This window comes from Mirounga angustirostris, unplaced genomic scaffold (genome assembly GCF_029215605.1).
Source record: "Mirounga angustirostris isolate CCGP_5_RB_7025 unplaced genomic scaffold, mMirAng1.0.hap1 SCAF_3, whole genome shotgun sequence".
NCBI classification, from domain to species: domain Eukaryota; kingdom Metazoa; phylum Chordata; class Mammalia; order Carnivora; family Phocidae; genus Mirounga; species Mirounga angustirostris.
Window position 1 is genome coordinate 109597192 of NW_026991711.1, and position 995362 is coordinate 110592553.

General features: G+C 36.5%; 2 protein-coding genes, 1 long non-coding RNA gene and 2 pseudogenes across 6 annotated transcripts; 2 read left to right on the forward strand and 3 right to left on the reverse strand.

The window, feature by feature from the left end:
- Positions 1 to 108150: 108150 nt before the first annotated feature.
- Positions 108151 to 110124, reverse strand: LOC123839137 (large ribosomal subunit protein P1-like; annotated as a pseudogene).
- Positions 110125 to 189840: 79716 nt separating this feature from the next.
- Positions 189841 to 194989, reverse strand: LOC135363873 (uncharacterized). Its single transcript, XR_010410129.1, has 2 exons — positions 194617 to 194989; positions 189841 to 189933 (listed from the first exon to the last, which is right to left on the reverse strand). It is a non-coding gene; the product is annotated as an uncharacterized LOC135363873 (long non-coding RNA).
- KYNU (kynureninase) lies at positions 194922 to 322765 on the forward strand. 2 transcript variants are annotated; one of them, XM_054506239.2, is made up of 16 exons: positions 194922 to 195092; positions 197100 to 197272; positions 208177 to 208217; positions 214812 to 214994; positions 234835 to 234955; positions 244403 to 244485; positions 254888 to 254949; positions 256518 to 256589; positions 257758 to 257832; positions 260299 to 260445; positions 278091 to 278189; positions 279174 to 279247; positions 310183 to 310235; positions 312058 to 312143; positions 317432 to 317662; positions 319257 to 322765. In XM_054506239.2, exons 4-16 carry the CDS (start codon positions 214826 to 214828, stop codon positions 319392 to 319394), a joined length of 1410 nt encoding a protein of 469 aa, XP_054362214.1. In that variant the 5' UTR covers positions 194922 to 195092; positions 197100 to 197272; positions 208177 to 208217; positions 214812 to 214825; the 3' UTR covers positions 319395 to 322765. The 2 variants fall into 2 exon arrangements, with proteins under 2 accessions (XP_054362214.1, XP_064442533.1); XM_064586463.1 differs by lacking the exons at positions 194922 to 195092; positions 197100 to 197272 and having other exon boundaries at positions 208110 to 208217.
- A 51898-nt stretch (positions 322766 to 374663) lies between these two features.
- On the forward strand, positions 374664 to 974836 carry ARHGAP15 (Rho GTPase activating protein 15). 3 transcript variants are annotated; one of them, XM_045868934.1, is made up of 14 exons: positions 374664 to 374806; positions 400503 to 400681; positions 448859 to 448927; positions 464568 to 464629; positions 475923 to 476010; positions 496944 to 497033; positions 671029 to 671127; positions 672375 to 672504; positions 722614 to 722736; positions 752652 to 752750; positions 782665 to 782742; positions 846118 to 846252; positions 913893 to 913998; positions 973665 to 974836. In XM_045868934.1, exons 2-14 carry the CDS (start codon positions 400517 to 400519, stop codon positions 973846 to 973848), a joined length of 1428 nt encoding a protein of 475 aa, XP_045724890.1. In that variant the 5' UTR covers positions 374664 to 374806; positions 400503 to 400516; the 3' UTR covers positions 973849 to 974836. The 3 variants fall into 3 exon arrangements, with proteins under 3 accessions (XP_045724890.1, XP_064442534.1, XP_054362213.1); XM_064586464.1 differs by lacking the exon at positions 973665 to 974836 and adding an exon at positions 932201 to 932247 and having other exon boundaries at positions 374713 to 374806; XM_054506238.2 differs by lacking the exons at positions 374664 to 374806; positions 400503 to 400681; positions 448859 to 448927 and adding an exon at positions 463222 to 463466 and having other exon boundaries at positions 973665 to 974026.
- On the reverse strand, positions 705632 to 705741 carry LOC123839941 (U4 spliceosomal RNA; annotated as a pseudogene).
- Positions 974837 to 995362: the final 20526 nt, after the last annotated feature.

Here is a 995362-nt window from a genome sequence, read left to right on the forward strand (position 1 = left end):
TCACCAAACCACCCCATCCCTCCCACCCCCCACCACTCCAGCAACCTTCAGTTTGTTTCCTGAGATTAAGAATTCCTCATATCAATGAGATCCTATGATACATGTCTTTCTCTGATTGACTTATTTCGCTTAGCATAATACCCTCCAGTTCCATTCACGTCTGTGCAAAAGGCAAGATTACATTCCTTTTGATGGCTGCATAATATTCCTGTGTGTGTGTGTGTGTGTGTGTGTGTATCTTCTTTATCCATTCACCTGACGATGGACATCTTGGCTCTTTCCATAGTTTGGCTATTCTGGACATTGCTGCTATAAACATCAGGGTGCACATACCCCTTCGGATCCCTACATTTGTATCTTTGGGGTAAATACCCAGTAGTGCAATTGCTGGGTCGTATGGTAGCTCTATTTTCAACTTTTGGAGGAACCTCCATACTGTTTTCCAGAGTGGCTGCACCAACTTGCATTCCCACCAAGAGTGGAAGAGGGTTCCCCTTTCTCTGCATCCCCACCAAAATCTGTCATTTCCTGACTTGTTAATTTTAGCCATCCTGACTGGTGTGAGGTGGTATCTCATTGAGGATTTGATTTAGATTTCCCTGATGCTGAGCAACGGTGAGCACTTTTTCATGTGTCTGTTGGCCATTTGGATGTCTTCTTTGGAAAAATGTCTGTTCATGTCTTCTGCCCATTTCTTGACTGGATTATTTGTTCTTTGGGTGTTGAGTTTGATAAGTTCTTTATAGATTTTGGATACTAGTCCTTTATCTGATATGTCATTTGCAAATATCTTCTCCCATTCTGTTGGTTGTCTTTTGGTTTTGTTGACTGTTTCTTTTGCTATGCAAAACTTCTTATCTTGATGAAGTCCCAATAGTTCATTTTTGCCCTTGCTTCCCTTGCCTTTGGTGATATTTCTAGGAAGAAGTTGCTGTGGCTGAGGTGGAAGATGTTGCTGCCTGTGTTCTCCTTTAGGATTTCAAAGGATTCCTGTCTCACATTTAGGTCTTTCAACCATTTGGAGTCTATTTTTGTGTGTGGTGTAAGGAAATGGTCCAGTTTCAGTCTTCTGCATGTGGCTGTCCAATTTTCCCAACACCATTTGTTGAAGAGACTGTTTTTTTGCCATCAGACATTCTTTTCTGCTTTGTCGAAGAGTAGTTGACCATAGAGTTGAGGGTCCATTTCTGGGCTCTCTATTCTGTTCCATTGATCTATGTGTCTGTTTTTGTGCAAGTACCATACTGTCTTGATGATGACAGCTTTGTAATAGAGCTTGAAGTCCAGAATTGTGATGCCACCAGCTTTGCTTTTCTTTTTCAACATTCTTCTTGCTATCCGGGGTCTTTTCTGGTTCCATACAAATTTTAGGATGATTTGCTCCATTTCTTTGGAAAAAGTGGATGGTATTTTGATAAGGATTGCCTTAAATGTGTAGATTGCTCTAGGTAGCATTGACATCTTCACAATATTTGATCTTCCAATCCATCAGAATGGAACGTTTTTCCATTTCTTTGTGTCTTCCTCAATTTCTTTCATGAGTATTTTATATTTTCTGAGTACAGATTCTTTGCCTCTTTGGTTAGATTTATTCCTAGGTATCTTATGGTTTTGGGTGCAATTGTAAATGGGATCAACTCCTTAATTTCTCTTTCTTCAATTTTGTTGTTGGTGTATAGGAATGCCACTGATTTCTGTGCATTGATTTTATATCCTGCCACTTTACTGAATTCCTGTATGAGTTCTAGCAGTTTTGGGGTGGAGTCTTTTGGGTTTTCCATATAAAATATCGTATCATCTGCAAAGAGTGAGAGTTTGACTTCTTTGCTGATTCGGATGCCTTTTATTTCTTTTTGTTGTCTGATTGCTGTGGCTAGGACTTCTAATACTCTGTTGAATACCACTGGTGATAGTGGACATCCCTGCTGTGTTCCTGACCTTAGGGGGAAAGCTCTGCTTTTTCCCCATTGAGAATGATATTCACTGTGGGTTTTTCATAGATGGCTTTTATGATATTGAGGTATGTGCCCTCTATCCCTATACTCTGAAGGGAATTTTGATCAAGAAAGGATGCTGTACTTTGTCAAATGCTTTTTCTGCATCTATTGAGAGGATCATATGGTTTTTGTTCTTTCTTTTAATTAATATGTTGTATCACATTGATTGATTTGCGGATGTTGAATCAACCTTGCAGCCCAGGAATAAATCCCACTTGGTCGTGGTGAATAATCCTTTTAATGTACTCTTGGGTCCTATTGGCTAGTATTTTGGTGAGAATTTTTGCATCCATGTTCATCAGGGATATTGGTCTGTAATTCTCCTTTTGATGGGGTCTTTGTCTGGTTTTGGAATCAAGGTAATGGTGGCTTCATAAAACGAGTTTCGAAGTTTTCCTTCCATTTCAATTTTGGAACAGTTTCCTAAGAATAGGTGTTAATTCTTCTTTAAATGTTTGGTAGAATTCCCCTGGGAAGCCATCTGGCCCTGGGCTTTTGTTTGTTGGGAGATTATGGTGACTGCTTCAATTTCCTTAGTGGTTATAGGTCTGGTCAGGTTTTCTATTTCTTCCTGGTTCAGTTTTGGTAGTTTATACATCTGTAGGAATGCATCCATTTCTTCCATATTATCTAATTTCCTGGCATATCATTGCTCAAAATATGTTCTTATAATTGTTTGTATTTCTTTGGTGTTGGTTGTGATCCCTCCTCTTTCATTCATGATTTTATTTATTTGGGTCCTTTCTCTTTTCTTTTTGATAAGTCTGGCCAGGGGTTTATCAATCTTGTTAATTCTTTCAAAGAACCAGCTCCCAGTTTCGTTGATCTGTTCTACTGTTGTTTTGGTTTCTAGTTCATTGATTTCTGCTCTGATCTTTATTATTTCTCTTCTCCTGCTGGGTTTAGGCTTTATTTGCTGTTCTTTCTCCAGCTCCTTTAGGTGTAGGGTTAGGTTGCGTATTTGAGATCTTTCTTGTTTCTTGAGAAAGGCCTGTATTGCTATATACTTTCTCTTAGGACTGCCTTTGCTGCATCCCAAAGATTTTGAACAGGTGTGTTTTCATTTTCATTGGTCTCCATAAATTTTTAAAATTCTTCTTTAATTTCCTGGTTGACCCATTCATTCTTTAGTAGGATGCTCTTTAGCCTCTATGTATTTGAGTTCTTTCTGACTTTCCTCTTGTGATTGAGTTCTAGTTTCAAAGCATTGTGTTCTGAAAATATGCAGGGAATGATCCCAATCTTTTGGTACCAGTTGAGACCTGATTTGTGACCTAGGATGTAATCTATTCTGGAGAATGTTCCATAGGCACTAGAGAAGAATGTTTATTCTGTTGCTTTGGGATGGAATGTTCTGAATATATCTGTGAAGTCCGTTTGGTCCAGTGTGTCATTTAAAGTCTTTATTTCCTTGTTGATCTTTTGCTTAGATGATCTGTCCATTTCAGTGAGGGGGGTGTTAAAGTCCCCCACTATTATTGTATTGTTGTCGATGTGTTTCTTTGCTTTTGTTATTAACTGGGTTATATAATTGGCTTATATATACAACCATCTTAGGGGCATAGATATTTACAATTGTTAGATCTTCTTGTTGAATAGACCCTTTAAGTATGATATGATGTCCTTCCTCATCTCTTATTATAGTCTTTGGTGAAAAATCTAAATTTTCTGATATAAGGATTGCCACCCCAGCTTTCTTTTTGTGTCCATTAGCATGGTAAATGGTTTTCCACCCACTCACTTTCAATCTGGGCATGTCTTTGGGTCTAAAATGAGTCTCTTGCAGACAGCATATCAATGGATCTTGTTTTTTTATCCAATCTGATACCCACTGTCTTTTGATTGGGGCATTTAGCCCATTTACATTCAGGGTAACTATTGAAAGATATGAATTTAGTGTCACTGTATTGTACGGTGACTGTTACTGTATATTGTCTCTGTTCCTTTCTGGTCTATGTTACTTTTAGGCTCTCTCTTTGCTTAGAGGGCTTGTAGGGCTGGTTTCCTGTTTGCAAATTCCTTTAGTTTTTGTTTGTCCTGGAAGCTTTTTATCTCTCCTTCTATTTTCAGTGACAGCCTAGCTGAACATAATATTCTTGGCTGCATATTTTTCTCATTTAGTGCTCTGAATATATCATGCCAATCCTTTCGGGCCTGCCAGGTCTCTGTGGATAGGTCTGTTGCCAATCTAATGCTTCTGCCATTGTAGGTTACATATCTCTTCTCCTGAGCTGCTTTCAGGATTTTCTGTCTCTGAAACTCATAAGTTTTACTATTAGATGTTGGCGTGTTGACCTATTTTTATTGATTTTGAGGGGGGTTCTCTGTGCCTCCTGGGTTTTGATGCCTGTTTCCTTCCCCAAATTAGGGAAGTTCTCTGCTATAATTTGCTCCAATGTACCTTCTGCCCCTCTCTCTCTTTCTTCTTCTTCTGGGATCCCAATTATTCTAATATTCTTTCATCTTATGGTATCACTTATCTCTCGAATTCTTCCCTCATGATCCAGTAGTTGTTTATCTCTCTTTTTCTCAACTTCTTTATTTTCCATCTTTTGGTCTTCTATATCACTAATTCTCTCTTCTGCCTCATTTATCTTAGCCGTTAGAGCCTCCATTTTTGATTGCGCCTCATTAATAGCCTTTTTGATTTTGACTAGGTTAGATTTTAGTTCTTTTATTTCTCCAGAAAGGGTTTCTCTAATATCTACCATGCTTTTTTCAAGCCCAGCTAGTATCTTTAAAATCATCATTCTGAACTCTAGTTCCGACATCTTACTAATGTCCGTATTGATTAGGTCCCTAGCAGTCAGTATTGCCTCTTGTTCTTTTTTTTGAGGTAATTTTTTCCATCTTGTCATTTTGTCCACAGGAGAATAGATGAATGAGAGAACAAAATGCTAAGAGGGTAACAATGACCCCAGAAAAATATACGTAAACAAATCAGAAGAGACCTGAAACTGGGGGAAAAGAAAGGGAAAGAAAGAAAAAAGAAAAAGATAAAAGAAAAACAGAATATGATCAAATATGATCAGGCTGGTGCATAGATCAGATTTGGGGCATATTTTGGTCTGTTAGAAGAAAGTGCTTCCCAAATTTAAGGAAATAAATAACTTATATATGTACAAAAATAAGGGTAAATACAATGAAGGGATGGAATATGACTGTAAAGATGAAAATTATAGAAGATTTTATAAAAGGAATTGATAAGAAGTTGGTTGAAAAAGAAAGAAGAGGATTTAAAAAAAAGAGCAGGGGGAAGAATGTGATCAGGCAGGAGACTAGAACAAAGCCATACACTAGAGATTTAGGGTATATTTTGGTCTGTTAGAAGATACTGTATCCCAAAATTTTGACAAGACATCAACTTATATATATATACCAAAAATAAGGTTAACTACTATGAAGGGATAGAATATGACTCTAAAAATGAAAAATAAAAAAGATTTTTTAAAAAAAGGATTGATAAGATGTTGGTTGAAAAAGGGAAAAAGAAAAATTCAAAAAAAAAAAAGAAAAAGAAAAAAAGAAAATTAAAAAAATTAACTTTGAAAGACTAAAGAATCATAGGAAAAAAGCCCTGAATTCTATGTGCAGTATTCCCCTAGCGCTAGAGTTATGCCGTTCTCATTGATCAGTAAACTTGATCTTGGCAGGCTGTTCTTTCTGATCTTCTGGGGAGGGATCTGTTGCCGTGGTTCCCAAATGTCTTTGCTGGAGGTGGAATTGCCCTGCCCTTTCCGGGTCCGGGCTAAATAATCTGCTCGGATTTGCTCTCAAGAGCTTTTTTTCCCTGAAAGCTTCCCGCACAGCTTTGGAGGATGAGAGTGAAAATGGTGGCCTCCCAATCTCCACCCTGGAGGAGCCGAGAACTCGAGGCCCCACTCCTCAGTGAGCCCCCAGAGAAAAGCAGTCAATCACTCCCTTTTCCCCGGTCTCTGGCCGCACTCCATGCTCACCCAGCCTGTGAGGGAGCGTTTCTATCTCTGGCATACAACCCTGAATGGAGTCTCCAAACCCAGCAGATCCCTGTGGTGCACTCACGCCACTCCTCCTGGGGGAGGAAGGGGAGTCTCCCCAGATCTGGTGCTTGTTGGGTCCCTGCTGGAAGAGCAGTGGCCCAACTGTGCCATGGATCACGGTTTATGGCAACCCCGAGCTGAGAGCCCGCTCTTCAGCTCCGTCTCTGCAGCCGGCTTCCCTGCTCCGATCCTTGGGAGCTCTGTCACTCTCAGGCACCCCCGGTCTTTCTGTGACCCCAAGGGTCCTGAGACCACACTGTCCTGCGGGGGTTCCACCCCCCGCTTAGCCACTGGAGCGACGTCCCTCAGTAGAGAAAACTTCTAAAAGTTCCAATTTTGTACTCTGCTGCTCTATCACTTGCCGGTAACGGTTGACAGAGGCCCCCTCCCCCGCCGTCTATCCTCCTGAATATCACCTCAGATTCACTTCTCCGCACATCCTACCTTCCAGAAAGTGGTCGCTTTTGTGTTCAGAGAGTTGCTGCTATTCTTTTCTTCAATCTCCTGTTGAGTTTGTAGGTGTTCAGATGGTTTGATCCCCATCTAGCTGAATTCCTGGGACCAGACAAAATTTAGGTCTCCTATTCCTCTGCCATCTTGCTCCTCCCCTCATGAAAATGCACATAGTTTAAATGATTGCCAATACTCTTGAATTTAACCACACAGTGGCTCTATGTGCACTGAATCCAAGCCCTGTGTTCATATCTTGCTCCCTTTGTGCTATACTTTGAAAATATCTCCATGTTATGTTCATCTCATCCACAAGATAGAGAACTCCTAAGGTCAAGCAACACGGATTTTTGGTGTATGTTTGATCTATATTACGTAGATTATGTATTTGATATGGGTGCTCTGACCAGGAGTTTAGTGTCTTCTATATTCCAGAGGTCGAAAGAGGCACTAATTTGGGTTCACACTCATGTATATGCTAATGTCATCAGGTCCAAGTTCAGTAGTTGTTTTTATTTTTTACTCAAGTAAAATTAACATATACTAGTATAATAGTTTCAGGTGTACAATATAATGACTCAACAATTCTATACATCTCTCAGTACTCATCAAGTGGTCTTTTTTTTTTTTTAAAGATTTTATTTTTTATTTGACAGAGAGAGACACAGCGAGAGAGGGAACACAAGCGGGGGGAGTGGGAGAGGGAGAGGCAGACATCCCACAGAGCAGGGAACTCTATGTGGGGCTTGATCCCAGGACACTGGGATCATGACCTGAGCCGAAGGCAGATGCTTAACAACTGAGCCACCCAGGCACCCCTCATCAGGTACTCTTAATCCCCTTTATGTATTTCACACATCCTCCTTCTGGCAACCACCATTTTGTTCTCTGTGTTTAAGAGTCTGATACCTTTTTTTTTTTTTTTTTGGCCTTTTTTTCTTAGTTTGTTCATTTATTGTGTTTCTTAAATTCCACACGAGTGAAATCTTATGGTATTTGTCTTTCCCTAATTGACTTACTTCACTTAGCATTATACACTCTAAATCATCAGGGTTGTTGCATGTTGTTGCAAATGGCAAGATTTCATTCTTTTTTTGTGGGTGAATAATATTCCATTCTTTATCCATTTATCTATCGATGAACACTCAGGTTGCTTCCATATCTTGGCTATCATAATTAATGCTGCAATAAACATAAGGGTGCATATGTCTTCTTGAACTAGTATTTCCATTTTCTTTGGATAAAAAACCATTAGTGGAATTGCTACATCATATGGCAATTCTATTTTTAATTTTTTGAGAGCCTCCATGCTCTTTTCCAGTGGCTGCTCTAATTTGCATTCCCGCCAACAATGCGAAAGTGTTCTTTTTTCTCCACATCCTTGCCAACACTTATTGTTTCTTGTATCTTTTATTTTAGCCATGCTGACAGGTGTGAGGTAATATCTAATTGTCATTTTGATTTGCATTTCCCTGATGATTAGTGATGTTGAACATCTTTTCATGTATCTGTTGGACATCTGTATATCTTCTCAGGTTCAGTAGTTTCTGACAGATATCTGGCATTCATTACTGATTAACATACACACCACAGTTATAAATCCCTAGATATGGTAATTATCCAGGATTAACTACTGATGACAAAAAGAAGAGAATGGGAGAGACACTGTTGTACCTATGCTGCTTACGTTATATGATGTAATACTCAAAACAACCATATTGACAAATGAGTTTACTGGCTCAGAGAAGTTCAGTAGCTTTCCAAAGTCAGTGTTAAAGCAGAGATTTGATCACTTCTACCTGATTCTAAATGTGTTTTTCCTCAGTCCCGTAATGATTCTCCCATAAGAATATTTAGTACTCTAGCAAATAAAAACATCATCAATAAAAACTGCATGCCTTCCTTTCCTCGTTCCTTGACATACTATTCACCTTCATATTGAATAGGGATTTTTTTAAGATAAAGGTTTTATTTTGAGATAATTATAAATTTGTATATAACTATAAAATATAGTACTTAGAGATCCTGTGTATCTTTTCACCAGTTTCCTCTAATAATTACATTTTTCAAAACAGCATTTGCTGCACTTTTGTAGCCACACCTAGTTCATTCTAGCCCTGACTTCCTCCACAACCCCTGGCAACTACTAATCTAGTCTCCATTGCTAGAATCTTATCATTTCAAGAACTTGAATAGGGATTTTATCTACCCTTGCCAGCAGTAAGCCCACCAGTTGACATGCTTTTTAAATAAGTTTGCAGTGCATAAGAATTACTGTTTAAATATTTCCCTAGACTTGGCCTCTGCATTTTTTCTTCTTTACTTGGGAAAAGTCAGAGAGCATAGCTGTCTTCAGGCTAGGTACACATGTTTTTGGAGAATGATGGAGTTTGTGAGAATGGATATCTCTCTTACATGTATACCAAAAAATTATAAAATGAACTATATCCTGGGATTAAAAGGGGGAAAGGGTATCTTGCTAAATCTAGTTAAATCATAATCCTCTCTCTATTCCAGAAAAGACTCTCTTGTGAAAATTTCTTTTTTTGTTTCTAAACTGGAGGTCAATTACATTTTTGGCAAAGAAAGAGTTTTCAAATACTTACTAATTTGTTTATTCAGTAAATACATATTTATTGAATGAATTTTTATTGAATTTTTAAATACTAGATATGGTAGTAATTGTGTATGGTTGAAAACATATTTACTGTTACTTTTCAATTTTCAATCAAAAAAGAGGGCAAAAGGAGATAGCATGAGTGCAGAGGAAAGAGTAGTCATCTCCTCTCCATCACCTCAGACATAACAAGATGAACAGATTCCAATGTTGTAATAGAATTTTCAGTTTAAGGATATTGGGACAAAGAGCACACCCAAAGTCTTTTAATGTAACAAGAGTCGTGGCTTTTATTCAACTCCCCAAGTCTTGAATCATCCTCTGGGCCAGAGTAATAAACCAAGTACTTTTCTATTTACTACCCACATTGTTGGTGTCAAGTTTGTATGTCAGTCTTTTACATTTATTGTTTCATTTAAGTGGGATGTTTTTCCAGCCAGCAAAAGTTGTTACTGATTTGGGGGTTTAGGAGTGAAGCAGAGTCAAGAATTTTTAAGTGGATCTTTGTGCTGAATGGGAAGTAGCTTTGGTATATGCCTGATCTACACTGTAGAGATGACTTATTTGATACAGGTGACCTGACCAGGAATTCACAATCTTAAATAATGCAAAGTTCTAAGGAACCACCAGGATGTGTTCACACTTACATGTGCACTGATGTCATCAGGTACAGGTTCACTAGTTTAAATCTAAGATAGAGAAACAGGCAGGAGGTGGCTTACATTAAGGAAGAAGGAGTGACATCACAAAGATGGTGACATAGGTTGTTCCTGACTTCTATCTCACTCACAAGTATAACTGACAACTACTCACAAATAAGTTACCACTGAGATCCTAGAACACAAAGGTGAGGCTGAAGTAATCCTCCCCCTGCACCTGCCTGCACAAAAGAGGCCAAGAAAGACTGCATTGGAAGGGTAAGAGAAGAGGCTACACATTGAACACATTGTCCCCTCCCTTAGGCCAGCACACCACCATGTGGAGAGGTCTCCCCTGAGCCTCCAGTTTCTCCAGTGGGAAAAGAAAACTCAGGGGGTACCACCTGTCCCTGAATTGGGATTGCTCTGTGGGCACCCTTACTCTGATCTTGCACCGTGGGTACTGCAGAGGAATCTGGGGGCTCAGCCACTGAGACTATGACTGTGACAAAGAAGAAGGAAGGTGCTGGCAACAACCAGCACATGGATATTGGCATACCGAGTTCATACCTGCAGTGCCCCCGTAATAATCCCAACTGGGAGATTTGTTCATCAGCAGAACTAAGATGGGGACATACCCTGCCCAGGGAGCTTGTCAGGGTGTAGATATTCCTGATTTGGATCCTCAAGTGATGAGCTTTGCTGGCTCTAGAGCCCTGTTTGCCCACCTTCAGCCAAGGAGCTGAGTTACAGCCCAACTCACTATACAAAGTGTTTTCTAACCCTGTCTGATCAGAACGGCAGGTGACAACTCCTGGAAGCATTGCATCCCAGCAGCACTTCAGCTGAGAGGAGGACACACAGAATTGATTGCCCACAGAGCAAATATAGTACAAGCATGGAGCATTCTCATGTTCCACACAGGCAGGGGGATAATTCATAACCAAGGCTCAGGGTAGCTCTTGACCCCACCCAAATAGAAAACTTGTTTGAGAAAATTAAGATATTTTATGTAAGTTTCATGATAACCACAATGGCAAATCCTGGAGTAATTACACACAAAAAAAAACATAATAAATGAGTCAGAGCATACTGATACCATAATACATCAAAACACATACACAAAAAAAACCCCAGCAGAAACAGGGAAGAATGGATCTACAAAACAACTAGAAAACAACAATATTAAGTCCTTACCTATCAATAATTATTTTAAATGTAAATGAATTAAATTTTCCAATTAAAAGACATAGAATGGCTGAATGGATTAAAACACACACACACACACACACACACACAAGATCCAAAAACGTGCCTACAAGAGACTCACTTTAGCCTTAAAGACACACACATAGACTAAGAGTAAAGCAATGGAAAAAGACATTTAAAGCAAATGGTGACAAAATAAAAGGTGGTGTGGGTAACTACACTTATATCAGACAAAATAGATTTTAAACTAAAAATTATAAAAAGAGACAAAGAAGGTCATTATATAATGATAAAGTTGTCAATACATAAAGAAGATGCAATTGTAAATACTCACACACCCAATATTGTAGCACTTAAATATATAAAGCAAAAACTAACAGAGCTAAAGGGAAAAATAACATTGATACAATAATAGTTGGGAACTTTAATACCTCATACTCAATAATGAATAGATTATATAGAGAGAGAATCAGTAAAGGAACAGTGGATTTGAATAACACTATAGACCAGATGGACTTAATAGACATATACAGAACATTGTATCCAACAATAGTAGAATACATATTCTTCTCAAGCACACATAGAACATTTTCTAGGATAGACCATACTTTAGACCATAAAATGAGTCTTAGCAAGTTGAAGAAGATTGAAATCATACCAAGTAGCTTCTCTAGCCACAATGGAATGAAACTAGAAATCAATAATGAGGAAATCAGGAAAATTTCCAAACACATAAAAAATTAAATAAGACTCTCCTGAACAACCAATGGATCAAAGAAGAAATTAAGGGGGCAATAAAAGTTCATTGAGACAAGATAATGGAAACACAATATATCAGAACTTGTGGGGGGACGCCTGGGTAGCTCAGTTGCTTAAGTGTCTGCCTTCGGCCTGGGTCATGATCTCATGAGTCCTGGGATCGAGTCCTGCATCGGGCTCCTTGCTCAGCAGGGAGTCTGCTTCTCCCTCTGCCTGCCACTCCCCTTGCTTGTGCACTCTCACTCTCTCTCTTTGACAAATAAATAAATAAATAAAATCTTAAAAAAAAAAAAAAAAGAACTTGTGGGATACAACAAAAGCAGTTCTAAAAAGAAGTTTTATACCAGTAAATAGCTATAGTAAGAAACAAGAAAGATCTCAAAGTAACAACCTAAATCTACACCTAAAAGAATAAGAAAAGGGAAAATAAATGTAGCAAAGTAAAGAAATTATAAAGATTAGAGTATAAGTAAATAAAATAGAGAACAGAAAAACAATAGAAAAAGATTAACCAAGCTAAGGATCAGTTCTTTGAAAATATCAAAATCAAACTGAAAACCCTTAGCTAGACTAACCAAGGAAAAAAAAGAAAGGCCCAAATCAACAAAATTATAAATGAGAAAGACATTATAATTGGTACCACAGGGGCGCCTGGGTGGCTCAGTCGTTAAGCGTCTGCCTTTGGCTCAGGTCATGATCTCAGGGTCCTGGGATCGAGCTCCGTGGGAAGCCTGCTTCTCCCTCTCCCCCTCCCCCTGCTTGTGTTCCCCTCTCGCTGTGTCTCTCTCTGTCAAATAAATAAATAAAATCTTTAAAAAAAAATTGGTACCACAGAAATTCAAAAGACTATAAGAGGCTATTATGAACAACTAAACACCAACAAACTGTACAACCTAGAAGAATGGAAAAACTGTTAGAAACATACAACTTGCCAACACTGGGTCAGGAAGAAATAGAAAATCTGAATAGTCCAATTACAAGTAATGATATTGAACCAATAATCTAAACTCTCCCAATGAAGAGAAGCCCAGGACCTGATGGCTTCACTGGTGAATTTTACTAAACATTTAAAGAATTAACACCAATCCTTCTCAAACTCTTCCAAAATATCAAAGAGGAGGGAACCCTTCCAAATGCATTTTACAAAGCCAATATTATCTTGATACCAAAATCAGAAAAGGATACAAGTAGAAGAGAATACTATGAGGCAATATCCCTGATGAACAGAGATGCAAAAATTCTGAAGAAAATATTAGCAAACTGAATTCAATAATACACCAAAAAGATCATATACCATATCAAATGGGATTTATCCCTGGGATGCAAAGATGGTTCAACATACAAAAACAACCAATGTGATACTTGATGAATGAAAGAAATGAATCATATAATCATCTCAATAGATGCAGAAAAAGAATTTGACAACATTCCACATCATGCATGGTGAAGACTCTTAGCACATTTCACATAGAAGAAACATGTTAGCATAATAAAGACAATGTATGACAAGCCCACAGCTAGCATCATACTCAATGATGAAAGACTGAAAAGTTTTCCTCTGAGATCAGGAACAGAACAAGAATGCCCACTCTTACCACTCTTATTCAACATAGTAGTAAAAGTCCTATGTAGAACAATCAAGCAAGAAAACGAAATAAAAGATATCAAATTTGGAAAGCAAAAGTAAAATTATCTCTATTTGCAGTTGACATGATATTTTTATATATAAAAAACCCTAAAAACTCAACCAAAAAACTCTTGGATCCAATGATGAGTTCAGTAAAGCTACATGATACAAAATTAACATATAAAAATCAATAGAATTTCAATGCACTAACAATGAATTTTCTGGAAAGGAAATAAAGAAATCCATTACATTTCCAATAGCACCAAAAATAAAATACTTAGGAATAAATTTAATTAAGGATGTGAAAAATCTTTACTCTGAAAACTAAAAGACATTGGGGAATAAAATCAAAGAAGATGCAAATAAGTATAAAGGTATCCCATGTTCATGGATTAGAAGAACTAATTTTATTAAAATGTCAGTTGTACAAAAAAGTCATCCTTAGATTCAAGCAGTCCCTGTCAAGGGATTCCAGTGACTGTTTTTTGTTTCACAGAATTCAAAAAAATAAAAGTAAAACTCCTAAAATTCATATGGAACCACATAATTCCCCAAGTAACCAAGGAAATCCTGAGACAAAAAGAACAAAGCAGGAGGTATCACCCTTCCTGATTTCAAGGTATACTATAAATCTATAATCATCAAAACAGTATGGAACTGGCATAAAAATAGACAGTGGAACAGATCACAAGCCCAGAAATAAACCCATGTATTTATAGTCAAGTAATATTGACAAGGGAGCCAAGAATATTCAATGGAGAAAAGACAGTCTTTTCAATAAATGGTGCTGAAACAACTGGATATTCATATGTAAAAGAATGAAACTGACCTTATGTTTTAAACCACTCAAAAAAATAACTTAAAGTGGATTAAACACTTATATTTAAGACCTGAAACCATGGAACTCCTAGAAGTAAACAGAGAAATAAAGCTCCTTGACATTGGCGTTGGTAATGCATTTTTGGATATGACACCTAAAACACAAGCAACAAAACCAGAAATCAACAGGTGGGACCACATCAAACTAAAAAGCTCCTGCACAGCAAAAGAAAGCATCAACAATGTGGAAAAACAAAAAAACAAAAAAACCCCTACAGAATGGAAAAAAAATATTTTCATGTCATATATCTAATAAGGGATTAATATCCAAAATATTAGAGAAATTACACAACTCAACAGAAACAAACAAAATCCAATTTAAAAAATGGGCAAAGGACCTGAATAGACATTTTTTTCAAAGAAGATACATGAAAAGCCAACAGGTACATGAAAAGATGTTGACTATCACCAGTCATTTGGGAAATGCAAATTAAAACCACAATGAGATATCACTTCACACTTGGTAGAATGGCCATCATCAAAAAGACAATTGATAACAAATGTTGGCATGAACACGGAGAAAAGGGAACCTTCGTGCCTTGTTCGTGGGATTGTAAACTGATGCAGCCACTATTGGAAAACAGAGGGAAGATTCTCAAATAATTACAAACAAAACTACCATATCATCCAGCAATTCTGTTTCTGGGAATATATCTAAAGGAAATGAAGACACTAAATTGAAAAGGTATGCACCCCCATATTCATAGCAGCATTGTTTACAACAGCCAAGACATGGAAACAACCTACATGCTTATCAGTGGATAAATGGACAAAGATATATATATATCTTTGAGCCATATATATATGTGGCTCAATAATATTCCACATATACATATATATGTATACATATATATATATGATAGAATATTATTGAGCCATAAAAGAAACAAGGAAATTGTACCATTTGGGACAACATGGGTGGATATGAAAGTCATTATGCCATATGAAATAATTCAGAGAAAGACAAATACTCCATGATGTCACTTTTAAGTGGAATCTTCAAGTCATAAAAAAAGAGATCAGACTTGTGATTATGAGATGGACGTTGGGAGGGGAGGGGAAATTGAAGGTAGTCAAATGGTACACACTTTGGGTTATTAGATAAATAAGTACTGGGGATATAACATACAACATGATGACTAGCTAACTCTGCTATATGATATATAGAAGAGTTAAGAGAGTAAATCCTATGATTTAGCATTACAGGAGAAAACTTTTTTTTTTTCTGCTTTTCTTTCTTTCTTTTCTTTTTATTGTATCTGTACGAGAAGATGGATATTAGCTGAACTTACTGTGGTAGTCATTTCACACTATGTAAGTCCAGTCATCATGCTGTACTCTTTAAAAATAAACCACTATTCATTTGAATGAACATATATACTTGGTTGGATTCGAAATCTCAAAGCATACAAAATGCTAAGTTGAATGTATTTATTTATTTATTTAAGATTTTATTTATTTATTTGCTAGAGAGCGAGAGAGACAGCAGGAGTGGGACGGGGGGTAGGGGCAGAGGGACAAGCTGACTTCCCGCTGAACAATAAACCTGACTGGAGGCTCTGTCCCAGTACCCAGAGATCATGACCTGAGTCGAAGTCATATGCTTACCTGACTGAGCCACCACACAATAATTATATGTATTTATAATTAAAATATTTTGTGCTGATACTTGCAATTTAGGTAAAGTTAGAGTCTATTTTTGATTAGAAAATTTAGTAAAAGAGCTGCATTAAAAATGATTTTTTTTTTTAATTCCTCAAACAAGAGGTAAAATCCATGTCTTCTCCCCTTCAAACTGAATGGGCTTTTGCAAGTGCCTTGACAAATAGAATGTGATGAAGGTGATGCTTCATAGACTTCCAAGGGTAGTTTAGAAAAGGCCATGCATGTTTCTCTTGGGACACTGGTCTGGGAGCATTAAGCCATCATGTACTAAGTTCCAAATACCCTCAGCTGCCATATGGAGATAGATACCATGTAGGAAGAGGGGGGACCAGCACCAGATGCTTGAGTAAAAAATTCTTCTCTATGTCCCGGTTCCAGCCAATGTCTGACTACTACCCCATGAGATGAGAAAGAACTGGCCTAGCTGAGTCCCAATCCCCAAATTTGTGAACAAATAGATGACTGCTATTGATTTAAGCCACTGTTGTGGAGTGGTTTGTTACACAAAAATAAACAACCAGAACACACAGACATCTCACTATCATGCTTTCTTTATACAGTGCTTACCCATTGACTTGCAAAGAGGAAAATTTGGTCAATTGACCAGTGGTTTTGGTTTTCTTAGCTCTAAATATAATTTCCCATTAAGTTCCTAGAGAGAGTACATTTTTGGTGACTATATGGAACTATAGCTCATGTGTGAATTTAATTGAATAAGCTTTGCCCTTAATTATTAGTTTTTACTCTTTGATATATTAACTTCAACTAATAAAACCCCAACTAATAAAAAGAAGATTTAGATAGATGATAGATATAGAGATATTTGGACAGAGACAGAGATAAAGATAGGGTAGAGATTTCTGTCCAAATATTACCCAAATTTCTAGATTAGTTAAAGAAATGTTTCAAGAATAGGGCAAAACAAGATTTGTAGTGCTGACAAACATGAATGCCTCAGCTGTTAAGACCCTGGGGATGAATAACCATCTTAAGAAGGAATGAATGCCAAAAAAGTGAATAGTGAGCCAGTGCCCAAAACTGTGGGTGGGGATTTAATCAACAAGTCAGGTTAGTGAAGCACCTCCTTCCCATTGAAGCTATCCAAATAACACATCCTTTTCAATATGTCGTTGAACAAGAGTGTAAAGAAATAAAATCTTAATATTTTCAAATATAACTTGTTAACATATACATAAGTTCTGTTACTGTTTACTCATTTCATGCATAGTCAAATATACTATTTTAATCAGTACTATTACCAATTAATTAAAATGTTGATAAAAATAAACATTTTCATTTTGTAGCTTGAATGTTACAATAACATCACTTATAATAAAAATATTACAATATCTTATCCAAAAGTAATAGGAAAAATAATTACTTCTAATGCATTATTTTATAGATTCCATTTTCAGATTAAAGTATAAATGACGTAAAATATATATACTTACTCATGTAACAATCAGCATCTTCTAAATATATTTGAAACAAAGGAAAGTATGAACAATCCATATTCTTCACATATATAGAAATAATGTTCATATAATTTTAAAATAAATTAACATTATAAAAATGAATGAAAGTAAGAACATGTCAAATAATATGATTCCATTCCTTTAAAAATTTCTTATGAACTTTAGTTTTCCTGTGCAAATCAATTTTAATGTATATTCCTGTACATGTTGTTGTATTTCATTAGATATTTTAATATAATCCTGTTAACTGTCTATATTTCCCATAATTTTTTTTTTAAATGATTAAAGAAATTGGTTCTCATCAAGAGTGTCTCTGGATTCTCACTGGTTGTTCTGCTTTGGATAATAACAAATTTAAATGAATATTAATTTAAAGAAGGTAGTAATAATTTCTAATTTGAAAAATAGACATTAGTTTGTAAACCAAAATTTATCCTCAAGTTATTTCTTTGGTGTTGTCTTAAAACCTCCCATTCCTTACAGGAATGAATGAAATCTGTTTTATTAGATGAACAGGAGATTATTTACAACAGTAAAAATTACAAGGTGATAAATATGAATCTTGTGAAAGTTTAAATACCACAACTAGTGTTAATTACCCATCCCCAAGTGATTATTAGAATTAAAAAAGGAAATAAAAACTGAAAGTTTCAATATATGATATCCTGATAATATAAATTGTACAGTACTATAGTATAAGAGTGCCTCCAAGTGGCATTCATCAAAACTCCATATGAAAAACTAACAAAAGCTAAAATTTAAGCTTTAGTGACAGTAGACCCTAAAGGAACACTATCACTCTTTTTCTGCTTACTTAGGATCTACTCTTCGTATTTATAATCTAGTTTAGAGGAAATTCCTAAGTATCTTTAAATATCCACACGTAAGCCCCATTAATCTTCAGAATTCTAGATTGTTTTTAAAACCTTATTTATACTGTCTTGATACAGTGTTTAGGTAGCTGATGAGTAATTTCCATTAAATTTGTACAGTAGAATCTGTTATGATTAGTAATACCAGGCCCCTCTTTTCAGTGTTCTTCTTGAAAATATTTCCTAGATCTTAGAGGATAAGAGGGACAAAGGACTTATTTCCTATCTACAGAATCCTAGAGTCATTGGATCATCTAATTCCACCTCTCCGATTTCACAATTAAATAGAAGAGTTTAAGGAATTTACCCAAGGTCAACCTGGTTGATAACTTAACTAATGGAATCTGCGTGACAAGACTTGTAATTCAGTACGCTTTCAAATATATTTGCTATGACACCAAAAATAAAGCTCTTCCCCATGACCTAAACATACGCATTTTTAGTACATGGTTTTCTTAAAACTGAACCAAACCCTAGAACATCAAATAAATTTAGAAGTTGCCTAAGGCAAAAAGTGCTCAGTAACTGACAAATGTACCAATAGGCTCTAAATAGGCTTTAAAAAAATTAATGTGTAGCATTTGGGAATTATTCTAGGTTTATGTCACAGAAATATTTGAATTAGTAGAGCAGAAAGGATTCTAAGATAGTAATAAACAGGGCAGTTGAGCTTAGAACATAACTTAGAGACAGATTTGTTTGCTCTGAAAAGGTAATCTTTGTAGTGAAAGTTATTTTCAAACTCACTTCATTTGTAAATACTACTCTCCATTATTTTACCACTCTTTTCATGATATTTCTTCTAAATTTTATGTTCTACTGTTTATTTCCTTTCTTCTGTTTCATATAAATGATTCCAGGAAGGCATTCTTCTCTCTTTTCCCAAAGGTGTCATTCCAATGCTATTCTTTCCTAATTCTTATTCCTTTTCCCCCTCTTAATTGCTTTTTATGGGTCTTTTTCTTTCTCTCCTGCCACTTCCTCTACAACTTTCTTGGAATGAGTTAGCCAACATCAGTAACAAGATTTAAAGTTTAGTCTCTGAGGAGCTATAATGTACATATATCCAGAGTATTAAGTACAGAAAAGCACATGTAGATTTTCAAATAGTTAATGTGGCTATCTGTATATGTAATATAAACTATTAACTTCTTAAACTTTTGAATGTCATGCTGTACTATCTATGGAACTAATTTGTTGTGAAATTAGAAAACATGTTCTAATTTAATATTTACTGCTGTTTAACTGCAAACTGCCTTTTAAAGGTTGAGCTCACACTGTAGTTTCCGTTAATTTCTTCAGCTGTATCCCACTTTAAAAATTAAATGTGTTTTAACTTTCTTGCCAAGATTCTACTTGTTTGAGGTTGTCTCAAACGATGACCATTTTTTAAATCATATTTTCACTACCTACCAATCTGAGCTCATCTCAGAATTTCATTAGTACACTATTTGCTCCAACTCTCACATCATTAATGAGGTTCCAAATAAGACCAGGCTGACATTCATCCCTATGGCACCCAGAAAACATGACATTGTTTACCATCATTCTGAATCAAGCCCATTGTCCAGATTTTAAACATTTCAACAATGCTCAATGCAAAACCAATTTAAATTAGCTCCTCTGAAAAAAATTTGTGACTGAAATTTAATGAGACACATCAAAACTTGGCTATAATTAATACAAAGGTCTTCTACATGTCTGTAGTTGTTAATCCTGCTTATTTCTCCCATAACTAACTATTCATTGGTTTATTTTTCCCATAGTGAGTTCCTCAGATATTTTCTTTGATACTTGCATTCGTTTTGTTAGTGATGAAAGAAGCATGTCAACCTTCATAAATATTTCAATAACTTTTAGTTTGGTAAAGATTACTTAACTTTTCATATCGCATGCCAAATAAACCCAGATGGTATGCATATATCAGAACTAAATACATATAATTATAAAATCCAAGTTAATATTTTACCACATTTTTGATGACTTATTCCCAGAATTAGAACAAGGAATAAACTGAAAATGAATAAACCACATATTTTCTGGGCTTTATGCTAATTAAGTATAGCAATTTAATTCTTTAGAATTCAAAATTCTAAGGATAGAATCATTTTTAAAAGACCAAAAAAAAATCTATAAATTAAACAAAATTATAAGATATTTAATTGATCCTAATAATAATTTATTTCTATTCATAGACTATTTACTTTTCAACCAGCTGTCAATATTCTATGATACATGTAGAAAAAGATGCAAAATAACCTTTCTGTATGCACCTTAAATGAAAATGGTCAGGGAAAATAATGTTGAAATAAAGGTAATGAAGAATATATGTTTTGGAAATTATGGTTGTTAGAAACTACTCAACAAATACTACGTGATTATTATCTCACAGATATCCTAAAACCTGTGAATATTTTATCTCCCTAAATACATTTAAAAATACTCAAGGACAGGAATATATGCTATTGAAACTAATACAGTGTTTTTCACTAAATAAATATTATTTGCTAAATGAATGATATTAATTGGCTGTATTCCCTATAACAGTGTGGTCCTTGTGTTAATCTGCCTCAGAATGACTAGATTTGTCAATTATTGAATTAGAATCTCTGAGATGGGACCAATTATAAACTTTCCAGATGAGTTGTGAGTCAACAGTGTTTGAGAATTATTGTCCTACAAGCAACATGAGCAATGAGTGAATGAATGAAAAATATTTAGATGCTGTCACATGGTGAAAAAACAGCAACAATACTTTTATCGAGCTTAGACAGAATAACCTCAGAATATTTTTGAGTTATTATCAGCATCAATACAATGTGATGAAGAGAATTACTCAGTTTATCTGATTATAGTGTCTATGTTGACTGAATGTGACATATATTGTAGCTGTTTAAGGACATAAATCAAAATGTCAGATTATAAATGATATGTCCCAAATAAAAATGACAGTGAAAGCTGAAAACTGATCAATAATGTATTTATGTTCATTTCCAAAGATTTAAAGGTATCTATATTGGTAAAATTGATGTCAACAATTGACCTAGAAAACTAAGTCAAAACATATTCACAAGATATATCTGCATCCTTTGGCTGTCTCTAGATTCCAAAATTAATACTCCAAAATGGGAATTACCTAATTTTTCCAATTGTCACAGTAGTAGAAATGTAACGAATAAAAGTCATAAATTAAAAAAAAAAAACTGCCATTAGTTCACACTTTATATTTGAGAGGATTTGTGGAGGCATCATGGTTTAGTCAAGAATGTGAGTTTAAAGAAAGATAAATTTATATTTGAATTCTCATTATAAAACTTGTTATTGCAGTGATCTAAGCCAAGTCATTTCAATTTGTCTTCTCTAAAACAGAATAATAAAACCTACTGTGGGTGTGGATGGGGGGTTATTACCACATAGGATGATTAAATGTGATGATAACACAATGTCTGAAACCTACCAGAGGCTTTGTGAATGTTTAGTTATTAATTTAAAACTGTGTGACTTAAAGCAATCACAATGATAAGAACCTAAAGACACTACAATTAATGGGGCACCTGGGTGGCTCAGTTGGTTAAATGTCCAACTCTGGATTTCAGCTCAGGTGGGCTCTGTGCTTAGCAAGCCATCTGCTTGGGACTCTCTCTTCCTCTCCCTCTGCCCCTCCCCCTGCTTACACACATGCTCTCTCTCTCTCTCTCAAATAAATAAATAAATAAATAAATAAATAAATAAATAAATAAATAAAATCTTTAAAAAAATAAAAAATAATAAAGATACTATAGATGAGGGCCTAGTTGAAGAGAGCAACTAAGGTTCTTCTCTGGTATAATTAAACAGACAACTCTTTTCTTATGTGGGTAAGATTTAGTGAGTTCACAACTCCTTTATTTTCTTCAGTAAAATTTGTAATTCATGATTTTCTTCCAGCAGAAATGCTATACTGAGGAAGAAGCAGATGTCAGGGCAATCTTCATACATTCTGTGACTTGTAGTCTCTGTAGGGAATATTTCAACAGATGGAAAGTGGCTTTGATTAGACAGCCAAGGGGGAAAAGGTCCCTATTGCACTGATGAAGATAGCCTATCTTATGTTTTAATTATTAGATAACTGAAAATTGGCTGTTGGGGCATTAAGATATAGCTGAGAGGATACTAAAACTAAATAGTACACAGAGCTTTGTTGTCCGTCTTAAACATTATCACATTATTACTAATATTTACATTGAATTGGGGCACCTGAGTGGCTCAGTCGGTTAAGCGTCTGCCTTCAGCTCAGGTCCTATTCCCAGGGTCCTGGGATTGAGTCCCACATCGTGGTCCCTGCTCAGCAGAGTCTGTTTCCCCCTTTCTCTCTCCCTCTGCTTCTCCCCTTGCTTATGCTCTCTCTCTCTCAAATAAATAAATAAAAAGCTTTAAAAAAAATAATGGCTTCTTCATTGGAAAATTTAATGTGTATTTTAAAATTTTTCAAAATGTAAAGTTAAAGTTATTCTGATGAGAAGATAACAAGATAGTGAGATCAGAGAAGAAATCTTATATAGCACATAGAATAAAAAGTAAACAATGATATTTAAAATTATCTGGCTTGATGAGGGAATTAAAATAGAAAGATTTTAGACTGTGTTTATTTAGTCATTGGGAATTTGTGTGTGTGTGTATGTAGTAATAAATTTCATGTCTGTGTAATGCAAGTTAAAAACCACCTCAAAATTCTGGTTAAGAAAGATTTATAATCTTCCAGATCTGAAGATGTAACTTCAATAGGTTTCAGGAATTATGAAAATAGAGTTGTCACAATTCAATTACTTATGTCATTTCCAGAACTGGAAAACACAATAATATCACAAATTATTCTATAGCAGAAAATATCAAACATCTACATACATGCACTAGAGATGAGTTAGCAGCAGACCTGCTAATTGCCTACCTTCTATAAATTAGCAATTAGGAAATTACTTTCACTCCTCATGACATTTATTTCTGCACATTTTTCTGCATCATTTCCCGGGTGATCTTATTCTACCTCTTTATAAATTGATTATTTTCTAAGCATAATAACTTTATATTAAAACATATGAATAGCCATATACATTTTAGTGTGAATTCAACAGAACAAACATTTATTGAAAACATAGTATTGCTAAGAATAGGTTGGATAGTGTAGGAACTTCAAATATTAACCAGGTAATTTCTTTGCTTTCAAGGATATTGAAAGGGGATAGATATAGATACAGATACAGATATAGATATAAATATATACATATCACAAAATCTAATTTGCTGTTGACCAACAAAATGTTTTAATTTTGTATAATAAAGAAGCAGCTGTGATGAGGTGCCCGGGTGGCTCAGTTGGTTAAGCATCTGACTTTGGCTCAGGTCATGATCCCAGGATCCTGGGATCAAGTCCTGCATGTGGCTCCCTGCTCAACGGGGAGCCTGCTTCTCCCTCTCTCTCTGCCCTTCCCCACCTCCTGCTCATGCTAGCTCTCACTCTCACTCTCTTGCTTTCTCTCAAATAAATAAAATCTTAAAAAGAAGAAGAGGAAGAAGGAGAAGTAGGAGGAGAAGAAGAAGAAGAAGAAGAAAGAAGAAGAAGAAGAAGAAGAAGAAGAAGAAGAAGAAGAAGAAGGAGGAGGAGGAGGAGGAGGAGGAGGAGGAGGAGGAGGAGGAGGAGGAGGAGGAGGAGGAGGAGGAGGAGGAGGAAGAAGAAGAAGAAGAAGAAGAAGAAGGAGAAGAGGAAGAAGAAGAAGAAAAGCAGCAGCTGTGGAACCACAGAGGGAATTGTTTTGAATCCACTCGGGGGAGAAATGCTTCAATCATGGCATATGTAGCTTTTGAGAGGACTCTTAACAAATGTGTAAGCTTTTAGTTGGTGACACACAAAATTCAGACAAGAGTTATGAATGGGAGGGGAAGAACACCAGAACGTATTTTTTGAAGATGCAGGAACAGAATATGGGATTTATCCTTTGGGGTAGTAAGGAGGAGTCTGAATATATTTTAGAGCCAGAAGCTCTTTCTGTGGCTGCTGTGTATTGTTCTCCAGTCAGAATTACAGGACTGTTAACTTACTCCTCACTTTGAAATACTGCTAGTATCTTTATTGTGCTGCTTTCTAATTTGGCGAATCTTCCATATAGACAACTCTCATTCAGAAAACTGATTATCAAAATGAGCAAATTCCCCTAGGTTTTCTTTGATTATAAGTAATTTTATTTTAGCTAAGGTTCGGAATTTTATTTGGTTAGATTTGACTAAAGAGAATATTGCAAACCCGGAGTCGACTTCATTTTAGTTGAGCTTCACAATACAGTCAATTGTTTTTTCTTTCCAGTGTAATCTTTTTGTCTTTTAGCAAACAGCTTTCAGACTTACATAGGCTATCTAGATTAAATGCTTTGCATTTAGCCAGGAAAAGCTGACGAAACTCTTCAAAAATTGGAGAGGTTTTACTTTCTAGAATTTAATACGTATTGAACCTCAAAATGGTCATCTATGGAATTCTGATGAAATTGCCTAAGAAGCCGAAGGTGTTTGTTAATTGCTCATGATATAATTAAAAATTTTCCATTCCTCCTATGTAAAATTCATAATCAATTATTTTTATTTTATTATTTTTAATTGAAATATAGTTGACATACAATATTATATTAGTTTCAGATGTATAACATAGTGATTAGACAATTATATACATTATGAAATGCTGACCACAATAAGGGCAGTTACCATCTGTCACCATACAAAGTTTTCATACATAATCAATTATTTTTAAATTCATAGGTTTCAGCTGGATAGTATTTATGACCCAATAAAAATATATTGGGTAAAATTCTATCATGAAATGAATGTGAGGTTGCATTGGTAATATAGCCCCACACTCTAAAAAGCAGTCTTCTCATGGTTTTTCTACCTGCTTTGCAGAGATTACATGGAATATTCCAAGAGAGACCATATTGTTAGCACAGAAGGGCATTTAGTGTCTACTCAAGTCTTTTTAACTTTTCAACAGAAAACTTGATAATAACTTTGCATTTTATTTCTCTGACTCTTCTTTTCTTTTTTTTTTTTAAGATTCTATTTATTTATTTGACAGAGAGAGAGAGAGAGCACAAGCAGGGGGAGCATCAGGGAGAGGGAGAAGCAGCCTCCTGCTGAGCAGGGAGCCCAATGAGGGGCTCAATCCCAGGACTCTGGGATCATGACCTGAGCTAAAGGCAGACGCTTAACCGACTGAGCCACCCAGGCAGGCATCCCTCTGATTCTCATTTTCTAATCTGCAAAGTGGAAACCAGTGAAAGGAGGCATAACCAGCACTCCCTATGCTTAAAAAATCAACCCTCTCTTCAACCCATTCTACATTCTGCAATACCCATTAGAACATCAATCAAGCATGAGGACTAAATGAATATTTTCAAAAATACTATCCACAGATAGATGAATGGATAAAGACGTGGTACACACACAGTAGAATATTATTCAGTCATAAAAACAAAATCTTATCATTTGCAAGAACATGGATGAATACAGAGAATATAATGCTAAGTGAAATATGTCCGTCAGACAGAAATACTATCCATATAACAAGACATGGAGGACCCAGAAATGGGTCCAAGGAGATATAATAATGAAAGGGTATCTATCGGGGCGCCTGGGTGGCTCAGTTGGTTAAGCGACTGCCTTCAGCTCAGGTCATGATCCTGGAGTCCCAGGATCGAGTCCCGCATCAGACTCCCTGCTCAGCGGGGAGTCTGCTTCTCCCTCTGATCCTCTTCCCTCTCATGCTCTCTGTCTCTCATTCTCTCTCTCTCAAATAAATAAATAAAATTTAAAAAAAAAAAGAAAGGGTATCTATCTTTGAGATGATGAACAACAATGAACAGTGGTTCTCAAACTTTAATGGGAATGGGAACTATGGAGATACTGCTCTGATTCATTAAGTATAGAGGGTCTTAAGATTCTGCATTTTCAGCAAGCCTTTGACAAAGAAATGCCTATGTTGCTGGCCAGTAGACTGCACTCTGAGTAGCAAATGATAAGAGACACTCAGAAAGCTTGGGAGTAACCAGTGAGGCATGAAGACAGGGAAAAGATTTTCATATATGTGCCCAAGCAGATATGTGACCCAGAATCTCAGTGGGATCAGAAAGAATATTAAGGGTGCCTGGGTGGCTCAGTCGTTAAGCGTCTGCCTTCGGCTCAGGTCATGATCCCAGGGTCCTGGGATCGAGTCCCACATCGGGCTCCCTGCTCGGCAAGAAGCCCGCTTCTCCCTCTCCCATTCCCCCTGCTTGTGTTCCTGCTCTCGCTCTCTCTCTCTGTCAAATAAATAAATAAAATGTTAAAAAAAAAGAAACAATATTAAATCCATGCTCTGTTATGGCAATACTTTGCACCAAAAGTCATTTGCCAACCGTACAAATTGAGCCTTGATTCTGGAAATTACCTGGCAATTGATATTTTAGCTAAAAAATATCTACCTTTTTGTAGGCCATTTCCTGAATATCTAGAAAAACAGCAGGTCCTAAGAAGAGATAAGAAATTGAAAACATTGAGAAGGAAGGCAGAATTAAGAAATGTGAATCAGAAAAAGGTGATTAATCCATTTTCTGGAGAAAATATGGTGGAAAAATAAGACTAGGAAGATAATTGCTTTGGTCATCTGCATATAATAAAAGAATGTGGTTTTGTTTCGTTTTCTTTTCTTTTCTTTTTGAGCTCCAATATATCACTTTTTTTTTTACTGCCTAGATATATTTCTTTAAAGTTTTTCCTGATATAACTCATTTGCTTCAAAGAATCATTTTATTTTCTTTAATTTGTAGTTAGTATTCCCTCTTTATATCACCAGGTAAGGACATTCTATGAAACCCCAAACAGTGGACTTGGACAAAGTAGGTACTTTAGGCTTTTCAGTTTTCTCTGTGCAGATCCAAAAGTTCTTGTGCTCATTCAGCACCGAGTTAATGACACGGTCAGGACCAAAACCCAGATTTTAAATTCTCATTTCACGTCTCTCTTTACATTATCAAATGTTTCTTATTTATTGTATTGTGGTATGATATAAAATCAAAAGACTTAGAACTAGAAGAGCTGGGTTCAAATTCCAGCTTGGATAACCTTGGGAAATGCAATCTTTCTGAACCTATTACCTCATCTATAAAATAAGGATAATTGTAATATCTTATTTCAAAGGGATGGTTCGAAGATGATATGATAACATTTGGCTATCCATCAATTACTATGTAACCATTAAATTTATAAAAATAAGAATTACCTTTAGGCAATTTTGTTGCTCTTATGTAAATAATCCACTGGGGATCATAAATTAATGTTTCTAATGCTATCCTAACATGTTTTTATTGCCCTTTTTTTTTCAAAACAAACCTATCATTAATGAATTTCTAATCCAAATAAAGTTTGTTTATAATTATTGTCTAAAAAAAATGGTGTGTATTCCATATTAGCCGTTATAACAAACTCTTTTATGTCAAAAATTAAATTTTTGAGAAGGTTTAACTTTTATTTTAAAACATGTTGCTTCTTATTAGGAAGAGTTCTGCAGGCGCATTCATCTTAGTGTTCTTCCTAATTCTCTGGTGCCTCAATCCAAATATTTGTCTCAACAACCCACAGGTCTAGGGGCGCCTGGGTGGCTCAGTTGGTTAAGCGACTGCCTTCGGCTCAGGTCATGATCCTGGAGTCCTGGGATCGAGTCCCACATCGGGCTCCCTGCTCGGCAGGGAATCTGCTTCTCCCTCTGACCCTCCCCCCTCTCATGTGCTCTCTCATTCTCTCTCTCTCAAATAAATAAATAAAATCTTTAAAAAAAAAAACAAAAAACAACCCACAGGTCTAGATTGAGGTTAACCATTATTGTCTGATATTTTATAAGTATTGCTTCTGAGATTTCTCCTCTAGAATTAGGCTACAGCAGGAATGAAGGTGATTTGATTCATAAAATATTTTAATTTTCAAATAGTCCTAAGATTTAAAGTTTCATTTTGAATAGATGACCTCAACAATTACATTGTATTTCTTGAACAGCAATCCAAGTCAGCAATCAAATGATTGAATTTTGACATTTTTGAACTATTTCACCAATATGCAGGTGAAATCATATACAGGACTAAGTTTTTTCTCTGTGGGAAAAAAATATTATAAGAGGATTTCAGGATCCTATGCTTGCAAGATCAAATAGAGAAGAGGCAAAGGGGGCTATATAGAGGACAAGTGAATCAGCACTCACTTTCATTTCTGTTCATGGAAATACAATGGAAAAAAATGGAAACTTACAATAAGTCCTCCACTCAAAGAAATACACAGGCTGAGATATTTCTAGCTGCGGTTTATTTCTAATTCAGTGAGATTGAAAGGCAAACTTCCTCAAATCCTTTCTGCTCCTCTCTCCGCTCAACCACTGACAACAATGAAATGTTTCAGAGTATTTTAACTCTTTGACTAAAAAGAATAATTTTAACAAAATCTGCTACTAATAAAAGTAATATTTCCAAGAGACCAGAATTAAGGAATAACTTTCAAGATCTGATGGTGGGTTTCTCTGAAACAACAAAAATAAAAGAAGGAAATTTAATTACTGTGTATCTGCCTTTTTGTCCCCACACAAACCTATGAAGTAGTCAGTAACAATAAAGAGTATATGAAGAAATTGAGACCCAATAGATTATAACTTGCCAAATATCACACAGCCAGTAACTGCAAGAACCTTGGATTCTCCAAAAACAATGTATTAAAGGTCAGGTCACATATCTCTTTATCCCCAGATATGTCATTACTTTTATGATGTCACAAAATCTTTAATCTTTCTGGACTACAACTTATGCCTCCCTAAAATGAAACTGTTTGAGTAGAAGCTCTCATTCTGCTTTGTAACTCTGTGATATCATGAGTCTGGCTGGGGCATACATTGATAGAATAATTGGCCAGTAATACAGGGTCGTGGCATCATCTCTGAAGCTTGCCATAAATGACCTGAATAGAGAAAACCCAAATATAATAACAGCTCCATTATAATTCACTCAGTAGTGTTCCTTTGGCCTGAGAGAGTTAACATACCACCCTGAATGCCTTGTCTAATATCAGACAGTAAATGAGGCATTTGGGAGCTGGAGATCAATGACATCCCCGCATGCACATCAGTTGTAGAATAATTAACTAAAACCAAAAACCAGGAAGTTCAAAAATTGAAATGCTCTCCACTGCACTTTTCTATCACCAATCATTGTTGTACATTATTGTACAGGATGTACTTGTGATTGAGGAGAGAAGCCTTGACAATTTAATGAAGAAAAGATAAAACACAGTAATCCTATAGAGAGAAAAGCTGGTCTCCTATTTATCAACAAATGCATTAGGAATCTTCCATCATTAAATTATACATCACTAATGGTATGAAATGAAAAGAAATAAGTGCCAAATAGGTTTCCTGGTATAACAAAGGTTTTAGAAATTTAAGCTCTTATACTCAAGTAAAAAAAAAAAACTAAAAATCCTCCTGATCTATGACCTAATTGTACAGTGATATTAATAGGAATGGTTCTATAGTTCTTAATCATGCAAAAATTGAAGTCGATAAAGGATTTGCCTGAGTAAAAACTACAACATAAGTCCCAATAGACTGCGCAAATAATATGCAGCATTTTTTTAACTTATAAGGACACATAAATTAAAATAATACTGCTGTTGAAAGTACATAGTTCAGCAACAGAGGAAGCAAAATATCTTAACAAATAATAAAATAAAAAATGTATGTATTTTAAATATAGCTTCTTTAATTAAAGTTCTGGAAAGAAACAGAATGGAAAATTTTGGATTAAACTTCAAAGATTTTAAGGTAATTTTGTAACAGCCTTCCAAAACATCAGTAGATGAACAGAGAAGCTGCAGATTTCTTTAACCTCAAATTATCTGTATTGCCATCCTTAAGTAAAAATAAATGCGTTGTAAAATATTTTGCTTTGCTCTGCCAGTATTCAGTTTCATCTATGAAATCATAGCCATGATGATGTCCCATATGCAGAACAATGTAATAAAAAAATAATAAAAATATGAAATATGACTGTAAGTAATTGTGGAAAATTAAGATTTTAATTTTTTAAGAAAAACTTACTAGATTTTAGTATTAATATTACTACTATTATTTTAAAAGTAGTTGTTTCAGTAAATTTTGCACCAATTCTAGAAATAAAACAAATGTTCAAAAAGTTTTGGAACTTCTCTTCACCATTGTAACACAGAACCAAAGGAGAAAAAAAATCTGTTTTTCTTCATTTTGTTTTCAATAATTGTAATCACCATCCTGAGACATTTCATTCCCAAGTTTGGACCCAACTGGTTGTAGAATTTTTGAGAAATTATGTTTAATTTCACTGAAGATGCAACAAACAGAACAGCAAAATTTGGTAAAAGTGTCTTTTACTTTCTGGCTAGGTCATATTGGGCAAGTGGTTTAAATTCTCAGAGACTCTATTTCTTATCTTCTAGAAGAAAATGAAATAACTACTGAAATCAAAGAGTTGTGAGCATTATATAATAGCACAGTTAAGAGAAATGTTATGAGATCTGTAAAGATATATAAATGATAGTTATTAATTTTAAGGAAAAAGTTATTTTTTTCCCATTTTATGGGTTGATAGTGGGAATACACTTCACTCCAAGAATTTTCTTCTTACTAAGACTGCTGAATGAGCACAACTCCCAGACTCTTTGTGCGTATGTGTCCACTCTTCTCTGGAGATAAAGTGACTTAACTGGTAGTTAAATTTAGGAAGACTAAGTAGATATGGCTGTCCACGCCCTACCTGCTTTCTTCCTCTTGCTGCCAGAGAGTGAGTTCTCTCTGCCCCTCTGTGCTTTGGGCTTTGAGGGGGGTTGTTTAGGAGAGCTACTGTGCAGGGCAAGTCCTGCCTGGATCCAGAACAGCTGTGTCTGGCTGGGAGATTCTGCATATTTCTTGGATTTATTGAGAAGACTGATTCGGCACACATGCTATGTCTTTCCCACAAATCAGGCATTATCAGATATAAAGTGACAATTCGGCATCCATATTTATATTTTAAAATATCAATTATACCTCAATAAAAAAAATAAAGTAAAAAATAATTCTCTTCTTCAGTACCAGGTGGAAGCTTTCAACATGGATATTGAATAGAATATACCATAAACTCCAAAGGTAAGTTGAAATAAAAATAACAAAATGTATAAAAGCAAATCGTTGAAATTTGTTTTAAGTATCTCTTAGTGACTACTGATAAGCATAGCACTTAGATGCTGTACATGTCTTGGCAGAAATGTTACAAAATTAATTCAGAAATAAAATAATCTTTTAATTTTGCATAAAGACATAAATATTTTTAGAATTCTATGTTCAAAAAAAGAAGAAAATTCTATAGCATTTTATGTGTACCCTTGTGATTGTTTGTGTTCCAGATCAATAGAAATATAGTGCTAACCATAAATGCGTATTTAAAATTTAAATCCCTACAATTTAAATTTTCTAGTAGTCACATTTAAAAAGGTAGAAAGAAAATATCTAATTAAATTTAATAATATATTTAACTGAATATATCCAAAATATTATCATTTAACATGTAATCCATATAAAACATTGAGGAAAAATACTATATTAATTTTTTCTTACTACTTTTCCTAAAGTCTGACAGGTATTTTACATTTATCTCAATTTGGACTAGCCACATTTCACATGTGCAGTAGCCATATGTATCTAGAGGATACTGCACTTGATAACAGCAGAGGTATAGATCCTTAACAGAATACCATATCAAAACATCAGACACACACCCACATACCCACACATGCACATGGGTATATGAAAGTAAAACCTTCACTAACCAAAATGAGTGAAAAATTCAAATTGAATGCTTTTGACTGATTTATGTTTGGGGTGATTTTTTTTTCTCTCTCTCTCTCTCTCTCTCTCTCTCTCTCTATATATATATATATATACACATATACATCTATGTATCAATCCTCTTCTTTTTCTTGGTTAGGTGTTATTTAGCAAAAATAATTATGTATTTAATATGTAGTTAAATAAATATTTAAATAAGTGAAATGATGAACAGTTTGTCTGTCTGTTTGTTTTGGAAGAGAAAGAACAGATGCTGTGGACTGATTTACCTGCCATGCAATCTGAGCTCATAAAAATTAACTATATTTTTTTCCCCAAATTTCCTGCAACACAACTAGTTGTTCAACGTCAGAGCAGCTTAAAATGTCTCAGAGAGATTTAGCACAGTTGGTAATTCAGCATTAAGTTGTTTTTATCAATATATTGAAGCTTATTGCATTGATTGATTCACAAAGCTTTGTTCCCCAACATTTGTAAGGCTTCTTACAAAACAATTGTACGCGGAAACTAAAACTACAACTAGATCAAACTTAGAGGCAATGTAGATCAATCAAGACTAGGGATCCTTGGGATATAGATGTGCTTGTCGTAGCGTTCTACAATTACTCACACAGAGTACAGAATTGCACTGTCTTTGTGGCAGCCTGTACAATCACTTGGTCACTTATATAGTATTTGGTAAGGAAAAATGTTCTGGTTTCTGATAGATACAAAAGTTTTCTCCAACTCAAATCTGAAGTCAGACTTAACATTTAATTTGTCTGATTTTTTTCATCCACTCTTATTCCTAAGCAACCCTTCCAGGAAGACCAAAAGGGCAGAAGCACACACCTACTTTGCCTAGTCCACCCTGCACTCCATCCTAAAGTCAGAGAAAGACTCCAGTAGCAGTACTTCCTTAGCGTGAAAAAAAAAAATAAGTTCTTTCTGAATATTTAAGTGCCTATAAATAATTATGTAGTTTTCCGATTCAAACTTTTCTGTACTTTTTGCCCCTTAATGCAGGTCTTAAAAAAATATATTTTAAAACTATATTTAATAGCTAGAATCTATCTTCTGGAAATAAATCTCAAAATAAACTTCAGAAGCTGTGAAAAATGGTTTATATATGTTATGATTGTAATTAAGTTAAAAATAAAGGTATGCATATAAAAGTACTAAAAGAAGTCTGATGTTAGTAACTGTCTTTGTGTTATGGAATATGGTTGTGTTGTTTCTTTATTTTGGAATTTGATTTTGTTATTCAATAAGCATATATTACTTTTTAAATCATAAACTTCATAAAATAAAATTAAACACCCATGGATATGTGCATCAAATAAGGTATAGTGACTCAGAAATGATAAAAACACACACAGCCCCAATACAATTTGATGTTAAGACATAAAATTACAGTTTTAACAACTCCCGGAAAGTTCACTCCTCAGTGCATAGCTTTCAGTATTAACACTGTCATTGTTTTGGGTCAAAATACTTAATACGTATTTCAAATAACCTTCCCAGCCAGAACTTGTCTTGCTTATCCTCATTCTTTTACTTCCAGGAAAATATTATCTTTCAACTATTGTATATTCGTCTATTTTTTACAGTATTAAGATTAAATCATAAACTTGAGCACAAAAACATAGCTCATGCTAAAAACAAATCATGCTAACATCTAGTCAGTATAACTATTGAGGAAAATTCTTAATTCTTTTGCATGCATTAATTTATTCAGACAGGCAGGCTGGGAAAGTGTTTGTATTTTTGTATTTTTTTAAGTTTTCATATTGAAATGTTTTAAACATACAGACAGAAACAAAGAATATTGTGACATATCCATGTTCCCACCATCCACATTTAACAGTGCCATCATTTTTCCATAGCTGCCTCCAGTCTTCATTTTAGAGAAATATATATTTCATAAACAGTTAAAGCTTCCCACTCTTCTATTTTCCCTTTATCCTGTTTATCCAAAGGTAATAACTATCCTCAATTTGTGGGAGTGTTTTCTAGGTATGGTGTCAAATTTCTAGCATTTTATGTTTATAAATAATAGATTATATTGTTCTGCATTTTTAATTTGCATAAATGGCATATATCCTTTTGTGACTTATTTTATAGCACATTAGGGCTTTTAGGATTATCCCAGTTAACCCGCTGGATCTAGCTAATTTATTTTAATAAAAATTTAATAATTTATTTTTCACTCCCGTATTGATAAGCATTTTTTTTATTTTTTTCAATTTTTTTCCAAAACAAACAATACCATAAGGAACACCATGAACATCCTTAAAATGTACAGGTGGCAGCGTTTCACCAAGGTAGGGACATTACAAACAGAAATTCTGAATTATGCAAGATGACCATCATCAAGTATGCTAGGCAATGTCAAATAAAAATCCATAATAATCGTGTTAATATACACTCCCTCCAACCATGTATATTTTTCCCTATCCTCAAATGAACTTGTTGGGATTTTGAATGGAATTGAAATAAACTCATAAGTTAATCTAGGGATAATTAACATATTTATATGATGTATATGTTCCATAGTTATGAACATGATACATGTTGGGAGGACAGTCCTCCTTGGGCCTCTTGCATTCCTGCTACATATCTTGTGGTTGTGACAAGAATGCAGGGCCCTGACTGCTTTCCAGTGGACTGGAAACAGGTCACTTCTATTTATTTATGTAGCTGGTAACCTTGAGAAAAGAGATAATGCCTCCTTTCAACCCTAAAGACGAAAACAAACAAAAAAGTTTTGCTTACTGCTTCCAGTGAAAGCAGTGGATCCCTAAACTGAGTTTTCTTCTCCTATAATTCAGCCCACTGTGTGTGCAGGCATCTACTTGTCATATCAACTCTGTGGTCTTGGGTCATGAGGGCAAAGGGACCAAAACAAATACGGCAATGTTCATGCTGCTTCCTTGGCTGTAATCGTTTGATCTCCAACTCAGGAGCCTTGTGTCTTCTGCCAGAATCTATGAAATAGTATCAAAGTAATTTGGCAGGTTTTAAGTGGGGTAAAGTAAAATCTCAGAACCAACAGCATATATTTTATTTATTGAAGATTTCTAACCCTCAACACAAATTTATAATTTTCTGTATAAAGGGTTTACACATCTTCTGTCAGAAGGAAGGAAGGGAAGGAGAGAGAGAAGAAGAAGGGGGGAAGGAGTGAGAAAGAAATGGGGGGAGGGATGGAGGGAAGAAGAGAGGGAAGGACGAAGGGAAGGAGGGAGGGAAATGGGACAGTGTACTGGCCAAATAAAACATGTTTTTCAATCAGATTTGGGATTATGGTCTGCTAAATTGCCACCACTGTGCCAAACCGTCTGATCTGTGTTACACATGTTTTGTGCAAACCTGTATTAATCCCCTTAGCCCATTTTATTGCAATTATTTGGTTGCATTTGTTTTTCTTACTGTTACTCAATAGTAGATACTCTGTCTTGATCTTGACATAGTTTATATGCTTGGTATTTCATATATAATGTGCATATGTTATCTTTCACATATTCACTTAAGATTATCATGTGCTCTCTTTAAATTGTGAAGTCTTCAAAAATCACTTATCATGGAATCGTCTTTGTTTCTATCTCACCAGTTGGCATAATAGAGAATTCTGTGTGTGTACTCACAAAATAGATGCAATTGACTGACAGACTGACTGATTATCCTAGTTGGAAGCATATTTTCAGATGTTCACAGCGGTTACTCTCACGATTTATGATGATTATAATAATCATGTCCATTTGTATAATGCTTTATATTTTCCGAAACCGTTTTTATATACATTATTTAATCTGATCTCCTAGGAAGCCTGGATCTACAATAATCAACATAAATATTATCCATTTGGCAAGATAAATTGATTATATATACTTTTACACATAAGATTAAAATAAGCTAATATTATGCAAAAATAAAAAGGCAAAGGACACATTTGCTTGTTATTTTACCTATGGGGAACATTAATCCAAATCATTTATGTTGACTTTGATCAAGCTACATCTGTTTATAAAAGTGCTTTGATCTGTTTTACAAAGCAAGTTACCCCTAGGGTATTCTTAGACCGAGAGAAGAGGGTAAAATTATCCTTTCTTCTCAGATTTTGAATTAGATAGCCTTGCTTAGCCACAATGTCTCAGGGCAGGGAATATTACCATTCTCAGCTTAATTTATAAATGTGTTCATAAGTGGGGTTTTTTTCCCCTTCTTCTTCTCAACCCATTTGTAATATTGCTTAGTGCGCTCCAAGTCTAAAATGTTTCTATGCTCAATCATCTTAAAGTGTAAAATTGTCTCTCAATTTGAAGATCCCCAAGATGGACTGCATCTCTGAGAATAATTAATATCTGGAGACCCAATTTAGTTCTTTTTGTTCTAATGCTCAACAAAGATCCTCATTTATCAATGTATGTTTCCCATGTGTCACATTGCTATCTTAAAAGTAGGTCATAGGAAGAACACTATTAACTTTTAAGGTCTAGTATTCAAAAATGCTCTTCCAGTGAAATTGCATGTTCCCAAAACAAGGACATCTAAAAGGTCATTGTACAGTCAATCACAACCACCTAATGGTGATGACAGAAATCCAAGAAATGGGGCGCTTGGGTGGCTCAGTCATTAAGCATCTGCCTTTGGCTCAACTCTGCAGGTCACGCTGCCGACTGGTGATGCAGGGAATAGTTGATATTGCATCTTTAGTCCAAAGGCTGTCAGTTCAGAGGCAGAATTTCTCCTCCTCGGGGGACTTCAGTTTTTTCTCTCAAGACCTTCAACTGATTGGATGAGGCTTACCTACATTATGGAGGATGATATGCCTTATTGAAACTCGACCGATTTAAATATTAATTGCATCTAAAAAAAAAATACCTTTACAGCCACTTCCAGGCTGATGTTTGACCCAAAACTGGGAATCATGGCCTAGCCAGGGTGACACATAAAATTAACCATCACACTAGCTGAAATGCAATCTCTGTATTTACAGTGTTTGTGCTAATAATTTTATGTGGAGGGATTTCTGCTAGAGTAGTGCATCTATCTTCTTTCCCTAATATTTAGTTTCCAGAAAAGAAGTAAGAATCTGATTGCCAAAGGCATGAGTATCTCTATGCTTCTCACTGATGGAATTAATATATTAAAAATCTGAAAATACTGAAGACTCATTCTCTCTCTTTTCTCCATCTCAGATACGAGACAATTCTTGTCTAGTGTTTAGACTACAGAGAGATGCATGGTGTTAGCAAGTTCTTCTCACTGCAGATATAAAGACCTGCTCTTTAGTCAGCTTTATTAACATTGCAGCTGACATTTTGAATTCCATTTGCCTTCTATAAATTGTCACTTAAATTCAGAAAAGAAAAAAGTGTATTTATTAGTGTTCTAAAACCAAAGCAACTTGGTCGTTGTCTAGGACCTTGAGAAATAGACAAAGACTGGCTCTTGGTAACCACAATAACAAGTGGACATCAGTTCATGGAGAAGTCATGTGGGTTGCTTTAGGCTTTCACCAAAATTAGTACAGCTGACATGGGATTGTCTCAGTGGGTCATTGCAGTTTACAGACATTTTGTCTACTGGTGAGTGACTATCATCATGTACCCAGGGCCATTTATTAATAAATAGAAACTGGCCTTAGTAAGGCTACATCCAAATAAGGGGAGAAGAGATGGATGTCTTCAACTGACCTTCACTTGATTCTTATGCATACCAAAATAGATACTCCTGAGGACAATATTAAGTTACACAGAATGGAGTCTTAAAGTCTTAGTTAAAAGCTCTTATGTAAAAGCCTTTTAGGCATTAATGAATGGAATAATTTTCAGCTACTTTTATTGTACTCCTCAGTTAGACCTACAGGTCTGGACCTTAACTTGCCGAAGTAGCTAAATTACAAAGCAATATGGTACTCCATGCCAGGCTTAGTTAATCAGCACTATATCAGCTGTCCGAATCCTTTTTTTTTTTTTTAAAGATTTTATTTATTCATTTGAGACACAGAGATACAGAGAGAGAGCATGAACAGGGGGAGAGGCAGACTCCCTGCCTAGCCAGGAGCCCGATGTGGGTCTCGATCCCAGGACCCTGAGATCATGACCTGAGCTCGAAGGTAGACGCTTAACCATCTGAGCCACCCAGACGCCCCCAGCTGTCCGAATTCTGTTCCTCTAATGTTTAGAACTGCTATCAGGATCAGTAAAAAGAACTGTGGAGAAATTAACCTCTTAGAATTATGTATCTCATCCACAGGTTTAAGAGTTATGCTCCATATGTGATCTCAAGTTGGTTCCATATTTATAAAATACATAAGCATTGGCAATAACTTTAGATTTCAGGGACTCAGTCTATGGCTTCATCCAGAAACCAGAGAAAAAATTTACTAGTGAACATATGAGAAGAACGGGGATATTATTACATAAAGCAGTGGTCTTCGTTTTTTTTGTTTTTTTTTTTTTACTTTTGTCCTTGTATGTCCAAAAGAATTTTGAGAACTATGTACCCTCAAATAAAATTTTAGATTGATATTTAGAATCTGTTTATTGGTTAAAATAATTGTGAAGACCACAGTTTCAGTTATATTGTAGGCACTGGCATTTTAAAATAAAATGACCTTGTTTAAACAGAACCAATAAGATCTAAGCACCATAGTACTGTAGTGACTTAATATCTATCATCTTTTAAAAAAATATAAAATAAATAAGCTTGATTTTAATAATGAAAAATTTTACACCATTTCTTTTTTCTTTGAACTTGATTCCCATTCAATTTCTGCCATATAATTTTATTCAATATACATATTTTCATGCTTGAAAGACTCTTGTAGGTTATCCACTGCATTCCCAGCAACAACAAAAACATACATATAATTAAATTTTTTTAACTGAAAAATTTCTACTTGCCATAGGCTCTAAGTTTAAAATTTTTAATTAAATTATTCTTATAATTATTCTTTTTTGAATTGATCAAAACAATAGAAATATATTATAAAAATTGGCAGCTACTCTTTAAACCGTGTTAAAAAGTACTAAATCTTTTATTGGGATAATTGTAATTTGTAATTTTAAGTAGTTCTTGCATACACAGATGACTCATTTGTGTCTAGAATAAAGCAGGATTTAAAGATTTAACATAAGTTCCATTTCTATAGTTTATTATTAATGTACACACTGAAAAAAGTGGTTGTATTAACAAATGCAAGGGAAGAGGAGGAGTATTGTTTTGTGGAAGTTTTTTGTTTTTGTATTTGTTTTTTTTTGGTTAGTGGCAACACTCAATTCTCTTCTGAGATGCATGCCAAAATTCGCATAGTCATCTATGATTGCCATTATTAATGATATATATCTTCTGACAAATGGATTACTTTCACCTTTAATTTTACTGAAACAAGAGAATCAGAAATACCATCACTTGTAAAAATGACTAGGTAAACTGTCTTGAAAGATATATCCTAACTCACTGGAAAATAAACCAATGAGGCATTAAAATAAGTTTATCAAATAATAATTATCCTGTTTAGTTGATTCTATTCATTTATTTTCTCTTTTTTGTTTTTTTCTTTCTCTTTTGCTTTGAGATCCTTGCCAATCGATTACATTTCAAAGTTGTCAAAACTGTCTAAATTTCATTTCAACACATTTTGCCAAGAAATATACATAATAAATAGTTTCATTGTTTCTCAAAGTATATTTTTATCAAAATACCAATGCCACAGATTTGGGTCATCTCATTTATTGAACATGAGCCCCCCCTACCTAATTATCAAAATTAACCATTACCATTATCAAGCTAACCAGCCAATCAGAATTAATTTTGATTTTAAAAAGAATCTAATATTATTTTCTAATGTAAATAAATGTGTTAATATGATTTAGGGAAGTATAAAAAATGATATATAAATTATGGAATCCAATTTGTGACATACATTGCTAAAATTAGCTAAATCAAGATTAAAATAAACAGTGTCTAAAATAATTAATTTAGAATTTTCCATAATAAGTTGAAAAACAGGGGTGCCTGGGTGGCTCAGTCGTTAAGCATCTGCCTTCAGCTCAGGTCATGATCCCAGGGTCCTGGGATCGAGCCCCGCTTCGGGCTCCCTGCTCAGCGGGAAGCCTGCTTCTCCCTCTCCCACTCCCCCTGCTTGTGTTCCCTCTCTCACTGTGTCTCTCTCTGTCAAATAAATAAATAAAATCTTTAAAAAAAAATAGATAGGTTGAAAAACATAAACAATCCAACATTCTGTTTCCTATAATTTAATTTTTAGTACTAAAAATAATGTATAGATAAAATTATATATATATATTTTTTTTTTTTTTCTGAAATGAAGAGCATAATAGGTACTGTGTTTGTTGAGTAAATGTCAGTGCATAACTGTGTTGACTTCTGGGGTTCAACTTTTATAAGTTATAAGTATAATAAATAAGAACTGTGTTAAAAAAATAAGAACCAACGCAGAAATAACCCCATTAAGACATCACAACCAAACCGTTTGTATGTATTTAATGAAAAAAGACAAATGTATGCTATTTTTTAAAAAGATGTACACAGTTTAAGACTAACATGTGTTTTTAGTTTTGTTAAGCATTTTATATGATAAAATAAAATGATAACATGATTGTAAATAGAATGAGCATTTCATGATAAGGTTTGATAAAATAGATTTAAAATATCTGATCATAACACATTCACTGAATCTGGTGGAATCATACAAAATGTCTGTGAGTTTTCTCAAACATAACTTGGAATATTTGATGGTCCTCGGAAAATGTTCTGATTTTATTTAAAATAATCAATATCATAAGCTGTACTGTTTCCTCTGTTAGAAGTTTCTGGCAAATAGCCAGTCCTATGACCAAGCATTAAAATAACTGAAAATAATTTTTATAATTAAAGACAATAAAATCATTTTTACATTCATAATTTTTAAACCAATGTTGTCAGATTTTTGTCAAATTTTTGCATATATATGGACCATGGAATTCATGAAGTCCCTAAGTGAAAACTGCCATCAATTTTACCATTCACAATATGTGAAACATCCAATTTAGAATATCTCCCCCTTTCTAATTTTGAATTCCATTTGCCTCCTATAAATTGTCACTTAAATTCAGAAAAGTAATGCATTATGTAAAAGGTACTGAATTCTTAAAACACTAGTATAGATTTATGGAACTTTGAATGGTCATTAAAAGTTTTCTGCAAAAAATATTGTTTTAATTGTCTCATGGTTAGGATCTCTCATTTTTGCTTCCAGAACAGAGCATAACTGCAAAATTCGGGTTGAGAAATTCTATCCCTTTTGTAAAGTGGGAGGACTACTATGAACTCACTAGGGAAAAGAATACATGAAAGTTGAGGAGGCAGAAACTGTGCCCCTGGGAAGATTTCTGTGTAGCTCCAGGGGTTCACACATCCCATTTTAAAGACCATTGACTTTTTAAAATACTCAGAGTACTGAGAATACAAATACAGGGAAGATAAAGAATACCAAGTATTCTCAGAAATACTGAGATTCTCTGAAAATACTCAGTTTTCTTTGATGGAGGAAGGAAATAGCTTAATGGAATTATTGCACGCTCAAAGATAAAAAGTAATTACAGAAGCCTGTGTTTGAAAAGCTCTGTCTCTATCAAACAAGTTTGCTGGAATATAAATGGCAACTGGATTGGTTTTGTTTTTGTTTTTGTTTTTAAAGACTTTATTTATTTATTTGACAGAGAGAGACACAGCAAGAGAGGGAACACAAGCAGGGGGTGTGGGAGAGGGAGAAACAGGCTTCCTGCCAAGCAGGGAACCAGAGGGGGGGGCTCGATCCCAGAACCCTGGGATCATGACCTGAGCCGAAGGCAGATGCTTAACGACTGAGCCGCCCAGGCGCCCCTGGATTGGTTTTAAAAACATATTTCAGTACAACTCTCAGAACAGAAGCAATGTGGGAATGATAGAAATATCAGAAAGAGAAGGTTATTTTTTTTCTTAAAAGAAAGGTTATAATGTTATAGGACAAGCCTGAGGTGAGGTAAGAAGTATCAAAGATGTGCCTGAGTCCACTGCTAGTGAAGATGTGATAAGAAAAGGGGGGGAATTATTTTAGTTATTATTATGTATAAAAAAATGCATGGGGATCAATGTTCTAAAACGGAAAAAGAAAGGCAAGACTTCAGTGAGGAGACAAGTGACTGAGCACAGGCCCGGGTACCAGATACACAGAACCAATAGGAAAATGGATCGTAAGAGATTTTGGAATATGTTAAATACGAAGAAGAACATGTCAAGTAAGTCCTTCTAACTATGGTTGCCAAATTACAACCATCTCAATTTTACAGAAAGTCGGAAATGTCCCAGTAGCTACACCTACAGAGCAGGTTACGTTATACAAAGATAAGCTTTCCCCCAAGGAAACTTGAAATAAGGTAAGTGTTGTGTCACGGTCTGATGAGATATTTCTTCCTCACTGAGTTTAGTTCACAATTCACTATCTATGGACAACTGTGATAAGCTGACCTATGAGGCTGTGCCAGAGAAGAGTTTGCTTCTTCCCACAGATATTGCTGAGGCTCTCCTGTGGGTTCTTAGCAGGAGCATCAATTACATGGTTTACGTGAAGTACTGATTTCTGGGTACTGAGTATCTTTGCCTCAGACAAGACCTTAGCAACTGGAAAGCTATTTGCATTTCTAAAATGTATGATGGGAGCTTGTACTGTTCATTTGTGTATCCAATTCCAAAAGTTAATACTGTTAGTACTCTTCAAAAATTAAAGAACGTGAATTTGCATTGGATTAGTTCAAATTTTGAAAATGTGAGAGAAACCATATCCAGAGCTTTTAAAGATAGCCTAGGTTGTTGCTGCTGAAAGGACTCCAGATATACCCAGGTTTAAAAAAAAAAAGAAAAAAAAAAATCCTGTCCTGGCTAAGTGTGAGCAGAATAAGAAATTAGGGATTTTTCTCAGAATTTAATTTTTTTTAAATCTGTAATTAATTACTCTGGACATTGATCATATTTTACTTTCACTTATGAGGGAATGGCGATTACATTTTGGGTTTTTAATTCCTTTCTCAGAATTTAATTCAAATCATAGGAATTTCTCTGTGGTTGGCATCCGTGTTGCATAACCTCTGTTGAGTTCTGTTGCACAAGGTACCTGGACACAATTTGGGAGGAGAATTAGAATAAAGGATACCGTTTGGTTCTTAGAGTTAATTATATTAATGTTATTTTATGACCTAATTTAAAATTTCCTCATGTTAGAGGTAAACTGAACACTAGTGTCTCCCCCACCAAGATACAAAACAAAACAAACAGAAAGAGTAGTCCTAGGTATGGTGCGGAAGCCTGGCCAGTTGCTGATCTCTTCCCCTGGTGGGGCCAGCCATGTTCCATTGACTACAAATCTAATTGTCAAAGTCTAGTGAGAGACAGGAAAGTACGAAGTATTGAGTGAGTGTATGGGGGGAAGGGCACTCATCCATTACTCCTCCTGAATGCGTAGAGGAGAGCAAAATTTTACTCAACTGCCCAAGTGGAAAAATAATAGAGGAAACATTTCCAGCTGCATTGTGCCCTCACTCATTCTGCCCCAGGAAGGAATGCTTTATTTGATTAATGCTTTTGGCAGAAGAAATTTAATTTCCTTGTATTCTGTCTTTTTCTATATTTGCCTTCCTGTGAAGAGGTTGTGTTTTGCTTGTTCTTTCAGGGCAGGATGTGGTCATCCAGGTGGGTCAATAACTGAGTAGATCAATCTGCTAACTCTGGGGGAGTTAGCTCACTTTTCCCACGCTGATCCAAAACCATGTTCTTCCATCAACCTAACTAGCAATAAATGTAAATATAAGTCTAGTCTCTAAATGTTTGAACCATGTCTACATTTCAACCAGTTATGAACTCAGGAGGACAAAGTGGGGACGTTATTGCTATTCTGGATAAAATACAGACGTTTTGGTACTATGTGTCAACTAATTGGGCTTACTAGTTCCCTATACCCTAGAAGTCTCATTGTTTCCAGCTCAGTGCTATATCTATTCTTTAATTTTCTCAAGATCACATTTTTTTTTTAAAGATTTTATTTATTTATTTGACACACAGAGAGAGAGCACAAGTAGGCAGAGCAGCAGGCAGAGGGAGAGGGAGAAGCAGGCTCTCCGCTGAGCAGGGAGCCTGATGTGGGGCTCGATCCCAGGACCCTGGGATCATGACCTGAGCTGAAGGCAGCCGCTTAACCGACTGAGCCACCCAGGCGCTCCCTCAAGATCACATTTTTAATGACAGACAGTAATCAGTGCAAAACCTAATGTCTCCTGCCTAGAAATATCAAAACCGTACATGAATGGTAACAGGTAAAAAGGAGAGTTTGGTTTCTAGTAGAAGGTGGTCTGAGAGCAATATTTAAAAAGTTGCAATAGATATAACTGAATTTGTATTCAAATTATGAAAAGTCAATACTTTGTTCAAAAGGAAATGTTTATTTTCCTAAATTCATCTTACTCCAAAGTAATCAGCAGTAAAGAACTTTTCTGACAAACAAAAATCTCTGATTTAAATAATAACTGCTATTTTACAAACTCTACCTGGTTTCCATCAAAAAGACAATGGTAACATTTGTTAGACTTTGTTAATTTTTTTTAAATCTAAAAAAATTAAAATAAATCACACAGCATTGCAATGATTAACTTGGAATGTTTTTCCTGTTGAACACATGTATGATTATTTTAAACTGATGACTTTTAAACTAATTAAAAATTACCTTCCTGTTTTCTTCTGTCACATCTTGCCCTCCAATTAAGAGATATAGTACTTTTTAACTTACTATGCCATATGGATTATCCACTGTAGCAGGATGCTTTGGCTGCAAGGAAAGAAATCTATGAAAAGCAGCTTACAGGGCCCCTGGGTGGCTCCCTGCTCAGCGGGAAGCCCACATCTGGCTCCCTGCTCCGGGGGAAGCCTGCTTCTCCCTCTCCCACTCCCCCTGCTTGTGTTCCCTCTCTTGCTGTGTCTCTCTCTGTCATATAAATAAATAAAATCTTAAAAAAAAAAAAAAGGCAGCTTAAAAACCAACACATGTAATCTCATATAACAAAAAATATTAAGATTGTGTAGTCCCCCAAAATGGACCTCTCAGCAATATCATTAAGGTCCTAGGTTTCTTTCATGTCTCTGCTCAGCCTTTTGCAATGATTGGCTTATCCTCTAAAACATACTCCTTTTTTTATCCAAAGATAGCTACCTTATTTTCTGGTGTCACATGTAGATAGAAGACTATATCCAGATCCAGAAAATCTCTTTCTTCAGATGCATTTTTTTTTTTTTCCAAAAACAAGAAAATATTTTTCAGAAGTTTTCAGTAGAGCTCTTACTACCTTTGGCCAGAATCAGCTCTCATACACCTTTCTAAACCAAGAAAGGAAAAACAAAATGAATTATTTGGAGTGATATTTAAATATTCAACAGCCAGTGTAGCATAATCACCTATCAAAACAGAATATTACGGGGCGCCTGGGTGGCTCAGTCGTTAAACGTCTGCCTTCGGCTCAGGTCATGATCCCGGGGTCCTGGGATCGAGCCCCTCATCGGGCTCCCTGCTCGGCGAGAAGCCTGCTTCTCCCTCTCCCACTCCCCCTGCTTATGTTCCCCCTCCTGCTGTGTCTCTCTCTGTCAAATAAATAAATAAAATCTTTAAAAAGAAAAACCAGAATATTACTAATTAGAATGAGCAATGGTCATCAACCAGTATGTATGAATATTTAGGTGTTTACTATCTATGTGTATGGCACTAGGAAGTACTTATTTTTGGCTTAGACTAATGGTTCTTAAATTGTATTCCCTGAACCAACAACATCAGCATTATTTAGGAACTAGTTAAAAATGGAAATTCTCGGCTGCCATCTCAGACCGACTGAATTAGAAAAATCTGAGGGTGGGACCCAGCAATTTATGTCTTAGCAAGTCTCCCAGGTGAATACAGTGCATGTTAAAGTTTGAAAATTGTGGATTTAGTCCAATCATGATCCCTAACCTACAATGCATAGTCATCAAATAAATACCCGAGTTAGGTACTTATTACAGCCAGATACTATAAAGCTAAAACTAATATTCTAATATGAAAAAGAAATGGAGGGAGCAGGTATTGGACAGGAAACCAACAGTGTTTCTGTCATATTCACCCTCTCCTTTGTATCTTTAAAAAATACCCCCCCCCTTTTAAATATTACCTACATTACAGCATGCATTGCAAAATACAGAAAAGTTATAAAGAGTGGTCATATAACACACAAATTAAAGTAGAAAATTGATATGACATTGTCATTAAATTATATTATGTTTGCCTTAAAAAACTTGTAGTGAAAATAATCATAAAGAAACATGGCTCTCTTTTTTTTGTCTTGATTATGTTAAGATAAAATAAGCTAGAGATATTTCAAACAGAAGTGAGTAAATAAATTATCTGATCCTACCAGCAATTATTGAGCATCTATTATATGCCTGACTCTATGGTATACACTAATTATGTTGCATTTTTTCTTAAAACAGTTCAAAAATACCCCCCTTCAATGTAAATGAGTAGGAGTGGAATCTTATGGTGAAGGAATCTAATCTTAGGTCCAAAATTCTTAGGGCCACAGGCTTCTTCTTTGAAGAGAGTCATTGCCTCATCATTGATTTATTATGAAATCAAACAACAGTGATAGTCTTAGTATGGAATGGTTTAATGTTGGAGCACATGTACAGATAAAAATAATAGTCTACTAATCTATAATCCCTTCAGTGGTTTCTGTCAACTTTTATGAACTCCCGGAGGGAGTCACTGGTGATAATGCTTCTAGGGTGAGAAGCATTTTCAGAAGTTCAGATTTGCACTTCATTGACAATTTCCCTACAGAGATAGGAGGATCACAGTTATTTTCTTTAAAAGAGTTGTAAGTTAAAGAAAAAAGGCAAACTTTAAAGCTTTCAGGACATCAAACAGAATAATCAAATATTTTATAAAATATGTATCTTGATATGTCAACCAATATGTGTTTTCAACAGAAGAAAAAAGTTGTAAAAATCCTCAAACAACAATGATTTTCATGCATGCAAATTTAAATGTTAACTTTGGGCTTATTTTAATTCTACTGAAATATTTAAACTAATTTTATCATATTGCTTCTTATTTCCCAACCCCTTTGACAAATACTCTTTACACAAAAAGTGAGACATTTGCTAGCTGATGAATCATTATCAATTCATGAGGTATGAATATGCAGTGAAATTTGCAACTGAAGGATATTAATAACTTGCAAGTTTGCAATTATTTGTTATATTTCTTGTACCCAGCAGGTAATAGTGCTTTGAACACTTTGAATTTGTTATATGTTAATATTAGAATTTGTGAGATTAAATTCAAAATTTCTGGATTAAAAATTAGGTTAAAAATATCATATTTGCTTATACATTTCTCCCTAATGTAGTATTATTCCCATGCTCAATTTTAAGAATTCCATGTTTTGATTCAATTTTGTTTTTCTGTTAAATTATCAAATATTTAAAAAGTAAGAGTCTTTCTAAAGTTTTAGCTAGCACATTTGAAGAATATACAATTATTCTGTTTGCAAAAATGTAAGGAATCAGACTTGCAGAGGTATTAACAATGGACTCTACTCTCTCCAGCCAAAACTCAGAAATTACACTGGAGCCAAAAATTTCACTCATGATTGTGGAGGCTAAGTACATCAAGGTTACTCACTGGAAATAGCAACTCCACTAAATTGGAGATAATGTGTTATTTTAGATCTTGCTGAAAAAAAATAAAATCTGGAATTAAAGTTGCAAGTTGACATTGATTATAAGGCATCTTGATTTTAGAGATATTAAGATGTGTAAATACATTGGCTCTAGAGTGATAAAATAAACTCTATTATATATGTTTCCCTTCCTCTTGGCATTTTACTCAGAAATAAGAAAGGCTCATGCAAATTAAGAGTGCACTACTACTAGAAAGGGTATTATGTTTTCGGAAAACTTTTTATTAGAACAGTATCTAACTGCTCAATTCAGATTTTTAACTTAGTTTAATTCATTACTTTATATTGGTTAAAACCAATTCTACTAAAATGTTTTGTCAAAAAGAGTTATTTTAAGTTTCAGACCTGAAAACACCACAGTAGCTCATCAGCAATTTAGAATCTGGGGCTAACTCAGAGTTCTAAATAGGGAGGGTCTTGGGGCGCCTGGGTGGCTCAGTTGTTAAGCATATGCCTTCTGCTCAGGTCATGATCCCAGGCTCCTGGGATTGAGTCCCATGTTGGGGTCCCTGCTCCTCGGGAAGCCTGCTTATCCCTCTCCCACTCCCCCTGCTTGTGTTCCTGCTCTTGCGCTCTCTTTCTGTCAAATAAATAAATAAAATCTTTAAAAAAAATAGGGAGGGTCTTAATCATTGCTTATCAATGCCTCTCTATTGCCTACAGGAGCGAAGCGCAAAACCTCAGCACCGTCTACATGCAAGCTGGAGCCACACCTTGCACCTCCCCTATGACAGCTCATCTAAGCTTCTCTCTTGCGCTCTCTATCGCCACCATACACGGTAACAGCCAGTCCCTCAACCTGTATCTTACTTCTCTGGCTTCACAGATGCTCTTCCATTGTAGACTCCATGGAGTATTCCTCTCCATACTTCTCCTTTCCAAGTGGATCTTCCTCTCTGAAGACTTTCCTAACCTACTTATAAAAAAGCTTGCCCTTAGCCACCACTGTTTCTGGCACTTATTTTATAAGATTAGTGTGTGTGTGCATACGTGTGTGTGTGTGTGTGTGTGTGTGTGTGACTATCAGCCTGTCTGTATATTCCTGAAGGGGCAGGATTATGTCCTTCATCTCTGTTTCTTCTGTAACAATCACAATGAGATGTATATAACCAGCATTCAATGAAACTGTTGAATCAATAATTATTTAACTAAATCAAATCTATACACACAGTTATACTTCCATCAAACAGATTACATTCAAGCTCCTTTTTAGAAATTTTTTTTTAAATTTTCCTTGTTTCATTGTGAAAACGATGAGGCATGAGCATTCTCTCTTTTCTACTCGAGAAAGGACATTAGTGATCCTTTTCTATCTGAAGAGTGAGATCCTTGCTTAGGATTTCATTTTTGAAAGGAAAGTTAGATGCTTCTTTATTAAATTTTCTGTCTTTATTTAGATAGTGTATATAGGATGGTAAAGAAATAATTTATTTTTAGTGAGATTTTTAAGAGAAGTAAGGGACAGAAAACTCTAAGAAATGTCTTAACAAATATTGTTTCTTAGGACGTAAACAAAAATAACTCCACAAGATTTCTCTTAGTGAGGTTGAATCAGAGTTCAGATTTTATTTTCTCTTCCCTTTTAAAAATAGAAATGCAGATAATGCAGGAGGCCAGGTAGGACTCTCCATTCAATACAGATGGTGCCTATTCACATTTGCTGTAACAATGAATCATGCTTGGCTTGACTGCTTTCCATTGGTGATTGCATTTCTTTCAACTAACACTCCTGACCAAACACATATCCTCAGTCGCTGTATAAAAACCACCAACTATTTATTCACATCAGCTCTCTTTCTTCCTACACTCTTTCCCTACCACAAAGAGAGTAAGACTTTGAAAATACTTTCACTTCCTTACATCCCCACCAAGCGACAAAACTCTGGGAAGTACCTTATTTCTCTACTCCATCTCCACTCAGTAGTTTGCTGTGATGGTTTAGCACTTTAAGTTTCTTATAAAAGTTTGTTTCTTCTACTTTAGGAAACCATAACTTGGACTGCTCATATATTTTTAGTTATTTTATCTTTGCCTGCCACTCATCATTGCATTGTTTTCTTCTCTTCTTCCCATTGAGATCACTGATCTGGTTCATTTAATGTTTACTGCGTTTTGCTTGAAAACTAAATATGAGGATAATATATGTTATGAAAGCTTATGTATTCTCCAACATTTCACAGCCATGTGAAAGTTTTCTTAGCTGGGTAGAAGATTCTTGGGTTGAAGTCCATTTGTCTCAAGAATCTATATTATCTTGTAATATCTCAGGTCACTGAGGAAAAATTATGTTCCTTTGCTTATAACTTTAGTCTTCTATGTGGCAGACTATAAGATTTTTTTTTAACCTTAGGGTTCAGGAATTTTTCCTGGATATACATAGGTCTGCGTTCAACAACGCTGTCTGGAAATCAGTGAATAACTGTAATTTGCAGACTCAAGTATTTCTTCACACCAGGGAAATTTCCTTATTTATTTGTTGAATTACTGTCTCTCTTCCATCTGTTTCTTTTTCTCCTTTGGAGACCTTTATTATTCATATCTTATGTCTTTCGTATCTGTTTTCTTTTTTTTTTTTTTAAAGATTTTATTTATTTATTTGAGAGAGAGAATGAGAGAGAGAGAGCACATGAGAGGGGGGAGGGTCAGAGGGAGAAGCAGACTCCCCGCTGAGCAGGGAGCCCGATGCAGGACTTGATCCCGGGACTCCAGGATCATGACCTGAGCCGAAGGCAGTCACCCAACCAACTGAGCCACCCAGGCGCCCCTCGTATCTGTTTTCTTTGCCTCTTTTCTCTACTTAATGATTTTCATCTCTTTATATTTTTGCATTTGTGTTTTGAGGTATTCTTCTACTTGATTTCCCAGACCACTAATTCAAATATCAACAGTGATAATCTTTCCTTTTTATTCATTCTTTGAAATGATGGTTTAGAAGCATGTTCTTTTACTTCTAGTAAGTTATTTTTTGTGTTGTGTTGACTCTCGATTGATAGGTAAAAAGATAGATAGATGATAGATACATAGATAATATATAGAGATTGATAGAAATATAAATGTATGAAACCAGAAGTATAATAGGCATTTATTGTCTGGATTTCTTTATAGCTAAATATGCTTATGAAATATCTTTTTTACGGTTGTTTCTGTTTTACTAACTACTTCTTTAGTACACAACACTAAATGTTTTAGCTATTAGAAGTGTTCTGCTGTTTTAGATATTGCTGGGGTAATCCTCCTAGTTGTGCATATTCTAGAAGGCAATATACATGTGTGTTAATATCTATGGATTGAACAAGGGATGGGTGATTTTCCCCCTTGTTACACTGTCCATTTTATGAAAAATTTATTTAATAAATGCATATTACTTTTGTAATAGAAAAATTTAAAGGTTAATTTAAAAGCTTGAAAAATAAGTCTCTTTATAGTACAAATTTAACTACTTCAATATTTACATATTTCTCAACTCACTTCTGATCAGCCACCCCTTCTTCTCTGATTACTGCCCTCTATCATTTTTATACAATTATATAATCTCTTTAGAATGGAAATTTCTTCCAGGTTAAGGACTGTTTTATTCATTTACATAGGTCTCACAATGTTAAAACATTGCCTTGAAAAATTGCAGATAAGCAAACAAAAAAGATGAATTAACAGCTAAAAAGTATTGTTATACGTTTCATTGTTAATACTGTGTTCAGTTTCCATGCAAACGTTTGTCATTCAACATAGGTGAAATTCAATGCTTAGATACTTCTTTTAGCTGAACGTACCAGAGAAGTACACTCATACATTCATCTTTTCACATTTATCATTTATTCATTTATTCATCAAACATTGATTATGTTTCAGATACTTAGCTTAAGGCTTAGAATCCTTCCCTGTCCTTTTAAAATGAGAAACATTCCAAAGGCATTTTTCCATCTCCCTTTTTCACCTTACTGGCCTGGTCTCCACAAATGGTTTCCATATTCCATTCTTCTCATTTAATCTTCTCTCAATTAGCAATCCTCCCACCTCTCTGCTTGAAATACCATTCCATCATGTATCATGTATCACATGTTCAGGTACAACAATTTTGTTTATCGGAAAGAAGTTGGGGGAACAAAAAGGTCTTACTCTTTAGTCGTTCCTGCCTTCACCAGCCCTCTAAAAAAGATGGATGCTTTGGGGTAATATTAACTGTAATGAAGTCTGCAGAAAGTTAAAAAAAATCGTTTGGCATCAGACTTAGAGTCCCTAATCAATTTGGATGGACTGGGGATGGGTGTAAAAAATGGAAAATAGCCTGATTCCTGCCATCAGTTGTGAACTGCAGTAATATTCCTGTGTGCTAGCAGACTGAACAATGCCATAGGGCTGTGAATAGCCTCAAGCATTGTAACAGTGAGGCCAACTAATGAGAAGTAACTGTTGCCTTCAGATTACAAGAGAGCAGGAGAGCAAAACCACACAGGTAACTATATTTTAATACTCCAAAGTGTTACACCATTTGCAAGTGTATTATGGCTCTGTATCCCAGTTTTTGGTATTTTCCTGATTAAGAAACAATGAATCAAGCGTATGGACAAAATTCTTCTCTAGGGCTATCAAAGCATTCGCTTGACCTTTTGACTTTAGTACTGCCCTTGGTTCCTTAAAAGTGAAGGCAGAAGAGGTTTACATATGTAGTATAAAGCAAGCAATAAGAATAATGTCTAACGAAGACTACTCTGAAGAGTACTTATTGTTATGTCTGCCTTCCTAGGATCAACAGTCTAAAGGCAAATCATGTGTTGAATTCACCTAGACAACTCTCATTTTTCTTGGATGCATTTGAAAAAAGAAAAGAAAAACCTCATATATAAAAACACAAAATAATTTTGAGAAAGACTATCTTCTTTCTATAGAGTATCAACCATGTAGTTAACAACTCAAATTCTGAAATACTACTAATGCTGTGCAGTGTAATATTGGAAGTGACTTGTAATTATGTCTCGTTAAGAAATAAGCAAAATTCTTAACAAGGCTAAAGAAATGTTCTCTAATGGCTCAAGCTGGATTATCTCTTTGATTAGCTCGACATCTTGTGCTTTTCTAGAGCCAGTGGGTTCTCTCTTGGAATGACGGGGTGAATTGTATCAGTGCAATCTATTATATCTATTCTATATATAATTGAAAGAAATTTCTAGACTTTGGGTTGCTCAGAATTTACATTGTAAATGCTGTTTTAATTCCAATTAAATACAACAAAGTCCCTTGCTTTCTTTTCACGTTGCAGAATGTTAACTGACTTTTAAATTTAAGAAGTGTCCTTGTGCACCACTGTGATCCTCAAGCGTGTCTCTCTGAACTGTGTGTCTGTGGGCAATCACTTCCATGTTCCACTACCACCTGCTGAAGAGGAAAAGTTCTATAGCCCCTTGCTTTATGATTCAGATTGAAAAATTTTCCAAATCAAACAAGTTATGACCCTATTAATATCAGTGTAACTCTATTAAATTATCTCCCTTTAACTCTGAATTTTTTTCCCCTTTTCATATCCACAGCTGTGTGTCTAGGCTAAGTTTCTTCAGTTTTCAAGTAATAGGAACCTACTCAGGTTAACTTTACAAAAAATAGGAAATGTAGGATAAAGCTAAAGCTGTAGTTCACGAACATCAGGAAAAGGTACAGATGCCAGCCTTCAGGAGAGAGGACTAAAAAAGCATCAGGAATTAAGGCAGTTCCTCTAGAGTCCCTCCAGTTATTCTCATTCATTTTGTCCCCCTCCTTCTCTCTCTCCTCCCTCACTCTGGATCACAGTGTCCTTCAAGTCTGAATCATTCTGAGTATCTTAAATTCCACTCTCAGTGAAGTCTTTCTCTGCTCTTCTTTTATATGGGAAAAATGCTGGCCCAACTGTTTTGCAGTTTGGAAGTTTCAGTTCAGAAAAGAGCCAAAATTGACTAGTATCTCTGAATTCCCAATCAAAATTTCTGCTTGATCCAGGTGTCTAAACCGATTGCACATAGCTATGTCCAGGAAAATGAAGTCACTCAGAGCATCACCCACAGTGCCAGGACCCCCACTGTTAGGTTGGCAGACAATCTGAAAGGTCTTCATTACACCATCTGAAAACAAACCAAAAAGTCTTTTCTCACGATGTATCAAAAATATAAGCAGTCTTAGGTCATAAAGAAAAAAAGAAGAAAAAGAAATCATTTCTAGAACTACTATAGTCAAAAAGAATATTGATGCAAGTCAGTTTTCAGACTCTGAATTTATATGACTAGGATAAGTTTGTAGCTTCTTCAGGAAAAAGTCCCAACCAAGCAGCCTAAGGAAATAGAGGGCTAATATGTAAGATCAGGGATTTTGTAGTTCCCATAGAGAAATAGATGCAGAAGTAATACAAGGAAATCAGGCAACAGTTTCTTCTTTTCAAAGGTGCTTGCACTTGGGCTCGAGTGTGAGACATTTGATATAACACAAGAACTATATTCCCCAGTTTGAAGTCCAGTGCGAGGTAGTATGATATGAATTAGGATTACTAGAAATCAGGGAAATCAATTATTAATGTAGGTGATAAGAGTTGTCTTGAAGATCAGACTTTACCCAGGCCTTTTGTTTAGGTGTAGGATTGACAGTACAAGAAGGGAAGGGAGATAAGGATAAATAAGACCAGTGTTATCAGGGTGGGAATGAAAATTGTGTGGACAGTGAATAAAAGAGATAATGAGTCATTGCGGAGAAAATGTTGAGAGGGCAATTCTACTGATATACTGATTGCACAACGGTTCATTGTTTTCTTCTCTAAAACAATCAGAAAAAAAAGTAAATTTTTAGTATCAATAAAAATGGTTTTGGGGGGACGCCCGGGTGGCTCAGTCAGTTAAGCGTCTGCCTTCAGCTCAGGTCATGATCCCAGGGTCCTGGGATCGAGTCCCGCATCGGGCTCCCCGCGGAGCTCTCCCTCTGCCTCTGCCTCTCTCTCTCTATCTCTCATGAATAAATAAATAAAATAAATAAATAAAAATCTTTAAAAAAAAATGGTTTTTGGCATGAAAATGTCATAATCCCATACATAAAATGTCACCGATATTATTTCAGTTATTACCAACAGAAGGCTGGGAGTGGCTAAATGTTTTCATAATTTTCAGAATGGGTCAGTGATATATTAAAGATACTAAGATATTATAATTATAATGTTATTATAATCCCCAGAAAAATTATAGATGAATTGATTTATTAAACAGAGAGGTGGCAAGTACTTGAAAAAGAGTGGAGTTCTTATGCAACAAACTAAATTTAACCTCATGTTTCATAAGATTACTGAATAGAAAGATAAGAAAAGTGCCACAACATAACACATCTTAATCACAGCTCGAGATTCCATAGTGGCATAACATCCTTCAGATGAGTGTGTCAGCCTTAAGTGTAAACAACAGAATCTAATTCTGGCTGATTAAACAACAAAAACAAAACCAGTATAAAGGTTACCCTAAAAATAGCTGATTAGAAGGAAACCACTTTTTCCAAAAGGCTAAAGCATAAATCACAATTCTTGAGAGAGAGGACGAATCAGACTTGAATACCAGGTACAAGGAGTCTCGCCCAAAGCCAAGGCACAGGTCTAGTTTTCAGAGGAAATCACTGTCACCAGCAGTACCCATCTGAGCCCACTGATCATGTGGTAAGAGTCGCCAGCATTTTACTTTAGCAATGCAGTTTTGTCTGGTGGCTAAGTATATGAGCTTTGACATGAGATAGTTCAGGCTTCCTGTCTCCTTGGTAGCTATGTAAGCTTGGGCACGACATGGGTTTTCTTGTCTGAATCACATGAATAAAAATACCCAACTAAGATGGTTGTTATATAAATAAAGCAAACTGCTTAACATAGTACCTGACACTTAATAACTGACCAGGAGGAGGAGGAGTGTAGTTGTTAATTTACCCAGTTTGACCAGCAGAGTAGCACTGCTGGGAGACAATGACCTGATACATATTCATAGTCCGTAGGAAATAGTATTTCCATTATGCATTGCTCTTGTTAGGAAATGCACAGTAAGGTGTTCAGTTCCGGCTGTGATACTTTAGGAAGAATTTTGAAATCTATATATTTACTATTTGATGTCTGGAGGAATGTCATGTAGAAACAGAATAAAACTTAATCTGTATAGTTCCATACATGAGATAGGAACGAGGAACGAATAAATTGGAATTACAGGGAGATAAATTTCAGATCAATATAAGAAACAACTCCCTAAAGAGTATAGAAATAGGGTGCTTTTTCATATCCAACAAAGGAGAGTGGCTTTCTTTGAAGTAATGAGAACCACAGATATCTTCAAGCCAAAGTTAAATGAGTGTTTTTAATGATATTACAGAAGTTCCTACATTTTATAGGATTTTAAATGCCCTTAAGGTCATTTCCCATGATGAGTGAATTGGTTTAAGAATACCTACCTACCCAGGGGAAGGGGGTGGGAGGATGGGTTAGCCTGGTGATGGGTATTAAAGAGGGCATGTTCTGCATGGAGCACTGGGTGTTATGCACAAACAATGAATCATGGAACACTGCATCTAAAACTAATGATGTAATGTATGGTGATTAACATAACAATAAAAAACTTAAAAAAAAAAAAAGAATACCTACCTACCCAGGGCGCCTGGGTGGCTCAGTCATTAAGCGTCAGCCTTTAGATCAGGTCACGATCCCAGGGTCCTGGGATGGAGCCCTGCATCGGGCTCCCTGCTCAGTGGGAAGCCTGCTCCTCCCTCTCCCACTCCCTCTGCTTGTGTTCCCTCTCTCACTGTGTCTCTCTCTGTCAAATAAATAAAATCTTAAAAAAAAAAAAAAGAATACCTACCTACCCTTTTGAAACATATTCTACAAGTTCATTTTAAAAAGAAGGAGGATCAGCAAACTGCTAACAACCCACACAATATACTTATGCAGTATTCAAAAATCTACTTTGTGACATATCAAATACCCTTTCTCTTACTTAGAAAGCTATATTAGTGCTGCAGGAAAAATAACGACAAAATAAAGTTACCCTAAAAATCTTTTTACTTTGGTGTCCAGCTTTGGAGCTTTGGTGTTAACAGGAGTGAAAGACAAATTTTTGTAATATTTTACACATAGAAAAAAATTAGTGAATTTTTAGTTGCCTCATCAAAACAGAAAGGAATATAAGAAATTGAATGAAAATAAATGAAGTTTTCAAAAGCTAGGAGCAATTTATATAGGTTGATATTGATACCAAATTTTACTGTTCTCAAATAGCAGCATGCCTTAAGGAATTTTTAAATGTGACTAATAAAGGAGCTCTTTTTGAAGATTTTATAGACTTATTTGAGAGAGAAAGAGAGACAGAGAGCATGGGGGTGGGGTGCACAGAGGGAGAAGCAGACTCCACACTGAGCAGGGAGCCGATCCTGGGGCTGGATCCCAGAACCCTGAGCCGAAGGCCGACGTTTAACCAACTGAGCCACCCAAGTGCCCCAGAACTTTATTTGTTTTAATGATCTTTTAAAATAAGGCAAATTGTTCCTCTCATGTGAAGAATAATTCTGGTTTCAAGAAAGTGCTGTAAAGACTATTTCCTAATCAAAATGCAAGGCAAGCTATGACTAGTATGAAATTAGCATTCTATTGATTTTCAAACAATTTCCCTTTCATGTGGATAAAGCATACGCGAAGTTGTTTTAGTGTAGATAGAGCCTCATTTTCTTCTAACTTATTTGTAAGGGAATGTGTTGAAATCTAAGGATATTTGGTTAAATTCTAGAAATAAATATGTAAGTTTCATTCTACCAAACTACTAATCCAGAAGTTATTTATCTACAGACAGAATTACAGAAGTCCAAACAATAAGAAAGTCATGCAGTGTAGAAAACAGCTAATGAGGTATTGAGTTTGTGTCTTGCATTCTCCACTCAAAAACCCTGTGACCTTGATTAATTTGCCCTTTCCTCCAACTTTTTCCCCTCAAAAACTGTAGATAAAATATCTTCTGATCAATTATATTTCTACAAAGATGTTGGCATATTATGAATCACTATGCAAGAATAAGGGTACTATTATTACTTTAGTGTAACTACAGAAATAAAGTCTCAGAGGTACATGCCGGTTTAGTGGAATAATTTTCTGAAACTGCTTTCCATCTTGGGATTCAAATGCTCAGAATTTTAGGCACACAAGAAGTTTAAAGTAAAAAAAATAAATAAAAAATAAATTACCAAACTTGCCATAGTTAAAGGGGATGGATGAAATAGGTGATGGGGATTAAGGAGGGTAGTTGACATGATGAGCACAGGGTGATGTATGGAACTGTTGAATCACTATATTGTACACCTGAAACTAATATTATACCCTATGTTAACTAACTGGAATTTGAATAAAACTTTTAAAGAAAGGGGGTGCCTGGGTGTCTCAGTCAGTTAAGCGTCTGCTTTCAGCTCAGGTCATGGTCCCAGGGTCCCTGGGATCGAGTCCCACATCAGGCTCTCTGCTCAGCAGGGAGTCTGCTTCTCCCTCTTCCTCTGCCTTTCCCCCAGCTCATGTTCTCTCTCTCTCTCTTTTAAATAAAAAGAAAAAGAAAGAAAAATTTAAAGAAAGATAAAAAGAAACCTAGCAATAACTTTTCTGATGTTATTATGTTAGTATATCAAGCATATATTGACAACATGAAAGAATAAACGTAACCATAAAAATAAGCATCTGGCCTTCATCAGAGGGGTCATACTACTGTCATTTATCTCACTGTTCTGATCAATAACGATGTATGGGGAATTATAAAAATAAATACAATAATCATTTCAATCCTGTGATGGATTCTTTATATGTATTATTTCTAGCTCCTCAACCATCTTAAAGACTTGTACCATTTTGTTCATTTTGGGGAGGAGGAAGCAGGTTTACCATAGCTGTGACTGGCCTAAGATAGTCAGTAAGGAAAAGGAATGAGTTTTATTTCAGGCCTGTGTTACTAGGTTTTTTGTTTGTTTTTTTTTTTCTTACTCCAAATTTTTTTCAAGATCCTGTGGTATGTTCATACCTAGCATATGGATCCTCTTCTCACGACTATATAAAAACCGGTGTGGAAAAGATGATTTGCTTCTCCTGTCTTTGATGTTCCATGTCTCTCTTTCCCTGAAGACAATCATATTCGGCCCTGGAGAAAGCTACCTGTTTTCCAGTCTTTCCTAAATGCCCATCAGAAAATATCATAGAATGACTAATTTTATTCTAAGATGACATCTACAGTACCAAATGTTGAGAGTTGCCAAATGTGTTAGTTCCAAAGACAAGGGTATTAATCACTAAAAATGTCTGTGGATGTGTCTGTCAAGACATTAAGGAAAATAAATTTAAAGAGTAAGGAAAGGGACTATAATCACACAACACAATTATGAGAAGAAAGACTGGGATATAAAGAAGATATAGACGGGCTGCCCAAGAGAAAAGTAACCTTGGAATGTAGGCCAATAAAAGGGAGAGGAAAAGAAACTAAAGAGGGGCATATAGAAGTTAAGTGGCATTAAAGCTTGTTCTTGTGCCATAAATAGCACCATAGATTGCCCACTTTTTACTGGAATGCAATAAGGATTATATGCAAGGATAACTGCTTTGTTGTATTTTGTATTAGATTCCCCAGTTGGATTAGGAAGGCCTTTTCAGAACTTAAAATTGGTTATTAATTCTATCATGTAACAATCAAATTGTTTTTGTACATGAGCTCTATAATCTATCTCCCTTTTTCTATCTATGTGTAAAATTGATATGTTTAATTTGATCATAGATTAATTTTTAACAATTGCTTTGGTTTAAAAGTGAAAAATTATTATTTACTTGTAGAAGTCAGATTACAGAGTCGGATTACATTAGAAATGTGACCTTTGTCCTAAATAAGCAAGTATCACTGGGTCCAAGTTAAGCCAGTTTTCTTTCAATCATCACATAAGTTACAAAGACAACCAGAAGCATCTTTCTTTTCTATATTTGGTATCATCAAGATGCTCCAATTGACTGAATATATTATGTTAGCACCAAATCTTGTTGGCAAGAGCTTTATCCGACAAACTCCACATTCCTCACCCAACCATCTGTTTTTCTTGGTCCTTAGTCATAAGGAAAAAATTCTAATTTTTTGCAACACCCATATCAAGCTAACCTAATAACAGATTTCCATTGACTTCAGAGAATACTCAGCACTTGCATTCTTACCCATGGTGTATGAAGAAAGATGCGAAAATGATTCAGAGAACTATGTAAATGAAGTAGTGTTGCCATTGGGAGCAGATACAGATGCCTTCACTCGGGATACCATGAACTAAGGCCAAACATTCTCATGTCTTGAAACACTTTGCAAGATAAGTTATTTTTAGGAAAGAATTGGAAGTGCAGGCTGACGCTCAACAATGTACTCCAGTAAATATGTTTTCATATATCATAGACACATACTGCAAAAAAAGTTTGCCCTTGTGAATCCATCAATCATTAAAATGATTACTGGCTAGATATTCATGATTTAATTACACAACACATTGGCCCTCATTCATACCTAATAGCTTCTCTTTGCTAACGCTTTCTAACATTTTCCTTCTCTAAACATATCATTGATTTTTATATATTCAATGTTTATGAACCCAGGCCATACCACATGAGTAATAAGTTCTCGTATAGGTTTTATAATTATTTTAGGTTCATTCAGTCACCAGCAAATTAATGAAGACCTTCTATGTCCTCTGGCTATGCTTAGGCTAAGACATAGGCTTGTCCCTTAAGCAACTTCACCCCCTTTAGGGATTATATATTGTGCATCTGTATATTTTTCTCTTCAAATAAGCTGGGAAATCCTCTTCAACAATAGCAGTTGTTGTATATTTAATATTTCAATAAATAGTTTGTTTAGAAACTCAGGCACAATCCCTATGTTAATGGTGAAAAGTGTAAATTAGCCATGTAAATAGCTATATGAAAACACCTTCTTTTCAGTCATAACCATGTTATTGTATTCTTGCTTATCCATCATAAACTCTCTCCATATTTGCAGTAATTTGGAAATAGAGACCAAATCTAGTCATCCTTATTTTCCTCTAGGATCTAGTACAGTGCATGGTACATAGAACAACATATTCAAGAAATGTATTTTCTTGGCTATGAAGAAGAGAAATTAACTCAATTAAGCCTCTAAATGGCTGCTCCTTAATCATCCGTAGTCTACACTAAATCAGTTTTGTGATTTTTCATATTTCTATGTCATTACATTGTTCTGCATAGCAGCAACATTCCTTTTGTTGTTTTTCCTCTTGAGTAGAAGCATTTGACCAAAAGATCTACAATTATAAACAAATATTTATCATCTTGACAAAAGAACATTATTATTCCGTTCAGACAGCAACCCTTGTAACTGAGAGTTACAATAGAGATCTGCAGAAATAGTCCATGTAAATTCCAGTCAAGGCATTTGTGGATTTATTGGAAATACTTTCAAAATGGCTCCAGTAGTATATGAGATAGTGATAATTGTTGGACAAAGCATTTATGGTTTTCTGCAGTCTCGACTACTTTAGAGAACTTAGTAATCATCCAAAGTTACTCCCTATGAATGATTGCAGCCTTCTTTCAGGCATTCAGTGCAAGCCTCATTGATCCCCTTCATGATTTATTAAGCCAGGGCACTTTTGTGGTTAAGCGACAGAATTCAGATTTCACTGTAATATCTTTTGTAATTGTTTTTTAAAAAAATTTATGGAAGAATATGAAGATGTATATTGTCTAAATTAAGTGTATACTTATTCAAACAAATGTGACTTGTTTTCAGACAATTTCAAAACTGTTCATAGTTAATGCTTACATCAGATATAGAATTATTTGACTTTAAAGTATGATTAAAACATTTATGAAAATGGATTGCCTATATTATGTATACTATTTTAACTAGGACTTGGTCGGAAAGAGAATAGTCCCATCAATAACGACCAAGAGCTGGGAGACAGGTGGGTTAGAATATTTGGGAAAGTCCATGGAAAATAGGCACTTATCCTCCAAGAGGATTCTGTTTAAGGAGTTTGCTAGGCAAGTGGCCTCAGAGGGATCTGAAAGCCAGTAGTGAAGACTCTACCATAAAGAGGAGGAACAAGAAAGAAGCTATTTCCCTGGAAAAATAAAGGACAGGAGAATGAAGGATTTGGGTTCAGTAGAGCTTGAATATTACCCAAAGGACTGAGGAACAGCCCAACTGTATGCTGATACAAAAGGGTTGCAACAATTAGAAATGTAACATAAAGCAAAATCCTGGTCATAGTCAGTGAAAAGTCCTGTTCTTAGTCCTGCTGTGTTAACGTCTAAGTGAGATCAAAAGCCTGGCTGACATGATCCTAAAAAGATAAATAGTAGCCCAGAGATTTTTTTTAACCCACCCTAGGCCCCAAGACAGGCCACCTTGTCATGAAGATAATTTTGAGTTAAAAAGCAATCAAATCCCAGCAGATTCAGGAAAAACTCTTTACCTCCACAACTGCCAAAAAGAATTTAGATCGAGGACCTGCTCCGAGATGAGAGCTATCACCATAGGTAAATACACTAGGACATGATCTAGGTACAGTAGATAAGGAGGAACCTAGCAAGGCCTGTTTGATCAAAGTTCTCTATGTCCCAGTTTTTCTGAGTGGCCCAGCAAACATCTGTTTACCAAACATTAATTCTTTTTCTTCTTCCTCTGAATTGCATTTCTTCCCTTTGAAGCCCTGGAGCTCTACCCCCTTGTCCTTAGTTCAGAATGACATATATACTTTCAAGTGGCCTGTCTTTGGAATTTCCACTTTTGTGTGGCTTCCTCATAATGTAGGAAATTAAATTTGATTTTCTTCTATTAATCTGCCTCATGCCAACTTGATTCTTATTCCAGCTAAAAGGACCTTGCAAAGTCAGGAAATCCTTGCTCCTCAACACCTACCCAAGGGTTTTAGATCCTGTGGAAGAGCTAAATTTACATGAGGAATTGAAATGACACCAGCAGAAAGGGTCAGTGGGCTGTTAAGAGCTGATAACTTGACAGACTCAGCATTCATTGCATTTACAGCCTCCATGAAAATTATAAAAAGCTAAGGCCATTTAAAACAGAGGAGAAAGAGATTATAAGGCTTCAGAGGCTATCTTGAGTTCCTTGTGTGAAAGTGTACAGAAAGAACATACCTTTAGTTTGCAATGTGTTTTGTTTTATTTTTGTTTGTTTGTTGTTTGTTTTACAAAAAATCCAAAGGAATCATGAATTTTCTGGCCTTTTCAACAAGATAGAGTGTTGGATAGAGAAGAGATTTGTACCTGAAGTAGAATAATAATGGAAGTGTCATTTTCATTGTCTTTAAATTATCAAGGGAGGGACACCTGAGTGGCTCAGTCGGTTAAGCGTCTGCCTTCACCTCAGGTCATGATCTGGGAGTCCCAACATCGAGCCCCACATCAGGCTCCCTGCTCATCAGGGAGTGTGCTTCTCCCTCTGACCCTGCCCCTTCTCATGCTCTCTCTTTCTCTCTCTCTCAAATAAATAAAATTATCAAGGGAATGAACTCACTACCTGGAAAAAGGAACTGAAGGAAAGAGAGAGGGAAAGACAGAAAGTGACAGAGACCCTTGTGGTCATTTTCCTTCCCCTCTAAATACACATCACTATATACCTTCATCACTCTATCACTCTGTGTCACTCTTTCATTTACTGTGATTTTTTTTTTCTTTTAAAATGTCATTTTTTGGAATGAAGGGAACAATAAAAAAGAAAGTAGAAAATAATGCCTTGAAAAGAAGTATTAGTAGCTTTAGTAGTGAAATGACTACCTTTTTCCTTCATCTTTCCCTACCTCCCTTAGCAATGTAAACCTGTGAAACCAATTCACAGCTGCACATTTGTCTTTCCCCTGCCCCCCAGGTATGAAGGAATCAGGGTCTGGTATGATCACATAATTCAGAAATAAGATTTCTGAATGAGATCACTGCTTCTATGAGAAGGTTAATGAAACTAGGGCCTGCTGTGAAGAGCACATTACTTTATGCACAATAGATGTAGGGAGGCTTCATAATAAATTATAATTAGCCTTTTCATAATGCATTTCACAAATACCATTGATTTTGATAACCAGCTTTGAGATACTCAATATGTTTCACACCTCAAATATCTAAAACATAAACAGAATAAATCTGAACTGACCATTAGATCTAAGCTGTGCAAGAAACTCCATATGTAGAATTAGTAGGAGCAGAATCAGACTGGGGACTCCTGAAATTTTTGTGAGTTTATAAACATTTTATAAACTGATTAATTTGCTTGCCCTTCTTGCCAGCCGCCATGAGTTTTCTCTCTCCTCAGCAGTCACAAAGATGCAAATATAGTAGCCTCATTTTGGATGCAAAAAGATGAATCTAGGTCATTAAATAATTTATGCTCTAATTTACACCCTTCTGAACTCTGTGGGAAGAAGCTCAAATCCTTGCTTAGGTTTTTGACTTCAGAGTGCGACCCTTGAGCCTGTGTCTTAAACTGCCTGAGTCTATTTTATCATCTGTAAAAGCAGAAGCAACAAAATCTATTTTGCTATTCTTATGGATATTGTTGCACATAACAAGGATGTATACAATACAGCTGGAATAGGTTAAAATTTTATAAAAACACAAGATAATGGGATTAATCTTGGCATTCCAAATCACTTATTTCTCTACATTGAGGCCACTTGAGTCTATTCCTGAAATATTATGAGAGCATTCTAAGGATATGAATTACTCCTGCCAGGCTAGAAAAAGACCTTAATTATAGGAGTAAGAATGAAATCTTTATTCATTCAATAAATATTTATTGAACACCTACTATTAGGTACCATGCATTGTATTAGTTGCTGAGTATGATGGTGAATGAAATAGACATAATCATTACCTTGATGGAGGTTACATCTCATGGTGAAGCAAACACTTTTATAAGAATTTCACTTAAATGAGCCCCCCATGAGAAATAAGTTTTCCTATGAAGAGCAATTATATTTTTAATTTAGGCCTATGAACAATTCATAGAACCATAAGAAATTTAGAGTCATTCAATTTTCTTATTTGGATTAGATCTTTGATGACAGTATGTAGAAGAATAAAAGAATAGAAATCACAATACTATACACACACACACACTATTTATATTTTTTGTATTATTTGGATCTATATTTGGACAAAAATTTTCAGCTAACTTATTTCTACAGTCTACCAAGACAAATATAAGGGGACAAAAAGACATCGAGGCTGATTTATAGCTCATCAAAATCATCCCACTAGTAGAGATTCATCAAGATCAACTGAGTAATGGTCCGACCAAGTTAGTGAAAGGCAACATAGTGCTGACACAGCACATAGCACATCTTAAACTCAAGAATGATCATTTTGAATTGGTGGAATTGATGCTACATTTGCCTCAGTAAAACCTCAATTCCCTAGACATTAAAGGAAAGAAGGCTATGTCCATATCAGTTCTTCTGGTTAGCAAAAGGATAAGCAGAAAACTTTTTCTAGCAGAGATTTTTCCACTTTCCTTCCACAGTAAGTGTATAAATGATTTAATCTTTCATGACTCAGGTTCTTGTTTTGCTTCAAGTTTCTCAATTTATCTCCAAAGAGCCATTAAAGAAGCCACTTTACATTAAAGACAAAAATAACATTTAGAGGTATTTTATACTTTGTGAAAAATGTGGTTGCTAATTTGGAAATAAAAGTTAGATGTGAGAGGTAATGTAATGTGGTGGTTAATCGGGTACTATGAGGGCTTTGAGTTCAGTCTAACTCCCTAAATTCTTTTTTTTTTTTTTTAAGATTTTATTTATTTATCTGAGAGAGAATGGGAGACAGAAAGCATGAGAGGGGGAGGATCAGAGGGAGAAGCAGACTCCCCGCCAAGCAGGGAGCCCGATGCGGGACTCGATCCCGGGACTCCAGAATCATGACCTGAGCCGAAGGCAGTTGCTTAACCAACTGAGCCACCCAGGCGCCCCTAACTCCCTAAATTCTTAAGTGTGTAATATTGGGTGATACTTCAGTTTCCTTATTGATAAAATTAGGATGATCATATTATCTGCTTCATGAGGTTGGCATAAGGATCAAGTAAAGGAACGTTTAGAAAGGACATCGTCTTAGGACAATAGCTGCATCAATTTAGCCAATATAAGTGTTTATTAAATGAGGAATACACAGAGACAAATAATTTTCTTAGGTGACTCATAAATGGGTTCTGAAGCTGAATGAAAACAAAACAAAACAGGCTTTAAAACATATTTTGAATAATAACAGTGTCATTAGAATAAGTAAATGACCCCTCCAAAGGTGGCCACTTAGAGGAAAACATTAATTTGAATGTGTAAGTAGAAGCATCCTTCTTAAAAGCTATTTTATTTCTCTTGAATTCTACCCTATATGATGGCCTAGATCTGTCTGCTAATCATATCAAAGATTTCTTGTTGTTGTTCAACAACTTCTGGTAGAGGAAGGGAGCTTTGAAATCTGATGATGATAATGAGATCCAGTACATTAGACACAATAAAGGGTTCTTCTTTTTTCAAATTAACAAAATGTCATTAGCTTTGCACCTAAAATCAAAAATGAAGAAGATAAAGTACAGTTATTAGGAATCAGAGCTAGAATTCATGAAAATATATGGAAATATAGGAAGACCAGAATTACTTAGCCGTTGCGGGGGGGTGGGGGGTGGTTAATATTCTGCAGAGGGCTTTCTTGTTAAAAACAACACTGTATGTCACAATTCATATGACTTAGAAAATATTGAAACTTTCAGTGTCAACTTGAAGAATCAGAGTTTTGGAAGCTTCATTCTAAGATTCAATTGTGAGGAATTGGCAAATTTAGAAACATTTTGTATTTTAATTTCTTAGGGGATGTTTTCCTACTGCCAGGAAGCCACAGGGAAAATGACAATTTATTGAAATAATTGTCAGGGGAGAACAGGGGAGGGGTGTTAGAGACTTTGTTTTGTTTGTTAGAAAACAGTAAATAATCAACTTTCTTTTTATTTTACTTTTATTTTTATTTGACGTATTAGTCTGTGGTTTTATCATTGTCAGATCCAGACTTAATTGGAGACTTTTAAAATATAGAAATGATATGTGCACTTTATCTGTAAAGATATCAACACATGAAGACTATTCTAAAGGAAGTAACAATACTGAGCTCAGGGAGATGGAAACTGTTAGTGGATTTAATGATTGTCAATTTGCCCCAGCCTGCCCTGCAAATAAAGTCTGACTGTGAGGCAAAGCTAATAATGCTGACATCATATCCTATCATTCTCTCTCCCCTCATTCCCTCTGCCCAAACCACTCTGATCTCATTGCTTTCTTGAATTCACCAAAAATCCAAAAATATGTATACACACATATATAGGAATTAGGTCACACAGCTGTGGAGATGCAAATCAAAAATCTTCGGTAGATTAGCAGGCTGGAGACCCAGGGAACAGTTGCAGTTTAAGTTCAAAGGAGATCTGTTGGCAGAATTCCTTCTTTCTGGGGAGGTCAGTCTTTGTTCTATTAAGGCTTTCAACTGATTGGCTGAGGTCCACCCACAACATGGGGAATAATAGGTTTTACTCGAAGTCCACTGATTTAAATGTAACTCTCATCCAAGAGCATCTTCACAGATCTATCTAGAATCACATTTGATCTGTGATCCCAGATCACAACTATCTGGGCACTGTTACCTAACCAATTTGACACAACAATTAATCATCACATCTGTTATATCCCACTCATGACCATTGCACCATTCCCTATAACCATGATATTTCTTCTCCATCCATCTGTGCAACACACTCCCTCCCTCCTCTTCTGGTCTTCTCTATCCTCTATTTGCTCCATGGTACTTATCCCTACTTCACCGATAATATACCCACTTGTTTGTTTTTTCGTATGTTAGTTTTTGTGTAGGGCCCATCTTTTCCTATTAAAATGAAATCAGAGATGTTGTCTGTTTTGTTCACTGCTGCTAACTTCTCACATACAGGCACTCAAGCATTCATTAAAAAATAATAATGAATGAACATATGTACCACATTGTCTTCAATTAACTCATTTATTAAAGGAAAATACCTAACTGCTTTATTAAATAGAACGGTTGTATTTCATACAAATGTTGAGGAATAAATCAGACAACTCTCTTCAATAGACTATATTGTCAATCTGTGCGACTAGGTCCATAGTTTAAGCTATGCAAAGAGTGTCTCCCAAGGAGAGAACCCTGTTAGAAACTCTGTACTCCCCTGACAATTCTCTGCTTTATCTCAAATACATTCTATCAGTTAGAATTAGAATAATTGATTGCCAGGGTCACAACTTGAGCTGGCTTCAGCAAAAGTAGGATCATGCTGGCTATTATTAGTGGAGAAGAACAAAAGTTATAGTTGATTTAAAAATTAATCAACTAGATCCAGGAGCTCAAAAAATGTGAATAAGAATAAGCATAACACTCTGCAAATCTCAGCTCATTTTTTCATTCTGTCCTAAGTCAGGTACTGTCTTGTGGTGGCCTTCATGCACACAGCTCATCTGGTGGAAAGAAGAAACATAAAACACCTCTTTTTTTTTTTAGTTCCTCCAGAAAACACTTCAGGATTTGCTCTGATTGAGTTAATATCTATGTCCATCTCTGAAACAATTTCTGTTTATGTAAGAGGCAATGCTCAACTGAACCAGGCCTGCTTCACATTCTCTACTGGTGTTGGGCATCAAGCAAGCTCTGCTGAAGTGGCATCATCTCAGAATGGAACAAGTGAATTTTTAAAAATAAGCTTTCTATTTTAAAACAGTCTTAGATTAAAAAAAAATTGCAAAGATAGTAAAGAGAGTTCCCATACACCCTATATCCAGTTTCCCCTGTTATTAACATCTTATATTAATCTGGTATGCTTGTTACAATTAATGTGCCAATACTGATACATTATTATTATTATTATCATTATTATTATTATTTCTGAGAGTGAGAGAGAGAGAGCAGGGGGATGGGCAGAGGGGAAGGGAGCGAGAATCCCAAGTGGACTCCAACCTGTGCATGGAGCTGGACGTGGGGCTCAATCTCACAACCCAGAGATTATGACCTGAGCTGAAATCAAGAGTCAGACACTTAAGCCACTGAGCCACCTAGGCGCCCCTTGATACATTATAAAGTCCACATTTATTCAGATTTCTTCAGTTTTATCTAATGTTCTTAGTCCATTCCAGGATCCCATCCAAGATAGTGCATTACATTTAGTCATCACGTCTCCTTAGGCTACTCTTGACTGAGACATTTCCTCAGGTCTTCTTTTGATCACCTTGATAGAGCACTGATAAACTATTTTCTAAAATATTTCTCACCTGGGATTTATCTGATATTCTCTCGTGATCAGAATGGGGATATAGGTTACTGGAAGGAAGACCACAGAGGTAAATTGCCATTTCAATACATCATATCAAGGGATATAATATCAACCTAACATACCACTATTGCTGTTACCCTGATCACCTGGCTGAGGTGGTGTTTGAGATACTGTGCTCTAAGGAAGTCACTATGCTCAGCCCAGACTTAAGTTGTAGGGACTTATGATGCTCCACCTTTTTGAAGACAGTGTATCTCTATAAATTATTTCATATTCTTCTGCATAGGATATTTGTCTATCCTCCCCCATTCATTTATTTATTCAATCATTTATTCGTATCAGTATAAACCCATGGATATTTATTTTATACTTAGGTTATAGTCTAATAATACATTATTTATTTTGCTGTTCAAATAGTTCCAGCTGTCGCCACTGAGAGCTCTTTCCATTGGCTCCTGTGTCCTTTTGACATAATTCCAACATTGTGGGATTTTCTTCAGTATTTTCTTGTTTTATGATGCTACACAATGCTGTAGAAGTGGATTTTTAAGGAGAGTCTGGAACTATGATCAGAAAAATGGTGAATGCATATATGCCCAAAAAAGTCCACCTGAGTTTGTTGTGTATCAAATCCTTTATATAATATTAGACCAAGAGAATTTCTATGAAATGAGCTCAGATTCTGTTCTATGATGTATGATGTTTTGTTTTGATTTTTTCTACCAGAAAATTCTGAGGCTATAAGTTTATATATGCCAATGACTCTTACACAAAAATTGTTTATTTAAGAAATGTCTTTGTGTAATTAAGCTTCAAGGGTGACATTCCAACTCACATGCTAAGGTCCATATTGATTGGATTTCTTTCAACCTACATACCCAGATTTCAGTATTTCCCATAGATGTTTTTAAAAAGCTTGACTTTTTTTTAACAGTAGACAAAAAATTCTTCCTTATCCATTTTTAAGTATTCATATAATTCAAAGTCTTCAGTTTTTAGAAAATATTTTATTTCCTAACAGATCCACAAATTCTGTATTATCATAATTAGATAGTAAACCACCCATTTTGTTGCATCAATGCTGATAAAATTGCTTCAGGTCTAGATCCTAGGGTGTAAATTCTTACTGTAACATAGCAAAGATAAGGCAGAAAAAGAGAAACTTACTGTGCCAAGACCATTTCTGTAAAGAATATGAACTTGGTTCTTTATTGTTCTCTGGAACCCAGTCTAGTGTTGGGTTTCTCCACCCAGTCATGCTCTGATTCCTACCAATGATTCAGGCTCTAATATGACTGTTTATCTTACCTGCAGTCCTTCAATCTGAAGTCGCTTTCTTTCAGGAGCATATATTTACAGTTTTTTAGTCAAAGACTATTGTCTTTTAGAAAACTTCTATCATCTACAAACAAAATATTTTCCAGTTTAGTGCTATTTGAATGCATTTTTATGTATTAAAATAGTAATTATTGCTTGTTATAATTTCCTACTGGTTTCAGAAAGGTCTTAACATTATTTATTACTTTGGAGCCAGTTGAAAGAGAGGTGCATCTCTGGATTCCTTGTTGATGGGACTGCTTTCATAGAAATCTGTATTTCTGAAACAGTTGTAAAGTTCTGTGTATATAGTATTCCCACAACTGCATGACTCTCCAAGGCCGTGTTTTCCCAGTATCAACAACCTGTGGGCTTCCAGCCACATTGCAAAATTCATCTCTGTGCCTTTCCTCTTTGTGTGTGTCTCTCTCTGAGTATCTTCACCCTAATTCTTGGTTGATGGCTTATAGGTCTTCATTCCCTTTTTGGGATCTGTTGACAATATCCCATGGATGACTGACCTGAAATGCTCTAGTCATCTATAGCCAACAGGAAAGATCCTACTGTTCCTTAAGGCCAGCTTCTTCAAAGAGGTTTACCAGAGTGAGGCAATTAAAAAACAGTGATCAAAGAATAGTGTGTGTGTGTGTGTGTGTGTAATTGATACTCTGAACAAGACAGTATCATATTATGGGATCAAAAAAAAAAAATCTTCTGTTTTCACTTTAGAATTGACCCAACAGGGGCACCTGGGTGGTACAGTTGGTTAAGTGTTACACTCTTGGTTTTGGCTCAGGTCATGATCTCGAGGCTGTAAGAACGAGCCCCAGGTAGGGCTCCGAGCTCAGTGCGCAGAGTCGCCTTGGGTTTCTCTCTCCCTCTGCCCCTCCCCCCTGCTTTCTCTCTCTCTCTCAAATAAATAAATAAATCTTTAAAATAAAATAAAATTGGCCCAAGAGCACTAATTTTGGGGGTAGGGAGCAGGACGGTTACACTTCCCACAGCCTTGAATAAAGATTCAGGAAAATTCTGTGATTTCTGCTATCACTGAAGGGTATCCATGAGTCACTGAATATCACAAACACAATTTCAATTAAGTAATTCCAATCAGAAAGCCCCATGTAACAATCAAATCTTCACAATTTACTGTGGTGGATAGTCAGCTACCGGAGTGAGAGTCGTGATTAACAAACTCATCAACCCTTTTAGAAATATTCTCCCCGAAGTAAAAAGCAACATGAGCAAATCTAAAAGTTAGTTGACAATAATAATTTAATTCATAGAAATATGAAGAAAGTGAAAAAAATTTGAAATCCCAGTTAAATCCTTTTATCTTCCTCAACCAGTTTAAAACCCTTCAATGACTCCTTAATATCAAAAGAATTGTGGTCAGCTTGTCTCGGAGGCTATAGAAGATTGACATGATTTGGCTCTTGAATTCCTATCTTCACTTCTCACTAAAACTTTCTTTGTACTCTTTTGTCATATAGAACTGCTTGCAGTTCTCAAAACTCACCATGCTATTTCAAAGCTGTCATTTTCTATCATGCTGTTTCCTCTAATTGGAGTGTATCACTTCTAATACAATATAGCCATTAAAAATCTCAACTTATGATTGCTGCATATTTAGAACCTTGGCTATCCCATTATGTTCTGTTTTTTCATTTATTATGTTTTATTCATTATTATATCCTAAGTGTCTAGTAAAGTGTATAGCACCTTCCAGACACAAAATAAATGCTTGTTGAATGGGTAATCAAATGCAATCCTTAAAATTGAAAAAAGAGATAAACCAAGACCAGGCATATGAATATAGGAGAGAATTAGAACAAAATAACAAAGGCAGTATGGCAAATGTAACAAAATGCATACTTAACTACTGATATTAATGTAACACTTGTACCTGCAGTAGGTTGAGTGGTGCCCCTCAAAACTCTATACTCAACTAAAACCTCAGAATGTGACCATATTTGGAAATGGGGTCTTTGCAAATGTGACTGAACTAAAAGGAGGTCATACTGGATTAAGTTGGACCCAAATCCAATGGGCAGTGTCCTTGTAATAGGATAGGAGACAGAGAAACAGAGGGAAGAAGTCCGGCAGAGATTGGAATGATGCAGCTCTAAGGCATAGACTGCCACCAGAAAGTAGAAAGAGGAAATGAAGGATTCTTCCCTAGAACTTTCAGAGGGAGCATGGTCTTGCTGATACCTTGATTTTGGACTGACAGCCTCCAGAAATGTGGGGAATAAATTTCTATTTTTTTAAGGCACCCAGTTTGTGGTAATTTGTATTGCATCCCTTCTAAAACTAATATAATACTTGAGAAGTAATTTAAAGAAGTGATTATACCACAATACAGATTTTCATTATTAAAGTGAATTTTGGGGATGCCTAGGTGTCTCAGTCAGTTAAGCGTCTGCCTTCAGCTCAGGTCGTGATCCCAGGGTCCTGGGATTGAGTCCCATATCAGGCTCTTTGATCAGTGGAAAGCCTGCTTTTCCCTCTGTCTGTGTCTGCCACCCCCCCCCCGCCCCCGCTTGTGCTCACTCTTTCTTTCTCTCTGACAAATAAATAAATAAAGTCTTTAAAAAAATAAAGCGAATTTTCTCACAGTTTTGTTCATGCATGCCTGTATAAATAGCACTGCATAATAACGTCCTTTGGTGATATGTACAGTTTAGCCCTCAACCCTCATTTGAACCCTGACATGTAAATTCCTTACAAGCCAGACATTCCAGATCCTCTTCCTAAAAGCCATAATTCCTGACTCCGATGCCTAATCCCACCCATTCCTAATGCCTAGATAGTCTTATATTTCTTATATTTTCCCCCCATAGATCCTCAATCCATTCCCTCCCAGGTGTCCCTGTCTGGAAAGTCTTTAAAAATTCCATATGTGCTGTAATTTTTCTCTGAGGTAGCATACTTTACAAACTCATTTTTCTTTCCAAAGTCTCTTATTCCCTTTCCTTCCTCCTGCCTCTGATGTTGCAGTTAAAACATTTTCTTACCTTTCAGCCAGTAATACCATGCTGTTCTACACTTGAAAGCTGAAATACCACCAAGGGAAGAAGCAGAGACTAATGAAAGAAAAAGAAAAAAAAAGGGGGGGGAGGAATGATTGGAAACTGGAAGTTTTGGTAAAAACTTTGCTAAGAATCACAATTCTGAAGAGGACTGCTCTTTTGTTGTCAACACTGCTATGAAAAATACAAATGGCAAGAGAGGAGGTATTGGGGGTCTCGTTGCTCTTCACGTATCAAGCTCAAAGAGGGCATGTGAGGGTGAGGAGGCTCTCAGAGAAGGGCTTGCTAACTGCAGGAGCCCACTTTAACTCTGCAAATGGCTGATTAGGTATCCAGACCAAGGCTCCTGCTTAGGAGCTCTAAGAAGGTAGGGCAGCATATAAAGTTCATCAGACAAACATTAAAGAGTTAATAAGAGAGTGAAGAATTAGAAATCTTCTGAAAGTCAAGAGAAGCAAAAACCACAGAGACAAGCCCAACATTTGGGGCTGCTTAGAGCTACATTTGGTACTTTGTAAGAAATTGCAGAGGTAGGTCTTTTTGTTATTAGTCCAAAGCTTGCAGCTGCTACCTTTTCTTAACCATGTACTTCCAATATATGCCTAGGCTATGGAAAACAAAAGGTGGAGTTCTCTTTTATGATCTCACAGAATGAGGACACACATACACACATATAGGAAAGTAGGAAAAGACATCTGAAAAACAAAATAAAAATTAATAGACTATATTAAAATTCACTGGCTCATTATTAACTTAAGTAATAGAAAGATTAAATTCTGTCTAATGTCCCCAATTTGAGGTAGGTACAGAAAAGTGAAATTTACTTTTGTAAAACCACTCCAGCTTCAATGTACTGAATAAATACAGCAATACTGTGGATGTACCTGTTTTTTTAGAGCCAACAGAGCCAAGCACAGCACCAGCCTTAACTCATACCAAATAAATATTTATTGAACAGAAAGTAACATTGCATGGTAATGTTTGTAATTATTTCATAAACCACTAAAAGATGGCCTCAAGATCTTCACATGCATAGACCCAGTAGCCTGGGCTCTTTCTCAGAGCCACGTTTGGGGCTCCGGCTGGGGCACTGTGATGACTTACTGACATTATTTCAAAAAAGAACATGGATTCATCAGGAATCCAATTTGTTGGAGGTTAATAACATTTAGCATTTGCCTGCAGAGGTTAGCATAAGATTTAGAAAATGTGGATAACTTAGACACTGATGAAAGGGAAGCTGAAGAATGCCAAATTCAGGTGTTGCTCCTTCAATGAGCAATTTCTATTAAGAAATGACTGAGTAAAGTTATTAGGAAAAGCATGAGACCCTAGAACCACCATACTTTCCTAAACTGAGAAACTAGACATGGCATGTTATTAACATTTTCACATTTTGAAATGGGGTTTTTATTTATTTCCTGACATTCTGTTGAGACAAGGTTAGGTCTTCAATTTTCTCTCCTGTATTATAAACAAAAGGGTACTCCGCAAATGCAAAAGAGGAGTCAAAACTGATAAGATTCAGCATTTGTATCTTTAATAACATGTTAAGAATTAGCTAGACATATTGATAGTGCTGGGGAAACCTATAGAGAGAATTTATATCACTCTAAATGGTTCTAAATAAAATATAAGGGGTTATATTCAAAAATGGAAAAATAATTGATTTCCATATCAAACTTGAAATTCACAAAGCAAAGAAATATATTCTATAACTACTTGAAATACTTAATTGCAATTATACAATGATATTGGAAAAAAACATACTAATGTTGTCCTGTATTATTGAAGAATATTAATGTTTACAAGTTAACACAGAAATACAGAGTTTGACATAGTAACTGACTTCAATTATTATTCAACACACTGATCAAGCACTACCAAAATTTTGCTAAGCAAACCTTATTGAATATCTGTCTTAAAAATGCTTAAATCAATAAGAAAGACAAAGTTTATTTGACTTGTAGTCAGATTCTAATTCTACTTTCACTTTTTCTACAGGCTAAATAATTACAATTAACCATTGATTAATGTTGTAGTTAATGAGAAATTAAAGCATTCTTCAATTTTCTCCCTAAATCAAAAACAATATTTAACTAAAATATATTTCATTGTTGACAGGGAAAGCAGGATAGTGAGCAAATATTTGTTTAAAGTTAAATGTTAATTTCAATCCTTTTTGTTTTAATACAAAAGTGTATTTTAAGCCCTTAATATTTTTTCCAGGAGTATCAATATTTTAAAAGTACATTTTAATTTGTTTTATTCTAAAAAGAAAGTGATTAGATTTCTCTGAATCATTCAAGACATTATTTTTTTGCAAATAAAAATCTGTTATAATCAAAACAAAATCTTTGGAGAAGCTGACACAATCTTCAAAATAATATATTTACCTTCTATTTTATTTTCTTTCTTCAACAGCTGATTTAATTGCATTGTTTAAAACCATTTTAACTGGTATAAAGTTGAGGAAGAAAATGTGAGAAAAAATTTGAGAGATTTTGAAGATCAAGTTTATCTATAAGAGCAACAATTGTAATAATCACAAGAAACTGTTGAGTGCTAGCTCAATTAGTTGGAGAAAGATCATTATATTAAGAAAGTCTCTTCGTTGTAACTTCTATAAACTTCGACGGAATTAACTGTTTTCCAAGCAAATTGGTTAACTAATTTCAATGACGGGTTAGATGAATGGAAAACTTACATGAACACCATTCTTTAGCACGAAATTCTCTTGTCACTATCAATTCCACCATATCACCTATCTTAACAGAGGTCCTATTCATTATGTGGGTCAGGAGAAGAGTTAAAAACATGAAGGACTAAACTGATCATGTTTTCTTTCCAGTGTCTTTGTTTCCTTTTGCATCTTCACTACAAAGTGAGCAAGGTTGAGGAATGGTAGTATACTTTTAATCTTCTATATTTATATTTATTTACCAATTTCAGTGGATTATCCAGTCCAATGCTGGTAAATTTTGATGTGGGAAAGATTCACATTTGATGTCCTTGCACATTCTTAGATCACCTTCCTTTTCTTAGCTTATTATTTTATCAAGTGCCTGAGACCTTCATTCTGCTCATTGGTATCCAGAATTCCCCATTGTAATACCCAAGTAGTATCTCCTCTTAAGGTAGAGCTATGCTTTTCAAAAACTGCATACTTCACAATTATTCTTACAGAAGATAAGATTTGAGTCCCAAAGATGTTCAACATCTTGCCAGAGAGATCACTCTACAGGAATACTCTTCATGATTATCAGATCCCAAACTCTGTACCTTCTACTTAATCTGTTATAGTCTGTTCTTCGATTAGAGGAAAAGAACAGGTCAGTGAAATGCTTTAGGGAGATGATTCTATACACCTCTAGAGGGTGCCATTCCCAACATAGAATATACGAATAGAAGCCCTGGAGTTGTGCAGTGCACAACATGAGTGACCATACATGCTGGCTCTAATGCATAACAAGAAAGAAAGAAAGAAGAAGAAAGAAAGAAAAAAGAAGGAGAAAGAAAAAGAAAGAAAGAAAGAAGGAAAGAAAGAAAGAAAGAAAGAAAGAAAGAAGAAAGAAAGAAAAGAAAGAAAGACAAAAGGAGAAAGAAAGAAAGAAGAAAGAAAGAAAGAAAGAAAGAAAGAAAGAAAGAAAGAAAGAAAGAAAGAAAGAAAAGAAAGAAGAAAGAAAGAAAGAAAGAAAGAAAGAAAGAAAGAAAGAAAGAAAGAAAGAAAGAAAGGAAAAGAAAGAAAGAAAAGAAAGAAAGGAAAAGATTGCATGGATTTCAAACAACAGTAATTAATGATTTAATGCAAAGGACTAGAAAGGAGACATCGAGAATGATTCTAAAACCTTAATTCTGAAAGATAGCTTTAATTTTAATAGAATAAAGGGACATAGGAAAGGTGGCAACTGTGGAAAGGACAATAATATGTTCATCCTTAGATACTTTGGATTTGAAGTACACAGAGTACCTGTAGATAGAAGTCTCCAAGAGATAGAATTATGGTGCTGGATCTTGAGAGAGAGAATCACTGAAGATTTGGATAATACCCACTGACAGAGAAGTAAAAATTGAAGTCATGGTATTGCCTGGAAATAGATTAGAGAAAATAGGAGACGCTCATGTATGGAACATTGGGAGAAAGATGGTTTTCTGTTCAGAGAAGTGAAAAGGCCAGACTGCAGTGTTAATAAATAAAGTGGAATCAAAAACTTGACAATGATACAGACCTCAAGGAATGGAAAATCTTTAAAGCCTAAGATACAAAACCTCTATGAAATGATACCAGGAAGAAATAGAGGATAAAATCCAAAAAAGATAAATTCTAAAAAAGGAGCTCATCGGTAAAAATAATAAAATAAAATAAAATAAAATAAAATAAAATAAAATAAAATAATCTACACTGAGATGTGCATATGATCTGCTAGGCTCACTCGCTTAGCTAAGGGAATTTTCCATCCAGTAGTCTCAAAATATACCACCTATTTTAGCCTGTGCCTCAAACACTTTGCAGATTAAATATGTCCATTTAATAAGGGTGTTCAAGGTAGTTTGAGCTTTCAGAATCTAGAAATCAAAAGATCTATTATCTCTAAGACTGTATAACTCCAGAGTTGAAAAGGACCTGGATTTGACAGAAGGAGATTGGCAGAGAAAAGGAAGGAAAGAAACATAGTTTCCTTTATTTACTCTCTTGCCCTTTCCTTAGTTATAGGGAAAGCTGAAAAGCAGTTATCATGTTTATTGCCTGTCCCACACAATAAAATGTAAGCTTCCTGAGGTTAAAAGTTTTTGCTATTTTGTATTTCCAGCATCTTGAATTGTACCTGACACCAAGCATGTCTTCGTTGAAAAATTAGTATTTTTTTTTTTACTTTGACCTTCCAAAAGTCGAAGTCCTAGAGACTTAAGGGTGGTTTATTTGATCAAATGTGATTCTTTATCTTATTGCCTGTCTATATAGAATCTAATCCCTACACAAGCCAGGGCACTACCATTTTGGACAACTGTTTATGTCCAAAAGTTGTGCATGTACTCACATAATACATCTCCAGCACAACACACAGTTGGCATGCATGGAGACAAAATTGTTTGCCATCACATGTGTGGAGTATAAAGGAAAACTTTCAACAAAGAAGAGCTGAAGAAGAGCTTTTCTGCACATTTATCCTCCTCTTGAACTATGTGTGTACTTTAGCACTTGTAAATCCATTTATTGGCTTCTTAACTAATATTTTATATATTAGTATTCTAATAAATTAGAATATCAAAAAAGAAAAAAAAACTAGCATGAGATTTAAATTTTTAAAATACATTAACATCTGGCCCTGATACTTTTGAATTTTAAGTATTTTTGTGGCTTCACTAAGAATTTTGGTATTCCATGTATTCCATGAAGCCCAGAGTTATCTCATTATGGGCTATCCTCTTAAAATTCCATCTAAAATGTACAGATTTTCAGATATAAATTGCATATTTTCTTTTTTCTGGGGAACAAATCCATAAATTTCCTCAAATTTCAAAAAATAAAGTTAGACTATTGACAAATGAGGATTTTTTAAAAATCATGCTTTATTTTTACTTACACTCAGTCATTTTCATTTATTCAACAAGTACAAATATGCTAGGAATATATACTAGGTGCATGCTATGTGCCCCGGGGAGGCCCTTGAGATAAACATAAACAGCAAATAGATGCAAACTATTCATGCCCCTTTACGTAGAATCTATTAACTAACATCTAGAAGTGTTAAAGTTTCTAGTTTAGGACCAAATAGTCCTATAAGTGTTTTCATCATCCTTTTTTCCCTAAAATTCAACTCAAATCATATTCCAATGAATTCAAAACTTATTAGCGCAGAGATAAAAGCCATTCAATTACATGTTTGTGGAAATGTATTTAAAGAACATGAAAACATTCATTTCTTATTATGTGGTGTAATACCATAAATTATTGATAGTCAGCTCTCCTTTTACTAGATAAAATATGCAGCATTTGGTTTTGATATTGTAAGTGTTTTGCACATTTATAAAAATAAAATAGTCAGCACTTAAGAGTTGTTATGATCTCCAACCTAATCTTGATGCAAATGTATAAGTTTTCTTCTTGCAAATTAATAAGAAAAATACATAAAAACAAACTAATTTGAAATCGCTCTTACCCCCTTTCACTCTTCATAGTACTTCTTTATACTTCTACATAAGTGTGTTAGGAATGTTAGCTCTCTTCATATACTCTATGTGTTAGGCTTCTTATTCCTCTGTTTACAGAATATTAGTCTTGTGACATAAGACATTATTACTCTTGTGGACAGTTTTTAAATTTCATCATTGTTTCCCTGATGTATGAATAATCAGGTCAAAGATCTGTCTAAAGTCCTTATGAGATAATGGCTGTTGGTTTCAGATTTATTTTTTCTCCTTTCCACATTTCTTAATTCCACACAACATGGTAGAGATAGAAGTAAATTGTGATTCCATTACCTTTTTTCCTTTTTTTTTTTTAATAATTCCTCTACGAAGTTGGCTCTATGCAGCCTGTGATAGTAGTAAAAAGTGAAGCTCTGTTTTAATGGAGAGAAAGATCTTCATGTGACTTTTTCCATGGAATCATGACTCATGCAAATTTTTTTTTCTATGATAAACTAATATTGAAGTAAGTGCTGATTTAAGGTCACTTTTATGTAGTTAAAACCAACATTGTCTGCAAAAGCTTGCATTGCATTTACCATCAAATTTATATTGTTTTGTTCTCAGACCAAATCATTTAACTGGTGGACCTCCAGCTAAATGGTTTCGTTAAATATATGTACATCGTTGTTTTAGTTACTGCTCTTAATCTGCCTTTTAAACAGTGAGACTGTACTTTTCTGCACATTTATCCTCCTCTTGCACTATGTGTGTACTTTAGCACATTGTAAATCCATTTACTGGCTTCTTTTTTTTTTTTTTTTAAAGATTTTATTTATTTATTTGAGAGAGAGAGAATGAGAGAGAACACATGAGAGGGGATAGGGTCAGAGGGCAAAGCAGACTCCCTGCTGTGCAGGGAGCCCAATGCGGGACTCGATCCAGGTACTCCAGGATCATGACCTGAGCCGAAGGCAGTCGCTTAACCAACTGAGGCACCCAGGCGCCCCCATTTATTGGCTTCTTAACTAATATTTTATATATCTTAATGTTATATACCTTAAATCCCAGAATATTTTTATAATCGCTCTATATCATCAGGATTCATTTAGATTTATTCCCAGATTCAATTATTTGCCTTTTTTTTCTCTTGCTTCATCTCCTAGACTCCATCGGAATCATTTTTTTCCTGCCCGAAGAACAGTTCTTATAGTTTCCTTTTGGGTTTGTGTGCAGGTAGTGAATTCTTTACTCTGTATGCAGATGCTTTTACGCTACCTTCATTCTTAAAAATGTTATCCGCAGTGGAGAAATTAAGCTTGGCAAGTGTATCCTTTAGCATCCTTGAAGATGCTCTACCATCCTGTGGCCACTAATGTTATTTAGTAGCCACTCAGTCTCTCGTTTGAGGTTAATCTCTGGCTACTTTTAATATTTTATGTTTTATTTTCCTCATCAGTTATGGGAAATTCTCAGCCATTACCTCATGAAAAATCTCTTGGTGGCCCATTTTTGCTTTTCTTTTTTTCTAGAATTTCAGATAAAAAGGTATTAGACTTTCTCATTGTATCCTCTCTTACCCCTTCTTCTTTATTTCTATATTTTGCCTCTCTTTGCTTCCTTCTAGCTCAGCTGTGTCTAACTTGCTATGAAAATCATTCATTGTCTTCTTGGTTTTAGTTATTATATTTTTCGGTTCCATAATTTCTAGTTGATTCTTATTCTTATATGCAGTATCACTATTTATAGTTTCCAGTTCCTTTCTCTAAATTTTAAATTCATTTTTATTTCCCTGAACACAGTGGGCATAATTGAATTACAATTTATATCTAACAATTCCCACAACCAGACTTTGTCTCAACCAATTTCTGTTCAATGTCGTTCTACTAATTCTGATTTGTGCATTTTCATTCTGCTATTGGCTTTATTATCTTTGTTTCTTTGAACAATTATCTTCAGAAATAATCTGAGTCCTAGAATATTTCTATATTCTTTCAAAGACGAGTTTGTTTTCTTTTGCCAGGCAGAAGTATGTGCTAACCTACCAAATTCAGAACAAGGGATGTTGCCCTAGAGTTGCCATCTTTGGCAATCACTTAATATTAACTTGCATCTTTCCAACTCAATGACTTTCCTAAATGATAGATTTTTCTCTCATGTGTCCTGAGGATTGGCAGAATTTCTCAGTACAAAGGTGGTAAGCGGTGTTCTAGTTCTCAGAGATGGTCCCTGCTCCTGCGGCTCCAGGATTCTGACCCCTGTTATCTGCTGCCCTTCAGCTGCCTGATATGATTGAAAAAAATGCCCCTAAGAAGTGACTAATCCTCTCCCTTATTATTAGATGAGGACCTCAGCAATTTATTAGGATGATTTTAGGTCCAACTTTTTAGGTGCCTTTGTCAGGAGGTGCCCAGAGTCACCTAGTTCACCATTTACTGGAAAAAGATTTCCTTCAAATGTTAATTTTTCATAGACTTTATTCATAGACATATTATATTTGGAATTTAACAATTTATAGATCTATATTGAGATCTTAAAAATATTGATAGCCTCTGTCCTAACAATTCCACCTTGGCAGTTTATTTTAAGGAGCTACAACCCTCTCCCCACCCACCAGTGATTCCCCCCCACACACACAATAAACTATGGGAACATTTTATACAAAAGGATATTGATTATCACATTTTTTTAAATCCTAAGAAAAAATGGAAACAAATGACATATCAAAGAACAGGGAATAGATGTTCTAATTATGATTTATCCATACAATGGATTAGTATTTAACAATTAAAACTAATATTTGCTATAATCATGCTATCTAATATCAGAATACGAGATTTCATAGACTATGTGATTAACATTTTATAAATAGAAGAACCAAGACTATAAATCAAAAACACTAAAAGACATGGGGCACCTGAGTGGCACAGTTGGTTAAGCGTCTGACTCTTGGTTTCAGCTCAGGTCATGATCTCAGGGTCATGAGATTTAGCTCTGCGTTGGGCTCTGCACAGCGTAGAGTGTGCTCAAAATTCTCTCTCCCTCTCCCTTCACCCCTCTTGCTCATGCTCTCTCTCTGTCTAAAATAAATAAATAAAATCTTAAAAAAAAAAAAACTGAACAAATCACCAGAAATCTGTATAGTTTTTCTGAATGCCGATTTATATTTTCATTTGTTTTTACGTATTTTTCTAATTATACAATAAAACCATAACAACTTTTAAAATAAGAAAAATATTATTGTAAGTCTCTCTGAAAGAAAATAGAGCAAAATATAATTAGTAATTTTATTTGGGTAGTGGGAATTTCAGGACCCCCCTTTGTCAAATTTCTTTGCATTTCATAAATTCTCTAAGATTGGCATGCCCAGCTTTTATGATCAAAATAAGATATAGTCTATTTTAAAACTAAATGCTAAAAAATCGAAGTCTTTATTCCTTCCTGAAAATAATGTTGCATATGCTCTTTTTTACGTTACATAAAGCTGTCCCTAAAATAAGTTTAAAAATTATTCAGAAGGACGTGTGGTAAAGTTCTGCAAAGCATGTTCTAGGCAAATGGCTATATGTTAGCGTTTAGAGTGATAGGTACTTTCAGGGATCATTTCTATAGTTTGTTGCTAGAGTGATAGGTACTTTCAGGGATCATTTCTATAGTTTGTTGCTAGAGTGATAGGTAGTTCACAAAGGTAACCAGTAGGAGCTGGCAGAAATTTATTTTTAAGTTCTTTTTTTTTTTTTTCCAAACACAATTTGCTATTAAAAAAAATGCACTTACACTGTTTAAGTAAGTAGTTTAAATAAGGTCTGAATTAAAGAAGAATTTCATATGGAATTAATTTTTCAGTCATATCTTCAATATAAAATATAGCTAAAGAAAGGACAACAGTCTCTAAAGGCTTTATACCAGAAATAAAATACTACCTGCTATTTAAAAAAGCAAATTTTCTAGAGCATATCTTTTGTGCAGTAAGTACCATAATAGGAAAGGGTAATATAGACTAATTGCATAAAGATATGGCCTTCTGGCCCACGTAATGTGCTCCTTTTTTTTTTTTTTTGTGCATTCTTAAGTACTTTCTCTCATTATAAACGGTGAAAGAAAAAGCATTTCTAATTCTTCCGTTACTGTCTTGGTGTCCCAATCTGATGTTGCCCTAATCGATCAACTCCTGTTAATTCTATCTTTGTGTCCTTAGTCACTCTTGGCAACACCCACAAGTCTGTTTCTGATGTTGCAAATGCAGTTATGTAATACTCATCTTGCATAGTATTTATAAAAACTACAGGTTTTAAGTTGCTTGCAATAGTCTTTAGTTACCAAAATAAAACAAAACTGTATTACGCCCTTGAATTGTCTTGCACGCCCTGTGAGTTAGTTGTGACTTCAGTATAAGGAAATAAAGGCTAACTAATAACTGGGCTACTAAGGTGGTTTGACTTGTTTGGAAAACAGAATGTGGTTCTTTGCAAATTAATCTGGTAAAATTGTAATTTTTACTTTCTTCACAAATCAGTGACTTTCAAACACATATTTGCTCACTCCTGATACTTACATAAACAAATCAATAAATATTCTTGTATCCTAAATTTATCAAGATTTTTTTAATCCCGTATTCGTCACAGAATTTGTTGACCAGATGGACATATGACAAACTTGAATATGAAAGTTTTAAGCACAAATCCCTTTTTTTGTGACTTAAGATACTTTATGAAATCAGTCTTTATATCCATTTGTTTATATGTATCCCATCTTGTCTGAAAGATTTTGAGATATATGTGTCAGTGTATATGCATGTAACAGGATACAAATATGAATAAAATAAATGATTAAGAAAAGTAGGACAAAGGAAAATGACACAAGGAAAGCTGGGGTCAAATTAATGTGGCATTAATGCATGAAAAGCTCACCAAGGAGTTCTATGTATTTGCTGGCTGAAGAATACAAATTTGACCCTAAATTAATTAATTCATATGAAATTAAGTCCAATAATTAAGATGAATTAAGAAACACGTTGAATAAATAAGAAGGAAGAAAGGAAGCAGGAAGAAAGCAGGAAGAAAGGAAGAGTTGTTTAGAAGTATCATCCTCCCTGATACTAAGATCAGAGAGAAATTACTTTTGTGAATTCTCAGGAAAAGGATACCGTGTTATCCAAACAATGATTTTTATAGCAATAAAGCAACTGGTTCAATGTCACTCTTTCTTATGTAACAGGCTCCTTCTGGATAAATGGGAAAAGACCACTATTCATTTCAGGAGAAACAGCTAGATAAGGGGATTTGAGATGAGTGAGACTAAGTGTTTAAGCTCTACTCTGGTCTAGTTTACTTCAAGGCTCCTTCAAGATTCTTTTCTTTAAATAAAAGTTCTCTCTGCCAAGCCTTTAGTTCATTTTAAACAGCAGTGATTCCAAGATTTTAATTCTTGACCAGTAGCTATTTTAGGTTTCAAGTTAAGCAAAAACCACAGGCAGTTATCAGTCAGTTGAGCTGACATACACGTGACATGCACTTTTGAGGATGGAGCACCCTAGCAAGGATCGACCTAAAGATAAGGCCACTGTTCCCTGGCTTCTGTGCAGAAATGAAGGAATACTAATGGGATGGATACAGTGTCTCTTAGGAAGTAGTTATGAATGAAGTAACAACTGGTGCTGTAACTTACAGCTGTGTAGGTGTGCTCTGAATGATGCTCTCCTCGTTAGTGTGTTGCCTGGCAGGATTGCATCTATGGGAGTTTGTTGGCCCCTTTTTCTAATTCACATAAATTCTCTCTAGAACTCAGCATTCGCCAAGGTAAGATGTCTTAACAGATTAATATAGGCAGTCCTTACATGGTTCTGAATGCATAAAATTCAGTAACAATGATTTAGTTAAATAACCCCAGTCCCCCAACAACACAATTTACATTTCAGTTATGGTGTCGTGAGTAATTACATACTGGTACAAACTTCACTACTAGCTCTTCAGTCCACAAATCACTAAGTAAATAATCTCTGTGCGTCATGATCAGTGACCAACTGTGTTACTTGCTTCAAAGTCTGTTGGTGATTGATTTCTGAGCATCAGTTAACAAGTCCACACGCAAACAGCAAGGTGTGTAATTACACTGACTTCTTGTCTCACTGTGGTAAATCCAGATGGTATTTTACAAAATGGGTAATTGAAAGAGAGACATTGAAAGCCTTTTTTAAATAAACAAAACATTTTAATTTTCAAGATCAAAATGCAGCAGGAAGAAAGAAAGAGAAAGAAATAAAGAAAGAGAAAGAAAGGAAGGAAGGAAGGAAGGAAGGAAGGAAGGAAGGAAGGAAGGAAGGAAGGAAGGAAGGAAGGAAAGAAGAAGGAAGGAAGGAAGGAAGGAGGAAGGAAGGAAGGAAGGAAGGAAGGAAGGAAGGAAGGAAGGAAGGAAGGAAGGAGGAAGGAAGGAAGGAAGGAAGGAGGAAGGAAGGAAGGAAGGAAGGAAAGAAGGAAGGAAGGAAGGAAGGAAGGAAGGGAATAACACTGGAAGTGAAATTTGAATCAAATGTAAATGGAGTTATAGAAGAAATAGCTGAGTATGGGAATCTTGACACTGGCACATTCAGAGGGTGAACTTGTTAACATAAACGAGTAAAGGAATTGTGATGGAAAGGATGAAGATGTCTCAGGGGAAGTGATGCCTTCAAAAACCTTCGCATCAAAGGAACTCCCAAAGATATTTCACAGCACTGAAGTACAAAGGGTAAACTTCGAAAGGAGTAAGATAATTCTCCAGAGCACAGACAAGATACTCGCTTCATATGGTAAGTGACATGAAGAAAAGAAAGTGTTGCTCAAGCAACTCAGAAGCTTTTTTTAAAGATTTTATTTATTTATTTATTTGAGAGAGAGCGAGAGAGCATGAGTGGGGGGAGGGGCAGAAGGAGAAGAAGACTCCTCACTGAGCAGGGGGCCTGACCAGGGCTCGATCCCAGGACCCTGAGATCACGACCTGAGCCAAAGGCAGACACTTAACCGATGGAGTCACCCAGGCGTCCCAAGATAAGCTTTTTTTAATAAACAAATAAAACATTTTAATTTTCAGTGTCTCTAATGTTTTAAATTACAGTGTACTACATTAGTGTAGTTTCACTAATTTTTCAAATATCCATACATTTTAAACAATAGTAAGAAAACTTAATGTTTGACAACAAATTTTAAAGCCCACAGAACAATGATAATTTTCCCATAGATTATTACAATTGTTTTACACAGTCACAGCCTGTGTGGTCTTTTTTATAGTCCCTCAAAACGACCTTCAAGTAAAATTTCATCACCTTTTGGTTCAAGGGGCAACTAAGGTTGACACTACTTTCTGATATAATATGTCTAGGTTCTCAGTAAAAATCCTGGTGAACCACCAATTATTTGACTGGTTTCAGGACAAGTTTAATATCTGGAGATAATTATGCAATTTGTTGGCTATTTACAGGGACTCTGAGCAGGACAGTTACCTTTACTTAACAAAAGAGGAAATTACGAAGACTAATGAACATTTGAAGATACTTAAAATTGCATTCAAGGAATCAATCCATAAAACAGTGAGACATTTATCATATTTTAAATGTTTTATCTAGTTATTTATTTACAGTAAAATATGCAACATCAGGAAAAAGCAGACAAATAAGAGGGAAAATTGACAACACCTATGAGCACTGCTTGAGAGATTACAAACTAGAATAGTTGTTTCAGGGAGAAATATCTGGATTTCCAAAGACCTAATTTCACTTTTATAAAAATTTACCTTTAGGAAATCATTACAGGTTTGTGAAAAAAGATTATATACAGGTATGCTCATTTATATAGCATTTATAATAGAGAATGAAATGAACAATTTCAATATTAGATAAGAAAGAATTACTAAGTGGTAATGTTTTCATATGATGAAATATCATTCACTCATTACAATTCATAAAAGTCCTGAAATTCACTTTTGTAGACATCAGTGCTCCATGCAATTACATGGAGAAAAGTGTAAGTTCTGTACACACTGAGAGGAAGTTGCAAGTATGTGGAAGAATTTGATAAAAATTACTTCATACAAAAGAATAACTACAGATCAGTGCTTCTCAAACTATATGTGGTAAAAGACCAGTGTTACTATTTTCTTTTTAATCCCAAATCACTATAGACCAATACTTAAAAAAAAAAAAAAAACTATAATAAAGTAAATCAATAGAAAAATGAAATAAAATGATGTGTTAAAATGTACTATTTTTATTAAATTATGTCACATTGTTATACAAGTTTCAAAGCACTTACCCTTGCACTTATCACAGACTGATAACAACCAATTTGCAGAACAACACAGCTTGAATAGCAATGCAATTGACCTTCCTTTTGCTGTCTCCTAAAAAGGGTTGGTCTTAATAATTGCAAAGCTTTTGATTTGCTAAATGAGATGCAAGTTTATTATTAAAATTAGTAGTTATCATAACTAACATATACTGAAGACTTTCTACATCACACACTATTTTCTCTACCAAAAATGACTCAAACCTCAAAAGAACAATGTAAGATAAGTAAAACGACTCCATCTGTTTGTATTTTTTTATAAAGATTTTATTTATTTATTTGACAGGGAGAGACACAGCGAGAGAGGGAACACAAGCAGGGGGAGTAGGAGAGGGAGAAGCAGGCTCCCTGCTGAGCAGGGAGCCCAACTCAGGGCTGGATCCCAGGACCCTGGGATCATTACTTGAGCCAGAGGCAGACACAACGGACTGAGCCACCCAGACGCCCCTCATCCATCTGTTTTACAGACACGCTGAAGTTAAATAATTTTCTCAGGGACACACAGCTAGTCAGTAGTAAACCTGGGATTTGAATGGAGGCAATGTGACTCTAAAGCACACTTTCTAAGGCACTCTCCTGATGCCCCCCCCACCATCACCACCCCTTGGCCATACCACATTGCCTCGTGGCCAGAAGCTGAACTTGGAACCATGGAGTATAGAGGTGGAGCACTAAATCTGGACTATGAAAGGATGGATGGAGGTCTTCTCTTGACAGGAAAAGAACTCACAGACAGACACATCTTAAGAGGAGAATTAACAGAGTTTAATGTGAGATGTGTTCTGGAAACTCCTTTATCTATTTTAGTAGGTTGCTGATAAATTTGTGTCTCCCAAAAACATAAAATATTGAGTATAATTGCATTTCTGAGGAAAAAAGAAGAGGCTGAGGTGTGTTTCAATGTCCTAGTTGTCACTATTTGCATTGATTGTGCAGTAGATAACACACCAAAATTAACTCTGTTAAAATTTATATTTCTGGGACACCTGGGTGGCTCAGTCGGTTAGGCATCTGCCTTCAGCTCAGGTCATGATCCCAGAGTCCTGGGATCGAGTCCTGCATCGGGCTCCTTGCTCAGCAGGGGGCCTGCTTCTTCATCTATCTCCTGCTCCCCCTGGTTGTGCTTTCTCTCTCTCTGACAAATTAATAAAATCTTAAAGAAAAATTGATTTAAAAAATTTATATGTCTTAAGAATTAGGGACTTACTGTCTTATTTTTTTTTTCTTTTTTATGTATTTGTTTTTCTGGACCTCAGAAACAGAGAGTTGTATTAACCATATGCCTCCCTTTTGGACTCACATTGATCTGGGCGATTTCTCTTTTGTTTTATCTTAATTTTAATTGTCTTTTGTGCCAATTCCCTACTCCCATTTCTCTACCCACCGAAGAAGGCAACCATTTTAACATGTTAAGTAGGTAGTGAGGTAGGGAGGTAAATAGATAGATGATAAATAGATAAATAGATAGAGCTATAATATCACCTATTTATTTTTAAAATATATCTTTTTAGGGATGCCTGGTTAGCTCAGTCTGCCTTCGGCTCAGGTCATGATCTCGGTGTCCTGGGATCAAGTTCTGCGTCAGGCTCCCTGTTCAGTGGGGAGTCTGCTTTTCCCTCTGCCTGCTGCCCCCCCACTTGTGTTCCCTCTCCCTCTCTCTTTCTCTATGACAAATAAATAAATAAAATCTTTTTTTTTTTAAAGATTTTATTTATTTATTTGAGACAGAGAGAATGAGAGACAGAGAGCATGAGAGGGAGGAGGGTCAGAGGGAGAAGCAGACTCCCTGCTGAGCAGGGAGCCCGATGCGGGACTCAATCCCGGGACTCCAGGATCATGACCTGAGCCGAAGGCAGTCGCTTAACCAACTGAGCCACCCAGGCGCCCAATAAATAAAATCTTTAAAAATAAAAAATAAATCTTTTAATTTATATACATTCTTATAAAATACGTGTTTTTGTGTGTTTTTAATTTTTTTTCTCTCAGTACCTTTTTTTTTTTTTTTTTTGAGCCTGACATGGGGCCATGACCCTGGGATCATGACCTGAGCCAAAGGCAGATGCTTAACCGACTGAGCCACCCAGCCGCCCCTCTCAGTACCATGTTTTTAAGATCTGCCTACATCACTGTCTATACATATCGCTCACTGTTTCTGAGCATGCATTTAGGATGCAATATAACTTTAAAGACTATTTTCCCCTTGATGCATTGGCCCAAAATAACCATAATCCATTCCCATAAAATAAGTCAACAAAACAAAAAGAAAATCCTTTTTTTGTAAAATTAAACAAAGCTCTTTTGTAGTCTTTAGCTTAATTATATAACATGCTAAAATAAGAAATAAAAGTTAAGATTAGTCAGTTCTGGTGAATTACAATAATCTTCAAGTGGTTTTGCACTTTAGACCGCAGGTTTTTAAGCCATTCTTTTTCTTTTTTTTTTTTTTAAAGATTTTATTTATTTATTTGACAGAGAGAGACACAGCGAGAGAGGGAATACAAGCAGGGGGAATGGGAGAGGGAGAAGCAGGCTTCCCGCAGAGCAGGGAGCCCGATGCGGGGCTCGATCCCAGGACCTTGGGATCATGACCTGAGCCGAAGGCAGACACTTAACGACTGAGCCACCCAGGCGCCCCACCCATTTTTTTCTATATGCAAAGTTCTGAGAACAAAAAGTCCTTATATGTGTAATTTTAAGGATGTTTGTTATATTTCTAAAGAGTTATTTAGATAATTAAGCATCCTAATGCTGACCCGTCTAAACCCCCAACATGCTTAGGACTCTGGACAAACAATATAAAAAAAAAATAGATGCCGTAGAGTCTCCACATTTTGATAATTAGGTCTTGGTGAAAAAAATTTGGATGATTAAATGCATGTGTGATATGACCCATTAAATTAGTCAAAATTCAAAGCAACTTAAAAGAGTTTAATTTTGGGCACCTAGGTGGTTCAGTCATTAAGCGTCTGCCTTGGGCTCAGGTCATGATCCTGGGGTCCTGGGATCGAGTCCCACATCGGGCTCCCTGCTCGGCAGGAAGCCTGCTTCTCCCTCTCTTACTCCCCCTGCTTGTGTTCCTGCTCTCGCTGTCTCTCTCTCTATCAAATACATAAAAATAAAATATTAAAAAAAAGAGTTTAATTTCATTTGAGCTTAATGTTCAACATCATTTTGTAATGACTTTTAATAATAATATGCCAAATAATGCGTGACTAAGAATACATTTTATATTTTTTGGTTTTGTTTTCTATTATAAAAAGAAACAAGTCTTTAATGATATTAAGAAATTGACTGTGGATTAATTAAAAATTGGCAGCAATGCCAAGACTAGCTATTGAACCCACTACAGATGGTCCCTGGTTTATGATGCTTTGACTTGGGATTTTTTGACTTTATGATGGTGTGAAAGTGATATGCATTCCATAGAAATCATACTTCGAATTCTGAGTTTTGCTCTCTCCCCAGATTAGTGATACTCGCTATGACGCTTTCTTGTGTTGCTGGGCAGTTACAAGGAGCCATAGCTTCCAGTCAACTACCTGATCACGAGGGTAAGCAACCATTCTGTACCCAGACAATCATTCTGTTTTTCACTTTCATTATAGTATTCAATAAATCATTTGAGATCTTTAACACTTTATTATAAAACAGGCTTTGTGTTAGATGATTTTTTTTTTTCAACTGTAAGCTAATGCAAGTGTTCTGGGCACATTTCAGGTAGGTTGGGCTAAGCTATGGTTGTTTGGTAGGTTAGGCATAGTAAATGCATTTTCGACTTACAATATTTTAAACTTATGATGGGTTTATCAGGATGTAATCCCCCTCTAGGTCAAGGAAGATCTGAAGACTATGAGTTCTTAAGAGGATAAAGATATTTAGCTTTGTCTACCTAGCATCTAGCACCAGGCCAGGCACACTGGGCATCCCCAATGAGGTTTGATAAGCACAGGATAATTTAGCCTAGTTAATAATGTTTGTCCGTTGGATTTTTAGGATTTTAGAAAGGAGGAAAAATGTACAGAACTTGGGGAAAATAAAACTATGTGATCATTAATGATCTAATATTTAATGGTAGAGATAACATAAGTCAACATACAGAAATGGTTCACAGGTGTGCAGACCAGGAAATCTGAGGTATGTGGGTGGCAAGGTAACTTATGCTAATCAATCATCTTAATTGCAGTTTCTCAACTCGGTTCCACATTTGAACCACAGAACATAGGAAATGTTTGGAGTGACTGTTTTCTTAATTGTTTCAGTGAGTACCATTTAAATGCATAAGTGAAAAGATAAATTCATAACCTTCAATGGATTCCTTAGGGCAACAGGACCTAAATTTCTCATGATATTCCAGTTGAGAAAGACCTAGAGATCATGATCCTGGAGTCCCTGGATCGAGTCCCGCATCAGGCTCCCTGCTCGGCAGGGAGTCTGCTTCTCCCTCTGGCCCTCCCCCCTCTCATGTGCTCTCTCTCATTCTCTCTCTCTCAAATAAATAAATAAAATCTTAAAAAAATATATAAATAAATAAATAAATAAACATTAAAAAAAAAAGAAAGACCTAGAGACTGATATATATGTTATTTATGGATATATCTATGTTTATGTATTTTATCCATATCTATGTAGTTATCTATATACTTATCTGTATCTATCTATATCCTATATATTTGTGTCTATCTATCCATGTGTCCTTTTTTCCTCTTGAGAGAGAGAAAGAGAAGTTGTTTATTTATAATGAGAAATATGACCATTGAGTTTGTCAGATACTGATTAGCATTTTCAATCGCTGCAGGCAGACCTTACATAAAAGGGCTGATTATTATCAGAAAGATGGTTCTTGGAGTCTAAAGTAATAGTACCATTGGGCCATAAGGACCTGATTTATATCCCAAATAAGACAGACTTGTTGCAAAGCCTGCATGATTACTTGAAGCCCAGAGCACACTCTCTCTTCCCTGAAGCTTAGGCACGCTGCCATTGTTTGTTTTTCTAACTGCTGTCTTTTTACTGCTTTCCTGGAAAACTCTCTTCCAATGGAAGCACCCTCTTTTTAGATATCTCTCGTATATATTATTATGCTGAAAATATGTTTGACTTAACTTTCTAAGTCATATGGCTTGCAGGTTTAAAGAAGGAGAGCCCTTCCCAGAAGCTTAAAATATAAAATCTCTAATTGCATATCACATTTTAGATGTGATCTTTGCTGTTATATTTCAAGCATTTCATACATTTCTTACTTTGTTCTTTCCCTTCACAAGTGAACACACAGCTGACAGGCTTAAGTCTAATGAGCATCTGTTTGGGTCAAAATATTCTCCACTTTCAACTCTCCTAATGAATTTAAACTTTCACCTCAAATGTATTTAGGTTATGAGACCTGTAGTCCTCGTCATTAAAATCAGTACTTTCATTGGCTGTTTTTTACTCATTTAATAAGATAAATTTAAAAAATGCAGTAAAACAGTGGTTTTAAGTTTTTCTTGAGCAGAATCATCCATTATTCAAATGACGTGTGAAAGGAGAATTACTGTGTTTGAAATGCAGTGAGCTCCTGGAGGCCCAATTGCTTGCTGCCTCCTTTCCTCCAGTCCTTGCTGCAAAGAAATTTCCAAGGCCCATATGTGGGGCCAGACTGTGAGGTTTCAAAACCACTGCAAGACCCATGATAGATGATACATACAGATATTCAGATAGAGAGATGAGATGGGTAGATGTCTGGTCTGTACAGCAGTGTAAGAGTTTCCTTTCACAAACTGCAACAAACTCAAACTGCAACAAATTCAATGACTTACACAATACAAATATATCATTTTACAGTTCTGCCTGCTGGAAGTCCAACATGAAACTCACTGGAACTAAAATCAAGGTGGCAGCAGGACTCCATTTCTTTCTGGAGTCTCTAAGTTTTGAATCCCTTTCCTAGATTATTTGAGTCTTGGCACAATTCAAGTTCTTGCAGTTGTAGTACTGAAATCCCAATTTGCTTGCTGGCTGTTGGCTGGTAGCCGTTCCCAGCTTCTAGATTCCACCTGGATTCCTTGGCTGGTGGCCCCCTTCCTCCATCTTCAAATCCATTAGCAGTGGCCCAGTACTACTTATGCTACAAATCTGTCCTTCTTTCCTCATCATCTTCTAACCCAGCCAGAAGAGGTCTCCACTTTTAAGGATTCATAAGATTGGGCCAACTGAATAATGCAAAATAATCTCCCTATCTCAGGATAATCTCAAGGTCTGCATTCATCATCCAATCTTAAAGCCATGTTTTCCATGGAAAATAACATATTCACAGGTTCCAGGGATTAGAGTGTGGACATCTTTAGGGAAGGAGGGTCACTATGGTACTTACCGCATACAGGGTTTGTGTGGTTATTTGCATTTGTTTCTGAAGTGGAGGTCTCGACCAATAGGCAAGGCTATTATGAAATGTGCTGATTAGTTACTTTTTAATCTAAACAGCTTCTTTAATCGACTTTTATGTCTTAGATATCATTCTGATTTTAAAGCTTTGCACACCACAATTTGGTTAATTATACATTGCTTTTCTGTTAATTCCTAGAGGAGAATCTTGGGTCTCTATTTCCAGTATTTTAACTGAATGGAAGTGGGGCAAACTCACAATTACATGATGTACTGTTGAAGTGGGAGAGCGAGGTTCTTGTCTCATGGAGTCCAAGAATGAATCTCGTGGACAAAGGAGGGTGAGTAAAGCATAGACTTTTATTAAGCAATGATACAGAAAAAAGCTCTCAGGAGTGAGAGTGGTCTTGATAGGGTTGCCAATGTGGGCAGTCCTTTATTTAGAACTGACCAGGGACCTTGTGGCCTTATCATTCTTGTGATGTCTTGCCTGGAGTAGGGACTGGTGATTACATCTTTAATGGTTTACTTCTTTTTTAAGGTCTGATTATTCTTTGTTGGTCACAGGTGACTGTGATAAAAAACGGCACACACCCCCCACCCCCATAACACACACCTAGGGCAGGGTGGTCTGGTTTGTTCCCTTATCTCTGGTTTCCTTACACCTCAGCATTTTGGGGATTTCTGTGAGCCTGATCCTCTAGGCTTCTACCTATCTCTCCCTACCTAGCCCTGTCTGTCCCTTACTCATTCCTCCCCCTGGAATACTAACCCTAACTGCCCTTAGGGAATGGGACGATAACTGCTCTGACTGCTTCCTGCTGAAATGGGGTGGTGGGAGGTGTGGCAGTTAGAATCTATCCAGGGGTCAGTCCAGGGGCCTTAGGTATGGCTCCAGGGGGTCATGATGGACAGCAACCAGTACATGCATCAGCATATGCAAAAGGATAAACATAAAACAGGTATTAGGCCCCAAATTATGATCACATGCCTTAGACAAGACCCCCAATTACCAATTCTGTCAAATAGATCTGTGGTTATCTTGATCTTATATAACTGATCACAAATGTCCCCCATTAATTGGGACACCTTGCGGGAGTTAACTGTAATGTTAAAACAACACATGTGAGGAAATTCCTCACTCCCCAAATGGTGTAGCAATAGCAGACAGTCAATAGTGGTGCGGTTCTCGAGAAGTCCTTCTCTGACTTCACTTAACTCTTGGCCGGGTAGATCTAGTGCAGGGGAAGTACCATTTAGAGTCCTGCTGAGCAAGCATACTGTTTTGCTTATTTTATGTTGCTGTCCTAACGCAAGTCCTGGAAGTCCCATAGTGAGCTTTGAGGCTCTTTTTACCAGGAGGGCTGTTGTATGCTTGGCTAAAGCCTTTGTTTGCAATTGTACCTCGACAGAGGTGGCTTCTAGGATAGATATGACTAAGGAATAAAACCATCAAGAAAGAAGCCCTCTGTTTGAGGTCCAGCCTTAACAATACCCTAATTATAAGGAATCACTAGCAAGTGGGGGAAGACTTGTCTCAGATGATAAGAGCATCCCCAAGTACATCATCCAATCCAATCAAAAAGAAAGTGGGGTCATCCATTATCTCCCTAAGTCTACAATTAACCCCATGCAGTGGTGGTACACTCTGGCTTTGAAGAAATGATTTTGTCATCCCAGCCACACAGAATTGGTCAAGGTGCTAGCTGAGTTATACAACTGTTGGGAATCATTCCCATTTTCCCCCAGCTGTTTAAATAATCATATGCCCATGGGGTCCTATTATTATCCCCACAGAATAACAAGCAAGAAGACTGCTTATACATGAGCTGTTGTGGCAATTTCTCTAAAGTTTACCTCAAGTTGTCTAGCGTAGGCAAACAACATTCAAAGACAATCAGAACTAAAATTTAACGTCCACAAATGTATGTTATTGAAACATAATTACAAAGGATTCCTCTTCAGGAGGTCCCCAATAAATCCTGAGGCTCCTGCACCTGCCAGGAAGTGACATTCTTTACTCACCTGGTAAGGCTGCTGGGAACTCTGTAAGCAAGTTATCAGGCCAACATTTCCAACGACTTTATGGTTCCATGTTTTATAAAGTCAACCTTGGTTCCTCAAAGCTGTCTGGTCATATCTGAGTCTTGCATGTCTCTCAGATATGACATTCCAGTCAAAGCTTTGGTAAAATAACCAATGTTTCCAACGGTGTCCTGTTATAAGGAGAACAGATTCTTCTTCTTTTTTTTTTTAGGAGAACATATTCTTCTTGAACTTACGCAAATGACTATGATTGCCACGGAAGAAAGAATACTTACTGAGACCTTTTGAATTCAGGTAGAGGATTCAGGTAGAGAGAAAAGTTAAATGCTTCAATTTGTTTACAAATAAATACTTTATCACACTTTTGTAAGTCATAGATATCTTAAGAGAATGTTTCCTAAATCTGAGAGAGCAAACATTAGAGAATCAGTATTGCAAACAAGAGTCACAAAACTATAATCATCTTTTTAGTTAATTTAGTCCCATGTTACTATTCTTGTTTAATTTGACTGCAACTTTAGTTAGTTTTGGAAATTTTTATCCATTTCAGTTTGATATTAAAGATCTCAAAAACCTGTATTTTCCCTAAAATCCTCTTTATGAACCTCCTTGAAGATGAAAATCATTTTGCAAGAGAATAAGAACAATTATAAATGACAAAAACTCAGAATGGGCATGGTTAAATATCTGATGAGATTGAGAGTTTACAATATAGCTGGCAAGGAAATCAGGTTATTTCTGTGACACATAACACTTCAATGATCAAAATATCAAGTGATAACCTTGTATTAAAACATAGTAAAACTTTAGGAATTGCATATCATCTCTAGAATAGTCATAGCATTTACCTAAATGTAACATAAGGCTTATCATTTGTTTAACAGTGCTTCTGGAGTTATTTAAAATACCAAATAAAAAGGCCTAATGAGTCAAAGAGACTTCATTTACAATTTAAATCTTGGGGAGTTTGTTAAAACCTTAGAAAGGTTTAAAGCACATGCCTAAATAGGATTACAGATTATTACAAAACTTAATTTAACCAAGGTGACAATAAGTGATTCCAAAGGCAAATATGTAGGCGTATATAGCTGTTAGCAAAACTTAGCTTCTTTAACATGAGAAGTTTTAATTAAGTGATCAAAGATCTGATAAAGGCAAAACATAGAAACTGGTTTTTCCGGGAAGACAATGAAAAGAGCAAACAACTTTACATTTTCTTATCAAGAGCAGACCAATAATTCAAAAAAACTTTGTCTTTTGAACAGAAAGAAAAGCAGAATTTCAATCTTATACCCTTGTACTTTTATTTATTTGTTTATTTATTTATTTAAAGATTTTATTTATTTGACAGAGAGCGCGAGAGCAGGAACACAAGCAGGGGGAGTGGGAAAGGGAGAAGCAGGCCTCCCGCCGAGCAGAGAGCTCGATGTGGGACTCGATCCCGGGACCCCAGGATCATGACCTGAGCCGAAGGCAGACGCTTAACGACTGAGCCACCCAGGCGCCCAACCCTTGTACTTTTAAAATCCCTTTATTTTAATCTTAGTCCATCCTGACCACATGTAAAATTCCTTTGCAAAGAATTCCCTACAACAAACCTACAACTTTCCTTTACATTGAGATTTTGTCCTAAGCCATTTCTCTCCAAACAACCATTCCCATGTCTTGAATCTTTTTTTTTTTTTTTTTTTTTTTTACATATAGCTTTGCTTCCCTTATTTCCATCAGTCTGATGTAGGAAAGACCTTAGGGTTCAAAGCCAGTGGCCAAGAAAGAATTCTTCAGGTGTCTTTGGTGCAAAAAGTTGGTTTCATTAAAGTATGGGGGAGGAGCCCTGGGCAGAAAGAGAGGCAATGGGGTCATGAGGAGTGGCCCATTATATACTTTCAAGTTGGGAAGGGGTTAGGGATAGCTTAAGTCTCTAAGGAATTTTGGAAGCAAGGTTTCCAGGACCTCGAGGGGGCTAGCTATGGTTGGGAAAAGGTCATTTATTACCGTTTAATAACACCTTAGTCATGAGACCCTTCAGATATATATCAGTGGGCCATATGCTTGGGGAATGGTTGCCAACACGTATCTTGGGTGGTTTAGAGATAAAGGAAGTTTCCAAAAGAATTTTTGTATGTTAAAGTAGGCTTACAGGATGCTGGGGTGGGGGTGAGGGGGTTGGACAAAGATTGCCTTTTGCCCTTAACGAAGTGTCAACAATGAGGCAGTTGAGTCCTTAGAGGAATGCCACTCTGCCTGTTTCAAGGACTTGTCAATGGGTTGTAGGTAGTAAGGAAATTTGAGTTTTTCTTCTGCTTTTGTTTCCCACATCAAGTCTTTTTTTTTTTTTTTTTAAGATTTTATTTATTTATTTGACAGAGAGAGTCACAACGAGAGAGGGAACACAAGCAGGGGGAGTGGCAGAGGGAGAAGCAGGCTCCCCGCCGAGCAGGGAGCCCGATGCGGGGCTCGATCCCAGGACCCTGGGATCATGACCTGAGCCGAAGGCAGACGCTTAACGATTGAGCCACCCAGGCGCCCCAGTTTCCCACATCAAGTCTTAATTATTTTTAACAGGATTTTAACTCTTACAAACATTAGTCTCCAGTGAAAACTAAGTAGTAACCAGTTGTGAACCGTCACACCAGAATTCTTTAGATGGCAAATTTATGAATCAATTAAGCACAAAACATGTTTCCAACAGACTTAAATATCCTTAGTTTCTCTGCAGTAAGAAGTCAAAAGCACAAACCTACATCCAGTAATCAATGCTTTAGCACTTTATCCCACTTGTAAAAGACCTAGATGTCCAATGAATTGAATCCTACTTATCATCCACGCAAAACTCTTAAGTTTCAGGTTACCAAAGACTTTGAAGGCTATCTTAACGATTACCCATGAAAACTTTGAGACAGACAATTAACCATCATTTTAAGTCATCTTTTTGCTAAGAAATTGCGACAGAGATAACACAAGCTTACCTGACCTTTAGCAAACCTTGATAGAATAAAAGTTTTATATTTAATGCTGATAATTTTAAAGACATGTCTATCTTAATTAAACCAACAAACTTAAATTAATTTAAATAGTGAATATGTCTCACCTAGGTCCACTTTAAAAAGTCTATCAGTTTGTTCCCCATTGTCAATTTTTACCTGAGACACTGGTGGGGAAAACTGAAGTGCGTGGTGTATGCAGACAGCATCCAAGGTGGTGTAAAAACAGGAGGGGGGCGGGGGGGGGAGGACAAAAGAGGCAAAGTGCAGCCAGAGGCAGAGGAAAAGGGTTTCTGGTTCTAAAGCTCATCCACTTGGACAGATGAGCAAACACCATGTTTTTCCACCAATAAGTGGAATTAGTCAGTCCATGTCAGGCCAGAGAAGACAGGTAACTTTCCCAAAAGAAAGAGAGTTTCAGCAGCTGCTTGGGAATACTCCTTAAAGTCCCCTTCCTGAGGTAGACTAACCACCGTTGTCTCCAATTATAGCCATTAACCCGGGAAATGAGTAAGGGAGAGAAGCCCCCACATCTATTAGGAGGAACAGTAAGAGAGAGTGAGAGTGAAAGTCAGTGTCCCTTTTGCTAGGGAGGGCCTGTGTTTCCTCCAGCAACCTAGGTTTATTTGGAGGAGTCCTGTTGAGACAATTATCCAGTATGTCAGGAGGGAGTTTACTGGTCTGGTTACCACCAAACACGTTCTCAAGAGGCCCTTAGGTCTGGGTCCTGATTGAGAGCCCTGAAAGCCTGGATGGATCTAAGGTACCTCCGTCTATTCACCCTGTTTCCTGATAGGTCCCACTGAGGTCATACAATGAGTGTTACAGGAGCTCAGTCCTTTCCTAAATTTGCAATCCAAATTGTTTTCAGTGGGTTAAAAGGCACCCCAAGGGAGAGTCCTTGGGAACCGAAGAAGAGACCATGCCTTGCCAGGAAGGTCACACCTTATTTTACCTTGCCTTGAAGAACCCGCCATGTTTAATCCATGCAAAACACTAGGAAAGTTTTACAAGGGGAAATTACCCAATTTTACAGTACCCAATTCAGAGGAGTCCCCACAGAGAATGGTTTGTTTCCCATCTTGTGATCCTGGTAAGAGTTACCCCATACCTGTTATAGAGAGGTGACTGTGAAGGTGTCCCTACATATCAGCTCTCCCCTGTGAACCCAGGCATCCCATGGTTTCCTACCCAAGGTGAAAGAGTGGCCTAACATATTGGGTCCAGGAGGGCTCAGGTCAGTGGGAGTAGCCACTCTTACCCATCTGTCACCCAATCCTCCTTGTCTCCTCTGGATTTCCCTAAAAAGTCTGGCCTAATCATAAGGGGTTTAACAAGGTTAATAGTTTAAAATTTAATATTCTTTTTAGAAGGTTAAGAATTCGAATGGAACAGTTAGGGTCTCTCAGTGGGAGGCGTGTGCTGCTTATGGATGAGGCTTCCCGAGGTGTAACCCCCAGGGCTGGTCTCTATCCTTTTACGTGTCAAGGAGACCCCGAGGTCACCAATGGTAACCAAAAGGCAGGTTCAGAGTGCTGGATTGCCAGTCCTTTTGTGCGCTCCCTACATGAACCTTAAACAAAGCAGAGGATCCTTTTAACGACCTAATTCTTCAGAACTCTCTTGATTGAGCCCTCATTATTTGGTCAAATAAATTCGCTTGTATTCCTAGCTCCATGATGCCTGATCAGTCAGGCCAATTATAAACCAATTTCAATTATGCTTCCTCACCTTACCCCTTGAGTACTTTTCCTGTCTATATACTTGAGCTGCCAGTTGTAAGCATGGCCCTGTTGAAGGGTGCAGACCCCTGAGATTTAGCATCATCATAATTTCATATTTTTGTTGTTGGAACAAGAAAGCTTCAACTATAGGACCCATTGAATTCCCAGCCACTAATACAATCAGTTGAGGAATTGGCTGGGGGTTTGTAATTCCCTCCTTAATCCCCAAAGTATTCCGAGGGGAGTAAATGCCTAGGAAACATGGGGCTGCCTCCAACTTGTCATATAAAGAGATAGCTCTGAGCCTGCTTAACCGATAATTTGGTGTTGTCTCACAGAGTCAAAGAATGAATCTCACGGACAAAGGAGAGTGAGTGAAGTGATAGAGTTTTATTAAGCAAAGATACAGTAAAAAGCTCTCAGGAGTGGGGCTCCTGGATGGCTCATTCATTAAGTGTCTGCCTTTGGCTCAGGTCCTGATCCCAGGGTCTTGGGATTGAGCCCCGCCTTGGGTTCCCGGCTTGGTGGGAAGCCTGCTTCTCCCTCTCCCACTCCACCTGCTTGTGTTCCCTGTCTTGCTGTGTCTCTCTCTGTCAAATAAATAAATAAAATCTTAAAAAAAAAAGCTCTCAGGAGTGAGAGGAGTCTTGACAGGGTTGCCAACATGGGCCTCCACCGACAGTCTTTCATTTAGAACTGACCAGGGAGCTTGTGGCCTTCTCATTCTTGTGATGTCTTGGCTGGAGTAAGGACTGGTGATTACATCTTTAATGGCTTACTTCTTTTTGAAAGTCTGATTATCCTTCGTTGGTCACAGATGACTGTCATAAAAAAGACACCCTCCCCCCCACCCCACATGCCTAGTCTGGTTTGTTCCCTTAACTCTGGTTTCCTTTCACCTCAGAATTTTGGGGATTTCTGTGAGCCTGATCCCTTGGCCCCTTCCTATCTCTCCCAACCTAGCCCTGCCTGTCCCTTACTCACCATCAGCATAACAAAGAAGATTGTATTTTAGATTATGGGCTGTCAGGTTGATCCATAACAGACTATTATCCTTTCTGCCAGCAATTTAGCCATAAAACACACACACACACACACACACACACCATGGACAGTTACTAAAGTGATAGAATTGACCCAGAGTCAGGCTGACCACAGTTTTGAATACACTGATGGACCAAATTTGGACATGCTTATCTAAATCTAATTGGAAATTCAGATCTCTATACAGTCATTTACCCTTAAGTTTTAAGCCATTGCATTTCATCTGTTATTTATGATCTTGTTTGGATTTCAGAAAAAAACCAGTACTTCGTGACACATCTTAATTTATACTTTACCTTTAAGACCTGGTTACTCCTTGAACCGAGAGCACAACATTTATTCATGTGCACAGAAGTTATGAACCACAACCAAAGGTGAAACAATGCACTTCTCCAATAAATACAGAGTCATTGGTTCAACCTTGGTTTGAAGAGCGATGAAAACACCACTACCTTTTCTGATAGTTTTAAGGGAGAATCTTCCCACAGGATTGTGGTTTTGGCCAGCCCCTTCCCAGCGTGAGTAACAGAGGAAGATGGGGGTCCTGACAGCCATCCTGGGGTTCCCCTTGTTAGTTCTAGTCACTGGAGGCTGATGTGTGGCTGCCTAAGACAGCTACAAAACCCAGCAGCACAACACTGAATATACCTAATGTGCTAATAAGAGAGAGAAAAACTTTCTTTTTTCTCTCACTTAGGATACTAAAGGGCAATAGGGCATCTACCAGCAAAAAGTCCAAAGGCAGAGATCTAGCAACACAGAGAGAATTTGAAAGGTGCATTTTCACAAATGGTAAGCGCATGATAAGCTTTCTTTGCATTCTCTAGGGGTAAGCTATTTCTCAAAAGCCAATTCCCACTATGACTGGCACCTTTGGCATTTATGAAATACTCAGTGTTTTGCACTCAGCTAAAGGAATCTGTGTATTCAGAAAAGAAGTGACTGAAAAAATTCAAGATGTCCTGGTCATCTACTGCCAATCACCATTTCTCACTCCACAGGGATTTACTCCATGGAGAATACAGCTTCGGGTCTCCCTTTAGGGAAGTTTCCTTCTCATTGCTAGAATAAGTCCAAGTAGATTCTTGACTATCCTCTAAAATCCTGACAAGCAATGTGGAAAGAAAAGAAGAGCACATTTCTGAAAATGGAAGATGTGCATAAATAATAACATTATATAAGGTAAAGATCACAGAATTTATCGAATGTAAAGCATTAACACTACATGTGTTAGGGAATATCACAGTTCAAAGGGCAGGATTTTAATGCATCTCACAAATACAAGTACATTGTACACTGTATGCATTGTTGCTTTCAAAGACATTGATCCATTGCTGAGCAACGGGAATGACAAAACAACCTTCCAGCCCCAAAGGGTCAAATTCAGGAACATTTTACAAAATCTTCAGTTTCACCTCAGACAATTGCATTTTATGAATGATTAAATCAAAGTGTCATGATGCAAAGAGAAATAATAACAAGCTTACTGGTAAACCTGTCATAGCTGAGGAAAGAATGAGGTGATCTTCTTTGAAACTAAAAATCTTTTCACACATTATGGAGGCTACTATCAGTACAAGTTGAGAGTGAGGGAGTAACTATCAAGATTCAACCAGCTATTAATTTCCATTCACTGGGCAAAAAAATATTTCTCGCATTCTGATTTGAGAAAGCACAATGACTTATTTTTTAAAGATTAAGTTATTCTAGAGGAATTATAAACAGGGGGCAGCATCAACACTTAGGTTAGTAGGGTTTTTTTTTTTTTTTTTTCCTTTAAGAAATGGGACTGAGTCCTGACTATAACACCATTAAGACAGGCACCTGGAGGTGAGCATACAAATACCAATCAATTTTATGAGCAGCCGGTAGGTCTGAAATTTCTGCCCCCTTTTTATTTTCCTACAGACATAATTGTCTACTTTAGTGCACAACTGTATGAAAGAAATTAGACTCTTTTTACCTGTGAAAACTTATCCTGGCTCATTTGTGAAACCCCAAACTATCCCATACTGAAGTAGTTTTAGAAGAGCCTCATATCTATGGACAATCTTCTTGGCTTGTAAAATTCACATGAGCCTTGCATACAAATTCTGTGTATTTTCATTGCTTCCACAACCTTTTCTCTTTTCTTATTATGTTATAGGTTAAGAGGACATAAGTATGTGTTAGAAGTAAACACTTGCAGCATAATATGTGTTAGCATTCCCTCACAAATAAATATTCCCCCAAAGAGCCAAACAGAGTAGAAAGGGCAGGCAGAATGCATTATACTTATTTAGTTTCATTGCATCATTTTATTTAGGGCCTAAAATGATCCCCTTAGCGTGGCTATAATTTCTTTTGGTCTTAGAAAGTGTACATTGGGTTGCTGAGGTCAACTTGATCTCTATATGGTATCCTAAACCAGTGTCATCTCTTAATTAAATGTAACTTTCTGGAGACAAGAGGTAAATAGAGAGCAAATTTATATAAATCTTACCGAAATCTGGGAGCATTCTAGATTTTTTTCCTTTTCCTCATGCCCCATATTTAACTTGATAATAAAAAATTCTCTCAGGTTGGCTCTCTCTGCGGTGTCTTCTAATGCCCTGGCTTTAATTCAAACTATCATTATTTCTCACCAGATTATGACAATAAATCCACCTGATCCCTCTGCCTCCAGTCTTCCTCTGTATTTATTCTGTCATCTATGCCGATACTATAGTGATGTGTCTAAAGCACAGATTTATTATTTTTTCCATCTTGTTTAAATCTTTTGATTGCCTGGCTAATTCCTTGACAGCAACACTGTTAATAGTATTAAATAGCCCTTGGGAATGTAACACCTGAGCACACAAGCAGGAGTCAAGCAACATACCCTGAGCTGCTGGGACATAGAGACTTCATGGGAAAAGAACTTGAACATGGACCTCAGCAAAAATCCAGATCTATGCAGACATGTCTGATGGAGAAGAAGAACACATAGTAACCTGATTTTAGAAAGTACCAACTGGGGGCCAGAGAGAAAATCTCTAAGAAAAGAATGAATTTACCAGTGCAGACTACATCCAACAGCAGGGACAAGAGTTTGCTAATATATATATAAGATACAGAATAAAATCCAAACTCCTTAATATGTCTGCCATAAACTGTCCTCAATGACACTCAATCTTGCCATTTAATTCTCATTGTTCATTATAACCTGAGCATAGTCTGTTTTCCCATATGGCCATGTAACATGGTAAGAGCTATAAGAATTTTGTCTCTTATGACTTCTTGTTCTCACATTTGCTATTTCCTCTGCTTATGATATAATTTCTTACCCCTTCTCCTTATTTCCTTTCTTCACCTGGATAAATAAATTAGTTTTGGCAGCCTTCTATAAATCTCAACTCTTCAGACCCTACAATGTGTTGTTAGTGTCTTCTTTGAATCCAGTGACTCTATAATTGTAAATCATACTGCAATATAATGATTTCTTTACTTTCTACCTCCTCCATTAAATAATGGATTCTTCAACAACAAGGGTATTCTAAAAATTGCATGATTAAAATAAATAAATAAATAAATAAATAAATATTGCATGATTAACACAAAGTCTGATAAAGAATAAATATTCAGTGATTAATTGATTTATTTAATTTAATTGATTAACTTCCCCTAATATTTTGTATCTTTCATACAGTTCTATCTATATTTAATTGATTAATTAACTCCCCCTATTATTCTGTATCTTTCATACAGGTCTATCTATCTATATAGAATGTGGCCCCCACCATCCAGATAACATAACAACTGGAGTCCCATCCCCTCCCATTATATACAATTATCTGAGATTATTTGCTTTGCTTTTGCTTTCACTCTACCTGTTTTTCTTTCCCAATTTTCTTAGTTTTCACCTTTACTTTTCCTCCTTTTAAATTTTGTTCTAGTAGTATTAAGAATATGCTAAGCATTCTATAAATATTTTATATATTTTTATTTGTATTGTGTAAAAGTTTTTGTACAAATTAATAAATAAATCTTGACCTTAAAGGGGCTTAGAATCTACTAAGAGATCCAAGACATGTGCAGCATACAAATCTAATGCATGATTGAAAATGAGAAGTTCCATAAAGGAGAAACGCATAATGTGGTATGAGAGTTCAGAAGATATTCTAGGTAGGTTATCGATAAAGTTGTAGTGGGCACTATGACTTGTTCACTCACTTGGTGTCAGCAGGACTTTTTTCCAGGCTGCTGGACTGAGGGTCTCAGTTCTTCAATGACTGAATGTCTCTCTCACTCCCTTGCTATCTGATCCTCTGCTTGGAGCAACTCAAAACTTGGCAGCTGACTTTCACTGGAGTGAGCAATGAAAAGTCAAAGGAAAATGTGACAAGATGGAAGCCACATACTATTGGTAAATCTAATTTTGGAAGTGATATCCCATCATCTTAACTCTATTATATGGTAGAAGAGAGACACATTAGGTACAGTCCATATTCAAGGGGAGGAGATTACATAAGTGAGTAAATACAAGGAGGCAGAGATCATCTAGAGACTGCCTGCCACATATATACCTCATGGGACTTTCATTACAAATGAGACAAAACAACAGCAAACAAAAATAGAAAGGTAACACAGGCCCACCTTCAAGCAATTCACATGGCTGTTTTTCAAAAGACACTTTGGAAGGAATGACAAAAGGAATGGTAAACAAGAAAATTGCAAATATGAGCAAATCTAAATAAGGGTTGACAGTATAAAACAATAATAATAGTTTGATGAATAATATGGAGTGTAATTTAAAAAAAAACAGACAAAATTATAAACAAAGGAAGAGAGCAAGACATCAATAACATAAGAGAAGCAACTGAACGTAAATTGTCCAAGGCCCTTGTATTGTTTTAGAGTTTCCTAAATCCATGTACGCATATTACATTTTAGAGGTAACCACTGAAGTATAGACATAAAATCTGTTGTTTCCAGGCTGGTAGAATGAATCTGTGGATATGTGTTTGGTGGAAAGGAATTATGACTATAAATAAAACCCAATTGGCCCAAAAAAACACAGACAATATGAACACTGGAAGACATGCAAAAAGTGGGGTAAACAGAAATCACAGAATGGTAGAAAATAAAAGGTTTGGAAATAAAGAAAGTACAAAGTAAAAGAGCTACCAATTAAGCAGAATCCACAGAAGATAGCACTGATTAGATAGGGGTCCCAAGGAAAAAGAAAAACTAACGACCTGCCATGTTTCACTAGTGTGATTAGAAAGTTGACTGTGATATAATCAGAATTAGGGAATACGGGATGGGTTGCTATTTAGTGAAAATGCAAACTTCAGTTTTGAAAATGTTATTTAGGATTCAGCGGCATTTCCTGAACAACACTATTGGTTGAATCTGAGTTGCCAGTGAAACATCCAAATGAACTGTTCATTCAGACAGTGTACAGAAGCATGGATGTATTCACTAATGGCAGAGTTTCTTGTCAGACAGACTGTGGATTAAATCCCAGTTTTTCCATTTACTAGCTGTGTGATTTGGACCAAGTCACTTTAGTGTTTCTAGCCTCAGATTTTTCAACTTCATGATGGCCAAGAGTATCACTGTTGAAAGAATTCATTCAATTAAACAAGATAATGAATATAAAATGTTTAGAACAGTGCCTGATACACAGTGTGTGATTTTTTTTTTTTTTTAAGATTTTATTTATTTATCTGAGAGAGAGAATGGGAGACAGAGAGCATGAGAGGGGGAGGATCAGAGGGAGAAGCAGACTCCCCACTGAGCAGGGAGCCCAATGTGGGACTCGATCCCGGCACTCCGGGATCATGACCTGAGCCGAAGGCAGTCGCTTAACCAACTGAGCCACCCAGGCGCCCCACAGTGTGTGATTATTAAAAGAACTTATTTACAGTTGATTTCTATTCCCTTTAATGGCCATGATTTTTATTTATTTTTTATTTTTTAATTTTATTTTATTTTTGTTTTAAGAGTTCAACTTTTTATTGAGCAGCTTATAGAAGAGGTTTAGTCAAAAAGACCAAAGCCCATGTCATCAACAGACTCCTCAGATTGTTCCTTCTTTGCTTCCACTTTCTTCTCCTCAGCTGGGGCAGCCACGTGGAAGGAGCAGGACCTCCAGCTGGGGCAGCGCCAGCTGCTGGGGCCAGTCCACCAGCTCCTACATTGCAGATGAGGCCCGCAATGTTGACGTTGGCTAGGTCCTTTGCAAACAAGTCAGGCCAGAAAGGTTCAACATTCACACCAGCTGCTTTAATGAGGGCACTGATCTTATCCTCCGTGACCGTCACCTCATCGTCGTGCAGGATGAGGGCCGAGTAGATGCAAGCGAGCTCCGAGACCGAGGCCAGAGGGCGGGCGAGCGCTGAGCGAACGCTGCCGGGCGCCGTGCTAGTCGCCGGATGAAGTGAGGGGCTCACCGCAACGCGGCCTTAGCTTCCTTGGAAGGACCCAGCACCTCAGCGGCAGCTGAGGGAAAGACTGGCCATGATTTTTTAAAAACCTCATAAATAACATTTTTTATTCAAAATGCAGCATCAAATGAAACTGCATCTTGAATTTAATTGTCCTAAAAGCAAATCTACTGAAAGACTAACATGCTATAAGGTTCCTGTTGAAGTACCCCATCATGTGGGTCGTATTTGTCAACATTTTTAGGAGAGTGTTGTCATGGGGTCATACAGTTCCTTGCCACCAATACCAGATTTCTACTCAGAGTTCAGAAACAGTTTTTCAGATTTTACAGTATCAGACAAGCTTGCCAGGAGATCGGCAATACAATAATTTACTAAAAATTCTTAGATCGTTCATTTGAATAAATCGTAGAGAATAAATGAAGCCAGCGTATTTCTACTATTCTTATCTTGTATAAGAGGGAGCTGACAACTCGAAAAACTTCAATTTGTATATGGATTCATGACTTCTCAGTGAAAATATAAACTGAAATAAAGTAAGTCATCTAATGTAAGAGAAGGAACCTAATTAAATTTTAAAAAGAAAAAAGAAAGGGAGTCACTTCAAGACAGTGTATTGTTCTGGCAAGAATGCTGGGTAGCCTTTGACATTAATACTTATAAGACCATGGAAATCATGTACTAATTCTAAGCCCATTTTCTTTCGCTTTTAAAAATGTTTTGTTTGTTTCTTTTTTTATTTCAAGATTTTTCTTTATTTATTTGAGAGACAGCACAGAGGGAGAGGGAGAAGCAGACTCCCTACCGAGCAGGGAGCCTCCCCCTCAATGGGGCTGGATCCCAGGACCCTGGGATTATGACCTGAGCTGAAGGCAGACGCTTAACCCGCTGAGCCATCCAGGCGCCCCATCTCTTTTAAAAATATTTTAAAATAATTTGAAACTAGTAATTTCATAAAATAAAGATACTCTCTTACATAATCATAGTACAATTATAAAATGAAGTGTATTTTTTATCTCATTTTCATTTCTCTAGAAGTTTGATTTGGGTCAATTTTATATCTACCTGTTCTCTACTTAACTTTCTTTTTATTTATTTATTTTAAAAGATTTTATTTATTTTTTGAGAGAGAGAGAGAGTGAGAACACGAGTGGGGGGAGGAGAGGGAGGAGCAGACTCCTGGCTGAGCAGAGAGCCTGACATGGGGCTCAATCCCAGGACCCTGAGACCATGACCTGGTCAGGACCCTCATATCATGACCTGAACTGAAGGCAGATGCTTAACCGACAGAGCCACCCAGGCGCTCCTCTCTACTTAACTTTTTAACACATAAAATATGGTTATAATACTTTTTATATGACCATTCTGCTAATTCAAATATCTCTGTCAGTCCCAGGTCAATTTTATAAATTAATTTTTTATTTTGAAAGAGTTTGACTCACAAGGAGTTGCAAAAATAGTGCAAAGATTTCCCATGTATTCTTCCTCTAACTTTGTTCAATGATAATACCTTATACAAGCATAGTGCATTGTCAAAAAGAAAATTGACACTGGGACAATACTATTAATTCAATTACAAACCTTTATTGGAATTTCTCAGGTTTTGCACGTACTCGTGTGTGTGTGGACACTGAGTAGGGAGAATGGTTCTATGAAAGTTTGTCACATATATAGATTTGACTAACAAAACTACATTCAGGATACAGACTGTTCCATTACCATACACACACATAAAACTTCCTTCATATTACCATATTACTCCTTAATTGCCATTCCCTTTTTCCACCTCTAACCTCTGGCACTCACTGTTATGTTTTCCATCACTATGACTTTGTCACTTCAGGTTGTTATGTAAAGGAAATCACTCAATGAAACCCTCTGAAGTTAGATACATACAAATACACATAAAATACATGTGTTTCTAAATCTATCTATCTTTATAGATATATTTCTATATTCAACATCTATATCTATATAGAACTGATTTTTAGAAAAAAATCTCTCCAAATGACTTAGCTTAAGAATGGCATTGCTCTTACTTAAGATTTAGAGACTATCACGATATTACTGCTTATTTATTTAACGATTATTCTAGATGGTTGTTTATGCAGTGGATAATTTTGTCTTTGTTTTTTCTAGTTGTCTGATTGGTTGCTTCATTAGTTTCAGGAGAAGGGGATTGGAGTTTGAATTAAGTTCAGCTTAGTGCATCAATTTAAAGAAGCTCTCTTAGTTATTGTCAAAAAATCAATCATTGAATTGTGTTTGAATAAGATATATCAAATATGAAAGAGGAGACTATTATTTCATACACTATAGCAAAAAATAGCCCAAATATTCTCTATTCAACAGGAAATCCCCTGCTATATGAATATCGTTGAATAATTGGCACAAAGCTGGTAAATTCTTTCATAGATATGATTTAGATGAACTAATATATTTCATAATTTACATAGTTTAAATATTTAACAGTTAAACTATATTTGAAATAGTTTATATTTGTAGTAGTCAAACCATTACAAACACATTTTGGGGACTTAAGTAGTTAAAATATTACATTTGAAAGACTAGCAATCAACCTGTTAAATTTTTTGACTCTGTTTACTTACAATTAACTAATAATTTTAGAAAGATGATCTGTAGTCAAGGTAACAAGGATCAGAAAATGGATAGTGAAATTATAAGAAACCTTGCCCTATATGGCCCTGTTTACCACAGTACCGTGTGTTCGCTGTGTTCCTGTGGGCACCAGAATGTAAACATGCTTTGACCTTCTCTTCTTTACCTTGCTGAGAAAAGTAATTTCAATAGAACATTTAAATTCTCTGAGAGCATAAAAAAAAAATTCTCTGAGAACAGTTTTCACAAATACAGTTGTAACTTATGTTTCTATGACTGCGGTCCAAAATCTATAATTCCTAACTTATTTCTCTGTACAATCACTTTAAAGCAAAGTAAAATGTAAAGTTGGTTTCAAGAGAGATGAAACTATAAAAACATTTTTTGTAGTATTCCAAAGTCTCTAATGAACGTATTGTGTTGATGAGATTTATGTAGTACGGGAAAATTTTCAAAATGTTTATTCAGAAGATGTATGCAGATACTATTATTAATTCATTTTTAAATGTACAATACTGGTGTACAAGTAAAGTGGTGGGGTACTTAAATTGCTTCCATTATTACAGAATTATTTCTTAGAAAAATAGACACTAAGGGGCGCCTGGGTGGCTCAGTCGTTAAGCGCCTGCCTTCGGCTCAGGTCATGATCCCAGGGTCCTGGGACCGAGCCCCGCATGGGGCTCCCAGCTCCGCGGGAAGCCTGCTTCTCCCTCTCCCACTCCCGCTGCTTGTGTTCCCTCTCTCGCTGTGTCTCTCTCTGTCAAAAAAAAAAAAAAAAAAAAAAAAAATCTTAAAAAAAAAATAGACACTAACTTTAAGCACTTTTGGCACTATAGATTTTAATCTGTATACCATTCTGAATTTCTAAGGGTAAAACTTGCCAAAGTAAGCCTATTTGCTCAACTATATGTGACACAACAATACCAGGGAATGATAACAGACTTGATTTTTTTTCCATAGGTTTTTTCTTGCCTCCTGGATCTACCTATTAACTTAATGGCATGCATTCCTTGTGTAGATGGGGCTTGGGAGGTGGGGGACACAGTGAAAGCAAAATAACCAGCCAACTTTCTTTTCTTTTTTCTTTTTTTTAATTTTATTTTGTGCCAGCCAACTTTCTTAAGAGACTGTTTTAAAAACTCCTATCTCATCCTATAGTTTTAAACCAAGGCACTTTTAAATTTGAATAGCTGACCTGTTTGAAAAAAGTGTGTGTGTGTGTGTGTGTCTGTGTGTGTTTAAGATTTATTTATTTATTTGAGAGAGAGAGAAGGAGAGAGAATCTCAAGCAGACTCTGTGCTGAGTGTGGAGCCTGACCTGATAGAAGGCACAGGACCCAAAACTTGAACAATGGAAATAAGAGCCCATGATTAAAAAATCAGTGGGAATTATACACCACAGTAGAAGTCAAGAAGATGCTGTTGATGTGAGGATGAGACATTTTTCCTTTATATGAGAATAATATGTGAGCCCTTGACTGAAATTTCTCATTTATCTCTCCAGATCTGTTCTTTTCTGTGTTGCCTTGGACCTAGAGGTTTACTTGTATAGACTGTCTCATTTAGGCTTTGTTGCCATTTGGCTCATGCTTGGATTTGGACAATAAGTACTGGCAAGACATAAGAGAGAGAGAGAGAGAGTGGGAAGGAGAAATAGGTCAAGGTTTTTACTTATATTCTCCACCTACTCCCTCCATACCTCAACTCACTCTATCTGTTCCTCATAAGACAAATTTTGGCAGTGACTGCCTTCTTCTCCATGATCTATGACTATTCATTTTCACTAGGTTCCAGGTATTGCCTTTCCTGATGTTTCTAAAGAAACAGGTATAGGAAACCTCCCCCTCTCCGAATCCCTGGTGATTCATCATCCCCTATTGATACCCCTTAACTTTACCCATACCTCTGTAAATAATCCCATCTTCATATTCTCTTCCTTTACTCTTTTAAGTGTGCCATTTAACACCTGATCTTGAGTTTAGACTACCATCTGGCAAAAATAGGAGGAAAGGTGAAGGTCAAAATTACTGAACTGATTAAATACTTATCACGAAAACACTAGAAGCCATGAGTTTCTTTTGAATCAGTAGATTATTTTTCTACCAATAGAGGAAATGCTGTACAAAAACTAAGTAAAATTCTATTAGACACATAAAGAAATTTCTCATTTTGTACATTTGAATTTATGGTCTTGAAAATTCAACCAACTACATATAAAAGTATTGCTTTTCAATTTTGTCTTGACAGCAATTTCCAAAAATAAATTTTGACTCATTCCAAAAGATATCCTTTCTCAAGAAATTCTCCAGATTATTTTTTAAAGTTACAAAACTGAATATTAGTCTCAAATCAAATACTCATTTACAGATAAATTTTCCCAACTTCTCTATAACTTATTTATAAAATCGGTATTAGAGCTTAATTGTATGCTTAGAGTCATTTGTGTTTCAGAAGTAGTACAGATGCAATCATTATTTTCAGCTTGGACTAGTTTTAAATTTACAGGCCATTGGGCGCCTGGGTGGCTCAGTTGGTTAAGCAACTGCCTTTGGCTCAGGTCATGATCCTGGAGTCCCGGGATCGAGTCCCGCATCGGGCTCCCTGCTCGGCAGGGAGTCTGCTTCGCCCTCTGACCCTCCCCCCTCTCATGTGCTCTCTCTCATTCTCTCTCTCTCAAATAAATAAATAAAGTCTTTAAAAAAAATTTACAGGCCATTAATTTATTAAAGTTTATCCAATTGTATGACTTACAAAGATTGAAAATTAAACCCACAATGTCTTTAGACTCAATACCCTTGAGCTGTGGTTTTCCTTTTCAAGGAGATCTGTGACTACACATACATGTATATATGTGTGTGTTTCTCTGTGTGCAGTTGTGTTGAGCAAACCCCAAATAAGATAAACCCAAAGAAATCCAGGACAAGACACATCATAATCTAACCTCTGAAACCAAAGACAAGAAAAATCTTGAAAGCAGCAGAGAGAAATGATGCACTGCTTATCTGAGAACACTAATTCAAGTGACAGAGGATTTCTCATCCGAAACCATAAAGGCCAGAAAAAAGTGGCACGACATTTTTCAAGTGCTGAATAAAAATAACTGCAAATTCTACATCTGATGAAAATATCCTTTAGGATAAAGACATTCTCAGATGAAGGAAACCAAAGAGAATTTGTCACTAGCAAATCTATCATTAAAAAGTGACTGAAGAAATGTCTATAAACAGTAAGGAAATTATCACAGAAGAAGGTTTACTCTTTCAGAAAAGAAAAGAAAAAAACTCTGGAATGGGTGAAAATAAGACTGGATACAACAGACTATCCTTCTTCTCATGAGTCTTAATACATATTTGATGATTAAAGGAAAAATTATACCATGTGATGTATTGTTTAAGATATGTAGAAGAAACAACTAAGTCTACGATTTTGTAAAAGAAGGGAAGGTAAAGGAATCTAAATGAAAGTAACTTTCTACACTTCACTTAAAGTGATAAAACATCAATACCAGTAGACTCTAAGTCACATAATGTATAGTATATTATCCCGAGGGACCACTAAGAAAACAATACACAATTATGTACTGAAAACTCTAGAAATAAATCAAGATAAGCCTTTTTTTCTTTTTCAAGTGTTAAAATACACCAACAAGGTGGCATAAAAGGATAGGTATTTCAATGTTTCCCTGACAAGGCAATGGATACAGGGTCTGAGATGCCCTAACGAGGGAGCTGCCCATGGATTGAAGGTTAGATTTGGGATCCACAGGGACAAATTAAAAATGAAAGAACAGGAAATTCCCACCAGGATCCCATGGGGTGATATACAGTCACTGTAAATTTAATTATGAAAAGTCAGCAAATAAAAAATGGTGACCAAGAAAGTCAAAATGCTAAGGTCACCAGAAGTACAAAGTCAAGCCAAATGAGGCCAGAGTGAGAGGAGGTCTGCAGAAAGTGGAGAAGTTGGAGGAGGGAAGGCTGGTTCATGGCTTGTGGCTTGGGCTGACAATTGTGTAGTGCATTATGGGGAGGGCATCTGACTCATTTGAGGTACAGGGAGCAGGAAGTCAGTGTAGGGGACACATAAAAGCAATTAACAGGTTTCTATACCTCTAAGGAGATTTTCCTATATTGTCTCCCTCAATCCTCTGTGCAACAAGAAATTTTAGCCTCATTTTACAAATGACACACCCAAGACTAAGCAAATTTAATAACTTAGATAAAATTATTTAGCCAAATAGGAGTAAACTAAAATACACATGTATCGTATGGGCACATTCTACAGCTGGACTGAACAAATGATCTGGGTTGGTAAGAATGAAATAATCTCTTCACTATGTTTTCCCCTCCAATATCATGCAGCATGAATTTGTTTAGGTCAAGGCAAACAAACCATTTTTTAAAGCTTTTTCTTTTATTATAGAAACAGAAAAATTCTTAAAATAAAACAAAGCAGGGCTTTGGTTGACTGAGATCACAAGATTTTAAAGAATAAAGTAAAAGCCAAAAGCAGGGAAAAAAAACAAAAATGAAAGTTATACAATGGAATCTTTTTTTTTTTTTTCAGTTAAAATATTAGTGTGTGTTATTTGCCTTTATCACTTTTTAAGTGATGAATCTTGTAGAAAAGTGATGCATCACCACTCATATTTACTATTCTGAGGAATCAGTGTTGCCCAGTGTTTAAGAATACAGGCTCAAAGGCAATTGACATGGATGAATCTAGAATCTGCTACTTCTTAACTGTGCAAACTTGGGGTGATATTAACCTCTTTCAGGTTTAGTACACTCATCTGTAAATCAGGAATAATCACTGAGGTGCTTATAGATTAAATCAATGATATGTATAAAATAATACATATCTTCTTGGCAAAGTATTTTTGAAAAGCCGTCAACTTTTTAATAAATATCTACACTGTTTACTTAGAAATATTGATAGAGTGCGCCTGGGTGGCTCAGTTGGTTAAGCGACTGCCTTCGGCTCAGTTCATGATCCTGGAGTCCCTGGATCGAGTCCCGCATTGGGCTCCCTGCTCAGCAGGGAGTCGGCTTCTCCCTCTGACCGTCCCCCCTCTCATGTGCTCTCTCTCACTCTCTCTCTCTCAAATAAATAAATAAAATCTTTAAAAAAAAAAAGAAATATTGATAGAAGTTGGCCAAAGTCTTGACCTCCCTTTAAGAATTAATCTCCACTTCTATGTACACTTTGAATCCTGAACAAAAGAACTAGAAAATGACTCATTGTCACTTGGAACCTGCGTGAAACAGGATAGCAGAATCAAAGAAAATGCAGGCCTGCTCTGGAAAGAGTATCTCAAAGTATATCCCCTACCTAAACTGAGTCCAACCTGCCATGTGGAACAAAGAATAGTACATGGTTAATGAGTATATTATATGGCCTTGAGAGAAAATCAATGTAGCAAAAAATAAAATAGTTTGAAAAAATACAGTAGAAATATAATGCTTAGTCAGTATTAGGAAGATAAGGAAAAGGGATTACTTGGAAGGAAATGATTGCAAAGAAAAACAAGCAGCAGTTTTTCTCACAGCTGAAGACCATAGAATAAAAGTCGAAAGCTAAGCTCCTAGGTAGAATAGTATGAATTCCAACTGTGTACAGTGGAGGAGCTGATGAAGACTAATTTCTCAAGAAGAAAATGTTTTAAAAATTAAGCACCTGAATCAATATGTCATTCTGGTTTAAAAGGAAAAAAAAGTGGCATCTGGGGAGTGGATTTTTATTTTTTAATCAAATGTAAATATAAAGACAAAGATCCTTTACAACTTTAAGTGATCAGTGTTACCATGAGTGATTGCTGTAATTTTATTTTTGTTAGGCACACACCAATGAAAGAATTAACTCTTTGTTTCTGGTAGTTTTATCAACAATGTGATCTTATTTTAGAATATTCTAAAATGATACAAACATTTGTCATTGTAGAAAAAGTCCTATTCATTTTAAACAACTTACAAAGTATGACTCTGTAATCAGAGCCTAGATTTTTTTTACAATTCATTTTAAAAATTAAAACATCAGAATTAGAACTTCCATTTTTTTAAAGATTTTATTTATTTATATGACAGACACAGAGAGAGAGAGAGCACAAGTAAGCAGAGTGGCATATATGTATTTTAGTACAATATATAGGTATTTTTCTTTTACCTAATATGAAATGATGTCAAACTTGTGAGATGCATAAGAGATAATTTATAAAATCACTTGGATAAGTATCTCCTTAATATTTTTCATTTTTTTCCTATCAGAAATCTTAGTATATATTCTTTTTCCTTTTATTAAATTTCATATATAAGTTAAAAAAAGATTTTCTATAACAAGTTCTGAAGCCAAATATAAAAGAAAATAAATTTTATTCTGAAGAACTATCATTTATTATTGCATTTGCTTAGGAATAAGATGGTCATGTTTTAATGTTCGTAAACAAAAGGAGAAGTAAAATCTAGAAAATACCACTCTGTCTGTATCTCTTCTCAAAGGACAGAGATTAAATGTCATGCTTTGGACTTGATTTGGGATATTATACTTCAATTTTAAGAAACCTCCAATTGCACCTATAACCAAAGAAGCCCCAAGTACTCTAGGCACTAAAATTACTCTTTTCTTTAAGGTCTAAATAAAATAATTCAAACTGGATCTTCTGTTGTTGCAGGAATTAGAATCCTGCCTTGAAAATTCATAAAGATGAGCTAGAAAGGGGAATGCAGATGACTACGTTCTTAACCCCCGTCACTGAAAATTTCTCTCCCCAAAAACTAGGTGACCATCTCCCACTATGCTATGTTCTATAACCAGAACGCATGAACAAAAGTTCTCCAAGGCAGGGCAATCACAAGGCTAAAACTAAATGTATAAGTTAACAAAACTTATTTAAGATTTGGGGGGTGAGGTGGGAAGTTGGTAAGAGCAACCACAGCATTAAACAGAAAACAACCAAATAGTTGATGCTACACGAAGAGTAATGAACTATGAACACATAGAGCCACATAGATGAACTCAAATGCGTGATGTTAAGTAAAAGAAGCCAGACTCAAAAGGTATGGTCCAATTTATATCATAGGCAAAACTCAATAGAAATATAAAAGACAAAACTATAGGGACAGAAACAGATCAGTGGTTGCCGGGGTAGGGGAAGAGAACAGACCATAAAGGGACATGAAAGTTTATGGAATGAAGTGTCAGACACTTTGTGGTGATGTTTACTTGACCACAGACATTTATCAAAATTCAAAGAACTATAGAACTAAAAACAAGGATTTTGCTAAATGTAAATTATACTTCAATGAGCCTCACTTAAAAAAAAAAAAAAAGAATGCTGTGCCATATTATTTTTCCTATCCCTTACCTATATTTTCAGAGGACTTCTTAGAAGTCCTCTCTCCACATAGCCCCAACTTCCTAATTGATTCTCAAATCAGAAATTCCAGCTCCCTTTACTCTTGGTTCCCATTTCCAGGATCCCTAAATTTGTGTCTTCCTAATCCCTCCAAAACCCAAATGAATCAGTTTGCTTAAAAAAAAAAAAAAAAATCATTAGCAGGCATAGACATTTTTGCCACTCATTGATTTGAACCAATTCATAACTTGCTCCTGTTCATAACAACAGACATTTTGAAGTGATTCTTTTCCTTTTTCTTTTTTTTTTTTTTTAACAAATAAAAGAGCCATCTCTCTCTGAGGGGGATTTACCACTATTGTTGGCATTCTCAAAGGCCTGTGGAAGCTTCACAGTCTTCCTTACCAGTCTCTGCAGTACCAGATGTACTTTTTAACAAGGACTCTGTTGCCAATACCAATGCTTTCCTTCCCTGACCAGCACTTTCCAGAAAAAGCAAAGGATTAAGTGCTAGAAAATTCATCTCCTACTGAAATTTCTTTACAAACTGTCACGTTTGATTGCCCAGTCTCTTCAGTGACTAGGCATATTAATTGTTCAAAGGGCAAAAAGAACATACTGCATTAATTTGTCCATTTATTTGCTCACTTTCCTCCATAGATTACTATTTAGATTTATTTTATATTTTATATTCAGAACTGATTCTATGTTAAGAGAAGAAAAATTAGTGTTAATCCAAGGAAATGAAAGATTTAAAAACTGCTTTGCACAGCTGCCTTTATTAGTATTACATGGTAGTCTGAAGCTTACGGATACAAGTGAGAACATACTAATATCCCCAGTCCCTTCTGCCCCTCACTCAGCTGGTCTTGAGGTGTTATGTCTTTTGGGAGATAATTCTCCATGGTATGTGTCACCTGAGCAAAAGGCCTTGACATCTACACTAAAGGATGTCTTAACAAGGATGTTAGTATAGCAAAGGGAATTGGAAAATAAAGATAGTGTCTCCTTCTAGAGCAGTGACAGATTTGTTTCCCGATCAGAATTATCAAAATAATGTCTTCCTTCAGTTACAAAGGTTAGGCAGGTTGGACACGTTGACCAGGAGCTCCCTTGAAAAGATCGGGGTAGCTAAGCCAGGAGTACTCAGCTGTGATGCAAACCCACTGACTGTACTTCCACATCCGGGCCACCCCCTGTGGCATTTAAGGGAAAGGGGAAAGGATGTGACCACAAAACTCATGAGGACTGCAGTGCCAGGAGTAATGAAGTCCTTTGTTTCGGACCCATGGTACAAGGTCTTCTGCCAGCCTTCACAAAACTGTGGTGACCTCAAATCAGGTCTCAACTGGTACCAAAAGATTGGGATCATTCCCTGCCTATTTTCAGACCACAATGCTTTGAAACTAGAACTCAGTCACAAGAGGAAAGTCGGAAAGAACTCAAATACATAGAGGCTAAAGAGCATCCTACTAAAGAATGAATGGGTCAACCAGGAAATTAAATAAGAATTTAAAAAGTTCATGGAAACCAATGAAAATGAAAACACAACTGTTCAAAATCTTTGGGATGCAGCAAAGGCAGTCCTAAGAGAAAGTATATAGCAATACAAGCCTTTCTCAAGAAACAAGAAAGGTCTGAAATACACAACCTAACCTTACACCTAAAGGAGCTGGAGAAAGAACGGCAAATAAAGCCTAAACCCAGCAGGAGAAGAGAAATAATAAAGATCAGAGCAGAAATCAATGAAATAGAAACCAAAACAACAGTAGAACAGATCAACGAAACTAGGAGCTGGTTCTTTGAAAGAATTAACAAGATTGATAAACCCCTGGCCAGACTTATCAAAAAAAAAAGAGAAATGACCCAAATCAACAAAATCATGAATGAAAGAGGAGAGATCACAACCAACACCAAAGAAATACAAACAATTATAAGAACATATTATGAGCAACTCTATGCCAACAAATTAGATAGTCTGGAAGAAATGGATGCATTCCTACAGATGTATCAACTACCAAAACTGAACCAGGAAGAAATAGAAAACCTGAACAGACTTATAACCACTAAGGAAATTGAAGCAGTAATCAAAAATCTCCCAACAAACAAAAGCCCAGGGCCAGGTGGCTTCCCAGGGGAATTCTACCAAACATTTAAAGAAGAATTAATACCCATTCTTCTGAAACTATTCCAAAAAATTGAAATGGAAGGAAAACTTCGAGACTCGTTTTATGAGGCCACCATTACCTTGATCCCCAAACCAGACAAAGACCCCATCAAAAAGGAGAATTACAGACCAATATCCCTGATGAACATGGATGCAAAAATTCTCACCAAAATACTAGCCAATAGGACCCAAGAGTACATTAAAAGGATTATTCACCACGACCAAGTGGGATTTATCCCTGGGCTGCAAGTTTGGTTCAACATCCACAAATCAATCAATGTGATACAATATATTAATGAAAGAAAGAACAAGAACCATATGATCCTCTCAATAGATACAGAAAAAGCATTTGACAAAGTACAGCATCCTTTCTTGATCAAAACTCTTCAGAGTATAGGCATAGAGGGTACATACCTCAATATCATAAAAGCCATCTATGAAAAACCCACAGCGAATATCATTCTCAGTGGGGTAAAACTGAGAGCTTTCCCCCTAAGGTTGGGAATGTGGCAGGGATGTCCACTATCACCACTGCTATTCAACATAGTACTAGAAGTCCTAGCCACAGCAATCAGACAACAAAAAGAAATAAAAGGCATCCTAATTGGCAAAGAAGAAGTCAAGCTCTCACTGTTTGCCAATGATATGATACTTTATGTGGAAAACCCAAAGACTCCACCCCAAAACTGCTAGAACTCATACAGGAATTCAGTAAAGTGGCAGGATATAAAATCAGTGCACAGAAACCAGTGGCATTCCTATACACCAATAACAAGACAGAAGAAAGAGAAATTAAGGAGTCGATCCCATTTACAATTGCACCCAAAACCATAAGATCCTTGGAATAAATCTAACCAAAGAGGCAAAGAATCTGTACTCAGAAAATATAAAATACTCATGAAAGAAATTGAGGAAGACACAAAGACATGGAAAAACGTTCCACACTCATGGATTGGAAGAACAGATATTGTGAAAATGTCAATGCTACCTAGAGCAATCTACACATTCAATGCAATCCCCATCAAAATACCATCCACTTTTTTCAAAGAAATGGAGCAAATAATCCTAAAATTTGTATGGAACCAGAAAAGACCCTGAATAGCCAGAGGAATGTTGAAAAAGAAAAGCAAAGCTGGTGGCATCACAATTCTGGACTTCAAGCTCTATTACAAAGGTGTCATCATCAAGACAGTATGGTACTGGCACAAAAACAGACACATAGATCAATGGAACAGAATAGAGAGCCCAGAAATGGACCCTCAACTCTATGGTCAACTAATCTTTGACAAAGCAGGAAAGAATGTCCAATGGAAAAAAGTCTCTTCAACAAATGGTGTTGGGAAAATTGGACAGCCACATGCAGAAGAATGAAACTGGACCATTTCCTTACACCACACACAAAAATAGACTCCAAATGGTTGAAAGACCTCAATGTGAGACAGGAGTCCATCAAAATCCTAAAGGAGAACACAGGCAGCAACATCTTCGACCTCAGCCGCAGCAACTTCTTCCTAGAAACATCTCCAAAGGCAAGGGAAGCAAGGGCAAAAATGAACTATTGGGACTTCATCAAGATAAAAAGCTCTTGCATAGCAAAAGAAACAGTCAACAAAGCCAAAAGACAACCGACAGAATGGGAGAAGATATTTGCAAATGACATATCAGACAAAGGGCTAGTATCCAAAATCTATAAAGAACTTACCAAACTCAACACCCAAAGAACAAATGATCCAATCAAGAAATGGGCAGAAGACATGAACAGACATTTTTCCAAAGAAGACATCCAAATGGCCAACAGACACATGAAAAAGTGCTCAACATCGCTCAGCAACAGGGAAATCCAAATCAAAACGTCAATGAGATACCACCTCACACCAGTCAGGATGGCTAAAATTAACAAGTCAGGAAACGACAGATGTTGGCGGGGATGCGGAGAAAGGGGAACCCTCCGCCACTGTTGGTGGGAATGCAAGCTGGTACAGCCACTCTGGAAAACAGTATGGAGGTTCTTCAAAAAGTCGAAAATAGAGCTACCATGTGACCCAGCAAGTGCACTACTGGGTATTTACGCCAAAGATACAAATGTAGGGATCCAAAGAGGTACGTGTACCCCGATGTTTATAGCAGCAATGTCCACAATAGCCAAACTATGGAAAGAGCCAAGATGTCCATTAACAGACGAATGGATAAAGAAGACGTGGTATATAATTTGAATGCTATTGCGGACTGAATTGTGTCCCCCCAATATTCTTATGTTGATGTCCTAACTGCTAGTATGACAGTATTTAGAGATGGGACCTCTAATGAGGTAATTAAGGTTAAATGAGTTTGTAAGAGTGGGGCCCTAATCCGATAGGACTGATGTTTTTATAGAAGAAACCCCAAAGACTCTCTCTCTCTCCCTCCATGCATTATTTATTTTCCTCAGTGAAGGCAGTCTATAGATACTAGATACTAGGTTAAATATGGAGGGAACTCCTTATGGAAAATATCTAATGTCAGGGACCTTTTTTTCATTCTTATTGGTTTCTATGTAAGAGATCAATGCAAAAAGAATAATTCCTAGAAATACCGAAGGGGTTATTTATCAGATGGTTGAGACAATCCTGGTTTGTTTGCCCTCACATTTATTCCTTGCCCTTCCTGACTTCTGCTCTGTTCACAGGCTGCATTTCCTAGGATTCACTGGGTTCTATTAATGGGAGATCAGGAGAAGCCAGGGTATGTCTCCCCTCCCCCTGCCTCAGCTACTCCTCCAACAGCTCCCATCTGCTCCATGGCTCCATCTTCCACCAGAAAAGCCCAGTGGATCCAGCCTCTGTCGGACAGTACTGGCCTCTACACTTTAACATTGTCCTCCTACCTTTGTCTCGACAACCTACAGGTGTAACGACTTCCTACTTTTGCTAGCATCTGTTACCTCACCATTCTATCTGCATCCCCACCACACATACAACCAATTCCTTAGAGTAAATCCTCTCTGTTGTAAATTCTTTTCTTATTGAAGTATAGTTGACACACAATGTTACTTTAGTTTCAGGTGTACAAATAGTGATTCAACAGCTCTGTACCTCATGATATACTCACCACAAATGCAGCTAGCATTTTTTGACTTATTTATTCCACAACTGGTATCAGTAAATTCTAAGTAGCTGTAAATTTTCTTATTTAGATCCTAACTGGATTATTTATTTTCTTGTTTAACTATGCTCTGCCTTATTCCAGATAAGGCTTAAGATGATTTAGGGAAAACGGTGAAATAGGAGAAGATACCAAAACTTTGAAGTGGAGTTTTTTTAAAGCTGGAAGATGATCTAAAATAATTAGATAAAATAATGTAAATACAAGTTAAAATAATGCACAAAATTGACCTATACATTGGCAGTAGATGACCTATCAATTTAGTTCTAAACATTCTGTCAGTCATTGTAAAAAACAAAACATGGTCAGTTAAAAAATTCAAAGGTAGGTGGAGAGGGAAAGGAGTCTATTGCTTATTTAAACACTAGGATCTGCTGTTCTTTGCAACATCTGCTTATGGTATATATAAGAAGGTTTACTTTTTTTTTTTTTTTAATTTTATTTTCAAAAAAGAAAGCACTCAAGCATTGGCTCACTCGAACCCAACCATTATCCAGTGTTCCTGGAGTTGATTCAATCCAAAGATCCTCCAGGATGTATCTTGGCCACTGCAGAAATTACAACCTTGTTAGTCAAGGTGGGTTTTCATTCCTTCAGTGTAAAATTCTGCCAGGATTGCTTCATGTTTGTATTCGCAGTGGAGCTTCAGTTTTTTATTGCACGGAAATGTTTGTCCGTTTTCCTCAAAGCAAAGAGAGGATTCAATCAAAATTAGCCCTTATCCAGTGATAAAAATATCCAGTGATAAGAATAGCTCCATATCCAGTGAGTCTATCAAATTTATGTACAGCTCTATCAGGCTACTGGACCAGCTTCACCCTCTTTACTCATGGAGAGGCTTCTTTGGCATTCATAGATCTTTCCCTTAACAGGGACATCAGTCAAGGAAACTCTGGCTGTCAAAAGGTCCTAAAAGCATTGGATACTGTATGCACGACTTTTGTTGTTTTTCACTAATACACAATATTTCATAGTGCCCACAATAGCAAATCATTTATTTATTTCCCTTACCTTATTTTCAACATGGGCACTTGTGTGTACTGCCCAAGAATTTCTTTAGGATGTATACGTAAAGCTCATCTTTCAGGGCCATGAGAAAACACATATCTAGGTTCATTAAATATAGACAGATTACTTTCCAAAATGGTTGTTCCAGCTTATGTTCCCATCATAAGAAAAGGTTTTAAAAATTTCTCGTTTACATCCTTGTCAATGTTGTTTTCATCTAATTTTCTAGTTTTTACCTACTAAGAGCATAAAGAGGTATTTCACTGATGTTTGGCTTTCTCTGACTAATTGTGAGTTTGAGAGCATTTTCGTATTCTTTTAAGTCAGTGGCACTTCTTTGTGAATCATCTGCTTATCTTTACCAAATCTCTAATCAGGTTTGCCTTTTTCCCTTGTTTACGTAACATAAATTTTCATTATGTTAAATTCTAAGTATAAGATAATGGCAGTTCCAATTTCTCCTTCAGCCCAAGGGTATTCAGTAATTTTTTTTAATACAGGGGAATGGATTTTTAAACCATCTTTTAATTCATTATAAACATACACACACATATAAACAAACTAATTTAGTGTGTTTGTGCTTTAAAATTAACTTATCGGACCTCAGAATAGTCCTACAAGATATAAGTACATTCGGGCGCCTGGGTGGCTCAGTTGTTAAGCAACTGCCTTCGGCTCAGGTCATGATCCTGGAGTCCTAGGATCGAGTCCCACGTCGGGCTCCCTGCTCAGCGGGGGGTCTGCTTCTCCCTCTGACCCTCTTCCCTCTCGTGCTCTCTGTCTCTCATTCTCTCTCTCTCAAATAAATAAATAAAATCTTAAAAAAAAAAAAAGATATAAGTACATTCAATATCCCTGTTTTAGAGATGAAGAACTGAGGCATAGAGAAGTTGAAACTCGCCCAGGGTATAAAACGAGGAGGTGGCAAAATCAGATTTGAGCCCAGTGTTTGAATCTAGAGCTCAAGCTTTTCACTATGGTATCCTAACACAAAGTCAATATTGAACAAAAATGCATAGAGTTTCTTAAAATGAAACTTTGGTAAACAATAAAGTTACAAAAGAGATTAAATGTGATTTCTGAGGGAAATAAAAATATCTTACTTAGATACCTCAAATATAAAACATAACCATCCACTTCCAGATACTTTTTGCAGATATGAAATTAGAAGCTGTGTGACCTATTTAATGAAAATAAGCATCCAGGTGTAATAGACACATTTAATAACCTATAATCAGAAGTCATGTTGACTATTTTTGTTAAGATAAATTTCCAGTAAAATATCCAACAAAGTTGCCATTTAAATGGTAACGCTAATAATTACATTCTGGGTTCACACTTCACTGAATGGCATAATTTATTGCACATTTCCCCTGTGGTTAAAAGAGAATGCTTTTGTTCCTATGAGGGCTCTTGATTATCACTTTTGAAATCTTGTTTAAGGGCACTTGGGTGGCTCAGTTGGTTAAGCGACTGCCTTCGGCTCAGGTCATGATCCTGGAGTCCCGGGATCAAGTCCTGCATCGGGCTCTCTGCTCGGCAGGGAGTCTGCTTCTCCCTCTGACCCTCCCCCCTCTCATGTGCTCTCTTTCTCATTCTCTCTCTCTCAAATAAATAAATAAAATCTTAAAAAAAAAAAAAAGAAATCTTGTTTAAAAACCAGTTTGAATGGAACAACTAACATCATTTTTTAGATGAGATTTCTGAAGCAAAATATATATTTTCTATTATGCAGATATCCATCCATCCTGGGAAACAAAGCGTCTTCTAAGTAATACTGCCAGTTAAAACCATACAATTCCCAGGAAAGAAAAAATAGACTGCCATGAGTAATGTGAAGTCTATTTTTTCATTAGTGGCTAGACTTCAGTACCTATGATCCTTACTTAATCTGTCATCTCTGGGGTAAATAAATACATTTAATGTAAAAATTTATTTGTTTTAGTTTAACATCCTAAGTGTAGAGATCAGCTTACTTGTCTTTGGCAGATGTCAAGAGATTCCAGTTTATATAGGTTCATCACTATGCAAATAAATGAACAAAAACTGCAAAAATATCGTATGTAATGGATACAAAATTTATTATGAGATAAGAAGTTTTAAATTTTCTGATGTGAACTCCAAAATAGAAACTATGTGAAAATTGGAAGTCAGAAGTTCGGTCACAAGTTGCAAGCATTAAACATAATCAAGAATTGTGTCAACGTTCAGAACTAGAGAGACAGCCTTGAAAAGGTAGGTGTCAACTCTCCTAAACAAACAAACAAACAAAAAAGTATTTACTAATTTCCCTAAAAAATGTCTAGCAGGCCTCCACTTTAGCACTAGTGATTGTATGCTTGTTGAGGGAAAAAACTTGGAGTCCTTCATCTCACAATGCTGAAAGACTTTTCACATAGCCAGCACTCAATCAATAAGCCAGACTGAAAGAAAGTATTCACAATACATACATCTAACCAATAATTTTTATGCAGAATATGTGAGAAACTTTTACAAATCTATACCAATAAGAGAACAATCCAATAAAAATGGTGAAAATCATAAAGATATATAGTATAAAAGATTTACAAATGCCAGTGGGTTCCATAGACATCAGGAAAATGCACATTAAGCCACAAAAGGATGACATTTGTTACCCACTAAAATTACTAGCATATAAAATACTGATACTACTAAGAATTTGCAACTGTCTGGAGTAACTGAACATTCCACATACATGGCTCATGAGAGTGTAGAATAAAACTACTGCTTTAGAGACCTGTTTGAAGGTTTATTATAAATGTAAACATGTATCTACCCTATGTCTGAACAATTCAACTACCAGATTTTTATCAAAGAAAAAAATATTTATGTTTACAAAAGAATTATGCAAGAATGTTATAGAGGCCATCTGTTACAGTCAAAAACTAGAAACAACCCAAGTGTCCATCAACAAGAGGAATGGATAAATGTACTGCAGTATATTCACACAATGCAGGGTCAGGACTACAGGAAGGCAATGAAGGAAGATGTGTATGTGTGTGTGTTTGTGTGTGTGCACGCATGTATGTTTATATATTAGATATGTACTTATAGTATTAATATATATTATATTAATATATTGAATTTTATTTATTATAAATTTAATTAAAATCATTATTTATATATTACAGTATATAATATATACAAAGACACATACATTTATCATTGCCAACTAAATAATTTGTAAGGTCTAGTACAAAATGGAAACGTGGGGATTCATTAAAAAGCAAGGAAAACAGCACCATTACTGTTCATCTTTGTGTTGTACAAAGTCAGTTTTAAGTGCAAGAACAACATTTAATAAATAGGTGGAATTACTGAAATTACACAGTTCTTATTTCATAACTGGGACATGCATATGTATTTTATTCTTACCAGAATGGTGGAAAGGTCACACACTAACTCAGCTGGCTTCATTTTACTTTTTGATACAGGTATATTCAACCAATACTCTCTAAATTCAGTTTAGTAAGGCACTGTTAAAAGGCAAAAGAACTATGGGTTGCCCCAACCTTTTCAATTTTTTCCCATTTAGTGTCATCATTTTCATAAGTGGTTGGCTAATAGAGGGAGGTGACAAGACTAAGAAAGGATATGTTAGGAGACTTTAGCTATTCCTGTTTCTTTGAATACTGTTATCTTCTTTCTGTATTCTAATTTTGTATTGAAAACAAATTAAATCAAAGTGTGGCCTCTCAAGGCTGTCAGCAGTCCCACTTAAACAGTCATAGATACTTTAGATACTTCCTTTGTACTTACTTTAAGTCTTACTGAACTTCTATGCATTGTGATTCCAACAGAATTCTGTGCTCGTGGGACATCACAAAAACTGTATGTGAATGGGGTGACAAGGATTAGCAATAAACATACATATAGCACTTATCTCCTCTGCTGATATGCATGTTTCATTCTCCCATTAGACTTCACTTACAAAACACAAGTTCAAAGATAAAATTTTGACGAATTTCAAGATGGTGACAGCAGAACATTAAACCAAACATAGGTCCTTCTGAAATTGGGACCCTTTGAGACTGTAAAGGTCACATATGTAGGAAGCCAGCCCTGATTACAAAGATGATAGTTAGATAGATAGATATAGATAGATAGATGATAGATAGATAGATAGATAGATAGATAGATAGATAGATAGATGATAGATAGATAGATGATAGATAGATCGATCTAGGGAAGCATCTTCAAAGGTAAAAGAAATCTCAGAGAAAAAAGGTGATGAGAAGTGTTCAAAATCTGGATACATATTGAGGAAACAAAGGAGTTTGGATATGGGCTTTACAAGAAAAAAAGAAATAAAAACCACTCAAACTTTTGCCACTGAAAAATGAGAAAGATGGAGTTAATATTTAATCAAATAGGGACTGAAGGAGATGGTTTGAGATATGAGAGATATCAGAAGTTCAATTTTGAATATATGAAGTTTAAGTGCCTGTTATACACCCAAGTGTAAATGTCATTTAGGCAGTTGGACACTTGAATATGGAGAGCAGAGAAGACAGTAGTCAACACAGTTGTGCCATGATATTTTAAGCCATGAAAAGTGAGAAAGGCTGACGTAAGGAGTAAGTATATAGGGAGAAGAGAAACACTCCAGTATTTAGAGATCAAAGAAATGGCATGTGACCTACAATGGGAACTTGAAAATTGCCTTTGGCAAATGACTTAATCTCTCCATACGTGTTCACTCATCTGTAAAGTAAGGGTGTTGATACCTACTTCTTAAGATGGCTGGGGAATGAAAGATAAAAATAGTACTATCTAAACTATCTAGAGTACCCAACAAAACTGCCTCTTTATTCCAGCTGGTGTCTCTCCTTCCTCTGATTCATTCCCCATAGAACTAAAAAGAACAAAACAAAACAAACAAAAACAAAAACCTTAATCCTTTCATTTATTCATTTGTATTACCACTGTTGGCCTTCTTAATGCTTTCAATTACTGGTCAATTGCCCAGGACAGGAAACGTGTCTTATTCATTTTTGTGACTTTACCACTGAACTCACTATAGAAATAAAAGACACTACTATTTTTCTTCAAAGAATGAATATACTCTTAGCAAATGAGGTCATTCGATTGCCCTAAAGTAGTCATTACTATAGTTCCTAATCCTTCTCAGGACAAGCAGAAATCTAACCTGTAAAAAATAATGTTTTACATTTCTCAGAGTATGTTTGATTTAACTTGATGAACTAGAAGTGATTTGAGAATAAATTTGTCATATTTTTCCACCCCGAGTTAAAAGAAATAACAGTAAAATCTTTAAACATGATAGCACTTATGGGAAATAAGTAATTCTTCCAACCTACTCTGAGATCTAACTTGAAAACTAAATGTTCTTTGACATTCTGTAGGATTTATAAAATGTCAAGATAGCCTCCACTTTGATTAGTTATTCATAACTTTGAAATGTTTCCATTTATCATTCATGTTCATGAAGTACCTCTTTCTGTTTTCATTGGAAAAACAGAGCCTTTTGCATTAGTGATAACTTATATAATTGTGTTAAAGAGCTAGACACTGAACCGAGGAGAAGAATATTACATTTACCCCTGTTCAAACCTGTAAATCTCTGATTTGTGTTGTATACAACCAAGTCAAAAAGCCACATGGATTTTGGCTTTATTATTTGCCTTCTTGCATAGCTTTTTTCAATGGCTAGCCATTGAAAATATGCAGAACTTCCTAGAAACTAAAAGTTAAAAATTGTCCCCAGTGTTTCTTTCAAATGGCCTTTTACCCAAGCAGGTATCTTTTTGATTAAAGAGAGATCAGATGCCTGTGACATCTGGGAATACTGGCCATCCTAGAGGTGGTGTCAGGACACAAACAGGAAAAAATGAAGCCACTCTGAATATATAAACCAGAAGGATTGAAATGCAAAGAATTGGCTAGACAAATGATGAAATACTCCAAAACAACAGCAACCAGGAAACAGGAGACAGAGAATCCAGACATTCACAGTAGGAAGTCCCACATTACCCACCACCAGATAAAAGGACTAGGACTCAGGGATCAACATTATTTGGTAGAAGCTAGGGCATGTTCATACTGACTGGTCAGCAAATTATTTCTATATAAGGCAGTAGTTCTCAAATTTCATGTTAAAAGTTATATTGCTTAAAATGCAGACTTCTAGGACTCACTTCCAGAGATTAGGATTCAGTAGAATCTGATTCGATGGTATTAAGCATAAGAATATGTATTTTTCTTTTCTTTTTTTTTTTTAAGATTTTATTTATTTATTTGACAGAGAGAGAGAGTGCGCGCGCGTACAAGCAGGGGGAGTGGCAGGCAGAGGCAGAGGGAGAAGCAGCCTCCCCGCAAAGCAGGGGAGCCTGATGTGGGACTCGATTCCAGGACCCTGGGATCACAACTTGAGCCAAAAGCAGTTGCTTAACCAACTGAGCCACTCAGGCGCCCAGGAATATGTATTTTCAACAAATACCCTTGGTGATTCCAATATAAGTAGTCCATGGGCCACGTTTGTAAATATATTGTTAAGGAGTAATTTTTCACAGAAGATATAACTATAACAAAACTACTTATTGAGAAAAAAATGTTGAGTGAGGAGTGATGGAGTTAGAGGATGTTCAGGAAAAGAAAAAAAAAAAAGGAATGCATTAATTTCATGCATCCATTAAAGCCTGGGTCTTCCGTCTCCTTTTCTTCGACACCTTGTGTATCCCATTCCACATATCTCAATTTAAACATTTGTACATAAAAGTATATCCCAAAGGATTTCTTAGATCGCACATAATAGAGACAACCTCAAATCACTTCAGGAAAGTATTAAGCAACTCAAGAGGTAAAAGCAAAGAAATAAATTTCAACTGCTGCACAGCTGCTACTGAAAATTGAAATTGCAAATCATTATTTAGGACATCATGTCTAACATCAGTGTGGTGATCTAACAGAAGATCCTGTGACCCAGCTTTTTAATTCTCTTATATATAGAGGTCTGCACCTCAGTTCCTTTGCCATTCTTAGGACTCACCTTTTCTTGTTACCTCTTTCCATGAGTGTTTATCTCTTTCTTTCCATGTCTGTATCTTCCTCAAATGATTTATTCATCACTAACTCTGAATCTAAAGTTATTTATCTATCTTTATCCTCAAAGCCCCTCAAAATGCTGTCATCAAGTAAATTAGGTAGCATCCTATATGAAGCCTATATTGAACAGACGTCTCAGATTTGTTTAGATTCTTCCCATTACAATCCTGCTTTGATTAAGACTGCATGTCCCCATATTTCTTCATATAATATTAATGGACAGCTGCTCATGTAATTTTAGCAGATGACTAACTTTATCATTTGCATTTTAACTTTTTTTCTAAATTTCCTTTTCAAATTATGGATACTGTCAAACCCATGGGCTAACCAGTCATCCAATACAGACAATGAATTAGCTGTTCCTCAAAGGTTTCAAATAACAGCGATCTCACTGTGTAATCTGTCTGCCTAGTCTATCATGGTAGATTATTCATCGTTCCAAGGATCTTCCTTTCTAAGAAGTTGCAAGTGCTTCACTAAAACTTTAATAAACACATATCAAGGAGGTCTGAAAGTTATATAAAACACATATAGGGGCGCCTGGGTGGCTCAGTTGGTTAAGCGACTGCCTTCGGCTCAGGTCATGATCCTGGGGTCCCTGGATCGAGTCCCGCATCGGGCTCCCTGCTCAGCAGGGAGTCTGCTTCGTCCTCTGACCCTATCCCCTCTCATGTGTTCTCTCTCTCTCATTCTCTCTCTCTCAAATAAATAAAATCTTTAAAAAAAAACACATATAATTTATTCTTTCTTCAATAGAATAGCTACTCAAATATTTAAAAGCATCTATTGTGGCTCTCCTGCCTTTTTTATCTCTAGCCTAAAATCCCCCAGTTCCTTTCATCTCTCTTAATGTGTCAGAGTTTTCCGACACCTCACTGTTCTGAACACATACTAATTCGCCAATACCTGTTTTACATTGTGATGTACAGTATTAGAGAAATTTTTCCAAGTGTGAACTGCATAGTAGATGAGATGAATAACTTTCTTTATCTGGATATGAGACTTTGATTAACACAATTTAATGCTATGTTATGATAATATTTTCAGTGGCATGATCAGAGTATTGAATCCTGCTGAGCTTGTCACAATCAACAAAGAACACAAGAATTATCTATCCAAAGATGCTATATATCACTTTTTCCTGATCTTTATCCTAACTAGTAAAGACAGATATTGACATTCTTTTCTTTTAAATTTCATAATATTGATTTGATCCTCTTACTGGTTTTTGTAGCAGTAATTTGCAATATTGAGGTCATTTAATCTTACAGTTGAAAATGGTTTGGTTTTACCTTTAGTATCAAAAGAAAGCCCAATGGACAAGATAATCTTATAGTCCAGAATTAACTGATCTTCACTATACAACAATTCTTTAATTCCCTAATTCTAAACTTCATCCATGTATGTGCCGTCTGAATATTTGACAGTTAAAGTAGTGATGGTTCCCAGTTACCAAAAGATTAAAATAAAAATAATATTGCCTCAGGGCTCCTGGGTGACTTACTCAGTTAAGCGTCGGACTCTTGATTTCAACTCATGTTATGATCTCAGGGTCCTGGGATGGAGCCCCGTGACAGGCTCTGCGCTCAGCACAGAGTCTGCTTGTCCTTCTCCCTTGCTCATGTGTGCTCTCTCTCTCTCTCAAATAAATAAATAAATCCTAAAAATTATAAAAAAAAACAGAAATAATACTGCCTCAACTGAGGTTTACAGAATCCCTGATGCAGAGAGCTGAAATTATTATTCTTGTTCTGAGACTCACAGATGTCAAAGGTTTGCTTAAGACATTAGAGCTAGTCTAATACACAGCAGAAGACAGAGCAGAACTAATATAGATGGACAAAAAGCAGACTTGGAGAGTGATGAAAGGATTACAAAGTGGTGTGAGGAGTCTTTTATGGTGATGAATATGTGTATTATCTTTTTTTTGTTTGTTTCTTTTTTTTTTAATTTAAGTTCAATTAATTAACATATAGTGTATTATTAGTTTCAGAGGTAGAGTTCAGTGATTCATCAGTTGCATAAAACACCCAGTGCTCATTCCATCACGTGTCCTCCTTCATGCCCACCACCCAGTTACCTCAATCCCCCCCACCTCCCCTCCAGCAACTCTCAGTTCCTTTCCTATGCTTAAGAGTCTCTTATGGTTTGTCTCTTTCAAAGGGAGACTTTCATGCTGTTTTATTCTTCCCAGGTTTGTTTGTTTGTTTTACTAACCAGAATAATGCTGTATGTTTTGTTCTTTGATGTGCTTGTTGGAGATGTTCTAGCACATTCCTTTTATCCATTCTATATTCCACAGAAATAGTTAGATGTTTGGGTTGCTTCGTTCTGCTGTTGTAATTATGCCCACTTTTGTGTATTATCTTAATTGTGGTGATGGATTCATAGGTGTATTCTTATGCCAAATTCCTCAAATTGTACTTATTTATATGTGGAGATCATTATATACCAGTAATCTCTATAAAGCTGTCAAAATAAATTGAGGGACTCAAGGCCTTTGTTCATGCTGATTATATCTATCAATATTACTCAATAGGTAGCTAAAACTGAGAAAGTTTAAAAATATTTGTTTATTCACTTAAAAACAGTGATAATTTTCACTACATGCTAACCTAACATTTTTTATGAGAAAACTATTTTCCAAGATACAAAAAAGTTAGTGAAAATAGGAATAGTATTTTACATTTTTTGTATATCTCTTTTTACATCTGATAACAGAAGGCAACTAGATTTTCATACATTTTGACTTTCAATCTATTATTAAATGTTGTATTGATAGACGTATCTCAAAAAATACAGTCTCACACAGATGCATAATTGGAAATGAGAGTATTTATTTATTTATTTATTTATTTATTTATTTATTTGACAGAGAGAGACACAGCAAGAGAGGGAACACAAGCAGGGGGAGCAGGAGAGGGAGAAGCAGGCTTCCTGCTGAGCAAAGAGCCCGATGTGGGACTTAATCCCAGGACTCCAGGATCATGACCTGAGAAGACGGCAGAGGCTTAACAACTGAGCCACCCAGGCGCCCATGGATATGAGAGTATTTAAATAGTCTTTTCAGATAATTGTGGATATTCTTTGATGCTACACCAAAATTCAACAAGTGGTGATTTCTTAAAGGTACATTGCACTGTAAAATTTCAAATTTTATCAATAAACTTTATATGCTCTGTTTCTTTAAAATTTATTGGACTACATTGCATATTAAATAGATTTTTACCCATGCATGAATGTGTGTCATGCATTATAAATTTGAAAAATTATTGAGTACTTGAGCTCTGCAGTTCTTTCCAAATTATGATCCATTTTATTTTATAATATCAAAATGACAAAATCCAGTTTCATCTTGAAAACAGAGACTTTCTTCTCTGTATCACTATTGTTTTCTTGGTCCATTAGGTGATATTCTGATTCAGTAAGTTAAAATATGTAAGATCATTCCTCTTATGAGTAAATGCCTAACTTATGGTATGGTAATCTATCCTTTCATGGATAGAGACTATTTCAGTATAAAATATACACTCAAAACGTTCTAGTTATGGAACATGAGGCCTTCAAGATCTGATTTCTGCATATATTTGCAGCCTTTCACCATCCTGTGTCTACACTCAGTTTCCTGAATTCAACTTGCTTGTACACATTTTATTGAGTTGCCACATATATATGTATCTTATTCTGGACAACTCTATCTTTTTGACCAAAGAACTCTTACTGTCTGCAAAGATGAGATGCTTAACCATGACTTGAGGTAAGCCTCCTTGACCAGCCAGAACAATGTGCTGATATACCAATGATCCTACCACTTTCTTGTTCTTTATGAATTAAGGAAAGGCACTCTTCCAGTAGGAAGGAGTGGCTATCCCTAAGTGGTAGATGGGAAATTTAATTTTTAGTTTTCCAACACTGATAGTAAAGGAAGACAAATCAAAAGTGGATTAGGTAAGTCTCTTAACTGAGAGCAATTATGATGTATGCTATAGCAACTAACCCAACCACATTTACATGTTTTCATGTAAATGTTTGAGATTAAATTTAAATGAATTTACCAATATTCTACATTATACTTCCTTGCTCAAGTTGCTTTTGTACTTTGACAATGAAAAATGTCTATTGTGAAAAATACTCCCATTATGTCAACAAATAAGCTATTAGAATATCAAGGATTCAATAAATATTTGTCATAAGACTCTCATATATAGTTTGTTGAAATGGATACTAGCTTTATTTTGTTAGACCTAATAATTCAGGTAGATTTTAGTTTATTTGAGTTATTTGTTACCAGTTCAAAAAATTACAAAAATCTTAGATTTAAACATATTAAATATTTTTTAAAAATCATATAAATTTTTGCTAACCTATTGTTAGCTTATGAGTAGTATGTAGATAATTTTTCTTGGTGTATCCATCAACATTTTATAACAATATGACAGCCTATCAAATAGTTGCAGATGAGACTAGGCAATGCATATATTGTCATAAGAAATTAGGTTACTATAGAATTTCATGTTACTAGGAATGGAGTAGATCTCTAAATTTCTGAAAGAGTTGACAGTACATCAGAGAACTTTAAAAGTGAGTGTGTCTTTTGTATTGACATCAAATCTTTTGATAATCATTTACAATATTTATAATTTATCTTGCATGTGCTTGTGAAAGTGATTTTTGATCATTGTCTTATTTGTCAAAACTAATATATTCTGCATATTGCAATTAAAGGAAACAATCAGATTTGAAATATGGCATAACCTTACAAACTTTCAACAGTGTCATATCATTTAATCAATCAGAATTTTTTCTTCCTCTCCAATATCCTTAGTATTTGCCTCTACATCACCCACTAATTTAATCCTTATTTAAGTAGAAATCATTATGAAAGTATCATAATTACTTTCCCTTCCTTGATTTTAGCAGAAAACTAAACATTTCAAATAGTTCAATTTATCCCATAATGATTTCTTAAAAACATGCTACATGATTTCCCTTGTTCCTTTTTCTTCTTTTTTATTCTATGCTACATTCTGAGACTGTTTATCTTCTTTTAGCTGTTTTAATTAATTTATAAATTATTTATCCTGTTTCTGAGAATTTGTAGTCTGAGCAGGAAAAGAGACATAAAATTGTGGTTTTGTGACAGATGTTGGTGAAGATGCAAAGAGAGGGGAACCCTCTTACTGGTGGTGGGAATCAAGCTAGTACAGCCACTCTGGAAAACAGTATGGAGGTTCCTGAAAACGTTAAAAATAGAGCTACCCTACGACCCAACATTTACCCCAAAGATACAAATGTAGGGATCCAAAGGGTCACCTGCACCCCAATGTTTATAGCAGCAATGTCCACAATAGCCAAACTATGGAAAGAGCTCAGATGTCCATTGACAGTTGAATGGATAAAGAAGATGTGGTATATATATACAATGGAATATTACTCAGCCATCAAAAAAATGAAATCTTGTCATTTGCAATGATGTGGATGGAACTAGGGGGTATTATGCTAAGCGAAATAAGTCAATCAGAGAAAGACAATTATCATATGATTTCACTCATATGTGGAATTTAAAAAATGAAACAATGGAGCATAGGGGAAGGGAGGGAAAAATAAAACAAGACAAAGTAAGAGAGGGAGACAAACTATAAGAAACTATTAATCATAGGAGACAAACTGAGGGTTGTTGGAGGGGAGTCAGTTATGGTATGGGGTAACTAGGTGATGGGCATTAAGGAGGACACATGATGTAATGAGCATTGGGTGTTATATACAACTCATGAATCACTGAACTCTACCTCTGAAACTAATAATATGCTATATGTAAATTAATTTAATTTAAATGAAAAAATCAATGTTATTTTTAAAAACTGTGGTTTTGTGTACATGTCAAGTGGTGGCATTGGTGGGGGTTATGGAATTCAAGGAGATAGTAAATAGAAGTAGAAGGGCAAAAGAAATATACATGGGTTTATTGAAAAAGTATTATAATAGACAAGTAATATCTAGAGATAAGATTAAGGAATTAGCACATAATTTTTTAGCTTTATTAAAGTATAATTGACATAAAATTGTAAGATATGTAAAGTATATATCATGATAATTTGATATATATACACATTGTGAAAGTATTCCTCCCATTTAGTTAATTAACATATCCATCACCTCACATATTTTATTTATTTTTTATTTTTTTAAAGATTTTATGTATTTATTTGACAGAGAGAGACACAGCAAGAGAGGGAACACAAGCAGGGGGAGTGGGAGAGGGAGAAGCAGGCTTCCCGCAGAGCAAGGAGCCCGATGCAGGGCTCGATCCCAGGACCCTGGGACCATGACCTGAGCCGAAGGCAGACGCTTAACGACTGAGCCACCCAGGTGCCCCTCACATATTTTATTTATTATTTATTTATTTACTTATTTAGGAACATTTAAGTTCTACTTTCTTAGAAAATTTCAATGATGCAAAACACAAATGGAAAATTATTTGTGAGAAAGAAGTAAATCCTGCTGTTTGTAACAACTTTAACAACATAGATGAAACTTAAGGTCATTATGCTAAGTGAAATAAACCAGACAGAGAAAGACAAATACTTCATAGTATTACTTGTACGTGGAATCAAAAAAAAAAAGAAAAAGAAAGGAGGGAAGAAAGAAAGAAAACAAAAAGAAAAACCAACCTCATGATATATAATTTTTGAGAGAAAAACAAAAAAACATGGTCATCCCAAATATGTCACAGATTATTTGGAACTACCATTTACATGGAAGGTAAATTTATGAGATAGACAAAATTAAGATTAAAATCTAATTATTTTTAAGTCTTCATGGAATCATCAGCACATTTCACCTTATAAATATGTAAGTTCTTTACTAATTATCGTAGAAAGAATATTTCTATAGCTTCCAGTAAATATGATGTGTTCAAGTTATATGACCTTTTTGTATTACTCCTCATAAACTAATCATTAAGAGACTAAATAAAAAATAATACATAATTTTTCAAAGGTTTCTTGAAGTTATCACAAATCACACCATATTTTTTCTTCAAACTGCAATTTGAATGAGCTTGTTAGTCTTTAAGAAATAATGGTGAGAAGTTTCTTTGGTTTATTTATAGCAAAATGTTTTTCTTAGTCATCTGTTTTATTGAATTAATAGGCTATTAATTATATCAAATGGAGACGGGTTTCAAACTCACAGACTGATAAAAATATTAGCAAAAGAGGTCAGACGAGCAATAGTGGAAATATTTTAAGAAAACAAGTGCTTTTAAACTTCTTTAACAAAATTCATATTATTAATAAATGTAATTTTGTCACTATTACCATTATTTTGTTTTTCTTTGTCTTTAATAACTTTACTGAGATAATTCATATACCAAAAATTTGACTCATTGAAAGTGTACAATAAAGTCGTTTTTAGTATATTCAAAGTTGTTTAACCCTTAGCACAATCTAATTTTAAAACATTTTTATTACCCAAAAAGAAAATCTGTATGCACTAGTCGTAACTCCCTATTCAACAACTCTCCCCATCGACTCCACCCCACACACAAGAACATAGACCTACCGTCTCTTTCTATAGACTTGTCTATTCTGGAGTTTTCAAATAGATGGAATCATACAATTCCATTGTATAAACAAAAGCTAAAGTTTTCAAGATTCAGCAATATTGCAGCATGCACTAGTGCTTCATTTCTTTTAACAGCTGAAGCATATTCCTTTGTATGAATATACCATGTTTGCTTTTTAATCAAATTCATCAGTGGATGGGCATTCAAGTCACTTCTCCTTTTTGTTATTATGAATAATCTAGATATGGACATTTGTGTACAGTTTCTTGTTTGAACACCTGTTTTTAATTCTCTTGGGTATATTACCTAGGAGTGAAATTGCTGAGTCACATACTAACTTTATGCGTAACATTTCAGTGAATTGCTAAACCGTTTTCCAAAGAGGCTATAACATTTTAAAATCCAGTCAGGAATGTATGAGGATTCCTATTTCTCCACATTACTTATCTAACTTATTTTAGCCATCCTAATGTTGTGAATAGGTATTTCATTGTGGTTTTGATCTTATTCCCCTAGAATTAATGACATTAGACATTTTTCGCTTACTTGTCATTTGTGTATGTTCTTTGGAGAAATATCTGTTCAAATCTTTTGCTTATGTTTAAAATTGAGACCTAGCACATTATTGCAAATAGTAAATGCTCAATAAATACACATAAAATAGGGCGCCTGGGTGGCTCAGTTGGTTAAGCGACTGCCTTCGGCTCGGGTCATGATCCTGGAGTCCCGGGATCGAGTCCCATATCGGGCTCCTTGCTCGGCAGGGAGTCTGCTTCTCCCTCTGACCCTCCCCCTCTCATGTGCTCTCTCTCTCTGTCTCATTCTCTCTCTCAAATGAATAAATAAAATCTTTGAAAAAAAAATACACATAAAATAAATGGGAATGGCTTTCCTTTTTAGGGTTATTTTTTGCTAATTAATGGATATTAAATTACAAGTGTTATTCTTTTAAAAGTTCAATTAAATATTAGAATAAATACTATGGAATGATAGGATGGTTATTCATTTTGCAGATCATGTAGTATATAAAAGCAAATGAATGAATAATGCCTGATATCTCAAATATGATTTAAAAAAAACTCTTCAGAATCTTAACAAACTATAAACAGGAATAAAAAGAAAAAAAATCACATGTAGGCATATTATAACTGAACTACTGACCAAAGATTAAAATAAAGCCTTAAGTCAGCAAGAATTACTAATCTAAATAAAGGAGGTTGGGGGAAGAAAACAGTTAGGCAAACAGAAAACAGAGTAAGTTTGTACAGTAAAACCTGAATTTATCAGAATTGCATTGAATGTAAATGGTCCAAATACTCCAATGATCAACTGAGTATCAATCTGAATGAAAAAAGGACACAAACCTAATTCTGTGCTGCTTACAGGAGATAAGTTAAAGACACAGGAAGTTTGACTATAAAATGACATAAGCATATATAAAAACATTAGCCAAAAGTAAACTGATGGTTACATTAATATCATACAAAGTCGATTTTAAGTCAAGAGCATTATGTTAAAAAACAAAATCCATCCAACTAAATTTTAAAGATCAAATTGGCTTTATTCAATGATTCATGAATTGATCAGCATCTCATCCAGCAAACAGAAAGCTCCGTTGAGTTGCAGGGAAGAAAAAGTTTTTTAAAGGCAGGGAGAGAATGGAGAAAAGGAAATTATTAGCAAAGAATGCATTGTTTTAGGCAAAGCTGCCCTCCTAAGGGGAATGGAAGGGACCAATCAGTAAATTGCCTTCTGGTGCTGACCAGGAAACTCCAGGTTGTCTGGTTAAAGGTCACATTCCTAGAGGGAGTAAAACGGCAGTGAGGTTAGGTATTAAGTCTTGATTTGCTGATGTGGGGCCTTAACTTAATGTGATTACCTGTGGGATCTTCTTTTTAACAATCATAGAGAAAAAAGTACATGCCTTAATGAAAACAAATCTCAAGAAAATATAACAGTTCTAAATCATTGTGTGTGTAATCACAGAGTCACAAAATAAGAGAAGAAATAACAAATCCATTGAAGAGATCCATTTGTCCCGTTGATGAGGACAAAAAGTAATGGTAACTCTCATAGTCTATTAGTAAGGAGGTAAATTCATACTACCACTACAAAAAACTGAAGTAGCTACTACGTTTGTTCTATGACCCAGTAGTTTATATATATTCAAAAGAATGCTCATTTATTCAGTAGAAATGCTTACGTATCTGAACCAAAGAATATATACTGAAATGACAGCACTATTCATAATAGCTCCAAACCTGACACTGCTCAGACGTCTGTTAATAGTAAAATAAATAAAGTGTACTCTATTCATACAATGGATGTTAAGCATTAATGAGAATTAATGAACCATTGCGACACGTAAGTAAATGGATGAATCTTACCAACATGTGTTGAATGAAATATGACAAACAAAAAAGGTACTATATAATTCTAGTTATACAAATTTTTAAAACAGGAAAAACTAATTTATGGTGTTAGAAGTAAAGAAGTTAGTTCCCTTCCTAATGACTAGGAAGTGGCACAAGGTAGCCTTCTTTGTTCCAATTATGTTCTGTTCTCAATTGTGTGTGTGTGTGTGGTCAAATGAAATTGATAAGCATGGTGATATTTATTTAGCTCTGTGTTTATGGTTTTATCAATTTTCTGTATGTATATTATATTATGACTATTTGTTTTTAAAGATACATTATGTATTTGGCCCCTACTTCCAAGTAGAAAATGTTTTCCTAAAGAAGTTCCATTTGAAGTGAATCTTCAGAATCACACAGAACTAATTTATAACAAAGACCACCAAACTTCCCAACTACGTGACCTGAAGGACATTAAGAAAGCCCTATTGGTGGAAATTTGGATGTATTTTTTTCAGTGATAACTGGCAATATAAATGTTCCTACACACCACTGTGACTAGATAGACTATATAAACAGATAAAAAATATATAATATCATATTGATATCTATATGATGAGATCTCTATAGGAGATACCAATATGGTATTATGACATATACAGGACATTATAGATACATGTGGCATTATAGATATATATGACATCATATATATAAAATAATATTAATTTTATTGTATTAGGTATAGTATATATACATATATAATACTAATGATTTTGAAGATTATCCAAGAGATTATTGAAAACATTGTATACTTTAAAAAAATCAATTGTTTTGGGCACCTAGGTGCCTCAGTTGGTTAAGCGACTGCCTTCGGCTCAGGTCATGATCCTGGAGTCCTGGGATCGAGTCCCGCATCGGGCTCCCTTCTCGGCAGGGAGTCTGCTTCTCCCTCTGCCCCTCCCCCCTCTCATGTGCTCTCTCTCATTCTCTCTCTCTCAAATAAATAAATAAAATCTTAAAAAAAAAAATCAATTGTTTTAATGACCATTATAGTACAAAGTTCAATTTCTGAAAAAGCAAAATGTTTATAAAGACAAGTAAGTCTTTCTCTTACTTTTTCCTCCTAGATCCCCTCCTGGGAAGTAATTGCTATGAACACTTTGTTGTTTATTCTTCCATTTTTTGTTTATATTTTTCCCAGTACAGTATTCTACACCTTATTTATTTTTCCCCCACATAAGTAAATCTTGCAGACAGTACATTTTTGTACATATGGATCTGTTCCTTTCATTTTAATGGTTACATAAATTCCTTTGTATTAATGTGACACAATTGATTTAACTAGTCTTTTACAGATAGATATTTAGCTTTTCCCAAATTTTTTCTATCTGTACTGCATACAATGCACATTTTTACACATTCATCATTTTACATGGACGTAGGATGAATTCTTAAAAGTGAAATTGCTTAGTTAAGTGATATGCGGATTTTTAATTTTGATTGATAATGCTTCATAGTTTTCCATTAAGTGGAAGCAATTTACCTTCTCATCAGCCATGTATGACTTTAAGCATTTGTGTTTTAGAAAAATAATTCCTTGTTAAGTTGGACCATGGCAAAGAAAAGCGATATGTGGGATGCTAATTCAGAAGCTAATACAATAATAGTCTATGCAAGTAGTCAGGGCAAAGGAAGTAAGAAGTGAGAGGAAGTAACAATTTCAAGAAGTATTGAAATAGTTGAGTTGAGAGGATTGAGATAATGATACCTTTGAGTGCTCTATTCATAATGGCCGTAAGTATATCTTTTACTAAATCATCCAAACTGAGGTCCCAATAATTCAAGAGACATCCAGTCCATTACCACCTCAACCTTTGACTTGTCAGCCTTTCAGTTCCTTTTGCCAAATCCTCACTTCATTAAAGTGCTACTAAAATGAATTCCTTTTGTCAGATGTCTCCACTATTCTCCATTAAGCCATTAATACAGGCTCTTCTCTCTCAAGACCTTTGGCCTTAAAGGTTAGCAAACTTGAAGTTCAAGTATTTGGCCTTTATCATTAAAAGCCTGAAATAAAGCTATTCTTAAATCTGTCTCCATGTTTAACCTCCAAATTATATCAGGTCCAGCATTAACAACTCTATATTCCCTAGAGGAGAGCTGTCCTCATAATTTACATGTGGAGAAACATTTGAATTTCCTCTAGAGAAACTCAGGTTTATCAGGGAATACAAGCAGCAGCTCTTGATTATTTGCATAAATTCTTCACCAGAGACCAACCAGTATCCAAAATCATTTTGAGATGCATGAGATACTCTTTCTTCCTGACATGAGAACCCCATAATCCCTGTCACTCTTTCAAATTCAATTAGCTTATAAATTTGGAAGAAGGTAATGAAAGCTAAAACTGTGATGCATTTTCTCTTGTTGAAGGAAAGTAAGACAGATTCTGTGATTTTGTAAAACTTTTATTAACCAGTTTTGCTTGGACCTGTAAGACAATTGACAATCTCACATTGGCATAATAATCTCATAGTGGTCTTCCCACTTTCCCTCCCCAGGTGGCATAACTAGCTGATGACAACATAAGAACAGGTTAGGGGACAGAAAAGTAGTGTGATCCCTGGAAAGGCTTAATAAGGCCTTGAAGTTGATCTTCTACCGGTAGAGATGTCTGTGGAGGATGGGCATGCCAGATATTTCATTCTGGCTTAGATGTAAACTTCATGCCGTTATTTTTTGAAATCTGAAGCTGGTAGATACAAAGTTGAGAGGCCCGGGGAGCAAACAAATAAAAACTAAGCTAAACAAACCTGTGCTTTTGAAGCAGTCAGGATATTTTCTGCTTTCCAATTGTTAGAGACTTATATTCTACTTTCAGAGAGGCTGTTTTATTGTTCCAGGAAAACCATGCACTGAAAATGTGCTTTTTAATTTTGAAGATGTAAAGCAGAGATGTGACTCCAAGGGATGCAATTGCTCTGTAAGAAAATGTAGAGGTTGGCTACGTTGCAAGTAGACTTGCATATTTGCAGATTGTGCTTCCCTCAGAGGAATTTTTTTTCCAAGTATGGATTTAGAATGTGCTGTCTCTGACAATTATGGCAAGCCCTGGGGGGAATCCTTATGAAAACAATGGCCACAAGACATGAGCAATTGAGACGTCATTGGACTTAAAGACGGGAAAGCCCTATTAACTTGGGCTTGAAGAGAAACTGTACATTGGAAATGAATCGGGCTTGGCTAAACAATAGACTATTGCATTGAACTGCTGATGTCCCACACTATTATTATTCAAGACAAATAATTTGCTTGAGAGGAAAGGGGTTGAGGCACGAATATTGTTTCCAAGAAACTGTTCTTTTGAAGGCATCAGGCCAGACTGCACCTCTGTGGTTGGAGGTAGAATCTTCCTTAAAAGAAGTAGAAATGCTCATGACAACCACCCTGGGAACAGGTGAAACTGGGGAGAGAAATTCAACTTGGTAGGTCTTAGATTAGAAGAAAAAAATAAATAAAAGACATCATTTGTTCTACTCTGGGTAGTAGGATTGCCATGCTCAAGAACACCTCTTTAAGTATGGGAGGCAGAGGAGTAAGGAGGGAGGGAAATTGGCCATCACCACAAACATTCAGGCTAGAAGCTAAACAGAAGCCATTTTGTTAGGAAGGTCCTAATAGTAAGGCTAGTTTAAGTGGTACTTTGAGCTGACATATCTAATATTAATTATAAATTACATGCAAGGTTTGTTTCTATTATATTTTAATTTTCAGCATCCTCAGTGGAAGATTAAGATCATGCCCATGCTTGAGATAAAGGACAAGAGAGAAAAAAACCCATTCAGAGACAACATACTTACTTGTTCTTTCTGCAAATGTTTGTCATATCTGCTGGATACCAGGCACTATTCTGGATGCAGGAAATAGATTGGTGCACAAAATACTCTTGATGGATGAGGCAATGTCTCTCATAACACTCACATTCCAATGTGAAAATATCAGTAAATTAGAGAATCACCAATTTAAAAGTAAACAACCAGACAATATAAAAAATTAAATATTAATGTTATTAAAATAATAGAATAAGAATATATATGTATGTGTGAACTCAACCCTCACAACAGACCCCCATTTCCATTTGGCAATCTATGTTGTCCATGATCCATGATCTATGACACCATGGTGCCAGGGAACATGTGACGTACTTTAAGGCAATCAGTACATTCTCTTCACTAAAATGATAGGTTTGGGGATAGGCAATTGCCCCAAGATGATTCAATCATCTTTCAGTTTTCTAAGAATTTCTGAGGCTAATATATGAAGAAGGAAGCATACTCCTTTGAGCTGCTAGAAGCTGTATTTATATCATGAAGGGGAAAAAATCCTAGGGTGACTGCAATAGCATTAAAGGCCAAGTAGAAAGCCAGAAAGAAGCTTTGTCCTAGGGAACATTATTAAGTCAAACTTAAGCATTACCTGAGAAAAATGCCACCTCAAGTTTTCTAGTTATGCAAGTCAGAAAGTTCCTTCTACTATTTAAGCCAATTTTTGCCATGTTTATTCATTGTTACTTCCAACACAACAAAAAGTTATAGCATAAAGTTGCCTATAGTATGGAGACTAGCTTAGAGTTCATTATAATGCAGTGACTGGCAATGCTTGTTAAGTGACCTGGAATTCTTACAGGGAAAAAGGGATAGACAAAATCCTCAAATCAGATCAAAAGAACATAGAGTTTAAGATTAAAATACTCTAACAACATCACATCTTCTATGCCACAATTGATGCTCAATGATTTTTATATTACCCAAAACATATATATGTGAAGTTTTTGTTCCAAGAAGCTTGGAACCCCTGGAAAGGGACTCATCAATTTTCCTCATAATATCTCTCTAAAGTAGTCATATTATAAGTAGTATTATTCATATTTTACATAAAGCAGGAGCAATTTCAAATTCTTATAATCCTATTTATCTAAAAATATGAAACTATTTACTCCAGACTGTATATACCTTGGCAGTGAGACATGTTGGTCCTGAGCTGCTTTAAAGTTCAATTCATAGAGTGGCTAAATGCTTAAGATTTTAGGCATTTTTAATTTATTTCATTTCTTATTTATTTTTATTTTCTTAAAGATTTAATTATTTATTTGAGAGAGAGAGCATGGGTGGGGAGAAACTTAAGCAGACTCTGCACTCAGCACGGGGCCCTATGTGGGGCTCCATCTCACAACCCTGAGATCACGACCTGAGCCAAAAACAAGCCGAAACCCACTGTGCCACCCAGATGCCCTGAGTCATTAGGCATTTAAAAAAAATTTTTTTTTTGCAGTGGCAAACCTGGGAAGAAAAAAATTTTTATATGATAACACGTATTTATACTTATATATTCTAGCTGAACAGTTTTCAAACCATATTGTCATCCTGTTAAGAATTAATATTTCATTTTACCATCAGAAAAAAAAATGACAACTAACATGATGTCATCAAATGGGACAAAGTTTTGAGATACTATTTTAATAATAACATTAAAATAGTGAATGATAAATTTAATATTGATTCATTAAGCTTATCTACCTATTCCAGCTTAGAATTTCTTTGGACTAATAATGCATATTTTGAGACACCATTTTTCTGAGATAGAAACAGTCTATGGCAAGAAATTATCTACATTAACCAACTGAGACAATTGATTAATTAACAGACTGACAATCACTGCTTTGCTAAAAATGAGCAGATAATTAGCATGACTTCTCATAATAATTTGTGAGTTTTTATCTCGTTTTGTAATATTAAACATTGCACATACATTGAGATTACAGTTAGTTAACTTACACTAGGCACATTATCATCATTAAAGGAGTATATCTTGCCTATATAGATTGCCACTAAGTCGGGTGCTATGGCTTAATGAGCTTAATTTTAAACTGTTCTATGATTGCTGTCAAAATAGTCGAGTGTTCCTTAAATATCTTTTAAACAAAAAAAAAAAAAAAGAAGAAGAAGAAGAAGAAGAGAAAGAGGGAGAGAAATGGCCTATCTACTATAGACTATGCTAGAAACTAAATACATTTTAAAATTTACTTCTTATAAAATACCATTAAAATGAAGTAATAATGAATTTTTGTAAAGGTAGGGTCTTACACAATGTTACTGGGAAATGAATCAACTTTAACTCTTAAATACATTACTAAGAAATTCATTTTGGTATGCACATCTATCACTTGAAGCTATTAATTGAAATGTCCTAGCCACAAAGAGTCACCTTAGATATTGCAGGGTCGTGACACAGAAAAGTTATTTCCAGTAAATTTTTCTCCTGAAATTAATGAAGTCTCAACAATTAGAGGTTTCTGTGGATTCAGGTAAAAGTCATATTCAATTTAGAATGGTTTTAATAAAAAGTAAAAGTTAGTATTCCTGCTTTTAAAAAATTATGAGCTGGTTTTAAAATTCAAATTTTCAAATATACACCAGTTCCTTTCTAAAGTTGCTAAAAATATTAAAGCAATGATTTTTATAGCAGTTTCTTTGGCACAGGTGATATGTTAATTGGCATAAAAAAATCTAATTTCTGGATTAGACAACGTAGAAAATTGACCAAATATTGAAAAGAACAATATTACCTTAATCTGGGTGACAATTTGTGAATTATCTAAAAAATAAAATGCCAAAAAATAAAATAAATAAATAAAATGCCTCTACCTTTCAATTAATAGCATTAAAAGCATTCATCCTCAAAACTTACTCAGGATTTTTAATTTGAATTTGTATGTTAACAGCACAGAGTAGTTGACCACACAAAGTGAATTGGTTAACAAATGTTTCAATGGAAACATTCCTAAAGTTCACTTCATACAGGAATTTCACCATTATCTGTCTAATTTATGCCCCATACGTGATATGCATAAGCACACACACATATAAAGCAAAGTAATTTTCATTATAGAGCTCCTCATTGCATCTTTGACCATGATTTATTGTGCTGAAAAGAGACTCAGATTTGGGTAGGGATTTGAGGGTAGAGTTGAGTAGCAGATGTAAGGTGAATAATATTCAGGTATAGAATATGAATTCAAGGATGAAGTGGGGAATGAGGCAGTTTCAATGAAATCGTTACAGTAAATTATACAATTTAAGGAAAGTAAATTTATACAAGAATTTCGTAAAGCAATTCATCAACTTAAAGCAATGTGAAGCCGCAAATGAAGTTACATATTTTTAACGCACTCATCTTGTTCTTGAGAATTGATGCTTAAGGGAAATATATAAAAATTGTGAGGGATGGAGATCAACTGTACAGAATGAGGATGGTCTTTTCAGTGACAACATTTATATTCACATATGCTAGAAACAATCTAAAATTCCAATATTGTGCAATTAGCTTGTTTATTTCAGATGCACCTACTTGATGAAATTTTTGCATTAATTTATTCATTTCGCAAGCATTTATTGAGTGCCCACCCTATTCAAGAAAATGTCCTTGGGGGGCGCCTGGGTGGCTCAGTTGGTTAAGCGACTGCCTTCGGCTCAGGTCATGATCCTGGAGTCCCTGGATCGAGTCCCGCATCGGGCTGTCTGCTCAGCGGGGGGTCTGCTTCTCCCTCTGAACCTCTTCCCTCTCTTGCTATCTGTCTCTCATTCTCTCTCTCACAAATAAATAAAATCTTTAAAAAAAAAAGAAAGAAAAGAAAATGTCCTTGGGATGCCTGGGTGGCTCAGTCTGTTAAGCGTCTGCCTTCGGCTCAGGTCATGATCCCAGGGTCCTGGGATCGAGCCCCTCATCGGGCTCCCTGCTCCACGGGAAGCCTGCTTCTCCCTCTCCCACTCCCCCCGCTTGTGTTCCCTCTGTAGTTGTGTCTCTCTCTGTCAAAATAAATAAATAAAATCTTAAAAAAAAAAAAAGAAAATGTCCTAAGTGTTAGAGATAGAGTGGTAAAAAACAAAATTGTTCATGATTCCTGTCTTGTTGGAATTAACTACTACCAGTCATCATCAATTATAATACTCTTCAATGTTACACAAGTACATGGAACAATGATTATGAATTATTGAGTCACTGACTTTTTAAATAAACTATTTACATAAAAGTTTCAAATATAGTGTATAGTATTTTCTTTCATCCTTCATCCAGCTGTCCTCAAATATAACATTTTACATAACCAAAGTACAATTGTTAAAGCCAGAAAGTTGAATTAAATACCTGGAATAAATTTGACCAAAGAGGTGAAAGATCTCTACACTAAAAATTATAAGACATAGATGAAAGAAATTGAAAGAGACACAAATAAATGGAAAGATATTTAGTGCTCATGGATTGGAAGAATTAATATTGCTAAAATATCCATACTATCCAAAGAAATCTATAGATGCAATGAAATCCTTATCAAAATTTCAATGTCATTTTTTCATAGAAATAGAACAGACTCTTCTGGGGCACCTGGCTGTCCCAATCAGAAGAACATGTGACTCTTTTTTTAAAGTATTTATTTATTTATTTATTTGAGAGAGAAAGTGGGGGAGGAGCAGAGGGAGAGGGACAAGGAAACTCCACACTGAGTGCAAAGCCCGATGTGGGGCTTGATCTCACGACCCTAAAATCATGACCTGAGCCAAAATTAAGAGTTGGATGCTAAACTAACAGAGCCACTGAGGCGCCTGAGCATGTGATTCTTGATCTCAGCGTTGTGGGTTCAAGCCCCATGTTGGGTGTAGAGATTACCTGAATACAAACTTAAGGAAAAATAATGAACAATCCCAAAATTTGTATGGAATCACAAAATCCCCAAATAGCCACAGCAATCTTGTGAAGAGAAACAAACCTGGACGCATCATGCTCCCTGATTTCAAACTGCCTTACAAAGTTGTAGTAATCAAACACACTATGGTATTGGCATAAAAACAGACTTATAGATCAATGAAACAAAATAGCCCAGAAATAAGTCCACTCATATATTGTCAATTAATTTATGAAAGAGCAGCCAAGAATATACAAAGGGGAAAGGACAGTCTCTTCAATACATTGTTTTGACAAAAATGAATAGTCACATACAAAAGACTGAAACTGGACCACTATCTTACACTGTATACAAAAATTAATTCAAAATGGATTAAAGACTTGAATGTAATACCTGAAATCATAAAACTCATAGAAAAAAGCTCTTTGACATCAATCTTGGCACTGATATATTTTTTAAATGCCTTTTTTTTTTGAGAGATAGAGAGAGAGAGTGGGGCAGGAGGGACAGAAGGAGGGGGAGAGAGAGAGAATCTTAAGCAGGATCCTAGCCCAGCATGGAGCCTGATGTGGGGCTCAATCTCACAACCCTGAGATCATGACCTGAGCTGAAATCAAGAGTTGGACGCTTAATCAGCTGAGCCACCCAGGCACCCTTGGCACTGATTTTTTGATCTGACAACCAAAAGCAAGTCAACAAATGCAAAAATCAACAAGTGGGACTATATCAAACTAAAAAACTTCTGCACAGCAAAGGAATCCATCAACAGAATGAAAAAGCAATCTACAGAATGGGAGAGAATATTTGTAAATCATATATCTGATAATGGATTAACAAAATATATAAATATATAAAATATATAAAAAACTCATACAACTCTATAAAACACAAGCAATCTCATTAAAAATGAATAGTTTCTGAATCAATGTTTTTCCAAAGAAGACATACCAATGGGCAAAAAGGACATAAGGAAGTGTGCAACATCACTAATTACCAGGGAAATGCAAATCAAAACCACAATATCGCCTAACACCTAACAGTTGGAATGGCTATTATTATCAGAAAGAAGGGATAAGAAGTGTTGGCAAGGATGTGGAGAAAAGGGAAATCATGTGCATGTTTGTGGGAATGTAAATTGGTATGGCCACTATGGAAGGCAATATGGAGGATCCACAGAAAATTAAAAATAAAAATATCATACAATCCAACAATTCTTCTTCTTGGTATTTTTCTGAAGAAAACAAAAACACTAATTTGAAAGATATATGTGCCCCCCTGCTTATTGAAGCATCATTTACAATAGCCAAGATAGGCAAACATTTATCTATTGTCCATAGTTGGATAAATGGATAAAGAAAATTTGATAGATGACATATATATGATATATATACATATACTTGTATACATATATGTATCACATATGAGATATATATATAATACTTGATTGTGTGTGAATACACATACACACACACACAGTGGAATATTATTCAGGCATAAAAAAGAATGAAATCTTGCCATTTGCAACAACATGGATGGATCTTGAGGTCATTATGCTAAATGAAATAGGCTAAGACAACTACTGCATGATCTCATTTACATGTGGATCTAAAAACAAAAACCAGACAAACAGCAACAACAAAAAAGCTCATAGATGCAGAGAACAGAATGGTGGTTGTCAGAAGTGGGGATTAGGGGTGGGGGGCAAAATGAGTGAAGGGGTCAAAAGGTAAAAACTTCCAGGTATAAAATAAATAAATCGTGGAGATGTAATGTATAGTGCAGCAACTATAGTTAATGATATTGTATTGTATATTTGAAGGTCCCTAAAAGAATAGTTCTCACCACAAAAAAAAATACTGTAACTTTGTATGGTGATGTGTTAACTGGATTACTGTGGTGATCATTTCCCAATTTATACAAATATTGAGTGATTATATTATACATCTGAAACTAACACAATATTACGTATCAATCATATCTCAATTAAAAAAAAAGGAAATTGACATTGGCATGATACTATTAACTAAACTACAGACCTTATTTAGATTTCTTTAGGTTTTATAGTCATTCTTTATGTGTGTGTATAGCTCTATACAATTTTATCACATGTATAGATCCATAACCAACATAATCAGAATACGGTAACCTTTTCTCACTTGAAACAAAATTTCTCTTGCTGCACCCCTATTGTCCCATCTCCCCCATAACCCTAACTCTTGACCACCACTGACCTGTTCTTCATAACTATAATTTTATGATTTCCAGAATACTATAGCATGTATCCTTTTGAAATTGGCTTTTCTCACTCAGGAACAAGTTGTGGGAAGCCCCAATAGTTTATGCTTTTTTATTGCCAAGTAGTATTCTCTTGTATAGAGGTATCACAACTTGTTTATACTTTCAGCCATAGAAGAATATTTAATAATTGATGTTTGATAATACTAAAGTGACATATAAGTTATGTGTATATATTTTAAAATTATAAGAGTACATGTGCTCCCCTAAAACATCATTTCATAGCAAGATGACTAGACCCATTAGGTGATTAATAAATATTTACTGGTTGAATAAATGCCCAGAAAAGAAAAATGGAAAAATTGTATTAGTTCATTTAGTGAAGTGATGTATAGGGATTGTTGTCATAATTTTGTTTTTATGGAGCTTTATTTTGAAAAGAACATGGACTGGGCAACCTAATAATTAAGCTTTCAAATATATATATTTTTAACTACAATGCCTTTAACATTCTACTAATAATTTTATCTACACTGTAGCTTATATTATCAATAAAAAATTCCATGAAGTGTTATTTTCCCATTTCCCATATAAGAAAGCTGAGGCTTAGCAAATAATCAACTCATGCAAATTGATAAAAAAGAGATTACTTCCAATAGAAAAATGGAGAAAAAACATTAATAAAATGCCTAATAATTATTTTAAAATACTTATCTAGTAAGCACATATACATTTATTGAAAGATCAATATTATTTTCTATCAAAGTATCAAAGATTTTTTTTAAGTGGTAAATATCCAGCACTTGTGATACTATTTATGGGATCAGAAGTTGGCACAAAGTTAAAGAGGGCAATTGACTGCAAATATTTTCACTAAATTGATAGTAAATCCACTTCAAGTATTTTCTTTTTTTTTTAAGATTTATTTATTTATTTGAGGAGGAGGGGCATAGGGAGAGGGAGAGAGAGAATCTCAAGCAGACTCCCCGCTGACCATGGAGCCAGATGCAGGACTCGATCTCACGAGCTGAGCCAAAATCAAGAGTCGGATGCTTAACTGGCTGAGCTACCCAGGCGCTGCACTTCAAGTATTTTCTTAAAGAAATAATTACGTGTGTCTGTGTGTAAACACACACATATATATTTGCATACACATACACATATATATATTTACAAAGTTGTTCATGCTAATAACAAAAAAGTTGTTATTTAAATATCTAGGAAAAGAAGAATGATTATATAAAAATGAAATAGCAGTATTTACAGAATTTATGGATGTTTTCCATAGTTAGTAACCTCATTATTTTAATAGACTTTATATTATATTGTAAAATTTACATATACAATGGTTATATATTTTACAATAAGAATATACATGTAAAAATACATATACTTTACATTGTTAAGCCACTTTCTATGCTTAAAAATCACTTCTCACTTATTTCTCATTTGATTGCACAGTAACCACTTAAGAATGTGATTATTGTTCCCATTTTCATGACAGAATACTGAGACCTAAATTGATGAAGTGCTTTGCCTATATCTCACATATAGTGAATGTCAAATTTAGTTCTAACAATCGTGTTTTCTTTCTCATGGTGTATAGTATTCTTTGTACTATATTATGTTGACAGTATATGAAGAATTACAGTTCATGGGTAATAAATATATCTCAGCACATTTATGCACTTTAAAACTTACATTTGCATAAGTAGTAGTTTTAAGTACATAAGCTTGAAATGATTATAGCAGTTTTTTAAATTATTCAGTACTTGGCAAATGTGAACTGTGACAAATACATTTCTTATCAAAAGAAAAATTGTCAAATAGCTAAGCATTGAATGGAACACCACCATCGATATTTTCAATATTTGGCTGCTATGAAGGACATTGAATTTTCCTGTAATACAAGAATAGCCCAGGGGTGCTATATTTAAAACTATATAGGCATTTCTATTAAAATCCCAGCTTTTCAAGGATTTATGCCAAAGCCATAAAAATTTTATTTGATAGAAAGGCAGAATTGAAAGTCTCTGTGGAGATTGTTTTCTTCCCTTTTCATATAAGATAAGCCTACGTGTTTGTTTTCTTCATGGAATCCAAACACTTTAACAGAATACGAATATCAGATAACTATTAAGCTCTTAGTGTATACCAGCACTCGACCAGTCTGAGAAAATATGAGCTGGTTATACTGTCTCAAGGCTTGCCTATTCCAAATTCTGTTCTTTTAAATCTAAAAAGGATTTTTGTTAATGTTAACGGACTTCAAACTCAGACTATTTTGAGTCACTGTGCCAACACTTTATATTGAACAGAGAAATGAAATGTTAAGTTTTCCATGTTATTGCGAAAACTCTGTGATTATATTTTATTTTTGGAAGGGTGCCACAACTCTCACCTGTCAGCTATCTCTCAGAAGCATATGAATTTAAAACTAGCTTTTGTAATTCTTTTTCTATTATTCAATTATGTATGCCTTTATTGAATCCTAGAATTCTTTGCTTAGAATCATGTTACTGCTGTAGGAGATAAAGAGAAATATTGGAGATGGTTCTTTCCTCAAAGAGCTAACAGTTTCATTGGGGAGATAAGATAAACCCACGAAGCAGTGTAGTTCAAATACATAAATTGTAATCATTGTGAAACATTTGCTAAGAGCGTAGATGAAAAATCCTGTGTGGTTGAATACAACTTAACTAGCTATTGCCTCACATCAAAGCAGTATGATGCAACTGTGTACATAAGAAACATTAGGAAATTGGTAGTGTTATTGATCAAACTGAATCTGTGTTTTCTTTTTTTTTTTTTAAGATTTTTTTATTTAAGGGAGAGAGAGAATGCACGTGCTGAGAAGAGAGAGGGGCAGAGGGAGAGTGAGAATCTCAAGCACATTCCCTGCTGAGTGGGGAGCCTGACACGGCTGATCTCACGACCCAGAGATCATGACCTGAGCCAAAATCAAGAGTCAGAAACTCAACCTACTGAGCCACCAAGGTGCCCTAAGAATCTGAGTTTTCTTAACTAAAGGGTGATAACTAAGTATGATAAGTGTTTTTCAGACTTTAAAAGGACTGTTAAACCCCCATTAGTAGTCATGAAATCAATTAAATTCTTTCACAAATTGAAATAGTATAAAATAAATAAATAGAAAATACCAAAGTGAACCACATAGTTAGGGTTAAGTGTTGTTTCATGAAACTTTTTATTTATGTTGTGTGTGTGTATTTGTGTATATATAACCCACCATAAAATATATTTCCATTTGTGGGTCATAATAAATAAAGTTTAGATTAGATGGACTAGTTTCATTCCATCTCTTAAGGTCTACAGTTTTGTAAACTCTGTCAAATTTCATCAGGGCATTGCAACACTATACCACATTAAAGATCAGCGCCATTGGCTTTAAACTTTCATCAATTTAAGCAAGAAATTCATCCTTCTAAAATCTCCTTTTACTCAATCTGTTATTGTAAAGAATATGAAGGTTGGTGGTATCTTGCATGTGACATGACTTTTTTAGTATAACTTTTTCTACTCTAGCACTCTTTTCTAGGCGTTGAGTCATATCTATCCTGAGACTTGTTGCCAGGGCTTGAAATCTCTGTAAGCACTATATTTCATGCACAGTATCATGTGGACCCTGAAACCCCAAGGCTCATTCCTGGGACCTCATATTGCAGTGCATAAACTGAATTCTTTCAACTTCTAGCTTAAGGCAGCATTTTTTGTTTGTTTTGTTTTTTTAAACAGAGATCAAATCTTGTCCAACTAGCTGTTAGGGCAACAAATTATATCCCATCATTTTCATATATATATATATATATATTTTTTAAGGTTTTATTTATTTATTTGTCACAGAGAGAGGAAGAGAGAGACAGAGAGTAAGCATAAGCAGGGGTAGCAACAGGCAGAGGGAAAAGCAGGCTCCCCGTGTAGCAAGGAGCCCGATGCGGGACTCAATCCCAGGACCCTGGGATCATGACCTGAGCCAAAGGCAGCTGCTGAGTCACCCAGGTATCCCCATTTTCATATTGTGACACTTCCCTCTCCTCTCAAGTTCCTAAAAAAGTCCCCCATCTTCCTCCAGCCAAAAAAAAACCAGTCTTCAGTGTCAATCATTTGCTTATTTGCTGTTGGCCTCCAAAGTCCACCATTCTTGGCTCTGCTATATATTTTAAGAGTCTTGGGGTCAGCACATTATATTTCTCAGGTCCCTTTGACATCTGGCTTTTCTTATCATTGGGAACTCAAATAGGAAATCAGAAAGTGGGAGGAAGCTTCTTGCTTCTGGCACCTTTGATTTGGTAGTTACTGAAAATTGCTGAAGATACCAGGGCTGGGGCGTGATATTGGACTTAAGCAATCTGGCAAAGGCAGTTATCTTTTCAATGTCAGTCTTGGTTGAACTGAAACCTTGGTGGATAAAACAACAAGTACAACAAGTTCCAATAGAACAACAGCAGGCATAGTACAAGGACTTTTGAGTATCATATCTTTTTTTTTTTTCAATTTCTCAATACAAAACCACCTTTTTTCTCTTTTGCTCTTCATATCCATCTAACACTTATATAATAAATTCTCCAGATTAAATCTTTACTGAATTACAACAGTTGATCTGTATCCCTAACTGAACCCTGACTAATACAGTACCATATGGGTAAATCCTTCAATATAACTGGGGATGGGAGACATGACTGAACAACATCTTCCCAGAAGAATCTGGTGTAGTCAGGCAGCTCTTGTTTAGTCTATGAAATAACAGAAGAAAATGTTTGCCTTGGGTTTATTAGGCATTTGTTTGCCAGAGATTCTTGAAGTAAATTGTGATATTTTTCAACAAAATTTATTCTCCCCAGCCTTGCTGCATGGGGAATATATTTCTCAGCTCCATAGAAGTTGGTTATGGCCATGTGATTTCTTTTGACCTATGACATGTGACATAACTAACAGCATTAAAGTAGTGAGCCCTGGGGTTCCTCAGTGGCTCAGTCAGTTGACCATCTAAATCTTGGTTTTGATCTCATGGGTTGTGGATCAGCCCCACACAGAGCTCCATGCTCAGCAGGGAGTCTGCTTGAATATTCTCCCCGTCTGCCCCTCCCCCCACTCGTGCATGCACGCTCCCTCTCTTTCTCTCACTCTCTCTAAAATCAATCGATCAATCAATCTTAAAAAAAAAAAAAAAGCCTTGGCTTTATGGGACATCCTGCCTCAGTTGGCTTCTGCCCTTCTGGTCTCAGAGGGAACATGCATGGAGCAGAACCATCCTAACATACATATGGACCTGCAACATGAGATTGAGTTGCCCTTGTCAACCCACAGGCCTGTAAACATGAGAATAAAAGCTATCATTAGCCACTGAGATTTTGCAATTGGTTGATATGCACACACTACTAATGTCATAGATTCCTATCATATTTTAGCCTTTCCTACCTTGTTGACTTCTCTACATGTAATTGCTGACATAGATAATACCTGCAATCAATATCTGTGTAACCCTGACCTGAGAATTCTGACCTGTTGTGACCTGCTATATAACATCTGGTGGTTTTGCATAGAGCCCTGAGAAAATGAAAATGTGATTAATTTTTCAGGACATGCACAACACTGAAAACAACTAATAGACTTAGCCAACATTTTTAATATATAACATTTCTTTAAAAAAATACACTGTACTGTGTTTAAACTAAAAATTTGTTATCTTTTATTCATTCATTCATTTATAACTGTTTCAGTATAGGTGATATGGCAGCAAACCAAATCAAGATCCGTCTTCTCATTCTAGAGGTGTGGAGAGACTCCAAAATATAAATAAATAAATCTATAATATACTGCCATGGGCTGTTTTAGGTAGGGTGATGAGTGAAGACCTTTGGTCTTCTGACAATTACAGTAAACACTAGTAGAGCTTATGTCTGTGTTATTGTTTTGTGTATATATATATATAATTGTGTATATATAGTATTATAATATATATAATATTATTAAACTGATCCATATGAGAAAAAAATTAAAAGCATGTTCTTTGTGTGTTCTAATTTATGACTTTTCTGGATAAATTGGGTTATATGTACAATTATATACATGTAGTATATTACATTATATTATATGTAATATATTACATATCACATTATATTATATGTAATATATTATAATATATGTACATATGTGTGTATATAATATAATACTATATCATGTATATTTAATATATATAATATACTATATATACTATAGAAACACAATAATATGTATATAATTGTACATATAACCCAATATATCCAGAAAAGTCATAAATTAGAACACACGAAGAAGATACTTTTAATTTTTTTCTCGTATGGATGAGTTTCAAGGACATAGAAAAACATTTTATTTATATGGCTCCTCAAAAAAAGTGGAGTATTTGAATTTCTCCTATATTGTGTTTTGGATTTTAAAATAGTATAAATATTGTCTTTAGGGCCGTTTGATGGCTGAATAATTCCATGGGAATTCCAACACAATATAGTTCATAAATATTGGATAAAGCTATTTGACATTCATAAAATCTTTCCTCTGACATCTTTACACACTCTGTTAGTATTAAATCCATAAAGGCAGCAATGAGATTTAAAAGCATGACTTGTGCAGACTATTTTCCAGTAAAAATATGAATAAAGGCCTTTGGGTTTTTGGTTGTTGTTGTTGTTGTTTTAGTATACCAACAATAACTTTTATTTTTGAATCAATTTCCAGTTCCTAAGACATTTTTCACATATATTTACTCATATCCTTGTTCTAATTGTATAGATAAGTATCTGGATACCTCACAACAAAAGGAGAGGAGAAACTTCTGGTGACTTAATAACCACTATTTACTCTGAAGTAGGAGGAACCACAGAAAATTCCGGTTCCAGGCACTGAACAAAGAAAACTACAAGATACACCCTTTGTCCTTCAAGAGATTACAGAGTGAGAACATTTATTTTGCCTTAAAGAAACTGATTTAAGTGACCTAGGGCAGAGCAGAAGTCACACATAGAATTCCCAGGCAGTTAGTATGGGGATGAAACAGAAATGGGAGACACAAGACTCATTTCATGTCCATGGAAATGCAAACCTTCTAAGGGTAGGAAGAACTGATCTCTTCACCTGTGTTAAAGACTCTGTAAGGCACAAAAATCTTTTCACTGCAGTTCACTTACCTTTACTTCTCTGTTTTTTTGTTTTCATTTTTGTTTTTGTTTTTTCTCAACTATCAGCTGTTAAAAGAAATCACAGAAAGCAAGACAAAAATACATTTTTTTTCTGGGAATAATAGAGGTAAATAAAACACATTACCACCAGTATTGCAGAAGGCAACACAGAGATAAGAATGTTCTCAGAGTGGAGACAGCGAGAAAAATATAAAGACTGGATATTATTTTACGATGGCATTAAGACATATTAAGAAAACTTGAGAATTAGAAGGTACTTCAAAAACTGAGAACTGCAATGAAATCCAAGAGTGTAAAGACAATGAGGTTTTTAAAAAATACTATGTAATATTTAACACACACACACACCAAACACACATTAAAAAAAAAAACAACTCCTGAACCGATCAACAGCATAACAACTAGAATGTTTTATAACCATGGGCTCCTACTTGATTTTATCCCTATCCTGACTTTTTGTCATCATATCTTTCATTACAAAATAAGTTTTACCACATATGCATGTGTCAAAAGACTGATAAACAAAGGGGAAAAATAATCTTAAAGGATACACTGTAGAGGATGAAATGTATTATATGTAATTGATAAAACACAAAAATAAAAGTGAAATGCAAAATCAGCAAACAATATAAATAACCAGTGTGTAGAAGAGGAAACTCAGATGATTTACACATATATACAAATTTAGTAATTCTCAGTTGTAATCACAGCAATTTAAGCTTATAGAATAAATATTTTATCACTCATCAGATTAGAAAAAAATGAAAAAAAAATATGAACATGCCAATAATGCATTGAAAAATTCTGAGGAAATACTGTTTTCTTTTTTTCCTGATGGGAGAGTGTAAGGCAATAGAGCAACTTCGGAGAAGAATTTGGCAGTATCTGTTAACACTGAAAATGTACTTACATTGTGACTCAGTGATTCTAAGTAACTAAGACAGAAAAAGCAAATTCACATATGTGTATGAAGATGAACTAAAGTGCTTTATGAAAAAATGTTTCCAAATATTAAAACCTAAAATAACCACAGCTCCCCAAACAGGAAAATAGTTAAATCTAGTTTGTTCATCTGATAGAATAATATATAGCAGCTATAAGGACTCAACTAGACCTCTATGAGTTAGCATAGAGAAGTTGAAAACATATTTGAGTGAAAAAAGCAATCTGCAAAATATGTGCACTATGGTATTGTTTATGTAAAAATAAAAACCTGCACCAAAAATCTTATATTTTTTTGTTCATGTAGTTGGATGTATAAACAGTCTTTTGGGTTTCTGTTAGAAGGATACACATGAAATTCCAGCAAGGAGGGAAAGACAGAAGGATGGTGATCAAAAGAGATGTAAGCTTCAAATGGAATATTCCTATGAACAGACTAATGCAATAATATATTACTTGAATAATTAAAAATTGTTAAACAAAAATAACATTGAATAAGAGGCATTTTCAGGGAAGTGGAAGGTTGAATCACACACTCAACTTGGACTCTAAATATAATACATATTATATCTTCATGGAAATCATAACATGAAACATTCAAATAATTGTTCTTCCTTTGAGTCTATATTCACCAAGTACCTTATAATTTTGATTTTTATCTCCAAGGAAAGAATATGTTTAGCTCAACAGAATAAATTCCTTTGTTCCCTGAGTATTGGATGTCTACCATGCACCAGTCACTATTCTACACAATGGGCCATAACAGTCAACAAGACCATAATTCTTGCCCTCTGGAGCTTATCTAGTAGTGTTATATATGAAGATGTTAGATGGTAGTAAATTATATGAAGAAAAATAAAGCAAAAAGAGGGCCACAAAATTTGAGAAAGGAGTAATTGGGAATGAGAGGTGGACAACAGAATCATTATTAGGTTGTTTTAGGTTATCCTCGAGATTTTGAATCTGACTCTGTTAGTTGGGAAGAAGTTGGTGAGTTTTAAGCAAAGGAGATCTTATTAGGATCTGTCTGGGTACTGTGTTGAGAATACACTAATACAGAACAAAGGTAGAAATAATGAGTATTTTAGTGAGTTACTACAATAGTCCAGGCAAGAGAAGATGGAGATGTAGACTGGTGTGATAACAGGGAAATGGAAAGAAATGGTCAAATTCTAGATGTGTTTTGAATGTAGAGTCCACAGAATTTGCTGTAAGATGTTTGTAAAGGTTTATAGAACAAGGAAGACAGAGATGAGTCCAAGGTTTTTGGTTTAAGTTATAAACATCCTGTGACAATTAGCTGAAGTGGATAAGACTGTAGAAGGATCAAATTTGTATGGATAATAAAAGGCTGTGTTAAACATGATAAAATTGAGTTATATATTTCTTTTTTTTTTTAGATTTTTTTTTTAAATTTATTTATTTGACAGAGACACAGCGAGAGAGGGAACACAAGCAGGGGGAGTGGGAGAGGGAGAAGCAGGCTTCCCGCAGAGCAGAGAGCCCGATATGGGACTCGATCCCAGGACCCTGGGACCATGACCCGAGCCGAAGGCAGTTGCTTAACAACTGAGCCACCCAGGTGCCCGAGTTACATATTTCTTAATACATGACTGCTCTAATTCTCAGTGTAAATTAATAGTAAAAATCCTCATTAATATATCTTTGCTTCTGAGTGTGGTTAGTTTCTCTTTCTCTGTAAGTTTGCACAACTATCAATGCACAGGTATGACTATGGATGTAAATTATAACGAAGAGAAAAGGACTGGATTTTGCAGGGGAGTCTCTTAGCAGCCAGCAAGCCAGTTTACTGTGTAACATTTTTCTAGGGACATCTAAGCTTCAGCGTCTACCTGCCTTCAAATGTCAAGACAGTGATGGAAAAATACATGTTACTGTGACTTGATGCACCTAATCTACTATTTAGCTTGCGAGAGAAAGGGGGTCAAAGGCACAGACTGCACCTTCCAAGGGTGTTTATTTAGATGTACTGAGCATGAAGAAGCAAGTAGCAAAAGAGGAACTCTGTGTACAAACTTGGAGTTGGCCATGGTTGACTGCTTTTCACATACATCTTCTTGCGGGTTAGACAAGGAAGCAGTTTTATCACATTCTGTTGCCTTCTGTTTAATTTCCATTCACCCCAGACCACTTATTTATCTTTTCCTGCTTCAAAGACTTTAGCAAAGTACAAGTTAGACAAAGCTTCTTTTGCCAAGGAAGCTCATCCCAGATTGAAATGTAGTTAGCTACAGCAGTTGTTACTGAGAATTTTGTTTTCTTGAGCTTTCACAGAACTTGAAAGAAAAAAAAAAGGAAGTAGATTTTACAAGTAGATTTTATTCAGAGAACACAAGTGTATTAGGACAAAGTAACAACTTGATATTTTAGAGCTAAGCATTAGGTTAATTTAACTTATGGAACAAGAAGAAAAACAAGTGTACTGAAATTTTTACTTTATTCCTGTTGAACCCTTGAAACTTGAATATGCTCACTATATTACTCTGTTTCATCAATCTCGACATGCTGATTTTTTTTTCACATTTTGACATCTTTGCAATGGATATGTATTGAAATAAATAATGTCTCAAAGCAATAATCAGCCTAGTTGCAGCTGGGGCATATTTGGCATTACCTGTGCATGGGCAACCATCAAAATGCCTGATGAAAACTTGCAGAAAGATGGCAGTGGCTTGTAGGAAAGTCTGGAGATAATACTGGAGTGTTTTTTTAAACTCTTAGACACCGTCAGAAAAGACAATGTTTAGCACAAATTCTTGACATGGGGGTGCCTGGGTTGTTCAAATAATTGTTCTTCCTTTGATTCAGCTCTTCCTTGATTTCAGCTCAGGTCATGATTTCAGGGTCATGATCTCAGGGTAATGAAATTGAGCCCCATGTGGGGCTCCATGATCAGCATGGAATCTACTTGAGTTTCTCTCCCTCTACCCCTCCCCCACTCACATGCATGAAATAAATAAATAAATACTAAAAAAATTTCCTGACCTGGTTTTTAAATTAAGCTAGACTTTCATAATTGCAAAGTTGTCTTAGGAGCCCGTTACTGAAAGATTTTGATTATTCTGTGTAAGATGTTAAGAAATGCTGTCTCCTCAGTACTCTTGACTGAATTGAAAAATTTCTCAGAAAACTTGTAGTCTGTGTAAAAATTTCAGAAACAACTCAACCAATTTACTAAGAATGTTCTTTCCTTGTATGAATGCATTAGATTGATAAAAGATAAAATTCTATGTCTATTTAAATCTAAAAGAGCTCTTTAGTATAAAAGTATAAAATGAGTCTAACTCATATGCTCAATGCTCAATAAGCATTGAGTTACAGTTTAATTGACATCATCTTTTTAATTTTTATTTTATTTATTTATTTTTTAAGATTTTACCTATTCATTTGACAGAGAGAGACACAGCGAGAGGGAACACAAGCAGGAGGGAGTAGAGAGGGAGAAGCAGGTTTCCCACAGAGCAGGGAGCCTGATGCGGGGCTCGATCCCAGGACCCTGGGATCATGACCTGAGCCGAAGGCAGACGTCCAACAACTGAGTCACCTAGGACCCCCTAGCAACATCTTTTTTAGAAGTAACAATGCATCTTAGAGTTAACGAAATACAGTCTACACTTTACAGTGATGGCTTCTTATCAGAAGCAAGATCAATCACAGACCTGTACCCCTGAAACAAATAATACATTATATGTTAATAATAATAATAATAATAATGGCAAAAAAAAAAAAAGAAGTAAGATCAAGTTAGCTTAAGAAACTATGATGCAGGGGCGCCTGGGTGGCTCAGTTGGTTAAGCGACTGCCTTCGGCTCAGGTCATGATCCTGGAGTCCCGGGATCGAGTCCTGCATCGGGCTCCCTCCTCGGCAGGGAGTCTGCTTCTCCCTCTGACCCTCCTCCCTCTCATGCTCTCTGTCTCTCATTCTCTCTGTCTCAAATAAATAAATAAAATCTTAAAAAAAAAAATAAAAAAAAAAGAAGAAACTATGATGCAGTAGGCAATCAAGAGGTCTAGTTATAACACTATCTTGCTGGGACACATAAGGTGGTAAATATAAAATTTTCCTTTATTTTTCCCAGTCAATAATGCAAAAATGAAAACAATTGGTTAGGAAATAAATTATCTGTCAAAAGTAATTGTACAAATTCACTTAGCACCCCAAATATTTTTATGATTTTTTTTTTTTGCCCTGGCTCCTTAAATACAGAACAATAATCCACATGGCCTGTATTTATAGTAATCCTTTTACCAAATATATGTCAATGTAGTTCAAAATAGCAACTTACAAATTAAGTATCTAAAAAAGCTCAAATTTGGCATCAGCTCTTAAGTGAGTGAAGTTATTTCTTCAGGGACCAGAGCTCAGATGATCCTTTTGGAAGATCAAAACAAAACAAAAGGGATTCCTGGATGGCTCAGGCGGTTAAGGGTCTGCCTTCGGCTCAGGTCGTGATCTCAGGATCCTGAGATCAAGTCCCACATTGGGCTCCCTGCTCAGCGAGGAACCTGTTTCTCCCTCTGCCTGTCGCTTCCCCTGCTTGTGCGCTCTCTCTCTCTCTCTGACAAATAAATAAAATCTTAAAAACAGAACAAAAGAAGTGTCCATTTTTTGGATGTTTCTTTGCTGTTTCTTTGATGATAGAAAAATAAAAATTATTACAATGAAATAGACACTGCTAGTCAAGTTGTTTCTCTGACTACCACGTATAAGTATAAAATAGCATCCTAGTCATGCTCTATCATCTGCTTCTGCATTATTAGATTAGCATTTTATATTATTAACGTGTTTTTTATGGTTCTTTTCCTTCCCCAAACTATAATCTCTGAGAGCTAAAGACTGGTCAAGCTTCTTTGTCTCCAAGGAAGTGTGTGAACTAGAGGAAGTTTTCAATAAAAATTTGTGGAATGAGTGAAAAAATTAGGTGTTTGGAAAGATCTCTGAGCAAAATAACAAGTACTGTATAAACACAATGTATCATTGAGAATGAGACTAAAGAGAGCATGATTTTTACCCTCTATTTTCACAGACACATGTTTAATAGCTGTGCTTATTTGGGGGCAAGTCTATGATATCCAGGGAAGGGGGTTTTCAGTTTAAAGGATGAGGAAAGGGTTAAGAAAATCAAACTTGATCTTTCTTTTATTCTCCAGTTTCTCTTGTTTTCATCACATCCTGACATAATTTAAGAAAAATGTTAATGTCATATGTTCTATGACATGGAACAATCTGGTGATGGCTTTAAGAAGAATTTTGAGAGTAATTTTTATATCATACTTACTGAAATTTAAATTACTCTGTTTTCTTTCAAATTGCTATGGTTATGTGTTTCTATTACAAACTTTCAGAGGTTTTTTACTGCTTTATAGTTCCGCCTTTTGCTGAAATTTGGAATATGTGTTTTGGTTATTAAGTGAAAACTGTTAATCTATTTTCTAAACAATGTAATTTGAACAAGTTGCTGTTTAACTTTTTAATTTAGATTTAGATCTCTGTACCATCCATTTTTGGAATAATTGTTAAAAATTTTATATGTTATTGTGTCTGTAGTACACATTTGACCTTAAGCTAAATGATTTTGCAAAAATCAGTGAATAAGTAATTTGCACATATGGACATTAGAGAAACTTAGTCTTTGAAGTTTGTTTTTCTTGTTTTTGGGGTTTTTTTAAAATAATAAATACTGGGTAAGTACATTTCAGTTCTGGATATGTACCTAATCACAGTTTCAGAATTGATCAAATTTTTAAATTACCAAACAACTATTTTTCATGATTTTGTCCCTAATTAAGCAATCTGATGCAGAGGGAACATTAAAGTAGGCCTGTGAGTTAATCTTTAGAATTTTCAAAATTTAGCATCATCCTAAGGTCTAAGATTACTTCTACTGAGATGGATATTAACAGTTTAAGCATCATCTAAATGATTTAACGGAAGTTGACTGCTCTCTTTCTTGTCTCTCTCTAAAAGTCTAAACTATTCGGGCCATAATAATAATAATAACAACAATTAACATTTTTATGTCTTAACTATTCATTACTAAGCAGTATGGCAACTATGCATAACTCAGTATTCTACACACATTACCTCATTTAATCTCAAAAAAGCCCAATGAAGTAGGTAATATTTTAGAGTCTAGGAAAGCCAATATGGAGAGGTGAATTGTAAAAACCTACAGTTCTCTTTCTGTGTGTTTCTACTTTACTTTTACACAGAACACCACTGACACTTTTTGTTGCCAAATGTGTGTAAGTCTTTCCACACACCAAACAATTCTCCATGACACCCACTGGGTATCCTACAATTTAACGTAGGTCTGAGAGTATCTACCTGGAGATAGCGTCCAACCCACAAAACTGATCCCACCCCACTGCAGATGCCAAATACGAGTAGTAATCCCCAGGTTACCCACAGCTTTTGTGAGATTTGGCCACAGCCTGGATGTGCCTGTGACCCCCTGCTTGGGTTCCATTAATTTGTTAACGCTGCTTGCAAGGGATGCTCCTAGTGCTCTCATTATCACTTATTATGTACCTTCTATTATCCCACAAGAGATAAAGAAACTTGTCTCAGATTAAAGACCTTTAAACACAGGTCTTTCCAACTCTAGATCCCAGATCTTGACCATGGTGCTATAAAGAACTACCATGCAATAATTAATTCTCTTACACGATATGACTTTGTCAGTTATAGAAAACTTTGTTATGATGGAATGTGGCTGGTGAAAACCATTGCCCTAGCTATTCTTACTAGTCCTAAATCTCAAACATCTGACTTGAGAGGACTTACACTGATCTATATGTGAGAAAATACCAAGATATACTAACTACTACCATAAGCAGATCTTTAAATTGAATAAGGAGACCTCCAATATATCTTCCTTTGTTATTCTAAGTAAAATAACACATTGTATCTTTAACACAAAGCAGTTTAGCTCAAAACTTTCAGTGTAGATGATTCCTTTGACCCAGATGGATTGTTTTTTCAATTATTATTCATTTGCCTTACAATTTTTCACACTAGCCAAACATATTTGAGTGTAAGTTTATTAAAAAATAAACTGCAGAACATATTCATATCTTTACCTTTAGATTATAACATTGCCCTGTAATAAATACTAAGTACATATTTTTAATAAATATGTAGAGCAGTATTAACGTAAGTATCAGAACAATATTAATCAGAAAAAATAGAGAGAAGGCATATGTGTCTATAAAAGAACCACTTGTCAGTTCTGCAATTGTCTTAAAATGAATTTGATATGTGTGGGAGACTGAATAATGGCCCCTCAAAGATGCCCTTGTCTTTAATTCCCATGCCCTATAAATGTGTTTTCTTACAGTGAGATTGACTTAGATGTTATAGAAGAGGGCTGCTAGAAAGTAATGGAGTGGAGCAAAGGGAAGCTAAAGAACAGATATTGAAGGTCTTCATATTAATCTGCATGAAGATGCAGTCACCTACATCGAAGGAGATTGCATGATATCCAAGATTCTCAGAAAAAGACACAAACATATTCAGAAGAGAAAGGCAGGGTTAAATATCTGCAAATCTCAGAAAATGAGATGCCATTTGATAAGAGTATCAAGTAGTAAGAACATCCCTGCTTCCCTTTTCTCCACTCTGTCCACACACATCTTCCTCTCCTTGGATCCTACCTCCAGTACCAGAAACCACTTTTAGCCAGCTCCCTGAGGAGGGATGTGAAAGGGCCAGATGGGGAAGCTTGCCACGCCCTCTTTTAATGTGTCTTTTGCTGAAATAGATTTCAGCTGGGATGGTGAGCAAAGATCTTATGTTAAATTAAAGTCAGTTTTCATTATTAAATAGAACTGGACTATTTTCATAGTTAAGATGGTGGTTTTTAGTTTTTTGTTTTTAATTCAAAGAGGCTAACAAACTATTTATATTGTACAGGAATATATTGGAACTGGACAAAATCTGGGATTGAAGATCTAGCTCCTATGGAATGTATATGGAGACACTGGAAGGCAAAATTTCTTTATGATTATACATCATTAATTATAACTTATAAAATATTATGATTCATTTAATAAACAAGAGATTGCTGATAAATCATGCAAGACACTTAAATTACGTACTTTTTGACAACAAATTTTAGAAATAGCAACATGAGTAAGGTGAAGTAGTACACAATTAATCAATCCCATTTTTTTTTTACCATTCTTGTAAAAGAGGTTTCAAAATATTCTCTTGAACACGAAACCACTGATGTTAGAGCTCCTGGTGATAATGGGCCTGTGAATGCATTTCTGTGTTTAACCAAGAACCTTGTGTCAGAACGACCTTTAAATATTATGGATATTTATAATAGGAAATGTTATACCTCTTTATAAGTATAATTGAAAGTATAATTCAGTCCTTTCCATCTGCAAATAAGTACCACGTCTCTGTTGGCAGTTTTATTAGTATTACTTAAAATGATATTTTCGTAACTGCCTCCCATGAGAACCCTGGGCAGGGTGTCAACAACTCTGGATTCTTTTTGACACTGTTGCTAGAGTAACATGTTACTCTAGAAATACCATCTAACTTCTCCATTCTATCATTTCACATTAAAAACAACAGCAGCAGCAACAATAACAGCATATTATAGCTACTCCAAATAGGCCAGAAAATGGTTTTCAAGTGCCAGGCATGTGTATAAGATATGGTTTCCCAATACCCTCAACTATGCTTTACCATGTACTTAAAGGAGGCTTATTTGAAGATTTAAAGTTGCCTGGAAATAAGCAATCAAAAATGAAGCTTAAAAAATACCATTTAGAATACTGTCAGAGAACAAAAATAAAGAATACATTTAATGAGAGATGTGCATATTGCTTGCATAGAAAAATGCAAAAACCTACGGAGAAAAATTAGAGGAGACCTAGATAAGAGATTTACCCTTGTTTACAGATCACAAGTCTCAATGCTTTTCAATTATCCTCAGATTAGTCTACAAAGTCAATGCCATCTCAGCCAAAATCCCAACAGACACTTTTTAGTAAAAATTGGCAAGGTGGAAGGAGCGCAAATAACTGAGTATTCATACAAGACAAAAAAATGAGCCCTCCCTTCTATCTCACATGATACATAAAAAATAATTCAATAGGTAAATTCATAGAGACAGAAAGTAGGAGAGTGGTTACCAGGGAGAAAAGAATGATGAGTTATTGTTTAATGGATGTGGAGTTTCAGTTTGGGTTGATGAAAAATTCTGGAGATAGGTAGTTGTGATTGCACAACAATGTGAATGTACTTAATGCCAATAAACTATACACTTAAAAATGGTCACAATGATCAATTTTATGTTTTAGATAGATGATAGATTAGATAGATGATGGATAGATGATAGATAGATGATAGATGATAGATAGATAGATAGATAGATAGATAGATAGATGATAGATAGATAGATGATCAATATAGATATATTTTAAAAGCACAATTATAAAGAAAAAGTAATACAATCTTTGAAAAGCAACATGGGCCTCATAGCAACCTCTGGCCGTAACTTATTTGCAGCTTAACAAGTAGAATGGGATGAAACCACTTTGCCTTACTCAAAGGCTCAGGATAAAAGATCAAATAAAATAGTGCTTAAAGACTTGAAAGTATACATCAGACTAGTGGAATTAAAAAATGCATGGCAGGTATATGTTGAAAATATGTACTTAGAACTCTGAGAAAATGAAATAACAATTTCCATTAGACTGAGATGTGAGACTCCCTGGAGATGCCATACCTGGCTTCTTACACAATATGTGCAGCTTAATATATGCCAATTATGCTTCAGTAAAGCTGTGAAAAAATAGTGCAAGGTGAGTGATAGAAAGAAATGTAAAACGTAAAGATATAAAACTTGTAGAATAAAAGAGAAGAATATCTTTGTGATAGAGGGTAAACAAATATTTCTACAGAACACAGAACACAAAGAGTACTAACAATAACAGAAAAGGTAAATAAGACCAACGGTGACAAAATAGTATGTGCTCATCAAAAGGAATCATTAAAAAAATGAAAAAGTAAAACACAGACTTGGATATTTATATTTGCAATGCATATATATGATAAAGAATTTGTTTCTAGAACATATATTTTAAAAATCTCCAAAGCTTTGCAATATAAAGACAAGCACACAAAAAATGGGCAAAAGACTATCAGACACTTCCCCAAAGAACATGCAACTGATCAACACACACATAAAAGGCATTCAATGTTATTACTCATCATGGAAATGCAAGTAAAACTACATCAAGAAATCATGTCACTAGAATGACTCAAATTAAAAAGAATGACAATACCTGTGCAACCACTGGAACTTTCATATATTTCTGGAGAAAGGGAACTGGTACCATCACTTGGAAAACTATTTCGCAGTTTACTATGAAGCTAAAATACACCTACCCCTGTAATCCAGCAAATTCACTCCTGAATATCTTCCCAGGAGAAATAAAAACCTATGGTCCCCAAAATACTTGCACAAGAATGCTTAATACAGTTTTATTTATAATACAAAAATTGGAAACAAACTACAATATGAATGAACACTGTGGATATTTATATAGGGAACACTGGTCAGAAATATAAATAAAAGCACAATTGGGGTACACAAGAGCATGAAGGAGTTTCATGGAAATCATGTTGGGCAAAAAAAGCCAGTTATTTAAAATTTTATTTATATAGAGCCATAGGCCAGAAACAACTGATAATAGAAATCAAATCGACGATTGCCTGGTATGGTGAGAGATTGAATGAAGGGTGCATGAGAAAACATTCTGTGGGATGGAAATATTTTCAGTTGTGGCGTGATCACCTAAGAGCATATACTTGCCAAAACTCTTTGCATTAAACACTTAACATCTTTGCATTTTATTCACTTTATACCTTGTGATTATTAGCTTTACGTCAACATGGAGGATATATTTGGATGAGATTAACCTTACATCAGTGAACTTTGAGTAAAGCACATTCTCTCCTTAATGTGGTTAGGCCTCATTCAGTCAAGCGAAGTCCTAAATAGAACAAAATGACTGGCCTCCCCAGCGAGGGGGAATTCTCCCCTGAATGCCCTTGGACTTTATCTGTGCCGTAACCTCTCCTGGAACTCCGGCCTACTGGACTATACCACAGTTTTGGACTTGTCAGCTTCCATAATCATGTGAGCCAGTTCTTTATAATAAACCTACGCTGTATACACACATTCTATTGATTCTGTTTCTCTGGCAAATATTGACTAATACATACATCAAATCCAGAAAATAGCATTGATTAAATTCACTAGGAACAATATACTAGTTCTCCAAGGAAATCCTTCCAAGATTTCATTCCAGGCTAAGATTCAGAGAACACACTTGAGATAGCCAAAAACACTTTATTTTTCTTTATGAAACTTGAATGTTCCTACTATGAGGGAAATCAAATTTAAGGTTTTATTCAGTCAATCCCATACATTTGTCTAATCCAACTTCCTCCTTTCTAAAGGTTCTGAGTCTCTATTCTCCATGAAATCTATTTCTAAGAGGATATTTGGATTTGTCCCTACTCCTAGATACAGTCCTCTGGCTATCCTCCTGCCCAGAGTTCTCTGGCTATTCTCCTGTTAGGCATAGCCCTTCTGGGGTCTCAGCTAGAAGTGCTTGGAGTTTAACAAGTCCCCTCCATCTTGGGAGAATCTAAATGTCAATGCACCTGTAAATCTCTGCTAACCCGTTTGGCTTGTAGCCAGTCTTCTGCCAGGTTTCTGAAAATCTTGCTCTACCAAGGTATAGCTTGGGAATCAGCCAAATGTTTGAGAATTTTGCATGCAGCTTTTTGTACTCACTTTTATGAAGTTGCCTTTCTCCAGGATTTTTCCATCTCAAGTCTCATCCATTTTCTTAGTACCAAACTCATCTCTATAAAATTGGCCATTTTCTGTTGCTCATTCCCATGAGCTGAAAATGGGAAAACACCTTTGAGAAAACAGCCCAAATCCTCTCATCACTTTTGCTTCCCTTCTCCTAAGGACAGGAGCCTTACAACCCAACCTCTTTTAGTTGCTCTCCAGTGCTTTCTAACAGTTGTTTTGCATAGTTTGTCATAGTTAGTGTTTTCAAGGACTTCACAGCTAGAACTAACGTTACCAGAGCTATCTTTAAAAACATAAATCAAACCAAGTCACCCCCCCCAACCATAAAATCCTATAATGGCTTCCCACTATGCTTTGAACAAATTCAGATGCCTTGTCTTGATCTAAAGGGCTGCATGATCTGACCCTTGCCTACCTCCCCTAGTTCACCTAGAGCCACTGTTGTGTTATTTCCAGGTTTATATGGCCACATGTCCCTCCTTACAGTATAAACAGGACAGGGCCTTTGGTGCCTGGGCCCTTTATGGTTTGCTACCACCTCTGCCTGAAACACTGTTCTCTGACTCACTGGTTGATTTCTTCTCATCCCTGTGGTTGACCTGTAACCTTCTCAAGGAGCTCCTCCCTGATTGCATTGTATAATTCCATACTCTCTGGTTATACCTTATTTCTACACACTGTTTTTTACTTTTCCCTCTCAGTCGGTATCATGATAAATCATGGAGCGAAATCATATAAAAAAATTGGGGAAAGTGAAGGAAAAATAAGTAGGATTTAGCTATGCAGAGAAGGGGAGAATACAATTACAACATCTGCAAAGTCACCTACATCAGGAACTAATGAGAATATTCCAGTCCATGGGAAGAAGATTAACAAAGAAAGGGGTGGATTTGGGCTATGTTTTACTGTGTTCCGTGAGATCTACTAAAGAGATTTGCTTTCATCCTGGAATCAGTGCTCCAAATGAGCATTTATTAGAACCTGAGACCATTCTTTACCAAATTTTGTTTTGTTTTTCACTTAATAGTATATTGCAAACCAGTTTCCAAATCAGCACATATGCACTAATACTGTTATGGTTAGTGGCTGCATTTAAACACCCCATATGGAGGGCATTAAATGTTGTTTCTAAAATATGACTACCATGACTAAGGTGTTCTTGAGCACCTGAGAGAGGCATTTTGTTCATTTCTCTGATTATATTTTGAAGACTTGATTCTCAGAAAGTGAGATTTCTGATTTAAAAAAATATGTACATTTTTAAGGTTTAATGTTCTTGTTGTCAAAATACTCTTAAGACTGAGTTAATTTACAAATAAACAGTATCATGCAAGAGTGTCAGTGTTTCACCACATTCTTTCCAAATAGGATATTGTTGTTTTTCAATATTTTTGTCAATATGGTGGAAAAAAGATACCTCATTTTGATTACAAGATAAATTGAACATCTTTTACTATATTTATTAATTGCAGTTCAACATTTATGAACTATCTTTGTGTGTATCCTCAACCACTGTTCTATTTATGCAGATGTTATTTTTTTACTAAATTCAAATTGCTTTTTATGTATTTAGCAAGTTTTGATAGTCTAAAATAAATGATTAACAAACATGAAGTTATTTTATTTTTATCAATATTTAGACTAAATTTGCTTTGTGTGTTCTCATCTCCTTCTATGCAAGTAAAGAAAATTAATATTTGGTGGTGCATTTGTTCTCAACTATAATGGATCTCCAAAATATTTTACATATTAATTTTGCAGTAAGATTACTAGATCTTCCCTACATACGTGGCACAAGTTTTAAAAGTTCTTGACTGTTATTTTAACTTTTCCATATTAACAGTTTTAATTTCATGTGGTAAATCTTTTTCTTTATGCCCCGCCCCTTGATGTACTTGGAAAGTACTTCCCTACCCTAAGATGCATTCTATTTTTAAAATCACTTTAAAATTTCATTGTAGGGGCACCTGGGTGGCTCAGTCGTTGAGTGTCTGCCTTCGGCTCAGGTCATGATCCCAGGGTCCTGGGATCGAGCCCCGCATCGGGCTCCCTGCTCCACGGGAAGCCTGCTTCTCCCTCTCCCCCTGCTTGTGTTCCCTCTCTCGCCGTGTCTCTCTCTGTCAAATAAATAAATAAAATCTTTAAAAAAAAAATTAAAAAAATAAAATAAAAAAATAAAATAAAATTTCATTGTAACATATATTAAATATATCTAGAATTCATTTTGATTTATGTGGTGAAAAGGGAATTTAAGTTATTATTTCCTAAATAAAAGCAAGTCATTGCTGCATATGACAAAGTAATCTTTCTCTATATGTTTAAGATGTCAATTTTATGAAATATCCAAGTTATACATGTAAGAATATATGAATATATGTGAATTCAGCCCACATGCACATACCCACATGCATGCACACACCTGGATTTGGTATTTTGCCCTGCTTAATTGATACATGGATTAACATTTACAATAGTGCTTCTTAGGGCGCCTGGATGGCTCAGATGGTTAAGCGTCTGCCTTCGGCTCAGGTCATGATCTGAGGGTCCTGGGATCAAGTCCGGCATCGGGCTCCCTGCTTCTTGGGAGCCTGCTTCTCCCTCTGCCTCTCTCTCTCTCTCTCTCTCTCTGTCTCTCATGAATAAATAAATAAAAATTTTTAAAAAAATAGTGCTTCTTAAATTACATATTGTATTAGTCACTAAATTTTCCCTTGATATTTGCTTAGTAACCAAATTAAATGATTAAATGTAGTACATAACATCTCAACTTTACATACATATTTTAACATATTGTAAAACAAAGCACCGTTCTTTATTCTTGTTTTCAGAAGTTATTGAATATTTTACTTTATTTTTTAAAAAGTGTACAATATTAAATGATTATCTCAAACCACATTACAAAAATGTCACATTTGTTGCAAAAATGAGAGTCATCTCGAGATTGGAACGAATATAGGGAGAGGAATGTTTTCTACAGAACTGGGATAAAACTAGATTCCAAGGATTTGCTCAACCCTATTATCATTCATCCAGTGCTTTACCGAGTACACAGAAACCTTTCAGTAAATATTTATTGATTGATTGAAAAACAAATTTGAAGGCATTTAAAGTGTGAACTATTTGTTCAAGCTGTACAAATAAAATTACACAAATAGAAAATCTCCTTTACAGTTTTATGAGACATGAGTTTGAATCAACAATTAATACATGTTTATTGGATAGTTGTAAAAAATGTCAATTGTTTTATAGGATATACAACAAAGTAGAAGATACAATGAGTCTCAGAGCTTGTAGGGAAATCAGAAGAGGTAATGTGCATTTAACCATTGGGGGAAATTAAGAATTCTGAGGATAAGGAAGTTTGCAAGGTCTGGAATCTCACGGGTTCTGTAAAGAAGGCTAAAGAACGATGGCCTTTCTCCTTGGGTCCATAACAATAGGCAGGGCAAATGTCAGCACAGCAGAGATTTTCCGCTCTAGTACTCAGGACTCCTAATGAGAGAGCTTTGATGAACTATTTCCCTGGAAGCCAGTAGACTTCTTATGTCTATGCCAATTACCGTGGATGGAATTCTTTTTGAAAATATTGACTGGAAAAAATAAAACATAATATTTTTAACTCCTTTATGCAGAGTGTGCATTCCCCTCACAGTCTCTCCCTGCCTTTAAAAAAAGTTTTGGTTTCTTCTCTTTTTTAAATTCCATTTAAGAAACTTAGGTTCATGACAGAGGGTATCAACTAAGTATTTAGTTCTGTATTCTACAGTTCTTAGTGCTGCCCAGCAGTTTAGGTTATCTATTTCCCATATAGTAACATTGTAAGCACAGCATATGCTAACAAAAGAAATAAGGAAAAGCAGATGAAATACATTTAAACCCACCATGTGTCATCCATGTAGACATGATGCCAGGATCTCCAGGGGAATAAAGAGTAGGACCTTGAATAGGTTTGACTTTTGGGACACTGGACCAAGATACCTGAGAGAAAAAAACAGAGCACTTAACAGCTTAATGAAAAAAATCTATCGAGATTAAAACCTAAATAATTAGATGATACTTCACGTTTTTATTGTGTATATATCATCTGTCTTTTAAAATCTCTATAATATTTTATGTTTGTTTGGAGAATTAAGTTCAAAACAAAATGCTTCACAACAGATATGTCAACTTGAACTTTGCATTTCATATTCTATCCTGGAATGTTTATGAATTTTCTGTTCCATTAAGTCTTTACCCCAATAACCTTAGAATGTCCCTTATGATTCCCATTTTAGTGCCTGCTGGTTGATATTTATATCTTTCAGAAACAAATGCTTTTATTTGTTTATTATTAATACTTGAAATTACTTATGAAGGGCTAAAGTAGTTCATTACATGCAGAAAATAAGCACATTTATTTCCCTGATAAAATACCAAGAAAATGAAAATAAATAGATGGATTTATGGATGTATACTGAAAAATAACTAAAGCTTAGTCCTAAGCCACCTTAAGAATCAATAGAGATCACTGCCAAATCCATTCGACAACAACAATCGAACTCAATAAGTCAGTCAGAATCATCCCTCCAACTACATTGTATCCTAGCTCAGTTATCTATCCTCGGCAGTCATGTTTCCAGATAGTGAACCCTCTTTGTCACTATCATTCTCTTTCATTCTTCCTCCTTTATCTACAAATACTCCATAGAAAATAGATCTATGTAGCCCAGTTTTAACACTAGAGTTTCAATATAAAAGTGAAGTAGTCTCTCTCCCTTTCTCTCTTAAACCAATTCAAGAAAGGAGAGGAGATAGAGAGGAACTCCTGAGGCTCAAGTGTCCTCCGTAATTTCTTTTTGGTTTTTGATATGTGGTAATGGCTGAAAATGGAGTAATCAGAGCATCTAGCGCTTATTTCTTCTTGGACACAGGGTGAATTGATCAACAAGGTACATACATCTCAGGAAGGCCCTGGGAGCTAAAAGATAAATTATGCTGGGGCAAATCATTTCACAATAATTTAATAATTATTAGTTATGTGTTAATAATTATTCTGCTGAGCAGTTCACAAAGAAGCTCCTGGGAGTATATGACGTACAGAGTATTTAACAACTAAGACACAGTCCTTTGGACCTCTTAACTTTTTGGAAAACTGATGTTCTAATCCAAGTAGATAATTCACAAGTCTTAGTGATTAATAGAAGCTCTTTCCATGATTTTCTGTTCTAGTCTACCCTTGCCTCCAAGCTCTCCCAAAGAACCCTCACCAATAGAGAGTATGATGGTCATGATCAACTAATGAGAATCCACATAAATGTGTCTTACCTATTAATATCAACATTGTGATGACTCAGCCACAGTCCCTCTCCATTCATGACTGGCATATTAATAATAGCACTACCTCATAGTATTGGGATAATTAAATGAATTGGTACATTATATTAGAACAGAGTAAGCACTCAATAGACATTAATGGTTTTACTCTTCTGCTTCTTGCCGTAGCTGCCATTGCTGTAAATAACAGTAATGGACACCAGCCTGCATGACTGCCTTACCTTCCTGGTCCCTCTCCAAGACCCCATATCCTTCGGCCCATTGCAGCAATGAACTTGAAAGCATATGGGTGTGAGGAAGGCACAGACCTCCATGTTACCATTTTGGTACAAGAGTTAAATAAGTCCTACCCTAAATTTCCATCTACAGAATTGTGACTGAATCACAACTTTAAAAAGATTTAACTGAAAGTTCATAGTTAACAAAGGGGGATACAATCAGCAGCTATTTACAACTGCTAATCCATGGTTTATTTCAGAGCTCACTGGCCCAGGATTACCCTCAAGGATTCCCTAACAGTGTAGCACTCTAGCTGACAACTTGCTTACAAGTAGCAAGGTCAGTTTATCTCTCACCATCAGAAAAGCAGTGGAACACTCTCTTCTAGGTTCAATTATTATGAGGCCCAGAGAGAAAAATTCTCCCAACCAAAAGCTCGTCTCTTCAATTCTCATTTTTTTTTTGTCCCAGAATCTGCATTTTCCTCTGAGTCATTTTCTTCTTTTTTTTTTAATAAAGATTTTATTTATTTATTTGACAGAGAGAGGCAGTGAGAGAGGGAACACAAGCAGGGGGAGTGGGAGAGGGAGAAGCAGGCTTCCCGCGGAGCATGGAGCCCGATGCGGGGCTCAATCCCAGGACCCTGAGATCATGACCTGAGCCGAAGGCAGACGCTTAACGACTGAGCCACCCAGGCGCCCCTCCCCTGAGTCATTTTCAATAAAAACTCTGATCTCTGCAATCTAACAATACAGTTTAATGTAGTTTAATACATTCTAAGTATTCTAAAGAAAAGAAATATTTCTATCATCTGTCTCTTTCTGCCTTCTGATCCAGTCAAAAAACAGCAACAAAGTCAGCACACGTAGAAAGTTCTGCCTCAATCAAATGTACACAAGTATTTGTACACTGAATATTTAGTTTTTTTATCTAAATCATCTGCATTTAGGTTAATGGACACTTTAGTTCTTCCAAAGAACAATGTTTGGGTACATTATAGCACATCACAAACTTTTGCAGATGCGCTCATTAATTTTTTTTCCAAAAATGGCTTTAATTGCCCATGATATGCTAGGCACTGCTAGATAAAAACAAATAAGCAAAGATTATTTTAAAAACAACTCTGTCTTCTGAAACTAAAAATATGCTTTTAGAGGAAAAAAATAGTTAAAATCCGAATATTATTATGGCTTGCTATAACTTTTATGAAAGTAACAGGGAACAGCACAGAATAATGACAGATGACATTATTGATGGTAATAAAAAGATAGTGTATTGAATTACCATTATAATCTACATATATGTCTTGCTTTTCATGCTTTAAAAGTCAAAATTTTATTCATGAGCATTGCAAGTACAATTTTTTAAAATTTTATCATTAATTTTTGTCTAAAATGTGTTTATTTCTTCACAACTAACCTAAATTCTCCAGGGTGTAGAGGGAAAAAAAATAATGACAGATACTCCAGTCCAAGGATACCACTTTCTATAGAAATAATCCTAAATCTTGGTTTACTTCAGTCCTTTTCCGTGTAATTGCGCATTAACCCTGGCTGATTGCAATGGGTAAAAATCATCAATATTTCACTTCCTACCTCTCCTTAAAAAAACTAAAACCTGATGGGCTAAAGTTAAAATTTAAACCACAATGTGGTATTAAATTCAGTTTTGGCAGCTAGTAGATATTTTTTATCCTACAACAACAGATGTGACTAAAAGAATTGATCTTGTTGACATGGTTACCCTTGTATGGATAAAAATCAATATTAACAATATCATCTACCATTGCACATTCTGGCAAGGAAATTTTTACCATTCATAAAGTCAGGTTGAGCTTGTTTTCCATTGTAGTGTCACAGCCTACTTCTGATGGAAAACATTTTTATCTGCAATTGGCTAAGTCATTTATCTTAGTGAGATAGCACGTGCAGCAGATGGCATCAGCAAGTAGATATAAGAAAACTGCCATCATTAATTATCCTGAGGGCTGGAATTGGGGTCCCTGAGCTTCCAGTGGCCAACTCACAAAGAGAGTATTAAAACTTGTGATTCAAATATAATTAAGTGCAATATTGTTATTGTCTTTTTAGTCACCCTTTTAAATGCAGGATCAACTCTAAGTCTCTGTGAAGCTGATTGGTATCCAACCAAATTTTGTAGTGTTTAATGTAGATTTACTATTGGCATTGCATTTGAGCTTCCTGACAAGTTTCATGACAATCATTTGTGTGTTATGGATAACTTTAGCCTGGATCTTCACACACCAATAAAGTGGAAGACTGAAACAATATTCTAGGTAGTTTTCTCCCACATTTTGATTGATTAAAATTTCAAGAGAAAATTTCAGAGAAACATCAAGTTTCTATTTAAAAATATTTTGCCTGTAAAGGTCATCTAAAATATAATTATCCATTGCACCATCATTTTGACAAATAAGACATAATTTCAGAACATCTAATTGAATAAATACAATATTATGAAAAATTTGCTCCACCTTGTTCCTGATATAAGATACACAAATCTTGCTGACCTTCGTGACTTTTAAATATTAATTTAACATTTATACATTTAGCTACTGACCCTTATATTTTCTGTTGTAGACTTTATAGTTTTTCAATGCATTTTTACATATGCTCGTGTACATTTAATGCAGAAGTTTCTGACTGGACTCTGATTTTTCTATTTGATGAGTTCTATAGCATTTTGCTATGCTATTCTTTATATTTAAACTCAATTATCTCTTTTATATTTTCAGTCTGTTTAGCATTGAGTTTTAATTTTGCAGATAATCTATTTTTTTTCTTTAAAATTACACCAGCATTTCTATTAAAGTTTACCAGAACTTTTATAAATTGGCTCATCCATTTTTATCTTTCTTAAATTAGAAAAAAATGTCCTTATGCAGTGGAAGTCTACCCCACTCCCACTCAGAGAATTTCCTAACTACATAAATCAATAGTCAAAATGCACATACCTGTTACAAATGCTTCCCCCACCCACCCCCACCCCACTAGATTAAATTTAAAATATTTTCTAATATGTAAGTTTGGTTCAGGTAGAATTCCTAACTTTGCTCTAAAAAAGTAAAATTTAATAAATCATTCAGAGATGTATATGATTTATAAAAACACTATTTTCCTGTCATGGATCAGTATTCGTGTGTGTGTGTGTGTTTTAAGTGATCAGTGGATCTGGGGGAATGTGTTGGCCTGGCATGATCATGGAAAAGCCATATTTCACCAAACATGGAGGAAAATAATGAAAAACTTTCTATGTATCTTTTGTTCCTATTTCTTTCCCTCATTTTGCCATTGACTTAAAAATGTAGACTAGGGTATAAGGGACAAGATGGCGGAGGAGTGGGGGACTCTGTTTCAACCTGTCCCCTGAATTTAGCTAGATATCTACCAAGCCACTCTGAATACCCATGAAATCAGTGTGACATGTAAGATTATAGTCTGGCTCTCTAAGAGGGCAGAGGATCAGACCATCAGTGGAGAGCTAGGAAGGATGGAGTTGTGATTGCGTGGACAGATATCAGAGGATAAACAGAAGGGGGAGGGAGCCACCAGAAGCTAGCCACTGGAAAGTAATACCCCAGTGCAAAAGCATTGTGTGCCTGGGGACCAGCAATAGCTTGTAGAGCGGTGGTGGCAGGTGGGGAAGGGCCTGATAACAGTGCTCAAACAGAATCCAGGAGCTTAAGGGGCAAATGCCGGACCCAGGGGCCCATGGCTGCTGCAGCCTGAACCCACCCAGTCTGGGATCAATCACGGTTTTGGTGGCACAGGGGCCAAAGACAAGTGGGGGCCAGGGTCCACCGCTGAGGTGCTCGCTGGGGTCTCGCACTTCCTATGGGAGGCTTCGGTTTTCAGTGGGGCTTACAGAGGGGGAGACCATGTGTTCTGGAGGATTCAGAGAGGAGCAGACTGTGACTTCTCTTCCCTGGGGCGGAGGACTGGGTGCAGACATTTTCCTTTGCTCTGACCCTCCGAAAAGTAGAACAAAACCTGCCAGAGAACAAAAGCTCAAAAAACTGGTTTCCACGGAGCCCAGCCCCTTAATAGGGGGCAGGGCAACTCTGCCCAAGCAGGATAGACTGAAAAACAACGTGGCAGACCCCTCCCCCAGAAGACAAGCTGGAAGAACAAGAGGACCACAACCCACGGGTCCCCATAAAACTGTAAAACCCCAAAACCAGGGGAAAATAGTATACTGTGCTCCTGGTGTTGCCTCACGGCCTGTGTATTTCTTAGATATAACCTTTTTTTTTTTTTAAATTCTTTCTCATGTTTCTTCTGTTTTTTTCTTTTTACCTACTTATCATTTCAACTAGATGTTTGATACAACATATTCCATAGTAACTTTTTAACTTGTACTTTTTAACACCTATACTTTTTTCTTTTTCTTTATATATATATACACATACATATATATACATATATATACATATATATATACATATATACATATATATACATATATATATACATATATATATATACACACATATATATGTATAAGCTTCAATGTAGTCCTTTTTTCCCTATTCAATACTACCTTTATATATATATACCAGTTTTAATTTTCCTGTAACTCTGGGAAGTAGTGTTCTCTAACAAAGAAAACAAATACACCCAGTAAGAACTGAAACACCCTACCTTACCCACACTGAGAGATTATAGCCCCCCTCTTTTCCTCAGCCCCTCCTTTTTTTTTTAACTTCATAAATCTTATTCTTGGGTTTCATTTTGGCTGGGGTTTTTTGGTGGTGGCTTCTGATCACTCCAAACTTTCCCAGGGTGCACTTTACCTGGGTTGTGGTTGATATTTTCCACCATACATCCCCTCAACCACCCCTCAACAGAATGACTAGGAGGAGGAACTCCCAACAAAGAAAAGAACCAGAGACAATGGTCTCTCCCACAGACCTAATAGATATGGATATAAGCAAGATGTCTGAAATAGACTTCAGGGTAACAATTATGAAGACAATAGCTAGGCTTGAGTAAACCACTAATGGCAACATAGAATCTCTAAGGGCAGAAATGAGAACTTATCAGGCCAAACTTAAAAATGCTATAAATTAGATGCAGTATAAACTAGACATTCTAACTGCTATGGTAAATGAGGCAGAAGAATGAATTTGTGATCTAGAAGATAAACTGATAGGAAGGAACGGGAGGAGGCCTGGAACAAACAACTTAAAATCCATGAGAACCGACTTAGAGAAATCAACAAAGCCATGAAACATTCCAGTGTCAGAATTATTGGGATCCCTGAGAGGGTGGAGAGAGAGAAAGAGAGGACTAGAAGACACATTTGAGCAAACTGTAGCTGAGAACTTCCCTAATCTGGGGAATGAAACAAGCATTTGTGTCCTGGAGGCAGAGAGGACCCCTCCCAAGATCAAGGAGAACAGACCAACCTCCCAGCATGTAATAGTGAAACTCGCAAATCTTAGAACCAAGAAAGCCATCTAAGGGCAGTCAGGGGGAAGAGATTCCTTACATACAGAGAGAGGAACATCAGAATAACATCAGACCTGTCCACAGAGACCTGGCAAGCCAGAAAGGGCTGGCAAGACATATTCAGTGTACTAAATGAGAAGAACAAGAATACTCTAACTGGCAAGACTGTCATTCAGAATGGATGGAGAGATAAAGAGTTTCCAGGACCAGCAGAAACTGAAAGAATATGTGACCACCAAGCCAGCCCTGCAAGAAATACTAAGGGGGATTTTATAAAAGAAGAAAGACCTCAAGAGTAATATGGACCAGAAGTTTACAGAGACAATCCATAGAAACAGGGACTGTACAGACAATAGGATGGCAATTAGCACATATCTTTCAGTAGTAACCCTCAATGTGAATGGCCTAAATGCTCCCATGAAATGGCACAGGGTTGCAGATTGGAAACAAAGACAGGATCCATCCATATGCTGTCTACAAGAGACATTTTGAACCTAAAGATACCTCCAGACTGAAAGTGAGGGGATGGAGAACTATTTTCCATGTCAACAGACCTCAAAAGAAAGCTGGGGTAGCAATTCTTATATCAGACAAATTAGAATTTAAACCAAAGACTATAATAACAGATCCAGAGGGACACTATATTATTCTTAAATGGTCTATCCAACAAGGAAATCTAACAATTGTAAATATCTATGCCCCCAACATGGGAGCAGCCAACTACATAAGCTAGCTGTTAACCAAAATAAAAAATCAGATTGACAATAGTACATTAATAGTAGGAGATTCTAATACTCCACTCTCAGCACTGGACAGATCATCTAAACATAAGATCAACAAAGAAACAAAAGCTTTAAATGACACATTGTATCAGGTGGACTTAGTATATACCAAACATTCCACCCTAAAACAATAGAATACTCATTCTTCTCAAATGCACATGGAACTTTCTCCAAAATAGACCACATACTGGTCACAAATCAGGTCTCAGCTAATACCAAAAGACTGGGATTATTCCCTGCATGATATCAGACCACAATGCCTTGAAACTGGAACTCAATCACAAGAAAAAAATTGGAAGGAATTAAAACACTTGGAAGTTAAAGATCATCCTGCTAAAGAATGAATGGGTCAACCAGAAAATTAAAGAAGAACTTAAACAATTAATGGAAACCAATGAGAATGAAAACACATCAGTCCAAAACTTTTGGGATACTGCAAAGTCAGTCCTAAGGGGGAAATACATAGCCGTCCAAGCCTCTCTCAAAAAATTAGAAAACTCCCTAATGTACAAGCTAACCCTACACCTAAAGGAGCTGGAGAAAGAACAGCAAATAAAACCTAAACCAAGCAGAGAAGAGAAATATTAAAAATTGGAGCAGAGATCAATGAAATAGAAACCAGAAAAACAGTTGAACAGATCAATGAAACTAGAAGCTAATTCTTTGAAAGAATTAATAAGATTGATAAACCACTGGCCAAACTTATCCAAAAGAAATGAGAAAGGACCCAAATTAATAAAATTATGAATGAGAGGGGAGAGATCACGACTAACACCAAGGAAATAGAAATAATTATTAGAAATTATTACCAGCAACTGTATGCCAACAAATTAAGCAACCTGGAAGAAATGGATGCCTTCCTGGAAACTTACAAACTACCAAGACTGAAACAGGAAGAAATAGACAATCTGAATAGACCAATAACCAGTAACAAAATTGAAGCAGTAATCAAAAACCTCCCAAAAAACAAAAGTCCAGGGCCAGATGGCTTCCCAGGGTAATTCTACCAAACATTTAAAGAAGAAATAATACCTCTTCTCCTGAAGCTGTTCCAAAAAATAAAAACAGAAAGGAAACTTACAAACTTCTTCTATGAGGCCCGCATTACTCTGATCCCAAAACCAGGCAAAGACCCCATCGAAAAGGAGAATTAAAAACCAATATCCCTGATGAACATGGATGCCAAAATACTCAACAAGATTCTAGCTAATAGGCTCCAACAGTACATTAAAAGGATTATTCACCACGACCAAGTGGGTTTTATGCCTGGATGCAAGGGTGGTCCAACATTTGCAAATTAATCAACTTGGTAAAGCACATCAATAAAAGACAAGAACCATATGATCCTCTCAATTGATACAGAAAAAGCATTTGATAAAATGCAACATCCATTCCTGATTAAAACTCTCCAGAGTATAGGGATAGAGGGAACATTCCTCAATATCATAAAAACCATCTTTGAAAAGCCCACAGCGAATATCATTATCAATGGAGAAAAGCTAAAAGCTTTTCCCTTAAGATCAGGAACACGACAGGGATGCCCACTCTCACCACTACTGTTCAACATAGTACCAGAAGTCCTAGCCTCAGCAATCAGACAAAAAAAAAAAGAAAAAGAAATAAAAGGCATCCAAACTGGCAAAGAAGAAGTCAAACTCTCCCTCCTCACAGATGACATGATACTTTATGTGGAAAACCCCAAAGATTCCACCCCCAAATTACTAGAACTCATACAGCAATTCAGCAGTGTGGCAGGATACAAAATCAATGCACAGAAATCAGTTGCCTTTCTATACACTAACAATGTAACTGTAGAAAGAGAAATTAAGGAATCAATTCCATCCACAATAGCAACAAAACCCATAAAATACCTAGGAATAAAACTAACTAAAGAGATAAAGGATCTATACTCCAGAAACCACAGAACACCTATGAAAGAAATTGAGGAAGACACAAAAAGATGGAAAAATATTCCATGCTCATGGATTGGAAGAATAAACATTGTTAAAATATCTATCTTCCCCAGAGCAATTTACACTTTCAGTGCCATCCCTATTAAAATACCACTGGCATTTTTCAAAGAGCTGGAACAAAAAATCCTAAAATCTGTATGGAACCAGAAAAAGACCCCTAATTGCCAACAGAATGATGAAAAAGAAAAACAAAGCCAGGGGCATCAAGTTGCCTGACTTTAAGCTATATTACAAAGCTGTGATCACCAAGGCAGCATGGTTGGCACAAAAACAGACACATAGACCAATGGAACAGAATAGAGACTCCAGAAATGGACCCTAAACCCTATGGTCAACTAATCTTTGACAAATCAGGAAAAAATATCCAATGGAAAAAAGATGGTCTCTTCAATAAGTGGTGCTGGGAAAATTGGACAGCTACATATAGAAGAATGAAACTGGACCATTCCCTTACACCATACACAAAGACAAACTCAAAATGGATGAAAGACCTCAATGTGAGACAGGAATCCATCAAAATCCTGGAGGAGAACATAGGCAGTTACCTCTTCGACATCTGCCACAGTAACTTCTTTCAAGACACGTCTCCAAAGGCAAGTGAAACAAAAGCAAAAATGAACTTTTGGGACTTCATCAAGATAAAAAGCTTCTGCACAGCAAAGGAAACAGTCAACAAACCTAAGAGGCAACCCACAGAATGGGGGGAAGATATTTGCAAATGACAATACAGATAAAGGGCTGATATCCAAGATCTATAAAGAACTTATCAAACTCAACACTCAAAAAACAAATAATCCAGTCAAAAAATAGGCAGAAGACATGAACAGACACTTCCCAAAGAAGACATACAAATGGCTAACAGACACATGAAAAAATGCTCAACATCACTAGCCATCAGGGAAATACAAATCAAAACCACAGTGAGACACCACCTTACACCAGTTAGAATGACAAAAATTAACAAAACAGGAAACAAGTGTTGACGAGGATGTGGAGAAAGGGGAACCCTCTTACACTGTTGGTGGGAATGCAAGCTTGTACAGTCACTCTGGAAAACCGTATGGAGGTTCCTCAAGATGTTAAAAATAGAGCTACCCTATGACCCAGCAATTGCACTACTAGGTATTTTCCCCAAAGATACAGACGTAGTGAAAAGAAAGGGCACGTGCACCCCAATGTTCAAAGCAGCAGTGTCCACAATAGCCAAACTGTGGAAGGAGCCGAGATGCCTTTCAACAGATGAATGGATAAAGAAGATGTGGTACACATACAAAATGGAATATTGTTCAACCATCAGAAACGATGAATACCCACCATTTGCATCCACAGGGATGGAACTGGAGGGGATTATGTTAAGTGAAGTAAGTCAAACAGAGAAAGACAATTATCATATGGTCTCACTCATATGTGGAACATAAGCAAAAGCACGGAGGACCATAGGGCAAGGGAGGGAAATCCAAAGGGGGAGAAATCAGAGAGGGAGATGAATCATGAGAGACTATGGATCCTGAGAAACAATCTGGGGGTTTCAGAGAGGGGGTAACAGGGTGATGGGTATTGAGGTGGGCACGTGCTGTGATGAGCACTGGGTGTTATACTTAACTAATGAATCACTGAACACTACATCAAAAACTACATACCATACAGTGGCTAACTGAACATAATAAAAAAAAATTAAAAAAAAATGTAGACTAGGTTTGGTAACATTGTTTGCCAATTTCAGCAAAGATGTTGCTGTTTGCCTTCTCCTGTAAAGTGTACATACCTGTAGAAACACAAAGTAACTTGAGCACATTGAAATTTTCTTCCTGGCTGTGAGTAGTGTGTGTGTGTGTGTGTGTGTGTAAGCGTGTGTGTAAACTAGGTTTCATACATAATTGGAAAGGCAATAGTATGGGAACACTAGATAAATTGAAGCAGGAGACAGAGAATGAAGGAGGCTACCTATAGCCTTCTCCATTTCAAAATTTCCCCTATGTTCACCCTTCTCATAAGTCAAGCCATTATACAAGTTAGAAACAAAGAGCATCATAAATATCTTAAAAATGCACTAACAACAACTCCATATGGGTTTTCAAGGGAAACAGTGGTGGTTTGGGAGCTTTTTTTTTTTCTTTTGACATTTGAGGTCAGCATCAAGTACAACCACGAGTCCCCATAACAATTCTTCAGTGTCCTACTAAGTGACAGGATTCTGATAAGGGCAGCACCCAACTGACTCAGTGTAGCAAGTATCATACTTTTGACTCATATGCATGGCCTCTTGCTTTTACGATGCCATCTGCAGAGAAATCAATCATCATAAAGTTGACTGAGTGTGTCCTATATTCATCTGCTTGACTGTGTTTGATGTAAATGACTGACAACAATAAAAGAGAACTAGAGGAAAGAGGCATCAGTACTGTCAAGTGGGTGTCATGTGACCCACGGCTTCCAAAGGATGGTCAGGATATAGATGGCCTGAGAGGAAAGAAGCCATCCAAGGAGAACAGAAACAGAAAGCACAGAAAGAGCATGACAGCAGGGCCTCTGTGTCTGTGTGGGGAGGGTGTGGCATGTGTAAGAAGAGAAGAGAGGAGGGGTATTTTGCACAGGTAAAAGGTTAGTTTGATTGAAATAGATAGTTCAGTTGTTAACTAATAGGAGATGATTTTAAAACTGTAGACTTCACTGAAGTTATTGGATACTGTAATTTGGGTTTATTTTCATATCACATTTGACATCTCAGCACAGTAGCACTTGTAGCCCACTGAGAAAAAACTAATTATCTTGAAGTGAGAATTCTGTATAGTCTGTGGCTTTCATGTTTTTTCCTCCTCTCTTTACCAGAATATGAACCTAATAGAAGATCAGTGTCCAGTCAGACCAAGACACTCTATAGAGAGCAAAATCCTGAGGTGTTTTTAAACTATTGTATAAAGAAAATGTAGAAAATACCTGAAACCGTATCTGCTAAGACAGCCAAGTACATGTTCCTCTAAATATTTATAAACCATGAACTACAACATCCACACATTTTTTTTTTATTAGTAAAGAACAAATGGAAATCATTGGCCAGAGTTTTTCTGATGGTCTGATTGGATGTGTTGCCTTTCATCTCCTTCTTGACTCAAGATTCTTATTACCCCTCAAATAGTTCTTAACATTTTCTTGTTAATTCCTCCAATTGCTTTTGAAGTTTTAGCTCAGCTTTTCCAACTTGAGTGCTCCTGTGTATATGATCTTGCTGTTGGGTAGCAGTCTTCTGAAATGCGAGAAAGTGTTTCTTTAAACTTCTCTTGGATGATTTTGTGAATAGATTCAATCTAAACAGAAAAAAAAATAAAAGCCTATATGCCACTTATCCATGTTGATTTATATATTTATTTTTAATTTTATTTATTTTTTAAAAGATTTTATTATTTATTTATCTGAAACAGTGAGCAAGAGAGAGAGAGAGCACAAGCTGGGAGGAGAAGCAGAGGGAGAGGGAAAAACAGAGTCCCTGCTGAGCATGGAGCCCAACATGGGACTGGATTCCAGGACCCTTGGATCATGACCTGAGCTGAAGGCAGATGCTTAACCTACTGAGCCACCCGGGTGCCCCTATGTTGATTTCTTTTTTTTTAATTTCTTACCTTTGAATTATCCCAATGTTAGAAACTTGGATACTTTAAACTTTGCCTTGCAGTAGATGCTCCCGGCATAGTACTTAATTAGTGTAGGATGGCAGAATATGCCAGAGCAATATATGCCACTTTGGCATAAGGATTATTTTGAGCTGAAGGCAACTGAGAAGAAGCAGATGCAAGAAAAGTCTACCCCTCCACCAAACAGGTATTTGTCTAAAATCAGGACATAAATTTACAAAGGTGTCCCTCCTCCCCCCTCTCTACCAGGAAGGACAAAAGTTAATCAGTGGAGACAACTTTAAAGATTTATTTATTTATTTTAGAGAGAGAGAGAAAGCGTGAGCAGGAGAGGCAGGGGGAGGCAGGGAGAGAGTCATAAGCAGACTCCATGCTGAGCACAGAGCTTGATGCAGGGTTTTATCTCCTGACCCTGAGGTCACAACTCTGATCAAGACCCTGAGCCGAAACCAAGAGTTGGACCCTGAACCAACTGTGCCACCCAGATACCCCTAGTGGAGACGAGTTTCGACTCTATCAGCCTGGAGACAGCAACCAAGGAATCTACAGAACAAGCTTTACTAACTAGCCTGATCTATCATTAGTTTCCCATATGTTTCCCTTTCCACAATTGGCTGCCCCTCGAGACTTAAGGTTCTTTTCTTTGGTCTTGTCACTTTTCTAAAAACGTATTATTCCTCACTGGGTGTTATATGCAAACAATGAATCAAAAACTAATGATGTACTGTATGGTGACTAACATAATAAAATTAAATTAAATTAAAAAGAAATGTATTATTCCTTTGTTAAGATACTACATAAACCCAATTCTAAATCTTTGAGTTACCCATCTCTGGTACTCCCAATTGCCACATGGACTTCTGAACCTTTTTAATAGACTTCGGTTTCTTTTTCTCTTATTAATCTGTCTTTGGCAAGTCTAATTTATGAGCCTTCAGCAGGAAAACCTAAGGTTGGTAGAGGAAGAGATTTTTCCTCCCCTACATCATTTAGTTCCCAAATCCTGTGGATCACTCAGCAAATCTTTACGGCTATGTAATTTCATTCCATGCCTAGACATAATATTCAGTATAAGAACCTTGAGTGCCAGCTATATAATGCTGAGAAAATCCTTTGTGCATCCAGCCTCCCCATATGGTATAGCTCTAAAGATGGATAGCAGCAACAAACCCAGTGAGCCCCTGTGCAGGGACTGAAATGGGAATGACAGATAGCATGACAAATAGAAGAAACAGTCAATTAATCAGTCAACTTTGATGCATGGTGCTCCTACTAGGGTCCATGCCAGGCATTAAGGAGGGGATGACATAGGCCTTGCCTTAAAAGGTCTGACTTGGAGATCAAATATTTATTCCTGTATTTTAAAATATTTATCTCAATATTCAAAAATTCCCACATTTATTAAATTCTTAATTTTTAAGAGCAAATGGTGACATTAAAAAGAGTTAAATACAAATGTTTTGTGGATTCATTAGGACTGACATGTTTAAGGAAAAAGGTTTTTTTGGTAGGACTTCTGTAGCAAGATTCCAAAACAAACATGAAAGGTATTGTATGAAGCAGGAACCAAGGTAGCAGAGAAGCTGAAGACCGACTAAAGGTGGCATATTCTGGAAACAGTGAGGAGATTTCACTTTAGAGAAGCTATCACCAAGACAGAGCCTGAAGTAACAGAAGACCATCTGTTCAGCCATTGGAAATGCCGTGATTTACTCAGCATTCGGGCCACAATTCAAGGGACAAAGAACAAAACGTGTTGAAAAAAAGTTCAGGAATTAAAACATCTTTAAAATCATGTTTCTTATGGATGGTCTGTTGACATTCTGTACATAATAGGTGTCCAAAGAATGCCAGAGAATTATTGTCTGGTCAGAATAAAATATGGCTCTTTAAAAGCTAAATTAAGGCTTTAACTCCTGAATATGTTCTGACTTTGGAGATTTAGAATGATCAATTTCTATCACTGGTAGAGAGCCATACTCTGAATATTGAGTTTAAGATCTATCATTTGCTTGAGCTATATTATAGTAGTTTAATTTTTAAAACAACACTGCTGAAATCGTTTTCATACAGGAGCTAGATAATAGATTGTAATACAGACTAGAAGAAAATGCAGTACATTTCTTCAGGGTACAAAGCAGGTGCAGTTATGTCTCTGCATGTACATCTGATGCTTATGTATTTTAAATGTAAATTGTTTTCTTTTAAGAGAAAATACTACATTGAATATTGATGCAAAGGTATTATATATTTGTGTTTTATTTTCCTGAGTTGTAATACTAATTTTCTACCTCTAATGAGAGTCCATGAAATATTCCACGTTTGCAACAAATCTGGCTTTTAAGGAACAGATTTATATAACTACAGCTGGGATTTTTCTGTGTCTATATGCAATTTATTTCTTTGTACTATTTTATGCAGGGTTATTATAATTTTATCTATAGATGTATTTAAGTATGTTTTGAGTAGTACAGGAAAAATAAAAATGTGAAATTGAACAAAGAATTCAAGATGAGTTATCTAGACAAATTATTTTCAAGTAATGAATTTTAGAGGATAAAATACTCCTGCAAAGGCTTCACTATATAGAGCATATATCTGAACAATTTCAAGTTGTGACCTAGTAATCAAGACTTTTCTATAAGACTGCCTACAATTATCATCATTAAGAAAGTGTGGATATTATATACAATAAACACTAAAGAGGCCTTCTTTGAAACTAATGGCCAATATAACTATAACTCAGAAGCATTTACATGAGCAGTTACATGAACAACTTTGTAATAAACAGGAAGCCCAATTGTATAAGAACAAGTTGACTTCAATCTCAGTTTGAAGTTAAAGCATAAACTGGGACCACAGTGAGCGTCTGTAATTACAGAGATGCGCTGCAGAATGGTATGTGTTCTTTTTCTGAAGCTATTTCTGAAGAAGATAAATGAGGCATGACGATGCACTTTTTCACTGGTCCTATTTTCAATACCTCCTTTGTAATGAACCTAAGGTGGCTTGGGAGAAGAAAGACCGACACATCTGGAAATGGAGATACCAGAATGGTCTCCCTATGCAATGATGAGCAAAAAAATAGTTGAATTCATCAGGGTAGTGTAACTATGAAAAACAGAAAGACCACGTATTAGTATTGCTGTAAAAGAGCTCGAAGTCCACAAAAATCAAGTAAAAATGTGATAACTCAAAAGAGAGTCTGAAAATAATGATGACAGAATGCATGTTTCTACCACCCTACCCTCTTAATTCCAATCCGTATCCTCAACTACTGCTCCTGAACGAAGCACTACTGAGTAGACTGCTAAGGTCTCAGACTGCTGGGTAGGGAGGCAGTGAAGGTATAATTAAGCATAGTACTCTCTAAATTCTAGCTTCTGAATAGCTGCTCCAATACTATTCAAAGCTGGTTTGAAGTGTGCTGGCAATGGGCTTCTTTCTCTCTGTAATGCATCACATTTATTCTCCTAATAAAAGCACAGGCCTAGAGACCTTTTTTTTTTTTTTTTTTAAGATTTTATTTATTTGCGAGAGAGAGAATGAGAGACAGAGAGCATGAGAGGGAGGAGGGTCAGAGGGAGAAGCAGACTCCCCGCCGAGCAGGGAGCCCGATGCGGGACTCGATCCAGGGACTCCAGGATCATGACCTGAGCCGAAGGCAGTCGCTTAACCAACTGAGCCACCCAGGCGCCCCTCTTTTTTTTTTTTTTTTAAAGATTTATTTATTTATTTGAGAGAGAGAGAATGAGAGAGAGCACATGAGAGGGAGGAGGGTCAGAGGGAGAAGCAGACTCCCTGACGAGCAGGGAGCCCGAAGCGGGACTCGATTCCGGGACTCCAGGATCATGACCTGAGCCAAAGGCAGTCGCTTAACCGACTGAGCCACCCAGGCGCCCCTCTTTTTTTTTTTTTTTAAAGATTTATTTATTTATTTGAGAGAGAGAATGAGATAGAGAGCATGAGAGGGGGAGGATCAGAGGGAGAAGCAGACTCCCCGCCGAGCAGGGAGTCCGATGCGGGACTCGATCCCAGGACTCCGGGATCATGATCTGAGCCAAAGGCAGTTGCTTAACCAACTGAGCCACCCAGGCGCCCCCCTAGAGACCTTTTGAGGCAGGCTCTGTCCTGATAAGCTTACCGCATGGGTGAGCCAAACGGAATGGATCTTTTCCACAGATAAGCAGTTCTGAAACACAGAAAACTAGGAAGTGGTTGAAGCAAAACAGTAACTCATGCTGAAGTTTCTCCACATGAAAGCTTGAGGACAGAAAAGCCGAACCCCCGCTCCCCAAACCCAAGCCCAAACTGGAATCCGAGGAAAAAAAGAAAAGAAAAGGTACACAGGAAGTTTACCTTCTCTTAGCCATATAGATGCCTCGGGACCAAGCGTGGAGAGTTCTGGGATGAGAAATCCATACTGACGACCCTGGAGAAGACTCCATCTGCACCAACCCAAGGGCTGCTGAGAAGGCTGGCACCCGAACCAGCGTCTGGTCCTCGGAGTTCCCTGGCCTTGGGAGAAATGTTGGAACGTTATACCAGTAGCCCACACTTTAATCGACATTTTTGGAGAAGAGCAAATTTTTCAACGAAAGAGACTATGAAGTGGAAAGCGTTTTTGATGGAACTTTAACAGAGGGCAGACACCGCCAGCTCGTACGTCACCACAGCCCGGCTGTGGGCATCGCGGCGCTTCCTGCCACTCGCGTCCCTCAAGTTATCGCGATAGCGTGATCTGAACCAGAAAGGCAAATAAAGCCCGGAGTGGATGTAGCTCAACGGAAGTCAGCGCCGGGAGACCGGAAGGGCGGTGAGGAAGCTCCGAACAGGTAGGTTCTTTTAGTGAATTTGAATTTGGATTTGAATTTGAATCTAGCTTTGAAACTGAATCTGGAGGAAACCGATGGCAACTGTTACAGAAACAAAAAGGGAGCTTGAGATTAATTATTTAACACAAAGGATTTCAGGTACTAAAATACATAATTCTCAAATTTACGAATTAGAAGAATTGAAGTAAGTGGTGATTGTTAAAATTAGGCTAGTGTCCCATAATCTTAAAATGGTCAAAATGCAAAGAAATTGACAAGGGACTTGTAATGCATATCCGGGAAGTCTGCCATGTGAAATATAGAAGTTAAAGAAAAAGAAAATGAAAGAGGTTGGGGAGAGGCTATAACTACTGAAATGACAGAGAATTACCCACACTTACGTACATATGTACACACACACACACCCTGGAATGCTTTGGCAGAACTTCTGTATTCTAAAACTTTTAAAAAAAAAATTAACAAGGGGGCGCCTGGGTGGCTCAGTCGTTAAGCGTCTGCCTTAGGCTCAGGTCATGATCCCAGGCTCCTGGGATCGAGCCCCGCATCGGGCTCCCTGCTCAGCGGGAAGCCTGCTTCTCCCTCTGCCCCTCACCCTGCTTGTGTTCCCTCTCTCGCTGTGTCTGTCAAATAAATAAATAAAATCTTAAAAAAAAAAAAAATTAACAAGCTTCCCGGTGCCTGGGTGGCTCAGTCTTGAAGCGTCTGCCTTCGGCTCAGGTCATGATCCCGGAATCCCGGATCGAGCCCCGCATTGGGTTCCCTGCTCTGCGGGAAGCCTGCTTCTCCCTCTTCCACTCCCCCTGCTTGTGTTCATTCTCTCACTGTGTCTCTCTCTCTCTCAAATAAATAAATAAAATCTTAAAAAAAAAAAAATTAACAAGCTTCCAGACAAAAAGAACAAATTATTTGCAACCACCCATTTGCCCCTTGGTTTCTCAAAGCAACAATCATAGTTCTGGTAGTCCAACTTGTAACGGGCACTTCTGTCTCCTACAGGAGCCAAACTTGTTAGACTTTTTTTCACCCAGGTCCAGAGCCTTGTAGGTCTATAACTTCAGCACTGCTCACTGTTTCTTTCTTTCTCTCTGATTTTTTTAAATTAATTAATTAATTAATTTATTTATTTATGAGAGAGAAGGAGAGAGAGCATAAGCTGGGGGGGAGAGGCAGAGGTTGAGAGAGAGAGAATCTCAAGCAGAAGCCATACTCAGGGCAGAGCCTGACTCAGTTCTTGATCTCAGGACTCTGAGATCATGACTAAGCTGAAATCAAGAGTGGGATGCGTAATCGACTGAGCCACCCAGGTGCCCCTCTTTTTTTGTTTTATCTATTTCTTTTTTTTTTTTTTTAAGATTTTTTTATTCATGAGAGAGAGAGAGAGGCAGAAGGAGAAGCAGGCTCCCCAGCTGAGCAGGGAGCCCGATGCGGGACTCGATCCCAGGACGCTGGGATCATGACCTGAGCCGAAGGCAGATGCTTAACCATCTGAGCCACCCAGGCACCCATTGTTTTATCTATTTCCTATCCACAGAAATATTTGTCATTTCTTTTGATACCAGCCATGATTATTTCATTTTTCTCTTTTATTATATTATTATTAATTTGGGGGCCTCTATTACATGAAAATTTCTCTATCTCTCTTTTACACATACACACACTTTATTTCCTTTGAAAGATTCCTAATCCCAATTCCATCCCACTATAAGCATCTGTTCTTTTGTTCATAATTTGCATTCTTCCCAAACCACTATCCATGACTGATTTACACAGTTGTGGGTTGTTGAATAATATATAGCCTATTTTGGTGTGTTTTATGCTCATAAACTGCATTATGCAATACATCTCATTATGTAATACATCTCAGGAAAATGTCATGATTCTGGTTTTTACTGAGCATTTTACTTTTGATATCTATGTTGATGTAGACAAATCTTGTTCTTTCTACTGTTAGATAATATTCCATCATAGGTGTATCACACATTTTCCTTAATTTCTTTTCCTTGACAGCATTCTTAAATCCTTGCCCTGCAAAGCATCCTGGAGATGGACATCCTCACACCTTTCTTTCTGTCAATGTAGGAGCATTTCTACAAGAAATAGACCTACTTTTCAGCTGGATGGGGAGAAATGTATCTTTACCCCTAGTGATGCTTGGATGTCTGGTTTTTGACTCAGCCAAGGTAAGGACAATGGAATAGTGATTGAAACTCCCCTGACAACATGCAAGGTTAGCTTCTTTACTGATAATTTGCCACTGGCCTAACCATTTGGATGAGACTGACTCGACTACTTACCAAGCTACTGAGAACTTTTGGAGGGAGCTCTCCCAAAGATAAAATTCCTCAGGCAGATCTTGGCAGCTCAAGTCAGAGAATCAGCCCACTCCCAGGGCACAGAGATTAGGCCCACAGGAGTTCATACTGTGGATATCTCTGAGATCTCTGATGCTTGCCTTCATTCGCTAAATAAAAGCCTCAAGTGGGTATATTTTTTGGGTCTGGTGAGTTAGTTCAAATATCTGAACTGCGAAAAACAATACAGATCTATCCCCAGGAATGGAATTGCTGATTCATAGAGTATATCTCTGTTTAATTTCAATAAATTGCAGAAAGTTCTCTTTATTAGCTTTACTAAACCAAAATATCCAGGAATTTCTACTTTTCCTCATTCCCTCCAACTGTGGACACCATCTGAAAATTTTAATTTCTATCAACATGATTGCTGTGTAAAGGTATGTTAGCATGACTTCAATGTGCACTTCTCTGATTCCTAAAGTGTTTATATATCTCTTTGAAAATGTATGGATTGGGGGCACCTGGGTGACTCAGTCGTTAAGCGTCTGCCTTCAGCTCAGGTCATGATCCCAGAGTCCTGGGATCAAGTCCCACATCGGGCTCCCTGCTCAGCGGGAAGCCTGCTTCTCCCTCTCCCACTCTGCGTGCTTGTGTTCCCTCTCTTGCTGTCTCTCTCTCTGTTGAAAAATAAATAAAATATTAAAAAAAAAATGTATGGACTGTTCAGGTTTTCCTTTTGTGAATTACATATTTTAATCCCTTGCCCATTTTTTATTGTGCTTTCTATTTTATTGAGGAATTCCTTAAATATCCTTGATATTAATCTTTATAGTTTGTTTACTTTCCTTTTAGCTGAATCTATTATACCTCTACTTCAATTCCCTCTTTTATAAAGTAGAAACAGTAATAGTACCTATAGCTCCTTTTTTTCTTCTCTAAAGATTAAATGAGAAATACATGTAAAACACTAGTACAGCATTTGACATTTGGCAAGAATTCAGTGCATACTAGTTATCTATTAAGCTTTTTCTTTTTTTTAAAGATTTTATTTATTTATTTGAGAGAGAGAATGAGATAGAGAGAGCATGAGAGGGGGGAGGGTCACAGGGAGAAGCAGACTCCCCGCAGAGCAGGGAGCCCAATGCAGGACTTGATCCTGGGACTCCGGGATCATGACCTGAGCCAAAGGCAGTCGCTTAACCAACTGAGCCACCCAGGAGCCCCTCTATCAAGCTTTTTCAAATTAAGCTAATACTTTTGTTGTTCTAGATACACATATAAACTTAGATTTGAATTTAATTTTAATCTATACTTAAATTGAATGATTTCTTCTGTAGTATATTTAATCCAAGACCAAAGTCTCAAGCTAGGCACAGGAAGTTTAGAATGTACACTATAGGGGTGCCTGGGTGGCTCAGTCGGTTAAGCGTCTGCCTTCGGTTCAGGTCATGATCCCAGGGTCCTGGGATCGAGCCCCACATCAGGCTCCCCGCTCGGCGGGGAGTCTGCTTCTCCCTCTGCCTGCTGCTCTGCTTACTTGTGCTCTCTCTCTATCTCTCTGTCAAATAAATAAATAAAATGTTTAGAATGTACACTATAGTGACAGATGTAGTAGATGCAGCTGGGAAATCAGAAGCCATTACTCTGCACTTGAACTCACATTAGTCTGGCACTCCAGCCTGTGTGAGAAGCAGACTCTGCCCTTAAAGCTGACCTGCCTTTCTGCAGCAAGCACCTCACCTGCTGATGATGGAGGGGCCCACACTCTCTTCATTTGGGCACAGTTTTACCCACTGAATCTATATATTTGTATTTTCAAAACTGCAACACTTTCATCACCATGACTCTTGCCCCTAGTGTGTGATTTATCATCCAACATGTCAAAATATTTTGAAGAAGGTATCATGAAATGCAAAGTCTAAGTTGTATTTGATTTCTTTATGAAGAAGAATAAACCTAGAAGGGAAAGAATACAATACACGAGAATGTCTTGATAGGAAATAGAATCATTCATAAAGTCATGGGCAAAATATGTTTTCTAAAATTTGTATTATAGATATCGGCAAACAGAGATAGATATGGAAAACAATAGGTCAATTGGAATGCTCTTATATGAGTGTAAAGTTTTCTCTTAGTAGAAATTTTTCCTTTTAGTTACTAAACAAATCCTCTAAACATTGAAAATATTTCAGAAGTTCTCAGGAAATGATCATTAAAGTAAACTGCTAGTGTTTGATAAATTCCCACCCTCGTGTCCTTTCTTGGCTTTTTCAATCAATACCTCTGTTCTTGGCCAGATTCCTTACCAGCAAGGAGTTCTGGGGAGCATTTTCTACTCACTTCTCTAAATCAGATCAGTATAAGAAGCATGCTGTCCTAAATTGCGTATGTTCAGCCTAGATTGATAAAAATACTTCATCCTGGGGCGCCTGGGTGCCTCAGTCGTTAAGCGTCTGCCTTCGGCTCAGGTCATGATCCCAGGGTCCTGGGATCCAGCCCCGCATCGGGCTCCCTGCTCTGCGGGAAGCCTGCTTCTCCCTCTCCCACTCCCTCTGCTTGTGTTCCCTCTCTCTGTGTGTCTCTCTCTGTCAAATAAATAAATAAAATCTTTAAAAAAAAAATACTTCATCCTTTCAAATTTTTCCTAGAGTACTCTGTTAAGTGGATGAAAGATCACATATAGGCACAGAGGAAAACAGTACAATGTGAATTCCATTAGCAGAGACAGCCACAGGCGAGGGAGAAAGGGTGTGGCTTCATGTGTGTATAGACTCTCCTCTGGAACCTTCTTTGACTTTCCTAAGCAAAATCATCATTACCTCTTCCTAATTCCACAGGATGTGCTTTCAGAATACTTTGAATCATTTAATTATAATCATGTTCTCTGGAAATCTAATAGATCACTTGTAAATATGAAATAACTACTTTTCTTGAAAGCTTTCAGACCAGCTATTTACTTTAATGACATTAATCAGTAAATTTCAATTAATCAAGTAAATTACAAAGTATTATAGACTTAGGGATTGTGCATATGTTCAAGCTTTCCAAACTGAGCTGACCCTCTTAATGGAATTCAGTGAGCAATATAGGTGTACTTTTATGGCATTTGGATTATTAAGAAGCTCTTACTAGATAACACACTGTTCTGTAAACCATATGCTGGTATGTTCAAGTCTCACAAATGTAATAGGGAGTATGCCTTTTATTGTATTATGCTGTAATTATATCATAATCAAGATGTAGAATGCAAGAAGCAGTAGTAATAGATGCACTATTTATATCTCATAAGTCATGAGTGAAGAAATATATTTTTATAAGTAACAAAAGGAAAGGCTGTGAGACAGGAAGAGAAGAGGTAAAGGACAATGAGGATAGAGATTAAACTGAGATTAGCACTGTAAAAGAAATGCTAGGAACAAGAGCAGTCAATGTAGAGGCTGTCAGCAGAGAAGGCAGTTTGGATTTTTCTAATTGGCAAATCATTAGAGCTTTGCCCAAGACGAGGCTCAGTAATTGAGTAGAAGTGGAAATGAGACTTAAGGATAGCTTGCAATTAATGAGACACATTAATGGCATTACTAGGGGACCTGGGTGGCTCAGTCGGTTAAGTGCTGGACTCTTGATTTGGGCTCAGGTCATGATCCCAGGGTCCTGGGATCGAGTCCCACATCGGGCTCCCGGCTCAGCGGGGAGCCTGCTTCTCCCCCTGACCCTCTCCTCTCTCATGCTGTTTCTCTCTCGCTCGCTCTCTAAAAAATAAATAAATAAAATCTTTATAAAAAAAAATTAAAAAAAAATAGTCAAATTCATAAGAGAAAGTAGAACGGTGATGGTCAGGTGTTTGGGGAAGTCGGAAAGGGGTGTTGTTAAATTAGTATATAGTTTAAAGATTATAAGATGAAAAAGTTTTAAGAGAATGGTTCAACAACAATGTGAATATACTTAACATTACTGAACTGTACACTTAAAATAGGTTAAGATAGTAAATTTTATGTTATGTGTTTTTATCCCACACAAACACAAAAAATGAAAAAAAGATATAAGGACAGGCAAAAACTGAGAGACGAGGCAGTTAAATTCACTGCATAATCTTGGATTTGATGCTACACTTCAAGAGGCAGTTATAAGAGACATTATTATGCCCAACTGGCAAAAAAAATTGAATAAGGTTTGTTTATTAGATAATAGTATTAATGTTGAATTTCCAGATATTGATAACTATAGTGAGGTTATGTAGATGAATATCCTTGTTCTTTTAAGTCACATTTAGGAAGTTTTAGGGATAAAGGGATATGATATTTCAATTTAGTCTTAAATGGTTCAAGAAAAGACACACACATATGAGTATTGGGAGTGTGTGGGTATGTTTATGAGAGAGAAAAAAAACAAATGTGTCACAATGTGAAATTGGTGAAACTTGGTAAAGGATATACAAAATTCTTTGTAGTATTTTGCAACTTATCTATAGGAATGAAATTATTTCAAAATAAAAATGAAAAATATTAAATCAATAAAATATGGTAAATTGATAAATCTTCAATCTAGCTACATACAGTATCAAATAACCCACTAGCAAGCCTGTATATATGGGTGTGAAAACTCTTTGTACCTAGCTCTGATTCTTATAATCTGCTTCTTATTTAAATACAGAAAAAAAATGAATTTGTTAATTGCAGTTCTTCATGTAAACAATCAGACATTTGGGCAAACTGACATGCAAACACATATTAAGAGAGAACTATTAAAATTCCCTCGCTGGGACACATGTAGATTGCCTTAAATACCTCTGTGAATTTAACAATGAAGGAGAAATTCTGATGTAGGAAAAAGTGATCGGGTTACAAGAATTTTAGTTTCTAAATTAATTTTAATCACCAACTGGCAAAATGGCATTTGTTTATATAATAAGCTCTTATATTTTTCTCAGAAAAACTGAAAATACTATGTATAGGGGTTGAAAAAGTCCCTGCCCCTTACTGGGAAATTTTTCTAATAGAATATATACCTCACAGAAAGGAAAAAATAGAGTATTTGAATATAGCCTAGTGATTAATTGGCACATTAATTTGTTTTGCTTTCCTTGCTACAGAAGTTAGGCAGGGGATGAGGGAAGAGAGAAATGAGAAGGAGAGGGAGGGGGAGATAGAGGGAAGGCAAGGGGAGAGGGAAAGGGGAGAGAGGAGTGATGAAGGATAGTTGGAAGAGGGGCGCCTGGATGGCTCAGTTGTTAAGCGTCTGCCTTTGGCTCAGGTCATGATCCCAGGGTTCTGGGATGGAGCCTGGCATTGGGTTCCCTGTTTGGGGTGGGGAGGGAGAGGGGGCAGGCAGGAAGCCTCTTCTCCCTCTCCCCCTGCTTGTGTTCCCTCTCTCTGTCAAATAAACAAAATCTTAAAAAAAAAAAAAAAAGGATAGTTGGAAGAAAAGCAGTCAGGGACACCCCCCCTACCCCCCCACCCCCACCCAAGAGGAAACCACCCTTAAAAGGATTTTACACCACCCTGGAAGGACCCTCCATCCTTTCCCAGGTGACAAAAACCTGATCAGATGACCTGGCCTTGGATGGAGGGCTAATCAGATTAAAACAGCCTGCCAACAAGCCCATAAAAACCCTAGTACCAAATCGTCAATGCTCTCGGGTCCTCTCCCTGTTTGGGAGCTTTGTACAGTCACTCAATAAACTTTGCTTTACTATCACTCAATAAACCTGCTTTGCTGCCCACCACCCTGTCTGGTCTACCTGTTCATTCATTGGTGGACCAAGAACCACCAAAGGAAAAGAAATCCTGTAACAGGAGAGAAGGGGGGAGGGAATGAGAAGGGGGAGGGAAGGCAAATGAAGGCAAAAGGAAGGGGGAGAGGAGAGGTAAAGGTAGGGAAGGGAGGAATAGGGGAGAAAGGAAGGGGAAAGAGCAGAGGAAAATTTTAAGTGTGTGTGTGTTCTGTTCTTTATATTTTTCTCTACCCATATAAATAAGATTCTGCCTTCTTTGGCTTCAGAATAAAAATTGCTTGGTGAGAACATCCTGACGTGGCTTTTAAAAAAGATTGTTACGTTATATTGGTCACCCCCAAGAGGAAGGGGAAAGAGTGTTTGGGTGGGCAGGGCGGTGGGGTAGGGAAAAGGAGAGAGGCAGAAGAGATAAGAGAGAAGGAAGCTAATAGATTCATTTTAGGGTATTTTGTTGTGCTTAAAACATCCAGGAAAGGAGAGTCCCAATAAGGACTCAAATTAAATCTCCCTCTACAGAAGTGATGATTGAAGTCCTAAAACATTGTTATTTAATTTACAAAATAGAGTAATTAGAAAGTTTCTGCATACTGTAGGGAAGGAAAAAAAAATTCCTCTATCCTTCTGAGTTCATAGGTGGGACCCCTATAATAAAGGACAGCTTAACAAGAGAAAAACAAGTTTATGAATGTGAATACCTCATGTATACATGGGAGGTACCCAGGGAAAAATGAGTAACTCCCATAGGTGGCTTAGATTCAGACTTAAATACCATCTTAAACGGAAAAAGGGAAGAGAGATGTGGGCCTCTTAAAGGGGAGTAAATGACTATTAGGAAGGATGAATGGGCCCTTAGAAGTATAGGTAAGAGATATGATAGTAACAAAGTTGGTCTGGGTGTGGTATTGACTTCTAGTCCCCTCCCTGTGACAAGAGTCAATCTCCTGTCGTTGAGGAAACTCCCAGGGAGGGGATTGATAACTGAATTCCTTTTGAAGGATCTGTCTTCAGGCAGATAGGGGAGTTCAGAGAGATCCTCTCCCTGACCTTGCTGTTTAAATTCCTACAGCTCAAGATAATTGATATACCACAGCGACATATGTTGTGGTGGCAAGTTCTGAATTCCTGCAGTCATATTTTGGAGGGGCGCATTCTGCTATCCTTCAACGCCCAAATTTGTGAATGCAGCTTTTTATCAGATCTTCCCCAACTTGCTCCCTGAGGTTGAGGTTTTCTTTCACTTCTCAGAACACTTTAATATAAGACCTGGATTGGCCACCGAGCAGCTCTGTGTTCAGTCTCATCACCCATTTCTACTCATGAATCATTTAGCATTAGAGTGTTATAGTTGGATGTGTAGCCTAAGATTCTTACAGAAACAATTTGCTGCACTGAATTTAATTTGGTAAATAATAACAGCAAACACCCATTGAAGTCTACTATTTGCCTGGCACTGATTTGGCCATGGTAAATAAGTCCTGAAAAATAAGGAAAATTTAAGGATTACCTCTGAAGCGGGAGAGCAAGCTTCTTGTCTCACAGAGTCCAAGAATGAATCTCGAGGACAAAGAAGAGTGAGTAAAGCGATAGAAGTTTATTAAGCAAGGATACAGACAGAAAGCTCTCAGGAGTGAGAGGGGTCCCTACAAAGTTGCCGATGTGGGCCTCCACTGACAGTCTTTCATTTAGAACTGACCAGGGAGCTTGTGGCCTTATCATTCTTGTGATGTCTTGGCTGGAGTAAGGACTGGTGATTACATCTTTAATGGCTTACTTCTTTTTTAGGGTCTGATTATTCTCTGTTGGGTGCTGGTGATTATCATAAAAGACACTCCCCCCACATGCCTAGGGTAGGGTGGTCTGGTTTGTTCCCTTATCTCTGGTTTCCTTACATTTCCATATTTTTGGGATTTTTGTGACCCTGATCATGGAGCCCCCTATCTACTTCTTCCTACCTAGCCCCACCTGTTCTTTACTCACCCCTAGGAAGAAAAGAACTTCCCCTTGTATCCCTAATCATCAATTTTGATGGAAGAAATGGAATCATTTTTTAAAAGTAACTAATTTAACAGATATTTTATGGACAAGGTGCTAAGGAGGGTAAAATCAAAGTCTCTACCTTTTAGATATTTATCATGTTGTAGGCAAGATGATATATATGGAAATTTATAGACAACCAAATTAATACAACAGTTTATCCTAACAACAACATTATTTCTTCTTCTTCTTTCCAAAAAAAGAAGAAATGGCAGTTCAATCTATTCTCTTTTCCCTCCACAGCTGGCCCTTCAGTGGACCTTGTTTTTATCACTCCCTCCACGGCTTGATATTTCACAATTCCTTTTTATTTTTTGGGTAGGATATCCCTGGCATTTAGCTTTGTGCCTGATGCAAAGAATATGCTTAATAATATTTTTCTTTTTTACTGAATGAAGTGTTAAAAACAAGATAATAGACCCATAATGTAGTCCCTTATGCTAAGCCAAATGGAGACTTGATTCTATTAATTATAGTTTTGCCCCCCCCCATGGAATCTTAAACCACTCCATCCAGAATTATCTGATCAGCAGTAATAAGGTAATCCACCTGAAAACCCATGCCATGCCCTAAGGGAAAGTGACCCTGTCATCTGTCATAACTAATCTGCTTTTTAAATCTAGTATAACATCTTTGTTCCAACATCCTTCTTCCTCTGACTCTTTCATTTTGTACAGCTCCTAGGAGCTCCTTTCTCTCTGCTAGGTTGGGTGCTGCCCGATTCATGAACTGTTGAGTAAAGCCAGTAAGATCTTTAAAATTTACTTAGTTGAATTTTGCTTTTTAGCAGAAGGAAACAAATTAAAAGAGATTTACAAAACATAAGTAATAGGAATATAGCTTAGAGCTCTAAGTTCTTTAACAGTGGTGTTAAAAAGGCAAAATTCAACAGAGTAAATTTGAAGATCTGATTAGATTTATTAACAGATTCATGAATTGGGCAGCATGTCATCTAGCAAGTAGAGGGGAATTTTAGGGGTTATACAAAATGGAGTTTTTATTGGAAGGAGGATGGGGCCAGAAAGTTACTAGCAAAAGAAAAGATTGTTTCAGGCAAGACCACTTTCCCCTGTGGGGAAGGGCAGGGGATCTTATCATAGGGCAGATTAGTATTTTGTTGGAATGGTTTCTAACACTACTATCAGAAGATTTTAGAAATACCAATGTGCAAATAAGACCTTGATAGGTCAATCTGTAGCTCTGTTTCTATCTCTGTATCCACAGTCAGTAGTTAAAGGAGTGTGATTCTTCACCAAAAATGATACATACTCCAGGCCAGGCTCACTTCCTGGATATTGGAATCAGTCAGATCTTCCAAAGTTCTTACAGCCCAAGAAATAAATAAAACAGAAAAAAAAAAAAAAGAGCAAATTTTGAGACACCCAGACCGGATTCAGTTTTACTCTCAACTTAATAAGAATACACTACTCACTTTGTAGGATTATTGTAAAAGTAGGATTGATGAAATGAAATATATTTTCTTTTCTTTGTTCAGTTACTTGTATTAAATTAATTTCATGTGTCTTATACCCCTCTTTTGGAGACTGGAGGGTAATAATTTTTGTCTGATTAATTTTGGGGGAAAAGAATGTGTCACTTACTGACATAGGTGTCTTGGTATTCTAGCTTTCTGCATGCATTGCTTTATATTTTAGTAATTTTGTGAGAAAGGCAATTTTAGGTCCATTTGATAGATGGGATACTGAGCTTCAAAGGGGGTTAGGTGAATTGTCCTGAGTTATATAGTGAACACATGATAGAGATGATTAAATAATGCTTTACCTGGTATGTTTTGGATGCTCAAAAAGGCATAGGCATGCATACAAAATAGATTCAATTATTCAGGCCCAGACTCTATCTTTATTGTTTTTTCATTTTTAAAAATTTTAATCTCAGTATAGTTAACATACAGTGTTATCTCAGTTTCAGGTGTACAATATAGTGATTCAACAATTCTATGCATTACTCAGTGCTCATCATGGTAACTGTACTCTTAATCCCCTTCACTTATTCCACCCATGCCCTTCCCCACCCCCCTTCTGCTAACCATCAGTTTGTTCTCTACAGTTAAGAGTGTTTTGGGGGTTGGGGATTAACATAAGAATAAAAAAAAAAGAGTGTTTTGGGGGCACCTGCGTGGCTCAGTCATTAAGCATCCAACTCTTGAACTCCACTCAGGTCTTGATCTCAGGGTTGAGAGTTCAAGCCCTGTGCTGAGCTCCATACTGGGTGTGGAAAAAAAAAAAATACTGTTTTTGGTTTGTCTCCTTTTTTTCTTCCTTTTTCCTTTTTTTCATTTTTTTTTTTTTTTTTTTTTTTTAAGATTTTATTTATTTATTTGAGAGAGAGAGAGAGAATGAGAGAGAGCACATGAGAGAGGGGAGGGTCAGAGGGAGAAGCAGACTCCCTGCCGAGCAGGGAGCCCGATGCGGGACTCGATCCAGGGACTCCAGGATCATGACCTGAGCCGAAGGCAGTTGCTTAACCAACTGAGCCACCCAGGCGCCCTCCTTTTTTTCATTTTTAGAGATAGTGTGCATTCGATGGGGTGGGGGGCAGGCTGGGGGGTCAGAAGCAGAGGGAGAGAGAATCTTAAGATGGCTCTCTGCCCAGTGCAGAGCCCAACACAAGAGCCGAAATCAAGAGTCAGACACTTAACTGACAGAAGCACCCAGGGGCCCTTATTTGTTTTGTTTCTTAGATTGCACATATGAGTGAGATCATATGGTATCTGTCTTTTCTCTGACTGGTTATTTTACTTCGCTGCTTAGGGGACAGCGCACTGAAGGAGCCCAACCTGTTTGAAATAGAGAATAAGAGCAGCATTTTGCTTAGATGTTTGTCAGTGACTGGAGATTCACTATCAGTTTAGAAAGAGGGGAGGAACTAAAGTTAGCTCACAAATTCCCCACCGGGTGGAGTCTGAGCAGAAGTGCTCTGCATTTCTCACCCTGAGTTCTGACCTGTAAGTTTTCAAGGAAATCTTGAGAGATTTTTCCTTTCAATTCTTTTTTTGTTTTAATAGGAGACTGGGAGCTGTGGACCCCATCGTCGGAATCCTAGCTGGTAAGCACAGAGACGCTGATAATACACTCTGTACACAAATACACAGTTAGTGATTTTTCCAAAGGAAAATTCTCTCTGTTAGAATCCTTGTTAAAATGCTTTAGAGGTTTCTTTTGCCAATTTCTTCTCTTTCTATTTCTCCAAATTATCTTCATAGAAATGGCATAATCCTCTAATGTGCAAGTGCTCACACTTTAAAACGTTGGGTTAAATAGAGATCTTTACCAATGTATTGCTGTCAAGAGTACTATGCAATTCATTTAGTGAGAGATGATTACATTTGACTAATTGAAGTTAATTTTGTAGTTACTTGAGTTTAAATGGCTCGATTAGATAAAAATTCAGATCTTTAAATAAGTATTAGGTCCTGTGTTTTCTGGTAATTCTAGTTGTCTTATGGTGCCATTAGTCATGTTCAATATTTATTTGGAGAAGTGAAAATGTCTATTTCATGAGCCGGGTTGCTTCCCCTTTCATTTTATGAAATATTTGCCTAAGAATGGAGAGTTAATACACTTTTATTTCATAGCTAAAAAAAGTTTTTTCTTTTCTGCTTTTATTTTGAGGAGGGTGGGGTGTTTTTTAGGTAGAAACATTAGAGCAAATGTGTTGATCTTATTAATGTGATGCTCAGCATGTAATTCATATACTCCTTGACATGAAATATACAGTTGTGACAGTGAACAATGACACATTTAAAGAATACTGCTCTGTGCATGTGTATTAAATAACATTTTCTTTCTCACTGAAAAGCTCTGTACTTTATAATTTGCTTTGCCAGGTTCTAAACTTTGAACTCGTGTGTAATTTGCTTATTTCAGGCATGAAACCTGAAACTGTGTAAAGATTAGCCACTGAGTAGTCATAGTCATTTATTTAACTATTTGACCTTAGACACATAGGTGACTAGAAGATCCTGGATTCCATGATTCCATGAAAACAATCAATTTTTTATAAAAGTTTTAGCTTTAAAGTTATAGCTGCCTAATAAAATAGACAGAACACAATTTAAAAAATTTCAGAAGCTAAATTGAGGGTAAAATGGCACTTTCCATCACAAGGTATTACTATTAAAAGATATTATGAGCATATCTTTTATCTCTTTATAAAGGAATTTACCTAATAAATTTCATTTGATCCTAACCATGAACCTCTGAAGAAAGTAAAACTTAAATTATTAGTTTTATATAACATTGCAGCACAGAAAAGTTAGGTGGCTTTCCTAAGAACAAGTGTGTGTGTATACATGCCTTCTTCTTTTTTTTTTTTTTTAAGATTTTATTTATGTATTTGACAGAGAGAACCACAGCAAGAGAGGGAACACAAGCAGGGGGAGTGTGAGAGGGAGAAGCAGGCTTCCTGCTGAGCAGGGAGCCCGATGCGGGGCTCAATCCCAGGACCCTGGGATCATGACCTGAGCCGAAGGTAGACGCTTAACGACTGAGCCACCCAGGCGCCCTGTATACATGCCTTCTTAAGACAATCAAAATTAAATGTGTGAAATGTAAAATTTGGATTTTTTTAACTTGGGTTGATTTTTTTTTTTAATTTCAAAGTAAGAGCATGTCAATCTACTTGAAAATGGTAAACCTACAGGAGGCATAAATTGAGGCTTGTGAAGCACTAATTGCCTTGCTGACAGGATGAATGCAGAATGAAACAGCAATTATTCTGAGTTAATAAATTGTTTCCTTGGAGTGAGGGCACTCTGGTATTGGGCACTGCGGATTGTATTCACTTCTGGTGTTAGTGGTACATTTTGGCAGGTGAGACCAGGTGTGTTCTCCCTGAAAGCCTATTTCACTAGCAGGTGTTTTAATCTCTGTGCAGGTGAGGTTGTGACATCTGGGCTGTGACAGGCCCAGAAGTGGGACTAGCCTCTTCAACCTCTGCCTGGCTGGGACTGGATTAGAAGGATTGATTAAAAAGAGTAGTAGATTCATTGCCTCCTGTATTTGCAGATGGAGTACAAGGCTGAAAAAAAGAATGAAGTTAGGGAAAAAAGAGAATGAGCCAAAGAAACATATTTTCTTTTTTTAAGATTTTATTTATTTGACAGAGAGAGAGACAGCGACAGAGGGAACACAAGCAGGGGGAGTAGGAGAGGGAGAAGCAGGCTTCCCTCTGAGCAGGGAGCCCAATGTGGGGCTCCATCCCAGGATCCTGGGATCATGATCTGAGCTGAAGGCAGACACTTAACGACTGAGCCACCCAGGTGCCCCAAAGAAGCATTTTTTAAAAATCATAAAGTAAGATACAAGGAAAAATAAAATAAGAGGGCCAGGAATTCTGCTCTGTGCATTCTATCCACATGCCATGCCGAAGACAAGCATGGCTGACTCTGTTCCTCAAGTGAAGTGCAGTCCCAAACAGTGGACTCTTATTATCCCAAAGTTTGATCTGGAAGTAGAAGAAAATTATTCTGATCCCTCAAGATTGTTAGAAGGATTAAATAAGAAACAAATACAAAAAGGCTAATGAATTAATATGAATATCTTTTTTATTTTATTTTTTTAAGATTTTATTTATTTATTTGAGAGAAAGAGAGAGAGCATGAAAGTGGGGAGGGTCAGAGGAAGAAACAGACTCCCTGCTGAGCAGGGAGCCGGCCATGGGACTCAATCCTGGGATTCCAAGATGAATACCTGAGCCGAAGACAGTCGTTTAACCAACTGAGCCACCCAGGCACCCCCAAATATCTTTTTTAAAATAAAGAAAATTGGATTTTACTGGGAATATGATGGTAGCAAACTAATATGTATATTTAGGTAACCTATTCAGAGTTTACAGTCAAGCCCAGTGAACCCTCAGAGTTCTGACTCTCCAAAGAAATTACTAGATAAAAGGCAAGATTTTTGAAAATGTTTTTCTAATTAATTTCCATGTGGTTGGAGTAAGAAGGGCATTGCTCTTTGGATAGTCTTTAATCATGTGAAATAATTCAAGCTATTTTGTGCATTCTTATTAAATTGCTGTTTTAGGGGAATGCTCTACGTAAAAGCCACTGCTCAGGAATGGAATTGCTACAAAGATAAACAAGATTCAGGCCTCCAGGTAGAATATATATAGTTGAGTAGGATGGGTAGCCCAGCAACTCAGTCAAGCCACCATAAGTAATGTGTTCATAGTAAAAACACACTTGATAGGCAGAAAACAGCTCATTAGATTCTCAGGACAGCCAATTCTCTAGGTGACCTTCCAGGATATACACATAGTTGTTGCATGGAAGGATTCAATGACTCTCCAGACTGGTTTGTCTTGTCACTTTTCAAGAGACATAGCTGTTCCATCCCCTACCATTGCATAACTAAGTTGATTCTTATTTGCTTCTGAAATCACTTCATATTTTAACAAGCAGTGGTTCTGTTTGACTTTGAAAAAAATGAGTCACTCATGACAATACTCCTTCTAGACCCAACCATCTTATCATTGCTTTCTATGATTTTTAAAAATTTTTGCTTCTGTTTCCAACTGAATAAATAACTGTATCTCATAGCTCAGATTCCTGAAAGAATCTGATGAGATGTTCAGATAAACACCATCATGACTGTTTGGCTAAAGCAGTCACAGCAAGTCACTGTCTAACAAAACAGTGCATTGTCTCCAGTGAGTCAAGTGTCTAACAGAGGTGTAGTCAATTGTGACTAGGATAATGTCAAATGGTAGAGACACTGTCATCTCTATTCAAAAAGCAGGTTAATTCATCACAAGGCAATAGGTGGGAACCCATGCAGAATCAAGTTGTAGGTGTGGCAACATATTTCAGCTTTCCCAACCACAGAGGCATCTAAATAGAGTATCTGGCAGGATGCCTTACTTACGAATAAAGGTGTGCTCTTTAAGTGTTACAGGTATCCAGAGGAGGAAAAAGTACTTTTAGTTGAGACAACATGACAGGCCTTGTGGGAGAAAAAAAAAAAAGTAGCCTTTGAACTAGGGCTTGAAGGTGACTAGGATGTGAATATATAGAAAGGGAAGTAGAACATTTTAGGCAAAGGGAATGACATGAGAAAGATCACAGAGGAAATTTCATGAAAAAGACAAATAATTTAGTACGGTTAGATATTGAAGGAACTATCAACACCATTGTTGAAATCGTTGACTTTTGTACAAAAGCATGGATTGGAGCAATTGGCAGCCGTTATTGGCATCAAAGCTAAAAACATGTTCAAATCAAGCTCAGTACCCTTATTTGAGAATATACAGAATAACTTATCAGGGGAGACCCCTGGCAATTGAGAAAGGAAGAGGTCAAATAAATAAGAAGAATTCCAGTTTAGAGAATAGGAAGTGTGCTTGTTTTACTGGCATTGTATAACATTCAGACATGCAACTCTTCATCACCTAACACTGGGTGTGTTGGTTGGGGTGGGAGAAAAAGGGGAGGGTGGTGAGAAGAAGACAGATGATTGAGATTTGAGAGCCTCATCTCTGTTAGTTTTAGTTGGTTCTTAGGATTTCTAGGCTTTAAGTATAGTCTATGAGTTGAAAAATATCAAGCTTATATCTTGTGATCTAATTTTCTTCTGAGCTACAGACCCAAACATCCAATAGCCAGTTTGTTATTTCTACCTCAAACTTCATGTGTCCTAAACAGAACTTTGATTTCCCTCCTCCAAGTTTTTCTTCCCTAGGTATTTCTTATTTCACCACTTTTTTTTTTAATTTCTTTTTTTTTTTTAAAGATTTTATTTATTTATTTGAGAGAGAGAGAATGAGAGACAGAGAGCATGAGAAGGAGGAGGGTCAGAGGGAGAAGCAGACTCCCTGCCAAGCAGGGAGCCTGATGCGGGACTCGATCCCGGGACTCCAGGATCATGACCTGAGCCGAAGGCAGTCGCTTAACCAACTGAGCCACTCAGGCGCCCCTATTTCACCACTTTTAACATATTTGCTCAGATCCCTCACCAGAGAAAATCTAGCTGCCTTTCCTCCAAAATATGGAATGAATCCACACACTTCTCTGCTTTTCTCCTCATCACATTTAATCCACCATCATTTTCCCCTGAACTACTAAAATAGCCTGAATCTGCCTCTCTTTTTCAACTCCTTCTAACTCATCAGAGAGCAGAAAAAGTGATTTTTATTTCATGCAAAATTATGTCCTATCACTTTCCTACTCAGGACTCTCCAGCAATTTCCCGTTAAGTTTAGAAAAATTATCCAGACTCCTTTCTGGCTTCAGAGTTCTTCATAATTAACTTCTGCCCCTGCCTTCTTTCCTTCATAGTGTCTCCTTCTCCCTTACTTACTTAGTGTATTAGCTGAACAGGCCAAGCCTGTCCCCACCACAGGATTTTTGTACTTTTCTGTCATCTTCTCTAGTTCCTGGTCTTCACGTGTTTGATTCCATAACAATGCACGTAGATCCCTGCCTCAAAGAGATACACTTGACCCTTCCCCTGAGGAAGTTATTCCATACCCTAGTGACTCTCTATCCCATTACTCTGCTTTTTTTATACATAGCTCTTGAAACTCTCTGAAATTACATTATTTAATTATATTTTTCATTCTCCACTAAAAAGTAAACTAAAAATGTATTGCTTACGCACCATCTTTTACAGTGCTCTTTCATCAGTGCTTTGAGCTACATGGTTGGTGCTCCACAAGTGCTCCTGGAAAGATAAATGAATGGAGGAATGCATAAGTGGAGGCACAAAAGTAGAAGTCTATAAATCAAGCTACCTGAGAATTTTTTTTCTCTATTACTATTCTTACTCAATTTCAAAAAAAGCTAAAACTTGGGGAAATATAAATAAATCAATATAAAGAAAGTTTGGGTAAAGTTTAAGAATATGTAGTTAAATTTCTGTTGTTCCCCCCCACCCAGAAAATGAAGCTTTCTTTCCAAAATTGTGAGAAATTTTAAATGACGATTAAACAGAGCAAAATGTAGTTTCAGAAAATATCATGGGGTTCTGCTTTGTTCTAAGATGGCATATATAGTTTTGAAAGAGAAGTTTCTCTTTATCAGTAGCAGGAAGAGCTCTTTGGTCTTCATATGGCAAAAATTATTAACATTAGGTAGAAGGTAAAGGTAAAGTTACCTTTTTCATCAATACTGTTTTCATTCACAATAAAGAATTTGTTATGGTTCTATTGTATATATATGTCCCTAATTTTAAAACTCTGATCCAAGAATCATTGGGAGTAAAACAGAGGAAGGGGGATAGGGAGAAGGACAAGCTAGGTGGGGCACTGTTTCTCTACACTTTTCACAAAAGCATCTTTACTGTTACCCCCAGTAAGACATCTAGAGGAAAAGGTGATGAACTTACGTATGTTTGAAAGTCACTAATTTGGTCCATTTTCCAGAAAACAAAAATGGAAAGAGCTAACATTTATTAAGACCTTACTCCTCACCACCATTACCTAAATTTATTCCTTTCAACACCCCTTAAGTTATTATCATTTTCTTTATTTCACACATGAGAAAAACTCAAGCATGAGGTTTAATGCTGTTTGGTCAATTATATTATTTCTGAGGTTGGGAAGATGAGAATCTTACTTAAGCCAAAAGGGTTGACTAATTTTCTACAGAAAAAAAATGATGGTGGCTAAATTATTTTATATTATATTCACTTTCATTTTTAGAGAAGCAACTTGTAATGGAGCCCTCCCCTCTTGAGTTACCAGCTGACACAGTACAACGCATTGCATCAGAACTTCGATGTCACCCGACAGATGAGAGGGTCGCCCTCCGCCTTGATGAGGAAGATGAGCTGAGGCACTTCAAGGAGCATTTTCATATCCCCAAAATGCAGGATCTACCTGTAGGTAAGAACACTGAAAAGGATTTTATTTTTCTTAATTAATTTATTAATTTATTTTTGCTACTACATGTGTTTATCATAAATCTTTGAAATCATTGTTCTATTATATAATAGAGCTATTGTAATTATGTCTGAAAAACAGCAAGTTCCTGGGGCTACTAAATCAACCCGTCAGCCTACCTAAGCCTCAGATTCTTTATGTTCCTTTTCTTCTTCTGAATAAAATACTTAACAGGGTTTTTATACTGTCATCTACTTCTCTGAACAATGGAGTGACTGATTGAAAATTATAGGCAGACGCATTTACTTGTTCTCTAAGCACTTAGAGCACAAAACAATTTCTTTTCAATACAGTATTAGAATATCTCTTATTTTGTGGCACCTAGTTTATGACAACATGATATTTGTCTTAGAGGAAATATTATTTTGGGATTTGAGTATATTAAGAAGATATTATGTGAATAACCATCTTTGTGTGCTGTAAACATGGCATGTGTAAGACTTACCAAAATTAAAAAAAAAAAGAAAAAAAAGAAAGAAAAGAAACATTATCAATGACTAAGAAATGCAATACTGCATTTTTTTCTTTTAAATAATATGGTAAGCTGATTCTGCTCTTAGTTTGGGGGATATCATATTTAAAAAAAAATAGGTAGCACAAATGTAAAAATATGACTTTTTAAAATATTTGACTTTGCTCCATTTTACATCAGTGAAAAAGACTACCAGGTTGAATAGAATTGATCAAAATGATTTTTGGATACTTCATAATACAGTTTGATTTTCAGTTTTCTTTAGATTAAATGAGGCAGATAGAATTTTGGATACTCATAATCCAAAAGCATCAGCTAATATGATTTTAGAATGAGATTGGGTCACATAGCTATCTTATTTGGCATATATGTTATTATATAACCCAGGAAGGCACCCTGTGAAATTACAGAAGGATAAAATAAGAGAAAGCCCTTTATCTAATTTAAGGTTGCTTAATATCAATTGAGGTAGACATTGATATAAACGACAGCTCGGGAATAAAATGGGGTAAGTGAAGGGAACTGATATCACAGAAAAAAAATCTAGGTCTTTCTAGAATCTAGAATGAAAGGGCACTTTGATTTAAATCTTAAGGGATACAAAGAATTTTGTGTGTGAAAAATGAGGAAGGTAAGTCTAGGGATACTCTTTCAGTGAGGTGGAGAAGGTTGCCTGGTGACGGTTGGCACACAGGGTGGAAGTCCCCTCAAATCCCCATGACCCACCTGAGACAAGTTTCCTCTGGTGACCCAGCCCCAAGGTGCTCTCCAGCCCATGGGCTGCCTGGGAGATCTGATGGGTTTCTAGGCTGGAGATGACAGCAGAAGCCTAGAGGACCACAGAACTTTAGGTGGCCTTCTGAATGGGCAGCAAGAACTAGAAATCAAGAATTAGGATTCTAGAATTTTATGACATTTATTGGAAGTTGTAATTTCCTCAAGATTTAAAAAGAATTATTTTATTCCTTTTCATGAGTGATAGGAATAGCAGACATAGCAAAGTAAGCAAACAAAAATACTAACAAAACCTATCCCATGAGGACAGATGATGGTATTACAGAGAGAAGGAAAAACATGGCAGCAGCACTGGTGGGGGAGAAAGTGGCCAGTGGTCCAGTGTGGCTGCTGCATGGGCTGTCTTGGGAAATGAGACTAAATAATGGCCACATCTAGATGCATATGTGAGCAATGACTACTTCCTGCACCTGAGAAGTAATGCATTAGGGAGTTTTGGTTGCATTGTCTGTCTTACCTATTCTTAAGGTGCCTTTCTTCTATATAACACCATCAGAGATTTGAGGTAGGGCTCAGCCCTGAATTTCAAGACTGTTGAAATGAAGGGGTGCTGGGAAAGTTAAAACCCTATTTGTATCACTTATTCTGTTACTGAACCTAAGACTCACTGACTAACATGACTTCATCCTCATGCTGAGTCAGTTTTGTTGCAACAAAATATTTACTAGTTACCTTTTCACATTCCTCTCTGTGCCTTGGAACTTGCTTTCTACCCATCTCTTCCAGCACAGTGAGTTTGAAACACAATGAACAAAACTCCCTGTTTGTCCTGGAAGGCACTGTGGTCTGAGATTGCTGTGAGGGCCTGCTTTAACTCTATCTAGCTGGGTGAGTTTGAGAAGCAAGTAGCCTCTCAGAGCCCATCTATATTCCTCCAAGTGGAGAAGACAAACACTGCTCCAAAATGTAGAGGGACTTTCTTAGCATGAAAATGAGATCATGTTAAGTGAGCCTAAGACAGGGCCAGAATGTTAGTTTCCTTGCCCCCTTTAATACAGACTTTTAACTTCAGTAGAGATTTTTAATATTGGCTCAATATAGGACTCTTCTACTAAGCTTTGAGATCATTTAATCAGAACCCAGGTAAAGATAAGCATTATATATATAATCACTTCATTAGAGTGAAGAGTTGTTTCTACTACCCTGATTATGGTTATAGTATTTAATTAGATATTCAATAGGAAATAATATAAAAATGACAATCTAGGATACATTCCTGATTCCTAAAGAAATGTAAAGAGAAGGAAAATGAATTGATTCAATAAGGAATCTAACAAGTTATTTGTTCAAAAAATACAGTTTTGAATGATACAAAAATTGACTTCATTTACCCCAATCATTAACCCCAAGAGTTCTTCTAAATTCATTACTGTCAAAGTCTGTGGGTTCCTGACCAACCCAAAGAGGATCACCAGGGAATTTACTAGAATGTGCAAGCTCTTGGGTCCCAAACCAGAATTATTAAATCAGAAACTCTGAGGGGACTCCACTTATCTGTTCTAGATCACTTAGGATGGTGCCACAGAGAGATGAATCTGTTAATTCTTATTCCCACTATACTCCCTCTAGATGCTTCTTACTTGCCAAGGGTTCATTCTTCCAACAAATATTTATTAAGCACTTACTCTGTTCAAGACACTATTCTCAGAACAGTTTACCAGTGAACTAAAGAGCAAAGTTGTCACATCCCTGAGTTTTTATTCTAGTATAAGGAGACAGAAAATAAACAAACTTAGAAACAGTGTGATAAATACTCCATTCTCAGGTGGTACTCTTAAGTGTTGTGGCCTGCCAGGGTGTGAGTAGCGTTCTTTTACCAAGGGCCATCTGGGAAGGAAATCCTGATGAGATGACACCTGAGCAGAGAAAAGAATGAAGTGAAGAAGTGAGCCTCATGATTACAGAGGTGTAGGTGAGCCTGGGCTTCACTAGGCTCAGACGCAGATAGTGTGCAAGTTTCCTCCCCCCCCCTTTTTTTTTTTGACAAATAAGAATCCTTCAAAAAACTAGTACTTCCCCTCTTAAAACCTTCCAAGAACATCTAAAAATGATATTGCCTCTCAAATTAATTTAAGAGACTATCATAACACTGAGAACAAATGTTCTTTAGTAACCCTGAATAATGAAAAACAAAGCATAAATAAACAAGTTTTGAACAAATGAAAGGATCATGACTCCCAGTATAGGCTTAAAAAATTTCAAGGAAAGGCTGTAGGCACAGCTTGTGGGATTCTGGTATTCTGCCATTAAATATAATGTTTGCTCAGGATTTCTAAGAGAAAGTTCTATCAAAATAAGTTTTTTCTACTCTTCGATGGTTTTTGAGATGTTGCTAGAGAAAAGGGTCAAAATTATTTTTACTCAGCTGGTATTGCACTTATGTTCAACATTATTCTAAAGACCATACCCCCAAAATAACACACACACACATCATGCATACTTGGCATGCACAAAGAAAAAGGAAGGAAGAAAGGAAGGAACATGCAAGACATAAATATTGGAAAAGACCTGTCTACATTTCTTGAAATTATTCCTGTTTGGAATATCCTTGTTCCTAAATGTCTGAGAGGATAGTGGATAGTTCCATAAGATATATTGGTTTGGCAGACATACAAGACAAAGTGTTTTTTGTTGTTGTTGTTTTTGTTTTTGTTTATTTTATTCTTTTCTTACTAACATATAATGTATTATTTGTTTCAGGGGTATAGGTCTGTGATTCATCAGTCTTATCCCCAGTGCTCATTACAACACATACCCTCCCCAAAGTCCATCACCCAGTTACCCTATCCCCCCACGCCCCTCCACTCCAGCAACCCTTAGTTTGTTTAAGATTAAGAGTCTCTTATGGTTTGTCTCCTTGTTTGCCTTGTTTCATTTTTTCCTCTCTTCCCCTATGATCCTCTGCCTTCTTTATGACCTACCTATCAAAGTACCAAATTGCCTTCCATTTATATTTATATTTCCTCCAGAAATAAACAAGTGTCTCACTGACATCTTTGCTCATTTGACAATCAAAAAATTTTTCTTTCCTTGTTTGAAATTTGTTCTTATAAGCTCCTTGGCCATTAGCTTTTCTTAAAAAGTTCTAATTTTCTCTTAATATGTAAAATGTATTGTTTCTATGTATTTTATTTTTTAATTGATTTTAATTTTTTAAGTCTTAGGTATATCACCAACTTGTTCCCTCTAAGGAATTTTAAATGAGTCTGCTCAGTCCATGTAGCTGGATGATATAACCAGAAATGGATTCCAAATTTTGTGACTCCTGCAATGTTATTACTTTTTTAAAAAGTTATCCTAGCAGTGCCTGGCTGTCTCAGTCGGTAGAACATGTGACTCTTGATCTTGGGGTCTTGAGCTCAAGCCTCACGTTGGGCATAGAGCTTACTTTAAAAAAAAAAAAAAAAATTACTCTATTGCATTGTGATTTACCATACCATAGAATCCACTTTGCTTTATGCTCTACAAGATGACTCCAGGACTATTTATCTTGTAACTGAGAGTTTGTACCTTTTGTCTGCTTTCACCTCTTTTGCCTACTTCCTACCTGGCACCTTAGGCAACCACCACCAATCTGTTCTCTGTGTCTATGAGTTCAGTTTATTCATTCATTCATTCATCCATTTATTTGATTCCACATATAAGTGGTATCATACAGTATATGTCTTTCTCTGTCTGACTTATATCATTTAGCATTTTAAGTGCACAATTCAGTAAGTGTATATAGTTTGACGACCATCATCACAAACCCGAGTCTTTACTCCCCTTTTCCACCCCCACCCCCAAGTGGCCAGTCATCTACCAAACCTGCTTCTGTTTTGCTCTATAAAGAAGATCATTAAATCAGAAAATGTCCTTACCAGTAAATTGTATTTGAGAGTATTTCTACACAAAGAGTTGTTTAAAAAGGATTAAAGAAGACAATTTAGTTGATAACAAACTTTATTAATTACTTCATAAAGCTGGCAATTTCCATTCCCTCTGGTCCAGGGAACTGCAAAATGGGGTGGGAGGCTTCTATAGGACAAAGAATAAAGAATGAAGAAGAGAAAAGTAGAAAATAACGGATTTGCTAGGGCCACATAATCAAACTTGTTTGAGGCAAGAAGGAATAAGGAAATAAGTAGAGAATTCAGCATTGCCTTGGCATTCAGGGATTGGCAGACTGTATAGTCTGCTTTTCTGGGCATGCAGAACATTAACAGGAGCAGGAAAGTGGTTTACCTAAGTCTCAGTTTGCTGATGCGCCATCCTAGGCAGAAGCCACTCCACCTTGGGCCTAGAAAGTTATTTCAACAGTATTCTTATCACTGTTCCTTGCATACTCAAATATTCCCCTCTTTCAGTTCTATCACATATCCAGGAAAGATGAGTAAGTCGCCAGCCAACTTTAATAAGTTAAATTGAATGCTATCCAAATAAGATCTACTATTACTATGACTCTGATATTATGACTCTGTGATACTATCCTGTTAGATAAAATTGACATAGAAAACTGCCATGCTTGAGTTTGTCTCCAGGGGTTCCATGTAATATAATAGAGCCTCTTCAGTTCAACTATTGTTAGGCTCAGGAGTTAATGACAAGTATGAGGTATCAGTGAATAAGATGTGGGAAAGTACGCTTTTCAGCATAAACTAGAATCCTTTATTTAACAGAAACTAGCATGTTAAATAAAGGCTTTATCCAGCTTTAAGAAGATGTATATTTGGGATGCCTGGGTGGCTCAGTCGGTTAAGTGTCTGCCTTCGGCTCAGGTCATGATCCCAGCGTCCTGGGATAGCGAGTCTTGCATCAGGCTCCCTGCTCCGCAGGGACTCTGCTTCTCCCTCTGCCTCTGCCTCTCTCTCTCTGTCTCTCATGAATAAATAAATAAAATCTTAAAAAAAAAAAAAAGATGTATATTTATGACTATGTGATTTTAATAATGACATATATTTAATTTCTATAAGAAGAATAAATAAGAGAATTTCTTAGTTAAAAGTTTAATTTTGTAGATACATTGAACATCTCATTGCACTTGTATTGTGCAATTTCATGGACTTGTCATCTTGTCTTTCCTTTTGTAGTAGACTGTTTGCTCCTTGCGAGCAGGACTGTCGTATTTCTCTGTGTATGAGTGGGAGTCATCTAGGTAGACCCTAGGGTAGAGGTGGCCAGTGAGGTCTTACCCCTCAGAGAGAATAGCATTTGCAAAGACACAGCAAAAGAAAGCATAGTTGCTAAAGAATTAGAAAATCTGTGTGTGTGTGTGTGTGTGTGCATATGTTTTTTTTTTTTCACTGCTATAATTTTGAGATTTCTGCGTTTATACAGTAGCTGTGAAAAATATTTCACCTTGGAACAACAAAATTGTATATTAATGTTACTAGTATCATTTCATCAACAATGTAGAATCATACTGAAGAGGACAAAAATAGAATTAAGGAAATGATTAAAATATTTTTGCAGAAATCCAAAAGGAACTGTAGAAATCCAAGTAAATGCATTGGAGGTGAAAAAAAGAAGAGAGATTCAAAAAATATTTTAAGTACTCACTGAATAAACCTGAAATCATTATTCACTGAATAAACCATTAACAGGGAGAAATAACTCCCTTGTTGGATGCATTCACATTTGAGACTGTTACATCTTCTTGAGTTGATACATTTTCATTATTCTACTTTATCCCTGGTAATTTGTTTTCTCTGCAGCCTACTTTGTCTGATAGTAATATACTGATCTAGGTTCATTTTTATCAGTGTTTGCTTGCATTTCTTTTTACACCCTTTTATTTTTTAACCTTCCTATATCATTGCAATTGAAAAATAGACTGTCTGCCTATAGACAGAATATAGTTGTGTCTCTTTTTTTTAATTCATTCTGTCAATGAATTTTAATTGGCATGTTTCAGACTCTTTATGTTTAATATAATTATTGATAAGTTTACATTTAGATCTACCATTTTATTATTTGTTTTCTGTTTGTCAGTTTTTCATTTTTTTCTTTTTCCCCTTTCTTGCCTTTGCTTTGATCATATGATATTTTTTTGGTATCACATTAAGTTATATATTGAACTTTGGATTATAACGCTTTTGTGTAATTTTTGTTTGTTTGCCTTAATAGTTGCTCTAGAGATTAAAAATACATAAAAAGTTTACATAATATGTATGATATGTTAATTAATAATTAATATATATTAAATATATAGTAAAAGCTTTTTAGTTGATTTAGAAGTATTTTATCATGTCAAATAGGATGTAAAAAACTTAACAGTGTATAATTATATTCTTTTTTTATGTCATAGTTGTAATATATATTATATTTACAAACACTAAAAACCTAACCAGATAATGTTATCATTTTTTTCTTTTCAATATTTAAAACTGCATTTTACATATATTTTAAGATATTAAAGAAGAAAAAATAGTCTTTTACATTTACCTAGATATTTATTATTTCTGTTGTTCTTCCTTCATTCCTAAAGTCCAGATTTCTCTCAAGTATTATTTCTTTTCACTCTAAAGAACTTCATGTTTCTTTCTTTCTTTCTTTCTTTTTTAGATAAAGAGAGAAAGCAAGAGAGCCAGTGTGAGTGGGGGTGGGAGGAGGTACAGAGGGAAAGGGAATCTTAAGCAGGCTGCACGCTCAGCCCAGAGACCAACACAGGGCTCCATCTCACAACCCTGAGATCATGACCTGAGCCAAAATCAAGAGTCCACTGCTTAACTGACTGAGCCACCCAGGTGCCCCTCTTTCAGTCACTTTTTAAAAATTTTGTTCCATTGGTTTTTGTCCTCCCTGGTATTTGATGAGAAACTGTAGTCATTAGAATTACTGGTCCCCAATAGGCAAAGGGCTGTTTTTCTCTGGCTTCTTTAAAGACTTTTGTCTTTAATTCTCAGCAGTTTGATTATAATGTGTTTGGGCATGCATTTATTTGAGTTTATCCTCATTGGAGTTCACTGAGATAATTTTAAGTGTGTAAGTTTAAATTTTTGACCGGTTAAAGGAGTTTTCAACCATTATTTCCTAAAACATTTTTTGCATCTCATTCTTTCTTCCTTTCCTTCCAATGTCCTAATAATACCTTTTGGTGTTGGCTTACATATCTTTGAGACAGTGTTCATTTTCTTAAATTTCTTTCTTTTTTTTTCTGATGTACAAATTAGGTAATTTCTATTGACCCGAATATAAGTTCATTGACTCTTTCCTTTGTCATCTCCATCTACTCAGGTGTCTTTCCTAAGTCCATTTTGGAATTTCTCAAAATTTCATTTATTGTATTTTGTAGTTCTAAAGTTTCAGTTGCTTTTTAAAATACTTTACTTCTCTGCTGAAACCTTCTATCTTTTTACTCATTTCAAAAGTGTCTTTCCTTACATCTTGGATTATAATTATAATAGCTACCTATGGTCTTTGTCTGATCATTCTAATATCTGCATTGTCTTGGGGTTGATGTTCATTGATTTTCTTTTCAATTAAGATAGGTTGCGATTGTTCTGGTTCTTCTTATATTGAATAAATTTAGATTGTATTCTAGACATTTTGATATTACCTTAGAAGTCTTTCGTCTTTTTAAATCCTATCAAGAATGTTGATATTTTTTGTTTCCTTTGGTTTGCTTTAGCAAGCAACCTACCCAGATAAGGTGTTTGCAAGTTCCTACCACCCTTCTGTGGATGGTGTTTCTAGTGTTAATTCAATTTTCAAAGTCTTTGCAGTGTTACTTGGATCTGTCCTGTGTATATGACATTCAATCACCAGTTTGGGATCTAGGTTCAGTTCTGACAATTTTGTTAGTAATAATACTGTTTACAGTTAGATCCATTCAGGCAGGTGTGAGCTCAAAAGTTCATGTACAACTTCATATGATCATTTTTTTAAGCTCTCAATAGACCTAAAAATATCCTGCTCCCAGGGGCCCATTTTCATTTTTCTCTGGCTAGAAAACTGAGACTTTCATAATTTATCCTTTTTTTTTTTTTTAATGCACTTCCTATGACTATGCTTGCTTTGGTGCCCAGAAGCAAGAGGACAGAGAGAGAACAAAATAGCTAGAGTTATCCAACATTCTTAGAGCCTCCTCTGATTAGAGAGAAGGGTTTCCTGTCTCCATGATTTGGGGTGCCTGTGCAGCCACTGTCCCTATAACTGCCACCACTGTCACAGGATTGACTAGGGATGACCATGAAAGAGAACATAAAATGAAAGAAAAAAGGAAACACCAACAAGATTTCTCTCTCTCTCTCGGGTCCTTAGAGATTCTCTCTGCAAACTCTGATCAGAAATAGGGATAGTGGGCTTCTCTTGGAGTTCTTAGAGCTTACACTGCATAGCTTGGAGTTTTCTGGCTCTTTGAAAGCAAGTCCTGAGCAATTCCTCAGAAGTAGAAGGAAAATAAGAAACTCAATGCCAGTTTGGTGGTATTTCAAATTCTGGTTTTCTTCTCCAGTGTACTTATTATCATTTATTTTCAAGCTCCTCAGATTCTAAAATGCTACTCTGCATTTTAGTTATATTCAGTGTGTCAGAATGTACTTCTCTATGTCAAATTGTGTCTTAGATTTCTCTAAAGTATAGAAGGCAAGAACTGTTTTTTGTGATTCAAGAAAAAACATTAAATCTAAACTATACTTAAAAGAAAGAACATTTATTTTAAAGCTTTTTTTTTTTTTTTAAAGATTATGTTAGCAAGCTAGTTTTTCATTCTGATGACCAGAACCAGAACTGGTCCTTGGGAATTTTGAAATGCAGTACTCTGTGTGTCATATAATAAAACTGGTAAGTCTTGCCCCCATTGGTTTGCATCTGGAGATTATTTGTGTATTATTTTTTAAAAGATTTATTTCTTTATTTGAGAGAAAGAAAGAGAGGGAGCTTGTACGCAAATAGAGGGAGGGGCGGGGGGGGAGAGAATGTCAAGCAAACTCCACACTGAGCACAGAGCCCAATGTGGGGCTCGATCCCAAGACCCTGATAGCATGACCTGAGCCAAAATCAAGACCCACTGAAGCCACCCAAGAGATTGTTTGTTTATAAAATTTTGACCTAGTCCCTCAGAGGACTATGGTCTCAGAGATTTTTAGACTTAAGCATCAATCCCAGTTAAGCAGTATTCCAAATTGCAAAGATTCAATTCAGTATTGCCAACAAGAATAACAACAACCAAAACCCAACATAATGGTACCACAAGTATTTAGATTGAGACAATTTTACAATTAGACAGTTCTTATCTAATAAATTCATATTATCTGCTTATAATCTTATTGGTATTACCAGGGTTCCAAATAATCAAAACACAAATGAAACAAACACAGCTTGAATCTCTGTACTTTCCATTACTGATTATAATACAATCAGCAATAATTTCATATTCACCAGTCGTCTTCTAAAATTTTTTCCTTTCTTTTTTCTTTTCTTTAAATTTGAGAACAAAATTTCTTGTTTAAAATAAGTAAGCAAAAAACTTAGGTCAGATTTATCAAATGGACAGTAGTATGTTAAAATTTCAACCACTTCTGAAGTGAAACAGGCAGGATGTGGAATTTTCTTGTTCAAGAGAAAAACATCAATTAAAACTAACTATATTTAAAAAGAAGGAAATTTATTTTTTTTAAAAAAATAGAGGAGAATATGTTAGCAAACTAGTTTTATTCTAATGAATAAAAATATAATAATCTGACAACAAACATTAAAATTATATAGAACAAACTAAAAAGGAATTTGCAATGCTGAAAGAAAATATGTATGTATGTATTTTTAAAGATTTAATTAATTTATTTATTTGAGAGAGAGGGAGAGGGAGCATGAGCAGGGGGAGAAGCAGAGGGAGAAGCAGACTCCCCACTGAGCAGGGAGCTGGATGAGGGGCTGGATTCCAGGACCCTGAGATCATGACCTGAGCCTAAGGCAGACGCTTATTAACCACTTAACCAACTGGGCCATCCAGGCACCGCCTGAAAGGAAATCTTTAGACTTATTTCACATATTGAACCCCCATTTAATATTGGTTTTTGTGCATGTAGTACCCCCATGGCATACGTAACAAAGATATACACTGCCACCTTATAAACAAAACCATTATATACTGCCACCTCATAAACAAAATATAACCCTTTTTTATAAAAAGTTTATTTTAGAGGGGTGCCTGGGTGGTTTAGTCAGTCAGGCATCTTCAGCTCAAGTCATGATTTCACGGTCTTGGGATCCAGCCTCTGGTTGGGCTCCTGGCGAGGTGAGGAGTCTGCTTGTCTCTCTCCCTCTGTCCCTCTCCCCTGCTTGTGTGTGCATGTGCTCTCTCTCTCAGATAAATAAATAAAATATTTAAAAAGAGGGGCACCTGGGTGGCTCAGTCAGTTAAGCATCTGCCTTCAGCTCAGGTTGTGATCTCGTGGGTCCTGGGATTGAGTCCTTCATTGGGCTCCCTGCTCAGCAGGGAGTCTGCCTCTCCCTCTCCCTCTGCCTCCTCCCCCTTGCTCCTGCTGTCTCTGTCTCTCTCTCAAAATTAAGAAATAAAAATCTAAAAAAAAAAAAAAGCTTAAAGAAAAATTTAAAAAATTTAAAAATAAAAAGCTTACGGGGCGCCTGGGTGGCTCAGTTGGTTAAGCGACTGCCTTCGGCTCAGGTCATGATCCTGGAGTCCCTGGATCGAGTCCCGCATCGGGCTCTCTGCTCGGCAGGGAGTCTGCTTCTCCCTCTGACCCTCCCCCCTCTCATGTGCTCTCTCTCTCTCATTCTCTCTGTCAAATAAATAAATAAAATCTTTAAAAAAAAAAAAAAAAAAAAAAAATAAAAAGCTTACTTTAGAAAACATTCTTTACATAAACAAGTCATTTTTAAAATCTTTGGAATTTACCTTTGTTTTTCTGTCAAACCAGAGGGTTACTTCTCAGTGTTCTCTTTATAATAAGGAAAAAAATAGAATTACTTTATAATTACTCTACTAACCTTACTTTTGAATGATTTCACATGTATTTTATTCCTGAATCTTAAAATACTTCAAATGGTCTAATTAATTATAAATATAATAACCAGCTGCTATATTAAGTTAAAAGTAAGGTATCTTTTGTGACCTTCAGTAATTCAGTTAAACTTGAGAAATCTCAGTTTTGGTTTTGTTTGTTTTTAATAAGGGGGCTAGTGTCAGGCCTTCTGAAATGTGGCCATATAAGGAATTATTTGGAAAGATTTTAAAACTATGTCTAAGTCCAGGCCCTACACCAGACCAATTAAATTGGAGTCTCTGAATCAAGCCTAGGCACTGTATTTTTGTAAAGCTCCTAACATGATAAACTAGTACATAAATCCAAATAAAGCACATAAAGATCATGAATATTTTTATATATCTGTGTTTTAAATTATCATTTCCTGAGTAGATTATCATAACTAGTTTAACAAGTATTATACCTACATATGTATGATTTTAAAATAAATAATAGTTTATCTCATTCAAAGAAAACAGCTGGTACTGGTATCCAACAATGTATTTGCAATTGGATTAATATTTGGCCAACTTTGATAACATTAATTGGATGCTCCAGACATACTGGGTATATTTATTTGTGGAAGGCAGCTTTACTCCAGACTTTAAAATAGTTACAACTCAGAATTTAAAATAGCTTCATTAGCATGCCATCAATTACTATATTAAGGGGACATGTTTCTTTTCAGTTAAGTGAGCTCCACTGAAAAGTAGCAGAATTTAAATCACTCCAAAAGGACCCTACCTGAGAAAACTGCTTGCTGATTTATGGTAACATCAGCAGAAAGAATCTTGACATACCTTGTCAGGAGATGGGAGGTAGTGGTAGTGGGTAGGATCAAAGTTATCAGCTGGAGTGTGCATGAACTACTTAAGGCCACTGGAGGTTGGAGGACTCCAGTGAGGAAGAATTTCTAAAGGACCCACAAAAACTATGTTCTAAGGGAAAGAGCTACTAATAATATAAAGGCACCGAAGCCAGATTAGTATTTTCCTGCCTCTGTTATTTATTTCCTCACTCCATTGGAGGGACTGAAAGGCAGCAGCAGTGAGGAACAAGAAAAAAGAGAAAAAAAAAGGCCTACAATAGGCATATTCCTTTGTTCCAAACTGCATTTTTTTTTTTTAATTAGATCAGCCCTGAGCTGAGAATGAACTTTAAATCTGAAGTGGTGTTGAAATTTTGATTTATATTTAAGAAGCAAAAATGAAACTATTCCTGGGTTAGTCTTGGAACATTATAAACTAAGAGTAAGAAAATAAGGTCGAGTGATGGACATTTTTGATGCAGTAAAATGTTACTCAGAAGAAATCAAGTGAATTTTCAGAATCATGAGCTCTACAACAGCAACCTTTGTGAAGAAATGAAACTTCCAGACAAATGGCCCTTAAACTGTTGACCTAATGCCCGTTTGAGGTGAGGCCTGTTTTAACCAAGTGTACCTATAAGGAGGATGTTGTGGGTTGAATTGTGTGTCTCCTAAAAGATAATATGTTGAAGTTCTAACCCCTAGTGCCACAGAATGTGACCTTATCTGGAGATAAAGTCTTTATAGATTTAGTCAGGTTGAAGCAGGAGAGCTAGGTTCTTGTCTCGTGGAGTCCAAGAAGGAATCTCGCGGACAAAGGAGAGTGAATAAAGCTATAAAAGTTTATTGAGTGAAGATACAGAAAAAGCTCTCAAGAGTGAGAGTGTTCCTGACAGGGTTGCCTTGAGGGCCCTTAGGGTTGGTCTTTTATAGACCGCTAACTTAAATCCTTCTAACATCTCTTTTGATAGCACCATTGAGCAAGGACTAGTGATAACACCTTCAATGGCTTACTTCCTTTGTAGGGTCTGGTTATTCTTTGTTGGTCACAGGTGATTATCATAAAAAAAGACACCCACCTCACATGCCTAGGGCAGGATGGTCCAGTTTGTTCCCTTATCTCCTGTTTCCCCACACATCCACATTTTTGGGATTTCTGTGAGCCTAATCACATAGCCCCCTATCTATTTCTCCCTATCTAGCCCCACCTATCCCTTACTCAAGGTTAACTAAGGTCATTAGGGTGAGCCCTAATACGATATGAATTATAACAGGGGGAACTTCAGAGACAGGCGGAAAGATAAACAGGCGTTATTCGTGGGGAACACCGGTGAACCTGAAGAGAGGCATTGACTCATCAAGTAGAGAAACCTAGGACACACCCTTCCCTCATAGCCCTCAGATGGAACAAACTGCCAACACTTAGGATTTGGATTTCTAGCCTCCAGCACTGTGGAGGTAATATATTTCTATTGTTTAACTCAATTTCTGGAATTTTGTTACAGAAGCTTTAGCAAGCTAGTACAAAGGATTTATAACAGTGATACATGCAGGTTGGTTGGGGGACCTTGAGAAGGGGTCCCACAGGACTAGCCAGGAGGGTCTTGACTTAAGGCAGGATGGAAATCAAACATGAGCCAGCAGTAAGTAAAAGGAGAGTTTATTGAAGATACATAGAGAGAGAGATGGAGGACACATCCCGGAGACTCAGAAAGGAAAAGAGCCTGACCCTTGTTTTTGCTGGAGTTTTTATTGGGGATTGTGGTCTGGTGCATGTGTCCTTTTATACATCCAAGAAATGGTCAGAACAAGGACAGGGTCCAGGTGTCCCTCATAAGTCACTCATTCCCTGAAGCCAGGGGTCTTGGTGTCAAGGTGTTTGGAGTTAGTGGTCTGGGAGAACATTTATGTCGACCCCGCCCAGTCACTCCTTAGATGTTAACTATTGTGCTGGAAAACTCCGAAGATAGCATTATCTCTTTGAACTTTACAAGGAGGACTTGTGCTATTTGCATTACAAGGCATGTGTAGAGTGGGGTGGGCGTGCATGCCCTAGCAATAACAGAAGCTGGAGCAAAGGGAAAAAAATGGCTTTTTTTAATGGGGTCCCTTCAGTTTCCCTGTCTCAACAGGAAGCAGATATTCCCAGCTCAAAGGGTATTTACAGAAGATGGAGACTTGACTGTAAAGGAAATTCATGCACTCTTTCAACATGCCCAATGCTAGAATTTGGAGAATGGCCATAAGATCAGGATCAGAAAACAGTTTTTTTTTTTTTTTAAAGATTTTTTCATTTATTTATTTGAGAGAGAGAGAACGAGAGAGAGCACATGAGAGGGGGGAGGGTCAGAGGGAGAAGCAGGCTCCCTGCCGAGCAGGGAGCCCGATGCGGGACTCGATCCCGGGACTCCAGGATCATGACCTGAGCCGAAGGCAGTCGCTTAACCAACTGAGCCACCCAGGCGCCCCAGAAAACAGTTTTTGTAATAACATTCTGTGAGAATACAGTCACATTTTATTTGTTTAAATATTGTTTATGGCTCTTTTTATGCTTTAGTGACAGAAATGGGTCATTGCAACAGATTGTATGGCCCACAAATATTTACTTTCTGGCTCTTAAGGAAAAAGCTTGCCTTACCCTGACTAGAAAAAGATCACTGCTTAGGGGTACTGCCTATAAGGGGACAAAATGAGCAGATGTAGCAAATAGTCTGGTCTGGACACAATCAAGGGTGCCTCAATCATGACACCTCTCAGTATTTTCTCAGAGTAGTAGACTAGGACACTATGGATCAAGAGGAGACACTGAGACACTTTACTTACATTTTCATCCCTAAAATGGGATGGAGCCAAATCTAATGGAGGAAGATCTTCCTGAAAAAAAGAAACAAAGACACTAAAAGAAGAAAAATTGGAAAAAAAAAAAAAGTTAGTTACAGTCCTGAGGCATTATGACTTAACCAAAATTTGGGACCCACCAATATGACATGTATTGATAAAACAGAAGTTTATTTTGAAAAGGGAGAGATTACAGTAAGTTCCTAATGTCCCTTGTGAAAAGGCCATTGAACTAAGAGAGAAAACCAAGAAGAATATTGAGAAATCACAAAAGCTTATGTGCAAATTGGCAACTCCTACTGGCAGAACATCAAATCCTCAATGTGCTTTAAAAAAGTTGTCAAAAGGCAGAGAATGTTCTGGGGCACCTGGGTGGCTCAGTTGGTTAAGCGTCTGCCTTCGGCTCAGGTCATGATCCTGGGGTCCTGGGATTGAGCCCTGCTTAGTGGGGAGTCTGCTTCTCCCTCTCCCTTTGCCCCTCCCCCTGCTTGTGCGCTCGCTCTCATGTGCGTTCTCTGTCTCTCTCAAATAAATAAATTAAAATTTTTTTGAGACAGAGAATGCCCGGAAGAAAAAGAATGACTGGTTTATGTCAATCTTGTCTAGATTTTGGAAGACAATGAATGTTTTCAGAAAGGTCATGAACATGAAATATTAACACCAGAATCCACAAGATGTATAATAGTCAAGCCACAGGCACTGAAAGACTAGGAAGTATGTTCTCGTCTAGCGCCCACCCATTGTCATGGATATATTCCAGAAGACTCTAGACTTGGACTTTAGCTATAAAGAAGCAGCAGATGATCAGTAATAATTGATGTAACAATAAAATTTGACATGACAATTTTCAGGATGAGTCATGGCTGGCCCCAAGGTCCAGCAAATAATGGGTATCCTAACCAATGGGGTCCTCTTGGCACAAATGCAGAATAACTCCTAGTATTCAGGGAGTAAAGAAAGATCCTGTAACTGAAGATCCAAAAGCTGATCACAATTTGGGAATGCCATGTTCAACTTATTTTCCATTCCTGTCATACATATATGAAATACGGAAAAAGATGCTGGGCTACAATGAACAGCAAGGAGTAAACAGGAAAGAAGGGGAGAAGGGAAAACAAATTTGAACTGTATAATTATAAATATCTATGTGTGCGATGTAGTCTTTGTATATCAGCTATCTGAGGGCCCTCTCAATACCCTCAAGGGCTCTTTAAGGTTGTCATTTGAGTCCCATATCTCCTCCCCACAGCATCCCTCCTTCCTGAGCTATCATAGCTACTCTTTGTCATAGTTGGTTACTGGCAAGGGAATGGGGGAGGGCCATAGTTGGTAAGTATGTATGTATAAAGGTGTGAAGTGGTTCTCTCCAACCTTAGGTCCTAATAGTCCTTCTCATATTGCTTGCTTCATTCTCCTTTTCTCCAAGAAAACAAACCATTATGGCAATTCTGAGAGAGAGAGAGAGAGGGGTACCTACAAGTGTGGGACCTACAGGAGATACTACACAGGTAGATGAATGTGTCTTAAGTAAAACTTGTTGGAAGGGCAGTGGTGTGAGAAAAATAAGGCGAATTCATAATTTATTCTACAGAATCCAACAGTAAAATAAACTAGTTCCCAGTGTTTCTTAGAGTTAAGAAGAATGAGAGATCACTAGGAGAAGGAGAATCTTTTATTTGGTGCAGTTAAAAAGACATTAATAACCTCCTAATGGCGTGGGTTACTGTACTTATTTAAATACTTAGTTCAAATTTGAGCCATGCGACATCAATTAAAATATACGGTAATGAGTATAATTTGCAGTCCCACACTGAAGGTATAAAAATGGTATAGTTTTTCATTTTTAAAAAATGGAATCAAATTGGACACCTACCAGATTTGATGGAAAATCTTGGTTCCCTTATTTGCAGATTTGTCTTCACTCTTCCTAGGGGTCTGCAAATTTTTGGAGGCTTCTTGGTATCCACGAAAGAGGTCTGTGAGGTGAAGATGAACTCTCTTGCTCCCTCTTGCCCCAGCGTCTATGGCCATTCGAGGGCAGGTGGCTTCCCTGGCAGCAGCCTCTCCTTCCCATTGTCTAGTCCCCAAACACACCCGCAAAGCCACTTTTGGTTTGCCTGGGATCTTCAGTGGAGCCAGTTGCCGAGGATACATTCTTTCATTCTCTCAGTCTTACGGAAAGCAGTTTCAGAATGGTTCACACGGCTTTTCCTTCAACCCTTGGAGGCCTCTTCCTTATTTTCCGTTAGCATTCTGTGCTGCTCTAGGGAAGGCAGACTGTCTTTTTCCTCTCCCTTTCTAAGTTCTAGGGCAAAGGCCTGTAACAAAAGACAGATTAACAAGATAAAAGCATAATTTTTTTTTCTTTTAAACACAAGTTTTACATGAGAGAGGAAACTTCAAAAGGAAATGAAGACCCAAAGAAGCAGTCATACCTGAGTTTTTAATGCTAGGCTTGATGAAGAGTGGGCGTTTGTGGGAAAATGTGACAAGGTAACAAAGGGTCTGAGCTAAGTGTAGTGAACTAGGGGAAACAGTAAGGCCTATTTCCTTGCATTCCTCTCAGTGTCTTGGAGATGAATATGTATAGGGAGGGCACCTCTCACATGAGGGTTTCATGACCTGCTTAGGGGAAGGTCAGAAAGTTCTTCTTGCACATGCCGTTTCTCAAATTCCCTCAGCTTAAAATATTCACTATGCCAAGGTGCCATATTTTAGTGTAGTGTGTGTAGTCCTGCACCCCATCACTGCCAAGAACATCAGTTTTTAATAGCTTAGTTATCATTTTTCTGGCATAAGAGAAGCCAAGGCTTAAAGTTCTGCTTATCTTTCATGTTATACAGATCCAATGGGACTAAGGTGGAGAGTGGTAAACTATCTCTTTATTCTTGTGGGGTTTTATAAAATACATTTTCTGGATACTCTAATCTGCCACATTACATACTGCCAATTGAATTCTCAGATAATGCCATTGATGTGCTTTGAGACTTTGTAAACAAACAACAAAGTAAGAGGAATGTAGTGAAAGGAGATGGGGAACCATACTTTTGTCTGGTATGGGACAAGATAATTGAGTTTACAGTTCTGCTTTTCTCTCATATTGAACACACTTTCAAAATGACTTTCTAAATATAAGCAGCCCGCTATGTATTTGTCTGTAAAAGCATCAGCAATGAAAAAACAAGACAATGGAAGCAGAGATCTGGGTGATTGGCTCTTCATGCTGGGTCATTGATGGGGCTGACATGCACCGAACATGTTTAGTCTTCGAACATGGATTGGTTTGCTAATAAAACTGCATTTGTTACTGTCAAGGGAGAGTTGTAAGATAGATAAATCTACTAAAATTCTGATTTATTTGACTAAGACATAAATACAGAGAACAATCTGCCTGCATATATATTAATATGTGTATAGAGATATAGAGTGAAAAAATGTATAAATCCAATATATCTACTTCAGATACGTAAATACTCATTTAGATATTTTTTATTTGCCTTATTTATAACACCAGTTACTGCAGAGGGTTAGTATGTACCTAGACTCTGGTAACCTTCTGGTATGACTAGATGGGCTGATGATACACTTCCTATAAAAATTCTGTTTTTAACTTTTTTCTATTGCCTTCATCTATTTATGACTGGGAATAGCTGCTAATTTAGATTTCCTCATGGAACACAATAAATAATGAGAGATCTCAACAAAAGTCTCTATAAATGTAAATTATATTTTAAAATATAAAAGATTATTTTTCTGAAAACTTGCTATTATCCTTGGAAAGAATTATGTTATTTAGTATCCTTATTGGAGTTAATTATATTAATTATTTGTACTGGATTAACAATGCCAAATGGAAGAAGGTTAATTAATTGAATAAGCATTTTGTTTCATTTCTTTCTGTTTCAGTTGATTTATCTTTAGTGAATAAGGATGAAAATGCCATCTATTTCTTGGGAAATTCTCTTGGCCTTCAACCAAAAATGGTTAAAACATATCTGGAAGAAGAACTAGATAAGTGGGCCAAAATGTAAGTATTATTTCAAAAGCTATCATTTAACATCTCATACAAGAACTTTTTTTTTTCCTCCAAATTTTTATTTAAAGTCAAGTTAGTTAACATGCAGTGCAGTATTGGTTTCTGGTGTGAAATTTAGTGATTCATCACTTAACATTCAGCACCCAGTACTCTTCACAACAAGTGCCCGCCTTAATCCCCATCACCTATTTAACCCATTTCCCCACCCACCTCCTCTCCAACAACTCTCAGTTTGCTCTCTATAGTTAAGAGTCTGTTTCTTGGTTTGCTTTTCTTTTTTTCCTCTGATGTTCATTTGTTTTGTTTCTTAAATTCCACATATGAGTGAAATCATATGATAATTGTTTTTCTCTGATTGACTTATTTTGCTTAGCATACTACTCCCTAGTTCCATTCACATCATTGCAGATGGCAAGATTTCATTCTTTTTGATGGCTGGGTAATATTCCTATATATAGGAATCTTCTTTATCCATTCATCAGTCGATGGACATTTGGGCTCTTGCCATAATTGGCTACTGTTGGTAATGCTGCTATAAACATTGGGTTGCATGTATCCCTTCAAATCATTAGGAACTTTAAAAATCACACTAGGTTGTCTAATACTTGGAGAGGTGTACAATAGGCTCCTAGAAGTTTAGGACATAGAGGAACCTTAAGAATCATGTCATTCAATACTCTCATTTTATTGATAACATAACTGAGGATCAGTAAATAAAGTCATATGGCAAGTTAGTGACAAAGTCAAGAGTAAACTTTCACAATATTAGAAAAAATAAGTCCCTCTTCCAATCTAAATCATATGTAATCATTTTATTTTATTTATTTAATGGCTAATAAGAGAGTTAACATTTAGAATTTAATTCAGTGTTTTCATGAGTTGTTCTTGCTAAACTCTATTACACTAATTTTTATAAATAAGGAAACAAATTTGTTGAGGGGGAGTAAAAGATGAGTGGAGCAGAAGGTACTGCCCTCTCCAGACTGAGTGTGCTTATTGAGAAGATACTCCATTTGGGCTTAGCCAAACAGGTTTGCTCCAACCATGCAAGAATCTGAAATCTTAAATACATTTTTTTCTCCATCTCTTCTGTTCTACTTTTACTCTTCTGCCTAAGAAACCCCCCACACTCCCTGCTTCTCTGGATGCTTACCTTCCTTAATCCCAACCTTCTCAACCATGCTGATGATCTCTCCCTAACTGCCCATTGTATTAATCACCGCTGGGGGATGGGCAGTTTAGAGGTATCTGTTTTCATTAGCTTCATATTCTCAACCATATTATAAATCCCTTTAGGAAAATAACTTAATTTTATGTGCTTTTATCCTTCCTTGGTAGTTACTACTAAAGCTGAAACTAGAAATATTTAAAAAAATACTTTTAACTATTATATATTAATATCACTTTAAATTTTTTTAATATTTAAAATATTAAAAATAAGACACATGAAAAGGTGCTCAACATCACTAATCATCAGGGAAAGGCAAATCAAGACCGCAGTGAGCTATCACCTCATACCTGTCAGAATGGCTAAAATAAAAAACACAAGAAATAACAAGGGTTGCCAAGGATGTGGAGAAAAAGGACCCCTCGTGCACTGATGGTGGGAATGCAAACTGGTGCAGCCACTGTGGAAAACACTATGTATGTTCCTTAAAAAATTAAAAATAGAATTACCATATGATCCAGTAATTCCACTCTTGGTTATTTGCCCAAACAAACAAAAGCACTAATTGGAAAAGATGTATGCACGCCTATGTTTATTGCAGCATTTTGTACAATAGCCAAGATATGGAAGCAACCCATGTGTCCATCCATAGATGGATGGATAGAGAAGATGTGTGTGTGTGTGTGTGTGTGTATTACTCAGCCATAAAAAATGAAATCTTGCCATCTTGCCATCTTGCCATTTGCAACAATGTAGATGGATCTAATAGCACAATGCTAAGTGAAATAAGAGTCAGAGAGAAACAACATATGATTTCACTCATTTGTGGAATTTAAGAAACAAAACAAATGAACAAAGAGGAAAAAAAAAAAGAGACCAAAAAACAAACTCTTAAGAGAATAAACTGATGGTTACCAGAGGGTAAGTGGTGGGGGGATGGGTGAAATAGGTAAAGGGGATTAAGAGTACATTTATCATGATGAACACTGAGTAATGTGTATATTTGTTGCATCACTATATTTTACACCTGAAACAGATGAACTCTGTATGTTAATTATGATTGAATTTTAAAAAAAGAAAAAAATACTAAAAATGAGTAGAAATATTTTTTAAATATATCCTGAATATTAAGATCTGAAAATAGATATGAGGAGGAAGCCAAACCTGAAGGTCAGGAAAAAAATGCAGGAAAATGAAACTAAATCAGATAAGAACTCTGACCAAGACATTTGGCTCTCATTCAAACTCCAAATATCTTCTTCTTTCTTCAGTTTTCATGCCACTGGTCTTCCGTATTGGGAGCAGTACCTCTTTTTAAAGTTTATTTTACACTGACTGTGCTAATGATTACTACCACAGGCATTAGATTACCCTGCAAAGTTCTTAATTTCAGTGGTTAAGAATATAAATTTGCACCTCAATGCAAAAATCATAGAGGTTTATATAATTTATTAAGCCTGTTATAACTGTATCTGCATAAGTTGTATGCATAAATTGAAAAATAAGTATCACCACATTTGGAAGCATTTTGCTTAGCAGGTTTTAGTATTTAAAAAATGAGGGTCATACTTAATAAAAATGGTTAATATTCATTTTTGGCCTTAATATAAAAGAGAGCAGAGAATTAGATTGAATTTGAACTTTAGAGAGTGTCCTTGCCTCTTGGATATTCATTCAGCAAGGCTGTGCATTTTTATCCTTTAGGCATTTAAAAAAGATGCTGCCCTGCTATCCTATTCATCTCTTTGTGATTACCCTAGTTTATTAGACTGGTTGATTATTTTCAAGACTTTAAAGTTATATTCCAGGAAAGTGCCTTTCTGTCATAACACCCTTCTATTGTTGTTAACTTTCAATTTTATATTTTACCTTGTGACAATAGAAAATTACATAATCTTAATGCCTTCTACCGATTTTTCATTAGATGATTCAGAAAAGAGGTGCATATTAATGCTTCAAGCGTGTAAACTACCTTTAAAAGACTTCTGAGAAAAAGATTAGATAGCTAGTTAGCTTTATTTTGTCTTTGCTTAATTTTATTTAGTCTTCTTGCTTTCAATCGTGGTGGCCCAGTCAGCGTCACACCCCCTGTCTCTCTGTTGATGTCAGTGATGTTTGAGAGGCAAGGTCAAAATCGTGTTGTGTTCTGTCCCGCTGCCCATCTTTGATCTCAAAAGTGTTTGTTCACTATTTCTTTGGTCCTAAATAGTTAGCTTAAAATTTTACTCTGGCCTTTTCCAGCTAAGGTTCTGTTGGGAGGAAAACTTTTCCTCTACCAGTTTACAGCCTATTGGTTGAGGGCCTGTGGATTCATCCATAAGAGATAGATTAACAGAAGTTTCTTTCATGGGCATGCAGAAGTACTCTACAAAAAAGTGACTCACTGAATAGCTAGGGGTAAGGGTTTATATACCAGTTTAACCAAAGGGGGCAGTTTTAGGGCTTCAGTAGGAGGTATAGAAAGTTTTATTGGACCTTTTCATTCTGATGATAATGGGCATATCCTTCCTGCCTGGAAGCTCCCCTAGAGGGAGACTGATGGCATCTGAATTTGCACCTCCTGGTGTTGAGTCACCTTCCATCTGTGAGTGGGCTAATGGCAGCTGTATTTTCAGGAGAGTCTCCTTAAGTCAAGGAGCGTTTCTTTCTTTTCTTTTCTTTTTTTTTTTTTAAAGATTTTATTTATTTATTTGAGAGAGAGAGAATGAGAGACAGAGAGCATGAGAGGGAGGAAGGTCAGAGGGAGAAGCAAACTCCCTGCCGAGCAGGGAGCCCGATGCGGGACTCCATCCCGGGACTCCAGGATCATGACCTGAGCCGAAGGCAGTCGCTTAACCAACTGAGCCACCCAGGCGCCCCAAGGAGCGTTTCTTTCTTAGGCTGCTGTTTGTTCACATGCTTTTAGTTTAAAGTAATCTTCTTGCCACTGTGGTGGGCTGTTGGTCCCTTGACTTCCCTTTCTGACTCTTGCTTTTGTTTTTGTACTAAATATCCATGCACATGTTTAGTTCACTTCTAGATCCAGGGCCTCCCATTATTGTGGCGAGTTTTCCTGATTCCCTGTTCGTCTTCACCTTCTCCAGCCCCACTTCTACCCTGCTTCTTAGCTGATACCCAAATCAGGCCAGTGCCTTCCTCTCTTCTTGACCAGTGTAAGATTTCGAGAAGGACTGAGTCAAAGAGAGCTACATAGTTACTAAATACTCTAATGCAAACTGAAATTAGTTGCTTAACAGGAAAAAAATAATATTAGAAATGTATAATCTTAACAGTAACATAAAAATCAGAGTCCTTTGACTAAGTGAGATATTGTTCTGGGATATTGATAACAAGTCTGACTGGCCATCCAAGCCATATAAGGTAGGAAATACCACTTGGCTCATGGCTGTTAATGTCCGTGTCTCTATCTTTTATGTCCTATCACAGACATACTACCTACCTATCTACAAAATAAACCATCACTGGCCATAGGGCAGCCAGATTTTATAATTCATACAGCTACTGACTTTGATTACTTATGCTAGAGGAAAGTCAAGAATAGAGGCATACTTAGAAATATTTTTGGGCCTAAATGATTTCATCTAAAACTTTTAAGTTATTCAAGACAAAGCAATGACAATAAAGCACTTACTTCTGTGGGTTTTAAGTGCTTATTATTGTTATTTTCAACTGTATGTGATTTCCAAAGTAGATTACTTTACTTGGGAGAAGTATATTTGTTTTGGGAAATAACAATATTCAGATATTTATAACATTCTGAAATAGAAAAAATTTGTGGTGATTTGACTCACTTGATATATAATTAATTACCAGCAAAATGGGGCTATAACAATTAGAAACAGCATTGATAGGGGTCTGTGGGTCTGCCAGAATTTTTTTTAGAACATTTAATATTACATATTTATGTATTATAGATTTATTAACGGCCCAGATTATTTAAAGGAAAATAACATGGGCTAATAATCACAGTGGGAACGTTTGGCTAGAAGAGAAAGATATATCCGATATATCCATCCCGAAGAGCATACTGTAAATTGAGAAATGTATATTATGTCCCTAAGATACAACCACAATAGTTTAGGTCTTCTGTGTTGTCATATCTACTCGATAAATGATTTTCTTTCTTTTTCATGGGAGCAAAAATTTGACCCAGTTGTATCTTTATAGGGATTCTTCTAAGACCCATGTGACACTTTAGGTAGGCTTATTTAAGAAGAAAATAGCCCACTGGATTACATATTAGGAACAAACCGTGTGCTTAGCTGGCAGTGACTAACTTGGATGGCAATGTGTGCAAAAAGGGTGCTGGTGAAGCACAAGGGGGAGGCGTGCTCCTGCAGACACTGCAGTCTCATTCAGTTCATGTGTTCCTTTAAAAAAAAAAAAGTTGGGGCGCCTGGGTGGCTCAGGTCATGACCCCAGGGTCCTGGGATTGACTCCCGCCTTAAGCTCCCTGCTCAGAGAGGAGCCTGCTTCTCCCTCTCCCTCTGCCTCTCTCCCTGCTTGTGTGCTCTCCCTCTGTGTCAAATAAATAAATAAAAATATATTTTTTAAAAAAAGTGTATTCTGGGGAGAAAGAAATGCTCCCTCTACCCCTCTTCATTCAACAACTGGACCTATAAAATAAACTGACAACACACAGATTAACAGGAAATAATAATTACTACTTACTAATTATTAATATTATGGGCATGAGGGCATCCCGGGGGGGAAAAAGTGAATACCAAAAAAAAAAAAAAAAAAAAAATCCGTGAAATTTGAGAGCTTATATGTCATCTTAGTAGGGAAAGGGGAGGAGGATGTAGGCCACTTAGGGGAGAATAAATGATTTTTAGGAAGGATGAAAGGCACTTAGAAGAATAGATAGGAGATGTGATAGTTTGTGACAAAGTCTTCTGGTGTGGTGTTGACTTCTAGTCTCCTCTTGTGGGACCAGAGTCAATCTTCTCTGGTTGATGAAATTCCTGGGGAGGGATTGATGATAGTTGAGTTCCTTTGGAGGACCTGTCTTTAGGCAGATGGGGAAGCTCAGAGGAAGCTTGTCCCTACACTTGCTGTTTTTCAGGTGCCTTCAGCTCAAGGTAATCTTTATGCCAAAGAGGTGAATTTTGGTGTGGCATAGTCCGCCGCCCTTCAGTAAGAATAAGAAAGTATGTACATGGTATGACATGTTACAAAGATTTTCCTAACATCTGTGGTGGCTAATCATCAATTGGATCATAGATTAAAAAAAAAAAAAAATGGTGATCTTAAGGATTCTGTGATGTCTTATTTCCTTGGCTGGGGCGGGGGGGGGGAGGGGGCAGGGAGGAGCTTTTTAAAAGCCTGGCTACTTTTTATTTTGTAGGGTGGTTAAAGCAGAGTCCTCTTTCAAAGAGGATCCTCTATTCACTTCCTAATTCGATTTTACATCCTGAAATCTAATTTCATGAGCAGATAGCACTCCGTAGACATATCCGAGCACACCCCACTCGGGGGAATGATGAATGCTGCGGTCCTGAGGGAACTGTCTGCCACGCTCTTTTCCTTTGCAGCACTTGTAAGACAAGATTGCAACTATGCTGCAAGTATTAGTTCTGAATGAGAGCAATGTAATCTTTTTCTTAACTCTGATACATAAGTTTAAAAAGTGCACTGTAATCTACATCAAAGCTTTATAAAGACAGGCCACTTTAGTTTGAATTTATTGGGGTAACAACTTCCTAAATACATTTCACTACCCCAGGCTAATCAACTGACAAAAAGGAAAGAAGCAGACTGTGTGTGTGATATTTTGAAGGTATGGGGAGATGCCAAGAGCATGGCAGGAAGAAACATACTCTTAAAGATTATTACCACGGTGTCTTACCAGAGTGAGAAGTAGGTGGCCTACTATTCTGAGACATAAATTCTCTGAGGCAGAACCTAGAATTTTACTACCTAAATGTAATAAGATGTATTGTGCTATCAGCAAGGCCACGGAGCCCTATGTGATTAAAATAAAAAAGGATCCAAGTATCTGCCTTTAACTACCATTTAATGATAATGATTTTTGTCTTTAGCATTTATATTGGAAGTCAAGAAAGAGGCAAGCTGCCGGCTATCTAATAATAATATGAATAATAATAACTAGCAATTGCCCTTCTCTTCCTCCTTAGTTCTTATCTCTATTTATTCTCAAAGTCCTCTTACCTCATCTCAGTTTATACTGACAAAATATTAGTTTCAAAATTAGTAATCAAAATATTAGTTTAAAAATTGCATTGTACCCCCACATGCCCACGCAGATTTACATTAGGGAACAGTCAGATAAGGGATGCTATGTGCCAGTCTCTTTTACATGTTATCTTATTTATTTTTCACAGCCATCCTTTCAGGTGCATATTGCCACCCATTTACTTTTACTTTTACAGGCTTTATCAGCTTATGATACATGTAGTCTCATAATCAGTGGTGACCTGGAATTGGCTCAGACCAGGCAATGAAAGCCAGTCATTAAATATTAAGGATTTTGGTTGATGCCAGGAAATGGACCACAGGGGATATTCACATCATGAAAATCCACAAAGGCTAAAAACAAGGCTCCTTTCGTCCTGTTAACCCACTGGAGAGAGAAAATAATTTTCCCCAGACCCTTCTGAGTTCTTAGCTGAGACCCCTGTAATAAAAGACAGCTTAGCAAGAGGAAAAAAACCCGCACAAGTTTATTAGCACGTATCGCTCTTGTACGCACAAGAGACACGTGGGTCAAAGGACCTCCCCCTCCCCGCAATGACTTAGAATTCAGGCTTAGGGGCGCCTGGGTGGCTCAGATGGTTGAGCATCTGCCTTCGGCTCAGGTCATGATCTCAGGGTCCTGGGATCGAGTCCCGCATCGGGCTCCCTGCTCCACGGGAAGCCTGCTTCTTCCTCTGCCTCTCTCTCTCTCTCTGTCTCCTTTGAATAAAAAAAAAAAAATCTTAAAAAAAAAAGAATTCAGGCTTAAATCTTATCTTAATAAGAAAAGAGGAGGAGGATGTAGGCCACTTACAGCAGAATAAGTGATTTTTAGGAAAGATGAAGAGCCCTTAGAAGAAGAGATAAAAGTTACCATAGGTTGTGAAAAAGCCCATCTGAGTGTAGTGTTGACTTCTAGTCTCCTCTCCTGTGGCAAGACTCAATCTTCCCGGGTTGATGAAACTGCTGGGGAGGGGATTTATGGCAATTGAGTTCCTTTTGAAAGATCTGTCTTCAGGCAGATAGGGGAGTACAGAGACAGCCTCTCGCTGCGCTTGCTGTTTTTCAAGTGCCTGTAGTTTAAGATAATCAATCTACCACAGTGACATATTTTGGGGTGACATACTCTGCTACCCTTCACCTCTGAGAACAGGTTGACCACTCACTACTGCCAGTTCACTGAATTTCAGAGTATAGGTTCAAGCACAGTTTGCACTATAAAAAAAATACCGGGCTCATTCCTTTCTCCAACTTTAGGGAGTTTGGGGGTTTCTGAGGAATTAAGAACAATTAATTCCTAGCTTCCTGCCACAAGTTTGCAACAGCACATTCAGTCACTCCCGCCTTGATTCTTTGTTTCAGTTTCTTCTTCCATATTTCAAATGTATTTCCTTCCTCATTTAATGGAAACTTCTTGAGAGTGGAAGTTCTCTCACCTCTTTTGTGTTTTGCCATTATGCCTACTGGGATACTTGCTAGAATAATAAAATTGAGCTAGAATATGGGAGATGAAATTGCTAGAAAATAGGTCAAGATGTAATGTTGGCTTTGATTATTGCCAAGTTTATTTATCTACTTAAAATGTCATCATGAATATAGTCACATTTTACACACTTCTGTTTAGTTTACAGATTGTAGCTGTATTTAAAAACTGAATTTGCAATCATTTTAATTTCTAGCCTCAAAAAATAGTAGCTATGTTTTAGTGTAGATATTACTATGTGCTACGGGTATACAAGTAGAATGTTCAAATAGTCTTGAAATTTTCAAAATAGAGAAGAAAAAAACTATCTTAGACTCTAAAATAGAGTAAAATAATGAAGTAGTACATAGGCAATCTCAACTACCCTCCCATAAAATGGAAATTAAAGAAATTAAGAAATGACAAGTTAAAAAATAGAGTTCTCAAGTATTACTTTTGGTTTTAAAGAAGCATGATTTTGTATAATTACTAAAACATTACAAAGATTCATTTAGAAATGTCCAGTTGCTAATGCTGATATATGAAAAATTACGCATGCGCACACATACACACATACAAATCTAATAGTGTCTATGTCCCTTTTCAATTTCAGGGGAGCCTATGGTCATGACTTAGGAAAACGTCCTTGGATTACAGGAGATGAGACTATTGTAGGCCTTATGAATGACATTGTAGGTAAGTACAAAATGGATTTTTCCCAAAAGAATCATAAAGGCATTATCATTTAGATATAAACCTAGATTATAAAGTCAAAATCTTATTGAAGAACACCCTGGTTTTCTATTTTAACCCATTACAGTAAAGAGTGAACATACCGTTAATTGAGACTTGACGGCTATAGCAAACATCACTGGGTTATTTGGCACAAAAATAAAATATTTAATTGTGTTTTCTTGTATATTTTAAGACTAATATGTACTCCCCAATAAAGAACACAGGCATTGTATTTATTTATAATTAAACTAATTTCATAAAAATCAACTCAAATGAATTTTATAACCCTTCATTATATGACAAAATAAACACTAACCTTTACATGCTAAAACCCTAAAACACCAATCAGGTTTTGGCTCATTTCAGTTTAATCCATGGTGACTAATTTTAAATTAAGCTGAGAATTGTTAGAAATAATATGGTTGATGTTGTTCTTTATATTTATATATACGTATTTATAAATATATTTATATATTTATAATGTGTTTCCTAAAGTGAGTTATATACTCCAGGTAGTATTCAAGATAGTTTTAGATGGCAAACGTGTTAACCTTTTGGGAAAAAAAAAAAAAAAAGCTATTTAATTGGGTTGAATATTGAGCATTGCTTAAAATCTTATATGATATTTAGGGTATTGAACAAAAAAATTAATGATGTTTAAGTATTTGGAGTGCTGTTATTTGGAAATATTTAGAGGACTTAGGGAAATCATAACTTTCATAATGCTTTTTCAAACCTCAGTCCTCTACAGGCAAGTATAAACATATCTTTATTGCTTCATCCCAATTGCATCTTGGTCAGTGATCAGAAGACAATATCAACGTGAGCTGGGAGAAAGTGGAATTAGAGTGAGGACAGTAGGATTTACATCCAGAAAGAATTACAGTAATTGACAAACCATGAAAACCTGAGGAATACCTTGTTGATTCAGAAATGATTATTGAACCTCTGCTGTGTGTCTGTCAGCACGTATGGAGTAGGTACTGAGGATACAATAGTAAGTAAAATAGTGAGTCAGAATCGTCACCATCTTTATCCCATGGGATATCCTCATGGGACTCTCATTACAGGAAGATACCCCCCAAAATGTAAAATTAATATATACATATAATCATATAATAAAGAGAAATAAAAAAAAATTGGGATTAGTGCTTCAAAAGAGGTAATTTCCAATTAATGATGAAGGGGACTGAACATAATCATTTAAGTACTCTTTCTTTCTGAATTCTCACTAAACAACTCTTAGTGGAATTTAAAAAGTAAAAGTATAAAAGAACAAACAGAAATGGAGATGATAGCAACATTTTGGGAATTGGATAGCAAGTGGATAAGTGGTAATTGCCTTTGTAACAACAACAAAAAAAAAGGAAACCAAATCTTCACCTCCCAATGGAAAAAAAAAATGGAAAGCCACCTGCTTTACACTGCAGATCCTTTAAAACTTTGGAAATTACGGGGCGCCTGGGCAGCTCAGTCCGTTAGTGGCTGCTTTCAGCTCAGGTCATGATCCTGGGGTCTTGGGATCGAGCCCCACATCTGGCTCCCTGCTCAGCGGAGAGCCTGTTTCTCCCTCTCCATCTGCCTGTCACTCTGCCTACTTGTGCTCTCTCTCTGTCAAATAAATAAATAAAATCTTTAAAAAAAAAAAAACAACTTTGGAAATTACAATAAGCATCTCTAGAAGTGGGAGTAAAATAGGAATAAAAAGAGAGAGAGAGATGTGTGTTGAAAGTCTGTTTAAAATTCAGTTAGAATGCCAGCTCCCTTTCCCCATTCTATGCCACCAGGGGAAATCGTTCTCCCTAGATGATTGGGTGAGTCTCTGAAGAAGGAAGAAGGCTCCCAAGGGAGGATATGTACACTATATTAGTCTGCTCAGGCTGTCATAACAAAATACCACAGACTAGGGGGGCTTGAACAACAGATGTTTGCTCACAGTTCTGGATGGAGGCCAGAAGTCCAACACCCGAGAGTTGTTTTCTGGTTGGACTAGGGCTCTTCCTGGGCTGTACATGGCTTCCTTCTGTGTCTTCACCTGGCCTTTCCTCTGTGCACACTCAGAGACAAAGGGCATTCTGGTGTCTTTCTTCTTTCTTCTTTCTTCTTTTCTTCTTATAAAAGAAAAGTCCTAGTGGATTAAGACCTCACCCTTATGACTTCATTTAACCTTTATTACCTCCTATAGGCCCTATCTCCAAATACAGTCATACTGGGGGTAGGACTTTAACATACAAATTTCAGCTAGACACAGTTTAGTCTATAACATATTCCTTGGTGAAAACAAAAGAATTAAATAAATGTTTATCCACTTCTGTTCTAATTTAGTATCCAGTATCTATGCAGGAAACTTGAACATTCTTCTCTGTGATACTTGGACAACCTAAAGATTCTGACATGGGTTGTCCCAGTATAATGGCTCAGTAGGGTCCCCTTACAGCAAACTCCACCACATGCACAGTGGAAAAACACACTCGGGTGATGTAGCCCAAATTTACCAGACTTTCAAGGAAAATCTGTTTTAGTTCCTATGAACAATAGGAATGTGTTAGCTGTTCAAAAAGTTGAAAAAAAAAAAAATAGAAGGGTTGCAAGCAAAAGCAAGTTCTATTTCCTACTAGCTATTAACTGAGTAATCATTACTCTATATACATTTCTGTTTTATGTGGCTGTATTATACAATCAGAATATTGACTTCTAGTTTAAAATAATAGATGTAGTCTCTCATGGTTCATCTCTCCCTCCGATTTCCCCCCCTTCATTTTTCCCTTCCTTCTCCTAATGTCCTCCATGCTATTCCTTATGTTCCACAAATAAGTGAAACCATATGATAATTGACTTTCTCTGCTTGATTTATTTCACTTAGCATAATCTCCTCCAGTTCCATTCATGTTGATGTAAAAGTTGGGTATTCATCCTTTCTGACGGCTGAGTAATATTCCATTGTATATATGGACCACATCTTTATCCATTTCTGTTGAAGGGCATCTCGGCTCTTTCCACAGTTTGGCTATTGCGGACATTGCTGCTATGAACATTGGGGTGCATATGGCCCTTCTTTTCACTGCATCTGTGTCTTTGGGGTAAATATCCAGTAGTGCAATTGCTGGGTCATAGGGTAGCTCTATTTTTAACTTTTTGAGGAACCTCCACACTGTTTTCCAAAGTGGCTGTACCAACTTGCATTCCCACCAACAGTGTAAGAGGGTTCCCCTTTCTCCACAACCTCTCCAACATTTGTTGTTCCTTTCCCTGTCCATTTTTTCCATTCTAACTGGTGTAAGGTGGTATCTCAAGGTGGTTTTGATTTGAATTTCCCTGATGGCTAATGATAATGAACATTTTTTCATGTGTCTGTTCGCCATTTGTATAACTTCTTCAGAGAAGTGTCTTTTCATGTCTTCTGCCCATTTTTGGACTTGATTATTTGTTTTTTGGGTGTTGAGTTTGAGAACCATGAACCATGAGAGACTATGGACTCTGAGAAACAAACAGGGTTTTAGAGGGGAGGGGGTGGGGGGATGGGTGAGCCGGGTGATGGGTATTAAGGAGGGCACGTACTGCATGGAGCACTGGATGTTATATGAAAACAATGGATCGTGGATCACTACATCAAAAACTAATGATGTATTGTATGGTGACTAACATAACATAATAAAAATAAAATAATAATAATAATAATAAAAATAACAGATTTAAGTACAAGCCAAAAGTGATCCCTTCTATTCCAAACACATAGAGATGATAGGAAAAACATTAGATTAACAAACATACAGCAACACTTAAAAAAAAAAAAATGAATAGAAATCTCTACAGACCAGAAATACTGCCGCTGCTAAAGAAAGGAGCAGTTGGAAGCCTGGAGGCACAGTTTTTTTGGGGGGCAGCACGTGAAGCCAGGCTGAGTGTGCAGAGCCAGAATCCAGACCCTCAAAAGGAGCCCCAGGGTGAATCTGCACAGCTCTGAATGCCTGAGGCTGGGACCCAAGGCCAAAGTATTGGTCGGGCAGGGCAGGTAAAGGTGAAAACCTAACATCTCCTACCAGACTAGTCAGGTTCTTAGGAACACAGAGCCCTTGATCAGGTGTCAGCATTATCTAGAGGACTGTGTATATTTTGATGGAGGAAACTACCACCTGAGTAATCCTGGATTGTATGTAAGGGTGTGTTAAATAGTTGGTGAACAGTGCTTCCATTTATGTTCATTTTTTAGAAGCTAATTATATTCATTCAAATGTCTAACATATAAATAAAAGACCTGGAAAAAAAAAAGACCGGATTAATTTGATCTGAGCATATGTTTTCTTTAGCTGTGGATTGTTTTTTTCCTTACTAGGTTTGCTTTCAGAACATAAACAGCATTCTAATCCTGTTATTTTGTGCTTAATATTTATCATCCTCTAAAAGAGGAGTTAGAATGTTTATATACAGGCCAGGGAAGTGGGAAGGTGATACTATTTTGTGAGATTTATTTATGAAGCCAGTAACCCTGGAAAAAAGAATTCTTTTGACCATTTAAAAGTTTATAGCTCGGGCGCCTGGGTGGCTCAGATGGTTAAGCGTCTGCCTTCAGCTCAGGTCATGATCCCAGGGTCCTGGGATCGAGTCCCGCATCGGGCTCTCTGCTCCTTGGGAGCCTGCTTCTCCCTCTGCCTCTCTCTCTCTCTCTGTCTCTCATGAGTAAATAAATAAAATCTTTAAAAATAATAATAAAAAAATAAAAGTTTATAACTCTATTGCAACTTATTAAATATGCAAGTATTTTATTTGCCCAGCAAATACATCACAACCATCACTGAAATTTCAAACGAGGCATCTCTCATTGTAATTACTATTGAAAATGGGGGAAAAAAAAAACCCACTAGTCAAATTTATTTAGAAAAATAAAAGGATTGAACTTATTAAAAAATTAAAAAGTATATATTTATCAACTCTAGCTTTGGAGATTTTTCCGTGTCTTTGAAATACCATAAAAAATTATCACACATATGGGACAAACTTCATTATTTTTGTGTGTTTTTTTTGAAGACTTTATTTATTTGACAGAGAGACAGACACAGCGAGAGAGGGAACACAAGCAGGGGGAGTGGGAGAGGGAGAAGCAGGCCTCCCGCGGAGCAGGGAGCCCGATGCGGGGCTCGATTCCAGGAGCCTGGGATCATGACCTGAGCCGAAGGCAGACACTTAATGACTGACCCACCCAGGCACCCCTATTTTTGTGGTTTTGTCCTGAATGTTGTATTAATTAAATTACAGACATTTAATCCTAATGATATGGGATATAAAAGATAACAATTCCTTATTGAAATGAGTACAGTCACTTTCATAGAAATGAAGCTCAAGAAACAATATGTATTTTGTTTATTACATATATCATAATTACTATGTATTGTAAGTAACAATAAGCATATATAATAAATAATTTAAGGTAGGTAGTCTTTCCAAAGTCTCGTCATTTCTGACAAATATAATATTTCATTTGAAATGTTTTCAGTGAACAAAGGTAATTTTTAGTTGTTTTTTTTTTTTTTTAGATTATTTATTTATTTATTTGGCAGAGAGAGAGAGACACAGCGAGAGAGGGAACACAAACAAGGGGAGTGGGAAAGGGAGAAGCAGGCTTCCCCCTGAGCAGGGAGCCTGATGCGGGGCTCCATCCCAGGACCCTAAGATCATGACCTGAGCTGAAGGCAGACGCTTAACAGCTGAGCCACCCAGGCGCCCCTGATTTTTAGTTTTAATTCTGAGTTTATTAAATGTTTGTTTTGTTCTTTACAATTCATGTTTTGTCAGAAGAAATACTTCTACTATTTTTTTGTTGACCAAAGGAATGTGAATTGACAGTGTCTACAAAGCGTATTAGAAAAAATATTTTAAAAACTTGTACTTTTTAAAAAAAATGTCAGTAACTGTTATCTCCCAAATTTCTTTACTTTTTAAATTGTGTATATTAGTCAGAGAAATGGTTCTTAAGTCAAGGTGAAAAATGAGTAAGTTCACTCTGTTTTATTAGGAATAGATTAAAAATAAAGTGTTTTTACGCATATTTGTGTTTATCTTATTTGTTGCAAATCCCACCAGGTTCCCTTTCTGCCTGGTTCACTAGGAAATTCTGAGAAAATACTGAATTGGAAGTAGCAAAAACATGTAACAGTTTCTATTTGTTTCTCATTTGCATCTTTCTTCCTCACTTTGTAACCCAAGAAACCTCAAATCCTGCTTGGAAATCCAGGCTCCATAAATCATGAAATAATTAAAATAATTATCTGGTAAGTACAGTAAAAAGCAGCAGAAGTCAAATTTATTTTTGCTACCTGCAAGCTACGTAAATGTGTCATGAGCAAACAGACACATTGTATATTTGGGGCAATGATTGAATCTTTCAGGTTCTTAAAACCACAGTCTTTATTTCACCATAAAATTTCCCAAACAGAAGTAACAGGAGGATAACAAAAATTATTATGTGTACCAATTGGTAGAGTGGATAGAGGGGAGGAGGAGACAGTGAGCAACTATATTTTTTCATAGATGTAGAAAAGAATTTCAATTTTAGAAGAGAAGAAAAACTGTTAATAAAACATTTTATATAGAGCCAACAATTCTGCAAAACATGGAATAACTTTCCCTTATAATTAATGTCATATTATCAAGATGCTAGAAATAGAATTGCTGAAGAATATTATTAGTATTGTTATTAAGCCTACTTCTCCCTGGGTACATAAAAATCACAAAGGGCTAGATACATGCATATCAGCTTATAAAAATGTTGTAATGTGGACATAAATTTGCTTTATGAAACTTGTGGTTGACCCTCTGAGAAGCAATAATCCCTATAAGCTGTCTCCAGTTACGAATCCTCACCCATGCACTAGCCACCTCTGGAGGCCACAGGAATTTACTACTTGAAAGACAGAGTGGAAAGTTCTGAGACTTAGCCTGATTACAAACCTTACAAGCAAATCCACAATAACATTTGCGTCTGCTTAATCAATTATATAGAACATGGATGGCAGTTAGGAGATCCGTCACGTATCCTCTTATTAAACACTAAGCAGCTTGGGGCCCTGTCATCTTCTCTTGGCAAAATATTTGAAATTAAATTAAAATTAAAAAGATGCAGAGGAATGTTGGTAATGAACATGGGCTTCCTGTATTTGATTTACAGGGAGTGGATAATGTAGACAACGCTTCCCAATGTAATCTGGAACAAAGATTTTAATCTTTTTTTTTTTTTCTAAGACAAGGTTGATTTTGTCTTACTTCTTATCTATGAGACTTGAGGTGAGTTAGTTCATCTCTTCGGACGCGTTTCCTCATTGATAAATATAGACAATTAAAGTAGATATGTTACTGTGTGACTGAAGAATATGTAAAAAAATACAAGTCACATAGTTAGAAGTATTGGCACATAGTAAGGACTCAATAAACACTCGTGTGCCAGGCATTGAGATCAGAAGGCCGTGCTTGCTTTTAACTAAGGTACACCTCTGGTAAAGCAAAAAATTATGATCAATAAATAAACAAGCAGGAAAGCACTCCACAAACGAGAATCCTGGCTTGTACCCATCTTCGATGAGGTGATTCAAATCTTGATATTTACTGCAATGAATTGTAGATGATCTTCTAAAGTAAAAACTCTTTTTTTAAATCCTGATAAGAGTTCAGGAAGTTTTTAAAAATTTTTGCCCTGCAATACTTGTAGTTCTTGATGTTTCAACAGTAATTCAAAAAAAGATCTTGGGAAAAAGAAAAAAGAACAAAGAAAAGCAACTCGAAAGAATTTCAGTTTGCTTAATTTTTTTTTTTTATTTTCCTATGGAATGCTGATGATATTGATATATCTTAGAAGAACAAGTGTTGGTTTCAGAAACGCAATTGGAACCAAAAAAATAGGTCAAGTAGGTAAATTTTCCTTTAAAAAGATGCTAAAAATTAGTCTGATGTGTGGTGCTTTGGTGTTAGGAACCCTTGATTCTTTAGTGCCTTTAGGTTATATTTGAAGTAAACGTCTGCGTTAATGTCCTGAAACTTTAATATTTGCACCGTCCTCAGATACCCCTGTGTACACATGCGCACATGTTAAATAGACTCACCGTCGCCTTCACCAAGTTCAGTAGCAGGTGAGGAGAGCATTTCGTGAAGTGCTTGCTTGAATTTGGAGTGTTCTAAGAGGAGATAATTTTTGTGCATGGTGGCAGATGAATTACTCAAGTCAGTGAGGGATTATTTACAAAGAATTGATCCGAGTGTTCGTATGCCACTGAGAGTGAGGGAGTAAGTAGCACAGGGTCAAGTGTATGTCTACATTAATTGAGCCTACCACATCTGGTTCATTACATTCTTCACAAGAAAAATTTTAAGTGATCCAAAATGAACACTGTATTGTTTGGAGGACTAAAATTTTCAAGGAATCTACAATTATTTTAATCAGATTGCAATTGTTAAGCAAAACTAGGATATCTAACCTCCATTAGAAAGTCTCCTTCCCGGGCGTGTGGATGGCTCAGTTGGTTAAGCGACTGCCTTTGGCTCAGGTCATGATCCTGGAGTCCCGGGATTGAGTCCCACATCGGGCTCCCTGCTCGGCAGGGAGTCTGCTTGTCCCTCTGACCCTCCCCCCTCTCATGTGCTCTCTCTCTCTCATTCTCTCTCACAAATAAATAAATAAAACTTAAAAAAAAAAAAAGAAAGTCTCCTTCCCTTCTTGCCTCTTTTAGTTCTTTGCTTTCATTTTGTGGTAACTAACCTCTGAATTCTTTTTTCTTCTCATTACATTTTTTTTCAAATGCTTCTCTTTCTATGAATTCTGCTCTCCTTATAAAATTACTTTTCCTTCCTTTTCTCCTTTCTCCTTGCACTTTCTCTGCCAAAATATTTTTGGAAATAAATGGTTCTCAGAAAAGATGCATGTAAAGAGCTAACAGGGATTTAAGGATAATATTAGATTAGATATCTTAGATAATGTTTTGTTTTAGAAATAACAGTAAAAATTCATACCATAATGCAAAGAAATAAATATAGTAAAACTGGCAGCGTTTCTTTCACATATTTCCAAAAGATTTTCATATTGTAGGAGAAGACATATGCTACCGTATGCAACATAAGGTTATCATATTCATATCTATCTCGTATGTCTAGGACAAATTTTATTTAGTACTAGGAATGTAGAATGAGATTGGTCTCAGTGTGCCTTGACTTCAGACACTGTTCACCTTACAAGGACCAGAGATAAAGCTTTTAACCAATTGTTTACCAACATTGCACATCAAATGGAGAAAGCCATCTGTTAAATGCAATCGGAAGTTTTTCTCGACTAAATGGCTGTGTTGAAATAGAAATTCCTGTTATACACTTATCTCTAGTGGCCTGCCCTCAAGTGAACTTATCCTGAAATCCAGCTGTAAATTAGATTAATTATTTTACTTACTGCCTCCTCTTCTAAAATGGAACTCTAACAGAAGTATCTCTTTGGATGTGAAATACAGGACTTATATTACACATTTTCTCTAATGCCTCATACAGCTTTACAAACAATGGCACAAAACCTATTTTTCTCAGTGATAGTTCAAGAGATTTTCCTACTATACAGGTCTAATTGCTTTTAAGAGACTGTAAGAACTAAAAATATGAAAGTATTGTTGTTGTTATACTCTGCGTTCTTAAGTATCCAATGTATGCTTTGTCTTTAGGTCTATTTCTAGTGCTCAAGCACTCATTACTAAGAATTAGATCAGATTATGATTGTGTAGTGGTTATCTTAATTTTGCATATGTTCTCCATCAAATAATACCTATCTATTAATTATCTTTCATCTCAGTGTCTATGAATAAATCCCAGAGCTATTTAGGTCTTTGTGCTTTGCTTTCTAGCTCTTTTGTCTAATAAACTATTATATATCTCACTGTAATAACAATGAAGTATGTTTGGCAAACTAGCTCTCTTTTATTAAACGTGCGTTTTAATTGGATATTAGAAACAACCAGTTCTAAAAATGTGATTGGCCCCGCTTTCTTTTGAGATACACTTACCACAAAAATGTACTCTGTGGGAATTTGGCAAACTACCTGAAAATAGGATAAATCATTTTTAGTTTACAGGAATAAGGAAATGCTTCATTATTTTGTTGCCATTATTTACTATATCAAAAAGCAAGTATAATTTTAGCTAGCTATGTGCATGTGAGTCCAGATACCGTTTGATAAAATGAGGCAAGTGGGAAAACTTCCATTTCTTTGTGATGACACATCAGGTATGTCCTTATCTCTAAAAACATAAAGGAGGAAGGAGTGAAGCCTCCCTACTTTGTTGTTCCAAGTAACTTCAGCACTAATAGAAAAATCTAAATCATGATGTGTTTACTTTGCAGGAGCCAATGAGAAAGAAATAGCCCTAATGAATGGTTTGACTGTTAATTTACATCTTCTACTGGTAAGTATCCTTTCCCACCAATGTTTAGTATACACTCATTTGTAGAATCTGACATTTTTCTATCTTTAATTCATGAGCATCTGGTGGTTTACTTATTTAAAAATAAGTTGTGAGGTTATTTTCATTTTTACCAGGAAATTCTGGACTGTGATAGAAAGGCTTCTTCATAGTCATGGGAGAGTTGACTCTTGCAAAGAGCTTTAGAATAATGAATGGTTCTTACCTCAGAACATAAGGAATAAAAGTCACAGTGGATTAAAAGCAAAACTGCTTGCAAGCACACAAAACAATGATGTACAAATGCCAACAAACACTGAGCTTTTCAGAAAGATAGTTTTCCAGCATGGTGGACTTTAGCAGGGTGACATTCTGGATCAGTTATGTTTTTATAGACTAATTTTGGGGGAGAAAGTTAAAAAAAGAATTAGAAAATAGAACTAAATTGGAGAAAAGGGATCTAATACCTTAAATGAGTTACTGTATTTAAAGTGCTTCCTACTTCCTAAGTACTTAATAATATGTATACCTTAAAATGTCAAATATATTCTTGATTTGGAATATGGTGTCTGTAGTAACTACTTGATGTTTGAAAAATTTTTATTTCATTTTTAAGTGAGTTTTTGGAAACATGTCCATGTGACCAAAGCACACAATGAATATATTAGTATTTTATTTTGATAAAAATGAAGAAATGATTGTTAAATATCCCTAAAGGAACACGTTCACGGAGTATGTTAAACATGATGGTAAATAGCATAGTTTTAAATTCAGACACCTCGGGGTTTGATTCCTAGCTAAGTTACTTAATGTCTGACTTTGGATGAGGTTTCGGTGATTTCTACATCTTCATTTTCTCTCTGTGAAGATGAGGACAAGAATACCTACCTGGTATGTATATACAAGGGTGAAATGTGATAATATGTGAAAATTGCTTTCGCACCCTGACCAGTGATCAACACTAAGTCAACAGTAGTGATCATTTCATTGTTACCGTCATCAGTCAATGTTTATTCTCTAGGAACTGTGGAGGAAAACGAAGGGCTCTCCCCTGAACAAATGAGCTACTCCTCCCTGGTGCCTCTAGAAATGTTGAATGTTTCATGTTAGGGTTGAGGCCTTTCAGTTGGACCTAAAATGAAATCCCATAAAATTATAAGGCAATGGAAATATTATGTACCAGAAGCCAAATCAGCAGCATAAGATAAATCAATATACATAAAATTTATATAGAACATGATATTTCAGTCTTACAACAGAAATTACCATTAAAGGCACTGGGAAGACCATTTTTCAATTAAAATTTAAGTAAAGCTTTGTTTTTATCTCATTCACGTTATCTCCCAAATTTGCTTTTCTGTTGATAAATGTAATGAGCCAATACTTTCTTTTATTTTATAATTCATTAGAAATAAGGCTAATTGGAAAAGGAACCCTTAACAGACATCTAGATATGTCATTGAGCCATGCCTTTAAAATGCTGGAGGTTATAAAATGAAAGTATGGTATAAAATGAACAAATGTATAAACTGTGCATGAATGCTTTTCTTAATAAATCCATTTCATTGCAGTTATCCTTTTTTAAGCCTACACCAAAACGGTATAAAATTCTTCTTGAAGCCAAAGCCTTCCCTTCAGATCATGTAAGGATTCTTCAAATTATATTTATATTCTTTCTACTCTTCCTAGAGGAGCACACCATTTGCCTGTGTTGAATAGTTTATTCTCCAGTCTTTTCCAAGTAACCTTACAATAAAAAGATCTGTCAAATGCTTTTGATTAGGCATTTTTAAAATATAGATTGTAGCTTTATTTCTTTTGTTCAAGTAAAACGTGTTAGGGGAGGAAAGGATTGAATAGGAACACTGATTTATTAGTCTTTTTCAAAACATTGAGCGAACCGCTGGTTTAAATCAAGTGCAGTTATAAATGTTTTATTAATTCTTGTTGCTGTTTTATTTTATGAAATCAAATCAATACATACCCCGGTGCTTAACGCTTTAGCTACATAGAATAGGGATAAAACTTTTATTTTTCTATAGCATGCTAGCATGTGCTTTATTACTGAAAAAACATTTATTAAGGATGAAAAATATTTCTTATGGTTTATTAAATCTTCCTTCTTTAAGAAATTTGATCATTCCAGACATAGACGTGGATAAAAGTATACTGCATTTTTCAGTTTTAGTGTTAGAGAGAAATTTGATTTCTGTCTTTCTATTATCACCGTTAACTGTTCTAATCCACATCTTGTAATTTAAGTCATTTAATTATGTCCAAATTAATAGCCATTACTTTACTAAAAAGGATCAAAATCCTAATACTGAGAAAAAATTCAGGGTCTTTATAACTTCCTGTTCCTGTTCATATCTTGTACTCTCAGTGAAGGGAACTTTCTGATGTTCTTTCCTTTTACTAGCTTACTCTTTTTAGGGTAAGCCCTTCCTATAAGCTAGTTCAAGTATAGCAAGTCCACACTACTCACTCTGGTTATTTTGTAAACTCTGGTTTTGACGTAGGTTAGGCGATTTAATATCTTCTACAAATCTCTTAGAACTCTCTAAAGTCTAGATGACCCCTATGCTTCCATACATTTCTAAGATACAGTGTTTCAAGGAATGTTCAGATTCCTGCATATAAATTATATTAAGCACTTCTTTTCTGGTGTATTCTGTTCAGTCACTTTTAAACTTGACCTTAGATTTAATACAATAATATGATTTTATTGTTATTTTATTATCTCTTTTCGGAGTTATTTCAATGTACGTCTGTGCGTTGGACTTGATTCAATAAATCATTCTTCTTTTCCAGTATGCTATTGAGTCACAGCTTCAATTTCATGGACTTAACATTGAGAAAAGTATGCGGATTGTAAAGCCAAGAGAGGTATATGAGAAAGAGAAATAAATATTCATTATGTTTCTATTTAGTATTGATTTTTTTCTTCATTTTCCTCAAAAGTTAATTATTTCCATTACTTTAATGGAACTTTCAAGAAAGTATAAAAGACCTATACTTCCATTACTGCTAGCTCATTTTGCTTAAAATGGAGAATTAACTCAGAAGTTTCAAGGGATAGTCATATTACAAGCAAACTATTTTCCTATGAATACCCCTGGAGTTTGCCATATTCTTCAGTGGGATGGAAAGGGATGGCAAATTGCATATTTATTTATTTATTTATTTATTTATTTATTTATTTATTTATTTATTTGACAGAGAGGGACACAGTGAGAGAGGGAACACAAGCAGGGGGAGTGGGAGAGGGAGAAGCAGGCTTCCTGCGGAGCAGGGAGCCCGATGCGGGGCTCGATCCCAGGACCCTGGATCATGACCTGAGCCGAAGGCAGACGCTTAATGACTGAGCCACCCAGGCACCCCGTATATATCATTTTCAATTCCAAATACCATTGCCTTTGGATGCCTTTAAAATGATATTTGTTGAAACTGAATGATGCCTATCTTTTATATCTTTTTAATCTAAGTATCAAATGTTTTCCTTTGTGCTTGAATGGGGTGAGGGTGTAGAAAGGGATGTGGTGTAGCGGGAAGAGCTTGGGCCTTCCGGCCTGGCTAATACACTCCACAGAAATCCCAGGCCCACCAATTTACTGGGTAAGGGGCTTTGAGAAAGTTACTTTATCTCTCTGAGATTCCTTCATATTTAAACAGGTAACAAAGGAAACACCTAATCAGGCTTGACATATGTTCAAGATCTAAAATACTGTGCACTTTACATTAATAGAGATGTAAGGCTCTGCAGTTTGTGTAATTTGGCACCCAGAGATCCACACAGAATAAATTGTAGATTTCACAAATGATGCTCCCAGGCTGTTAAGCCAGTGTTTGAACAATGATTTCTTTCAACCCAGAATACTTTGAGAAATTAAAATCTACTCCATTTAGTTCTATTTGCCAACATGCAGTCAATTAATGGAATAGAAAGTTCTCATACCAATGACAGGATATCTGTTTCATATGTCATATATAAAATGCTAATTTCCAGCAAAAATGAAGACAGCCACTAACTTATCAGAAGTTTTAATGTTGAAAGAGATGTGTTGTGGAACCTCATGAGTCAATCATAAATTTTGAGAGCATTCTTTAGCATTACTAGATTAGAGCAGGTCAACATCAGAGAGAACCATATTCTTTATACTGCTTTATACTGATTTAAATAAATAATTAGTATATATAATACTTTTCTTTATCTTCTATTTGAAATTATGGTAGACAAACCATTTTAGTTTCTTTTAAGAAAAAAAAAAGTTTTGGATTACCATGTTATTGATTTTATTTAGAATTTGTCTTAGAATTACTGAAATCCTTCTCTTTACATATAAAATACCCATCAGTTAACAATTTAGAGATTTCAGTATCAGTACTTTTTTTTATAGATTTCAATTTCGTAAACAAGTTCCAGACTTCTAGTAGAAACTAAAGTAGATGCTATATTTGTGATACATATATATGTGCCTAACATGGGACACAGTAATTGATAAATAGCAAGAATTATCAAAAACTAAAAATAACTTAATGAACTTCCCCCAAATATTAATGCAGTTAATGATGCTTTGACCTTAAAGATGATGTCAGATTTAGCACTGGAGAAAATTTATAAAAACTTTGTAAATGGATAAGAATGATTAGGATACAAATAGATATTTTGTATTTAGCTGATTTCTCTTTGCTCAAGTTGTTTGCAAGACCAAATCTAAATTCACTCAGAATTTCCACTAAGTAACTAGTCGTTAGTTTTAGCTGGGGAGAAGTAGAAAAAACTAACCTTGATACTGAGTTTTATTGATATTTCTCTTCATTTTTGGAGCTTGATCTTTAGGTCAGTATGGAGGAGAGTCTACTCTTAAGATAACAGAAAATATTGGTTAGGTTATACTCAGATGAAAGATGTGTGTTTTTTATCCTGGAAAACATAAGGTGATGGATTGATAAATGAAGTAATTTCCAAGAAAATTTTGCCATTTAATATTTCAGGGACTTCTCATACTTTCTGGTATTTTATTGGATGGGAATAAGGAGAAAACAATTTGTGGGCATGTAAAGAGTAAAGATTAATTGAAAAACTGAAGAATAAATCAAGCAAGTAGGGTTTTGCAAAGACTTAACTTTATAAGCCTTTTTCTTACCCTTTTGTTATCATTTCTTATAATAACAAAAAGTGTGCTGAAATGCTGCTCTCTTGCCAGACTTTCAAAGACCATTAATCTGAAAAAAATGTCTTTGATTGTTCTTATGTGGGCAAGAGCTCAAGGTGAATTTTAGATTGGGAAATATGAAGTGACAAACGTGTTTTTGTGGATTGGATGTAACTTGTGCCTGACTCAACTTTAGGGGGAAGAAACATTGAGAATAGAGGATATCCTTGAAGTAATTGAGAAGGAAGGAGACTCGATTGCAGTGATCCTGTTCAGTGGGCTGCATTTTTACACTGGACAGGTCTTTAATATACCTGCCATCACAAGAGCTGGACAAGCAAAGGTATGCACATCATTTTCTCCTTCGCACCTTGCCCCAAACATCACTCTACTGAGGAGTATTCTAACTGCACTTCTAGTGAAATACCTTTGTGTCTGTGTAAAATTATTTAAAGAGTTAAAAAACAAAAAAACCCAAAAAAACAGTAAGCCTTAACATTAAAAGAAAAAAATCTGCACTCTTTTGCTTTAGGCGTCTCTATTTCAACCTTTTTTTTGGTCACTTCTGTTGTCTCACTTCCTCACTACCATCTGCTGTCCCAAAGTTGGCCTCTAATCAGCAAGACAGGTGAGCTTCCTGCAAGGTGATGTCATTGGTACTGAGTTAGTCCGTCAGCAGGCATGAGTCAGAATACTTCAGATAATACCTACATATGCTAGGACCGTTGAAACACAACTCCGGTACTTGGTCGTATTATAACTCATTCTAAATGTGATTCAGTTCTCACTTAAACTTAGGTGCTTGAAGAAAGGGAGATGCAGAATAAAAGTTAACAGTAGATCGAGTTATACACAGTGTACTTTTAAAAAGCCACTTTTTTCTTATCTTGAGAAGTTATGATCCTGCCAATAATGAGAGTTTTTCCCTACATATTTCCAAGTCACACTTACATTGTTTACTATTTTGAAATCGTGTCTCTTTATGTTTTTCTTTTTTTAAAAAGTGTTTTTAGTATTCGTTTGCCTGCAAAAAAGAAATCAGGGGGCTCCTGGGTGGCTCAGTTGGTTAAGTGACTGCCTTCGGCTCAGGTCATGATCCTGGAGTCCCGGGATCGAGTCCCACATCGGGCTCCCTGCTCGGCGGGGAGTCTGCTTCTCCCTCTGACCCTCCCCCCTCTCATGCTCTCTCTCTCTCTCCCATTCTCTCTCTCAAATAAATAAATAAAATCTTTAAAAAAAAAGAAATCAGGAACAGTATTCAGCAGCTACAATTTGTATTTAAAATCCTTAAATAACAGTTCTATTTGATTCAGCAATGAAATTATGCATTTAAAAAGGTGACAATCGAATTTTATTCTGAACATTAATAAGTTATGGGATTAATATATGTGTGAGGTCTAGTTAATATATTCAGTTATTGAAGCTAATGAATAGAACTAATGAAAAGAAATTTAGCACCGTTATCAGCAGTCTCTAGGAATTTCCAACCACAACTTCCAACTGGTTTGATGGATAACTGTGAAAGTGGTGCATTACAAAAGATATAAAGAGAATGTCTTCTTAATTTAGGCATTAAATGTTAAACACCAAAATAAAGGGAGGTCAATAAAAAATTATATTTTAAAAGTTATGCAAGTAATCACAGTCCCTGATCCCCTTAGTATACATGCATGTCTCATTAACCTTCATTGAAATGAGAAGATAGAAAAGAAAGACCATGCGTTTTGGAATCACAGTCTGAGGTTTAAATCTTGGCTAGGTCATTTAATTGTTACATGATCTCGGGCCAGTTACTTGACTTTTCTGAACCTCTTTTCACAAGTATTAATTTGGGATAGCTGGGCCCATTTCATAATTTCAGTGTTGAGAAGGAAGAATATGAAATATCTGCTGTATTGCACACATTCTGCTGTTATAGTGAAGGATCCCTCACACCTTTTACTGTCCTCAACAAATACAAAACTATGGAAAGTGGCTCAGATACACATTTTATTTCCAATTGAAAAACAAAATAAATTTGTTAACTTAGGTGCTGTATGTAATTCTCATTCTTTTTTTTTTTTTTTTTTTTATTTGCCAGAGAGAGAATGAGAGACAGAGAGCATGAGAGGGAGGAGGGTCAGAGGGAGAAGCAGACTCCCTGTTGAGCAGGGAGCCCGATGCGGAACTCGATCCCGGGACTCCAGGATCATGACCTGAGCCGAAGGCAGTCGCTTAACCAACTGAGCCACCCAGGCGCCCTGTAATTCTCATTCTTAACTACTTTGCTAAAACATTCTCTCAGTATTTTGCAGGCTTTCTTTTACTTAAAAAGTGTAATAAATGCCTACCATGTGAAACTCTCATTGAGCTTTCAGTCAAATGAAGGTAGGAATGAGCAGTTCCATCTCAATGTAACTGCACAGAAGTGACAGATACTATGGGAGTGAAATGGTGATTGAGTAGACGTCAATTTATCCATTATCAAAATTATTTTAACACTCATTTATACTCTTGCTAGACAATTTCTCCCATTCCCAATGGAAGGTTGAGAGAATTTAAAATTTAGACTCACATAGCTCTCCTGGGTGGTCTATGAAGATAAAGCTGAAGAGAAAGGCAGAGAAAATTAAAGGTGTCAATCAAAAAAGAGTTAGGAAATTCTAGGGAAAAAAAGGCATAAAAAAATCACTGTTAGAAATGGCTAAATAAGATAGAAAAAGAAAAAGGAAAGTTTCTGGAAATGAGGTATGGCATGAACCAAAATGATACTGAGATGGAGCAAGGAAAGTCAATAAGAATAGTTTTTATTTCATAATCATGTGAAAGGGAAGTGGGGACAAGAATTTTGAAAAAAATATTAAGTAAAGAAATGCATGTATACCAAAAAGAGCACAACTCATAAATAAGTGGCTTGGTGAATTATTTTGAACCCTATAGCCATCACCCACATCAAGAAACTTCTAGAACATTTATGCTGCTCAGAATCCTCAACTGTGCCTTCTCTCAGATACTGTTACCTTCCTTCCAAAGGTACCACTCCTGACCTCTAACCATATATATTAACTTTGTCCATCTATAAAAGTGTTAATATGTACTCTTTTGTATCTGTCTTACTGGCTCACTATTATGTTTCTGAGATCTTTCATGCAGTATGTAGCAGTAGTTTTGTGGGGGGTTTTGGTAGCAGTTGTTTTGTTTTTCTTTTCATTTCAGTGTATTGTTTCAGTGTATGAAATAGATCACAATTTATTTTTGTTTTCCATTCTAATCAGGATAGATTTTGGGGTTTATTTCCATTTGAGGGCTATTGCAGTAAATGCTACTCTCAACACCCTCAGACATTTTTTTAGGTAAGCATTCACACTGATTTCTGTTACATATATACTTAGGATTGGAAATCTTGGAAATAAGGTATACATATGTTTAATCCTAATCAGTAATACCAACTTTCCAAAGGGTTGTACCAATTTGGTATATACTCCCATCAGCATGTATGAGAGTATCTGTTGCTCCATGTCCTCACCGATAGCCAATCTGATTAGTTTGTAATGGTAATGCATTGTAGTTTTAATTTGCACTTCCCTGACTATTGAGGAGGTTGGGATCTTTCAAATGTGTTCTTGCCTTCTGAGTGTTTTAAGAAATGCTTGTGCAAGTGTCTTGCCCAATTTGCATTTGGTTTTGTGTCTGTCGTTATTTGGCTATAGGTGGTATAGAAATGGATTTTGAAACATAGAAAAAATACAAGATTTCCAGTGATCATCTAAAAAGAAAAATTAATTAGTTAATCAAAAGAACAGTTTTGATTCATGTAATGAGTTTCAGATGCTGAGGCTTTTCTTAAATGAGAAGGTCCGAGACCGTGACAAGTGGGGCAGGCTGATGAAAATTAAACGTAGCATCAGGTTATAAGGGAAGGCCAGCATATGTCAGTTTGAAGATACATTTTCATTTTTTGTCTTTGAAGACATTTACTTTATTTTATATTATTGGCCAACCCACTATTGCAGAACTCTGCCTCACTTACATATTTCTAAATTTTTCATATTCTATTACTTGTTTCTACTAACCATTTCTTCTTTTCTACACCCACTGAATATAGTTGCTCCTCATTGTCTTTTGAATTACTATCCCTAGAGATTTTAACCACTGCCATGATTCCACTCTCATTGCCAAGTGAAAGCTACAGGGTACTCCCACACTCGAAAATGGTAATTTATGCTCATCTCCCTATTACACCTGGAAATCCTACGTCCACTCTGAAATCAGTATGCTCTAGTTTTGTCTCCCACTAAAATGACCCTAATGTTTCATGCCACCACCCTTCTGGACCTTTAGACTCAATTCTGACACTCTCCTCTTCTTTGCCTTTTCAACCAGTCACTTCTTAATTCCACTTTCTCAGGTTTGGTCTTTAATAGTCCTGAATCAGTTATGAAGTTTTTAAGCTTTAAAACAAAATTCCAGTGAGAAATTAGCCAAAAATTAGGGATTTCTTTTTCTCACCATGGAAGATTTGAGTTAGGAGACTGCTGGGATGCACTAAGCAGTTGAGTAATGTCTGAGTGGCATCTCCAGGGTTCTCTTGTTTTTTTCTTAGGCTTCTCACATCGTGGTCACAAGACAGTTGTCCCAAGTCCAGATATCACAATTCTATTTAAGGCAGAGAGAAGGAAGGAGGGAGAAGTAGCCGTGCAGCTTCATCTGTCCCTTTCATCCAAAGTGCAAAATTATTCCCAGAAAAAGCTAGCAGATTCCTGCTTATGATTCATTGCCTTCTGAAGTGCTAGCTTCAAAAGAGCATGAGTAAAGAAATTTTTAACCTTCATGGTATTATCGTAGAAACAGGCTAAGAAGAAGGGTTTGGTTAACAACCCACAGTATTTTTTACACTTCCCATTTTCACCCCCATGGGACATCATTGTTTCTAACTTATTTCCTCTTTCCTCTTCCATCCTTTCCTAACTTTTCATTTTTCCCCCCTTTTTTCTTCCCTTCTTCCTTGCTTTATATTTTATTGTCTACCTCATTTCACAAAGCATTTGAAAATGATTCACAGGAAATTGATTAGACAGCATAATGAAATGTAAAGTGAGAGAATAAAGGGAAAAATCTCTCTGGATCATCTGGAGAAATGAATAGATTCCCCATAAATTGTAATTTCTCAACTTGGATTAAGATAAGAAATAGGTAACAAATAGAAATTATTTTCAGTGGAAACTTTTGGTGTATTAGGTAGCCTAGGTCTTGGTAACTCCTAAATAAAGCCATAAATGCTTTCACTGTGATAGATGTTTATTTATTGTTCATGCAGCCGCCGGGAATCAGTTTTCTCCCATGAAATGATCGGGTTTCCAGTGACTCAGGATTGTGTCCTATGGCTTTCATACCCTGGATCCTTTGTCTGATTCAGCCAAAGGAATGGGATAAAAGGATGTGAAGGGGCATACTAACTTCTTAAAAGCATTAACTTAACCATGGCCAAATAGTTCCACTCATATTCCATTGACTAACACATGGACATTTCTGGGAAATGAAGTGTATTTGTGCACTCAAGAATAATAGCTATTAGTTTTGCCACACCTGGAACTCAGATGTTTTGTCTTGCTGATGGAGTAGGATACTTATTCTGAGATGCAGTGTAGCATTTGCATTAATAAAAAGTTCAGATAGTAGAGACAGAGTCAGACCTGGTCTAGAGTCCATGTCCCTCCCTCCCTTTCTAGCATACTTTGACGGGCTTAATTCACTTACCGATGTGACTTCATTTCTCCACCAATATTACTGGGGAAGGTAAGAGTGCCTGTTTCCTAGGAGAATTAAACAAGATACTATTCCTAAAACACTTTAGTATTTAGTGCATTGTAAGTAATCAGTAAATGTTAGCAATTATCAGTATATGAGAAAAAGACATATTGGAATATCCAATCTACCAGAAAAAGAAATACTGGATCCTTAGGCAGAAAGTGAAACATTCAGAATTGTAAACTAAAGACACTCACTGGATACTTCTGTATTAGAAAATTTAAAAAAAAAAAACAAAAAACAACCAATAATCTGAACAGCATGGCCAAGACTTGAGATATTAGATTGAACTTTTAAAAAGTTGGGTAATGGACTAATAAAAATTTTAATAACCTTATCCCTAAAAGAACTAAGTGCCGACTGGTTATACTCCACCTTCCTTCTTCAATGCCATATTAAAAGGCCTACAACATACTGGAACTTGTGAGGCCCAGCAGACAGTGAGTGATGAATATTGGTTGAATCAATGAATGAGTGATCCCCTTATTTATCACATTTTTTACACTATTTTACTGTACCTATATGCATGCTGGCATGTTAGTTTTCTTTTAGCCTACTGAACATTGAAATGCAAATGATGTCTAAAAAAAGACTAAATTTTGCAAACTCTCCACTGAGTATGAGTACAAGCATCTCTTAGACCCAACCATAAACTGCCTAAATTATTAACAAGTAATAATCACAATTATAGCCCCAACAATTTGAATAAAAAGAAATTAATTCTGGATCCAGAATAATGTAAGACAAAAGAAGGAATATAAGTAAAGACATCATTATAAAAGGAGAAAGACATTGCAGTTTAACATCATTTAGTAAAATCTGAAGTATCTAAACAACACATATAATGGTCACCTCACCAAGCCATCCATTTATCTTTAGGGAAGGCCTAAATTCTTGTTAAAAGTAATTTTGAGGTTCTTGTAGGAGACAAATAAATGATTGATCAAGCCTCAAAATTCTACAGAAAGTTTGGCTGAGGTGTTTCTAGTATTGGCGATTGGGAGTCAATTCTGTAAAGGACGATTACAATAGAATAATATCAACAATACAAGGGGCATCTGGGTGGCTCAGTGGATAAGCGTCTGCCTTCAGCTCAGGTCATGATCCCAGGGTCCTGGTTCTCCCTCCTCGGTGGGGGGACGAGAGGGGCTGCTTCTCCCTCCCTCTCTGCCCCTCCCCACTGCTCCTGCTCTCTCTCTCTCTCTCAAATAAATAAAATATTAAAAAAGCCCACAATACTTGTGGGATTTGTGCAATGGATCAGCTGGGGAAAATTAGTACCAAATATGTTTGTATATAACTATAATATAAATTGGCATGTTGTATGATTTTTTTACATAAAAAATAACCTTTTCCAAAAAGGAATGTTCAATATTAAGTAATCTTCACTAGAAATTGTAATGACTACAGTTATTCTATTCAAGTCACTGCCAGTTCACCCAAAAGGATCTTCTCATTAGTGCTTAAGAAGAATCGTATGTCTATCCTCTATAGTATAATGACATGCATTTGGGTCTTTCATTCATTCTTTTTATCAGTAAATATTTTAGTAAATTATAATAATGGAGGTCCAAATAAGAACACTTAATTTAGCCTGGAATGTCAAAGTGACCTTAAAAAAAAAAAAAGATTTATTTATTTATTTAAGAGGGTGAGTGAGTGAGCACACAGAGGGAGAGGGGGAGGGAGAAACAGATTACCTGCTGAGCAGGGAACCTGATGTGGGGCTCAATCCCAAGACCCTGGGATCATGTTCTGAGCCAAAGACAGATGCTTAACTGACTGAGCCATCCAGCTGCCCCTCAAAGTGACCTTTTTAGAGAAGATGAGACCTGAGCCAATTCTAGGTAGGAGTTAACCAGGTAAAATCCCCTCCAGGTGCCTAGCTGTGTGATAGGGCCATTCTAGACAGCTTTAAAAAATTGACTGGATTACAAGAAAGCAAATGTTTTAGTATAATTTGACAGGAAATGCATGACAAGAAATGAATCTATAAGGCAGACATAGGTAAAGAAGGGCTTACTAAGCTATATTATACATCTTGAGCTTCTCCCTAAAGGCATACAGAAAGCCATTGAAAGCTTTTAGACAGTAAAGATACTGCATTTTTTTTAATTTTAAATAATTTTCTGCCTACAGTAGGAATGGGATACAAGTGGGCAGAAGTTAAAAGAGGCAATTGCAGTCACTATGCAATAATTTGGAAAATCTCTATCATGATACAGTTCAACATGGGTGTACCAGATAACAGATTTATCTCATACTACATGAAATATTTTTTTCTGACCTCTCATAGAAATAAATTTGATATAACTTTGTTATCTCAGTCATGTTAAAGACAGTTTTCATATAAACATAAGAAATTAAGCATCTATACTGAGCTCCTGTGGTTTCACCCAGATTTAGCTGTTCATAGAATCCAAGGATAAAAGAAGGACCATAGGTGTAGATATAGACACAGAGATAGAAAAAAGGGAAAAAAATGACCTAGAATTTACATGAAATGTCCCATCAACTAAATGTCCTTTACTTTGAGAATAATGAAGGATTATTCTTTTAAAAAATATACAGTAAACTTCATCTGTAGTCTTAAATTCATCCAGGTTGCATCCTGGGATCACTAAGTCAAAATACTTTGGTAAGGATCAGTACCCAAGAATCTAAAACTTTTGAGCTGTTCCTAAGAAGTTTTCATCAGATGTTTTAATTTAAGCTTTTCATTAGATGGACCACGTAAGAAAGACTGATTAATTCTTAATAAAAGAGGAATTTTGGACTCAAGATGCTGTTTTAGAATTACAGATCTGGCAAAAGCAAACCTCCCGTTGCCAGTCATGATTGTTGCTTCTCTAACCAATCTCATCAGAGCCACGGTACATAACTATTTCTCCAGATATAGCTTCGTCCAAACCTACGCCCCTCCCCCAAACTAAATATTATACTTAGGTTGTTTTTGTTTTGTTTTGTTTTGTTTTGGTAGATGATATGCATTTTGAAATATTTTGGTTGTCTAAGACCCAGGCTACTTTCTCCAATATCCTATTTTTCATACTAGTTGATTAGCCAAAGGAAGGGTAATGTAAGTCTTTGTTAAACTGAAAAAATGAAAGTGTTCCAACATGACATATATAGACTAATTCTAATTTATTCACTAACCACTGTAAGAATGGAAAGGCAGTTTTGTGCCTCATGGCAGTGAAAGTGGAATTTCAAAATATCCTTAAGCAGAAAAAGAAAAAAAAAAAATCCCAAATAAAATGTGAGATTTCTCTTAATGTCCTCTTTCATGATTCTCTTCTGTAATCAGTAAAATTAGTTATGCAAACAAGATTAGGAATATCAAACTTCAGTTGAGGTCAAGAGAAAATGTCGATTTTCTTAGCAAATAATCTATCTTAAGTAAGGTGGTGAACAAATAAGATTACTGTCATATTGTCTATAAAAATAAACTTGAAGAGAAGAAATTTAAAAATGATGTCTTCAAGAATTATCCTATAGACTCCTTTGCAATGTGATCAAGTTAAGTATGTATGTAAATTTAAATATATAAGTAAATCTGGTTGAGAAATTTGCCATGTAAATTGACATAGTAATCACTAGAACATATGAAGAATTATACTTTGATTTCACATCTAAATGGGGCGCTCTCTCAATATAGGTATTATTACCTTGTGATGGATAAATTAAAGAGTTGCTATAAATTCACTTTGTAACAGGACAACAGGTTACAACCTGTTCTAGAGATTTGCTTTGTCTAGCCCTCTTTCTATTTGCAAACATGGTATATTTAAAAATACAATTATCACATGCCAACAATGAAAAGTAAAGAGTTTTTTTTTAAAGATTTTATTTATTTATTTGAGAGAGAGAGAGAGCACAAGAGGGGGGAGTGGGAGAGGGAGAAGCAGACTCCCCGCTGAGCAGGGAGCCCGATGCGGGACTCGATCCTGGGACTCCAGGATCATGACCCGAGCCGAAGGCAGTTGCCCAACCAACTGAGCCACCCAGGCGCCCAGTAAAGAGGTTTTATATAAAAATTCCTAGTTTCAAATATCTCCTGAAAAATGAGAAGGTTGACAATACTGGATCATCATTCCTGTAGAATGAGTGGCATGAGAGGCATGTAGAATGAGAGGCTGGCTAACAACACTGCCCATTTAATGGGATTTGAGCTCTTCAGCACGACTCCCATCTGTACCTGGCACTGAAGCAGTGATGGCTGGCACATAGACTCATGCTTTATTACAAGACAGGGTAAAGTGAAGTAATTCTTATAGGCCCAATTCATATACTTCTTGACTAACTCCTGTAGAAAAATGAGTGTGCAGTCCTTGACCTTCATATCAAGATTTTCTTGCTCCTCCGTATCAGGCTAAATCTGTCTTTCTGTTGTATTTTCATAGCATGATGGAAAATGTATTATTGGCCACCTTTTGCACTGTCTTATAATTATTTCTATGCCTTTCTTAAGTCTCAAATTTAGGAAGCTTATGTCAGCAGAGTGCTCAATGACTTATTGAGGGTGGACCCTATAAACTTCACAGACACATGCTAGTGCTTTGCACATAATCACTTATCTTTAAATACATACCTGTTTGGCCAGTGAATGAATAAGTGTGTGCACATCAGCAAGAATGGATTAGGCTAACTTTATGGATTATATACTGCATAAAAAGCACAACTGTATCCCCACTGAAATAGAATTAGAAAATTATGGAGGAGTTATTTATAATGGATAGGTATTCTAAAAATCAAAACATGTAAATTTTGAGTTCTTTATCAAATTCCATTTCTATTCTTTGACACACTTAGGACATGCAGACTGCTCCACTAAATCATTAAATATTAAATGAACTAAATTAAGCTTGAAAAATTACCTTGAGCTGTTTTTCCCATCTTGGGTATCTGAAATAAATCAAACTATTTTGTGTGAGGTCCTTGCCATATGGAGAAAGACTCCAGAAGAGAACAGTACTACTCAGTTTGTCGTATTTTTTCCCTTCAGTTTTATACTTGCTTCTGACAATAAATAGAGATGACAGTCACTGTTTTTTTTTTTTTTCCTGGTAAAAGAAATAGCTGAAATTTACTCTTGAAAGCATACTCTATTATAGTAAGACATTTTCACCTGCAAATAACACAACACTCTGGAGTCACAAGATCTTTCTGCCTTTTCTCTCTCCTAAATCCTTTACTCTTTTCTCCACAAAGCTGTTGGCTCTGTCTCATACCTTCTTAACTCACACATCATTCTTAAATTTCATTAACAAAGTGCTCCCATGTTCCCCACCTCCTATTTCTCATCTCCAGATTTGTCAGTTGCATCAATATCTACTTTAAGAAAGTCCAGCTAGAAGGATGAATCTAAGTTTCTACAATAGCACTTTACACAAATGTGACTAATAATAGGTACTGTTGGAGAGGAAAAATTTCCTTTACCCTCAAAGATTCTTCTGGCTGGTCTAACAATTAAGTTAACACGAGACAGGTTAACAGGAGAAAATCAAATTTGATTTTGTACTTACGGGAACCCAGCATGCATGAGAGGTTCAAAGAGAAAAGTAAAGTAAGGTATATATGCCATCCACAGCTAAGGAACAGGATAGAGGCCTGGTGCTTCAAAGGGGAGGAGGCAATTCACAGCACAATATGAAGAACCGATGTTTGATGATATTTAAATGTTTGCCCTGGCATAGAGATAGGTCATTCAGATAAAATTTATCTCTGGTAATAACTCCTATTCTGAGAAAGACTCCCAATTTAGATTCTCCTAGGTAGTTAAGAGTGGAGTAAAAATTTCTCTTAAGTTTGCAGAGTCTTGATTGCCTTTGGCTCAAAATGGCAAACATGCCAAAGTGGCACAATGCGGGGACACATGTTCCAAACTCTTTCATATGAAAAGAAATGTGAAGGATACTTGAAGAGCCTAGTAAATTTAGGCTGAATGAAAGACTTTCAGAATAAAAATTTACTCTGAAATATTTACAGAGATAGTGAGGCACCTCTTGCAGAGATCTTTACTGAGTATTAGTATTATGATTATGATTATTTTAATTTAGCATCTGTGTATGCTTTTGAATCACAGCACTTGAATGAATTTTGGAAAATTAAGTGCTTTAAAACTATGTCAGGAAAACCTACCAGCTTTCATCTTCCTCTTCATTCCCACCTTCCTCCCTAGTTAATCCACCGTTTGTTCTTATTGTCTATATAGGGTTGACCAACACACACACAAACACACATAACATTCTCACTCACATATGCTCCTGTAACTTTTTTGTCTGTTCACTTGCCTCAAAGTTTCCCATCAGTTTTTCTTTTCAAGGTAATATTGTCCAAATTTATAGCACTGCAGTTCTTTGTTTCCTATGAGTCTTATACCAAACCAGGAATGATATTGAACAATGTTTAAAGACTTGATTTGTATGGTGTGAGAGCTGTAGTTCCCACAAACAGCCATGGCGAGGTCACATTCTCCTTACCTAGTATACATTACTAGCCTCGAGGTACTTAGAGGCATCTGTAATTTACCCACCATGATGCTAGTGCCACTGCCAAGGGCATCCACTGGTGTTTGGACATGCACTATACAGGGAACACACAGAGACTGGTATGTGTGAATGGCCACAGGCTAGCTGGCAAGCACCTCCTGCAGGTAGCTCCCAGGAATCATGGGACCTACAACCATAGGTGATTACTCAAGTGGCTCAGGACAAGTGTTCTTTATTACCTTAAGTATTTTATTACTTTAGCAATTTTATGAGCTTACCAATGCATACCTGCTGACTATCAACTCTGTGTATACCTACAAATATCTTATTTTGATAATTACCCTTTTCACAAATCTGCTACTTATTGGTGGTCTTCATAATTTATAGGATTTTTTGGTGAAGAAGAAACAAACTAATAATATCAGTCTGAAGTCAGTCTGTCTGAATGAATCAATAAAGTTATCAGGAAAAATTAATCTGTATTATTCTGTGTTTCATTTTAATAAATAAACAATGAATCAAACTTGAGAGAGAGTAAGCTACCCCTTCACCTGGAAATCCTAAGATTTAATAAAAATCTATTGAAATAGAAGAATATGCACAGCCCCTGTGCATATTATTCCACTGGTTAGAAAAATGGTAGTATTGTGCTAATTAAGATGGCAAGGAAAAAAGCACATGATATTCCTTGTTTTTATTGAGAGGGATTTTGAATATATTTTTGACTATTAATTGCCCAAGAAATTTCATTTTAAAAGATGCCAAGTCTGAATAAATTGCTTGTACCATAAAATTGCAACAGGAACAAAGGGACTCAATTAATACTTTAAAACTTAGTATCAGTTTAGAGAATATTTATTGACAATTGTATGACTCTTTTACTCATTTACTTATTTATTCAACAATTATTTAAGTTGATATTATGCAAAAGTAGAAGACAATAAGATTGGAAAATTGCTACAAGAGATCTATGCAAATAAGGCGATGAGATAGAAGAGAGAGTTTGACAAAAGAATCTTTCATAGAAGTTATCTTACTATCAAAACCTGAGCTACCTATGCAAAGTGAGGAGGGAAGGAGTACCCCGAGACAGAGAAAGGTTTTTGCAAATAGAGGGAGGTAGGTAAGGGGCACCTGACACATGAAAACTAGAAAGGACCAGGTCATAAAGGTCTTTAAAAGCCATACTAAGGAAAGTGAGTTACATTCTGAAGCTAATGGGGGTTCTCTGAAGGGACACAAGCCTTACACTCAAGTGTGATTTAGCAAGCTCATTGGAGGAAGTCAAGGCTGGAAGTATTCAGAATGGTTAGAAGATTACCGTAGTGGTCTGGGGATTGACTACAAAGTGAGGCGACCTGGTGGCGGACCACTGCTGTGCTTGTATGTGGTTGTGTCAATATGATTGTGAGTTCTTGTGGATAATTTCAATACAAATCTATTGAAAAATATTTGATTTTTACTTTAAAAATTGCATAAAGTAGACACTCAGATGTGGAGTTTCTGTTTTCACCTATTCATATTGTTTTTCTACCTACTCTTAAGAGGTAAAATAATGAAAATATTAACTGGATGACTGTAGAGAGGTTTTGGAGAAGTGTTAGCTTTTCCTTTATTTTTAAGATGCTGCCATCTAGTGAAACTTTTGTAAAATCACTTTGTGGTGATCACATTCAAGTTTGTATCTTCTGGCCCTTTCCTCAAACAGTTACATTTTAATAATTTATGTTTCTGCCATCCATGGGGAAAGAATTGTACATACATTAAAATATACTGTAAGAGCCTCAAGTTATTTTTTTATGCAGTACCACAGATGTAACTACAGGACTTTTAATAATAGGATATGGTATGTTGAAGTTTCATGGTTTCTTCATTGCTCCATTCTTTATAAATAATTGATAATAAAAATGCTGCCTTTTCTATTCCATAAGTTTTCTAAGTTGAGTTTTAAAAACAGATAAAAAATTGAGTTGTAAATATTGTTTCATAAAACAAACATCATTGCCTTCATTAGAAATGTTGGCAAGAAAAAAAAGGATTTTAAACTCAGAACCTTTATTTTTTTTTCCAAGTTGAATTTCAGTGTTAAGATGTATCTTAAAATACAAACAAACAAATCTGTGTATGTGTGTGTGTTTACTGAACCTAAACAGTAGTCTGCAAACTCAGATTTTGATCATCTCTAAATCTTGATAGAGATTAATTGTATTTCTTTTCTGTCATTCTCAAAACTTACGTTAGCATGGAGGATTTGTCATATTTTTATGACATGTATTGCTCATTTTTTTCTGTGAGAAGCAAAGTATTAATTCATCTTCCCTTGCAAAAAACAAAACAGAACAAAAAAAATCAGATATATAGTACTGGTAAGAACTTTTTCTTCTATGAAATACTAGTTATGGACACATTATAATGAGTAAAGTTTCTGTTGACTCTTCAATATATTGAGCTTTATGAGACTAATGCTATAGTTTAGGGGTTAGCAAATCTTTTCTGTAATGGGCAAGATAGTAAGTATTTCTGATTTTGTGACCCATATGGTCTCTGTTGAAACTACTCAATTCTGCTTGCAAAAGTTGTCATAGACAATATTTAAACAAATGAGATTAGTTTTGTTCAAATACAACTTTATTTATTAAAAACAGGTCATAGTTTGCATCCCTCTGTTCAGGGAAAGTACCTGTAATAGCAGTTTGAGGTTAATTATTTTTAAGAAGTATTAGAACAATCTAAAATTGGTCCCTCTGCAATTATTTACTTCAAAAATTTCAATCAATAGATGTGTTTCTTCAAAGATGCAGGAGATTTAAAGTTTTGAAAATGTAATTATTAAATATGCACTTATATTTTGGTATTAAAATTATCCACTTAGTAAGCTAAAAATAGAAAAGCTCACAGGTAAAACGTTTTTGCAAAATGAACTATCACCCCTATTTAATGACCAGGGATTTTTTTTTAAAAATTCATGTTTATGTACAAAATTGTCTTAATATGGGATGGATCACTATATTCTCGAAGTAAAACTTTTAACATTTTGATTTACAGAAAGTTAAAGGTTTTAATGATAAGACATTAAAGTGAAAAGTTTATACTTGGGTATAATTTGGGTAATAGAATTTATTGCTTCAGGTTGTCCTTCTGGGAACTTAATGAAAACAGAGGCTTAGTTTCTGAAACAGTGAATTCTACTAGGCAGACATACAAAACACTTGGATCATGTAATCGGGTAAATAAGACAGACTAGAGTCAGACAGTAAGAGGCTATCAGGGTCTCAAGTCAGTGTATAGGGAGAACATAGTGCAGAGTCATAAACAGCATCATTTTTATTTGGTCATATTTGTGTCAGTTGATCTAGGCAATACTTAGTCGTAGAGATCCTGCTAGTCTCGACTGAACTCACTCATGCATCTCTGGCCAACTAAGGAAAGGTGGGGGAGAATAGCTGATCCAAGCTGAGCTCATGTGAGGGTAACTTTGATCCCCATTTCTTTTGTCTTCCATCTGAGCCAGCAGGTTGGCTATGCAGGTGCTTGTTACAGAGATGGCAGAGGGCAAGAGAGAGAGAGCAAGCCTAATCTAATCACTCAAAGTCCTTTGGAGTCTCTGCTTGTATTACATGTGCTAATATTCCATTGGTCAAAGTAAGTCACCTGGCTAATCCCAGGGGCAGAGAACTGTATCCTGTCCACAGTGGGAAGAACTACAAAATTACATAGCAAAGGAAATGGATGCAAGGAAAAACAAAGAATAGGAACCATTAGGGCAATTTACCATAGCTTGTGTATACTTGAATTAATTAAATATGGGCATGATTGGGGTTTAGTGATAACTGAAAACTGCTATTAACTTCATTAGGTTGGTAGGATACACTAAAGCAGAGGTTCTTAAACTTTTTAGTAACGAAAACCTTTTACACTCTTAAAAATCACTGAGGACCTTAAAAAAGGTTTTGATACTGTGTTTATATCTGTATTTACTCTATTTGTAATTAAATACATTTATTCATTCATTCACTTATTTTAGAGCAACAATAACAAACATATTACATATTAACGTAAATAATATGCTGTTAGGGAAACAAAGCCATATTTTCTAAAACAAAAAGAATGTTGTATATTTGGCAAATCTCTTTATTGTTTGGCTTAATAGAAGACAGCTGGTTTTCTTTATCTGCTTCTGTATTCAATCTCTTCTTTTTTTTTCTTCATGAAGCATATGAAGAAAATCAGTCCTCATGCAGATAGAGTCAGAAAAAACAGAAGTAATTTATTGGCTTTTCAGTTTATTGTGAATATTGTTTGATACTGTACCAGAATTTAACAAGTTGTGGTATGCAATGTGAAACCAAATTACTGACCTTTCTGTACTTTGTTACATTAAAATCCATTGTGCTATGGTGAGGGCTGTGAATTGTGTGAATTGTGTAAGAATGATGAATCACAGACCTGTACCTCTGAAACAAATAATATATGTTAAAAAAAAAAAAAAAGAAGAAGATAGTAGGAAGGGAAAATTGAAGAGGGGGAAATCAGAGGAGGAGATGAACCCTGAGAGACAATGGACTCTGAGAAACAAACTGAGGGTTCTAGAGGTGAGGGGAGTGGGGGGATGGGTTAGCCTGGTGATGGGTATTAAAGAGGGCACTATTGAATGGAGAACTGAGTGTTATATGCAAACCATGAATCATGGAACACTATATCAAAAACTAATGATGTAATGTATGGTGATTAACATAATAAAATAAAATTTAAAAAAATCCATTGTTTGGTTTTACACTTTGAATATATCTTTTATCCATGCTTGATCTGTAACATCAAACATTGGTTGTTTGAAAAATATTGGTAATCTACCTATTTCATTATATAATATTTTAAAATTATATATCACTACTAAACTCATCAGAAATATCTTTAAATATTGGGAAATGGACATACTCATAAAAGCGGATACAAATTTTCAAAATCCTAATTTCTCTTGGAAACTACTTTTTTCATTGGCAACAAATATCATGAGTGGTTTTCCTTGAATTGACAGACTCACTTCATTCATTTTCAGAAGAATGTCTGTCAAACACCCAAGTCTGAGTTACTGTTGTTTGTCTTTCAATTGTTCTTTGATGCAAAAAATGGTTCTCTGGGAAATAAAAGTGGCTAGTTCAGCTTGCAACTCAAATAATTACATGAGTACATTATTTTGAGGCAACCATCTTCAGAATGTGCTCAGATGTTTTATGCATACTTCCCACATTAAACCTTAAACATATGAGAATTAAGACATTGAGATTTAAAGAAATTAATCATTTTTACAGCTTTCTCAAGGAGATTTTTAAGTGGAACTACTTATTGTCCCTCCCAACCCCCCAAAACTAAATGGTTTTGACCTGCCATGACTGCTAGTATGATTTGGTGCCACTGCCTTGGTTTGTACTAACATGCCGGCAGTTTTCCCAGAACTGCTTTTGTTCTATCAGTGCAAATGTCAGCACAGTGAGGAAGGCAAAGAACGTCTTCATATTATGAAAACTATTTTGACCTGAGAGGATCTTGGAAATGCCCAGTGTTTTACGGTTCAGACATTGTGAACCACTGCACCAAAGGATAAACTATGTTTATAGTACAGCAGTTTGTCAAAGATTTTCTCAGAGATATTTATACTTACTATTTCTAATCATTAAGCAAATTTAAAACTTGTTCTTTTGTTCTTCCCCAGGGTTGTTTTGTTGGCTTTGATCTAGCGCATGCAGTTGGAAATGTTGAACTCCACTTACATGACTGGGGAGTTGATTTTGCCTGCTGGTGCTCCTATAAGGTACAAATTACTTAATATAGTTACATCCTTTTATCACACATTGACAATGATCTAAATGAAAAACTGGATCAGCGGCCAGTTTTAACCATTTGAGTTACTTTGCTCCATTTCTTTCATTACTGCTTTTTCTGATTTTAGTTAATTATAAAGTCATATGATACAATAGTATAAAAATTAATTAAAATCAGGTATTTTCATCCACTGTAGAGTAGTTACTCCTTTATTTACCTGGCTGCTATAGAAAAGTCAGGAGGTTTGGGGAGGCGGGGAAGCTCCACACTTAGAACTTAATTGAAATTGATTAGGTTCTTAGTTTTTTGTTGGTATGTTGTGAAATTTCTACTATGTAAAGATAATTCTTACGGAATCAACTTGATACTGACATCTGAAGACAATTTAATAGACAGGGGTCATGGAAATGAAACCAATTTTATTTTAACTTAGGTGTTTTTAAAATATGCTACTTTCTTACTACTTAAATATTTTTGTGACAAATAATTGAAATGAATAAGCTTTAAAATTAGATAGACTTCATTAGAACTGTTATCTGTTAGTTGGGGCAAAATTTGACCAAAAAAGTAATAGGTATTTATTCTCAATTAATAATGCTGGGGTGCCTGGGTGGCTCAGGCATTAAGTGTCTGCCTTCGGCTTAGGTCAGGATCCCAGGATCCTGGGATCGATCCCCGCATCGGGCTCCCTACCCCGTGGGAAGCCTGTTTCTCCCTCTCCCACTCCCCCTGCTTGTATTCCCTCTCTTGCTGTGTCTCTCTGTCAAATAAATAAATAAAATCTTTGAAAAAAAATGCTATGTTTATTTTTTCTTCGAATAATAAGGTGACGCAAAGTTCTGTTTTATTATAAAAGCTCAAATTATCACATGTTTTGAACTGGTCAAAAGTTGGTTTCATAACATAAAAGTCAAATGATTTCATTGTTTAGTTTTGTCATATACTCAAACAATTTAATTTCTTTTCAATCCAGTATTTAAACTCAGGAGCAGGAGGTCTTGCTGGTGCCTTTGTCCATGAAAAGCATGCCCATACAATTAAACCTGCGTGAGTACCATCTTCACATTCTTTGGTGATGAATAAATTAATTTGCATTAATAATATGCTAAATTTACATAAGTTCATTAAGGTACTATCCAATAAGAATCTGGATTGATTATAATTGTATCACTACTCTATTAACAATGATGCACTTTATCAGAAATAAATGCCTTTCAAAGAGTTCAGTTGGTTGAACAAGAAATTTAATCACAAAAAGGGAAGCTTCAATGCTAAAAATGAGTCACTGTAATCATGTAGAGCAGATGGTTTAATGCAAAGAGACGACTTATTTTTGTTCAAAAATTAGACTTCAGAAAATTTCAGATTCCTCACATTGATGAATAAATCAAAGGCAACCAGAGCTGTGCCTAATCGAGATTTAAATGTGGTATGTTATTATTAAAATTACATCTACCTTTAAAGCTAGAAACATTATACCGTGGTCTTGTAAGGATTATCTTCTGTCCTAAAAGATTTTATAATCCATGAAAACTGAAGAAGCTGAACACTGAACAACACAGGCTGATTGCATAAAAAGCGATACTTTTCTACTTTATATAACTTTCATTTTTTAGAGCAAGTATAAATGCAAATGTGATCTATTAACACATTTATACATTTTTATTTGGGGAACTTGTAAGTCTGTTTTTATCTGGTATGGAGAAACAGAAATAATATTCTGCAAAAGTTCCTTTAATAGCTGTTGTATCAGAGTATGTGTGATGAGGAGACTGTCTAGACTCATAATAGGTAATATAATAATGTTTGATTAGTTTTCTGAATCTTCTCAGCCACTGGCTGAGTGGTGTAATCTTTATAAGAATTGAAGCTGAATTTAATAAAACTTGGAGCACCTCACATTTCTGAGATTTTACGCATATAAATCCAAGAAATTTAAGATGATTTGCTGCAGTTCATTTAATCATGTCTAAAATTTCTTCAAGATTTTAAAGTTTTAAAATTAAATAGAGCATTTTCTTTAGACAGGTATTTTGTCAGGCAGACGTCTTCCACAAATATACTGTCAGTACATTAGATTTCTCCCCATGTCCCAAATTCTCTGAAAAGAATATAAAGCATTATTATGTTATAGGAATGCCATGCATATTTTAAAAGATCTCTCTTTCCTTTTTAGCAAATCCTGCTGATAGTGTTTTACCTAGCATAATTGTTTTCCATGTAGACAGTATAATAGGATATTGCTTCCTTTGGGTGAAGACTCACTACTCTGACCATTTCCCATTCTCCACTTGTTTAACTTGTAATAGAGGATCTGATGAATTGTATCAACCCCAAAACAAGCTGGTGAACTGGTTGGAGGCTATGTAAATAATCTACACAAATTCTCGAGAATGTAAGGGTTAGCAGTTTAGTTCTGATCTTACAGCATATGTCTGTTGCACTTGAGATTTCTTTCATCACGATTTACCCTTTATGGATGAGGAAGAAAAGAAGATGAAGGGTTGTAGTGGGCTCATGTGTGCTTCATCTTGTAGAATCCAAACATCCTCTAGGACACTGTATGTGTTAAATCTTTGGTCCCAGGAGAAAGACTATATAGACAGACCAGATTTGCATTACTGCTTGATCACTGGCTGGTCTATACCCTGAAGAATGCTCCTTGATCTCTTGGTGTTCTAGCCTCTAAATACAGGTAATAGGGACGCCTGGGTGGCTCAGTCGGTGAAGTGTCTGCCTTCGGCTCAGGTCATGATCCCAGGGTCGTGGGATGGAGCCCCGCATCGGGCTCCCTGCTCAGTGGGGAGCCTGCTTCTCCCTCTACCTGCTGCTCCCCCTGCTTGTGCTCTCTCTCTCTTTCTCTGACAAATAAATAAAATCTTTATAAATAAATAAATAAATAAATAAATAAATAAATAAATAAATGTAATAACAGCATCTACCTCATAGGCAATAATTCTGAGAATAAAATGAGATGGGGCACATGTAAAATGCTAAGCACTGTGGCGTAAGCATTATATGTGGTCCTTAAATGGAGGCTAAATGCTTTGTTGCTTCACTGTGAAGTTGTATGTTAACTGGTAGACTTTGGACTAGTAGAGATCATTTCTCTTAAGTAGAAAACACAACCTCAGAGGTTATGGTTCGTTACTGTGAGGACGTTAAACAGTTTTGTTCATTTCAGCGGGCCTTTGAGAAACTGCTGACCGCGTAAGTCTCCATTCCTCGAATTCTCTCTTGTCCCGGCCTTACCATCTTACTGGTTCCTCATTAATTAATGAGTTAATGAGATCTTTATGCATCTTCATTTCATATTTGTATGAGAGCCATGCTTTTAAATTTTTTTGAAAATTGTATGTTATTATCTGTTGTTGCATTTTAACTGTCTGGCTTTGGAGACTGACAAGACTCAAATCAGGCTTGACTTATGAAGCCCTCTTTACAGAAAACCCCAGTTGGTGTAGTTTGTTGGTTTGTTTGTAAAGCTTTTTTTTAATGTCATGTCGGAGTGACTAATTCCAATGGTGACAACTTCTACCCAATAGTGTAACTGCTATTGATATTAACAAACTTTGTGAAGTAAACTCTGTTGCTTTTTTAAAGGGTGACATCTAGTGGCTAAGCATGTTATTTCAAATAAATAGTATACAAATGACATTTCTTTTCACTATTCAGTCGTTTATTGTTTCCCAAGAATTTTTAAATTATATATATTTAAACTGTAAATATTATTTGACTATTGTTTATAGTGCAATAATTGTGTAGTCAAAGCCTTCAGTAAAGAAAAATAACAGGATGAAGATCAAAGTTAAGATTAGGGGCATTATAGGTATGTGATTAAACAGAATGAATAAATGTTCATCAAGGGTGGTGGAGAAGGGCATTATGGAAGTGATTGACCCACCAGGTATAGGTATAGAGAGTAGATCCCAGGACATGTAACCCTGCATATTCAGTGTATAACTTTGAAGTATCTCTTATATGTTTCCATTAGCAACTGGTAAATTACATTTGTACCAAGAATGTCACTACTTTTTCTTCTTCCCTTTTTTTTTTTTTTTAGTTTAAATAGGTATTTTGGCCATTGTTCAAACAGATGACCTAAGACTTTTTCCAAGAACCTTTTGACAGTGAAGAGAAAGAGTACAGGCCATACTTGCTCCACAGCATTAAGCATCATAACTCAAGCTGTTATTCTTAACTAGAATTTGACCTTGTCCTAGTTTATCACCACCTTTTCTCATTCCAGTGTCATATTCTAAACTTTGTCTGTAGCTGAGAATTATTCTAAATTAGAACTGGTTGTGAGTAAATGCCATCTTTTTTTTTTTCCGTCAGGGCTGACTTCAACTCAGTCTATAAAATTAATAATTATCATTCTGAGATATAAAGGGAAATACTTTTAATTGTAGGTATTTGAGAATCAGAAATGTATCAATAAAAGTACTTAAATACTTTGTTGTTTTTTTTTTTTTTTTTTAAGATTTTATTTATTTGACAGAGAGAGATACAGTGAGAGAGGGAACACAAGCAGGGGGAGTGGGAGAGGGAGAAGCAGGCTTCCCGCGGAGCAGGGAGCCCGATGTGGGGCTCGATCCCAGGACCCTGGGATCATGACCTGAGCCGAAGGCAGACGCTTAACGACTGAGCCACCCAGGCGCCCCACTACTTTGTTTTTTTTTTTAAACTTTATAAATGTTGACTTTTCTGGTATACTTTAAATCAATACTTTTTGATTTTATAGGATTCAAAAATATCTGAAGCTCTAAATAAAATAAAATATTAAAAAACAAAAGCGGGGGGGCACCTGGGTGGCTCAGTGGGTTAAGCGTCTGCCTTCAGCTCAGGTCATGATCCCAGAGTCCTGGGTTTGAGCCCCACATCGGGCTCTCTCCTCAGCATGGAGCCTGCTTCTCCCTCTCCTTCTGCCAGTGCTCCCCCTTCTTGGGCGCACTCTCTCTCTCTCTGTCAAATAAATAAAATAAAAAATTTAAAAAAATACCTGAAGCTCTTAAAATGTAATTCAACAGCCCCTGCCATAAACACACATTTTTTTTTCTTTTGAGAGACTTTAAGAACATAAGAACAGAAATGGATCATATGAACTATTAAGATTCTTTCTGTCACTTACTTTTTTACCTCCTCCAGTGAAACCATACATACGAGAAAATGGCTGTTCTTCATTTTCCATGCTGACATAATAAACCTCCAAATACTCCAATGTATTAGATCCCTTGAAATGTTCATTTCTCCTGGGATTTTTTTTTTTCTTTTAAGTTTTTTGAGTGACCAAAAATGGGGCCTACTGATAATTTTGATGAAAATGCTAGAATTTTAAATCATGCCAGTACATTCCCATAGTCAGCTAGAGGTGTTTGATTGAAGCCTATAAATAGAGATGTCAGTTTTAAGACTTTATTAAGGGTTTGAGTCATCTCTTTTAATTCTAATAAGCCATTTCCAGGTTAAAAAGAACTAGCCAAAGGGGCTGGACAACTTCGCATAGTTAAGGCAAATTTTAGAACTCAGAAATGTAAGTTATTATTTTCATTTGGCAACTTAAAAAAAAAAAGACATACCAAACAATATTCAGGAAAGTCGAAGAAAGGATAAGAAGAGGCATGAAGAAAACAACTTAAAAATTATAAGCTTATGCCATGCTTGGCCCAACTGTACGATTAATGTTATGAGTGGAGATCATCTAATGCACATTTGTTCTGGGGAATGCTGACTTTATACATTGATTCCACATACTCTTCAGGCAGTGTTGAAGAATGCCATCATCCAAAATTTACCTATAGTTTGTTTTGGTTTCTTAGCGATCCTTTTGGACTTATTACTTATCACATCCTTGTCTAGTACCTATGTAAGGTCTCCTTGTTAAAGGTTAGAGAATAAGGAAGTGTAAGTGATACCAGCAAGGTGTGTAAATTCATGACTCCAGATCCTTTAAAATGTGATGGGCCAATATCAATAAATTTCTCAGAGTTTTCACAGAATCTCTAGTTTAAATGTGACCTCTACCTCCCAGGGCATCTGTTCTACCCACTTAGCCTGGTTCTTTACGTTCGGTGTTTAGTATTAACATGAATGACTTCTCAGCCCCAACTTTTTGACCTCTCAGCCATATTAGATATCCTTGGCCATCTCCTTTGTCATTGATGTTTCCCTCCCACAGCCCTAAGCTTCCAGTGCACCATTTTCTCCTGCTTCTGCTCCAGTTTATGTGATGACTCTTGTATATTTTGCAAAGTTTACTCTTTTGCTTTTTCACTGATTCTCTCAATGCCTCAACCCTTTAGTCCCTGAGCCCAGAAATATCTCATCCACACACATGATTTCAACAATAGACATTTGTAGAGGACACAGCTTTACCACTTGCTTACTTTTTAGCCGTTATTTTAATCTGATTGCAAGTTACAAGATTTTCTGATTATCAAAGCATTAAACTAGTTCCCAAAGATACATGATAATGTAGGAAAGCAAAGATTGTCAAATAGGAAATATTCCCTAATGGACTACACACTTAAAAAATTAGTCCTTACTGAACACCCTTCCCAATTAGTATTAGCATCTATCTCTGTGAATTATTATAAGAGGTCTTGGTCTCTTGCTGATTATAGAATGTTATAAATATCAGATAACACAATGAAAACATAATGAAAATGGATTGTAAAGTAAAATTTTTCAAGAGATTCAAGATTTCCTGATGTAAGTATACTGAAGAATTGCTGAATCAAAAAATTATGGACAGTGAGAATCAGTCAGAGTTAGAACCAATAACAGATGAAGTAGAGGAAATTAGACATGGTACTTCAAAAGCAAATGACTTGAATATCAGGGATTAAAAGGAAATGATGAATGCTTCAAAAATTTTTATAGAAATGATCATTTCTATGGTCATGCTGAAAAAGTTAAATGTAATATGAAAGAGATTGTATTTTTCTATCTTAACATTTTTTAAAATACACCAAAAAATCAACACTTGATTTATTATTTATTCTTTTTAATAATTAGCACATTATACTTTTAACTTGTCAAGTTACAAGTTAATTTTTATATAATTTTAAACTTACTTTTTAAGAGCATCTCAAATTTAATTTTTTCCAATTAATTACTATAAAAATAGGATTATTGGTTTAAAGCGGATTTTATTTTAAATGGCCTTTTTCCAGTATTCCATTGGTCATCAAATAATGAAGACTTCCAGTATATCCATATATCTTTCTAATCTCAGGAATTAAACATGGTGAAACTTCCATTTTATCTTACTCCGACACAAGTATCCTTTCTAAGGTACTCATTTCTTTGTCATGTAAAGAGAATGACCCTGAGTCAGTTAAGAAGACATGAACAAATATAACCAACACATATTTTTGTGCAAGTAACTTTCCCAGATTGAAGTAAATACAAGATATTGCCTATGATTTTAAATTATAATCCATTTGGAGAGATTATTTTATTAGTAACTGAATAAATGATTTAAATGATAGGTAATGCAAGGTTAGAATATGTGCCACAAGGCAACCTAATAATTGCTAGGTGACTTCTCGGACATTGCCTTTGGAGCAATGGAGGGATAGATGTCTTAACTCAGGTGCTTTGGAAAAGCTTGAGTAAGGTGGTGGGGAAATTTACAGTTACAAATCCTCTGCTAAATGGAATGCTATGTTAACTAAGTGAATAAATTTACTGTCTGTTTCTTTGAAAGCTGAAATTGTTGCCTATGAGAAAGACTTCACTTGGTTAGTTTCATAAATTTATGCATAAAGAAGAAGGAAGAATTACTTAAATGATATTTCTTAAAGGAATATATCAAGTGATCATTTTCTTCTTACACTTTTTACTAGAGTTTTTATGGAATCTGAGTTATTGACTTAACAAATCTGCCTATTATAAAATTGCTGTATATTCGTATTCTTCTGTATTTTAGAAATTATAAACAGTGGTGAAATCAGGTTTGTTTCATGCTCATACTTAATTTCAGAGACATGCTCGTGGAGTAGGTTATACCTGTCGTTAAGTCCTAGTCCCCAAATCCTCACTATGAGGGGTCCAAAAGGTGACACACTGATTGAAGAAAACTCATCTATGGAATGATGACATATAATCTACACCTGTCTTCATTCAGAAACCATTGTGGAAAGGATCCCTCATCTTCTTGGCTTGACAATCTTCACTATGCAAAATCATCTAGATGGTTTTTCTGTGTTGTGAATTTAAGGTGTGATCATAAAAATAACATTTATACTCTGAGGTGTGATCATGATTAAATATAAGTTCAGTAAATAATCTCATGTTTTTCAACTCAGGAGATAAAGTAATCCTGGCTCTTAAAGGAAAGCCAAAATAGTAATTTTCAGTATAAAAAGATACATTAAAGCCATTGTTCCTTGCAAATCACTCCTCTCAGATAATGATGACATAATCATTAATTTGGGAAAATTGGAGTCCTTTGAAATCTCAAAACTTATTTTCTCTTCTAAAATTGCAGTCTAGTGTCTCTGAAGATATATGAGATCAATGAACCTTTCAGACACCAACACTAAAACTTGTCAAGGAGCTTCAGCTCTTGTTTTAATCACGGCAAGTTTTGCCCCTAAAGTGACCTTTGGAATCTGCAGGGTTTGTTGTTGTTTAATATTAATTAAACAGTTCAATATTAATTAAACAGAGTTAATATTAACTCTGAAGAACTATTGCTAAACTTTTATCTGTTCTTATTGAGAAACATACATGTAGCTACCTGGCTCTTGAAGATTTGCCAAAAGAGCCACCCTACAGTGATAACCTGCTATGCAGGGCAGCACGGAGAACTTGGTCCTTACACACAGACCCACTGGGTCCTGATGCTTCCAAGACGGGGCCGGGCTAATTTCACAGATGACAAGAACTCTTATCATACATTGTTCAGAACAAAGGTCTGAACTCATGCGATGTGTTTTCTTTGTTTACTTGTTTACTTGTTTTTACTCGATGCCAAAGGAGAAGATTTGATTGGGAGGAAATGATCCTTTTCTCTAGAGTTGGGGTCTGTGTTTGTCATGACAGTTCACGCATGAAGAGTTTGCCTTGCTCTCATCTCTGCTCCAATCAGTTTTGGTCAAGATCTCAGAAGTTTGGCACAAGTTTGTTATAAACCATGGAAACTTGGGCAGAAAATGGCTTTTTTAAATTTTTAAATTTTTTTTTTTAAGGAGCCTGTGATCCTTGTGAGAATTCATCTTTACATGTTCAATGTGATTGCTTGAAAATTGATTATAAATTCTAAAATTTTTGAGTACAGCAACATTGTCTTTATGATCTTTCTCTGCTTTCCTAATCTGCAGTGTTCCAAAAAATACTTTTTAAAATTTTGTTTTTGAATATATGTCTTTCTTTATTCTTAGCATAATAGACAAACCATCTTCTAGCATATGGACGCATTTCTACTTTGCAAGTTATTCTGAAGGGGGCATGATTTGCAAAATACTGTCAAATTAAAATGCATTTCCATATGCTTCTACAAAGACCAAATATATCCAGGGAAACTAGCTACAGACAATTTAAAAAATCCTTCATGAGTATTTTAATGAACATTGAAACTAGTCCTTTCAAAAGTCCTAAATTCAGACATCTTCTTTCTGTTTTTGTGCTTTTAACATCAATATTACCTCAAAGGATTACAAGCCAATTTTTCAAAATATTAATATATTTTAAGAAAGCATATACAGAAAAATTTAAAGGATTTGTTTGTTAATAAAGCTTTCGCACCAAGAAAATATTGACTTAGTTCTTTTAAGAACACCATATTATTCTGAAACTTCAGGAAATAATTTTCATTAACCAAAACTCATGATATCAGGAAGTGCTTTTTTATTTCATAACTACACTTGTCATGCTATTAGATCTCTGGACATACTTGAACAAGCCTCCTGTTGAATAAGATTTGAAGATGTAATGAATATGTAACAGAACCAAGTGAAGCTCTCTAAATAATATTTACAGATGAGTGAACAAATGAGAGGAGAAAAAGGAATTGAGTTTCGTGATACCTTCCCATAGTATTTTCCAGAGCAGCATTAAATCAGTAGACTTAAAAAGTGCAGAGCAATTGTGAACAGATGAATATTTTTTAGAAAATAAGATTTGATAGAGATCTTTTCTACTAACGTAGAGTGAGTTGGTAATATTTTGCCTATCTAATGTCGTGGACATGACAAGCCTTATAATAGTCATCCTTGGCAACTAATTGCTGGCATCAAGGGATGAATGTACAATTTTCGAGCTAAAGCAACCTATTTTGTCAGTTTTTGAGATTTTTGTTTGTCACTAACACCTTTGAATCTTCTTCTGTCACTTAGCTATGCTTTTACTTTTCCTCCAAATGTGCTGGTCACCAACTGCCTGGAATTAGACACTTCTTGTTTTATTTCCTCGGGTTTTTTTGTTTTGTTTTGTTTTATTTTTAATGTCTTAACTCTACTGCTTTCCCTGATCCTTATTCCTATTCACTAGCTCCATCTTCCTTATATGTACCTGAATTACTGTTACTTCTGGATTCCAGTATTTCCTTAACGATAGCAGCTGTGCTTCTGCCTCCAAGCCTTTCTTCTCACTCTGCAAGGTGGTTTAGCAGCGTTAGTATGCTGCTGTGAGGAATGGCCTAAGAATGTGATTGGGAGATTGGGTACCTTGCAACCATGCCTAAATCCTACCGAACGGATCTGCCATGAGGGCAGAGTTTTAGTATGTTCAAACCCTTCCTTGTTTGCCTTTGGTCATCCAAGTTGGATTGATTGGCCAGAAGATAGTGTCAGTGGAGCCAAAGAAAAAACTTTGGCTGATGATAGACAGAGCTTGGAACAACCAAAACTGAAGAGCCAAAAAAGTCTATAATTGTTCATGAAAAGAAGTTAGTATCTTCACTGAACATTGTGAAAGAGTTTTGACTTACAATTGTATAATGCCCCTGTAGTACCTTCATAGTCATTAAATAAATATTTATTGAGCATTGTATATGTATATATATTCCGGGCAATTTTTAAAGTGTTTGGGACGGATGGACAAACAAAGCAAAGATCCCTGTCCTCATACACATTCCATCAAGAGAAGACAAACCATACCTATAATAAGAGGCAAATTATATAATGTGTTTGAAGTTGATAAGTCCTATGGACAATTGGGAAAAGGAGGTATGAGAATACTCTGTGTGGGATCCTTAGCAACATGCAGTATTTAAAAGGCATTCAGGAAAGCCCACACTGGGAAAATAAGATGTGGATGAAGAGGTGAAGGAGGTGGAGGTTGGGTCAAGCAGTTACCTGGTGAAGAGAGTTCCAGAAGAGGGAGTATCTAAGTGTAAAGGCTCTAAGACAGGAATGTGTCTTAAATATTTGAGGAACAGCAAGGAGGCTAGCATGGCTGGAATGGATTGAGCAAACTGGAGATGAGTAGATGAAATTAGAGAGATAGAGGGGTCCATGAAATGTCGGCCCTTAATAAAGTTACAGAAAGACATGGGCTCCATTCCTATTTTGCCAGAAATGTGACAGGACACAGCAACTTGCAAAATGATCCTTCTGGTGGCTTTGTTGGAAGAGGCTGTAGGACAAACAGTAAGGGTAGACTTTGTAAGACCAGCTGGGGAACCATTACAGATAGCAGGCAGGAGGTGACCACAATTCAAAGCAGGAGAGTAGCAGAGGTGGTGAGGAGACATTGTATGATTAGGGATCTATTATAAAAGATAGGTGGCAGCACTCTGAAAGAGGTCAAGAACAGAAATAGATACGTCAGTTAAAGGATGTCTGCAATCACCCAGAAGTGAGCTGCTCACTACCTAAAAGATGGCCATGGCTAATGGGATGAAAAAAGCAGGACAGAGTTAAAAGTTACTAGAAAGTTGAATCAACAGGACATAGAGAAACGTTTGGATAGAGGGGAAAGATTAAGTTGATGTTTGGGCAAAAAGATGCTAAATCATTAATTAAATGTCATGTAGTTATTTCATTTATCAGCTAGAAAAGTATTTCTTGAGATCTACTGTAGGCAAAGCAGTATGCAGTACATAGGGGATAGAGACATGAATGAGCTCCTGCTGTTCTTTCCATGGGAGCAGCAAAAGAAAAGAGAGGCTGGAGAAACCTTTGTTGAGGAGGTGATATTTGAGCTGACTGGAGAAATTCTCCCAAATCTTACTGAGACGGAGGGGAACAGGCAGTGGTGGGGTGTTTGAGGCATGGTGGTTTTACATGCATCCCAGTCAGGGACCAGAAGATGGAGGTCCTTGCATTCCAAATAAGGAATTTTAATTTTTATCTTAGAGACAGGAGGAAGCCATTGACTGTCCACATGGAACAAGTTTACAAATTCAGGTCTCTTCAGCTCTCCAGGTACTGGTTTCCTCGTGGGGGAAAAATAAATAATTAGGCCTGGCGGTCTGCGAAAATTTCTTCTGGCTTTTAAACTGTGATTGTCAAGCATCAGAATAAGGTGGACTGCCTCCAGGGATAATGTAGAAACTGAAACCTGCTTGATGGAAATCTGTGTGTCATCAAATATATTGATGAATTTGGTGACCTTTTTCCCCTCCACCTTGTTGTAGTAGTTGGATACAATAAAGCAGAGTTAAGTCCAGACAAATTTGTAACAAACTTTACTATAACCTTCTCATCTTTTTCCTTTTCTCAAGTATAGAAGACTACTATATGCATATTTCTTAAAGTTCAGCTGCCAAAATTTTGTTATGAAAATTAAGAATATATAAAAGCTATTTGAATGAATAAATTTCTCATTACTTTCTGAATAAAACAATCTTTGTGGAACTTCTTGATTCTGTGAAACATAATTATCTGATGAGGATTTTAGGTGATACACTTTTACTTGAGGTTAGGTTATAGAGGGCATTAGAATATGAGACGACAGGCATTCAAATTTATCCCCAATTGCTATTACAGATTTCTAAGAATAAATAGTTAGGCTATACCCCAAATGTTCCATGTTTTTTGGCAATGCTGTAACAATTTGTCTGATTCAACACATTTTTTTGAGGCCATGAAAGCAGTAAGAAAATTGTATTTAATTTTCAGTTGTGACTTTGAGTGAGAGAAAGAAAGAGGAAGGGTAGGGATGGAAGGGACTGAATAGGGGGTGAGGAGGAGGGGAAGAGGATGAGGAAAAGGAAAAGAAAAAAAAAACAACTTATTTCAGTCAGGTTCATATTCCTAAACACAGACTAAAATTATTAAATGTATGGTAATAAATTGTCAAATTAAAGGACATGATGTAAGCAGTCTTTTATGCAAATGTACTTTCTTAGACCAGATTGTGATCTAATTTTCTTATTTGCTGAATTGCTCCAGTGATGAACTGCATTTTTTAACATAGATTAAGGAGACTGGGAAAAGTTGTTTTGTTTTTTGGTGAGATACGGGAGAAGGAGAGGTAAGGGGTTTGCGGAATAAGTTAATTTAATTCGGTGCATGAAATATTCAGGGATTCATACTGGAGATTCTGCCATTAAAGTCTTGCTAAGGAGATCAAGGAGAGTTGGGTATTTCATTTCATAATTCTTAGCATCCAAAATCATATTCAGTGGATCCCTGGTGACCTTCTCTTACTGAATTTGAATACCATGCCTCAAAGATGTCTTTATAATAAGCGATGCTTTCCATTTGATAATACCTATTTGAAACTCCTTTTAGGAAATTTATGATGTTCAAAGAACACAAAGCATATTAAAATCTTTACTTTTTATTATTTATCAGATCTCTTCCAAAACCTTCTCCTAAAATTCTTTTAATGCCTTCATTCTAAGTAAATGAACTCCCTGCTTGATTTTTAATTTTTGGTGGCAAAAGATTCAAATTTCTAGTCCCAAATGCAATGAGATTGCATCTTAATTGTTATTGTTCATATTCAGTTTGTAGAAATGATTTATGAGCTTGTGATAATAGCTATTTATAAACTAATTTAATGGTTTTTAATTTTACTTGATTAGCTTTAGAATATTTGCTTTTTAGAATTCATGCCAAGATTTCATTTAGATTACATTTCTTTTGTATTTTATTTTGCCTTTCCTACGCTCCAAATGGTGGGGTCTTAAAATGAATTTAACTTTCCCTTAGATTTTTTGTGATGTATTTTGTGTTTGAATGAGTATTTTTTAAATCACCATTTCTTTATTTGACTTTTTTTCCTTAACACATTTTTTAAAATTATGTTATGTTAATCACCATACATTACATCATTAGTTTCTTTATTTGACTTTAAACAATCCCCATTCCATCTATAAAGACTTCAAGGTGTGATATATGAGCAATATGAGCAATATGCTTGTCCAAGTTTACTAAATTAGATGCCTCAGCCTCAGTCAGTGCCCTTTGAAAAGAAGAGGAATTGACTACAGAGATTATAAAAGAACAGAGAAAGTAAAAAAAAAAAGAATAAAGAAATTTTTCAAGAAAAAAAGAACATATTTCTGCTAACTCAGAACCCTGAGTGCATTTTTTTTTTTTTTAAAGATTTTATTTATTTATTTGAGACAGAGAGACTGAGAGAGAGAGAGAGCACATGCGAGGGGGGAGGGTCAGAGGCAGAAGCAGGCTCCCTGCCGAGCAGGGAGCCCGATGCGGGACCCGATCCCGGGACTCCAGGATCATGACCTGAGCCGAAGGCAGTCGCTTAACCAACTGAGCCACCCAGGCGCCCCCTGAGTGCATTTTTTAAGTAATCTGGGGAATATGGCTTTTATAGAATCTCTTGATTCATTAAAAAAAAAAAAAAAATCTGCCCTAGGTGATTTTGCATTTGTTTGTGAATATTCTTGATCATAATGGTCTATATCTACATTTAGGCTTCAACAACTAACACTTGTGTTATTTTAGACTATTTATCGAGAGTCTTGAAACCTCAGTATCCTCATCTGTATAATGAGGATAATAATAGTATCCAGGTCATAGGATTATTTTTAAAAATTAAGCAATTGCTTAGAACAGTGGCTCATAATGAAAGCTCAATTAACATTTGTCTGTTGCTTTCAAAAGTATTAAAAAATTAACAAAAAATATTAAACAGTTACAAGGACTTAAATCGGGAAGAACACATGCATCCCTAAGTTAAACTTGTTGGACTGTTTGTGGTTTTTTAAATTTTTTTTATATATTTTTTATTTATTTATTTGACAGAGAGAGAGAGAGAGAGAGAGCAAGCAGGGAGAACAGCAGAGGAGAGGGAGAAGCAGGCTCCCCACTGAGCAAGGAGCCCGAGCTCGATGTAGGGCTGGATCCAGGACCCAGGGATCATGACTGGAGGTGAAGGCAGATGCTTAACCTTCTGAGCCACCTAGGTGCCCCTTGTTGGACCGTTTTTACAAGACTAGTTGAGGAGTCAATCACCGGGATTCACATTGTTCGCATTGTTTAATTGGAAGGTAATATGGGGAGAAGCTTTATCTCTCATACATATTATTTTGGTAAATAGAATTATTTTCTTTTATCATTCTATTTAAATTAACAATGTTTTTTTTCAAAAGTTTAATCTAGTTAGTAGGGTAAGAGTTATAGTTGCTTAGGCTCTTACTAAAAACATATCGTTAATGTTGTTTTTCATGAAAATACTCAGAATAACCTGAAAAATGTCAGACATTAAAGAGGAAATCTCAATACTTTTTTACTTCACAAGGTGTTATGGGTAAAAATAAGTTTTAATAAGATAAAAATGTCATTCTCTTGTTACAATATTCCATTTAAATGATTAAATTTCTTTTTATCAAGTACAAGTGTAGAGCAGTTAATTTTAGATAGTTGCAATCATTTCCCCAAGAAATAACATTTAGAATTTAACTAAGATTGAAAATAGATACCCCCCATGATTAAAAGAACATGGTAATTATTAATACTTTATATCAGAATAAAGATGCAAAGGAAGAAAAGCATCATACGAAAAATCAGTGACAGTTTGAAACAATCACAACTACTGGCCCCAGGACTTAGAAGCACGTTCAACATGGAATGTCTCCTGCCATTTTTTTTTTTATGGCTACATGGCGTAAAACTAAGAGTTTGTATTTACAATTTGTTGAGTTGTTTTGATGAATATTTTCATCAAGTAATTGCTTTGATCACTGAATTTAATGACATTACTGTCACATCCAGATATCAGATTATAGTGTTGTGTTATGTAGAAAGTTATATTATATCTCTCTACTCTGGTGTACTCTGATCCCATTTACTACTAATTGTTGGGGAAATTCTGAATAGCCTCTATGAAGAGCTATTGTTTGTTTTCTTCTGTTTCTCTTACTCTCCTTCTTTTAATAACTTAAAAATGCATGTTGATGAAACTGAATTTACCTTCCTGAGCCTGTAGTTTCATTTCTTCCAGGGTTTCAATCCACTCAATATCTCACTCTTAATGGAATATGTCAGCAACTCTGTCTTCCTTAGCTGTTGGTTAATATCAAACATCTAGGTTCCAGTCCATTTTCCTTCTGTCAATTCCTCCTACCTCACTATGTCCCCTGGATGCTTGCTTCTTGATGAAGATTCACAGGTCCACCCATAGTTACAAGGCAACGGGCAACACAAAGGCATGAACACCTGGAGGCAGGGCTGGGGGGAAGCCAACCACCCTTTTGTTGAATTAATACCTATTTAATTAGTTCCTACCTCCAGCCACACCCAATAGACTTCAAATTCTGGACAAGGACCATTTTTTTCTAGCTTACTGTACTGTCTCTATCTGTACCTTCTAGCAAAGTATCTCATTAACTACATGTGAAGAATTAATGAATGAAATACAGAAAAACTTGCTGTCTCTCCTACCCAGAGGGAGGCTCTCATGTGTGCGGGGCTGGGCGGGTGGGGCCGGCAGGAGAAAAGTAATTTAATTAGGAGCAAAAGTGATAGAAATAAACTCACTAATAACAAGTGTCAACTTTACTCTAACTTCCATTATACCATTGACTTTACCAATGTCAGTTTTAGCTCCTGCTCTTACACTCAGCTTCCAGAGACTGTGTCTCTCAGCTTCTACTTGCTTATTGGCCTGTTAAGATGCTCTCTCTGAACCCTGTTCTTCAACTTTTTTCTGATGACACCATCTCAACCGCAGCTTCTTGCTTTGGGTCAGTGTTCCTGCTTATATACTGAGCAGGAATAGGCTTACTTAGTTATGTTCCTTTAGATAATCACTCAACCTCCATAAGCCTTACTTTTCTCAAATCTAAAAGTGTGGAAATAATACCTACCTCAGAGTGTTATTGCAAAGATTAAGTGAAATGACATGAAGCTATCTTGCCCTTTTCCCAGCCAACATGTCTTGGTTTGGTCCTTTTTTCTTTAGCAGTTTGCTGTGCAAAACTTTGCTAAACCATGCCTTTTGAATAAGATTTCCTCTTGGCATAAGAACCAATAATTTGATTAACTACACCACTCTTAAAGGTAGTATGGGATTATATAACTTCCACTCAGGAGTGATGTGGATGCAGTGGCAGAGGGTGATGAATGGCGAACAGAATCTCCAAGGGGGTCTAGGGGCTGGTTCCCTTCCTACTAAGCCCTTGGATAGCAAAATGTAACTTCTTCAGTAAATAAATGCAAAAGAGGCATATCATCATCAAATAATGAGGTAAACAACTTAGAAACAATCGTAATACCCTGTTTGTACTTTCTCGGGTATGAAGTTAAAGTGCTTTTTATAGATTCAGTAAATAAAGTGTAAAAAATGATGCCTGGACCTCAGTTATGGAATCAGTTCTGAATTTTTTTTTTTCCCTAAGAACACATTTTTCCCTTCATGTAGTCCCTTGTTTCTTTCACATTTAGGTCATGAACATGTCATCAGCACTTTTGAGCACAAGCTATTACTCCTCCTGTGATACCATGTTCGCACACTAGGTCTTTGATGTTTCTGTCAAATAGTCCCAGCAACCATCATAACTCACGGTCTTGAATTTTTAATATCACTCCACAAACAGAAATGACAAATACCTAGTCCTTTAGCAAACACACAAGAATGAAAGAGAAGTTCCTAAATAGGAAAAACATATTGAAATGTTCTCCCAGTTTTTATTTTGATCCCATTGAAAAGGACTGGAAAAAACAAACAAACAAACATGTTGCCCTTATTTTCATGACCTGTCTCACAGACACTATATTTGCCTCAGATTTTTTAAAAAGAAAATGCAAAGAGGTAAATTTTGAATGTTTCCATAGAAAGCATTATGTGCAATATTTTTTATATGTAACTACAGAAGAAATAATTATTTTTTTAAAGATTTTATTTATTTGAGAGAGAGAGAGAATGAGAGAGAGAGAGCACGAGAGAGAGAGCACGAGAGAGAGCACAAGAGTGGGGAGGGTGAGAGGGAGAAGCAGACCTCCTGCTAAGCACGGAGCCTGATGTGGGACTCGATTCTGGGACTCCAGGATCATGACCTGAGCCGAAGGCAGTCGCTTAACCAACTGAGCCACCCAGGTGCCCGAAATAATTCTCTTTAACAAACTAGTATTTTTCTTCTATTTCAAAAGATAAAAAATAAAACAATAGTCAATGCCTCTGTTCTAAAGGATGGTAACTGTATCTATCTCATTCAGGCTAGAATTCCTTCCCTAATTCCTCCTTGTTATGCAGATATAATCTGAGCCTCAATGAGAGTGAGTCCACTCAGGACCTACCACAGTTCTATGCTGCTGAAAGAATGGGCTTTCAATAAATATACATCACAGTAAACATAAAGACCTCAAATAAACAACTACTTTGTAGAGTAGTTTTGCTTTCCCACTCAATTTAACTCATTGATATGCTCAATTATGTGTTCAAATTGACTTAAGATAGGTTCTGATTCTGATATTTAATGTAAAAACATGTCAGAACTTTGATAAATATACTTTTAATTTTATTATTGATTATAGTTACCAGAAATTTGATAATTTTTAAAAGTTATATATGTAAATATCATCAGGTCATAAACTTTGGTGGGTAAATAACTTTGTTTAAATTTTTATCAACTTAATTGATGCAGGAAATTCAGTCTTGTCGGTTCTAGGTAAACTTGGTGACTTTCGTGATTTTTCTCAGTAAATCCAGAGGTTGAGCTGTGTGAGCTCAAGAGTTTTTTTCTTGTTCATTTTTCCTTATCAATGGCATCTGAGATTGTGGGGTTGGGTGATGTATAGATCATTCAGACATGGTTAAGGGAGAAGCATCTGGCTCCACAGCCATGTCTTGGAAATCCGCTAAAATGTACCCGACACACCCTTGGTCATCTGCTTCTATTACTGCTGCATCCTCCAAGCTGTCTATGGAACCAGCCCCACGCTCTTTATCCCAACCCTCTAGATCCACGAGGATACTGAATCTCTCTGTCATTTCTGTTCTCTTCTCTGGAGGCACAGGAATTTCAGGATTCTCTCTTGGGCCTCTTGGATTAGTATGATCTTAGTTGTATGTGTTATCATGGTTCCATTCTGCTCACATTTTTACACGAAGACTGTGGCACTAAGCTGGCATGGAGGGATTCTATACACACCCTCTGGATTGCCTTCTAAAGCTGAGGGGACATAGTTCAGGCAATTTCTGTCATCACCTCTACCCAAACATATCTGGAGTTCCCACTGACCTCACACCCACCCCAACACCCATCCCCTTGAACTTAACAAGGGCTAGAGAGTCCATCAGGGCTCAGTATTAGGGATCTGAATCCAATCTTTTCTTCCCTTTCTGAAGCTTCTCCTTCCTTAGCATGATCAAACTTTATTTTATTCATGAATTAGGTTCATTGTTTTCTTAGTTTTCTTTTCTCTTTGCTGTTTACGGCATAGACTTTATGCTAGGCTATATTAGACACATCATGATTCGAATTCCCTAATATCTGTCTATTGCAAACCAGAAGTCTTGGCCTTTAAAGATTACTGTCTCTAAGTTTCAAAAGTTCATGTTGGAACTCAAAACTAAAAGATGTTTTAGTACTATATACATCCCTTGGTGCTCTCCACTTAAGTGATCCTGAAACAATAAAATTTACTGAATGACCATGGAGAAGAAGGTTATAGGTAGCTATTTGAAAATGATGGGACAAATAATTAATTAATTTCTTCAAAGTTTTACCACTCCGAACATTTTTTCCAAACAATAATGTATTAGTAGTTGTTTCTCAATCCATAGATTTTTCATGTCGGGGAAATTGGCAATTAACGTGTGACTAAAAATATCATTGATAGAGAGAGGAGAACCCAAACTGGACCATCAGTTTTTAAATCAGATTTAGTATTTTATTCTGGAAAACTCATTTGACAACAATACTGAAATTGAATATTAAGTGCACACCTAGAAATTTAGTGAACTTAATTTAAAAAATCAATTCAGGGGCACCTGGGTGGCTCAGTTAGTTAAGCATCTGCCTTCGGCTCAGGTCATGATCTTGGGATCCTGGGATCAAGCCCTACATCGGGCTCCCTGCTCAGCGGGGAGTCTGCTTCTCCCTCTCCCTCTGCCCCTTCCCCCTCTGCTTGTGATCTCTGTCTCTCTCAAATAAATAAATAATCTAAAAAATAAAATAAGATAAAAAAATTCATTTAAGATTAGACAGCATAGAACAAAAAAAAATAAGAGTGGATAAGGGAGGTGGGGGGAAATGAGCCCACCTAGTCTGTGTGTGCTAGAGGTGGAGGGCATACCACCTATCAGGGACATCATGCAAAATGCTCACTGAGCCAAACACAATAAATTGGTATGTGATGATTATTCACAGTGTCAGTGTATGCAACTGAAAATCTGACTAGTTTTCCATTGCTAGAGATTTCATGACCAGTGACTAAAGAACAAACAGTAACCTCCTAACACTCTTAAACTTTCTCATGTTCCCAGAGGCACAATGACATACTAAATGTAAGCTTAGATATTTGTTCATTTACTTATGTGTAGAATATTCTTTCTTACTTCCTAAGTAGGTTTTTTTTTTTAATTTATTTTGTTTTTGGAGATGAAAATTGGCAAAATGTAGGATCACTGAAATATAATCATAGATCTTTGAACACATAAGTGAGACCATTTAAAACATTTCCCCTCAAAACAAGACATATTTTAGGATGGACAGGAATATGTCATGTAAAATTGGAAATCCAGATTTTACTAGTAGTGACTAGTGTTTAGATAGAATGTCAGCTTCAGACAATGAGAAATTCATCAGTGGACTCTGAATTAAACTCAGTGGCTTGAGTTGAATTTAGGGCAATGCCAAATTTTGTGAAAACTGAGGAATTGTCTTTCCTATTTTCTGCATTGTGAAATATATCCTGTCCCCTTTACTTTTTCCCTTCAGACCATTCAAACAAAATCTATCATTCAGCTATCAGTCTAAACACCAGCCTATTCTGGAATATACTTTGCTCTCAAAATTTACTCTGTTGAAACATTTTGGCAAGTTAACTTTTTTTTTTTTTTTAAGGATTTATTTGGGGCATGTGGGTGGCTCAGACGGTTAAGTGTCTGCCTTCGGCTCAGGTCATGGTCCCAGGGTCCTGGGATCAAGCCCTGTGTCGGGCTCCCTTCTGAGCAGGGAGCCTGCTTCTCTCTCTCCCTCTGCCTGCCACTTCCCCTGCTTGTGCTCTCTCTCTCTCTGTCAAAAATTTAAAAAAATAAAAAAATAAAAAATAAATAAAAAGATTAAAAAGATTTATTTATTTATTTATTTGAGAGAGAGAACATGGGGGTGGGGAGGGGCAGAAGGTGAGGAAGAAGGCAAATCTCAAGCAGACTCCCTGCTAAGCTTGGAACCTGCCATGGGGCTTGATCTTATGACCCTTGAGATCATGACCTGAGCCAAAAATCAAGAGTCAGCCACTTAACCGACTGAGCCACCCAAGTGCCCCTGGCAAGTGAACTTTTAAAATATAAAGCTTGCCCTGAGGCTTTTAAAAGTAGAAGTGGGCATCTATGTGGATAAAGTACTAAGTTCATTGCCATCATGTAAAATTTCAGTAAATGATTATTTCAGTTGAAATGAGATATGTTCTTCAGAACTGAGGCAAGACCTCAGCTACAGCCATAATTAAAATTCTGTTGTTTCATAGATACATCTTTCAGTATATGAATATGTCATTTAGAAAAATATCTGCTTATATTTAATAGGATTATTAAATCGTTCCTTCTATACAACATAAGTTGAGAATTTTCTCAGTGTACATGGATTTCATAATCATTTCCAGAAAAGCCTCAGGTATTTTTTTTATAACTATCTTTTAAATCAATGCTTAATGCTTCTCAAAGTAAATATCCATTATGATAAACTTCAGAATCTCATATAAACAGTTGTATAATAAAATTTCTCTCCGTATATCCCATGGATGGAGTTCAAACTGTTATATGAGCTAATATTTACATTAGATTTGAGAAAGTTCTGCTGTGTATTCTAACCATAAAAAAATAATAAGTTCTGATAATTATCCTTTTACTGTTTGGTTCCTGTTTAAATGAGGGGTTTTAAAAGTGGAAAGAAAAGCAAGTTTTTATAATGTTGAATAAATTTCACATAATACCTCTTAATACATACTGGTTACATCTCAAATAGTGGGGATAATTGTCAGTTGTACAACATGGAGTAGTCTGCCTTTGGAAAGTCACTTAACTCCCAAAGAACCTTGTCCTTTCTTAATTCTGGTCTTTGCACATGCTACTTTGACCATCTGGAAGAGTCTTTCCTTCCTCCTTTGCCAAAATATACTCATTCTTCTACTCAGCTTCCTCTGCAGTCTCCCTTGACCATCACCACACTGGTTCAGCTGCCTTAACCAATGCTTCACTTATTGGCTGCTTATCACACATCACATCACCCACATTACAAACACTCATCTACAAGCAGTACAAGCTGATCTGATCAGCTTACGTTCTAGTTGGGGGCGAGGGGAAACAAAAATAAGCAAGTATTTAGTATTCACAAAAGATACTCTACATTCTATTCTACATCTTCCGTTTGTTTCATGTCTCTTATAAATCATTCCCTTTTCAGGACATAGAAGTCTTCCTCGTTCACTTTTAATTTAACAGTTATATGGCATTTTATTATATAGCTTTACCATGATTTATGAAACCAACCTAATATTGAAGGAATTTTAGGTTCTTTTCAATCTTAAACTATTGCTAAAAAGGATGCAATGACTCTTACATAATTCATTTTATTCCAGTACAAGTTCTGGTGAATAAATTCCCAGAAGTGAATTTGTTAGGTTGAAGGGTATATGTATTTGTAACTTTTATAGCTATTATTCATTTGTTCTCCAGAGGGGTGCATCAGTTTATACCCCCACAATAATACATGAATACCTCATCACCCATGTTAATAGCAAGAGAATGTGTAATCTAAGTTTTAAATTTTTGCCAGTCTAAGAAGTGAACAGTGGTATCTCAATATAGTTTTAATTTGTATTTTTCTTACCTTAAGTAAGTGGAGAGGTATTCTTTTTAACATTTAAGGGGCATTTTCCTTTTCTATATGATCAATTCAGATCTTCTGGTCATTTTTCTTGGGTTATTTTTACATTATTGATCTCTAGATATTTTTATACTAAGAGGATTAACTAACCTCTTGTGACATGGGTTGAAAATAATTTTTTTAAACAGATTGTTGTTTGATAGAACTTTCTCTTATGATTCATTAGTCTATGGAGATAATCCTATGACTTTCTCTTTAGCTTTTTAAATATAGCGAATTGTATATTAATTGATTTGTTAACACAGTACCACGTTTTCATTCTGAAGTTTTGTAACATAGGAATATTTTATAGAAATACTGCTCTTCTTACTATGATTTGTTTTTCCATATGGTATTAGAATCGGCTTGTCTAGTATCCAATTAAAAAATAAAATAAAATCCTTTGTATTTTTTGCTGGGATCATCTAAATTTGCACATTAACTTGAGAAGAATTGATTTTTTTTCTTGTTGGATATTATTCAAATCTTTTTGTTTTTCAGATTCAGGACTGTTTTAAAAATTTACCTTGTGTAGGTCTGGAAAATTTCTTGGTACTGTACTCATTTGTTGTCATTTTAAATTTTGGGTATTTGTTTCTCATATTAACTTTGTGCCAGACTACTATAATAAATAATGTTTTTGTTCATACCGGTATAAGATCATATAATTTGAAAGTAGTCATACTTTACTTTCTAGTTTCCAATTTTTATAACTGCAAAGTCTTAGTATTTTTTATTGTAAAGATTTTATTTATTTGAGAGAGAGAGGAGGGAGGAGGGAGGGAAGAGCATAGGGAGTGGGAGAAGCAGACTCCCCGCTGAGCGGGGAGCCCAATGCAGGGTTTGATCCTAGGACCTTGAGATCATGACCTGTGCTGAAGGCAGACACCACCCAGGCACCCCAGCAAAATCTTAGTATTAATTGAAAGCATGTTTAGTGTTCTCCATTAAGTGCAAATTTGACTTTTAGGCTGACACAGATATATTTCACTGCAATAAGTGTCTTCTTATTACTATTTTGTTTCATTTTAATTTTCTTGTAATTAACAACTGTGGCAGAATGTTGAAAATGTCTTTAGGGTGCCTGGGTGGCTCAGTTGGTTAAGCGACTGCCTTCGGCTCAGGTCATGATCCTGGAGTCCCGGGATCGAGTCCCACATCGGGCTCCCTGCTCAGCGGGGAGTCTCCTTCTCCCTCTGACCCTCCCCGCTCTCATGCTCTCTCTATCTCATTCTCTCTCTCAAATAAATAAATAAAATAAAATAAAATAAAATAAAATGTCTTTATAGGGTCTATAGAGATGATCCTATGATTGTCTTTTTAGTTTTATTAATATAATAAATTGTATATTAATAAATTTGCTAATATAAAACCATTTTTTCATTTCTTAAATAAACCCTTACTCTTCATAACATAACACATTATTATTTTAATGTGGTGTTTGAATCTGTTTGTGATTTTTGTATTAATATTCTTAAGTCAGATTGGCTTGTGTTTTTCTTTATGTGTGCAATTCTAACCTGGTTTGATATTAATGTTATATCTATTCCCAAAAAAGTGTGAATCTTTCCTATACTTTTTTTTTTGTATTTTGTTTTTTTATGCTCTGGAATAGTTTAAATAACTTTGGAATTATTTACTCTGAAAAGTGTGGCAGAATTTCCCTATGTGATCACCTTCTTCTAGGAATGTTAGATATTTGAGATGTTTATTTCTTCTGTTAAAATCTGCAGGTTTCGATGTTTTTTTTTTCTTTTCTGGAATTAGTTGGGATAAATAAATTCTCCGAGAAAATTAAAAAATTAAAAAGCTTTAAAACTGATTGAAAAAAATGAAAAAAAAAATAAAACTGATTTTAGGGGCTCCTGGGTGGCTTAGTCAGTTAAGCATCTACCTTCTGCTCAGGTCATGATCCCAGAGTCCTGGGATCGAGCCCCTATTTGGGCTCTCTGCTCAGCGGGGAGCCTGCTTCTCCCTCTGCCCTTCGCCGTGCTCATGCTTGTTCTCTCTGTTGCCCTCTCTGTCTCTCAAATAAATAAATAAATAAATAAATAAATAAATAAATAAATCTTTTAAAAAAATAAAAGATAAACCAAACCTGATTTTAGCAGTCTCTTATGATGTTTTTTCTTTTCCCTATTTTGTGATTATTCCTCCCCACAATGTTTTAGTTTTTATAGTTACACTTGTGTTTTCTCAATTCATCAATATCTTTCACCCTCACCAAAATAGATTTTTTATTTATATATCATTGTAACTTATTTTATGCTTTCTAAACATTAATTCCAGCTTTTATCTTTATTAATTGTATATTACAGCTTTATTTCAGTTTATTTTCTTGTTCTCTATGACTTTTTAGTCTTATTATTGATTTATTTACTTACATTTAAAAAATGTTTCTATTGATCTGACATCTAAAGCTATGAATTTTTCTCCATGCACTACCAGTATCCCAAAGATGTTGATCTATAGTGTTTTCATTATTTTTAAAAGAAATTCTACCATTTCAGTTTGATCATAAAAGTAATTTGAGATAAATTTTAACTTCCCAAGTAACTGAGTCTTCTTGCTTTTTGAGTTTCTTATTAATTGCTAATTTTATTGGATTGTAATCAGAAGACATAGCCAGCAACATATCCACTTAGGAAATATTACATTATTTTGTAGTTAATTTTAGTCAGTATTTTATGAGCACTTTTAAAAAAAGCTATAATCTTTATTTCAGGGCAAAGCCTTTAACATTTATCAATTAGATTTACCTCTTAATTGATATTTTGTTTACTTGATCTGTCATAGACTCAATGAGGTCAATGAAACTCTTCTGAAACCACAGGATATTTCTACTTCTGTTTAACCTCCGCTTTATGAATATTGCTGCCCTGTTTTGTGATGTCTAGAAATTCATAACTGTTTTGTTTTTATTGTGAATATCTTAATTCATCAGCATTATAAAATGCCCTTCTTCAAACCATTTGATTCTTTTTGGTCTGAATTTCATCTTGTCTGATATAAAGATTGCATCCACCCTTGCTTTATTTTTGCATTTCCACTTATACCTGTGCTCATCCTTTTAGTCTGTTTCTTTCTGCATCACTCATTTTAACTGATTCTCTTTGATTTATGGTATAATCTGGTAACTTTGTCTTTCAGTATTTGAATTAAACCCATTGATCTGTATTGCTTTGATGGCTTTGTCTGGTCTTAATTCGGTGCCATTCAGTGTCAAATTTTCTGTTTTTGGATCATTTTAGTCTTTCAACATGAGATAGGTTTTGCTTTTTTGTTCACTGCTTTTCAGCAAATAGTTCTGATATTTCATATTTTAATTAAAAATTTTATTCTTTCCTGTTTTCTTCTATTAGTTCCCTTCCATGAGAAATTAAAAATTTAGCAGGTTTCCTTTCCTTCTGCCCAAATTCCCATCAGCCCATGACTTAGTCTTTTTTTTTTTTTTTAAGATTTTATTTATTTATTTGACACAGAGAGAGACAGCGAGGGAGGGAACAAAGCAGGGGGAGTAGGGGAGGGAGAAGCAGGCTTCCCGCGAGTGGGGAGCCCGATGTGGGACTCGATCCCAGGATCCTGGGATCATGACCTGAGCCGAAGGCAGACGCTTAACAACTGAGCCACCCAGGCGCCCGACTTAGTCTGTTTTGACTTGCTTGGTGTTTCGTGCATATTCGTAGATCTGATTATACTTCTATTACTTGATTTATCAAGTTTAAGTATAGATGATCAATGAAATTATTTTATTACCCCCATTTTGCCAGTTAACTGTTTTCACATTGTCATATAACATTCTCTTTTGTTATGTTCTGTCACCTTCATTCCCACATTTGTTTAATCCTAGTCCTATAATTAAAGGCATTCGATAGTCACCACATATGTTTTTGTCATAATGTCTCTTGGCTGACTTAACTTTACCCTTATGTAGATTTTTATGAAGAATTCATGGGATCAAAGAGGCACATGCACCCCGATGTTTATAGCAGCATTATCAACAATAGCCAAACTATGGAAAGAACCCAAATGTCTATTGACTGATGAATGGATAAAGATGTGGTGTGCGTGTGTGTGTGTGTGTGTTTGCGTGTATATGTATGTATATGTATATGTGTGTGTGTGGAATATTACTCAGCCATCAAAAAGAATGAAATCCTAACATTTGCAACAACGTAGATGTAAATAGAGTGTATTATGCTAAGCAAAATAAGTCAGTCAGAGAAAGACAAATGCCATATGATTTCACTCATATGTGGAATTTAAGAAACAAAACAGATGAACATATGGGAAGGGAAAATAAAAGAGGGGGAAGCAAACCATAGGACTCAGCAATAGAGAACAAATTGAGGGTGGGGGATGGGCTAAATGGGTGATGGGCATTAAGGAGTGCACTTGTTATGATGAGCACTGGGTGTTATATATAAGCGATGAATCACTAAATTCTACTCCTGAAACCAATATTACACTATATGTTAACTAACTGGAATTGAAATAAAAATTTGAAACAAAAAATAAAAACAGAGAAAAAAGAATTCATGGCAAAATATTCGCTGATCTCTTGCTTGATTAACACCAGTAGTCTTTATACAATTTGGCTTGTCCACCCATAATATTCACACATTATGTTTTCTTTCTATGGCAGGGGAATATTATATAGATATTTCTACATTATCCTCTTCATTGAATGGTTGCATTTGATGATTTTGAAACAAATCTAATTTTTTTTTTACTTTCTTTTGTCCTCACCATTTTTGCCTGGAATCTCATTTTGTTTCTTCATCCTTAAAATCCAGTAACTTTAACAAACTTTAAATAAAAGTGACTACTCTTGATTAATGCTCTCCAATTCGCTCAATGTTGCATTTTTTCAATATAGTTGATTAAAGTCATTTTTTATTCATTTTCATTCAGTCATTGTTGTCTTGAATTACAACTTCAAAAATTTTTTTTTTCTTCTTGCTTCCTTCCTTGCTTGTCTTCTTTGGAAATTCACTTTGGTTATGATACAACTTTCTCTCTTGACTCTTTTAAATCTTTTTTCTTTTTCTTTTTGTTTATTTTTTCTCACAGCAGTCCTCTGACCCCTGGTGTCTTTTCTAGTTTCCTAACTTCCTTGCATTCTTCCCAAACTCTTTCTTTATTTCTTTTATGTGTTTTATTTTTCTTTTATGATTTTTTCTTGATTTCTGCAAGCTTGTTTTCCTCCCTCCTGTTGTCAAGCTATATCAATCCTATTCCTGCATTTCTACTGGGTATTTTTGCATCATATGAAATATTACTTCATTAAGTTTCTATTGTTTAATTTACTTACTCCTTGCTTTGCATGTTCATCAGCTTTCTGGCAACCTTTGCCTGGTGCATGTTTTTTATCTGTGCATAGATTTTTCTACTTTTACATTTTTCGTGTAGAATCTTTGTGACTGCAATACCCAGTTCCCTTTTCCATTGTTCATCCCTGAATGAGTTGAATTTTCTTGGATCAGCAATCTGGGGAGACACCTGAACTGGAGGTTAGGGAAGGGGACAGGGTAGCCTTTCAGCTATCGCATTCTCTGACTACTTCCAACTGTTAGGGCTCCTCTTGTTTCTTTATATAAAAATGTCTTCTTTTCTTTTTTAATATAGCAGCCATTCTGAAAGTAATCCTGCTCATCCCTGTATTTTACTTACAATTTTATCAAGGGGTAGCTTTTGAAATTAAAATAAAAAAAATTTGCCTTCTCTTCAGAAAGTAGTGGAACTTCCTGATGTGTTAATATCACTTGGGCTTCCACTGTTCTGCCCTGATATTTTCTTTCACTGCTCCTACACAGCTTCTACCCATGTAAGCATTTCAGGCAGAAAAACCATGGTGTTGGGGTGGGGTGGGAGGGGTTTTTGATAGGTTTTGAGAATGAATCACTTGAAATGAGAAAAAAAATACTAGGAATAAGGTTTGAAAGTTATGCTTGGGCTAATAGGCGATGAATTTTTCCCTTCAAGAAAAGGGAAGCCATATGATATTTTTGAGGGTAAAAGCATTAGTTATCTTACATAATTAATCAATCTTTGCTAACTAATTCTATATATATGTTCTATATACATAGAAAAATATGTGTATATCTATAGATATAAATATATATGTATGTATATATTCAAAGTGTACAAAATAAGCTAATTTTTAGAATTAAAGCTTGAACTAATGAATATGGGTTAAAATTATAATTGTAGATTTTCTCTGATGCAATAACAATACATGCTCTTTAGAAAATTCTGAAAATTACAGATAAGAATAAAGCAGAAATAAAAAATTTTAACATTTTGACCAGGGTTTCATATAAATGCATTATATTTTATTGGCTTTTTCATATTTTTTATTGTTCTAAAATTGGAATAATATTCTAAATATTGTGATCTCCATTTTATTCTTTTTGAATATATATTCTTTTAAGTAGGATTTTTTTGTGATGGCTTCAGTAATATTCCATTATATGAAAGTAGTATAAGTCATTTTATTAGCTCTCTATTAAAAGATATTTAGGTGCTTTGACATTGTAAATAGTATTGTGCTCATTGTCCTAGTACATATATCTTAATGTACTCCAAATGCTGTAATCCAAATAGTACTTCAAATAAATTGGAAAGAGTAAAAGTCCTGGGACAGGAAATTATACATATTTTTCATATACATTCTCAAACTGTACTCTAGACAGGTTTTATTACTTATTATTCTCATGATTAGACAAAGTACTCATTTCTTTTTCTTTGAATCCTTGATGATAGGCTTCATACTTTTTGAATGACTTTGCCAATTTGATATATGAAGTATGGTCTCATCTTTATGATATTTCACATTTTAAAAATTATTACTGAGATTGAACTCTTTTTTTTTTTTTTTTCTGAATTTGTGGGACATTTACATTTCTCCTTTTATAATGCCCTGTCCATGCTCTATGGCTGGGTAGCTTTGGGGGGGCATTGCCCCTTCTCTGATGAAAAAACTGGGTGAAAACTCATAGGTGGCAAGTAGCAGCCTTCTCCCCATCATTGGTTTGTCTTTTAATTTTGTCTGTCTTTTCAATACAGTATTTTAAATATTTATAAATCTATCGATATTTGCCTCTATATTTCCTTTTGTTTTTATAGTCAGATTTTTCTCTTCAAAACCATATAAATCTGTGAATATCTTTTCTTTATCCTTGCATTGTTTGAAATGTGACAGTTATCACTTATTAAGCTGTTATGTGATCTGAGGACAGTTTTTATATATATATTTTTAAAGATTTTATTTATTTATTTGAGAGAGAGAAAGAGAGCACACACGAGCAGGGAGAGGGGCAGAGGGTGAGGGAGAGGCAGAGAAGCTCAAGCCGACTTTACTCTGAGAGTGAAGCCCAACCGGGGGCTCAATCTCACAATCCTGAGATCACGACTTGAGCCCAAACCAAGAGTCTTAACCCACTGAGCCACCCAGGCTTCCTTGTTTTTATATTTTCTGTCATGTTCCATTTGTCTCCCTGATGCTTCATTCACTGGTCCTATGCACATTCATTTCATTAATTTTATAGCATGCTAATAGTATTAGATAGAGCATACTCACCATTATAGTCTTCTATTTCAAAATTTATTATTTTCACTCATATATTCTACATAAACTGAAAAGTATTTTGCTCAGTTCTAACAAAGTACCTTGGAATTTTTTTTTATTTTGACAGCATTAAAATGAAAAATTTATTTAGAGAGAACATACCAGAAATACTGAGTTACTGTTTCTCAAATTTTATATTTTTCTTTAAATTATAATTCTTTTCCTCTGATATTCACACACACACATACATTTATATGATTTTTCCTACTTATTTATTAATCTCACTAAAATATGACAGTAATCAATTTCCTTAGGAAATTACTCAAATTTTTTCCACAATTATATAGGTTATTTTAACACCATTTCTCATTAGGGAGCCTATTGTGAAAAATACATTATTACATTAATTGCTTTTCCTTTTTGAGCTTATACTTCCGTTTTAAAATTAAAAAAACTCAACATTTTTGTTCATTTTATTTTAAATAAGAAAAAGATCCTTAAATATAGATTTTCAGATGATTTAACATCACAAAAATAATATAACTAGTAATATGAATAAATTGATTTTTATCCTCATTCTTGATAAGGTTATAAATATTAATTGCCTTGTGATATCATCTAACATGTATATGCTTAAATATTTGATGACTCGTATCACAAATGGTTTTGATATACAGGCCCCAAATTCCTGTATTAATTGCAGTTATTTTTTTTTTTTAAAGATTTTATTTATTTATTTGAGACAGAGAGAATGAGATACAGAGCGCATGAGAGGGAGGAGGGTCAGAGGGAGAAGCAGACTCCCTGCCGAGCAGGGAGCCCGATGCGGAACTCGATCCCGGGACTCCAGGATCATGACCTGAGCCGAAGGCAGTCGCTTAACCAACTGAGCCACCCAGGCGCCCCAATTGCAGTTATTTTTGTAGATCAAAATATCTAATGTTGTTATTTATGTTTTAGGTTAGTGGGATGGTTTGGCCATGAACTCAGCACCCGATTTAAGATGGATAACAGTAAGTGTATTCAATTTCACTTCCCAAGTCATTTCATTTTACCTTCATTTCAATTTTCATCTGTCTTTGTATGATATGTAATATACATGCCTCATGGAGAGTGCACTTTGAAAATGCCACTGAGAATTCTTAAAATAAGAAATGACATTTCCAGAGTGTAAGACTAAGTGTTTGTAGGTTTTAGCATGAATTTGGGTCTATCCCTTTGTAGGGAGATAAGTGGAAGTGAAATGTAATGTACAGGACTCAGATCTCATCAATATTGAGTACCCAAAACATCAGGCAATGAGGACAGAAAGGAATTTTTTGCTTGTAGTTAGACCCAGAGAGACTTAGGTGTCAGTCCCACTTTGCTGCTTAATCGTTTTGTGATGCTGCACAAATTATATCATCTTGGGTTTTTTGTTTTCTGTTTTGTTTTCCTTCTTGCATATCTAATGTGAATAGTAAAATCTGTGTCAGGGTTTGATTTGAGAGTGAGACAGGTTCGTTTTTAGCTCTCTTTTTTTCAGTTTTTCCTTTTGTGGCTTTTGCCACACACCAAACAATAGCAGTTGAACCCCAGCAGGTAGAAATAAAAGTACAACACGTGCAGTGTGGTCCCAAACTGCCCTACTTTTTCCTGAGTGACTGACCCTATTCTTCCATCTCGTCGGATACAGAAAGCTGCTTAAATGGTTTGAGAGTTTCAGTTCAACTTTCCCCTTCAGAGTGCTACCAACCTGAACTACTATTTTAAATAAATTCGCATTTGTAAAAACCAAGATGCAAATGATCAAGATGGGCTCTTCCAGTCAAATCAAGAAACCTGTATTTTGTCTTGGCTGCTGGAATAATTAGCTCTGTTAATATGCCAGTTACTTAAATTTTTTGTGGTGGGTTTTCTTATCTGTAAACAAGAGAATTGGACTAGAGCAGGAGTGGGCAAAGTCTCTCTGTGAAGGGCCAGAGATTAGATATTTTAACCTTTTGGGGCTATACTGTTCTGTGGCAAATACTCAATACTGCCATTGTACTTCTAAAGCGGTCGCAGCCATAAATGAGTGAACGTGGCTATGTTCCAATGAAACTTTATTTACAAAAATAAGTCGTGGGCCAGATTTGGTCCCCAGGACATAGTTCAGTCCTGGATTAGATGAATCTCTAAAGACCTAGCATATTCTAATGCTCTTTTAGTCAGTTTTAGCTTTAATTTGATCTCCAACTAGCAATTTAACTCTATTGGATTTGACTTGCTACTATTCAATCTAATTGATTCTAATTAGGATAATATCTGCTATTAATTTACCTCTTAAATATATCATACTTAGGCAGATCATTTTTTTTAAAAGCCTTTTTTTTTTCCCTAGGTGAAGCCACTTGACCTAATAATCCTAGTGCTAAAAGTCACCTTCCTAGGTCATTTCATTCATATTTCTGCCTTTGGATGGCATTACAATTACAAGCCACTAAAATCTTGATGTTTTTCTCTCACTGACATGGTTTCATAGTGGAAAAGCAAAGCATGGGGCACAATAAGGAATGCTGGTTTGGGAGTGGGAAGACAGAGGATGAGATCCAGAATTCTACAAAAGGTCATTTTTTATGTGTCTAAGAGTTCTAGGGTGTGGGGGCAGGGGAGACAGACATTGCAGGTGAAGGGGAAACATGCCACTATTTTAGGTCCATGGAGTTTCTCTTAAGTATCTCAGAAAACTTAGGAATAAAAGCTTTTAAATCTTACTCTTTTTCTCTCTACCACTTTAGTGTCATAAAAAAAAATCCATAGAGGACGTTTTTTAAGGTACATTCTATAATAAATGACATGATGTTCATTTTTCAGAACTGCAGTTAATCCCTGGAGTCAGTGGATTTCGAATTTCAAACCCTCCCATTTTGTTGGTCTGTTCCTTACACGCTAGTTTAGAGGTAAGTGATCTATGCTTCAACCTCCCCACATCTTTACCTATTTCTTTACCTGACTGTGACCTACTGTAGGACCTTCTCTGCTAAACAGCAAGATTAATGAACAATGGTCAAAGGCCAGTGTTCTCCTTCAGGGCAGTGACTGTGGGCTAATTGCCATCTCCTTTTTCTATCTCCAGCCCCAGCACTGTGCTTGGCACATAATAAATGTTGTTGGCACTTGATAAATGTTTTGGAACTGACCCGGGGATACATATTTTTATTTCCCCTTAGAATTTGTATGAACTTAAATAAGTTGTTTAATCTTCTCATGGTCTTTCTCTTACAAAATAACCATACAATATTTAATTCTTGATTAATTCACTCATTCAACATTTATCTATTAAGAAAGTATTATGTGCCAGACATTGTTGTGATTACTGGGAATTCTGCTTCTGCTGGTTCTGTGAGTCAGTGAACTCACAAACTGCCATGTCACAAAACTATAGGAAGACATACTTTAAGGAAAAAAAATAGAAATCATCAGAGTAAACCAAAGATTGAGCAAGGGTATCTCTTAAAGTAAGTGGATTTTTTTTTTTTTTACTAGAGTGTCTATGCCATTATATTCTTGTATAATCTCTACTATTACTGGCTCAATATATATTTTTTAGTAAATTCATATTTTTAGTTAAATTTAGTTTCACCCTAAGCAATAATATCCAGGGAATCAGTTTGGTTTTCTAGATGTGCATATCTACCTTTCTAACTATTTATATAGATAGATACTTATCTACTTTACCTATCCATTTATATCTATATTATATTCATATGTATATTTATGTAACTTAATTATTTGGATATTAATTTCAGGATGAGACTAAATTTGTTTAAGTAAATATGTATTAAATGATTATATGCTATATAATTAATATTAACACATATACTAAGTAAATATATTTTATATACATAGATAGAGTAAAATGTATTTTAGGTAAATGTGGGGCTTTTTTGGTAAATAGAGTTTCTAACAGAGATTTTAAATATATAGCTATTCAAAAGAGAATTTGACTTTATTAATTTAAAATGTTTTAAAATCATCTAGTTTTTGATATTTTAGGAAATCCTGTTGTTGAGTATTTCAGAATGAATGACTGGATAAAGACTTCCAGAATCTCTTCTAAACCTAAATTCTAGGATTCTGTGAACACGCACAGCAGTTTCTCCTTTTGGCCACTGGATGGCAGTGTCAAGTTCTTTTTTTTATACAACTTCTCCTCTAGACAGTGGTAATCAACTCATTTCACTTCATCCCAATTTAAAAAGCACCTACTCAGTGTGACCACTAGATGGAGCTTGTGTTGTTTTCGCTTTTTGGCCGTTTTTGGGTTTTTTTTTAATTGAAAATAGACCCAGTAACAATATTTTTTAAGCCAGTGAAAAAATTTTAAAAAATTTTTGGGGGGGTAGTGAGGGAATCTACTTAGCAAGTCAGATAATGATATTTGAATTGTTTTTATGATATCTATTCAGAGAAACTCTTCTGTTAAATGTTTTATAATGAAATAAAATTTTGCTCGCTTTGCAAGTTTGTATCAGGAAAAAAATGAAATTCGGTATGAAAAGCACCAAGGTGTACCTTGGGAAGAATTAGTATTTAATGTTTTTCCTCGATTTTCCTTATTTTTGCAAATGAGTTCTCAGCCAGATCTAGAAATTTTAGACACTCTAGTATGTTTCTGCAGTGGACTGGTTTCAAGTATTTACCCCTTCTGCCATGAAAAAGAAGTCACATTCTCAGTTTTCCTACCACTGGTTCTCCAGGCTGGCTTGAATGATAAAAAGCACAGAAATTTGGAGGGGGGCTTTTATTTATTTATTTTTAATTTTATTTACATCATTAGTTTTTGATGTAGTGTTCCATGTTTCATTGTTCACGTATAACACCCAGAAAGCACAGAAATTTTTACCACCACATCACACTGTATTATAGTCACCTAGACAAGGTTTTTGTTTTCAGCTGGAATCTGAAGATTGATTTATTTATTTTCTTTAACACTTAAACTTAGCAAAAAGACCCTAAAAGCCACAAGAAGTGGGATATATACTTCTCTGGAGCAACTTATCACTTAAGTATTTCTCTTGAGCCTCTTAGAAATACCTAACTTAAGTTTTTCGCCGCTGAGGCTCCATTCTAACCAAAATTATCCTTAGGTAATCCAACGTTGTGTTTGAGAAAGTGTTTTTGAAATCCTTCCTCCCCATTATAAATTGCAAAATTCTGAAGTTACAAAACAATGCATTTCTTTGCTTCTTACTCTTTACATGACCATTAAAATGTTCTGCTCCCTAGAGGAGTAAGCATGAGGGCTGCTGCCCTTGTTTACATTATAGCATTATAAGAGATAGGTGATTAAAGTTCGAATAAATGAGAGATAGATGAATGAATCAAAGTGCTTTTCCTTGTAGCCACTTCTCTTTCAAAAAATATCCTACATAGTCAAAGACCAACTGGAGGAGAGATTCTGAACTTAAGAATCAATGTACATGGATATGATACCAGTTTGACAATATGATTTTTAAAAAATATTAATATTGTTTTGTTTATAATTACATGTGCATTCAATTGAATGATAGTATGAAAAATAGCACTTTATAATCAGTTTCAAACTGTCTTTTTCTTTATATTTTTGGCTCTTAATCATTTGTACCACATATTTATATAGTATAAATACAAATACATATGGTACAAATATGGTACAAATTTTATATATAACAAAAATGTGGATCAAGGGAACCTAGGGTAGGAACCAGGATGCATATACTCTAGTCCTCATTGGGACACTAAGTGTGACCTTAGACAGGTGACCTTTAGACAGGTGACAACATCTCTTGATTATATGTACTCTTGAGTTCATTTGTCTCATTTTTAAAATGAAGACGTTTATAGCAGATTACTTCAGAAATCTCAATCTTCCAACTGCTAACTTGAAATTAAAAATATATTTATTGTATTTGAACGGTCATACTTGTATGCAGCGATAGGTAGACAATTTTTAGACTCTTTCAGTATATGAATTTATAATGAAATAAATAGCTCCAAAATACAAAATTAGAGCGTTCAATTAAAATATGCAGCAATTAAGAAGAAATGTACTATGTGTTTCCTCAAAGTTATTAGGCAGCCAATTTTAAGAATTTAAGAGAAAAAAATGTGACACTTGAAACCATCATACTATACTTATTTTTCCCATTTAAACTTCTCTAACTTTTCTAGCTTTGCATTCATTTTTCTCAGTAAGAAAAATAACCCATGTAGTTGAAACTCTGCCAAAAATTGTTATAAGCTGAATATTTCCAAACTACAGTTTTCATTTTTTTCTAATTAAAAAAGTATTCTTTCTCAATACGGAAAGCATAGAAATAATGAGAAGCCAAAACGAAAAGAAGCTATTTATTCTATTCTCCAGATAACTCCTATTATTCCCTCTTAATATTTTTATGTGAGTCCTCAGAAGAGACCTTCACAACCTCTGACAGGATTTTGAGTGCCTCACAATGCAGCTGTCCTTACTGTGGTTTAATGATGGAAAATGGTTTCATATTTAAAAGTTATTTTATTATCAAAGCGTAACGGTATGTTAAATTTAAGACTATTTGTTATAAAAAAAAAATTGGTTTCTAGCTATCAGAGAAATCTGCAAGAACAAAATCCCTTTAAAAAAAATACCCTATAAACTTAAGTAAGATTCCCCAAAGTCCTACTAACCTATGAATACAAATGAAGTATCATTAAAAGTAGTACTTCACATATTCCTCCTGCCTGTATGTTACCGGGCTTATAGCAGAACCAGAAAATTTTTCAGAATTATTTATAAATCGAATGTTCCTTGAATTGCTATTAATCTCCAAAGAGAAGACTGGAAAAAGTCCTCTCCTATTTCTGTATTCCTGTCCTGCCAACCAAACCGCTGGTGGGTCGTGCTTTGCCTCTCCCTGCCCCTGCCCTCTGTGAGAATTGATTCTTGATCCAGGCTCTCTTGATCCAAAAGTTGGCTCTGTTCCCTTGAGTCCACCTTGTGCCAGATCCACTTACACGTTGTTTTACACGGGGGAGTGAAGAGATGCCTCCTATCAAACACAATGTAACTCGGGCTACCTGAGTAACTCGAGTTACCTGCTTGTACTGCCCATCCCAGATACCTTCTGAGACTGACATCAGACTCGACTTGCAGCCAATCTCTTCCAAAGTCTGAGAGGTCTGGTTGAGGACAGAGACAGATGCCATTCTATCCTGTTCCTCCCATCTTCCTTGGATACTGTTACCTTCAATACAAATCCCTTGGTCTCCTTCAGCCAGATCTACAGCTCCCATGCCATATAGATCAAGGAAGTCTTTGCCCAAATGGTTTGAGTTCTATTAGAATGCCTGCTCACACATGCCACATGTATATACAGAAATAACTATTTTCCCAAGCTTCATAAAGTCTAGATGTCACCGAACGACCCTATCTTTGCTCTGTGGCATAACAATAACATGATACAGAAAAGGGATATTAAGTGACATGCCAGTGCATCATGCTCCGTTTGCGGTTTATTCAGTTCTTATATGTAGGATATATTTTTAAACTCTACTTGACCTTAAGAGATAAGCTAGAAAAGCATGTCTGTTTTGACCTCTAATATTCCAACTCCAGTTATTGTGTGCACTTGTCACTCATCTTAATATAAGACACCTCAGGCAGCAAATGGTAGTATTTTCACACCAGTGATGGAGTTTAGCAGGGGGAAAAAAATGATGAAAGAAGAAAGAAAGAAAAAGAGAGAGAGGGAGGAAGACACACACACACACAGAGAAGCGAGCCTAACTGCCTTAGTACTAACATATGTATTATCTAACATGACTTGCTTCCCTGCCTGACAAAACTTAATTTTATTATTTAACTACTTGTTTGCTTACTGTTACTGGGGAGATTTAGGAGTTGGTATAACAATTATAAATAATATTGGTCACACTGCCTTTCATATGTACACAAGTATTTAGCCCTTATTATGCTTCTGTGTGGACCAAAAGCTATATATGAATAGAAAAAAGTCTTCTTGATTATGATTTTGTAAAATGGTTTGGAGGAAAAGGTTTGAATTCCATGATCTTTAAAAGAGGACATGTTTTTACAAAGGATTATCTAAAATGAGATGTTTTTGGAAAGGTCAGAAGTGGACACTTCCTTTTTTAACGTGATTTTCACTTAAATTTTTCTTCTTTGTAAATCAACAAGACACTGTTAATCGGATTGTTTCTCATTCTGTAGATCTTTAAGCAGGCAACTATGAAAGCATTGAGGAGAAAATCTATTTTGCTCACCGGTTATCTGGAATACTTGATCAAGCATTACTATGACAAAGAGAAAGCGGATACCAAGAAACCGTTTGTGAACATAATTACTCCATCCGGCATAGAGGATCGCGGCTGCCAGCTTACACTAACATTTTCTGTTCCAATAAAATACGTTTTCCGAGAACTGGAAAAACGAGGAGTGGTTGTAAGTATATCTCTTGCTTTGGTACCCGGTTTTCTCTCTGAGTTGCATGTTGGGGGTAAAATTTGGGTTCTTCATTTAATTTACTATTGCATGTTATTTCACATTGGTCAGTCAGTGAGGTTAGATTAAGTGCCAACTAAATATTCATCACTGTGCTAATTGAAGACGAAGAGATCTGTCATTTCTGATAAAAGGTAAGAAACCACAAATTTTGAATATAGGAACAAGTCTCCCATAATTTATTCATTCTTTTCATTACAGTTTGAGTAGAAAAAAAATTGTTTCATCATAATCAATTTTAGGACATGTTTTCACTAGTGAAAGCCCAAATATGTATATTTATTGAATACACAGAATTAACTAACGTAGTGGAGAGGAAGAAAAGAAGTCCGTCTTACTTAGCTGTTTGATTGAGCCAAGTCGTTTTCAACCTGTCATTTTAGTAAAAAAAGAACTGTAGACACATCTCAGGGGTGTTAACATTGTATGGAATTTTTTTTTTTTTTTTAACCCTTGGGCCTAAGTGATCTGTTTAGTCTCTCTCAGAAAATAAGCGTTAATAGGGTCATTTCAGGAAAACTGGTGGTCAATGGATCTACTTCCAGTGACAGTGTAGTTTAGGAATTGCTCCGCTCATGTGGTCCTGTCACTTCTGAGGAGAGGTTATCTCAGATTCCAGAGGCACAAATCCGTATGTTAGTGTTCCAAACCCAGTTCTACCATTTGTAAGCTGTGTGCTCCTGGGAAAGCTAGTTCACGTCTATTGGCTTGAGTGTTTCCGTCTGGATTTGGAGGGCAAAAATGCCTCCAAAAGTGGTTATGAGAATTAAATGGTCCAGGGTGCCTGGGTGGCCCAGTCGTTAAGCGTCTGCCTTCGGCTCAGGTCATGATCCTGGGGTCCCGGGATCGAGTCCCACATCGGGCTCCCTGCTCAGCGGGAGGCCTGCTTCTCCCTCTCTCACTCCCCCTGCTTGTATTCCTGCTCTCGCTGTCTCTCTCTGTCAAATAAATAAATAAAATCTTTGAAAAAAAAAAAAAGAATTAAATGGTCCAGCACACATAAACCATTTACGGTACTGTCTAACTCACAGTGGGTGTTTTTTAAAGATTAGTCATAGTGATCTTCCAGCTAGACCAAATTATCTGGGCCCATTTTGTGACATTTCAGGGATACAGCCAACTCCTTACAGGTGAGATTAGAGATTAAAGGATCAAATGTAAAGACTATTGACTAAAACTCTCCAGGTCTCAGTGAGGTTCTCATTCATTTAAATGTGCCCAAGGGTTCCAGTCTCTCCAGAGTCTCCCCACCAAAAAATTATATCCATACTTATTGGACGCTTCAAGAAGATGATGGCTGAGTAGATTTCAGGAAAACCCTTTGGATACTCATGATATTCATTCATATTTTAACTATTATTAAGAGGAGAGTTTCCAATAACATAGAAACATGTTTTACTACAAGTAAAAAACGCTTATATATTAAGTTTTAGGGAAATCGGCATGATTGCTTTATGTAAGTTTATCTTGAATGTAGATTTTTTCATTATGTGAGTAATGCTAACATTATTGTGACTTTATTTACCCCCCACAGTGTGACAAGCGAGAGCCAAATGGCATCCGAGTGGCTCCGGTTCCTCTCTACAACTCTTTTCATGATGTTCATAAGTTCATCAGTCTACTTGCTTCTGCACTTGACTCTGCAGAAATCAAAAATAACAGTGTTTTCTAGAACAACTTAAGGAAGTGTTACTGAAAGCTTTTATGGTTATTATTATTTTCAAATTTTAATAATTGGAAGTTTTTCAAAACAGATTATACATACCTGGCAATGAATTATATACTTTACAGAAAAACCTGATATATTTTTTCCAAGAGTCTGTTATCCTGAGGAATCCACATGTCTGTCCAATTTCTTCATGCTTGGTGGATCAAAGTTTTCACTGGTTTGAGTATTATGTACATAGTCTTAGCTAGCTGTCACATTTCGTGGTCAGTGAATGTTTTATGTCGATTTAATTTATAATTTGACTGACAACTTCACAATATATGTGCAATTTTTTGTGCCAATTTTAGAAATGTTACTTTACTTTTAATTTACCAGAGAGTTTCTTATAGTCCCTGTAATTTCACGGTCTGATATATGTATGATTTTGCAATATTCCATCCAACTCTAATCTAAGGAACAGAAAACACATTTTCTAGGGCAGTAGCTTTCAAATGTTTTGGCCACAACCCTCACTGAGAAATAGATTTAATGTCAAAGACTAGTATTTATACGTGTTTATGCCTTATTTTATTAATTCTAATACACAAATCTTTATATTTTAACATCTGTGAAAGAATAATTTGTCAGTTTTCAATCAATAGTTCTTACAGTTGCCATTGACCATTCTTTCATGTTACCATCCTCGCATTAGCAAGCTTCTCACAATGAATAGATGATTTTTAAAAAATGGGATATAGAGCAAAAGTGTCGTAAGTTATTTGTCCATGCTCTATTTTATTATTCATTTTATCTCATTACAGCAAGTGTTGGTTGAAACTTGTTAAGTTTATTTCCCCACCAACTCTTGGGTCCTAATCCATTTTACAAGGTTGTCCCTTTCTTTGGTGTTATCATAATTTCTTTTTAATGGGGACTTGCCCTTAGAGAAGCCTGTAGATGTGACCCTGTCTCTAAAACAGTGAAACAAATCATTCCAAGATACTTGCGATTGAGAATTCGAATTAACAAACAAGTGCTTCATCTCTTAGCCTCTACCCTGAATCTACGGCCCTTTATCTCCACTACGAAAACTACAGTTACACTCAACCCTGTTGGACTTCCCTGTTTTTCCACTGCTGATGCTACAACCACTATTCATGAATTGGCAAAATAGTCTACATTTATATACCTGGGCAGCACGAAAGAGTGACTACAATATAATTAGTGCCCCTGATGAACAAATTTGAATGAAATTAACTTAGACAACCACTAGAGTTAAATAAAAAGATGCAAAATGACAGCAATACCAGCACCTACTGGTATGTATTGAGTTCTCACCCTGTACCATGTATGGTTCTGATCTATTTGTATGTTATCTTGCTTATTTGAGTGGCTGCATAACTGCTTTAGCAAAGCTTCCCCCTCCAACTTTTGGCAAAACTCATCTTTGAGGATGGAAAAGTTCTCAGAATCCTACAATTCAACCCTATACAACTTCATGTAAAAGGAATCATTTTGAATTTCACAGTGGTAAGCAAAACAGACATGGTTTCTGTTCTCAGGGAACACGCAGCTTAGTGGGGGAAATCCGTAGTAAAACATATAAACACCCAGGTAAATCTATGATTACAAACTGTAGGTTTTATGAAAGAAAAACAGATAGATGATAGGGTAAGAGAAAATCTCAAGGGTATTAATTAGATGATCAAGTAAGGGGAGGCATATGAAGGTGCTTGTAAGTTTAAGTTTAAATATAATGCTAAAAATTAAAAAAATATAATATCTTGCTAATCACATTAAAATTACATCAAATTATGTATACAAATTATTCAAAGACTAATCAGTACTATGTCTTCATCACACAGGATAGGAAGCAGGGTATTAGAAATTTCCTTTCTCGGAGCCCCTGGGGGGGGTTCAGTCGTTAGGCACCTACCTTCAGTTCGGGTCATGATCCCAGGGTCCTGGGATCGAGCCCCACATCGGGCTCCCTCTGCCTGCCACTCCCCCTGCTTGTGTTCCCTCTCTGTCAAATAAATGAATAAAATCTTAAAAAAAAAAAAAATTCCCTTTCTCCTTGCTTGTATTCCCCTTCCTCCCCAAATCCAGAGATAACCATCAAATCATATTTTGTGTTAATCATTCCCTTACTTTCACTGAAGTTTTATACCTATGTATGTACCCATAAAAATTTATTAGCCGATTTTGCCTCTCTGTGAACTTTGTGTAAATATGATTGTATTGTATATATTCTGCTTCCTTTGCTCAACACCAAGTTTTTGAGATTCATCCATTTGTTATATATAGCTCTTTATCCATTTTCATTGCTGCTCAATGTTCTAGTATATAATTAGAGTTATTAATTATGTAATTTATTTATTTTTGGAGTTACTCATTTATTCTACTACTAATGAACATTGAGTTTTTTCCAAGTATCTTTAACATTGCAACAATGCTGCTATTAACATTCCTGGTACACAGGTTCAAATTTTTGCCTAGGACATATAACTCTGAAAATGTCGGGTCATAAGACACACACATGGTCAGCTTCACTGTGCAGTATCTAACTCTTCTCCAAAGAGGTTGTACCAGTGTCCATTCTAACAAATAGGAAATGAGAGTTCTCTTCTCTTGATACTTGACAATAGTGGCTGTTGATTGCTTTTGTCATGTACGCAGGCTAAAATAGGGTGATTACTAAAATAACAGAATGAATGTATACTTCCACACAAGGAGGAGGAGAGACAGAATGAGGACATACCCTGCAGTTAATGCTTCAGAAACCATCCTTAATCTGTGGATTGAGCCAAGATGAGAATTGTACACGAGTTTTACCCTTGCTCAGCTCTTTCCCTTCCCATGTTGTCCGAAGCTCTTCCTGATGAGCTCCCCTTCAATAAAACATTAATCCAGGGGCGCCTGGGTGGCTCAGTCGGTTAAGCATTGGACTCTTGGTTTCGGCTTAGGTCGTGATCTCATGGGTCCTGGGATTGAGTCCTGCGTGGGGCTCCATGCTCAGTGGAAAGTCTGCTTGAAAATTCTCTCCCTCTGCCCCTCCCGCCACACACAAATCTTTAAGAAAACATATGAATACAAATCCCAGCCTCAAACTCTATTTCTAGGAAACCCAATCTGAGATAGCATTTCTTTCATGTAGTGTTAATAACCATAAGTCTTTTTATATTCTATATCCAGTATATGATAAATTTCAGTTTTCAGTTTTGTTTCTGTTGGTTTTCACGAATAATGCTTGTTTCCTTATGTCTATTCTACTTGTTAACTTTAAGCCACTCATTTTATTGATCCCCCTTGGAATTCTTTGAGAAGTGGGTTAAAGTGTGTCTTTCCAAAGATACTCATTTTTGCTTCTGCCAGTTACTCAGGCTCATTTCTGACACAAGAACACTTAATTTTTTTTTTTTTTTTTGAGATTTATTTGAGAGAGTGGGGAGGGGCAGAGGGGAAGGGAGAGAGAAACTTAAGCAGACTCCCCGCTGAGGGCGGAGCTGATGGGGAGCTCCATCTCATGACGCTGAGATCACCACCTGAGCCCAAATCAAGAGTTGGGTGCTTAACTGTGCCACCCAGGCGCCTCTAAAATTTTTGTGTTCAGTTTTTTCAAATCACATGGATAGTATGAAACTGGATGTATTAATCCTTATGAGGGCCAATTTAGAGTTACAAACTCTCTGAAGATGCTAATTTTTCTTACTGACCCTTTACATATTCTTTGGTTGCCAATGTATGTAGGGCTCTTACATCATTTAGTTGGCTGGTCCTGAGCTTGTTGAATGTCCAATTAAGTTATCAGCACTGAAGCTCAATGACTCTAGGTTGTGGCAGAAACTCTTAGGATGAAAACCATACTTCTACTTTCCAGGCTCCTGCTTTTATTTTATTTTGGGGTTCTTAGAATTTCTTACTTTCATGCCATCTCATTTTAAAAGGCTTTTTTGCCATTGATTTTTATTTTTGTTTTCCAGTATCTAATCCCCACAATATGTTAAACTGTCATGAAATGTTTTATGACTAAAAACAAATATTATGCACTTCTTATTTTCTTTGCAGAAAATGAATTGTGCTTAATAATTCATGCACATTTATATAAATGCAATTCTTTTATAGTGATGCCCTTGGGAGTTATTTTAATACATAGAGCTGTCTGTGTAACATTAAATTATACTTATTATGCAAAACTGACTGGGGAAAAGGCTGGGTGTGAGGTCAATAACAACTTCAAATTAAAGAAGTAAACTTTTTCTACAGTTATTTTCTGCTAGGTAACTTTCTACTTAACTCTTGAGGTCAAAACTGTGAATTTACATTCAAATTGTGTTATGCTTTTGTTCCATAAACTGAAATTGCTAGAGCATTGATTTTTAAGTAAATGGGTTTTTGCATCATCTTAAGAAAAGAAAACTGCAAACACCCTGAAAGCATCATATCATAAAACAAAACATTGGAAATCACCGAATTAGGGCATCCTGTAACTGAGATGATGGGTTTGATGCTCGCGTGGGTCACTAGCATCTGTATTACGTGTTTTCAAAAGATAAAATTTGTTTTCTGCCCTCTAGTAATATTATATTTTAACTTCAGCAAGATGTATTTTCAAAGAACAAAATAGTAAAGAGGATTATTATGAATAAATGGATTTAAACATTTATGATGTGTTTTGGTTTATTCCAATTATTTTTATTAATGCTCCAGTTTTCTAATTTCTGACTCTTTAATATAGCTCCTGAGTCCTTTTGATATTATCTTAACTGTTTTTGATATTTTTTATTACTTTTGGTGTGAGAAGATGTAAGCTCACCTTGTATATTTCCTATCTCAATCTTGACATCACTTGTTTCTCTAAGAATATCCAGTTCCTTTTGGAGGAAAATGATATTTAGAAACCATAATCTTAATAGTAAGAGTGCTCATTGTAATTGAGTTAATCATAGTTTCCAGGATTTTCAGTTGGCAGAGTTAGGAAATACATATTTTAAGAGAAATTGTATTGTTATTTCATAGATTTTCAATTTAGGATAACAATTTTTTATTTAACTTTATCACTTATGCAGAAAATCTTGGTTCTAATAATATTAATTACTGGTTTTATCATATATATGCTATAATTATCATTTGCATATATACAGTTTTAAGATTAATAATACCAAAGCTATTATGAACAATATGATTAAAGCAGTTTAAATTTTTGAAACTTTTTTATTTTTTAATGTCCTTACAATACATCTCACTAGGAATAGTAAGTCAAATTACTGTGTTTTGAAGGCAATATAATAACTTTTCTCTGTATGGTTATAGCACCAGTTGCATTCTTAGTTAGGTTCAGTACTTGGGAATTTTCAATTTTCATAGATTTTAAAATTTTCAAATTTAGTTCAAAATTGTGTAAAATACTTAGATAATTTCAACTTCAAATCTACAAAGCAAGATGTACTCAGGAAAGTCTAGTTTCTGTCCCTACTCATCGCACTTTATTTCCTTCCCACTAGCTGTAGTATTTTTTCATGTTTTAGTTTATCCTTCTATTACTTTACATATCAATAGAAGTCATGCCTATAGATAAAGTCTCGTTAAATATGTGTGTGTGTATTACCTATATATAATATATACCTATAATAACTATAATATATATAGGTGTGTGTATACCTATATATGATAAATAAGCATAATATATAAATAATACATATAAATAAAATCGAGGTATATACATGTATTATAATATTACAATTATAACACATATACTTCTTTCTTAGATAAAAGAAATATAGTAGCATATTATAAATATGTTCTTCCATTTTGGAAAAAACATTACAGAAAATTACAGTTAATACTTAAGGAAGGAATAATAGAATTAGAAGATAATTATTTTCAGCTCAGTATAATAATTGATTCAGGCAAAGATCAAAAATTAAAGGAAAAGTTGATGAAAAACTACCTAGTGGGGCAATTTGCTGAATGAAGCAGGTACCACTAAAAATAGTAACGATGTCCCTGATGTGCAACGTGAAGGAGGCAGCATCACTTGTGCAGTAGTCTCAGGAATTTATAAACCTGAATCCAATCACACTTCTAGGGCTACTTTCCAGCCTATAAAAACTACGGGGCATAGAGAAACAAGTTAAATGACCCCGCAAAGAAGCAGATGCGGGGCATGCTACATGGCAGCTGATTGGGTTTCCTCAACAAGTCAATGGCATGAATAGGGGAGAGGTGAGGGAGAATGGGCTGTTCCCTTGATAGTGAAACCAAAGACACATAATAAGTAAATGCAATTTGTGGACTCTCTTTGGATCTTGATTCAAAGACCATCTCACTAGGAGTAATAAGTCAAATTACTGTGTTTGAAAGACGATGTGGTAACTCTTCTGCGTATGGTTATAGCAACAATAAAGCACCAATAAAAATACATTACTGAGAGAATTGAGAACCTATTATCGGGAAAAAAAATTTTATTCAACTTGTTAGCTCTGACAACTGTACTTTGGATGTAAGAAGATACTAATATTTCTAAAAAGATATACTCAGCACATGGGAATAAAATGATACAAAGTCTGGAGTTGGCTTTGAAATTTCTCTGCCTCCTCTCCCTGCCCCCCCCCAAATACTAACAAATAAATTACCACAAACTTAGTGGCTTAAATCAACACACATTTATTATCTTACAGTTCTCTAAGTTTCAGTGTCAGCATAGGTCTCACTAGACCAAACTCAAGGTTTTGGCAGGGTTCCTTTCTGGAGACGTTAGGGGAAGTTCCATTTTTTTTTGCCTGTTTCAGCTTCTAGAAGTTGCCAATAGTCCTTGGCTCTGATCTCCTTCACCTTAAAGCCAGCCCTGTTGTATCTCTCTGACACTTTTTTCATAGTCGCATAGCCTCTAACTCTACTCTTCTGTCTCCCTCTTCCACTTTCAAGGGCTTTTGTTACTACATTGGGCCCAACTGGTTAATCCAGAATTATCTCTCTGTGAAGGTCAATAGATTAATCTTAATTCCACCTGCAATCATAATTCTCCTCTGCTATATAATGTAAAATATCCATGTGTTTTGGGCATTAAGACATGGACATCCTTGGGGATCATTATTCTTCACACCACAGGAAGAAAGGATGGATGAGAAGAAGGAGAAAAATATATATGACAAAATCTTGATAATTCTAAAGAGTTTTAAGATTCTCTCTACTTTTGTTAATATTTGAAAAATAAGAAGCAATAAATTGTGATGGCTTAGATAAGAATCCAGGACACCTGCCTCAAAAGTCATGATTTTAACAAAATCATGTATGTAATGTTTTCCACCCATATTATTATGATGGAAACAATCCCTTCTGTCTCCACATGTCAAGAAATTTATCTGTAATTTTCTTATGATGGATTTTGAAAGGAACATTATCTCACGTTATATTTTTATATGTCTTCTCTCCCTACCTTAATATAACTTGGTTAGTATTTTGTGTGTTGTTTTTTGGGGTTTTTTGTTGTTTTATTTAATTTTAATTTAATTTAATTTTACTTTATTTTAGCATGCCCCTCAGTACTTACCACTGTGTTGAACATACAGTTAGGCTCTTATAAGCAGGTAAATAGTGAGAAATGTATAGTTATTAACAAGTCACATATGCTATCCATTTTTACCTTGAGGCCACCACTGGTTATGTTAAGTTTACTATCACATTGCATCCTCCTTTGTCTTTAAAGGGACTCAAAAGGGTGCCTGGGTGGCTCAGTTGGTTAAGCGACTGCCTTCGGCTCAGGTCATGATCCTGGAGTCCCTGGATCGAGTCCCGCATCGGGCTCCCTGCTCAGTGAGGAGCCTGCTTCTCCCTCTGACCCTCCCCCTTCTCATGTGCTCTCTCTCATTCTCTCTCTCTCAAATAAATAAATAAAATCTTTAAAAAAAAAAAAGCTTTAAAAAAAAAATAAAGGGACTCAAAAAACCTCTTCCAGTGCCCCATGCAGAACCAAAGTTGAGAATGATTCATATCATAAATAAAATAAGAATAATATTTTAAAGCATGACTTCTCAAAGGAGACAAATGAACTAACAATGAATTCCTGGGTCTCTGTTGAAATTTCAATCACATATTCACAATAGTATTTTAGTGAAAAGAACTGCATTTTTGTGCCAATATTTACTAAACAGAGGTCTTAATTTTCTCTTTCCCAGTTTGTGAGAGCTTCACTTTATGCAGTTCTCCTTGCATTCTATTGTGTTAAAACAGCAAGCTTGTCAAGAATGGAGACATTGCAGTGATATATGCAGAGTCTATGGGAGACATTTTCTCTATGGGTTAAAGTAAGTAGTTGGATCAAAGTCAGGACATAGATGCTACAGCTGGTCTAGGAAAAAATGGCAATTAAGAGGAAAAAAAAGAACAGAAAGAGAGAGTCACAGACAGTCTTTTTTTAGGAGGCAACAACAGAACCAGACTGTTTGAAATTGGTAACTGACTCCAAATGTCACATTTTTTCACTGAATTCTAAATAATATTGCTATTTTATAACTGTTACTTGGTTGTATTGATGGCCATATTAACTTATTTCATAACAAACTTGCTACATATATTTTTATACACTATATATATTTGTTATCTTTTTCTTATATTTCTCTCAACAATACTTAGATTTGAAGAAAAGCATATTAAAGCTTAGAGCATATTTCTTCAAATGGCTTTCAGTTCAGTCAAAGCTGACACATTCATTGTGATCAGTTTTTGTACTTCTGCTAGTACATGTATGATTATCTATTAGAAAATATCGAGTTCTTTAAAGATAAATTGTAAAACTGTAAAAATAAATAAGACAATAAGAAAATTGTTTTCAAGTACTTCCTCTGGGAAAGTTGTGTAAGTTACAATCATATAAGGGAACAAAATTAGTGTATAGTAATCTGTATTTCTAGGTAATATTACATATCTATCTCACAAAAATAATAGTAAATGAATATAAGTGGCATAAATATAGAAAGACCCCTCAGATGATAAGGGACCAGAGTGCATGAAAGTGTCAACACACTTTCAAAGCTGGAAAGTAGAGGAAACTGACAGCAGGAACCTAAAACATAATTCCTTGTGTGATAGAAGGATATCAAAGAGTAGCAATCTGACTCAGGTCAAAGAACCATGGAAATAGTTGTCATTGGAGGTAAAAATTATTTCTGAAGGCCAGGTGCACATGGGATGGGAAACAGGTGGTTGAAAGTCTGTAAAATTCGCTGTTGGACCCCAGATCCCTTCCTCCAGCCTGTGCATTCAGAATATTGCATCTTTCCTTTACTTCTAGAGAGGATGAACTACTGTAGTTCTGGGCTTAGGGACATGAGGACAGCTGAAGAGATGGATGAACCATTTGACTGAAAATGGAGTGATTCAGGGAGATTTTGCATTCTCAACGGTAAAAGTCCCAATTCACTTCCCCCACTGGGCTCCCAAGAAATTATGCCTGCACCCACGATCATATCCACTATTCCTCCAGCCCTCCTGAGGAATATGATTATAGATACCTCTCTGGGAAAACTGTCCAGTCCGATTGATAAGAGCTACAAATCCTCGTATTGAGTCTCATTGTGGTACAATGCTGCCTACCAATCAAAAAGTTCTACCCCTGCACAAAATGCTTGCACCTGGTTTTTAGAGTTCCAGTTTTAAAAATGAATGAACACAAAGTATCACCACACATTCAACAATAACATTTAAAATGCAGGATAGAATCCAAAAGAACAAACAGAAAACAAATAGTACAAAGGAAAAAGAAAAGAAAGAGGAGAAAGTGGGGAAAGTTATAATTAGTATCTTCCAAGAGAAAAGAAAAAACTATGGAACAAGTAAACTATACACTTAAAGAAAACAGAGAACAAGGAAAAACTTTTGAAAACTAAAAATAAATCAGAAATTAAAAATTCAAAGGAAATCTTGGGATATAAAATTGAAGAATTATCTCAAAAGCAGAACAGATCATACAATTACAAGATTAATACAAGAGGTCAACGCCTGTTTAAGAGTACTTAAAAATGAGAGAACTGATAAAACAGAAAGGAGGCAATTATGTAAAAAGAAGAAACTCTTCAAGAACTCATTCCAAAACAAAGATATACCTTCAGAATAAAAAGACTTATTGATTATTAAGCATAATAAATTTATTTTTAATGTAAATTACATCACAAGAAAAAAGTAAGACATTGGGGATAAAAAGAATATTCTAAAACTTTACAGAGAAAATTAGATTATGCTAAAAATATCAACAATCGTAACAATATAGGGACTCTAATCACCAAATGTGAAAGATAGAGAATAATGAAGGATGCTTTTGAGATTCGGATGACAAATTATTTCCAATTTCCAAGCCAAACTATCAATTAAATGTGAAGGTGGAATAAAGATTTTTCAGGTAGGCAAGGTCTTAGGATGTTTTCTTTCCACATATTATTTCTCAGTATTTACTGAGAAAGACTGAACCACAAAAAGGAGAAAAAAAAAAAAAAAAGCAAGATTCCCAAAATGGCCATGAAGAGAAGTCCTAGGGCAACAGTTGTCCATCAGCCATAAAGAGGAATCACATCAGACTAGAGCAAATGCTCAGAAGCTCTAGGGGATGGATGGCTCTCTCTCTCTCTCCCTTTGCCCCCACAAACTGATGAAATATCTAATGCTTGTTATAGTTTACTGCTCTGAGAAGAGTTTTATATTCTGTCAGAACTAATTTGAAGATTCAAATTAGTACAGCGACAATATCGAGCAAATTTAAAAGAAGGCAATTTTTAATTGTAAAAAATAAGATTGTACAATAAAAGAAACATTATCAGAGTAAACTGAATAGTTAGAAGATATATCATGCCCTTTATGTTTCAACTTAATATTACAAAAATGCTACATTCTCAATATTTTTTAACATATGTTCCTATTCTGTCATATATACACAACACCAGCTGTAAATAGAATTAATGCAATTGTAAATATGCAAACAATGAATATTGCTGTAATCTAAAACATGATTACACCATATTTGGAGGATGAGTGAAAAGAAAGTGTATTTGTGTCTATGAGGTTGTGGGCATGGGGAGAAGGAGATCTTTAATAACTAAATCCTCAACTTCTGCAGTAGGAAAAAATAATAATGTTGCAAATACAGAAGATAGAGAAAAGCAATTTTAAATAATTCTAAACATATTTTAACATAAATCCCTACTGTTTAATACACAGTAATTTTTTTTTTCTCTTAGCAGAGGTTAAGGATACAGATTTTTAAAAAAATCAACTGTGTTTAAAGAGATGCTGTCACATGGGGGAAAAGCAGGTAATGTTTGGATTGTGGTGGTTTATTAATTGTAACATGTAGTAAACCAGGCTTGTGTTTTTGTTTATATTTTCAACATACAATATAAATAAGAGCACCTCCAGCTTTTGGCAAGCACAAAAGCTGTTTATTTGACAGATGATATAGACAATAATGTATGGCTCATAATTAGGGAGAAAGCTGTAGCTTAAGAAGTTCTGATGGCATTCAAACAGTTTGTGTGTAACTAAACTAAGGCTGTTAGTGAATGGCAGCTTTAAAACATTTTAAACATGTGGACAAAAAATTGAATTTTTATTATTGTAAATGAAAAAGGAAGATTTCTGGAGAAGCTAGACAACATACTGTAATCCAGGCTTGAGGAAGTCGAGGAAGAATGGTGTCATATAAATAGAAACCTGTTCTTCCCTTGATGTATTTCACATACATAATCTGAAAAAGAAGAGAGCTCTCAGATGACAATGTACAACACCATACATCTAGTGCCGACATAGAAGTGTTTTTCCTTCTGAATATCAGAAATTCAAGAAGGATCACAATGAGACCTATTTATCTCTGCAAATCTAGGTATATCCTGGAAATTTTGAATTTTACGAAAGTAATTAAAGCCAGTAAGTTTGTGGATATGTGTGTGTGATGACTGAAAGAGAGAATAAGTTATCCAAGGGACAAAGCTTAATCCAGTGATTGCCACCAGACATGACAGCATTTCAAGACCTTTCTAGTAAGGACTAGGTTTGGATATAGAGAAAGTATATGATAAAGAAAAAATTATCTTCATAGACTTCTGTTCATCCAACTCATATTGTAGTTAGCTATTTGTTATGTACAACTTGAAAAGATTTTAAAATCCTATTCATAATTTCTTTACAAGAGAGAAAATGAAGAAAGACAGAAATAATACAGAAAGAAAAGAAGGAAGAATGGATTAGTAGGACTGAGAAGGTCCTACTGCTTTCCCTTTGAAACATTTATCATAAAGAAAATTTATTTCATTTTATTTACAATTTTTAGGAATTTAGTAGAGAATCATTTTTTAATATAGAATCCTGCATACAGTAGGTAGGTACTTTTAAAAATTCACTATATATTGAGGGCCTAAGCTGGGTAGCCTATGTTAATGTAAAAATGTGTACAGAATGGCAAAAGTTAAAAAAAAAAAAAAGGGCTAATACCAAATTCTGGTAAGGATGCCGAGAAACCAAATCATCTATACAGTGCTGATTATAACGTAAAATGGTATATGCACTCTGCAAAATAGTTTAGCAGTTTCTTCTAAAACTAAAAATGTGCTTACAACTACTTAGTAATGGTACTTTGGGGAATGTATGCCAGAGAAATGGAAGCCTATTTGAATGCAAAAACATGTATAGAGATATTCATAACGACTTTATTTATAATAGATAAAAACTGTAAACACTCAATTGTCTTTACATGGATTAGTGGCCAAGCAAACTGTAGTTCGTTCATATCGTTCAATACTACTCTTAAATATAAAAAACAAACTACTGATACTTGCAGCAACTTGGGTGGACCGCAAGGGAATTAATTAATTGAGTAAAAAAAAGTCTACCTCAAAAATTACCTACTGTGAATTTCAATTTATATAACAATCTTGAAATAACAAATTTATAGATATAGAGAACAGATTACTAAATGCCAGAGGTTAGGGATTAAGAATCAAGAGAGAAGTAGCTAGAAAAGGTTGACATGAGGTAGCCTTGTGGTGATAGAGGAATCCCACGTCTTGATTGTTGTGATAGTTATGTGATGCTACACGTGTGATAAAATTGCATAGAACTACACACACACAGAGGAGTATGTATATTACTGACTCGTGAAATGTGAATAAGCTCTATGGATTATATTGGTGTCAATTTCCTAGTTTATTATTGTACTATAATCATGCAAAAAGTCAACATTGGAAGAAGGTGGATGAAACGTGCACCAGGCCTCCCTGTTGCCTCTTGGCAACTTCCTGTGCGTCTATATTTATTCCAAAATAAAAGACTCTTTTCGAGATATGGTAATAAATATTCAAAACTTATTACTTCCTAGTCATTTTATGATTATCTATATTTTTGAGTTTATTCATGCCTATTGTATCTGAATAATAGAAATATTATATAATGGCATAGATGTTTCCTTCCAATTCTTCATGCACAAACATTACATTGGTAAGTTGAAATCAATCATGTTGGCGGTATTTACACCATGGGAATTGGCTAACACTGCAAATCAGGTTTTGATTTTATTGTATTTTTTTCTACACCTGAGAAAATAATAATACAGATAAAACTTGTAAGTGTATTATATCTGTAGCTTCTACATTGTGAATAAGAAAAAATTAAGGAATGTTCTTTCAATATTCAAAAACTATGATGTTGGGGCGCCTGGGTGGCTCAGTTGGTTAAGCGACTGCCTTCGGCTCAGGTCATGATCCTGGAGTCCCAGGATCGAGTCCCGCATCGGGCTCCCTGCTCGGCGGGGAGTCTGCTTCTCCCTTGGACCCTCCCCCCTCTCATGTGCTCTCTTTCTCATTCTCTCTCTCAAAGAAATAAATAAAATCTTAAAAAAAAAAAAAACTATGATGTTTTAGCAAAGTGTCCCATGTCATTGAGGAATGAGTTAATTCTATCTTTGTTTTTCCCACCTGCAGCTTACACATTATTGTAAATAAATAATAAACTAACATTTATCCTGGAAGTATACTCCAGTTGTTGGCTGTTGGACATTTACCAGCACACCATTGCTTAGAATAATCATGTGGTCCTGGTTCTGGAAGAAACTACAAGTAGACAAGTGTGAGTAATGAAACTGGGGATCTGGATCTCAACATTAGAATTTAAGCTTCTGTAGCGCTAGAGTATGTTGGGAATTGGGTAGCAAGAAGGGAGTAGGTTGAGCTATGTATAGAATGGTAGGCAACACATATGAATTGGGCAAACTGCGTTTTGGGTTGGGGGTCTCCACATGCAGTTGCCCATCCAGGTATCATCCATGATCTCTTGTAGTTTCCACACACGTAAATGGTACTAGGGACTACTTAAAACTCTCTGGTAGGTTTAATGAGGACTCTAGTTAGTCAGAATATATATATGTTCTTCAGGGCATAAACCTATGCTCAGGTACTAGGCAAAAATTATCTGGTCATAACTTTGCCAGGAAAGAGAATTTTTGGCCTACTTCTTGGGGGGCTCTCAGTATGTTTTTGACATGCTGTTGAAGCAGGAGGCCATCTATTTGTCTATTTCAGGTTTCTCAATGTCGGGGCTTGGGTTTCCCTCCTTTGGGCTTCAGGTAGACAAGAATAAGTGTACAATGTGTTCTTTTAAGTTCTGTTGAAACAAGTTTTTCTGCCTCCTAAAGTTAAAGATGCTTTTGTAATGATAGAAGGACATTTTGAACTCTTGATTTAGTAGTAAAGCAGAATTGTAGATTTCAGAGACCCCTGTGGAATTAAATAATGATACAGTCTATAAAGTTGGGAATAGCAGATTCTATTTGTTCAGATGCTGAGGGAGAATATGAACTCACTGCAATGGAGATCATTGTTACCATTCTTTTACACTGCACAAAAAGTTAGCTGAAAATGTTCGTCACTACTATGTCTCATTAGTGCTGGTGGGACAGACAATGATTCATAGAAAAGGGTACCTTTAAATAATAAAGAGTGAGAGCATTCAGAACATCAAGAGAGAAGAAATCTACATTGGTTTAAATATCCAGTTAAGCTATTTCACCTCATATTTGTTAAATAAGGCCACTGTATTAAAACAACTCTAGTAAAAGCTTATAATTTATCCTAAGATTCTCTCAACTCCTCTAATCTCTCAGTCCACTGGTGAGCCTCCTAATGGCCCTATATCTGTGTTCTCCCCACCCACTTACAAATGCCTTAGTTTGGGCAGTAAACATTTCTTACCTGAGGTGGGTTCCTAGACTCCTCATTCTCACTGCTTTACAACTCATCCCCTTCTATTCATACTTCACTCTTACTGGTAATACATTTCTGTGTGAGCTGGATTCCAAAGATGCCCCCTAATAAAGCATGCCACCTGGTGTTTGGGATCTTATGAATGCTTTTCCCACACAGAAAAATAGCTTTGTCCTTTAACTGGCTTTGATCAATAGAATGTAGCAGAAGTGACATGTAACTTCCAAAATTTCATTTTAAGAGATCTTCAGCTTCCACTTTTGCCACTTTGAATGTTTCTCTTGGAAGCCAGCTACCATGTTCTGTGGAAACCTAAGCAATGCTATAGAGAGTTCTACATGGAGGTGAACTGAGGCCCTAACCAACAGCTTAAACTGAGCTCTAGCATGTAGCCAGCACCAATTACCAGCCATCTGAGTAAGACCATTTGGACTTTTACCTCTCCTGATACTTCAGCTCATCTCATATTAAGCAGAAGAATCACCTAGCCAACTCAGAGAGTTGTGAAAAACAATAAATTGTTACTGTTTTAAACCACTAATTTTGAGGTAGTTAGTTACACAGTTACAGATTATTGAAACAAAAATTATCACCTAAAAGTGAGGTGCTAATAATGTAACAAAAACTTAAAACATCTGGTATTGGCTTTAGGACCAGGAAGTAAGCAGAACCAGAAGGGTTTTAAAAGACTCTTAATGGAAGTTGGAAGTATAGTAGTACATTGACATTGGAGGCTTGAAAATTTGACCCATTTTAGTCAGAGGTACCACATTTGGTAAAGTGGTTGCCATGAGGTAACATGAAAGGTAGAAAAAATATCTAATTAATCTGTATATTTAGCTAAAGTTTCCAGACCGAATGTTAAAAGTGTTAACAGTTTTAATTTTTTTTTTTTGTTTTCTCATATGAGCTCATATTCTTATGATTCTCATAAGAATCAGATCTAGAGACACGAACTACAGAAAGAACTACTTTTCAATTTTCAATCAGAATATAGGTGAAACATTTTTAACCCAGGACTTCCAGGGTTGGTAAATAAAATTGTTTCTCAATTACAGACTTCTCCATTTTGAAAAAGATTCTCAAATTAAAACAAAACCTACTGGTAAATATCAAATCCTTCTGTTAAACATAATCTCAGGCTCAAGATCAGATGACAGATACAGCTGTAAAACCTTTTGTTGAGATTTTGCAGAACTCTCAGCTAGACAAAATCACTTCTAAGATCGTAGCAGTGTTTTTCACAGCATTATAACTCTTAGCCAAATATGGAATTAGCCTCTCTAGGTGTTTTATCTAATGAAGTAGATTATATGATTATATTTACTGGACTAGATTATAATTTGATACAAAAAAACTCCTACACTTTCTAAAAAAAAATGTATTAGACTTAAAGAAAGCAAAACAAAGACAGTTCAAAAATGAAAATAGTTTGGACGCCTGGGTGACTTGGTTGGTTAAATGTCTGCCTTCGTCTCAGGTCATGATCCCAGGGTCCTGGAATCAAGTCCCACATCTAGCTCCTTGCTCAGGGGGGAACCGGCTTCTCCCTCTGCCTGCCACTCCCCCTGCTTGTGCTCTCGCTCTCTCTGACAAATAAATAAAATCTTAAAAAAAAAAAAAGAAAATAGTTTAATTGGGTCCCAAAATATTATGGGTAATGTGCAGGCAGCTCTTAAGACACCTTAAGATGTCTCCGAATGATCCTTTATGTAATTTCCTCCCCTTGGGTATTGACTGAACCTAGTGGCTTGCTTTTAATGACTATATTATGGCAAAAGTGATGAAATGTCACTACAAAGATCAGATTACAAACAGAAACAAAAACAAAAACAAAAAAAACTCTGTTTCTCTTTTGCTTACTCCATCTTGCTGTTTCTCTTGCCCAGTTTGGGGATGCTATGTCATTACCTGCCCTAAGGAGAGAACCGTGTGTCAGGGAACTAAAAGCCTCTGGCCAACAATCGACAAGGAATGAAGACCTTCAGTCCAATGGCTCATGAGGAATTGCCAACAACCCTTGAGTGAGGTTGGAAGAGGACCCTCCCCTGTTCGAACCTTTATATGACTGCAGCCTCAGCAAACACATTGATTGCTGTTGTGTGAGCAATCCTGGTTCGGAGGATCTGGCTAAGCTGTTACTGAATTTCTGAGCCACAGAAATTATAAGATGATAAAGGTTTAGCTTCAAGCCACTAATTTTTTAGGTAATTTGTAGCACAGCCATAGATAACTAATGTAAGCAGGAAGTGGGTTGCGAGAGCTACTCAGGGAAAAGCAAACATAATTTTTAAGGATATTTAAGTAACTGCATAGTAGGTATTGATTGATCGGACTTTAGTTTCCTCATCTTAAAATGAGTTCTACAGTTTCCTTAAAAGCACCGAGAGAAGGACAATACCAGAGCAGAAGAAGGTGAAAGACCCTCATCACTGCATTTCCACCAAAGCTTATCTGATTTCATCTGATTTACATACTCATCCTTCAGGAATATTAACTGAGCCCCACCTACAGACACTGCCCTCTGCAGGCTGAGGGAATAGAGTGATAAGCCAAAAAAAGCACCATCATCCCTGCTGCAGGGAGCTCAGAGTCTCGGGGCAGACAGGCGTAATGGAAACACACTGCAGATATTCTAGGAGTTTGGGGTAGGGCTATAAAGAAAAAGAACAGAGTGCATAAAGGGAGACTGGCAAGGGAATCTTTTACTGATAGGAAGTTCAGGGAAGGACCCACGGAGGAGGTGATAGTTAAATGAGACCTGGAGGATGAAAATAGGAAGCAGAGTGTCTGGGAAGAGTATTCTAAACAAAGGGAAGAGTCCTTGGGGGGTAAAAGGGCTTCATGTGGAAATGAGCTTTAAAGGCTTTTGAGAAACATATTAATAGGCAAGATTTTCTATTTAAAAGTTCACAAACTTTTCCTAAGTTTCTTAATGTCCTTTTCAGTTTGAAAATCATAAAGCTCGATGACACAAAAGAAAACATTAATTTGCAGGTGTTGTTTTAAAACTTAGTTTTAGTGTTCCTGTAGCTAGTTCAGTTAATATAAAACAGCCTGCTGGGCAACGTCAGTCTGAGGTGAGTGGTAACCATATGAACTGAAATATGTATTTGGTCTTGGAATGTTCCTTTTATTTAATCTGTTCTCTTCCCAAAGGGAGATGGTTCTTCATTTTGTCCTATGTTGACCGTTCAATTAAAAGTCATTACAACAGGGTCAGCCAACGATAGCCTGTGGGCCAAATCCAGTCCAGCATCTCTTTTTGTTTATCCTGCAAGCTAACAATGGTTTTTATATTTTCAAATGGTTAAAAATAATATTTCGTGACATTTGATAATTACGTGAAAATCAAATTTCATTGCCAACTTATTTTTTAGGGGGGGAATTTAGCCATGCTCACTTGTTCGCGTAGTATCTATGAATATTTTCACACTGCAAGGTCAGAGCTGTGTGGCTGTGACAAAGACTTTATCATCCTCAAAGTCTAAAATATGTACTCTCTAGTGCTTGACAGAAACAGGTTTACTGACCCCTGCATTAAAACATTAGTTTGTTGAGGTGTTATCAATATACTCCTGCCACTGATCTTTGATTCAGTTGTATGCCCATGGCTTTTATTTTAAGTCCCACATGTGGGCGAGCTGCTTTTTCTACCTTTAATTTTCAGGAATAATATCCCATTTACACGCCAGACCATCAAATAACTTTATTTCCAAAACCTATACGATTTTTTTGTTGTCGTCATTTAAACTTGATTCTTCAGTAACTTCCTAAGTTTTATTTTAGGATACTGAAAAATATCTGAAACTATAATACAAAAAGTTAACATTAGGTGTCAGTATTTTACATATTATTTAGTAAGTGTGTGGCAATGAAAAAAAATGTATTGGATTATTACAGAGAGCATTTTCACTAGAAAATTTTACCTCTTGTTAAAATGCTTGCTCTACCTTTTTATCTTTTCTTTCTTTCTTTCTTTCTTTCTTTCTTTCTTTCTTTCTTTCTTTCTTTCTTTCTTTCTTTCTTTCTTTCTTTCTTTCTTTCTTTCTTTCTTTTCTTTCTTCTTTCTTTCTTTCTTTCTTTCTTTCTTTCTTTCTTTCTTTCTTTCTTCTTTCTTTCTTTCTTTTTGGTTTCTGTATTAATGAAATTGTTTTTTATGATACTTACAAACCAAATTTTTGAAACTCTTTAGGTATCTACTGCTACATTTTTATCATATGTCTGTGAGTGAGAATAGATATTAGCATGAGACTAAGAAGTATCTTTTAAGTGTCCTCTATAATAATTTAAATAAAATTTCAAAATAGAGGCCAATTAGTGGCAGGATGGTTTTGCAGGGAAAATACCAAGGAGGCATTATAGGGAAGGAGAAAGGATACTAAATTTGAATTCCTTCCTTAACTTTATCATTTATAACATTGTGATTGTTATTCCTTAACCTTCTAATTTATAACATTGTAGGTTAGAAGAGTAAATCATCTATTTTCTACTCTGCAGGGTTGCTGTGAAGATCAAACACCCTAACACTTATCCACAAGCCAATTGTCAAAGTGGCTGGCTCCATAGACAGCCCACAAATGGTAGCACTTCCCTCCCACCATCTCCTATGCTTCTTTTATCTTTAAACTATTTTGAGTAAGTGGATTAATATAACATATGAAAGAGACCTAGCAGATGGTCTTCAAAAAATAGAAATTTTCTCTTCTCTAATCACTTAATCATACAGTCTTATAACTCTATGTGTGTGGGTCTTATGTGTGTCTCAGATGCCTTTTATTTGTGTTCATATTGCTAAGCTTCAAATAATTTCCCAAATAGTCAGAGATTAAATAAGATCAAAATCTATTCCATAACTTTAAATATCTCTGATAAAGATTTAGTCAGGGTTCCTTTTAGTGCATCCAGAGCTATATGCAATATATAAGCATAACAGATTCCTAAAGATATCAAAACTGTATTGAACCCTTATAAATCAGTAAGGGAAAAATCAACACACAATAAAGAGCAAAGAACATGAATAGACAACACACACACACACAATTACAATGATCAATAAATATTTAATGTAATGTTCAACCCCAGTAATAAAGAATAAAGTAAAAATGGAAACATTAAGCTTTAATGACTAACTGCTAAAAAATGATCATCTATTTTTCCTTTTCTTAAACAACTGTATTAGATTAAAGGTGGCTAGAGTTCTTGGTTGCTATTCCAACTAAGGAGTGGAATGTAATTCTCTTCTTGAATATGAGCGGACTTTAGTGATTTACTTTACCGATTTTGGAACCGTCATAGAAGCCTTGCTATTTATACTCATCTCTTGGAACACTCTTTCAAGGGGAAGCTGACTGCCATGAGAAAAGCCCCACTAATTTCAGAGTGTCATGCTGGAGACAGCATGTAGACACTCCTATCAGCACACCCAGTTGAACTCAGTTGTCAAGTGATGCCCTCTAAAATTCAGATGTGGGAGTGAAGAAATCTTGGCCCCTCTAGACCAGTCCATTTGCCAGCTGAATACAACTGAATGTCCTCAGTTGATGTCATACAAAGTAGAAGAGTCACTAAGCCAAGCCCTACCCAAATTCTGGACCAAAAATTCATGGGGTGTATTGACTTTAGCTTCTAAATTTTGGGGTGATTAGTTAAACAGCAAGGCATAATAAGTACAAATGGGACAATCCCCAATGTCATGGACTGCATGGAAAAGATATCAAAAGCCTTAATTTGCCACGTAACTTACAATTTGGTAGTAGAGTAAGAGAGTAAGAATTTAAACATTAGTACTCAATTATGCAAAAGTATAATATCCTCACCCCCTACTCCTGATAAATCTCTGTCTCCAAAACCCAATGAAGCAACTGGGAGTAGGGTTGGGAGGGTATTTTAATTTGCTAATTAAAGGCATTCTTAACTCATTTGATGGCAAAACCTGATCTGGTCCAAACTCATTTGATGTAAATTTACATAAGGCTATTTATTGCTTTTCTATATTACAGTTAGTTTGATTATTTATATATTTTGCTAGAGTTACGTTCATGCACTTAAGTGGTGCTGTCCTAGACCCCATTGGGATGATTATATATTTATTATATGATGTGTGTATCATGTTATTTTGTAAACTCAGAAAAATTCTAAATTCTAAATCAGAGTGGACCCAAAACTTTCAAATGAGGGTGAGAGCCTATGTGATACAGAGTTAAATATGTCATTTCAGGTGTCAGACTGCTGGCTTTAATTTTTTAATTCTGCCACTTACAAATGTATGACCATGGTCAAGTTACTCAGTCTCTGCACCTTAATTCCCCCATCTGTAAAATAGGGATAACAATTGAACGCAGACATATTCTTAGGGCTTTTCCAAATATTATTTATAAAGGTAAAAAACTGGAATCAACTCAAGTGCACAACTGTTAGGAAATGGTTTAATTAAGCCATCATTAAAGTTCTAATTTAGAATTAAAAAAAAATTAAGTCCTAAAATGCACTACATCCAACACTGTAAGTTGATATCGAAATAGAAAAAACACCACTCCTGCCCAAAAAAACCAAGAACCTGAAGTATACATCAGTATCATTAAATCTACTTCAGAATGAACTAAATCCAGGCATATTTACCACGTTTTATGCACGTAAAGAGAAAGGAGAGTTGTAATCCCGACTAAGAGGATAAGTGAGGACTTTCTCTCCTTTTAGTTGTTAGAAATCCGCAGACGTCCTGGGGCACCTGGGTGGCTCAGTTGGTTAAGCATAGGACTCTTGATTTCAGCTCAGGTCATGATCTCAGGGTCCTGGGACTGAGCCTGCGTTGGGCTTCTTAATCAGTGGGGAGTCTGCTTGAGGATTCTTCCTCTCCCTCCGCCCTTCCCCCTTCACTCTTTCTCTCTTTCTCTCTCTCTCTCTCAAATAAATAAATCCTAAAAAGAACGAGAGAGAGAAATCCTCAGATGTCCCAACTTCATGGGTTATCTTAGGGAAGGAGTAAGTGAGTCAAGGAGGAAGCAGTGTCATCTAAGTGCAGGGACATTGCTGTATGTTTAGCAGGTTTCACTTTCAAAAACTCAACTAAATGTGCCCAGTCAAAAAAGATTAAAAATAAAGACTAGCCTAAATTGTGTGGGTGACCTATGCAGCTCTCCATTCCACTGAATGAGTTGAGGACCCAGGTGAGCGTGACCAGGTTGACACAAATTCTTACTCATTTCTCAGATGCCTCTCAGGACACAAGCCTATCCCACACAACATAGGATTCTAGTATTTAAAGATGAGATTTATTTTCTTAATAACATTTTCCCCCCAAAATACATACTAGATGCTTTATCTGGAAACCAACCAAAGCATCCTGTTTTCCAATAATAGAGGAAAACTGCTCACACTGGACTTATTTAAAGAGGAGAGGTCTTCAATATGTCATCTCTTTTGTAGATTTGTGGTTTGTTTGCGGTCACTGGAGCCCTTACATCTTATATCCCCACAACTTACAGATGTAGAAACTCAGAACCAACACAGTCGAGCTCGAGAGTCCTTAAGTTCCCACTCTCTGCCTGTTCCTCTGCCCTCCCTCTCCTCCACTGTGTTTCTCTGAGGGTTCCACAATTCTCAATTGCTCTTCAGTCCCTTTCAGTGGGGATTGTTGATGATTCTGTTAGCTGCTTCAGCAGCCTCGTAAACCTGCTTCTCTCCTGTCGGAAAACGGAATATTACCTCAGAGGATTCTCTGGCTTCAATTGCTACACAACTATTTTAAATATGGGAGATGTAGAATTGAAAGCAGGATCTAGTCATTGATTTGCAGGAAGTAGGCAAGCAACCTTTTGCATAAAGTCCATCTCAGCTAGGAAGAGGTGGTTCCTCTTCTGGAGCACTTGCTTTGTTCTCTCTCCATACCTTCTTCCCCTGCTCTCACGCTAACTTTGAAGAGAAGGAAACAATCATTCAAACATCCGGCCATCCAAGAGACTTGATACTAACCTAGTCCCAGCTTCCTTCAACCTGTGGCCAGTCAACGTTCCCTCAGTGGGATCGTTTTGTTTTGTTTTGTTTTTCTGCTAGCCCAGCAAGTTTTGAGGCAAACGTATGAGCAAGAAATTAGGGGAAACAGAGCAATCTCACTCTCCCCACAAACTTTCACCCAGTCTATAATAATAGATTATCAATGAATGTAATTAATATTAAAAATCCAAAGCACGTGTCTTTTCCCTTAACCCCTCTACCTGGCATTTTCACAGGAGCAGTTTGTCTACTTTAACTGGAATATCACTTCCTCCTCCATAGCTACTTACTTTTTAGATTTTGTGAGTAATAATACTGCAAATAAATTCTTTAAAACTCGTCTGTTTCCTGGCCCTGAAATTACGAGTCATCCTTCAAGAGCAAGGCCAGGCTGGGTTCACCACGTTCCATAGGCCTCATTTTGCTTGTGCACATTATTTAGCATCTTTGGGCTACCTGCTTGCCTGTTGTATCTAGACATAACCCTTTCCACTAAGTGGAGAAGCAGGTACGGTACTTGTCACATATTTTAGAGATCTGCCAGCATCAGAAATGTAAAAGAGTCTTCTCAGATCTTTTATAAGGAGCCAGCCAAGGGGAAAAAAATATCAACCACCCTTCTCCAATCTCCGGGGTGTCACTTCATGTGAGAACTGACTTCAGCTCCTTCCCCAAACTGTTGGCTCTTTCCTCCCAGTTGCTCTCACCGCCTCCTCAGTGAACCTTTGTTTTCTTCAAGTTCGTCCCTAGATTGGTGTGTTAGTTTTCTATTCCTGCTGGAACAAATTGCTGCAAAGGTCGTGGCTTAAACCAACACTCATTTACTATCTCACAGGTCTGTGGGTTAGACGGCCAGCCCTGGTCTCACCGGGCTGATATCAGGACGTTGGTAGGGTGGTATTCTTTGCTGGAGAATCTATTTCCTTGCCTCTTCCACTTTGTAGAGGCTGACTACGTTCCTTGGCTCGTGGACCCTTCCTCCATCTTCAAAGCCAGAAACAGTGCATCTCTCTGATCATTGCTCCGGATCTCTGACCATTGCCAGGAAAGGTTCACAGGCTTTAAAGAGCCATGTGATTGGGTGCACCTGGATCATCCAGGATAATTTCCCCATCTCCAGGTCCTTGACCTTAATCACACCTGCAAAGTCCCTTTTTGCCATGTAAGGTAACATACATTTATAGTTGCCAAGGATTAGGGCATGAACACCTTTGGGGGTCATTATGTGCTGTGGGCCGGGAGCAAAAGGTCAGGAAAGAATCCTTTAGACGTTTTCAGTGCAAAAATGTGTTTTTATTAAAGCACAGTGACAGGACCTGTGCAGAAAGAGCTGCATTGGAATTGTGAGGAGCAATTGATTATATACCTTTAAATTGGGAAGAGTAGCGATAAAAGAAGTTTCCAAAAGGATTTTCGTATGTTAAAGAAGAACTTACAGGATTCTGGAGGTCTGGCTATTGTTAAGCCAAGGTTACTTTTTGCCTCTAGCAAAGCATGAACATTAAGGCAGTTGTGAGTTCCTTGAGGAATGTCATACTGTGTCTGTCTCAGGTGTTTATCAATGGGCTGCAAGTTGTAAGGAAATTTAATTTTATCTACATTTCTTTAACCTTTGTTCTCCTCATCAATTAGATTGCCTATCCCATTTGGTTTCTGACCATTCCCCTTTCTCTCCTCCTACTTTTACTTTGCTGCCTTGTGGAATTCCTGCTCCCTCAACATGTACCTGTATGGAGGGGACAGCAAGGGAAGCAGGACCGCACTGATGGGAGATGGTGAACATTAATGAAGTCACAACAAAGTTCTCAGCCAATCCTAAAGGGTGTTCAGGGTGAGATGGTCCTTCAGAATTGTCCTCCACTTGAAGTCTTTTGTATGGGGCTCCAACATGCTTTCTATAGAAGCTGGGGTGTAGGAAAGTGGCGGCTGGCATGACCCCAGCGTAGGCAGTCCTCAACACTCCCAACAATGTGTTTTGAGAAGTTGGTGTTTTAGGGCCATAGAGTAAGAAATGGGCATTGAGGGGCACCTGGGTGGCTCAGATGGTTCAGCGTCTGTCTTGGGCTCAGGTCATGATCCTCAGGTCCTGGGATCGAGTCCTGCATCAGGCTCCCAGCTCAGCAGGGAGTCGGCTTCTCCCTCTCCCTCCGCCGCTCCCCCTGCTTGTGCTCTCTGTCTCTCTCTTACTCTCTCTCAAATGAATAAATAAAATCTTAAAAAAAAAAAAAAAAAGAAAAGAAATGGGCACTGAACTCAGAGAACAAAGGTAAAAGACTGGAGTCAGGAAAAGAAGATCAAAGTTTGGGGATCAAATGAAGGTGGGATAGCCTAGTATTTCCGATATCAATGACTTCTACTTGCTGTTGTTTGTATATACAGGTCTAAGTAAGATGTCAGTCTTCACTATCAGGAAGGAAACAGGGGTAATGATCTTATTCCTGCTACCTGCCACATTGACCGCCCTTTTGCTGAATGGTTTATCTTTATCTTTAATCTAATGAGCCTGGGTACATAGATATGCATGTTATTTTATGACAAGCCATTATAAGTCCACATATAACATAGAAATATTATAAAATATAAATGAATCATGACATATATGTGAGAGTAAACCTATATACAAATATATATTACGTACACACACATATTCAGAAATCTGTGTAAATAGTTAATCTTGCTTGAAAATGTGTGTCGTTTTTGGGGTGGGCAGTGTCCTTGAAGGTGTTTTTGGGGGTAACTAGAAGTCTAATCTGAATTTGCTTTTGTTGAAAAAAAAGGAAAAGAAAAAATACAGTTCTTTTGTAACTACTACAACCAGCTCACAAAATTTATTTTTTTATATATAAGTACACAAAATTTAGTAAGTTTAATAATTCAAAAGATTTATAAAGAAAAAGTTGTCCCTAACCTGGTCTAGGACAGACCTTTTAATTCACAACAGCCTTCTGGGAAGAAATTAGCATTCCTGATAAACCGCTTAAGCAATTTTCAGATAAACTTTTAATGGTATTAAGACCTCTTCTGGGAAGCCAGTTGTCATCCCACTCAGCTGAATGATAGCTAAGAGTTCAACGATCTTTCACCAGACATCTTTTATCTTTCCTCTTTGCTTATAGTCTAAAAGAATATCTTACCACTCTTTCGTGTATGTGTGTGTGTGAGAGAGAGAGAGAAAGTTTAAAATTGTCCAATTTAGGACTTACAACAATTTGGAAATAAAATCTGATCAGTGCATATAATTAAATTTTCTAGACAAAAGCCTTTTTCAAATGTAAAGTATATTATTGGTATTTGGTCTCATGTATAAGCACGATTTTCTAACCATTTTAAACTACAGTTATGAATTTAATCTTGATTTTATTTATTAAATATTTACATTGTCTGAAAAATTTTCCAAGTACTTACATAATTATTATAAAATTTAGTAAATTAAATTTAAAAGTAGAATAAACTTATGCCTATAGATGTTCTAATACAGTATACAAACTTACTGAGATTGCAAGTTAAGATTTCAAGTTGGAATTGATTTCACAATAACATGTTTTAAACTGGAGTTACAAACCTCACCTATTATTCTAATATGCTATTATCATCATTATATTAAGCTATTATTATTATTTTAATATGCTAAAGTCTGTAAAACATTTCAGATATTTAAAATACCAAGCATGCATAGTTGGCTTAACAACAATAACAAAATAATATCATAGATGTGATTCTCGTAAATATTTTAATACTTAATTCTAAATCTTTCCAGGTTTAAAAAAAAAATGCTAGCGGTGCCTGGGTGGCTCAGTCAGTTAAGCCTCTGACTTGGTTTCCGCTCAAGTGATGATCTCAGAGTCCAGAGATCCTGCTACTGCTCCTGGCTTCCTGCTGAGTGTGGAGCCTGCTTCAGATTCTTTCCCTCTCCCTCTGCCGCCCCCCCACCCTGCTCATACTCTCGCTCTAATAAAAAAAGAAGCTATACATAATGAAACAATTATGACACTCAACACAGCTTGAGGGATTATCTTCCCATGAGATTTTTGGAATTGCCTTTCACTTTTCTGATTCTTAGAGACCAGAATATATTGATAAGGTAGCAATGGATCCTTATCTGGGATTCTGATGGACTTCCCAAGTATATATGTAGAATCCAAAGAGCCTTCCTAACTTAAAATGGGTGGACTTAGATTTGAGTCATATAATTATCTAATTTTGAAATGAAACAAAAATCTATAATCCTCACTGAGGAGTTAAAGGTGATTAGATTTTGCATTTCTTTCTACGGAAATGGTGTCTCCATTCCAGGTCTGAAGACCCATGAGCTGAAAGGATTTTCACATTATCTTGGTATCATATAACTTTAGCAAGTATGAAAATGATATCAGTCATGTATTATTATTCAGTCATAAATTCCAAGATCACCTATGACTATCCTTTCTCCTAAGCTCTTGAACTTCTTGCCTCTCATCTCTGAAAACAGTGCCATCAAGCCTTATTTTCCTCATAAGGCAAAAATGATGCAGGCTGGCTGAGTCCGAGGAACCAAAGGCGGGTCCCACAGGATCAGCCAAGAGGGTCCCTGGCTTTGTGCAGGATAGAAATCAACCTTGAGGTGAGAGGAAGGGAGAGCAAAGCTTATTGAAGACATTGAGAGAGTGCAGATGCAGACAGAGTGTCTGGGAGACTTGGAAAGGAAGGAAGAGTGAGCCTCATCTTAGCTTGGGATCTGGGGTTTTTATTGAGAGCTGTGGTCTGTGCATCCAGGAACAAAGACATGTGTCTAGGTGTTCTCCATGAGTCACTTACGCCCTGGATCCTGGGGTCTTGATGAACCAGTGGTCTTGGAAACCCTTCATGACATCTAAGCCCAGCCACGTCACTCCTTAGATGTTATCTGTGGTGCTGGAAGACTCCAAGAAATCATGAAGTCCTTGACCTTTACAGGGAGGATATACATTATCTGTTCTATAAGGCCTGTGTAAGGTGAGGGTATAGGTCCTAGCAAGAATAGAAGCAGGAAAAGGAACGAAAAAAGCAGTTTTTCATGGAGTCCCTATAGTTTTTCTGTATCGATAAGAATAATAATGTCCAACTCACAGGTTTGTTGTGAATACTAAATTAAGTATTTGGAAATTTCTTTGTAATAGAATTAGTGCTACAGTTTTTTACCACAACTACTAACTAGCCTTTACTGTGGTTCTCACTACAAGTCAGATACCACAAAAGGAGCTTTATATTAACCCACTGAAACCTCGAAACAATTCTAAGTGTTGGATAATACTAATACCCACTTTGGAACCAGGGCTTTGGGACCCTAAGTTATAGCCTCTGGTTATGGCTACAGTTATGTTGTTAATACCGGTGGAACAGAATTTAAAGCCAGATCTGACAGCCTCCAGGGGCAGCTCCTTTAACCTCTCTTCTATATGAGCACTGACTTCAGAGTTTGATAAGTGCCCTAGGCAACTAGGAAAGGATGATCACTGTAAACCGGACCATCCAGATCTCATTGCACAGGGCATCCACTATTTCTTACACCAACCTTTTCCTTTTACCTCCACGAATGCCCTTTTATTGCAGTTTGACTCTTTCACCTTTCCTGGGCTTATATTACCAAGTATATATTAAGCTGTTCCAAGACAGGGAATATGTTTTACATTGTTTGCAATTCCTTGGTGATGTGGAACATGACACCATTCACGTGGTAAGTGCTCTAAAAGCAGTTGTTGAATGGATTGGACAAATAGTTAAAACAACAACGACAAAGGAACACTGATTTTTGTTATTTAGTACTGAACCCAGAGGAGATATTTAACTGGGGGAGTGGGGAATGAACCCTTTAAAGATGTATATATTTTTTTTAGTTCTGCTCTACACTTGGTGTTTACATATACTTTATATCATTCAAGCCTTTCAACAACACTCCAGGATCGTTTGTATTACTGCTATTATCATTGCTGTAGAGACACTAAAGAAGTTAAGAAACTTGTCAAAGGATAAAAGTCAAGTAAGCATCAGGGCCAGACTTTGGGGCCTACTGTGTCTGATTTCAGCAACAAAAGGAAAGAACTTTTCTTTTGATCATAAAGTGAGTACTGAAAGCTGCTTATTGTTGAAAGTATTTCCTACCACAATGCTGAACATTCTTAGTAGTACCCTTTTAACAAGGCTCCTGTATTCTTCAACGAAATTGATTTAAATGTAATACCTTTCAGACTGGGCCAGTCATTTGAGGAAATGAAAAATATACCAAATTGATCTCAATGACCTCCCGCCCCACCTTTTGTGCACTCCTCACCCTCTAAGCATGTAAGGGCTTTTTATCACCCAGAGGGTCCTCAGAGCTGTCCTGTGATACCTTCCCCATTCTTTTTAAACAAGTCTACCGTGGAACTTTGCTGACATCTCATTCTCAACATGGTTGAAATTAAACTCACTCTTTCCCCAACTGCCCCGTATAAACCTTGTTCCACTCTTTCTCCTGCATGCTCCGTGTCATTTAATGACCTTACATATATTCGTTTGCCCAAGCCAGATGGTCATGTATTGCCTGCCCCCTTCCCTGACGCTCCACGTCTAATCAATCACCAAAATTTAATGACACTACTTCCTACCACTCCTAGAATTTGTTCTTCTTCTTCTTCTTTTTTTTTCTTTCTTATTCCCACTGTCAGGATCATAGTTCAGTCATTACTCCTTTTCTTTCTTTCTTTCTTTCTTTCTTTCTTTCTTTCTTTCTTTCTTTCTTTCTTTCTTTCTTTCTCTCTTTCTCTCTTTCTCTCTTTCTCTCTTTCTCTCTTTCTCTCTTTCTTTCTTTCTTTCTTTCTTTCTTTCTTTCTTTCTTTCTTTCTCTTTCTTTCTTTCTACCTTGTTTTGTACTTCTTGGTTTTTACCCCCATTGTATTGGTTCTCATATACTATGTATTGGACAGAGATCTGGAATAGAGTAGGCACTCATGGAATGCTTGTTTACCTGAAATATTAAACTTATTCATCATATTTATTATTGATTTAATATAGGAAACTTCAGGTAACTGACACACAAATTTTTACTAGGTCTTTTCTATTTTAGAAATTATATATGAAAGGCAAAAATAAGAAAATAATAAATCACGCTAACTAAAAGTAGAATATTATGCTTGTAGGAGTTTAAATAGCATGAGAACGTAATGGAGAAATGTTTGTAATAAATGTGTACTAAGTTAATGGAAGAACAGTTGATGAAAAACATATTTATACAATACTTGTGTGACATAATGCTACATATTTTACTTTTCTTCTAGCTCTTTTTAGAATGCAGCTGAGCATTCAATTGGATGGGCTAATTTGACTAAACAAATGGACACTCAAATTTAGATTAAAAAAAGAAAATAAAGATAAGATAACAAAGAGTCATCAAACAGTAAAGTTGGTACAAGTGAAGGAATGTAAAATGCTCAATCAGAATAAAAAACAAAAAGTTCATTTGTTTGATATTGTGGCATGTGTCTGTCCCTGCATTTAACATCTTTTCTTAAAAAAAACACAAAGTTGCATAAATTCATTGAATTTTATATTGACTAGGTTGGATAAAATTATTAAAAACGTAACCATGAGAGACTATGGACTCTAAGAAACAAACTGAGGGTTCTAGAAGGGAGGGCGGTGGGGGGATGGGTTAGCCCGGTGATGGGTATTAAGGAGGGCACGTATTGAATGGAGCACTGGGTGTTATACGCAAACAATGAATCATGGAACACTACACCAAAAACTAATGATGTAATGTATGGTGATCAACATAACAATAAAAAAACAAATGCAAAAACGAAAAAAGTAAGTATTCTACAAGAATTCTGGTGGGTAACATAGGTGTAGACACAGTTTTGACCAGTTAAGTATTAGGTGGGTTTTTTGTTTTGTTTTGTTTGTTTTTTGCTTTCGTTTGTTTTTGTTTTTATCATGCCCCAAACTTTCACTCAATATTGGTGACACATTTTATTTACATGCCCTGAAATCTCCACAAAAGACTCAGTTATAGATCAGTAATTCATGCTTTTTTATTCTTCAATTTTATTACCGAAACTTACTCTTCTAAGCATCGTTTTATGTTTCTAGTTAAATATAAGTGAAAATTGATTGGAGTATTTCTCAATGGAATTTTATCTTTATTTCATCATAATTGCTTCATATTTGAATAATGACAGATGAACTGCCTCATTCAATTGCAGTTTTAAGGCTTTGAAGTCACAATAACAGCACAGGATTTAAATCCTCAAGCCATTATTACAGCAGAAAAGACACTGGAGAAAATGAAAACTTATGGTGCTATAATTTGCTGGGGGAAAAAAAAAGACTGCAATGGTTAAAACATATTATTTCCTGGACAATTTCTAACCTAAGATATTATGACATAAGAGTGAACTGGACAGTTACATTGTGGTCCGATCTTCCTAAATTACTTCTAGAGCAGTATTTTATACCTATTGAGCCAAAATTCACATAGCAAGTAAATGGCACCACAATTATTTTGCTTCAGGATGAAGCATTATCTCAGTGGCATTTATAATTCTATTCAGCAACAATTCCATATTTCACCAACAGAGATTTCATCAGATCTTTTTCTTTTTTCTCTGACATTTACATCAAGAGCTGAGTACTTGTTAATACTCCGAGGTATGCATTTCAAAGTTCTTTTTGTCTTTGTATTCAGTTTTAAGTAATGAATCAAACAATATGCAGAGGCTAAAAGTACAAAACAGATCTTGCATTTAAAATTTCATTAAACATGGCTAATATATTTTGCAGTGGCTGATTTATACATAAAACACTTTCATTTCTTGATGAAGACACTGTATTTCTACCAATGTGACATCAAAAATTTTTCAAGACCTCAATTTACAGTGGGATGAGATGCAAAGTAAATGGAATAAATGAAAACATAAAACACTAGCATAATTCAGAGCACACAAAATAACACACACAATAAGAAATATTTATAAAGGATTATAACGAGTAAAATGAACATGAAAATAGCTCCCATTTGAAATTACAGAAAGACCCCTTTTTAATGGGGATGTTCTTTAGCCATTTACCAAAGCAAGTTGATATTCCTGATAAGTCAATACCTTTCTTTAAGGATGGAATATGAAATAAAATTAATTATATATTATAAAAATTATATTTTGTGCTAACACTAAATTTGGTGAAGTTAGAAAACCCGGGGCTATCAGTTTCTGGGCTAATAGGAAGAACATCATTAGATGTTTCTTCTTGAAAGGATCATAGCACACTATGAATGAAGCACCTGAGTCAGGAAAAAAACGCCTGATATTTCTCTAATTGTGGAGACGTTTTCAATGCTAGTGGAATCTGTTTAAACTCTAAAGCCTTGTTTACATCCTGATGCTGTTTAACTACTCAGATGTCCTATGTCATTTGGGCTCTAGGGGAAAAGTGAGATTGAGTGCTCAATTTATGCACCCAGTCAATGTCTCCTTATGTTGCAGGCTATTGAGGAAATCACCAATGTCTTTTGGATCTTGGGTATGAATTTACAATTAAGAAAAAAAGAGTTTTATAACATACCGTGACAAAACCTGTATGCATATAAACTTAATTGATTAATAGTTATTTTTAGAAAATATTTTTGTTTTATTTCATCTGCTCTTATCTGATTCTCTTTAACAGTTTTAGATTTCTGTCTGAGTTAAGGAGAGCTTTGTTTGGTGCATTTTATCTTTGAATTGAATTCGGTCAAGCTTCGTCAAATTGACTGATTAATTGTAATCATCAAGTGTCTCAATTTATTGTGATTCAAATCTCCATTTGCCAACTTCTCTTTCTTGAGGTTCTTTCTTTAAAAAAGAAGGCTCTGAGAAACAAACTGAGGATTCTAGAGGGGAGGGGGTGGGGGGATGGGTTAGCCTGGTGATGGGTATTAAAGAGGGCACGTACTGCATGGAGCAGTGGGTGTTATACGCAAACAATGAATCATGGGACACGACATCGAAAACTAATGATGTAATGTATGGTGATCAACATAACATAATAAAATTAAAAAAAAAGAAAGATCAGGCACTTAGGAGTAGATGTTGGCAGCAATTGGTAGGGTCTAAGATGGCAAGAAAGAAGAAGATGAACCGTGTAAAAACATATCAAAGCATTTGCCTTTCTGTGCCCAAAGGCACAAGGTGATATCTGGTATCACAGATCTAGGAAAATGTTACAAAGAAAACTATCCCTGTGATGTGTTCACATCTTACATTTTGAACCAAACTCTTAGGTTCTAGACACTCTCCCCTGTCTTTCAGCTGTGGTGCACAGACCTTTATATTTCCAATCCTTCCACTGAATTACCTCCTTCACTTCTGTGCTCCAGCACCAAAATAATACTCTTTCTCCCTATTCCCTCCTAGATCTGCCCCTAAAGTTTGCAGGGCCCAGAGCAGGAGTACAAATAGAGACCTGTATGTGGATATATGTATATATATTAATCAATACTTAAAAGTTATAAAAAAATTACTAATAAACTATTAAATAATACCAAGTTCTATTTTCCTACCTTGGTGCATATTCCTTTATAATGACCTGGAAAACCAGATTCAAGGTTTGAATTTTTGTGCTCCTTGGAGATAACTCTGAAATGAGAGTACAAGGCTGCCAACCCCCTGCCCTTGGTCTTCAGTTTGAGTCAAGCTCTCTCTTCCTACTCTAGGCTCCATCCCTCATCTGGAGGGATTTCACTGGCATGCATATCTAACTTCATCCTACCTCTTTCCCCCAAATGGCTTTTCCTTAGTCAAGCCTGAGGCCTAATGGTGCACATGCCTCACAGTGTGGCCAACTCTTGAAAAGATGGAAGCAGGGGGAAGATTGTAATAAGATCGAGAAGAAGGCTAAGGGCTCTTTGGGCAGAAAATTCCCAAATCTTCAGTATCTATAGATGTCTGGATATCTAGAGACAGGACTCCACCTGGGTGCATGAACCAGGTCTGTGGACCCCTCACCCATAGAGAGGAGGACTGCTGGAAGAGAACCAGAGTATGGCCCTCTAAAATGTGGGTCTCATCAAGGCAGGGGCTCCTCTAGTCTCAATTGTATTTAGAGAAGAAGCAGCCTAAGGTCATTCATATTAATATGTGAATGGTCAATGATACTAATTCTTCAGTAGGGTTGAAATGACCCCCTACTTTTAGAATAAATGAGGTCACCAAATTTTCATATTAAGGATTTATTTGTAATGTGGTTGTTTAAAACTTGTCAGATGGGTCAGCAAAAGCGTGCTTAGTTCACAATATAGTTGGAATTCTAATGAAAAGAAAGGAGAGACCGCACTAGTTTTGCAATACTAGTTAATTAAATTGTATATAAAAACATAAAACAAAGGAAAATAAACCCAGAAGTCTTTTGACTTCCTGTAATTCTTCATAAAATGTGAAATTTCCCAGTAATAATTTTTGATCATGACTATAGCTGTTAATACCCTGGGACCATTCAGATCAGAGTCTCCTTAACTCCAAGGACATTGAAATTCAAAAAGTGAGCTTGAAGATTAAGGTGTTGACCCTGTGTTGATCTGCAAGTTTGAATCTAAAGCATTGCCTTTGAGCAGGGCTGACACCCAGCCAGTTTAAGTACAAGGCTAGATCTGCTATTTATGGGCAATATCTATTAATGCCAATAGTCATCTGGTCAATATGTATGCCTTACCACTATTTAAATATTTTGAATATCCTTGCTTGTTGGGTCTCTTAATTGTCTCTGGGGCAAGGAGTAAATTACCTGAAACATAATCTCAAACAACCTGTACACCAGAAAATGAGAAATATTTTTTAAAGATTTTATTTATTTATTTGAGAGAGAGAGAGCATAAGCTGGGGGCATGGTGAGTGCGAAGGAAGAGGGAGAAGCAGACTCCCCACTTAGCAGGAAGCCTGATGCTGTGGGGCTTCCTCCCAGGACCCTGGGATCATGGCCTAGAGTTGAAGGCAGACACTTAACCAACTGAGCCACTCAGGTGCCCCAGAAAAATATATTTTAAAAACAGTAAAATGTTGCAATAAATCAGAATCAGATATAAAGAGAACAATATTGGTCCTCCACCATTCAACCTTTCATTAGAAAGCTTTCATCTTTGGGGAGGGTGCGCAGAGGGCAAGCAGAGGCAACACTGACTCAGGAGAGAGAGTGTGTTCTCCATTTCCAGTAATTTTCTGCCCAAATCTCCTCAGATTTGGCTGATGGAACTAACCAGCCTAACTAACTAACCATAGAACCATGTAACTGAGATTTCTGAATTTATAACCTCTACTGAGGAAATCCCAGGCAGCCACAGAACCCGGAATAGTCTCCATCTATATGTAAGCTAAAGTAAACAAGTGCCACGAGGTGACACCAAATCCCAGATGAACCTGACACTGATTTGGATTCCGTAGGTAAATGGGTCTCAGAACTTCTAGCTGGCTGGATTGACAGGATAGTTCCTGTCATTTCGTTAACCTCACAATAATACAGTCCAAGGTTTTGTGTGATTTATTATTGTTTGGATCCCATTTATCTTGACTTGGAGGGATTTTACTCTACAAATAAATATAACAAGAAGGAAAAAAGGTGGAGATACTAGTCAATCAGTAACGTCTAATAGGGAAGTTTATCATAAGAGGTGGAAGCAACTTAGCAAGTTTGAGTTTGGACAGCAAGATGTCTACCAATGATGAAGGATGCCTGTATGTAATTCTACAGACTAGAAGACTCAGTTATGTCTTTCCATTTTGGCAGCATTTCCTCACTCTGTGACATTGACCTGCATAAGCCAATATCTCAAGGAGTATTTTCCTGAATTAAATGGAATAATAAAAGTAGCAGCAATCCATTCACCAGAATATTTGTTAACAAAAATGGTATAACAAACTTTGAGGGCTCTCCTTTGATTTAAGAATACATGTGAGCATCTAGGATAACATGATCTCTGGCCTAGTTGCAGGACTTACCTGTAGATCACTCATATTAATATGTTACTTCCTTTGATTCCTTGATATGTGCTTGCATCTTTGTGTGTCTACATACACACACACACATAAATTCTAGACACACAGTACTATTTTTCATTAATTACTTAAGATTTACTTCATTGTTTATAGCTGAAGATATAGTATCTTGCTAGATTTTTATATCTTACTAGATTTTGTGATCTGTAAAGTAAAAAATAAAAACAATTGTATTAATTATTTTAAATAATCTTTGGCTAGACTCTGATTTTAGAGACAAGAAACAATGGTTTATCCAATGGTCATTTTCCCCTTCTTCCACAGTAGCAAAACACCAGTTTTCTTTTTGGCGGACAATGTGCCCAGCAAAAAGATCACATTTATAAACCATTTTCTTCTGGTCAGTAGTGGCCAATAAGATATAAGAAAATTTTTCATCTGTAAGTTACAATTTGCTGATAATACTCTCCTTACTATGAACTAAAATAAAAGAACTAGATAATATTAGGAGAATTCATTTATAAAACTGATAGATTCTTAAGTTTTTAATATTTTCCAGGTTCAATTCACTTTTTGAGTATTGTTAACATTAATTTATTTATTAGAATGTTCACAAAATTTATAAGAATCTATAAATGAGATTGAAAGACATTAGAGTAACAGAAGTAATCAAGTTATTTTTTAACATTTTCTTCACTCTTCTGTCTGCATGGTCATGCCCCATCAGATACTAAGAGAGTTTTAGTAAAGTTAGTTGAAAGGAGTGGGAGAACTTCCCTGAGAAGTGAAGAAGTCCATCTCATTCATTCTGAAATTATCTATTTATATTCAATCAGGATATATACAGAGTGAATTTTTCTAAATATTTGTGTAATATGATAATTGAGGTTAAAATAAATACAACCTTTCATCTAAAATAAAGTTACTCCTAATATATCATTTTGGTGAATTGTTTTACTTGTAAATTTTTAATTATTCTAATATTTTTAGTTTACCCAAGATATATATGAACTTGAAGAGAAAAAAATATTATTTTGGAAGAAGTAATCTGCCCAATTTCCATAGCTAAATGTTGATAACAAAATTTGAGTGAAGCAGTTAATAATTCTTCATCTTCTAAGTATTACTGAGCTATAGTTTATTTCATAATATCTGCAGATTAATTTTGAATATGTAAAAAAATAGTATATTATAACTCAAGCATTATAATGAGTATTATTGTGTTGAATGGGTCAGAATACGCTGAGATAAAATTGCATTTAAAAGTAAGTATTTTCGGGCGCCTGGGTGGCTCAGTTGGTTAAGCGACTGCCTTTGACTCAGGTCATGATCCTGGCGTCCCGGGATCGAGTCCCGCATCGGGCTCCCTGCTCGGCAGAGAGTCTGCTTCTCCCTCTCCCGCTCCCCCCTCTTGTGCTCTTTCTCTCTCTCACTCTCTCTCTCAAATAAATAAATAAAATCTTAAAAAAAAAAATAAATAAAAGTAAATATTTTCTGTGTTCCATATCCAGAAACACTCTCATTCTGTAGGTCATTGGATGGACATTGAAATTTTTACACATACACACACATACACACCCACATTCCTAATCATTATGGTACAGAAATTTTGACTAGATTTGGGGAAAAATAAGCAAACAAACAAGCACTGCCCTCAAACTTCTAGATAGCCAGTAAAGGTTTTCCAAAGAGCTAACTATAGGAAGTAGACAGGATTTTTTTCCCCAAGAGCAAATGTATAGGTTTTGTTCATTGTAAGGTATATATGTTTTCCGTTTTAATAACTGAGCATATCTTGAGAGTGAAAATGTAACCTAGCTGAAGAGTCATTATAAGATTTTTTTTCTTAACTGGAAACTTTCCCCCCCAGCTGTCTGCAGAAATAGATTATTTCTCCTAATTTCCTGATTTAGTTATAGTCATAGTGTACATAAAAACAGATTTGATTTTCTTGGAATCAAACATAGAATGAAAGCCAAGGCCTTATCACTGAAACAAGACAGCAGTTTTGCAGAGCTGTGTACATCCTTTGAACTCAGATGACATTGTCTCAGAGGAAAAGATGTTTGATGAGTTTTTTACACTTTAAAGCTCTTGCTAAGGAAAATGAGCTGGGGATCTCTTTTGGTAGAATTGAAGGGGGGGGTTTGGATCATTTCGTCTTCAAAGATGAGGGAAAAAGTGTCATTTTCTATTTCCCTTAAGTATCATTCTTTCAAATACTTGTGTGACAAGAGGTTCAACAGGCTTAGATTTGGGGTTTTAGTTTTCCAGAAATGTATGGAGGACTTAAATGGCCCTGCACATCAAAAGGAAGAGAGAGAGAGAGAGAAAAAAATCCCCCTAGAAAGAAGGAAATGGCGCAGCAAACTCTTAAAAAAATAAAATATAGTTCATAAAATTGCTACAGTGATTCAATATCTTACAATTTGAAAGGAAATTAACAATTAAAACTCCAAACTGAATTAACTAACATTATGCACATCTAATTCAAGTGGTCAATGATAAACCAAGGGAGAAATGCTCTTTAGAGACAGAAACTTTAAATTCATTGGTTCACTCAACGCATATATATTATGTGCTAAGTTCCGTACTAGTGGTTGTGTTTATATACAGAGGATGAGGTCAGGTCAAGTAAATAAAGAACAATGAGAAATAAGGTGATATAGAGTAGAAAGAAGGAGGAAAGAATAAAGTGATGAGTGACTGAAGTGATAAACAGTGCAAGGAAGAAAAGTCAAAACTGGAAGGACTGGACATGTCAACAAGTGTGGAGTCTGAGATTTTGTACTACTTACAACTTAGTGGACTGCAGTTTCATAAACGGTGGCAGAGGACAGGAAATTCCTGGCTCAGAGACAAAGGACCTTTACTCACAGCATTGCAGGTAGCATACGCTTCATGCCCACTTCAGTTTCCCTTGCTCCTCAGGTTCCATGGCCGCAACGTGGAGATAGGCTCAGGTGGAGAAAGTGCACACAGTGGGTTTGTACATCAGAGCAGAGAGACCTTGAAATTAGCAAACCCCAATTATGTGTAAGGGCAAACCCGCTCAACCAACCCTTGCCCCAAAGGGAGACAAATCTTCATTATCCTGAGCAATGAACCAACTTCTCTCTGTTCCAGGGGATGACACTACATCTTCCACGGCTGTTTGCTATTCAAAATCCTTGAAAAGCTACTCGAGAACAAAGCTGTTGATGCCTCTGGCTCAAAGAAGGCCAGAAACAGGGGACCTATAGAGGATGTAGAAAATAGAGCAATTTCAACTGTAATTCCTGCAACATTTTGCCACTTTAGATCTTGATAAGCCTTTTCGTTAGACCAAAATATTATTGGCACAGATCATTCTTCCACATGATCTTTTTAAACTCTGCTCAGCTGAGTCATTCTTGAACGAAGCAAACAGATGTATCTTGACCAGTTTATAAGACACACAGGTTTGTAAGTCCCAAGAAAACTTGTAAGGACATTTTTAGGCATTTTCATCATACATGTTTTAAAAGTGATTTTAAATGATTTTAATTAATTATTTTTGTTTCTTTCTCTTCTTGTCACTGTTTTAGAGGAAAATATATCATTGTGGTGTTTGCCAACTCTAGCAGCTTTGAGCTATTTATAGTTTTTTCCATGTCCTAATCATTTTCATTTCTTCTGGTGAACAAAAACAAGGCTCTTCAGCCTCATTATTGTGTTCTTTCACAGACTCTCTAACAGGATAGAGCCTGGCAAGATAGAAATGCTTCTATTATGTTTTAGCATGAGTCACAGTAGTGGTTAATTGTAATCTAAAATCTTGAAATAAAAACCCAAACTCTATTCCTTATAAGTTCTGTAACTTGTGTTTGTTTTCTTTAATTTCATTGTTAGTTAGGGAAATAATTTTCTAAGTATAAGCTTTGTATTGCTACTTTGAGGTATGTTGCTTCATTCCATCTGCAGAGCGTAGTTTCAGTGATATGTGATAAATTATTTAATAACCAACTCTCTGAACACTAAAGCCCCAAGCTATAGCATTTGCCAATTTTTGTGGTGTAAATACTTCCATCATAGCCAACTTCAAGCTACCAACACGATGTCACTGAACATAGGGTTGAGATGATATGTGCAAATGTGGCTCTTGCAAGCTTATCTGAGCCTGCCCTGGCTCATCACTTATTGGACTGTTTCATCAATTACTTATACTTTCCATCTGTAATATGGCTCGTTGGAAAATAGGAAGGCCATAGTTTAATTTGTAGTTGGCCAAATAAAGTATATATTCTGGTATGATGACTGCTAGGTAATCAGAGAGAATAATTATAGTCCTTTTCTATTGGTGAATATGGGACTGTTTAGCTACCATATTTACCAGACTGGAGGTCGCACCTCCATCAGTTAATACCTTCGTGCATGTGCACACACATTCATAACTGATAACTTACCAGCTTGTTTCTCTTAAACTCAGCTCAGAAAAGTCTCAGTTTACGGAAGTCATTCCTGAATCTGCCTTTCATCCCAGTCCACCATCTTCTATTCTACGTGCTTCTCTCACATCTTCAGATCTTTTTATCAAGTTAAGGAAATTCTCAGGCTTCATCTCTTTATATTTTGCTCTCCCCCATCTTCTCTATCCTCTTCCTCTGTGTCATGAGCACTCGATGAAGATGCACACACGAGTTGTGTCTTTCCACAATGTCAGCTTTATTCAATCATAAAGCGAAGTTAAATCACAATTATAAAGCAGTTTTCAGGATCTAAACTCCTTGACAATTCACCATGTGATTAAACTTGGCTTCTTCCACAGCACACAAAGCAGGACAGAAGACAAGCCACACAGCAAACAAGATAACAGAAGTGTGCAAGAAGTGAACAAACCAAATGCGAAATCAGTCTGGGGGTGCGCAGTTGGGGTAAGGCCTTGGTCTGGTCCGGGTCTGCTCTCAGCGCTCACTGCTTCTGATGTTCAGGCAGGGAAGGTTGCCTTTTTTAAGTGGTCAGACATAGAGGGGTCATGTCTGAAGAATCTGACAGTTTGTTGCCAAAACCCTTCCCTTTTTAAAGGGATTTCATCAGTTTGGGGTCTCTGCAGAACTCCTCTGGTTCTGCTCATTATCAGTTCTGGGGTGTCAGCTGACGTTGGTCCCGGCGTTATCTTTTAGCTGTAAAACCTTAACTGCTTGTGTCATTGCTTGACACAGGCTTCTGCTTGACATGAGAGACTCCATTTTGCTCTCTACACTCTGGAACTCCTTTAAGATGCATTCTAACCTTTCTCTGCCCCTTATTCATTCTTTCATATTTTGCTTTTTTTTTTTTTTTTCAGCATTCTTGCCATCTTCTAGGAGTTTTCTTCAATTCTATCTTCCTTCTTCACCCATCATTGATTTTAATATTTCTTTTGAATTTTTAATCTTACTATTTTTTTGTCTTAGTACCAAATTTTGCTACAGAAGAAATAAGAGGAAAACCACATTTTTTTTTTTTTTTGGTGACAAGTTCAGAATAATTGGTATTTATTACAACACAGTTGACATAAATTGTGTAATTTGTTAGACATTTTACATGTGCATTACTTTTAGAAATTAAAAGAAAAAGCTTGCCACCTACAATGCTATTAAAATTTCAATATTTATCATCTACTTATTTATTGGAAAGTAGACATACATTTTCAGGTTATTTTATTTTTAATGATGTAAAATACAAGTGGCTGATATATTCTATAAGACACAATTTTTTTTCATAAGTATTAAGAAGTAATCTTTGGTTTCTAATTCATTTCCACAGAAAGGAAATAAAGTAAAGAAGAACAATAAAAACCACAACCCCACTAATTCAAAGTTATTTTTTAGCTAGAGAAATGAAGCATATTCTATCCATGATGATGCAAATGATCCTTCTAAAGTCTGTCAAGAGTGACAAATTTATTTGAAGTAAATTATTTTTTAGGTTGTGTTTTTCATTAAGAATCAAGAATATCCAGTGCTTGGCCAAAACTAATCTCCTATAGTTGCATCTGGAAAAGAATTATGTGAATGAAACAACCCTTGATTCATAATGATATGCTTAGATATCAAGAAAAACCATATAATGGTAGAATATTTCAGTTAGAAGGCATCATGGTACAGGAATTGTATTCAAATTCATGGCCCAATATAGGTGTAACTATGGTACAAATGGAAGAGGGTCATCTACCTACTACTAGAAAATCTCTGATAAATCAAGAACATGAGCCCTTAATATGTATTTTTTAAATTTCATATTTGATTCTTTAAAAAATATACCATATTTATGGAGCTCTGGTGTTTCTGATGGAATCTATTTTATTTCTAATCTTTGTATTCAACTTAAATTTCTTCATTTTGTAGATTATTTTCAGATATCCTATAATCTCAAATTCTGAAAAATCTATGTATCCTGTTTTTGTTTTTGTTTTTGTTTTTTTTTAATGCTGACTTCTGCCTAAAAGTTGATCATTTCCTCATATGCAGTGTCATTTTCATTGTGAAACCCCTTAGACAGGGAATGAAAATATGTGGATGGTGCTGGACTTCTATGCTCTCTGGCCTGAGGAAGTATTCACTACAAGGCAGTTTTGCATTTGCTTTTTCCAAAGGCCACCTGGTTTCACTGGTCTAAAAGCAGTTTTACATGGATTTATAGACTTAGAGTTTTCAGTATTGGAGAAGATATTATGCATCTGGATCCTCAACGTGAATTAATTTTCATTTTCTCACAAAAGACTTTTTCTTTCCCCACATAGAGCCCTAGTATTGACAAACTTTCTTGTTTTTATCTACTTTAGTGTCTCTTTTGTGGTGGTCATAGCCATTCTAGGGTCTTATCTTTTTTTTTTTTTTAAGATTTTATTTATTTATTTGATACAGAGAGAACGAGTGAGAGAGAGACAGAGAGAAAGCACAAGCAGGGAGAACAGCAGGCAGGGAAGAAGCAGGCTCCCTGCAGAGCAGGGAGCCCGATGCGGGACTCGATCCCAGGACCCCGGGATCATGACCCGAGCCGAAGGCAGCCGCTTAACCGACGGAGCCACCCAGGCGCCCCTAGGGTCTTATCTTTAAGCAAGAATCAGTTCTACATCCTGGCTTTGGACAAGCCCAGCGAAGTCTCTTCATTTCCTCAACGAGCAGGAAAATCTCTGACCCCAAAGACTACATGCCTCCTCGGTCTGCGGTAGCAGCTGCCTGCAGTTTTTCTCCTTTAGCTTTGGATTTCCTTTTTAATCCTGTCTTTCCATGTGTTCACTTTCTTTTCTGGGATGCTTAGTTACATCTTTAATAGCTTTAATTCATATTTTTTCTTGCATTTCCAAATGTTTGCAGTGGTACGGGGAAGCCATATCAGCTCAGTCGGCAGAACCAGAAGTCTTTCCATTTCAGCTTGCACATATTCCTCTAGTATGTACTGCAAGGTTTTGTCAGTAGCTTGTTTCCTTTCCTCATTCTTTCATGAGAGTGATGTACTCAGGGGCTCCCAAAATAGAGGCCAAAAGGTAAGCTCTGTGCTCCTGGGACCTGGCGAGGTCCAGATACCCAGAACACTGGGGCTCCCGAAGTATGTTTGTGAGACAGGAGCCTTAAAACTTCTCCTTGTGGCCACTTAAGTCAATAAAAGGAAGACAGCCTTATCCCTGCTACAATACCCGAATGTATAAGATGGAGAGAATAAACCAAGACGTGATGACAGTGCCTTGATGGAGGGAAAGGAGACAGAGGGAGGTGAAGACTTGTCTCTAAATTCTCACCACCTAGCACACTTACTTGCACAATGTGCATAAAAACTATTGTTCTTACTTGGCATCCAGTGCCCTATATAATCTTGCCCCCACTGTCTGCTTCCGAGACACACATGTCTCTTTGCTATTATTCAAATTGCCAAGCATGCTCTAACTTTGTGTTTCCTCTTTCTTCTGCCTGGACCACTGTTCAGGTATACACCTAGCTCGCTCTTGACCTTTCTAGTGTTTTGCATCAAGTGTCACCCTGTCGGAAATGTCAGTACTGAAAACCCCATTCCCACCCACATTCATCGGGATGCTCTCCTTTTTCTCTTGTTTCTGTGAATTATTTATGACTTGATGCCAAACCCAATACCTTTTCTTTCACCTGCTTTAGGTCATTGCTTCAGCCAGCATCCCTTTTATAACAATAAATTTTCCCTCTCTATTGTATTACCCCAATCAGCATAGAATCAAGCTATTATTCTCCCATCTGAAAAACAAAACAAAACAAAACAAAACTTCTCATCCATCATCTCTTCCTCCTGAAAGCATTGCATATCTAACACATATCTAATTTCCCCTTAGATTTTGATTTCTTCGAAGAGTTGTGTATACTTACTATTTGCTGATTTTGCTTTACTTTTTCCGTAGCTCTTAGTACTCTTGGACATAATATTTATTAATGTGTTTTGTATACTTATTTGTTTATTGTCTATCTCACACCACCAAATGACATTAAAAATCTTGGAGAAATTATGTCCTTGGAGCTTGGTGCCACGTATAGAATGAAGTAAATGCTCTGTATATATTTGTTGAGTGAATGAGTTAACTGGGAGAATGAGTACACTCATTTTTTTTTCTATAATAGTATAACACTTGGTTGAAAGAAATGTTATTATTTCTTTCATTTCTCATAAATAATCTAAATCTGGTCTTGTCCTCAACCACTTTCTTTGGTGAGAAATTAAATTTACATCACACTTTGCCCCCCAATTCTACACCCAACTGTGAACCCTTGAAACTATACAGGATTCCCAGTTGCTTCCCTGATCCTCAGGGGAGCAACACACGCCCTTATGAATGTCTCTGAAATGCTCCTTGTCCAAGTTCCAGGATATAATTTGAAATAGGTGGTTCTGATGCTTCTGGAAAAATGTAGGGTATGGAGAGGTATCTATTCTCCACCCCAGAATCTCCTAAAACCTGTCTTCCCATTTCTGCTCATTCTAGTCATCATTCCCATCTTCTTACTTTACTGATATAATTATTGCAATCAGAAGAGAGCTTCCACCAACACCAAGTATTATACCTACTTGTGTATTTGCACCTTGCCCATGTGCTCTGTCTTCATTCCTGTTACAATGAATGAATTGCCCATGCTTCCAGCTAAGGCGGAGGCCAGTGACACAGCTTGTGCCGATTTCTGCTCCTTTGCTTGAGGACAGAATCCCACAATACTTTTTTTTTTTTTTTTCTATTTGGCATCATCAGTTTTTTCTTCTATAGGATCATCCCCCGATGGCATACACACATTCTGCTATTCTCCTATCTAAAAACAAAGGACAAAAACTCTGATTCCATCTCTCCCTCAAGAAGTCACACTATTTCTTCTACTTCTATCATTTCCTGTAGAGTAAAACTCCTGAGAGGTATCTGTGTCTGCTGTCTTCAGTATATTAAATTAAGATTTTCTGACCCATATCCCACTAAAACTGCTTTTATTGAGGTCACAATTAACTCCACATTGCTATCTCTAAAGATAATTTTGCCACTTTCATTTTACTCAAGTTACCAGCAGCATTCGATAATTCATAAATCTCACATCTTTGAAAATGTTTTCACTTGGTTTCCAGGACATCAAATTCACCTGTTTTTTCCTCCATTCCTGGCTGCCCTTTTAAAGTCTGTTTTGCTAATTTTTTTCTCTATCCCAATCTTTAATTGAGTCGTGGGCTCAGTCCCTACAACTTTTCAATATACATTCACTCTATAAACCATCACATCCAGTCTTAGGGTATTAAATGCTATTTTTATGCTGATGACTTCCACATTTATATCTAATCTGGACTCCTTCCTTGACCTCTAGACCTTCATATCTACCTGCATATTGGTCAACTCTATTGAGATGACAAACAAGCATCTCACAGTTAACATGTACGATAACCCAATGGGCCCCAATGCAGCAAAACCAGCTCTCCTAAAATCTTTTCCATCTCAGTTAATAGCAATTCCATTTTTCAGTTGTTCAGATTATACTCTCGAGTTATCTGTGGCTGCTCAAGAGGAAATTCGGTTGGATCCACTTTCAAAACAACCAGAATTTAACCATTTCTCCATTAGACCTGCTGCCACCATCTTGGTCCAATTCCCAATCATCTCTGCCTTGGAATATTGCAATAGTTTGGTAACTGGTGTCCCTGGTTCTTGTCCCTCCTGCTTTAGTCAATTCTTCAAAGACAATGATCTTGTAAAACTGTAAGACAAATCATCTTACTATTTCCCTTTCTCAGATTTTCCAGAAGGGCAGGGAGACCCACATGGTCTAGGCCTCTATTACCTCTCGGACATTATCCCCATACCCCTCCCTTTTTTGGTTCTCTGCAGTCACCCTAATCTCTGGACACTTTTTAACCATCCTAGACACAATTCTCACATAGAGTTTTTGTACATGCTATTCCCTCTACCTGGAATACCCACCTCCCACCCCTCAACCCACATGGCTCACTCCCTCTCTTTAGGTCTTTACTTTCCTTCATATCACCTCTCTTCTTATCAACTTAAAATTTTTATACCTCTTCAACACTTCATGGGTCATTTCACTGCTTGCATTTTTTCCTCCTTATCAATGATTACTATCAAATATATTCTATATTTTAATTATTTATCTTTTGCCCAAAGCCTACTATATTGCCTGGCACATAGTAAGTTCTCATTAAGTGAGTAGATGTTGCCTCCAGATTAAATACCAATGCTGGGCATCTGCTTGGGAGTGAGGCACAGCTCTCCTCCAGTGAGGGAAGCCCATCTCTCTCTCATCCTAGCCTCAGGGAATCTAACTTGTCCTCAGTCTAAGTCAAGCCTTTCCTCCCTTTGCTATTGTCCTTTCATGTCCAACTCACAACATTTGTCCAGAGGGCCTAGCAATTTTTGGTTTTCTCCGTAATCACACACAAACATGCAGACTCAATACAAGTAAATGTTACCTGAATCACAAGAACTGAGACCAAAATCAGTTAACTTGGTGTGATAAAGGAAGGAAACTAACTCTGTCAGGAATCTACCAGAGTTGGATTGCTGGAACATAGGGCATATATACTTTATTTTTCCAATTTTTGCTAGATTGCTTGTCAGAATAGCCTCTGTGTACAATTCTACTAGCAATGTATGAGAGCTCTTCGCTCCATAAATTCTCATCCAGATTTTTGCCATTTCAACAGAAGCTAATTTAACTTGTTTTTATAGTGATTACTGGACAGTTTGTGCATCTCTTACATACTGGTCAGATATTTTCATGAATTATTTATTTAAATTATTTTCTTATTTCCAATTAGATTTTCTATTGTTTTCCTATTGATTTGCACAAATCTTTTGTCAATTTAGGTATTTTCTACCAGTCTGTTATTTTTCTATAACTTTTTCAATATTGTTTCATAATTAACAGAAATTCTTAATTATTGTATAGTCAAATCAATATATTTTCCCTCTCTTCTTTTTAATTTAGGGATGCTGCTTAAGAAAGTTCCTTTAGGGGCACCTGGCTGGCTCAGTCAGAATAGCACACAACTCTTGATCTTGGGGTCATGAGTTCGAGCCCTCCCTACGTTGGGTGTAGAGATTACGTAAATAAATAAATAAATAAATAAACTTAAAAAAAAAGAAAAAGAAAGTTCCGTTATTGCAAATAATATTTTCCTTCATTTTACTGTATCAGCATTGTGGTTTTACCTTTCAATTATAGATTAATGCAGCTGGGTCTACCTTTGCATGTGGTCTAATGTAGGGGCCCAGCTCTATTTTCCTTGATTTAGTGATTATGTCTTGCCAACACCATCTACTAATCAATCTGTTCCTTCATGTTTACCTTTGATGCTATCTTTGTTATATATCAAGTTCTCAAATAAATTCAATCTTTTTCTGAGTTGCTCCTGAGCTGGCACCAAAATGTTTTTTAATCCTATGGTTTTAATAATCCTTTGGCTTTTAATAACCTTATGTTTTTTAATAATCCTGTGGTTTTTAATAATCCTATGTTTTTTTAATCCTATGGTTCAGTATCTGACAGGGGAAGTCATCAGACTTTGCTCTTCTGTTTCAGAATGAACTTAGATATTTTTAGACATCTTTTTCTATGAAAATTCTGGAAAAAGCTTGTTGTGTTCTTTAAAAAATTAGTTGCAATTATAATTGGGATTTTATTGAATCTATTTGTTGATTGAATTGGACAGATTGATGCATTTACACTGTTAGTATTCTTATCTGTGAACATAATATAATTCCATTTTATCCTACCGTTCTTTTAGTTTCTTCAATAAAAAATTAAAATTTAGAGGACTTTTGAGAGAAATCTGATTTTAGTATGATTCACAAGAATGAGTTTTACCCTATAAGTCTATTATTTCTGTTGGGGAAGAAGAGAAAAGAAATACCAGGTGTGAAACTTTGCCTTAGTATTATTTACTTTGAGCTGTGCTGCCCAGCAATCAGTTAAGAGATAGCTAGTACTTTAGAAGAAGGGCTATGGAGTCAGAGATTCTGGATTTGAGTCCTGGCTCTACTTCTTACTAATTGGGGCAAATATTTAACCTCAGATTCCTCATTTTTGAAAAATTAATTAATTAATTAATCTATTTATTTGAGAGAGAGAGACAGAGACAGAGACAGAGATAGCAACAGAGAGCATAAGCTGGCAAGAGTTGACAGGAGTTGGGAGGAGCCGAGAAGCAGGCTCTCTGCTGAGCTGGGAACCTGATGTGGGGCTCGATCCCAGGACCCTGGGATCCTGACCTGAGCCGAAGGCAGTCGCTTAACCGACTGAGCCACCCAGGCGCCCCCTGCTTTTTTTTAAAGATTTTATTTATTTATTTGACAGAGAGAGAGAGAGCGAGAGCAGGAACACAAGCAGGGGGAGTGGGAGAGGGAGAAGCAGGCTTCCCGCCGAGCAGGGAGCCCGATGCGGGGCTCGATCCCAGGACCCTGGGATCATGACCTGAGCTGAAGGCAGACACTTAACTGACTGAACCACCCAGGCGCCCCGACAGTTTCCTCATTTAAAAAAAAAAAAAAAGAGTATAATAACATTGCTCAGTTTATGAAGTTTTTGTGAGGATTAAATGAAAGAAAAAATGTAAAGTGCTTGGTATAATTCTTATAGCAAGCAGTCAAAAAATATTAGACAAATACTAGATTAGAAAGAGACTACATTAAGCCACAAGTGTCAAAGCCTTAAGCTAGAGCCTCAGTCACAATCATACTTAGTAATTTTGTCTCCTTCTAGAGACCAAACTGAAGTGTATCACTGCCTAAGTTCCTCACTTCCCATTTTATACAAAAAAAAGGTGTTTTGTCTCTATTTTGTCTCTATTTAATGTCTACTTGTTCCTAATAAAAGATAAATATCAAAAATGTATAACTTCGTTTTGGTATTTGTATTTACTTATTCCCCATTAGGGTAAGATGGTATTTCATATTTTTACTATTCAAATATCTGATATTAGTGCCTATATAAAAGGAAAGCCTAGGTAATTTTACTTGTTCTAGGTTTCTGAGCCTGAAGTGGGTTTACAAAAGCTTAAACCAAGTAGGATGGTGCTAAATTTTCCTGATGCTTCTTAGGAAGCATCAGCATTTCCCAGCTCATTCTTTTTTTTTTTTTTTTTTTTAAGATTTTATTTATTCATTTGTCAGAGAAAGAGCACAAGCAGGAGGAGAAATAGGCAGAGGGAGAAGCAGGCTCCCCGCTCAGCGGGGAGCCTGATATGGGACTTGATCCCAGGACCCTGGGATCATGACCTGAGCAGAAAGCAGACGCTTAACCGACTGAGCCGCCCAGGCGTCCCTCCCAGCTCATTCTTATGTATTTGTCTACATGTATTCATCATTTATTAAATATTTAAAGCCATTTACATATTCTTGTTGAAGGAGGTCATCAAGAGGATGTGACCCTGGTTGACTCCCAAGCTGGACCTGAGCTTGGGAGGCTCCTTGCCCCTTCCCCTGTCCTTGGAATGTACATTTTGTTCACTGTTCCCACATGGGAGTCATTTTTAAGGGTGCAGACTTGAGAGAATAAGGTGTATTGAGATGATCTGGACAGTATATGTAACTAAACTCAGTGACGGCCTGTATATGAACTTCTAGGATTCTGGTGAGACAGTGTGGAGATCTACTCATCTTTTTTTTTTTTTTTTTTGGCTGCCCATGATAAGCCTCATATGTAAGTTCCTTTGCTTATTAAACCTGCCACCTACCAATCTGGAGTGGCCTGCCTCTTTCTTTGGCCTCTCCCCACCCTCCGCTCACTGGGACCAGATTCAGATTTCACCCACAAACTCCCTAGGTTTCAAACCAACAAGGAGTTGGTTGAGCCAACAAGGAGATGGAAAAGACGCATCCAGGGGAGAAAGAGGCATCCACAGGGGTCTTAGGAGAGAGGTATCCATGGTGGGCCCTGCCCATAATGCCTTCAACAGCCCAGTATGGCTGGTAAAAAAGCCAGATGGCTCATGGTGGATGATGGTGGACTACTGAGAATTAAACAAAGTAATGCGCCTCTGCCCCAAATTCTGCTGTACCCACCTTTGCTACCACCCTGGATACCTTGTTCATGGTCCTAGAAGTGTTCCATGCTGTCCTAGACTTAGCAAATTCTTTTTCAGTACATCCCTGGCTGTTGAGTCACAAGATTAATTTGCCCTCACATGGGAGGGGCAACAATGGACCTTTCAAGTGTTTCCCCAAGGCTACATGCACAGCCAACGGTATGTCATCTGATGGTAACAGACCTGTCTCTATTCCTTCCCCACCTCAGTGAAATGGGCTCATTACATTAATAATATAACCTTAACATGTGAAGATTTGCCTCTCCTACAGGGTACCTTGCAGATTTTGTTGGAGCATCTTCAAGGGACAGGATAGGAACTGAGCCAACAGAAAATTCAAGGCACAGGCACCACCATAAAGTTTTTGGGAATCATTTTGTTGGGTAAGATGTGAATTGTCCTAGAAGCTATGATGAGATGAAACTTATCCAACTGCTAGGAACATAAAAGAGATACAAACCTTGTAGGGATTTTGAGAATTTGGAGGACTTCTGTTCATCCACCTGGCACAGTGCCTCTGTCCCTTATACCACCTGGTAAAGAAAGAGAACATGTGGGACTGGGGATCAGAACAGCAAGCTGCCTTTGCTAAGACAAAAAATACTAGAGAAGTTGATTAAAGCTCTGACCAGGGCTACCATTTGAATTAGACATATCCATGACTCTGGAAGGTATGGGTTGGGCACTGTGGCAGAGACAACAGAAGGAGAGAGTGCTTCTAGGATTTTGATCCTAGGTCTGGAAGGGATCAGAAAGCTGATCTACCCCCTAGAGCAACAGCTCCTAACAGTGTACACAGTGCTCCTCTCATGAAGGAACAATATATTATGGTAACAACTTCCCTTCCTATCAGGGTGGGTTGAGAATATGTTCCACCTCTACCATGGCTCAAACCCCCCGCTGACTAAGTGGCAAACCTATTTGCAGTAGAGGAGCATCCTGTCCTCAGCCGCTGTCTCTAAAAATGTGAGTACTACTAGGTCCTGTAGAATATGTAGATTCTCTAAATGCCCCCACCCCATTCCTATGCCAGCCCCTGCAGCCTGTAGAGAGGCCCAGTATATACCGACGCCCGGCATACAGATGCCTGGAAACAGGAAAAAACACAGTGCACTAAACAGAGTGGTTTGCTTGGCGATCACTCATGAACCCTAGTTGTTAATCCTTTGCACTGGCAGTTGGGCTGTTCTAAAGAGATTAACCCCATGACTTGAACAATGGAAAGCCAAGGAATAGGTGGTCATGCATAAACCCTTTTGGGGTCAAGATATATGGAAAGGCATTTGCAGTTCCCCTGCAAGAGTCTGGGGGAGCCCTTGCTGTCTTCCACAGCTGGGAACATAAGGCACTACCACCCTGTGGTAATCAGGAAGCTGAGGCCCTAGCTCGGGCACAAGCCCTAACAATGAGCCCTTGAGTATATAAAATAGATTGGATGCATAGAAAGAACAGCCATCATAGCACCTGGCTGGGATGAATATTGCCAAGGATACCCGATTGCCCTTGGAGTACATTGACAGCTTGTGCTGTGGGATCTAAACGATGCTGAAGGCAACTGCCAAAGAAGTCTGGGACCATCGGCCGAGTTCCCAACCCGTGAAGGAGGCAAATCAATAATATTGGTCTGTGCCCTTTGAGTGAGGGTTCTAAATATGCCTTGGTTTATATGGACACTGAGTCTGGCCTAACCCAAGCTTTTCCCTGTTGTTGCATAAACTGTGCTGTCCCCATTAGGGGATTAGAGAAGCTGTGTCCAGATTGGGATGGGTTCATGTGACTCACCCTGGGTTATAGACATTCGAGCACCAAGGAACTCTTATGCTGGGAACAGAAAAATCACGCTAAACAGAACAACCCCAACACACCAGGGATAAGGGATATATATCACAGAAACTATATAGTCATTCTGTCATATCAAAGAATAGAGGCTGGTTTGGCACTGACTGGTATGGCCTCTCAGGTATTTATTGGGTAGCCCCGAATGGGACCCAGTGATTATGTGGCACAAACCTTTGGCCATGGCTTCCATCTGAATGGTTGGGCCACTACACTCTGGGATTTCCCTGGACACAGGCAAGAATCCACCCCACAGTAACAAAAATAGCCCACTTTCCTCTCAAGGCACATTTTGTTTTCCATTGGAGCAGTCACTTGGCCACCGCCTTTGTCCCCTCGATAGATCTGCAAGACGTTGTAGGACACATAGAAGGCCCTCTTAAATTCTCCCAGCAAGCCTTCAATGATAACAGCAAAACTTGTTTTTACTGAACCCTGAAATGTCTCCAGGGAGAAAAGCTGGGCTCGCAAATAAGATGACCTGGAGCATCACTATTGCCTCAAGAGGAGGCCCTTGTGCCATTGTATGTTCATACCTGATGAGTCGGCTGATGTATCATCTTTATTACATCACATAAAACTACCAGAGAACACTCTGAGTGATCTGAACCCTAGCCCAGGGACTTAAATACGTGGTTTAAAGCATGGGGCTCTCGGTAAAAAAAAAAAAAAAATTGTTATGTATTTAAAAATCATTATCTTAATCTATGTTTTCTCTTGTATGTCTCTATATTGTTGCTGTGGTATCTGTCTCCCATGCAGCCAGCCAACCACCTGACTAGCCACCTCCCGGCTAATAAAACTTCTTGCTGAGCGCTCAGCACACGTTATAAAAGAGAGGGGCATAAAAGATTGTTAAGAGCCAGTCAGGAGAAAAAGAATGTCAGAGGGGGTCATCGAGAGGACTTGACCGCAGGTTGACCCATGAGCCACACCTAGGCAACCAGAGGCTCCTCATCCTCTCCTCTGTCCTTGAAATGTACATTCTGCCCACGGTTCCTACAGTCCGCACAGTGGGAGCCTTTTCAAGGATGCAGCTTCGAGAGAGCAATGCATTGTTGAGACGATCTGGAGGGATTATGTGATGAACCCTGGTGAGGCCTCTACATAAAACTTTTGAGATTCTGGTGCAGAGATCTACCTGTCCTGTGACGGCCCAAGACCGGCCTTGTATGTAAGTTCCCTGGCTTATTAAACCTGCAACCTACCAATCTGGCGTGGCTGCCTCTTTGGTCTCTCCTTGGCCTCCGTGTACGGAAGCCAGTTTCAGATTTCACTGGGAAGCCCCCAGGTTTGTGAACCAACGCTTTTATTCTGGCAGATAGATGGTTTTCATTTGTGTGTTCCATTATCTCAAAAATAACCTGAATCTCAGAGAATGTAAGTGGCTTGGCCAAGGTTAAATTAATAGCAGTGTCAGAATTGAGGCCTGAATTCTGATTTCCTCACTTTCAGTATCATGTTCTTTCCACTTTTTCTTCAGTGTTAAGGAGAATATTGAGTACAAACCTTCAGGGCTTTACACACTTAAAAAGGTGCATCCCAGAATGACCATTGATAGTGAGATCTTGGGTCAATCTGAAATATAATTTTGAAAAGGAAAGTCCTGGAGAAATTAGATTAACTTGCAAGGGACATGCCATCCTTCACTTGGGCTATATATACCAAATATATATATATATTTTTTAAAGATTGTCTTTATGTGTGCCAAACATTCCACACCACTGAGAGCTATTACACAGATTTCTAGTCTAATTGGTTTGTATGACAAGAGATTGTGATTTAACTTTCTCATATATTTGGAAGGGGAGCTTTTCCTTTTGTGAAACTCCTGCAAATCTCACAAAATCAGCCAAGCCTGGACATCCAGGAGCTTATTTCTTGAACTCCATGGTTCAATAAAGATGCACATCCTATTGTTGTTGTTGAGAGCCCGTTCCCCCCCCCCCCCCAATATATCTTGGACTGGTTGCAGTCTGACACAGATGAGCACTTAGCAGCTTGCCAAAAATGACACCCTTTGCATCTTTTATTTTATTTTTCTTCTGAAATCAGGCCACACGAAGGATCATTCAGCTAGAGTAAAAGCTCGTCAGCAGATTTCAGAGCTGCTTAGGAAACTGCCACCCCAGTGTGAAAGCTACCCCCAGAGTGAGCATCACAGCATGTGCTACCTAAGCAGCCTTCTCTCCTCCAGGTGGCATCAGGGCCCTGGGCTGTTGCATGCTCTCAAGTTCATTAGCAACCTGTCCAAGACCTTAGATTTAGGAACCGGGGCACCGCTTGGTTGGTCCATCTGTGAGTGAGTCAGAAGTATCAGCTCTGTGAATTGGAAGTGGCTTCTTGGCTCCCCAAGTCAGTAAGCAGAGCCTCCCGATGGTATGTGAGCATGCCCACACCAACTGCGGACTGCAGAGACCTAGGTTTTAAGTTCTTGCTAGAAGGCAGAGAAAGAGGAAGTTCCCGTAGTGCTTCCCCGCTGCCCCTCCCCTTGCTACATTTTTAACCATGCATTTACCCCCATTAAATCAGAATTGATGAAACCTATAGAAATGTAGTAATGTTTGAACATTGAAAAGCACATTGAAAAATAACAATATTCTTGACTATACAAGGCAATTTCTTCAAATCGAGTGATGATGTGATGTGTGTTGTTAACCGTATCTACGCAGGAAGTGGTTTTATTTTAAAGTTTTTGTACTCACCCCCACCCCCTGCCTTTTTTTTTTTTCCCTCCAGTACTGAAATTAAGCAGCATCCAACATAGGCCTACTCTTACGACATGTGACTCAACTTTACTGTTTTCCGTTTTGTTGAAAGAGTCATTAACAGTTGGAAGTTGATGGCAGTTTCAGTAACAAGTGATCACCGAGAAAAGGTAAGTGAATTTTAACTTCATATTGAACAGGAAATTCAAGCTTGAAAATGTTTGGCCGTGTCCTACGCTTCTGTGTGAACATACAAATATTTCTACAAAAACATGTTTTCACCTGTGGTTAAAACATCTGTTTGTTTCTTTTGGTGGAGAAAGACTATTCTTTTCATATTTGCAACTGTCAAATTCAAAAGTTCTTTAACAGAAATTACACTAGGATCATTTGCTAAGATTTTATACTAAAATGTTAAAGACAGATTAAGGTATAGTTTTAGTTTGGACATACTTTTAAAAATAACTATTAGAGAAAATACGGGACTTTGCATCTTTAACTGATGGTTTTACAAAAATGTGTAGTATTCAGGATCCAGATAATGAAAGATTAAAACTTTGTAACAATTCTTTGTAACAACAAGAAATAACATCTGAATTGCAACGTGAAAGATTTCCACTATAAAGTGTTGTATTAAGTTAGCATTAGAAATCCTTAAAAAGGTGTAGTTTATTAAATGTGTAGTTTATTAAAGAGCTATTAAAAAGCAGGACAGTTTTAAAATGCAAAAGAAAGCTCTCTATTATGACGCTTGAGTATTTTAATTTTTTTCCTAAATTGTATTTAAGAAGGGTTAGTTTCTATTTCATAAGCAAAACTCTGTTAAAAAAGGAAGACATAGCTGCCTTTATCGAAGGTTACTTTTGGGAGAAGGGGCAAATTAGAGATATATTTTTGGTATTTATATAATTATATAATTTTCCTTCTTTGAGATTTCCAAAATAATAACCTTAGAAATGAAAGAGATTTGTTAACCATCAAGTGATGAGAACTTTTCTTTTATATTGACTTCTTGCTTTTACAAAATGTCTTTGTGTTCTGTAACAAATGTACAAAAAAATATAAAGTACTGTTAATCTCAGAGACAAATACCTAAAATAAATCCGAGTGTAGATTTTTGAAAGAATTTTAATAAGAGCTCCAGATATGATCCGCTCTTCCCTAATATTATTTTTATTGTGCTGTTGAACGGGGGAAGTGATGGCCCCATAACACCGATTTTTTTGTGTTATTAAAAAATGGTTACAGGGTTGATAAGTGGCAACAATTCTTTTCTTTTATTATCTTTTATTGAAAGACACATATAAATGTTTTTTGATATGGTCAATTTAGTAGGAAATTATTCGGCATACTAGTACACTCTATTTTAAGACCTCTTCAGTAGTCAATACTGAGGCTAGCTACTTGTTGACTATTAAAATGATCACACACAAAAAAGAGATTAGGACCTGATGTTCAATACATGTTTTATTGTTGGGCTGTGGGGAGGCCCTGGTAATATGCATTTGCTTTGATATTCTGATTAGCTTTTCAATTGGTTACATTTCCACACAATGGAAAGCATTATTTAAATCTGTCTTCAATATTGTGGTTCTGAACCTCTGCATCTACAGAAGCTATATCATTCAGATAGTTTGGGTTGATATGTTATTACTTTATTTCATTTCATTATAAAAGAAGATCACATGAATAAACATATGTAGTACTTACACATTAGCAAGAGTGACTATCCACATAAGCATTTGGCACTGAAAAAAGGTCCACAGTAGTTTTTTAAACCATTTCATATTTTTAAAAGCCAAATTCCTTGTTAAATGACTGTTTCTTGCAGAAACTGTCAAATTAAAATATAAATACCTTATGAGGTGTATCTAAAACTAAGAATGAATTACGTAGCTTGGTGTGGATTTATAAAGAGCAACAATTAGAGATGATAGACATAAAAACCAAGACACTCTCAGAATTGTTTGTAAAAACAAGTAATGCATTATCTCTTGAATACACAGACCAAATCTTAAAGAGAGTCAAGACAAATGACATACTATCGGTTACTATACCTTTATACATTTTAAGTGAATAAATAAGAAACAAATTTTGGTGAAATGAAACAATGCAGAGAATCTCATTTGGAAAGTAATTTCAAAGCTGATTTATTAAAAGTATATCATGCTTTTCCACTTGGGGCCAGCATTCAGCAAAATTCGGAAAGGAGACTTTTTTTTTCTTTGATATTCCTCCCTTATTCTTTTTGAATGCTTTGTTTTGGAGTGGCCTGCTTTGTCCCTAACTTAGGGTCTCGCAGCCTTGGTACCTAGAAGGACAGACCCCACTTGGGTCCTTCCATCCCACTCCCACTGTCCTTAAAACTTGCTCATTTATTTCCCGGAACTTAGAGCATCTGATAAAAATAATCCATGTTCACAGGAGAAGGCTGCAGAGCTTTATTTCTTTTTACTTCTTAACCAGGCCTCCCCTCCCTGGTATAATTTTAATAAGGTCTCTCAGCAGACAGATCCAAAGGAACAGCTACATGTTGAGGACTTCGGTCAAGTGTAGAGAATGATACCATGGCAAATAGTGGGGGGGGGGGATATTTGGGGGCAGGAAGAGTGTTTCATTAACCATTGGTCCTGATATGGTATTTAAACACAGAGTGTCTTATACGAAGGGTCCATAGAGATGTGTCCATTTCTCTAAGATATTCCTGTATAAATATACACCATTCTTGTAGTGGATGAAAATTAATTGCACTATGCCTTAACACTATTTTAATATTCCCATACACTTAGAAAATATTTAACATAATCCATTGTTTAATATATATGCATTTTTAAAATAATTTAATATTCTTTTTTTTATTAAGATTTTATTCATTTATTTGAGAGAGAATGAGAGAGAGCACATGAGAGGGGGCAGGGTCAGAGGGAGAAGCAGACTCCCTGCCGAGCAGGGAGCCCGATGCGGGACTCGATCCAGGGACTCCAGGATCGTGACCTGAGCCGAAGGCAGTCGCTTAACCAACTGAGCCACCCAGGTGCCCAATAATTTAATATTCTGAATTTAAATCTTTGGGTACCAGAAGCATATATATACATTTTTTGCATTGCATAATACATGTTATGGAGTTAGACTTTAAAATATACTTATAAGTATTCTAAATTTCAGTTTAGAGTTGGCAAAATGCCTTTGTTTTCAAATGATAGAAAATGAGTTGAAATTAGTTTAGGCAATAAAGACAGGCATTAATTTGCATAACTGAAAAACCCAAGGAGAGCAAAGTCAGGCATAGTAGAATCCAGGAGCTCACACAGGATTAAGATTGGGTTATATTTTCTTCATTACCTAGCTCTTTTTTTTTTCACTGTGCTATCAGCCCTCTCTGACAGAAGCTAGCGGAGTTGACGAGAAAGCTTCAGGTTTACATTTCACCTTTTCAGAGTCTGTTGCAGAAGGTTGGCTTTCCCCTATCACCACAGTAAAGGGCTCAGACTGAGGTCTGATTGGACCAAATTTTGTCACCTGACCATGGTAGAGCTAATCATTAACTCTAAGACACAAACACCATGAGTGACTGAATGGATGGGGTCCTAGGCCTTCTCTTGCATGGAGGAACCGCCCAAGCCTGCAACACATGTACTCTTAGCTGAACAGAGGTGTCTCCACATAGAAACGAAAATGCTTTCCCCAGAGGAAATGTGGCTTTATTTCTTATGGGTAAAAGCCACATAACTCTACTATACAGCCACATATGGTCACATTTAAAAAGTGCTTATTCAAATTATAAAATAAAAATTTCTCCAAACTTTATAATCAGACAGAAATACAGTATCAGTTTAAAGGTAGGTCTGAATGAACCAAACGTTTCAATTAAACTGAATTTTTAAGTATTTTTCAAGAGCTACCTCATATATGAACACCTGTCTCAATATTTTTCTTCTGGAAGTTTATAATCTAGTATGATTGTTATATTAATATTTATAATACAAGTAAAATTTGTCCAGTACCATACGAGGATTCAGAAATTCGTGAAACATTTTGTATTCCTAAGTGCCAGGCAATAAATTAGAGAATTTCCGGGTGTTACATCATTTGATTATATCCTATCAGAGAGATCAGGACAGTTTGCGAGGAAAGATTTGTAGTAGTTTTCAGAGAGAGCTAGGATTTGGGATTTGAGAAATATTCCAGAGAACAGAAAGGAGATATGTCCAGGCAAAAATGTCAGAGAATTTCCAAGGAAGAATGAGTTGTCTAGTTTTGTTAGCTACAAGTATAGTAGTAGGAGGTAAGGCCAGAAAGACTGTTTGAGATCCTAGTAGAGTGGACCTGCCTAGCAGATTATGATGAAGGGTTATAAGTAACAACAGTACTGCTTAGCAGGGGAAATACATAATAGGATGTCCACATTTTGCTTCTGGATGGGCTATCCAGCATTGGGATTTATTTGTTTCTTCCGTATATCTCCCTGTCGGTGGCATACTCTTCAGGGCAGTTTGCAGAAATGGTTGCAGTCAGTGAAGGTTGATATTCCTGTAACATCAAGTGCTGGCTCCCCTCCCCAGGTGCCTTGAGGTCCTTAGGCTGTGGTTATAATGATTTTTTTTTTTTTTTTACTTTATGGAAGTATTTTTGTTTTTTGTTTGGTTTGTTTGTTTTGAATTTAAGAACAGGTGATGCAGCAAGATGGTTCAAATCAAAACCTAAATATAAAAATTATAGAAAAAAATCTTTCTTACATTCCCATTTCTATATACCTCTATTCACACCTACCTTAACCCAACAGGCAACCACTTTTCATGGTTATTTTTTTTAAATCTTTTACAGTTGCAAATATGCATATATATAATGTATGTGCATAAACCCTCCTTTATTATATTAAAGGTAGCATATTATACACACCTCTCCACGTTGCTTTTTTTCTTTTAGTAATATCTTAGAGATATTTCCACAGTAAAAATAGGAAAGTGTTCAATTCTCTCTCTCTCAGTATTCTCTCAGTATTTCACTAGGTGGATATATCACAATTAAAAGAGTCATGGGTGTCTTCAATTTTTGCTAATGCAATGAATGTGTTAATGAAATTGTGTGTGTTTTAAAATATATCTGTGGGATGAATTTTCAGGGATACTGTTTGTTTATAAGCCAAGAGACAAAATAATTTTGATAGTTATGGCCATACTAACTTCAGATTAGTTGTAACCTTTTGAACTTCCACCAGCACTTAGAATGCTGGTAGAAGCTCTGTAGCTTTTCCAATGGATTGTGTTGCTGAACTTTTCAGGTTTTGCTAATGGGTAGAAAATTGTATCTCAATATAGTTTTATTGGTATTTCTGTTATTATGATTGAGATTGAGCTTATTTTTAAAGGATTAAAGGTCTACTTGTTTTTCTTCTTCTTCTTCTTCTTTTTTAAGATTTGATTTATTTATGAGAGAGAGAGAGAGAAAGAGAGAGGGGGAGGAGCAGAGGGAGAGGGACAAGCAGGCTCTATGCTTGGCTTGGGGCTTGATCTCAGGACCCTGAGATCATGACCTGAGCTGAAACCAAGAGTTGGACACTTAACCAACGGAGCTACCCAGGTGCCCTTACTTATTTTTCTTAATAAGATAATGTATCCTTTCTCAATTGTATAATTAAGGACCAAAAGCATTAATGAAGTTCAAGCCTTAGAAGGAGATGTCAAAGAAGTAAGAAATTGGGGATAGCCTATGTAAAATACTCTTTTTATAAGTCTTGAAATAGGTAGTAGCTAAAAAAGGGATGAAACATGAATGTTGAAGTGAAGAAGAGAAAAGAAATGGAAATGAAGGAAACAAAGGGAATATATCCAGAAACCTGACAAGGTGTCAGAGACTAAGACAGTTGGGTGTAATCACTACTTGTAATCAAGTAGGTAAGTTAACAGATAAGTTAACCTGAAACTGAAGGGAGAGCACTTTAATGAGTGTGTATGTGGATGATGGGATATAAAGATGCACTGAGGAGACAAAGTTGAGGAAATATACGCTTCATGGTTCCCATCGCCTCTGAAATTGTAGGAAAGCTCATCTAATGAGACGGAATATTTATGGAATGCCAAAGAATAAGCAGAAAATCTTATTTTTAAAATTGGCCTTGTCGATTACACACAATACTATTGTGGGTTTAAAATTGATTTTCTCTTTTGGTGAGCATCAGCCCAATTCAATTCAATTATGTAAATAATTTTGAACTCTAAGTACACTGGGTTATGCTAGGAATTATTGGGAACACAAAGAATCAATGTGCTATCTAGCCAGTGAAAACTTTTTAGGTAGTTTAGTGCACAAACACAAGAATTTAAGTATAAATCTGTATGTATAAATGCAATGCTATAGAAATATCCCAGAACATTTTATTCTCAGAGTCCCAGACTCATTTTGCCAAATGCAATGGTCATTTACGTGTCTTCATATTATCTACTATGTGAGCTGCATTTGAGGCAATTGAACATTCCTGCCCTCTTAAACCTCTCTCTTCCTTTGACTCCTGGGGTATTTCATTCTTTCAGTTTTTCACCAAACTAATTGGATGCTCTTTCTCTGTCTCCTTTGATAAATCTTCCTCATCATTCAACTCTAAATATTGGAGTGCCTTGCACTCAGTCTTCAGATTTCTATCTTTTTTAGCCTTAGCTCTTGTCTTCCAAGTTTATTCCTAGGCAAATGTCTTGCAGTGCCATGAGTTTAAATATGATCTGTATTCTAGTTAGATCTCAAGATTGGAACTTTTTCTTAGCATTATAACTATAAATGCAACTGGCTACTCATCATCTTCACTTGAATGTCTCATCGAGATATCAAAATGAGTATGTTCAAAACTAACCTCTTACTTATTCCCTGCTTGCCCCCAACCCAACTTGCTTCTTCCTTATTTTCATCCATCTCAGTTAATGGCACCACCATTCATCTATCTGTTGAGGACAATAAACTAGAATTAACATCAATTATACCCTTACCCACACATTTCCTACCCCAAACCACAATCAATTCATCAGCAATAAGCAGAGCCTGCAAAATAATGACTTAGATCTCATTATCCTGTTTACTTAACTTTTCTAAATAGTGGCTCTTGAAAAGTTATATATTTTTTTCAGACTAATGGTTCATTATTTTTTGTTAATTTTTTGTTTGTTGGTTGGTATAATGACTTTTCCTCAAAAAAAACTGCTAAATGAATACACTACAATCTGTGGCATGTAGTAACATCAAATTTTAGATAAAACTGCACTCCCTGATTCACTTTCTACTTTCAAGTAAGAAAAAATCATACAAAACATATGGAGCAATTTTGGTTTGCACATGTTTGAATGAACTCAAGAAGGTTGAAGAGGTGGCAACTTCTAGAACCTTCCACGTAGGTTTTTTTGTGACCCTAAAGATGTTTTTCTGTGCTATAATTGATTATTAAGTACACTCTGTGGGCAAGAAAACCATAAGTCTCACAAACATTGAAAACATTGGTAGAGGGGCGCCTGGGTGGCTCAGTTGGTTAAGCGACTGCCTTTGGCTCAGGTCATGATCCTAGAGTCCCAGGATCGAGTCCTGCATCGGGCTCCCTGCTCAGCAGGGGGTCTGCTTCTCTCTCTGACCCTCCTCCCTCTCATGCTCTCTCTCTCTCTCCCTCTCTCTCAATAAATAAGTAAAAATCTTTAAAAAAAAAGAAAACATTGGTAGGGGAAATGATGCAGAAAAAATGAAATTTAATAAATAAAAGAAACATTTCTATATTACATCTTATATACACTTTATTTTTTATCAAATTGTTGCTATTACTTATGTAAGCAGATTTATTTTATCTATTCATATATTTTTGTATTTGTAAATGTTGGTTGTATATCTTGGGATTTTGTTTAACAGCTTTTCTCTTAGGAGGAATGAATTAGACATTAAGCAAGGGGTAAAATGTATATTGAAATATCCCAAATTCAGTTACTTATTACCACTTCTACGACTGATAATACAGAATCTTCTTGACTCATCTCCCTGCTTCTATTTTTCATACCATAGTTATTTCCCAAGAAGTAGCCAAAGTGACTTCTTAAGATTTAATCCTACAACTTCCCCAATAAAAAAAAATTCTAAATGACTTTCTATTATATTTCAAATTAATTCAGTCTCCTTTCATGACTTGTAAGGCCCTCTCTTTCTCATTACTTTGCTTTCATTTTTCTAAACAGCATTTTGGATATGGGGAATTATTATTATTATTTTTTGTCCACTTGCTTAGTGGCTATTTTCAACTTAGACTGAATCTTCTATGAGCATATTCACCTTGTCTATTTGCTACTGAATATCTAGAAAGTAGAACATGGTAAGCATATGAAAAACACTCAGTGAATATTTGATTAGTGAAAGAATAAATGATATAAAAGTTGACTCTGGACTGTAGAGTCAGAAAAGGCTTTCTGGAGATTTGTGGCTTCCCTGGGTCTGAAAAAAATAGGATAAATTTAGGGGAAGAGAAGCTAGAAACGTATTTTAAACAAATGACACATGATGGGTATGTTTTGAGTAACCTCACAGTGATGAAAGGTTGGATTGAAAGGCTGGATTCACTACATCAAAAACTAATGATGTACTATACAGTGGCTAACTGAACATAGTAATAATAAAAAAGAAAGCCTGGATTCATTATATACTACAGTGCCTTTCTGAAACTCAGAAGAAATGACCCACCATCTGAAAACATATTGCCAGAAACTGAAGGAAAACACCAATCATCTTTAAGCATTTAAATTTTAAGCTATTTTACTAAAACCATTAATTTTATGTTTACTTTAATTTCTTCAAAATGTAGAGAACTTTTTCTAGTCTCTACTGGTGTAATGCTGAACTTAGAGTCAAATGAGATCTCTGTTTAAAGGAGCTCTGAAAGGTAGAATGCTCAGGAAATTGGGTGCTGAGTCAAGGGAAATTTTGTTTCTGCTCATTTATCTTTCGGCATTAGTTAATTTTATGTTAGAATGGAAAGGCTAGAGTCTGAGCAATGGAACTCTTATTCATCTTTCTGCTAAAGGCACTAGGAAATCAAGTAATCTGAGATTCCATGTACTATTACCTCTTCATACCAGGATGGTTGTCTTAAGTGGAATACAGGAGAAAAATGAGTGTTGATTACCCTAGTGGTATCTCCAACACTGTGGTAGGCACTATGGTGTTACAAAATATAGACAATGTTTTCTCATTCTCAAGATGCTTACATTAACGTGAGACACTCATCAATATAAATTAGAGTGGCACTGTTAATAATGAGCATCATAGCTATGATTACGATATTATGTATAATGCATATTATATATTAGGTGTTTTGCCTATGTAATAGTATCTGATAGCCACAAAAATCATGTAAAGAAGTTAGTACTCCCATTTTAAAGATAAGGAAGTTAAAGGTAAGTGGCTAAGTCCCCAAATTTACAGAGCTATCTGATAGAGTATGTCATGATTTAGAGGCGTATCTGGGTTAAATCCATGAATAGACAAAATCCATGTTATTTTCACTATGCCATGCTAACTATTTCTAAGGCATTTAAGTGTCAGCAGTTAAGCAGTGCTGGACTTCATTCGTGAGACCCTAGAGTCTGAAAGTGTCCAAACGGATCCTCCTTTGTTTGCTGTCTAAAACGATACCATCTGTGGAAGACCTTTTTCTTGTTTGCTGCATATATTGCTTTCTGTAGAAATGTTATACAAAGTGTGACGAAGAAAACATTTTTTTGCCTCCATTTCTGTCATACTGCAGGTGCCTTTTCTATTTCTCTTTTCTTTTTCCTGTAAACCTATGTCTCCCCTCAGCCCACAAATCCCCCAAATACTTTCTTAGACCATGCTGTCGATTATGAAAGTAACTAGCTACAAATGGTTATTCAGTATTTGAAATGTGCCTTGTCTAAATTGAGTGTAAAATAACCAGATTTTGAAGACGTAGTACAAATAAAAAGAATATTAATAGCTTTACATTGATTATATGCTGAAATTACAAAATTTTAGCGTATTGAATTAAATAAAATATATTTTTAAAGTTAATGTAACCCACTTCGTTTTTCTCCTGTAATGTGGTTGCCAAAACATTTAAATTTTTTCCAGTTACCTGGCCTGAAATTAAATGAATGAATGAATGAATGAATAAATAAACAGATAAACTTCCTCAAATATAGTCCTTAAATTTCTATCTTTGCTCTTGGCTTTTCTCCCAATATTGTTCCTCATTTTCAGTTGTCACTTGATGCCACTCCATGGAATCCCAACAGTAGTTCAAACTGATTATGTCTCAAGTTAGCCCCTAATCTCCCCACAGAATCCTTCTCTTTCTCCTGCTAACTTCAGTTAAGATGTCCCTATTCCTGAAATCACCTATACAAGTAAGCTTGGAATTTCTATAGACTCCTGGATACTGCTTATTGCATGCAATCAATCAGTTGCTATGTTTTAGGGGCATCCATTTCCTTCTTTCCATTTCATTTATTGTCACAGTTACTAACTTGGTCATCCATTAAATCTTGCCTAGACTATGGCCAAAGGGGTCTTACTTGCTTTCATGCTCCTGTTTCTCTTACTCCTTTACTTTGCCTATTTCAGATTCACTTCATGTCATCAGGGTGATGGTTCGGTTCAAGTTAATTAACACAAGTAAGAATATCTATTATCTATTTATGTTCTATTCAGAGTTTTTTTTTTAAAGGCTTTAAAAAATTTTTTTATTGTTATGTTAATCACCATAAATTACATCATTAATTTTTGATGTAGTGTTCCATGATTCATTGTTTGTTATTTAGAGTTTTAAAAGTGGTTTTACATACATTATTTTATGTGATCATTCAGCAAGCTAGTAAGAAAAACAAGAGCTTTTCATAGATTTGATAGAAAACAATGAAATATAGAAAAATTAAATTGTTTCAGGACATGTCAAGAACATTTTTCCTGTTTCCTGACTTCTGAGCCTGTGCTCTTAATATTTTATTATCACTGTAAGGAATAAAAAAAGTTCTGGAACAGAATTTGGTCAATTGATTGGATAGAGAGAAGAGAATGAATGGTCCTACAACCTGGCATTTGGTGCCTGTCTGAAATCTCTGGGCTTCACCACTTGCTAGATGTCATCTATGGTATTTTGTACAAGTTACTTAATCTCTTGAAGACTGAATTCCCTCATCTATAAAATGAGGAGTTTCCTCACAAGATAAAAAAGAAAATAACATATGTAAAGAACTTTGCCTAGCTTTTGGTACAAAATAATTGCTTTAAAAAGGTTAAATGTAGTATGAATAGTAGCTGTAGTAGTAACAGTTTTATCAGGTTGTCTAGAATTAAATGATGACCATATTTTTCCTTCATTATGATATAAAAATCATGGCAGGATAATTCTGGTTTATTTCAATTCTAAGTATTATGATAACATTATGAAACTCATCAAGAGCAATTTCTTGCTATTAGTTTCATTTCCTCAATACAGCTGTGTGGGGGAATATAGTATAGCCATGTGGAGGAGAAGAAAGAAGGCTCTTTTCTTGTTTATTTACCAATTTTTGGTTGATATGGAAATTTTCTTTCAAGCAGCTCAAGATGTGTCCTCACTGAAAATACCCTTTAATTTTGAAGAATTAATCCATCACACCGAGCAATTTATTTATTTATTTATTTATTTATTTATTTATTTATTTAGGCAGCAAAGTTTATTGGGCAATAGTACAAAGCTCCCAAAGAGGGAGGGGACCCGAGAGGGTTGCCCACACAGAAATAATTTATTTATTTATTTATTTTTATTTTTTAAAGATTTTATTTACTTATTTGTCAGAGAGAGAGAGAGACAGACAGAGAACACAAACAGAGGGAGCAGGGCAAGCAGAGAGAGAAGCAGGCTCCCTGCTGAGCAGGGGGAGCCCGATGCGGGGCTCGATCCCAGGACCCCAGGGTTCATGACCTGAGCCTAAGGCAGACGCTTAACCAACTGAGCCACCCAGGTGTCCCCACACAGAGCAATTTAAAAAGTGTTAGAGAATCATTGACTCTTGGACTTGAAATTAAAATGAAGCAAAGAAAAACTACAGATAAGGAGAGAGAAAAAAAGTAGAATTTTCCTCATCTATTTTTATAGTATATCTAATTTTTCCCAGGGTGGTAAGGTGGTGACGTAAATGGTTCATGAGGCAGATATGCTGGAGTCCTAGCAAAGTGTTTCTGAAAAGGAAAAATAAGAAAGAAATTTGGAAGGTCCAGGGTCTAGGTTGCTGATCCAGTTAGAGAAGAATTAGAACTGTTTTGTTTTGTTTTGTTTTTTCCCTGGGGAATCCTGTTCAGGATACTCAGCACAAAGGTTGAATGACTCCATCGATCTCAGTCCTAATTCTGAAAGCAGTCAGTGTGAGGACATTGGATTAATGAAAGCAGCTGTGGCCGTGGGAAGTGACAGAGCAAATACTCAGTGGCAGTGGTGTTGTCCTTGGAGAACTGGCTCTATATCCTACAGAGCTAGAAGTCTAGCTCTAGGAAGGGGGATTAGCAAGTGGGCCATAGTTTCAGAGTGAGAAATCAGCTTGAAAGGAAGACTAGAGACTGGTCAGCACAGCAGATGGGTAGAGAGCAGGGTTTGAGGCTGGGAAGGTGGGGAAGGCGAGATACAGTGATTGTTCTGACTTCCCCTGACCGTAGTGCACTGTATCCTAGGTCCATTTGGCATCTCTTGATGTGGGGAAGTAGGAAAATAAGACAAAAAAAAAAAAAAAAAGAATCCAGTGACTCTTGGGATTGGGAATCCCAATCATTCTAATATGGTGGCCAACCTGAACTTGTTGGAGATGCTCATGGTCCTGGGGGAGTTAAAGACAGGGGATTTCAGGCAGATACCAGATGCTTGTAATGCTCTCCATACAGTACAGAGCAATGCTGACAAATATAGTGTCTGATGTTAAAGAACCCACAGCCAATTTGGTCAGAAGAGACGCACAACTCAAATAGAGAACAGAAAACAATAGAAGTCGGGATATAATTATCTGCCAAAACGTAATAGGAACAATAAAGGAGGTCAGAGCAGGGAGGGGAGAAAAGGGGAACTTGCTTAGCAAGAGCAAAGAGCACAGCACAGTATCCTACTCTTGATAATGTGAGATCATGCTGAAAAAGCTATACAGATAAATGAGATAATATTCATCTCTGAGGAACCTCTTTCTAAACCAGTGGTACAGATACAGTCTCTTGGTTTTGTTCTCCACTTCTAATTCTACCGGCTTGGATTGGAAAGTAATAAAATATAGAAAATGATACCGATTCAGCATGCAGCAGAAAGAGCTGTATGCGAACATCAGAGGAGCAATACCCCTGGAGGTGACTGGCGCCACAAAGGCTCACAGACCAGTCAGGATATCTATGCAGATAAAGTAGAAAGGGAGAGAACCTCTGGATCAGAGAGAACTTGCCCTGTTTACAGGATGTAGAAGCTGCCCACCCCCAGCTGACTGTTATCATACATCCTTGACCAGTTTTCTACATCTTCTGATTTTTCAAGGGAAGACACACAGATCCGCACCTGTTTTTTTTTTTTTTTTGAGTAGAAATCCTGATTTTCAATTGGAAACTGATTCAAAACATTCTAAAACATTGTTCAGGCCCAACAACATATGTCTGTGGGTTGAATTTGGTTGGCAGTCTAGCCGGTTTTCCACCTCTTCTTGAATTTATAGCTGCTCCTAAGAAAGCAGGAGCAGAGTGTCATGATTAGAAAGAACTAGACTCCTCCAGATAACTTCCATATACAGAATAAATCTTAATAAAGGCTCAGAGACTAGCACATTAGATTATTCTATGAAAACACCATCCATTTTTGTATGGACTTTTCATTGAGGCCCTTGTTTTGCTTGTCTAACTTTCATGAGTGGGTTCCTTTTCCTAACTTGAAAGAACTGATGTTGTTCTATTGCTCATGTTCTTCAAAGCATTTTTTAACCATTAAAAGATGTCTCCAAAGGTTAACCTTTCTAAGTAATAGCAGATAGAGTCATCCTTAATTTGCCTGGTATTTGCGAAGTCACATGATATAAGATAGGGACCAGGACATGTACAATTGCATGTGTGCATTGTTGTAGGGGAGATCGAAGAGATTCGTATACCTTAGTGGATGAAGATAATCGTAACAACAGTTTAAACACATGCACACACACGCACATGGGAAATCCACAGTGTGCTAGATGAGGAAATGTAGCATGGGTGTGGCTGTGTAACTCATTTCATCGTGCAAGTTGTCTGTGAATAGATCCGCATCACTAAGTCTCAGAAGTAGTTAGGACAAAGAATGTAAGTGAATAAAGGGAGGACAGAAGGAAAAAAAAATTACTGTTGAATACTTTTTAAATAAAATAGATAATCCTGATAGCCATTTTAAAATTCTAGATATTTTAGGCATTTCCTTTTGACTTCAATGTGGCCAAGCCCAAATTCTGTATTTTGCTTTGTGAGGAGCCTAAATTAAGATAGGTATTTGGCTATACTACTTCAAATTATAGTAACACTCAATTAACTGGAACCTAGTTGGATAGATAGTATATCTAACCAGCTCCCACCTCCTACCTCCTGGGGTGAGGCCCTTGAATTCCACTTGGAGGAAAGAGAAGCACCCCTTGTTTAAATCGGGGATCTAACCCCCAAACAACTCCTGGATGGAGGTTCCTGGTAACACACCTGAAGTTCTTCAAGAGATAAGGCATCAAAAGAGTCTTTTCAGCCTAAAAAAAAAAAGATACATTTTACATAATAAATACACTTGGCATATTAAAGGATAGTCAAAGGCAAGAATTTAAAAACTCAGTCAAAAACTTTCAATTTAAATGATGTGAACTAGTAAATATTTTTTTGCCATTTTGATATTCTTGGCTTCATGAAAGGAAGCCTCACTGCCCAAAGATTTCAGATTAAGTTTGAGTGAAAAGAACAATGTTTTGCGGAATTTGTTTGTTCTCACACCAAACATCCTTTGATGTTTTACAAGCAAGAGAACTGTTTTCCAAACGTTTAAATTGATGTTGTTTTACTCACACTTACCATGTTCATGATATAAACATTAAAAAAAAAAAAAGCACTCATGCCGAAACACTCACAATAGACCCAGATTGCCTGTAGTATGATCCTGTTGGGTTTTTCCTTTATATAAAATAATTCATTTTTCAGTATCTACCTACTTAGCCACGTAGTCACTTCTCTTCTCATTTTTCCCAACTATGAGCAATACCACTACCCCAACCACCAACAAATTCCAAAGTGAAATTCATTCCCAGAAAACTTAATTGGAACAACAATATTAGCAAATATGAACTGAGTAGCAATGGGATTAAAAAATAAGAAGATACTATAGTAATTAGTAATAATTTTAGAACAACACAGATATAAAATAAAAAAAGAAGAGTTTTATGTAATTCTAGAGATCTGTTTGTCAGCAAAGTTCAGTGTGCATCTCAATCACCGGGGTGAAGGCCAAACATGTAGTTTCTCGGGCCCCTCTTCAGTGTTGCTGGACGAGAGTCTTTGGAATGGGTAGTACCATCTGTGTGTTTATGAAGCTTCTCATATTGACACTTGAGAATCACCACTCTATAGCTTTCTTACTCCTCACTAGTTTGGTAAGTTCAATATTAAATTATAACAAGTGATCATGGCTTTGGTCTGCACTTGCGATGCATACATTGGGTGTGTTTCCCCTTACTTACCATTCCCAGTCCTTTAGCAAGTCATGCCTTTTCTCAAGAGACATTTGCTTTGTATTTAACCACAACTTCTGCTGGTAACCTGGTCATTCACGGCCTCATTCTCTTGCTAGGACTGAGGTCTTACTTCTCTACTGCCAGTCCCCCTTCTGGATAATTGAGATACGTCTGAACAAATACACAGTAATCAGAACTCTGACACTTAATAGCAAACCTCCTAGTTGATAACAGTCTGCAGATCTGAACTTCTGAGTATTGACCTTCTCCGATTACCAGTGGTTGTTTTTTCCCACCTGTCTGATAAATCTTTCTATTCAACTTGGATCTCCAATTGCCAGTGTTTCTTGATATATGTGATTGTTGGACACAACTGCATCTCTTGTCAACGGTTTGTGGATAGGAGAGCTCTCCAGTATCTGTTTACTTCAGATGAAGAGCCAGATCCTGGTCCTTTCTCACCTCAATAAACCATAAGAGATGACAGGTCTTTCTAATTAAAAGAAATATATATGAATTATCTCTATAAAAGATACCCTTATCTCACAGCAAACACAGAAATTATTTCCAGAAGAATCACATTTCTAAAAATAAAAGTTGAAACAACAAATCTTTTTAGAGGAAAATACAGAATAGTCTTTGTGGTCTTGGATCAGGCAAGGATTTCTTAAGAGGACAAAAAAAAAAAAATCACTAAACCTAAAAGGAAATAAATGATAAAGTGGACTATCCTAAAATTTAGAATGTCTATTGATGAAAAGATTCTATTAAGAGAGTAACCCACAAGTGGGAAAAGATAATTATTGCGACATATATATTTAAAAATGGTTTGTAGCCAGAGTACAAAAATAACCTCTACAAATCAGGAAAAGGACAAAGAACCTAAAAGAAGAACTAACAAAGTTTTTATAAGCACTTCACAGAAGAATATTACACAGCAATCAGCCACACAAATAAACGTTTGAGTGAAATAAGCTCAGCAATAAAAAGTACATACTCTAGGTTTTCCATTTAGATTAATTTTAAAAACAGGCAAAACTAAGAAGACAGAATAGTGATTATTTTTAGTGGGGTGGGTGGAGAGTGACTGGAAGGGAGTTTCAGGGGCTCCTGGAATGCTGAGACTGTCGTTTCTCAGTTTGGATGTGGTTACACGAGTGTGTTCAGTTTGTGACAATCCGTTGTGCATTATACACAAGCATACACACACACACACTATTTAAAATGTATTTTATGCATACACAACTGAGCAGGAGACTGATTTTTATTTTATTTGTTTATTTATTTATTTATATATATTTTTAAAGATTTTATTTATTTATTTGACAGAGAGACACAGCGAGAGAGGGAACACAAGCAGGGGGAGTGGGAGAGGGAGAAGCAGGCTTCCCGCAGAGCAGGGAGCCCGATGTGGGGCTCGATCCCAGGACCCCGGGATCATGACCTGAGCCGAAGGCAGACGCCTAACGACTGAGCCACCCAGGCGCCCCGGGAGACTGATTTTTAAATGCATTAAAGGAAACATACTGAAATATTTTATTTTAATGGTGTCATTGTCACAACAATGGACTATGACATTACTGTCCCATTTTCAGACATGTCCTCTTGACACTGAAATCCGATCCAATCAATCCAGATTTTGAAGACAGGAGCATTAGGGAAAGACTAATCGGATACAATAACAAATTTGCTAAATAAAACAAATGTCAGCCATATTTGACTACTGTCAATTACTGACTCCTGTTAATTACTGTCAATCACTAATTATGCAATATGCAGCTTCCCCATATTTTAACCTGGGCTGGCCAAGGTAGAGATAGAGGGATCCTGGTGTACTGCAATCAGTGCGTGATTAGATTTAATCGGCTTGATGAAAGGGCTTTGCAACTGAGTCACATCCTTTAGGAAGCAAATGCTATGGAACATGAAATCCCAGGAAACGAGCAACCACGGGTTGAAATGTACTTTTTGCCCTTGGTACTCTTCCAGCAAAGATCAGAGAACCGGTCCCGTCCAGAGAATGTCTGAGACTGCTTGTTTTGTCAGTGTTTCCTAAGACTGTGGCTGCTGAGCAACTTGTTGTACAGCCAATGTTTTCTCCTTAAGTGACATTTCATCATCCAGTGCCCTAAGATAGTCACCCTGTTTTCCCTTAATTGATACTTGTACGCAAGAGGCGGAAAATGGCTCAGCATTTCTTGCTAGATTAGGTCAAAACTGACAGAGGAAGCAGAGGGAGGATTGCATTACCTATGCCCCTTATGGTTCTCCTGTGTATCTAAGGAGATTGCCATTTCATAAAATTTCTTATACTGCCTAAACATAATTAAAATAGCACAGGCATTTTATTCCTATTTGCTTTTCAATTTTGGACTACTTACCTGATCACCGGAGGGAAATTCAGAAGCAGTTCTAACTAATTTTCACTTTATTTTTCTTCTGTGTCCTTAGGAAGATATGATTGTACCCTTTTGATATCGCTTCCTTAAGTGCTTCATTTTGTCCTTCCTGTAAAGTCTTCACCTTTCTCTTCATTTAATTGGTGACCAGAAGCATTAAACACGCACCTCGAGGTTCAAAAGGAGGTTCCTGAAGTTCTGGAGTATTTTTTTCCCCAGATCACTTCTCGGGTGCTCTTATCATAAGATCAGTGTTTACAAATAGATACTATGATATTTATTCTGATTTGAAGTTAATTGCTAAATAAAAGAGGTGTCCAGTGAGAATGCTACTGTTCTTCAGTGGCCAGGGATCCATTTCTCTGGGTGTCTTTTCACCAAATCCTGGGGATTATGCCTGAAACAAACCATCACAGTTTCTGGGGCTCTGTAAGACAACACCCAAATTCTTTACTGGAAATGGCAAGATTCTCCTCATCCAGCCCTGACTCTCTTTCCCTCACTTTCCCACCTCCCATATTCCACCATTTGTTGTGGATGTTCACTGCTATTTTCCTTAAATCTGGTGCTCTCAGCCTGTGTTGCCCTGGACATCCCTCCTCTGCCTTTTGGGTCTTATTTTTATACAACATCAAGGTGAAATGTCACCTTCACCTTAAAATTGTCCTCAGTCCCATCCTCCATTGCACTTGTACCAGACTCCATGGTAGGCAAGCGTACTTATGTCTGCCCCCAGGGTTTTCAATAATTTTTGTAGAAACTGCGGGACCTAATAAGTCTATTTTTCAGGGTAAAGGCTCAATAAAATACTTGAAATGTAAATCAGTTTCTTTGCTCTCAATAAGATGGAGACTAAAAAGCTAAGGTGCCCAGGGGATGAGAGATGGCAACAAGATACCGTGATCTAAAAAAGATCAAGGTTGCCTGTCACACAATTTTGTCTGGGAATTATTCTACTTAAAAAATATATTTTACTTGTCATTTTCACCATTTAGAATGCCCACGGGTAATGACAATAATTGTATGACAGTTTATCCATGCAGCTGACTTGCCAGACTTTGTCAGTAAATGCAGACTATCACACTGATTCCCGAATTAAGTTAAATAAATGCGAGGCCTTATTATCACATTTCCTATATATAACACCTGCCCAGTCAAAGACAATGTTACCCAATGGGGTGGCTATGGTCAAATTCCTTTACTGTGATGTTCTTTTCTCATTATATTTGACATTTTTTGAAACTGAGTTTTATTGCACTCTCTCCACTTATGGAAGTGGTCTGGGGAAATTAGACTTAATAGAGATGTAGAAGCCACAGGGAAAAAAAAGAAAAAGGAAAGTGAACTGGAAGGAAACTGAAATTAAAATGTTATTTTAGTAAATGGCTGCTGTGGTGGAGTCGACAAACAATAACAATGCAAGTTAATTACTGACCTGTCAGGAAAGTGTAGTACGAAGGCTGTGCCCCACGTTCCTGGAGCTACCATGGCCACGAGTCATTTCCACAGGGAAACAAACAGACCGTGCTCTACCACAGATCAACATAAGATCTTTCCAGGGGATAGAAATGAATTTCTCACAGAAGTAATATTTGTCTGTGGCATTTCCTTGAGCTCCTTAGCAGACCTGGAGAAACAGCGCTTCCCACACATTCTGGGACAGGAATGGAGTCAGACTGTCACAGAGGGCTCCTGTGTGTTGAGGGGACCGGAGCTCTTGGTGGTTGGGGTGACCAGACAGCTCACTTGCCACGCGGTGAAAGTCGAGGCTAACACCCATGGGATGGGAATTCCCTGGGGGCACACTCAATGCTTGCCTCCGTGACAGTTCTCCTCACAACATCTTCAGTGGTGATCCATGTCAGGCAAGAGAGTCCTTCTATTTGGAGAAATAATATTAAGCACCTATAGGAATTTGAAAGTCAAGGAAGATTTTCTCTGTCGTCAGAACAAATAACCCCGCTAAATTCTAAGATGGTCATTAAACGCACCCATTTATAAGAAAGAAAAAAAAGGCTTATTCTGAAATGAAAATAAGGTATTCTTCATATTTTTAAAAATTCATATTATTCTCCAAGGATGGGCCTCAGAAGGCATGAAAAGCATTGCTTTTTTTTTTTTTTTTTCTTTTCTGCCCCAACTTATCATGCAGTAGCCATATTTCATTGGACCTTAGAAACACTGGCCAAAGTGAGTCACACACATTTTTTTTTAAATAAGAAATGGACTTGATCAAAGACATTTTCCAATTGATTTTGCTAGCCTGTGTACACTGACATTAACTAGTTTCTATATTTGTTTTCCATTTATATATCTAATAAATGTTTATTAAGTCTCTGTTGTTTTGTGAGGAAACACAGGAAGATTTATACACACTTAAATTGAAAGATGTACATGATACATACCTAATATGGCTGTACTATGATCATATGAACTCCCTAATCTCTGTTAGACTTCTTTGGGATTCTTGTTACCTTATTTTTCCATATATGGTTTCCAGTTGGCTTGGGGGTCTATGACTAAAGCAGGGATGTTTGGAGATGCGGGACGTGGGTTCCATCCTGGAGCTACTTTGAACAGGCTGTGGTGCTGTGGGGAGGACGCTGGGTCTAGCTGAGCTTCACTTTGCTCTGCTCTGAAGCATGGAGATGGTAGCATCGTGCCTCTTCAGTTTCGCCTCGCCCAAATAACTCTTCATGCACTTTTACTTTTAATGCTACTGATGGGGAAGAGATGTCAAAAATACACTTTCTAACTCAAAAGGGCAAGCTGCTGAACCTTAATGTAATTAACAGAGTGCAACAAATAATTGACAGAGCAGCTATGAAATTTATGATTAGATGAATCACCATATTCCCTCCTCTCTGGGTATCGGCTGTGGGAGCGGGAGAATCAGGCCCAGAATACCACTGAACCTCATCTGTTGAGTGGAGCCAGTTTGTGTGGCTCTTCAAAAGTGCATTCTCATCACAGTTTCCTGTTTTTAAAGCAGTATTGAAAGTGGAACTCATGCAATATCACAGGCTCCTTTTGCTCTTCGTTGGGTACAAATAAAATCAGGAAGTCTAGAGAAATGGTGAAGCCAGTTGTAAGTGATTTACATTTCAATTTCTCACTCAGGGAGATTTATTTGGAGAGTTTTCTGAAATCAATGGATATTTTAGACACATGCAAAATGAACTAATTCTTCAATATTTTCATTAGTCATTCACCACGGCTCTCTGTGCCTCCTGTAAGAATGTAAATGCTTAAGGCAACACTGTTTTCTCTAATAAATTTTGATAATAATGATGATTATGATAATCATAATGAGTAGATGATATGTTATAGGAAGAACCAGAGGAATACTGAATAAGCATCCAGATCATAGGAAACTTAATATAACTTATAGTTAACAAAATGTTTGAAGTAGAATATAAGTAAGCATAGAAAAATAATATTGATTTTACAATCTGCTCTATGAAATAGAGAAAGTTGAGGGTCAATGGGAGAAGAAAACAGGGGTGGAACAACAAAATGATTTCAAAGGCCTGTGAATGTTCCTGGAATAATACTACGGAAAGGCACAAATTGCGGGTCTTCATTGCCTTTCTGACCAGTGCATCGTGAAATTCATACATGTGTTCCTGCAAGTACCTCGAGGTTCTGAGATTCAGGTAAATGCTTCCCTGAGAGTTGAGGGGAAGTCTGACCAATCATTAATGCCACTATGTGAATTAATTTAAGTATTTCCCTCCCATCTACGTTTTAGTGATTGACCAAGAGGATGGATGTTTAAAGGAGATAGGTAAGGAAGAATGGATGGATTTCAGAAATGTTGACTCTGTAGATGAGGTGGGACCTAAGTGGGAGCTGCAGTGGGGGGCTTCGGCTAAAAATGAAAAGGATCATAGGGTGTCTGGTTGAGGAACAATAGAGTATTAGGATGAGGCAAGGAGAGAATGAGAAGTTGAAAGAGGGTGACGAGAAAGGGCTATAAGTGGAATCCAAGGCATCTTGAAAAATTTGGCCTTCTCCACTTTGTATGAGGCTCCTAACTGGACAGATGGATGAACTCTCAAGTGCAACAGTTAAAAGTTCCACAGCCATTAGTACAGCTATCATTTCAGCCCCTCAGATTTCCTTCCTCCTCTGTTCTCTCTCCTTCCTCTTGCACATCCCCGGGTCCTGTGGGTGGGGGGTGGGTGTCCTGCACACTACTGTCTTGCACTCATTTCATCTATACAACACATTTGTGTATTACGCCAAGGAAACCCGTCTTCCTTCATCGCTCCCTCAGGGTGTCTAGAATAACAGCCCCTTCCAGCCCTGGCTGGGTTAGAAGGAAGGGGCTCTCAGTCAGTCCCTCAGCCCCCCGAGAGGCTAGCAGATGACACTCACCCACACTGAGGTTAAATACCGTTTTCTTTATGAAAGCCATCATTTCTCTTTTCCTTGAGCTTTTTTTGGTACTATGTTTTTCCTTCATGGCACATTTCAATATCCACGTTATAATCTCACAGTTACTTGTGTACTTTTGCATTGCTGAGCCCTTTGTCTGAAATGTCTAACCTGTCCTGACTTAGCACCAACACCAACTGATCTTCCTTTGCAGACTTTCTCTCTCTCCACCTCCCAGTGCCACCTGAGTTTAATGCCATTGCTCCTCTCCCCAACTGGACCCAACTCTACTCTCATTTAATTATTGATTTGTTTCTCCATCACCTTCACTGACCTGTAAGGCACTTGATATTAAAAAAAAAAAAAAAAGAAAGAAAGAAAGAAAAAGAATCTCCAGCCTCTGATACAGTGCATGCCACTTAGGAGACTCTCCATAAATGTTGAATGGATCATTTATTTTCTGCTGGTGGAAGTCTTTAAGAGGAGGTTTTGTGCCATACTGTGTTCTTCTCAGAGCAATGCAGTTCTCTGCAAAGTTAGACACTGTCAAATATTTGTGAATATGAGAACAATTATGAAATAGTATCGGGTGAATGCCATTGTAGAACACAAAATACAAGGGAGGCTGAATAAAGAGAAAAACTAGAGCGCCTTGGGGTATCAACAAAATATGAAGATGGGGTCAGATGGGAAAGGAAGTAATGGCTAGAGGAGAGAAAGTGTGAGGAGAGAGAAATCACCTTAATACCACAGTAGAGGAGAAGTCAGCCTAACAAGAATGTCTGAAGAAGGAAGATTCTGAAACTTTTTTTCTGCAGCCTGTCCCTAAGAAAATAGGTGGAGAAGCCAGATGAGAGGCCTTTTAAGTAATCCAGACTTTTGACAGTAACTCATCACTAGGCAAATAACAGTTGATTGTAAAATCACTGAAAGAATGCAAATGTTGATTTGACATTGAAATTGGTGCAGACTCTGAGGAAGCAACATGTTCTAAAAATGGCACACGGCAAGGCTATGTAAATACAATGGCTTCATGCTCTTGGTCAGAGGATAGTGGCTTTAGCCTAAGTGATTTCCCCTCACCAACATTACAAACACACCATCTTTTGAGTTTGAAAGATCAAGGCTTACACACACTCGGAAGAGAACCCAGATTTCTCTAAAGGACTTCTTTGTTTAATCATAGATTCCCCTCAACCCCTACCCAAATTCCTTGGGATCAAGTGATACCAAAGCATTTACCTTGTTGGTTATCTGCCTAAAATTGTTGAGCTTTGTAAATCTGCAGTAATACTTCTTGAGCTCCCAGACTTTGAGTGCATCAGTAAAGTAAAAAGGATCCTACAGATCCCAGCAATCCCCTTGGCTGCCCCCCTCCCTAACAATTTTTTTTCCAATGATGAACCAGAGGTCTGTAGACTTGTAGAAGACCACAAAGGTGATCAGTACAGACAGTGCTGTCACTAAGAAGTCATCATGACCCCTTTTTATGCAACCAGTCTAATTACCACGAGTCCAAGGCCACTATTACAATGACAGTCCCTCAATTTTCGTTCCTTCACTTCCCCTAACTTTATTCATGAAAGCACACCCTGAAAAATCTCATTCTTTAATTTTTAACTTTTTAAAAATTTGAGAATAGTGATTTGACAAGATTGGACATTATACTGTGATCACCACAGGTATGGCTACCAACTGTCAACAAACAACTCTATTACAATATTATTGGTTATATTCATTTCCGGTGACTTTTATTCCTGTGACTTATTCATTCCATAACTGGAAGCCTGTATCCTCTACTCCCCTTCACCCATTTTGCCCATCTCCGCACCCTCATTCTCTCTGCCAACCATTTTTTCTCTGTATTTATAGGTCTGATTCTGCTTTTTGTTGTTTATCCATTTGTTTGTGTTTTGTTTTTTAGACTCCAGGTATGAGTAAGAACATATGGTATTTGTCTTTCTCAGTCTGACTGATTCCACTTAGCATAATACTCTCTAGGTTCATCCATGTTGTTGCAAATGTCATGATCTCAGCCTTTTGGGGCTGCATAATATTCTATTGCATATATATACCACATCTCCCTTATCTATTCATCTCTCAGTGGACACTTAAGTTGCTTCCATATCTTGGCTATTATAAATAATGCTGCAGTAAACATAGGGGTGCATATATCTTTTTTAATTTTCTTTCGATAAATACCCAGTAGTATAATCACTGGATCATACAGTATGGGAAAGGAATATGTATATTCTTTTCTACCAGTATATATGGCTTTTATTTTTAGTTTTTTGAGGAACCCCCATACTGTTTTCACAGTGGCTGCACCAGTTTGCATTCCTGCCAACAGTGCACAAGGGGTCTTTTTTCTCTATATACTCACCAACACGTATTACTTCTTGTGTTTTTGATTTCAAAATATACTACAAAGCTGTAGTAATCAAAACAGTATGATACTGGGACAAAAACAGACACATAGATCAGTAGAACAGGGTAGAAAGCCTAGAAATAAGCCCAAGATTATATGGTCAGCCAATCTATGACAAAGGAGGCAAGAATATACAATGGGGAAAGGACAGTTTCTTCAATAAAAGGTTCTGGGAAAACTGGACAGCTCCACATAAAAGAATAAAACTGGACCATTTTCTAACACTATACACAAAAATAAAAATAAATCAGACTTCTTCCATTAAAACAAATATCACTAAATAAATGGTTTTGATTTTCTTTTTCTTCATATACTTCATCAACATTATGTCCAACGAAAAGCTACTGAATCTAGTTCAGTTGGCAGATGGCAGCAGACAAAGGACCTTTACTTTCCCTCCTTGGGTATTGTGAGTGGGGGTCGGGGCTAAGGCTGAGCAGCAGGCAAAGAAGGCCAAGGCAACATATTTCATAGTCAGTGGGACCAGCTTAGTTTGTCCTAACTCCAGTTCTACTCACTGAAATATGCAGGTTTTTGGTCACCAAAAAAGGCTGTGGGTGGTAGCGTGTAGAGGTGGGGTGGGATGGGGTAGGTAAAAGTTCAGTGACGTTGTGAGTGCAAACAGCATGTAGCCTAAGGATGCTTAGTTGGCATTTCTACATAAGGAAGACTATCACATTGCCATTAGGAATTCCTTAATGGAATTAGGACCGACACGAGCATGGCTGTGCTGGCTATGAACTCTGAAGTCCTCTGGCATATATAGCGCTGTCCACATACAGAGGACCCAGTTGATAAAAACAACTACAAAGTAATTACCTTCTCTGCTATTCAGAGAGGCGGAGATTGTTTGTTTCATTTTTGTACCTTAGTGATAAATAGGAACCTGCACCCCACCAAGTTTTTCTTGGAAAAGATATATTTAGAATAACATAATGCTTTTATATGTTATCAGGATAACCCTATAATATGCAGAAATCTACGAATTCTGATACCTCTGTGGAAACACTGAATTCCACCCGTCAAGGCACCGGAGCTGTGCAAATGAGAATCAAAAATGCCAACAGCCACCACGACAGGCTGAGCCAAAGTAAATCCATGATCCTCACCGATGTTGGGAAGGTCATTGAACCCGTAAGTCAAATACCCTAAAACCCCCATGTTCCCAGATACAGAATTTTGTTAAAAAAAAAAAAAAAGAACTACTTAGCTTTGTTTTATTTGTTTTCCTAATGTGCATGAGAAAACTGTTTTTGTAATGCATTTTATCTTGCCTACTTATAGTCATAATAATATCCCCAGTTGTGAGAGTGGAGCTGGGCTTAATCCAGAGTGATAAAGTGGATTTGGAGCTAGCCTGAAGAGCACCTTTGACTCATTTTAAGGGCCTCCACTATCATGCTTCAGTGTTATAAAAATAATGAGGTTATGCTAGCATGTGGTGTTTGCACTTCCAAATACAGTACATCACTTTGAAAAGCCAGAGGCTAAAATTAGCTAAGAATGAACTGAGGGGGGGAAAACAAAATCTTTTAAAAAAATGTGAAAATCTCTTTCTTAAAATCTCCCAACAATATATGATATTGTAATTACGATTTGATTTGGAATAAGCTTAAATGGTATGGCGATGGAAGGTTTGGAGAGGAAGCCATTTTGTCTCGATAATGTGTCATTAGGAAGATCTGAAATAAAATAGTTAGAGATGAACTCTACTGCCAATTGCCTCCCTGCCCCTGCACGCATCGCAATCCTAAACACACTGATTGCGATGGGTCTCCTCTGGTTAATTTTCTTCCATAATGGTGGTAACTTGCAGCTGAGGCCATAGGATGTTACAAAATTATTTATGCAATGTTAGCCACTCTTTTGGACCCCAGATCTATTTTGTTTCTCACACTGAGAGCAAGAGCGGGAAATAGGTTAGCTGGGGACAGGCTGCGAGTCCCAGTCACTCTGCAGAAACATGTGAACTATTAATTGAGTGTTCTGTTAATATCATAGGGGCCCATGAAATATTCAGCTCCCTAACTGAGTTATTAAATGAGATAAACTTGCTGAGTAGCATGTTACCGATTATATTTATTCTCTGTTCTCACTCAAATTTCAAGTGTGCGGAATTCCATCTCAAGAGCTTGAGAAGTACATGGTTTTAATCATGCTTTCTTCAGGTATTATAGACAGATTTAGCATGAGGAAGTCAGTGATAACATGTCGGGAGTGGGAGATACATCCTGAGATAAGTTACCGGAGAGATGTGTTTTTCTTTATTCACTCTCTCATTTAAAAGTACTGTCTGCCGGGAGGCACAACCCTGGCAGCCTGACTTTGCTTTTAAACCAGCTAAAATGTTCCTCAACTATGAACTTGAGACAGTGGTTAGAGTAAATTATTGGAATCTCTATAATGTATTAGCAGTAAGAACTGTACCTTTGAAAAAGTTTAAAAGTTAAGTATATTTAATGATGCCTAACATATTTTATTGGCTGTGTTTAACAAAAGGCACTATGCCGCAGTTGTTTTTGACAAGCATGAAAACATCACAGCATGAGACTGCAAAAGGAATTATGGAGAGAAATTACAAGTGATCCATCTCTCAATGAATTATCCACCTCAATAGCCCGCAGAACTCAGCTACCAATTAACACCTACTTTATTACATGTTGGGATGTACTTAATAACTTTCATGTGTTTATGCACTATTACCTTGACTGATGCCTCTTGTACAATTAGGCATAATTGGCATATCAATATGCAAAAGTTAAAAGGATTAACCCTCTTAAAACTAATGAGCATTTCTGTATCCAGCTGCTAAATGAGACAAAATTAGCATTTTTCACTTTTGGGCAGGATTTTATCATGCAGTTTCTCATTGTTGATATTACCTTGTTACATAACTTTAGTTTGGGGGGTTATATGCTGGACTGCTAGAGAAGAGTTTTCCAAAGTTAAATTAGCTATAATTATCCCAGCTTTTGTTTCCGCATTCTTAGCCTGGGCAATATGTATTCCTCGATAAGGAACAAAAATAAAAGTTACTTTTGGTTATGTGTGCTCAGTGCATAATTATATAAAAGGGGTATTTTAGTGAGGATATGTCATTTCACTGAGAAAACTTGGCTCAGAGATACTGTATTGAAAGCTTGCCATGGCACTAATTTTCTTTCTGTCTTGGTTCTTTTCATCTCTTTTTTCCATGCACAATTTTCTGACTAGATACTGACAGAATGTAAAGTATTTTGGCATATTTATTCAAACAAGCCTGTTAAAGATATCTGCTCAAGCTAAACTAAGAACTTGATTTTTCAGAAGTTGGAGGTTGGGGTGAGGTCAAGGGGGGAGATCTTGAACTTAGGAGAGGTGGGAGGAGATGTATTCTAAAAATGTATGCATGTGTCACATGCAGCATGGTTTGTTGAAACAGAGACACTTACATTTAATCTGTACGGAAAAAAAATTAGGACTACTTAGAGACACACATATATATGTTTTGCATCATATTTAATATATATGGCACATATATACTACGTGTCCCCTGGCATAACTATCATGCAAATCTAATATGGACTTACTGGAGTATATAACATAAGAATCTGATATTACATTCGCAACGATTTAACTTATTACAGAAAATGATAAAAGGTTCTTGGGTCCAATCAATTGTATAATTTTGTCATTAATTCATAAAATTCTCTTTATTCTTGTGTTCAATTAAAAATATGTCTAACATGACTGTGAACTAGGAACACCATATAAAACTCTCCTGGATATGTCAGAAGAGCCTATATTCTTGGTATCCTAAACAGAGGAGCAGCATGAAATGCCAATATAAACATTTATTCGACCCTGTGCTATGCAAACACAGGTGAATTCCCTTATTATGTTAAAGTTTTCATTACCTAAGGGCTTCACGGAAGCATTTCCTTAAAACAGGTATTAATCCTCCATTAGTATTTCATTGGCTGTATGCATCGTTTTCTTTAAACACCAAATGATCATTTTTTATGTAGTTAATAAGATCAATGCCTTTTCAAAATTTGAAAAGGCCACTTTGCCACCTGGCCAATGTTGGAGAGGTGGGAAGTTTGGACACGGGAGGATGTGGTTAGCAGAAAATTGCCTCTCCTTGTAAGAGAGATCTGGAGACCTCCATTTGGTGGGGAAGGAACGCTCTTTGGTCTCAGTGATTTGTTGTCTCATCCTGAGCACCGGAGTGAGACCTCTTAAAGGTGGACTGCTTATTTGCCCGAATGTGCGAAACCCAAAAGCAGACAGCTTGGTGAGCGTAAATGGGGGGCAGGTGAAGTGTGTCTCTTTAAGGGCCGAAAGGCTAACGTGCAGTCCAGCAAATAGCTATTGCAAAAGGTTTAATGCGGCTTTGATGTTATTTGTAAGAGGGAAGCTCCAGCCTACTAGACAGTTTAGAATAGATATTAATGAAGAGTTTAAATAGCCCAAATCAGGGAAATTGCAGACCTAGGATTTGCAGACAGGAGCAGTTTTGGCATTTAATGCTGGTGTCTTAAGCAGCCACGTGTATGAATATGCACCATTTCCATCTTGTAAACTCCACAGAAGTGCAATACTTTATTCATGGCCCTCATGGACAGGGAAATATCTTTTTATTACCGTTAGGATAAGGACTTAGGTCGAGCCATTCCTAAATGCTAACGTACATGACTCCTGCTTCCATTAACAGACTGTGCATGTTCATTTTTCTTTTTTAATATATTATAAAGAAAAAGAGGAAACAATTTTCTTTTGTTTCTTACTTCTGTGATTATAGGATACTTGCCAAAGTTGTGGCTAGCCAAAAAGGCAGACATAAAAATTGCTACTAAAAATATAAGCCTTCTGTTTAGCAGAGTTTTTGAGAAATATTATGAGACTGTAGGACTTGTCCATGTTTACTTCAAATCAAGCTTATAGTTAGGTTTGAGGCTTTGTTTGTATAAATTGTCCTGAAGTGGATCCTGATATTTAATTAAAATGACACTAAATCACATTGAATTGATAAGACTTGGCATCTCAAACAAAGGTAATTGCCCGTATTGGTTTTCTGCAAAAATAGCGCTGCTTGGAAAATGTGCAGCCAACACAGACTGTCAACTCCATTTATAGATCAATATGTGAAAACCATTGATCAGGCAGGCATGTATAACAGTAACACTTTGCATTTATTTGTTGTTTTTATACCACATTAAGGCTTACAGGATTATAGGCTTCCTAAATATTTTGACTTCCTCATAAATATATGATCTGTTGCATGTTAATTAAATGAGAGTCTGCAGCCATTTCTAAAATTGTTTTTAGTTTGATGATTTCCTTTTATTGCTGTGGATCGTATGATCTGAAAATGGATTAGTTTCCTTCTGCATAAAGATTATTAAAGCTTATTTTAATGTGTCCTATTTGGTGTAAGATGTGGCTGCCTTTTTGCTTTGAAAAATATAGATACAGACAATTATTTTCTCTTAGCGAGGGGCTGATCTTTTTTTATTAACTGAGCATTCTCAGTGCTCAGGGTAGAATTATTTCCTGACATATTTTGCACACTCCGTAGATAACGGGTCTTCTTGATTTCTCCTGATAGAATGTTTTTCTTTTTTTCCTTTTCTTCTTATCTAGCTCTGTAGTAGAGGCATCTGATCAAACATTATGTAGAAAATAAACTGATCATCTCAATTAAATTCTAGCCACACACAAATATAATTTGAATTCTATTTTTCTCATTCGAGAACAAGCCTATGAACTGTTCTTATACACTGCCTTCTGCAGTTAAATCTTTCTTATCTCATCAACGTAAGGACAGTGTTTTGTTCCTAATCTTTATTGGACTATTGTGGATGACATTTGTAAGCCATTTTGGTTTATAAGGGAAGGCTAGAGGATAGTGGAGTGAGAGTCTCCATAGATCCCAGCCTCAGATACGACTACGCACTAATGTGTCTTCCACTGCAATTTTCTTTGCCACTGAGAGGTCAGTTTTGCTGAGAAATCTTTTTATATCCTCTATATACATTAGGAGTGCTGCTTTCAAGACAGTACTTGGCTTTATATACAATATTAAAGCAGTAATAAAAGAAACCGGATTTCAGAAAGAGAAAAACATACTCATGAAATCCCAGGGTTACCCAAGGTAACCAGTGTGCAGCATGGCAGGCTCACTCAAAAGTTTGTTAGCTAGAATTTTGACTTTTACATGATATGCGCTGGTGGGGGTGGGGAATCAAGAACCACCGAGATTTCTCTCCTTGTCCTTGCTCTCCCACGTCAGCTCATGCAGTGAAATGTTTAATTCTCGTTCACCAGGCACAAATGGGAAAGTTTACGATGACAGTGAAGAGTCTGTGCTTCAGAGAGGGAGCAGAAGCTCTCGAATTCACGTTCGTGGCTGCATCGTTTTCATTTTAACTTGAGCATAGCCAAATTTGTTTATAATCTCCTACTGATTGAACATGGCGCTGAATGTACATGAGATACATTTTTTTTTTAAAGTCAGTCCTCCGATTACTAATTTGAATCCAAAACTCTAACCTTGTTAGCATCTGGACTTATTTCCATAATAACAACCCCTTCAGAACCTACAAAGTAATGAATAATTGACAACAAATGAAATGTTTTGATAGTTGTCGGCACAAAGCATGTTTAATGTTTTGTGTTGCTTCCTAGCTAATTATGTAGATGACACATTTGTCAGACCTTGACTGCCATTAGAAACGTGTTTCCAGAGGGGAGAAAAACAGGCTATTCATAGAGTAATTAACTAGAATGCTCAATGACCTGTGAGAGATTCAAATCGCTGCCAGTTCAGACATTGTTTTGTTACAGAAGCAGAGGGGTAATTAAAATTCCAAATTACAGTCCTATGATGGAGCATTTGTTTGTTGACAGTATACTCTTACTCTAGTTTGTTAATTCTTTTTTAAATTGCTTCTAATCCATTTTATAGCTTTAGGAGTTCCGTCTTTGAATTTACTGACAACTAATAGTATGGTAAATTGTACTTCAATGGAGTACTGCAGAGCACAAGGTGGGTGGGATAAAGCAGCTCCATCCCTGAACTGACAGATCAGGTGCTGTGGGTAGGAAGGCCACTAACGTGGAACGTCTTGTTAAATGCTGTGCTTCCGGTTCTCTGTTAGGGGACGTGTCCTAGCAGAAAATACAGAGATAAAAGAAAAGCAATGATGAACATCTCCAGAGGAGAAAGGAACCTAATCTCTCAACGAGAAATGATCGATTGAGGGATTCTGCTCCCACGGAAGAGAGAGGAGTTGGGGCTGAGGGTGACTCGGGGAAAGGTGTTGAGTGTAATGCAGGAGATGCAACAGTCTGTAGGAAAGCTCTCCTAGATCCCTCAAGAAGGAGGGTCTATTTTACAGCAGTGCCTCCCATCTCAGGTCAGTAACAAACCTCGGGATAATAGGTATCACCCGTGAAATTTTTCAAGGAATTAGTGGCACGGTTTACAAATCCAGAAGGCAAACATCGTCTAAAAAATTCAGCTCAAGTGAAATATTTACTTAGGTTTGCGGAAAGTGAGAATATAGTTTTATTAAAAAGATCTGACAGAAGTCACACGGTGTTTGATGCAGGCGAGCTGACAGAGGCACCCAGTGAGCGTTGATTATCCCGAAGTCACTGTCAGCTAGGATTGATTTTCACTTTCTCCGTTTATGTAACGGTTCCTGTAATACAGCTGACCCCGAATCACGTTACCTTGTCATTTCTCTGCATGGATCAAGAAGAGATGAGCTGAAAATAGCTAGACACTGACCTTGAACTTGCCAGAAAAGTGAGAAGTGACAGTGGGGTTTTTCTGTAGTTCATGTACAAAGATTAAGGCAAACTCTTCCTCTGTTGAGTTCACTGTAGTAGCACAAGGGGGCAGAGCAGTACTAGAGATTACAGGTAAAATAGCTTCGGCACCAGCATGGAAAGGCTCTGAAATACCAAGTTAGAGCCAGTGGTCTCATTTTCACATCTTAGTGTAGACATAAAGGAGAATTACTGATGAATCAAAATCTCGGGTCCCCTGATGTTCATAATCAGTAATCTGAAAGTGTACATTCTAATTAAAAAAAGGTTACCTAATACTCTGTGTGGCAGCAACTATGCTTTTCCACTCAATTATTTGCAGCACCTCTTATTTAATTCATATTATACTCTTCCCTTGTAAAATAACTTTGGAACCATAGTCAATATTATTAGGAGAGTTTTATGGCAAATTCCTAAGCTGATCGGTGTCGTTTTAAGTATAACTGCCTCACAAGATGGGAACAGTCTTTTTATACTTACCAAGTATCGAAATCCCAAGACTAACATCAGACAGGGCTATATGGTGATGCGCTCTCACAAAGAGGTAACATGCAAGCTGCGAAATTACGTTTGTCACATGATTTACATTTGTCGATGTTTTGTAATTTTCCCGTTTTAATATTTGCCCTGGTCTTCAAAAATGTCCTTTAATAGATCATCATTATAACCTTGGTTAATCGAAAACACCGTATGTTGAGCATTGCCCTTTGCTTGGGAGCACTTAGTTAAGCTAACTCATTGTTGTACTGATGCTGAATGTTTCTCATAAGTGGCACCCAAAGAACTTGCCAACTGCAGCAGAGAACTGAAGCAGGTTGAGAAACAGAAGAAGAGCAAACACTGACTTGATTATCCCCTAGGTTGTAAATGCCTTATATAATGGCAAAATAGCATCTTTGCATGTGTGATAGCACAATAACATTGTAAACCTCCACAGCAACAAGATCCATTCTTGCATATAGTGGATATTTTCTCTGTGTGTACATGTATACACATATATATATTGTACAAATACACATGTATAGTATATATATATATATATATACACACATTTCTATATCTCTATATATGCAGATGTAGATATACAGAGAGATGTATAAAATATTTATGTATTTAAGCTCACACACATATACATCTATTCTACATATATGCATATATAGTATATATATATATATATATATATACACACACACACGTCTCTGTATCCCTATAGATGTAGATATACAGAGGGATGTATAAAATATTTATATATTTAAGCTTATTTTTATATTCTAGGAAAAATAACCACATGCACACATTTATGAGCTGAAATATTAAACTGCTTCAAGACCCCTCTTCTGTAAATTTATCTCAGGACAAACTGACAATATGAAGACCTGGGAAATAAGTAGAATTCCAATATGTTTCAAGGATGGAATAAATAGGAGAACATTCTGTCGCTGAGAATGAGGTTGAAAATATTCAGAATACCTTTGTCATCACAGAAGTCTATAATATCTCGTTTTTGGCCTCATGTAGAGGAAAATAGCTTTGTGTTTCAAGCAAGTCCTCCAGCTTAGAAGATTTTGATGTGTGTGTGTGTGTGTGTGTGTGTGTGTGTGTGTGTGTAGGAGTTGGGAGGGGGGAAGGTATAGTGGATTCACAGTAATGACTCGGTGTGTCTAAAACTGACATCTCTGAAGGCAATCCTAAGGACCATTGCATTCGCTAAGAGTCCTTTGCTTTCCTGCCCCTCAGAGTATGCAGAAAACCTCTTGTGTGCCCTCTCTCAGGTGGTAGGATACCCATTCCTAAACGGTTGATTAGCTTCCGCTTCTGAGGTCAGGGCAGACATAAAGGTGTTGGCTGCTAAACACTTCCCCCAGAGTTGCTGGTCCCCCTCCCTTCACTGTGTAAGGCTTCTAATAAGGGACTCCAGTCCCTGATGTGTTCAGATTCGGTTTATTGTTACCATCTGTTTAATTACCCTCTCAGGTTTGTGTTGAGAGGCATGAAAGTATTTTATCCAGCCTTTGAATCCCTGTGTTCCTAAAGAGATGTGGGTAAAGTATGTGTCAGTTTTCAAAGAGCATATTAAAAACTGAGAAGCAGAACCATCTCCATCTCCAAACAATACCATATAAGGAAAATGTATTATGTTTTACATTAATGCATGTTGCAAGTAATTAGCAAATGTACAGTGATGTGGCACTCTCTCCTAGAAATGATGCCATCTTCTTTACATACAATCTCATATGCTTCTCCTTTGAGGTGATGGATTTCTATGATTCCCATTCACTTCCAGTGCACTGGCAGTAAGTTTATTGGGGGAAGATATTGGGGTTTGAGTTGTAATAGGATGTATGGTTGTCATCTGTCAAACCAGTTTAAGGACGGGCAAAAGTGAAAAAGAGAAATCGTGTACTCAAGAAACAAGAATAGAATCTTTGGGGAGAGGTGGAAAAAAAAAAACAGAGGAAAATCAGTTATTTTATAGTTTTTCCCCTTCCTCTCTTCATTATTATTATTATTGTTATTATTATTACTGCATTCCACATTTTTTTCTTCCTAGAGAAGCACCAGCTTGTTGTTTCTGGTGGCCACTGTAGTTATCATGATATGGTACATTTTCCACATGCAAATGCCTTTGATAACAAGAATTACACTGGGCTAAACTTCTCACCCCAATAATGTTTGCATTATTTTATATATCAGTATTTGGGTGAAATAAAAAAAAAACCATAAAATGAAACAAAACCAAATTCGAGTGTTTAAGTCTCAAGTTTTAGAGGTCTGGCTCTGAAAACCAAAAGGAAATAAATCAGGTGATTTTACTTCCTAAATCAAACAAGAAGCCAAATGGCTACTAATGTTTCATTTTATTTATCCTAACTTAGGAAGTGATTTCAATAACTGAACACTTCCCCCAAGATTCCAAGATAATATTAGATTGGGAATGTGTTTGAAAGCATTCAGAATTGGTAGTCTTGTTTTTGTGTGAATGCCCTTCCACAATACCAAAAACATAAACAACCAAAGTACCGTTTTCTTTCTATTCCTTCCTGAAGGAATCAGTGCTATTCTTGCCTCTTGATCTCGTATTATTTCTGTGGAAGAAGGGGAATAGTGATGACATTAACTTTCCTCCGTGGCTTTCAGTCACCTGACTTGTTTTCTTTCCCACAGGCTAGAAGGAAGCTGTAGTTTTAATATTTCCAATGAGAAGGGACATGTGTCTCCTTGCATTGAATTTTCTTAGATCATATCATGTAGCACAAAGTGACCCAATATAGGAGGACAGGAAAACAAAGTGACAGTTTTGTTTGCTCAAATATAAACACCATCATCAAAACGTGGGGGCAAATTCTGCAGGCTCACAGCCAGATTGCAGGAATTAAATAGCAAGAATGATATTCTGTACTTAAATAAAATGTGTTCGAGGCATAGTCTTTAACCAGCAGTGAAAAGATAATGAACAAATAAGCTTAGCTCAGGTTAGACAAACTGACTGCAACTATTACTGTTTTTAAAATCCACGATAAAGTGAATTGGCTGATACTTGATAATACATCACCCACTGTGGTCTTACCTATTGATCATAGCCTGACAGTGGGTAACCTTTCATGGCAACTTCCTCTTTTACCATGAATTATTGACAGTGTTAATGCCAATAACACATGATCAAATAGACGGGAAAGAAGTTTACATTCCTGGATGTGCTATCCTTAACCTCCCTGCTTTTCATATCACAGTTTAAAAAAGAAAAAGAAAAGAAAGAAAGAAGACATTTTCTTTCCTGTCTTGAAAACACTAATGAATTAACTTTTACTTTCACACAGATTATTGATGTGACATCCTTGTAATTCTCATTTACAATGCATTTTGGGGAATAAAGCTCAATATTTAAGGGAATATTGTAATGGTCATTTTTACCCCAGTGCCCTCTATCTCATATAACAAGAATCCTAGGGATGTTACTCGAATGGTGTGTCCTAAGGTCCCTGAATTAATAATTTCCTGCTCACAGAGTCGTCATCATTCCAACCCTGCCTTTGAAAGTCCCAAGTGGAAAGGGGGTAAGCGGGTCAACAACTTTCATTCATTTATTCATTCAGCAGTCCTTTCTTTTATTCATTCGATAGATATTTATTGGTATCTACTATATGTCAGCGACTGCTTTGCATGCTGGGGATACAAAACAGAAAGAGTCCCTGTCCTTTTGGAGGTTACATTCAAGTGAGTTAGAGTCCTTATCCTGGGTAGCCTCGGCTCAGCCCACTCACTTGCTCACTTTGTCTCCATAACACCTCCTCACCTTCAACGCTAGTATTAGTGTCATGTACCTTACATCTTGTCACAAAGATTGGATACAGTGTTTAAAACCGGGCCTGTGATGTAAGAGACCTTTATTGTCACTTCTGGTAGGTGTATTCCTGTGGATTGTAAATCTCAACTGAGATATCTTTTTTAATTTTGAATTTGTGGGACTCCCACCTGAGTCTAACCTACTTTACACTCTATTTTGCATACTTTTTGTGTGCATTTTTTTTTTAAGATTTTTATTTATTTATTTGAGAGAGAGAGAAAGAGCACAAACAGGGTTTAGGGGCAGAGGGAGAGCGAGAAGCAGGCTCCCTGCTGAGCGGGGAGCTCACCCCCGCTGGGCTTGATCTCAGGACCCTGGTGTCATGACCTGATGCTTAACCAGCTGAGCCACCCAGGCACCCCTCTATTTTGCATACTTTGGCCAATTTGCTGTGTCTTATCTCCTTTGACATACACAAGTTATTAAAGTACATTCTTTGGTAACAAGTCAAAATGCAAGTATTCTTATCTGGTTAAATAGAGAATATCTCTTTTATTCATCCTTTGTTCTTATTCCCCCTTCCATGTCTTTTTTTTTTTTTTTTAAGATTTTATTTATTTATTTGAGACAGAGAGAATGAGAGAGACAGAGAGCACACGAGAAGGGGGAGGGTCAGAGGGAGAAGCAGGCTCCCTGCTGAGCAGGGAGCCCGATGCGGGACTCGATCCGGGGACTCCAGGATCATGACCTGAGCCAAAGGCAGTCACTTAACCGACTGAGCCACCCAGGCGCCCCCCCCTTCCATGTCTTAATGAACTTTAATGATACACTTTTTATTGGAGTCAAAATAATAATTTTTATGAATAAAAACTAAAATGTTAGTAAGTTTACTTGACATCTATGATTGTTTATGCATTCAACATGAAAATCGAACACAGACCTAATTTAGGCTTTTATAGAGCTTTCAAAATGTTCACCAAGTTCTTTAAAAAAAAAATTTGTGATCTTTGCTGTTGAGCTCTTGCTGAGCATTGTCCTCCAACTAGCCATAATTTGTGGAATTTTGTGGGGTTATTCATGGAAGGGATGATCTAATTTACAAAGCTACCTAAGCAGTCCATCATTAGTGCTGTTCCTGTCTGTTTAAGAGGAACATTCCATTATAGCCTTAAAACACATTGCTGGACATGACACTACTACGTACTTGTACTAAAACAAAGGTTGATAACACAGACCATGAAACAAAGATTGGAGAACATAGGCTCAATTGAAATATGAATTATTTTGAGGCTTACTTTGTTCAGGAAAAAAAAAGAAAGAAAGAAAAACACCCTTTGAAGAATAATCACTTCAAACAGACAAACTAGGGGCAAATATAGTAACATCCAGGTAGTGCGATGAAATAATCAGTCAACCAGTTTATAGATTTAGCTCCCCCTAAGGCAAGGTGATTCTTAGATTTTCTGATTACTTGCTCATCCACAAAATAGGCTCTATTGAGACCTCACATTTCCTTATTTCTCCTATGTCTGCATAACTAGATAGCAGTCTTGCTATGAGAAGGGACAGGGAAACCAGGATTAAATTCTGGATGCGTCGAAGACAATGGTTTTGCACCTTTTGACTGTGAATCTGCGCTTCTCTCTGCTCATGCTGTCCTTTCTAAATCTGAGTTCCCCGGCTCCTGCTTAGCTGGAACCAGTCTTGGAAGATCCATGCTTTCCAAGTTCACCAACATGTCCCTAGAATTCTGATAGTTTCCTTTCACCTGTGTTTCAAGGACCTGTTTAAGGACAATATTGATTCCATATACACTATTTACACTCTAAGGGTAAGGATAATGAGTGTAAGGCAGGGGTTACAAACAAGCAGCTGACCAGGTTTTGCCCACAGGTAGTTTATTTTGTTTGGCTGGGATGATGTTTTTAAAATTTTGAACTTAAAAGCCTGTAGTTGGAGTTGTGTCTTCATTAATTTATGTTACCTGCTTGGCCCTGAATACCTGTTTGGCATTTCAGTTAGTAATTTGAAAGTTATTTCATTGATTGGCTTATTCAAGAGTGAGAACATACTGAGGCAAGTCAGAAGATGACAATTGTTAGTTATAAATTTGGAAATTCAGAAGATGACAATTGTTAGTCATACATTTGGAAATGTAGTCCCTACCACATTTCACTGACAGTGTAAAAACATTCTGTTATATAGCTAAATATGAATTTTCTTATTCAGATTTTCTCATTTGGGTTTAATTTCAATTTTAGACTCTTACATTATTATAAATTAACAAACATCTTGCTGCCTTTTATACAACACTAAAAAATAACTGTGATTATCTATGGAAATGGCGTTCTCCTGTCACCAAGTTATAAATATTCTGTTTATTCTGGGTTATCTATGATTTAACTTTTGTGGGTTTTGTTAAATTGTTCTGAAAACTTGATGAGAAGCTACTTTGTATTTAAGTGAAGATGTGCACTTCTGAATCTTATAAAAAAAAATTATACCAGGACCTTAAAAGTGAGAAATGATGCTATTTAACAGTCCACAATATTATACAAAATTTAAATCAACTTATATTTGACTAGGCATCTTATTACTTACCATTTACTTTACATTCCTACTAATTAAACTTAATTTGAAGACTTTTAAACTTTGTTAGAATTTGTATATCTTTTTCAGTGGACATGTAACATCCCATAAGAAATGAAACACACATAAAAGTGAATTCCACTGTCTCAACTCTGCTCCCGATAACCAAACATTCTTTTCCTGAAGCCTTTGCTTTACCAACTCAGAAGCTGTGTGTGCCTTTATGGAGAGAGATTAGGTTCACATGAGGAAGGAAAAATACCTTTGAAACAGATCAAAGGGCTTTCACAGATCTCTGGATTTGCACCTTGCATGCTTAATTCAACCTAAAGACCTGTTTTACTTGGCCCACATCTTGCTTTCACCTTCTTTCTTTTTAATTGAGCTGACATTTTAACATCGTGAGCTTTCACATAAAAATTTGTATATGTGACATCTCTCAAAAAATCAGAAATTCTGGCTTTACCAGGCTGGCTTCCCAGAGAGCAGGCAATAATGGCTGAAAGTGAGTAGCAGTTGACCCATCTAGATGGGACAAGTGCCCCTAGTTCACAGCAGTTGGACTAGAATCCCTTCACTGGGCCATGTCACCTATGTGACATTTGAATTGGCGATTGCAACTGAAGCTTATGTATTCTAGTATTCTAGCCTTCTTTACTTGCCTGCTAAGGACAAAAAAAAGCTGAGTTGTCATCCAGATAACTGTAAAATTTGTGTCTCCTTTGAGTATGACTTTCCAAGTTGCCTCTTCAAGGTGGGAATATGAAGAAATGGTTCTTTCATATGTTTAGGTGGTTATCTACATAAATGAAACTTTGGAAAACTTTATCTTTTGATGATTCCTATAGACACTAATTAGTGCCCCTGTGGCATACATATCTCCAATGACAAATCAAAGACTCAGTCGTGGGGAGATGTGGCAAGCCTCTGTCCCTGGAATGGGCCCTCCAGGTTCAATCAGAACTGTCAGTGGCAAGTGTCATGAAGAGGTTGTAATGCCCCTATTTGTTAGTTATGAGTTTTACATGTTCAGTATTTTGACCAGTAACATTTGACTCTAGCCAGGATTAGAATTATTTTTAGGTAATGTAGGCCAGGCATGAATCGTGCTCTCAAGGAAATCTACATGATGGTTACCTTTGAGATGCTTTGCCACTCCGTGGGAACGAATAGGAGTCTGATTATGAACATGAAGTAATGCTGGGCAGACCTCGAAGACAATCCTGGCTCTCTCTTACTTACTACGTTACTTTGGGCAAATTTCTTTTTGGGCACTCTTATACATGTGTTTAAATTAATAAAGACACCAGTTACCTATAGAGTAACAAAGATTAAAAGAAATAACGTATATAAAGTGCTAGATATGATAAATGGGCACCTAACAAGTATTCAAAACTTATAGAAAATCATTGTTAGAATTATGCTTCTCATTTGTATGAAGTTCTTTGGGCAGGTCTGGCTTTGTAGCTTTGGGCAGCTCTGTGCCTTCTGCATTGGATCATCACCTTTCAGTAAACAGGTTCTCAATAGTCACCTGTATTCTGAACCATTTTGACTCAAACCACCTAGAACCCTTCTTACTCAACCTATTCTTGATTTATTCAAGCTTCTGATTCTTAGACAAGTCTTCTCTGATATCTGATACTGTTCCCATAATAATGCCTTCTGGGTTCCATCCTCAGCTATGGCTCTAGTTAGCTCTACATTACAGTAATACCAATGTTTACCGTTTGGGGGCATCTACTATGTACTTGACACAGTGCTAAGTGCTATCACAACGAAGATCAGATTAAACCTTCACAACAACAAATGAAACACAGATGTTATTCCAAGAATGTATGATACCAAAGTACAACCTTTGGCCATTCTGAGCCACAGTCTGTATAGATCCTAAGCCCTGAAACTTTACCCTGTTGTAGGCTCCATGTTGAGATTCTGTTATGTTCAACCTGGTCCAGAGAACAAATGCGAATCATATGTATATTCTCTTTTATGCCAACTAAAATTCTATTCAACTTTAAAGAATCAATTAAAACTCATTCTCCTACCCAGTGTTTTATCTGGCTTGCCTTTCCCTCATCTGAACTCATATAGCAATTATTCATTTGCTTAATTATGTAATTATTCATTATGCATGGCTTTAGTGTATTTCTTTGTAATTTATTTTGAAAACTTATTAACCTTTATTATTGTTGTTCAACTTTTTGTATTTTCATATTGCATATCTTAATGAAAACTTCTTAAAGTCAGACATTATAGACATTATGTCTAACCTCAACAGAATCTGGCTGAAAATAAGTTATATATATCTACACACACACACACACACACACACACTTTAAAAGTTATTTAAACTTTAAAAAGTTTAAAATATTATGTGACTAATAGCATTTAATGCTATCTTTTCTAATTTCTGAGCAAAACATCTCTGAAGACACAGAAGGGGCAAAAACACGAGAGTAAGAAAAAATTAGAATCTAGGGATAGCATGATTGTAAGAATGAAGGGACTGAACTGAGGGGAGGAAACCCCATTAGTCCATCTATGCTTTGTTTCAAGAACAATAAAGTCATCATTGTATCCATTAAGGATCAAAGAGGCTCATGTCTTCAACTGCCTGTCTTTTAATTCAGAGATGGCATGTGTGCCAACCAAAAATCAGGCGAGAATTCCTCTACTGCACAGCTGTTGTTTTCTGAAACAGCCAGAATTCTGTTGTCCTTTATCCATTCTCTCATATTATAGCCACGCAGAAACTAAAACTCCCAGAAAACAGCACAGTAATGATAGCGGGAGACGGGGCAGTGGGATAAGGCATCCTGCGATCTCTAGTAACGAGTATGTTGCTAAAGATGGAGCTGGAGTTACCTTCAGGAGCACTGGTAAAAGGGCAGTCTGGGGACTTAATTTTATATACATAGATATAATTAGTCCATTGTACCAGAGGAAAGCTGGAGATGACCCCACCTGTATCTAGCAAAACTAAGTAGTTTGTTGACTAAAAATTTGGTGGAGAAGGGTGGCTATCAGACAAACTGCTCTCAAGCTGAACCTAACTCCAAGAAGGGAATTCAGCCACCCCTCTGGATGGTGAATTCAGTTTAGAAATAGTCACATGAGCTTTTGTAACCAATGGAGACTCTATTTGGCCCGAGGTAACCAGAAAGTGAACATATAAGTAAGTAAATGGGTACATAAATAACGGGCTTAATTTTTTGTGTAACAGTAATCCAGAGGTAGTAACTTCCCAACAGTTGTAGTGCTTACTAAACAAAATATCAAAGACATGGGGTTCTTTTCCCTTTCCCTCACTATCTTTAGAATGCAGTTTTTATCCTATTGCTGATCTTCTCATGGCCAGCAGATGGCTGCTTTACCTTTAGCATTTCAACTGCATGGATTCCAGGCAGGAAAGACAAGCAGAGGGCAAAAGTCCTGTGCAAGCTGAACCTACCCTCTTTTAAATAGCTTTCATGGAAGGCCAATTCAGTGATTTCTACTTATATCTCATTTTTCAAAAATATATCACATTTGCTTCAAAGAAGACTGGGAAATGTAATTTTTAATCAGGAGAATTCACTGCTATAAACACAATAATATCAGATAGAGATAGGGCTAGTAAAAGATCAGAGTTAAATGATAGAGTGGATTAAGAGTGAGGCGGGCATGGGGACATTCCTTAGATCATATAGGGTTTTGCAGTCTGTGATAAGGAGTTTAGATTTTATTACTTGATGTACAACTATAGGCCGCTGAATCTTCTAAGCAGATGAGTCTCTCTGTTTGGTGGAGAATAAGTTAGGAGAGGAAGGGGGAAAAAAGGTGGGGGATACTATTAAGGAGTCCAAACTATTCTTGACCCAGTAAGATCATGGTAGCTCGTGCTAGCTTGATTGAATAAAGATATATGGAAGAAAACAAATTAAAGAATATTTTGAGCATAGAACCGAAAAGCCTTGCAGATGGATTGAATATGGGTGGCAAGGAAGTGGAAAAGCTTCTGGGTGGAAGAAGACTTTCTTCTAGATGGAGAAAATGGATTGATGATAGTGCCAGTCACTGAGATGGGAAGAACCAAGAATGATATGGATTTGACAAAGTGATTGGATTTCGTCAAATAGTTAGATTTGGTTGTGGGAAGTTTGAGATTTCAGTGACATATCAAAGTCAAAGTGTCAATGGCACAATCGATTATGTGAGTTTGGAGCTCAGGAAATAGGTATGCCCCGGAGGTATAATTTTGATGCCAACAACAAACAGATGATATTTAATGCTACAGAAATAGTCAAGATCCCATTAGGACAAATTGCAGACATAAAAGAAGGCTCAAATCTGCAGGGTAAGTCTGCAAAGGAGTTGAAGGAGTGACTAAAAAGGTGGGTACGAACCAAGGGATGTCCCTGGATTTCAAGAAAAAAAGGGTGCCTGAGAATATTTAAATAAATATGTATATTTCACTTAAGTGCCTGTAGATTCAGTTTCTTTGAAGGCAAAAATATTTCAAAGGAATTAGAAATTAGGCAAAACTAGTGGATCTAAATGTTGGTATTGTGACTTAAAGATGTAACAAAAACAGAGATGTTTGTTTCATGTGTAAGTAGTTTGTTTCATGTGTAAGTAATTTATAGTCATATGTGAATATACGTCCATATATAAGTAATGTTTATCCCTACATATTTGAATAAAATCTAAGCAATATTAGATATCTTTACATGTTTTAAATGTTATCTTTCTGCTCTTGGTAGAGGAAAACTCAAAATTTATTTTGCACTTTTAACTCCCAGAAAAGGTATCAGATTCTAGTTCAAAGAAGCAATCTCTCATTACAACATCACAAGGAGTAAGAAAAAGTAAAAATGTCTAGAAAATGATAACTGGCTTCAACATGCAAGATACATGTTCAAAGATAGAATCAAAGGGCAAACATCAAGGTAAAGATAAAGAAATAAACTACACACAGATAATAAAGATAATCCACAAAACTAAAAAAAAATACTTTAATTTTATCTTGAGTAAATTGAGTAGATATATTTTTGAACTTTATTTTTCATTTACAGTTTGCCCCAGGATAAAATGATAAGCTCTATTAATCAGGAAAGGTTAAAAGCATATTATTTCTTTGGTAGATTGATAACAGTCTCTGAACCAAGTTGTTTGTAACTTCTGTCCAAGTGTACTATTGTACCTCAGCAGCAAATCACATGAAAATGTCAACCGTATGTTTGATTTTACCCACCTAAAGAAAAAAAAAAAATCCCACAAGGAACATTATAAGATAATGGAATGTGTAAAATTAATCGTTTTTCAAGGGGTCTTTTCCAGTTTTATTCTCCTTGGTTGAATTCCTTTCTCAATTTGGCCCTCAAGATATGCATTCTCTCCTTGGAAGATGTGTTTGTGGTGACTGTCCCAGGGCCCACTTCGAGTCAACTCGCATTTATCAAACAATTCCCGCTCACCCAAATATTCCCAGTGTAGTCACTACCAGCAAGTCTCCTTTATTTGTACTCTCTATTTGTACCTGGTGGATTCTATATTATATTAATTCATAAAACCAACTCTGCCAGACTCCCTACGGTTACAATTATTAAGGCTGTAACTGAAACGATATCTCTCATATTGATCTTTAACCAGAAGTTCTTGTCCTGAAGCTTTTGTTTCACATTAAGCACTAATGATCGTCTCCACCAAATGAGCAGTTTAATAGTCACAAAAAGCTGAATGAAAAGACTTTGATCATCACCTTTGAAAGAGCCAAATTCCAACGTCTTTTCCATCCATAATTGGCAAACAGTAACAAAGCTTTTTTTTTTTTTAAAGAAACAAACAAAATGCTTTAAAGAGACTTTATTATTATTTTTTTTAACAGAAATTCTTTCTTTTTTTGTTTGCTTCTGTCAAGTAATTTTAGCCTTACACACTCTATTTGTTTTCTAGGTCACAAAAGGATTGTTTGCCTATGGGTTATTTTTAATATTCTGATTTTTAACAATTCTTAAACCTTCTTTCTATAGGAACTGAAGTGTTATAAATTCAGTTGAAATGATAGAAAGTAGGAAGCACTTTAGAGTGCCTATTTGATTTATCTGTTAAAAGAATTGGTACAGATTAATCATTGTAGGCTCCCCCATGTCTGGAGGGACAGAGGAACTACTTGATGGCTCTTTCATATTCACATCTCCTCCTGGAAAAAGTAGAATAATGATTCTATAATGAATCCCCTATATAAACACAATGTACCCTGAAAAAATATTAACAATATTTTTGTAATTGATCAAATGGGAAAAAAATCTCTTTAGGTATTAATTAGACATATTAGCATTATTCACTCGACTGCTAAAAAAGTAACAACACTACGGAGAATTTTCATATCCAAATTTTAAATCAACTTCATATTGTAGACTATTAATTTTCCCTGGGAACCTGCAGATGCATAATTTGAAAATGGACACTCTGTAGTGGTAGACTTATACATACAAGGAAAGAAAACCAGAGAGGGTTAAAAAACATCAAGCCTGACTTTTTATGGGTCATTAGCTCTTTAATGCATCTCGAGGGCTCCTAAACCAATGAACTGAGAGCCTTGGGAAACCTCTAGTCTGACCTGAGTGGAAGAAATAAGGAAGAGAACAAGGATTACCAGTACTCAATGCTATTAAAATATCTACAGAAGACTAATTTGAAAACGTATTAACCACGTGGTAAGTTAAGACCCATCACAGATCAAAAGCTAAGTTTGGGGACAGGAAACAATTGGTGGAAGTAATTGGCAGATATTCAGGGAGGAAAGAATGGAAGAAAGAAGGCTGGGATGGAAAATGACCTGATAGCCTTTTAAGGCCTGTGGTTGGCAGAGAGCCTTGTGATAATGATGTCCTTCCTTAGGAGACAAATGCCTGAAAAATGGAAACTCTGATGTCTCCAAGGATAAGGAGCAGGCTTCTGCATAGATGGAGGGAAGAAAAATTATCCCCACCACTGTTATTTTCAACTACAGATCTTGGGGTGGCTAATGTTCTTTAAAGTCATCTTCATGAGCCACTACAACTCTTTTAGGGCTTCTTCCTTGAACTTATAAATTAATGCAATATGTTCAGGGAGCCTTTCTAACTACTGTAAACCTCTAGTATCTCCAGGGCTATAAATGATGATCCTTTTGAAAACCCAACCTAATGCCAGATGTGGTTTCAAAGGAAAAAGAAAAAGTCAAATTCAAGTCAAAGAATCGGAATAGATAACTATTTGAATAATAATAAAATTGGATAATATAAGATACAATAACTTAAAAATTAATATTTTGTGATACATTAAAAATAAAATATATATAATTGTCTAAAAAAACCTTTTCTTAATGTTGGGAAATTTCAAGGCAATCACTGCACTGTCAAGTTTGAACACGATTGGCTTCCTATATCTTGAAATGTTCTCCCACACCACCCACTGATCATGTGAGAAAGAGAGATGACCTCATTCCCTTAAGCAAAATACTTCAGGATGATTTTGTCACAGTTGAAGGATTCACAAAGATTATTTTATATTGATGGAAAATGTTAAGTGGGCAAATGATACAGGGAACTTTTCTATTATTCACCTATACAACAATACATTTTTTCCCCTCAAAATGATGGTTGTAATTTTCAGAAACAATTAAGGAAATTACTTAATAAGAAAATAGATCTATATTCTCAGGGCCCTGGGATCCAGCCCCACTCTGGCTCCCTGCTCAGCAGGGAGTCTGCTTCTCTCTCTCCCTCCATCCCTCCGCAACCCCCCTGCCCCACTCGTACTCTCTCTCAAATAAATAAATTAAACCTTAAAAAAAAAAAGAATAGATCTATTGCTTTGTTAATTTGGGAAATCTGTTCACATTATTCAAAAATAAGGTGGAACTGATATTCGTATGCAGGATACAAGCTATTAATAAATTAATCATTGTATATCCAAAACAAGTCTCGGCTTTGGGCAGCTGGTTAAAATTATTAGATGATAGCAGAGGAAATCTCCTTTCTCCTGTCTTCTCTATCACTTAATATTAAATAGTGACAACCAACTAACAAATAGGAAAATCTACATTAAAATCCTCTTATACTGCTCAGATCTCTATTAGTTGCAAATGTAGAAACCCAATCTGAACTAATTTAACTAGAAAAGTAAAAGGGTATTGGCTCCCATATTAGTTATCTATGGTTAATACTAGATATTAGTTATCTATGGTTGCATAATAGACCATCCCCAAATGTTAATTTAACTCACAACTTTTTAATTTGGGCAGGAGTCAGTAGGGAAGTTCAACTCATTGGCTGGGGCAGCTCCACTCAGACCTGGAGGATTTACTTCCAAGATGGCTTACTCACATACCTGGAAAGCCAACGCTATATTTCCTGGAAGCCCAACTGGAGCTGAGAATTAAGGGTGGGGGACTCTATTTCCTTCCACATGGGTCTTTTATGACCTCATTCAGTGTCCTCATGGCACAGTAACTGGGTTTGAAGAGCTAGTATTTCAAGAGGACTAGATGGAAGTTGTATGACCTTTTATGTACCAGTTTTGGAAGTCATATACTGTTACTTTTGTGGTAGTTAGAGGCTTGCTAAATTTAAGAGAAGGGAATATAGATTCTTCTATTTCTTTTTTTTCTTTCTTTTTTTTCCTTTTTCTTTTCTTTCTTTTTTTTTTTTTTTTTTTTTTTTTGAGAGAGAGAGCAAGTGAGGAGGTCCAGACGGAGAAGGAGAGGGAGAATCTTAAGCAGGCTCCAAGACCGACATGGAGCCCAATATGGGGCTTGATCTCATGACCCTGAGATCATGACCTGAGCTGAAATCAAGAGCTTAACCAACTGAGCCACCCAGGCGCCCCAAGGGAATATAGATTCTTAATGAGAGGAGTGCCAGTGTCCTGTTATAAGAAGAACATGTGGAATAAGAGATCTTGTGGACACCTGAGAAAACAAAATTTACCATATAATTGACATTTAGAAATGCTCTGTGCTCTGCCTCTGCCTAATTACTAATTTCTTTTTCCTCCACAACACACAGTCTTTCTCAAAAAGGGGGTAAGATAAGAGTTGGCAGTTCATATGCTTAGCGTGGTTTATTGTAGAAGAAAAAGTTCTTCCCCATTAGCTTGAGCCAGAAAATTCTAGGTAAAGAATAATTGGTTTTGTTTTGGTTATGAAGTTGTTCTTAGAACAATGGCTGATCAGTTTGGGTGGCAGATAAGGACTTAACAGGCCAGGTTATGATTTCAACAGTACCCACCAAGATCATTTCATTGGATTAGGAATGGCTGTCCCTACTCTTATCCAAGAGGGATTGCATTCAGGACACACAACATAAAGAATATTCACTAGAAAATTTGATAAAAGAAAGGGGCTTTTGTATTTTCTACTTTTCACTTTCTACTGTATGTGCATTTGTTCATTCACTCATATATTTGTGCATACACATCCAACAGGCAAAGTTCTCCATCAAAGTTCTCAAAAGGTGATCACCTTTTAGGGATCCTTGGGGGTTCCTTGCCTTTCAGGTGGTACCAGAAGTCAAATCCATTTCCATAATAATTTTAAAATATTATTTGCTTTTTTTTAACTCTTATTCTTATTCTCTTAGTCTTACATGAATATAAAATGAAGTCTTCCAGAGGCTATGGGACATGTGATATCACAATAGATTAAATGAAGAAGCAGATGTGAGATCCATGCTGTCATCTATTAAGCCAGACGTTAAAGACATTTGCAAAAATATAACGTAATGTCTCTCATATCACTACATTTTTCTTATTTCAAAAATAGTTATTTTCATAGATACATATTATTTACATTACTAAACAATGGGTTTATTCTTGTTGTGTTCTTAGTTGGTACCCTACATTGTCTTAGGATTTCTCATGATTATCTTCACTTTCTCCCATGGGCATGAATTTATTGTTGCTGGATGCTAGGCATGGTTGCTGTGATTTTCTCTATTGCCCTAGGAAGGATTTCTTTTGAAGAGTAGGGAAGAAGAAACAAAGATTACATCCACTGAGCTAGACATCAGAGTTTTATATACATGGTCTTAATCTGTGTGCCTTATGGTGGATTTGGTAGTATGGTAACTAACCTAAGGTTGCAAGAGCAATTGATGTGGCCCTGAATGAGGATGCACATGTCCTTGTGTGAATGATGCTGTCACCCAGGAGTTTTTCCTGCTTTTTAATCTATTTGACATGTATCCTTATTTATAATTAACTAGATGTGTGCAATGGATTCATCAGCTTTAGTTTGATCGCACCGGTATGTGGCGTAGTTCCTTTAATTTGATTGGGCATTACCAGTTGCCTTTCTTGATATTTCCAGTATTATCTTCATATGCTTTTATCTTTCTCTCTCTCTCTCTCTTTTTTTTTTTTTTACAGGTAAGACAAGCCCAGACAGTTATTCAGGACCAAAAACAAGGATAGTTCCTTTCTCCGGGCTTTCGTTCTTTCATTCTGGAATATACTTTCCACCTGTGGTATTACCCAGCATTGCTTTTCATTCCTAATCTGAGACCACCAATTTATTAACTTATTTATTTTGACAATGACTTCGGAGTGTCCAGAGGCTGATACCAAAATCCTAGAAGTAGGGTCTTAGGTCTTCCCCTTATTTGGGAGGGGAAATGTCTTCTGAAACCATGCTAGGTTGCATATCGTTAGATGGGGTACGCAATGAAATCATCACCATTCCCTAGTGCAGTGGTTACAAAATTTGGCTGATCACAAGAATCACTTGGGAAACTTTTAAAAATACAGATTCTTGAACTCAATCTTAGTCTTATGAATCAAAATCTGGCTTCTACTATTCACTGGGTGCCAAATCTTATAAGCTTTAAAGCTAAACTAACAACAACAACCACAACCATGGCAACAATAAAAACTAAGAGTCCCCTCTATTTCCCAGCTTCTGTTTTAAAACTCAGCCTATGGAACCAGTAGCACAACCCTATGCAATGTCAGCTTGCATTAAGAAGCTAGAGATGTTGGGGTGTCTGGGTGGCTCAGTCGGTTGAGCATCAGACTCTTGGTTTGGCTTGGGTCATGATCTCAGCATCGTGAGATATAGCCCCGTGTTGGGCTTCCCACTCACTGGGGAGTCTGCTTGAGGATTCTTTCTCTCTCCCCTTTCCTCTGCCCCTCCCCCTACTCTTTCTCAAATAAATAAGCCAGTCTTAAAAAAAAGAAGCTAGAGATCGCCAACTTCTATTCTGCCTGTAAGGTTCTAGCTCCCTCTATATCTTAGAAAATCTAGACGTATGTCTTAGAAAATCTATACTTTTTTTTTTTTTTGCAAATTTTTATTTAAATTCTAGTTAGTTAACATATAGTGTAATATTGGTTTCAGGAGTAGAATTTAGTGAGTCATCACTTACATATAACACCCAATGCTCATCATAACAAGTGCTCTCCTTAATACCCATCACCCATTTAGCCCATTTCCCATCCACTTCCCTCCATCAACACTCAGTTTGTTTTCTATAGTTAAGAGTCTCTTATGGTTTGCTTCCCTCTTTCTCTTTTTTCCCCCTCCTTTCCATATGTTCATCTGTTTTGTTTCTTAAATTCTATGAGTTCAATCCTATGGTATTTGTCTTTCTCAGACTTATTTTGCTTAACATAATACACCCTAGCTCCATCCTTTCCCTTGCAAATGACAAGATTTCATTCTTTTTGATGGCTGAGAAATATTCACACACACACACACACACACACACACACCACTTCATCTTTATCCATTCATCAGTCCATGGACATTTGGGCTCTTTCCATAGTTTAGCTATTGTTGATAATGCTGCTATAAACATTGGGGTGCATGTACCCCTTCAAATCTATTTTTGTATCCTTTGGGTAAATACCTAGTAGTGCAATTGCTGGGTCATAGGGTAGTTCTATTTTTAACTTTTTGAGGAACCTCCATACTGTTTTCCAGAGTGGCTGCACCAGTTTGCATTCCCACCAACAATGGAAGAGGGTTCCCCTTTCTCCACATCCTCGCCAACATCTGTTGTGTTCTGTGTTTTTAATTTTAGCCATTCTCTCAGGTGTGAGGTGATAGCTCATTGTGGGTTTGATTTGTATTTCCCTGATGATAAATGACGTTGAGAATCTTTTCATGTGCCTGTTGGCCATCCGGAAAAATGTCTATTCATCTTCTGTCCATTTCTTAACTGGATTATTTGTTTTTCAAGTGTTGAGTTGGTAAGTTCTTTACAGATTTTGGATACTAACTCTTTATAAAATATGTCATTTGCAAGTATCTTCTCCCATTCTGTGGGCTGCCTTTTAGTTTTGTTGATTGTTTCCTTCACTGTGCAGAAGCTTTTTGTCTTAATGAAGTCCCAATAGTCCCTTTTGTTTTCCTTGCCTCTGGCAATGTGTCTAGTAAGAAGTTGCTACGGCCGAGGTGAAAGAGTTCATTGTCTGTGTTCTCTAGGATTTTGATGGTTTCCTGTTTCACATTTAGGTCTTTCACCCATTTTGAATTTATTTTTGTGTATGGTATAAAAAAGTGGTCCAGTTTCATTCTTCTGCATGTTGCTGGGTTCCCAACACCATTTGTTGAAGAGACTGTCTTTTTCTATTAAAAATTCTTTCCTGAATAAAAAAAAAAAATTCTTTCCTGATTAGTCAAAGATAGTTGATTATATAGTTGCAGGTCCATTTCTAGTTTTTCTGTTCTGTTCCATTAATCTATGTGTCTGTTTGTGTGTCAGTACCATACTGTCTTGATGACTACAGCTTTGTAATATAGCTTGACGTTCAGAATTGTGATGCCTCCAGCTTTTCTTCTCTTTTTCAGAATTGCTTTGGCTATTCAGCATCTTTTGTGGTTCCATACACATTTTAGGATTATTTGTTCTAGCTCTATGAAAAATGCTGGTGGTATTTTGATAGGCATTGCATTAAATTTGTAGATTGCTTTGAGTAGTATAGACATTTTAACAATGTTTGTTCTTCCAATCCATGAGCATGGATTGTTTTTCCATTTCTCTGTGCGCTCTTTAATTTCTTTCATAAATGTTCTATAGTTTTCAGAGTACTGATCTTTTACCTCTTTGGATAGGTTTATTCCTAGGTATCTTATTGATTTTGGTGCAAGAAAATCTATACTTTTTAAATACTTTCTCTAAGAAAAACTTCCCTAAGTGGAATGTGTGTGTGTGAGAGAGAGATAGAGAGATAGAGACAGACAGAGACAGAGATAGTCAGAGACTGAGAGAGGGGGAGAAAGAAGAGAATATCAAGTTGTTGCAGATCCAAAATGGCATTTTCCATATGGTTTTCTAAACTTTGTAGGGACTTCTCTCTTGTTGCCACTCACCAGAAAAATTCAATTTCTAGAGGGGTAAAAATTAATACATTTTCAGGGACTGGTTCTGGTAAGACAAACATTTAGGAGTAAAAGAAACTCAAAGACATTTTAAACAATCATGTTTACCAGTTGGTTCAAACACTTGGCAGGAACAAGGTCACAAATGTTTGGGGTGAGATGCTATTCTGTGCTAAGAGATCTGTGCATATGTAGCAGGGCCTCCACTAGGTGACACAGATGCTAAGAACATAGTCTAGTCCCAAGAAAGAGAATGAGCAAGATTTCAGGGGATGCAGCCCTTCAGCAACCAAGTGTGGTTCAGAGAGGGCACTCTCCCTTATGGGGAAGGATCAGGGTACCAAGGACTACCTGTCAAGGATGGGGGATCCATCTTATAGATTGAATCAATACTAGAGGCAGGTAAAGAACATAGGGAGGGGCCACAAGAATTCTCAGATTTAGACCTAACATTTAGGCCTAACATTAGAGCAGAGACTTAAGGTGGTTGCCCACCAACTCTGGGTCTTGAGAGCCTTACTGAATATTAATCCTCTCAAGACAGTGGGGCTAACATATACTTACTCCTGTGAGGACTGGCTCTAGAGCCATTAGAAGAGCTGGTCTTCAGAATCTAGCATAAGCAAAGATAAGAGAAAGTCAGCAGAGTTGTTGGATATTGTCAGATATTGTAATTTCTTCATAATGAATGAATGATTTATTCATAACCAATGATTCATTATTATCAGCTTGAAGGGGTCCATGTTATTGGAATTACAGAGATTTAAGTTCTTTTTCTGGCTTAAGCCATGTTTCCTCTGTGTAAAGGGAATGATGATCAATGAGGAAAATGGAAATGAATTCGCTGGGCACCATCAAAGACTACTATTTTTCTTTGTACTGATAATAAATGTATCTTTGAAAAATAATCAAGTATATTAAGTATCTAAAAAGTATCAGATAGGAAACAGGAACACATGAAGGGGAAATAAGCATAAAGCAACTAAAAGGGTCACACAGTTCCAGTCTGAGTGTGAGAATAGGACACTCTAAAACGGTCTGTAGATGTCTTTGTTTTAGATTGTATCCCCCACTTTTTTTTTTAAGCTAAAGATAAAATGCTGTCATTGCTTCAAGTTGGTTTACTTGAAGTAAAATTTACTAAAAGAAAAAGACACTGTCCTTAAATTGAAGTTTAAAGTTGGAATCCCATAAGAAGGTATTCTTTATAAATCATCAAGTTGGCATGGTAGAGGAAAAGACAGGAATGTAAGATTAGGCGAACCGGAAGTTTCTCTGCTGTGATTGCCCTTGCTCTTCAGCGCTCACGCTTTTTCTTTGACTAGTAGCCCATGGCAGTTGACTGCAAGCGGGGAGGTCAGCGTTCCAGCAACGCCGTTTCATGAAGAAAGGACAGAAACATGTAACCCAAAATGACATGGCCGCTGATGCAGCTGTTGCTCCGCTTGCTTATCATCGGAAGGATATCATGTGAGCTGAGTTGCAAAGAATAGCATTCGACAGGGTGAAGGGTTGCATACACTAAAGAGAAGGCAAGATTTTTGGTGAGGAAAAAGTCTGAAGGACAAGTGCCTTTAGCATCAGCTGAAAGTCTATCCGTATAAATATGACCTCAAAATATCGGACAGCGCTGCATGGCCAGTGAAAGGAGAGCAAACTGGACAAACTTACTTAGCTGTGTTGCTTACTTAGGAATTCTCTCTGATGATTTTGACTTGAATAAAGCAGGACTGTTTCCTTGACCCATATGCCAATCCATACATCACCCTGACATTTTGGGAAGGAATAGTCCAATGGAAAGAGAGCAGCAGATTCTGCTCTGCGTGGCCTCAGGGAAACATGGTGTGTATTGGTATAGGATCAGATGACTAGCTGGCTAATGTGTAGTTACTTAATATCTTTGTGCCTCAGTTTCGTAATCAGTGATACCTCTTCAAGAGGCTGATTTTGTAGATCACATGACATTTTGGATGTTAAGTAAAAAAGAAATATATTTATTATAATAGTAATTCTACCTGGCCTATGCAGGACTCAACACAATGTTTTGCTTATAGAAATCACCCCAGAAATGCTCATTTGAACTGTAGCTCGATTTCCTTATCTTTCAAATGGATGTAACAATTTTCTTCCTATTGTGCAATACTACTGCTTTTATGAAATGGGATAATATATATGAAATCATTTTGAGAAATAGAGTGAAATATTTCTATTGATACTTTAATATTCAATTTAACGACATCTATCCCATACCTGCCAGATCCCAAGTGTTGTGCCGTTCTTTGGGATTATTAGCATGAACTGCATATAGTCTCTACATTAAAATAAAAATACACTTCTTCTCTTTTTAATTTACTTTATCCTTATTGAAGCTTTCTTTGCTCCATTGCTTTTAACTACTAATGCAGACTGAAGCTCATATACTTTGAACTATTTTTTGGATTTTTCCTTGCTTTAAGCTTTTGGTTCTTTCTTTGATTTTTAATCAAGGTTCAGGATAGGAGCAGGTCATAACTACATGGAAGGTGTTTTTTTCAAAATACACTCTCCTTTAAGATTATGTAATATCTCCTAGGAGTGCTGCTAGATGCCTATAAATCACTGCAAATTAGCCGTTGTTACTTACAGTGTGTTTTCTACAGGTATGTTTGGAGTTCCAGAAAGAGTTGAGATTCTTTCTCTAGAGATATCCTTGTTTTATGGTTAGGATGAATTTTGCCTTCCTCCCCATATACTCACTGTAAATCCCCATTATTAATTGCTATTGAAGGGAATCTGTTTAGCCTTTATCAGTTTCGTAAGGTCTTTACAAATCATGAAGCAGAAATTTTAAGTGATGTTTCATAACATTAAAAGGAAAATATTCTATCCCAAATTTTATAAGAAAGGTATGAAATATGCATTTAAAACATTTTTCCAACCCCAAATTCATTTGCTTCACCAAGACCTTCCAATCCCCATCTTACTCCTTTTCTTCTTTCAACAGAGACCCCCAAATTAACATCCCATAAGTCCTTGCAACATGTCTGGCAACCTACAACCAAACTCCTCTAAAGGATATTTAATAAATACTTTTTACATTCCTTCAGGAAACTTGCCATTAAGTTTCTGTAGAACTTGTGGTCAAAATTTCAAAAATAACTCTCAACTTTTTCTTTTTTATTGTTGCTTGATTTGGGTGTGTCTTTCACTGTGGCTAGATGAGGAAAATCAAATCAGTGGTAAAGCCACAAATTACCAGGGAAACTTGAGAATATGAAATATGAACAAAAACATATTTTCTTTATTTAATGATTAAAACTTAGCAATCTCTATTTAAATCATCTCTACTTATAAGGAGCAAGAATTTGCCTTTTGCTCTATGAATAATTTTATTTGAAAGATTATTAAGTTAAAGCATTCTATTTTAAAGTTTAGCCATATATAGTTTTCATTTTAAGAGTTATATTACAAAATTTGTCTCTATTATAAAAATTTCCTTTTAGCATATGACCTAAATCATCAAGTCCTAGGATTATTTTGCATCCGTTTTATATACAATGATTTACATTTCTTATTTCTCATTTTTGAACTGCCTCTGATTTCAGATCCCTGTCCCCAAATCAATATAATGACCATTCTATGTCCCTTTATCTTCAAACCATTCCTACTTGGTCCTATATTTTATTAGCCTTCACATTTCCCTTAAAATATCTCCTAAATGAACCACAGAGGACTCTCCTCTAAATGCTCAGGATCACAGTTTGGGAACCATTACTCTATGTGACTGATTTCTCCCCAAACAAACACTTTGATCATTTAAAAATGATGGCCCTTGCCGAGAGCACTAATGAGCTAACTTGTACATTGTGGTGTGTACACAATGGAGGATAAAAAAAATGGGCTCGAAATTAGACTCCCTCTTTATTCATCCAAGGGGAGCATTACTGAGAGAGTTATTTTTTAAAAATTAATACAATTTTGGCAGCTTCCCTTGATTTGGAAATGAAAAGGTTTTGAGTAGGTGAGCAGTGAAGGGGCTTTCTCTTTTTCTTTGCAAATTTCTATAAAAGGCACAAATATGAAAAGCTTTCCATGGACGGCAAAGAATCAGGGAACTAGTTGCACCTCACCCTCTAATAGCAACCAAGAGATTATTTCCCAACCCTTTCCACTTAATGTCCAGAAAGATAAATGTCGCGTTAAATAATAGCATGGATATTTCTTTCTAATAGGGTGCTAAATGCAATCCTAAAGCATCTTTTTCTTTGGCTGTTGGTTTGGCAAGGCTCATTTGTGTGGGTAAAATACCTTCACAGGACAAAAGGAAGCCAGGCCAGAGGGCGTAGGAGAGGGGCTAGGGTCCCTGCTTCCCCTTGCCTTCTCCTTTGACCCTGACTGGTTCACTGCCCTTAGTGGGTGCATTAGAGAATGAGTTGTCAACATGGAAACCATAGAAAGCTCAACGGGTGACACCTCTATTTTCAGAGGACTTATGTTAGGGAGTTCTTTTGATAATAATAATTGCTAACCTTTATTGAGCATTTACTATATACCAGGTGCTGTTGTAAGCATGTTAGCAGTATTAACCCATTGAATCATCCCCCAAAACTATGACGTATAAGATATATCCTGTATTTTGTAGATGAGGAAACGGAGATACAGAAAGGTTAAATGACTTGCCCTGAATCACACAGGTTAATGGCAAATGCAGGGCTTGAATCCACTGGTTGCTAACATTGTGATTTTGTAACAATTATCCTCTGCTGAATCAGACGTACAATTCTTTCTGTATTTAACTTGTCTACAGGATCTGATAAGCCAGTGGGACTTTTTTATGGTGTAGATTGATTGCTGAGGTCCTAGTTGGGCATTAGGTATAACTGCCTACTCCCTTTCTCTCTCTCTCACAAGACTATTGGAAGAAAATTTTTATTTTATTTTTTTATTTTTTTTAAAAGATTTTGTTTATTTTTATTTATTTGACAGAGAGAGAGAAACAGCATGAGAGGGAATAGGGTCAGAGGGAGAAGCAGGCTCCCTGCTGAGCCGGGAGCCAGATGTGGGACTCGATCCCGGGACTCCGGGATCATGACCTGAGCCGAAGGCAGTCGCTTAACCAACTGAGCCACCCAGGCGCCCGAAAATTTTTATTTTTTAAATGATACGTCACACTTGGCTTGTAATCAGCTATCATTCCTTATCAAAGTTATACACGAATTTAAGACCTTAGTCTACCGAAGTTTTGACTAAGTATAGCATTCCTCTGGCTTCTCTTTTCCTCCTTAATCCCACTCTCTAGAGGCAACCACCTTCAACAGTTTTAGTTTATTGTTATGGTTATTGTTTCTTTTTTATATTAACCTTCATGCTTTTCAACAATATGTATATACTGATTTATCTATTGTAGGTATTATGTATTGATTTTTTTTTTTAAAGATTTTATTTATTTATTTGACAGAGAGAGACACCGCAAGAGAGGGAACATAAGCAGGGGGAGTGGGAGAGGGAGAAGCAGGCTCCTGGCTGAGCAGGGAGCCCGATGCGGGGCTTGATCCCAAGACCCAGGGATCATGACCTGAGCCGAAGGCAGACGCTTAATGACTGAGCCACCCAGGCGCCCCGTACTGATTTTTTCTGTTATAATAGTTTGATATTAGCTCTCTTATACACCGCAGCTTCCCTTCCCTCAATTTTTTTGCCATTATAGTTCTATAATCTATTTTTTGTTTCAATTACTAGCTGCCATTGTTGTGTTTTTCTAAGTATTTGCTGTTGAGCCAAGAATTATTATATAACTATCATTCCTTTGGATTCAACTTTCTTTTGTGGAGTCAATGATTGCCTTAGTTTAATTCATTTATATTTCGTCATATCTATAGCTAATTTTCCCAAAGTTTCCAGCAATCTGTCAAACACCTACCAATCTTTTTCTCAAACAGTGAAACATGAAATAATATATTTCCCCTTTTTCTTTTTTTAAAAGTCTTCTTATTGATATCCACCTTCTTCCTTCCACTTGGACTGAAGACTCTGCTTCCCTGACACATATCCGTGAATATGTGACTTCTCCTTGCCATTTTTCTATGTCTGTACATCTTATTTCCAATGGCTTTTTTCCCTTGGTCAAATCTGTCATTTTGTGTAATTATTTTCCTCAGTAGTTTCACAAAAAGAATGTAGTGGAAACAAATGCTTTGAGTCTTCCTATATCTGGAGATAATCTGATTCAATTCTGCCCTTTGATAGATAAACAGGCTATAGGATTCTGGGTTGATAATATTTTCTCCTTAAACTTTTTTTTTTTTTTTTAGATCTTATTTATTTATTTGACAGAGAAAGAGAGAGAGAGCACAAGCAGGGGGAACGGCAGGCAGAGGGAGAAGCAGGCTTCACCCTGAGCAAGGAGCCCAGTGCAAGACTCCATCCCAGGACCCTGGGATCATGACCTGAGGTGAAGGCAGACGCTTAACTGACTGAGCCACCCAGGGGTCTATCTCCTTAAACTTTGAAAGCGTTCTTCTAGCCTCCAGTCAGTTTTAGAAAAGTCCAACACCATTCTGATTCCCATTCGTTTGTATGTGATCCTTGATCTTTCTCTCTTCCTACTTCTTTATAATTGCGTGACTTACTTCTTAATTTATTACACTGGACACTTGGTAGGCTCTTTCCTTTTCTTTTTTAGAAAAGATTTTATTTATTTATTTGACAGAGACAGAGAGAGAGAGCACAAGTAGGCAGAGCAGCAGGCAGAGGGAGAGGGAGAAGCAGGCTCTCCCCTGAGCAAGGAGCCCAATGTGGGGCTCAATCCCAGGAACCTGGGATCATGACCCCAGCTGAAGTCAGATGCTTAACAGACTGACCCACCCAGTTGCCCCATTGGTAAGCTCTTTCAATCAGAAGGCTCATATAAAATCCTGGAACATTCTCTTGTACTTTATTTTAAAAGTTCTTATGATGCATTTCATTTTTTTTTTTCCTTTTTGGACTTTTCTATAAGGCAGATGCTGAACATCCTAAATTATTTTTTATTTCTTCTTTTTAATAATTCATCTCTCTGCTTTTTCTATTTCCTGACACATTTATTCTTATCCTCCAAAACTTGTGTTAATTAATTATATTTATTTATGTTTTTAATTTTCCAATGCCTCTATTATTATTCCTGTTTTTATGAATCTTATATATTTTCTTATCTCTTGATATTATTACCAGTAGTATTTTTTAAGCATTTCTCTCTTTCTTTTCTTGGTATTACTTCTGCTTATTTTGAACTCCTTTTTATGTTTGCTTGTTTTGATATTCCTTTTCCATCTTGGGACTCTCCTCAATGACTTTAAAGTAGAGGTTATTTTATTCAGCACTTAGAACAGTGCATTTTACATATATAGTGCTCAATAAAGAAGTATATAATCTAGTAATTATAAATTATTATATACCATATAATTATATGGTATTATATAACATACTATATATGATACAATTATTATCTGTAAGTATAGTATATAAATATTGTGTTAAATAGTGTTATATATCATATAATAATTAATTTCTTGTGACCCATGCCTGCATATTCATATTTTAAAAATGCTGTCTGTATATTTAGAGTTAAGGTGCTGGGCTTGTTAACTGACAACCTTCTCTGTAGAACACAAAAAACATACACAAAGAGGCTTTTCATTTTATTTATTTATCTTTAAGATTTTATTTATTTATTTGAGAGAGAGAGAGCAAGTGAGCAAGAGAGCACAAGCAGGGGGTAGGGGCAGAGGGAGAGGGAGAAGCAGGCTCCCTACTGGGCAGGGATCTCGATGCGGGGCTCCGTCCTGGGGCCCCGGGATCATGACCTGAGCTGAAGGCAGGTGCTTAACTGATTGAGCCACCCTGGTGCCCCACAAAGAGGTTTTGCATTGAGGATATCCAAATTTAAATATCTAATGGACTTTGAAGCAGTTTGCTCTTTCAGAGAAAACTCAAGTCTTCTAGATGAAGGGATACATTTTTGCCTCTGGTATTTCTGGGAGAATGGTTGAGAATAGGAGGTGAAGGTCCCATTGCTTAGTAGGTAAACTCTAATCCCCTGGTTCATAGTCCCACAGTCCTGTCTGCCCTCTGTGATGCCAGGTGGGCCTGATTCAAGACTCTTGAAGATGCCTGGTTCAATGTCTCTCTTACACAGATCTGGGAACAGTCCTCTGGCTGTATTCAGTGAATGAGTGAGCCTGGGCATCCAGCTATTCTGGATGATGGCTGTTACAGGCAATCTTGATGTTGTCTTTCATGGATGCTTCCAAATGATGGTTATGAACATTTTGTCATTAATACCAATCTTCCATGTCTGGAAACACTGAAGTTATAACTTCTTTCATTTTACAAAGTAATTGCATTTTCATATACATTTTATCTTCCAAAAACTTTTTGAGATACATCACCTAATTTTGCTCACTCTCTCATTCTTTATAAATACATTTTTTTCTTTTACTCTGATTTTAGTAAATAGGGGAGATTAATATGTGTGATCAATCCATCACTTTCAACTAGAAATCCGTCCGGGAATCTTTATGGTATGGTAGGGTATGGTATGGTATGGTATGGTATGGTATGGTATGGTATGGTATCTAGAACAGATAGTCATTTTCCAGTTCTAGGATTCACCAAATACAAATCTGTAGCACTTGTTTTGAATGGATATAGTAGTAAAGTAGATATACCTTTAGTCTATTCATCTTCCTCATATCCCAAACATTACTATCATTATTTCTTCTCAGCTAATGTTCAAGATGATTATAAAGATTCCTTATCTGAAATATGATGAAAATAGAAAATAGGAACTTAGGTGTAAGATAATTGAGGGGGAAGTGTGATACACATTACTGCATATTTTAATCTGCAAACGGTGCAATATCATGGTCAGGCAACAAGCATTTCTTGAGTATCCATATCAAGGGCCAGTAGCTTCAGCATTTAAAAACTTTGGAGTCAGAATGCATGAGTTTTTGAATGAGATGAATTTGGGTTAATGAGCAGCCTCTCACCCTTACTAATTTAAAGTCTTTTCTCACTGTCCTTGGATTTATCATCTATGCAATGAAGGCAATAATTGTAACTACTTCGTAGCATGGCTAGTGCACAGTACTTGTTAAACACCACTAGCGATGGGGACGCCTGGGTGGCTCAGTGGGTTAAGTGTCTGTCTTCGGCTCAGGTCAGGTCCTGAGATTGTGCCCCACTTGGGCTCAGCCGGGAGCCTGCTTTGCCCTCTCCCCCTTCCCCTGCTTGTGCTCTCTCATGCTCTCTCAAATAAATAAATAAAATCTTTAAACAAAATAAAATAAACACCACTAGCTATAGATCTAAATTATTTGATTCCTGCCTTTGCTCTTAATGGTTGATCTCAGTCAAGGTCAACTTCTTTCAAAACTGGATTTAGGTGACTAGATTTTTGGTCTTTGAGCCAATGGGAGAATGGAATTTAGATTTAGATGTTGAGACTTTGGATTTCAAGGAGATGCTATAACAGGGTGAGACTCTTTGGAATGATGGGAGGACATGATATGTTTTGCTTGTGGGAGGGACATGATTTGTTCTGAGCAAGAGGTGGGATTGCAGTAGGCAGAATTCTAAAATGACACCAAGACTGTCACCTCCTGTATAACCAGTATAACCCCATCTCCTTGAGTGTTTAAACGTTTTTCTAACAAAATGCTTTCAAAGTATCCTAGAAGGAAATGGCTGAAATTTCTTAAAGTAGAGAAACAAATCATTTTTTTTTTGAAAGATTTATTTATTTTAGAGAGGGAGAGAGAGAGTGCGAGTGGGAGGGGCAGAGGGAGAAGGAATCTACAGCAGACTCCATGCTGAGCGCTGAGCACTGAGCCCAACTCAGGGCTCAGTCTCACAATCCTGAGATTACGACCTGAGCTGAAGCCAAGAGTCAGATGCTTAACCGACTGTGACACCCAGACACCCCAAGAAACAAATCATTTTTAAAAGAGTTTCTAGAATCATTGAAGAAGATTTTATGAGTACATTGGCTTAATATTAATTATCCACTTACTAGAATATATTTACCAGAAGGAGTCCTGGAAGAGGAATGATACAATTGGTATAGGGGAGATTATAATGATGAGGATTTACCACGTGTTCAACACTGTATATGTATTAATTTTTTTTTAATTTCTAATGTAATCCTATAAGGAATAAGTACTATACTATGCCATATTTTACAGTTAAGGGAAAAGAGGTACCAAGAGATAAAGTAATTTACCTGGAGGGTAAGTGAACATAGAACTGTTCAGAATAATAATAATCTACATAATTATGTAATGCTATTTAAAAGCAGAACTGTATCTATCTACCTATATCTACACCCATCTATATCTATGTAACTTCTCAGTTTCTCCCTCTAGAAGAGGAACCTAATCCTCAAGCATCATATATACTACACAGATCAGGAAACTATTATCCAACAGTATCAGTTTTTTCAATGGTAGTCTAATGAGGGGATCATTTTGAAAATTTGACCTGATTTCAGTAAGGAAAGATGACAAATCTCTTATGTGAAATTATAAGAGCTTACCCGGAAAAGAATATTTATTTAAGGGGGCTGACTTTTGAAAAGAATGATGACTATGTTTCCAACAAGATAACTTTAGAACAAGGCATTATAGGCTATTGAAGCTTTTGGTGAATGGAATGAAATAATAGGTCACATGTATAAAGAGGTGCATTGTAAAGTTTGAAATGACCGATTCCGTAATATGTATTCCACACTATGTTAAATTCGGTGAATTTAAAGATGAGTAAAACATGATCCTTACTCTCAAGATTCCCTAGACAGGACATCTGCTTTTCTTCATTTTCAATAAATTAGTAGTATGTAATTCTTACTGTTATACCCTCAAGGCGTGATAAATCATGAGGAAAATGATTTGCTCTGGGAACTCTGACAGTTATAGCATAGTAATCAGATTGAGGAGTCTTGGATGATTATACCTATTCTTTGTCTATTTTCACGAGAAACTTCCCCGGATAATTCCAAATTGAGTTTCACGTAAACATTTTTTTTCGAAGTATACCAACTTACCTCTTCTTTGATCAGTTCCCTTTAAAGTATATACATCTAAGCAAGTGGTGCTAACTTGAAGGTCAATCAGGAAAACAGGATGAGGGATTTGTCTTTTTTGAAAATGTGCTGCCTTTGAGAATTTTTTTGATACCAAAAAATGGCAGATTTTCTCTTATAAACCGTATGTTCTTGCATTTCTGATATCTGGAATGAGTAGCTTGCCAGAAACATTCTCACTCAAAAGCCAGACTAACCCATGAAGGTGTCCAAAGAAGTCTGTTCTGATTACTGAAGATGTTGAACTAGTCTTGACTTCAAACAGTAGATATTTCCACACTTTAGTGGTATATGACAGCTCTATTCATTCCACAATGTCAAATTCTTTGGTTTTGGCCATTGGGTATTTATGCATTTCTGGCTAAGGAAGCAGAGAAGCCTAATTTGATTCTGGAGCCAAAAGTTTTTAGGCCCTGTTCCTTTGGAACTTGGACTGGAGGATTTTGGCACTGGATAAAGACTAGGACAGGGCAAGTAGTCACACATAACTAACTCAGTCAACAGAGCCTATTCAGGGAGCAAGATCATGCCTACACACTGGATAACCATTCTCCAAGGCAGACTGACAACACCCTGAATTCAATCACCCTTAAATAAACACACGAGGAGAGCACGGCTTTAACGTACCTTCAGGCGCTGCTCTCCAGCGCTGCCTGATTGGTTTGAGTGCCACGGGCCAGGATGCAGATGCAGCCATTACTGTTGTTCTTACTTATGTCTGTCGGCTGTCTGCTAACAAGCATTCATATGCTTTGGATCATTAAAGTCACAACCTCCTATGCCAATCTATTCCTCTCTGTGGGTTTGCTGTAGATTGGAAAGAGAGATGCTATTTTTGTTTCTTTTTCTTTCCATTAGGACCTCCAGTCAGGGTTATTTTTGAGGTCTGAATATCATAGCTTGCACCCTTGCCCCCACTGAGCATATAAATCGTGTTCCCATTAGGCTTGTTCTTTTTGCCTGATTTATTTCATTTAGTGTTGTATGTGCCTTTTCAATGCAAGGCAAGTAATTTGTGCTGAGGCTGTGACAGGAAAAAGTGCTCTAACTTAAACTATTTCCTGGTGCCATTGCTATCTGCGAGAGGTCTGCTGTACTTACACCCATGCTAAATTTCTTCTGACAGACTCCAGGTGGTCGGGATTTTCACAATCCAACCCATTTCAGTGTTAGAACTTGTCATTTGGGGCTCTGTGGATTCTTCCTTCTCTTTCGTCTTACGGTCGGTGGCAGGTTGGGTACATTTGTACACCTACCTGCTGAAGGCCGTGTGTGTCCACAGGTAAAATCAAAGGTGGAGAAACACGAGTTTCACTTTCAGAGAAGGCACAGAGGACAGATATTGTAGGGAGAAAAAGAAAAAAATTGTCACTTGTAGTATTATGCAGGCTGCCCATCTAAACCCATCATTGCTTGGCACCTACACACTAAGGGCAAGGATCCAGCCAACTTGTGAGTGGGCACCATGCCATTTGAGCAGATGGGCACGGAAGTCGGCAGCCAGTCGACCATGTATGTGCATCAACGGTGGGTGTTGAGGGCACGATTCCCAGAGGAGAATGTCCTAACAGCTGTCTGGCCTGAGCCAACATACTTACGACCAAGGAAAAGTGCCATCCTTCAATCCTGCTGAGTTGGATTAACCTTCAGAACTAAATCTGCTTTTTCGGCAGCAGAAGGTGAGTTTGGGGTCTCTGAAAACCTCAAAGAATACATAAAGAAAGGAAACTGGAAAGATACAATTATTAGATATTGACTAAAGCCGCCGAGCATATTCATGTGCATATTTTAGATATTTGACCAAAAATCTGTTAAATCTTGAAAGAATGGCATAGTCATTAAAAGCCTTGCGTCCCACAGTGCTTGCAGAAGTGACCTTTCCACGCAGACAGAGCATTTTCAGTGAGTTAGTACATGTCCAGCTTTGCATTAAGAAATAATTATGTCTGAGGAAAGGTGTCAGCAGACTATAGAAATCAAACTGTGGGTAGATATCTTTGTCAAACTTCACATATCGTGGATCAAACCTGACATATGGTGGATTATTTTCCAAATGACAGAATTTCTTCTTCAGTGATTGAACATATACCTGAAAAAGTAAGAAGTAAACTCAGTATTTCAACTTAAGCACTTCAGGGCAATGAAAGAGACTGTTTGAGACTGAAAATAAAACCTGAATCTGATTTGTTCGGAGTTTTTAGACCGTTAAACATCATAAAATTAGATATAGGTTGTTTCGGCCCAACATAGTCAAATGGTGATTTGACAATGATTTGTTTAATTTGGCTAAAATAGATGGACTGTTTTGACCATTTGGGGCCTCAATAACTGTTTGTTTACTAGTTTGCTTTGTTTTGAGGTGTTTATGAGATAGTTTTCTTGGTTTTGTTTTCTGCTGTCTTGAATCTTTTTATTTAAAAGATAACACGTGACTTGCAGTTGTGGAGAAAATGTCAGTTTGGCCCAAGTGTTCTATTACTTTTTTTTTTTTTTAATCAACAGAGTAATATCTCTGTTATGGAGGGTAAAGGAAGTAGTAAGCAAGCTATATAATCTGTTGGCAATAGTAACTTTAGCTATGGCTCTAACAAAGTATATAATGCTTTAGATTTAATACCAGTAATAGTATTATGAGTAGAATAAGATGTTTATATGTCTATTTTAGCACACAGTTTCTCATTATATCAATTTGGAAATTCATGTCTAAATAAGAAGGAACCTACAGAGAAAAAAGTAAGCTAAAAACTAATACAATATATAAATATACTTTGCATGAAAAAATGTAGAAAATTACGTTTTTCAGGTATGGCTATGTTTCTTGGTTCTGGTAGTTTTTATCTTAAGAGCATGTTCAAAAAGGCTGAAATAGTAGTGTGTCTGTGGACTATATGAATGACCCTTCTCAATCTGAGAAAATTCTTGGAGAGAAACATTCTACTGAAAGCATGAAAAAAGAAATGAGAGAACTAAAGGAAACAGTCTTTAGCAATAAATGAGGCCATGTGCACGGTATATAATTTTTATTTAAGCAAGAAGGTGTGAGGCAGTTTGATTTTCTTCTTGGAGGAACACATGTGTTTGGGACTAAATAAAGCAAGGGAGGAATATTAAGAAGTTAAATCATTCCAGCTATTGATTCCCTTTGGCTATCTGGGAGATAAGAAAATGTGGTTGGAGCTGAATTTAACTCAACTAGACTTAGCCCAGGATTGAAAGGCTGGTGAGCACCACAGATGACCCAGATGCTGACCAAGGACTATTCAACAAACCAAAAAAAAAAAAAAAAAAAAAAAAAATTGCTGAAGAACTTTAATATGTCCCCCAGAAGGATTTTGAATCCTTCCCTTTCATTCTCTGCAGGGGATAAAAAAGATAAGGGAGAGTGTCAGATTCCTGACTGACAATATACAGCCAAAAAGGGCTTATGGAAAAGCCAAACAAACAAAAAAAGGGGGCATTTGCTTATGGAGGCCCACTATGGTAACTGAATGATATCATAGGCAGAGGGAGAAGGCCATCTTAAATGTGCATCGATATACCTGTGGTACATTAATAAGGAGGAAAAAAGAAGAATTTGGTTCCCCTATGGTTAATGTCATTACCTTCTATGAAGACTATGAAAAATACCCGGTTAGTGGATGAATAATTATGATTTTACATGTGTGAATTGACATGTGTTCACAGATGGGTAAAAGTAGAAGGTTAAATGCATGATAAAATAATATCCTCACATATTAACTTTCTTTTTTTCCCAACAAAAGCAGTTACCTACCACATAAACATGATTTAAAAAACACAGCCATCATTTAGGTTGATGCTTATTACATCTAAACAACCAAATTGTTGCGAGTACAAGAAATATTGGCCATGTTTCCACATTCCAAAAAAATAAAAATAAAAGTTCCAGTAACTCCTCTTAATTTCTGATTGTAATAGCTTTAAGAAAAAGAATTTGGCAAAACAAATGAAGATTTGAACATAAGAATTGGGATACACCGGGGGGAAAAAAAAAGCTTTTGAGAATCTGTGAAGATAAAAACTAAACTTAACCACAGATTTATTTCTGCTTTTTATCCAAGTATCCAGGGAGGTTGCTAATGGGAGGTATGCCTCGGAAAACGTACATGTCTGCGAAAATGCTGGAGCTAACTAATGCTTTTATTCAAGTGATTTTTATTTCAACTCTAAGCCACAAGATATAAACTTTCATCAAAAATGGTAATCTATTTAAAATCAGAGCTATGTGGAATGTTTCATGTTTATGTATAACTTTCATAGTAGACCTTCCTATACCAGGAAAATAATATGCCCAAATTCTGTTATTTTTACTTTGTACCAAGCACTAGTCCCACCCATCAGTTTCGTGTTCTTTAAATAGATTAAAATGAAGAAGAAATGGAAGAAAAAAATGAAAACACTTCAAAAAAATGACTTTTTAATTTTTTCTTTTTGGAGGAAAATATATCTGGAAAACTTAATTATGATGTATAATAAGAACAAAAAGGAATTTAAAGGAAAATATGCATTGCACATTCTCAGTATTTCATGCTTCCAACTTTGCTTTGAACAATTATAAAGCTAACGTACCTGAGAAGGGGCAGAGAAGGAGTGGGGAGAGTGGTAGGTGGAAACAAAGAAGGAGAAACACATAGATCTGATCTAAAAGTAATTCAGTGAAATATTCATCTGGTATTGGTTTCCAAAAAAATCCAAGCAAAAGTCATTTGTATTTCAAGTTTTTTCTTTTCCAGTGATAGCTACAAATCATCCCCATTTACTGAACATAATAAATCAATAGGAAGATGACATCATTGCAAAAAGATGAAGGCTGACTTGTTCTTCTCTTCAAAGGAAGGATTGTCAACAACTCATGTTTTTATTGTTAAAGCTCAGTTGCTTAAGATGCAGAACACTGTGATAAGAAAACAGTTAAGACATAACCATATCCCCCTCAAAAGAAAGTGTGAAGTAACCTTTCTCAAATGAGAACTGTAAAATAATATTGAAACCAACATTTCATAATTTAAGAGTGTACGAACTAGCAAAAAATCAGACTGTGGACACTTAAATAAATATGTGGTAGATATACATACATGTCCACTTACGTTTAGAGGAAGGATCTGTATACTATTTCAGAACATTTGGAAGCAAAAAAGAAAGCAAACATAAGTCATAAAAACCGTTATTTTAAGCCTTCCTCAGAAGAAATGCTTCTGTAACTCACAGAGAAAATAATGTATTAAAATAATGTTGTATCAAGCTACTGCTAATATTATTTTTGCTATTCAAGTTTTCCAAATTCAGATTAATTAAGAATTGCTGCGAAAGTGAAAAGGACCTGAGATTGAACAATGGAGCCCACCATTGCTAGCATTCTGAAACTCACCCAGAAGCAATTTGCAGAGCAAAACATAGGTTTTTAATATCAGATACATTGAGGAAAAATTAGGACTGTCCAAAAATGAAGTACTCTCCTTGCAATACTAGTATTAGAGATATTTGATAACATCAACAAACACAACAAACATGTATATTTTGAACATCTACTATTAGAAACTACTAGCATATAACTGTACTAAGCTTGCAGTGTTTACTGGCTAAATGAATGGTTTATAAGGACATCTGATGTCTTAAGCAGAAACGTTTCTCAAGAAAGTGTCCTGTAATAATTTGGAAAATTTTCAGATACTACTAATAATACTATTGATAGATACTATTGATAGAGAAACATGTACAAATACTATAAGATTTTCTGTTATTTTATACTATGTATGGCTTAGGAGAGCCTCTGTTCCCTTCAAACTTACCTCAGGAAGTTTTGATTGACCTCAAGTGTTCTTTATAATTATCATTTCAATTAAATAAATCACATAAAAACAGCTTTCTTGAAATAACTTTTCTTGATATCCATGTAACACAACTAAGCAAATTTGGATTCAGAATTTCCTAAATCATAAATTTCAGTCAGAGTAATCTGATTTGGGATGATAACACATTTCTGTGCCTAATGCTTAATTGAGAAGAGCATTAAAGCAAAGACAGGTGATGAAAGTTCTCTTTTTTCCTGCATCTCCGTAACTTGGTTGAAAATGATAGATTGGCTAGCTTATTGATTTAGGAATGATCAGCAATATTACTTTCCCTAAAGGAAGATAAAGATAATTCATAACAGATTTGAAACCTGATTTCTAGCTCCCTGTGTAAACGTGTACAAATTTATAAGTTTGACTCAAATTTCTTCCTTAGAAATATCCCCTTATGCATGCAGATAATCTCAACTTTGGAGTTCCCCAAGAATGTAATGATTGCCTTTATGCATATTCATTATATTGCTGGTGAAGCAATAAAGTGTAATAGTTGAAGGCTTAGATCCTGGTTAAATATCACCCATGGCTTTTACTAGCTCTGGATCTTTACAGTTACTTAAACTGTCTGTATCTGTGTTTCTACATTTATGAAAAAAGAGAGAGAATTAAGTATGTTAATATGTGCAAAATACTTAGAACAGTGCCTGGCAAATAATAAGCACTGAAAACATGTTAACAAACAGTAACACTGTGTCATTTCCCAATCTGAATTCTTATTTATACCATGGACCCAATAGTTCCCTTTAAGGATGAAATAAATATGTGCTCAGTAACTGGTCATTTCTGTTCTGATTTCTTCTCATTAAAATTTGTTTCCCAGAGGGGCCTGGGTTGCGCAATCGGTTAGGTGTCCAACTCTTGATTATCGCTTGGATAGTGATCTCAGAGTAGTGAGATGGAGCCCCCCACCGCCAGGCTCCGCGCTCAGTGTGGAGTCTACTTGAGACGTTTTCTCCCTCTCCCACGGCCCTTCCTCCCCTCCTCCCACCACCCTGCACTCGCGAGTGTGCTCTCCTTCTCTCTCTCTAAAATAAATAATAAATAAATAAATCTTTAAAAAAATTTGTTTCCCAAATTTGAGTCATTCACTTACTCTGTTTGTGGGTTTTTCCCCCCATATTGCACACTACATAGTACTTATTTAATTATATTATTTATATTCTATTTTAATGGAAAATGTATTCATACCGCTAACAAATGTCTTTGTGTGCTAAGTTTTCCTGCTAAGACTTAAGTTTGTGTAAATGATAATTAAAACATTCATCAGCTAAAATCATCTCTTGTGCCTCTGGTAATATATACACAATGCATTTTAAAACGTTGCCTCATAAGAAAACTTTCTATAGTGACTAGAAGAGACTGTTTAAAGGCTGGTGGGCCAATATACCCGTCAAAATCTAGTAGTGGTAGGACAAAGGTAGGCCTGGTTTGGCCATAGAAGGAATGGTAAGACTGACACAAGTGAATGCCCAGGTGCTTATTCATCAATGTTGTGGAGACATTACTTGACACTTCTTTCTCTAATATTTACAGCTTGAGGTATTTTATAGGCTAGGAGAGTGATTTTTAGCCCAAGACTGGAAATCCAACAAGTTTCAAGGAAATAGAACAAGAAAAAAAGAATCCCAGAATTTTTCCACCCTTGTAAATTGAATGTAAGGCATATATATTAAATTTTCAGTGAAGATAATAAATCCTAGTTTAATGACTAATAGTTAAGAGAAGTAAGTTCCAAATGCAGAGCAGTACAAAATAAATGCCTGGTTCCTTAAAAGGTTTAAATACCCAGTATATATGTGAATATATATATATATATATGAATATATATATTCATTTCAACATGAATTGAGATCAACTATGGTTGTTTTATTTAAGGTAATGCTAGCAGCTATAAAATTCTCTAAAATACACAATGGCTCCAAGAAATAGAAGTTTATTTCTCACTAAAACAGTTAGAAGGTAATTTTCTATAGGAACGCTCTGTCCTTGCTACAACTTTTCTCTAAGCATAAAATTATTCCAAAATAAAAAGTTTACTAAATAAAACAAAATGCATTTTCCTGGTCTATGTTTGGCTTTTCTCCACATGGCGATTCAGAGTCTTCTTCCATCTTGCCTCTTCAGTCTCCTGCATGGCCTCATTCAGTGTGCGCTCCCAGCCGGCATGGCAGGGAACACGGAGGGGAAACACTCACTGGTTAAAGCTTTGAGTGGGGAAGGCTTCTCATCCCGTTGGTCTGAACCGTCATGTGGCCCCTCCTAACTGCAAGGCAGGCTGAAAAATGCAGTCTAGATATATGCCCTGGAGAAAGGACAGAATTTTGGTGAGCAGGCATCAGGGGCTGCCACGGTCCCCCCACCCCTTCACTGTATGTCAATTTGCACCTATCTTCAACACTTAGAAATACATCTATCCACCTCCCCAAAGAAGATGACCAAAAGTCCCATGCAATTACTACATCAAACTCCAATAGAAGAATAGCAGTGATAAATAACTTTCTCCATCATGCCAATTTCTCTCCAGGGCGTTAGAGGTTTAGAACTTGAAAAAAATGAGTTCTCTGTTCTGTTTTTCACATCACATCCAATAGACAATGGTGGAACGAGAACTTGATAACTGGAAACACCCTCTCATGTGTAAAGGAAATAAATGGTAACCAGCCAACAGTCACTTGACCCAAATGATTATTAAAGCCTGCTGGGCAGGCCCTGTGAGACCCCTGCCCTCCCCACAGAGTCTGTTCCTGGCTCTCCTGGTTCTCCTTTTTGGGATAATTCCCCATACCCATTGTTCTCCAAGGTTTCTGGCTCTGCTTTCTGGAGGCTCCTCCTCCCCCATCATCCCCCACTGGCCACACTGAAAGTGAGCTTGGAAGAGAATGGCTCCCTTGGAGGTTGTACTGCTTTCACAATGCAGTTTTATGGAGAAAATATGGGGTTCAAGGGTTGTATAGAGTCATAGGTTTTGAGGCCAGGTTTTTGGTTTCTTTGCTAATACAAGTCTCTCAAAATCTTAAAAGGCTTTGCTTTAACCCCTTCAGTCAGTTACATGTGCCAGTAACCACAAAGCCATCCAAAGTTCTTTTCTAGACAGTTCTCAGACCTGCTTTATTCTTTAATACCTCACACTCATCTTGCAGTCTCTCCTTCTCTCTCTCTCATTCTTTCTTTTCCTACTTCCCTGTCTCTTCGGCCTTATACCCTGCCACCTTCATGTAAAATACTGGAGAATTCCTGCCTAGTAAAATAGGATTATTAATTAGCGCTTCTATTTAAATTATCAAACAGTACAAATTTCATCATAAATTCCTTCTTCTTCTCTTTTTGTTTTATCATAGAATCAGTCTATGGTGCTTCTTTGGCAGAAACCACCATAGGCATTTCAAAAATTTTGTTCCAAAACCACTAATCCATTGATTATTGTGTCTTTAAATACATTCGTAGAAGAGGGCCTGAAAATTAATAGAACATTGACTCTGAAAAAGCTGAGCTCATATCATATCATAAACACAAGGTATTTCAACATTAAATATTTTGTTTCCTTGCAAGTCACCCTGAAATATAAAGATATAAAACAGTAATTTTTTTTTTATGCTTACGGAGTCTGGTCAAAAACTCAGATAAGACGTAGCAGGAACAGCTTTTGTCTACTACACAGTGTTTGAAGCTTCTACTAGGACTTGAAGCATGGGGATGACTCAATGGCCAGCAGAGAGAACCATCAGAAAATATCTATACTCATATGACTGGCAGTTGATACAAGCTGTCTGCTAGAACCTCAGTTAGTCTCTTAGCCAGAAAACCTATGAGGTCTCTCCCTGTGATCTCTCTGTGTGAGATGATTTGGGCTTCATCCCAACATGGTGAATATTTTCCAAATGTGAGGGTTCTAAGAGAACAAGGAGGAAGTACATGACATTTTTATGCTCTACTATTTTAAGTCATGTAGAGTCACTTCTGCCGTGCTTTTTGAATGAAACAGGCATAAAGCTCTGCCCAGGTTCAAAATGAAAGAACATAGACCCCCCCACTTGATAGGAGGAGTGTCAGGGTTACATGGTAAGAAGTGTACTTTGAATAGGAGATATTGTTGCAGCCAGCAATCTTTGAGTACACATTTTATTCAAATTAGTCAATGTCTAAAACATTTACTTTCCATTTTATATCTACTCTGTTTGACTTCTTGAATGAATCTGAATATGGTTATTTACCTGTGTACTTTACTAAAATATGCTCTTTTAAATCATTTATAGCTTTTTTTTGGAGAAAAATAATATAATAACATCTAATGCCAATATTTTTTCAGATATCCCGACACAGAAGGAATCATTCACAGCATGTCTTGAAAGATGTCATTCCTCCATTGGAACAATTGGTAAGCTGATTTCCCTACAGTATTGTATTATTTATCTACTGCTACAGAATAAATTAACCCAAAACTCAACAACTTAAAACAGCACACATTGTAATCTTATGTTTGTGTGGGTCAGGAATCCAGGCATGGCTTAGCAGAGTCCTCTAGTTCAGAGTCTCTCAGAAGATTTCAATCAAACTTTAAGCCAGAATTGGGGTCACATCTGAAGGTTTGACTGGGGAAGGATCTGCTTTCCTGTTCATGCACATGGTTGTTGGCAGGGTTCAGTTCCTTCAGGAATGTGATCCAGAGGCTGCTCTCAGTTTCCTGCCACGTAGGTTTCACCAAAAAGGCAGCTTGCTTCTTCAAAGCAGTGAAACTGAGAAGGCAAAGGATTCTGCTAGCAAGACAGAAGGCAAATCCTTTATAACCTAATCATGGTAGTGATATCCTGTCAACTTTTCCACATTCTCATGATCAGAATCAAGTCACTAAGTCCACTCCATACTCAAGGAGAAGGGATTACACAAGGCTGTGAATAACAAGAAGCAGAGATTATTTGGGGCCTACTGAAAATTTTGACAATATTTTTTAAGAAAAAAATTAATCCCAGGGTGCCTGTGTGGCTCAGTTGGTTGAGCATCCAACTCTTGGTTTCAGCTCAGATCGTGATCTCAGGGTCATGGGATCAAGCCCTGTTTTGGGCCCTATATTCAGTATGGAGTCTGCTTGAGTTTCTCTCTCCTTCTCCCTCTGCCCTCCTGCTCATGATGTCTCTCTCAAATAAATGAATAAATCTTAAAAAAAAAAAAAGAAAAAGAAAAAAATTAATCTCCTACCAGTAAATTCTAAGCCCACTAAAGCCGGGATTTTTTGTTTCCATTTTGTTTGTTGTTGTATCCTAATGACTAGAAAAGTGTCTGAAACATTGTAAATAACATGAGTGAAGTATTAGAAATATCTTAAAAACATATAAGCCCTTGGGGCCCCTGGGTGGCTCAGTCGGTTAAGCAGCTGCCTATGTACGGGTCAGGTCATGATCCCAGGACCCTGGGATTGAGCCCTGCATTGGGCTCCCTGCTCAGGGGAGAGTCTGCTTCTCCCTCTCTCCCTGCTGCACTCCCCCTGCTGTGCTTTCTCATGCTCTCTCTCTGTCAAATAAAAAAATAAAATCTTTTAAAAAAAGCCAAAAATACAAAAAACATATAAGCCCAAATTTCCTGATATGTTCTGACACTTCTTTCTATTAATAACTCCTTTTTGATAAACATAATACCCCTTTTCTCCATGCTTATCCTTCCTGTTGGATTTCACATTGACCAACATGCTTCCAGTTCCATTGGCTTATAGGATACAGCACCTAGATGACTTTATTCCTATCTTTTCCCTGCTATTCCATCCCCATTATCTTTTTTTTAAATTTTATTTTATTGTTATGTTAATCACCACACATTACATCATTAGCTTTTGATGTTCCCTGATTCATTGTTTGCGTATAACCTCCAGTGCTCCATGCAGTACGTGCCCTCTTTAATACCCATCACCAAGCTAACCCATCCCCCCACCCCCCTCCCCTCTAGAATCCTCAGTTTGTTTCTCAGAGTCCATAGTCTCTCATGGTTCTTCTTCCTCTCCGATTCCCCCCCCCTTCAGTTTTCCCTTCCTACTATCTTCTCTTTTTTTTTTAACATATAATGTATTATTTGTTTCAGAGGTACAGGTCTGTGATTCAACAGTCTTACACAATTCACAGTGCTCACCATAGCACATACCCTCCCCAATGTCTATCACCCAGCCACCCCATCCTTCCCACCCCCCACCACTCCAGCAACCCTCAGTTTGTTTCCTGAGATAAAGAATTCCCCCATTATCTTTGGGCTTTCTCATCCTCAACACCAAAAATATTTATTTTTCTAGTTCAGTTCTTTTATTTTCATTCATTTTGCATGTTCTAGATCCCCCATCTCCATTCTGGCCATTGTTCCATTACTTTCTTTGTTTTAGACTAAAAATTCCTTATTAGGATTATCTACTTTTATTGTGGTTGGTTTCTCCCCTCCTTTATCTCTTGAACCAACTCCATTTAGACTTTTATCTCAACCACTAATCTCCTATCGAGGTCATCAATTGCTTCTATATTGCTAAATCTATTGGTAAAGTCTGTTTTCTCATTAGACCTCGTAATTTAACCCAACTGATAACTCTCTTTGAAACACTTTCCTCATATGACTGCCATGAGTAAACCACTTTCTTATGGATCTCCAATGAATTAAATAGCCACCCATTTTCCATTACTTTTGCTGGTTCATCTTCATCTTGTAGCTCAACCTAACTTTTCTTCTTTCTCTTTATATTTATTCCCTACAGTGCATTGTTCAGTGCCCTGGTTTTAGGTATTATGTTACACTAACCACTTCTCCAGCGTGGCCCACTGCTCTAAGCTCCAGTACTGTATGTTGTGGTGTATTCACTTATATGTCTAACATACATCTCAAACTTAACATATCCCAAGCTCATTCTGATTTTCTCCCAAACTTGCTTCTTTCGACCTTCTCCATTTCACTAGATGCTAACTCTATTCTTCCAGGTTCTTCAGTCAAAACTCTTAAGGTCATCTTTTCTCATAACATAAACTTAAGCATCTGTTAAGCTGTTTGCTCCATCTTCAGAATACACCAGAATCAGTTCTCTTCTCACTACCTTTATGCTATCTCATCTCTCACCTGATTTACTGCAATAGCCTTCAACTGATGTGCTGCTTTCACCCTCGCTTTCTACTTTTTATTTTCAAAACAAGGGCCAGAGTGACCTTGTTAAAATGTAAGCTAGGTCATGTCACTCCTTGATTCACATTCTTCTCTGGCCTCCAGGATCTCCCAGGGTAAAGGCTGACAAACTTGCAGGGTTCATCTTACCAGATCCTACTGGTATCAGCTATCTCTCTGGCCTCACCTTTTCCCTTCTTCTCCTGGCTCATTCTGCTCCAGCCAAGCTGACCTCCTTACTTCTCTCACAGGGCCATTATACCTGCTCTTTCCTATGTCAAAATGATTCATTTTGTGCCCAGAAAATTGTAAGGCTCATTCATTCATTTGTTTTGAACCTCTGTTCAAATAACACCTTTTAAGATAGGTCTTTCCTAATCTCCCTAAAAACAAATAAACAAATAAGAAAACACACTACTGCCATTCACACTCCTTTTCTCTTATCCTAATTGAACTTTCCCCGTGGAATTTACCACCATGTGGCATACTATACAATTTCTTTTTTTGTTAGAATGTTCTGAGAGCAGGGGTACTGTCTCCTATATTCGTAACTCCATTCCCATGATTATAACACTTGCTAGAACATGGTAAGAACTCAGTAAATGTGTGTTAAATTAATGTACAAATGGAACAGTTAATGGTTTTTATTTTTACTTGCAAGTTTGTAATACACAGATCTATACTTGTATACTTTCTCTTCATTATCTCATCCTATATCTTGAAGTGCTAGCCAGTCATTTGTTCTACTGTGTCTCCTTGTCATCTTAGAAGTGAATTCTCCCAGACTGAACCCATCATCACTTTGTTCCCCAACTGGTTTCCTTTTCCATCAAGCCTCTCTTTACAAGTAGCAACCATGCCTCCAGGCTTAGAATGCATTTTCTTGGATCCTCTATTTTATCCATAGCCCATTAAGCAAGTCACTATTTTCCAAAGCAGTTTCTCTGCAATGGGTGTGGTGCCCACATTTTTCTTTATGGTTATACACACATCCTTGCCCAGGCCTTCAGATGCTTCTGATGGCGGCCCCCACCTCTCCCCTGGACCTGCGTAGCAATTCCACACCAGTCTTCTGGAAACGGTACCTTCATTACTTCATTTTCCTTGTCAAAGCACTCAATAGCTTCTTATTCTCTATGACATCAAGTCTATAGACTTCTCTCATGGGTCCTTATTTATCTATTTATTATCTACTCCCAAATACACACCCTCAAGCTAGGGATGGTAACATGATTAAGACATGGCTTTTACCCTGAGAGTGCTTGGATTTTCTGTGACAATTTCTTCATCTTGGCACTCTTTTGTATTGTTCACTCTCAGTTCATGGGTAATATACTTGTTCCATGGTTACACTGTAAATACTTTGAAGTTAGAGGGTCATGACTTGTATTTTCTTTATTATACCATACTTCCCCTTACATTGCTTTTGATACTAGGGCTTGCTCAGAAAGGACATTTTTGTCAACTGATTTAATAATAAGATATGAAAGGTGTATTAAAATTATACTGTTGATTCAGATGTTAACAAATATATGCCTGCTATTTGTAGAGGTTGTCTACGAGAAAGATTCTTTAAAACCTGCTGGGGGGAGAAGGGGGAAGGGCAGGGGGAGAGAGAGAATTCCAAGCACGTTCCACACCCAGCTCAGAGCCCAACGTGGGGCTTGATCTCACCACCCTGAGATCATGACTTGAGCTGAAATCAAGAGTCGGTTGCTTAACCAACTGAGCCACCTAGGCACCCCCCCAATTAAATTTTCATTATCCATTACCATTCACACTAAGGCTTGAATTATTTCTAAAATCTATAAAGTTTTCTTTGTGTCTGACTAATCTAACCTTATATTATTTTTTACCTAGACACACATATTTTTTCCCACAAATCTTGTATGTTCCTTACTTTCATCTCTACTACTCCCTTCCTTCCCATTATTGCTTCTGGAGGCAGCCAGAGGTTCTCACAATAGTTTCCCTTAGCAGTACCAGTCAGGATGAACTATTATAGATATAATAGTATACATTAAGACATTTTAGAAAATAATAAAATTCTTTAAGTTGGTGTTATTACTCATTGTTTTTACCATATGGATTTTTGAGCTTATTTATGTCCAACACTTTTTGCTATATAAATCTCATTTCCTTTATTTCAGAACTCCCCTGAACATTTTCTAGAAATCATGAGAAGCCTTGGCTTTAAGCATAACTGGCAAAAGTATCTCATTAGATCTACCCCCTTGGAGAAAAATGATTCATTTTACAAAAGTGGAATCTGCCACGGTGGGTGCGCCAATAGATGCTATCACCCTCCGGTAGCCAGGCTTCACCTCTCAATGCTCCCTTTAATGAAGTAGATTATGATCAACATGGTTAAACAGAAGCATAATGCATTTGTTTTGAATACTGGCAAAAATACATTTCTAGCTGGAGTCTAAAATCTCATGGCAGAAACCACCCAGTTCACTGACAGGTGACGTCATTCATGCCACATGGTATACAACTCCATATGCTATCAGTGCAAGAGATCTAAATTATTTTCTGAGAATCCGTATGGTTGCTTAACAAGTGCTGTAATGCAGCAAAGATTTTAAACAAGAAACGTCAAATATACTAATATGTGTTTGTTTCCCGATCTTGTATATTTCATGTTTAACTGTTCATGATACTTAATTATTTTCAGGGCACTTTCCCTTTTTGCCTTAAAGAAATGCTTGACAAAAATAACCATGTTTATAACATGCTAAATTTTTATCATCTTTATTTTTATCAAAAGAGTATGAGACAGTCTATGGATAACCCTGCAGGAGTCAAAAGCCTGTGGCAGGTTTTAGAGAATCATCTGCTACCTCCTGTGCTAGGAGGATTTGTAGGATGGAGCTCAGGAAGTTGCCATGGCTTGAGGGCAAAGCAGGCTTTTGCAGATAAACCTTAAGTCTCAGATTCTACCTTTTGGAGCCAGATATCATTTTGTGGATTAATTAATACATGTGAGGGCTTTGAGGATGAAAGACATTGTAAGCATACAGTGTTTTTTTATTTTAAAACAAAGGACAGCCACTCTGGGGAAATAATTTTATTGATCAGGCTGTGCTTTCCTTAAATTGCAAAAAAAAAAAAAAAATTTCCAAAAGCTCTTCAGGCTTTCAAAATTTGACTTTAGTAAGATAAAATTAGGCTTTCTGAAATAACAGCCTCCCAGACCTTCAAGTTGGTAGCGTGTTAATACTAAGTTATATAATTTAATAACTCTAATAGAAACCATCTCCTGGTTGTTGCTGGTTCCCGTGCTCTTCCTTTCCTCCAACAAAAGTGTCTTTATTAATTCCTGTATTTGTTGAGGCCATCCCTGTGCTAGGCTATGCTAAGTTTGGGGTATGCAAGGATATGCTAAATAGTCATGTCCTTTTCTTGAGGAGCTTTCATTCCTTCAATCTAGGAATGAAGTATTAAACAAGTAAAGGAAGGCAACATTCTTTAAATGCAAATGACAAAACATGCTATGGCAGCAGAAAAATAAGTTCCCATAAAAGAGGGGCTAACCTACCCTGGTTTAAGGAGTCCTAAAAGCACTCTTTGAAAGGGGCATTTAAACTGAGATTGCAGGATACACAGAGTTTGTCCAGCAAAGAACTCAAAGAAGAAGAGGTTGTGAATAGGAGGAACAGCAAGTGCAAAGGTCTGGAGGTCAGAACAAAGTCCATTTTAAAAAACTACAAGACTGCCAGGGGCACCTGGGCGGCTCAGTCGGTTGAGTGTCTGCCTTCAGCTCAGGTCCTGATCCCAAGGGCCTGGGATCGGGTCCCGCATCGGGCTCCCTGCTCAGTGGGAAGCCTCCTTCTCCCTCTCACTCTCCCACTCTCTCTCTCAAATAAATAAATAAAATCTTTAAAAAACTAAAAAACTATAAGACTGCCATACCGGCTTGAATGTAGTGAACAAGGGAAATGGGTTGGGGGTGCAAGGAGTGCGAGGCAGTGCTCAGATGATGAAGGGTCTTGAGGTTATGGTAAGGAGATTACAAGCCATTAAAAGACAGAAACAGGTTACAATAACATCTCCTATCCACATTTGAATTTCATTTAACTCTAGAGTAGAGAAAAAGAACACACACACACACCACCACCAACAAAGGCTATTAACATTGAGCAATGCTTTCTTCCTTACTGCCTAGAACAAAATTAGGTTATAACAAAACAATTGAATTACGCTAATAAATTGCCCAGACAGGAACTGGGAAGGCCATTCCTTTCTGAATTCCAATGACAGGCAAAGAAAGAGCAATGTATTTAAATCAAGGACACAAAGAAATATAATTTAGGGAAGAAGAAAGAAGTTGAGGATGAGGAAGGAGAGGTGGGATACAAGAAAAGCCTCCAGAAGACTGAAGAAAACTCTTGAGACACAGAGATGTCCCCTCATCAGCCAGTTTCCCAAAAGAACCTGGACTTGTTTGGTGGAGGCCAAATGAAACACACTGGTTTCAAGATGAAAGGCTCAGGAAAAAAGCCACGGGAGTTCTTAAACATCCAATAGCAGCTTTTTCAAGATGACATTTTGATGAGTTAGGGATAAATAAATCAGAGACATGTGGGTAAAATTTCCCTTGAAATACACAGGGGTTTAAAATGATGGGGAAAAGCACTTGGCAACATATAACATGTGCTTTGCCAAACCCAGCATTTGAAAAACGGTTCAAGACATTCAGCAGAACCCCAAAGCCCAACATGTTCTCTCATCCTCCGAGAAAGTGAGAGGGGTAGGATGTCCATGAAAGCATTGCACAACATATATACTAATGGGTGTAAATAAGTTGCAATGGGCAAACCATGCCTAACTCTGAGACCTGAAATCAAGACCAGCCTCTCTGAGAATGCTTAGTTGCTCTTTCCAGACACCACTCGTGTATGACAGAGAATCATTTTTCTTCACTTTTCTTCTGCTCTCCTTTTCATGTAATCACTGTATCCAACTTGAATTTTGGTTTACCATTCTTGAAACATATATACAGAGTAAATTATACATTTATGTTAGGCCAAAGCACCATATTTCATTCTTGAGGTATTTGTAAAGTAGTTCTAAAATTAAGCATCTAATTTTTATTTTAAATTAGTGCTTTACATGATGTACAGATAAGCTGGATTTTTAAGGTGATTTTTTCCCCTCTGCTTTCATTTCCATTCTTAATGGATTGTGTCCCCTGCAAGTCCATAAACACTGTCAACCGATCTGATACTGCAATAAAGCTACAACCAGTATAAAAATCACTGGAGACTGAGAAGAAAAATGTAGGCAACGAGTCCCACAGAAGAGAGTGGTGCAACCTAAAGACAATGTCACAAGAAGAAAAGCCCATGGAGATATGTAGGATGAATATATATAGCATGGTGATTATAGTTAATAATATTGCAGTCTATCCTGGATATTTGCTAAGAGAGTAGATCTCAGGTGCTCTCACCACAAGAAATATTTGAAAAGGTAACTATGTGAGGAGATGGATATGTTAATTAACTTGACTGGACTAATAATCATTTCACTATGTATGTCAAAACATCATGTTGTACACTTTAAATAAATACAATTAAAAAAATAAAAAAATAAAAAATAAAACCAATGGAAAGAAGAAGAAATATCTATTTCTGTGGATAGTGGAGAGATGAAGAAGAGATTAAGGAAAAAAAGAGAAGCAGCATCTGGGGGTAAAATGACATAACCAGATGTGTGCTTTTTGGTAGAAATCATCCAAATAAACAATATTGTCAACAAAGTACTGTGATCTATAAAAAGTTCAGAAAAAAAAATATAGCAGGTACCTTACTATTAAATAGGAAAATAATTAAATGCTACATCTGTTTGAAAATGGTAGTGGCCCAGGGTTGTGGTTATATAGAGATGATGCAGAGTTCTCATAGAGGAAGGTCAGTCAGTCATACGGAAAGTTTCACAGGGCAGCACTACTTTAGAAAGCTCACTCCAGTTCAGGGATGGGGCCTGCGTCAGCTTTGTGGATCTAGAAAGATTTCATTTCTCAATGATCAGGATCCCTTGGAACTATCTCATAGTAACCGAATTTGTAAGAGGCTGATATATAAACAATAACTCTGATTTATAAATTTATAATGGGAGATATACTGATTACCTAAGTCACCCCTGTTATACATCAAAGGACCTGAGAAGCTGAATTAGGAGTCAGAGGGTTGCCAATGAGCAGAAGCAGAACAAAGAGTAAAAGAACAATAACTTAAATGCATCAACAGAGCAAATATTGTAAAACATAAGGGCTGTGTGATTCTGGTGTTAAAAGTCAATCCCTTCTCAAAAAAAAAAAAAAAAAAAAGATCAGTCCCTTCTCATCAAAATCTGGAGGAAGTCCTCAATTCAATTCATTTCTATTCATAAAGATGCATTTTAACGGAATTCTTGTGGTGGACTGGTGTAGATGAAAGCCTCTTCTTTTCGATTCGACTTCTTTTATCTGAGAACAACATGAAGTCTTCACATAATAAATGGTGGTGTCTGTACTTACAGTTACAGGCTGGTCTTTCTCCCACGATTGTTACCATTAATCACTGGTTGTCTTCTGCACTCCCGCCTTGTCTATGGCCTCCAACTTAGGTTGATAAACAGGTGCTATCTGGGCATCCCACTGCCATTCATTCTTCTCATCTATATCTCAGCGCAGTTGTGTCTGCTGTATACTTCTTCAGTGCTAGCCGACTGGCTGGCATCCAATCTGGACAAATTGCTGATCTTCCCTGCCACTTAACATTAAATAGGGCTTCTAAGGAACATTGGACAAATAGCTCAAGAAGCCAGATTCAGCATCTAAAGATTGGTTGACATTTCTTAAGTATACAAAGTTCAGGGAGTGCCTGTACTTTAAAGAACTTCAAGTTGGCCTGGAACTTGGCATTTAGTATCCTAAATTTAGACATAAAGCTATACATATTTTTTTAAATTACTAGAGATAAGACCATCTGAGCCTTAGATGACCAGCATACTCAACTGTTATTTAAAGATTATCATTCCTTCAAACCATGGGATTAACATTAGAGTAGGAATAAATAATTAGAATAATTAATATGGAACCAGATATGAATCCACAAACAAAATACATAACAATCTTCTGCTTGTTTTAATACTTCTTTCAGCTCCTATGAGCCTTCTAGAATAATTGAGTTCTAGTGCCTGAAACATGGTGAGTTATTTCAAAGCATCATGACAAGAAATAATAAAGTAATTAAATCTACCTCATGGAAACGTTGCTTGCCAGCAGGGGACTTAACATAATGCAGTGCTTTTCAGTATGGGAAGACTGGTTAGAATTTTCTCTTCCAGAGCAGAAGCTGGTCTGATTCACTAAGATGACTAGAGGGGAGTATGCTATCCAGTCCTCAAAAGAGAGGAATATGAGCTCACAAGCGTATAAGCTCCAATAAGATTAAAAGGGTCCTATTAATCTTTGAAGTCCCCTTGTGAGCAGAGCAGCTGGTATTTAAGGGGAAGGGGAGGTTACTAATTGAAAATTTGTTGAATGAGTGAATGAGTGTACATGAAGTATAGAAGAGGCAATTGAGAGAAATGAACACATGATCCCAGAAATGGGAACATGTGCATGGTGATTGTACATGTGTATAACTACATGTCAGTACATGGAGACATGTAAACACATGTATGGTAGTAGTAAGTGTAGTAAGAGTATGTAATAGGAGGATTATTAGCTGCCTCTAATGACCTGAAAGGCAGCTTGGACTTTGGAAGATGACATAGGAGAAGAAAACGAACTTGCTATTCACCTCTTCCTCTTTCCCTCTTCTGGGGCCTCTCTCTGTCCATGGCTGGAAACTCTATTGGATTGACCAAGACCATGGGAACTAGCTCAGCCTGTTTGAAGACAAGGATGTCATACTGATAGAACCTTAACCTGAGAAATCCAGCCCCTGGCCTCAATCTCAATATCCTGAAAAAGTCCAGAGTATCTGGAGAAACATTTCTTATAGATTGAAGGAGAGAAAATTTTGATGTATCTCAAGCCTGCTTGTGTTGGTTTCTCCCTGAAAGAGTATTAGTTTTTTCCTTTTGAATTTCTCTTCCCTTTTAAAAGAAATGTCCATCAATAATACATTCTGGGCACTACACATCCATCCAGTGGTCTTTTAGTGAATTTTTTGGGGGGAAGAGGGCAATATTCTTAGTTGAGAATGCATGCATCGATTTTTATGATGGGTTGAGAAGTTTTGTAGGTTTTTGGTAGATAAATTCAGACTTTTGGTAACTATTTTATTGTAATGGGGAGAAAGCTTTAATAAAACAATAAAATTTGTCTATGGTTACACAACAAAATTTCTCAATATACATTACTAAAGAAAGGGACCATCTCTGTGATGCTAATTGCTACTGAAAACATTTTTCTTCCAAACATTTGTAGAAACCAGTGATGCCCAGTGTTAAACACTGAACTTATTATGTGGGTTTCAGGGGGTAGACAAACAGAATTTTCTGGCACTGAGGAAAAAAAAGGACAATATACATAGAATAAAAGGTGGGAAAAACAAATAGATGCAGCCAAGCACAAAAAATACACCATTATTAGTAGCTTCATATTATTTATTAAAAATGTATTCATCAAATAGATTTTAAAAAGAAAATACTGTGTTTTATATTAGGAATATAATAATGAACAAGCCAGAAAAGATCTTACCTATGTCAGAGTAAGTCTTGTAAATAGCCAATTCATTAACTGGTGAAATCTTAGTGGTTTGGGACAACTCATTTATCCCCAAATATCTCTTCCTTTCACCTGTTATAGGTAGATGGATTTTTTGGCTTTTTCAGTTTTCTGTAAAGATTTTTAACAACATTAAAACAGTCACTCATGCATCCACTAATTTGTTTAAACAATATTTATATTGTGATTACTGGTGTCAGTAAGTACTGTAGGTGCTGGGAATCTGGGGTGAAAGGTAATCACTGCACAGGAGCAGGTACAACCACATACAGTAGTCCCCCTCATCCACGATTTCGCTTTCCATGGTTTTGGTTACCCATGGTCCATCGCAGTCCAGAAGTAGATAATCCTCTTTCCAACATATTGTTAGAAGGTCAATAGTAGCCTAATGCTATGTCACAATGTCTACATCATTCCCCTCACTTCATCTCCTCAAGTAGGCATTTTATCATCTCACATCATCACAAGAAGAAGGGTGAGTATAGTACAATAGGATATTTGAGAGATAGAGACCACATTCACCTAACCTTTATCATAATATATTGTTATAATAATTATTTCATTTTATTCTAAGCTATTGTTGTTAATCTCTTACTGTGTCTAATTTATAAATTAAACTTTATCTCAGGTATGTATGTATAGGAAAGAACATAGCATAAATACGGTTCGGTACTATCCATGGTTTTGGGCATCCACTGGGGGTCTTGAGGTCTTGGTATCCTCTGCAGATAAAAGGGCACTACTGTAAATGGACAATTATAACATGACCCAATAAATGCTATGATGGTGATAATGGTAGAATAAAAATGGGGATTTGGGACAAGGGCACCTAAAGGAGATTGCAGAGGAATCTTGGAAGGACCCTCTAACAATAGACAGACTACATTTTAAAGTAGATTTAATGTGTTTAGGAGTTTATGGGTTGGATACACGATGGGGTGGAGTATTACAGTAAAGGGGAAAGCATATAGGGTGGAATTGAGGGAATGTGGTCCTTTGATCTTAGGAACTTCTTTTTTTTTTTTTTTATTTGAGACACATATTTATTCAGTTATTGGCAAGCAAGTTCAAATGAGTCACTTAACCTCCCTGAACTTCACTTTTTGTTTCTATAAAAAGGCAAAAGTTATAGTAAGCATCTAGTTCAATTCCTGTGACTTAGTATGCATTTCAGAAATGTTTTCCCACAATTTTCCTTCACAGAAACATTGTGACATACCATACATTAATGTATTTGGTACAGTATGAGGTATGGGAATATAGCAATTTTAGAAACTGTGTAAATATATGATATTTTATTATAATATTTGACTATTAGAATAGAATTCTTATGGTGGGAGAAGGCTTAAGAGGTACCTGACCATTTTCTATACAGTATCAAATTAAATCCTCCAATAACCCTTTAGTGAATAAAACATCATTTTCTACATTTTATAAATGAGAAAAAAAAGTCACTTACCCAAGGTTGTATAGTTACAAAATAGTTGTAAGATTTAGATTTAAAATGGAGGTCTGTTTGATTTTAAAACACTTGTTTTTGTTTTTTTTATTATGTTGTGTTAATCACCATACATTACATCATTAGTTTTTGATGTAGTGTTCCATGATTCATTGTTTGCATATAACACCCAGTGCTCCATTCAGTACGTGCCCTCTTTAATACCCATCACCAGGCTAACCCATGCCCCCATTACCCTCCCCTCTAGAGCTCTCAGTTTGTTTCTCGGAGTCCAGTCTCTCATGGTTCATCTCCCCCTCTGATTCCCCCCCTTCATTTTTTCCTTCCTGCTATATTCTTCTTCTTCTTTTTTTTTTAACGTATAATGTATTATTTGTTTCAGAGGTATGGGTCTGTGATTCAATAGTCTTACACAATTCACAGCGCTCACCATAGCACATACCCTCCCCAGTGTCTATCACCCAGCCACCCCATTCTTCCCACCACCCGCCACTCCAGCAACCCTCAGTTTGTTTCCTGAGATTAAGAATTCCTCATATCAGTGAGGTCATATGATACATGTCTTTCCCTGATTGACTTATTTCACTCAGCACAATACCCTCCAGTTCCATCCACGTCATTGCAAATGGCAAGATTTCATTCCTTTTGATGGCTGCATAATATTCCATTGCATATATATTACCAAATCTTCTTTATCCATTCATCTGTCAATGGACATCTTGGCTCTTTCCATAGTTTGGCTATTGTGGACATTGCTGCTATAAACATCAGGGTGCAGGTACCCCTTTGGATCCCTACACTTGTATCTTTGGGGTAAATACCCAGTAGTGCAATTGCTGGATCATATGGTAGCTCTATTTTCAACTTTTTGAGGAACCTCCATACTGCTTTCCAGAGTAGGCTGCACCAGCTTGCATTCCCACCAACAGTGTAGGAGGGTTCCCCTTTCTCCGCATCCCCACCGACATCTGTCGTTTCCTGACTTGTTAATTTTAGCCATTCTGACTGGTGTGAGGTGGTATCTCACTGAGGTTTTGATTTGGATTTCCCTGATGCCGAGCGATGTTGAGCACTTTTTCATGTGTCTGTTGGCCATTTGGATGTCTTCTTTGGAAAAATGTCTGTTCATGTCTTCTGCCCATTTCTTGATTGGATCATTTATTCTTTGGGTGTTGAGTTTAATAAGTTCTTTATAGATTTTGGATACCAGCCCTTTATCTGATATGTCATTTGCAAATATCTTCTCCCATTCTGTCAGTTGTCTTTTGGTTTTGTTGACTGTTTCTTTTGTTGTGCAAAAGCTTCTTATCTTGATGAAGTCCTAATAGTTCATTTTTGCCCTTGCTTCCCTTGCCTTTGGCGATGTTTCTAGGAAGAAGTTGCTGCGTCTGAGGTCGAAGAGGTTGCTGCCTGTGTTCTCCTTTAGGATTTTGATGGACTCCTGTCTCACATTTAAGTCCTTCAACCATTTTGAGTCTATTTTTGTGTGTGGTATAAGGAAATGGTCCAGTTTCATTCTTCTGCATGTGGCTGTCCAATTTTCCCAACACCATTTGTTGAAGAGACTGTCTTTTTTCCATTGGACATTCTTTCCTGCTTTGTCGAAGATCTTAGGTAACTTCTAAAAGATTTAGCATTTAGTACAGGGGAGAAGGTTGAGGGCAATTCATCTATAGTGAAAAGATGGAACACAGGGTAAGGACTTGAGATAAGGGTATGTGGGAAAGATGGGGAAAAGTGGCAGTAGGGTGCTCAGAAATCAAAGTGCCTATTAAAGACTTTGCTGGGAGTCAACTCATCACAATTTGCGTTGTACATTTATTTCCCCTAGTACTCCACAAAAACCTCTGTGAAGTTATCACAAATATTGAATCTCCTTTAAGAAACTTGCCGTTGTATTAACAATGGAAGCCAATAAATACGAACAGGAAAGGAAGCAAACCCACATTATGAAAGAAGATAATGAAGTAGTGCTACTACAGTGTTTCTTGGTGACTGAACAAAATGCATGAAATGTCACCATTTTAAATGCCCTTTCATGGTTCAACTGGTTCAGACACTTGGTTCCACTGAATTCTTTCCACTTCCTGGCCTCAGCAGATACATGAGGTGGTGAGGATTAGAAGTAAAAAGGAAGAACTTTTCTAGGGGTGCCTGGGTGGCCCTGTCGTTAAGTGTCTGCCTTCAGCTCAGGTCATGATCCCAGAGTCCTGGGATCAAACCCCACATGGGGCTCCCTGCTCCGCAGGAAGCCTGCTTCTCCCTCTCCCACTCCCCCTGCTTGTGTTCCCTCTCTCACTGTGTCTCTTCTGTTAAATAAATAAATAAAATCTTTAAAAAAAAAAAAAAGGAAGAACTTTTCTAAGGATTATCAGTAAAATTAAGGAAGGCATTATTAAATTTGTTTTTGTTTTGCCATTTTTAATCAGTTTTGTAAGCAAGTGACTTCAATGCCCAGAAGGAAAAGTGAGTAAAGGTGTATCAACATCTAACAAATCATTCACATTACTCTTTGTAATCTTTCTTTTGGATATTTAACGGCTTGTAATGATTATGATATTGCAGGCACTTCCCATAAGCTATATATGCATTATTAATGAAGTTCTATGACTGGAAACTTCCATCACTGCAATGACTGTTGGAAAGCATAGGTTCATTCAAAATAATAATGCATAGGGGTTTGTCACAGTTTTAATATATACATTCTTCTTGCAGATGGTTGAAAAAGAAGGCTATCTTCAGAAAGCTAAAATTGCAGATGGTGGAAAGAAACTAAGGTAATAAAAGTTCCTTAATTCACTTTTACATAACTATGATAGTTCTCCATCTCCTCAATTTGTGTCACTGCTGTTTAGAAAGGAAGGCCCTATGGTAAGAGACTAGAATATTTCCCTCTGCTATCACTATGATCAACATTATTTTCACTATAATTACAGTTTTCCAATAAAGCACTACATTCTATATTGTTGCACATAATATTAAATGAGGTGCTTCTTGTCCTCCTGGAACTTGAAATCTTAAAAAACATGCAAATAAATAAGATAATGGGTCTTGATTTTTGAGATGAACAGATTAAGGGATGAGTGCTCTCATTTTGCAGTGTATAAAAATCTCCCTACAGCTCAGGTCTTGATCCCGGAGTACCAGGATTGAGCCCTGCATCGGGCTCCCCGCTCTGTGGGAAGCCTGCTTCTCCCTCCCCCCCCCGCCCCCCTCCGTTTGTGTTCCCTCTCTCGCTGTGTCTCTCTCTGTCAAATAAATAAATAAAATCTTTAAAAAAAAAATCTCCCTACAATACATTGGGAGCATATTGTTTGAAGATTGGGGGGTTTGATATACATTTTCTGCTCAGATAAAAATCATTTGAGAAAAAAGGAAAATAAAATCATCTGTCAGATAAAAAGTTGAACATTGCGCATCTGAGGTGAAATGAACACAGAATCAGTAAGAGAAAGTAGAAAAAGAAAATAAGAATTCCCCATGCAACAGCACCAAGAAAAAACGTCGAAGGAAAAAATGAGGTTGATAGGTAGAGAAAGATGCTAGACATTCTCTATGGATGGGATATTTAGAAATAATCATTTCCATTTTAGAATGTTTCCTATTTCTCGAGTACATACTATTATATACTTAGCTTTGTGCTAGGTGATATGTAAGCTACAAAGATATGTAGAAGGTGCTCAAATCGGGAGACAAGGCATTCACTTATGACTGTATTATTAACAGTTAAAACCATAAAGGATGAATGTACTAATTAGCTACACAATGGGACACTTGTTAATTGTATAATGCAATTCATTACTGGAATGACACTGGCCAACAATAGACCATAAAGTATGCTTTTGTTTACTGCCTGTAATTGAGTATGTATATATTTATTTAAAGAAGTAAAACTGGAGAAAACAATCAACCATAATTCTGCTGCTTAAAAGAGCTATTTCAATTTTAAAGAACGCACTCTACTTTTGGCTTATATAGTGTTTTATTCTGGGATGGTAAACAGGACCTTGAACCCTCTTCTACACTGTTTCTGTATAGTAACGCTGCAGCCACATTTCCTTTTAGGGTCCAGGAGAGACATGAATAGGACAGAAGGTCAAATGCAAGGCTGCTTTAAAGGACTGGACTGGTCCCTACCCCAGTGGAGAATCTGGCTTAAAGAGTTGGACTCTGAAAGGGCACCAGGATGATTTTTTAACTTTGGCTAACCCAGCCTAGTGTCCTCCTTTTCCTTAGACCTCAATCCCAATTACACCAGCTCAGGGAGTAGTGCTGAGGGTACAGCAATGACTCTTCCCAAGATAAATAAGTGAAGACCCTCTCTTACCTTACCAGTTACGTGCTCACAAAGTCTAAAGAGGGACAGAAAAAGATCTGAGGACTTGTCTAAGTTCAGGTTTCACTGGGCCTTGGTAGGGGAGAGGAGGTGAGAGCTGAAAGGAAAGCCTCATATATGGAAGAGGAGGAGATACTGAGAGGAATTCCAGAAAATAAAGATGATGTCCCGGTTTTGCCTGTAAACTGTCCTTATAAAATAGGTGGCGATGTCAAGAAAAAACAGGAGCAGAACAAGGCCCTTTCCCCAACTATCTCACATGAATACATTTTTAAGGCAGTTTCAATCAGTGTGTATACCATTCTGTATTTGTTTCATTTGTTGTTACTTTAATCAGTTTGCAAATCATTTTTGTGCTCTAGTTTAAGTTCATATAAACATTAGCTTGTACTCCGTTTTATTGTTATTTCAATCAGTTTGCATACAATTATGCATTCTTTCAGCTTTTTTCATTTAAAGGTATAGTTTCTTTTTTTTTTTTAGTTTTAGTTTCTTTTTTTTTTTAACATCAGGTGCACAGAATTGAGTTGATTTTACTGTTCAGTGTTGGCTTTATATTATCATCATTCTGGGCAAGACCCCTAGCTGGGTTTATTTTATCTCAGTCTCCAATCCTCACTTCAATCCCCTGTAGAATGTATGTTCATCAAATCCACTCTCCATATACTCATGTGGTTATATGTGTGGCATTCTAGTAAATAGTGTATAGTTGTGAGTATGTGAATGTGTCCTAAATTGCATAAGCCTTTTTGTGTTATAAACTTCCTTCTGTTTCTTGTTACTTTTATTCAATGTTAGTGTTTGGACATGGATCTGTATCTATATATTTAAAATGAGTTCACTTCTTCCAACTGCTGCCCATTTTGCCATTGTGTCCATACACTACATTTTACTTAATCTCTCAGTAGTGGACCCCTAAATTGTCCCTAACTCCTTCCATCCCCCGAACAACATGCAATAAGCCACACATATATGTCTCCTTACGCACCCGTTAGGTATTGTCTCTGGGGCATATACCCAGGAGTGAAGGATTGCAAGACACACACATTTATAAATCCATTGAGTGCTGCAGCCAGACTTCCTCCTGGATGAGCGCATGAGTTCACACTCCTGCAAAGGTCAAGGCAGCTTGTCCTGCCATCATCTCGTCACCCAGCATTATATAACTCTCAGTTTTGCAAGTCGATGGCGAGAGAATGTTACTACAGTGTTGCATTTATTTTTATTCCTCTCACTGGCATTTCGGTTGAGCATCACTTCATCCATTTAGAGTTAGTCAGGTTTCGTATTCTGAGAATTGCCTAGGTATCAACTTCAACTATTTTCTGTTACTTTTCTCACTTTTTGAAAGAACTAATATCATCGAGGTAGTCATAACCTTGTCAACTTTGGACTTTGTAAATATCTCCTTCAAGTCTCTCACTGTCTATTTACCTTGCTGATGAAAGCCCTCAATGACCCAAAATCTTTAACTTTGATCCATACTGGTCCGTAATTTTACTCCTTATTTTTTTTTTTTTTTAATTAACATTTTACAAATTGAACACTGTAGATGTAGTCACCATGTTTAATAACATGTAATATCCCGTCAGGTTGATGGCACTGTACTATACCAAACCATTCCTATACTCTTCTTTTATTTGAATTTTAAGTTGATTCCAGCCTTATACTAAAATAGTTATAATTGCAGCAAAACTCCTACTGTTTGTCAATGTTTCTTTTTTTTTTAAGATAAATGCTAAGCCTGAAATACTTGATTAAATCACATAACCTTTTTTTAATTAATTAATTAATTAATTAATTAATTAATTATTTTTTAAAAGATTTTATTTATTTATTTGAGAGAGAGAGAATGAGAGACAGAGAGCATGAGAGGGAGGAGGGTCAGAGGGAGAAGCAGACTCCCTGCCAAGCAGGGAGCCCAATGCAGGACTCGATCCCGGGACTCCAGGATCATGACCTGAGCCGAAGGCAGTCGCTTAACCAACTGAGCCACCCAGGCGCCCCTCACATAACCTTTTTTTTTAATGTTATGGATTGCCAGATTGCTTTGTCCAATGAGTCGGTATGTTTTTGTAGCTAGTAACAAGATGGTTAGTTTAATCATAACCTTGAAAAATTGTGTAGTTTTTATCCCATTGAGAATTTAGTAAATATTAAATAGTATAGCATAGTTGCTATAGTCTATATTTTTAATATAAATGCCTTTTGGTTGCCTTTTGCCCACTTATCAAGGTACTTTATATCTGTTATACATTTTACTGAGTTAATAAGCAGTATTACTAAATGCTTACTCTGTCAAGTTTAGCTAAATGCTTCATAATACTGAAATGATACTCTAAGATAGGCTATATTATTATTTTACTTTCAATTTTACAAATGAAGAAAATTGATCACTAGTATTAACCTCTCCTTTCTCCCGAACCTTATTGTATAGATAGTTAGTACCAGATTTTAGCCCTGTCCTCTGTTTGAAGTAAGTTAGTTTTTTTTCTCTTGCTAGAATCTCCTTAGAGCCAGGAAGCAAAAACTGCCCTGTTATTTCATACCATTAACAGTACCAAGGGCTTCAGTTATCACTTAGCAGACATTATTTTATTACTGTCTATAAAGTTTTCTGTCCAAAAATAATCGAAAGCTATTCCCATCATGCATTGTTTTTATTTTTCTTCCTTCCCCTCCTTTTCCTTTTTGTTTAGCTTCCCTCTTTTATATATTTTTCTTTCTCTCTAAGAAAAGTTTGACCTCTCTCTGAATATGAACAAGAGTGGGTAAAAGGAAGGAGAACTCATTGGCTATATCTTACATTCATAAACGGCTGTAAGTTTAGCCTTGTATTGAAATAGCGTTCTATAAATTACCACGTGATACACAGACAGGATTGAAAGCTGAATACATTCAGCGCTCAACTTTAATTTTTTTAATTGTTAACATTGAAAATATGTTTCACTTTTCTATGTTTTAGTTTAGGAAGTCCTTCCTTTTGGGACTTCCATCCCCAAAACGAAGTAGCAGCCCAGGTCTCTCTGAAGCTCTGTGAGGCCCCAGTGAAAAGCTATTTTCAATACTTTCCTTTACAAAAGGTACCTGACAGTGTGGACACTATGTGTCCATCTATGCCTGTCACTTTCACTTCATGCCTGCACCTTCGTCATCTCCCTGGTGGCTCTGCACAGCTGATCACATCTAGCTGTCCCTCTGCTCTGCTCTCTGGGGGCATAGAAAGTACTTGGGGGTGAAAAGATGAGCAGAAGAGGGGTATGGGAAGAAAAGAAGTGAAGGTAGTGCAGTGTTTATTTCTACTAGTGGTCATTTTCATCCCAGAGCCCAGAACTATGAGACCTTTGTTTTTATTTGTTTTCTTTTTTTCTTTTCTTTCTTTTTTTTTTTTCTTGAACAGTTGTTTCTCAGAAAAGACTTCCTTTAGAACATGATGCCAAAGTACCCTGCTAATGTGAATTTATTTTTTCTTTAGCACTTTCTGCTCAGGATCCCAATAAATTCTTCCAGGCTGAATTGTCATTCTCTCCTTTTATGCTCAGTAGTGAGGACTGGAGGGAAGATTTGGATAGCACAGAATACAGAAGTTAAGTTGTAAAGGTTTGTTTTAGTTTTAGGATTTCCTTCATATGCTCTGTTATAATTTCCAACATCTGATAACTCTTCGGATATATCAAGATTTTACATTTCTTGCAATACTGACAGAGATGTGTGTATTTATACTGCAGTGTCTCTTTGGCCCACTTTTAGCAGTGGCAATTTACAAGAGATTAGAGTATGAGAGAGAAGAAATAATTTCCTAACCTACCAGTTTTAGAATGAGTAAGAACACTTAACAGTGACCAAGGGATTTTATGCACAATCAGTCAGGCCTTCTAGAGTAAATCACTTTCACTCCCACCACTGAGGGGAATCATGTCAAATCCAGTGTGATCAAGTCAGATAACAAAGGCAGGTGGCCCAGGAAAGTCTGAAATTTATGAAGTTGTCTCATATGTATTTTCCTCTGACTTTTGGTTGGCCACCCGTCATTACCTAAAGGAGCCATAGGTAATGGTGGTAAAGGTGGGTGTAGGATATAAAACAAATGAATGTGTGAAACCTGAGCTCAAGCTAACAAATTCTTATAATGGTAATGAATATTTTAAGAACTATTTTCCATCAAGCTGTCTTCAGAGAAGCAGTTACAAAGTTGCTGTTATTATGTGCTGCCACCCGGTGTCCATTTTGTAGAATGCAAAGAGTTTTCTGCCAGACTGATGGCGGCGTTGTTTTTTGGGTTTGGGGGGGATTTCCCCCCTCCCACCTCTACAACCAGGGATTTGTTTTAGGAAAGTTTTGTGAAGTGTCTCACTTGGATAAAATGTCCCACCAATTGCATACATGTAAATAGTTGTCATTCAAATTTAATTCTTCCCCCTCCTAACTGTAGTAAGCACCTTTTCCCACCTTCAGGGTGATTTTTTTGTTTGTTTGTTTTTGTCAAAAGAAAAATAAAATATACTTGCATTTCTTGAGCAGCAATCTGTTTCCTGCATTGAATTACTAGTATCAATATCAATACCTCACCTGACTGTTATCCTAAATTTGTGGGGAGACTGTCCACCTATTCCTAACACCTCTGACTTACTGAGGTTGAATATTTCCCGACCTCTGTGTCTTCCTTAGCCCTAAATCTAGCCAATAGTTGGTGTTTTTTCCTCTGTGTGGAAAAATAGAAAAAAATGTCCGTACAGTTTAGATGATGAGTTGCTGAGGCATTAATTGGCCCCCACCAATGGATAAATTTACCTGCTAGCCATCATGGGAAGGTAGGTAGGGAAGAAAGGGCCTGCAACATCCCAAGTCAGGCTAAGAAGTGGCCTGGCTCCAAGGAGAAAGACATTTAAGTGCTTGTTTGACAAAAGTTCTTTATCTTCCTTTCTCAGAGCCTACACTGAGGCTCTGCATAGACATGCTCAAAATGACTCAGGGAGAGCTGCATGCCAACTGCTCTGGAGATAACTGATACAGCGGAGTGAATGTGGTCTTCAGGGTCCAGGAGACTTGGCTTGACTCCCATATTTATGAGTTCAATGCCCTTGGGTAGGATGTAGACTCACAGAGCTTCGGTTTGCTCATCTGTAATATGAGGTATCATCCACCTCCCAGCGCCATGTGTTTCCATGTTCATTGAGTGTGTCCCCCTGAATTAAAGGAAAACTCCTTGAGGTCTCTCTTATTTGCCTTTATATATTCAGTCCTGGACTTGTGAGTGTTGTGTGGGTGCTCAATAGACACTGGTGACCGGCTTTGCGTTTTAATTACTTGACACGTCCAAAATACCAAGTGGAATCCCTAGCACAGAGTGGGGACAAATGCATGCATAAGAGCTCATCTTACTGACACACGTCTGAGAGGTCAGAAAGACCTCAGGAGAAAGCTCAGGTATTGTCAGTAGAATTATAAATTAGAAGAAAATATACTAAACCAGAAGGAATAGTTTTTGTTTTTGTTTTTGTTTAGTACTAGGAATGACATATCAAAACACGAGGGAACTAAGGAACAGAGAAGAGAAATACAGGAGATTCGTGCTTTTGTAGTGCTTGTTAGTGAATAACAGTAACCACAGAGCAGGAAAAATCTAGCGGTGTGACCCTTCTGAAATTTGAGAGTCCATATATTCTTTTGCTCAAAAACCTTTAATGAGCACCTACTAAATGTCAGATACTTTTCTCAGAAGTGAAAAAGCTCCAAGAGGTTAGGGATGATGTCTATTTCTTTGGAGAAGAAATAGGGGAGTAGAAGGACTTTCTCTCCATTCTGAAAACTGCTTCATCCTTGAAAGGTCTATTTTAAAAGTCTCATCAGAAACCATGAGACTTCCCTGTTACGGCTAAGCCCTTAAAGTTTGCAGGAGTAACTTGCTTCCTGAGCTGTCTCTCAATATACTGGACAATAGCCACCTATAAGGATTCGGTTGCAGAGAGAAAGCCTTAAAGGTTCAAGTCAGGGCCCCAAACTTGGCCAACTGACCCTTTTCACAACTCTCTCCAGAGCTGACAGCGTCATCCAAGCAGCTCCTGTGTTACAGTAACGAGGTGAGGGAGCTCTTCCAGTGGTGTCCTGACAACGACAGGACGCACAAGCCAAACCCATCAGACGGGGAATGAACCAGACAGATACTGTAACGAGAATGGTCAAAGGCCCAGAGCACCTCATTCACAGAGGCAGGTTCTGACTTAAGTCATAGGTTAAAAGTTGTTGCCATTAGTGAATTCTCAGCCACTCTTAGACTACAGGCTTTTGACTCCTTGATTCCTGGTTGTATGATCTTCACTGACTGCAGGTGAGTCTGCTCATCACAGACCAGAATTCCCTAGCCGGAAAGAGACAAGAGGTACCATCATTAGGAGCACACCCCCTACTTCCAGCCTCTTCTGAGGAGTTGAATGGTCGTTTGCATGACTCCTTTAAATCAGTGCAACTTCTAAGGGAAGTGGAGAGTTTGGAAGTGGTGGGCCTTTGTTCTGTCCTTTCAATTAGCATCAGGTAAAATAGTTTATAGGGAAGCCTACATGGCTTCTACTTTGTCATGGGCTATGTACATTGGCTTTTATAATGTGAGCATTTCAACCAAAACCATAGTGAAATCTGACATTGACAATCTCCTGAGCCAAGATAGTAATGCTTAATCCTTAAAAAAAGGACAGCATAAATTAGTGACCAGATTATAGGCTTCAGAGTCAGACTCTAAATCTAACTGGCCTTAAGTAAATTACCTAAACTCTGTGAACCTCATTTTCTGTATTAGTAAATGGACATATTAGTATCTTCATTATCTTTTTTGTGGAGCTAAACTTCTACTAGGCAATCAAACTTTAGTAGGTACTCAAAATAATTTATGTTAACTTTTATTTTTAAAGAGAATGGAAAAAAACGGAAATGAAATTAGGGCATCTAAAAAGTTGACAGTATTTCTTCTTCCTCTTGAAATAAAATTATTTTAAGCAAATTGGAAAAATCTTCACTTTTATTCTAACACCATAGAGACGTTGTAATTTATAAATTCAAAATGAAATAGCACTACATGTAAAGTGTCAGAGCAATTCATATTACTAAGGTTCCAAGACCTGCAGTTCTTACCCTCTTTGACTTGTTCATCACACTCACCTATGAAGGAACATTTCATAGCAGTTCAAAGTTCTAACAAAGAACCATGAGATAATTGAATTTCATGCAACTTCATTTCTAACCAGTTCCAGTTCCAAGTTTAGGGAAGGGAAGAGTAATGCCAACACATTCTGTAAATGATCAACATCTGAAACAGATTCAAATCAGAACCATTTATCCAGGGCTTGCTATAGACTGGAAGCAAATAAGGTATAGTATCTCCCTGCCAGGAGATGAAAAATATAGTGGGAAATATAACAGGCAGGTTAAACATGTGTTCCATCAGTCCGAGGGTGTTCCATATTCCCTGATCACACACTGTCAAAATAAGGGGTAGAGATAAATGATGCCCAGTGTAGACCAGCAGTCCTTCCAATGTTTTTCTTTTCTCTATCTGGGGTCAGCTAATATTATGACCTGCATAGAGACAAGGTTATGGCTACCCCGACCTCCTTTGCCTAAAAGGAGAAGTGGGCTCTAGGGGGAAAGAGGGGAAAGGTCTATGTGGCTTTCTGTGTTGTTGCTGTTTTTCTACCTTTTTCATTGTTTGACAGAAAAAGGGACTCTTCATTTGAAGACAATTGGGTCCAAGAACATAATGTTCATATATGCATGTTGGAATATACATATTGTTTGTTTTGTTTCTGTTGATCATGTTGGGTTTTTTTTTAGCACAATAGTGCATGGTTAAGAAAGCTTTAGGCATGTAAGAGCAATCTAATCTTGTTGTAAATATTAACTTTACTGAATCAAAACTGTCCCTTCACTCAAACCCCTAAATTCTAAGAAGCAAGTGGAAATAACTACACAGAGATCCTCAATGGTCATTGTAAACATATTTTTGTGTAGGTTTTTATTGACCTGAATAAAGTCTTTCTGTAAACTTTTTTTTCTACCACTTTTATAAGATGAATTCAGTTGTTTTGAAGTGAGTGTTAAACCAAAACCAACTGCAGCAGTATGATATAATGGATAGAAACTTAAGTATGTTAATCTCCTTAGTGTTTTATCATCTACAAGCGGGCATCTCAGAACACAAATATACACATACAACTGCTGAAGTAATACATGTTCAATGCTGGAAATTTGATAAACACCAGGAAATAGAAAGGAAAATCAAAAGTTGTGATTTTATCACCTGATTTAGCTCTTGTTATACCCAGCTCTTTTTCCCCATGCCTAAAGTTCAGTCATTGACTCAGTTAATATGTATGTAGTGCTTCCTCTGTGCTAGGCAATTGGGAATACTTTTGGAAGCAGAAAATGCTCTTTATCATTTCGAGGATTTTTTTAGGATGGGGAGAGATAGAGGTGAAATATACAAAAATTATTTTTTCATTTATTGTAAGTGCTGTGCAAGGAAGTCATGGATGGCATTTTAGGACATGATATTTGAACTTCCGATGAATGAGAATTAATCATCAGAAGGGGCTCGGAGTGGGGGGGGGTACAGTCTTAGGCAAATGAACTAAATAAACTACATGTTGTATTATGGTCTTTATTAAAGTCTTCCCCTATCAGTATTCTTTTATAGCATAGGGTTTATTATTTCATTATAGGAACCTTTTACATGCAATTTATACAACTAATCTTTTAAGATCTATTTTAATAGGTGCACAATTAAGAAATAATGGTGTACTTCATTCTTGTGCCCCCAGACTTAACTTATGAGATGACTACTTTAGGATAAACTTAAATTCATAGGAGCGAACTTGTTTAGTCAAAAAACAAACATGTTTTAAAAGATTCTTTTAAAAAAGCATATTGCCAAATTCACTCCAGGAAGATGTACTCGTGTACTCTCCCACCAAAATTCTATGGGAGAATCCATTTCTCCACCCTTTCAGTAACCCTTGGTATTAGTCCTTCTAATTCCTGCCAATTTGATTGGCAAAGAGGGAAAAATCATTTCACTGTATTCATTTGCATTTCTTTGATTTATAGTGAGATTCAACATTAAAAAAATATTTTGGGGCTGCCTAGGTGGCTCAGTTGGTTAAGTGCCAACTGTTGATTTTGGCTCAGGTCATGATCTCAGGGTCGTGAGATTGAGCCCCATGTAGGGCTCCTCACTGGGCATGGAGCCTGCTTAAGATTCTCTCTCCCTCTCCCTCCTCTCTCTCTCTAAAAAAAGAATTTTTTTTTTAATTAGGCAATGACACATTAGCTGGTTAGTTTTTCAGATTCTGAAATATACTGAAACAATGAAGAGAAGTAACAATGAAGGGAGGGGTTCTGATTTCTGTTTTTACTCTGCTATTTTTGGCTTGCCGTGGAAACAGCCTCTGAAGTAGGGGACATGGATACACAAAAATTGGAGTTTTAGTACTTGAAAAAGATTTTGTGAGGATCTCCAAATGAGAAATGTTTATTATAAATGCCATGATTTTTTAAAATTACAGAATGTCTTAATTATTACCCAAATTCCATACCACCTATAGATTTTAATAAAGAAAAGACTTTTATGAAGACTAGTTAAAAATACAGTCTCTACTCATGCTAAATGTTGCTGGTACAATATCTATGAATGATTTCTTCAAGTGATAATGCTTTTTTTTTTTTTTCTTTTTTCTTTTCCTAAGGAAAAACTGGTCTACTTCCTGGATTGTTCTTTCCAGTCGAAAACTTGAATTTTACAAAGAATCTAAGCAGCAGGCTCTGTCTAGCATGGTAGGTAGTTCTGCTTCTACTATTATCATCCTCACAGAAATATTATTGAATTAAAAGTTTGGTTTCATCAGAAATCACACTAAAGCCTCCAAGCTACCAACGACTGAAAGCAGATGGAGGAAATGACTCAATAAACTTTTAATCAGATGAAGGGAAAATAGAACTTAGTGTCTGTTTTATTAAGTGGTGCATTTGGAGAATAATCACAAAATGAGATGAATGGTGAGCAGCTATCTAGTAATGTGAAGGTAACACTTTAAATTAAGGTGCCATTTATAAATGCTTTATTCTTATTTATGAAATGATCACTAAATGCAGATACTTGCTCAAATAATGTATTATAAAGTATGTTATAAAATGCATTAGTAATAAATGCTTAACGGATGAGACTATGGGAAGCTGTTTTAAAGAATATTATAAGACGTAAATCCTATTAAACCATGTATGTGCATCTTTAATACATGAATTTAAGTTGTTTTCTAGCATGGTATAAAGTGCTTCATACATTAATAAATAATAATAAACTGTTTATAAATGGCACCTCAATATAGGGTGTTACCAATGAGGAAACACTCTAAGTTAACAAAGTGATTTTTTATCTTAGTCTAACTGCAATAATCACTATATCCAGCTAACCTTTCTGAATATTTCTGACTCTGTCTAATGGAACTAATACAATTTCTGTATCCTGTAGTTATTACATAAAGTGAAATTTGTAAGGTTTCTCTATTGTACCTGGAGGAGGGCCTCGCATATGCCCACAGAGATTTGACAGTGACAGTAAGTAGGAGCAATTCTGAGGTAGTTACTGGGGCAATTTGAGCTCAAAACCTTGCTGCCTGAGCTCCAGAGCTGCCACACCATGAAGGAGACAGTGGACAGGCAGCATGTCTGACAGCCTCCTGATTAGGAAGGACGCCGGGCAGGAACCAACCTGCCATACCCCATCGTCCTGATGGGTGGCAGGGAAAGGGCTCTCCTGGCAGGAGTTAACCACAATGAACTAATTTGTATTTGGCAGGTAATAAAACGGTGGAAAGTTCTTTGCTTTCCAGCCACTAGTCGTGTTTGTTATGTAATCCTCTTTAAATAGGAAATAGAAAATCATTTGCTAGGAGATGTTTGTTTGTTTGTTTTTAAATAGAAGAACAAAAGGTAGCATTTGGCTTGTTCCTGATAATTGCAATAGTCTTTATCCCCAAGTGGCTTGCTGATTTTGGAGTCTCGCTGCGGTCCAATCTGTAAACTAATTATAAATAAATTAAAAATACATCTCAATCCTTTGTATTTTTAATTTAAACTGCCTCAGAAATTTGTTCTAGCCTTTGTTTTGTTTTTATTTGGGGGCTACAGTAAGATTGAGATAATCTTTTTAAGAAAAATAAAGTACTCCTAAGGGCTAAGCACAAAACAACTCCCATCCACTCACGGGTCCTTTGTCTTCCCTCTGAATGAGTTCTAAAAGGGAGTCAGGAAAGGGAGGAAAAGTCGCTTGCCTGGCAAGTTTGGCTGCTGAGAAGATGATCTTCCTCCTGCTGGGTGAGAAGAATTCCACTGGAGCAGCGTTTGTGTGAATGTTCTGGGAGAATGGGAGAGATTAGATTCCAAATTAAAGCATTCGCTTTATTTTTATTTTATTATTTTAATCTCCTCGTCCCAGGACCCGGAGACATAATTATCAGCTGCCTAATTTTATACAGGTGAAAGAAAACTCTTTTTTAGATTGTAGGCAAACCTTTCAAGGCAGCTCACTAATTGCCTGCCTCCAGTTCAATCTTCAGAGTTGTAAATTGACAATAGATTTTGCTTCTAGAAGAAATTCGTTAATGTTTTTTGGCAGTCCCCATTTATTACTTCTGGCCCCATTTTCAATGCTCTTATGGTTTCTCCCAGGCACTCATCTTCAAAGTGAATTCAGGGCAGGAACTAACTGTGTTTTGTGGTAATGGGGAAGAGAATTACAGATTCATGTTTGTATTGCATGAATTGTCGTGCTAGTCAACTTCTTGGATACATTTCTAACCAAGTATTAAAGGCCTAGTGGGATAGCCCACATTTACCAATTCCAGTCTCAGAGAAATGATACGATGATTGCCAGGCCTTGATTAAAGATGCTGTGGTTTTATTTTGAAAGAGATTTATGCTCAAGTTTCTGAATTTCCCTTGCACCCCCTTACACATGTCCTGGTATTGTTCATTGTGCTTCTGGGAAAAAGTCTGTCCTTTCCTCCAAGGGGTCAGTAGAAACTGACTGAGTAGTACAGAATGTGGTTTAAAGAGTAAATGGCATTTTAATCTTTATAGGAATGATCTTTGAATGTTAATGCGGTGGTAAGACAAAGCAGCAAAGTAGCTAGGAGCAGGGCTTTGAAGTTCAACCACAGGGGACTTCATTCCAGTTTTGCTGTTTAGGAGCTGACAGTTATTCAACTACTTTGAGCTTCAGAATCCTCATCTGTAAAATGGGGATACTGATATCTGTCAAGAGAATCAATCGAGAATGAAATTAGTTAATAAAAGAAAAAATAAATAGTAGCAATAAGTTAATTATGATAGTCTAATATACTATATCAAAATATATAAATCTATTCTATAGCATGTAATACAGGGTATAATAGAATTATAACGTATTTTTACAGCATATTGGTTTTGTACTTGAACTGATGCAGACAGGTGTAGAAGAGAAAATACATTGATTCAAGGAACACCAGCATATCTGGTCTCCAAAAAGAGAACTGTGTATGCATAGGCAGCATAAATGTTGGGTCTAAGCAATGAATAATTCTGAAAGTAAAGCCCTTGCTCCATCTGGGGCTCTAGATGGTATCTCTTGCATGACCATATACATTTTCCTGGGGCCCTCATCTTCCTCCACTGGCCCTTACCCTGTGACTTTCACATTTAATATGGCAAGTCACAAGATGTGCCTGATCCCACATTCCACGTTTGACTATCTTTCGTTCTCACTGAAATTCTTTCAATTTTCAGCCAAGTCAGATTTCTACCAAAAGCAGCCCCCTCCTGGAACTAGACACAGAATCATTTCACCGGTGTGTGTAAATTAGAGATTCATAGGCTTTGGGTCCTCAGTGACCTCCTATTCAAGGAAAAAGAGGACTGACTCATTCTGTTTTGTTTGTTTTTAGTGAGGACATTCCAGAGTAACCTACCACTTACTACCACTGTCACTTTCTAACAGAAAGGGCATCATAAAATATCCCAATTCGGGCGCCTGGGTGGCTCAGTTGGTTGAGCGACTGCCTTCGGCTCAGGTCATGATCCTGGAGTCCCGGGATCGAGTCCCGCATCGGGCTCCCTGCTCGGCAGGGAGTCTGCTTCTCCCTCTGACCCGCCTCCCTCTCCTGCTCTCTGTCTCTCATTCTCTCTCTCTCAAATAAATAAATAAAATCTTTAAAAAAAATAAATAAATAAATAAAATAAAATAAAATAAAATATCCCAATCCCACATCTAGATAGGATAAAACCTCAGAATGCAATGCAGTAGTCTTTACCAAAATGGGAAACTATCCCCTTCTATGTCTATATACATTGTCTCTGTTTTGTTCACTTCACCTTGGAACAGAGAAAGTTTGGTCAAGACTGGCCAGCCCTCCTGCGTAAAGGAGCATTTGAAAACCAATGGTGTCACTACTGGATTTCCTGGATTATGAAGGAAAGGATGATGCTCATATTCTCATCATTTTTTACATATTCTGATTTGTAACTTACTTTAAATGTTGAAAATATTGTCATTGGAAAATAGTGCAGAAACCATTTTTAGTAAAATGTATAATAGATATGTATATTTTAAAAGTTATTAATCAAACTCCTACATAACCACTGCCCAAGTCAAGACTCTGTCAGCCCTCTAGAAGCCTCACCCTCTGCCATTTGTCCCTATGTCATCCAGCTTCTTCCCTTGCCCCAGAATTCAATGCATTTTAGTCCGTATTTTATAACCTTTCATGATTTTCCCACCTGTATCTATAGCCCTTAAGAAATGTAGTTTTCTTTGTCTGGTTTTGAATTTATATAAATGGAAACACAGTGTATGCTTCTTTTGTTTCTTGCCTTTTTCTCTAAATATGTCATGCTTTTTCTTTTCATTTTTTTCTTCCATATTTTTTTTGCACTGGTTTAAGTGATGCCTTTTGTTTCAATTTTGTTAGTGCCTTGTTTAAGATTACAGCATTGATACTTATCAAAGCCTAAAGCGAATCAAATCCTTTACCCTCTTCCAAAATATTACCTTAGAATATATATATATATTTTTTTAAGATTTTATTTATTTGACAGAGAGAGACACAGCAAGAGAGGGAACACAAGCAGGGGGAGTGGGAGAGGGAGAAGCAGGCTCCCCGCTGAGCAGGGAGCCCGATGCGGGGCTCGATCCTAGGACCCCGGGATCATGACCTGAGCTGAAGGCAGGCGCTTAATGACTGAGCCACCCAGGCGCCCCACCTTAGAGTATTTTTAATCCATGTATCCTCTTCTCAGCATAGATGCTATTGTTGTTTGATATTTTAATTCTTTCTTTTCCTTTTAACACCACCAGACAGTATTCTTTTTTTTTTTTTTTTTATAGAGTCAATGTTGGTTTAATATTTGCCATGTTCTTTGCCATTTACTTCTTCCTAGGAAGAAGTAAATGGCAAAGAAGGTCTTTTTCTAGGAAGGTCTTTTTCTTTTGTTGGAAGTATATTCTGAGAAATTCCTGTAGTAAAGGTCTTACGGTAACAACATATCTCAGTGTCTGCTTGTTTCAAATGTCTCTATTTCTCCCTCATTCTGGAAATATATATATATTCTATTTGGATATAGAATTTTGAGTTGGCAGTTGCTTTCTTTCAGCACATCAAAAATGTTATTCCACTATTTTCTGTCACCTATTGTTGTGATCAAGAAGTTACCTTAGTTTAACTGCTGTTATCTGGCTGCTCATAATATATTTATCATTACCTTTGTTATTCCACAGTTTTATTCTTCCTACCTGGACTGTTGCCTTGAAATTGTTTATAACTGTCACTTAAATATTTTAGAAAATTATCTTATTATTATCTTATTATTTTGCTATTATCTTTTCAAATGAAGCTTCTTTTAAATTTTCTCTTATCTTTTTCTAAGTCTCTGGTTAAACCTACATTGTCTTGTTAGTCTATTCTCCACATTTTACATTCTTTTTAAAATCTTTTTTGTCTTTCTGAACTGCATTCAAAACCATTTCTCTTGGTTTATCTTCCATTCTTTAATTCAATCTCCCTTTGTGATAAACATCTTTATTTCAATTATTGTGATTTTCATTTCTAGAAGTTTTTTATTTATTATGTCATTTGTGATAGTTGTCTTCTGCAGATATTTTCCAGACTCCCTTTTATTTCATTAAAATTAGAAGCCCATAGTTGTTTTATATTCTGTGTCTTGTAACATAACATCTGAAGTCTCCATCAGTCTGTTTCTGCTACTTCTCTGTTGCTTTGTTTCCTTGTGTGTCTGGTTATTTTTGACTGTGTGCTAATCATTTAGTCCTGGGATAAACATGTTCTACTCCAGAATATTTTACATTTTTCTCAAAGTGTCTGGGACATTCCTGGTGATTGATTAGCTCAATCTAAGTTAACTGTTTAAAACTTTCAAATTGTGTATACATAATAGGAGAGCATACAACTTCTCAGGGACAGAATTATTCTTCAGTCTTCCTTTTTTTTTTTCTTCTCTCACATTGCTCATCTACAAAGGCAGTTTTCTTTATAATCCCTTAAGTTAGAGAAAGAGAACAAGTTTAATATTTGTTCTCCTTTATTCTTTCATAAGACCTCAGGCAGCACCTTTTCCATTATTCTGTGAAGTCAATTGACCAAAGTTCAAATGTATAGTATAAACAGATGCCCTCAGGCAAAGAGCAGTTATGTTGATTTGATATTCAGCTTTCCTCTCTGGGTTCAGATTCCCATTTTCCAAAAATATTTACCCTAGCAGCCCCCACTATCTTACGGGCTTTCAATATTTTTAAGGCAATTTTAAAAAGAAATATTTTATCCAGCATTTTTCATTGTTTTCAGTGGAGAGTTGGTCTAAATAGCATAGTTTCTCGTTTACAATCTACCTCACTTTCATTTAAATATGCATTTGGTTAATCAAGTTTGTGCTATTTATATAAGCCTTGGTAGGAAAAGACTTCATAAGAATATGTATTGAAATCCTACAATGAACAGCTTGCTCATTAGGGCTACATATAAGGCATAGAGATATAATCAAGATATAGTCTTTGCTTCATAACATCTTTGCCAAAAAATAGGGTGAGATGAAATAAGAAACATAAAAGAGTTTTTCTGAGATTTAAAGGAGGGAGAGCTCACATCTGTGAAAGATTTGAATTGGGCCTTGAAGGATGGTTATAATTTCAATATGTGGAAATTTGTGGGCAGGGAATTCCAGTGAATTAAAAAATATGAACGATGACATGAAACTGAGAATGGGCAAGGTCTGTGTGCTAAAAAGAGAAATGAGTTTTTTCATTTTTTGTTTTGTTTTGTTTGGTTGGAAGATAAGATAAAAAAAAAAAAAAAAAGCTTGAGAAGAGTATCAAGGACTGGAATTTGCTACCAGGGGCAAATCTTTAAGAAGGCGTGCCAGTATTCTCCAGCTACCTTCACCCTAGAATAATCTATCATAGCTGTTCTTGTTAATAAATACATACTGAACAGAAGTATGACCCAGGTGTTACATGTCTTCAAAGGACAAGGCCTATCATGGAAAAAGGCAAGAGAGGAAGTTGATTCTTCTGAGATCATGGCTTCATCTCATTTAGTCCAAGAGAAAAAAGTTTTGCCTCAAAAGGCATCTACATTATATTTGCTTTATCTGTTTAAAAAAGTCCCAAAGAAACAAAAGCTGTCAGTTTGGTTTCTGATCTGAGGAATGGACTCACACCCCTTGCATGTCTCAGGTACACTTGTCTATTTTAGTGTCAGTGAAGTATTTCAATCAGCTCCAGCACTTCAAATACCATCTGCCTCCTCGGTACCTGCTGTGCTTTGTGATTTTAGAGCTTCTGCTTGATATGGACTAGAACCTGACTCTAGCCATGGGATGTGACAAATATGCATTCTTGATTAAAAAAAAATGATAGATTGCCTTATGGGAGGGAAGCTTTGTAATTTAGAGCACTCATTCATTTATTTATTCTACAAAGAATTAACAACTCCTAACAGGTATCACACAATGTGTTTTTAAACCCTAGAGATATCAGATGAATACTATATGATCCCTGCTCTTAAGGCGCTTATCTTCTGATAGAGGAGGCAGAATCATATGTAGGTTTATTATAACAATACATGACTAAAGAGATTATATATATAATATAAAATATGGTGGGGAACCATAGATCTAGCTACAGGTAATCCTTTCCCAGGGAAACTGTTTTTCCAAGTGATGCTCAACCTATATATGCTCAACTCTTTTTCCAAGTGATGCTCAACCAATATATTTCTCCATTTGTTCATTGCGCAAAATCACTGGGCATCCCTGATGTTTAAGCCACTATGCTAGGTCTTGTGAAACATACAAAAATGAATCAGACTCAGATCTTTCCCTTGAGGGTCTAGAAACAAATAGAAGGTATGCCCACAAATCAAGTAATTGTAGTGAGAAAGGTGGATATTGATAGTTGCTCCAAAATGGCATGAACAGAGGCATGAGTTAGTTTTATAGTAACTCAGAAAAGAGAGATTGCTTCCAACTGGAAAAGATTCTAAATGTATCTGTCAAGGGAGTGACAGATGAACATGTTTTTGAAGGATGAATAGGATTTCGAGGCAGAAATGGGTTGAAAGGGACATTTTATGTAGAAATAAGGGAGTAACCAATGATAAAATGTAGGAAATTAATTCTTGTATTTATTATACAGACATGAATTGAAATCTGGCTTTGCCCCATGCACTATGTGCTAATCATTGTTCTTGAAAATGATTCTTGGAAGTTCCTTAAGACCTAGGGTAGATGTGCCTTCATCCAGACTATTTTGCATTTCTTCTATGAATTGCCTGGATGCACCTACAAGTGAAAGATTGCCTCAAGATAAGTTGAGGAACAGAAAGCACTCCATTATGGTTGGAAAGTCCATGTGGAACCGGTTTAGGAAAGACCTTGAAGAGGACTGTGAACAGAGATAATTTCATTCTGTAAGCACCCTGGAGTCCTTTGCAACCAATACTAACTATCTTTAAATTAAGGCAGATTCAGGGATGCTTGAGTGGCTCAGTCAGTTAAGCCTCTGCTTTTGACTCAGGACATGATCCCAGGGTCCTGAGGTTGAGTCCCACATCGGGCTCCCTGCTTCTCCCTCTGCCTGCCACTCCCCCTGCTTGCTCTCTCTGTCTCTGATAAATAAATAAATAAACAAATAAATAAGGTAATTCAGAGTTTTCAGAGACAGGTTTGAGTAATTAAGATATATATATATTTTCTACTTTTAACACAAAGAAGAAGGACTTTTTAAATGATTTGAGAGACATGTTCTAAAAATCTGGTGATAAAAAAAAGAAGATAGTAGGAAGGGAAAAATGAAGGGGAGGAAATTGGAGGGGGAGATGAACCACGAAAGACTATGGACTCTGAGAAACAAACTAAAGGTTCTAGAGGGGAGGGGGGTGGGGGGGATGGGTTAGCCTGGTGATGGGCATTGAAGAGGGCAGGTACTGAATGGAGCACTGGGTGTTACATGCAAACAATGAGTCATGGAACACTACATCAAAAACTAATGATGTAATGTATGGTGATTAACATAACAATAAAAATTAAAAAAATAAAAATAAAAATCTGGTGAAACAGAGGAGAGCCATAAGACCTGTGCTCTTATTGACAAGGAAAATGACAAAACTGCCAAATTGTCATCAGTATGGCCCAATGCACTTAGTGAATCACAGGTCATCTCACTCAGAAAATACTTTAATATTCTCAGATGTCCTTGACAATTCACTGTATGGTTCTCTCTAAAGAAGTCCTAGTGCAAAGAAAGCAAGAGGGGCAGTTTGTCTGAGAGAACTATAAATATCCTATCCCAAGAATGTGGGCATATCAGCACATCAGTGAACACCAGTAGCAAAGCGGAGCTTATTTTTATGTGATTCCAGAATATATGTTTGGTGGCATACCTAATAAAATAAACACAATGTAAAAGTTTATTTGTGGTTTAAGAAATTTCTCTTGTCTCCACATCCATTGAAATTCAGACCAAGTGGAACTTACTCTCATCAGTCAGCTGTTTCTGGTATATTTATCCCGCAATGCTCACAAATCCTAGTTAACATAAACCTAGCCTGACATAAATTCGAAAGCATTATAAACATTTTAGGCAATATTTCTCCCCTAAAATTTTATGGTTCTAAAACCAGTATGTTCAGTACGGAGCCTACATGTTAACTGCGTGTGTAACTTTTTTTGGCTGGGGGGGGGCTACTTTGATTTTTTTCTCTTTACACTGTACTGATAATTTTTATTCAGAGGCAAACACTGGCATTTTTGCTCTTAATGACAGAAAACTTTTCCAAGGCATTTAATAAACTATTAACTTTTTCAAACCACTCATTCAGCCATAATCTTGAAAGCAAAAAAAGAGTAATATAAAGGGCCTCTTTAAAATAATTTGTTTACTTTTTTAATATTGTTAACTTCCAATGTAAATAATGAACACAAGCATTAATTAAATAATGTAATACATCTAATGCTCATTTACTGTAGTATGGCTTTAATAACAAAATGGACTTATTTATGGGAGTAAAATGATGTGATTTAGCAAAAAAGATGAAAATAGTTTCAATCAGAAAGCTATTCATGAATTATTGAGTTTTCTGTGCAAAATGAATATGGAATTATTTTATCTTTGTAAAGTGAGTATTGAGCCCTTATTTGGATCCCTGCTGAAAAAGATCATAAGTATTGGAGGGGCAAACAATAGATCTACCAAACTTAGTCTAATGAAGGCATCTTAAATTTCTGCTTAATATTTTAATTCTCCTAATGATAGTGCTCTGGCAAAGTCAGGATTGTTAACATCGGGGCAGTTTCTAGTATAGTCACAGACTACACTATCATATGGCCTCATCAGACCTTTAAAAATTAGAGAAAAATGATACTCCAAAATCTGGAGGATGATGGGTAGGGATGAAAAGAAAGAAAGAAAGAGAGAAAGAAAGAAAGAAAGAAAGAAAGAAAGAAAGAAAGAAAGAAAGAAAGAAAGAAGAGAAAGAAAGAAAAAGAAAGAAAGAAAAAGAAAGAAAGAAAGAAAAGAAATTGAATTCTAGTGTTTTATTAGCATAAACATTGTAAGGAAAAAAAATGAAATCAAGTGATCAATATTACTATAAATGAAGCCATGTTCTCTGGTTATAATTCTCTCAAGATTTAGCCATTAACTGCAATAAATTCTGTATCTTACCTAATTTTTAATAACCACAAAAATCTATGAAATTGATAGGATGCTTTATAAATGGATAATAGTTTACTGTCCAATAAACCTCACCTTAGGCTCTCTCAGAAAACTATTTTAATTATGAAGTTTGACTCTCTGTGGTTTATCATTTTGGTCAATGTAATGCATCTGATTTAGAGTTTGCATTTCTCTAAGATAAAATAGACTTATACTCGACAGTGCATTTTGAGATTAAATGAATGTTATGTATTTGGTCTTTCTTAACAGTTCACTACTGAGTTGAAATGCTCTGGGAAGCAGTATACTATATCAGGTGGAATAAGTTAGACCACCTGGGTTGAGAATCCCAGGTTCACATTTTATTTTATTTTTTTAAAGACTTTTTATTTATTTATTTGAGAGAGGGGCGGGGGAGAGAGTGCAGGAGCAGGGAGAGGGGCAGAGGAAGAAGCAGACTCCCCCCTGAGCAGGGAGCCCGATGCGGGGCTCAATCCCAGGATCATGACCTGAGCCGAAGACAGACGCTTAACGACTGAGCCACCCAGGGCCCCATCAGATTCACATTTTATTTATTCCTATAATCCTTGGATATTTCACCTGCAATGTGAGGTTAATAGGAGTACCTACCTCAGACAGTTATTGTGAGATTATTGAGAAAACTGATACAGCATGCCTGGCACACGCAATGATAAATACTAATTGTATTTATTATTATCGTTGTTATTACTACATGGAGCAATAGAGTATAGTAGCTAAGAGAAAAGTCACTGGAAGCCAATTGGATTCAGATGTCCAGATTGCTGCTTAATGGCAGTGTACTTAAAATCCTTGCCTTAATTTTCCTTAATATAACGACTTCAGGTAGGGGAACACTTCCTGCTGTCCAAATACAATCCAAAATTTTTGCAGAACCTCATTTCTTACTCATACCAAAGTCCAAAACAGGTATCCCTGGTCAGTTTTCTGCTAGATGGTGCTTCTCTCATCTGTCGGTTCTGCAAACTCCTAGGGGCCAATGAGGAAAAGGTAGAGAGAACATGAGAAGGTCTGCGTGCTCTTTAAAGCTGTAAGCCCATAAGTGCCTCACATCGTTCTTGCTCCCATTCCAGTGATGACAGTGCGTAAAGTGGCCACATGTTGATGCAAAGAGGGCCGGGAAAAAAGGGAGTCCATGGCTGGTGAGCTCCTTCCCTGTGACAACACACATTTTGGTGTAGTACTATTCATCTCTGCCACAAGAATCAGTGATCTCAGCCCTAATTCTCCAGAGAACAAGGCCTGAATTCAGTGCCCATCCTTTTATTGGAAGGCATGAATCCATGATTTAGAGAGTGAGTCACAAAGGAAGCGAGGCAGGAAATGTTGGGGGAATAGTGGAGGGGCTGTGTCATGAAGCAGGCTGCTACTCTCCAGTGAACCTCAAAGAGACACAGAGAATCACTGGGCAGCTGCAGCACTTGACTTAGAAAGAAGCATGTTTGGAGAAAGCATGAGGCAGTGTGTGGGAGGGAAGGAGGGTTGGAGGAGAAGGAATTTATCTGCTAAGTCTCTTCCCATTTCCTGCTTCCTTTTGGCTAAAGTTCACCGCCCAGAGTCTTCACTGCCTGCATCCTATGAACCCTGGGCACACCCTCGGATGGCTATTCAGAAAGTCAGATCCTATACCTTGTAAAGTGGCACTTTATACAAATCTGGAAGTGGATGAAGAGCAAAAAGCCTGTCTGCACTCTGGCAGCCAGGAGAGAGGGCCTCGAATTCCAAAAAGGTGACTGGCCATCCTCAGGAAGTGGGACCAAATGGGTTCAAGCAGGCTGGTTATCTGCAAGGATAGCTGAGGTAGACTTATGGGATGAGGGTCTAGGTAAGGACTCTGAGGGAGCACCTGAGGCACCAAAAATGTGTCCAAGCTAGTCACCTTGCAAAATTAAATAGCTTTTTATGTAATGCAAATGGAAGACAGTATCAGCATACAACAAAAATAGACTAAATAGAAACTATTGTATTTATTCTGGCAAGATTTGGATTCAGAACTAAATGCAATGTATCTGCTCATTTCTTGAAAAGGAGAGCATACTTTTTCCTCAAAAAACAAACAAAAAACCCAAACATACAACATTCTAGCGCCCAAAGTCACCAACAAAGATTTGCTTTTCTGAAAATCTGGTTTGATTTGGTCTTGTATATACTGAGAAATTTCACTGTAGAAACAATTTCAGTTATTATTAACATCATTTATATTCATATACATAAAACCCACATCTTAACAATCCAAGTATCGTCTTCTATGCTGACAGCGGCCATACTTTAGACATTAATAAGATCAGGTATCCATGAGGCATTCTTTCCTAAATCATTTTGCCCAAATGAGAATTTATAAGTGAGTTTTATCCTCCTCCATGAATGATTTTCTAGAATCAAAACCAGTTATGTGATAAAACTTAATTCCTCTAAACAGATTTTGTGTTTCATGTTTCAAACTGATAAGGACAATCTGAGTCTATATTCTGGAATAGCAATTAATCCAAAATAAAAAATGGTAGCTAATAACCTGTTTCATAAAATCTGAGTCTTGTTTTGTTTTTTTGTAACCCCATCTAGTGATAAGGGTAGGATAATGAGTGGTCCAGTGATTTGTTGCCTACACACATGCCCAGTCTTCCTCATGGAAAATGCCATCAAGCAAAAGATCATCTGGCCTTTGATATTTTCTTAATGTGCATTAAAGGGCCCCAAATTTCCCATAAAAAATGGAAAACGTAATCCCAAAGGTTTAATCTAAGTCAGAGAAAAAGACAGAGAGGATACCCTGTCAGCTATTACTGGGGAATAGTAAAGATAAACTAAAAGAATAATAAAAATCAGAAGTGGACAAAACCCAGGATCAATTTTTAATGACTTCACATTGCCCCAACAAAGAGGTTTTTATATTTTATTGTCCAGAAGCAGTAACTTTTAAATAATCCTATTTAAATATTTAAAAAATCAGTCATTTATACTTTAAGTTTACCTCAGAAGAGATATGATAAGTACACTCTTAGATTTAAATCCAAATTTAGTCAATTTTTAAAAAGTATATTTTTATAATGATGTACAATATGATCCATTGGCATCATGTAGTTCATTAGCAGACTTTTTCTTGTGTTTTATAGCTGTAGAATCAGAAATATGTTTTCTATTAAAGGATTCTTTAATTTCAGCCTTCTTGAATAAAATCTTGACTGTCTTCCAAATAAATTCGACAACTTTTCTGAAAAACTTGTTCCAGTGTTTAACAATGTTTAAATTCTGAAAGTTTTTCCTTCTAATAAATCTGAGTTCTTAGCATTGTTCTTCAAGACTAGGTCTTTCTGCTTTAGCTTTGTAATAATGAACTACTGAGCAGGATCATTTTTATATACTCCTCTACCAATATATCTTAGTTTTCTCTTCTTGAAGCTGATATATTTATTTACTGAATTTTACTCAAATCAATTTAACTTTTTCTGGTATACTTCTGAATTGATCCCAAACTCTATCATTTGCTTTGATTGTGACATAAGGTCATTTCCTATTAAAGATCAATATGAATGGGAATATTGTGTTTTAATTTTGTAAACAATTAAATTACATTTTGTAAATGATCTCATTTTGTAAACTATTATCCTGAAATGTATTATTTATTTTGTAAGGAATCTGGAAATTTTCCACTCTAGTTCTCTATTGTATAACAAAAAGAATTGTAACAAAATGGATTTTAGAATAGGGGGGATGCTGGGGAGAAGAGACTGGGCCAGCAGAGCTAAAAGAACACCTCATGGAGATTATTTTGGAGTTACATCATCAAAACGAACCAGAGTGGGTCAAAGAAAAATAAATGTGTTCCAGATGAAAAGGGTGCATCCAACGTATAGAGCTGTGAAATCACAGTGGGTATTGGAACTGCCATGAATTTAGCATGGTTGGCTGTAGAAGAAGGAGGGATAAAGGGAACTCAGAGGGATGGTTGGGAAATGATGTAAAAGAGCCTGTATACCCTACTGAGAGATTTGTGCATTATCCTGTAGATAATACGTTTTCCAGAAGAAATATGGTAAGATTTGTGTTTTAAGGAAAAAAGTCAAAATGTGGAGAATGAAATGAAATGTTTTTTTTGTGGACCCAGAGGAAACAGTGAGAGAATTCAGATGAGAGAAAATAAGAGCTTAAATGAGGCTGTGTTCATGAGATGAAGAAGATGGAGTTCATTCTGGAATTCACGCTATGTTTCAGGCTATTCAGGCTATTGTTTGCTTTAAGTGGTAAAGGAAAGGGAAGAATTAAGAAAATGAAGAAGGTGAAGTGGATAGGGGATAATTAAGCAAGACAAGCAACAGAGAAAAGAAGGCAAGTCTGAGAAGAAGACAATGATTTCACAGAGGTGTCTGTGCTACAGCCTAATGGTAGTTAGTTAGAAAACACAGTTCTGGTACATAAGCGGGAGCTGGGGGCCAGAGGAAAAATTGAGGAGTCAATATGTCCCAAGTGATGGATCAGACCAGAAGCAAGACCAAATCCATAGGAAGCATATAAACTATAAGAAATAATGATGGCCTAGAACAGTAAACCAGGGATTACCAACACTTAAGAAGTGAGAAGAGGAAGAGAAGTCAGTAAAGAAACAGAGAAGGGAGAGTACAAAAGGTGAAATAAAAATTTAGAGAGAAAATGTCTCCATAGCTGAGGGGTAGAAACTTTTAAGGAAAAGGAGCAGAATCTAACAGTCCAGAGTTCAAGTAGAAGGATGATGGGGGAGAAGGCATCAGACTGTTTTTGTTGACCTTCATGATTAACATCGGGGAGGGTATGTGCTATGGTGAGTGATGTGAATTGTGTAAGACTGAAGAATCACAGACCTGTACCCCTGAAACAAATAATACATAATATGCTAATTAAAAAAATAAAAATAAAATGACATAAAAAACCATTTTAGATTAGTTAAGGAAGAGAGTAAAAGCCTGCAGTGGCTTGAGAAGAGAATGAAACATGAGCAAGCAGAGAATGTGACTGCAGAAAACTCAAGAATCCTGGCAATCATGGAAAAGAAATAGGTGAGATTGAGAACAAGCAAGATTGTGGGATTGATGTTTGCATAAACTTACATATTTTTTTGAACAGGAGTGACTTAAGTGTGGCTGTGGGCTAAAGGATGTAATCTATTTGCGAGAGGGAGGTTGAAAATGTAGGAGAAAAGGGACAACTCAGAAAATGAGGAAGAGGATTAGATTGAATTAGGAACCAGAAAGGAAAAGCCGTGGGCTGAAGAAGGAGCATCTCTTCCTCTGAGACAGAAAAGGACATGCTTTGTGAGTGGATCATGCACTGTCTGGCAACAACAGGCCAGGAGATTTTGATGTTCATAGACGCCACTGTCATGCCAGGCATGGGAGTTCATTAGACAGGTGGACCAGAATTACAGACTCAGATCCAAATGTCCAGGAGCCAGAACAGAATATGGGAAATGATCACACTTATAAGGAAGAGATAGAAAATGTTAATTCTCATCATGTGACCTAGTAGGAGGAAAGGCTAGGTATGGAGAGGAGGTCATGTATTGTGTTGTGATCAAGAACTTGGGACTTGGAATCAGAGGACAGTGAATTCCTAGCTCAGCTCAGGCACATATTAAGTGTGTGAGCTTATGTATGGCACTTAACCACTCCCTGCTTGAGTTTCTCCACATTGTAAGTTGAAGGCAATGGTAACAACCGTGCAAGACTGTTGTAAGGAATAAATGAGAAATCGATATAAAGATTTCAGAGGGCTCGACATATAGGGATTTATTAAAGTTTATGTTCGTTCATTTTGATTACACGGACTATGAAAGTGGAAAGAGTGGCGAAAGCTCTAGCTCAAGGGCTGTATGATCTCTGCAAATTAGGAGAATGCCATTTGATGGGCTACTGGAAAGGGGTGAAGCTTGGGAGAGAGGTGTTATGAGAAAGAACAGAAAGTGACTAGGAACACACAAAAAAGTTTGCTAAGTGTTGATGACATTGGTCTTGGTAATGATTTCATGGATATGTTAGGTGTCTTTATCACAGGTTTGGTTTTTTTTTTCCCCCCTAAGTAGAGTTAAAAACCCAGCTGAAGAAAGTGGCCATTATTTGTAATGTTACTACTCTGAGTAGTCAAAAGTTATTTCTCTAGAATTAGGGAATATGAGGAAAATGGTAGAAGAAGGAAAAGTGGATGAAAGTGTGGAGTGGATCATCGCATGGGGGAAAGCAAGAGAGTGAGAGATGGGGGAGTATTGAAGTGGCTGCTGAGATGGGGACATAGGCCTGTTTGTGGAAGGAAGTAAAACCAGGAAGGGCCTGGAGGGGTACACAAAAGGTCTGGTGATTCCAGTCACATCAAAAGCCAACATTACAGGGTGAAGTAATGAAAACTCAGAACATGGGATTTGTTAGCTGAAAAGCAGAATGAAGATTGCTGAAATGGAGAGGAGGTGAAGCCATGGGTTCATGAAGAATGCATGAATCAAGGTCAGGGTCATGGGAGGTGACTGAATGATGGGCAGAGTTCAGACTGAGAAAAATCCAAGCCAGGACCAAAGCCATGGGATTTAATGTATGATGCTGATGAGAAGAGTGTGGCAGAGCCGGATGGTGAGAACTCTGGAAAAGCTTAGATTGCTTTTTGCCATAGAGAGAAAGTCTACTGAAAATATATAGAGTCTGAGGCTGGTATGGGATTCTGAAAGGAAGAGTGAGTATCTTCCTTACCTCTGGAGTCCCAGTGCCCAACACATGGCTAACACTTGACGTATAGTAAGTGTGCAGTTAATGTCTATTGAATGGTTCTGTGAAATACTGGGTTCAATCCACATGAGTCCATTAAACTGTTTTTCACTTTTCCAAAACCAAATATAAATTGTAATTGTTGTAACATGGGGAATTTTTAGATGCCCAAACCTTACTTCCAAAGCACAAAAGCTAGTTGCATTTTGGTATTTTTCCTTCATTTATGAATTCAGCGAATATTCATTGAACAACAACTTTGTGCCAGGCACTGTTCCATACATTGGGAAAGATAGTGGAGGAAAAGGCAAACCAGGCCCCAGCTCAGGGAGCTTAATTTTAGTGGGAGAAAAACAGACAGCATATAAAAATATAAATGTTAATTTCAGTTAGGAAGAAGGCTGCATTGAAATTAAAACAAGTAGTGAGATAGAGAGTAAGCTGGAAGACAGCTCTCTTTTATATAAGACAGTCAGAAAAGACCTCTGACAAGGTGACATTTATCTGGGACCTGATGGATAAGAAGGAGTCAACCATGTGAAGATAGAGGTTTTCCGGGCAAACAGGTGGTGTAAAGGCCCAATGGGAAGATCGAGTTAAACAGAGAAGGACAGAAACAAGGCTAATATCTCTGCACTAGGGTCTAATAAGAAAGTCATATCTTTTCCCAAAATGTTACATGTTTAAACATGAACGTGATAGCAGTGAATGTTCAATTTTCAAGGACTGCACAGTGGTTAGGAGTAGACTCTGGAGTGACATTGCCCTCATTTAATCCGGGCTCCTCCTTTTCTACCTGTGTTACCTTGGGAAAGTATACCTAAATATTCTAGCATATTATTACCTGTAACATGGTGTTAATAATAGTACCTACCTAATACAGTTGTTAAAAGAATTAAGTGAATTGATAGTTGTAAAACGGAAAAGTGCTTGGCACATTAAAAGTGCTTCTTCTATAAAACAATTCCATCTTTTTTTTTTCCCTGTACTGCATTATATGGGAAAGATCATCTCTTTTGTTACATACTCTTAATGATTATTTCTGTTGATTCTGAGTATCCCATAATCTAATTAACTGTAGAGGAAGCAGGTTGTTTTAATTTTTCTGCATCATAAATCACTCGACAATGAACATCGTTATCATGCTTTGAGGTCTTCCACAATAGTGATCACCTGGGTGGCAGAGTACGAGTGAACCCGTAAAAATATTTCACTGGCTGAAGCATCTGTAAGAGGCATCCTCATCTTGATTGGCTTCTCATGAGATTACTACCAGATAACAGAGAAAAGATATGCTCTCCATGGCTGTCCTGACAGCTGAATTTATCCTGAAGGGAAGTTATGCTTGGCTTATACAATGTTTCCTGTCCCAAGAAAATTTTATTTAGTTGCCAAGAAGAAAAAAAAACAAAAAACAACTCACAATTTACTGTAAATCCCCCATATCTCTGGCCTTTCTGAAGAAATAGTCTATTTCTATTAAACTGATAGAACTGGACATACTGGCTATGAGGCAACAATTGTGAACAGATTTCTTATAGCATCTTTGCCATTCTTCCATAATTTCATGTTTTATTTTTTTTAAAGATTTATTTATTTATTTGAGAGAGGGGGCGGGAGTGGGGGGGAGGGGCAGAGGGAGAGAGAGAATCCCCAATAGACTCCCCACCGAGTGAGGTGCCCGATGTGGTGCTCGATCCCATGACCCCAAAATCATGACCTAAGCCAAAAATCAAGAGTCAGTTCACCTAACTGACTGAGCCACCAGGAGCCCCCATAATTTCATTTTAAAGTAAAGCTCATACTGTTAAAATATTGTCTAAAATATTATATGCCGGGGCACCTGGGTGGCTCAGTCGTTAAGCGTCTGCCTTCGGCTCAGGTCATGATCCCAGGGTCCTGGGATCGAGTCCCACATCGGGCTCCCTGTGCTGCGGGAAGCCTGCTTCTCCCTCTCCCCCTGCTTGTAATCCTGCTCTCACTGTGTCTCTCTCTGTCAAATAAATAAATAAAATCTTTAAAAAAAATAAAAAAAAAAAAAAAAATAAAATAAAATATTATATGCCTCTTGTACTAAAAGTTTAAACTATTCTATGGAAAAATTGTTTGAGAAAAATACTCAATTTATAGAGAAAACTAGAGTAGCTCAGAACATCTGAAAATAGTTGGAGTTTTTGAAATATGGCATTACTTCCTTTGAAAATAAAGAAATTTCCCAAACAAGTGAGCTTTTGCTTAATGTACTGAGTTCTGGAAATTTAAAGTTATATAAATGTGATACACTTGAATCAAATTAAAATATGAAGAATTGGGGTGCCCGGGTGGCTCAGTCAGTTAAGCATCTGCCTTTGGCTCAGGTCATGATCCCAGGATCCTGCGATTGAGCCCCGTGTAGGGCTCCCTGCTCATCAGGTAGCCTGCTTTCCCCTTTCCCTGCTTGTGCTCTCTCTCAAATAAATAAATAAAAATCTTTAAAAAAATAAAATAAAATATGAAGGAACAAATATAGATAATATCCCTGTTAATTATTATGAATTACTGAAGCTTTTAGGTAACATCCACATTGTTTCATGCAAAAGGAGGCCCATGCTATAATCTATTTGGTCTAAATTAAATTCATTAAATACAAATATACATATACTCACATGTATCGTCTTAAAAGTCTGAAAAATGAACTTCCAAAAGGTGCACAGTTGGCACCTAATAAACATTTATTAAATTTGGGGTTTTCTTCTGGTTTATGGAGATATAAATGACAACATTGTGTAAGTTTAAGGTGTACTGAGTGATGACGTGATATATGTAAATATCGTGAAGTGTTTACCACGTTAATATTAGTTTACACATCTACTACATCGCATAGTTACCTGTGTGTGTGTGTGTGTGTGTGTGTGGTGAGAATGTTTAAAATCTACTCCCCTAGCAACTTTCAATTATACAGTAGTGTTGACTATTACCATGCTGTGCAATGATTCAGAGAACTTATTCATCTTCTAACTAAAAGTCTGTACCTTCTTTTTTTTAAGATTTTATTTATTTATTTTGAGAGTGAGAGAAAGCACGAGTGGGAGGAAGGGCAGAGGCAGAGGGATAGAGAAAATCTCTAGCAGACTCCACGCTGAGTGCGGAGTCTGACGTGGGGCTCGATACCACAACCATGTGATCGCAACCTGAGCCAAAACCAAAAGTCGGGTGCTTAACCAACTGAGCCAGCCAGGCACCCCCTAAAAGTTTGTACCTTTAACCGACATCTCCCTATTTCCCCAGCCCCTGGTAACCACTCTCTGTTTCTAGGAGTTTGACTTTTTTAGATTCCACATGTAAGTGAGATCATGCAGTATTTGTCTTCTTCTGTTTGACTGACTTCACTTAGCATAACACCCTTAAGGTTCATCCATATTGTCACAGATAGAAGGATTTCCTTCTTTTTTATGGCTGAATAATTTTTCCATGTGGATCGATATTTATATCTGTATCTATATTTGTATCTACATGTCATTTTCTTTATCCATTCTTCTGGTAACAGATACTTAGGTGTTGCCATGTCTTGGCTATTGTAAATAATGCCGCAATGATCATGAGGGTGCAGATATCTCTTTGAAACTGAAAAAAAAAATAAAGAAAAAGAAAAAGAAAGGCTTTATACTATAAGTATGTAAAGCCGCTAACTCAATAAACTTTTGTTTTTCCTGACATGCATCACCAATGATGTATGCTTTTTATTCTTATTTCAATTTTGTTTACAGAAAACTGGGCACAAACCAGAAAGTGTGGATTTGTGTGGAGCACATATTGAATGGGCCAAGGAAAAATCAAGCCGAAAGAATGTCTTTCAGGTAAGAATGTTACATATATTGAATTTATTCCCATTACTTCTAAATGTGAGCTCTCAACATACACTTCTTTGTTGTGATGTTTTCATGTGCATGAACTAGTTGTTTGAAGGTCACTGTGAAAAACTGATTTAGCCTCCTTGTTGAATTTTAGTTCATTTTGTGGCTTTTCCTTGGTTATTGGTTGCTATCTAAATAGGAAATATATGTTTGTTTCTTGACTAATTCTACACTCAAAGTCATTGAGTGTTGCATTATATTTGATAGCTATTTGGGGTTCAAACCTAGAGTGCTTGACTTGAATAGATTTATTGCGGAACTTTCAGATATAAACTTTTTGCATTCATTTCCATTCCTGCCCCTAGTCATACATTACATTTACCAGTGTAACTTAGGGGGATGGAAAGAGCTGAAAAGCTATAGAAATTGGATATTTTTGTATTGCATAATTTAATTTTTGGGAAAAAATAACTATGATTAATAATTTCAATCATGTTCCATTGAATGAAAAGAACCAGATGAGATCCTTGAAAGAAAGGAAATGAGAAAACTGAATATTTCATATATGATGTTACTAAGATCCCTTTGGCAATTAATAACTTTAAATTATGGAGGTTTATCTTTTTCTATCTTTATGTGAGATTTAACTTACTTTTATATTTCCAAAGTAACCAATAATTTTCTAGGTATATTTTAGGATTTATATCATTTAGTAGCCAGGAACTAGATTATTATAATTACTATATTAAATGCCTCCTAAGACCATTTTGGCTCTTGGAAAAAGGTCAAGTCCATTCTTAAATGCATCAGTGAAATTAATATATTGGGTCTTATAGAAGTGTAGATGGGTGACATTTCCTATCTGAGCTCTCCCTGGGGAGAAAAGAACTGGTCTCCAGTTCTGCATTTCCCAGATGCTAATCCAGGTCTACCAAATAAACCGGACCCACATTAACATTTCTAGAATAACTTATTTTTCTGGTCCTGCTTTTATTCTATTCAGGCATTCATTTTTTATATGCTGGAGATTTATTTCTTTTTACCAAAAGAGAGAAAGAAAGAAGAAAAAAATAAAGAAAATTAAACATACTTGCCTAGAAATCAAAGGACGAAATATAGCCAAAAGTGATTAGAATCTGAATTTACAGAATCAAGAAAAGAAAAATAAATTTTGTTTTGAAGAGAGGAATTGTAAATCAGTGACATAGCCTGCCTCCCAATTTCTTACTCTTTTTTGTTATTCTGCAATAAATAAAAAAAAATTAGAGGTCATATTCCTAGCTTTTATGATAACCTGGATGATCAGTATGAATAGTTCTGAACTAGGTTGGGTGAGTTAAGTGGTGTTGTTATATTACGCATTATGAGTTTAGCATCCTTGTCCCCATGTCATAAAATAAAGACATTAAAATTGACATTGACATAATTCTTGGACAATAGAAACTCTTGGAGTTGGTCTAAGGTAGCCTTTTTCTGTTCCCTCTGTTAGTCTTTTGAAAAGTCAAGTTAGATAAAAAATGAGGAGGATAGTCAAATACATACAATGTATATAGGACTGCAGATATGGAAGAAGAATATTTATGCATAATTTTACATAGCTTTGAACATAATATACATAGATTTATATTTAAGCCACCTGCATTGATGATATGTATGATAATATATATTAATGATATGAGATTGACCTTTCCTTATATGACTGACTGCCTCCTGCTATAATTTTTCCTTGTTTTTTATATTTCTGAATATAGGTACTTCCAAAGATATTAAAAAAAAAAACCAACTATTCTCACTTTTGGTAGCTTTTTGGAGTAGCTTTGCCAGCTACTTTTGTTTGTAAGGTACCTAAGTAGTTTATGGGACATCAGTGTTCTTATATCCAGCTTAACTCTTTTTGTCTTGTACCCTTGTAGTTTAGAGAAACAGGAAAGAAGTGATTATAAGGATGCTGTGAATAACAAAGCTAAAGAAAGATTCCAATTTCATTCCTGCTTCATTCTTTTTGGGGTGAATCATGTGGTTTTCTTGTCATGCTGACATCTTTTCATTACCCAAACACATGAACTTAGGTAAAATTTACTAATACATTTCCATAGATACAGACTACAAGGGTAAACCCTTTGAGAGGAACAATATAAATAGCTTTTATAGTTCTGTTAACAAAAAAGCATAGGAAAGGATTTGCCAGAGAGCTAAATCTAGATGACTTGCATCAATATTTGATTAGATACATTAGCTGGTCTAACTCTCAAATGGTCAGAATAAACATGATTATATCTCAAAAACATGGTATTAAGGCATTGTTGAGTGTTTGAGTGTGTGTGTACAAGGGTTTCATTACCTACAGAATAATGAAGTGTTTCTTCCTGACTGAAAAAGACCATCATAGCTTCAGCTGATGTGCTACATCAGAAATAGCTTTAAAATTCCAAGTTTGAATTAGGCTTGGTGTTCAATCTCAGTCTATGAATTATAGATTACAGATAGCAAATGACTATTGAGATTTTTGGTTCAAGAAAAATCAAAGAAGAGCAAAATTAGAAATAATTTAAAATTTGAAATCTGTCTTTAAAAAGTTGATGGATTAGCAATTATACACCACATAATTACAGCGTCTGTAAAGAAGTCGAACTTAACACGAATAGGAAAACAAATAAATCATGCGCCTGGAAGACTCAGAAGCACACATCTGTGACACACACAAAGATGGAAGGATTTCATTTGTCTTGTTCCTTTGTATATGCCACTGGGGCATTTAAGGTGTTCATTTTCTTTTTGTATTAAAAGCCAAATTTCCTTCATAGTCAAAGCCTTACTAAACTCTTGATGTAGATTCAATCTTACTTGATTGGTACGTGGTAACATAACAGTGACAATATGAATTAAGTTTTTGTTTTTTGTTTTTTTATATATATATATATATATTTTTAGATTTTATTTATTTGACAGAGAGAGACACAGTGAGAGAGGAAACACAAGCAGGGCAAGTGGGAGAGGCAGAAGCAGGCTTCCCGCTGAGCAGGGAGCCCGATGCGGGACTCGATCCCAGGACCCTGGGATCATGTCCCGAGCTGAAGGCAGACGCTTAACGACTGAGCCACCCAGGCGCCCCAAGTTTTAAGGTTTGGTATTCAACAACTCTCAGTAAGTCAGAATGATGCTCGCTGACTGAGTTCCAGAACATCTGCCTGTTTTATAACAGAAAACTCTTTGGCCTAATTGGTACTTCTTAATAATAAATGATTTATTTATTGTTTAAATCATTAGGAGCTTCTATAATAAAGTACGTATAGACAAGTCCTGGTATGTGTTTCAAATGTATGATTGTGATATAATGTATGTGTGTCCGTGTATGTACCCGCGTCTAATAGCTCGCCTTAGGAAATAGAATGACCATTTCCATACGCGTACACACAAACCCAGAAAGACACGTTGTACTTATAAAAGGTCACGCAAATTCTAAGTTATATCCGTAAATGTTCATTGCTGCTAACCTTCGTTTAATTCTGCATTTAGCATAATTGTCAAGGACCATCACAAGTTTGATGTAGCTCGAGAAAGCATTTAGCAACCGAGTGATTTGTAATGAACTCTGGTACAAGTTTTCTTAGTTAACTTAAGAGCAGCGCGAGGTCTTCATCAGGGAAAGAGTGAATAAAAAGATTTATGTTCAAATCACATGTTTTAAACATTCCTGCTAAGTGCTAGTTTGCTCTTTGGTGTTTAGCCTGAAATTTAAAGCATTGAGGATTAAAAGGATTACAACATAATCTTAAATAATCCTAACTGTCATTTACAGAGAGATAGTTGTAATAACTAAATAAAACCCTGTTACAGGATGGCAGTATTTCAGGCGGTCGCTGTGACACACGGGGTGCTCCGTCCCCTTCTCTTCCGTCATGGATACAGCTGCATTTACAAAGCTTTTCAGTGGGAAGTTCAACCGAGCAAATGGCTGCAAGGGGATTTAAAACAATAAGTAAATTTTTTTTAACCATTAATATCTTCCTGTTTCCAAGTTGAAGGAACTTTTTCACTCAGGTTTCCTTCCTTCAAACAAAAGGCTCTCTCTGAGTTAAATATTTTTGAAAGTCAGGGGAAGGGAATTCATGACGCGTCTATCACATCCATAGATGCTCTATGTCAAAAACATTGACCACCTCCAAGGAGCTATCCCCTTTTAAATAGAAGATGGTCCCAGGCTGTTTAGCTTAGCACCTACACGTTCTTTACTCTTGTGTAAGTGAGTTTTTTCTCCTCACAGAGCACAACAGGAAAGAGACTATAGGGCATACTGCTTTGTATTTATTACACCAGAGGACTGGACTCCTTTCAACTCATTCAATGGTTACTGTTAAGACTAGATTGGCATTCTGGTAGCTAAAAAAAAGAATTCACTGTCGAAAGAAATCTTAAGATATTGTGTCCACAATATAGACTCTGTCCTCCAAGATGATTTCCAGAGTGTCCACTCTATTCCCTTTTGTAAATAGGGGTAAAGAATAAGAAACATCCTATCTGTTTCCTTGGTCCTTTTCATTACAACCTATATGACAGTAGAGGATTATTTATCTAAGATAATGAAATCATTTATACTCTAAAGGTTTTCTGTTTCTCACAGCAAGACAGTGAGTAGGCCTCAGTGTTCCTGAGTTTCCTTTCAAATAAAACTTAAAATTTTACCCATGAACACGCAGCAGACTCATTTATAGATTATGTGCCTTAAATAAGATAATTCTACTATTAATGAATTATGGCTGATTAGAACTATATCATTTACCTGCTTGAAAGGCAGGGGGAAAAAAAAAAGGCAGTTAAATGACTCAACACGATGAAAGTCCGTTTTCATTCCCTGGCACCAATTTATGACCTCGTCAAAAATCATGACTGCATTTTCTGGATTTGAGATTCCTTTTTTAAGTATCTGAATACATTTCAGGGGAACAGGTTCTGTCCCTAAAAGTAAAGTGAATCATTACTTGTATTACTTTTCTGACTTCGGTTGGGGTCTTCTGGCTATAATGTATATTAAACATATTCATGTAGTATTTTCCATGGATATGCTTTACATTTAAACATAATTTGATTGCTCTTCCTGATCTGAGTATGTCTTAGTTTAAAATGTTTAAGTACTCCTTAAGTTTATTAATGTGAGGATAATTTAATAACATCTCGGAAAATGTCATTTTAAGCCAAAAGGAAAACTACTGGTATTTTGCTCTTATCCATTTCCTCCTGTTAAAAGTGGTGGTTTAAAATAAATCTGAGCTTTTACCAATTTTCTCTTTCATTTTTCAATGCTTGTAGTTAGACTAAATGCAAAAGGATGATTCTTCCACATTCATATATGCATTAGATTTCGAGTAAAGCTGGTTTCACTTTAGAGAATTACTCACAGTATCTTAAAAGGCATGGCATTAAAAATATACCAGAGTAAGAGCAGCATTAATGTCTAATACAGTTGGGTTTTTTGTTGTTGTTGTTGTTGTTGTTGTTGTTGTTTTTGCTTTCTAGCTTGTCCCCAATCATTTTATCTACCTATTAGATATTCATCTATCATTCAGAAGGTGCAGTGGGGAGAGCACGCGAATCTGGGGACACATGTTCCAGTTTGGCTACGTCAGTTGTAACTGTATGTAAAACCCAGGGCAGGATCCCTTCCTCCAACTTTGAGTTTTTCACACCAAGGAAGTAAGAGATAATAGTCCTTCCCTCACCTGTCTCCCATCTGTGTTAACATTAAAATGAGGCAATCCGTATTTGAAGGCAACTCCAAAAGGCTGATTTTAATATAAATGCAACCAGGTATTATTATTCATCTGTTAACCCTGTCATCTCACAAAGCTTTGAGGGAAATTCCAGATGTGGATTTTGGAAGGATCTGGATATGAGACATCGATATGTGTGAGAAACAATTCAGGATTTTTGTTCCACTTCTCTTCTCTGTACTGCCTTGTGAACTTATCCAGTAGACTAAGATTTAATACCCTGAGTGAAGATATTTTTATTTTGTAACTAAGAATGTGTGTCCTCAAACCTTACAGAAATCATTTTGAATAGTCTATTCTTATATATAGTGTAATTAATGTAATATCTAATCAATATAATTAATTATATTGTCTTAATTAATTAATTATTGTCTTTTCCCAGTAAGTACTTTAAGACAGGCATCTTGCCCTGAAAGGCTCTACCATGTTATTGATAGCAACTTGCAAAAGGGAACCTAGCGACAAGTGCAGCAACTCTGCTCAAAAATGAAAGAAAGACAGTGGTAACTCTCTTTATTCCCCCACTGAGATATTGGAACAATAGTGATTTTCTTATTGAAAGGAAAGAGATATAATTATTTTTATGATTTTGCCTTCACTTTTGCCAGTGGGATTGCACAGAAGAATTTTGATGAATGGAGTGATATAATTTTGTAATTGAGGTTTTGATTTAGGAATATTAATGTCAGGGTGTCTAAGATTTACGGCAAAGCAAAGATCCTGGGGGCAGGAAATAAAACTGACTGTAAGAATCCAAGGTGAGACCTAAGGAACATGTAGCCTGACTGATGAAAGGAAAAACAGAAACAGGTTGATGGATAGAGAATATACCCTTCAAGTAAAGAACACGCCTATTTTTTCAGACCAGGTGACTTGGGGACCACTGTCCTTTTGAAGGTTCAATTTTTGAGGACTAAAGTTCTCTGGAAAAAAAAATAGTCTCAAGTATTGAATTAAGATACTGAGAAACTGAGTATACTATTAGAGGAAACAATAACAAGCGTATCTTTCCTGATGATCCCATGAAGCTTAGTAGTCTATGAGGGTATTTACGCATTTGCACAGCTACTTTATTCCACTCCCCACTGAAGGGCCAGATGCAGTCTTTGTGTATTCATTTCCTTTTGAACTATTACCAAAGCAGAATGCAACAGGATGACAGTAAAGATTGACAGTAGCCATGTTAGTAAATTTTAGTACCAAATTAGCCAAGGGAACCAAGATTTTAAGATTCCAAAATAAAATAAATCAAGATTTAGAGAAAAGAAAAATGTCAAGTTGGTTTCTTATCCTTTACCATTTTAGTGGAAGAATGGATGCATGGGACCTAATGAGCTTAGATCTCTGGTTAGCTCACTTCACATTGTCTCCTGGAATGGCCGGCTCTGTCTGCTCAAAGATAAGAGCTGTGCATTTGGAATAAATTTTGGATTTTAATTTGATACAAGGCTAAATGCAACATGCTGTTCTTCATTTTTTGACATGATGTAAACCGCCTCCTTTCACGGAACATACTCTATTCCTTGAGGACTGGTGTGATGGTCGCTGTGCCACCCATGGGCGGACAGTGTAGTTCCTCATGTCCACAGAAGTAGAGTAAGGTTAAATGAGCTATACAAAATCAAGCCTGGAACTTCAGGCCATCCATGCCCACCTGAGCAAAAGCTACCACAGCCAGCTGGGGATTTCATGAGATCCAAGTAGAATCACCAAGTATAATAGTTCTCCATTTGTGACTTTCATCTTGTGAAGTCCAGAGGATATTACACTGATACTGGCAAGACAACATTCAAGCCACTGGATCCCCTTTTCACGTATGTTTCAAAACACTTATTATATATTTTTAAAGAGAGCAGCCATGTTTATTTCATGCTGAGTATGATTTTTTTTTTTTTTTTAGTAACAAACAGCCTTCTTCCAGAAAAAGGAATGATTTAATCCCTAAAGCTGGTACATAATAGATGGGGTCAGTAAATGGTATCACATTTTACAGCTTGTCCATAAGGATGACACAGGGTAAAATAAAATTGAGTGCTTTTGGATAGCCTAGGATCACTGGCAGATAAATAGCCAATGCCATTCAGTTTTTAGAAACATAAGGTAATGAGGCTGGTTCTGAAAGCAAGAGAAAAGAAAAAAAAAAAAATATATATATATATATATTCACAGTGTTTATATGCTACAAGCCACTGAGCAGGAGAAAAATCTGGGCAGTGGTGAGCAAAACTCTCAAACCTCAGAGCAATGTTTAAAGGAGTATAAGAAAATAACAAAGCAAGCATCCATAAACAAAGGTTTGAAATGAACACAAGGGGGGAAAAAACCCACTAAGTTTAAGATGAAAGGAAAATGCCAGCACTCATACAGAATTGGAGAGGCCACTTGTAGAATCTATGCATAGAATCTCTCAATATATGAGTTAAATGTGTTACTAAAAATTTGGTAGAAAATAAATATTCAAAAGCAAAAATATAAAACACTGCAGAAGAGTGAAGGAGTCTTGTTATTTGAAGAAGAGAGGAGGCTGCTCTAAATTTTATCTTAACAAAACAGGATGTTGAGAGATGACCTAAGTGAAACAATGAAATAAAATGCCTGATGTTGAGGAGAAATCAGGAAGGGAGCTGTTTGAACTGCTTTCAGATAACAGATCAGATAATGACCAAGAAAGGAACATTCACATCAAGGGTTTAGATGGATTTCTGTTTTAGAAGAGCGCTATTAGATTCTTGGCTTTAGTCCCACCAATTTGCCTAACATTTTATTTCCAGCACTGGGGAAATTCTACCATCCTGACTTCCTTGGTGAACATGTGCAAACCAAAGACTTTAGTGGCAAAATTAACGAATTACTGCAATCGGCTCCAAAAGGGAAAGAGGCACTGATATGGGGGGTTGTCTGAGACTCAATAGTTTTTGTGTTTCTTTTTTTAACTTGAATTTAAGCAAAGCTTCATTTTTCAAAATCCAAACACCCATCATCAAGTAGAAGACAAGCTTCTGATATTTGAGAACTGTGGTAGATTTGAAATCAATTCGTAGAAAGGGAGGTTACGAACACACTCTTTTGATGTGTAGGATGTACCAATGAGGGTGGCAGGAAATTATGTGAAACCCTTCTCTTTTGACAGCTACACTGGAACATTTACAACCACAGATGTTATTTGTCCATCAGAAAGGAAAATATTTGTTTCAAGCCACAGGCATTTTCTACCACAATATCAAAATGAAATTCAACAGCACTTTGATGTTTAAAGTGTAAGAAAATAAATATTTTGGGGGACCCAAATACAAGAAAGCAAATAGACCCCACAAAATATAACCAGTGACATGAAAAAAAAAATGGCTGGCTTCATTATGAACAAATCTGTCCTTTTACTAAAGTAAGGATTGTTCTATTATTAACATAGGAAATCTTAGATGGACGGCACAGAATGCTGCATTATTCATAAAAGCATTGCTGCCATCTGGTGGCTAGTTGGTGTTTCAGCACCGACTTCACTGGTTTGATTTTGGCTGGGGGCTCTGGCGAGGTATTCGAAGGAGGGCTGTCTTTATGTGGTAAAATATAGACGTGAAATCCCCTGGCCCAAAATGTCATTCACCTGATGGCAGTCCTTTCTCTCTGTCACAGAACGAAGGATTCAGGGGAGGCAATGGCTCACTTGTGTATCTTTTGTCCTGAACATAAAAGTATATTGGTATATGGCATATCTAAGGAGTTTACTCTTGGCTGTTATTGACTGATTAATTTTATAGACACTCATGTCTGTTAGCAAATAAATATGTAGTCAAATATTAGGAAGATTTATTGAATCTAAAGATACACTGTATTGCTTAAATAAGAATATACACGAGATGCTATAAATTCCTTACCAGGATCCCAGCATGAATTTTTTTGTTACCACTCATTGAGTTTGGTTTCGGAAATAACATAATTTACAATGTCGAAAGAGAAATATGTGTAGGACTTCATAAAACTCCAGATTTCTTCCCAGTCATTCAATTGTTATATTAAAGAAATCTGATTAATTGTTAATGACTTAAGAGACTTATGATTTCGTCTTTCTTCAGGGATTTACAAATTAAATAGCAAATATTTTTCAGCTGAAGTGTGTGTTTTACTGGAAACAAAATAGTTAAAATGTAATTTAAGAAATTTCACTGTTTCTCAAGCGTCAGTGAATTAACTCATTCTTAATTAGAAGCAGTAAGTTTACCTTTATATTTTTAGTATATATTTTAAGTTTCTAATAACTGTGGGATGTCTCCTTATACATAGTGAAAATCCTCATCCTTAAAGTGGATATTTATACAGATCACAGGTCTCTGAAGAGTATAGGAGATAATGAGTTAAAATTGCCCCAAGAGGAGAGTTGAAGTTTAATCCCGGATATTCAAGGATGATATCTGATAGTTAATACTCAGTTTCTAGTGGATATTTGCCTATATCATTAATCCCCTTATGATTCAGTAAAAGTCAGATAACAAAGAGCCATTGCACTAAATTTAGAGAATTATAATATTGAATAAATATTATCCTGTGCAAGAAAGCTTGTAAATGCCTATTTTTAAACGTTAGACTGTGGGTTTTATTTTAAGTTTCTCGGTTAAGATTTTCACTGTGAATGCATACTTGGTATTACCCTCGTTACTAGCTTCTTTTGCCACTTAAAATGTTTCCTTCCTCACAACATTTCATTTGACTCATGAAAGAACATTGCTCATCTTTCCTGGGAAGATTGCTCAATTCCTCACCCTTACTCTGTCTCTATTTAGGAAGAGGATATAAGAAAACACCAACAACAATAACACCTGACAAGGAAAGCAAAATCAATAATGATTATGCCTTTGCCCCTTTCATCTATAAGTGTAAAATTTCTAGTAAATTGTTCTCCTAATCGACTTGGATACAACCCTATGGTGGTTTCTAATGGCTCCATAATAGAGATAGTAGCTTTGGTCAGGATGCCCCAGGTTGTAGTCATAAGTTTATAATGTTTGTTTCAATAACACTTGCTTTTGGGCAGCTTTAACAGCTACTTAGCACTAAATTCCCATTTAGTCAGGAGGATCATTCATATACTGTAATGAATGATGTCACCTTAAATCCTTTAGTATGTAATTGCTAGATGTTACATTTTGTAGCAGGGCATTTGATGGTGTATTTGTTTATGCTAGATTTTATGACAGTGACAGCTGTATCTCAGTGGAGGGGTGATCCTTTCCTTTCAGAGGAAGCTAGTTTTGAATTCTCTTTAAGCAAATAGTTTTGCCATATATGCCTTCGGACTAGGCTGGGTTCCCTGCCATAGCAAAGTTTGAGACTAGGAATTGTGTTGCAACTAGTTTATTTAGGAGGTAATCCCAGAAAGCAAGAATTTAGTACTGGCAAGGGTGAAATGGAGAAAGGAGAAAAGACAATGCAGGGCCTTTATCGAGTTGCTCATAGAGTGTCTGGATGCTTGTCAGAATTTTCCACCCAAGGATTGACAGGACGAAGCATTTGTCCATCAGCTTCTCCCTTCTTTGGTTATGGTTGCTTCTGGGATGAGAAGGTCCATAGACTCTGAATATCCATGGCAGAAAGTGCAAGGTAAGTAGTGATGCTTGAGGCAAGATACAGTCAACACAGAGGGATTTGAAACCCACACAGAACTGTTTACACCTGCTGCAGCTGGAGTCACAGTAAAGGCAAGAGGATGTAAGGCAGGACACAAGAAGTATTTGATAAAATCCTCCTTGTAATACTCAAATTGACTTGTACCTCCGGTTAAGTCTTATCCATTGCAGAGTCTTTAAGATGGTGGCTGGGCTCCATCTCTACAAGAAAACGAATAAAAGAAGTTTTAGTGGAAAAACGACATTCTTCTACTGCATCAGTGTCTGAGGCCATATTTGATAGTCATCATCCACCTTCTCCACCACTCATTCTAGATTTTTCTCAGTATCAGTCAGGCCTATAAGTTGTGTTTGCCTCATGGGGTAAATCAGACCTTCATACCTGACAGCCCTGAATTCTTAATTTTTTGACATTGCCGGGCTCTGTTCACTGCACTTGAGAGTTCACTGCTTTCTCTAGGCCTGGAAGCACCTAGATACAAATCAGTGAATCTCCTGAGTTCCTGAATCATTTCTCCTGATCCCATTGTGCAGAAGCTGCCTGACCTCTTCATTATAATTAGGGCCAATTATCCCTGAGGAGAGTAGCTATTTGGTTTTCCTGCTGGCCAACATCTCTCGTATCCATTGTTACCAAGGAGTGGCTATAGCTTTAAGTTCAGAGATACCATTACTAATCTGTGCTAGAAACAAATCTATTTCCCATCCCAAGAACAAGAACTTTTTCATCCAGCCGAAGTTGAAAAACCTAGAAACGTAGATGCTGCAAATGGGTTACTAACAGGACCAACTCCTACTTCTACCGCTTGGTCCTTAGAGCCATGTATTCTGGCTACTGGGGACACTGTGACATGTTTCAGATATTGATCAGTGTATATACTGCACTCGGAATATAGCACCCCAATCAAACAAGGTCTTTTCCCCAAGCTACTATCTTAACTGGAGTAATTCTATTATTTTATTAGGTTGATTACATCTATTAATGTGTTATTTACTAAAACCAGTGGATCCCAGGATCTTGTGTCCAGCTTTGTACTTGCTTCACTTCCTTGGTTTGAAACAATGTTGTGAATGGTCCTCTGTTGCAAAGTTGGGCATTCTTAAAACTGTGGAATGGTGGGGCAGGCAGAGGCATCACAGGCAGAGAAGGCAAACCCATATCCAGGGCTGATGTCGATTCCAGTGAGGATGAATCACTGTTCCCCCAAGGATGGAAAGGGTCTGTTACAGTCAATTTGCCATTAGGTGCACCTGGCTGGTCTCCTTGAAGGGCTCAGTGCCTGCGTCTGTTGCTAGAAGCCTGAGCAGTCAGCAGTGGTAGGAGTTACATCAGCACTGGTGAAAGGGAAGCATTCTGTTTGGATGTGTGCATAGTCTCCATCCCCGCCACCATGGCCACTCCATTCATGAGCCCATTTTGCAAGTTCTGAGTGGTTAAAGACAGAGGTTGGAGGAAACTTTGACTGATTAAATCATCTGGTACACTGGCTTGCTCTGGTAGACATTACGACATTAAGATGAAATACAAAGATCTGCATGGTCTGTGCTCACTCCCATGAGTCTACTGACATTTGCCAAACTTCATTGTCTCTAGTCTTCCAGACCATCTGGTTCTAGGCCTCTGACTGGTCAGCAAAAGCATTCTCCACTTTCTAGAAATCAGTCTATATCCTTACCTCGGGCTACCCTACTCCCTATATCTCAAGTTTACTGCTTCTATCCCTTCCTGAGGATTTCTCTTCACCATTGTCCTAGAGGGTGACCCCAGGGTGGGCCCTTGGTGCCCCTACAGTCCATTTTTTGGTGCTCACCAGCATATTTGAGCCATCCATGAATCAGGCTTCAGCTTTTCATCTTTCACCAGCTGGCTTTGAAGAACCCCCCCTGAAGCCATAGGTGGAATCTCAGGGAGAGGCCCTGGTAAAACAGTGATAGATAAAATAGAAGTTTCAGCCATATGTGCAGGTGACTTACTTAGGCACTCTGGACCCACTTGGACCAAATTCTGAATACTGCACTTCCATCCATGGGTTGCTTCCCCAAATTACATTTCTGTGGATTTGGCATTCCTCATCTCATCATGGGAAGCTGAAGTTATGTAGTCACTTGATGTACTATGATAAGGAACTCAGTCTCTATTCTGACCCAATAATAGGCCAGGAGGTACTTAACAATGGTGATGATTTATTTACTATAGGAGGTAAAGCCTTCAGAACCCAGGGACGTTTGCTGGGAAGCTTGTATTGGACCCTGTCACAAACTCCATAGCAACATGATACTCTAATTCCTCATTGAATTTTCTGTCAGAAGGACCTGAGTCAAGAAGTTTACACCATAGCCTGGACTTGCCACAGGCACTGATAAGTTATGGATAACCACCCTGGTGTACGAAAGGCATCCAGAAATAGGCCTATTGCCCAAAGTACTGACTTACCTGGTAATGTAGGTCCAGGACTTCTGGCTGCATTACTATATGAGAATATTCAAGTGTAACCCAGATTCCTGATTCTAAGCAAATCAATACTTGTTTTAAGCCATTAAATTTTGGCCTACTTTGTTACAGAGCAATAGCTGATTGATACAAGTAATATGTCTACAAATAAAATTCAATAGCTTGATTTTCATGATAAATGATGACAGATTTGAAAGCCAGTTTCAACCTGCATAAAAGGCTTTTTAAAAGGTTATGGAACCACAGTTCATGGTGTCAGTGTCTAATTATTAATGACCAAGCACTGGCTCCTTACAAGGTGGTAGAGCAAATGTAGGTAGTGGCATTTCATCTGGTCATGTGTCTTTTCTATCACACAGTTTGTTTATAGAAATAGATGCCTAACAAAGTTAAGTTCCAGGAAAGATGCCAGGTTACACAGAACCATACCGGAGTCCTAGAATCACTTTGGGCTTTCACCCAAAGTTTTTGCAACATTAGGTGGAGGCAACATAATTTGGCTTCAAAAGTTACAAGGGAAAAAAATGACAGCAAATGCTCATGGAACAGCATGTTCAGAGTCTTCAAGATAGTATCTTTCTTGGCTTCTTAAAAATCAGAGGGTTTTTATGTCTATACTAGTTTTTAAAATAGTCTGGACCAACAGGATCCAGGGTTGTCACAGGTCATTGCTAGGCCAGCAACCATAAAGGTTCTAACCTAAAAATTGAGCTGTAAGACCTAAGAGCAGATAGAGCTACAGTGGGGAAATCTAAATATAACCAAAAAGTTTTGGCACTTCAAGACTTTCTGGGAGAAAGAAAAGAAATTTGATTTCTGTGCTGCTGATGGAAAAGCTCGCAAATGACCTAAGAAAATGATCCTTGTCATATTTTCACTGCAAATGATAATTTTTTATTTGTTCCTAAAAGTTGAAAATGACCCTCCATGTTAAAAACCATTAGTGAAGAAAAACATAAAGACCACATTGCTTTGGCTTTTGGAATTAAAGATTCTAGAAATTTCTTTAATCCTGATAGACGTCCACATCGAAAGTGCCGTTATTATTCCTGAGAATTTTCAGAAGATATTTATTTGTGTAAGGCAAATATACAATTCCCATAACTGCCTTCATCAATATGTTTTTACTTTCTTTATTTCTTCCCAAAACGTGTTTATTTCAAATATGTTTACTTCCAAAAATGTTTAATTTATTGATTTCTCTCTGGAGTTTTTTCTAACATAATTAAACCCAAAGACAAGCATAGTATATTCATATTAAAGCTACATGGATACGATGACTATTCTGTCTTGGATTAAAATTTTATTTGAATTATTTAATTAAATTAAATTTAAAAATTTTAATAAGGTTTATTATTTCTAAATCTGTGTTAGGTTAAATTCAGGAACAGAAACTGATGAAAATCAGGAGATAAAATTATTCAGTTACATCAAAGCCTAGGTTTTAAATGATACTTTTATCATAGTTATTTTAGAAGTTGTGCATTCAGTTATTACTTTTTCACAGTATTGAGTAGAACTCCAGAATCTTGGAAAAAGTCAGTTTTCAAAAATGTCTAATTTATGTTTAAGAAATTAAATAACACTCAACTATTTCCCATTTATTCCTATTATGTCCCTTGTTTCACAGTTTATTTTATTTTATTTTATTTTATTCACAGTTTATTTTAAATCAATTTTCCCACCCCATATAAAATGCCATTTTGATAACACATGTTACTTTATCTTCTAAAGCCAAGCAAAATTATTTTTTTCCGGTGTAATACAAATCAAATCATGAAAATGTCTTTGGAGAAAGTAGCTGAGATATTTTCAAATGCAAGATCTAAGAAAGGAACTAATACTTGGATTATGTACTTACTTGCTATGGTGAATCCTACTAACTTTTCTGGAACACAGAACAGGGCATACTGAAAGTGGTCAGTGGTTGCCATTATAAAGAATTAGATGGCTTTTACAAAAGACACTATTTGGAAATGTTACACATCTATGATTGCTAATTCATGTTTATTACTTTGTTCACTTAGCATATGAATTTGTTAAATTTACTTATTAAAGGGGAAATATTTCTGAGAGTGTAATAATTTTCTAGTTCAATGAATCCAAACTGAATCAGAGGCAGGGAGACATTGGAGGGACCATCTGTATTATTTTACATAGGGTTTCCACTGTATGGACAAAATCCTTATACTTCATTTTTTTCATAAACTTTGCTCAATATTCACTCATATTTCCAAACAAATAAAAGAGATATAATAATTTAATGAAGAGGGCGCCTGGGTGGCTCAGTTGGTTGGGCAACTGCCTTCGGCTCAGGTCATGATCCTGGAGTCCTGGGATCGAGTCCCGCATCGGGCTCCCCCTGCTCGGCGGGGAGTCTGCTTCTCCCTCTGACCCTCCTCCCTCTCATGCTCTCTGTCTCTCATTCTCTCTGTCTCAAATAAATAAATAAAATCTTTAAAAAAAAAAGAATAATTTAATGAGGAAAATTTTAACAGAATGATACAAAGGACCAAATATCACCAGAGTTTTGATTTATCAAAATTAAACTGATGTTTCCTTTATTAGCCAAGATAGGGTAATTTACTCTTTAGGAACAAACTTCTGTTGTTTGGGTCTACACTATCTTCACTCCGAGTTCTATGTTGATGGAATAGCCTCTCTCTGAAATAGATGGCAGACTACATGCTGGCCTTTAAATCTCCTACCTAACATATGTCCGGTCTGTCTTCATTTCTTGGGACTAAGGTAGTCAAGAGTCAATAAAGCACAGATGCAGAACCCTCCCATATGCAGGGCCTCTGCAGGGAGAGGTGTGGTATACACGGTTAACTAGTAATAGACCCTACCACAATCCCTGCACAACTAAATACTCAAATCACCTGATACAACCCACTCAATCTAAATAAATGGTTGTTTTTGTTATTTAAATGGAATAAAATTTCATCAAGCCATTCCAGAGATAAAAGCACATTTACCATAATTTATTGTGTACTTGTAATTGATGGTAACATAATGACTCATTTAAAAGAACCATTCAGCTCCTTTAATAAACACTGTTGAGTATGAAACTAGAGTTCAAGTTATTAAAAAACATATGTCAAACTGCATACCAATTCATATCTGTTTTAAAATTAGTTCAGAAGTGTTGAGAACTTAGAAAATTTCCATCAATAATTATTTAAGCCCAAGTCAGATGCATGACTTATGAGAACTAAAGGTCAAAGTTCAGGGTGAAATGCTTTCTGAGGATGACAAAACTGAAGTAAGGGTTGGAAAATGTTTGCATTTAGTAACTGACTGGTAATAGGTGTATTCCTTTTTACAATAGTGAATTAATATATGTCTTACATTATCAAATAAGTGTGTGTTCTTGTCATAGAAATTTCTATACCATCTTTTAAGGTATAAAGTGTATACATGTTGTGTCCATATTGTTATACTGTCAGGAAGTGATCTGCTGAGAAAATATACTGTAGAGCGCTTTTGTTGAAAAACCAATTATTTTCTGGAATACACATATTTAGCATGGGAAATTATGATTGTTTTCCTATCCAGTTGTATGAGTGATACCCTTTTGGGGTCTATACTAAAGAGATAATATTAGATAGGATGGAAGAAGAAATGAGGGCTGTTAGTATAAATTGTTCAATAGCAAAAAGAACACGTTTTCTTTGGGAAAAAAGCCATCTATATTTTTAGCATGAGACATAAACCTCATTTTAATGTTCTAGATTTGTTACAACAAGTAAAAACTACTTTAATTTTAGCAAAAGTACCAACTAATGTCAGTGAAAAATGATTGCAATTCAACTCTATGTATGTAGCCATCAAGGCAAAGTAATTTTACAGAGTGTAGGGTTTTTTTTTCTTTGAAAGCATCAGTTTTAAGTCCTATTTTTCTAATGTAGAGCATATTGGTATAAAACAAACAAACAAAAAGGCCCTCAAACAAAAGTCCCAGTAAACCAAGTTGCAATTAGCTGCCACTCCTGGGAAATATTCTAGTATATGTTGCTGGCACTTGAAAAATCTACACCTTCTGAGGAAAGGCAGGACAATTCTGTCAAACAATTAAACTGATTGGAATTCCCAAGAATGTGAAAAAACAAAATGAGTCCTATGTTAGCAAAGAATGGCAAATAGTTGTGTATACGGCTGTGAATTGGAACAGAAGGAGTAAAAGATTTTTTGCATCTTGTACAAACCAGTATTTTTTTTTTCTTTCAAACAAATGTAATGCCAGTCAGGTAAAAACTCTTAGTGTGGGTGTGTGGGGGTGTGTGTGTGTATCTATATTATGTATATTATGTATATATATGTATATTACGTGTGTGTATATATATATATAATATATCTCACAGTCTAGATTCAAAAATGTGATTAAATGACCTATAAAATAGCAATAGAATGGCACACTTGGTTTTCATATTTTCAGATGAGCAAGATGGTTGTTAAATCTATGCGAATGTACATTTGACAGCCAAGTTGGTTAAGGTAAAATATGTATATGTTATCATCAAGTAATGTAGAAGATACCAAGAAGAGAATAAATATTTAGCTTAAGAGTGAAGTAGAAAAAAATTGGCATTTAAAGACTAAATTAAGACCAACTCCGATATTTATTAAAAGAAAATTCTCCGGTGGGGTGAAAAGCAAAGACCCTGCTGCATGCTGCCTTTCCTAAGCAAATACATTTCAAAGAATTGTTAAAAAAATTTCAGAACATTGGGGCGCCTGGGTGGCTCAGTCGTTAAGTGTCTGCCTTCGGCTCAGGTCATGATCCCAGGGTCCTGGGATCGAGCCCCGCATTGGGCTCCCAGCTCAGCGGGAAGCCTGCTTCTCCCTCTCCTACTCCCCCTAGCTTGTGTTCTCTCTCTCACTTGTCTCTCTCTCTGTCAAATAAATAAATAAAATCTTTTTTAAAAAAAAGCTCTGAAAGTCAGAGACAGCAGAGATAAAGATATAGATTTACGGATCTTCAGGATTTCAATAGTATTAAGCACAGGAAGCTGAACTTTTTTTTTTCTTTTTTGCCATCAAAACTGTCATTGTCATCACACGATTTTGTTCTAATTTTTGTGTGTTCTTTCACTGCTGATGGTTGAGAACCTTGAGCTTTGAATTAATATCTGCTCCTTCCTTATTAATAAGATAAAATATGAATTCCCATTCACCCAATCAGATTTTGACAATTTTTCTATGAAGATAAATAACAATATAATCCAGGAATCAAAAACTCTGATTTGATTACATGTACTCCTTCCAGTTGAAAAAAGCATCCCAAGTCATTTTCTATACATTATGAATTTGGTTAAAAGATTTTTTTAAAGTCAAGCAATTTAGAAAATAGTTATCATTTTTACCACTTCACTGAGCACACTGAGAAGATCAAAAGGAAAAATATTCCAAGCCAAATTATTCTCAGTGAGTGACACAGTGGTTGGGAGTATATTCAGAATACAGGCTGGCGGTCCCGCAGACCCAACTGTTCTATTGATAAGTGTATCAAAATCCCATTATATGCAAATATCAATAACTTAAAAAAATTTTCCACAATGAGGTGCAAATACTTTGTTAATAATTTACAAGCACTCTTCTAAGGAAATGTTAATCTTTGTCTGTTACGTATCCTTTACCAACTACAATACTTCATTTGATTTTTACTTTGCTCAAGATGTTACTACTCAGATTTCAACCTGGTGTAGACATTTCTGTTTTGTTTTGGATATGATTTCCTTTGCATTTATGCTTTAAAGTAAAATCATTACCTACCCTGAGGTCAGTTACTTTTCATCTGTATTGCCTATTTTTGAAAGGATTTCAATATTTTTAGACATTTAGCTAGTTGATCCATTCATTCATAATTTATTCTGGTGTGGAGTGTGGAGTGACCCATCTAGTCAAACATGCAATAATGTCTTTTCGTGACTAATGCATCATTCTCTATGGTTTTATGATGCTTATCTTTTATCATATATTATCTTCTTTTATTAATAAGTGTATTTTAGATACCAATTCAATTTCTTTGACATTGCACCCAATATTACTGTGTTCACTATTGTAACCACATAATTTATTATAGTTACTGGGGGAAGATCAAATCTCTTCGTTAGATTTACTTTTTCAAAATTATCTTACTATTGCTCTATTGTTTCAGGTTGTTAGTACAGTAGGAAAACAGTCTGATTTTGTTCTTTGTAAGTAACCCGTTTTACCGCCCTGTTTTTATCTTTATTCTAGAAATTTAAAAAAAATCTTATTGATTTTTCCGCTACTCTGCTAGTCAGAGTCAAAATACTTTAACGCACATTCAAAAGAGTTTGAGCTCAAAATTACTTTTTATTAATGTCATGTGACTGATGATCCCGTCAAGTTATCTTTTTTCATCTTCAGTACATCTACCTTTCTGTGAAATTGCCCCTTCCTCTCTATTTTTCATATGTATCACTTTTATGTCAAAATTTCTCTTTGTCTCATTTCTCTGTATTACACGTTGCAGAGTGTTTCTCTCCGTTGTTGATTCAACTTTGTGCATGTAAGTTCTGATCTTTTCTGCCTCTAATAAAGATTTTAATTCTGGAGTCTTTTTTTTTTTTAAGATTTTATTTATTTATTCATGAGAGATAGAGAGAGAGGCAGAGGGAGAAGCAGGCTCCCCGCAGAGCGGGGAGCCCGATGCGGGACTCGATCCCAGGACCCTGGGATCATGACCTGAGCTGAAGGCAGACGCTTAACCGACTGAGCCACCCAGGCGTCCCTTAATTCTGGAGTCTTGCTCAGAGTCTCACTGCCTTGTTTCTTACTGCTGGCAGTCATTTGCACATCTCACTCTGTATAAGCAGCCCTTAAAGCATTTACCTTCCATTTCTGGCCATATAAATTCCACTTTTTTTCTTCCTGAGAAGGTAACACAGGTACATACCTATGGGTTAAAGTCTCAGAATATTTTTTTCCACAGATATATTTCCCTGTATTCTTTAAGCATTCTTCCCTTCTTCCAGCTTGCAGACTCTCTTTATAGGACTCAGGCTTTTATATCTTATAGGTTTTTTTTTACACCTTCAGTCCCACTTGAGTGCTGACAGACTCACTCTCTCCCACCTCTAAGTTGAGGGAAAATCAATGTCGGTTATCCTTGTCTATGTTCTGCTAATTATAAGGAGATGGATTTATTTGTGAGAATTTCAGAAATAGTTTTTGGTTCTTTTTTTCCCTGAATGGAGGCATGAATCTATGATTGCCTAAAAGAATAAACCATTTCGTGGCTTCTTTTTAATCTGCAGTCATTGTTGATTTTGCTCATCAAGTAAAATCCTGTGCTAGATCCTTTGCCTCCCTCGAAACTGATGGTGGCAGGAAGGAAGCGATGGGGTGGGAGAAGGATGTGAATAGTCCTCGTGGCCCCAGGAAACAGCTTCCTTTAGGAGACACAAGTCTGACGATCACAAGACTTTGCAAGGAGCAGTGCAGGCCAAACCATATTAGGGAAGAAGAGTCAGCTGGGATTTTCTTAATATCCACCCTTTTTCTTTGTGTATTATTCTGCTTAAATGATGTAGCAATAGGTATTATTCACTGCTAATCTCAATACAGATGAACTATAAAGTATTTAAAGAAAATTATTACCAATCTCTGAGAGATCACCGATTGATATCCTCAATTTCCAGTGCTACTAAGACTTATCTCTTCTGTGTTTTCATGAGTGTTTCGGTAGAAAAGTATTAATTGAGTACATATTTAGCTACCTGATCAGTCCTGATTCTTGCTTTTAATAGGCTACTTTTAAAAAAATTTACACTTAGCCCTATCTAATGGAATTTCTTTTTGTTTTGGGCATTGTGATTTTAAAGTTTGACAATGGAAAGATAATGTCAATTGTTTTTATTTCGTGTGTTCAACTAATTGTCTAGATTTTGAGCTGTGTATCAATTCATTGTTCTTGTGTGTGTCAATGAATTTTTTAACTTAAAGATTTGGTTAAAGAAATTATTTATTCTGTTTTGTCTACACAATCACTATATTTGTAGAGCCGGTGTTATTTTTAAATATTTCCACTTAAAAAATTGCTACATTGATATTTTTGTCTTTAAGTTATTGACTTCCAGAAATGAAAGTAATTAGGTTGGGATACTTTTGTTCAGTAAAACAAATGATAAAATGAAGAGATGAAAATAAAGCAACAAATTCTAAATAGAATCTAATATATATTTCTGGAAAATTTGATGGTGGTATTTGGTAGTAATTGCTAATAACTGCTTTATTTTACAGTATAAGAGTTTTGCCATAACTCTGATTCTTAATAATAAATGTAGAAAAGAGCCACTTATTAATTAGATGAGATATATTACAAATAAAAAAATCATGATGCCTATCCTAAAGCAGCAAATTATATGACATTTTTTAAAAGATTAGATATTTCAAAATGAAGGTTAATATTTTATTTGTATAATTTTTAGTTTTATAAATTTTCTCTTCTCATCTTAGTTATTCTTAAAATTACTTTTTAATTAATTTTTTTTAAAGATTTTATTTATTTATTTGAGAGAGAGAATGAGATAGAGAGCATGAGAGGGGGGAGGGTCAGAGAGAGAGGCAGACTCCCCGCTGAGCAGGGAGCCCGACGCGGGACTCGATCCCGGGACTCCAGGATCATGACCCGAGCGGAAGGCAGTTGCTTAACCAACTGAGCCACCCAGGCGCCCTACTTTTTAATTAATTTTAAATGCTAGTCACTTCCAAATATACCATTTCCATATTTTATTCCTATAAAATTTTATCCACTTAATAATTTCCTCTCTATTTTTTGCTAATTTATTTCCTGCTAATTCCAAAAAACCTAGGACAAAGTCCGGCTCGTTGTAGGAGTTTAAAGGTTTTCAAAGAATAAATATATATTTTACTTTTTTTCTGGAATTTTAACAACTCTTAGATTACATTTTTAGTGAGGAAGAACCTTTAATATAAATGACCTTTCCAGAAAAGTAGTTTTTCAACATAGTCACTATACATTTTTTCATGGTCACTGTTTAACTTTTAATCTCAGATTTTATGTAAAATGTTCTGTGCATCTTTTGTTATCTATGTCTGTTAGAGGAATACTTTACTTCGTTAAGTACTCTGCTGTTTAAAAATAGATAAATTCTGTACCATACAACTTTGCAGCCTTGATGAAAAGTGGCAAATGCATCTCTCTACTCCTTGTTATCTGTAACTAAGTGAGTTATCTAAGCCCTGGCTGGCTTCAAAGTCCAGAATTTTAGCCATACAAAGCTGTCTTTAATAACTAGTTTGTTTTCATAGAGGAAAAAAAAAATCCAAAGTACTACATTAATTTTCATTGTTGCATTAGAACTAGTTTTCTCTGGTCTTCTCATCTGTCCTTCATTAAGTCACATTCTGTGGTATAATGTTGCAAGTTTGGAAATGCAGAAACAGTTCAAGAAATTGATTCTATTTGTTCTTTCTGTTCAATAGACCTTTGATCTGAAATGTTCAATGGTGCCTGGCTGTTCCAGCAAGCCACTTTCAAACCATTGTTCGCATTGTAATAGCCTTGTTATCAGGTTGTATGAATTAATTCCATCACATTAGGAGGAGGAAGTTACCCTCGCACAGCACAATCTAATAACCGTCTCGTGTTACTGGCCAATTGATTGGGTAACAAGACGACATACCACATTTATAATTCAGTTGTTTTGCAAGGTGGTCTTAATTTCAGAATTTCATAATGGCAATAATAAATGTTGATTTCCCCAGGACACCTTGCCTAACCGGCTTTGGGAACGTAACAATGTATAGCTGAGAAATGTCACAATGAAGCAGGCCACCACTCTTGGTAATTCCTGAATCAAGAAGAAAACCCTGAAGAAACACTTTTGCACAATGAAAGAACCACCCACAAACAAAAGCAGAAACCACCCACACGCTAAAAGGCTGAATCTGTGGTGCGGTGGGGGGAGAATACTTAGAAGAAATATCAGACTTCCTCAGTCAGCCACTGTCAAACCATAGGCAGAGAGGAGCTACTGACTTGAACTGCTAGAGGAAGGGGAGGAGATCCCAGGGCCCCCCAGGCTGACCATGCTGTCCCTGAACTATTGACACAATGGGCAAGGGAATGCAATAGCATGTTGTGTTGATGTCTACATCACATATTGTTGACCTTGGCGTTGGTGTGATGCAGTTAGACAATTAATTTGAACACAATAATTTAGAAACTGTTCAAATCGACATATTAACAAAATAATTGTTTGATGAGCAGAATTCATCTCTCTGCTTGATTAAGTTCGTATATGTGAAAACAGACCCATTTATTAATTTACTTGCTTACTTCAGAAGATCCAGTGAGCAGATTTTCCCTAAGAGTCTAGCTCTTCAGGGTTAGCAGCTTGAGAGGTGACCTGTCAGTTCCCTGCTTCGCTGTGTAAGGCAGCTTCCCGGTCTATTCCTTATGACGCAGTGGCTTGAACTCAGCATCCTCTTATCTACCTGTTTGCTGTGGCCATACTCTTGGTGATAACGTGTGACTTCTTTAAAACGACTGATAAAGCCCTCTTACTCCACTGCATGTTTGTTTGATTTCCCAGTGCTGAACCAAGTCCCTGCCTGGCATGCCATCACATTGCCTTTCTTCGGGCTCAACTCCTATGCGTCCTTTACAATAAATTCTCAGAGCCAGAGTGGACGTTGCCCACCTCTAAACTTCCGTACTGCATATGACCTTATAGGGGTTGGTGTAGAAATTAAATGAGATAACTTAGGCCAAGCATTCAATAAGCTTTAGCTCTACTTATGAAGACCATTTATCCCACCCACCATTCCTAGTCTAATATTAACCTTTACTAAACACTATCGTGAGGGCTCAGCACTCTGTTGAATACTTCACATGTATCATCTCTACTCCTCACAGCCGACCTGCCAAGTCTGTAGTTTGGTCTGTTTTCTAGTTAAAGAGGAGAAAGGGATTTGTCGGGAGTGTTAGTTAAACTTGTCCAGTTTTATGCAGCTCTTATGGCAAAGCTGAGGTTTGAAGCTACAGTTTGCCTCTTCTGCCCACACCGCTAACACTCGTTTAATCCTGCCTCTGGAATGTTAGCTTTGCTGTCTTTTCACATTATTAGTATTATTAATCCCGTTTGTTAGACACTTTGTGCTTACCACCTGGCATTTTTATGCGTATCTCCACAGACCTATGCATCCTCTCTCTAATTACACTTTACACCTTTGGAAAGCACAGGCCACAGGTATTACTATTCTTTCCCTCTTCTTTCCTCCCTCCCTCCCTCCCTCCCTTCCTCCCTCCCTCCCTCCCTTCCTTCCTTCCTTCCTTCCTTCCTTCCTTCCTTCCTTCCTTCCTTTCCTTCCTTCCTTTCCTTCCTTCCTTTCTCTCTTCTTTCTTTTTCTTTCTTTCTTTCTTTCTTTCTTTCTTTCTTTCTTTCTTTCTTTCTTTCTTTCTTTCTTTCTTTCTTTCTTCCTTCCTTCCTTCCTTCCTTCCTTCCTTCCTTCCTTCCTTCCTTCCTTCCTTCCTTCCTTCCTTCTTTCTTTCTTTCTTTCTTTCTTTCTTTCTTTCTTTCTTTCTTTCTCTTTCTTTCTTTCTCTTTCCAATTTCTCTCAGTGCCTGACATGGTGTCATGGCTAGTGATGCTCTAAAATCATGTTTAGTCTTTGTTTAGTATAATTTTGTGTCTCACTGAAACATTGGCTCAGCATTAGGCACACACTGGAAATGAGCAAAAACTGGGAGAGTGGCTAGAAATTCCATCACGGGAGGCTAAGCCAAGCCATCTTATCATTCGTCTACTTATTCGGATGCTTCGAATTTCTTAGAGTTCTTTGTAGTTTGTTTGTTTGTTTGTGTTGTTTTTGTTGTTTTTGTGGCTTGTGTTTTGATCCCGGGGTTTATTGAAATACTGCCTTAGACCCTTTTGAACTTTCTTTGCTTTTTCCCCTCTAGTACACCCTGGGAACCTAAGGGTAGAAATGAATTCATTCTTACCATTCGCTTTGCAAATAACAAGCAATGAAGTAGTTTATTTTTCATTTGTTGTACACTCCTTAATAAGAAAAAATGAGCGGTTTCATTAGGTAGCATTTGTTGCATACTTGTTTAGTGTAACTGACAGACATGGCTTGTTTACTTTTTGAAAAATGAGTATGAGGTGGATAGATTCAGGAATTTACACCAGGACTCAGAATGTACCTTTCTCATCTGAGAGTTATGTATGCTCCTGCCACATGCATGGACTGTCTCCCTGAGTATTTGCACAGGTAGAATTTTTGAACCTTAAGCTATTAGCCACCTTTGGGCAGCTGTCGCAGAGAATTTTCAAGCAGTGAGACAATAAGACAATCCACAGATGATACTGTCCTGCTTTGTTTATTACATTTATCTATCTATAGGCTAACTTCGAAATTGGCCATACAGACCTACACGGTGCATTGTGGACATAGCACTCATTTTTATCAACTAGATAATCTTCAGATTATTCTCTAGGTCCATGATATCCTCAAACTCTTTGCCTCCGCATCCAGGTCTTTCCATTCTATTCTCACCAGCTTCTGTAGGGCCTTTTCCTGCCCAGTATGTTCCATGTGATTTATTTAGGGAAAAGTACACAGAACGTTTTTCTACTCCGTGAGGAAACTTATGTGAACACTCTATACATTTCTGGCTTCTCTCAAACCTTGTGCTCACCGTCTCGGTATTTCCACACTGGGGATAGCAGCAGCTCTAAGACTTCATCAGGAGTAATGACACAGAAATAACTCTGAAAACAACATGTTCTAGTTTGTATTAGTGATGACTCAGCTATATAGAAAACCCCACATTCCTAGAGTAAATGATGTAGAAATTGTAACTCATGTAGAAAGTAAGGACCAAAATACAACAGTTCCAGGGGTGGTTAATTCAATAAGTCAATGAGGGCACAGTCATTGAGAGCATTCCTTCTTCTTGTTTTGACATCCACTTTGTGGACTTGTCTGACTCATGCCCATGAAGACCTGGCAAAGTTAAGCAGACTAGGGGACTTCTTCTTGTACCTCTTGAAGATCAAAGCAGCCTCTCCCACATGGCCTCTGTGTGTGTCATGGACAGAACCAGTTATACGCCCACCCTGCACTGTGACGGGAAAGAGAAATGGATGCGCTAGGACTGACAGGGAGGAGGACTGGCTGCCCCATACCTGGGGTTCCATTAGCCAAAAAAGAAGAAAATGACTTTTGAGTAGAGAACAGAGTACCTATTAAATTAGTCCTCTCTTTTAGACTCTGTCCTTGGCATTATCTCTTCTCCTATGTGTTTCATACCTGAATGTCTAATTACCTGGCCCAAATGCAGATTTCCTTCCCTTCACTACTGGATAGTTCCATAGTCCCTCAGATATTTCTATTCTGATACTCACAACACACATTCAACTGTTTAAATATACTAAATTGACGACGACAGCAATTTAAAAATACAAGAAATCTTCTTCCTTATAGTTTAATAAAAATAACCTCTAGCCTCTTGGCCCAGAAGCCACTGCTAAATTCACAATCACATTTTGAGATATTTTGTTCTTTGCACCTAGCACGGCTAAAGACTTTTTGGCCAGACTACGTGTAGGATGGATTAAAAGAAGGCAGATTTAATATACATTGTAGGTGCTCTTTTTACTCAAATAGCAGAGAATTTAGAGCCCACTTATTTAAGTGCAAATGCTGCCTCCTACCTAAGTCACTTAATCAGGACACTTTAATTTCTACAACTGCTAAATTCAGATAATAATACCTGCCCCCTATCTACTTCTCTGAGAAGCTGGGAGGATTAATTAGATAAAGTATTTAAAGCTCCTCAGAGAGAAGTGGCATATGTAAAAGATGTTATTATTTCTAGGGAAGAATGAAGCAGTGTCTCTTTTATGGACAGTCCATACTTTTAGAATTTTTTTCCTCTTATTCATTCAGCTGAAGTGCCAATTTGGTTGGATTTTAATTCATCATGTGAGACCCTTCTCGTTCTCAAGTAGTTGCACTTAAAGAAAAGATTGTCAAGTATTGCCTTCAATGACGGGGAACAGCCTGTGATTTTTGAGTTTCTCTGCATATTTCAGAGCATTGCCTTGCAAATTGGTCTATATGCCAGAATCCGGTTACATGTGCAAAAACAAGCCATGGCTGCATTCAAGACTGTGACCTGGGCCAGTTTTTGAAGTCACACTCAATCCTGATTTCTCCCATGAAGCACTTGCTAACACCAGCGGTCTTCCCTGATTTTTCCTTCCCCGGGAGTTTAGATGGCTATGAGTGCCTTCACTCCTCAGTTTAGAACCTCAGTTCTCAAACCCAGGGCATCTGAGTTCCAACCGAGTCCTGTTTTGAATACACCAAATTGTTCAGAGGTTATTCAGCTTTGTGCAGGAGGAGCGAAATCTCTCCCACCCATTTACAATAGAAATGGGCCAAGTCAGATCAGAAAGAAGACAAATTGAGAGCATAATCTTTATTCATTCTCATATAAACCTTGTGAAATAGTTTACATTTAAATATCTTTTTTAAGCAATAAGTTTTCCTATTTAGGTCACACAACCCTATCTCTCATTTGCTTCTAGAATTCTCCCTTTTTAGTTATACATTGAGAATGTCTCCACTTTGTTTCGCCTCTACTCCTTTTTACAGAGGTTTAGCTGTGCTTGACCTTTACGTTGTTTTATTGGACACTAAACACCTTTGTTAACTCGAACAAAATTCAGTTAGCAAGTCCTTGTGTGTTTTAATGACTGCAACTGTGGTTCTCTGTTGACAAATCTGCGTCCTGTCAGGGGCACAGAAGCTCATTAGAGATGGGGCTGAGCTGCTTTCCCACAGAAGGGTGGGAAGCAAGTGAGTCAGGGAGTCTACTACAGAGCTTGGGAAGTGGCTGCTCTTGGGGACCTCAGTGTCAGCTTTTTGACAGCCTTGAGTCTTTCACTCTGCCTAGAAACAAATTCAATCTATGATCCTTCACACCTCGGAAGATTTCCTTCCAAGTGAAGGGGTACCTACCGAATTTTATCTGAATCTGTTTTTCAAATTTATAGGCTCTTTGAAAACACTTCACATTTCTTACTTTCCTCATACTTCTAGTTCTAAAGGAAAAAGAGAGAAATGGGCCTCAGGTTTTACTCAGCAACTAATCACAAACTCACTTAAGCGGCCAGCCTTCATGAAGTGAGCAGCTCAGGAGGAGAAGCAAGGGAGGATGTAGGGAGCATGCTGCCGGGAGCACGCTCTTTCACGTTGCCAGCAGCAGGGAGTGGAAAAGAAAATCAAGGGTCAGGTCGGGTCCAGGTCCTCCAATCCCATGGAGAAACAATAGAGGGAACAAGAGACAAGAAACAAGAGAGGATAAAAAGGAGTGCTTTTAAGAACTGGTGACACCACCCTTTAACTTAGGTCACGTGTTAGACCCTCACCCTTCGGATCAGACACTCCTCCACCCTTGGAAGGCTAGAAATGAGTGTGTGTGAGGATGAAGCTGGCACGGGAGAAGGCAGAACGTTTCTTTCCCTCTTGTGCTAAAGTGACGGGCTCTGGTGAGGCCAGCTTCATTCTACCCCCCAAGCACTGTGGGTCTGTAAGGATTTGAGCAAGGATTTATTGAGTGGTTTTGAGAAGGTTTTGAAAATCAAATATGTCCTTCATATCTACCTCCTGCTTCGTGAAAACGTGAATAATGGAACAATTTGTAAGAAGGTATCCACACTTGAGTTTTTGATATAAGGAGATGGCACGTGTAAAAAGAGCACTCTCTTTGTTGTTGTTGTTGTTGTTGTTGTTATTGGAAGAAAGAACATTAGCAGACATATTTGTAATAAAAAAGTAGTAGAGTTCATTTATATTGTACTTACTATTCACTAGACTCTAAGAACTTATGTCTGCTGATTTAACCCTTGGAATAGCTCTGATACAATGATTATGCCCATTTTATAGATCAAGAGAAAGAAGGCTCAGAGAGTTCAGGTCACTTGCCCAAGGTCATAGAATTAATAAGTGAGAAAGGCCACGCTTAGAACTAAGGCACTTAATCTCTAGAGTTCTTCATGTTGACCACTCAGCTACACATAGAAGGGAGAGAATTTTAAATGTAGAAAATATCAAGTTCTAGTTTCAGTTTCTCAAAGTACATAAAATACATACGTAGGAAGAATAATAATCAGAAGATATCATTAAGCTATGCTAATATAAAGAGACCTAGCACTGAGATAAAGTCTCTTCTACGGAAAGTCCTAACAAGAAGTCATGATCAAGAATATTAGTCTATAACCTAGTAGTAGGTCAATATTTCATCTACTGTTAGGATTTCTTTGCAATTAACCGTATTTGCTTAAAAATAGAGACCGGCCTTGTGAGGCTTTGAGACCGCTCATGTGGAAGCAAGAGCTAAATGGCAGTGAACCTGAAAGAAGAGAGAGCTCTATGAATCATGGCTCTGCAAAGGGAATGTGGGCCCACAGGAAATAGGCCTGAAAACCCACTTCTCCGGACATTCTAATGAAGCTGCAGATTCACAGGATGGTGCTTCATTAGATGATGAAATGGCCAGCAGGCACCCCAGGACAAATGCGCTTTATTAAATGTACCTTGCGCTTCAAGCACCACAATTTTCACTAGCCGTTAGTGATGGACTCCAAATTTTCTAGTTTCTATTTTTTTAAATCCCCATATTGAGATAAAGAAAAGAGAAAACTTCTTTATTCTTTTTTTAATGCTTTTTGATAGATGAACTATGTGCAAGTGTTACCTAGCCAAAAATATTTTTAAAGTCGTCTATGGATCCAGTATTCATAAGCGTATGTAACTCCTTCACTCTCAGACTAGATGAAATTATGATCGATGCAACCCTGTGAGGTTACCATCTACTGCGTGAAAGACTTCTTTCTTTTAGTAGTTCTTAGTTTTAGCAACTTCTCTTAGAGTTCTTTCTTAGAAATTGTGTTCCTAGTCCTCTTGTACTCGTAAGTAAATTTTTGAATTCACGAATCATAGTATTTATGGTATATGTAAATTTTGATTTTCCAACGAAAAGTTGATAGACTTTCAACCTGTTCTCCTATAGAAGAACTTCTACTTCTTTAATAATAATGATTTTGATTGTGATAAAGTAACAATAGGAATACCACTTATGAGGCATGCATCTACTTGTCATTATCCTGCATCATTATTGGGTAAATATTAATTCCCTCACTTTAAATCTGAGAAAACTAGGATTCAGAGAGGTTAAATAACCTGCCGGATTTCACATACCTAATAAATAGCAGAACCAAAATTTAGACCCACATTTGTCTTTAAAGCCTGGGCTCTGCCCACCCACCCACCCCGCAACTGGTTAGAAGCTTGCCCCTCCCCCCAACCCCTTCCTCTGCCTCCTTGGCTTGACATGTGACTCAGAGCTGCCTCTTGCTGATCTCCCCTGGTATTACACTGTAGCTAAACCTTCAATACAATCCAGTGAAAACAATTAGTTCTTGTTGGGAGCAGATCATTTTGGAGTATTGATTCTAAATTTATCATTGTTTTCCATGAAAGCTAAACATAGAGTATAAATTGCCACTCACCACATAAAGTTGATGACTTTCTATGCCCAAATGATTTGACAATTTGTGATTTCACCCCCAGGAGATTTTTTGCTAACATTTTTCAAGGCAAAATATTCAATCCCTGTCCAAAATGATCAAATTTTGCCCTGAAGCAAACTTGTAAATTTTTGCTAGGACTTGTGAAACTTCACCAGGCAAGAGATCAATAATTTCACACTGTTCTGTTCTCACCGCTTTCCTCGATGTACACTTGTCTGCAACCACCAAGATGAGAAAGTAAAAAATTTAAGGGACAAGTAAGGATCTCCCTCACCATCATTTATAAAGTGCTATATTTAAAATAAAGGTGATCAATCTGTAGTCAAAAATTTAAAGAAAGGCAGAACATTCAGTTTAGATAGTAAAAAAAATAAGTTTACCCAAAAAAAGGCAAAATGCATATCAAAGGCAAAAGTAATATCTTATTGTATATATTTACATACTCAAAAATGTTTTTGTCTTCTCCCTATTGTGTCCGACACTTATTTGTCTTTGTTGCAAATGAGGATTTAGGCAAAGCACCCAATTGGGCTTTGCGCTGTTCTTATGCCAAGGTACCCAGACATTTGTTCCTACTTGTAATAATATTAAACTTTTAATTACTCACCTTTCATGTTACGCACACCTTTCTCTTTCTCCCACAATAAAATACACCAATAAATTTGAGCCAGTAGTAAGGTAGATTTTTATCACTCTTTTTTTTCAAACTTTCCGTCTCCCTCTGGCGGTTCTCTTTCTCTTCCTGCATCATAATTGTGAGTATTTTCCCATGTTCAGCTATTGCTCTTTCGTTCTTCCGGTTATCTAATTTCCCCTCCGGAAAACTCACCCATTTTCATAGCTTCAGCTCTGCCTTTACTTGAATGATTCCAATAATCTCTATCTTCAATCCTTTCCTCTGGTGGAGGCACTAGTCATTTATTTCCAAGGGTTCCCTGAACATTTCTACTTTGATGATTCACCCCTTCTTCCAAATAAACATGCTGAATCCATTTTAGCCCAAACCACCTCCTTCTCCTGATTCTTTTTTTATTTTCAAGAATAGAGACATGTTTCCAATCACTCATACTTGGAACCTCGGATCAGGGCACAAGGAGGGCAACAACTCAGATATGTTCCAGAGCCAGGAATTCATTTGCTGGGTTAGAGTAGGCCAGGCTCAGCTCCTTGTCCTGGGAGCTTTTGCCCCTTTTTACTACTCAGTGCCACCTAATGGTCACCACGTAGAAAAGCAGGCCCAGCTTTTCCAGATACTGTTTTTTCCAAGGAAAACACAAGTCTTGATTTTGTAGTGAAATCTTTCAAATATATTTAGATGCTGTTAACTGTTAAACAAAATTTAACTCCATAGAAGCCACCGGAAGTTTGTACGTGAGCATGTCTGTCCCAAGGGCTGTCAATTTGTGACCATTACACAGACATTGAGCTAATAGGCAATTGGAAAAAATATAAATAAGTGAAAGTCAACTGTGAGAGGACCTTGGGCCACGTGGTACAGTGCTCTGGAAAAACGGGCTAAACTAACTTAATCAGCAGGATAATGGACATTGAACCGAAACCCATAAACCTGAAATTAAAAATCACACATTCTGAATTATTGAGCACATGATATATGTAGCCAGAAACTATAAAAGGTGATCCTGATTCTTCAAAAATAAGATGCAGATTATATTTTTTTCCTTCAAGTTTCTTCTAGGCTTGACAAATTTCCAACCAAAAATGCAGATTTCAGTGAATATGCCGTCCACATGTCTTTAAGTCTTACTTTGTTCTTTTAATTTGTTTTAGAAATAATGTACATTTGGGCTTAACAGAGTTACTGTAATAAACTTTTGGAAATAAATTTTACAGACTTCTCATGTTAGGCTTTTGGAGATTTATTCAAAAATGTATTGATGACATAAAGCAATCTATGACAAAATCTCTTAAGACATCAAAAAGACGTGCAGATGAAATTAAACATGTATAAATTCATCCAGTTGTTACTTACAAAAAATTAAAAATTTGATTTAATACTTCTACACTTGGGGGTTTTTATTTGTAAACCCAATACTGACTGAGAAAATTAAATAACTGTGGAAGCTTAATTAATTCAATATTTTTTTCAATATACTATAAAGAGTATTTTTTAAACATAAAGGAAATGAGAAGTGTAAGCATACAAAAACCTGGTTAAGATTATGTAGATAAATGCTCAAACTACCAGTGCGAAGTCCATATTAACTATAAATTAGTTGAGTGGCTTAATAAATAATACCAATTACATTTGGTGTGTGTCCCTTAGAAATAGTGTTTTATCTTCAAATAACTTATTTACCTAGATCAGGTGGCAAATTGATTTGATTAGAAACATCTTAAGGATGAAAATGGAAAATATATTGTGTGAAAAACTATGGTATAGGGGTTTTTGAATTTTTTCAGAGTTGTCATTGATCTGTATGCATTAATTTTTAAATTAAAAAACATCTATTATTTTGTGAGAAGATGCACATTTTTTTAAATTGAGAAACTAAATTTCGAAGTTAATATAGTATCAGTTTATTGTACTTCAGATTTCCAAAGCACAAGCATTTCAGAACACTGAAAGACTATATTTAGAGTGAGATTTACATATTCCATACAGATGGAATAAGTCCATGAATATATGTTGGTATCATCCTCGCCAGTCCTAATAAAACTCTATCTTTAGTGTGTTTGAACAAGACTTAAGTTATACATGAAAACTGAAACATCAAACCATTATATATACCCTTGAAGTGTAGATAAAATAATTTTGCATCCATACAATATTTTTAAATGTTGACTTTAGCAAAAACTTAAAATTCCCCTGAAATTTAAAATGAAAATTCATGATGCACAAAATTATGAAAGAAAAAAATGTCTTCTCCAAATATCCCATAACTTTTTTGAACAAAATCTCAGTGTTGTGATTTAATCTTCCTCATTTACATTTGCCAAGTGTATATGAGTTTACAAAGTGTTTTCACATGCAGTACAACATTTAACCTGCACAGTGGTCTTCAGCGGAAGTGGTGTTATCATACTTTTAATGATGAGATAAGAGTCTCATAGATATGAATAACCATCTTCATCACCACATATCTAGGGGGAAAAAATGGCAGAATTAAAGCCATAAGCCCTGGTTTTCTGAATCCCACCCCAGAGCTTTTTTTCCCAAGAGATCATGATCAGCTCTACCAACCTCTGCTCAGATCTCTATTTCTGCCATCCGCTTTACATACATATAATAGGTGAGGGCAGTGTAAATGTGATCATTTAAAATTTTTGTGCTTCTCTTTTTAATTTGACCCTTGTTGTATTCCCCCAATTGTCTGAGCATAGCTTGACTAGAATGTGAAATTCTGTTTATATCCGTGTGTGTATGCATATGAGTACACACATACATATGTGTACATGTAATGAATTCCTATAGAAGTAAATTTACTGCTTCCTTTTATTTTCTCTGGCAGAAAGATTGCTAGTTGTTAGGAGGGAAGTCTGCTTTTGACTTCAGTGGAAAATGTACCCTAAAAAACTTTGGAAAAGATCAGTCTCAGTCTAATTATCTGGCCTTATGACAAGTGCTTTCTTCCTTTCTCCGAATCCATCTTGTCTTTGCTTGATTTCATTGTAGACTTGAAATCGTAATTTGGGACATCAGCTTGCCACCCTGAGAAGAACTGATATCCCAGATGTGTCCTTGAAAGCTCACTTCCAAAACAAAGAGGAAAATAGGATGGGCTTTTGTGGGCTTCTGATCAAGTTTAAAGACTTGTCTGAGACTTCTGTTCTGCGTGTCTCTCTAGGGGAGGCTAAACCTTAGATTTGGAGGCTGCCTCTCATGCCAAGAGAAGGATGCTTAGTGTCCATTTCTGCAAATTGACTTTCTGATCTTTCAAATTTGGGGAGACTGTATCAGAGTCATTGTTTGAAATATTATATTTTCAAGTCCCTGGCATTCCCTGGTGGTTCTAGAACTCATAACCCTTGTATACATTGTGTGAATACTCTTTGCACTGATGAGAAGCACAAAGGACCAAGCCCAGTGCACACTCACATGGGAAAAAGTGCCACGTGATTCGATAGTACATGAATCTGCCTGAGATGGTGACAGAAGGTGTCATGCTAAGCCATAGGTCACAGGGAGGGCACCACTCACATGTGTGCACGTCCAGTTAAGTCTTGTGTGCGTCCTACACCTCCTACTGCAGACCAACCATTTTTCTTTGGAGTCACGTATACAATATGCAGAATGGCTATGCAGGAAAAATCCATGGCAACAGCACATACAGAGCTTGTTAATTTTATTTGAAAAAATAAGCTTACCTATTTTTCAGTCTTAACTTTTTTAAAAGATATGTTTCTTTAGATTTACCTGATTCAGACTCAAAAAAAAATAGTGCTGTACAATTATGTCTTTTTTATTATTTAAATTCAATTAGCCAACATATAGGGTTTACAATTTTTTAAAGCAATAGCTTACCATGGGCTTTATGAATAACCTAAAGGCTATTCACACTTCCCTTTAGAAACCTTGGAGGCCCCCCCAAGAAATGTTAAGGGGGACTTTGTGAGTGGAAAACCAAAACCATAAGCAAGAGTAAGAAAAATAGGATATACACAAAATAAAAGCATATAAAAGGTGACACCAAATATCTGAAACGTGGAGGGGAGAGGAGTAAAGAGTGAGTTCAAAAATAAGCGACCGTCAGCTTAATATAGACTGCTATATGCAGAAGATGTTATATATAAATTGAAAGGTAACCACAAATCAAAAAACAGTAATAGATACACAAAAAATAAAGAGTAAGGGACCCAAATATATCACAAAAGAAAACCAGCAAACCATGAAAGAGAGCAAGAGAAGAAAGGATCAGAGAAAAAACTACAAAAACAACCACAAAACAAGTAACAAAATGGCACTAAGTACATATCCATCAGTAATTTGAATGTAAATGGACTAAATGCTCCAATCAAAAGACATAGGGTGACAGAATGGATTAAAAAAAAAAAAAAAGACCCATCTATACTCTGCCTACAAGAGACTCATTACAGACCTAAAGACACCTGCAGATTGAAAGTGAGGGGATGGAGAAACATTTAGCATGCAAGTGGATGTGCAAAGAAAGCTGGGGTAGCAACATTTATATTGGACAAAACAGACTTTAAAACGAAGTCTGTAAAAAAAAAAAGAAAGAAAGAAAGAAAGAAACCTTGGAGATATTTTTCTGTCCTGTGTATATTTTCATCCACAAGAATATTTTCTTCTCGTCCTCCTAGATACCTGGGACATGTTTTTATTCTCTGCAGATATCTTCGAGGACTGTTTAAGACCCTAACCATTTCATCTACTCTTAGCCTCACCTGAAGGGCTAAATCCCTAAGATCTGGACACAAATGCTGATAAATACATGGGATTATGAAAGGTGCTGCCTCAGCAGAAGAAGTTGCCTGCCGCCTTTGTTCTCAAGGAGATACATATTTCACCTAGTAGCCAGACACCCAACTGCTGCCACAATCAGAAAGCTCTGAAATATATTTAAGCTAATCATCTTTGAACATAAGCCTTTGTTGTTGAATCAGGGACCTTCTAGATGCAAGGCACAGAAACCTTTTATTATTATTATTATATTATATTTTATTTTTATTTTTATTTTTTTTCCCTCTACCTTGCACAAAACAGCATCAAGCCTGTCATGACTACCAGTAAGGTTCACTGATCTGTCAACATCCACCCCTGATGAAGACAGTGAGAGAAATCTGTAGCTCCGGAGAGTTCAGGATAGAACCAAACAGAGTGTTTGCAAAAGAGCATTTTTATATGTTTTCTTGTGACAGCACTAGTTTAACAGAAAATAGTTGGAGTGTGCCAAAAAAGGGAAAAAAATGAAAGACAGTAGTAGTAAGTTAGGCTAGCATGACATGATGGATCTGGGCTATGACAAACCGAATTGGAAAAAAGCTTCCCTGGGGACCAACTATACCAGGTTTGCTGAATTGTATTTCTTGATTTCTTACTGTGCAACAGTGCTTTTTACTGTTAGATTGACTAGGCTTCAGAATATTTTTAAAATTGTACAAATCAAAATCCATGTAGCTTAAAAATGAAGGATGTAAAAGGTTTAGGAGTTTGATGTATTGAAAGGCATTCTGTATTCCCTCATGTGAGTATTAAATATACACTTTGTCTGTTTGATGAATTTTAAATCTTTGTGGAAGGCAGTACACACAATAGCAGTTTACAGGGCTGAAAACCCTGGTTGGGAAGAAGGACATAGATTGCAGAGATTCAAAGCTGCTTTCCTCTTATCCCACCCAGATGTGCCCAGGAGTTACAACATGCAAACTCTGTAGGTTCTCATTTGTTCTGAGATGTTGATATAAAGGGCAAGTAAAGAAACCTGAAAGCTGAGCCCCTCTTAGCAAAAGTGTGATGCCTTATTCTTATTACTTGTCCTTTTAATTCTTATGTAGTAGTTTTCATACACCCTGGACCAGGTGATTTCTTAAAAGAGTCACCCGTAATAAGCCTTGAATGAAAGCCTCCATGAATGGATTATATTAGATTCTCACATGATTTTCAGTATTTTAGCTACAAATAATAAATAATTACAATAAACAGTTGGGGTCTGATTTTCAAGAAGTTTACAACCAACTTGAATAATTCGCATAATTGTCAGAGTGCAAAGTCATCAGTATTAAGTGATAGCCAAGCTCAAGGCAGACAGCAAACTATGCAGCGAGCTCAGGCAATACAATTCCATGATGTTTCCCATCAGCTATTCATGTCAGGGAGAAGATGTAGAGAAAGTGGTTGGTGTAAGTGAGTTTTGGTTGAGATTTAATAAAATAGAAGATCTAAGCATTGAGAAATGAAAGCTATATGGCAAAATGTAGGTTCAGAAAATATTCAAGTAGGAACCACAGACTAAAATGTTTATGGATGGCAAAATAAAGAAATAAAATGATGTGTTTTAAGTGTTGAGGAAAATAGAGTAATTTCAAAACTGGAGTTTGCTCCTCCCATCTGAAAAAAAAAAAAAAAAAAACCCGCTGCTTTTTGAAAGCACTGATACATGCAGGAAACTGGAGCAAAATTGCCAAGTCTTTTGGTTTTCCAGAAGCAGAAATCTGGATTTTTACATGAACTCTCTTGATTTTAAACATTAGCAAATAATTTTTAAAAGTTTACATAATATTATGTGGTTCAAATAAAATACACCTGAGATTTGTGTTTTAGCTCATATACTTTCAGGGTGTGACCTTTTTACTAATTAAAAGAGGCAGCTTGAATTATGAATATACATATAGAAAGCTTGAGAATGTGGAGGGTGAACTACTCTGGTAATTCTAAGAAACAGTTTTAGCAATAGCTGGCCCCAGTAGGTAAGACTAAAGACATAAAAGGGATTTAGAAGTCAAGGAAATACAGGGGCTATTGGAGAGGTAATTAAGGTAGCTAGGACAGTGGCAGGTAACAAGGTAGAGAAGAATAGCATCAGTTAGGTGTTGACATCATTGAGGTATATGAAAGATTTGTCTGGGAGGCCTTGAATGACAGAGAGAAGAAAGCAACAGGGTGTTATCAACTTGCTAATGAGATTATCAGTTGGGGTGGCGGGGGCGGGGGGGGGGAGCAATACTGTCCTGTGGCCTAAAAGTAGCATTGGGCAGATCACAAGGGAATGCCCAAAGTCTAGACAAAAGAAGTAGAGAATTACCAACAAGAGCAAAGAGAAAGCCTAAGTGATTTTGACCTAGTTTGATAGTTTATATCAAAAATGTATCAATTCAGTTGGTTAACTGAATTCAATTTTGTCAAAAAAATATGCTAAAGACTTACAATTTGTAAAGTATCAGATTAATTATTTTTGGGAGGTACAGGGGACAATAATAAATATGAAGACACACTGTCCTTAAGATATTTAAAATCTGTATGGAAACAGCAGACACACTCGCACACACATTCGCACACACACACAGGCACACACCCCTATGTGTTTTGTTTCATTTTGTTAAGTGCTATGACAGAAAAGCAAAGCATTTTTGCATGGCAGCTCAAAATCAAATGATTGTTTTCAATCATATATGTAAATCAGAGTTCTCCAGAGAATCAATAGGAAGTACATACAGATAGGTAGGTAGGTAGATAGATAGATGGATGGATAGATAAATAGATAGATAGATAGATAGATAGATAGATAGATAGATAGATAGATAGATATTTATTATGAGGAATTGGCTTACATGATTATGAAGGCTAAAAGATCCTATGATTTGCCACCTGCAAATGTGAGATCCAGGAAAACCAACTGTATAATTCAGACCTAGTCCAACAGCCTGAGAAGCCAGGAGGAACTGATGGTGTAATTCCAGTCCCAGGGCAGAAGATGAGATATGTCCCAGCTCAATCAATGAGGCAGGAAAAAAAGAGACAAATTTCTCCTTCCTCCATTTTTCATTCTATAAATACCCTTCAAAGATTAGATGATACCCACTCACATTGAGGAGGACAATCTACTGAGTCTACTAATTCAAATGCTAATCTCATCTGGAAACACCTTGACAGACACACCCAGAAATAATGTTTAATCAGAGCACCCTGTGGCCAGTCAAATTGACCCATAAAACTGACCATCACACCATGTAAAGGTGTTTTCCCTAATTCTAAAGAACTCCAGTGCTTTATTATCTGGTGGGTTCCCTTCAGAGAATCACAATAGCAAGCCAGGGGGAGTGCTCTGGAAGATATCAGGTAATCTGGGTAAGACCCTCCTTTCTTCAGGCGCCTGGGTGGTTCAGTTGGTTAAGTGACTGCCTTCGGCTCAGGTCATGATCCTGGAGTCCCTGGATCGAGTCCCGCATCAGGCTCCCTGCTCGGCAGGGAGTCTGCTTCTCCCTCTGACCCTCCTCCCTCTCATGCTGTCTCTCATTCTTGCTCTCAAATAAATAAAATCTTTAAAAAAAAAAAAAAAAGACCCTCCTTTCTTCTTTTCTCACCTCTGTCTTCAAGATCTGGTTTGGGTTAGCACTCAGCTAATGGGCAGTGAGTTAAAAGTTTTAATTAGGATGGCTAATCTGAATTCAAATGGATTCAGTTTGAACCTTTGCCCCGTGTATCTACCCATTTTCTCATTGCCCTGCTTGGATATGACACCAAAGCCCACTTCCTTGCCTCCTCAAGGCTGGGGATGAGACTGTCACTAAAAAGTGAATTCTTGGTACAAGGCTCTAGTATCTTTAAGACTTGTATTTGGATACTGGACAAAGTTAAATAGAAATTCATTTAGGTAAATAGAGCAGGTTTTAAAATTTCAGAATAAAAATATTTTAGAAGATGGAACGTTTCAAAACACTTTTGGAGGGCTGTAACTACTTCTCAAAGAAACGTCCATTTCTCAGTGGTGTTAATGGACAGCTATGGCCAAGTGTCCCCAGATCAGTAAGTGTAAATAACAGTTGGCTTTTCTGTCCTACAAGCACATCCTGTTCTTATTTTGAAACATAGTTGCTTGGGCTTTGCAATGATTTACCAATTTCATCGGACATTTAAGGTAACGTTAGCTTCTATCCCGTAACTTGGAATATTGTAAAAGGAGAAAGTTAAGATAAATCTATGGTTTCTATATAAGTATGGTTGCTGGTTTTTTTTTTTAAGTTAAATTAATTACTCATCAACGCATTTCTCAATATATAATGCAGGAAGATGCCAATACTACTCACTTATTTTGATCCATTTACACCTTAAACTAAGGAAATAATAGGGATGCCACCCCTACTATTCACAGATGGTTATTCTCTTTGGTTTTTGTTTTATTTATGTGTAAATATGCATAGTTCAAAACTTGTTAGTAGCAACGCTCATAATGTCATTTATATACTTCACCTTGTCCATTTAAAATGGATAGTTCTATTTATAGAGTAACAGCCTGTAAAATTGAATTAAAAAATTTAATAGAAAAGGCAGTCCTTTTAAAAATTATTACAATGGAAAGAAGCATAATTTTTTTCTTGAATTACTCCCAACGCAACTTTTTTTTAAAAAAATCTTTTTTAGTTCCAAAACTTTAAAATAGTCTTATTGATTTTTTAAAATAATTATTTATGTAAAATAATTTATAGCAGACTTCCGTATTTGAAATATATATTCCTATAATAGGAATTTTACAAGACCATTCATTTTAGCAGTGCTAGGAAACACAACTATAATTTAGGAGCTATTGTTGATTGTTTCTAGAAATAGATATTGACCCCATTAGTTCTAAGTGATAGCATTACTGAGCCAAAGTATTAATCCAATGGTAGCAGAATTAGTGATTTTAATTGTTCTTTTTATTCAAACCCTTCCTTTAGCATTTAGATTTCCTTTAGCTTATCATATATAAATATAAATGTAAAATTTAAGTAAATTATCTGAGAATTCTCTCTTTTTTTTAAGTCGCTACAAAATTAATGTCTGTGGGGGCCCCGCTGCCTAAAGTCTTTTGTTTGTTCTAGTCACTCTGGTATGCATTTGGGTCTGGTGGTATTGATGCCACCCATTAGGACATTGTTTCATTAATCAAGAGGGCACCTGGGGTTCAGAGAAGCCTTGTGGCCCAATAATCAATCACTGAGCCGTGTATTCATCAAGTGATGCTCTCAAGGAGAGGAAGTCATCAGCAGCAGCAGCAACAAAACAATAATAGCAACTAGCATTTATCGGGTCCTCATTATGTGCCGAGGATGGTTCTAAATTCAAGGCATATAAAGATATTTAGTCCTCACAACAAATGAAGTGGTTCGGAGAGGATTTTATGAAGTTTCTTAGCTGGATATGCTACTCTAAAATATTTACACACACAGCATGTGTATCTCCATTTATCTTATCTTTATTCTTGTCTTAGGACCCATAGATGCTGTGGTGGCGGGGGTGCGGGGGTGGGGGAGGGTACTTGATGGAGGCTACCCTCAAACAAATCTACCACCAACAAGAGTGTGATTTGTATTCATTTTGGCAGAGGTTAGATTAACACTGACTTCAGAGTTTTAAACCACCTCAGAGCATCAAAGATGTCAGGCTTTGTTAATGATTCATAATCCCAGAAGTACCTGATGAAAGGGACTGAAAGTGCCTCAGATATGGGTCTTAAGGCTGGGTGTTCTGGGGGACGGGGGGGAACTAAAAGTGATATATGTGTCGTAAATATTAAGTGGTAAAATGATAATGTGGTGATGGACTGTCCATATTCAAACCCGAATTTAGGTATTATTTGATGGCAGATGCCTAACACACACAAACATACACACAGGAAAAATCTTTTTTTTTTTTTTTTTTGCTTATTTAGTTGTAAAATTCTGTACTTAAGAAGAAGAGACAATAGCAAAATCAAGGATATTTATTTAGAGGACTTTATTCTAAAACCTTTTAAGTGCATTTGACAAAAATTCAGTAAAGATCTGGGAACTTAACTCATGGTAAACTGGCCTTGCTCATCTTTTTACTTAAAACTCCTTTGGTGTTTGTCATGATGATAAATGATCATCTCCCCCTAAGCCTTCCTTTCCCTTAAACCTGAATCCTAGTAAGCACCTTTCAAAAGCCTAAGTCAGTCCGCTGCAAATCACTTACTTTGGAACCCAGAGCATTTGAGTTTATGGATGAGTTGAGAAGCACTGGTGAGCTATGATGCAAGTTTAACACAATTTTCTCAGAATATAAGTACCAAGTAGGCAGGAAAATACTACCACATGTATTTACTTTGTGCTTTCTGAAACTTTGATATTTTATGAGTTAATAATAATTTTTGGTAAGATGAGTACGCTTCTCTCCAATTTACTGATGGGCAACAGATTAGTTGGGATCACACTAGCTACTGGAACAAATAAACCCCAAACCAGGTAATGGATCAAACAAAACAGAACTTTTTTTGCTCACTCTCGTTAAGTGCAGGATGGGCGTTGGTGATTGCAGGCTGCTTTCCTGCAGGCAGTACATCAGGGCCTCCTTGAGAACTCCCACCAGATGGACCCAGTGTCTTTAACATGTGGCTTCTGAGGTCACCGTATCCATCTGCATCAAGCCAGGGAAGGGAGAGTGAAGACGAGGAGGGGCATACTTGGACTGGAAGTGACACACAGCCCTTCTGCTTATGTTTCATTGGCCAGAATGTGGCTCACCATTTAAAAACAAGGGGAAAGGTCTGTCAAGTATGGTCTCTGGGGGGAAGCCTCTTCCCAGCCATAAATGTGTACTGTGGAAGGCAGACCACACATATTTGGTGTGGTCAGCATCAGCTGCCAAAAGCAGTCCAGAAATATCAGCGATTATCCCAAAGAATCCTGGCCTGATGCACTGATCAGTGACTGAGGAGTCAGCCCCCCATCCCCGCTACCTCAACGTCCAGCCTAAGGCTCTGGGCAGTAGGTCACTGGTCTCCAGCCAGTTGGAATGTGCTTTCAAACAAGTGACCTGTACTTAGAAACCAGAGGGGAATGTAATTGAATACTAAGCTAATAAGAAGAAATGTAATCCTATCAAAATAATAGCCCTCATGTATTTAGCACTCACTATATTTCGGGTATTGTTCTAAGCACTTTATATATGTTAGTTTAATTAATACTCAGGGTGATGCGAAAAGCAACGATGTTTATTAAGTCCATTTTACAGTTGGGGAAACTGAGGCATGGGGACATGAATAAATTCCTCAAAGCCATATGGTAAACATCAATTGGAATTGGATTTAAATCTAGGCGGTCTAATTCCATCAGACTATCATATCTCCCCTGAAAGAAAGAAAAATGTCATTTGAAAAGAAAGAAGAAAATTGGGAGGAACAGTTTCTTCCTGAAAGAAACTTTCTCTAATTAGACTTGGCTTAGGCTACACAGTTTATAATCGTGTGCTATTCATCCCAGTCTGCAGACTCCTGTTCTTCTTCCTACCTTGTCTATATCCTGAGGGCTTGGCAGAGGGCAGAATTTTTAAATGACCTCTAATCTCAAGGAATTTAGATTCTGTTGAGAAGAAAAGAGATTTCTAAAACTGATAGACTAGGACAGTCGTGATTAAAGGACAAATAAAAGGCAGGCAGTAGGATTTCCAGGAAGGGTGGGACCAATACATATGGATTGTCAAGAGCATGTTCATGAAGGATGTGAGACTTTAGCTTGTCCTTTTATGAATAGAGAGGAAGTACAAAGGGTTTCAAAGGAGAAAGATGATAGGAACAAAGATTCAGATGGATAAAGAGTATTTGTAGCAGCATGGCTGTAATAGAAGGCAATTTTGGGAATTAGTGAGAGTTATATCTTTATCCATTTTCACTTTAGAACTTATTTTTGCATATATTTTTAATTCAATGTAACCATCTGGTGAGGCCTGGCACTCTACGTTTTGTTGCAGTAGTAATGTTTATCTGAAGAGCTACGTATGTAGGCACAGGAAAATGAATACTGGGTTCTGGGAACAAAGACTGGGGAGGGATTTCCAAACAAATGCCACCTTCTACTCATTTCAACAAGTGTGAGAGTTAAGGAATGCGCTCTACTGTCATTACATTTCTGGGGCCCTGAGCTTGTTACAGAGAACCTAACCAAGTTCACAGTGTTCAGCCTGTCCTGCTTCTAAGTACCTTTAGAGTAACTGACCATTCTTCTGTACCTACATCACTTCATCACTTCTCATCTTTGCCTTTTCATGCAGAGAACACTTCATTCCTCTTTCCAATCAGGGGATGAGCGCCTGGATGACATCAAGAGAGTTCTGAATTCTCTGAGGAGCCACCTCTGACTATTACCGTTCTTCTTTGTCAATCACAGAACACTTCCAGTGACATCATTGCTGTTTTCAGTATTATGTTGTTGCTGTAGGCAGCATGAAATTGACAAGGAATGGCACCGAGAAGAGCTGAAAGGGCACTTCTGCTTTTTTGATGCATCTGACACCTGTAGTTACAAGAAAGAAAACAGCTTTCATAAGCATATTGCTGGGTGATGTGGAAGGTGAATGATTATTTAGAAGTAGCTTTCCAATGCAATAGCACAGTAGAATCCAAACTGCTTCTGTGCACTTTTACCCGGAGAGTATCTCCCTAACTAGAAGCAATCTGGTCAGATAGTTTCCTAGAAGTCTCTGGATCAGGAGTTGGCTTCAGTGAAAACCCAGTCTAAAACTCAGAACCTCTTGGTCAATGAGGTAGGGATCCCCACTTGCTCTGATTTTCATAGAATATGCCTTTTGTTTTAGCTTATATGCTTGCCTGTGTTTCTTCTATTGAAGTAACTATATCATAGCTGAAAAGCTAGTTTCCAGAGTGAAAAAGAAAGAAAAGCATACCTTTTTTTCTTTTGGTGAAGCCTCTCCTAAGACTGAGTAGACACATCTACCTAAATTATTATTATTATTATTATTATTATTATTATTATTATTATTATTATTATTATTATTATAAAAGCAGGTCTGACAGGTAAGTCATGGCAAGTGAGGGGACTTAAACCTACATAAGGTCAGTCGGTTCTATTGATAACCAGGGTAGTTTTAGCACTAAGTGGACAGATTACAAAATTGGGAAATGATTGATCATACTGGCTAATGATCGCACACCATCAATAGTGCCTTGAACCTGAGCAGTCATACTGAGTCTACAGTATTCAGTAGTTGACTCTAAATCTTCACCTTCCTTAGCATCCCACAGTGCAGATGTTGTCCTGATAACTCTGCTTGGTGGCTTTTGTGACACTGTCATCCTGATCTTTCTTCAGTTGCCTCACCATGATTTCTATCTTGCTCCTCTTTAACCTCTCTGTGTGGAAGAGTATTTGTGTCTTTAGCAGCAACTCAGAACATTCTCAGGCAACACTGTTCACTTGTCTCTCTTACCAGTACATCCTTCTATTCCAGGCGTATTATGATGAGTGCATGAAGCATGATGAGAAAAGATATCAACCATCTTACTTACAAGCACTATAGGAAAGAAAAAGAAAATTCTCTGTGTAACTGTTTGCATGTCTCCTAAACCATGGCAACTAAGGAAAACTACAATTATTGAAATAAAGTTCTACATCCCAGATGAGGATGAATAGTCAGCACAGAGCCTCAATATTTCATATATATGCAGTTAAGCAAAAAATAACAAGCAAACAAAAACCCACAAGACTGTGTCAGGTGCCAATTACTAGGCTATCTGCTTTGTATACAGTAACTCATTTTGTGATCTCCCCTTAACAAATGAGAAAACTGAGGCATAGAAAAGTTAAGTAATTATCCTAGGTCACACAACTAGTAATGGCACAGGAATTTTTATTCTTCCCCACAGGAACCCTAGATTTTTAGATAGATTTTTGCATTGTCTCATATATAGTGCACCTGGTTTGGACCTTTTGCTTTGGCTGTTCTCCTACATTCTTATATCATTTTGTAGATTTACCACTTTAATTCTTAAATTATGTTGCACTGGGTTAACAAGTATCATCCTCTTTAGTGGGAGTCTTTTATATTCCCTGGCACATATCTAGTTAACAATTATATATATATTCTCTATCACTTCTTTATCACTCTAGTTCTCTATCACTTCTGGCTCTAGATCACATCCTGTCCTCAGATATCTCATCCAAATGTGTATTACTATACAGATGTTGGTCTGTCAGTCTCATCTATGTATTTCTATATGGAAGAATTAATAAAAAGGTAATGTTATGTGTTGTGATGAGCACTGGGTATTATACAAGACTGATGAATCACAGACCTGTACCCCTGAAACAAATAATACATTATATGTTAATTAAACAAATAAAAAAATAAAGGTAATGTTAGGATTCTACCTCAAATGGATGTAATCCCTAGTTAGCAGCTTCAAATACTGAAACTCTTTATTATCCTCTTAGCACACCATGGTATTGACAGTGCTTTGTTTTACCTTATCATTATAACGTCATCTCTGAGAATTTCCTCTTATATCATTATAAAATGATTATGGCAGCTTCACTAAGCCTTATTCATGTGAATGGAAAATTAGTGCCATAAAAAAATTTCTAATAATTATTTTCCAAAACATACTGGTGCTTTTCAAACTTAAACTCATTAAACTGATTTGAATCTCACTTCAGCAAATCTACACTGAGTGTTCTTATTAATAAGTCGGTCTCATAAAACTTTTAGGTAAAGATTTAATCAGAAAATATATTAGTAAAATCCACATGCATGACCTTGATCTCATCACATATTTGGCAACAGTGTATATGGATCTCAATACTTGGAAGTAAGTATCAAAATAATTATATAGTAAATTAAATTATCAAAATACTTTAAAAAGCAAATGGTATACCAGATACTGTGCTAGTTGTTTTGCATTCATTATCTTATTTTAACATACACAACTTCCTTCTGAGAACTTTTGTTGCTATTTTACAGAGGTGGTGATTGAATGTCAAGGATGTTAAGTAATTTTCTCTGAGTCACACGATTACTGTGTGGCAAGAAATTTTTTGGAATACACTTCTCATAGATTCTAAAATTCTTATTGTCTTAACTCTGCTACCATTAATTCACATTTCTAGCCTGGGTCCTCCTTCCATTGTTTTTTAAATCACAAGAACAAGAAAGAGAGGAGCTGAGGATGAGTTTGATATAATGAGAAGCAAGTACTGAGTTTTCTTAAGTTCTAGCTCAAGATCTAAAAAATAATTTAGAAATGATTCAATTTTATTTCCTAAATGTATCCATTAAAAGAAATATTGGAACAAATACATATTGCACTAATTAAAGTCAGCATGCAAAATGCTTTATCCAAGTCTATAGAGAGAGAGAGACACAGCTAGGGAGAGAGAGTAAAATCTCACCACTCCAAAAAATTTGTTTATGTAGTTATATTTTCCCAGCAGCTAAGATTTTCCTCTTTAAACATCAAAAGATAGTAGCCAACATTTTGAATAGAAATACTCTAAGTCTTTATCACACTTTCCTAAGCCTTTTATATACATAATTTATCATAATGCTTTCTTGATGACCTTTTATACATGTATATTATTTGTTATATGTTATTGCAGAATGGCTCTTGATGCTTATTAAAATGTGGGAGATTATTGAATCCTACATTGAATTTTTCTCAGATTTTTATAGATTTTCACCTCTTAGTCTCGTCCTATTCTGGCCCTTTTTAATAATGTCATTCTGTGACATTTCCTGTATTCTTTTTCTTTGTCTTAAGTTGAGAAACTTAATTTCTTAGAATTGTGTCTAAAATAAACATTCATAGGCCTTGGATGAGGATGTAAAGAGTTATGTGTACAAAATACAAGTGTTTTCCATGAATAGGTAACTCAGATGGTAAATTAAAAAAAACAAACAAACAATTTTATATTGACTTCAGACAATGTTACAGTGAATTTGTGGGCTATGTATACATACATGGATATATATATACCTCTCTCTTTGTATATATACACACACTCAAATGGAGATAGATCAATAGATTAGATAGAGAGAGTGCTCTTTAAAGGTTTTAAATGATGAATATGATCCCACTTGGTTAATCCAATCAAGTGTTGACCAATGTGATTACATATGAAAAGTCAAGAACTTCAGTTTCTGAAATACTATTGTGCTTAATTCTAGACTCAGTTATTTACTATAAGCATGACCTTGAATGCATTTTACTCTTGCTGTCCTCAGTTTCTTCATCTGCCAAATAGACCTAATAACCTTTCCTACGTAGGCATGTTGAAATGATCACCTGAGATAATGAGCATTAGGTCCCTTTTGAGTTCATTCCTGGTGTTCCATATCTCTTAGTCTCTTTCTCATTTCTTCTATGTGATTCTATACTTAAAGTATCACCACACCATGATCAATACTACCACACTTGCCCCCACAAGACATAGTTACAGAGGATCTTTAATGAAATGGACTTCCAGATTTTTCTTTTTCCCCCCAAGTTAAATTTTTTTGTTAAGTTTTCACATAAAGAAAAAAACTATAGCAAGGTATAAATAATACTTCTTGCTCTGACTAAAAATAATTCTGACACTTTATATTCTTTTTGAAAATTTCAGTCCAATGTGGTGTGAAATTCTGGGCTGAAAATCTGCATTTCTGGTGAAAATACTTATTTAACTTAGTGGCACAGATAATATGGAAGGTGGGAAAGAATTCTATTTTATGATTTTATGACAAAAATTGCTTGGAAGAAGGAGATCAGGCATTCTTTAGTTTGCAGATGACTAAATTCTCTCAGGTAGTGAAATACCAGTCCTTTTTATTATACATGCATATATATTCCTTTCATTTGAACCAAGAAGAATAGTCCTGCCCTTTCACAAAAATGACCCTTTTATCAAAGAGAAAATACTCAGCTGAATAAATCATGAGCTTGACCACAAATAAACTCTCGTGGTTGTATAATCTAACCCTTACTTCGTAATCGGTAAGGATAAACATAATGGCTTATATCCTTAAGGATAAATATAATAAAACTGTTTCTTTGTAAATAAGTATAAAATTACAAGGTAAGTACGCACATTCATAGGATGCTAAGATAACTTTCTTATTTCTAGCTTGTGCATTTAACTTTTTAAAGCAGATTAGACTAAGATTATGGGTAGTCTTAAGGCAATGCTCATTGAGTTTTATGGATACTTCAGAATCATTACTTAAGTCTTATTTGAACCATATGAAATTGCTATTTTTGTGGGTCACAGGTGGTCAAATCTTGGCCTTTCCACACCTTTAAAAACATAGTATTTCAAAAATCAAAGTTGAGTATAATAATGATGAAATTTTAAAACCCAGATTGTTTAGACAAATCAAACTTGAAACGCAACCAACCTTCTTTTTACAATGTTTTAATTGTCAATGGACTCTTAGGAGAAAACACATTTTTAATGTGAAGCAAGTAGTAGAATATCAGTGCTTTAGGGAAAAAATGGTCCTTCTATACAAATGGAATTTGAGCAACTGTTATAAACAAATTAAGGGTAATTTAAAATATATAAATATCATTTAGTGCCAAAAGTATGCCAGTCAAATAAATCTAGTTGATACTATATGCTTTAAGATATTTTCTAAATAAGTGTATTGTGTATCTTATAAATAATTTATTTCATTATAAAAACAGTTTGTGGAATACATCTAGATTGAATTTTTAACTAAGTTTTTTTTTTTTTTGAAAAAATACTTTTGCAAACACCTGTTCCCCATCTCTACATTAAAAACTATTGGAACAATCTCAGTAACATTATGGGGCATACTGTGAATTTCTTACATAGGGACATGCCACTTTTATTTAAACAAAAATGCTACATTAAGGTTAGAAATGCCTTAATATACTGACCAAAAATGTAAGAAAGACATAGAAAATCTTTCTAAGATTTATGGGTAGATATTAAAGAGATTAGTCATCACTATAGTGCTCAGATTGGTAGAAATAGAAAGGAACAAGTACCTGTATAGAGAAGAGGACCACAGCAAAGTATTTAATAATGGGGTTTAGAGAGGGTTAAATCTGTTAGAATTTTGACTCTGCCAAGATTGGCTATGTGATGATGGGAACATTATGTATCATCAATTACATCATCTAATAAATAGGGCTGATAATAATACATAAACATACATCTCAGGGTGGTTATGGAGATCAAAATTTAAAATATGTGTAAATTGCGTTGCACAGTGTCTAGCACCTATGAAACACTCAAATATATTAGTCCTTATTGGTATGATTTAGGAGAGAGCATTTAGGACAAGTGTGACTGATCTGGAGACAATCAGAAGTGTGCTTGGGTAAATGGACTCCAGGATCTGACCTCAGGCTTCTGTCTAATTCAAACAGGAGGAACAAGGATTTATTTTCCTGAGTGCAAGTAACCCTTGGTCTTTTTCCTCTCATTCTCCCCATCCCTTTTGCCTATATCCCACCAATGTACAGATCCTTCAGATGATATACTATGCTGTTAGGTCTATGGTATAGCTGTGGGGTGGGGAAAAGTTGAGAAAGAACCAGAATGGGGATGAAATAAATTATTACTCAATAGATTCAATAAAAATAGCCATACCAGAAATTGAATTAAATCATACCTAAACTTCTATCTTAGAATTTGATTTCATACTCTATTAAAATTTTTCTATTTTTTTTCATGCATTAAGCGGACTAACAGTACACGTGAAAACTAGCAAGAGTTTTACAGTCAGACAGATCTAGAGTGGGATTCTAGGTCTGCTACTAGCTCACTGGATAATAGGCAAGTTACCCTCTCTCCAACCTTCCAGTTCTTCAGTAAAAAGAAGATAATTGTATCTGGTTTGCAGGATTGACTTAATGATAAGAAAAAAGAACACACGCACACACAAAATACACAACACAGTGCCCAGCACATAGAAGAGCTATGGTAAGTATTATAATTGCAAGTCTTTATACTGCCATTGACATGCTAGGTGGTTTTAAGTAAGAATATGATAGAAAGGCATTGCTGGCTAACTTATCATGAAATTCTAGCAAAGCAATAGTGGCAAAATCATTGAGCAAATCAGGGGAGAAGAGGTGCATGCTAATTATTCCGTTTCAAGACGACTTATACTATTATTATTCCAAGACAATATTCAGTAAGCTTTCTAGGAAAATAGAGACAGTATCTACTTAATTATATTATTTATTCATACATCCAAACATCTTAAAAAAAAAAGATAGTTAATCAGGGCAACGGAAAGGATAAAGAAACAGACACTAACCATTAAAAACTAGTATTTTCGCTGCTGGTGAAATGTGTACTTTACTCTGACTTTCTTGGTAGCCAGAGCAAATTGAGAGGAAAATAATACCTTTTAAGGAGAGAAAAGTTTTTCTTGACTTTAATTCTGAAAATATTATCTCCTACTATTCTTTATATATGTTAAAGCATTGCCAAGGGAATTTTCATTTTTGTAGTTAATATTAAGTTTCCTTAGTAAAAAAAATGAAAAAAAAATGAAAGTATAATATTAAAATATGACTCGAGGAAGATTTTTCAGCTAATGAGACCTAATAAAAATATTCCTGTAAAATCAACATTTTTCTTTCATGCCCTACCTCTGTTTCTTAAAATTTAACTGTAAATATCCTATTCCAAGCAGTCAAAGCAGGTTGGAATTTTAACTAATATATGGGAAACACATACATAATGCAAATCAATGGTTTCATTTAATACAAATATATGGATACCATTGCCAGTTGTTGACTCTGCTGAGAGCAGAGGTTTCAGTGTATGAAAGATTTGCCTAGGGTCTCAGAGTCAAGAAAACTCAGCTCAAACCCAGCCATGCCAAGGTGAATGTAGGCAAATCACTTTACCTACCAGGACAATTATTTTCTAATTTTTATTTAAGAAATTGGGCTAGACAAGTGCCAACTTGTTCTAGAAGTATGACCACAAGAAGACCTGGCACAGAGTATGCACTCCATAAATAAGTGTTAAGAACGAATCCTATTCCTCTGTGATGATAGTGCTCTGATTTAACCAGTCTGGTGGCTAAACAGGGTTCTTTGATGTAAATACCTTGCATTTCTCAATGAAAAGAAGGCAGGTGGTAATAACAAGAACTATAGGTATATATCAGGGTTTCTCAATCTAGGTCGAACGGTATTTTGCAATGGATAATTCTTTGTTGTGAGAGACAGTTCTGTGCACTGTGGGATATTTAGGAGCATGCTTGGCTTCTACCCACTAGATACCAGCGGCACTGCTCCTTGAGTTGTGACAACTAAAAATGTCTGGAAACATTTAGACCCCATTTGAGGAAAACTGGTGTATATAAACTGGTTTTATGTGTGCGTGTACGTGTGTGTGTGTGTGTGTGTAGACAGTTTTTTATTGCATATTTACTTTTATTGTACCCTAAATATATGAGATCAATCATTTTCAATTATTAATTTTATGTTCTCCCATGACATACTAGATAATTAACACAATTAGCCCAATGGTCACTTCTTATTTTGAATATAGCTTGACTGGAGTCTAAAAGAATCAAGTGTTTTCTGAAATTACAGCTAATGTACTTCATTCCACTGCTTATAGTTTTTGATAAAATCATGCAAACACAAGCAGTCTGATGTTATTTTTTTGTTTACAGTATTACTGTGTTGTTTTGGTTAACAGAATGAAAAACAGCACTGTAATACTACAAGTAAAAATGTTTTATTCTTAGTTTGTTTCATCAATAAAAGCTGACATTTTTGCAAGAAAGATGTTATACTATTGAAATTAACTCTTAGTCAATTGTAAATAATTGTATTATATCGGTATGTTATCATGAAGATTAGAAATCATTTCCTACAGAATCATGTTTTTGCTTCCTCAGCACTGTTTCAATTGAAAGGAATTTGAATGAAGTGCATCTCATTACTAACATAAAGTAGATGGAGCTTGAATAATTTTTATATTTATTTTCCATGGATGGCTATTACATTTCTTATCCTATCTATCCAAATTTTATAAAATAAATTGTTTTAATCCATTCTTTGGAGAGGAGCAATGAATTTATTTTTGCAAAAGCTATGCATCTGAATATATTGTAATATGCATAAAGCTCCGTTAACACAGTTATTTATATAAAAAGTGTAGCTGTCTTACCTTTTATTTAATTTACATACTTTATTTACTTTCTGACAGGTTCTTCCCCTTGCATTTTTATTTACATACCAAAAATGTCTTCAGATAAGTCAACTAAAACTTTAATGTACTGTATAATTTAAAACTCCATAAAATGTTTTATGTATTGCATAGCTTTATATGGAGTTTTAGGCTGATGATATAGAATTTTGGAAATATTTCATCAATGATTTCTATACAATAACACCATATTTCTTAAATATGATAGGAAATAGAGTATTGTCTTTTATCTGAGATCATGTTTAGAAAGAATTATAAAACTTGTGCTCAGTCTATTTGTTTCATACAGGGAAAAAAATCTCTGGCTATTTTTAAGCATTTTTTTCTTAAAATATTATCATGAACAACAACAAAAATATATTGTCATGAACCTGATAGAATAAGGGCATCTCATCTCACATCGTTAGAGAATTTGGTACCTTTGCCCTAAGCTATACAAAAGATCATCATTCTTTCATTCAAATGTTAGAAATGGTATTTCCCCTATGTGTTTCATAAGCTGTAACAGAGATCACTCACCAGTGAAGTAATAAGGCCATGGTGTGTCAATACAAAGAAGTCCAGGTTTAGAAATATAAACTTAACCTTCATCCCTCCCTTTTTTGTATTTATCTTTTGTAAGCATGGTTTGTATTTGCATAACCCACCATTCATATTCTTGTGAGTTCATGATATAAATAATTTGAAAAATTTCATTCAGTTCCCCCAAATTATTCTAGTCATTATGGATGATTCATGAGAGGATTAATCTCTTGGATGTGACATAAAACTAGAGAGGAAAGACACTACCTATCATATCATTTGCAGTTAAGAACATGCTGCATATCTTTAAGCCTTAGTTAAAGTACTTATAGTAATTGGGTGTGCATGCCTTAGCTCCGTTAAAACCCAAACAGCAATATGGGAGAGTGTGGTTTGTTTTTTAAATGTGCAAGGAAGGAAAATTAGTGAAATCTGTTTAAGTCACAAAACTGCCTCATTCAGGACCCAATTCAGCAGCATGGAAAAAGTAACTCAAGTTAACTGTACTCTTAGCATATGTCTAAGCTCACAAATTTCAATTCACTTCAAATTCCTTTCTTTTCCCATGGGTCTGCCTACAAAGAAAAGAAATACAAAGATGGCAAACTGGTTCAATAGTTCATGAGCTCTAGATTCTCTCAAGGTTTTCAGAACGAAAATGTGTCCAGTTACAGACCCAGTCCTTTATGTGTCGGAATGGGGATACACATAAAGAACGCTTTTTCATTTTACTATGGGTCTCTCCTCTTTTCTACCCTCTACCACCACCACGGGCATACACAATTACATACGTGCATGTGGAGTTAAGGGTATAATGTATTCACATTTTATCCATGCAGGGAAAATTTGGCAGAAGAAACAAAACTAAGCTAATGAACAATAGGTTTAGGTATTATACAGAGACTGTGGTGTAGTGACCTAAATTGCACCATAATCTTTTAAAGATTAGAGTATTTGGGTAGAAAAAAAATGATCTTTTTTTCTATAATGGCATCTCTGTATAAGAGGATATTATTGGATATAAGCTGCATGGTAGCAGCAGATATTTCCATCTTCCAGTAATTCAGAGTAGTTCTCAGATACATCTGAGAAGTAGCACTGAAGAATTAGTCTTCATTTATAACCAAACATTCTTGAATAACATTTTCTTCCAATTTTTGTTTTAAAGGTCTAACATTTGATCGTATGTTTTCTTTAGTTAACTTTCTATATTATATGGCAATCTCTGCAGTTATTTTTTTCAAAGATAAAAAAGAAAAAAAAAAGCATGCTCAAAATGTAGAAGTTATTTTTGCAGTAACGTATGTCATGATTTTTAAACATTCAGGCCTTTAAACTTTTTTTATAGTGTATGTTCTTGCCAATCCCAGCACAGTTCTACAAAGTAAAATATTTGGCAGTGAATTCATATTAACAGATGGAACAAGAAATTAACACGTTTTTGCTTCGCTAATTCACAGTTCTTTTAATACGCTAATTCTAAATCACCTGTTCTGACTTTGACAGGCTACAGACACCTGTTTGGGGTAATATTCCACAGCTAATTATTACACGAGAAATTCAGTTTCCAACAAAAGGGTTTCTGTGTGAAATTGTCATAGTTAAAAAATTAGTAATACCAAACATATACAAATGTATTTCAGATGTCTTAATTTAAAGGCAGTTAATCGACAACTTATCTTTAAGTAAAGAATGAGATATGAAAACTAGAGACTGTCCTCTTAGTGTTTGAATTCTGTCTATCACACTTTACACCATGGTTGCACTGATCAAGTCAGAATTTCTTCCCAGTTGCAGTGATTTACTGTATTACTGTATTTTAAATGGCAGGAAAAGAGTATAGAATTTTCAAGTGGCTGGAAAAATTCCTAACTGTATGTTAAAAATGACTCAGGAGAGTTAAAAAAAATACTGACAGGATGAAAGAGAAAAAAAAAAAGAAAAACTTAGCCTGGGTGGCATCGTATGGAAGACAGACAATAAATAAATAGGAAGTTCACTGAACTGCAGAATTTGAAGTATGACCGACTCAAGTGAGGCACCAAGAGGACCACGGACTTGTTTGCTAAAAGAAAAGCAAGGTCATGATGCCAGGAAGTTTATGGATATAAAACTCAAATGCCCCACCCCCACCCTGCTCCTTATATTTCAACCTCTAAACAAACTACCCTTTTACACTAAATCCTGATTTTCTTGATCTCCGCATAGTGTTCTTCGTTATTCCAACAAATCCCCTTTGTCACCTTTGACGATTTCCTTTCGCAGTGACTTTTTCACTTCAATTTCCCCACAAAACCTGCTCCAGGGGAATGTGGAGGCAAAGACTGTGTATGTGTGGGAGGGCAGGTTGGTGGAATAAGAAGCAAAAATCAGAAACGTAAGGTTTTTCGATGTTTGTAACATAACGACAGATGCTGAGGTAGAGTCTATCTTTAGGTTTGCCAAAGGTTCCATTTTGTGTGTCTGTTTTTTGATTCTCTCTAATTGCTGTTCAGCTTTGTATGTGGCTTTGCTAACGTGTCTTCCTTAGCCACGTTAGGGAAGCAGAGAACTTGTCGTTTCTTTAATTAACCTTTATGTCTTAGAACCCAGATAGTAGAGTTCATCGAGCAGGGACTCTTGGAAGTTTTAGGATTCATGCTGTTGTACTCTGCTTTTGAAAAGGTATTGTACAAAGAGTATTTTTTAAAATACATTTTTATTTTGCAAGACTTCAGGTGGATGAGGAGAAAGCTTGTTTTTCACATTTAGCCTCCTTGTAATTTTGTTGTTTTTCTCTCAATTGCTGCTCTAGAAAGCACATGATCTGTCTCTAAAATCATGCTTTATGACATTGCTATTTGCAGAAATTTAACTGGCAGCCCACCCCAGGAAGATAAAATCCTGTTTCATCCAAGTTTTGTTCCCCTCCTACACCCACACCTGAAACCGTATTTCTGCCAGAGCCTACATTCTGCTAAGGAGGAAACCAATCTTTTATAATACTTTAACATACGTGAATTTTATTTTATTTTTAATTAAAAAATTGCATTTCTCATCCAAAAATGCTAGATGACATTTAAAGCTAGAAAAGAGTTTCCAAATAACTCACCTTTACAATTAACTCTTATCAGAACTAGACCGTTATTTCACTGCTAATGGCTATGACGTAGCTGTGAAGTTGAAAGGCCTCCGTCACCACTCAAGTTCTTGGCGAAGTCCAAAAGCACATTATCCTATAGGGATTTGCTCAGGGCTCAAAGTTTGGAAAAGAGTGACTGGTACAGAATTGGAGTGAAATCAACTTTTATTTTCAGTTAATAGGGTGCCTCAGGAATACACTAAACTTCCTGGTCTTTAAGGGAGTAAAAAAAGACTCTAGGGAGCTTTCTCTGAAGTTTTCCTGAAAACAGTTTTAGATACACACTCGCTACCTCTAAAACAACTTGAATGAATTAGGTCTAGATTATAACGCAAGCTATGTGAGATTGAACAGTTAAAGGAAAATGACCTCGGAAAAGGCTATGTGGGATTTATACTCAATGTGAAATTCTTAAGAAAATTGTTCGAGATGATGAATGACATTACAATGCACTTCCAGTCATCTGTCCTCAGTTAAAACACTTTGACAAATCAGTTAATTGATAAGAAAAACTACTATCTCCGATCTGTCCCACTTTAATATACTTCTTATGTATAATGTCTGAAGACGTCATGTCACTTTGTTATGGACAAATACATATGTATGTATTTTATTTGTATGTAAGTATACATGTGCACACATGTACATACACACATGTATATACACATACATTTTAGGGAGCTTGTTCAGTCCTTCCAAGAGGACTGAGCAGGCAGTGACTCTTTAATCTGTTATAAAGAGTTACTTACTGCAGCAACAATTATATTTTACTTAGTCACTTTTTCAAGCAAATAAATGTTCAACATTTCAGACTTATTTAAAAGGGAAAGATTTAAGTAACTAGCAGATGCCATTAATTAATAATCACCACTTCTATCCTTATACATATTTTTAAATGCTTACCCATATATATGTAACTCAAGGTGCTGTATTAGTCTCTTATTTATAAAACATATTTTAAAAAGAATTAAGTAGACTTCATTTAGAAAATTTAATTCTCTCAATGTAATTCATCCTCAGCCAATTATATTAATATGTCATCTGTCGTAGAATCATGATATTATTATAATAATAGCTTACCATTTATTGAGCACCTGATAAGCTCTAAGCACTCTCCATAAATTATCGCTAATTCCAGGTTTATCGTTCTGTTTCACAGAATAGGTAGCTAGGACCCATAGAGGTAATAACTTCTCCTCTAGTCTCAATGCAGTGGCCAAAATAAAAATCTCAGCCTGGGACTCTGTTATTGCAAACTCCATTCTTTCCCCTCCACAAGATGTTGATGACCAATGTTCAAGTAGCTGGATATGTAGAATTCAGGTTTAGCAGTAGCCAATACCAAAAACCAAAAAAGGCACTTAGATTGTTATACAGTCAAATGAACTATCTGTATAAGAACTCAAAACTAACCTGCATAAAATAGCCAATGAACAAATAACTTTGCGTCAGTAATCTACAGGAATATTTGTTTATCGCTAGAAGTATTAATGTCTAATAGGATGTGAGTTAACTATCTCATATTTTAAAAACCCAACTTCCATGTTGTTTGCAAATTATTCATTGACCTTGCCTCTACCTTCAAGGAGTTTACAATTTACTAAATAACAAAGCTTATAACTTGAATTTTTAACCTTTAAAATGCCTCTTTGTGTTTCTATAAAATAATATATTTTTATAAGCAAATTACCCTTAGCTGTGTCATTACTTTAAAGGAGTTTCTTTTAATTTTTATCCTAAAATGTAATTGGCAACTATTAAAATCCCTGGCTTAATTATTACCCGTGACTGGATTGCACTATTCCTAGGCCAAAGGCCGTATCTGATTTATTTATCATCAATTTTCTAATCTTTTCACAGTCATAGGTACATAGTGGAAATTTGATAATGTTAAATGATTGGAGGCGTGGGTCAGTGGGTGGATGGATGGATGGATGGATGGATGGATGGAGTGAAAATGAGGAGAAAAAGAACACATACCTATAAACACAAACACTGGTAATCCAGATGAGAAAAACTGAAAATTTCAGTGACTTCATTTAGCAAACCTTTATGGAATATCAGGCACTGAGTTAAATATGAGGCTATGATGATGACGGACAATTAATAGTAGCTGGCCACATGGGATTTACTTTCCAATGTGGGAGGTACAAAGAATAAATAAATGAACATTGTAAAGACGATAATTGCTTTATTTGATTATTGCTATAAAACTAAAAAAAAACAAAAACAAAAAACAACCCTGCATGATGACATAAAATTCACTGAGATGACCACTTTAGATAGCATAGACAGGGAAAGCTTGGATAGAGACCTCTGATTGGGAGTAAGCAATGTGAAGAAGGAGGAAAAGAGCATTCCCCTGAGCATAGGTGGAGAGCTCCTGATTGCTGGCAGTGGGGGTGAAGAAAAAAAGAGTCATTCATGTTTTAAGGGAGTCAGTAGTCACTCATCTCAACAGGATGCATTCTTTGTCTTCCTTACTTAAATATACATGTGACTCTCTAACACAGCTAAACATAAGAATTTCTGGGGTAATATGTTTGAAACCCAGATACCAGAACACTTACTGTTGCCAAGGGGTGGGACACAGCTGTTTGTATATTATAAATAAGCTTCCCAGGTGCTTTGTACAGGATAGAAAAACAACAACAGCAACAGTACTATCATCTTGTGGTTTCTACTAGCTAAAAATGACAGTCACAGAAAAATACTAACAACCATTATAGAAATAATCATACCAATGAGAACACCACTAAATCTACTCTTTCCAACAATTTTAACAAAGGAAATAACCCGAATCATGTTATATATACCTGAATCACTTTAATCCCCCTCAGAAATAAATATCTTTTAAATATTTACTTGTATGCATCAAAAATTCTTCAACTCAAATTGCTCTAAATAGGATATTACTTAAGGAAAATTATAACCATAAGTCTTTTCCCCCCAGTTTAGTCAATCAACCAGTCAATTAAGCAGTCATCTACTAAATGTGGTCCTCAAACAGACAGCATCATCAGCATCTCCCAGAATTTGTTAGAAACGCAGAATTCCAAGCCACCCCAGACCTACTGAGTCTGATCTGCATTCTGACAACTTCTCAGGCAATTTGAATGCACAATAAAGTTTGAGAACTTCTTGAGCACCACTTTATGTGCCCAATCCCACGCTTGAGCACATACGAGCAATACAAATTGACCAGGATTTAACTGTGTCCAGCAGAATCTAAACAGTTATAACTGGGAAAAAAAGAAAGGAAAAAAGAAATCTAATAGTTTTTAGAGACTTTAATTTGAATTTGCATGTGAGTCAAAGTCCTAAGTCTGGTTACTAATTCTGATCCATAACATGAGATTCTCTGACCAATTTGTTTCCAAATATATAAACTCATTGTAACATAATACAACCCACCAACCCTCAATATATAACCAGAATCCCACCATTATTTTCAGCCTAGATTATAGTAAATCACTTTCTAATTGGTTTCCTTCTTCCAAATTTGCTCCTACTATAGTTTTTATTCCAATAGGTTGTTAAACTCAGTGACTTTTTACTTTTTTTAAACAAATATGTTTAATTTTTAGAAGTAAACTCCACCCCCAATGTAGGGCTCGAACTCACAACCCTGAGATCAGGAGTTGCATGTCCTACCAGTTGAGCCAGCGAGGCACCCCATAAACTCAGTGACTTTTTAAAGACCTTTGCTTATTGTTCCCTTCCCAAATTTATCTTATGTAATTACATTATATATACTTAAGGTGTCTGATCAAATGGTAATGCTTCAAATAAATTTTTCTTGAACACTTCATTTAAACTAGACTTCTCATCTACCTCCCTCTCTCTTTCTTTCTCTCTCCAAGTGTATCTTGCACTTTACTTTATGGCTGTTATCACTCACTGTAAGTACATTATATCATATTATTAACTACTGTCTATGTTCACAGTGAAAAATAAAATCCAGAAGGCAGGGACTTCATCTTTCTTGTCCACCAATGATTAGATGTATGCTACATAAATAACAGAGACAGGAGAAATAGTTCTTGAGTAAATGTTGAATTAAATTAGTATTCTAGGATGTTCAAAGTTGTGTGGTTATATCATTATCAGAAATATTGAGCACCTAATATATGTCACTGTGGTAGACTATAGAGAATGATATATAAAACAGGATATGCCTTCTGGAGACATTGAGTACAGTTGAGTAATAAATGAATAAAATTGGGGAGTTGTATGGTACACAAAATAAATTCTTCAGGAGCTAAAAGTTTAGTTCAGTGGCAGGAAGTAGAAGAAAGAAGATCATTTTGATATGTGGATCATATGGTAATGGCGTTTTCAGAAGCATAAGGGGCAAGCTTTAGAGTTGAGATAGATGAAGTATTATTCATCAAACTGTAGAAATACCTGTGGAACCCATGGTTAGAAAGATAACCAGTGACCAGATGACAGTGGCTTCACCACCTAAACCAAGGAATTTGTACTTTATTCTGTGGCCTTTTTTTTTTTTTTTTTTTTTTCAGAAAAGAGTCATGTGTTCAGAATGATGGCTTGGGAGGATTTGTGCAGACAGTTGGGAGGAGGAATGCGCTTGGGAAGAGGCTTACAGAGAGACAGCTGGCAGGAGATTCCAAGTCGTCCATGGCAGGTAGCCTAGGTTAAGGAGTGGCACTGGGAACAATAGGTATTAAAATGAGTCAATGATACATTAAATGATAGAAGAGCACATAACAGGGAGAAATACTATATGAGTCATTGCCACCATCATTATCTTTATCACTATTACCACACGTAAACGTATCACAAATTGTTCCCCCAGTCAGAGCTCCAAGGGCACTAATATAAGCTGTGTAGAAAACAGTTCTTCCAGAGATAAGGATATTATCATTTTCTGGTGATTTAAAACGCAAATCAGCGGGCTGCATTTTACAGTGACAGTTCTGGCAATTAGAAACCTAAAAACAGGAGCTCGTTCTCATCTTCTCAGAAAAAGCTGTGACCTCACCTCCAGATAAAGGGCCATTTTTTTTTTTTCCCCAAATAGTCAACACAAAAGACAAGAGTTTTCCTATGTTGCCAAGTGCCTTTATTTGTTTGCTAGATGGGAAATCCCTCATACATTCTTCATTGTTTCCTCGTTCTAAACAACAGTTTTCTTAACCAAAAATGAACATATTAAAATCGACCTGAAAGACTGTGAGGAGTGTTAAGTGGCAAAATATAAGTTGACTCAGTCTTTGTGCTGGACTAGGACCTTAATAAATATTTGTTGTTCTCTCTTCCCCACCAGCACCTTGTATGGTATCTTGACAACGTTAATTCTCAGTAATTACTTATCAAATCAATGAACATTGTTGAATTTGCATTAAGCATTGAGCTTTTATTTATTTATTTATTTATTTATTTATTTATTTAAAGATTTTATTTATTTATTTGAGAGAGAACGAGAGACAGAGCAAGGGTGGGGTAGGGGCAGAGGGAGAAGCTAGCTCCTCTCTGAGCAGGGGCCCCCACTCAGGGCTGGATCCCAGGATCCTGAGATCATGACTTGAGCCAAAGGCAAACGCTTAACTGACTGAGTCACCCAGGCGCCCTAGCCCTGAACTTTTAAACCACTGACCAACAAACATGCAAATGCCCAGATGGCAGTGTCTTCATACAGATATCTTCTAGTGTTGAACCTCAACTGTAAGCTTGACATTTTTTCTTAGTCTCTCTAATCCACAAATTTCCCTTCCTATATATTTGTATAATTATTTCTTTTCCTCACAATATTCAACTTCATACAATGTCTTCAGTGTCTTATATGTTGGCCCACAGTTTATTCGCTATGGTATGTTTTTTGATGCTTTTGCATTGATTGCTCTATGTCCATTTTAATCCCTTTCACTCCCTTCTTACGAAACACAGTAGTTTTTCTTTATTGGGCTCCACTTTTATCTTTTGAATGCTGTTAATTTGTAATTTAAAAATATGTTTATAAAAATATAAATTCTTGATCCCATATTCTATGCACCCTAAACCACTTACTCTCTGCTATCTATATTTCTTTCCTACTTCTTTTACGAAACTCTTTTCCAGTCGGCTGTATAAACATTCCCACCTCTTTGCACAGTTCATCTGTGCCCAAGGTATTATATTCCTAATTGGGTTAGAAAACTCATCTTTATGGGGCCTTGTATGTGTTCTATGCACTTACGGTTGTTGGTAAACAAAACAAACAAAAATAATAAATAACAGGTGCGTAGCTAAATATATAATTCACTGGGAATCAAGCATTTCCAGAGGAGGAAAAGGCTATGGCAGAAACAGTCTACGTAGATGACACTGTGTCCAGTAGAAACACAAAAGGTGGGGCGCCTGGGTGGCTCAGTTGGTTAAGCGGCTGCCTTCGGCTCAGGTCATGATCCTGGAGTCCCAGGATCAAGTCCCGCATCGGGCTCCCTGCTTGGCAGGGAGTCTGCTTCTCCCTCTGACCCTCCTCCCTCTCATGCTCTCTGTCTCTCATTCTCTCTCTCAAATAAATAAATAAAATCTTAAAAAAAAAAAAAAAGAAACACAAAAGGTGCTCAACTGTCACTTTTAATAGACTAAAACCTATTATTTTTCATTAATAAAAAGTAAACATTTTTACTTACCTACCGATTTTTTTCCAGAAATGTGTTGTAATAAATATTATTATAACTATGTTTTTTTTTTTTTTTTATAGCACCAAACATGAAATCTCTCTTCTGTCTCATCATTATCTCCTTCTCCGTAGGTACAGAGACAGATGGGCCCAATGAAGGATGATTAAAACTGTGTAGGCGATAACCAAAACTTAGAAGTTTCTAATGTAAAGTAAATAATCTGGTTAGGATTCTTTTTTTTTTTTTTTTAAAGATTTTATTTATTTATTCATGAGAGACAGAGAGAGAGAGACAGAGGCAGAGGGAGAAGCAGGCTCCCCGCGGAGCAGGGAGCCCAATGCGGGACTCGATCCAGGGACTCGATCCAGGGACTCCAGGATCATGACCTGAGCCGAAGGCAGTCGCTTAACCAACTGAGCCACCCAGGCGCCCCTCTGGTTAGGATTCTTTAACCGTAGCAATTCCCTCTTCTCCTATCCTACCTCCTACCAGACAAAGGAGGGGTCGGGATGGTGGTGGGCTGGAGCCGGCTGCAGCGCTGACCATGAGCATCTCCCCAGCTCCACATCCCCTGATGTCACCATGTTAGCTTATAATGGCCTGCAGTGGGAGCGTGCACACTATGGAGATCAGCGAATGCTACAAATCAGGACTTTTCCCCAGAGAGCCTGTGGTGGACTTCCACTAGCACAGCACTGGGGCAGGGCCGGTACATCTGTGGCAAAGATATGGTGGAAGTTACTTTGCTTCAAGCTTAGAGGGTAATCTCTGATAAGAAGGAAGGCGGATCCTAGGATCTTGACTAGGCTGAGCAGAATTCAGGGATTAATGAACAAGATGCTATTCTGGGAGAAAAGATCAAGAACAGAGTTAAAAGTGAGACTAGGCAGGGAAGCCTGGAGAAATTCTCTGAGCAGAGAAAGGGGTAGCCGCACATTCTTTTCTACCTGACAGTCGCAGTCTCTTAAGGGGATGGAGGGGGGTGGGGCTCATGGGGTTGGGTTTAAAGCCTCTAAGGTGAATGGGCTGCAGCATTAAACAAAAAAGGATTTTCGAGGGTCATAATACTGCAGAGAAAGCAAGGCTCCTGACAAGTAACAGATATACCTGGTGAGACTAGCTTGCCTGTACCTCGGTGTGGCAGCATCTCCCCCACACGGGCCTTTGCTTGGGGCCCGACAGCCCCCACTCCTGGCAGGTTGAAGGCCACAGCCACAGACCTGGGTAGCAATGCAGAGCCCTGCGTCCCTGCATACTCGGCTCTAGAGGCCCACTACCCTCTTCCTGGAGAAGGGTAAGGTCTCAGAAGGAAGATCTTATGTACCCAGATAAGAGGAAAAAGGCCTTGGAACACCCAAACCAGAATGCTCATGTTTGTACAAAATGTATAAGCATGTGTTCAGGTTAAGTGCCTCTCTCCAACATTAATTCATGCAAAGTATAGAGCTCTTTAGGATGCCAGTAATAACAGCTCAACTCAAACTTGTGTGAACAAAAAAGGGAATGAACTGATCTGTCTCTCTCCTCTTTTGTTGTCCACTAGAATTATTTCTAAACAGATTCTCTCTCACAGAGTGTTCACACGGATGTGTACTTCAGCATTCAGGCGTTCAGCCGAGGAGAGATTGCCTACTTCCCGAAACTTCTGGCAAAAAGTCCTCAGGGGGCTTCTCATTGTCTTGGCTGTGGTCATGTGCTCCTCCCTGAACCAACAACTTTGGGCAAAGAAATACATTTTCTCCTGACCTGGAGTTGGGACCCACATATGGACAAGGGCTCAGACCCCATGAACCGAGAGGGGGAAGGGTGTTTTCCCCAAAGGAAGAGGTACAGACTGGACATAGAGACATGTTCCCTTACAGTTGTCTTCTTATTAGAGTCACAGGGAATTTAGCGATAGTTTCTACGCGTAGATAAAAGCTTAATTATAATCACTCCATCTAGAGCATTGCTTCCTTTCTTGCTAGTGTTTATAAGCTCATTTTCATTTTCCCCAAACTCTTCTAGAATTTTTCTCTCCTGTACATGCGCACTGCTCTTTATGTCTATGTTACTGGTCAGGTTTCCAGACAGGCTGCTCAACCCCTGTGTGCCATGCCCACCCTCCTCTTGGCTTCCAGATCTGTCCCAGGGCTGGGCTTTCTTGGTGGCTGGTCTCCTATGCAATTTGTTTCTGTCAAACTGGCTGAAGCACTTAGGAGAGGCTATGTTGTTTCAGCCAAGAAAATCCATTGTTTAAGTGAGAAGAGACTGCTTTATTAGCAGAGAGAAGCTAATAAACTTACTACCTAAGGTATTATTTTTATTCATAACTCTGAAAGTTTAATGAATCAAAGACTAGGTTATATGCTCTGTAACTTTCTATAGCCCACATTAGGTAACTTGTAAATGAATAGTACCGAAATGATAGAATAGCAATTAATTAATCTGAAAATGCTATTATGGACTTCCTGCTAAATATAGAAACACAATACAATAATACAGTAATAGGATAGGAATATTATTCCTAGTAAGTAATAGTAAATAATTACAAAATTAAACGATTTCATTTAGTTAGAATTTTGAGGGTCAAAGAAGTTTTGCAACTTTCCATTTTAAACCATAAGCTTGCTTAATGGAAAAAACTGAAGGTCGGCATTACTGTGGACAGAATGACCCAAAACCTAGCCTAATTATTGCCGTCACTGAAGGGTTTGTTTACTTTTTGCCTGCGCTTCCTGACGCTTGTATGTGACATTGGCATTGAGGAGGAGGAATTTATTTGTGATAAGGATAAGTTCTGATAACTGGAAAAATGACTAAGGTGAAGGCTTCATATTATTATAAGTAAGCAGTACATTTCTGTATGCAACAATATGAAAATAATTCCTTATCTTTTAATGTTCATACCTCTAAGTTATTAGCCAACTTGTCTATCTTAGATTATTGAATATCAGCTAACTTGGGAAATAATTTGCCCCTCCCCTGACTGCACTTCCTGGTTTGCCTGGGATTCGCCTGCTTGATGCCTGTTTTTCCAGTGTAATTTTAAATGTACCTCCTTGCACTCCATAAAGTGTTTTAGTTCAGAGAATGTAAATAAGCTAAGTTTATGGTACATATGAGAATTATTTTTGTTTTGAAATGATGGAATGCTTGCCAAAAACAGTGGAATTGGGTAATGAATGGGGTCATAAAAATAGCTTTCTTCCAAAATCTCTAACATTTGATGAAGCTATAGATCTGTACATTGCCCTCAGATGGCTGAGAGAGAGTCTATGAATATAGGAATTGACTTGCACTTGATGATCACTCTTGCTCAGCATGCAAAACAGCAAACATCTTAGACAGGAATGAAATGTCCACCAGTGGGAGGAAATTCATCTCAAGATTGGAAATCAGTCTTATCTCAGAAATGATTTTCTGTTTTATTTTATAATTTAAAAAAATTCTAGACATGCAGACAATGGGCCATATATCAATAAATTTCGAATCTTTAAGACTTCCTGAAAATGTTTTATAATTTCCTTTGGAAAAACCATACAAAGAGATGTAGGCATGGAGGAGAAGCCAAAACCATGTGCTATGTCATTGAAGATATCTGAGGTTCAAACCTCAGCTCTGGCACTTATTATTTCAGACTATGGTACTTTGATTTTAAATTGCATTATGAACGTACTGTGCACGCATAGAAACCCACTCTCACATAAAGCTTCCAGGAAAACACAGGTTAGCACATGATCATTTCTTTCCTTAGTTATAACATGCACTAAGGTTAATATTTGTCTGTCTTGTAGTGTGTTTTCCTAGCATATTTTCTTCTCCCTTGGAGTTATAACCCAATCTGTGTGCACCCAGAAAATCGTCTTTGGCTTTCTTTCAGTGTTTACATACTTAATTCCTGAGGTGAAATACCTGCTAAAATGATTTATGTCTGCCTTTGACGGACCGCCAACAACATAGAAAGTCTAAGATATTCTCCATGGCAGAAATACTTGTTACTTTGTAACCTAATAGTTATTTGTGCTGCCTTTTAGTGAGGAAATGCAGGGAGGGTAAAACCGAATCTGTTAGTTCAGGTTTAAACATTCACGGATGCTTTTTTTTTTTTTTTTTCTTCAGTATTGTACAAGCTTAGCTGGGGAATATCTATGTACATTCGTTCTGAAGCCATAATCTTACTTTCCGTTGGTATGCCGGTCCATTGTGTAAATACGAGTTTTTAAGCAATTTAGCATTTCATCGAAGTAACAGGGCACTTGATTTTCTTTCATCCATATGAAAACAATTAGGAAAAAGTGCCACTTATCTTAAATAGTATTTGTCAGATTTTCTTCATCAAACTTGGTAAATACAGATCTCTTGACATTTTGATGAATTTTCATCACTCTGTGGTAAACCTAAGTGACTAGGCTGTGGCCCGTGAACAGCTTTTGTTTCTATGTGACATTAAAATGTATTTTTTTTAAAAAAACACGATTATAATGAATATTCAAAATTAGATTCATTCTCCAGCATGTGCACAATAGGTCAGAAGTCATGGCTGGAGAAGAACACTTACTAGTCAGTCTTGAGGTTTTATTATTTCTTATGAATCTCTTTTCACATGGTTCAGAGATATAACTATCAAAGAGGAAAGCCAGCTAAATATATACAAGTTTCAGTTTACCTAGACATTAGAAAATTCATTTCACATGTGGTTAAGTTAAAAGTTGGTGTTTCTCCCTAGCTCTATATTGTCTTGACTCAAAATTTCTTGGACTGTATGTTCAAAACAGCTTGAAACAGACATTATAAATGAAGAATAATCAGTTACCATAGTTCAGAGCATTTTCTTCAAATACTCTTCAATTTCTGGTTCCAGCAGAATTTTATTTACTCAAATATAAATCTTTTTTTTTTTAATACTCTAGAGCCTCATCCTCAACAGAACACCTCATTTTAGTTCAATTGTTTTTATATTCTGTCACAGGGTGATGATGATAAATGGAAAATGATTAAGTATATTGTTTGTCAGATTTCTTCTTTCACAATTCAATAAATATTCCCAGAGTCCTCCCTTGTCACCTTACTTATAATGATTATCAAGTGGAAGATATGCTTTAAATTCAAGAACGAAATCTAGTTTTCATTTTGGTTATTCTTCTTTGCCAAATATATAAAATATGAATTTAAACTTTGGATGCCTACAAACCAAGTTAATCACTTAGATATATTAAATCTTTTATTTGGGGACCTTGAACTATCCAATACTTACATGAGGAAAAAAAACACTTTGAGCTTTAATTCAGTGGAAGGTATATCTGTAATTCATTGAGAGGCATATTCATAATGTAATTCTTTTATGTTGGCTGCACTTTTAAGGTTTAAATCACTGGTTTCCACATGTAATGCACTTATTCAATGAATATTTATTACATTTACTAGTTATTAAACACCAAAAACAATCACTAATGAGAATGATGAGAGACAAAAAAAGAGAATAAAAGCAGATTCTTTTCCTAAATATCACCTACACTGGCCTTCACGTTCCCTGAAATTTCCACTTTTTTTTTTTTAACTTTTGTGGTATTAAATTATAAAAATTCTGTTAAAAAGCTAATTTTATTATTTATTTGTCTGTTTATTTCTAAACTTTCTTCTTTAGAATAGTCTTAAAGTCACTTACACATTTATCCTATCAAATACAATAAGGCAATAAATTAGGGATATTTAACCAAGAAGAGAGTATCACGGGGGAACTTAGGATTTGCGTGACCTACATTTTTATGGCATTTTATGTCTTTCAAGGTCCTTTTCTCATTTAAGATTTTTGTTACTATTTCTTTCTGTGATCCCGTGCGTAAGCAATCCAAAAATTTGATTTCCTATTTTTTTATTAACACCGATGAAGTAAGTGTTTCTACTGTTTTTACAAGTGAGGAAATGAAGGTTCGGAGACTTCAAATAACTTACCCAAAGTCACACAGCTACTTAACGATAGAGCTGGAATTCGAACTTGTCTGCTTGGTTCTACAGTCTGCTACTAAGAATAGTAAACAGCTTTATAAGCTGAAGATCTGGTCCCTGTGTACTCAGCCAAACCTTTGTGTCTTTTAGGGTCCAGGCTAAATCTCTTCTTTAATGGGGCCTCTCCAACATTAAAGCTCTTTCAAATGATCAGTTTTCCAAGTTATTGTACATGGCACTCAATTTCACGTTTAATTATAGATTATTTTCCAATATTATTTATTTATAAGTGTATGCATTCCCGACTTCTCTCCCCTATGAGATTTAAGTAAAAGCAAATTATCAGTGTGTTTTATACACTTGTTCACTCTAAAATTGCCCTTGATTTCTGAATGATACAACCTTGCCCTCACCAAGGTTTAAGCAATAACTCTACAATGACTGGTAAGGTATGGTAGATGAATTCTGAAGAGGGCCTCCCATGATCTCTGACCCCTGGTCCTACAACCATGATTAGGTTACATTATATGGCAAAGATGATGGTGTCACTCCCTTGATTTGGTTATATTTTATGGCAATAGTGAACAGATTTTGCACGTGTACTTAAGATCTCAAAGCAGTTGACTTTAATCAAAAAGAAGATTATCAAGGGTGGGCCTCATTTAACCAGGTGAGCCCTTTAAAAGAGATTCTAGATTGAGTGAAAATCTACTGGCCTTGTAGAAGCAAACAGCTATGCTGTTATGAATTGTGTATGGAGAGGAGCCATCTCTAGGAATTAGGGGTCTTAGCTCTATAACCATAAAGAAATGAATTCTGCTAACAACCACATGAACTGGAAAAAGAACCCCTGAGCCTCAGAAGGGATAGTAACCCCACCTGACACCTTGATTATGACCTGTGCAATCCTGAATAGAGAACTCACCCAACCTGTGCCTGATCCATGGAAATTGTGAATTAAAAAAAAAAAAGTATTTTGTTTTGAGCTGCTAAGTTGGGGCAATTTGTCACACTGTCATAGAAAACCAATGTGTAATGTCATGTCTAATACACTATAAAACTTGTTAATTTGTATGAAAATTATCTATATGTGCATATATATCCATATATTATATATGTCTTATACATATTATTTATGTACACACATACACACACACACACACAAGACGTGCCTAGTTTAATAGTAACATCTTTATTTTAGAGTTTTAATTGCACGACTTTCACCAAAATTGTGGAACCATTCTAAAAAGGTTATGAGAAAACATATTTTAAAGGAGATTGCCTGCTGATTAAGAATAATTTCAGGGGGAAAAAAGGAAGTTGACATTAAACTTAAAAGTTTAACGTCTATTTGTTGAAAGTAAAAGAGAAAAATTTAAGTAAAAACTGCCCTACAAGATCTATAAAGTATAAATAATGTAGTGTAATGTTAATATTTCAATGCCCCTGCTTGAAGATTTTTATAAATATCTTTCTACTATGCTACCATTTCCCCATCAAATTTTAATATGTAAAATAAATTTGCATCATAGAAATAAAATTCTCAAGTATAACTGTATAAGACAAATATATGACATATCCATAGTCAGAAATATGTTAAATTTATAAGTATTTCATAAGTAGCCATGTGTGATTCCTAAGCCCCTGTCACTTTACAGTTGAATAAAGTATATTTTGTAGACTTTTTGGGGAAACTGTGTAAGGGCAAAGAAAACTAATGAATCATGCCTTCAGAGTTTTGTAGTAGCATGCACAATATTACTACACTGTTTATGCAATTTCTATGCATTACCTAAATGGAATTATGATTTTTTTCTAATTCAATTTGTCCTCAAGGTTTTATTTCTCCATCAGTGATATATTGGAAAACTCCTGTAGGCAATAAATACACACAGGATGAGTTGTAATTTTCCACTTCTCAAGTAATATGTCTGGTAACTGTCAGTGTCCCCAGATCAGTTTGGATGTCCACAGGGAAAGTACTTATTTGCGCATTAAACATAAGTAGCCTACATTATAGACATACCCTTTTTAGTTTTCCTTGATGAGGATGTTCACGTAACTACTACTAAACTAATGTCGCTTTCTCCCTAAAGAATATCATTTCTTGGTATGAGTTGTAAGTCGATGTCCTCATTCTGCTCTTAATTAGAGATGGATCTTGAGCTGTTCATATATTCATTTACTTCAGCTCCACAAGGAGAGAATTTATGACTGCAGTAGAGGTTGCTAGGAGGATCAGATACCTATGAAAGAGCTTTGCCAACTGCAAACCCATTCACAAGCCAGAGTTGTCTGTCTTTTACATGATTTAATACATAGCAACTAAACATATATCCTCCCCATGGGATCTATATTTTAGCATTATATTTTTCATTATGTCCTATTATTAGCTGTTGTACACTGATTGACTTTAAGATCCCTTGGTGGAACCTTCCTCCTTGCTACTCCTCTTCCCAACCCTTCCATGTTGTAAAAAGTCACACCACTAGGGGACCATGGACCTATTTATTTCTACGCTGGTACTTTGATTTGTAGGTCCCTGCTCCTGGCCTATCAACTCCTCAGAGCAGGAACAACAGTGTCTTGTGCCTTCTTTGTCTTGTCAAAATGCAGCAGAGCACATAATGAATAGTAATCACTCAATAAAATGCTTTTGATTTTTCCTTTGAAAACAAAATTATGAACAAATAAGTAAATAGTGAGATTTTTAACAGTCAGATCTAAGCAAAGATTATTGAGCAATGTCTCCCCTTGGTCATCAAGCTAAACTTTCTGAGAGGAATATTATTGATACTAAGACGATAACAACAAAAAATACCCTTAAGAACTACATGAGCAAAGAGTTTGAAGTGTGTAGCCACTGTAGAAAGGCTAAGATAGTCTCTTGATGTAAAAAAGGGAGACAACTGGATATTTTGGTAGCTGAGGAAGAGTTAATACCATTTCTTAAATCTGACCTTAGGTTTTAAATTGTGATACTGATGTTAATCATTATTAGGCATAAGCCTCACACCTCATAAATTTAGTCAGTCTGTTTCCACTCTCCAGAGCGACGTTAAATAAAAAACAGTTTCACGAAGCATACATTTCTAGAGGATCCTTTCTCCACTTTTCTCAAATTATGTTTCTTATTGTACAAGCTACTTTTCATGAGCTGTCTGTCATGAAGCCCTAAGTATAATAATGCAGTTGTTTGAGTCAATAAATGACCCATCTCTCTTTCAGTCAACCTGGTTTATAAATAAAACTGTGCCCCACGCTCCTACTGATTTATATCATGCTTAGATCACAATATCAATTCAAACAAAGAAATGGATGTTCCGGGAACTGGGCATACAAATGTATTATTTCTTGTCTTTTAAATAACATTGTTGCCTACCCACTAACAGCAGCCTGGAATAAATAAATTAAAAAAAAGTCTTCATCTGCTTGTCTTGATGGTGAGATATAACTGCCTCTCATAATGCTAGAAGTACAAATGTCCTCATATTTAAAAACTGTTTGATAAGATCCTTATCTCTTGTATATTTCAGTTGAGGTATTTTGTGTTTTATATTGTATCTGATAGGCCTATTCAGAAATAAAGAGTATATGAGAGAAAAGATGAACACCACCTCATAACAGGACATTGAGATAAACTATCCAAAATTATGAAAGCTCCCAAAATTATGAAAGGCCTTTTTATTCATTGCTTTTTCTATTCAAATATCAAAGTGCTTTAAGTGGCTTTGATGACATACTTATGAATTCAGGCAAGAGCTCACCTTTGGCTCTTAGAGGACTTGCAGATTGCTTTTACTTGTTTGGCTGGAAAAGAAGGGCCAAGAGTGTGTTGCAGATACATAACACCTTAAAACAATTTCTCACATTGTCCTTAGCTACTTTGCACAAACTTGCTGGAATTCTCACAAACTTCAGGCAATGATAAGAATAAGTGTCAAATATTATTAGTTCTGGAGTATAACTACTAATTTTGGTTTCGACTGCACAGTACATATAAAAACCTTGGAACATTTCCAGTTATCTTCACTATCATTTAGTCCTTAAAACCCAGAACAGACGTTTAAAATGAAAAAAAGAAAAAAAGTATACCATTATATTGTGGCGGCAGATGCAAGTTAGCATTATCAGAAGATGAATACTTGTAGCCTTCACTGGCAACGTGATCAGATATATTCTGTATAATTAAATAAGGGAGCAGTTTAAAAAATAAAATTACAACATCTTGGGCAATCCTTTGTGAATAATGAAGTAAGCAGAAGAGAGACGAGAAAAAGTCCAAGTGTGATTAGCGGTTGCTCTTCATGAGAAATTTTCTCCACCTCTAATTTGACTTCTCTGAAAAGCTTTAATGAATACTTTCCTCAGTGATACTGTTTGTTGTTTTAAATATCATCATGGACTCTTTGCAATGTTATTACCATATGAAGACGACACATTGGCGAACTTTAGAAAATACCAAGCGGCTCTTGGCATGATGTGTCTATGTTAACTCATTTAAACCAGTCTTGGGCTCTTTTGCATGAACGTTAAGGTTATCACAATTCCAAAAAGAAACTGGAATTTTCAGAGACTTGCCTTGTGAAGAAAAAAGACTTTGAAGGAAGCAAGAAATATTAGTACATCGAGCAAAGTGACAGACAAGGTAGTTTAACTTGTTGGTTTGTTTGCTGAAACTCAAAAGTAAATATACTGGAGCTGAAAGTGTTCCATTTTTATCCGCCTGCTGTAGTGATGGTTGTGTTACTTCAGGGCTTCTACTTGAATAATTGATCAGGGTTTGTACAGCACCGGCTAAGAGCAAAAATAAGAGTGTTGCTTTGAACAAACTGCTGCAATGTGATAACATTAGGCACAGAAACAAGATTTGGGAAATATAGATATAGAAGAAACAGGAAAAAGATGGATACATTGGGTGGTAAATACTGCTCCAGGCTAGAAAGTAATGAGAATTTTTCCGTAGAGAGTTTTGACCTGCTATTCAAAAATTGTTTCTTGTCTTAATAAATCCTAAAAGTGTAATTTACTTGCAAAAGGGAAAGAACAAAGGCACCGAAATTTTTTTGATAACAACACTTGTTAAGGTTGATAAGTTGGGTTTCAAATGGGTGAAGAAAAATGTGTGACAGTTTGTTTTAAGGTGACAACCTAAGTGTTCAGATACTTCCATCTTTTGCTACTTATCAAGCAGTAGCCCCATTGTAGCTTCCACTGTACATTTGCAGGATAGAATACACCGAAGTGGAAGGAGCTGGATTCATCTAGAAAATGTACTTAGACTTATTGGTAAATTAACAACCACAGATCTCTATAATTTTTCTTAGGCTTGCAAAAATAAGACTTGCTTTTTTTTTTTGGTCTGGCTCTAATTTGTTTTGCATTGCAAATAAGAAACACCAATCCTTTCCGAAAAAAATTCTTTTTTTCTTAACAGAGTTTTCCAAAGACGATAGATATTATACATTTTCTTCTTTTTCTAATTTGAATCTCATAGGATTTACAGAGGGATCAGTTGTTAGATGCCAACTACTGCGTACATGTCTATGCCCATTTGACCAAAATGTGCATCTGTCCTATAAGCTAATTGTGAATTTTCATTACTGTGTGTGTGCGCACACATGCGCAAACCAGCTTTAAGACTGAAAAGCATTAGGTGTTAAGTTCTAAATTTAAGTTAACGTTTACAGCCTTACGTTCTGTGACCTGATGCTGTAGTGTGGCAATAGTGAAAAGATGGAAGGCAAGATTGCTAAAGTTTCATCGTTGTGTAGAAAAGAAACTATGATGTTAAAAATAATGTGATTTCTCCCCATTGACGTATATTACAAAGAGGTTATTTATTTGTTTTATGCTTAATTAATTACCATGGAGAAGAAGAAAGTTGAACAGTTTTGTATTTCAGACCAAAAACAAGCAAAAAAAGCATATAAGATAATGTGTTCTCAATTATGGAGATCCTTCAAGGTAAAAATGGTGTCCCAAATAATTGCTTCAGACCTCTACTTTGTATGTACGCACACCATTGTAATTAAAAGGCAAGCGCTGGGTTGTGAATTTCATGATCAAGATTGGCTTTTTCTGCCGTGAATTCTTATAATGTTCATAGAACTCCACGATCAAATGAGTTTGAGATGTTGAACTAAATAAAGATAAATAGATGTCTTACGAGAGAACTTCTCAGAGACTTTAAGATGCTACAAACCTCCATGCAGGGCCAGGAATGCAATGTTCCCAAACATATCTCATCATGAACATTTTTGTCCAGAATCTCAAGGGACTAGTGAGTCTTGGAACATACTTGGAGAAATACTGATCTTGACCTATACCAGCACCAACCCTGATTAGCTGTACAATGAGAAAATCACTTTCCTTAGTTCTTTGGCTTTCTAAATTAAAAAAAAAAAATTATAGAATTCCCAGTATATTTCACAAGAATTGAAAATACTCTTGAAAATTCTTGTAATAAAATACTATTTAAAATGAAAATGACACAACTGTTAGATGCTGAGTCAGAGCAGTTGGCTAACCTTGCTAACCAGCTAAAACCCTTTATTTGGGCAGTAGGCTCCCTGCATGCATAATTTTGTTCAGGATTCAGCAAATTTCTCTATAGCATACACTTTAGAGAATCTTACAATGAGTTGAAAGCATAAATATTAAATGTTTAAATGCCAGGGAACTGTTCAAAGTGATTTGAACTTTTCTTCTATTCGTTCCGTGTACATTTATTATGCCAAGCAGTTACCTAGGATGTGGGGACACAAAACTGAAAAATGCAAGGTCTGTATGTAAGGAGATACATAGGCAGGGAAGACAGACACACAAAAAATAATAAACAAGAATCATTCGGTGTGTTAAGGTCTATGGTGTGGTGGAAACCGTAGAGTTCTATGGGTGCATGTGGTAGGGGTTTAGGTAAATTATTCATACTGGGAAAAGCAGATAGTAACATTTGAGCTGGTTCAAGAAGGAATTGAAGAAATTATTCAGGCAGAGAAAATATATTCCGAGAAGGCAGGACGGCAAGTACACAGGCATGGGAAAAATCATGGTATGGTTCAGGATCCAAATATAAAGCTCATGGGGAGGGGAAGGAAGCTAGAATGACAAGTGAAAACGATGATAGAGCTTTTAAATGTTATGCCATGGACTTGGATGTTTTCCTTTGGGCATTGGAGAAACCACTAAAGGACCTACATATATGAGAGGTGAGATAGATGATAGACAGCCAGCAATAGAGGATACTTGTTTTTTTCTGACATGTGTGAATGTATGAGAGCATGACTGTACATTGGGAATAGAGTTTGGGGACTTGAAAAATTGTATCAGCTAACAAAGTTTACCAAGGACAATTTGTCCTTGCTATGGCAATTAAAAACAAAATAATTGGGGTGCTTGGGTGGCTCAGTCTGTTAAGCACCCCACTCTTGATTTTAGCTCAGGTCATGGTCTCAGGATCGTGGAATCCAGCCCCACATCAGGCTCTGCACTTAGCAGGGAGTCTGCTTGAGATTCTCTCTCTCCCTCTCCCTCTGTGCACCCCACCCCTACGTGCTCTCTCTCTCAAAAGAATAAATAAATCTTAAAGAAACAAAAACAAAATAATTAATTACTATGTTGTTGTATTCTCTATCACTGACTTTCAAATTATTTTTATCCTCTGAATCCTTTGCTTATGGTTTCTGCAATAAAGAAAACGCAGTGAAGAGGAAATTACTTTATTTGATTGGTGGAGATACTGGTATGAGAAGTGCAAGGGAACAATCCAACTGGGCCCTGGGGAATTTAGGAAAAATCCTGGGAACACAGTGAGACAGAGATTGAAAACCACTCTTCTAAGTATTGAAAAATCATACATGGACCAAACATGCTAACTGACTTATTTTCTATTTAAGAAAGGCTTTTTGCTTTTTAAAATTCTCTAAATCTTTGGGTTTCTTTCTTCATTCAATAATATTTATTGAGAACATACTGCTTGCCAGGCCCTGGGCTACACACGGGGACAACGGTGGTGAACACAGACAACATCCTTATGCCCAAGGAGTTTATAGGTTAGAAGGAAGATAAGCAAATCATTCCCTAAGTCAGTATGAAGCTAGCACTCCATAAAGTGTTATGAGAGAGACCTCTGAGGCACCATGGACCATTATGCAAGGGGTTGATCTGGTGAGCCAGGCCAGAGGAGGCTTCCCATGGACAGCTTCATTCATGCAAGATGGGCAGAAGGTGGAGCTAAATGGTGAAGGAGTGAAATACCAGGCTGAGGGAACAGTGTGTGCAGAAGTGCTATGAGGAGAGTGAGCGTGATACATCTGGAGAGCTGTCTACTGGCCAGTCTAGCTGGTGGGGGGTAGGTGGGTAAGGATGTGGGTGTTTGTATGGGAAGCTAGGGAGGTGAGGGGAAGTGGAGAGAGTTGGGAGAGTTTTGTAGGCTGAGTTGAAGAGTTAATACTCATCTGAAGAGCAACGGGAAGCCATGAAATGATTGAAGGCAATGCAGCACGATGGCTTGTTTTTTGAGGTGACACATGGCATTGTTTCTATAGGCTATTTCTGGTGAATATGTCAAAGTTTGCTTTACATTAAAGATTCATAGGTTTTTGCCTACACATGTTTCTGACTGCCATTGATCTAAGATTCAGGGATTTTTAGGAATTTAACCTAATGTAAGTAACCCCTTATGGAGTTCTCTTTTAGGTTTTCATACTTTCAGGATCATAAGATTTGTTTTCAAAATAACTCCAGGTCAACAAAATGACTGGCAAAATATCAAACATTTTGTAAAAAGAATGGAAGGTGTGCTGCTTATATTATAACAAAATTCTACCAAAACACTGGAAGGTTGAATGCCATTGACCTATGATAATTAACTTGAAGAGAAAAACACAGTGTTAAATTAATTGCTCAGCTGGAAATTATTTAGTAATTCTCTGACTTTTAAATCCCGGGGGCTTTCTTCTTGCTATAATATTGTTAGACATCTTAAAATCATCTTAAAATGTAAATTTTGGGAGGCATTACTTTCCTTCACTTGTAGTTTGCAAGTGTTCCTTTATGTGTCTAATAATAATAATAAACATTGCTTGAGTGCTCAATATATAGTGAACACTAAATCTAAGCATTTCACATAACCTCTATCATGTTACCCTCACAATTGCTTGCATAAAGTAGGAGTATTTTTACTCTTATTTACAGACAGAAAACAGGCTTTAGAAAAGATGACTTATCCAAGGTTGCACCCGGTAGAGAGTGGCTGAGTGGTTTGAACCCCAAAAGCCTGTAGAGCCCGTTGATTAATTACAACATTGTTCTGCCTTGAAAATCAATAAAAATAAATGTAGAGTTGTACATTTCATGGTACTCAATAAATTTCTAACATATGGGAAGAAGAAAAGGACTGGTATTATCAACTCAGGGTAAATGTGGGTGGGATTCAGTGGCCCTTTGTATTCTTAGGAAGATTTTTGACAGAGAGAAAGATAATAGATTAGATTTGGTTAGCAGTTAGAATTGGTTAATGCCAGCCTATTTGACATTGAAATGTTGTGAGTCAGAAGCATCCAGAATCTCCCCAACCAGTAGAATCTGGAACCTACATGTGGTTACTTGGCAGGCAGTAGGAGATAAAAGAAGGCTTGGTGAAATTAATCTATTGACAAATTGTTAGCTAATAGGAGTAGAGAGAGTTTTGGAGTAATGCTTTTATGTATTCCATTTAAGTGCCTTCTTGCTGACCCAGTTGACCTCTTTGTGACAAACAAAAAGGAAACCTCACATTAGGGTGTGACTTTTACTCAGCCTTCTATCAAGGAAAAGAAAGTACACAAACTTGTGCACAAATGCTGGTGAGTCAAGCTACGGGGTTCAAATTCTGCTTCAGTTACTCACTTGCTGAGTGACCCTCTACAAGCTAGTCAAACTTTCTTAATCTCAATTTATCTGTAAAATTAGCATAACAGTACTTCCCTCGCTGTGTTGTTATGAAATCCCTGGGTTCACTGGGCTTCGAAGTCGGTGTTCTTTCCACTATGCCATGCTAGATAATAGAAAACAAAACCCGAGGCCATAATAAGCAATGGATATGAGGTAATGTGCCCTCTATTAGGGATAACTATTCATTTTTTCATTGAATGCTCATTATAGTCAGACTAGAGTCTATTGGCTTTGCTCCTTAAATGTCAAGCTAACTTGTAATATTTACATGGAGGAAAGGGGTTTGTCATTGCCACTGTGGTGTGGAAAGGGAGTGTTGCATGAAGTACAGATAGATACGGAACTAGGGAGATCAGTGACCTCAGGTACAGGCCCAGCTTGATCAAGTCTCTATACTTCTGGCCCTTCATTTCTAAAGGGAAGGACTAGATGACACACTGGGCCAGATATTATTCATAATTTTATGGTTGGATTCAGAAAATTTTGATACATACAGGAGCTAAGCAAAGGGATCTAAAGAGATAGCAAGATGAACTACAGAAAGAATAAATGATACCGCTTATCAGTGACATCAAGCAAACTACAAGGTGTCAGAAGCACCTGGCTGTGCCCAGATAGGGTTATATTCCAGAGAATCTTGGATGTCTAGAAAGAAGTCTGGAATTATTCCATTAGGCAACAGGATCACCAAACAAAGGCAGGTCCCAAATGTCTCTGTCATGTCAGCAGACATGAAACCCAGACCTAGAACTTTTCTGTTTAAATGATCTTGGATTCCATCTTGTTTTTCTTTGGTGTCCATGGCCTTACCTACTAAGGATCTGTTGCTAAGATTCTCCAGTTACGCTGTTATGTGTGTTCACATAAAATACCATGATATACTTTAAAATGTAGCCAGCAATTGTATTCAGCATCCTGACTGTAATTTGCATTTGGATTATTTAAGCTATCTTGTGTCTCAACATGTGAAACTCTCTCTGTAGAGTATTTTCGGCTTTCTCACACACAGCTTTCACATGGTCCATGAATCAACAGGGATCTTCTTTCAGATGAGTCATTTTTCCTTTCTTGATTTCTAAATGCCTCAGAGTCACATAACCCAAAGCTAGTGTTCTTTCCTTCTCTTTGAAAACTACAATCAGCGTGTTTAAAATGCACTCTTCTTAAATATGGAAACAATACATATATAACAGAGACAAAAAATATGGGTCTTCAGTTTCTTGCCCTCTGAAGAAGGAAGAGCCTTTTGCTTCTGGGGCAGAAACCTGCAAGGGTGGGCTTTCCATGCCTTTATATTTCTGCTTGAAATAGGGGTTAAGCTGCAGAACCACAGAGACACCAAGACAGATTGGAAACCACTCATGAGATTGACCAAGAATAAACCAGCAAAGCAAGAGGGGAGAAGCTAAAGGAAAGAAGGCATACAAGCGCTGAGTTTTAAGTGAGAGTTTTGAGCGGTTCTGTTGGGGAGAGTAGGGTGATTTTGAGGTATGCTCCACTCTGTGAGATAGTGGGAGAAAGTTGGAAAGAGATTTTTTTTTTTCTCCTATGATATGGATGTTATTACATTTGACGGTGGAAAGAGATTTTTGAGGTACTTCTGTTTTCCTAGTATACACCGTCTCTTGCAGATTACATTAGCCCCCCCCCCATTTTTACTAGTGGGGCTTTTTTTTTTTCGTTTTTTAAATTTTAAAAGAAATCAGTCCTTTTTTAAGGAGGCAGGAGAATGCTGAGGTGGCGTAGCACGCAGCAATGCTGGTGGGAAGGATTTGCTACTCTATTCATACCATAAGCATATAGTTCTAGTGGCCAGTGTGGGGAATGAGGTAGCTTAATGAAGAAGAGATTCATTGAAAAAAAAATATTTTTCTTTTCCTGTTTTTCTGACATTTGACTTGACCATGCTGAAAAGAAAAGTTAAAATAAAAACAATAAATATAAAAAATGTAGAATTAATCTAGTAAGAAACCAGGATACTGAAATTTTCAAACTATGTCAATTAACTAATATAAAATATATTTATGTTTTCATACTTTGGGGGGCATCTATTCTTGCTTTAAACTTAATTTTGACCATTGACAAATTGTTTTCCATTAAATATAGGGCAGTCCTCTCTTATTTGTGGACACAGGAGCTTACTGGCCCTGCCTTTGTGTTTCTGTCATTTTGTCCTTTTTTGTATTTATTTACCTTTCTAATTTCCCTTCTTTGGGGAATTTATTGAGAGGAAGAGCTAAGTCATATATTTTTTTTTCTTCCATTTTTGTTATCTTAGAAAAAGCCCTACATAGCAACTGGTCATTGACTGTCTGAAGAATCACTTTTAAAAGACACTATTGAATTTTTTTTTTTTAAGATTTTATTTATTTGACAGAGAGAGACACAGCGAGGGAACACAAGCAGGGGGAGTGGGAGAGGGAGAAGCAGGCTCCCCACTGAGCAGGGAACCCGATGTGGGGCTCAATCCCTGGACCCTGGGATCACGACCTGAGCCGACAGCAGACGCTGAACGACTGAGCCACCCAGGCGCCCAGACACTATTGAATTTGAATTGAGATCTTTTATATTATTGTCTACCATCATACAAATATTTTTAAAAATCCCATCTACATGACAATTTTACAGATAAAATTGTCTGTTAGTCTAAAACTAACAGACTTAATAAGTCTCTGGCAATGGCGGCCAATACATGTGGTTCTCCCAGGATCAATAATTCCATTAAATACACTAACACATTTTTTTGGAAATTACTTTGAAATTATATATGATCAATCTCTTTAGCTTCACCCTCAGATCCCTCAAGGCCTCTTCTTTTCCTTCTTGGTTGTGACTATGCTTAGTCTGAAGCAACAAGTGTATTTGAAAGGAACAGAACAAGGAATCCCTCTACATCAAATGCTACCTTGCCAACATCATTCTATTTTCCCCTTGCACATAAGCTAAAATTTCTCACTTGTACTCTGTACTATTGCTAAATAGCAATGCACAGAATATCACTCCCCAATTTCCAATCAAAGGCATATTAATTATTGTTTCTCCCTTCTGCTTATTTAATGAATTCAGTGGATCCAAATTGCCATGACCAGAGTAACAAGAAGCGTTATTAAAATTATGGAAAAATTTAGAATTTAACAAAATCCTGGTTATCCTTAATTCTCATCAATCCTACTTCATAAGTCTCTTAAAATGTAAATTGCTTCAATTTCACAACTTACAAAAATTACATTATTTTGAACTTTAAAAAATAGTTTTCATCATTAAAAGTAAATACAAATCCAGTTTTATATTTGGCCTATCCAAAATCCTTCCCAATGCACATGTGTTATGGCAGAATTGGGGACAGTTTTGAATTTATGTTTCCCATCTCCAACAAGAAGCATTGTGAGCTATATGTTCATTTAAGAGCAGAATCTTACCCATTGTACATAACGACAGTATAGACAATTGTGATGATTTGGAGATTTGTGAAAATTGCAAGCTATATCCCAAGTATCAAAAGATGCTCTCTGGGCTTTTCATGGAAATCATGGGTATTGCTAGTGTTTTGTGAAAAAAACTTGCTCATAAGGGAAGTTTGTATGTCAAGAAATAGAGGATAGGATAGTCTTTGGAAGGAAATAATACTCATTTAGCAGTATAATATTTCATAAGAAAAAGAAGTGCCTGGAACTGGAAAGATGATTTATTTTTATGCTATTAATAAAGCCTTAATAAAGGGATTTTTAATGTGAATATGCCATGATCATTCTCTCTTGTATGGTGATAGAGTAATTTGCCTACTTAGAGGGTATTCTTCCAGACACAAGATGATTCTTCAGTGTTATTGTATAAGTAATTGCATTTTAAAGGCTATAAGCCTCACAGCATCTATGTCTAGCACTAAAGTTCTAAGAGGCAGAAATAGATCATAGCATTCCACCCATTGCTCTGACAACCTTTAAGTTTGCACAGAATTATTTCTTCCTAAATCCCAGACTCCATCTATTCACTTATTCCTATGTGCCAGAAACCATGCTGGCTTCTGGATGAGGCAAAAAAGGTGAGAAAGCCTCAGAAGAATAAGCTTGAAAACTATTGTGGAAACACGGTGAACATGTGATTGGTACATATCTTGACTCAAAATCTCTCCTTTGGTGAACCTTCCCTGGCCACAATATCAACAATATTAATCACCCCCCTCCAATACCACACATCTTCTTTGCTTCGATCTTTATTGTTAGAACTTAGCACTGTTTAACCAAGAAAACTATGTAATATGTTATGTAATATAAAGATATATTCTATCTAAATTATTTGTCTTATTTATTTTCTGTGTTTATAACTTGAAAGTGTTTATAACTTGAAGGTTTCACGAGATTAGAAAATTTTATCTATTTTGTTCAGTGATATATCCCCAGTACATAGCACGTAATGGAAGCTTGATAAGTAGTTGCTGAGTAAATGAAGACAGAATGATTGGCAGTATGGTATACTTTTACAATGAAATGGAAACACAAGTGGAAGCTAGCTTTGGCCAAAATTTATATATGGAAAATTATATTTGATCTGGGTTTTGATGGATGAGTAGGAGTTCACCTGGCAGACAAGGCAATGTGAAGAGAAGCTAATTCGGAAGGGAGAACAGTACCTACTACTGAGTGTGGGGATGTCAATTCTGGGATAGAGAATAAAGTCAATAGGCATTTAGGGGAATTTAGCCGAGAGTGGAATGGTCAGGAAGGGTCAGAGAAGAAGGTTGATGAAAGAAGATCAGAAAACAGTTAGAGACTGGACTATTGAGAATCTTTTATGTTATGGTCAGAAGTTGGAATTTCATTTTTAAGGCAATGAATATCTTTGAAGGATTTTCTGCAGGGAAAGATCAGATTTGCCCTTGAAAGATCACTCTGTTGGCAGCATGGAGAATGGATAGGTATTCAATATTTGTTGAGTTAATGAATGATTTCTCAACATTAGACCTTTCAATTTGGTGGTTCTTCAAGCTTTACTATAAATATTGACAGATTGGGAAAATAAATAACTCTGAATGATGGAGCAGTTCTAAAGAGGAGGACAAGATTGCACCTAATTTTTCAGAACATTAAAAAGGGGGAAATTTCCCTAAGCCCCTCATTGTATCCTCAACTTTTCCTATCTTGACACTAATCTTGGTTATTTCTGTTGATAATCTTTTTTTCTCTGAAAATCATTAACTGTCTTAAACAGAAGCTTTCTACTTTAAAAACAAAAACAACTTTTTGACTTTTTGCTGTCTGACAAAATTGATTTGCTACAAATCAAGTTTAGCTATGTACTTCGTATTCATTATAGAAAGTAGTTAATGCAAATTTAAATATCAATGCTCCCCACCACAGATGAAAACAAACTTATATAAAAAACAGATTGCTAGGCAGGCTTTGAGGAGTCTCTGATATGCACACATTCAGAATGATTGCTCGTTCCAAATCCCTTCCAATAACACACCTCTCATTCTCTCACCTGTCCCAGTACTATGGGAATTAGACCTTAAATGAAAAATAGTTTTCTCTGATAGTTCTTGGGAAGCAGTGTGCATCTTTAGCCCCAAGTGAAGAATATAGATAATTTGGTATTTCTTCTTTCAAAGCCTAACATGGTTAATGACTTTATCAAGAATAAAAATTATAGGTATTCTCACAATTGCTATTTGTTAACAAATATTGCTAAATATTAACAAATATTTTTTTTAGGTTATATGGATTGGCTTAATATAAAAATTTTTTTTTGAGCTAAGACTTTAATTATGAAATTAGTTATTCAAGAAAAAAATTTAGGTAGCAAAGTAGTAGAGCAAGTATTAAGGAAGTGCTAAACTAATTTTCCTTAATTAAATAAAATTTCTCTGGCTGTGTTATATAAACCAGCATTAACTCCATGTGAAAATTTTCATTTGTCATGAACAAAATAGTATTTGTGGAAAACTTGACATAAAGTGTTTAGAAATTTATACTAGGCTGGTAAATCCTGACCATTCCAAGGGAACGCTGAGAATGTCACACAGACCATGGCCAGTGAAGGGCATTGTATATGTCACATTTAAGTATCTTATGCATTTTTTACTGAGTGTCTCATAGGCTTCAGGCAGATAGGAATGAAGAAGATCAGTAAGACCCCCCTGTGACAGAGCTCACTGTTCAGTGAAAAGGGGAGAAAGACAATGAACAAATAAACAAGTAAACTACAAGAAATATCAAGTAGTCATAGGGTTTTGATGAAAACAAAACCAATGAGGAAGGCTGCGGGGCTATTATGTGGTCAGGATAACCTTGCTGAGAAGACAAGACTCCCATTTGATCCCTGGTTTTCTCAGAAGGTTTCTCTCACTTCAACAGTATGCAATTCAACAGCAACAAACCACACCAGCAGCTCAGTGGTTTGAGTTGATCATTTACCATTTTTTTTTTTTAACCTTACACTGCTAGCATTTGAAAGTTACCTGGCTTTATCAGCAAGTACATTTGCTTTCAATCTGATTTCCTGTTTAATGGCATTTAAAACTACCTCAAAAAATGGAAATTACACTTTCAATAGTTAAAATTATCTTAGGGGTTTGGAGTATGTGAAATCAGAGAAGAGCTACAATTAGCCTAAGCCAGTTCAAGCTTCCCCCACATGGTTTTACTAATACCCTTCGAATTCCGACTTCTGCCATTCTAGCCATATGTCTCTTTAAGCAGATACACTCTGTAATGCCAAAGTGTGTCAAGGACATCGTTAGGTTACCAAAATCATTTTTATGTGCAACTTTTTGTAATATTCCGAAGTACTCTTCCACCTGAACCCCACCCCAACCCCTAAAATATAATTTTAATAACACACATTAAAATGTCATGCTGATAATAAACCCGGAGATATATTACAGGGAATCTGTCTGCATTTTTTTTTTTAACGCCTTTTGGCACTAACATAATGGCGTCAGCACATGGACTCACACACGTTGCCTGAAATCTTTTTTTTTTTTTTTTTTTTTGCAGGTTTTGGGTACAAAGTAGTGCAAAAATTCATAATGATGATATTCAGTGCATAAATGTCAATTTAAGAAAGAGCTAGGAGTGTGGGAATATAAATTTGTGTTTGAGAGATGTACTGAAAGAGTAGAACGGTACATATATGTGATGTGGCTTTTTGGTTTCTGATCACAGCTTTATCATCATATTATTCTGTGTTGCTGCTGGGGAAAGCAACAAACAGTGGCTTCTGCCATCTCAGTTAACAGAGATCTCTGGAAATTGCACCTGTTCATTATATGAGAAAGCCTTCTGTGGGCAGAGAGGAGGAATTCAGTTTTATTCTCAAACTGTTGCCTAATTCTTATAACTTCTGCATATTTTTTTGAGTCATGATTGTACAATCTGCTACCCATTTGGGGATAAAAACATTATTGAAATTGAGCATACTAACTTTAACCGAGCTGCATTTTTTTTTGTGAATTGGGTTGTAAAGTTGACGGCCACGATAGAGCCATGTCCTGTAAAAATTAGCATACACACGCACACACTCACACACACACGTATTCTCTCGCAAACACACCAGGGAAGACATCACTTAGCACTTGGAAGCTCATTACTCTTCTAAAATAAAGAGTTAATTTTTTTTTTTTTTCCCTACTGCTCTTCCCATCTTTGAAACACCATGAGTCACGGTGTTTCCCATTTAACGAACACCACGGGTTCTTTATTGTCTGTGAGGCTTCCGTGTACTGCGATAAATTTGAATTAGATATGTTATGTCCCAATTGACAGTAGTGATTAAGCCAAAAATAAGTGCATTCTCCTTTAAATGTTAGCTGCAGCATCCAGCAACATTCCCTACATTATGCTATACTGAAACAAGTCAGTCTGCACAGACCAAAATGTTGATGGATATACAGCAGATCAAAAAGAGGAGAGTCATTTCGAAGCGCTTGCTATCTGTCTGAGACGATAGGCTTCTGAATTTGTACCTCTTTGCAAAAGAGGCTTCACATTATTTTGTCAGTTTGTTTCAATTTGAGAGGTGTTGAAAATTGGTATTCATTTTTTTGATATAACCCTTAAATTGTACAATTTAAGAAAACTGACTGAAAGAGATAAATTAAATGGGTAGAAATATTTTCAAATCAAAGACCAACTGACATATATAAAAATGATGTATGTTTCTTACATGGTCCACAGGGAGAATTCTGCAGGCTTGCTATGATCTCTACAATTTGCTTCAGGGCAAACTAGATTCTGGGATATTCTATTATCCCTTTGGTCTGTTTATCATGGAAACTGATGTACAAATCCAGAGTTCTTTTTGGTCTCTTTCTTTATATATGGTTGGAACTGGTAAGAATTCACTTATCTCATGTCCTCACCTTCGGTAAAGTGCTACAGAAGAGTTCAGTGACCAGTAATCAATTATTATTGAGAAGCAATCAATTGCTAATTTCCATAATTATGCACATCTAAACACTATGAACAAGAAAGAGAAACAAAGCTGCACTCCAAGCATTGCCTTGTTAGCAGTATTTTGTTAACACAGGCTCTAAAAAAAGCTGCCGCAGCTGGTACCACAAATGTGTTTCCAGTATTCAGGCCATCAACGTGATTCGTCGCTAAATGTATAGAATCAGCTTCTTGCTAAAAACTACAATTACAGGTGATATACAGATTGAAATCACAGGGCTGGTTTGTCGAAGAAAATTGTCCTAATGATGGGTTTTCGGATGGGGAATGCAGCTCTTTTCTTTCTCTGTGATGGGTTGTGAAGGCAGCTGCACCTGCCTCTATGCTGTATTCTGCCGCACTTAATGATATCTGATGATATCATTAGGCAAAGTGTTCATAAACAGATGTTGAGCCTGTGCCTAAATGCTGTCAGATGAGCGGTTGCTGGCCTGAAACAGTATTATTTATATAGAACATTTACGTTTGTTATGTTAATAACCCCACTATTAGCTCTCTGGATGTTACGTTAGGAATGTAAATGTAGTTAATATGAATAACAACCTCTTTACTCTTTGTGCTGCAGTTGAGTATAACTTTTAGGCTCTGGGAGAGAAACAAAGATACCCCCATCAAGTCCTTTTGACTTCTTTTTTTTTGGCACCATTCGAAATTTTGATCAGAAGATAAACGGTAAATTTCATAGGACAGATGTTAAATATTAGGATTTGATTTTCCTAATAGTTAATAATTGCAAGAGATTCTGATATCTGTGGGTCTTCTTGTGTCAGCCCAATCTGTGACCCTAATACTTTAGAGTGGTTATAGGTGGACACCAAATTGACAAGTATCCATTTCAATGAAAAAGACCTAAGCAAACTGTTGGATATGGACCCATTTTGTTTCAGCTCTTTTTTCTGACACTATCACTTTTCTTGCCCATATAACATGTTGGGACACTAAAGTCATATGCCACAGACATTTTGTTCATATCTGTGTTGATGATTTAGGCATTACCTGGATGTTATCGTTGTAGTGCTTAAAAATGTTACAATTACTGTGTGTGTGTGTGTGTGTGTTTAAGCCAAAGTTGAATTTCATATCTCATAGTTAATTCATGCAGAGTAACTTATGTAAATTCTGACAGTCATAAAATGTGCACTAGTTCTACGAAACACTGTTCTACTGTGATGGCCACATTATTTTTTGAAAGTGTCTTTGTCATTTTTTATGACATTTTAACTCTTGGAATTCTCAATACTGAAAAATCGCACTCACCTCTTTTCGAGATCAGAAAAATTGTTATTTCGAATTTTTAATGAAGAAAAGAATAGTGTTAAACTGGTGCTTCATTATAACCATAATTAGAGGTTAGAGTGATTTTTGAAGTGTCATTCTCATCTCAATTAATGCTTATGAAATCATTCATATTGCTAAAACTGGCAAAGATGTCCATGTGTGTTTGTTTCGGTCTGGAAGTGTGAACAATGTACTAGAGGTACATGTTTACACATGTAACTTTCTCCTTTTCATCTTCCACTTGAGGATAACCTGAGTTACTTGTGATTTTAAATAATCATAATGCAATCTGAGAGATGGTAGCTTTTCCTATGCCTTCTACTACCTGTCATTTCAGTTGTGATCTTCTGGAAAATTCTAGAAATTCCAGATTCTTTTTATATGGAGATTTACTATTGTCTTCCAAATAAGGAACTAGGAAAAGTGAATTAAATCAGAGGATATTCTGTTCCATATAAAGTACTTCTTAACTATGATGTTTACATGGATATTTAAAAAAAAAAAATCTCTTAACTTCTTAAACTGGAACACTTAGAAGATAACTTTTCTTAAATTGTGGCTCTAGGTAGTAAAACTATAACGAACTTTGCCTGTACAAGATATCTGGGTACCGGAAGGAATGAAATAACTCTCAACATATTCTGAACAACATGTGGGAAGTATCTTTTATCGGGAGAACTCTAGAGCAGTGAGTAGGGTGGTCCCACTGCTATGACCTTGTACTTTGATTTGCTTGACACACTAGAAGTAGTTCAGAAGAAACTTGAGGATTGCCTTTTTATTTGTTCACCCAGTCAACATTTAGGAAAGCTAGCCAATAAAAATGTTCATTCTGAACTCCTCAGAAATTTAGATCGATCTGAGAGGATAAAAGGAACTCCTGAAAGCATCAACTATTGCTGAAACAAGATCAATTCATCAAAGTCTATTTAAGAGGTGTGGAAGTCTACCACTATCTCCAAGAAGGCTTCGTTTCCTGTCTTCTCTTCGGTAGCAGTAATTCTGACCAGTTCCTTAGGATGAATGTGTGTCCCTTAATGGTATAGATTAATCGTATACATTAATTTATTTTCCTTCTCAGAGATGGTAAATGATGTAGTCATCTAGCTTGTAATTTTCCAAAATGTTTCAGTTTCTTGTGTTGAAATTGGGTGAAGGCCACTTTGTAAAAATATCTCTTCTGCAGCCAGTTGGTACATTCTACCTTTTTTTTAAAAAGTGTTTTTATTTATCTGAGAACTAGACTTCTATGAAAATCTCTTTTTAAAAAAAATTTTTTTTTTAAGATTTTATTTATTTGAGAGAGAGAGAATGAGAGACAGAGAGCATGAGAGGGAGGAAGGTCAGAGGGAGAAGCAGACTCCTTGCTGAGCAGGGAGCCCGATGTGGGACTCGATCCCGGGACTCCAGGATCATGACCTGAGCCGAAGGCAGTCGCTTAACCAACTGAGCCACCCAGGCGCCCCGAAAATCTCTTGATGCATAATAAACACCATGTGTACTGGTCTGATGACATGTTTTCCCTATCTGGAGGGTTTGTTGTTTTTCCTGTGTCCCACAGTAAATTCCAGCGTTCAAGTGGAAGGCAGTGAATGAATCTGGAATCAAGTGACGTGAATTCTAGCCTTGGCTTAGCAAATCACCTTGTATGTTTGAGCAAATGCATTACCCTTCTGAGCCTAAATTTTTCTGTTGTAATATATTTCTGCCATCTTATTCTCTTGCTTCTTGGAAGGATATCTAAAAAGATTATAAAATATTAAGATCTGTAGAAGAATAGTATGAGTCCAATTTCAATTGAAACTTAAGTGGCAGTTAGTATTGTTATATTAAAATATAATAAGCCATTTTGAATAAACACATTAAAATAAACACTTATTATAGAATACCTCCTTGTGATGATAGCAATGATAATTTTGTCATTTATTAGGTTAGTTTTTAAAATTATTTTCTTAATTTTTTGTTTATGCCGCTGCAAGGGGGGGTGGCATACAAAAGAGGAGGTATACAAAAATATAACTTTGCCAACACAAATAATACAGATTCGTTTATTGTCAGAATATCTACCTCTCCCCTCCAAAGGTGAAAGCCACTTAAAAGAAATCTGCCTTTTTGAGTTTATAATTAGCGTAATTTTTAGCATGTTTTTATACAACATATCTTTGATTCACTGATATGGCATCCTGTGTCTCCTAATGTGTATTCTTAGTTGAACAACCAGGAACTTTTAGCACTTGCTTGAGTTTCAAAGTCTGTGATAGTTAGGACATTTCATGTAGAACTTTACACTTTAAAGAATGTAAGAAAAATGTTTGCCTTTTAAAAGTAAAACTAGTATCTTCAAAAAATGGTTCATAACTGGTTTTATATTAAAGACAAGTTAGACTCACTTAAGAGATACTAATTCATTCAGTATTTTATTTTAGTATTTATTTTTCTTATTTATGAAATTATTTGTTTTGTAATTAGATGGGCCTCAAGGAGCAAATAGAAGATATAGAACATTTAGTCAACTGTCACTGCTCTCTTTGTGTATTTTCTTGAACTTTATTAATATATCCATTATGTGATAGTATGCTGTTTGAAAGTATGTGGTTTATAGTGTGCCCAGAATGTCATCAGGGGCTCTGTGAGAGGAAATATGGAGATATCCAGGTTAGGAGACATGCCATAGGCATTAAAGTGAACAGTTTAAGAATGGATAAAGTATGCAGAGGTTGCTTTTGCCAATAAAAAATGTAAAAAGTACAGCATTAATAGGAATTTCTACTTGTTATTTAGGATATGAGAGGACTATGGTTCCGTTCCTACAGTTTTGTGTTGGTGCCTTAGTCTAAAATGGCCATGAGCAATCAATGAATAAGAAAACTACTTTGAAGGATCATTCATTGTCATACAGGTTTCTGATAAGGCACATCCTTTTACTGGGTGCGTTCACATCATCAGGGAATTGTCCAGCAAAGAACTGCTACTTCAGAGCTGACTGTCACCTAGAAAGAGGGAGAGTGAAGAGGAGGAAAAGGAGAGAAGGAGAAAGCAAGACTACTGAATTTTTGAATATAACACTAGTAAGTAAATTCTGCCTTCATGAAGCAAAAGTCTTAACTGGACAAAGTATGAGTGAACTTGCCTCAGGTGGTCAGAAACACCAGTTACTAGGGTCCATTTCTTTTACAAGGAAGAGCTTTATAACTTGGGGGTCTATGCTGACTGTGAGGGTGGCCCGAACTTGGGCCCTTGTAATTACTTTAGCTTGCAATTAAGCAACAGACTTGTGGTGGGAGGGTTAATGTCAGAAGATTCACCATTGTCCAATCTTGTGTCTACATCAATAAGATTGAACTAATTGCTAATTGGCATTTATAAAATGAACTACTCTGGTGCCCTGGAACTTTGCTGGAATGTGGCATGGAATTAGGAATATGATATTTCTATCATAGAAAAAAAGAATGGTATTTACTCCTGGAGGTATCATAGAGTCCCATTATGATATTTTTATCTGTAAAATAGCCAAATATATGAACCATCAGAGGAGTGTTTATAGGACCAGTTTATCAGTTATAGCATACATTTATTCGCAAGATATGGATCTCTTAGAATGCATTACCTTGGACAACATTGTTAGAATCTGACATCATTCATCAAGAATTAAGGCAAAGCTTCCCTCGGAATGTCCCTACCTTCCAACCATCATCATAACAATACTTTGTGGTTTGGATTCATATTGTATTGCAGAATTTTAAAGGTTTGTTTTCCCCATTGCCCAGAATATCTTTTTTTTTTTTTTTTTTTTTTTAGATTTTATTTATTTATCTGACAGAGAGAGACACAGTGAGAGAGGGAACACAAGCAGGGGGAGTGGGAGAGGGAGAAGCAGGCTCCCCGCGGAGCAGGGAGACCGATGTGGGGCTCGATCCCAGGACCCTGGGATCATGACCTGAGCCGAAGGCAGATGCTTAACGACTGAGCCACCCAGGCGCCCTGCCCAGAATATCTTAACATGTTTAATGATTTTCAGGCTTTTATGGTATATTTTCCAAAGAAATTTATAATTTGGAAACATCTATTCAAGGAGTTTTCTTTATATACTATTACCATCTAAATAAATCAGTAAGTATTGTCAAGAAGTTACTAGAAAATTGCGTTTTTAAGATTTAATAGACCTTTAATAGATTTGCCTTTTCCTACCTTCTAGAGTCATTGAAATAAAATAATGATCTTCAAAATGTGGTTCTCTTCAAAACACCTAAATATTTGAGGTTTAATTTCAATCATTCATGATTAGCATTATTTTTTAGAGTAGTGTTTTCTAAAATGTGGCTTATGGCCTCCATGATGCTTTATGGAAGAATTAGCCATGGCCAAATAAGTTTGAGGAAGTTTGTGTGCATTATTACCCTCATAGAGAGTCACAATAAAAAATTAACATTAAAAAAGAATGTAAGAAGTTCTGCATAAAAACATTTTCTTGCCTAATTCAGTTTTTAAAAATTTATATAATTATGGAATCCTTTTTCTCTTTAGATTATATACTGCAGAACCCAATTCACTCTGCAAAACACTGTTGTTGTTTGTTGTTGTTGTTGTTGTTTTATGAACAGGATAGGCAGATTACTTACACATAAGTAATCTGAGTCATCTTAAAATTTCTAATTTCTTCCACATTCTCTGAATCTGCCAGTTGAATATCTAAAATATGTTGCCCAGGTGAATATACATCCTTCCTAAAGAGTGGACAAAGAATCTTTGACATTTCCATGACATCATTACTAACATCAAGACCGTTGTGTTCAAATTTTACTTTAATAAATACTCTGAATTTTCAAATTTAGGTTTTCTCATACTGTTAAAGTGACAAGAAACACTGAAACAGAACAAAACTTTATAAAAAAATTTAAAGAAACATTCTTTTTCAGAAAAGGAAGAGCTATTACAATGACTTTTAGGAAATTAGCAGGTGTGTGAGCAAGAAATGGTTGGCATTAAGGTAAGGGAAAGAGGAGGCCAGGCCTTTAAGAGAAACTTATGGAGATACAGAGTTTCACTGCTTTTTCGGCAAATTAGGAAAGTGCACCAGTGTATCAATACCCTGTTGATTAATAGGTTAGCATCAAACTAGTTTCTACATCTATATTTAGGCTACATAGTATTTGGTGTGAAGGTGATTTTGCATTCCTACAGACTTCTATATTTTGAGAATCTCAAATCCAGTATATATATATAAATGAAGAACCTGAGTACGAATCATGACACGGCAGAGATATCTAGAAATACTGCCTATGAGTCTTCAACTTGAAACCAAGAATGAAAAGCTTCTTTCCATCCCAGGGATCTAAAATTATGAAATGGGTACAGCCTGGTTTCATTATATTTGTTGATTGATTGAAAAACTAAGGACATGTAACTAGGAAACTGTTTTAGAATACACTGAACTTATTCTGAGGTGTCTTAGTAATTGGTTCTTATTGCTAAATATTTTCTTAGAATGTCAGGAGTCGTTTTTCAGTTCGAGAATGTCAATAACCAACTCACTGACGTCTGGTGCCCCACAGTTGTAATGACGGAGCAGGCGTTTAAGGCCCTAAAGTGATGCTCCCCTCGGTATGATTCTATGTGCTTCGGGATTATTTTTCTTAAAATAAGAACCCTTTGTTTGCATTGGCTTCAGTAAAACCTAAATGGCCCTCTGAACTACTTCCCCATAAATGAATTCCTCACGGGAATGACAATTACCCCACATTCGTGGATGAAAACAAGAGAGTCCTATCATCTCCAAGTGTCTTCACACTTTCACAGGAAACTGGTGAGCTCTGAGGTTCGGTACAGGAGGCAGAGTTTTGAAACTGCTGCTCCTCCTTCCAAAGCGCTGCGCTTACCTCAGTCAGAGTGGAAATGCAGAAATCTGTGACACAATGATAGTGACGCTCTTTGTGCAAACAAGTGTCTCGTTGAAAGCAAAGAAGCACATTGCTTGAAAGGATCCCTCAGAACCTTGAAATAAAAGTATGGCTGCCTAAGAACACACTCGTACACAGAGTAGTATTTCAGCACTGCTGGCTTAGCTAACAAACCAAATATGGTTCAAGTGGCTTAACAATCCTAGAAACGGAAGGCATCCGTTTAATGAGGTCTCCTCTGCTTGAAATTAAAGTAAAGGAGTTTTACGGAGAACCGTATTCAATAACAAAATATTAAATGATAAACACAGATTGCTTAAAATCAGACGGGCCATTTTAAGAAAAGCATTTTAGCTCATCATGATATGTAGCACCTTATTTAAATTAGGAGGTGTTAATTCGTAGCTTGAATAATATATTAATATAATATGTAAAGTGAATGGCATTGTTAATCACAGTCGCGCCTGGAACGACTTTGCTTCTGTGCACTGAATGTTAATTTTGCAAAACATTAATTTCAAAGATTTTGCAGCAGTGCTTTTGTAATTAAATATTAATGTCACATGTTATTGCAGTAGCATGTTTATGAAAGCCGGCAACACTTCAAGTCAACTCATTTGTTTTTATATTTATTCTTGTACATCTGCAATCCCTTCCATTTCACAATTTCAAAGTGAAGGCCATTTTGAATAGTCAATATGTGAACATTTTTCATTGTAAGCGTTTTTTAACATCCAACAGGGTAAATATTTAATGTTGTGTTTTTAGCTGGTATAATTTTTCAGAAAATTGGCTATAACTTTTAACAACTCAAAGGTACCTAAACTGTCTCCAGTTTTGGCTTAAGTGATCTGAAAATAAAGTAGCAATAAATGTGATGAAGCTGTGTAAAAATATTTAAGAATTAGAAGGCTTTATATGAAAGTTTGAAATTAGAACTGTAATTCTGTGCATGGGATATCTCAGCGGTTACTTATTTTCATTATGGCACATACTATCTCAAGAAAACTTAAAAGATAGGATTGACTTTTGGTTAACTTTGTTCAAGTTCCATAACTAGATATAAAAGAGAAAAATCTCACTTTGCAATGATGTACTCTACCCTTATTACATGTTTTGAAGTTATGTATCTGCTTTCAAAGACAATCCATTTTATGCTCCAGCTTACTCCAAGAATACATAATATATGTGTCATTGTATTGGTTTGCCCATGACTATTTTGACCAAATTGCTACATCTGGTGATCTTGCTCATGATACTCTCCCAATCTGCTAATTGCATTAAACCTAAAAATTAACTCATTTCCATTTTTGAACCTTGACAACAAGAAGTAACATTCAAGGAATTATATTTTAAAGCTATTATTTTACCCGTCTAGTAAAATCATCTTTAAAAATCAAATCCCCTAGATACATTTTTTTTTTTTGAATTATGGAATGAGTTACCCAACTACAGAAAAAAAAAAAAAAAGGAAAAATCAAGATACATAATGTTTGGTTATGGGCACATTTAACAGTTAAAAATTATATCTGCACCTGATGTTGCATGTTAACAGCTAATGCCATTTGACAGTGATGAAATTAAAGGATGAAGAAGAGATACAAACTACATTTTACAAGCATGATGGGTCTCCAACAATGCCATTTAAATATTATTTGTCACTATTTAAAATGAACCTTTCCCCTTTAAGCTATGCCATTACGCTCATTTGTCCTGTCACCGCTGACAGGCTATATGACTCACACACAAAAATGGTCATTAGGTACTGCATCTTCATCTTATTTAAAAAAAAAAAAAAGAAAGAAAGAAAGAAAGAAAGCATTCTGATGCCTCTAAAAGCCTGTAATTATTTTCATCCAAAGAGATAGTGTTGCTTGGAAGGTAATTTAATAACCTTTTGCATGTACCTGGGGAATGCCTCTCCAGGGGACCAAGGTGCCGACATGCCATTCAGTCGTCAAAACATGACCTTTAATGGTTGCTTGGAGAGAAGTTAGCATGGAATGTTGTACACAGTGCAATGCTAATTCTGCTTTCTAATATATGCAAAATTTAGTTCTTGAGCAATGATCTTTGTAAGATGAATTAATATAGGTACTGCTCCAGGAAACAAAAGAAATTGCACTGTGAAAGCCTCCCTCCACCCATGATCTTTTGTACTTCAGTTTGAAGTAACTAACAACTTGCACAATTTGTATAAAAAATGGTGCGAAACACTCCAGAAGTTGTTTGCTTCTTTTCCCCCTTTAAGTTGGTTGATGAATTCCATTCTATATACTGTGGAAATGTAAAATAGGATTAAAGGGATTTCTTTGTTAAGTTTATTTCCCAAAATAAGGCATTGGCCTCAACTCCATGAAAAAGAAAAAGAGAAGCTTACCTTTAATATACCCTCTCTGTTTTACAACACAATCTATGTGGCTTGCTGAAATTACTAATGCAGTTACTGAGTTAATTAAAAAAAGAAATCTTTCATGGATTTTCCCGTTAAAATGTGATATTTTGAACACAACACTTGCATATACAAAAAGATGCACAGGCTGTTTCCTGTGACAACCAGGTTCAGAAACTCCTTATTTTGGTAGTCTGATATTAGATCCCGCCTTAGTTAGAAATGCTGGGATTTCAACTCCTACCCCTGACATGCCATCCGTCAATTTATTAGCACGCTGGTGCAGTAAGCCACTGAACAGGCTATATCAATTCGTTTAGTTTTTTTCTTTAAAATGTCTGTAATCCTCAGCTCTGCTCTCTCAACCGGTCAGCATTAAAGATTTATGTTGCACTTTTTTTCATTGCCACACCTGAATATGGATTACTTAAATGGGCTGTAAATAATTCATATCTGGGAATAAGTTTCCATTACTGACCAATGTTGTAATTTAATATACTGTATTATGGGTTATACAATTTTAGATTGTTTTCTGTGTGCATTCAGCAGTCAGGCAGACAACAGTTTAAGTAAAAAGGGTGAGATGTTTGTTCAGCTTATTTTCATGTTCACTCTGTGTGCTCAAATCAGCAACAGGGCTAAAGGAAGCAGAAAGCTACTTTCCATTGCGTGTTTTTCTGCTATTTAAGGAAATCTTTTTTTTTTTAAAAGCACTTGACCTGAAACAAATACAAAAATGTGTAATAGCATATCATTGATAAATTCAAGAAAGAAATAAAATGTGTTAATGTAGGTGCCTAGAAATCTCTTGGTTCTTGAGAACTGAAAAATAATCTTGATTCTTGAACCCAAAGGTTAACTTTCCTGTCCAATGCTTGCTTATTCTATGCATAAAATGCCCATAATAAAATTATAATTTATTTGACAGTTAAGTTTGAGTGAGGCTACTGGATCAAATGCGCAAAATGTTAAAGTACAAGCTCTCTTTAAAACATAGGCAAGTGTTTACTCTTAAAAGAGCTTTAAACAATTTAAGATTAAGTTGAGTATAGTAAAGATTAATAATAGATTAATACATGAAAATCTATGAAGACACATAAGATAATGATTTAAAAAGGAATAATTTAAAAAGATGAATTAAAAAGTCGAATCAGAAAAGAAGGCCAGCATAAACTAGGGAAAAACATGCTGTGAATAAAGTCTGTTAGATCTTGAAATAGGAGAACTGCTAAATAATGCATAGTTTTATTTTTCTATAATTTGCATAAACCTTAAGAGAGTATTTATTTGTGTAAAACTTGATGTATCGAGTAAGGAGAATGAAAAAATGGCATTCATTTTGTTTTCATTTTGGTATTTAGGAAAAATATTCTGTTACATATGGACTACTTAGACCTAATCATCTGACTGAATGTGATGTGTGTCTTGAGCCAGGTTGGAAAGGGGCTGGCTGGAGAACAGTGCCCTGGTCTTGCTGCAGGCGATGCAGGTTGGCCCATGCTCTGCTGGGGAGCAGATGGTGAGCCAATGCTTGTAGTCACACTTACCTTCCTTGCTAAATCCATAATCCCTCACTGGACACGGAGCCAAGGCAGGCTTTGGAGGCAGAAAGGAGGTTACAATCTGGACTTGGGTAGTGACTGCCAGAACTGAGAAAACAGCTCAGAAATTTCAAATGCTTAACAAGTTATCTGTCTTGTCCCTAAGCCAGTGCAGCATTTTTAAAAGTAATTAAGACATGATTGAAAATGTGTATGCCATCTAAATACAAAAATCTTCAGAAATCATCAAAACCAATAATGAAAAGCCACATTTAATATGACATTATGCAAAAATACATTTAAAATGAATTATATTTTTGTGATTGAAAGGGAATATATAAAGTAAAAAACAGGAAAGAGGAAGCATTTGTTTTAGAGGAAAAGGCTTCCCCCCCCAACAAACCTGGACCTTATAGAAGGAAAATATTTCATACGTGCAGCATATTTATAGGATGTATGAAATGTTTTCCTTCTATAAGGAAATACATAGCTTTGCAACATCTATATCTATATTAACATATGCTCCTCTATAAGTTATTCTTGCAGAATATTAAATGATTAGAGTTAATTTTTTCTATATATAATACTTATGCATGTATATGTATGTTTTTATATGTGTGAGTGGGGTTCATCATCAACACAGACATTATGACTCAGAAAGACAAAATAAAAATATTGAGTGGGTAGCCAAATTCTAATCATTTATAATAAAAGGGATAGTAACTGCCATCTGTTTAATGTAAAAAAAAAAAACCTGATAAAATGCATACATATCTAGTAAATTGAAACCATGGAGTAATTCATGTAAAACAAAACATATATAAGATATCAACGTATTCCACTCGGGTGAGATTGACTTAAACATGTACTATCTACAACATAATCTGATATAAGAATGAGCAAAATCTTTTCATTATGGCTTGTGCTATGCCACAAATATTTTTAAAAAACATGTTTCAGTCTACTTAGTGGGCGTAACGGAATTCCTTAGTTGTCTCCACTGAATTTTCATGGTCCTCATTCTCTTCAGCAGCACATCATTGTTCTCACAAATCATTCTTAGGTATACTTGCATTCAAGTTCATTAACTGGAGCAAATGTTGTAGACCCCGTCATTAGTCCACTGTACCACCTACATTCCCCAGGCTGATGGAATGCCATCAACCCTCTGCTCAGGTGTAGGAATAACTTGAACACTCACTGCACTTTGGGATCAATCTTTTCATTATTCTCTTTCGCTCCCCCTTTTTTGAAAAGTATTTAGCATCTTTATTTATACTTAGGAAACATCTTAATTTCTTCTCTTTGCGAATCTCTTCAGAATTCATTTCTGGCCAGTGCCCTCTATCCCTCAATATGTCCTTTCCTGGTAATACTATCAAAATTGATATGAAGGGATACATTTAAAAAAATATAGAAACATCTTTTTCCACCTCACCCTAGAATTTAAGAAATGTGTCTTGATATGCAATATGTGCAGACCCTATTTATAAAAGGATATGTAAGAGCAAAAATCTTTAATAGTTATACATTTTATAAATATTATATATAGTTTTTATCCATATAATAATATGACTATTTTTAACTTTTATTTTATCTTAGTCTATATTGGAAAAATAAACTCTAAAGTATATAATGATATTTACAGCAAACAAAATTTTCATGATTTTAATAGGAAAATTTTCCTGTAAAATGTCATCATAAAGTAGTTCACCCCTAAACCTAAAATGAAAACAGATCTTGTGATATTTACATCCATTTTTTTTTCTTTTTTTGAGGGAGGGATAATTTCATTGGCTTTCAAACAGGCCAGGAGGTGACTGAGTCAATGTGATTTCTGTTTTCAGATAGAAACCAAACTTTATAGTTTTCTTTTAACAATGCAAGTTTCCTATGAAATCACATTTCTCTTAATATCAAAAGATTAATCTAGACCATTGTGGGCACCAACAACTTAAAAATCAACAAATCAACAAAAGATGGAAGGTTTTTACTAAGAGCTGAAGACAACACAAAGAAGTGTAAAACATAACTTTTCCCTTCAAGAGTTTTAAACAGGGGTGCCTGGGTGGCTCAGTCTGTTAAGCATCTGCCTTTGGCTCAGGTCATGGTCCCCTGGTCCGGGGATTGAGCCCCACATCAGGCCCCCTGCTCAGTGGGGAGCCTGCTTTTCCCTCTCCTCCTGGCTTGCGCTCTCTCTCAATATCTCTGTCTCTCTCTCTCAAATAAATAAATATAATCTTAAAAAAAAAGAGTTTTAAACAAAGACATTGGACTTGAAAACAGGAGACCTAGGTATATATTCCATCTTTGCCACTTGCTGACTATAGAAATATAAAAAGTATTTACATCTCTGGACCTCAATTTCCTCATCCATACAATTATAGTATTTGTCTAATGATAACTAGTATATGGATCACTTATACAACATTCTGTGACTATGTGAAGCTGGAGAGACAAACTGAAATGGTAAATAACAGAGTGAAGTGCCAATGAGTAGCACAATATAGGTGATGTCTCTGGGCAATACGTAATTAATTATCAAGTAAATAGTTCAGGCAATATTTGACACCAGTTTACAGGATGAACATTTATATGGGTTTCCTAATGTTTTATATTTTAAATTTTCTATTGCATAATTTTTGATACACAATTTGAGACGTATTTTGGCCAAATTAAATTGAAACATTAACAATGGGAGATGTTTCAAATATAAGCCTCCAAGCAAATTTTTGCAACATTGTCTCAGGACAAAGCCACAAGAAATACCATTGCTCTGTACCATGCATGAGTTCCACGTTTGGGAGTGGGGGGAATCTAAGGTCCCAGAATTGAGCAAAGAGAGGAGCTATACCCATAGACACTAGGGAGAAAGTGAGAAGCAGAAGTGATCTACACAAGCAAAAAATGTACTGCAGATTGAATTAAAAATCCAATTTATTAACATCCTTTGAGGTGGCTTCTGATCTCTAGTTAAATCTTCAACATTTTGATATGTCACCTATTAAGCTGCAGGGAGGCATATGCCAATTCTTATGTGGTATATAAAGCCTCCAAATAATTATTATATTATCCATCAACATTATCACAAACATTATTAATTAAGAGAGACCTCTGTATTTCCTTAAAAGGGAATAGTGCTTTTATGGCAAATGACCTATTATAGAATTGGAAATGACTACGTTGTCAGAAGTTGTGTCTCTTGGATGAAGCATAAAGCAGAGATCTTGATGTTAATGGTCATGGAAGATTCTGTGTTACCATCTGTCAGGAATTATTTACCAGTTTTTGCTGACCAAATTCCAAATTAAGGGGCTCCATTTACTGGCTCAAACTTACCCATCATCTAATTATAAATAGTGCCTATCTTCACTATTTATGATCTAATACAATATAGATGGACTTTGATGGACTTAAGTAAGATTTTTAAAAATATCTACTTCCTTAGTTCAGGTACTCATCATTTCTTGATTGAATTTCTACCACGGGTTCCTAAATAATATTTGTATTGGCCTTCTTGACTCACTTTAGGCCATACTTTTGGGGCTGGCTGCCTGTCAGATTATCCTAAAATGCAAATTGTGTTCCTCCTTGTCCATTTTTTATAATTCCTCCATGACTCCTCATAGCTTTTAGAAAGAAGATCAAACTCGTCATGGCAATTTTCAAAGCTCTCCATGATTTGTTCCCTGCTTATCTTTCTATCTATCTATATCTGTATCTATATCTATAACTATCTATTTGTATGTATATATGTATATCCTATGCCGCAGCTAAGTTCTATCCATCCTAGAAGCATACCTACAGTTACCAAACTTTCCGTCTTCTCCTTTTGTTGGTTTTTCACAAACTATTCTGTTTACCATGAATGTTCTTCTACATAGCCACATCTTCTAATTTTTCTCTCATCAAGCTCTTATATTCCATTTAGATGACACATTCTACAAAGGGCCATTCCTAATTACTCTCCTCAAATTCTTGGTGGACATGTTCTTCTAATATGCTTCCATTATATCTTCAACTATCACAAGTATGCATCAGAGTGAAATTGTCTGTTTCTCTGTCTCCCCAATTTAAATATAAACTTTGAGTTCAGGAATTAGGTTATATTCCTCTTTGTACCTCCAAGGTCCAGACTACTATGTGGCAAATAGCAGTATTGGGCACAGTTGACCTCTCCGTTCCTGAAGTGTCTTCTTGTGTTGGCTTCTTTGGCATCAGGCCCTCAGGGATGTTCCTTCCATCTCTTTGGTTTCTGCCTCCTCCTCTCCACCCCTTACTTATAGAGTTACCCAGGACTCAGTCTTCAACCCCTTTATCTCCTTAATATCTACAATTGCCTAATTGACCTTATTCAGTACTAGGGCTTGAAATTATTATCTACATGCTGCCTATGCTCAAATCTCTACGTCCAGTCTTGATCATAGGTCTCCAGACCTACACATCCAACTGCTTCTTTGATGTCTCCATCTGGATGGTTTATACATATCTTAAAGTAACAAGACTAAATAAGAATACATGTTTTCCTTTCCACTCAGATCTGTTTCCCTCTTGATATTTCCCATCATGATAAACATACCACTCCAACCACTTATTCAACATAAAATCTAGGATTCATTCTGGACTCCTATCTAAACCCAACCCAATTAAATCATCAGTCTGACCTCTTGGGCTTACATCAAAACAGCCTGAATGCATCTACCTTTTTCTATCTCCATTAAAACACTCTGGGTCCAAGTCACTATCATTATTGTCTGCAATACTGTAATAATCTTCTAGTTGGTCACCATACTTCTGTTCTATCCCTCCTATCATCCATTCTTCAACAGAAGCCAGAGTGATCTTTTGAATATGTAAATGAAATCATGCTATTTGTCTGGTCAAAGCTTTATAATAATTTTCATTGTATTTAGAATAAAACTTAACATCTAATTCCTATTTTAGTACACCCTGCATGATTCAGGTCCTTCCAAATATTCTGTCCCATCTCATCCTGCTCTCTCCTCGCTTTGCTCCAGCCACACTGTTCTTCTTTCATTTTCTTGGACATGACAACTCAGTTTTTTTCCTACAGGTTGTGCCCCTACTGTTTCCTCTGAGTAGAACATTCTTGTTCTTGATCTTTGTATAGTTTTCTTCTTTCTGGCATTCAAATTTTACCTATTTGCCAAGGCTTGCTATTTCTAAAAGTTGCCACTTAGTCCTTTGCTATTACATTGCACATTTTAATAGTCTGAATAATGCCTACCATCATATATTTCTATTTGTTTGTTTGTTAATCAATATCTTTTGTCTGTCTTCTTCAAACTCACCAAAATGCCAACTTCATCACAAAATGGGACTTGTCTGTCTTTCTCATTGCAGTATCTCCAGCAGCAAAACTGGGTCCCAAACAGTAGAAGCCTGATACATTCTTGTTAGGTGAATGAGATAGCAATCACGCAGGAAATACAGTGTGAATTAGTGAAATTTAGACCGTTATGAATTTAAGGATTGCTACTAATTAATGAACAGTGGAAGAATTGCTGGGACTTTTGTCTTAAATTTTAGACTGATTGGTGATATCCATGAGCAAGTATTAAAAAAATAGATTGCTAGAGTAGAGAAGGACCTTAAAAAGTATCTGGTGTGTCCTATGGAGTGCTGATGAAGTCAGATCTCCTCTTGCAACTCTTTCTTCCCAGAGGAAGAAGCCAGAGAGGTATAAGTCAAAGAGGAAACAACAGCAGAAATGACAAAATGTTTAGTTGTCCACTAACGGACTTCTGAATAATGCTCTTTCTAATCTTAGAGATCTCAGTGAACAGTTCCTGGTTAGCATTAGTCTATGGTAAAATTACTTGGTTTATTTTAGGCACAGAGCTACCTTAATCTTGTGCTATTAAGGAAAATTCTTTTTTTTTTTTTCCTTCCTTGAACATTTACTTGGAAATTATTTTGTCTTCTCATAGAAATGGTTTAGGGATCACTTGAGGGTGAAATCCTTCAACATTTCACCATTTATTTATTCAAGAAATACTGAGTACTTTCTGAAAAGCTTGAAGTCTAATAAAAGATAGGAAACATGAGCATAAAGTTTGTAATATGTCCATAGCAATTATATGCAACATATTATAAGTACCAAATAAATGCTGAAACTTCAGATGAGGAAGAAATTATGACCCAATGATTACTTAGTAGGGGTCATGAATTATAATATCAAGAAGTATATATAGAAATTTACCATGTTTAAACAGCGAAAGAAGAAAGGAAAAGAAGGGGAAGAAGGAGGAGGAAGAGGAGAGGGAGGGAGTAAAAAGAAGAAGAAGGAGAAAGGGGGAGAAGAAGGGAAACAAGGAAGCAAGGAAGGGAGGGAGGGAGGAAAGAGAAGAAAGAAAGAAAGAAAAAGAAAGACAGGAGAAAGAGAAAGAAAGGAAGAGGAAAGAGAAAAAGGAAGAAAGAACAAAGGCATTTCAAGCAGAACATACAGTGTAAGCAAGGTATGAATAAGGAGATCATGGGATATGTGACCTAGTTTAGATAACTAGTTGCATTCCACTGAGGCACAGAGGGCAAGAAAGGGAGTTGGAATTAATGGTGGTAGTCTTTGGCCCTTCTATCACAGAGGATGTGGCATGTCAGAATAAGGAGAAGAAATGTTGTTCTAAAGTTCTTTGTAATATGAAAGACAACTGATCATCCAATTTTTGTTAAAACCTTATGGCACCTAACTCTTATGTTTTGTCTTATCTTGTGACTACTTATGTTTCCACCTTTGGCTTCTGTTCCACCCCATCCCTAAGGGATAAAGTTAATAAAATGCCAGCCAGAGTAGCACCTATTAGGATAGAGTGAGTGCCCCCAAGTATTTGTCTCATGGTTCTTTTAGCATAGGTCTTGGAGAAATTTGACAGATTAAAAATTTTCAGATTAAAATCTCTAGATTCTTGATTCAGCTTTCTTTGGCTTTCTTTTTGGTTGGTAGTTTCTGTGTGGAAAATGCGAATATCCCCATCTGGAGATTGCCACAGTTGCCAAGTGCAATGTGCATTTTAAGCACTTAGGGATTCTGTGTCATGATCTGCACCTAATCTTCATATTCACCCTGATCTCTAATCTTTATCTTTTATGTATTCTTTAGTCAATTCTCCAGCAAGAAATTGATAGAGCCTGAATTATAAAGCTAGAACTTCCTCAAATTAAATCTTGACTCCTCATTTAGGACTTCAAGGATCTCAGGCAATATTTTAAAACATCTCTAACTTTAAATTGCCTTATAAAATAAGAATAATCCTATCTGGGGCTCCTGGGTGGCTCAGTTGGTTAAGCATCTGCCTTCGGCTCAGGTCATGGTCCCAGGGTCCTGGGATTGAGCCCCATGTTGGGCTCTCCACTCAGCTGGGAGTCTGCTTTTCCCTTTGCCTCTGCTCCCTCCCCCCTGCTCGTGCTCTCGCTCTCACTCTGCCTCTCTCAAATAAATAAATAAAACCTAAAAAAAAAAAAAAAAGAATAATCCTATCTACCTTATAAAGAACTTACTCTGTGAAGTCACAATCACAACTATGTTTTGGCTTTAATGGAGAAATAGTCTAAGGATCAATGGCAGAAGGTATATAAAACATCGTGTACACACCTCCTTGTTTTGATTTCTTGATTTTTCTTCTGGAAATTTCCTCATTCCGCATTTCCATCTGTCTAACTTTTACCCATCTTTCAATATACAGACTCACTTTATTCTGAAAAATTTCAAAAGACCAACTGAATGGAAGGTTTATTGTCATAAATCTCTCTGAACCAAATTTCTTCAGCATTTTTTCTGAGCCTCTTTCATGGTGGTTTTCAATCTCTATCTTTATTATAGCAGCACAGATATATGTTTTCTCCTTTATGTGTCAAATTCCCATTCAGATTTTACATCCTTACAGCATCTAATATGGTATTTTTTCAAGCAATAGATCCTGTGTAAATACATGTTGAATCAGTTTTTTAATAGCTCTTTTTTATATAAAACTACTGAAAAATAATTTACGTTGTGGAAAATCTATAAAATTATGTATAGAACTTTGCCTAATAAAATAAATACTTTGCAATGATCAACTAGATAGCACAGTAATAAGCTTTCTTAGTTTCTAGTTAACATGTTTATAGCATTCAAACTACCTAAAATCTATTGTCTTTTTATAACTATTTAAGAATATATATGAGATAAAATTTGGATATCAGTTTAGTTTCTATGTAATAGAAATCAAGATCACAAATCCATAATAACAATAGCAATAGTTATTTGATAAAGGCCTCATGAGAAAAATAACCTTTTACATTAAAGTCAAAGTTGTCATGTTGACCATAAACTTAAAATACCCCCAAATTATGCATTTGAGGATCATGCTGTCATTTTCTGGTGTGAATTTTCTTTGAAGAATTGAATTATATAATCTGCATTTTTTAGTTTATTAAATATTCTTCAACTAGTCATATGGAAATTGAATTCAAATAAGCTTTAAAGCAAAGTTTAAAATCTGAAGAAAAAAACTCCAATTGAAAAAAATTATGGTTATGTAATTATTTATTCCTCCTGAATTTTTAATTTATTTTTATTTTTTATTATTATGTTAATCACCATACATCATTAGTTTTTGATGTAGTGTTCCATGATTCATTGTTTGCATATAATACCCAGTGCTGAATTTTTTTAAAAAGATTTTATTTATTTATTTGACAGAGAGAGACACAGCGAGAGAGGGAACACAAGCAGGGGGAGTGGGAGAGGGAGAGGCAGGCTTCCCACTGAGCAGGGAGCCCGAAGCGGGGCTCGAACCCAGGACACTGGGATCATGACCTGAGTCAAAGGCAGATGCTTAACGACTAAGCCACCCAGGCGCCCTTATTCCTCCTGAATTTTAAAATAAAATATATAAAGCATGACCTAGATATTTCTGTCTTCAGCAACTTCTTTTAACTCTACTCTACTGTCTTGGTGTTTACTGCATTTTTCTTAAAGCTATTTTGTAAAATGTCATTTATGTTTGTCACGTAACTGGCAGGTTTGGGGCTCTAGCAGTCAACTCTGAAAATGCTTATTGTCACAGACCTGTACCTCTGAAACAAATAATACATTATATGTTAAAAAAAAAAAAGAAGAAGAAGAAGAAGAAGAAGAAGAAGAAGAAGAAGAAGAAGAAGAAGAAGAAGAAGAAGATAGCAGGAGAGGAACAATGAAGGGAGGGAATTGGAGGGGGAGACGAACCATGAGAGACTATGGACTCTGAGAAACAAGCTGAGGGCTCTAGAGGGGAGGGGGGGTGGGGGATGGGTTAGCCTGGTGATGGGTATTAAGGAGGGCACGTTCTGCATGGAGCACTGGGTGTTATGCACAAACAATGAATCATGGAACACTACATCAAAAACTAATGATGTAATGTATGGTGATTAACATAACATAAAAAAAAAGACAGTAAAAAAAAAGAAAAAAAAAAAGAAAATGCCTATTATAGCCAGTGTGCAGTAGTAATATTGTTTAGTTTTACCTTTTATTTTTAAATAGAATGAAACATGGAAGAAAAAGAAATACACTTCAATTGATTAGACATTCCATAGCAATATTAATTTCCTTCAACATTTCTATTCTGTCTCTTGGGAAATGTACGCTTGTGTTTGCTATGTGAGCCTCTTCACTATTTGTGGACACTGAGGCAGAAAAAGAATTAATTTTGTATTATCAGCTCCTCTACTTTTGCTGTCAATAAATTATCTCTTCCATCTTTTCAAGGGTCTGACCTCTTGTTTATCCTACAGTTGAAAAATGTCATTTTATTTATCTTTATCATGGTTACAATTTTCATTTCATTTGCCACCTTTCCTTTCTTATCATTTTGTACCCCTTTCACTTCATTTTATAATCTTCCCCATCCTGTTTTGAATCTCATGCAACTTACCCTGTACATTGCTATTCCTTATTCTTGATTATTTTTGTATTTTCTTGCTCATACTAATTGGCTCCATTTTTATTTCCAGTATATTTATTACTAAGTGGCATTCATTGCCTTTGGGCATACATTAATTTATCTTTCAGGACTTTCCATTTGCTCTCTGTGTCTTTTCTTTATATATTTCTTTTTGCAACCTCCATTTCACTTCACTTTTCTCATATGTGTTGGTGTATTATTTTTGTTGCTTTTTTAATATGCCTTCCTATCTGTAATTCATGCTTCATGTATTATTAGGAGGGTATATAAAATAAACCACTGTATGTTTGTCGCAAACAGCATTACTTTGGATCATCTAAAAATAGATTTAGATTCACTGTACTGCAATTTGTCAGCCACCTTCTTTACAGCCATATTATAGGGTTTATCTAAATAAATAATTAGAAGCTAATTTTGAAAATTAAAAACACTATAGATATTCTAATTTATGGCCCTGAGAGGTCAGGGAAGGGGAGTTTATCGGAAAGTGAATGAACAAAATGCAAAACATGTAACTTATTTCAAGAGAGATATGTTTAGACCTTTTGAGGTATTTAACTGATGAAAAAGTGATAACATTTTGAGGTATTTAATTGATAAGAAATATATATATACACATATACATAAGTATCTTTTATACGTATATATCTTTTATACATAATATGTACATCTTTTATACATCTTTTATATATCTTTTATATACCTTATATATATATATAATCTTCAGACTTCCTATGCCTTTATGCACATAATTAAGTAACATTTAAAACCAGATATACTTTCTTTAGAAAAATCCTTGAAAAGCATGAAACTTAATGAGGCAAATAAAAATGTACCAAATTGCAGTGCAATGTGATAACTATTGTATGTTTAAGTAGGATTATACTTAGCATGTGATGGAAGTAAAGAGATATGAAGTGTCTTAGAACACTTCCTAGAAAAAATGACATTTCAGCTGAGTGTCAAAGAATCACACACACATTGCCACCTGCAGATGAAGGAAAGGGAGTCTTTGGAGACATTATGCTATGCTATAATTGAAAGATAAGCTTCAACAGGAAGAGTGGCAGGAAATGAAATAAAAAAATAAGTGTATGCTTTATGAAGAAATTTAGATTATCCCTTGGTTCAGTGGGAGTCACGGGAGATTTTAAGCAGAGAAGTGGCATACTCAGATTTGATTTTTGAGTGCAGATGAAGAAACTCTGGGCTTGGAGGTACCATGAGAATTTTGGGTGGCGAAATAATAATAGTACGGATGAGAAACAATGTAGGCCCAAACTAAGGCAGAAACTGAAGGACTAATCAGAATATATGTGAGTCATTTAAGGGTTCAATCAAGTGAATTTGGGAATACTTGGACATAAGCGCATGAGAAAGTAAGGGAGACAGCATTTTTCAGTAGAATTCAGGACCACCCACTTAATTTAAATTAGAAGAATAAAAGCTATAAAGTGGTTATCTATTAAGTCCAATTTCATCCAGATAGATGGTCCAGTATCCATTGACTATTTCCTTCACGACTACCTTATGACAGTAGTTAATTATGATTAACAGTTGATTGCCTTAAATGTATAGTCAGTGGGAAAAATAAAAGTAGCTAAATATTGGATTAATACTTTCTTTATTGCATAAATGAATAGTGACACATCCAGACTTCCTAACATGCAGCAAGGGAGCCCAAAAAAAACAATAAAAAATATTGCACAGACATTCATGCAAAATGAACACTGATGGTAGTAAATTCTAAAAATGGCAGAATTTGGTTCTAAATCAAATGCAATTTCCACATTTGCATACTATGTTAGAAAGCATCTTATAACTATGTTCATAGTATATTGTTCAGCTCATTTCCATAATCTAATTCAGTGATACTTATGTTCTTCAAATAGTATTCACTGATCATATTTTATCTCTTCTTTATTTTAAATTGTGGTTCTGTGAACTATAGACCACATCAGGGAAAGATTGTAAATATCATAAATATTATGCCAATTTCCTTAAAATGGCAAATTATGTAAACTTTATTTTCTACTTTTTCTTAGAAGAACCAAAAGCAAACAAACCTTTAAGCTCAAAGGTAGATTTTAATGCTTTTTAATTATGAGCATAAATTTTTAAAAATCCTTAAATTTATTAAAAAATAATTATTTTAAGAAGATAATCATGTAATGTACAGCTTTTGATTTTAAACAGACTTCAGTTTGGTCAAATTTCTCATCTGAACTTGCAGAAATTCTACTATAATTGCTGGTTGAATTTGCAGTAAATAATTCAGGTATTTGTTCCATCAATATAATACACTATTTACTCATGCTGTGTTTATTTATTACCAGTAAAATGATGATTGTGATACTATATTGAGACCCTAATGGGGGCAAAATACTGTACGAGGCACTTTGCAAAGACTGTTTTATGTAATTCAACAACCTTTAGGAGAAAGAAGGCTTCTTCTTCTTATCATTATTGTTGTTGTTGTAACCTTTTTCCTTTATTTCCCAGAAATTGACTAACAGAGAGGTTATGTAATTTGCCCAATATTTCTCTGCTTGCAATTGTAAATCCCGGCTTGGAATCCATATCAATCTTCTAAAGTTCATGCTCAATTCTACTGCGCTATGCTCTCATAATGTGACAGCAGTAGCACTCTTTTTCTTTTTTCCTTTTTTTTTAAGAGAGAGAGAGAGAGAGCAAGCATGAGTGAGGGGAGGGACAGAGGGGGAGAGAGATGGAGAGAATCTCAAACAGACTCCTCACTGAGCACGGAGCCCTACTTGGGGCTCCATTTCAGGACACTGAGATCAGGACCTGAGCCAAAACCAAGAGTTGGATGCTTAATCCGCTGAGCCACCCAGGCTCCCCTCACAGTAGCATTCTTATTTTGGGGGCAGTGATAGGCAATAGGCAAATAGGGAATAGGTGTTCAATAAAAGAATTTTTATTGGGTACAGAAGAACTGCATTATTTTTGCACCAAAAAAGTGAACCACATGAACCCCAAGCAATAATAATAACATGAGCCTTAAACAACAAACAGGACTTGTGCAAAGACATCAATGACCTCAGATATGTTTAGCCCATGTTTTTCTCTTTAATATCTAAACTAAAAAAAAATTAAATGTCATTAATTAATTAATTATGATTTTTATATACTTATACATTGCTTTTTTCATTTATCCAGCTCACTTCAATAAGCTTGTTGTATCATTAGCCATAATGATTATGTTGCATATATCTATAGTTTTTTAAATTATTTGATTTAGTTGTGATGGCTTATGAAATGCTCTAAGAAATTTACTGTGGCATACAGGTATTTATGAAAAAAATTACATAATTAAAAGATAACAATCTTTTGTGTCATTTCTAAAATTAATTGATCATATTTATTACAATATGTGATTGGAATTCTTAACTCTTAACAAGCATCTCTCGAATGAAGGTGGGTATGTTCCACCCATGTCCATGCTTTGTCTGTACCCACAGCAAGTTCACATTCCTCTCCCCAGTGACATTGTGTGATATTTGAAACAAGTGCTGCATTTTCTTTCATTTATTCTCTTCTCTTTTATGGCATCCTCGAAACCCATAAGAAAAGTGCAATCTTTAGCTTTTCCATGTTTCAAATGATTATGCAAGACAAGGCCTTGTTTCCTTAATCGTTACTTTTTTTCTCCTCTGAATATCTTAGCTCAAAGTGACTATCAAGATATTTGCATAATATCCCCTGCTTAATTTGGGAGAGTAGGTTATTGGTGGGGGAAGTAAGTTGTTTTCATGTATTTGTTGTTTGTTGGTGGTGGTCGTGGTGTTTTGGCACTATAGAAACCTATTTTGGTCTGTTTTTGACAAAGAATGTTATTGGATGTAGAAAGTAATAAAAGATAATCATTGATTAAGTAAATTTCTGAAAGACATATAACAAATGAGGATTGCTTGCTGAGAACCTCTTGTCTAACAATGAAGAAAGAGTTTTGTATATTTTTCAGTGATCTCTAGAGTTTCTATATGGGATTCCAAGCTGGCATATCCGCCCTCACCCCCCCCCCCACACACACACACTCACATGGATACAATAGAAATTAATACATTCAGGGGTGTCTGGGTGGCTCAGTCAGTTGAGCGTCTGCCTTCGGCTCAGGTCATGATCCCAGGGTCCTGGGATCAAGTCCCACATTGGGCTCCCTGCTCAGTGGGGAGCCTGTTTCTCCCTCTCCCTCTGCTATCCACCCTACTTGTGCTCTCTCTCTCTCAAATACAAAAAATGAAAAAAAAATTAATACATTCAGCATGGATACATACAGATTTAGTATGGTTTAGTAGCAGTCTCAGCACTGAGCCCAACATTCCATTTTTCTTTGTTTTTCTTTTTGTTTGTTTGTTTGTTTTGTTTTTAGTTTTCTTTTTTGAGGCTTAAAACCAGTACAAGGACCAGTGCGGGCTCACTGTGAATGTGGGAATTTTGACTAGTAGGTTTATGAAAGGTAGGGCTTCCAATCCTTGTTTTGAAAAATTTCTCCTTGATTGAAACATGGTATTTTAACAAACGGTACACTCTGTCAACTATTTTGTTATATTTCTGGGGATCTACTCTAAAGCACTCATTTATCTGTGTACTGCTGGTGCTGAAGTCTTCAATGAAAGCTTTCAATTTGTGCATCCTATTACCATGAATGTATTCAGAAGTGACTTAATGGCTTATTCCTTAACCCAAACAGTTAATTTTATTCCTTTGACATTCACAAAAATATCATTAGTCTTTCAAGAATGGGGACCAAGTATTCTGTTTCACCGATACCACCCCAGCTTTTAGTTGACTCATGTATATGTATGTGTGTGTGTATAAATTTGAATTTCAAAAATTGCTTATGGATAAATTAAGATGAACAAAGGAAGTAGTGAAGACACCACATTACTTTGAATTTTCCAGTAAATTTTTATATAATCTTTAAATTACACATTCCAAATGGACCCAGACACTTTTTAATTGTTAAAGTTTAGAAGATTCTTTCCTTACTACTTTCGTTATGCAGTTTAATCAATAATTTGATGAATGGCATGAAAATTTGCCTCAGAAAAAAATGCACATAAAGAATTTCAAGTTGTGGAATTCCTAAAGCCCATTCATGGGCCTCCTCAAAGTCTTTGATCCCAACATTATTATCAGTTAGTATTTTTAAACTCCTACCATTTTTAAGAGAGTTTGAAAAGTTTAGTATATAAAAACAAATGACATGCTCTTGGTATTAAATAAAGAATACTCTACTGAGAGAGATACACACTTGAACAGATAATTGTATTTAAAAGATATATATATAGAGAGAGAGAGAGAGAGAATAGCTTGCCCAGTACCTACTAATAGCCCAGATAACTTTATAACTTCTTTTATATACTTACTCATCTAATCTTCAAGACCTTGTTAGTCAGGTGTTGCTATTCTCCTATTTTATAAATTAGTGAATTGAGACAGAATGGTAATAAAACTTGCTTAAGACAATACAAATACTAAGTGGCAGAACGAGGAGTCAAAACCAGGTAGTATGTTTCAAGAACTTATGCACTTAACCATTCTATTTGCTGCTTCTCATAAAAATATAACAGAACTATATAGAGTGACATGAAATGGCAAGATGAGAGACCAATCGATTTTGTTGGTAGTCTAGGAAAAGTCTCAGGCAAGCAACAACAAATCTGAGTTTGGCATTGAAGAAGGAGCAAAAAAGATATATAGCACCTAGGTTGGGATGTTTTCTCCCTTAAAAAAAATAAGTGATTTACCATCCTTACTTTATCATTAATAAAGTTCTATGTCTCCTGACGAAAGAGTAAAACATAATGATAATTGAGTTACTCATGAACAAGAAATCCCCAATAGATGAAACATTCTTTAGACCTAGCAAAGCTGCAAAAACCATTTTACTGAGGTTAAACTGTTATTAAAATCATGGTTAGGTCTTAAAAGTAGTCCCATAACAATAAATCCCAAATGTTGTATATCTATGAGGTAAAATTATCCTGTTAATCACATATAGCTGGGTTTATAATTGTGTTACTTCTCAAACAGTTGGCAAAGGGCACTGCAAATTAAGTTGTTGAAATCCATTATAATGGGTGAAATAAAAGTCAGTGGGTAAGAAAGAACATATTTCCTAAAAGGGAACATATTGCTCATTTCTTACTTTTAAAAATGGGTTATAAAAATATTATAGGTGGATTATGGGATGTTGTTATTGGAATGAGACATGTTATGTAGAACTACCATTAGTAGATGCCCACTTTCGCCAAACTCCCACCCCACTCCTTTCCTCTGACGCCCCCCCCCCCCCCCCCCCCCCCCCGCCCACCAACTCCCAGCCTGATCACCTATGGAGAAGATCCATTCTCTGATTCTGTTTTGGGTTGCAACAGTAACTCTTACACCCCACTACTAGAGAATTCACCTTGTGGCCAGAGTAGCTACCTATTGAAAGAGTTGTTCTCCTCCACCAGACTAATGACATCTCTAGGGCAAGTACAATGCCTTCTCAATTTGCATAATCTCAGAATTTAACACTGTTAATAAATGTTTGCCAAAAGAATTAATCAATAAAAGGGAGAAATGATGAACAGATAAAGGCCATCACAACTTGACTACAGGGAGGAATCACTCAGGGATCTAAATTTGTAAAATAAAGCAATGAACAGCCACAATTAGAAAGGAAATTTGGCTGGATGTGTTGATCATAGATGTGTACCTTACAACGTATTCTAAATTATTTTCTGGCAAGTACTGATAATATGACATAATTTATATTTTCTAAAAGCCAGATGCTTGTTTAACTTTAAGGCTAATATTCAGCATGGTTATACTAAAATGTGTGTATTACTACTAATTGTATTATTAGCATCATGCTAGAACTAAAACTCTCTACCTACTGGTGTTTGGAAATGTCACTGGCCTCTTCTCCTCCCTTCACCTCCCATCTTGCCATTCCTCCCTAGAGCCCTATTAAATATGAGTTTCCCAAATTCTTTTTTGTGACTTTTTATGGTCTGAAAGTAAGTAATCTGATTGGTGATGAAAATTCAGAACAACACAGCCCAAATACCCTGGGAATCAGAGTTCTGCCAAGCACTTAGGAACTAAGAAAAATATACTCTCTTGCACATGTGGAATGTTGAGGGGAAACTGCAGCTCACTCGGTGTTAGAACAACAGTGCAAGAGTATCCAGTGGTGACATGCATAAAGACATGACCTCGCTGGAGCCCTAGTGATTTAGAAATGAAACCTTAGACTGTCCTGTGAAAGTTGAAGATACTGTTTCTTTAGGAAAGAATGGAAATTGTATAGGCTTTAGATAAAGAAGCAGACTCACTGATAACACTGCCATGGTTAAGTGTTCTTATTGAAAACTTCTATCAGCACTCTGTTTCTAAGGAGTTCATTCTGGAAACCAAGAACAGTAAAATGCCAACTAAGAACCCAACTTCTCCAAACATTGATTAAATGGATTTTGTTTTTCTTATTGATGAGTGCTTGGAGCTAGGAGTGCTTTCTAAAAGAGCAAGACCTGCTTTAAAGAAAATCTGTTGGCAAATAACAACAGAACAAGTTCACAGTTTTGTCTATTATGCAAAGAAAAAAAAAATGCACACCCAGTAGGATCTAAAGTGCATATGCACCCATTTTCCTCTCTGACATAATGCAATGTCCACATTTTCCATCGGGTACAATCAGAAAGGATGTTTAAACTAGTGACTGCTAGGGCGCCTGGGTGGCTCAGTTGGTTGGGCGACTGCCTTCGGCTCAGGTCGTGATCCTGGAGTCCCTGGATCGAGTCCCGCATCGGGCTCCCTGCTCGGCAGGGAGTCTGCTTCTCCCTCTGGCCCTCCCCTCTCTCATGTGCTCTCTCTCATTCTCTCTCTCTCAAATAAATAAATAAAATCTTAAAAAAAAAAATAAACTAGTGACTGCTAGGTACCGCATGACTCTTCATATTACAGACCCATTCCATTATGCAACCCTTTAGAATGCTAAAACTGGAGAGATGAGCAAAAGCATTTTGAAGATAAATTTAAGTTCAGGGACAGAAGAGTAAAAAGCTTTTCATTCACTCTAAGCTAATCAGGAAAATCAATTAACCAAAATTCCTCATTGCCAGAGCAATCTATATAAATTTGTAAATTTGGATTTTACATCATTTGGATTGTTTGTAACCTCTCTGGGATGACATGTCCTGAACAATGTCTATCAATCATCATTGATAGAATTCACTCATTGAGGCCTATCGTGTCTGGCTTGTATGAGGTTCTAAAATCACGATCCTTGACCATGGGGAGGGCTTTCTAGACCATGGGCTAAGGGCATTTTTTTTCATTAATTTCAAGTATATATGTGTTAAAACTTAGGACACATGGAAAAAAAATTCAGGAATTAACATGTACCATGGAGGCTGATACTAAGCATTAGAAAATCTGATCTTAATTAGATTACTTTGAAAGGATATATACCACAGAAAATCTATTGTTAACATTATGATAATATTTTAATAATTTAATTTAATTTAGTATTTTGATTATTCCCCATTTTCTTCTCACTACAACTCTCTCACTTTTTTATATATATATTTTGAGCTTATAATAAAAAGGTATACCTGATGTTTGTCCTAGTTGAATATTTTGAAATGTTGAAAATTTAATAAAACATACTTTCCCACTCTTGAAAAACATTCTTTCTTTGCTTTTTAGATTACACATATATACATTAATTCAGATCGTCAACCCTTAAATACTGTGTTTTGTATTGTTGGTAATGGTAAATATTTTCCTATAATCCCTTTGAAATATTTTCCTCTGGAAGCCATAAACTGAAGAATACCAGCCCATTTACCTAGCATTACTCTGCTCTCTTATGGAGGAAGTTCAAGTTTTGGATTTCATTTACAAATGGCATATATAGACTACTTTCCCCAACATCTAATAAAATTTTCAAAGAGAGGATAATTTTAATAAACTGTGTCTTAAAACATTTGGATAAAATTGTAATAAAGAATAAATACTTTTTTAATGTATAGTCAATATTTAACTAATGAAGTTGTATACAGTACAGTAGAATTTTAATATAGGAAGAAACGTTAGTGATCGTTTATTCTAGTTTCTTGTTCCAATTAACATACTTTAAAAAATAACTCTTTCCAAGAAATTCAAAAATAAAAAATTGCTAACACATTTTCAGTAATTTTTTCTTCTTGTGATTAAGAAAAATATTATTTTGTAACACATGATTATTTTAGAAAAAACAGGAAAAAAATACAAATAACTGTTTTCAAAGCATCCATTATTAAATATATTACAAAATAAAGTTATATATTTCCTTTCTACCTTTTTCTTTAGACACCTATTTTTATCTTATAAATTGAGATCCTATAGATAATTTTGTTTTCTGATTTTCTTTCACTAAATTTGGAATGTGAAAGTTCCAAATCACTAAATATTTTTTGAAAAATGCTTTAATGGCCATATAGTTTTATGATAATATTATGAGTAGAATGTTAAAGAGGTTTGAGTTGGGGTTTTACATTAATTTTAAAGCAATAAATTAAGAAGGTGTTAAAGTAAATATATATACACACACACACACACACATACATATATATATGTGTATGTACACACACACACACACACACAACATATGACTTTGCTTCAAAACTCTTCCAATCATTATTTTAGTACTTTTTTACTTCAGTCTTCTCAGGTGCTTTTCTCAAAGGCTAATTCCTGGAATATGCTTATAAAAACCTTTTAAATATATAGTTTAAATCTCTCTGGTAACTTTTCCTTTCACAACAAACATACCAAAGTATTATCTCCAGTTAAACATTAATAATTAATTTAATATACTCATTATATCATAATATCCATGACTAGATAACTCTAGCTTTAGAAATAGCCTTGGAGATAAACACATAAAGGAAAACAAACAAACAAGCATTGTGTACTAAGATTTATCAGAATGTTGACGATTCCCCTGAACTGTGGGTTTGGATGTGTGTCTTTGGGAGATATGTTTCAATTCAGCAAAGCAGGTGATCTGATAATAGTGACTAATACGATTAGTGCTTGTGAAAATGAGATCATAAAGCCCAATTTCTAAGATCTTTTAGAAATAATTTGTGGGTGATTGGAAATTCAAAGCCACTCTTGAGTCTGGAGGTATTAAACAGTTTATTAAACAGATATTAAAGTACTTCTAAAACTTTAAGAAATAAAGATACTTTTCTATAAATCTGGTTTGGTATTAAGGCTAATGTTATGTATCCATGTTACCTCTTGGCATATTGAGGTCAATTCCGAGTTATCTATCCAAAATGGTAATGCAGTGTATCAAACTCATTATCCTTCCTGTTCTGAATTCTCTGTCTGATAACAGGGGTAGTTTATAAAAGAGACATAGTCACCCATAGTGCCTTAAAGAAAATGATATATTCAAAATCAATGAACACCTCAAATCACTCAAAAAATATCATTTTAGGTAGTTTTTTCAACATCTTCCCATACACCATCCTTTACCAGTTCTGCTAAAAGTAGAAACATTGACTGATGTGTTTTATCTTCTCCCTCCACTGCCGCCCTCCAACAGAGATTCTAAAGAAAAAAATGCCCTAGAGTCAGGTTGCTTGAGGGAATGAAGTCAAGGACTCGAATTATATTCATAAACAGGATAATTGATCTCGACAGTATTGAAAGTTGACTGTACAGGAGAAATATAGCAGATAAATGATAAATGGTACAGTTTGTAAGTTGAATAATATAAAATATTGAATAGAATAGGCACACTATTTCATGGTACACATAATGAACCTTGGAACCATGACACGGTTGATTTCTGGTTTTATTTTTTAATAGAACGGAGATTTCAAAAATTCCCAAGTTAGAGCACCCTCGATGACTTGTTTTGGAAATTTCAATTTCCATATAGATGCAGATTAAAAGCAGGAAAGATTTACTGTCTCGTGTGCATACAGGTCTCTGATACACATAACTATAATACACATTGGAGTGAGTGTTGAGAGCTCAGTCTGTGCACCATGCCGTGAGTAAATCCTCCTCTAAAAGCACATTTTGCCTGTTGGTACTGATCATGGCTACTTGTGAAGCCATAGTGAAATGATTCACACTGATCATTAACAAGGCCATTGCCAGCCATTGTATAAAGAGCTTCTCTGTGGCCTAGTTTACAAAATTCTCTTTTTAGCTTCCTGAAAAAAAAAATCTGAATTTCTTATTTTCTTCATTGTTTTGTCTTCTGCAAAGACATATTGTCAACTTTAGAGAGGAGTGAATGACCAGAAATTGTTATAAAAGTTAAATTGAAAATCTAGGAGTTCAAATGACAAAATTTACCTCCTTAGAGTAGATATGTGCACTTCAAAATGCTTGAGTAGGAAAAGAGAATGGCTATGTGTTTTTCAAAGAAGGGAAGGAAGCCAATACAGGTAGGTATATTTTAAGGAGGTTCTTAGTCCACATCCATTAAACAGATATTCATGGTGCCAAAAACCAGGTGCTCATTTGCAGTCCTCAAAAATGTGCAGTGGAATAAAGCAAGAAGAACAAAATTGCCCATTTTTATAAGGACCTGCTTTATGCACAATGTTATACTAGGTACTTTGCAAAGAAAACGGTAAAGGAAAGAATGAAGATAAATACATCAGACCTCTGATTACAGCCTTTGAGCAGACCTAATCTAATTGGAGAATTGAATATGCATGTGATAGTGTGAGCAAAACAGATTAAGTAGATTAATAAGGAGTACCAATATATTATAATGATATGTTAGTACTCTCCTTCTTATTAGTCTCCTGCTTAATCTGCTCTGTTTAAAGTAACAATGTAGTATAGTGGAAAGAATGTTACTTTGTGTTTGCCTTTTCTGGCTCTGTTACAAACATTTAGACTGACCATGGGCCAATTGTTTAATAGCTACCATTGATTTGATTGCCTGGGTGATTTACATGCAGTGTTTCATTCAATCCTCACATCTACCCTGTGATGTCCATATCATCTTGACATTACAAGTGACTGTAAGTCTAGTTTTCAGGGATGGCCTTGCTTTATCCCCATTGTCTCAGCATACTTATTATTTGTGTCCTCTTTTTACCCTCAAGAGTGTCCTTGTTTGGATGATATATTAAATTGATGTGATGAGAAATGTGATAGTCATAATTGAGCAAGTAGTGAAGGCAGATTTGATCCAAGGCTGTTGATGGTCAAAGCCCATACACATAACTGTATGTTTTCTCTAGTTAAATTATTTCACTGCTTCTTTGCGTATAAATAAAATTAATTCTTTAAAGCAAATGATCTCCAGGACTCCTTCCATCTCTAAATTCTAAGACTCTAACTTACAAAGAGACAAATGTGTGGGCTCATGATCCTGGGATGAAAACTTTACACCAGGGCTAACAAACAGAATTGGGAAATAATGAAGGAAAGAAGGGGAGATGGGATGGAAGATTTAGCACATTATTTAATTCATGATAAAAGTATAGCTCTGAATGCTTAAAAAGCAAGCCTCTCCTAGCAATTTGCCTGGCAAACAGATAACCCTTGACATAAATTAAGGGAAGCTGTATTTTCGCATACCCTTCTGTGTTTAGAGCATGAAATGATGTATCATCTTGGTCCTTATATTTTGAAAAAAAAAAAAAGTGAATATTGTTTCAGGTAGTTTGCATTTACCTAAATTCTACTTCACAATACAGTGAGATCTTCGTTCAAGTTCTTTATTTTGCCGAGTATGATATTGCCTATAGAAAATTGTTTGGCTCTCCTGTGATTTTAAGGTGCACTTCATATTTATATTCTCCCCAGATGATTCTGTTTTCCTAGGGAAAGTTGATGCATTCCCACCAACTTTGACTTCTCATGTTCCTTTCTTTACCCTCATCTTACTGGATGCTTGCCATCAATATTAAATTGTCTTAATCCCAATTTTTCCACCTATTGCTGCTTTTGCAGTTGGCGCTGATTCTTATGCCCCTTGAAAGGTACTTGTGTGGCAAAAGACTGAGAAAAAAAAATTGGCAGTTGCTGTCAGGGTTAATGTAGAAAAATAAATCTCTTATATTGCCAGTTTGGACTTACTTTTCATTTTTAATGGCCCCAACAGATGTTAGAGGAATCCTCTACTTCCTGCACGCTTCCATTTTTACAGCTGGTACTGCTTGACTGGTTCTTGACTTTGGGGGAGCGGTATCTGGGTGTTTACATGGTGATTTACAGACACCCGCTCACAATAGACTCTGACCATCCTCCAGCTTTCTTTCACAATTTTCCCTGACACTGAATGATGTCATTGTCACCCCACTCCCCACTGGGTTCAGCCATGCCAGTGTTTCCTAGCAATTGATTCTTTTCTCATTGCGCATGCAGCATTTTGAAATGTTTGGTCTGCTAGGTAAACAAAACAAAACAAAACAAAACAAAACAAAACAAAGCAACCTTAAAAGGAAGAGATACAAATAAGAGGTGATTTTCAATTTAGCAAATTAGGCAATCTATCCTTTTTGGTACCTTTCTTGGTATCTTTTCCTTACTTTTTTTGAAGGTACTTGTGACAATTTGCATTTGGATGCTTCACTTCTTTAGAACTTTCTCTTCTCTTCTCTTGTCTTCCCTCCCCTTCCCTTCCCTCCCCTCCTCTTCTCTTCTCTTCTCTTCTTTCCTCTCCCCTCCCCTCCCCTCCCCTCCCCTCCCCTCCTCTTCTCTTCTCTTCTCTTCTCTTCTCTTCTCTTCTCTTCTCTTCTCTTCTCTTCTCTTCTCTTCTTCTCTTCTTTCCTCTCCTCTCCCCTCCCCTCCCCTCCTCTCCTCTCCTCTCCTCTCCTCTCCTCTCCTCTTCTCTTCTCTTTTCTCTTCAGAGATTAGCCTGGTGGCACTAGTTTCACCATCTGTATTAGCTTCCTAGGGCTGCTGAAACAAAGTAGCACAAACCGGTGGCTTAAAACAGCAGCAACCTAATGACTCACACTTTTGGAGGCTGGAAGTTTGAAAACAAGGGGTCACTGGGGCCATGGTCCCTTTGAAACCTGAAGGAATCCTTCTTAGCCTCTTCTAATTTCTGGCGGATTGCTAACAGTTTTTGACATTCCTTGACTCGCATCTCCATATTCAAACCTCTGCCTTCATTATCACGTGACATTCTCCCTGTGTGTCTTCACATAGTGTTTTCTCTTTGTGTCTGTCTCTGTGTCCAGATTTCCACTTTTGATAAGGATATCAGTCGTGGTGGATCAGGACCTACCCTAACAATTTCCTTTTAACTCAATTACCTTTATAAAGACTCTTTTCCAAAAAAAGTCACATTCTGAGGTACTAGGGGTTACTATTTCAACATATCTTATCTGGGGGGGGGACTCATTCAGTTCATAACACCAGCTAACAACAGAATTCTCCTCATGCTCGTTTGCAAAAGAAATATTGATATTTTTCAGAAATTGGGAGGAATCCTGGCTCTTAAAATACCACTCATGGCTCATGACTTCTCTGTGCTGCTTACTTGCTTTCTTGGGTTGAGGGTTTCCCTAGAAAAGACAGTGTCAGATGCAAGACACTGACCAAAAAGCATTTGCTTAAGTCTTCAGTTCTGATTATAGCCTGTATAAATAGTTTTCTAATGTGCCATATAAAATTTGTTTGGCAAACATCCTAAATTGAGAAAAGAAAAACTAAGCTATTCAGCACTATGAGATAGAATATTATCAAGTATCGGTAACTCCAGCCCTGGTTTTATTTTCCTTCTCAAAAGTATTACCTGGACTTGTATCAAGGCTGCAGATGATACCAAAGAAGCTTATCAACCCACAATTTACTTCCTTGTTACAGTAATCAATGAAAGTATTTTAAACATTTTGAATGATGCTAGGGAGAGAAAAAAGAACACATTTAAAATAGATAAAGCCATTTTGAGCCAGAACTATTAGAATATTTGCCTAAGAAGCCTTCAAATTTTCTTCTGATGACAAATAATTTATGATTGTCATTGCCACCTCTATTAACTTTTTAAACATTTTCTTATGGAAAATTGAAGAAAATAAAATGTTTTACTGAAGCAGATATTTTGGCTCATTTAAATAACAGTAATCTGGGGGCGCCTGGGTGGCTCAGTCGTTAAGCATCTGCCTTCGGCTCAGGTCATGGTCCCAGCGTCCTGGATCGAGCCCCACATCGGGCTCCCTGCCAGGCGGGAAGACTGCTTCTTCCTCTCCCACTCCCCCTGCTTATGTTCCCTCTCTCGCTGTGTCAAATAAATAAAATCTTAAAATAAATAAAGAAAGAAAGAAAGAACAGTAATCTGGCAATATTTTGATTTGAATGCACCTTTAATAAAAACTATGGATAGCTATCAATAGATAAAGTATCCTTGAGGTCAGTAATAAAATTAAAATGTTTTAATGTCAAAAAAAGAATTATATTTGGAAATCCTCTATTCTAATAATGCAGCTATAACCCTATGGCAGATCCAAACCATCTCTCATAGAAGTGCTCTTTAAAAAGTAATTATGCCAAACATGAAAAGTATACAAAATAATTTGTCACTTATTCTATATTGCGCCATGTCCTTGCAGTTCTAAAGCAATTCTCTAGCATGTTGATTTGATTTAAAGGAAAAAAAAATGTTGATTCAGGAAACTGTAGGAAAAAAAAAACCCAGTTAAAGCCAGTTGTTCAGACAAAACCAGTAATTATGTGTCTAAATTATTTTGTCTCCCAATTCATTTGCTTTGACATCACACAGACCTAGTCTTATTCACATACGGTAGCTGCTACAAGACCACAAGGGTATTGCGCACTGAGTTACTAAACAAGTTACAGTGGGCAAATCTGATGAAATCAGGATTCGAGGGGCAGGATTTACGAGACTGTGTCTTGGAGTGAATGATGAAGTCTTTATAGAAGCTTTAAGGAAAGGAAAAGGTATGGAGAGGACACTGAAACTCATGGCCAACTGCATGCTCTTCTGGGGCCACCCGGGGAAAGTTCTTGCTGTCCCCATGTGGCAAGAGAAAGGTCATCATTAGGATCCCTGAGGTAATTCAACCTCGCAGATGATTATGCTTCCACTTGGAAACAGTTTCACAGTATGTAAGTGAAAAATACTCTACGAATTTTATTTTAGAATTTTATTTTAAAAATTTCAGGACATTTAAACGCACAGGTTTTGATTTTTTTTCTCTTCGTTGATTTTTCATGGAGTTGATGGAGATAAAAAGATCAGCCTGGCAGCTTGCTGGCATGGAACTGGAGTGTTTAGGGTTTGTTTTGCCTTTTTGCAAGATTGGTCCACAAGAACTTTAAAAGGAGAAAAAGACGATGCAAATTAAATACGTTAGAAACGTATGTCCCATCTGTTTTTATTTCATTTTTAGAATAAGGTTTTCATACCTTCTTTTATTTTTATATTCTATGATACCACACTATAATGTTGGCCACCTCAGAGACAAACTAAATTAGCTATCCTGACCATATGGAAAGGAAAAGCTTTACCAGCTAAGGAAACAAATTTAAACTCAGGCAAAAAGGCCTATGTGTTTTAGAGTTTAAAAAAAAATGCTGCTAACTACATAGTAGGGGAATATAACCCACCTGCATAAGTAAAATTTGAAAAAGAGTTTGGGTATTCCAAAATAGCTGTCTCTTTTCCTGGCGTCATTCAGGAATCACCCGTATTTGAAACATACTTCTGTTGTACACTATCATCTGGATTTATTTGTAAGTAAGCATAATGAAAGGCACTGTGAGAGGTCAACTGCTCCTTCCCTCAGTTGCCTCCGAACGGAATTAAACCTAACCTATCTGGATGTACCTTATCCCATTATTAAAAAAAAAAAAAAAAAAGCTTCAAAACACTTCAGAGAAGAAAACTTTTCCTCTCATGTCCAGTCCATGGAAAATTGAATAAGAAGATGTGGCTTTATAGAAAAAGAGATTGTTTTATTTCGTTCTACAAATGCCAATATTGTAAAGCATTTGATAGAAGCCCTAGGTTACCATTTTATTTTACCTGGAGAGAAGCTTCTCATAATTTACTATGTAAAATTGATGGCTGCCTCAGAAATCTCCCAATCTTAGGTTTTTATATAAACCACAGTGAGAGAATAGAGCTCACCAAGGTCAAGCATGTGTTTTCTAACCACACAGAGAAGAGGAGTTCTGCCCCTATCCAAGGCTACTTCGGATTGACATGTGCAGTTATTTACGATGATTGAGGACATCAGGTTTTATGCACAACCTACGAAGAGAAGATAAATAGATTGGTGGAGAAGATTCAGCTAAAAAGAGAGTCAGTCAAAATGTTTGCTGTCACCTGACTGTAACTCAGCACGGTTGAGCTAAGGCCACTCAACTTCTAGAGTATTGAGGTTAAAATTCACTTTATTTCATCCAAATAATAGCTAAACTTATAAGTGAAGGCATATGTGTTGAGAGTTTTTCTATGGACATTGAAATGGCTTTTTTTTTTTTTTTTGGACACTCCTACTGGCAGGCATTTCACCAAAATGCACACTGATTACTAAAATTACCCGAATGTATTCAAGATGTGTCTTGGCATTTTTTCTGTACTAAAGGAGGTGGAATTACAGTAATAGTTCCCTTTCTCAAATCATGGGACACTCAGTGTAACCATTATCTAGACTGCAAGATAACGTTCTGACTCTCAGACACCAGACTCATAGAAGAGTTTTGAAGTGTCCTATATTTCTCCTGAACTAAAGCCACTAATATGCACCAGATAAAATGGACTGATTAATCAAGCAAAAGTAATTTTGGTTTAGAAGATGTCTTTAGGCACACATTGATCTAGCTTTTTAAGGTTTTCTCCAATTAATGCTTGTATTAATGGTAAGATTCCAAAGGAGACAGAACCTAAGTGCCAGACTGAGACCATCTCAGACTCAGCGGCCATCTTTGACAGGGGAACATAGTGTTAATGCTCTGAACTACATAAATAAATACTTCCTCTCTATTGTTTCTTGGGACTTCTTAATGTTCATATTCAACTCTAATCATTGTCATGGTTTAGTTTATGGCTAAGCATAAAAAATGAATGGTTTCCTTACAACATACATGATGTAATTCACATGATCGATGAAGACAGGAAATGCAGATGAATTCCTCTTGAGGTGTATTACAAGCTGAAGCCACTCAGCCACCAACACAGAGTTGATAGATCATCTGAGTATTGTCAGGTGGGATATTATTAAGTGACCAAAAATGGTCATGGGTTTTTCCAAGGAAGAGAATTGTTAAAAATCTAAATAGATATGGCTGAATGTGCTATGTGTATTCACTCTGATCCAGAAGAACAAGCTGTATGTCAAAAAGTTTTTGTTTTTTTTTTAACTTAGAGTTTGTTCTTCAGTTGAGGAACGAATTTTTGCAAACCTATTGAAAGAAAAAAAAAGAAAGCACAATTGTCTTGGATTAGAAGGAAGAAAAAAATCAGTGTCTACTGAAGACCTATGTTCAAGAAATTCTCTTATAAATAAATAGTTAGACTTTTCTTCAGGTAACAAAAAAAGTAAAATACGTAGAAGGAATAGACTGGGGTTGGACCTTTGTACTATTTTTTTCCCCATGTGCCCAAAAAGGGCCATCAGCAAACAAACAAACAAACAAACATATCCTGGAAAGACATCTTGGGCAAGCATTTGTCTTTGTTTCAAATGACCAAGTCAGCTTATCTATTCCAGAGCACAAATCCATACATAACAGCCTCACTACTTTGCCATATAATATTTAATCAGAAATAACTATAAAACATTATTCAATAGGAAAAGATGTGATGCAAAAGAGGCAACATAAGAATTACTCATTTTTTGCAATAGAGGAATTTCACTGACTTAATTAAGGGAATTTAGGAACATCTATGAATTTTGAGTGAGCATAATTTTTACCTAAATGTTCTTAACAACCACTAACAGGTAGCAATGGTTTTTGAAGAACTAAACAGGATATAAGAGTCCCAATTCAGGAATCTCCTTAACATTTGTCAGCAGATCTTACCTTTGATGAGTTTATACTTAAAAAGAATAGTGACCAGATTGCAATAATATTGATGATATGAATGCCAATTACTGAGCACCCATTATGGGCTAGGTTCATGCTCTTTGCATTTATTAATTCACAGAATTCATAAAATAAGTTGATGTTTTGTTATCATGGACATTTTAGATGAATAAACTAATACACATTTTAGATGAAAAACCTAACACAGAGCTTGCCTAAGCTCATATAGCTAGTACACCACTAATGACCAGGTATGAAGCAGGCACAACACTAGGCCATTAGGACATATAAAAAAGAATAGAGCACAATATTAAATGTTTCCAAAATAGGAAAAATAAAAACACCCTATTAATACTTACTATAAAAGCGAGAGAAAAATGTTGAATTCTTAGCTGCCATCCAATTCCTTTGCCTCTACCTTTATCATGGGGTGTGAGACTATACATTACACATTGTCTGGTGGGATATTATTAAGTAGACAAAAAAACAACCATGGGTTTTTCCAAGAACAAGGACACACACACACAGATACACACACATATGCACACAATAATAAATAGATATTCCGAAGATCTCTTCAATAGCCTCATTTAGATGCTTCAAAGATTAGCTTACCTTTTTTTTTTTTTTTCTAAAGTGTACTGTAGTCAACACTAAGCTAAATGTTCATGGCTAATATTCCACTTTCTGGTATATCTGAACTATTTTGTGCTTCACAGTTGAGTGGAGTGCTTATAAAGGAAACTTTTCATTTTTTCCCCAGAACTATTCACATCATTTTTATGTATAGAAATACATGATTTAATTCAATAGAAATATATGATTTAATTCAATATTACATGAACTGATGACATAAGAATGTTCAAAGAAAGGAAGCTATTGTTTGTAATGAAAACCAAAGGTGAATGCTTTGGAAGGACTTGATAAATGAGTTGTTAAAAGAAATTGCTCCAAATTAGGTATGGGCAAGACAACCATAACAAGTTGAAAAAGAAAATCTTAAAAAAAAAAAAAATAAACCCAAAACAGAAGGATTCTGCACTTCATTGATTTTGCATGTATTACAGAATTTGCACTCTACTTCAAAGAATTGAAAAATAGAAATTCTAAATGAATTACAGAGAGGTTTATGAAAGAGCTAGAACAAATTTTGATCCTCATACAAGGAAAAGCTTTGACCCTATGTAAAATATGTATTTGTTTTAAATTTAATTAATAGATTTAGGTAGGTAATATGTATGTATAATTCTATAATAATTCCTCACTTAACTTTTAAAAATTACTCATTAAGTATTGGTCTTAATTGCTACAGATAAGAGTATTTTTTATGATGATTAGATCTAAATTTATACTTATTTTGTTAATTTGTAGTTTAATTCTATGTTAAATGTAGATTAAGAACAATCAGATTTTTCATAAAGGCTTATGCCATTAGGAATTTTTTAAAGGTTTAATTTGATCATGTTATAATGAACTAAAGACATCTGCATGAATACTTTTAAACCTCTATTTTATGGCTTGCCAAATGGAGAAGTCACCTTTTTTGTTTGTTTGTTTGTTACATTTGGTAAACTAATAGTGTAGAGGGCCTCAGTCTAGGTAGTCCTTTGCAAGTATCTAAGTAGATTGAAGTATTTTCCCATATGCCTCACTCATTTCAGTTTTTAAAAGGAACATGTTGAAATTTGTATTTTCCTGCTTTTATTTTTAAAGGCATCACTTGTTTTTGCAAATTTTGTTCAGTATATGTTTTTGAAACATAAAAAATGGCATGATTCTATATCTGGTGCATTTACTAATAAGCCCAGGTCTGCACCAGATGGGCAGGTGAAAATGTGATTATGGGGTGTGCGGAGATGGTCCCATCTCTGTAATACACGCCTCTCCAGGTTACTTGTGCATCTGTTATGTTCATGAATTCACTTTATGCTTATCCTTAGAGGTACCTGGAGAAGCAATCTTATACCACAAAAGGTCTAAAAGAGGTAAAGTTCCCTTCTTTTAACACAATCACTATAAGTGGCTCTCCTTGTTTCATAACAATCAAATAGAAAATGTCAACATTTTTCCCTGGCATATTGAGAAGTTTGATGCTGCAATATTGCCTTGTGTGTATGTAGAGCAAAATTAGGTAAGTTTGCTATTTAGTAAGTAGATGCAAATTGAGTCATAGGCTGTACCTTGCTGCATCAGTTTAGGGGGAATAACACATGGGGCAGACAAAGCGAAACCCCATCCAGGTGGTTGAATTCCCTACATATTCATTTGGGTTGAAACTTTCAAATGTCAGGTGCCTGGAGAGCTCATTTAATGAAAGGGTTATCTCTGCCAACCAGTTAGTAGTTGATATTTTTTTTCACCAGAAGTTGTGAAATATTATTTATGTATGTAGAAGACAGGGGCTTCCTGCCGTTGTTGTTTACTTGTGGGTTTGGGCAAGTTTCCTCCTTTCCAGAAAGCAAGTTTTCTATAAAAGCAACTTTGCAACAGCCTCACTCCTTTTGTTTGGTACCCCAGGCAAAGAGCTTTTCATGGCATTGAAATCATTTTCATTTAAAAACAGGGATCTCAGATGAACCAGTTCTTTATTGAAAATATAAAAAAAACGGGGGGGGAGAGAGAGGCGGTAAGGTATCCTTGGTTAACTTTTTAGTTATTTAAAAGTAGCTTGTTGAAGATTGAATATTTCTATGTTTCACTAGAGCCTTTAAATATAAAAGAGATATGAGACTATATCTGACACCATCAGGCATATTATATTAAAATTTATGAACAACTTCATCAAAAACCACTTTCCCTCTCCTGCATAGAGACAGATTTGTTCTGACATAAACGTTACATGGCTGGTTGCAGCCTCAGATTAATGCGAAGACCCTGGCGATTCCTTTTAGACGTTATTTTATGAAATAATACCTGTCAGCTGCTGCCTGATCCTAGAAAAGGGGGCAGGTTTTCCAGGTCATCTTGCCATCTGTCAGCTAAAGCTCATCTGTCCCTCCACATTACCACCTGATCTGTGCTAACAGGCCTCACAGGGAGGCCTGCTTCATTGGCCCAGTGGGAACCCGGGAAAGAGACTGTGTGAGGACATCACCTGTGATGCTGAGATTTAATTATCACTGAAGTGATGAAGATGTGCACGCAGATTGAAATGCTTTTGAATAAATTCATGGAGCAGGATCTGCTGTGCCCCTCTCTCTGCTTCCCCCTCCCTTCACTTCTCCCTCTTTACCCCCAGCCCTTAGCCTAGCTTTCTGATTCACCCTCAGATAGATATTTGCAGGTACGGCCTTGGAAACACACACATACACACTCATGCATAGGTACAGGGGCAAACATATGCAAACACACTTAATATGCCCGCTGAAGTATCAACCTACAGTGAAGGAACAGACCATGGAGTCAGGAGGAGAAAATTTGCCTCAGCCTTTTACAGCAAACCTTGATTATTTTCTGCCAAAGTTCCTTGTTATCAAATTTTAAAGCCGTATTGATTGTTGCTGGCTTGAAAATCAGATTTCATTGTAGGGCCAGCTTTTTACCTACGGTTTTACTCAGCCTGTGGTCACGCCAGCGCAGAGTTACCTGGGGTCTCCTGTGGAGAGTTAATGCGAGGGTTCACAGTGGAGGTGGAAGTGTGGTAGAACACAAAAGGTAAAGAAGGGCATAGAAAGCCCCCGGACACCCCTGGGACCGTGGGCTCCCTCATGCTCTCTGAATCAATACCCTGCACAAAAGTTATTACAGGTCCGGGCCTTTTTGCCTTCTAAGCTGCTTAGGCTGTATGTGGCATTAATTCCCTCCTGTACAAAAATGTAGTTGATAATCACCTGGCTGAGGAAAGGATTTAGGGCTAGAACAGCAGATTTCCTCACAGATTACAGCATAAAACCTAGTTTCTTGGGATAAATCAGGATAATTAACTGTAGTGAAATATGTTGCTTTCGTTGATTCATGTCCATGTGATACCTTTGTTAGACGCCGCCACAGAGGAACAGTTATGCCATTATGTGAGGTGAGATCTGATTTCCACCCTGTTCTAAAACATGCTATGCTGTACAATACAGGTTTTTATTTGCTTGGTTTTGGGGAACCAGCCTTCAGTCTGGAGGCCAGTTATTAAGCAAGCACTTAACTCAATTGACTCCTAATTATAAAGTTACAAAAGCAAATGATACACTGCAACTAGTCCACATTCTTGCCACCTTGTGAGCACAACCGCATGGCCCTGATCCACTCTTGACCACATGGTTGTCAGAGGTTACAGAATTTCCTGCCCACCATAACTTTAAGGATAGGAGACCCCTCTCCCCGAAAAGGAAGATTTGGAGGAGCCAAAGAAGACCCAAGGGTTTTCCAGAACAACAGTAGACTGAAATTGTGTATTTTCTTCTCTTTTTTAAGGGAAATCATGAGCAAACATTGCCTTAATTCACATTTCAAAAATAATTACTACAGATTCAAAACATTTATCATGTTGTCATTGGAACCTGGGAAAGGTTATTCTTGTGGTACTTCAGGTCACAAACAAGAATGTATTATTAGAAACTAACACACAGGCTCTCCAAGAGATTCCTGGGGGAAAAAGAGAGGTCCATTGGCTTTGAAAAAAGGTGACAGGAATGAATTAGGTAACAGGGGCCCACAGAAACTTATCAGGCTCTCAGTGGTCAGTTTCCGAAGTAACTCCTATCCATTATATTATGTAGCTCTTGTGAGAACATACGGAGAAAGCACCGATAGTCGTTATTACATTTTTCCAAATACTACTACTTTTATTCTCTGAGATGGTATGGATTTTTATGAAGCTTTTGTTTTCCAGTAATTCCAAAGAAAATAAAAAAAAAAATACAGGAATATAAATACGGAAATTTTTAAACTGAGATATTATCCTGCCAAGTCTTTTGCCAATTGGTCCACATCTTCAACCTTTTTTTTATTTTCAAAAATATATATTGAAATTATATTTTCTGGAAGAATTTTTGTATACTTTGTCAATCAATGTATTACTGGCAGGTTTAAAACATTAAGCATTCTATTGAGTGTTACCTCCCACCCATGTTATGTGAACATTCACTTGGAGGTGCAAGTTTAAGTAATGAGTGTATCCCCACAATAGATACCCTTTAGTTCACAGTCACACTTGCACATATACTCTACTTATAGAAGACAAATGAGATTTATTTTGGATAGTTTTGGATGAATGTGGTTGTTTCAGCAGCTTGAGGTAATGCTATGAAATCAGCAAGTGGAATAGAGACGGATGAGGTTTTAAAAAAACATAAATAGAAAACTAATGAACATGCTGAGAGTTTCTTGTTGTTTCAGTTTTTCAGGGTATAGGACAATTTCTGTACAGCATGTGTGGGTCCTTGAGATGATTTTGACCTCTGAGTGACTGGTCTAGTTTTCAACAAAAGTCATCATTTGAGAATTGTCAGTATTCAGTGAGAAAATGTCATATTCTTAAGCTAACTCATTGAAGATGCATGTCCCAAGATAGAAATCTTGACAGATAAATGTGCTTAAAATCTCATAGTCAAACTTAAAAATATAGGGAATGTGTTAAATATATATATATTTGAGATGAATACGAAAAAAAAGGATTTTTTCAGACAAATCTTAGCTTTTTTCTCCCTTTTCTACCAAATAAATTAACATTTATATACTTACTTCCAAAAAGATTATTTAATATATGTTTCATTCTAAAGGTCTCTGTTCTGTTTTCAGTTTTGGATTTCTGAAATTAAAAAAAAAAAAAAAAAAAAAAGTGAAGCCTAGACAGCCCAAAAGACCTAGACAGCCAAAGTTAGTCTCTCTTCTGCTTTGCCTAGATTATAAGATTTAGATTACATTTAAATTTTATAGCTCAGGTACTGACATTTTTAATATTGCATTATATGCACTAAGAGCTAGGACTTATATCACCAATAGTGATTTATCCACTAGGCAGGCATCATTATTAATATTACTACGAAGAATGCAATCTATCCATAATTTATCTTTTGAGAAAACTCTCCAGATAATTTACAAGAAATCTTATGTTATTACTTAATTGGTACTTAAGAAATGCAAAGTGAAATTTGGGGGAAGCCATTAAGGGAGGTATCTTTCACAGGACTGTCTTCCCGGTTGGAATGTAATTGAAACAGAAAGAAACACTTCAAATTGCTATTACCGTAAAGCCAGTCTGACTGTAGGAAGAACAATCTACTGAATATGTCCATGGAGCAAACATTGTTTTGCCGTAAGCTTTGTTGGCGTTGGCATTCTTATGTGCCAGAGGGTGAGACCCACCAGGGGCATGTCAAACTTGCTTCTGTGGTTTAGGACACAGCAAAAATTAACACATGTTTTTCTAAAATCTTCACCCTTTGCTAAAACAAGGCTATTAATTGTTGACGCATATACGTAGTGATCACTAAATAAACACACAGTACATACTATGACAACTTAATTAGAGCCCTTCCAATGGACTTCTTTGCTCATCCAATGTGACAAACACTTAACAACTTCCCTACAACTTTCAGCTACAACCTCATTACCATTCTGTAAAAACTTATAGGCTCTTCAAGATGAAAGTAGCCATAAATATACTAGTCTATGAAGGTTGGGGAGATGTCCAAGGTGACAGCCAAGAGTAGAATACAAGTGATTCTCTTCCTTGTTGGCAAGTTGGAGAAAAAAATTAAGACTATAAAACACAAATCCTACACTACAGTTGTGAGCCCTGGAAAAGTAATGAAGACCATGGCCAGAATATCTGTGAAATAGACAGTGGAAACATGGCTTCTGAGGAACTCTTACTAAATATTATAGCTGCCTTATATCCTTTGCAAGTCACCAACTTCAGATGCACTGTCTTCTACCTACTCAAAAGAGTAGAACTGAAAATATGAAAGGGGACTCCCAGGTAGTGACAGCCATGTTTCAGGAGCAGGCATTTTTTTTTTTAAATCTTATTTAAGGACCTCTGAAGTATAACGAGTCATCCAATACACTTTAATATGAATTTTGTCTCACATTTTGAAATGGTTGTTATTATACTTAGAGCTAAGAGACTGATGAAGTCCCAGATCATGTGGTAAAATGTATTTTCAGAGAGAAATGAAGCAGCTTATTGGTCAGAACTTTGTTTGTTTGTTTTTTTTGCCACAAATTATGACAAGGAGAAGATAAAAGATTCCAAGATTCCGTCTTATATCGTACCTTCAAGAAAAAATAAAGTGTGAACGTGTTCAAAAATGACCATTCAGGGAGTATAGAGGGAAGAAGTCAGGGAGGGATTGAGAGCAAGAGAGAAGGATTGCTATGCCTTGCCTATCTGGATCACCTACTAACTACCGTAGTTTAGCAACAAAATCAAACATTAATAAGATAAACTCAAAACACCTGGAGTATATAATGTGAAGAATATAATATAAATTTTTAGATGCATAACTGCTAACATTAAAGGATCTTGAAATTTATCGAAAAACAGCTATTATTATGCAAGAATATTAAAGAGGGATTATATCTGACTACAGGGGGAAAGGGTAATGTAGACATGGCATTTGATCTTGAAGATCTGTGTAGGTATTCAACAGGCAAGGAGGTGGAAGAGGGATCACTCCGCCAGTCAATAAATTTTGATTCCCTCTTGTGTTCCAACACTGACCTAGAACTCAGAATTCATGGGTAAACCAAACGTAGTCCCTGCCCTCATGATGCTTATGGTTTAAACTGAAAGGCAGACACTAAGAAAATAATTATTCACACATTTACAGAGTGCTGTTTAGGAAAAGTACAAAGTACAGTGGGAACACACCAGTGGTTATCTCCAGAAGATCTCCTTCTATAAAAAGCAAAAGACATACTTAGGGTTAAAGATTTTCTTTATTTTTTATTTATTTATTTTGGAGAAGGAGGAGGGGGAAGGGCAGAGGGAAAGGGAATGAAAGAATCTTAAGCAGACTCTATGACCAGCACGGAGCTTGATCTCACAACTCTGAGATCATGAACTGAGCCAAAATCAAATCAAATGGTTAACACACTAAGCCACCCAGGCGCCCATAATGATTGTCTTTAAAGCTATCTAGTCTGGAGGGTCAAGGAAGCCTCTCTTAAGGAAGAAATCTTTCAATTTGCAACAGGAAAATTAGTGGATATACACAAGTAATGAGAGAGGCTAAGAGAATGATACACACAAGGAGCATCTTGTTCAAAGATCTTGTGTCAGGAGAGAGTGTGACATGTTTGAGGAACCAAAAAGATCTGGAAAGAATGAAATGAAGATCGAGCACGGTAAGGCATAAAGTCTGAGGTAGGCATAAGTCTGATAATGCAGGTGCCTGCCAGCTACGTTAAACATGTTTCATTTTTACCTAATGGCAATGAGATGCCATTGATAGTTTTAGCAAGCAGAGACAAGGGGAAGTCAAAGGTGCTTCACTAAGGGTGTCATCAAAAAGGAGGTGAAACAATGGTGCACTTTTAGTTTCCAATTTGCTGAGTCTATTTTGCTCAGCTATGTTTGAGGGCAATGAAAAAAAAAAAAAAACCTAAACATTTATATCATCATTATTTCTGTGTTTTCAGAAAATTTCTTCCATTTTAACAAACTAAAAACATTATAAGAGATAACACCAGAAGGTCATGCACGAAATCATAAGGTGTTCTCTGGGCCATGACTGCATTTTCAATAATATATCAAGGAATGTTAACTAATGGACAGCTTGAATCAGGAATCACCTGTTATAGGCTCTCATAAGTGGTAAGTCCCCCACTGAAATGGTCCCTAGTGACTAGAGTAACATATAATTGAATTATATTATGACAGGCCCTTATGTAAAGGGTCTGATCCAATCAAAAGGAGCCAATTCTTTTTAGAGTATGCTCCATGTAAAGATTCTAAATAAAAGGTGATTAAAGTCATTTTTTGTTGTTGTTTAAATCAAAGCTGGCATCACTAGCTTCTGAGTGATTTCATGAACTTTTTCCTAAGGAAATAAAAATAACCTCGAGCACGACCCATCTATTGGGATATTTGTTGCTCTGCTAAATGTTCCTCAAAACCCAAGTGATTATCGTGTATTTAGTCAGAAGATGATGATCCCAACATCCAATATCCCAGGAGTCGCCTGAATTGCATTTACAATTGTGATTATACTAATTTCTCTCATGGATGTAAGCTCTTTGAAATTTGTAAAGGATATTTATATGAATTATCTCACAATATTTCATATTTAACAATAGAAATGATGAGATGCAGTAAGACTTCCTGACACACCCAAAATTAGAGACAGTGGAGGAGGTGGGAGAATCAGTGAGATGTCTTTGACATTTCCTCGAAGATAGAGTTCTGGTCCTCTGTGATACTTTCTAACTTTCCAGAGCTGCAAAGAGTAGAAGGCCAACAGACTCCTTTTTTTTTTTTTTTTTTTTTTTTTTTGTTCAAGCTCAAGTATAACCTATACATGGAAGAAGGTAGATACAGTCTTTTTGATAAGACAGTATGACCGGGGGTCAGCTGACATAAAACCCTAAGCATAGTATGGGCAATTATTCTACCTCAGTGAATTAAGCAGATGTGGACATTACTGACTTATGTGGACAATAATGATGATGAGGGTGAATAGGGACAATACTAATAAATAAGAATGTATAAGTATGTTTTTGACTGTAGTTTTGTATGATGAATGTGGGAGCAATACTTAGGTTTAATATAATTTTTTAATTGCTATTAAAAATTGCTGAATTCCACACACCCTCAACAGAAGATAAAACTGATGTATTAGGGATACTTCTATAGAAGTAACTAACATCTTAAAGATATAGGGAACTTAGAACTTTATTGACTATTGACTAAAAATAAAGAAAAAATACGATATGACCTTCAAACTTTTTACTCGCAGTCTTTCCATTTTTTTTGGTTAATTTGTTTTTCATGGGCAGGGAGTTGTGACAAAATTTAAAACACTACAAATCTTAACACTTTAAGCAAAACTGGGCTCTACAATGCATTAGACGTGGTAGGGTGCTGGATGTCATAAATTTCCACTAATTTTGAAATTTCCTTAACATAGAGGTCTACCTCCCAATGTTTCATCTTCATTTGGAATATTTATTCTTCCGTAATTATTTGGAATGTGTACAGACAGATTCATGTCTTCAGTGAATTGATTATAAAAGTTCTCATAAAAAAAGAATAGTGATAAATTATTTTTCTGAATAGTTAGATGGAAGCTGATTGTAGTCCATGATCATTAACTCCCTTCTGCCTTGAAAAGTCTGCTTTCTGCCTTGAACGGTGCTTTCTTAAATAACCTGCCTTTAAAAAGTTTCAGGTTGTATGGAAAGTCCCATAAGTATGAGTCATCTTTATTTCATCCTTCCACACTGTAGACATAAGAGCAAGAATCAGATTTCATATTCCTCAGCCTGAGCTGTTAGACGGCACTGTAGACTCAAGAGGTGCCGGTTATGGTGACACTGTTTTGTGATTCATGCAAAGTTAATGTACCCCTCATGTGTGGATTAAATGTCATTCAACAAAACACTGTAAGAGAATGGACTTTCCTAGATTTTTATTGTCCCTACCATTGCTTAAAGTAAGCTGCCTAGCTGGGGTTTGGGAAGATTTCAGTTCTGAGCTTTTGTAGTTGCTAACTCGGCTTGTCGTAAATGCATCCAACCTGTATTTTCATCTGCAGCATTGTTGATTTTCTCCAGAAAACACTGAGGCACACTCAGTTCATAGGCACAGATGATTGGGTTAAGAGCTTCCTTCAAGCATAATGCTGTATATGATTGAATGTAAACGACCAACTCTGATCATCACCCACACAGTGGAATGGAAATAAGAGTTGCCGAATGATCCTGAATTTTCTGGTTCATAAACAAATAGAAAATAGCAAACCTAATATATTGAGTTTTATGTGCAGTTTGGCCATGAGACAAACTTTTTTTCCCTTGCGATGTTTAATGAGAAGCATCTCTCTCATTTCACTTCCATTTTCAATTTAAACTTCCCTATCTCAGATAATCAATTGCTTATAATAAATAGAGAAATCCTTAAATTTTTTGAAATGGTTTCTAGTATCTAATTACACAGGATTTTTTGACCTGGCTAGACAGATAACGTTAACACAGCTTCAATACTAAACAAGTCTGAACATGTGTGCGCTTGACTTTTATTAAACTCCTACTGAAGAAACAGATTAATTGGAGGCTGATTCACTGGTGAACAGGCGTTAAAGACAGAAGGACCTTCTCACATTTTGTTCTGTTATCCAGGCTTATGCCACATCTCAGGTTGGCAAGGAGATCCCAACTGCAGTGTTTTGAAATATAACTGAAAGAAATGGTAGAATAACAGGTGCAAAAAAAATGCAAACCACTTATAAAATGTTGATCTGATTCCTTCCTTTTTCTCTTGCCAAATGGCCACCTGACACTTTATGGACTCAGGTACTGCCCAGATAACATTTCACATAATAATGTTATGAGGAGACTGACTATGGAGGCTTGCAGTGGTCATAATTATTCCTTATTCCATTACTACATTTTTCTTCCTTTTAGAAAAATTTTTTGGAAGAATGTGGGTACAAGCTGTGAGGAAACCATTTCAGATAGTCTCAAAGAACATGGAGGCTCAAGAAAATGCTCTTCTTGGCAGCTTTGCTTCTATCTATAAAAGCTGGAATTTTATCCCCTGATGTTTCCTTTGCTGTTTAATGGTTGATATCCTGTAAGATAAACAAGGCAGAAAATAGATGATGATGATAGATGATAGATAGATAGATAGATAGATAGATAGATAGATAGATAGATAGATAGAAGATAAATAATAGATAGATGATAGATAGATAGATAGATAGATAGATAGATAGATAGATAGATAGATAGATAGATAGATAGATATAGAAAGATAGATAGATGGATAACAATAACATGCATTAGGAATTAAGTTGCCGGTGAATTGAGGAAAGGGCCTATATGTATTTGCGGAATATAGTTTACAGGGCTTTCCCATGTATTATCTCATTTATAATATCTCTGTGAAATAGGTGTCACAGGTTTTTACAGCTGGTAAAATTGCCTTTTAAAAAAGTTAAGACGCTTCCTAAAGTAACTCACAGAGCAAGTTAGGCAGCCAGGACTCCAACCCAGACCATCTGACTCCAGGTCTGCCTGGGGCTTTTCTAGGAATGTGCCCCCTGGAAAGCCCCTTAATCTTTCTGCATCTAAATCTTTTCTTCTGTCAAACAAGGACCTTGTTGAAGAGAGGCTTTGTGAGTTCCCTTCCGGTTTCAAAATGTGATTTTGAGATTTGATTATCAACCGTCAGAATGATAGAAATAAGCACCAGATTAGTCAACAAATACTTGCTGCAGCTTGACTCTAGGCAAGGGTGATCTGTTCGGATGACCCACATGGTCACCTGAGGCGCATCCTCTGGTCTAGTTCATAGACCTTGGAGGTTCTGCTAGGCGGTTTCTTCTTGACAAAGCTTCATTAGCGTCATAATTTTCCTCTGTAAATACTTCTGTGCAAGCCATTAACATAAATGTTGTATAAGGATTTCAGTGTTACATGCTTAAAGTCCCAAGAGTTAGAAATTAAACAAGACTGGAAATTTGGATGGGTTCATGTTTCATCACATTTTAAGGAGTTTAAGTTTCAGTAAAAGGAAAGAAAGCAGTCACCTGGTTGAAAGTGAAGGATGTGGTGGTTTTCCAGGAGTTTGTACCTCACATTATTCTATTTGTAAATAGGTTAAACTCTATTTACTTTAAAAAAGCAGAAAAGAATGACTAGTTGTTTACTTGTTTATCTAGACCCCCGTATCTTTCCAGCAAAGTTTTGAAACAACCCATATCCTGACGTTTTCAATGTCAATTAAATGCCCTGAGACTACCTGGTGAATACTCGCTATCACATTAAAATATTCAAGTGCCATGTACATCATTATATCAATTCACTTCAAACTAAGATACACATCCATGCAGCTGGAATGAACTCCCAGGACAAGAATAATAAATACCAAGTGAATCACTTATTTTCAGTAAATACCTTTAGAAATATTATGATAACTGTACTTTCTGTCTCTCCATTTTTAATGGATGGACTGGTTGTTCAGCTCTTCTTAACTTTGGTTCTATCCTGGATAATAAATAGTTGACATGAAATACAAAAGAGACTTGAGGGATGTTTTCCAGTCTCCATCACTAACTACTAGAGGATTCAAGCAGACTTTTCTATGTAGGCTTTGCAATAGCTGATTGGAGACTTTCTGATTTTTTACTACATTTCAATTCCAATGTAAAATGAAAGTCCAAGAACTAAGTGAACTTTTTCATTTCTCCACATTCCAAGCCTGGTAAAACTGTTCCGCTTGCTAAATGATGTTATAAATATCGAGATTAGTTTCTTCTAAAATTACCAGTGCCAGGTGCATTCCATTTCTCATGTCATATAATATTCTGTAACCAGTATTCACAGTTTAAAGGAGGGTTTAATGAATGTGTAGACCAAAAAAAATAAAAAATAAAAAAATAAAGCGAATAGTAAAGACATTTAAATGTGACAACTGTATCTGTACAGCTTAAATGGAAGATGCCGAAGAGAAAGATTGATTTTTTTTTTTTTGGTCTTGTCTTTGGTTTGCTTAGATGGAGTATATTAGATGGGGGTAGGAATTATGGTTCCAAAATAGCTATTGTCTCCATCATAAGTGGATATAAAAGTTTAAATATATAAATCAATTTCAAAACCAATGTTATTGTATTTTGTTAGTTGCACTTCCCATGCATAAAATCTCAGCACTCAAGATGTCCCCACAAAATCTTTTACTAAACCTTTGTTTTAAAGTATTCGAAAGGACATCGTTCCATGTGGAATATTACATACAGCCACTGATTCAACAGTAACTGAGAACTTATGTACAAAACATTCTTTACATATTGACAAATATTTCTAAAAAATGAATTGGTATTTTTTGTTGTTGAGTGTTTCATGAATGACCTTTACCTCTGTAGACATATGCAGTTTTCAGTTTTTTGGGTGAGACTTTCAAAATATTTTTTTAGAGTGTTCAATGTTAGCAGTGACATTTTTACAGTGATTTCAGAGCCGTGTAGTTTAGAATATTCTATTTGCTTTATTTCTAATTACTTATACCACCCTCATTTTAAATACTGTGCAGATGTAATTGACAGTGATGATATACAATATGTATGAAATGAGCTTTTCTCTATCAGTGGTGTGTGTCATGCAAGACTCCATTGCAATATTTACAGTTAAACTAAACTTTTTCGAAGGAGCAAAATTGCATTTGTTTTGCAGATTTGCTCATCATTAAATGTGAAACATTTCACATTTGTCTTTTTGAGTAATTGGCTTTTTAAAATGATAAGGTGCTCTGAACACTTGTTATGTGGATAGGTCTGACGTTGTATCCCAGAAATCCATATGCCATACAGACAGAACAGAAGAAAGATATTCACAAGCATGTCACAGATTGGACTAAAGCAAGCCAAAAACCCAAGTGCCATGGCATTAACAATAGCACCAGATTTACTGTCACGATCACAATCTGTGCTGCATCACAGACAGAAGGAGAACTTTTGATAGGTAACACCTCAGTGTTTTTTTAATCTTTTTGGCAAATTATCATTTATCATTATATTTTTGCCTGCCATATAATATTATTACAATGACATTAAAAAAAAAAAAAAACACAGGGTAAGTTTAATAGGCCCCAACAAAAGGACCGACTTACTAGCCAGGCCATGTAGGATTAAAGAGAGAGAAAGGGAAAGAGAGAGAGGGAGAGAAAGAGAGAGATTTTGTTGTTTTATTACAGATCAAACTAAAGCTGGGAAAATAGAAAACAGCTAAGGTACTCGTGAGGATTTTAGCTTTTTGAGTTCACAAAAGGAAATGGCTTATTAATGACAGGGAAAACAAAAGATTTACCCCTCTTCAGAACTTGAAAATTCTGATGTTTTCAAAATATGTGGTTTCCCAGGATAAAAACTCAGAGCTAATTTTATTTTTTGAATTGGAAGGGGGGGGTGGGGATATTTTGAGATGTGAAATTGTCCGATCCTTTCTAGTTGGTGTACATTTCCCCCATGATGCAGATATGAAGGGACCACAATTCACAGGATGCTCCAATAGGTACTAAAAAAAGATTTACAAAATCACAGCTTGTGACCCAACCTCATGTTGGGCTGATTGAAGGAATAGAAACACTGCACAAAGCTTCTTGGCATCAGATAGAGAAACATCAGTCGATTGTTTTTCTTAATTGAAGTCCACTTTGGGACCTCATTTTGAAAAGAATCTTCCCACCTATCTTTTAGCTGTCCACCTGGCTAAGAGACACTTTTGGAGAATAGCCTCTGTGGGTATTATTTTCATATAGAAGAATGTATCCTAAAGTTACCCAGCTTTGTTAGCATAATTAAAAATATTAAAGCTAGGTTTTCAAGAATATAAAAGGGGTCTTAAGCAAAACATAAACAAAATTAATTAATAAGATACTAAGCTATTTAAGGATAGTGATATGGGAACAAAAGAATATAAAACCATAAATTAATTTGAAATTGTGTTAGCTAAAATGAAGAAAGTTTGATAACTGAAATAAACATGGTATATTCTAAAGGAAGTAGTAAATAAATAAGTTTCTATCCTTTTCAAACCATGTCTCTCATCAAAATTATGATATGATAAAACATTTTTATTCCTTAGCCTTGAGACCAAAGAGTGTGTTTGATTTCTAGTCTGGTGTCACTTTAGAGACCTGGGCACACTATTTTCTCTCAGCATTCCACTTGCCAGTCAGTCTTCCTTAAAGTCCTGGAGATTATTTACTGTTGACCACTTCCAGTTCATATGCCTCACTTTCATGGGACTTAATATATTTCTTCTAATTTTCAAACTCTGTCAACTCAATTTTAACTTATTAATCATTACCCCCGAAATAGTAGTCTAAGTGCTGTGAGGCTTGCAAAAAAGTACATAGTAGTTACTGCATTCAAAAAATATATGTTGTTGCTAGGTTGCTAGGAAGCAAACAAGAACAAGAAGAAAACCACCTAAGATTAAATATAACAAATTGCTTCAATTGTTTTTGAAATTTCATAATCCATAATAACAGTGGTGTTATGCTCAGAAATGAAAGAAATGTATGAGTGAGATACCAAAACAGACCAGAGAAGGAAAACTTGAGCTTCAGGAGATATCCAAGGAAGAGGGAGGGAGAGAAGGAGAGAGAAGGATGAGAGGGAGAAGGAGAGACTGCAAGAGGAGAGGAAGCAGGGAAGGGAGAGGGAGAGGGAGAGGGGGAGGGGGAGAGTAGACCATGGAGTTGGGGGGAAGGGAGGGGGAGGGACAAACAGAGGGAGAGGGAGGAACTTCAGGTACCATTTTTATCAAGGTTTATAAAACAAATTGTATTGTAAAATCTCTCATTTCTTTTTACTGTTGCATTTCTTCTACAAGTATATAAAGCTGATAGAAATTAAACTTAAACTTTTCACCAGAGGTATAGAACAACTATATATACAAGATACTCACTTAGGAGCAACACAGTGAGGATCACGTGTGTGATACTGGGATATGAAGGTTTGTTTTGTTTTTGTTTTAAAGAAAAAGACAGGAGAGCCTTATTACTCAAAGCTTATGTAAGTGAAAATATATTGAAATTCCTCCTATTTAAGTAAAGAATCGTAATGTTATTTTTTAAAAGGTTTTGTACTTGGTAAGAACCATGGTGCAGCCATGATATTAAAAAGATATTGAGGGGTGCCTGGGTGGCTCAGTCAGTTAAGCGGCTGCCTTCACCTCAGGTCATGATCCCGGGGCCCTGGGATTGAGCCCTGTGTCGAGCTCCCTGCTCAGCGAGGAGTCTGCTTCTCCCTCTGCCCCTCCCCCCACTCATGTGCACACACGCTCTCTCTTTCTCTCTCTCTCAAAAAAATCAATAAAATCTTTTGAAAACAAAAGAGAGAGATTGAAAGGAAGTGGGGTCCAGAGTCAACATGGTGGCAAGCCTTGGCATAAGTAAACAGGAGGTAGAATATACTGATGATTCTTTACATTCAGAGATGAAGAAAACATTATAAATCATCATGTATTGGGGAAAAAAGAAATGGAGAAAATAAAAATGATAAAAACATGAATTGATGAAGTAGATGACGGTAGCACTGGAAGAATTATGAAAATCCAGAAGATAAAATATTTTAAGGAAGAAAAAAAATTTTTTTAAAGATTTTATTTATTTATTTGACAGAGAGAGACACAGCGAGAGAGGGAACACAAGCAAGGGGGAGTGGGAGAGGGAGAAGCATGCTTCCCGCCACTCGATCCCAGGACCCTGGATCATGACCTGAGCCGAAGGCAGATGCTTAACGACTGAGCCAGCCAGGCGCCCCATTATAAAATAAGTTTTTATTGAAGGAGTAAAATTTGATAGAAGCCCTAAGATATGTATAGAATATGAGTGGATCTGTTGACAGAAAGCTATAGAAATCAAATTATAGACTAAAAATTTTGATGGGTGTCACTTAAGTTAATCTAATAGAAAAATCTATATTATTTTTAGGAACACGTTTATCTCCTAAAGCATGGTATACTTGTAATGTCTAATAGTTCATATGTAGCTTCCACTAGATTTGTATTAGTTTAATAATATTTCATTTAAACTTTGTTCAGCTTAAATACAATATAAACAATGAAGCGAGGATTGATTTATTCATCAGTGAGCAAACACTTAGGAGTTCCTACCGTGTAGGCACAAGTGAGGGATGGTTCTTAGAGAAGATCTGGTGCAAAGCAATCAAAGTAAGATGGATGCCTCACTGGGCAACAGTGTTAATGAAAATTTGTGAATTGAATTGAGCTCACAGAATAAGAAAAAGTAAATAAGGAGACCCTTGGTTAAAATGAATGAACATTATTATTACTTAGTGGTAAGAACTTATGCCTGGTGTTCTTACATCTTAGGTTTTTAGTTCTTTAAGTTCTCTTAAGTTCTCAAGAGATAGAGTCTGTTGGGATACACTGTATAGAGTTTCCCAAAGGTCACCTGAGACGAAACTCATGGTATCAAAGTGTATAACTTCCATTTCAACACAATTTGTAGATAGATTTTTCTCTCTTTGTAATGACTCAAAAGTATGAAGATAATTTTTAGGAAGTTAAGGTAAATTTTAGAAAACCAAAATATCTTTAGGCAAATAATTTGAAATACAAACAAATCCTTTCAATGAATTTTATACCAATTTGTGATGGGAGAATGCATTTTAGGAAGCACATTTAATAAATTTGATGATATAAGATAGACTTCCCTACAGCAAAATAAATGAGTGCCTATTGGCAAGTTCTATTTGGTTTCTGTTTGTTTTCCATTGTGGTCTTCCTCAAATTTTGTTTATCATTTTGTTTTTCCTATTTCCACTGTTATGAGAATGCATTATTCTTGCAATTATCCCTAGGAAATTAATAATTGCTTTATTGACTTAAGCAGAATTGACTTCCCTTTAATGTAAAATGAGAAATGTGTTTACTTCCTCCCACTTTGTCATAAATTATCAATAGATTTGACATTTTATATTGTCAGGTTTACAATATGCATATTTTTCTGTCATTCTAATTTTCAGACTGTTTTAGCTAAATTAAGATTGGTCTGTCATTTTATACACCTTTCTCACTTGAAAATATATTTTTTGAACTGTTTAGATTGGTTGTTTGGAACTCTATTTTATTTATTTCACTTAGCATAATGCGCTCAAGTTTCACACATGTTGTCACAAATAGCAGGATTTCTTTCTTTTTTATGGCCGCACAGTATTCCATTGTAGATGTATACCGCATTTTCTTTATCAATTTATCCACTGATGGACACTTAATTTGTTCCATGTTTTGCTTATTGTGAATAATGCTGCAACAACGTGAAAGTTCTTTAAGATAATGATTTTATTTCCTTCATAAATATACCCAGAAGTAGAATTGCTGGACCGTATGGTAGCTCTACTTTTAAAATGTAGAAGCCATGTCTCTAAACCATGATGTCCTATAATTAGAAAGTAAAAGCAAACAAAATAGCTGAAAAGAATCTCCTGCCTTGAAAGTAATAACATCTGAACAAACAGAACACACTCTTGAAAATATTTGGGTTAAAAGAGACATAAAAACTGGAATTATGGACTTTAAAAATGAACATTGGATTACAAAACCTGGGAGGGTGTGATCAAAATACTAAGTAATAAGAAAATTTATTAACTGAGGCACATTCATTTCCATTTATAGAAGACAATAGATAGGAGAAAACAACATAGGAGATGTTATACACTCATCACTGTTGCACTTGAAAAAAGGAAATTTCAAGGAAAAGAAACAGAAATATCCAAAGATGTGACAGATGAAAATTTCACTGAAATAGAGAGAAACCTTAACTACAAGTAGATAAAATGAAAGTGTCCCAAGAAATTTTGTTATAGAAGTTAAATACTAAGAGACATCTTTGCTGAATTACCAGGCTTTATGGATAAAGAAAAAAGTACTGTAGGCCTTCGGAAACATGAAGTCACTCATTAGAACAAAAAACAGTCTAGCTTCAGATTTCTCCATATCGACTTCCATATTCAGAAAATAATGGACAAAACCTAAGGGTTTTGGTAAAAATTAAAGTGTTATACAAGTACCCAGTCAAGTTTATGTTTACATACAAAGCCACCAAAATACTTAGCATGCTTTCCCTCCCCCTACTAGAAAAGAAAAAACAAACAAATTTGGGATAGTCTTTATATAGATATTGGCTTTTGTTGCTTTGAGGGGAATATGGCAGGGAAAGTAGAATTAATGGTTGTATTCTGTCTACCATCTTTATTAAATCTTTCCAATATTACATCCGATAACTGATCTCATTTTTTTTTCATGTATTTTCTTCAGCATGTCATTATACCTATTCCATTCTTTGCAACCTTATTGTGGTTTAATTTCTCCAATAATTTCCATTTTAGTATTCAATTATTCTTTTAAACTTTGAAAACTCTCATTTTCTGTTTTTGCTAAACCAATTTTTCTTTGATCATCTATGCTTCTTATTGTGTCCTTGTTTCAATAGGTTCAAGTTCCTATATTTTTTCCCTGAGAGTGTAGCGTTTTTGTTTTTGTTTTTTAAGATTTTATTTATTCGACAGAGAGAGACACAGCGAGAGAGGGAACACAAGCAGGGGGAGTGGGAGAGGGAGAAGCAGGCCTCCCGCGGAGCAGGGAGCCTCATGCGGGGCTCCATGCGGGGCTCCATGTGGGGCTCGATCCCAGGACCCTGGGATCATGACCTGAGCCGAAGGCAGACGCTTAACGACTGAGCCACCCAGGTGCCCCTGAGAGTGTAGCGTTTTATGGATGACATTTTCTCCTGTTCCCTGGAAGAATTTTTCTTCTGATGTGGGATTTTCAAATCTGACTTCTATTTATTTTTCATCTGTTTATCCCCACTCTTTTTTTGAGGGAATGAGAACAAGAGTTACAGTGTCTGTGCACAATCCTATATGCCATGCTCTCTGCTTATTAATCTTCTCAGTGTAGAATTGGCTGTATTCAAACTCAAAGTATTTAATCTGAAGAAAGCTGCAAATTTCCTATTTGGCAGTGTTAATCTCTCCCTCCCTCTCTCTCTCTCTCTCTCCCTGTTTTTCTCCCCTCCCACTTCCTTCCCTCATTTTTAATCTACATGCTGAATTTGTGCACTTTCCTATTTCTGGATTTTTCTTCTATTCCTTCCTTATGAGAACTCTGGAAAGACTGTTAAAGATTCTTCTAGCTTTAGGCTACAAGTATCTAAGTCTGCAGCTATTTTTGAGAACATATTATTACCTCTTAGAATTGTTTGATCCCATCTAAAAGCTGAGATTGGATTAAGGGTTGTCTAGCACCTAATTTCTCAGATCTCTTTTTCCCCTTAATTATGCCAATTAATCCTCAAATCATTTTTGCCAAAGATAAGTTCAAATGAATTAAAAACCTCCAAAGACACAGCATATGCTTTTTAAATACATCAACATTATGTACGTATTTAAGAGTCTTTACTTTGTAGATCACGAAAAAGATAAGAAGTGATCTCTTTAAATACAGATGGTATTTGCAGCATTTGATTAGAATTTATATGTAAGTATAAAACTATCATGTTAATGTTTATAAGTTGAAAACAGAGGGCTTGATCACTATAATAATGACATAATATTTTAGCCCTTCAAAAGAAAAAGAAATTCATGCTATTTGGCGAGGAATATTGCTGGCTTGAATTAAACCCCTTATTATTGAGATTTTTGTTTAGTTGGGACTATCGATAGAAGAGGAGGATATATTCCTTTCCTTTAAATCTTGGTTTCAAGTATGTATCTTACATGTATTACATACAATATAAAATATCCTGATAATAACATTGTTTAATTATGAGGGTTTGATATAAAAGGCACTGGTCTCTGACACTTTAATTTTTTTTCAAGATGAAGTGAAAGATGTACTACCAAACCCACTAAGGTGCCACCACCTTCTAGAAATAGCTTACTGTAAAGCAACGTTAGCTCAGAGAATAGTCTGTGTAAAGCATGTTCTTCAAAGATACAAGTCTAACACATTGACACATATATCACATACCCACACCGACCAATGAAAAAACAACAACAACAGCAACAACCTCATTAAATTTAATGAGGCAAATGGTGTTATTTTTGATGGGACACTAATGAGAGAATCTTTTTTTTTTAGCCAAATAGAGTCTTATTAATTTATGTCAGAAACAGTAGTGGAGACACATATTAGAAGCGTTAATTTCACAAGGGAGTATCTCCAATGGTCCTTTAACTGGGCTTACCCACTTATTTAATCAAACTTGTTGAGCTTCACGTAAATGTTATGTGCTTTAAGATCATTCCTATATCACAATATAAGCTCCTTGAAGACAAGAATTACGATTATTCACCTATATATCCCTTATTATAGATTTATTTTTTAATGTAAATGAAATCGAGAAATTTTTTTTAAAACCCAACTAAAAGTCATTCTGAAACTAGTATTCACATGAATTATTTTAGAAAGTAATGTATAAAATCTGAACATTGATAATATTTTAATTTAAATGTAAAAATTTGCCACGGAAATTCATGGTAAATTCTCATAAAATGGAATATTCTTTGTAACACGAAAAACCTACTTTATTATTTATTTTGGTAAGTCTGAAGCTACATCTGATATTTCATCAGCTTACTGATGTGGAAACATACACATAGTCAAAAATTCATCTTTGGGACTAATGTAAAAATGTATTCATTGACCGACAGTAGCCTGTGTGGTTGTCTATTACAAGACATCCTCTTCTATGTCAGCATTTTCTAGTATTCTGGATAGAATACTAACATTCCAATCTGGAGGGGGAAAGCATGTGAAATGTGTGACTATTCATTCAACAAATACTTAATTGAGCATCTTCTTTGTGCCAAACCATGGTATACAGCTATGTGCCAAGTATTAGGATGGCTACTGGGATGCAGCAAAAAACAAACAGAAAAGAAGTCCACCCTCATGGAGTTTACATTCCAGTTTGGTGAGGCTGGAAATAGGCAAAACAATAAGATAAAAGCAAAATATATAGTATAATGATGTTGCTATGACAATTAGAAAATTAAAACCAAGAGTAAAAATTAGAAATTTAAATAGGATGGCCAGAGAAGGCCTTAGAAAAGGTGACATTTGAATAAAATCTGAAGGAAGTAAGGGTTAATTAAGGTTAAGGTTAGGTTCTGTTGATGACAATGATTTACATGATCATGCTATCTTCAATCACAGTGATAATGAAAATGTGAATACAGTAGGAAAGGCTATATTATTTAGAGAACTTTGAAAATTATATATTTTAAAGACCATGGCATGATTTATATTTTAAGACCCACAGCCTTTAGTTCTGTATTTATAAAACTTAACAGAAAATGCTTGTCTAAATACAAGTATTTAGGGTAATCATTAACTAGCTGTGTGAAGATGATGAATTAGTCAATTTCTTTTTCATCAAAACAAAACAAAACTCCCAGAGTTCACATCACTATATATGGACATTGTCTTTCTATTACAGTTATCACATTGGCTATAACTTGTTTATGTGTTTTTCTCCTATTACTCTAACGAGAATTAACTTTTCCTACTAATATGAACTGGTAATTCATTATTGCCACTTAATACCACTTTTTTTCCCCCTGTTTGCTTCTAAGATATTTTTTTCTTGCTCTTTAGATTTCGGCTGTTTAATTGTGATATGCTATGGATGGTTTTCTTTGTATTTATCTTGCTCTGGATTTGCAGTGATTCTTGAATCTGTGGCTTGATGTGTTTAAGCAGTTTGAGAAAATTCTGTCACTAGCTTTAAATATAGTTTTTTCCCATTCTCTCTCTCCTCTCTTGCTGGGACTCCAATTACATATCTCACAGACCTTTTCTTGTAAATTATGATCTCCTCACTATTTTCTATTCTTTTGTTTTCTGTGCTTCAGTCTGCATATTTTATTCTGACCTAATTTCAGTTCATTTTTCTCTCTCTATTGAATCTGCTGGAAATCTATCTTAATTTCAGTTATTATATTTTCAGGTCTAAAATTCATTTCATTCTATCCATCAATTCCATCCTCTGTCAAAACTTTCAATCTCATTATTTATTTTTTGAATATATTATATGATGTTTTACAACTGGACTATCTAGATTGATCCTAGATCTATTTTTCTCAATTTTTTTTCTATTTGTTGCCAATCATTTACCTATTGCAAACCTACCTTTTTAAATCAAATGTGGAACATTGTGTATGAAAAGTTAGAGAGATAATTTAAGAATCTGGTTGATATTTTCTTTCAGAGGGGATTTATTTTTTATTTATGGCAGGTGCTTTAGACTAGGAGCAGATCATCTTTATCCAAGTAGAGGTGACGCTAATTCAATACTAGGTTTCTGGTTTTGTAAGGGCTGGGGTATTTCTGTCTCATTTAATGTGCTTGGGGCAGAATGCTTCCGGGTTCCAGCTGAAATCCACAAGGCCTCTCCACCATGGTAGATACTAAACTCCAATTTTGTTCCTCAAGTCCCGTGAAACCACTACAGACTCTGATGAACTTCTCATCTTACCATCGATAGTTTTTACATGAAGGATATCTGAAGGGAAGAGAGACCAAATTCTGAGCTCACTTCTCTGGGCTTCCATTCTCTTCACAATCTTGGTTTATAAATTTTCTGTGCCTTATTGGTTGTTCAGTTTCTTCAAAGAGAAGTATTATGTGTATGTTGTGAGTGTGAGTGTGTGTGTGTGTGTGTGTGTTTCTCTGGCAGAGGTTGATCTGAAGCTAGTCAGCCATTGCCTGAAACTTTTGTTTAATGACAAAAATAATGGTGGAGTACAAGTAGTTTTTAAAGAGATATTTATCAACTTCATGCATTTATTTAGAAATAAAAATATAAATAAATAATTTAACAAATATTTAAAAGATTAAAGTTATAAAAAATCAAAATAACCCCAAATAAAACGTAACTGAGAAACTTACAAAGATAAAAGCAAAAAATTATGATGGAGTTAACCAAAAATGAAGCAGATTTTATCAATAAAATTAAAACTGCTCTCTTAAAAAAGAAACAATAATAAATTTGTAAAAATGGCAATTCTAACCAAGGAGAGAGAAAAGATATGTTAGAAATAAGAAAATGACTACAAAAAAGAAATGACTTTTAAATAAATTTGCATAAGTTGGTTAAGTAACTCAGAAAACCTAGATGAAATGTATTATTTTTTAGGCAACTTTAAATCTACAAATTTTATTCAAGAAACAGAAACACTAAATAGAAATCTATCATAAAAGAATTTTTTAAAGTAATAAAGTATCTATACCTGGAAAAGCATCAGGAGCAAACACTTTTTATAGATACATTTCACCAAACTCAAATACCAAGCAATCCCCGTATTACATAAACACTTTCTCGTAGAAATGTGGAAAGCTTCCCAATTTATTTTATGACGCTGGCATAACCTAAAAACAAATCAAACAGGGATCGCTCCAAAAAGAAAACTAACTGCAAGCAAATCATAATGATGAATAAGATGGTAAAATTTCTAAATATATTTTAGCAATCAAATCTTATTAACCAAATGAAATACTAATCCCAAGAGAGAAATATCTCCAACATGAGAAAATCTGTTTTTGTTCATTCTTACTGTAATTCGCTAAAGGAGAAAAACCAAATGACCTTCTTATTCAATGTTAAAAAAAAACAAAACTCTTGATAAAATTCAATACCTGCTTAAAACGAAAGTATGCCAACAATAGAAATAAAAACTTTTAGAAGAACAAAAAACCCCTGACATATATGAACATATAAAATTAAAATCCTCTGTATGACTAAAGACACTATGAATAAAGGAAAAGAAAAATGACAGGTGAAAACAATATATTTGCAAGAAGGACAGATACAGAGAGAACAACTCCAAATGATTAAGAGAAGGAAAAACATGACAAGAAACATGCCAACCTGAGGAAAAAAAAAATTGAAAGAAATTGTAAAATAAAAATTAATTAAAATTACTAATGGGTTTATTGGAAAAACTGTTTACCAGCACTAAAAGTCATAGAATTGCAGCCTTCAGGAGCGCCTGGGTGGCTCAGTCATTAAGTGTCTGCCTTCGGCTCAGGTCATGATCCCAGGGTCCTGGGATCGAGCCCCGCATTGGGCTCCCTGCTCAGCGGGAAGCCTGCTTCTCCCTCTCCCACTCCCCCTGCTTGTGTTCCTTCTCTCACTGTCTCTCTCTCTCTGTAAAATAAATAAAATCTTAAAAAAAAAAAAAAAAAAAGAATTGCAGCCTTCAGTGGGACGCCATTTTAACTCATCAGATTGATAAATATTTGAAAGATCCATAATGTCCAGTTTTGAAAGACCGTTATTAGTGTAATTGCAGTTTTGGAGTAGAATCTGGCAAAATTTATTAAAAATTAATTATCTATCATCTTGGATCCTGCTCTTCCACTTTTAAGAATCTATCATGCACTTGCACGTGTGTAAATAGTTATGTACCCAAAGTGTTCGTTGAATCATTGGTTTTTGTAATAGAGAAAAGGGATTAAATATCTATAGGTAGGCAGTAAACAAGGCAAAAAAAAAAAAAAAAGTCAGTGATTGAGGGCACCTGGGAAGTGGTTAGAGTGAAATAAGAATTGACCCAAAGGAAGCATCTTCCTCGCAGCTCTTGGGTCTGAGTACCATGGGGATGGAAGAAGCAGTGACGAAGTCTCTAGCACACTACTGCTCTGAGGACACACAGTTATTTTTGCACAAGTGACACTTACATCACTCATGAAGAGCCCCTACCTCAAGGTCTTCCTGATGGCAGTAATTGTTTAGTATAAATTATGTCCAGTAATTGCCTAACTTAGTTTTCAGAAATCAGCTCACTGGTCTTCACAGCCATGATCAACACTTAATGGGTTTTTAAAAACCAAAAGATTTTGAAAATCTCTTATGGCCCAGAGAGTAAGAATAGCCAGTTTGTGGTTTAACTACATTTAGATTTTCTGTAAACTGCAGTGGAAGGCCTTTGGGTGGGGCACACCGACTGTGCCTGTATTGCTAGAAGCACTTCACATTTCCCTTTTGGCTGGACTGGATTTATGTGAGCAACTTAAACAAATATCAGTAGTTACACTGCAATAAAATAAAATTTTAAGTTAAGAAAATGTTTTTTAGGGGGATGGCAAAGAAGACTGAGAAGAAGTTACGGAATTAGGAAAAAGTCAGGAAAAGAGATTATTCATGAGAGACGGTTAATTGCCTATAGCTACTGAGGTAGCAGATATATGGGAGACAACTGTAAGGGGGTCAAAATCACTTCCTATAAAGCAAATATTTTTAAAAAGAACATCATTACACTCAATCACTCAATTCAGGGGAGCCTGGGTGGCTCAGCTGGTTAAGCGTTTGCTTTCGCCTTGGGTCATGATCCCAAGGTCCTGGAATCGAGTCCTGCATTGGGCTCTCTGCTCAGCGGGGAGATTTTTGGAGAGAAGTAGAGACTTTGGTCCAAAATCAGACAAGTGTTTTTGCAGCTGTTGATGGGGAGGGGTTTTATCTACCCTGATTAAGAACAAGAAAGTTGGATCAGTAGAAATGGTACATTTTGAGTATTAATAATTCTATTATTATCAGAAAATGAACATGGCTCTAGATTAGATTATTCCACTAGTTAGTTTAGAGTTATTTACGTAGACTGTGTCCTACAGGGAATGCTCACCATGGGCCAGACAATGAATGGGACAGGGGAATGAATGGTCTGCGGCTCCCTGGGGTCATCAGGAAAGAAATTGTTGGCCTCATGCTAAAATGCTGCAACACAAAAATATGTTCCCCATTTACTTGTTCTGAGCATTTTCTCTCTTTGGAGTCATAGTTTTCCTTTTTCTCTAAAATACATATTACCTCAAGTTTCTCTCCATTCTTCTATCAAAATTCTGTTTTTAATACCTAAGACTACATGTGTCTATATGAGTAAAACTATAAAAATGTACTAAGAGATATAAGCAAAACCTTAAAATAGGGTGACATACTTGGTTTCTGAAAAGGAAGTCTTGCTATTTGCAAATTTTGCAGCTTTCCCAAATTAATATATAATACTGTCAAAATCCCAATGAGATATTGTGGGAAAGAGAAAAAAAAATTTAAAGTTTATTTAAGAGGTTTAGAGTTGGGCACCTCGGTGGCTCAGTCAGTTAATTGTCTGCCTAGGGCTCAGGTCATTATCCTGGAGTCTTGGGATACTGGGATCGAGCCCCATGTCCCGCTCCCTGCTCAGCGGAGAGTCTGCTTCTCCCTCTCCCTCTGCCCCTCCCCCTTGCTTGTGCGCACTCTCTCTCTCTGTCAAATAAATAAAATCTTTAAAAAAAATAGGTTTTAGAGTTAGAAAGAGTTTTAAAAAATCATAAAAGGAATAACAGTTGAAACATGCTCCATGAGATACAGGGAAAATCTAAAATAAGAATAATTAAAATTTGAAATAGTGTAAGTCAAGAGAGAAATCACACACAGAGAGCCCACAAAAAGACCATGACATCTATATGATAACAGGAGAATTCAGTAGCCTTCCAAAAGTGTATTTTTGATGTAAGAATTCTAAGAATCTCTTCTCAGAAAAATAAATCATAAATTTTAACAAAAAATATTATTTATCTAAAACTAAAAACAAGATACATTATTGTGTATTTAATTTGACCTATATATGACTAATATAAAATGTATGTATCATCCACATTCAAAAATCTAGAAAGAAGTACATTGAGTATCAAAAGGCTTGTCTTTGAGTAATGTGATTAGAGGTAGTGCTTAATTTTCATTTTACATATTTCTAATTTTACTTATTTTTAACATTTGCATAAACTGTATTTATTAGAAATAATTTATTTTAATACATCTTCCAATGTACATATTATACCAATATCTGCACAAATACTATACAAAAAGATTACCCTTCCATTTAACTGTTTAAAAGACTTCATCTAAAGGAATAACCTGATCATTACATTTCCAGTCCTGATACAGCAGATTTAGGGAATTAGTCTGTCATCCAAAGAGGCTTCTTAATGCTCCTAGAATCACACTACATGACAATTGACAATATTGTCAATATAAGTTTTAAGGTCAGGTCAGCATATAGATGCTGAAGTCTCACCTATGGGTAATGCAGTTCATCAATATATAAGGAAATTGCCCAAGTTTTTCAAATGTAGTGACAGTTTTAGAATACAGTCATGATAATGACTTATATTGCAGAGACTCAATTTACTCCGTTTTTAAGCCTGAGAATTTTGGGAAAGAGTGTCATGGGGAGAGGATGGAAAACAGAAAAGGAAAAGATTGTGATCTCAGAGCAGCAATCACCATGAGCTATAGTTTTGTGGAAGATGGCATAGAAGATTCAGGGTAGTCGGGGGAAATTTTATTGAATATCTGAAATAGACCAGCTCCATTTTGTCAGCCTTCTGCCTTCATATTGTCTGGGTTACATCACAAGAACACTGTATTCCACACAGAGCATACATACATCTCTGGTAATTTTGATGCCTAAAGGATGAGTAATTTTTGCTATATTTAGTTATCATAGCAGTGAGTGTTCTCTGAAAACCTTGATGTAGTCCAAGCCTCTGCCATAATTTACCAAGAAGTCTTTGGAGCCTACTTGCAAATCTTGCCATCATGAGCCCTTTGAGAACCCTGACTTTCTGTGATTTTCTTCAAGATAGCATATCAGGTATCTTTCTGACATCATGGGAGCATAAGAGCATCTGTTGATGGCAAGGAGAAGACCATGGAGTCATATTCTCTGATAATGTTTATTCCACATCTGTGATTTGTGTCCTACAAGGCTCTTGGGAATTAAACCACATGTGCTGTATTTGCATTAATGGGAACTTGAGAAGGAGAGGCCATAACACTATTAAAATGTTTAGCTTTCCGTCTCCCATCACATAGACACATGCTAATAACTACTCCCAGACTTTGTATCATGGTGCTGCAGGATGCAGCATGGAGCACGCTCATTGTTTCAATACATAGGACTTAAAAACAAATAGTTGCCCTCTCTGCCTGTGATAGTTTACCAGGCTTTTAACTTTTTTGGTTTTCTCTCTTCGGATCATGGTGAGGTATCTCAAATGTATTCCAAACAGCACATTACACCCAAGTCTTTGTCTCTTCTTTTATAAAAAAAAACTCTTGCTTTAAGGTATATTTGGAAAAGCCAGGGTCTAAGCCAAATCCCAAAGAACCACATCCTAATTCTACTTTGAAAAGGCAGGAAATGACTTATCAGAGCAGAATCCCCACATAGGGTTACTGATCACTCAGGCTTAATTGCTAAAAACGTGACAGATATTCTGGAGTCTTTCCATAGGTTTAAATATTCAACTGTTAAATTATATATGGAGACATTTTGAAGCATCTTGTAAACCGGGGGGGGGGGGGGGGCGGTGGAGAGAGAGAAAGTCAAAGAGCAGAGTTGAAGATTATTTCATCTTTCATTACTCCTTAGATCAGTGTTTTTCAAATTGCATTCAAGACCATTTAGTGGGTGAAGAAATCAATTTAGTGAGTTGGGACCAGTGTTTTTGTTTTGTTTTGTTTTGTTTTGTTTTAGAGATCAGTTAAAGGAAGAATAGACTAGAATAGAAATGCATACAGTATCTCATATACTTATTGTAAGGGAAAGTATTATTTCATAACTTTTGTTTCAGTATATGATATATACATATATACACACAAATACACACACTCATAGTATATGTATTGAATATTATATATGGAATAATAGATGAGTGGATGGATAGATAGATTGATAGAATTGTGTGTGTCTGAGAAAGAGCGGGAGAAAGAGTCAAGGAAGAGGTATGAATTGGCAATGTAAAATATATTTCTTACCAAGGTTCTTGGTCAAAAAAGTTTGAAAGCCATCATGAGACTATACCTCCTGGGTTAACTTTGAAATAAATTCTTCTATTAATGTCTCCCTCAACTGATTTCAGGTAAATTCACAAGCTACATATAAACTTAATCTACTTAAAATTCAAACATTTTTAGAAAACTTTATGGATGAAATTCAGGAAAATATGAATCCAGTGCCATGACCCATTCATCAAGAGTAGCAAATTACAAACCAGATACTGGTTGTAATGATGGGGAAATATTCTGTTTAATGCCCTGCTCCTCATGTTCCTGGAGAATGATAAACTATACAATGGTTCATAGTGAGCCTCAGAAATTAGGGGATCAAATCACTGTATTGATGATCTTTAGACATCATTTATTCAGGGATTAGATTATTTCTTGGGATCAGGAAAAATGCAGTTAATGGCAATAGAACCACCTTGATGAAGCAGGCAAAAAAACTATAGTTGAGACAGGTGCTAGGGAAAAGTCAAACTGATAATCTCGGAAGGAAGTGTTTCTGCTGGACAGAATAAAGAAACAAAAATTAAGACGACAGAATACAGCCCAGGCTGTTAGAGTTAGAGTGTGAGTTCCAACCTGAAATAACAAGAATATTTCCCAGGCCAATTTGATAATCAATGAATACACTGAAATGGCTCATTTTCAGATACTCATATGACCATCTGCCTTGAATGCAAGTATGGATTATTGTTTGGTTACGTGTCTGGTAATTTAGGTGGTTGAGGCAGATGGAAGGTGGAGTTAAAGAAAGGGGGCAGAGAGAGAGAATCAGAGAGATGCTCAGCAGAGCCCCAGTTCCTGAAAGGGATACTGGCAAAGGGACTCCTGCCAGCTGAGAGGGTCTGGTGTACTATGTAAGCCACCAGACTAGGGAATCAGAGCCAAGAAACAGGGTAAGGATACACTTACAGAGCTGAGCTTCAGAGAATAAGAACTGGGTGCATTCTTATTTATCAGGACTGGAGATCATGTCGCGTCACCTTGAGGTGAGGTAAAGATCTGAATCCAAATACCAAGCATCTCACAAGGTAGCATCTAAAACCAAAGGCAGGAAAGCAAGCAGCTTGAGCTGTGTAAAAAGAAGGGTCAGGGGCGCCTGGGCGGCTCAGTTGGTTAAGCGACTGCCTTCGGCTCAGGTCATGATCCTGGAGTCTCTGGATCAAGTCCTGCATCGGGCTCCCTGCTCGGCGGGGAGTCTGCTTCTCCCTCTGACCCTCCCCCCTCTCATGTGCTCTCTCTCATTCTCTCTCTCAAATAAATAAATAAAATCTTTAAAAAAAAAAGAAAAGAAGAAGGGTCAAAAGGCTGAGAACCGGAAAGCCCAGGAGACAATAGAAGAGGCACTTATATCAGACAGAAGTGGTGTATCGTCTTTTCATACGACCTGCCCTGGCACAGCCTGGGAGGACAGAGTCCTGCCGGCGATTAGGGCAGTTGCAATACGGATCCAGCTTTAGGCGAATGCGTCTGGCCCTCTGACCCTATGCTCGGCTCTATGGATAGATCTGCTCAGGGATCCAGCATTGCTTTCCTCTTGCTTAATGGAACAAATCAAACACGGTTTCTAAATGTAAAGGTCTTCTGTTATCTGAATACTACAACTCTATAGTATTAACCTATGTCAACTGAGCTTCCATTCATTCCATAACCCTTTCTTGAGGGCCCGTGGTATTCCAGATGATCCACTAAGTGTTGGGGACATATGATCATTGTCATCAGGGAGTTTAAAGTGTAGCAAACATCAGACAAGAGATTTGGTAAGTTCAGTGGTGGGATAAACACCACGATGGAGTAGGTATGGACGACCAGAGGGATGCTTCTTTTTTGACCTACTGGGGTTAGAAAAGCCTTTCCTGAGTAGGTAATATATGGCTAGTTTCCTGAAGGAAAAGAGTAAGTTTGTAAAAATCCAGGGAACCCAAAGAATCAAATAACAATAACCATAGTATTTTAAAGTACTAACTATTTACCAGGTACTATGCTAAATTCTTTTCCTGAATTATATCTCATATGGCCTGCACAATTGTCCTATGTGGTATTACAATTTTCATCAAGTTATAAGTGAGGATATTGAGACACAATGATTCTAAATAACTTGCTCAAAGTTATGTAGTTAGTAAGTAGAGGACTTGAAGAGAAAAGGTTGGAGACAGAGAGAGAGAAGTCGTGAAGCACTTGGTCATCCATATTAAAGAATTTAGGCTTATCTTTAAGATAATAAGAATCCAGTCAGTGACTTTTAAATGACGTGTGACAGGTATAGGTTTGGAGATCATCTACCTAAAGTCTAGAGCAGCAAGTAACTTTCAAATTGCATGTGGAGCTCTGTAAACAGATTCTGGGGCCCCACTCCTAGAGTCTGATTCTGTAGGTCCCAGTGAGCATGAGAATCTACTTATAAAGATCTCCAAGGATGAAATCAAGAATTCACTAATAAGAGGTTGTAGAGAATGGCTTGTAAAAACCCAAACTGGTAGTAGAGAGATCAGACCAGGGCTTACATTGAAATAGATACCAAATAGATATTAAACAGGTAAAGATATCTGAACTAGAGATATAAATTAAGGATTTATCAGTTTATAACTCCAATTAAAACAAAATGGAGTTGATAATGTCACTCAGGAGTGTGTCCTTAAGTGAGAAGAATCAAGGCTTAGGAGACAATGCTGATGGACACCTCCATTTAAGGATGAGCCAAGGGATAAGAACCCACAAAGAGGACTTAGGAACAGCTTCTGAATGTCCTCTAGAGATGCTATGTTCTTTCCTGCCTCTCACTGATTGCACAAACTGCTCCCGTCACCTTCCCTCTCCCCTCCTTTTCTTCTACTAAGTCTCATCTGTCCTTGTAAGAACCTTCTTCAACCTTCTTCCCTGAGGACTCCAGTTTATCCTTAGAGAAACTGTGGTTTGTTCCTTAAAAATGAGTGTATAGGCCCCGAGTTAAATCGTAATTATTGTTTCTCATTGTTTTCCCATGTTGCTGTTATTTGTCACATTAGATTATAAGCTTCTTAAGAGCAAAGGTCACTGCTAACTTATTTTAGAATACCTCAACACTTCCTAGAATTTGACATTAATAGGAGTTCTCTAGGCCCCTAAAGATCAGTGGCTGTTGAATCGCTCCCCACTGTTGTGTATGATAAATAGCGATCCATATGTCCCAGTGTATACAAGGTAGACCTATTGTCCTGGTGTAATTATTAATAATACCTTTTTGTTTCAAAATTGTCACAATTTAGGCAATAAATTATGTAATCACCCTATATAGTTGCTAATAATGCAACCAATATCTTTTTTAAGTCCAACATTTTTAAATGGTTCTATTTTTAACACAAATATCATTTTGGCTGGGTGGGGGAATAAGGAATATTAAGTGTTTTTGCATATATTTAGTATAGAGTAATGTGTACATCATTCCAAATGTCAAATGTCTCCATTATTAAATATGTGTCCTGTTGCTCAACTGATAGATGCCATTGTCTACCATATAATTACAAGTGGTTTTTTTAAGTATCATTAAATTATATTTTACATACCATTGTATTATATATAATATGCCACTAAACTATAGTTTTTAAAATGCCAGATACTTTTTACATGTTTGCTTAAAGATAACTCTTTTGAATAAATAGGGATTTTCTCCAATAGGCAGAATTATCATTTTTGCATATTTTCAGAAAAAAAATTCAAAATTTTCAATTTACTTAAGCCTAGAGTTTATGAGAAAAGAGAAATTTCTCCTCATTTGTGAACATCCTAATTACACATATGCTTAATGCATCATCTTTCATGAATAATGATGCTACTTTATGGAGGACAAAATCTAGATTGTCAAGTACTTGGTTAAATACAATTTCAAAATTTTCAGAATCTAAAAGTAAGGTTTTACTATAGTATTAACTTCTTGAATTACATAGGTTTGGATTCCAGACGACAAAAATTCACTAGTTGAGGGGCACCTGGGTGGCACAGTCGGTTAAGCACCCAACTCTTGGTTTCAGCTCAGGTCATAATCTCAGGGTCGTGAGCTTGAGCCCCCACGTGGGGCTCTACACTCAGTGCAGAGTCTGCTTAAGACTTTTTTCCTCTCCCTCTGCCTCTCCCTGCAGCTCTCTCTCTCTCTCTCAAATAAATAAATCTTAAAAAAAATTCACTAGTTGATCCACAAATCCTCACCTAATATTTGTTATTCTTCCCGGACTGTATAGTGAGCCAGTAGAGAAGGAAATAGATACCATTCTTCCTTGTGATCTACACATTCTCCAAGGGGAATCCTCAGTTCCCTCATTTCCCAAGTCAAGGTAGAATTAATCCTATGAAAAGAGTTCATCTGTGCCCTGGCTAATCTGCATTTACTAGAATAGCACATAGGAGCTCTGTTTATGTCTGACAAAGTAGTTATAAATCACACTTCTTCAGATCATAAATACACATTTATCTTTAGAATATATCACCAACTGAGTCATTTTGTTGTAAATATTGCACCTCTTAAATATAATGATGATCATAGAGGCTGTGAATCCACAGATTTGTGCGAGTACTCCCTATTCAATAACTGAAAATATTTAAATCGCAGAAGTTTTAACATCCTATGGGGAGTGGCAGACAGATGTGTCAATAGAGTGAGACCTACAAAAGTTACTACTGTTTTTTCTGAGTAATGAATAAGGCAGACTCACTGGTTTCTCTGAGGGAATTACGGTATTTTTTCTAAGTGGGTAGGTTTGGGTTATGCGGTGACTGGGAGCTCAGAAGTGACAGACTCAGGGGAGCGGGGGGAGTGTCCTCAGCTCCTTTACTCTTTTCAGTGCTGTCCACACATGGAAAGGGCCCTATGGCCAACAGTTGTAAACAATACCAAGTGGGCAGTGGTCTGCACATTTTAACTTGTGGAAATTGTCTGGCTTTCTGGGACTGGTAAAGAGATCATCCTTGGGTAAGACGTCCCCAAGATTACAGAGAATCCACTTTGTGGCGGGACTGTCATTTCTTACTGGTTGGCATCCTTGTCTGGAAACTGTCTTAGTTGGTTGTGATTTTACTTGAAGATTAAAGCACAGATTTTAATATGTATCTTCTGTTCTCTGAATGTAAAAAAATATATATAAAATACTCCTACCTTCACTTCTAACTGTCAGTGTTGTAATTCGGCAGATTTCTGTTTTTCACTGAAACCTGGAATTGAATTGTCTTGAGCCGGAAGGCATTCAAGGTGCTGTTTTTCACTCAGCTATATTTCTCTATAAGCATCTAATTGTTTCAAAAAGTGATGTACAGTATGCAAAAACCTGAATCTAATGCAAATAAGTCTGTACAGCACTAAAGTTAACAGGTGTTCTCATTAATGTAAGTAGACATGGAACAATTCTTGAATGTTTTATAAACACTCATCATCATGGCCAAATATGTTACAATAGCATAGAGATACATACTGCAACATCTTTTATTCTTGTTGTGCAATCTCAGCACTTATTAATGGGAAACGTGTAAGTAATAAACTTGTGACAATTACCCATTTCTGCATAAGTCACTGTATGTTTAATTAGCTAATACTTTTAAATAAAATTCTTGGTAACATAAATATTGCTACTTGTCTTCCCACAGTTTGCTTGTTCATTAATGTTAATCGTGTTTTAGTGAAATTGATGGCTGCAATGTTGATTGACAAGCAATGAGCACCTTTGCATCACTGAGGTTCTCTAAAGACTTGACCCATTAACCTAAGTATTAACTCTTGAAAATCTTAAACTTTCATCCAATTTCCCACATTATCAACTCAGTATAATCAAGAACATTCTATTCTAAGATATGTATGGAAATATAGACCCAGTCTTGGTGCTTCCGGACTCTTCCAAATTTAATCCTATTGTCTGAAGTCTAGAACTTGTTGAGTGATGGGAAAATATAACCTCAGACTGCGGTTCTCAATCTTTGTAATGAATTGCCTACTCTACTCTGATAAAAGTGGTATTAGTAGATGTCAAAGTAAACTACTTACATTGCCTAAAAGTACACAATGGTTTTGCAACCCTCAAAATTGTATTACAATGGATGCCTTTCATGAAGATGGCACTGAAGGTGAGGAAGGAAGCTCTTGCCCCTCCCAAAGCCAAAGCCAAAGCAAAGGATTTGACGGTCAAGAACACGGTACTTAAAGACGTCCACAGTCACAAAAGAAAGATATGCATGTCACCTACCTTCCAGCAGGCCAAGACACTGCATCTCCAAAGGAAGCCCAAATATTCTTGGAAGAGAGCCCCCAGGAGAAACGAGCTTGACCACTGTGCCATCATCAAATTCCGCCCGACTACCAAGTCAGCCACGAAGAAAATAGAAGCCAACAACACACTTATGTTCATTGTGGATGTCAAAACCAACAAGCACAAGATCAAACAGTTGTAAAGAAGGCCGCTGACGTGGCCAAGGTTAACACTTTGATCAGGCTTGATGGAGAGAAAAAGGCCTATGTTCGGCTGGCCCCTGACTATGATGCTTTGGATGTTGCCAATAAAATTGGGATCATCTAAACTGAGTCCAGCTGGCTAAATCTAAATATAAATTTATTTACCGTAATTTTTTTTACAATGGAGGATGAATTAAATATACTGTGGCATATCTAACATTAGCATATAATATATTCACTGAAATATAGAAGGCAGCTAATGTTCATTTATTTATTATTTACTTAATGCCTCTTAGGTGTGGGTTGTGCAGCCACACATTAAATAGACAATTGCCCTTGGCTTCAAAGTGAATATAGTGTAGTAGGGGGAACAAAGAAATCAACAGAGAATTGCAATGCAGACCAATATTTCTTTATAATAAAGTAGGATCAAGATATCATGGGAGTGCGTAGGAGGTATATCTAGTTCAGAGAACCCTTTTCTGAAAAGGTGACATCTAAATTGATCTGAATGATATGATAGAGGAATCAGAGGGTTCTGGGCAATGGAAACCTACTCTAAGGGAAGAAATGAAAATGAGTATGGGATAGCTTGGGAACAAAAAATTTCAATATGGCTGGGTCATAGAGAGGCAAAGGGAAATATAGAGCAGGGGGCTGCAGTATGAGTACGTGGCAGAGAACACAGGGTCTGGTAGGCTGAATTAAAGTTTGCACTGCAATGTAACATCTGTGGGGAGTCACAGAATGTAATCAAGCAGAGGAATAGGATGATTAGATCCAAATTTCAGAGAGATGACGATGGCTACAATATGGAATATGGACTGGAAGAGAAAGTGTGGATGAGGTGGTGGGGAAATCAAAAGATATTGTTATTAAATCTATGTGGGAGAGGATGGTAGTACAGATATTTATGTGCATAAAAATTTTTCATGACATGATATTTTCATTATAATATAAGTACATATATAATGTTAATCCATGGGTCAAAAAATATTGAAGGATAGACCATAATTTAGTATACTTCGGGGAAAGGCAGATTTTACATTTATACTTTTTTACTTGTTAATTTTTTAAAATCGGGCATTGCATAAATAACAGACATAATGAAAATCATTCCAATTTGAAAATAGTGGGATCTGCAGTTTCCAAATGTCATGGGACTAAACGAGTAATTTTGCACAGTGAACATAGCTCAGATTAAAAACTGATCTGTGATTGGCAGCGACTGATTCAGTGGTGGGTACCAGCAAACATGAGTCCTAGGATGATTAGTTTATCCAGAGACAACTACTCCCCCAAATTTAGAAATTAACGTTAACAGCAATAGAACTCTAAGCTGATATCTTTATACACCAACTGCTTCGATTAGTCACTTTTTCTGCTGTTTTTCATATGAGCACCACAGGCAAAAGTTTTGGTGTAGCTGCCTGCAAAACTGTGGAAACTGCTAAACTATTTACTAATTACTTAGATAGTATTCTTTCATGAATATTGAGAAGACTGTTTCTCAGTACTTAAAACATTTTCCTACTGATAAAAGAATGCACACCAGTTTTTGTTTAACATTTATTTGATTGACATAAATTTGGGGCTTGGGTATTTCGTTAACAAATAGAAAGGTAGAGTGGGCAAGTGATATAGACATGAATATTCACTGTAGGGCCAGTTTTATTATGCAGAACAAATCTGCATGAACCAAATTATTTGGGTGTCAAAGGTACAGCTCAATTTCAATTAAAAAGCACTGTTTCTTGAAAGGTGGGACTTAAACCTTAGATTTTGGAATTCACTTGGGGATCTGTTTTGTTATGTAGCCTAACATTTGTTTACTTTCCATTAAATAAGAAATTGCTTACGTGGGCAGGTTATTTTGATATGATGACACCACTGAGGGTTTCAATAAATGTACATGCAAATCAATCAACCCCAAACATATTGAAAACATATCCAATAAACATCTGGAAAGTAATGAACACACATTTGTTAACACAGGGGGAGTTGTGGAAATTCAGGATCCATTGGTGGCTAGCTTTATTTAGTAGCATGTGGATTTAAGAATATTTCATGGAGTTAGAAGAAAGAAAGGGTAATTATAACATAAGGTTCAACATCTTTAGATATGTAGAACATTTTCCGTTGCTTAAAACAAATATTCCCCAAGAAAGTATAAAACATTTTTCTGACTTGCGAAGTTTTTGCAGTCTATCATTTAAATTACTTAAATAAAGGGAGCTTTACTGCTCCCCAAAGCTAAGAATATAACACCCTCCATGCATATTAGCTTGATCTTCCTGACAGACCAGAAAAGTGTTTGTGTGTGCCAATTAAAACAAAAATGGATCCCTAGTGGCTTGTTCTTCACACAACTTCTGAAGACTGCTATCATTGTTTGCTAGGGTAACCCTGGATAAGGCTGCTATCCAAAGTAAACAAACTTTTCAAAACTTTCATGACAGATGGGGGTTACAAATGCATTTTAATAAGAGAGTTGCCAAAGCAACTTTTTTTCTTATAATCAGCATATATTTACTTAACATCTAGCAACATTGGGAACACAAGGCAGATACTTTCTCACAAAATGTTTTAACAAGAAACATTTTTGGAAAGACAAATTGAAGACCTTTTACTTCTTTTTTTTTTTTTTTAAGATTTTATTTATTTATTTTGACAGAGAGAGACACAGCGAGAGAAGGAACACAACCAGGGGGAGTGGGAGAGGGAGAAGCAGGCTTCCCGCCGAGCAGGGAGCCCGATGTGGGGCTCGGTCCTGGGACCCTGGGATCATGACCTGAGCTGAAGGCAGACGCTTAAGGACTGAGTCACCCAGGGACCCCGAAGACCTTTTACTTCTAACTGATATTTTACCATAGTTTTATGTTAACTTTGCTCAACATGTTAAGAAAAATGTTAGGAGTTACTCAAACCAGACTGTAATTTGAGAGAGACATGCAGCTTGATAATGTAATTTCATTGGTGGTCATAAACACCTTTGAGACCAAGTAATTTAACTATAAGTATAACCATGACAACCTTTATTTGATCAGCTATATCAAATGGATATTTGTGGAGTGTGATGCAAGATGAAAAAAATGTGAATCTGAGGGGTTTTTTTTTTAAGCATTATTTCTTCAATTTTAGGTCTTGAACTCTCACTATAATGTAGCCAAAATATATACCTATATTTTATGCTGTTAGAATTCAATAAAGATAAAGCCAAAATTAATTTCAAAAAAATAATTTATATTCACTTCAAATGAATTTAGTATATTTTGACATAAATTTTTATACTACTTAATTTAATTCAAATATAATGACTTCATCATGAAGTCCAAAGTGTCTCCAAATACAATAGTAATTAAATTTCAATTAAATTCCATCTTCCTAAATGGGTAATCCACTTATTTGTAGAATCCTTGTAGCCATATCACTTAACATTTTTTAGGACTGTTTGAATATTTGGCATATTTATTACACATTTCCTACATATAGTTTCAGCTTCATTAAGATGGAATAAATTCTCCTTTGGTTCATATTCAAAGACTGATCATAAGCAAAATATGAGTGATACCTAGTTCAAATGTAGGATTGTTTGACTTGAAGGAATTTTTGTGGATGCACCAATCCTGTTTTAGATATATTTTTTCATAATAGGATAGTAGTTATTTTTCAGGGGGAAAAAAAAAGATGAAAACATCTGAATAAAGATATTGGGTGATCCTTTAAAATTGGGCTATCTTTAACATAACAGTAAAGAAACAAGGGACTTTTTTCTAAAATCTGCATTCCAGATTTCACAACTGAAACCAAATCACCATAGTCCTTTTCCCATATGCATTGAGTCCTTGACTGTATAAGATTGTTTGCCGAGGACTAGTGAACTAGAAATCAAGATCTTTGTAATCTCTTAATTCTATCATTTTAAATGATGCCAATTTGATAGAATGACATTCTCATTTTCCTCATTTGCTTCATTTTCTTCATTTGCAAAATTACTTTATGATAGTGGAGGGAAGCTGCATTTGAAGAATGTTTATTATGTGCTTTGAGATCATTAAAGCTGATATCATTTTGCATACCAAGTGGTAGTATTCATATCCTTAATATACTAAAGTTCTGATACAATCAACCTTTAAAAAATAATGTATCATGACCAACTGCTTATGCATAATTCCAGGATGTAAATGTGTCTGCAGTAATTATTCCCTCCTCTGAAATCTTGACATGAGCATTGTCTGTGCCACTCACATTGGGACTTGGTATAAGCTATTTTCTATTGTTATTTATCTTTATATGCATATGTCCTATTTATGCAAACAGATTGTGAGCTCTTGAGGCTTGGGGGGGTGTACCCCTAGCTTCTAGCGATGTGCTTTGCACTTAATGGATGCTTAATCAGTCCTTGATGACTAGGGGGATATTTGGTCAGAGACACCCCTCTCAGTCTCCTGAACAAAGAATTATTTGTGGAATTTATTCTGTGATAGGAAAGGTGCTACTATCAAAGAGGGGAACACATATCACTCATATCTCTTGCAACTTTGATAGTCTCAACATGCATTTGAGGTCAACTGGAATGGAAATAGCCAATAATATTTAGCCATCAAATATGTTTTATTGATAAGGTGTCTATCCATAGCGTAAAGTTGTGTATGGATCATTGTCATATACATTTGATTACTATTTATAAAAGATTGGCAATAACTAAATTAAAATGTCCATAGTGTTTACTCTGTGGAGTCATGAATAGTTTTAATTTGCTTTTTTGCTATCTTTATTTTTTCCAAATTCTTCATAATAAATACAATTATTCTTATAATTAGAAAAAAATGTGAAATTCTAAAAAGTTTTGTTTCTATTCTGGTAAGCCAAATTACAGAAATTTTTAATAGTTTAATGCCATTCTACATATTACTTTTCACTTAAATTAAAATCAAACACAGGAAAGACTAAATGCCAGACTGTATATTGACAAGGGCAATACTTAATTGACGATACAGAAAAGGGCAATACTTAAATAAACATAAACATTACTCATTAAAACTCCTCAAAGATGTTTAAATTAGCATAATAATATTCCATGTGTTAATTAAAGCCTGAACAACAAATTTCTTCTCTCCTCATCACTTATTGGTGGATTTTGGAGCTGGGAGATAACATGCTTCCATCTTCAGAGGAACCACAAGAAGGACACAGACCTAGGTTCCTAGCCCAGAGGAAAACTATTGTTGAAATGGTACCCAAAAGCCTTAAAGAACATATCTATTCTTCATGTTGCCCAGTGGATACATTCATATGATTTCCTAACATCCATGTGTCACCTGCAAGAATTCAGACAGATCCTTACTGAGTGTGAAAAGTTTGAGGCACATTTCCCCAGACAGGTAATTAAAGATATCTATTATTGACAACACTAGCACATTTCGCTAAGATTGCTTTGGTGCCAGGATATATCCCTTCAAAATAGGAGTTGGTGGCAAGGAGGAATTTCAAGAGATGTTTGTCTACAGTAGGCTTCGAACAAAATGGAGACCAGCCACTCTTGCCTAAACCCGTTGTGCTTGCTGTAAGTTCTTTCTTCATCCACCTCGTGCCGGCATCTGTCAGGGAAGCAAAACATGATATACCAAGAATACATTAGCATGGCTTGATATAAAATCTTTTATGCCTGTTATTAGTTTTACATCACTTTAGATTGTCATCAGGAATTGTTCAATCAAAAGGTTCAGTCAAAGCTAACAGTCTTTACTGATGTATTTTTTCCCCAAGAGTGTTGAAAATTTGATTGTTCAAACTGCAAATATGATTCAGCAAACCGTTTATCAGAAAACCTTAAGGAGGTAATGTAAAATGTGGCTAGGAAGCTGAATTAAATGGACTTGAGCAGTCAAAGACTTTGAAACTGCTTTCCTGTGAATGTCTGGGATAGAGCAGAACAAAGTCAATTACTGACTGTAATTAAGAAGTGGATGCATTTAAACTGTAGAGAGCAGTAGCAGACTTCTCCAGACTGCCTAGTAACTGGAAAGATTAGTGGGAAGACAGAGGAAAGAATGTGAACTGTATCTTTCTGATAGTATATTTTGAATGAATTGCATTCATATAGTTTCTCTGATCCAGCGTCCTCAAATGAATTCATAAATCACTGCTTATGTACGATTAATGCAGTCATATATTTGGATAAAGAAACTTTTAAAATACATTTTGTTTTTGGTTGTGTTGGCAGTAAAAGATTCCCTTTCATTGCATAGCATGCACCAAAAATGCAAATGTACTGCTGAAGTATTTACATTTTATCACTGTTTGAATTTACTGGACTGAAAACTGAACTGTGAGCTCTTTCCTAAACCCTCAGAATATAGTAAATCTAATTATGTTTGCTTCTTGTACTTTGAAATGTTTCTTTTTATAATTTTAATAATGGTTTATTTATAATGGCGGAGAAATATATTAGATTGTACATTGTGTTTGGGCTAATTCATATTTCTTTGTGTGTGTTAACAAATTGTGATGTTATTTAATACATTCATAATCAAAATATTTAAATTTAGATTGGGAGGAAGGTAGAGGCCAAGGGCATTACCGGTTTTCTTAGGTTAGTTACAAGTGACCTTATATTTCTAGATTGCTATTTCTGTGGCAACACTTTATAAAGTAAATATTTGGAACTTTATGTAAGTAAAGAACATTGCTAGGGTGTTCAGATAATTAGGCAAACATCAGCTTAACTGTCTTTTAATAGATACATAAAACAGAGGACTATTTGGAGGCTATTTTGAGCCATCCCAAATCGTACATGCAATTTTACTTAAAAAAAAAAAAAAAAAAAGAGCAATTGGCCCCGGTAGTCTGTCAAATTCTAATGTGGATAATTAAATTCCTCTTATTTTCTAATCCTTCACTTCTCATAATTGCATATACTTGGAGAGTTCCTCTCCTTACAGTTGTAAAACGTCGGAACGCATCTCACTCAAGAATGGTTGCATTGCAGCCCTGAGTGTGATGTTGCATCTCTGAATCGTTTTTTCTAAAAATAAATGATGAGAGAATATATATGTATGTGTGTAATCGAAGATTTCTTTAAAACTAGAGGATCATTGTCATTAAATATTGCCGTAAGAATCACTGAAACCTTCAGAGTGAGCTATTTTGGGTAATAATTGTCACTTTAATGATAGAATTATAGAGACATCCTAAAGCATGATTTGTGATTTTCTGAACCTGTGGGCACATGTCAGTGTTCACCTCCGATTTAGAGCAAGGAAAGCTGAGAAGAGGTGACTAGCTCCTGACTAAGTGTTTTGAAATGTCAGTCCTCTAAACCTCTGAAGCCTTGCTTGATGTGTGACAGTAGTCGGGAAATGTTCATCTTCCTGTTGAAACAAAAAGTCAATACAAAGGGAAAATCTTCACAGTTCAGATTGATGGCCTAATACAGAAAGTGTGTCCACACCCACTCTAATCAAATTCGTCTCTAAGTAGCCTTTTATGTGTGAAATCAAGAGCATTGCTCTGTTTCTATAGGGTCACATTCTTCTCTCACGATGCTGGAGAGGAAAAGATTCGCTGTAATGAAAAACATATAGTTGCATGTTAAATATTGCCAACTACTTAATAGCTCTGGGAGTCTGGAATGGGGATGTTCACTTGATAAATACTCTCCATGAGAGGTTCAAATATGTAAATAAACTTTTATTCTAATACACTCCTTTTGTGGGGGAAATTAGTCCTGTATTACTTTCCTATGGATCTTTATGATAGGAAAGTAGAAGTAGCCAAATGTTATTCATTTGAATGACCTTTTGGAAAAGTCTGCATTAGTCTCTTTGGTAAATAATCTGTTTTACAGCCCTCCATAAAAGGAAATCAAATATAGAGATACTATTAGATTTGAAAAAGACAAACAGGAAAGAGCCAAAAGTGCAGAATGAATTCTGACACACCCGGGTGCATTTTTCTTAGGTTCTGACTTAAGTGGGTACTGTCTGCATCATTCCGAACTTCCTGACTTGCTTCTCCTTGAGTTGGAGTAATGCAACTTTAGTCCTACTCTGAGTTAATCGTTCTATTATTAAAACAATAATGTATTTGTTATGACATGAAAAAACAATTTATAGAGAGCAGTTCAAAATGATCCTGGTCTCCCAGTTCCCAGAAAGACAATTACTGGAATATGAGAAAATATTTTGGTGTATTGAAGTGTGTTTTTTAAACAACATATATATATATATATATATATATATATATATATATATATCTTGGAGATATAAATATCTATCTCCCTTTTTTTTTAATGTAAGAGATCAATTTTATGTGGTTTGCTTACCTGTCGATTTTTTTTCAGATCACAACAGTATCAGGAAATGAGTTCCTTCTGCAGTCAGATATTGACTTCATCATATTGGATTGGTTCCACGCTATCAAAAATGCAATTGACAGATTGGTATGTATTTGTTTTGGCTGTTACCTTTATTAATTAAAATGTTGTCACTTAAATTGTTGCTTAGGCATATAACACACACACATTTAAATGGATCCTATAGATCGAGAGATATTAAGTTATTTTAAGTTTAAATAAAGTCCACTAAAAACCATTTCAACAGACGTGATTCGTAGAGCTAAATGTCATTTGATTTCTCTCTTTCAAATGAAAAACACAGTGCATTCATTTTTTTCCCCCGAAATAACATGGACATTCATTTACTAGAAGCTGTAAAAAGCACACAAGCACTTAATGACTACTGAGTTTTCACATTTTCAGTTTATGTTGTCTGTAATACATATTCTTGAAAATAAATATCAATGTATTTAAGCCCATACTCACTGTTATAATACCAGTAAATAATAATCCTTTATACTGATTTTCATTGTTCTTCCAGTAAAACTAGATTGTTCTTCTCATGAAAATTATGAATCAAAAACTTCATAAAATTACCCTAAATCATACATTCAGAGTATATTTTTAAAGAATCAAATTATTTAAAATTACCATTATATACTGATTCTAGACCAAACATCTAATTTTTGGACACTAATATTTGCAAAATCTTGAGGAAAAACTATTCTTGAGAGCTTTTAATAAGGTATATAATAGGAAAATACTGCATTTTTGGTGTGATTTTATTGTTATTTAATTGCAGTCTTCCTTTATATCATTTTGGGACTAAAACTTTAAAAAATAAAAAATTGACTTTTCTCCATCAACCATATAGTCCCCTTATCCAGGCATGCTTGAGTGCTCACACCCACATCCACCCACCCACACACAGAGTTTGTTGTTGTCGTTAAGAGTGGACTCTGGAGTCAAACTGCCTCAGTTTGAATCCTGGTTCCATCCTTTACTAGCTGTGTGGCCTTAAGCAAATTACTTATCTCTTTTGGCTTCAGTTTCCTTGTCTGGAAAGTAGGGGTAATAATGATATCTACCTCATAGGATTACTGTGATGATTAATTGAGTTAATACATGTGGAGTGCTTGGGGTAATGCAGAGCATTTAGTAAGTTATATATATATATGTATATATATATATAGCTATTATTAAATTTGAGCTTAGCATAGAGGCCCTGTCCTTAAATAATTATCTTAGTTCAGTCTTCCCTTTAAAATTAACATCAAAATAGATCACTAAGCTATTTGGTGAATCCTTTCTTCCTTGTAAAATTATTCGGTCCAATTGTTTGTTATTTCCAGCCAAAGGATCCAAGTGGTTCATCAAGAAACCTGGAATTATTCAAAATCCAGAGATCCTCCAGTACTGAATTACTAAGTAACTACGATAATGATATAAAAGAACAGAAACCAGAGCACAGAAAATCTTTAAGTAAGTTTTTTTTTTTTTTGCTTGCTGATTTTAACTTCGTCTAAATGCAATGCTTATGAAATATAAATGCATCAAAATAAGATTTGAGCCAAACTCATACTACTCATGGAAGATTCGTAGCCATTTCCTGGCCAGGGATTCATACACTGGAGGGCAGTCTGGGCACTTTGCTCGCATCATTGTTGGTAATGCCTTTTGAGAAAATAATTGTTCCAAGGTCATGGTCTCTGCTTGGAGCAAAGCTCTGAATCTCTGAGTAATAGCCATGGCGTTCAGATTGATGATTGATTTTGAAAGTGGGAAATGTCAAGCGTCTCCAAACCTTGGTATGCTGACTATTTGATTTCCATACATTAAAAGATGTATGAGTGACCACCACAGTTGGCCCAACTTAAACCAACAGGCTATGCAACTTTCCACACTACCAGACCACCAGAAAGATTTAGAAATGTGGGTTATGAATTATATGTTCTCCGGGGTCACATCAAATTCTAATATTCTGAAAAAAGGGAATTTGGAGTAAAAAAGACCAATCTCACCATATAGTGCTCTTGAGTATAACTCTCAACCTTGCCCCACTCTTTCCTCCTCAACAAAAGGAGATTATGAAAAGGTGTCACACATATCTCACAGTTGGTTTGGATTTCGGCCTCCTGAAAGGTATCTCTGAAATCAAAGCAGGTGTCTCAAGTCAAAGCAAACCAATTTCCCAAAGTCTCAAAAATTATAGTACCATTCCTGGATCACCTACTCTCAATCACTATTTTTTATGTCCTCTCCCTCTGATCTAAGATCAGTATAGTTACATTCTAGATTTTTGAATTAAAGAGAACTCCGTAAGTAGAGAAGGGCTTCTAACAGAATATTTACACGTGTACATGAGTACATGTGCTAAATGACTATCTGTGTATATGCATAAATTTGTGTGCATTAGGGAAGACTATATGTATATACACACATATATATGTATGTATATATAAACATAGATGCACTCTCGCATGCATATAACAAGGAAGAGAGAAGCTATTTATATATAACTTATCTTCCAGAGCTAAATTATTGGGATCTTAAAAATCTAGAAATAGCATGACAACTTTGAGTAGAAGCACCCTTTCAAAATTAAGTCATTATTCAAGAACTCATACCATTATTTCAACAACTGCTAGAAACACATTTAGCGAACCAGTTGTGTTAAGTTGGTGTTTAAAATGATCAATGTTAATGTCTTAATCTGTATGGTGCTTTGCAAATCAAGTTATTTGCAGAGAGTTAGCAATGCCATTTAAAAAGATTGTTCCATAAGGTGGTACAGTTTGGAGTTATCTCATTTGAATGTTTCCCTTTAATTCCTGGTCATTGTTCCCCTTTACTTAACATAGGATCAAATTTAAGGTAAGATTTTAGAATTAGAATTCAATTGTGTGTATGTTAATGTTATGTGAGTATGTTAATGTTAATTATATGACCATTGTTTAGTGTATATATAATAGGATACATGAAGCAATGATTAGTAGAGGTTTGGAGGATACCTTAACCTGCTTCTAGAGCCTGAAGGTTGGGAGAAAATCAAGATTTGTAAAAGTGTTTGAGAAACATTGAAGCAAATGGATTCTGTGTTCAGCGATAGTCCCTTGAAATGTTTTAGGATGATACTGGGGAAAAAAATCTTCCTACAGATAGAATACCAGCTACTCCTATTTGGAATTTATTTTTGGGGCGCCTGGGTGGCTCAGTTGGTTAAGCGACTGCCTTCGGCTCAGGTCATGATCCCAGGGTCCTGGGATCAAGTCCCACATCCGGCTCCCGGCTCAGCAGGAAGCCTGCTTCTCCCTCTCCCACTCCCCCTGCTTGTGTTCCTGCTCTTCCTGTCTCTCTCTCTGTCAAATAAATAAATAAAATCTTAAAAAAAAAAAAATCTAACATTAAAAAAAAAAGAATTTATTTTTGACTGGGAAAGACAATTATTTGTGTATTGGAGGCTTAAATTCAATCCTGCCTAGAGACAAGGGAAGAGGCATATGATTTATCTACTCATTTTAAAATGTACCTAATTCTCTAGGGATCTCATAGTCACTTTTTCCTTTGCAGTTTAAAAATAATGACAAGTAGCCACCATTGAGCCCTTGCTTTTCACCAGGCATTGTTCTAAGTTTTCATTAATGTTGACTTACCTAATCCTCCCACTAACCCAACGGAGCAGGTGCTACCACTAAACCTATTTTATAGATGAGAAAACTGAGGCATGGAGAATTAAGGCCATTTGTACAAAGACAGGTTATGGAGACAAGTTTCAAACCCCTGCAATTGGAGATAAGAGCCTATGCTTTACCATTACACTACAGTAAAGTGAACAAATAAAAGGTAAACTTAGTTTATATCAACTTTGGACTTGGGTGGAAATATTACATTAAAAATGAGATGCATCGAAATCAGTAAACTTAAATAGGAACCCAAAAACATACTAGCAAAAGAACTAAAACCAAATGTCTCTGGAGTTTGATTTTACTATTAAAATAAAGGGGTCATTTAGTCTATGATATTAGCCCTAATTTTAGAAAATGCTTCATTTCCATTTTTTTTAAAAGATTTTATTTATTTGACAGAGACAGACACAGCGAGAGAGGGAACACAAGCAGGGGGAATGGGAGAGGGAGAAGCAGGCTTCCCGCGGAGCAGGGAGCCCGATGCGGGGCTGGATCCCAGTACCCTGGGATCATGACCTGAGCCGAAGGCAGACGCTTAACGACTGAGCCACCCAGGCGCCCCTCATTTCTATATTTTGATGGGTATTTATAGTTGTAAGCCCTTTTTAAGTCTTAGTATTTTTTTTTTGCAATGTAGGATATAGTTAATATCCATCTATTACTTAAAATTAAGTTCTTTCACTATTTATGTATTGATTTTCATTTGAAAGGCATAATGATAGACACACCCACAGAATGTCAAATTAGATTATGCATTTGAAATAATGATTGGCATATTTTATATTTGATGCTTTATAAAATATTTTTTCAAGTAGGAAATATACTGTGTGAAACCCCCTCTGATCTCAGTCCTAGATTTGAACACCCAAACTGAGATTCTTAAAACATGCATTCAGTTTTATGTTACCCTCTTGGGATTAAATAATTATGTGGAATTAGAGATTCACAGTATCTCCTTTCTTATTAGTAGTCTAAGCACAAACTTTATAGTCAGTTTGCTGCTTTTGGCTTCCTGTGCCCTTGATGTTCCCATGAGTTTTGTCGCCAAGATTGTAGACAGATAAAGCCAGAATTACTTTTTTTAAAGGCATGTGAACATCATTAGCAGCTAACAGGTGGTCATTTCATTGTCCAGTTTCTCTGGGTAACATGGGAAAAAATATGTACTCTCAATGAGTGAACTGTGAAAGTTAAGTGCTTATATACTTTCCTTTTTTAAAATATGATTCTAACCTGCCAACATTATTAAGGACTAATCAGATACTTTAAGATATCAGTTGAGTCTAACAGACAAGAAGCCAGAAAATTCAATGTAAGGGCCAAATTACTGTGGGAAATTCAGGACACCAGCATGGGATGAGAGTGGGAGAGCAGCTCTCCAGGGAGGGTTGTTAATGGAAAGTGGAGAGTCAATCAAAGAAAATACTAGCATATTTTTTCCAAGGAAAGAGAAGTATCTTCCACTGATGGCAAAGAAGAAAGGCCTAAATATAAATCCTGCATCAGATAACCTTGGAGAGGTTTCTTAACTTTTCTGAGCTTTATTTTGTAGATCTATAAAAATGGGCCTAATGCTGTCCTTGCAGGATAGCATGAGAATTTGAAATTAGACATGTAAATACTTAGCTCACAGCATTTTCTCAATGAGTAGGAGCTCTTATAATTATCCTCTGTGTCCCCAAGCAGATGGTACCAAAATGGGGCATGAACCTAGGGTAGTGTCTAATGGAAGAATGGAGAAGGGCCTATATACTTGACACCCTCTCCCTAAGTATGAGAAAATAGGGGGAAAGAGCCAGAATTGGATATGGGAGTCATAACTACAAAACTCTAAATATGAGCAGCTGGTCTTTCTCCTGGCGACTCTCCAGGTGAAAATGGCAGCCAGGGCATTTTGGGGAGTAGCACACCAGGAAATAATAGAAGGGAGCCAAGAGATACTCATGATTCTTTTATGCCCAGAAGAGCTGGTCATGAAGAGGTTCCTATTGATGGAACGGATTCAGCATCTAGCCATTTCGCTCTTCCTTTAGGCATAGCTCTAGTTTATTCATTCACTCATCTATTCATTCTTTTTCATTAATGGATATACCTGAAGGTACACAACTGAAATTCGTGACTTCACTCATTTGCACTTTCAATTTCTAAAAAAATATTTTGTATTTGGGTTATGCTTTAGAAGTGGTATACCACATGCTGATCAGGTGCTAAACTGTAAAATCCATGCGTGGAGACCTTGGATAACTTCTATATAAAATTGACACTTTTAGCATTATAAATAAGCACCCCAAAATAAACATGAACTAGAAGAATAAAATCAAAAAGTGAGAGAACTGAAAGAAAATGAGTTTTCTTTTAGCTGTCTTTCAATGAAGTTTTCATAAACAGCAAATGTTTTCAAATATCCTGAAAGTATTTAGATATGGGTTTCCCAATTGCATCTCCCCTTAGTAGGGGTGTGCGTACAAGGCTACAGGGATAAAGACAGGAATGGAAAAATTAGGATGAGATATTCATACAATATAGAAAATGAAAATACTTGTGAACCTTTAATAATATCTTCATTTAAAAATGTGTCTGCAAAGTAATCATGATCATGCCAAGTGAAAACAAGTCTGATAGAGAAGGCAATTATTTTTTGTACTAATCTAAATAATTATAACACTGGTCATCCACAACTGTAAGTAGATTACGTTCTCAAAATCCAGCTGTAAACTGGTTGCTTAGATCTCACTCAGCACACTTTCATAAGGAAACCACGTACCAGCCACAAAAGCACACTTTACCCTTATTGCAATCATTTAGAATGTTGTTTTGAGGGAACAGCTTGTTCTGAGTTTGTTGCACCTCTGGCCCTAAGAGCTACACTTTCTAGTAGCATTGCTTTCCATCTGGTTTCCCTTTTCCTCCTCCCCTGCTCCTGTACCAACCCCACCAAAGCAATTAGAATGATCAGAACGGCTTTGGCTAGGAGGCTCCTGGACCCTGAAAATCCTCAGTGGTGTCAAGGAAGGGATGCAGAGCCTCCAAGCCAGAAAAAAATAGTGGGAAAAGAGAGAATGAAGGACTGGGAAGGAAGATTTTTCAGTGCGGACAGGGAATGAGTCCTTGGCAAGGGCAGATGCTCTTTGTACAAAATGTGTGTAATGACAGATTAAGTGTGGTATTGTCCCAAATGTTAATATTTGATGAATCTAGGTGGTATCTATAGGAGTTATCATGATGCTCTTGTTTTCTGTATGTTTGAAGAGTTTCACAATTAAAAACGAGTACACACACACACAAAGCATTATTATTCATGGTCATAATTCAATAAAAGAATATACATATTTTCTAATTCTGGCTTGAAAATTTCTAAAGATCAAATTTTCTGAATATGAATTGCATTAAGACCTCTTTAAATAAAAAACAAAACAAAACACTGATAGCTCTTTATTTTCCCATTTTTTTTCCCCCAAAAGCCAATATATTTTTTCTTGTGACCATTGTGGCCTTTCTGGGAGCAGTGTAATTAAAGACATTTGTAAGATGTTTATTATTATCCAAAAAGGAAAAGTCACACTAGTTTCTTGGATGAATATGTGACTAGCAATTGTTTAAAACACATATTGTGAAGTCTGTTCTGGAGACCCACATAAAGACATATTTTAAAGTTTCTTCCTCTTAAGAATTTTGTATAAAACAGCCTAAGCTTGCCAGTGCATGAAAATAATAAGATAAATAAGCCATCTGCCAAGAAAATGAAAACAATATTAAAATTGCACAAACAAATTATATCTCGCCCTGAAGAAACAGAAAATCTCCTACCTGGAAACAACGAAAAAGTCATAATATTTATGTAGAGTATTATGGGTTATTGTGTTGTCAAAGGGAAAAAGGTTTTCAATTTGGGTAGGATGGTCAAACATCTGACTCTCGTTTCTTTCCCCTTAAAAACAATATTACTACCTTGGACCAGTTTCAGTCAGTATGCACCTGAGGAAAACAAACAACTGAAGAAAAGTGTGAAAATAAAATTTATTTTGTTTTACTGTAGTCATAAGACTGACAGTACCAAAGGGACAGTGAGTGTCAGTTCTTTTCTTTATGTTTTCCACAGGTTAAGGGAGTTCTTTATTTCAAAATATTTCTGTAACTGAAGAAAAAAAGGAAAAATTTTAAATGAAAATGTATGTTGCTAAAACAGGAGGATTTAAACATTATGAGGGAAAAAAAACAGTAAAGATTAGATATACACTTGACAATCAGGCGTCCAAAATACTTTGTCAAACTGGTTTTATTCATGAAGGTTACAGGGCTTCACTGAGGCACTGTGTGACTAAAGAAATTGTTCTGACATGTGTTCCCAAGATAGTTAGCAGCAATTCCTGCTTTCCTGGGACCCATAGATTACAGTTTCTTCAAAACATTCAGTTCTCCATGAATCATTTGAAAGAGGACCTAGTTATAAACTGAGCAAAGAATATTCTGATTAATCTCTTCTTTCCCATCTAAGGGGTTGATCTTGCCTTCTGAACTGTGGGTGTCCATTGTCATGTATCTTGTAACATCAGCCACTCTGAGAGTCTATCTAACCCTATCAACACTCAAGCACTAGATCACCCCATCTCTTCCTGACCTTGGCAGTAACTCCGCGACCGTTTTTCCCCTTAGATGGACTGCATTTAATCAATTTCTGATTTCATTAGGTCAAATGGCATCTTTCTTTCAATAATAGGCCAAATCCAAAGGGCTCTTTCGTCTAACTCTTGAGCAGTATTTCCTTAGCATTAATACACTACTGTGATTGTAAACAATATAAAAAATGCTCTTTGATCTCCTCTGAAAGTTTCCCTCCATTTATTCTATGACTCCAGGATGGCTATATATATTAACATTTCTTTGTAGAATTAAACATATAATATTTGTTCACTACTGTCATATCAAATTTAAAGTATCTTAGCTAAACATGATATTTAAGGCATTCTTATAGTGAATCCCTGTGTTGACAAAAACATTCTTTTGAACGCACATGGTCATCTCTTTTTGTATACAGAATTTATTGGGTCTACTCCTTTTTGTTTCTGGAGCATAGGAGCAATGTTAATTTTCTTCAAAATCCTAAAAGAAAGTAATTTGCTTTTTAATGCATTTATTTGGTTGTCCCAAATAGGCCTAATGGTATCCTTAGGGGGAAAAATTATGTAATCTGAAATTTTCTTGGAAAATAAGGTTGTTTCTTATTACTCATCATAAAACCCACATCCATGCAAGGAAAATCAGGTGTTGCTTTCATCCAAAGTATGAGATGTATCCAAAACTACCAGCTGTGTCTATCCAAATTAAATAAAGTATGATCTATAACATTAGGACTCTTAGCTTCCTTCAAGAAATGTCTCATGGGTGAGTAGGGGAAAGGTAAATCAGTCTGCCAATTCATCTTTCCTTGATTATTTAAATAGAACCTGAAGTCAAGTACTCTTGCTACTCAATTTCCCTAATATAAATAAATATATCCTTTTTGTATACAAAATTAATTGACCTAAAAAAGTAGAGTCCAAATAGAAAATGTAAGGACTGGGATTGTGCCATTAGATACGATGTCCTCCAAAATTGAAGTCAAAGGTTAAGAGCAATTTCTAATCAAATTACTGTATTGAAATGATTCAAGTCAAAGTTCCTCCATGGAAAGCCCTTCATGACCTGTGTCCCCATCTTCAGTTTTTTCCCACTACCCCTGACCCATGATTTATATTTCAGAGAAATGGTGCTTGTAATCCCTGACACACACTACTCTGTGCTGACTGTTACCTTTAATTCAAGGTCTTCCTTTGCTAAATTAAATGTTCTTTAAGACTCAGATCAGGCCACGCCTTCTCCAGAAAACTTTCCCAGATCTCTGTGGTAAGTTAGTTGATCTTCCTTGGTTTTCTTATAATGTTCAATCCATATCTCTATCATTGTAATTACCAAAGTGTGTTACAATAAGCTAATTTTGATATCTGTTTGTCTACCCACTAGACTCCCGGACTCTGGAAAGGACTCTGCTAATTTACCTAATTTACCTCTGCTACTAGCAGAGTGGCTTGATGATATTTGAGAGTATTCAAAAATGTATAGTATTAAATTAGTTAATAAATGAATGAGGATATTCACATGACCAATATCAACATACTACTCGTTCTGTGCTAAAAATCATGTTGAAATTTCTGAAACTTGTTTAGGAACAATAATAATTTTTTCCTTGTCCTGACTACTTGTACTGGTTTGACATTTAAGGTCACTATACGTTTCTCTCAGTTTTCTCTTAGAACTTTAAATCTCAAATCAATGGTATGTTTTATGAGGTCACATGTACTGTGCCTAACAAAATCATGTACAAATAAGTGCTTAATTCTGTAGTGAGGATAAAAATGACTAAGACCTTGCAGGAGGGGAAAGGAGAAATCCTAATCTCTTTGCTTAAAGTCATTGTCCTCTCAACATCTTTCTCTTATGTATTCTAGCTCCTATTTTATTTGAGAGAACAACTCTGGTTCATTCTTATTCTTTAGGTTCTTCTATGGGCTCTGACAGAATTTGCAAGGCTCTATTGGAAGCAAGAAAAAAGGAGAAGCTCTTTAGTGTACCAAAAAAAAAAAAGAGTAATAGTAGTTTGGATAATTTTTGTTTCTTTGATAATTTTAGAAGACTGAGAAAAATTTTCTTTAAGGCCAGCTTATTTATAAAAATCTGACTAAACAAAAAAGTTTATAAAAGTGTTAATATGCAACCCTTTCAAAAAGTTGTATGGTTATTTTATCAGAAATTTGGGTCTAAGAGTCACAAAATTTAAGTATAATTCTTACCTCTGGGATATACTAGCTATAAAACTTGGACAAGTTTCTTAAGTTTCCTAAAAGTATCCAGATAAATGTAATGGATACTTTTTACATAAATATAAAATGAAATAAATATATATATATGCATATGATTTGTATAAGATCTAATACATATATTAGATCTAATGATAATGTATATACTCCATCTAAAATATATCCAAGAACTTTATAGATCTGTATTGTAATGTAAATATTAGATACAGTGATTTCCAAATGAATGTACTCTGAGTAAAATTATCATGGCTTTTGTTTGTGTACTATAAATCCCTCAGTTCTTCTCTTTAGAAATACAGTAAGAATGCACTTTGCCACTGATTTAAACAGTCAGCAAACTCAGATTAAAAAATGCATAATTTGCCAAAGGCTTAATTTTTTTAATATCTTCATCATTCTATTGACTCGTGGCATCATAATACTTTTACTTTAGTTTCCTTAAGGGATTCCTTAAGTGTTATGGGTAATAAACATTCCGTTTTGCCATTCCTGAATGTGTGAGCCTGATGTGACGGTATTCTCTAGAGATTAAGCTTCACCAAGTGTCAGTTGTCTTTTCCATTCTTGTATAAAATGGTAAAATGGTGTAATAGTAGGATTTTGACACAGAGTTATGTAATTTCCCTTAAGAACAAAAGATTTCATTTACTTTAATATTTTATATATATATATTCTAATATTATATATATATATATATATAATATTAGAATCAAACCAAACATCACAACATATCTGGTGATAAAGAGATGGCAATTTACTAGAGTAAAAATATCAAAACCACATGAATAGAGAGTCACTTATAAGGAATAAACTGGAAGATGCCAGAAGTCTGGTCTCACTAACACACACTCCATTGACAGGCTGGCAAGCATGCCTAGATGCCCACCATGTCTGCTCTATCTGAATTAAGGGAATTTGATATCCAGGAGAAGCAGTTCTATCTGAGCAAGGTTTCAGTCATTTGCTGAAGCCAGGATCTTTCTATTCCATTAGACTACAAGGCCTGAGCATATAAGCCTTCATATGATGACTCCTCTTCATCCCCATTACCTAGAACAGAGTCTGAAACATAGTGGTGTTCCATATTAAATGTCTCAGTGAATGAGTGAATAAATGACTGAGTGAATGAGATGAAGCGAAGAAACCAATTGCAATTTTATGTATGAGGAATGAAGGGAAAGTTTGACATGTGAGGCACTAACCTCTTTTTTTTTTTCACCCAGACCCCTTGGCAGTTATATATATATATTTTTTTTTTAAGATCTAAATCCAATTAATTAACGTATAGTGTATTATTAGTTTCAGAGGTAGAGTTCAGTGATCCCTCAGTCTTATATAATACCCAGTGCTCATTACATACCTTGATCTCCTTAAAGTCCATCCCCCAGTTACCCCATCCCCATCCCCACTCCCCTCCAGCAACCCTCAGTTTGTTTCCTAGAGTTAAGAGTCTCTTATGGTTTGGCTCCTTCTCTGTTTTTATCTTATTTTATTTTTCTTTCCCTATCCCTATGTTCCCTTGTTTTGTTTCTTAAATTCCACATGAGTGAAATCATATGATAATTGTTTTTCTCTGATTGACTTATTTCACTTAGCATAATAAGTTCCATCCACATTGTTGCAAATGACAAGATTTCATTTTTTTGATGGCTGAGTAATATTCCATTGTATATATATACCACATCTTCTTTATCCATTCATCTTTTGATGGACACCTAGGCTCTTTCCATAGTTGGGCTATTGTGGACATTGCTGCTATAAACATTGGGATGCAGGTGCCCCTTCCGATCACTACTTTCATATCTTTGGCGTAAATACCTACTAGTGCAATTGCTGGGTCATAGGGTAGCTCTATTTTCAACTTTTTGAGGAACTTCCGTACTGTTTTCCACAGGGGCTATACCAGCTTGCATTCCCACCAATAGTGTGAGAGGGTTCCTCTCTCTCTGCATCCTCTGAGGCACTGACCTCTTGATAGGTGTTTCAGTTTTGGTTCCTCAAGAAGCAGTTCCTGAGACAAGGATGTGAGTGTATGTAATATGTTTGGAAATCGACCCCTGGAAACACAGGTAGGAGATGAGAGGAAGAGAGCCAGGGAAAAGAAAGCAGTCAAAAAAGTGAAATAAAAGGTATCTAGAAGTTAATACTGCTGTGAAACCCTGGGAATTTTTTTCAGACTGAGAAGAGAGGAATGGCAGAGAATAAATAAAATGGATACATATTAGACAGGAAAGAAAGAACTATAGAGCGCAACATGTTGGAGAATAGCAGTAGATTAGTGAGCCTGGAGTGCACAAAACATTAGAGCAACAACTGGAGATCAAGTTGGAAATGAACAGAGAACATTGGCAGAGGGTCATGCATGAACTGCTAGGAAATTTGGATTTTATTCTGTAAGTAATTGGAGCCTAGTGACAGACTTTTCAGAGGGCAGGAGATATTAACAGATCTGATACACAAAGTAATAATTTTTGGTAGAAATGTGGAGAATGGCAAAGAGAAAGGTAGCATAAAAAAAAGAGTGAAAGATAAGAGATAAGGAGATAAATTAGGAAACTATTACAGTGGGCCAAATCACATAATGCAGGTTGAAACTAGGCAATGGGAATGGAGAAGGGGAAAGGTTCCAGAACGTTCTGAGGGGATATTGATAGGTTTTCTTGACAAATATTGGAAGAATTCTTGGAAGTGTCCAAATACCCACTGCATCTGTGGTTTGGAGAAAACATCAAGATGCTTAGGAGTTCAGCAGAATTTACCTCCTAACCTCATTCTTTCAGAATCCTACTAGATGTGGATACTTAAAATGTGGTCCATGGACCAGCAGCAACAACACCATCTGGGAGTTTATTAGGAAATATGAGTCTTATGCCCTACCTGAAATCTACTGAACAGGATCTGCATTTTAACAGTTGATTCACATGCACATTGAGAAGCACACTACCGTATGATAAAAATAATTTCTCTAAGTACGTTTTGCAAGTTCAGAGCCAGAGAGTGGCCTTTGAAACTTTGACAAGGCTTACTTATATAGAAGAGCTAGCTAGTCTATCTTTGTGTAAAATAACTCTGCATATGGTTATTATCATAGTGGCCATCCCATGACAATGATTTTAGATGGTGAATATTTATTTAATCTCATCAATCGCTTTCAAATGGTGACTGCAGACTGAAAGAGAACCAATACTTACACTTTCCTTGTGACTTTTGCCTGTGCCACACCTAAGTCATGAACTAAGTCAACAGCTCCAGCCAAGCAAAAACAACAATAACAAAATTTAAGCCAAGAATAAACTACCCTCACTAAAACAAATAGCCAAGAAAGCAAAGCTCCAAACAATTCCCTGGATGTCATCCATGAATTCCCTGGATATACTCATGTACAAAGTCCATCTGAAATGCTATTTACCCTTTATTTTCCATTTGACTCTTTTTTGGGGGACATACAATCTCATATATAGCTTTCTTCTTCTTCTTCTTCTTCTTCTTCTTCTTCTTCTTCTTCTTCTTCTTCTTCTTCTTCTTCTTCTTCTTCTTCTTTACTTCTCTATATTCAAGAGTAATAGTATTTTATTGCTTAAATGTCTTTTATTTTTATGTTGTTCTTGGGTACTTGAATTAATTTCCCATTGGTTTTCGAGTTATATGTTATAATTCGAAATGAGCCAGGGCTTAGCTGTTTTAGTCCTAGAGTAAGCTTATCTGTTGTGCCTGCCAAAACAGTCAAAGACTACCAGCCTGCACTCTAGTGAAGTTGGTAGGAAGAGTTGCAAAGAAAAGAAAGGTAGGCTCACCATTTAGTTATCAAAAAATAAAGGACAAATTCAAAATAAAGTCTGATTAGTCCTTCTCGTAGTACGAGCCTTTACTCACTAAGAAGAGCTCACAATGACTCTCTCTGCAGCAAAAGCATCGTTTTCTCAGGTCCGTCTTTATCTATTCTCGGAAATGAAAACCAAAATGGGCAAATGATAATCCTTTTCCAAGTAAGAATCTTCCTCAGAAATGTACCCGTAAATGTTCAGTCTTAAAAATGTGTTGGATAGTAATGAAACAGATTGAAAGAGCTTCCTCAAAATTTTAGTACTGCCTGGATTCACTTCACTTACTTAGCTTTATGACTCCGGGACCTCTTATGTAAGAATGATTATCTTCTTTTCTTTTTCCTAGTCAGTACCTGGGTTTGTTATTGAAGTTCCATGCCTTATTTTTAAATTGGGCATAACTGATTCCATAGAATTTTTGCTTAACTCATTTTTATTGAACAGAATCCAGAATTTTAGTCAAGAAGTGTTAGGTATTAATCACATGTGAGTGGGATCATTAAAATTTCCTTTACCTTCCAGAACAGTGTGTCATTATAGAATCATAAGAAGTGAGTTCACTTAATAATCTTTACAATTACATAAATGCAATCATTTTCATAAGTCTTAGAAGAAGCTTTTAACTATTACTTGAAGAACATATTGGAATACTAGAATGTATTATGTTGTGTTATTATAGATGTGACTTGCGAATTGAAAAAAAAATATTCTCTGACTCAAGGACCTTAGGAGCTTTCCTTTCCAGATTGAATAGTTTTGTTAAACACAGTTTATGATTGTAATTTTTACACAGCTAGTAGAGACCTTATTGCTGAAACAGAAATTATAGTATCATTTCTTAATTATTACACTCTTAACTTTATAGAAAATTAGAGGAAAAATGCAATATTTTCTACTGCAGTTAAGAACAACAATTGATGACAATTTAAGGTGAGTCAGTTAAGGAGAAAAAACTAAAACAAATCCCTCCTCTAACTTATTATCGCCTTCTCTTTTCTTTTCTTGTAGCCACTTCTCATCTTTGACTTTGAAACCCAACAGTTTAAACTTGGTTCTTATTTCAGTGGGCTAATCCCCTTTCATAAATCATGCTCAAGAGCTGAAATAATTTGCACATCATTTAAAGAGTATTTGCTTTGAAATATTCACCTCAAGCCCTTTTGTATATCCTTTCTCTCTAAAGATTTGTAGTATTTGTTTTGTTCTCTGAGGTATAAAAGACCTGGATAAACTTTATTCCTGTTGTTTCAAGATTAGTTAACGAAAATGCATATTAATTCAGCAGGGTTGGGAACAAACCTCAGTAAAAATGATCATACATATGCCTCTTGGGAATAGCAAAGTACAAAATGTCAGTCTTCAAATCTCCTTGGACTTGCTCAGAGGAGCATTGAGGGATTTAAATTTCCAGAATATGTCTACAAATGTATTTTCTTTGTTGTGGAGAACAGGAGCTATGCTGATTATTTTTCCCCAGAAAATTGATTTAATTTGTATTTGAACGAAAATTAAGCTTTCTACAAAGTGTCTCTTCAAGAATACAGAGAAAAACGGCCACGGCAAAGGTAAATTTAACATTAAAAAATGAGATACCTGATATGCCACTAGATTCTTAATTTATTTCATTTCAGACCTCAAATCCCAAAATAAAATTTAACAGAGCAATCATTTTTTCCCCCTAAAAACAAGTAGAATTGAAAGGACCTCATAAAATCAGAAGTAAACATATTTAGATAAAGTTCAATGACACCTTTCCATGTATAAACTCCAATGTTACAGTTTGCCAGTAAACGCAGAAAAAAATACTGACTTCTCCAAATAGTGTATCTGTTTTGTATGTTAAGATGTGCCCTGTTCTATTCTTAAACTGAAAATGACCATAAACTTTGGCACTTAAGTGCTTATCCGGAAATGACTAAGTAGATTCGGGGGTAATAAATCACTCATATGGATCCAGCCACCCACAGTCTTGTTCCACTTCTCTTCTTTACAAGTGTAGTAATAGGCATTTCCACAGTCCTCAGGGTGCCAAACTTTGCACCATTAGGAAAATCTGCAAGTGGCTTGATTTATCTTCCTCACTCAGTTAGCTAAGACCCAACTAAGTAAAAATCAGCAGGAATAAACTTGACTTGTTAAACTTTTTTAATAGGGAGATGCAACAATTAGAACTTTCCTCCTTTGCCACTTCAATTTACTTTGGATGGGAAGCCCCTTGTGAAAAATATTCAGATGAGATCTCAAATTATAGGTGCATGGCTGGATGATGCTGACTCGGAGTTTTTATTATACACAGAGGATTGTCTGCTGTTTGCAATTAATCCAGACACAATCCTCCTGGTACTTGGGAAGGAATGTGGAAGAAATAGCCATTTTATAAGTTGTAAACTCCTAAATTACCCTAAATTAGAGGCACTATTAATCGGACACTTAGATATAGACAGGATCTGCTTATTGTGTAGGCTCATCTTCCCCTGATGGAGAAATCAATTAAATATTTAGGATGTGGAATACCTTCCAGGTTGGATAATGCATTTTATTTAGATTATGGCCCTCCAATCCAAAACATTAAAGGGGATCTTAACGGATGGAAGCACATTACTGTCTCTTGGATTGGGTGCATTAACACTTTAAAAATGAATGTGCTTCCTAGGATTTCCTATTTGTTCCACCAGCTGCCTGTCGATGCGCCAGATAAACAGTTTAAGGATAAGTATGTAAAAGATGCATGTGCAACATTCTGTGTGCTGAGGTGCACCCTTGTAGGAAAAGTCCCCAACCGCGGTCCCTTTGGATGGCTTTTCTCGATGCCCGAGCAACCTCAGATGACAGGGCTCATTTGATCATGGCAGAGTGGGAGGGGAAGCCAAAAAGGAGATGCAATTAGTCCTCTTACAAAGGTTCTGTGGATTTCTAATCTTGTATCATTCCTTTCTATAACTTAATTAATAACTAGTGATTATTATAAGAAAACACTGGGATGACATGGTAAAATTGGAAATAAACTTAAGCTTTCCCATTATAAAAATATTTGGCATGAAGATAATCATTTGATTCTCACCCAAGGACCATTACATGGGGACCAAATTTATGAACAATATTGTAAGAACAAAGCTCTTGCATCTCCCATGCTACAGAAGCATGGTATAGAAATAGCTGGTGTGGGCGCCTGGGTGGCTCAGATGGTTAAGGGTCTGCCTTCGGCTCAGGTCACGATCCCAGAGTCCTGGAATCGAGTCCCGTATTGGGCTCCCTTCTCCTTGGGAGCCTGCTTCTCCCTCTGCCTCTCTCTCTCCTGTCTCTCATGAATAAATAAATAAAATCTTCAAAAAAAAAAAAAAAGAAATAGTTGGTGTCTTGGAGCACTTATCAGGCTGTAGGCTGTGTTCTAAGCAATGTACATGTTCTCTCTTCCTTAATCCTGTCAATAACCCTATCAGGTACAGAGGTGTTATGATCACCCTCATTTCATCTATTGGGTGAATGAGACACTGAAAGGTCAGTCAATGTGGTCAAGATTACACAGCTAAGAACTGGCAGAATTACAATTCGAAACCAAGCACTTTGACTCCACAGCCTGGAGTCATAACCATTGTTTCATCAGACTCTGGGTTCTAGAGTAAGGCTGACGGTTTCTGCTACCTACTAGCTCTATAAACTTTGAACCTGTCACTTAACCTCACTTATATTCTGTTTTATAATCTTGAAGATATCAGTAATAGTAGTACCTATCTTACTGAGTTGTTTGGAAGTATTAATTAGATTATGACATTTATAGCAGTGCTTAGCGTAATGTAAGCACTCAATAAATGTTAATAATAATACTCGTACAAGTATTTTGCTTTCTGCCGTAGGATTTTGAAGAGTCCTTGTAATTTGGTTAAGAAAAAGATACTTTAGAGATAAATGATTGAAATCTTTAAAGATGAACATATTTTTAAAAATTCCCTTGTATTTATGGGGAACAAAGAGTATATTGAATGACTTACAGAAGACTATAATCTTCCTGAACTGAGTCAGATGTTTGTCCTCTTTTGTTTCCATTTATAAAAGTCTTGATTCACAATTGACACAAATATATCATGTTAGGTTACTCAGTGAAAACAAATTTATCCAATCATAAAAGAGATGATGAAGATAGGGGTCGATTTCTTTGTTTCTAAAGACAGACTCCTCATGCCAAATCTGATAGAACACATGCTTCAGTGTGTTTGCCTTGCTTCAGAAGACAGCAGAAAACTCAGCTAACTGGTATAATTACATAACTTGGATAGTCATATTGAGAGGGTTCAACGTTGGCACTAGAATATGGAATTATAAAGTTCAATGAAGTTGCAGGAATTTAACTGAAAAGAAATTATTTATCAGCATTTTGACAGGGAATAAACAAAAAAGGAACAAACTGATCCTTTCAAAGTTGGGTGGAAAGAACGTTCCAGAAGACTTCCTTTGTAATCACTGTCATTGAGAAGCCCTGAGGCCTCTTATTTGTTAGTAATTGATACCTAGACTTCAGGCTCCAATACTAAAGACAACTGCTATTTTAAGGGCTTGTCAAGAAAGTTAGGAATTAGTTGGAGTTCTTTTTCTACACAGTCCTCCACTATTTTTCCACTGTTGGGTCAAGTTTGTTGTAAACCAGAGGTGGATCAACCATATGCAGATACTTTTACCTTTTAAATACATTTGGAAGTGTACTGGGGTAAAATCAGAATCTAATACTTAAAACAACCAGAAATGTGCTTTATTTGGCTGGGAAAACAGCCTGAGCAGCAACCACTCTATATTGGTTTGTTTGTTTGTTTGTTTGTTTGTTTGTTTGTTTGTTTGTTTTGAGATCCTAACAGTGGAGTGAAGCTCCTCATCTAGTCTTAAGCTCTGCTTTTCTTACACTGAACACAAAGAAAGAAAAGGACTCAGATAGCATGAGAATAAAAGAATGGGACCCAGGCCTAAGCAAATAGATCGGCTAGTCAACTCGGAAAACCAATGAAGAAACAAGTGGCACAGAACAATACTCCTCCCAATGTTTGTATTACATTCTTAATGTAGAGGGATTAGTGATTTCTCTGTATTATAATATGTTCATAATATAGATGGATTAACTCAGATCAGGATGATTTATATCTGGGGACAGAGGGGAGACAAAATAAGCTCTAAAAAGCTAGGATCTGTATGTGCGGTCTAAGCAAAGATGACCTACAATCTGGAAAGCTAGGGTAGTAGGAGCAAGCAGTCCGTTCACACGTTCACATCATAGGCATTTTTTGAGAAGTTGTCTTTTGTGTGCACTGTTTGGAAGGCAGCTATGCTCACCACTATACCACCAACGCAGGTTGCGTGCACTGTTTGAAGCACGGAGGTTAAAGAGGTTCCAGATGTTATCAATTCTTCATTGACAAAAAGTGTTTATGGTCACATTTTAAGTAGATACTTCCTATTCTCTACCAAGATGATTTAGTTCAAAGATGAATTTCCACACAATATGTTCTTAAAATATACCTGCTTGATTTTATCAACAAAATGAATACAATAGTGACTAGTTAAATATACTTTTGGCAAAGTACTTTGCTCAAGTTTATATTTATATCTCACACTGAATTTATCAGAAATTTTGTATTCACATTAAGGACAAACTCCCATTTATGTAGGTTAGGTAGCACCATGGACCATGGTCCACCAAGAGTTAAGAGGATTTAATAAATGAAAATGCTGCAAGCTTGAGTCCTGGTGTATTTTTATCTTTGATATTCTAGAGGATGGAATCATTTCCTAGCTGGTTCTAAGACTAAGGATCTGTTAGTTTTCATTAATAAAAACAGTGTTAAATTACCTAGAGCCCAACTGTTAGGTAGCAAAAGCCACCTGCGCAACCAGTTGGGGTAGCTCACCTGGTTGTCCAGCTGCAGTATAGTAAGGAAAAGTGTTGATGCTAGAACCAAATGGCCTTGGTGTAAGTCATGGCCCTGCCAGTACCATCTGTGTGCCTTGGGTAACATGTTCTCGTAGATTTGCATTGAGAACTAAATCATTTATTCCCTGAAAGTGCTTAGAACAGTGCCTAGAATAGAGTAAGTGATCTTGAAATGTTAGTTGTTAATATTAGAGACTTGCGTTAGACCAAATAAACTTAACAGTCCATATGACTTGCATAAATTTATTTTTTTAATTTTTTAAGACTTATTTATTTATTATTTATTTGAGAGAGTGAGAATGAGAGAGAGAGAGAGAGTACATGGGGGGGAGGGTCAGAGGGAGAAGCAGGCTCCCCGCTAAGCAGGGAGCCCGATGCGGGACTCGATCCCGGGACTCCAGGATCATGACCTGAGCCAAAGGCAGTCGCTTAACCAACTGAGCCACCCAGGTGCCCCATGACTTGCATAAATTAAAAAAAAAAAAAATGATAAAAATATAAACCGCAGAGTGACATTAATTGGGGGTTTTAGAAAAATTTAGAATAATTATAAATGAAATAATTTTGAATTTTCCATTGTTTTATGCATTAAAATTAAATATATTAGGTAATGATATAAAGTAAACAAAGATATAGAGTAATATGGCTAACTTCACTTTCAAAAAGCTAAAGCATCCTCCTCCTACAGGAGAAAATTTTTTAATTGATCTTTACATATTAATATCAATATTAATAAAAAATGTATAAACATCAGATGTGCCATGTGCTGTTCTAAGTATATAGCATGTATTTCCTTATTTCTCATCTTTCAAACACCCTATATATTAAGAATAATCTTATATTCATTCACACGGGAGGAAAAGCAAATATGTTAGTTTTGGAGCCCAGAATATAACTTAAGCAGCCTAACACAAAACACATGTTGCATCTTTTAGCTTTGTACAATTTTGTTTTTAGTTTCTCTTGCCTTTCTTTAAGTTTTACTTGTTAATATGTATAAATAATTATATTGTTAAATGATTTTTGTACATGTGTTTTGAAAGATAAAAAGATCTTTATACAGATATAAATGCATGTGTGTGTGTATATAGTATATAAAAATAAATTTCAAGGGCCATATTGACAGATGGAAAAAGCACAAATGTCAAGGAAAGTTGTTTTAGAAAGTAATATATAATAATAAAAATTAAACTCTAGCATTTATTGATTTAACAGATGGTGAGATAAAAAGTAAAAACAAAATCTTAGAATGTAATATGATTTTTAAAATTAGTGAGATCATTTTATGAACTTATTCTGAAGTTTGTTATTTTCTAATTATATTTTTTAAAACTCTAACTTTTAAGTTCCCAAATAAGTTACTACTTTCATCTAACAGTTCCTCTTCAGAAATCTACATATGCACAAATATTTAGTATTAGAACATAAAATTTAACCTTATAAATATTCTTAAGTTTTGGTGGAGGTATAAAACATATTTTACATATTTGTATTATTGATTAATAGAGATGTATCAAGCTTTGTACCCTAAATACAGACAGTACATATTGTTTTCAATTATCTCACATAGTATTTATTATTATCAATCACATAACAAAGCCACAAAGACATTTTTGAAAAATCCCAAATGCAGAAATTATAAAGAAATGTGATCTGAATAAGATAAAATAAAATGTAATAAAAATTGAAATTCATAACAAGATAGTTTTTAAAAATGCCCCAAGTCACTTGTTAATTAAAATATTTCCTTCAATTGCTTTTGTCCTAAGGAAGAGTCCAGTAAATATCAAATTCAATAGTATGCAACCAAAGATATATTCAGAGGCAAATGCATAGCATTAAAATATTTTTAATATTAAAAAGGAAGTAAAATGAGTTTGTATTTAACTCAACAAACATTTTTTTTAAATAAATAAATATAACAAAAGAAATCTGAAAATAGAAGTGATAAAATTAAGAGAAAACAACCAATTAGGAAACAAAAAAATAAATCATTATTGAACTAAAAGTTTGTTCTTTGGAAAATAATCTAATTAAGAATGAAATAAAAATTGAAAAATCTAACTGAAAAGAACATAAAGCACAACTTACTAAAATTTAAAATGTGAGGCAGATATAAAAGAATTTAAATTTCAAGACAATAGTATACAAAATTTTATTCTGATAAATGAGAAACCAATGGAACAGGTTATTTTGGAAAAATTGACCAGAGTAACTAAGGAAAAAGTAGAATATCTAAATATACTCTTTCAAATTCTGCCTCAAAGTTTAAATTTGCCCAAGTTTAAAGGTTTACTGATGAGTGATATCAATTTCCTAAAGAATAGGTAATTTTCATGCCATTCCAAAGCACACAAATAACCAATGAAAAAAGTCTTAAAATGCACATATAATCAAGGAACTGAAAATTAAAGCAATAGAGAGCATACCACCACCACTGCAGCAGAGCTGCCATGAGCAGAAAGGACCAAACATGACCAAAGGTTCAATCCTGTTTTTCCAGTAAGTTTCTCAAAGGACTCTGTTCTGGAGATCTGTACACAAACTTTTCAAGCACCACCAACAGTGTGTTCAGAAAGCAATAAAGGGGAAGGATATTCCTATTGAAAGACTGGTGATTGTAGGCCATGAGAAAGAATAGTCTGAAAGTTCTTCATGCCCTTAGCAGTTGAAAATGGACTCCTCGTATCTGTTAAGAACTCTGGATTTTGTCAAATAAGAGCGTTAAGACAGATATCAGTTTGACCCAAGTAGTTTAAGAGAAAGGAAATTTATTCCCTCCTTCCTAATGTTTTCCTCTCCATTGTGGATGAACCATTACTAATTGCTTTGAAGTCAAGACTCAGTTGCTTTGGCATCTCACAGCAACTCAATATGACAACACAGAATAATTTTTGGAATGATGGTTGCAATACTTGGTCTGTGATCAGCTTAAGATAATATATGTAAATAATTTTTTTGAAGATTTTATTTATTTATTTGAGAGAGAATGAGAGAGAGAGAGACAGAGCATGAGCAGGTGAGGGGCAGTGGGAGAAGCAGACTCTACTGCTGAGCAGGGAGCCTGATGTGGGGCTCCATCCCAGGACTCCGGGATCATGACCCAAGCAGAAGGCAGACGTCCAACCAACAGAGCCACCCAGGTGCCCCAACATATGTAAATAATTTAAAAAATGGTAAACTAGTCAGGATGGTTATGGCCACCTCTCCTCTCATCTTGCTAGTATAGCATACTAATTTTTTTTTTTTTTTTAATGGAAGCGATTGGCTAGATCTTCTTTAGCCTCAGGGAACTAATGCTCTGAAAACCATTCTAGCAACATGATCTCAATGTGTGGAGACAGAGTTTTATATTTTTATATACTAACTTAATAGTTCTGAAGATTGCTAGTAGCTTGGGTTAGCTTAGAGGGAGACAACTTTTAATAGTCTGTCTCCTGCCTTAACAAGGGATATCAGAGTAGGACTTGAAGACTTCAAGAAGGTCATGGTGAATGCTGTCTCAGAGTTACAATGGAGTGAAGTAGGATGATTTGAGTAGCCATAGAAAGAAGAAGACCCAAGTTGCAAAGATTTGCTTTAGCCAGCATGCAATCCAAGTCAAAGGGTGAAGGCATTTGCATAAGATTAAAATGCCAAAATGATGCATCTAGTTGAGGAATGCTTTACTTGCCCTGTTTCTGCATTCTGCCCTGTAACATCTTGAATTGTAAAGATGGAGTAAATCATAGTATTTCAAATCTATCATTTAAAAACAAAAACAAAATTAAAAAGAAGAAAACATTACATTTTTTCATGTATCTTGTCATCAAATATTACACTTCCTTGCATCAGAAATATGCAGATACAAAAGCATATGCATGTGTGTGCAAGTTTATATATAACTATTCTATCTTTATTGTATATATAAGCTTTCTGTGAAACAATTTGGAAATGAGTACTAACAGCCTTAAAAATTTGTGCTCTTCAAACTAAATTTCAGTTCTAGAAATCTGTTCAAAAGAAATAATAACAACAATCTAAAAGTCTGAATTAAAGTGCTATTGAGCACAGTAAAAAAATTGCAATAATCCACCCGTTAACCATGGGCACTTGTTAAGTAAGTCCTGGTGCATTCATGTGATGGTGTGTTATGTATCCATGAACACTTTTGCCTTCAAAAAATAATCACCAGGGCGCCTGGATGGCTCAGTTGGTTAAGCATCTGCCTTTGGCTCAGGTCATGATCCCGGGTTCCTGGGATGGAGCCCCATGTTGGGCTCCTTGCTCAGCAGGGGGCCTGCTTCTCCCTCTCCCTCTGCTGCTCCCCCTGCGTGTTCTCTCTCTCTGTCACATAAATAAATAAATAAATAAATAAATAAATAAATAAATAAATAAATAAATAAATAAATAAATAAATAAATAAAATCTTTAAAAAAAGTAATCACAGAATGATTGTGCATGGCGTAATATGAAGTGTGGGAAAGAAAAAACAGGCTACAAAACTCATTTAATAAAAAGTATGAAAGTAGGAACCTGGTCTGTTTGTTCAGAGATATATCCCTGCACAAAGTAAGGGCTCATAAATATCTGTTAAATATGTGAATGAATATATGATATAGAAGAAAAATATACAAAAATAGCAACAGCTGTTAACTCTAAGTAATAATATTACCTTTTGCTTATTTTATTGTTTTATTCTCTGTTCTTTTTGTCTCTTCTAAATTTTTCACAATAACTAGATGTTTGTTTCTAAATTCAGAAAATTTTAAAAATAGGGCATTATTGCAAAAGGCGTACATTATTTATAGGGAATATACCTTACAAAGTGCCTGTGATGCCATGCTTATGAGCATTTGGCTTTTCTCTGTTCAGATTTGAAACTCTTGTGTCTGTTCACCTCAATTTTCTCCCTCAAATTTCACCTGCTTGGACATGTGACTACTATATATATACCAATCACATATACATATATATGTATGTATAATACATATATGTATATGTGATTGGTATATATATACACACATAATGACTACAATACATACTACTAGTTTTTTTCATTTTCCTTTATCCTCCCCATACATGAAAGCATGAATGACATATATCTGAAAAAATACAAATCTAGACACTGAAAACATAATTTCTCATCAGAGTTAGAATGTAAAGGGTTAGAAGACAAAGTACTTGAACACTGTTGAATTGTAAACTTTGTGGTATACTAACCAGACCTTAGATATGAAGCAAAAGCTGTGATCGATTGTTTGATATGGTAATTGCATCAGGATTATTATTCTCTTTACTATCTTTTTTTCCTTCTCTTTTTAATCCAAGAAGTGATAGAGTTTTCTAGGAAGATTTTACCTAAGCTTTGATCCTTTCTAAGCAGCATATACGGGTGATTCCTCCTCTCATTGACAAGACTGACCTGAGAGAAAGAGGAGAAAGCTGAAATATTGCCACTTTAGAGGACACTTAGGAAAGGAATCCAGAGCACAGATGGCCTCAGTTGATTCTCTGAGCTGTGCCATAATTCAGGGCAAGGGCCCTATACTACAGGGGCAGGAGGGCTGGCAGCCCCCGGAGGATGTCTACCCCCTTTGATGCAGGGGAACAGACACAGAGAGCAAAGATAAAACACCAAGCATCAGCCCTGGGATAGAGGTCCCTTCTGCCAGGAAAATTTCCCTTTATTGGAAATAAGACATTAGCCCTTTCTTCAGATTTCAAAATACCCTAGTGAGTCTAGAAGACTCAAGCAGACCTTTCCATGAAAATCCTTGAAAGTTTTCTTCAAAGTTGACTTGTACTGTACGAGTACTCTTTCACTTTGGCACACCTGTGGATCAATGAATTGTAGTGTGAGATCTTCATGTCCCTGAATTTAGAGGAAACCCAAGGGGAACACAGATATGTATCATTTCTTCATTTGAATGGTATAAGGGCTAACATGAATTTATCTTTGCTATCACTAGAGAAATGTGTTCTTTCCACCATCATTAAAAGGAAGCAAACTAATGGAATGGAATCTATCTACAATTGTAAGAAATTCATTGGGAAAAATTTTAAAGTGACAAAAAAATGAACTATTTTTCACCTTTTCTTCAGCATGACCTCGAGTACCTTTTTCTATAAAGAAAAATGAAATATATATATTAAAAAGATGCTAATTAATTCGGCTTCTGAACTTGCCTGTAGATGTGATTCCCCTTTGGGGTGTCAGCATAGTATATTGAACAGATGGGCATTGACATTGGCTCCAACAGGACTGGAAGGTCACCATTAAAAATGGACTGTGTGCAGGTGCACATGAAATGTAGAGATGATTGTGGTCAAGGGTAAAATGCAAACTGGGATTGACTCATCATCTCCACTCTGCCAGTGATTTTTGTTGCTTGCTTGGGTTTTTATTATTATTATTATTATTATTATTATTATTATTATTATTATTATTATTTTGTTGGGGGGTGGAAGTTTCTCTTTACAAAAATGACAGCCTAAAGTTTTTTAACTTTGAAAAAACACTTAAAAAGCTTAAAAGGCTGAGAGAAGAGATAGTTCCTGAAGGTTAAATCTCCCACAAAGACAATGATAGGAAAACACAAATCTTCACTGAAAGTTAGACACACTTCACATTCCCAGTACACACTTAACAGAGAACAGAGTCCAGGCCATCCATCCATCCATTCATGCAATACATTAGACACTGTTCTATGCACCCCCAGATATAACTGTGAAAAAAGAGATTAGCTTCCCTTCTTTAAAAATATCCCACATGTTAGAGGCGCCCAAATCACAGTCCCATGCACTGAAGGTGGCAAGGTAACAGATTAGACCTAACCAACTTTCTACTTTTACAAGAGGCAAAAGTTAGACCAAAAAGGTACTGTATAAGGTAGGGTTCAATCAGAGAAGCAGAACCACTACTAGTAGGAAGGATGGACAGATCACTCTAGAGAGAGATAACAAGGAACAGTTGTGGGGGCTGGCTTCGCGAGTTTCAAATCCACTGGGCAGGCGGTCAGGGGAAATCAGGTCCAGACTGGAATTCCTCAGGCAGGAGCTATTTGGAGTTTCTGACCTCAAGGAAAGCATAAACCCTCTTTTAAAGAGCTCACTTCCGATTAACTTAAAGTCTACTGATTAGAGACTTTAATTTCCTTTGCAAAATCCCTTCATGGCAGCACCTAGATTAGTGTGTGACTGAATAACTAGGGTCTGTGGTTCAGCCTAGTGAGGCGGACACATTAAAAAGCCATCACAGGCACATTCATTTCCCCAATGTCACACAGCTGTCAAGTGGCTGGGCAAAATTAGAATTAGCTCCCCACTCTGCAGTTCATTCTGTGATGGGTAGACCTGGCAGGAACTCACATACTTCTCTGTCCTGTTCATTGAAGACATCTCCATTCAACAGCAAAATTCTACTTTCACCCGTATGTTTCACTCTTTTTCCAAAAAGCAAGATTATAAAGTGACTTATAATTCTTGGAATGCCTATGAATTTAATTATATTTTAATCAAAACCACTTATTTAGCTTTGATCAGGTGAGACTGATGACAGCCAACGCCAGCTGAGCTGGAACTTCTAGAGTCTTGGAAGTAAAGGCTATTTTCCTATAAGAGTAAGTTAAACAACCTCTGTAGATTTATTAAATTGATATTAGGAGAATCAAGGTCAGTGATAATTTCTTTAATCATATTTATTTTAATGGTGATCTAGAAAGTTAGATATAATTTGATAGAAATAAAGAATAAGCTAAAATTGGGGCACCTGGGTGGCTCAGCCAGTTAAACATCTGCCTTCAGCTCAGATCATGATCTCAGGATCCTGGGATCAAGCCCCACATCAGACTCTCTGCTCAGCAGGGAGCCTGCTTCTCCCTCTCCCTCCATAGTTCCCCCTGCTTGTGTGCACATGCACTCTCTCTCTCCCAAATAAATAATAAAATCTTTTAAAAAAGAATAAGCTGAAATTATAATAATTTTATAGAAAATGGAGTTCTAAATTTGAGTAAACAGAACAAATTGCATTAGTGATTGAGGACATACAACAGCATAACCTAAAATGAATTTTTATTAATATAGCAAACATTATTGCAAACATAAAAAGCAAAAATAACTTAATAATTCTCTGTATATTCATGTAAGTTTAGAAAGCCATGCTTAGTCTTGCCAGACAAGTTATTTATATTCTTAAATGTAAATAACAGAAATTTCTACGACAATTTCTAGGCAAGACAACTTCTGTTACAGTGGAAATGATATAATCAAGGCCAGTATTACTTCTTTACTTGTTAATTGTCAAAACATCTCAAGAAGTTTTTTTGGAGGAGTATGGTATTTCTAGAGATTTCTATTCTAGGCTGCACCCTCATAATGTTTCTTAGTTTCTAATTTTTTCCCTTTACCATAGGTATTCATGATGTCAAAATCCTATTGATTAGATTTCCACATCAAGTTCAAGCCTTTTATTGGATAATTTTCCTTTACCTTATAAGAAAATCCTTTTCATCCTCCTAAAGCAGTGATGACCTTTTCACAGTCAAGTATTTATTATAACAAATCTTACTTTTTTAAACTTTCTAAAAACCTTTCTTTTAACATAGTTCCTTAGGTTAATGAACATGCTTTACCTTCAAAATGTTGAGATAGACAGCCTTTCTCCCGTCATTCCCTCAAAATGGTTCTCCTGGTCCCCTCTTTAATACACTGCTATATTTTTTCCCTCTTCCCTATTTCTTTCCTCCTTACCCTCTTCCTATTTTTGTTTTTCTGTGGCTTTCCATGAACATTTTAAAATACATTTTAATAAGCACTAGACAAAAGATCCAAGATGAGCAAAGGCAGGGCAAAGGATATGGGAGAGGGAGAAGAAAGAGGAAAGGAGGAACAGTGGGTGTTAAGGTCAGTCTTAAACTAGTTTCTGCAGCTTGCTGTCATTTCCAGGGCTGGACCAAAATCCCACAGTATTTTTACTAAGGTGACCAACTCAGAGAAAAGCAGCGATATTGGTAATAAGAAGTCTACAGTCCTAGAATCATAGATAATTGTTACAGTCTTTACTCGCAGATATGATGAATATGGACTGTTAAATGTATAGGAAATCTAGTCACTGACGCCTTCTTTGTTGTATTGATATCTGCATTTTTAGGGTGTGACTGACACAGTATTTTAAAATCCTCGTTTACACTTTTTTTTTAGCAGAAAGCTATGCTGATATATTACATATAAAAAAAGCATAAAATGTTTGAAAATACAATTACCTTTTAGATGCTAAGCAAGCAAGAAAAAGTATAAATATGTTTTTCTTTTCATCACTACTTTTGACAACTTAGCACATAAAAATTAACTAAAGGCCACTTTTTGTTATATTAGCAACAGTGACACTTTTAAATAGCTTCACTATCCCCATTTGTGCTTAGGTATGACACTTTTCAGAAGCCCAAACTCACGTCAACTCTCTAGTTCCTTCCGCAAAAGAAGACAGAAAAGCCTTCACATGCCTTGGATGCTTTGTGTCTCTCTTGAGGACTCTATTTAACAGACAGCCATGTTTGCGGGTCAACAAACCAGTTCCTTGAACAGCAGTGACAACATAGAAACTGAATTCTTTCTTTATTTCGCCTCATTCCAAAAATGGTTTCTGTTGTGTTGCTGTCTCTGTGGTTTGCTTTTGTCACGCTGCCTGGGGCAGGACAGGTGGGGGGTTGTTTGGGGTCTTAGCAAATATCCCCAGGATGATAAAGTGATTTCAGAGAAGAACTTTTCTTTTCATTGGCTATTGTACTTTCAGTCTGTCACAGTTCCCTACTTCCATATAGGAGGACAAATTATTTGGGCCAAACAATACAGTGCAGTTTGGAAACAATTGGCTTTTATGGGCACAATCTTATTCTTTACATATCCATTTTTTTAAAATTGTGAAAATCGAGCCAATTTTTTTTTTCAAAACAATGCAGTTTCTCAAGACTCATGGAAAAGACAGCTTGAATTGAATATTTTTTTTTCAACTTCATCTTATGAAGGAAAAGAGTTGGTTGTATAAATCCAGCATATATAGTTGTCCAAGCATTCATACATTGTGTTTTGAATATTAGTGGAGAGGAGTATTTTACGTGGTGGGTTTTGTCTTCTGGTTTAGTTCTTCAAGTTCCTGACTTCTAGTCCTATCCTCATAAATCAAGCATATTCAGGCACAAAGCAGGTAATTGAGGGGAGCCATTCGCTCGGTAATTCCATCCTCTCTTTTGTGCACACATTTGCAAATGTAACTGATTTGCATCTATACAGACACCCTTGAGGGGCTTGTCTCTCCTCATGTCATTTTTAGACATCCAAGAAGTTTCTTTGTAGAACTCTCATTCTGTGATGCCAGATGGTTGATGCCACCCCATAACACCATATTTTGAGCAAGGAGGACCAGTTTAGCAGGTAGATGAAACAACACCCATTACAATTATTGTCGCATCTCCCGGTTCGGTAATGGCAAAATGTACTTCTCATCACATGTTCATTCCAAACGCAAAAATGAATAAAATTGATATGGTTTTCCTTTTACACTAAGAATTGGGCACAGCTGCTCCCTTACAAACGTTAAAAGAAGAAAAATACAAGATAATAACATCTTTAATTTCTCATGTTTCTCAGCATCTCTTAGAAAAATAGCTTCGTGATACATGTCTCCGTGGCCTGAAAACACCTACGTTTGCTATGCTTTTAAGCACCACTTTCCTTCGTATTATAAAACGAGAGAGGAGAGATTTCTAGCAAACATAAAGACTCGGGGATCCAAGGAAATGGATCTGAAAACTTGAAATAATGCCTCGTCATAGTGTTCAATATCATGATTTCTTCTGAAGTCTTTTGTTTGATCGCTTTTCTGTACCATTCATTTGCCCTGTCTGGCAAAAAAAGGTTAAACTAATAGCTGTGTGCATGGCAAATATTCAGTAAAGATGAACATTTTAAATACTTGCTAAACTTTCAGTTATTTGTTCTTTCCCATGAAATTAAATGCATTGATCAGATAGGTAACAGTAGTTAGCTTCCGACTATACAATCTTCAAGGATTTATATACACCATAAATTAATGTATAAATACAACAAAATAGGCCTTTCTTACTTGACTGAAAAACCTTAAAATAAACCCAAATGTCCAAAACTATTGTTTCCCTCCATAAAGATTGGTTAGAAACTTCCCTGAGAACACCTTCAGATCACATCGTAGACATAATACACAATTCAAGTTATTAACTTTCTCCATTTGGGCTTACAGATCTTTAGATGCAACTCTTTTAAAAGAGGAACAAGGTTTTCATGGAAAAATATGAATTATACAGGAGTTATATGGAGTCTTTATTGCTAATGCACAGGGGGTTCAGAACCATAATGACGATACTGGGCACTTAAGTCATTAGGCTGTCATATTACAGCAAAATTATTTGTACTATATAATCAGTTTCCTTTTTTATATTACACAGATCTAAGCTTAGTTCATCTATCTTTGCCATTACAGTACTACTTTGTTGTTGTAAATACCTATTTTTTAAGGATGATTTGAGTATGTTCATTGTAGTTCAAGTTCATGTTTATTAGACCTTTGCTTTCTTAAAGCTGGGAAACATGATCGAGGGAAGTTTGCAATCTGCCTCACAGTGTCTTGTTTGATTATGTATTGCTTCACAGTGTCAATTGCTATATAGTTTATATTTTAAGTACTTACATGCACACTAAAAAATTCAAGGGGAATGGGAGCCAGTTTTCTTTTCTTTTTTTTTTCTTTTTTCTTTTTTCCTAGCAACATTTTCATCCTACTCATCATATTTAAGACATGATCTTGTTCTTAAAATTAAAGCAAAATTCTATCGATGTTCAACTTTTCTTTAGGGATTTTTAAAGATGAACATTTTAAAATGATATCTGATGACTATTTTCAATAAGAACAAAATCATTTGGAGGAAAAATAAAGTTGGTCCTGAAAGCTTCAGCTGAAAATCAAGGTGAATATGGCTTTGGTTTTGATAACTGGTTCTGCAGTTTCATTAGCCTAGTAGAAATGGATATTATTATTATTCAACTAGTCAAGCTGCTGTCTCAGAATTCACTTTGCTTGTATTCAATGTCATGATGGATTGGTTGTTTTATTATTAAATCCTATGGTTTATGGCACAATATAGCTCACCTGACCCATAGAATGCTACGGGTTCCTTTGTGAGTGGTGTGTGTGTGTGCGTGCGTGTGTGTGTATGTGTGTGTGATGTAAAAGTTGGGAGACGTATACACTTCTGAGTTTGAATAATTTTTGGCTGAGACTATGTGAATTGATTCCCATACTGGGAAATGGCATACAAGTAAAATCAGTAGTCTATTCAAATCATTGTACAGTCAAGTCTGCTAAATATATGGCAATTAAGAGCAAAACCAAACCTCAAATTGAACAAAACCAATTTATTCTGTAGTCAAGTATACAGTATGCCTGAATGTGTGTGTCTCCAACTTTTCTCCCCAGACCAAAACCATGATTTGGGGAATGCATTGTAAACCAGACAGTGCCTACCCAGTCTTTCCTATATTAAAATAGATTATCCGAAACTGACCCTTTGTGAGAATTTAAATTTTGTATTTTGCCATGAGTTTTCAAAAACATACTTCTATTTAATAGGAAGGTCGAGTAAGCATTGCCACTTTGAAATCATTATAACTGTCTTGAGCACAGGAAGCACAGATTATAAACTTAAAACACCTAGCCCCTGAAAACCTAGAGTTAAACCATTCATTCCTTCCAGATCTATTTTAGTGTTTGGGTATAAAACCAGTTGGGGAGATGACTATCATGTTTCACAGGGAGCACACTACAACAGGGCAGTATTTGACAATAGGCATGTTAAAATTCAGAAGTCTAATTTTGCAGATAGAAGAATAGACTGGAACTCATTTGACCTGTTTTAGCAACTTGAGGTACAGTGAAAGTCACCTTGCTTTTTTCCTAATTGTTTTCTGTCATGAATCACTCTGGATCCCCATACAAAGGGTCTTACTGAGATGCTAACATAAAGCAATATGGAGAAAGAATTGGAAATACAACTCACATCAGAAAAAGTCTCTGGTTTTGATGGCTCTGATTTCTGTCATGGGCACATGGCTTTGCAGTTGAAAGCTGTCTCTCCTGACATATCCCTGCCCACTGTTGGGGAGCTAAGCCTCTTGCTGAGTCAGATCACCAGACCGACTGCCTCGATGCCCCACCCATGGGCTCCAGGGAGTCATCTCTACACTGACACATGCCCATGTTCAGACATGACACCCAGAGGCTTCCTCTAGAACTGCACTGCCCAATGTGGTTGTCCCTAGCCACCTGTGGGGACTGAGCATTCGAAGTATTGTAGTCGGAATTGAGATGGGCTGGCTATAGGTGTGACATACACACCAGATTTCAAAGACTTAGCACAAGGAAAAGAATTTAAAATAGCTCATTAATAATTTTTATAATGATTATGTGGAGAAATGCTAATACTTGGGATAGACTGGATTAAATAAAATATATTATTAAAATTAATGCCTGCTGGTTCTTTTTTGATGTGATTACTGGAATATTTATAATTGCATATGTTGATGGTACTGGTTTAGGGCATCTGGGATCTCAGCCACATGCTAGGCCAGAATCAACCTCTCCAGGAAACTCAGCACCTGCCCCTCAATCAATTTCTCTTTCTCTCTCTCTTAAATTGATACTGAGAGTTGAAGTTTATCACCCTCATCATCCTTGTCATTCTTATTTTTGTTTGCCATGCAAGTTTTCTACCTTTACAATTTTTTTCCTTCATCTCTCATTCACCTTCCTCTTAATAAATACCATCTAGAACAATTTTAGTATATCTTTGGATATAGAAGTATCCTTGAAAAATATTTAATGTATTTGTATATGAGTTCTCTTTTTCTTATTTAAATAAGATAGGAAGGATAACAACATGATTTCTTGTCTGTAAATAGTAAATAAGGAAAGAATGCCACAACTTTTTCTAGATGTTCAAGGTTTAAAGAAAAGGGCCTGGAGCCAGGGTCTCTTTCTCTTCTCGGATCTGTTGTGGATATAAATTCAGGCAGTCTTTCAATGATAATAACAATTATAGTTTTCCTTCTTTATAAAATATTAGGCAAAAATTTACTTTTCTGGAACATAGGGTTTTATCCACACATTAAAAATGTTTAAAAAGAGGAATTAGAGATTTTATTTTTCTAAAAAAGGACTTCAGAGTATTCTTGTATTCATTCAATAAATGTATGCCGAGCACTTATCATTTACCCAGCACTGTTCTAGGTACTGGGATTAGAGTCTCCGAAAAATAAATACAATACAATAAAATACAGGCAAAAATCCTGCTCTTATGGTGCTAACATTCTATTAGCAATAATCGCGCCTCGGATAAACCTCATTGGCTACGATACTGCCACTGCGCAAAGCTTGGTGCTAACATTCTAATGGGGGGAAAAAAGATGTCAAAAAAGGAAGTAAAAAATGTATTGGTGAGATCGTGATACTTTAAAAAAAAGAAAGAGAGAGATAGGGAACACCTAAGTGGGGAAGGCTTGTGATTTGGAATAGAGAGGGAGAAGCTGTGAGTAACGACATCTGGGAGAAGACCTAGGGAAGTGAGGAAAATGGCTATGTAGATATCTAAAGAAAGAATGCTCATGTCAGAGGGAGCAGCAGCATGTGCAAAGGCCCTGAGTTAGGATGTGTTGAAGAAAAAGTGAGGCCAATGTATCTAAAATAGAATTTCTAGTGACGATAAATATAACCAATCGTCTCCATCTGGTGGTATGGTATGGAAGCTTACCAAGAAGACACTCATTCTGAGTTTTCTTTCACTCTACCAGTCAGAGCTAATCTTGCTTGAAAGTAGTGGATATGGCCCTATGAACTGCAGCAGCAAAGCAAAGAGTCTTCTGCCTACTAACCTGCTCCTTCACCCCTGACCACCCGCCCACACCCACACTCATAATTCAGCTCCTCGGATCTTTAGATTTTCTCCAGAACTGACATTCCATCTGCAATTAATTGGATGTTAAGGGTCTTTAAATTTTTTCTTAATATAGAAAAGATGTTTTAGCTGTGATTATTAAAGGACACATTTGTGTGCCCTGAGGCTGCATGGCATGGGATGTACTTCTGACACGATTCTGATAACAATTATCATTATATAAGGTAATGTTGCTGTCATATTTATCAAAGCAGACCTCCTGCCATTTCTATTTGGTTAGACACAAGATTTCAATCTTAAGGTAATGTATGAAATAAGAGACTTTTATTACCATTATTTTTAAAATTATTATTAGCAAAAGTGGTAGTAGTAACTCCCACCATGCATTCATCTGGAAGGATTTATATTGACGGCATATTTATTTCCATCAAAATTGCAATTAATAAACACTCATGCAGTTAGAGAATTTGGTATACAATGTGCAAAAGTGTAAGAAAAAGTGAAAGTTGCCTCAACAAACAATTTCTAGGGCTCTTCCTATGTTATATGGACATAGCTCTTTACTGTTCACTAATATTAATATAAGCTTAACATAATTTTTATATATGTACTCTAAATTTCAAGTATCCATATCTTCTTTCTGTTTAGTCATACAGGTATTGTGATTTTTAATTGTTAGCTCCCAAAGCCCAGGGACCATCTCCATTTAACTCAGTTTTATGGAGTCCTGTGCAACCTGTAACTTCTGTTAATGATGTTAAGGATGATGAAGATTAGGAAGAAAGGGAGAAAATGGAGAAAGATGGTAACCTACCTGTATAAATACAAAGCATTGTGGTCTTTTACATCATAATATTTAATCCTGACAGCATTGCAATTGAGATATTTATACCCCTATTATACAGATGAGGAAATTGGAATTCAGGGCCGTGAAGTCGCACACTTTCTTAATGGTGGATCTGTGAACTCAAGATCCGATCTCTTAACACGAAAGCCTGTGTGCTTTCTACCATGCATTTTGCTCAGACACTATGCAGTTATTAAACTTTTTTTTTTTTTTTTAACTGACCGCCGACTGTGTGTCAGGCTTGATGAGAGTATAGGGAGGACCATTAAATTCCAAACTGTACCATGAAGATCTGCCTCGCCCCACCCTCATTCTTGACTTCAGCATGTGTCCCAGTGGCAGTTTATTTCATGTGGCCCCAAATTGGCAAAATAAATATTTTTGCCAAAATGTTACGTGACCCAGAGCACATAATTCTCAGTTGGCCATTCCCTCACAACAGAGCAATTAAGTTCAATTTTCCTTAGCAAGGGCTCTGTCCCCACCCCATCCCCGCCCCCGCCCTGCTTTCTTAGCCATTACATAAGCCAGCACCTGTTCAGTGCTGTTGTCAGGAATGTTTTCAGACTAAAGTCTACAGGTGTTTTTTCATTTTTTTTCTCCCATGCTATTGAATGAAAATAGCTACACTTGCTCTCTGATGACTAATTTAAGGGAATATTTCCTGGTGGAAATTTCCTAACTGAACTGCTTGACAAAACAGGGAGGGAGTCAGATTCTGCTAGAATATTCCTCTTTTACTCTTGGTTCTGCTTTGACAGTTCGAAGGATTAAGGGATAACAATGACAGTAGTTCTTATTATTACTCAAGTCTTACCGTGCCTTTCTCACCATCCACAGTGTCCCTGTTGGAATAGATGCTGATGACTACATCTGTTGCGTTATTTAAAGTAGATCTTTAAGTCAAAATGAGGATGTGTGCGCGTCGCCTCATTTTGAGTTTGCTTAATGTTTCCAACCATATTTTAGAAATAAATCCCAAATGCTTTTTTGCTAAGTGCATTTTCCTTTCAATTTTAAACCTATGTGTATTTTAAAGGTCATTTAATCCTCTCATTTCCAGTTCCTCCGGTCTTAAATCATCACTGTGTTATTTTATGTAAGAGGTACTTAATGTCTTAAGAAGCTTTCGGAGACCTTAAAAACCCAAAGACATTTTTTTCCAAGACCAGAAGTTCTACTTTGTCAAGTGTAAACATGCTTGAAGAAAACCAAGATCTTAGCCTGTTCAATAGTCCAAAAGTTCGAATTTCATAGGAGTTGGAACTCGGTGAAATGCATTTTCCCATCCATAGCTCAATCCTCTCTATCCCCTCCTAATTTAGGCTGAAACACATGGAGAGGATATCCAGCAAAGCACTCTCCTCAGTGACATCTGTGTCAGGGAGCAGCAGGATCCTCTCCCCTCAGGGAAAGGGAAGGCTTAATACCCCAAATAATAATAATCTATTACAGATTTCAGGTTACCAAAAGTTAAAGAAAAGGATGATAGCAAAACACTTAGCGTTGCTACATGTCAAAAGAAAAGCTACTGTAATTTCCCCTTTGGGTATGTATTTTTCATATTATTATGCACAATTATTGCATATAAATGTAAATATATTTCCATATTCTATTCAAAAGTCTCTATTTCTGAATATGTAGAATAAAACAATTATATGATTTCACTTGGATTCAAATATAAAATTCCTGGTCACTGGAAGAACTGGGCCAGTAGTGGGCGCCTACGGCAACAAAACTGGCTCCTTGGGAGCAATCTTCTGGATTTAGGGACAGTGTTTCTAGTCAAACTAAACCCGGGATTAGAGAGACATAAGGATATGCTGACAAAAACCCAGAAATGGTGGCTGAGAAACTTGAATCGAATCTTTACCTTTCTGCTCCTTATTATGTGGCCTGAGGCAAGGGGCTTAAACAATTTGGGTGTCTTCTTCCTCATCTCAGAAGTCAGGAGTATTGACTCTATGTTCCCTCAAGTTCACTCCAGAGTTAATATTTCATGGTTCTGGGACTCCAACACAAACCATGCCCAAGAATGGGGTTATCTGATGGTCAGAAAACAAGAAAAAGCTTGGCAATTTGATTACAGTGAACTCATTTAGAAAAATAAAGATTTGAGATAATAACTGGTTTGTGACAGAAAGTCCATCTCGCATCACTATTTTTTAATGGAAAGATGAGCTAATCTGAAGGTGTGGCTGGCAAGCAGAAAGCAGTGTCATTTGACATGCAAACAGTGACCACCGTCTCGATACAGGACCCCAGCTAGATTAAAAATGGACAACAAATAAAGTAGCTTGGATCCTGACCACATCAAGTGTCACCATGACATGCGCCTCTATGGGTCTTTTCCTATTTTCCCCCCCTTCTTTAGAAATGTATGTTATGAATTATGATTATTGCAATGGAGCCAAGTATTCACCGGGCTCCAGCTAGATCTTTGTTCAGCGAGCATAAGCTCACGACCAGCTGCAAACTGCAGCTGTCTGTCAACATTTGTGAGGACAAACTGCTCCACTCTCCCCCAGCACTTAGCCATAGACTACATACTGTGTCCTCAGATCTGCTCAGCACACCCCTGCTGGGGGAGGGTCTCAGCGGTTCTCACGCACATTTGGGTGCAAATAGCTAGAAGCTTATGTCAAAATGATTCCTCTCAGAGAAGGTTCTGTCCCACTGAAACTATTTTGTGAGGGACTAACTGACTGGCCTGACATTTCCTGATCTTTCTCTGACAAAAGCATGGGAGGCTGCCACTCTGACAACTAGCCGTTCTTCAGGACATCATGACCCCGGCAAAGAATGCCAAGAGAGCGGACCCGAGGCCAGGAGCCTGTCTCAGAGCGAGGGAATGTGGGAGTAAGGCCATGGGCAAGGGGCAAAGCCAGAGGAAGGGCATGGCCCAGGGTGCTGAGTGCAGCCATTCTCCTGGGCCATAGTATGGGGTAGGAGGCAGGACTCAAAGGGATCCTTATCTCTGGAAAAACCCTAATCTAGAACTTTCAAGTAAACTTGGAACTCTGTTGCTTAATAAGGGGCTTTGAAGAATGACATATTTTGCTCATGTAGTATTTATCACCCTTCTAAGCAAAAAATAATAATAATAATAATAATTTCCAGCCATACTTAGGAGAAAAACTGGCAGCACCATCCCACATTGAATTCAGCATTTGTAGATTTAACCAAAATCTACCGTTTTATCATCAGAGTGATTCATGTGAGCTGGAAGGATCATTTTTTAGAGGGGTGGCAATTTTAGGAATACCCTGAGAATTATGCTAAGAATTTAGGATTACCCTGCTTTCCCCAGGCATTTATATAGAGTAAACTGTGAGCTTCTTAAGGAGTAAAAACTAGGACTGAAGTTTCTTTGGGCCCAGGAATGCTCCTAGGACCCGGCAGAAAGCATGAGATATGATCAGTTAGTACTTGTGGAAGGTATGTTGTTTAGGTTTTGTTTAATAATAATATTTTCAAATAAAAAAATAAATCTGGAATTCTTCCCACTCACGGGGTATTATGAGAACTGCTCTTCGTTATGTAAAAGCATAATTTCAGTGAGAAATGTGCCCTCTTGGGAAGAAAGGAACAATGCAAATTCAAATTAATAATAAAACTGTACAATACATAGCATATGGCCAAAGTTGACCTGAGTTGCTCACTGGAGAAAACATTCTAAGGTTTGGGAAAAGTCACGTCCTTGGGTGTGTGTGTGTGTGTGTGTGTGTGTGTGTGTGTAGTGCTGTGTGTATTTGTGGGCAGGGCAGCAGTGACCCAATATAAACACTTTCTTTCCCACAACTTAAACATGCACACAATACTTAAAATAGTTTCATTCAGGGGTAGAAACCATGAGAGTCACGGGATCATTAAACAATAGCAAAGCTCAGTTAGTCCATGATCTTTCCATATTCAAGAGGATTGTAAAATAAAAACAAGACTCTGCAAGGAATCGATATTTTCCAAAGGAATAGTATCTTACAGTACAAGACTATTGGGCTTGCTAAGTGCCTTCACTTCTCTCTGTGTTATAGTTTGCTGCTTCCTTCATTGAGAAACCTTTTTGCTGGATGTGTTACATATGATGAGCTGGGGTGTTATAATAAACAGAGAGGAAGGCTCAATAATGTATTTCAGTTAGGAAGAAGCACTTGAAAGAAATTGGTTTTGCTATACACATGATGTGAGCCAATCAATACTGGTTTAGTCTGACAAGCACTGTCAATATCCATTGTCACAGTTCAGAAAGTCTTTAATGGATAGTTCTTCAAGATCCAATGATTTCAACACATGTTCAAAGTCTTGAAATATACTCTACCTGGCAGAAATTAATCACAGATAAACTCTTGGGGTTGTACACAAATACTTTTTTTTTTTTTAGCCAAATAGCAGTGAAAATTGTATCTATATTAATATATATTTAATGTTATATAAATTAATATATATTTTTAATTTATGCAACAGCTAGGGTTATAATCTAATAATACCAGATACATAGTAAATGCCCAGTAAATGTTGAAAAAATAAGAGACACTGAGGTGGAGGATGAGGAGGGCATTTTTCATACCATCTGTTCTGTTCACTTACTGATTATTACAATCATGACTGTGATAGAAAGCATCTATCATAACCTCATAATTCATTATTGTTAGTGTTTATTGAATGCTTATTATACACTAGATATTGTGCTGGGTGTTTTGCAAATAATGGGGCATTTAATTTACACAACAGTCCTTGGTGTGGATATTATCAGCCCCATTTACCAGATGAGAAAATAGAGACACAAAGAACTTACATTGCTTGAATAAGATCTGACCTCTGTTAGGTGACAGAGTTGAGATTCAAATTCAAAATCCAAAACCTGTAGTATTCAAAAGAGAGAGAAGAAATGAATGAAAGAGAAAGGAATATACTTTTTTTTTTTTGAAAGAAGCAACATTAGCTGTTGGAAGGAGGCCATAGATTAGTGGCTCTTATCTGCTTTCTCCCTAAATGCTGATCTGAAGCTTTACTCCTATGAAGCAACCAGAGTAAAACAAGCCGACTCTGTGGTTGGAGAGAGAGAAGAATGAAATTTCCTGACTTGGCTGAGAGAAGTGCTAAGGAGTTTATAGATGAGAATGCATGTGCTCATACTATTGTGGGCTAGGTATAGGTCGGTCTGTCTTTGAAAAAGATTGTGCGATGACAGGAGTCAAGGACAGAAAAATCGAGAGATCTGGCTAGGTTGCTAGCCCCTTTGCTTAAAAGGGAGTCCCAATGCCCATCCTATGTCTCTACTTCTATATTTATCCTTGTCTTGCTACATACAACTACCTGGAGCATGGAGGGTGATTCTCATATTTGCCTACAGCCCGATAGCAGAAGAGCTCAATTTGTGTTCACGGTGGTTATGGCTCTGTGCAACCCAGATGCCATCTTCAGCTGTTCTGCCTGGCAATCCAGAGAGTGTTCAGCCATCAACTCTGTTGCTGTCCTGTGATTCACTAATCTCACCTAAGGCAACTCATTTTCCCATTTAGGTCTGTAGTGATGCACACCACCTAGAATCATTTCAGCCAGCAGGTTAAGTGCGGCAGATAATTTAAGACCTTAGGTTGGAAGTATTGAAAGTACTTGACTATAGTGGGAGGCTATTGCCATCTCTCTGTGTCCTTAGAACTTTGACAGCATTGCCAAACTGAGGGGCAGGCAGGCAGTGGGGTAGGTTAGGAGTAAGCACGGGCTCGAAATCAGGCAGCCCTGCATTTGATTTTGGCTCTGCCACTTAATCTGCTACGTGACTTAACCTCTTTGAACCTCAGATTCCTCATCTGTAGAATGGACAACAATAAGAGAACCCACCACATTGAACGGTTATGAGGACTAAATAAGACGTAACATACTTGGTACAGTTTCTTGTCACATTGCCAGTAGTCTAAGAACATCGGTCATTATTAATAATACATGTGATGTTAGAACGATCAGATTGGCTAAAGTGGAAATTGAGTCTGCTTTAAAAGGATTAATACTATACATATTACAACATTTAGATTTAAGAAAAGTTAAATATATATTTATATATCATATATAAAAATTATAAATTACATATATCTTATATATATAAATTTAACTTTTCCTACAATCTAGATAAATACTTCAGTCCACCATTTCCTCTCAAATATTGATTATTTAGCTTAAGATTTCTCTCAAACTACCTATGCCTGAAATATATATATTTTTTGTCCTAGTTCAAATGTTTATGTTTGCAAAATTCAGGATACATTGTAGCATATTCTTGATCACACATAGGGCCAGGAGTTTAGAGATTAAAGAAAAAGCTTCAAAGTTGTCATATATTACTCTCCTCCATACCCTCTGAGAATACATATTCACAAAGGTACAAACAAATACACAATATGTAGTGGTAGCTCTCTCTATTTCTGTCTATCTGGAGGGAAGATTTAAATACCACCCACCCAATTCAAAAACTGCTAAGCACGGTCTAGTATCTGAGTCAGTATGTAAAATCAGCATTGAAATTGCCCAATACTCTTAAATATGAATATCATTTCATTCTCCAACTTGGCTTTTTTTTCCCCCACAGAATTCTAAGTGTTAATTTCCTAGAATCTTGCCATGCTGTTACCTCTCGGGTGGAATTGTCCTGCCTACACTCTATTGTCCTACAAACAAACTCTGTTTTGCTTTTTTTTATTTTTAGTCTCTGATGTTTGCATTCATCTATAGGGGTCTTCTCATTTGATTTGGCTATCGCCTGTTTTGTGTCACCGGCAGAGAACCCATTCCTGTATTTAATATACGATCTTTTCTCATGGAAAACATATTTCTACTACATGGTGCCTTTTGTCTGGATTAATACCCTGTATCATTGTTTTTTTCCTTTTTTAGTCATTTCCCTTTCAAAATCAGCTACCGCCTTAGCTCAGTAACCACTTACTCTACAAATTTATCAAAGTTTTGAACAAGTGACAAAGTTTTACTGACACCGTATCAAGTCATAAAAAGACAAGAGAAAATACCTAGTTAATAGAAGATGATCTGAATCTTTACATCTTATGCTGCATCTGATTCCATTTCAGGAAAAAAAAAATGTTATCATTTCTCTTTACACACACTATAGATTTTTGCTATTTAAGTATATTTTCTCTTTGTTCTTTCCCTTTTTTTTCCTGACTATGTAGTATTTTCATAACCTTTGAAGCAAATATCTTTTCCAACTCTGGTTCACAAAAAGAAACCAGATAGACTTAAAATTGAAGGCACATTACATCTGCGGTACTATTACTCAATATTTGCACTACAGAATTGAAGTTAGCATCATCATCACCATATCATCAAGAAAGTTATATAATTCAGGGCGCCTGGGTGGCTCAGTTGGTTAAGCGACTGCCTTCGGCTCAGGTCATGATCCTGGAGTCCCGGGATCGAGCCCGCATCGGGCTCCCTGCTCCTTGGGAGCCTGCTTCTCCCTCTGACCCTCCCCCATCTCATGCTCTCTCTCTCTCTCATTCTCTCTCTCAAATAAATAAATAAATAAAATCTTAAAAAAAAAGAAAGTTATATAATTCAAAGCTATATACTAAAGAGTTTAAACAAAAGCACTGACTCACACTATAGAAATACATTATCAACCTAGACACATCTCAGAAATATTATCAGCAAAATAAAAATATTAGGCCTATACATGAAAGACAATGATGATTTACATCATAGACAGATGAATGCATTAGAAGTGGAATACACGGATACATCTATTACTGAGAAAAACAGTCATGGAATTTCCATAAGGCTGAATGACAGGGACATGACAGTAAACTGCCGGCTCTTTATCGACACTGAGAATGGAAAAATATGGTTAGATTTGACCATTTAAACTAGATAATTTGGTCTAAAAGTAAACGTTTTTCATTGTGTGAATTCTCACTTCTCTTTAAATTGGGTGGATAGCATAACGATGAATCATTGGATAGATACCGTCCACATACCCTTCTGTTTCGAACTTATCATTTATTTTGTATTCCTACAATATCTAAGTGGGAATTAAGTGGTTAAAACAAAGCACTGCTGTTAAAATGCTCCACATTCCCTCTTCCAATTATTTCCAGATTTATTTGTGATTTGTGTTTCAAGTAAGTCACTTAAAGTTTCAATAATTTAGTTTCTCAGGCTACAAGTTGGGGGTTGAAATTATGACTACTGTTTACATTGAGCATGTGAAGGCAAGAGATATGAAATGACCAACAGTTTATTAAGCCCAAACTTACCCTTTCTGCCCACTCTGACACAGGGAGTAACATGCATAGTTTTGCAAGCTCTAAAACCGCATGCCAGAGAGGGCAAAGCGGTATGTATATGTTATATCTGCATGAATTAGCACAAGCGTGTATGCCCTCTAAAGGAATTAGGCAGGAGGCGGAAAAGAAATTTTTTAAACTTGATTTCTCTTTTCAATCAATTTTGGGTAAGGCGTTCTTGTTTCCATAAGTTAGGAAGTGGTACAACAGGGCAATTCCTGATGCAAGAAGGTCATAATTGGAAAATATGAGTGGAGACAATTCAGAACTTTGTTATGTAATCCATGTGATGGTTGGAGAAGTGTTTTTGAAATATCTTGGGATTAAGAGCCTGATATAACCTTATTTTGTCATTTCTTTCTTGATCTCCGTCCCTGGACACTTCGGTGCGGTAAGATGATTGTTAACTGCCACCAGCTTTGCCCTGAACATCTTCCTAGACTCACAGTGTCGGGAGCTCTCAGCTACTAATACAACTATCTATCTATCTACACCTGATGTCGATCCCTATGTAAAACCTCACCAAAAAAGTGACAAGTAGCCTAGAAAGTTGTTTCTAATAGCATTTCCTTTAGCAACATTTCTGAAACGTTAGCTCTCCAGTATTTCCAAATTAAAAACAAATAATAACAGCATGTAAGTGTAACATGGGAATACCGTGAAAACAGCAGTTTGGCAGGAAAAGGGGATATTTCAAAATAAGGTCCCCAGCAAGAAAAATTCTGGCAGATGCACAATTCTGGATCATATTATCCAAACCATTGGATTCTGGAAAAATTTGAGGGTTTTCTTTTGTGGTTCTCATCTCTTAATAGAATAGTAGTGAATGTTCATCGTCCAAACGGTGCTGATTCCCCATCTCATTACTAAAGTTGAAAAATAAATATACAAAGGGCACTCCTTTCAATAAGCTTTCCCACCCCTAGAGGTGGTTTTAACACCATAATGGCTGTTTCGGGTATAAAACGTGTGTTGTGCAAATGCCTATTCTCATATGCGATAATATTTATTGAAGATCGTCTTAAAAAGCCCCCGATCCTTGGGGTGGGCATAGCATAACATATAGAGAAGTTGAATCGCTGTGTTACACACCTGAAACGAATGTAAAATTGTGTGTCAACTGCACTCAAATTAATTAAAAAAAAATAATAAAGCCCTGGATTCGAACTATTCTTTGGTGTGAGCAGCTTTAACAGCAATTAAATCTCTCAATGGGTTCAGAATGGTGCTCAAAGCTAATGCCTTTGGCCTGTGTATTGAGACTTAAATTGTATATTGTTATTGAAGATTCTTAGGCTTTCAAAAATATTCCGTTTGGGTTTAGAAGAAAAGATCACCCATCAATGGAAAAAAAGAGAGGAAAGCATAAAGGAAATAAAAGTAAATTCTAGAATACCTGGAAAGCTAATCCAATTCAGGTTAACTTTTTGTGGAGATAAAAATATGTAGAATTAAGAATGATTCCTCTGTAAATCAGATTAAATGCCTTAGCATTTAAACCCATATCGCTTTAGTCTCTTTTCATTTTTGAATAAAAAGTTTAAATGGGAATGGAAAAAAAACTGCTCATTGGCTTAACATAAATCTTTAAATTGCAGTTAACTTCACCCTCAAAAAGTAGTTGAATCTCTGAGGAAAAAGTAAAGGCTGAATTCTATTTTTCATAAATGATGGATTATTGTACCACACTGTGTATTTTCCAGTAAAGTGTCCTTTTATTTGCACTGTGTGATTACAAGTTTCTAAAAGTATGTGTGGGGTCACTTGGGTGCTGTGGGAAAATGGAAGGAACACTGTTCTGTTAAAATCAGTAGTGAAATCAGAAGCAAACTATGTCCTGATTATCATAGGCATGTGTTTAAATTTTGCCTTCCTTAATTGGTGATGTTGTATATACTTAAAATGAACAATTTGGCAAGTTTTTCTCCCTTGACAACAGAAAAGCATAAACTGTTTTATAAGTTTGGCTGTAAAAATCAGATTTGTAAACCAACATATTCAAAGACTTTTACTGCTGTTTACAGGGACCCCATGATGGACTTTGCTTTTTAACCATGTGCTTTTTACATTTTTAGTTTGTGTTTATAGCGCTTTCAAGTTATTTGCTTAATAAAAAGTATGCCATATATTATAGTCATCTATTGACTTTAACTTCTGCATTACTCTTCTTAGAACAAAATGAATGGAATGAGTGATGGTAAAAGTCTTGTAATTTGACTTGTCATTCGAGGATAATTATTTATGGCATCAGGAAATAGAAGTGGACACTCTAGTCTGTCTCCAGGAAAGTCATCATTAGAGGCCACTTTGGAGAATGGGCTGTGTTAAAACCAGTGTGATCACACCCAAGACCCTGCTACTTTCTCAGTGTTTTGTGAGAAGGAAATAAGACAAAGCATTTAAAAATATTTTTTCATGTTCTTTGGAAAACCAATGTACCTTACATGTATGTCTCACATGTAGAGCCAGATGATGGTATTGAAAACAGTATATATGTTTTATATTTTATATATAAAATATTTTGCATATATTTCATAAGTGTTTTATATATTTTATATATAATATTATAAAGGTAAATATATAAAACATATAAACATAATATATAAATATATATTTATACAATTATGTAAATATTTCCATTAAATATGTTTCTATATTTAAATATATATTTATTCATATATATTTGAATATATATTTATATATAAGTATATAATAATATGTAAAACATACAAAATATAAAATATATCAGTATATTTTATGTTTATATATAATATATACTTTCATATTTTAATATTTTTATACTTTATATATTTAAAATTATATAATATACAAATATTATATATATATATAAAATTAAGAATACTATCACCAGAGTACCTAAGGGATTCTGAAAGATACAACTCACTATAGAATTATTTTCATAATCTTGCATCTATACTGTATGTATTTTCTAATCACATCATTTTAACTAGCTCTAAAAAGGCAAGAAAAATGCCTCCTTTGATTCTGTATTTCTTTCCATTTCATGGAAAGTGACAAGATTTTGAGGTGAGACTAGAAATAGAAAATATTACCTTTGGTAACCTGTGAAAATTTAGATTGATTAGGCCATATTATTTCAAAAACAGGCTTGAGACCAAAGTTACCCTGAGGAAGATTTTTTTTTCTGAAGGATGTTAAGTGTTTGTTTCTTCAGCCTCCAATACTAGAACCCAGACCATGGGGCTTTGATAGAGCTATCGTGTGAAGCAGATCATATACAATTAGTGGTCACTGCAGTGACTGGACCCAGATAAAAATTGATAGGATATGATAGTATATCCATAGTATATACGTAGTATATTAAGATGCTCAGAATGACTCTTTCAATCATACAATATCAGGTTAATGCCTGATAGTCATGGTCCTATAAAAGCATTTGTTGCTTGCACGGGTTCTCAGGGCACTTGTTTTTCCAAAATGATCTGAGGTCAATTCCTCATCTAAGATCCCTAAGTCATGTACTTCACACCCTGCCGTATTATAATTACATAGGCCATATGCATTTTTATCCAAAATAGTTAAATCCAGCACTGCCATGTATATACTAGGTAGTCAATTTGTGTTTGTTTGCCATTTTCATCATCTAGTATCACTGTCCAGAAATATAATGTGAGCCACATGTGTAATTTAAAATCTTCTCATAGTCACATTTTAAAAAACAACAAGAGGGCGCCTGGGTGGCTCAGTTGGTTGAGCGACTGCCTTCGGCTCAGGTCATGATCCTGGAGTCCCTGGATCTAGTCCCGCATCGGGGTCCCTGCTTGGCGAGGAGCCTGCTTCTCCCTCTAACCCTCCCCCCTCTCATGTACTCTCTCTCTCTCATTCTCTCATTCTCTCTCTCTCAAATAAATAAATAAAGCTTTAAAAAATAATAAAATCTTCTCATAGTCACATTTTAAAAAGCAACAAGAAATACGTTCTAATAATATATTAATTTTAATAATATATTTATTTACCAACAATATCTAAAACATTATTATTTCAACCTCTGACACAGCCTGCATTTCAAGTGCCCATCAGCCCCAAGTGACTAGTGGTTACCATGTTGGACAGCACAGGTCTAAAGCAGTGCTTCTTAATTTTAAGTTCAGATACACATGGAAATAATATTCATATAGCCCACTGGAGTGAATGGGTAGGATGGCTCGTAGCCAACAGCAGCTGCCCCCGGGGCTCAGGCTGCATTGTTCCTACTCAATTACCCTGAGTGCTGAGGGCATCTGTAACTCGAACCCTGTAACACTGGTATGCCAGTTGGCAATCTCTGGTCTACAGCAGTGGTTCCCAGCCTCTTCAAGTGATAGACCCATTGAGCCTCCTCCCATGATAGTGATTGTACTTTTATAACCAATTCCTTTACTATATAGATAGCAGTTAGATACTAGGTAGGCGATAGATCAGATATATATGTTTTATATATATATAATATAAATATATATATAATATAAATGTAACATGTAAATATATATATACTGTTTATATATGCTATTTACTATTTACTATATATTATATATACTACACATACTATATATACTTTGTACTGTCTATACTATATATATTATAGCAGATAGATACCAGATAGATGATAGATATGTATGTTTTATATATAAAATATAATATAAATATACAGTATTTATTATATACACCCACTATATATATATATACATGATTTGTAAAGAGATATATTATTAAAATAATACTTTTTTCCTTTTTTTTTTTTTTTGCTTTTCACAGTTTCTTTACGTTTTCTCAGTGTGTGAGCAGACCTTCCATCACCAGTAAATGAGAACTTAAACAGATCCTGTAACTTTTCAGTTTAAGGCAGTAATCCTCAACAGGGAGCAATTTCCCCTCCCCCCCCCCCAAGGAGACATTTGGCAATGTCTAGAGACATTTTTGATTGTCATAATGAGGAGAGGGTCCTACTGGCCTATTGTGAATAGAAGCCTGAAAGGCTTCTCAACATCCTACTCCTGCACAGGACAGCCCCCTATTACAATAAAGAATTGTCTAGCTTAAAATGTCAATGGTGCCAGGATTTAGAACCCTGCTTTAAGGTAATAGAAAATATTATGGTCCAGGTAACTGGCAAGTATTATCTCAATTCGCTATTTAATAGTACCTAATCCCATGTGATAAACAAGACTTTGAACTTAATTTAAAACTAAAATTCCAGGGGTGCCTGGTGGCTCAGTCGGTTAAGCGTCTGCCTTCAGCTCAGGTCATGGTCCCAGGGTCCTGGGATGGAACCCTACATCAGGCTCCCTGCTCAGGGGGGAGCCTGCTTCTTCCTCTCCTCCCCACTCATGCTCTCTCTCGCTGTCTCTGTCTCTGTCTCTCTCAAACAAATAAACTAATTAAATTAAATTAAAACTCCACTCTTCAGCTAGCTGGGAGGAAGGCAAGATGTTTTCCTCTTTCTGTCCTTAGCTTTACACTTTACTCCAAATCCCCATCTTGCTAACATGTTTGCAACTACTTTGTGGTCAAAGCTAGGGGCAGGAGGATGCAAAAATGTTCTTATTTGACCGCCATAAGAAGGTTTCTCACACTCTGGGCCAGGTAGACTTTTATAGCAGACGTTTTCCTGGAGGCACTTTTGTGGGTTCTTTGGAGACCCCATAAGGAACATTTGACTTCAAGTCCTCTAATTCAGGCAATTAATTTTCTTCCAGTTGCATGTCTCTCCTGTCTCTCTCTTTTTTTCTTCTGAGATCCTCAGAAGGGGCTAGGATGGTTCATGTCTAGCTCTCATACAACGATAACTTAGCAAATGTTTTATACCCCCTAGCTACTGAGCTCTTGATATTTTTTTTTCGCTTTCCATTCTTTCACCAATACTCCAATAAATAAGAATACCAGATAAAATTCTTATGAGACTGTTCCCATATCCAACCTTGACCTTGGACAAGTTACTTAACCTCTTTGTCTCAGCTTCTTCATCTCTAAAATGGGTAGAATTATTTTACATACCTCAAAAGATCATTGTGAGTGTTGATCCAACAAATACTGAGTGAACATTTACATTACATGCTAAACAATGTTTGAGGTATTGGGGAGACATTAGTGAACAACATTTAGACAAGTTTACAAAAATCCCTGCCCACAGGGAGCTTACATTGCAGTAGAATTAAGTTAAATCATGTTAGATGCTTAGGAAAGTATCAAGCATGTAGTAAGGTCTCAATATATTTTACATACATCATTGTTAACCCAATTGAATGATTGGCTTATTCTGAAATATGATTTAAGAGGAAAAGAGTCTCTACCTACTTAAGAAAGTGCCCCCAATCCTCTCATTATGTCAACAATTGGGTTAGGACAAGGGAGGGCCCTGTCAAGATCTATTTATCTATAAGAGACAATGAATTCTTACCAGTCACTAATAATAAGATACCTTGAATGTATTTAGACTCAATACTTAATGAAGGTCCAGACCTTAAGTGTTATGTTCATCATGGAATTCACAGCCTTTAGCGTGGAGGCTGATGATCAGTAAACATTCAGCTAATATTTGTTCAGGAATGAATTTGACACACACCTAAGTTTGAAGATAGAGCTTAGGATAGGAAGCTGAGGATAGGGGGCCAGTGAAGACATGGAAAAAGTCTAAGCAAATTTGTTTCGGAATTTCACCTAGAACTGATGGTAATTTCACATCAATAAGAAAAATAAGAAGTATCTGCTTCAGAAAAAGAAATCACTTTGAGTTAACATAAAAAAAGAAGATTGACAAAATTATTTGGGCCGGCAGGATGTTGGAAAATGCCTGAATTACCTACAGGCAGTATAGAATCATAATTAGTTGAAATGAACAAGTCTAAGAGTTTTTTCCTTTAATTTAGATGAATTTTTCTTTGACCTTAATTCTGTGTATAGATACAGATAGGTGGAATTATGCAGATAAAGGTTATGTTAAATCTGAGCAAATGAAAGTGAAAATAAATTGTGAATGTATAGAACTAACCACATTCTCATTGCACATTCATGTGGCAACGGAGCTAATATTTTCATACAGGCAAATTTTTACTCATACTCTGTGTCTAAACAGAAGGGCTTGAGCTATTAATTCCGGTATTTCCGTAACTACTGCTTTCTATTCGTATTTGAATAAAGTAATAATCATAAAGGAGAAATTTACCAAAATCTTTTTTTTTTAATCTCCAGTGTTCAGACTGCAACATAGTGCTTCCGATACAAGTGACAAAAACCGAGTTAAAAACAGATTAAAGAAGTTTATCACCCGAAGACCTTCCCTGAAAACTCTGCAAGAAAAGGGACTTATTAAAGGTATAGGACGTCTTATACTTTTACTGTAACAGTGATAAATGAATATGCCTCTGTGTCCGTAGCTATTCAGCTCTAAAGAAATATTAGGATATTTTATTCTTTTTAGGTTGCTTATTGAATGTTCTGCTCTACAACAAAGAAAAAAAAAAACTGTTGTCCAGAAAACTAATCCTGAGAAAATAAAGTTTGTAGCACAGTATCATTGAAAACAATACCTAGTTTTGCCTTCAGTGGAGCTGGGCTCTGCCCCAGGGAGCAGAGGAAGGTATCCTAGTGGCCCATTAGAATGAACCCATGTCACCATGTGCCTGGACAATACAGGTGCACACCTATTGTCCCAACATGCTTAATAACAGCAGCCCTTTTCACTCTCAGATGTGGCCTGATTTGGATAATAAGTTACCTGATCACCTTAGTCATAGTCTGAAGTGAGTGCAAGGAAGAAAGTCCAAGATAAACTAGTGTCATGAAAATTTATGGATTTGGGAACTGGGGAACTAAAAGCTCAATCTAACTTGAAATAAGTAGGTACTTTTGCAAATGTATCTAAAGTAAAGAACAACATATTCTAGACTACCCTAGTCACCACAATAGAAAAACATAGACTCTGGCACTAAGACTAATCAGAATTCAGACCTTGGTTCTACCACTCACTCATGTTGACATTGAACAAGTTATGACCTCTCTGAAGATCAGATATCTCATCTGTTAAATGGGGATACTTACACCCACCACTGAGAGGTCCATTGAGAGAAACATGAGATAATCCATGTAAAGCATTTAATAGAGTTTCTGGAACATAAGTATTCAATAAATGTTCTCTGCTCTTAATGCTATTATTATTCACTACCACCATTTCTCTTATGGCGCCAAGGGGATGAGAAAGAATGAATGGATACATAGAACCCGTGATAAAGTAGATTTCTATAACTGGAAATCACTTATAAATCACACAGGTAAAATGTATTATTTTCCTAACAAGAAACCATATGCATCAAGTCCATTGTTTCCCCCCCACCTTTTTTTAAATTTTCTAGCAGATAGATATATTTTGAAAAGTGAATATAAGAAGAAATTAGAAAATGGGCTAAGATACCCTTCTAAGATTAATTCTGAGAACAAAACTGGAAGATTGATCCTTATGGGAGTCAAAAGGTTATTTAATACCCAGTCATTTCTCAGGAACAGGGCAAAACAGATCTTAATATTTTCAGCAATACTTAGCATAAGAATTATTTAGATGGGTTATAATAACTGTCTGACCTACCCATTTCAGTCCATTTTTAAGCAGGAGAAGTTACAACAAGAATCATCTGGCATTTTGAACCAATTGTGGAAGGTGAAGTTTTATGAAGCATGAACATACATATCACTAATGAAGTGGAAAATTCTTAGAATGTAAACATTTGGGGGTCGAACTAGCACTTGCTTTGAATCAGGCTTTCCTCAGACTTTTACACTGAAGATGTCCTTTCCAGGGCCACTGACAGTTTTGGATCCTCTAGAGATTCAACTTCATATAATAAGATACCAATACCTTCAGTTCTGTCTGAGAATGCACCCCATCGGTTATCATTTTCTTTGAGAGGATTCTGTTGCAGGTTATCTGCCACTTTGGAAAAAATAGAAAACCAAATTAGTAGCCCAAACAATCCCAATTTGACAGAAAGTCCAAATTTTTCATGACTATGGCAAAATGAAAAGGGTTTTAATTCAGTGGCAGGGTCTGGCCCCAGTCAAAATGCTAAAGAATTCGCAACTACAGTGCTCCAGCAGTGGTCTCAGAAAGCAGCGGAGGGCCTGGATGCCTCATGCAGTTTTCATACCGACGTCATGGAAGCACTGAACACACTCCGATGTGTACATTTCCTATCTTAGAGCTCCATTAAATTTCCACCATAGCTGACCAATGAGTCAGTATTCATTAGTAGGGCTATGGAAAATCTATGTGAAATTCTGATTTGATAAGCTTCCATTGTTGTCTTCAGTGGAATTTTCTTCCAAATACAGATCAAGTTATGCAAATATAATCACTTCTTGGGCTTGTTTCAGTTTTAACTGTGAATTTTTAAAAAGCGTTTACTGATTTTTTTTTCTCTTCACTGAGTAAAAAGCATTAAAACAATTTTTAAAAATATAAGCCCAGTCAAATTTAGAACTTTAAGTCTATTTTCTCAGCATACTTAAGTCAAAGACTTTGAAAAAGCAATGAAATCGGTGTTTTTGATCAGTTACGAAAAATTATATAAAATCAATGAAAGATTAATGGTTAAATGGTTTCTCCAAGTGAAATGACTTAACTCTGTCAAGAAGAATTACTCAGAAAGAGAGAGAACAGTCTTTAAAATTGTCCTCAGGGTACCTGCCCACAAGAATATATACCAAATTCTTTCAACTGTCTTATCTGCTAGATTTGGAATAAAGTCCTTCACAACAAGGTTTCGGAAAGCTGGGGTGACAGTTGGTGTCTTAAAAGTGTGCTTCCTGTACCTCTGAAACAAATAATACATTATATGTTAAAAAAAAAAAAAAAAAGAAAATAGTAGGAAGGGAAAAATGAAGGGGGGGAAATCGGAGGAGGAGACAACCATGAGAGACTATGGACTCCAGGAAACAAACGGAAGGTTCTAGAAGGGAGGGGGTGGGGGAGGGGCTAGCCTGGTGATGGGTATTAAAGAGGGCACGTATTGAATGGAGCACTGGGTGTTATACGCAAACAACAAATCATGGAACACTACATCAAAAAAAATAAATTAATAAAAAAAAAAGTGTGCTTCCTGACACCTGGGAGAGACTCTGCAGGGCCATAGCCCCTTTCAAACAGTTTCTTACACCTTTATGTAATGTTGCCAACAGGTTGAGAGGCCTGAGCTTTGAATTCAGCCAGCCTTTGGAGCAGGAAGAGCTGTGCCTTCTTGACTTTATAATGCCCAGCAGAACAATATCCACAAAGTACTTTATGTGAAAAGAGAATTGTCCCGATACCACACTGTCTGGACTCAGACACAAACCCTTCCTTCAATATCTGTTTTTTGGACTCATGGAGACCTGGCCAATATGTGATTTCATTGGCTGGAAGCTAGATCTGGAAACAGTCCCTTGATGGGGCTGCATCTTCTACTTTCTTTAATATGACTAATGAGAAGTGTACATTATAATGTCAAAAAAGGCCCAGCCGATAGTTATGGATGATCACTCAATGGAAAGAAATCTTAATAGCTCAGGTGTGTGTAGGGTTCATTGCACCATGGTAGTGGTGGCTTCTGAAAAGCCTGCAATTTCTCCAGGTGCTTTCACATTTGCCAAGGGAGTGGCAAGTGCCTTTTAAATGTGTGAGTTTATTGCATTGAGCATCTCATCAGAAATAAAACTTGAATCTGTTGAATATGTAAATGATAGGCAAGAGGGTACATTTTAGGGTGGTAGGTGTGTTTGTACATATTTTCTGCTTGGTTTTGGAACTGAAGTAACAGCTCGTTATAAAGTGTCAGCCAAACTACCTTATATAATCTTTCAAATAACAGCACTGACATCCAAGAATAGAAAACACTCGGCAATGCAATTTCTAGAAAGGATAACAATTGGTTTTTTTTGTTTTTTTGGTTTTTTTTAAGAGCAACTAGTATTTCCTTATATAAAAATGATAGAATTATAGAGGATTGTGTTTAGAAAGTAGTTTCTTTCATCTTCATGTGGATAAAACCATAATGGATGGTATTAGTAGAAATTGAAAGTAATTCTGTACTACTTTATTTTGTAATCACTATATTATAAAGGAAACAACCTGTTTAAAGACTCAATATTATGCTTCCAGGACTTAGGATGAAAAGCAGGGCTTTCCTGCCTCATCCCAGTTTTGCTCCTTATGGGGCACCACTTGGCACCATTTCTATTTGTAGAATAGTAGTTCTGGTGGTTGACTCCATAACTTATGTTACTATTATTTGGGGTAGAGGTCAGTTTTTGTCAATATCTTCCTTATCTTTAAAGTCATAACGTCTTGACTTATCAAGCTTAGATGTTATCTCAGATTTCTTTTACGATGGACATGAATTTGACTTGATTAAACCAGACCTCACTTTCCTCCCCAAATACTCACAGTCAAATAGAGCAGGTCTTGCTCTTTTCGATGGCTTTCTCTGGAACATCCAATGTACTTGAATCTCTATTTACTGTTCTAGTAACCATGGAAAACTGAGACTTAGTGTCTGCATCGAGGAGACAAGAAAGACAAGAAGTTTAGTGTCCTTTCCCCTCTCATCTCCTCTGCCTTTGCTATTGTAATTCTTACTTCTACATCATAAAAAACTCATTATTTCACAGATTTCTATAATTATGACTCATTTATAGGTTGATTCTAAAAGTTAAAAACCAAAACCAGTGATCGTACAATTACAATTATATAAGATTGCTTACTGCAGCTCCAAGTACTAGACTTTGTTCTCTGTTCTTATAATATGACCTCTGTGATCTGTAAAGAGGAATCCCCCTTGATCATGATGAAAAAGACTCTCTTTTTTTTTATATTTGAAGGTTGCTTTGGTATATTTATGCTGTTTCACCATCACAATCAGGTCCTTCATTTCCTCCCCACATTTTGGATCTAAATGTGAAGAAAATCAGGCAGCTGCATTTACTTTATATTGATCATGTAAATATTATGGAATCGCTAACCAAGTCACGTGCCAGATTTGGATTAACATATCCATGGGTTCAATGTTATGACTTAATGGGCCACACAACTTACAATGTTCTTATTTTTTTTAAGTTTTTATTTTAATTTCAGTTAGTTAACATGCAGTGTTATATTAGTTTCAGGTGTACAATATAGAAATTCAGCCCTTCCATACATCGCCCTGTCCTCATCACAAGTGCCCTCGTTAATCCCCATTACCTATTTCACCCATCCCTCCACCCTCTGGTAACCATCAGTTTGCTCTCTATAGGTAAGAATCTATTTCTTGGTTTGTCTCTCTTTCTCTCTCTCTTTATAATATTCTTATTTTTTAAAGTTTATGCTTCATCACTTCCTTAAATCATGCTATTTTTTAGTTTGATACATTTTTTTATTGTAAATTTCTCATACAGATACTAGTCTGTGACTCCTTGTTCCCCCACCACCCACCAGAATATCTTCTAAACTCCTTCCATCACCTTACTCCACTTTGGATTGGTTGCATTTCAGGTTTCACCTTTCTCACCCTCTGATTCTCTTTTACTGAACTTCTCAATTGTATTCATTGTCTTCCGAATCCATGCCTTCTCTTTCTTGCTTTAATTCCTTCTATTACTATGTAACAGCCTCTGATAACTCATTTAGAAAACATGAGAACTTGATTGTCTAAAAATATCTTCAGTATGTCCACATACTTGATCAATAGTGTAGTTGGTCATAAAATTCCATTGCTTCTAGAATACAGAGTTGCAGTTTTCATTCTTACTCTTGTTATTTTGAATATTTTTCTTTCAGAATCATTGGGATTTTTTGTCTTTATTTTGAGATTCTGTAATCAAGATAATGTATATAGTTGGCAGAATTTAAAAACATTTATTCTGCTTAGCACTCAACTCAAAGAATTATGTTTTTTTTTTTTCTCTTTATCACTATGTTGATAAGTTCCTCCCATCAGTTTTCTCTGGTTCTTCTTTTGGGATCTTTACGATAGGAATATTAGAGCATCAGGATTTATTTTTCTCATACTCTGGAAGAATTCTCAATTGAACTCCCCTTGTCTTTATTAATTTATTTTAACTTTAGCAGTTATATTTTCAATTTGCTAGTCTTTCTTATTCTCAATTTCTTTTTTTGCATATCCCATTTACTCAAATGCCCTGAGGGTAGAAACTTTGTTGACGACGTTACTCCCAAACCTAATAGTGAGGATGGCACTTGGCAGTTAGCACTCAATAAATATTAATTAATTGAATAATTGGAAAAAAGTAGAAAATAAATTATGTCTTTTTCTAACTTATCCACAAATATAAATAAAAATTTGTTAGTTTTTTGAACTTTCTTTTTATTTTTGATTTTAAGATGTTCTCTCCTGCTCTTTAAATCTGCAATTTTATCTAGGTACATTTGTCTCATTCTACTTCTATCACATTAGTGACTTAGCCCAAATGTCTGGTGGGCAATGGTGGTTCATTCTTATTACAAAATAAGGCTCCACAAAGACTAGCTAAAGCTCTGTGTACATGGGTAGAGCTTGTTAGTAATATGGTTTTCCATAGGGTGACGTATAGGGACTCCCACACCTGCCTTAAACATCAAATATTTCCAAAGGATACAGAATGCCTTATATACTCTCGATAAACTTAATCAATCTTTACAGATGTTTGTGATGATAGAAACATTCCCACTCCATTTTACAATTCAGACAATTGAGTTTATTTGAAAGTACAGCAAATTTAGAATTTAACTAAGCTAGGTTTAAAGCTGGATTCTGCCTTTTACCAGCTATATAACTTAATATTTTGTCACTGACTTTTTCATCTATGAAATTCACATTGTAAAATTTAAATGAGATGAAATATGGAAGAATTTTATACAGTGCCCAGCTTATCTTAATTATTTAGCAATTTTCTTCCTTCCATCTTTCTTTCTTTCTTTCTTTTCATCTTCTGTTGCTTCCCTTTTTTCCCTCTTCTTTCCTTTCTTAGGTTTATGGAGCAAATTATGATCAAGATGGCCCTGGGACACCATTTTCTCAAGTATTCCTTTAAAATTTGGGAAAGCAATCCTGCCAAGTGTCAAGGAAAGGCAGTACTAACTTGCTTACTTCAAGGCAAGTGCATAGATAATTTATGGTTGGCTCATATTTATCTTTTTGGTAATTTTCATCATGGTACTCTTTATACATAAATGGGCATGAGCTAATTTTCTTTTCTAGCTACACCCACTTACACAGTGTCATCTAATTGCTGGAACATTTAAGTAATTACCCACACAGACACAACTAATTGTTTAAGGTTTCCCTCACATGAGAAAATAATGTCTTTGAAATTATAGTACTTTTATAAAATATGTCAATTATATCGAGAAGTAAAGAGAGATTTGCCATTCAAATTGCAGATACAAGTTATCAGCCCTAAACTTTCAACAGTCATCTTTATGAATAGCAAAATCATTGGGTTAAGAGGAAAGTATTTTTAAAATGATTTGTTAGAACTAATATATGACATAGTAAGCTACCTGCCACATCGTTAATTTAAGCAAAACATTTATGAGCAACACTACAATATACCTTTGGGTATAGATATGCTCCAATTTTGCCACTTTATCAGTATTAGCCTGAGAATAATTGTATTTGAATTTATATACTGGGGCATGGGTCTATCATTGCTTGGGCCTGAAATACTCCCACAACTTCCACAATATGCACTAATGTGCTTAAAAATATCTTGTAAATCTTCTTTTCTTTAAACTTCTTTACGGTTCATAATTGAACTGTGATCCTTACGTGTGAGCTATGTCATGATTTAATATTAACCAAAATTAATAGCCAACCTTAAGCTTCTTTATCTTGGCCTACAAGCTTCCTGGTTCCTTCGCATTTACAGTTCTCAGGCAGTTTCTGTTATTTAAAGGCTCTTGGGAGCAAATGTGTTGGTAATAGAGTACCACGTAGCTAGCTTTTGTTCAATAATAAAATACAGGTCACTGTGAGAGATGGCAAATGTTGAGAAAAAAGTACACCTGGGTAGCAGGTTAAGCCCATGTCTTTTAAAAGCCCGTTATTCAGGGAGGAAATGATCCAGGTCTTATGAGATATTAAAAGCAGAATAACTTTGAAGCAACAAGAGAAAAATGAGGTCCAGAAATGGGAGCAAATTAGGTAAGGGGAAAAAGAATGAGCCAGAATAATAAGTTGGTTTGTCTGTGGCTCAAGAACTTCCTTTCTTATGGAGAGAGACCTTTTACAAAGGCATTAGTTAGAATATAATATTTGAGATGATGACTTATATATAACCGATTTTTAATATCCACAAAATGTTTTTATCAATAATTTCCCAACATAATCTACTATATTTTGTGTATTTGTATATCATAATAATGCTAATAATAGTAATAATAATAATAATTCTCCTTTTTCCTTTCTTTAAATTATATTTCTTTCCCTTTGAGTCAAACCCTCAAAATCTTTCCCATTTTTTTTTTTTAAGTAAGAGAAAAATGCCAAATAGTATCAGGCTTCAGCCCTAAAACTGACTGGATGCCTAATAATAGCCATGCTAAGTGCTGGGAATATAAGATGAATATGACCCAATTGATTCAAAACCACCATTTTAGCATTTTGTTTTAGCCAATGGTCTCTAAAACCCATATTAATTCTTGCTATGGCAGTAGATGCTGGTTTTTATTTATTCCATGGACTATCTATCCTTAAAAGAATGCCCAGAGTTTTGGCCTACCCTATGAGGTTAGTCTAATCTTGGTGCCAGTTCGAAATACTGTCTTTAAGCCTTCCATTTTGAGGACTGACACGTTTCCATAAAATAAGAAGAAATAGGGCATGAGGACCAACAAGGAAACAATAACAAATACAGATGGGTTTTCTTTCATTAGAAAGGGGATCTATACCATGTTTTGGGCATACTCTGTGCTTTAACTCGTGTGTGTGTGTGTGTGTGTGTGTGTGTACAGATTGTAGAAAAGATACAAAATCTCCCTTCCATCCCTGACACTGCACCAGCCAAAGTTTATATGTTCTTGGAAGCATATCCTCAACTCATTGCAGATGACCAAAAATCAAGCTAATGTGCTATTCCCTTCTTGTATCAGGAGGCTGCTTCCCTCTGGAGAGGGCATCTGTGACCATTTTGGTCCTCTAATCACACCCTAAATCTTCCCTCCATGAAACCACCTGAAGAGAAGAAAAAGATGCAGGGCATCAGTGTTCACAAGCATCCCCCTTTTTAAAGGTTAGCATTTATTATTGATACCCCGCTGTTCTCCAGCAGGTGTTCTCATACCACAGAGTTCCCTCATGACTCCTAAACCCGGCTTCACAGGCAGTAGAAGATTCTTCAGCTTAGTTCCTGTTAGCTTTGCAGGGCCTCCGTAGGCCCTACAAACTGTATCCAAAGCCACTGCTGCTATTCACTTTCTCCTTCGTAGTTTTTATAATTCTCCTGCTCACACAAAGTACTAGCTGGTGATTTCATTTTGTGGTGAGGTAGATAATTGAGGGAGAGGAAAACAGAATTTCATCGTGACCTAAAGATTGATAATTTGAACAAATGTATGAATAAATGTTTCATAGGCAGTGAGATGAATTGAATTTTCCATGGTGCTTGAGAAAGGAGGCCCCAGTCCTTTCTCATTCATGGTACAATTGAGATTTGAATCCACATTATGTGCACATTGAATGTATCTCTAAGGATAGAATCTCTCAGAGCTCTCACAACCAGTATCTCCTCATCAGGGTCGACATTCAGCAGATGTGTGAACTGTTACAAGCACAGGAAATATTAATATCAACAATTCATTTTGACATATCCTAAGATTAAGATAGTGCTCTTTTATTTCCTTTAGTATCACTGACAGTTTGGCCTGCAAATCTTTCCCCTCAAATTCATGTCTCTTATAAATCAACAATATTCCACAAATTCCCAAGAGGAAGAAGAAAAAAAAGAACTGCATCACGTTATTTGGGGTGGGTGGTGGTAAATTTTGTTCCATATGAAACTCTCCCTTTTGACTTGTTACCCTACCTGATTAGTAACATTAAAGTGTGACCATCCTCTCTGTAAAATTTAGTCATCAGAAAAATAACTCAGTGTTGCAAAAGTGCTATCTCAGCATTTTCTATTTTTCTTTGTGGGAAGGAGACAAGAGACCATATCAGAATTTGGATAATCGTAATTGGTGGTATGTCAGTGTTAGTCAAATTGCACTATGGAGAGGTATGTCTACCAACTTTTCTTTGAAATTGACTGTATTGCCGTAAGTATGTTTTATCAAAGCATTTTCTGGGGCAACAGATCTGAAAACATAAACTTTATGTAGCATTGTTCTTCCTTAGATATTCCCCTTTAATATGTCTTTTCTTTTTGAAGATGAAATAAAAGTACATAAAAGAGTTCTGGGAATAGGCAGCTATATGTCGTAAACACCCTTCACTCCCCCTCGCCCAAGGCCCCCAGCCCCAGAAATTTGGAAATGATTTGATTGAAGTGATGACTGCCTTGATCTTGTTTGAATACTCCTCCTTCTTCATTGTCTTCTTCTCTCTATGGGAGGCAACAGCCCTGTCATGGAGTCACTCCTGGGAGAGAAAGAGGTATTTCAAGCAACCATATTTTCCAAACACAAAATTGAGACACATGGCCTGACAATGACATAATATTTGAAGTAGGTACTGTGTGCAAAGATCCAGAACATATGGTTGAAACAATTTTCTTATAAAAAGCAACTATTAAGACACGCTCTAGATTCTTATTCACAAAAGGCACATTCTTCCATCCCTTTTATTCTCATTTAGAAATATTACCCACAAATCAGAAGACTGACCGGTTTGCCCTCAAACATGTTGTTTTGCCAGTGAGCGGAGCTCCCCGTTGACTGGAAAGTTAAATGCACAGCCATCAAGGAAGCAATGCAAACCAGACTGCCAAACATATTATGAATATGTTGCTCTTCTTTAAAATGCTAGTTGGTTTTTCATACTGGAGTATTGACTAACTGTCTGTGTTTGATGTATGGTTTACCAGCCTGATGTCGACTTATGGTTAGAGCTTAACTTGTTAGTTCTGCTTTTGCAGCCAATTCAGAATAACTACAGATGCCTCGAGATATTAAAATTGACTGCTCAAATGGACTCAGTGTGGGAGTTTCATTGGTTTTAAATTGATAACAGCTGAAAGAGTGAATGATTATAGTGTACATGGTCATAGGACACAGCTCTTTCATAGGAGCTCTTATGAACAAACTCCCTTAGGGTGGGAATCTTTTCTTTCTTTTTATATTGTAGTTATTTCTAAGCAACCTTGGGTTAAATTTTAAAATTGCACAGGCGTATGCAGAAGCCTTCCGAAGAAATAATTCCTGCGAAACAGACAAATTTTGATGACGTGGGTTTCTATTCTGGAGGGAACATTTAAAGTTAAGTAGCATTCCATAAGGTGGTAATTGTGTCTATTTCCCAGGCATCTGAGTTAAATAAGCTGTATAGGAAGCATAAACTGTCATAATAGAAGGGTTGGAGTGTTGTGTACATCTCTTTCTTCCACTCACACAAACCAGAGCTCCAAAGTACCTTATCACAGATAAGTCAAACAAAGCCTCTTCTTTGCTTTCTTATTCTCCTGGGAACAGTTATTATTGTTTTCATTATTTAAAAAGATGATCCGAACACTTTCTTCTCACACCGGAAAAAAAAAGAACACAAAAGAGAAATGAGGAAACTTTTCTCCCCTCCTCAGATCAGCAACACTTATATAAAGAGGTTTTATGAAAATGCACTTTCACAATTTAATAGTAGCTTAGGGAAAAAGCCCAGTAAAGAAAAGAATTCAGAGAAACTTAAAGAAGTTTATAAGAAAGAAGTATCTGTTTATATATGCCTTCTCCAACTTATATTTTTTTCCAAGAGTTCAGTGCCCTTACTACTTAATACTAGGACCTAACTCCATCCTATTTTCAGTTATCTCTAGCATTTTACCTTTGATATTCCATTATAAATATTGGAAGCATTTCATACAGCTAACTGATAGAAAACATCAATCTATAATAATAAGATTAAGTTGGGGTTTGTTGAAGAAATATAAAGCCACATATTAGGTACCTATTTCACATATTTATTTTGAAAAGAAAAAAACTGAAACCTTCTGCCCAGCTAGCGTATGCCAGACATGTAACAAATACCTAGTGCTAATGACAATCTGTGGAATTAGAGATTTATTTGACAATAACACCGACGATGCGTATGCTCAGACATGTAAGACAATCAAAATATAAAGGATGTTCTGATTGTAAAACTAAATAAGTCATATATATTCGGTCAATATTTATAAGAAAGTGTGTTATATATTTATTGCTCCCATTTTGCCCCAGATTCTAACCTGTGTACCTGGACTAAATCTTAAAATTACCCAATTTGATGCCTTTCTGAGATGCATATGGCCATTGAATCATGCTTTGTGTTGTGCTGGATAACTTACGTGGATAGCCAGCTAAGAGGCTGCTACAAGGATTGACATTTTCATAAGATCCAATTCCCTCAGAAATGTAAGAGCACAAGAGAGAAATTTTCATTCTGCTTCAACAGTTGTTGAGCTCCAATTTTTTCATGATTTTCTTATCTACCCATATTAGACGGGAGGGAGATTTTAAAGGAGATGTCATCCAAGTTAAACACATGTGAAGGTCATTAACTTGAATATATCACTCCTAACTTGTCCCTTTGAACTTGGAACTCAAACTCATAGGAGGAAAAGAAAGGTTGGAGGGGAAGAGAACTGGCCTCCGTTAACCTCACAATGAAGGAATCTATCATGCAACTAGAGGCTGAGAAATAAGAAAGCAGATGGGCTGAAAAGAATATCTTGAGGTTATCTTAATATCTTGAGATTCCAGATAGTCTAAACTTCAGAAAAGCCATCACTCCCCCAGACTCCATCCTCATTTGCCCCACCTCATACCTTCATTTCCCGAATAGTAGAATACTGTGTTTACATCTTTCGTCATTCCACATTTCAAATGCACTGGGACCTTGAGCATGTGACAATTTTTCCATCAAAAAAAAATTAATTAGCATAGGAGAACATTCAATATTGTGTAAAGAATTTGACAGGACCTCACTTAATGTTTTTAGAAACAATTAATATGTCAAAAGAGGAAGTAAGAGCCTGTTTTGGCTATAAATATGTTTATGTAATTACCAGTTGAAGAAGTCAAACATTTTAGGGAGAAAAAAAAAATAACAAGGTTAGGCCCTCTCTTCATCAAAAACAGAATTCCCGATGATGTCAGATATCTCAAATTCTCTAGCATATGTTCCCTTTATTCATGAACACACTCACGTGCACGCCCTTTAACCAGAAAGATCACATATGTATAGTATGAATGAATAATCTTGAAGAAAAGTAATATTGGTCAGAAATACAATGCTGATCACACACAAGGAGAGACAGTCACATCTGTGTGAAGTTCTGTTCAACTCAAGTGGCACGGTAATATGGAGAAAGCATTCCAGTGGTGGTTGCGCAATATAGAAATAGAAGTATTCCAAGTGTGACGACACAGTGCCGCATACCAGGCACCACACTGGTGGTAGACATGGATGTCTCCTACTCTAGGACAGAACGGGAAGCAGAAGTTCTGTCCAGGGAGCTGTGGCCTCAGAAGAGACTGATGGGCAGGAGATGGATAGTGGGGAAAACAGGGATCTTGGTCCAGTCCCAGAAGGTGAAGAATAAATAGCCCATCCAAATAAAGTTGGGGATATGGAACACTCATTGTATTTGAGGAATTTTGGAGATGGTATTAAATACTTATGAGCAAAGTTTTAGCGGAAAGCACTTTCCTGTGATAACCCAAAGCCATCTGTTCCTACAATTAGTTAGTGTAGTATGAACATTACCAAAAGCCCAAAGGAAACTTCTGTCTCCCAGATGCAATTCTCTCAGTCAAGAGTCTGAGAGGCTGGCATGGACATGTGTGCTGAGCTTCAGTTTCACATACCAAGCTGGATCATAGACACTCATCTGAGATCTGCTAGAAGGAGTCTGTGCTAGTCGATTTGGCACACCATTTAGCGGCTAGAAGTGGTCTAAGCAACCTCTGCTAGAAAAGGTTCCCAGGCTGTTGCCCCCATTATCACCAGCCTAGAATCCTAGACTCCAAGAATATCTAACAAGAAATGCAGCTCCTTCTTGGGAAAAAGAGATACTTGAACACAAAACTGTACTTAGTTTTATAGATGTTTAAATATATAAAGAATGCTTGCAATAGTGAAATATACGAAAGACCATTTTCTTCATTGGATCTAGATACATATGGTGTGAAGTGATAAGGTGGTGGTGACAAGCTCTCCCTTGCTATTTGAAAGAGCTATATGCGTTCTATTTTACTCAGGAAAACAATGTATTGCAGTCATTAAGCCATAAAGATCACTGAATTTTGAAGTAGATCTGAAGTCTAGTCTTGGCTCTGCTACTTACTTGCTTTGAGAGTTTGGACAAGGTAATGAAATTTTCTGTCCTAACACTTTCCAGATAATACCTCTTACAATTGTTGATACTACACAAAGAACAATTAGCATAGCAAATAAGAACTATTAATTCTCATATTCTACTCTTAATTCTACTCTTTCTATGGCCTGGCATACTGCAAGCATTTCTCCTGAATGCAGAGTAGGTATTCTGAAAATTGCAAAACAGATAAATCAGGGTGAGATTTTTGTGGCATCGCATTAATAAAGCCAACATGTGGAGCATTCTCTGTGCCTCACCTTGTGCTTGTAGCTTGGCGTGCACTCCCAAGTGATAAGGATGAAGGACAACTGTGCTTACATTTCTTTATGCTTTGATTGTTATTTCTATCACCTACTCATATATATATATTCTTTAAATCACCATGTTCCAAGAGGATACAAAGATGCATAAAACAGAGTTTCCCATGAAATGAGTAAGGGAGATAAAGGTACAACAAATATGACATAATATATCAAATGTCAAATGCTTTAGGGACATTGAGGTCATGGATTTGGGGAAATTACAAGTGGGAAAAGTGTGAGAAAGATTCATGTTTCCTTTATGCTGTGGTCTTTAAACTGAGTCTTGACTGTGAGCATTTGGACATGTGGAGAGCTGGTTGAGACATTCAAGGTGCATAATCGTAGGAAAGCATGAGAATGATGGTTTGTCTGCAAGGGAGAGGGTTGGATGAGAAGTGTCTGTGGCAGGTATTTTGGGCAATGCAAGGAGTTTGTACTTGATTTTATAGGCAATTTTATTATTCACTTAGTGCCCATTATCCATTTTTATTTATTTGGCAAACATTTATTGGGGACCTCCATGTGGAAAACAATGGGCTGGATACTGGGCCCAGGAAGATGTATAAGATGCGATTCCTTCCTTCCAAGTTAGACACTTTAGCACTGCTTAGAAATATTCTACATCAAATAAAAAAAGCTCTTCCATACCCTGCAAACTTGTCCCCACTTTAGAAGACCAATGAAAAGACATATTAATGCTTTTGATCTAGTTTTACTTAATTCCTATATAACCACAGTGGGCCATGCCCCAGCAGCCTGTGGATATGAACGAGGTAACACAGATATTAAGGCACCAATATCATAAGTTGTGACACCCACTTGTATAACCATAGCAACTCTGGCTTTATCCTTCTCTAAGGTCTCCCTGGTTATTTCTGGGAGCACCTGGAATGTATTGCATTTGATACCCCATTACCTAAAAAATGCCCAAGGCAGGCATCTCACCACAGCCATGTAGTCAGTATCTCCGGAGAGATGGATTCCTCACCTCCTCGGTACTGTCCAAGAGCTTCCAAATCTACAAAACCTTCCACATGCCAAACGGTTCCCTAAACCTCTGGTTCCCACAGCATTTTTAGATTCTCTCTGTCTCCAGAGCAAATGGGGAGACTGCTCTTCTCAGCCACCTTCATGTTTCACCTGGGGTGTTAGGACTTAAAGCAACAGCTCTTAGGCTAAATCTCAAAAAGTGAGAAAATGGCTTCTTCCCATTCCGTGTGAAGCCTTTTCCTCAAAAGAAGTCAGATCTACTCCCTGGGGCTTAGCTGGGATACACGCACAATTTTGCCATCTCTCAGAATTCCCATTGACCCCCGCAAGCTCAAAATTCCTCTAAAATCACTGTCTTTTCACCCACTAATATCAACACTTCAATTTAGACATCTGGATGGTGAACATCATTGCACTAATTTAGTAGGCAAACCCAACTGAGCTATTCCATTCCACCCTTACATGCACTCCTTCCCCCAATGGGAGGTCTGGTTAGCCAGAAAAGTAATATAAATAAAGAGTGTGCAATAAACCCAGAGAATGTGCGGTATACAAAGTGTATCTCACAATGAGGTATCTATTTATTCAGTTCCGTGGGCAGCTTCGGGACAGGATAAGGTGTTTTAGAAGTGTTATTGCATAGTCACTTTCTAAAGGGAGGGCTGAAAAAAAAAAAAATAAGTGCTGAAAAAGAGAAACAGACTATATTTGACTGGAAGCCCAAAAGAGACAAAATGTTTCAAAAACATGTGCATCATGACCTACTAATTTAGGCTCATAACCTCCTCTCTCCAATTACATTCCTGGAAATGTTTGTTTGTTTGTTTGTTTGTTTTTCAATTTCTTTGCATAGAATAACCAGAGGACCACATTGTTCAGAGCTGCCCATGGGGAAGAGGCAGACCTGCGCAGAGCTTACACCACACCTCCACGGAGCTAGCCAACACTTCCAGAGAACCACGTGATTCCCTGGCTCTTAATATGGTTTATTATAAAATCCTTTACCTGCCTCAAAGCTCTTTTCATCAAAGCTGCTTTTAAGCTGAAGCTAAGGACCAAAGAATGCCTTTAACAGAATCCTGAAATAGCTTTTAACCCGAGGCTGACGAGAGAAAGTGCTTTTAACCTAAAGTGCTTTCCTCTTAGGTACTTGAGCATGTACCTAGCACTCAGCATTAGTGGCTATGAGAACACCCTTAAGACCCAAATGAAAGAGACTCCATTATAGATATTCAAACCCGTTATATTAATATATTACAAGTAATATTTGAAATCATTAAGAAGTTTTACTCCAACTAAATTTGAATCTTTTCTTATTGAACTATGCATTCATGCAAATAAATTGAAGTCTTACCACCTGGGATTCTAACAAATCTATGCTGATATTAGGAAAAGTACAGTGTTCTTTCTAGATTTTACTTTAAATCAGAGTGAGCCAAAATTGCCACACCTTCTCTACCCTAAAAGAATCTCTCAACTTTTATCAGTCACTGAGTGATACTTCCAGCCTTAGTCCATATTCGTTGGGCTGACAAGGTAAATGAAATCATTTAAAATTAATTCAATCAATTATCTGAGTAAATTTTATGGATCAAGTTTTCTCCCTCGACTTGTCACTCAAACAAATAAAAGTACTGATTTCACGACACACACGTTACCTGACTTACGTGGTTCAGCTTAACACTTTTCAACTTTATGATGGTGCAAAAGTGATATGCTTTCAGTAGAATCTGTGCTTCAGATTTTGAACTTTGACTTTTCTTCCTGGGCTAGCGATATGTGGTACTGGGCAGTGGCAGCTCCCAGTCAGCCATGTCATCATGAGGGTGAACAACCCATACACTTACAACATTCTGCACCCATACGGCCATTCAGGTTTTCACTTTCAGTATAGTATAGGATCAATTTACATGAGATAGTCGACACTTTATTATAACACAGGCTTTGTGTTAGGCGATTCTGCCCAACTGTAGGCTAATGTAAGCATTCTGAGCACGTTTAAGGTAAGCTGGGCTAAGCTATGATGCTCAGTAGGTTAGGTGTAGTAAATGCATTTTTGTCTTATATTTTCAACTGATGATGGGTTTATCGTGACATAATCCCATGGTAAATTGAGGAAGATGTGAGTAAAGTTCCTACTAAGTCAAGTAAGTAGACAATCTAATGATAAAAGTTTTAACTTCAGAATAATTACAGTAAGTTATGTGATTGAGCAATTGAATTTTATGGACAGTTTCCTATTTTAAGAATACAAAGTATATCTAAATATGGGATAAGTTGGCAAAACTTGATGTCTTTGAATTTTATCCCCTTCTTCTTTTGCTAGTCCCCTCTGTAATTCCAATGACATGAAGACAGGCAAACCCCAAACAGAAAATATCCTCAACCCAAAATGTCAATAATCAGTCTTTGCTAAACAAAAGTTAGCCATGTTAAGCATTCAAAACGCACTAAAGCAAACTAAACTGAAATATATTTCCCTCCAACTTACCTGATCATAGCGCAAACTTTAGATAGAAATCATATTCTTTTACATACACTGTTTTCTCTTTCTCATTCGTTCTTTCATTTTTGTATTCATTTGTCAACCAGAAGAGAATGTAATAGAATGCAAATAAATAAATAAATAAATAAATAAAGCAATAGAAATACAAAGGGAAGAGGGGCACCTGGGTGGCTCAGTTGTTAAGCATCTGCCTTTGGCTCAGGTCATGATCCCAGGGTCCTGGGATCAAGCCCTGCATCAGGCTCCCTGTTCAGCAGGGAGCCTGCTTCTCCCTCTCCCTCTGCTTCTCCCCCCTGCTTGTGCTCTCTCATGCATGCTCATTCTCTCTTTCTCTCTCAAAAAAAAAAAAAAGGGAAGAAATTACATGTATCTTGTTCACTGTGTATAGTTTCCTTCACCTTGAATATTCTTTTCCAGCTTCCTTTATCTAGTAAACCTATTCATTTTCATGCTTCCAGCTCAGTTACCAACTCCATGAAGCCATCCCTGTCTTCCTCATTCTGAGTTAGTCCTCTCTTCTCTTTATCCCGAAATTATAATTTCCTCATTTGATTATTGTACTATCTTTCTCGCTGGACCGTGAGCTGTATTTTGTAGACTAAAGACCTTTTTACTCAATTTTACTTCCAGAGAAGTTGTTGCCTGGGAAGAGGTAGAAAGGAAAGGAAGCTGGACGTGAAATCTTTCAGTGGTTTTACAATTACTCTTTATTTACAATTTCATCTTCTTTCTTCTGGAAACTCGTATGTCAATGGACACTCCTTTGATGAGCCTGCTCCTCTCACCAACCTCACAATGTTGGCTTATCCTATGTTATGTTCTTAGACTTCTCTTCCTTTTTTCATTCTTCTTCTCAGACTACTGGGTATTATTCAAATACTCCAACGCTGAAATATTGCAGTCCTGTAGCTTCAAGTTCTATCTGTAGGCTTTCTAAACTTAAAACTTCGGCTTCATGCTCCAGACTCTCAAGACTCCAAACTTGCATGTTCAAATGTCTATTTGTCATCTCCCAAGATGTTTGGTTGACATCTCACATTTATCTAGAGCAATCCAATCCTTGCTTACCCGGTTCTGGCATGTTCCCCTCAGGAAATACCCAGCCAACTGCCAGCTGAAGTCACCCTCTGTTCTAGTCTCTCTTCTGCTCTCGTCAGCAAACCCACCTTAAAATATACTCCAAATTCAACCACATTTTGTCCCATTGTTACCAGGCTTATCTAAGCACCATTACCTCTCCCTGGAATATGTTACCAACCCCTTGACTGGCCTCTCTGCTTCTTTTCTTGAACCTCTTAAATACAGTCTCCACACAGCAATTAGAAGGATCATTTAAAAACCTCACTCACATTATTTCACTTCCCTGCTCAATAATTGCTAATTACTTAGAATAAAATCATACTTAAAATAATAGCTGATGACCTTTCTGTGACCTACAGGGTTCTACCTGCTTTGGCCCCTAGGCCACCTTTTCAGTTTCATCTGCAAGTCTACTTCCTGTTTGTCACCTCACTCCAGCCACAAGGGCTTCCTTACTGCTCCCCGATTGCACCCTGCTTATTCCCCAGTCTTATGCATTTGCTACTCCTCTGATTGAACACACTCCCCATGTATAGGCATGGTTCACTCCTTCACTTCTTTTGATCTTGAAGACAGAGAGTGGTGTATGAGGACAGAGAGTGTTCTATTCATTATTCCATCCCCAGCAGGCCTTGAAAAATACTCAGGGATGGATACAAAAGATGAATGAACACAAAAATTCATGAAATATTCACTTGGTCAGACCATTCTTTATACTGTTGTGATGCTGTGCAGACGCATGTGGAGGGCAGTATGCATGTATATGTGTATATTTGTGTGTTGTATTGCTTTGGGTAAGGAGAGGGATGGAGAAGTATAGGATAAAGTTGCTGCCTAGAGTAGACAAATACTGAAAAATCTTATATGCAATCTTTCATTTGAGGTAATAAACTCATTGTTTAAAATAAAAATTTCTTTCTGGCTGGTAGACTCACTTAAATGTCCATTGCATTAATTAGACCAAAATTGAGTTGAGATCTATTTCCATGAGAGTTTAGGAGCTTAAAAGAAGGGGCCAAGGATGCCTGGATGGCTCAGTCAGTTGAGCAACCAACTCTTAATTTCAGCTCAGGTCTTGATCTCGGGGGTGTGAGTTTGAGCCCTGCATTGGGATCCATGCTGGATGTGGTGCCTACTTAAAAAAAAAGAAAAAGAAACCAAAGAGTACTTCATAGTAGTCTTGTTTGGGCTTGAGGGTGAAATCTTGAAAGGTGGGGACTGCTTAAAGCCTGAAAAGAGAAGAAAGAAAAGAAAATAGGAGAAGCTGGGGAAGAATTCCATCATTCTGTCTAAGTGACAGTGGACCTGTCTCTGAAATTCACCTTTGGGCTGCTACTCCTGCATCCAATTGTACAACTTTGATTGGAGGCTGCAGACTACAGCCTCCCCTTGTTTGGGGATATCTTCTCCATAGTCTGGGCAAATCTCCTCCAGGCCAGTCCTTCCAGAACAGACATTATTATTATCCAACAGGGACTTTAAAATCTATTAGGTTAATGAGCTACACAAGTATGAATAAACATGCAGGGGGAAACTATACACAAAAGTGTATATATTTAGAATTTCTATTTATTTAGATTCCAAACTACTTAAAAGTTAAAATAATTATGCTTTTCCCCCCTGTATTTGCCTCGTTTGAGAAAAAAACACAAGTAAACAAGGCAATGAGAGAAACTTACTTCACTTGCAGTGTATATTAGAGATTCAGCAGAGAATCAGCCCAATTTTTGGTGTCTGTGTATCAAAAAGCAGTAGCTGATACTTTTAATCAAAGCCCCAAGGCATTGTAAAATAACACAGTACTTTATGAAGCACTTAATATAGATTAAATTCAGTAGTGTTTTAGCATTAAACATATTTTTCTGAATCTTAGTTCAAAGAGATAAGCCATCTGTAAATTACAGTACTTACTTAAATCACCCATTTCTCCAAAAATTATCAGTAAAGTTGCAGTAAAGTTATATGATGAGGGCTTATATGGTGAGTATTTTAAAGGAGAAGAATAAAAAGTAATAAGGATAGAAGTGGAGAAAATATAAAAGATAAAAGTAAAAACAGGATTGTTTGATAAGTAATCTGAAAGTTTGGGTCTAGAGATCTACTCTCAAAAAGAAAACCAAATGTTACTTATAGTTTAAAATCAAAGGTAAATTTCAGTTAAATTGCTAAAATTACCCATGTTGAGAATATTACTTTTGCCCTTCAGTATCCACTGCCCCTCCTCTAGAGCAACCTATTGGGAGATGATAGGCCCATGTGTATAGCGTTGTGGAGGGAGAAATATTCCAAGTGCAGGCTACTTACTATGGAAGCTATCAGGGCTAAGTTTTTTCTTATCCCAACCCCATTTTTAACATAATCTCAACCAACTGGGCATCTCTGTTGGAACTTACCATCTTGAGCATCTGAAGAGTGTAATTTATCAGAACAATGCTGGTGGTGGGGATGGTAACGTAAATAGCATCCTGACCCAGCCATCAGAATTACAAGACTCCAGACCCAGCAGTGTATTTCCTCCTTCTTATTTCATGGATCTCCTTTGGACCTTCGGTTTGAAACATCTCCAAGACTGGTTCTCCAGCCTCGAGTAATTAATAAATTACTTTGAGTTCCTAGTAAGTTCTTGGAGTTCCTTCCCACTGTCATTCCTCGCTATCATTTGAATAAATTCTTTGTGTAAGATAGCCCTGGTGACAGGGCACCTGGGTGGCTCAGTCAGTTGAGTGTTGGACTCTTGATTTTGGCTCAGGTCATGATCTCAGGGTTGTGAGTTTGAACCTCATTGAGCTTCATGCTGGGTGTGGAGCCTGCTTGAAATCTCTCTCTCCCTCTCCCTCTGCCCCTTCTCCCCCACTTCGGGTGCATGCAGAGGCATACATGTGCTCTCTCTCAAAAAGAAATAAACTAATAAAAGATAAATAAATAAATAAAGCCCCAGTGTTTTGGTTATTTTTTTAGTCGCAGCCCAAACCCTTAACAAATATACCTCATGACCAAAATAATTGTCTGATTTTGGGGGGGATGGGTGGAGCTAAGCCACTCGATTTGTTATTATTGTTTTCTGTTCCCCTCTATGTTCTTCATGTATGTGTAGTTTTAGCTGCTTTGTTTTCCTTTTTAAAATTTACTAGACTAGCTGCAACGGCAGCCCTGTGTCCTGAAAGCAGAATAATCATTTTGAAAAGCATGTGGAGACTGTCTTCCTGGGTAAATGATGATAACACCGTCACATTATTTGAACATTTAACTGCCTCTATTGAGTAGTTTTCCTCATAGTTTTGATTCATTTGGAATCTAACTGACAAAGATCCCATTACTGGGTGTTCTTTCCATAATTTGTCAAAAAATATATAGCAGAGATGAGGGAGAATGAAGCTAATTTTTAATCTGGGAGACTTAACCTGGTTATGCTGATGAACTAACTAAATCGGTCAAAAGTTGGAGAGCTTAAAGATTAAAACCCACAATTTCCTAGTTAAACTCTAATTCATTATGTAAACAACATGATTTATAAGTGCAGTCATGTGGAAGGTCTATTTGTTTTTCTCACCAAAACACGCTTTCAGAGAAAAATTGCTGAAAATGGATTTTCTCCAACCAATGTGTTGCCTGCCACCCCGGTATAAACGCTGCAGCAGGAGGAGGAAGACATAATGATCACACTAGCCAAGGCCATAGGCATTTGTGGAGCATTCCAAAAATATTGGCACCTCCAGCAAGAGGTGTTTTCTAAATACAAAAAGTTGTTAAGAGAGGAAGAAAGGATTACCAGTGAGCCCACAGATGGGGATATAGGTAGGGAGTCTGGAGCTCGGGGTTCTGGGCTGCTCCGTTTTTTGGAATATCATAAGGAAGGGGAAAGCAGAAATAATCTTTAGTGTTGTGCCAGGACAACAGTCATGGAAGTTAAGGGGGCAAAGCTAGCTCATTAATGCTCGCCAAGACAACAGAATACTCTCTCTCCCTCCCCTTTTCCTTCTACTGTTTTAAGATAGAAAGTGCTATGGTCCAAACACATTCCTACAGTTTAATGGTCCTCTTTGGTGTATCAAACCCTGGACTGTATCAAATTTACAGATGGTGGCAATCCTACAGCAGCACTGAAATTTGACATTGACATTTTAGCTAAATCTCTATGATTTACTTTCTTTATTTTTTTTTCTATTTCTGTCTATGATTTACTTTCTTTAGATAACACTTTTTACTTTGCAAAGTCATTTAATGTGCATTATCATCTCCTCTAAGTTACATGATCCATCATTTTATGTTGAAGGCTAATGTTGTAGTCAAGATTCCTTTCATAGTAATTGATACAAACTTGTCTAAACTGCAAAAGTAAAAATGGAATTTAGTGGACTACTTAATTGAAAAGTCCAAGGGACAAGGATAGCTTCAGGCATGATTGGATCTAGGGGCACAAATACTATCAAATCTTTATTTCTTCTATCGCTCAGCTTGCTTTCCACTCTGTTGGTTTAATTCTCCAGTATGTTTTCCCAGAAGGTGGCAACATAACTTCTGGAAACTCAGACTCATATCCCAGTAGTTTATCAATTCCTGTAGAAATAAGGCTCCTCTTTCCTAGTAGCACTAGAAAAAGCCTTAGAATCTACTCCACCAGATCAACTTGGGCCATGTGTTCATGTCTGAACATGAAGAAAATCATGTTCATCCCTGGAACTAGAGGTGGTGGAATCAGTGCTACTCAGAACAAATGGCAGCCAACATGAGAAAGGCATCATCCCCTAGGGAAAATCAGAGTGATCTTACCAGAGAATAAGAGGACAGTTACAGGGCCAGTAAAACCAATAGACATCCACCATACTCTTCCTAACCAGTATCATCTGTAACAGTGGATCTCACTGTTGAGCCAAGACTGGCACTTTCTATTGTGGGCGTAAGCCCTCTCCTGAAAACTTTTGGTCAATGCTATGTTCGTGTTCTGGTCAAGTTTATTTGGTTGCAATAAACAGAAGCTCATTCAAAAATATTCAAATAAAATGGGAGTTATTGTCACAACACAAGGTATGTCATGGTACCCCATGGAAAAGATAGATGATCTCTGGAGTCAGGCATCAGAAAGTGAGGACCTAGGGTGTGTCTGCTTCATTCACCTCTCTCTGCAAATTAGTTCCTGGGCCCAGTCACCCATTGCACACAGCCATCTCCCCATATGGCTGCCCCTGGCATCCAGTGTCTAAATCTAGCCAGTTTTACTATTTAAGTCCCTGGCACTAACTACCTCAGTCTGTAGTATCCCAATTCTAATCATTTTGAGGGAGAATTTCTTTGCCTTGGCTTGGGTTATATGACAGCCTTGCATTTAATCAGCTTCACCACAGAGACTAAATTCTTAATTCCAGAGCCATACCTTGTTGGGTGAGTACAGCCAGTTTAAAGAGAGGCTAGAATTTAGAAGACAATTTTTGGCTTTTCTGGTAACTAGTCAAAGCAAACATCTCCCTTCTGCCTAATGATGTTGATCATATCTAGGCTCTTTTCTCACCGGGACACTATTGGCAATCAGGAGGGGACAGTTTTTCAATGAGGGATTGCCTACGCTTGCCTGGACCATCCAGTAAGTGGCAGTGATGCACCTCCCCCACTTCCCACTTTAGAACAACCAGAAGTAGCCAGTAGCACACCTCGTCCCCTCCGGCGCATTATGGCAGAACACCCTGCAGTTGAAATTCACTCCTATCCACCCAGCTCAAAATCTTTCCCAAGTCCCATCTTCCCTTATAATTAATGAATTCCCAGCACTTAACTTCTTAAAGCAGGAGTGCATTTGCTGTTTTCACTTCCTCGCCTTCTCTTCAAACCTTGTCCACCACCATCTGCTTTTCAGCTTCATTCTTCTACTAACGCCATTTTTCCTCATGGTCACCAATAGCCTCTGAATTGTCAAAATTCAATGAGAACTTTTCACCTTTATCTCCCACCATCATTCTTCTGCATCTGAAATGCTTATCCTCATTCTTGAATACCTATCTCTTTATTCTTCTCCAAACCTTCAGGGTTCCTTCTGCATGTCAGTCTCTTTTACTCAAGCAAGGAACTAGGAAGACCTCTCTCTGGTGGGTTGACTCACCTTCTGTATCCAGTTAACAAATCCTACAAAATCACCCCTTCTTTCTGTTGTCACAGGTCAGGTTCTTACCTTTTTCCTTTCCCTGAACCCTGATACTTTGTAACTTTGGACATAGGATTCAATATTTTGGTGTCTCTGTTTCCTCTCCCATAAAATCAGGTTAATAGTATCTACCACCAAAGGGTTGAGGATTCATGTAAAGATTTAATAAGTTAGAATACATAAAATACTTTGAACCATGCCTGGCTTAGTTTAAGGGTACAATGAAGCTTCACTGCTATTATTACATAGCCTTGAGATAGCATTAATCACATTATATTATAAATGCTTGTGAGAGTTATCCACCACCACCACCCCAGACTGTAGGAGATCATGCTTCATGCATCACTGCATTTTCCGGCAAGAGCACAGTGTTTGGCTTATAGTGGGCATGTTATAGCTACTGAATGAGTGAATCAATATTTGTATTCTTTACAATATCCAGCACATGGCAGGTGCTAACGAAATATGCACTGAATTGAATTTGATAGAATTGAATTGATAGGGAGAGAATACAGAGTAAAAAGTGCCGTCATATTAGGTAAAGCATAATGAGTTCATTTTAAGGGAGGAGAAATTTCCTTTGGGACTCCTCCTTGGGTTGAATCTAAACTGATGTATGATTCCACAATCCTAGCAAATTTAGAATTGTTTTAATCTATTTATTTGCTCCCCAGTTTCAGTTTCCATGTCCTGTCAATTCTCTTTGTTGTCATTCTCATAGCGTAGCTTAGGTCACCAACAACCTGGACTCCTGTTATCATCTTTATCAGTAAGCTATTGCTGCATAACAAACAAACACAAAATCTCAGTGACATACAGCAGGAAGCACTTACTTCTCATGTGTCTGTGGGTCAAGTAGCCTGGGGCAGGTTTGACTGGACAGCTCTACTTTAAGCAGAAGGTCTGACTAGACTTGTCTCCTAACTGAGCATTGGCTTCAGTCTCTGCCATATGTATTTATTCTGGATCCCAGACTGAAAGGGCAACAGCTACCCAGGGAAGTTCTTGTCTTGGCAATAACAGAAAAGCAGTCAGGTGAGTAGAAATGTACAGTGCATCTTAAGACCTACATCTGGAACTGACACATGGTCATTTTTACTCACAGTACGTTGGCCAAAGCAAGTCTACAGCCAAGCCCAATATCAGTGAAATGGGAGAAATAAATGTTGCCCACTGTAATAAGTTTTCCCACACAGTCACATGGCAAAAGCGGTGAATGTACAGATCTAATTCAGAGAAGATGAGAAGAATCATGAACAATGATTAAATTTACCACAACTCTATCCTGACTCTGGTCTCCATAACACCTTCTTAGGTGATCACATTAGCCTCTTAACTAATCTCCTTGTGTTCAGTCTTCTTCACAATCTGTGCCTCCATTTGGTTATGAATGTTTTGGCTGTAGGGGATAGAATGCACAGTTAAAAATGACTTATATTATCTCACTAAATAAGAAATCTAGAAAAAAAAATGATTTAGGTTTAGAACTTCAACAATGTCTTTGAGGTCTGGGGTTTTTTGTGACTTTTTTAATCATGTTAGCTTTTGTCTGCAAGCTTGGTGTCTCATGGTGATAAGATTGTTGCAGTAGCTCCAGCGTCACATGATTGCACAACGATATCCAAAGCAGGAAGAAAAAAGAAAGAGTGCCTCATACATGCCTCTCCTTTTAGCTGGTTAAAAAAAAAAAAAAATCTCTTGTAGCTTCCCAAGTCATTTCTCCTTACATTTGACTGATTATAGCGGTCTAATTACTCAGATCTGCAAGGAAGACAGAAGTCAATAGGGAACATTTTCAGCCTCTATCTTACGAATGGACTCTAAAAACAAGAAGTCATGAGGGGAATAGTGTATGTATAAGAAATCATTGGTGTCTGCACACTTTCAAATAATTTAACCTACCTGACTAAAATATTTAAGGCTCTTATAACACATCTTCATCTTCTTTTAAAGCTTAATACATCAAGATTTCTCTAAATAAGAATGAGTGAATGTATCCCTCAGCACATCTCATTCTTCCTGCCATTTTTCCCCATCACTGATGTGTTTGTATACCTTCCTTCCATCTTCCCTAAATGGCCTTTTGTCCCCTCTCTTACCTCTTCACTTAGATCTTACTTTTCCTTGAGGATTTGTTTCTTCTCTGGGAAGTCTTCTGTGGGTACCAAAGACTGGTCTGGTGTCCTGCCACATGCTCAATAAATATTTGTGAAATTGATTTGAATAATAATTTCCTTTAGAAGTTTTTATACTTTATAGCATTTCTTCCTGACTATAATCTCTAGCCAATTTAAATTATTCCAACTGAAGTTGTGGATTATTTTTCTTAGGTAATAGTTTATGTCATTTTTTTTTTTCTTATAGTGGTGGCTGTTTTTGAACAAGTCTTTGTTACTTGACCAAGGATTCAAAGCAAATACACATGATTATTTCCCACTTCTCTACACTCTGTTGATGTTTGGGGTTTATCATCTTTCTGTCTCTTAGATGAAAATGTACATTTTCATACTGAAATATGTTTGTGCTTTAGCCTTAATTACTCTCCTCCCTGCTAGGTTGTCCTTAACTCAAGCCATCAACTTTTCTAAGAAATGGATGAAAATCATGACTTCCTTCAAGTCTCATCACATTCCATTTTGACTGCCCCTTTGTAATATTTCACTTACCAATCTGTTATGCTGCATTTTATTTTTCTCCCTACTTCTACTACAAATATTTTTTGAAAATCATTGAAGACCTCCACTGATGATTAAGACAATGTCTTTAATAAATGTTTATTGAACTTCTAGTATATGCCAAACATTGTCTACTTACTAGGGACCCAGTAAGAAAGGAAATAGGTATAGTCTTTACTCTCCTTGGTTTTGCATTCTAAGCAGGGGAAAACTAACCAGTAAGCACATCAATCCAATATGCCAGGCAGAGATAAGTGCTCCAAGGAAAGTAAAACAGGAAAGTATCATGGAGAGTTCCTATTGCAGTGCGGCCATTTTTTAGAAAAAAAAAAAAAGTGGGTAGGAAAGGCTACAAAAGAGACCTAATGCAATGGAGTTTCATGCAGAGGTCATAATAAGTGCAAAGTCCCTGAGGCAGAAGTGGGCTTGGCATAGACAAGAATCAGTAATGTGGACAGCCAGCAGGCAAGTGATGACGGGGAGAGAGGGGAGAGGGAGCAAATGAACTCAATTAATGGATGAAAGGGCAGGTCATGTATTACCTTAGAAGTTGCAGTAAGGAACTGGAGTTCATTTTGAGCAAGATGGGAAGCCCTTGAACCTACTAAATATTTGATTCATTCTCAGTAATAAAATCTATGCTGTTTTTAAAAAATTGGGAAATGGATGGTGGTGAAGATTACACAAGAATGTGCTTGGGGCGCCTGGGTGGCTCAGTTAGTTAAATGTCTGTCTTCGTCTCAGGTCATGATCTCAGGGTCCTGGGATCGAGTCCCGCATCAGGCTCCCTGATCAGCGGCGAGCGTGCTTCTCCCTCTCCCTCTGCCTGCCGCTCTCCCCTGCTTGTGCTTGCTTTCTCTCTCTCTCTGACAAATAAATAAATAAAGTCTTTAAAAATTTTTTTTAAAAAAAGAATGCGCTTAATGCCACTCAACTGTCCATGTAAAAATGGTTACAATGGTAAGTTGTATGTTATGTATATTTTACTGCAATAAAAAATATCTATGAGCAAATCCTGTAGGCCAGAGTCTGTGCTAAGCCCTGGTGACCATACAAACACATAGAGCCTGTAGGCACTCCAAATCTGCTTTGAGAAAATACATTCCATCTATTATAAATGTAAATACACAATGCAAGGTAGGATAAATCATGTTCCCAATGAGAAGACCAGGCTAGGATTTCAGAGTGTGTTCTCAGAAGCCTTAGTCTGGAGGGATGCCGTTTGAAATAAAAGGATCTTACTCAAATAAGTTTGGGAAATAGTGCATCCTCCAGCCCTTTGTGGGGATTCCCAGTGCAGAATGGCATGTCACAAGCTGTAAGAATACACATGAAAGAAACCTGTTTAACTTTGTTTAACCCAACATTGCTAAACCATTTTGATCATAGGCCTTTCCCCCCCAAATTGCCTATTAACATCCCGAGGAACTGGTATTCCAAAGAACTGATATTAAAGGAGACACAACACTGAGATAAGAAGAAAAGAGTTTGTGGAGAAAGTGTGGTCAGAGCTGAGCTATAAAGGGAAGGGGACACTTAGATGTCGAGGAAGGGCATTCAAGGCAGGAGAGATGTTAAGAAATCCACTTCAAAGTAAATCTGGAACTTGCCTCTTCAAAGATCATTGACCCACTGAACGAATCTTCTAAATATACTGATAAAATTATAATTTTGGTGATCATTGACAAATTTCTTCTAAAACACTGAAGATACCAATTCATTAAGATTAATTACTTTGTAGAAGTTTTCTTAATTCCTTGTCACTATTTTATAAACAACAAAGTTATGCCCTGTCATCCCAGCCTAATCGATGGCGGAGTGTTAGCTTTCTTTCTCTGGGCCCAGGGTCCTCTTCTATAAAGGAGGGACTTATGGCCTTTGTATCTCTGCAATAGACCCCTTGGAATTAAAGCAAAAAATCAATTCCTATGCAAGACACAGATTTCAGCACGCAGTGGGTATGGAAACAGAATCAAATTAAAGAACAACGCAATCTTGGATTTTAATGAAGCTCATCTTTGTTTCTTTTGCAGATCAAATTTTTGGCTCTCATCTGCACACAGTGTGTGAACGTGAAAATTCCACAGTTCCACGGTTTGTAAAGCAATGCATTGAAGCTGTCGAAAAAAGAGGTGGGTAACTGAATATGCAGCAATTTCCCCCATTAGCGCACCCTCTAAACAACCAATGCTCAAGTTAACAGCACTCTTTGATTTGTCTAGGAAACCATGCAATTAAAACTTGACTTTTGTTAATCGGTTAAGAGGATCAAGTTTCTTATTAACTTCAGTTTGTTTTTACAATAGGGACATCAGTAATTCCCACTAATTTTTTTTTTTTAATATTTTGTCTGTCTGACATGCTGTTGATTCAATTGCAAACCTCTTGTTTTCAAGCCAGTGATAAAACATTCATAAAATATCAGCACTCACAGTGTTAGAACCCTCCTAACATTCATGTTGGTAGATGTTGTGCCAGAACAATTTTTGGTAAGCCCCCAACATTACCCAAGTGAAGCAAATAGCATTCCTACTCACAAACAGTGATATCCCGTCTTCCATGTGTTTCTGTTCAATATAGAATATGGCTAACTGGTTCTCCCGGAACAATTAACGGATACACCTCTAGTGTCAAGACGACCTTTGATTCCTATATTCCAGTATTCTGTTTTTCATCGGAAATTATTTCATCTTACCACGGGGAACAAACCAAAACCCATTGACTCATCATTTCTTTGCTGGTCTATCTGTGGGGTGTTTTTCCCTCAGACTATGACTTCATTCATTCAAGGTCATTTTCCCTGGAAGATACATACAGTAGATGCAGAATCTCAAAAAGTGTATTGTATAAAAATGTGAAGCTTCATCACCATCTGTTACAAGTTTACAACATATTCCCAGGATCTAGGGGGATATATATCATGTAAAAGATAGAGGTGTTTTCAGAAAAAGAATTGGTGTATCTATTCCCATTTTCAGCTCCCAGTCTCTTAAAACAATAGAACCAAGGGGAAAAAAATCTTTACCAAGTTATCTACTAGGAAAAAGCCATTTTAATTCTCTCAGTGTTACCTGGCTTTATTATAGAAGCATAATAAAAATGGCCTGCAATTTCCAACTCCTGGAAATTCATACTTTAATTATACTGTAAGGACAGCCTTGGGATCCTATTATTCCCATATCAGTAGGGAATGAGAGAATAACAAGAAGGGGACGAGTGGGTAGGGAAAGTAGAAAAAGAGAGTGGCTTTGGGGGAAAGCATATCAACACATCAGAGAGAAGAGCTGAGAACTCACAGAGGGTAGAAAACAGTAAAAGCAGAATGAACACAAGGAGAGGTATCTGTGAGAAATGGAGTCAATTGGAGTTTAGAGAGAAATGTGTTTTTATTGCATGTTGCAATCTCGTTTAATTTTATAAGTTCATAATTTTGGAATAAATATTATTTAATAAGTACTTAAAGCCAAAATGGATCACTGAGAATGTTATAATGTTATTATTGCCAATAGCTAAATTATCATTATTTTCAGGAAATCTTCATCCACTTATAAATACTCAGCACCGACGGTGTGAGCACTATTATATTAGAGCAAATATCCGAATAGGACTTTGGGGGAGCTGTACATAATAAGATGTGCTCACATGTAATAAAAAGACTCTGTACCTCTCTATTTATGTACACACCCGAGGCAAAATGAAAACTCCGCTAGATATAGCCTGGTGGTGTGCAGATACCATAATACAGTAGAGTAGAAAATATCTATAAATAGAAACTGTATCTTCTGTTCACGGCATTTTGTTGGCGATTTTTAATAAAATAAGACAATGTTTTTGCTGACAGCAGCAATCATATCTGGCATTATATTTCATTGTCCCAATGTTTACTTTTAAAATGAATTTGTGGATCCAGCACTAAACAGGCGCTAATCACACATATGATTATTAAAATGACTCCTAAGCATTTTAATGAAACTCAAAGACTTTATAATTCCACAAAGCAACTGATAATTCAAAGCACTTTGGCAGTGTCAGCTTAAAGGAACTCTATGGAAATATTCAATAAAAACTCAGAGGCACAAGATAAACCTCTCACATCATTGCAAGATTTACGAATGTGTACTTTTGATTATATTTTTCTATGAGCATTTTGTTGGATTAATATTCTTACATTTATACGCCAATTCTATTTACTCAAAGTGTTGTTTTTACTAAATTCTGGCAGAAAGCACCTTAGGACAGAAATAATTTATGTGAATCTAAGTCCAATGTTTATGCAGGCTTCTGATGACATTTTATGCTGGGGTTGGTATTAGGAAGTAGCATATAAAGGTGCCAAGTCTCTCAGCACGGCTGGGACTCAGCATATCTAGAGCCCTCCTTCTAATGGCCAGATCCTCCTTCAGCCAAGATACTCAACGGCAGAGTCATGGGAAATGCTTATGGACCAGTTATGGGAAAGGCACATTTAATGAAAATTGTGTGTTTACTCCCACAGTCTTAGGGAAATGGCCTCAAAACTCACAAATGCAGTACACAGAGTGTTATAAAAAGATTTGTTTCCTTTCTTTTTCTCTTCAGATTATTTCCCCCACCTTTACAAAAGAATCATCTATAAATTGTAGCTGTATTTTTGTAATACTTCTCACATGGTTGATTTTGAATGAAACAGTCTCAGGAAGGCAGATCTCACCATTGATTGATTAATTCATTGATTCATTGACTGATTCATTCATTCATTCATTCATTCATTCATTCATTCATTCATTCAGTTATTTGTCTTACTGGCTTGCAATCGACAGAACCAAATTGTTCATGCTCCTGTAGTCTACCAGGGAAAATCTACCCAGTGCTTGGCATAGTTGCATTCTTTAATCAACCCTAGTAAAGTGATATTAGTCACATTTTAAAAATTTTGCATCTCACAGACATGCCTAGAAGAAAATCTATTAGTGAGCCGAATGTAAACCAATTTAGCGAATAACTTGTTTAGTGTGTTTTCTTATCTTGATTTGGTTTCCTTTATTCCCTTAAACCACCAGAGCATTCTCCCTCTCACCAACTATTCTAACCAGATTAAAGTTCTTTCTGTGGTTTCTGACATTGTCTGCTCAGCCTAGAGAACATACACAAAACTTGGAGGGAAACTGTAAAGGAGCATGTTAGTCTTTAAAGCTCTTCCAAGGGTTTCATTCACGCTTGTATTGCCTTTACAGTTGTAGAGCATGAGTAGAGTTAAGCAACCAAAGAAAAACTCAGTTTATGTTTTTTCTTCCAAAGCAGTTTCCGTACAAATATCGAATCATTGTTCAGCTAATGCTCAATACATATGATAAAGTGACCCAAAGCCTGAGGTCATCTGGTACTTTTCTTTGGGTCCAACAAAACAAGCATGCAGAAGGAGGCGTTGTGACATACTGGTAGTATGTAGATCTAAGCAGTGAGAATTCCACTTTTCACTACTTATAGAATACTTTGTGTAGTTTAGGATGACCTCAAAGTGTATAGAAATTGCTTACTTAAAAATACTTAAAAATAAGGTGAGCTGTATCGCTCAGAAGACAAGGGCTTAGGAGATGTGACTTAAACAAAGTATGTAGTCTACACTGATGCAATTGGTATTAAGACCTTAACCTGTAGTTCTTTTTATGTAAAAAATGTAACTGGCTGATTACTCTGTGAAGGTGCATCCTGGGAAAGAGCCTTACCCAGTACCTGACACACTGTAAGCACTCGGTAAATTTTGGGTGAATGATGTAACACATACCAAGTGTTTATTGTATTCCAGCAACAAGTATCTCTTCAGTGCCTACCCATGTGTCATTCTCCATGCTACCAGTTGAGAATATAGAGGGAATATACATTAAGCATAAAGACAATTCGCTGAGTACCAAACTATTATGAGTGTTATGAAAGAAAAGAACAGGTACTAGAAGTGAAAATAAACCGTATAATATTCTTTTTTAAGGTAAGGGGAGTTTGTTTGCTTAAAAATCACATAATAGGGAGTGGGGGGAAAGGAGAGATATTGGTGAAAGGGCAGAAAATTGCAGTTATATAGGCTGAACAAATCTAGATATCTAATGTACAGGCATGATGACTATAGTTACTCTAAGACAGTAGGTTGCAGGTGTTCTCATCACCCACACACACAAATTAGTAGATATGGGAGGAGATGATATGTTAACTAGCTTGACTGTAGTAATCACAGCAAATCATCATGTATACCTTAAATATATCCAATATACTAAATATATTATGAAATAGTACTTAATACTAAATATACGATTAAATATATTTTAAATGACATAATAAACCCTGAATAATAAACACATATTTGTCTGGCTTCAGCCTTCTGCTGAAAGCAGAAGTTTAATTCATCTTATTTCCCAGGTTATTTTCCTGACGTATCTTACCAATTCAATATGAGGAGTCACTTCATGTGAGATATCCAAAAGACAGTCCTTTCTCCACCCAACAATATCAGACTTTCCCAAAGACTTCTTTCATATATAATGGAGTTAACTAAATGAATAGTCATATTTCTATTCTAAATACATTTTTATGTAACTAATATATGTTTGTCTATAAGGGAATAAGACCGTTTAAAAGGGTCAGTTTCATTTGGACAGGAATTCATCCTTTGGAATATGGTTTAACAACACATTCTTCCTCCATGAGCCTCAGTCCTAGTCAGTATGCCCCCAGACCACTTACCAGCATTAAAATGACACCTGGAGATCGGTCGCAAATGACGTGAATGTACTTAACACTACCTAACTGTACATTTAAAAATGGCTAAGATGGTAAACTTTATATTATGTGGGTTTTTTTTTAACCACAATTAAAAATAAATGATACCATTTGATGACTCCAGCTATAAGCTACTCTCGGCAGATGCTAATCACCAAGTTTGTCCTCTTTCTTTATTCTGGAACACAAAATACTATGACAAGAATGATACACAAAGTTACATTTTTGACTTGGTGCCCAAAATCCACCCTGGGATACATAACCTTGCTTTAAAGATTTAAGAAAGACCTTTAGTCTACTTCTGAGAAGGTCCTCAGCCTCGAAAACTTTATCTCTCAACTTGACTTCTTAGCAGCTGTTATATTTTTTTTGCTGTCATTTGTTTGACAGGATCCAGTTATAGGTTCCGATGTCTGTTTAAAGAAACAAGGAGGCTGTTGGCTTTAAAATTCCCTCATTGCCTGTGTGATCAGCACTTTCCCAGGCTTTTCTACATAGTTTGCCAAGCAAAGGGACTGACCTTTGTAGCAAACACTTTTTCATTTCAAAATGCTCACTTTGATTTTTGTCCCATTTTATGCTCATTCCAAACTGTTTACAACCCACTAAAAATGACTGTGAATTATATGTTTGTGTAATGGATTCCTTTTGTGGTCAGAGTGGAATGTTTACTTTGAACAATTAGTTATCTTTGGGTAGATTATAGCAACTTGGAAAAAGAATGACTAAAATTATTATTATACCTTAACTATTTCTTTTTGGTAATTCCTCTGCTATTACATGAAGTTTGAGAGAACGTCACATCAACAAGCCCATGGCATTATAAATGAAATCTATTTCTCCAATGTGGGGATATTTAGACATAATCGTTAATATTATACGAAGGTAGAGTTATATACTTACTCAGGGATATGCTTATCTGACTCCTAAAAATTCAGAACATCGAATATACATAAATACATGGATCTTTAAATACATAAAATAAATACATGGATATTTACTATGTGTGTGTGTGTGTGTGCGTGTGACATTTGCATATTAGGTAAGGTATATACATATATGTATTTATTATACAAATAACAGACATGATTGTAGTATAGCTATTATGCTAAGACATACCAAGCATTGTCCTTGTGAATATAATTTTCCTGATACTTGATTCAGTGCATCAGTCTGCCTCTTGGGATCTTAGCAAGTGTTCACTTGCAAAAATAAAACTTTACATAGTCTTTTCCCAATGCCTGAGAATCCAGACCCCTAAAGTACAGATCAAATTGCCTTCACGATACAAGCTCTGCTCCCAGTTCTGCTAATTTTGTACTGTTCATTCTTTCCCACTTTGGGATAATCTATTATAGTTGGATCCAGGCACGCACGAAAGGCTGATACTTCCATGAGGAATGTGCAATTTGTACTGTTTAGTTTGTGACGAGATTCTTGAAAACTTTTATGATTCTATCTTGTTCCAGAGAGACTTCTGCTTGCTAGTTTTATAAGCAGTGAGTGAAAAAAAAAAAGTAACAAAAACAAAACAAACTGATAAAAATTACATGCTCAAAAAAAAAAATCAAGAGTTCAAGATAAGCGCTTTTTCTTTTTCCCCAGAGAATATTTGTGGACTGAACAAAAATGTTTCTGAGGGCACTGGCCTATGTGTTGCTTTTTTTTTTTTTTTAAGTGCTTGCTTTTCATGCCTAAAGTTAGGCATCCACATGCAATTACAAAAGAGCTGATCCTCAAAGAAGCTCCGTACAAGTTTGCCGCGAATTTTCCGTGGGTTTTATTTGTGAGTTAAAATTAAGTCCAGTTTCGTGTTTTTGTGTTTTGTGTTTTGTTTTGTTTTGGTGCAACCCCAACGACAGCCACTTTCCTGACAGCTTTAGTGTTGTGCTGGGTCCAAGTTGGAATTGGAATTGGCTCTTTGGGGTAGTCGTGCTGGGGCCTCTGTGTCTGCAAGAAAGCCACATTCAGGGCTAGAGGGGAAGACAAAATCAAAAAAGAGTAAACAGGAAACAGCCAGCAAGAGTATAAAAGAGAAACTGGGAAAAGACAACCAAAAGAAATCAGAGATGACAAGGTGGAGAGAGAGAAAAAAAGCTGCATTTTGCAATTAAGAAAACAAATGTGGATGAAAGGGCACTCTTGCAAGGTCCCGTAATGAAGAGAAGACGGTGATTGAACGAGTTACCAAGTCGACCATAGTTACCTGAGACCCGCTTCTCTGTTCCAGAGAAACTTATTCCCACTTAAGAAAATACTTGTAAGATCTTGCTGTTGAATGGCAAGCTTACCCTGAATGTTCACAAATTCTGTGCGCCCACGGTTGGGAATTAAGTCACTGTACTTATTAGTGACATTTCATGGAGTTTATCTACATCTCGCAATACACAACAGTCTTATTATCAGAAAGAGGGCTTAAACATAACAGAAGTTAATGGAGGAATAAATGTGCAGTTCAATAACCAGTAAGGCTATCTAATGTATCCAGCAATGTGGCTCTGGTCAAATCAGTCAGTGGATATTCCCACACTTTTGCGTCCAGAATGCATGAGAATAAATAATATCTCTTCCCAGATAAAGCCTGAGTCCAATTTCCAACCTCCACCCCCACCCGGTTCCACCCCCATGTTAAAGTTTAGGTTCTTACCATACTTTCCCTTCGAGTCAGTTGGAAGGAAACAGAGCCAAAATTAATACCTTAGGAAATTAGTCTCTTATTGTGTGAATGGAGGATTTAAATAATGCAACACCTCCTCATGTCGAGATGTAATAGTCTAAATATCCTATAGCAGTGTCATTTATATGATGAGAGTTCTGGGTCTGGGAGTTTTTCTATTATAAGCCCCCATATTCAGAAGTTAATAGTTCAACCATAAAAATAATCTTGGCTGAAAGTTGGCAGGATGTTTTAGCCTGGAAGCAAATGTTTACAAAATTTGAAAAAAAAAAAAATCACATGCATTTGGAAAGCTTTCAGGTTTTCAATAAAAAGGCACAATAATAATAATAATAATAATAAGGCAGACAAAGATTTTCAAATATTTGTTGCCCTGGGATTCAAAACTGGATTTGTAGTTTTTAAATAGAATCTTAAAAAATTCTTGTTGCATAATGTGAACCAACTGATTAAAAAAATAATCAAAAAATGTATCAAAGCTCTCCCAGAGTGTCATTTTGTTTTGTGAAATAATCTGTTGTTTTTTGGTTGAACAAGAATCTATACATTATATTTTTATAAACATTTCACTAGAGCTTAAAAATTTGTGATAATTAAGAAATCTTAAGTTAATTCAGGAAGCTGTGAATGAGAACAAACTATTATACTCTTTTGTGGGTTTCCTAATAAATAAGGTTCCCTTTTAAAATGTCTAGAAAAGAATTTCTTTTTCCAAGGAATTTTCACACTCTCAAATGAAGTGTGCAACTTAAGCATTAATCATTGATCTACATATAAATTAAAAAAGACATACAGATTCCAGAAGTAGTTGCATGGGTCCATATAATTGAACATGGCTCATTTTCCTCTGTAGGATGTTTTGGAGTAATTTACTCATCCCCTGAAAAGGTTTTTTGTCTTAGTGATTCTTCTAAATTCTGTGAAAGGTTATCTTACAGTCTGTGGAATTAAAAGTGTGTGTTTTCTTGGGTTCAAATAATCTTTTCCTTGCTAGTTTTACACCTTTTTGTCGAATTTTATAATTTTCAAGCCACTTTCTATTTTCAGTTCAGACAAAAAAAAAATCGGGGGCAGAACACTTTGAGAGGAAAAACTGCAAAACCAAAATAACTCTAAAATGATACTGCTGTAAGAGTTCTTGAGCTTATAGTAGACTGTAGACCCAAAATGTCAAATCACACAATTTTTAAGGAAATAAGAATGTCCTGAGATTTAGAGTGAAAGCACAGCTTACAGAAGAAAAATATTTAAAATATTACCCTCAGTCCATCATGTGCTACTTCATGTAGAGAGCGTGGATTTATTTTTAACTCTTCACAGTACCTGGCACATAATGGATTTTCAATAAATGATGAATGAACGGATAAATTGCATTCAACCTTGCTTAAATCTTCATGGAAAGTTACACACCATTGTTACACCTGCATATCGTTGAAACTTAAAAAAAAATCAATGACCATGTCGTTGGTTGAAGATAGCTGTATGATTTGCATGGTTTCCCAATCTATTTTCTAAACATGTAAACCACTCTGATAATTGTATATTATGTCATTCTAAATGATATTATTTTCTATCTATACCCAGCTACACTAAACATTTGAAGGTATGTTTCCTTAAAGATTTTATGTTCATCGGTTTTTGGATACTACATTTAAGTGTGCCATGCAGCAGCTAATTCTTTACTCATTTTCATCAGAGGAAGTGATATCCCATTAGATATTGTTGCAACACCAATGGCCTGCTGTTTTGAATCAAGTAATTGAGTGGCAACTATGACTTATAAGTGACATGCCTGAGAATAGTCAGGAGTAGGCTCGGATCTCATAACCACACAGAAAGTAGCGCACCATATCTTTTCCTCTAATTCAGACTTGGAATAGCAAGCTGTTGCTGTTCTGAGTGTTCATTTACTTCCCTGTGAACAACTCATCTTCTTGATTCAGTGTTTTTTTTTTTTACATAAATCTGAGGAAATTTTTATTTTGATGATAAGTTCTTGAGTTGAGTCTGTCAAAGAATCTGAAGTAAGATATATATGGTCAACTACACAGACTTGTCAATTGGAAGCTAATGAAGACAAGATACCAACACTCTAAATTCTGACATGATTTTGCTATTGGATATTGATTTCATTTTCTCCAAATTTACTTTATGACGGAAAAGTTAAACTCTGCTGACACTATCAAAAGCTCTCTAAAGACTTTGAATATGCAAGTGCCATTAAAATAGGATTAACTTTCTTGTCTTAAAAATGATGATCTTCTTGTTATGTTTTGCATTTTTTACTGTTTGTGTTAACTTAATTCTTTAGTCTCCTTACAAGGCAGTGGAACACCTAGCAGACAGTATAGTAATCACTGTAGTAAGGTTTCTTTCCTTTCATCTTAAATGTCAGCTGTTGATCTGTATTTGAAATTGCATGGGATAATATTGGAGTCCATGCCCTTAGCCCAGAGTTTGACAGCGTAAGAAATGTGTGTTTTCCTCTGGATTTAATTCTTGACTCTGGAATTTCTCTATCCATTCTTTCAGTGCAATCTCAATGATACCAAAACCTTCAGTGATTTCTTTAATGACTTCAGAGTTCCTATTTCAGAATGACTCCTCAAGCTATGTCTTATTCTCAGAGCTGAGGTCTAAGAAAAACCCTTCTTGAATTTTCCTCTGGCATCTCAAACTTAACTTCTCCAAACTGCACTTATCACTTTCCCTAACAAATCTATTCCTCCCTCTTTATTCCTTAACTCAGTCAATGGCATCATGGCCTATTTTTCCCATTCCTCTTTTCTTTTGCCCCCCCCCCCACTCTTCTAAAAGGAAATATGTTGGATATTTTGGACTGTTCTCTCTACTTACACAGAGCATTATTCACCAAGTCTAATAATCTCTCCTTTCTTACTATCTCTTGAATTTGATTCATCTTTTCATCTGCTATGGCCTTGATTAGAACCCCATAATTTCTTTTGAGAAAAACCTCCTAATTGATATTGTCTTTGTTCTGTTTTCTGCCCAGGCCACCTTCTCAATAATGACAATATCATTCTTCTTTAACACAAATAGAATTGTGTTATGCCTTCTTAGAATATCCCTCCAATGGTTTCTTTTCTCCATCAGGATAAAAAAAATTCCATCCTAATTATCCCCGTAAGCATATGACCTCTGTCTATGGCCAGGTTTCATATTCTCATAAGCTGCTTCCTATGTTCCAGGAATATCAACTACATCAAGTTTTTCCAAAGGTTTGTATTTTTCCATGTGCTGTTCCTTCTTTCTAGGGACCCTCTCTTTGCCCATCCACCTGGCAAATTCATATTCATCTTCTTGTGCATAGCACAGGAGTCCCCTTATTCAAGGAATATTCTTTGATTTATATCCTCAACCACCCCTCCATGGTCTCTTGAACATTATTAAGATTTCTCTCCGCAGTGTTCCAAGGACAGTTTTGCTCTCCCTAATACAGCCCTTATTGCATGGGGGTGTGATGGCTGGTGTCTTTACCTGTTTCTCCATCTAGAGTATGAGTCCCAGAGTTAGGGATTGTGTGTGGTTCATCTCTGTCTCATCGGTGCTTAGCATACCAAAACTGGCATATGGTATGGGCTCAATTCATGATATATGATTAAATGGATGAAGAGATGGATATTATCCAAAATTCCTTTCCATCCATCTATCCATATATATATATATATATGGAATCAAATCCTATATACTGAAGATTCATTGAACTGATAGAAGAGATAGTGTTTAGATAGCTCTTGAAGCATAACCTGAAGTCATATTATCCAGAAGGAAGAGAAACTCCTTAAAAGTGAAAGTAAGGAGTTTTTTTGATTGTTTGCAGCATAGCCAATATGTATCTACACTAATATCAATATCTATATCCATATCTGTATGATATACCATATTAGTAATAGTCTACAATAAGATAAGACAGAAATAGAGCAAAGACTCTGGTGTTCAGGACAGGTTTCAGACAAAACAGACTTTCTCATCCTTCATAGGGTGAAACCAGTCTCTCAACAAATAGTGTTAAATTATTTCATGAACCTGAGGGATTCAATGAACTATAGCCAAATTTGATGCTTTTGAGATCTAATAGTACCATAAGAGTAAGACTATCATCTTTCTGGTTCAAAAAATTATGTTCTTTTATATGTAACCCTCTGGGCATTGTGCCTACTTCCCTGTAAGTTTGTGTATAATTTTTCCCATTATCACCCTCTAGGTCTCTTTCACCATCACCACTTTCCAGGCATCTACTATCCACTGAATAGCCATGTTTCTGATTATCTTTTCCCAAATGTATTAGCTTGCATTATTTAAGGCGGAATCTCTTTTTATTATTTCCTGCTCATATTTCTAAACTCCTTAAGTCCATTTGTATGATTCTTTTGTCTTCACAGATGTCCACAGTTCCTCCCAATTTAGTATCATCAGCTAATTTAATTAATGCTCTGTTTACCTCTCTTTCTAATGAAACCAGTCCCCTGTTTCATTTCATCATACAAAGTAAAAATATATTGGCAATAAAACAGTCCGAAGAAATGTTCCCTCACTGTAGGAGGGGAAGTTCAGGATACAGCAAAGAATTGAAGAGTGGACAGGGCAGCGTGGTGGTGAGCTAGTTTGCTATTGCCCTAAAGCAAAACCCTTTTCAGAGCGACCACATTTGGCAGATTGCCTGGGTTGGTGCTGTGTGTGTGTGTGTGTGTGTGTGTGTGTGTGTGTTCTGGAAGGTAACTATATTACCCTAACTGAAGACTTTTTACTAAAGATATATTTATTGATACATGAAAAGCATATTTAAAACTATATATACAAATACGAGTGCAAGCTAGTAACATTTAATCCATAGTGTAGCTACAAGTCTAGATATGGACATATACATCTGGATATATACAGGCTCATAGCCATTTTCCCTGGGCTTTGTTTGACATTCACTCCTGTCTAAATTTTTATCTCAGGTTTTAATTTGATAAATGATTTAGATCCAAATTACCCATTGGGCTTAAATCAAATTCCTTATAAGCGTTGGATTTATAGAATAAAGAGAATTTTTATTCAGTTATATCCAATAGGAAAATATCAGTAAAAGAAATATTTTAACCTCTAGAATTTATAGGCTAGAAAGGTGAACTTCATCACAGGAAAAGGTTTACCTGTTAACTCTAAAGTGAGCAAGTTTATGTTGAAAGAATTATACCAATGAATCGTGGATCACCACATCAAAAACTAATGATGTATTGTATGGTGATTAACATAACATAATAAAATAAAATTAAAAAAAAAAGAATTATACCATTAGTCTTTGAAGGTGTGGCCGTACAGATATGGGGTGATTTACATAAGGAAAACAAAGATGACATTTATTAAGCACCCACTATTCGCCACACATAATGCTAGGACTTTCCAACATGAGTCAATACCATAGATTTAAAACCCATATTACTTACTACCTGATATTCCATAGACTATTCCGAACTCCAGTAAAATTTCATAAATATTTGCTATGTTGCACATGAAGAGCCAATCTTTGAAATATGGATTAATTAGTATAAATCTATTGACTCTAAAGGGAAAAAAAAGCTTTCAGGTTTATGATTAGGTCTGATTAGGACAGACAGATGGTAGACCTACATCTCTATTGGTATATATAGAAGACAATGCACGCTCTCAGTGTTGAAATGAAGGCTGATATATACTTTACATATAGCACAAGGTCACCAAAGATGTTATCACCGAGGAATGATGTTAACAAAATAGTGACTGGGAATACTGTTAAGTAGTCACAGACTCATATTGTTTTTCTAGTGAGAAAAATCTGATGCATAATGCATTCTCAGATGCCAGGACTTCACAGGCATAACTTTCATAAGCTTTAATGGGAGTTTCCTGCCGGCACCTGTTACAGTATAGAGTTCTTACTTTTCACACATAATCCAAGACTGGCTTGGAACACTGACTTGGAAAAAGTAATATAGTGAAATCTTCTTATAATGTTTCCTCATATATAATGTTCATCTTTTAATTCTTGGTCTGATATATGTATGTACATGTTTTCCTTTCAAATTCTTTTCCCACCAGAAAGGCTTTTTTTTCCACAAGCTTTTTATGGATAGGAGCAGATAATTTTTTTTTAACTGGGTAAACTACTAGAAAAGACACATAAAGGGGAAAGTTATTAGGATAGAAATTAAACTAATGTTACAAATCAACTCTTCTTAGCTGAAAATAGTTCTAGAGACTTTGGATTCCCGAGGAGCCAGCAGGAACAATTAGAGTGCCATGTGCAAAAAGGAATCACCATGGATCCAAAACAAGGATCACAGGTCAAAATAATATCATTTGGCCATATTTTCCTGTGTCTTTACAGGACAAAATATGGGAAACTTCAATATTTAAGATAATATTGCATTTAACCCTGTGGATTAATCAGCATGGTAATATTTTGTATAAAAGAGAGTTAAAAGAATTCTTAAAATTTCATATTCTTAAAATTAACTCCTACAAATTGTATTACCAAAACAAAGAAAAAATTAGTGTTATCTGTTTAACTAAAACTGTTGGAGATTGCACAGAAATTCTATTTTATGAACAATAACGTCCCTTTTAAAGGTGTTTGAAGTCTCCTCTTGTTTACTATTTCTAACATACCTGCCATATAAGAATGAAAACAGACCTTTCTACTCAAAATCCTGAATCATTTATTGTCATTGTCCCATTTGACAGCATGGTGGGCAGAGGAAATGGTTTTTACTTGTTGAACATTTTCAAATAGTGAATTTGAGTTCCATATTTATAACAGGATATTATAACTAATGTTGAGTTAAAGTTGGAAGGAGTCTGAAATCCTGAAACTGTAAAAAGACAACTACAAACCTGTTAGTGAAATTTGTCACAGGGAAAAAACATGGGTCTGAATAAGGACAACTCCAGGACAGATCAGGATGTATTTTTGGGTTCTCATTTGCTCCTTTCTTCTTTGCTACATTACTCCGTAATGTCCCCTTGAGCACTGTCTGACCTCCAACATCCTCCTCCTGGCAAACCTGCCTCAGGAATATCATTTATATCTTAGCTTGAAGTTCAGACATCCTTAAAACTCCTTTGAGTGTTACCTTGAGTACAGTTGTTTTAAGAGGTAACAGTGGTTTAGCATTAAATAAATGTCTTTGTCTCCAGAGATCTTTTAGAGTCTTTTCCAAGCACCAGGGAAGAAGGGTTTTACTCTGCTTTGTTCTTTTTGATAAGGCAAAGAAGGGCAAAAGGAGTCATACTGACACCTCTAAAAGCATGCTATGTTCCCAAGCTTAGTATCTTCCTCCTCTCTAAGGGGTTTGCTTGTAGCGCACTTTGCCCTAAATTTTGGCAAAATAAGGTCATTATTTCCTTTTGATATTATGGCCAATGAATTAATAGAAGTGCATTTGTTTCTGGGTCTAATAGTCTTTGTTAAGGCTTGTTTGAAAACTTGGAAGTAGACTACGTAATCTAGGACCTCATGAGGCTGCCATTGTTCAGGGCTGTTTGTCTCCTGCTGATCAGCCTTAGGCTGTGTTAACTTGGGGAGACTTAAGGCCACTACAGGGTTGAGAGGTTTCGGATGGAGCCAGTGTTTTAAAACAGGCAGCTCCACACACAGTGCCGGTGAAGAGGAATGACATGGTGGGAGGAGTCTCCAAGACTGTGTTTTCTGCAGGCATGGGGCAGAAAAGAGAAAGGCCTGATTTGCAGAGATCTCATGATTCCAAGGATGAACAATGTATGTCTTCACAGAATTTCAGTCTGTAGAGCAAAGCCCTATATGGATTTATATAAGCTCAGCTTTGAGCCTCAGTTTAGAGCATTATACTCACCTACATGAAAAAATCATTGTATATGTTGTCTCTGAAGAAAGATAATTTATTACACTTTTCGCATGATAGAAAATTATTATGATGATAAGAATAAGTTATGTTTAAGGATAAAATGTGTTTAGACAGGCTAAAAATATTCCTTTCCTCCCCAAAATCTTTAAATACGGTAAGACCATTTTGTACCATTTCCCTGTATCCTGGTATATCTGAAAATAGAAAATCCAGGCAGGGTAAGCGTTTGGATAATGACAGCTACCTTGGATTAACTTGAAACCAATAGGGGACACGCACTTCCCCTTTCTGTTTCTTTCCCATTGTGTATCACACTTGCCCTCTTCTTATCCTCTGTCTCTGCCTGTCCCATACCCTACACAAGTGAAGTCTTGTTGTACTTTCTGTCCTTATAGCTGAAGTCTGCTGTCAGGTCAAGACCGAATAGATTAATCTACACTAAAGTGCACATGATTAGTGAGGTTTGATGTGAAATCCTTCCAAGGGATTTCAAGACAAAGGAATAAAATTCTAATTGCATAATTTTAGACATAAGCAAAATTGTATAAAAGGAACACTTTAGGGCAGCGTCTTTATCCCCAAACTCCTGAAAAGATACCCTAAATATAGACTTTGTAATTAATGTTAAGACTAACCTTGGGGACGGATGGTGTAAATTCCAGGTCTCCAAATTGATAATCTTTCATTTCTAACTTCTGCAGCACTTCAAGACTCAGCTAGAGTGAATCATCATGGATTTTCTAATATTCTTAAGATTCAAAATCTGCCGGCCCTTAGGGAAAATGGGGAAATTGGGACACTATTTAAATTTCATACAATGGAAAACATGAGATGTATTTGTAACTTGGCTTCTTACCACTTAGAAAATTACATATATGAGATAGACACTCAATAAATATTATATTAATGAACATCAACATATGTAGCATGTCTTAGTTTAATATACCTTCTTTCTGTGACAACAGATCAGAAAAAAGTGATAGATGCTAAATATGCATATACACACACAAATATTTCAATAAGACTTTTTATGTAGACCTATGTGACAAAATTCTCCAGAAGCAGGAAATCTGGTTTGTATTATACTAGCGCTAGATGAGTTTAAATAAGGGAACAATTGGTATTGGAATGTCTTTTTTTTTTTTAAGTCAACAAGTAATGTTTTGAGTAACTAGAGTGTGTGCAATGCTTCACTAGATGGTTAACAGCCCTCAAGTAGTAAAGGAGATAGGTCTCTCCTAAGCCACTAAAAGATAACTTGCCTTACCTTTCTACTTATGGAGTGATAGTAGAAGTTAAAAAGCCAACCCCAGTGCTAGCTCTGGGGGCCTTTATCTATGCATTTCTTTTTGTACAAGACCTACAGTCATGAATGACAATGGTATACATTGTCCAGGGATAGTTAGAGCTTACAATTAGGGGAAATGATTATATCTTTTCGGCACTATTCCAGAAAACTTGCATTTGTATTTCCAAACCTGGGTGTGATTTGTCCAAAAATAGAATAGTTTGTAAAATACTTAAATTTTGAGATTTCTATTGTGTCTCATAAAGATTTGGAATCTGATATCATGGGTCTTAAAGCATGTTTCAGATAAATTAGAGATTCACAATAGAGCATTCAAGGACACTCAATAGTTTTATCTTTCAATCTTTTTCAAATGAACCTATAGGAACATAAACCTATATCATAACAAAGAAATGTAATCTATGGCATGGTATTTTGGTAATGAAATAAATACCATTATTGGTTTTTGTTTATAATAATATACATACTCTTACATATGTATATATGTGTACATATGCACACATACAAAAGAGTCAGAAATATATAAAATAATAAATAAACCAGAATCATTTTTATAATCCCACTGTACAGATAATAACTATTAATAGTATAATGCATAATATATATAATACATATAACATATATTATAGTTATATATAGAGTACTGCATAACATATATATAATATATATAACATTGCTTAACTGTTTGAGGATATAATGTGAAACTGAATATATATCATAATGTTGTTTCCTTCTAAAGTTGGCTATAGAGCATATACTAACCTGGGTGTATTGCTCAGATGTGTTGTATGTGTGAAAATATTAAAGACTGCAGGTACCATTGTTTACTAACTCATCAATTTGTGTGCAGGATTCACCGTTAGTGCCTGAGAACAATACTAGCTCCATAATATTTGGACTGTGTACTCTGTTCATTGCTATAACTCCAGTGCCTAGCACACTCTTTCAATATAATAAGTGCCTAATCAATATGTGTTAAGTGGTATGCAAGGTTGGAGTTCCCCAACTCAAGGTCTTTCCATCCAGAGTATATTGGAATTTGTCTTTCCTTCTGTTTAACCACAATTTAACACAGGTCCATTTGCCAAAAAGGGAGGATTGTGTACTAGCCCCATCTCTCTGTTTAGCAGAAGTATGAACAATACCCACATGATAATCTCTCCTGTATTATCAAAAAGAAAATAATAAGCTTATTGATATTTCCTGAGGAAAGGAAGTTTAATATTTTCGATCTCATTCACTGTCATGGCCAGGAGCCTCTTCTTTAACTAGAAAAGAGTCTAATGGCAACAGAATTTCTCAGAAGTTTGTCTGTGATCTAAAAAGGAAATTTACCAATGGTAGATATACTCAAACAGGTTTGTAGTCTATTTTGCCTTTGTGTCTGGAATTCTGCTTCCCTGCCCCACGTTAGAAGCCACAGCCAGAAGGGCTCCCTCTCACCTGAATGATTAGCAGAAGCAAGCCATCAAAACCCTCCAGGAAGTGGCTAGCTAAAGGGTCTGAATTAGAGGCACCTCCCCAAAGAAGATCAAAAGTTATGCTCCACCAACACAGAGACACTGAGAAATGGTTGAATGTGTTCTAAATTAAACTGCCCTGGTGGTGAGCAGAGATCTGCCAAAATCTTTCAATTAATCACTTTTACCTTCAGGGCAGAGTTAGGCTGAGAGTATTTCAATAGGTTTTTATTGGAACAGGGTTATTTCAGATATTAAACTATGTTGCACAAAGTAAAAATAATGTTATTTTTAAGTTGCTACTCTTGTTAAATAAAAGTTGGCAAGCAGTCTTGGGGTCTGTATTGTGTCTGTGTATTTGTGTATGTGTGTGGCTTTTTTCTGTGCCGTAAGCCTCATTGATTTAAAAAAGTGAACAGCAATGAATTAGGTGGTAAACATATTCATACAATCATTTTCATTAATAATATGTTATAAATAATAGAAGAAAGGTTTTAAGTGTATAATTCTGTGCAACACAATTGAGATACTTTTTTCCTACATCTTCAGCAGTAAGTTAATTAGAATCACCTGCATTTCCTTGGGTGGACACCAAATGGATTGCAAACAAAAACAGATTAAAATAGCTGCTGGAGCTCATGGCATACAGATGACAAGATTCACAAAAAGGACAACAAGGCACTGAAAATGTTCACTTTTCAAACAATTTTAGAGGAAATTTAGCTCTTGCAACTTCTCGGTAAAAGCTGCTTGTAAGTGTTTTGCTGAAAGACTAGAACAGCTTTGTTTCTGATCCCTTGATGAGTGAGAGAAATGTTTAAGAAAGATCACTTTACAGAGAGATTCAGGCTGAAATGCGATGACTGTGATTCAAGCCAAGCCAAAAATTACAGTTCAGAATGAAAGGGGAGGGACGTGGTTTGGGAATCCATTTTCCCACATTCCTGAATCTCAATCATCCCAGCCAATGTTTTAAAAAAAGTCCAATGGAAAACAATGAGGTCACTTTGTTTAGATGTTTAAAAAAAATAGGGGTGGGGGGATTGAAAAGAATGAGAGCAAATATATGAATTTTAAATCAATATCTATTTCAAGTATAATGGGATTAGAGGCTAGACTTTATGTAACTATTTTGACTTCATCACCAAAGGAGCCATTTTTCAGTGTTTTCTTCTTGTTTGCGTTGGTAAGCCTTTTAGTGCATGCCTTTAACTTATGAGAGAGTTTGTTGCTGAAATTTTTAAAAGAAAAAGCATGCAAGGGCATAGTCTACAGATCATTCCTTCCTAAGCTCCAAGCTTTCCTTAGGAATGGCACCTTCAGGAAACTGGCTTTCTTTCATTAAACCTGCTCCACGGATCCCACTGAGGTGAACACCCAGGGCTGTTTGAAATTCACGTTATGCTAGTGCATTTGCTTGCAAACTACCAGATGATAATGGCTGACCAAATTAGCCTGTTCATTCTTATTACTCCTATTTATTTCAAAGAAACACTCTGAGCAAGTCACAATACCAAAAAATGATTTATTTACATCAGCACGATCACAGCAGAACATAACAATGGAACTCAAACATAAAAGAAACTCAGAGAATGAGATGCGATGAACCCAAACACAACATTCAACTTCAATATCTTCCAGACACATGAAATTTTTCCTCAAGACGAGAGCTCTCACTTAATGATAATCAGAATCATTGGCCAATATTTGTCTCCAAGACTAAGAAAAGAGAGAAAGTAAAGAAAAGAAAGAAAGAAACATGTAAGAGAATTTATCAAAGACTATGTCCAGGTACTTTGCTTTCTAGTTTACAGAAATCATTTCAGTTCATTACCTTTTGTCTTGTCAAATCAAGGACATTGGGTTTTCTAGTGAAGCTTCACAGGCAAATTCAAGGTCTCTTCGGAGATCCTTCTTACCTTGAGGTATTTGCAGAATGATTCTAAGATCAATATAATTCTATAAACCATATTTGTGTCTGCCATCCTACAGGCTTCATATTGTTAAGCCTCAAATTCTTAGCTGAGTTTAGACAGATACGTAAGGATCAACGTGTAAGACATGAGGAACCACACATGGGATGCCATCCTTAGACTCTCATTTCATTTTACTAGGTATTAAGGCGGGTACACAAATAAATTCCACCCGTATCACACCAGCATGTTGTAACTTCTTTTCCTTTTGTTTTTATCCTTATTTGCCCATCAATTAGTATTCTGTACATTTAAAAGCATGATTTTAAAGGCATTTGGCTCACTGGTACATCTAAATGGAATATGAGCTGAATGAACTGTATAGAGGTTATATGCAAAAATAAGCCTAATACATAAAAAGAATTACAGCGAATGGAAAACCAAGATCTAGCCCTCAGTACTGATGTGAGTTTTCACAGGACTTTTTATAAACTACTCTCTACTTTTCTGGACTGTGATGGTATGGATGAGCATCTCCAATTCTGACACAGTGAAATATTATGATAAGAACTAAGGAGAAATATAAGGAGAAAATTCTAATAGTGAAAAAAGACAGTGTACATTGAGGAGATTTGCACATTGAAGAGGATGGCTTTTGTGTTTCTGATAACATATAAAGAATTCAGTGTGATTCTCCTGTACTCAAAGTGTCCAATGTCCGACTTAAAAGGAACTGGAGAGATGGGAAACTAATTCAATAAATGGTTTTCCAATTTTTTTCTAACAATGTAACTCTATATAAAAATAACAATAATAATACTTAATAATAGGAGGGGCACCTGGGTGGCTCAGTCGGTTGAGTGCCAGACTCTTGGTTTCTGCTCAGGTCATGATCTCGGGTTGTGGGAGGTGGTGCTCTGAGCTCAGCACAGAGTCAGCTTGAGATTCTCTCTCTCCCTGTGCCCCTCCCCCTGCTGTGCTCTCTACATACATACATACACACATAAAATCTTTAAAAAATAAGAATACTTAAAAGTAAGAAAGTCAGCCATCCCCCACCACCATCCACAAATACTAGTGCCATAGATCTCTTTAAGGTATAAATGGTACAATACAGGACTACCAAGAAACACAACTAGTAAATGCTCTTAACACAGGATATTTTGTCCTTTTCCTCTCCCAATTTTAAGTTTATCTTCTCAGGTGCTCAAATAGGACAAAACTGGTTAAGAGGTCAGGCCTGGGCAAATAGCAAATATGAATGAATGAATGAATGAATGACAAATACATATGTAACCATTTTTTTATTAAAGATTTTTATTTATTTATTTGAGAGATAATGAGAGACAGAGAGCATGAGAGGGAGGAGGGTCAGAGGGAGAAGCAGACTCCCTGCCGAGCAGGGAGCCCGATGCGGGACTCGATCCCGGGACTCCAGGATCATGACCTGAGCCGAAGGCAGTCGCTTAACCAACTGAGCCACCCAGGCGCCCCCATATGTAACTATTTTTGTCTACGATCCTTAACAATTTTATTTCCTAGGATAACACCTTAAACAGATGCGAGTTTGCGGGGGCGGTGGATGGGAGAGTAGGATTTGATAATGATGCGAACTACACAAGTGTTCAATGAATAGTCTTTGAAGAAAAACCAACATCTCTCCCTCTGATCCAAAATTCTGTGTTTGATACCATTTTGTCCTTAGTCCCATATATTATTTACTTTGTGCTCTTTTAGTTTTAAGACATTAATTTAAATCTGGAATTTGGTCCTTATCTAAAACACTAGCTATATAAACAATATAAAATAATGTCACATTTATCAGCATCACAGGTCGTAAACAGTTTTCTCAGAAATAAAAAAGCACCCTTCTCTTAGTGACCTCTTTTTCACTCTAACATTTCTTAAAAAATTTTAGCAACAAATATTTATCGCTTTCATATCTTAAGAGGACTAAAATTCTTCTTTTCCTGATGAATCTACTCCAAAATATCTGGTAGATGAAAAACTCATTTCATTCAGACATAAGTCATTGGAAAAAGACTGTTACCCAAATCAATCAAACAAACATAGTGAAGAAAAGTTAATGTATAGACTTGTCAAATCACTATGTGGTGCACCTGAAATTAATATAACATTGTATGTCAACTATACTTCAATAATCAAAATTAAACTAATTAAAAGTAAGTATTTTGTTATGATATTAAAAAGAAAAACTTACTGTGACAATTGTCTCTATAAGATTTTATAGCAGAGATACAAGGAAGGTAAGAGAAAATATCAAAATGAGATGAAAATGTAAAAGGAAGGGCAGAAAGGGCTCATGAAACAAATGGAAGAGAAAAAAATAAAACAATCACAGTAATAAGGGGAACATTTGAGAAATCGTTAGTGATAATAGAATTTCTGTAAATACAAAAAAAAAAAAGGACAGGAGTGAGAGAAATAAGAGGAAATGAGGGGTATACTTATCCTGGACCCTATATTAACATATTTTCCCCATATTAGAATTAGAGACACGTAAATATTTTAAATATTCATAATGTAATCCCAGGTTATTTATATCCCATATGCCAACAGAGAAGATTATTATACAGCCAGTTATCTTCACAATCTAATGAAACTTTTGTTTTCAGCATTAAAAAGTCTATCTTTATGAAAAACAATGCAGGGCCCCATACAAGCTGGCATACTGAAAAAAACATGTCTGATTCTTCTTCCTCAAAAAATCCTGATGAAATAATAGAAAAGATATGTTGAAAAAGAAAAAAATAATAATGTTGCCGAAAACAAAAAAGGTGCCATCAGCCGACCAGAAATAGAAATTCCAGGAAGACAGAAAGCAGATGGGATCAAACAAGTGGAGAAATTAGAGCAGAAGAAACGCCATTCCCAGACACAATAATTAGGCACAATTCTTTCCAGGGATGTTCTAGAGAATATCTAAACTTGGAGTTGAACAAAAAGAGTAGAAATTGGCAAGAGGATAATAAATAAATGATTCACTACATATCAGATCTAATATCTGGGAGACCTGGGCCCCTCTCTATGTATCCTGTACCAAGCAAGCACCTGCAGCAGCTGCTGGAGCCTGAGAACAAGTTCTACAAAAACAGAGGAGAGGCTGCTGGCATCTGAGGAAGAAGGCAGTGGAGAATAAGGTAACTCAGACACAGAGTTAGAGAGCTTTGTCCAGGAGCAGGACAGTTCAAGTATTCCTTATCCAAAATAAGGTCCTCCCTCCTTTGGTAATTGAAGAACTACTAGCTTATTGTCTACTCACCCTTTCATCCTACAAGAAACCCTCATTTAGTCTCCCCATATAAGATTGAAGCCAGTTGGAAGAAAAAAGATGTGTGCAAATACAAAAATACCCATGACCCACCATATATTCTAATTAATTTGCTCTTTCAATCATAAGGGCAATCTGATATTGGAACAGCATCCATCTTAAAGTAGTTTTAGATGGAAAAGAGACAATAGAGGGAAGGATATATCAAGAAAATAATATAAGAAACTTTTCTGATTGAAAGGGTCTAGATGTAGACACATCTGAATAAAATTTTACTTCTACAAGTTTAAAGGGAAAAATCTTTTTAAAAAAATCCCGAGAGAAAAAGCAATTGACCTACAAAGCATCAATGATCAATTTAATAATAGACTTAACAGCAGAAATGCTAGAAAATAATGAAACATTTTTTCCAAGTTAGAAAAGTAAAAGTTTATGAGGCTCAAACAAGTATTTAAATCAACAATTCATTATGAAGCAAAATAAAACAGTCATTGAGATGGAAGAAATACAAAAATTTACCAATCACATACTTTTATGAAAACAAAACTCTTAAAAATAAATCCAAGAGAGAGTAACGGTGGAGCCCAAGTAGTTCACTGTGACCTTGAGTTGCACTGTCCAATATGGTAGTCACAAAGTTACATTATTTAAAATTAAGTAAAATAAAAATTCAATTGCACTAACCACATTTCAAGCACTCAGAAGTCAGCCAAATGTGGCCAGGGGGCAACTGGCTTGAACAGGTAGATAGAACATTTCCATCATCACAGGAAGTTCTTTTGGGCAGTGCTTAATTTGAGGAAATGAAGGAACCTATGAAAGAAAACACATCAGGCCTTGACTTTTGGGAGAGCTCCTTTGTGAAGCAAAATTTTAGTGTTGAACTCAATCACCCTCCTTTTTTTTTTTTTTAGTAACAGTTAATATTGAATTATAGGTAAGTGACAAAATATTTATAGAGAATAAAATAAAATAATCTAAACTCTGAGAATACAAGCAATAACATAAAGGATAAAATTGGAACTATGAGGGAGAGAAGGGGAAGGAAGAGGAAATGCACTGTTTCTTATTTTTCTATAGCACAGAGGTAATTTGACTTAAGAAATAGAAATAAGCCAACGTAACTAATAAGAACAGAGAGAGTACATAGGAACTATGCACTAAACTCATCTTTTCTAATAGGGAGTCAAAAAATACCATTCAACATTAAATTAATAAACAGAAATATGACACATTAGCATAAAATGAGTAACAACAAAAAGAACTACAACTGAATTGTTAGCAATGATTATCTTTGGAGAGCAGGATGGGATAGATATAATATTTTTGTATAATATTTTGTGTGGTTTAATTTTCATTTTTGCCCAAGAAGTATATTTGCCTCTATAGTAAAAAAAAATCTATTCAAAATGGTTATTATAAAGTCATAAAGTTAATATGTAGAAAAATCTTCTTGTTTGACAATCAGAATCATGTCAAGTATTTCCTAAGTTAATCATTCTTCAAGGATGGACATCTCACAAGAAGTTATTAATAGTTAAATAAAGCCAGCAAATAGATGCAGCATAAATACCAGCCACTGAGACAGAGTAGGAATTAAATTTACAGTTTCAGATTATATCCTATTCTCTCAGTCATTGAATTTAAAGTGTGAGAACAAATAAGTTGGTGATAGAAAGTTGGAGACACTCAATTTAGGGGAGGAGGAATAGGTCTGAAAGGCACATTAACTTCCCCTCATGTTCAGCTCTAAACTCAAGCAGAACCTTCAGAAGGACCAAAAAAGAAATGTGCAGCTCTTTGGGGGCATTTGGGTGTTCCCATGCTCATTGGTTTTTGCCAGAGGGAAAAGCCAGAAGACCAAAGAATTGCGAGAATGACTCTTCTTGCGGTAGCTCTGGCCTCCTAGGAATTAGGAAGTGCCGTAAATCTCAGGAGAGGGGTTGTTTGTGCAAAATTCCCAGCCCACAATTCAGACTCCAGGGGTTCAGATGCATTTTGTTATGTTCCAGAAAAACAAGCAAGCTTTTGGGGCACACCTCTCAACCAGGCTCAAATTCTACATCTTCGTGGTTTGCCCATCATTCAAGCTACCAAGAATGCTACCTAATCCACAGTTTGCAACTATTTTTAACAGGCTCATCTGCATTGTTAAAAACTGCCTGTATTTTGGCAGATAAGCCAGTCAACTCTGGAAACAGTGCTGGTCTCTTAGATTTCTTTTTGGAAAGTGTCTAAGATTTATAGTGGGAATTACTCATGACAGCTGCATTCTTTCCACTGGGTTTAGACCACCATTTGGTCTAATAACTCCTAATTGTGTGTCTATCCTAGTCTAAGCTTCTTCAGAAGAAAAGGTGGGGGCTAGAGGAGAGAGACTTCTGAAAGTCTCCTATAGCAATACCCAGTGATTTCTGTCAATGGTAAACACTATTTTGAAACTTTAGATGGTCAGCTGATGATGAACAAATAAATGACCTTTCAGTGAACATGGATTTCTTCAGAGAATTTTTCATTACTGCCATTGATGCCAGTTTGTTAAAAAAAAAAAAAAATGAAAATGACTTAGTTTCACCATGTTCCCAAAGTATTTTTAGCTTAACAAGAAAAGTTCTTCTCAGCATCCAGTCATGGTATTTTCTTGAAAGAAGTACCTTTCAAAGTGATTTTTCTCCAAACTTCACCAAAGCACAGCATGGGTACCTTGAAGACATTGCACATCTAAAAATCATAAGAGGTCTAATTATATTTCCAAAATAAGTAGTTCCCAATTCAGCAAGGATAATGTGGTCATGAAAAGGATGTCCAAATCCACCAATTTACATTGGTTTGGTTTGGCATGACTTTCAAAGTTCTTGGAGCAAAAAGAGGATGGCACGTGAATCATTGCAATTTGGGTCATAATTCCTAGGACTTTGGGTTTGCCACTCTGTGAGGCATTCAGGGGAAGACTAATCAACTTCAAGACTGTACCTATATAATTTATCACTGCTAAAATTCACTGATATGTTCCAGATTATTTTGCAAAATGTCATGCCCTCCTTTTTAATATGTACTTTGTCATTTTCACTCTATTTATGTAATTTAGAAAGTATGATAGTAGGGCAGCATAAGCCATTTGAAGCAGGAGCCCTAATGCCAGAGACTGTTATCCTTCACAAGATATATGGTGTTGATATCTCTGAATCCAAAGGGCTTGGAAGTTGTATCAAGTTAGATTCAAATTGCATCTAATGTTTTGCTTTACTCCCTCTTACTTTCTGGTTTCTATCTTAAGCCACAAAGCAGTTTCTCTGCTGTGACTTAGTTCTATAACCACAGTGGTGGCACTGGTCTGAGTTACACTCCCTGTCTCCATCCCCAGCCCTCCCTCCTTTTATCCCAGAACAAAACTGGGTTATTATTTAGGATGAGGCTGCTTTGTTTAAACAGTATAGTGTTTTCCAATTGCTCAAGCGTAATATATCCAACCCATACTGCTCTTTCAAATGTTTTTGATTACCCAACTTAAAAAAAAAAAGACAAAGAAAAAACTTCTACTGAAATTTATGAAACACCAAGTGTGTGTGTGTGTGGGGGGGTACTTCTTATGTTGTAACTTTAAATTTCTAGAAAAGGAAAAGAAAGTTTTCGATCCTGGGTAATTTTAGTAATTGAAATTCAGCTTACACCTCTAGACAACATATGCATTTACAATAACATATAAAATAATTAGAAAAGAAAGAGTCCCAGCTTCAAAATAGAAATGTGCTTGATTTTATACCTTGAATAAAGAGATATGCATATAAAGTAAAACTTAAGTAAAGTCCTTATTTGCAACAAAAATTCATTGACATTCAAGTAACATCATTTACTATTGACCTCTGATAAGGGTCCAACTAATTAATTAGCAAAACAAAAACTGATTTTAAAAAGAATTATATAGCAAATTTTCTTGTTTGTATTGTAACAGAGTTTAAACAACATTTCACCTTGAATCATTATTTTAAATAGGGCTAATTTAACCAATTCTATAAAAATCATATTAAGATTTCTCACTTGGAGAATGTAGGTCTGCATATTACATCAATGTTTCTATTTACTAAAATATCCTCTTTCTCACATTCTTTCAAAGAAACTGGTAACTCATGGGAAAATACCAGACCACTTTTATTTGGTGAAATTTTGTCTGTTTGTGATGGCAAGCAGGCTGACATTATTCACCAACCATGGTTTTGAATGACCTTTATCTAGCTCCAATTACAAAACTATTACCAAAGACCCCAAACTTGCCACCAGAAAAATTTTTCTACAGATAATATGGAGCCACTGAAGGTGATTTTATTTTCCCTAATAGCTACATGTTCAGAAAAAAATAAGTATAACCCCAAGAGGAAATATTTTGAAAGGGACATACTTACTTGGAAGTTTTAATATTTCTAAAATCTATCATATTATTTAAAATTTTTAGGGTAAATCTAGGTACCAAACACTAGCTAATGACAAAACAAGAAAAGTAATGGGTAATAAATTATAAAGTTCTGGATATAATGTATATACTGAAGACCAAAATGGTCACATACTAAACCTAGGAGTTACCTATTAGAAAAATTTTAATTAGGATTAGTGTTACATTTCAGTTGTCAAATGCACATTGTACTTAAAAGCAAACACACTGGAGTAACTTTTGATTAATGGAGCTATTTTGTGCATTAGGACGAAATGATATATGTGATTTTTATAAATATATGATGTGTCTTAGACACTCATACACACTAAAAGGTGTCCAACCTCATCTTAATTCCTCACAAATTCATAATTCTCATGAAGGGACAGAGACAGTGATTTATTATTAGATTATTCTAGAACTACAAAACTCAAACCAATTAATACATTTGCTAACAACTATTCCATTTTATTGATGTTATTCCAAACTGCTCTGTAGTTTATCACATGGAAGGGTAAAAATCATGGAGATGAATAGTAGGGCAGAGAGGATTTATAGGGGAGGGAAAATACTTTGTATCATTCTATAATGATGGATACGTGTCATTATGTATTTGTCCACACCCACAGAATGTACACCACCAAAATGAACCATAATGCAACAAAAAACATTGATTATAATGTATCAATGTAGGTTCCTCAATTGTGAAAATGTATCACCCTAGTGGGGGGTGCTGATAATGGAGGAGGCTATGCGTCTATGAGGGACAGGAAGCATATGGGAAATCTCTGTACCTTCCCTTCAATTTTGCTATAAACTAAAACTGCTCTAAAAAAATAAAATATTAAAAAATAGTGAATGATTATTTTGAATTATACCATCAATGCCAGTGTTGCAAGTTATGTTATTCTACCCTAAACTATTGATGAAATATTTTGCACAATGGCAGAAGTATTCCTACTATAAAGAGCTTTACAAAGCCCTTATTCTTTTATATTATGACAATAATTTCTACCAACTCATTTAATACGTATGATTGTGAATTACAATGTTTAATCTTGGTGCTATGCCATTTCCATAAATAGCTGAGATAGTTGGGTGGTAACCTCATCCTTGGCCTCTCTGAGGGCCTGGACACATCAAGGAATATACACTCTTGACATTAAAATTATGTTATCCACATTCCTTAGGGACAATAATAGTGTTTCAGTAAGTGTTTCTCTTTCTATTTTCCTGTTTCCTCAATTTTCAATAACTTGGTCATGGAAATAACTAGATGCTATAAATAGATGTGTGGAAAACAAGTGGTTGATCGTCCAAATCCACTGCCAGGATAAGTTATTTTGAATGATAGATGACCAGTTTTAAAATACTCTGAAACTAATTTCAGCATTTTGTCAAAGACTTTTTTCTTTACTATCCCTCCATAAGAGAGTACCCCCATTACCTGTAATATACTAGAGATTATCAAACTATTTATACATCTGGAATAGAATTTTCTTCTTTTTTTTTTTTTAAAGATTTTATTTATTTATTCATGAGAGACAGAGAGAGAGAGAGAGAGAGAGAGGCAGAGGGAGAAGCAGGCTCCCAAGGAGCAGGAAGCCTGATGCGGGACTCGATCCCAGGACCCTGAGATCATGACCTGAGCCGAAGGCAGACGCTTAACCATCTGAGCCACCCAGGCGCCCTAGAATTTTCTTCTAGTTTAAAATAATTAGACCAATGCATACTATGTTATAGAATTACAAGAAAAAAGAGAATGGAATTGAATGGGATCGGATGAAACGGGATGGGATGAAACAGGACGGGGCTGAATGGAATAGAATAGAATGGAATGGAATGGAATGGAATAGAATAGAATAGAATAGAATAGAATAGAATAGAATAGAATAGAATAGAATAGAATAGAATAGAATAAGAAAGGAAAGGAAGGAGGGAAGGAGGAAAGTAGGAAGGAAGGAGATCCCACAGATGCCTTGGGTTGTTTTCTGTCCAGAAAGGGGCAATAATATATAAGTGAAGGTTTTTCTCCTACCTACCACCAGTTTAATTCCTGTGTTGGGACTAAATCTTAACTATAGTGTGAAATCCAATGCTACCTATTACACTTCTATGATTAAACTAGATTCAAATTTGTTGATGATTGACTATGACTGAATTTATGAATAGTTTGTTGAAATTAAACTATTGAAGATTGCTTGGTTTAGAACATAGAAATTTGTCTTCTCTATGAGGAAAGGATATTTGGCATTGATTTACTATTACCTTCCTTCCCACATTTAATTTTTTTGCTTTTACCCTCTCAGTTCTTTTATGAGCAAATATAAAACATGCCCTTTTATTTTCAGGTCTCGATGTTGATGGAATATACCGAGTTAGTGGCAATCTGGCAACAATACAGAAGTTAAGATTTATTGTCAACCAAGGTAAGTGATTTCTTCACTTCATTTTTTTCAGTAGTTTCATCTCTAGCAATACAGACTCTGTGCTGTATGTATTATGAATCTATAATGATGAAAGTTTTGAAGGGAACAAGAGAAAGTTGAAGAAATGAAACAATTATCACCAGAGAAGTAAGAGATAGCCAGTTTACTTGGAGATTAATAGACTAGAGAGAGGAACAAACTAACAGTTTATGTGAAATAAATAATTAGTGGAATATGACAAACTGAAAATGAAAAAAGAATAATAAGAGGGTAAAAGAAAGAAAAATAGCCTAGCTTTGAAAAGTGTTACTGGCATATAGTAGACACTGAATGCATGTGGATAAATAATTGAATAAATGAATGATTGAAACATAAAGGTCAAAATCACAGATGTTAGAAAAATATGTAATAGGTAAGAGAATTAAAAATTAGGAAATACATATATCATCAGAGAATTACAAATTAAAACAATAATGCGAGGGGCGCCTGGGTGGCCCAGTCATTAAGCGTCTGCCTTAGGCTCAGGTCATGATCCCATGGTCCTGGGATCGAGCCCTGCATCAGGCTCCCTGCTCCATGGGAAGCCTGCTTCTCCCTCTCCCACTCCCCCTGCTTGTGTTCCCTCTCTCGCTGTGTCTCTCTCTGTCAAATAAATAAATAAAATCTTATAAAAACAAACAAACAAATAAAAAACAATAATGCGATACTACTAAACACCTGTTCGGATGGCCAAAAGCTAAGCCACTGGCAGCCACAAATGCTGACAAGGATGTGGAGCAACAAGGAATTCCCATCCACTGCTGGTTGAAATGCAGAATGGTACTGGAACTTTCAAAGAGTTTGGTAGGTTCTTAGGAAAACATATTTATACCATACTATCCAGCAATTGCTCCTTGATTGTGTTCACACAAAAACCTGTGCACAAATATTTCCAGCCACTTTATTCATAATTGATAAAGCTTGAAAGCAGCCAAGATGTCTATCAATAGGTAAATGGGTAAAAAAAACTGTGGCCCATACATATAATGGAATATTATTCAGTGATAAAAAGAAATGAGCTCTCAAGTTACCAAAAGACTTGGAGGACCCTTAAATGTATATTGCTAAGTGAAAGAAGCCAGCTTGAAAAGGCTTTGTACTGTATCATTCCAAAACTATGACGTTCTGGAAAAGGGAAAACTATGGAGACAGTAAAAGATCAGTGGTAGCAAAGGATCTGGGGGGAGATGGGGATGAATCAATAAGCACAGGGGATTTTTAGGGCCATGTAACTATTCTGTTTGATATTATAATGGATAAATGTCAGTATACATTTGTCAAATCTATGTAATACACAACACTAAGAGTGAACTTTAATGTAAACTATAGACTTTAGTTAATAACAATGTATCAATATTGGTTCATCAATTGTAACAAATGTACCACACTAATAAAAAATGTTAAAAATAGGGGAATTGTGTGTTGGCGTAGGGGGTTGAAGGGGTATATGGGAACTCTATATTTTCCATTCAGTTTTTCTGTAAATCTGAAACTTTTCTTTAAAAAACTATGAATTTTAAAAAATAAAAATAAAAAATAGGAAATATTCTAGAAAACAAGCAGACTAAAACATCTTAAGTTGGTTAAGGATAGAATACTGGTTGAAATATCTGTCTCTGCAACAATCTCTGTACATCTTAAAAGGTAGGACTGGAATCATCTTTGTCTCTTACCCCATTAACCAACAGTAGCCCTAGGGTGTGCATAAACAGAGGTTTTAATTAATATTTGTTGAATAATGTGTGTGTGTTGCAAATAGGAAAAATATTAATACTGAGAAGCATTAAATCCTCCAACAGTTTAATTTGGGTTGAACTACCCTTTTAAGTGTTGACTGCAATACTTCTAGCCAGTGGACACATGATTTTTATTTCTGAGAATCTTTATAACTGAGAATCTCCTCAGCTCTTTTTGCTCACTATATGAACCTTTATGTTTCACAATTACTCTTCCTTCCAAGGCAAAAACAGAAACAAAAACAAACAAAATAATTACAAAAAAGTAAAAAATAAAGCAACCCCCTTCCCCCCAGAACTTAGCTTTACTTCATCTATTCCTATTGGCCCCACTGGACTGAACCAGAATGCCCCCTCTGTGAGTAAAAACTGGATAAAATAGGCCCAGCCTCATTTTCGTTCCTGCTTATAACCAGCTAAAATCATTCTTTTAATATATTTCATACTGAAGCCATATCCTGATTGGGATTCTAGACAGCTGGGCAACACATTTCTTCTACAAAGAAGAAATCTCAAAACAGAAGCCATGCTAGAAACAAACACTAGTTGCATTTCCTGCCTTTAAAAAAAATTATGCTCAGCAGTTTGAAAAGGCAAAAAAAAAAATCTGCAATGAAAATATGAAATCTGTCCATCTCATCTTTTGCAATCCAGACTTCAGCGTCCTCTGAGGCTGTGTAACTGCTCATGTTTCCACAAGAGTTGACAATGTAAAGCTGGACAGAGGCCTGAGTTGGTATCTGGTAGCACAGAATTGTCAGTAAACTGTCTCACTGGTTTATAGCACTGTCACAATGCAGCATGCTCAACACAAATTATGCTACATTAGGACCTTTGATACTGGCGATTTCATCCAAGTTGTGTTGTGGAGTTTTTTGAATTAGATGATAAAAGAATGCATATACCGGCCTGTCTCAAATTTTGCTGATCAGATTATCCTTTGAATGAACTCTCTGGAGTGGACCCATAACTTTGGTGCTGACACCATACCTTCCCCTCCATCTGCACACTGGTCTCTAACAGCAGAGATGACTTAGAAGAGAAGCAGTGCTGGGTACAAAGAGGCTGACTGTGTACATTGTAGCCTCCCCTTTGTGCATGTGCGTGTGTGAGTGTGTGTGTGTGTGCGCGTGTGCGCGCGTGCATGCAATGAAATAAAATGGCAATGAGTGATAGAGAATTCCACAAAAAGCATAAAGCGACATGTGAATGCAATACATTCTTCTTTGTTTTCAAAGATGGAACATACATGATTTGGGCATATTCCCTTTGTATTAACACCTTTTGTCTCCTCCATGTTCACATTCCACAAGGTTTCCTTTTTGGAAGGTTCTAAATATACATTTTAAAAATGAACAAGTCCTACCCACCATTAGGCTAGACAAATGAAAACTGATTTGGGGGATTTTCAAGAACAGTTCAATTGCAATTTATGTATTTCACTAACTTTCTTGAATGCTATAATCATCAGCAATTCTAAATACACCAGTTGAATGATTCAATTTGTTTTGGTTTTCTGTTTGACTCACTAAATCAGTAGGAATTGGATACCCTCATTATACTTCCAGATCAGATGGCATACAAGTTAAATTCAAAGTGATCACTTTTGAAAAGCATGTTCTAATTATAACTAGTAATGATGATAATAATCATAATAATTATTGTTATAAAAGTAGCTAACATATTTTCATAACTTACTATGTGCCAGACACTGTACTAAGTGCTTCACTTATCTCATTTAATTTAGTGCTTTCTACCATCCCATAGAATAGGCACTATTATTGTTCCCATTTTAAAGGTGAGGAAACTGAGGCTCAGAGACATTAAATAATATCCTAGGGTCATAGTTCAAGTCCATGAAAGAGTTAGGACTAGATTCCTGGTGCCTCTGACTCAGAGCCTTTGCTGAAGGCCACTGCTGCCATTCATTAATTGTTGATTACCTTCTTACAAAAGTGAGTATCAGTCTTTTCATGCTACACGCACTTGTTAGTCACTTTCTGTTTACACCTGCTTTCCAGTGCTTGTAAATGACAAGTACTGCCATAGGAGTTTGGCTAAACTAGGTCAAGAAAGAAAAACGTGGAGGAAAATGCCAAACATCACAGTTGGGAAGAATCCTGGCATTGCCATTCTCTGTAGGGCTTTATGTATCTGTGTTTGGACCGAGAAACTTCTTTAATACAATATTCTGTTGCAGCCGTCAGCAGTCATTGAGAACTCTTGATTTACTGGGCCATCAGTGCATGAATAAGCAGTGCTTTGCCTTGTTTACTGTATTTGGTGACAGCTTTCAGTGACATTTTGCTGATGCAACACTTCCACTCTATGAGGGCATCCCCCAAAGAAAACTGGTCCATGACCCTTAGATGTCAACCTGTCAACAGCCTGTGACACTGTGTTGATTCTTCAGAATGATCTGTGACCTGATGGTTTTCTTGCTTGGGGGTACTTTTGCAAAGGACCGACTTCGGCATTGAGGATGCTGCATAACTGTCTTGAGAACTTTCAACAGTGGGTCTTGGAAATCCCATTAGGTTGAGTTCCCCTCCTCCTGACATTAACATTCTGGTTTCAGCTGCCCATCTAGGCTTATTGCCCAAACCCCAAATTCAGTTCAGACTCTCTTTCGGTACCGCTTCGATGTTCTCTTTCACCCTTTAAAAAAGGGACAAGAAAGACTGGCATCCTTTTTGGAAAATATTGACTATGAAGCTTCGCAAGCCCATGAGCCAATGGGAGAACTATGAAGCACTGGGGGAAGAACCGAGTGGGAATTTTCCAGACTGGTGTTTCTTAGTACACAGTAACAAATATTCCCTCTAACCATTTCTCTGAACTGGAGGAAGTTACTTCCCACCAGGATTTTAAACATGTTTTCCATATATAGGAAAAAAATTTACAGGAAGAATCTTAGGGACACCCTCCTTCACTTTTTCACACCCAGAGGAACAAAATATATAAATGCTATAAATCTACGTGGCCAAGAATCTTAATTGGGTGTGTGGGTGTGTGGGTGTGTGTATGTGTGTGTGTGCATATGATTGTGTGTGTGTGTTGTTTTAAATGGGAAAGGTTTTTTTTTTTTCCCATTAATTTACAGTCTTGCACTTTGCATATCTTTATTCACCCAGATTTTATTGGCATAATAATCCAAATTAAACATTGGCTTAAAGAGATGAATTTGCTTATTTTGAACATGCTAAGAATAAGCTCCATTGAAAACAAACTATTAGAGAAACAATTTCGTGTTACCAACTACATCTAAACTACTTTTATATAGATTTGTACCACAATGCCAAGCAAAGCATTAACTTTAGAGCTACGCCCATGCTTTTCATATTATTTGCAGCATCAAAAATCGAATAAAAGAGGAAAGAGAGGAAGAATGTGAACAATTGGCAGTTCTGTTCTTATAAAATAGCCCTTGTATCAAGTCCATTCACTTTTCTATTAAATGCATTTATATTGCCCTCTTATTATTTTTAAAACAAGGTATTTCCTTAAGCCTACTTCGCTGGGACTGCCAACAACAGCAACAACAAAACAAACTGTTATTTGCTTTATCCCATTCCACAGGGCAGTTTTTTGGTAAGTCGAATCATTGATATTGCATCTCTCTGGCTTCCATGTGATAAGATTATCTTTTAACAATGATTTATTTTTCCCATTAAAGCTGAAAAGATCACTTGATCATAAAAGGGCCAGACTCTAATATTGTTCAGGGCTTTGGAAACTTTTGTAGACCTCATTTTTCAGCTACATTGAGTCAGGGAGCTCAAAGACTATTGATGGCAAAACTTGTATTGCTTTCTAGTTGCTCAAGAAAATGTATTGTCATTTGTAAATAATGCTGAAAGGAAGTCAAACAATAAGCTCTTCCCATTCACACACATTTATATAGTCTTTAGGTTTTACACAATATTCTTTTTTTTTTTTTTGAAGATGTTATTTTTAGGTACTCTCTACACCCAGTGTGAGGCTCGAACTCACAACCCTGAGATCAAGAGTCACATGCTCTGCTGACCGAACCAGCCAGGAGCCCCAGTTTTTACACAATATTCTAATAACTTTATGAATACTTCTAGTATCTAAAATACACAAATTCTGGCTACTTATTTTAACTTTTTTTTTTTTTTAAGATTTTATTTATTTGCGAGAGAGAGAATGAGAGACAGAGAGACAGAGAGGGAGGAGGGTCAGAGAGAGAAGCAGACTCCCTGCTGAGCAAGGAGCCCAATATGGAACTCGATCCCGGGACTCCAGGATCATGACCTGAGCCAAAGGCAGTTGCTTAACCAACTGAGCCACCCAGGCACCCCTGGCTACTTATTTTAAAGCAAAATTATATCATACATTTAATGTGAGTTATATTTTGTAATTTGTTACATGCCAAGCAATGAGGAGCCTACTTAACGCTGTGATGAAACAAAGGCAGAGACCATCCAGTGGAGAGAGCACTGGGTGGGAAACAATGGAACTGCCTCCTTATCTTGCTTCTGAGCTATTTGTTAGTCTAATGGAAGCAATTTTAACCCCATTGAATCTCAGACTCTTTATTTCCAAAATGGGAATGGAAGGAAAATGTGAGGACTTTAAAAACTCTGTATCAGTCAAGTGATATTTAGTACGAACTTTAAGATGTTAGATTAAGTCAAATCAATACAACTTAGTTTTCTTAATACAACCATGATACTAAATATTAATAATCAAGTATGGTTTTGGCTTCCATGTGATTGAATTTTCTTTGATGATATTAAGATTCCTTTTCTATTTTTTTTTAAGATTTTATTTATTTATTTGACAGAGAGAGAGACAGCAAGAGAGGGAACACAAGCAGGGAGTAGGAGAGGGAGAAGCAGACTCCCCACTGAGCAGGGAGCCCGATGTGGGGCTTGATCCCAAGACCCCGGGATCATGACCTGAGCTGAAGGCAGACGCTTAACGACTGAGCCACCCAGGCACCCCAAGATTCCTTTTCTAAGAAGAAATATCAAGTATGGGGAAGCTGTGGAGACTCCCTGCCATCCAGTGATTTGTTTCACTAGTCAAATTCATAGGATTTGGAGGTTCCTGAACACAAAGGAGATATTTAGTTTTATTTTATCAATAGGCTTTTGGGATTTGCCCGATTCCAAAAGAATAGCCCCATCCATGTTCATGGGAGAGGTTGAGTAAAATCTACTCAAATTTTAGGTCTTAATTCAGTTATGGCTTTTCCGTGTAGATTTGGCCATCGAGTCCAGAAATTAAATCAGTGAGTTATGCAACTGCCAATCCCCAAGGAAACCCCCAAGGATATTTATAAAAATCCATCATCATCATAAATCATCATCATCACCAACAGTATTAAGTAATAAAAATTAAAAAATAGTGGAGAAACACAACAAGCTTACCTCTGCTCGTAACTATGCTTGGTATCGCTGATTGTGGACACTAACTACATTTCAGAACTGTATTAGTTATCCACTGCTACATAACAATATTACCACCAGCTTAGCTATTTAGAGCAACACACATTTATTATCTCCCAGTTTTTGTGGGTCAGAAGTTTGGGCATAGATTAGCTGGATTCCCCATAAAGTTACTATCAAGATGTTGGCTAGGGGTGGTCCTCATCTGGAGGCTCAGCAGGAGATAGGTTGGCTTCCAAGCTCACATGATTATTAGGATTTAGTTCCTTGTGGTTTGTTGGACTCAAGACCTCAACATTACAGGCTGTTGGCCAGAGGCCTTGTGGACCTCTCCATAGGCAGCTTATTTCATGAAAACAGCAAGGGAGAGAGATTAGTATCTAAAGCAGAAGTTATAATCCTAGGTAAGATAACCATAAAGGTTATATCCCATCACCTTTGGTGCCTTTTGATGGTTAGAATCAAGTCATAGTTCCTATCCATACCCCAGGGGAGGGGATTATACAAGGCATAAACACAAGGAGCAGGGGATAATTAGGGATCATGTTAAAGTCTATCTACCCGAAGAATCAAGTTGGGGAGCTTTTAAAAGTAAAGATTTTGGAGGCCAGTCATAAAAATTCTGATGTAGAAAGTCTGGGGTTGGAGCTATATGCATGCATGTCAAAAGAAAAACTCCCTAAGTGAGTCAAGTGCATAGCCAGGTACGGGAACCCCCGCACAATATCCAGCTACTTTTATGCTGGTTATCTAGTGGAGACATGACCTACAAGCCATAAAATATACAAGGTTTGCATTTGCATAAGGCAGAAATAGACTATGAACTCCTTTTTTGATAAAATTTCGAGTGGTGAGAGGTTTTCTCTTTGACTATTGATTGATGTAATCATGCTCACCAATTTTTATGAACTCTGAGTCATAATTTGGAGTACAACTAAAAAATGCCATGGCTACAACGTGTATGTTAGTAGTATGATTAACATTACTCATATTTCTTTTACAACTACAATCTTTTCCCAATGTAGATTCTCGAATAAATTAAAAAGAATTTAGGTAAATTAAGTTACCTAAAGATTTGCTTTAAAAAGCTAGGGAGTAAATAATATTTTAAAATGTAACAGAATGATGCTGATGCTGATGCTAGCTAGCATTTAATTGAGAATCTACTGCATGGCGGGTATGGAAAATTAGACTTAGCTTTCACCCTCATAAAAGTTTGCAAGGTAGATAAACTTTATGATCCACATTATTCATACAAGAAAATTGTGGTTCAGAAAGATTAAGTAACTTTTCTAAGGCTGCAATATTAATATGGTTTGAAGCCAGACAGTGAATCCATTTTAAACCTACTCCAAAGAATATATTGCTGAGTGCTGGATTCAATTTACCATGGGGAAGGGGCGGAGAAACATGTTCTTCTTTTTAACATCAAAGAATCCCAAACCACTTATTCCTATTATAATACTATACTTTCTTGGTGTTCAGTCTGTGGAACCCTTTTATAAGAGAAAACTTCATTTAAAGGACCCTTTTAATAAATAACACCTAACTGCCTGTGAGTTCATCAGGAGGAGTAGGAAGTTTGATTCATCACTGTATCCCCGAGATAGCAAAGTGCCTGAGACTGTGTATGGACTGAATAAAGATATGTTCCTACATAATAAACTGATGAACTTTTAATACAAACCAACTCCATGTCAACATTCATTGATATGTTGTGTTACGTTCCGTTTCTTGGGTATCTCAGTAAAGAAAACTCAAGCTATATTTTACATCATATTTTCTCCCAGACTCTTATAAATGAACATTTCATTTTAGATTGGATAAAAGAATCAAGGGACAGAAATGAAGAGTGAAGAACCCTGTATCCCCATTTTCTGCCTTCATATGACAGTTTGAGGAGATAACGGCTTACTCTTCCTTCACAAAGTATGCTATTAGCAATTAGGCAAGTCAGGAATGAAATTGAGAGCAGTGGTATAACTCGGCTTGCCATCTCGGCTCCCCAAAATGTTGGGAATGGCCACGTAGACAAAAAATCTGTGTTGGATAATAGCAATGAAACTATTGCTCTTGTTAACCTCATATACTGAATTTTTGAACTTTGAAAGGATGCTTTTGTTTTTGTTTTCACACAGGAAGTCCCTGTTGCTGGTAATTTCATCTTCTGTGACTCACATATATTTATCTAGCGCCTCTTTTCCAAGCTTTCTGTGTAGTTTAGGAGCATTTTCTAACAAAAGTGTGCTATAGAAAAATAAGTATTCTCATCACCTCAAAGCTGCTTCTAAAAAGGAAAAGTAACAGGTGCAAGGCAAAGAAGGATTTTTTTTTTCAGGTTTCCACGCAAACGCTCAAGATAAAGTGTCCAAAATTTACAAATGTGGGGGACTGAAGTAATGCTCAAGTGAAAATCTGAATGACTTAGAGTCAAAGAGGCTTCCAAACGCATTCTCTTGTATGCCCTCATATTCCTGGGCCCCCTGGAAGGAATGGCAGAGATACCTGTAAACTTTCTTCCTTTCTGAGGGTCCCAGCACATCAGGATTAGAGGTGAGCTCCATAAAATACGATTTTAGCTTTTCCATCCTTCATTCATTGGCAGACACTTACAGAGCTCCCATCATGTGCCAGGCAACGTGCAGGATGCTGAAACCACAGCAGCAAATACAACACATGACACTCTCATGGACATAGAGCCTGTATTTCCATGGCTATTCCAGTCCAATAGCCAAAAAGACTGGTGATCTATTTGGTATGAATTGTCAAGAAAATACCAGGATCTGCAGGCTTCACAGATTCTTCTTTTTTCCCAGCTCTCTGATATCACCATGCCCCTCTCTGTCATATCATTATTGTCTATCCACCCTGGTTTCCTTCCTCAGACCCATCAAGTTCATTTCTTTACCAGGACCTTGGCTTTTGCTCTTGTCTACCTGAAATGTGCTTCCTTCAGAACCTGACAAGACGCAAGACTAACACATCTGAAACATGTGCCTCCATCCTACCTACCCAGTCACTTGCCATCCCAGGGTCTTGTTTTCTGCCGAACACGTCCTTTCTGGAACTGCCTTGCTTCTCTGTGTGTGGCTTCAGTGCCATCCTCCCCCCTCTATACCGCAGCCTCTACGTGAGCGAGACTTTACCTGTTTTGGTCACCCAGCTCTTATGGTACCTGGCACATAATCCCCTTAGAATAAATATTTGTTGAATATGAATGGATTTGATAAGTGAATGATTAATGAATAATGTTGGATGACCAGTGATGGTTAGAAGAAAATCTTCAGAATTTGAGAGTCTCTGTGCAACCAATCCAATGAACCATATACTTGTCCCCACCTCCCACCTCCTCCTGAAGTCACAATCTGACTGTCCAGAATGGACCACATAGGAGAGGCTTGGTGAAGAGAGGAAATAGCTCTCAAGCTGGGAGACCTGAGGCAGCCCTAACAGCTTGGCCCTTTAGGCCAAGAAAGACTGTCTGAGTGAGCAGTGGGTGACTCCCAACCCCAAGCGGTACAAAGATCACACTGAGGATGCCACCTGCTTATGTGAATTTCCAGGGTGATCCCTCCCAATGTCATTGCTTGTGGCCAAGGCTCTGCCAGCTCCATATCAGTCTGACAAAGGACACCTTGGGCTCAAATTGCAAGTGACTATCCTAGACTTGCCATGGCTCAAATAAAGTGACACAAACTGCAAAGTATACGAGAAGAATCAGGAAAGGAGCAAAATTAGCTTAAAGATTAAAATACTGCTTTAATCTCCCTAAGGAAAACTTCAGATGAGGATTTAGTTATTCAAAATTATTTGTTGAAAACTTCCTATGAGCCAGGCTCTCTTCTAGGCACTGAGGAGAACCTTGGGGAATCGGGCTGTGGTGGAGTGTTATTTTGGTGTCAAGAGATTTATAATAAGCAAATATATGAGATGTTTACAAGTCATGTCCAGAATCGAAATAGTGATGTAAGAGAGAATAACTGATGAGATTGGATGGTCTGGGAAGGTCTCTTTGAAGAGGAGCCATCTGAGTGGAAACCTGATCTGATAGGAAGGAGAGAGGCCTGCGGAGATGTGGTGGGGAGAGCTGAGTAGGCAGCGGGAAACTGGTCCCAGGGAACGCAGGCTTGTATGAGATCAGGACACAGAAGTCAGAGAGATGGGCAAAGCCTGTCCAGTGAGGCCCTTGTAAATCAAGATAAGAAGTTTTGTCTTTCAATCTAAGTCACTGCAGTGCGGGAGGGGTAGTTAATCAGGAAATGATCTGATATTATTTGTTGTTTTTTTTTTAACCATTCTGACTGCTATGAGAAGAATAAATTTTACAGGGCAAGAGTAGAAGCAGGAGAGCAGCTAGGAAGCTTTTACAACAGTTCAATTAAGATATAATAATGATAACGGATTTCTATGAGATAAATTCCATATTCTAATAATCACTTATTATTACATAACTAATATATATTAATATATAATTATCATCATTAATATTTTTATCGTATATGTATGTCATATATCATTAAATTATGTACATATCATATCTCCTCAACACACTGGACACTACTAAAGAGCAGAGCTCATGTTTTTTAAGTCTATCTGTCCTACTTCACCTCAAAGACTATCTTGCATCTGATAGAATCTCAATACATTTTTATTAATTTATTGATTAGATCCAGGGTTGAGTCATTTCCTTCAAAAAGAAGGTGAGGCATTTTGTACATGCTAGGGATCAGTCTATTTTAAATAAAGACTATTTTACTGTGTATTGCTGAACTCTGTTTCTGAAACAATGGCAAGACATGCATAAAATGTTAAGAGGTACTGGTGATTTTTATTATCTTCTTTTTTCCAAACTGTTTCCTAATTTCCTACAATTAGCACATATATCTTTTAAAAGGAGATTTGTTTTAAAGAATTAGGTGAATCTTCTTTAAAAGAATGGAGCTTACTCCTTAGAACATGCCAAGAGAATGTCAGTACGTCAGTTCCTCAAAGCACTTTCAAATGCTGACCCACTAGGTCTTTATAAGAAGTCTATCCACTTCATAGATAAATAAATGTCCCTGAGTTTAACTGAATTGCTAAAAGTTGCATTTGTTCATTCAGTGTATCTTTCGAGAAGGCACTGTGTCTCATGGTACTCTAGAGACAAACTGGAATGAAAGCCTTGCTATGGAGTTCCAATGTCTGGTCTCCATCTTGGAGGCACTCAGGGTGGGCAGGATATCCAATAGTCTACTCAACATAATATCTGGAAGATTCTAAAGGGCCCACTGGAGTCATTTTGCTTAAGTAGCAGCCTTTCTCTGTGTTACACCATCTCATCTCATATTTTACATTCCTCCAGATTGTTTGTCTTTTTGTGGCCTCCTCATTCCCTGCTACATTTTTCCTTAGTGAGTACCCTGCTGTCCGTTCTTAATAATCTGTTCCTTCTGTGTTATGACAGCCATCAAGGATTCACTTACCTTTCTCTACTCTTTCTCTGAAGTCTGTTGGGATTCACTGTCCCATCAGCGAGAGGGACTGGAATATGTATGCACAGTACTGTTTGACTGGTTTCAACGGAAGGAGCAGCCTATCTGTCTTTTCAAGCAAGAGGCACATCACAGCTCTTGCTAACTGATGAACTCAGCTCCTTAAGACAAATCTCATGATTCCTGGAAAAAATCTCAATAGGGATTAACTTCTTTCCTACCCCCTTGCCCTAGCATTTTGTGCCTGTGGTTAACACTGGTTTTCATCTATTTTGCATCAAATCTCTCTCCCTTTCCCAACCTTTAATGCTGCCGGCAGAGGCACTTCACAGTTACCTCTGAATTCCCCAGCATGCCCATTGTGTGCCAAGCACCTTCTAGGCCTTTTAGGCCCTGTTATTTCAGTCAAGAGAAACTTGTGTCTTGGCATCAGCATTGCATGTTTTAGCCCCAGAGATCTAGCTGACCTACAACGGGACTCAGTCGTCAATCAAAGTGCGCTTCAGGAGCCTCTCAGGTCACCCTGCCCTCAAGCCTGACACCTCAAGAGGTTGTCTTAATAAGCCCAATTTCTCCATACTACTACCCAGAGCCCCATCTCCTCCGTTCCTTCCCCTCCTCTCCCTTCTCCCTTACCCACCACCGAACTTATCATCCCCATCTGCCAAGAGTCTGCTCCCAAGGTGACAGTCTGTTAATCTGAGTGTTCTAGCTCCGGCTCTCTGCTAGTCCTGGGAAGCATAATGTAAGAGACCTCCTATAATTAGAACAATAGTGAGGATATCAAGTTTTCACATCAGGCATTTCAAAAAGTGATCTGACCCAGCTCAGATCACACCAGTTGTCCAACTGTAAAACTAGCCTTGCCTGAAATTTTCTTTTTATGACTCAAGAAAATGTTGTATCTCTTCTACGTTTATTCTTACTTCTGAATTAACGTAGCCCCCCTGAATCCTAAAGCCAAGTGCCTGAGATCACTGCCCTCACTACTCATCTGGTTTCCTAGGAATTCCTCCTAATTAAAAATTTTTAAAAGATACAAAACACAAAAGGCTGTTTAAAGAACCATTAAAACACTTTAAAAGTGAGGTATACTAACTACATAAATTCAGACCTCCAAATCACAAAACTGGGAATTCAAAAGCAGAAAAAAATACTTCCAGATATCTTCATCTGTTCCTTTCTACCACCTTGTGTGTTTACAGAAGAATAATATTCAGGTACTGTTCACTTTGCTAGGATAGGAACAGCAAATGCTAACTACAATGCGGCTTCATGACTCAGAAGTCTGTAACTGGTATTAATGAACTTTTAAAATGCTAATTTTCCTGCTTACCCCAACAGAAAGATGCCTTAAAGCAAAATCTCTCATTTCTTATCTGCTAAAAGCAAGGTGTTTGCATCCCTTACAAAATACAATGGTTGAAATAGGGTTTTTGAACAGTTTAAAGTTTCAAGGACTTCTCTTGTTCACAGTTATTCTTGTAAAGAAAATAAATTTATAAAATCACATGCCTTCATAATCCCTTTGCTAGAAAATGGAAATATCCCCAAATATGTTCCACTGTAGGAAAATCAAAAATAACATGTAAACTACAAATATGTTAGCCAATGGAGAATATTTATTAACTAAATAATTTAATAATAAAGAAAATGCCTACTTGATTAATTGTTGCAGAGTAAAAATTACAATAAAACTGTCTTGATCAGTGCTTTGCAGAAGCACCATTACTGTCTGTGCAGTTGTTTAACAAGGATTTAATTGGAAAGATAAGTGAATGCACATTTAAAAGTATTGTTAATTTGCTTTATAATCACCCCATCCTTCACAGTATTGACAGCACAAGGCACAAACCCCTTTCTGTTTTACAAGTATTATTTTCCATATGTGCACAATAAATTCTGAAGCAGTAATTGGAAATTTTATGGGTTCCAACATACCTAGTATAGGGGGTTTAGAGGTGCACTCTCCCTTTATAAGAGGTAACCCAGTTCTAGTTGTTGGAAGCAAGTGACAAATCTGATTTGCATATTTCCCCCATTCGCTGCAGATCATAATCATATTTTGTCCACTTCTAGAAAAAGTTGCATCTCTTATATTTTATGTCTTATAAAATCAGGATGGAGAGGAGGAAAAAAAAAGTCTGGATTATTCTCAATCTGTGACTGTATTTGTTTTCTTAGAAAATGCATATAAACAGTGGAGGTTCTGGCCCAGGATGGTCTCTACACTATCTGGCTGTACCAAAACACCATTTTCCGAAAATTGTTACACCCAAGCATATAAAAGGATACAAGGAAAGGAGCAAAGGACATCTTCAATGCACCATCTCTCCTTGCGCAGTCACACATGCATGCACACAGATTCTCCCCTCAGCTCACACGCCCCTTAGAGTTTGGAATCATCTGCTCAAAAAGTCAATCAGTGCATAAGTTTCCCAAACAGAATGAGGGCCATGGCTCAGATTTCTGTGAAGTGGGAGCCTTGATGACCAGACTTCCAAAACCCAGAGGGCTTCCTTATTACAGAGAGTCCAAAGCTGCTCTAGAAGCAGAGCATTTGCTTAGTCCTGCACACAGAGAGAGACTGGAAAGACAATGTTCGTGTGCATTATTTATTTGCTAACTCTGAAGGAGCCACCCTCCCCAGGTTTTATTTCAAAAAAGAAAAAGAATGAAAATATGAAGCTCAACTTGAAAATGGATGTGAACTATAATTGAACCTATTTCAAAGGCAAGACTTGTTCCAATTGTCTGTTATCTCTCTGCTGATGAAGGCTGCCCACCTGATTGTGAGGAGAGTTTAGAGTCCCCAGAGTGTCTCATATGAGTAACATTAAAACTCTGAAAATTTACATGGAACATGCTTAATATCCCCCTCGTCCATGCCCCATCCTTCTAGAATTGGTAGAAATATCTTTAAATTTGGGTAACTGCAGGTATTTTTGTTTTGTTTTGTTTTGTTTTTCTGTAGACAGCAAACGCTTCAATTATGGAAGTCTAGAAATTCTTCTGAAGAAAATTTTCATTAAAATCTTTTTCAGTACAAACCCCTTTGCCCTCTTGAGAAAACACATTGCCTCATATATTGGCATGGGAAAATTATTTTTATCTTTAATTTGGCTAGGCCTCTAAATCTCTAAACCTCTTGCATTTACATTAGTTTTTTATGCTTATAGAGTAAAATAGATATATATGAGTTTCATATGTCTAGAGATTTGCCAATAAATGCTAATATCCAACCATTAATAACAACTCACTAATCATGTGACAACTTTTTTTATTCCTTCCTACATATATATATATATATAATGTATAATATATATGAAAAAGAAATAAAAATAATCTTTGGAGTGTGTACCTGTGTGTCCCTGTGTTCTCTCTCTTTCTGTATATATATACATACGTACATAGATATGGATATAGATATGGATATATTAAAATTCTTCCATGCAATTTCACTTTCCCTGTCTATGTATGTACTTGTGTGTTATGAAAATCAGACACAGGCACACATAGATACACACTTCAAGGATGATTTTTACTTCTTTTTCCAATTTCTCCATCAGAGGCACGGATTGTAAAACCATTTGTTTGGGGTGAAAGTGTCTTTGGGACCAAGACCTTTACATGCCCCATTTCAACTAGACAGAGCTGAGACTGGTGCAATAACGAAATGTCCAGCTGTCCTTTAATTAACTGAAATGAGGAAAATGTAATGTTTTGATGAGAGAACCAGGATTCTGTGCGGGATAATGGGAAGACTACATGTTTCCGTGCCTTCCTGCCTCTGACGGAACCATGGGGTGCAGGAAAGAGATGAGGCTTTTTTATGCTCCAGTAGGGGGAGCTTTCTTTTCCCCACTGTACAAACAGCATGGTGCATGTGTTTAAATACGCCATCCTAAAATGCAGACTTTTCATTTTCATTTTGCAAGTGGGAAATTTCACTATGTGATGGGCACATTACTCTTCTTAGCGACACATTTTGTGCAAACTCATTTGGGAAAGAATAGGAAATTTAGAATACTGCCTTCATATTTCTTCTGGAAATGTTAGCCTGAATCCATTATTTCCAAACCTGATGAGGATTACAGTTCATCTGTATTTCACAGCAGCCCATATTGTCTTCTGTTTTGTGAAGTAAATAAGAGATGATACCGTTCTAATAGTGTCTGTATGTTGTTCTCCATATGAATAGTCTTATTCTGGGGGCAAGGGGGGGAAGGAAAAGGAAGCCGGGACTGGAGTACTTGATTTAGCCTTCTCTAGATGGAATGTGTTATTTTGACAAAGAAGTGCCCTGAATTAGTTTATAAATAATCTGAACTGGAGGAGGTAGAACATAAACTCGCTTAGGTCACCGAGTACATCCATATTCAAACGGCAATATAAAAAGCACTGCTCAGTAACACCCAAATCTATATCTCTTATTTAACTATGTTTAAAATACTCATGGACAAACCTGATTTGATGGCAGTGTAGGTGGATGCTTATGTGCTGATGAAGGAAATTCTTCACATACAAAATAATTTCCCACCGTTACTCCACTATGCCTGAAACGCCACAACTAAGGAATCAATTTATCTGGCTAAGGCAGGAGAGGCAAATCATTTCACCTCTTACACTAAATGTGGTTGATTGTTAATAGCTGGTTAAGTGGTTACGTTAAGATGGAGACTGAAACATTGTCCTAAAAAAGTGAGCGGGAGTTCTGTCATCCGTTAGTGATGTATGGCACAGGCATTATTTTGGGGGAAAGAAAAAGCATATCAGTATGCATGCCACATACTTTCTGCTTCCGGATTATCGTTTCAGATTAATAAAACTTGACTGTTAGAATGTAAGTATCAGGGGCATCTGGGTGGCTCAGTCGGTTAAGCTTCGGCTCTTGGTTTCAGCTCAGGTCGTGGTCTCTTGGTCGTGGATCGAGCCCGCATGGGGCTCGGGGCTCAGTTCGGAGTCTACTTCAGATTCTCCCTCCTGCTCGCTTTCTCTCTCTCAAATGAACAAAGAAAATCTTTTTAAAAAAAGGATGTAAGTATTATATGAGGTTTCCACATTAAGAAAATACCATGAACACAAATCTGTTTATCAGGAAGAATAGGTTACAACCTAGCATACCTCTAAGGGAATATACATCAAAGAACAAGGAATCTTGAAAGAGTCAGAAGAGAGGAGTATATTCTAAAGAATGACAAACTCAGAAGAAATCTTAGGAAGTATAAGAGGAAAAAAAAAGGCATGGAGTCTAATAATGAGTTAGATTTTTAAAAGCCACATTTTGCTTAACAATTTTATCAAGACTAGCCCTGCTGTATCCACTAGTTAAATTCTTCCCTTGGTGTAAGGTATGACAAATATTTTTGTTGACTCTTGCTAACTATGTGAATCACATATTACTGAGTTGATTCCCGTTGGAATGACAGGAAGCCTAAATAATCTCCTCTAAGAAATGTCCCATCCCAGTTAATGACTTTAGCCGATGACCATAAACACCATCTTTCTGCCCATAAAGGTATGGTCTAACTGTGCGTAGAACTAACTCATTGAGAAAAAAAGCAAATCCCTTGAAATACAGAAAAACTAGAATGCCGTGTCTAACCATAGTCTTCCCACTTTACTTTCACTTAGTTTGGGCTCAGATTGATGAGATTCTTTTTATTAAGACAAATTTCGAAAGAAAAATGGAGGAAATTCACCATCTGCGCCAGATCTTGGTATTTGACTTTAATATGCTGTCAGCCCATTCCTTATATCAGCTAAAACACAGTCTCTTTCATCACAGAATATTGAAAAAATTTGACTTTTTCATTGATGGACATATTTGGTCTTTTGGTATATGAAAATACAGTGGTTGCAAAGCTCAGCACCATCCAGGAAACAAAAGAGTAAATAAAAAGTACAAGTGAATTAGTTAGGACTCTTTTGATTTCAAGAGACTGAAAACCAATCCAAATTGTCTTTAATTTATCTGTTCAAGTACCTGGAAAATTCAGGAAGCAACCACGATTAAATTCCTCTAAATTCTGGGACCTAGATAACCTCATTAGGACCTAGCTTCTCTTGATCTCTCAGTACTGCTCTCCTCCATGTTAGCTTCATTCTTAGTCTTCACATGGTGTAAAATGACTGCAACATCTCCGGGTCAACATTGTCTTTGCTTCTAATCCATCAGGAATCTCTTTTCCAACAGGCTTGACGATATTGACCCAAATTGAGTCATTACCAATATTCCTGAATCAACCACTGTGGCTGAGGAAATATGATGAGCTGACTGACTGAGATGAAGGTCACACGCTCCATACTTGGAGGTGTAGGTAGAGTCCCATCCAGGGCACATTAACGGAGAGGAGAAGGAAGATGCTCCCCCAAGAAAACTTAGTACACTGTGTCCGGAAATAAGATGCTCTCTCCAATGAATAAATGAACTTTTACAGTTAGGACAATGAATCCCATGCTGTGGAGACTGGTATGTGGAAGAGATGTCAGGCGTCACTCAAGCAGTGCTCTTACTTTCAAACAGTCCTCAAACATGCATCAAACTCTCTAGGTAAATTCATTTCATAAGTTTTGGGGGCTTTTCTTTTAACATACAATAACTGGTTTGGGAGATGATGTACACAAACTTTGCTGTAACTGAGAGGTTCAGGAAAGGGGTAATTGCTTCCCAATTAAGTTGGTTGGCTTGCTCAGGCACAAGCCTGGGCCCTCACATGTGCTCAGCATTCTATTAATATATAATCTTTGAAATGTTTTAGAAGCTAAACCCACATGCTTTCAAGGTATTTTAAGCTACCAACACTGAAAAGAAAAGAAAAGAAAAACTATCCTTAAAGCCAAGTACATGATGGTATACAAGCATCCATGGACCAAGATATATAAAATTACAACATAGATTATGAAATAGAAGATAGTTAACCTCGGACCAGCAAAGATACATATCGGAAAGGTCAGAATGATGATGTAGAACTATGTACCTGGGTACCAGTTTAAGATGTGATAACAGATGCAGTTTAGCAAAGGGTCTGACACAGTAGTGTTGAGATCTTTGTTGTCTGCAGGGTGCCAGAAATCTTCAGTGATTCTCCAGATACGGAGGAAGGTATTTTTTGGTTGATTTTTTTTGGTCACTGTCAGTGGCATCTGTGCAGAAGAAAATGCCTCCATACAAAAAGAAAAAAAACTGTTTTTTGTTGTATCAGGAACACATGACAAAGCATTCAAATATAATGCAAATAACTGCAAACCGATGCATCCAGCAGTTTAAAAATTGAATAAATAATTTAGCTTTTACACTTGGGCAACTCTTGCTAAAAAAATACAAATCAGAACCCTTCTGTTTAAATCTATTTTATTTTGTTAATAGATGAGCTAATATGATAGGCATTTAATTGTATAATGTATTATTAGCCATTTTCTTTGGCATACCATTAACTTTAAATAGTATTAATATTTAACATTTCATAATACACACTACAAAGTTCTTATTTTTTCCAGCCGAACAGAAAATGTGCATTGATAGTAAATCTCTTTAAAGTGGGTTTTAAGATGCTCAGTATGCAAAACCTGTTCCATTTATACTGTTTGATCAAAAATACTCAAAATGCCACAACATAATAAGGCAAATGCTGTAAGATGACAATGATGCCAAAACTGTATTATGATTTTGTATTCAAATACAATGTATTGCATAATTAGGCATAATTATATAATTTGAATATTTAAGAGAGCATTTAAAATGTGATAGGAGGCATCTAAGTACATGGACTTCTCAGGGATGGTTGAATCAGAGGGTATAAAGTTGCAACTAATATTTGTTATTGAATGGCAAACTAATTCAAACACAAGTTTGCTAGAAGAGGACCTGTAGCTGACTCAGATCATAAACACTAACTGTCTGGCAAATCTGAATCTGTTTGAATCTGACCTATATATTTGTTTTTTCCTTGAGAAAATATAGTAGCTAGTTAGTTGAGTTAGGATACAGTACTTCTAGTCTCTGTGTGGGTCAGTCTGATGCTCTGTATTCCATGGATATAGATTATGCCCTTAATTCGGATCAGCATTCTCAGAAATGTATGTTCATGATCATGAGGGAAACTGACCCAGAAAGAATAAATGAAGCGACACAGATCCATCCCCATTTCCAGAAAGACTATTCAAAGGACATGCCCCCACATGAGGTAAATCAGCCAGATTTTTTGTCTAGAGGCCAGTGTTAGAAGGCAACTTTTTAAATAGAGCATGAAGCTTGATTTCTCATTAATATATATTTGGGAGGAGTGAAATTTTAAGTGAGCAAAAATTAAGACTTTGAGCTTTGCCCAGCTGTCCCCACATGGAACTTCTCCCTCCATTACCAGCATTAGAACAACATTTGTTTGTTTTATTAAGTAAGAACATTGGGAGTTCACAAAAAGCTTTTTATTTCCGATCTTGCTTAAATTTTTCAATGATCTGAAAATAGGGCCAACAGACTAAGTTTATGGCATATTCTAAAATTAGAGGAGAAACGCGTGCGATTTTTTTTTTCTATTTCGTTTTCATTTAGTAGTGACTTAATTGGGGGGCCAAAGATAGATCGGTAAAAGAAATTGTCCCAATTCAGAATACTCAATATGTCAATTCTTTCAGAGATTTGTGCCATTGCAATTAGATAGAAAATGAAAAGACAAAATTTAACTAAAGATTTCCTATATCTGTTAGTACCAAAACCAGATAAATTTCTCCAGAGTTGTTCACTTCCTCCAGAAGCTGACCACATCCAGTTATTTTCAACCTACGCCCAACATGAATCTTATGCTCTTGGGAGCAAATGTTATTGTTACAATCAGAAAATGGTATGTTTATTTCCACCCCCATGACTTGCTGGTGCCAACAGATTCCACGTTCTGGGTCTTTTGTTTTCCTGAGATACCCTGGCTTAGCGCATTTCTCAAAACTCAACCCAAGTTCCAAATTCCTTTGATGAATTCAGTTTATTTCCTTACTCTTCCTTTTACATTTTTATGTGTGTTATAATAATTAATGCCTTAAAATACATTGCTGTAGTTTTTAATTTCTTGTATCACTACATATACATTACTACATAATTCTAATTAATGTATGTATTTGCACTTACGCCATGTCTCCCCAAACAAAGCCATCTACAGATTGGATCACATTTTACTCTATAGTTTCTGCTCTCAAAGTGCCCAGAAAAGTACTTGTGACATAATGGATGCTTTATAATGATGATGATAATGATAACTAATGTTTATTGAATACTTACTATGTGCTAGGTACTTACCCAGATACGCTTAAAAAGAGCCTGTGTTTTCAAGCATAGTTGATCAATGAATTAGCTCCCATGAAAAGCCAAAAATGCAGGAGCCCAGCCACATCTATCTCAATGTACGGTAAATGTTAAACAACCTGGAATTGTCTATAGCTTCACTCTCCAAAGAGCTGTGCTCATGTTGTCAAACCAGCACCTTGCTATGCTTGCTAGAGCATAGCTGTGCATCACTTCACACCTTCTTCTCCCATCCTGACATACACTCCCTCCTCACAGCCCTGCAAACACCTGCAAATCGCCGGTCATCCTGCAAATGTCATCGTCTCTCTGAAACTGTCCTTAAATCCTACAGGCAGAGGTAACCTCTCCCTCCCTCCTTTGGCCTTCCTCCCTTTTATCCATGCTTTTATCATAGCATTTTGTACTGTGTATCATTTACTTATTTATTTGGCTCTCCCCACTTGCTCCCTTGAAGAGCCTGAATTCCATACGGGCAAGAATTTCATCTCCCCTTTGCCTCTGCTACCTGGCAAGAGCGCTAGTGCAGAAGTGATGTGGCTAATTGGGTCTTTCGTGAGTTCTTGCAAAAGGAAAAAAATGCAGTTTGTGCATGAAATCAGCTGCTCCAACTTCAGAAATGGCACTTTCTGGCCCCTGGGCATCTTCCCCAAGATCACATTCTCAGAATCTTTGGAAGAGCACAACTCTCCTAGTCAAAGACGACTCCTTAAAACTGTCTTAGGTTTGGAGCTACTTTCACAATTCCTCCATTGATGAGGAAGGGGTTGGAAGATATGGAGCAGGGCCATTTCTTTCCTGAATGACACTACGTTAGGTTAGGTTAGGTTACATATGTAAAGACTGGAAAGTGGTAACTGCCATTTAGCGGTCCTTCATTTCAAGTGTTTCTGATACAGTAGAGCTCTTGTTTCTCCATGCGGAGCAGGTCTATTAGAGTCTAATATTGGACTTGATAGAAGATGTGCATGTCTTTTACATTATAAGGCTTTATATTTCAAACCCATATACCTTGCATCTATGTGTTTGACAGCTGGTGTCCTGCAAGGCAATGGCCAGTAAGAGGCATGATTGCACTAAATTGGAAGCATGAGGCAAAGGGGTGTTTTTATTAGGGGGGGCTGGGAAGGAAATTTGAGGGTAGTGGGTTAGAAGAAATCATCCACAGATGCTGATCTCTGTCCGTTAGTGGATGGGATTTTTGAATTGTGGTAATTCCTGTTTCTGTGACAGTTCATCAAAAATTGAGGGCACCACATTTGAAAATTACCCATGGTTTCATTTCTAAACTAGATGCAGACTCTGTGCCTTTGATTATTAGAATTATTCAACTCACTCAGTGGGGCAATGAGGAGGGGCATTGGTAAATCCTCCACCAACCGATATTCTGTAAGAGATTCGTTAAAGAAGCCCAAGGCAGCAGAACAAACTCCATCACTCTTTAACAAATGTTGTTTAAACACACAGCAGCAACCGGTGAGTGAGCCAAAGTGACAATTTGGAAATTCATTTCTCTCCTTCAGAAATGTCTATGTCAGTGAGGGGGGCAGTCAAACTGAAAGATGTGGAGACAAACTTCTTTCTGCTTTTATGAAGCATTTTCAGATCAATTGTGGAAGGCAACTCAACAGATGTCTACAGGTGTCTCTCTTCTCCCCAAAAGTTATTTTTTAAAAATAATATTAAGTAGCCAGCTTGCCAATGAGTAAGGTGAGAATAATACTTCAAAAACTCTCCACAAGTAACACCAATTTGATGACTCCTTTCACAAAAGCTGCTTTCCTTTTATTCCACCAAACGCTGACTGGGTCAAGCCCCAACTTTCTCTTCAGGGATAGGAGAGAACTCAGATGGAAGATGTGTGGAAAGGGAGAGGAGGAGAGTGTGTGTTGGTCATACCTACTGCAAGAGAATTGTTTCTTCTCTGGTCTTGTGTAGAACCTTGCTACACTCATATTGCTGAAGGGCACCTGAGTGCCATTGTAAAGAGACAGGACTTAAATTGTAAGAAGGATTTCAAGAGAAGCAGGCTGCTGATTCACATAGGAGCATGTCAAAGATTATTTAAGTGGCCAGTAATGTAAACATCATGCTACTAACACTGAACAGTTTATCACATAAATATAATTGTCTTCTTTTAGAAGAATAATAAAAGCTGAATCCATATGTTACATATTATTTAAAATTGTTTCTGCAAGATGTATTAGTCCCATAGAAGAAGCAATTCTTCCACCAGAGGAGGACAACAGCGGTTTTATTATATTACATTGTCATTTCTTTAATTTGTTTGTTCCCAGTGGTAGTTTCACAGATTTTTATGAACTGTTACTTTTATAGAAAGTCAAGTTACTCATGATGGATGGTACTTGCATTCATTAAAAAAAAAAAAGGTCAGAAAGGTAGGTGGCTTGTATTTACTTAACAGAATCTGTTTAAACCAATGTTTCTTAATTCTTAGACAAATCGAAAATTAATGGAGAGAGTTAAGTTCTGTTAGGGATATTTCTAAGATTTTGTCTGAGTTTATTTAAACATGGAGACCAAGCTAAAGCTCAGACTGGAAGACCTCTTGTGAGCAAAGATAAACTAACAATTCTTATATTTAGAAATATTTCTGAATAAGAGTTGCCCGAGGTTATTTTTTTTCTTTTTTTGAACTGGTAACTACAAAATACTAATTTTATTTACTTATAGTTAAATGTCTGTTACTAATTTTAGGCATTTTATTGGTTAAGGAAACTAGTTCCTCCTGTCATTCCTCATAATTTCAACTAGATTTTAGTTTTTACTTATATGAAGTGAGACTTTTCTAGGTACATTTGAAATTTTAAAAACTGAAATAATTGATATTCTCCATTAACTGATAGATTAAATAAATGCAGTATGAAAAAATATCACCCAAGAGCCACCATTACCATTTTTTGAACTACTAAATGTATATTCTACTGAAGTCAGGTATTTGAGGAGTGTCATGAGAGTAAATGTCCCAAAGTATTTGAATAAACCTCTCCAGAGAGGGTTGATGCGAGGCAGAGATGCTGATTCCTGAGAATTAGCAATAGATTCCAAGTCTTCTGGATATCAACTATGTGAACATTTACAATCAGATTCGTTTGCCTCATCCTGGTAAACTTAAAACTCTAGAAGAGAATAGCAACACTATTGTAATATAATCTGGATAGAGAGTTATAATTCCCACAATATAAACAGGTAGCGCATATCCACCAAAGCCAGTTGAAGCCAAGCTATATAATTCAGCAAAATAATCTTTATCCATGTAAATAATTTAAGTCATACATCTTTTTGTTGCAAGATTTTAAATCTACATACTTGAATAATTCTGAAAATGAAACATGATCAGATCAGAACCGCTGGAAGGTGAAATCTTCATCTTTTTAATAGTACCAAATAATTTATATGTGGCTTTGGAATATCTTACAAATATATTTGTACTTGTATATTACTTTTTGCTTCAAAAACAATTTTATATTTCCTAAGTGTATTGATAAAGGCACCGGGAGATGGATCAGAAACATACTGGGTGTTAAGAAATCATCCTGAGATTTAAAATGTTCTTTCTAAATTTAGACAAATGCAAGATAAATCCTACAGAAGGTTCCTCGTTCCATAGATGACTAAAACTCAAAGAATGCAGAGATTTGCTTAGCTCCATGACTTTTCTGTATAAGTGTATATTGACCGAATGGAGAATGATAAAATCACCCCAGCCCTGATCTTATGCAGCTGTGTTGCTATGAAAAAAATATTTCAAAATACTCTTTTTTTAATTAAAATACTAAATAACTGTTACAAAAACTCAATAAAAAAAGACAAAGAAAAAAATTGTCACTTAGACATTCCATAAATACACACTTAAATATACACATGAATAAATACATTAATATTTAATAAATTGCATTCTAGATGGCCCTTTCTGAAAATATTGATGTAACAGAAAGATAAAAAATATGATTCCGACATAGTGGTTATTCCTCAGTAAAATGTTTTATGTTTAGTTTTAATTGAATTTTAAGAAGAAAAAGACATTTAAATGAGCTTGGAAGAAAGATTAAACTTCAAATAAATATTTATTTGACTCAAAAAATATCAGTTCTTAAAAAATAACCTCAAGAAAAACATTAAGAATTTGAAACCAGTAAACTTATTTCCATTTTTGACCAAATATTTTGTTCTTTGTCTATGAGGAAATTAGTGCAGGTGTTCTTCCTTTCAAGATGATCTTCCAGTTTATTTAGGATTTTATTATCCTTGAGATTGACATTTATATTTGTAATCATTATCCCCAATGTTGTTGAAACTTTGTTCTAGGCTAAGGAGAAAATGCTCATACCTACTCATTTCGCCAAGTTTTCTCCATGTTCAAGTTCTCTATTTTAATTTTCTGTTTATTATATTTCATCTTCTAGTTCCATTTCCAAGAAAGGGTCATGAGCAGGTTCCCCTCACATTTCTGAATGAATATCTCTGAATTTTGCACACCTTTTCATCTGGCACTGACTGCTACTAAGAAGTGTTCCGAGAGCAAACTTCTTTCTCCTCCTTTTAATATGATTTACCCGTGCTACCTTAGAAACCATATGGCTTTTTCTTTATCCTTAAATTTAAGTAACTCTCTTAGGATATGTTAGATTAATTGTTCTATACCAATTTTTTCCTGGGAGTAAGTATGTCCTTTCAGTAAGCAAATTGAAATCCTTTTCTATTGCACAAAAACTTTTTTTTTCTATTACATCTTTGTTTTTTCCTTCTGTTCCACTTGCTCTTTAATCTTCTTTAAGAGTCTTGCCTTCTGTATTATAGTCACCTTTATCCATACATATAAAATTATTCATTGGCATATTTTATGTCTTTAATTTTTCCTTTTCACCTTTTATAATATCTTCTAGTCTGTATACCATTCTGTTTTCAATTATATATATATTCTATTTTTCTTCTACTTTGACGTTTGCTGGGTTTTTTGAATTGCACTTATTTCCCGAGCTCTATCAACTTGCTTTGAATATTTATAGCTCTTTTTTAAAAAAACTCTTTCTGATACATTATATGTAAATAATTTTTTGAAACTATTTGTCTGAATTCTCCTAAATTCTTGAATAATTCCTCTTGTGATTTATATTCTTCTTTCCTTTTACTCTTGTCTAATCAAAGATCCTATGGTGCTTCTATAATCCCTACTTATCTTTTTCTGACAACTAATCCTTGAATAAGACCATTCTATCATCTATCTATCTATCTATCTATCTATCTATCTATCTATCTATCATCTATCTACCTCTATGCCATCAGCAGAACAGCTCTGTATATTAGGAATCTAGCTGTTTCTATCTCTTATCCCTTCTTCATGCAGCTTCATGTTTGAAACCCTTAAACTAGATGACTAGGGAATAAACAATAAAACAGTTTTGCCTTCTATGCCCCCTTCCTTGACTTTCTGTGGCATAAAATTTCCGGTATATTTTCCTACTCACAGGATGCACCCATTCTCATCGCCTGATACTCTAATCAAATAATCAGATATCACTGTCAAGACTATGACCCTTTTAAGGAAATCTCTTTCCTCTTCCATGTCTGAAGTTTGTGTTGGCTCAGATTCTCTCCTCATTTTGGTACAGCTCCACAGCATTTCACAGTACACATGACTGTTTATGGTTTGAGGCTATGGCTATTTTTGTTTTATTGACCACTGAGGGCTTTTGCTTCTTGTGTTGTTGTAGCTCGCTATTTTTCAGTCTTTATTGTTTTTGGTGTGTTTTCAAGACACTCAATTCAGATGCTTTTTAAAGGAAATAATCTAGGACCCCAGCTCCTCTGGACTTCTGAAGTTTGTGTCATTTTGTTTTGATCTTACTTCAAATACTCCTGAAAAAACTTTTCCTTTCTAATGAATTAATTTAAACAACTCAAATATATTACAGACAGTCCCCAACTTACAGTCGATGGTTCCACTTACAATTTTTTGACTTTACAATGGTGCAAAAGCGATATGCATTTAGTAGAGATCGTACTTTGAATTTTGAATTTTGTTCTTTTCCAGGCTAGCAATGTGCTGTATGATATTCTTTCTTGATGTAGGGCAGCAGTAGTGAGCTGCCACTCCCAGTCAGCTATTCGATCATGAGGGTAAATGACCAAGACACTTACAACCATTCTGTGCCCATAAAATAAGGCTGTTTATCACTTTCAGTACAGTATTCAATAAACTACAGGAGATATTCATCACGTTATTATGAAATAGGTTTTGTGTTAGTTGAGTTTGCCCAACTGCAGGCTAATGCAAGTATTCTGAGCATGTTTAAGTTAGGCTAGGCTAAGCTATGATGTTTGGTGGGTTAGGTTTATTAGATGGGTTAACCCATCATGAGTGGAGGAAGAGCTGTACTCTTTTAATTTCCTTTTTGCTTTAGTTGACTTTATCCTTCCCAAAATGAAGGATAAAACCTTTTCTTTCATCTTCCCTTTTATAACAGTTTTGAGAAAGCCAGTGCCTCCATCAGAACTGAATGGAGACATATGAACACCCCTGGTGGGCTAATAACCTTGCACGCTGATCAAACTTATTATTTGACCTCTAGAGCAAGCCAACAATTTGTCACTTCATTAAACTGCTATAAATATTTATTAAACATATTTTTAGAGACAAACTCAAGTATCGGGTAATGGAAGAGCAAAAAAGAAGTCTACTATTTTCAGTACTTCCACTTGCAAACCCCACTCAACAAATCACCTTCCTTCACCTGTACTCACCCTCCTTAGAAGACTGTTGAGGGGCGCTGGGTGGCTCAGTCAGTTAAGCGTCTGCCTTCAGCTCAGGTCATGATCTCAGGGTCCTGGGATCAAGCCCCACATCGGGCTCCCTGCTCAGCGGGAAGCCTGCTTCTCCTACTCACTCTCCCTCTGTGCTCGCTTGCTCTCTCTCTCTCAAATAAATAAATAAAAGTCTTAAAAAAGAAAAAGAAGACTATTGAATGATATCTTGTTTTTACTTAAGCGTTACCACTTATGATTTTAGCTCCTCTCTTCCTTCTGAAACAGCATATCAAAGAACCATATGTAATTCTCCTCCTAAGACAAGTTCTAGTAAAATAAATTCTCCCTGTTCATTATATTGTAAGGGATGTTTTAAAGTCCCCTTTGGACAAATGCTCTAGGACACCAATAGTACCCACTGGTCAGCCTCTCCATTTGGCTCTCTACCCTTTATCACATCCTAGAGCAGTCATCTCAATTGCTCTAAGTACTTATGTTTTCAAATAATTTACCTTTTTCTAAATAAATTGGATGAAAGTCAAGATTTCTATAAGAAAGTCACATTCCATCGCACCCCAGTTTGCTTTTATGGGCAGAAGAGAAAGACAGAGATTTCTAGCCAGTTAGATTAGGCACCCTATCAGAAATTCTCCCACAAATCAACTACACTGTGTTGAGCAATAAATGATTCTGGAACCTGCTCTTTTCTACCGAGTTTAATTCATCTGCTTCCTGGCTTGGCCAAGTTCTCGATGCTCTTTGACTTATATTCATTCACCCCCCCCAACAATCTGTCTTCTTCTATGGCCTTTTCTACCTACTTTCTGATTCATGACACTGAGTCAAGACTTTAAAAAGGCCTTAATGGTCCCTTTTGCCGGTTTCTCTTCATTTCACCTATTGAACTAGACTTGAAAAAGTTCACCTCTGGGCCCTTTCCTCTACCCACTCCTTCCTCAGAGAACTTGCAGTTTAAATGTCACTTGCACTCAAATTATTCTCAAACCTACATTCTATCATTTAGTTTCTGTCTTTCAACATATCATTAGAAGTGTGATTTTCATTGCCTGCAAATATATCCCCACTTCAGTGGTCACTAATGACTGGAATAATAGAGCAGCTTAATCTCTGTTCCAAGAAATCCACTTCTGTGTACACTCCACTGTCTACAAAAGTTGACTGCTCTTACTATCCTAAGATGACAAGTTTGAGTCATTCCCAATATTTGCTTTGTGACTATCTCAACCATTACAGCTTTAACATTTCTTGAACATTTATTATGTACCAGGCATGCCATGGCATGTTTTACACATATTATTTAATAATCACAGAACACTAGGTGTTGGATATTATCACCTCAGTTGTGCCAATAAGGAAGCTGAAGCTTAGTGAGGTTAGTTTGTGCAAGGGCCACAGCTCATATGTGACAGAGCCAGGATTCGAACCTGGGACTGATTGAATCTAAAGTCAATGTGTTCTCAGTCACTATGTCTTAAATTCTGTCTCCATAGGTCTAGTGTGGGTTTCTTGAATCTGCAGTCACTTTCCTTTCAACAAACATAAATTGAATGGTCATTATATCCCAGGCATAAGGCAACAAAATAAAAAGATGAATAAGATGTGGTCTTTGTCCAGAGGACTTTGGGAGCTAGTGAAAAACAGGCACTAAAGTTCTGGGAGAGGGGCATTTTTTTGTTTTTTTCCTGAGTTGGTGAGTATTAACTGTTGCTATTTCAAACATTAACTTGTGGTAGTTAATACATATGTCTTTTCTCTCCCTTGACATAGTACCTGTTGCAGATGGTAATCTCATTTGGGAAATATAAGTTTTCACTTTGTAATTTATGTTCTACTCATGAGCTATTTGTTCATAAAAATTAAGCATCCAACCCAGGGCTTTGTTCTCCTAGTGATGACTTATCTGAGGTTGGGATATTGTGTATATTCAGGAGCTGGAAAAAAATTCTTATAAATTTCCAAAAGTAACCATTTGGTATACTGCATTTGCCTCACTGTGCACAATTACTTTATCAACTATATTTGCTATAGATCTTTCCTACCAACTTCTCCATCCAGAGGATCCTCTTCCACAATCCACTTGACTTTGCTCTCCAGTTTTCAATAAAGTTTCCAAAATACATTCATTAAGTCCCAAAATTAGATTGTGACAATCAGCACATTTAATTTCTAGGCACAAAATAATGTGTGCTTGAAAACGTGGGTTCTGGAATCACAGTGCCTTGGGATAAATTTGAGCTTTACTGTGTAAAAGTGGCACAGCTTTGAATAGATGAAAACTTGTCAGGACTCTGCTTCCTCCAAACTATAAAGTAAAGTTAATAATACTTGCTACTCCAGGAAGTTCTGCTATAAAAGGCAAATGAGGTAAATGGTTATTATTATTTTTATTATTATTCTGCAAGTGTTAGTGAGATAAAATTTGTTATAACTATTTTGGAAAGGATTTGTGTTTGAAGAAACTTCCTTTTACCACCTTACTTCGCCCAAATAAAGCAGCACAGTGCATCTGTCCATTTCAAATGTTATTTATTGTTATATATTTCCTGGATGATATCGTTCTGAATGATAATCAAATACCATTCAATAATTTCCTCTTCTAATTTTTTTCTAAATCCTAGTGTATCCTAGGATCATACATGAAAAGATTTTTTAATAAATAATTCATTTTTTTAAAAAAAATTTTAAATAAATTCGTTTTTTTAAATAATGATAATAATATCATTAGGTGAACTACCTTTATTTTTCCAGATATTTGTTACTTGGTGTGTGTTTAACTTCACAACTTAGTAAAAAATTATAGTATCATTTTGGAAAATCTCCAGTCAGACTCTGATCTTTGCCTATGATGTATCTGGTTTTATTTAACCGAAATGGGGGAATTGAATACTTTTAGATTTTTCTGCTATTCTTAGTTGACTATTTGACTTTCGTTGTGTCATTCTGTAAGAAACCTTGACAAGTTAAATTTATCCACACAGAAACCTGTAGTTAGGAGACCTGCGAGACAACTATAATTTCCTTCCCATTAGTTTCAATGAATTCCATGCACGTGAGAGAGAACACGGAGAGTGGGGTCTGGAGCCCCGCGCCTCCCGTTGTGCAGGTATATTGAGGAGAGATATAGTCCAGGTCTCCTTAATATTGTTCCTCAGCCACACATTACCCTTAATCCTCCTTTGAGCAAATACAGACTAGAGCAGCCATGCCAAGAATTGGAGACTTAACTCTTTGAACACAATAGGCCTATGGACATGTAGCTTACTCTTTGCACAAAATCTGTGAAATGGTTAATATACAAATGTGTCTATTGTAGCCAATGTGAACCAGAAGAATTAAGCCATAGCCAGCATTTATTTAAGCATCATTTTTGCCATCTGGATTCTTTTGTGGGGAAAGACGTATTTGAGGGGAATTGGTCACAAAGGTGATTTGACTTTCCTCCCTATTTATATGTTAATCATCCTTAAGGCGCCAATGTTCAAAGTTCCATAAAGAAGCATTTTTTTTTTTTTTTTTTTTTTTTTGCTTTTCTTACTGTGCCTCTAGACTTTAGGTAGCAGGGAGATCTTGAAGAGGATGTGGGAAGTATATCAAACACATTTCTGTGGAAAAAGTACATTGGCCTACATATACGTAAAAATCAACCGAACAATTTAACCCAGGTAAAAAAATCATGCAACCCAGTCACTCAGAGAGGGCCAGTTCACCTCTACTCATTGGCCTCTTTCCTAAATTATGAGCCATAAGATACGGCAAATTACTTGGAGTTCAGCGATCAAATTCAATATCTTATTGGCCACATAGGATCAGCTGTTTTAAGTCCTGTTTCAATCCATTCCTCAGCATTGAAGCAGAAAACAAAATTATGACTAGAGCCCAGAAATCATACTTTCTAGGCTCCTGTGACCTATGGAAAAGTAGGATAATTCAAAAGCAATAGGGAGCTTCTATCACACAAATGTTTTGAAGATTAAAACTTGAGAAGATTGGCATTCACATCTGGGAATTATAAATTTCATTCTGATGTGAGAATAAAAAGCTTTTACATTAGTATGGCTTAATTTATTTTATTGCTATGTTTATAGGACTTAGAACCAGTGGTTATTTTATGATTATTGTAAGATCAGGTAATTTTGATCTCATGTGAGAGCTCTTTAATAATACCGTATTAATTAAATCTCTTATCTGAATCAAGGGTTTAAAAGGTGTAGCAGGCAATGAGGCAAAGTTTGTGGGATCCCTAGCCACAGAATATATTATTTTAAGGTATATTGAGATAAAGTTATTTATTTGAGTACTAACTCCTGGAACATATAAAAGAAATACCCACAACTAAAACTCGTTTAGACCAACGATAAAGTTAATAGATCAACAAATGCAAAATAATAGAATTCATACAAAATATCTCTGTGCTATTTACGTACACACTAAAAGAATGACTGGAGTGGAAATGAAAATCACTAGTATATAATTCTAAATCTTCACCCCGATAGTCTTAATTAGAAATTGATATCTTATTTAACTCTTGAGCAAGAATGTGTGGTGTTTAAAAATTAAGAGGAAGTTATGAAGTCAGAAGGTAAATGTCAAGATATATATATGTGTGTGTGTGTGTGTGTGCATGTGTGTGCGTGTGTGGATATATTAATATCATCATTAAAAGGAGGACAAAAGAGCCTTTAAAGTTTCCATTATCCATTATGTCAGGTAGCAAATATCTTCTCCATGTAACTCCAGACATTAAATCTGTCGAGAGGAATGCTGTAAAATAAATGTCTGGGATACCTTCATAAACAAAAATCTTATTTCCATAATTCATACAGCTGGCTGGCATTTATTGGCACGTCAGGTGCAATGGGGACATTTCAGGAACATTAACATGTACAGCATCATTTGTCAACAAAGCAACAATGTAAGCAAATCGTTCAGAACTCATACAGATTTACAGCCTTCTCAGCCAGCTGCTAATTACGGTGTGCTAGGCCTATTTGGTATGGTCTTTTTATTGGAAAATGACAAAGGGGTTATAGTGTCCCAGTTTGGAATATAGATGTGGCTTTTAGTAATAATATGAGTGTAGCTTGGAGTTGTGATCCAGTGTTGCTGGTCTTATAATTGATCTGCTTTGATGGATGAAGGACAAAGAGAAATTCACAGCCTATTTCCTTTCTGATGTAACCTCTAAAACAAAGGAAAAATAGGAAAAAAAAATCAAAAATCGTATCACAGCAGTTCTTAACTTTTTTTCCCCTATTGAACAGGACACATAGTATTTACCTCTTGAAGAAGATCTGATGCGTTGATTGCTGATGGAACAAATGTTACAGGAGCCTGAACATTTCACTTCCTAGGTTGTGCTTTGAACAGTCAGGAAGCCCTTCCATAAATAAGCTTAAATAATGTTAAGGTTATGACATAAGGTGACAAATGTCAACAGCATCAAAGTTAACATCTATAATCACCCCCTGCTTAAGTTGTTCAGTTTTAGGAAAAGACACAACTGTGCAAGCAAATGATGGAGTGTCAAGTCTACCTTCAAATTCCCTGGATTGTGCCAAGATATATTATAATCCATAAAATGAATAGTGGTGCTGCCTTCATGGCCATGATGTAAATCTGTATTTGGAGATATAAATGCATTCTACTCAAGCAAAATATAAAAAGTTAAATTGGTAAATACTTATTCAAACATTATTTAGATTTATCCCATCCCCAACCTTATTAAAACCCATTAAATTCCGGAGTGAAAAGATTTGACATTCAGCAAATCAATTGCTGTCAGAGCAGCTGACTTGACCAGATATTAGTGTATTTTAAGCTTTGCTGGTACCAGGTCTTCAGAGAAGAAATGTAGTGAAGCATTCCTAGAGCTGGTAATGTCGGGCCAGCAATGGTTGACTGGATTCAATGTGCATTATACTAAATAAGTGTCTTCTCATATTCTTATGAATAAAGATTCTAACTCCCAAAAATAGTTTGTAGATAAATGGAGTCCCTCTATTTTACATAATCCTCCAGTGGATTCTCTTACAGTCTTCTTTTACACATTCGTCACTCTATATATTGATTGTTGGTTTCTAGCTCCTCCACTAGAATAGGATTCCTAAAACTAGAAAACGTACTGTGTTCATTTTTACACCCCTAATGCCTACAGCTGCCTGGAAGATAGTAGATACCAAATTAAAGCTCGTAGAATGAATGAGTGTGTGCACGAATATTGGGGCAGCCCTTGATAAGACTGTGATGAAGGAGAAATTTGCTTCAACATTTTGCCCACTAGTCCTTCCTTGGCAGTGCCTTCTCTTAAATCCTCTAGAATGTATATTTCCCATACACTCTTGTCTCTTTTTCTAAAACCCACTCTCAAGAAAGTATGTGATGCTCACAAATATCAAGATTAAAAAGAATCATTAAAAATATTGTCTTTTCCAGGGGAATTTATATTCTAACCAAGATTTAGCTCTTAAACAAAGATTGAATCTTAATTTGAGGATTTCAAGCATTACTTTTTACGTACAAAAAGATATTTAACTTGAGGGTAACATTTTGATTTTCTTTAATAAGAGAGACAATCTTAATTTTTGCCTAAGCCTGCTTTGTGCCAAAGGAGGAGGTCGCATTGACTGTACTCTCCAGGATTATATGGCATCCAGATTGTAGCAGGAATTAAAATGCAATCCCTAGAATGGAAATGTGGGTTTGCTAAAGAAAAACGCAATGGTCTAATTCACATTAAAATGAAATTTTTAAGTTGAGTCAATATGAAGAGAAGCATCTAGATTGCAATATCTCAGCAGAGCCTTTTCAACCTATATTGTCATTTCCTGTGTGAAACAAAACTTTCTACTGAAATTAGAAACAAGCAAGAGGGTTTTTTTTTTTAATTTTTTACAGTTTGAAGAATGCTAAAACTTTCAAATCACATCATAACAACCCCAGAAAAATGGGGTTGAGGGAATCAGATCATTTGGAAGAGAGGCACATAATTATTTGAATAAAACCCACTATTTCTAAATGTACCCAAATGCCTAAAATGATTACTTCTGAAAATAAATTACTCACACATAAACTAGCATTTGTGTTAACCCTTACCCAAAACTGTTATTTTCATTTAGAATCATTAAACCAGTGTTTTAGAATATTCTGTATCATCCTTCCAAATAATTTAGGTTGCACTAATTAATGATTCATATATACTTGAGATAGAAGGGGTTGTTTACCTGTTTGTTATGCAAAAAGTCTTCAGAGAAAACACATCCAAAATTCTAGGAACATTTTTAAGCATTCTTAATTATTTTTGGAGGTATCTGTTGGTCTTCACAAAAGTGGTATTCTAACTATAAAACCCTCTTAACTAATCATTAACTCAGACCCTCTAAGGAATTCTACTAACAACCATTTATTATCTTTAATAATACATAAGGATGCTATTTGAAATGATCTCAAAGTTGACTATAATTTTATTTCTCACTAATTTAATCTGACCTCTCCTTTTCTTATCCATCCCCACTCCTCCCTCCAACCACTATCTTCTCCCCACAGTGATACACATCTGTAAAGCATATTGAAAACATAAATATATGAGATGGAGAAGGATTTTTGAGAATTAATTTACAATTCAGAAAACATGGCAGAATCCATGGCTTCTCTTATCTTATTATCACTGTTAATTTGTTTAAATACCAAATATGATAAAGAGATACAAATATAAAATTGGTATTCTTTTCTAAGAGTTATGTTAAAATTCTAATTTATGGTGTATATTATATATAACACATATAAGCTTATAGATCTTCATACAGGTGCAGATGTAGGTAAAAAGTCTACTTTTAATCCAGTTTATAAGGAAATGCCCTGATGTAGCCTTTCTAGAACACAGCAGGTGGGAACCATCCAGACTAGTGATACCTTAAAATATTAGTCACCAAGCTGACAGGAGGGAGCATTTAATCAGCCCAATAATTCCCTCCTATCTATTGTTCTCTTCTCAAATCTAATTTGAGAGAGAGACACTTTAAAATCAAAAGGTAAATAGTTTAAAAAATGGCACAAAATTGGCACAGAAAGGTGGAGAAAGACATTTGATAAGTAAGTAGCATTTACACGCATGAGAAAATAACATTCAAACTAACAATGCATATCCGTTTTTAAAGATCTATAGCAAAAACAAAACAAATACCTCCCATTCTCAAGCAAACAAATCTGAGAGCTTAATATCAATAGAATCTCTAGAAAAGTTATTATAAGGATGTATTTGAGGAAAAAACTTAAGTTATCCCAGATCAAATGCCTGAAACGCAAGAAAGGTTTAGCAAAGAACATCTAAACTTGTGGGCAAACCAAAAGAAACTGTATAAAACAAAGAAAAATTTGTGGAGTGTAAAAAAAAAAGTCTAAATAGAGATAAAATCTTGATCAAAAATAGTATATAAACTGGGCAGCAGAGTGCACAAAGGCAAAGACTTTCAAGGTCTTCATTAACTCTGGAGGGATGTAAAGACTTTTGATTGTATTAAGTAAAATACACATGTTAAAATTTCTAGGCCATTGTGTATGTTACACAGCCATCATTAGCTGGAAAATGGCTACAGGGAAAGAGAGTAGGAGCTGGGTTGGATCAGCCACCCAATAGACTGGCCACATCCTATATTTCCTTTATCACTCTCTGCTTCTTCTGCACAGCACACTTTATTTTTTTTTTAAGATTTTTATTTATTTATTTATTTATTTGAGAGAGAGAGAGAGCATATGAGAGGGGGGAGGGTCAGAGGGAGAAGCAGACTCCCCGCCGAGCAGGGAGCCCGATGCGGGACTCGATCCTGGGACTCCAGGATCATGACCTGAGCTGAAGGCAGTTGCTTAACCAACTGAGCCACCCAGGCATCCCCACTCCACCTTTTAAAAAGAAGTTTTATTGTATTTTTGTTGAGGATAGAAAGTGTACAACCAGTCTATGGAAGATGGAAATCCTAAGAAATGTAAGACAGGTAGAGGTATATTTCTCATTGCTGAAAAGTGAACTTGATAGTCTTCAAGAGAAAGAGGTCTACGTACTTCCTTTAAAACAAAACAACAGCCAACAGGAACATAAGCAATGTATTCTGGAATAAATGTTAGCAATTAAGAAAAATATGTATTTGTGTATTCACAGAATGCCAAACATCTAGATGTTTCCACTTGGAAGAACAGCAAAAAATCATTTTAATAAACATGGATATTTGAATAGCGGTGTTGCTGCCCGTAGATGATAGCCTATGTAATTTTTCTACCAGCAGAGAACAATGTACTTTGAGAAACATGCACACCTGTAAGTTCCTATTAATGCACATTTCTTTCAAAAATAAATTTGAGCATGAGCCATTTGAATGTTTCATATTAAGAAGGGAAAAATGATCTTTGTCGTAACAAAAATACACCTTAAAAATTGTCAATCAGAAACAAATAATAAATGATAAAGAAATGACCAGAAAAATAACCTTAGAGACCAGAAGATATTTTCCATCCCAAAACAAATATCTGATATTTTTGTACAGAATTCATTATATATTTTCAGTCTAACTTATTTTAGGTTCTTTCCATTGCCACTGGTGTACATGGGTCATTTTTCTCTGATTTTTTTGTTTAATTTTGCTATTTCTTATCATGTATATCTGCCTCGGTGAGTTTTAAGTGGCTAAACTGTTTGCTTAGAATTCAGGTGTTTTTCTTAGCAGATTATTTCAAGCTGAAGCTGGTCCTCTCACATACTGTTGAATTCCAAATGTCCCCTAAAACATAACCATGAAAGTAATTTCTTTCCTATCCTCATCAACACTTCAGATAGTTAATAGCTGCAGGCACATGTTATAAAAGAAGTTGCTGAAGAAGGGAACTTGAAGCGAATTTGGCATAGAGTCATGGATGGTACTAAACACATGGATGAAGTTATTTACTTAAGATTTTTCTTGTCGGCCTGATTTGGCTATATTTTCAAAATTGACACATACTATGCTGTAGACTTCTATTTTCACTAGCTGAGAAACAGAATGATTGCAGACTTTTGCATGTTATGCATTTTTAAATATCACCAAGTTAAACTTAGATTTTGATTCCGTGCCCAGGACCAAGTGGAAAAATCTCCATCTTCAATAGTTCCTATTATCTTTTAGTCACAGGGCCACATACTGTATTTCTTCCATGAGTAAAACTCCTACTTGGAATTCCAAACATTGCATAACCAGAAGAGTATTCATATTATATGTTACTCAGTAGACTTTCGTATCCGTAATAGACATTTTATCAGCATGATATTCTTTCTAGCAGTTAAAACTCTTAAAAATCATAGTTCAGAATGAAGCCAACATTTAATTCATCCAAAAAATATTTATTAAACACCAACTTCTACCACTAGGATCACAATCACGACTACCAATTTACATAGTTCTTCACTGCTTTAAATTGTGCTTATAAGGCGCCTGGGTGGCTCAGTTGGTTAAGCAACTGCCTTCGGCTCAGGTCATGATCCTGGAGTCCTGGGATCGAGTCCCGCATCGGGCTCCCTGCTCGGCAGGGAGTCTGCTTCTCCCTCTGACCCTCCTCCCTCTCATGCTCTCTCTCATTCTCTCTGTCTCAAATAAATAAATAAAATCTTTAAAAAAATAAATAAATAAATTGTGCTTATAAACCTCATCTCATTTAACTACTGTGTGAAATTGCCCACTGTCTTGAAGGAGCTTAGAGTGCTGTAAAGTAGATTAAACCAACTGCCACAAGAACTACCTTTAAAGTTTTTGTCTATAGTTAGGTAAATGGTGTCAACTAATGCAGCATTTTTGATGCTTTTGGTGAATTGACAAGTGATCTGGGGTAAAACATTCACCTGCACAGATGTACCTTTATTTTTTTTTATTATATCATGTTCCTTTTTATTCTAAAATGTTAACTTTGGAATAGTTTAGCAGCTAAAATAGTATTTTAAGAAATATCATCGGGGCGCCTGGGTGGCTCAGTTGGTTAAGCGACTGCCTTCGGCTCAGGTCATGATCCTGGAGTCCTGGGATCGAGTCCCGCATCGGGCTCCCTGCTCGGCGGGGAGTCTGCTTCTCCCTCTGACCCTCCCCCCTCTCATGTGCTTGCTCTCTCTCATTCTCTCTCTCTCAAATAAATAAAATCTTCAAAAAAAAAGAAATATCATCTATATGAATGGCATATCTTGCAACAGGTCATATTAAAAACATGACCTATTTCAAAAGTAAGTTATCTATGCCATAAGGTAAATTCGGCCCATGGGCCATGGTTTGCCCATCCCTCTACTAATGCGGTAGTTCTGAGAGTGGCTGGAGAATGTTAGTGGCTGTGAAAGTCCCTAGATTAGTCTTCTCAGGTTTGAATAACAGAATTGCTGAGTTTGAAGGAACCTCAACAACTTATTTGACTTATTCTCCAAACCTGATTCAATTTCTCTCTGTACCTTTAATATTTATTTTACAACGTGACGGTCTCTGTATGTGTTTTGATTTCGTGAGTTTATGTTTTGTTGACAGCTTGTACTAGTGTCTCTTTGAAGCTTTACTTTTCTTAATCTTGGAATGTTTCTTGCTGGGGAGGTTTGGGGGAGGCATGATAAGCAGTCAAAGACAATAGAAGAAATTTAAAGACTAGATGCTGTTTTCTCTGATACAGTTAGTATTCACACACTTTAAAAATTAGCATCAGTCAGACGTCAAGCAAATGTCACTAGTTGCAAGCACAACAGGGAGGAGGCGGCCTTACCATACTTGACCATTTAAAACCCGAGCTCTGTGATTGTTCTGCTGAAGTGAGTTGGATACTCCCAATTTCCCTCAGTAAACCATTTGTCTTTCATATCCCAATCATGAGAACATAATTGAACATTTTTACTTCATCTGGTATTGAAAAATTTTTATGATTAGGATTTAAAGTTTTCCATCCTAATTCTTTTTTTTTTTAAAGATTTTATTTATTTATTTATTTGAGAGAGAGAATGAGAAAGAACACATGAGAGGGGATAGGGTCAGAGGGCAAAGCAGACTCCCTGCCGAGCAGGGAACCCGATGCGGAACTCGATCCAGGGACTCCAGGAACATGACCTGAGTCGAAGGCAGTTGCTTAACCAACTGAGCCACCCCGGCGCCCTTCCATCCTAATTCTTAAAAGCCTTATTTCAAGCAGCATTCTAGTAAGTGTGTCTCACTTAAAATAAGAAAACTATTATATAGCTTGCTGGGATTTTTTTTTTTTTTCTTTTCTATATCCACTCAATTGTTTGTGACTTTCTTGGGAATGATTTGTTAATCTTACACCAGTCCCGTTTATGTGCCTTCACTTAGCAATGAACATTGACTACTGGACACTTATCCTACTGCTTTACAAGATATATTTTTCAGGTTTTCTTTTTTTTTAATATATATAACATAAAATAGTAAGGCATTCATTAATCATTATTAAATCCATTCTTCTCTTCCTCTTTATTGAATTCTAAAGGCAAATCAGCTAGTCTTTTTTCTTGGCGTGCGTCAGCAAAGTATGTTATTATGAGGTATTCTAAAATAATACATCTTCATAAAACAATATAGGTGGAGGTTTAAAGAAAAATAAGGAAAAAATTGGAACCATCTGGATATCCAAAGTAGAGAAAAGTTTTTGCTAATGGTTGTCATGTACACATTACAAAAGTAACATTGTATGGTTTGCTAACAGGACGGGAAAACAGTGCTATCAAAAAGTTTAAAAAGAAGACAGTTCTGGAGTATAGCGATTCAACAAATATATTATTCATAAGACCTATACTTAGAAGGAGAGTTGAGATTCACACCTCTTAGGTCAGTAGGGATTAAACATATCTCAGGGAAGCTCTGCCTGGCTGTGGGAATGGAAGTGCAACTGTGTTCCAGAGAAGATGGGTAGGGGCAGAATTTTTTTTTTTTTTTTTTTTTTTTTGGCAGAGGTGAGGGTAGGGAAAAACACCCTTTGCTGATTTGCTCCTAAATCAGCCTGATGAACTGGGAAAGGGTAAAGATTCCATGAAAGAAAAAATATGAATACATGCTTTAGAGAAAAGAGGGGAAATGGGAAGAAGGAAAGAAGGAAGGAAGGAAGGAAGGAAGGAAGGAAGGAAGGAAGGAAGGAAGGAAGGAAGGGAGGAAGGAAAAGAGGGAGGGAAGGAACTCCCCAGAAATAAGTTGAACTTCCTCACATGTTAATTACAAGAAGCAATGTTATCAGAAAATCATTTCAAAATATATTACTTAAATATTAAACCACAAATTAGGGGCACCTAGGTGGCACAGTCGGTTAAACGTCCCACTCTTGGTTTCAGCTCAGGTCATGATCTCAGGGTCGTGAGATCGAACCCTGCTTTGGCTCTGTGTAAAGCGTGGAGTCTGCTTGAGAGTCTCTCTCCCTCTCCCTCTGCCCCTCCCTCTGCTTTATTTCTCTCTTTCTCTCCCTAAAATAAATAAATAAATCTTTTAAAAATAAATAAATATTAATTCACAAATTATACATCGAATTTAGGAAGGCTATCCATTGAATGGAAGCATTTTTCTGGCTTTCCTTCTACTTGTTTTTACCACCAAGTAACCACGTGGGGAGGGTGTATGTCTCTTCTTAAATGAGATTAGTAAAGGTGGTCTGGTCTGATCAATTATTTTTAAGCCAAACCAAACAGGCATTCCCTAATTTCACCTATCGGCATGATGTTGGCTAGCTTGATAGAATACTTATTTAAAAAGGCATATCAATCTCAGGTATATATATATATATATTTTTTTTTTTTTCCACCTTGAAGTCAATTGAAAACAGAATATTCCTTATTGATTTTGCCTGCCCAGCTGCCTTATGTAGTCAGTGGCACTCACACGGATGTAAATAGAATGAATCAACTCCTTGCTGGCCCTGGGCCTCCTTGAGTCATGTGAAGTAGGTTTCTGATTCCTTTATGTTCAGGCACAGCCAGGGAGACAAGAGTGCTACTGTCTTCTGCTGGTACACAGAGTTACCTCAGGCTATGCAGGAAAAATGCTTTCTTCTTATTTTTAGACCAGAATCAGTCTTTGCCACTAAATGTATTCTTGTGAATACAGATAGCACTTTGTTGTCGTGCTCATGGGAAGGCGATGGGGTAACCTGTTTGCACGCAGCTGCAGGCCACCTGTAGAGAAAGTCAAATTAGGGAGAGACCCCACTGTTTTTTGCATTAATGCTTTTTGTATTGTTGTTTGACTTTTCCCCCTCTGTCTATGTATCTTTTTCAACTAGGGAGATCGGGAGCACATTTTAAGGCCTTCTGTCCCTTTAAGGCATCTAATGATTGAAAGGACTCTAGGATTTGAAAGGCTGTAAAAACTCCCCAGTTACCGATGAATGATGGCAATACAAAGAATCTTAAAGCTGTTGAAGTTGAAGTAGTCTTCTTACAGATTCAGTTTGTTTGGTAAACTTCTAGCAGCAGCTCTTGCAAGGTACAGTTCAAATATTCCCACCTATCTGAGCTGCTTCTCCTTGTAAAGATTTATCATGTTCTCAGCGGAAAAGTAGTCATCCATATTAGCAGTTAAGTTTGCTGCAGATACGAAGGAAAAAAAATTCTGAAAGAAAAAGAATAAACTTGTCTTCTTCCTTTCCTCATCTACCAATTTGAAGTTTCGAAAAAGAAGCCCATAAATGAAATATCTACATTAGCCATAAATATTAAAGGAGGGAAATGAGCAAATAAAACTTGTTTCTGGAAAGCTTGATTTTGGCTGAATATCAAAACCCATTTCCTGACAATGAGAGCCATTAGACTACAAAATAATCTCTCAAAGTAGTGGTTACATTGCTTATAAGATTTGACATTCAAGGTTAGGCTGAACACAGCCACAGATAGGTTCAAGTGCAGCGTTGTATTCCGGCAGTTGGAAAGACCAACTCTTTTGAGCCTAGCTTTTCCCCATTTTTGTTCCTTTACCTGAAAATTCAGCTTGGAATGTAGGATTGAAATTTTTCCAAGATCCTGCATCATGGACACTTGCAAGAAAATCGGGATGGAGTTGTATGGACAGACGCGGCTACGACTGTGCATCGCCTCTGTTCTTCGAACATCTGAAGCAGAAGAGTCACCACAGTTATCATTTAGAGCACTCTCTGCTCAGCTTTCCAATTTTTATCAAGCTCCCACACTAGCTCAGTTAAACATCATGCGGTTACAAAATTCAAAATTTGGGTCATTAGCATTTTGACAATATGAATTTATTTATACAAAATGCCCTTTCAGAGAAAGTATTACATTTAGGTAGCCACAGAGATGTTCCCTAACAAATTCGTCTAGACGAAGCTCCAGAACGTGATCCTGATGACCATGATGTCATTCATTCAATACGTATAAGCATAAGTTATATACTCCTACTAAAAATAAAAGATACATAATTGAATTTGCTGCAACTGCATAGTGACATTCAGATGACTTTAATTCTCAAATACGTGGCATGTATCCTGAAAGCTCTTCCTCTGTGCTTTCTCCTAAATGTTCTACCCTCTTGAGCATCTCTATTCTGGTGAGGAAAAATTTGGAGTAATGATAATGCCTAGAGAGCATAATATTTTGCAGTCTTGTAGATGGTTTCTAGATATATTTTCTTTAATAAATGTTCATAACAACCCAGCAACTGAAACTAAGAGATTAAGAAACAGAGCCACGATTTGGAGTAGGAGTTCTGACCTGGCTCCTTGCTGCTCTTTCCACCTTCGCTCCACAGCTGAGCTCTCACATGAAAAGCATTTTCCATTTGGCATTCTCTTCCACTAGGACTGGCATCTAATTTGCATTTTCAGCTATACATCCAGGTAAAGAAGTAGTCCTGAGGGAAGAATATAAAACTTACCCGACTGCACAGAAACAAGGCACTCTAAGAAGTGTTAAGGGGCTCGGAACTCAGGGTTGGAAATAGGGCAGTTCCTGGGGAAGAAAACCAGAAATGATCCCAAAATAACAGCTATGCTATCATCTACTGCTAGGAAGCAGATTCAGGGCATTTAATGTAAGGATGCTTTGGTCTTCCAGAGTAAGGAGATGGAACAGATTGACCTCAGGGAGGTAATTGAGACCTACCTTAAAACCATTCATCAATATCTTTCAAACTACTTGTGCTTTGAATTTGAAATGATGTTACTATTTTTATCCCCGGATGCTTTCTTTATAATTCAACCTAGATATGGCTTAAAAATTAAAACGGAAAGCTGATTTAAATAGCAGCAATAATGCTATAATGGTGCAGTAAAAAGGGTGTTTGACTCGGACTTGGTTCAAATCGTGGTGCCCCTATTTACAACGTCTGTGTAGTTATTTCACTGAACTTCCATTGCTTGTCCTCTAAAACGTAAGGAATGCCAACTAATAACTTTTACCCAGATTGTTGTGATTATTAAATGAGATACTGAGTGTGTTTTATCTGTCATGAACAACATAAACACAATTCTTACTATATTTTGCTTCAATTAGCTTAGTAAAAATAATTTCTTAAATTATCAAGGTAATTACCTCTTTAACACCCTAATTCGATCTTTGTGTGCTACTGAGATAGCCCATATCAAAGTAATTAACAGTGAAATGGGAAAGGTATTTAGAATTTGCAACAGTTCTTGAACCACTGCAAAGGGGACATCCCCTACTTTGGGTTAGCTTGTATATGAGACATCCATATCCAAACTTAAAGCCTACTTTGTAAAGAAGTTTTCAATGCCAGAAATTCCATATGGTTTTGATGTAAGTAAAAGGTGTACATTTCCCTCAGGGTCAAGTCTAAAAATTGGACCACTGCCAGCCCTGACCACATGTGTAAGGATCCAAAGGACCTATGGTCTCACCTGCCTCATTCATACGCCATTATTTACTCCACTCGCCTCTTTTGAACAGGTGTGATCTTGGCCAAACATAGTGGATGAGAAGGTTAAATAATAGTAGGAAAGTTATTACAGATGAAAAAACTAAATTATACGAGTTTTGAAATAATGCAACAGAATTATAACTACGTACATAATTCAAATATAAACCATCAACGTGGAGGATTCCTTGCAATAACTTTCTTCTCCCCACTGAAATGTCAGTCATTTTTAGTTTTAATTTTTGCAACATTTGGCAAATGGTTTTCTTACCCGTCATAAGCAATGACTACAGATATCTTTCAGTCACACTGCTCTAACTGGGGAAGAGAATTAGCCCCAAACCTCTATGTCTTTTTTTTTTTTTTTAATTCTACTGTTTTCAAAATTCTACTATGAGGGGTAGAGTCAAAGAATCACTAGAGAGTCTTAGCAGAAACCTCCAGATTTTACTTCTTTTATTGGTATTTTTCATAATACTTGTCTTTGGACTGGGAATATTTGCCAGAGAAACTTTGCTTCCTGATATTTTAGAATCAAGAGATGGCCCATAATTTTGCAGACATGTATGCATTATCAAAAGCCCTGTGAATTACGTCAGTTACATAGCAGCTATCTATTTTTTCCTGATTGCTTTTTCATTTTAATTACTCCCGTTTCCTGTCTTGACCTTAATGTTTCAGAGAAAGGGAGGCACCCAACAGAAGAAAGAGGCTGATCTTTCATTGTGAACTACAAAGCTTCATAGGTCCTCATTTGGCCAGTGCTTCTGCTGCATAGCCTCGGAATGCTGTTTTGCAATTTCAAAAGTGATCACACTCAGCTTCCCAGAATTTTTTATGCATGGAGGATGCCACATGAACAAGGACAGCCTTGTTAACAAGTTGCAATCTCTCAAAAACAAGATAGGATTCGGATATAAATCATCATTTCAACTCAAACAAAGCTATGTTCTCCACCCCACTAAAGGACTTCATTTACATCTAAAATGGTTAATACTGATCTCCACTAGAGCTCCTAAGTGGAGGAATGCAGCTGCCATGTGCTTAGTGACTCTGGGGTTAGGGAAGAATGACATCACCAAATTTAAGCATATTATCATGGTGACATAGAGGCACCTTGTTTTCTCTTCTGTGGATAGAGCAAGGATTGTGTTCTGTGTCTTGTTTTTTTCCTCCCAAAGAATACCTTTCCCCCCAACTTAGCAGCTGCAATATGAAGGGTTGAAAATGTCACTTCAACTAATGATGAATGATGCTTGACCTCTGGACGGGTTACTCGGAATTTTATGCAATGTAAATTAATATGAAAGATCCCAACTCAAAGGACTTTGGCTGTTATGAATTGCTCCGAGGATAGATTTGTGCAAAGCAGTCTGTAGCTTTAGGCGTTTTTGTTGTTGTGTCCTTGGTGTAAGTGGGTTGTTGCAGGGGGGGAGGGGGGCGCTGGATTCGTGTTCTATAAGCAAGGTGAAAGAGTGTGCTAAGACTTTAGTGTTTTCTCTTGTGAGATTAATATCTTTTCATACTGGAAATATTGTCAGTAAGCAGAACCAGTTCGTGAAAAAAACATTCTCAAAAGGGCAACTGGCCCACATGTCTTTGTTGTTTTTATTTGAATATAATTAATTATGTAAAGCAATAGTTAGTGGAAGATTAACAATTAGTAGATTCTGTCAAGTAGTCACACAGAAATTACTAATTGAAGAACTGGTCCTCTATTGTGTCAGAAAGCAATGCTGAGTGTCATCCTTTTTATCTTTTTACTTTGTTGTTTTCACAGATCCCCAATTTCTAAGATGTATGTTTCACAGCAGACTAATAAATAAATAACGCTGGTTGTAATTTCATAACAGGCAAAAGGGTTTGAAATAAAAACACCTGTTTTAATTAGCATTATTCACTTTAAAAAAAGTGATAATCCTGATGCAGTTAGCTGACATTTTTAAAGCTTTGAATTTCCATCTGAATCTTATATTATGATGTTTCAGGATTGTCATGAGTTAATTATGTTAACTTGGGAAGCATTGCTTGCATTTAGAATGAAAAAACTTCAGCTTGAATAGACAGAAAAGCAGATGCTATCTTTCTTGTCAATTGCTTTGTTGTGGGCTGCCTTGCAACTTTTCATGTATTTCTGGATCTAAAGGGAAGCGTAAATCTCTATTTATTTTAAGTTTAACATAAACTACACAATTTCAGTATTCTTCTGTTTTGGCTGTACGTGTCTTGTGTATCTTTACATGTGTAGCTTTCCTGACCCCAAATCCAAAAATCCACAAATTATCTCTTCTTTAATTCTTAATTTGTTTTGTTGTGCCTAAGCATTATGGAGATTAGAGCGTAATAAAATGTAAGAATAGGACAATTCTATATGGCTTGATTCTCTCTCCAGTTAATTTTTCTACCACCTTTTTGCTTTTGTACATCAACCTTTTAAATGGTACAAAAATACATGTAGCATCTGGGCACAACAAGGCATGTTAAGGATGGAGTAGGCACTCTAAGTAGGAATTTCCATGCTTTTGTGAGCTTAATGTTCCTTTAACATAGAGAGCAGCTGTGTTTATGTCAATAATTATACATTGAAATAAATGCATGTACATGTGTTTCTTTATGGGATTAAGGATGTTAGGGATGTCCTTACACAAAAGATTTTGTCCCCACCCATAAAGTTTCTACAAAATTCAAAACCAAGTTACACTATTTTGAAATTCTGAAATATTTCTCTGGGCAATTGGACTTCCATGTTTCAAGTGACAGACTCTTAGATTGGATTGATATGCTCGTTATTTTCTCCTCCCTTCCCCCCACCCCCATCTGTTCTCCACTTTTCACTATCCTGTTCAGTACCCAGGATCTGACCTGTATGCATTATATCACCAAGGTCCCCTTGCGGAAAGGCTTCCAACTAGATTGGGTCAATAGGAGGTATCTGCAAGAGAGCAGAGGGCAGAGGGACACAATGTAAGAATGCCATGATTGTCAATGCTTAATCCCCAAATTAGTGTCAGAGGCAATAAATACTTAGCTTTCAAAGCAGAGCGAGATCAAGGAAAAGTGGATGGCTCTAGGCAAGATTTCTGGAGATGTGAAGGCTTCCTTTGGGCTTTAAAGAATTGGTAGGATGGGGTAGAGGAAAGAGTCGGTATTAAAGTTGGTCAAGAATGAGCAAGAACCAAAGTAGAGAGGTTATAGTGTACAGTTCTTACTTCGGAATAGCAAGTACACCAGTTTAAGGGAAACAGATGATCGGGGTCTTAGTGAAGTGGAAAGTTAGGATTAAATGGCAGGTTGTGCCGTATAGTAGAGTCCTTGAATGAATGGAATAAGAAATCTTAGTCTTTATTTTTTTTTAAAGATTTATTTATTTATTTTAGAGAGAGACAGAATGCATGAGTGGGGGAGAGGCAGAGAGAAAGAGAGAGAATCTCAAGCAGACTCCCCACTGAACACAAAGCCCATCTTGGGGCTCCATCTCAGGACCCTGAGATCATGACCTGAGCCTAAATCAGGAGTTGGATGCTTAACTGACTGAGCCACCCAGGAGCCCTAAGAAATCTTAGTCTTTAAAATATATGACAAATGTGTGTTCAGTATATAAATACAATCTGCAAATGGTATGTATTGTGGAAGTTTATTCAAGTGCCTTATCACACATTCAAATTAACATATGACTGCTCTATCACTAAAAATAGCTCTGTTCATTAAAGGAAATATAACCTAGATAATGTTCCTAAAACCATTTTATGTCTTTAACCAACATTCATCATTTCATACTGTCTTCCTAAATATTTAGACTAAGATGGAGAGTTATAAATCTGAGAGTTTATCTGTACTTGATCAATCAAGTTTCCAATTTGATTGCAAACTATCAACTCGTTGTTTGCAGAGATTCAATTACTGAACCTGGAAAACACCTATCATTCCATGTGTTTCATTCCTCTCAACTTTAGATGTGTTTTGCCCTGTAAAGTTTATGCCATAGTCTTTGTTATTAACCAGCAACATATCAAAGACTATCGGGTTTGCATCAATAGGCATTCTTCAACAGAGATGACCTGAATCACAAAGTGTGACTTATTCAGTATACTTAAAACCACTGCAACTCCTCCACAGACAAAACTGTAGTAGAATTTGCCTTGTCAAACATGCTGATTTGTATAGATGCTGGTCACTGGGGATCAACTATTAACACAGGAATCTATGTTATTGGTTGGGTATTTCTTTTATATCATAGTCTGGAGCTGTTTATTTATAACCCTGTGTAAAAATAATTATATTCTCACTTCCAGGACATAAATTTGAATGGCACTCTTCTTTTCTTGTTCTTTCTGTTTCTATATGACCATTTTCCTCCCTTATTATTTTAGGTAGTCTTGCCAAATAGTTTGTGAGCGAGGCAACAGTGTTAGAAACAGCTGTGATGTTAACTTCCTGTGTGAACTTGAGCAAATTATTTAAATTCTCTGATCCTTACATCTCTACATGTTAAGTATGGATAATACTACTGTGCTTGGTTGCTATGGAAGCTAAATAAGATCATGTGTTCAAAGTGCCTGTCACGGGGCGCCTGGGTGGCTCAGGCGGTTAAGCATCTGCCTTCGGCTCAGGTCATGATCCCGGGGTCCCAGGATGGAGCCCAGGGTCAGGCTCCCATCTCCCTGAATCAGGCTCCCCGCTCCACCCTCATTCTCTCTCTGTCTCTCTCTCAAATAAATAAATAAAATCTTAAAAAACAAAACAAAACAAAGTGCCTGTCACAGTGATTGTCACATAATAGGTGCTAGGTTCATGGTTTTTGTCATCATTGTTATTATTCAACTTTTACTTCTATCAGTTAATTCCCAAATTGACCTATCCAATTTTTATCCCCCTTTACTAAGCTCCTATTCAAATATTCAAATGTCTACCGGATATTGTCACATGAAAATGTCAATAGCATACCCAAACCAAACTCCCTGGCATCTTATTGCTGAGAACAAATTGAATGAATAAAAGAACCTTAGCTACTCTTTCTCAGGTGTCCAATATAAGAAAACTGCATCAGCCCATCAACATCCTTTTAGCTAGAAATAAGAGTTGTACTTGATTCTCTTTTCCTTTTACCGCCACTACTTTTATTAAATTTCAAGTTCTCACATAGTCTCTTTTTTCACTTCTACAAACACTGCTTAGTTTTGGCCTTCCTGATGCCTTGGACTATTACAATAGCTTTGTAACTAATTTGCATCTTTCTACTTTCTCACCTCTCAAATACGTCGTTACATTCCCAACTGACACATCTCCATAAACTACAGTCTGAATGATGTTATTTCTCCATTCAACTTTTGGTGGTTCTCTCTTGTCTGAAGGAGAACATTTAAACATTTATCTCTTAGCCGGGCAGTTAAGGCATTCCACCAACTTCCAAGCTGAGTTCTCACATTTCATAACCCACCTTCGCACTACCCATCAAGAGGGTGCTTGCCAATAATCAAACTTTTATCCATATCGTCTGTTTGCTAGGATAGCGGCTCTCAAACGTTAGCATGCATGAGAATGACCTGAAAGACTTGTTAAATCACAGATGGCCAGCTGTACCCCAGAGATGCTGATTCAGGAGGTCTGGGGTATAATGTGATAATTTGCATTTCTAATAATGTCCAACGTGATACTGAAATGCCTAGTCCTGGGATCACATTTGTAGAACCCTCGCCTACAACATGCTTTTTCCCTCATCTCAGTCATCAACATTCTATGAATCCCTTACTGTCATAGCCTTGGAGAAATTTCCCCTGCCACCCCAGTCAGAATGAATCAATTCATACTCTGCGATGGCAGAGTGACTAAGATTTCAGGCTTGGAGCCCAGTGGATTGGACTCCAGCTAAATACCTGAGTGAACTTAGACAAGTTGCTTAATCTCTGGACCTCCATTTTCCTATCACTAAAATTGAACTGATAATAGTTCCGATAGCATATGTTGGTGTGAGGATAAAATGAATTAATACATGTGAAGCACTCATAATAGTGCCGGGGAAGTGCTCAACTGTATTATGTTACCTAGTAGTTTATCTCTTTAATCTAACACTCCACTTAGCCATGTAATAGTGTTTGGGGTTTGCAGACCTAAGTCCTTTTTTAGACATTAAGTTCCCTGAAAATAGAGACCACATCTTTGTGAATCCCAGAAACCTACCCTTGGGCTTAACACTTTACAGATATGCAGTATAAAATAATTTTCAATTAAATCAAAATTGAGAAAAGTCTGCAAAGGGATCTTAAGTAAGTAAAAATATTAACAATAAACAAGCCATCCATTTCTTCTTCCCTCATCATAAAGATGAAAAAAAATTAGGTCAATTATTAATAATATATTGAAAGTAGGTGTGCTTTTTCTTTTGAATTTTCTGAACTCTATAATTAAAATGACTTCAAATTGAAAGATTGTAAAGAAGAAATTAATCTTATTGGTAAGTAAAAAAGCAAATCCCATGGTTGATGATAGATATGACCTGTTAACAATAGTTACACTTTTATACTTTCTTTTCTTATAATCAGCATGTGGAGACCAGCATAATCCAATTAATTGTAATTCCCTTTTGTAGAGTCAGTAAAGTAGTGCATGATATTGAACACCATTGAAGTCTTATCTCTGGTCAGATAATCCAAACGGATTCTCATTTCCAACTACCAGCAGGTCTTTCTAAACTTTAGGAAAATAGAATATTTTGGCTTCCCTGAACCTATGATAAATGTGATACACAATAATTGGTCTCTGAACTTTAATCTTTGTACATGCCTAACCATCAGTTTTCTAGACTTCTTTCTCTGCTATGTAACGGTTTCATCAAAACACCTGAATGTCTCTTATTTCCTGACTCCCTTTTAAATATTTTTTCCACAATGAATATGCAGTATTTTCACACAACGGAGCTTCTCAACTGAGCTCCTTGCTCCTGGTGCCTCTTGGACGCACCACCTCTCATCCATACACTCACTCTGATTCCTCCTGCTCACTCCTGCCAGAGCACCTGGCTAGAATGTCACTGTCACTGCTGCTGTCATCCAGCTGATTTCAGTTGTAAGGTCCTCATGCTCTGGCCTGTGTCTTCCTTTCCACCCTCAGCAATCTGAGACACGGAACCTATACATCTATGCTCTCCAGCAACTTGTAGTCCCACAAATGCGTTGTATTCCTCAGACCGTGGCATGACTGTTACTTCTCATGTTCTTTATATACCTCTTCCCACCCTCTCCCCCATCCTCTACCCCATTGTCCACACGGCTGCTCATAAACTAAGATAATTGTTATGTGACACCTCATCTGGGAAGCCTCCCTTGACCACCTTCCGGAGGACGCTAGATACTCATCTTCTATGTTCCCATAGCCATCCACACTAAGTTATATAGTAACATTTTCCATGTTCCATTGTAATTTTTTTCCCTATATACTGCAAGATCTTCAAGCTTGGAAACCAGGTCTTCATTATGTAGTGTTTTGTCCCAACAGCTAGAACATGTCCAGCACAAAATTGGAGTTCAACGAATATTTGATAAACGAATGGATGAGTGACTGAACAACCTACTTATATCTTCAGTACTAAGGGTTTTGAAAGAGAAAAATGAACAAAGAGAACACAAAAATTGTGCTGTAGACATGTGTGTATGTACATAGACCTACTGTTATCAGCATTATTGTTATACCATGAAATAGCCTCTACTATCAAAGGAGGTTAAAATTGGGCAATTTTATCCATAAATAGTAAAAGGGAGCACACCAGGCATGAGGCACTAGGCTAAGCACTGGGGATACAAAGATTAATATTAACAAACTTGTTTGGAAGAGCGATACCAAAGAAACTTTTTGGTTAAGTCAGTAGAGTTAAAATATTCAGGGTATGCCTGGAGTGATGGGATTATCAGGGAGGATTAGAAATTTAGGAAGCTGGATCTGAAATGAAGCTGAATGTAGCCACAGTCAAGATTAGCAGGATAGGTATCTGAGTAACATCAGGAAACACAGGCAGAGACCTGAGAGTTAGTGCCACAGATTTGTTTAGTGTTAGACTGGAAGAGAAGCAAGGAGCAGAGTACCACATTGCAGAAGCCTCAGTCTTCCCATATCCATCGCTCCAGCTTCCTCTACTGACTTTTTGCGGGCAGTCTAACGAAAGAATGTGTATGATGAGGTTAACCCAAGTACACCTCTGTTCTCTTTGCTAAAAGAGACGTTCCTACGGGCCAGAACCTCCTGGGCTACTTGGAAAAATGTCTCAGTACTAACAGGTCACCTGAGACCATAGCAAATGATGTTTTCCTATCTTTCTACAAGAGGAACTGTAGAAAACTCTCAGACTTGGGAGGGTTACATAGCTATCATCATCATCCTCATCATCATGATCTTTACTAAAGAGGTACTTATTAAGCAACTAATTGAGCATTTCTTTGTATTGATGAAGCAAATAGAAAATTAAAAGGCGTAGCTTCTTCCCTAAAGATAGCACAATCTTAGCTATGATGTTAAGGAGAACTTGAGAATTGTCAGGACTTCAAGAGATTTTTATATCATTTCTGAAACATCTTGCAATCCTCATTCTGTCCTTAGAATTGCCTTTCTTCTCATACTTCTTGCACTTAACACAGCATTGACATCTAGTAGTTGTCTCATAAATTGTTTTAATGAATGAATATGTTAATTAATCTGATCAATATTTAATTCGTTTGACTCTGCATTACTAATTGCTGAAATTGACATAAATGGTGGAATTCCATTCATTCATTTATTTTTGGCATACCCATTCTTTTTTTTTTTTTTTATTTGACTTTGTTTCTATTTAGTATCTTATTTCGTCAAAAAACACTTACTGTTTTTGGTTTGTTTTTTTTTTTTGCTATTTTTTAAATTTAAATTCAATTAATTAACATATAGTGTATTATTAGATTCAGAGGTAGAGTTCAGTGATTCATCAGTTTTATATAATACCCAGTGCTCATTAACATCACGTACCCTCCTTAATGTCCATCACCCAGTTACCCCATCCCCCCACACTCCTCCCCTCCAGCAACCCTCAGTTTTTTCCTATGATTACGAGTCTCTTATGGCTTGTTCTCCCTGTCTGATTTCATCTTGCAGAAAATAGTTATTGTTATTGGGGCTTATTTTCTTATTTGTAGTTATTATTGTTATATGTTTGTTAAACATCAATTGTTTACCCATTATTGTCATTTAAATATTCAAAATTTTTCACTTCATTAACCAAGATTTTTATGTGTATTTTTAGTCTAAGTCTCTATATCTCTCCTCATTTTATTCTTTATTTAGTATTTTTTCAACTATACAATTAAAAGCACAATTTACGGACATCTGAGAAGAGTGACAGGCAGTAATGAATACATGTTCCCAATGAATCATAGTCTTCAAATATTGTGATGGGAACATAAATTGGTGCACTAGATATGAGGGCAATGTGGCAAGGTCTCTCAATATTTTAGATATACGCACAATCTTTGATCTAGAAACTCTAGGTCTAAGAATTTGTTCTGTTCACACAGTACACACTTATACTTAGATGTAAATGATCTAAGAACAAGATAACTTACACTAGCACTATGCAAAATATTCGACAATTGAAAACTGATTAAGTAAATTACAGTACATCCATAAAATTAATTATGCAACTTTAAAAAAAGAACAAGGAAGCGCTTTATGTCCTGATTTTGAATAATCTCTATGATATATTAACAAGGGAAAAGAATCAAGATGCAGAACAGTACATAGATTGTATTGCTGTTTATGTTTTAAGTGGTAGTGGAGGGTAATATTGCTTGAGTATAGAAAATGGCTTTAAAAGGATACATAGGAAATTGATAATATGGGTTTTCTATGGGTGAACTAGCTAGCTAGGAATAGACTAGAAAAAGACTTTTGCAGTATGTATTTTAAACTTTAAATTGTGTGAATACACTTTCCATTTTGAAATAAAATAAATAAAATTTTCTAAATAGCAATAAGCACCACACTCTTCATATTAAACAATGTAGCTTTTCAAGTATGTTATCAAGTGTTTTGGCAATTTTTATCAACTATTTTTTATAGCTCCTTTGTAATGAAAACAGCCCACATTGTGAATTATTTGTATGAATTACGATTCTCCAATGTTATGGAAGAAAGGGACACAAGGGTGATTTTATGCTCCATATCTTTGAAAGCTGGAGGCCCCTGGAGTTGGACAGGCAGACTCTCTTTTGAGGTGGAAAAAAAAAATCTCTAAAACTTTTCATTCACAAAAACAAAATAATCAGTTATTGATAATAGGTTCATGAAAAAATCTATATCATTTTTCTGGACTGAAAATATTGCACAGATACAGAATTAAGAAGATCGTGTTATTCGGTGGTTTCACAAAGAAACAGACGCATGGAGATCTAGCCATTCTGTCTAAGCTTATGCACACAGTTGTAAAACTTACAGATCTGCCAACTCCGATTTCATGTGCCTTTGTTTTTGTTTGTTTGTTTGTTTTTGTTTTTTTAAGATTTTTATTTAATTATTTGAAGAACTCTGGCAGCTCTTGTGATATGAAATAGAAAATTTATTTAACTACGCCCATGAATCAATTAATCAAGATAATTTAGGGGGAAAATGATCTTCAATGATTGCCAAAACACTCTCTTCGTTTTTGTTATCTTTAATTGATATCTTATCTAGGAATGAAATGGTTTCAATGAGTGAGAGTAGCTCTGTCTTAATCTACCAATTTTGTTTACCTTTTATTTCTATTTTCCTGACGAAATATTTCCAGACGGGAGACTTCTAAACTAGCAAAGAGCCCAGTCCTTCCTGCTAAATGATACCATTTCTAACCCCACAAACACCAACCACGTAGTAAAGGGAATCATAAAAGCTAGAAATTATATTAGATTCTGGAAACATTTGCCAAAGTCCAGCCGACCAAGAAGATAATGTCCAAATAAATTTTCTAATAACGTTATAACAAGCCTGTACTAAATCTTTTACATACATTACTTTACTTAATTCTCACACAAAATTAGGAGGGAGACCTGACAGTTCTCATTAGACAGTGAGGAAGCTGGCACTTTAAATAACATGGATGCATGTGCGTATACCTACAATAGAAATGTTATCTGTAGATGGGCATTTATAGGATTTAGTTGTATTTATTTCCCAGATATCATTATGAGATGTGTTTTGACCTGACCTTCTGCTTGATATTTGCAAATGTAATATAACTTTGAGGGAACAAATAGCAATGGTGTTGAAACTTAGAGCCGATAACGAAGGAAACTCAAAAATGACTTTGTTGAAATGTAATCCTACGGATTCTCTACCCTTTGGAGTATGTAATGTATGAAATCATCCATGGAATTCAAACAAATTCAGAATCTGTTTGGAGAAGACGGTCAAATAAAATGAACCATTGTGTATGGTGTCTGCAGAGCACAAAAAGCCTTTGACAGAATGGAAATAGGAGCAGTGTTGGAAGCTCTGAGTATGAAAGGAATTAAAGAAATATATATTGGGACCATGAAATATATCCTTTTTAAAAATGCATGATCCTCACAAATAAAGTCAATTCATTTTTTTGGGTGGTGGTGGTGTTGTTAGACTCTGAACAGGGCTACCTCTCCTCAGATGCCCAGACAAAAAATATCTAAAAGCCTGGAGAGAAGCATAATGTCAATAACATCATTTTATAAGGTGGCATTATATGTGGAGTTATGATGATGGGGAGATGTTTTATGGTATGCCATTATAAATTAAAAATGCACAAAGCAATGACACGTTTGTTATACTTTCCATCTGTGGTGCTTGCTTCACAAGTTTCAGTTGTACCTATTTATTATGTTATTATTTACATTCAAATGAAATCTGAGGAAAAATAAAAATAAGACATTCTCATTCCTGACCCAGTTCCTGTGCTGGATATAGTAGAAGGCTCTTTCACTTCCTTCAAAGAGAGTAACTAAAGGTATTTTATATTAGCCTGTGACATTATTTTCATGCCTTGGGCTTCCTAAGTGATTTGCAAAGGAATACATACAACATGAAATACAGAGAAAGCAAGCCAACATGGCATGCCAAAACATCCCGTTAAGAAATAAAAGCTTTTTTTTTTTTTTTGTCTTGTTTTGTTTGTTTTGTTTTTAGTTTTAGTATCTTAGAGAGTTTCTGGTTATTTCCTTGGTTCCTCCCTCTTTCTTACTAAGTTGGCCACACAAAACTATATTTTGTAGGCCAGGTGGCAAAACTGCCCAGATCCAACCATGTTCTCTTACAGTAAAGTAACCGTTTTTAAATGTAGGCCTGTTCATAGCTTCCTTGAAGTTACTATGATAAATTGTAAGGACCACATCTCTTTGGTTTTGGAATATAAAGTTTCATATTTAAAACCACTTTGCTCCTTATTTGATAGATACCATGGCTGTAGAAAGTTGATTTAGCTTGCATTGAGTGTTTCCTGAGAACGTTTTAAATGTTCCCTAGTATTTTGTGTCTGAGGTTATAACAGCAATGAAATATTTGCACTTTAGAAGTAGTAGCTGGAAAAAAGAATGAGTAAGAAAATGGCAATCATAATTTTATTCTTTGTCTAGAGGCCAAGATAGAGGGTATCCTGCATGTTTATAGAGCAAATCATTTGAAATAGTTGGGTTGAGTCTAAATAGGCAAGCTATTATCCGACTAATTCCAGCTTCAAACCCGTTCTCTGAATCTAGATAATTATTTTATGCATCTGGAATAACCTAAACAGCTTTCTGTTGTCTATTATATTTCATAAGTGGAGCATAGCCCATGTGTTAAGAAAATACTTAGATATGATCCAGGAACATGACATCTTTCTCTATGCAAACTTTTGGCCATTATATTCATTTTTTAGGGCTGCCATAACAAAGTACCACAGACTGGGAGTTGGGTGGGATCAAACAACAGAAATTTATTTGTTCATATTTAGGAAGGCAAGAACTCCAGGATCGAGGTATTGGTGGGGTTGCTTTACTTTGAGACCTCTCTCCTCAGCGTGTAGACGGCCATCTTCTTCCTGTTTCTTCACATGGTCTTCCCTCAGTACGTGTCTGTGTCCTAATCTTCTCTTTGGACAAGGACATCAGTCATACTGGATTAAGGTGCACCCAATATGACCTCATTTTACCTTAATTACCTCTTTAAAGGTCCCATCTCCAAATACATCACATGCTAAGGTATTGGGGGTTAGGACTTCAATGTATGAATTGAGTGGGACACAATTCAGCCCATAACAGACACACTGCACATTTTTGGGGGTGATATGTTTATTCTTGGAGTTTGTTCTTGCTTGTCTGCAAGGATCAATAGGGTCTTATTCTAGGGAACAGACATAAGATGTAACATGTCTAGAACTTAGTCTATATTCACTTGAATAGTATTTCTGAGCACCTGGTGAAACCCTCTCCTTTGAGGAATATAAAACAGCTTCAATAGCTGTGGCTTTGAAAGCGCACAATACAGCCCCAGTACGTAGTCTCTATTCCATCTATGTTTATTTAATACAAATCAACTGAACTAACAAATTAACTGGCCATTTGGTCAATTTCCCTAAAATAACATCCTCACTGAAGTCTCATGTTAGTCCCAAGATGCTGTAGGAAGGGGCTGGACTGAGTGCAGCATGGAAGAATGCTACTTCTGACACAGGGTTTACATCACTGGGGGGTTTGAGAATTTGGAAGCTGTCCAGTCTACTGGAAATCACACTGAACTGTCACTTTAAGGGGCCAACACAACAGGAAAGGCTGAGCTAGTCAAATGATTCAACCAACTTCCTTTTGATCCACTCCTTTAAGTGCTAAAATCAGCTATGTCCTTATAGATAAACAGTGTGTCTTACCCACTTGAATAACTAATCTTCCAGTTTGATTTGATGGCCAAACATATTATTATTTTTCAGATCGGTAGTCCCTCTGTCATCTCTTTCATTTGGGCCTTTCAGATAAGGTTTCCTGGAAGCAGATACCACATCCTTTATGAGAGTTTTACAATGTAATAGGTTCTTGTCACTATATTAATAAAATCAGAGCTCTTCTCCCCACATCCTGGGGAAAGTTGGGGTGTCTTTTCCTCTTTTTTATTACAACAGTAAAAGAAAGTTGGAAAGAAGCTTTAAAAGTGCCTAGAAAAAACTACAAGGTAAACACGCACTTGCTCTTCAATACACAAAGAAGTACCTCTCTACTCTTATGTCACTACTCGCTTCTGGATAGTTCAAGTTATCTGCAGTCACATTTCAATCAGCACAGTGAGTTTTGTTAAAATCAGAGCAGATATTGCAACTTCTGGTTATACCAATCTGTAGGGCAATATTTGAGGAAAGTGGCCATTGAACTAATAAACATACCTTTTTCCCGAGGAGATTACCAGGACCTGCTGTCACTATCAAAGGTGCATCTTTTAATTCTCCATTTTAAGAGAGTGTTCCTAATAGTAATTATCTAATTTTTTTCTTTCAAATATTAAGCAGCTTGATATCGATGTTTTTACTCAAAACAAATAAAATACACAAAAGACCCTGCAAGAAAGGGCATTTCAAGATGGCCTTATTGCAACATGTAGATAAATGTCTTGGTGATCTCATAAAAGTCACATAGTGTTTGGATTCTAGAGCTTGACCCATCTTCAATTCTGTTTACATGCTTTAAGCCAAAAGCCATGACCAAAATGAATTTAAGAAAACCTAATTAGAAGGCCAGGAGAAATCAGCACGGTTATCAGAGTAAGGATTACGAGATGTCATGATTCAGCCAGTCTTCTTCCCAGTCCTGGACTCCAGCATGTCAAGTTTCTACTGATGCTCCCACACATCCTAGTATGCCCAGCACAGCCCCCACAACAAAGAATTACCTAGTGCCAAGTGTTAATAGTGCTTTGCTGTGGAGAAACCCTGCTCTATTGAAAAAAGGGAGAAGCGTAAGACGTCACCACTGCTAACAGTTTATTTATAAAGTGTCTATCAAATAATACAAATGTGTTTATAATGATACCTGTTACAACCAAGATACAATTATGGTCAGTTCATTTTGTATGTGGACATAACTGCATGTTTAGATAAATCACAATGGCCTTCGAAAATATGCCTTAAAGCCCTCCAGTTTATAAGTAATCTTAAACTTGGTTGGTTATGAAAAAATTTAATATAAAAGTTAGATTTTATATTTCAAAAGATTCTTTCCAACTGCTTGCCATACTATTTATTTAAGCTACGTGTAGAGGGCTACACATTGTTTTGCTTTCTTTTTTTAAAGGAAGACTATATAGTAGGAATGTTGGTTTAAGTAACACAAGTCAATATTGATATTATATGTCATTTCAAGTGCATATCACCAAATGGTATTTATTGATATTTTCTTTTTTATGTATATTGAAATATCCCATTTTCACAATCACTTGAATTAACTGATGTTTATTTGGAGGGGACAAATATCAGTGGTCAAGCAATTGTTTGTTCTTGTTGTTTTCTTGCTCCAGATAAAACCTCTTTTTTTACCTACTGAACACTTTCCTTTGGCAATCTTGAACCTGTGCACCAGAATGGCATTTTGACTTGGACTTTTCTGATAAATATTTGGTAAAGATAGTTGTGTGTGTGAGAACACATGTGTTTGTGTGTGTGTGTGTGTGTGTGTGTGTTTAGGTTTCCACTTAAAGTTCAGTGCCAAAGCTACAGTACTTATACATTTTCTAAATGTGTTTTAAGCAATAAGTTGTACAACATTTTTAGAACATGTGTTAAGCTATTTCTCTAAGAATGAAGCTCTTAACAAAACATAAGCACTCTGCATGAGATCTTAGCAGCAAAGTGCTTAAAAGATAAAGTAAGAATTGGTACCATGGGAAGAACACCAGCTGTAGAGCGCACAGGTCCATTATGAGAAGTATGGTAGTGGGTAGGGAGAAAATGATTTAATCAGGAGTAAAACCAATTTTATTATAAGGGCACGCAGGGGGTGTGGCACCATAGTGAGAGGGACATTTCAAAATATCTGACAGATTTCAACAATGTGAAAACCCCGTTCTTTAAAGTGACAGTAAACCCCATCAGGTCTCCCTTTTTGATGCTATTGTTAACAGTTGACTGTTTAAAGCTGGCCTGCTAAGATGCTGTCGGCCTATTTCAATAGTATGTAGCCAAATAAAAGACTAATTGTTGAAATACAATCAATCAAAAATGATTGCAGGGCAGAAAGAAGGTCTCTTCCGCTGATTTTGTTGTGGATCATATTATTGTGTTATGACTGAGGTAAGAATGAAGACTGAAAGGGAATTAAAAACTGGCCATCTGAAATAAACAGATGCACCTTCTTTCCTTCTCTTTGCAAATGTCCTATTGAACAGGAACGTCACTTACCAGCCCTGGAGATAGTAGTCCATTTAGAAAAAGAGAGCTGATAAAGATTTTGGCTAAGATTTTAAAAGGACACGAACACTATTAACAAAGCAGCCCGTGCAGAGATTCCCCACAGTGACAATTCTCAGTTTTTCTCACATTTTTGGTGCAGATTCTCCTCTGCCTCATAAAACTGACACCAAGGGGGCATGTGAATGCGAACCCAAGACATCGGGAAAGACACAAAATTCCAGTGGACCAGGTACCTGTGAAGTTCTGGCCAGGATACCAGGCTTTTCAGTTAACCGCCCCTTCCCAGGTTGTTTAAAAGGATTAGCTTTAGTTTTTATTCAGCCCAGAATTCAAAATCTTTTTCGCGTTGCATGCTTACAAAGACAAATACAACAGCAATGCTTTTCTGCCTTGCTTCCTTTCAGTGGTGTGTAAAGATGTCCCTTTCAGACCCTGCCACATCCACTTCTTGGGGGAGAATGATTCCAGACTTTCTTTTTGAGAGTGAACAAGAAGAAAATAATTGTCCAGAGTCTCCTTATTTCTTCTAAAAACTTCATTTTGGCATTTATGTTCTTTAATATTTAAATGTCTCAACTCACTCAAGCTTCCCAAGCAAATATGTCTGTTGTTTCTAGGCGGAGTTGGTAAGCACTTGGGGTTTGTCTTTAGTGTGTTATCATTTTTGACAGCTTTGCATAGCCTCCATAGGCCAACAGGGGTCTGTCTAATATTGTTGCTGGGCACATTTTCCTCGCTGAGATGATAACTAAAAAAAAAAAAAAGGAAAAAAGGTATTTTTGAAGCAGTAAGAAGGAATTAATATCCTTTCTCACTCAGTAGTCTATTCCTTGCTGAATTTATATTCAGCAAAAAAAAAAAAAGCAAAAAATTGTTACCCATTATTCCCTTGTACATAGCAAGGCTAACACATGTAAAGCAATAACTCATTTTCTATTGCCATGTTTAGCATATGTCTCCTGTTGGCTCAGCAAGGCCTTTAGGCCGGTCCCTTGAGCCGGCCATCATTGGCAACTCTTAGCCCCTCGGCCTCAGAACCAAATAGCTTTGAATCATGTTGAGCTGTGATGCTAATTTTCATACTGATGCATTATGGGAATAAATGTATCTGACATACTGTGTCAATGGCACTGCCTCTTTGTGTCTCTTGTTTTTTTGTTAGCTGCATTCCTACAGATGGTATTCCATTGAAAATGTTCCCTTCCTACGGAAAAAGGGGGGAAAAAAAAAACATGCACAGCACCAAACCTCTAGGTGCAGAAGGCTGTTAACGGTTGCTGATGATAGTAGGCAAACATTAACATAATAATTAGTGTCTTGTAATTGTTTCATTAAAACCAGTTGTTCCATTTCTCCTCGTGTTTTCCCAGAAGAGAAGCTGAATTTGGACGACAGCCAGTGGGAGGACATCCACGTTGTCACCGGAGCACTGAAGATGTTTTTCCGGGAGCTGCCTGAGCCGCTCTTCCCTTACAGCTTCTTTGAGCCGTTTGTGGAAGCGATCAGTAAGTAACCTCACAGACTGGAGTGCTTGGTGGAGAAACCTGGCAGCGTGGAGTTATTAAGTAAACAATAAGAAGGACAAGAATAGTGATCGTGGAGATGATAAGACCCCCAACGCTCCACACGTTTCATTTACTGTGTTGTGTTTTTGATGGCTTATTTTTATTTCTGGCCGTGCAATATTATCTGAGTTTTGTTTTGGATTTTGGTTTTTGGTTTAAAAAAAAAATAGGGTAACCTATTTAGAGTGGTTGCTTTTCAACTAAAACCTCCTCAAATGAAAATAGCTTCTCACGGAATCGGTTTTGAAGGGATCACCTTTGGCATTCTCAGCACCTACCTTTCAGAGTTTTGGGATTGGCAAGGAGTTTGGGTACAAAAGGGTCTTGAAAAAGAACTTAAGGGACTTTCATTTTGTTTCATTAGAGAGGTGTTAAATCATCAACTCAGGCATCGCTTTCTTGAGGCTCCCTCACCCTCCGCCCACCAATACTAGTAAATAGTCAGCTACAATTTTCTTATGAACAGTGTGATATTAAATTAAGTACTGGCAGGTTTCTTTGGTTAAGCTGGTGACTTTGTAGGGGGTTGAATTATATCACATACCAACCAGTAGTCATTGTACACTCACTCCAGGAAGCTTCCTTTTCTATTGTTTTTGCATTCAGAACACACACACTTAAGTCAAAATGAGTAAATGAATGAGTGAATGAATAAAAATCTTTCCAAATGCAAGGAAACTTTTGCTACTGATGCTTCGAGAAGCAACTACTAGTACATCTAAATTTAGTATCTTAGGGTACACTTACTATAACTGTGACAGCTTAAAAAAAGTTTCCTGGCAAGAAAGCTGATTTGAGGAGGAAAAAGAAAGAAGAAAGAAAGGTAAAATTAAAAAGCTTGCAAGCCTGGCAGGAGCTTAATTAAATTCCAAACGAGAAAAATCTCCAAGAAAAAAAAAAATTGCTCTGCTTAGGAGGTCTGATAGAGGATGGCTGTGTGTGCAGTGTTCCCATTAGTGGGCATGGGGGTTTGGGGGGCCCATGTTGGAGAACAGCCCCTCAATATGCCCTTTATTCTGTTTCCCATTTCACAAGTCTTCATACTTCTTTAAAGTTCTGGTCACCAAATGATATCAAGAGGAATATAGCAAAATTATTTCCCCAAGGTCTTCCTCTTGTCTGCTCACAATGTCAGATTTTGTTGTTGTCATTGTTGCTCTTGTTGAATATAGCAGCAGGTGCTCTAACGATGGGTTTTGAGGTAAGGCTGGGCCTCTTAACCCCTGTCTTTTTATTTCATGAGCTTTCTGCTTCTCAAGGAGAACAGCATTTTATGGTTCCCAGGCTCAACTTTTTAAAAGGAGGAATAAAGAAAATAATAAATAAGCATGCATTTCCATAACAACTTATTCCGATGTTCTGTCTTGGAACGTGGCTGGCGAGCATGAAAGATTATTGGCAATGTTAGCACAGTGTTCTGGTAGGAAGTCAGGAAACTTGCATTTCGGTACCTATTTCTGATTATGTATATTTAAAGAAGTCATACAAATTTCACATCATGGCCTCCGGACTTTTAGGTGAGGAATATGTTATTTGTGAACATACCTGTACATGTGCTGATTTGAGGGCTGTGATATAGAAACCCATCATTTAAGCTTCCTTTAGGTCACCTGATTCTAAAGATACAAAGCAAGCCGTTCCCTTAGCTTGAGAGATAGGGGAAGCAGGCCCTCAGAGGGCATGTGAGGGCATGTCCTTTGAATTTCTATGAAGAGTAGGACCATCTCTGCACTATCATAGACTCAACCCTCACTGAACAGAATTTCAGAAACACTGGCATAGTCAGAATGGAACAAGGCAGAGTTGAAGTGGCAGCATGCTATTGTGACGAATGGCTATTGCAAGGGTTTTCGGCAACATGTATAAAATGGGTTATGGCAAACACGAAAGAGATAGTGCTGAAGAAAGTCCTTTAAAACTGTAGGATACTGTACAGATGCTAACAGTGTTTCTTCAGTTGAGCTTTGTCTGAGAATGTAATATAGAAACAGGGAGGTAGTTTTTCCTTCATTGTTTAAGGCAAGGAGAATCCACCTAATGACCTTGCTTTACCTAACTCAAAACAGTACCTATTATTTCTTGCTATGGAAAATGGAAGGACTAACCAACAGGGTTGTATGGTGGAGAACTAGGTCAAGATGTTGGACAGAGGCATATGTTTACTAACCCATGTGTTTTGGGCAGAATCTTGAAGTCAGTTCTGGTAAACTCAACTAAACTCAGCTCTAGGTTGTAGTTCATATTTAAATATCCTTAAGCAATGAGAGAATGGCCACCTCCCCTTTGGCAATGGTAAAACTACACCAGAGTAGGTATTTTTACCAATCTAGTAAAAAATCTTTCAAAACTATAAAGACATTTATATCCAGCCCCAAAGGGGTGATGGGTTTTATCATACCTCTCCCTGCCTCCTCTAAAATCTACACAGTGAGAAGCTCAATAGACCTGCCCGTGAGTTCTTGGCCTTCTTTTGAAAAGGAAGCAACCAGGTAAAGGAAATTCATGGGGAAGATGTCCATCCATGCTGGCTCTGGGCCTCTCGGCCATCCGATCTCTGCAGCTCACGCTGTGCTCTGTAACCTAGGAGGGTTGACCCCAGCGAGCTACATTTCCCAGGTGCTCTTGAGGGCTGGCTTCCTGCTGCCGAAGCCAGTGGAAACCCTGGAAGTACAGAGCAGAGAGAGAGGGAGGGAAAAGACCAGCTAGTTTGTTAGTTGATCCTCTACCCCCTCTCTCTTGTCCACCCACCTGCCTCAAGTAGTTTCTCTACCTGAGGGTCCATCTTGTCCACGGCTTCAGCTTTGACTGGAGAGACCTGCTCTGGTTCCAGCTGCCATCTAGTGATGCGGACCCTCCTCTCTTTGCCCGTCCAGCCTGGTAGTAGCTTCCTGCAGGGGCTGGTTTCTTCGTTACTTCGCTCTTCCTTCCTGGGCTCTCAGCTTCTTCATCACATGGGTAACCAGTCCCCTGCATCAAATTAATTCCCTCTGTTTGTGTAAATACTTGAAGTGGTTTCTGCTCTTTGGTCAAACACTAGCACACCACCATGTCAGTCGGTGTTACGGTTCATGTCACTATAACATCATTTCCCTTTTCTCTTTCGTTACCCTCAATCCTAGGCTTAACAGTTTTATTTAGGAGAGGTTGAGAGATCTGTTATCCTTTCAGGACAGAGTTTAAAAGTGAATAGGCCAAAAGGAATTTTACTTCCAACTGGAATGCTTTGCCCTCTGAGGAGGAAATGTTATTTCATGTACAAGCAGTTAATGACCACTTGTGCCATTGGAATTACTGTTAATTCTCGTTATATGTTTGAAAGGCATCATTACATATTCCGAGAAAAAAGAACAGAAGGCATTTACTTTTTTAAATAGTTTCTTTTTGGACCAAACACAAACATTAATATGATAAGAACCTGTAATTGCCATAGCGATCCCCTGTCTGATAACACTCATTGGGGTAACAAAAACACCAGAGATTGTTTTATATTTCAGAATCCAAGTAGTGCAGCTATTGATCTGAAATTCTATATTTGAGGCCAATGCAACTGGGTCACTGCAGGTTATTTCGTGGGGATTTAACCCACTGACTGCAAGGACTTAATTCCCTGGAAATGACTTCTGCTGAAAGCAGTATTAGTACTGTAAATGTGAACTCAGGACAAAAACACAGCTATAGAGTTTTATGATCTGTGATGCAATCTTGGGGCTAAAGTCCTGCAGGGACATTTCCAGTATATCTAAATCCTAGGAAACATACTAAGCTTACCTCTTTTCCTATTTTATTCGTTCTGGTAGCTCTACATATCCAAAGAATGGAGACAAGTACTGTCTTTTCTGATTTAACATCTGCATTTTCCCCAAGTCCCTGGGATAGGGAAAGAGAGGAGAAAAACTTGTTGTCATTTTTCACAATTATCTCACTTAACCCTCAAAATAACAAAGCAGGAGATATTAGACAAGTAGAAAGATCCTGTGGAAAAGAATTTCTAGTTCATAATGTTACTGCGAGAATTAACTAGGATAACATTTTCCTTACTCTATATTAGGTACTCAATCAATAACTTGAAAGAAATAAATTCTTCAGAGGAGTAAAGCGAGTCATAAAATATTTCCCAAGTTCACATGGCTCAAAAGATTAGATTTAGCATTCAATTCCAGACTCTAAAACATAAATACTTTCCATCATCATACATTGTCTTTGGGGGACTATTTAGAAGAAATCTTGCTCAAAGGGTAACTAACTAGCTGTTGACAAATATCTGTCTGTTATGTCTTCCTATGTAAGACCTATATGTCCTATATAAGTCCACAACAATTTTTTCTTTCTTTTTTTTTTAACCAAGGTTAGGATTAAATTTAATGATCAGAAGTTTTGATAATGGAGTTTCAAGTTAGAAATAAGGTAGAACTTTCCAAGGATGGGCAGTGTTGACAATATTTAGTACTCAACATTAAAAGCATCTGTGCTTTAATGTTATACTCTCTGAATATATTTGTAACCCTTTACTCTATTATTTTTTATAACCAATTGCTCACCCATCCTCTTTTGATATGTATTTAGCTATACACTATGTTATTTTACTCTTTCATATGAGTAACTATTTCAAGCTTATGTTTTATTAGTATTCTTTTTTGCAGTTTTTCACTTGTATCGAATTACAACATGCAACAAGCCAAGACTGATTCAGGGTGCTCAGCTAGGGGTTTCTTTCTGCTTTCTGAGTCAGCACTACTGTTTTCCAGAAGACATGTATATGAGTTTCCTATCGCTACCGTAACATATTATCTCAAACTCGGTGGCCTAAAAATACCAGTAATTTCTTATCTGATAGTTCTGTAGGACAGAAGTCTGACACTGGTCTCACTGGGCTAAAAGCACAGCGTCTGCAGGTCTGCGTTCCTTTCTGGAGGCTCTAGGGGAGAATCCATTTCCTTGCCTCTTCGAACATCTAGAGGCTGCCTGCATGCCTTAGCTAGCAGTTCCTGGCCTCCACCGACACAGGCAGCAATCCCCTTCTGACTCTCTTCTGCCTCCCTCCTCCACTTTTGAGGACGCTTGTGATTACATTGGGCCCAACTGAATAATCCAATAACATTCTCCCATCTCAAGGTCCTTATCTTCCTCACATCTGGAAGATCTCTTTTGCTCCATAAGGTAAGATAGGCACAGACTCTGGGAATTAAGGTGTGGACATCTTTGTGGAGCCATTTTTCTGCCTACTACATCCTTTTCCCTCTCCTAGCTTACTCAGGTATAGCACCAGCTCCACTTTCATGCCTCAGAAGCTCTTAGCCTGGTAGTTTCCATCTGCCTTCTTTCAAATCCAAATGACCACAAGAGTCAAGATGACAGTGACACTGTAGCTTGATTAGTAGATGAGAAGGGGGTAAAGAGAAATTACCTCATGTATTTACTTACAAGATGTGTTATTTGTCATTTGTGATGGATAGGCTTAGAGATTTGACTCAAGCCTGGATCAAAGCTCATTTATTCAAGGACTGTTTGATAATTTCATTTTAGGCACCCTCACCTCAGCTCTTTGGTGCTCTCAGTAGAACATGTGAGTTTGCATTTGTTGGTTTATTGTGTTCTGAGTTTCCAAAGTTGCCTCTGTATGCAAAAATAATGACATTTCCTTCCACCCCTGAGCAATGCTCTGTATATTTACCATCATGGAATGGCAACCAATGCTAGTTACTCGATGAAAATGACCTTCTGGTTCCAATATCAATTCCTTTGTCATCTTTTCCAGTCTTCTGAAGTAAATATTTTGTATATGTGTAAATATTATGTATTACTTATTTTTAATATATAGTATTTATATTTATATGTTATTATATATAACAGTTATTTTATATATCATGCTTATTTTATGTATATGCATATACATATATAGGTACATATGTATATAACACTTAGAGATTAGGCAAGCCAGTGATACAATGAAACAATGATGATGTTCCATACAATTCTTAAATTCTCACACATGCATTTAAAGACAATATATTTTTTAATGTCCAGTGTTTGTAAACACTGATTAATTAAGCAGTAAAACAAATTGTGAGAAAAGGTATCCATAAGACTGTCTGAACACCATTAAAATGCAGGCTGTTAGTCACCAAAGGTAGAACATACCCCACGCGAGTCCTTAAATACAATTCCTAGTCCTGTGTTTCTATCAGTCACATTAGCCTCATATAAAAATGATTTAAATTAAAGGCATTGCCCTATGGCAGAAAGTATCTATTGCTTGTTCTAATGTGTTTTTTTTTTCTTCCCTCCTATGGTCATCATGCCATTTTTACCTTTAAAGTATGCCTTCAGTAAGTAATTGGGGGGAAAAGCCAGTCAAGTATATTTGCAAATATTTTCTTTACTCTTGACTTTATCTTGCCCTTTGGTCAAACTATTTCTGATGCATCATCAACTCCGTGATGACACTCTTTGGGAGAAAAGATACAGAGCTTGCAAGGCACTTGACTACAAACAGTTGCTAAACATTGAACGCATAATAGTGACAAATTGCCTTAAAACTGTAGAAAGTAAAAAGCAGGGTTTAAAGGGTCACCCCAAAGAAACCAGAGATGTACAAATAATGGAGTATAAAAATATCCTCTACAGCACCATTTCAAGGAAATTTGAAATTAAAATAAAGGTAGATTTCACAAGTACTCCCCTTCCACTAACATTTCCACTGCAAGCTAACATTCTCACAGACTTGGCGGGGGTTTTTGTTGTGGTTGCTTTTTAATCAGAGTGTGTGTGTGTTCTAGCAAACTAGAAGTTTTATGGCTGATGCCTAGCTTGTCTCTTAACTCATTCTAATTATATTCATAATTAAATTGTAAAAAAATAGTTGACTAGAGCCAAATGGCTTGCACAGGTGTCTTTTTGTAGGAATGGTTTAGTGCTAGATAATAAACAACTGGACCTCCATTTACTTAATTTGGCTTAATGAAAAGTCCTTTATAAGTAAAACTAGAAGGTGATTCAGAACTCAGATTGGGCCTTGACTCTGAAATTAATTGAGTGGTAAGATATCAGCTCCCCTAGAAAATGTGGTGCTTGCTTTTTCGCTTTTCCTTAAAACTCTCCTTTTACTCGCACTCCTTTCTTCCATATCCTTAAGAGGTCACTTTCAAAGCACTAAACTTTACAAACTGAGCAAGCAGCCAGTCAGCCTTCATGAGTCAGCTTCCTAAGCATCCCTGCTCCAACCGAATAGACATGCTTTTAAAAAATATATAACAAAATGCAGAATTTCTCCTCAATATCTTAGTGGAAAACAGTTACCTTAAGCCATTCCTCTAATGGTAGATTTAAGTGACTGGTTTTCATTGCCTGTTATCAGGTTCACTGCGTTAGTAGATGTTAATGAAATTGAGAGTTTGTGGTCTTTTATTCTACACTGAGGCTCTTGCCTCATTCCACACTCTTGGGTTGCCACCACATTGTGATCACCACTGAGAGGTCTTCCAAAAAACTGCCTGCCCACCCACCATCCACTCTGACTCTGGCCACAGCTCCAGAAGGAGAACGGCTGCCTCTAAGTTGTTTCTCTCTCTCTCTCTCTCTCTCTCTCACCCAATAGAGTATCATTCTGGTCAAAGAGGCTAAATAATACAACTGGCTGACCATTTCATTTCGAAGAAGGGCCACATTCTCTGCAAGATCTTCAAATCCCTACATGCTCTGGGGGCTCACAAGTTCTTAGACTTCATTATTTACTCTTCTTGCCTTGCCCATCTCAGTCAAGCCCATTGGTGTCATGGTTCTTCTTTGAACATCCCCAGTGCATTGAGGGTCTTTACCCAATTCCTCTACCAGTGGCACATCCCCAGATTGTCACCCATGTGTTAACTTCTCAGTGAGGTCTACCCCATTAACTAAGCTAAAGTTTTTACCTGCACGACACACCACCACATACCACCACACTATTCAAAAGCTGACCCCACTATTTACTACCTGTAAGACCTTGAGCAAGTTCTTAACCTCCACACCTCAATTTCCACATCTATAAAATGGATGTAAAAAAATATCTCCCTTGTGGGGACTGAAAGAATTTAATGGAATGCTAACTGTGGCAAAGCACTTATTACAGATTTCCTGACATGTGGTATTCAGTGAATGTTAACTTGTCTTATTAAGTTAGAGTACAGTCAGACTATTCTTAAGACCACACTCTCAAACGACCTTTCTGTCCATTCCCACATCTTTCCCTGCCTCTGGGACAGCTGTCTTACATGACACGTATGACCATCTTGATTCTGCTTTAATGTTTGTTTCCAGAATTCCGAAGACTACCAAACATGTTTAAGATAATATCACAAGATATTGTCTTGCCTCACAATCCAGGGACTTCCACTTTCTGTATCTCATGACATTAATTTGTTCTGCCAACCATTCCCAGGCCCAACCCCGTGTGATCCATCTGAAGTCTGTCACTTTGCTATAGGACGTACATCCTAATCATAAGCCAGAGGCCAACCTTCTTCTCCAACCTGACACTGCCTTGCTTCTATTAAGTATTAGTAAATCTGTGACATTCACAGTGGTCCCAGAAGAGACAACTACAAAGTAAAGCTTTCTCCCAGTTGGAAGATGAGCTGCCTGGTAGGGTACCCTGTGTTTCAGCCTATGAAAATTATAAACCCATTGGTAGGTGAGGAGTTTAGGGTATGGCAGGGGAATCTATACACCAGCCTGTGCAAATATTTGTAGCATTGTACCTCTTTCTCACAATGAGAAACATTTAAAAAGTCATCAACTAAACCATATTAAACAAGAAGTCATCCCCCCATATGCATGCGTACACACGTACTCACTGTACAAACCTGAAATACTTCATTTTTATTTTTCAGGTCTAACATTTTATGATATTCTAGCTTTAAAAAGGTAGAATTATTATTATTATTATTACTATTATTATTATTATTATTACAATTCTCTTAAGAGAACTTTCATATTAACCTCCTGTGAGCTATTTTCAAAACCTGCTGTGGAACGCGACCTGATGCCTACCCTCTTTTCTCTTAACTGGTTCACACACAGTCACATGCCCTGATTTGCTCAAGCCCCTGTCCTTTAGTTCTCCACCTCTCTGTCCATAAAATAATTGTTTTCAAATAACTTTTAAGACTATGGCGGGCTCCTTGAGATGTGGCATTTTTTCACTTGGCTCACCCCGCCTTGTTGTGGAGAGTTGAACTATAGACATGATGGCTCCTGGAGTACTCTAGCTGCCTGGGGAGTTCTGCTCATGTTGGAACTGCAGAATCCAGAATCACCTCGCTGAGAACTACCATGCCATTTGGAGAATGGGATTTTCCCCTAACAATTGACTCATGTATTTTCTCCCTACACTTTGGGAAACAGACACATGGAAAGTGGGTACACTTTGATGGAAAACAAGCAGCTGCACTGGTTTTAATTTTTTTTTTAAGATTTTATTTATTCATTTTTTTGACAGAGAGAGAGAGAGCACAAGCAGGGGAAGCGGCAGGCAGAGGGAGAGGGAGAAGCAGACTCCCTGCTGAGTAGAGAGCCTGATGTGGGGCTCAATCCCAGGATGCTGGGATCATGATCTGAGCCAAAAGCAGACGCTTAACCAACTGAGCCACCCAGGCACCCACTGTGCTGGTTTTAAAAGTAAAAGAAATATGCTTGGAAGATGAAGGCAAAAGTAGATTTTTAAAAATCCATGAACTATAAAAAATTATATTGTATAATTATGAGAGTTTCCTCCTTTTGTTGACTTGTAGTCTTCCATTTAAATGTGCAGTTGCTGTCGCCATTTTATTTCATGTAACATCTTTATTATTGCATAAAATTGGAAATTCCAAAAGGTCAAATGCCTGAGGCCCTGAAGCCCTGATTATTGTTTAACCAGTCAGCTCTTGGCCCCTTTCTCTTTTCTTCTCCCTTTGAGTGTCCAGACGGTGAAAAGTTGACTCTGAGATCTCAAGTCCATTCTTCTGCCAAGTAAGGGATGGGCAGACCTAATTATTGCCATCTGTCCTGCTGGTGGAGAGTGGAATCTGTCTTACCAACAGATGAAATCAGTGATTCTTGGAGCTCTTCCCCAAGTCCCTACCTAAGCACAATGTTAAGACTGTTCTTTGACACTTTTGTGTATTATCCTCTGAATATCTAATTGGCACCTAAGAAGGAAATATTACCTCATTCAGAAATTTTTTGGAAATTTCTATTTCTTTGTGTTCTTTATAAAAATGTTTTAGGAAAAAAAATGGAAAGATCTTGAGCAAATACTAGACACAGAAAGACCTCAGAAGTCCCTGTCCGCTATGTTTGAATTTGTAATGCTTAGTGCTTCTGAGAGCTGGATCTCTGAATGAATATGGAGCAGTGTTAGCTGAGCAGAAGATTCAAAGCCCTCCCCAAAGGGGAAAGACAGAGCAGCTAGAGTAGAGCATAACTATGAGACTCACATTGGTCAATGTCAGAATCCAAACAGCCTCTTTCTCTAATAGTCCCTTAATATTTGAGAAGGCCTAAAACCTAAACTGCAACCCCTGTTCAGTGTTCACCTTCCTTTCTCTGTTCTTTCAATAATTTTCACGAATTAATGTTTCCAGACCCTTCATCAGTCAGATCACCCTTGTCTAAGCATGGTCCTCTATAGTTTAGAAATCTTCTTGGTGAGCTTAGGCTGCCCTAACAAAATACCATAGACCGAGCACTTTAAACAACAGAAATTTATTTCTTACAGTTCTGGAGGCTGGAAGTCTCAGATGAGGGAACCAGCACTGGGTTCTGGTGGAAGCCTTCTTTGTGGCTTGCAGAGAGCTGCCTTCCCACTGTGTGCTCACATGGTGGAGAGAGAGCAAGCTCTGGGCTCTTCCATTTCTTATAAAGACACTAATTCCATCGTGGTCCCCACTCTCATGACCTCATCTCAACCTAATTGTCTCCCAAAGGCCCGATCTCCAAATACCATCACATTGGGAGTTAGGGCCTCAATATAGTCATTTCGGGGGCAGTGGTGTGGGGGTGGACAAAAACATTCAGTCGATTACATAAATCAGACTTCAGGGGAGTGTTTTAAATGTATAACTTTATCAGTGCAGGATAAACTTCCCTCCCTTATTCTGACAATAGCATTCTATTACTGCAACACAAAATTTAATTAGCTCTTTATTAATGTTATATAATGATATTATTGGAATCTGAAATTAAATTTCAAGTCCCAGGTGTCACTTTTACCCATTTCTCTCTCATCTGAAGTTTGTGCGTTTTTAAACTTCCATGCAGAACTGTGTGTGCGACCCTGGACCACTGTGCTCGTCTCCTCATGATTCCAGCACAGAGTATTGTTTTACATTTTACCTTTTTTTTTTAAAAGATTTTATTTATTAGACAGAGAGAGACACAGCGAGAGAGGGAACACAAGCAGGGGGAGTGGGAGAGGGAGAAGCAGGCTTCCCGCGGAGCTGGGAGCCCCATGCGGGGCTCGATCCCAGGATCCTGGGATCATGACCTGAGCTGAAGGCAGGCGCTTAACGACTGAGCCACCCAGGCGCCCCTACATTTTACCTTTTGCATATGCACAGAGCTTAGCTCACCTGAGTCACATAACAACTGCAACTGGGACCAAAACCCAAGTGTTTAATTACAAAAGTTCCAGTCTTAGCATTCAACCTTCCTCTCAGCATTCTGACATTCGCAGATCTGAACTATCTGTGCACATCCAGGCTCTCGAATACATTTCAAGACCATGTAGCACAGTCTGGAAGGCCTTTGGGACAATGGAGAATTTAGACATAATTTACAACATTTGAGGAAAAACTTCAAATACCGTGCCAGGAGGAAGAATTGTAGAGAGGGGCATTCCAAATTTACAAAGAGGAATTCTTTAGATTTTTGGACAATTTTAGAATTAATTTGAATCACAAATGTGGTAAACTAATAGAGTCGTGTTAATATATAGATAAACCCCTCATCACTTATTCGTAAAAGGATTCTGTCCCGAGCATACAATTTAAAACAAAAGTGACAAAATTTTGTATTGCTTTCTGTACCCACAGCAACATTTCAGGTACTCATTTCTTGTGCCTGGGTCAGTGGAAAAACTTTTAAATATGAAACTACACCCAAGTGCCATTCAAACACACCTAACAGATGGAGAAGGAAATGCTTAAAGCGTGTGTAGAAACAAGGCACTATGTCCTCACTATCTGTTCTAGCAAGAGAATTAAGAAATAACATCATAAGATTTTTTTATGACTTTCATCATAGGTGTTATTTAATTGAAAGGCAGGACTATTGCAAAGCTTTGCTTGCCTCCCATGTCATGTGTTAGAAATGTATTTTCATTTTTAAGTCCCTAAACTAAATTCATTATTTCAACCCATCATATTCATAACAGAAAAAGCCCGACTATAGCTAAAAGTTGATACTGTGTCTACTCACAGTTGATATCCCTTTTGTTAAAAAATGTTTAACCTCTTTTTTTGTAACAGAGAAAACATACAAAAAGATATACAGATCATGGGAGTATCATTCATAGGGAATTTTTTTTATAGAAGTGATTTTCCAAGTTTATATGTTTGTCAGTCCTTTCTCTGATGATTAATTGTAAATTATCTCTGTTGACTTTTTAAGTATGAAACTGAGTAATGCTGTCTCGGGTCTAGTAGAGAGGAATACAATATTGTTTTCCTTCCCTTGGTCTGACCTAAGCATCTCTGGGGTAAGAGCCACGTCTTACTCATCTCTGTAGTGCCAACTCCAGGACAATATAAAAACATAAGGTGCTTTATGGAAGTTGTCTCATATAATTCCACCTCTAACAACCCATGGTAATGAGCAGCAGTGGACTGTTGACATAGGGGGTGGGAAGGGTCATTGGTGAGTAGGTGAATAAGACAGGTTGAAACTGCTTCATTTAACCCATTTTGCTGGTACTAAAAGTAAGGATTAACTGCTTACAGTTCTTCAAATATTCTTACATGTCTTTTAAGCTCTGTTGTACAGCTCCCTTCAGGAGAATATGCCGACTCTAGTCTTCATATTTTCTCTATGTCAAAGTACCATTGCTATATAATTTACAGAGAATTCATCTTGGTGGTTAAAAAGTTTATGAGACAAGAAGGGGAAAATTAAATGAGCAATAAAGTATCTTGATCGGGCTAGTGAACTTTTGCAGTCTTCAAAGGGTTACCTGAGCTCCTACTCAGACAACTTGCCAGACTTAAATGCAGAGCAATGGTGGAGAGAACAGTGAAACTGTACTATAAAAATAAATTACTGTCATGAATATTAAGCAACAAGAATATAATAAACATGACTGTTTGCATGATTCTGATTTATTGGTACTGATATGCGTATAAATTATGACACTAAGTGTTTATTCTAGTTGTTTTAGAATATGGGCCAAACAAAGCTGGGTGGACACTTCCTGCAGACCTTTCCATCTGCCACCAAATTCCTAATTCTCTGCTCCTGTTGCTGTGTTTCTTATGTCGGTGGCATCGGGACCATGTGTGAGCAGCCATTTCCTTTAGTTTACTTTGCAGACTGAAGGAGATTGCCTTTCCAGGATCTGGTATCACAACTACCATCATGAAGTTTCCTTTCTCTCGCAGTGGAATAACTCCAGCTGCAAAGTATCCTGTAGGCTGTTCTTACTTGCTCTGTTAGACAGTGCTCGCTTTTGACGCGAGAGGGTTCATTACTATATTTATAAACCTTTTGGCCCCAGATTTGGGGTTTCCCAATGCTGAGCAGCACTGCATTTTGCATACTTGCTTAGCAGAGTGTGTTCTGGATCACACTGCTGAGGTATTAAAGAGAGAGAGACACTGTGTATCCACGGAAAATCTGGAGGTACCTCAACTGCCATCAGATAACTACGCATGTAGCACAATGTTGGTCTTGCTGATATTCACAAGTAGAAGTTATTAAGATTTGCCATCAGTTTTAATTGGCACTCTTTGGAGCCGGGTATTTGTTAAACAGATGGCCAGGATACGGTATTGCAACAGAAAATAGCATTCTCCTGCCTCAGGTTTTTAGCTTTTGTGTTACATCTCATCAAGGTTTACTTCTCTTTTCTCTAACTTTGGTGACAACCTACAAGAAAGATGGACAAAAATTTAATGACCTTAACAAGAGCTGCGATGTCCACGCAGTGAAGTATGCTATATGGGTGCAAGCTGATGATACCTCTAGAGAGAACTGATGATAGAAAAACACCTGGCTATAGCGGAAATGCCTGCTCAAGGTCATGATGAGGCAAGAATTGTTGGCTACTTAGAATTGGAACTCCCACAACATTCTTGGAGGACATTTTAGCTGCATGTATCAAAAGGCTTGAAAATGAATACACCTTTCTATTGGGTACCACACACCTGGAAATTTACCTTAGGGAATTTTCACAGGTATGTACAACGCTGTGTACAAACGTGCTTCCCAAAATCTTACTTATAATGGTGAAAAATATAAATCTAACATATGTCCAAACCTAGGGAAGGTTAAATTTTAGCATATTCATATAATGAAATATTAGACATTTGTTAAATTGTGTTGTAGGAAACATTACTTCTGCAAGTAAAATGCCAGTAAGTATTAAAATAGAACATAAGAGTGTACAGTATGGACCTATCTTTAAATGTGTGTGTAAATATCTATAAGTAGACAAAAGACTAAAAGTCTTTCCAAATATTAACAGACATTATCCTTGAATGCTTATACAGCCATTGGATTTTGTCCTCTTTTGCTTTACTCTTCAAGTTTCTGCACTACGGATAAGTACCTTTGTAATGGTAAAAAAAAAAAAAAGAAAAGAAAACAATAAAATAAAAGTGTAAGAAGAGAGTGAGCTGACATTGTTGTAAGACGTCTCAGAATCAGTTACTCTAGGGGATCCTAAATGTGGTTTCTACCTAAATCACCTTCATGGAAACACATTCCTATACCAACTCACAGATTTTGATTCACTGTGCCTGGGATGGAGTTCAGAAATTTTTACAGAAACACAATCCTCGGGTAATTCTGATGTGTGGTCAGACTTGAGAACCAGCAATTTCAGTCCTTTCTCCTCCATGCAGCCAAATAGGAGAGCCAGCATTTCCTTCTCGTAGTATGCTGATATTACAGCATCTTACCCCCCAAGCCAAGATGTACGGTCCTTGAGGGGGACACTGAAGAGGTAAATTCCCTGAACTGGAGAGGACGATGCAACCACATGTGAGCTAGTGGCGCAGTAAGCGATGAAGACAAGCACTGCCCTACAAAAGGGAGAGATAAAAGTGCAACAGTTGGAATGGTTTCCTTAAAGATCCATTCAGTGTATGTGGAGTTTGAAGGGCCAGCCAGGGAAAGAACATTAGCAATGGCGTTAGCCCTTATATGAGGATGCTGTTTGGGGGCGAGTGAAGAATCTGAGTAGAATACAGTAAAGACTTTGGAGGTCACAGCAGAAGGTAAGGGGAGGACATACGGCAAGCCAGCATTGCAAATCCCGTGAAGGCTGTGGCTGGCAACTGTCATATTTCATCCTGCATCCTCCTGCCTAACACAGTACCTTCCTCAGAAACACGACTCAGTGCATATTTAGCCAATAAATTAACTAACTAATTGCAGAGAATTCAGTACTACAGTAGCATTTAAAATTTAATCTACAGCAATGAAAACCCCTTTAAATAGTTTTGAGAAAAGCAGTGAAAAACAGAAAATGATGTTTTAGGGAAATTTTTTTTGGTGATAATTGGCAAGATGTGTTGAAGAGAAGAGATTGGAGGCAGAAAACCCTGTTGTGTTGTCCTGGTATTACACTCAGCTACCAATCAAGTGTGACCTTGGGCAAGTGTCCTATCCATTTGGGGACCCAGATTTTTCTCTCTGTAAAGTGATTAAATGATACTATGTCAAAATTCTGAAATTGAGGATCTAGGGATAGGCAAGAGACTTATGATCCACTGCCCAAAGGATTGGCCAAATTTGTGTGTATTTTTGCCTGTGTGTTTTCTGGAGCAAGAGTCTCAGAAGATTTTTCAGAAAAAAACCTAAAAAGTTACAAAATAAGTACTACTCAAAGTATGGTCTGCAGACCGGCAGCATCAGACTCACTTGGGATCTTTCTAAACATAAAAATTCTGAGGTCCCATTCCAGACTTTCTGAAAAACAGTCTCTAAGGAGGAGCCCAGGAACCTGTTTTCATAAGCCTTCCAGTTTATTTGTATGCATGCAAAAGTTTAAGAAGCATCTGGTAGCTGGATGCTGCTCACCAGCTGAAAAATCTATTTTGTAAAAAAAAAAAAAAAAAAAGGAAAAGAAGGCATATATAAGAAAGATTACCAGAAATAAATAAATAAAAATTGCAAAGATTTGATGACAATTTGGATATACACAGTCATAGTCAGGTTTTAAACCTGGACAACTGACAGAAACAGAGAAGCTATGATGATGAGGCGTTTTGTATACAGTAGAAGTCTGGACCAAACACAATTTAACAATGAACTGGTTTTTCTTCCTGATATTATTCTGGTAGACATAGGATCAAGATAGTTCAATGTACCTTTGTGCTTAGAGAAATTCTTCCAGAATCACTCAATTGAATTTGGCTACTGAAACACTAAATAGAAGTTGAGAAAGATCAGAATGAAAACTTTGGCAAAATTGAAGATACCATGAGATATATTGATTGTGTGTGTATAGGAAAAAAAAGAAAAGCCTAAAATTAGGATTCTTGCATGTAAAAAGATTCATAAGTTTTGATGAATATGTATAATACAAAATTCCTATTCACAGATGAGATTGTTTTAAAAATTTTAAACAGAGCATTGAGAAATGACCAAAAAATGGTTATTTAGGCCAGCAAAATTGAACCTTGGCTAAATTTGACATAAGCTTTCTAGCTCTACAAGCCAAAAGTTATCTTTAAAGTAAATGAAACCAACTCTTGATTCAAGAAAGAGAAAAGATATGCAGATTGAAAAGAACTTGTAACTCTGAGTCTACAATATCATTAAGTGTACTTAGATTTGTACCATATAATTATTATGATTGTAGCAATTAATCAATCAACTGATTAACATGTAGGGTCAGCAGGATCCAGTGATCTTATCTTGAAGCTTGAATTAATTAATTATACTTTCTTCAACATTATTATTTTCTATTTGTATACCCCGGTTTGTGCAAGTTGCTCCTATTGACAAAATGTGGTTTAGTCTCTCTACTTATCACAGCAGGTACGGGCACTCACTGAGGTACTTTTGATGATATAAAGTCAAAATTATAGGGAAACTGAAATATTTTCAGTACTTCCTCAAGTAATTGCTTTGTTATCTTTATCATCAAATGTTTTATATAAATTATACAAATTAATAAGATTATTTCTAATGATTTTTTTATTCTTATGTTAATCCCCATACATTACATCATTAGTTTTAGATGAAGTGTTCCATGATTCATTGTTTGTGCATAACACCCAGTGCTCCATGCAGAATGTGCCCTCCTCAATACCCACCACCAGGCTAACCCATCCTCCCACCCCCCTCCCCTCTAGAACCCTCAGTTTGTTTTTCAGAGTCCATCGTCTCTCATGGTTCGTCTACCCCTCCGATTTCCCCCGCTTCATTCTTCCCCTCCCGCTACTCTGACTGTTGAATCTAATGATTTTTAACATAAGACCAAAGGGCTTTTGTCTGTTGAAATAAGTCAAATCCAACCACACTATTGTATATCATATAATAATTATATTATTTAGACAATTCAGTTTATATTGCAAGAAATACCTAAACCCCCACCTTGCAAACATGTTTTTTTAAAAATATTTTAGACATATTTTCAAATATATTATCTCCTTTGCTGATGTTTTGTGAAATGTTTAAAGCCATACTATTCCCCTTTGTTACCTCAAGACACAAACTAAAACACATTCGAAGGGGTTTGTCCAGATTGCTAAGAAAAGAACTGGAATTGAATGACTTTCTCACCAAATATATATGGAACGACTTCTTGAGCAGGCACTCTGTTGAAAGTTAGAGACAGTTGGATGAACCTGACATGGTGCACTGTTGTGGAAGTCACTATCCACAGGTGAAACAGACATGGGGTGAGACATTTGCAAGTGCACCACCACCAAGACAAAGATGCGAAAGGCCAAGGAAGTGTGAAGGTATACTCTTCCACTGGTCATGGGGTTTCGAGAGGATACTCTTGACAGAGTTGTTCCATATAAAACGAGATAGAACGCTAAAGAAATAAATACTTTGTGATCTAAGACCTGTTGCCTATGTTAAAGCTGGCTTTTTTTTTTTTTCCTTTTTACTAGAAGCCACTTATTAGCAGGCCCCATCTCAGTTGGAGGCCCTGCCTTTTTGCTCACAGACTGTCTGACGCCTTTATAAAGTGGGCCACTGCATTGTTGATTACTGCTCACCAGGGTGGTCCGTGAGCCGCTCTTGTCTGCCATCCCACAGTGAGACAGCATCTTCTGAAGTTCTGGTCTCCTATGTCTTTAGAGAATGGTTTGTGTTTCCTAGGAAGCTTAAGTCTGGATGATTTACATGTAACATTTTAAACTCCCATTGTGTAATGCCCGGGCAAAGATTTATATGCGCTGAAAAGAGTTTTTCAGGTCTCTGTATAGCATTAAGTTATGTATCATATTGTCTACTGTCACTTATCCACACGGCCGGAGAAGCGGTATTCACGTGATGCCCAGTGACGAGGATCTGAAAATCCTACGTTCTACTGCAGAATAACTCGATGCACAAAGATTCTCTGGCTACTTACTACATTCTCATAATCAAATCAAGTGTTTTGTCAACCCAAATTTGATTTGTTTAATTTTGACTTGAAAAGAAACAAGAGAGAGGCAATCGGGATAAGAGGCGAAATGGTCAGTTTCCTTCTGCCCAATTTGAGTTCGTTTTCTCCCATTTACTTCTTGCTCTTCTCCAAGCGAAACAGCACATTCGCTGGATGTGAGAGTTTGTCAAATGATCACACAAAAAAATTCCAAAAACAATTTCAACCTGCCGATGAAAAGGGAACATTCATACTTACTCTTGTAAGTATTAAAAGAAGAATGACCCACTAAAATCCAAGCTACGCCGACACACATCAGAAGCCTCTGAATATGATATTACTAACATGCTACATGTGGGTGTGTGGGTGTGGGTATGAGTGTGGGTGAGATGTATCATTGCTGTAGTGTAAAAGAGTTGAATTGGCTTCCACTTGACTAGATGAGAGCTCTTAGTTCTTATTTTGAAAGCAATCAATTGAGCATGGTTAATTAGGATATCACCAAGTAGTTAAGGAAGGAAAAAAAAAAAAAAAAGCCAAGCACTTATTAGAAAGTATATTTTGAATCTGCTCACATTACAGTGCTGATCGAGCGATTATGGAAAGAATTCACCCAAACTGTGGTTGTTAGGTGATTTCTGCACAAGCACATTTTTCTTCAATTACAACAAATTATTATAGTTATTTTATGTGGTGCTACAGTGCTACCTTTATGGGAATCATTGAGTTATAAACAAAGAATACATTCCAATACTCCAAGTAATATTAACTAGCCATCTCAGATTTATATTGTGCCATTTTATTCAAGGTATGCCTTTCACTTGAATGTCTCAGTGTCCCAAGTAAATTAACTTTTCTCATTAATATGGAAAATGAGAATGGATTCCATATTTTCACACACATGCCCTTTTCATTATATTCTGATGGTGTATACACTCTTTTCAAAATAATTCCAGAAATCTAGCAGCCCAAGAGAGCTGAGTATTAATCCTCAGAATATCAATCCACTCTGAGAATTGATACTCCACCACCCAGATCGTTCCCCACATATACTAATAAGCTCAGTGGGAGTCTTCTTAACCTTGGGCAAGGTTGAACATTTACATAATTTGAGGCTTACAAACAAAATACAAAGGCAAAATCCACATTCTTCCCTAATGTTTGGATAACTTCTTGTTACTCAGTTTCTTTGTCTGAGCTGCAGCCCCCTTTCATGCATTAATTTGAGTTATTTGTGAACAGAGTATCCTAGAGTATGCTTGAATGCAGGAAAATACAAATGTTAAAATTTTACATTATTGCCCTAATTGTTCAAGTACAGTATTGGGCAAGTTCTAAGTATTAGTAGCCCGCTGAGGGGAACTCAGACTTTAACATATTTTTATCTGCTTGCAAAAGACTAACATTTTAAAGAGAAATTTGCTGGGTGTTTTTATGTCAGGGACAAGAAGCATTTGTTCTTCTCATGCCTGAACCTAAGAGAGTAGGACTGGATTTGTTCGGATCCACCTGGTGATGTGGGCAAGAAGAGTCTTTGCTTATTCACATCCACCAAGCCTTTGGGATATCTTTTTTTCCTTTCCCCCCATTTACTATAAAAATACTTCAAATCCCCTTCAAGTAAGTGAGAATCTAGGTTAGAATCCAGATCATCAAAAATAATAGCTTTAAATTTTCAAGTGAAAATAACTGCCTTGTATCCAAAGTTATAGCAGACGTTCCCACCATGGGCTGTAATCAAATATAACATTACTGGGATTTCCACCCAATCATGGTTGTCCAAAGAAAAACCCTTGCTTGTAAAGATGTGTTGTTAGCAACTTTTTTAGTCTTTAGATTTCTGATTTTTATTTTTATTCCTTTTTGTCATTATGGGAGTGAATAGTAGGGCAGTCTTTGCAATTCAGTTATGTAAGACAGGGCCATGTCTGTATGAACATAAAGAGACATAGGAGGGACACTGACCCAGCTTGCTGGGTCACTTCTACACCAACCCCACAGTGAAAACCTCACATTTAGTCCCACACCAAGTGACTTACAAGCAAGTCAAGGGATTTCTCTGACCTTACTTTATAACCTCTAGTCAGCATACTCACTGTATTTTGGTGCAGTCAAGGTAAGAAAGCGCGAAGTGTTTCCTAATAAATGCTGTCATTTCTTTTTCAAATATTGTATAAAAGCAAAACCATTCTTGAGCAACAGGCTTAATTCTCTTCTGTTTCATTCATTCATTCATTCATTCATTCATTCATTCATTCATTCATTCTTCATCATCATGAACATCATCATCATCAGTGTAACCAGTTAAGTAACCAGCAATGTGGTTCTGTACTCTAACTGGTATTTGTTGAAGAAGCAAGAGGCTAAAATTCAGATATCTTGTTCATTTCAAAACAGTTGTCAAATTCTCCTTTGGACTGGAAAAGAAAAGTTTGAAGAAATTGACATCTCAGTCACTGGTTAGGAAGTAAATACGGAAGTGCAAAATGGCATTTTTAAACAAAACTGCTTTCCTGACCATAACTGAATTTTCACATTGTCAGCACTTCCATTATAAACATTTTTTTTTTAGTTGAGAGTTTATAACGCAAATGTAAAGATTTGCTATGGGCTAAATCTCAACCCAAGAGCAAATGTTTATACCAATTTTGAAAACAATCAGCTTGCCCATTTGTAGTTATGCATGTGTTCATCATCTGTTATTGCTTGTCCAATGCTCTCCAACTTCTGGGAGAAAAAGCAGACATCTGGAGAGAAGAAACAATGTTTGCTCTCCGGCAGATGTAGTCTGTTTTCCACAGTCATTGAATAAGGAAGGTATGGAATAAACATGTGCCCTTTAATACAAGGAAATGAAAATGACAATATCCTGCATGCATACCAATACTGTTGAAATACCAAATTGGGCAGTCTAAGAATTGGTCAGTTTGGGACACTAGAACTCAAGGTTATACCCATTTTACAGATAGGAAGGAACTGAAAAACTACCATGAATTGTAGCGGTGAAATGCCCACTCCTATAAAGTACATCATACTTCAGGGACTGCCAGAATAAATCAAGAATAAGCACTTTGGTCAAAACAATTTTTTTTTTTACTAAAAATAATAAATATTTTCCAAGATTGTAAATTATTGCTTAACTCCCAGTTTCACATCATTTGGGCTCTTTCCCTCTTCTTTTAAATTCATTCAGTAATCTAAATATTCAATTAGTACCTTGAGGGGGAAAAAAAAAGATCAGAAACTAATTTATATCTGGAGCAATTCCGAAAATGTTCCCTAACCGTAGGTCCTGATGGGCTGGGGAATCAAGGATGTTTCTGCACAGACTTTTTTTTTTTCCAAAATAATATAAAATTTCAGCGGGTCCTTTTTTCACCTACATTGGATGGTACTATGGATAACAGAGGGCAAGTATGGTTTACCAAGAACAAAGCAGGCTCATAAGTGATTTAAGTTCTCCTCGTTTAGGCTCAATTTAGCTTCAGCACATCAAACAAGTCCTCTGTCCTCTCAGATTTCATATTTGAGGTTATTGAACAAAGTAATCTCTAACCATCTCTTCCTGCTCTAAAGTTCTACAGTTTTGTGGTGTTATTCCTTACAGTGCCTTCCTCAGATGTTTGGAGTTCCCTGGTGAATTAAGTCAAGGTTTTTGCCTGACTTTCCCGTAGTCTTATGTACTCTACTTAATAAGCATTGTCTAGCTCAAGAGCATAGTCAAATGAAGGAAACAGGAAAGCACACTTGCCTTGTTTCAAGGAAGGTAAACTTAACGATCTTTTTATGTAGCAAATCCTGATTGCTGATACAACTCATTTTTTGTTGATGAGGATTTCTATAGTACTGGTAACAAAATTAAATTCTTTTTTTTTTTTTAAGATTTTATTTATTTATTTGACAGAGAGAGACACAGTGAGAGAGGAACACAAGCAGGGGGAGTGGAGGAGAGAGAAGCAGGCTTCCCGCCAAGCAGGGAGCCCGATGCGGGGCTCGATCCCAGGACGCTGGGATCATGACCTGAGCCGAAGGCAGGCGCTTAACGACTGAGCCACCCAGGCGCCCCCAAAATTAAATTCTTGCCTTAATTTGTCATACCTATATGCTAGCAGTTAGTGTACTTCTCTATAATGTCAGTTTGGAATTCTAATTAGTTACTATTTTATTACCAAAACCCTTAGAATATTATCTTCAAAATTAACTCCAGAGTATGTTTACATGGCACTCATCTCATGGCTCATTTTCCCCCAAATCAGCACATTCCCATATGTTGTCCATTTTGCTAGACTAGAGATAATTTTCCATGGTGGCCTGGAGGACTTTTGGAGGAAAACCCCATGTCTCAATGCTCTAAGTAGATTTTAGATACTCAAAACCATCAATTACTTATGTCTTGTCCCCAAGAGAAAAAGTCAAATGCAATGGATTCACTGCAATATATGTTTCCTGGTTTTATCCAGAGGAAGACCAGGGAACATTTAAGTTTATTTGCTGTTGTTGTACGTTTTTGATTAAAGCTATGTAATTAAAAGTAAAAGTGCTCAGTATTAGAACAATTGTTATGGATTTTTTCCAGCTGGACTAATGTATAATTTGATAAGTTTGACAAAATTTGACCTATGTATACAATGTTAAATCATCATCATAATCAAATCATGAGCTTATCTTTCACCCCAAAAAGCTTTTCCATGCCCCTTTAGAATTCCCTCCCTCCACCCATGGTACCCCTCCCCCATAACAAATGATTTGCTTTCCATCATTATAGATTTATTTGCATTTTCTGGAGCACTGTATAAGTAGAATTATATAGTAGGTATTCTTTTTTTCTGTCTGGTTCATTTCATGCAAACAATTACTTGACAATTTATCAAAGTTGTGTATATTGAAGGTTTATTCCTTCTTATTGCTGGGTAGTATTCTACTGCATGGCTATATCACAATTCACTTATCAATTTAGTGTTGATAGACATTAGGATTGTCCAGTTTTTGGTTATTACAAATGAAGCTGTTATGAACATCTGTGTATAAGCCTTTGTATGGACCTATGCTTTCATTTCTCTTGTGTAAATATCTAGGACTGGAATGACTAGTTCAGGTGGTGGATGTATATCTTTTTTTTTTTTTTTAAGGTTTCATTTTTAAGTAATCTCTACACCCAACATGGGGTTTGAATCCACAACCCTCAGATCAGGAGTTGCATGCTCTACTGACTGACACAACCAGGCACCTCTCGATGTATATCTTTCTAACTTTATAATTAACTGCCAAACTGTATTTGAGAGTATTTTTTGTTTTTCATTCTCACCAGCAGTATATGAGAGTTGCAATTTTCTCACATCCTTATCAACATTTGAGGAGGCCAGTCTTTTTAATTTTGGCCATCCTAATAGGTTTGTAGAAGTATCTCCTTGTGGTTTTTATTTTCATTTCCCTTTATTGCATGCCAGTAATTTTGGGCATCTTTTTATGTGCTTATTGGCCATCATCATGTCTTCTTTGGTGAAGTGTATGTTCAAATTTTTTCTCATTTTTTTTATTGGGTTGTTTGTTTTATGATAAGAGTTTTGAGGCTTATTTATATATTCTGGATATGAGCCTTCTCTCAGATATGCTTTGGAAATATTTTCTCCTAGTTTGTGTCTTCTTGGTTCATTCTTCTAACAGTGAATATCAAAAAAAAAAAAAAGCTCTTAATTTTGATGAAATTCAATCTATAATTTTTTTTTCATTTATGGATGTTTTTGGTGTCATATCTAAGAAATTTTTGCCTTACCTCATGTCACAAAGATTTTCTCCTATGTTATCTTTCAGAAGTGTTATGGTTTTCAATTTTACATTAGATTGATGATCCATTTTGAATTCATTTTTGTGTAAAGTTGAAAGGTATGAATCTAAGTCCACTCCTTTTTACATGCAGATATCCAATTTTTCCAGCAATCTTTAAGACTACCCTTTTCCACTCAGTTGCCTTTTCACCTTTGTCAATAGGCTGTCGTTCATGTAACAGTAGATTTATACTGGGACTATTCATTTTGATTCATTGATCTACTTATCTAATTCAGTGCCAGGACCACACTTTCTTTATTACTGTAAATTTATAATAAGCCTTTTTTTTTTTAATTATGTTATGTTAGTCACCATATAGTACATCATTAGTTTTTGATGTAGTGTTCCATGATTCATTGTTGCATATTATAATGAATCTTAAGATCAGGTAATGTTAGTCTTCCAACTTCATTCTTTTCAAACTTGTTTTCACTGTTCTAATTTAGGGGACAGCACACATTTTTTTTTCTCTAAAGGGACAGAGAATAACAGTTTAAGGTTTGTAGGCCATAGAGTCTCTTTTGTAAGTGTTCAACTCTGCCATTGCAATGAAAAATTAGTCATAGGCAATATTTAAACAAATGGACATAGCTGTGTTTCAATAAAACTTTATTTACAAAAGCAGGCAACAGGCTGGAAGTGTACTGCAGGTCATAGTTTACTGACCCCTGTTATAGGTCCTTTTATATTTCCACATGATTTTTAGAATCATCTTGTCAATTTAAAACCCCATCCAAAAAAAAAAAAAAAAAAGACCAGCTGAGCTTTTGATTGACTTTGAATTGAACCTAGATCAATTTGGGAAGAAGTGATATTTTAACAATATGGGGTCTTCTAACAGATGAACAAATTATATCTCATCATTTATTTAAATCTTCTTTAATTTCTCTCAGCAATGTTTTACAATTTTCATTATACGTATTTTATGCATCTTTTGTCAGATTTATCCTAGTATTTAATATTTCATTGTTATTATAAATAGTATTTCTTATTTCAATTTCTGATTGTTCATTGCTTCTGTATAGAAATACAATTGATATTGTGTTTTGTTTTATATTCTGGAACATTGTAATACTAAACTATTGGTTCTGATGTTTTTTTGGCACATCATCGAATTTTCTACATACATGATTATGTCATCTTTGAACGAAAACAGTATTAGTTTTTTTTTTTTTCTTACTGGATGCATTTTATTTCTTTTTCTTGCTTCATTGCACGGACTAAAACTTCCAGTACAATGTTAAATAGAAATAATGAGCGTGGACATCTTTGTCTCTTTGCTTTCTTTAGATAGAAATCATTTACTCTTTCACCATTAAGTGTGATGCCAGCTATAGGTTTTTCCTTCTCTTCTATCCACAGTTCCTGAGAGTTTTTGTTAGAGTAGATGGTGAATTTTGCCAGAAGTTTTCTGAACCTATTGAGATGATCATATAGTTTTTCTTTTTCAGTTTGTTAATACAATTAATTACATTGATTGATTTTTCAAAAACTAAACCAAACATGCATTCCTGGACCAAACCCCACTTGTTCATAATCTATTATCTTTTATATATTATTGTCTTTCATTTCCAAAACTTATGTTTAAATTTTTGCATCTATGTTCATGAAGGATATCATTCCTTAAGTTTTTTCCCCTTGTGATATATTTGTATGGTTTTGTTGTTCACTATCAGCATAATGCTGGCCCTAATAGAATGATTGAGACATGTTCTTTATCTTCAATTTTGTGAGAAAGTTTTGACTAAAAATTCAACTTCTTTGCTAGATACAGAACTATTCAGGTTATCCACTTTTTCTTCAGTGAGTGTTAGTAGATTTTGTCTTTTAAGGAATTTCTCTATTTCCTCTAATTTGTTAAGTATATTGGAATAAATTTTTCCATAATGTTTTTTTATTGTTCTTTTAGTGTCTGTAGAATCTATAGTGATGTCACCTCTCTCGTTCCTGATTTTAGTAATTAGTATCTTCCATGATTTTTTTCAAGATAATTCTAAGGGACAAAGGAAGGATGCCTCAAAGGGAATACAAATATTTAGGAAACTGATTAGACTTTGAGAAATGTGAAATAAAACAGGTAAGAAATAAGACATCCTCAGGTAGTAATAAATGTTCCCCCAGACTGGGTTAGCATCTTCTAACCCTAATCCTTTCCCTCATTTATAATACTTATATTAATTTTCTGTATATAGTTTGGGGAAAGTAGTTATTTAACAACTGTTTTTATTTACTTCCATAGCACTAGAACACAGCATAGTAGCTGGCACATAGTAGGTGCTCAAAAGTTACTTTCTGAACGTGTTATGGATGAATTAACATAGTTACTTACCACGTTTGGAAAGTTTTTCTTTTTTTTTTTTTTCAAGATTTTATTTATTTATTTGAGAGAGAGAATGAGAGAGAGAGAGCATGAGAGGGGGGAGGGTCAGAGGGAGAAGCAGACTCCCTGCCAAGCAGGGAGCCCAATGCGGGACTCGATCCAGGGACTCCAGGATCATGACCTGAGCCGAAGGCAGTCGCTTAACCAACTGAGCCACCCAGGCGCCCTGGAAAGTTTTTCTATGATTTATTATGGAATCTGGTTTCTATCTTTAGGGAACTCCAAATCCACGGAAGATTTTATACAAGTACATGACGTATTGAGATTTGCAGTGTGACATTATATTTAGGGCATGGAAGGTAGTAGACTAAGGAAGACGGGCTAGAGAGTTCAGGAGCCCTTGTTTATTTGAGGACTATTTGGGGAGTAGAACTTATAAAATTCATTTGAATACTTACAGGAGAGAATGAGGGGAAATTCGACATAGAGAATGAGAGAAAAAAGGAAGCAGAACAGATTCTCAGTAATTTGGGTAATTTGTTAGATATGTGCCATTAAGGAAATTTAAAAATAATAGAATAAGAAAAAAACTTTACACATTTCAAAAAGACAGGTACCCAGTTGTTACCTATATAAAACAGCACTTTGATTCTTTTTTCTTGAAATCATTCTCAATGAGGTTGCCATAGCTTACTTTAAAAAGAGGTGGGAAAGCATAATATACATACAGATTTCATTATCTATATAGCACTGATTCAACCTAAGTAGGTTCAATGGATTCATATAACAATTTCCCAACAAGTGAAACATCTGTTAAGTATAAAATACTTTGATGTTATATCAATAAAAATATTCTAAAATATATCACCTACTTCCCAGAAGCATTTTAAAATTTCTCTCTCTCGCTTTCTCTCTTTTTGCTTCCCACTCTGGGAATGACTATTATAGGAACACTTGTTATTTTGATAAATAAATTAAGATTCGGAGAGCTTAAATGACATTTCTAGTGTCACAAGTTGAATTTGTCAACCTCAAGATTTGAACTCAGGTGTTTTTATTCTAAATCTGGTTTTTTCCCACCTTACTGTGTTATCTCCATCTATATTTTGATATTATCCAATGGTGCGCTCATTAATTCATTAATTAACTGTAAGGCCAAAAGCACAATCAAAATTTAGAATAAGAATTCTGAAAAACTCATGGTTAAGGTAGTAACATATTTCCCTAAGGCAGCATTTTAAGGAAAAAAATAAAATATGATGTTATGGGAAGAGGATGGGCCTTGTGATCAGGCCAACTTGGGTTCAAATGTGGGCCTTACCGCATACTGTGAGACATTGTGTGGCAAGCAACCAATGCCCAGCATGTCAATGTTCTCATCTTTAAAATGGGCATGTTACCCAGATGATAGAGTTATTGTAAATGTTATTGTAAGCATTGATAACATCAGCTGTGTACTTTCTGTCATAAAGCCTGGCATTGTAAAGTGTTAATTTCCCTTTCTTCCACTTAGTAAAGAGTTGATTTTAGGAGCAAGGGTTTTAGCTTTCATATATCATTGCCCGGTCATACTATGTCACTGCCTAGTGGTAAGAAAGACTTTCTAAACCTTTAAAAAAAATCATAACTTACCATCCCGCTTGGAAGCAGTAAGTACATAGACTGAAAATATGAATCCATTTCTTCCTGCTTATATAAAATCAGCAGTTTCATTGTCTTTCCCTGTAGTCATTCTCGTTGAGGTAAAGCAGGAAAAAGTTTGAGAAGAAAAGCAAAGCAACTCAGCATTCAGTATGGCTATTTTCTGTATTTATTTTAACAACTGGAGAATATCATTTGGTTTTCTTCTTGGACCAAAGACCATTAATTTCTATGCAATATGTGGTTTTTCACTCACTGTAGGTCTGGTTTAAGCATGTTCTAATTCTGAACTGATTAAGTGCAGCTTGATCTCTGGATGGCAGTTGTTTATAAGTTATAATAGTTTTCTTAGTTATTGTGTTGGAATCCACAATGATGCTTACCTTGCATACAAGATGATGTCTTTGTCTGCAGAAGTCATCTTTGACCACAATACCCACAGGTCTAGGGTAAAAAGACACCACAAATGGCTGAAAGTGTCAACATAAATAACTATCAATAAATATTATGGAATATAGCAAAAGCATTTGGCTTTTATCTTGCTAACCTATCAGAGCTAACTGTATGGCTATTATTGTCACAAAGGATACTCCCAGTTTAGCTATATACAGTATTTATAAAGTGCCCATCACCGTGGTATCTAAACACTTGGGCAATCTAATTAGGCTAGTCCAATTACTTGTGTAGAAGTAGAAAAGGTGCACTTCCTTATATTCCACTCCACTGGAACCAATTTGATTGTGTTTTTAAAAGCAAGAAAAGCCTTCTGTGAGAATAGCTTTCTAGGCCTCTTGTTCCAAGATTAAAAGCCTGTCTGGGTAAAGAAATGACTGTTTCCTATTCCTGAAGGTGATAATGTTTGGAATCAAGCTACTCTCTAGTGGTAGAAAACACCACAGCCCAGAGATCTTGATTGAGAACATTCTACTCCCTTTTCTTTCGAACTTCACTCTGGGGGCAGGTAACTGAAAAGTACTTTCTAAAAGCAGTTCACCTGAAGGTGAATTATTTCCGAAGACCTCCTTGGTGGAAAAGCAGTGTTCTCCCCTGGCCTATGGAGTCAGAGTACTTCTCCTCCTCTCTAGGAGATTTAACTGGGTCAGACCTGAGTTTAACCTTGATAACCAAAGCCACCCCTCGATTTTTATTTCTCACAGACAAGAGAACTTAGGACATATTTTCGTGTGTGTGTGTGTGTGTGTGTGTGTGTGTGTCAGGAGTGAGTATTAGCCATGAACATAATCACTAATAAATATTTTTAGAATTTAAAGTTGATCAAAGTTTGTTAAAAGCAGTTTCTGTGCCCTGAAGTAAACTGTGAATACTATGCTTATATAGAAAAATAGTGTGTTGCTAATCCATACCTCAGGATAAAGAACAGTTATCCTTCAGTACTGCCAAGACTTCTCTCTGAAATTTATCACTAATTCAGGTTGATGGGAATCTAATTTATCAGATATTTTATTTTATTATATTTTTCATAACGAGGTAGCAATCAAGTCAACATGGCCTGCAGTGTTTCAAAGTATAATTTAAAATTTCCTAGGACTAACATTTACCTTAAAAATGGGTAGACTATTATTTTGCTCTTTGGTCATCCCATCTATATTGTGCATATTATATTTCTTGCTGCTCAGTTCAGCTTTTTAGCAATCTTATTTCCTCTTTATCATCTCCAACATCATCAAGTTTCTACATGTGTCTCATTGATTTCTTCTTCTTATTGTGGCACTGGACATAATTATGAGTCTTTTTTTAAGCTGATTTTCTTTCAATGCCTCCACTCTTCTGAGCCCATTCTGTTAGTTGGACGCTTCTCTTTTACATATCCATTCTTAGTTGTAAGATTTTTCTTCTCTCTTTCAATATACATTTTTGGGGGGAAGTATCTGAGTTCGTGGAACATATCCCTGGGCAGTCACATCAGTTCCTTTAGCTAACTATTCCTGTCCTTTCTCATCAGAATCATTTGCAATTGTCTTCTCAGAATTCCCTTTTTTAGAGTGTCCTTTTCCTCTTGAGCCATCTTCCTATATAGAAATTTTCACCAAGGGATCTTAAACAATTTTTCCCCCCTCTAGCCATTAAAACAATGGATGTAATTATTGAGCATCTACTTCATGACAGGAATTTTATGTGTGTTATATCATTTACTCTCTATAGCTATCTTATAAGGTAGGTTCATAAGTACCAATATAAAGACCAGAGTTCAGAGAAGACAACAATTGGAGTAATGGACAAAGCAGGGTGGAATGTCAGGTGTATTTGGCTCAGAAGCCTGTACTGTCTATTCTCTACTATAAATTAGAGTAATTTAAATATCCTTATGTTACTATCAAATACTACATCAGCTGAATTATATTTGGTTGCAATAAGTGGAAAATCAGCTCAAAGCAATAATCTACTGGCTCATGTCACTAGAAAGGGTTACTTGAGCTAGGCCAAATTAAAGGATTTGTTGATACAAGGATTCAAAGATGGAATCACAGACCCAGGCCCATTCAAAAGCTGTGCTGCCATGCACAAGGCTGGCTTCATCCTAATGCTAATTGCCCTCACTGTGCAGGATGACCCTCAGTAGCAACACAAACCATGTCCTTCCTCTGTTATCTCTGGTGAGAAGTAGAGGAGCATGTTTGCCAGAAATCTGAGCAACAGTTTCCTTTCACTGAATTTATTTGAATTACATCACACCTGTATTTCTTAATATAGCCAGGAAAAGTACATTGCATTGGATTAAGCAAGGTTGAGTCCCAGGGCAAAGACTGGGATCTGCTAATGGTGAGTCATATAATAGATCCCTGTACAATACCATTCTGTTTAGAAGAAGGAGAGGAGGATCCACTCAAGATAAGCAGTCAGTAGGTATCTCCAGTCCATCTCATTAACTCAGCACTCGCACGCCTCTTCGATTACCTTTGAAGTTTTTATGCCTGTTTGAAACCATTCACTCCTCTCCAGAGCTTCATGCAGCAACCAGCAATAGCTGGTTCCAGGAATCTGAGCTTTGTGCTCAATTTTCTTTTTCAGGTATAATGTAACTTCTCTAACAGGCAGCTCTCTGCCACCAAAGCACTTAACTATTCAAGAGTAGGGAAAGAAGGGTTAACTACAACTAACAGTTCTATTTGTAAATGTGAACAATGGAGAACATATGGTAGTTCTTGCTCCATAGAATACGTGACATTCTCCTGAGGAAGAAGAGTGTGAGTTCCATGCACTAGCTGTGGAGCGACTTTCTGAGCCAACCAGTCTGACAGCTCTTGATTCTACTTTCTGGGAAAATCTCACTTACCCATTGTCTTCCATGGTTCACAACTGAGAAAGGTATGGTGAAGGATATCCTTCAGAAGCATCTTCACCCCTAGGGATCCTGGGAGATCTGAAGTAGTTGTCTGTCCCAGTCAGATTTATTTGGCAATAAATCCCTTTTGAAAGTTGAGAACACTTCCAGTTTATTTATTTCTTGTCATTTATATTAGCTTTCAATAATTCTAGAGACCTTTTGTGGTCATATTCTGGAAATTTCATTCTCTTAGCAACAAGCTTCTGCCCATTTCTCTGGTGCTCCATTTAACTGATGCTATCTTCATCTTAGAACAGCTGTCAAGAGAAATTGAAAGAATAACTGGGTATTCTTCTTATGGAAGGGCATTAGAGATAGCCGGCAGAGACCAACATGGTCTGTGTCTATGGTTCCAAAATACCACAGATCTGAGTCAAACCAAATTTTTTGCGGCTGTGTGCCAAGAATAATTACAAACTTCACAGCCTGAAATGATGGGGTCTTTAATGCCTCCTCGCTAACTACTACATTCAAACTTCTTTCTGTGCAAAACCTGTTACTCGACATGTCCTTGATTCTGTTTTTAAAAATTATACCTCGTACTTTCTCCCTCCTTCTTCTACATTCAGTATAATTCTTCAATTCTTGTATGCCTTTCCAGCTGGTCATTCATTCTTCAGGAATTCTAGGACAGCCAATGGGGCTATCAATTGCATTTATGAAAAAGATGATTTTGCTGATATTACTTTCAATCAGATTTCAAAGTTCCATATTTCTGGACAGCGTGTGGGGAACCAAAAAAGAGCTCTTTACCCTGAGAAGTTAAAGCATGATTAGTGGTTTAACACAGCCAGGGACTGACATGTGAAAAAAGGAAGGACTTTATAAAAAATTATGAGAACAAGAATCCATCCTAAAATGCATAGTTTATGAATTATTAGGGGAATATATCAGGAAATCACTCACTTAGAGATAGATCTGCATGAATTCCAATGAATTGTACAGGTGATATGTCTCCACTGGAGTTATTTTTATTTTAGTACAAGAATACTAAATTACAAAAGAAAGCACTAAATTATCACAGAGCATGATAGAAACCTACCATATATGTTTCCTTGAGAGAAACCGAATCCCTGACCTATTATCTAGAAATAGGAGCAACAAGGAGAGTTTCTGATGACCAGTAAATAACATAAGGATGTGTCTTAATTTTATCTCATCCTACATGGCATTCATTTCCCATTGCTGTTACAAAAAATTACCACAAAATTAATCACTTATTATCTTACAGGTCTGTAGCTTGCTCACAAGTCTGACAAGGGTCTCAGTGGGTTAAAATCAAGGTTTTGGAAGGTCTGTGTTCCTTTCTAAAGACTCTAGGGAAGAATTGATTTTTGGACCTTTTCCAGCTTCTAAAATCCTCTTACATTCCCCAGCTCATGGCCCCCTTCTTCCATCTTCAGAACCAGCAAAACACAGTGGTGTCCGAATCTCTCAGAATATTCCTCCATACTCACCATCTCCCTCTGACCACAACCAGGAAATCTCTGCTTTTAAGGAACCTTGTGATTAGTTAGGCCCCGCCCAGATAATCCAGGCTAATCTCCTCATCTCAAGGTCCTTAATCTCATCACATCTGAAGTCTTTTTTGCTATGAAGATAGCATCCGCATAGGTTCCTGGGATTAGAACATAGGTATTTTGGGGGTCCATTATTCTGACTACCACACATGTTAAATAGGATATCACATTGCTTAAATGATAGGTACTTGAAATCCTGCATTGTTCTTGCACAAATTAATGAAACAACAAATGTGTAGTCAGTGTCAGCTATGAATAGAGAAGGAGGAGGAGATGAGGAGGGGTACAAGGGTGCAAACAAAAGAGAGTCCCCACTTAAGGACTATGTATTTTTTTATGAAAATATGATTATTGATAATAACTACTTTGAAAATACATGCACAACAGAGGCGTGTTGATTTAATCTTCAAGAAAATGCAATTTATCATAATTTGGAATAAATCATTATAAAAGTTCAGGTAAGAATAAAGCATTAAAGAGAAGCAAGAAGGGCTTGGGGTGTGCTTCGTAGATTGAGTAATATTGGAATGGAGAGTAATTTACTCTGTCGTTAAAACTATATGCAAACTAACTTTCAAATCTCATAGGATAGAAAATACTGTGGAGATATTCATCTGAATCTTGACAATATGTTGATGTGACATTCCCATCGCCTCCTAAAAGGTTTCCTCACTGCCTTGATTCTGTTTTCTTTTTATTTTCAATCATTGTATTGTGGTTAGCATACAGAGCAAAATTTGGCGACAGCTTTGCGTTCTGAATGACTAATGAATTGTTCATCTGTGTGTAGGATCTCCCTGGTGCAAACTCTGTGTGAATCTCTATTTCTCCCTATTCAAAGATGACATCGTTGATTGTGGTGATATTACCCATGTATGCATATCCAGCTGAAAAGACAAATGAGAGACCAGCATTCCTTTCTAAAACCCCATGCCCTTAAACTCTGTCCTTTGTTTGCAGGCGCAATCTGCTGTTTGACAAGTCTGTATTCTGACTCTTCCTTTTTGTGCAGCCTACATGGCCATCTAGCTCTGAATAAGTCACCCTGTTCCTTTTTCTACTGTTGATCTGTCAGTTATTTTTGTCAGCCCAGAGTTCTGATGTATTTGAGGTTCAAGTCACCCTTATTCCAATTCTTTAATGAACAATTCCAACTTTTTATTTGAAGCTGAATACATAGACAATTCCTTAAAGTCAAGGATACAGGCCACAGAGGGCCCTAGAATCATTCAAGTTCATAAAACAAAACTTGGTTCCCCATAGCACTTCCTAAAGAGGAGGGACAAGAGAATCATTAAATTCATATGGGAATAAAATATAATTTCCAATATAGTCTTCTCTTCTCTATGAAACATCAAAATTTTAATTGTTTTTGGATATTGGAATCAGTAGTTAAGTTGAAAATTTACATTTCTATCATGCTTCAGATCCCTGAGTTTAGACTTTAAAATTTTAATTACAACTAACATTTATTGAGCATTTATTATGTGCCGAGTACTAATCTAAGCACATTAAGTGTCAACTTAAGCTTTAGAACAATCCTAACAGGTAGGTGCTATTGTTATCTCTATTTTACAGAACAAAAAAATTGAAGTATAGAAAAGTTATTCTTGTTTCCTCAGTAGAGGGACTGGCATTCAAACCTAGATAGTGTGGTGCCCAAGCCAGCTTATTTAGCCACTAAGCTACACTGCCTCTCCCATGTCTCTTATGTTAGAGCATAATTGGATATAAATATGTTACCTATATCAGGATGGAGCCCAGTGAGAGAAACCAGACTTAGAACTAATGCCTAGAACAGTGTCTGAAACCCAGTAGGTCGAATGAATAAATGAATGAACAAACTAAACTTACCATGTCATGGGTCAAACTTTTGAAGACAGACACAGTGTAGGTACCATTTGGCAATCCAGAAAGTCAGTGAGAGCAACAACTTTGATTTGTTGAACACTAGCTATATATTGCAACTGTGTTAAAGGTTTTCTATAAAGTCAGTACAACTTAAATAGCATGATAAGGCACCTATCACTCGCCCCCTTTTAAAAACAAGGAAACTAAGACTTAGAAAATTTATGTAATTTGTCCAAGGTCCTGTCCAAGGTCAGACCACTAGTAATTTACAGACCCAAGATTTAAATCCAGGTCTCTCTGGTTCCATGATCCAAAGACTTAACCTCTTGTGCCCTAACAGTAGGACTTCAAGTCTCCATCAGGAGACATATATCACATGAAGCCAGAAGGGTAAATCCAAGATTAGGTTATGTTTTATAATTCACACAAACAACTGACAGGAAGAGGACCTCAGGGCTCTAGTGACTAGAGGGACCCAGGATATGTCTGATCTCATCACCAACACATAGATTCAGGCAAAAAAAGGACTAAGTTGGGGTGCTTGGGTGGCTCAGTCGGTTAAGTGTAGGCCTTCGGCTCAGGTCATGATCCCAGGGTTCTATGTGTGTAAAATAAATAAATAAAACCTTAAAAAAAAAAAAAAAAAAAAGGACCAAGTGGAAGTCCAATGTATCACACTGAAATTAAATTTTGGCTAGGACAAGAAGCAAAGGTGACATGCCATTTAGGTAACATATGTGGGGCATGCAGTCTAGAGTGTCTTCAGTGCCCACTACTGCTTAAGGTCAGGGCAGATCTTGTACACCAGGGAGGAACTGAGCTCACTGGTGGCAGTTAAGTGTTCCATGATGGACAGAAGAGACTTAAAAACTCTAGGAATTAGGCTCTCCCTAAAAAGGCCCTTGTTGCTTCTTAAGCTTCTTAGAGCAAATGCGGCCTCTGCCCCCCACCTCATTCCAGCTCCCTTTGTTTATATCACCTACTTTTTTTCTCTCTCATAGTGCAAAGACCTCACCTCTTTCTCTGTATTTCTAGTGCTATTGCATTTCTTCTATTCTGTGTGATACCTATCATACCTTCTATTGGAAGTTGAACCAGTACAGATGACAAAATCTGGGTTTGAAGATTAGTAAGACTGACGACTCACATCAGTTTGAGTTTGCTCTCTCTTTGTCATACTGCCTACCAGACCAGCAGAAAGGCAGTGCAAAGGACACACAAAATCAAGGATATACATGAGGCTGCTTCTGCCTGCCCCTGCCTATTCTATCCAGCAGCATACCACAAATTTCATAGTTTCAACAGCTTGCACATAGTGAGGGATCCAGCAGGTCACTGGAGACCAGTAACCTCTGTGGGCTTCCTAGTATTTACACCATTTGGCTGCTGGTGGTGATCACATCATCTTTCAAGTTCACCTTACAATCATAGTTCTTTCTGTACCACAGTTACATCTACCAAACTCATCAATGTCTTTTATTACAATAACACATCCCCTTTAGGCAGTAGGACTGGCCCTGTCCTATCAATGAAATCTAAAGGACCTGAATATTATATATTAAACTATTTACATATTTTTTAAAAAAATAATTGTTTTGCATATTGCAGGTTTCTAAAGATGAACATATTATCTCTATTTAATCAGCAGGTAAATTGACCTGACTCACTAAACAGAATGGGTTAATTGAGGTAAAACATCAGGTCCAGGCCAAAGAAAACTATTGGCAGAAATTACTGGAAAATAATTTGCAGGAATACTCATTAGTTCTTCTGGCTTTAACTACACTACCTCCTTTCTACAACTATATTTTCTTTGAGAACAATGTGTTAATGGCATGCCTACTGAGAAAATGATGTGTGAGACAGCTAAATAAAATAGTCTATGTTATTGGTCGAACAATAATTGAACATTACTATGAACAGTGTTCATACATTATAATGCAATGAGGAAGCAGCTTTAGGTTTTGTTTTGAGGGGTCCTTTTGTGAAACTATTATTTTGGGTCAGTAGCTCAAAAGTTAGGCTTTATTAACTAGTTTCTTTATATCAGTGGGAGATTGGCTTCTAGGTACACATGTGTGGTTCTCTGAGTATTTCTACTTGAGTGGCCCCTGAAAGGAGTAGCTCCTTGGAATGTGTCATTAGTAATGGCTCTTGTGACACATCAGAGCAGTTGAATACAATGCATCATTCCTGATTTAGGAGATAATTTTGCCTTTAATTACAAAAGTAAAGGATTATTGATTTGACTAAGGAACTTAATACTTACGGACATCTTAAATAAGATTATGCTAGAGGGGGTCCTTGCAAAATTTGGGGATACTTAAAGAAATGACAAATGTATAGGTGTCCCATTAAAACAATGATGGCAAAAAAAAAAGGTCAAATAGTTTGCTTCAGTAATGATCGGTGGTCAGCCATTATTATTATTATATAGCTATGCATTCAGTGTGTTTGGCTGTGGGTAGTTCTACAAAATCAAGTTGTCCGTCATTATTCTCATCTCTATGTAATCTTTAAAGAGTGCAGTATATTCAACTGCCTTCCAATACTTTATTTGGATTGTTTTGATTTTCTTTATGTATTTGCTTAAATACAATATAGAATATTTATATAGGTAAATTCATACCTGTTGTTGGGTGTGATTTCAGGCCAACAACAGTCTCCTCTTACACCATCAGCTAAAGATATGAGAATCAGGTCTCCATGATATAAAATTTATAAAAGGTTTTATATATACCACAGACAAATAGTGTGTACTTCATGATATGGAAAAACCCATTAACAATTTTTATTAATATAGCAGTAATTATAAACTAGGCCATGCCATGCCTGCTCTAATAAAAATAATATTTTGCCTAAATGGAGTTGAAAAGCATTATTTGAGACAGATTAGATTTTCATTTCAGAAGAACTAACACAATTAATGGACATAAAGAGCCAAAATACGAGGCAAATCCCCTACATACATGTGTTAGAAGACCCAAATAATTTTTAAGTTAATTAATAGACTTCACTACAGATACTACATAATATATTCAGTATTAGTTGATTTTAAAATTTAGCCAAAAATTGCCCTTGTGTTAAACTGGTTCAATTTATTTATTTATTTATTTATTTATTTATTTATTTTTATGAACTGGTTCAATTTAATAAAAAAGATACAGAACCTCAACTTAGCCTCACTGATTCAGGAAATGAAGGAAATGCTGAGCTAATAAGGCAGAATAGTTTTCCTATGAGATTGGGCGTTCTTCCACTTACCATGGTACCCTTTAATGGTCAAGTCTGAGAATAAGTTAAATCAATATTTATATTCATTTGCTTTGCCTACAGTATATATATCCAAGGGCAATGGTAAAACACATAATTTAGAGTTGGTTTAAGCTCTAATTTGAATACAAGCATATCAAGAAGTTATTTTGCATTCCTAATCTTGACTTGAAAATTAAAAAAAATATATATCAGAAAGACAGTGTTTGCTTCTCTCTGTAATGGAATAACTGCTAATGAACCTGCCCTCCCACTCTAAATGACTATGCAATTTGGCAAAATATAAGAGGCCTGAACAACATGTCATCACAATGATGCAATGAAGATTGCTAGAGATGTAAAGAAGCAAAAGATACAGCCCACAATCAAGAAAGAAGCAGACAACAGAAACAGAACGTAAGATGACCATGACAGTAAAATTAGCACATAATGATTTGAAAACAGCTATTATAAAAACATTCAAAGACTTAAGGAAAAGATGGCCTTATTGAGTAAACAGATTGAAAACCTCAGCATAAAAATGTAGAAAAGAAAAGAAAAAGAAAGTGAAGGAGAGAAAAGGAAAAAAAAGGACCTAATGGAAGTTCAAGAACTGAAAAGTGCAATCTTTGGAGTAAAATTTACTGAATAGGCTTATCAATAGATAGATATTTACAATATAAAGCATTAGTGAACTTGAAGACATATAATAGATATTATCTATTATAGATATCTATTTTACATATATATTTGGGGGGGGAAATGACCTAAATATCCCAAATTTGATGAAAAACTTCAACTTACAAATCCAGAAATTTCAATAAATCTTAAGTAGATAATATATGAAAGAAAAGCAAAAACTCTAAACAATAAATTTGAACTTAAAGCCAAAGATGGAAATAAAAATTTTTAAAGTTTACAGAGAAATCAAAATATAATTTATGCATATATGGAAACTACATGAATTGTGACTGACTTCTCACTAAAAACAAAGGTAAAGCATCCTTAAACTGCTGAAAAAAAATCAATTCAGTGTTTTGCTATTTCTATTCAAAATTCTACAAAATTTTCTAGCCAGTACAATAAGAAAAAAGAAAAGTTTGGAAAAATAACTCACAGATCACATTATTATTTGCATAGAAAATTCTAAGGAATCTATAAAAAACATGACTGGAAATATAAGCAAATTTATAGAAGTCATAGGATCAAGATCGGCAAAGAAAAACTATTGTATATCTGTATGCAAGCAAGCAGCAAACAATTAGAAATTGAAATTTTAAGAATTTAAATTAAAAATTACATCAGAAACTCTAAAACATTGCTGAGAGAAAATTTGAAAGACCTAAATAAATAGTGGAATATACCATGTTCATGGATTAGAAGATTCATGATCAATACATTCCACACATCAAATTTCAAACAAGCATTTTTATGGACATTGATATGTTGATTCTAAAATTAATATGAAAATTAAAACAGCATAGAATAGTCAAAACAATCTTGAAAAGAAGAAAAAAATCAATAGGAAAGAAGGAAAGAAAAATCTTTTCAACTTTTCAACAAATAGCACTAGAGTAGTTGATTAAAAAAAAACAAAAACCTTTGATTCCTACCTCATATGCACAAAATTAATTTAAGATTGACCATAGGCTTAAAGGTAACATGCAAGTCTACATAGCTACATATTGCATATTGTAGAATACCTTCAAGACCTGGGAGGTAGACAAAGATTTTTTTTTTTTTTTTAATAATCTCTGTGCCCAGTGTGGAGCTTGAATCCACAACCCCAAGATCAAGAGTCATATGCTCCACCCATTGACCCAGCCAGGCACCCCTAGGCAAAGATTTTTTAGACAAGACATAGAAAGCAATAACCCTAAAAGAAAAATTTTTATTGGACTTTACAAAAGTCACCATTAAGAAAACAGAAAGCAAGGCACAAATTGGAAAAAAAATGTTTATAACACATATATCTGACAAAGTCCTTGTATATATGTAGGATATAAAAATATATTACAAATCAAGAAGACAACACATAACCTTATAAAAATGGACAGAAGATTTAAACAGACCTTCACAAAAGAAGACATGCAAATAGTCAATGAACTTATGTAAACATGAAAAGTTTATTGACATTAATATTCAGGGCATCAGAGGAATGCAAATTAAAGCCACAATGAATACAACTTTTTTTTTTAAAGATTTTATTTATTTATTTGAGAGAGAGAGAATGAAAGAGAGCAAGCACATGAGAGGGGGGAGGGTCAGAGGGAGAAGCAGACCCCCTGCTGAGCAAGGAGCCCAATATGGGACTCGATCCCGGGACTCCAGGATCATGACCTGAGCCGAAGGCAGTCGCTTAACCAACTGAGCCACCCAGGCGCCCCACAATGAATACAACTTTAACTCATCGAATGGCTAAAATTAAGAAGACTAATAATCCCAAATATTGGTTAAAATGATAACTAGAACTCTTGCACATTATTGAGGAGGGTATAAAATGACACAATAATTTTAGAAAATGTTAGGCAGCTTCTTAAAAATTGAACATACTCCTGTCTATAACTCAAAAATTGTACTCCTACTTATATACCCAACAGCAATAAAAAAAACATTAATCAGCAACAACAAAAAAACTTGTATAAGAATTTACAAGCTTTTTTTTATTATAGCCAAAACTTCAAAATGACTCATATGTTCATCAAAAGGAGAATTTGTCAACAGGTCACATACTGGAATACTATTTAGCATTAAAAAAGAACTATGAATACACACAATAAAATGAATCTTAAACATTTTCCTGAGGAAAAGAATTCAGACACAAAAGAATATATACCTACATGATTCCACTTATGTGAAGTTCAAGAACAAGCAAAATTAATCTATTGTGACAATCTATTATAATGAGAATAATGGCTGCATATGAGAGGATTGAAGACTGAAAAGATGTCTGATGGAAGTTTTGGTGGGTGAGAAAATGTGCTATACTTTGTTCTAATTCAACTGAGTTGTTGAGTGCATACATTTGTCAAAGTTAATCAAATAGTACACTTAAGATTTATTCATTTAACTGTATGAATTTTACCTCAACTGTACTTCAACTAAAAACAAAAAGGAAAGTAATTGAAAGATCATTAATGGCTTGTTTCACTATTGTTATCCCGTTTTGATTCTACATGCTTCCAGTAGTTATCTCCTTCATCGTTTCATTAACCCTGATGGTGCCAATGATTCTAAAGTTATCTCAGAGCCTCTGAAAGGGGTGGAGACCCAATCTACGGGTTAACTAGGCAAAACTCTTAAAGCAAGGAAATGAAATAGGAAATTTAACCTGCCTGGGGATTTCTGTGTTGTGAACATAAAATTTGAGAACATGTAGTTGGTGTACTTGGTAACTAAATCCTAAGTTTGGATACCAAAATCAATGGGTAAACTAAAGAATGTATATTGCTCTATTTATCTTTAGACAGTGGACTAGAGAATGAAGCAAAGCTCCTTGATTATTAGAACCCTCAGCTCCACTTTCATGCACCTTTCTGGATTCTCTCAGCTCTATTTCTCTTCTTCAAATGCTAATAGAAATTTATACTTCGTTACCGTGCTTTGCATTTTAATTGTGTCCGTGTTTTATCACCCCTCCTAGTGGGTGTGCTCTTAAGGCTAAAAACTGTTATTATCTCTGTCACTCATAGCACCTAACATTATTTAATTTAGATCAGGAGCTTGGCAAAGGTTTTAAGTATTCAGTGGATTGAATTTGATTGGACTAGATGAAATAACCTTTGTAGATAATAGAGTCACAGGTCAGGCAATATTAATAGGGATCTGAAGAATTGAATTCATTTGTGCTATCATATAACAAAGTTATTGAGGACTCATCATGTGAAGAAACTGAGATGAGAAATTTTTAAAAATCAAAGATAAAGAAGGTATAGTTTCTTCATGCAAAGTTCTACCATGCTGTCAGAGAAAAGACAAGGTGTATAATTGATGTACAATAAAAAGTGGAAAGTGGTGTGAAAAAAGAGAGGGGGTTATTAACTCCTATGAAAATTCAAAAGGGGAAGAATATGGTTGCCTCTACTGTGATTCTCCTGTTAGAGAACCTTGCTATCCATTATACCAAATTTAACTCGTGTTCAGTGTATGCATGCTGAGAAAGCCAAAGTAAATACTAGTAAGACGTTCTAGGGATTCTCTTGTCAATAAAGAAAAAAAAAAAACTTTTATAGAGGAGAACATTCAGCATTCCTTCTAGAAATCAAGTGTGAGTGAATGGAAATGATGCCAAAATTTGTTTGTTCCTTTTTTCCTAACAACAGAGACCACTAACCTGTGAGGAGCCCTGGTTTTTAATTGTATTTTTGTCCCTAACTTGATAGATGGCTTGGTCATTCACTTAAGCCCTCTGTAACACATAGCTTTTACATTCACAAAATTAGAGATTAGGACAGAATGGTTTCCAGGGTCTACCTCATCTCTAAAAATGTCACAGTTCTATGTTCTGTGGCTTTACGATTCTAATTATATTTGATAAGCTCTTTTATGTGATTTTGGTGATTGGAATGAGGTTGTCAGGTTTCCCAAACTTCATTGATCTGTATGCTAATTTTATTGATAATATTTTCAGTAATATCAATGTTAAATATTTTTTTCTAAAAATCAAATGACTTTTATACTTAAGTATATTTAGCTTTATCCTAAGTAATAATGTCCATGAAAGCATACATTTTAAGTGTTAGATTTTCCTAATGCTCATTAAAATACATAACCATTAAATTTGTCTCTTGACCACCAGTAATATTGTATTCTACTTTAAGAAGCACTGTTATATTAAGAAAGACTTATCCAGTGTCTTTGCCAGTTGACCGTCAATCATAAATGTTATCAGACTAGGTTAGCCTATATGCAGCAGTATCTATAAAGACTAAAAAAAAATATATGGTGCACTCAATCAGAATCTTCTAAATCCTGAGATTCAACTCTTAAGTGGGTATGTGCATTACCTGGAAAACAATTTGTAAAATAGATTTTTAAGGTTCAGAGTAAATTGGAGAAAAGGCTACATTATATTTGAACCTTAATAAATACTTAATAACCCATAAGACAAATAGCCATGAATTACTAGAATGATTTTAAGCACAGTGCGTCTGCATAGAGCCAAACTGCTCTCTTATTTTTGTTCATTATAAAACAGGAGTTATAGTATTGCAAAGTTTATTAGCTCTGTTGATTTGTGTATTTTATAAAATAAGACATTTGAATAATAAGGAACCAGAACCATTAGGAAAATCTATTTCCTTTCTCTTCTTTCTCTTCTCTATCTAGTCTCCCCTGCCCAAGATAGCTGTAAAATGTCTTTGACATAGAGAGGGAAAACGTGAAGATTCCTCTAACTCTGTCCTCTTTTATGGAGGTTGTTTATTTCTTGAACGAGGGGTGTGTGTGTGTATGTGTGTGCATGGGTGTGCACGCACACTTGTGTGTGTGTGTGTGTGTGTGTGTGTGTGTACAAGCTTAGGTCCTCAGGTGGAACCGTGGTTCCTGTGCTTTCGTCCTCGAAGCTGTTTTTCTGGAAGGGAATGGAGGCAGCTGTGTTTACAGCTCAAGTCTTGGCATACATTTACCAGAATCTATTATTCATATCATTCAGTATCAGGGAGAGATCTCAGGCCACCTGTCTATCTGACAAATTCACCCTTTTGTGAGCTTTCTGTTCATAGCAAATTATGTTCACATTGATGAATTGAGTTTTTATGAGCATTGCTAACTAACATTCTCACAGAAGGCCAGGGACAAGAGCCTGCAAGTGTTGCTGGTCCACAAGTAAATGATAAAAAAAAAAAAGAAAAGAAAAAAATGGTAGTGTTTAAAGACAATTTGCCATGAAGGGATAGTTAAATCATTTGGCAGTGCCTTAATATTTATAATTCCAAGACTTTCCATAAATTATTGCAAATACTTTGCTTATAACAAACAAAAACACAGGAAAAATCCACACATTATTTTTCTCTGTGGCACAGAATATTTTTTAAAAATTGGTCCACATTTTAACAGGTAACCATTGACCAGGGCAAAACATGGAGTGGTTGAAGTATGCCCAGCATTAATAAATCCAGCAATTTTATACTATAATGTGGAAAACTTGCAGCAATTATGGCTTAAATTCCAGATTCGTATTTCCAGAGATACAAAATGGATTTTTTTTAATCTCTAGAAATCCTATACCGGTTATAAAGCTAAGCCATGTGGCATGAGTTAAATAAATGAGAGCAATCTTTCACAAAAGACTAACAGAAATCCTTCTAAATGGTGGGTGGGGAAATACCCAATGTTCATGAGAGAAATGAAGATTTCCTTCAGTTTACATATAGAATTGGTTCTTCTCTCAGGCTTCTGAGAGAAGTCCCCTGCATTTATTCTGACTCTTATTCTGCATTTCATTTAAAGCTGCTGAAAAAGAGGAGAGAATCTCACAAGAAAGACACATTCTAGTTCTACTATACCCACATTTCAAAGCTCTAATTCAGAATCTACTTAAAATGATAAACCTGCTTAGGTGGCAGATCTACTAGTCAGTATGTACTTAAATTTTTAAAAAAGCAACAAAACAAATTTTACAGGAGAGTGAGAAATATCATCAATAAAAATCCATGTTCTCAGTTCACTACAGAACTGTGACCCCGTCATCCCCAAAGTCAGACTATTACCTTTGATAAAGTACAATCTTATTCTCTTAAGTCTTAGTAAAAGTGGAAAATTTTTAAGCTCTTCACAGTAGCCTGCCAAAACGTGTCAGACGCATCACCTTTCAATGCAAAGACACCATAGCACAAAGAACACTTGGCATTATCCCTTGAAAATGCACACCTTTCGGAGGAGCAAATGGGAAGTGTAGTCTGTTAAACACCATATGGGAGGGAGCCGCACCAGTCTTATCTCTCCTTCCAAATGCTACAAGCTGCCGCCTCGATGTGGCGTGTGTGTGACTCTGGGACAAAATTGGTGACAGCCAAGTGTCTACCTGGTCCCAGTGTCAGGAAGCCTGCTGACCCCTTGAGTGTACTGCTAGATACGATACTATGCTTTCGTACCTCTGAGAAATAGATTGCCTAGGCCTTTGTGTCAATGTAGTAGCCCATGTGAAACTTGCAGCCTTAGCAGTGGCTGCCATTGCCCTGAGAATCATGGGTAAAATGAAGAGACTGGGTTTGCCATCCTTAACGTACCGGGAGATGCAGAGGCAGGCAATTAAAAAAACTTTTTTTTTTTTTTACTTTTCCTTCTGGTCTATATATATTACAGATAGATGTTTATGTCTTATTAAAAATAAATTTTGAGAGAGTCATGGCAACAAAATGCTGCAGTCACAGGTTTGACTGGAATTTTCTGTGGTAAGCATGGGGACCATTCATCCCCTATTCCCTCCTTTTATCCAACTATGTTCCTATTTCTGTTTGGAAAATATGATACATGCAGCTTTAAGGCAACAGAACAAATTTACCTTCAATAATTTCTCACTGTAAGAGAATGGGAATTAACACAGGAGATAGGGATCAAGGGTTTTCATTGCCAAGTAGCCCATTTGAGATGAAAGGTGCATTCTTTGGTGGCAAAGGCATGGCAGGCAGCATTCTGCAGCTCAGTGCCATGTTCGTAGTATCAAGCAGCTGAAAGACCACCATTTTGCTCCCTGAAACTGCTACTGCATTTCAAGCATTGCTAGAAGGCTGAAAGTTGGCTGCAACTGGCAGAGCATTGTTCTTTTTTTAACCCATGTGATAGGTATCTTCAACAGTGTCAAACAAATTTGTAGAGCTGGTGATTAGTTGCCCAAAGAGCATAATGTATGCATTATTAATTAAAGAAGGTAAGTTTGGCTAATTGTCATTTCTATACAGTAGCAGTGCACTAAGATACATTTTAACAATCTATAAATAATTGATAATTTTTTTTCTTTCATCTTCCTTCCTAGTTTGCATAAAACTAATGACTTGGTAAATGTTACTCACTTCAAAATATTCCACCGCTTCTATGAAAATTAAACTAACACTGTAACCTTAGCAAATAAGAAGATTTTTTTTTCTTCTATTGCAGGTTAAAAAAAGATAGGAAATATAACACTTGTAACAAAAATGTGATTCTGTGAAATCCAAATGAGAATCATAAATAATATAAAATCAGCATTAAGAGTATGACTTTAATAAATAGGATTGACTTTTAAAACCTGAAGATTCATATATATATATACACATTGTGTATACATATACACACACACACACATATATATATATATATATATATATATATATATATATATATTCCAGTAACCCCAAAGTCTTGCTTGTTCAGCTTTCAAGAGCCTAAAACTAGGACCCAAAGGTTTGCTCCAGGATATCGGCCATGCCCGGTGCTGGTGTTTTAAATACCTACTAATAACTACATGAATAATCTTTTAAATCTGGTTGGCAGAGGACACGAATGTTTTCTCAAATGAGATGTTCCCGGGTAGTTTCTGTATGCTTTGTTGATTTGACTATAACACCTAGCCGGATCCTTGTAGCAAGAGATTTACTGCAGCAAAAGTACCTACTCCTCCTTTTTTTGAGGAGCTCTCTGTTATTTTTATAAATCCACAATCTGTCAGTCTTGTGTAATAGCATAAGAGCTTACTCTCTAATTTTCAGTGCAACTGAATACATTCTCGGAGTTATTGATGGCACTATAATTTCACGTTTATTTTGTTTGGAATACATTGTGGTTAAAAAAAAGATTTTTTAAGAAGACCCACAAACTAAAGTATTGCCTAAGTGACATATTGTTATTTAAGCCTTCATTGAGTCTTACATATGCTTCATTATGATAAAAAACAGGTTGTAAGGACTGATTCTGTGACCTTTTTTTCTCATTTTAACCCTACTGATATGTCACCCATGGCAACCTTAAACTGATTTTAATAGAGTCGATCCTATTATTCATTTAAATTGAGGTGCAAGAGCACTTAGACCAGGAAAATTTGCATTCAGCAAATGGGGATTTGATGAGCAAAAATGATAAGATATATGTTGTATAACATGGCCTATTTTGCTAGCAAATAAACAGCTCTTGAAATTGATAAACTTCAGAATATTTTATCCTCAAATGTTTATACATAAATGATTAAAATGCATTAGCAATTCTGCTTTTGAAAAAAAAAACATATTGGGAAAACAACACAGTTGTGTTGCTTAAATTTGTAATTAACAAATTTATTACTAATTCTGTTCAGTTCTTTAATATGCTGCATTCCTGAAGAAGAACATTAATACACAATGGCAGAAAGAAGCTAATTTTAAGACTTTGGAGAAATGAATGTCTTTTAATGCTGTGTGTTTCTCTTATCTACATGCCACATTATTGTAATAAGTACATTCAGGAATAATTTCTTTTCAAATATTTTTACAAATCTTGCTCTTATTTGCATGCAAGTAAGTTGTCAGCTTAAATCTTTGAAATGCAAAATATATCTCATTTCTATATTTCATCAAGGAGCCTTTCATGTTTAATAAATTACAACTTAGATCCTCCAAGACTTTGTTTTTCATTAACTAAAAGCAAAAGGATACATTTAAAATCTTAATCACAACCTGCAAGGGTATTTGCATGTTGCTGATATTTGTCTTGATGGGACTTCTAATATTTGCAAACTAATCAGGATAGCAAGGTTATACCAATAATTTCTGAAGACAAAAAACTTTCTGCATCATTTTCTTTATTATATTCAAACAGAAAACTTAAAAAAAAAAAACTTTCAGTGCCTTAGCCCCAATAGTCTGTATTTTTTTGCACATCCTCTTCTCCTAAAGATTTTAATTGGAGAAATGGCCACATCTCAGAAGCACTATCGAAAAATGTGTAGAAGAATGTCACATCTGGGTTCAGTCTAGTCTTTTATTAGTGCTTGATCAGCATGTATTGGACAGAATTGTTAACAACACAAAACAAGCAAGGTAAAACGCCCACCACTGCCACCCCAATAACCACCTCCTGGTTCTGCATAGAGTTGCAGATCCAGGAGAAATCACAGATCTTCACTCTTTTAACTTAACTCCAGTTGAGACAGGAGGTAAAGGTGTTTCTGCTTTTTTGGTTTCAGTTGTTATTTTTATTTTGTCCAAACATCTAGCTGATCTTGCAGAAAGTCTTCTGGACTCTGAAATAAGATGGATCATCTCATCTCAGCAGGGGCAAAAAAAAAATCTTGACAGCACGATATCCTTGGGGAGGGGGGGCGTGTCCCATGGGCCACAGCAATACAATGTCACAGAAGAGGCAAACTTCTGCTGAACTTGCTACCCTGAGACCTTCGGTTAATCTTTTGCTCCAGAATGGAAGATCAAAAATCCCGAGCAGTTTAAAAAATATGCAGCTAATGTCATGCAGTTAAACTGATGTAGCATGCATGTTGTTTTGCAAGCTAACAGGTTAAATATGGCTTTGCTTTAAGATTCCCATCAAATTTCGTTTTTATAGAGAAATCTCTGAAAGCAGAAGGGGTTGAGGGAGGGTGAGGTAAAAAGAAATAAATCATTGTAGTCTCAGGAACAGTAATCCTTGTTGAGGATTTTGGCTGATTGATATAAATAACATCGTCCCCGCCATCTGTCCGAAGAGGGACCTTTCCAGTCAGTGTTAAGCTGCAACGGCAGAATAATTAATGAATGGTGTCCTTTGTGCTGGTAATAAAGACAAGACAAATTATGTTATAATCCAACTGCTGCTCATTTGTCACAGCCAAATAAAATGTCAAATAAAAGTGAGGGGGGCACTGTGTTTGTTTAATGGACTGCAAGCTACCTGTTTCTATTGTTGACAGACAACTAGAGTCTAAGTTCTGTATGTTGCAGGAAAGAAAAACCTACAAACGGAATTCGCGTTTCCTGGGGGGTGGGGGTGGGAATGTAGGGAGACCATGGGGGAGGACTGACAGATAAACACTGAAGTAAGTTTTAATTAGAGAGCTAGAATACCACCCGCTCCTTTGAGTAAGTTGGTTGCGATTACAGTGCAAAGCGCTGCCTGGAAAAGTCCAAGTTCAAAACACAGACAAGCTATTTGCAAATCTGTAAGAACTTGGTAGGGCTCTCATCTTGCATTTTCAGGATAGACACATTCATCCAGTTGCTAGGAAAGCCAAATAATGAAAACATAGCTGGGATTTAGCAAGTTCCACTGGGAATTACCTATGATAGAGGGCAGGGCTGCACTTCCTCAGAACATGCTCCTGCTGTAAAAATTCACAAACCTGGCATTCATACAGGCATCTGTCGCTTGCTCTAATGCCAGTTCATAGTATACATACAAACATCTGCTTCCGCGCACAAAGGGATACAGAGCGCTTGACAGGTCTGTGTTAGCAGGGTTCGCAATGCCAGTTCTTTATGCAAAAACCCTAATGCTTCCCGTCAAGCCATTAGAAGTGATACAATCAGCCCAGGCCCCATTAAGCCATCAGTGTCCACCTGTGATAAAGATGGCCATTTGTTTTCTTAAAGCCCACTTAATGTCTGCTTAACTCAATTTGTCAGGAAATGTAGAACAATTTCCTCACAGCCTGAAATTTGGTAGTGGTTCAAAGTCAAAAGGCCAGGTCTAGTCCTATTCAAATGATATAATAAACAGTCTTCAAATCGAAATCTCCCTTGAGGAGCTGATGTTTACTTAAAAAAAAAAAAAAAATTACATTAGCTAGAAAAGAATATCATTTGCATCCTTTATTATTATTTTATTTTCTATTTCTAAAGTCCGGGAATATGTCTACCAGTGAAAAGGGCCACTGCTTGATTATAAGAGAAAATAACTTTCTTCTTTTTTAAAATTCACCCGAAAATTGGGCTTAGAAAGAACCGGAACGGCCTTTTTAAAACACTAGTCTCCCGCTATAGCAATCACTTCCAACCTCTTCAAGGAATCCCATTGCAACGTGTGTAAGTTTACTTTTTCGCCGAATTTTGTTTAAAACATTCTCCATATTCCTACACTTCTAGCTATTTGTGGGAGGTGGCCTTTTATATCCCTTAAAACTAAATGACTGCTTTTGAAAATATTTTACTTTAAAATGATAGTAATCAGGGCGCCTGGGTGGCTCAGTTGGTTGAGCGACTGCCTTCGGCTCAGGTCATGATCCCGGAGTCCCGGGATCGAGTCCCGCATCGGGCTCCCTGCTCGGCGGGGGGTCTGCTTCTGCCTCTGACCCTCCCCCTTTCATGCTCTCTGTCTCTCATTCTCTCTGTCTCAAATGAATAAATAAAATCTTTAAAAAAAAATTAAAAAAAAAATAAAATGATAGTAATCAAATAGGGGGGCTGCCTTTGCACCCGCCCAAATTCACTTCAGGTCACATGGCCTATTACGCATGCGTAAATATGTCTCGTCATCTGGAAGGCAGAAAGGAATCAGAAGACATTTCTAAGATTAACCATAAGGGGGCCCTCTGAAATATTACAGATGCACTGGCTTCCTACCGTTCCAAGTTGGTGGTCCTTACAAATCCAACGCCAATTCTGAATACAGTTTTAACCCAAAAATTTAATTTTTGTTTGTCCAGCAACTGCCACATTCAGAATAGTTAACTTTTGGCTCCTTGGGTTTCTGCTTGTAAGAATTCTGCACTAACTACTGATGCTGACTAGAAAGAATAATTTCTCACTATGGACATAAGGTGAACTGAAGAACTGAGTCAATTACCTGGATAATTCAAACAACAGATATTAACTGGGAATCTAATATGTACAGAAAAATTGGGGCAAAAGTAAAGTTTAAGGATATAAATCAGCTGGATACTACCTCATTCTTTGACTTTACAAGTAGAGAAAGCTTTAATGAATACAGTTTCCAAAAGAGAAGAGAAGTTGTGTGACTTAAAGGGGTAGGGTATGGGAATTAAATGTGTGCCTCAGCATAAGATGAATATCAGCTTATTTTTTCACTTAGAAATATTACAAGGAAATCTCATCCTTGAACCAGCGCTATGTTTATAGGTTTTATTTTCCACTCTTCAGAGGTTCAGTTCAACAAGCAATATAATACTCTAAGAAATGATTAGATTGAGGAAGAATCAGAAGTTGGAATATGGAACCGAAATATATTTACATACAAGCCCCTGCAGGATCAGCCATCTTTCTTCAGGTTGCAAATGCAGAGTACTGTGAACCGTGGTACTTTCTATCTTCGTCCTCTCCCTGCAAGCACCCTACACCCAGTATTTTCAGCCATAAGAAGGAAGTGTCACACTCCGACTTTGCTTTCTTGATTCTGGAGCATATGCACGAAGAAAAAGATTAACTGCAACAGAAATACCTAGAAGAAAGTGTAGTACATTGTTTTTCTAGAAATGGTTTCATCTGTGAAAATAGCATATTTTCCCATGCCATAGAACAACTAAAGGTTATCATCTGTACCAAACACAGAGAATTATTTTTATTATCAAGATAGCATATACTCATTATAGAAAATTTGGAAAACGCATTTTAAAAATGGAAGGAAATCATCCATACTCCTGTTATTCAAAGAGAACTTATGGTTAGTGTTTTGGTATGTTTTCTACTAGTCTTTTTAATTAACTGCTTAGTACAGATATATAATTATATGGTATCTAAGCAATTGTACAAATGTATTTTAAATTGTCTAACAGATTATAACAATAATATATATATTGAGGCTAACTTGAACAGAAAAGTAAAAAGACAATTAAAATCACTCTAAATTTCATCACCATATTTTGGGGTATTTCCTTTCGACCTGTTTGCTTGGCATTTTTTTCCCCTAACCTACTTAATTCTTAAAACATATGTAACATAGGAAAATTCATATACAATTCCTATTATTGCCTGATGTTTTTTCAGTCTTTATCACTTTAACTGTCCCCAGACTCAGTTTTTTCAACACAATTATTATAGATACAAAGCATGTTTACCAAAGAATCTTAGCAATGGGAGTAAACATTCTGCTGTTCTCTGAAGCTTTCATTTTTAAGAGGGGAAGAGAAGTCTTGTTTAGTAACTCTTCAGTGCAATGTTCCAATAATGGTGTTTGCTAGCAAATGCCAGAACTGAATAGCACCAGTCACTATTTTAAATGATCATCGTATGTCCCCAGAGCTTTCACCTGAACTGTGAAGAGAGGACCACTCTTGGTCTGAGAATGAAATAGAAGCCAAAGAGAAATCATCAAATGGTGCCTTCTGGAGTTTTGGGTCCAAACCAAATAGATACTTAGTTTTGCTTATAATGTCTCTATTTTTGAGTTACAAATTTTGATTCATCACTCGGTAGGCTTACATAAGCCTTCCAGTAAACTTTTCAAGAAAGCAGTGCTATTATAAATCTCTGCATGGATGAGAATGTCTTTCTGTTGTTTTAGCATGCAAAAGATAATATGAGTGTGCACACAGTTTGGGACCACAATTTTCCCCCTATAAACAGTAGATACTGCTTTGTTTTACTTTAGAATTTAGGGAAATAAGTCTTGGGAAAGCCTGGATGTTTACTTATTTTGTCTTTTTTTTGTTGTTCGAATATTTGTAGGATCATGCTTGATCTTTATCACTTCAAAGTTTTGCCAAAATCCATCAAGATAGTGTCTATACTCAGTAATGTTTTCTTAGAATCTAGCCATCATTTTAAAGACTGAGGTAGTTTTTTTATTCACAGAATTTTGTTTAAATTTTGTCCTTGATTACTGTATATTTTTCAAATGTTCTGGTTTCTCCCTCAAGTGTACTTATAAATCGTAGATAATCTCTCAATTCTCTGACTTCCAACAAGTCTTTTTTCCTATCATTTTTTATGTTTCCACATACTGGGGAAGCTTCTCTATTTTGTTATCTGTATCACTGACCTAATTTTTCTGCAATTAAAAAAAATTCTTTTGCAGTTTTAGTTTTCTCACTGTCTTTCCTCACTATCTCCTTACCATCCTATCCCAGTATCTTTCCATCCTACCCTATTCTCTCCTTACGGCTTGCTGCCTCTTTTCATTAGAATCTTTGATGTTTCAAATTCTACTGAAGATGTTAAATGGTTTCTTATTTGTCTCGTGGACGTTGTGAAAGTTCTGCACTTCTGAGCACTGTTCCCTTATCTGAAATGGGTGTTTTTAAAGGTCATGCATTGTTGCAAACTTTGTTGTGTTTACTCATCTCAAAAGGTCAAAATATAACCAACACTTGTGCATATTGCCTTTTACCCTCTGCTTCAGTTTGAGTCAAATCCTTGTCTTGGAGCTATACTCAGATGACAAACTGATCATCATAGCTCTTGTATTAAATCTTACCTAGCATATTTAGTATCTTATGGCCCTACCATCCTGATATTGAATTTTCCCCCACTATATTCCTTAACCCACTACACTCTGAGAGATGAAATACAGAAATAAAACATTAGAATTCCAAGAATTAATTTCTAACAGATTTTTTTGCCAGCCTCCATCCCTCCTATATTTTACATCTGGGACGGCAGTTTCTGTTGTGATGTGTGCCATTATCAGAGCATCCTTTCTGCCTTCCACCCTCAAGCTCTCAGTTCTCTTATGAAAACTGCTATCTCCAAATTATTACAGGGCAAAAAGAAGTCCTAATCTATAATTAGAGGGGGGAGAGGACTGGTGAGAAAGGAAAGAGGGAAAATCACACTACTCAAAGGCATTAGCTTTGTAGAAAAGAGAGTGCCGCTGGCGGGGGGGCCGGGAAGGCTCGGGGTGGCTCAGGTGGTTGAGTGTCCAGCTCTGATCTCAGCTCAGGTCTTGATCTCAAGGTCATGAGTTCAGGCCCTACATGGGGCTCCATGCTGGGCATGGAGTCTACTAAAAAAAAAAAAAAAGAAAAAGAAGAAGAAGAAAGAGGGCTACCCAGTGTTTTAGGTTGGCGTAGACCTTGAAACTGATTTTGAAATCGGATGGTTGAAGAAAGATAAGGATATTTCTGTCTGTTTCCAGAAAGTCAAGCTCTCGGATTCAATAGCCCCATAGGACGGGTGGTCCCAGCACTGGCATTTTCCAATTAAATTTAATCTGTCTCGAAGGAAATTTTTCTTAATTCTTTGACACCATGTCGATCGTCAGTTCCTATTTATTTCAAGAATTCTAGTCTATTTTCTTTGTATCAAACACAGTGACAGGTTTCAGGAGGTGGTTAGGTGTTGCCAAGCAGATCCCACTTTAAAAACCAAGAGTCAAGATTTGCATCACCTCTTTTTAGAGGACATCACATTGAAAGTTTGCATTCAAATTCTCCCTTGGAGTGTGACCTCTGCCTATAACTTCTTCTTTACATTTGCGTCTTTACCTGGAAATGGTAACAGGTCTGAGAGGAGGATATTTATTTTTAGTCCTGCCATTTGCAAGGCCCTTTGAACTTCTAAAAAGATGCTTAGAATCACAAAATGTAAATCAATCATTTATCATAGTGACAGATTTCAAAGTCTTATTTTTCCATTTGGGGAATTTTTTTTCTATTATCTAAATTACACCTTGGTTCTTTATAAAAAGAGTTTTGGACTTTACACCATAGAAAAAAGAAGTTTCTATTGGCTTGAATTGCTGGTAAGGTGGTGTGCGAATGGCCTCCAGTTATACATTTGCAGAGGAAATCTCATCCAGATGCTCAAGTCAGCCTTTTCTTGGCAGACAACTAAGAACCACACGAAAACGGAGTCTAAAATCTTTAACAAAGGAATTCCACATTCTTTTACCTTTGGAATGGACATTAATTAAAAGAAACAGTCGTATCCCCTGTGATCAGAGTTTAACTAGTATTAATCAGAGTTCACCACACAATTAACACTTTGAACTGATTAGCAAATGAAAATCATAGCAAGAAATTTTGAGGTTAGATTAGCGAGTGGACGTATTCTCTTACCCAACTCACGGTACCTCGTCTTTTAGAAGAAAAGAAAAATTAAGCACTCCAGTCATAAAGAACTGGGCAGATTTTGTTTTTGGTGAGGTGTTTGCCGTTACATATTGCACATAATGTATGGCACTGTTAGGAGGAAAAAATTGGAGTCAAAGTGGCTGGAAAGTTAGGTCTGCTCTGTAGCACTGTGAGATTGTTGACATCTGCCGAGGTTGGAGCGCTCAGTAAGCAGGAAATGGGGTGTCACTCTGAGTGGTAGTTTACCATTATCCTGGCATCCTAATGAAGTGTCTGCAGTGCACAGAGCTTCTGGATGGCATCTTAACGCACGGCTAAGCAAAAGCACTTCTCTCCCTGTCACTGTCATCCATCTGCCTGCACCCTACTGTAGCCAATGGGATGGAACCATGCTACAATGTGCTATAAGCCATTTAGAGTTGCACATTGCATAATCAGTCCCATCAAATATGTAAAAAATGGCTATTATTGGTGATTTTCCTCGAACTCTGGCACCTGGAGTTTGATACATTAAAGTTAAACTTTCCGAGTGCTGTTTATGCTATTAATTCCACTTTCCCTTTACTATCTAAATGGGAATGAGTTGCATCCTCATTGTCTTAAGTCCTGTTAATGGATTAAAAGAGTTGTATGAATATTCATTAAAAACTTCACTGTACATCACACTTGGTGAATTCATCAATTTACAATATAATGGAATGGTCATTTTCTTCGAGGTAACCATTTTTAAGAAAAGGACAAAGAATAAATCAAGTCAAATCACAGATTGGTTGTTTTCATCTTAGAGCACATTGTTTAGTTTGCAGTGACTGTTTGAGGTCTTTCAATAGATTTCTTTAAAGACACAGTGCATTTCCTCAAGTACGTTTACATTTTTAAGCTAGTTTTGTCAAAACCAGTGATTAATTTTGGTGCTTTAACATCACCTCCGATGAAATTCAAATGCAGCAGAAAGGGGGGTGTCCGTTATCAGGTGGCATAAGTAGAGTAAGGTGTGTGTAATCCTCCGGAAACTTCTAGATAGACCCTGTATGGTCCTCCAGACATGGCTGCAAAGCAGCTGGGCTCTCATGGCAAGAACTGAAGGGGTAAGTTGGCCACACAAAGTTGAGAAGGAGCTTTCTGTAACAGGCAGGGGCAACAAGAATCTGCCAAATTGGGGGTGGGGGAGTGGGGTTAGATAAACAAGAGGGCATAACAGAGTTCAGTTGCATCAGGAATTTTTTCGCAGACATTAAAACTATGGTAAACATAACAGCGGGGAGGCTTGCTCTGCAGCACAGTGGGAAGCTTAAAGCGTCTGCCCGCACTGTGCCTGGCTCGAACCACTGCTAGAAGTCTCCGACTTTCATTAGCACTCAACGATTCACCCAGTTCCCCAGAAAAGGAGAAAAATCCAAGCGGCAAAACCCCTGGCTAATTATTGTAAACGCTCCCAGGTTACAGTATTTTGGGGGCAATAATGACAGGAAAATGTTAAACTAGAACAAAAGAGTCATTCTGAAATAGAAGAATAAAAAGCTGGTTTGTTGTTTGTTTGAAATCAGTGTAGCCTTTTATCTGATTGGTGGGGTGGTGTGTTGGAATATTGGACCACCCCTTTACAATGACATTTTAGATGACTGAACCAAAGTGCGTGCAACTCATTTTGAGCAGTAAAAGTACAGGTTAATCTCTCTAATGACCTTCTCCAACCACCCCCTCCCGCAAGCCGCACCCAAATTTATGCAAGCGTGTCTCACAGGTCCCTGAAACTGAAACCGTTTCCTTTAGGAGAAATGTGTAATAATACAAAAACTAATGTGTGACCAAATGTAACCAGGGCGGCAAACTAATGCACATCCCTGCAAAATCCTGTACATCAGCTTAAAGTTTTTATCCCATCTCTTCACAAGCAGAGTTAGTTGAGAAAAAAAAAAAATGTATTGTTTGTATCAAAGGGACAGTGGTCTGCTATTGATACCCATAAACATGTAAAATGGTAATTTTTTTAATGGAATGATAGGTGTTTATTTTTGCTAAATCCAGCCTTGGGAATCTGGTTTCTTCATTCATATCCCCCCAGCTGCTGTCAGCATTACAACACATCGGTTTTCCTTCATGTGCGAATATTTCTCCAGAACTCATTTGCAAACGAGTCTAAGCAATATTAAAACACCACATCCAAACCTCTTTTAAACACACAAAGAAATGGGAAAACACATCAGAACTAGACCATTGAGAAAATCCTCCTTTCAAATTTACTGTTTGTTTCACATGCTGGTATAAAATATCCCACAAAGTCCCGTTTGTGATCCATTTGAAACAATCGTGATTTGCTTAAATTGTCACATTCTTCTTGCACATTTCTTCCTAAATGCAAAAATGGCAAGGAATTCTTCTCCCTCTTCATTATAAAAGTGCAGAATTTCTGGCTTGTTTATTCCTAATGGAACACTTGAGAAAGAAGAAAATATATAAATATCTCTTTCAGAAGATTAGTTGTCTCAATCTTTTTAAAAGAGAGGATTTGCTCATTTCTTCCCCATGGTAAACAACTTGGGCTTTTCGCTGTAATTTTCCATTGTCAAATTAATGCATTTCACTTTACTGACTTGGTCCCATGGTTCTAAAACATTGTACCTTTTAATATCCTTATTTCTTCTGTAAAATATATTAACGTGTATCATTAAGACACAGACAAGGATGGAACCTAAGATCCTTTTTACACAGATTTGTTGGAGAAAACTTCTACTCCATTGTAACTTACTAAAACAAAGTCTGAAAAAACTCACCATCCAACAAAATAAAAGTATATTTTACTCCCATGAGACCACATTTCCAAGCTAAGGATTTCAAGCAAGAAATGGCATAAGTGTTTTGAGTATTTCAAATCAAGCACCAGAAATTTTGTCAGATCTACTGGTAAATATTCTACTGACAAGGTCAGGAACAGAGCAAAATCTGGCCACCAAGACAGAAAAGAGAATAAGCATTTAAAACAACAACAAAAACAACAACAAAAGTAGACAGTTGATCAACTTCAATTTCTAAAAGTACTGTGTAGTCCCTTTACAGAATGTGGAGCAGAGTCTCCTAACTATAATGAAAGTATGTCCATATGTTCACCTACCATATATATAGTTCTTCAAAAATTATATTAAGGATATTAATGAAAAAATGGCTAATATTTTCAAGAAACTATAAAGAGAGAGAGAGAGATGGAGAGCAAAGCAAGCTGTGGCAAAAAAAAACCTGGGCTCAGCAGCTTTCTGGGGGAAATGGTGAAATGTGACTATGTGATTTATAATGAGAAAAGGTATCTACAACATACAATTTTCTACCTAGCTGCAAATAATAATTCATAGTGATGTCCCTTCCAGATAAAAGACCTTTGCTATGTAGGACCCATGTGGTAAAATGATCATGATAAATGTCAGACCAGTGCAGGTAACGACTTTACAAACCATTAAGATTAGCTGGCTCTTTTTTCCGATGATAACAGTAACCATGCTGTGACTCTATGTGGTAATAATATCTCAGTCCTGATAAATGCCAGAGCCAAGCAGAGGTGTTTATCATTCCCAGTTCAGAAATGCTGACTAAAGTTACCACATGTTGCCTGTTTTCTTCTTCTACAATAGTCTCACAATTAAAAAAAAAAAGCTGAATCATAAAATTATTTTATTCCCCATTTCTTAAAGGATTTTCATGCTTGTGCTATTAACTCTCCCTTGTTCTCAGTGTCACTGTGTGGTCATGTCAAATGGACTGGCTGGAAAAAACAGTTCACCATACTAACCACTATCTGCTCTTCAGAGGTCTTCTGCTCAAAATGAATAGTTATGGATATGCTTTTAAATATATATATATATATATACACATACATACATATATTTTAACCTAAAAGACAGGGGAAAGTATTTCTTAGTTCATATGTTACTTAACTGTGTGACAGATCCTAGTTGTTTTTAAGTGAGATTTTTAAAATCCCCTATAAATTTAATTTATCTACCAATGGAAGGAGGTAGACACATATTAAAAACTTCAAATCTAGAAAAGTATTTGTAGGATTTCTACCCTCATGAAAATATACAAAGATAATGCTTCATATAAATAGCTACTTGAATACTTGAAAAGGATTACTGGTTTATGATTAGAAAGATGTCAAATGACTCAAAAGGTAATTCCTGGTTTTTTTTAAAGCTTGTAAAGGCAGATATGCTTGAATAAGTATAGTTTAAAGAAAATTCTCACAGGAGAACTGAATTTCAAAGAAATAAACTAGTGAGCTTTATTTTCTCAGCACAGACTAACACCTGAGGATGAATTAGTATCATTTGTAAGTTACAGAAATATACTTGGCCACCATGACACCTCCAAAATTACTTTGGAAACAAAAAATTCTAGGGAGGACAATACAATCATGCTTTTCCCGTAAAGATTACTACTGGGGTGTCAGCCATTGCTTTAGTCTTCAATTCAGACAAAGAGGGGCAATGCTAAAACTGAGGAAGAGGGGTTTAAGAGACATTATTGGGTTGGTGAATTTTAGGAAATGCTTCATCCCAAAACTGGTTGCACCAAAGCAATCATGCCCTTTTTAAAAAGTTACTATTCAGGGCACCTGGGTGGTTCAGTCATTAAGTGTCTGCCTTCGGCTCAGGTCATGATCCCAGGGTCCTGGGATCGAGTTCCGCATGGGGCTGTCTGCCCAGCAGGAAGCCTGCTTCCCCTCTCCCACTCCCCCTGCTTGTGTTCCCTCTCTCGCTCTCTCTCTGTCAAATAAATAAATAAAATCTTTAAAAAAAAAAGTTACTATTAAAACTTGAATACTTTTTCCAAAATATTCCTCCCTCAATGTGAGGTCAGTGCCTTTGAAGTCCCTAGACTAACATAGATACAGTCACATGAAAAAGAAAAAGGGGTTTTTATTTTATTACTTTCCTGAAAGTATTGGGGGAATGTTAAGAATATATAAAGAAGTTAAGAATAATAATTCTAAGGCCTTCAGAAAATGATTAAATAAAATTTTACAGTCGTTGATTTAGTATTAAGTACATTTCTCAGTTATTGTGAATCTTTTTGGCTTAATGAGCTAACACGTCAGAAGCATTTTGAGTTTAACAATCAACTTAGAGGATTCCCTTCAGTCGGAAGAAACATAGGAACTTCACTGATACCTGTATTATGATATGACTTAAATTTAAATATCTCTACTGACATATTTTGTGTTGTATCTGGCCCCTCGGATTGTCAAATGACAGAAGACAGGGATCAACGTTGTATCTGCCACACGTTGCACATAGCTCTTAGGTAATATTTTGTCTTCAACCATGTATACATGTATGTGTTCAAAACTCTAAAAGATTATTTAAGAACTAGTTTTTTTCTTTTAATTTTATAATTAATTTCTTTAATTTTCTAATTGTTCATTGCCAGAGAGTAGGAGTAGAGGTGGAAAGAAATCGAGGTTGCACTTAACAAGATTAGGCTTGTTCCTAACATCATGCTCTGAATGGCCTGCCTCCTCTTGTGCAAGGATCAGAAATGGCCTCCGGAAATGACGCTAGCCATTATGCTGAAGCTTTCCTCCCCAGTTAGGGAATCCATGGACTTATGGCAATCAATTGGCCATAGTATTTTCATTACTGACATCTATTAGCTATGGAGAGTTATTTCATCTTTACAATTCTTCGTAAAAGCCTTCTTTATTCAAAAATCAGACAAAATATTAACATCTCCAGAAGGAGAAACTGAGAATACGAGCGTGCCAGTGAGGTGATTCATTCTAATGCTCAGGGGATTCACGCTAGAGAAAGAAAGAGGTCTTATCTGAGTCAAGTAGATTCAGTTCCTACCCTATCTTTCCTGCCCTGAAAGCTACATACCTCTGTTCTCATTTTGAACTGTTTTGACGTAGATTATCAACACCTAAAGTCAAATTTACCAGGAATCTGCAGGCATTGAGAATAGCCTTTCTTTTAATTAAATGTAAAATAAGGCTTTTCTGATTTAGAGGGGAATGAGGAATGTGGTAGGGTGGAATCTTGAAAAATTATGAATTGCCAACCACAGGTTAACCTGAAGGCCATGGTTATTCCTAGTTTATGATACAGGGACACTTCTATTTATGATACACTATACCTACTTAGGAATTATGACCAAACACTCTTTGATAATGGACTGTACTCTATGTATTTACAAAGCTATCACAGATTGTGGGCTGTTCCTGTTTATAGGGAAGGGTACTGAAGATTAAAATTTATGGCTTCATATGATTTTGGAAACAGCCTTGAACTAGGAGTAATCATGTGCCAGGGTTGATAGAGAGGATGATTCAAAAGAAAGATTTTAATGGCAAGAGGACTTACATTTAATGAACACTCACTATCTGTGCATTGATGTGCTCTGAAATGTTTAATTCTACAGTCTTATGAGGTATGAGCTTTCGGGGTTTTTAAGGCATGGGAAGCATCAAGAGTTCAAGCAACATATCATATGTTGCCCAAATCATATAGCAGAATAAGAATTCTCACCTAGTTCTTTCAGACTCCTTCATGATATATGACTTCTCTTATTTTATAACATGAGTTTGAAGTATATGTCTATTTGCACTTATTTATGAATCCTGAATTTGCCCCCAGTTGTTTCTCCCTAAAGTAAATGTAAGTTATTTAAAGAAACGTATCAGGTAATTGTCATGACTTGGATGATTCCTCAACATCTAACTCAAGTTTTACAATTAAAGGCATATCCTCAAAGACTCGTATTCAGTTGTAGGGTACAATAACAAATAAAGTGTTATCTGAAGATATTCATTCCTCCTATAAGCCAGGGCAGTCTCTACCTAAATTCTGAAATGGTCATGATACAAAAAAGTATAAATCGAATAGAAACTCAATTGCTTTCTTCCAAATATGGCCCTAAAGTATAAGTGACTACCATTTTTTCATACAGGATGCATTATACATCCCAGAATAACGTTCAGAAGCAGAACAGCTGTGATATTGCTGACCTTTTTAAAACAAAGGGGTGCAGTTGTCCTTTAAGAATTACAGATAAATAGAATGAATAGTACTACCAATATATTGGCTGTTGCAAGAATTTGGTCTTCTCTTCCTCTGGGTGAACCTACATAACAAAGAAGAATTAATTTTGGAAGATGACTTAACATGTGGCTATAAATAAGTTAAGAATAATAAATGCATGGGTGATAAAGCCAGAAAAGTGTCCGGGGGTCACCAGGTCCAGAGTGCACTGCACTCCACAGAACTCTTTCCATCGTTATATAACTTTATCTTATCTCTTTGCAGAAAAGGCATTTGGTTGTAAATGTCCTTGTTTTAGTAGCAACATTTCATGCAGACAAATGTAAATGTAACTATCGTAAACTGTATTTTTAAAAAATGTGTCCTCAAAACCATGAATCAAGGCAAAACTATAAAGCCATATCCTTATCATAACATTAAAGGCTATTTCACATCATATAAGAGCTGTTGCTTCCCTAAGTAGCCTGGAGTTGTTTTTGAAGAAGCTCATTTACACACAGTTTGGTGTAGTTTGAGAATATGGGGCCAAGTAGGTGTGGCATAGGCATTAGGATGATCATTTACTATTTAAATAATATACATGTCCATTATGTGTATTTTTACATAGACGTTCTTTGCCACCCAATAGTGGCCAAAACGAAGCACTACGGAAAGATTCTGTATGCAGTTAGAGCTGCACAGCTTAGAGACTGGTAAGGAGATTGGGATATGGGTAGTGAACTAAAACAAAGGTATTGAAAATCATAGTGTAGATACAAAAATAGGTCATAAAGGAATGAGGTTAGAAGCAGAAGTAAGAGAAAGGGAGAAGAATTGTGGAGTTTCTTATTACTGGAAAGATTTTGTGTAAGTCTCACAATTTACCTAAGATATTCTCTACTTCTCCATGTAGAAAAAGTTCTCCCCCTCCCTTAGGTCATAATGTAAGAAAGTCAGAGATATCTCAGTGTCTTAAAACTCTCAATACTTCACAATAATGAGAAACCATATGCTGACTGAGAAATATTAATAGAAAATGCTGTCTTTCAGATGCTCACTGAATCAACTGAAGACAGTTGACACATCTTTAGTAAGCTGTATATGAATCTTAGCTCATTAACCAGTCCTGTATTATGTATGCGGATTCCAATTCCTTATATGACACATCAATAAACCAGATCTGAAAAGGTGTCATTTAGATTTTAATGTATCCAATTGTATTTTTAGATGTTCCTCCACTTAGAAGTGTTTGTGTTATTTTCTGATTTTACAGGCTATGGAAGAAGGGGTGTGGTATTGATTTGAATGGGCAACCACTGCTCTCCTATATAACCTTTTCAGGATTATTCAGAACAAGATTTTTTTCTGATTACGTTGTAAGGAAAGTAAATTTCTGTTCCTTAATAATCTTTCAGCTCTGAACCATTGTTCAGTTCCCCCTTTGGTACTGAAATATAACTTAGTCACAAACTTGTATGTACCACTATTCAACTGTGCAATTTCTCAAGTATGTGTGAAACTAGAGAAAGAGAGGAAAAAATATGCTTATAAAAGAGGCTTCATGTAGAATATTCCTCATAAGCAGATATGGGAACCACCATATACTTTTATAAGGATTCTTAAATGTAACTGAACTGCTTACCAATCACATCATCAGTCTCTGGTGATCACAGAGTATTTAGTGTATTGTGAAATATCAGGCTACCATAACAACTGGATTGTCACCCATGGGCACCAGCTCAGTTCCAGTTTTGGCAACGACATTTGGAATGGTCACTGCAACCAGACAGAATGCTCATTGCTGAAAATAAAAGGTGAACCAGACCCAGCATGGGCCTCAAAAAAGGTGAGGGTGAGAAGGGGGTGAATATTTATAGAGTACTTACTTTTTACTGGTCATTGTGCTAGGTACATTACATACTATCTTGTTTAATCCATAAAACTGGCCTTTGAGATATTATTCAAAGAAACTGAGAATCTTGTCCAAGACCACACAGCTAATAAAAAGCTGTTACAGAATTCAAACCAAGGTCTGTGTATTCCAATCCATGTTCATGTCTTTCATTTGTTCTCTAATTCTTTCTTCATTCACTTAACCCGCTATATGCCAGGATAAAAGCTGTCTAGCTTTATAGGAAAACTCCCAGCTAAATGGGAGAATTTGTCAGGCATTCAACCATAGAAATACCATGCAGAATGTTGTATAATTAGAATGTCCTAAGTGCAACGCAACGCAGAAGAGAGCAAAGGGACTCCGTCTAGAGAAGTTCATAGTTCTTTTACCTAATGGTTAAACAGGACTTATTAAAGTTTTAATTCCTGCTCAAGCACCATGGCAGTGACCTTGTGAATTCAAATATTTCCAGTTAAGCAACCTCCAACATTTCTTAAACCAGAGTCATATGTTCTCTAAAACTGAGGTTTGCTGGATGTAGCCATTTAGACCACTCTCCACTTACCGCTTCTCAAACTTAATTTATGGCTACTACCTCTGTAATCCCCAGTGTCAACTGATCCCTTTTTTGGAAGCTCTGACATTGATCTGACCATTACTATGGCGAGAGGTTTCAGTGAAATTAGAAAGGTTTCCTCTCCTTTCCCAACATCATCTTGATTGCTTGAACCAAGGGGTTTGCCAGCTCCTCAGGTAAATTATAGTACTAGCATCAGGCCAAACTATGCAGAATGTATCCACCTTGTGAATACATAAACGTGTGAATATGTATTTGTATATGGATTTGCATAGATATATATGTATATATATCTATAAACTTATATATAATAAGTGGTGTGTTGTATTAGCTTCAGATGACTAGATACAAAGTATCCGAGTATCCCTAGGAGCTTTGCACTGGACATCCTATGCCAATTTCACTTTATTGAGTTGTTTTACTTACTTTTCTGAGTTTGTTATATCCCATAGTATCCAACTGGTCCTATGAAGTATCACACTGTCTTACCATCATTAAGCTACAAAGGGGCTTTCTGCCCTTTTGACAGAAAGATTTTATCTGCTGTTGGCTATGATATTGCATTGCTATGATATTGCAACTGGCTTTCCTTTTTCTTTCTCTTTCTTTTTTTTTTTAAATTTCTCTCTCTCTCTTTCTCCACCCCCTTTGTCTCTTTCATTTACAGTTGTCCAATCCATATTATGTTGGAACTCTTCTAAGAATAACTGCAATTTTGAAAGCTCTAACTGTGGGAGGCATTATTTATAGGCCTTTGTGGTTTTGGGAGGAAGAAGAAAAGTTTCCAAGGCAGAGTTCTACTAGGAAGATTGCCCCCCCACTCCACTTTAGCGAAATACCATCTTTTGCAGGATATTTTCCTATAATTCCTTATTAAAAGTTCCTTCTGCAACAGTGTATTTAAAAACTGCCAGTTTCTGAACTAACTTTTTCTTGCCCCATTATGTAAAGTTTATATACCTAATAACAGGTGATAATGAATTGGGCTTTTGGGAGCCAATTGCATTAGGAATCAGGCTTTAGTATCAGAGACTCATCTTCAAAGGCTTCGGTACACTCTGGCTGATTTTCTTATGGTAAAGAAACTCAGAGACAGAGAGTACAGGACTGGTCAGACTGCCCCACAGATTCAGAGAAGCTCCTTTCAACTGTGCATTCACTCCACATCCAGACGGATGGCACACCATTCCATCTACATTCTGGAGAACAGAAAGGTGAAAAGGCTAAAAAGCTAAATTAGCTCCCTGCACCTGGCCTCACCAGAAGTTCCATCTATCACTTTGACCAAAGGCTCATTGGCCAGACGTGGTCACATGGTCCCTCCGCCCCCCAAGGAGGCTGGGAAATGACCTCTTTTAGCCAAGTACATTGTCACCCTCTCAACAATGCATTGTCTTGCTAAGGAAGAAGAGAATGAATATTGGGTGGGTGTGTACCTTACATATTACCCACATACATTGTCTTTTCCAACAGTGACCTCTTAAAGATCACCACGAGCTCTGTGCTAGAGGTCAGAGATAGACTATAGAAAGGAAAGGTACCTAAGTCAATGTGTATGAAGTGTTTAAGTTCAATAAATAATTACTGTTCTAAGTTCTGGTTAAAATTATGGTGAGAAGAATTCTCTAGGTGCTAAGTAAATCAATTCTTATTATGCCATCCATGCCCATAAAGGACAAAAGAAATGAAATGAGGGAAAGCAATCTATGTGGTATGTAGTTTTAAACAACTTCTTATTTTTTTTAAATGTATATGACTAGGTATTACTTTTTCAATTTTTATTTTTTGCACTTTTTTATTTTATAGCAAAAACAAAATGTGTTAGGGAGAAAAGATAGCATGAAGTAATAAAAAAGGTCACTTCCACTTCCACAAAATCAAGTGAACAATAGAATATTGGTAATTGAATCACACTGTGTGTCTTCATCTGTCCGTTACTTTTGCTACTATAACAAATTATCATAAACTCATTGGCTTCAGACAACATGAATTTTTTATCTTACATTCCTGGAGGTCAGAAGTCTGAAATCATCTTCACTGGCAGAAATCGAGGTGTTGGTAGCCCTGTGCTCCTTCTGGGGTCTCTCTTTCCTTGCCTCTTCCAGTTATTAGAGGCTGTCTTCACTTCTTAACCCATGGCCCTTCATCACATAGCCATTTGTCCTCCTGTTTCCATCGCCACAGTCATCTTTTCTCTCTAACTCTGATACTCCTGCTTTTCTCTTAACCACCTTTGTGATTATACTGGCCCCACTCAGATAATCCAGAATAATCACCCCATCTCAGACTTCCTAATTGAATCACATCGGCAAAGTCCCTATTCACAGGTTTCAGAGATTAGGGTATGGACATCTTTGGAAAGTCATTCTTCACGTTACCACATCTTATAAAAGAGTAAAGCATTTATAAAACTGATTCAGACCTGATCTTAACAAGATGATGTCAAAGCCACACTGTTGCTGTTTCATATTACTATAATTTACATCAGAGTCCAAATAAAGAAACTTCATGATAATGATGTTGAATATGCTTATTCTCTTTGGCTGTTGATTAGGACTTTAAGTTACTAAGTCTTTGTCCAAAATTCTCCTAAGAAAATTCCCTCATGCAATTATGAAATCTCCTTCTTTTCTAACTTTTATTTATTTTTTTCCAGAAAAGCAAGACTACAACACAAGAATTGAAACTATAAAGTCTCTTGTGCAAAAACTCCCTCCACCAAATCGTGACACCATGAAAACCCTGTTTGGACATCTAACTAAGTAAGTTGTAAGGGTTTCTCATTGTGTCATCATATTCTCATTTCTTACATAAGCAAGTATTTAATTTCAAATCTCTAAGACAAGATTTTCCAAATGTATCTATCTCAAATTTTCCCCTTAGCCAATCTTAGTGTTCCTACAGAAGCTGGAGAATATACTAGAGGTAGGAAGGAGAACCTACAAAAGGAACTTCTAAAATAAGTTATTTTTTTCTGGTCTTTTCAACAAATAGATATTTGCTGGTTCGTTGTCATAACCTGACCCAGAGCCCTAGGATAGACCATCTTTATTTCATTATCTAGTATAAGGGAAGAGCATGAAATAATTCAGACATGAGTGCAAAACATAGCTTCATCATGTACAAAGTGCTAGGACCACAAATAAGTTACTTACACTGTCTGAAATTCACTTTGCTCGTCTGTAAAATGTTGATTCAGATTGATAAGGTGTTATCCATGTAAAAAGCTAAGAGAAGAGAATGAAGGTAGAAAAAAAACAAGTGTAAAGGCCCAGAGGTCCACAGAACTTGATGTACTTGAAAAACAGAAAGCAGGCCAGGATGGCTAAACTTAACAAACTAGGGGTGGTGGGGTTTGGAGTTAAGGTCATAGCCGTTAGACTGACTGCTGTCAGATCGAATAGGTTCTTGTGGGCCTCCCCGAGAGCTTTGGATTGTATTCTAAGTACAATTACAAACCATAAAGAGTGCTAAATTGAAGGAGTATAAAAGATCACTCTGGCTGCCATGTGGAGAATGGATTGCAAAATGGAAGCAGGGAGACCTACCTGTAAGGTGGCAACCATAGTGGTCCAGATGAGTGGTAATGATAGCTTATGTGGAGTCCTTAAAGAGATAGATTGGTGATGGGTCAGGTTGGATGTGCTGCTGGTCAGAATGCAGTTGGAAAAGGAAAGGAGAATTCAAGTGTGCCCCTTAGGGTTTGGGCTTAGGCAAGTGAAGAAATGGTAGTACGACACAGATGGGTTGAATAGGAAGAGCAGACTGGAAAGTTCCATTTTGGACGTGTTAGGTTTGAAATGACTGTTACTCATTTGCTCTCTGTTAACACCTCCTTCAGATAAGTCAGAGTGCAATACAAGTGATGAGGTTTTAGCTTTCACCATATACCTATAGTAATGTTGAATCCTGATAGAGTGTCACATAGATCGGACAGTTTTGTTTTTGTGAGATTGAATCTCCTTAATCACCCATTCCTTGGGTTGAGTCATTCCTACAGATTATTGAACTAATCCATTACATGATTTTTAACTGTGAATTTAAGACACATAACTGCACACAAAAAACTTAAGCATCAGCGGTGCATGTAGATTATAAAGTGAAATTTGCCTACTGATTACGCTTAGCCTTCTGAACAGAAGTAACAAACATTTTTGTGTATATGTGTATACACATATAAACATATGTGTATATGACTGTTATTATGTTAAAGTTTATCATACTGAACATATTGTTCTGCAATATTTTGCAACTCATGGACAGTCTTCCATTTCATTAGACAGACTTATGTGATTCTCACTAATAATGACATAGTCTTCCATAGTATGGGTAGTCCATAATTGGCTTAATCAGTCACTGCATTAGGGAACATGATTTAATCTAATCCATCATATTAGTTTCTTTCTTATTTTACCCCAGAGGAGAACCTGTGCCAAAGTTCAGACCATCCTTTATTGCTAGAATATCCCTTCTTATCACCTCCACATACTGGCCATAAGGGGAAACCCAGTGTGGCTTAGTGAGAGGATCTTGGATGGGCTTTAAGGAAATAGAGAGCTCTAGAGTCAAATCCTTATTCTATACTTTACTCTTCTTATGATCTCAAGAACATAAAGTTGGATTAAATAATATCAATCATACCTTGTGGTCATGAGAATTAAATGAGATGATGCATATAAAATGCCTGGCACAAGGTAAGCATTCCTCAAATGTAAATTCTTTTCCCTTAGGATCCAGACATATCATGAAAGGGGTTTCAAGTTACAAGTAAATACTGGAGTGCTCATGCCAGTAACTTTAACTGGACAAAGTCATGAAACAAATGGAAAACTATACTCTTTAATGCTATGCAATACCTAGTCTTGGAGATCTTGAGAAATATCCATTACTCGGTCTCAATCATTCCTTTTTTTCCCCCAACTGAACGAACAGCTATAAAATGAAGAAACTTAGAGTCAGCTAAAGCCTCCTTTGAAAAAAATAAAACACACAGATGAAAATCCATCCAATTAAAAACCTTGGAAGGATGAGAATCCTCCACCTTTATGCCACACCATCCCATTATTATATCACCTTCACAGCATTCACATTATAAGATTTTTCATTATAAATGAAGAGAAAAGTGTTATTTGCTAGTCACCAACCTTTCTTGAGTGGTGTGACCATATTCTGCCCTGCACTGATTTATAAACCCCAGTTTATAAATGCATAAATAAAACATTATGCATAAGTGTGTGCATGATTATATCTTGTTAATCATTTTTTGCTAAGTTTTAATAAACAGCCAATCGTGGTATGTCGTGAAAGCCTGAGAAGACTAAATAAGAAGATTATTTAATAGGAATTTAAAAATATTCGTGTTTGAAAGAATCATTAGAATGTTTTCCTTAGTCCTGATGCATTTGGTAGTTCTTCAGAAAATCTACCATCAACACTTGTGTGTAGTGTTTACTTCAAATTGTTGCAAATATATATATTTTGAAGTTTGTTTAGTGAGGGTCAGGGAATGTAATGAAGTGCCAAAAATTCCACTTGACCTATGTACTCTGTAGCCAAGAGAAGAGAACTCCATTTTTTGCGCAGCACTGGATTAAACATTCCCTTGAAAGCAGAGCTTTCTACCAACTACCAACTGAGGAAGCTTAATACAGTACAATTGGACTATAGGGTGGATGCCAGTCCTGTCTTCCAAAGCCAGAAGTTTTAAAGGGTTGTGATTACATTAAGCATAAGATTACACAATGGCTGAACCTGCTGAATAGTCTCAGAGTCCAGTGTCCTCACTCTTGATCAAATTCAAGGTCAAGTTCTATGCTTCTGCTGTGCTAAAATGAGACCAGAAATTCAGAATAAGCTATCATCTCAAAATGCCATCAACCAGAAACCTTTATTAATAGCCATTTTCACAAATTGACATTACAGTGATAAGTACTGTAAGGTCCTGTAGTACCTTCTGAATCATCACATAAATGGCAAATTCTATCTCTACAAAATATGTGTCAAGTGCATTTTCCTTTAGCCTGCTTCTTTGGAAAGTCAGGGAGGCAAAGTGAAGATGAAGTTAATGAAGAAGGAGGACCTAGAAAGATAAGGTTTAGTTGCTGATGGGCTGTAGTTGGAGATTAAAAGCCAGGCAAAGAAGTTACATAAGCAATAGAGAACCATTGAAACTTTATTTATGGGACACTTGTATAATGTGCTCAGTGTTTATGAAAGTAGTCCAACAACCGAGTGTAGGGTGAACAAGATAGAAGGAGAAAAGAACCCAGGAGACCACATGGGAGTTGTGGTTGGATTAGAGTGATGAACATCAAATGGAAAGACATGGCCTAAATCTTGAGAATTTTCAGAGGAAAATTCCACACAATTTTTATTTCTCTCATTTCTTTATCCCCATATCCCATCAGCCATGCAGTTAAGTCTCAGGTTTCAATGCTAGGTGATTGTGAAAATAGTCCCTCTGACAACAACAACAACAACAACAACAACAATAATAATAATAAAGCAAAAGGAGATATTGTGTAGAAGGGTGCACCCTTTTTCTCTATTTTGCAAATATAGAGAAAAAGGAAGATGAGGTTATTGAAAACTAATTAAATAGGATGAATCCCATTTTGTCAGATGTATATTGAATCAAGCCCTTTATATGCTGCCAGGTAGGATGTACCAACCAGCATGGTAGGAAAGCCATATATGTAATATATTTCAAGAATAAAAACCTTCCAAATCTTCATGTCTTTTGAGCCAGTCATCTTAAGTAATGAGGGAGGCAGTTTACGCAGACAAAATTACTTATGACAGTTGTATTTGCACTGGTAAAAACTTGGAAACAACCTAAGTGTCCAGTGATAGGGGAAGGTTATATAGAACATGACACATCATATCAGCTTAGTGAAATGTAGTTCATGGATAATTGTTTTTCTTCTTAATTTGGAGATAAATTAAAGTCAGGGATACAATATCTTATGTACTCAAAAAGAGTATAAGTATGTGGGAAATTTGTGCATCTAGAAAAGACTAAAAATTTTTGTTGAGATGTTAATATTTCTTTCTTATAGTCATTAAGTTATGAGAGTTTTTTCCCCATGTGTTGCTTTTTCTGTCCTAATAATGGTATAGAAGGCAATATTGAGGTTAAGAAAACTAGGTAAAGTGAGCAGGCTTTGGAGTTAGGCAGATCTGAATGTAAGTCTTGGCTCTGCCACTTATGGAAGGTGTGACTTTGAACAAATAACCTCTAAGCTTTCATTTTCTCATCTGCAAAATGGAGATCATAATAGAACCTATTTCTCTGGTGAGGAGTAAATGAATAGTGTTTTTAAAGAGTCTCACACAGTACCTATCACTTATTATGTTCTAGATAAACATTATACATCAGCATGTATCATTTTTATAGGGAGAGAAAAAGAAGATAATTTTTTAATAAAATAAATGTAGGGAGAATTTTAAAAGCTGGGTTGCCAAATTTCCTGGCTTCCAGAAAACATTTTATCTCACCACAGAATCTTTTTCCAAAACCTGAGTCCCTACACTGGCCTGACTCAGCCAGTTTCCCCTAGTCCCAGGGAAGCTGATTTCACCTGTTTGACCAACCATATGACATCCCACACCATGCCAAATCCCTTGTGAAATGCCCAGACCAACTCTACCTGTCCTTAACTCTCCATCTGCCTGATTTGCATCTTGTCCCATGTTCACAGATCAGAGTATTTTTACCTTCGAAGTGATAGCTTGCTAAGATCAGCTACCCTACCTTAAGTCTTAGGCCCGGTGTGAGGAGGCTGGAGAAAGGGCACAGGTCTTCTCTGCTTCTTGTCCAGAGCCTCCCCTGTTACAGCAGTTTCCTAAGGACAGATCTCTTGCCTTGTAGTCTTACTTAGCATAAGATTCTCGCAGTGAGGGTGCCTGGGTGGCTCAGTCGGTTAAGGGTCTGCCTTCGACTCGGGTCGTGATCCCAGAGTCCTGGGATCGGGCCCCGCATCGGGCTCCCTGCTTGGCAAGGAGCCTGCTTCTCCCTTCCCCACTCTCCCTGCTTGTGTTCCCTCTCTCGCTGTGCCTCTCTCTGTCAAATAAATAAAATCTTAAAAAAAAAAAAAAAAAAGATTCTCACAGTGAGAATTTCCTGCCAGACAGCACAAGCACACTGGCTTCGTGGGAGCCTGGTAAGTGAGACACGTTGAAGCCGGTAGGGCCTTATCCTGTGCCTCAAACAGCCTGTGTAAACACTATTAGAATCCTATCAACTACGTGTCTACCTGATATGTAGCACTGATCTTTGGAAGTTCTGGCATTCTTATTGTTATCACTCTGAGTAAGGTGTTCTAGCTGTGGCTGCAGTCTTTCCCCACATTTTTATTTCCAGGATAAAAATCATACTTGAAACGTACAGCAAATTTAGAAATAAATACAAAAAGTATTCCCGCCAAGCTAAATTGAACTCATTAGCCAGATTAACTTTGTGGCTTGAGTTTTGGAAGCCAAAACAATCTCACATTTTTGAGTGGGGCAGGACATGAAAGAACATTCCATTCCCATGTAGGGTATACATTGTTCAGAGAAAGTCAAAATGTCTTAGAAATGGGTGGCTGTTAGAGATGACTAATTGTCATTCACTGATTTTCAAAAATAGCTTTGGAAGAATATATTTGCTGCAGACTTTAGATGCAAATAAATATTCTTATAGGAGACTTGCACTTTGTAAAATAGGTTGAAAAGAAAGCTAAAAAATTTTCCCTGTTGCATTGACTCTAAGAAAATCGCCCAGCTGTTCATAGAATTCCAAGGTGAAGGAATGATATGGCTGAATAGACAAATCTCATGGAAGCATGCCAGTTGAATGCCTTGTTGAAAGGCTAAACTGTTGAGCTATGGCTATTTGTGAGAGTAAACTGATATTTAAAGCTTCTCTGTGGTCTTCATGGGTGTTAAATAAAATATTCTACAAGAACATGTCAGAGGCAACTCAAATGATGATGACCTAGAAATTGTATGAGGAAACAATGGTGAGGAAATAATTCATCCACCTTGACTATAAAATGGCATGGTGAGCATTTCTGATATTTGGGGGGGGTGGGGGGTGGGGAATGACACATGGCCAAAGAATGAACTTGATAGCCCATGAGCTCTTGCCCCTCTCTCTGGTCTTCAAGACCAATGGCTGGTGAAGCTCTCTGCCTCCCATCAGGCTTCCGAGTGCTCAGCTCTGGTGTGCTTTGGAGCAGGCTATGTTTTTCTGTGCTGTCTTCTGGCACTCCACCCTTTTTCTGTACACTTTGGTCGCTCACCCAACCATAATACCTGATAGCCAATGACTTGCAGGCCATGGGTATTTTTACTGGAAAATGAGGAACCTGTACAAATTGTTATTTTCTTTTTTCTCTTTTTTCTTTTCCTTTTTTTTTTTTTCCTGAGGGACAAGGGCTGCAAGTCGTTTGAAATAAGCCAGAAGCCTAATAGCTCCTTTGCTTGTGTATTTGAAATGGCACCCTAATCACTTTGAAGAGCTAATGTACTTCCTATGGGCCTGAAATTTCTCAACTGGACTCCTGTGGCAGAATTTGGCCTGGTAGTTAAGAAAATTAATTACTCTGATCGTGAGGATGAAGCAATAGTTCCCAACTCCCTGTAGTAATCATTAAAATGTCATCTACTTAGGAGACATCTTGGCACAGGATTTATAAGGTTTGTGAGCTGGGGACTAAGGTTCAATGATCCTTCCAGTGGTGGATCCTTGTTTTGGAGGAAGGCTTTGGGAGATAAGGTTTTTAAGACAGCAGGGAAATTATTACTTTAGATCTTTTAATTTAACATTTGAATGGTAACATTAGCCACTGAATAATAGGAAACAAAACAAAACTTAAAATGACTACTGCTCATTTGTCACTGGGTTCTCTGTGGTTAGTGGTAGTCCACCCCATGCGGGTATTTCCCTCATAAGAGGTAAATTTTTTAAGTTGTCCCATCCTTCTCCACTATGAAACTTGGCCTTTTACCTAATGGAAGGAACCAGGGATCTGGAATCAGAAGACATAGGCTCAAGTCCCAACCTCAGCCCTTAGAAACTATAACATTAAGAAAAGCTTTTAATGTCTTTAAACCCTCCCTTTCGATCATGTGTGAAATAGGTCAAATAAATTCACACTTAGGAAAATGTTTGTCAGCTGTGAAATCCTGTCTATTCCTTTAGGAAGTCTTAAATACATTCCCACTATATTCCAGGCACTGGACTGGATCATAGGTTGGCCAAGTATGGCCTGCCCTTGAGCTACATACAGCTTGCTGCCTGTTTTTGTTAATAAAGTTTTATTGAAACACACACACACCCATATGTTTATGTATTGCCAATGGCTGTTTTCATGCTACAATGGCAAGAGTTAAATAGTTGTGACAAGTTGCACAAGGCCAAAAATATTTACTATCTGACCCTTTACAGAAAAAGTCTGATGGCCCCTCAACTCAATGCTAGAGGCATAAGGAGGACTCCTACCCTCACTTCTTCTATGGTCTCCTGGCATAGATAAATTAGTAAACAATTGCAATAAATACGGTGCAAAGTTGCAAGACGCTGTGAGAGCCCCAACCAGGAGCTGGAATTTAGCCTAGAGAAACCAAAGAATGCCTCCCAGAGGAGACGGAACAGGCTATCTTTAAAGATGTTGTTTTGGCAGACAGCACAAGCAGAGACCAGGTACAAAGACGTGTGGAGGAGGAGAACTATGGTGTGGTGAAGAAAGAGCGAATCCTCTGGCATGATTGGAGGATTCGCAAGTATAAAAGAAGTAGGAGAACGTAAGCCTAGAATGTAGTGAGCTAGAGCTAACTCATGAAGGACCTTTCACAGGCTTTGTTGAGGAATTTGAAATTCATTCTTTAGACATTAGGTAAATCATGGAAGGGTCAGAAGCAGGGAGATAAGATGATGGGATTTCTATTTATAAAGATCACAGTCTTTGGAAGGGTGAAGGATAGCCTGTAGGAGGGCAACACTAGAGATAGTGAAACCAGTCGTGAGGGTACAAGCTAGAGATCCCAAACTAAGGAGGTGATGGGAGGAACAAGGACGTGGGATGGCTGCAAGAGGCACAGAGGAGGTAGATTCAATAGGACATGCACACCAAAGGTATGCAAGAGGTTAGGAAGAAGAGGAGTCCCAAGTTATGGACTAGCTTGAGTGGTGATACCCTCAACTCACATAGAGGAAAAGCATAAAATTAGAGGTATGAAAGAAGTTGAAAGTTTGGGGATGTGATGTGGGATTCTTGATAGTTCACTAGCGAATTCCATTTGAAGATAAGCAATATCTGTTGGGAATGCAGGAAAGGTAATTGGGATCTAGGTATGAATTTGGGAGTCATCAATTTAAAGGTGGAATGGGGTAAGGTCATGAATAACCCCAAGGGACAGTGTGAAGCCAGAAGAGAGCTGAGGACAGATTCCTGGGGTTGTCTAACATTGAAAGAGGAAGACGCTGGGGTGAGAGTCTGAGAATGGCACACATGGTGATAGAAAATTTGGCAAGAGCAGAGGTCTTATGTTTTTTGGCTGAGATTATTACTTCTACACAGGGGGGCTAGTAAATTGTCGTGGTAACGGGACATCAGGCAGAATTTCTGGTAATGAGCAGCTACTGTTCTATCCTTCATCGTTTGCTTCTTGAGAAATCACAGGAATAAATATAATAACCGAGCAGGAAAAAAATGTTATTCTATAGCATAATGAGGTCCTGAAAAATACTGATAAAGATGGAAATTATAAAGAACTGAATGGGTGCCCTCTGCCATTAGATCATAGGTTCTAGGAGGGTAGGAATTTGTGTCACTTTGATTCCTGCTATATCCCCAGAGCTTAGTACAGTGTCCCAAACATTATAGATCCTCAGTCATTTTTGTTGAACATGACTTCACGGAATAAGAAGATAATAATCTAATAGCCAGTAATGGTTCCAGTTGGCACCTTGATATAGTTCAGACTAGAACCAGGGAATATTCCATATTGAGAGTATTGGTTAGTAAGCTGTTCCTGTCAAGTTTCTCTCTCCTCACCTGATATTTATCTTTTCATCATGATGAAGAGAAAAGCAGCTGTAATTGCAAGAGAAACAATATTAATATTAAGATTGCATGTTAAGAGACCCTGAGTACAATGAATGAGTGGTCAAAGAGGCTTCCCCTGCTGAGGGAGCCTTGGTTAGGGAATGTGTGAGTGCCCACCAGTGTTGGAGCCTGTGAGGTAAATTCACTGGCGTCCAAGGTGAGTTGTCAGTGCTTCTGATTTCTTAATTGTCTGGGATTTGTAACAGATCTTGGAATAGAAAAACTTCATTTCACATCTCCTGTCATGGCTCCCACTACAAAACTAAAGAATCTTTATCACTCCTGTCTCCTATGAAACCACCCTGACCATCGCTGCTTCCAGATCTAATCTTGACTTCCTACCACCTGGAATTATTGAGCATTAGGTGAAGCAAACGAACAACAATGATCTTGATTACAAGAATTTGCCCTCTGCTCTTAAGTATATAAAAAATTTGATTCTCCTGTTTAACGGAGCAGAAACACAGCAAACTTCAAAGTGGAAGGGGGAAAAAAAAAAATCAACCAGACCTCAAGTCACCTGATTTCCAGTCCACTAGACCACACTCTGCTTTCTTGCCAATACCAATACTCGATTGTGTTTCCAGGGAAGAAGGAATGGTAAAACAAAGAGTGAGAAAGACCAGCCAACTATGATAGAGGCACAGACCTATCCCTTGAATTCCCTTTTTTTAATTGAACACCAGCTATAATCCCAGCTCTTTAAATAAAATTACCTAACTAATTTGTAAGTTGACATATTTATATAAGGGGTTTTCTGGCTGTCTGTTCTCTCTCTCCTTCCCTCTCTCCCTCTCTCCCTCTCTCTCTGTCTCCCTGTAACACATTGCTTTGCACCCAAAAAGCACCAGGGAAACTTTGATTCCTGGGGTTCTTTTTAGAAACAAGTTCCAAATCCACGTTCATTAATGCTGCGTGTGTGTGTGTGTGTGCGCGTGCGTGTGTGTGTCTACGCACCCTTAGAGAAAGCACGTTTTTTAAAAGGCAACGATGGTTCTGCCTTTTACCACCTTCTTTCTCCTCTTTAAATGGAAAGCGCTGAACCCAGATGCCCAACCATGGAAGATATTCTTCCAGAAGCAGCATCTGGCTTCCTGGCAAGCCCTACAGGCGAGTTGTTTGGGGAGCTTTGCAGTTGTCTCTCGGTCTGTCACGTGTATCAGAGACCGTGGCCTCTCTGGCTGGCATGTCCAGACAGCTGCCAATTCCTTTCAGTTCACCTTTAATTCTGAGAATGAGTTTCCTCATTTTCATTTCTTACCGGACCTATTTTTTTTCTCCCCACTGCCCATATGAACTCTAGGACAAGATGCATTTCTCATTGCTGCCTGCCTGTCAACTTCCTTTGCAGGCCTCTGTCTTTTGAACCCGAGTGAAATTCTCAGCCATTTAGTACTACATTCAAAGAGGTGACTTTAAATAATATTTCTTAGCCATTTCTTGTCAGCATAGCTCCTTGTAAACTGTGGGGTCGTTCCCTGAAAAAAAGAAAAGCAAAACATTCCATTGGAGTAATTTATTCTGGTCTGTACACAAGACATGAAAGTATTCTTGACATTTGTGTATTATTTAGTTAAATCATATTGGCTCCCCACATCCTTGTCACACCATGAACAAAAGAGCATTGCAGGACTGGAAAACATGAGGCAACACAGCAGCATTACAAATAGCACCTGCTTCAGGGTACTAAATTTTTTAAAGTAGCTTCATTTTTTTTTTTACCTGTATATGTATATATTTGTGTGTGTGTGTGTGTGTGTGTGTTTACTTGTGAAGGATTCTGTGGGGGGTTTTTTTATGGATAATTGTTAAGAACACAGAGTCCGATGGTAGCCCACGCACGAGGAAGCCGTGACAAGGTGCTGACAAGTCCAGCAGCAGTACCCAGAATGCAGAGGAGAAAGCAGAAATTAGAGCTGCAGGGTGACATCCAGGAATAGTTAACACGGGGTGGCTGCACATTTCCATGTTGTTGGGTTTTTTTTCCCCCTGCATGCAAGAAAAAGTGCAGATTATATATGAGATTTCTGATCTCAAGACGGTATTGTCTGGGCTGAGAAAGCATGGGACTTAGCAGTGGACAGGAGGAAATCTCAGCCATTAATAATAATTTGTCTGTGGCCAGTGGCAGACTCAACGCACACTTGACTTTGAAGAGATGCACAACTGAAATCATGGGCTTAACTGGAATGAGAGCGTCTGGGGAACAAGGAAACGAATTTAGGGGCTGTTTGGATCAGGACATTGGGAAAATCTCCTTTGAAACCGTCTGTATGACAGTGGAGCTCAAATTTAAGATTAGAATTTTTAAGTCTGTTTTATCTCTGCCTCGATGACATTTTTTTGGTCTGTAATTTTTCCTCAGGTGAATTTGTTAATGTGCACAAAGGAAGTTGAAGATACATGCAGAACTTAGAAACTTTACTAAATATCACCCTTTGTGTAGAGATGACTGTGTCTCACTTCCAGTAATTTCTTCTCTTCTGTATCATATGCACATTCTTTTTAACCAGGCTTTCTCTTACATTTTCCCTTTTTCTGCCCCCCTGCCTTTCCGGCCTTATATCACCATCATCCTTAAATTCTTCCTCCCACTCCCCTCACTCTGAGAAGTCTCTTCACCCTCAAGTATTGCTGCCTACATCAATCTCCCCTTTATCCAGGACCCACGATAGTTATATACCCAGTAACTATCATGATAGACACGGAGCTGGAAACGAAGACAGTTTTACCCGGATGACAATCAGCCCCTAGGAGCTGGGAACGTCATTCAGTTGTGAGGCCTCCCTCCCTGACCCCTGCGAAGTTCACGTCCCTCACCTCACTCCCACTCCCAACTTTGTGGCTCCAGACCCTCCTCTTCTCGTGAGATTGGCAAACCACGTTTGCCTCCTCAGCCCGCCCTACTGGGGCCGCTGTCTTTATAGGGATCCATCTGTTTGAGGAAACCTCTGCTCTTTTCTTTCTCACGTTCAAAGAGACAAGTAGAACACTCGGGGACAGAGCCGTAGCAGGCAGGAGGCAAGACACGGGTGCTGGCACTCCAACACAAATAACACTTTTTTTTCCGGTTCTCCATGAACTGACAGTCAGCACACACCTCTTAATAAATACTTCTTCCTTCATCAGTTTGTTCACTCATTCATTCATTTCACTCACTAATGAATTCCTTTATTTCCCACCATGTTTGGGATACGAAAAGAAAGAAGAAATTACCTCTGCTGTAAAGGAATGTTGATCTAATTAATTTGTGTCTCTGTGCTTGGACATCAGAACAGATTTCCTCACATAGTGAAAAGATATGCAAAGTGATATTTTACCTAAAATCTGATTTTTTTAACCCATTTGAACACTTTTTTTTTTTTTAGCAATCATTTCGCATCCCAGAAAAATTCTACTGTTAAAAACACAACTCTTCTCCAATGAGAGCACAAGTCTTCCTCTTGGCCCCCTGCTCACCCATCTTTTTCCATTTCTTTTTCACTTCCAACTGCCATTCCGGGGTCATAAGTGCTTCCCTGGTACTGACCTTTGAGTCATCGGAAGGGGATTCCATTCCCTCTCCTAGTGCCACATTTCCTGCTTAGGGTTGGAGATCCCCCACAGAGATAGTGAGGCATTTTATGGGTGCTTTACATGCCCCACTCTATTTTTCTAACTAGCAAGAAGGGAGAAATAAAATGCATGCCCTGTTCTCTCTGGCCTCACTCTCCATTCATAGCACACTGAAAATAACCAATTCCTAGAGAGCCAAGCTCTTAAAGTAATTCATACTTCCCTGGCAATGACAGGATTTTATCCTTCAGCTTGGCAGAGGAAGTCCTATTTGATTCACCCCTTACCACATTCTTGCTATTCTCTGTGCAAGTTTCCCCTCCAACACCCTATAATAGGCTAGGTGGGCCTAGAAGCAAGTGGCTACATAGGGAAACGAAAGAAATGTTCGTTGTCACATTCTAGGAATTTCTGATCCCAAAGCACTTGTGTCCAAGAAATGGTAATATCCGAGAAAACAGGCATGCGGTCATGCGGGAGACCCTGGGAGGTGGGGATAGTAGGGGAGGGAGGAGATGGCCACAGAGACGTTTTGTTCATCACAAACGCAGCCACCTGAAAAACACCAGCTAATTAGCAGTCTGTAGCCACACAACACAGCAGTTTAGTACAAGAAGTGAACAATACTTTACCTAATTGAAACTACAGAGCGGACTTAGGTAGACTGCATGCAATTACACAGATTGGAAGTCAGCCAGGACACGGAGGTTAACAATCCCTTCTCTCACAAAAAGCACCGCGGGAACTTTAATGACCACAAGTGGTAAGGGCCCTTATCCTGCAGCACATCCAAAAGGCCTCACCTCTCACAACCCAGATTCCATCAGAAGGGCTTAATGGTGTCAACTAATTGGCTGGGGGGGAGGGGGGGCGGGCGCCCTCTATGGGCACAGGTGCGCTTGTACCATGTGACTAATTCACCTTTCCCAGGCTAAAATAGGCTTTCAAGTACTGGGGTGGAGGGGCCTTCGAAAGAGAGGGGACATTTGGGTGGGTCATGTGGTGGACAGTGGGAGCTGCGAAGGCTGTGCAGTCTCCTCAGCCTCCTAGTCTCCTAGCCTCCTCAGCCAGCACTACTGTGGCCTAAGCAGTCCAGAAAGTTCTAGACTAGGATTTCTTAAACTTGAACGTGCTTACAAATCAGGTCACCCAGAGATCTTGTTAAAAATGTAGATTCTGATTCAGGGGGTCTGGGATGGGGCCTGAGATTCTGCATAGAGAACAAGCTTGCAGGTGCTACTGATCTAGGAACCACACTTTCAGAAGGCAGTTCTTACAGGGAAGAGGGAAGAGGTCTCCCTGAACCAGAGAGCAGAGGCTGGGCAAAGAGAAAGAGGACTTTAAGATGAGCTTAACACCCAGAATAATCAAGTCTACTTTCATTTGTCCCAGGAACTAAAGAACAGAAACACAAGAGTCCAAAATAGTAAATATGACAATCCAGTCCTAAAATCGACTCATGAAATGGCTTCTACTCTTGGGTTGCGGTGGGGAGGAGACACAGCGTTTGATCCCTGAACACGTTCCATGAATGAGACACCTACTTTGAACAGTGGTAGGATTTGCCACTCACTGGTTAGTGCTGTAGCAGAGATACACGGGCCAGCAGGGGTCTGTGATGACCTCCCAAGAACCAAAATGGTCTTTCAAGATGAATCAAGAGAAGACAAGATAGCAGAATGCAGACCTTCAAAGCTTGACCAACGGACAGTGAAGGGAGTGATAATCTTGCTTCAAAGCTTCATAAAATAGAATCAGAGTTGCTGAAAAACATCAAAGAATGGGCCATTTTTAAGCTTATATTATGCATACTTAATTTATTGCTGCTTGCTACAGAGGCTTTCATGCTAAAACCTGCATATACCATTAAAGATTTAATTGTTAGTTGGATTAATGATTATATTCTTTATCTAGTTATTTCCTAAGTGCTTCTTATACTAATATCTACATATTTTGTGACTTCTTAATGATAGAATTCACTTTAGATGTATGGAGAGACACACACACACACCCTTAAAAAGCAAGACCCAATTAATCCCTGGTGAAAGGAGTATGAGTTCCTACGTTTAGACACGCTGTAAACATGCTATAAACTAGATAAGGCTGGAGTTTAAATATACATTTATCCTAATATATAGCTCATCAGTATAGCTGCAAAAGTGCTATTACTTGCCAAAGATATATAAATTTAGGATATCATTCAAAATATATCATTTGAAATGCTCAGCTGTCTAAAGCCAGCATGGTAAAGTATATATACAAGAAGGAGAAGAATATAAGCATCCATCAAGGAATCAACAGGATCTATGGAGTGTCTACTCTGTGCTCCATACTACACTGGGGAGAGCTAGGAAGATAAAAGAAGTATAAAATCAGAAGTGTAAAGTTCTACCTTTGCAGAGCTACTAATCTAACAGGGGACAAAACACTTAGAAAGAGAGAGTAGAGAATAATTAACTGTTAAACTGTAGGTACAGAGAGAAATAGACCAAAGGAGTTGAGAAGTCTTCAGTGAAAAGTGGAGATTGAGCCAGGCTTTGATGCACAGGTGGAACTTTGGAAACACAGGATTGTTCCATGGGTCAGCTTGAGAAAGGCCAAGGGAAGCCAGGATGTGGCTGTGAGCAACCTGTACTAACCATGACAGGGGGCAAAGGAGGACGAGACTTGGGTGCAGGGAGGAGCCAGGTTATGGGTGCACCTGCAGAACAGTTGGAATTTCATGTCCCAGATTCCATCGGGAACCAAGGCAGGTTATTAAGGGGGTAAAGAACTTGTGTTTTTTAAGTATCTCAAATTGAATAGTATCTCAGTATCTCAAAGTTATTGAACAGTCATATGAAAATGGACTTAGCGGTGGAAGGGCTGAAGAATGGGGCTAGAGCAAAGCCAGTTAAACTGAGCGGATATCTTGCCATGACCAGAGAGCAATTATTCCCGTGTTGTCTGTGGAGCTCTGTAGGAAGAGCGTAATGCCTAGACAGACTTTCACGGAAGTCAAGAGTACTTGCTGATAGGTTTGATATAATGGATGAATGACTGGAAAGCACTGAAATCACTGCCAGGGTGTCCAATTAGTAGACTAAAGAGAATGGAGATGTCACTGGTAGAAACTGGGTCAACTTTGATGGAGCACCCACTAGATGCCAGGAACTTAGGATACATCAGTAAACTTAACAGAAATCATTTTGCTAGCATGGAGTTTATGCAATACATATAATATAAACAAATAAAACAAATATGCATAATAAACAAGGAAACACTACACATATTAGAAAATGGTGGTTGCTAGGGAGCTCAAGAAAGTGGGGCAGAGGAGGAGAATCAAGAGGGGTGTGAGGTGGTCTGCAGTAATAATTAAGGTCCGTTGGAGAGGAGGTGAGATTTGAGAAAAGATGGGGCATTATTGAAATGGATATTTGGAGTCAAAGCATTCCAGGCAGAGAGGACACCTAATGCTTGGTGTCTTCAAGCTACAGCAAAGCAAGAAGGCCAGTGTGGCAGGAGCCAAGAGGAGGTGGGGAGAGGAGGAGGAGGGAGTAACATCATTGACAAGGCCCTTGTGAGAAATTGGTCTTTTGCTCCAAGTGAAAAAAAAGGGACAACGGGTTGTAAAGTTGGAAACAAGAATGGCAGATGTCTATTTTAAAAGAACATTAAAAAAAAAGATACAGTAAAAAAAAAAAGAATCAGGGGGTGCCTGGTTGGCTCAGTCAGTAGAGCGTGCAACACTCAATCTCAGAGTTGTAAGTTCGAGCACCACGCTGGTGTAGAGATTACTTAAAAAATAAAATAAAATCTTTAAAAGAATCAGTATGCTGAGAACACATCCTAGGAAAATTGGAAAACTATTTAAACTAATTGGAATCTAATTGGAAATAGTTATGTGCGGGTAGGAAGTGTTTCAGGCATTTACCTCTGATGGTTTGAGAGAATCAGAAGAAGTGAATTCCAGTCCCCATCCTGGGGACAACTTTAGGTCTGTCACTTCACTTCTCAGCCATTGTGTGGTCATTTTCAGCATGGGAATAATGCTTAAATCTACCTACCTTGCTGTGTGTGTGTGTGTGTGTGTGTAATCGAATGAGATAAAGAAAGTAAAAGCCAATTCTATATACTATTTTAGAGTTTGACAGGTTTGGAAATCCAAGCAGAACATCCAACCCAGACACTTGATCTTGCACTAAATCCAAGAGAGAGAGTAGAGAGATCACTGGATTCAGAACCAGAAAAACCTAAGTTTGTGTCCTGGCGATAATTCTTTAATAGTGTCACTTGGATAACACAGCTTCTCAGAGCACCTGTTTCCTCTTCTGTGTTAAAGGAGGTCATGATACCTACACTTCAAAGGACTTCTTTCAGAGTTACCTATAAATAAACCCATTATAAACTGTAGAGCACCAAAGAGATGAAGGCATCCTGCCCCAAGCTCCTCCTGCAACCATTGACAACCCTACCCAGCCAGTTGTAAAATAGTAGTTAATCTTTTCCTCATCGTAGGTTAACTCTAATTCCTTGAGGGCAGGAATCATTTCTTCTTGGAGTTGGTAGTGCCCTCTGTAACTAGCACAGGCTAGTGCAACAACAGAAGGTATTTAATGAATCATTTTAGCAGGTGGGTAAGTAAAAAGTATGATATTAAAGAAGATGTGGATTTGGGAATCAGAGTTTTAGGGTTAGAAGTTCAAGTGGTGTAAGTGGATGCACTCACCAAAAGAGTTTAGAGCCTAAAGACAGGATGGTATTAAATGTCCCTTTAGGGACAAGCCCAATAAGAATCACTAACCAGCGAAGCGAAGCAAAGTAGAAAGTAAACAGCTAATTCAGAATAATCGGCAATATAAAAACCCAGAGATTACCATCAAATACTATAACTCAACAAATAACTTCCACTACAAAAAGATCCAAACAAATTTCAATTAGCTGCCATTCCACCAGTCATAAATCTCTAATAACCACCCATTTATCTAATAACCACACTCTAATACAGAGATAACTCAAGTTCCTTAATGAGAGTTTCAAGATGCAGAAGTTCCTTGTGAATTATCAAAGGATGGCAACATGGTGTCCATTGTAATTTTAACATTAATTGTGTTGTTTGATTACTGCTAATCCACAGATGATAATATAATGTAAGTGTTTTTCACCAGAACATTTGCATCATCAGAACCTTATACTCTCTGGGCTTTCTAAGTAAAAGTTTACTGGTCTGAAGGAAAATTGCACACCAAACTGTTTCCCCAGTCTGTTTCTTAAGTACGTATTTACCAGGCCATCTTGCAACATACCTAGCCAATAATCTTCCTCTCTTCTCCAGAGCTCACTTTGTTGTTCCTTTTTAACTGACGTTTTGGAATTCACCTGAAAACACCAGCATGCCAAGACAAAACTTGGCCTGTGGAGGAGACACCATATTCAAAACCAATCTGGAGAAAACAACGTACTCAGTATTTTTTTTTATTATGATCTTAATATTTATTTTAATCATTATCACAATTTGAGGATGATAACCCAGCCCTAGGAAAACCAGCCTCCAGGCAATAAAGAGTTAAGACCAGAAAGTTCACTCCCTGTGCCCTTATTTCCATCCCTCCTTCCCTTCAGTACCACAAAATGAATAATGCCTTAGACATAGTTTTTGCAATGCTAATATTTGAACAGTAAAAGATACCTTAAGACCTTCATCAAGATTTTTTAAGGCCTCATTTAATGTCAGTGTCAAGGTTCTGTGAGGAATAATTAATATAACAAAACAAGGTCTATGTGCCCATCGATTGCCAGGGGATTTATGCAGGTGACTCATTAATGCTGCAGGGGGTTCTGCATGTAAATCCCAAAGCCTCGATAGGGAAATGGGACCCAATGATTTTTCCCCCTATAAAAAACACAAACAATGACAAGTATAAAAGCAGATAACCTGAATATCTATACAAACTGCTATATGGCTTGTAAAAGTTTTCCATTTACATCCTGTCACCTCTTCTTTTCACATGTATAAAAGATGGGACAATTATTTCAACAAACCTACCCGTATAAATCAATGCAGTTTTGCTGTGGGAAGACTGGGTGTTTAAGGCATTTAATATTTCAGCATTGCCAGATTATCACCCGGATCCATTTCGTTTTGTGGTCAAGTGCATGATTAGCACTGTGACAGGATATTGGCCATTTTCGTATGAAGATCTGCAAATCCTAGTAAACAAATACCAGTTGGAAAAATTAAGAACAAGTCTGTGGACTGGAATGCACCCTACTTGTAATGGGAACAAAAAGCTGGCAATCAAATCTAAAGAAAAAGCTAAATCACAGCAGAATGACCTACTTTAAGGCATTTGCCAAAGAGGCAGTGTTTTTAGACAGCTCTTCTGAAGTAGCGTCTTTCTGTCTATGCCATCTGCAGATTTATTATTGCCTGAAAAAAAAAAAACCAAAAAAAAAAAAAAAAAGCTCTATTTGAATGATATTAAGAGCCTGGTCTATAGGAAAGATTCCAGTATTGTGGGCACCACACCCACACCTACTGATGTGGTCCAAGGTTTTGCTTTAGAGGCACCTAATTAAGAAACCCTGACTCATTTACATGGAGACGTTTGATCTAAATTACACTCCAAACCGCACCAAATTGGGAGCATCTGTGAATGTGAAATGTTTGTTCCCTGTGACGGCTAGAACAGGGCCAGCTCTGGACGGCACATGTTCAAGTGACGAAAAATATTTCACATGTAACGTACTTCTGAGACCCACTTTTCCACTAATAATTCATAGTGATCCCAACCAGTATCTGTACTTCCACAATTATTTCAGGCTGTGAAAAATTATGTCACTTCTTTTTTTCCTACAGCTAGGAAGAGGTAGAAGACCACCTACTTGGTTTGTTGTCATTGATAAAAGGCCTTCAGTGCAACCAATAGCAAAGAGGCAAAGCTGGATGGTGCAGAGGCCGGTCAGTATATATAGCTCTTAACTTGGGAACCCAGAAATGCAGAGCCATCATCTAAGGGGATAAGTCGCAAGGATGACCCCTCTCATCACTGCCTTGACTTCTCCGGGTTCCCACTTGACTTGCCGGTTCTTAGCAAAGCTTTGCCTCCCAACTCCTTCAAGGCTGTATTTGTGTCCAGGATGCACGCACTGCCTGTGAACATGAGGAGACTGACACATTAAAAGTCACGTTCTCTTCAATGAGAGGGCATTCAGGTACAGTTCATTTCGTTTCCATGAGGCAAAATGTCTAAGAAAATAAAATTAAAAAAAAAAAAATTCTGCCATTGGATGCTAGGAACAGTACTCAGCACATAATCCTCAGGAAAGAGTGCTGTATTTCAAGTACAAATAAACAGTGTTTTATGGCTGCAGGCAACCCTCCACTCTGGCCACTTTACCTTATTAGGCCATATATCACCTATATTTCAGCAGGAGCCCAAGGAATAAGAAAGAAACTTTAAAAAATAATTCCAGATTTTTTTTTTTTGTCTAAGAAGGATATTAATGCATTGATCTGATGTACTGTTTTTGCAGTAGCTAGAATGAGATTTGAATATATTAATATTTTCAGCAGCAGAGCCCAGGGAGCCCAGTTAATAACTTATGCATGGATACATAGATATACTTCAGACAGAGGTAAGGTTTTCAGCTCTCGTGTTGGTAATACTTAGAGAGATTGAATGAAAGGGGCTGTTCTCCCTGAGTCTTTGTTGTGGGCATGCATTGTGACAGTATGGAGCCAGAGTTCTTCTGGTTGTCTACACAGCCTGGATTCAATAAACTGTTATATATGCATATTATGACAATGTGGTCAAGGAAACCAGATTTTTTTACTCTACCTTCAAATGCCTATGTAGCCTAAATCTGGTGCTTATTTTTCGCATCCCCATTCAGTATGTTAACATATTCATAATTTAATACAGGTTATGTTCATTTTATAATTAAAGTTATGGACATGGGTGGAAATGCATTCAGACTAATACTGTATGAAAAATATCTTTTTCTATATTGTACTGTATGGTCCGGTGTGAATCCTAAATCTGGATAATCCCAGACTCTATTAGCTTGCTGGGGTTGCTATAACAAAATACCTCAGACTGGGTGACTTAAATGATGGAAATTCATTTTCTCACACTTCTGGAGGCTAAAGATCCAAGGGCACAGTGTCAGTGGATTGGCTTCTCCTGAGACCTGTCTTCTTGGTTTGTAGATGGCCATCTTCCCACTATGTCCCAGGATGGTCTTTCCTCTGTGGGCACATAGTCCTGGCGCTTTGGGTCCCAATTTCTTCTTCTTATAAGGACAGCAATCGTATTGAATAGGAGCTCACCTAATGTCTCATTTTAACTTAATCACCAAAGGCCTTACCTCCAAATATGGCCACATTCTGAGGGACTGCGGGTTAGGGCTTCAGCAAATGAATTTGGGGGCTGGGGGGTACAGGATACAGCCCATGACAGAGACCAAGGATATTTTCGTATCCGTGTGGCTGACATGCCCCACACCAAGTGTCTATTGATTTGAGACCAAAACTGAAAGTTGAATTAGTATTTTTAAATCTGTGGTATTTTTCCAGTATGATTGTCAGTCACCTTCTCCATCAATAAGAAACAAAGATGACTTTCGAAAGTTTAGGGGAACAACAGCAGCAACATGACTGTCTCATACCTTCTCGCTAGACTGCAAGGACGCAGTTACTGAGTACAGTAAGTGTCACCACAGGGCCGGCCCGAGCTCCACCCCGCCTTCAGGGACCCCTGGTCTCCAGGCCTAAGTGCCTCGCTCTCCATTACTGCCGCCCTCCATTAGAAGCAGATAATGCAGGAGAGATCACTTTCACGATAAAACAGTGCACTTACACCACGCCTTTCAACTCAGCGTTTCCAGATGCTTTAAAAATCATTATTATTTTTATTATTTATTTGTGGAATCCCAGCAGTCTACTCAGCACTGGGAAGTACTGTCAAAGCCACAGAGCTACAGTCTCAGTTTCGCAGAGACTTAAATGACACTCAAGTCCCCGCCTCCCCGCCTCCCCCCCCCCGCCCCGCCTTGATGTGCCAGTAAAAAATCTGAAGGTGGGTGTCTGTATGTGCATGCTTACCTTGAGAAAAGGGGAAGAGAAACTTGCCTGAGTTACCCTGCTACTTGAATAGCCGAAGAAATTTAGCAAAGAGCTTTTGTAGAGTGTTGTTCTGATAAACCAACAACAAAAACAAGAAAAAAGCAAGAAAGCAAATACATAGTTTTGGACCTAAAATTCAGAAAATGGAAATGAATTGCCCTCGTCAAGGGCAACTACAATAACACTTTAAAGGGGTTATTAAGCAACGCAGGAAGTAGAAATCAATCATGCTCTGCATATTGTTCAATGGTCATTATTTCCTGAGTCAAATCTGCTTGACATTCAGTTTGATACAGTTTTTCATCAAGCTGAAAAGCCCTGGAGAAACTTTCACTGGCCACCCACATTTTCCAGTAGGACCGTTGCCTGGCCCACCTCATTTTTGTTTTCTGACTTTTTTATCATCGTTACATATTTCTGCCTTCTACTGAAAGAATTTTCTGCTTTACACAACTTCTGAGGTGGTGAATATGTGTTGTCCATTCCCGTAACGCTAGAACCTGGTCCAGTGTCTGACACATAGTAGGTACTCAATAAATATTTGTGGGAGGGAACAAGTTTTTATAGTCCTCTTCAAAGCCATCTGAAAGTGCATTTGACACATCCTGCTCCCTCAAGGAAGTTATAAACTAAGACAGATGGCAACAAAGCAGAGGTAATCCAGATGCAGATTAAAAATCTAATGAAATAACTATTTCAATTGTTTTAAATCAAAGTGACCAAATGCATTTGTAGAAAGAATTTGTTGAAAGTTATCTTGCCTAGTCTCGAATTTAGCCAGCGAAGGTTTTTTTTGTTTATTTGTTTGTTTTTGGAAGAAGAATGATTTCAGGAATTTTTGTGATGATGGGAAGGAGAAATCATAAACTGGAAGGGGCTGTAGAACATGGGGTGGGACCATGGGCGATCACTGGAAGGTAGAAATAGAGATTAATTGGACTCAGTAGATCAGAGGAGGCAAGGGAGTCAGGGAGGCAGAGAAAAGTTAGGTTACTTGGGGTGTTCTATGAAAAGTCAAGACCATCAGGTATAGAAATCTACTTTAAGGATATTGTTGGAAACATAGGAACATCATTCTCAACATGATGGAGGAAATAATAGAGTAGAAATTCAGAAAATAGGAGCTGCCCTATTGCAGCCAAAGTAAGAAGGATGTTCATTGCATCTTCTGGGCTTAGCACTGGTCACCACCCTGGACAGTACCACGTGATCCCCAGAGCTGGGGGCTTAGGTTGGGCCTAGACACACAATATAATCATCCATAAATCACAAAAGGGTGTTTCCTGTGTTGGAGAAAAATATGCAATATTTCTTTGTCTTTCGCTATCTCAAGTTGGTAATGTGGAAAGACTCTATATCCTTGTGTATCAGGCTGTTCTGAGGCTTAAATATCCCGAGCTTCTCAGAGGAAGGATGCTGCAAAGCAGAGAATGGGGCGCCTTCTGAAAATGAGTGAACTAAAGCCACTAAGAAGCTGCTGGGCTCATCTCGAAACCGACCAAGTTATAGCAGCCCAGCTAGAAAACAGAGTTCAAAAGTCAAAAATGCCTGACTACCCTAAACTAAAACAACATCCAAAAATTCAAATTGCACCAGCATGGCTCAAGCTGCTCTATTATATTTCGTATTTAGATTTCACATGTTTATATCCCAATGTGCGATGTCTCTTTAAAAATGTAACTCTTGAGTTTAAAATCAGGAAGTAGTAAAGTGGCTTCACAGAGAGACGCATATGGAAGGTTTTTGTTTTGGGGGGTGGGGGAAGGAGTTGGTTTTGGTTTTAGTTCTGTGGAATTTCAGTTCAATCAACACCTAGGCCACTCCTTAAAAAAAAAAAAAGAAGAAGAAGAAGAAGAAAGACTTTTTTCTTTTTCTCTTTCTTTCTTTCTTTCTTTCTTTCTTTCTTTCTTTCTTTCTTTCTTTCTTTCTTTCTTTCTTTTTTTAAATGATTCAGCGTGCAGAGGTTTGCTTGCAGACATCTGGGAGTTTAACCAAAGACCTCCAAAAGGCAAGTAGAGGTACAGCAGCCACCGTGAGCATCTAACCTTTTATTTTCACTTTCGACCGGGAAATGCTTTATAGGTCTTGAGGATGTCAGCGCCCAAAGGGAAACTGTTCAATCCTCTCATTTCAAAGATGAGCAAACCTGGGAAAGTCCCAGGTCATCTGGCCAGTTCCAGGTCCGATAGCACAGGTTTACTTTCGTGATGGGGAAAAAAAAAAATGGAAATGAGCCACCTTGAAGGCACTTGAGCTCCATCTAACTAGTTATTCTGGGTAGTTAAATGGAGTTAGGATTCTTAGAGTTGCAGTTTCCAAAGGAGATACTATCTCACAGAGGTCTCCTTTCAAAAAAATTGCTGGTACTTCCTTACTGTCTTAACTCTACCTGGAATTCTAACCATTACTTGCATGCTTGAATGTGTCACTCCCCTGGACGAATGAATTTTCTCATCAACGCCACTGTACTGTCTGCATCCCCGTCTGGAACTGTTGGCCCACACTCTTCTGCTCCTATCCAGGTTCTTCTCTATACTGTCTGCCCATTCCAGATTCTACCACTTCTTCAAAGAATCTGACTCAGTGCCCAGCTCTTTTAAGATTTGGTTGATCGGAGATCTGGCCCTATCTGAAGAGGTCTTCCCTACTCTCACTCTTAGCCCTTCTTATGAACAACTATACAGGTGAATTGGACACTTACATACAGCACAGTGAATGTAATAGGCCAAAGGCTATCCTTGTGCTTTTTTAATTCTTCCGGAATGCTAGGATGAATAGACACAATTTATTGAGCACTAGCCATGCGTCCCATACTTTGCTGGATATTTAAAATACATTATCTCAATTTAGGAAGCATGTAAAATAGGCATTATGCTCAACTGATGTAGCCAAAATCTAGCATCCAGAGGGATCACATCTTTTCCTCGATCAGCCAACTAAAAAGTGGTGGGATCAGTATTAGAATGTGGGTCTGTCTAAATCCAAAGATCCTATGCCTAACTTCTACACAAAACTGTCTCCTGTCTGAGTAACCTGCACATAAAAGTCACTAAATATTTGTGAATTTCATGAATAGATGAATGAATAAGTAAATTAATATGGAACCTGTTCCCTGGACCAGCCTGACTTGCAAAAGTGAAAATAATAAGAAATTCTGAATCGTGGTGCCTCTGAACAGATGCGGTCACATAGAAAGTACAAGGAAAACAGAAATGTTTTCAGATGTTAGCAGTAAATTGGATCACTGGTAGTCTACCTGGAAGTGATATGACTCACAGGGAATGAAGCAAGTCTCCAGTCAAACTTGGCAAAGCCTTTGGAACTTTAGAGCATGCATCTTAAATATTCTACTAACTTCACCCCTTATTTTCCCTCTGCTCTTGTTTTCTTACTCATTTTAAATATATTTTAACTTTTTTATATTGAATGCATGTTTTATATACAGTAAATGCTTTTATTTGCTACAGTGGAAGTATAAATCAGTTTAATACATAATAAAATTAATTAAGAAAATAAAATTGGTGCTCAAATTTACAGAACAAGTTCAGAAATGTTTACTGAGAGGATAAAAGTGGTGGCTCGTGGCCTCATGTATCATTTCAGCCGAGCATAAGACTATAATTATGAAGCTGTATTTCAGGGAAGATCTGAAATGTGTGGAGTTCCAGGAGGGTACCTAAAGCTACAACCTGTCAGTATTAAAATCAGAAGAGTTTAGAGGCCAATGGAAGATATTGAGATTTTTATAGAATTAAAAAAAATCCCAGTAAACAGTACAAATATCTGAGTTTTAAGATGAGTTTTTCTTCAAACACCGTAAGATTTGCAAACTGATATTTTAAAACAGAGAGATGAGGGTTGACTAAGACTGAAAGACACGGTTTCCTTGAAGTTTCTTGGCAAATTAATATCAAGACAACAAAGAGAAGCACATTTTATTTCTGAGGCCCCCTTCAGTTGTGTTTTCTAATGGTAATGGAGGCTGGGATCCACTGATCTACTCCAGTCATATCACACAAATACCTCAATTTTAATAAAGAAAGGCCTTGTTCAGATTTCTCCAGTTGTGGTAAGCAGCAGTGACATTAAGGCGACTCTCAGTTCATGGGAACCAGCTTATTTCAGTGAATGAGCCATGGAAAGGGAATCAGTTAGGAAAAGGGAGAGAGTATTTCTTACCAAATTGTCATTGCCCTCTGCTTTGTCAGTGGGTATTATTGTCTACGACAAATTCTCAAGGACCTCCAAAGAATCAGAGTCAAGCCCTTTTTAAGAGTGTTGAAAGGATGGATATCTGATTTGTTTTAACTGCAGGCATGTGTGTGACCAAATAAAGCAGATCTCTGAAGAGTCTTTTTCCAGATGTATATATGACATTTGTACTTTATCTGAGCCCATTTTGGAGAGCAAAGGCCCTTCAAAAGTAATATAATCTGTGTGGATTGAGGGTTTGATACTCAAGAACCCAGATATCAGTTTCTAGTTGCATCAGTGAACTGTACCTCCAGTTACTGATTTCAATTCTAAAATAGAAAAATTAAAACTGCCCCCATTTTATTTTTCAGAAAACACTGTGACAAGTTTAACAAACCTATGTCTCCAACTCATGTGTTATAAGACAAGCTACCATAAATTTTCAGTCAGAAACTATTTTTAGATTTATTCAGAGACTAGAAGAATTCATTTCCATTTTTTTTTTATTCACTCAGTCTATGGAGTTATGAAGCAAGAATTTTCACTCCTCTTTGTTAAATGGTCCTATCTACGAAGATAGAGGTTCTAGATCTTGGGGAGTCTTCAAAGTCTTTAACAGTCACCATAGAAGTCCAAACTGTAATAATAGTGTCTATAATCTATTTTTCTTAAAAAAAATAGTCTGATCTAAGTTTATTTTGCAAGAAAAATTTAAATATAACCTAACAAAGCCTACACACTCAAATACATCTTTATTCTAAATTTAACTTGCTTTTATCCTGGCCTACCCTCATTTATGTTAATATTTGATTCATAAGCTTCATCTTTTCATGAAATATCCAGCCTAACTAGTCTAGGATATGAGGGCAGTGCTCACCTTGGTTTAGATGTGCATGAACACTAACTTCCCCTTCAAACAATCACAGTCCTTTTCTCGGCACAGATAGCCAGGGGCGGCAGCAAAAGGGTGAAGGAGATCCATCATGAAATGTCCAGTGTCAATGTGTTCTCCCAATTTATTTACTGACCCTCAGCGTGCAGCCACACTCCTGACCCTCATGAGATGGAGCCTGAGGGGGAAATGGCACTGGGTACCAATTCCTATGTCCTGTTGTTCTGTGGTCTCAATTAAGTGCTAATTAATTACCACTGGCATCTTTGGCATTGCTTGTCAAATTGCATTTAGGAGTATCTTTTCAGTGTTTAAATATCAGTAGTCCAAAATCCACAGCGAAAAAATCCCATGTGTGACGATATCCTTTGTCTTGCTTTTCAAAACTACGTTTTAAAATTCAGCAAATATATCTATAACCACTGCAGGTAGCTTTCAAATACAACAAATAGGAATTGGTATTGTCAATTTTGATTAATAGTACTTCATTAATAAACATCCTGTTATTCAGTCTCCACCTGCACTTGCTGATGTTGCCTGGAATCAATTAACTCATATAATTTGATTTATTTTACAAAGACATTTTGGGATGTGCTGTGCTGATGATAAAGGTCCTATTTTAGCAGTTCTTGATTGCAAGTTAGATTGTACCTGAATGGATTTGTTTCTGCATGGATATGTATACGTGAGTGTGTGTTCTGCAAGGGAGTAGGAAGCAAATACTGTTTGAAGAAGTCTTGAATTAAAGAATTAATTTTAAAACATGGTGGGGGGTATTCCTCCTCAATATTCTGACTTTCTCTGAACAGCCCTAAAAAACACAGATCCTGAAATGTTATGTATTCTCTCTTAATCAAGCTATTTTACTTAGCAGGTTAGTGAGTTTTCTTTTAAATCAAAGAGCAAAATGTGTTACTAAGCACCAAAATTAAAACACTAGGTAGGGCTAAGATAGTAAAGCCAAATATTGGCTTCAGCTTTATGCATAATTTTTGTTTTGTTTTGCTTTCTTTTAGATGTAATTTCTCTTTCTCCCCTAAATATTTACAAGCCATAGTTTCTGGATCAATCCATTTGGTCCCAATTATGTACATTATGAAAACATTTCCTAGATTTCTATAGGTACTTGAGACATGCCAAGTGTGGTGCAAGCGACAAAAGTCTAAATCAAACAGGTCAGGCAAAAAAGAGAATTCACTGGGTTACTTAACTGAAAGTTCAATGATTAGATGTGACTTTGGACATGACTAGATCCAAGTGCCCAATGGGTATTGCCAGGAATTTGCCTCTTTCCATCTCTAAACTGATCATCTCTTGGTTAGCCTCATTTTCACTTAAAATCTTTCCTCCTGGCAGCAAGATGGTAGCAGCAGGATTGTATTGTACCAGTTTAGCATCCTCAGGGGCAAGTAAACTTCTCTTTCGTTGTGGGAATAGAAAATTCCCAGGAATAATTCTCCTTGGCCTGGCTTGGATCCCTTGTTTATTCCATATTTGTTCCTAATCCATTCACTCTGGCAGGGCTCTCATGAGTCAGATGTGGGATACAAGCCCATCCCTGGAGCCAAGGACTAGGTCAACTCCACTCAAAACACAGAGATTGGGAGTGGGGTAGAGACAGTTTGCCCCAAAGATGGTCTTACCAGAAGAAAGAAAAAATGATGAGTAGAAAGAGAAAAAAAAATCCATGTGTCCACAATAATAAATTATAGCTACAATCTCTTATTTTCCCAACATCACTATCCTATCTCTTACCATAATACTTCAATCAATACAAGTAAATGAAGCTTAAGTCACATTAAGGAGCACTGGTGTCTATAAATAAGGAAGGTTTCCTATCTCTTATTCCCATTTTCTAGAAAACTGACACCAAGGTCCATCAAGCAGAACTGAAATAATATCCACCCATCCATGCCTTCCTTCATCCATGTAACACTAATGAGTCCCTATGGTGAGACAGGCACTGAACTAGGCACTGAAGCTACAAAAATAAATAAGACAGCTCCTTAAGGAGTCTGTATGTGGAAGTAATATAGTATAGTAATAAGAGAGAAGGCTTTGGAGTTAAATAGAGCTGAGTTTCAATCCCAGGTCTTTTACTTATTAGTTGTGCAAATGTAGACAAAGTTTTCATTCATTCTGTACTTCATTTGCATATCTAAAAATAAGTGTATTGTAAGAATTAAACGGACAATATATATGATCTGCTCAGCATAAGGCCAAGCACATAAGGTAATTGTTCAATAATTAAGAGTTATTACTATTTATATCAAGTAAGATAATGCAAACAAATCTCTTTACACAGTGCCTGGCACATAGTAAGTATTCGGGAAATGGTAGTTGGAAACTATGATCATGAGAAATAGAATGAGGGACTAAATCTAAGAGAAAGCAAAATTTTAAAACCCAAGAAATAGGGGTGCCTGGCTGGCTTAGTCGGGGAGCATGGGACTCTTGATGTCAAGACTGTAAGTTCGAGCCCCACCTTGGGTGTAGAGATGACTTAAAAATAAAAATCTTAAAAAAAAAAAAAAAAAGACCCAAGAAATATCTATGATGATAGATTTGGGAAAGACCTTAAGGTTTCACCCAGACCTACCCCCATCTTTGAGAAAACCCTTTTGTAATTTTAGATAGAGTCAAATTTATCCTCTCGGCAAAGAAAGTGCTCCCCAAAGCAACTCTCTTCCTCTTTGCTCTCATATTTCATCTGCTTATGTAATATTTAATTAAATTACATAATTATAATAATAAGTACAACTGGCATAAACTTGTTTGAGACTCTCTCCTGGGACTTCCTTCTAGTGGGAAGCGATGCACACAGTTGAGTCATTAACTAGCCACGAGGATCCAGTGTATTGTGGGCATTAGTCAGTATATTTTGCAGAGGAAATAGAGAGCTGGCTAAGTAGAAGTCAGCCAAGAGAGCTTCTATGGTATTTTAGCTGTCTTTTTGCTTCTCCTCATCTTCTTGTATGCCCCCAGTTCTTGAAAATTTGGCATATTTGGCATATTTACTTGTATTTTTAAACAGTCTTCTATAGACGATAGGCTTAAAACTTTATAACCAGAATTTTAAACATGCCTTCTGGAATCAGCTTTGTCATTCCATAGTCACAACTTTGTATTGAACAAAATAAAGCAATGTGAGTAGAAAATGGTGGAACACAAAGGATGAATACTTGGTGCTGCCCTAAATCCCTTTCTAACTCTAGTCGTAAATAATAGGTTATATGTTCATTTCTAAGAATGAGAAGATAGAAATTTGTCTCACACATTGAAATGACACTATCCCCTTTGTGTGGAACCTGAAAAAAGATTAGAATATGCTTTCCACATGCACCTGTCCAAATGCATAAAATTAAGGAAACATTCTTCCCATTCTTCATGGTGATCTCATGAAGATTTTGGAAACCTATTTGTTTACTGTCTTGCAAACCTTAAAATCAGACTGCCACAAAAATGGAAAGTATTAGCAGCATATATATTTTAAAATTGGGGGTTCGGGGAGATTAATGACTCTGTTAAGTTTTAGGTAAGAGTCATTAAAGGCGGAAATCTAATGAAGTTCTTATGTGTACTCAGGTACTTCTTCTGAGAAGAGTATTAGAAGTAGCTCAATCTGTGCCTCAGAAAGTTAAAATTTTATGATCAAAGTAGAAAATAAGCTATCATGTAGAATTGGTCAAATGCAGAAGGCATATGCCTTTCACTGATGGTCTGTGAGGTATTACAGGGTCCTAAGCAATAAAAGCCATATTCCAATCCTCAGCTGCGTGTTAGAAGTTTGGATTTTTCTCAGGTAATCACTGGCCACCCAGCAGACGCCAATAATAAATAGAATGGCTCGCTGGTTAAAGGTGACCTGAACCAGATCAATTCTTTAGATTTGTACAACCTCCAGTTCTCTCTTGGAACATCGGGAAGATTGACTGATTTCACCATTTTTCTTAAAAGGTTTTATTTATTTAGAGTGAAAGAGAGAGAGTGCATGCACGAGCAGGAGGAAGGGCAGATGGAGAGGAAGAGGGAGAGAAGCAGACTCCCCGCTTAGCTGGCAGCCTGACTCAGGGTGGGCTCCACCTCAGGACCCCGAGAGTCCTACACTTAACCGACCGAGCCACCCACACACCCTGATTTCACCATTTATGTGAAATATGTCTTCTGCAGTCATTATAATTTCAATATTTTGGTATAAATAACAATTTAAAGTTTAATAATTACTTTTGGTGAGAAAAAGATTTATGAGCCAAGGCATTCTTTTTAGTTTGTTTTTCTTAGTCCATGAATTGAAATAGTTACACAATCCAAATCGTATGCTCTGCTCTGTAAAGAACTTACATTAACAGCCATTTGCACACACTGGAGCATCCTTCTTAACACCGAGTTTGGGTGCCAAGAAAGACACTGTGTTTGGTCCCATTCCTTGGTTCAAGCCTCCACTCCTGGTCCAAACAACCTTAAGGAAATATGGCCAGGTCTACCCACTGGGAGAAAAAGGAATATTCTGGTGAGTGCTCATGGAGAACATTGAATGGGGGTGAAGGGGAACTAGTGAGAGGCTGGAATCAGGTTATGAAAGAACTAGTATATCTTAGTAAAGAACTGGGATTTTGCCTAACAGGCAATAGAAAGTCACTAATGGTTTTCAAGCTGAAAAGACTGATCCACATAATGGGACTAAGAGAGCCCAGCTGTAGGCCAACTCTATCTTGGAAGGCTCTGTGACCTGTGTTTGGGGACAGGCGAAGACAGCCATTGTAAAGAGCAGAAAGAGACAGTAGCTTTAGCCAAAAGGAGCTGGCAAAAATTAGGTAAGATAGTTGAGCTCCCCAGCAATCGATCTGGGGTTCAGAGCTGGGCTCTGGTCCTCAAGGGGAAATGAAAGGCAGAACCAAGAATCAAAACCACAGGCAGAAGGGTCATCTGGGAGAACAGGGAGCATACAGCTCAGTCCTGTTGCTTGCTGGAATTAGTCATTCCTGGCAGGATCCATAGGCTCTTCTGAAGAAACAGGTACAGCTGAGGCAGGTGAGTGATGGCACCGGGAATTCTTAGGAAATCTCCTTGGTCAGTTGCCATCACCATTCCTATCAAATTTAAAATAAAATGTGCTCAAACCTCCAATCCTTATAAAACTAGAAACCCAGTGTCTCTCAAGTTATCAGAAAGGATTTACCTTTCATCCAGTTGTTTCTGATTTCCTCCTTCAACTGAACCCCACTGACACACGTCTCACCACTTGCCAGTGGTCCCTGACCTTGACAATTCCTTTACTTTGCTTTCCAAAAGCTCGCTCCAGGATATAACACTTGGTAGACGTTTGCTGAAGATTTGTGGAAGATGGAAAGATTACAGCACATCCAGCCTAGCAGATGATTCAAAATTTAAACTTAAATGATGGGTATCTTGGTCATCCTCTCCATACCCTCCGCTAAAAAATTTTCATGGGTTGTCTTTTCCAGTGGGCCTCCCACTTCCCACCATGTCGCTCTGCCCCAACGCTCTTCTGCATTCTTTCTTTTTGCATACAACCTTCCTAAGTTCGTTTCATGTTTTGGACAGAGATTTTGGTTCTCTTTTTCTGACTGTGTTCTAAGGATTTTCTTCCCACAACTAAAATGGTCCAGCAAAACATTTCATTAAGAAAGAAAGAAAGAAAAAAGATGTTTTTTCTCCCTTAAGAGAAATTCCATTGCCAGCTATTAAAATATTCTTTTCCTAGTATACTTGAATCCAGAAGTTGAGCATAATTGTATCTTTTTAACTTAGGTGTGGATTCATGTAACTGGAATGACCTGCAAGCAGGCTCCTGGGCTACCCCTATATTGTGCTGACCCCCTCTGGCTATCACTGCCTGCCTGCCTATTCTGAACAACAGTCACGTCGGAATCTACCTCTTGACAATTTATAGATGCAATGCTATTTATACAGGTAGAGAGGTAATCTCACCAGCGAGGCAATTCCCTTGGGCTATTATACGTGCAAGGTATTTCCTCAATTGAAAAACGCTATTGGAGGATTTCACTGTGAACTCCAGTAAAGAAAATTCTTGATATTGCAGTGTTGAAACTAGTAAAAGAGCTCTATAAGAAGCAATATTCTCACCAGGCTGTTGATACCACTTGAGAAATTTACATCTTGAGACAGTGTGGGATGGTGGTGATAACAAGTGCGGAGTCAACGATTCTCCAGGTCTGTCAATTTACCTCGTCCCAGGTAAAGCAGGGGCAGTTTACTGTCTTATTGCAAAATAAATGCAGGCCCCAAACTGTCAGGAGCACAGCACGAGCTATTTGATCCCTAAAAGAGAATGAAATCCTCTCGGGAAACCACGAGCACCAGGTCTATTCAGTTTCCAGTTTGAGGACCATATTTATGTGCTTGAGACTTGATTTAACCTACCTCTTGTTTTTCAAAGACTAAAAGCATCCTACCCATTTGGGGGGGAAATATTGAAACTGTGGATGATCAAGAGAAAAAAAAAAAACAGCAAGGATCTAGCAGCTATATTCATCGTACTGAATTGTATGTGAAACGACGTGAACATCCAGTCGTTCATCCCCCTCTCCCCTACTGGTACCACCCCAAGTCACTGAACCAAACAATGACAGAGAGGTAAGAGACCAAGGCAACTCACCCGCCCTGAGCAGTAGTGGTCCCTTGGCATACATGGTGAAAATGTCACCTTCGCAGGTGACAGACACTTGGGCCTTGGCTAGGGCATTAGTGAACAATATTAATGAAGACTAATTAGATAGCTTTTGTTGAAATGTTTCCAAAGCGGTGAGCAAAATAAAGCCAACCTGAAGAAAATATTTAAAAATCTCACACTGAGCATGCTCAGAGACAGCATTTTAACTTCTTTTATTTTTTAAAATGCTCAACCATTTTCTTCAAAAACTTGGCTTGATCTTCCTGATTCAGTGATAACTGAAGTCATGCCAACTTTGATGTTTTTAGCTTCAGCTGTTTTAGAGCTATATGTGATCCCCCCAAAAGGTTGGAATGATTTTTTTTTTCTGAGTGAAGAAGAAAGCATATGTTTTAACCCTCATGTGCCTTTTTTGAAAAGGATGAATTAACATCTTATAATATTTTACCTTTGGGCTTAAAATAAAAAGTTTAGTTTGAAAGTCAAGGAGACATTTTTCAGAAATTAAAACAGAGACACAAGGCTTTCAGGATTGTCTATGGATTTTGTCTGCTTTACCAAATACATTTAGTGACTTGCCTGTCTGCTGGGATTGTTTTTAAAATGGCAGCAGAGACAAGGCAGTTTGGAGTCTTGAGCAAGATGGACCACACACAAACCTAATTTCAGGACATCAAAAGAACATAAAACTAATATGCAGAAACACTGGAGCATCTTGAATACATTTCTTTCTAACCAGATAAACGACAAAAAGAATGGGGAATAAAAACGAATTTAAAAAGCTTTAATCTACCTGGCAGTCTAATTTTCCCTTCTAATTTATAGAAACAGGAAGCGAGGAACAAACAATGAAAGGTTAGAGACTGAGTAGTACCAAATATAATTACTCCCGTTGAAGGAGAAAGTATTCAGAGGGGAGGGATATCAGGGTGGCTTGTGAGAACCATGTCTACATTCTTTTCTATTATCGACCATGCCAAGACTTCTCTAAGATCTCTTTAGGGATCAGTTGGTCATTGGCTTTTCCTAGGACACACCAGAGATGGTAAGAAAGGAAATCAGGATAATTAGGGCCGATAAAATTATTAGCTAGAATGGCAGACAACAGTCCCAGTAATGCAGGAGGGGTGTGCCGAACGGCTCCCAGCAAACCCTGTGTTTAGTGTAAAACTTACATGAGAAGTAGCTTCTGATCTAGGGTGCAACATCCCCAGCTTACTATAGATGAAAACATTGGATGTTATTAGTGCTTCCAGAGCAGACCTAGGTCATTTCTGCAAAAGACTTTGCAATGCCAAGTCCAGCAATATCAAGTTAAATCTCACTGAACTGCAACTCCCACTATATTCTGGTTATGTACCCGAAACTCTGGAAGAACAACAAAAGGAAAGAACTGGTAAAGAAATGACAAGTGTCTCACTCTCTTATAATGTCAGAAGAACTATGGGCAGAAAAATTGAAACCAGAATGAAAGAAAGGTTTAAAAGGAAATTGACTCTGTGTTTACAAAAGGATTCCAATTCTGGGTGAACTGTCCAACTCAACCCGTTGCTTTGGAGAAACATGATTAAAGTGATGACTGAGGTGTTTTGTGTCCTAGCCTCAGTTTCCTTTATTCCCCTCTGAGTCCAGGAACAGCCAATCAGAAAAGAACCTGGCCTGGAGGCTTGTCAGTGATAATAATTGAAAACATCTGTCCATGTAGCAAGTGTGGGAAGCCAACGCAGTTCCCTGACAGAGGGAGTTCTCAGACAGCAAAGCCATAACCACGACTGTGCTCATATTCTCCTTCACAGACTTTTCTCACTGCCAGGTCTCTTTATTCTCCTGCCAGGAAAGCAAGGGGCCTGGGGGCTCTTACTCAGGCTGGGGTTAAGTGAGCTGGGACTAGGGGAAGGAGGGGGACAGGCTGGCTCAGAGCTCTGGGTACAGAGACAAGGGCTATCTGATTGGGAAGTAAAGAGACCCAGGAAGGAAGGAAGAGAACAGCAAACAGAAAAACCAATGAGGTATGAGAAGGACAGAGGGACAACGATAGAACAAGTTAGATTCTGCACCCAAAGGACATGGGTTTAAATCTTGGCACAACCATTTCTTTGTGACACTAGACAGCCTGCCTCAAGTTGCCCATCTTTAAAATGGGTCTAACAATAGCACCTATCTCAAAAGGCTTCTGTCAGGAAAAATAAGTAAGGGTGTTCTCGCTGATGGTGGCATACTGATTTAAACAATCACCATGTTGTTCCCACAAATATTGCTCCTCTCCTGGCCATGGGATTTTAAAAACTATTCTACCAACCTGTGCCACCCAGCTTCTTGTGGTCTCTGTACTGACTCTTTTCTTGTAGCCCCTAGAGTCATATTGTGGACTGTACCAGCTTCCCTCTGATCTAGCTGCCTTCACCTCACCCCTAATGTCCAATACCTCCTCCCTCCTCCATCCCAGTAGTTCGGCAGATCCTGCAGTATCTGTGAATCAACGTATCAAGCGAATATCTGGTCAGCAGAATCCCAGTAAAACATTATTTGAGTCAACTGAAGAGAAAATTCCAGGTTATAGGTTAGAGAAAATTTAAAATAAGGAAAGTTGGAGCAAGAAGAAGAAAGAAAATAAAGTTCTTAGTAGGAAGATGTAGATGTTTTCCTTGCCTACAGGGGAAAAGAAAAAAAAAATCTTCATTGAGAATATAATAAATCAATAAGTTTAGAAAGAAAATATAAAGAAAAGATTATAAAGGACAACATTTAAAAATACCAAATTATCCAGATCATTTCTTTGTTTAAGATATTCTGTACAAAAATTAACCACCTCTGGAAACTACATTAACAGTCACATCACCACAATTTTATTTATAACTAACTCACAGTTATTTGATGCATGATATTCACTTGGAAGCTAGAAAGAATAAATCCAGCTTGCAAAAAAGCAGAACTTACTTTAAGGGTGGGGCTTAGGTCCTGAGAAAATCTTGCTCAACCCATGGGTGGCGAGAAATAATACAAAGGGAGAAACATGGGGAGGCCGACTTTGTATCATTAGTTAAGAACAGTTATGTATTGTATATGTATCCAACATAAACACTTGGCTAAGGATGTTATTCTACTGACAGTGTTTGCCTTTCCTTATGGTCATCAGCTGGTGACTACTGCTACTTGGCTGGGAAGCACTTCATCCATAAAGAAAAGCACCATAAGTAATAATGAGTGTGAGTTTGTGTTCGTTGCGAAGCAAGAATTCAGATTCAGCAAGAGATTTTTTTTTTAATCCAATTGAAATGAATCAAACTGTTTAACCTAATTGGGCTTCTATAAATCAGGAGTGTTGTCATATTAGTAATCCTTCCAGATAAGGCATTTCAAGGAGGCGCCATGCAAGAGTACAAATGTATAAACACAAAATAAATAGAATCCATTGACCCTTCTATTCAGCAGTCCTGTAGATCTTCCCTCTTTCTATTATCACTATTTAATAAAATCACCACTTAACAACTGACATTAGTAGATTTTTTTTAACCATTGAGAGACTATATTTTTTCCTTTCTATGACTCTCTCTTCAATATGTGCACACGACCACAGAAAGACTTGATCTTTTGATGATTATAAGGTCAACAGAACATGGGGGTGGACTGGAGAGATAATGTACATCCATTGGGAACTGGGTTTTAAAAATCCATATCATGAATATTGTACAATTGTTTTTAAAAAAAAAACGAAGCAGGTATGTATGTGTTAATCTGGAGGATCACCAAAGCAAATCTCTTTTATATATATTTCTTTAAGTCTGTTTCAAACAGTTATCTTTGAAAACTAATTCTAACATATTTCTAAATTCACTATTTGTCTACTTTGACCCCTCTATACAGCTATAATTTTCCCTCTCCTTTTTTTTTTTCTATACCCACTTAAAGGTAACTTGGTTCAAACCCCCCCCCCGCCCAGCAGCTTGCCTCTCAAGTTCCCAGATTTCTTCTCATCCAGGGATACCTGGTGTTACTTCTATAGATGTATCTGATTTCCTTTTGAAATGACTTTTCCGCTGAATGGCACATTCCTGGCACATATGCTACCATTCTCCATCCAAATCCCATGTAGGCATTACTGTTGGTCACATCACCCTTTCACACTGCAGCTTCAATTTCAGGGTCCTTCCCTGCAGAGCAGACAGCTAGCATCAGCCAGGTAAAGCAAACCTGTGTATCATCCTCTGCCAGAGTGGGTCTCTTGGTCCATTGCCACCATTCTTTCATAGGTGTTATGAAAACAAAAATGCAGACTACAGACACACCCTTATGCTTCCAAGAGAACAGGAGGCTCATGTCTGTTTCCTCAAAAATCCCTAGTGTCTGCCTTTTTGCTTCAGTCTTTATTTTAATAAATAAATGTATATCTTATTGTAAAGATATACATACACATCCTTTACATAACATATAAAGTATGCATAAACATATACATGAAAGTATACACACATAATGTAAAATATTACTACAAACCCCTAACATTTCAGGGTTCCCTTATTTTGCAATTGATGACTATGCTTGCCATGTGTTTTCAAGCTTGTCAACTTTCCTTACAAATTATTTCAAGTTTGAGGAAGAAAAAAGGGTTTAAACTTTTTTTTTTTTTTTTAAGGTTACATTACTCAACAATAGGATTTAGAGCACAGGCAATTAGAAATCGTCCAGCCCAACAATCTACATTTACAAAGGGAAGGCTGATGCTGAGGAAGGCTAAGTGAATCCCATGGTTAAATGTGGAGTCAGGGGAGAAAGGCAGGCTTTCTGTTTCTTTGTACAAGTTGATCTTCCATCCAAACAGTAAAACTGTTGGACACTAATGAGACTAAATCATCCTCGTGGAATCACCTGTTCCTCCAGGTTTCTGTGGTAATCTGGGTGGGTAGGACTCCTGGATTGCTACACAATTCTATAGGTCAGAGAAATGGATTCTTTCTCACTTGGGTGATGTAGACATTATCTGTCAGGAAACAAGACTTTCCAACACAAACCTCATAACTCCTGCATTCTATTTTTGACACCTTAACCTAAAGTAATTTCACACTACCTCATAAAACCTTTGAAAATGGTACACTCAAGGATGATGTTTTCTACTTACTGAATTTCCTTTTCCAAAAAAACCTCATCTACATGTTACATTCAATTGTTGTATTTCCATATTATATTCTCTGGTCATTCTCTGTAATTTTTTCCAAAGAAAGTAAAAAAAGAGAAGACAGGACAAAGTAGAAAGGGAAGAAGGAATGACATGGAAAGAGACTTAACATCTTAGCTGGTGAACTTGGCTCTCCTTCTTGGACCCCAGAGAGAACAGCTAAGAGGAGGACTGTGGACAGCTTTGCTGCAACTGTAGATAGAAAAATATGGGGGAGTTCCTAATTTCTGTTCAGGTTAGCTCCCCTTCTGCTGGAGCAAAAAGGCATCCAGATGAGGAAAAGTCTTATCCTTTCAGCCACCTATAAAGTAAAAACTATTTATAATCATAAAAAGGTATAGAATGTCTAAACTTTCTATTGCAAATGAAAATAGGAGTAAAGCTGAAGGTGACATACCACCTAAAGTTAAAGATTCTGCAATCTAATTGAGGGAGATAAAACATATGTGCATGAAATAACTTAGAGATAAAAATAAAAACACGTCAACAACAATGTAATACAATCTGAATGTTTAAATGCCAAGAAAGCAAATAAGGAAGTGATCAGAATACAATTTTTAAAGGTTCCCTAGCAGAAACAGGCTTAAATATGGTTTTGGATATGGTGATTGACACAGAGTGCAAAGCAATTCAGATGTGTGTGGCCATAAGGCTGGATGAGCAGGGAAAATGACTTCTGGACCCTGAGTGTATGCAATCTGCTGTCATTATCTTTTTTCTTTTTTTTACTTTTTTAAATTAATAGATTTTATTTTTCAGAACAGATTTAGGTTTATAGAAAACTGAACAGAAACTGTAAAGAGTTCCCATGTACTCCCCCTGCACACACATACAGTTTCCCCTATTATTAATATCTTGCATTAGTGTGGTACATTTGTTGAAATTGATGAGACAATATCAATACATTATTACTAACTAAAGTCTATAGTTTACCTTAAGGTTCACTCTTACTGTTGTAGATTACATAGATTTTAACAAATGTATAATGGCATGTATCCATCACTGTGGTATCATACAGAATAATTTTGCTGCCCTAAAAATCCTCTGTGCTCTGCCTACTTCTCCCTCCTTCCCTGCTGACTTATGACAAGCACTGATCTTTTACTGTCTCGAGAGTTCTGCCTTTTCCAGAGTGCCAGATACTTGGAATGATAGAGTATGCAGCCTTTTCAGATGGGCCTCTTTCACTAAGTAATAAGCTTTTAAGTTTCCTTCACATCTTTTCATGGTTTGATAGCTCTTTCCTTTTTATTGCTGAATAATATTCCGTTGTATGACCAATTGTTTGTTTATGTTTAGATTTAAAAACAAAGTTTTTTAAACTTAAGTTTTAACTTAACTTTTTTAACCAATGCATTGCTCAGGTACAAAATATGGTTCTCAGACCACATATTCTTTTCACATTGAGACTTCTTTGTCTAGGGGAGTAGGTTATAATTTTTGGGAACATAATACTAGACTATCATTTCTGTCCTTAAACTTGAGTCATGGGCCACTTCACCTTCTTGCTCCATTCTTTGATGATGTGACAGCGATGAATTTTAGAATATACAACCAAAAAATGAGAATAATAAATTTAAGTTCTGAATTTTTAAATGAACATGGTTATTATCAGATGTCTATTGGGGATCATGTCTTTTCCTTTCCTCTAGAACTACAATGATGTGTTGTTTTCACAATGAATCAGAATGTAAGTCTGAATTTGAAGGTATGCCTTTTTCTCTCTTCTGTAGTTACAGTGTTAATTATGCCCCCCCCCAAAATTCTATGATTTTTTTTCCAAAAGCGACATCCTAAGCTGTTGTTGATTCTCTAAGTTGAAGCAAATGTCACCTGACATACCTGTGTCTTTCTTCTTGACATCAAATAACAGTGGTAACCTAATTACTCCTTAATTGTAATAATAATAATAATAATGATAATAATAAAGGCTGTCCAGCCATTTGAAGGTAATTTACAATGAAAGCCATTTACTTGGCTCCATGATTATATATATACATTGATTTTAAGACAGCACAAAGGAGGCTTTGCCAGAAAAATTTAAAAGTTCAAGTAGAAAAAATAATCACAATATCTTTCAGTCATTTGCTGCTCATATTTGTGTCCTTAAAATGCACAACTAAATGCTCTCTACATACAGATATCACTTGGTAGGCGGGGTGCATTTTATTACTGGGTTATTTTCCAGTACATTTGGCGTAGTTAAGGTAAAGTGTATTAACTTTCTCTCAAAATAAAGATGAAAACAGAGTTGTAGCGACCGTGAATGCTTCAGCCATTGTCAGGAAGTTAAGAAATGACAGGAGGTCCAAATAATCAACTCTGCCTGGTGCATATACTGTAGTTTTCCCCTGGGATATCTGGTCTAATCCTACAATGTATCTGACTGGCATGAATGTAGAATTACTTTCAATAAAGATTTTATTTCAAGCTTGGATGATTTCCCCAAAAACATCTTGTCACTAAGGCAAAGTATATCATGGAATATCTGATTTTTTTCCCTACAAGTCAGCTTTTGAGGGGGAAAAATACACATTTCAACTCAAGTACTCAACTCAGGTCAATTCACTGTAAAAAATCACATTTCAACATTTCTAGACTGATTAAAGATTTGCTATGTTAAAGAAATCAGGGAACTGTCAACGGAAGCTTACCCTAAGTCTGCAAATGAAAAGAATAAGTAACACATTTGCTCATCTACAATTTGCACTCTCCCTGCAGTAGCCTCGAATCGAAGAGCAGGCAGGACAGATGACTCCATAAGCTAACACCCGGCTTCTAGAATATTTGTCTTTTTGCAAGTAAGGAACATTTAAAGGTCACATCTTCCAATAAGTATAAGATTGTTTCCAGGCTATATGAGAAATATGAATGGCTTGGTCATGATCACACTAAAATGATCTTCATTTCTCTATTTATCTTTTCTCTGTCTTTATGCTATTCTCTTCCCTTGTGATGCCAAATTAAGTCAGTGTGTTCAAGCTAGGGGAACAGGACAGTTGCAGTACATTACTTTGAATTCACTGAAATGTTTCATTTTATGCTTGCTTACATTATTTCAGCGTTGGTGTCACTTTGTTTAATTTATGCTTGGTTCTTAAAAATATCTTATGTTACCAGGGCGCCCGGGTGGCTCAGTTGGTTAAGTGATTGCCTTCGGCTCAGGTCATGATCCTGGAGTCCCGGGATCGAGTCCCGCATTGGGCTCCCTGCTCGGCAGGGAGTCTGCTTCTCCCTCTGACCCTCCCCCTTCTCATGTGCTTGCTCTCTCTCATTCTCTCTCTCTCAAATAAATAAGTAAAATCTTTAAAAAATATATCTTATGTTACCTATAGAGTTTCACCTTTTAGTCACTAAAAGCACACAAATCACATGGTTTAGTTCTAATGGAATAGGAGTAATTACTTCAATATTTAATAACCATTAAATATTGTGCGTTATAGTTATACAACATTTTGAATTCAAAATCCCTCTTATCTCTATTACTATAGTTTATGACTAACACATAATATTATGATAAGATATATGTGCAAGAATGAAAACTCAGTATGAATGATAGCAGAGAAAACTCAAGAAAGGCATAGAAAGGCCTAGATTTGAGTATCGACTTTTTTACTTAGTTGGCTGTGTGAACTTTAGACAGGTCATTTAGTCAAAAGTCTTCAGAGTGTTTGAGTTTCTAAAAAGCATCACAGCAAATTCGGGAGGCTGCAGACCAGATTTACCTGTGATGCTTTTTAGAAACTCAGACACCTAGGCCTCAATCCTGTAAACTAAATCAGGATCTCTGTGCAATTTCTTTGCTCTTTCAAAGCTCTAGCCAAAGTGGGAAACCAATGAGCCCTAATTTCCCTTTCCTTGTTTATAAACTAACAATTGACAGAAGTAAATGTTATCACAATGACAAAAATTAACATTTCTATAATTTGCGAAAAGTTTTGCACACACTTTTCACTTAATCTTCAAAACAACTCCGGAGGTCAGTTTTACCATTAACCTTCCTTCCTAGACAAGAAATCTGAGGCTCAGAGAACTGGTCAGGACTATATAAGACCATAGAGTCAATAAATACACGGAGAACAAGAACTTAAGATTCTGAGATTCCAGATTCTCCCTAGAGCAGTGGTTCTCATCCCAGAAACAAATAATCACACACAGAGTTTTTATCATACCCAGACCTCACTGCGGACTAAATGCAACAGATTCTCTGTGGGCGGTCCTGGACGTTGATATGGTTTTGAATGCCTCATACATGATATTAACATGCAGCCAGGATTGAGAATCTCTGCTCTAGAATGACCAGAACAAGTTTGGAAAATATGAAGTACTATATACAGGGCATTATGACTTTATCCCAGGTTTGTTTGTTTCCCCTTTGACGTTAACTACAATATTAGTGACTATATTCCCTATGCTCTACTTTTTATCTCCACAATTTATTTTATAACCAGATGTTTGTAGGTTTTATCCCAGTTTTGTTAATGATAAAACATGAATTTGGAGTGGAAGGGAATGATTCATGAACGCAGAGCTGATCAGAGCTAGACTCTGAACTAGATTTTAGGTGTCCTTTTCTCAAGCAGTTCTCTTTTTACTAGAACTTCTCTAATTCCCCAGAGCTCATGACTATAATCACAGGTTGGATTTCATATGATGACGGTTATCTATGAACACCAATGGAAGGAAAGCTGGGGAAAAAAGAGGAGTCAGACTATCATGTGGCCCAACAAAGTCCAGCCAACCCACAGGAGTTCTGGAGCATCTATGGCCCATCAGAGTTGTTTCCAGAGGGACCAAACTGTCTTGGCCCATTTACCCCTACTGTGATCAGTCATTGGCTGTGGGCTATCTCTAAGACTCTCTTGGGGTTAGGCTGTCTTCAGCTGAGGCACATTTTGCAGGACCAGACCACTGAAGCTCACTGCTGACTAACACCTGCAGCTGGAGCAATAGTCCTTCCTTGATGAGACACCTGGGCAGCACATCTTAATCTACCATAGTGCACCCCTTGTGCATATAAATCCATTCTTTATGTATGTTTTGGGGCAGTTCCCCAGGACTCCAGTAGGCCTCACTTCCTGATGAAACCTTTGAAGAAGAACCAACCCAAGGCTTGGCAGCTGCAGCTGGACCCCAGCCCATGACTGACACTCATCGTCTCCCTCCTCCATGGTCCCTTCTAGTTCCCTTCACCCTCAGTTATCACCTCCCCCCGGTCATGGTGGCCGACCTACTGCAACAACTCAGGGGCCCAAGCTCTGATCACCATGTCTTCTCAAGGATCACTGCCCTATCCATTAACCATCTCTGTCACAACTGGGTAACAAAGAACTTGGAGACCCCATTGGATCATCTGGATGTCACACATATTACCCCCCATCCCTATTGTATAACAGCAGCCCAACCTCCTCCACTTGATCAGGGTTAATGACCCCTGCCTAAATGGTCACTCTCTGGCCTGCTGGTCACTGGACAAGAAGCCCCAAGTGCTCAGGAGCAGCAGTAGCTGCTCAAACATAGCAGCATAGCCCAATGACTAGATATATCATCCTAATACAGTGATACAAGCTGAATAACATCCTTGTTAGCTGCCCATTTACTTTATTCTTGGGGATCCCATATTCTATTAGCCATCTTCATAATTCTCTGTGAGTCATGTCCTCTTGGCTGTCCCTGGTCCCTGCTGCTTATTATTGTAACTACATCTACCTGACTTCTAACAATTAAGTCCTATCATATGGCCTCTATTATTTCAGTGTTTTATCATCCCCATAGTTAACCAAAAGCCTAGTTCTATAATGGGCATTCCTATAGGCAACCTTGATTTGCAGGGTAAAAGCCCTATAACTGCAAACAACACTTTTGTAGAGTATCAATGGTGCTTAGCAATAGCCCTTCAATCTCATTGATATTGCAGTTACTATCCACAAACTCCCACCATTATTTTTAAATGCTTAATACACTACACCAACTACTCATCTCTCCTTCATGGATATAACATCTCAATTCACCACCAGTGGGAGTTTTAACAATTGGACTGCCACCCTGTGCCAAGACCCAATTGCACTTGGCTGCCACCACTGACCAACTCTTCATTGCCAGCCAGGCAGCAAGCGATCTGGCTCCAAATCCCTATCTTGTGCTGCCTTTCTTGGGCCACTTTTGGAACCAATAGTCACAGGTTATGTTCTCTACAGGGAGACCCTGAAATAGAATTTGACACACAGGTTATTTACTAGGGACCTCTGTGGAAGGGAGACGGTGGGAATAGGATTGGGCGGAAGAAGTTGAATAGAGATGTGTACCCAATGAAACCTCAGCCAGCTCCATCGGGAGCTCTGGAATCCATGCAGCCCATCAGTGTTGTCCCACAGTGAGAGGAAATGGCCACGTTCATATCTGCAGTGGGTCAGTCAGTGCCCTTGGGCAAGGTGGCTCACTGCAGTTGAAGTAAACCTTGAAGAAGACAATTGAGGCCATCTGCTAACCTCATTTCCTATAGCTATGCGGGGAATCTGAGTGGCCCATCTCTGCATCCAAAGCAGCCACCATCATTATCAAACTGGTAAATATAGGAATGGTCCATAAGCAGTCTGGAGACTAGGAGACCCTTTTATAAAGCCCAGCATAGTGCTCCATCATGGTCCCTAAAAAATGACACACTTCATCCTGCTCATAGAATTTATTATAACAGGTGATTACAAATGGGTGAGCTGAATAATAAAATCATGAGTTGGTCTGACATCCATATGTACAGGACATATGTAGAAACTGGCACATTTTACTTCTCTACCACAGTACGGATTATAAATTTATGTGTGTAAAAGCAAAATAAATAGTTTCTGTCATTGAGCCAAGCATTATATACACTTTGAAGGCGTTTGTATTTTTGCAGATACATTGAGTATTTTACCTAAAATGAAATTTGGTGGTCAGATTTTAGATGGTATCATAATCTTTAACATCCATAATATAAACCAGATAAAAATTACATTCTATTCTAAGTTCATTTCTCTAATTTTGTTCAAACTGGGTACATGTTGGAAACTCATTGTCAATAGTACATAGGAAGGAAAGTCACGCTGTACAATTATAGGCCCCTAACAAGGTCTCCAGAAATACTCACTCTCTTCATCTCTGCCTTCATGTTCTCATCATCACAGAGTAGGTATGAAACTCAGATGTGCAGGAAATTAATTATTGTGCCATAACCAAAACTAATTTCCTTTCCAAGGCACATTCTTCTAAATGATTTAGTCAACTCAGAGTGTCTTCTAGACATTTTCCTGGGTCATTTCTAGTTCTGGAGGGCTATGTACAGCCTAAGCATTTATTGCAGCCAGGTAGACCATCCATTTATACAGTATTTCAATAAATATTTGGTGGGCACTAGTACTATGAGCCAAATACTAATCTTGGTCTAGGGATACAGTACTAAACAAAAACAGAAGAAATCCTGGTGCTTAAGATGTTTACATTCTACTGGAAAAAGATAATAAAGCAGATAAGCAGGGTAGAAAGTTGTCTGGCTCTTGTCATCTGTCTAAACTGATCTTCATTCTCTTCTGGTTTTCTGTCATCATCCCCAGCTTCCAGTCCCAGATCTGGTTTCAGTCACTGTTGAGGCAGAATTCTGTGAGGCTATCTTATGTCACCTTTACCTAGATCTGCCATGCAGGAATTTCTATCTTTCTATTTCTGATATACTGAACATGAGGAACTCTGGAGTCCTGCTATATCCTTGGGTTTCCCCCCAAGAAGAATCGGAGCCCTTCTGATCTCAGAATCCTCAAACCTTCTAAGAGCCTGTATTTTCAGGGAACGAGGTAGGAAGGACTTGGTAGTGGACCACTTCTGTGGGACCTCACCAAAGTCTCAGCTCTCTTCTCCCTCACTCTCCTTCTTCCAGTCCAAAGAATCTCTCTCTTGTCTGGCAGCAGAGTAACCTGGCTCTTCATCTACCTTCCAGTCCACTCATTAGGCCATGGCTGCAACTCCGAATCCTTGGGCGCAACTCAAAGATACAGTCCTTACAGGGCACCTGGGTGGCTCAGACGTTAAGCGTCTGCCTTCAGCTCAGGTCATGGTCCCAGGGTCCTGGGATAAAGCCCCGCATCGGGCTCCCTGCTCAGCGGGAAGTCTCCTTCTCCCTCTCCCACTCCCCCTGCTTGTGTTCCTGTTCTTCCTGTCTCTCTCTCTGTCAAATAAATAAAATCTTTTAAAAAAAAAAAGATACAGTCCTTGGAATTCACATGCCCTCTCTTGCAAAACCCCAAAGCATGTTCTCTGCTTTTCTACTGCATCATCCCTTCACTGTGCTCAAAATGCTGCTAGTCAGCAGCACTGGGGAATCTTGGGGGAAAGGTAAGAAGAACAAGGAAGGGTGGGGAAGAAACCTCAGTTATTATACATTATCCCACCTCATCTTAAATGATAGTTTGACTTTCCCAGAATGTCCATTCTTTCGTTTTAATCTGGGAGCCCAAACCACATTTTAGATGTCATTCAATTTGCCATCTAATAGAAGAACTTGACCATCACTGAACACGTCCTGATGGTGGACTCATGGCTCTTTTATGTCCAAATACTTAATGACCTTGACAGATGCTCATAGTATTTTTCTGGTACACATACTGAAACATCAAAACCAAACATTAATAGCAGTGATATCTAAGTGGTGGAATTATGAGGGATTTTCATTTTCTATTTCAACTTGTCCGCATTTTCCTAAATTTTCTGTAATAAGTATGAATATTTTGAAGAAGCTTCGTCTGTTTTCACAACTTGAATTCTCCATGTGAAGGTGAAGTTGGTCTCTGGGCTAATCCCAGAAACTGGATTTCCAAGAGGAAAGTCGACTTTTTCTTCCATATCATGGCTTTCTCTGCACTCAGTCATCACAACTTCACTAACTATTCTCTTTTCCAAATCGAACACCTTCAGTGTCTGCACTCCACCGTTGATGAACATGTCACTGTGCTGGGCATGGTCACCTTGGTGCTCTGATTGTGCAGTGTCTCTCCTAAAGTCAAGTCTCTACAAAAAGTATCTAAAACTTACTTTTTTCTCAGAAAGTAAAATTAAGCATGGAAGATTGAATGATGATGCCCGAATGGCAACTCATTCTCTTTCAAGCTATTCTGGGATCTTTGAAGTAAGGAGACAATTTTCAAGAAAACTACTGAAGGTTTGACACAGATGCCCTTAGTGGGAAGTAAAATAGCTTTTCTCCTCACCTATGTGAAAAGGAAAACTAAAAGACTGATGAATTCTGACTTGGCATATTGATAGCATTCCTTTTAGTTGTGTCTAACATCACAAGGCAAATATTTAAGTTCTGTATTTTCCACTAATTTTTCATAATTAGGTGACTTATTCTGGTCAGCCTAATTAATGCTGGTCCATGCACAACCTCCAATATTCTGAATATGTTTCTATGACACACTAGTTTCCTTAACTGTCTTATTGGACAAATTCATGTAGAGAATAATGATGATCTTACCATGTTTTCCTTTCTAAAGATAATCCCAACATGTAATATATTTGCTAGCCTTTCACCTCAAATCAGTCTTCCTAGCTACCATTATCAGTAGCTGCTGGTAAATCAGCAGAGCTCAGGGGGCATAAAAATTAAGACTTCTTTTACTGCTGACATGGTCAAATGTGGATGGGCAAAACCATTTTAAAAGCACCTAAGGGAAACCATACCTGAAATTCTCAACCTTTTTTGCCAATAGTGTTTGTCCATTCACAATGAGAAACAAGTGTTTTCAAAAGTTTAAAACACTGTGTGAATCTGGAGAAAAAAGTAATACAAATTATTTTGGTTTTTCTTCCACCTAAAACACCCTTCTCGACTCTATAAAATACATCCTTGGATGTGAATTAGGTGATTAAAAAAATCATAATATGTTTCACAAGACTTCTTGCTGACTCTAACTCCCTTCTCTCCCCCAGTCTTCCCCAGGCCCCAGGCCTCACCATTAAGAAACCCCTTGATTTCAAACTTAAAATTCTTGACTCCAAATTATTTGTGGAAAGACTACCCATATCCCAAATCTGCATTTTAATCTATGCTCTTCCACTTCTTACATGGCTTTGGTCAAATTATTCAATCTTTATCAGTCTCATTCTTTTCATCTGAGAATTTTATTTCACATCTGAAAAAGAAAAAAAAATAGGAGGAATATCCCTAATTTATAATAAAGTTAAAACGATTTAAGCACCAAAGTGCTCATTCAGAATATACACAGCAAAGTAGGATATTCCAGGTATGTGTGTCTGTGACTATAGAGAACTGCCCTCAAAATGTAACATCAAAAATCAATGGAGAATAGGCAATTTATGCAACCAAATATTATTGGGGAAATTAGCTAGCTTTTACAAAAAAAATAAATTTAGATTACCATCACATTTCACATACAAAAATATATTTAAGACGAATTAGAGGGTATATTGAAAAATAAAATTATTTTTAAAACTAGGAGAAAACATTCACGGTATTTATCTGATCTCTTTAAATGGGTGAATTTTATAATAACAAAAACAATGATAGAAATTCCAAAAGAAATAGTACTAGGATTGCAAATATAAAAATGTAAATAAATAAAATGAAAGAACCAAAGAATTGGGAGAATAGAAGTACAACAAAAATCATGAAATATCGAGCTTCTTAATACATAAAAATCTTACAAATCTATATATACAAGTATGTTTATTGTGGCATTGTCTCTAATGGCAAAGAATTGGAAGCAACCTAAAAGCCAACCAGCAGGGGAATAGTTAAATAAATTAAGGTATTTCCATACTATGAAATGTAACAACTTTTAAAAAAGGATGGGGTATTTTTATATATACTGACTTGGAAAGATGCCCATGATACATAGTTAAGGGGGGGGGGAGCAAATTATAACATATTATGTATTTTTTTATCTCATTCTTTTTAAAAAGAAAAATACATATATATAAAGATAGATGCATAGATGATAGATAGATAGATAGATAGAAAAACATTCATTTATTAATTATAGTTACCAATAAGGAGTTTGACTAGAAAACAGGAGGCTTTTTACTTTTTATACTAGATATTCCTGATTAGGACTTTTTTTTCAAAGACTATGCATTAGTTTTGTCATACAAGATAAGTAAAATGTATTAAACTAACAAACAAACAAAATTACATGCTCTATTAAGAGCAAGGGAACAGGAGATACAAAGAGCTATTCGCAGAAGAGAGCATCCACCACATGGCTGTTTGTTTTTTCTTTAACTTTGCACACATTTCCTAAATTCAAAGAATCGTAAGTTCAAAGACTGACAGACCATTGAAAAATACCTATCAATTGGCAACTATTTTAAAAAGAGTAATACCTGATGATGATGATGTTAACAGGACTAGTACTCCCTCCCACATGTTATCATATTTTAAGAAAAGAAGAGCTATAACTTAATGATCTAGTGTGAGTCCTCAAAGTGTGGTCCCTGGAAGAGCAATATCATCATCTGGGAACTTGTAAGGAATGCAAATTCCCAATCCCTCCCCACACTTGGTGAATCAGAAATCTGGAGGTGGAGCTCAGCCATCTGTGTTTTAGCATGGCTTCCAAATTAATCTCACGAATGGTAAAGTTTGAGAACCCTTGTATCTCGTTGTTACATTTCTACTATTTTACTGTAAGGCAGGGTTTCTCAACAGCAGGACTATTGATATTTTGGGCTGGAAAATTTTTTGTGATGAAGGGCTATCCTATGCATTGTAGAATGTTTAAGAACATCCTTTGCCTCTACCCACTAGATGCCAGTAGCAACTCCCCACCCAGTCATGACAATCAAAAATGTCTGAAACATTGCCAAGTGTTGGGGGTGGGAACGGGGTGGGGGTCAAAATTTCCCCTGGTTAGGAACCACTGCCTAAAGAAATACTCCAAAATGTGGAGGAAGAATACATGGAAAGATGTTTTTATATATCCCTTTCACTTATACCAAGAAATCCTTGGGTATAGGGTACAAGCCATTCTGTCCCATATAAGGTAATGAGGAAATAATATGTATTACATATGTAAGACATGAGAATTGCTCATGATCAAAGTGAAAAATGCTGGGTACAAGTTATATAAAAAGGATTTTCTCAAATACCTATGAAGATACATTGTTTATACTTCCTATCACCCAAATGTTGGCGGTGTCATTCTCCTGCTCAAAACCCCAGAATGGATTCCCACACTCTTGGAATTAGATCCTGAACTTTTACCAAGGCCCATGAGACTCTCCATAGCATCTCCCACCTCCATTGCCTTACTCCCCAGTCTTCAGCCACATTATCCCCTTCTCTATTTCTAGAACCACCAAGCACAACCTCACCACTGAGGCTTTGTACCTACTATTCCCTACCCGGGATTCTCCCTCCCCTGGTATGTGCAACTAAGCAGGTCCCCGCTCAAATGTCCCTTCCTTCAAGGGCGCTTCATGAGTACCCTGTCTACTACGTGTCACATTTCCCACTACTCTCTGCTCATTAGAATTATCTGAGGGCTACATTATCTGCAGGCAGGCAGGCCCCACCCATATTAAGTAAACAGGAATCTCTGGAGGTGATTCAAGTTTATAAACTTGAATTTTACTTAACACAGTATTAGAATTGCTTTTACAGTGAATGTATATCAAGTGCTATTTCATGAACGAATTTTAAAAATCATAATTATTTTTGTCAGGCTATTTTAATCTAAGCAGTATTAATAAATAGCCATTTTCAAAAGAGTGCAGTTTGGGGTCTTTTTCCTATTAGTCAAGCATTCACAGTCACTAAACCTTGAGCTCTTCATGTTGCTTAGAATCTTTGCTGTAAGGAATTCTGGGAATAAATTAATGGTAATTATTTAGTCTGGGTGACTAGGATTTTTTAAAAGGTTGCTGGGATCAGTGAAAGAACTACTTCTCAGTTTTTCTTGTACTTCAGTGGCTAAAATCACATTGTAACTGAGTGTTGTTGGAGTGGGGGGTGGGGTGGGAGGGATGGGGTGACTGGGTGATAGACACTGGGGAGGGTATGTGCTCTGGTAAGCGCTGTGAATTGTGCAAGACTGTTGAATCTCAGATCCGTACCTCTGAAACAAATAATGCAATATATGTTAAGAAAAAAAAAAAGAAGAAGAAGAAGAAGGTAGCAGGAGGGGAAGAATGAAGCAGGGGAAATCGGAGGGGTGGACGAACCATGAGAGACGATGGACTCTGAAAAACAAACTGAGGGTTCTAGAGGGGAGGGGGGTGGGAGGATGGGTTGGCCTGGTGGTGGGTATTGAGGAGGGCACATTCTGCATGGAGCACTGGGTGTTGTGCACAAACAATGAATCATGGAACACTTCATCTAGAACTAATGATGTAATGTATGGGGATTAACATAAGAATAAAAAAAATGACAAAAAAATAAATAAATAAAATCACATGGTATACTGATTGGTGTACTATCTGTTGTCTGGTTCTCCCACTAGAATATAAGCTTCATATGGGCAGGGATTTTGTCTGTTTTACTCATTGCACTACCCTTAACATCCAAAACAGTGTCCAATACCTGGTAGGCACTCAATAGATTTTTATGAATGGATAATAGTTACATTGAGTTACTGATTATGGCTACTAGTGGGTTTTTTCTTTATTATACTTTTCTAAACTTTTCAAATTCTAATAGAATGTGTTACTTTATAATCAGAAAAAAATAAATTAAATCAGATTTTTAAATCCACCATTGAAAATTGTGATATATGTGAAGCACAGTGGTTAGCATGTAATAGATACTCAACAAATAGTAATTACCATTAGTGTTCCTTTTTGATATTATCTATTATGCAAGGGCTTTGGCTATAATATTTTATCTATGGTGTTATTACCTTATAGAATACATACTCCCTTAGAAATAAGTCAGTTTGCTATGGTGTTGTTACCTTTTTTGTCTATGGTGTTGTTATCTATGGTAGTTTTACCTTATAGAATACATTTTATCCATGGTGTTGTTACCTTATAGAATACATATTCCCCTAGAAATAAGTCATTTTGAAGCCCATGGGCTATTCATTTTTTTTTTTTTTTACTTTATCAAGTCCACCTGTCTTGTTAGATCTTCTGAATATTGCTTTGAAGATACTTTAGAATCTCCCTATAATGTCCAATCAATGAGTATGAAACAAGTAATTGAAAATATTTCAATCTTCTGTGCTGAAATCAGCGTAAAAAGGTATTTACTAATTGCAAAGAATCAGGCCATGTCAGCTATGAATATGCAACTGCTATATAAAACTCCTTTTCCAGAATGCACTTTGAGAGAATTACATGCACATGGTTTTAAAGATTATTTAAAAGCAAAAATGTCAGCATATAGCCATGATTCCCATTTAAGAGGGTAGTTGTTAACTTGCTTTGGAAAATAATAATATAATATTTGGATATAAATTTGAAGACTTTATAATTAGTTTAAACCAATTGATTTGTAACTTAATGTATTAAAAATGGCTGAATTACCCATGAACGACCATGTCAACACACATTAGTGTTAAATACAAAAACATTGGTGGAAGTTCTTCTGCTTTTGCAATATTTGAAATTTTTTTCTAACATACAGCCATGACTGTAAGGGAGAAGGTTGAATTCCTGCCTAGTCCCCAGTCTTATTAAAAAAAAAAAAAAAAAAAGACCACAATAAACAAACAGCAGCATACTTTGTGCACACCAAGGGTAGGCAAGCTATGGTTAGCAAGGATCCCCTCAAAATAGTTGTAGCACATAGGAATCATCAGTCAAGCACATTAAAAATTTATTCTCTTTTTAACAGCTTCTCTTCACTCAAGTGGTCAAAGTCACACGTAACATTTCACATGCAGTGCCTACGCTGTATTTTGTAAGGCAGGTGTGAGCTGATTGCAAGAAAGCGTTTGCCACTGCAATTTCCCCCATTCAAGTTAAACCATCCTAAAGTCATGTGTGTTGGAAAATAACAGCATTCCAGAGATACGGAAGGGAACACTTCTGCTACACCTCCAATAACTTGAGAGTTGTCCTGCAGGCAATTATGTGGCTTTCAACTTCCTTTGCAAGTCACTATGGTAACAGCAAAGCACAGAGTTAAAAGAAAGTTTGCATCTGTATATTTGTTTGGAAGTGAACTATTATTAAATGTTTTGGTCTTCTTAATTCAGCATTAATTTTGAGTTTTATAGTAAAGCTCTCTTTCAGTCTGAGTCATTTGGTTGTGATTTAAAGCAACTAAGAAATTTCTTTGGGTTAGCAATTCAGCTCACTTTTGAAAAAAACGTACCCAGCAGAAGGCTGCAAAGATTTTTTTGTCTGGGGTCCAACATCTGTAGCACTGGATCATAGATTATTTCTAAAATAATCTTAAATTGATGGACCATTGCTCCTTCCATTTGGACCCAACAAAAAAGTAGCTCTGGCATTTCCTCTCCTTTTTATGCTGTAAACTGTATATCATTTTTTCGGCTCTTGCCAGAAAAATGAATTCTTACCCATTTCAAGATTTTATAAACTTGAATTTTACTTAACACAGTATTAGAATTGCTTTTACAGTGAATGTATATCAAGTGCTATTTCATGAACGAATTTTAAAAATCATAATTATTTTTGTCAGGCTATTTTAATCTAAGCAGTATTAATAAATAGCCATTTTCAAAAGAGTGCAGTTTGGGGTCTTCTTCCTATTAGTCAAGCATTCACAGTCACTAAACTTTGAGCTCTTCATGTTGCTTAGAATCTTTGCTGTAAGGATTTCTGGGAATAAATTAATGGTAAGTAAACAACCATGTAGAGGAATTCCCAAATATTGTTGTAAGATCTGAATGTTTGTGCACCTCCTTACCCATCCATCAATTCACTGTACATTAATCTTTCAACCATGTCTTTGCTCTCACCTTTCTCATTCAGATGTGTTCTTTTGCCTTTTGGTCTTTGTTTTGCCATAGAAGGGGAGTTTCTTTCATTTCGTTGCTGGAAACAGGTTAAATCGTAGCTCAAAATTTACAACACTGTCATGGAGTTTAAGGCCTAATGAAATCTAAGCCCTACCAGAGGGGTGGAACTTTCCAGAAATGACCACAATCTGACCTCTTTGAGTTAGCTACTACAGAGTTCCAAAGCCAGGTGGCATAGGAGAGTAAAATCCATAACATTTTCAAACTTCTATAGTAGGCCTTTAGCAAAGCAAGCTTGAGCAGCAGTTCCTAATACACGCTCCTCAGGAAAGAGAATCTATGACATCCAAGTCAGCTAGAGAAGACATGAGTCAAACAAAGATGAGCAGGGATATTTTTCTTCAGGACTTTTCAGAGCCTTTATTAGGCTATTGTGTATTGTGAATTTCCAAGAAGAAAAAAATGGCATACAATTTTCTCCAACACTTATTTTACTCTGGAATGACTGTTTTTGTAAATCATATCACAGAAAGGGGGTTTTGCAGAATTCACTTTAGTTAAAGATATCGTTAGACCCATAGTAAAAATCTACTTGGTTACTGGTCAGACCCTCCCTTCCAAAAATATGACTCAACTGCATTTTAAGCTACTGGAAGTATAACTTACTGTTTTTGAGAGTTTTCCATCTTTGGTACTAGACTGGATTTATTTTTCCATGCATGGTTTTTCTTGCCTTCACTAGCCTGTTTCTCCTCTACATATGTTTACTGGTTCAAATCTTGAGAAATAATGGCACTTGTAATACCCAGCTGGTCCCCACAGTGGGAGTGGGAATTTTGATATTCTTTGATTTGAAGTAAAAACAAAACAAACCAACCAAACAAAAAATCTCTAATATTTAAATAATTTTTCAGGATAGTATTCTAGCTGTACTTTGAAATTATGGTTGACTCCCTATGCAGTCCTAAACAAACCACTACACTATTTAACAGTTTATTGAGGTAGAGAATAGGTAAGTTCACATTTCAATAAGGAAGTTTATAACGGCCTTAATACATATTCCAAGACATCCTCAGTTTGGGGGACTTCTTTGCTACCCACTATTAGAAAGGAATCTAATCTAACTTAAATGTTGATATGAGAATGTATTTGCCTATCTACATAAATCATATAATTTGGTAGATGGTGATTTCTACCCCAAAATCATCTTCATTCTCAGCATCTTTTCTAACTGAAAAGTTGTTTGATATTTCAACACACCAACTACTGGTTGGTTGATATTCAGAAAAATAATTGCCAATGAAATATATATATATATGTAAATATATATATGTGTATATATATATATACACACACACAAGCACACATTCTCTAACAGTGATTCAGAAAGCATGTATTCTATTTAATACACTTCCACATTGTCTTATTAACTTACTTTCTTAACTACATTTGATTTTTCTAAAAGTTGTTGCAAGTAACTTGATTTTCCAAAATTAGGAAAAAATTCCAAGCTGTTAAGGAAATTTAACCTGCGGTAATGTAAATATAACACGAATACAAAAAACTATGTGTTGTTTAGTAAAATCTACTGATAACAAGATTATTTTAAAGCACTCATAAGTTAAAGCTGGTTTTATTAAAATCAAGTAGAAAGCGGGCAGAGAAATGGACAGAAAGGATACAAGCTTGAGATGGAATGAATGCTCCACATTCACACATGCATAAAAGCACAAAATGAACATTTGTCCACAGGAAATTTAGGAAACTGATGCATTGGCACAAATCCATCACAAGAGTCTTCTTGCATAACCCACTGGCTAAGATAGAGAAATCTTTCCCCGAGGTGGATTCTGACATGCAGTTCTAGCCTCCTACTCTCAATCCTATTTAAACTCAGTCTTTGTGTCCTCTTCTAGATTTGGTCCTACTGTGGATTCAAAGACCAGGCCTTTGGCTGAGCAGGAAAAATATGAAGAACTCTGGGGAAAATTGAAAACTAGTCTTGCCCCATTTCAGCCTTCTTTCGCCTCCCTCACAGCCCATGTCTTATATGCTGTAACTTTCTGGGATGCCTTGGAAAGCTGAGCGCCCCCTCCCCACACCCAAGTTTCTCCAGATGCTATAGACCTCTCCCAGCTTCTACCCTTGTATCCTCCTGACAGCCTCTGGACACTCTCTCTAATAGTCAGTTCTTGGGTCTCCCTTGATTTCTAGCCTCACCTGTTTGAGTTTGATGCAGTTCTGTCTCCTGACTATCCCAAATTTCACTGTTCCTGCTACTAACTGAAATTACAGCTGTTATTGACTAGGAAAATACATCTTCAGTCTTCAATTAATCTTCACATGTCCCTTTCCCTTTTCAGTCTCCCTGGACTCCAGCCCTAATCTTCCTCTACCCTGTTGGTCAAGATGCCTTATGTCAGTGATTTACCTTCACTCTTTCAATACTTTCTTGCTTCTGTTTCTACCTTCTCCATGCCCTATTACCTCTGAGCCCTGTTCTCCACTACAAAAATCTTATCAACTTAGATCTTTGCTAGCTCTGGATAAAGTTGTTAAGGCAACTTTTACCTAATATGTACTCTACTGAACAGTTACGTTTTCCTTTCATATTTGTCTTTAACGAGGTTTTTTTTTTTTTATTGTGATGGAGTCAATGAATATCACAAAAAAAGTCTTACTTTAAAATCAAAAGAAAAAACTGTTTTTCCTTCACAGTAAATCTTACTAATGACTTTTATAATAAGGGGCCCTGGGAAAGGCTCAAGAGAGATCTTAAACTGAGGTAAACAGGTGTATTAAAGTGAAGCAAAGGCTTGCTCACTCCCTTTGTCCCCACTCCAGGGTAAGAGAATGTTTAAATCATTCTACAGGCTTTTGGTAAATGCAGTAGCAAAGTGGCAGAGTTTCTTATATTCCAAAGGAAACTTTAAACTTGAAGTTTCTGATAACTCATTGACACTCTAAAATATGAGAACCCCTTCCAGAATGTAGCCAAGTCAACTGTGCTCATAGGTGCAAATGCTCTCCTCATAAAGCAGAAAAAAAGTGAAAAATGGGAGGCAGAATGTCTTGAATATTCAGTCCAAATTTGAAACTCATTTTGTGCACAATAAATCTATTAGAATCAGGCTGTCAATCACAATTCTGAAGTAGGGAATACAAATTCAGACCCTCTATGGAAGGATCTTATAATCTATGGAAGGTGACAGAATGAAAAACCAGCCCAGTAATTAAGGGTAGGAGTCCTAACACACACCACGGCAATGATGCTCCCAAACCAGACTCCATGGGTTTGCACCTCAGCTTCATCAGGCACTGACTTCAGGCACTTCACCTCTCTCGGCCTCAGTCTTCTCACTTGTAAAACGGGCTGAATAACAGAAGCCACCTTGTGGGATTATTATGAGGATTAAATGAGATAATACCATTGCTTAGAACAACACTTGATTTTTTTTTTTTATAGTGATTAGGTCAAGGGCATTTGCTGGCCATGAACTTGTGCTGGCGGGGGGGGGGGGGGGTCAGTCATAAATCAATGGCTTTGGTCCTTCTCAGTCTCATTCAGGAGAGAGAAGGCATGGCTTTTTGGTCACAGAAGTGGTCCTTGAGAGATCTGGGTCCGTGAAGAGATGGAAATAAAACAAGTCTTCCTGCACCCTCTGATAGAGGATCAAACAAAGAGTCCTCTTAAGTCCAGCATTCCAGTGTACCACAATAGGCTCTGAGATGGAGACCCCATGGCCTTGCAATAAATTCCTTTGCCTCATTATTATTCTCTACACTCATAGTTCCCTTGGGTCCAGATGTCTGGTGGAATGTAGAGTTTAGAATTCTTAGCACCCTGTCCTTCCATATGCTAATCCTATTTCCTTAACATCACTAAAACCTCGCCTTCCTAATGTTAATATAAAATGAAGTAGACTTTAATGGTAAGAATAAGCATCATTGTTTAAAAGTCTCAGTATCTAGGATGGGCTTTATCTTCCTTTTAAGAGTCCTGTATTGAAGCAGGAAAGGCATTACCATTAATAAAACCACATCCTAATGTTTCATTGGTATTCCAACTCCCCATAGAGTCCTCACACAAGCAAAGATGTCTTCGATTCTAATGAGACTCTTTTCCTGTGCAAATTCTACAGGATTCCATATTTTATTGCGGTATGAGCTAGATGGGATGTCCAAAATGAATGGAGACATTTAGAATTTTGCCATACACCTAAATGTCTCAGAACCAACCTTCTCTACAAAACATCTTGCAGTTAGTATTTGTCAAGAACACTTTTCTCACTCCAGTCACTAAAAACTTACTATTTTTTTTTGGTCTATGTCAACTTTTTATCATTAACTATGCATAAACTATTCTATTTATTGTGTTTAGATTCTTATATATTTTAGGCATGTCTCACCTGTTTCTTCCATTGATTATAAACCTTTCAAAGGCCGAATCTTGTTAACTTTCCACAGTAATTTTTGCTGTTTATTTATTCATTCATTCCACATTTATTGAGCACTCAAAGTGTCCAAGTACTATGGGGACAAAAAGTTGTACAAGGCAATGAATCCTTCTCCCCAAAGTCATAGGTTCTATTTTCCTACAATGAAGCACAAATAGTAGAAGATTTCAAAACGTCATGGTAAAGTTACTGTCTTTCTAGAACTAGAAAAATGTTTTGCCTATGTTGCATTCTCTGTTTTGCCAAAGCCCATCACTGCCCTTACTTTCTTTCTTTAAATTGAAATTGAAAAAAAGAAAAAGAATTCAAGAACACGGAATTTTACAAATCAAAGGTAGCCACAATTTAACTTCAAACTCATAGAATCTCTGTCTTTCCCTCTCCCTCCAGGATTGTGGCCAGAGCCTCCAAGAACCTCATGTCCACTCAAAGCCTAGGGATTGTATTTGGACCCACCCTTCTGCGAGCTGAAGATGAAATGGGGAACATGGCAATACATATGGTATACCAAAACCAGATAGCTGAGCTCATGCTGAGTGAGTACAATAAGATCTTCGGCTCAGAGGAAGACTGACAGACAAGACAAGTGACTGAATATGTTCACATCTGTCTCGATGCCTAATATTTTTACATTTCTGTAAACATATTTCTGAAATATTTTTTTCCTTTCAAGCGACAGATGCCTCATTTTGTGAAAACTTAATGATAATTTTGTGTTTAAGTTCCAAACATTTGAATAAAATAGTTGACAATATTTGCCTATATGTGTTCTACATTAACCCCTTCATTGCTATTCTTTCTAGCACTTCTAGGCATTCATTATACATGCTCCAGACTATAAGATAATGTGCAGAGCACAGCACATACCCAAAAGACAGTTTTAAAACTGCTCCCAGGCATTGGGCGTGTAATTGTGTGAGTGTGAGTTTTGTCAATATGGGTACGTGTGCACACAGGTGAGCCCGTTCACTGCCCTGGTGGCCTCGGGCATGTTCCCATACTCCTACTTGTACATGAGTAGAACCAAAAGAGGGAAGAAGTCAGAAATTAGTCATTTTAAAATAGAACAAAAAAGATCAGGTTCTCCACTAAAATAGATATATTTCATCTTTCAGGAACATTTTTGCATGTGCAAATAGAAAATACAGCCCAGCTATCCTCAATGCTATATGGTGAAATTTACAAATACAACATGTTGAATGGCAATTTTTCTGAAGAGAAATGATAGTTCAAAACATTTGCCACTGATGATTTTATACACACAAACACACACACCCACACACACACGTATATACACACACACTATTTGCAGTCCCATAAACATACTGTCTTATAAATTAGAAGCAAAATTAGTGTCCTAGAATTCTGATCTTTATATTATACAGGAATTGCATGACCGCTCATTTTTAATGTTAGCATCCATTTTGAATCTTCATCAAACTGTATATCTTCCTATGCCCTGGCTATGTCATTTTATGTAGAATTTTTATTATGCTTCTGAGGATGCTTTATTGGTGAATTACATTAAATCCATCTAGAAAGAACTTTTTAAAAAGCCTTTATATATAGATATAGATATAGATATAGATATATAGATATATAGATATATATATGCCCTAAGGATTACTTGACTAGACTTGGATTGCTTTATCCATTTGATTGTTAGTTTCAGTTGTCATGGATAAACAAAAGGATAACTGTCTAGAATACCTCAAACATGTTTTATTTTTGAAAAGTATGTTCTAGGGATGCCTGGGTGGCTCAGTCGGTTAAGCGGCTGCCCTCGGCTCAGGTCATGATCCCAGGGTCCTGGGATCAAGTCCCACATCGGGCTCCTTGCTCAGTAGGGAACCTGCTTCTCTCTCTCCCTCTCTCTTTCCCTCTGCTTGTGCTCTCTCTGTCAAATAAATAAAATCTTAAAAAAAAAAAAAAAGTATGTTCTAGCTGAACACATCTCATACCCAGTTTTGTGAAAGCATTCTGCTGATAAAAATGTAGACTTTTGTGGGGCACCTGGGTGGCTCAGTTGGTTGGGCGACTGCCTTCGGCTCGGGTCGTGATCCTGGAGTCCTGGGATCGAGTCCCGCATCGGGCTCCCTGCTCGGCGGGGGGTCTGCTTCTCCCTCTGACCCTCCCCCCTCTCATGTGCTCGCTCTCTCTCAAATAAATAAATACAATCTTTAGGGGAAAAAATGTAAACTTTTGTTTGACAGCCTTTTAATCAAATTCAAAAGGAATAAATAAAATTAATCCAGTGCAATAAAGAGTAAGTCTAGTTATCGACTTGTTCATAAAATGAGGAATAAAGCATGTAAATAAAATGTGTGAAGCATGGATTCAAAAGCAAACACTGAGCAGCACAGGCTGTCTACATGGATGGGGTATACGGTACAGGGAGAGAGTCTGTTCAAGAGATAGCCAGATGTGCTGGCAGCTCCAGCATCCACAGAGCTGCCTGAGAAAGAAGTTACCTTGCCCCTCTTGAATGTCTTCATCTTGGCAATGGCGCCAGTAAGTCGGCTCTTGGCCAAGGACAGAAAAGCAACCACAATAAATGCTCAAGAGTGGTTTCATCAAGGGGGATATATACACATTCCATGAAGCCAAGGCAAGTCACATGAGGCAGGACCCCATGAACTAAAGGTACTGGTAACAGTGAGCTAATAGGCTTGCCAGCCTTAAACTCTTATATGTAAAGTGGTACTGATGCCTTTCAGAAAAACATGGAGACACGAAACAAGAGTTTCTGGCATTCTATTTCAAGTCCTCCTCATTTCCATGACATTCCATATTCTGAGTTACATCTCCTCCAAGATTTTAATTACTTCCCTTTTTGAAGGGGGGAGAGTTGGTTTAGTGGTCCCCGCATTTAAATCGCATCCCTTCCCATGTCCATCTTTAAAGTTATTCTGGGAGCATGAGCCGGAAAGAAGCAGCACTAATAGCCAAAGAGAAGTGGCAATACCTGCTTTGAGCAGGGACTCATAGCCCCTCATCTCTGCTGCTTTCCAGATTTATAATCTTCAAAAGCACCAGCTTCTTGATTTTCCATCTGATGGGATTTAGTCTGATTCAAACCCAGCTGTGTCCCATCCCTGCCTGCTAAGGGCATTTAATCAGAGACTGTGTTCCTCTCGGGGACAAGACCATTCCACAGTACTGAGGCAAAGCGCCCATCAGAGGATCTGACTTGCACACACCAAGGCATAAAAAGGGTTACACCAAAAGGTCATTAGATTCCAGAACATTCCAAAGACAGTAATGATGGTCATAACAACGATTCCAAGTTTAAAAGCTGAGAATGGAGGTGTACTAGGTTGACCCCACTAAGGGGTTAGATTTTATAAAATGGATCAATATTCTTCATCAAGAAGACATAAAAAAAAAAAATGAGCACTTCTTAATCACCTCATTTAAGCCAGCTGCAAGTCCAGGCAAGAGCAATACAAATATAAAATAAGGCAAATTCCCACCCTCTATAAGTTCCACAGTCCAATAAGAGAGAAAATTATCTAAAGATTAATATAAGATCAGCCACCTTAATAACCATGTCGCCCCAGGGCTCAGCAGCTATACACAGAGATGCTCGAAAAGCATTCTGAATGAATGAACAAGCAGAAGCTAGTACAGAAACATTAACAAAGTTCAGTCGTTGACAGAGAACCAAATAACAAGTTGTGCCTGGGGTGAGTCAGGTGAAGTTTCACTGGGAAGGTAACCTTTTTAATCTAATTTTGACCAGTGAAATAAGATTAACCAAAGAAAAATGTAGAAGACATACTGGCCAGCAGGGATGGCGTGAACAGAGTCATGAAAGACCCACTATCTCCAAGGTAAAGAGAGAAGCTCAGGGAACAGAGGATGAAGTGCATGCCTAGCAACTTGGGAGGATGGAGCTAGAGAACAATGTTGGGGTTAGACACAGGACATGATAAAATATGTATGCAGTCGGCAAAAGAGATCCAGTGGGAGTTGTAAAATAAGAAAGCCACAGAAAAACTTTGTTTCTTAAAAAAAGAATCTCTCAATTCACCAGTGGACCCAAGAAACCAAATACCTTGAGAACACTGGCATATTCTCGTGTATGTGTTTGTATGTGTGCATGTATGCATGTGTACACTTTCTAACATGTTCCATCATGCAATCATAATCTCGTATCCTTAGGAGCATTTCTATATCATGACGACTAAATATTTTCAGATATTATAACTGGTAACTTAGTCTATAGAATGGAAACCCAAGTCCAAAACAGTCTCCCTGGAAAAGCCAGCTAGCTGGTACAGCCCATTCCAGCATGGATTTACCTACCCAGGATGTGGAAGATTGCCCCCCTTTCACACTAATACACAAAATTTTGTGGAGATGGTACTTGTTTTGTCCTATATGTTGAGAGTGTGACTTCACTTAGTGTGTGCCACATGACAGGATCACCATGCCACAGCTAGTAATTGAAAGCCATATGATGGTTCTCCCTATCCAAGTAGAAAACAAAGGATCCAATTAAGAAAAATTAGAAAAGCTGTTAAAAAGGAACAATCACTTGCCAATGCTGCTGTCCTTACAGTTTAACACAGCTAGAAATTGACCTGTACTTCTCTTTTCCACATTTATTTTTGTGAATTATAAGTTAATCACCCTGTCAATTCCTAATTAAAAGGCCCTGTAAAGATTTTCATCCAAAAGGACTGTCACTAAGAGTTCTGGGTCAAATTGCTCTGTTGTCAAAAATAAGAAATAAAACCAAAACAATATCAACACTCTCCTTGGGAAACTCGAATCTTAATACCAAACAACAAAAGACTTTCTTCAAACATAATAATCACATACAATTTCTTCAATTAATATGTTTCATCTTATCTTTAAAAAGTAGGTGGATTTTTTTTCTCTTTCTTTGAACCAAGGCTTGCAAACTCAAATGTTACTAGGGCCAGGCGGGTAATATAGATGAGTAAAGAAGAGCAGGCTTAAGGCATTATGAAGTGGTAGCAGCTGGGGAAAACTCAAGCTCAACCCCCTGGCCAAAAGGGTCCCGGCTTCTACTCAGCTCAAGCCGATACTGCTTATGTGGGAATTGTGGGCACAATGTTGCCAGACCTTCAGATCTTTCATGACAAGCCAGAAATTCAGGAACTTATGTGAAACCTGATTTTTAAGGGCACCTCATAAAACACATCTGAGCAGACTTACCCCAAGTTTCTCCATTTTTGTAAAGTCCATCTTAAGCCTTCCGATGTTGCAAAGTCTGCTTTCCAGAAAACCGGTAATGCGTGAAGCAAATGGTGGAGATATGTGAGTGAGCCAGAGCAATGTGTAAGAGAAGAAAATGAAAAAAAAAAAAGACAGACAGAGAGAGGAGCAGACATAGGAGAACTTGCTTTTTAGGTCCTGGGCAAATTATTTACTCTCTCTGGATCTCAGTTTTCCAACCTATAAAATAGAATACTTGCCATATCTTGCCTCTTAGGACTAATGGAATCATGTGATGGAGATGAAAACAGGTAATACAGCTTGAAAACCTAGGTTGTTCCTAATGGATGTGGATGATAAATCTCCAGCTTATTGACTAACAGTTAGCTTTATGAACTTCTAAAGGTTAAGAGCGCCTGGGTGGCTTAGTCAGTTGAGCCTTTGCCTTCAGCTCAGGTCATGATCCCAGGGTCCTTGGATCGAGCCCCGCATTGGGTTCCCTGCTCAGCAGGAAGCCTGCTTCTCCCTCTCCCTCTGCTGCTCCCCCTGTTTGTGCATGCTCTCTCTCTCTCTCTGTCAAATAAATAAATAAAATGCTCTAAAAAATAACAAAGACAATATGAAGTATGGGATCAGATGCTAAAAAACCTTGAATGCCATACCAAGAGGTAGTATATTAAGTCTCTAGTCAATTCTGAGACCTGAACGTTGTTTAGCAGGAAAGTGACTTTATCAGACTTGTAGAGATTTTCCTGGCACTTGATGGGGAGAGTTTGAAGAAGGGAGAAATTATAGACTCCATCTCCAGACAAAAAATTATCGTGGTAGTACTACTAATGCAGGTCTGAGTGCAGACAGTGACAGCAGATATGATAATCAATATTGTGGAGCATCATCCTACTGAACTTCGGCGCTTCATCCACCATCTCTTACTTATGGCTGCTAAGTGCAAATCACCATTTGTTATTACCCAGAACTCCTACAGCAGGCCCATTTCCAGCTGAATTATAGGGTAGGGGGTGATTCTGGTATTCTGACAATGATTTGTCATTTGACAGTAACTACCCTAAGATATTTTGACCAAGTCACATAAAGTATACACGCAACCACCTTCTGCCTTCAGCATGCTTCCTGAATGATCAGAACGTCATTTCTCTCACCTGGCTCTAATTTCTTCATCCTTTCTTTTGGAGCAATATTTCTCCTCTGGCCACCCCAGGGACCACAAAAAGAAATTAGTTCTGGGGAGACTAATTTTGATTAACTAACATTTATGGAATGCTTGTTATGTGCCAGGAACTGCACTTTATATATATAGTTTTATTTAATCTTCACAGCTCTATGGAGTGAGGTGCTATTATTATCCCTGATTTATACTTGGGGAAATGGAGGGGGAAAATAATGAAGTTACCCAACTTCATGCAGTTAGTAAGTGTCAGGTTAGTATTTGAATCTAAATAATATGGCTCCAGGGGCCCTTCTTTAACTACTATACCATATGCTCACTCTGTTAAGAAAAGGAACTGAAGAAATATAAGCACATAAACATCCGAAATATTTACACCCCTTATGCGGGTACATGGTCACTCTCTTGTTACAACACCTGAGGAAAGTTTCACTTTCATAATAATTTTCAGAAAAGAACAAGAAAGATAATTATGAATTTCCCCCAAAGAAATACAGAGTACCTTGGTTGTTATGGCAAAATCTCATTCATGTTATTGTTATTACACTTTTAATGTTTATGTACCATTTCATCTTCCTACATGCTTTATGGACATTGTGCTTACCATTTTACCACATTATAGGGGGAGAGAATGGAAGCCTCCTTGCCCACCTCTGTAAAAGTACCTGTTTGAAAAAATAAAAGAAAAAATAGAAGTACCTGTTTGGGTGGATACTACTCTATGTTACATCATATTGTCTTGTGTTGGATCGTATTTGTCAATGTCGTTTTATCATCCATGATATCATACTGCCTAATATTGTATTGAAATTCAATCTGGCCCTGTAGAGGTCCTATGCAAGATGAAAAACATGAGTCCCCAACAGTCTTCTTCTTAACTGTAATTGAAAAAGAGGCAGTTATCAAGACACGCTGCGCCTCTTGCAGCCGAGGAGTGATCTTGAATCATCCAAATGATGAGAATACAGGGAACATTTTGTACAAAAAGATGACAATTTTCTGTAGTAGTGTTGTCAAAATGAAAATGTCTAGCTGTCGTGGTGAGAGACCTGGCAGAAGAATACACACACACACACACACACACACGCTCATACACACACATGCTCGTTCTCTCTCTCTCTCTCTCTCTCTCTCACACACACACACACACACATCCCTTACAAACTTATCCAGCTGAGTGTTGTTATCTTATACTTGAAATGAAGCATGCCGGGTCCATGAAATTCTTAAGCAATGATCCGGGTTCTAGAGAACATTTTTCATTCAATCAGGAGAGGGCCAAGAAAGCAGTGAGGGAGAGCGGTGATCCTAGCCCATAGTTGCTGCTCAGTCTACACTTGTTGGACGAGTGAACCAAGACAAACACCCAGAACATAAGCAACACTAAATACAAATATGATCCACCATCGGGTTTCCAATCAACTAGTCACAGCAAGTTAAATGTAGTCTCAAGTCACTGGAGTTTGTCCTAATTCCTATGCCCACTGATAAAAGGTCATCAAACAGATATCCCTTCAACAAACTCTCTTGAAGTCTAAGTCCCCAAGAAATCCTTCTATCCTATAGCTCAACAACAGAGAGACAGTGAGATTCACTAACCTAACTCATGCAAGTCTAACAGCAAATTCTGACGACCTGGCTTCAGATCTGGAGAAGTCCAGGCATCTGTGACATGCAGCAGCATCTCCCACTCACCTTCCCTGCACTGTCGAATGTAAGGTTTATGTGGGAGATAAATTCTATAGAGCATAGGATTTCTGACCAATATAGGAAAATCTCAAAAGCCAAGAAATCTGGCAAATACAAAGCATTGGCCTGAAAAATCCTCACTTTCCTCTGGCACCGTTTAAGCTGACAGGTTTACTTGAGACACACACACACTCACATTTGAAGAGCAGGACTTGCGCTAACCATTCTCACATCACCAGCAAAATGTGTTCTAAGTCCATATTGTGAAGCATACTTGAGGACGTGTGGATTTTTCCACATCATTTGGTGACATTTTACACAGTTTAATTTCTGCTCTTTATTGCTAGACCCTACCTTTTTTTTTCCCTTGCAAACATTCCACCAATGGGATTTCCTTCAGCATTTTAACCCTGGGCTCAGACTCCTTCCTCTCCTCTCTGCATTGCCGCTGCACAATTTTGCCGTGATGTGTCAAATTCGAGCCTCCCTGATTGAAAGGAAGGGGACAGAGGTATTGAGCTGCTGAGGAGACAGACAGAGTTAATGGGGTAGGGGCCAGCCTATGGCTCTGACAGGAAGCCTACAACGGCCGGCCAAGGCCAGCAGGGAAGGTTCCAGGGAACCACGATCCGGCTCAGGATGACCCCCTCCTTGGTCTCCACAAAAGTCCAGGTGAAAGGCAGCTTTTAAGTTGGAAGGAGTGAAGAATACAATTGAAACTAAAATTGGTTCGGGCTCACCATTTTTCTAGCTATCAGTTCTGAGGTCACAGTCACTAAAACTGGAAACTTAAAAATGACTTCAAAAAGGCAAACGCTAACTAGATTTCACACTGGATTTCATTTTACTTGGCATTACAGAAAGAATGCAGGTATTAAATAGACTGTTTCCTGTATACAATAAGGTTAATTAGTAGTGAGGGATGGAAAATCAGTGTAGACATAACTCTTTTCGACAGGTATCAAAAATAATCCCCAGATCCCTACAGACCCCAGCTGCATTGAAAGAGGACCAATATAAAAGATTCTGTAAGCACAAAATTTTCAAACATTCTCCAGGTGTCCTGAGCACCAGTGACGCAGGCCCCGAGACCCTGAGCACACACTGGCTCCGCGTGTCCTTCCTTTGCTCTAACTTGAGGCACAGCCACTGACCTGCTGAATTTTGAGATGCCCCCTAAAGGCCATCCAGACAGAGCGCCCGGGATTGCAAACAGAGAGACAGACAAGAGAACAAAAAGAATATATTGCGGCCTGAATGGGACTTCCCTAAGCTCCTCATCAATAAGGTTAATAAGGGTCTATGCAATTTACTGATCACGAAGATGGAACAACCCTCCTCATACTCCACATCTCCACGCCGGAGCTGGCTTTTAACGCTTTTCACAGCCAATCACATAAAAGCCCCTTTGCCCGCACCCAGAGACTAAACTCGGGTTCACTTTCCTGGCCTCTGTGAAATCTGTGGTCTGTTATTCCACTTCTACCTGCCCTAGTTAAGCAGATTAACAGTTATTGCCTAGAATGTGATCTATGAGGTTCTTTGTAATTGAAGCTGGAGTACTCAGATATTTCCAAAAAAAAAAGAAGAAGAAGAAGAAGAAGAAGAAGAAAAGAAAAACTGTATTTCTGAAAAATGCATTCCTTTTTTCTCTTGGTTTAATTTTGTTATCCTCAATCATATGCATGATGTAAAAAAAAAATCCCAAACTTCTATCTCCTCTATAAAATACATGTCATATCAAAAAGGTGACAAGAGGGGGGAAAAGTAATTAGTGAGTTCACAGAGTTCAGTAGAAAAGTTAAAATGGAGTAACACATTACTTTTTATGTTAAGATTTCACAAGACAAATCTTGCCTGTGTTTTAATTGCATGTGACCCTGGCAGTCCAACTCTGAAATGAAGTGCCGTAAAATTAAAGATGACAGACGCTCAAAACAAGTCTTGTGATCTTGATTAGACTACAAAGACCACACTCTCTCTCTGCTGCAACTCAGATATCATGGACTGTTTTATTTGGGGAATTGCTTCATTAATGCCTTCTTTGACTAGACATGTTTATTATTAAAAAAAAATACCGAATATGGTGATATCTTGCATAACTAAATAAGTCCCAAAAAGCAAGTTATAAATGAGGAATGTTTAAATAGCCCTGAGACCTAATATTTTTATAAATACATATATATGCATACACACACACATACACACACACACGAATGTCAGTGTCTGTAGATGTGTATGTACATAGTATGCATCCATCTTTGATATATATATTACCTGTTCTAACCTAAGAATCTCTATGATAGCCTGAGAAGCAGAGCAATTAATCTGTCAGATTTCCTTATAGCCATACTAAGTTTCTCAGGCCAAGAGAATATATGGAACTATACATTACCCTATAAAAACTATTTCTGAGAAACACACCTTGAAATTTTAAACTTCCCAAGCATAGTCTGAGAAGAGAGCTGGATATGACTTCATTTTACTTTTTTTTCCTTTGTTTTAAGATTTTTTTTTTTTTATTTGCGACATACAGAGAGAGAGAACGTGAGCAGGGGGAGAGGGGCAGAGACAGAGGGAGAGGAAGAGCGAGAAGCAGACTCCCAATGAGCAGGGAGCCTGATGTGGGGCTCGATCCCAGGACCCTGGGATCATGACCTGAGCCAAAGGCAGATGCTTAACTGACTGAGCCACCCAGGAGCCCCCATTTTTCAAAATTGTTGCCAAACCATTCTACCTAAATGATATAAGACATAGAATAGATGCTTTTAAGTCCCACTCTCCCTTGTTAAAAAAAAAAAAAAAAAGCATGTTGCTCGGGGGCAAGTTCTTATTATATCACACTCTGTCTCCCCTGCACATCCACCACACAGGCCAGATAAAGGACCTCCTTCCGTCCCTTAAGCCTTCTGGTCAGGTCTCCCTTCTTACTCTGAGTAGCTCAGATTATTATTCATCTGTAGAATCACCTACATTCTAAATTTCTGTGATTGTATTATTTTGTTCCATTTTAAGAGCACTATTTTCACTTCATATATTTCATTTTAGGAAGCAAAAGGATTTGTGCTGGTTATATGGATGTTATGATCAACAAGGATATATGGATTCAACTTAGAATCAGACTTGGGAATCTGGTTTCTCGAGTTCACTTTTTTTAGTGAGTATCTGTGATTACAGGAAAGTCTCTATACATATCTGTTTCAATTTCTTTCAATTTCATATTCATATAACAATTTCCCCCCTACCTAACAAACCGGGCTATTGAGAAAATAAAATATGATAACATATACAAAACCTCTTTGAAACATATAAGATATAAGGCTTCCAAGTCAGTAGTATTTTTAGGACAATTATTCTATCAGTGGTCTTCAGTATACACAACAGGCTTTTTCATTTACCAGCCAAGTGGTCCTTTAACCTAAAATGCTGTGTCTTCAAATGGCCTACATATTTGCCTTTAAAATGAAATTTTTGTCCCTGCAGAGTTTCTCAATGTCGTCAAAAATCCTCAGGTGTGGTGTATGTTGTGCCTCTCACAGGAAAGACTCTATTCACCAGAAGAACTCAGGGTTATGAACATCAGCAAGTGTTTATTAGAATTTAATTTAGCACAGCATTGAAAAATTATGTTATGCTGAGTTACATCTACTTCCCATCTCTTAATCTCCCTCAGTCTCTGTGTTTCTCTCTATGTGTACCTCTCTGTCTTTGTCTTTTTCTATCTCTGTGCTTCTTTGTCTCTCTTTATTTCTGGGCCCCACACTCAAACCCAGGGCAAGAATTTTAACCTAGGATTTATGGTTTTCTGGACCCCAGGGCTTTGGCAGAGAGGTGGACTGTTGGAGCTCTCATGATAGGTTGCTCGTGCATTTTTCTGGAATTGAAACCTCGAGTGTTCATTACATTCTCAAGGAGGTCTGCAGTTAGGAATTACTGCTCGAGATTCATTTCCTGGCCTATGAATACTACTATCCCATGTCTGAATTAAACCTCAGATGGGTCACTTTCAACTGAATCCCAAGCTCTACCAGCCCCTGAGGAGTCTTCATGGCTTTCTGTCTGACCGCCTGACAGGACAAGCTGATCCAAGGAGTGAAATGTAGATCCAACAAAATCAATTAGTACACATAAAAAAAAAAAAAATGATGATTCAATCCTTAGAGGAACTCCCATTTAAAATTGATGCAAATAGTAATTAGGGGCACCCTTGAAATTAAGATACTGTGCCTGTTATTCAGTGGAGGATATTGAGTATTTTAAGAATAAATCCAATAGTAATAGAAACAGTCCATTCTCACAATGCTCACATTTAAACTGTGTCAGACACATGTCCTGTGCCGGCGTGGTACTTCTACGCCATTAGCTGCCACAAATCAAAGGGAATGTCATTGCTTTTAATAGGATTACATAGAACTCAGTAACAAGCAGGAAGACTAGCTTTAGACTGAGTAACTGGCCAGTAATTTGGATGTTTAACTAAATGATTGGCTGCCAAATTGACAGGTCATCCACACTGAACTAGCCACTATTCCATGAATTTTCATGACCAGGATCACAATGGTTCATTTGCATGTGTGAAATTCTGCTGTGAAGCTGGCTTTTGAACTGGCTAGCTCAGCCAAAGATGGGTTTCACAGTGCCATGCATTGGTGCCCTAGAAATACCATCACATGAGGGTGGCATAGATCTTCCCAAGGCCTTCTATTTATTTTTTATTTTTTTAAAGATTTTATTTATTTATTCATTTGAAAGAAAGAGACAGAGCACAACCAGAGGGAGAGGCAGAGGGAGAGGGAGCAAACTCCCCACTGAGCAGGGAGCCCGACACGGGGCTCAATCCCAGGACCCTGGGATCATGACCTGAGCTGAAGGCAGACGCTTAACCATCTGAGCCACCCAGACACCCCCCAAAGCCTTCTGTTTATAAGCAGTCTGTAACTAACCAGGCCAATCAACAAAAATGATAATGACTGGAATGTAAAGAATACAGGGGGAAACTGGAATATTAGCACCCAAAATAAGCATTTGGATGAGGAGAGAGAAGTTAAAGTCTTTAGACCTCAAGAAAGGTTTCAGATGTGCACGGGCCTATTGCTAAGGGTAACTTCTGACACAGCGAGCATGCGGGGAATATCGAAGCATCGTTGACAGAATTATTAGCAAACAGCTGTTAACCACAAGTTATGTTTAATGCAATGGGACAGACATGGGGGACAACAAAAACAAGCCCTATGAGACAAAGCCTTTTTCTTAGGGGTTTACGATCTAGCCATAGGTGCAAAGACATGAAGCAAAAAAAAAAAAAAAAAAAAAAAAAAAATCATAATAACCCTCATGTGCCAATTATCCTGTAACAAGACGGCTATGGCAGCAATGTAATGAATATTTCAAAGGTGAGGAAATGTAAGCTTTAGAGATGTTTTTAACATTGCCCAAGGGAATAGAGCTAAGAGGTAGTTTTGAACCAGGTATGTCCACTTTTAGACAAATACTCGTAGTTCCTTCATATTAAAAAGATAAGAAGTCTGGGGCGCCTGGGTGGCTCAGTCATTAAGCGTCTGCCTTCGGCTCAGGTCATGATCTCAGGGTCCTGGGATCGAGTCCCGCATCGGGCTCCCTGCTCAGCCGGGAGCCTGCTTCTCCCTCTCCCACTCCCCCCGCTTGTGTTCCCTCTCTCGCTGTCCCTCTCTCTCATCAAATAAATAAATAAAATCTTAAAAAAAAAAAAAAGCGGGGGGCGCTTGGGTGGCTCAGATGGTTGGGCATCTGCCTTCGGCTCAGGTCATGATCCCAGGGTCCTGGGATCGAGCCCCGCATCGGGCTCCCTGCTTGGTGGGAAGCCTGCTTCTCCCTCTCCCCCTCCCCCTGCTTGTGTTCCCCCTCTCTCTCTGTCAATTAAATAAATAAATAAAATCTTTAAAAATAAATAAATAAATAAATAAATAAATAAATAAATAAATAAATGTTTGATAGAGGTCGCCCAGGTGGCTCAGTCAGTTAGACTTCTGCCTTCAGCTCAGGTCATGATCCCAGGGTCCTGGGATCAAGCCCCGCATCAGGCTCCCTGCTCGGCGGGAAGCCTGCTTCTCCCTCTCCCACTCCCCCTGCTTGTCTTCCCTCTCTAGCTGTCTCTCTCTCTGTCAAATAAATAAATAAAATCTTAAAAAAAAAAGATAAGAAGTCTAAAACGTATTTACTTCAACATGTAATAGAAAAACAATACAAATATGTAGTAATATAAAATTGAGTAAGCAAGGGAATATTTATATGTGAGATATTATGAAGACTCTTAAAATCTATTGTATATGAATACTATTGACAAGAGAAATTTTGCTAAAAGAAAAAATAGGTTATGAAATCACAGGTACAGTATAATGCCATTGTTGTTATATATACTGTAATATGTATACACACACACACCAGGACATCAACAGTGATCCTCCTTGGGTTGTGAGATTATCAGTAATTAATTTTCTTGCATTTTTCTTGCCTGGCATATCCCCAAGTTTTTGCTTTAAGCAGTTGTTACTTTCATAATTAGAAAAGGCTCAATTACAATATTAAAAACATATATGTGTGTGTGTGGTAATCTAAAACTGCATAGGGTCATTGACTCAAGTAGTAAGATCTGAGGAATTTCAAATAGCATCATGTTAAACAAGGACCTGAAGAGATCAGGAGAGACTCCAAGATGGCCATGGCTCATGAGGGAAAGGTAGGTCAAGAAGGAAGGCATTAGGCAAGGGTGTAACGAGCAAAATCCCATCTTTCCTATGGAAAGATGCATTGGGGGAATAAGACCTGTTTGGCTATAAGACGGGTCACAGAGATAATTGACTTTTGGCTATAAGGAGGGGTCACAGGGATAACTGACTTTGGCTATAAGGAGGGGTCACAGGGATAACTGACTTTTCGTCTTTTATGGATCTCCTTTTTAAAAGTGGAACTAAGTAAAACTCAGAGGCCCTTATGTGATAACATTTCCAGGACACAAAAGCATAGAGCACCAGACATGTCCTTTGGCTTAGACACCTGGCTCACTAGCCAACTTCACAGTGGAATTTCACACATGAGAAAATAGGTAAGGGCCAAATTTTGGAAGCCCTGAAATGCCAAGCAAGCAAGTTGGACTTTATCCTGTGGGCAGTGGGGAACCTCTGAAGTTTTAAGCAGGGAGGTAATGAGAGCAAAAACGTTTTAGTAAAATTCATCTGACAGTACTGGCGAGTGAATTGGAAGGGAAACAATTACATGTGTCTTTTCAGAGGCTTCTTTATGTTTATTTTCTTTCTGTGAATATCCTATCTTCCTCAATTAGGATTATAAACTCCTTGAGAAGAAAAACCATGTCTTATATTTCTTTGTAGATCTGGCATTTCTGAGCAATAGAGGGAGCATTAAACAGTTGTTAGAGGCACCAGCTGTAGGACTCTCAGCTCCTTAAGGGAGTAATCGGAACTTCCTAAGCCTCAGTGTGCTCACCTGTGAAATGGGGGTAGTAATGCCCACTTCATAGGACTGTGGTGAGGATTAAGTGAGATTATGAGATTGTGTGTGCGAAGCCCTTAGAGTAAAAGTTTGCACTGATTGGTAACCATTGTCATACCAAGAAAGCTATCGTACCAAAAAAGCCATCAAGACAAATTTGTTGAAGATAATGATATTGATGGTTGATTTTGACTCTAAGTTAGACACTGAGTGGAAGAGCGTGAGTCAAATCTTAACTTAGAAGCCAATCATTCTATGGGCAAGGTTGGGCACTGGAAAGATTCAAAGGGTAAAGATGGAGCCCACTGAACATAAAACGTACAGAACCCAGCAGGATGGGTGTTTGTAAGCCAAAATAAGTCTTGAGCACATTAAAAAGAGATAGCTGGCTGGCATGGGCTTACTGTAATAATAAGTGGTATCTGTGAGAAGAATGGCTACATCCCCGTCTACAAGAATGAACAATGATGTCTGGCAGCAGCTCATTCAAAGAAACCCTCCCATTGAATTCCTGCTAACCAATATTATCACAATGTAACTCGACTTCATGGGATCACTTACATGTAGTTAGAGCTGGCAGATAACTTCTAGGCTTAGATTAATATACCCTGAGCTCTTCTTGGAGAGATAGCAGATTTGAGGTCTTGGACAGAAAATGCACAGGCTAACTCTGGAGAAGCCCATTATTCCAAAAGACAAGAAAGCCACCAAAGACTACTCATGTGATCTTCTCAAAAAGACATAAGAACCAACCTGAAGAGACTCCCACTGGCCTAAGATGGGATAAACATAAGCACCAAAATGTACAATAATTGCAATGGATTGGAAGATATCAAATATAGTTTTTAAAGATTTTATTTATTTATTTATTTATTTATTTATTTATTTATTTATTTTAGAAAGAAAGTGTGTGTGTGAGCTGAGGGGGGAGCAGAGGGGAAGGGAGAGGGACAAGCAGACTCCTTGCTGAGCATTGAGTCCAACTCTGGGCTAGATCCCATGACCCTGAGATCATGACCTGACCCAAAACCATGAGTCAGATGCTCAACCAACTGAGCCACCCAGGTGCCCCTCAAGTATAGTTTTTAAAATCTAGGTAATAATACTAACAGAAGAAACAAAACTTCATTGCTTACCCAAAAAAGCACACTTAGAGGACAAAGACTCTGAAAATTGATGTATAAAGAAAACAAAGTGAGTATTTATATGAATATATAGATATTCAAATATATGTAATATATATGAATCTAACTCTCTTATATGAATAGTATTTTAGCATAACCGAGTAGTTGATGAAGAAACATTTTTATAGAAGAATTCTAAGACATGCAGAAGGCAAATTGTACACATACTCAAAAGTAAATGGAATAGTATAATAAAGTTCCAAATATTCATTGCCTAGTTTCAACAAGTACCAACATTTTTCTAATCTTATTTCATCTATCTGCCACTTTTTTTGCCTAAGTGTTTTGAAGTGAATTCCAGACATCTCAACTGTAAATTTAAAATTAAAAAATAAAAAACACACATTAAAAACTACTGTTACACTATTTATAACATCTAGAAATTACACTAAAGGTAAAAATAAAACTATATCAGATAAAAGTGACTTTTCACTAATCATCCCACCCAACTATCCAGTCAACTCAAAGAACATGTGAGAAGTATAAAAGATAACTCTGTTTTCATGAGCAAGGTTAAGGAAGGGTACGGTGACTGACTGCTCCTCTCGAAATGGATTTGGTACCTAAAGAAGCAATAGCGACAACCAAAAATGATCCTAATGGACCAAAGTTAACAGGACCAAGTGCATTTTAACTTACTTAGCAATAGATAAGAGGCTTATTTACCTTTCTAAATAAATCTGGGGCCTGAGAATATTCCTGCAATCCCCCCCACGAGGTAACCCTCAGGTATAACAATGAAGAAATAAAAAAGAGAGGTCACAAAGGAGACATCTTTAATATCAGAAATTTTCCTTCATATGATCTGATCTCTCCTTTCCCCTTAGATGAGTTTATTTAAAACTTCTACAAGTAAGTCCACTCTCCCAGGTGAGCACAAACTGACTTCTAGACTGCCCTCTATATCCATGAAATTGACTTTTTGTTATCTTTTAAATTCTTCAAAATCCCAAGGAAGGTTTCAAAAGAGCCCATGGTGTCATAGTGGCTGTGGTTATCACTCTGTCATGCTGGCCACCACACGTATGTTTTAAAGCCTGCAGGATGATATTCCAAAGAATTGAACGAAATGATGTCTCAGCAGTAAATGAGAGGAAACATGCATCTATCTATGTTAATATAAGTTTTTAGTTTTCCATTGATTCACGTTCATAGTTTTCATTTCTCAACTTAAAAGACGTTTCTCTTATAATTTCAATATCATAACTACAACTTAAAAAAATCCTTTCTTGCCTATTTTTATTTATCTCTAAATTATGTTCCTTATCTGCCTTCATTACAGAAACATCTATTCCAAATCAGCGCTGAAAGACAAAATACTATCTACATACTTCCAGAAAAAGCAATTTGACACATTTCTTAGTATCCTGATAGTACCCAACCTGATGGTCTGAACACCAGAATTATAACACAGAAAGAGAGAAAAGGCAGCAACATATCTTCTTTGAGACACATAGAAAGATCATTTCCCTTAAAATATTTTCCTTATTTTTATGGTACTATGCCTGAAATTCACATGCAGTCAGCATGTGGGGCTAAATAAAAAAGACCTATTGAAATACAAATGTATTGGGCGCCTGGGTGGCTCAGTCAGTTGAGCGACTGCCTTCGGCTCAGGTTATGATCCTGGAGTCCCGGGATCGAGTCCCACGTCAGGCGCCCTGCTCAGCGAGGAGCCTGCTTCTCCCTCTGACCCTCCCCCCTCTAATGCTCTCTCTATCTCATTCTCTCTCTCAAATAAATAAATAAAATCTTAAAAAAAAGAAAAGAAAAGAACTACAAATGTATTACTTGTTACAGTTAGCATATTGGCCATTTTACATCAATTAACACAGTGGTCCAGATTTGTCTTTCTGACCAGGAAGCAATAAAGCTGATTCATCTTTAAGGGAATGGTGGTGCAGTGGAAGATACTAGAAGTGGTACCTAAGAGGGTACCGGAGGCTGGGCTCTGGTACCCCAGACCAATATAAAAAACCCAGTGCTACAGCAGACAAGTGAGATGAGGGGCAGGGCTCCACCTGGGGGATGGAGGTCAAAACGTATGCCACTCACTCAACAAATTTATGGCAAAAACACTGCTCTAGACACTTTGGGGGAGAAAAAAATGAAATAGATCCCGAGAAAAATAAATCTTGACTACTTCACAAAGCTCATCCTTGGTTAGCTCAAATCCAAAATTTTGTGAGTACGTTCTTAATATTACTTATTTGTACTTCATATTTTCTCCACTTCCACTTGATACCTTTTGCCAAAAGTTTTTAAGACACACACACACACACAGCTACACGTACATATATGTGTGTGTATGTGTGCGTGTAAATAAAATAAAATTTTGACTCTATTTTTACCTTATTTTTCATCCCTGAAACTCCAGTTTGTAGTGGGGATGCTCCATACTAAATAATATGAGTATCAGTCTCTTAGAGTTGAAACTCTGTTAAGTTTAAATAGGTCTCTCATGAAAGGTATAGATCACTGCCCAAATATGTTATAGTAAAAGGAAGGCAGCTTTTAAATCCAAAGCAAAGTCTTAACTGAAAAATCAAGAAGTTAAAGGGGCTTTTGATGGTCAACGAGCCATAGGCAAAGTTGTAGAATAGAAAATCCACAAATTGTGGGTCAAATAAACTTGACTTTGTCTTGAACCTCTGTCATCTACTGGCTATGGGGCCTCATATGAGTCACCCCAAAGTCTTAGTTTTCTCACCTGTAAAGAAGGGGTCACTTTGAAGAGTTGCTATGAACCTTGATGAGATAGTGCACAGACAGTCCCTAATACATAGTATGTCCTCAATAAATGGCTTTTGTTGGTTCCCCCCTTGTGTCAAGTGGGAGAAAAAAAACCTAACCCTGGAGGAACAGAGGAGAAATATTTGCATTAGTGCACAGATGTTTTCGCTCCTATTTTCACATTCTGCACCACTTCAGTCTGACCCAAAAACACAGACACCGGCCAGAAGGGAGCCCACCCAAGAATCATAAAGATAGATGCCAAATTGAATTAGTTAACCCCTTATTTAAATATAAGGACATTATATTTTATGAATCAGTTCCTTGAGTTCCCCTCAGACCACAGGTATATAAAGCCCTTAACAAAGTTTTTTTTAATGTTTAAAGTACAGCAATTATAAAGAAAAATATAATAAACATGCATCAACCCAACCAACTGCAGAACGTTAGCACTTTGTCAAATTTGCTTCAGACATTTTAAATAAAAGAAATGAAACTTTGCAGATAAAACTGAAGTCTCCTTTGTTCCTGCTTGAGTCCCATTCTCTTCCCATCTCAGAAGTAACCTTTATAATGAATATATGCATGGCTCCTTCCAAAAAGCCAATGTTTTCTAGTTTTACCACATAAATTGCATACATAAGCAATATATGCATTATGTAGTTTTGCATTTTTGTACATAGACATTCTATGTATCTTTCTGAAACTTACTTTTTCATTTTCATTTTGTTTTTAAGATCTGGGCATGCCGTTCTGGGTACTTATAGATGTAGTTCACCCATATTAAACGCTATAAAGTAATTAATTTTTAAAACCAAGATAATTCTGATTAAAGAAAGAAAAATTAAACCCAATACTTTTCATCAGGCTCCTCAGGACATGCAATAACCATTCCAGAATTACTTCTGTTCTCTGCCCTTTTGGAGGCATGTCTCATTTTACCTGTGAGTACCATAGGCGTATTACTAATTATAATTCATTAATTCATTCAACCTATATTTATTTCAAGACTTACATGGGAAAGGCACTATTTTAGGTAATGAGGATATAGAAGAAATTAAATCAGATGTTAAAGAGACCCTACCCTCAAGTAGCTTATGGTCTACTGGAAGAGATGGACAACATACAATCAAATAAATAAACAAAATAATCTCAGCTTGTGATAACTTCTCTCAGAAAATGAAGACAATGAGATTGTAAAGCTAAAAGGAGTGGTGGTGAGAGATCTACGTTAGATAGGGTGGTCACAAAAGGCTCTTCTGAGGAGTGGTTAAAGTTGAATGGAAATCTTAGGAACAGATGGGAAGGAGGCAACACGTGATGAGACCAAGGATGAGCCTTCCATGCAAAGGCAACAAAAAGTGCATAGACCGGCTCACCCACCCTGTTTATGATACAGAAAAGACAGCAATGCCATGGGAATGTAGTGAAACAAGGAGCGAGTGTTATGTAATGATGCCAAAGAGGAAGGATGAAGTTTTGTGAGGAAATATAAGGCAGGTTTTAGTGATACTGCAGCCTAGGATCATTCTCATCAAGGCAGCTACAAGATCTGATTTGGAGGTTTAACTGATCCTTTTAGCCTCTGGGCAGGGAATGGATTAGGAGAGTATTAAGAATGGAAGCTGTGAGACCCATCAGAGCACTCACCCAGTAGACCCAACGAGAGATAATGATGGTGTGGACAAAGATGGTGGTAGTGGGGTTGGAAAAAAAATGAAGGCATTTGAAATATCTTTTGGAGATGCAATCAGAAAGACACTTTGAATGGTGAATGGACTCTAGAGGACGAAGAAGAGGGAGTAATCAAAGAGGACATACACACACACACACACACACATACAAACACACACATACACATTCTCTCTCTCTCTCTCCTGCTACCTTCCTGAGGACTTAATTTATGCAGTTGTTCCCCCCCTGCACCACCAATTTCCTTTTTCACATTGAAAAAAAAAAAACCCTAATGAATACACAGTCCCTTCTAGTGCTTCATGTGTCTGCTGTTTTCAAAGTAAAATGTCTCTAAAAATTACCTACTCTGCACTTTATTTGTCCACATCTTTACCTCCTGTTCACTCTTTGTGCTCTTCGGTCTGGATCTCATCTTCTCCACTCCATTAAAAATATCTTTGTCAAAAACAAAAAATATGTTTGTGTGAAACACATCCTTTTTTAATTTCCTTGACAAGATTTCCCAGGGGTTCTGCTCACCTTTTTGGTTACTCTTTCTCAGTCTTTTTTTCAATGACTCTTTTTCCCTTATTCCTTTCTGAATGTTAGAGCCTCCAGGAGCTATCTGGACCATTTTATCTTCATCACTCTTCTCTAACTAAGTAACCTCATCTAGTTCCATGGCTTTAAGTAATAATTAAATAATAGTATTTATATCCCCGATATTAACTTTGCTCATGAGGTACAAATGTTTACTGACTACTCAAGATGTCCCCTTGGATATATATTGGCATCTAGTCATCTCTAATCCATTTAAAACAGAAGTCTTGATTTTCCCTTAACTAAGCTATTTTCCTTCCCAATGTTCTTAATTTCAATAAATGAAACGGACATCCAGCATCTTAGATCTAGGTTTAGGAAGTATGAAGCCAGGGGAAAATGGGTGG

Bases quoted from the DNA above. Each gene is read 5' to 3' on its own strand.
- KYNU (XM_054506239.2), top strand. From the start codon at position 214,826: ATGGAGCCCTCCCCTCTTGAGTTACCAGCTGACACAGTACAACGCATT. The intron at 256,590-257,757 runs GTAAGGATTCTT...CTTCTTTTCCAG, and splicing joins AAGCCTTCCCTTCAGATCAT to TATGCTATTGAGTCACAGCT. The intron at 312,144-317,431 runs GTAAGTGATCTA...CTCATTCTGTAG, and splicing joins CCTTACACGCTAGTTTAGAG to ATCTTTAAGCAGGCAACTAT.
- ARHGAP15 (XM_045868934.1), top strand. From the start codon at position 400,517: ATGCAGAAATCTACGAATTCTGATACCTCTGTGGAAACACTGAATTCC. The intron at 497,034-671,028 runs GTAAGAATGTTA...ATTTTTTTTCAG, and splicing joins GCCGAAAGAATGTCTTTCAG to ATCACAACAGTATCAGGAAA. The intron at 782,743-846,117 runs GTAAGTGATTTC...GTGTTTTCCCAG, and splicing joins AAGATTTATTGTCAACCAAG to AAGAGAAGCTGAATTTGGAC.